The 1153433-nt window shown below is 45.4% G+C and overlaps 3 protein-coding genes across 8 annotated transcripts in view; all 3 read right to left on the bottom strand.

Moving 5' to 3' along the window:
- The window catches only part of SCYL2 (SCY1 like pseudokinase 2), a 408171-nt gene extending 57592 nt beyond the window's left edge, over positions 1-350579 (bottom strand). Inside the window, exons 1-16 of one of the 3 annotated variants that reach the window (XM_085653887.1) lie at positions 350447-350579; positions 294848-295052; positions 283727-283884; positions 282308-282452; positions 257189-257338; positions 254574-254795; positions 228693-228809; positions 222523-222648; positions 213154-213330; positions 165729-165851; positions 162778-162891; positions 119569-119701; positions 98833-98951; positions 68083-68183; positions 35191-35257; positions 23304-23396 (exon numbers count right to left, since the gene is read on the bottom strand). In XM_085653887.1, coding sequence (XP_085510013.1) covers positions 23304-23396; positions 35191-35257; positions 68083-68183; positions 98833-98951; positions 119569-119701; positions 162778-162891; positions 165729-165851; positions 213154-213330; positions 222523-222648; positions 228693-228809; positions 254574-254795; positions 257189-257338; positions 282308-282452; positions 283727-283884; positions 294848-295024 — 2022 coding nt within the window. In that variant the 5' untranslated portion in view covers positions 295025-295052; positions 350447-350579. Of the gene's footprint in view, positions 1-23303; positions 23397-35190; positions 35258-68082; positions 68184-98832; positions 98952-119568; positions 119702-162777; positions 162892-165728; positions 165852-213153; positions 213331-222522; positions 222649-228692; positions 228810-254573; positions 254796-257188; positions 257339-282307; positions 282453-283726; positions 283885-294847; positions 295075-350446 lie in introns of all 3 variants that reach the window. The other 2 variants (XM_085653888.1, XM_085653889.1) reach the window with 2 other exon arrangements.
- A 51485-nt stretch (positions 350580-402064) lies between these two features.
- ANKS1B (ankyrin repeat and sterile alpha motif domain containing 1B) lies at positions 402065-913236 on the bottom strand. Of its 4 annotated transcripts, none has more exons than XM_085653883.1 (9): positions 912978-913236; positions 774630-774788; positions 738675-738843; positions 713034-713180; positions 675089-675160; positions 646767-646853; positions 543391-543528; positions 436352-436519; positions 402065-403076 (listed from the first exon to the last, which is right to left on the bottom strand). In XM_085653883.1, the coding sequence occupies exons 3-9, from the start codon at positions 738759-738761 to the stop codon at positions 402975-402977; spliced, it is 801 nt and encodes a 266-aa protein (XP_085510009.1). In that variant the 5' UTR covers positions 738762-738843; positions 774630-774788; positions 912978-913236; the 3' UTR covers positions 402065-402974. The 4 variants fall into 4 exon arrangements, with proteins under 4 accessions (XP_085510009.1, XP_085510011.1, XP_085510010.1 ...); XM_085653885.1 differs by having other exon boundaries at positions 913080-913219; XM_085653884.1 differs by lacking the exon at positions 912978-913236 and adding an exon at positions 912714-912854.
- A 45959-nt stretch (positions 913237-959195) lies between these two features.
- Positions 959196-1097244, bottom strand: LOC146855932 (lysozyme C, kidney isozyme-like; the record flags this gene model as incomplete). Its single annotated transcript, XM_085651188.1, has 4 exons — positions 959196-960514; positions 1021799-1021874; positions 1063874-1064038; positions 1096950-1097244. Coding segments are annotated over 4 exons (615 nt in total), but the record flags the coding sequence as incomplete, so codon positions are not given.
- Positions 1097245-1153433: the final 56189 nt, after the last annotated feature.

The raw sequence follows: 1153433 nt of genomic DNA, 5'->3' as shown, positions 1-1153433 counted from the left end.
CTGTTATTGTGCAGGATGAGGGGTTGTGCAGTGGGGGATACTGCGGTATCATAACTACTCATGCCCCAACTACCTGGTTTTAGTGTCATGACTAGGGCGTTATGATCGCTATCAACCCGTTCTGACACCCTGAAATCGAGCACCTTATCCCATGATCTAGTTTCAATAAGGATATAATCTAAAATAGAGGATTGGCCAACTCTGTTAAAGGTGTCACGTCCAGGTCACGTGCATGCCCTCAAAGATAGGGAGAGAGTGAGTGCAAAGATCTGAAGAACCAAGGGAGTCCAGGCTTTGACCGTAGGGATCATCGGATCAGGGATATTCTGGTAAGCGTTTTCCGCTGTTGGATCATCTAAGTCCAACACACTAAGTGGTTCGTATTGGCAATTAAAATCGCCATCCACTATCACGGAATATCCAGGGTCCAAGGACAAGATATATCGGTTTAGATATTCTATAACCTTAGATTCCCGGCCACCTTGGGAGGGTCTAGAGTAGACATTCAGGAGAGCCAGATGATGGTTTTCTGGCAGCTCAAGTAGGACACATTGGATGTCATCTGAGCTAGTTTGGGGCTGCCTAGCTGTAACACCTAGGTGCAAAGCCACCCAGGTGCTTAGACCCCCTGATGGTCTCCCCCTGCCACTTGTTACTGCAAGAGTGTTAAAAGACACAAAACCAGCCCTTTGGAAATTTTCAAGAGCCCATGTCTCTTGCATTAGGCAAACATCAAAAGTGTCTATAAAAGTGCCCCAGTCTTCGCATATCAATTTGCTCCTGAGACCTGCCACATTCCATGAGAGCAAACTGATATTCGACTTTAGTTTACTTATCACCGGCATCAAGTCGCCAGCAGGTCTATTAGTAGCTGGAGAAATAACTACACTGACCGGAGTTTCCTGCACACACCCATTTGCCAACCCATCCAATGCTGTCACCCCCCCCCAGCACTGGGAATATATAAGGCTCACTTATTGTTATTCCGGGATGGAACCTCCAAGACATCCAAACTGTGTGATGTTTCTGGTAATCCCGGGTGGGAAAAATTGAATTTCCGATCCCAGGTAGCTGTGTTGGTGACGGGTAACCCTTTCTTTACCCTGAGATCCTTGAGATCTAGAGTGGCAAGGAAATCACCTTGTTGGAGCAGTGGGAAGACCTATTGAAGAGTGCTCATGTGAAAATGATCTGATTGTATGTAGATATTCAGAGGTCTGTGGTCTAGTATTGGTCTGAGAGTACCGTCTTTTTTGGGAAGAGAAAGTAAAGGGAGTAAACCCCTGTGCCTTGATGCTGGAGGGGAACTGGTTCTATTGCATGCTTTTGAAGAAGTGAGAGAACTTTCCTGTATGAGGAGCATTAGATGTTCCGTGGACATTGGACGTTGTTTGGGTGGTATGGTTGGGGGAGTTGCGGTAAGTTTCAGGCAGTAACCATACTGGATGATTTGTCTTACCCACCTGTCTGTAGTGATGGAGTTCCAGACAGGTAGGAACTGTGAGAGTCTTCCTCTGACCAGAGTGGAATGGTCTGGAGGGAGCAGAGGTAAGTCATTGTTTGGTAGTAGGGGAGGTTAGATTGTTGTTACCTCGGCCTCTACCCTTGTTATTATTTCCCCTGTACCCACCTCTAAAATATCCCTTGTTGGGGGATGTTTGCGTGGGGCTTTTGTAGGAGGAGGAAGTAGTGTCTGTGCTAATGCTTTTGGATGCGCCCCTATAAAAGGAGCGACAAAAGGAACCTCGTGTTGTTTGAGATTGTAATGATTTTGCTCGTGTTCTGGTGAGAGGCACAGGTTGCAGACCTTGTGGTGGTCATTGTGTGGAAATTTAGCTCCACACTGGGGACATTTTTTAAATGGAGTCCTTTCCATTAGCCGTAGGGCCAAATGGCGCAGATAGGCCCAGCGGCCCGGGTTGACGACCGGAATCGAGGATTTTGAGGTTAGCGCGTCGAAGGGCACGCGAACGAAACAATACCGTAGAGTGGTGATGGGTTGCGCGTCAAAATGGTTGGAAACACGGTACCAAACCGGAGCGCAGCAAGTCACATCCGAACGTGATGGCGGAAAAAAACAATCTGAGGATGGAACAGATGCCCATGCGCACTATCGTCCAAGGGAGGAGTCACCTATCTTGTGACTACAAAGACTTCTTCCAAGACAACAACAAACTGCAAACATCCGGGCCCAACACCAGATGGCGATCTATGCACAAGTATGTATTCTGCAGCTCAAATGCCTTGAACACTATGTTTTAGGCACTCTTTGTGAGCTGATCTATGAAATATATTACCATGCACCACAAAATAGGGAAACTCATTTTATAGCAAAGGCTTTGTTCACCATGGTTAAACAGTCCTGGAACTAGACTCTGTAATAGCCCATGTAATTTTATTCCACTGGGTAAAAAGGCTCCTCATTTGAGAGACATAGTCAAAAAGCACATAAAAGTGGGGTACTTGAACTATAGTGTTAAGGCCTACCCTGAGCTTTATGAGGCCAACTGGCTCAAATGTTTGACAAAGGAATCACATGATTAGTGAATCCCAGAAGGATTAGGGACACAAACAGAGATATTAAGTGGAGAGGCAATCAGGGAATCCCCATATCTGAAAATTATAGTAGTCCACTAACAAATGGACCTGATCTACTTCTGTACAACAGACATCATGGTACAGCCCTTATTCCTGCCTGTGCAGGAGGTTACCAAGTATTCCAACTGGTTGCACTGAAGAACATACCAAACTTCAAGCATTGCTCCTGCTGAAATATCTATAAAGTAAGGGCATCTATAAATTAACATGATCCTGCCTTTGTGAAGGTGGTTACCTAGCACAGCACCTAGTCTCACTGGTGTGAAGCAGTGTGCCTGTCTTTGCAATGGGTCCAACTTCTGTACAGCGACTGTGCAGAAAGGCACCTAGCACTGCAACCGGTCCTGTTGATGTGCAGAAAAGCACCAGTTACTGCATACATTCCACATGTGTCTAGGCATCCAGCACTGAGACTGGATGAACTCACTGGGTAAATACCTACCCCAGTACAGCCGCCTTCTTTACTCGTGGAGAAGGCGAAACATTTGAAGCACCTCCATCTGTCTTGTCAATGTCAAAACCACTTGAGGAAAATAGCATGGGTAAGCGAGGAAATTCGAAAAATGCCATGATAATACAGCTATCCACAAGGTGAGGACTTTCGTCCTTGAAATATTCCATCTACACCGGATTTACATTTTGGTACCTATCTGGTACATCACTGCATAAAGAACTGTATATGTTTCAGCCTGTAAATGCCCAAGATGGCTGGCAGAGCCTGCAGAACATTATTTAAAGCCAGCGTGAAGGAAAATCCTCATGAATTCGGCAAGACATTTTAAATGAGTAATATTTATTAGAGGGTGTGGTCGCTTACCTAATATCATAGATGGTAAAGACCGAGTCATGGTCTTCTGCTTGTACACCATTTGAAAGACTTACAACCTGTCTTCATCAGACTAGAATTCTGGGTTAAAAAATCTGTAGGAGTAAGCCTAGCTTGATTAGGTTCTAGCTTGCTCCTGTGCAATCTACAATTGAGTTGTAAACATACAAGACTGGGGGAGAAAGATATCAATTGGGCCAGAAGGTATGCCTTGTTCCAGGGCTGAACATGTATTGGTGACATCTACATTAATATCTGCAATCTACATGCAATAAATATCCTATTCGAGTGGGATAATGCAACTAGTGGCAATATTGGCAAACCTTCAACTATTTGCAAGTTGCATATTACCTATAGACAAGATGTGGATGTTACCCAACGTTTTTGTATTTATCTCAACGCATATTACAATATATTATCATGTCTTTCTTTAAGGAGCTTAATAACATGTTAACCACGTAGGAATAGGGTACCTCAGAAGATAGGTGGCAAAATAAGAACCCATATATGAAGGGGGCGGAAGGGGTTCATAACTTTGAGCTTTACTACTTTGTAAAACATTTAAAATGTGCAACAAAATAATAAAAAAAGATAGAAAGTGCGTATCCCAGATAAGTAGGCAGATCGGTGAAGGGAGGAGGGGAAGGACTGCAAACACAAAAAGGTAAGCGGTGACAAATAATTATAAATGTTTGCTCTGCAGCCACCAGTGTTAACTTCAAGTCAATTTCGGTAGTCAGCAAGATAAATTAATTTTAACCAGTATTAAGAACAAGGTGTGCTGCAAGGTTGAAAACCTAACTCACAACACAAACATGAAGGACATACTAACTTAGTCCACCCTCTAAATGACCATGTGTAATACTAAACAAGACCAAGTGGAAACAGATTGTTTACAATGTAAGAACTTCAAAAGATAAATACAGACATAACCAACAGTGTGCTATGTTAGGCAAATAGTCATGTACGGAATCCTTTAATCACAATCCGTGAAAGGAACCGCACTAAAAGAAATGAGTAAATGTTTTGAGGATATTATGGTTAAAAGAAATGGGCTCCTCAAATCTATTTGTGTGGACAGATGTGTGAAGCTCTATTCGGTTTTGCACACAAATCTCATCATAGGGTCTGTTTAACTAAGTCATTCAAAGAAACAAGGAGTAACCAACAGTGTTGTGAGTTATCCAACTCCTGCAACCTATTGTGTGAAAAAGCTGTGTGGACCTGGTGCAGAACTGATAAATTAAAAACCATCATTCACTGCAGGATATACTCAGTTTGTTCAGCTTCTCTGTGATGGCACTATTTAAAAGGTGATATAATGGTCATCTTACAGACTTTATCTGTTTAAATGGATAACCTACTTATATATAGTCAACTACTTTCTCTGTTAACGTAACAAACACAGTCTAGCGCATTCATCAGGTCAGCTTTATTGCGTCACAGATTGGTGAAATCTAGCCCAAGAAAAGGATACAGCATCACTGGTTCTGGGCCACAGTGTACAGGTCCAAATTCTCCTCTGGTGCATCTATACCAATCCAGAAGGTCTCATGAGTGAGTGTAAATCTATCTATCTATATATGTATGTATGTATGTCTTTCTACCATGATAATGTGCATTTGCCATTTTAATTAATATGCATGTGGGCTCTTTATTTTAAGGAGACAAGATGCGCTGATAATAATGTAATCCAGACTGTGGCGATTTAGACGCTAAGCAGCAGAACAAATATCACACCATATATATGGACATTAAAAAACAATACTGGTGCATCTTGGGATCTGTAGGATTGGGACATCAAACCACGTGGGTGTATGGATAAAAGCACCTCCCTGTGAAGCAATTCTACTCACATGTGATCAAGGCTTAACAGCTGAAACGTGTAAGGACATGAGGTTGCAGCTATGGGTCTCAAATGTTTCACCATCCTACAGGTTTCCCTGGCAGACGAGGGACGGAACTATAACATCATGGCACAGGCAATTGGAGGCACAATGGCCGTTTTTATTTCGAGGGGCTGGATAAGACATGCAGTGTGTAAGTGACATCTGACTTTTCATCTAAAAATCATCTATGAGAGACTGAAAACTTTCAAATGTAAAAACGATATATGCTTTCAATTAAGTTGCAAGTATTTAAACACACGCCGACATAGCAGCCAGGACGTCCCGTGAGTGCTCCGAGATAGATAGATAGATAGATAGATAGATAGATAGATAGATAGATAGATAGATAGATAGATAGATAGATAGATAGATAGATAGATAGATAGATAGATAGATAGATAGATAGATAGATAGATAGATAGATAGATAGATAGATAGATAGATAGATAGATAGATAGATAGATAGATAGATAGATAGATAGATAGATAGATAGATATTTTCAGTCACATTCTGGCCAGAATGCCGACCGCCACTAAATAACATTGCAGATTACCTCTCTAGTACTACCAGCTGGGAACCTACCCAGAAGTGGCATGAAGAACATGCATGTTATAACAATGATTTAACACATTTGAAATTTGTTTTACTTTTCTTATTAGAGGTAGGTAATAGTTACATTTAAACTCCAGGCATAACAGGAAGAACAAATGAACAAATGGTTTCGAGATTCTGAATAGCAAACAGCAATTATTTTTTTCTTTCAGGAATGATCCATTCAAATTAGTACAAATAACAAAAAGCATGATGTCGTTGATCATATATAAAAAGGTGAAGAAATGTACCAGGGGGTTGTTACCGTTGTGAAGAATTCAGAACTTCTCGCTGTCTCTCTAATTAATGAGTTTTGGAGGAAACAAATAGATGTAACAGAACGAGTAAACGGCAAGTGAAAATACACTGGAAAAACAAAGGCTAAAGTAGAGTTATGCATGAGGAAGATAGTAAGATTTCAGGCTGGTCTATTCCTACTGGAGTAGGGTCAAGACCGGTTTGCCTATGGCTAGGTCCAAAACTGAGGTGGCATGCTGTACAAAATTACGATAGGTGGGAAGCAGCCAGAGTAATTACAACTGGCTGAGATTAATTCAAGCATTCCATCCATCACTTTTTTGTATACTTCAGTCTGATACCCTAAGTGGCACGGATATGCCCAGATGTGGCTCCTGTGCACACTGCCACTGAAACCAAGCTATACCCGACTTGGATACTTCATCAATGTGAATGAATGTATTTGCCTAGGATTCAGGAGTTTCGGAAGAAAGTAACAGATGAAACAGAATGAATAAAATGTAATTCGCACAAAGCACTTTTTCATGTAAATTGCACGTAACTGGGTTTGAAACTACATTTCCCACAGGAAATGGCAATTCTCATGTAATTCCCAATTGAACATGGCAAAGAGACTCTGTTTTGTTATCCTGAAAACAAGGCCTGGGAAGGCCAAAACACGTCTGGTTCAATTCTGTATCCTGAAGTGTCGCACTCATGCAGAAAAGAAATATTTGAAGGCTAGTGAGTGCGGGATATATATATATATATATATATATATATATATATATATATATATATATATATATATATATATATATATTCACTGAAAAAACCATAGGTTTCACACATGTTATAGTTAGCGGAAATTTTACTGATAAAAAACCAATGAAATTCCCCCGTTATAGTTAGTGCAGGAAACTATAACTCACGTGACCGCAATCCTCTGCTGATGCTAATACTGTATTTAGACACTTATTTGCCCATGTCTTCTTCCATAAATTTTTAGCTATACATATATTACAAATATTTTTTTTTCATAAAGACACATATGTCATCAGCAGAAGATTGCGGTCGCGTGAGTTATAGTTTCCTGCACTAACTATAACGGAGGAATTTCATTGGTTTTTTATCAGTAAAATTTCCGCTAACTATAACATGTGTGAAACCTATGGTTTTTTCAGTGAATTTGCAAGGTTTTTTAAATGCTAATTCCTAACTATAACGTGTGTGAAACCTATGGTTTTTTCAGTGAATTTGTACGGTTTTTTAAATGCTAAGTTACTTTACGCCATTCGTGGCGTGCGCGCCCACTTAACGCAGTTCGTTCCGTGCGCGCACGGTGCGCTTCGTGCACCGCGCGCCCACTTTGCGCAGTTAGTGCCGTGCACGCACGGTGGGCACGCGGTGCGCTACGCGCACCGCGTGCCCACGTTACGCTAGATGGGCCATGTACGCACGATGCGCTTCGCGCACCGTGCGCACATGGAGGACATATTATGCGCTTCCTTGTGATAGGTAATCTGTTGAAATTTTTTGGGGAAATGCTGTGCTCTTATATGCCATGCACAAATGGTGGCCTTCGGCCACCATTTGCACACGGGGTGGAGAGAGTGGAGTTTTTTTTTTTAAATAATTTTTTACCGTACGCGTATGGTAAGCGTACGGTAAGCGTAATCGGCGAAATTTTCGAAAAATAAAAAATTACCGTTTTTTGCCTTGGGGGATCTTTGAAGACTCAACTAACATGGTTATGTGCATGGGCGCTGTCTAAACAGCCCCTTTATATGTTTTTGGCATTTGTTTATCAGCTCCCCCCTCAGAGTGCGAGAGAGAAAATGGCGGCCGCCGCTTCCTGGTTTCGACCGATTCGAATGTTTACTAAGATCTAAGGGCCAATCAGAATCGCGCTCGCGCACGCCACCGTACGCGTACGGTAAGCGCACCGTAAGCGCACCGTAAGCTGGCTCAGATATATATATTGATTTAAAGGCTATTTTCTCAGAATCTACTGAACAGATTTACACCAAACCTACAAAAGGCACTTCCTTGACCTGAGGACTACCTCTCTGCCAAATTTCAAGTAATTCTGTTCAGCCGTTCGGGCTGTAGCTGTGTCTAAAGGTCCTATGGAAAAATGCATGGGAAAAACGCGTTTTGGGACCCCCCTTTTATCTCAGCCCCCGCTTGACGAATCCCCCCGAGACTTTCAGGGTAGGAGCGGAGCGTAGCACCCCACCTATTTTGAAAAATTCGCAAGGATTCGTCGACCGGCGCAATAGTTATTCAAAATAGAATGTTGCGGATTTCCTATGGAAACGTGGTCCTAACTATAACTACCTACTGGCGACCGCCAGTAGGTAATATATATATTCACTTAAAAAACCATAGGTTTCACACAGGTTATAGGTAGGTGGACATTTTACTCGTAAAAAACCAATGAAATTCCCCTGTTATAGTTAGTTCAGATAACTATACCTCGCGCGCCCGCAATCCACTGCTCATGACGTCACATATTACATCACTCATGACATGGTCAGTGGCATCACTCATGACATCACTGATGACATCATCCTTGTGATAGAGTGGCGGTCGCGCGAGTTATAGTTATCTGAACTAACTATAACGGGGGAATTTCATTGGTTTTTTACGAGTGAAATGTCCACCTAACTATAACCTGTGTGAAACCTATGGTTTTTTAAGTGAATTTGCAAGGTTTTTTAAATGCCAATTCCTAACTATAACGTGTGTGAAACCTATGGTTTTTTAAGTGAATTTGTACGGTTTTTTAAATGCTTTTTTTTTCTTTTTTTTAAGGTTTTTCACCGTGCGCGCACCCCGCGTTTTTTTTACAAAAAAATAAAATGTTTTTTCACCCTTCGGGGTCCTTTAGGGACCCCCTGACAAAGGCTAGGGGGTCAGGAACTCTCTACCCTGACCCCTTTTCACGTTCGCCACCTCTCTTTTTCACTCTCACACCCAAAACAAACAAAATGGCGTCCGACACTTCCTGATTTCGACCGATTCGAACGTCGACTGACATGTAACCACCAATCAGAATTACGCTTGCGCACGTCAGGGTGCGCGCACGGTGCGCGCCTATAGATATTGATGTACTTTTAACTGCAATTTTCTCAGGAAATACTGAACAGATTGACTCCATACATGCAAAAGGCACATGCCTGACCTGAGGACTACTTCTCTGCCAAATTTCAAGTAATTCTGTTCAGCCGTTCGGGCTGTACCTTCGACTAAAGGTCCTATGGGAAAATGCATGGGGAAAACGCGTTTTGGGACCCCCCTTTTTTCTCGGCCCCCGCTTGACGAATCACCCCGAGACTTTCAGGGTAGGAGCTGAGCGGAGCGCCCCATTAGTTTTGAAAATTTCGCGAGGATTCGTCAACCGGCGCCAAAGTTATTCCAAATAGAATGTTGCGGATTTCCTATGGATAATAGGTCCTAACTATAACTATCTACTGGCAACCACCAGTAGAATGAATGAAAATATATCTATATATCTATATATATATATATATATATCTATATATATATATATATATATATATATATATATATATATATATATATATATATATATATATATATATATCTATCTATCTATCTATCTATCTATCTCTATATATATATATATATATATATATATATATATATATATATATATATATATATATATATATCCTACTGGTGGCTGCCAGTACGAAGTTATAGTTAGGACCATGTTTCAATAGAAAAAGCTTACTACCTATAACTGTAACATAGTATGATGAATCTTCACAAAATTTTCCATAAAAAGTGTTGGCACCCACTCACAGACCCACTAATACTCTTAAACAACCACTCACAGACCTAATAAGTCACTCATGCAACCACTCACAGACCCATTCAGAGACTCATGCACCCACTCAAACATTTATCCAACAGTCACAGGCCCACTCAGACACTCACATACCCACTCATAGACTCAGAGTCTAACACATCCACTGAGAGACTCATGCACTTGCACACAGACCCAGTCAGAAACTTACACACCCACTCACAGACCCACTGAGATACACGCACCCAATCACACAACTGCTCACAGACCCAGACACTCATGCACCCACTCACAGAGACTTATGCACCCACTCACAGACATACTGACAGTTACACACCCACTGACAGATCCACTCAGACACTCATGCACCCATTCACAGGCCAACACAGACACTAATACATCCACTTAGACACTCATGAAACCACTCACACACCCACTCAGATACTCATGCATGCATTTAAAGACCCATTTAGACACTCATGTACCCACTCACAGACCCACTGACACACCCAGTCACAGATCCACTCAGAGACTCAAACACACTCACAGTCTCATTTAGATAGTTAGACACACTCTCAAAGATGTACTTCGACTGTTACGCAGCCTCTCACAGAACGTGTCAGACAGTTATGAACCTACTGAAAGATCCACTCAAAGACTCATACATGCACTCACAGACTCATGCAGACACTTGTACATCCAGTGACAGACCCACTGACACACCTTTGTAGCCAGTGTGATTTACAGATTCAGTTTTTTAGTTATGAATTGTGAATGTGCTGGTGGCTATTGGCTATAATTAAAAAAAGAAAAGAAAAACACATAGGAAAACAAAAAAGAACTCTAACTTAACTAAAAATACCCCTATTTTGAAACCTTACAGTTAGGAATTAAAATACCATAGAAATTTACTGAAAAAAACCCAAAGGATACAGGGATGTTATAGTTAGGCTCAGATTTTACTCGTACAAAACCATTGAAATTCAGCAATCATAGTTAAAAAACACACCCCTATTTTGAAACCTTACAGTTAGGAATTAAAAAACCTTAGAAATTCACTGAAAAAAACCCAAAGGATACAGGGATGTTATAGTTAGGCTCAGATTTTACTCGTACAAAACCATTGAAATTCAGCAGTCATAGTTAAAAAACACACCCCTATTTTGAAACCTTAAAGTTAGGAATTAAAAAAACATAGAAATTCACTGAAAAAAGCCCAAAGGATGCAGGGATGTTACAGTTAAGCTCAGATTTTACTCGTACAAAACCACTGAAATTCTGAAGTCATAGTTACCTGCGATAACTGTAACTTGTGCCCACGCAATGCACTGCTTATGACCTCACATAATACATCACTCATGACATGGTCAGTGACATCACTGATGCCATCACAATTGACATCACTGATGACATCCACCAAACCACTCATACATACCCCCATACTATCTGTCATACACACTCACATACCTGTTCATACTACCATACAACCACTGACACACCCACTCACAGAACTATACAACCACTCAAACATCCACTCACAAATCCATACAACCACATACACCCGCTCACTAACCCATATAGTCACTGACACACCCATTCACTCACCTCTACAACTAGTAACACACCTAGTCATTCACCAATAGAGCTACTCACGCATCCACTCACTCTCTGATACAGTCACTGACACAGCCACTCACTCACCCATACAGTCACAGCCACTCACCCATGCAGCTACTTGTACACCCACTCAATCAGCCATACAGTCACTGATGCAGCTACTCACTCTTTTTTTTTTTTTTACTTTATTTATTGATTATATAGAGGCAGACACAACATTACAGTAATGACAAGAGTCACACAGCAAAAAACACAGTAGAATTACAGATGCCCGCATCAGGGCTCAGAGTTTGGTGGCCTTTGAACAAAACCCACTGACATTTACATGAAAATGCCCTCAGTTGCGGAATGTCATTTGGGAGGCAGCTTAAAACGGGACTCAGCAGATATGCTCAGCTTGATTTAGAAGTATAGCATGCATATAAACATATCGAAATCAGGAAATGGCAGTTAGTGAAGACATATGAAAAGGACATCATACTATACAGCATGGCATGGTGCCGTAAGGCCATCAAATAGGAATCTGGCACAGTTACATGGACAAGTAACCAATGAGGAGAGAGCAGCCATGAGCCTGCGTACATCAGGTGACAGCGGCCGACCGCACATATCCAGTATAGGCGCGCAATGGGTAGCTGTGCATCTTGGTGTGAAGGGAGATGAGAGGGGAGGATTGTAAAACGCGGGACCTAGTGGTGTGGGAAATAGCCTTGGCCCGAGCGTCCTCCTTACGTGAGCAACAGAGTGACCAACGGGATACTGTAAGTGAGAGAGCCAGCAAATAACCTACAATGCGTGTGTGTCACTAATAGGATGTTGCAGTAAGTATGCCTGAAGTGGGCCCCAGATGTCCCGCGGACGGGAAGAACGAGGAAGCAATTCAGCATATGTGTGGAGTTGATCTTGCCAAAAGATCATATCAGAAAGCCAGTCCTTAAACTTGGGTGCACTGCCTCTTCCCCACCTACAGGCTATTCTCCGCTTAGCGATAGCTAGGCTAAAGGAAACAAATTTACGAGATGAAGCAGGAATGTGCTCAGTATACCCCAGCAGGGCCACCAGGGGGGACCTGGGTACAGATATTAGGGCCATAGCATCCAAAGCTTTGAGGACATGACTCCAATAAGCGTAGACATCCAAACAGTCCCAAGCTAGATGCAGGAAATCCGCATTTTCCATCCCACACCTCTTGCACCGGTCCGTGTCCCGCAACCCAAATTTATCAAGGTTAACAGGGGTGTAGTAGCTGCGATGCAAACATCTGTAATGAATCAGCCGAAGCCGGCTGTTAGAAGAAATATGCTCTGTCTGCTTGCAACTGAACAGCCATTGTTCATCAGTAATATCTTGTTCAAATTCCAGCGACCATTTAGCTCGCGCTGCACTCGGAGGGTACTCCACATCCCTGTAGAGTGCATGATAGAGAGTGGACACCAGATGTGACACAGAGGATGAACGTAGAACATGGTGTAGAGGGGCTAACGTCGCAGGCTCAGAAGGGTAAGACGGGGTGCAGGCCTGCATGCCGTGCCGAAGGCGAGCATACAAGAATGTTTCCATGTGGGACGGCGGCGGATCAGAGCACAGCTGTGGGAGTGTGCGGAAGGTACCATGAAGATACAGATCTCCCCAGCAGTATAGCTTACGTGCACGCGCTACCTTCCTAAAGATGCCCTCCTGTAGCAGGGAGATATCTGGATGATACGTGAGCGGAAGGAGGGGAGAGTATAAACAAGGGGCCTGCATATGATCACGGATGCGGGACCAGGCCAGGATTGTGCAATCCACCGAGGAGGGGCAGCGCGCCCGGGGGGAAACGCCAGCCAGGATTGCGCCATTCAGCGGGACAGGGTCAGCTAGCCAATGCTCTGTCGCAACATGAGGGGTATATCGAGGCTGGTGGAACCAGTAATGAGCAAAGTGGGCCTGGGCACAGAGATAGTACAGTTCGAAGTTGGGTATATCAAAACCTCCTTGGGAATAGGGCCTCATGAGGGTATCCCATTGTATGCGTGGCTGCTTTCCTCCCCAAACCAGGCGTATCAGTTCCGAACGCAACGAGGCAAAAAAATGTCGACCAGGATCATAAGGGATATTAATAAATAAGTATAAAAATTTAGGGAGGATAACCATTTTTATAAGGGACACCCGACCGGCCATAGACAATGGAAAGGCGATCCACCGAGTAACGCAATTCGTGATGTGTTCCAATGCACATCCATAGTTTGCTCTCATTAATTCCTCACGATCTGCCGATATATGGATACCTAAATATTTAACGTTAGTATCACACCATTTGAGCGGATAATCTGTATCAAAGGTGGAAACCGCACTAGTCAACGGAAATATCAACGACTTGGTCCAGTTTATCCGAATACCAGAATAACCACCGAATTTGATAAATTCCAGCAGGAGGGAGTTGAGATTAAGGTGCGGATCTTTAACATACAAAGTGACATCATCCGCATATAGCGAGATGAGAATAGGTCGTAACAAGCACCGAAGGCCCAAATGGCTGTAATGTTGTCGAATTTTCGCTGCTAGGGGTTCCATGATTACAGCAAATAGGAGGGGAGATAGTGGACATCCCTGCCGTGTACCGCGGGATAAAGAAAAGGAGGAAGAGGTATGATCATTAACTAAGACCCTAGCCGTGGGGGCAGTGTACAGTAAGCAGATCCACAAAATGAAACCCACTGGTAGGCCTAGACTCTGCACGATGGTGAAGAGGTAGTCCCATTCCACAGAATCAAAGGCCTTGGAGGCGTCTAGGAACACTGCTGCCAGATGCAGTTTTGTTTCAACCTCCTGCAAAATAGAAAACAGCGTCCTGAGATTATGGGACGTGGCTCTTCCTGGGATAAACCCAGATTGGTCCGGGAGCACCAGCGTATCCAAAAGAAGGCGCAGACGATTGGCTAGAAACTTGGCCAGAATTTTTGTGTCCGTATTGATAAGAGAGAGTGGCCTATAAGATCCGCAGTGATCTGCTGGCTAAGCCAGATTTTAATAACAACGTGATCAACGCTTCTCGCATCGTGGCAGGCAGGGTCTGCGCCTTCTGGGCCTCAAGAAAAACCTCGTTCAGAACGGGGAGTAGCTGTTCTATATAGGCTTTGTAAAAATCAATAGGCAGGCCGTCTGAGCCTGGAGCCTTTCCCGACGCCAGTTGCATTACAGCCTCGCGTATTTCATCGCCCTCAAAGGGTGCTGCTAGGAATGCACGCTGGGAGTCCCCCAGCCAGCTAAGAGCTATATCTTGCAAATAGGGAGCAAAATCTAGGGGTGAAGAGCGGTGCGAGCAGTACAAGTCCTTGTAATATTTAACAAAGACGTTGAGTATGCTGAGGCTGTCTCTATGTCTATTTCCATCGCCGTCCACCAAATCCAACACATATTTAGAGAACCAACGCTTTTTAATGGTATTCGCCAAAGCACGCCCAGGCCTCTCACCCTCCCCATATTTACGGGCGGTAAAATATTTACCTCGAAACTTCACCTCCCGAGACGCAGTGTCAACATAACCGGTAAGTTTTTCACGAAGGGTGGCCCGCTGAGTGGTGGAGTTAACACCCCACATATTAATCTCCAGTTGCTTTATCTCCGATTCCAAGCCACGCAGTCTATTTCTAATGTCTCGAAGTACTCCAGAACTTTTTGAAATACATATGCCCCTGACCGTGACCTTGAAGGCCTCCCAGAATATGCCCATGTCATCCACAGTGCCCTTATTTCTAGCCAAGAAATCAGCGATCTCCTCCCCCAGCTCAGCATGAAACACCGCATCGTGGAGTGCCTCAGGGATGAGTCTCCAACAACGAGGAGCGGCAATAGAGTTCGGGGGCAGCAGTTCAAGGTATACCGGTGCATGGTCTGAGTGCGTACGGGCCAGATGCGCTACACTACGAATCCAAGGTGTCACTCCTCGAGAACAGATCCAGTAGTCCAGCCGGGACCATGTGGAATGGCCCGCTGTATAGAAGGTGCCCTCCTTAGTAGTGGGATGTACAAACCGCCATGTATCCACAAGCCCATGGTCATGGAAGAGTCCTGCCAAAGTCTCTCGCGCATTAGTATAGTGATGGGGGTGGGGATTAGAACGATCCATGGTGGGACAAAGCGCAGTGTTGAAATCCCCACCCCATATGATATGCGTGGAGCCTATTTTCATTATTTGACCCCAGAGAGCAGTGAAATAGCCAGGATCATCCGTGTTAGGACCATACGTACAAACAAGCGCAACAGACTGAGTAGTCAGCGTACCCCAGATGATACAGCTACGTCCAGCCGAGTCACTATAGGTTTCCCCCACAATAAATGGTGTATTTTTCTTTATGAGTGTGCCACGGAAGTACGTGGAATAGGACGACTATACGCTTGCAGAGGCCCATTTAGTACCAAAGAAGGGAGAGCGCTTGGGATCTATGTACGTTTCTTGGAGCATGGCTATCTGGATGTGATGCCTATCGAGGTACGCTAATATCTGCCGGCGTTTGCGGGGGTCACTAAGCCCCCTGACGTTCCATGTAAGCAGTCTGAGACAAGAAGAGTCAGCAGGCATCATCCGTGCGGGCATGTCAGGGAAATGTGATAATGCCGTGAGTGTCGCGGAAATACATGGTCAAGTGGGAAGACCAAATTCTGTGTAGCTGTGTGTGTCCAATAAACGTGGAAACAAGTAAAACAATTTCCAACCCGTACCCTTCTTCTTGCAACAAAGCACTGAAGTAGGAAATCCCTACAGGGGTACAAAGCCACCCTTCCCGCCCCCTCCCACAACGGCACCCCAAACGTGCCGGCATAGTGTAGCCCAACCAAAAAGATAAACAATGGCCGATGATCCCATGCGACAAACTGCGACCAGCATGATGATGGCGTATTGTGACAGAAAGCAACAAAACAAAAAAATTTAAAAAAAAACAACAAAGGGGATTTCCCATGGGAGGGCGCCAGGGGACAGAACTCCCTTCCCGGGCCTAACTCTAACCACAACGCAGTCCCTGGGCGTCACCCCAGGGCCAGGAAGAGTGGCACTTAAAGGGAAGGGTGCTTGGCGAATTGGCTATTCATTCATCTGCACAGCCTACAGTAGACAATGCTAACATACCGACTGGACCTCAGAGAAGGGTGCCCAAGGGTACTTATCCGGACAAATGACTGTGCAAGGGCGGTGAGCCGCCGAATGGTAAAAGAATAAACAGAAAAATGGTACAAAAGCAGAATCGCAGGTAGTAACAATGACCCCCAAAACAATAAGCACGAATGTTAAAACACTGAACAACACATGTTAGGAGACAGCCCAAAGCAGATTGAACCAGGCGGTGGAGAAGAAGATCGGGATGAGCCGCCTTGCTGGGGGGAGCGTCGCGAAATAGTTTTCAGGAAGTCCTCAACCTGCTGTGGATTAGTGCAGAAAACAAGCTTCCCGTTGTGTGTCATCCGGAGCCATGCAGGGTATAGAAGAGCATATTCAATCTGGGCGTTCCGAAGATTTTGCTTAACTGTGATGAACTTCCGGCGCGCCTCCTGCACCGACAGGGTGAAATTCGGATATATCGTGAAAGCATTACCTTCAAACTGCAGCGGTTTCAGTTCACGTGCTTTCTGTAATGCCAGATCACGATCTCGGTAGTTGAGGAGGCGAGCTATGATGGGACGAGGAGCATCCCCTGGGGGGGGACACGGGCCCAGGGAGCGGTGCGCCCGCTCAACCACCAAGTGCTGAGAAAAGGAGTCTCCACCAAAGGGAATACCTAGGATGCGAACATTATTGCGGCGGCTTCTGGCTTCGATGTCCTCGTTCTTAGCCGCAATAACTTTGAGGAGTTTATCCATCTGGGCAACCTGCGATTGCATCCTAGTAGTGACGTCTTCATTCTCCGAGATGCGTCTTTCCACCTCCTTAATCTGCCCATCATGTTTGTCGACCTTGTGCACCAAGAAATGAAGCCTAGTATTCATGGTGTCCATTTTCCCTGATAAGTCCGTCAGGCTGTGTTGAACTGCCAAGAGCAGCGTTTTGACGTCATTCTCTGAGGACGACGGAGTGGGTTGCGTGGGATCCATAATGTCAGGCTCCTCCCCAGCAGAAGTGGACCGCGTCGCCGTTTTTTTTGCCTCGAAGTTCAGACGGGGCTGGCGTCCATCAGGCTTCCCCATCTCAGCCAACCACTGCAGCTACGGCCCCACAGTGTGCAGAGAACCACCGGGATGCGCAGGATAATGAGGCAACAAAGCCTTACAGAGGGGCGACAGCTGGAATCAGACACGAAGCATGAGATCCAATCCAAGCCAACAGGGCAGGAATAAGATGGCCGGAAAGTAGAGCAGCCCACAGTCCCACGTCGACGCAAACCACCCCCCTAGCAGAACCTGCAAGGGGAACCAGGTGCGGTTAGACAGGCCCCGGGCATGATGGATGAGCCCTCCGGGTGTAGCGTAACAATAAATGATGCCAGAAGGAGTAGCGCAGAGGAGGATCAGCTACCAAAGCTCCAATGGGGCACACGGCAGGAAAGTGTCATCAGCGTGACCAGCAGGACCAGCACAACAAAGCCCCACAAAGCCCCCAGCCCAATGTACAGCAACCACCATTCAAGGCAGGGGGGGGGGGGGGAGAGGGGCCACAGGATCCACACCAGCAGACCCAAAGGAACAAGTGTAGCGCCAGACAAGCGGGCCGCAGGAGTCACAATAGGAGTCACAATGGGGGCAGTATTGTAGTGCAGTCAGTGAGTAATGCCCCTAATCTCGGCTCCGCAAAACAACGTCCAGGATACAAAGGGCCGCCCGCTCCGCTCCCTCAGGGCACAGAGCGCAACGGCTGGTACGGCAAGGGGCCAGCAGATGCAGGCAAGATGACCGGAGCGGGCAGGGGAGCAAGGCGCGCCGCCGTCTGCCGGTCCCCCAGCCCCTCCGACAGTAGGGACGGCTGCAGACCTCAGTGACCAAGCGGCAGCCACCACCGCCGCGATGTCAGCGGCAGTTCAAGACGGAGCTGCAGGGTGCAGCGCAGGCCCGCCAGCAGCGAAGAGATCCCCCGGAGCAGGTCCGTAGGCCGGGAGGGCAGAGATCAGGTGGAGGAGAAGCACGCCCGGGATCACCCGCACTCCGGCGCTCGGGGTGAAAACAGGTCCCAGCAGCCAGGGGAGAGCAGCGGCAGTATGCGAGGTGGCAGGCCGATGACCACAGGACCGCGGCCCAGACCCGCCACCGGCAATAAGGTCTACCTCCTCGTGGCAAGCCGTGGTCCTCGCATAGTGGGCACAGCCAGAGACGGGCACCAGGAGGCAGATCAGAGGAGCTCCACCGACAACTCCACCTCGCAGCAGAAGCCAGTCAGCCCCGAGGTCAGCGATTCCAGGCCCAGTAGCAGCAGAGCAGGTCAGCAACAGCTAAAGAGAACTGTGCAAGACACCACAGCAGTGCAGATGAGGAGAAATTACGGATATGGCCGCCAAGCTTCCTGAGCCTCACAGGTGTGCGGCCATCTTGGATGTGCGCCACCTAGCGCCCCCCCCGCAGCTACTCACTCATACATACAGGTAATCACACACCCACTCACTCATCCATACAACCACTCACATACCCACTCACTTACCAATACAGCTGCTCACACAGCCACTCACTTATCCATACAGCTACTCACACACTCATACAATCACTGACAAAGCCACTCACTTATGCATATAGCCACTCATATACCCACTCACTCACCCATATAAGCACTCACACTCCCACTCACTCACCTGTACAACCACCCACTCACTCACACACCAACTCCCTAACTCAATGCATCCACTTACACACCCAGTCACTCACCAATAGAGCTACTTACAGTTCACTCACTCTCCCATACAAATACTGACACAGCCACTCACTTACCTATGCAGCCCGGGACACACCCACTTACACATCCATTCAACCACTTAAACTCACTGGATGACGTCATCAGTGATGTAATTTAAGAAGTCATGAGTGATGTAATTGACCATGTCATGAGTGATGTAATATGTGATGTCATAAGCAGTGCATTGCGGGGGCGCAAGTTATGGCTAGCTCAGGTAGCTATAACTGCTGAATTTCAATGGTTTTGTATGAGTGAAATCTGAGCCCAACTATAACGTCCTTGTAACCTTTGATTTTTTCAGTGAATATATATATGGGTCAAATGTAATTGTCACTATATGTCAACATATGAGATCAAGTGAATGTATCAAACTGCCACATATATCTTTATTTTGTTGACATTATAAAACAAAGTGGCCTGCGGAAAAGGAAGAAGGATACTGGTAAGAGTTTCAGGTCAAAAATTGTAATTTAGACTATATGCTACATGAAGTTATGTGGACCTCCTTACAATAGATTGGCAGAAGATATCTTGAAGCTGATGTAAGATCCTGTGAGTAATGGGCAAAGAAAGACAGACTAGCACTAACTAGGAAATACTTTGGTTTCAGAGTTATTTGAGAAATCACGGGTCAGGGATTCAAAACAGCATTTCATAACGCTAGCAATATCTTTCCAAGCAATAACTTGCCTCAAAAGAATAACACAAATGCCCATTAAACATAAAGTAGATGAGGAAGAGGAGTCCTTCCATTTTCCCCAAAGTCTCATCCTATTCCACACAGATATTACTTTTCATGTATACACAGAACTATGCCTGGTCTCACAAGCTCCCTAAAAATTCCCTAGACTGTTCCATGCCTGTTACTATGCAAAAAACTCCTCTGTCACTCCAGCTGGGTTCACCCTGTATAAATATCACCCAATTTTCTTTTAAATGAAAGTGATCATGGAGGGTAGGGAGATTTGGTGAAGGAGTTCTTACTGTCATAGATGAATGTGTTTTTTCAACTTAGATGTATTATATTAGAATTTCTCAGTACAATATCACTGAGATAGGAAATGGAGGAAAACACTAGAAAAACAGTCACGCTACTGTTCACGTCCCACCAGTATAGTACACAAAGTATCTTCCTAGAATAGACATTTACTTTTCGTCCCCTCTTTAACAGTTCATTCCAGATTCTCACAATGCATCTGATCTGCCCCTTGCCACACCCTACCATTCCACCATAGCTGGGAGGCATTTTAGAACGCTGTAACTCTAGTCCAGCTTGAGCCAGAGTCACAAAGATGAAAAAAATCAAAGGGAGGGCTGTTGTACTTGATTGGATATTTCAAGAAAGAGTAGTGGCTACTAAAGATAGGGGAGACAAAGAGGGTTAGACAAGGAAGGGTACATTTACAAGGACCTCCGGCATACCTCCACAGATTCCCTTGCTTGGGGCGTGGGTTGCTTCTAGGTGGCAGAGATTTAGATGTTGCATTGTGACCTTGGTAGCTTAAATTCCTGAAAATCAGAGGCTTTTGGTTGGGGCCTACCACTTGGCGCACCTACAACATGTTCTCTTTAGCCAGCAATTTAAACGTTCTATTGGGCCTCGGACTCCACATTTGTCATCTGAGTGGTGAAGCTTCTCCTCTAGCGAGAGGTGTACGACCTATGATATACATTGTTTTACACTAAGTCACGATGCATAATCTTGCTCAAAAAGTAGTTTTGGAAGTGCAGCTTAGAACATTATTTTGTTTCCACATTGGCTCTCTTTCCTTCCACTTTTCTTTTGTGGTCAAGGAAGCTTCAGGTAATAACGACATTTGATTTCCATGTCTTATTTCCAGATGGCCACTAATATTGTGCCGCTCAGGTCTTCAGTCTTAAGAATCAGCGTCACAGCAGGACCTGCATATCCTTTGGTAACCTCAGATGGAAATACCCTCATATGCCCTCCATGATTAGCTCATGTCACCAAGAAGCCACTTGGGTTATCACTCCCATCCTCTTTAGGGATGCTAAGAATACGGATATTTTTTGAGTGGAAGGAATTTTCCATGAGTTTCAGTTTCCTCTTCACATTATTCTGGAACATCTTGGCAGTAGCAACCCTTTTCCTTGTCATGACGGCTTGCATCTATTTAATTGCTTCACAGCAAGCCTGTGGTGATTTCTCTCATACAGCCAGTACTGGGATGGGTATGTCCTCTTTTTAGTAAAGAGGCAGGGTCCCCTGCCCTGAGTGCCCAACTGTAAATTGAAACTGGTATACTAACCTTTTATTTTAGCCCTGGTATCATGCCAATCTAGCATGTGTGCAGTGGTCTGTTCCTCTTAATGTGAGGTCCAGAATTTGTTCTGTGACCTAGAGGGGGACACACCATATTTCCTCATATTGGGCATAGGACTGCTCTCTTTACCCTTGGTGAATTGTGTAAAGCGATGGTGACAGCATAACAAGCTTTTATGAATCCGATGTTCCCAAACCTGTTTTTCCTGTGTCAGGGACTCCTCTTATGTAGTTTCGCTTTTATGTGAAAACCAGACCCTTGTGCTGACATTACCTGTGTGCAGAGTGTGTGTATGTGCATTGAGTATGTAGCACATGTATTGTAGTAGGAATCTGCCTGGTATAAGTCTTTGTAATAGACCAGTGGTATCCATTTTGTATGGCTCCCTGGTTTAGTAGTGTGGCACAAAATGGAGGGTGATACAGTATGCCTAGATAGTTCAAGTTTATGAACTGCATTCCAGTGGATGGAGGACAGAGATCTTGACTATGAAGTAAATTTAGTAAGGAAGTATGGAGACAGGGCTGCCTTTACAACTTAAGTGAGGACCTTGTTAGTAAAAGACTGTTAATCAGTTCTTCCTGAGCATTTGGCAGATGGGAGGGGTAAGACTGCAGTTTGTGTTGTTCAAGGTAATGAAGTTTCTAGGTAGGGACTGTACTTTTGTCGCCTCAGATTACTGCTTCAGGAAGGCTGATGACAGCCAAATGAAGAGATTCCTCTTTCGAAAAAAGTACTTGCAGGGAAAAGTCAATAGCAGACAAGCAATATCAGACATATACAAGTGCCTCAATGCCCAAAGGTACGAGGATAGATGTGTCAGGGGCCGGGAAGAGGGAACTGTGGAAATAATATGACGAATAAATGGGATGCGATTGTACAGGAGTCTTACACTCACAGAGGCAAGACTACATTAACTGTTTTTATAGGTGGGATTATACCCCAAGCCTGCTTCATATTACCCTTACAATCTGATAAATGTTGGTTTCAGGAGCTCCATTGTATACTTACTTTGAGAATGCCGTGAGGTCCATGAATTTTGGCACACAGTGCATACCAAAGTGGCTATAGAGGAGAAGAGTCTTAAGCCCAAGACTACATTAAATCAAGTACTAATTACCATAAAAATAAAATGCATGGACATAATTTCTCATTATCTTTGGAGTCCAAGCAGGACATTTTAGCTCTACGGAGGACACTACAAATCCCACTCAAAATACACTGGCTTGAATAAGGGTCGCAACTACTGGTAATGGAGTGACTCAGGCCAGGGTGGGACGAAGTGGACAGTTATGCAGGTGATGAAAACAGATGTGCAGGGCATATAATGTGTGGAAGGGCACACTGACAGTTAATGTTAAAACAAAGACCAAATGATATTAATTGACAGGTACAAATGAGTGGGGAGAAAGGACATACAACTAGATAAATATTGGATTGAAACATGCATGCATATTGTATGTCTGAAAAATTCAAATCCAATAGAATTCATAACATTTGTTAGAATTAAATTAGGCATTCATTTGTGAAACAGCTTGCAACAATGGCAATAATAAAATAAATAAATAAAAATACCTTCCGCTGCTGTTTTGATGTATCTTTACTATCCGATCCACTGCATGGAATGTCAGGTCCGATATTCTTAAATGCTTTGTCAATCTGTTCTAACTGAGATATTTTAGATTATTTTACTCAACAATATAATACAATAGTGTTTTAAAACTACATTCATTATACTATTAGCAAAATAATTTACACAATATTTGTGACCAAAAAAACTAAAGAGTACTAAAATAGCATTAATTTTATAAGTCTAGTCAAGAGCAAAGTCAGATATTGGTTTGTCAATTGTCTGTGTATAATAATTAAGTACAATTATAAAGATCTGAACACTAATACATGGCTAGGCACTATAGGTTTATATGAAAGCACTGTTTTCGCAATTCATATGTCAAAGGGACAGGAAGACCTGACAGGCAATTTTAATACCCATACCATGCCTTTTTAATTCCTGTATCCTCTAGGTTATGGGAGTTTCTTACCCAAAACATTTTTACGAAAATGTGAGTCTTGTCGAGAAAATCACAACCCACTTATATTATGTACATAAAAATGACAGTCAGCAGCCTTTAGGAGTAATGATGAACCCAGTTTATATAACAGGCACATTTATGTAAGAGTTCTTTGGAACTCAAATAATATTAAGTCTTTTGAGTGTGCCAGTGAGAAAAAGCGAACAATCACTGCAACAAGAAACACATAGAAATGGATAAACAGGTACCTTAGAATGGGAAGCGCGGACTGAAAGAAACCACACTTCAGTGGTAGCACTGAGTCTTTGAAGGTTTGGAGATGTGTTCTACTTTCTCGAGCTTCACCAAGATTAGGGGCTGGGACAAGTAGTGTGGGATGCGCAAGGAGAATGCGTTGGAATGCTTGTAGGACCTTGGCCGGCTCAGGTGAGTTTCCTTTATCATAGAGGGTGTCTTCTCGAAACTTCTCATGCATTGCGAAGATTAGAATACCTAGGGTTTCTTGGCATCTCTCCAGAGAGGTGGACACATCTGCTCAGTGCTGTATTTCCCAGCTTGAGGAGTCTCTTGGACCTAGGACTGTTAATCTGGGACCCCTAGTCTTGGAAGGGTCAAGAGGAAGATATTGCAGTCGGTGAAGTATTTTCTCTGATCATTGGTATTGAGAAATATATATGTATAGATGTATAGTTATCTTCATATGTGTTTTTGGTCTGTGTGCACATTCATTTATTTATTATTTGTATGTGTTTCACTATTATTATCTGTTTGTGTTCTTGTGTTTTATTCTCTTGCATTTCACTTGTGAATGTTTCATTATTATCTGACTTGTAAGTGTTTATTATTTGCATGTTTTTTTATCCATAATTACCTGCTTATGTTTTATCCCATGCATTTGATTATTTTGTTTGTGTTTAATTATTTTTTACTGGCACATATATATAAGTATATTTACATTTGCATGTTGTTTTACCAGACTCATTTGACATCTGGAAAAGCCTTTCTGTTAGAGTGTTGCATTAATAAAACCCCACACTTTAATTGTGAAAACTGTCTTTTGTATTTGTATTTTGAGAACTGTCATTTCATGAGTGTGGAGCCCCCTTTCCAGGTGTTTTCATGCTTTACCGAGTGCATCTGCTGGGGAGTGCTGAATTTCTTTTATTTGGGAGTGTAAAGCAAGACAAAATGACAAATTGCTCTAATTTGAAATAGATATATCTGAGACACAAAATGATATCTGCTTGATAAAACGAATCAAAGGAAAAAAGCATAAAACAATGAGGCTGGAAATTTATCATTTTTTGTGTGGCACTATTATAAAAGTCACAAAAAACAATGCAACATTGCCAGTAAGCCAAGGAGATCTGTATAACTTCCAGCCAGTCTGCATACTGTTGGCAATATCAGAGAGGAACTTCATCCTCACAGAGTGTTAGATTATTTCCAAGAAGTTGAATTGGAAAATACAGATCCCACAGAGTTCACTATTTACCTGGTGCAGTTTTACCTTTCTATTTGGAGTTCTGTAGATCACAATGGAGGCTAAGGTGGTAATATCAAATGTTTTCCTCCTTTCTGTAAATGCAAAACTCAGGATTGTGCCGCCCTCCCCCACCCCCCAACACAAATTTGACAGGTTTTACCCGCGGCAATATGTGAGTAGGAAAAGGGTAAGGTCAATGCAAAATTTTCAGCAGGACTCAGAATAAGGTTCATATTGTAACTTCAACTCTAGCATCTCATCTCTCTCCCAAGCAGGCAAGGAAGGTACTACATCCAAAGTATCAGGTGCTTCAACTTCCAATGCAACTTGTTTTTGCCTGCTGACTTGTGTGAAAGCATCCTTCTTCCTCGTCTTTTTAATATCCAGATGCAAAGGAGGAAGGATCTCCAGGCAGCGGTGGTTTGCATATCTGCAAATCTTTCAGGAAGTATTCCACAACATGAAACAAACAATACTGGTACTGGGGGCACTAGAGAGCCCAACTGCAAGATGTCCGCCACTCTTTGAGGCTCTGCTGACCGGAATAATTATTAGTGATTTACTCGCTTTTGCAGGCGGCTAAAGCGGCCGTGAGCGGGTGGAGGTGACCCCCCAAAAATATTGGGTTATCCAACGAGGCCCATCCAGGACCCATGAGACAGGAACACCGGAGTAACGAACTGTGGTTGCCGTTGCGGCCTGCTACCTGGGATGCACAAGATGGTGGGTGGACACTGAGAGAGACCTTACTGGCAGAGGCAAAAACAAGTTGATGGACAGAATGCAGAACAATGTCATACATTCACCCCAGTACAGAGATCTGGGTCTAAATCCATAGTTTTTTAGCTCACCATGCCGTTCGAGTTTGAACCCAGCCACATGCAAATCAGTCTTGACCCTGTGCCTCATGGGTACAGCCCAGCCCGAGCTGCCAAGCCAGGTCCTCCCTGGACTGGAAACAAGCTTCCTAGGAACGGTTTCGGGGATCAACCCTCTTCAGCCAGGATAGCTTGATTCCAGTGGCATGGAGAACACGGGACCCACGTCTGGGCATACCCTTCCCACTCGGGGTGACAATTGCAAAAACAACAGTTGATGGACAGAATGCTGAACAATGTCATACATTCACCCCAGTACAGAGATCTGGGCCTAAATCCATCGTTTTCTTGCTCACCATGCCGTTCCAGTTTGAACCCAGCCATATGCAAATCAGTCTTGACCCTGTGCCTCATGGGTACAGGCCAGCCCGAGCTGCCAAGCCAGGTCCTCCCTGGACTGGAAACAAGCATCCTAGGACCGGTTTCAGGGATCAACCCTCTTCAGCCAGGATAGCTTGAATCCAGTGGCATGGAGAACACGGGACCCACGTCTGGGCATACCCTTCCCACTCGGGGTGACAATTGCAAAAACAGTTGATGGACAGAATGCAAAACAATGTCAAACATTTACCCCAGTACAGAGATCTGGGCCTAAATCCATCGTTTTTTTGCTCACCATGCCGTTCCAGTTACTGGCAGAGGGGCCGCTGCAAGTCGGGCTGTTGGTGACCAGATGGGTTGACCGAGTGGAAGGAGCTTCACCCCGAAGAGGGTGGCCCCCTTGTGAGAGGATCGCGGGAGGGCTGCTGAATTCAGTCCGCGCAAGCTGCACTGGGTGGCTGCCCTGAGGGGTTTTATTGGATGCCAACCTGATGGCTCCAGCAGCCCAGTGGGCATTCGGGGATCTTGATTGGCCCGGAGGCTGAGGTGCTGAATGCGGTGTCCCCAGGCCCTGGAAAGAGACGCTGAACTGCGCGGATATCCCGCGTGGAGACTGGCGCCGTCCGACGCTGCCAGGGAGGCTGGCCGGCTACGCCCCACTGGAATGCTCGAATAGACTATCTACAGCATCCCCAAGTGGTTGAACCATCGGGAGAGGAGGATCCCTCGCAGCGGCAGTGTGCCCTTTAGTGGTGGCTGGGACCACTGGAGAGCCTGCGGTGAGTGGGCCTGTATGGGGACCTCAGGTAGCTGACGCCGCGAACCTTGCTGCCCGCCCGAGAGAGGATTGGGACCGCCTGGTGAGTGAGAAGCGGCAGTGCAGGACCCTGAAGAGAGAGGAGCCATAGAGCCCCTGAGGACTGGACTGGAGCAGGCAGATGGCCCTGGCGGCCTGCGGGAGGTCCAGCGCCACCCGGCTGGACAGGAGGGCGATTTGGGTCATGAACTCTATTGGTGGTGGGGGTGCGCGGCCCAGGAGCATAATTTGAGACTCAATCCTTGCGCCGTGAGCCTGCCTCCGTGGTGAGGAGTGAGACAGGTGACCACTGCCGGGGGCGGGGATGCTCTTCTCCTTTGGATTTCTCGCTGAGCATCAGTTGGGGGACTGTGGCCCCTGGGAGCATAGTGACTGTCCCCGTGCTCCTAGCGCCAGCAGCTGGGTTTCTCAGTGGGCGAGGGGTTTCGTGCCTGCCAGGCGTTTGGGCACAGGAGTAGCTGCTGGACAGAGAGAGGGGCTGTACTACCTTTGTTGTGTAGTTCCTATAAACCTATATAGGATTTGCACGTTTAGACAACATATAATCTAGGATTGGAGTCAGACGGAATCTAGACACCCCTACCGAATATGTTAGCCTGTATAACAGCTAGCTCACAGTGCCACTAGAAGCCCCTCTTTCCAAGGAGAGAATAGTTTTTGGCAACTATCGAACATGACAGCCCTGTCCCATCAGGGATTGTGGAAACAGTGTACTACTTTTCGCTCAGTCACTCGTGCTCACTTTGTCTAAGAGAGATACACAGAATAAACGGTGGGGCATTTTTTCATAAGCATTTATTGAACCAGCGTCATTCTAGTGTAAAATAGGTGTGCAGAAACAACCATTAGACAGTAACAGATATAAGTGATTATAAGTACTAACAGAGTAAAAGGATGGTAGAGTTCTACCATTGTGCTAAAACAATGAATTCAGGCAAGTATATAAAATACATGACAGTAATAAATGCGCACTCCTACGATGCGTCCCTAAACTAGATGTACCTGAATGTACCTAGCATGTATTTGGGTTTAAGAGCCAAGAATCCCTCTAGGATAAAGTCAACCCCATTACCTGAAGTGAGAGACTGTGGGACCCCGTCTTGGCCTCGAGATGGACACCCCGCAAGGGATGTCAGACCACTGCGAGCTGGAGGGTCTGCGTGCAGGAGCCTCAGCGTCTAGGCAAGGAAGTCCTTTTCTCCACTGACTATCTCAGCAAGAGAGGATGTATATATACCCAAAGTGGTACCCCTTGGGATATACCTTGCTGTGTCAAGTCGGGCTAGGATGACGGAAGGAATTACCCTTGTACTTCGTTATTATGCAGGAGATGGTAGGCCTGCTGGGATTCCAAGAATCCTCATGCATAATGAATGAGGCTTAAGCTTTTCGGAGAAAACCCCATGTCATCTTTGGACATTACCGTAACTAATTAATAGGTCAGTTCTAAGAACCGTTATGCAGTGTAATGGTAGGGGAGAATATAGGTGAAAGGTTAGGTGACTACCTGAGCCTATATTGGGGTACCTAAATGGACCATAACACCTACCCCCCTTGCACACTGCACCTGACATACCACGCAGGGAGGCCTGCCTGCGTGGCACCAGTGTTCAGCCGCTGGTAGGAAGAGTTGCTTATGTGAGAGCCCTATGCGCACGCTGCTGCTATGGGGAAAGCGGACGCCCGCCCAAGCTGTCTTTTGACCAACGCTGTCTGGCTAGGGTGGCGCCAGCTCCTGCTGATGGAGACCAGCAGGAACCTGAGCCGGAAGGTGCGCTGGACCCAGAACCTGACGTTAGGGAGATGTTAAGAGATTTAAAACAGTCGCTCACAGCTGTAGACAATAAAATTGATTCCCTAGCTGATAGATTCCGATCACCTAAAGGACAAGGTATCTGACCACGATGAACGGATTAGGCAGCTGGAGCAGAGCACCTCGGCGATGGAGGATGAAGGGAATGCGACGAGGGAGAGGCTGCTCTGCTTGGATAAAGTGCTTCAGGTGATCCGTAAGAAAAATGAGGACTTGGAAGCCAGGTCCAGGCGGAACAACATTAGAATCCTAGAAAGACCAGTATCCACTGCTATGACCCGTGTTGAGGACTACACTGAAGAAATGCTGCATTCCCTGTTTGGGAGCTCATTATCGAATTGCAAGCAGCTAAAAGATGAAGCAAACAGCACTTGGTCCATGCTCCACACGAAAGAAGAGGAAATTAAGCTGGCTCACTCTGGCCAATGAAGAGGTAGCAAATAAGAGTAACAATGAAGCCAATCAATGCTAATGCAAGTGACAGCACATGGGTACTGTCTTAGGCGAGCCCTAACAAGGGTCTAAGTAAAAGGCTACTTACCCAGTATACATCTGTTCTTAGCATGTAGAGCTGTAGATTCACATGCTGTGCATTGCCTGCCATCTAGTGTTAGGTCCAGATGTTTGCACTTTGTTTTTGTTCGAAGAAGTCTATTCCAGTTACGAGGTAGGTGACTCCTCCTTTCGGTGATAGTGCGCACGGGCATCGGCTCCATTGACAGATTGTTTGCTGCAGAGGGTGATAATGGAGATAGAAAGAGTAGTAAGAGATGTCCATGTATAAATGTATCTAAGTAAGATATTACTGCAACAGGTATAGGTACCCGGGGAGGTGGGTGGGCGCATGTGAATCTACAGCTCTACATGCCAAGAACAGATACATACTGGGTAAGTAGCATTTTCCGTTTGAGGCATGTGAGCTGTAGATCACATGCTTTGCATAGACTATACAGAAGTTATCTCCCAAAGCGGTGGCTAACCTGTAGCTGTTGCAGTTGTCTGAAATAGTGTATGTAAACCTGCTTGGCCCACACTAGCTTGCTGTCTTGCTAACACATCTACACAATAGTGTTTTGTGAATGTGTGAGGTGTAGACCATGTTGCAGCTTTGCAGATGTCATCTATCGGTAAATTCCCTAAGAATGCCATAGAAGCCCCTAGTTTGCGTGGGGAGTTGTTAGTGTTCGTTTTGCTTTTGCATAGCATGTCTGAATGCACTTGACTATCCACCGTGCAATACCTTATTTTGATGTAGGATTGCCTTTATGTGGTGGTGCAAAAGTGACAAACAGTTGTTTTGTCTTGCGGAAAGGTTTCGTCCCTTCTACATAGTAAAGTAGTGATCTTTTCACATCTAATGTGTGCACAGCACATTCTGCCACAGAATCTGGTTGAGGGAAGAACACAGGCAACGCAACAGATTGGTTGATGTGAAAGGCAGAAATGACCTTTGGTAGGAATTTAGGGTTGGTCCGAAGAACCACTTTGTTTTGGTGTACTTGTAAAAATGGTTCTTCTATGGTTAGTGCCTGAAGCTCACCTACTCGCCTCAGTGATGTGATAGCTATGAGGAAAACTACCTTCCAAGTGAGAAATTGCAGTTCACATCTATGCAATGGCTCAAAGGGTGGACCCATCAGTCTTATAAGGACCGTGTTAAGATTCCACACTGGAGCAGGTGGAAGTCTTGGAGGAATGATTATTTTAAGTCCCCCCATAAATGCTTTAATGACAGGCACTCTGAAGAGAGACAGATGTTGTCTGTTCTATAGGTAAACAGCTATTGCAGCAAGATGTAAGCGTATGGAAGAGTATGCTAAATTGGAACACCGCCGATGTAATAAATAGCAAATGATGTTTTGAACTGAAGCGTCCAGCGGATCGATTTGATTATTGCAGTATATCACAAATCGCTTCCACTTTGCTGCTTGTAGTAGGATGTCTAGCCTTTTTGATGATGCTCATGCAGTCTGGCGGGAGATTAAGGTAGCCAAACTCTAATATTTCAGGTGCCAGATCGCAAGATTGAGATGACTGGGATCTGGATGACTTATCTCTCCATGGCTCTGAGTGAGAGGAATGGGAGTGAGATAATTATTGGTGAGGAACTACTGAGAGCTCCAACAGGGTTGTGAACCAGGGTTGCCGGACCCATGTGGGAGCAACTAGGATGAGTGTCAGGGATGCCTGTCTGAGCTTCCGAACCACTAATGGAATGAGTGGGAGTGGTGGAAAAGTGTAGGCAAATATCCCTGGCCAATTCATCCATAGGGCATTGCCTTTGGACAATGGGTGTGGATGCCTGGATGCGAATCTTGGGCATTTTGCGTTTAGGTTTGTGGCAAACAGATCTATGTGCAGAAAGCCCCAGATCTGAAAGAATGGGACGAGAACTTGAGGGTGGAATTCCCATTCATGGATCTGTTGTCTTTGACGACTGTGCAGATCTACAATCTGATTGTTTACTCGTGGAAGGTGTTCTGCAAGGAAATACATTGTGATGTATACCCCATCTCAAGAAAGTCTGTGCTAGTTGTGACAGCTGGAGAGAGTGTGTGACCCCCTGTTTTTGTATGTAGTACATTGCTGTCATGTCTGTACGGATGAGGACAGCGTTGCCTACTAGATGTACTTGAAACACTTTGAGCGCTAGAAAAATCGCTAGCAGTTCTAGATGATTTATGTGAAGCTGCTTTTGCTGCAGGCTCCACATGCCCTGAATTGTATGCGTCTGGAGAGGAGCTTTCCAACCAGTGAGCGATGCGTCTGCTGTTAACACTATCTGTGGAACCGGGTCGATGAAGGGCCGCCCATCTGAAAGGTTTTGTGTATTCCTCCATTGCATGAACACTCGAGCTGGCAATGAGTATTGAGGCTGAACCTGACAGAGTAAAGTTTTCATGCTGCGGATTCTGGCTGGATTGGGGTAAGCCAACGCCTTTTGTGTATCTATTGTGGCTCCCAGATACACCTGTGTGTTGGATGGTTGTAGGTGGTATTTGGACAGATTTACTGGGAATCCAAGATCGTGGAGCAACTGCACTGTTTTGTGAGTGTGACTTAAACAGCTTTTTTGCGAGCTGGCTTTTATGAGTCAGTCGTCCAAAAATGGGAAGACGTGAATGTGTTGCCTTCGTAGATGAGCTGTGGTTACTACCAGCCACTTGGTAAAAACTCTGGGTGCGGTAGTTTCTCCGAATGAGAGCACCTTGAACTGATAGTGCTGGCCTGCTACTATGAGAGGTACTTGCGGTGAGCAGGGTGTATTGGGATATGGGAATAGGCGTCCTTTATGTCCAAAGTGGACAGAAAGTCGCCTTGTTGAAGGAGCGGGAGCACTTGCTGCAGTATAACCATGTGAAAGTGGTCAGACTGAATGTATAGATCTCGTTCTGTGAGGTCTAGTATAGGCCTGAGAGATCCGCCCTTCTTGGGAATTAAGAGGTACAGGGAGTATGCCCCTTGATATTTTAATGGGACTGGTTCTATAGCTCCTTTCTCTAACAGAGAGAGAACTTCTTCCTTTAGAAGGATAAGATGTTCCTGTGACATTGTGTGTGATCTTGGAGAAATGTTTGGGGGAGTGTCTGTAAGTTCCAGACAATAACCATATTGAATATTTTGTAAAACTCATTTGTCGGAGGTGATTGTGTTCCAGACAGGGAGGAATTGGGAGAGACGTCCCCTGACAGAAATGATCGAGGGATAGCGGAAAGAAGTCACTGCTTGTTGTTTGCGGGGGCAGTGCATGTGGAGTTGCCTCTGCCTCTTCCCTTCAGTATCTGTGTGTGGGTCAGTGTCATAATCCTCCAATGGGTCAACATCTTGTGGCCTATCCTCATCCCCATCCCCTTCATCCTGTGGGTCAGGTGATAGTGGTGGTGGTGAATTAGTGGGTGTGATAAGTAAATGAGGATTAGTAGGTAAAGGAGGTGAAACATAAGGTGGTGAAGGGTTAGTACCCATATTCCTTTTCTTCAGGGGCAGTTGGTGCTCATCCTGTTAGCTCAGTTTCCCTTTTTCAGGAAGTTTGGCATGAATATGTCCAGTATCTGGGTTAATAACCAGTTCTTTCTGTTTCGGATATGAAGGTAGAACATCGGACCGACGCTCTTTTGGTGGAGTGTTTTTATCTTTACATGTCGTTTTCATGGTCGAAAGTTTCGGCTCCGAACTCTTCGGTACTGAAGATTTAGTCTTCGACAAAGAAGGAACGTGGACCTGGACATGCTTGGATTTTGGCAGCAAGGATTTCGGTTTGGCGCCTGGATGAAGCCGACTCGGTTCCGAGCCGGAAGGCTTCCCTTTGTGTTTCAGCGCCGGTTCCGTGGGCGGGGTGCTCAATTTTTTTTTTCGGTGCCGACCTTGGCCCGCAGGCAGAGGAAGGACGGGAGCCTTTTTTCGTCTTGTGTTGTTGGGGCAAGCGTGATTCTGTATTAACGGTATGCTGCCCTGGTGTAACTTACTCTTCTTCTTCCATGTCGGAGTCGGCCTTGGACACAGAGATGTGTTCTTCTTCCTTGGCTCCTTGAGCTTGTGTTTCTTCTCGGTCGGAATCTTCACCGAAGATGTCCGGTACAGAGCCGCCTTCGTGTTGCATTTCGTGACGTCGACTCAGACGGTCAAAAAGCTTCTTCTTCGATCGAAACGATTGGCACGCATCAGAGTCTTTTTCATCGTGTTCCGGGGACAAACAGAGGTTGCACACTTCGTGCAGGTCGGTGCGCAGAAGCTTAGCGCGACACCCAGGACAGAGCTTGAATGCAGTCCGTTCCATCGACTGCTAGCGAGCCTGGCGCGGGTAGGGCCAACGACCCGCCACGAGTTTTCAGATTGAAGATCTTTGAATCGAAACGATACGTGGAGGATGGGAAACGCAACTGAGAAACAATACCGTAGAGGTTAGTGGATTGCACGTCAAAGGGAACCCAAGAAACGGTACCGGAGCGCAGCAATACACATTCGAACCCAATGGCGGAAAAAAACAATCTAACAATGGAGCCGATGCCCATGCGCCCTATCACTGAAAGGAGGAGTCCCCTACCTTGTGACTGGAAAAGACTTCTTTAATCAAAAACAAAGTGCAAACATCCGGACCCAACACTAGATGGCGGATCTACAGCTCACATGCCTCGAACAGTAACTTTTTGAAAATGTAAACATCAATAACTGGACTTTCCAGTAAATGATAAATGCATTGAAAGAAGGCACCAGAACAACATGTGCAAGCTCCCTGTACACTACTATATGGAAATGGGAACGTCAAAAGACCTACCCGTAATAGGTCACCATTTTTTAATGGCCTCATAATTTGTGTTGAGAAGTTGGGAAGTCATCTTGGCATAGTGAGAAATGCTAAGAGACAGTACCAAATACTCTGGTCATGAATGCTGCACAGACATTCAAGTAAAGTGGCATCAGAAAAACAATACATCAGAATCTTAGAAATGTCTCTTGCTTGTGTAAATATGCCTCTTACTTGTCTTACATATGTACCTGAACTGATACAGACGTGCTACAGATAGTCTATTTGTTCGCCTGTGTACCTGAACCACGGTCCTGACTAGAGAGATACGCAACAAGAATCATCTCTAAACATCAACCCTCCAGACAGTCCGAGAACAAGCGTCCAGAAAAGCAGAGGCCATGGTGTAGGCACTGGGCCCTCTAAGTCATGTCAAATGTATAAATGAACCAACAAAGAGCACTAGTCTGCAGTACAACAGAGATCCTGCACAAAACATCTACCATAGTGGAATATCTGCCTGACCAATGGAGAGCTGTACTATGCACAACTTGGCGCCCTTTATGTAGATGGGTTCTTAAATTTAGCTATCAGACCAAAAGGTGCTGAACTTGAGGGCTACCATTTGCTTCTCTAACCACCTCAATAGTGTAAAGGTATGTGAAAGTAGTTATTCAGTTTCAACCTATCTAAATGCTTCTTCCTCACACATTGTTTAGCATGTTTAATAAAAAAGTGCCCCATTCCACTTAGTTCTATGTTCTATGATTCTGACAACATAGTCTCAATTAACACCTTAGACTCATTTGCCTAAGTATTGTGCAGTCATTATCCATAGACAATGTTAATTTATAGTTTAGGCATCCTACCTGATTGTGTGCGTTAGTAACCTGGGTTTCTCCAGCCATGTTCATTTCATTATTGATATCCAAGGATCTGAAATGTTATGAGGTATTAAATTGGGACTGTAAGAAATCTGCATTTTAGATCATGCAAATGAAAAAGGGCATTCTGTTTTGCAGTGAAACAATTTATTAAATAAAAAACAGAAGAATAAGCATTCAAGTCCAAAAGTGTAAAAATAAATAATGCAAAAACCTTTTATATAGCAAGATTTCAGAGACGCTGCTAACAAACTCTAGAAGAGAAAGTAGCATTTATGATCCTGCTCATTCATCACATTTACTCTTTGTGTTATATTAATTTGGGTGTAGCCATTTGCTCACAAATTGGTTTCGGATAACAAGCACTACGTAACCTAGCTTTTTGAAGTTAAAAGTGTTCAAAAAGCACCAGCTGGTGAAGTATTTTAAAGGTCAAATATATGTTTCATACAAAATGAAATACTTGACCATAGATCAACTGATATTCCATAAAGCGAACCCTTTACAAAACAGGATAAATTCTTTAGGTCTGGATAAAAACAGCTTTAGCTGTCTGAACACTTCACATCATTAAGTCTTCAAAAAGTAGCATAAGAAAAATACAGAGAGTGCAAAAGAGGGCTTTAGGTTAGCCTTTTTCTGCCATTGGCTTTCATGTGTTTTTCAAAGTTTGCCATTTCCTGGATGGTCTATATATCAAGTTGATAGCAATTTGTGGATAGATAGAATTTCCCCATCTGTGTTCCCATTAGGTTTTGTTGATGGGGCATCAATGGGACCTTTTATTAAATTGCACGTGAGATGTGGTGTGCGGCTACAAATAGAAACATGAGTATCATCTGCATATTAGTGTATGGCCACCTTTTCTTCCAACATCAGGAATCTATGCCAGGACCAGCGGCGATGATTATGCTTTAACTTTCTTCACATCTTTTTTCAGCAGCCATTTTCAAAACCATATAACAGGACTTCAGTTCCCATCAAGCCTTGGGAAAAAAGTCAAACAGTGAACTGTCCAATCCGTAACCGGGGACACATTTATAGTCCATTTTCCCATTTGCTGCATCCTCTTTCTTCGCCTCTCCAGCAGCCAAGATAAAAACCTCCAGCCTCTTGGCCACGTTATTCTGTATTTTATAGCATGTTGACGATTATTGCCTTGCCGCATGTGTTCTTATTGAAAATTCACTTGTTTCTTTCAGCGCGGTCTTGAGAACGTATGTCGCTCCTCCGCGACCACTCCTCATTTTGATTTGGGGCTGCGACGTGAGGGGCACGCACGGTGTGGTCCTCCAGCCACAAGAGGGCGCTGCGCACTCAGGAGACCCACGTCTCACGCATTGCTTCTTCCGACCAGCACGCTCACGCCATTACGGATTTTGAAACGGGAGCACAGCTGGCCGGGAGTTTTGAGATTTAAGTGCTGCCCCACACTCCTGGACCCTTGACACCATGTGGGGGTCCATAATTATCTATCTGCAGCACACAGCACGATCAATTAGCCTAAGCACTTGTTTGTTAGTGTGGAACACCAGCCCAGGCGTCCCTTTACCCGGCATAATCACTGGTTGTGTGGTGTCCCAGAGCCTAACACTGTGCCTCAATGGCCTTACAGACCACCATAAACGCTTGGGCGCCCCCAACATTCAGCTTGCACTCTGACAGCCTGGACATTCCAGAGCCCTATAAATACATTGGGAGATTCCCAATAAGATACTTATCTGCCTACTCATTGGGCACCATGAGTGATATTGAGGAGTCATATAAGAAGGAAGATAGTATGACCTTTCTACCCATAGGCGATCACTTTTATGAGGTGATGGATGACTTAATTTTGAATGCGGTGACGCAGGAAGTAGCACCCCTAGATCAGAAACTATTAAGTATGGTGGAACGCTACTTTAAAACTCTCCCTTCGAGGAAAGACACTTTGGGGACCTCGCTCCCGTTACCTCTGGGATCGCCTAGCTGTCGGCCAACGGATATCAAGCGCAAACTGGACTAAGCTCGACCTGGATGCACTTGCACGTTTAAAACCGGCCTTTATGGGCCATTCCCAATCTCTGCCTATAGACCCTATACTGGTGCCCACACCTGGTCCTTTAGACACCCAACCTACCGATGCAGACCCCCTTCTTAGACCACCTACGCCCTAGACAGGATTGACTCCCCCTCTGGTTCCTATGGGGACCCTGTTATGGGCTCTCGGCCATGGTGTCCCTCGTCTACCCCTAAACCGCCCACTAGTGAGGTGCCAGGGAATGCTACCCCCAAGGAGATACCATTAGATATGCTAGACCCTAATGAATTACAGCATCCCCGCTCTGCGGAGTGGTTCCCTGCCAACAAGGTTGCAGCCTATTCAGCTGGAAGATTGCACAAATCTTTAGACAAGTCAGAAGCCCCCTATGAGCGGAATGCCCCCACCCATCTCTGGGCGATAAGGTGGCGCTGACATCCGAAATCGATACCCGTATGGCCACTTTTCTGGCAAAGTATATTAAAGACCAAAAGAAAGGCTTTGATCGGTCCTGGTGGGTGTGCCAGGATAAACTCCTGGGCCTCGCTGGCCCACTGACACGTATCCTGGATATGGCGTCCGGTATCCTAATATCTTCTATGGTGCTATCAGGATTGGCCCAATAGCGTGTGGGGGCTATTTGGAGACCCGTTTATCCAGGAACTAGGTAAATTCATGGCAACCCTCAACCCCCTGGACAAGACTCAGGCCTCTATTAAAAAGATCTTTACGCCCGGGTTTACATCGGGGCTGGTCAAGCCAGGGGGTCCTCAGCCGGCCGGACGCAGGCTCCCGGCACAGGCTACGGCGGTGGTCAATGACATTGCCAGGATTCCTCCCTGTCTGGCAATTTCTACCCCACCAGAGGGTACCCCTGATATGGGGGTTCCAGAGGCAGCCGCAGAGGCGGTGGCAACCACGAATTCTCTCAAGGTGCGTGTGAATGTGTTTACGGGTCAACGCTTGGGGGGCTGACTGAAAAAATCTATGCACAACTGGGCAATTATCAACTCGGACTTATTGGTTCTCCAAACCGTGCAGGGTTTCCATATAGAATTCTACGATTCACCTTTCGAACAGGCCCAGGCCGGCCCTGCTGGCATTCACGACAGCAGATGCCGTGCTGGTGGAAGCAAAGGTGGCAGACCTGCTCACCAAAGACGCGATTGTGGAAACGTCACCTCATCCCTTCGGTTTCCGCAGCAATATCTTTGTTTTAGCACCCTTTCCTCACCTAAAGGAGTTCAACAAATGGTTGGCGTTCCAACACTTCAAAATGGATGACATTCACCTCCTCAGAGACCTCCTCCAACTCAAGGACTGGATACCTCACCATCCCTATTTTCCCGTCACATCGCCGTTTCCTCCAATTCCAATGGCGGAGGCAGATTTTTGAGTTCACGACCATCCCTTTTGGATTGCCGCCCGCCCCTTACTATACACCAATGTGATGCGCACTGTGGTCGAGTACCTCAGAACCTGTGGCATATGGCTTATTGTGTACCTGAACCACATCATCCTCCTAGACCAGTGTCCACAGACTCTCTCTGTACACCTCCAGATGGTGATCTCCCTGGGTTTCATTATCAACCCAACAAAGTCGGTATTGGTTCCCACACAAACTCTGGTGTTTCTTGGATTTGTGGTGGACTCGGTTCAAGCCACTCTCAGCCTTCCCTCTCGGAAAGGTCAACAAGATCAGGCACAAACTACGACAAATGGTATCCAAGCGGTCCACCTCTCTCAAGACAACTCCTGGGTGGTGGGACTACTATCCTCCTCAATCCAGGCCATATTCCCGGGGCCCCTTCACTATCGGACACTCCAATGATTCACAGCCTTCTATATTCAGAGGGGATTTACGTATTCTCAAGTAGTACCTCTGTCAGAGGAGGACAAGAAAGAACTTCAATTGCAGTTAGCCCATATGGAAGCATGGAACGTTAGGGCAATAGTCGGCACCCTTCCAGACATAAAGATAGAGTTCTATGCCAGCGGCACAGGTTGGGGCGCCAGGTGTGGGCTATTCTCCACAGGAGGACAATGGTCTTCTCACGAAAAGTCCCTTCACATTAACTGCCTAGAACTTCTGGCATTAGAACTAAGGGTAAACCCAATAATCACTGGGACCTGGGTAACATACAGTGGAATAGAAGTGGTCCCAGAGTATACATGGAAATTTCAAAAAGATCAACATAACAAATATTGCAACAATTTTAAGGCAAAACCATAGTGTTATTTAATCACACTAGGAACAGGCATATAAATGCATAAAGTAAATCACACTATTTACAGATGTGCAGGGTGCCAGGGGGATGGGAAGGGAGTGAAGAATTGGGTAGGGTAGTTGAGTAAGTGACATAGACAATTTCAAAGCAATGGTACACATCAATTGTTGGGCACCTTAGTGGCGTGCCAAATATTCAAGATTCATTCATGGACAAAATCAAATATTATTGCCAGGAGGCCATATACAAATGAAAGTTCACAGTGCTCAACGCACTATTGAGGGTACTGGCATGATGGGATGTCGACGTTTCGACCCCTCTTCAAAGGTAGGTAAGTTAAATCCTTACAGGTGGGGTCTTCCTCAGGACGGAAGAGGATGGTGAACCGGGGGAGGTAGGCACCAGAGAACGAGAGGGCATCAAGTCAGTGACAGCTTGGCAGCTTGGCATCTGGGCACAAAGGCTCAAAGGTCAGGTGGGAGTGAAAGTCACGTTTTATTTTTGGAAAAAGGAGGAAACGAATACTCCATCAGAAACACACCGCTGATTAATCGGTATGTGGGGTAAGACGAATCACCGAGGAAACAGCCTCTTGAGACGGCGTACCAGACTGAGCTCGCTCGACTCTAACGGCTCAGAGACTTTCACTCCCACCTGACCTTTGAGCCTTTGTGCCCAGATGCCAAGCTGTCACTGACTTGATGCCCTCTCGTTCTCTGGTGCCTACCTCCCCCGGTTCACCATCCTCTTCCGTCCTGAGGAAGACCCCACCTGTAAGGATTTAACTTACCTACCTTTGAAGAGGGGTCGAAACGTCGACATCCCATCATGCCAGTACCCTCAATAGTGCGTTGAGCACTGTGAACTTTCATTTGTATATGGCCTCCTGGCAATAATATTTGATTTTGTCCATGAATGAATCTTGAATATTTGGCACGCCACTAAGGTGCCCAACAATTGATGTGTACCATTGCTTTGAAATTGTCTATGTCACTTACTCAACTACCCTACCCAATTCTTCACTCCCTTCCCATCCCCCTGGCACCCTGCACATCTGTAAATAGTGTGATTTACTTTATGCATTTATATGCCTGTTCCTAGTGTGATTAAATAACACTATGGTTTTGCCTTAAAATTGTTGCAATATTTGTTATGTTGATCTTTTTGAAATTTCCATGTATACTCTGGGACCACTTCTATTCCACTGTAGAACTTCTGGCAGGCTCGTTAGCGGTCAGATGTTTGACCAGTAAGTAAGAAAATGTATTTGCATAGTTAATAAAAACCATTGCAATACAAAAACATCAAGGTTAAAAGCAATTCTGCGTACAACGTAAAAAAAAATATTTCATAGTATGCATCCTTTATCTTTTTAAAATAATTTCTAAAAATGAATAATTTAAACGTCTATAAATAGAAATGCTGTTGTGTTAGGATGCTATCTTATAATAAATTATGAATCTGATATTGGCATTTTCTTTTTTACCACCCTCATAAACTTCACGAGGCTGCAGTTCAGCTGTGGGTCATTAGGTGCAAAGCATGCAAGAACTGCTTGTCTTCGTGAGCGTAACCCACGCTGATTAAAATGGCATTTTAACAGACGCTTTCGTTCTTCCAAGAGTTCATTGCAGGAACATAACAGATGCAGCAGATCCTCTGGCTCTGAGCCACATACACGGCAGGAGGAGCCCGCCTTATCCTTTAGCCAATGCGGAAAATGCTGAATACAGGGTAACAAGCTCAGTCTGTATTTCAGGAACTTCATTTTAGTAGTTTTAGCATAGCCCAAACCGAGGTAGTTCTGTGGTGCTGGTTGAAGTACGTGTTCAGGGTCATCCAGCCATGTGACCTTTTCGAGAAGGATGCCTTGTCCTCGACCCACGAGAGGTGTTTAACTGTCTTCCTGACCAGTTTTTTAAGCGTTGAGTGGTTTGTAGAAGTATCCCAGAGTTGGTTTAGGCCGGTATTCGCCAGACTGTTTTTGAGGTATTTTGGCAGCTGGTGAGGCGAGTGTTGCTCTAACTCCTTCCATAGATATTCGTTTAGGGTTCCTTGGTTGGATTTCCGCACTTTGTCCCAGGTAGTTATGTACGCCCCCTGTCTTGCCAAGAACTGTTTCTGAACACCAAACTTTAGCTTGATTTGTGCTGGTGAAGTTTGTTTGCTCAAACCAAGAATAATCCTGTATGCAGCTATGACTGTGTTGTCAAGAGTTTTTGCAACTCTTCCTCTCTGTACTTCATTACCATAAGCAATTGTTGACAGAAGTTTGGCTCGTATCACTTTAGCCAGAGGCAGGAGCGACGGACCAGTTAGTTTACTGTTTAGTGTTTTTAGAGAGATTGCTAAGGCAAGGCTGTTGCCTCTAATACTGGTTTTCTGTACAGTGAAATGGCCGCCTGTCGATTTTTACTCCCAGATATTTATATACGGACGTATCCTCAATAGGAGTACTGCCCCAAAACCAGGTAGCCGATTTTTTCCTATTTTTCTGATCGTCATTGTCCTCGTTTTCTCAAGATTTATGGTCAGTTCATTTGCTTCAGAATAGCCATGTGTAGCGTTCACAAGATGTTGCAAGCCTACTTGTGTATGGCTGATTAGGACTATATCATCCGCATAGAGGAGACACGGTAGTGATAACCCATCTAACCTGGGAGCGTGAGAGTTACAGCTATTTAATATCGGGACGAGGTCCGCTAAAAACAAGTTGAATAATGTGGGGGCTAAGACACAACCTTGTTTGAACCCTTTATTGGTTTGTATGCGTCTTGATAGAAGTGACCCATCACCCCACTTTATCTGGACCCATGTGTCCGTGTGAAGGTTGATCAACAAATCTAACAGAGACTTTGGTATCCCCTAGCTGCTCAATTTGGACCATAAGATGTTCAGATGTATGTGGTCAAAGGCAGCCTTGTAGTCTATAAAGCAGAGATAAATGGGAATTTCCGTTGATTCGGTCTTGTCTATTAGCATTCCCATGGTTAGAATATTTGTGGTTGTTCCAACTGTTTTAGCGAAGCCAGTCTGATTAGCTGGAATTAAAGAATTCTCTTTGGCCCAGGCCTGTAGCTCCTCCAAGAGTGTTCCTGCAAAATACTTTGCCTTATTGTCCATAAGGGCCACTAACCGATAGTTCTGTGGGAGTGACTTATCCCCGGACTTAAAAATTGGAGAAATAATTGATCTCTTCCAGGAGCCAGGCAGTCCTTTAAAGTATCTTATTTCCATTAGCAGTGGTTCCAGTGCTGCTGCCCATTCGTTCGAATCTTGTTTGTAAAGGATGGGCAGATTTCCATTCGGGCCGGGCGCCCCCTTTCTCCTTCCTTTTCTAATTTGGCACTTAATGGTGTTGCTTGTGTTCGTCAGACCATCATCTGTTAATATTGATTGATCCTCAGGTTTGCTGATGATCATGTGAAATGTCTGAGCTTTATTTGTAATAATGCTTTTTGTCGCATTTGCAGTTCTTGGCTCCAGATTAGTAGAATCCATATCTTGATTGAAGTGATTCCTGAGGTAGCTTGCCAATACTTCTTCTGTAATATTAGAGGAAACTCCATCATGCGAAGGTCTTATAAATTGGTTTATAGTTTTCTAAAATCTTGCACTATTACTCTGTTTGGTGTCCGCATGTAGTTTTGCCCAAAGATTGTCCTCGGCAAATCTGTTAGTTTCCCATTTTTGTTTTTTCAACATTGCCTTTTGCTTCCGTAATAATTCAAGCTTCACTTTAACTGCTGGATTAAGCCGAAGTTGTCTCAACGTTTGGTAAATTGATTTTTTTGTGTGCCAGATCTGGTTATAATCTCATGAGACATGCTTCATGCTACTGTGAGCTGGTTGGACCCGTAGGTTAGTTCTTGTAGCATAAGCTGCCATGGATGATGTAAAGTGCTCCCTTTTCTCGACTTTACTTGAGTCGATTCTTGCATTAAAGTGCTGTTTTGCGTTTTTCAGCATGGTAAGGTCGGTCGCTGTTGCGAACTTAATCTTTTTAAAATTGACGGTAAGAAGTGATTCCTCAGGAGCCAAAGATCGCTCAAATTTGGGCTTGCTTACTTAAAGCACAATTTCTTGGGGACGATGATCACTGTCCGCTTTATCACCCATCTGAAATGAAATCATATGTTGAAATAGAGGCAGGGAGATGAAAGTATAATATAATATTGTATTTACTTTTATTGAATAATGTGTTGTAACTGGGGGGCTTTCTCCAGGAAATCTTCCATTTATTGCTCTGATATTTAAATGTTCGAAATCCTCTAGTATCTGTTTCCCAGTTTTGCATTGTATGAGTGTTCGTGGTTTCCCTTGTAATGGGATATTCCAAATTGAATATTGCAATAGAATTTCTTCATCTGATGAAGTTCCCATTAGACTAAGGTTAAAGTCCCCAGTAAGCATAAGATCTGTTGTTAATTCTTCCCCTATACACACCTCCAGAAAATCGCATAGTTCATTTGCTGCCTTTGTTTTCCGTTTTGGATGGTCGTAAGCATTGATCAGAGTAAGATCGATGCCCCCTTTACCTGGTGTTAGTGGCGAGATGAGAAGGTTTACTGCCATTGTTGCTGAAGAAGTTCCTTAGCTATATGTACACTTTTGACAGAAACATAGGTTACTAGTCCGCCTTGGAGGTGTCCATATTTTGCCCTCCTAAGTGCACAAGTAAAGAAACACAAAAATCCCTGAAGGTGCGGAGGGTCTATTTGCCATGTTTCTTGTAATGGCACGATATCAGATGATCTTATGTAGGTAACAAAATCTAGAACAGTCATTTTTTGTGCTAGACCGTTTACATTCCATGAACATATTCGCAAATGTCCATGATTGCTGGATGTTCGTTGTAAACTGGTATTTTGTCATTCTGTTTATTTATTTTTCTAACTATCCATCTTAGATCTGTTAGCCAGCTTGGCGACATCGTGGCATCCTGGTCACTTCTGATGTTACGAGGTGATCCCTCATTACTCTCTCTGCAGTTCCCCACCGCTCCTCTCAGCACCAATATTCCAGGTCTATTCACAGAGGCCTGAGCCCTCACCATTGTCCCCGGATTTAGCAAATCAGGGTATCCAGGCTTTATATAAGGAGTGATTGTTATCCCCCAGTTTTTAAATGTATGGACCTCTAGCAGTATTTTTTGTACAATTGATGACGTTGTCCATGTTTTCGTTTTTTCACCGTCCATATCATCCTTGTCTTTGGTGAATTCAATTGAAACCAAATCCAAAGTGGTCTCTTCTTTTAGAGAGGGAATATAAGATAACAGCCGTAGAATATTACCTCTGTTCAGGATGTCGTGCCTACCTTTAGAGATATAGTCAGGCCTGAACCATATAGCATTTGTTTCCTTCCTTGATTTCTCTGAGCTGATGGTCCCTTTGTTGTCTGGGTATTGTATTGTAGGCTCGTGTCCTCGAGCTTCTGTTAATGCCTGATGATTGGAAGATTCTGCTTTCTCTTCCTCACTTTGAGGTATTATTTGTTGTCTTAGTTTAGACGGTTGGCCTCCAATTCCCTGCCGGGGGGGGGGGATTTAACATGATTCCCGGTTGTTCTGCAGGTGCCTGGATTCCTTGTCTTTATTGGGCCCCTGTATGTATAATGGGGGTTGCCTGAATATTGGAGGCTGCTTGGCTGTTATTTGTCTCTTTATAAACGCTCCTCTTTATTTCACCTGACTTCCTATTCTGTGAGCATTGGTCGTTGTATTTCTTTAGGTTTGTTACAGAAGTGTTTGCACCATTTGTTGCTCGATTAATGACGAAGTGAGTTGTGGTATTGCTCTTTTGTGGTAAAGTCTGGACAGGTTCAAGAGATCCATTTTCCTCTTTGTTTATTTGAGGGTTCATGCTAGTCCTTTTTTGGTGGGCGACTTCTAGTTCTTCATTCTTAGTGTTCCCAAATGCTTGCATTTTCTCCGTTTCTTGCATCCCTCTGATGAGGGTTTGATTTGTTCCTTTTGCAGCTTCTGTATTCTGTTTGAGGACCCCTACTAAATTGATGTCATTTTTGTGCATAAGTTCGATTTGTGCTGATGATGACCCAAAAAGACACGTGAATCCATCCTGATTTGAATTTGTTTTTTGATTTTGGCCTTTCCGTCTTTTTGCTCGCCTTTGCCTTGCATTCATTTTATTATCTAAAGTATCTCCCGATAGAGCATCGGACATTTGACCTATTGTTTTAGTTTTGCTACCCTTTGTTCCTATAGAACAAGTTACTTACCTTCGGTAATGATGTATCTGGTAGAGACATAGTCTAGCCGCAGATTCCTTAACTTAGAATATCCCCAGGCGTCAGACTGGTCCGGAAAACTTTGTGCAGAAGCACCTCTGCGCGCCGGGGAGCGGTGGCCTACAGCTCCGCCCTGACGTCGTCCATAGACAGTGGAGCCATATATGCCCCGCCCCAGCGCACCGACATCAGTTTTCATCAGAAGACTTTTCCGCGTCAGGACGCGAAGCCACCACCAAAAACTGTGAAAATATGGGAACAGTGTGCAGAAAAAGAAAAAACAAGGTATGGTGAAAAAAACACATCACCATAGAAAGACAATGCCAGGCACCGTATATTATAAATTGAGGGAGGGAAAAGAACAGAGCACCACTCTGGGAGGGACCCCCTCAATCGTGAAGTCCAAAACCTCCCCCGGCGGCAGAAGAAGATGCAGAGCATAGGCAGGATTGAACCCTTGGCCTATGTGAGCCTGTGCCACCAGAGGCACAAGACTCACCATTGAGCCATAGCTCCGTGGTGAACCATCACAGCAGCCGGCAGAAAGGCTGCAACCAAAATATATGACAGTGAAGGACAACCAGTCCAGAACCCAGGAGTAAAGACAAAGTACCATAAAGTGTCACCCAAAAGGAGACGCCAGATCCGAATAATGGACCTGCCTAACGCAGCATTGTCAGAGACTGCAACTGCTAGAGTGCAGGGGAGGCAAGTGACCAAAAGCGGTTGAAGAAGACAGAAGGGAAGAATTAGACTCACATCGGACAACCAAGGGTAGGGGTTGTAAAGGACACATGGCACATGAGCATACCGTCCAATTATAAGAATGGGCAGAGCAGAGCCACGAAACAGAATGTAGCTCCACCTAAAGGGAGGGGAAGGCAAGAAGCCCAACCTGAAAAGGTTGTCGCAGGACGGGGAGGACGGGCGGGCGTTAAGGAATCTGCGGCTAGACTATGTCTCTACCAGATACATCGTTACTGAAGGTAAGTAACTTGTTCATCTGATAGAGATGTCTAGCCGCAGATTCCTTAACTTAGAATAGATACCAAATCCATACCCTTAGAGGAGGCGGGACTGCGACTGAACCTCACTAAGGTCCAGAGAGAACCTAGACGTCAATAACATGACCAAAAGAGTGTTGTCAACCAAAGGGCGAAACACAGTGGGGACAGAGGTGACAGCGCAGCCAACCACCAGACCCCTAAGCCCTGAAGAGAGCAGGAAATCAAGGGGAGGCTAGGGCACCACAGCCCATCCAGAATAATACGAAATCCCCCACAAGTAGAGGGGAAGAGAGAAGGAAAATACCAAGCCAGAATGCTTGTGCCTGATTGAAAAAATGCAGAACTTCGAAAGAAGACCAAGAGGCATGAAGGATCCACAATATTCAAGGTGTCGACAAGAGGCCCGAGCTAGCCCCAGCTAAACAACTCGAACAGCGTAAAACAGTGTTAAACCTGCTCCCCTAAAGATACGAAGGCAGCAGGATACTGACCCCCGCCCAGCACGGGCCAACACGGAAGAAAAACACACCTAGTAAAGAAACTGACGTGAAAAGATAGTTCAGCACCTCGCAGGAAGTAGAACTGAACCTTATGGCACGAAAGAACCGCAGGATGCGGCAGTCGACAAGCCAACCCAAAGGACTGGTTAAGTGGTATGGTGGAGAGAACGCGTAGTGCCTTCACATGTACCACAGAGGAAGAGTACTGCGGAGACCCTTGCCAGTCAGACATGAGGAGAACATTGAAAGGATGCCCCTACACAGCCCGAAAGACGCTCATACGCGGCCAGGAGGAACACCAGGAAGCAAGACAGCAGGAACAGCTGAGATGCACCCAATAGCAAGAAGGCAACGGGCCGCACAATCCATGAGGGAGAACTTGGCCCAGAAACAGCCTCAAGAAGGTGCTGAAACCCGGCCAAATCCAGGCACTAGGGTACGCTCAAGAGTACCCGCAGTTATACAGAAAGTGGAACTAGTCCAGGCAATAAGCAACGTCTGCCGTCAGTCCGGAAGAGAGAGAACAGTCCCCTCGTAGGACAATTTAGAAGAAAAGACGAGCCTAACAAGGGAGTACTTAGGACCGACTCACGGGTCCTAGACGCCAGGAAGAGCGGGGTTCAAGGAGAATCGTCTCCACGAGTCCGCCACATTTAAGAATTCTAGTGGGACGTAGAAATCCCTGCGCAAAAGCAGCGGGGATGTGGAGAAAACTGTTGGGGAATAAGCCAAAAGGCCATAACAACCGACAACAGAGAGGTCCACGGCAACCCCCTACTTGGGAGAACAACCCAGAAGGGGCCGGCACCCACAGGCGGATCATAGGACAAAAGCAAGATGCCAGGCCATGCGAGGTAGATACCACACAGCATAGACCTAGACCCGGAGTCCAAGCACTACAGACAACAGCGAAGCGACCCTGCGGGACGCAGTAAAAGGAGGTATATGAGCCCCAGAGGGATACCCATAATGAAAACTCCACAGGAGCGTATGAAGGCAAAGGCAAAGGCAGACACCTGCCACCAGCCAATACCCCACATAGGGCAAGGGTCAACCCCTGGCAAGAAAGGGGGTCCTCTTGGCAAAACAGACAGTCAGAGGACTTGAAAACAAAAACAACCCAGCCATACGGCTATACAGACAATACAGAGGCACTAACCTGCCTCTGATAAAAACTGGTCCGTAAAGGAAGACTGCAACGAAGAAGAAAAGTCAATCAGTCAGTGGCATGGCAGAATTACGGCAGCCCTGACAGAAGCCTGGAGATCACAGAGTCAGCGTGGGACCCAAAAAGGTCTATTCCATTAAACGGCATGTCTTGGAGGCTCTCTCGAATATTATCAGGGAAGCGACTGTCACGCATCCAGGCATGACGGCGCAAAGCCACCAACCGTGCAAGAGCACAGCCCACAGAGTCTGTGGTATCCAGGGAGGAGTGTATTGTAAAATGAGCCATTTCCTTGCTGTGAAGGACAAGACAGAGTAACTCAGGGCGCAATTTCTCCGGAAGGGAAGGGAGAAGGTTAGCCACTGAGTCCCAGAGTGCAGAGGACGCACGTGCAAACACACATGTAGTGTTTAAAGCGCGGATGGCCGCGCTAGAAGAAGCAAAAAGCTGTCTTCCACATGCATCCAGCCACTTGGATTCCCGGGTGGGAGGAAACAAGGGCAAAGTCCTGCAACCCAAAGGCTGCCTGAATTACCCAGCCCTGAGCGGTAGGGTGGAGGGACAGGCAAAGCGGATCCCCCGGGGCGAGACGGTGCCTACCAGCAATGGCCCAATCAACTGGGGCTCCGGAAGAGGGCCGTGCCCACGCGCCACGCAGGGCTTCCAATAAAGCACCCCCAAGGGGTAGCAAGGGATCCACGGTAATGGGCTCGAGATGGAGCAGATCCATTAAGGGATCGGGGATGAGGGGTACCACAGGAGGCTGAAAGCCGAGGATAGCAGATGCCCGGTTGATAGTCCGCGCATAGGCGGACCCTAGCTCAGTAGTCACCCTAGGAGGGGACAAGAGGCAGTCTGTAGGAGACGGTTGGAGGCGTATTCTCCCAGTTGCCATATAGAGCGGGGCTGGGGAACGACCCGAAGGCCATGCCACACTAGGGACCTGCACCAGCGGCCCCTGACCAGGGAAAGCAGCAGCAGTCTCCATAAAGGCCGTAGCGGATACCGGAGTCGCCCGACCCCGCTGAGGGGAAAGAATCGAGGAATCCGGAGGGAGGTCAACCCCAGGCATGGACGCCAGTGTCGATGAACGGATGGACACCGGCGGTGAGGGATGCGTCGACAGCGACGTCGGCAGGCGCCGTGTCGGAGTCGACGGCCTCCACAAAGGACGCTACCTTGATGTCGACCGACGTCGGACGATGCATCACCCCAGACGTGGTATCAGGCTTAGAGCTTGGTGTGGGTTCGGACGTCGAGCCCGTCATTGGGGCCGACGTGGAGCCCGGCGTCTCCTTCGCCGCCTGCGCAGGAAGTCGCACAGGGCTATGCGTTGACTGGCCGTGTGAGCCTGGCGTCGAACCCGGCGTCGCCGACGCCGCTTCCGCCGTCTGCACAGGAAGCTGCCCAGGGCTATGCGCTGACTGACGGAGTGTGCTAGAGCGACCTGGACGGTCTGGGCCACGGCCCAACGTCATCGCCTCGGCGTCGGAGTCGGTGCACAGAACCCTGGTCGGTGAAGGATCTGCCGATGAGGGCCCGGCCGGAGTACCCTCCGCCTCTGTGGGGCCCGAAGGCGCGCCAGGGAGAGAGGGGTACTCAAAGTAGGCCTGAAGAGCCTGGGAGTAGGCCTCCATTTGGGCACGCGTCGCTCCGACTCCTGGAAAAGGAGGCTATGGAGGAGGTGACCTCCGGGCGCCCGTAGCCGACCCCTTACGAGAGGAATGGGCACCAGTGGGATGCCTACAAGAGGTGGACCTCAGTGGACGCTTGTGGCTCCGCTTACCTTTTTTAGGGCGACGGTCCCGGGAGCGGTCTCGGGAACGAGCTCCCTCTGGAGAGGGAGAGCAGCGGCGGCGAGAAGTAGCTGGGCCGGACAGCCGTGCGGCCAACAACTTCATACGGCGTTCCCGTAGGGACTTCAGCTTCATCTGTTCATAGTCGCCGCATTGTTTGGAATTGTGGTGCACACCAAGGCACCACATGCAAATAAGGTGTGGGTCAGTGCCCGACACCTGACGCGCACAGGCCTTGCACCCAGAGGGCATTGCACACTGTTCCGGTACGACACCAACAGTGCAGAGAAGGCCCAAAACAAGGCCAGGAACTGCTGGTTTCCAGGGTCCACGTCATGATGCGGAAAAGAAGAAAACTGATGTCGGCGCGCCGGGGCGGGGCATATATGGCTCCACTGACATCACGTCCATGGACGACGTCAGGGCGGAGCCGTACGGTGCCTTACCCCGGCGCGCAGAGGTGCTGCTGCGCAAAGTTTTCCGGACCAGTCTGACGCCTGGGGATATTCTAGGTTAAGGAATCTGGGGCTAGACGTCTCTATCAGATACTGGAATTCCCTTTGTTGTAGATTTTGCTTGAGTGTGTTTGTCGGTTCATGAATTTCCTTTTCAGGGTGTCCCTCTGAAGGCTGGTTGTTTGGACACTGCGGAGCCCTTTTTATTTTTGTACACAAATCACTCAGCATTACTGGGAGGCAGGCTAATTTGTTAATAATTGGGCCGCATCCACAATTTAAATTGGGCCTTGCGATTGATCGTACCTGTTTTGTAAAAACGTGCTTAATGTGCCCAACCTTCCGTCTATAGCAACCAGAAAGACAGCCAGAGTATCTACTAGCGTTAGATGAGCGTCCATCTTATCAGATTTGTATTTGAGGGCCTCTACCAGGAGTTGCACTGTTTTAAACAGATTTGGCTAAGCACTTCCATAATTTGTATATTTTAGGGACCCCTTTTGGCTTCCTAAATTTGTTGTAACATTTTGCTCTCCATTAGTCTCCCAAGCAGCCTGGTCTTCTTGATGGTCTTCAATTGTCATTAAAGAAGTTTTTTTGGGGAAAGCCCACTCCTACACTTGTCTTGAGAATAGGCGGCCAGAAGGTCCTCCCACTCTTCCTTCCCCAAATACGAAGAGGCTTCTGGGTCTTCCAAGGAGTGATTTGCTGGCCTGTCTTGTTTTACTTGTTTTGATGCCGATGTTAATAGCATTTTATAGTCTGTAGCTTGGTCATTCGTTGTTGATACCGGAGATGCCAAAGAAAGTTTTTTTTCGCTCCACTCCTTCCTTTCCCTCATATATTTGTGCTTTATGTTCCTTGGCTGCATAATTTCCTCCAGGCTTCTCTGTTCACAGATCGTTGGTACGTCAGTCGTAGCGCAGTTGCCTGTTACATTTTTAATGTAAAGTGACCCTCTGTCAGTTGGCATTTTATGTGTATCTATTTGTCCATCTCCTAGACCTTCTACAGAGATTTTATGCGCTTCATTATTCCTATGTACTTGGATTAGCTCAGTGTCAATGACAGCTTTCTTGCCTGGGGATTTAGTGACCTGAACCACTAGTGTCTTTTGGCATTGTGGGGTTGATGCTGCATGCGAGGGTCTGGGGTTGCCGACTAACGTACTTGGACTTTAATTTTTATTAGCACTTCTCCGCGAGCCAGTGAATTGTAACGGCTGAAGAGGTGACTGAAGGCCCAGCAATTATCTGGCATTTGAAAGGAAAGTGTCCCCCGCATTTTAAAAAAAGCAACATTTTGTATAAATCTTTGGTTGGAAAAGAGTTTGGCAGATTTTTGAAGTTTTTTCTTTTTTTCCGGTTTTGATAAATGCTCACTCGCTTGAAATGTTTATATCTGTAGATATTTCAACTAAGGAGCAGTCACGCTGTACTGCTGGCCTGGTTTTAGTTGGCGGTTCTTCCCTGGAGCCCTCTAGCGTCTTAGCGATCCGCTTACACTTATTTGTATTTCCTTTGACCGTTGGGCCTCCTCGTACACGACCTGATCTCATGCTGTGCCGGGACTATATATATTTTTATTTTGTTAGTAGAACCTTTAGGAGACTTTACAGGTGACCTTTGAAGAACTACAAGTTTTTAGGGTTTTGATTTTTGTTTTTGTTCTCAGCCATTAATGTCTGAATTTATGACAAGTTTGTGATGCTCCCAATGCAGCACCCGTTGATGTTCCCAAGCCAACCCTAGTGTGCAGAGTGTCCTTACTCGGTGTAGTTTGACATCAGAGGAGGATAACACGTGCAAGGAACTGGTACCCCCGCTTTCGTCCAGTGCTGCACAAGTTTCGGTTTATTTTTTCCACTCTTTAATGTGCAGTGAACCACCTCCTGCAGTCTGATCTTTTTCACAGGCTCGGATGCTGATTTTTGCTGGTTTAACGCTATTTCCCCCTCTGTTTCACCTCTTCTCCACCACACAATGGTGAAACGACGAAGTGGTTTGAAGGGTGCCACTGAAAATCCTTCGCCCAACCTGCCTGCCAACCTCCCCTCGCTGTTAGGAGATGCTATAGGGCTGTTGGGGAGAAGGGGGCAAAAAGGAGCGGGAGTATGGGGAATAGGGGGAGAAAGCCTCCGCTCAACCCGGCTCAATCCTGCTCAACTTGAGTCTGCAGCAGTTTCCTCCTTTCGCCGTGGGTGCGCCGGACTCACTGGTGACTGTCCCCCACTCGTGCTTGCACCGGTACCTGGCTTAGTAGGCTGTAACTGCTCACCATCCGCCTCTTGCGTTTCCTGACAGCCCTTCGCTGTGACGGCAGCGGTGGTAGCTTGGCGGCCTCAGTAATGCTGGGCTCACCACACACCGGGCTCACCCCGGGCTCACACCAGGCTCACACTTGCGTTCCGCCTCACAGCGATGCAGTCCTTCCGTTCGCGGCAGCGGCAGCTCTCAGCGTTCCAGGCACAACGAAACACAACGAAAACGTGGACCGGAATCCAGCAAATCAGTCCAAAACCGTTGGACCAAGGATTTAGCACAATACTGTGTTCTGCTGAAAATTGACAATGTAGCGGTGGTGAGCTACATCAACCACTTGGGGGGCACGAGAACCAAAGCCCTCTCGGATATGGCCAGAAACGTCTGGGAATATTGTCTCAAACATCCTATTTCTGTAATGGCAGAACATCTACTAGGGAAATCCTATCAAGAAGCCGACTGGCACTCTCGTCGTCTTCGAAATATGAGCCTTTGGAAAATGAACTCCACAGTCTTCCAGGCTCTTCAAGCCAGATGAGGTCCGTTCTCAGCAGACCTCTTTGCAGCTCGACTGGACCACCAGTTACCCAGATACTGGCATCAGGAGACAGGGTACGCATTTCACCCATTTGCTAATGTTTTCCGCCCAGGTGCGGAATCAAAAGGTGAACCTGGTGGAAGTGACCCCAATTTGGATATCGCAAGTTTGGTATCTGGTTCTTCTGGAATTTTCTTTGGATTATCCAAGCTGTCCAGCCCTACTTCCGGATCTGCTTCGCGATACAGAGGGGAATTGCCATCTTCTGATCCTGGAAGAGTCTTTACATCTTATGGCATGGAAGATAACTGGGAACGTTGTAAAGTCCCAGGACTTTTGCGACAAGCTGCATCCCTCCTCTTGAAAGCGTGGGCTGACAGTACCATTAAATAATACAGATCGGCTTGGTCTCAATGGTTGGTCTGGTGTCATCAAAGATGCTTGGATCCACTGGGGATCGATGTTGTCCATATCTTGAATTTTCTTGCTTCATTAGCCGCTGATGTCTAGCTTGCTGGTCAATCAATACACTTAAATCAGCATTCTCGGCTGGCCATGCTAATGTTGACGATCATCCCATAGGGGAACACCCCCTGGTATGCAAGCTGCTACCGCGCAGTAGTCTGCCCCTTTCTCCAGAACTCAGATATTCAGCCATTTGGGACATCAATAAGGTTCAGAACATATTTCTGTCCTGGCAATCAAACAAGTACCTCTCAAGGAAAAAGTTATCGGCCACCCTGCTAGGCTTGCTGTAATGTAGACTAGTCTTGGATGTGGGAGCTCTGGATTTAATGGGTCGAATATTCACCCCGGAGGGGGCTACTTTCTACATTTCACTAAGGATGAAATACAATTCACGTTTGAGGTCTTATCCCTCCTTTGCAGATTCCACCAAGTTGTGTGAGGTCAGATGTATCAAAGCGTACAAATCTGATGGAAATCTGATGGAAATCCACCCACATGGGGAAAGACATCTTCTAATTGCCCTCAAGAAGCTACATAAGGCAGTCTCATCTCCATCTCCTACTATAGCTAGATGGGTTGAATGGGCCATGCAGAAAGCTGGAATTGATACAAACCTATTTGGTGCTCACTCACTAAGATGAGCCGTGCCGTCAAAAGTATTTTTGCAGGGGACGCAGTTAGAGGATACCCTCAATGCCACATACTGGTCTTCAGATTCTATTTTTAAAAAAGATTCTACTTTAAACTAGTTCCTAATAGCGCCTCATTGGTAATTGAGAAGCTTTAAGCTAGCATAATCCTCGCCTCCACTCCTGATATAGAATGAAAAAATTCCTAGCTATCGTAGTGGAAAGTTTCAATTCTAATAAGGACACGGTGGCGAGGATTTGCCCTCCCAAGAATATGAAGCATATTCCCGCCCAACACGGAAGAACATTTCCCTCGTAAGGGTGGGTATATATAACTTGGTCTTAACTGTTGTACCATGATGACTATCACTTTGTTTACTCTATGACTTATGCACTCTATGTCATCTGACTTTACCGGTTCAATAGTTTTACCAGATATCTGTCTCTTTCTCTAGGAAATGATTAGTCTAAACAAGACTGAGGACGTCAGTGACCTGCTGTCACAGGAAGAAAGAGGAGGCAGCAAAAGGGACAGCAGACTATAAATGGGTCCCTGGTTATGGATTGGGCAGTTTACTGTTTAACTCTCCCCGCCCCTCCAAGGCTTCATGGGAAATTAAGTTCTGTTATAAGGTTTTGAAAATGGCATCTGAAAAATAAAGTGAAGAGAGATAAGGCATAATCCTCGCCTCCATGTCCTTAATAGAACTGAAACTTTGTGTTACGATAACTGGGAAATTTTCCATTCTGAGCAGTTCCCAGTCAATACTGAAAAGCATGGGTGCCATTTCTGGAGTATACCAGAAGTAACTATCTCCAGAACCAAGGTGGTAATCCCTAACTCAACCAACTCTTTACAGCTAGAAACGATTTGATAAAAGCACAAAATGGTGTCCCACATTCAGTTTGCCCTCCGTTGGCAGCCCTCTGAAGAAGGGAAATGGGATCCCATGGACCCCAAGAGACATCCACCTATCTGTGGGTTCAGTCACTTACTGCACTTGCCTGCAGGGGGATCTTGGTCCCCCTTAAAATTGCACACCTGGTGCTGCCTGGAACGTGAAAGATGGACCGGCAGCTACAATTAGGAAGTCCTTCTTTCACAAATGCGCTGCACCCAGGGCATTGGACGTTCATGTCTGCCCAGGGGGCAGTGCATTATCAGTAACAGGGCGCACTGTCTAGTTAAAGGTGCGCCACGGCATAAACAGGCACAGTACGGACTTACTCTAATAAGGCCAGAGGACTACAGTGTGGGCTCTCAAGAAAGTGTGGTTGAAATCATAAAAATATGACATTGAGCACACTCATATTAAAATAAGGGCTGTACACTTAATTGATGATCTGCAAATAGATTGTCTCCCTTTTACACCACAAACTTAAGTGTTCAAGATTTGTATGCCTTTGTTGTAATAGTTATCATGCAAAACAGCTTTAAGTGAATAATAAGATATGGGTGAGTACATCTCTTTTTCATCGCATGAGTAAATCCACAACAACCACTCATTTTAAGACTCTACTTGAGAAAACGAAAACAGTCTGGTTTTTCATTTTCAGGGCACAATAAGGAAATATTGAATTGAATGCTGATGGGGAAAATAGCTGAATCCTGCATCACTGTAATGTGCCGATGGTAATTAAGTGGAACAATTATGTTAGGCAAATTAACTTATTACACTGCAATATGTCCATTTAAAAAAGGATACTATTACTTTCATATTATACAAATGTTTTTAATCATATACAGAGATGATCAACATCTAAGGATCCTGTTCCTGAGTAAGGCATAGTGAAATTACAATCTCACTGGTAGAGGTTGAAATGTAAAGCGCTAACACTTAAACAGTCAAGGAGTATTTTTTAATCAGTGGAATAACAATAACCCATAGGACTTTTTATAAATAAATTAAAACATTATTTAAATGCAACTGTATTCCCGTCCTCTTTTTTGCTGGAAAGATAACCTGCTTTTTTGCAAGAGGATGGACTTATGATCATATTTCTATAATGACTGTTAGGGGTCAATATTTTTGTATTCTCCATAGTATTTGGGATTCTTTTTTAATAACCTAACATTTCGACATGATGTCACATCTAAGTAATGGGAGCGCTCCATGAGCATATGATATTTTGTTAATTACATGAATTAAGATTTGAATGTCTCTTATGTGTATGTGTATTGTTTTTCAATTTTGTCTCCAAATGTGTAATTGGAGTATGCTATATTTGTGGCAAAAATATCAAATTCAAGTGAATTAAAGGAAGTTCATTCATTTGGCACTAGTAATATGTGTTAGTTAAGTATAAATGACTGATGGTGGACTGGAGGTATTATTTGCTTTTCGTATTGTAACGATTAGCCCCACACCTCTAGTGCTACTCTAATGGACGTACCCCTTATTATCTGCAAAGTGTTGCATGAGTACCAAACCAACAAAGTATTCTTGTAAAATTATCATTATTGCAGGGGGCTCCAATGTGTTGATTGGATCACCAAAGCTTCATTTAAATAGGGGCATATCAGCCTACCAGTTGAATAGTTAAACTTTCATTTTATTGTGGGTCCATTAGCTAACATACCGGAACAAACTTGAATCAGGTAATTCACCTGGAGGGATATGTCTGAACTAAGACACTGAGATTCACTAAAGTAGAAATAAGTGACTATTAACTTTGAACCCAGGTTCTATAGCTGGAGCACTAAAGAATAATCTGAATATGCCAAATCAATGTACAAACAGTTCTACATGGAGAAGTATTATTGAAACATTCAAAGGCCAACATGATTCCACAAGGGCTGCAGGTTAAGTATATTCTGGTGCTATTCAGTGAAGAATATAAAAGTGATTTTAGTAGGATTAGTATGAAATGCTCAAGAGACTGACTGTTTATAACAATTAAAATGGCTGAGCTAATGAGCAGAAAGGACCTTGAGGCCATTAAGGCACTGGAGGGGGATATTATGATCAATCGGACTCTTGCAGATGCCTAATACTCAAGCTCAAAAAATAAGAAAGTCAAGAAGGATACAGAGATTTAAAAGCTGGGGAATACTTGCCCTTATCTGGAAGCCAATTCATATACAAAACTGAGAGCAACAGGGCTTTGACTCAATTTCTAAGAAGCAGCAAGAGGATATTTATCAGTTTCCCAGAAGGTTCTTCATCGGACTCTAACTCCTCAAATAGCAATTCTAAACAAGGCAGATGAGGAGCACACTCCACCTCTTTTTAGAACGAGGAGACACGACGGATTGAGGTTGTAGAATTACCACATGATGTTCCCATTAAATTAAAACTGGCCAGAATTTTTACCTAAAATGTCATTAACTTTTGACAGGGACACCAAGAAGATGGATAGGGGTGTCTTTCTTCATTTCCAACCAGTGAAACCTCAAGGACAACTTGACTTTTAGTCAGTTGCTCAGAATAAGGAGACACTGTTGAAGAAAAGATGATTACTTCACTAAACAGTGGTTATCTCAAGATGTTATTGAAGAAAGCTTGATATCTGCCTAAAGAGAGCTTACTGACCATCAATATGAATGAAAAAGACCCAAAGCACAAGTCTGTTTAACTAAGTTCAATAATGTCACAAATGACATCAAAATGATCACATCAAGGAATCGCCAAATTCTAAAAAAACGTGTAAGAGCCTCAGGCTAAGAAAACGAGTTACTTACCTGTAACTTCAGTTATCCGGTATTGGTATCTTTCATAGATTCACATGCTTTAATCTTTCCCAGTCATCGAAGTGGGAGTCCCATGGTACAATAGTAAAGCAGTAAGTAGTTGTATCATAGGCTATAAAGGCAATAGAAGGTCAGTTTAGTAGCCTATCTATGTCTTTTAATAAAAAGAACCAAACTTGAACTATGACCAACCAGGCGATAGCACCCCCTTGTACCTTCTCAACAGAGACTGTTTTCCTCAGACTTTCAAGCACAAGTGAAAATCTCTTATCTCGATATATGAGATGCGTCTCTAAGGGGAGATGGGTGGGTTGCATGTGAATCTATGAAAGATACCAATACCGGATAACTGAAGTTACAGGTAAGTAACTCGTTTTCTTATCCAGTATTGGATATTTCATAGATTCACATGCTTGAATCAGAATAGCAAGCAGTCTGCAAACTTAAGAAATGTTATTTGATCATTTTAGCCAATGGTGGGTAATAATATAAAATAAATATATTAGGCATTGCATTTACAAGAATAAGAGTAATAATAACAATATTATTGATAACAATAACAATACTTCAAAGAAGTCATACCACAAAAATAAATATAATGGGTAATCAGAAAAACATTGAAAATAACAGAGGCTAATCTCATTGAAATAGATGCCATTGTCCTGCCTGTATGACTGCTGAATTAGTGCAGTGTGCTGGATCAAGGCAATAGTGCTGCATGAAAGTGTGTACGTTCTTCCACGCTGCAGCATGGCAGATCTCCAGGGACGCCTGTGAAGAAGGCGGTTGATGTGGAAACCGCTCTTGTTGAGTGCGCCTTCGGATTAGAAGAAAGCGGCTTAATAGAAATTGTTGAGGAGATCCATCTTGCAATGGTTGCTTTAGAAACAGGCCTGCCCTTTTGAGGTTGACCATAAGCAAGGAAGAGCTGTTGTGATTTACGGAAGTGTTTGGTACGATGCAAGTAAAAGTTCAGACATCTTTTCATGTCCAAAGCGTGCAGAGACTGCTCCGCTGGAGTAGTCAGATTGGGAAGAAAAGTGCCGAGAATAATGGGTTCATTAAGATGAAACCGAGTGGGCACTTTTGGTATAAACTTTGGGGTGTCTTCTGTAAAGCGGAGAAAAGGCTCTTGGATTGTGAACGTCTTAAATCACACTCACCCTTCTTGTGGATGTTAGCGCGACAAGAGTGGCCACTTTCCAAGTAAGGAAATTGAGGTCTGATTGATTTTGGTTCAAACTGTGGTTTGATCAGCTGAGAAAGAACAATATAAAGATGCCACTCTGGTGGAGGAGGTCGTACCGGAGGGAACACTCGGAAAAGTGCTTTCATAAATTGTTTTATTATCCTGGTAGAGCATAGTGATGGAGCTTGAGAAGATTGCCTATATCTAGATATTGCTGCAACATGTGCTCTAACAGATGCATGCACCAGGCCTGAATGAGCGAGAAAGAGGAGATACGGTAAGATTTGTGCCGGCGGTGCTTCTAGTGGGTGCAAGTTGTGTTGGTGGCACCATAGACAGAACCTTTTCCACTTAAGCCGGTAGAATCTATTGGTTGATTCCGCTCTTGGACTTGCCAGAATGTCCTTGAATTCCTGTGGAATGTTCACGTTCTGAAATTCATGGAATTCAGGAGCCATGATATAATTGTGAAGAGCACGAATCCGGGTGCAGATCTTGGCCCTGGTTTATTGTCAAGAACATTGGTTTGGTCCGCATTCGAACCAACTTGGACTCCAGCATCAGTTGGAGTTCGGTGAAGCAGTACTGTCTGGGCCACCGGGGAGCGATTAATATCTAACAGCATCTCTCCACCTTAATCTTGCTGAGAACACTCGGGATCATGGGTATGGGGGAGGGGGCATTCGCATAAATCCCAGACCATCTTATCAAAAGGGCATTCCCCCATGATCCCAGAAAGGGGTGCAGACTGGCGTAAAAGGGGCAATTGCTGTTGGTGGTGAAAAGTTGTAGATGTGGTTTTCCCCAAAGGTGAAAAAGTTTGTCCATCTCCTGTTGGTCTAGCTCCCATTCGTGGCAACTTTCTAAGGATCTGCTGAGCGTATCCACTTGAGTATTGCTTGTTCCTGCAACATGCTCCGCCTTGAGGGTGATGTTGTGAGCTTTCAGACACCGCCAAAGGTCCAGCGCTTCTAAGGAAAGAGCCAGGGACCATGTTCCTCCTTGTTTGTTAACATTATGCATGCTGGCTGTGTTGTCTGTATTACCAGTACTGATGATCTGTGTATGCGAGGCAGAAAAGCTTGGAGAGAGAGGAAGATGACCTTGAGCTTTAGGCGGTTTATATTCATGGACGTCTGGGATGCAGACCATTTGCCTTGTATTTGTAGATCCACAATGTCCAACCCAACCTTCAAGGTTGGCATCCGTAGTTATGATGAAGTCTGGTATCAGTGGCAGAAATGTGAAGCCTTTGGAGATGAGTGATATGTGGTCCACCAGTTCAGAGCTTGGACCTTCCCTGGGGTTATTTTTATAAGGTTGTCAAAATACCCCTCTGTAGCCATGGACGCTGTAACTCTTCCTGCAAAGGTCTCGTCTTCAGGCGAGCTAGGGGCACATGATTGATCGCAGATGATATAATCCCTAGCAATGATTTGTACTACAGCACTGAAGCGGACCTTTTTTTGGAACATTTGAGAGCTAATTGCACTTCCTTGTGCTGTCTTTCCAGGAAAGGAAAGAAGGCATTGCACGGTATCCAGAGTAGAGCCTAGAAAGGGGATCTGTTAATGTGGGATAGGAGATGACTTTTGAAGATTTGATGTGAGGCCTAACTTGTGAAAAAGGGTAATGCAGTCTTGAGCGGCCTTGGCAGCTTGCATGAGTGTCTGTACTGATAGGAGCCAGTCGTCCAAATATGGTAACACTTGGTGACCATGCTTCCTGAGGAAAGCTGCAACTGAAGACAGGCATTTCGTGAAAATTTGACGGGCACATTTGAGGCCAAATGGTAAGACCTTGATAGTGGAGGCCAGATACTGTGAAGTCAAGGTACTTCCAATGCCTGGGGTGACTGGGAATGTAAAAATATGCATCCTGCAAATTGAGAGTAGTCATGTAATCGCCATGGTTTAAGAGATGCAGCATGTCCACTAAAGTGACCATACGGAAGGATTGCTGCTTTAGGAGTTTGTTGATTGCTCTTAGATCCAGAATGGGTCTGCACTGTCCTGATTTGGTCTTGACAAGGAAAATACAAGAGCAGAAGCTTGTGTTTCTCCGATTGAAAGGTACTTGCTCGATGGCGCCCTTGGCGAGCATGATGAGAGCCTCTGCTTGTGATATGTGAAAATGGGGGCGGAGGGATGCGAACCACTTGGAAGGTTGTTTGGAGGTGTTTGTATGAACTCAAGGGTATGACCATAGGTTAGCAGATCTAGTACCCACTTGTCCTTTGTAATGTCTCTGCATTGGGCAGATAGTTGGAGATATTCGCACCCACAGGGGCAGGTGAAGGGGTAGTAGCTGGCATCAGATTGAGGTCACTGTTTGAGTGTGATGTCTCTGGACTGTGAAGGCTGTTTGTGCATAGGTACTTGTCTTGTGTAGGCCATTACAAAGCAATAGGGTAACCCATGGTAAACCAAAGGACCTGGGTACAGTTTAATACAGAAAACAAGGTGGTCCTAATGGTCAAATCTTAGTCAGATACCAATGCATATTACACCAGGGGTAAAAAACGTTGTTATAGAGATCATATCGTTATTCATTATATTTCTGGTTTAAAGAAAATAATGAATACATCCATTGAAACATAAATTCTGTAGGTTGCTCAAAGACAGTGCATAGAGAAGTGTTTATCTTAGGGTACTCATGTGCAAGGTGAGATAGAGGCAGCAGCAATGGAAGAAGAAAAATAGTTGTAATTTTTGAAAAAAACACTGGCTAATGTGCCTCCAAGTCAAAGACCAGTGTGGTAGGCCTGTTTGGACAGGGATATTCTTTGAATCTTTTGTTAGGGTCCATTTTTGATGGGGGTGGTGATCAAGGATTCCAAATCCACATTCCCAGAAGGAATGAGCAAAACTAATCCAGGCCAAGATATTGGGAAAGTCGACGTTTCTGCACGACTATAGCTTGGAGGGTTAATTAAAGCCTCAGCATGCCGGTCTTCATCAGGACAATAAGAACTTGGTAAGGCAACCTATTGTTGGGGGCAAAAAATTCTGATCCCCAATGAAATACTCTTCAGGCCCACACCGAGGCCTGAGGTCCACAAAGTAAAGGTTTCACTGCTGTAGCGTCAATCCAAGAATGATGGTCCAAATCATTAAATTCAATACGGAAGGGGTCTAATAATAGCCCTTACAAAAAGCGTATGCTGTGGTCCTCACTGCCGTCGCTTAAATCCAATAAAGATATGTGCCAAATCCTTAAATGCAGAGTTGGAGTAGTCTAATAATAGACATTACCAAGGAGATGTTGCAGTTCTCGGCGGCAGCCGCATCTGCTCACCATCATGCCCTCCAAGAAAGTACTGTCCTCTCTGTGACTAAGATATGGATATGACCATTTGTCTTGAGTAGGTGGCATTAGGTGGAGGGTGGTATTGCTGTTGCTGATAGGGAGGTCTATATTGCGCCTGATAGGGTTGGTATTGTTGATATCATTGATAGGTTCCTCTGTATGAAGAAAGCCCCCTGCCTCGAGCCCCCCCAAAAGGGAAATGTACGAAATTGTAATGTGCCGAGGGATTTGGCAGTGTATCGGTTTTGATGGCAAGCAAAGCGTCATCAATATGCTTTCCAAAAAATGTATCACCATCGTATGGAATATCCAGGATCTTAGACTGGACCTGTGGTCTGAATGATCTTGATTTCAACCAACCCTGTAGCCGCAAAACAGCCATTCCAACTAGCTGACAGAAACCAGTTGAAGCAATAACCCTTGCACAATCTATAGTTTCGGAAGATGCGCCTTCCCCCTCCTACAGTATTCTTCTAGACTCTGACTTCCGGTCTTCAAGCACAAGATCCAATAATGCGCCTATATCGGACCACATTTGCCTATCATAGCAGCCTAAATGGCTAAAGAATTAGCCACACGATAGGAAGGGCAGGCATTGTGGAGACACGTTTCCTGATTTTATCCAATCGTCTTGCACCCCTTGTCAGGAGGGGCCGAGATTGTAGTGGTAAGTTTCTTTGAACAACACAGTACTGCTTGTGAGACCACTGAATCAGCCTTGGGGTGCCATATGAGGCAGGCAGGTGAATCAACAGGAGATTTGTACTTTTTATTGATACGTGGCACTACAGCTGCCACGGATGCTGGAGTCTTCATTAACTTAAGGCCCTCTTCCCAAATGTGATCTATTATAGGGGTGCCTTGTACAGACTTGCGTACCTGTTCCTTAAAGTCATTCAAGAAGCAATTGGATTGCTTCATGTACATCTCCTGCAGATCTTGCACCAAAGACAAAGGTATGTGTACATGAGATGGAGGAGGGGGATGTTCTGCAGTATGGAAGTAAAAATAGTGATGTTTGTCGTGAGAATTGTGATAAAGTCCATAATAAGGGTCCTCATCATTATCCTGATATTTGACCTGTAACTCAGATAAGCTATGCGCGGCCCCAAATGGCCCCTCATCTGCTGAATTATCTAAATCATCAAGCTGACGGCATGGAGGATTAGGAGACACTTTGCTGGGATAAGTGTCATGAGGCTTCAGAATATTCTTTGGAACTTGCACTACCGTCAATGAAGAAGGAATCAACGAAGATTGTTCCATGGACGGTGGTGTTGATTGTTGATGGCTTCGCCGACAAGGTTTCAGATGATAGTTTCATAGATGGTGGGGCTGAGGACGAGCTCATTGTTGACCGTAATGGTAACAGACTGCAGGACAGTCGATGGTTGAGTCACCTTTGCAATCATTGTTGACAAGGAGATCTAAGTCGACGGAATGGGTGCATTAATAGCTGTCTCAATCAGCATCGCCGACGGTGTAGAGGAAGAGACCGTGGTGATCTCTGATGTAGCGCTCGTCCACGATGGAGACGTCGATGAGGGAATTTTCGTCGACGGTACCTTTTGGGTTTTAGGTCTAGACGTCAACGACTCAGAATAGGTATTCAAGCGCTTTGAAGACTTGGACATAGGGTTGGTAGGCTCTGAGGAAGCTTGTTTTAGGAGAATGTTTGAGTTTTCTCCTTTTTCTCAATGATTTTAAAAGACCCATGATGAGACGTCTTTTGTGCTTTCCTGCTGTCTTCAGAGGTCGCCTGGTCATGGGGCCTTTTCCTTTTTTGAGGCTTGGTAGAAGTATCGTTGTCCTCACCTGAAGAGAGTTTTTGACCTCTGGAGCCATAACAAGAGCAATGTTTTTGAAGAAAAACTGTGACATACCCTACAGTCCTTCACAGAATGATGAGGATGAAGGCAATAGAAGAATTATTTATGCGGGTTGTCCACAAATAATCTCTTCTTCCCACAAGATTTGCATGATCTGAAGAGTCCTTTTTCAGAAGAATCAGCTGAGGTAAATAAAAGGGAGAAGAGCTCAGGGAGACTCCCTTCCATGACGTACAGTAGAGGAAAACAGTCTCTGTTGGAAAGGTTCTAGGGGTGCTGTCGCCTGACTGGTCGTAGTTCAAGTTTGGTTCTTTTGAAAAAAAAAGGACATAGATAGACTACTATACTGACATATTATTGCCATGATAGCCTATGATACAACTATATACTGCTTTACTATTGTACCATCGGACTCCCACTAAGACCAAGGAGAATGATTCAAGCATGTGAATCTATGAGAGATGCAATACTGGATAACATCAATATGATTTAAGTGCAATAAGTCTAACATACCCTAACTCATGTTTGATCATCATTTGATAGCTGGTATATACCATAATTATATCTTGGTTCTTTTACAGAAGACTGTTGCACACTTCGACTGAATCTGGCTCACGATATGTTATCTAGTAATACTCAAATTTCATCTAATGCGCAGTTCTTCTAAACATTCCATATGCCTTTAAAATTATAATCAAATGTTTCAGTCGCTCAATTGTTATTCTTTAAGTTTTTTTATTGGAATCAATTGCGTCTTCAGTTTCTTTAGTGATCCTTCTCACTCCTTTATATTAAAACAGGCATTCCTCAAGAAAAGTAATTTAGTTCAAGCTCTATTGTAGATTATATGAGTTTCTATGCATTTCAGGCTTACATTAACACTTTGTCAGAAACAGATGTACAGAATGTAGGAAGCTGGCTCTGTATATACTATTCCAAAATGAGGTATAGTGTGCAGAGTCCAGGGAGTCCCCAGAGATATAGCAGAGGCTAAATTAGGTAAGTACTAACAGCTCTCTTCGTGGTAGTGTGGGCGAGCAGTGGGTGTGTTAAGCATTTATTGTATTCAGTCAATGAAGGCTGATGGCACACACTCAGACAGAATCCAGACCAATTAGATTAGTGTAAAAAAAGATATACTTATGTTTTATTTTAGAACCAAGCAGGACTTGGCACAGGTGAGTAAAATATACTTTCAAATGCAAGACTGTTCAAGGTAATGCAGTTGTCGTTGAACTTACAACTGTTACAGGTTGTATCACTTTTAAATGCAGTTTGTATCATACAGTAAATACTTTTAGATTACTTTTGAATTACTTGGGATAACTTTGTGTACTGGGGGCGGTATGACTACCTACCACACATTAACAATACGAGGTAAGTACGGCTTTTAATACTTTGAAATTGAGTTCACTTTTCTCCATACATTAGCAGTTCCACACTTAGAACACTTTTAGGCCCAAAATCATATAACATTGGTTCCTATGGGGAAAAATGTTTATCAGTTTCGGGGGTAAGTACTCGACTAACAAGGGTGAGCTTTGGGGGTAAGGACCAAGGTTCCCCTAGGTCTAGATCGGCACTCAAGTGGCACTGGGTCGGCCGGGTGCAGAGGGATCTTCAAGATGGAGGGGATGTGTGCTTCACCTCACCGTTCCTCCCCAGCTAATGGGTGGGATTGGCAAAGGTGAGCACACCTCTCTTCCTAGCTTGGATTTCCCACCGATTCTCCTGCTCAAAGTGGAGGATGGAACCGGTAGGACCTAATTGCTGGGGGCAGTAAACACAAGGACAGCGTCCAAAGGCGGCAGGCCTTTGAAGCTTCCCTTTCGTGAACCTAGCCTATCCTGGGGGAGGAGGCATAACACCTCTGCCCAGGATGGGCTTGGTTTCTGGACCCAGAAAGCGGAGGCTCTCTACCCAGAGGTCTAGAAACCTGTCTGGTGGTGGCAAATGGCGGACAGCCATTGAGGAACCACACCAGGGCTGGTTGATTTTCAGAGGGTATCTCTGAGATGCCCTTTGAGTGGTTTTTACATTAAATCCCACACTGGCATCAGTGCGGGTTTAATGTGCTGAGAAGTTTGCTACCAACCTTCCCAGTTTTTAGTAAAGCCATTATGGAGATGTGGAGTTTACAATGACCAACTCCCAGACCATATACTCTTTATGTATTTGCTACACTTATAATGTCAAGAATGGACTCAGACACTGTAGGGGTACAGGGCTCACAGCTCTGTACCCTCACATTAGGGCTAGTGTACCCTGCTAGAGGGGTGACTTACCTAGGTCTTAGGCAGTGGATTGCAGGCATGGCACACAGGGATGTGTGCCATGTTGACTCTTCCCTTTTCTCTGCACCAAAACACGCAGCCTGTAGTGGCAGTGTGTGGGTGTTAAGGTGAAGGGCCCCTAATGGTGGCACAATAGGTGCTGCAGCCCTTACAGGCCTTTCCTGATCACAGTGCCCTTGGTACCCATGGTACCTTTTAAAAGGGGCTTATCTGTGACCAGGGATGAGCCAATTGTGGATACAAAGGTACAGTCTTGGGAAAGAAAGCAGGCCCTGGGAAACAGATTGGCAGGGACCCAGGGCCCATCAAGCCAGGTTGTATCAGATGTCAGGCAAAAAGTGGCGGGTAACGATGCAAAAAGGGGCACTTTCCTACACCGAGGAATTCTTTATTGATACGCATTGTGTGTGTTAGTACATGGAGATAAAGCACAAATTCGAGTTGAATGGTAACATTGGTGACTTACTCCAAGTGACCTGTCAATTTGCATTCTGATCTACAATTTCTGTTTCGCATTCCTCTATCTAAGACCGGGTTTCCGTTGGGGGCTACAGTATGCATATGTTTGCCTTTTAATTTTTTCTGTCTACCACATCTACACACTAGCCCTATAAACAATGCCCAGATCTTACCATCTGACAGCTGCATTGTGAGGGAGCAGTGCACAATCAATGGCCAACATTATAAACCCTGGAGTCTTTGGATGGCAAACTAGCTTTGAAAGCACTAACTCATGAAAATTCCCCATAAAAGAGGTGTGATTTTGGTACTGTATAATTGATTCTACAAGCGAAAGATGCACGCACTCACTAATCCAGGTAACATGAAAGCTTGATCCCTCTGGGTTCTGTATGTTCGCTTATAGTGACTCCTCTGGGAGGCTGATAGGGTTCAGGTCCCTCTTTAAAGCAGCTAGGGGCCATGGAGTCACTTTGCATACCTTTGATTGGGATTTAAATGTCGGTCACACTGAATGAGTAGTGCAATCAGTTATCTAGATTCAGGAGATATCTGCAGAAGTGTGAATTATTTTGCTTGCTTCTTTGGAAAGGTATGCTCGGATTTTTGTTGGCTACATGTCTTTGCCATGGAATTCTTCTTTGTTGTTTCCAGTTATCTTCACATATTGGAGGTGTAATGAGATTCAAGTAGGCAAAGCTCACTCCCATTAATGTCAAAAACAAACACAACAATGAAAAATACTTCTGTCAGAAAAACTGTACCACAAAATGAGCATTTTACTTACTTCTGCTGTTCTTGCATCAGATGAAGCTGTTCAAGTTTGGTTTTATGCTCTGCCTCCAACTTATTAAGCATATCCTTTATGACTGCCATGAAAGACGTGAACTATAAAACAAAATTAATCAATTAAAATATTACATTCCGCACCATATTATTGCAATTGGAATATAGCATCCAGCTGACAGAACATCATTAACTGCTCTTGAGCAAGCTGACATGATCAACATTTGCCATTTCAATTTATATGACATAAATATTGTACAGTATTATTATTTTAACAACAAAAATACATGAGATCTGGAAAGTTGATGGGTAATTAAATCAAGGGCTAATGTGCCAGTTAGAAAGATAAAGTAGTGAATGGTACACACTTCCAAACAAACAATACAGCTGTAAGGTTTAAGTAAAGGGGACTGTGACATCAATAGTGCCTGAGAGATTATGAATGATGCACAAAGTCCTTGAAGTGGGTTCTTGTTCTTGGAAAAGAGACCTGTGGATTTTCTTGATTGTGAGATAATGAGACAGTGCTTACAGATCCATTAAGATAAAAATGAAATGCAGAACGGCCAAAAGAGTATGGTTCTGAACCGGGACAGTGCATGTGTGGTTTGTGGTCAATATATTCATGCTGACTTATGAGTGCAAGTGAGAACGAGATGGCAGATGGAAATATTGCCAAGTGAGGGAGGTAACAGCTTGCAAAGCTTCAAACTGCAACAAATAATCAAAAATAGAAAACTGGAACAAACAGATAGCACATAAAATGTCAACAATTAAATTAATGCATTTTGAATCTACACAAGACCCTCATTTCAAGTGTGAAGTGAGTGGGTGCTGAGTGCTTTGTACACTACTTGGGAGAGGTGAAAGTATGTGGGGTTTTTAGGGACAGGTTGAAGAGGTACTTGTAGCATAGTTGATTACTTTATCAAGGAGGCTGTTGCAGTAATTTAGTTTGCTTTTGATAAGGTCATTAAGAAGGAGGAATCTTTGTAAAGCAGAATCGGAAACGGCGTTTAGGAAGGCATGAAGACTTGGCTATTTGATCTGCCTTATCCCGTCTTGCTCTCTCTGTTCTCCGCTGGGTTTTTTTCCGTTGCCCAGCGCCGGGACACCACCGTTGGTGGTAGCTGCGCGTTCTACAAATGGAATGGAATGGAAACACCACTAAATACATTATGGCAGAAATGACTGCACTGGAAAACTTGAAAATAAAAACTGAAAATAACTAATCAAAAATGTAGAAATTATCCATTTAGACACATGTATTGTGGCCACAGTATATAGTAAGAACATCCCCATAGGCAGCAGAGTTAAGGACAGAAACAATACAGTCAGGAGAGTAGCCTTGCCCTTGAAGGTGAATGAAGGAGGAAGGGAGGTTGAATGAAAGGGGATGCCTTGGTTTCACTAAGATTGAGGAAAGGTAAAAATGGTACGCACAGAGAAGCACCTTGAACTGCACAATGATCACCAAAATATACAGACTGAAAAACTAACATAGTTCAATATTAGTAAAGAATTTCGATAGGACAAGGAAAACAAGCATTGGCCAAGCCAATGCAAGTGCTATGGTGTTTGCTTTGGCAATGCTTGTTCGTAAAGATGAACATTGAAAATACTGGAGGAAAAGAAAAAACATCTTAAGGTATTCTGACACTAAACACTGAATTCAATATTTTCACCACTAATAAATGCCATGGTTAATTTGGTCTCAGCAGCAGCCCAAGGAGAATGTCTAAGATCCTTTAAGAGAAGAGATATCTCCTTTCCAGTTACTCTAAGTAAACCTGCCTCATACACAGGCTGAGCGAATACAGCAGCAGATCCCTTCCCCAGCGCCAGAACTGCTAGGTTGCAAAGCCTGGGCTTTCATGAAAAATGTGGAAGGCAAGAGATGAAAGAAAAAACAACCAGATAAAATCTGCTCTTTGATCTAACCTGAGATAGAAAACAGTGATGTACTTTTAGGGATGACCCAGGAGGGCTGGAGAGGAAAAGGAGAGCCTCTAGTGTCTCTTTTGAACCACATGGCAAACTATATCAAGCCTGAGAGTATACTCACATCTTTGCTGTTGCTACTAGCTATACGAAGAATGGCCAGGGCATGGATGAAGGGCTTCCCCGCCTTCAGGCAAGGATTGGTTTAGAGATGCTGCCCTTTGTAACGACTGACCAGATTTTTATGCCAATAGCAACCTGACCCAAAGAAATCTGGGGGCATCGGTAATGTTATATTGAAAGACAGGTGTCATCTGAATAGTGTATGACTTTGTAAGTCTGATTTTGTATTGTATACCTTATGGGTTAGACTGCATTCCCCTAAACTTGATTATTGAAACAGAATCTATTGCATTATAGGTGACAGGACCATGGAGCATTGTCTGATAATTATACTTAACACAGTGATAAAAAACATGATAATTCCATCTGAAAACAGAATAAAAGGACACTAAGTTCTGCGTATTAAATAACAAATATTTAAAAAGCACTGTAATATAATGGACAGTCAATCAATTAAAATGCATGTTTATTTTCAAAATAAATGTAAAGAGGAGAATATCTCCTTTGAGAAAGAAAAAGGTGATGAAAATAATATGTTATTCCACTCATTGAACTGCTCGTGCTGACTGACTGAAGTGCACTGCACATCTTTTCAATGTGTGAAACCTTTCAATAAATGAAAGACCAACATTTTGACATCATGTACTCTTCAAAGTGATGACAGAACAAACAGAAGATAAGAGAACGTGCACTTGTTGTTCAATGTTGTAACATAATATTTAATTATAAAACTTTGCTCGATTTAGCACTTACACACACTACTGCAATCACCTCTCTTCCTAGCTTGGATTTCCCACTGATTCTCCTGCACACAGACTCCACTAACACCAACAGATACTACCATTTACATATATACATATATACACATACACCTACGCTACCTTTGTAACAAACTATAACTACCATCATAAATAAACTCACTGGTATTATACAAGTAAACCAATTAATGCACTCGCCACCCCACCCAGTACTACATTTACATCCCTGAAAATACAGATACACAAGCATTTAGACACAATAAAATCTACACTCCCACTATTTCATACTCACATCAATATACATATAGACCCATGTAGAGCAATAGAAACTCCTACTTTACACACAGAAACACATTTGCTACTGTATTTCCTGACATACCATGTAATCTACATGAACATATATGCATACCTTCCACGATCTACCAGAAAAATACAAGCACTGATGGTTGTAGATATTACCACAGAACATGTAAATCAGTTAATACAAACGCCCACCCACCACAATATTTGTATATACCATAACCACATCCTCACAAAATATACACACTCCACAAAATATGCACACACTATTACATACTTCCATAAAGACCACTATACCTCTAAATTTATAGTGCCCCAACATTCCTCAATAATAATAAAAAGTAAAACAATGCAGATTTATTATGCTCACCACTATATACTTACATAAACAAACATATGCTCATTTCTTGCACACAATGATATATACTAGCATACCATGCAGTATATAAGAACATGAACATAAACATATACATTCAAGACTTTAGCCAAATACACAGACACTGTCATCTGTAAACATTGCCACAAGCATCCTGCAATTTTGCTCTTTCATTTGTAGGGGTGCATTACAATCATTGGTAGATCGCACTCACATATATTCCTTTGTTGTATTAACATTTGGTCATTAGATTGTGTACTGTAATAACGTGCAGAGTGAATGTGTTAGGAGTCTTTTAATTTAAAATCGAAGAATTAACTTTGCAGTGATTTGTGTTTAGATTAATCTTAACGTGTAAAAATGCATTCAAAACTAATGAGCGGCTTCGATATTATTGTGTTTATGTAACCTGACGAGTTTGATGATTTATGTATGCGTATGTTTTCAAAGCTTCTGTACTGTTCTTATGTTGGCCGAATTCAGTAGGCCTAACATGTATTTTTCCCTATTCGCTCTCATGTTAAAGTTGCTATTAGAATTCATGTGCCGGTGTAAATTGCCTTCTCACGTTTCTGGTACAGGTGGAGAAATTCATCTTTGCTATTTAGAATAATGCTATTGTTTCAGGAGCTAGGCTTAGGGAGGAGAAGATACATTTGAACTGCGGTGCTGATAATGTGGGATGGTGTTCTTTCTCACCGGAGAAAGCCTGGGAATCAAGGTCATCGAGCAACAGCCTGGGAACACCTTTGCTGCATGGAAAGTTACCTACCAGGAGGTGTCCAGCTGGATGGGGTGATCTCGTGATGTGTTGAGGGGTGTGACCTATGACTTTTGTGTTGCGGTTAGGGACAGAGTCCTGGAACTTCTGCCGTGCCTTCAGAGGAGGGAGCATCTTAGAATGAGCTCTGTAGCTTTATGCCACTCGACACATTCAATGTGAGTGTGCTTCTTAAGAAGACTACACGTGCTGACACCTTTTTGGAACTTGCCTGGGAACTGCTAAGTAGGCATGTCACGCTAGTGGTAGTGTAGGGAGAGACTAATGCTTTTTACTTACGAACCACCAATGATGGGGGCTGCTGGAGTCGGTTCAATTATCTTTTGTGTCCTGATTCTGGAATTGGTCATTCTATGCATGTTGCATCGTATACATTTCCCCCGTAGAATTGGTTTTCTATTAGTGCACAGATATTTCTACACTCTTGTCTTGAGGTGTTTGTATGACCAACTTTTCTTTGCTTTGTAACAAACTTATCAAAATTTGGATCTGGATTTCAGAGACACCAAACTTCGGGATCCCATATCTTCCCAATTGGAAATTACACTTATAAGATTGTAATAAGGTAATACCAAAGTCAATCTATGGGAGAGATAGGCCTTACAGTACTGAAAAGAAAATTCAGGGGTTTTCAGTACCAGGACATGAGGACATGTAAAACTTAAATGTACATGTCGAACAAGTTACTTACCTTCAGTAACGATATATCTGTAAGAAACATAGATTAGTTATAGATTCCTTTCCTGAGAATTACCCCCAGGCGTCAGACTAGATCTGGAAAGTTTTTCGTCAGCAGTACCCCTGCGCGTCGGAAGGTGGCGTCGGTCGACTCTGTGCTCATCGTCGCCGGGATGACGTTGCGGTACCTACATAGACGCTGCCCTCCTGCGTTGACATCAGTTCTGTACACGACTTTCCACGCCAGAATTGCAGAGCCATGCAAGACACTGACCACTGGTGCACAAAACTAGGGCCCTGAAAGGAAGTCCTTAACCCTAGAAGTCCGTTCACAGAACGGAGAGGATGGCTGGGGCGGTAAGGAATCTATAACTAACCTTTGTTTCTTACAGATATATCGTTACCGAAGGTAAGTAACTTGTTCATCTGAAAGAAACAGTTAATTATAGATTCCTTACCTTAGAATAGATACCCCAGCAATACCAACCCCGGAGGCGGGGCTGCGAACCAAGTTCACACCAGAAAGTCCTGGAGAACAGAACGGCCAAAGAAGCCGTCTCTCCGGACTTGGCTGTCTAGGCAGTAGTGTTTGGTGAATGTGTGCAGCGATGCCCATGTAGCTGCCTGACAGATGTCATTTAGGAGGATTCCTCATCCCAAAGCAGTAGTAGCTGCTGTCGCCCTAGTGGAATGGGCGCAGAGCCCCACTGGAGGCTCCTTCTTTGCCACAGAGCAGCAGGCTTTGAAGCACAGAACGACCTACCTGGAGATGGTTCGTTTGTGCACGGCCCGACCATTCTTAGTGCCCACGTAACCAACAAAGAGCTGGCCATCCACCCGGAATTGCTTGGTGTGATCCAAGTAGAAGGAAAGCGCACGTTTTGGATCCATACGGTGGAGCCTCTCTTCCTATTTTGAAGGATGCGGAGGCAGAAAGAAGGTGGGCAAAGTGATGGTTTGGCTAATGTGGAAAGAAGTAACGACCTTGGGAAGAAAGGAAGGTCTAGTTCTCAGGATGACCTTGTCCGGATGGACAGCCAGAAAAGAAGGCTTGGAAGAAAGCTTGTAGCTCACTCACCCTGCGTGCAGAGGTGATGGCCACCAGAAAGGTAGTTTACAAAGTGAGAAGTCTGAGAGGCCAGTTATGTAGCGGCTCAATGGGAGCGCACATGAGGTAGGTAAGAACCAAGTTCAAGTCCCACTGAGGCATTACGAAGGTAACAGGAGGAAAAAGATGAGTAATGCCCTTAAGGAATCTATTTACAACAGGGGGCTTGAAAAGAGAAGTCTGATCAGGAAGCCTAAAGAAGGCTGGAATGGCCAAGAGGTAGCCCTTTCGAGTGCCCATAGCAGAGCTCTGCTGGGCCAAAGAAAGGAGGAACAGGAGAATCTCAGAAAGAGGGGCAGAAAGGGGATCCAAAGCCTTTGCTGCACACCATGCCACAAATTTGTTCCATCTGCAGGTGTATACCGTCTTAGTGGAGGGACGCCTGGCTGCCAAGATAACATTGCAGACTTCGGGAGGCCGGTCAAACAACGTCAACTGCCGCCGCTCAATCTCCACGCATGGAGGTGGAGGCTGGACAGGTTCGGTTGGAGGACCGTCCCCTGCTGCTGTGACAGAAGAATCTCCTGAAGAGGATCGGAGGATCGAAGGCCATGTTGAGCAGCTTGGGATACCAGACTCTTTGTGCCCAATCCGGAGCCACAAGAATGACTTGGGCCCGGTCGAGATTGATCTTCTTCAGCACCCTGGGCATAAGTGGTATAGGCGGAAATGCGTATAGAAGCATGCAACTCCACTTGCGACAAAAAGTGTCGCCTAGCGAGTGCCGCCTTGGAAATTCCAACGCACAGAACTGCTGATATTGTGCATTCTCTTCGGTGGCAAATAGATCTAACCAAGGCTCTCCCCACTGCTGAAAGGGACTTTGCACCACCTCCGAGTGAAGACGCCATTTGTGATCCATCATTGCCCTGCAGCTGATTTAGTCCGCCCTGAGGTTCAGAGAATCTGCCAGGTGTTGAACCACCAGGGATATACCCTGATGTTCCAGACATGTCCAGAGGCGGAGGGCCTCCTAACTTAGGGTCCACGACCCCTCCCTGCCTTGTGTGTTGCAGTACCACATGGCGGTGGTGTTGTCCGTGAACACCTGCACTACTCTTCCCCGGACAGAGGGAAGGAATGCCTTGAGTGCAAGACGAATCGCCCGAAGCTCCAGAAGTTTGATGTGGAGCCCGGACTCCGCCAGAGACAAGAGGCCTCTGATCTCCGCTTCTCCCATGTGGCCGCCCCATCCCAGAAGTGATGCATCGGTCACCACTGTGAACTCTGGTCGACAAATGGAAGGGAGAGGGATCTGCTGTAAGCCACCACTGCAATTGGTGTGCAGTGCCGTCCGAGATCTGGACGTAATCGACAGATTCCCCTGATGTTGTACCCACTGGAACTTCAGGTCCCACTGAAGAGCCCGCATATGCCATCTGGCATGGTCCACCAGCAGGACGCAGGAGGCCATCAGACCCAGCAGCCTGAGGGTTTTCCTGACCGAAACCCAAGATAGAGGCTGAAAGATCGGAATCATAGCCCGAATATCCCGGACTCGCTGTTGGGCTGGATAAACCTGAAACTACGTTGTGTCCAGAACCACTCCGATGAAGAGGAGCTTCTGAGAGGGGGTCAGGTGTAACTTCAGCACGTTGATGGAGAACCCCAGCGAATGCAGGAGGTTGGCCATAGTCCGGAGGTGGAAGACGACAGCCTGGGGCGAGCCCGCCTTCAACAGCCAGTCGTCGAGATAGGGCAAGACTGGAACCCCTAATCTGCGCAGATGGGCTGCGACCACCGCCATCACTTTCGTGAACTCCTGAGGGACGCTGGTAAAGCCAATGGAGAGCACGGTAAACTGAAAGTGCTCGTGGCCTGAGCGAGCGACAACATTTTGAACGTCTCCTTTCGGAGGAAGCGGTTGATGTTCCTGAGATCCAAAATAGGACGCAGACCTTTGTCCTCCTTGGGCACCAGAAAGAAGTGGGAATAGCAACCACGATCAACTTCTGGGGCAGGAACAAACTCATTGGCTCCCTTGGCCAAGAGTGCCGAAACGTCCTGTTGGAGAAGGGCCAGATGATCCTCTGACATGCGATGGTACTGAGGTGGCATGGATGGAGGGGTAGTCTCGAAGGGGAGGGAGTAGCCCCTTCGGACTATTTGCAAAACCCACCTGTCCGACGTGATGGTGCGGCAGTAGGGGAGGTGATGGCGAATCCTGCCTCCCACTGGCGTTTGGTGGCCCTGAAAAATCGGACTTGGAGGGTTTTGAGGCTGCTGCATAGGAGGCTGTGGTGGACTGGCCTGCCCGCTGTCCCCCAGAACCCCGGTGCTGGTTCCCACGTCCCCGGCCACGCAGAGGCTGAACAGCTTGCGCCGACCTGTAACCCTGGGCGGGGCGCCACAGGGCACCCCTTCCGTAGCAACGAAAGCAGACTGCGCAGGGCGGGTGGTGGAGAGGCTCAAGGACCTGACCGTAGCCAGAGAGTCCTTAAAGCGCCCCAGCACGTTCTCTGCCTTGTCGCCGAAAAGGCGACAGCCATCAAAGGGCATGTTCATGAGAGTGGATTGGACAGCCCCGAAAAACCCAGTCGACCACAACCAGGCGAAGGAAACTGACGTGGAAATCGTCCTGCCTAGTGCGTCTGCGGTATCCAGCCCACAGCGGATGGTAAACTTCGCTGTGTCTCTCCCGTCAGCAACTGCACGGGAGAGCACGGCTCGGGCCTCCTCCGAGCACTGGGGCAGCACCTGCGCTACCGTATCCCACACAGAGTGGGTGTAACGGCCCAACAGACATGCGGTGTTTACCGACCGCAGTCCCAAGCTGGAGGAAGAAAACATTTTCTTTCAAAGGTGGTCCAGCTTTTTAGATTCCCTATCAAGTAGTGCGTTAGGGAATGCGCCTTTGGAAGTGGAGGCTTGGACCACCAAGCTCTCAGGGGTGGGGTGTTGCGAGAGGAAAGTGGGGTTGCCCGGGGCCCGGCGGTGGCATCGGGCAATCAACCTGTCCACAGGAGCCCCTGTGTTGGGCCTGGACCAGGTGCCCAAAAGGATGTATGTGAGGGCTTCATTAAACGGCAGCAGGAGCTCCGAAGAGCTCGCTGGCGGTTGAACGACCTCTGTCAGGAGGTTAGTCCTGACTGCCACCATAGGTAGCTCGAGGTGGAGAGCCTCGGCCGCCCTAGGCAACACTACTGCGTATGACGCTCCCTCCTCCGTAGCCACGGTAGGAGGAGACAAAATGCCAAGGTCTGGTGAGGTATCCAGACCACTGGCTTTCCCCAGTTTCTCTCTCCAGTCCTGTTCATAAGCCAACTGGTCGGTTAAAGGGTCCTCAGACCCCTCCCAGTCCTCCTCACCCTCCTCTGGCTGCCAATCTGGTCTCAAAGAGCCAGGGTAGAACAGGAGCACAAAAGTACCCGTCGACGTCGGTCGACACCGGTCCGACTCCGTGTCTACCTCGAGGTGGAGGCCAGGGTCGGCGACGGCTGGGGACACAGCTGACGCCGGTTGCGGACGTGGTGCCAGTGTAATCGGCGCAGGGGGAGGCGTAACAAGGTCGACAGGCGCCGACCTGGATCCAGGCCTGGATCCAAGGGGACCCTGCGGCGCTGAGGCCAAAGCCGCCGTCGCCGAAGGCCCAGGGCCCCCAGCTGAGTCCGCGGAGCCCGAAGACATGCCGGCAGAGTCGGGCTGCCCAAAGAGGGCATGCATCGCTTCATAAACTGACGAAGCTGGGCAGGGGTCGCTCCCGGTCCCGGGATAGGATGGGGGGGGGGGACCAAGAGCCGACCCTACGGGCTCCACACGCGGAGCCGCGGGAGGGGCACCACCCGCATCCTTTGTCGCATCAGCCAATGGACGGGGAGAAGTAGAAGAGCGACTATGCTTCTTTGACTTCTCCTTGTGCTTTGACTTACCTGACCTCGAGTGCGAAGGCTTAGACGAAGAATGGTGTTGGCTCCGTGACCGGTCCCTCGACCTCCTCCGTGACCGGGACCTCGAGCGACACAGAGCCGACTGCTGGACATGGAGTAGCTTTCGGGACCACTCCAGCAAAGACTTCGGACCATGGTCCGGCACTCGGAGCACGACTTGGGGTCGTGGTCGCGCTCCAGGCAGTACAGGCACACGCGGTGCGGGTCTGTCACTGACATCAGTCGGTTACAGGAACCGCAGGCCTTGAAGCCTGGCATCCCTCATGCACCAGGAGTTGATGGACTCAAAAAACGAATACGACAAAAGTCGAGAAAAAGTCAGTCAAAAAGTGACTGGAGGTACCGCTCTCTCCGAATCTGCGCTTGCTGGTGCGGCAAAAGGAAGTCAGCGCGCGAGGGTGGCGTCCATGTGCTACGGCGACAGACGACGAATGCGGAAGCGACCGACACCACCTTCCGAAGCGCAGGGGTACTGCTGACAAAAAACTTTCCGGATCCAGTCTGACGCCTGGGAGTTATTTTAAGGTAAAGAATCTATAACTAACTGTTTCTTTCAGATCTACTTTTTAAATACACTGCACCCTGCCCTTGAGCTGTCTAGGGCCTACCTAAGGGGTAACATGTGTATTAGAAAGGACGTTTAGAGTTTTGGGCATGGCAAAAGTGTTAACTTGCCAGGTCGACATGGCAGTCTTAAAACTGCATACACAGGCTTTGCAGTGGGAGACCTAAGACATGTTTAAAGAGCTACAGAAGTGGAAGGTACAATCAGTGCTGCAAACCCACTAGTAGCATTTAATTTACAGGCTCTGGGCACATGTAGTGCACTTGACTATGGACTTGTAGGTAAATCAAATATGCCAATTGTGGATAAGCCAATGTTACCATGTTTAACGCAGAGATCACATGCATGTTAGCACTGGTTAGCAGTGGTAAAGTGCCCAGAATCCTAAAGCCAACAAAAACAAAGTCAGCAAAACAGGAGGTCTGAAGGCAAAATGTCAGGGGAAACTACACCAAGGATGCCAGGTCGATCAGTAACTTACCTTAAACTGTGATTCTCCAGCATTGGTATCTGTCATAAATTCACATGCTTGAATCATTCCCCGTTATCGAAATGGGAGTCCCTCTGTAAATTTATCATAGCAGTACAAGGAACTGACCGCTCAAAAGGCTATAATACAGTGCCCACTTTGTTAGCCCATCCACGTCATTCTAAAGGGGCCAAAATGCAGTCAGTGAGGTGGAAGTGCTCTCTGCCTCACACCTCATAGATGCCTTCACATCACAGATTTGTTAGCGCAAGAGTAGAAATATATAACTATTAACTATTAGCCTCTATTTATGGAGGAGGGGGGAGCATGTGAATTTATTAAAGATACCAATGCTGGAGAACAATTGCTGCACGTACATAACATTTTTTCTCTAGCATTGAATCTTCTATAGATTCACATGCTCGAATCACAATATTAAGTAGTGTTAACAATTTAATTCATATGTGCATTAGAAGAGGATGGCGAGGCAGAATAGACCGGCTCACCTTATTTGAAAAAATGCGAAACACCTGACCTACCGTTGCATCTCTGTTTCCAACTGCTTCCAAGCAACAGTGTCTCGTGAATGTGTCTGGCACTCCACGTTACAGCTCAGTAAATGTCTTCTAGTGGCACCCCTGCACATAGCCCTGATTAAATTGTCATGCTCCTCATGCAATGGACTTTAACTGTGTGTGAAAGAGGCATTTCTGCTTTCAGGAGACAAAAAGCTACTGTTGCAGCTACCCATCTATATATTCATTTTGTTTGTGATTTGGAAGCCTTTACGTGGTCTAGAGAAGGATACTAGAAGCTGACTAGGTTTTGCTGTTTGCTTAGTTCTATCCAGATAGAACATGAGACATCTTCTGACATCAAATAAATGCAGAGCTCTTTCAGTCAGATTTCGAATATTTTGAATGAATGTCTTTAGGTTTACCGGCTCGTTGAGATAAAATTCTGTTGGTACTTGAGGTATTAACTTGGAATTAGTTCTTAGGGTGACTTTGTTTTTTGAGAACTGTAGGAAAGGTTCGGTCATGGTGAAGGCATGGCTCTCACTAACTCTTCTTGCCGATTTTATGGCCAAGAAAATTACTTTTGCCTTCATTTGTGAATTGGATTGAATGGGTCTGATATTAAATAGGAAAGAACTGTATTTAGTTAAAAAGCTGTTGGTGGAGTTCTGTGTGACCATAAAGACTGCTTATTATGTGCTCTTTTAAAACATGATATGGCTGCCTGGTGAACTCTGATTGAGGTATGTTTGAGTCTGGACGTGGCCAGTTCCAGAAGATACAGTAGTATTTCATGGGCCTGCATATGAAAAAGATGTAACCCTTTACTCTGACATCACAAACAAAACCCCTTCTGTTTCACAACATATGTTGCAACATATGTGCAGTATGCAGGAACAGTATGATCTATGCCAAGATATTTTCACAGTCCTATGGGATATCTATTTTTCCGAACTCAAGGTGCTCAGGAGCGAAGCTACTAATTTGAGAGACTGCAAGTTGTGGTGAAGCACCTGGCCCAACATCTGAATAAGAGACCCTGTGTTGACTCCAGCAGTATGGAGCGTCTCTGAGGTAGTTGTAGTATGTCTGAAAAGCAGCATGTCATAACAGAGTAAGGGCTATGAGGATCAGCCTTCAGTTTGGCAATCACTTTTGGCAGGAGGCGAATCAGCGGAAAAGAGTAGGCAGACATCTTGTATCATCGTATCAAATGAGCATTCACCCATGAGTTTGGCTGTGGATGCTGGTTTGTGTAAAAGAGGCATTTATTGATGTCTCTCGTAGATCTTGTTTCCCACGGATATGGAATATTTCTTTCAGGACACTGTCCTTCAAATCGGACTGTGACAATCCTTTGGCATTCTATTGAGGAAGTCTCCTTGATTGTTGCTTGTACATGAGAGTTGTACTGCTATGAGGGTTATTCTTTTGTAAATTTCCCAATGCCATAATTTTTGAACTTCTGATGACAGAATTCGAAAACATGTTCAACCCTGCTTGCTTATATCAAACATTTTGGGGGTATTATCAGTTCGGACCAAGTTGTGGACATGAGAGAAAAAGAACTGAATTCCTCTCCTGACTGCTCTGAGCAAGAGCATGTTGAAGTGTAAACGTTTCTCCTTTGGAGCCTGCAGCCCCTTGGCAGAAAGTTCTTGTAGTTGAGCTCCCCATCCTTCCATTGAGGCATCCGAGTTGACCACAAGTTGTCACTGTGGCAAAAGGAATGTGAATCGTGAATGTGTATTGTCTTGTGACATTCACCAAAGGAGTTCTTGTTTCAATTTTGCAGTTATGGCTTCCTTGTCTTTGAATGAGCCGGCAATTTGAGTTTGCGGTTTGTCTAATTCCTCCTGCATGGTTCACTTTTACGATGTGCAGTATGGTATTAACACCACGTATGAGGACATCATGCCTAGAAGTCTCTTTGGAAGGTGCACTTTTACTTCCTCCTGGTACAGCATCCGTCTTGCCAGCTTAAATAAAGCTATTTGTCTATCCATTGAAGAAAATGCTTTTGATTCTGCAGTGTCTATTATTGCGTCTAAGAAGTGAATCTTATTTTAAAGTGTCGGAGAAGACTTGCTTTTGTTGAGCTGGAGACCTAGAGACTTACATCTGATACAGGCTGCCATCAAGTGGTTTGCAGTGCTGAAGGATGAGCCATGAGCATCCAGTCATCTAGATAAGGGTAGATCTCATGTCCTCTGCATCAAAGGTGGGCTGTGACTGGAGCCATGCATTTGGTAATGATTGTGGGTGCGGATAGAAGGACAAAGGGAAGGGAAGGACTCTACATTGGTAGTGGCAAACGGCTACCTAAAATCTTTGAACTTGCATTGTTTTCTATGAATGAGAATCTGGAAATAGCATCTTTAATATCAAATGATCCCATATATTCATTCCACAGAAGTGAATATGCTACTTACCAGTATGCATCTGTTCTTAGCATGTAGGGCTGCTGACATTCATATCTGAGCATAGATCGCCGCCTAGTGTTGGGTCCGGATGTTTGCACGTTGTTGTCCTGGAAGAGTCTTCGAAGTATCCTTGGATAGGTGACTCCTCCCCTGGACTACAGTGCGCATGGGCATCCTCTCCATCCTCAGATTGTTTTTCGCCATTGTGGCAGTGATGGAGTAGATACAGAAAGTGATGACCATGCTTGCAGTAATTCTGAGAGCTGCAGCTGCGACAGGCGCCGGGGAGGAGGGAGGGCGATATGAATGTCAGCAGCCCTACATGCCAAGAACAGATGCATACTGGTAAGTAGCATATTCAGTTCGAGGCATGTGGGCTGCTGAATTCATATCTGTGCATAGAATACATAGCAGTGCCCTCTATTAGCGGCGGCTACCCGTGCCAGCTGCAGCGGTCTGAAAAAGTGTCTTGAGAACAGCCTGTCCTACAGCTGCCTGCTGTTTTGACTGCACATCTACACAATAGTGTTTTGTAAATGTGTGTGTAGTGGACCATGTGGCTGCTCTGCATATATCATGCAGGGGAATATTTCCTAGGAAGGCCATGGAAGCCCCCAACTTACGTGTTGAGTGGGCTCGTGGTGGAATAGTTAATGTGCGTTTTGCCTTTTGATAACAGATTTGAATACACTTAACTATCCATCTGGCTATCCCTGCTTTGGAGATGGCGTTACCTTTGTGGTGTGGGGCAAAGGCAACGAACAGTTGTTTTGTCTTCCTGAATGGTTTAGTCCTGTCGATGTAGTACATGAGGGCCCTCCGTACATCTAGTGTATGTAGTGCCCTTTCTGCAACAGTTTGTGGGTTTTGGAAGAAAACGGGCAGTTCAATAGTCTGATTCATGTGGAACTGCGATATTACCTTGGGCATGAATTTGGGGTTGGTACGTAGTACGACCCTGTTGGCATGAACCTGAATAAATGGCTCTTGAACGGTTAGTGCCTGGAGTTCACTAACTCTTCTGAGGGAAGTGATCGCTACTAGGAAGGCCACTTTCCAGGTAAGGAATTGAATCTCGCATGAGTGTAGAGGTTCAAAGGGTGGACCCATCAGGCGTGTGAGGACCAAGTTGAGGTTCCACATTGGGGCCGGTGGGTGACTAGGTGGAATGACTCGTTTGAGCCCTTCCAAGAATGCTTTGATGGCAGGCACTCTGAATAGAGAGAGGTGCTGCCTGGTTTGCAGATAGGCTGATATTGCGGTCAAATGGACACGTATAGAGGTGTACGCCAGATTGCATCGGTATAGGTGTAAGAGGTAACAGATGATGTTGTGGATGGATGCGTCCAGCGGGTTGATGTCATTATTACCGCAATAAATGACGAACCTTTTCCATTTGGCTACATAGCAAGCCCTGGTAGTGGGTCTCCTGGCCTCCTTGATGATGTCCATACAGTCAGGTGGCAGGTTGAGATAGCCAAACTCTAGGACTTCAGGAGCCAGATCGCCAGGTTCAGCTGTTGCGGATCTGGGTGCTGAACCTCTCCATGGTTCTGCGTCAAATGCGCGGGTTTGATCCGCAGCCTTTGATGCGGCACCACGGAAAGTTCGAGGAAGGTGGTGTACCACGGCTGGCGTGCCCACGTGGGAGCAACTAGGACGAGTGTCAGGGAGTGTTGTCGTAGTTTGCGAGCTACCAGCGGTATCAACGGCGCTGGGGGAAAAGCGTACGCAAATCTGCCGGACCAGTTCATCCATATCGCATTGCCCTGCGACTGCGGATGTGGGAATCTGGCGGCGAAGCTTTGGCATTTTGCGTTTTCGCTTGTCGCGAATAGGTCTATCTCTGGATGACCCCACTGCTGGAAGTACGGTTGGAGTACTGATGGGTGTAACTCCCACTCGTGCATCTGGTGGCTGTGTCTGCTGAGCAGATCCGCCATCTGGTTGTCCTTGCCAGGGAGGTGTTCCGCCATGAGGAACATGTTCCTTTGAATGGCCCACTTCCACATGCTCTGAGCCAGATGAGACAACTGTGGAGAGTGTGTTCCTCCCTGCTTCTGTATGTAGTACATGGCAGTCATGTTGTCCGTCCGGATCAATACGACTTTGTTGCACAGATGTACTTTGAATGCCTTCATGGCCAGGAAGATTGCCATCAGTTCCAGAAGGTTGATGTGCATCTTCTTTTGTTGTGTAGTCCATAGTCCCTGCACTGTGTAGTGGAGTACATGAGCTCCCCATCCCTGGAGAGACGCGTCCGCTGTCAGTACTATTTGTGGAACAGGCTCTTGGAACGGTCGGCCCTTGCAAAGGTTTTGTGGATTCCACCAATGCAGAGAGTTGTATGCCCGACCGCTCACCAACACTAGGTCTTTCAACTGTCCTTGAGCCTGATTCCACTGACGTGCTAGGCACTCCTGAAGTGGGCGCATATGTAACCTCGCGTGCGGGACTATGAAGATGCAGGAGGCCATCATGCCTATCAACTGCATAAACACTCGCGCTGGAAGCGAGTGATTGGGTTTGAACTTGGAGATCAGCAGTTGTATGCTGTTGATCCTCACTAAATTCGGCTGAGCTGTGGCCGCCAGAGTGTCTATAGTCGCACCTAGGTACTGTTGTACGTGTGCGGGCTGGAGATGGGACTTTGGGTAATTTAGTGAGAATCCCAGACTGTGAAGAAGGTGAATGGTGCGGGACATGTGGCTTGCACATTGCTGGGCTGACTTCGCTTGAACGAGCCAGTCGTCTAGGTAGGGGTAGACGTGTATATGCTGCCTCCGTAAGTGTGCTGCCACCGTAGCTAGGCACTTCGTGAAAACCCTGGGCGCTGTTGTCACGCCGAAGGGAAGGACTTTGAACTGATAGTGCTGCCCCTGAACAGTGAACCTGAGGTATTTTTTGTGTGAGGGGTGGATGGGTATGTGAAAGTACGCATCCTTGAGGTCCAGTGAGGCTAGGAAGTCTCCCTGCTTGAGAAGCGGAAGGACTTGCTGTAGGGTGAGCATGTGAAAGTGCTCTGAAAGAATGTACTGGTTCAGGGGTCTCAGGTCTAATATAGGCCTGAGCGACCCGTCCTTCTTTGGAATTAAAAAGTAGAGGGAGTAAACCCCCGTACCCTGCTCGTGGATGGGTACGACCTCTATAGCGCCTTTTAGAAGCATACTTTGCACCTCTTGCTGTAAGAGCGTTAAGTGCTCTGAGGACATAGGACGGTTTCTTGGTGGTATTGTGGGCGGAGTGGAGGTTAACTCCAGAGAGTAACCGTATTTTACAATAACTTTGACCCACCTGTCCGTGGTGATGGAGTTCCACGTGGACAGGAACCTTTGTAGTCTTCCCCCGACAGGTGTTATGTGGTCGGGAGGAAGGGAGAGGGCGTCACTGCTTGTTCTTGGGGGAGGACCTGGTGTTGCCGTAGCCACGTCCTCTGCCCTTTGTACTGGAGCCACGATATCCACCTCGGGTGTTTTTATCGTAGGTGGTCTGTGTATTGCCTTTGTTATACGTTTGTTGTGACCCCTGTCCTCTACCTGCCCCCTTGTTTCCGGGGCGACGAAAGGAGCCGCTCCGAAAGGACTGAGTTTGGAGGGCGCCCATGGACTTTGCAGTGTCCGTGTCCTTTTTTATCTTTTCGAGGGTGGTGTCAACCTCTGGGCCGAATAAATAGTCGGGGTTGACGGGCTGGTTCAGTATGTTGTTTTGTACCTCAGGCTTGAATCCTGAGATTCGTAGCCAGGCATGTCGTCGCAGCATGACGCTTGTGTTTATGGCCCTGGCAGCCGTGTCTGCAGCATCTAGTGCACATTTGATGGAAGCATTTGTGAGTAGCTGTCCCTCTCTGATAAGAATTTCTGCACCTTCTTTGAACTGGTCAGGGAGATGTTGGAGTAGTTGCTCCAAGGTGTCATAGTGCGCTCTATCGTAGCGAGCGAGGAGCGCTTGAGTGTTGGCTATGCGCCATATGTTGGCAGCCTGGGCGGCAACCCGCTTGCCGGAGGTCTCTAGCACCTTGGACTCTTTGTCCGGGGGAGGAGCGTCACCTGTCGTTTGCGAGTGTGCCCTCTTGCGAGCATTCGCTACGACGATGGAGTCGAGTGGTAATTGTCCTTTGATGTAAGTAGGATCCCCAGGTGCTGATCTGTATTTTTTATCAATCCTGGGGTTTATCACTCGTGCCCTGGTGGGTTCCTTGAAAATGTCCTTAGCTGGTTTGAGGACCCCCTTCAGCATTGGCAGAGTTTTTACATGTCTTTCTGAGGATGCAAAAGTGTCCATTAGAAAGTCATCCTCGATGGTATCTGAGTGAAGCTGTACCCCATGGTTATTTGCAGCACGTTCAATAAGAGCGTTGAACGCCGCAGTATCCTCCGTGGGAGATGTTTTTGCCCCATAGAGTTGTGGGTCCTGTGTATCGAGAGGTGCACTGGGGTCTGCAGGGTCGCCCCAAGTTTGATCAGGGTCCTGCTGGTCATCAGGGTCTGTGTCTACATGGTAGGGTGCTTGGTCATCCATGTAGTCCTCCAATGCATCCGTGTCGGAGCGTGTGGGGGAGAACCGGTGTGGATCCTGGTAGGAGGAATGGAACGGTTCATAAAGGAGAGGTTCTGATTCCACAGGCAGCTTCCTTTTTAGTGGGATCCTGAAAGGGTCCAATGGCGGTTCCGAAGTTATTCTTCGGTCGTGGAGAATCATCCTGCCAGTGTCGGCGTCGATGATACGTGACGGAGACGTCTCGTCCGGTGGAACCGGAGTCTGGGTAACCCGTGTCCTGAGTTGGAACATCTTCGGGATTGTTGACGGAGGCAAGCCGAAGGTAATGTTGGCTGGGCCCGTAGAGGTTGCCGGAGCTCCGATCGGGCCGGAACCCGACGGGTCTTTGAGGGCCGCCGTGGTTTTGTTGCTTTGCGTCGCAGCAGGCCGCACTTGGGGCGTCTTTGAGGCCTTGGGACCGGGCAGGTTTGTAGAGCTGGGCGTGGATTTTTTCGGTGCCGGCGGGTCCTCGAGTCGAGGTGTGGAGATCACCGTCGACGTCCTCGATACGTGAGGCTTCGGCGTCGTCGAGGGAGCGACGCGAGGCGAAGCAGGCGGTATTGCCCTCGGTGTAGTTGGCGTCGGTAGCCGAGTAGGTTTCTCGGTGCCGATGGCCTTTTTCCGTTTGTCGACTCCGATGTCGCCCGATTCCAGTTCGGCACCGAAGTCCCTCTTGGTGCGGTCGGTGCCGACGCGTTGCGCTGGCGTCGAAGGCGTGGAAGGCCTCGATCCGACCAGCGCCACTTTCAGTTTCGGTTTCGTATGAACCGGAGCAGCTTTCGGTTTCGGTTTTGTGGTAGGGAAACCAGCTGGCTTATGCAGCAATGGCTGCCGCTGAACGTCCGAGGCCGGGCCCGAGGGCGGGGCCGAAGAACTACGGGATGGGTCTCGGGTAAGGCCCGAAGGCGATCCCTCGACCGGAGCCAAAGGCTGTGGCGCTGGTGTTTCTTCGGTTTGAACAGGTAGGCCTTGTTCATCATTGGAGCTACTCTCTTCGGCCCCTAAGGCCTCCTCGTCGTCTCCTACCTCGGTGTCGTCTTCACCTCTGTGGAAGAGTGACTCGTCGCCCTCGTCCGATCCGGGGTCGTGTTCGGAAACGGGACTGGAGGGTATGACTTCTAATTCTTCGACGTCGGCCTCGTCGAAGATGTCTGTTGGGGCCGGTGCCGCGTGCCGCGCCTCGAGTCGCGCCGCTCTTCGGTTCCTTAGAGTCTTCTTGGAACGGAACCGGGCACAGGCCATGCATGTCGATTCGTCGTGGTCCGGCGAAAGGCATTTGTTGCACACCGGATGGACGTCGATGTGTGGGTACTTCGCATTGCATACCGGACACCTTTTGAATGGCGTCCTGGATTCCATCGTCGAAGTAGTCGATGGACAGGTAAATGCGAAAGAAGTCGGTGCTGAAAGTTAGTAAACTAACAAAATTCTATCGAAACCCGATCGATAAACAGTACGGACGCGAACTAAAGGCCTTTTGGCCTCGACCAAATATTTTCCTAACTTGAGCTAAGATAGCACATCCGAACCCAATGGCGGAAAAAAACAATCTGAGGATGGAGAGGATGCCCATGCGCACTGTAGTCCAGGGGAGGAGTCACCTATCCAAGGATACTTCGAAGACTCTTCCAGGACAACAACGTGCAAACATCCGGACCCAACACTAGGCGGCGATCTATGCACAGATATGAATTCAGCAGCCCACATGCCTCGAACAAGGGGTAATACTTCCTGGAGTGTCACCATTCTGAATGAATGATATTTCCTAAGAAAGAGATTGACTTGGTGCAGATCTAGAATGGGCCTTCATTCGTTTGCCGTTTCTATAAGAGGAAGTACCTGGAATAAAATCTGGCATTTCTATCATGTTTTGGAAAATAATTCTAAAGCTCCTTGCTGTAGTATGGTTTGCATAAACTCCAGAGTATGACCATAATGAAACATGTCCAGCACCCATTTATCTGTAGTGAATGTCTTCCAGTTGTTGTAGAAGGTAGAGATAATGCTTGTCACAAAGCCCCATATGTTGGTGGTCTATATATTGATATCTGGTGCCTGAAAATTGTCTGTGTCATCCAGTGTCCTTTCCCTTTAGTTGGGCCTTGCTTTTCTGTGGTTGTCACGAGTAGAACTGCTGCGATACCTGTGTATATGGATACTGCTGTTGCTGCTGACTGGGAGAATAATCCTGACGATATGACTGAGGTTGGTAAGCTGGCTGAAATGTTAGATGTCTATACGTTTGATACAGACCTCTGTGCGACTGCTCTTCCCTCTTCCTCAAAAGCATTGAGGCTTTCTTTGCTGTAGGGCACCCAAGGATCTGGCTGTGCCTGTATCTGCTTTCATACTCTGCAGAGCATGATCAATGTTTCCCAAATAGCTATCAAATGGCATGTCCATGATTTTATTCTGGACCTCTGGTCGCAGCATAGCAGCTTTCAGGCATCATTGCCTGCATAATAGAGGGTTTTCAGCAAGCTGTTTAAAGCCAATATTATATCTGACACTTCCATTGCAACGTCTATGAGCGCATACAATGCTTTCTTTCCATTTGTGGAGAATAGCTTTCCTCTCCTGCTTTGTTATCATCAGGGAATAGGTCCAGATATGGGGTTATATCTGACCACGTCTGTCTGTCACATCTGCCTGCTTCTGCCATGGCGATAGCCGCTCTGTTCGGCATAGCCGCCATAGAGGATAATGTTTTGCCTGCCATGGTCATTCCGCGCCCCTCTCGTTTTTTTTGGTGGCGTGCACTGTGCCATGGGGTTCCTGAATTGCCACTGCATCGCTTGCATAATCACTGGTTTCTTAAAGTCGCATAAGAAACTGTCAGTCCCTTTAACAGTAACCGGCAGGTCAAATATAATTCACTGCCCTATCCACCAGAGAATGAAACTTACTGATATTGTCTGGCGGTGAATCCATAGGCAAGGGTGTTGGTGGGTTTGTGACAGGGAAATCGTTAATATAATCATATATAATCAATATAATATAATCATCCCACTCCTCATCTCTTGGTGGATTTGATGGGGGTATTTCGCTTTCTTCCACATAGGCACATCTATGATTTGCTGTGCCTGCTGATGTACACTTCCTACGTAGATGCCGTTGGTGCAGGCGGAGCAGGTGGGGGCAGTTGTGCACCTGACTGAAACCATTTATAATAGCCCAACATCATGGGTCGTAAGTCTTTTATAAAATTTACTGGCGCATTCATAATAGGCTGATGCTCAAAGTTCTCATATACTGATTCATAAGGATCATAACGGCGATCATAGTATTCCCTTTATTACCAGTACTGTGAATGGAAGTTTGGATGCAAGGCTTCAGTCTGTGGTTCAGGGGAACGCACCTGTTGTTCTTCTGTGTACTGACATTTAGTGTTTACAAACCCTTGACTATAAGCCACACCATCCCACTGGATCAGGTTTGTCTTCAGCTTAAGAGTCCAGATTCTTAGCAGGAAGGTGATTAGGGTTTTATTTGGAGATGTGTGCTCCAGTTATAGTGGAGTCATAGTAAATTTTACCATTGACTATGTTGCCGTGGACAGAGGTGTCAATCACTGTTGGCGGTTCAGTCGTCGACATGTCGGTCATCCGAGTTTTCTTAGTGAACGAATATGTTGAGGCTTTCTTCATCAACACTTCTTTTGTCAACTATGGCGTTAGCAAAATCTTTTTTTGACAGCGTTGTATGTGGGCTTGCCTGTCTCTTTCTTGCCTTTAATGGTGTAGACAAAGGCTTCTCGACAACAGTTGTGGTCATCGATGGGTTTACCATCGAACGTGGGTTAACCTTTAATTTTTTAGACAGCGGGATGATTGTGGAGGCATAGTTGGTGAATGTCTTTCTTTGTTCTTTCTCCGGATAAGATGTGCCTACTGACTTTTTTTGGAGCCTTTTTGTGTCTTTTTTGCTCACGTTCACTTCAGGAAGATTCTTCTTCCTAGTTTTGCCCTTTCAGGGTTCAGGTGCAAAACTCTTCCTTTGTTTCTCTTTTTCCTCACCGGATTTGAAGAAACTGATCTCAGATTCATACCATATAGAGGGATATTCAAATGCCTTATTTTCTGAATCCACCTCAGAAGTCTCCCTTCGTGCTCATAGTGCCTTGGCAGAGAATTTTCCACAGATCTTACAGTGTTTGGCTTTGTGATCTGGGTAGAGACAACAAATGCATATCTCATAAAGGTCATCAGAGAAAACCCTCATTTTTCCACAGGAATCACAAGCTTTAAAAAGGTTTCTCTTGGATTTTTCCATTGTGGCAATTCTTCAGAGGCACTAGGGTTCAAGTGTAAAACTAAAGTCCATGAAAAATGTTTTAAAGTTCTTTATCCGTAGTAGAAGCAACAGCAAAGCTCTGGAACCTCTGGGAGGGGTGAGGCAGAGAGCACTTTCAACTCAGTAGGAGTTTGGTTCTTTTATAATCAGGTGGATGTGTTATATAAATACAATGGTTCTGTCTGGAATTTCTGACAGCATTTGAAATATATTGTATATACTATTTATCACCAATATGTTGCTCTTATGTATTACGACAGCCCATAATACTTTATTTCCTTAAATTACCAAATTGCAAACTTTTTATTGGTGTGTGCTTTTTTCCTCATTTATCTGATATCTGTTACATGTAATGAATATTTTTTTAACTTTCTAAAAGAAATCACAAATTGCCGACAGAACCATTGTATTTATATAATACGCCCACCCAGGTTCTGAGGGACACCGGGTCACCCCATTATTTTTGCTCAGTGCTACAAATGTGGGCACTGTCTATGGCCTTTTCAGCTGTCAGTGCCTTGTACTGTTATCCTAAAGATACTAAGGTACTCAATGATGAGGAATGGTTCAAGCATGTAAATCTATAATAGATCCAATGCTGGAGAACTCAATTTATATAGGGCTTCATAACCCTAACAAGGGAAGTAAGCAATTTTCACACCAATTTGCTCTGAACATAAGGTTTGAGGTGCAGAGGAAGGGCACTAACAATGGGTTATCTCTGAGGCATTTAGAGCAAGACTACCGAGGAAAGGGTTTGGATTACTAAATAGCACTAGGTCACCTGGACTATATGTTTCAAGTAATGGGATTCTGATTATGAAGCCACTGAATTATGGCAGATATAGTCTTGGTTCACTTCAAACAAACCAAATGCATTAAATATAATTTCTGTAAACCCTGGACGGGACAACCAAATGCCCAAGAAAAAACTACTCATGATGCACCCTTAAGGGTGAATTTGCAGAATGTGAAAGTAAGGATAATGTTACTTATCCAGTAAGCATCTGTTCTTGGCATGTAGAGCTGTAGATTCACATGCATACGCCTGTCATCTAGTGTTGGGTCTGGATATTTGCAAGTTGTTTTTCTTCAAAGAAGTCTTTCCTAGTCACAAGGTAAGGTGACTCCTCCTTTCGGTGATAGTGCGCATGGACATCGACTCCACTGTTAGACTGTTTTCCCGTAAGAGGGTGAGAACGGAGTAAGTAAGTGTAGTATACAGATGTCCATGCGTATAAATGGATAATGAAGAACTGCAACAACTACAGGTACCCGAGGAGGCAGGTGGCGCATGAGAATCTACAGCTCTACATGCCAAGAACAGATGCTTACTGGGTAAGTAACATTATCCGTACGAGCCATGTGTGCTGTAGATACACATGATTTGCATAGACTAAAAAGCAGCATACTCCCTAAGCGGTGGCTAACCTGTAAATGTTGCAGTTGTTTGGAATAGTGCTTTAAGTACTGCTTGGCCTACATAAGCCTGTTGACGTGCTAACACATCTACACAATAGTGTTTGGTATATGTGTATGGTGTAGACTATGTAGCTGTCTTAGATATGTCAGCTCATGGAAAGTTACCTAAAAAGGCCACAGAAGCGCCTATTTTATGAGTGGAATGCGTTCTAGGAGGGAAGGGTTAAAGTTCTTTAAGCTTTAGTATAGCATGTTTGAATGCATTTAACAATCCATCTGGCAATACCAGATTTAGAAATAGGCTTGCCTTTGTGAGGTGGAGCAATGCAACAAACAGTTGTTTTGATTTGCAAAAGTCTTTTGTACTACCTATGTAGTACAGTAAAGCTCTTCTAACGTCAAGCGTGTGAAGAGCGCATTCTGCTACAGAATCAGGTTGAGGAAATAAAAGTGGTAACTCAACTGATTGGTTTATATATAATGTAGAAACTACTTTGGGAAGGAATTTAGGGTATCCTGTCTTTGTGTAGTTGAAAGAATGGTTCTTCTAAAGTTAATGACTGTAGCTCACCAACTCTCCTCAGTGATGTGATGGCAATGAGGAAAGCAACTTTCCATGAGAGGAACTGCAAAGGGCACTTGTACAATGGTTCAAAAGGTGGACCCATGAGCCTTGTGAGAACAATGTTGAGATTTCACACTGGGGCTTTTTAAGCCTTCCATGAAAGCTTTAATGACTGGAACTCCGAATAGTGACATATGTTGCCTATTTTGTAAGTACGCAGCAAAATTTCCAGAAAGAGCGACGTTGGGACAGTGCCTAACACACAAAGTAATAAGGTAATAAACACCCGAATAGGGGTAAAGACCAGAAAATAGGGACCAACACCCTGACGAATGCCAGAGCGACCTGGTTAGGCGCAAAAAAAAGCTGGCAGAAACATGTTGGTATTTGCAGTGGGGATAGAAGGGCCGTTACCTTCCCTTAATACCCCATATTGTTGATTTTAATCCTGCCAGGGGCTAACAAAGAATAAAAAATTGAGAGTTAACCGCTAGGTAGTTTTAAATATATGTATCTGCACCTCTCTTGGTCCCTTCTTCAAAGGGAAGATTTGTTTTCCTTTTTGATTTGAGTTACACTTTTGTGTTTCGTTGTGTCTTTCTTTATCACACTTTACCCTCACCCCTATTCTTCATATCTTTACAAAAAAATGTTGCGCTCCATTCAGTGTGTTGGTCTGCACCTGGATGTATGATGCGGCCCAATGATGAAGCATGACACTGTTAAGTGTGTGAGGGCAGTACTAAGACATTTTTTGTCTTCCCATATCTAGTGTTTGGTAGGGTTACATGTAAAACACACTACCACTTTGAGGGTAGGTAGAGAATTTTGTGTTTCATCCTGCTCCCCAGTTTGGTGAACAGAATAACCCCTTTTTTAGATAGTCTTTCTCTGTTATGTGAGTTCTGAATATTGGTAAGGGAGTCAGAGAAGACTCAACCCCTTGTCTCTTTTATTTTGTGATATTTAATGTTTATGAATCGCAAAATGTAATGCGATTCCTACATGCATAAGGAATTGCGATTCCTAAATAGCGATTCCTTAAAAATCGCTATTTAGGAATCACAATTCCTTATGTTGGTGCATGTGCCCCTTAGCATTTTCAGCTTTGGCGACCATGTCTATTTGTGGGAATCCCCATTGTTGAAAATACGGATGGAGAAGTTGGGGATGAAGATCCCACTCGTGAACTTGCTGCCTTCTTCTGCTTAGGAGATCAGCAATGTGATTGTTTACTCCTGGGAGATGATCTGCCAGAAGATAAATCTTGTGATGGATTGCCCAATTCCAAATGGCTTGAGCGAGTGTTGACAGTTGGAGAGAGTGTGTGTCCCCCTACTTCTGCAAATAATACATTGCTGTCATGTTGTCTGTTCAGACTAGGACAGTTTTGGCTACAAGGTGAGTTTGAAAAGCTTTCAGAGCTAGAAAAACTGCTAAAAGCTCTAAATAGCTGATGTGTAGGGTCCTATGCTTGTTGCTCCACAGGCCTTGTATTGTGTAATCTTTGAGCTCCCCAACCTGTTAGAGACGAGTCTGCTGTGAGCACGATCTGCGGAATAGGGTCGATGGAAGGCCGGCCAGCTAATAAGTTTGGTGGGTTTCATCACTGCAGAAAGCGATGGGTACAGCCGTCTACCAACACAAGATCGGTTAATAGATCCTGTGATTGATTCCACTGATGTACTCTTGTAGGGGGCGCATGTGAAGCCTTACATGGGGTACAATTGTGATGCAAGACGGCATCATTCCCAACAGTTGCATGAACACCCTGGCTGAAAAAGCTCGATTGGGCTGAAACTGTAGAATTATAGCCTGAATATTGTGTATTCTGGCTATACTAGGAGGGGCTAGGGCTTTGACTGTGTCTAGATTGGCTCCTAGGTAAGACTCCATCTGGGACGGGCGCAGGTGAGAGTTGTGTGCATTGATGGTGAAGCCCAGTTGATGAAGTAGATCTATTGTGATCTGTGTGTGCTGTAGATAGTTCTGGTGAGTGTTGGCTTTGATAAGCCAGTCGTCTAGATAGGGGAAGACGTGAATCCGCTGTCTTTTGAGTTGAGCTGCGACTACTGCTAGACATTTTGTAAAAACTCTGGCCGCTGTAGTCACTCCGAAGGGAAGCACCTTGAATTGGTAATGCCTGCCTGCTATCACAAATCTGAGGTATTTGCGATGAACTGGATGAATTGGAACATGGAAATATGCATCTTTTAAATCTAGAGTAGACATAAAATCTGCTTTTTATAAAAGTGGTAGCACCTGTTGAAGCGTTACCATGTGAAAGTGTTCTGACAGTATATAACAGTTTAACTCTCTGAGGTCCAGAATAGGCCTTAGGGAACCTTTTGTTTTTAGGAATGAGAAAATACAGAGAGTAAACCCCGGAGCCCTAGTACTGTATTGGAACCAGCTCTATTGCCCATTTTAGCAAGAGAGACTGGACCTCTTGTTCTAGCAAGTGTATGTGTTCTGCAGACAACTTGTGAGATCGAGGTGGAATGTTTGGGAGATTACTGGTAAGCTCCAGGCAATAACCATGTAGGATCATTCCAATCACCCGTTTGTCTGTTGTTATAGACTGCCAAATGGGGAGAAATTGTTGAAGTCTCCTCGACAGGTGTGGTGTAATGGGGGGGAAGCGTGGGCAAGTCACTGCTTGTTGGGGGAAGGGGAGTTACGGGGTGTGTTGCTCTTCCCCTACCCTTGAAGTTGTTGCCTCTATAACTTCCTCGAAAAGATCCTTTGGAGGGAGAGGGCTAGTTGTTACCTTTCTAAGTAGAGGTATTTTGATCTGGGGACAGGGTTTTGGACCCTCCTATGTAAAAGGAGCTACAAAAGGAGCCTCTGTTGGATGGAGACTGGAGTGCTCCCATAGATTTGGCACCTCAGTGTCCTTTTTTATTTTCTCCAACACTTGATCTACGTTAGGACTAAAGAGATGTTCTTTATCAAAAGGTGTGTTAAGGATTGACTGTTGGACCTCTGGCTTATATCCTGATATCCTTAACCAAGCGTGTCTCCTGAACAGGATGCTGGTATTAACCTCTATAGCTGCGGTGTCCGCAGCAACTAGGGCACATCGTATAGAGGAATTAGAAATGAGTTCACCTTCATTTACTAAGTCCTGTGCCTTAGCCTTTTGCTCATCTGGGAGATATTGAAGCAATTGCTCCATCTCATCCCAGTGTGCCCTGTCATATCTGGCTAAAGGATCCTGCATATTCAGAATGCACCATTGATTCGCAGCTTGAGCAGCTATGTGCTTGCTAGAAGCGACAATTAACTTGGACTCTTCATCTGGTGGAGGCCCATCTCCTGACGTCTGAGAATTCGCCTGTTTACGAGCATTAGACACTACAAGACAATCTAATGGTAACTGGCCCTTGATAAATATAGGGTCTGTAGGGGAGGCCTTGTATTTTTTGTCTACTGTAGGAGTTAAGATGTGTGCTCTGACTGGGTCTGTGAAAATCTCATCAGCATGTGGCATTATGCCTTTAAGCTTGGGAAGTGTTTGTGATGACCTGTGTGTGGATTTTAAAGTCTCAAACAAAACATCTTCCGCTAGTGATTCTTGATGGGATGCATTGTCATCTAGAGGAGATGGTTTGGCTGGGTAAAGGTCTGGATCATTATCACTTGAAGGATCAATTGTATAATTTGTCCATCGGTCTGTTGGGAGATGTATTCCCCCATCATCAGCATTGTCATCCTCATGGTACGATTGTGGGGAATCCTGAGGTGTAACTTGCAAGGGATTCTCAGGTGGAGAAGGAGGCGCTGGTGACGTTAGATGAAAAGGACTTGTAACTACAGATTTTTTTAAAGGGATCTTGTAGAAAGTGTCCTCATACTGAAGCTTGCGTTTTTGAGGCAGCTTTGTGTGAATATGCCAAGTCTCTGGGTTAATCTATAGCTTCTTTAGCTTAGGATCTGGTGTTAATGGAATAATGTACACTTTTGGATCCGAAGGGGTCTCTTTGTGTTTCGGAGAGACGTTTTTGGTGCTGGTGACGTCCGTCCCGGAGAAAGCTGGCATTTGGGTGCAGAATGTTTCGGCTCCGTAGGTTGCTTGGTCTTCGACACGGAGGATTTCGGCTCCAAGCTGGAATTGTGTTTGGAACTGGAGGGCTTCGGTTCCAAGGAGGACTTTTAAGACTCTTTACCGAGCCGGAAGGCTTGACTGGTTGTTTTGGAGCCGGGCCTTGAGGCGGGGCGTCGGAAACATCGTCTCAGTGCCGACCTTGGCCAGGAGGCAGAGTTGGTGCCGAAGCCTTGTGTTTTTCCAGAGTTTGTGGGGGCAACGGGTCTTCTGTACTCACATCACCTTGTCCCTGCGGCAGTTCTTCGGAGTCGAGGTCTATCTCTAGCTCTGATTCAGAGTCTTGTTCAGAGAATACCTCTTCCTCCTCTGCCGCCGATGCATCGATGTCTTCTTGGCCGGAATCTTGGCCGAAGATATCCGGTGTATCTTCGATGCTTTGACGTTGCATTTCTCGACATCGAGCCCGATGATTGCAAAGAGTTTTCTTTGATCGGAACGATCTGCAAGCGTCGCAGGTTTCTTCTTTGTGCTCCGGAGACAAACACAAGTTCGTGTGAGTCGGTGCGCGGATACTTGGCATGGCACCGAGGACAGAATTTAAACAGAGTCTGATCCATCGACGGAGAGGTGACCTGGCGCAGTTAGGTCCGATGGCTGTCCACGAATCTTTCCGATCGAAAAGTCGATTCTATTGTCGAAATGATACGCGGAGAAGTGGGAACGCGTACGGAAACAATATGGCCGAGGGTAGAGAGGATTGCACTCCGAGGGGAGCCCGAAGAACAGTTTCAAACCGGGGCGCAGCAATAGACGATGCACTATCACTGAAAGGAGGAGTCACATTATCTTGTGACAAGGAAAGACTCGTTTGAAGAAAAACAACTTGCAAACAACTTGTAAACATTCGGACCCAACACTAGATGGCAGGAGTATGCAAAGCATGTGTATCTACAGCACATGTGTATCTACATGCCTCGAACATAATTGCTCAATAATGCTGTGAAAATGCCTGAAAAACTGTCACACAATTTTGTTTTGTGGTGCTTCAAAATCTTCTCATCCATGTCACAATATCTTGGGCATGGAGGAAATAGCGACAAGCAGGAATGAGGACAAAGTTCCATCTATAGCACAGTTAAGAACATGGCACCCTATGGCTAGACTTGCACTTTACAAATATTTTTGCAAAACTATAACACCATTAATCTTCACTGGCAACATCAGCCCTGTTGAGGAACTGTTAAAGGTAATTCCAGCAACAAAAATATACAATTTCCATAAAAATCTATACAATGTGCAGGCTCCTTGCAACCCTCTACTTAGGGCCTTCCACAATCAAAGCAGGCACAGAAGCTATGCAAGTGTAGCTTCTCACTAGTAAAGTTCCTTTCATGAATTCAAGACAAGAGCTTATAATGAAGTTCATTTTGTCAGCAAAAAGCATAAGGCTCGCTGTGCAGACTACAGGAGCATAGACTTACCCTAACTTACCGAGCCGAACTCTTGAAAGACTCTACCCTCTGAGAGCGACTGGTTTCTATACAATTGAAGGTACCATTTGATCACTTCCAACCACATATTCAGCATTTCGCTAATAATTTGGTGGGGTTGGAAACGAACTGCGCAATGTTGTTATTGTTACGTTTGAGTGTTACACAACAAGCAAAAACAGATGTTCATGGTAGTATGTATATTATTCACAATGTATCCTCCGGGACATGTCCCGGGCTAGCCATGTAAAATCAATAAAATATGTTGTTAAAACAAGGCTCGTAATGAGTAGTGAGCTAGTTATAAGGTTCCTTGGCCAAAGATAGCTATATCATGCGTTCCTGTCATTGAAGACGAAAAGATAACATTCTGAACTATAAGATTTCCTTTAAAAACGTTTTTGTAATTCATTCCAAAATGAATTCAGCAATATAACATGGCGATAATGAATAACAAATACATTATTTACCTGACTGAGATTTAGATTATTATCAATGCTGAGTGGAATGAGATGAGGTAACACTTTTCCAGCAAGCTGTTCTTTGGTGATGCCCAACTTCTTGTGAGTAAGAATGCATTTGTAAATACCTGGAAGGGAAAATAACAAGTTAAAAATGTGCTAGGAGATAAAAAAATAAAAAACACAATTCCAGTTCTGTTGTTCTTCCGAACCCACAGATGAAATGCTTTGACATCTAGCATCAATTGTGGGGAAAACTGTACATTCCTTTTGGCTGCACACCGTGTTCAACAAATCCTCTCTCATTACAAAGCCATTTTTTGTGCACTACCGGAGTATACCCTGGCCTATGATACATTAAGTGAGTGGCACATGGTCATGGTGCCTTCTGTTGCAAGAGAGCCCCTTGCAGCACAACCTTTCATGGGCAAGAGGCCTCAAAACTCTTATTCTCAACATGGTCACCCAAATGCTTAACCTTTACAAATAGTCATATATTTTGACCTATTTGGGTCTCTTCATTTATTTAGTGAATGTCACTGAAGTTCAAATGTTCATCATATAAATCATGGATTCAACTTCAGTTATTTTTCAAGGAATCAACCTTTAAGTTTGACTTTTGAAACCTCAATGCATTTTGGACGAGTGGAAGGTTCTTTGACAGGAGGTATAATGTAACATTTAAAATGTGCTGTTAAGAAAAATAAATGTATAATTAAATTAACATATTGTGGGTATATCACCATCAGCTACAATGCATGACTTTTTTGCTGCAATGTAAAGGAAGACCTTAATGACATCATATCCCATTTAAACAACGAAGAAATCAACCTCGGACTTCGCAACATTCTCAAAGAACAGTATTCTGCAAGGATACATGTAGTATCAATGAAAGTACGGAGATTTGTCCTGACCTAGTTATGCAGTACAGAGCAACTTAGTTTAAAACATGGACAGATGGCTGAACAGTCAACAATGTGTCTAAAATCTATTCTGTTTCTTTGTGGAACATAGTGATATATTATGAATGTACAGAAGTATCATAATTCATAACCTTTCTTCAATAGACTAATAGTCATATGTCCATATATGCCTGGCAAGGAAAAGTTACAAGGCAGGCAGCATCAAAAATCGTCAACGTTTCACCCTTGTAAGAGGTGTGTAATTCCATTACATCTACTGGGGGGTCTTCATCAGGACTGGGTATGGAAAAACTTGTGTGCAAAGATATTTCAGGCCTTATATGTGAACAATTAGTACATGGTCAAGGCGTACCATAAATAACCAGTGTGACTCACCTGGAGTAGAAAAAACACTTGCAAGACCTTCAGAAACCACAGCATATCACTCTAATGTATCTAAAACTACATTCCACTGATGGCCTGAAACGGATGGCTGAATTCTCTTGTCTTAAGTAACAATCACCTGCATGGATGGCTCCTAAAGGAATAGTGGAATCAGGTTGCCAAGAGTGTCAAACCAAAAAATGTTATTTTTAGATTAAAAAAAAGTGTGAGCTCCGCTTTACTAAAAAGAAAACACAGTAGCCTAATCATAAGGCAAACTTTGCCAATACGAAAAGTCTCAGGAAAATCCTTGATAATTTGGTCCCCCTACACTGTTAATTTTGATCACATGTATGACCTAGTTGATGTTCTTCAACTTTGCAGTGGCTCTAATTATGGACATTACATTATCATTGTGAAGGATCAGGATTTCTGGCTATTGATCCATGATGATGATATTGTACAGGAAATTGACACACAAACAGAAGAATTTTGTAGTCTCACATCAGATATATCAAAATATTCTGAGTCTGGATACATTTTATTGTACTTGATAAGAGATTGCCCACGGAAAGTGAACTTCAATGCAAACTAAGAAGCAGATTAAACTGCTTATTTGCTATATAAATCCTACTATAGTATAACTACATTATGCCCCGCATTTAATCAAAAGTACACTAAATGATCCCAAATGCAGCGACTTTGTATGAAAAAGTACTTTCCCTTTATATATTGATAGAAAATAAAAGCATCATAATCCTTTGCTGCTTTCAGTTCTGCTGGATAGATGTGTATTATTTTTGTGATAATTTGTACTTCTAGTTGTAGCAGAAACAACGTATTGTTTGTATATTACGCCAAACTTTGCTTTTGTGCAGATAATCTTTTCAGCCCCCCAGACATGCAACTGGAGTCCTGCTCGGAGTGTAGCAGCTAACAGATATGGTTTTGTGTGGAACGAATTCTGAAAATTCTGTTAGCATGCTCCTTGGATATACATAGTTACTTGTGTCTATCACAGTGTCAGGCTCCCTTGGGCTTTCAAGTAACAGCAGGCAGTTAATGTTTACCATGTGGGCCAATGCCTTTAATCCTGTGCTTCTGGAGCTTCACCTCTATTCAGCTGAGCCATGACAGACTATCTGATTCAAGGACATTCAGGAGTGAATTTGGCAGGTTGTTTCCCGATGTTGAACAATTCTCCCAAACTGACCTAGCAGTTGAGTGATAACCTGCAGTTGGAAGGCGGAGACCATTATCAAAAGTTTTCTTAATCTACCAGTGTCTTTGCAAAGCATCCAGTGGTTCTAAGTGACAATGACAAGATATGCTTTGACTGTTTGTGCTTCCATTCTCAACTTTAAGAACAACAGTTGAGCGATGGTTCTCTGGAGAGCATGGTTTAACTACTTTCCACTACTTTTGGCTAAAGTGGAGCCCTTGGTTATCAAGTGGTGGTATTCAGTGTCTTCTTATTGGGCTAGCAACAGGGATCATTCCAATAAGATTTCTTCTGAGATTAGCCAACTACTTTTAGATATGCTCTATCAAAAACAGACCATAAATAAATAACTGAAAAAAACATAAGATGTTATGTGTATAAAACAATGCGAGTGATTGTAAATTTTGTTAGAGTAAACCAATTGTGATGAGTAAAGTGTTTAGACAGTGGGTACGTGGTATAAAACTGGTTGGGGAAGATCAGGAGTATGATGTTCATAAAACGCGGATCAAAATGCAAGTGAAAGAAAAGAAAATGTTATGTTCTTAGTATAGCACACAACTCACCCGTGAGGCTGTCCTGGGATTAGAAATTAGATGATTTATACCAGATATAATTAATCCGAAGCAACCAGACGATCTATGCTGCATCGAATCGTCAGCATTTCTACCAGGCGCCATATTATGTTTTCCTACATAACCAAGTCAGCATAAAGTTGCTTCCTATTACCCGGTCAGTACTTTTCACAGTACCACATATATCCTTCCAAAATACTGTTCTTTTGTACAATTGTTAATTCAATGGTTGCCTTCTACGTGTTTTGATATGAATTTGTTAAGGTCTGCTTTTTACATTGCCACACAAAAGAGTTATACAATGGTGTTGTATGCTTTATATGTATAGGACTACAAAGAATTCATGCATTCAGTACACATTTGTGCTCCTTTACAGTGCATTTTTAATTTGAGGGAATATACCCCCTGACAAAGGACTTTCCATGGATCCAAAATGTACCTGAGTTAAGTCTAACTTAAATTTGGATCCACTGAAAAACGGACTGATGTTGAATCCATGATTGATATCAACGTTTTAATTGCTTTACTTCTATGACATTCGATAAGTAAATGAAGGGACCCAAATATGTCTGAATGTAAGATAATTTGAAAAGATTAAGCTTTTGGGGGACCATACTGAGAAATGCAAAGTTGTGCGGCATCGTGCCCATGACAGGCTATGCACCAAAGGACTCTCTTCTAGTGGAAGACAGCATGTGCCACAGCTGGCATCAGGCCACAAAGGATTCCAGAAATTCAGGAGTTTAAAAAAGTTAATTAAGTGTCTTAGTGGACCTCTAGAAAGAATACGGTCTATGATGATTAGTATCTATTTTATTATACAGTTAATTAAAATCTTAACAAACAGGCATAAAAGCTACAAGTGTTCAGCACACAAGACTTAGAACAGCACAATATTGGGACATACAGAACAAAATTCAGCACACAAACATTAAAACAGTCCCTTTTAAAAACTGACAGACCAAAATAAAATACCAAGTGCAAAGCAGCAAGTATGATCGGTCCCATGTAAATCGGGGGATACTTTATAGCTCAATCAGTTGACCAATAAACAAGCGCAATAACGGAGTAAACCGGGAGAATATCGTTTGCTTTCCAAGACTGGAACCAAACTAGTTTAAAATACACAGTATACTCGATAGGGCTAAGTGCAAAACAAAGTTTGCAAGCTCCAAGACCAACTCATTGTAAAAGCCGACAATATAGTATAAAATACCTAAATGCTGAGGGGTATTTTTGAATGATGACACAATGTGAGGGCAAACGGAATATTATAACAATATAAGGTGACAAGTGTCAAGCAGCATTTTTGAACGGTTTCACATAAGTCGGGGCAGTCTTTTGGGCCCGCTCAAGAGAGCAGTGTGCACAGCGAAATGACAGATTAACCGGAACCAGCCCATTTTAAAACACACCAGCCCTTTTTAAAACACATGGTACAGTAAAAAGTGCCACATTCAAAACAAGATTGTTTGACTATGACAAAGTTCAGGTGTTTTTCAGTACAAAACAGCCCATTATAAAAACAGGCAATGTCTGATTACATGGAGTATTAAAAATGTTGTTTGTGACGTGCTGTAGAATAAAAAGTACAATTTTCAATATCAGGTAAAAAGTGTATTCAAGTTGCGGCACTTAGCCTAGCGCAGTTTAGCAGCTGCCATTCAGAGGAACTTAACAAGTTTGACATTTAGCTTGGTAGGATTCAGACTGGCTATTTTGCCCGCTGGCAGCTGCTATCTCCTAGGCGAATAAAATCACAGCGGAGGAGTATTTTTATTTGCTGCAACAGGGAAGGGCAGATGCATGAAATCTGATTTAAGATTTCCTTTTCCTATCCCATAATCAGCATATACGTCGTAAGGTTCTGAGTGGCACCATGCCAGGAGATAAGCTTGCATATTCCACTCGCTCAGTCTTAGTGCCACTAACCTGGCCTTTATCCACAAAGGGTATGTGCAGGTAATATAGATCAGTTGTTTGCTGGAGGTGTAGGAGTTAATTATTGGCCATGCATGGGAGCACTTGCTCAGTGTAGCAATATCCTCGAGTTTTGACAGTTTTTTAGGTCTCGCCTAGCTATTGCGTTTACGCAATCGCTATGCGAGACTCTAGTAAGAGGGGCATTTCAAAGTGCTGCCAAAAGTGGATTGCATGGCGAGCACGCGCACAATCACGTGCATCGTGCCGCCATGCAATCCGTTTGGGGAAGCGCTTCAGCCCACTGGCCCCCCCGGCATCATACTTCAAAGGGTCCGCTCCCCCGCCTAGAATGCACTCCCCCGCCCCCGCCAAGCGCGCGCACCACGCTCCGCCGCGTCTTGCCGTGACAAATTTGCTTTCACTTTGGCGTTGCGGGCCTTTGCTCGCGTCCTTTGCACTTTAGAAGCCGGACTTGTCTTGTTTTCTTCGTAATACGCATTTGTTCTCTACCTGGCTCCCCTCCTTTTCCTAGGCCTCTGTCTCTCTTACGACCCCATTCCCTTATGTCTGTATTTACTGCTCTCTCTCTCTTCGCTTATGTCTGAATTTACTGCTCTTTGTCTCTCCACCTCTCCCCATTCTATCCTGCTCTCTCTCACGAGCCTTCCATCATTTACTAGCTCTAACCTGTGGTCCCCGTCTACCTCGCGCCCTCTCCCCTCTTTGTGCCCGCTCCCTTTCTTGCATCGCCACCTCTTCCATCATTGTACCTCGCTGTCCCTGTCTAACCTGCAGGTCCTGTCTACCTCGCGCCCTCTCCCCTCTTTGTGCCCGCTCCGTCACCACCTCTTCCATCATTGTACCTCGCTGTCCCTGTCTTTCTCGCGCTCCCTCCCTTCCAGATCTCTGTGTCGCTCCAACACCCCCCCCCCCCACCCTCTTATCTAGTCTCCTTCTAGGCCACTTTTTCCATTTTGCTTGGACATTTGATCCTCGTTTTTTGGCTGCCTCTTTCTCTTCTTAATAATTATACTATAATATAATACTTGGATTTGTATAGCGCCGCTATTAACCCGTGAGGGTCTGTAGGCGCTGTCCGTAGGCAGGGGGAAGTGATTTGCCCAGAATCACAGGATGTTGAGCACACAACGAGACTTAAACCTGGATCTCTCAGCGCCCAAGTCGGCTGCACTGGCCGTTAAACCACACCCTCCCCCTTCTGAACGTAACATTTGGACCACTTCTTTGTCATTGACTCGACTCTGGAACACGTCCAGGGCCGGACTGGTAATTTAAAACACCCTGTCAAAAAGTATAAACTTAGACCCCATGTGCACCAAGTGAGTAACTCCCAGCACATTGCTCAGTAGGATTTTATGTAGGATAATTTTGGAAAAGTGAAACCAAAAGGTGCATGTTAACTGCTCAATTTTTCAATTATATTTGCCACTTTTACTGACTGCTCCGAAAGGGATTCAAATAAAGATTCCAGTACATTAGTGTTTACCACAGTACCGCAAAGCGCTATTTCTACACAGCTTCTAATCATGCATGCCATGTGCCTGGTGAGAAAAAGGACCTATTTGTTGGTACAGTTATGAGAGGTTTTCTTTTAATGCTTCCATTCAAAAGTCTTTGAAGCTCATCTAACAAGCATTGAAAATGCAACATGTCTCGCATTTACGCGAGGAAGCTATTGGCATTGTAAATGACAATGCCTTTTATTTTATGTTTTAAAAACCAAAACATAAATAAAAGGCATTGTCATTTACAATGCCAATAGCTCAAACTCCCGTAAATGCGAGACCTATTGCATTGCAAATGCTTGTTTGCTCTGGCCGCAGTGAGTGTTTTTTAGGTCTCGCCTAGCTATTGCGTTTACGCAATCGCTATGCGAGACTCTAGTAAGAGGGGCATTTCAAAGTGCTCCCAAAAGTGGATTGCATGGCAAGCATGCGCACAATCACGTGCATCGTGCCGCCATGCAATCCGTTTGGGGCCTCAGCATCATACTTCAAAGGGTCCGCTCCCCCGCCTGGAATGCGCTCCCCCGCCACAGCATGCCGAGAGATTGTTTCCTCATGGCGATTGAATGTCCTTTGAAGGTGACTTGAAAGGAAGAAGCCAGCTTTTCAGCGCAATAAAGTTTTATTTCTTTATTAGGTACAATAACCATAAGCAGTGAGGGACTTTAGATCGTCATTGGGAAATCCGAGGACCTTGTGATTGCATGAAAGGCTAACAAAATCATAATCGCTACTTCTGTATAAATCGCTAAAAACATGCCACAGTGCTTGTTTTAAATGGTATTAAAACTGAAAGGAAATAGAACACCGAAAATAAAACCAGCTGCAATCATGCTTGAGAGAAGTGCCAGACAGCTGCTTCTTACGTTAGCCTATCAAACTTAAACTTAACCATCACATCACCGGCTTGTGCCAGTGTGCGAACAAATGTGTATGTGTTTGTAAAAGCCACTGGAGTTATACGGCAACGGAGGACCCAGTTATATGGCAATAGAGGACCAAATTGTACTCAGTCGTTGAATTAATTATGCGGTAACAGAAGCCAAATTAGGTCGCATTTTGTTAAATCAAAACCACATTCTCTGGCATTATCATTCAGGTATTTTGTTCTGTTAACTCATGTAGACTTAAAAGGAGGCATAATGCTATGGAAATAAAGAGGTTCCAAGCCACAAAGCCATTTACAGACATCGGTGGCTTGTTTTCAGATTATTATTTACTGAGCTCCAAATTTACTGTTAGAAACGTCCGGCGTTACCCACCCTTCATCCGAAAAAGGCCACTATATCTACTAGTGTTTTTTGTTGTGTTGTTTTAGGAGGGAAGACAGTTGAATGCGTTGTCTGCAGAAGTGACCTACTACGGCCTATACTGAAAGCGAAGCTGTCAGAGTGCGAGACTGGGTTTCACAGTTTTCTTGACTTTTGTGGGTCTTCCAGAGATTTTCTCTCAAGAGCATTCGATAAAAGCAGGGCAAAGCCAAACAAGCATTTGCAATGCAATAGGTCTCGCATTTACGCTAGTTTGAGCTATTGACATTGTAAATGACAATGCCTTTTTTTTCATTTTTTAAAACATAAATAAAAGGCATTGTCATTTAGAATGCCAATAGCTCAAACTCGCGTAAATGCGAGACCTATTGCATTGCAAATGCTTGCTTAAACTTGGGTGAGGGAGATGCTTGCCCCATGCCGCAGTAAGTGCAAATTCAATTAATTTATCAGCTAGGTATTGCCTATAGGACAAGGGTGAGCCAGCGCCCTCTAGTTCGCACCAGATTAGGCTGTGTATAAAAACATGCTGTGCAGGTATAAGTCTGACAGAAGTTTAATAAGCAGCTGCCTCTGGCCCAATAGTGTTTAGTGATGTTAAACTCAAGTCTTACTTGCTATTGTGATGCTCTCTTTGGCAAGCGAAGGGCAGATTGTAGATTTGAGCAACAAGTGTAACCACCATGGTGGCTTCCCTGCCCGAGGCGATTTCGCTTCCATAGGTCAATGCTAGGATGACCTTTGCTTTCAACACCTGGAGAAGAGGGTTTAGACTCAGTCCTAACAATTTCGAAGTGACAGATTAGAGCAAGCATTAAGCTGCGGCCTTTGTTTCTCATGGAGTACAGATGAGATATGAATGATCCTTGGCTGTCCAGGAGAATGCCCAGGTATTTGTATTCACTGCAGTGATGTAACCAGGCACTATTAAGATGCCACCTGCCGTGATGTTTTGTTTTTGGTCTGAATGCAACTGTCTTGGTTCTTGTTTGGTTTATTTCCAACCCGTTCCTTACTGAGTAGGCAGGTAAGATGGATAGTTGATGCTGAAGGCCAATCTTTGTTTGGCTTAGGAGCACAAGGTTGTCTGCGTTTAGCTGGTGAGTCATGCATTGACCTCCCAATTTGGATGGGTGGCAATTTGCTTCATCAAGCGCTTATTGGACCATTCACAAGTGTCATAGGGGAAAATTGCAAAGCACCTTTTGTACCTATCTACAGCAAACAGTGATCTGATGAGAATGACTTGCACATTTCTCAAATACAACAAAAACACATTAAACAGGGCAAAAAAAGACTCCTAAAACAGTATGTTTCCCTTGCAATACTAGGGTACAGAATAAGACTTAGAAATGTTTAGGTACAAAAGACCAATGGCCGCTTTCACAGACATTTAAATTATATTCAACATAAGATGACCAGTCATTCACACAACTCAAGCTATAGACATTCATTTTTTACCTTTTAAATGTGCTGTGGTTAGAGTTTGCATTTGTGCACTGACGTGATGCCGACATGCAATTCTTTAAAACAAGTTGTTCCTTAATTGCTAAACAGATGTACTATTTTAAACAATGATGTACAGTAATATTGGAGTAATCTTCTGACAGTTCTCATGTGATGAATTTAACCTCCCCAAAGTAAGGAGAAATTTCTGTCACCAACCTTATTATTGAGATATATTTCATACCAAACTGGTTAAGGGACAGAAGATCAAACACAGGCTGCAAGTACATGTCACTAATTTAGCTAAGAAACAGAAATTATTTATATGCTCCTCCTCACATCCGTAAGCAGCAAAGAGGTTGAGCGCTTGTGGAAGCGGACTCTTGATCTAATTTAAATTTAGAGTTAACCACTATTCACCTAAGGGCTGTTTCAAGAAATCAAAGGTTAGTGGTAATATCTATGCACTGACACAGGTAAAATACTAGGCTCTCACCTACATTTCTACTGAAGTCATGCAGCAAAGAAGCCTTCTTAATTGGTGATGTTAGGGTGAATCAGTTGTTTCAAAACCACACTTTTGCAACTTGATGAAGTGATTATGTAGTCAGACAATATATAGAATTGCAGAAGTGCAACTCCCACAGCCCGGCTTTAAAAGGGACGATCCAGCTTGAACTGGCAGTCCACATCACCTCTGAACTAAAGCACAGGCAACACCAAACTCCTTTTTTTCAGCCTGTTTTAAGACACATCCTTGAGGAGCAGAACTAGACAGGGATGCCCCCTGTCTTCACTATTGTTTGCTCTGGCCATGGAACCATTAGCCTGTTTGTTAAGGGAACATGCGATTGCATGGGGGTACAGGACTGCAGACATTTCTCAGATAGTCTCTATGTATGCCAATGAAACACTGATTTATTTGAAGGCAGATCCATTGCTCTTTGCAGCGGTTATGTCAGCTCTGGATGATTTTGGTCCTGTATCCAAACTACGGATCAACTGGGGGAAGTCGTGCCTTTTTTCCCACTGTTGTAGATACCCGCACCTATGCATGATCCGGATGTATGCTCACCCCTACCGTGGGCTTATGATACCTTACTTAGGGGTCCATGTCTACCATCTGGAGAAAGACCTGGTGGATGGTAACCTCGGTAAGGCACTCACGTCCTCCCGTCAATCGTTAACCTTCTGGACGCAATTACTGATGTCACCTATGGGTAGGCTATCCATAGCAAAGATGTTCGTACTCCCACACCCCCTTTACTTTCTTCCAGCACTACCAGTGGTATTGAGGAAGCCTTGAGACAACAAATTGCCCCTCTAGTCTGGGGCCCCAAGAGACATGGGGGTGATATTGAGTCGATGACCCGGCATTTGAGATGAGTTTTATTATGCTGCTGCTCAGCTTCAATGGCTGATACAGTGGCTCCATGCTGTTTCTTGCCTTGAAAGAGAAACGCTGGGTTTTGATCTTGGAGTGCACTCCATACTCGGGTGGTTCCTGGGGTGTACCTCTCATCACGTGTTACTAAATAGCACGTGGTAAAGGTAGCTGCATTGTGCTGGAGGAAGTACATTCATTACGCCCGGAGACGAGTCCCATATGCAATCAGGTTACCCCTATGGGAACCACCACTCTGCAGGTCTCTATGGGCTCTCTACTCAGTGGACGACAGCAGATTATACGAAATGGGGAGATTTGGTAGAATAGGGTAAACACCGCACGCTCGAGTATCTGATGGAGGGTGGCAGCCTAAACCCAGGGCAGTTTTAGTATATTCGGCTCTCTGTGATTTGGTCGGTAAAATGTGGGACACCGAGAGAGATTTAACATGAGTAGCTGGCCCACTGGAACTGATGCTGACCACCACAAGCTTGCAACGAGTGATCTCAGTTTTATATCATACACTGAGTCGAGATCCTTTAGATCCAAGCTCCCATGCCCTCAGAGACTGGTGGGCAGGCAAACTGGCCATAGAGTTAATGGGCTCTGTCAGGCAGAGATGTTTTAGTTGCCTTAAAATGATCTTTCAGAATGTTTGACTCCACTTAACGCAATTCAATTATCTGCACAATGAGATGGGTATGAGATGACAGCACGACGTTCTGCCAGGTTGATATTGAGTTTTAAAAAAAATAGAAACTGCTTACTTTGCACTGTTGGTTTTAAATTGGTTTTACTCTGTACTCACTGTGTCACTCTAAACGAAGCTTACCCGCATTCACGGCTCCTCTATCCTGCCACTCCCGGTCCTCGCCGCATTTTGCTATCTGCTGAAGAGGGACGTGGCTCCTCCCCCCCTCACTTGCGCTTTCGGGGGCATCATTAAAAGTCAGCTGGGTGCCCGGCCTCGGTATGAGATGACTGCAAAAACAACAATTGATGGACAGAATGCAGAACAATGTCATACATTCACCCCAGTACAGAGATCTGGGCCTAAATCCATCGTTTTTTTGCTCAACATGCCGTTCCAGTTTGAACCCAGCCATATGCAAATCAGTCTTGACCCTGTGCCTCATGGGAACAGTCCAGCCCGAACTGCCAAGCCAGTTTCTCCCTGGACTGGAAACAAGCATCCTAGGACCGGTTTCGGGGTTTCACCCCTCTTCAGCCAGGATAGCTTGATTCCAGTGGCATGGAGAGCAAGGGACCCACGTCTGGGCATACCCTTCCCTCTCGGGGTGACAAATGCAAAAACAACAATTGATGGACAGAATGCAGAACAATGTCATACATTCACCCCAGTACAGAGATCTGGGCCTAAATCCATCGTTTTTTTGCTCAACATGCCGTTCCAGTTTGAACCCAGCCATATGCAAATCAGTCTTGACCCTGTGCCTCATGGGAACAGTCCAGCCCAAACTGCCAAGCCAGTTTCTCCCTGGACTGGAAACAAGCATCCTAGGACCGGTTTCGGGGTTTCACCCCTCTTCAGCCAGGATAGCTTGATTCCAGTGGCATGGAGAGCAAGGGACCCACGTCTGGGCATACCCTTCCCACTCGGGGTGACAAATGCAAAAACTTCGCCCTAAGTGGGATGGGTATTCCCAGACGTGGGACCCGTGCTCACTACGCCACTGGAGTCAAGCTATCCTGGCTGATGACGGCTGATAGCCAGAAACCGGTCCTAGGATGCTTGATTCCGGTCCAGGGAAGACATGGCTTGGCAGTTCGGGCTGGACTGTTCCCATGAGGCACAGGGTCAAGACTGATTTGCATATGGCCATGTCTAAACTGGGGTGGCGTAGTGGGCAAAAGAACGATGGATTTAACCCAGATCTCTTGACTGGGGGAGAATGTCTGCATTTTCAGCATTCCGTCCATCATTTGTTTGTTGTAACGCTTTTCGCCCTAAGTGGGATGGGTATTCCCAGACGTGGGACCCGTGCTCACTACGCCACTGGAGTCAAGCTATCCTGGCTGATGACGGCTGATAGCCAGAAACCGGTCCTAGGATGCTTGATTCCGGTCCAGGGAAGACATGGCTTGGCAGTTCGGGCTGGACTGTTCCCATGAGGCACAGGGTCAAGACTGATTTGCATATGGCCATGTCTAAACTGGGGTGGCGTAGTGGGCAAAAGAACGATGGATTTAACCCAGATCTCTTGACTGGGGGAGAATGTCTGCATTTTCAGCATTCCGTCCATCATTTGTTTGTTGTAACGCTTTTCGCCCTAAGTGGGATGGGTATTCCCAGACGTGGGACCCGTGCTCACTACGCCACTGGAGTCAAGCTATCCTGGCTGATGACGGCTGATAGCCAGAAACCGGTCCTAGGATGCTTGATTCTGGTCCAGGGAAGACATGGCTTGGCAGTTCGGGCTGGACTGTTCCCATGAGGCACAGGGTCAAGACTGATTTGCATATGGCCATGTCTAAACTGGGGTGGCGTAGTGGGCAAAAGAACGATGGATTTAACCCAGATCTCTTGACTGGGGGAGAATGTCTGCATTTTCAGCATTCCGTCCATCATTTGTTTGTTGTAACGCTTTGCGCCCTAAGTGGGATGGGTATTCCCAGACGTGGGACCCGTGCTCACTACGCCACTGGAGTCAAGCTATTCTGGCTGATGACGGCTGATAGCCAGAAACCGGTCCTAGGATGCTTGATTCCGGTCCAGGGAAGACATGGCTTGGCAGTTCGGGCTGGACTGTTCCCATGAGGCACAGGGTCAAGACTGATTTGCATATGGCCATGTCTAAACTGGGGTGGCGTAGTGGGCAAAAGAACGATGGATTTAACCCAGATCCCTTGACTGGGGGAGAATGTCTGCATTTTCAGCATTCCGTCCATCATTTGGTTGTTGTAACGCTTTTCGCCCTAAGTGGGATGGGTATTCCCAGACGTGGGACCCGTGCTCACTACGCCACTGGAGTCAAGCTATCCTGGCTGATGACGGCTGATAGCCAGAAACCGGTCCTAGGATGCTTGATTCCGGTCCAGGGAAGACATGGCTTGGCAGTTCGGGCTGGACTGTTCCCATGAGGCACAGGGTCAAGACTGATTTGCATATGGCCATGTCTAAACTGGGGTGGCGTAGTGGGCAAAAGAACGATGGATTTAACCCAGATCTCTTGACTGGGGGAGAATGTCTGCATTTTCAGCATTCCGTCCATCATTTGGTTGTTGTATCGGTATGAGATGACAGCGCGCCGTTCTGCCAGGTTGATATTGAGTTTAAAAAAAATAGAAACTGCTTACTTTGCACTGCTGGTTTTAAATTGGTTTTACTCTGTACTCACTGTGTCACTCTAAACGAGGCTTACCCGCATTCACGGCTCCTCTTTCCTGCCGCTCCCGGTCCTCGCCGCATTGTGCTATCTGCTGCAGAGGGACGTGGCTACTCCCCCCTCCCCTCACTTCCGCTACCAGGGGCATCATTAAAAATCAGCTGGGTGCCCGGACGCGCGCAGCGAGCACCGCCGGCGCCACACCGGTGCGCCAAAAGCAAGTCAGTCTGCGCCTGTCCACACCGGGTCGTCGCCGGACACCGGACATGCTGTCAATTTATCTAAAATAATGCATTCTTATGCTCAGACGGAGCTGCTTGCTATCAGGAGGCGTATGACTGAGTGCAAACAACCCAGGTTGTACGGTTTAGAGGGTCCCTTTGTCTGTAGGTGCTGCGGCTTCATTTCCATGATCCCGGCCAAGATCAGCAACCCCCCTCCTCGTAGTTCTACGAGCGTTTTCCATCTCAACTGGTGCTCTCTAGCCAAACACTGTGCTGAACTCCACGACCTCCTGGAAGCTATGTCCCCTGATGTTTTGTTCCTCACTGAGATGTGGCTCTCGGAGGACATGGTAGCAGAGCAGGTAGTCGCACTCCCGGAAGGCTATGCGATTCACACCCTCAACAGGGCTACTAGAGGTGGGGGCATCGCGGTCATTCTTAAAACTGGTTACCCTTGTACTTTTTTAATGCAACCAGTTGCTGATTGTGAATGTGCCCTTTTTAAAATCACCCTCAATCCCAACTATACTATGACGGGCCTATTGATTTATCGACCCCCAGGTCCTTCCAGTGTGTTTAGAGAAGCTCTCACTGAGACTGTCAGCGCCCTGGCGGTCAATGCTTCTAACTTTACAGTCACAGGGGACCTCAACCTACACTTAGACAATCTCTCTGACCCTGAAGTGACAACCTTTCTGGCTGATCTCGCTGCTTGTCAGCTTGATCAACGAGTATTAGGCACCACGCATTCAGCTGGCCACCTAGTGGACCCTATTTTTACAAATTTACTCTCCCTCACCGTTCTACCCCCTATTCCGAAGGGCTGGTCCGACCACTATTTAGTCCCAATGTCCATCCATGGTATTATGCCGGTGCGCAATTTAGCGAAAACCTTTTCTCTTAAATGCCCCTGGCATAAACTGAATTGGGACCAATTCCAAATCCACCTCGCTGCCACCTCTCCAGCCTTCCCGGCTGACCCCAATGAGGCTTATTCGGTCTTTGCTAACTGGATCAATGAGCCCTTGGATGGCCTTATCCTAGCTAAATTGCCCATGAATCATCAATCTAAATCTAATCCATGGTACAATGCAAAATTAGCTGCCTTACATAAAATCTGTGAAAAGCTGGAGAGGACCGGAGATGGGACTTTGACCTGACTTCCAAGGATCTCAACTGTGCTGCGGTAAGGAGATATCATAGGGCCATCCAAGTTGAGCGCTCAGCATTCTACGCCGAGCAAATCAGCAAGCGCACCAACCCGACCAAGAGCATTTTTTCAATAGTTTCAGATCTTAAAACCCAGAAAGATGCCGTAGGTCCACCGATTACATCTGATCTGCAGTGTCCAGATAGGTCCCCTTGAGACATCTTGCAATCATACCAATGGTATTCTTGAGGTTTTCCCCCCTATCACTCAAGATGCTCTACTGACACTCTGTTCTAAAGTAAAGTCGGGCTCTCCTGTTGCTCCTCTGAAGCCAGACTAATTCTGGAAAATTCTACCCACTATCATACTTCCGCTGGAACAGGTGATCAATGGGTCCCTTGGTGCCGCGATCGTGCCTAAGGCTTGGAAACAGGCCAGGGTAATACCGCTGCTCTAAAAACCGTCTCTAGACCCAAAAAGACCAGAAAACGTTTGGCGTATCTCCTTCCTACCTTGGACTGCAAAGATCCCGGAGACCTACATTAATTCTCTTCTAGCAGAATATCTCACCTCTAATCATAGGCTTGATCCCTTTCAAAATGGTTTTCGCCCTGGCCACAGCGTCGAGTCAGCACTTCTGGCCGCGTCTGAACATCTTTGGAAAGCCTTAGACGCAGGGCAAACGTCGGCACTGATCCTTTTGGATCTTAGTGCTGCGTTTGACACGGTGTCCCACGACATTTTGCTAAGTCGTCTGGCGGAGGCTGGAGTCACTGGCTCGGCACTTAAGTGGCTGGCCTCTTTCCTTGCGGACAGGACATTTCAGGTGATAGCCCCCCCTTTTGCCTCTGGCACTCTCTCCATAGGTCAAGGGGTTCCACAGGGCTCTTCCGTGAGCCCTCTGCTTCTCAATCTTTATGTTCAACCTGTGGCCGGAGTAGCCAAGAGCAGAGGGCTGACCATGGTTTCTTATGCCGACGACACACAGTTGATGGTGGCTCTTTCGAGCGACCCTGAGCGGGATGCCATGAGATTTCAGGGTGACCTCGTGGCGGTCGCTGAATGGATGACCTCCAACTTGATGTCAACAAGTTGGAGGTGTTGCTGGTGGGAAAGAACCATGACCGTTGGAACGAGTCCTGGTGGCCTAAGAGTCTAGGCACCGCCCCTGCCCCTAAACCTGAAGTGAAGAACTTAGGGGTTTGGATGGACGCTTCACTCAACTTTCAGACTCAAACCAAAAAGGTGGCAGGAACCTGCATTGGTCTGTTGCTCGGACTCAAACCCATTTTGGGCTTTTTGGATGCCCCTACTAGGCAGATCATCATCCAGGCCCTGATTATGTCAAAACTTGACTACGCCAGTTCATTGTATCTGGGAACCAACAAGTCAGAGATACAAAGGATACAGAGAGTCCAGAATGCGGCCGCAAGAGCTTTACTCGGCCTGCGCAGAGCCTGCTCAGTGACAAGTGCCATTCATCGTCTTCACTGGTTGCCTGTCGCTAGGCGTATTGAGTTCAAGGCACTTTGTATAGCCTTAAAAATACTGAAAGGTGCATCTTGGATTACTGCCATTCAGTGACCTCTTGTATCTCCACTATTAGAAATTCTATCCTACCTTGTGACCCCACTTGTCTCCTTAATGCAGGGGTAATAACCCAAAAAATGAAACAAGTGATGTGATTTCAGGGTTTGGCACTGGTCCTAGCAAAACGGCGTATAGCCATGTCCTGGAAAGCGACATCTGCCCCCTTAATTTCGGCATGGCAGGTGGATCTGGTGCACTGGGCTTTGGCAGAGCTCTCCACTGGGATTGATGCACGTCTTAGGGATGGGAGATGCAATCTCATGGAGTAATGGGTAGATTACATTGACTAACTGAATGATCTGTTATCCCCTAGTGATTGAAATGTTGTGGTTTGAGTGGGTGTCTTAGAGAGATGACTGAACTTCTAGAAAACTTCACATTGCATGACTGTTGGTGTGGGGCGGTGGGAGAGTGTAGCATGCGGGGATGGCAATATTGTGCTTAGTTACTTTGTATGATTTGATTTCCCTTTTAGTTCCTCATTGTTCTCTTAAACAAATGTGACATTGTCTTTTATATGATACTGTATATACACTCATTAGCATGTTAGGATGCTCCTGAGTCCCGATTAGCACTACTGTGATGCATATTTCATTGGATACCATTTAATAACTGAAGTCAAGTTATTTCGGTGTCTGCAAGTTTTTGTTTTGAATAAACTCAATAAAATAGATTTACATAAAAAAATAAAAGCACTTCACTGGGGAATGGTTTAAGTTTATTTGGAAGAAAGAGCTTTGAGAACAATGCCTATGCATACCAATGCCTCTTAAAGCGACTCACTGTGAACAGCAAACAGCGATAGATGGCCTGCCTTACTTGACCTCAATCAGTGATAACTCTGGGCTACATAACAGTCCATCCTTTTTTTCTCACTGCTCCATTCCAGATATGGACAAACTATGCAAGAAAACCATGGTTATGCTTCAAAAGAAACTGTTCAGCCTAAATGCTAGGACATTTAACAGGGATAATTGTACCTCATCACAGAAGTGCTACTCGAGTTCCTATGACGCAGGAAGGTGGGAAACTATGACTGCAGAGAACAAAAAGTGATGGATAGTATGATTCGTATGAATAGATTTTTGCTTACTTTGCCATTCCAGAGAGTGGCTAAATGTCTGCAAATCAGTTTTGCGCTCACTTCAAAATGTGCAGGCTAGCTCAAACTGCTAGGCCACACACCCACTGAATTGATATAAAAGCAACCAAAGACCTATTTCTGCTATTTTGAGCCTCATTACAGAGGATAAACGTCCTATCGGATTGCGGACTGTAAAACCCACCTCAAGGATTACCTATGAGATTCAAGGCCACTCAAACAGAACTACAAAAGGTGGAGTGTTTGAATTATAATGCCATGGAAACCTTTACCTCAGTTCTTTCTTCTATATGCTACAGACATTTGGACTTATGACATCTCAGTTTATCTTTTACAATTTTCTCTTACATGTTTTTGTCTCAATGGTTCTGTGCACCAGAGATAAATTAAGACTGGCACCTGATATCCCTGCCTTAGGAACCAACTTAAGACTTCAAAATACGCTTCTTAGTCAATAGTTAACAGAACAATCCACTTCCCTCAAAGTTCTCCTCCTTCTCTCAATAGAGGCATCAACCTGCCCTTCTATGTCCTTCTCATTGATAGCATTCACTCCCTTCCCATTTTCTCCTCCTCCTGTTTATGTTTGTTGTAGTTAGTCTGAAAACTCAAAGATACGGTTTTAGTTAATGTATCAGACATACAGCAAAGAAGAAGGGGGAATCTTCAATGGAGGTAGAAATGCTTCAGAAGGTTCACATGCTACAAAAATGGTGTGTCTAAAAATAGTGCATTTGCACCTAAAGTGGTTGAGACTAAACAGGGAACAGCAGATCAGGAGAGCTTACAGCCTACTTTGTCAGCCCATTTTTCAGATATTTGAAACTTTGGCCCTCATTACGATGTCGGTCGGATTGCAACTAACAGGTTGTCGTTGCGGTCTGCCCAGCATCTGGTGCTTTGGTCTGTCAGCCACATTATGATGAGCGGTGGTCGGAGGCAGCGTTCAGTGGGAACGACCGACGATTCCGATAAAGGCCATGTTTCTGACAGCCGTGCTGGCGGTCGCATCTTGATACGACGGGTGGGACCTCCAACTCCTTGTCGGGCAGTCCCATTACCACAACGATGTCGGTTGGACGCTCGTCCGACCAGCATCGTAATAAGGGCCTTTGTGGAGGACAAAATGCTCAACTTTGGCAAATAAGAAGGTGGTATAGTTAAATGAGAAATCCACTGCTTTAGACGGGAAAAGAAAGGAAATTGACAACCAAGAGACATAGGTTGGACAGAAAGTGCACATTTAAGCAAAAAAATGAATGAAACAAAGGAAAATAAAAGCCTGCCAAACTGGATTAAGTGCCCTGAAAAGTGAACCAAATGGAACCAGAGTACAGTTTTCAAGGCTAACAATATGGGCAGAAGGAGGGATTTAGTTCTACTCCATGAATCCCCAAGCCAAATATAGACAACAATCCTCTGATTTGTAAAGGTCAGTACTTCAGAGTTAAGTTACTGGCATAAAAAAGTAAGTGTGGAGCGACCTATTATATCACCTCCATTTCTGGCAACTCTGCTGCCTTCTGGAAGGTGGTTAATGGGCGCTTTTACTACGGATTTTGCACACACTCCTGTGATTAGACAGGTGGAACATTACAAAAATACAATTATTGTTGTTGCGTTATATTTTTCCCTTATTGTTTCGATCATGAATATGATCAAACGATCCTCAATTTAGCCTTGTTGAAGTTTTATCAGTCTTAATAAAAAGTCTCTATTATAGGACACCAGGACTTCATCCGGTGTTGTTCGTTTTTTTTAAGTCTACCAAAAAAGTGAGGGCTAGAATGCTGTATCCAAGTCCGTTATATTTTTACACACCCTGCCACCTCATTTTGGACCCTGCTCCAGTCAGAACAGTTGAGCCCAAATAGCCTCCTTGAACAACAAGCAACTTAAGTCTGGTTTCGCCCTGCTTGGTATTCTTTACTTGGGTGTAGGTTGGTCCAGAAGCAAAATGAGCACGGACCCATGTCTGGGCATACCATAGCACTTAGAGCATTGAACTGAAGTATATAAAAAAGTGATGGGTGGAATACTCAAATTAATCAAAGCCACTGCTAATCACTCGGTTCGAACACAAAGCAAGAGACACATAACCCTCTTTCTTCTGAGCTGGTGAAGAAGACCTTAGAACAATGCCTGCATTTAGTTCAACTTTTCGTGTTCAACAGATCAGCTACTGTACACAGACCCATTTACTATTTATATGAACTGACCAGATTTACCTGCAGTTTGAACGCTACAGTTGCTCTTTTCTTTTTCAAACACCTGCACTGGTTTTTGTGCAGAATGTTGGCATTTTGCTTGATTCCTTTGAAGTGGAGTAACCTGCCTCTTCACAAAGGCACAAAAAGGTGCAAGAGTATTGCTGGTAAATGGGATCATCATCCCTAAATCATCTGCTCATTTAGATACCTGTGTACCTATGTAACTGCCTAGTCTCCAACTTTATCTTTGTTCCCTCAACTCGTTTTCCCAAGTGTTCGCTCCAGGTCTTTTAAAACTCTTTTACTGGTTTTGTCTCACTATTATTGCAAGTTGGTATAAAAAAACTCTTGTCCAGGTGAAGCAGGATCCAACACTAAAGGGGCAACTTAGGATACAACACATTATCAATATACATATATTCTATCAGCTGATGGGCATGTGCAGTCAAACATAATAAAATAAGTCAAATAGGAAAACTCAAATACCTAATATTCCCATTAGGACTGCAGGTTCCCGTGACGGAATTTGTTGCAAGATAGGTACTATTTCATCCAGCACAAACCATTTATCCAGGTATTCTAAAATCTTTCCTAAGCACACTAATGAGTTTACACGAACCTGTAAAAAATGAAACAAAAATCAAGTGAAAATTACATTCTAATTTAGTGCAATAGGCCTCTCAATTTTTAACCTACTTGTAGCCTATCAGTAGGGTCAGAATGGGTACCTTAGTTAAATACAGCAACCAAATTCCAGGCTCCCATGTAGACTCTTCCTTTTTTATGTATCTTGGTGCTGCAAGTATATAACAGGAGAAAGGGTCTAACGTTCCAAGCAATGTAGCTGAGGGTTAGGGCGAACTGAATCATTCCCACCAAGATGATATGAAATTGAGGGTGTTATCCAAACAGTTAATACAATGGATGCCCCCATCCAAACACAGAACAGGTTTATGCACTTTTGTAAACAGTGTGCAAATACGGGCTCATGCAATACTTTTCAAGTGACTACAAAATTATCTTGCATGGGTAAACATTTAAACATTGATATTGAAAACACATACCCACATGTGTAGCTAAAATGTACACCACATTTATATATTTATTAAACAAACTTGCAACCTCTTGGTTTAGTAATTACATTTAATAATTCAAATACTATACATTCACAAATAAATAATGTCTCTAAATGGTACATATACTCTTTATGTGGCTTTAATAATGCCTACGACTATCCAAAGTTCCACTTCTCAATAACTTATTTAAACTTTAGTTTCAGCCTCTAGTTTATATAATCACCTTTTTTGTTTAGTAAGTGGGGTGCACATATAATACTGCTGCTTTCCATTTACTAAGGCAAAACAGTATTTTTGTTCTTGTAATTCCTTCTGCAGAAATGCTAGTCAGTCAAAATACTTTATTTCCAAGAAGTAAAATCTCATAGAAACATACACAAATTTAATAAAAATAGGCAATATTTTGTTAATTTGCCTAAAATAACAATTATGAGTAGATCGTGCAACCCCATATCATTACAATTTATGTAATTACAAACATTTACACATTAGAATTTCTAATAAAACAAACATTTCTGCAGAAATGTTTAAGCCCATTGCATTAAAATAAAATGAAGGATTGGCTTTTACGAAGTTTTCAGGAAAAGTATTTCAACTTTCCTTATGAATGATATATTTTTGAACAGCTTACATGAGGAATTACTCTTCTGGCTTCAGATGTCTGCCTGTTGATTACAACAGCTCCGGCATCAAACAAGCACTTTTGATTTCTGCACTGAATAATCAGGGATCACAGGAGATTGCTTTCTCACAGAGCAAGACTGAAAATTCTTTCGACTGAGGGCACCCATCTTTAAAGCTCTGCCAAGCTCTACCAGTCGTTTGGCACTGACCAGTTCAAAACTGTCCCCATTTAAGCTGTGCCCTGACAACCTGGAGTCTTCACAGCACAAATCACTCAAGCATTTAAGCTTTGTACAATGGCCTTAGCAACCTCAAAGCCCACAAATTAGGACAAAATCTGATCTAGTATGATTAACCGACTGCAGCCTACTTCCTGTGAAATAAATGTAGATCTCCCATTTCAAATACAGATTACTTAGCAATGACTAAAATCTTTACAATAGAACACATATGCACATGTTCAGCATGAGCTGCAGATTCTGAAAATACATTCAGATCACTTGAAAAATATACATTGCATTTTTAAACAGCCACAGTACTACCTCATTAGCACAAACTAAGAATTCTGATATATCTGACAGATGAAAATAATTAATTTACAACTGTAAAGAATGAGCATTTTTATGGATGTGACATAAGTAACGATTTGTGTTAAATACCCAACGTGTTATCTTTTTGGTTCTTACTAAGGTGTATATGCTAACATTAGTGCCACTCTTAACTAATTTTCGTTGCAGGTTACCTTCATTTTTAATTCCTCTCGAACATGACTGAAGTATGCAATTCTGAACAAAAGAATTCACCCATTTAGGTAGAATAAACAAACAAGTTATTTACCTTTTGTAATGATCTTTTTGATAGATGCTGTTACCACAGATATTTAGCCTTCAGAACATCCCTGTGGTAGTAGAAACAGCCCTGGTAGAATGAGCTTTTACTTTATTCTTCAAACGGCGTTCCTGCTTTTCTGTGAAACAATTGGATAGCTGCTGTGATCCATCAGGCTATACTAGGTTTGGAAACTGGGAAACCATTGCAAAGGTTTCCATAAGCGACGATAAGCTGGTTCGATTTCCTAAACTGTTGTGTCCTGTGCAAGACAAACTTGAGACATCCTTTAACGTCCAAGGTATGTAAAGATCTTTCAGCCACACCCTGTGGATTTGTAAAGAATGTCCTTAAGACAATCGGTTCATTTAAATGAAAATCCAAAGGAACCTTTGGTATGAATTTAGGATTGGTTCTTAGAACCACACTGTTTTACTTGAATTGCATGAATGGTTCTTTAATTGTGAATGCTTGAATATCACTAACCTTCCCTGCTGACATGAGTGCTAGTAAGAGTGCCGTTTTCCATGTTAAGAATTTTAGGTCTTTGTGAATGGGCTCAAATGGGGCTCTCATTAGTTGCCCAAGTACTATGGTAAGGGGTGCCAAGATGGAGGAGGTGTCTTTACAGGAGAAAACATTCTGAAACTGCTTGATCACTTTGCTAGACCATTGTGAAGGTGATTTATCCATTCTTCTAAATCTTGAGATTGCTGCCGGGTGTACTTCAATAGAAGTGTAAGTCAAGCCTGATTTTGCTAGCAGGCGCAGATACAGAAGAAGTTGCTCCGGTGGTGCTGAAATGGGATGAACTTTTGCCTCCTGACACCACAAATAGAAATGTTGCCATCTAAGCTTGTACGCTGTATTGATAGCATCAGCTCTGGCCCTCACAAGGATCTCTCTGCAACCTTTAGGAATATTCAAGGTCGCAAACTCATTGCATTCAGGAGTCATGGTGAAAAGTGTAAGGATGTTGGGTTCGGCTGAAGTACATGGTTGTGGCTCATGGTCAGTACCGTTTGTATTGGCTCCAATTGAATGTGGGTCTGTTCTGAGAGTAGTAGGAGGTCTGTGAACCAGGGCTGTTTGGGAGCCAACAGAATTATTCGACAAGGTTCCCTCTTCAATTTTCTGAGGAACTTTGGGATCAACGGAATCGGGGAAAAGGCATATGCAAAGACCCCAGATCATCTGAAATGAAACACACTCCCTCAAAACCCCTGCTGTGGGTGCCACTTGCGTAGAACTGGCATTTTCGATTTGCCCTTGTCACACACAGATCTAAGTTTGATGTGCCCCAAACGATTGAAAATGCTGTCCAGAATCTGTTGGTTCAGTTCCCATTCATGACAGCTGGTATTTGTTCTACTCAATGTGTCTGCTAGGACTTTGGTGGTTCCCGGAACTGTTCCACCTTGAGTGTTATTTGATGTTGCAGAGCCCATTTCCAAATTTCATGTGCTTGTTGCGATAGAGCAGGTGACCATGTACCCCCTTGCTTATTTATATAATGCATGCTGGTGGTGTTGTCCGTACAAATTAGTACTGCTGACCCTGTTATCCTGGGCAGAAATTATTGTAGAGCCAATGCTATGGTTTTGTGCTCCAGCACATCTATATGCATTTTAATTTGGAGTTGGTTCATCTTTCCGCTGATGGTTAAATTCTGTAGGTGAGTGCCCCATTCCTCCAGGAACAAGTCTTTGGTGATTACAAATTCGAGAATACAAGGCAGGAATGTTAATCATTTTGAACAGGTTTCTGTTCTGTATCCACCATTGCAAGGATTTTATCATCGTAGGAGTAATCTGAATTACTTCGTAGAACGGCCATTGAACTTGCAACCATTGTCGGTCTAGTTTCTCTTGCAAAGGTCACACCTGAAGGCGGCAATTTGGAATTACTGGAATACTAGGCAATATAATTCCGAGAAGTGACTTATATAGGTGAACTGAAACAGACTTTCTTTTGAGTAACTTTTGTGCTAACCGTTGAATCCGTATTTGACTTTGTTTTGAGAAGAATGCCCTGTCTTGAGTCGTGTGCAGAACCGCTCCCAAGAACATTAAAGTTGTTGAAGGTTTGAGAGAAGATGTCTGCTTGTTGACCGTAAGACTGAGGTAGTTGAAAAGTGCAAGACAGTCTGCAAAGACGCGGTTGCCGTCATCAATAAATCATCAAAGTATGGGAATACCTATAAACCTTTTTGCCTCAAGTAAGCTACCACTGGAGCCAGGCATTTTGTGAAAATACAGGGTGGCAATTTCAATTCGAACAGGAGAACTTTTAATTTGTACTGAGTGCTGGCTATCTTGAATCTCAGGAACTTGCAATGATTTAGGTGAATTGGGAAATGGAAACAAGCATCCTGGAGATAGAATGCCTTCATGTGATCTCAGTGATTGAGAAGATGTAGGATAGCCTGTAGATCAACCATGCAAAGGGATTGCTTTCTGTAATATTTGCTCCGCTTTCGAAGATCTAAGATGGGGCGCCACTCCCCTGACTTCTTTTTTTTCTAATCACAAAGAAACAAGAATAGAACCAGACTCCCCTCTGGGAAACCTGTACATCTTCTATTGCACCCTTGTTGAGAATGGTTGATACTTCTTGCAGGAGCAACCACAGATGGGGAGGAGGTGCCCCTTTCGGGGGGGGATTTAGTGGTTTCTTGATTAATTCTAATGTTTGCCCATATGTGATTAAATCTAACACCCAACTGTCTGTTATTAGGGACCACTATGGTAGATAATTTGAGATTTGGCCCACAATCTGGCTAAGGGTATTGCAGGGGATAAGCGGCACCACTAATTCTTCACAGCTTTCTGGCAGTGTTCCTTCCTTGTGAAGTTGCTTCCTTCTGGGTGCTTGTTTGGTGTACGCTGCTGGTGGTGGCTGTCTGTACTGTTGTTGGGTATATGAAGATCGGTATTGATGTTAAAACTACTGGTATTGGTGCCTAAATGATGGACATCCTCCTCTGTAGGAGTATAGGCCTCTTGCTCCTAGAAGGGGCTGCTTCCTTATTTGTAATGTACCTAATGATCTGGCTGTATCCAAGTCTGTTTGTAGAGCATTGTCCACATGCTTGCCAAACAGTACCTCATGGTTGTATGGAATGCCAAGGATTTTACTTGTAATTTCTGGCCTCAATGATGTTGCCTTCAGCCATCTCTGTCTCCTAAGAACATATGCACCCGTGAGTTGCCTAAATTCACTGGATGACAAGTCTACTGCACAATAAACCATCTCTGGGGACATTCTCTCTCCATCTTGTAATATCTTCGTAGCTTTTCCTCTTGCTTCTTCTGGCAAAAGATCAATGTATGTGGCAACATCTGACCACATTTGTCTATGATAACAGAATAGGATAGCTAACAAATTGGCCGTTCTAACAGTAGGGGCTGCCATGGGGGAGGAGAGTTTCCAAACATTGACCAAGTGTCGGGCATACCCATTCGGTGGCATGAAAATGGGAGTAGAAGGGTTCTTTGAGCGACGCTGGCCAGCTTGCGTTACAAAGGAATCCGTCTTAGGATGGCTAATTAAACATGGCGGCGAATCATCCGGTGCCTTATACTTCTCATCCAGTCTAGGCAACACTGCTGATACTGGGGCTGGATTGTTCAGTCTTAATGCCTTCCTCCCCGAAAAAAAACCAATGATAGGAATTGCCCTGACCGATTTCTTCATAGGCTCCTTAAAGTCATAAAGGAAACAATCCGAATGCTTCGCTGTTAAGGAAAGTTGGAATTTTCTAGCTGCCCTTTCCATTAGGATGTGAAAACCGCCAATGTCGTCCGATGGAGAATTCACTGATTGTAGTACTGGCAGAGATGGTGCCAGAATTAGGTAGTTATCCCATTCATTGTGAACTGATCTAGTGTCTATGATCTTTCCTTCTACTCTATCATCATCCGAGGAAGGTCCTTCATTTGCCTGTGGTTTGTGGTCAGTTACAGATGCAGTAAGAGTACGTGGTGTGCGTATATTAGGCGGTTGAATTTGTGGCGACTGCATTGGTAACCGGAGAAGGCTCTGGAAACCTCCAATAAATTTTGAAGATTATTTACCAGAGCAATTGGAATTTTTACTAAGTCGTCATGGAACTCTTGGCAACCTTAACACAGATACTGGTTCCTGTAATGCTCGGGGTATTCTGTATATTGGCGCAGGCCAGAAGGAATATATTATTCCTCATGATACTCGACATCATCATCCTGTTGACATTTTACATGTATTTTAGGGGGACTACGTGCTGCCCCAAAAGAACCTATGTCCTCTGACTACTCATCATCAAGGCGATGCGCTGGTGGAAAAGGGGGAACTTTACTTAGGGGTATGTGTGCAGGTTGTATTATCTCTGAAGTAATTTTTTCCTTTGTGGAGAGTGCCGGTGACAAAAACATTAGTGGTGATAGCTTCATCGTTGGAGATGGTTTTTTCGTTGCTGCCGCCAGCGGTGGTACCGTTGTCAACGAGGCTTTCGCAGTTGGTGCCGTCATCAACTAGGTCTTTGTTGATGGTGCCGTTGTCAACAGTGCTGTTGACTGTGTCTTTGATGTCGATATCTTTGTCAACTAAACCTTGGTCGGCGGTGCCATTGTCGGCAATGTTATCGTGGACAGTATCATCGTCGATGCCATCGGCAACGAGGAAATGATCAGCTATGGTGCAACACATGTAGAGGTCGTAGTTGTAGTTACCGTCAACGCCGTCGTGAATGTCAACTATGTAAGAACTCAAGGTGCGATTTTGACACAGTCTTGAGAGATTTTGCTGTCGATGGTAGAGAGGATGACTTCTTTAAACTCAAATCTGCCTTAAAGAAGGAGTAATAGGCTCAGACTGAGCCTTGAGATTTTCTCCTTTTTAGATTTCAGTGTGATCCTCTGATGCTTTAGGCAGTCTTGATGACCGATGATGAGTCTTTATCGCCTTTTTTGGTCACCCTGGAGGCACTCGCTCATGAGACCTATCCTTTTTTCAGGATTTTTCCGTGTTAGTAGAGTGACCACTATTCTCTTCAGAAAGAGGGACTGCCTTAGATTAGATTTTATCCTTTAATGTCTATGAGGAAAAAGTGCGACATATTTTACAGTCCTTTATCTCATGCTCAGGATGTAGGCAATAGCCGCAATCCTTGCGTGGGTCCTCTGAGTGCAGCCTCTTTTTTCCACATGGCCTAAAGAGTTCTTTTCTATGGTTGTTTAGTCAGAATCTGTTGTTGTAGGCCTTAAGCTTTTTCCGGAGGTGAAAATGTCTTCAAAATACAGAGGATTGAACCAAACTGAGCAGAGCTCAGGGAGACTCCCATCGACCTTGACCTTCTGGTAGGTCGCTCCCCCCCGCTGCAGCTCCGCCTGCATCCCCGCTGTCGCCGGAGAATTTGAGGCCCTCCACCACCCGCAGGCTTCCACCTGCGCCTCATCCCTGGTGGCCAGTGGTGGCCTTGGGTTCGTTCCATTTCCCTTGTGCTGTCTCTTTGCCTTTTGCCTCTGTGACCCTGATTTGTGCCTGTAACTGCTCGTGCCCCCTGCCCCCCGCTCGCCACTCTGCTCTGTGCCATTTCCCTTGTGCCGTTCCTTTGCTTTTTGCCTCTGTGACCCTGATTTTGTGCCTGTCCGTGGTCCCTGCCCCTCGCTCGCCGCTCCGCTTCTGTGCCCCCTTTTTTATTTCTGTACCACCTCGCCGTCCACGTGTTTACTTTGTGCCTGTGACCCTGTTTTGTGCCCCGTTCATCTTCTGTACCACCTCGCTGGTCTCCTGTCCCCCGTCCCCGCCGCTGCCTCCCCTGTGGCCCCGCCCCCTCCGCGCCCATTCGCCACTCCCGTCCCTCGCCTCCCGCCTCCCAGCTGCTCCTCCCTCCCCACCTCCCCATATATGGCGGCCGCTGTGCGACCGGCGTACTTAAGGCAAGCCCGTCTGCGCCCGTCCGCGCCTGGACCGCGCCCAGCGCCGGAACCCCTAGCCCCCTCGCCAGCCAGGAGGACCACCTCCTCCGCTACGACGCCAAGACCCTCATCGCTCTCAACCCAGGAAGGACCCACACCTGCTGCAAGGTTGCCCCGAGGCGCACCCACGGCCCCTTCACCTGCCGGAACTGCAACTTCTCCTGCCACGAAAGCGCCAAGACACCCACCACAACGGAAACCAACCAGCTCCGATGCATCCTGATCAACACCCGCTCCGCACACAAACACGCCGTCGAACTCTGGGACCTACTCGACACTACATCTCCGGACGTCGCCTTCCTGACCGAAACCTGGATCAACGAAACCTCCGCGCCAGACATCGCCATAGCCATCCCAGACGGGTACAAGATCACCCGCAGAGACCGCGTAAACAGAGCCGGAGGAGGTATCGCCATCGTCCACAAAAACACCATCAAGATCTCTACAAACACCAACGACACCCTCAGCACCGCCGAACACATGCAGTTCCAGATCCACACGGACCCCAAGACCACCCTAAGAGGCACCCTCCTCTACAGACCACCAGGACCCCGGCCTCAATTCTGCAACTCCATCAACGACCTCATCAGCTCGCATGCACTGACCTCCACCAACTACATCCTCCTCGGAGACCTGAACTATCACCTGGAGAACAACAACGAAAGCAACTCCTCCACCCTGATCGACAATCTCGCCAACCTCGGACTCAAACAGCTGGTCACAACGCCGGCCCACATCGCCGGCCACACACTTAACGCAATCTTCTCCTCAAGCCCCCACGTCACCTTCAGCCACGCCTCCAAACTCACCTGGACTGACCACCACTGCATCCATTTCTCCTTCCGAAAACCACACACACACCACCGCACCCTACAGACCCCCCGCCGCTGCTGGGGCAAAATCACTGAAGAACAACTACAGACATCCTCGCACTCAACCCTCCGACGAACCCCACCAACCCGGATGATGGTGCGCTCTCCCTCGAACACTGGATGAACGACTGCGCCAACACCATCGCGCCGCTGAAAAACCCCACCAACAGAGGCACCAGCAGAAGAGTCAGCTGGTTCACCCCGGAACTCCTCTACTCCAAACGCACCTGCCGGAAACTGGAAAACACACGGAACAGCAACAAGACGCCAGACAGCCACACTGCCTACAAAGACGCCATCAGCAACCACCACCACCACCTCATCAGGACCGCCAAAAGGACGTCCTTCACAGACCGCCTTGATAACAACACACACAACAGCAAGGAGCTCTTCACCATCGTGAAGGAACTCTCCAACCCCAGCTCCAACGCCAATGACATCCCACCATCACAAGCCCTGTGCGACTCACTCGCCACCTTCTTTCACCGGAAAATCACCGACATCCACGACAGCTTCAGACCGCGGACGACCCCTGCCGACCACACCGCACCCCACCACCCACGACACCCTGACAACCTGGGCCAACGTGAGCATCGTGGACACAATCAAGACCATGGGATCAATCCACTCCGGTTCCCCATCCGACCCCCTCCCACACCACATCTTCAACAAAGCCAGCAAGTCCATCACACCCCGCCTGCACAAAATCATCAACCTCTCCTTCGAGACCGCCACCTTCCCTGAGAACTGGAAGCACGCAGAGATCAACGCCCTACTGAAGAAACCCAAAGCAGACCCGAGCGACCTCAAGAACTTCCGGCCCATCTCCTTGCTCCCATTCCCAACTAAGGTCATCGAGAAGAAAGTAAACACCCAGCTCACGCGACACCTTGAAAACAACAACATCCTAGACCCATCACAATCAGGATTCCGCAGCAACCAAAGCACCGAGACCGCCCTCATCGCCGCCACAGACGACATCAGGATCCTGCTAGACAACGGCGAGACGGCGGCCCTCATCCTCCTAGACCTCTCCGCCGCCTTCGACACCTTCTGCCACCGCACACTATGCACGCGCTTCCACGACACAGGGATCCTAAACAAGGCCCTGGACTGGACCACCTCCTTCCTCTCCGGCAGAACTCAGAGAGTCCGCCTCCCCCCCACCCGTTCCGCTCCGAGGCCTTCAAGATCATCTGCGGCGCCCCACAGGGATCCTCCCTCAGCCCGACGCTGTTCAACGTCTACATGGCACCACTAGCACGCATCGCCCAACAAAACGACCTCAACATAATCTCCTACACCGACGACACTCAGCTGATCCTCTCCCTCACCAAGGACCCCCTCACCGCCAAATCCAACCTCCACCAGGGAATGAAGGCCATCGCCGACTGGATGGAGGACAGCTGCCTCAAACTGAACACAGACAAAACGGAAATCCTCATTCTCGGGTCCAACCCCTCCGCTTGGGACGACTCTTGGTGGTCCACATCACTGGGGTCCCCCCCGGCCCCCACCGACCATGCACGCAACCTGGGAGTCATCCTCGACTCGAAACTCTCCATGACCAACCAAGTCAACGCAGTCACCTCCACCTGTTTCAACACCCTCCGCATGCTCCGCAAGATCTTCAGATGGATCCCGACAAACGCGAGGAAAACAGTCACCCAGGCCCTGGTCAGCAGCAGGCTCGACTACGGAAACGCCCTCTACGCCGGAACCTCGTCCAAGCTCATCAGCAGACTACAGAGAATCCAGAATTCCTCTGCACGCCTGATCCTCGACGTCCCGCGCCGCGACCACATCACCCCCAACCTGAAGAACCTGCACTGGCTCCCCGTCGACAAAAGAATCTCCTTCAAGCTCCTGATCCACGCACACAAGGCACTCCACAAAACCGGCCCAGCCTATCTCAACAGCCGACTCTCCTTCTACGTACCCAACAGAAAACTCCGCTCCGCTGACCACGCCCTGGCCACGATCCCACACATCCGGAGAACTACTTCCGGGGGCAGATCCTTCTCCCATCGCGCCGCCAAGACCTGGAACACCCTCCCCCTCCACCTACGTCAAACCGAAGACCTGCTGACCTTCAGGAGACAACTCAAGACCTGGCTCTTCGACCACTAACAGCCCCCCCAGCGCCTTGAAACCCGCCGGGTATGTAGTGCCCTTTATAAGTTACTTGATTGATTGATTGATTGATTGCACTACATGCATTAGAAAATCTGAGGGAGTGAAGTCTCAGTGGAGAGAGTTCTAGATGGTGCGGTTGCATGATTGGCTGAACTTTAGCACCTAATAAATGATATGGAAAAGTTATTCAAGTTAATTTTTTTAGCCCTTACGTGCTATGTATCGCATTGAATACTGCTTTCTATGGTACCGTGGTTCTCCAACTTCAATGACAGAGAATGATTCACGCATGTGAATATATGAAAAATCAAATTTTGGAAAATGCTACTTACCCTGTAAGCATCTGTGTAAGGCATGCAGTGCTGTAGATTCACATGCTGTGCATACTCCTTCCATCTAGTATTGGGCTTTGGCGTGTGCAACTTGCTTTTCTTCAAAGAAGTGTTTCCGAATCACGAGGTATAGTGACTACCCCCATTGCTGGTAATGCACATGGACATCGGCTGCATGTTTAGATAGTTTTTCCACCCGAAGGAGGACGATGTAGATGGAGCGTAGAAGAGATAACCATACAAACAAAACAAAAAAGTACACCATCTCCAACGGTGACCGGGGAGGAGGGTGGGCGCATGTGAATCTAGAGCACTACATGCCACAACCAGATGCTTACAGGGTAAGTAACAATTTTCATATGTGGCAAGTATAGCTGTAGATACATATGCTGTGCATAGACTGTAAAGCAGTCCCCCCCCAAAAAAAACAATGGCTTATCCTGGGGATGTGGCAGACGACTGGAAAAGAGTGTGAAGGACTGCATGACCAACACTGGCATGTTATTGTGCCAAAACATCTACACAGTGATGACTGTGTATGGAGTGGACCAATTAGCTGCTTTGCAGATTGCATCTACAGGGATATTACCCAAAAAAGCCACAGAAGCTGCTTTCTTGCACGAGGAGTGAGGTCTGAGTGGTATGGGTAAGTGTCTTTTTACCTTCACATGACAGGTCGGTATGCACTTTACGACCCAACGCGCTATCCCAGACTCAGAGAGAGCATGCCCCTTATGTGGTTTGGAGAATGAGATCAAGATCAGTTGATTCTTACAGAACAGCTTTGTTCTGTCAGTGTAGTACATGAGCATTTTCTTGACATCCAAAGTATGCTGGGCATATTCTGTTACTGATTCTGGATGTGGGAAGAACACTGGGTGTTCTAGTTTTTAGTTGAGGTGAAAACTAGAAAACACTTTCGGTCGGAATCTTGGGTTGGTTCCACCCTATCGTGATGCACTCAATAGGACTACCCTATTGTGATGCACTCGGAAAAAAGATTCTTCTAAGGAGTGTGCATCTCACTGACAAGCCTGAGGAAAGTGATGGCAATAAGGAACTTCACTTTCCCAAAAAAGAAATGTAAGGGACAAGAGTGAAGCAGTTCAAAGGGAGGGCCAGTTAGCCTAGTGAGCACTATGTTGAAATTCCACACTGGAGCAGGAGGCGTCCATGGTAGGATAACCCTTTTGAGTCCTTCTATGAAAGCATTATTAACAGGTATCCTGAACAGCAAAGTATGTTCCGTATTCTGTAGATAAGTGGCCACAGCTACTAGATGAAATCTGATGGAGGTATAGGCAAGTCCCACCCTCTGCAGATGGAGAAGGTAAAAGACAATGCCCTGCACTGAGGCAGTAAGTAGGCCGATCTGTTTAGGGAGGCAGTAAGTAGTGTACAAACAATTTCAATTTGGCTACGTAGCAGGCTCTGGTTTTGGGCATGCATGCTTCCTTGAGAATGGTCATGCATTGTGCAAGGAGGTTAAGGTAGTCAAATTGTAGGTCTCAGGAGACAAAATCGCAAGATTGAGCTGTTGTGGGTTGGGATGCCTGAGGGTAACCTGGTTTTGGGTGAGAAGATCAGGTATTTTGAGGAGCTTCTTGTGAGGGACTAGGGAAAAGATAGCAGCATGGTGAGCCTAGGTTGGAGCTACCAAGCTTAGAGTGACGGATGTCTGTCTCAGTTTCTGTACCACAAATGGAAGGAGTGGGAGAGGCGGAAAATCGAACGCAAATATCCATGATCAATTCATCCAAAGTGCATTGTTCAAGGACTGGGGATGTGGAAGCCTGGAGGAGCCGCTTGGGCATTTTGGGTTTTCTACAGTGTCAAACAGGTGTGTCTGTGGCAACCCCCAATGATGGAAGTATGTGAGTAGGATTTGGGGGTGGAGTTCCCATTCATGGACTTGTTGATTCATCCTGCTGAGGAAGTCTGCTAAGTTGTTGTCCATCCCGGGAATGCCCTGTATGAGGAGATGGACTCGGTGTTGTATCGCCAACCGCCAAATGCTCTGGGCTACAACAGGCAACTGTAGTGAGTGGGTGCCCCCCTGTTTTCGTAGGTAAAACATGGCAGTCGTGCTGTCCATCAGAACTAAAGCTACTTTTTGCTAGATGAGGGGAAGGAAAGCTCTGAGGGTCAGCTGGACAGCTAACAATTCTAGGTGGGTGATGTGGAAAAATACCACAACAAAGAAATCTAGGGTCAAATCAAAAAAGATCAAGCAATTCAAACATGTAAATTGTCTACACATGAAACGTGAGTCCCATCAGCCACCAAAATAGCAGCCCACATCATTTGGGATTCGATAGCCCTGTCTGAGCCATCAGAACGAACAAGGCTGCAATCAGTGCGAGCACCTCTCTATACATCTTGAGATGAGGTGTCTATCCAGTGATAGTGTGGCTGACAAACATACACAATGGTGACAAAAAGCAGTGCAAAAAAACAATACATTTTTAAAGAGAGTGATGTTAAAAATGCCCAATGGAAAGAAAAACTATTTATTAATGTCTATCCATGTGGCAACAGTTAAAAACAGTGTAGACGCAGTTTTGACAAAAATAACTGCATAAGTCCCAAAAATTAGGTCAACATGTTTCAGCCGATGATGACTATTAATCCGGCTTTCGTCAGGACCAAACAGAACTCTTGCTACTGCTGTATAATGGTGTGAAATCAAATTTAAACTAAATTTAACCCCAGTGCAAACCAAGTGGATTATTGCAAATATCAAACCTCTCCTTACGATTTGTTAGGGGAGCGTCTTAATTTTAATCCCATCTATAGTATGGGAGACCGCCTCACCTCACCTGGCATAATTTTTGGGACTTATGCAGTTATTTTGTCAAAACTGCGTCTACACTGTTTTTAACTGTTGCCATGTGGTGAATGTTGAGGGTCTACATGCCACAGCAGAGAGGTAGGTACAGGGGGAGTTGGAGGAGGAGGAAGAGGAGTTGGGGGATGGAAATGGACATCAGTAAGTGTAGAGGTACCTCTGTCATGGCACATTTGACATTGGCTTCACAGGATTGAAGGCCTCCTCAAAAGTAAACTTTCTCTTGTGAGGAACCAAGTCTTTAGATGCCTAGGGAGGCTTGGCCCGGATCCAACCAGTGCCTGGCTGGATGTGTTGTTGCCTGGCATTAAGCTGATCTTGGAGCCGTTGGAGGACTGGCTGGTCGAAATCCTTGGATGCAGTGTAGGATGCCGCACTGGAGGGAGCCAAGGAGGGGCAAAGGGCCGTAGTGCACCGAGGGCTGCTTCGGATCGGTGCACCTTGGCTCAGAGGGTTTCGACTGGGTTGGTCTCGGCTCTGAGGGCTACAACTCCGAGTGCCACGGCTCTGTAGGGGGTCGAGAGGGCATCTTTGAAACCGGTGCAAAGAGGTGGTCAATGTCGACGCATGAGGCCTTAAAGTGGACTTCAGTGTCAAGTATGTGGGGGCGTCGGGCCAGCTCGCATGTTAGGTGCCAACCATGGTCATGAGGCACTGGTGACTAGAGGCCTCTGATAGGGCATGGGAGCTAGAAGCTGGTGCCTCCCTGGAGTAAGTGGTATTTGTGAGAGTCGTACTCACTACTGGACATTTTGGCGTCAGGTTCAGGTGCTTAGCCGGCGGGGGCTCCTCTGCTTCGGCATCAGCCTCCGAGTCAGCACTTTCTAGCGAGAACGCCTCCTCCATCTCGTCTCCAAAAACACCGAGCAGCTGTAAGTCTTCTTCTCTACCTCCGAAGAGGTTGGGATTATCTCCTCTCCCAAATGCACCATGGAAGTCAAAGTGATGTGCCGCAGCCCTTGATTCCTAAAGCGTGTTCTTGTTTCAAAACGTGAAGCACGCTGCACAAGAGTCCTCTTGATGCTCGGGGACCAAAAGACATTACAAACTTTGTGAAAGTATGTCCTTGGTTACTTGGCGCGGCAAGTGGGGTATAAACTAAACTGAGTCCTTTCCATCACGTGGACATTCTCAAGGGTCGAAGTCAAAGGATTACACAAGCGTGGGAACCAAAGAGTTAGCAGGACTGTAGATTCAACTGCGGAATAACGGATCCGAGGGCCTGGTGAGAACACCACGTGGCATCGAACCAGACCGTACACTTACAGAGTAGCAGAGAAAAAACAATCTAACAATGGAGCCGATGCCCATGTGCATTACCAGCAATAGGGGGATCACTATACCTCATGACTCAAAAAGACAAGTTGCACACGTCCAACCCCAAAAGCAAATGGCAGGAGTATGCACAGCATGTGTAACTACATCTATACATGCCGCAAACATAATGTTTTCCAAACTATAACTAAGATGTAACTTTTGGCTTTTACATAGAATTTAATGCTTTAAAAAATAAAAAAACAAATGTGTTTTAAATCGTACACACCAGTTTTGTTGAGTGAAGTATCTCCTAGAGTACAGTGGAGGAGAGGGTCGTACAGTGTAGTGTTGTAGAGTGGATTGGCATAGAGCATAGCGGAGTTAAGTGTCAGAGCAGACTGTTGTCTCAGAGAAAAGTGGGGTAGACTGCAGTAGTCTCGACTGACGTAGTGTGTGGTCGAGTAAAGTGTCAAAAAGAAGTGGTGTCTCGTAGAGTACAGTGGAGTGCTGTGTCCTAAAGTGGAATAAGGTTTTGTAGAATAGAGTAAAGGGTTTTACTGTGGAGTCTAGTGGACAGAGTGGAGTACAAAGCTGTACAGTGGAGGGTATGTGGATAGAGTGGAGTAGATCTTGTAGAGCAGCATAGAGTATGGCATAGTTTTGTAGATTTGAGCAGCATAGAGTGGAGGGGTGTTGTGCAGTTGAGCGGTGTAGAGTGGAGTGTGGAACAGTGGCGTAGAGTGGGAAAAAGTGTTGCATAGTAGAATAGAGTCGAGTCGAGTCGAGTGGAGCTGCGTACGAGAGAGTGAAGTTAAATGTCACAGAGTGGAGTGTTCTATTGTAAAGTACAGTGGTGTGGAGTGGCCTGGTTTAGCATACAGTGGAGTTCATTCTCAAAGAGTTGAGTGGTGTACAATGGAGTGATCTGGCTTTGGTGTATGTTCAGAGTACGGCGATATTGCAGTAGAACATCATGGGAGCTGCGTTGAGTGCTGTGGGGGTACCTTTTTTGGCACAAAAAAACATTTCTTTTTAATTGAACCACAGGGGTCAGGGGACCCCTACCCTACCCCCTTATGTTTAATTTTCATTTCATTTTTAGGACATGGGGACATAGTTATAGAGTCCTAAAATGGCAGCTGCAACATAACTCTTCATGCCGCGGTCAGCCAATGAGACATTGTGCTATGACCTGCAGCTTGAAATATCTATATATTTTTAAATCTAATTTCGCAAAATCTACTGAACAAATTTATACAATATCACAAAAAACATGCTTTCTGGGTAAAGATCTAGCTTTCTGCCAAAATTAGAGTAATTCCGTTCAGGCGTTTTGGCTGGAGCGCTGCTCAAAATTCGTATAGCAAAAATGCATTTTGGGACACCTCTTGGCAGATGACCCAGAAATGTTCCAGAAAGGAGTGGAGGTGGATGAAGCTTTTTTGAAATGTCTCACTAAGATTCAGCAAACTGCGTTAAAGAAATGTATGGTAGAGACTCCCCATGTAATACACATTGAAAAGGTCAACATGTTGCATTACATGTGTGGTTAATAAATGTGTAGCAATAACTGATATTACTCACTAATGCATAACAAATAGTTTGGGAGGAAACATAGTTAAGCCTTATATAAACTGCATTATAATTGGTGACTTAAACAAGGAGGATTGGTCTGGAAAAGAAAGGTAGAAAGGGATGAACAATAAACTCTCACTGTACCCACCACAAGCCTCAGCTGGGCCTTAACACAAAACACTAAGAAAAGACTTCAAATAGTTTGGCTTCTAAGGGGTCTGTGCTTCATGCACCAAACCAGACAACTGATTTGCCCAGTACCCAACGTAGACTGGCTTACTGGAGGGGCATCTGGCTACAAAGATGATATCAAACACCTCAGTCATCAAGTCAAATTGACTTCGCTGCCACTGCTCAATCTCAACGGAAGGTGAAGGTTGTGAAGGCTCCGATTCATACCCAGCCCTGCAAGCTGAGATCCCCCAGCCACCACTGCATATCCTGTGCCATCACCCTTCAGATCAGGATGATGTTGTAGAGGCATCCGTGGTTCTGGGCACAATGGGATTTGAAATTCTGCAGCATGGCCTGCATGTGACAACTGGCATTCGAAACAAGGAGGATGCTCAAGGCAAGGAGGCCAAGACACCTCAGAGACATCTTCAGCATAACCCAGGATCAATACCAACACATTGGAATCAGATTCTGTTTTTTCCCTGGCTCTCTGCGGTGAAGGAATGACATTGAACTGCACTTTGTCCAGAATTGCCCCAATGAATGGAAGCCTCTGTGAGAGGTTCATGTGGGACATCGACTCAGTGAGGGTGAAACTTAATGATGCCAGGTGGTCTATGGCTGACTGCTACAAGGTAGCACAGTGAGCACCTGAGAGGGTGAGGTAAGGCAGAAGGGGAGCATAATAAACAGAAAGTGTTCCTGGCTCACCTTGAACAGCAGGAAACGCCTTTGGGACCGCAGAACGGGTGTATGGAAATATGCGTCCTTCAAGTTCAAGGATAGCATCCAATTTCCAGGTTTGAGAGCAAACATGATATGAGCCAGAGTGAGCATTTTGTATGAGGCAGACCTCAAGGGGGTTTAGCAGAGACCCACAAGAGACCTGAAGCCTCGGTCCTGCACTGTGACGAGGAAGTAGTTAATGCAAATAGCTTTGTTTCTCCTTCTCAGATTCCAGTACTCACTCTTAGACAACAGAAGGTGAACTTCCTGCATAAGCACGGTGGAAACTTATTCTGAAAGTCACTCAGGAGTGGGAAGGAGGTGAATGGCAGGGTGTAGCCCTTTTGCACAAATCTGGATGACATATATGTCTGATGTGATGTATATCAACCCGGTGAGGAAATATTCTTTCCTGCCTCCTAGTAGCCGCCCCTGAGGGGAGGAAGAAATGGAGGACTACTGTCTGTGCTGGTTAGTGTGGTGTCTGCCGGGGCACAGCCACAACCTGACAAGGACTATGTTGGCTGTTGTGGGTGAAGCTGGCTGGTGTTGTCTGTAAACTAACCTCCAGGAGTAGCTGTGGTAAGGTGTTTCTCTATGCTGTGTAATGGAATGTCATGAGCTCATGGAATTAGAGTGCTGATGGTAGCTGCTGGATTCTAAAGGAGTCAGTTGCTCCTGAGGCCCCTTCTAAGATGGATGTCAGTTCTAATTAAACTACATATTTCCAACAAGCAACACGAGAGTCTTCATTACAAAAGTGGCGACGAGGGTGGGATTTGAATCCGAAGAACCGAAGAGGAACTAGAAGGGGCCAATCGTCGAAGCATTTCGTTTCTGAAAGAATTAAGCTTCGGACGCATTTTTGTGCAAGGTGAGGATTTCCGATCCGATTTGTGCGCTTTCAAAGCATCTCACCGATTTTTTTTTTATATACTCATCGTGGGCGTGATTGAGGCGAGCTGTGTCAGAAAGTGAAAGTGAGCATGACACTGTTGTAGGAAATGTTCTGAGTATATTAGAAGCAAGAGGTGCCACCCTAAGGAAGGACAAATGCATTTTCAAATCCAGGGAAATAGAGTATCTAGGTCATGTCTTTTCAGCTGAGGGTATCAAACCTAAACCGTGCCTTGTTAAAAGTATTGTGGATGCTCCTGCTCCAAAGAACAAAGAACAATTGTTATCTTTCCTGGGTCTTTGTGAATTTTATGCTAAGTTCTTAAAAAATTTTGCAAGTTTGACAGAAGCATTCAGACCGTTGCTTAAGAAAAATGCAAAGTATAATTGGTCTGATGCTTGTGAGCAAACTTTTAACGTGATAAAAGAAAGGATTGTCAGTGTCCCAGCATTGCAACCTTTTTCAGAGAAAAGAGATACTGTTATCACTGTAGATGCTTGTGAATATGGTTTGGGAGCTGTACTCACTCAATTGGATAATGGACGTGAGTTCACCATTGGGTTTGCTTCACGCACTTTAAGGGAGGCTGAACGTAAGTACTCTGTAATAGAAAAAGAGTTGTTGGCTTGTGTGTGGAGTGTGGAGAAGTTCAAGGCGTATGTTTGGGGTAGGCATTTCACACTTAAAACTGACCATTGTCCTTTAGTTAATATTCTTTCGGGTAAAAAGATCAAACGCACTACTGCCAGGATTTCAAGACTTGCTGCTAAGTTGTTGGAATTTTCTTTTACAGTAGAGTACATCCCGGGGGGGGAAAACTCCCGTGCGGATTGTCTTTCTCGTCTCCCCATTAGTGAATGTGACAGTCTTGATTGGGAAGAAGAAATTGAAGAATGTTTCATTGCATACATAGGTGACGCAAGCTTTTCGGAAAGTGATTGGACTTCTGCATTGCTTTCAGATTGCATGTTAAGCGAAGTTGTCACATTTGTGCAGTCTGGTTGGCCAAAAGAATCTTTGTTACCTAAAGAGTTACAACCTTTCTGGAAGGTTGCTGATGAATTATCTTTGGAAGGTAACTTGCTGGTCCGGGGGGACAAGTTAGTAGTGCCTTCTTCTCTCTATCAACAAGTGATAACATTGGCTCATAGTGGGCATTTGGGTTCTACTCTCACTAAGAGGAAGGTCAGGGAGAGGTTTTGGTGGCCTCGTATGGACTCACAGATTGAGGATTTTGTTTTGAGTTGTACTAAGTGCAGGTCTAGTGATAAGGTGTTGGTAACAGAACGTGAAGTTGAATCTGTAAATCTGTGTCCAAAAAGAGTGTGGCAGCGTATTAGTGTTGACTTCCTTGGTCCGTACCAGATTTTGCCTCACAATTTGAGATATTTTGTTGTAATGGTAGACCATCTTTCCAGGTGGGTCGAGGTCGAACCGGTTTCAGAACCATCGACAAGGAAAGTCCTGGACTGTTTTTTGAAAGTGTTTTCTAGAGAAGGTGTTCCAGCTGAATTGTTGACTGATAATGGGGTTCAATTTGTTTCCTCTGAAATGTCTTCTTTTCTAGAGAAGTGTAAGATTAAACATTTGAGAACACCTCTCTATCATCCCCAGAGAAATGGGAAAGTAGAACGTTTCAATAGGGTCTTGGTGGGGTGCATTCAAGCTTCTATTAAGAGTAATGTGGATGTGTCTCAGTCGATCCATGAACTGGTATGGTCCCACCGCACCACTCCGCATTCTGTCACCGGTAGGTCTCCTTTCGAACTCATGAGAGGTAGAGAAGCTGCTACAGAATTGTGTCCGTTTTGGATTCTTAAGAAACTGCCAAAACAAGGTAATCTTGGTACTTGGTGTGAGACTGCTGAATATAATTCAAATTTGTTCAGCTCAAGGAGATTGGAAAATAAAAAGGATGTGGGGTTGAAACCTTGCAAGCTAAAAGTAGGGGATTGGGTACGCGTCAGGAATCCTGTTTTGGTTGGAAAGGGGTTCTCTAAGTTCAGAGACCCTGTTCAAGTGTGTGAGATTAGGAAGAATGCTGTGAAGCTTTCTGATGGTAATTGGTGGGGTGTGTCTCGTGTTGCTTTAATACCAAGCGATGTCTCTCTCCCAAAAGCGGTTGCACATTCACCAAGAGTAGAGTCGGTCCCTCGAAGGAGTGACCGTATTCACAGGAGGCCTCTGAGGTTTAATGATTTTGTTTCTCGTTAAAATGTTAAAGGGGAGGGAATGGTGGTATTTAAGAAGTGTCTGTATTGATTTATATGTATTGTTAATTTAGATTTGAAATTGTTTAGAAATGTATTTGTGGGGTTAGTTGTTTTACCACTTTCAATCTGCTTGTTTTGTTTATGCTAAAAAAGGGGGATGTGTGGTAAGGTGTTTCTCTATGCTGTGTAATGGAATGTCATGAGCTCATGGAATTAGAGTGCTGATGGTAGCTGCTGGATTCTAAAGGAGTCAGTTGCTCCTGAGGCCCCTTCTAAGATGGATGTCAGTTCTAATTAAACTACATATTTCCAACAAGCAACACGAGAGTCTTCATTACAGTAGCCTCATCATCTTATGGCAAGACAGGAGGATAACATTATGCATAAAATTTCATTTTCTCCTTTTGAGCAGCAACTCTTTTAACCTCTTCTGTGCCCATGACGAGATAGTCTCGTCATGGAGCACGGTTGCGCTGTGCCCATGACGAGACTATCTCGTCATGAACCCCGCCCGCTAATGTAACGCCCGGCACAGGAGGGGGAAAGGGCGTGGCACTGAAGGGGTTAAAGCTTTCAAAATAGAACTTAAAACACTTCACAATGTAACAGAATCCTCAGTCCAATAAATACTCCTTGTCCTCTATATTCTTCCTCTTTTGTTTGCTGCTTCTGAGCAGATAAGTATAATTGATTGTGTAATAGTGGACTGATATTACTTCAGAATGATTGATAAATGTATTATTTCAAATATAGTGTAGTATATTGTAGAAAATACCCAATATATACGTAATAATGTTTTTTTTTGTGATTGCAATTTGAAGAGGTTTTTCAGTTAAACTTTAAAAGATATTAGAGATGGTCTAATTATAATGTAAATGGTTAAAATGTAAGCGATATCGTTCGGAATGTTAAACTGAACTTATTTTTCAAAGGAGAAAGATAAGACTTACTGTTAGTATGTGTTTAAAATCCATACCATAAGACTCCATACCAGCACATACTAGAGAGCGAGAGCGGTTTGTGCCACGTCTCACACTCTGATCGATAACTCAATCAGGAAGGCTCAGGCGCGCCTAAGGGCAGTTATTCCATCTCCAACTGGCACCCATTAAGCTGGGCGTGCTTGCATTTGAGGAAAGTTGGCCATTTCACAAGCCCGAGTATATGAAGCGCACATCATGGGTCATAGCATATATATTTAAAGGAAATAGAGCAAGGTTTTAAAACAGTTGGGCTTGTTTCTAATGGAATTAGGGATCTGTAGCAACAAAATGCTTCAGTTTAGCGTTTGTTGCAGGAAAACGTTGGGAGTCGGCGGTTGTAGTGTTTGCAAGTATTTTATCCTAGGAGACCATAAATATAGATAAAGAAAGGAAACAAAAACAATTTGGTAAATATAACAGGAAAAAAGTCAGTATGACAGAGAAACGTGATAAGGAGATTAGACAGAAGGGCATAATTACGAAAATATTCAGTCAGAAATTTCATGATGCCGTTCAATAAACAGAAAATGTATCTATATCTGAGGCGGAAGATCTTAATAGAGGTCCAGGAGGGAAATGTACAAAGAAGAAGAAACATATGGACATAATGTCCAGTAAGAAAGGGTTCCAAAGTGGCTCAGGAAGAGGAGGTGTCCAAGGCGGCAAAAAGAAAGTCAGTCTAACACTGAATTTGATCCAAAGGATGAAATAGAAATGACGGGTGAAACATCCAATTAGGATGAATATATCCTATAGCTGGATTATAAAGATTATTTGGAAGAAGAATTTGATGAAAATAACCGAAATAAGTATAAGGTGATAACAACAGATACAGATCCATTGAGAGAGAAATTATTTAACCCAAAGGATATCAGACACCCAAGGGATAAGCAATGGTGGCCATTAGACCATGTGTCTATTTATATAAAGAATAGAATAAGGAGGCCACTAGAAAAAGATGAAGGAAACATTGCGAGGGCTGAGTGCTCTTGTCCAATGATAGAGGAGGAGGTAGCCCTAACACCTATTCTGGAAAGGGTTTAGAGAGAACATTAAAGCAATGCCAGGACAGAGTCCTAGATATCCTGGGTACATTGGCAAGGATTTTTGATACAGTGGATGATGCATATTGAAAAGGGAGTGATCTAAATATGCATTTACTATAAGGATGGTGCCTGTGTGCCATTTGATTTTTAGGCATTTCCAATGCAGATCTTATGGCTGAGTGAGGCAGAACAGTTTTAATGCGTATTAATCCTAAATTGGGAGATCTGGCTAGAAAAGAGTCTAGAGAAGAGGCAAAGGGATTATTATTCGGGGATGGAATGGTAAAATCCCTAAGTAAATGTGCATACCTTTAAAAGTCTAGACAAAGCGCATTTCTCGATGTACAGAGTATTTACAGGAAACAGTTTTACAGGACGGCTGGGAGGAAAAGGCACCCTTTCAGCCAAAGAAATTATCAGTCCCAAGGATAAGGATATCAGAATAATTCAGGATACCAAAGCTATGGAAACTATAGGGGAAACCACAGGGTTCCCAATTTTTATTACCAACGTGGAAGAGGAGAAAGAGGTCTAACTGGTAGAGTACAAGGTCAAAATACTAGTCAGGGACAAGGTGAGATGAGGACTATTTTTGGTTCTATCTCCCAAGACAGGTGGGAGGAAGGTTAAGATTTTTCAAAGAACAATGAAGAGATTTAACAAAGGATACATGGGTATTGGAGACAAAAGGTTATCAAATAGAGTTCAATTCAGACCCACATCAAGTGAAAGAGCCAAAAGAACTGATTTTTCACCAAGAGTTAGAGAATATTGTACAAGAGGAAATTTAACAAATGTTAGCAAAAGATGCAAGAATAAAAGTAGGAGAAAACCAGCAATGGTTTGTAAGTTCACTTTTTCTGGTGGAGAAAAAAAGACAAAGGCTGGAGGCCTGTGATAAATTTGAGAAACCTAAATCAATTTGTAACTTATCGTCACTTCACATGGAAGAGAATCATTTATTGAGGGACATGCTTCAGGAATTCGATTGGATGCTGAAAATGGATCTCAAAGATGCCAATTTCAATTGCAAAAGAGAGTCAATGCTGATACAATTCAGATGTAAAGGTCAATTATACCAATTCCAGTGTCTCCCATTCTGGCTGTCAGCAGCACCATGGTGTTTCATAAAAGTTATAAGACCAGTAGTGGGTTTCCTAGGAGAAATAGGACTAAGAATGATTGTTAATTTAAACAACATTTTGATAATGAATCAAATGTATGGAGGAATGAAAAGACCAGTTGATGATGGTGAAGAATTTGTTAGAGACATTGTTTTTAAAAACAAATAAATACAGAAATATCGATATTAGTTCCATCACAACAATTGACATTTCTAGGATTTGTGGTAGACACAGTAACAAGTCAGTTACAGTTACAGAGAAGAAAGTAAAAGTGAGGAAGTAAGATTGTTGTCAAAGAAAGTGAAAGTGAAGTTGCGAGGCATGGATGATCGGTCTGTTATCTTCATAGTAACAAGCTATATTTCCGGGACCTCTGCATTAAAGGGGCCTTCAGTGTTTAAAAGCCTTTGGTCTGATGATAGGTTTATGGTATGTAGACATGATACCTCTGAGCCAAGATGCTAAAGATAAGCTATTATGGTGGAAGGAGAATTTGGAAGCCTGGAACGGAAAGGCAATTTTTAAAACAAAAACAGATTTTACTCTAGAAGCAGATGCAAGAGATTCAGGATGGAGAGCCATATGCTCAGGCCATGAGACAGGTAGAGTTTGGAATGTGGTAGAGAAGGACGAACATACATTGTTTAGAGTTAAAAGCAGGTTTGTTTGCCCTACGCAGTTTCAGGAAAGAATTGAAAGGACATTCTTTCTTAATGAAGATGGACAGCATAACTGCAGTGAGATACATAAACACATTGGGAAGAAGCAGGTCAAAGAAGCTATCAGATTTAGCAAAAAAAAGTTGGGAAAATTGCTTAAAACAGAAGATAGGATTGAAAGCAGAATGTTTACCAGGGCTACACAGTGTGATAGAAGATTGGAATTCATGAAATATGACAGATTACAGTGATTGGAGGTTATGGGAGGATTATTTTCAGAAAATTCAAGAAATGTTGGCTCCACTTGGGGTGGATCTTTCTGCTTCCCGATCGACTTTTCGGTTGCCTCATTATATCAGCTGGAGACCAGATCCGGTACCAATAGCAGGAAATAAATGTTTGCAGGAATGGAGGAAGTTGAAAGGGTATGCACTCCCCCTGATCGCTATGTTTCAGAGAGTATTGGTGCAGGTGATGGGACGGAGATGCCAAATAGTACTAGCAACACCTTTTTGGAAAACCCAGGCATGGTTTCCAACTATTATGGAGATGGCGATAGAAATTCCATATTTGAGAAGGTCATGCATAGAGAAGGAAGAACATCCTTTAGTGGAGTCAGGTTTACTCAAACTTCTAGTATGGAGGATATCAGGTGCTCAGGCAGGTTCACATGTCTTTCAGGAACAACTAAAACATTTCTCAATGGGTCATGGGCACAAGGAACAAGAAAAAGATATAAAAGTGCATGGCAAGTATGGTTACGCTGGTGCGTGGAGAGGGATTTGGATTCCGTGAAGGCAGAGGAAGTAGGAGGTGGCTAATATCTTACAGAATTATTTGAGAAAGGATTATCATATAGAACAGTGGATTGGTATAAATCAGCAGGCTGCAGGAGGACATCCATTACAACAAGGATTGTTGGTGGGTAGAAGTACATTGATATGCAGAGTAATGAAACGGATATGGTTAAAGAGACCGCCTAGAACAAGATATCAAACATTATGGAAAGTTGATTTGATATTAAAGTTATTTGAGAGATGGGCAAGCAACAAATAGTTAGAAGGGAGAGAATTAACATCGAAATTGATGACATAATTGTGTCTAATTTCATTCAGAGGGGTTTCGGATAGAAGTGCGTTAGAAGTGTCAAAAAGATTTTTTCAACCAGAAGGAGTAATGTTTTTAATTTGGGAAAAACTAATACTATGGTTCAGGATTTTACCCAAGATTTGACAACTCTCCAAACGTGCACGAGGTTAGATGTATAAAAGAATATTAAAGTAGAATGATGGATAAAAGATTTGCAAGAGTGGATCAACTGTTTCTTATGTAAATCCATTTAACGCTGTCACAAATGCAACAATTGCAAAATGAGTGAAGGCTGAAATGACGGAAGCAGGTCTAGATTTGTCAAAATGTATGGCACACTCTGTCAGGGGTGCCATGGTGAGAAAAGTTGTTATGATGGGAGGACGCTTAAAGACATTCTGAAGGCAGTAGTTTGCCATCATGTGGATATGTTTAAGAGGTTCTATTTCCGAGCTGTAGCGCATGTTTCAAGCTGTGCTTTGAAAAACTTAGAACATTGTTGGCCATTTTTGCAGGGTCCTCCCAGAAATGTTTGCCTTCCTCCTGACCTGCTGTTGGTGGTTTTATGACTCTGGGTACTTTATCACTGCTGATCAGTGCTAAAGTGCATGTGCTCTCTATTGTAAACTTGGTAAGATTGATCTACACCTGTTTGGCATATTTAATTTACCTATCAGTCCCTTTCACAGTGGTATCTCATATACCTAGGGCCAGTAAATGAAATGCTACTGGTGGGCTTGCAGTGCTGCTTGCGCCACCCACCAAAGTAGCCTTTCAAACCTGTCTCAGGCCTCTGCCACTGCAGGGCCTGCGCGCTCAGTTTACTGCTGCTGTGACGTGGCACATAAAGTGGTTGCCACGTCTGTGACTCCCCTTTTACTACATATCAGTCACCCCTAAACGTAGGCCCTAGCTAGCCCTATGGAAAGGGTGTGGTGTAGGTAAAAGGTAGGACATGTGCCTTAACTGTGTGGCATGTCCTTGTAGTGACAAACAGTCTATTTGGTTTCTCACTGCTGTGAGGCTGCCCTTTCATAGGGATGCATTGGGGATTCCCTGATATGTGCTTCAGTGGTAATTTCTGATCTGAGAGAGGTCGCGTGATCAAGTTTGGTATGTTTGGAATAGTAGTGATAAATCCTGCTTATTGGTGAAAGCGTATTAATTATTACTATTTTAGAAATGCCACTTTTAGAAGTAGGCGTTTCTGTGTGCTATCTGTCTTTGGTCCTCTGCTAGGATGTGTATTGACTGTCTGGCTTTGGAGTGACAGGGGCTGGGGATGTGCAGTGGCTCCAGTGAGTCTGGATGAGTCACCGCTAGGCTGAATAGGCCTGGTCTGCATTTGGAGTGGTGGGAGGAGTAGCACCTGCACCTGAATAGGGCTGTGCCACCCTTCCACAATGATGGCTCCGCCCCCCTGTGGTGTATCTGGACCAGGGCTCACACTGACAATGGAGGTTGTTGTGCACTTGCAAAGTGCCCCTAGAACTGGTTTGGACTGGGCTCAGAGCCCTGAGCCAGGGGAGAACAAAGACACTTGCTAATATAAGTACTGGGGCTGTGACCCCATGTGAGCTAGCTTACTTGGGAACTGGATCTGAGGAGCACTCTGCCAGGAGGAACCACTGTGGGACTCAGCTACTACCTGCTGGGAGGTCCTGCGTACTGGCCTGCCTGTGTCCAGCTCTGCCCTTGTGGATTCCTAGAGAAGAGCGCTGCCTGCTCCCTGGTTGTGTCTTGAAGTGGGAGACAGGCTGAGCGCTTCATATTTGTAGGTCTCGCATGACCCAGCGCATGCGCTGGTCTGGCGAGACTTATTGAGAGGGCTCCAAAAAGTGCAACCAGGCCAGCCTAGAGCTGCAGTGCATGTGCGCGGGCCGCTTTGATGTTTGATCGCGATTGTGATCACTTTCGCAGCCGCTTGGCATAGCCAATAGGTCTCGCTTTTGGGACCTTATAAGTATTTAGTTATACAACTGTTGCATGGCTAAACACTTATAAGGTCCCAAAGGCGAGACCTATTGGCTATGCCAATGCTTGTTCTTATTGTCCTGTAATCCAGTGCGTGGAGCGCTCCAGAACCTCTGTGCCCTGTTCTCTGGTCCTCCACAAGAGAAACTGTAGCGCTGAGTGAGCGCTGTGCCTTCTTTTCTCCCCCAACATTGATCTGCCTACCGGCCGTCAGGGCTCTGCTAACTGGCCCCGTTTCCTGAGCGGAGGTTGGAGGTTGTTGCTGGAGCGCCACAGCTTTTGCTGAGGGAAACCTCCTTGTGCCTCTTCCTAGAACAGAGGCCCGAGGTGGTGACAGTTTTCGTATTGGGACTGTCTGCCTCATGGCAGGGCTCCCACCCACAGCACAAGCACCGTGACTGCCGCAAAGCCGGGGCCTCGCAGGTCCAAGTTGCCCCAGCGGATGAGAAAACCCCGCGTGGGTGTTCCCGGGTTGCTGTGCATTGCTAGAATAATAGTGGGCGGGCCTACTAGAGTGGAAGGCCAAGCGGAGGGGAAGCAAAGTCAACAGAGACTTTCCGCGTCTCGCCACACAGAGGAGGCCGGGGAAGAATCCTTGCCCCTCACTGCAGTTGCCAAGCAGAGGCGGAGCGCCGCTACAGATCGAGCCTGAGTGAGGGCGTGGCTAAGAGAAGCAGGGGCCTCCCAGCAGTACCAGGCCGGCAACAACCAGATGTGAGGAGCATTGCGCCCTTCATATCGGAGCCCCAGGGAGGGCTCCCAAAGCGGTGGCGGTCCTCCAGCCATTCCGCCTACATAGCAGCGCGGGGACTTTGACCACCAAGTGAATTGCGGGGCAGCACCGCGAGTTTGTGGGTGGCCCCAACTCTTGATTTGGAGGTGGAGGACTCAGAAAGGTCTAGCCGCTGACGGGGACATCGTGGGTAGAGGCTCCAAGAGGGCCCATTCCGGGTTATTGGAAGAAAGGGCTGAGACGATCTTGGTTTAAGCTGCTGCCCTGGGTGTAAGAACGGGGTGAGACCTCACAGGAGGCCCCCGTTGTGTAGCAGAAGAGAATACCGCATTCCTTGTGGTAGGCGGGCAGGTGGCCCAGATGCCTATGTATGTATGGTGAACATTGCCATATAGTATCTAATAGAGGCCCAGGAGCTACGTGCCCTATGTGATAAGGGTGTATATGGGCATATGGTAATGTGTTGGTAATTCCTCTCCCTTGGGTTCATGCCCTGATGTGATTAGGCTTTGATATTACATTGCCAGTGAGGACTACAAGTGTGTGCACTCTACAGGTACTTGCTAGAGGTACTGTTGATGAGGTCTATGCATAATGTTTTTATGCTGTTTTGATGAACGCCCTATGAGCGTTGTGTCGAGTGCACTACATGTGTTATGATTAAAGAAAGGGTGAACGGCCCAGGGGAACCTGATACTGGATATGAATCCCTAGCATACGTGGAGGAACTTCGCTCAAGGCTCTGGACCTTGACAGCCTTGAAAAGACAATTGTAGGAGGGGTTATGAGCAGGTGTTCCTCCTTTCCAGCGTTATATACGTATCAAAAGGGTAATTCCTTGCTTGAAATCAACACAGTAAGCCAAGTTGGTTTGAGTGAAAACTGATTCTTTTTATTCACCACATCGTTGTGTCCGTTTAACTCATTTGTGATTTTTCATAAATTAAAGTGTGGGGAAAATGAACAGCCGACACGTGTTTCGCCCTATGTGGCAGGTAGGGCCAGGGCTTTCTCACGGCTAGTCGTTATAGTCCAACATCATAGTATCAGCGAGATGTCTGTACATTTTCAGGTTTGTGATAAAACAGTGTATTTAACATCCAATTTCTGCTCCGGCCCCTGCTCCTCCCCCCAGTCTGCGCGGGCTCGGGCGGCTGTGCGGGCTCAATGCGGCTCTGTCCTTGGAGGGTCTCCGGTGGGGGCTTGGTGTCGGTTCCGGGGGCGGGGAGGGTCCTTAGGGGTGGTACTGGTTGGCCGCTCTGGGTCCTCGGTCCAAACTCAGGAAAGTTTTTGCGGCCTCACCGGTGGGAGGAGAGACATGTTTGCATGGCTCCACCTCCATGCAACCGGTGCGGTTGCATGGAGATGGTACATGTGTTATGACCATGGCCCGATTGGCCAAGTGATTTATGTAATCCTGTGTGAAGTCATGACAAGTGCCTAGTGCCACAGTACTATATGTGATTGTGTTCTAATGTGTTTTTACGGATAATACAAAGGCTATTTTTAGATATCCTTGTGTGGAGTTTCTAATGTGGTGTGCCTAGTGTGTCACTGCTGTGTGAGTGTGTTGTAGACATTGCCTCTGGAATAAGCCGGACTGCTCTGCCAAGCTACCAAAGGGGTGAGCAGGGGTTATCTTCAGCGTGTAACTCCTTTACCCCGACCACGGTGGTGGGTCCTGCCTGGCTTAGGTGCACACCCTAGCCAACCAAAAACCCCATTTCTAACAAACATGCATAATGCTAGCCTCCTGTTTTGCCATATAATGACGATTCTTAAAAGTTAACCGAATAAAGAATTTTATTAACGACAAGGAGGCTACCATCATCCCGCTGCTCCCCTAAAATAAGGAGGTTAGGTAGGGAAAAGTTTTTAAAAAGAAATTAAAAAGATTGTAATTTTACAATAAGACGTCGTTTCAACTGGAGTATACTACATTATGAATAAGACAGATCATTTTGGTTGATTTTGTAAATAAGTAAAGGATAATGAATCTGGGAAAGAAGAATAAAGTATATTCAAAGGAGAGTAAAACAAAAGAGGAAGAATATGGAGTAAAAGGAGTATTTATGGGACTGAGGATTCTATGTTACATTGTGATGTGTTTTAAGTTCTGTTTTGGAAGCTTTTAAAGAGTTGCTGCTCAGAAGGGGCGAATTAAAAGGTTTACTCACAATGCTAGCCTCCTTGTCTTTAGTAGCATCACAATTCTTTATTCAGTCAATCTTTACGACTCATAATTTTCTGTACTGGAGTTGAAATTGTTTAGCTAGCGCCAGTAACAGTAAATAGAGAGCTGTTGCAATAAATCCTTGAATACTTCTAGCTCTGAATCAACCTTTTTCCCAAATAGCTTAGAGCCATTAAAGGGCATGTCCATTAAGGAACCTTGCACATCTCCAGAAAACCTAGCTATCGCATCCAGGCATACCTTCTGTTTTATGACATTGGTGGCAATAGCTCTCCTAATGCAATCCATAATGTTCAGTTCAACTCAGAGCCACATCTACCGCGTCCAGGCCCTTATGCACTGTCTGGGCTACAGAGGCCCAGAGGCCCTACGGGACATGTGGCAAGATGTAGCTGACCATTACCCTTAGTGAATGTGCAGCCTCCCCAGAAGGCAAGCTATGTTAATGTTTCTGAGGGCCAAAATGTCCGAAAAAATCATTCTTTTTCTGAAGGCAATAATTCTTTCAGATTCCCTGGAGGATTTTTCATAAAGATATCTGGATTTACCTTGCTGAGTCTTGAACAATCAGGCTCTCTGGTGAATAAGTCCAGGACAGTGGGAGCTGGTCTATGTCTCCTAGCAACAGGTCGACTGACTAGCGAGCATGAGCAGGACTTACACCATGTAGCCAGAAAGGCATCAATAAGGGCTTCATTAATTAGTACCAAGGGCTCAAAGCAAGGTAGCCCAGGTTGAACAATCTCAGTCAATACATTTGCTTTCATATCTATAGTGAACAACTGCAACGCTAAAGCCTCAACTGCACTTCTAACAACTACTGCAAATTAAGTGCTTTCTTCTATTGGTGGCCCGTTTGGCGAGTCTAGATGACTGGATCGTCTGTGTATTGAGTGGGGAGGAATCTGACCTCATCCCTGAGAGGCAAAGGGTGTTTCTTGAGAATAAGAGGCAAAAATATCATCAATCCTCCATTCGAAATGACATCAGGGCAAAGGTACTGGATGGGAAACTAGCTGACCAATCATTATTTGCTCTTTGGTAATTTCCTATCGAAACATAGGCCTGGATTGGGTAGACATCAGTTTGGGGTCAGGCATAGGCTTTGGGACTGGGCCACTTACTGACACTGGTCTGGTTGAGTCGGAGCCAGCACAGAAGGAACCGGTGTGGACCTTGGCACCATATTATTACCAGAACCAGTATAGACCTTGCAGACTGGAGACCCTCGTGAATCCGTAGGCCTCAAAGGAGCACCAGGGGGGAAGCTGGAATCGCACCAAAGAACTGCAGCATTGCCTCTTTGAAGTCTACGATTTGCTGTTGGGTTGACGACGGGCTGGGGAATTCTGGGTGTGCCAGGATCAATTGTGGGATTGGTTTGGACTCACCACCTTCAGTAGGAAATCAACTAGAATCCTTTACACCAGTTTGTCTGGACAAAAGTTGATACTGGGAGGCTGGAACAAAAGGACCTGTAATTTAAATCACCTGTCTTGCAGTTATGGCACCCAGGAAGACTGTTTTAATGGCGAATATGCTCAATGGACAACTGGGCATTGATTCAAAAGTGGTGCACATCAATAATGTGAGAACCAAAGTCCCACTGTGGCATCACTAAGGGCTTAGGTGTAAACAGTGTTGCAAAAAAATACACCATATCCAGCGGTTTAAATAAGGACAGATGGTTTGGAAAAAGTAAAAATGTTGAAAGGGCTGAGAAGTAATCTTTAAGCTCTTGGTGGGCTAAAAACAAAGCTAACAAACACATCCAACAATTTTGCCTGCAAGTGGTCCAACTGACGGGCATCGCACCAAGCAAAAAACATTTCTCAGCATCAAGAATACACAAACTTTGTTTAAGGACAAGGCTGCCAAGATGGCAACTATCTCTAATGAAGGTGCAGGTTGAGCTGGGTCGGTTGCAGGACCCTGCCCAGCTGTTGCAACAGGATTATCCTCTAAGTGGCAGCTTGGTCGGAGGGCAGATGCTCAAGTCGAGAAGGTAATGGTAACATACTCACCTGGCCCAATGCAGAGCCACTAGAATGACTTGGGCCCAGTGGTTCCTGATCTAGTCCAGAACTCAGGGCAGGAGAGGTAGCAGCAGGAAGGCATAGAGAAGTTCTTTGCTCCATTCTAAACAGAAAGCATCTTCAACAGAGAGCCTTCTTGTAAACTCCTGCACACAAAATAGCTACGATTGCACATTCTGTGTGGTGGCACAGAGATCGAGCCAGGGTTACCCCCACTATTGCACTATGAGCTGTCCTTTTTCTAGGTGTAACTGCCATTTCTGATCAGCTAGGCCTTGCCCGCTGGGTTTGTCTGTGCTGATGTTTAAAGATCCCACCAGACTGTGCACCACCAAGGAGATCCTCTGATGATTCAACCAGCTCCAAGGGCGGTGAGCCTCTTGGCACAGGACCCCACCCCGCCCTACTTGTTAAAATACCACATGGTGGGGGTGTCGTCTGTGAGAACCTGTACCAGCTGTCACTTAAAGGAGAGGAGGAAAGCCTTTTTAATGCCAAGTGAACCAACCACAACTCCAACATATTTATGTTGAGACGGGTCTCCACCGGATATCAGTCTTCTCATCGACACCTCTCTCAGACCTCACCAACCCAGTAGCAATACATCCGTCATCGTCAACTCTGGGTGATGCAGCGAGAGGTGTCTCCTGCTGGTCTGATTGAGATCGAGCAGCCACCACTGCAGATCTTTTGCAGTCTCATCCAACACCTGGATGAAATCTGATGGGTTCCCTTGGTGCTAGGCCCTTGAAACTTCAGGTCCCACTGCAGGATGCAGGCTCAAAAGCCTCAGAGCCATCCTCACTGATGCTCAAGATAGAGGCTGAAATATGAAGATCATAGTTCGAATGTCATGGACTTGTTGGTCGGCAGGAAAGGCTCAAAAGTGCACTGCATCCAGGATGGCTCCAATGAAGGGGAGTCTCTGTGAATGAGCCAGGCGTGACTTTGGCAGTTTGACTGAGAACCTCAAAGATGTAAGGAGGTTCACCGTCATCTGGAGGTGGTCCATGATTAACTGTGGTACCCACTTTCAATAGCGAGTCGTTGAGGTAGGAGGAAGACTGGTACCCCCAACCACTAAAGATGGGCTGCGACCACTGCAATCACCTTTATGAACACCTGAGGGGGCACTGGTGAGACCACGCAAACTGAATGTGCTTGTGGTCCACCATGAACTGCAGGCAGCATTTGTGGTCTTGCAGGATGGGGATGTGATAATAAGCATCCTGAAGGTCCAACGCAACCATACAGTCTCCACAATCCAGGGCAGAGAGGACCTGGACCCAGGTGGACATTCTGAATTCGTCCTTGCACAGAAAGACATTGAGCGGACAAAATCTAGTGTAGGACGCAGGTCTCTGTCCTTTTTTGGCACAAGAAAGCAGCAGGAAAAACACACACTCCTTAATTATGAGGCCAGAACCCTCTATATGGCTTCTTTGGCCAAAAGAGCCTGTACTTCCTGGCATAAAACGGACACATGGTCATCGAAGAGTCAGTCTGAAGTAGGTGGCATGTTTTGTGGGACAAAAAGGAATGGCACGGCATAGACCCATTGGAGAAACTAGCAGAACCCATTTGTTGGATGTCATTTTTTGCCATCCCTGCAGGAAGTGTCTGATCCTGCTTCCTAATGAGTAGCTGGTTATATTGGAAAGAGGCGGAACACGTGCCAGTGCAGTGCCCAGGATCCACCACTGCTGAGACCCCCAAAAGGATCCCGCATCGCCACACTGCCAGAGGAGCATTTTGTCGAGGAGAGCATTAAGGAACATCCATTACAGCAGGAGAAGCCGTGCAAGGAACCGGGGCACGCAGGAGGGAAAGCGAGGCTGTTGCACGGGACTCCATTGACCACGAGTCCGTGCGCGGCCACAGGTGCGCTGCTGCCCGCCCACCCACCCACTCTCATTCAAAGGAGCTCGCGGAACCCGCTGGCGCGGGTCCCGCATCGCCACACTGCCAGAGGAGCATTTTGTCGAGGAGAGCATTAAGGAACATCCATTACAGCAGGAGAAGCCGTGCAAGGAACCGGGGCACGCAGGAGGGAAAGCGAGGCTGCTGCACGGGACTCCATTGACCACGAGTCCGTGCGCGGCCACAGGTGCGCTGCTGCTCGCCTACCCGCCTACCCACGCCTACATAAACGTTCTGTCTTTCGCCGAGCGGGACGCGAGCGGGACGCGCCGGACGAAGCCCGGACAAAGGGCGGACAGTCTGTGACAGTCCGGGACAGGAGCGGGTAGGAGCGGGCTACTAACTGTGATTATTCGCTAGTTAATGTATGTACGCAGTTAATTAGTGTGTCATTTTGTGTATATCTATATTGGTCGTGCAATAGCTGATATTTACAATGCCCAAAGCTAAACCAGCGGCTACGTCGTCCACTATGGATAATTATTTAGTAAAAATGGTGGACAAAATTAACCAGGAAAGGAGAAAGTCCTTAGGACGATCGGGGACACATAGTCCAGGCCCTTGTCCTCCTACTGAGCCAGCTTCTCAGCCATCCTCCACCCTAAATGTTAGTGTCCATACGAATTTATCATACAGCCCCATTTTGGGTGATCTCAACGATTCTATAAGTGAGACCATTGACACTATTACGCCCACTGTTGAATTACCATCAGATGTGGATTTGTCTCCAGATCCAATAACCCCAAATGTGCAGGCCCCTAGGACACAAAGATCATTACGTTCTTGTAGAACTAATAATAAAACCAACCAGCCTAAACGAGGGGGGAATCGCCCTGTCAAAAGAATTGACCCATCAACGTCTATCATCCAGCACGATCTAACTAAGTCACAGGATGGGCCCACGATCAGTCTGGATAAGGGGCAACTAGACTTTCTGCTGAATGCTTTAGAGGCCAAGCTTGACCTCCTTGTTAGACCCCTACTGACCAAACTTGCTACAATCACTAATGAAGTAGCTAGACTGGGTGGTTTAGTGGATACCCTCATAAGTTCAGTAAGCACCATTAAGGCAGTATCTGTAGTTGATAAAGAGAAGGCATCTGTTGTGGCGTCCTCCAATCATCACATTTCTGATACAATGATGATCGATAGTAATAACGTTAGCTCTGAGAACGATCGGGTAGCTATCCCTGCTGTACCTGTTATACCTAACTCCCATTCGCAGCTGCCGGCTCAGGCTAAATCCACTCTTAATTTAGTACCGAGGAAAATTATGGACCCCAATTTAAGTCATAATAGTTCTAGCAGACCCCAGCCGGATTTACCACCGTCCTGTGCACCATTTGTAGCAGTATTAACAAATGTCCCCCCTTTTAATACCTCTGGAAGCAACCACGGCTTTGTTGAATCACATTCATCTTTAAAGAACAAAACCGTGGATTGGCTCCATAGGCAGTGCGGTTTCCCTGTTGCACTTTCGGGGGATATTCTAAGCACTAGAAGAACGAACTGGGTGGGGAAATCACCCAAGACTTGTGGAGGGGATTGTGTAGTCATCAACTTTCGAAACCCCCAACTCACATCTACAGTGCTGATCAAAGCTGCCTCTCTTCCGGCACGGGATGAAGGAATATCCTTACGCCCTTTGGGGTTCTTTTACAGGGATTTCAAAATTCAATCTGACGTTGAGTGTTATCAAGGGAGGTCTAGTGGCCTGAATATGTGCGATGGCCCTAGTATCTCTATGTTTAACAGATTCCAGCCCCTGAGTGGCCTTGACTGTAATGACTGACTGGGGCTACCTTCGGTGGTTTCAGGGTCTGCGATTGTTTCCTTGGGAACAGGAAATTGTAGTCCGATCAAGGGGGCTCACGAATTACCTGACACCATCTGTTTAATAGACTCTAATGTTAACCTAAATGATGTCTTAGCGGACAGCAGAATTGTAAGGCCAGCCAACGGCGTTGCGGACAGGATTGACCAAATTACACATACCACATTAGACAATAGAGGCCGGTGCACTATTGCATGCTGGAATGTCGCGGGTCTCTCACAAAAGGATACTTGTCTAGGATGGTTCGATTTTATTAATAATTTTAGCATCATTTGTTTTCAGGAAACCTGGAGTTTGGTACCCATCAATTATTCTGGTTTTGTTTCTTACCACTTGCCGGCTGTGGCTTCCACTTCAGGCAGAGCAAAGGGCGGGCTTTTGACTCTGATTTCTGTAGAGGTGCCACTTATTGTAAAGAAACATGTAACCATTGGGGTCCACTCCCAGGTCTTATGGCTTTCTGAGGAGCTGGGTAGAAATATCCTTTTAATTAATTTTTACAATAACGTGTTTGATAACACCAGACATGAGGTGGCTTCTGCTTTAGAATCCGCTCTGGCGGACATAGTAACGGGTAACAATGTTATGTTTGATTTTATTTGGTTAGGGGATTTTAACACAGTTGTCTGTCCACCTCTGGTTCAAAGGGCATGTGGTTTTGTTAATTGCTGTGGGGAAGGTGTCTGTCATTTTCCCCACAATATATATGGAGAATCACTTAATAAAATCCTGGAGATCTATGATATGGAACCATTGGAGAATTCGACAGGGGACTTTGGTGAAATTATCCCCACTTTTACGGGCCGGAATGCAAACACTGTGATTGATTTTATTTGCATTTCATCCAGCCTTAACCAGTGGTGTACAGCCCCTCTGATAGTGGAAAACCTTATCAGTGATCATAATTGCTTAACTATGGAAGCTGTACTATGGAAGGCGAAAAGGGGTCCTAAACCTAATATCATTACTAATATTGAACCCCATCGTCCCAATGGCATTAGAATTAGGTGGAAAGGGGGCAAAGCAGATATCTTGTCCAACTCCATTATTAATAGCTGTTTAAACGATATTATTGTTATTTTAGAGAACAACGAAGTATCGGATGTAATTATCCCCAAGTTTACTAATATTAACACTGCCATTGATGCCAAATTTACAGTGTATCTAAAGGAAAAATCAGGCAGGTCTAGAGGATGGTTCGATCATGCTAGTACCAATGCACTTAAGGGTCTCAAGGAAGCGCTTGTTGCTAAACCTAGAGACATAAATTTGGTAAGGGAATTTAGAGCCAGCTATCGGTCTGCAATTAATAATAGGAAGGCCGAATTAAGGCTAGAGGCATGGGATAAGTTAGAACAAGCTGCTGAAACCTCAGACTCTTCCCTATTCTGGGCCACTGTTAACAGTCCATTTCTTAAAAACGAGGAAATGCCAGAGTTGACTGCTAACGTCAGCGTGGAAAGCTGGGTCTCCCATTTTTCAATGATTTTTGAGTCTAACATAAACTTGGATGTAGTCCGAGACGACTGGTCTGCCATTCCCTTAGATATTTCCATTACTGAGGTTGAGAACAGTATCTCTGCCAGTAAGGGAAGTAAGGCCCAGGGGCCGGACGAGGTGCCCATTGATGTCTACAAAAAAGAACCAGAGATCTGGGGCCCGTTATTAACGACTGTGTTTAATGCAGCAGTCTGCCTCGGTGTCCCACCCTCATGGGAGGAATCTATTATAGTCCCAATATATAAGAAGGGGGATAGAAGTGATGCCAAGAACTACCGCCCAATCTCCCTTCTTGATTCCTCCGTGAAAATCATGAGTAGGGTGCTCTTGGTTAGACTTGAAGAATGGGCTGATTCTAATAATATCCTGGCCAATTCTCAATATGGTTTTAGGAAGGGACGGGGAACAATAGAACAGTGTCTCAATCTTGAACTTTTAATAGGGAAATATACGAGGGCAAAGAAAGGATCTCTTTATCTCTGCTTTGCTGATCTGAGCAGTGCCTTCGATATGGTGAACCATAAGATCTTATGGGTGAAACTCCTGGAAATGGGTGCACCAGAGGGCATTGTTCATTTCTTGGCCCGGCTTTATGCCAACCTTAGATCGAGCGTACGTTACGGCTCGGCTGGGGAATGTACCCCTAAGTTCCCCATTAGACGTGGTATCAGGCAGGGATGTGTACTCGCTCCCTTGCTTTTTACACTTTTTATTAACGAGGTTGATTCGGTCTTAAAGACCGTAGCGGCCGATACCCCTAAAACCCCTGATTTTCATATTCCTGTACTACTTTATGCTGACGATGCCGTTATTTTATCTAGGACTCCCATCGGTCTGCAACGTCTAATGGACAGATTCTCTCTGTTCATTAAGGATAGGAAGCTGAAGATTAACAAATCAAAAACCTTTGTCATGGAGTGTGGCAACAGTTGTAAAAAGCCACATTCCTTTTTCATTGAAGGACAAAAGGTTTTAACAGTGGACACCTTCAACTACCTAGGTATCACCTTTTCTAAATCCGGTAGTTGGTCCAATAAGATTAATTATGTAAGGGGTAGAATGGCGAAAAGTGCCCATGGGGTATTTCAGTTCGCTTCTAAACTAGGGGATAAACGGCTCATGGACATGTTAAAAATCTATCAAATGAGGTGTCTTTCCATTACTCTCTATGGTGCCGGTATCTGGGGGCATGCACCGAGTAGCAGTCTTCAAGTGGAAGAAAACACCTTTCTTAAAAGACTTTTAAGTCTACCTACTTCGGCTTCCACCGATCTGGTGCATAGGGAGTTTGGGATCCAACATCTCTTAGATCATGTAGCCCTTAGACCGCTTATGCTTTGGCGTGCAATATGGATAAAGGAAGAGACATCTCTAAACAGAGCCATTATTGAAGATTGTCTCTCCACCGATAAGCATCTATTGATCCCATGGGTAAAATTTGTTTCTGAAAGTTTTTCCAAAATCCTTGATCTCAATATATTAGAGGATCATCATGCAGCCTCTTGTTTTACCAAAAATGAGCTGAAATCTACTTTTATGAATCACAGAAATGAGAAGCGTGGGAGGACTAGTGATAACTTAACAACCTGTCGTTTTTATGGAAGTTTTAGTGAAACGATAGAGTTTCAACCATATTTGAGTTTTGTTTCTAGACCCTCCCATCGATTTGTTTTGACAAGGCTCCGCTTTGGTATTGTTCATCATCTGGTCGCATTTCCAAGCATTAAGAAACACCCAACAGGTCCTTGCCCATGTGACAATATTACCGCACAAAGTACTGTACACTTCTTATTGTTCTGCTCATTTTATGGAAACCTCCGGTCAGCTTTTTTAAAACCTGTTTTTAAGAAACACGGAGTCAGGACTGTAAAAGACACTATGAATCTGCTATTTAACATGCCACCTGATGTATGTTTCTTTACTGCCACTTTCCTTTTGCGGGCTATCAAAGCGAGGCCTAATCTGTCTTTTTAAATTGTTTTTAATGTATTTATATATCTGATTGTTAAAATGATGACGTTTTTTATGTATGTTTGTGCTTTTATGGACTTTGTTTTTAAGCTCCGAATAAAGCCGTATGAACTGAACTGAACTGAGTAGCTGTGCAGTAGTATGGTGCATCAAAGGGGCTTTGAGGTTGTGACGGGAGGGTCGGAGGACTTTGATGAATACTAACCCTGGTGGCCAGTTTGTGGAGCCCACGGGTCTGACATCGAAAAGTGTTTGGGAAGCCTGTTTGTGCAGAGAAGCCTGACGTTGCCCATACCTCAAGCCCAACGCATATCCCCGAAAAAGACAAAATTGATGGGAGCAAGGGCTGACTGAAGCTGAAAGACAAAGGACGTGTCATGGCCCATCTCTCCTTAAAACACTCTAGGGCCAAATCCACCATCTCACCACACAAGTGGGAGTCGTGAATGTCTCCTGAGAAGCCAGTGGCTCTCATTCAAGCGTACGTTGTAGCACCGTGTTGGTTCTCATAGCCGTACCTGGGCAGTTTATGGGGTCCAGGACCGCATGGATGACAAATTTGACCATTCTGAATAGTTTGGTCTGAAGAAGCTTGCAATTCTTTATGTGCCATAAGCAAGATCTTACCCACCATGTCCCACAGTGAGTGAGGGTAGTGGCCTAATAAACAGTTCACATTGACCAACCGACTAGGCAAGGCTAACTGAGGAGAGCATATGCTTTCTGAATGTTCACTTGTTTTGACTGTCAGCCAGGGAACGTGGAATGAAAAGCTTTAGGGCTAACTCTAATGGTGGACACCTGGACCACCAGACTTTCAGGTGTTTGGCACTGTGTGAGCAAATCCAGGCCTGCTAGAGTAGGTCTATGGCAGAGGGCGAGCGGTCGGTTGAGTATGCGGGCCATAGCATGGTTTAGCTCAATTTGCCAGCAGTATGTCAGTGAAGGCTTCATTGAAGAGCAACAGGTGTTCGATTGGTGCCCGGCTATAATGTAGAACCTCTGTCAACAGGTTTGTTTTTACCTCCATAGTGGGGAGGTAAAGGTCAAGGACCTCAGCAGCCCTATTACTGCTATACAAAGTGCTTTGATCAGTTGGTGGGGTGGGGGAACCAGCCAGTATCAGATGACCACTCTGTAGCGGTCGCTCCCCATATCAGTTCTTATCAGCATCATCCCTTCCCCTTCCCCACCAGTGTCATCTCCATAAGGTTAGCTCTGTTTACAGTCCAACCAAAAAAGCTGGTGTAATGTCCGTGTGTGACTGAGCGACAGGGAAATCGTGATTTGGACATGGCCGTGGTCGAGACAATGTTGGCTCAGAGTTTGACACCACAATGGGTTGTGGGTCTTCCTCTGGGCCCAGTGGCATTGGTGCAGGTGAAGACGCTCAAGGAACCAGTTCAGATTTCAACACTGGTCCCAACACCAGCACGGAACTTAAAACAGGCTTAAAGTGCAGAGACTGCACCAAAGGTCAACACATGGCTTCACAAAAGGCCTCTCTCTGCCGTGACGTCGCCGATGGCTCCGGAACTCGGGGTGCATCAGGACCAAAGATGGAATAGGCTCCTCAGTGGAATGGGAGCAAGACTTGGAGGCACAGTAGCGCCCTCACGCTTTCTCTGCAGATTTAGAGAGGTAGGAACGGGCAGAGTCCTGCTTGGACTACTTGTGTTTTTTCTTCCACTTACCAGAAGACTGCAACTGCGAGGAAGATCTGTCTCGGGAATGAATTTGGGAGTGGGTTATCAACTTTGACCTGGAGCAGACTAGCACAGAGCTGTCTGATGTTTCACCATCTAGACCTTTGCTGCATGCTCAAGGATGGCTTTAGGGTTCATCTGACACACGTCGCATTCCTGGAGTTGCTTGAAAAACCTAAACACCAAAGGCACAGCTCGTGGGGATCTGTCACAGACATAAGTTTGCAACAGCCCCTACAAGGTTTGAATCTTGCCATTTTAAGGAGTGACAACCCTTTCACACTGAATTCTTTTTCCCCAGAAAATTCTCTTTACGGAGTGAAAAAAGAAAGAGCAGAGCTCTCGATACAGGTCTTCAACTGCAGAAAAAAAGAAACTGACAACAGTAGGCATGGGTGGTACCTATATGCGGCATTGTTCATCACCTCTGGAGCAGAATGGCAATGATCAGGAGTTGCCCAATGTCACCTAACAATAAGCAGCGGCAGTGCTTTCTAGTTCACGTTATCCAATCTGGGACCAGGGGGAAATTAACAATGCGTGAAATTGTAGAATCTGCAGTTAGAAGTAGCCAACAGAAAAGTTCGGCTGTGTTTTTCAGAAGTTTCAAGCATATGTTATCTTGCTACAACTGGTAACTTTTAATTGTACTTCATGCAAGGGTGATTCAAAAATGTTTTATTCTATGTTTATGACAAAAAATATTAAGTTTTACAGTCTTCAAGAGGACAGAATGTAGAATACGTTTAATAAGCCTTCAAATCCATGTATCATAAAACTGCACAAACCGTACCATTGGCCATCTCTCAACTTCATATGTCAGCTGCCCACCAGTAGTGATAGACTACTCTATTGTTAAATTCCCTTCATTTTCCATCTGCAAACAAGTTATGTTGAAAAAGGTGATGCTCGAGGATATGGTAGAGGGCACAACCATCAGCAAAACCTCAACCTGTGCACTTGGCCGTTCAATGCTTGCACACCCCTTACGCCCCTCACCAATTAACTAACATTAATGGGCTACCTCTCCTGGCACTAACATATGTCATTCTCTCCCCTTTAAATTTCACCAACATGTATGTAACCAACCCCAACAACTACAGGCAAGTCTAAAACATTTCCTTTAGTGCCAGTCACTGAATGTCTGGTCCAAAAACAGAAGTATCCATAAACATCAACACACAAGGTTGAATTGAGTTGTTAAAGCCCTGAATCAGGGATTTGCCTCTTGAATGGCAGAGCCAAACCTCATTACTGTGACAAGGTATTGCAAATCTGAAAAATTACTTACCCAAAAGTGTAGTTGAGAATCCTACAGACACTACATATGATCAAGTGAGTAGGGTTCAGGGAGTCTGAACAATAACTGATTGAACGAAAAATAAAATAAGATAAAGGCAGTATACTTACAGCAAGAGAAGAGGTTTGCAGACAAGCATTTTTGATTCTCGGAATTAATGAATTTTTCATTGATGGGTAATCTATGAGATTTGCAAATGTAGGAATAATATTCAGGCAAAGTTCCTACAATTAAAAAAACAGCAGAAGTAATTTTAAAACGGACATTTGAGTAACTGTTGCAGACAAAATGTTCAACAATTGATTTTTCCAATGCACTTTAGGTACTCAGAAATTAATAAAGTACTATATCTTGATTTGGTAATTAAAATGCATGCAAAATGCAGTTTTTGTTTTCTACATCAGTCAGTACTTGCAAAAGGTAGATGTTTATGTCAAACGGTAGCAGGCGTTTATAGAACTTCCATCTGAGGAAGCCGCAGAGCTACAGAAATTCATATACTTTGGAAATGTTTGTAAACTGAAGGCATGGGGTCAAGGCATTCAAATGGACTAGTGCAGACTTTCTGACTTGAAGTAGGGACCTTTTAGGTGATGATGTTTTTTTCTTTCCCAGAGAAGCAGACGTATCCATTTTGGGTGGAATACTGGCTAGAGCAATGAACCAAGTCCATACAAGAATTTGTTATATCATATAGGTGAATTAGTCTTGAGCATCATGGTGTAAATGAATACCTAGGGAATAGCAATAGAGTGTGGGCTGTTTTGGTTTTTTGGAGCAGCCAATTACTACTGTGTGATGGTGGGGTGGTACCCTGCCATTGTCTCAGCTTCCAAATCTCTCAAGGATGGAATGGACACCAATTGCCATGTCCTGTGAGGGCCTTTCAAGAGGTGACAACACAGACACACATGGGGCACACACATGCTGATAACCATAACTGTAGGTGAACGGAGTCTTCACCACCCTGTGAAGCAAGGAGTGTTTGCTAAACTCTTGAAGAAAACAAACTGCCAGCGGAACCAAAGAAGGCAGTTCAATCCCAACAATATGCTGTGGGACCATTTAAGGTACAAGCTATAAATATTTTGAATCATAAAGTAGACAAATAGTAGTCATCTTTCTTAGTGAATGAGGGAAATGTTAGAAAGACAGTTTCACAATAAAGAGGGAAATGTTAGAAAGACAGTTTCACAATAACTGACTGATGTGAAGCACAGAAAATTGACACCAATATGTCACTCTGCTGAAAAATCAACCAAGTTGACTTCAACTAGGAAACACATATTGATAAAGCAACCTAACGAAAAGTCCAGCTGTCAAAACCTTTTAAATTTGATTACATTAGGGAAAACAATACAACAAACTAAACATCTCAGAACTGGAGCAAAAATAAATAAAGACAAATCTCTAAAATACCAATAAAAGAACAATATTGAACACGTGTCTTGTTTGCAGGAATTAGCACATTGTGCATGTCTATGTTCATATTTGTTACTTCCATTACAAGCTGTCCCTCAAGAGTAAGGCACAAGATGCTGCTGCTGCTGCAGTACATTAGGCCAGTGGTTCTTAACCTTTTCACTTCAGAGGACCCCCACTTAATCATTACTGGAAACCGGGAACTCCTACTGAATCATTATCGGAATTTGGTGACCCCCAATCTGGTGACCCCCCCACTGAGTCATCACTGGAAGCCGGGGACCTCGGCCTAAGCATTTCCAATGATTGGAACTGCAAAACAATATACAAAAAAATAGGGATGCAAGCATTCATCAAACAAATACACAAATGATGAAATATTTTATTTATTTCACATACAAATGAGAAAATAATCGAAATCTTAATAGCAAGGTTGGAGCTTTCTCTAAATTCAATCGAGGCCACTCATTGTCTATACTATATCATGTTTAATGTACTTGAAATGCTCTCAAGAATCAATCTGAGGATATTAACTGAGTTTTTAGCCTCCAATTTCTTCACATTTACAGAACGTTAAAAAAATTTAATTTGCACATTTGGCTTCTTTATTTATATACACTTTATAAATCCATTAATATTAGAGAATTTTCTAGGCAATCACAGACCCCCTGAGTATGCTTTATGGACCATCAGGGGTCCCCGGACCACAGGGTAAGAGCCACTGCATTAGGCCATTAATAGACCTAAAAAATGCATCCACCACTGTCCCTAGGACACTAGAGAATAACAAACCGACCTAAACCCACTGCAATGTCTACATTGTTTTGAAAACGGAATGGAAGAATGCCCCAAAAAAACTCAACAGTGTTTTAGTTTTGAGAATGGCAGATAGTAGAGAGGGTGTTGGTTGAACATACATTTAGATATTCACTTTTGCTAGTCAAATAACGTGCTTGTTCTCTAGGAGATCAATACATATTCAAATACTGGATTATGATGTGATTAGTTACTATGACTGCTTGGAGTGCATGTCATGCATGTTCTCATGGAGAAGCAGTTTAAGAAACACTGATATAAGTATTACTAGTTGCTGGTAGTTAAAAAGTTCCTTATACTTTATATTTGGCAACCTGTCTATAAGGTGTTTGTTGAAGAAGCACACATGAGGAGAGGTCACACAAAAAATGCAAAAAGAGGCATCTACATGCAATGATGAGTAGCTGCAATCAAGCTCGTTGATATCAAGATTGATGGTATGAGCAGCCACAGGTGAACTTGGTGACACCAACATTTATGGAATATTTAGTGACTGTATGGTTGGAGGGGACAGAGTTTGCCTCCCACACCCGACCAAATAATGGCAGGTTCAAAGTGTTCTATTGGAAGACTTGGTAAAGGTGATCCACTGTCCGGTTTTCCCAGTGGTTCCAAGGTTTATGAAAGCTCAAGCTGGAAAACAGATGACTTACCGCCAATGACCATGTTAGAAAATATAAAAACGTGTGTAAACAAAAGCTGTAAACCTTAAAAGCTAACTGTCGGCTAATGTTTAGAAACGGATTATGTAAGCTTACATTCTATTGTGGTGACTGTTTTGTAGAAGTAAAACCAAATAAAGGAAAAAATACCCCATTGATACCTGAATCTGAATTGAAGGGGCTTCCAAAGCTCTATATATCATCGGTAGAACATCATTTTTAATTTCATCTGAAGGAGTTTTGGTTAGCAGCAAGTCCATTTTTTGAAGAAATATCAAAAGAATCTAAATAGAAATAAAATGAATATCAGCACACGTTCTATTCTTTCAAGACTGTATATAATATGTTAATGTTTATCTTTCATATAACTTTCACTATTGAAACTTTGCGGAGTATCAATCTGGACTTACCATGTTGCTAGCCTGAAAGCATGAAGGATGGAAAACAAAATAAATTGAAGACAATTTCACATAAATTCTAATAAACTGCAATCATCTTACAGGAAAGACAATGTTTATCAATACATACGATTTATAGTAAAAACCACGCCAATTACATCCCAAAAAGATATAGACCAACTCAACCATCCCCTCCCATTAGCCCCCACACTCAGATTACCATCTCATGAACAAGCCTATGTGAAATAAGACCAATGCAGTTTTTAGTGCCAGTATAAAAAAATCAATCAAGAAAACATCAGTGCAACTTCATTTTCCATAAAACGTAGGCCCCTTCCAAGAGTGGTTTAAATACAAAATGCTGCAGCACAGTAAGTAGAACATTTAAATACAGATATAGATGCATACACTCAAAGATGGATCAAATGAACAAGCATTTGCAATGCAATCGGTCTCGCCTTTGGGACCTTATATGTATTTAGCTATGCAGCAAATTAGCCTGGGTGCTGAAACATCTACTGTTCTTTAACATGGAGGGAAAGTAAGCATCAAACAGTGTGACAAGCCAGGTATGGGAACACATGGAGAGAAATATTGCCTTTCAGCGGGAAATGTCCAAAGCTCTGTTTTTAATATAAAATCAGTCCATTTGGTGGTCATATCACTGAAAATACAAGATTTGAAAAAAATGTCGACGGGTGTTAGTGGAAGGCAATTTCGATGGACTGGAATCTAGAAAATGCTAAAGTGATTCTGGTATTTTACATACCTCTGCTGGTCGTTTTCTATCAAGACAGTTAAATAGAGGCAGTTGAACAAGCAGAAAGCAATTCTGGTATTTTACTGACCTCTACTGGCTGTTTTCTATCAAGACAGTTAAATAGAGGCAGTTGAACAAAAAAAAAAAGTCCATAAACGGAAGCAGACAAGTCCTAGCGCTGATCTCCAGAGCCCACAAAGTACATACACATATAAGTATATACTAACGTATATACAAGAGGTCTCGAATACTCGACCTAAAAGGTGAATCTTTAACAGAAGTTAGTTAGTACAGTAAGTTGGCCAAGTTGCTTTCATCTGTAACTTATGGTTTGGAGGCTTCCCCACTTAAGGTTGCCCGTACCTTTGAGGTGAAATCGTGCTCAGCACGCAGAAAAATGTTTAAGCAGCCTAGGAGCTCAAGTCAGTATCACATTCAACTGGGAGTTTGGTCTCATTAGGCAAACCTTGGAATGCAGTTTGTAAAACTTTGCTATCATATCAAGAGCAGAGATGCAGATAAAAAGAAAGGCTGTTTATGGACAATTCGTTCTAACAAACACATCCAACATGAATTTCCCAGCATAATACTTAAATACAGCCCACAAAGAATGGAAATACGTCAATATTGGAGAAATATGACAACAATTTATATGATCATACTGCATATTAATCTCAGTTGAACGTGAAATCGAGGGATTTAGACGATGAATTTGAAAAGAAAAAACAGGCTCGTTGGGTTGCTCAATCATATGTCATTTAAGAGGAGCAATTATACCTGTAGCTTCTCCCATTTAGAGCTAAGCAAAAGTGCAATTCCTTTAAATCGTACAGTGGCAAGTGCATGTTTTGCTATTACAAAAATGGATCTTTGATTTGCAATTCAGGTGTTGTAAAGGCCATTTGCTGCAAAGCAAACAACTACTTGAAGCCCACCTTTTAAAAGCTAGGGTATGGAACTGCAGAGATGCTTTTTATTTTTGTTAAAGTGGTAATAAAACAATAATTGTATTCAGTGCTGATCAGTTCTTTCACCTCATTTCCAATTCCTTAGCAAAACATGAAATGGTATAGTTGGCTACTCAAATACGCACAAAATGTTTAATGATACATTTATTTAATGCACAAAGTTGGTTTCCTTGATTTGTTCTTTTTTTCTTTAATTTCTACACGTTTTGATTTTGTTGACAGATGCTAGGTGTATTTATATTGTTTTCTGTATTCTGGACATCTTGGGGATGGAAAAAGGTTACTTACCTGTAACTGTAGTTATCCAGTATTGGAATATTTCATAGATTCACATGTTTGAATCATTCCCTGTTGCCGGAGTGGGAGTCCAACAGTATAATTACAAAGCGGTAATGTGTTATACGTCCAGCAAACAGGTTGTAAAGCAACATATTTAGTAACCAATTCACAGTGTTTAAAAAGAACTAACTTCAGCCAATCAAACATCTACACCCTGTTGACCACTCTCCTTATGGGCTACCATAGTTCATATTTTAAGCACAAGTGTTTATAATAACTTACTAGAAAGGAATGAATGGTAAGCCTCTTAGGTGAGAGAATGGGTTGAATGTGAATCGGTGAAAGATGCCAATGCAGGAGAACTACAGTTACAGGTAACTTTTTTCTTTCTCCAGTATTGGATCTTTCATAAATTCACATGCTTGAATCAGAATAGTAAGCAGTTGATAAGACACACATCAATATTTTCTAGATACATTGAAAAGTGGATGGTGGGTAGATATAAAATAATATACATTTTCTATATGGCTCTCCTTACTGGAACACATTGTTTAAGACTGCCTGGCCCACAGACGAGTCATTTTTTATTGTTGCATCCAAACCGTAATGCTGGGTAAATGTGTGCCTATTTTTTAAAGTTGCTGCTCTACAGATGTTTTGTACAGACACACCAACAAAAAGAGCTGTCAACATAGACATACTCCTGGTCGAATGTGCGCTTACTGATCCAGCCAAAGGTCTACCTGCTTTATTATGGCAAAAGTCTATGGCTGATGAAATCCAGTGCGCTTGCTATGTTTTGAGAGGGCCAGGCCCTTATTAGGGTTATCTTATGCCATCAATAATTGGTCCGTTCTCCTGAAGGTGCTGGACTGGAGGACCTGACTTGGCAGTTCGGGCTGGACTGTTCCCATGAGGCACAGGGTCAAGACTGATTTGCATATGGCTGGGTTCAAACTGGAATGGCATGGTGAGCAAAAAAACGATGGATTTAGGCCCAGATCTCTGTACTGGGGTGAATGTGTGACTTTGTTCAGCATTCTGTCCATCAACTGTTGTTTTTGGACTGTCGATATAGCATTTTATGTATAGCTTAACATCTAGAGTATTTAGATTTCTCTCCGCTATTTCCTTGGGGTTTTGGAAGAATGTTTTCAATACTACGGGTTCATTCAGATGGCAATGTGACAGTCCTGTAGGAATAAAATGAGGATTTGTCCTTAGAATTATTCAACCGTCCCTAAACATCACATAAGGATACTTGATGGTGAAAGCTTGTGTCTCACTAACTCTTCTTTCTGAAGTGAGAGCCAGGAGCAAGGCTAACTTCCATGAAACATAATTAAGGTCAGCTTTATGAATAGGTTAGAAGGGCTCCTCATTAGATGTGAAAGGACTCTATTGAGTTACTAAGGAACTGGAGGGTTCTTCAAAGGAGTATAAACCTTGAAAAGTCCTTTTAATAGTTTCGGTATAATTTTATTTGACCACAAAGAAGATTTGTTCAAAGGATCTCCTATAATTAGATATGGCTGCCAAATGGACCTTAATCAAAGAGTGGGACAGGCTAGATTTCGGTAGATATTATAGATATGGTAATATCTACTGAGGTTGCGTTGAGCGTGGATGAACTCGTTTCCACTTGTATTAATAAGTTGCATTAGTTGAATCCGCTGTGGCTTTAGATAGAATTTGTCTACACACCTGCAGAATGTTTGATGTGAGAATTTGCTGAATTCAGGAGCCAGGCCTACAAGTTCAAGGGTTTTGGATCCTGATGAAGCACCTGATTGTTGTAAATTGAGAGAATGGTGGGGATTGGTGACTCTTTCACCTCTGACAGGAGAAGTAACTATCAAAATTCTTCTGCATGGTTCTCTCTTTATCTTGTGCAAGACTTTGAGAATTAAAGGTATTGGAGGGAAAGCATAGGCAAATATTCCTGTCCATGCTATTGAAAAAGAGATCCCCCATGATTGTGGTTGGTGGTGCCAACTTGAGAAGAACTGACACTTCCGGTTCTGGGCTGTAGCGAAGAGTTCGAGATTCAGCTTTCCCCATCTTGTCGAGAACATTTTGGTTGAGCTTCCAGTCATGGCAAGAATTCTCCATTCTGCTCAACATATCCCCCCACTGATTGCGATTGCCAGGGACATGTACTGCTGTCAAGTGAACTTGATGCTTAAATGCCTATTCCCAAATCCTCTGTGCTTTGAGATAAGGGGCAAGATCTTGTTCCCTTTTGCTTGTTTATGCAGTGCATTGATGTAGAGTTGTCCATCCGTATCAGGACTGACAACCTCTACTCAAAAAAAAAAAAAAGCTATTGCTCTTAATTCTAGTAGATTGATGTGAAGGGCTTTTTCTTGAGCAGTCAATTTTCTGCTGATCTCCAGGTCCTGTAAATGAGCTTCTCAACACTCTAGGGAAGTGTTTGCTATCACTAATTGTGGTATTTGGGCTAAGAACGTAAATCCTGTTGATAAGTTTGACTCTTGCATCCACCACGGGAGAAGAGCTTTCATTTCTGAGGTGGCATTTATCATTTCGCCAAAGGAACCTTCAGTTTGAAGCCATTGTTTGTCTAACTCGTCCCTGGGACCCTCATCCGTAGGCAGCAGAGAAGAATCGAGGGGATGCACAATGACCTCATTCCCACCAAAAGTCTGTAAAGCCGTACTATGCCAACTTTATTTTTATGAATTTGCTTGCTAATTGTAACAATTTGCAGCACCTGCCTACTGTTGGATATGCTTTGTCCTTTATGGTGTCTAGATCTGCGCCCAGAAAAGTAATGTTTTGTGATGGATAAAGGGAAGCCTTCTGAGTGTTTAAGGTGAGGTCCAACTGGCTGAATGTTTATAAGAAGGCTTCGTTTGACCTTTTTGCGGCCCAAGAAGACTGAGCCTCTATGAGCGATTCTTCAAGGTAAGGAAACACTTGATGGCCCTTTTGTTTTAAATAGGCTGTGTAAAACTTTTGAAACAAGTGGAGAAGAAAAAGCCTAGACAGATCATTAATAAAGCTTAAAAGCAAATGTCGGATGCGGTTAAATAACTGCTTATTTTACACATGTATTGCAAAGACCAATTAGTTTGCATTGATTTTTTTTTTTTTACTGATTTCTTTTTAGCAAATCGGTTTTATTATTTTAAAAATTGATGGCATGTAATGAGATATTTTGTAGCAATGGTTTTAAGTAACTGTGCTAAATAAAAATAAACTTGAAACTTAAATAGGCTGTTACTGGAGCTAGGCATTTTGTGACGATTCGAGAAGCTGATTTCAGGCCAAAGAGGAGAACTTTGAATTGGTAATGGTTGCCAGCCACTTGGAATCCGAGGAACATCCCATGAATTGGATGTATGGGGATATGAAAACAGGCATCTTGGAGATCTAATTTTGTCATATAATCTCCATGAGTAAGGAGCTATAAGATCTCCTGCAACATGGCCATACGAAAAGACTACTTTTTGGGCTATTTGTTCAATTCACCAATATAGTACTCTATTCTCCAGACTTTTTTCCTATCAGGAAAAAACACAAATGGAAACCTAAACTTCTCCGAGAAAACTGAACTATTTCTATAGCTCCTTTGCTCAGCATTGCGATGATTTCCAATTACAGTCGAAGATAAGTGAGTGGTTGCATTTGAAGAGCAGTATGAGGAGGGTTTTGTATAAACTCTCGTGTGACCGAAGCATACTGGGTCTAAGACCCAACGGTCTGTTGTAATCAGATTTCAATTTGAGTAGTATTTGGTTATCTGTCCTCCTACTGACTTGTTTCAGTGGATTGTGACTGGCACTCGAGCCACGTCATCGTCTTTTATTCGAGTCCTTGGTTTGAGGTCTTTGCTTTCTTTACAGCGGTTCTTTGTGTAAGTCGATGAGGGAGGGGGACGATATTGCTGTTGTTGTTAATATGGATACTGCTGTTGATAAAGTTGCTGGTGAAACTGATATAGCTGATAGCTGTAAGACTGAAATCCTCCTCTATAGGAAAATTGTCCTCTACCTCAGATCCTTCGAAAGGGCTGACACCAGTGACCAAGCAGTGTCAGTATCTGCTTTAATTGTTTGAAGTGCATCATCGACATGTTATCCGAAGAGTACCGCTTCGTCATAAGGCATATTAAGAATGTTGTTTTGGAACTCAGGTCTAAAAGATGTACATTTCAGCCATCCCTGTCTGGAGAACAGCTGCTGCTGCTAGTTGAAATAAGTCTGTAGATGCGATGTCTAAGGCATAGTCAATAATTTTTGAAGATGCTTTTTCTCCTTCCATGAGAAATGTCTTGGCTTCCGCCTCCTTATCTTCTGGCAAGAATTCAATAAACTCGGTGATATCTGACAAAATTTGTTGCTCGTAGCACCAGAGAATGGCCAAAGTGTTAGCTGCTCGTAGCGTCAGAGAATGGCTAAAGCGTGAGCTGCTCTCACTGTGGTTGATGCTATGGCTATAAACCTCTTGCCTTTATTATCGAGACCTTGACCTTCCTGATTAAGAGGAGTAGTGCAAGGTGCAGATGGATTTCTGGAACTGCATTGGGCTGCTTGTGACTACAAAATCAGCTTTAGGATGACCACTAAGGCAAGTTGCAGCGTTGTCTGGTGCTTTATATTTTTTGTCTAGACAAGGGCTGATCGCTGACACAGTCGCTTGGTTTTTCATTACTTTAATTCCCTCATTCCATATGAAGTCTATTGTGGGGATCACTTTCACCGACCTTTGTGATAGCTCCTTGAAGTCATGAAGAAAACAGTCAGTTTGATGACCTAGAATGGGAATATCAAATCTTCTGGAAGTTCACTCCAGAAGAGCACAAAACCCTCCTATGTCGTCTGGTGGAGAGTCGGCTGGGTTAGGAGCAGGTGGTGGAGAAATGGGAGCTAAATAGTCATCCCATCCTGATCCCTTATTGTGGTTATCCTGGACCTCCCATTTCTATGTCATTACCTGAATATACCTCGTGCAACTTGTAAGGTGGGATAGCCTTTTTTTGCAGTGTTTGAGGTTTTGGACTTGTGACAAGTTATAGGTGTTGATGGCTGAACCTCTAGAGAATGTGGCACCCAAGGTTGCTTTGGTGATGAAGGCTTGGAAGGACCAGTCAACCTTTTGTGGTAATCTGAGAGCATATATCATAAGTTTCTTACGAGAGCTCTATGAACCTGCATCATCTCTTCCTGATATATATATTGCTGGTCAAATGGCTCATATCTGTGAAAATACAGAGGCAGATTTTTTTTTCTTAACTCCTGGGTGTCCGGAGGGGGAAAATAATTCACCTTCCATATAATCATCATCCTGATATTTAACACTGAGGTCAGTTGGGCTCTATGAAGGGCCAAATGGACCAGCATCATTTTACTCATCAGCGTTAAACTCCTCCATATCTAACAGGTGACTTGGTGGAAAAAGTGAGACTTTACTAGGAAATGTATGTTCAGGTATTAATGGGATAGAAATACCCTTTTCTGAAATCAAGATCACTTTTTGCATCATCAACGGTATCGTCAGCGATGTCGTCAATTCTTACTTGCTAGTTTGATCACAGTGAGGTGGATGTCATCAAGTCATTGTCGTTAAAATCATCAACGTCATTGTGGACGACGACGTCATCGTAGCTACCGATGGAGGTGTCGACAAGTGTTCTCAGAGATACATGCTTTGGTAAGCAGGTCGGCAAGGATTTTGTTGAGGGTTTCAATGTCTGATGATTTGCTCGTTTTTTTAAAGCAATCAAAACCTTACTTGATGGAGTCGTAGGCTCAGATCTAGATTTTGAGGAATCCTACTCCTTGGAGTGCTCTGAAGATGGGATTCGCTCTTTGGATAGTTTGTGATGACTCTTTTTGGAAGCCTTTCTTTTATGTTTTCAAGAATGACTCTCGTATCTCCCTCTCTTGTGAGATCTTGTGGAGGATTCTGAGGTAGTTTCACTTTCTGCTCCAGATATTGGTGTGTTCCTGAGCTTTTGAAGCCACAGCAGTAGCCTACCTTCTCTGTCTTTTAAAGTCTTTGAGGAGAAAAGGCTCTTTTTTGTAATTTCGGACATAGTGGTCAGTCAGAATCTCGCTTGTCAAGGTTTGAGAGAGAGAATTTTCCCAATATTACATGCTGTAGGATTTAAATCGTTGCAAATTAAACTCTTTTCTGAAGAAAATTGAAGAGAGCTCAAGGAGACTCCCATCATACAACATGCGGTTGAAAATCTGAAATGTGGTAGCCCCTGAGGGGAGTTGGTTACAGGGTGCTGTAGCCTGATTGGCTGAAGTTTAGTTATTTAAAAAAAATGTATACTGGTTAATAAATATGTTGCTTTATAGTCTATTTGGCATATGTATAACACATGTTAAGCTGTAATGGTTTGTAAAGTATCACTTTTAGTCTTGGAACACATTTTAAACTCTTGTCTGCAATTTTTAAGGAAATTTGAAGGCATCACCACTATTGAACTGAACTTTTCAATACTTTTTATAAAGTTTTTAAAGTTGCAAAGGGTTCATTAACAGAGCAACATCAATAAACTAACTTTTTAGCGAGTTATAAACCAATGTCATCACACTCTTGGGATACTTGTTATGTGTTGCTTGCATTAGGTCTTTCCACGCTTGCTTGTAGACTCTAAAAACGTACTTTCGCGGAGGACTCAGTGATAGCTTATGAAGCATCTAAAGTCACTTCCTTTATTTTCAATGTATAAATGCACTTTGAGAAAGGCCAGGTGATGACATCTGAAGCAACCTTGAGACATTCTGTTATTGCCTTTTGCAATTTGCACTTTTCTCTGGCGCTAAAACGATTATCAGTTCTGCAACTGACATTTTATCTTGTATTGCCTGCTTTTACAATGGATATCCTGGTTTAATTTTCTGTTTTGATTATGTACCAATGAGATGTTTGTTTGTTATGGTTTTAATAAACTATAAAATAAAAACTGACTTCACTATAATACATTACTGCTTTTGTAATTATACTGTGGGACTCCCACTTCAATGACAGGGAACAATTGAAGCATGTGAACCTATGAAAGATCCAATACTGGAAAAATGACTTGCTCTCCCACGTCTAACTCTGCTTCTGTGATTGATAAAATATCACTTACCCTCTCATCTTTCTTTTAATACCATATCTTAAGTCTTCTTCTAGTCAGTGTGCTCAGTACAAGATTGCTCCGTTACCAGTTCTGTATTCTTCAGAAATAAAAAGTGATATATTTTGTTTTACCCAATCCATCATACCTTCCACACCAGTGTTGCAACATTCTTTTTACTGATCCATCAAAGGCATGCAACTTCCTGCATTACACTCCCTGCCCTTAGGACTGTGGTACTATTAGGACATTTCCTTCAGCTACATCTTATGGAATCCTGTTCCTGCTTGATTTTTTGCCGTTGGGCTTTTTCCTCAACTTATTGAACCCTTCAGAGACACACCTGTGCTTTCCATGTGACATTCAAAAATATTAAACAGATGGGAGGAGCCTAGCGCGCAACCAAGATGGCCGCGTAGGTGCGAGGCTCCCGAGGACCTCCGCAACCTCCTACGTTTATCCTGACTTCATCCTGCATCGGTTGAGGGAACTGTGTCGGTGAGCCTGAGCCGAGGTGGTACCCGTTTCCCGTTTTCGAATCGGACCTCGAGTGCCGGAGTGAGCACCGATTGAAGTTTGCGGCCTACCTCTCTCCTGACCCCGGATTCGCGTTTGGGGGCGACCCGGTGACAAAGTGAACAACAACGGCGGGCTGGGCCTGGCGAGTCGCGTACCCCGCACTTTCACTTTCACGCCCCCTTGCTGTCTTCGCAAGTGGGATCGCGGCGCTCTTGGTGTTGGGGTGGCCTCGCTGGGAGACCCTGCCTGCCTGCCTGCTGTGGCCCGCTCCGCAGTCCTGGGGTGGCCCCCCGGAGCTCGTGGCCTTGATTGCTCGCTTTCTACTGCGTGGCTGGTGAGGGAGTAAGACCCGCGACGATGGCCACTAAACAAGATGGAGATCGGTTGAAGGCCAAGTCGACCCGGCGTGGCGCCGCACATCAGGCCAACATCATGGACCGCTACACCCTCCCGAAGGGATCTCCCGGTGGACCGCACAAGTCCTCTGAGTGCCCCCCGGATGCCCCGGACTTGCCCACAGATCTGACTCTGCAAGACGTCATGGGCGCCATTGCTGAGATGAAGGCCTCGGTGGGCCAGCGGTTTGACACGTTAGCGTATAAAATCGACGCGGTCCTCGTTGATGTCAACCTGGTGAGAGCTGATCTCTCGAAGACCAACGACCGGGTCGATTCTTTGGCCCACACCGCGTCGGGCCTCACGACTGAGGTGGCGGCCCTTCAGACGGAGGTACACCGGCTTCGTCAGGCGAGTGCGCTCATGGATCGGCGCCTGGAGGATTCCGAAAGCCGGGCCCGGAGGAATAATATCCGCATCCTCGGAGTACCTGAGGGACGGGAGGAGTCGGCGGCGGATCTTTTTGTGGAGGACCTGATCACTACCCATCTCCAGCCTCGGGGACTGAGTAAATTTTTTGCTGTGGAGAGGGCTCATAGAGTTCCCGGGGGACGGCCGAAGGTCGGAGCCCCTCCGCGGCCTCTTATTGCCCGTATCTTTAATTTTCGGGACAGGGATGCAATTCTGCAAGCCTCCAGACTGCAAGGGCCAATTAAGTTGGAGAACATGGAGGTGAACTTTTATCCTGACTTCACCCAAGCGGTCCAGAAGCAGAGACTGAGCTTCTTGGGCGTCAAGCGGCGGCTTCGGGACATGAACTTAAAATACGCCATGCTCTTCCCGGCCAGGCTGCGGGTGGAGGTGGATGGTCGCACTCACTTTTTTGACCGTCCTGAAGCGGCCAGGGACTGGCTGGACACTTTGTCTGGGGGTCGGGATCGGGATGGCGGGGGGGGGGCTGCGGGAGGGGAAGGCCCACTGGACCGGGACTGAGGTGCTGATACTGGGACTAACTCTGGACGCAGATGCTGCCGCTTTCGGCCAAGCTTAGGGTCTCTCGTTTTTTGTATTCGTTCTCCCTCTTTTGTAGGTGGTGCGGGGTCTCGAAGGGGTACTCTTTCCTCCTCTAGGGGGTTTACCTAGTTTCAACTATATAGGGGCGACAGGCACACTGCAAGTTGGGGGGACTGTTTGGGCTCATGCAGGGGTGCAGGGAGGGGGGAGTTTTGTTGGGGCGGTTGGGTTGGGGTGGGGTGTTGTTCATTTGTACCACAAGGCAAAAGTATTGTTGTGCTATTCCCAGAGTGCCCTCGGGGGGACGAGTGATTGCTTTCGTTTATGATGGGGGGTAGGGGACTGAGTCTTTTGTCCTGGAACGTTAATGGACTGGGGGACAGGATAAAACGAGGTGTGGTCCTGCAGTTCCTGAAACGAATTTCACCTGACATAGTTTTTCTGCAGGAGACGCACCTCATTGGCAACTCCTTTCGTGCTATGAACCGGCGGGGCTACCGCCTTCTGGCCCATTCGGGCATTCGGGCTTCACGTCGGGTTCAAGGGGTGTGGGCATCATGGCCAAGACCTCGCTCCCGTTGGAAGTTGATGAGTTACTCCATGATGACAGGGGACGTTACACGGTTCTGGTGGGTAGAATGGAGGGCAGAGTGATTATTTTTGTTTCTGTCTATGTCCCGCCAGGATTGCAGACGACCACCTTTGCGGATCTGGGGCGCCTCCTCCTTGGCCTTCCGGAGGGGATCCTGGTGGTTGGGGGGGATTTTAACGCTGTGGTTTCCGGAATTGAGGACCGTCACCCCCCTAGGGATCTCCCCTGTGCCCAAGCGTGGTTGTCTGGCCTATTGGATGCCTTGGGGCTGGTGGATTGTTGGCGTTTGAAACATCCTACGCAGAAACAGTACACTTTTCATTCCGGGGCCCATGGCAGTCTATCAAGACTAGACTATGTCCTGGTGCCGGCGGCGCATGCGGGGAGGATCGGGGAGGTGCGCCATTTGGCGCGGGGTATTTCAGACCATTCCCCGCTCTTATTGCACTTCGATATTCTCCCGAGGGGAGAGGGTAGGGTGGCCCCGATTAATCCCTGGTACCTGCGTGACCCCACCATTCGCGCAGAGTTGGTTAAGTCCCTTAAGCGATATTTTGATGAGAATTTGGGGTCGGTGTCATCTGCGGTCTCGCTATGGGAGGCATTTAAGACGGTGATTCGGGAGGATGCCCTGTCCCTTTTTTCCCATTCCCGGAGGCGCGAGCGGGAGGAGGTGATCCGTGTTGAAACTGAAATAACTGAGTTGGAGGGTGACCTCGAATGTGGGGTGACGGATGACAAATTACATGTCCTCCGACTCAAGCAGGCGGCCTATAAGGCCCTCGTCACGGAGGCAGCCAGGGGCAACAGGGGAGACTGTATGATGTGGGTGATAAGGCTGGGAAATTGATTGCGTGGCTGGATAAAAAGGAGGGGGCGAGTCGAGTTGTCCCGTTGATTGAGAAACTGGATGGTGTGTGTGTCACGGAACCGGAAGAAATAGTCGATTGCTTTGCAGAATATCTCCGTGGGGTCTATTCCCCGGTGTCCTCCCGCTCGGAAGAGGACTCCCATGCCTTGCTCAGGGATATAGCGCTGCCTTCCCTTTCGGAGGAGGATAGAGTGTCGTTGGACGCCGCCCCAACCTCTGAAGAAATTGCTCTCGCCATACGCTCGGTCGCTTCCGGCAAGGCCATGGGTCCTAATGGTCTTCCCATTGAATTGTACAAGCTGCGACCGGATACGCTGGCGCCGCATCTCCGTGCGATGTTCCTCGCGGCCCGTTCTGCGGGTTCCCTCCCGCTAGACCAGCGTCTGGCTACTATCGTGGTCATTCACAAGGAGGGGAGGCCGCGGGACAGGGTCACGTCCTACCGGCCTATTTCGCTGCTAAATGCGGAGCCCAAAATTCTCGCCAAGGTGTTGGCCAATCGGCTGGTTGGCGTGGTGTGCGATTTGATTCACCAGGATCAGTCCGGCTTTATCCCCCATCGCAACACTGCGCTTAACCTGCGGCGCTTGCATGGGGTGCTCGCGCGTGTCTTGTTTATACGGGAACCGGCCATTTTGGCATCCCTGGACGCCACTATGGCGTTTGACACACTTGAGTGGCCATATATTTGGGCGACACTGGCGAAGTTTGGGTTTGGCCCGGGATTCATTGGTTGGGTGAAATTGTTGTACTCGGGACCGCTAGCGCAGGTGGTTGTGAATGGTAGAGTGTCGGCTCCGTTTGAGCTGGGCAGGGGCACGCGGCAGGGCTGCCCATTATCACCGCTCCTCTTCGCGCTTGCCCTGGAGCCCCTGGCGGAGTGGCTGCGGTGGGAACCTTCTATTCGTGGTCTCCGCTGGACCCCCGAGTATGAGGACCGCGCATCTCTTTACGCTGATGATATTCTTCTGTACCTGGCTTCCCCACGTAAATCACTGATAGTACTGGTTGATGTATTGCACTCATTTGGCCTCAACTCCGGCCTGGTCATCAACTGGGCTAAATCGTGTGTATATGTCCTCTCTGGGGAGGATCCTATCCTTCCGCGGGGTTGTCCTATTCAGATCGCCCCGCGGGGATTTAGGTACCTGGGTATCTTCATTACCCTGGACGCGGAGGCCCGATATAGCCAGAACTTGCTTCCCCCCCTCCAGCGCCTGAAGGAGGACGTCGCGCGTTGGAAGCGCTTGCCGCTCTCGCCGCTCGGCCGGGCGGCATTGTTTAAGATGATGTCGCTGCCACGTTTCCTGTATGCTTTGCAGAATACAATGGACGTTGTCCCGGCGCACTACTTCCGCGAGGTGGAGAGTTTGCAGCGCCGACTGTTTTGGGAGGGTCGGCCGCGTATCGCCCTGGCGAAGCCGACGCTCCCGTGGTACGACGGGGGGGTTGCCCTCCCAGATATCAAGCGATATTACTGGGCCTCCCAGCTGGCTGCGATCAATCACGGCCTTTACGGGCCCGCCCTAAACCCGGCCTTTGAGATGGATAAAATGTTACTGCCGGGCGGTGACTATAATCGGGCGCTTTATTCTAGCTCGCATGACGCGCGGCTGACGGGCCCCACGGGGGCATGGTACGGGTGTGGCACACGGCTAACGTGGCGATGGGGTGGAAGGACCGCTTGACTCGGGCGACGCCACTATACGCATCTGAGCGGCTGGGCTCCCTGTGGACCTCGAAGGGCTTTGAGAAGTGGGACATGATAGGCATCAGCAGGGTGGGCGATCTCTGGACGAGGGGGGGATTTAAAACGTTCGATGTGCTGTGGACAGAATTCCAGCTACAGGACAGGGAGTACTTTCGTTATATGCAGATCCGTCATGCGTTGTGCTCCGTATTTCCGGACGTTGCCTCCATCCCGGAGTGCTCCCCTCTGGAGGATAGAGTGCTAGATGGGCATGTCCCGGACGGCACGATTTCATTGATTTACAAAAAGCTCATCAATGACCGTTCGGGACTGCTGACCGGCCTTTGTGAGGCGTGGGGGGCTGATGGATTGGAGCTGGATGACGAGGACTGGGTGTCTGCGGTGGCCTCCCCGAAAGAGGTGGCCATACCGGCTCGCCTTCGCTTCGTCCAGCTCAAGATACTCCACAGGGTCTATGTTACGGGGCCGAGTCTGATGCGTATGGGCTATGCTGTGGACGGGTTGTGTAAGCGTGGGTGTGGTTCTTTGGGGACCTTTCTCCATATTCTGTGGGAATGCCCAGAGGTGGTGCGATTCTGGCGTGGTGTGCATGAGGTTCTGCAGGTAGTTACGCATGTGCCGCTGTTGCCTGAGGCGAGGAGATGTCTTTTGAATGTATGGGAGCCAACCGATTACTCAGTGCCGCAGACGTGGTGGGCGACTCTAGGATATATGGTGGCCAAACGTGACATTGCGCAACTGTGGGGTTCCCAGAGGTCGCCGACTGTCTCGGCGTTGAAGGACAACATGGATTGGTGTATGTTTCGGGAAAAGGTGGTGTATGTTGCGAGAGGTAAGCCTGGGACGTGGGTGAAAGTATGGGGCCCCTGGAACGCTTACCGTGGGGGAATCTGTACCCCGCCGCTACTGCCGGATCCGTCACCGGCTCCGTCTCCTTAGCCTGTTTGTCTTCCCGGTTCTGGGAAATGAGTTTACTTAGTCCCCGTCCTGACCTATTCCCCCCCTCGATATTCCTATGAATCAGTGGGGTCCCCCCCCTAGGGGAGCACATGCTGTTGTTTCCGACTGTGGGTTGCCTTGTGGACTTGCTTTTTTTGTTTTTATTTATATAAAAATGAAACCGTCATGTGGGGTCCGGAAGGTGTGGCTGCCAACGCTTTTTTCAACTCCTGTGAATTCCCTTGTGCCGCAGCGTGCGTTCTATTGTCTGTATTACATGCTCCTTCTGTTTGCTAGCGGCCGGCCTAAAGGTTGTAGGCCCATCTTTGTATATTTTTTGGATTCTGTAATAAACGGTTTCAAAAAAAAAAAAAAAAAAAATATTAAACAACACAACTGCTATAGGAAAGAGAGGTCCTTACTTATGGCTGCCTCAGCAAGAGAAGGTATTAAATGTGTGTCTGGCTCTTGAAACATGGGTATTATGCATTACATGAAGAGAAACCTCCGTCAACCTTATTACAACGAAAGACGGAAATTTACAATGAAACAAAATGTTGTCTTTCTTGGAATTCACATATAAATTATGGAGTACTCTTAGGAAAGTGTTAGAATTGCAGCTGTGCAGCGTGACTCCCATGCTTAAAAAATCACATATTTGGAAATGTAACAGAATGGAAAAAAGTACAACATAGGCACCTTTACACTTGCTAACTTTTTTTCCTCCACGGAGAAAGGATAATGTTACTTACCCAGTAAGCATCTGTTCTTGGTATGCAGACCCGTAGATTCACATGCTTGCATACTCCTGCCATCTAGTGTGGGTTTCAGATGTTTGCAAGTTGTTTTTGTTTGAAGAAGTCTTTGCCGTCATGAGGTAAGGTGACTCAACCTCTTGCTGATAGTGCACATGGGCATTAACTCCATTGTTAGATTGTTTTACGGCAGAGGGCAAGAATGGAGTTAGGCCGTGTAGAATAGAGATGTCCATGTGCATGAATATAAATTGAGAACTACAACAACTACAGGAGACCGGGGAGGCGGTGGGGCCAAGTGAATCTACAGCTCTATATGGTAAGAGCAGATGCTTACTGGGTAAGTAACATTATCCATTCGAGGCATGTGAGCTGTAGATCACATGCTTTGCATAGACTATATAGCCGTATACTCCCAAAGCGGTAGTTAACCAGTAGTGGTTGTAGTTGTTTGAAACAGTGTTTTAAGTACTGCTTGGCCTACATTTGCCTGTTGTCTCGCTAACACAGCTCCGCAATAGTGTTTGAGAATGTGTGCGGTATAGACCATGTTGATGCCTTACAGATGTCGGCTAGGGGAATATTCCCTAAGAAGGCCATAGTAGCCCCTATCTTGCGAGTGGAATGCGCTCTCGAGTGGGTATTATCAAAGTTCTCTTTGCTTTAGCATAACAAGTTTGGATACATTTTACAATCCATCTTGCAATACCTGACTTAGATATGGAATTGCCTTTAGGTGTGGAGAAAAAGCAACAAATAGCTGCTTTGTTTTTTTCGAAATTGTTTGGTTCTTTCTACGTAATATAGTATAGCTCTCTAACATCAAGTGTGTGTAGAGCTTGTTCTGCTACAGAATCAGGTTGAGAAAAGAACACAGGTAACTCAACTGACTGATTGATATGAAAGGCAGAAACTACTTTCAGGATAAATTTAGGATTGGTTTGAAGAACCACCCTTTCTTTGTGGAGTTTACAGAAAGGCTCTTGTATAATTAATGCCTGAAATTCACCAACTCTCCTTAGTGAGGTTACTGCTAAAAGGAAAGCAACGTAACATGAGAGGAATTGTAATTGACATTTGTGCATTGGTTCAAAAGGTGGACCCATTAGCCTTGTAAGGACTATATTTAAGTTCCACTCTGGTGCAGGGGGAACTCTTGGTGGTTTATCTGGTTTTTTTTGTTTTTTTTTAAAAAAACCTTTATTACAGTTTCAGAGACATACAAATATGGGCCTACAACCAACAGGCCGGCCGCTAATGCACACTATAAGCATAGACACATCTTAACAACCACATCGGTGAAGCAATAAGAGAGCTACTGGAGTGCTAATCAACTCAGCCAGCCGCAGCCGCAGTCCATAGACAAGCAAAGAAAGGTTTCATATTTTTAAGGAAAACGAAAAACATCACACACACAAGGCAGAGGAGGTCAATAGTAGTAACATGTGCTCCCCGTAACGAAGGGGTAAACAAACCCAGGGAGAAAGAGGGGGGGCAGGCGGTTTATCTGTTTTTAATCCTTCCACGAAGGCTTTAATCACAGGTACTCTGAATAGAGATGAGTGTTGTCTTTTTTGCAAGTATGCGGCTACTGCTGCTAGGTGTAAACGAATGGATGAGTAAGCCAATCCAGATTGCTTTAAATGCAACAGATAACAAATGATGTTCTGTACAGAAGCATCAAGTGGACTGATATTGTTGTTGTTACAATAGTTAACAAATTGTTTCTATTTTGCTGCATAACAGGCTCTAGTAGTAGGCTTTCTAGCCTCTTTGAAAATATTCATACATCTGGTGGTAGTTGTAAATAACCAAACTCTATGACTTCAGAAGCCAAATCGCTAGGTTGAGATCTTTGGGATTTGCAGGTCTGATTTTTCCGTGGCTCTGAATGAGGAGACTGGGTGTGAGATGTAGCTTTTGATGTGGAACCACTGACAGTTCTAACAGGGTGGTGTACCAAGGTTGACGAGCCCATGTGGGGGCTACTACGATTAGTGTGAGGGATGTTTGTCTGAGCTTCCGAATCAGTAATGGAATTAGTGGGAGAGGCGGAAAAGCATAGGCAAATATCCCTGACCAATTCATCCATAGAGCATTGCCTTTAGATAGATGGTGTGGGAACCTGAATGCGAAGGTTGGGCATTTTGCGTTGTGTACTGTGGCAAACAGATCTATCTGTGGAAATCCCCACTGTTGAAAGTAGGGAAGAAGAACCTGGGGATGAAGTTCCCACTCGTGAACTTGCTACTGGTGTCTGCTGAGCAGGTCGGCAATTTGATTGTCTACTCCTGGAAGGTGCTCTGCTAGGAGGTAAATTTAGTGATGAATTGCCCAATTACAAATGCTTTGTGCCAGGCGCAACAGCTGGAGAGTGTGTGTCCCCTGTTTCTGTAGATAATACATTGCTGTCATGCTGTCTGAGCGGACTAGGTTAGTTTTCCCTACAAGGATAGTGTGAAAAGCTTTGAGTGCTAGGAACACTAGTAGAAGTTCTAGGTAGTTGATGTGGAGACATTTGTGATTGTCTGACCACAGCCCTTGTACTGTGTAATGTTAGAGATGGTCACCCGAACCGGTTAAAGATGTGTCTGCTGTCAGTACAGTCGGTGGAATCGAGTCTATGAAGAGCCGCCCTTTTGATGGTTCTACCACTGCAGAGTGATGGGTGCGGCTGTCTACCAACACTAGATGAGTTAATTGACCCTGTGACTGATTTCACTGACGTGCTAGACATTCCTGCGGAGGACACATGTGAAGCCTTGCATGAGGTACGATTGCAATGCAGGATGCCATAATTCCCATCAGTTGCATGAAAACTCTGGCTGGTAATGTTCGATTGGGTTGAAATTGTGGTACTGTGGATTGAATATTGTGAATTCTGGCTACATTGGGAGAGGCTCCCAGATAAGACTGCACTTGTGTAGGCCATAGGTGAGATTTATGTGCATTGATTGTGAAACCCAACTGATAAAGTAGGTGCACTGTTGCGTGCGTTTGTAGTATACAGTTCTGGTAAGTGCCCGCTTTGATAAGCTAGTTGTCTAGATAAGAGAAGACATGGATACACTGTCTTCTGAGATGAGCGGCTACTACTGTGAGTCATTTGGTGAACACTCTGGGGGCAGTGGTGACGCCAAATGGAAGTACCTTGATCTGGTGATGTTTGACTGCTATCACAAATCTGAGGTATTTGCAATGAGCCGTATGAATTGGAATGTGAAAATAGGTGTCTTTTAGATCTAGAGTAGGCATACAGTCGTCGTGCTGTAAAAGGGGAAGTACTTGTTGAAGAGTCACCATGTGAAAGTGCTCTGACAGTATGTATTTGTTTAACTCTCTGAGATCTAGAATAGGCCTTAACGAACCGTCCTTTTTGGGAATTAGAAAGTAAAGTGAATAAACCCTTGGTACTGAAGTAGGACTGGTTCTATAGCCCCTTTGAGTAATAGAGGTTGCACTTCTTGTTGAAGCAAGTGCTTGTGGTCTGGTGACAATTTGTGATAGAGGTGGAATGCTTGGAAGGATTGTTGGTAAGCTCCAGGCAATAACCATGTTGGATAATTCCAAGCACCCATTTGTCGGTTGTTATCGATTCCTAAATGGGGAGAAAGTCTTGAAGTCTTCCTCTAACAGGTGTGGAATAGTCGGAGGGAAGTGTGGGGAAGTCACTGTTTATTTGGGGAAGGGAAATTACAGGGTGTGGTGTTTTTACCTCGGACCCTGGGACTATTTCCCCTATAACCTCCTCTGAAGAATCCTCTTGTAAAAGATGATTGGGAATTCCCCTTGTAGGAGGAACTATTTTGGTCTTTTCCTGTGGACTTGGACCCTCCCCTGTAAAAGGAGCACCAAAAGGAACCTCTATATGAGGAAGATTGAAGCGCTCCCATCGATGTTGCTACATCAGTGCCTTTTTTCATTTTTTCGAGCTCCTGATAAACTTCAGGGCCAAAAAGATGTTTCTTGTCAAAAGGTATGTTGAGAATGGATTGTTGGACTTCAGGTTTGAACCCTGAAATCCGTAACCAGGCATGTCTTCGGAGTAGGATGCTAGTATTCACCTCTCTAACAGCAGTGTCGGCTGCATCTAGAGCGCATCTAATCGAAGCATTGGAAATTAGTTTACCTTCTTGAACTAAATCCTGAGCTTTCGCCTTATGCTCATCTGGGAGAAACTGTAGTAATTGGTCCATTTCGTCCCAGTGGGCCCCATCATATCTTGCTATGAGGCTTTGGGTATTAGCAATACGCCAATGATTAGCTGCTTGCGCAGCTATACGTTTGCCAGAAGCATCAATAAGCTTTGACCCTTCATCTGGGGGAGGAGCATCCCCAGAAGCTTGCAAATTAGCTCTCTTTCGCGCATTAGATACTACTAAAGAGTCAAGTGGTAACTGACCTTTAATGAAAATAGGATCTGTTGGGGAAGGTTTGTATTCTCTAGGAGTGAGGATTCTAGCACATACAGGATCTTTAAAATGTCGTCTGTGTGCCTCAATATACCCTTGAGTATAGGCAGTGTCTGACTGGACTTATGTGTTCCTAGAGTCTCAAAGAGAAAATCCTCTTCTAAGTATTTGTTATGGAGATCCACCCCATGGTATTGTGCTGCTCTAGCAATGAGCTCTTGATATAACAAACTGTCATCAGGTGGAGATGGCCTGGCAGGGTAAATATCTGGGTCTGTATCCTGTGGAGGATCAACTTTATAATCCATCCAAGAGTCTACTGGTAACTGTGCGTCATCATCATTAGTATCACCTGCATGCAGGTGAGGTAGAGGAGACTGATGAGGTGTGATGTGTAAACGATCAAGCTGTGATGGAGAGGGAGGAGGAGGAGATGGTAGTGTATGGAAAGGACTAGTACTCACTTTTTTCTTCTTCAATGGATTTTTTTAAATTTTAATTTTTAAGTTTTTTATTGAAAAGAAGTCTCATTTCAACACAGCCTCTCGCCTACAACCCAGGGCGCCAGCGGCATGACATTTCACGACAGTATACACAGCTATTGAGCCAACAACCCAAGGGGGCAGGCAGCGTACAGGAACCGCATATGTCACAAGATCATTCGGTCGTAGTGGTCTTGGTGCGCCATATAACATCAAATGAACAACATACATAACTCACATTAATCAAAATTGAGCATTACCCATAGACGGCTTACAAAGGTCAGTGACAAGCACTGGTATCGAGTAGGCAGGGTACCTTGCTTATCAATTAACGGCAGACCAAACCTCCCTCCCATGCAACCTACCAGACGTTCCAGGGACCAAACCCCCCACTGGCAAGGCGCTCAGGGGAGTGTCATGTAGAGTATACGGTATGCAGGAAGTCAAGTGCCAGATATGCGGTCATCAACGTCAGGAGTGGCAGGGGTTGCTCCATCAGGGCCCACGCCTTTAGTAAGTAGATATGTAGTATATAATCCCCAGAAGTTCTTGGGTCTGCTCCAGGTGGGGGGGGGGAGGTAATTCACTTAAGTTCGCAGTTTGTGTGCTGCAGTAGAGCATGTCGTGCGACCATTGCGTCAATGTGGATACAGGACCTTTCAACCAGCACATTGCAACCCGTCGTTTTGCTAGAAGGAGACCCATGTCTACCAGACTGCGGACTGCCTTAGGTAACTTTTTAGAATACCCCAGGAGTGCCAGTGCTGGATCCAGAGCGAGCTCAGTGTCAACCACCCTCCCCAGTTTCTGAAAGATCGATTCCAAATATTGGTACACCTCCGAGCAATGCCAGCCAGGTGGATAAAATCTGCAGTTTGCGCGTGGCACCTGTTACAAGCCGGGTTCTCCCTCAGTCCGTATCTGAATAGTCTCTCTGGGTTATAATATGCTCTGTTCAAATACTTGAAGTGGACTAGCCTATGTCTGCCGTGTAATGATATACGCCGTGTACCGGTGCAACAATATGACCACATAGAGTCATCTATTTCCAGTTGTAAATCACGCTGCCAGACTAGCCTGGCTTTCGTATAGTGACTCGCTCTGTGAGACATTGCCAATTTATAAACGCTGGAGACTTAGCTTCAATAATGTAGGACAATTCCAACATCTCAGACGGTTCCTGCAGATCCTCCCCCAGTACATCCCGTAGAGCCCTCCGCACCCTATGAAATTGAAATCTTTGTAGCAGGGTGCTGTCTATGGCCGAGCCCTCCACGTCCTCCCAAGTCTTAACCGCACCGTCTTGGAAGAGGTCTCCTGCGGTTAGTACATTCAGTGTCTGCAACGCACGAACGACCCCTTTATCCCGACATGGAGCCAACCAAAGGGTCCACTCCAGAGGCATAACCAGGGAGTACATCAGGGCCCCCGCCTGCAGGTGCAGTAAAGTATGCCAGGCGTGGCGTGTCGAATTAATGGAGTCCAGAAACACCGTCCTACGGTCAGCAGGTTCAAATATCGTGGTTGGAAGGGGGAGCGGGTCAGCAAAGAGTTTCTCCATGCAGAGAAACGGGATGTCTGGCGAACCGTGCATCCAGTGATAAGCTTGATCGCCTTGTGCCGCTCTGTAATACAAATTCAAATCTGGTGCGCCCAGCCCCCCCATATGATATGGGAGAGTTAGTATCTGCCATCGCACTGTGGAAATTTAGCTTGTAACTGAACATTATCTGCGCCATATTGCCTCTCCCCAGCGCCACGCACAGCGAATGCACGGCCGCCATTTTAGGCACCCCACTCTCTCCCCGCTCATTCTCGATCGCCAGCGCTTTCCCCTGGCGCTGCGAGCATCCCCCGCGCACCGGCCACCCCCGCTCTCTCATACACGGGCCATAAACCCTCGCATTCTGCGCGGCCCTGCCATGGAACCACATCCCACACCTGACCGACATCCCATACATGGTCATGCCTCTCTTTGATAACCCCCTTCCTCTGCGCCCCATTGTCCGAACCGATCCCAGGCCATCACCTAGCCCTGCGGATGCAGTTTATTGCCCCTACTGTAAGGGAAACACCCCACATCAAAGGGATTACAGTGGATCAAAGCCCCTACCCCCCTGAGACCCGGCCGGTCGCACACACCCCCGGGAATTGGCGGAATATCCAGCTGCGTGATAGCCATCTCCTACTATGGGTGGGGTGGGGACTCCTACTGTAGATATGTGTGGGAACGAGTTCGAAGTGGGGGTTCCAAGGAATGTCTTTCCGTACATCAAAGTCTCAATAAGAATGTACCATGTGCAATAAAGCAATAAACCTGTGTATAAGAGGCCAGACCTCAGAGATGCAGTTAGAGCACCTCGTGACGATACCTTGCTGTCTGATCTGATGTGTTCTGCTCCGACGGAATAAAACTTTGTTTCCTGCCTTCCAGTCTCCGGCGCCTGCCTCTTTCATTGGTAAATTATCGAGTGGTATGAGAGGCGATTACCGCCGGGCAATACTTGAAGGGTTATCGACTGAAATTGCCGCTACCATTTAACAATTGGCGTCCCAAGCGTGGGGCCCATCAGAGACACGTGGATCCAGTGGGAGAGGTCCTGACGACAGAGTGAACGACTGCAACGATCGGGAGAGCTCCTGCCCAATAGACCCTCGTCTGGCAGCCGATCATCCGAACTTCACTGGTTCCGAGCAGACCTCTCTCGAGTGATCTACGGTCCTGACTGGGAACCATCAGGAGTGCCGTGGCAAATACGGAGAGTAGAGGACGATCGGGCGCTGGAGGCGGAAGACGAGAAACTGTCCACGCGGTCCGGGTAAAGTCGTGATACACGACAAATTGCGAAATAATTGATTGATTGTTTGAAGTTTTGGAATACTAGTATTGCTCATTGATTGTTCTCTTTGAGATATTCGCTGTCTACAAACGGGGAGGAGTAGAAATACTCTCTCTCTCTCCCTTTGCAGATAGTGAAGGGTAGGTAACGCAGACTTTTGTCCCCGTTGAAACCCGTCGTGCCTATCTTTATCTCCCCACTGATTGATTGTCCGAACATTGATTGTTTTGAAGAATAGTGCTCTTTGAGATATTCTCTGTTTGCAAATAACGTAGAATAGAAATATTCTGTCTAGTCTTTGCAAATAGTGAAGGGTAGGTAACGCAGACTTTTGTCCCCGTTGAAACCCGTCGTGCCTATCTTTATCTCCCCATTGATTGATTGATTGATTGTCCGAACACTAGTTGTTCGATATTGGTTCTTTGGAGGTATTCTCTGCTTACAAATAACGAGGAATAGAGATATTCTGTCTAGTCTTTGCAAGCAGTGAAAAGATAGGTAGTGCTGACTTTTGTCCCCGTTGAAACCCGTCATGCCTATCTTCTCCCCACTGATTGGTAGTTGGTTCTGCCCGGACCGCTTATTAGATGTGAACCATCCGGCTCCACTGGAAGGCACCCCTAATAAGGACATGTTCACTAAATATGGACTAGTCGCCGTAGCTTATAGCAAGCTATGGCATAAATATACAAGGAAGGACCCCGAGAGTCAGTGGCCACTGATGGGATCCTTCGACAACCATAAGATAGAAATGCTAGAAATAGCTCTGCGTAGCAATAAAACGACGCCTACTATGCTTGACAGTATCGGCATGTGGCGCAAAGAAGCAACGCAACGGAAAAAGAGGGAAGAGGTAAAGGCAGAAAAGGAATTACGAAAGGCAGCTCACCTTGCCGCTAGAAAGTTAGAGGAAGAGATAAAGGAGAGAAAGGAAACTAAACTAAGACAGGAGCCCGAAACATCAGGCCAGTACGCTGTTAGGACCCCCTCTATGCTCTACCCTGAGTTGTCCTCTAAGCAACGGACGAATGATGAATTACTATTAGGTCCCCCGATCATTTACATGCCCCCTCCATACGCACCCTCCCAATCGGTAGTGCAACACCCACAACCCCCAAACACGAGCGAAAGCAGTACAGGGGCCTCGGTCCTCACGGCCTCCGCGCCGGCCGAGCCTCTTGTACTGAACACAACGTCGGCAACGACGTTGGATGACCCTGAGATAAGAAAGAAAGATTCCACCAGAATGAATCGATTAACAAAGGATGAACGAGCAGGAATTGACAAGATAGTAGGGACACTGGTGGAGCGGAAGGAAAGTGAGGAGTATATAACAGACGTGTATAACTCGTATGCCGACAGCCGCAGACGACACTTTGTCGTACGACTTTGTTATCACGCCCTGAATGCATATGAGGATAGGTACCACGATAAAGGTCCCGAAGGCTTAGCGGCCCTATATAGGAAGGTAGACATTGGGGAAGAAGGAGAGGGCGATGTGACGAACCTCTTCACTCGTACACTCGAGGTCTATCGACACCTTAAAGAACACAGGCAGACAACCAAAACAGAAACCCCCATAGCGGCTAAGCCCCAGGAAGGAAGGACTGATACCATGATGCCCATCAAAGAGGCCGCCCCCTACTGGGTCCCCCCACGAGGTCAGGGAACACATGACGACATCAACCACCAAGATGCGAAGGGGAGGGTTGTATATAATTGGGTCTACCAGCCATGGGACCGACAAGATATTTTGACCTTTAGAAAAACTCTACCCGACTTAAGAAAGAACCCGACTGCCTTCTACACCGAACTAGGTACAGCCTTAGGCTCAACAATAATGACTTTAGCAGATATCGACTTGTTCTTCGGATTATGTCTGCCGGCTTATGTGTGGAAACAAATCCGGAAAGTTGACCACGCTGAGCCGTTCGGATATACCTGGGTACAACTCGATACCATAGATAAACAGCGAGAACCGGGACAGAAACCCCCGAAAGCCATATTAGAGCTCTCAGACAAGATTGTACTTAAGTTGAAGACTCTAATCCCAGAAAGAAAGGTAGATTGGTCAATAGTGACGGCTTGTCGCCAGAAACCCCAGGAGGATGTGTCTGAATACTTCTCTCGGTTCGAGACTGTGTTTTCCGATTATAGTGGCCAGGACATGACCACTGCAACCGGACATCACCTCTTTGTCCAGAATTATGTGAAGGGTCTATCACAAGAAGTTTCTCAGAAGCTGCAGACCAGCGAGAGTAGTTGGGCAGCCTCCAAACCCGCAGCTATCCTCCAGATGGCCCAATACTACGAAAACCAAAAGAATGAGAACGATAGGGCATCAGAAAGGAAGAAAAAGGAACTAAAGGAGAGGGTAATGATAGCACAGTTGCAAGGGGTGACCATAGGAAGAGAACCCCCGAAAGGGAATTACCAACCAACCGCCCCTAGAAAGCTACCCCCTAGAGACCATACCCCTGCACCCTACAACGGACGGAGAGACTTAGATGGGAATCAATGTGCGTTCTGTAGAGGGTTCGGACACTGGAAATCCCAGTGCCCGGTCCTTCTGGAAATGAACAAAAATAGGGACCCCAGAGACACAGCATATGACCCCAGAAATAGAGGACAGGGACGAGGGTACACGAACGACGCCATCAACGACAGGCCAGGCAGACCAAACACCTTTGATCGCCCCCGACAAAATCAGTGTCAACAGTCCGACTATGAAAGCACCCATGACTTCGCATAGGACCGCCAGGGGCAAGGGAGGGATCCAGTCGAACTCCGTGTTGACCAGCAAGGTCCTTACGTCACTGCTAAGGTCTTGGGCACAAAATCTCCATTCCTGGTAGACACTGGGGCGACACGTAGTGCGTTATCCAAACGACTGATTCCTAGGGCACCCTTGCCTGGCTCACATGTAACCTCAATAGGCTTCGATGGAACGCCCTCCACTAACCCCTTATCAGCACCAATCTCCTTTGACTTAGAAGATAACACCACTGACACGACCTTTCTGCTCTCCTCCAACACCCCCGATGCTATTATGGGACTTGATTTGCTAAAACATTTTCGAGCTACCATCAGATGCTCCGCAGACGGAGTTCGAGTCATCCTACACGATAACCCAGATCTGTCCAGACCCTGTCACACACGGCGTATGCTCTCTATAACCGATGCTGACATGTCCCTACTCGACACATTACCTTCACACCTATGGGCTAAAACCGACTCAGATGTAGGGCGCATGGTGATCGACCCGGTACACATAACCGTCCGACCGGACGCAGTGCTCCCAAAGCTTCCACAGTATCGGATATCACCCGAAGGCGAGAAGGCATTGGTGGAAATCATCGAGTCCCTAGTCGAGGCAGGAGTGGTAGAAGAAGTAGTCAGTAATGTTTGCAACAGCCTTATCCTACCCATTGTAAAGAAGCAAGGCGAGGGAGATGAGAAAGCCTACCGTTTCATTGTTGATTTGCGAGAGGTTAACAAAGTAGTCATACCCCAGTACCCCGTGGTCTCAGACATCACCACCATCCTCACCCTGATTCCATCCACTGCCACCACCTTTACTGTTATTGATCTCAAGAACGCATTCTTTTCCATCCCCATCCACCCAGACAGCCGCTATTTGTTCGGCTTCACTTTAAAGGCCCGTTCGTACAGATTCTGCAGGGCACCCCAAGGCTACACTGAGAGTCCCAGTATTTATAGCCAAGCCCTCAAGAGGCAACTAGATGCAGTCCAACTACCCGATGGAGTGGTGTTGATACAGTACGTCGATGACATTCTTTTGGCGGCCGACACCACTCCACTTGCCGTCACAGCCACCATTCTCCTCCTCCGCTTCCTTGCGGAGAACGGTCACAAGGTCTCCAGAAAGAAATTGCAATTCTGCCAGCCCCAAGTAACGTATCTAGGCCACCTACTATCCAAAGACGGGAGAAAACTTACCCCTGACCGAATTCAAACCATCCTAGAAACCCCTGTTCCCAAAACTCAGAAGCAAGTGCGGTCCCTAGTAGGCCTCACCTCCTTTTGTCGACAATGGTTGCCAAACTTCAGTCTTATCGTAAAACCTCTGCTTTCCCTGCTGGCTAAAGATGTCCCCTTCCCCCTCCCCTGGACACCCGAATGTCAATCCTCCTTCAAAGAATTACGAGACGCCCTCTGTTCGGCCCCAGTCCTAGGAACCCCAGACTACACTAAACCTTTCTCCCTCTACACCCACGAAAGGGAGGGATGTGCGTTGTCTGTCCTAACCCAGTCCATAGGCCCTAAACAACGCCCTTGTGCCTACTTCTCTGCCACTCTTGACCCTGTAGCCAGAGCTTTGCCCGCCTGCCTTCGAGCAGTAGCCGCCGCGGCTATCTCTATCCGGCAAAGCGAGGGGATCGTGCTCTCAAACCCCCTCACAGTATTGGTACCCCATGCGGTTGACACCCTCCTGAACCAAACCAAGACTCAACACCTGACTAGCGCACGACTGAGTGGTTATGAACTGACTCTGCTTGCACCCCACATCACATTGAAACGATGCACCACTCTGAATCCAGCTACTCTACTGCCTCTCCCTGACGCTGACCCCAATGCGTCCCCTATACATGATTGCGTGACCCTCACCGACGAACAAACCAAGAGTAGGGTTGACCTCCAGGATACTGCCTTCCCGGACCCTGACGGAGAACTGTGGGTGGATGGCTCATGCATCAAGCTCCCAGATGGCACCACCTCAGCTGCCTATGCAGTCACCACAGCCCGAACAGTTGTTGAGACAGCCCGCATCACACAGCGATCCGCACAGGCGGCGGAACTAATTGCTCTCACACGAGCCTGCATCCTGGCAGCAGGGACAACCGCAAACATTTACACAGACAGTCAGTACGCCTTCGGGGTAGTTCACCACTTTGGGCTCTTATGGAAAGAGAGGGGATTCTTGACTTCTCATGGCACACCCATCCTGCATGGAGATCTAGTCTCTGCCCTGACCGAAGCAGTCCTCCTCCCCACACGGTTAGCTGTGATCAAATGCCAGGCACACAAGAAGGTGACAGACATTATAGGACAGGGAAATGCACTGGCTGACATTACTGCCCGAACCACAGCCGAGAATAGGTCCACGACCCGTATGTACGTGACCAGGTCACAAACTGAGAAATGGAAGGATGCTAGGGAAACAATCAGGGATATCCAACTAGCCAGCACACCACACGAATTAACTGAATGGGCCCGGGTGGGATTGAAGGACGATGACGGTTGCTGGCGAACTAAAGACTTGAACAAATGGTTGCTACCAGATTCATACTTGATCCCCATGCTGACCATGGCACACTCCCCCGCACACATAGGGTCTGCCCCCATGATCGAGCTCATCTCCAAAGTCTGGCACAACGACAAAATCCCAGACTCAGCCAAACGTCTGGTCCAACAATGCCTAGTATGCCTCCAACACAACCCTGGGAAAGGAACTGCTGTACCCCGGGGAGGGTTTGGGGTCCCCAACCACCCCTTTGAAGTCCTACAAATGGACTATGTCCAGTTAGAAAGGTGCCAAGGTTTGAAGTACGTACTTGTCGTTGTGTGTGCCTTCAGCAAGTGGGTGGAAGCCTACCCAACCCATGACAACACCGCTATGACTACCGCAAAAGTACTAATGAAGGAATTCTTCTCCCGATACGGCCTTTGTCGAATTTTGTGGAGCGACAACGGCCCCCACTTCGTAGCCGAAGTTATCCAACTCATCTTAAAAGGGTTGGGTGTAAAACAGAAATTCCATGCGGTCTTCCATCCCCAATCTGCAGGCTTGGTTGAGCGACACAACGCCACATTGAAGCTTAAGATAGCAAAAATAGTCGCCACCACAGGACTGAGATGGCCAGACGCTCTCCCGCTAGCATTGCTATCAATGCGTTCCACCCCCACTAAACACCACTTAACCCCCTACGAGGTCGTTTTCGGGCGGCCCATGAACCTTTGGGCTGCTCCAAAGCCAACATCCATCCACGACGTCCCGGACGTCCTCATGTCTGACTATTTGTATAACCTAACTAAAACGTTGTCTGTCATCCATCAGCAGGTGCTGCACGCCATTCCCGATGTTTCCAGGGGCCCCCGGACACGACATCCAACCCGGTGACTTCGTCTTAGTGCGTAACTTCCAGCGCACCAAGAGTCTGGAGCCCCGGTGGACGGGCCCCCTGCAAGTCCTGATCACCACCCGAACAGCTCTTCGAGTGGAGGGGAAACGCAATTGGCTGCATGCACACCACTGCAAGAAGGTATCACCGACCCTGACAACCACGGACAACATCACCGCCCAAGAAGAACTTCTGGACAAAGACCGACCATCCCTGAGCCGCTGCCCAGATACAGAGACACTCGAGTTAGTAAGATATCCTGATCCCACCGTGCCATCCAAGGAAGGGTATAACTTGCGACGAAAGGAGAGAACTTCGGCTAAGCAGACCACAGGCTAAGTGGAAATCTCAGAACGGTAGCCTAGTCACCTCAAAGGCCACCAGGAGAGAAACTAAACAAAGTCTGTGGTTCTGCCCGCTACCGAGTCTCTTGAAGGTGATGGAAGCGCCCAACATGAAGATGATGGAAGCAACCGGACGTCCGAAGATCCACTACAAAAACCCAAAGACTGACCGAATGCACAGCTTAAAGACTATTGCACTTTTCATTACCCTTCTCTTTTGCCTTCTCCTCGTGGTCACCTTCTGGATCATGGAGGAGAGCACACCCGCTCATAAGACATTGCTGACCACCGTTCAACCTACCACCACGAAAGAACACCATCTGATCTCACTTTCACCCCAACTCCGAGAAAGGCGTAAGGAGTTCTGGAATAACTCTTTTGTGCAGTTGCTCCACCAACACAATCTTGCTGCCAACGCCACTAATTGCTGGATCTGTGGATCGCTACCACATGCCACTGGACACTCTATCCCTTTCATCCCTTCACCTTTTTCTGTCCATGGTTCCTGCCTCGCCTGGCTAATCCTCCTGCAAGAAAGCTACAAGGACAATGCCACTTCCGGGAGAACCATGTCACACTTCTACCATGGGTTCTGGCTGAACAAAACTGGAAGAACTTCTGCCCTCTTCTGCCCTCTGAGATCGAACACTTCCTTTCACATGGACATCCCTGCCAAAGAACGAGTTGAAATGCAAGTGTTCAACAACCCAGCCAGACCCACCTTCTCTTACCTCCGGAAACGGACGGCCGCCACCCTAACAGTGGCCCTGTCCGTCATCAACATCACTGGATTTGTGTGCCTCGAAGGCCTGGGGCGCAGCTGGTAGGCCACAGCTCCTGCCTCATCACCCGAACATTGGACTCAGTTGACCCACCCTCCTTTGTTGCCTCCCCGAATATGTACTTCGTCTGTGGTACTAAGGCCTACACCTGGCTTCCGAAAGGTTGGGGAGGCACCTGCTACATCGCCTTTGTCCTTCCTCCGACATATGTGGCTCCAGCAAACCATCACCGACAGAAACGGGCCAAAGACATTGTGCAAGCCGACTCCGCCGGAGCACAGTTCATGGACGCAGTAAAAGGCCTTGTTCCACTCTGGGGTCCAATGGCAAACAGCCGTGCCATCCGCCACTTAACCCAGGCAGTCGAAACGGCGATGAACATTACGGCTGGCGCCCTCGCCAACAACACCGCCGAGCTCCAGGCCGTCCGCTTAGTGGCCCTTCAGAACCGCCTCGTTCTAGATGTGGTTCTGGCTGATCGTGGAGGAGCATGCCGCATCATTGGGTCCAGCTGTTGTACCTACGTACCGGATAACTCACCCTCAGTCTACAAAGCAATTGAACACCTCCACAGACTGTCCGCAGAGGTCCATCAAGAGCAAGAAGAATGGTCACTGGGGAGTTGGTTTTGGGACACTATTAAAAGTTGGGGATGGAGGCTGTTTTCATTTATCCTAATACCGATTGTGATACTATGTGGATGTTGCTTGGGGATTCAGTGTCTGCCACCTTTATGTTCGCTTTTTATGAACTGCATCTGCCCTAAGACTTTGGACTTTGAAACAGAGCGAATGAAAGCTCTGTATGAGGTGGAAATTCGTAGTATTATGGGGATAGATCCGAACTAGACAAGCTGGCGAGATATGTTAAAAGGGAGGACTGTGGAAATTTAGCTTGTAACTGAACATTATCTGCGCCATCTTGCCTCTCCCCAGCGCCACGCACAGTGAATGCACGGCCGCCATTTTAGGCACCCCACTCTCTCCCCGCTCATTCTCGATCGCCAGCGCTTTCCCCTGGCGCTGCGAGCATCCCCCGCGCGCCGGCCACCCCCGCTCTCTCATACACGGGCCATAAACCCTCGCATTCTGCGCGGCCCTGCCATGGAACCACATCCCACACCTGACCGACATCCCATACATGGTCATGCCTCTCTTTGATAAACCCCCTTCCTCTGCGCCCCATTGTCCGAACCGATCCCAGGCCATCACCTAGCCCTGCGGATGCAGTTTATTGCCCCTACTGTAAGGGAAACACCCCACATCAAAGGGATTACAGTGGATCAAAGCCCCTACCCCCCTGAGACCCGGCCGGTCGCACACACCCCCGGGAATTGGCGGAATATCCAGATGCGTGATAGCCATCTCCTACTATGGGTGGGGTGGGGACTCCTACTGTAGATATGTGTGGGAACGAGTTTGAAGTGGGGGTTCCAAGGAATGTCTTTCCGTACATCAAAGTCTCAATAAGAATGTACCATGTGCAATAAAGCAATAAACCTGTGTATAAGAGGCCAGACCTCAGAGATGCAGTTAGAGCACCTCGTGACGATACCTTGCTGTCTGATCTGATGTGTTCTGCTCCGACGGAATAAAACTTTGTTTCCTGCCTTCCAGTCTCCGGCGCCTGCCTCTTTCATTGGTAAATTATCGAGTGGTATGAGAGGCGATTACCGCCGGGCAATACTTGAAGGGTTATCGACTGAAATTGCCGCTACCATTTAACAGCACCCTCACCTGCTTGCCCAGGCTAGTTTTATTAATAGTGTAGTGATTATGAAAAAATGAGGTGTGAATAGGAACAGAAAACGGGGCAAAATCACCATCTTCATGATGAAGACTCTACCAAGCAGTGACAACGGTAGCTTGATCCAGGCTTCTACGTCATCTTCCAGTCGACTGACCGCAGTGCCGTAGTTTTTCCTAAACACAATCTCCGAGTCTGTATGGAGGCGTATGCCCAGGTAGCGGATAACATCAGTGGTCCAGTGTAATGGGAAGTCCGGTTCAAAACGCGTCGTAACTGGGGTAAGTGGGAAAATTATGGATTTAGGCCAATTGACTTGCAGTCCCGACAGTGCCCCAAAGTGCACAACTTCCCTGAGGACAGTGGATAGATTGTTCTCTGGATCAAGGACATACAACAACGTATCGTCCGCGTAGGTGGACACTACTATCTTATAAGTCGGGAAACGGATACCTTCATTGCTATGATATTCCCTTAATGCGCACGCCAATGGCTCCGCTACCAGAGCATATAAAACGGGGGGATAACGGGCAGCCCTGTCTCGTCCCTCGAGATATAGCAATGGAATCCGTCACCAAGTTACCTATTTTTATTCGTGCCTTGGGTGAGTCATACAGGATTCCAATCAATTGAAGAAAGACAGGGCCTAGCCCCATCCTACTTAAAACATGACACATGAAGGGCCACTCGACGGAGTCAAAGGCCTTCTCCATGTCAAGGAAGACCGCAACAGCCTTAGTGTCCTGCCTATCATGTTGGATGGTTCCAAATACAGTGCGGAGGTTAGGGGTGAGGTTCCTATCGGGTACGAACCCCACCTGCTCAGGAGCGACCAATACCGGCGCCAGAGGGGAAAGACGATTGGCAAGCACCTTTGCAAATAGCTTGGTGTCTACATTGAGCAAAGAGAGTGGGCGGTAAGACCCACACTCATCTAGCAGTTTTTCTGATTCAGTGATGGCGACTATCACCGCCTCCCTCATCGTTGGTGGCATGGTGCCTGATACGCACATGACATCAAAAAGAGTGGAGAGATGTGGGAGTAATAAGTTTATAAAGGCCTTATAGAACCAGACGGTTAGGCCGTCCGCACTAGTTGCCCTCATACCAGACAGGGCCAATAAGATTTCGTCTTTTCCTATGGGTTGCATGAGGAACTCACGGTGAGTGTTCGTAAAGAATGGCAATTTGATATGCTCAATATAGTCAAGGATTTGCTCCTCCGTACCGGGAAGTATATAATTCCCCGTAATAGCGTTTAAACCTATCTGCTATGTTCGCTTCCTCAAATAGTAGCTCTCCCTCCTCCGATTTAAGCTCAGTGATCAGCGTCCTAAAGCGCTTCGCCTTCAGTACCTGCGCCAGGACCGAGCCATAGGTTCGCGCTGTAGCATATTTGTCTAGATGTTTCAGTTCTCTGTCTGCAGCATCCTGATATTTCCCCAACCGGTCTTTTATTTCCTGCGTGATAGCCTCATCCGGGCTCCCTATCTGACGCTGTTCCAAAGCGCCCAGTTCCCTTTCCAGAGCGGAAAACCTACCACGAATTGAGTGGAGAACCCCTGAGTGCTTGGCCATGGTCACGCCTCGTATATAAACTTTGAATGTTTCCCACACTACTTGGAAACTGTCCACTGACCCCACATTGATGGGGAAAAAGGTTTCTATGGCTTCTGCTAATTCTTCTTTAAAAAGAGGGTCTAATAGTGAATAAGGGGGAAAGCGCCAAGTAAATGGTGGAATCGTCTTCCTAGGCGTGGTAAGAACCAGCAGCAGAGGAGAATGGTCCGATAGAGTACGTGGAAGTATCAAACACTCCCGCGTGTGCTCCATGAGCAAAGAAGAGGCCAACCAGTAATCTATGCGAGTGTGCAGGTTGTGATAGGCAGAATAATGCGTGTAACCTCCCTTGTCTGGGTGTCGTGTGCGCCATATATCGCAAAGGTCCAGGCCCACCATAGCGCTCTCAAGTGCTCTAGCCGCTGCTGTGGGTCTCCTCATCGGGCCCCCGGACCTGTCCAAATTTGGGTTTCTGACCAAAAATAAAGTCCCCACCCCAGAGAAACCGTGCTTCTGGGAACCTGGATACAGCACTTGTAAGTGTTGTGAAGAACTCCGGGCAGTCCTAGTTAGGGCTATAGACATTCACTATGATTAAGTCGATGCCCCTCCCCTGGCATCTGGAAATCACGTATCGACCATTCTTGTCTGAGTCTAACTGTACCAATGTACAAGAAGATTTAGGGTTAACCCATGTCAGAACCCCCCGGACGTGTGTGGTTAAGCCCGAGACGTTGACATGATCCACCAGACCTCTACTGCGCAATATTGCGCTTTGCAGTGGGAGGTGTGTCTCCTGCACCAAAACTACATCAATGTTCTGCCTCTGCAAGTAGTTCAATACCTTGTGCAGTTTACGGTGGTCGTTAAGCAACCCGGACATTCCACGTAAGCACGCGAATGGAGTCTAGCGTCTTCAGCACAGGAGCCTCACTAGTTCCCGCCATCTTTAATAATTCTGACTATAATATAACCTGACCTAAGAAGCCTGTAGTTAGTATGCACACCATGTAGAGACCAATATGAGACATTAAACAACAACAACAAAAACACTGTCCCATCTCCCCTTCCTCCCCCAACCCACGACAGACCTCCCCCAACGTGGTCGCGAAGCATCCCCCAAAAACACCCAATATACCACCCACCCCCCCCCAATCAGAAGTTACCATCCTCGTGTGTTGCACTCGTGGGCAGATGTTGCTCTACTTTGCAAAGAGGAACAATATGAACATAAACCAGCCACGCACCCCACACATCGTCCCAAACAGATACACTGCATCGCGGTCCCAATGGCCACAGACCTCTGCAGGCACATAGAACAATACTATAGCGCTTTCATCCCTAGGTCTGGTACCCAGTGATCGAAGACTCCAGGACAGTCCCCACCAAGAGGTCCAGAGTTAGTACTATGCGTTACCCGCCAGTGCATCCCACCAAGCGTCCTCCCCTGACGATCAGGAACTACATATCGGGTGGCCCCCCCGTCCAAATACAGTGGCATGGCCTGAGCCTAACCCGCAGTAAACCCCAATTAGACAGTTGTGGGCCTGCCGCCACGGGCCCCAAATAGTAGAGCCAAGAAGACCCAAGGGGCTATCCCCCTCCCACTTTCAAGCCCCAAGGCCATACTTAACAGCGTGCCGCAGTCCACCACAGCTAATCCTGTTCGTCCAGGGAGCCTCTTGCCACCTCGTTGAGTAGTTGTCAGTCCGGGCTGTGGCGTTGTTCTTTGGACCAATCTTTTAGAGCCTTTTGCAGCGCCTTAAAGATGTGGGAGCGGCCCTGTCTGTTGACCCGTTAGCAGGATACAACATGGAGTAGTCTATGCCCAAATCACGCAGCTGTTTCTTCATAGGGATGAACTGTCGACGCGCCTCCTGTACACAGATTGTGAAGTCCGGAAATAGCAATATCTCGGATCCCTCATGGGTCAGAGACTGCTTGGCTCTCGCTATTCTCAGGGCAGTGTCTCTGTCTCGATAATTGAGCAGTTTTGCAATAATCGGTCGCGGTGGTGCCCCTGGGGGCGGGCGAGGCCCCAGGGAGCGATGCGCTCTCTCCACCACAAACATAGTGGAGAAGACCCCTTCTCCCAGCAGCGTGACCAACAGCCTCTCGATAAATTGTTCCATGTTGCCGGTCTGTGTGGTCTCTGGCAGGCCAGTGATTCTGTGGTTACAGCGACAAGAATGCGCTTCTAAGTCCTCCGTTTTATCTTGTAGGACACGCAAAACTCTACCAAGCTGCTTGTGTTCAGTATCAAGCGTGGTATGCGCTTCCTCCACCTCCGTAAGCCTCCGGTCTGACATATCCAATCGTTCAGCGTGCTTGTCTGAACGCTCAACCATTCTATCCATCCTATAGGAGAGGGCGTCCATTTTCGTACCCAGGGAGATGATGCCGCTCTGCAGGCTCTTCTCCATGGCCAAAAGCATGCTCCGGATGTCAGAGCCAGGGTCGACGGACGCGGGGGCCTGTATCTTTGCAGCGTCGTCCAAAGAGGCATCATGTGAGTTCGACCGTTTCTGCTTGAAAGTGAGTTTGGGCTAAGTCCTATCTACTCTGCCCATTTTCACTACCAGGAGGGAGCACCAGGCTTAATTCCGTCACTCCACAGAACCGCAGCCCAGGGCACCACACCACAGGGATATCCGTGAGGTTATCCAAGCCGCAACAGTCCTGCACCACTTCCGGGCGTCGCAATGGGCAATACCCCAATCCAAGTGGCACCATAGACCTGCTCACGGGCGTCAGGTCATGTCGCCAGAGTCCTCCACTATGGCGCAAGCTAACTAACAATAAACAGCGTCCAAGTTTACTCGTTCAGTGCAGGTGTCAATCTCCAACAGGCCTACACACAGCCGCTCCACATGCGACCCTCAGCTCCGCCACTCAGTCCCATAGAACACCAAAGGAGCGCCTAATCAGGAGAACCCCCACGAAGTTAGGGTACCGTTGCAAAAAGGCATATCAACCAGCCCGTCTTCACGCCCACTCCCAGCTGCTTGCGACTCCCAAGTCCGCACTCACCAAGTATGTGCAGGGTTCACCAGGGGACTCAGCCGTTGCAGGGACCCCCCCCACCGCCACGATCCCGCAGCGATCGCCAAACCAACCTGCGCTCACCTGGCGATCAATGTGTTGCCTCGAGGTCCCCCATTCCAGGCATGGCGAGCACTGTCCTCTCTGACCACGTGGATGGCCGTGGCTGGGCGATACGCGCCCGCTTCGCGGGAGCAAGATGGCGGGTCCCGGGGACGTAAATGTGGCGGTCACTCAGGCATCCAAAGCGACTCTGCGCGGGCCTCAAAACGGGAGGCGATCGAACCGCGTCGCCCACACAGCTGGTTAGAATACTGCGGAGTTGGTCCCACTAGCAGCGGCAGGCGCCTCAATCTGTGCCTTTGCCTGCGCCGGGCCATCGATCCGCCCCAAGTAGCTCCAGGCGGTGGTGCGAGCAGCCGCTCGTCACCTCTAGGTCCAGGCTTCCCACCGGCGTGTCACGGTGAGCAAGGGCGCGCTTGTGCGGCCAGTGCTCCGGTCCTCCCAGACCGCCGCAATGATGCTCGCACCGCAGGCATCACCGCGCCTCTGCCCAACTCGAGCCCAGGGATCCGAGGCCTGCGAGGCGGGCACATTCAGGGCTCCGTATCTTCGTTTTTCTCAGGTGGAGACAGACCGGAGAGCCACCTCCGCTCGCCCAGCATATCCCGGAATCTTAACCCTTCAGCTGCGCCCGTTATTAGGGAAGCAATGCTGTCGGATATTTGCCAGATGGTTGGACAATATGCAGAGCTAAAGGCTCAAGCGACCATCTTGTTCGTGAGCAAGCTCCGCCCCCCCTTCTTCAATGGATTTTTACAAGGGCTGCCGTCATCAGGAAACTTATGTTTAGAATGCGGTTTAGCGTGAATATGCCCTGTGTCAGGATAATTATAGAGTTTCTTCTGTTTCGGATCCGACTTAGGTGGTACAACATCTATGTTTGGATCGGGCAGCTCTTTAGTTTTTGGCACCAAAGCTTTCGGAGCGGAGCTGGAATGTCCTTTTGGCGCAGAAGATTTTGGTGCCAAGGAATGTTTCTTGTTTTTGGTGTCGACGGTTTCAGCTCCAAACCGATTTTGTGCTTAGAGCCCGAAGGTTTCGGCTCGGAAGTGGGCTTTGGCCGACTCGGTCCCGAGCCGGAAGGCTTTTCAGAGTGTTTCGGTGCGGAGCCGGAAGGTGGAGCATCAGAAACCTCTTCTCGGTGCCGGCCTTGGCCTGCAGGTAGAGGTGGTGCCGAAGCCTTAGATTCTTTAGGGACAGTGGGTGGGGAAGGGGGGGGGGGGCTTCTGTACTCATTTCCCCTTGTCCCTGCACCATATTGTCATCATCGAGGATAATCTGCAACTCTGTTTCGGAGTCAGACTCAGCTGAGGCCTGTTCTTCTTTGGCCCCTGAGACCTCCTCTTGCTCGGAGTCTTTGCCGAAGAGATCCGGTGTGTCGTCTAACTGCTGCCGCTGCATCTCTCGACGTCAAGCCCGATGATCACGGAGAGTTTTTTTGATCTGAAGGATCGACACGCGTCGCAGTCTTGTTTTTGTGCTCTGGAGACAAGCACAAGTTACACATCGGATGCAAGTCCATACGCAGATACTTCGCGTGGCACAGGGGGCAGAATTTGAATGGAGTCCGTTCCATCAACTAAGAGCCGGACCGACGCAGATAGGCCGGAAGGCTGCCCGCAAATCTTCAGATGAAAATGGAGATTTCTTGATGATCGAGTCGAACAGCAGAGAAAGAGAAACGCGTTCAAAAACAATGCTGTCGAGGGTAGAGTGGATTGTGCACCGAGGGGAACCCGAGGAACGATTCCGAAGCGGAGCGCAGCAATACACATCCGAACCCGATGGCGGAAAAAAACAATCTAACAATGGAGTCGATGCCCATGCGCACTATTACCGAAAGGAGGAGTCACCTTACCTCTTGACTGCAAAATCTTTTTCTAACAAAAACAACTTGCAAACATCCGGACCCAACACGAGATGGCAGGAGTATGCAAAGCATGTGATCTACAGCTCACACGCCTCAAACACATTTTTCCACAAGAAAACCATTCCCCTACATTATATTCATTTTAGTGGTGTTCCTTTCTTTCATATCTTCAAAACAGATTTACTGCAGCCATTCACAGGACTAAATCTCTACTTATTTTCAGAAGGGGAAACTATCTACAAGTGTTTTGTGAAAAGAAAGTGCTTCGGCCAATGTCCTGTGTTTAATCCAGATGGAGTTATAAGTAATTAAAAAAAAAAACATTTTCTTACAAAAAGACTGAAAGAAATTCTCTTACAAAACAGTAGTAGTGTTCACGATACTTCACTCCCATGCACAAAAGAATCTAATATGATAACTAGTGTTGGAGACTTTGAAGGCTTTATGATCATGGGACTCCCAAGGTGACATATATAAGCTACAATAAAAGCTGTTTAAAGTATGACATCCCTGCTTTCGTATGGAGCAGTCAAAAAAAGTAGGTCAAGGGGGCGTGGCCAACCAGCACCCAAAATGGCAGCAGAAGAGTAGATCTCCGCTCACCAGCTTATTAGATTCCCCCACATCCGTTCAAATATTTGTTCCTGCCCTATAATTTAGTTGGTCCCGTGTACCGGAACGCTTACTGCACCGCTAGACCAGAAACAGACGACTTTTGTCAACCACGAACCAAGTTATCCTGCCTGGCCTGCGCCGCACAGGGAGAAGTGGAGGGCCCCGGCGACGCTGGGCACCACCTCGTATCATCCCTGCTGACTCCGGAGCGTGTCCCGGAGGTGTGTGGTCCCGCTTACCTTCGACGAGCCTACGGCCATTGTTCCTCCAACGCAGCCACGGAAATTCTCCCGGGGAGGCCCCAGTGGAGCTGGCGCTGGGTGCCACATCGCAATTCATTGGACGCTGGGCGAGGGGCCTGCTGGCACCGGAATGCGTCCCGGAGGTGTGGCTCCACTGGCTTCCGTCGCGATCATGACCGCTGCTACTCCTGTAGGGCCACAGTGATTCTCCTGTGCCGGCCACGGTGGTTCTCCTGTGCCGGCCCCGGGGGTGACGCAGAGGTGGGCGGGTAAGCCTGCGCCGCCGGGTGCAATTTGCTCATGCTGTGGACTGCGGGGGGCCTTCTACGCTGCAGCAACTTCACGGCGGAGGGAGAGTGAAGAGCACAAAATCGACACAGTGATGGCCGAGGTCACCCTCATGCATCTTAACGCTACAAAATTCCACGAAAGTACTTGAAAAAACAGTCAATCGGCTTCAGGCGCAAACTCTGGAACTAGAGGCTAGGCTGGAGGACTACGAGGGGCTCGAAGAAATAATGTTCGCATTTTGGGGGTTCCCAAGAGAGGGGAGGGGCAAGCCACGGACCTTTTTGTCGAGAACTAATTCAGACCCATCTCCAGCCTCGGACCCTGTCGCAATACTTCTCAGTTGAAGGAGCTCACAGAGTGCCCAGAGGCACCCCGAAACCAGGTGCCCCTCCACGTCTCATTTTAGCGAGGATTTTTAATTTCCGCGACAGAGACATTATTCTTCAAACAGTGTGTTACGCCACCCAACGCCCCCCACTCAAGTTTGAGAACTCATGGATCACAATCTTTCTGGATTTCACATTAAAAGTACAAAAGAAGAGAGCCCTCCTCGAGAAGAATCCGAAATACACAGCTTTTATTGGTCAAGCTACTGGTGGAGGGGAAGTCCCTGTTTTTTCAGACTCCGGAGGAAACTTGGGACTGGCTGGAGGGATGGAGAACTGTCGGCGCCCAAAGACATAACTCTTATTGCCGTTTGCCAAGACACGACAATCGCCAAGAACGGTCCAATCGTGAAGAAGGCGTTTGACCACCTGTGATAGCTACGCCAGACGGCTGTTCGACAGAACTTTCACAAATTACAGAGCTGAATTGATTGCTGAAAGGGCGACAGGAGTGGATTGGCCCCATTCAAGACTGGGTGACTATAACCTGGAAAAGCCTAGACTCATGGTTTAAATGTGCGTAGACATGCCGGGAGTGACCAGGTCACGCGACCTAGCTTTATGTACTGTTCTGAGAATCGAGACTGTTTATTGATGTCACATATGTTATACTACAAAAATAGATCCCAGTTTTTAGCATGCTTAACAATGGGCTTGTATGTATAGTTGAGAATTTGGGGGAACCGGGCTCTCAAGTTGGGAAGCACCTGCTGTGTAGCATTTCCCTTCATTAAGTATACTAGTTTGGGCACTCTGCAAATTGGGGGGGTGGGAAGTTCTATGTACACGTTGCAGGGAGGCAGGGAGGGGGGGGGATCCGGGGTGTTCTGAGGGATTTAGTTGTAATAGGAGTTTGTTTGTCGGATGTAGCTCTAAATGCGGTTTTCTTGAGACACTTATAATCAACAGGAATGCAGGAAATAGCTTTTTACAGAACAGATTTGATTTCTCTAAGATATGGTTGCTGGGTGGGGGGGGGGGTATTGTTGATTTTCATCCTTGCTTTTCTATGGCCCTCCATGGTAGATGGCCCCCTACACTGTGCTTATGTGAGTGAAAATCATGATACTGCTCTGCTACGGAGCCATTTCAAATTACTCTCTTGGAACGTAAATGGCTTGGGGGATTGTGCTGCACTATCTGAAACAGCAGGCCCCAGATGTGGTACTGTTACAAGAGACCCATATACAGGGATCCTCATACTGTGCACTCAATAGGTGGGGTTATAAGCTGGTAGCCCACTCAGGATATGCTAGAGGGCCTAGTGGGGGAATCACAAGATTCAAGTTCCAACAGAAAAATATTCGATCCAATATATGTTCAATCAAATACAGAGATTTGTTTCATCCAGATTAGATGCTTTCTCACAAACGAATAGTCATAACTCAAAAACAGCCTTCTGTTGGAACTTGAATCTTGTGAAATTCTCTTGAAAAATAAAAAATACGGACTGCAATATTGGACTGATGATGACTTTTTGAACTTGATGCTCCTTCCATCAATCTTTACGGCCTAAGCCTCAGCTCTAACTCTTCACCTTCACCAGCGATGGTCACAGACCATGATTACTTTTTGAACTTGACGCTCCTTCCATCAATCTTTACATTCTCAGAACAGTTTGGTCTTAACGGTAGGCCAAAGGAAGAGGAGCGCCCGAATCAATAAGGACCACGTTGAACTATTTTTGACCATCTCACCAGTGCATACCTAGCATACCCTTACCATTGTTTGAGATTAACTGAGGCTTAGGCCCTCTCTCTATGTTGGGAAGAGCTCGAAAATCCATTCAGCTAGCTCGCTTTTACTCACCTGTAAACTGCAGATCACCAGAAAGGGAAGGGTTCAAGTGAAGTGAGGCGCTACATTAAACCTTTCCCAGTTGTCCACTTTAAATTATAGTGAGTGAGAAGTAAGCAGCAGCAATGTGGGTGGGGAAGAGAAGAAAAGCTGAACGAGAGAGAAAGAGGGGAAGAGAGAGTGCAAAAAGACAGAAGGTGAGAGGTAGCCAGAGATAAGGAAGAGCTAGCGAGCCAAAGAAATGGCATGAAGAGTCTGAGAAGAAACAGAGGTGGCAGACAGAGGGAGCAAGTAAACAAAAGGTGGTCAGCAAGGGGGAAAGGAGAGAAAGTGTCACACGAACACAGAGCGAGTGTGTATGAGAGGGGGAAACAGAAAGACTGGGAGACAGAGAGAAACAATGACACAGGAAGAGACAAAGACGAAGACGAAGACCGAGACAGACAAGTCTTTCAAATGAAGTAAAATTAAGGTCACTGAAATTGATACTATAGAACTGTGAACAAGTTCAAAATAAATTCAGACACCATTATTTGGTTCTTCCATAGTGGCTTTGGTACAAAATAATAAAATACGACAGCCAATTATTTGGAAATCGCAATATGCATTTCATTAGGTAAGACATGACGGCGTTTGTTTACTTTTTGCTGGTAACGCGACACATTTTGCTGACAACGAGCTAAGAAGGCACATGACTGACAGACCACCTAACAGGGGCTCACTTCGGCCTTGACCGACTATTGTTTAAGTGCTGGGTTGCATCCATCAACATAGCTTAAGTCTTGTCTCAACGCTTTAAATGGGAATATAGAAGTACAGGTACTCACTATTTAGAGTACCTGTTTGTTCCTGAGAAATGCCAGTACTCTCCTGTTAGATGAATTGCAGCAGTGCTGAGAAGTGCAGGTACTCTCCCTTTCAAACTAAAGAAGTGAAAGTACAGTACCTGCCCATTTAAAGCACAGGTCATACCAGCTATCCCAGTCCAAGCTTGTTTTTAAGACTACAGTACTAACATTGCAATTACTAAATGTATGTGTTTCTCATTAAAAGCATATGGCTACAGGTCCCAGTATGCTATTACGGTCAGCTCAAAATAAACGAGCTGCCTGTGCAGCTGTATTGCTCAATATTTTAGATGGTACCAGCAGATAATAAACCACACTGACAAGTCCTACTCTGGCTTTCAAACACTCAAAGTGCCATGTGACATTTTGAACTTCACTTGGAGAGCACTTTCCCTCTCAAGGGCAGTTAGTGCCACAGTTTATGTTCATTAAGTCACTTAAATTGCAGTCTTTCTTCTACATTAAACTAAATATTGCTTAACGGGCCCGCTAAGAGCCAAAATGCCATACAACCAGTCAACGAGTTGCTGAGTTCCAGACGCACACATGTTCAACCAACCTCACATCCTCAAACTCTCACAACCTAGAAGACTTTCTATGACTCCTTGCCGACACACACTTCCTGGGTTTTCATATATACCACCTGCAATAGAAAACCTGATATACACAAAAACACTGACACAGGAACCTTATCAGTGCAGTGCAGGCAGGAGGGAGTCAGAAATGGTGAGGTGCTATGATACTGGCACAGGCTGAAAAGATAGAGGGAACTAAATATGGGTGAATGCTCATGGGTACACAGCAGGAATGCAGAGGGTAAACAAAAAATTAACCATTAGCATCTGGTCACCAGGGACTACGCTCACTTACAAGATGGGCAAACTGATACGTGAAATGGTCGTGGCCAACTGTGGTGCCTCAGCAGAGTGGTTAGATAGTCTTGGTCAGGAGACTAGACCAGGGGGTTCTTTCCCTTATGTTACTTGAAAAATGTCTGAAAGTTGTCCCAGTTAACACACATAAGACTATTGTCTATTTGTTAATCAAAGCTAGGCTAGACAATGCAAATACTCTATAGCTGGGTCTGGCTCACTACCTGGTCTGTTGACTCCATGTGGTACAAAATGCCACAGCAAGACTCTTACTTAATATTCCTCATCAATCAATCACTCCCTTCTGGAAGATGCTGCACTGGGTTCCAATACAGAAGTGGATCAATTTCAAATGTCTGATGCGGACACACCGGGCTTACCATAAGAAAGGCCTTAATATTTGATGGATAGATTCAGTCGCTATCACCCACACTGATCGGTCAAATCCTCTAACTTGCGCCTTAAAATTCGTAAGGTTCTTAGGACTAGAAAGGGAGGTCAGCCTGCATTCCTTCCTCGCCGTCAAGCTGTGGAATGAGTTACCATTCTCTCTCCGTGCCATTCCTTCTGAACTTTGTTTTTAAAAAAACAGATGAAACCTTGGCTATACCAAACTATTTACCATCACTGTGTCTGCTTTAGCTTGTGCCCTACTTACACAGAGCACGGAGGCCCTTGCTGGGAAGCTATTGCTCTACATAACTTTTCATTCAGGAGAGTTCCATGCCAGGATTATTGCGTTAAATGAGTGCTGCAATATGATAAGGACTGGGCCATGATGGCATTATTACAGAGTGGAAATCTGGTCTAAGTAGAAGGTCCATGGTATGAAAGGACTGTGAAGAGGGATGCTACTGGTTCGTGTGGTATAACGTAGCAGAAAGGCTTGCTGCAACAGGATTTAGAAGCTGGTTTTGAAACAGTACGACAGGAACCGCGGGGTAGGGGTTATGAGAAACGTGCTAGTGCATGATGGGGGTTAATGGCTGGAGACTAGATGAAGTACTGAAGCAGGTTCATAGCAAGAGTGTAATATGCTAATGTAAAATGCACTCTGTAGAGCAGGATTCTCCAGCTAGTAGCTCGTGAGCTACTGGTATCTCACCACCTTCCTGTAAGTAGCTCTCCTGTTTACAGCCCAGACTATCAAATTAGACATTTTTACTTGGTTAATTAAAGTATACCAAAATTGGAAAGTGTGTATTCAAGACAAAAAAAATTGTATTTTCGGAACTCAATCTGATGTTTGGAGAAAACTGGCTGAATTTCCGAAATATATTTAAAGTTGATATTTGAGTGCTAACTCATGCAGCCCTGAGGAGATTCATTACTAGTATTATGGTGCCAGAGGCATTGCAGCTACAGCTGTTATGTATTACCCACATAGAGGCATTTTACATTGAGAAGCCCTTTTACGTTACCGCTGAATCCTTGCTTGATACATTAAGGTGATCACTACTAGTAATTTTGCATATGGTGGTCACTCATGTGATCTTATGTGATTAGGTCACTATTAGAGCACTAATATTAGTAACTAGGGAGTATTTCCATTGAATATAAGTAGCTCTTATTGCAGAAAAGGTTGGAGACCCTAGCTGTAGAGATTGATGAAGGCGGATTCTAACCTGAAGCAGATTCTCAACAGCTTTCAGCCAGGAGCAGCTTATTTTCAGGGACGGCGGTTTGAACAGAACAGGTGGAGGTGGATTTCATTACTTTGCCTACAACTCCCAGCCCCTCTTGACTGAAACCCTTGTGCAGCAAAGGTGGCATACAAGTTCAACAAGGCTGACTTTCAAACAAAACGTAAGGCGGCGAGTCCATCTTGGGAACGTTGATTGATGGCACAGTGATTCAAAAAGTTAAAATGCATGAGAAAGTAAAAGTAACGCCAGCCTTCCATAAGCCCTGAAAAATGATTTTGCCCAAGGTGCAATTTCTCTGCTTGGCACTGTATTTTTACAATAAGGCAAGGGTAAATAGCTAGGCTGTTGCTGAATAATCGCACCCCAGGAAATTCACTTTGAAGGTAGGCCTTATGGGCCCGAGCTCCAAACAAAATAAAACCAAATAATTATGGAGCTGAAAGCCACTGAGCGTTCTCTGGTTTTGGGGTGGAGGACAAGGTCATGTTTCTGTGGAACAGTGTGGAATAGTGAAGGTGTGAAATAACAATGGAGGCGGGGTCCATAATGGAGCCAAATTAAATGGCCAAGTATTGCTGCTGGGGCTTGAAACAAATTATAGGAAGGCCGCCTGGCAGCGGTAGCAGCAGCGGGGGACCCGCCGGGCATTCCAAACAAAGAAGGAGTAGAACAGCGGCAGAATTTGAGAATCTGCAGAGCACTTGGAAACTAAATATGCAGCCCGCCGCACAAGCAAGGGGGGCGCTGAGCAATCTAAATAATAAGCATTGGTAAAGCTAAAAGGTCTTCCATTTAATGTGCGTGTAGGAAGGGAAGTATGACACCAGAAAGAGAGCAAGAAAACACATGCATTCTCATGTAGTTCTGAAGGAAAAAGGAAAAAGTAGTTCCCTAAATGTAAACAGCAGAAGGATACAAGTTAGCCAATAAAAATGATAGCACACAGGATATGCTCCAATGAAGGTCAAACACAAGAAGAGTAAGCCAAGTTATTGAATAGGAACCAAGCAAATGGGAGTGGCAAAAAAAGCCAGCCAATGGTAAGCAATGGGCAGGCTCTAAGCCAACAGAGTTGGGGGTACGGAAGGTGGTGGAAAGCAGCAGGGGCCAGTGGGCATGTATTTTTTTTTAATGATATCTCACCAGAAAGCTTAAAGGCGAGACCTAAAATGGAATGTGTTTATGTGTGTCAGCTGAGCATGCCCTGGCTATGATAAATGCTCTGAGTAGCTTTTAGCGCCGAGTTATCTGGAGGGACTGCTCATCACATTTACTTTTGTCCTACATACCACCTTTAATTTTCACAGTAGACATATATGTCATTAGTCCAGTTTTAAATTAAATAGAGCAACTACAAAACATACCTGAATGGGTTCTTGCTGTCTAAATACAGGTCCAAGTTCAGGTAGAATAAGCTTTATATATTCTTCTTTTGTGCATTCCTCAGCAATCAGCAGAACATTAGGCAAAACAAAGGGCACCATATCAGGATTGACAAATTCCGAGGTCAATGAAGGCAAAATACGCTGCACTACGACACGCTAGAAAACATAAGTCAGCAAGAATTAGTGATGGGTCAGACAGTCACTATTCCATTTATACGTATGAAAAATGTAACACACTGTCAGTATTGTTATTGAATAAAAGTAGTACCAAAGCATGAATGTATTTAAATTGAAAGGAACGAGATTGCATCTATTCGGTTATACATTCTAAGTAATGCATGTACAGAGATATATGTTAACTATGGAATTTATTAAAAGTGAATTTGTTTTTTTCTGTACACATTCCCGCCAAATAAGCTCTTCCCAAAGAGTCAAGTGCAGAAGTTTATAGCACCACATTGGTTTGTAACTAATTCTTCATGCCTCAGCACCAGCTTGCAGATTGGGCTTAACGCTTGACAGTCCTAGAGGGAGACACATTGGAGTGCTAACTTAAATGCTGTAACGGGAAGGAGCTCAACCAAAGAGCAGCTTTACTGCATGACAGCACCACTATTTTCAAATATAGATCAATAGTAGGTATGACCCACATTTTGTAGATGGATGCAATTGTGGGGTTGCTTGCTAGTAAACACTAGTTGTCTTCATCCGTAATTCCTCGAGCTAGTCGAGGGCGGAGCTTGGCGGCTTACATAAATGGCCGTGCAGTAGCAGAGGTCCTCTGAGCTATTTCACTAATCCTTCAATATCCTTGCATTTCTGTAACCTGTACTACCCCGCGTTCCGAGCGCTGAGTCAGAGGTATTTTCGTGTCGCTACATACCTTGGGCGTGCTGATGTGAGCGGCTGGGGCCCTGCTGTGACTGCCGCACCACGAGGCCTGCATTGCCCGACACAGCGGCCTTTGGCGGGGTGAGAAGCGACCCCCGGGACTGCCTGTGCAGTGAGAACTGCGCGCCGGCCCCCCGCTTGCCGCGACGATCCTTGCTGGGGAAGCCACCTGGGGAAATTTGAGCCTCGCCGGAGACGACGAGACCTGGTAGCTGACCTGAGGCATTCCTTAGCCCGCTGGGTGCTGCGTGGTGAGCCAGCCGTTACCTTGGGTGTTCGGCCTACTGGAGCAGCGAAGCTTGCACCAGGAGGGCGGGACGCGGAGTCCCTACAAGAGTGCTGGAGCTGGCTGAAGTTACCCCCCTGATTCAGCGACCTGCGTGGGAACGGGACTGCGGTGATACTGGGTCTCCTGTGATCGTTGTTGCATGCAGGCCTGCGACCAATACTTCCTGCCGGCTGGGGGGCGGGCTTGCGGTGCAGGGACTGCTGTACCGTCTGAGGGCGGGACCCGCGCCTGGAGGCATGAGTAGGCCTAAACAGGGGGTACAGTTCTCCTCCATTTCTCTATGTGCCTGCTCCTGGTCAGGGACATACAATTTTGTGAGGCTGCCTAGTATATCAGAGACATTGGTCCCTGCGCTCTGACTGCTGCAGGTAGTGACCTGGGGACGACTACACCTGCCTGCCCTCCGATTTATCCTTCACCCGGCTACAAGTGTTGGCGCTGTGCGCAGAGTGCGTGCCCACAGCTCCTCATCTAGGTCAGTGCTATATCAGCCACGATTCTTGCATTGAGTATCCCGTTGTGGCAGTGGCGTGCCACTTGGTAGCGGGCTGTGTGGTCCCACAAGCAATGGGGAAGGTGGACAAAAGCCAGACCAAGCTCCCTTTTGAGCAGCGTAAAATGCGCACCAGGGAGCCGGGAGATTCACTGCCCCACCCAGAGCAGGGTGATGCACCTGACAAAACGCCTGCAGACCTTCGTCAAATTCTGGCCACCACGCAAACTAGCCTCACCTCAATTGATGGGAAAATAGACTCCTTAGTGTATCGTATGGACCGCATGTCAGAACGCCTTGACAAGCACTCTGAGAGGCTAGACATGGCGGAGAGGTGAGTTACAGAGGTGGAAGAGGCCCACACGGAAACCGACGCTGCGCAAAAGAAGATGTCCAAAGCCCTCACACTCCTGGAAGATAAAGCAGAGGATTTGGAAGCCAGGTCCCGGAAAGTAATATTCAAATTACTGGCCTCCTGGAATCAACAGCCACAGGGAATATGTAATTGTTCATCGAGTCCCTATTAGTGACCCTCCTTGGCCGAGAAATCTTCTCTACTATGTTTGTGATTGAGCAGCAACACCAGTCCCTGGGTCCCAGACCCCCTCCAGGCGCACCACCACGTCCGATCATAGCTAAGCTTCTGAACTACAGGGATAGGGATGCTGCCCTGAAAAAAGCTAGAGAACTTGGAAATCTGCAATATGAGGGCTCAACAATCTCGCGGTTCCCGGATTCACTGTCAAGGCCCAGGAGGCACAGAGGCAGTTTGCTCCGCTGAAACAAGCCCTGCGTGCTCAGGACCTTGACTATGCTATGCTCTATCCTGCGCGTCTCAGGGTGACGATGAACGGTGTTTCAAAGATTTTCCTGGAACCCAAGTCACTGCAGAAAGCATTGAAGGAATACTCCAAAACTCAGCAACGTGGTTCGGACTCTTAACAGTTGCAGGGGGCGGCAGGGGGTACGATGGATGAAAATGATTGAAATGTTAACTTAAGCATGGTCTAACAGATCCAAAATGTTGTGGAGGAGGGTGGGGACAACGAGTCATTGGGCCTGTGGGGAAGATTGATTTCCTTTAGCAGCAATTTCTGCTGTATTTTTGCATAGCTGGGCCCTGGCAACCCTATCTGGTATACTTTAATGTACTCCATTATAAGCTACAGGGAGAGGGCGTGGTGGATCTTAGTTAATCGTATGTCTTCTTTCTAGGGCTTTAACGAGATCAGCTTGGTAACTGTGCAGTTGACCATCTGAAATTAGTGAATACATGTTAGATACGTCCCCTTTGTGTGGTAGAGTGGTACAGAATGTCATCTTTGATTATTTACTGGCTCACGCACACATTTGGCTGTTACAGAGTGACAAATTACTGGAGCAGCGACATCCACCTTTGTGTGTGATCCACTTGATGGCGTTGCGCCGTCATCATTTTGGGATTGGGGATGGGGGTATGTCGTTCGCGTCCAGTTGGGAAAGACGCGACGTGGGAGGTTCTTACTGTTGTCCATTTGTTGAGCCACAGAGGGAGTATTGTTTCTATGAAGAGTTCTAGACAAGACAGTCATGCGTCTGGGTTAGTCACCACAGAGATATCCCTGCACGTTACATATCCCGGATGTCCCTGGGATGACTCAATCTGAAGGTAACATGCTTAAAGCCTTGACGTCAAACGTCAGGAGCCTCAATAATTACTGTAAAGTGCGGAATGTTGTAGCATATCTAAAACATCATGCTGTAGACATAGCTTTATTGCAGGAAAGCAATCTCCCAGTTGACAGCAGGTTCCTAATGCAGAGAACTTTACAAGGTCCCTTCCATGCAGGTGGGTTCTCGACACACGCAAGAGGGGTGATCACGTGGGTCAATCCGAAATCAGGCATCAAATTCGCTCCGGTCATAGCGGATGCGGAGGGGCAATACACTATTACTAGATGCACTAGGAAAGGCCTTGATTTACTATTAATTAATATATACGGGCTCAATTATGACCATCCACAGTTCTACCACTCTCTATTCACATGCAACTCGATCGAGATCACACTGCCACTGATGGTGGGAGGCGATTTTAATTGTGTTCTCGACCCAAACACTGGATAGATCGGGGGCCCAACGTGGTGCGCCTCAGCGAATACTATAGCAGATGCTATGGTTCGCCTCGACCTGGTAGATGTCTGGCGCACGCGTTTCCCAGAGCGAGGGGGTTTCACACACTACTCAGCACAGCACAAGCTTCATACGAGAATAGACTACTGGCTACTAGCTAGTGGACTCTTCCCAGAGGTTCGGGACTGTAAGGTTCACCCTCGCACACTATCGGATCATGCCCCCATTTTACTGACAATACGTTGTTTGCAGAAGAGGCCTGCCCCGTTCACATGGCGATTCCCTTCAAATTCATTACTAGACAAAGCATTTAAGGTTGAAATTTCGGAAACGATCGTGGACTTTTTTTTACAACAACGTGGGTTCTGTTCCCAAGATCACCACAGTTCGGGAAACCTTCAAAGTTTACATTCGAGGCATAGTCATTTCGAAGCACTCTGGGGTACTGCGCGCGATTTGGGGTAGGTTGACTATCTTTAAAAAAGGTTGGCAGATCTGGAGCTGGGATTACAGCAAGAAGGGGCAGCTCATGGAGCTGAGGAATTGAAAGAGACTCTGGAAGAGTACCATGCAGAGGCTGCTTGCAAAGTTATGCACATAGGTAAATATGCTGTAGCTAGAAGCTATGGGGAGGGTGAACGCCCGGGAGCGACTCTTGCTGCGTTGTTACGCCATAGGAGAGAAACTTCAATAATTACGGCGGTTAGGTCAGAGGAAGGAGAGTTACTGAACGAACCCGAAGCTACAGCAGACCAGTTCAGGCAGTATTATACCGAACTCTACCGTTCCCACGCGCAGTTAGATGAATACCTGATCCAGGACTATCTGGAGCACATAAAACTTCCCTGGCTCACAAATGAACACCGTGAATACCTGATGAGGTCACTGGAGTCTTGGGAAATACATGATGCCCTGAGGACGATGCGATCAGGCAGCGCTCCGGGTCAGGATGGCCTCACTGTAGCTTTTTACAAAGAGTTCAGGGATCTCTTAGTCTTTCATATGGTGACGCTATTTGAAGAGATTAGTGAAACAGGGAAGTTGCCCCCATCAATGTAGGAGGCCATGATAGTTACAATTTTGAAGCCTGGCAAGCCATCAGATGAGGGTGCCTCATTTCGCCCACTGTCACTATTGAATGTGGATACTAAGATATATGCTAAGATCTTAGCCAACCGCCTTGCCCCCCTAGTTCCACAGCTGGCTAGCACGGAGCATGCCGGATTTGTCCCAGGACGAAACCTAACTTACAATTTACGCACTTTCTTTGGGACTTTACAGCACGTCAACCCAGAGGTCAGAGCTACTGCAGATTTCTTAGACACAGACACAGCGTTTGATTCAGTAGAGTGGGCTTTTATGGGAGCGGTACTACGTAGGATGGGGGTCGGTGAAATCTTTGTCAAATTGGTAGCGGTGTTCTACAACTATCCCTCTGCCAGAATTCGTATCAGTGACATGGTGCCCTTCCCCCGTAAAAATTTCCAGAGGCACCCGGCAAGTATGCCATTTCTCCCCCCTACTATATGCTATAGTCACAGAACCAATAGCATGTGCGCTCAGGGAATACCATGGGTTCTGTGGAATCCGCTTCCCCAATTATAATTTGATTGTGTCATCCTATGCAGATGATACTCTGCTTTATATTAGAGACCCTGAGGACAATCTTTCCCCTGTCCTCAGAGAAGTGGTGCACTTCAGGGAGCTCTCTGGACTAAAAATAAACTGGAATAAGTCCATAATATTTCCCTTGACTACATGCACTACTCCTCCCGAAATGGATTCCCCATTGGCTTGGACTACTGACCCGGTGTGCTATCTGGGGACTCAGATTCACTGATCCCAAAATAATTTTTAGGGAAAACTATGGCAGGGCTGTCACTAAACTCGAGGAGGATGTGGAGCATTGGATACGTCTCCCTCTTTCCTTACTGGGGCGAATATCGTTGATGAAGATGGTAGTTCTTCCACGTTTCCTGTTTCTGTATTTAAATATTCCCATGGTTATCCTGGCCCACTTTTTTAAAAATCTCATTTCAACGCTGACGAGACTGGCTTGGGCAGGAAAACAACCACGTGTTCAGTGGAAGGTACTAACTCTTCCTTATGGTTTGGGAGGTCTGGGAGCCCCAGATATGGATCTTTATTATAGAGTGGCATAGGAATTGCCAAAGCTGGAGACCTCTTATCGGAAGGCAGAGTTCGTACGCGGAGGTGGACACCGGGGACCCTGATGTTACCCTCTTGGTGCCCTGCAAGAGCTTCACGGTGACGAACTGGAAGAGCAGCCAGAGGTGGCGCCTTTCAATTTGCTGTTGAAATCGCAATCTCCCTGTAAACTGGTGTCCAGCATCTATGGAGTGGTACACTCCTCTCACTTTGCTGTTGAAATCGCAATCTCCCTGTAAACTGGTGTCCAGCATCTATGGATTGGTACACTCCTCTCACTTTGCTGTTGAATTCGCAATCTCCCTGTAAACTGGTGTCCAGCATCTATGGATTGGTACAAAGTTATCGCAAGAACTTTTACACCAAGTCCAGATTGGAGTGGCAAACTGACCTATATATGATCCTAGACGAGGACACCTGGGGCTACTGCTGTGCTGCGTCGCGCCAGCTGTCCCTAAATGGTCGCCAAATATTTGCACAGGGTTTATTACACACCTGACTGACTATTTCGCTAATGGCTTCGTGAGTCAGACAAATGTAAACGGTACAGAGCGCGTACAGCAGACTTTTTATAAGTGGCCTGGTTATGTCTGGGGGTTGCACATTTTTGGAGGAGGATATTTCAGGAGCTGAGTGCTTTCACGCAGGTACTGTTGTCCCCTGATCCCCTACTAGCACTATTGGGTTATTATAAGCATGTCAAGAAAGATATTCGACAACTGGTCGAGATGGGTATATTGCTTGCAAAACGGCGAGTTGCGATGCAATGGTCACGCGGCCCCCCTCCCACATTACAAGAGTGGTTGCGAGATATGCTATACTGCAATACACAGTCGGAGTTGAATAGGAAACCACCACCCCCCCCCCCCCCCCCTTCACCCCCACCTCGGAGTCGTCCTTGGAATTTTTGGGGATTGTATCAAACATACTTAGGGGGTAAGGTGATTTCGACTGCTGACCAGCCAACTGACGTGGCAGACGCCACAGCTAGCTAGTTAGTTATAGAGGTTGAGATGACAATTATATTTGGTGGCTGAGTGAATAATTTGAGTTGCGTTCTAATGTAAAGTGTAATCTATGGATATGTCTATTGTTATTCATTATTATCACCATTGTGAGTCTTATATACTTTTGTAGTTTTTCTTTTTCTTTGAGGTTTGGATTTCTGTTATGATGTATATCACGATGTATACTTTCCTGAACACTGGTCTGTAGTAATAAGAGATGTACACTAATGTGATTGAAATCAATAAAAGAGTATTTTTTCTATTTTTTTCTGGCTTCTTCGCCATGAAGTCTTTCTCAAATTTCTTATACTAGGAAACATTAAGAGGCATCTCTGACGGAAAAGACAAACAGTGATGAATTGTAAAACAGAGTTCTGTGTCAATCCATCCTATGCATTTTTTCTGGTGGTCCCTAAGAGGAACAAGCATTGAAAATGCAATAGGTCTTGCCTTTGATTAAGTTAAAGCCATTTGCTTTGCTAATGGTAATGTATAGCAAAGCAAATGGCTTTAACTTAATGAAAGGCGAGACCTATTGCATTTTTAATGCTTGTTTTGTCTTTTGCAGGAGGCATTTCACAGTTCCAGCCTGCCAACGCGCTTCAAGCAGATTTCAGATGCCCTGTGATATCCAAAAAGATCTTACGATGTTTTTCCAGCTTCATTAATAAACATTCTATTCTATCTTCGTTGGCGCACACCAGTGATCAGCCCTCCTCGTGAATATTGCTACTTTCCCCAGTAACTTTTCGCGCTTCCCTCCTTCTCCCCCCCCCCCGAGTCCTTTCAGACACATGCCAGGGACTAGATCCTAGCTGGCAGAGCGCCAGGGAGCTGATTGTTGCATCAATGCCCTCAAATCCCTCTGGCGGGGCGCTTGGTTAAGTTCTTTCATGCGGCGAGGCCGTTGATGTCACATTTGCGGGACTTATGCCAGAAGTGTGCAAACTCTGTCCTGCTGGGGCTCTAAGTGGCCGGAAGATCTGTATTTCAAAGGGACGGTGAAGAGAGGGAGGGGGTGGTCTTTTTGGGGTAAGATAAAGCGTGATAAACAAGTGAGTGGGAACTGTGGGGTGGTCTGTCTTTTACCATTGCAGATTCACACCACCCAGGGCAGATGTTAGGGTGAAAGGTTAATCTTTTCTTTTTACAATATCCCTTTCTATTAAGAATGCTTGAGACGTCATAACTTTTAATGCCCATACGCCTTCGTCTTTTTTTTAATGTATTATTCATATTTGTGTGATTTTATAAAGTGCGATCATGGCTTCACATTAATACAATCAGGCTCATAAGCAGGCCCACAGCTAAGAATACATGTTTTTGGGGGCATGGCAGTAGTAACGACAAAAACACAAAGGGATGCTCGACAGAGAGGCTGAGGAAAAGGAACCCCAAAATAAAAGCAGCGGGATGCTGCAGGACCAGGGAGAGATTAAAGCCATCACGCCCTGTCTCGCATCCAGCCCGGGTCTTCCTTCTTGTCACACGCCGCTCGCCCCTTTCCCTGCCAGCGACCTCTCCCGCCCCCTCCCGAGGTGCTGCTGCCGCCCCTCGTATCCAACTTTCTTCACTGCTGTCAGCTGCCAGATGTGGCACGTCAGAGCGCCGCACTGGATCTATTGCCAAACCAAAAACAACAAGACTGATGTGTCTGCTAGTGGCCGTTTTAAAGAATTGAGGTGAAATGACACCTAATTCACAAATGCTTTTTGAAGAGACGCCGTGTGGTGCGCGTGCTTAACAAGATGGCGTCGGACTGTCCACTTTCCGTACGTACGCATGCATGTTTAGCTTTGGCTGAATGACGAGAGCAGCTATCTTTTTCCTCCGTACGCGTGCATGTTTAGCTTTGGCTGAATCGATTGCAAAAGGCCCTCGCGTGGCAAGAGCAAAGCATGCGCGCTGCTAACGCCAGGCGAGACCTAATAAATGTAGCAAGAGCGTGGTACATGAAACGTAAACAAATACACATTCATATGTACATTCAGCAATGAGGTGGGTATGCAGCGGCATCTCCGGAACCTGCCTAATTAATAACATTTTAAGATTGAAATTGTATGGTCTTTAATACTGATCTGGTTTCCAAACCACCTATTTGGTTAGAAAAATGTATCCAAAATAATATTTTTAAAAAACACACATGCAAGTGATTCAGACATATGATGTATAACATATTGGAGTTAGAACTGTTTTCTCGTGGATTCTGCAGAGTGCATTATTTTTAAGACAGGTCTTGAAGCCTATTTATCTTCTACAGGATGTTTACATGTTTAACCAAGAGTCTCATTACAAACCATTAAAGTCTACATACAATAAGGACCACTGAACTTGTTTGCTTTCTTTTATTTTTGTACTGTCTCTTTGTATTTGTATTAGAAAAGACAAACCTTCGGTAGTTTTGGTAGAACTTTCGGCAATCCTTTGAAAAACTGTGATTTCTGAAGATTATCTCTTTGGAATAATGTATCAAAATATTGCAGAGTGTTTGCACCAACATCATCAAAGAACGGAATCTAGTAAAAATAAAGATTGAAAACATAACTAAAACAAATGATTTTCAAAGTTCAATCTTATTCAAACATACTTGTGGAGGAAAAAAAAGTAAAAGAAGGGCACACAATATGTCGATTAAAGTACTAAAATAACGTTGTTTAACTATTACAAAAAGTAAATGGGTCTCTATGCAGGCCAAAACATGTCCAGTCTATAGCTGTAACTGTAATCAGTGAGAATCTGGCATAGAAAATTAGTTTGATCCTGGAATTTATAAGAGAATGCATACCGAAAAATACATAAATATATCTGAAAGGAAACATGGATTCCTAGATTCCGGTCGGATGTGTTTCCAAGATATCCACAGAAGATGACATTACACATTATAAAACTAACATCCTTATCATGGAGATTATTTGACATTTTAAATGGAGCTTACCCTCCTAGGCCTGAGTCGGACAATCCCTAGAGTAGCCTCTAAGCATTACAAAATACATGGTCTTAATATGAAATAAACATTGAAACATGTATCTGATGGGCTTCAGGGATGAATATGAGAAGCACATGTACTGAAATCATTAAAAAAGTACACCAATCTCCACCAACTCACTGATATTACCTTCTACTCGATCATGAGACTATTCCCAGACATTTTATACAGCATACTTCATAAATGTGTTCACAAATGCATTCTCCCTTCCCGCCTAGAAATAAGTCAAGAGCACCATCTACTTCGCTAATTTCCTAATTGTTCACCACCTGACCCTTCTTGGCTTATCCGGTTTATATTACTGAGTTTAAAAAAGCAGACAGCTTTAAAAATTGTATGTATGTCAGTCTACGTTTCTAGAGAGTTGTTTCTTGCATACAGCCCTTCAAAATGGTCTTATTAAAAGTTGAATCTGGGTGCTTACATTTTGCGTTAAAACAATGAGTTATTTGATACCGTCACCCCTTACCAGTAAGGATTAGACTTGCATCCACAGACCACACTGGCGCTGAATATTGTGCTTGTACTTTTTCAAGGTTGGTGCTTCCACTAGTCACCCCTTTCCAAATGTAGACCAAAACTGGGATTGGGATTTACTGTCTTCCTCTGTTTTTCATTGAAATCGTAGGGAAACCACTGCTTTTTTACTGCAGACATCTTCCCCAAAAAAGTCTTACCTGCATTTTCCAACAAGGCATGGGGGAAAACACCAGGTAACCTGGTGTTGAATCTGGTTGCAGAGGTGTATTTACTTCCTCTGGTTAAACAAAGAAGTTCCTCCATCCCTCATCTTCAAGAAGATCCCCTTCTTCAATTGGCTCATGTTCCGGAACCTGGATTTCTTCTTCTTCTGATTACATAACATGCTGGTCACTAACCTGCAGATACACCTCGCCATGTGCAAGGAGTGAGAAGTGCTGGGCATGGTGTAGGTGGTGACATCGGTGGCGCTTTGACAATAGAATCGGAGGCCATTGCAGGGTGGGTTTTATCAGTGAATGTTGTTGGGGTACAAACGGACCGGCCCCACGGGACTGCAGTAACATTGTCACAGAGGGACTAGCTTCTGGAAAATCCATATCATCTGCTGTACGGTGCCCAGGAAACACATAGGTGGGTCTCAGTGCTGGAATCTGGGTTTATAAGGAAGCTTGCAGTCCCGTCTGCGACATTCCAGATGAGAGCCATGTGAAGCACAGCCCCTATAGGCTTGCGGGCTCTAGAAGGTTCTCCCAGCTTCCTCTCCTTGGTACGATCTTCTATACTCTATACAGAGTGTCCAATTTCTTTGCGCTGTCAGCCATATATAAAGCCTGTTGGTGGGCGCTCATACCCACATAAGCAGGTGGACTTATGTGTGAACACTTTCAGTGGTGATATGTGTATATCTGTGAGTAAGAGACAAGATCGTTAAGCAATAGTAAGATAGCAATATCTGGTGTCATCAATGGTATCATTGCTGGTACTGTAAATAGTGGCAACGATGCACTATAAATGTGGATCATCTGCATGGATCTTTCTTTGTCCACAAGAATTGCATATTTTGAAGTGATCGCTTCTTCTTATCTGTCATGATGACACTTGGAAATGTCTCCACTGGATGAGACAATATGTAAAAGATTCCAGAAACAATTGACGGATAAGTAGTGTTGAAGCTAGAGCTGACTGTAGTCCAGAGAAGACCAAGAAGTGATGAAAATATAGCCAACACGGTAAGCTAGAAAGAAAAAGAGCAGAATTCTTTCTAAAGACTTCCTCACACTCAGCTCTGGGGACTTCATGGGGAAGTAGAGAGCTTTTCCTCACTGGCTGGAGTTTGGGTTGTTTCAAATGTGGCTGTGTTACTAAACAAGCACTGGCCTTATGGCCATTTTAAAATAGCAAAATACAGTGTTAAAAGTATCAGAGATTCTCAGGCTGATGACAGGGAATGATTCAAGCACGTGAATCTATGAATGACTGAAAGCAGCAATGGACCAAAAGGGGTGGTCTACCGAGCATCGTACTAAAACACAAACTCTGAAACCTGGGCCCTAAAGTGACTTTATAAGCAGAAGTGATCTGACACATTTTGCCACTAGAAGATTCACTTCAAGGCGATCAAGGGCAGTTTGCCCATCAACAGGAAGGGAGGGGCTGGGATTGAGACCCGACAACGTCAATGGGCCACAAGTAGGGGGTCACTTAGCATGGCACTAGAAAGCATGCTCTGAAACATAAACAGACAGGGTTGGAGGTTTACAACTATAATTATATATCTTATAATTTATATGAATTTTCATTTCTTAATAAATACCACTCAGAAGACTTCTTACAATTAAGAATGTCTTTGCCGCATGACCATACCTTTTGAGGTCCGAACTGTCTGGTCTACACAGCCTCTTCTCGGTTCGTTTAATTTTAAAAACATTTCTTTTACACATTTATGATTGGTGAAAGGTTCTTTTTCAGACATCACAGATTAATTAATTACAAGACCATTACAATATCTAAACACATAAGTAAGAGTGATCAATTGGACAACTCGTCTTTAGAAAAGTAAATAATAAAAAAGATGGCGCAATTTCTGGAGAACCATAGAGGTCTCCTTTTTTGCATTTATGATATTTAGTTATCCTTTTAGCCCTGATGCAACTACATAACTCTTAAGACCTTCCATGAAAGGTTTAACAACAGTAATTCAAAATACCAAGGCATGTTCCCCATGCTGGAGGTAGGCAGCAACAGCAGCTAGGTGCGAGCGTAAGGCATGTATGCCAAGCCTAACTTCTGAAGGTGAACTAAGTAGCAGACAACACCATCTACCATGGGTTTGAGGGATCCAGGCGTTTTGAAATACAACAGCGGACAAACCATTTCCAGTCTGAGGCATAGCAAGCACGAGTAATAGATTTGAGAGCTCCTTTGACGATACCCATGCATTCTTGTGATATACTGAAATAACCAAACTCTTAAGACCTTACGTGCAAATTTGCTTGTTTCAGCTGTCTGGGTGTCTGAGTTCTGCATGAGAATGTTCAGCTTGTTGGGGAGCTTCAACTGAGAAGTGACATCTCCAGTAGAGTTTAGAACCAGGGCTGTCTGGCCCAGATGGGAGAGAGGAATGTTTGCTGGTGCTTCCTCATCACTTATGGTTGACGTGGGTGAAACATCCCTGATCAGTTCACCCACAGAACATTGCACATGGGCCGTGGGTGCGGTAATTTGGAAGCAAAGTTTTGGCATTTTGCGTTTTTGTGAGTTATGTCTATTTGTGCAACGCTCCAACAATGGAAGTATGAGAGCAAGACTTTTATGTGGAGTTACCACTTGTGGACTTGTTGATGCATCCTGTTGAGAAGGTCTACAAAGTTGTTGTCCACGCCTGGAAGGTAGTCCCAGGGGAGGTTATCTGATGGGGTATCACCCAGTGCTGTATTCACTGCACTAATGCTGAGAGCTGAGGAGAGTGGGTGCCGTCCTGTTTCTACAAGTAGTACGTGGAGGTTATGTTGTCTGGGTTATGTAGCCCTGGATGACCTGAAAAAAGGGTTTGAGAGCTAAATGAATGGCTAGAAGCTCCAAGTAATTGATGTGGAGACCTTGTTGGTGAGGTGGCCACAAGCCCTGAAATGTCATGCTGTAGGCATGTGCTCCCCAACCCGAAAGGGATGTGTCCTTGTAAATGGTCACTTGTGGAATGGGGTCTAAGAAGGCTTGTCTAACAACTGGTTGTTGCTGTTCCACCACTACAAATAGAGGTGGGAACTGGCTCTTATTACCACTAGGTCTTCCCAGTGAGTCTCCGACTGTGACTACTCTGCTCAGAGACACTACTGTAATGAAAGGTGCATGTGGAGTCAGGCATCGGGAACTATGACAATGCAAGAGGCCCTCATGCCCAGGAGGCGCTTCACTGTTCAGTTCAGACTGAGTTGACGATTTAACTGAAAAAGGGTAGTGGCTGCTGGAAAGCCAGCACTCTAATTTTGGGTATGGTTTGCTAGGAACAGCATTTAGAATGAACCCAACAAAGGGTTGAACCTGTAGGGGTTAAAAAAGGAGGCGTTTTTGGTAAATCCCAAGCTGTGGTTGGAGGAAATTAAGCTTGGAGTAGGCCAGGCACTGCTGCCCGCATGGACTCGTGATCAGCCAATAGTCTAGATAGGGGAATACATGGGTGCCTCCCCTTCTCAGGTGGCTGGCTACCTCCAAAGCACATTTTGTGAAGACTCTTGGGCTGTGGTGACCCCCGAAAGGTAACGCTTTCAATTGGTAGTGCTGACTACTTACCAGAACGGAGAGGTAGTGACACTGAGCACGATGGGTGTATATGAGAAAGTAGGCGTACTTGAGGTCTAGCGCCGTCATGAAATCATTTTGTTGAAGCAAAGGGATGAATACTGAACATATTTTACATCCCGCAGAGTTGTCATGTGAAAATGCTCGGAGAGGATGTGTCTGTTGAGGGCCAGAGTTTGAGGACTGGCCTGAGAGAGCACTACTTTTTGGGGATGAGGAAATATAGGAATAAACCCCCTTGCCCAATGTTGATGGTGCACTATATCTATTGCCGAGGGCTTGGAATTCTCGTGGAGGAGGGACAGGTGTTATTGAGTAAATGAACAGTTACTTGTTTTAAAGAATACGTCTTCTCATCTCCCATTCCTTAATGGACAGCTCTAAAAATCTACATTTGCTATTAAATTATGGATGGCCACTCAACTATTCTTTCCCAATGCCAAATTGACCATCAGCCCCCATACAACCAAACTCTGACAATTATGGTAGCTCATTCAGTCAGACCAAGAACCAAGGTCAAAAGCTCAGGAGCCTCCAGCAAATCCAAAGTGACCCTTAGCGCCAAATGTAATCCTATGGTTCACAAATTCAATCCCTAACATGGTATACTCTTATTTATCCTCCTTTGAACCTAACATATCTATTGCCCCAAGTGTGTGCACGTGTGCGCACACACACACATACATACACACACACGCGGGCGCGCGCACACGCGGGCAAACACGGGCTCACACACACGAAAACAGAATTAGTGGTTATTTATATTTTATGGATGGTCACCCATAGTTAACCAATGTTTAATCAGAAAAACAAGTGGGACTAATCAAAATATCAAGCAATTACCAATTAATGGAGACCAATATATAAACATTACATTTTTACAATATAAATTCAACATGAGAAAAGAATGGAAGAACACTGGCTGTTGCTTCAATAATCACAATGTGAGGAGTCAGCATTGTACCTTAGATCCTATTCACTGTTTAAAACAAAATCCAGTACTAAACCCTTAAACACAAACTCCATTGATATGATGAAAAAATACATGACACATTCAAAAGAGGTAGTTCTTTTGCAACCCATGGATCTCAGTTCTCAAACACATTCCTCATTGTTTTTAGTGTAGGCGCCAATAACAGAAAAAAAGAAAAAAGAATCCTTTCTTAATCTTAAATGCACCCACACATTACAGAAAGAAAGTGCCTTAAAGTGATTCAGTTCAGAGAGGGGCACTATTTTGGATTCTATTAATTCTATCTAACCATCAACAATTACACTATTATCTACACTTACTTTTGTCATCTGATCAGCATCTGGTCTGACTGCTGGGGTTACATTTAAAAGAAGTTTTAAGTGTTCTCTAACTTCTTCTGGGATATTCAAGAAAACACTTGAATTTAAACGACTCAGCTGTAGAAAAAAAATGAAATGGCATGAATGTTAGCAAATGCTTCTGTTCAAAACTGCAGATTTGATCATTCATCATAATATAAACAGGCACAAAAGGAAGGAATTTCAAAAGTCAAACTAAAATTGAATATTTAAAAAATATATATTGTTTTTCTTATACAAATGTAATCCTTGTCTTGTGCAGACGTATTGCTTTCTTTTACATTGCATCATTACATATTATTACACGTGTAAGCAAATATTTTATACATTTGAATTTCAACAATATATAATGGTCATGTGCTATTTCGTTTAACTTTTACTAATCTTGATTTGTTTGGCTCTGGTCTTTTTTATTCGGTGTTTTATTGCCTATGTTGTTAGGTTAGAATGTTGTAAGATGTGGCACCAATTTGCCCCATGAACTTATCTATGTGAGCATCTTGGATCCCTTTTCAACCATTTACCTCCCACAGCATTCAGATTCTACAGGGTTTATTCCTTTCCCTGCTCCTTCTGAACCTTGAAAACTGCTAGGTCCTAATTTCATTGACAGTCTATTGGTCTGCACCTCACTCTCATTGTTTCCTCCCAAAGGAAGGGCGATACTAAGCCAATAGTTTAGTGCCTTCTTCCATATATTGCTCGGAGGCAGTCCGATCCCTTCCAATGTAAGACTATGTTTTAAGACTTGGCGAGATCTAGGAATGTGTTGCCTACTTTGTTCCATCATGGGCGAGGGGAGATTTTTGTAGTTACTTTATCCGAGAATCTATGTACCCAGGACAGCTCCAAACCATGTGCATGAAACCTGACTCTGAACAGGAAGATTAGTGTGATAATGCAAAGTATTCTGTTACACCTTTTTGGAGTCATATAGGTTTTATGAAAATAATTATACTGTCTGTACTTGAACCTTGTGTTCCCCGATACCCTATGAACATATTCAAGGGTCCTTTTTTATTCAGTTTCATTTAGTTTCCTCCTTCGGGAGTCCTACCATTTGTTCCTTAAGTCCAATAGGTTACGTTTAATCACTGATGGGAGAGCTCAGTAGATCTTTGTTACCAATTTGCATCTATCCCCTTTTGAAGAGAGCCGGTGCAATGTCTCATGTATTTGGGGTTCCAGGTTTACCTGCCCACAACCTCTATTTTTCTGTTCAGATAACTCAGGCACATTTCATTATATCTTCGTAATCTGGGAGGCTGATACGGATTCAACCATGCCTTTCTATATGTGCCTTAACTATCGCAATATCAATCTTAAGTTCACGCACACAAGTAGAGAAGAACGTGTGTTCTAGATGGGAAAATCAAATCCAGTTGAGGCTATCTTCTGACGGTAACCTATAATTAGCCTACGGACAAGAACCACCTGTTAAAATATGACAGTTTCCATCACAAGCCATGAGAGAATATCTTCCTTATGACCTATTTTTAATTCACTGCAGTAAACTAGAGGACTTTAAGAGACCGGAAACGACTACCCCCAAAAGATTATTGAGAGATCATTTAAAGGAGCAAGGAATCCAAATCGAGAGGGCTTATTGGAATCCACACGATGGACTGAACAGGACCAACAATTGGTCTGTGTTACTACATGTAATCCAGCCTAGAACCAGGGAAGAACATCATACTCAATATAAGCTTCCTGAAATGGGGGAAAACATATTTTTCAACAAACTGGGTATTAGCCTAAAGGGTAGTCTAATACACACCAGAGAACAATTGAGAATACCAACATTAGACAAGACACCAACTTTATGGAATTTAGCATGATTGGTAGGCCACATCCCCTGCGGACAATGTAGCGGGTATCATCTCAGAAGCCCTACAAAAACCATTGATTTGAGCCTAAAGAAAAAATGGAAATTAATCATGCACCAACTAATTCTGTACGAGTGATTTACATGATAGCATGCCCTTGTGGTCTAAGATATATGTGTATGACCATGTGGAAAATCAAAACCGCTATCTATGAGGACTGTAATAACTTGCGATGTGCCCAAGGCCCCAAAAAAATATCTAGCCATTTAATAACAGAGGGCCAAACCATAAAGGATTTTAAGTGGGTAGTTATTGAACAGTTGGAACCACATGTAAAAAATGCAGAAGAATTTTGTTAGAGAAGGAAAGACACTGGATTTATTGATTGAAAACCAATACAGAAGGTTTACATGATTACATTCCTAAGGGGTCTTTACAAACTTAACATCATGAGGTCAAAGGGGTTGGAGAACCTGCAGAGCTAATCGAAATGAGCTCTAATCTTAGCCACCACTACATGTCAACATCCTAATTGGGCACACAATAATCCTTTCCACTCTTGAAGGATTTTAGGAATTTGATAACACTATGAATAAATTAATAAAGGCCTCTAGGGCAAGACTGTATACGAACTGTATAATTATTTTAGGTCAGGGCACTCTCCTTAAACAAGCTGGGTGTTTTTTTTCTTCGGCCATGCATATATGGAACAGACACTATAATGCAGATATTTCATGGATGATTCACTGCACAAGGGTGAGGCAAGTCACACAATGGCGTTCTCCGGTCAGCCGCGAGAGGATCGGAAGGACAAGAAGGCCACAAATAGTCTTTGACGAACACAGTGCAACAAATAGGTGCGATTTGCAAGTGCAGACACGTGGAGTAGTAAGTAATGGGGTCGTGCTCAGTGAGGGGATAATATCATCTGAACATAAGAATTACAAAAACATGGTGACTGCTTCCTGCGTTATCTACATTCTAGTGTGTGACAATAGGGCACACCTGTCTCCACCCACCACATGAACCATAAAGAGATTATACCAGTAAGATGTTTTTCATAATAACTTTGAATGGTTAATGGTTTGTGTTGATTGCACTATACTGTCACAAATGGCTTTTTCGTTTAATATGGCAATGGCTTTTGCCCGACAGTCATTAAAGAATTAATAATTATGGTGGTCTTTGGGCACAGTGTTAACTATGTGACACAATAGTAGATGAATAGATATAATTACTTTAAACTGAATGCATTATACATCTCTCTCAAACCCAAAGATACCCTACCGAGACAACACTAAGGAGGATTTGTAGTTATGCCTGACAGAATATGTGGCATGGCTGTGGGAACCCCAAATAGTGGTAGAAGATCAAGTAAAGAAGAAAAAGATTTGAAATGGTTTTGATAATATAGAGATACCAAGGGATTTACATGAGGTACTTATGAAAGCTGCATAAAATAGCTGGGAACTAAGGCAGCTGAATCATGTCGACCAAAGGACGCTAGAGTCACTAATTCCTCTAACCTAGCATCCTAATTTATTTATTTGTTTACTTTGCCAAGGTGCCCTTGACAAAATTGTTTATTGGGACACCTTAGACAATTTTAATAGCTTCAAGATCCCATAAAAATACATCAAAGAGCTCCCTTGCTTGGCAAGGTAGAAGACTACAAACTGACCAACGTGTCTATCATAATGCTATATAATATGCTATTTTTATACTCTTTGCGCTCACTTCCAGCCAAAACTTTGTGCTCACTTCCAGCCAATATTGGCAGAATATATCTACGCTCTTAGTTTAAACTGCACATCTCTCGTACACACCATTGTAACTTTTTTTTGTGCTAAGATGCATGCATCTGTTTCATATTTAATTCATGTACTCTGAAGTCCTTATGTAACGTAACTGGTTCTATTGTACAGCGATGAGACACCTTCGGGTAAAGTACGCCCTATATAAACAAGCATTTGCAATGCAAACGGTCTCGCATTTTTTAAAATTAGAGCTATTGGTGTTGTAAACGACAATGTTTTTAATTTATTTTGTTTGTTTGCAGTGGAGGATTGATTTAGAAATCAAGTGCACCATACACCAAAAAAAAAGCAAGACTGAAAAAAAGCAGTTGCATAGGTTTCTAACTTATGGTATCATTTGGGTGGGGGGAGGCAATTAAAAGCTGCAATTTGCAACTGGGTTACCTCTGCTTAATAGAAATTGTATAATATATTCTTGAAATGAAAGTAGGCAAGTTTGAACGTGCGGCATGCTAACGTACAGCACCAGAGAGAGGAGCACAGGCATTTATATATATATGAACTTGTGTAACAAACAAGCAACGGTCCTTCCCTAAAAGAATGCCAGCACGGCGGACGCCAACATCACTGATAATTTCAGCCAGGCCAATAATTTTTTTTTAGAAGATGAGACAATTTATGAACTGCGTGTAATAAAAGAATTTCAGGCTTAAAACAGTAACACCTACCTACCTACCAGTAATGGTGTTTTTGTTAGGCATACAAAACTGGCAAAGTTGAAGACTTTAAAGTTCCTGGCTGTAATACTTGCAAGATACTTCAGCCAGCTGCGTGGCGATAAACACGCGATTGCAGCACCGCACTGCATGCTTAGCTTGTGCAGTAAAACTGAAAGATTCTCCGAGCTGAAGTCAGGCGCTGTAGCTTTAAGAGTGCCCCCTTCCATCGGTCTCCACTGTACGCTGTGGCACACGTCCTTGCTGCAGATCACTGCATGCTCTGCAGTGTGCAGCGCTGCGCCCTAACCCAGCACCGCACGGCGAGAGGCGGCTGCAGCAGCCCTTCTAGGAAGGAGCCGCTCGGATCCGTCTCACCTGCCGGCCTCTGCCCTCAGGCCGCCAAATCCCTTCCCATTACGGTCACGTCATCACGGTTTCCTCATTAAAGACTCTGCGAGGCGCTTTCAATGAGACTGCTCTTGTGCACCCACCCTTCGTGTTATTTGAGGCCCCTGCACTCTTCATATGGGTTCAGGGACATCTTAAGGATTGTTGGGGGCCCTGGGCCAAACGTACTTTGGGGGCCCACGTTTGCAGCAGCTTTGGATTCATGATCCATTTAAGCTCTTTCATGCCCTCCTCGTCCAGGTCACAGACAGTGCACATACACACTTGTCCCAAATCCTGAATGTGTTTACAGCCATAGATGTGTGTTTTCAATATTGTAACACTAGAATTACTTCAAATAATCACGGTGACACCCTCCGTTTCCCGTATGTGAGGTCCTGTTTTGATCTAAAATAACTTTTTTATGGATGTTGTATGAAACATAAACGCATATTTGTCTGCAAAATGTCTAATACACTCACTCCTCACACACATTCAAAATAAATTAAAGAAAAATGCTATTTAAAACAATCTGTTTAAGAATTATTCAAGGTCCATTTGTGGGTTGTGAACTGTTACTGTTATAGGTATGCAAATAATGGGAATAATGTGCACAACTTAGTCTACTATTTGTCTATGCTGTGTGACTAATGAAAAATAAAAATATTTTAAAATATATATTATTCAAGGTCACCAGGGCAAGACTCTGCCGAACAGAGCTGGCTCTATCAAGGGGCCTGTAAAAGACTGGGGCCTGAGCCAGAGCCCACTTTGCCCTTGCCTTAAAACGTCTCTGTATGGGTTTGTTTTATGCAGTAGCGTAGCAAGAATGTTATGGATCCTGATGCAAGCAAGAAAACTCTCCCTTTGACAGCTATTGGGGTAATTGAATAGATACAGCAATTATTAAGGTAAAATGGGCCCCTGGTGCCCTGACATGTCGCTCTAGAGTTATGAATGCAAAGCGCAATGTTTATATCTGGGGTGAGGGGGTGCTGTTCCATCTTCTGACCTAATGGATTCGACATACGCGAGCGACCCAGACATGACGGACGCCCTCATCATAATGTGTTGTGGTTGAGTTGACTAGATTCACCGTAGACAGTAATTTGTTTGTGTAAGCTGGGTGGATGGAGCTGAGCGCATGCCGATGCAACACAGCTTTGGCACTAAATTAATTATTTCCAAGTCGTGCAATTAAAATCTTGCAATGCTTATACTTGCCTCAACGAGCAGTTGTTGCCCAAAATGGCAATGCCCCCGCGGGCGGTGGCGTTGGACTCCTTGAAAGGTTCTACTCATAGCCCTGACCATGTGGTAAATGTGACATATTTCCTAGACGCTGCTGAAGGTTGAACCCAATACGGGACAATAAATAATTAGGTGGGCCAAGCTCCCTTTGCTATGATGTGGCATTTATTTTATTTATTTATGGCCAATGCACTCTCAGGCTATTGTCAGCGCCTACGAGTCTACAAGACAGCACACACATTGACAATAAGTGCAAACACTAACATACCTCCATTGCTGGGTTTTTAGGAAATGACAGACGCCTACTTGTTTAGATTTTGCGATGGTTCCTCGGGTGCTTTTAGTGCACCAATCGGTTTCTGTTGATGTATCCATTCATTTCGATTTGCTCTTGAAAGGTTCTATTGACCATTGCTTCTGAAGTGTATAAATGTGCACGACTTCTTTCCTTTTCAGCTCTAGGTGTTCAATATCCCCTCCTATGGACTACTCGAAGTGTAAAACACAGGCTGATCAAGATTACGGTGCTGTTTACGTGAGGGTGACAAGACAAGTAAATGGATACAACTATGAAAAGGGGGAGACATGTATCTAATAAGGGACTCAAAACTAAATGCATGAATGCATTGGAGCAAACCTCGCCCAAAAATACAAGCAACGTGGAGGATAGAGGCATAGTTCCTGCAAAATGCCCAAGCATAAATGGCCAAATCGACCCTACCATAACAGTCACCCAACGGATAAATGAAGGAGAAGTGATCAGTCGAAAACCTGGTAAAACTTGTAAAATACTAACCTGGAATATCGCTGGGCTAGCGACCAAAGTAAAAGACCCTCAGTGGCTAACCTACATTAATGACTATGCCATAGTTTGTTTACAGGAAACATGGACAATAGAGGAGTTGCATATAATTGGCTTTCAAACATTTAACACCGCAGCGTGCATTAGTAAACAGGGCCGTAACAAAGGAGGACTATGAACTTATGTCTCCAACTCGGCAGGGGTCTCTCATGTGAAAGTTAGAGAGGTCAGCATCTATTATCAGATCCTGTCTATGAATTTATGTGGGCAAAGGGATGTAGTTTTAATAAACTTATATAATAACATTCCTAAAGCCCAGCAAACGAATGTCTTATCGAACTTGGGCACATCCTTAAAAAATCTTGAAGGAAAACTAAAGGGAGACATGTTTACTATTTGGATGGGTGATTTCAAGTGCTCGTTGTGCCAATTTAGCGAACAAGGTATTTGTGGGCTGGGTAACGAAAATGAAGATATACTCTCACATTTTTCACATACTTCTTTGGGAGATCTGTTGAACGACATAGCCTTCCAATTTGATCTTGGCAATGCAAATGAATTATGTTTGTCTCCCACTTTGTTTCAACCAACTTACAATGGAAGGGGATGTAATTCTACCATTGATTTTGTCCTAATATCCAACAGGTACTCCCGTAATGTACTCTCTTGCAAGACTCTTGACTTTTTTCTGAGTGATCATTACCCTATTTGCCTAGATCTCGCTCTAAAAGGGCAGGAGAAAAAACTTGATAGCAATTCGCAATATAACAGCGATATTTATCTTGCCAGCATAAACGGGTACATGCTAAATTGGACAAAAGTGGATCCCGGGGCATTCCTCCTAGGCCTGATTAATAATAGCACAGAGGATATAGCGACATGCCTTTCACAGGACAGGGAGGATAAAGATATAATTAACACTTTCCTTAAGATCTCAGTTGAGGCCAGGAAGCTATTAACAAGACAAAAACGACATGGCCAGCAATCCCCCCAGGGCTGGTTTGATAAAGAATGCACGAAGGCCCACACCCACTTAAAAAAGGCCCTGCATAACGTACCGAGATGCAGGGATAAAATAAGGCAGGCAAGATCCTTGTACCAGTTGGCGCAAAAAAAACGCAGGGCAACATTAAAAAAGGAAGCATGGGGCGCCTTACATGAGGCTTGCATAAACAAAGACAACACTGGCTTCTGGAAGGCGGTTAATGCTCCTTTTTTTAATAACAGAGAGACCGATATTATAGACATGGCTATTAGTGGTGATATGTGGGTAGATTTCTTCTCAGGGCTCTATAGGGACGAGACCATAGATGGTAATGTGACAGATATAGTTGCACTGAGAGTAGATGAAAACATTGACCGTGGACCGTTCCCACTAAAGATCAATATTACCCTTGAGGAAGTCATTAAGGCTATAACTGATAGTGCCTCAAGGAAAGCGCCAGGACCGGATGGCATCCCGGTGGATGCCTATAAATCTAATATAGGTCTATGGGCTCCTCTTTTAACTAATGTATTAATTAGTTGTACCTGATATGGGTTAATCCCTACCTGGGCCGATGCCATTGTGATACCTATATTCAAGAAAGGGAATAGAAATGAGCCTAAGTGTTACCGCCCGATATCTTTATTGGATGCTTTTATGAAAATAGCAGGAAGGGTTATTTTAAACAAGCTGGAGATCTGGGTCCAAGAGACAGGTGTTTTATCAGTCTTTCAATATGGTTTTCGACCAGGTCTAGGGACTATTGAACAGGGACTCAATTTGTCCCTGATAATTGACAAATATACAAAAGCGAAGAAGGGCAAACTTTTCCTCACTTTTGTGGACTTAAGTTCTGCTTTTGATTGCGTTAAACATGTCATGCTGTGGGACACTCTTAAAGACCTAGAGTTGGATCCTTCTTTGCTGGTGTTCATAAAGGAATTATATAGGGGGCAGGTGCAAGGGTAAAGTATGGGAAACAGGGAGAATGTTCAACCAGGTTCCCCATAAAAAGAGGGTTTAGGCAGGGGTGCATTCTTGCCCCTTTGCTTTCCTCCCTCTATATAAATAACTTGGGGCAGTACTTGAGCGAGTTCCATCATGACTATCCAACCATCAAGGGTACCCCTGTTCCTATTCTATTATACGCAGACGATGCAGTTATAATGTCGCAAACACAGCTGGGCTTGCAAAGGTCTGTCTCAAATTTTGTCGCCTATATGTCAGAGCGGGATTTAAAGGTAAATATCACTAAGACATTTACTATGAGCTGTGGGACAAAACTGAGAAAGACATGTGATATTTTTATTGATAATAAATAAATTGCAAGCACGGATAAATTCTCATACCTAGGCCTGACCGTGGATTGGAGGGGCTCTTGGGCAGCAGCCACGAACAGCAGAAAGTTGACCCTGACGAGAGCCATAGGAGCCCTTAGTAACTTTGCAAAAAAACTAGGTGGAAGACCAGTCCCAGAGTTTTTGGCCATCTAAATGCATTTCAATAGGCACATATGGGGTAGGCATATGGGGTACTGAATGCTCGGACCAAATACAACGCTGTGAAAATACTTTTTTGCGTTATTTATTGGCGGTCCCTAGCTCGACTGCCACTTATTGCTGTCACAGGGAACTTGGTCTAGCACATATCTCTGACACTATAAAGATTACCCCTCTCCTTTTATGGCACAAGATATGGGTATCGGTTGAGACGTGCTTCAATAGGGATGTAATTATGGACTGTCTTAAGTTGGACGGGGTGGCAAATTTGCCTTGGACTAGCTATATAAAAAAGATATGACACATGACATAGGCCACCCTGAATATTTTTATAATCCCAGTAGTTTGGAATCCGTTTCCAGAAAATCCCTTAAGACACACTGCTTGAACTACCTAGAGAACAAATGCTGGCTCATTGAGAGAGAAAAGAAATCGGTCATCGCAAATCATTTGATGTCCACTTGTATAGGTTTACAGCCCTACTTAATAGTGGTACAAAGCAGTTTTTCTCGTATGCTTTTGGCCCGTTTCCGCAGTGGGTCTTTCTTTAGGATGGTTACATTTCCTGATATTAATGATTGGACTAAACACCATCCTATATGCCCATGCGATGATATTTCTAGATTGACCACAATGCATTGCACCTTGTTCTGTAAATATTATGTTGCACCGAGGAATATTTTTTTATTGCCCATTTTTAGAAGATAGAAGTTAAAACAATGTAGAATAGCTTTTTTAAGATTACAGATGTTAGAAAATGAATTTATTATAGTGGCTACCTCTTCCTTTTTAACCCCTTCAGTGCCCATGACGAGATAGTCTTGTCATGGAGCGCGGTTGCGCTGTGCCCATGACGAGACTATCTCATCATGAACCCCGCCCGCTAATGAAACGCCCGGCACAGGGCGTGGAAAGGGCAGGGCACTGAAGAGGTTAAAAGCTGTCATAAGGTCTCGGAACACCATGTGAAGAAATCGTGAATAACCGGTGTCCCTGCACTTTCTTTTTTTTTTCTTTGTATATTTACATATATATATATATATATATATATATATATTCACTGAAAAAACCATAGGTTTCACACATGTTATAGTTAGCTGGACATTTTACTGATAAAAAACCAATGAAATTCCCCTGTTATAGTTACTGTAGGCAACTATAACTCACGCGACCGCAATCCTCTGCTGATGCTAATACTGTATTTAGACACTTATTTGCCCATGTCTTCTTCCATTAAATTTTAGCTATACATATATTACAAATATTTTTTTTTCATAAAGACACATATGTCATCAGCAGAGGATTACGGTCGCGTGAGTTATAGTTGCCTACAGTAACTATAACAGGGGAATTTCATTGGTTTTTTATCAGTAAAATGTCCAGCTAACTATAACATGTGTGAAACCTATGGTTTTTTCAGTGAATTTGCACGGTTTTTTAAATGCTAAGTTACTTTACGCCATTTGTGGCGTGCGCGCCCACTTAACGCAGTTCGTTCCGTGCGCGCACCGTGCGCGCACAGTGAGCACGCGGTGAGCTTCGCGCACCGCGTGTCCACGTTACGCTAGATGGGCCATGAACGCACGATGCGCATCGCGCACCATGCGCACATGGAGGAAACATATGATGAGCATTGTTGTGACTGGTAAAATATATGTTTTGTTTGCAAGATATAAGCCATGCACAAATGGTGCCCTAAGGGGGCCATTTGCACACGGGGTGGGGAGATTTTGGATATTTTTTATTTTTTTTATTTTTTGCTACCGTACGCGTACGGTAAGCGTAATCGGCGAAATTTACAAAAAAATTAAAATTGCCTTTTTCACTTGGGGGATCGTTGGGGACACCCCCAACATGGCTAGGTGCTTGGGAGCTGTCTAAACAGCCCCTTTACATGTTTTTACACTTTGTTTATCCTCCCCCCCTCAGAGTGCGAGAGAGAAAATGGCGGCCGCCGCTTCCTGGTTTCGACCGATTCGAATGTTTACTAAGATCTAACGGCCAATCAGAATCGCGCTCGCGCACGTCACCGTACGCGTACGGTAAGCGCACCGTAAGCGCACCGTAAGCTGGCTCAGATATATATATTGATTTAAAGGCTATTTTCTCAGAATCTACTGAACAGATTTACACCAAACCTACAAAAGGCACTTCCTTGACCTGGGGACTACCTCTCTGCCAAATTTCATTAAATTCTGTTCAGCCGTTCGGGCTGTAGCCCTGTCTAAAAGTCCTATGGAAAAATGCATGGGAAAAACGCGTTTTGGGACCCCCCTTTTATCTCAGCCCCCGCTTGACGAATCCCCCCCGAGACTTTCAGGGTAGGAGCGGAGCGTAGCGCCCCACCTATTTTGAAAAATTCGCGAGGATTCGTCGACCGGCGCCAAAGTTATTCAAAATAGAATGTTGCAGATTTCCTATGGAAACGTGGTCCTAACTATAACTACCTACTGGCGACCGCCAGTAGGTAATATATATGGATTATATTAAGTATTTCTGTTTTTATACTAACTGTATTTTTTATATTATTTCATTGATTGTATTTGAACTTGGAGAATTGCAGTTTCTTCTTCTTTTAATAGTTTTTTATCATTGTGCTCTTATGATTTTATGACATAGAATCGAATAAAGCTATTTTGATTGATTAATTGATTGATTGACAAGACCAGTCTCCTACATGCAAACCTTGGTAAACAGTTTGGCTGCTAGCAACCTATGGCTCGTTTACTCTATGTATTTATCCCAGCCTGGTACTGAATATTAGCTACCATTGTGATGCTCGCTGTCATTATTCGTTGCTGATCTACACAGGAGCTGCTCTATAACCTTGAAGTGATCGGCACTTAGGGTACAAGTGAGGGTTATTTATTTATCTCATGTCTGTGCTGGGATCGTGTCTTCATCTCGACACTAGTGTGGCGATGATGAGGGCTTTGATCATGTGGAAAGGTAAGCCCCCCCCCCTTGCGTATGGTTGATAAGTGGAATTAGTACCATGAAAGCCTGGTTAACAAAATCAAACCTACAATATCACTTTGTAAAACGGTTCCTGGTTGATATATTGGTTTCTCTCAATAGATGCCCTAAACCCGCGACGGGGACCTCTGCTGATATTTCCAAGAAATCTCACATATGCTTTCCTAGTCCATGCGCATTCCGGAGCTGAGTCTGGGGTGATGACTTGGAACTGTTCGGACCCATGAGCTCTTGACGGAAGCTCTTCTGCATTGCATTAACGTTTTGCGAACGCTGGAAGTGGCAACAAGTTGTAGAGGACTCGTTCACTAATTGCAAACGCAGTTTCACCAGCTACAGCTGCACATTCACATTGTCCTTGCCTGCCTGTCATGCACCAGTTAATGGAAATACCACCCATTTCTGCTCATGAAAAACAAACGTACCCATTCTAGCTAAGAAATTCGATGGTTGGTGTACAGAATGAGGCAAGATTCTTCCCCTGCCTTTGAAAGCTGGTGTGCTACCTCGATCCGTAACGTGTTGAGAAACTCGACTCATACAAGGCTCTTCCCCATCTGCTACTGCAGTGGAGTTACAAGAAAAAGTACTGATTTTTTTTGCCTGCTCCATTCCAATTGGGACATACCCCGGATGACACTGAGGCCCCTCGTTGTCTCCGAGTCATGTTTAATGCCAGCCTGTCTCTTGTGTGGCCCTCACAGTATCGCGTTGGCGCTGGTAACACAGTTCCACCCATCTCCTGCATACCAACAGAAAGTATAATTCCTGCACCCAAGGGCATGGCCAATAGTATGCCGCTGCATTGTGTCCCCCTCTCTGTCCCATGCACCAGTATATGTAGTATGTGCAGATCAGTAGCCTCAACCTCAATTACGATCCCCCGGGAGCAACCGAGTACTTAGTGCACGTCGTGGCGATGGAGATAAGCTGCATGCTTCATGGCACTGTCTGTCACAGTTGGACTGGGGCGGGATAATGGGCTCCCAATGAGCGCACCTTAACCTCGCAGTTCACCAGCCATTAAACGAACGTGGCCTGTACTGCCTGGGGGAAAAGCATGACCATCTGCGGCACTGCGCCACGTTTGCTGATCCAGATGCGCCATGTACAGGATCATGGGCTGTGTGGTCACAGCATCTTACCTGGCTCATGGCTTGAGTTTAGCAAGGCTTCCTTCAGCATCTGGTTGCTGCCACTCTGTACTTCCCTTGTAATGTCTCGAAAGGATAGCCTTTGGAGGCATTGGAGATTATTTTGCTGAATGTATTTCATGTATTTATTTCCAGGGGAACTTAAGGCCTGCCAGAGATCACATGTGTACCGACGACGCCAGGACTCAACCTTGGTTACCCAGTCTGAGAGCAGGATTCATACCTCTTCTGCCCTGGAAGGAGGTGCTCTGTGCCAACTCAGACATCGGCAATTATATAACTCGCTGCCTAAATGATGCTTGAAATGCACTGTTAAATTTATTATGAATCCGTGTGGTGCTTGCACCGTTAGATTCAGGTATCAATAAAATCATTTACATTTCGCATAGTGCAGTGAACAGCTTTTAATGGACATCACATTGGAGCGGTCATAAGACACCACGATTCTACCACTTAATCCTTCTGCTGGTGAGCGAAAGCCCTTAGATTGCACGCTCCCTACTTCATTTTGTGTTTGATCACTTGTTCATGGAAGTTAATGCCGATTCATCAACTAACTCGGAAAGGGTTCAAAGGTAGAGTTCCCTTGCAGTGATTCCAGCTGACAGGATGTGCGTTGAGTGTTCATTTCATTGAGAAACACATGCCTCCTAACACCCATACCGTCGATGCCCTGGAAGTGCCTGGCCTCAGCTCTCTCATATTAATGGTCAGTATGGTTGCTGCCCCTCTCGAGCCTCCTTTCCCTGCTGGCGCCCACCTTATATGAGACAGGCAACGGCTTAACTTTCCTTCGCATACCTGCACCACAGGCGGTCTGTGGCCTGCAGCCCGACGCCGCATCCAGCAAACCATCGGTGTTGGACTGATGGCCCCCAGTACATGCCACAACAGCAACCGGAGGTAAGAGACACCATCGTCCGTTCATTATGTACACAGCCAACCATCCTACTGCCCTCCTTTCAACCTCCAGCCCCCACTGTGCCCCGCACTGGGGAGGAGGAGGGCACCACGGTAGTTGGGACCCTGCATGGAATGCCTGCTGGGCATCTGACCCCGGACCCTGTTGCATTCTTCGGTTAAATATGGTACAATTCTCCTGGTCAATACGACAGCTGTGGAGAACTGCAGTGCAGCGGCGCCCACCGTGCCTAGCTTTAACAGCATACACTATACACAAGGGCTTGCGTTACTGACGTATTCTGCCACCGGAAGTCATGGCCAAAGAACCACAGTGATCGCTTCTCCCAGGGGATAGCACTGTCGGCTGGCAGAACTGCCCCTCCTCAATGCAGGCCCTAGAATTGCCCCTCGGGGATGAAAAACAGCTTATCCAGGCATGCCAGGCCTAGCTCGCAGTCTGCATTATGCACGGAAATGCGGGTGACACCCGGCTAAGCAGGGCACCTTCCTATTACTGCTGCACCACCCCCTGGTGGTCAGCAAGCTAGAATTTACTAAGACGGAGTCATTAGGGGTGATATTGACTCAAGCGCGGTCCCCCCTTCCGCTGACAACCCCACCCCCCTCATGTTACCCTAACAGGCAATATCACCCCAAAGCATTTTTCTGCCTCCCGCAAGTGGTGGAGCTGCTGCACCGAAGCAAGGAAAGGCTTGCATTTTTGAAAAAAAGAGCATTAAAGAAATAGGATATTAAAAAAAAGACACGCGCCTCCCATTTAAAATGAGCAGTGGGGGAACCAGTGGTGAGTGCGCACCACAGAGGAGCGGGGGGAGGGAGAGCGGCAGCGTGGCGAACGCGCGCTGCTGCGCGTGCTAGACACACAGTCGGGAATGGGCGTTGTAAAGGCGGGACATGCTCCCCACCTTTGCCCAATCGCGTGCTTTTTTTTTTCTTTTTAAAAACACGCGAAAGCCAATGCCTGCCGGCGAAAGCCTGATCACACGCACGCGTGTGGTCAGCTTTCAAAACCCCGTACCAAAGGGCTCTCGCTGCGCAAGCAGTGCCGTGCACTGCAACGCAGACGCGAGCCCTAAAAATGCATACATTAAATAAACCTGTACAGAGGGAAAAAAATAAGTCTCTACACAACAACTCTATGATGATGCATGACACTGGCAATCCCAGTGGGTGAGAGTTCTAATACACCTACAGACACAGGGGGTTTGGAAAGATCATACATATGTAGCCAGGAGGTCCTTCCTTTATTTGATATTGTGTGTGCATTTGATATAAGACAAGTGTATATACTCCATATTGCTTAAGGTTAGGCTTCATCCATTCAGATCTAAGTTTGACTATATCTGTTTCAAAGTACCAAATGGATAAGGAACTAATGAGCACTCTATATAATTAATCATTTTTGACCTTATCATAATCAGATCACTTTGCTACGTTGGCCAAGTATATAGTTAGCCCAAGTGAAGTATCCCATGCATTTTTAAACAGTGTTAATTAAGTTACACAAACATACATTCCATAGACTCAAAGGTCAGTAATTTACGCAGAGAAAGTCTGTAAGGAGAATTGAGAGTCCAGCCCACATCTTTAAGGAACAGATTTAATAAAATGGTGGTTATATGTCGATTTAGTTTACTGTAATGATGTACACTGCAAGCTTGCTTCATGCCAGAAAAATGCAGGAGAAAACTCCAGATCTATTGCATTTTATAACCAGAGCAGTCACCCATACGGAATGGTTTCAATACCCCTAACCTATTATAAATCATTGTTTGTGTACACAGTGTTCCCCTCAAACCTTTTAGAAGAAGCCAGAAGAAGCCCTGTCCTCCACAACCAGATGAGTACAGGTGGTTAAAGAGTCAATGTTGTTTCTTTTGCTGATCATCAGTTGAAGAAGTAAAGAAGCCTATATCTGTTCCTTTAGAAGCTGGGGGGGGACTGTTGCTTGCAATGGCGTTAAAATCACCTCCCAAAAATAAACAAAAAAAATCACTTCAATGACATAGTTTTGGGCATCATTGGAGCCGACAGGGGAGGCTAGCCATACCTTTTGTGTCTGCTTCAGAAAGTCTTTTAAAATTGGGGGAGTGGATCTCTGGCTGGCTCATGAAGGAAGTACCCACCGCTAGAACCATCATCTTGTAACTACGGCAGGGTTCACGCAGGTTTGCTTCATCCACACCAATGTGTTCAGTGCAAAGTTATAGAAAACCTTTGTTTTAGACAGGGGGTCTTATAAAAACCATCCTTCTCCTCTGAATTGCCACTAGTACTTGGGTCCTTTGAATGATATGGGTTTGAAATGCATGTGTATATGTGATATTTATATAGCGCTATACAGACCATTTTTCAGTAGTCTTGGAAGAGTGCAAGGACCAAGGGCAAAAGTGCAGCCTCCTCAAAAGTCATGCCTTATGGAAATGCCTGGGCTATTAGAGTTACAGCAGAAAGAAATTGCAAAAAGTATTGTTTTATTTTAGTTTTGATAAACAAAGCTGACACAATTGGAAAAACTGATGGCAGAAGGAACCTAAGAACCATCTGGGGATCTTATGAGAGACAGGTGCAATGCTAGCAATGTGCACTCTATAAGTAATTAATTCTAACCTGATCACAGTTTGAGCACTTTTTTTAAACTTGCCAAAGATACGTGTTAACACCAGTGAGGTACGTCAATAATTTTTAAAGAATGTGTATTAAGATTACACAAATGTACCATACTCCTAAAATCATTCCACAGATTTGCTAGCAAAGAGCAGTCTGTCACTTTACAGTAGGGAAACCTTTACTAGAAATTGCAGCTGCAATTACTAAGAAGTCACATGCTCATGAAGAGGCATTCTGGTGGTCTGCACAGTGCCTATAGCAGCCTTTTATAAAGAATACGCCTCCTGCTGGGTAGTCTCTGATGCCCCTTAAACCTTGTGGTATACAGTTAAGACAAGATTTCCCTAAGAATAACAAAGCCTGTTCATCCATCATGATGGTGGTTGAGACTCCACTCTTCATGAGACTGCCTGCTGCTAATGGAACCAAACATGGTGTTCTTCTACTTCTCTTATGAACTTTTTTGGGAATTTGACAGTTCAACCATTTAATAATAAGAACCCTTGCAGAACAATCTACACCAGGTGCCAGCGCCTCAGGACCATAAAAGTGTATGTGTCTCAGTACCAAACTTGCTAAAGTTCCTGTTGCAGAGCTGGTGGTCTTATGAGACTTCTTGGGCTTGTGGTACCAAAGCTTGGAAATGACATAGGGGGTTGTTGTGGAATCACTGAGCACTTCTGCGAATTCCCTTGTTTTAAGTTGGTGAAGCATCTTGGTACAACTCAGGAGATCAGGCTGCCTGTCATTTCGGTGCTGACCATATATTAGTCTGCACATGTCAAGAAATATTAAAGTAGTTTCACCTCACAGTATGACTCACTGCTCTTAGTGCACATCGGAAAGAATTCTTTGGTATTAGGCAATGTGGGCACTTCAGGGCACCCACAGTAACATGGGAGAGAGCTAGTAACACCAAATCACAAATGGACTGAGTGAGATAGCTGTGTGCTAGGGGGCCGTAAGCTGGTTGCAGGCAATGCCTGCAACCACCCTTCAAATCTTGGCTACCGTTTTTTGAACCAAAAATGTACCACAATTATGGAAGAAGGAAATCGAAGAAGAAACAAAAATGATTACTTATGATTAAATAAAGCACACATTCTTTTCAAGTTGTACTGTCCTGCAAATAGAATCTTACATGAATATGTTTGTGTTATTTAATCATTCAAGTTGATAATTTTATTTTTAATCATTCTTCTGAAATAAACGTTTTCAGAAAGTTGATTATTGCATAATTTATTTAGATGCGTTTTAAAAGAGCATGGTCTTGTAGAGTGCAAACAGCTGAAAGGCTGCTACCCGACTTATGGTTGATTGTTTATACTGAAAGTCTTCAACAAGCTTCTGAATAATCTTATAAAAATTGTGCATAGTGAGCAAGAGTCAGAGAGAACCTTTATCCCAGGCCACAGTGGTAACAGGCACAATCTTGTACCCATCCTAACTGAAGGCTGTTGAGAGATAGCCGGCCTTCACTTGCTGGCTGCTTTGCTGGATGTGCTAATTATGCTCATTCATGCACACAAACAAAAGTCATGCAGCGGATCAAATATCCTAAGGGTTCATAATAGGGTACAATCAATTACTCCTATACACTGGTTCAAGGTCCAATCAAATTCACATATATTTCAATTAAGTCACATCCCTTGCTCATTCCAGGTCATAACCACAATTTATTTCTTTTAATTTTATATCTGGTTAGGACCAAAAATCATTTTATGTGTCAACTTTGATCAACAAAATAAAACAAAACAAATACTTTCAGTATACATTTGCAAAACATGCAAAATTACACAAAACAAAAATAGTCATACCCTAAACCCAAAATTTACACAAAAAGTTTCCGTTCCTTAAATACAATGTGATCCACTTTGAGGTAATCCTTTGCACATTAAAGGTATCTTATCCACCTCTACAAAGCTTTTCCTGTGTGCATGTCTGTTATTAAGTCATATTCAATGGATTCCTCCTTCTCCAATTGTCGGTGTGTTTCAGCCCCATTAGATGGGCCTCATCAGGACTGGGATGAAAGGATCAACTGCTAGTTCAAATGCAAAGCAATTACTTGCGTCGAAAGACGTTGTCACAGTTGTTCGAATACTGCCCTACTTCTGAAAAAATCCTTAAAAGGGATGTACCTCCGGTGATGGGCAAATGTCGGACCATAAAATGCCTGGTAGATTCTTTTGGTATGGCCGCCTCTCTCAAACGTGTGTCTGTATCACAACAATCTTCGCGTGAGCAAGGAACGCTTCAACGCGGACTCCATCGGCGTCTGGATTACAACAGCGAGTAACCGGCTCATATCCGGAAGTGGTGCATTCGTGCCAAGTGGTCTACAAAAACAAACCCTACAACTCTATAAAAACAATAGAACATATTAAGCGAGTGTAGGTGGAGATTTCTGGGGTGATGGCTGTCAAGAGAATGTAGGACTAGGGTTGGCTTGTAGGCATGGGTTCTGTCAGAGGTCGCCAAGACCACTCTATCAAAGAGATGCAACTGTGGACACAACCAATGGGTCTCAGGAGGATACAAGGTTGTCCCCTGAAAGAGGCACTGAAGAATGTTCTTCAGCAGACATCTCTCAGAAATGTCCTCAAAGAAATAAATGAAGAGATTGGCACAATCCATGCAGACCTTAAAGAATATCTAGGTAAAATCCAAATAGATGGTACTGAGTTGAGAACGAGAGGTAAAGACATGCAGAATACACTGGACAAAAGGTCAGAAGAAATTCACCTCCTCAGGAGCAAGGTGTTTGTGAGAAGAGAGGGTGCAAGAGTGTCCATAAACTACGCTTGGTTTGTGTTGGGTGGATATAGCACGATAGCATAATTGAAGTCCTCTACTTCTACATAGAGGACGACTGGGGCTATCCGTATCAGCACTGCCCTGTTTATCAAGAGTAAGTGGTGCACACCACTAAGCCCACCCACCTCTACGTTTCAGGAACTCTTCCTTATTGAGATGAGTCTCTTGTAAAAAAAAAGCAATATGTATGTGATAACGCTTCAGGAATGTATGAATCTGGTTCATTTTAACAAAGATAGCCATGCCCCAAACATTCCAGGTTAGGGGATTGTGTTGAGGTCTAGTAGTACCAGTAGTGTCTCGAATAGGTCATAATGTGAATGGAACCCCCACGATACATCCCATCCCTGAACCAGCATCCCTCCCTTTCAGTGTCTTAACAGTCCAGAAAACAAGGATATGAAAAACAGTAAAATAGAACTCGGAAACCATCCCAACTCCCATCGTCAGGTCGACACAAGAACGGCTGCCCGCCCATATGCACCGTATTGTTCTGTTCATAGTCTCCTCTGGTGTGTTGGGGAGACTTGTGGGAGGTGTGGTGGAGCAGTGTCTGCCCCAGCTAGCATGTGTAGTTTCGTCCCCGCCACAGGATACCTGTGTAGATCCTTATCACACACGGTATGGGCCTGGCAGAAAACAAGGTTGCACCCGGTTCTCCGCAAAGGACTTATGCAGGCATCAGGGGATAAGAGAGCACCCCATCAGCTGTCATGGGGTCAGTTTCAGGCCACCCCAGAGGATCAAGCTACCAAAGCAAGATCAGCGTCAGCCATAGTCCGTGGAGTGAGCTGGTGATGGTCCTCGGGTCCCCGGACTTGGGGATTCTGGGGGAAGACCCAGTGCTTTCCTCCACTTCAGCCACAACCAACGCTCTTTTCCTGGCAGCTCTTTCGTTAGGTCAACCAGTCTTAAATTGCCTCCAAAGCGGATGCCTGGTTCATACCGTGAACCAACCGGCAGTGTCCTCTCCTCTGTAGCCTGGCGTTGCGTCTCGGTTGACTCTCCAGCCAATCCCACACTTTGTTCGAGGAGGTGCAAAATACAATGGAATCTCGTTGCATGATCTTAAGCTTAGCAGAGAAGATAAAAGGCAAAGTGAATGTTCAGCTTTCAAAGACGTTGTTTCACCTTCTAGAAAGATTCCCAGTTTATTTGTACTTCGAGGTAAAGTCCAGAAAGACGGTGACCCTGTTGGTTTCTATTGGCCTGGGGTCCGCTTGTGTGGGGCACCAAGTGGAGAGGGCCTGAACAGAACCCCTGGGCTCGCTCTAAAGAGGAAAAACTTGGACTGCTTGTGCCCCAATTTAGCATTAACTAACCAGTCTTCCAGGAAGAGTTCCATGCTGGGGCCTTCTGAACATTCGGGCAGCCCAATAATACAAATGTTATTTTGACGCAAGCGACCTTCCACATCTTCGACCCTATGTCTCAGCTGCTGGAGGGTTTCAATTGGTGCTTGTGTGTTTGTAACAGAGGTACTAAGATTGGCCGTGGCAGATTTGTTATAATCCATCTTTTCATTCAGCTTTTGGTGGCCAGCACGTAAAAGGGCCATATCTATCGTAAGTGCATCCTATTTAGGCTCAAGCATGGTTTTGATGTGCAGTATTGCCGCGAGAATCTCAGAGAACTATCCGCTGTAATGGTGTGTTGGGAGCATGCAAGCTTCTGAAATATGGTTGTTTGCCCTGCGTCTTGCGGGGGCAAGGGAAGGTAGCCTTGCCACCCTTAGGTTTCCCCATCTTGGCCAGCATTACTATGCTGTTGTAGTGATTTCTGAGAACTGTCCAGCCCTATATCACTTCATGCTGCCCGTGGGCCCCACTGGCAAAGGCACACTGCAGGGCAATGGCAAAGGTCCATCTGAGGGCCGTCTCTTTAGGACGATGGGGGAGGGGTTATTTCAGTCCTGAGGCCCCCGCTGCTGGATGTCACTCACCAGTCCAACTGAGTGCTCCCCGGAGGTCTGCCAGGACTCCTCCCACACTCCTGTGCGTGATGAGCAGAATTAGGCCCGTAGGGTCCCCGCTCGCCGGTCCCATTTGGCCGCGACAGTGTCAAGGCCCAATCAAACTGCTCACTGGGAGGAAGAAGCGAAGATCTGTGCAGGGGTCCTGCACACGTGTTATCCAGGTACCGCTGGCTGTCATCCACTAATCCGATGGGGCGCTCCCCAGTGGTCGCTCGACCCTTCCAGCATCTACAAGAGCGATGTGCAGGGTTGGGCCTGCAGGGTCTCATCCACTAGGTCTTGGCAGGGCGCACTTCCGTTTGCGGCGATGGCTGTGCAACAGTGGGGATCAAATCAATTTGCCAGTAGGGTGGTCCAAGAGTACTTTTTGATATGCTGGAGGTGTAGTATACACTACAGGATGGGGAATTCCGGGGCAGATTATTGGAGCCTACAGCCAAGTGTCCGTCTTGGCAATGCCCCAGGTATAACCTCCTACCCTTAATTGGGTTGAGTAAGCCATTCACCTTCCATGTGACTACACAGATGTGATTTGAGAGCTTCCCGTTGGGTCAACTTGATCTGAGTGAGGTGATATGTCTGCCACACTGTAAATGCTCATTTAAGTCCTAAATGATAAGAGAACGAAAAAGTGTCCTGTGAAAGTACACAAACAGTAAACTAACAACCCAAAACACCCCAAACCCTATAATTCTGAAACATACAGCACCTATCCAATAAGGCAGTCGAGGGAGCAGTCTACATGGCTGGGACTTCCCAAGAAACAATGCCTTGAACAATCCCATCCTTAACATCAACAACCACAACAAAAGAAAAGGTAAAGTGAAGTGAAGTGGGGAGTGAATGGCTTAGATAGTCCTTACAATGAAAATCAAGCACAGTCTCTCAAAATAAACAGCATTTGTCTTACATCTTCCAGTCTGCCTTGGCTATCAGCAGGGGCAAAAGCAGTATATATACAATGAATCATGAGGAGGTCTTGCAGAAACTAATCACAGGCACCAAGCTCTAGGTATGCTTGTCACCAATAGTCCCGACAAACAAGTCAGATATAACCATGGACTATTCTCTGCCACAGTGCACATAGTAGAGGAATTAATGCCATTAGCCACAGGGGCAGCGAGGTCTTGCGTCTCTCAGTTGACGGCTTCCATTCCCAATTTCCGTCTCTGGAGTGTCACAGTCCAAGCTCATAAGTTGTTCTGGGTTGTTGCCTCTTCCCCTCAGTAGTGTGTCATCTTCGCTGACTTCATTTCATCGCTCAAGTCGGATTCTGATTTGCCTCTTCATTGTTATGTTATGTTACTGGGTATATGTTGAGCGTGCGGCTACTCCCAAGAGTGTCCCGGCGCTGTGTGCTGCTGGGGAACCCATCCTGGCTTTCCCTGTGAGATGGTCCCTACTGGGCATCTCCAAGGTGAAGATAAGCATCCCTGGCGCTGATGGGGCCGTAAGTGGAGATTAAGCAAGCTATTGCCCAGAGTTGCTGAGTGGGATCCATGGTTAGAGTAGGCACCGAGGCGAGAATTATCGTGTCCGCTGACCTTGGCCCAAGACCCTGCTGCGTCGGGAATCGAACCCTGGTCCCGGGCCGACTTCTTCTTCCGGGTCTGCGCCTCTAACCAGTGAGCCACACCACTCCACTGTGGTTGTCTTTCTTCAGTACTTTTTCTGCTATGTAACTAAATCCAATGCGCTTTCCATGGTGTCAAAGAAAAGGGCCTTGACCTGCCACATCACTTAACATTTGTCAGTAGAAAGCAGAAGTAATCTGGTTACATACCTCGGAGATTTTGCTAGACCCCTTCAAAAGAGAGCTGTTGGACCAGATTATTATAGCCTGGAAAAATCAATATCTTAGAGGAGCTGTGCATGGGGATTCCCAGTGTCCAGGGACTTGCAATATCGCGTCTCTGTCTTTGTCATTCAAACTACCAAAAATTAATGACTTGGGAGAGCTACTGGCAGGGTACTCTGCCACAGAGCCCTATTGATACATTCTACAAAAAGATTATGGATGGTTCAGATTGCGAAATCCAGACTTGTACCAGTCATACAGAAAAAGCACTAGCTTGGATCCATCATCACCTTCAAGTAAACTAACCAGACTTGAGTTGTTTCAGCGGGCCCTGCCCTCGGCATCCTCCACCTACCTTTATCTTCAAATTGCAGATTGTGTCTTCTACATTGGAGATCCTGCCCTTCACCCCTCTAGCTCTCTACACTGTGCTCCTTAGGTCATGTCGATGGACTATAATGTCCGATCTAACCTCACCGATGCAAGCTTCCAATATCTATTTCCTGCTCTCTATAGCCTGCAGTATAGCAACCGTGTTTGTTGTGGGGCCCACATCCCCTTCCTGTTAGCGGTCATTTTAGCTGAAGCAGATTCCTCCCTTTCAAGCACAGGTCTATCATACTTATCGTTCTTGCGTTGATGGGACCTCGGTGTATGTTTACCTCAAACTATGGCAGAGGGTATTTCTTTAACATGTAGACAAAGGGGAGGAGTGCCCCACAGTCCGATGCTGCCTGATTCTTCGTCAGGGTGTCCCAACTAGTGTACTGTCAATGCCGGAGCTCATTCATAGGAAGTACATTCAGGCTACTTGGGTCGCTCGTCTTGCTCCATGTTTCTGGCCATCCCCCCCGAGACCATCAAGGCAGGTGGATCTCAGCTAAGGCAAGCAGAGCGCAGACTGGGCAATTTTCTAGCGGAACAAGACTCTTGTAATAAAGGATCATGATGGACTGTACAGAGCAGCTCAATAACTCTAAGCAAGTACAACCACCACTGTGGCTTGCTGGTCACGTCCCTCAACATCTTGACATTTTAGAATTAACAGTCCACTGCACTGAGACTCAAAATTAGAAACTCTTGTAGTGGAATTAACTTTATATATACAAAATATGACATTAGCCGCCTTAGATTCTATCCCATTTCTGATCAAATGTCCAGAAGAACTCATTCTGGACTGTTAACCCAAACTATTTATAATCCTTGCTGATGCCTCTTGGGCCGATTTAAATGCTCAAAGACCAAAATATGAATGATATTCTCTTCAACAAGCCTGTATTTGGATGAGGCATATGATGGGTAGGCGCACCAATGATGGCTACCTAGAATTAAATAACTATTCTTCTGTATTGGTAGTGAGGACTGTTGCGGAGGTGGCAGTCAAGAATTAGGCAAGATCTAATATCTAGACTCCTTGGATACGAATACCCTGAGATTAAAACTATGCAACCATGAAAAAGAAAATCAGTATCACTATAAATAAGGCAATATATTTGTCATCAAATATCTCATTGTATTGTCCCCTAAGTAAGCATAGCATTATATAAGAAAAAAATAAACTATCACCAGCTGGTCATCGAAATAACCACTAAGAACTAACCTTTATGAGCCACCGGTATATCCCTAGAATATATCTTAAAGTTACCATCAAGTTTTCATTGAGTCACAGGATTCTGGTCACAAAAATGGACAATAACTGAATAAAATAAGCAATCAATACATAAACAAAAGGGAATCACTACAACTAAATATATTGGTTGTCCACGAAATAAATATTGCTTCACTGCACCAATGTTGGTGTGGTGCAGCTCCTTGCAGTATGGCCCTTGGAAAGAGAAAGATGAAACTCTGCATGCTGAATATGATGACATGAAACTGCAAGACTGTGCACACAATCATATCAGAGGGCCATGCAACATTAACAGTAAAAGCTAAACAGGCTAAAATACGAAGATCAAAAATGGGATGGCTAATTACTGAAAGAAAAGAATATGTAAATGTAAAAGTCAAAGCAAAATCTTGACAGATTCGTTCCAGTAATGGTATACAAGAACCCTAAAAATATACTCTGGTGGGCTAAGAGGCAGTGGGCTAAAAAGGGCTGGAGTAAGACTGAAACATCAATAGGGAACTGTGCACAGATGAAGGATGGAATTTCAAAGGCAAAATGTTCTAATGTTGTACTTTTCAGGACTCTATGCTTTGTTTATTAACTATTCCCTTACTACAGTAATATTTTAAAGAGTTCCAGACATTCTAAGGGCAGGACTATTACATAAATTGAGCACTGAAAGGAACTGTTAATACAACAAAAGCAACACTTTGAATACATTTCAAACTAAAGACTCAAAGCAACTCTTACCTGGTCCAGTTGTCTGCTGAAACTTTTATAAATATCATGTCTATTAACTTCAAAAATTGCCTTCCCTTTATTAAAAACTGCATGTATGAGAACTCCCAAAGAATACATGTCGCTAGCTGTCTCACAATTTACTGCAAGTATGTATTCTGGTGCTAAATACTGTGGGTTCGGCAGACACCATGGTGGTAAGTTTGGATCCCATTCTTTACAAGTAAATTTCAGCTACAAGAAAAAGAAATATAAAGTATGTTAGTGTGAACATTATTAAAGGGAAATAAAGATAAATATATACAACTGAACTGCAAATAAGATTTTGCACCAATGAAAAAGGCATTATAGTGACATGTAACAGAATTCCCACTTTTGAGAGAAACTCTACCTGAACCTACTAAGAATTAAGATAGGTTATCAAAACAAATGTGGAAGAATGAATATGGAAGACAGCTCATGAGCAGGATTCTGCAGTAATCTAATTTACTAAATTAGTTTCTTTGTGGAATAGAACAGGAGACATCAGCATATTTATCTTACATTTAGTACCAGGTACCATGCTGCTGCGCCATTATCAGTGATGAATTACTTTATTTGCATAGAAGAGTTAAACAGAACCCAAGGTTTATGTTTGATGAGGAAAAACGTCAAGAGTCTTGAGGAAAGTAGACAGAACTCGGTACAAAGCAAAAGTAAAGGACCTCCACTAATGTTCACCATGAGAGGTGTGAGGGTCATCCAGGGTTGGATAGCAGTGAGGTAGTCATTAACACGTGATTGGAGGTAGGAAGGAGAGCGTGAAAGGAGATGATAATTTGAATGTCTTGGCATAAAGGAGACAGGAGAACAGAAGGAGAAGGTAAAGTCACCAAGGTAGATGGTGCATAAGGAAGATAAGTTTGTACGAATAGGTGACACTTGGGGAACACCAACTGATAGCAAGGTAAGGTGGTGATCTCTTATAGTCCAATGGCGCGATCTAAAAACATTGAAATGTAAAAAAGTTCTGGAAACAAAGTTATCAGGAAGGCAGCTAAAAAATAAAGGTAATGGGTAAGAATAACTTACAATAAACATTTGTATAAATATATATATAAACAAATGCGTGTGCTTATATATACACACACATGTATTCTCTTCCACTGCGTGCACACGTCGATTTCATCCAGCACAGCCACGTCCATGCCAGTGGCAGGCGTGCATCCCGTCAATTATGCTCCACAACCAAAGTACGATAGAGACTGCCACTCCAAAACAGCAATACAACCATTTATTTGTGTGCCATACAACATGCTTCGGTTTGTAAACAAGCCTTTGTCAACTAAGCGCCCCATTTCACAACAAAACATTAAATACCCTATAATGAACATAAAAAAAGAATTACATGCAGTCTTGTCGCACCAGATGTTTTCGGGTATATGGGAAACTACATGGTAATTAATTATATTTCTCAATTATGTTGAAAGTTATATACCAGTGTATTTTTATCATAAACAATAATGCATTATTTTTCCATAAAGTCAAAACGTCATATGTGGCAACAACTACAATTGCCTTGATTTCTACTCCAAACTGGGAAGTACGCATGGAATCACAAAATCTCCTTATATGAAAACATAATCAAGAAAAATGTATTACCGCCAAATATCCGGGATTGCCATGGGTACCTGCTTATCCCCCAGCTTCATGAATGTATTTATGGGCTGGGTGAAGGAGCATGTAGTCTGGAAAGAACAGGATGTCCATTATTGGGTATTTAATGTATAGTTGGGAGATGGGGCACTTATCTGACACAGGATTGTTGTTGTAGAGTGTGCCATAGTAGGGAACTGCTCTCCACCCAAAATGTGGGAACTACCTAGAGTTTCCTGCTTCCTTCTTTGCATAATTTATGCGGCACGCTAACCCTGAAAGGGTATTGTCTTGACTTCTACTGGGGGCTCCCTTGTGTCTGGACAAAGCTATACGTCCCTGAAGAGCTCTAACTAAAGCTAAAAATACGTGTCCGAGGTTGCTTTTATTCATTGGCTTGGATGGTAGTTTACAAATCCAAAGCTGTAATACTTTGCCTAGAGTGGTAAAAGTCTTTTGTCTTTTTTCAGCTCAGCATGGATGACACTAGCTTATCCTATGCTTAAATACTTTGCTGTAAACATGGCAAAGGGTTTTTTCACTTTCTAGTGCGGTGTGGATGGCACTGTGCTAATGTAATGCTTAATTACCTTGGTAGGAAACAGACAATTGAGGTAAGCAGAGGTATGCAGATTCAGAGTGTCAGTGGTGGTGTAGGGTGTTCCATATTGAGGAACTACCAAGAATTCACTGCCTTTTTTTTTGCCACTCTAAATTCGGAAGAGAGAATTTGGGCTTGTGAGGAAATAACTGACAACCGGCGAATGGACTTCACAACAAATCTATGAAATAAGTCCAATAATAAATAAATGTAATTTGTAAGTATCAAAAGGTAACCATGATCACAGACTGGACTACTGTAATCACAAAAAGTCATCCTCTTTCCCATTTCATTTCTAGCCATATCTTCAACATATTTAACACATTTCAAATATATGTCCCAGGAAAAAACAGGTTAATTTTAGGATGCACAGGAAAACAAAAATACGTACCTCTTGCTCAGAAGGATTTACCGAAGGGATACAGAAATCGAATCCCATTATCTTCCATGCTCCGCTCTTATTCAAGATAATGTTTTCAGGACAAATGTTAGCATGTACCATTTTCACACTGCTGTGCAAAAAAGCCAAACCTTCTGAAACCTGTAAAAGTTAAGAATATTTTCTAATTCAAACAACTTTAAAACGTTTAACAGGAGTAGCAAATACCATCTTGTATTGTAAATTACTGCCATTGAACGACCGAAATCAGCACATTTAAGATATTTGTTGAGTAATATATTCTGGTACATACTGCCCATCTATTAACATTCTACTTGGAGGGGGCAGCCGAATACTGAAAATACCGATCCTTAGATCTGAAAGGAAGAACACAATTCATAATCTTGTATGCTTGTTATTTTCCATGTCCCAATAGTCTGTTATCTCTATTTGCTTTTGCGTCTCGGTAAGAGAATGACATCAGGGTACTTAGTGCTTTGTAAACAATGCTGGTCTTTCAAACAGCTTCTTTGGTTCCCTTGGCAAAAGTAATTGCTTGTTAGGCTTAAACCTGGGCAGACACGGACGCTCTGGAATTCGCCCAGGGAAACATGTTTATGCTAAAGCACTATATGTTACTACATTCATTTCATTATTGATTACGTCCACAGTGATTGATTGCTGGTGTTTATGAACATCAATAAAGATAAAAGAACAATTTAAATTACAGGCAACTCACAGCAATAACATTTTTAAACACTTCTCAACAAAGTTCAGAGCCATTCCTACGTGCCTAGAAGGATGTTACTTACCTGTAATCCTAGTTCTCATCCAGGGATATACTCATCAAAGTCATAATCTATGAATAGTCAGCACCCATGTGCGGGATCCCAGAGCATATAGAAAATACATACATACATATATATATATATGTGAAAACATATACATGCAGCCTAAAACGTTTCCAACATGGCAAAAATGCTGACATTACATAGGTTTCCATTGTAGTACCCCTAACCCATAAGGAAAAAAAAAGGAAGCACTAAACAATTGTCGTACAATAATGATTTATTGCCATAAAACAAATTTGTAATTGCAGACATTTGCCTGTAGGCTGCAGCAGAGTACTAAGAAACAAAGAAAAACTGACACCTTGCCTTTAAGGCATTAGAGTAGGGGTACCGTGCCTTTAAGACCTGCAGGAGACCCCTTGCTCCCATGATGCACCACAGGTGGCAGTTAGGTCAGTTCTTTTTGACGGTGCATATGCACCTGAGTAGATCTGCAATCAATAAACAATAATTTGAAGAGAATGCTCATCCGGGGAGGTGGGTGGGTCGCTTATGACTTTGATGAGTATACCCCTGGATGAGAACTAGGATTACAGGTAAGAAACTAATCCTTCTCATCCAGGGGATACTCATCAATAGTCATAATCTATGAATAGAGTAGCAAGCCCATACCCAAAGTCTCGCGGACGAGCAACAGAGCATATAGAACATGAAGTAACATCACATTCAAACAGCAGTTATACAAACAAATTCCTCAAAGAGGCCTGCCCCACCTGGGCATCAGCCTGTGCATCTGAATCTAGGCAGTAATGGCGTGTAAAGGTATGTATCGAGTGCCATGTAGTCGCCTTGCAAATCTCACATATAGGACTGTTGCGAAGGAGAGCTGTAGTAGAAGCTTTCCCTCTGGTAGAGTGTGCTCATGGTCTGCCCTACAGAACCTTGTTGGCTAGTTGGTATGACAAGGCTATACAGGAGACGATCCATCTAGAAATAGATCTTTTGGAAGCAGCCAGCCCGGTATTTGTTGAACCATAATTGACAAAGAGCCGGTCAGACTTCCTAAGTGGAAGGGTTTTATTAAGGTAAAACTTCAATACCCTCCGGAGGTCTAGAGAATGTAAAGCTCTCTCCGGGGGGAGTGGTTGGCTGAGGAAAGAAAGTGGGCAACGTGATAATCTGATTGATGTGAAAATCCGAGACCACCTTGGGTAGGAAACTCAGATGAGTCCGCAGCACCACTCTATTAGCGAGGAAAACAGTGTAAGGCTCCTTGCAGCACAGGGCCTGAATCTCACTTACCCTGCGGGCTGAAGTGATGGCTACTAAGAAAGCAGCCTTCCAGGTCAAATGCTGCAAAGATGCCTTATGAATAGGCTCGAAAGGAGCACCCATCAATTTGGTGACGACAATGTTAAGCTCCCAGGGAGGCGAAGGGGACCTCACTGGTGGAAACACTTTCTTAAGACCCACTAGGAAATCTTTGACCACAGGCAGTTGAAAGAATGAGGTCTGGGTAGGAGACTTTCTATAAGCTGTGATAGTAGCTAAGTGGACCCTGATTGAGGGGTACTTCAGGCCGGACCTTGCCAAGTGCAGTAAGTATGGAAGACTCACTTGTTCTTGACCATGAGTCGGATCAAGAGCGTTGTCCCTACACCAAAGGTAAAATCTCTTCCACTTGAAAGCATAAGACTTTCTGGTGGAGGGCCTCTTTACTTCTCTAAGAATGTCCATACAGTCAACCGAAAGGTCTAGATGTCCGTACTGGATGACTTCAGGAGCCACGCAGTCAAGCGGAGGGAGGGGAGGTTGGGATGAAACCCCTCGTTCTTTGTCAGTAAGTCCGGGCGGCAGGGCAGCCTCTGGTGTGGAGCCTCTGACAGTTGGAGGAGCGTGGCCACTCCGGCGCTATCAGGATCATTCTGGTGTTGGTCCTGTAGAACTTCTGTATGACAGCCAGCATTAGAGGGAGTGGAGGAAAAGCGTTCAGCAATGTCTGCGACCAGCTGATCAAAAGTGCATTCCCTGTGATCCCTGCTGGACGCGAAGATGGGGTATTTCGTGTTTGCCGCGTCTGCGAACAGATCGATGTCCGGCACTTCCCATTGCCGAAAGACCTCCTGAGCGACGTCTTCGTTGAGCACCCAGTCATACGCTTCTACGAAGTCTCTGCTGAGGCCGTCTGCCTGCACGTTCAGGGTTCCTGGAAGGTGGACTGCGACGATTGAGAGACCTCTCGCCAGCAACCACTGCCAAATGGATTGGGCTTTTAGAGACAGGACTCGTGACCCGGTGCCTCCTTGCTTGTTCATATAACATAGTTGTTGTGTTGTCTGTCTGAATCTGAATGTGGCTGGATTGAAGAGATGGATACAGGGATTTGAGCGCCAGATGGACCGCCCGTAGCTCCAAGAAGTTGATGTGATAACTTCGTTCTGTCTCGGACCAGAGACCTTGTACCTGAAGCTGGCCCATATGAGCACCCCAGCCTTGTATTGAGGCATCTGTGACCAATGTCTGTGTTGGAGGCGTCTGATGAAAAGGGACCCCTTGCAGCAGGTGAGAACGTTTCATCCACCATCTGATGGAGTCCCTGGCAGCTTGGTGGAGAGAGACACGATCTTCCCAGCGACCTGACAATGGAGATGCACGAGGCCATCGATCCCAGTAGTGAAGACACTTGCCTGGCTGTGGGAAGTGCAGTGTCGACAAGAGTGTGGCACTTGAGAAGCATTGATGACAACCTCTCCTTCGAAGGACATACGCTTGCCTCTGCGGAGTCCAGGGAGGCGACCAGATAGTGCATCCGTTGAGTGGGGTTGAGGACCGACTTCTTGTAGTTGACGTACAACCCCAAGGAATGCAGCAGGTTGAGGCAGTATGAGAGATGGCTCTGGAGTAGCACAGGTGTGGAGCTTTTCAAGAGCCAGTCGTCTAGGTATGGATAGACGAAGATCTTCCGCCTGAGGAGGAAGGCAGCCACCACCGCCATGCACCTGGAGAATGTCCGTGGGGCGGATTTGAGGCCGAACGGAAGCACCCGATACTGGTAGTGGTGACGAGAGACCTGAAACCTGAGAAATGTGCGATGTTTCACTCAGACAGGAATGTGGAAGTACGTGTCCTGCAGGTCGATGGCACACATCCAGTCTCCTAGGTGAAGGTGCGGAAAGATTTGATGCAGGGCTAGCATTTGGAATTTTTCCTTTCTGATAAACCTGTTCAGCAGGCGCAGGTCGAGGAAAGGTCTGTACTCTTTGGCTACTCCTCGCTTTTGGACTAGGAAGTAGCGGGAGTATACCCCCTGGTTTCTTTGGAGACGCGGGACCTCCTCTATGGCCCTCTTGGAGAGGAGGATAGGTACTTCGTCCTGTAAAAGCCGACTTTGAAGTTGAGGAAGGCGCTTCAATTGCGGGGGCACTTGCGGAGGGGGAGACTTGAACCTTAGCACGTAACAATGCTGCACAATATTCAGCACCCGTCTCCTGTTATGGTTTCCCACTCTTCCAGGTGAAAAACGATACTCCCTCCTACCGGAGTGTCGAACGGGTGCAGAGGAAGCAATGCATCACTGTTTGGGAAGCTGCTTAGTGGTGGACTGTTGCTGCTTGTTGTTCCCTCTTCCTCTGCCACGACCCCTCTGCTGGAATTGGGGCCTCTGCTGGTTCTGGGAGGACCATTGAGGGGTTTGAACCCTCTGCTGGAAGAAACGTTTGTCGCCCTGACGAAAGCGCTTCTGGTATTCGTTGCGCTTCTCCAGACCTACAGCCTTGACAGTATCCAGCTCTGTCTTCATTTTATTCATCTCCTCATCGCCGTGAGCCCCGAACAAGGAGAAACCGTTAAATGGAAGATTCAGAATCTTTTTCTATGCATCAGGCTTGAGGCCTGTGAGGCGCAGCCAGGCTGAGCGCCATGAACAGACGTCATGGGAGTAACCATGAGCGGCGAGATCTGAAGCGTCCGCTGCCGCACTTATAACTACTAGCCCACCTTCTAGCAGAATTTCGCTGAAGTCCTGCTGGTCTTCTTTGGGGAGCTTTTCGGTGAACCTTGACAGGGAGTCCCAAAGAGACCTGTCATATTGCCCGAGAAGGGCAGAGGCACTTGCAATCTTCATGGAAGAAGCCGACGTATTGCACATTTTCCTGCCATAGGAGTCCATCTGCTTACTGTCCTTCTCTGGGGGGACAGAAGATGACACAGACGCCGAATGAGATCTCATGGCTGCTGCCACAATGACGGAGTCCGCTGGTGGATCAGCTCTGAGAAATAAGGGATCCTCGGCTGGGGACTTATACTTTTTGGCAATCCTGGATGGTACGGAGCCCACCGTAGCAGGGGTGAGGAATGTGGCCATAGCTGGTTCCAAGAGTCCTGGCACCAAAGGAAGCAGCGGTCTAGGAGCTGTGCGATGGTGTAAGGTGTCGAAGATGATAGATGTGGGAACTACAGGGGTATGCAAAGTGATGTTTAGTTTCTTCGCACCCCTACCCAGGACATCTGAGAAGGTCGCGATGTCATCGATAGGAGACACCCGCGATGGAGGAGTCAAGGAGAAGGTCGGAGAATAGTCCCAGACTGAGGACCTCGTGGAGGAAGACCATGTGGGCGATCTCATGCGTCTTCTCTTATGGGGATGGTCGTGATGAGAGCTGCGATGACCCTTGGACCTTGATCGGTCCTAGAAGGTGATCTTGGTCTTCTGGGGGAAGACTGACGACCCCTGGACCGTGATCGGTGCGTGGACGGTGATCTTGGTCTTTTGAGGGGAGGCTTGCTTCTCTGAGTAGAGATCCTAGAAGGCGAGTACGTGCGAGAGTAGTCCGATCCCGGACTTCTGCAGTCACCTGTCCTGACACCTTCCAGCCAGCGAGGCAACAGACCGTACTTCTCTCCAGCTTTGGGAGATTTCTCCGGTGAAATTTGCACAATATGCAGTCCTGGGGATGATGACTGGTCCCCAGATGATGTCTCCTCTGTGGCCACTGCACTTTTTTTCCTCGACGTCGAATGCCTCGACGTATATGAAGTCTGCGTCACCATCGCCGTCGATGGAGGGGATCTGCTATGGGAACGCCGTCACGCTCTCGACGGTGGTCTCGACGTCGATCGCCTACGGCGATGAGGAGATCTCGACGTCGACTTACGCCGTCGGCTTGGTGATCGACGTTGATCTCCCATGGCGTCGAGTTGGCGTCGATCTTTTTGACGTTGAGTGATGGGACTTCGACGAAGCTCTCGACGTTGACAAGCCCACTTGCGGCGAGATGTTCGCCGTCGTAAGTTTCGCCGCCGACCCCCTCGAGGGTGGCGGAGTGTGTCTCGATGTCGCCGGAAGCCTCGACGTCGACAGAGACTTTTCAGGTCTCTCAGGACCCACAGCCTTCGAGTTCGAAGAGCTGTGCCTCAACGCCGACTTACTTGCATGCAGCGGAAAATCTCGATGTCGAGATGGTGATTCGTCCCTCGACGCTGAAGAGTGTCTGGGTCTCTTCGACGGCGACTTCGACGTCGATGGTGAATCTCCTATTACCTTCTTTCTGGACTCAGGAGAGGTGGTATGTCGCCGTTTTCGGTGTTGTTTGCTTGAAGAAGGTGGTTTGAAGACTCCATGGTCACCTCCATGATGGCTTCTGTCCTTCTCCAGCTGGGCATGAAGTTTTATGCATTCTCTGTCACGCAGAGTCCGTCCGGAAAATTTCTGGTAGTGGGGACACTGGTCAGGATTGTGTGAGGATGGAAGACACACAATACACACAGAGTGTGGATCTGCCAGTGCCATCTTATTGCCACCGGAAGGGCATTTCCTGAATAAGGCAGGCATTCTGACTGGAAATAATTTACGGTAAGACCAAAAAAAACAGTAGAATAAGCCTTTAGGAGTCAGAAAATGTTGAGTTTTCTGAGAAAATATCAATTAAATCACTTTCAGTCAAAAAACTGAAGAGCTCAAGCTCCAGGACCCTCATAGAAGGAGCCGGAAAAAAGAACTGACCTAACTGCCACCTGTGGTGCATCAGGGGAGTCATGGGAGCAAGGGGTCTCCTGCAGGTCTTAAAGGCACGGTACCCCTACTCTAATGCCTTAAAGGCAAGGTGTCAGTTTCTCTTTGTTTCTTAGTACTCTGCTGCAGCCTACAGGCAAATGTCTGCAATTACAAGTTTGCTTTATGGCAATTAAGCATTATTGTATGACAATTGTTTAGTGCTTCCTTTTTTCCTTATGGGTTAGGGGTACTACAATGCAAACCTATGTAATGTCAGCATTTTTGCCATGTTGGAAACATTTTAGGCTGCATGTATATGTTTTCACATATGCATATATATATGTATATATATGTATTTTCCATATGCTCGGGATCCCGCACATGGGCGGGGATTATTCATAGATTATGACTATTGACGAGTATCCCCTGGATGAGAACTGTAGAGGCAACTAAAAACGTTGAAGGAATTACTACAAGCAGTTCAGGTAGATAAACTTCCAACCAATTCTTTTTTCATACAGCACATTTAGTGGTATTCGCTCGATGGTCAGGCATAAATTAATAACATGTCACAGCAACACATAAATGCTTAGAAAATGGTCAAAGGTACAATGTATACAGAGTGATAACATACATGGTTATTGAGTTTATCTATACTTCACAATTACATAGGTACAACTCGCAACTGGATCTCAAAGTGGGTCCACTAAAGCTCCCAAATATTTGTATGCCTCCAGGGCAACACCTTGCTTGCTACAAAGTTTTTTTTCAAGCACAGCACACTTCTATATTCTCTGAAGCTACTCTGGAAAGTGAGGATCTGAGACAGACTTTAGTCAGTCATTGTCTAGCAAGGTCGTGATTGGCTATAAGAAACCCCAGTCCAACAAGTGTACAGTCACCCCAGGGGATAATTCCCATCAATGCCAATTTGGGGGACAAGCCAATGGGTAGATGAACGATCACCCCACACCCACAAGTCTCAGGGAAGTCTCCATTACCGGTCTGGAATCTGAAGCATCTAAGAGAGGAGAGGTTACTCACCTTCCAAAGGCAATCAGGCATAAAATATACTTTAAGCATGTGCATAAATTGATTTCTGCAGAACCTTGCAGAAATCGCGAGTTCCCCAGATGCATTCTGTTTGCCTCCCACCATTCACCGTCATCCAAGGGGCCCAAGGAAAGCTTCTCCTCCCGTAACCTAACCACGACATTACATTACGGGGTTCTATTTACCTGCAAGATTTTCTCCCTAGCCAGTGGGCTAATTGGCAGTCTTGCTTCTAATGGGCTATATTCAGGAAGGTCTACCAGTTCTCTTGGATGCCCTTTTATTACATGTCTCAGTTGAAGGCATGTGAAGAAATGGGACTTGGGTACGTCAAATTCATTGGTCAAATCTAGAAAGAACTTCATTTGTTTATGATCCACACATCCGCACCCCAGATATTCCTATGGCATCCCATTGTGAGAATCAGCACAGCTGGTCAACTTTAGTTAACCCAGAGCAGTTTCCCAAGTCATCCAACAATTCCAGCCTGTGGACTCCAGAGCCTTATTTCAGCATTCAATGGCCAAATGGGCAATCAGGGGTAGGGCAGACGGCTTAAGGCACAGTAAAGGATAGGGAGTAGGACTGACTCCATCATCTCAGGCAACTTCACCCTAGTGGCAGGGTCACCTTATTGCCCGAATAACCAACCACTGGTAATTGAGCCACCCAATAATGTATTTGCACATCAGCCATGCCAGTCTCCTGTCGACAAAGGATTAAACACATTTATCGTATGACCTACTGGGAGTCTTATGCCCTCACAAGAAAGTTCTGGAGTGTTCATGTAACTCGGAAACATCTGGATGATTTCAAAGAAATAATTCTGCCAGTCATGAAGCAGCTGCAGGTGAGAGACCATCTTAAATAGGACCACCCCAGCACTACTGAGACAGGGAGTGAGTTCGAGTATGGCTGCAGGTAGATATCAGTACAGGTGCCAGCTGCAGCTCCTTGGTGGTTCTTTGTAACATGTATCCCGAACACTTAAATCTATCAGGGGCTATCGTCAATTGAGTTTGCCAATTCACTGCTAGCTTCCATTGTAATGAGTAAATTACAGGCTTGTTCCAGTTGCCCAACAGGCTCCAGATCACTTAAATCTTCTCAAGAATCTCCATAACCCTCGGATCAATTGCCCTCAAGTGCCTTACATAAAAGCAAATCAAAGCTTTCAGAGGTATGAGGTAATCTCTTCCTCCGCTACAAGCAAGTCCCTGTATCAGTCCATTCATTCCGAATCAAGGAGCCAGTGTTTCGATGGCTAACACAACTACTTATGGGGAGAGAGGGGCAACCTTGGCATGCAAAGTATTCTATGGCAAATATCGGCGACAGGACCCCATTAACATGCACATATTTATGTGAAGAGGAGTTTCACATATGATTGGAACCTAGGACCTGAATATGCTCGCTCAAGTACTTGATAAAGTTAGTCCCAACTCAGGAGTCAAACACCACTTCAAATTAAATTAATATGATTGACAAGGGCCTAGATAAAGTGTGCGCATTTGCCATGGTCAAGTGTATCTGCCATAGAGGATGCAGAGTCGCCCTCAACAGCATGAAGCTAATTTGGTTGTGGTGCATTACAGTAGGGATTACTTTGACTAAGCGATTAGCCAGGGTTGTGGCCTAAATTTTAGTTTCCAGATTCATGAGCAAGACTGGATGATAAGAACCACAGTTATCTGGAGGGCAACCAAGTTTTAGGACCACAGCAGTGGCAGACATGCAAAGATCCCCAGGGAGGCCCATACGTACTGCATTAAGACCAAGGCCACACCCTTGAAAAAACAGTTTAGGAGACCATTGGAACCCAGCACCTTACCACTATGAATGGTGGCTAACTCCTCCAACTGTGATGAAATTATCACCCAACTCACTCCCGAAAATTTTAGACTGCCTCGGCTAGGTTACACCTGATACATTTACACATACTGTTAGAACATGAATATTATCTGAGACTAGGCACTGGACGTTGGCTCCCATAATGACAGTAAGACCTTGGATACTCTACATACATGGAACACATCCTAAGTCAATTGTTGACAAATGGGAGATTCCTCTACAAGTGTACAAAGTTAACAGTTTCCTGGGGACATCTAATTAATTTTTTGGGAGATTACATCTATGAGGCATAGAATGGCTATTTCGGCTACTGCCCAACAAACCATCTGTCCTACACACCTTAGATAAGGGCGCATTTGCAGCATTCCAATCTATTGCTATTCAGTGTTTCACTAGAAATGACATTAAATAGCACTCTTGTTTTTCCCCTTACTTCCATGTAGGCATAATCCCAGTGGTGACATTGTCACCATCATATCAACAGTTGCATAGATCGGGAACATTTTTCCTTCCAGTAGAGCTCTTTAGCAGCACATTTGCACAACACATGGTAAACATTTACCTAAGGTAAATGATATCATGGCCATTCACTGTGCTCACTCTAAATATCCTCTAGGTTCTAACAGGTATGACATAAACCCTATGCAGGCAGTTAAATTAAATCAGTTTAAATCTAGTCCTTCTGGAGACAAGCTACATATTCCACTATTTTGCCTCAATCACTTCACACATCTCTTTACTCAATGATTCTTCCCATCAAGAACTTAATCCCATGAGCAATTGCCCTAATACTTCTGTAATCTGACTATATAACTATGATGCTATCTCCATCTCAGAGAACGATGAAGTGGAGAGGTGCAGGTTTATGAACTTCAAGCGGAAGATTGCTAGTTGGATCAAAGAAAACTGTCTGTAGCTTATTGGAGATAAGACAGAAGTCATTATTTTCTGTAAGGCAATCATCATTTGGGCCCTGTATTTGTGCCTACCCACCTTGCCTTCGCTCCTTCACCCATTAGCACGGCTAGGAACCTGAGGATTATCATTGATAATGCACATTTCATTTAAGGGCAAGTTACCACAGTTCGCGGTTGGGTCCGTGGGATCCTGTGCATGTTTTGCAATCTCTCAATGATTTTCTTTTGACTGCCGCAAAACTGTCATCCAAGCTGTAATAACTGGTCCGTTGGGAGTATGGAAATGCTCTTTACATGGGAATTGCTAAATCCTTCCTGAAAAGATTTCAACCCATTCAAAACGCTGCAGCCTGTCTGGTATTTAACTTGCCTGTGTGCTCTCCCTAAGTCAATCCTCAAGTCTTTACGCTGGCACCCAGTGCATAAGCAATCCATGTTTATACACCTATGCCATTACCACAGAGTTATTCATGCTGCAAGTCCTTCTTACCTTTGTAACAGAAGATCTTTTCACAGACAAATTAGAATCCTTAGATCCTTCACTTTCGCTCTGGCCCACAACCCTCTGTGTCTGTCTTTCGAGGTCAGGTGGGCGTTCCTCGTTATATTCTGTGGCCCACCACTGTAAATCCCATGGCCCGTTCCAAAACTAACTTACTTAAGTTCAAGAAACTGATCAAAACTTGTTTTTTTAATCTCTCCCCTTTCCTTTCCTTTCTGTTCTAGGCTTTGGTCTATCTGTGACTCCTTTTATGAGTAAGGGGTGAGTTTGGCACTATATAAACACTCCTAACATAACTTGACATTCCAATCCAACCTGCCTCCCACGTCATAATCCTCTTTAATGTGTTGCCTGTTGGTGGATCAATGCTCCAATTGTCCCATACGGTTTTAACAACACAACTCAGCTTTTTTTAAAACAAGAACTGCCCCGTGTTATCCCATATTCAACATGCATTTCCCAAGTAAGCCCTCCAAGAAGATGTCACTCAATCTTCTGAACAACAAGTTCTCCCACACCTCAAACACGAATACCAAATATGTGTCCGTCCCTCGTTTCAAACATTGAAGTGGGATTTCTGGGGCGTACATCAATTTAGCATCCTTCATGTACCTAATCTAACACTATATTCTATACTACCAATAATTAAGGGATAAGTCTGGCCTTAGTTTAAGTACCAAGCACTTTCGCAATAGTGCGTTTGGCACCATTGTGGTTCTCAAGTATTTTGCATCAAATTCCTTTTATTGGGGGGCGTGGCTTGCTGCCGACGGGAATGGCCACTCAGTAGCGAGGCTCTGAAGCGCCACTCCCGCAAAATCCTGAATATTCGTGCCCCGAGGCCCCGACCCAAGTTATAAGGTGTCCCTGGTGGTTCTGAGACTCCCGCCGACCTGGCTGCGAAATCTGGGGCCGATCGGAGGTGGGGCCGAGACGCGGTGCCTTTCCCCGTGTGCTGGACGGGGACCGAGCTGGGAGAGACGCTGCCCTGACGCAGCGCCTACGCGAGGCCGCGGCTGCGGCCTGGTGTCTCCGGGAGGTGGAGCTTTGAGGCTCGGCGCCTCCATCACTGCGGTAGCTTGTTCCGCAGGGTTCGGTTGCCGCTCCTGTGCCCCGGGGCTTCCAGCTGCTGCAGGGGGCGGAATAGAGGAGACGCCGTGGCGGAGCCGCAGACCCGGCGTGTCGGCCGCTACGCAGCCTGAGGGGGACGTACCCCGCCTGGGGAGTCGACGGAGTGAGGCTGCTGCGGCGATCGACCGCTCCTAGAGGTAGGATCGGGGAGCTTGGTGCAGTCATTGGCACAGTGGTGGGACCCGGTGCGAGCTGACGGGCACCCCGCCGGATCGCCATCCATACACTTTGGCGGCAGAGGTGCGGGCCCAGCGGAGAGAAGAGAGACCGGACTGCTGCCCTGACGTGGCCTGGCCTATACACTGTGGAGGTCCTCCCCGGCGGTAGGATGTCCTGCTGAGGCCTGAACGACGGTGGTTCCGGCGCGATCGGCGCGCGCGCCCCGAGTGGCGGGGGCGATCCTCTGGCTCCTCTGCCCAGGCAGTCCGATCCGGGTTGGTGGATAATACCCAGGGGAAGAGGGGGCACTCCGGGAGGGGCCCAACCACTACACAGCGCCGCTTAACGTACTCTGAGTGACCGGCTGGGAGGTCCGCGACTCCCCGCTCCTGCGCTGTTGTGGGCCCTGGACGCCGGCGCTACATGGCCCGTGGGACTGGAGGGACGACTCTCAAGACAGTTGGGCACTGAGGCTGCTCGACGGTCGGTGACGCCTGGCTTCCCCGGGGTGGCACTGACGGCTGGAACGCAACACTACAGACGAGGCGACTCGAGTGGGCGGAGGACGGGGGCCTGCCACCATCGTGTTCCATTGCTGGGTGTTTGGGCCGAGAGGGGAGTCCCGGCGGCTGGGGTGTAGCCGGCGAAAGCCGACAGGCCAGGTGGAAGTCTCCACAGCAGACGGCGGGGAATAGCGGCTGCGCCCTATAGCTGGGGTGCGTCCCCTGAATTGTGACCATGCCATCTGGGCGGAGCAGCAAAACTGCGACACAGACAGACAGAAATTCGTATGGTAACACCAGCAGGGGGGTGAGCGGGTCGGGACGCCGGCCTCGGACGGCAAGACAGAACCGACGAATAAAGATCTCCTGGATGCTATCACTGCGGTCAAGGCATCCCTTGAAACTCGGATCGATACCGTGGCCACCGATGTGGGTCTGATTCGTGAGGATGTGAGAAAAATCGCCGACCGGGTGGGGGCAGTGGAAAGTGTCACCAAAGAACTGTCCAGCGACACTGGCCTTCTCAAACGTGAGGTCGCTGACCTGCGTGCCTCCCATGAGGTACTTGCCCAGCAGCTGGACGACTATGAAGGCAGGGTGCGGCGGAATAATGTTCGAATTATTGGTGTCCCGGGCGGAGGGACAGGCAGTGGACCTCTTTGTCGAGGACTTGGTCCTCACACACCTGCAGCCTCGAGGGCTCTCAAAGTGTTTTTCAATTGAAAGAGCCCATCGGGTGCCGGGTGGTCGCCCTCGACCGGGGGCCCCTCCTCGACCACTTCTTGCCCGAGTGTTTAATTTCCGTGACCGAGACATTATTCTTCAAACTGCGAGGGCGGCTCCGCCCGTCATGGTTGAGAACAGCAAAATCACGTTCTTTCCCGATTTTACCCTAAGAGTCCAGAAACAAAGACGTAGCTTCCTGGAGGTAAAAAAGGCTCTTCGCGGACAGGAAGTCAAGTACGCAATGATGTTCCCTGCCAAGCTGCGGGTGGAGGCCGATGGCAAATCGTGGTTCTTTACACGCCCGGAGGATGCTTGGGACTGGCTGGAGGGCTGGCGCACTGTGGACAAACGTAAGAAAAGGGGGCTATCGGCGGCAGATCTGGCCGACGATTGGCGCCAGCAAAGGCGTTCTCCCTCACGCTCAGACTCTGACGCCCCGGGCCCTGCTGGGGAACCCTAACTCTGGTCGTTGGTAAGAGGGTATAGTGTTTTGTATGGCCACGTCGGAACTCCCCGGAATATGTCAGAAGCGGACTCATATTTTCACGATGATAGGGTAACTAGAATGTGGGGGCCAGAGATGTGGGGAGTGTTCGCCCCTTTGGTACGTGGTCACCCTGGGCCCCCGATGCAGACATTGGGGGGACGATAGCCTGGCTTCCACAATCGTAGATTTTCTATATAGACATGGGTGCGACTCCTGCCGCTATGATGGGGCTAGTTTAGAGGGGCTTTGGCGATCCAGGCAGTGCTAGTAATTTTCGTTCCTAGTGGGGATGTGGTCGGGGGGAGGGGACGAATCCTATGCGATGTCAGTTGATATGAGGGGAGTGGGGCGGCACACGTTTCCTCAAATTGTTCAGGGGGGGGCGACAGGCGCTCTGCATGTTGGGGGAGGCGGGCGGTTCTAGTCCCGTTATGCAGGGAGGCAGGGTGGGAGATGCCTTTTTAGGGGTATCGCTTGGTTTGAGTGGGTTTGATTGGGGGGTTGTTCTCTATTGTTTTTTTGCAGCAGCTCTAAATGGCAGTCTTTATCAATGCTTGGCACGGAGTAATCACCTACAGGCTCCTGGTCTCCTCTCCTTCGTCTTCATGAAGGGCGTGGGGGCGGCGGGTGCTGTACTCAGGGTGGGGGCTAATGGACCTCTATGCGATGGGCACTCCGACCATTCACGCAGGTCACTGTTGGGATCCTATGGCCATTACTCAGGGACTTAGCCTAATGACCTGGAACGTAAATGGGCTGGCCGACAAAATCAAACGGGGTATAGTGCAACAATATATTCATCGGCACCGATTAGACGTGGTGTTGCTACAAGAAACACACCTCATAGGTAACTCCTGTCAGGCCCTGGACCGGAAAGGGTATTGTATGGTAGCGCATTCTGGCTTTGCCTCGGGATCCAGAGGGGTGGGGATCCTCCTACGTAAGGGTTGCCCCTATGTGATTCACACTACTCGGACTGAACCGCAGGGTAGGTATGTTGCTTGTTCAGGTAGCTGGGAGGGAAGGGTCCTCAATTTGCTCTCAGTGTACGCGCCACCGGGCCTTCAACGCCAGACCCTAGCAGATGTGGGGACGCTCTTGGTGACCTTGCCGGAGGGGGCCCTGGTGGTGGGCGGCGACTTTAACTTGACGATGGACGGTGCCGTAGATCGCACTCCGCCCCACGGGACGCTCCGCAGGGCTCACCACTGCGCAATTTTACAGACGCGTTCGGCCTGGTGGACATCTGGAGATGGTCACACCCCCCGAGACACACTCTACACTTTTCAATCTGGCGTTCATGGCAGTCACTCGCGGCTTGACTACCTGTTCACACAGGCGCAACATATTCAACACTTCACTGAGTCCACGAGCCTAGCACGGGGGAGATCCGACCACTCCCCGGTAAAGTCTATCTTTGGGGCCAGCAGGCTACGGCAGCCTGGCCCCATCATGATTCAGCCCTGGTTGCTGAAAATCCCGCACATTAGAGATTCCTTGCGGCAAGACACAGATCACTATTTTGATGAAAACACGGGGTCGGTGGCGTCGGCGATCACACTATGGGGCGCTTACGGAGCAGTTATCAAGGGTCGGGCGTTGTCCCCGATTGTAGGGCACAAGACTGAACGTAGGCGGCGAGTTAGCGAATTGGAGGCGGAGATACTGCACCTCGAGCGGAGGGTTTCGCATACCCCTACCAACGAGACCCAACACAGACTTAATGTCAAGAGACAGGATTATAGGCAACTGCTCTTGGAAGATGCCAACCAACGCGCCCTAGCTGCCCGGCACAGAATATACGAGCTGGGTGAACGCACCGGTAAATTGTTGGCATGGCAGGAACGTAAGGAATTGGCTGCGCGGTGGGTGGGCGCTATCAAAAGGTCGGATGGTGTGCTAATCACGGACCCTCAACACATTGCCGAAACGTTTGCAAACTACTATGAGCAAATATATACTCCGCCGCAGAACTCGCAGGCACGATGGGCGGCAGACCTCCTTGCCACTATTGACATGCGCTGTGTTTCCCAGCAGGATAAGGAGGCTCTGGAGGTGGACATTTCAATTGAGGAGATTCAAAAAGCCATTCGAGATGTCCGGTCCGGCAAGGCCATGGGCCCCAACGGAATCCCGATAGAACTCATGAAATCGATGGCTCTGAAGCTTGCGCCCCACTTGCTGAATTTATACAATGAGTGCTACGAGACTGGCGTCTTCCCACCCGACATCCGTACCGCCACCATAGTTGTTATCCGCAAACCTGGTAAACCAGAGGACGAGTGTGCATCGTACCGACCCATTTCCCTGATCACAGTCGAGGCCAAGATTCTGGCCAAACTGCTGGCCAATCGTCTGCTTCCATATGTCACTGCACTGATCCACCCGGACCAGTCGGGATTCATGCCAGGTCGTAATTCTGCTCGTAATCTGCGCCGTGTGCACGGGGCACTGGGCCGTGCTACAACACTTCAAGAAGAAGCACTCTTGCTTGCGCTCGATGCCAAAATGGCGTTTGATACGGTGGCGTGGGAGTATCTCTTCGCTGTCCTGGCCCGCGTGGGGTTGGGTCCCCGGCTGATAGGGTGGATCCGACTGCTCTACAACTCGCCTACGGCCCATGTGTCAGTAAACAATCACCGTTCGAGCTCCTTCTCCCTAGGCCGTGGCACGAGACAGGGCTGTCCACTGTCCCCGCTCCTTTTTGCATTGGCACTTGAGCCACTCGCGGTCTGGATCCGGAGTGACCCTGAAATCAGGTGACTTAAATGGACGGCAGACCATGAAGACCGTATTTCTTTATATGCGGACGATATTTTGTTGTACCTGGCTTCCCCGGCGCGCTCGGTCCGTCGGGTACTTCATATTTTTCATATATTTGGGGCCCACTCGGGGTACCAGATCAACTGGTCCAAATCCCAGATGTACCCCCTCTGGGGCGACCCGCCGCATAGCCCTAGGGGGTATACCATTCCGGTGGCATTACAGGGCTTTCAATACCTCGGCATCTTCATAACATCGGACCCATCCCTATTTCATGAGCGAAATCTAGTGGGCCCATTGCAGCGGTTCAGGAAAGATGTGGGCCACTGGAAGACGCTGCCCCTCACACTCTTGGGCCGGGCAGCCCTTTTTAAGATGCTAGCCCTCCCCCGTTTTCTCTATGCCCTACAAAACACGCCCATCCCGATTCCAGAATCCTATTTTTTGAAGATTGATGCAGCGCTGCGCGGTTTGTTGTGGGATACAGAGCCGCCGCGTATCGCAATGCAAAAACTGACAATGGGCTGGTACGACGGTGGGATCGGACTGCTGGACTTACGCCTTTACTACCAGGCAACACAGTTTATCGCAGTCAACCAGTGGGTGTTTTCGGGTCTCATGATGATCCTAGCTTCCGTACTGACCGCTGGCTTTTGGGGAAGGGAGGTTATAATAGGGCATTGTACTCAAGCCCCAAAAATTTGGGCCTGACTGGCCCCACGGCCCGGACGGTGGAAATATGGCACAGGCTTCAGAGGCGCATGGGTTGGTATGGGCGGCTGACAAAGGCCACCCCACTCTGGGAGCCGGATTGTATGGGGAGACTGAGCACCTGCGCTGGTTTCGATAAATGGGACCTTACTGGTATCTCTACGGTGGGGGATGTATGGATTAAAGGCAAGAAGGCGTCCTTCGCGGAGCTTCAGCTTAAATACCAGCTCGCACCCTCAGAGTATTATCGATATCTTCAGATTAGCCATGCTATCGACGGCGCCCTCCCCGGTGGTGCACCCCTTCCAGACTCCTCTCCTTTGGAGGACAGACTGCTGCTGGACCCAATGGACTGCAGGGCTATCTCCTTGACGTATAAAAAGTTAGTTAATAATCGTACTGAATCAAATGCGGAAATTACGAGCCAGGTGGGAGACGGATTTGGGAGAAATGGCTGACGAGGATTGGGTTGAAGCGCTAGCTTCCCCTCGGGAGGTGGCAATACCGATGCGACTCCGCCTAGTTCAGCTCAAAGTGCTGCACCGGGTGTATTTTGATGCCACACTGTTGTGTAAATTGGGAAGACGTCCTGACGCGCTCTGCCTACGACAATGTCACCAGACTGGTACATTTCTACATATTCTATGGGCTTGCCCACTAATTCAGCAGTACTGGATAGAAGTCACCCGACAGATGGCGAGGTCCGTAGGTAAGCCCATCGCCCCCTCTCCTCAGCTCTGCCTCCTTAATGTGTGGGACGATACGGACCTTACCCAGGCGGAGCAGGAGTGGTCGGCGGTGGTGTGGGCCATTGCTAAAAGGAATATTGCCCAGAAGTGGGGGGTAGCCACCATGCCGCTGCTGCGCGGTTGGGCCACTGATATGGATTTAGCTATGGTGGCGGAGAAAACGGTCTACAAGAGTCGAGGCTGCCCTAGGAAGTGGGACCACAAGTGGGGCCGGTGGAATAAGTATCGAGGGGACATCTGTATTTCTCCAACGGTGGAACTCAGAAGGGAGAGACAGGCTATCCTGGATAAAATGGGGATAAGTGCGGTGACCTGAACTCTTAAGGCCATTACTCGTATACTGAGGGCGGGGGGCCCCCTGATCCTAACATGTATATGTAACCACCTTTGTAATACGTTACTGACTGGCTTGTTTCAATGCTTACTGCCCTGGGGGTATCGCTTGTCGTCTCCAATGCCCGAATGTATACTTTGCCTGTGTAGGTGCCGATTAAGTGTCATGGATGCTGCTATGTTGTGGATTTTGTTCTCAATAAAAATGTTATTTAAAAAAAAAAATCCTTTTATTGGGGTGCCCCTTTTCCTACAAACTGGAGGTCTGCAGCAATACAGTAAAGTTCATAGTTAGGAGTCTCCCACTCCTTTGTGCGAGCAGTCTCCTCCAAACTTTCCAGGTAACATCATTAAAAGCATATCCAAATCTTTAAATAGCAAATGAGGTAATACCATAGGTATGCTCTAAAAGTAGTATTGTAGCCTAGGTAATATCATATTGGACAAAGCTATACACCCCAGCATTGATGGAGGATTGTCATCCAAAATGGCAAGGAGTTCTTGAATACACCGGTATGATCCTGCTATTGACTTAACAGCCAGCATTCAGGAGTGAATAACGACCTATACACTGCTCTTCTCAAGTTGATCTTTTCCCCTACTTATGTAAAACTACAATTACTGCTCATCATACAGTTCCAGCAGTTTGCAACTCAACAGGGACGAAGAAAATAAACCCAGAAGTCTGACACGCTGCTATTATTTTACACGTCATGTTGTTTAAGCACTTTCCTCTATTTGTTAGATTAATGGATTTAGGTTAGCAATGGGCAATAACTAACCTGACAGATCTTAGGATTGATTGCTCAGTGTAAAAGTGTTGGTAATACAATGGAAAGACACTATTAATCTCATTCCGTGAGTGAAATGTTTTACCCGTCTCATTACGTAATCACATTAATTCTGATCTGCCCTATTCATTTTTCAGTAGCATCACCAGCAAGGACCTAGACTTCTCACCCTTGGTCTGCATCTTATTTGAGTAAGTGTTCAACCAGTTGCAACAAAGGTGATTCATCGTTTTAGCACATTTCTTTTTTCTAGTCCATTCTACCCCAAGACTTGTATTTTGTGCACTATCAACTTCCAGTTTTTTCAGGTCTGTCTCTAGAGTGCCAAATTATTTAATTGTGGTATCTCTGATGCCTGTAGACATCTTTAAACATTCCTCCCTCAGGACCAGCTTAAACGTTTCCCACTCTATACTGTTATCGCTTACCGAGCCCTTGTTTTCTCCAAAGTAATCTTCAATCACTTCCTATTACACTCCCCTGAAGGCCATGTAAGGTTGATGTTTGTAAGCCCCATGAAGGGGTTGGAGTAGTTACTCTTGCCTACCCGAGTGTTAACAGCAAAGACTAATGGTTCAGTAAGGTTTTGCATAAATATTCAGAAGTTTGTGCACAAATTAGTGATTAAATCCTCATCAAGAAGCTGTCAATTCGGGTACTAGGGAGTAAAAAAAAAAGTTATTCCCTGATTTTGGGGTACTGCGTCCTCCACACATCTTTTAAGCCCCAATTCTCTAGCTCTTCTCTCATGGCTGCCGAATTATCGGTATGCCAACATAGGTGGATAGGATCTATCTTTAACTACATCAGAAACACAATTAAAGCAAGCCCTAGATCACACAACTTGGTCTCAAGTCTGTGAGTTTAAGGATAACTTTATGCAAGAGCTCCACTGGGAATACATTTGGTGTCTATATGCAATTGAACCATGCCACAGTCTCATCTAACAGGTTTTATCCATACAAGGGTACCCCTCGTGTATTTCGAGTACCCTGTTGCAATTATGTCACATTTTCACCTATTTCTGCATGTGTGTTTCCTCATGAAAGGCAATCTGGGTGCCCCTCCTATTCAGGTATGAAATAACTTTGTGGAGCTTTGCTGGACCTGCCATGCCAAGAACTGAAGTTGTACCAAGTTATGAATGTATACCGTTTTCAGTTAGCCATAGTGAGGTTGAAACAGTGCTCATCATTTTCAGTGTCACTGTATGGTGCTCACCCACTAACCTACAACATTGTAGTGTTGCATCCAGGGCAATGCCCAGCCATAGGTTGACCTGTGAGCTTCTGCCGTCTCTTAATAAGACTGCCTTTTGTGTTCCCTCCCTACCCCTCTGGTACATTTCAACTTGGACTGCTGATCTCACAACTAATCTAGACATAAGAAAGAAAGACTCGGGCATGTTAACTCCCAAAATATATTGATACCTTATAACACAACAAATATTGTTTCTCAGGTTACATAAATGGACCATTTCACTGTTTTTGGCAGGTGCTCCTGCAAATGCATCAGCTGGGTACTTCTCACCGAAATGCTGAGGGCTAGTCTTAAGCAACAGCAATATTAAAGGATAATCTATCAAGATGAGGATTTAACACCAACCTTTGCCCTGTGCCACACTATTTAACAGCGGGTCAGGTGGAATGCCAGGACAAGTTGGGGTAGATCTTTTTTTATCTTTATATTTTAAGCATTGTTCTACCACATAAATTAGATTATTAGCAATATTTCAGCCCTGCGTAGTAATTTGCTTTTACATTAAGTAGTCCAATGTCATGGGTGCGAGAGTAGGCCCATTCTGCGATATCTCTGATGCTTCTAATTCACACAGTGTCTCTCCGCCATGCGACCTGTTCCACGTTCAATGTATCCAGAGAAGGGCATCCCTTTCTTCTGGACCACCCGTCAGTTCTTCACCTACTTTCGTTGTTTGCAATTATTGTTGCCATAACCTGCCGGGATATTTTGTCCCTTTAGCCTGCCCTAACCGATTGATGCCTCAATAAAGAATTGGAAGAGGGCAGTATATATAATTCGTTTCTGCAAGGAACAACATGTAACGAAGCTGCACTTCATGTAGTTTAATTTTAACATACAGAAATATCCACCTTTGTTCTAACACTGCTGCAGTGAAATCTGGGAACAGAGAGACATTGGTATTATCAACTTTGAAAGGGTTCACTGAGTGGGTGCTTTGCAGAATAATTTCATAGTCTCTGTAGTACAGAAGCTTGGCAATTATTAGAAATGGGAGCACTCCCAACAGCAGCGGCGGGATCGGTGTCCTATAAACCCGCTCGACCTCAAAGAATTTTGTGAGCTCTAGAGGAGTAACCACTGTCAACAAACAGTTTTCTAGAAGCAGTAAAGTTTCTTGGCAATCTGCATGTTCCTTGGGGCCAGCAATGCGTACATTGCTCTCCCTTCTACAAGCTTCTGCTTAAAATTCCAGCAACTCAGACATGTCTTTACAGACTTCTGCTAAACTGGGTTTCAGAAACAAAATGTCACCATCAGCCAAACCAACTTGCTCTGACATCTTTCTTTAATCAGTCCTTAGCAGCCCCACAGCTATGGCTATCACAAATATCTTGGATTCCAGCATCACGTGTGATTCCAAAATGGCTTTCAGTATATTGTCCAGGAGGTCTATTGAGTCCAAGAAGGCCGTCCTTTGTTTTTCTGGGTCCTTCATAGCAGCAGTCGTGCCCTTAGGGTCACCGCTGCCACCCTCTGCTGTACATTTTAGGGTTTGACCATTGTGAGGACTACAGGTATTTTAGAGTTATAGGGATACATTACTGTGGGAACAGAGTCTCTGAGGCCAATATTGTGTTGGAGTAGAATTCACTTTATGGGTTTTGGGACTGGTTCCAGTGATAACAAACCATGCATGGCAGCAGGGTAGAACCAGAGAAACTATGTTATCCTATCCAGTCATTGTTCATGCGTTTCAGATCACTCAGAGCAGTCAGGTGGGACAAAAACAGAAAAAAAAAAAAAAAAGGAACAGCGGACCCGCCATCAACGGATATCATGGCTAAGACCAACAACCCCCAGGTTCCTGGTATATAAGTTGTTGGGTCTCGCAAACATGCAAACACTGCGGCTACACTCACAGAAGGCAGAAACAAACGCCAAAGGCATAATGTGCTGCAAGACCAACTTTAATTGCTACCTTGGGTAGGGAGGTTATCCTGAATAGAAGAAATAGGTAACATTGCAAGTGGCAAGTTCTGGGAATGGAAAATCTCACCATAGCAAGGACACAGAAAGGGAGGGATTGAGAATGATAGGATACCATTCCTGAATAATTTTTCATCTGAATTTGGCGAAAATACTTGTCTCAAATACTTGAGGGTCTTACAAATCATATCGCCAGAGGCATCACAATTACTATGAACAAGTTGGAGGTTAGTCTGTGTGCTCGGGTCATGAGTGTAAATCAGTGTGTTTATACAGGATGAACATTACGTTTTTCAATAGGGTAAGCTATTGGTGGGAGGAGGTGCTGGGAGATTACAGAAATGGATGGCAAACTGAATTCTGATTTATTGCACATTAGGATGTCCCTGCCCGCAGATAGTTGTAGGCGAGTTATTTTGTTTTGAATATCACCCCCAAAATGAATACAACTTCATTTAAAAAAATTACTATTTAACATTCCTCATGGAAATAGACTCTAAACTCACAATCTGTGGCTCTCTATAGAAATAATCCAGGGGCTGTGAGTAACCACTTTCTAGCAAGACCATAGCCAGTATCTTGGTCCCTATGCTCTTAACATTGATCCACCCAGATCAAAATCGCTCTTCACCCCATTGTAGAACTTCCTTGAACCTTAGAAGATTTTTTCGTGTGCTAACAGGAGCCATGCTGGAAAATTCAATGGTTTTGTTAGCGCTACTTGATAGAGAAAAAAAGTCGGTTCAGGCTGCCAGTGAAAGTCTAGCGGCCATAAAAATTGTTTTTTTTTTTTAAACGGACTCCCATGTCCTGGGAAAAAAACTACTGGGTTGTTAGGATCATTCGTATTTGTTTTTTCACTGGCAAAGCCCCACTTTGGGAGGTTTTTTTTTAAAAATAAAAATTTGCTGAGCAGCTCCATGAAAGATGTGGGCCGCTCATCAAACCTTAACTGCCTTCAGAGAAACTACTTTGTGGTGGCTCCTCTGAAGGCACAGAAGTTTAAGCAGAGCTAGCAGAGATCTCTAAAGATGGTGGGAGGTAGTCTGGCCAATGTGGTGTAGGTAGTGACCTCCGCCACACTGACAGACAGCCAGCCACCTTCCATGCTCTAAATCAGGCTCTATTACTCCCTCCATCAGAGGTTTGGTTTCTTTGTGACAGGTAATAATGTAACAGCCTGCAGGGGAACATGCCATGCTATTTCTCTGGGATCCCGTAAAGCTCCTTTCTTCGGGTTGCAAGTTAGAGCTAGTGCTTTGAGTGAGGTGCATAGTAGCTGAAAAGAAGAGGAGATGGTGGTCCACCCATGTGAACTTTGGCAGTGTCCACATCCGCTTTTAATATCCCTTCCTGTACCCGACAACATTGATCGAATGTAGAGAATAGACCTCAGCGGAACTCTGAAAGAACAGTCTCATCCAGAGCAGGCCCCAAGAGCTTCATATATGTGTGAGAGATCGATGTCTCGAGTTTGGAGTTTCACTTCTGCTATAATGTGCATCAGATTACCAGCACCTCAGGGAAAGCTCTGGTGAGGTGCTCAAAAGAAATAGGCGATTAGGTTCATAGTAGATGGAAAGGATGGCTATCACTGGTTGAAGACTTTTCCCTTGACCTCTGCAGGTGAACCTGGGCCAGGCACAGTTGTGGCCGACAGGTGAGAGCTGTAAAACCCGTGACAGACGTTTTGGTGAAGGTTCTTTCGAGGTGGGACTGCATTGCTCTGTTGTTATCACCATCCCTCTGAAAAAAGTAGGCAAAAAGCGCCCAAGAAAAAAACATTCCTTCTTCATCTCATGCTCAATTGTTGCCAAATATTCCATGGTTCACAATGCTGAGATTGCTGACACCTTTGAGCTTGAGCCGAAACGTGAACAGATGATTCTCACAGCATTGATGAAAGACTGTCAAAAGTCTTTTAAAAAAATGCAAAATTAAATTACCTTCATGGAGGGCAAATGTACATTAAAGTTGATGTTATATAGTCGGTTTACCACGTTTCTACTGAGTCTAAAAGGCATAAACATTTTTAAGCTAAGCGTCTATTGCATAATTACAAAAGAAAGTGAAACTTTCATAACATTCTGCAATGGCCTTTTGGGCAACAATACTTGATGCAACTATATATATGGTTGGAGGAGATGAAAAAATATGGTGCAACATTTCCTAGAGGCAAAGGTACTTGATGGGACTTCTGATTTGAATGCAAAAATGTGAAACGGTGTTGGACTCCCAAGAAGAGAACCCACTGTCGCAGACGTTCATTGTCCTGAGGACCTCATGTGACTTCAGTTAGGAGGGGGACAGGCTGGGATGCTACCTTTTCTATGTTCAGTGGTTCAAGATGCCAACTTTTAACCCACAGATTAATTTTCCAGGGTTAACTTACAAATGTACATACACTTTTACATGATAAAACAATACATCTACATGTGTGAGCTTGTAGGCAAATATAGGTGTGAAGATATTGAACTCATTACCTGAAACAGTCCATACTTCGTTTCCACATCATAAAGTTTATGCTCCTGAATAGATGAAGGTACTGGAGATGGAAGATTGTCCCAGCACCCAAGAACATTAGCTAAACTAGCAAAAACAGGCTCTGTACAAAACGCAAGACAATCCCTATGAGAAAAATAAAAATTATTGCGGAATACAGAAATAAATGTTTTAAAATCACATAAAACATTTGCTCTCTTTTGCAGTTTTTCAGACCCTAATGGATTCACAAAGTTCTTGCATTGCAATATACTGCATTACTGGTAGTTTCACCAATCTGTCAAAGTTTAATTCTAATTCCATATTCACCAATATTTTTATCCCTTTCAGTGTCTTTGTTTAGATATTGCCATAAGCAATACTATGAAAACGTTTATGTATCACATATTCCTTATCAACCACTTTATTTGAGCCCCGTATTTTCTTAATTCAGATATTACATTGTATATCCACAACAAAACCAATTTTGATTCAACACATTGTTATGGTTATAACTCTTAAATACTTATCTGCTTTCATTTGTCTTAAAACAGCTTGAACACCGGTAAAGTTCTAGTATTTTTTCTGTTCCCTTTTTATCAATTTCTGGGCTTATAAAGCATCTCCTTACATGTAGTGAAATGAAGTCTGTCCCCTGAACTACCACAGGATGATGCTGGCAGCACACATTACTTTTCCTGTGAAATGGGAACTCCCTTGGAATGCTACATGGAATCAATGGTGAAGATCAAGTGCACAATGAATAAGAACTATTTTTTACTTTATATCATTTTGTATAGCACACAATATAAACAGAATTGACGACACAGCAGCAAAGAGCTGTGACAATATGGTGCCAAATTACAGATTTTAAATAATGCTGGAATTATCTAAACTAATGCGACTAGACACTAGGTGCATGCAGACAAGACCCAGATACTGGTATAGGAAGGAATACAGGCTGCAAAAGAGGAGCGACATGGACTTCAATAGCAAGTAAGGAGTCTGGAATATACTGACAGACGGGGGAAGTCACTCATAATTGATGCCAAAGTGGTGTATCCTTTATAGGCCAGCAAGCAATCCAAAACTCTTCCAACCAAACACTCCTCTACGGTGTAGCGTGCTACCCTTCTAACAATATGTTTTGGTGCCTCATTAGAAGTATGAAGTGCAATATAAAGTATAACACTTAGTGGCCCATCCAACTAAGGGCAGCGTTTTCTGCTGAAGTATAGTGTGTTAAGTGCTGGACATGAGTTCTAAAGATTAAGTAACGATATAGTATTTAAAGAGCGTACCTCTGCAAAGATGCTGCCTGTGGGTGTGCATCGAAAAATAGTGAAAATAGGCAAATGTAAAGTAGGAAAAAAGGATGGGGGAAAAAATAGAAGAAATATTTTTGATCTTTTAAATTTTACCTGGATTCTTCTAACGGATGCTGAACAGTAAGTAGTCGTGGGTGTCGAAGTCTTGTTAGCTGTTGAACTCCTCGTTTTAAAGAATCAACAATCTGATCCTTCTCAAATTTATGGTGCTTTTCAATCACTTTTTTGTCAAATACGAAGACTGCAACTTCCTAATAATGGAAATATATAATACCATTGACTTAATCTATCTTTATTTATATAGCTGCTAAAACTACATTCACTAAAAGAGATTCACAAATATGTTATTTTATGTTTAAGTCCGTACATATGAGGGCACACAGGAGTCACTTGAGTGAGAAATCATGACCTTCAAGTTATGTTTTTTCTCCACACTCTTTAAATGAAGGTGTTTTCTGAAAAACATTTAATGTCAAAGGACAATATTGTGGCATCATAATGATGAGAGAAACAAGACATGCTCAGAAAGTAGAACAACCTGATTAGTATGATACGGTGATGTCTCCAATAAAGAGTCTAATTCTTTTCTTTCTCCGACTGGCCTCAATAGTACCATCCTCTTGCTAATTATATTCATCCCACAGATGAAAAACCACAAAACCCTGCTTGCCTCCCACAACCTCTCCATTCATCAGTATGCTGATAACATGCAACTGTACCTCTGATCCACAATGGCCAATTATATCAAGCAGCTAAGCCTTTGCCTTGCATGGACATAAACCTGGAGTAAGCACTCCTCCTAACGTTTCTCAGTTCTGCATTTAAAAAATAGCACACATTACCTCAATGCACGTAGGAATCAAATAGATACATTCACAAAAACTACAAAAAAAAAACCTCTGAGGCCCTGTTATTCAGCTGTAGGGGGTGCCCACATGCTTGTCTTAGTACTTGTAAAACAAATGATGAGGCATAAGTTAAGTCATTAGGCTTCTCAAGAAAACCCAGCTCGCTTTTAAAGACTGCCTGACAAGGTGAGGAAGATACAATTACAATCTAACTCAAACTGTATTAGCATGAAAGAAACTCCAACCCTTATAATTCAATAAATTCATAACACCCATCTGGTATCAACTGAGCTTCCTTTTCAAAATAAAGCTACACCCATAACTATGTTCAACCAACCAAGCACTGGACCCAGCCCACACTAGTGTGGGATGGTGCCACTCATCGTCTGAACAAATATCAACCTAACACCTTTCAAGACTGATTTCCGTGTCGCTGTACAACTGATCTGAGGCCATAAGTGTTGATTTGATTACATGAACAAGTGTAATATCACAAGATGCCTCAATGTATTATGAGGAATATGTTTATAGTTGCAATGACATTCATCCATGTCAAATGGAGGTTTTAAGAAGGATGTTGTTTCTTAATTTTAATGTATCTCAATGTATTGTTTGTATTGCCTTATTGGCAAGATACCAAAATATTAATAAATAACAAGATGACCGATATAAACAGAATACGGATTGAGTGATACTACCACAGCAAGGGCTGTGTTCAATGTCACCAATTACAATCTGGTCTCACTCTACTAGGGTAGATGTAACATTTGGCCTGATTGGAGTCAAATGTACCCTCCGATGCTATAGACCATACTATCCTTATTTGTTATTTAGAGACTCAAAAAGAAATTAAAGGAGCAGTGTTAAATGGATCAGGTATTTTCAGAATAATAGATGTTCAATGCCTATTTTGATCTTTTCTTCTCACCACCTTTATTACACAACTAGAGGTCTCCCTATTGCCAATGTTTTAACACTGCATGCAAACGTCAACATAAGTAATCAATGACTGCCTGATTATCCATCACTGCTTCAAAACAATGACAATTAAAAAAGGGGGTAATTCAACCTGCCATAAATTAATCACTTTTAAACCTTAGACAACATAGGGACTTTAATCTAGCACTGTTGTTTTTTTTTACTCGGTTATAACTGCTTATCGAAATTAATGCAAGACAAATCACACCCTCCAGTTAGATATGTCAATCAATCACTATCACCTCTGTGAATTCATTTGATGAACAAGCGCAACAAGAATCCACATTACTTTCAACAAAAATACAACAAATTAAAAGGCGCAAAGTCAGTTCCAAAGTTTTGAAAATTAATAAAAACAGAGCACTAGAGAACATAGCCAGCCAGGCTTGAAGAAGGTAACTCTCTTCCGAGCCTCTAACAGACCGTTCCACCACAGCACCTGCCTTGCCTTTGCTCGGGCCAGATTAGCAGCAGGACAGAAGTAACAGACATTTTAGGCACAGCACAATCCGGGACACCAGTTTGGACACAAGGTCGTCTGGAACCAAGACAAAGCGTGTCTTGCTCGAGGTGAGCTGTCGCGGTGCTCTGACCGGAGGCCAGATACGGGGAAACATGGCGGAAGCTAGGTGAGCTGTCGCGGTTCTCTGACCTGAGTTCCTGTCTCTGAGTGTGGGCGTCAGCCCACAGTGAGGCAGGTGAGAGAGTGAGCGTTCAGCGGTCCTGCGGGTCCGGTCTTGCTCGTCAGTATTTGGCATCCGAGTACCTCGAGTGCCTCGGCGTTCAGTGTCGGATGTGTGGATACGAGGAGTGCCTTTTCGGCCCGAGGGCCATTGCTGGTGCTGTGGCCCACGCAGTGATTTCGCCGGAGATTCTGCCGCCGGGTGTTCAGCTGTGCTCACTCCTCCCTCCAATTCCAAGCCGTCTGTAACGGGGAGGCAGTCAGGTTTGCTGTTCGATTTCCGAGGTCCGTGGAAAGCTGTTCCCGGATTGCAGCTTTGGAGTTTGGCTGCGCTGGAGCTCTGTCGCGGTAGGAAGATCCGTAGCCTTCTATTGGGCCCTCGACGAGGTTTGGAGGGATCCTGCTCCGACATCTCCTTGGTACCTGGAAGGAGGTGTAGGGGGGAGTGTGGAGGAGGAGAAGGACACAAGGGAGGCTCGGAGGTGTGTAAAGTCCAGCGCAGAGGTCACCGCGGAGGCGGTAGAAACATCACAGGGAGCCCGCGGTAGGTTGGGGAGTCCGGAGGTACAAAGCATAACATCTGTAACACCCACACCTGTGAATCTGGAGGCCCCTGACACCAGCCATATCCCCGGTCTGTCACTTCCTCCGCAAAGCAACACTAAAGCGGGTACCTCAACTACAAATTTAAAGCATAAAGTCAGAAGAAGGGGGAGAGGTACTCTAAGCAGAAAGGCTAAAACTACTGGAGGGACCGCCGATCTGGGTGAAGCGGCTGAGGCAGAACTGAGCCCAGAGGAGACACCGGATGTAAGTCAGATCACACAGGGGGCCCCCTTAAAGAATAAAGCCTCCTCATATCTATCCAGCGAGGTTAAAGCTAAACGCGTTTTTTCTCGTAAAACAGTAAAAGGTCCTAAAACCGCCAAAAATGCCAAGGCAGCTAATAACGCAGGGTCGAGGATAACACTGTCTTTGCGGTCCTATTTTAAGGTTGTCCCGCAAATCCGGCGTCTTTCCGACCAGCAACTACTTGAGGACACTTCTCTTACGATGGCATCGCAGGAGCACCATGAGTTTAATGTACCAGCCACAAACACAGACACAGATCTGATCACTCCTCTCTTAGGGCCTGTCCCTGCTTCAGCAAACACCTTGCAGTTCCTGGCTGAGGAAGCGGATACAAATACAGAGGGAGATATAGCTGATGCCGGGGCGGAGGTTGAGGTCAATATGGATTGCCTTCCAGTCCCTCTAGTCCAGAGTTTTAGTCCTCGGGGACCTCAGACTGTCCTCCTGCCCGACACCCAGGCACAAAATCCAAGAGATGTATTACACTCTACGGAACCACCGATTGTCATCCCGCCTGTCACCCTTCTACAAAATCCAATAGATTTTTTGTATTCCACGGAGACATCAACCCTCTTGCCGCCCTCAACGTACCTGGCTACAGAGTCATCTTCACTGGTCCCTAGTCCAGGGTCGCGGTCATCGGGGTTGCTGTGTAGTGCTGACCGACTGCAGGAGGACGCACGGGGGGCTGTGGCCTCCGATACACACCCGGGCAGCGGGGTTGATCCACCTCTAGCTTCTGATCTCCAGTCGATGTTCTCATCTTTATCAGCAGACCTCAAGAAAGGCTTTGAGGCCTCAGCAATCATCCAATCCGATATTCGGAACTTTTGTGAGTCCTTAGATAGAAAAATAGATAGCCTTGCCACAAGAACGGAAAGACTGGAGGATAAAGTGACAGGTATGTCTCTACACCTGGACGAAGCCAAAATGTATATTGTTAAGCTCAAAAAAGAGGACCTGATGCTGGCTGAGAGGATGGAGTCCTTGGAGAATAATGCGCGTCGCGGTAACCTCCGTATTCTTAATATCCCGGAAGGCAGTGAGGGGTCGGATATCAAGCAATATATCACCCAATTGTTAAAAGAATCCCTGAGATTGGATCAAACGGTCGAGGAACTGTCTCTGGACATTCAACGTGTCCATAGAGACCCCTTCAGGAGGAACCCCCAAAGAACAAAGCCGAGGAAAGTATTAGTGAACTTCCACACTTACAGTCTAAAAGAGTCCATTCTGAGTCTGGCCCTAAAGCAGAAGTCATTGAGTGGGAAGGGTTTCAACTTCCAGATTAGATCAGACCTCTCAAGGGCCACACTGGATAAACAGTGGGAATTTGGGAGGAGGTTAGAGGCCTTTAGGAGTTTAGGGGCGGTAGCCAAGTTAGTCTTCCCAGCCGCTCTGAAGGTTATGTTTAATAATACAATGCAAAACATTCGATCGGTGCAGGCAGCGGATGAACTTCTAATCTCTTTGGGGAGGGGCAGAGATAAAGATAAAAACAAGGGGGCTTTAAGTTACAGCAGTAGAGTATTGCTTTTGTCGAAAGGAGAAGGAGGGGAGGAGGGGAGAGAGGGAGGGGGGAGGGAAGGAAAAAAGAAAGAAAGGGAGAAGAAAAAAAAAAGGGAAGGAAGAAAAAAAAAAAAAAAAAAAAAAAAACTAGGTTTAGATAATGCCATGAGCAAAGCTAAAGGAGCTGGGGAGGGGAATAGGATGCTGCTATCAGAATAACTTCTAGAGTAATTAGTAGAGTAACTTAAGGAGTTTATTTATTGGATTAGGAAACCCGTAGAGAAAGAAAAAGAGAAGGGGAAAAAAAAATAAAAAAAGAAAGGAAAGGGAAAAAAAAAAAAAAAAATCTAAGAACAATGTACATCTAATAAAAACTCTTGTCCCGTTCCTCCTCCTGATTGGTTACTCATCCATCTTTTTTTCTTTTTTTTTTTTTTAATTGCCTCTTCTGCTCTTCTCTTTCTCTCACTTATGCACATATAAAAGGTAATGGTTGGTTAGGACAGGAACTCAGTAGGGGTGCTATCTTCTGGTATTTCCAGATAGATAGAGCAAGGGTTTCCCATGGGGTGGGGGGGGGAGGTTCAGGGGAGCACGAGGGGGGGGGGGGGGGGGGGGGGGGGGGGGAGTGCAAGTAAAAAAATTTAAAAAGTCCTCATTTTTTGCTTGCTGTTACTTTTTTTGGTTATGGAGAGTTATAGGTCCGGTGGTAAACGCTGGTATTGCCAGTAGAGGTCTCTTTGCCTGTGGGGTGAGAACTCTGGTGTTGGGGAGTGGAAACTGCTCCCATGGATAATTTAAAAGTTCTATCATGGAACATTAACGGCCTGCGTTCTAGTCCAAGAAAGTGGAAGATTATGCAATACCTTCGCGACTTTGACGCTCAGGTACTCATACTACAAGAGACCCATCTCACAGAAAATGATTCTTTCTCTAGTTAAAAAAATAGGTGGGTCGATTTTTGCGTATCTACCACACAAAATTCTAATATCAGAGGAGTCGCGATCATCTTTAAAAAATCTCTAAAAGCAAGGCTAGTTGATAAACTCGCAGACTCAGGGGGCAGATGGCTTATTGTCTCTGTAGTTATAGCTGGGGCCCCAGTAACTATAGTAGGCTATTATGGGTCTAACCAGGACGATCCATCAGCTCTAAGCTCTGTGTTCTCTCATCTCCTTCTCTATCCGGACCCGATTATTTTGGCCGGAGATTTTAATGTGGTCTTGGACCCTAACCTTGATAAATCTCTATCTAATAGACCTACACTTCCATCTAAAACTAGGGCCTTCTTACTCGATAAAATGAAGGAGTTTGGATATGTGGACATATGGAGACTTAAATCTGGGCTAAAACAGGGCATCTCATTCCGTAACTATAAGTACCACCATCAGTCAAGGATTGATTTAGCGCTGGTCAGTCAGGAACTAGTTAAATTGGTGCAAAATGTTGATTACCTCCCTTTCCATCTTTCTGACCATGCTGCTCTGTGCCTGGTATTGGTCGGGCTGTCAAAAACCACATTTAGAACATGGTCGTTTGACCGCTCCTTCCTAAATGCTCCAGACGATATTTCCTTCTTAAAAACGGAAGCACAGTGTTTTTTTGATGACAATACCGGGTCCGCTTCCCCAGGTTGCGTATGGGATGCATTCAAGGCTTTTCTGCGTGGTCTAATTACCAACAAGGTCTTGTATAAAAGGAAGATTTATAGAGATACGGTCACCTCGCTGGAGGCCGACATGGCTAGGGTGCAGGAGAACATCTTGTTGCATCCTATTGCTCCACTAGAAACTCAGAAAGACTGGCAAAATAAGCTACTCACATTAAAAGGGGAACTGGGCTCAATCTTGAACCTACGAGTTCTCCAGAGATGGGAGGCCAGTAAGATGGCGCATTTTGAATACGGGGAAGGTGCAGGGAAGCTCCTGGCTTGGAAAACCAAAACGGATTGTGTCAGAACATAGATCATATTATGGTTGAAGGAGTGGTCCACTCAGCAGATAGGGATATTAGAAGTGCCTTTCGCGATTTTTTTAAGGACATCTACCATGAGGATAAGAATATTGAGGCGAGGCAAGTTAATGATTGGCTAAATGGAGTATCCCTCCCTTCTCTTTCGCCCGACCAGAAAGCTACCTTGGACAGACCCATTACGAATGAAGAGGTTACTAGAGCCATCTCAGATAGTAAGAAGGGCAAGGCATCAGGTCCCGATGGTCTCCCTTCGGAGGTCTATCTGGCCCTATTACCAACAATAGTCCCTCCTTTAACCCAGTTGTTCAATCAGATTTTTCAGGAGGGGCTGTACCCTCCTGACTCTTGGAACGATGCTTCCATCACTCTGCTATTGAAGCCTGGTAAACCAGCTGATAGTTGTGGCTCATACAGACCGATCTCCATTTTAAATTCGGACTATAAGCTTTTTACATCTGTCCTTGCCAGAAGATTGGGGGAGGTGGCACCCTGTATTTTACATCAGGACCAACGAGGCTTTGTGAAGGGCCGCCAGCTCTTTGAGCTGACCTATGATCTATTGGGTGCCATCGACATGGCGACTGCGGACTCCTTGCCCCTAGCTGTTATCACGTTGGATGCCACCAAGGCCTTCGACAGAGTGAATTGGACATTCCTTTCGGGGGTCTTGGGGCAGTTCAACATTGGTGAAGGTTTCCGGAGGGCGGTGAGCTTGCTGTATCGGAACCCTACAGCTTCCTTTCTGGTCAACAGTGAGTTATCAGACCCTTTTAACATCACTCGGGGCACTAGGCAGGGTTGCCCCCTCTCCCCTCTCCTATTTGATTTATACATCGAGCCCTTTGCCCAACGGCTGAGGGACGATGTTAACATTAAGCCTTTTATTTATGAGGGATGGGAGAGGAAGGTAGCCCTATATACCGACGACATTCTTATTTTCTCTTCAGATCTGTGTACAGCACTCCCCGTGGTCATCGCACTGGCCCATGACTATGGTGAGATGTCTGGATATCAGATCAATGCATCCAAAACGGAGATGATGCTGTGGAATGAGGCTGTGCCAGTGGCAGGGGCCCAGCTAAGCCATTCTATGCGTTATCTCGGACTTACCATAGTTAGGGACATAGATAAAATCATACCGCTGAACCTTGACATTGTGGCGAAAGACTGCAGAAAACTTATAAGGTCTTGGTCCTCGCTCTCTCTTTTCATTTTGGGTAGAGCTAACCTGGTTAAAATGTCCATTTTACCCAAAATTTATTTTTTGTTCAACACTGTTCCGTTATATTTTGAACCCTCTATCCTAACAAAGTTGCAAGGCCACATTAGTTCTTTTATTTGGAACGATCACATACCACGGATAGCATGGAAAAAGATCAGGCGCCGTAGAGAAAAGGGGGGTCTGGCAGCACCTGATCTACAACTATACGCTTGGGCTTTTCAACTCTCCCATGCCAGGATGCTGCTTAAGATGCCGACAAATGTGGGAATAGGCAGCATGTTTGTCGCATTACTGAGAGGAGAGGGAGTAGGCCAGCAGGGTCTTTTGCTTAAATTTGGGGATCCTAAGTTTTTTAAAAAGGTTAAGTTGAAGATTTTGTTGGGTTTCACAAAAACATGGGTCAAATTAAGAGGTGCCATAAAGGTGGGCTACTTTGCAAGTAGGTCGCCACTGTGGGAATCTCCGGGTTGCCCGGCGTGGCTCCTTGACAGTTTGGCAACACCTTTAAGAGAGGCTGGCCTGGAAGTTTGGGGCAATCTTTTTTTTAGATGGCGTCTTGCTACCTTGGGACCACTTATCAGCTAGAGCTCTGTTAGGGGTAGATTCCAACTGGGAGGTGATAGCAGAATACTGATCCTGATGATGGACAAACCTCCTGTATCTAAGGAGATCTCGCTCTGGTACAATCTGCTACTTGAAGAGGTCGACGGGGAGTTTGTCTTACCCGAGACATTGTGGAGCACCCCTTTTACTGGAATAGATCTTGAGAATATCTGGTACTCCTCCTTTAAGATCTTGTGGGCCACAGTGAAGCCGGCGTGGTTGCGAAGGAACCATTTTTTTACGCTACATAGGGCGTACTACTCTCCACAGCGGTTATCGAAATTTTCTACTGACTCCATTGTGGCATGTCCTAAGTGCGAGTTGCTAGCAGCCTCGGACCTACACATGTTCTACGAATGTCCATTGCTGTTACCTTTTTGGGACTCTATCAGTACTATGCTGACAACATCTTTGGGGTATCAAATCTCAATCAACGCATTGCTCGCAATTTTCGGAACATCACTGGAAGTCCAAGGTCCTGTCAAAAAACTCTTGTTCTACTGTATCCTACTAGCAAGGAGAGAAATTTGTAAGAAATGGAAGGAACCACTGCCTCCCACTTTGTTAGATTGGCGTATATCAGTACTGCAAACGTCTAAGATCGACCTAACAAGATCTGGCAACCCCGAAAAACGTGACTTCTGGCACCTTTTGAACTAGGCCTAGGTGATCCCTTCTTTTTTTTTCACTGTCCTATGATTAACGCTGCTTGGCCTGCTCTCCACTCTAGATTTACCCAAAGTTATGGCCTCCCCGAACCGTCATGGGTATTGAATAGCAGCAACATTGCTCCTTTATGGTTAACACCTCATGGCGCATCCTGTACTGTCACAGATAAATGCATGCTGTACTGTCACAGATAAACTGGTAGTGCCATCGCGGCGATGGCACTACCAGTTTATCTGTGACAGTACAGTTCATTTCTCTCTCCTAGTGCTCCTGGGTGACATTCCAAGAGCAAAATGAGGACACGAAAAAAAAAAAAAACAGAAAAACAAAGAAAAAAAAAAAAGCGTGTCTTGCTCCCGCCACCTTTTCACCATTGAGGCCAGCTAAGATGACAATTAACATTCTTACTGCAGATGTCACAGATCGGGGAACACTCTTTGATAGAGTAGCTGAGACATAGAGCCAACCATACAGACCTTGGGTCAACTTTAGTTCCATGTTTAAACTCCTGATCCCTGGGTGGCAGCAGAGAGAGGAGGGAGGGAGGAGGTGGCCTCTGACAGCAGGATCCCACACTGCAACTTAATTAGTCTGTGCCCTTGGTAACATGAAGGTGAAGAAGATAGAATGGACCTTTTAATGCTCCATGGGCCGAGACGTGTAAACTGTATGAACACTCTGATTTACTACAGAGAAAGAGAGCCCTACTGATAATCAGAGTTACATAACTCGGGGATGCCAACCTCAGTAAGTTACCCACTTGTGTCGAATGTCATGAGGGGGAAAGACACTTCTTCAAGAGGAGCCTCCTAGGTCCCTCCTGATGGGTATCAAAAGGATAAGGGTTAGTTTATTGAGTGTTGCCTCTTCACAAATCTGACCTAGGTACTGTACGTACAGACTGGCTAAGTCAACACCAAATTTGACTGAATCAATCTTTCCTTGGGTAAAATGTTGAGAATTTTTCAGGTGGGACTTCCTTTGTCTCTGCCATTTTCACTGTAGTGTACTGCTTTACTTTTCTATTTCTCCTTCTTTCCCTCTCCTTTTTGGTATGGAGACCAAGAATAACATGAGGATTTCTAAAATCTGATGCATTACAAATTTGGCATGGTATATAAAATACAGCAATTCTGCTACAAACACTTGTCAATGGAAAGTTAACATCGGTTTGTTTCAGCAGACATTTTGTTCTGATCAACTCTGAGTAAAAAAGAGTTCAGACATTTCAAAACCTAATTTTAAAATTAAAGTGGCAATTAATACATTTAAAACAAAGCCAAAACTGGAAAATATACAACATGGAAAATAAATGTTTGTCTTAGATCTTGCAACAACTTCATTTGTCTTTACACAATTTATTCTAATACACACAGTGAATGACAATTGTTGGTCTAACTACAATTATGCAATTCATTTTCTGATCTGTGTTAAGAATCACTAAATGGAGATACAGAGTAAATCTCTAATTAGGTGCATCAATGGAAGTGGGAACCTTAAGATTAGGAGAAACTAAGGTAAATACATTTTATATCTGAAAGAGTTCTATGAGACAGAATGATTAGTTGGTTGGCTGTGAGAATACTAAAAGTGTAATTGATACCGATAGCCATGTGCGACCACCAGGGAGCCAAGGGAGAAAACTAAGGCAATACAGTACTGCTATCAAATGATGAATCAGTAACATAGATCTCAGAATTTGCAGGAGGTAAGCAGGAATTACAGGGGCTCTTGTGATGTATTAAACTGTGGGCCGTGCCACTCTCAAATAAAACTGCTTATACGTTATTTTTGGCAACATAATGTTCATTTGATTAGCTTACACTATAATATGCAGTAATGTTAAATAAATAATGTAATCTATTAACAAAACCCACCTGTTTTGTTGACTTTTTAATCCCGTGATAGATCTTCCAGGCAAGTCCATTACCACCACTAGCAATATGTCGACCTACATCAAACTCCCTTGTAACAGGATTTCCCATCACAGCACTGGTGACGTCGGCAGTCACTTTTGTAACTGTACTTTTCAATTTATTTAACATAGACTCCATGGTTCCAATGTCATGAAATTGAGGTTACCTAAAGAAACAGGGAACAAATACTATGTTTGGAATTATTTCGCAGTTCACTAGATCTGGCTACAGACAGCTTTTACTGTCATCAATTATTCAAGAAAGTACAAAAGAGAGAGAGAGAGAGCCTTGGGTAAGCCCCTTTCAACCATTGCCTTTCACATTTTCAAGGTTTGCCATTGCTTGCATTGACTTCTATTATGGTCATGACATTTCATGGATAGGAACATTGTCCCATTTGGCTTTCCATTAGGGTTTGATGAAGGGAATCGAGTAGTCATTAGTTGAAATATGGTATTTTGGGTTCGGAAGTTCATGGTGTTTCGAAACTTTAGTCTGAAATAAAAGCCAATACTATTGACTAATTATCCCTAAGCAATCATTTGTTTTACTTTGGTGTATTTACATGTTGCTGGATTTGCAGCTTTGCTTTAATCACAAAACAAAGATGAACATAGGTTTTGTGAAAGATGCAGCAAAAATACTGTCCCTGTTCAAAATTATCTAACATGCAATATTTCACTATGTACGCCTTTTAAGTTCACTAAAATACAAACTATAGAATCTCATTCATTAGATTCTTATTTGAGGTACAGCTTAGCTCTGCGAGTTTAGTGTATTTAGCTAAGAGGTCTTTTTAATTATCATTATTATTATGAATAAAAAGGATTTTCTTAACAAACCATTCCCTTTCTTTGTGAATACGAGTTTTTCTGTATTTCATGATGTTAGTTGTAAAAAACAAGCATAAACAATATTCAGCACAAAATTGAACAAAGCATTCATCTTTAAACAAATATGTAATCTGTATTGCTATACTTATTAATGTATGTGTCTGTGTTTTTCCTTAACATTTGCTATGAATGCCACCACCAATACCACCACAAATGGACCCATCACCAAAAATACACAACCACCAATGCCATCACCATCACCAAGCCACCTCCGGCAATACAACTATCAATACCCAGGGCCACTGGAATTATGCAATTGTGCGGCTGTGGTAATTTCTGCATAATTATAGATTTGCCACATTATCCATCATCTGTCGCATAATCTGGAGATTTAAACAAAAATAATTGGTTCTAGATCAAATGGCTCAAAAGTTACTAAAAATGTGACAACACGTGTTGCCACGCAGTGAAAGGCCTTTAAAAAGCTGGACTGGTCTCCTTTCTGTTGCTTATTGCTATATTTGGAAGTTAAACTGATACTAATGAGGTGCAACCAATGCTCAGAGAGTGTTACAAAGTTTAAAAATAACGAAATAATGAAATAATACCATTACAAAATGTGCTGCATTATGCCGCATAATTTGCCTTTTATTGCTGCATAATTTACTCAACCCTGTGACATAATTTGGCCCTCTCCTGCTGCAAAATTTCAGTGGCCTTGCCAATACCACCAAGCCAAATTCAATACCACCACCACCTTCATCTTTGTGCATACTCTAGGTGACCCAATCTGGGGTTCTGTGGTACACAGTACACTATAATACATTCAATGCAATACACAAATAGGAGCAATAGAGCAGCAATTTTGAAACTATATTCAGTAAACAATCTAATAACATGTTTACTGTTACAAGCACTACCACTACTGCCGATTTAGAGCACAGAACTAAAATGAACCCTCCAGAAAGAAAATAAGATCCAGGTCACACATTTTATGGACTGTAATGTTAGGTACAGAAACAACGCAGTGTCTCAGATATGGAAAAAAGGCAGAGTGTGATTGGTAGGCTAGAAATAGAGTTGGGACGAATGAGCAAGCTCCATCGAAGCCCCAATTACGGTTCTTTCCAAACCGTGGAAAGATCTGTCGTCTGTACCCCTAATGCCCTAATTAACTCAGATGCCAAACTATTTATAGGATCCTGGCAAAAAGAATTGATAAGATTCTGCCGTATTTAGTGAAGTCAGGATTAGATCAAGCACAAGACATCAGGAAAATAGTGCACCTGTTTAATGAGATCAAGCTGCAAGGGAGGGTAGCAGTGTTAGTCTGCTAGATAAGGAAACAGCATTTGTTGAGATAAAAAAAGGGGCTATATGCATACAGTTATCAAGATGGTAGGGGAAGGGCTAAATATGAGCAAATGGATAGTCACCAATTAGATTAAAATTAGATTAAAATACTTGTAGAGCGCATGGCTGCCTCGGCAAAGAGGCGTCCCAGCGCTGGAGCAGTACTAAGCAGGGAGCAAACCAAGGGCTAGGGCTGAGAAAAGAGCCAGGTCTTCACAAGTCGTCTGAAGGCCTGGAGATCAAGATTGCTGCGAATGTGTAGGGGAAGGGAGTTCCATAGGGTGGGGGCCAGACGTCTAAAAGAGCAGCCGCCAGATCTGGTCCTACGTATGCGTGGGATTCGTGCAAGAAGCAAATTGGTGGGGAGTATAGGGTGCACAGATCGCCAAGAATGTCTGGGCCGATCCCGGTCAGTATCTTGTGCGTGATACAAAGCGCATTGAAACTAACAGTGTTCGAGGGGCAGCCAATGCAAGCGGTGGAGGAGATTTGAAGCATGGCTGTACTTGGGGAAGGCGAAGATGGCGCGTGCTGCAGCGTTTTGGACCCGCTGTAGTCGGTTCAGCACAGATTTATTAGAGCCCAAAAGGAGCACATTACAGTAGTCCAATCGGGCCTGTATGGAAGCTTGAATAATCAACTGGCGCGTTTGGGCGTAAAATAGACCAAGAATCGGTTTGAGGCCACGTAGTAGTCTAAAACACTTCCCGCCCACTGACTTGGCATGAGTCTCAAAATTAAGATCTTTATCAAGCCTAAAACCCAGATTTTTCACAGCGGGTTTAGGTGCAAGAGGGGCGCCAGGGGGCACCATTCATTATTCCAAAGGTGGGAGTCTTTGCCGATCAGAAGGATCTCAGATTTGGCAGAGTTCAGTTGCAGGAAGTTGACTGTCATCCACTCTGCGATAGCTGAGATATCTTCTTTAAATTTCGCTCCATCTTGGCTAGGATTGTTGGATAGGGGAATCACCAATTGGGTGTCGTCAGCGTATGACACCAGGGAAATTCCTCATGCTTTGGCCATCCGTGCCATCGGGCTCATGTATATATTAAAGAGCATAGGGCTCAGTGCTGAGCCCTGAGGAATCCCGCAGCAGAGTGGGTGGACACGAGAGGCAAAAGGTGGAGCTGTCACTTGAAATGTCCGATCAGTCAAAAAGGAGGAGAACCACGATAAGGCTTTATTACCAATCCCTATCTCCTCCAGACAGTGGAGCAGGATTTCATGGGAGACTGTATCGAATGCCGCGCTCAGATCCAACAGCACCAAGGCTGAGGTTCTGCCGGCATCCAAAGCGAATTTGACTTGTTCTGCAACAGCCAACAATGCCGACTCAGTACTGTATCGTGGTCGGAAACCGTTCTGGGAGCTATCAAGTACATGATTGACTTCCAGAAAGTGAGTTAGCGTTGAGTTCACGTGTGCTTCCAGAATTTTGGAAAGAAATGGAAGCAGTGAAATTGGGCAATAGTTTTCTGGCTTGGAAGGGTCTAGTGTAGGTTTTTAAAGTGGGGGAACCATTTTTGCAAGCTTGCACGATATTGGAACCACCGCTGAGGAGAGGGATAGATTGAGCAGCTCCCGACACTCAGGTAGTAGGACCTGTTGAATTTTCCTGAAAGCGTCCAGATTAAGGGGGTCGTCTGGGGATCCTGATTTAATTTTGACCACTAATCTCTCCAAGTCATTCAGGTGGATAGTGGGAAGTGATGTAAGAGGGACAATCTCAGGGCCAGTATATGTATTCTTCCCGCTGGCACTAGGAATTGTGACAAGGTCGAAATTGTGGTAGACGCCTTCGACCTTCTCCATAAAAATAAAAAAAAGCCAGCTCTTTGCAGTGTTGGCTGGAAGATATAATACTGCCGGATTCCGAAGGGGAGGTGACCAAATCCTTCAGAAGAGAGAATATGGTTTTACTGCGATTGATGCTTGTGGTGATCAGGCTGGAGTAGTGGGCTGCCCTGGTTTTGCGTACTAGTTTATGGTAGGATTTGATGGCTGTTCTATACTGTGTTTTAGCCTGGGAGTTGTATGAACGCCTCCATCTTCTTTCCAGGATCTTACAGTTCTTCCTGGCTAGGGTCAGATCATCGTTGAACCAAGCGTTAGCCTGGGAGCTTTTAGAGTGAGTGCGTTTGAGAGGAATGCAGGTGTCCAGTGCTTGGGTAATCCATCTTTGGTAGAGTGCATCAGCCTCTTCCATGTTATTAGATCTTTCTAGTGGCCTTCTACTCAAGGCTGTGAGGAGGGCCTCTTGGTTAAATTTATGCCAGGGCCGTTTCAGTGAGGGATACTGGTTTGGCTGAGGCTTGGGGCCAGCTATCGTTAGCCGCATTGGGATGAGAAAGTGATCTGTCCAGATCATGGGGAGCGGCGCTAAAATTTCCAGTGACTCAAGGTTAGAAAAAATAGGGTCAAGGAGATGTCCGGCTCTATGCGTAGCGCCGGGAGCCAATTGGGTCAGTTGGCAGGCTGCCAAGTCCCCTAAAAAGCTATGAATCTCTGGGGACTCTTGCATCTCTGGGTGAAGGTTCAAATCACCGATAATGTTAAAATTAGCAGTCTGAAGAGCTAGTACTGTGATAGTATTTACCAAGGCTTCTCTAAAGATTTTGGATGGGCCAGGTGGACGGTAGATGAGGAGACCAGAGAAAGTAAAGTTTGCACTCAGTGTGATTTTAAATAATGCACTCTCACATTCCGGGAGGTCTTGAGGAGATAGACTGCAAGAGTGGACTGATTTATAGTTGATCGTGATTCCACCCCCTCTCCCCCCAATTCTGTTTAGACTGCGTAAAGCATATCCTGTGGGCAAGGCAAGTGACGGTATAGTCACAGAGGCCTCGGAAAGCCAAGTTTCCGTTAGAAAGAGGACCTCAGGTGTTTGATCCTGGATGAGGTCGAACACCTCAGCATGGTGTTTAGGCAGGGATCGGCAGTTGATACTCAGGATAGTATATGTTGGAGTCCTAGGAGCTGAGGGTATGGAGTGCCCTGGGGGATTCAGCCTAAAGGTACATTGTCCACAGAGGGTCAGACAGTCATCTGGAGCCCAGCTGTGGGTCCCACAGGCGCCTTCTTCATGTAGAGCTAATAGCGCTTCATGGGAATAGGTTAATCTTTGAGCTTTAGGGGAGGCAGAATCCCTGGCTCCTGGCGCCGTCCAGGCGCGGACGGGCGCAGACGGGCCTGCCTTAGGCGCGCCAGCGGCGCACCCGCTGCGCGTCCTCGCAGCGGCATTCATTTAATGCCACAGGAGCTCAACAGGTTCCACCCGGGCTGTCGACCAATCAGAGTGAGAGACTGCTGAAGGTAGGAAGTAGCAAACACACGAAAAGCAAAGTGCAAATAACATGCAGGTAGGCTAGTTAGCTTTCTTTTTTTAAAACGGTGCAGTTGGCAGCAATTGTGGGTGCAATTATTAAAACATTAAAAACAGTTTCCAACAATCGTTCCCCCAGCACATTCCCCAAGCAGAATCACCGCTCAGTCTTGCCTGACACCTATAAGTTAGGATACAGGTCAAAGGGGGTGTTTACAGACGCTTTTCAGCAATGGAGGGGAGCAAACTTGGGGTGCACATTATCAGCCCTTCTCTTTGCTTTGGCAACAGAACCACAAGTATTAGGATCCGGAGGAAGGAAATAGTGGAGAAAGCTCTGTGTTCTGTATTTGATACATATTGGAAAGTGTCAGGGTTTAAAACATAGTGAAATTCGAAATGCTAGATGTCGGTCTTTGTGCTGAAGAAAGGAAAGGGATCAGGTTAGGGTGGGGTGAGCTTTCCTAAGGAACAAACAAATATGAGATATTTGGTAATGGTGATGACTAGGTCAATGGAGGAGCTGTACAAGGCAAACAATCCACGTCTTATCCAAGATACAGAAATTTACTTGAGCAGCTGGAAGGCCTATACATCTCGTGGTTAAGGCACATAGCTGGGTTCAAAATATGATACCCTAAAGGCATCTGTATTTTTTTGAAACATTACAGGTGGAAGTTCCTGTACGACAAAAGCACAGAATACAGACAGCACTTACAATGTTTATCTTGAGGCAGGAGAGGGGAAAATGAGCGGGCAGATAATTGGTTTCCTATGACCCCGAAAAAGCAGGGGATTGGTATGCAAAGGTACATTTATGGCAGACACAATGGAGAATATATGCATGTTGGAGAGGGGAGATTTTTGAGAAAGGAGACAGGTATTTATTGTGAAGGCTATATTGAGATAGCCCTTGTGGAGCATTGTTTTGGTGCATAAAAAACTAGACTTTGTTTGGTATTCATGATGGACACCTAGTGTTAGGTGCGTAACCCTCTGCGTAATAAAGAGAGCGGACCATGAGCCCTTCTGCCTTTTAACATGAATCCTTAATTCTCACCGGCAGGGGATGAGAAAACATTGGATTATTTGTACAGAGAAGGATGCAGAATGATAGCCAACTTGTTTGAGAGGAGGAATGTTAGATTATTTGAAGCATGTAAAAGGCATTTTAATTTCGATGGAGACCGGATGGTTGACCTTCGGTATAATGGGGAAGTGAAATGGCCCAAATACCCGGCTCAGTGGCTTACATTGCCAGTAGGGGTTGCAAAGCGAAATTTAGATTGTGGGGGGCAGGTAGTCCCCAGACTGTTCGGAACTGGGAAAATGATCTGGATTAGTGTCAAATAATAGAGCGTGAGGTATACCAAGGTAGGGGATGTCCCCGTAAATTCAATAAGATCTGGGGTAGCTGAACACATTACATGGGAGTCTTGAAAGGGTGATGGGATGTGTGGGAGGGAGGGTCTGGGATTGCTCCCCATTGGACTTATCCGAGGAAATATGTAGTAAGATACTTGTTATCCATGCTTTCTGACCGAAGCCAACCATTATAAGGAAGAGAAATGTTTATGCCTCCTGCAAGTGGCCTACTGTATTTGGTTATCGTTCGCTCTGACCAGCTGTGAACTGAACACCTGCTTAATAAAAAGAGTTATTAAAAAAAGGCATTTTAAAGTGGCATAAGTCACTAGAAAGCAATATCTTTAACGTCAGCATTGGATCTTGCAACTAGAAATTAAATTTAGCATGACAAGAAAATGAGGGGGTAAACTTATTTTCTGTTCAATAATTTTTATTCAGTTTGGAAAAACATGCATAACAGGTAAAAAATGCTGAACAAGAAAGTCTATACACGAGGTCACTGTAAGTAGAACATTCCTTGCATGTAGATCAGCTATAGATCTTGGTGAAAAGTACCTATGTATGGCAATATAAACCACAGATATCCTCCAGATATTATACACTACATGAAATATACATACACACACACACACACACACACATATATATATATATATATGAAATGACAAAATGACAAACAAACGCCCGTTTGTTTGTCATTTTGTAAATAAAAAACTCATGCATATGGAGTTGGGCTCGAGATTGCTTTCTTGACTACGGAAAAGCTTGATGTATGCTAATATATATATATATATATATATAAAACTTATTTTAGAAAACATATTGCCAATTTGTAAGCAATATATATATATATATATATATATATATATATATATATATATATATATATATTACCTACTGGCGGTCGCCAGTAGGTAGTTATGGTTAGGACCCTGTTTCCATAGGAAATCCGCAACATTCTATTTGGAATAACTTTGGCGCCGGTCGACGAATCCTCGTGAAATTTTCAAAATAGGTGGGGCGCTACGCTCCGCTCCTACTCCTAGTCCTAGTCTCGGGGGGATTCGTCAAGCGGGGGCTGAGATAAAAGGGGGGTCCCAAAACGCGTTTTTCCCATGCATTTTTCCATAGGACCTTTAGACACAGCTACAGCCCGAACGGCTGAACAGAATTACTTGAAATTTGGCAGAGAGGTAGTCCTCAGGTCAAGGAAGTGCCTTTTGTAGGTTTGGTGTAAATCTGTTCAGTAGATTCTGAGAAAATAGCATTTAAATCAATATATATATCTGTGACAGCTTACGGTGCGCTTACCGTGCGCTTACGGTAAGCTTACCGTACGCGTACGGTGACGTGCGCGAGCGCGATTCTGATTGGCTGTTAGATCTTAGTAAACATTCGAATCGGTCAAAACCAGGAAGCGGCGGCCGCCATTTTGTGTGTTTCACACAGAAAAAAAAAGGGTGATAACTTGAAAAGGGGGCAAGGAGGAGAGTTACAGACCCCCTAACATTTGAAAGGGGGTCAAAGAAGGACAGAAAAGTACAAAAAAAACATTTATTAATTTAAAAAAAAAAATCGCGGGGTACGCGTACGGTAAGCTTACGGTAAGCTTACCGTACGCGTACGGTAGAAAAAATAAATAAAAAGAGAAATAAAATTCAGATTTAAGTGTTTAGATATTAGGGGGCTCTAAAAAGAGCCGTTGTGTTTATGAAGTGATTTTTTAGTGGTACCTACAAGTAAGTACCGATGCAGAGTCTAAGGTTCAAGAGGAAGACTCTGTTCCCTTCATCATTGAAGTGCACACCATCTCCTCTATAAATGTCTTGCATGTCGTAACGCAAGTTGTTGTGGTAAATGGAACCCATACCATAGTCTCGGAGGAAAGCAGAAACAGATTTGTTGACGTGCTTTCTTGCTTTGTCAATCTGTAGACAGAAATGATTGGACCAGTTCCATTTTTGCCTTTGGCATATGTTAGAAAACACAAAGGCAGTTTTAGGGAAAAGTGAAAACAGTTGTGCAAAGGTCTCCTTCATAAGCATTTCCAGACCTACCCCAGTCAAAGTGCCTAGGTCATTGCCACCACAGTGCACTATTATGAGGTCAGGGTGTTGGATTTGCATGAAGGATTTCACCAATGGCATCAATTGGTGCCACTTTAACCCTCTCTGACCAATCCATTTAATGTCTACATTTGGTAAAGCAAGGTCTCTCACCATATCTGTTTTCTCTGCATACTTTTCACTCCAGAAGACATAGCTGTGCCCTACAATCCACACTGTGAACATCTTCAAAGGAGAACTGGATGCACTCAGGAGGTGTAATTCAGTCGAATGGTAAAAAGAAATGAAAGACAGTTTGGAAATGGAGGCATACATATATATTTTTTTTTTTTTAAACTGATTGGCTGTTTCATACCATTCTAGAATAAAAACTAGGCTGTATGTGTAAATTTATAGAAGCATGTTTTGTATTGGTACAGAAAAATGTGTTACCAAAGAACAGTACTATGGATTTGCTGTTAGGTTTGAAAAGTCAAGCACTCCTGCTCTTTGGAAATGAAACATTGTTTGGTGAACTTCTGACCTGACTCTACACAGCAGTGTTTCAAGAGCTGTTGCTATGGTAGCAGGCAGAAGTCAAGTTGGGGGAAGGGTACTAGGCAGAAGTCAAGTTGGGGGAAGGGTACTTTTGGAAAAGGGTTGGTTTTCAACCAATAGAAATGTGTGATTACATTTGAAAAAAAGGGGGAAGCACTGAGATTTGAAACTTACATGTATATGTGTGGAAAAAGAGAGGGAAACTTTGCCATTATCTGGTTCTGCTGAGAGGAGAGAGGTGTAGAGAACAGAGATCCTGGCTCTGATAATCTGCTGTTTGAGTGCCACATTTCTTTTACAATTAACTAATTTTAAAGGTGAGTTTAGAGTTTGAGAGGGGATGTATATGGTAAATTAAGAAATGAATAATAGAATTGGAATTCCTTTTGTTGAAGTTGTGTTTATTATTTTCTGTTTTGGGAGAAATTTAAATGTGAGGAACATGTAAAATAATATGGACTATGTTTTCGCGAAAATTTAAGGTGTACTGGTAAAAATAAGGAATACTTTAAGGGTTTGAGGTTGCACTCAGTAATGCAAATACATTCAGCATCAGTGAGGCTGGTTGCCCTTGCTGGAGTGTAGTGAGTCACCCAGGTTACACATGTTGCTGGTCTCAGAAAGCTGTTTGGTATTGCTCTGGTGATTTTACATTTGCATTAGATGGAAAGGGGGAGGTTTTTTTTATGCAGAAGCAGATTCTTAGCACACAGCCAGCTGCTTATCCTGTGGAATCATGCATAGTATTTACAACCGAGTGGGGTTTGAGGTTTCAGTCAGTAATGCAAATACATTCAGCATCACTAAGGCTGGTTGCCCTTGCTGGAGTGTAGTCAGTCACCCAGGTTACACATGGTGCTGGTCTGAAAAAGCAGTTTGGACATGTGCTTTTTTAAGAATCTGAAAAGTGGATTCAAAATATGTCAGTCTGTAAAAGTGTTTATCACTTGCCAAAAAAAAGAGTAGTAAGTGTGCTTTCAAATTGGCAAAGAAATTTTGTTTTGTGACTAATGTGAAAACATGACTCTGTGTGTAAATAGGAATTACAGGCAGAGATTTATTGCGTATTGCTCTGGTGATTTTACATTTGTATTAGATGGAAAGGGGGAGCCATTTTTTTGTATGCAGAAGCAGACTCTTAGCACACAGCCAGCTGGTTATCCTGTGGAATCATGCACAGTATTCACAACCGAGTGGGGTTTGAGGTTTCAGTCAGTAATGCAAATACATTCAGCATCACTAAGGCTGGTTGCCCTTGCTGGAGTGTAGTCAGTCACCCAGGTTACACATGGTGCTGGTCTGAAAAAGCAGTTTGGACATGTGCTTTTATCAGAATCTGAAAAGTGGATTCATAATGTGTCAGTCTGAAAAAGTGTTTATCACTTGCCAAAAAAAAGAGTAGCAAGTGTGCTTTCAAATTGGCAAAGAAATTTCGTTTTGTGACTAATGTGAAAACATGGCTCTGTGTGTAAATAGGAATTACAGGCAGAGATTTATTGCGTATTGCTCTGGTGATTTTACATTTGCATTAGATGTAAAGGGGGAGCCATTTTTTTGTATGCAGAAGCAGACTCTTAGCACACAGCCAGCTGCTTATCCTGTGGAATCATGCACAGTATTCACAACCGAGTGGGGTTTGAGGTTTCAGTCAGTAATGCAAATACATTCAGCATCACTAAGGCTGGTTGCCCTTGCTGGAGTGTAGTCAGTCACCCAGGTTACACATGGTGCTGGTCTGAAAAAGCAGTTTGGACATGTGCTTTTATCAGAATCTGAAAAGTGGATTCATAATGTGTCAGTCTGTAAAAGTGTTTATCACTTGCCAAAAAAAAGAGTAGTAAGTGTGCTTACAAATTGGCAAAGAAATTTCGTTTTGTGACTATTGTGAAAACATGACTCTGCGTGCAAATAGGAATTACAGGCAGAGATTTATTGCGTATTGCTCTGGTGATTTTACATTTGTATTAGATGGAAAGGGGGAGCCATTTTTTTGTATGCAGAAGCAGACTCTTAGCACACAGCCAGCTGGTTATCCTGTGGAATCATGCACAGTATTCACAAGCGAGTGAGGTTTGAGGTTTCAGTCAGTAATGCAAATACATTCAGCATCACTAAGGCTGGTTGCCCTTGCTGGAGTGTAGTCAGTCACCCAGGTTACACATGTTGCTGGTCTCAGAAAGGTGTTTGGTATTGCTCTGGTGATTTTACATTTGCAATAGATGGAAAGGGGGTGTTATTTTTTTATGCAGAAGCAGACTCTTAGCACACAACCAGCTGCTTATCCTGTGGAATCAAGCACAGTATTCACAACCGAGTGGGGTTTGAGGTTTTAATCAGTAATGCAAATACATTCAGCATCACTAAGGCTGGTTGCCCTTGCTGGAGTGTAGTCAGTCACCCAGGTTACACATGTTGCTGGTCTGAAAAAGCTGTTTGGACATGTGCTGTTTTCATAATCTGAAAAGTGGATTCAAAATGTGTCAGACTGTAAAAGTACTTATCACTTGCCAAACAAGTAGTAGAAAGCATGCTTTGCAATTGGCAAAGAAATTTCGTTTTCTGCCTAATTTCAAACCATGACTCTGTGTGCACACAGGAATTGTTTTTAGATATTTAATTTGTGATGGTGTTATTGTGATTTTCACTTGTAGGAAAGGGGTACATAGTATTTTAAGATTTGAAAAGATCATAAAAAATGTAGTAATATATTTAAATAAAATAAAGGATTTTTTTTTTTAGTTTTTTTCAGGTATTGCTAAAGAGCAGTGAACAAAATTTAAGATGCCTACAAAATCCAGACTAAAGAAAGACCACAAAAAAAACCTATATTTGAAGACAACTGGAGGACCTAAGTTAGTTGGAGATGCTCATGTTGGGAAAAAGAACAAATCTTCTGGTAAGCAGACAAAAGATTTTTTAAAGAACATCTTCAAAAAAAGGAAAAATGTACAAAATGTCTGTACTGGAAAGAATGTTTTCAATAGAACAAAACAGGAAAAAATTGAGAATTTAGTTAATGCAAATATACCTTCTGCAACAACAAAGATTAACTTAAACAGAAAAACAGCGTTTAAAGAGATACGTAGAAAAATGTTTCAGAGAAGAGTTATGTCCAATTTGATAAAGGATGTGAAGAAATATAAGCAAAAGGCAAAATATTACAAGAGAAAAAAAGAAATTGAAGCCATTGCAGCAAAGGCATTAGAATTAAAAAGGAAACTATTCATTTTAATTTTGAATAGGATGCGTACATTAGATAAAATGGTTAATGTACTGAAATCACAAAGCAAAAGGAAAAGAGTAGTGAACAGAACAAACTTTTGTAAAGTGTTTTTAGGAAAATGGATGCATAGTTCAAGTAGTGAACCTTTTTTTAATGAAGAGAGTTATTTTCAAAGTAATAGTTTGCTGCATGCAGTTGACACCAGAGGTCGTGCTTATGAAGTGAAAAATGGTTGCATAATGGAGAAGGAGATAATGGTTCCAAGAGATGAGGTACAAGTGATGGCGGATGAGGCTATGGGGAGACGTCCTAAAGCCCCAGTGTACACTTGGAATTGTAGTAGTATTTGCACTGTGCGTCAGGAATCTATTGATAAATTTCGTGAGTTTCTAAGAGAATATAGTAAAAAAAAGTGTAAAACAGAAGATTAAGGTGCTTCAAAGTCTAGATCCATGCAGAGTGAGAGAGAATACTGGTTTGCAGGGTCATTCTCTGGCTTGTCTATCTAGAAAAGTGTGTAATAGTGTTTTCCATCATTTTAGGATGCTGGCTGTTCATCATACTGAAATGAGAAAGTTTGTGAGACGGTTGTATTTTGCTAGAAGTCCAGCAATGAAGTTAGATGAATTGAATAGGGCTCTGTTCCGTGGATCGGTATCAGATGTAGAGAAGGTTGTTGATGAAATTCAGTTTTGTTACTTTGGTCCTGAACAAAACAGTGCAGAAAAGGACACAGTAAATGAGGAAGAAGTGGAAGAGAATGTAGAACCCTCTGTAAGTAAGACATTTAATGATCACATAACAAAATTTGAAAAAATCTCTAATGAAAGACCAAATATTACTTGTATTTGTTGCCGCAGAACTCATTATAGAAAACAAACTAGGAATGTTGATCTCTACAGAAAGAGTGAAAATGAAGATAATTATAAGTGGAAAGATTTTGCCACATATATATTTCTAGAAAATTGTTTTGAATTGGGTGAAGATCAGCGTATTTGTAAATACTGTTACAACAAGTTAGAGGAAAATAGAATGCCGACCAGAGCTGTACATAATAATTTAGAATTGGATGCTATTCCTGATGAACTTTCTGAATTAAATACATATGAGTCTATACTTATTCAATGTGTTCATCCGTTCCAGACCATAGTACGTATGGAGCCCAAAACTGGTAAATTACCTCCTTCAGATTTACTGAGAGGTTTAAAAGGTAGAGTGGTGTATTTGCCCTTGGATTTGAAAACAAATATGGAAACGATTGATGCGGATACTTTGGAAACTGAACCATTAGTTATTCTGGTTAATGGTGTACCTACAAAGAATAAGAAGATTTGGCAGGAGCTGGTAGATGTACGGAAAGTACAAAGAGCAAATTTGTATTTGAAAAGGAATAACAAATGGTATGAATCAATTTATATAGAAGAAGAAGAAGAAGATTTACAAGAAGACACAGAAACATCAACTGGACAAATTGAAAAAGTGGACAAGTCAAAGGAAGAAGAAATTTATGAACATTTTAGCATACATCCTCTTCATTCAAAAGAAGTTATGGGAGACAATATTGATCTGTTTCAGATGAAGAAAGCAAAAGGAACTCCCGTGAGTGTATGGGAGGAGAGCTTGGAAGCTTGATGTTTTCCCCAGCTGTTTCCTAAAGGAAAAGGAGGACGATACGATGAACGTCCAGAACAGATTCCAGCTTCTGAGTATCGGACTACAAGACTATATGCTGAAGATCCCAGATTTCGACAAAGTATTCCTTATTTGTTCCATCTTTTATTTGAAAGCGACTTGTCTGCACTGTCTTATGCAGTAAATCACATTTTAAAAAGTGGAGTACATTTACAAAATGTGTCTGCTAAGGATTTTATGGAGAAAGTGCAGCACCGAGATGATCATTTGGAAACACAACTGATCAATCTGATGGCTTGTCAGCGTGGGACAAATGAATATTGGTACCGACGCCATGGTGAATTAAAATGCATGTTACGGAATGTAGGAACACCAACATGGTTCCTTACCCTAAGCTGTGCTGAGTACGCTTGGGATGATTTACTGGATTTTCTACGAGAGGCAAATTCAAACATTAAAAACATCGAATACAAGACAGCAGGAGAACTGTGCTCATTGGATCCGGTTAATGTTTGCAGATATTTCAATCATAGATTTGAGGCTATGATGTCCTTCATCTGCAATAAAAAAAATCCACCTCTTGGAGAAGTAGTGGATTTCTTTTGGAGAAAAGAGTACCAGGCAAGAGGTGCTCCTCATATTCATATGCTGTTGTGGATCAAGGATGCCCCAAAGTTTGGAACAGATGCTGATGAAGCAGTGTTATCTTACATTGAAGAATATGCAACATGTGCTATACCAAAAAGCACAGAAGAGAAAAAGTTAAAGGAGCAAGTTTTACGTTTCCAAAGTCATCGGTGTGGAAAATACTGTCGACGGAAATACAAGAGCAAAGAAAAATACTACACTAAATGTCGATTTGGATTTCCTAGACCTGTTCTTTCAAATGGAAGAGTAAACAGTTTTATGTCATCTGTGAGACATACTATCACAAGAAAATCACCTAAGAATACCTACAACCTAAAAAGAAAAGAAGAATCAAAAAATATAAATGACTACAACCCAGTCATTTTATCCATGTGGAATGCTAACATGGATATACAGTATGTAGCTGACAATTCCATTGCTGTTGCTCGATATGTAACGTCTTACATTACTAAATCTGAAAAAACTGAATTGAAAGAAATGTGGGAAGAGATTTCTCACGAGAAGACTGTCAGTAAGAAGCTGTACAGTTTCAGTTTAAAGATGTTATCGCATCGAGAAATTGGATCCTACGAATGTTCAGATAGGTTATCTTCTGCAAGACTCTACTCGAAATCAAGAAGAATAATTTGGGCAAGTTTAGGCCTTGCAGCAATGAGAAATCGGGTACTGAAATCTGTTGGAGAAATTGAATATTTGGCCGAGAATGACCCAGAAAGTACAGATATTTTGAAATCAAACATGTTGGACACATATTATCCCAAGAGAAGTCATCATCTGGAGAACATGTGTCTCTATGAAGTGCTGCAGAACTACATTTATTCACGGAAAGCCGCAGAAGACATCAACAATGGAAAATATAAAGTCATTGGTGAGGAAGGATGTTTGGTGAAGCAAACAAAAGGAAGTTTGATAAATCACAGGAAGCTGAGTTGCGACACTACTGACAAAAAGGAATTTTACTACTTGGCTCTTTTACAGCTGTTTAAACCATGGCGTACAGAGGATGAACTACTGGGAGAATTTCAAAGCTATGAAGATTCTTTTAATGCTTGCAAAGACAGCATACAATGCAGTACATTCTCAACTTATCTGCAAATGTTAAATGAAGAAATTGAACAGGAAACTACAATTGCAGCTGAAGTAGCTAGAGACAGTTCTCAAGACAGCCAAAGTTCAGGAACACTCAGTCAAGATCCCCTAGGACAACCAATCGTTGAAAATGAAGCATCAATAGCCATGAATGAAGTGGAAACGGCTATGAATCAAGCTCAAGAAGAATTTATAGACTTACAAAATTTGGAAAGACAACTGAATGAAGAGCAGCAACAAATTTATGAAGAGATCAGAAGCAAAATTGATCACGGATTTCTACATGAAAAAAAAGAGTGCTCATGCACATCATTTCATCCAATCAGGATGTATGTAAGCGGACAAGCTGGAACTGGAAAAAGTTTCCTAATAAAAGTCATCAGAAGCTACCTACAGCAAAAAACGGATTCTACTTTGTCTTGTGTGGTTACTGCTCCAACTGGGTTAGCAGCATATAACATAAAAGGAATCACCTTACATCGTTTGCTAATGTTACCAGTGGAGCATGAGAACAAAATACAATACAACAAGCTAACTGAAGAAGCATGCTTGGAAGTTTCAAGAGTATTGAAGAAGATGCAAGTTCTCATTATTGATGAGGTAAGCATGGTATCAAACTTAATGCTTGCCTTTGTGCATTTAAGAATGCAGCAAATTCTAAGGACAGACTATGACGTGTTATTTGGTGGAAAACATGTCATAGTTTTTGGGGATCTTCTACAGCTTACTCCAGTTAAAGGACAACCAGTGTTTAATACTGTGACACATGAAGACACAAAGAAATCATTGGGAAGCATCGGTAATGCAAATATTTGGTCCTTCTTTGAGTACAAGGAACTTACTACTAATATGAGGCAAGCAAACGATGAAGAATATGGAAGTATTCTGAAAGATATCAGAATTGGACTACTCACAGAAGTTGGCAAAAAAGCATTACAGAGTCGGCTGCTACATAATTTATTTCCAAAGGAAGAAATAGTTGCAGAGAAGATATACAAGAACATTGCAGAAAAGAAAAGTGTCATCTGCTTAATGCCAACTCTACGTGAATGCTCAATATTCAATGAGGAGCTTTTAAAATTGGAAAAGGAAGATATCAGGAAATTGGAAGCAGTGGACAGAATTGAGGATGGAAGAATTACTATCACATTAACAGGCACACTGAAAAATAAATTGGATTCACTAGAGAAGAACATTTCCAAAACAGCTGGATTAGAAAAAAATCTATATGTTTGCATGAACTGTAGAGTATTTTTAAGGAGAAATTTGGATGTTGAAAAAGGTTTAGTTAATGGAGCTATGGGAAGAGTTGTGGGTTTTATTAATTATCAGAAAAAAGATGGAATTGAATGTTTAAAAATAAAATTTGATCAGATAGAAGAAGTTAAAGACATTTGTCGTTGTTCAGTTCGTTTCATGCTTGTGAAAGAAAGACTTATATGTACGTAGGAAGCAGTTTCCGTTTTTGCTAGCATATGCTGTAACTATTCACAAGTCTCAAGGATTGACTGTAGATTGTGCTTTTGTGAACATTGGTTCAACTGTGTTCAAAGAAGGTATGGCTTATGTAGCTTTGTCACGAGTGAAAACATTATCTGGTTTATTCATGATAGACTTTGATGACTCAAAAGTTAGTGCTGATACAAATTGTGTAAAGGAGTATAATAGATTAAGAAGAACCTATGCTCCTCATTTAGGTCAGTATCCTGTGTTGGAGAAACGTGTAGTTTCTCGTAAAAGGAGAAATGAGAATATCTGTAATGAAGATGTAGAGAGGAGGAAAAAAAAGAGGAGTGATGTAATTGCAAGCAAAAAGAAAAAGGAAAATGAAGAAGAGGTTGTAGGATGTCATTTTGAAAATAGCTCTGGTGTCAACTGCTACGCTAATGTAGTGCTGAATGTTGCATTTTATCTGGAAAGTGTGCAAGAGCAGATAATAGTAAATCAGATAAAAAGATTCTGTTCTGAGTTGAGTCTCCTTTTTCAAAAGCTGAGTAATGATAAAACTCAAATAGAAAGTGCTACTGAAATTAGAAAACTTTTAGATGTATGTTCAGGACGAACACAGTTTTCTCAAAATGTACAGCAAGACGCACAGGAATTCTTGATGTTTTTTCTTCAGGTACTGGAAGAAGAAGGGGTTCCCATTGAAAATTTGTTTGGTCTCTCTTATAAATGGGAACATAGTTGTGAAAACTGTTATAATACATGTGGCTCTAATGTTGATTCTGAAAGGTTTATTTATTTAACATTGCCAGAAAGTAAAACAGTCACTTTTGCTAAATTAGTTAAAGATGCTAATCATAACATGGAATGCAGTGAGTGTCAATCTGAAATGTTTTCAACGTTACTTTTAAAGGAATACGGACAATATGTAATTTTAATGATGCAACGATGTAAAGCTGATGGTTCAAAATTGGATACTTTAATAAAGAAGTTTACAGGACAGCAATTATCAATTTCAGGAAAAACTTTTGTAACAGTTGCAATAATTTTCCATGAAGGACCTACTGTTACTTCTGGACATTACACAGTTTATCTTAAATGTGAAAAAGGCTGGACACTGTGTAATGATTCCCAATTGATTTTCAAGCAACGTTTGCCTTTTGATTTAGCAAATTCCTATCTAATCTTCCTGAAACCTAAATTTTAGAGAGACTTGGCAAAATGTGTACAAAACAATTTTACCATTTTATTGGATTACCATTGGAATTTAAAAAAAAAATGATTTTTCAAATTATCATTTGGCCTAATTGAAAGGTAACCAATTGTAATGTGGACTTTTTAAATTTTTAATGAAACTTTGGAAAACCAAAAATTTAGACAAAATCGGTAACATCAGCACAATTTAAATTTTGGAATGTTATTGGATTGCCATTGGAAATTTATTCAAAAAAGATTTTTAAAATTACTATTTGGTCATGAGGAAAGGTAAACAATTGTATTGTGGACTTAATTATTAATTAATCTTTCGGAAACCAAAATGTTACAGAGAATCGGTGAGATCTGTACAATTTAAACTTTAGAATTTTATTGGATTACCATTGGAAATGTAATCAAAAAAGAATTTTAAAATTACTATTTGGCCTAAAGGAAATGGAACCAGATGTATTGTGGAGTTATTTGAGATATATTTTTGGGATTATACTTCTGAAACAAAAATGTCAGACGGTATTTTAAAGAAATAAGTATTGATATTAGTTGATATTTTTTTAGAATATTATGCATTTCTATAATGTTATGTTTAAGTTAAAAGAGATTCTGGGCTTTTTTTATACAATCTTTGAGATTGTTATTTTTTTTTTTTGCCCGCTGTTAAATGATGAATGCAATTGCTTTCACAATTTATAGTGAAATGCAATATATTCTGAAAACAGCAAAAAAAAGGCAAAAACTTTTTGGGGAAAAACATGTAAATACGTGTACTGTGTAATATATTGATTTATTAAATATTAATACTTTTTTCTTTTTTTTCAGATTGTGAAAGAAAATTTTCAAAAAAAAACAACCATTTTTTCAAGTAATTTCAATTACATTTTAATTAAAAATTAAATTGTTGGGTGGGACAGGTAACTGAGAAATTAGAAGGTCCCTTTCTTCCACTTTTCCTCAAACAGATTTTTAGTATTTAGTTATTAATTCCTCAAGGATCTTGAGATGTGGTAATTGATTTTTAGTGTTTTTAAAAAAAAGAAAAAAAAAAATACGCTTACCCGTACGCGTACGGTAAAAAAAAAAAAAAAAAAAGTTTTAAAGAAAAAATAAAAAAAAGTTGAGAGGTAAGGTTGGCTCTTAAAAGAGCCGTTGTGTTCATGCAGGGACAGAGGAAAGGAAGTATGGGAACATTAGCTGGTTGGACATTTGTGCTGATCTATTCTGTTGTTAATGAGGGAAACACTGGTCTCCCTATGAACAATTAGATCATGGCAAAATGAACACCGCATAGTAACCCTACCAAACCGAGGGTTCATTTCCAGAGGTTCAGAAAAAGGTGAATGTGCCCCCACAGATGAAGGGCTCTGCTGAGCTTCCGAAGAAGGACTCGGCTGAGCTGCTGTGGATGTGCTTGCTCGACTTACTGAAGGGTTGCCCCTAGTATGTCGTGCATGTGTCCTAGGATGCACATCCTCAAGGTGTCTCAACATAGTGTGATTCCCAAAGGAATACTTCTTGTTGGGATTACCTCGCGAAAGTACACGCTGGCACAGCTTGCAAGTCACCAAGGCAGCATTGACTTTTTTCTCACCCTCTGGAAAACTGAAATACTCCCATATGAAAGAGCCCTTCTGTTTCCTCCTTCTCTGCCTGATGGTGGTGCTGCTAGCCTCACTCTCAGCAGAAGAGTGCTGTTCTGCCATCGTATCACAAAGACAAGTCAGCTCCTTCTCCTAAGGGATCACAAGCAGAAATGAGGGGAATGGGTGTGGTGTAGGAGAGTTCTAGAACTGAAAGTAGTTTCAACCAATCAAAAGTTGTGTTTGCAAAGATATATATTTTTTAATTTCACCAAGGGTGTGGGGGCTCTGGGACCCTCCCATAAAGCCCAGGAGGTCAGGGTACCCACTACCACGCCGCCCTATTCCTTATTTATATTTCCATTTTCTACAGCACAGGGCTCTAGTCATAAAATGGCAGGCACAACATTTTCTTCAGGTTGCAGCCAGCTAATCAGATCACATGTTTTGACTGCGCTGTAATGCAGTGCTCCGCGGTGGTACTGCATCGCTATATACACGCACATTTTGAACCTTCATTTCTCCAAAACTGCATAACGGATTTTCATCAAATCACAAAAAAGCACGCTTTCTGGATCAAGATATAGCTTTTTACCAAATTTGGCATATTTCCTTTCAGCTGTTATGGCAGCATCGCTGCTCAATTTTCCTATGGAAAACTGCATTAGAAAAACACTTTTCCATGAAGATTCATCAAACGGCACCAGTTTGCAGTGCATAGAGAGGGTGCAAGTTATAGTTAGGTCAGTAAAGTATAACTGGTAAATTTCAAAGTTTTGGGGGTTTTAATGTTATTACAAGACAAAACTCAAATGTTACTTTACACTTTGTTTTGTGGTGAATTTCAGTTTTTTTGTTTTCATCATTTTCAACCGGTTCTCTCACTGAGCATCGCTTTTGTCCCAGCGCGTCGTGGAGGCCAGGCCCTATGGCTAACCACCGGGGTCAGCCAACACCTGAAACCAACCCTCCCCCACAAACAGCTATTGAGTGGGCCTAGCCAGTAGCTAGAAAAATAATTATAAAGCCATAATTGTGCACCAAAAGTGAGAAAGACAGTTGAATAAACCATCCTCATGTTTTTAGAACACAGGAGGTTAGCAACCTTCAATAAATATCTTAATTCTATGGAACTCTTGTAATGACATCCTAGTATATCCTTTGACAGTCACTGGTAAAGCAGCAAAACTTCAAGTGGTTTCTAGTCACATCGAAGTTTCCACAAACTTGCAGTAACTCAAGTCATCACTAACGGTCTATTTTGAGTCAAATGTCAAAGCCTGGATGTTTTAATCATGGCATTCCAGTACTTCAAGTGGTTACAAGGTGTCCTTTTTGGAGCTGCAGGAGTTTAGCTTCAACATAAATTTGCATACTCATTTTTGCTATTTCAAATGAAGTGCACTGGTTTATCATAGGAATTCTATTTTTTTTTTATCTTAATTTTTCCGTTTTACCAAATAGACAGCAGTGTGGGTAACATTTTAAACAATACACAGGAAGTCATGATGGAACGCTTCATTGTTCGAATAAACGGGCGGCTTTTCTCCATCTCTCCGTGTTGCCAAGCCACACACCAGACAGACAGCAGATACACCCCAGTGATGCTGCGGTTAGGCCTCCCCTGACAATATCACTCACACCCTCACTTGTAGCATCGCTGTCAGCACACTCTGCATCTTCACGCGGATTTAGAAAGGTGTCACACACACATTCCTCTCAACCAAGATGCCCTCCTCCAGTTTATCATTCCGCCGATTCAGCTTTATATGCACATCCCCAGCCAGTGCCCACTCCTGTATATCTCTATGCCACTGTTCAACTACAGGGATAACCTGACCATCCAGGTGATGGCCACTCTGCGACTGGTAGTACTGGCGCCAGTTGCAGGGATTTGTAGATCATCTCTTACGACCCTTCTGTCTCCTCACATAGCCCAGCAGACAGTACATTGGCATTTGGTCAATTTATAAGTGTATGGCCGGTTGGAGGTCTGTCACTACCTATGCCCAGAAATCTAGCAATGTATGGCATCTCCACACCAGGTGCATGAAGTCTGCTTGCCGGTGTTGCAGCATGAGAAACTGTCTGGGCAGGCAGAGAATATATGGTGTAAACCCTGGAGAGGTTCAGAGAAGAACTTGGGAAAACCATACCAGATTATTTCAATGAGAACTGGTCTACTACTAGAACTAGAAGTAACAAGTGGGATAAATTCAAAGTGGTCGCTAGAGGGGACTGTCTGTCCAGGGTGGGGGGCACCAGGAAACGATTAGAGACGGAACTGAGTGGGGCGGAAGACACGTAGGCTAGGGACGCACGACAGATCAGCCTTCATATGCCCTCTTACAGGCGCAGTGCGTAGTGGGTGGGGCCTGGGACAGATTGGATAGCTTGAACCGCAGGGAATACCGGCAGTTACTGCATAGAAAAGGGGACAGATCGGGTACACAGCGTGCGTGGTTGTTAAAACGTGAACGCCCACCCCCGATGATTCTTACACTGCATCGTCCCGAGGGAGGGACAGCGAATAAATCCAAATGGTCGCACACTGCTGACCTACCTGCATGTTACCCCAAAGAACTGTGGTCCCTGTAGTCAGCGTCGGCGGATACACCTATGCTCGTGTCGTGAGTGCAAGTGTGAATAGCGTTAGCCATCCCTGGACACGTGTTTCGAGGTAGTTGCCTCTCGTCAGCAGGGAGTAGGAAAGAGTGTAGGGTTGCTGTGTAGGCTGCTAAAATCATTATCAGGTAAAGTACCTCTCGTAGCAACGCAGGTGCGTAACCTGAGTCCGTCGACTCCCCGGCTCATGGAGCCACTAAATAATTAAATCCAAATGGTCGCACACTGCTGACCTACCTGCGTGTTACCCCAAAGAACTGTGGTCCCTGTAGTCAGCGTCGGCGGATACACCTATGCTCGTGTCGTGAGTGCAAGTGTGAATAGCGTTAGCCATCCCTGGACACGTGTTTCGAGGTAGTTGCCTCTCGTCAGCAGGGAGTAGGAAAGAGTGTAGGGTTGCTGTGTAGGCTGCTAAAATCATTATCAGGTAAAGTACCTCTCGTAGCAACGCAGGTGCGTAACCTGAGTCCGTCGACTCCCCGGCTCATGGAGCCACTAAATAATTAAATCCAAATGGTCGCACACTGCTGACCTACCTGCGTGTTACCCCAAAGAACTGTGGTCCCTGTAGTCAGCGTCGGCGGATACACCTATGCTCGTGTCGTGAGTGCAAGTGTGAATAGCGTTAGCCATCCCTGGACACGTGTTTCGAGGTAGTTGCCTCTCGTCAGCAGGGAGTAGGAAAGAGTGTAGGGTTGCTGTGTAGGCTGCTAAAATCATTATCAGGTAAAGTACCTCTCGTAGCAACGCAGGTGCGTAACCTGAGTCCGTCGACTCCCCGGCTCATGGAGCCACTAAATAATTAAATCCAAATGGTCGCACACTGCTGACCTACCTGCGTGTTACCCCAAAGAACTGTGGTCCCTGTAGCCAGCGTCGGCGGATACACCTATGCTCGTGTCGTGAGTGCAAGTGTGAATAGCGTTAGCCATCCCTGGACACGTGTTTCGAGGTAGTTGCCTCTCGTCAGCAGGGAGTAGGAAAGAGTGTAGGGTTGCTGTGTAGGCTGCTAAAATCATTATCAGGTAAAGTACCTCTCGTAGCAACGCAGGTGCGGAACCTGAGTCCGTCGACTCCCCGGCTCATGGAGCCACTAAATAATTAAATCCAAATGGTCGCACACTGCTGACCTACCTGCGTGTTACCCCAAAGAACTGTGGTCCCTGTAGCCAGCGTCGGCGGATACACCTATGCTCGTGTCGTGAGTGCAAGTGTGAATAGCGTTAGCCATCCCTGGACACGTGTTTCGAGGTAGTTGCCTCTCGTCAGCAGGGAGTAGGAAAGAGTGTAGGGTTGCTGTGTAGGCTGCTAAAATCATTATCAGGTAAAGTACCTCTCGTAGCAACGCAGGTGCATAACCTGAGTCCGTCGACTCCCCGGCTCATGGAGCCACTAAATAATTAAATCCAAATGGTCGCACACTGCTGACCTACCTGCGTGTTACCCCAAAGAACTGTGGTCCCTGTAGTCAGCGTCGGCGGATACACCTATGCTCGTGTCGTGAGTGCAAGTGTGAATAGCGTTAAGAATCCTATGGGGCTATTTGCTAGTATGACGAGCGGTGTGCGACCCACTTCGCATTTTGTATTTAAAGCTCCCTGAGCTATGGGTTGACGAGCCCGGATCCCGCACCCGCGCGCCGTGAGAGGTACTATACCTGATAATTTTTGGCAGTCTACAGCACCCCGCATACGTACCTGCTCCCTGCTGACGAGAGGCAATTACCTCGAAACACGTGTCCAGGGATGGCATCTTAAACTTTTTACTCGTGGCATAGGTGTACCCGCCGCTGTCACTACATTCTCCAGAATCCTATGGGGCTATTTGCTAGTATGACGAGCGGTGTGCGACCCACTTCGCATTTTGTATTTAAAGCTCCCTGAGCTATGGGTTGACGAGCCCGGATCCCGCACCCACGCGCCGTGAGAGGTACTATACCTGATAATTTTTGGCAGTCTACAGCACCCCGCATACGTACCTGCTCCCTGCTGACGAGAGGCAATTACCTCGAAACACGTGTCCAGGGATGGCATTTTAAACTTTTTACTCGTGGCATAGGTGTACCCGCCGCTGTCACTACATTCTCCAGAATCCTATGGGGCTATTTGCTAGTATGACGAGCGGTGTGCGACCCACTTCGCATTTTGTATTTAAAGCTCCCTGAGCTATGGGTTGACGAGCCCGGATCCCGCACCCGCGCGCCGTGAGAGGTACTATACCTGATAATTTTTGGCAGTCTACAGCACCCCGCATACGTACCTGCTCCCTGCTGACGAGAGGCAATTACCTCGAAACACGTGTCCAGGGATGGCATTTTAAACTTTTTACTCGTGGCATAGGTGTACCCGCCGCTGTCACTACATTCTCCAGAATCCTATGGGGCTATTTGCTAGTATGACGAGCGGTGTGCGACCCACTTCGCATTTTGTATTTAAAGCTCCCTGAGCTATGGGTTGACGAGCCCGGATCCCGCACCCGCGCGCCGTGAGATGTACTATACCTGATAATTTTTGACAGTCTACAGCACCCCGCATACGTACCTGCTCCCTGCTGACGAGAGGCAATTACCTCGAAACACGTGTCCAGGGATGGCATTTTAAACTTTTTACTCGTGGCATAGGTGTACCCGCCGCTGTCACTACATTCTCCAGAATCCTATGGGCTATTTGCTAGTATGACGAGCGGTGTGCGACCCACTTCGCATTTTGTATTTAAAGCTCCCTGAGCTATGGGTTGAAGAGCCCAGATCCCGCACCCGCACCCGCGCGCCGTGAGAGGTACTATACCTGATAATTTTTGGCAGTCTACAGCACCCCGCATACGTACCTGCTCCCTGCTGACGAGAGGCAATTACCTCGAAACACGTGTCCAGGGATGGCATTTTAAACTTTTTACTCGTGGCATAGGTGTACCCGCCGCTGTCACTACATTCTCCAGAATCCTATGGGGCTATTTGCTAGTATGACGAGCGGTGTGCGACCCACTTCGCATGAGGGACAGCGAATACACAGGTCGGTGTCAATGCAGTTTTATTCGCTCACCTGGCTGATAAATACCACGGGATCACAGGAGAAGAGAGGTCAGCTGGGAGTGACTTCCTCTGAGGGGTTCCACTACCGCAGCTTTTTAATGAACAGCACAAGGAACTGGAGGTGGCACTCCAGCTGGAGGACCTCCACGAAGCCCTACGGGGGATGGCCAGTTGCAAGGCACCGGGCCCAGACGGTCTACCCGTTAAACTTTATCAGGCATATGCCGATAAAATGCTTCTGCATCTGTTGGATACGTTGCAGGAGGCTAAGCAGGCTGGAATACTCCATGCGTGGGGCACATATTGTCATGCTACCCAAGCCTGACAGAAAGCCAGAGGACCCAGCTGCATATAGGCTCTTTTCCATGCTGGGAGTGGACACTAAATTACTGGCCAAAGTTCTGGCTCGAAGACTACGGAGAGTAGCAAACTCATTGGTGCATGAGGACCAGGTTCATGCCAGGGAGAGGAACACATATGAATCTACGTAGATTATCACATGTCCTGCACTCGGTAGCAGACACGGACCTCAGGGCAGCAGTAGTCCCCAGGGATATTGAAAACGCCTTTGATACTCTCCAGTGATACTACCTCTGGGAAGTACTGCGTAGAAAGGGGTTTGGAAGTGAGTACATGGCATGTGTCAAACTGCTATACTGCAAACCAATGGCTAGAGTGTGGACTGGAAGGCATGTGTCGGACGTTATAGAGATTGGGAGGGGCACAAGGCAGGGGTGCCCATTATCCCTGCTGCTGTTCGCTCTGGCCATGGAGCCTTTGGCGGTACGATTGCACAGGGATATGGAACCGTGGGGTATATAGGCAAACAGTCGTACACATATGGTTTCCATGTATGCATACGATGCTCTTCTTTATGTGTGTGAGCCGGAAGGGGCGATACCAGCAGCTTGGGAAATACTGAAGTCATTTGGGGCTTCCTCTGGCCTATGTATCAACTGCCAGAAAACAATATTGTTCCCGCTAGCTGCGATGGCCCGTAGTTGCCATGGATTGGAAGTGCGATCGCTTCCATTGCCCCAGAATGCAGATTGCTCACCAGCCGGAGTCCTAGTTTGAATTAAACATGGGGAGGGTCCTCGATGGACTGCGGACATCAATAACATTTTGGAACAGGTTGCCACTGTCGGTTATGGGGACAGTGGCGGTATCGAAAATGGTACTTTTGCCTTGCTGTCTCTACGTACTTCAGAACTCCTTTTGCAAAATCCCCAAGTCTACGTTCGACACATTGAACGGTGGCCTGACTTCCCTGGTTTGGGCTGGAAAGCGGAGCTCAGCCAAACTGGAAACACTTAAACTAGACATGGATGGGGGGGGGGGCTAGGTTTGCCAGACTTAAGGCTATACTATATGGCTCGCCTACTGCAACACGCCGCACAATGGTGCATGGGGGAACGCAAGTTCGAGATGGACCTACTAGGATGATGGAATGAGGGGACATAACTACAGCAGTTCCTAATGAAGGGCTCCAGGGTCCCTAAAGATTTCCCACACATAATTCGGAGGGTTACGGACGTCTGGGAGCAGGCAGTGCCCCTGGTGGTCCGAAAGGCCCCATATGCTAGTGCATTGCCTCTGCGTTGGTTGAAGGGATTCCAGAATATCCAAGAGGTCATGGATATTTCGAAATGGAACGAGGGGGGTTGTGAGACCGCGGGAGATCTATACCAGACCGGTACGTTCATGACCTTTCAGGAAGCTCAGGACTGGTTTCAGGTGCCAACGGGGCAATTTTTACAGTATGCCAAAATAGCACGCACTGTGCGAGTGATGTGGACAACATTTTCCGATGAACCTAAAGAGTCCTGTACATTAGTAACATTGCAAGATCCAGGTTCTAGTCGAGGGCTCATCTTACACATATATAAGACATTAAAGGAGGACCGGGGGTCAAATCTCGACGTGACCAGGGCGAGATGGAACGACGACCTGCCCATCCCACTAGCAGAGGCTACAAGCAATGTGCGGTTCAAACTAATCCAGGTTTATTACCTACACCACACATACCTGACCCCACAGTGGTGAGCGAGGTTCACCCCAGGGTCGTCTTGTGTGTGTCCGCAATGTGGCATGGACCCCGCCACGTTCCTGCACATGACCTGGAATTGTCCGCGTCTACAACGGTTCTGGAACCAGGTGGTGTTGTCCCTTAATACAGCAACGGCAGTGCGAATTGACACCTTCATAAAAAGCTGTATCATGGACGTGCTTCCGTCACCCAAGAAGGGGACTAGGATGCGCTATAAGTTTGCGTTATTAGGACTGGTCCTGGCAAAACGGGATATAGCGATCCATTGGATACATACAGCCCCACCCAAGTGGGAAAAATGGAGGGATGATCTGCAGGAGTGGGGGTAGCTGAGGAATGCTGCATCAGAGCAGTACGTTCTGATGAGAATGCGGAGAGTGATATCTTGGATTGGGGACAAATGTTGACTAAAGTGTCCACAGCAACGAATGAGAGTGAGAATGAGAGCATGCATAGTTCACCGAGCACTGGGCCCACTTCATCACCAGCTAATGCAACTCCACTACACACGCCCTCTTGCACCATGAACCATAGACAACTCACGAGTGCAGCACCAGTTTACCTATATTAGAAGTACAGTTCCGCCTTCCATGTAGCTGCCAAGGCAGTGGGAGCGGGTGTAGGTTGTAGATAAGGGGGAATCTAGATTCCCTATTTTGGTTATCGTTGTTACTATATTGTTTATTCAGGATGCAGACCCTACTTTAACAAAAAATGTCTTGCTGCTCAAAACGACAGTAACTTGGCTCACAGGTAATGAGAGCGAGCGAAAAAGTGGGATGTCATGTTAAAAGCTTTGGATGTGAAACGACTATAGATGTTAAAGATGTACATGCATGTCCTTGTTATTGATAAGCTGGAAGCAGTGATTAATAAAAACAAGTTTTAAAAAAAACCCTGGAGGGGTCATGTACGTCCAATGAAGGAAGCTGTAGTGCACCAGCTTAAATCAGACACTGCAAGACACCGTGTGGGTAAGTTCACAGATACTTGTCCATGTACTGTTGTCTAGCGGGGAGTCTGAATCCCACGCTTGTTTATCATAGGATAAATAACAAGCATTTCTAATGCAATAGGTCTCTCAGTTACATTTGTTTAAGCTATTGGCATTGTAAATGACAATGCCTTTTATTTACCTTTTATTTATGTTTTAAAAACTAAAACAAAAATAAAAGGCATTGTTATTTGCAATGTCAATAGCTCAAACTCGCGTAAATGCGAGAACTATTGCATTGCAAATGCTTGTTTTTGTAGGCATCAGGAGATTAAGTGATTTGCCCAGAATGACAGGCGGTTGAGCCAACGCCAAGATTCCAACCTGGTTCCCCATGTCCAAAGTTGGCAGCTCTGGCCGTTACACCACATCCTCCACCATTCTGATCTTTAAGGAGTATCATGGGTAAAAGACTCTACAAACATAGGGTGGAGAACATGGAGGTCATGTCCTTCATATTTAAGTGGCTAAAAACTTCACACATCAAGAGAGAAAATGGAGTATTTTCAGCTCCGAGAATAATGAAATACTTTGGGGTCTGACATAGGACCTAAGAGCATTGTGCATCTGTAGCAAAAAATATATGTATGTGACCATGAGAAATGGTTAGGGGGTTTGGGGGGGGAGGAGGTGGTGTTATTGGGGGTGGCAACAGAGTTTGTCGCACCGGGCACCACAAGCGCTTAACCGGCCTTGGTGCACAAGCAGGATGTTTCTGCCTCTGGAGAAATTGAGTGTGATGCATCAATTCCTTTCTGGTTCCCATAGTAGAGATGCGTGTGTAGCGGATGTATGTCTGCCCTTGCTAGTGACGAGAGAAAGAGCAGGTGTGTGGCAGTGTTGTAGTTTGTGGTGGTGGACTCCTCACTCACTTTTGAGAAAAGGGACTATTTTTCGCTATAAGGAATATTTTGTATGATACAATCTCGGCTTCCAGGAACGATGTCATAAAAAAGTGAGCCCTACAACTTATATTATATAATACCCTAGAAATGATTGCCTACTTGACCAAATTTAGAAGTCGCAAGGCAGTTTGCCAACCTTCACTTCAGTTCGCTCATTTTTACAGAATGTATGATTGTTTTCTCACTTCCTAAACAACAGATAGTTTTAAAAATATGAATATTTTATTTGCTAAAAAAGTGTCAGCTATCGGTGTTTTATGTGTTGCCGTACTCTGTTGTAAGTCTCTACCGCTCACATGTAGCTTAAGTGGCATCATTTAGCAACAAGCGCGTGTCTACCTTGTATAGTTGCAGTGCGCAGTGAAACTAAAAGCTGAATCAAGCTCGCGGTGGGAGCGTGTGAGCGCGCGGTGGGAGTGAGGCAGAGAGGAGACGCCAAGCGCGCGCACACATCACCTGTTCGTGCGCGCACATGGTTTGTCTCATGTGAGCGCGCGGTGGGAGCGTGAGGCAGAGAGGAGACGCCATGCGCGTGCACATTGCCTGTCCATGCGCGCACATGGTTTGTCTCACTTCGCGCACCAAACCGACAACAATAGTCTCGCCAAGGCGAAGCAACGCATGCGCTGCGTTCGCTAGGCGAGACCTAAAAATGGCAAAGTAGCATATGACAATGAGTCAATATTCCAGATTTTTTTTCTTGATTTTTATCAAAGTACATGATGACACCCTACTGAACAAAGATACTAGAAAGTCATCAGTAAAAAGAGGTAACTTCATTGAAGGATTACTTTTTTTTCTTTAGGTGAATGCACACATAAGCAAAATGCAGTCAGTCAAAGTGAAGGTATCCTGTGACAGAAGTGGGCTTGAATAGTGTACTATACTGTGGTGTTGGGGGAGGGGTAGTACAGATTGAGGGGCATCTGAGCAGACCAAAGAAAGATTAAGCTGTTTCTCATTACATTCTTTATTGTACCTGTGCTGTTGGGCTGCGCCTTAGTGCACTCAAACCAAACGTACACGCCTTTCAATAGAAAAGCCAGCCCTCATGTCGCAGTATCTTGACCATCCTAGAAAGTCCAGATAGTGCAATGCAATTGAGGCATTAGACCAGCCACAATGTAACTTCAAATGTGAAAGAAATGTACTTCTACTCTTTTCTTGGTGGTATCAAAGCATCCATGTGCTGCGTTTCACATTTCACAGAGGATTAGGCCTATTGGTCATACTGATAAACTGTCACCATGTTTTAAATTTGCTCTAATACAACAAATTCATCAGTGCGCCTCTGAAACCAATTGAAAGAGAAATTGACTAGAACAGACTACTTCATTGACGCAAGAACCTTGCATCCTACTTACTACATCAACAATGTCCCCATTGAAAACATTTTCTTCACCTTCAAAATTCCAACCTTGAGCACCAAAACAGCTGGTCCAAGGCTTCATTTTTACCTACGGACAATGCCACCATCCAGCTCATACTGAATAGAATTTTTCTCTGGAGATTTTTAAGAAAATAGACTGAGAGAATTCAACTGCTTGTATTTAAGTGCCTTGTACCTTGCTCAGTCCTCTGACAGAGTACTCTCCTACCTGATACTATTTCACCATTTTAAAACAGCTTAAGCAAGAGCTGATCTAACATGGCGGAACATCCTTACACACAGGTCTCTCACACAATCCATCTACTCTGAATTTCTTAACTCTATCACAGTGATCTTCCACTTCTTATGTAACCCACTTCATCTCAGAAATAACATTTTCAATGGAAAGCTCTGCTTGTTTGGGTGGGACACTGTCCTATAAAACAGCACTTGAAACCATTCAGGTAAAGGAAGGAGGGGAGGACGGATGTCTGAATCAAGTATTCTAACAAGTGGATATTTGATGGTTACCTATGAATGGCGAGTTCTGCTCCTTAGAGGAAGTTTGGATCTGTTCTCAACCCAGTTATCCAGATTATCCACCACATTACACGATCCACGGAAGCACATTTTGCAACTGCTGCTCAGCCAATCTGGCTCTTCAGAACCATCTAGCAGTCTTATTGGACCATCAACAATGCATATAGCCATAAAATGTTCACAGTTTGTCCAAGGATAGTATCTCTTATTCCTCTAAGCATTTCAAAAAACAATTTTGGCAAACAACTAGGTTGTCAATGAAATGATTACTACATCAAGCTGCAGTTCCACTAGTCGTTACTAGATGTCCCTCACGAGTCAAATGCAAAAGCTTCATGAAAGGGTTTCAATGCTTTTGCATTTGACTCGTGAGGGACATCTAGTAACGACTAGTGGAACTGCAGCTTGATGTAATAATAATTTCAATGCTTTTGCATTGGACTCGTGAGGGACATCTAGTAACGACTAGTTGAACTGCAGCTCTTTGTAGAATTATTTTGATATTGGACACTATAATATTCACTACCCACTGCTAATCTCATCCCATAATGCTTTGCAGGGCCTTTGGTTGGGATTGTATTTTTGCCCAGAACTGTTTTTGGGGTGGTCCTAGGAGGAAGGGACCACCACTGAATCGTTCACCAGCATGATATGCTCTTTGTGTTCAAGCATCTGCTTGGTCCTCCCCCTAGGTTAGGGGGGACCCCAAAATCATCACCTCTCTCATTGCCTAATATTTTCATTGTCAAAGTTCACTTTTGTGACATGGTTATATGCTTTTTAGCATATAAAATTGCTTTATCAAAGCATTTGTGGGTGTTGTGATTTTGCTGCTACGCTACGTGTTTAAGCACAGTTTTTGCACTGTGCTACATGCATTTAGCGTAGTGCGAAGTAGCGCAAACTACTCATGCTCCGTGAGTGTAGCATAGAACTATGCCCAGGGTTACTTTTTACCACTTCCTATAAACAGGCATAACAAGTTTTGTACCTGCAATTCTCAAAATGTGCCAAATGAAGAGGTAAATGCGGGGACAAACAGACTCCTCACATTATTACCACAGGTGGCTAACTAGGGCCCATAAAATCAGCAACTGATGATTGCTGCTACTCAGGGTAGCATGTACTAAATCCAGAACTCACCTTTGAATACACCATAGGAATGTAAGACAATCAACATCTAGTTGTAACCATTAGCTCTCACAGCCTTTTTGTGCACTACTTTTCAAATGTAATACAGGTTACACAGCATATCATCAGCTAGGAGATTCGTGGTTCTCAAAATTAGACCTTTTAAATAACCGCTTTGCCCCGTTATCAATGGAGAATAAATCTTAATTGGAACCTGCCAACTTACTCCATCTGACCCATGCCCATGTCACTTCTGCAGCTAAACACAGTAGAAAGAGTCTGAGAACTAGATCGTGGAATCCATTTCAGAATCCTTTAAACATGCAGGAGAATGTGGAAGTACCCTATGTATCTCTGAACTCCTGTTTAACATTAAATAAAGTTATTTCCAAAAACATGTTGTTCTTCAAGACATACTTATGCCTTTTTTCAGATCTGATGATAAAAATGGTGCACATCCTAATATAGATGTAGATTTAGCTTGCTATTCCGTTGGCCAGCAGTATTTTTAGTGATGACGTCAATATGTTGCATGCTTCATATTCTACATTACCATGTGAATTCTAAGTTCCTTTGACTGGTCAGTCAGAGATGTTGCGCGATTGAAAACATATCTTACCAACCCCAGGACCGCAATAAAAGAACTGAACCATAACTTGTCTGGTAGTGTAGAAAGTGAAAAAGACACCAATTTGGCAACATACAATACACAACCCTGCCAATTTCTGGAGTATCATGCATGAAATCTGCAGTATTCGTGAGAGGTGGAATGATGACCACTTGTAGCTGGCCTCAAAATCATGAGTGAGTAAGCAACATGCAAAACTGTAATTGGGACCCTGTGAGAACAAAGAACATCAGTGTTGTAAGAACAGTGCAAAATTTGTATTTAATTTAGTAATCCACCATCAGCCCATGGTAAATTAAGGTTAACTAGAGCTCCTGAAAAACAACTATGAGTGCATTTTTTAATCCTCATATTGTAACATTCTCAAATGCTCTCATATGATGCACATGCACTGAACCCAGGAGAACAGCTGGAACTTCAGCACATGAGTGCGTATGCGCACACCAAGTCAGCGTACGACCACGTAACTTGACCTAGGCCACCACATTTTCAGACACAACTTAAGCAATCACTTTATGTTAAACAGGGCTAGTCGCATTATGGAGCTCGCAAAGCAACTTAGTTGTGGTGTAAACTGCTAAACAGTACCTGGACACGGCAAGGCAGTTTAGTTTTTTTTCTTTCTAATACGCAAACGTAGTTGAAGAAAGAAAGGATTGAGGTGTATATGGTGCAAGCTGAGAGCAATTGTGTAATTACTTATCAACTGCTTTACAGAACAGCACATTACTTTCATAATACCAGCTACCATGTGTGCCTCACAATTGTAAAAACATTCCATTCTACCTGGAATATACCCCTTAGGAAACAAGAAGAACAGAAATCATTGTTCAGAAATGTCATTTCTACATCTGAAGAGGAAGAAATGACTTCTTAAAAGAAAAAAAAATGTTGTACTATCTTTGATCTGGGGGGTCTGAAGATATATAACCGCCTGGAGAAAATGCCTAGACAAGCCAGCCAAGGGGATGTTTTTGCACATGCATTTGAGGTTTTTGATACTTATTTTACCCCAACAGTGTAAGTAGCAATAGACCTATTTAAATTGTACCAGAGGAAACAGGGAAAGAAAGAAAATATTGATGACTATGTGACAACACTAAAATAAAACTGCCTTTGTCTGGCTGTTTTGGTACATTGCATGAGGCGCTGATTAGAGATCCGATTGTAATGAGATGACCCAAGTATTGAGGACCGTTTATGAGTTAATGAAGAATCATTACCAAAGGATCTGGTAGCCACTGTTCAAAAAGCTGAACTTAGAGGAAGGTGCTCCTCAGCCGTTGTGAGTGCGATGAAAAAGTGGGAGAGGTCAAAGGTGGTAAGGATTGGTTGCGTAATGAGGCAGAAACCAAGCGATTTTCTGCCTACAAAAATAGAGTGAAGGAGGAATTTGAATATAAAAGCTAATATGTGCTTAATAGATGCAACATGTGAGGAAGTTGTGGGCATTTTTCGTACTGCAGAAGTGCCCCACAATTAAACAAAGGTGTTCTAGCTGCAGAGCCACTGGACATTTTGCGAGGGTGTGCAAGAAGAGGAAGGAGGGGGGATAAGGTCAAACGCAACGTAAGACTAGTGATTCAGATGAAAGTGAAATGGTTGTGTTCTGAGTTTAGGAGTGTTCTGATATGTTAACATTAGTATGATGAAGAAGCCAGTATGCAAATTATCTTTATAGGCATAAAAATGAATATAGTAGAGGATTGTGGTAGTCATGTTGGTTAATAGGGCAGTGCGGGAGGAATAGTCAGGAACAGATGTGGAACCAGCAGGCATCAGCACGGAAAGTTTTAGTGGAAAGGCAATTGATATGCTTGAGTTTAGAAGGTTATTATTCAAAATCAAGACTAAAAAAGGCAGGTGATAATTATATCTAACAAGGAAAGGTCCTTCTATTCTTGGGTGGATGGACTAAGGGACTCAACATGATTTTAGACCCCGATATTGCTGTGTGTTGGTGGTGAGCGAAAGCAGGGATGTGGAAAAGCTGTTCAGGGCAGAGTTTCCAACTATATTCTTTTTTGTTTTTTGTTTTTTTGTTTTTTTAAAGATTTTATTGTGCATAAAAGGGTTACAAACACGGGCCTACAACCACCAGGGCCGGCCGCTAGTAGTCAAAGTGTTCCAGCATATCAGAAACAATGGCTAGCCCAGAGGGGCTCCGCACTATCACAGTAAATCAGACTGCACAGAAAGGAAATCAGAATACACACTTTTAGTATAAATAACAACAAAAAAAGAAAAATACAACAAACAAGGCGAAACGACTTATGAAGGGCGGCGAACACCAGCCGGGGGAGTCAACACCCAACCACCCGAGGGCGGTCAAGAAAAGAAGACCTGAGAGGGGGGGGGGGGGCAACGAGAGAACCAAATCTGTACTCCGAAGTACGAGATGCACAAGGAACCCTCAAGGATCAGGGGGACGAGGCAACCCCGGACGTATCTACCAAAGGGGGAGCACAGATAGACCCACGATACGCGTTCCACTGCCCCCAAATTTTACCCCAAGCCCCCGGTTTACCACGGGCCACATACACCGTTTTTTCCCTGAACATGCACCAGTCCATGTTTTCCTTCCAAACGGACACGGTGGGAGGCCACTGGGAACCCCAAAGCTGCGCAATATCTCTCTTTGCAATCATGTTCCCCAAGGCCGCCCACCGAGCCTGAGCCGCATTGCAGTCATTGGGCTCCCATACATTCAGCACACAACGACGCACCTCCGGCAGCAGAGCGACCCCGGTGACTCATCTCATAATATCATGCACCCGGCGCCAGTATTCCGCCACCTCGCGGCATTCCCATAGGATATGGAGAAAAGTAGCACTGAGCCCGCAGCCACGCTTACAGAGTCCGTCGTCTGAGAACCCCATCGAGACCAGGCGGGGGCCCGTCACATATACACGATGGAGAATCTTAAGCTGGACCAGGCGGAGACGGGCCGGGATGGCCACCTCCTTAGGGGATGACAGTGCAGTCTGCCAGTCCTCATCGTCCAGCTCCACCCCATCTCCCGTCCATGCCTCCCGAAGACGCACCAAGAGGTCAGCCCGATTGTTTATCAGTTTTTTGTAAATCAGGGAAATGGTACTGTCGGGGACGTGACCGTCGAGTATGCGGTCCTCGAGAGGCGAAGAAGAAGGGACCGTGGTCCCCTCCCCAAAGACCGAAAGCAGGGCGTGCCGAACCTGTGCATAACGGAAGAACTCTCTGTCACTAAGCTCATACTCGCGCTGAAGCGCCGCGAAGGATTTAACCGCACCTTTAACCCACAGGTCCCCCACTCTGCTGATGCCGATTGTATCCCAGCGCTCGAAGCCTTTCGTTGTCCAGAGGTTTCCCAAGCGGTCTGAGTCGAATAGAGGAGTGGCGCACGTTAAACGCTCACTCCAGCCCATCGCCACGTTAGCCGCCTTCCATACACGGACCGCAATCCTGGTAGGGCCCGTAAGGGCCCTACCAGCAGACCGCGAGTAAAGCGCTCTGTTATAGTTACCGCCGGGGAGCAGGAATTTATCCATCTCATATGCCGGGTTCGAACCAGGAGCGTACGTAGCATGGTTAATGGCAGACAGCTGGGAGGCCCAATAGTACCGTCTAATATCAGGAAGCGCGATGCCCCCGTCATACCAGGAAAGAGTCAGCTTGGCCAACGCGATACGCGATCGCCCGTCCCAAACCAGTCTCCTCTGCAAACTCTCCACCTCCCTAAAGTAGGCCGCAGGAATGACATCGAAGAAGTTCTGGAGTGCATAAAGGAATCTGGGAAGGGACATCATTTTAAACAGCGCCGCGCGACCAAGCGGAGACAAGGGCAGCTTACACCACCGAGCCGTATCCGCCCTCAAACGCCGAAGTGGAGACAGGAGATTCTGCTCATAGCGGACCGCCGGATCCAACGAAACGTACACCCCCAGGTATTTAAAGCCGGACTGAGATATTTGGAGCGGAAGCCGAGGCGGCAAGAGAGGAGAACCACCAGAGATAGTATACACACAAGATTTGGACCAGTTGATTATCAGACCCGAGTTTTTCCCGAAGGAAGTAAGGACATCAAAGAGAACATTGAGCGACTTCCGCGGCGAGGTGAGATACAAGAGAATATCATCCGCGTACAACGAAACCCGATCCTCGAAGCCCGGGGCCCACCGGAGCCCTCTAATCGAGGGCTCCCAACGGAGCCAGGCAGCGAGCGGCTCCAGGGCGAGAGCAAAGAGCAGCGGGGACAACGGGCACCCCTGCCTAGTTCCCCTCCCGAGAGCGAAAGGCCGAGAAACCCGCCCATTGACAACCACCTGAGCCATTGGTCCAGCATAAAGGAGCTTCACCCAGCCAAGGAACCCCTCCCCAAACCCAAACTTCGCCAAGACGGCCCAAAGAAATGGCCATTCAATGGTATCAAAGGCCATCGTGGCGTCTAGGGAAACCAATATGGCCGATTCAGCCAAGTACTCAGCCCTAGCAAGGACGCCGTGCAGACGCCGTAAGTTAAGAGCGGTATTACGATGTGGGATGAAGCCACATTGATCCGGATGTATCAAGTCACATATAACGCTCAGCAAGCGATTAGCGAGGACCTTAGCAAGGATTTTGGGTTCGGCATTCAGCAGGGAAATAGGCCTATAGGAGGCACAGCGGTCACGTGGCTTACCCTCCTTGGGAATCACTACTATAGTAGCCAGACGCTGGTCGTCAGGAAGGGAACCCCTCTCGAGCGATTCCTGAAACATATGACGGAGGAAAGGCGCGATTTTATCCGGGCGCAACTTATATAGTTCAATCGGCAGGCCGTTGGGGCCCATAGCCTTGCCCGAGCGGAGGGAGCGAATCGCAGTAGCAATCTCTTCGACAGACAAAGGGGCATCCATCAGCTCGCGGTCATCGACGGATAAGCCGGGCAGGGCAATATCCCGAAGCAGAAGACGAGAGTCGTCCTCATCTCTCTCGAACACCGGGGAGTACACTGCACGGAGGTGGTCAGCAAAACACTCAACAATCTCACCAGGCTCAGTCACACACACTCCATCCGACACCCGAAGCTCCGGGACCACACGATTCACTCTCTCCTTCTTATCCAACCAGGCAATCAGCCTACCCGCCTTGTCTCCGGCGTCATACAACCTGCCCTGCTGCTCCCTATATATAGTCTTGGCAGCATCAGTGACGAGAGACTTATATTCAAACTGCTTCAGGCTGAGGGCATGCAGCCCATCCGGGGTGACACCCGCCTCCAAGGCTGCCTCCAGCCCCGATATTTCAGTCTCCAGCGTCACAACCGCCTCTCTCTTGACCCTCTTGGCCTCCACTATCTGGGACAGGGCATGCCCGCGGAGCACTGCTTTGAAAGCTTCCCACAGGGACACCGAGGACAATACCGACCCCTCATTCTCAGAAAAATATTGATCAATCGACTTAATCAGGCTATCACGGATCTTGGGGTCTCGCAGGTACCAAGGGTTAATAGGAGCGATCCGCCCCGCGGACCGCGACCCGGTGTCAAAAAGCAACCACAGTGGGGAATGATCAGAAATACCCCTGGCCAGGTGTTTGACCTCTCGAATCCGAGTAGCCTGGGCCGCGGGCATAAGGAAATAGTCCAGTCTGGAGAGACTCCCATGGGCCCCAGAGTGAAAGGTGTACTGACACTGTGCCGGATGCATTAACCTCCAACAGTCCACCAGACCGAAGGTCTCCAGGAGCCCGCCCAGCCACGCCTGGGCAGCAGGGAGGGCCCTGGGCGGATGACGGTCCAGGTCACCCGAGACAACCGAATTAAAGTCCCCACCCATAAGCAGAAGACTGTCAGGAAGCCCAAGCAACATACGACCCAAGTCTGAGAAGGTGGAGTTCTGGAGGCCCGGGGGAACATAGACTGAGATCAAGGAAAGGGACTGCCCCTCCCACCTCCCAGTCAGAGCCACATAGCGCCCTCTATCGTCTGGGACCACCCTGGTGATCTCCAACGGAAGTGAAGCTCGCAAGAGAATGCCCACCCCTCTCGAACCAGTGGTGAAACCAGAGTGGGCCACAAGTCGATATCCCCCCCTGTTCATAGCCCGACAAACGTTGCCAACCAGATGCGTCTCCTGTAAGAACACCACATCAGGAGTCAAACAACGCAGATATTGCAGCACAACACCCCGTTTGATACGGTCCCCCAATCCATTGACGTTCCAAGACATCAGTCTCAACCCGTCCCCCCCCATCCCATCCAGTAGATCAAGGGCCCCCTAGCAAAGAGCTCAACACCCAAGGATGAACCATAGCCAATACTTCGCCTTGAAAACAAAAAACACAAATGCAAACAACCCCACCCACCCACCAACCCCCCCCAACTCCAAAACCCCCCACCCTGCACCCCTGCGGTTCAAACCACCCCAACTTGCAGTGTGCCTGTCGCCCTACAAACCCCATTCTACGAAAAGACCCCGGAGGAGGGAGGGGACCCGTCCCCGCCCGCTCCCCACACACAACATAGTGAAACAAAATGCACAAAAGAAGTAGAACCCAGCCGAACAGTACAACCTGGCAGAGTCCGGGACCATAAGTCACTCCAAAGGAGACCCACCACCCTCGGTACCGGCAGAGGGCCCAGTCCGGTCACCCCGGTCTGGCAGCGAATCCAGCCAGTCACTCACAGTCACAGGAGAGTCAAAAAAGGTAGTCCGATCTTCATGTTCCACTCGGAGCCTTGCAGGATAAAGCATAGAGTACTTGAGACCGAGGTCCCGGAGACGCCGCTTCACCCCCTGGAAGCCCATCCGCTGTTTCTGGACAAGTTGGGTGAAGTCCGGGAAAAAGTTAATGGACGAGTTCTCATGTCGGACCGGGCCATGAACCCGTGAGGCCTGCAGAATCGCGTCTCGGTCTCTGTAGTGGAAAAGTCTCGCAACGATAGGCCTCGGGGGGGCACCCGGTCGCGGCCGGCCACCTGGGACTCAATGGGCCCGCTCCACAGCGAAAAACTTACTCAGGCCAGCGGGAGCAAGATGTTCGAGGATGAGCTCCTCGACCAGAAGATCAACCGGGCGGTTATCGGAGGTCTCCGGAACGCCTATGACGCGGATGTTATTGCGGCGGGCCCGTCCCTCGAAGTCTTCCAGCCGCCAGGCCATCAGATCATTGGCCGACTTGAGATCGCCGAGAGTGGCCTTCAGGTCCGACACGTCCGTCCCAAGGGAGGACGTCCGCACATCCAGCGATTGAACCCTCTCGTTGGTCTTAGAGAGATCCGCCCGGATTAGGGTAATGTCAATGGCCACCGTGTCGATTTTACGGGCCAAGGCCTCGTACTGTGTAGCGATGGTCTCTCTGATGCCCGTAATGGCGCCCATGATGTCCTGCAGGGACAGATCCGGAGAAACGGACGGGCCACCACTGGTGTCATCCGGGGGGACATTGGCTGTCCCGGGGGATCCTTTACCCTGAGTGTAGCGGTCCATGTTGTTCGTCTGGACCGGTCCCCCACGTAGGGATGTCTTGGTCTTACGCCTCTCGGGGTCTCCCCTGCCTCCCATGAGAACCTCGATCGCCGAAGGGGACCACCGAGAAAGCGTCGAGGTGGCACAGACCAGGCAGACGTGTGTCGCACCACAGGCCGCAATATGGCGGAGCGAAGGGACCACCGTCAATGAGCACACTGGCAGCAGACGAAGCCACCGGCATCAAGCGAAGGCAAAATGGAAGCCCAGTCGCACCAGGCAAGTCCACAGTCCAGCCCCTCAAAGACCAAAAGTGAAACCGAAAGTGAGGTGACGGCCACTGGCACCGCTCCGCTGCCGTTGTTGTTCAACTACGCCCCGGCTCCACAGATCACCCTCGCATCGGGCACTGCCGTAGGGTGGGCCTCAAAAGTTCAAACCACCATAACTCCGGATTGCCAGGTCCGATTTGATTTCCGAAAGGAGTTTAGTGTTCAGCCAGCATTCGTCTCCCAGATTCCATCAACCGGATCAGGATAGATTCAGGATAAATTCCGAGGAGCAGCGAGGGTCCGGGGAGCCCTGTGCTCACGCGACCATCTTGGATGCGCGCTAGGCTCCTCCCCCCTCCAACTATATTCTTGATCACAATTGGTAAGTCAGAGGATTTTATACATCGTTGTTTTGAAGGATAATATGAAGCCATGCATTCATAACGTGAGGAGTATTCCTGTATCATTGACAGATTTAGAAAATTGACAGGTAAGTAAATTGCAAGCAGTGGAGGTCATACTCTCTGTGGAATCATCTGATTGGGTGCCCACTTTGTGGTGGTAAGACAGTCGAAGGTAAGGTGTGTTTGTGAGTTGACTTGAGAGATTTAAATGAAAATACTTTTGTAGATAACTTTACTTTGAGGAAATCAATGAAATGTTATCAATGACATAGAAAGTTTGTTGGTTTTCAACAACAGGCCTAACAGCGGCATGTCTCCAAGAACTCTTGCATCCCAAATGTAAGATACTGACTTTGTTATGCCAATAGGATTCTTTCAGTTTTAAAGAGTACCGTTTAGGAAGGCATAGACAGTTGCTGTTTTCCAGTGCTTACTATTTACCATATCGAAAGATGCCAATAATGTAATTTTATTTCTAGAGCATATTTTGGTGATGGGTAGGACTAGAACTGAACATAGCATTAAATTCACGGAAATGTTTAGGATCCTAGAGAACAGGGGGTTACCCAACGAAATTAGCAAGTGTACGGTTGCCAGGCAAAGTGTGATTTATTTAGGATATGAAATTAATGACGAAGAAAAGAAAACCAAAGAAAGAACAAATTTAAGCTATCAAGAATGCACCCTTGCCTGGAAATAAGGACAATGTGAGGGCATTTTTAGGACTGGCAGAATTTTACTAAATGTTTGTGAGAACATTTACAGAAAAAACATTTTCTATCAAACAGCTGATTAAAAATAAGATGAAATTTGCATGGTAATCGGAGTGCCCCAAAAAAATTGGAATACACCCCTCTTCAAGGGTTTGACTCGGATGCACAGTAACAACTGACAATAGTAAAAAGGTGTCAGAAATGGGGTCTCTAGTTGGCAGTGGTTTATAGCCTATCCAAGTAGGGACCCTCACTCTAGTCAGGGTAAGGGAGTCACACAGCTAAGATAACCCCTGCTCACCCTCTTGGTAGCCAGGCTTATCTCAGAGGCAATGTGTAAAGCATTTGTACATTACACACACAGTAACACAAGTGAAAACACTACAAAAGGAGTCCACACTAGTTTAGAAAAAGAGTCAATATTTATCTGAATAAAACAAGACCAAAACGACAAAATTCCAACATATAAAATTCAAGATATCTCTTTTAAAAGATTAAGCAAGTTTAGTCCATAGAAATCAATGGATTTGTCCGTTTTAACACAAAGTACCTCGGATGCATCAAAAATCAAAGAAGGGTGCAAGGCGCAGGGGAGGCGAGGCCCCAGAAAACCAAAGCGATGTGTCGATTCCTTACTACACAGGAGAGGTGATGCGTCAGTTCTTACTAGCAGGGGAGGTGATGCGTCGGTTCCTTTCTGACAGGGGGAGGTGATGCGTTGGTTCCTTACTGACAGGGGAGGGGACACGCCAGTTTCCAGACATGCGGCCTCAGCTCCATACGGTGATGCACAGTCGATGAAGAGTCGGCGTTGAGGGACAATGCACCAAAAATCCAGACATGCTGCATCGATGCAGCAGCGGCAATGCAGGCGTCGATTTTGCAGCCACAAGCAGGTAGTGCGTTGCAGTCGGAGCGGGTGCAACGGACGTTGGTGACATGGTGCCGTGCACTCACACTGCAGTGATTTTTCTGAAGTGCTGCGAATGCGAACTGGAGCCTGCGGTGAAAGCCGTGGTCGATGCTTACAACAGGAACCACACTTCGGTGCAGGCAGCAGTGATGCAGTGATCTTTTGCAGCAATGCGTCGAGAAAACAGGTGCTGGAAGTTGATGCATGGATTTTCTCTTTAAGATCACCAGATACACTTCCAAGGGCATAGGAACTGGATTTGGCACCACTTGGCAAGTTAGGACTCTCAGCAGAAGAGCCCAGGCACTGGTAGGTGAAGTCTTTGATGGCCCGGAGACTTCTTAACAGGAGGCAAGCACGCACAAGCCCTTAGAGAACCTTGGAAGCAGGATGTAGAAAGCAAAGTCCAATCCTTTCACTGACAGGACAGAAGCAGAAAGTAGCAGCACAGCACAACAAAGCAACAGACAGAGTGGCAGTCCCTTTTACAGCATCCAACTCCACTTCCTGGCAGAATGTCCTCAGTCCAAGTGTTCCGATTTTGGGGAGTCAGAGGTCCAATACTTATACCCGTTTCTGCCTTTGAAACAGGCAAACATCAAAGGAAAGTATATTTAGTGCACAAGACCCTGCCTTTCCCTGACCTGGCTCCGGACACCCTAAGGGGGGTGGAGGCAGCTTTGTGGGAGGACAGGCGCAGCCCTATTCAGGTCTCAGTGACAACTCTTTCCACTACTCTAGCTCAGGAAGGACAATCAGCCTGGTGCTGGGCCATCAGGATATGCAAGGCACACCGCAGCTCCCTCTGTGCGACTGTCTAGAGTGAATGCACGAGAGAGCCCAACTGTCAGTCAACTCAGATATGGATTCTACAGACAGGTAGAGGCACAAAATGGTTTAGCAAAAACAATGGCTACTACCTTAAAGTGGCATTTTCAAACATGCAATTTAAAAACCAACTTCACCAAAAGATGTATTTTTAAATTGTGAGTTTAGAGACCCAAATCTCTATCTGCTCCTGATGGGAAAGATATTTCAAGGCAATCCCCATGTTACTCTACGAGAGAGATAGTCCTTGCAATAGTGAACAAGCATTTGCAATGAAATAGGTCTCACATTTGTGAGAGTTTAAGCTATTGGCATTATAAACGACAATGCCTTTTTTTTAATCTGTTTTGATAATTAACACATAAATAAAAGGCATTGTCATTTACAATGCCACTAGCCCAAAGTCTTGTAAATGCAAGACCGATTTCATTTCAAAGAAGCGACCGCCATTGCCCCGGGCTGCTTGTAAAGTGAAAGCACGCATGGCGCACTGAATGTTGCAGGAAAGCATGTCCTGCCTGCAGTAGGAAAAACTCATTAAAGAAAATAGTGCTTACAGACTCTATAAGACATACCGTGTATCAACAGAAGTAAAAGGGCCAGTCCTCATGGGAGGTTACAAATAAAGACAAGGTGTCTCTAAGGAGGGACTAACAAGCCTATTAACGAATCAGAAGCCAGCATTTACAAAGGACAATGGCACAAGCCAGTGAAAAATATGGGAGGAGAGTGGGCACAGCTTCAAGTCCATACTCGAAGACAGCATGCCTCGCAGAGCAGCACATGTGCAGCCCAGGCTCAACCTAAAAACGAAAATTAGCAGTATTTCACTATTAGGACATGTAAAACACAGCAATATATGTTAGACAGAGAGAATGAGCAATTTACAACTGATTGGCAGTAGCAAAGTGCCCAGAGTCCTAAAGCCAACAAAAACCGCTCTGACAAAATAGGAGGAAGAGGCAAACTTTTGTGGATAACGCTGCAAAAAGTGCCAAGTCCAACAAATAGGTGCAACAAACAATAGGCAAATGGTAGAGAAGTTGGTGTTGCCTTTGCATCTCCCTCTTTGACTCCAGCAGAGGAAAAATACTTTGTACCAGTTTGTGAAGGGAATAGGAACACTATCACCAATTCATCTTGGGGTCTCCAGTAGTTTTGAGGAGTGGTCATAAACGTGTAAGAGTACTTACCACTAGGAATTTCATTGATGCAACTCCATGTGTTGCCCGATTATCTTTAAGATTATTAGATTATAACTAAAATATAAAAAGTGTGTCAGGAATAAAAAATATGGTGGCTGATTTTTTGACTCACATGCCAGTGCTCACTAAGGAGTTACCAAGGGATGAATGGAATGCGGACAAAGTGGTAAGGAGAATAGTAAAGGAGGAGTGAAAGAATGGTCTGGGATAGGATGTTTGAATGGCACATGTGAAGGAGTTTGCGGAAAAAGATTGACCAGACAAGAAAATTATGGAAAAGGATTTATTGGTGTTTTCTTAGGTGAAGGAAGAGTTGTATGCTGACAAAAGATTGTTGATGAAAGGAGATTGTGTGGTGCCACAAGATAATTTGAATAAAAAGGATTTGGGGAATTTGCCATGAGGGGCATCTTGGGAAGGTTAAGAGATTAATAATGTCAAATACAAGAACTGGTGCCCAGGAGTGGATAAGGTAGAGAAGATGGTAAAATATCCTGTGGCCAGGCGATTGATAAACCTAGGTAGTTCAATTAACATGTATGCAAATGAACATACTTGTTGTGGGGGTTGATTTATTTTGGTGTAAAACTTAAGGCATTTTGACAAATATATACTTCTGCCTTTTATATACATATTAATGTCAGGAGATTTAGTTTTTCCCTATGATTAGTTTTTAGTATTAATTCTTCCTCTAAGTTCACTTACACTATTGTAGTATTACTTTTATGTTTAGAGGAGAAAATAGGTATAGAGCTGGCTCACTATCCAGCCAGCACTATGGTTAGTGATGATGACAATGTGTTGAATACTTCATGTTCTAGACTATCGTGTGTATACTAAGTTCCTTTCGACTAGTGAATGGTCATTTGAAGCTGTTGACTGGTTGGAGACATATCACACCAACGCCATGGCTGCAACAAAAGAATTGGACCATAACTTGGTTGGTAGGGTATGTTTGAAGAACTCTACAACTCCCTTCGCCTTTCTTGTCAGAGTAACCCAATTGTTTCACCTTCAAGAAAAAAAAATAAGGATTCTGCTTTTTGCGCTAACAGAATTACCACCAGCCAAATTATGAAGGACCTAGGTACAATGGAGGCTACCAATGTACACCTGTTGCATGCGTAGTTAATGGTGTGGTATTCCTATTGAAAGCCACCCAGGACACCCTTGGATGAAAGACAACGATACTGCATGTATAGCATGTCCAAAGAACAAGATGATTGCCTGCTGCTAAGGCACATTATGCATCCAAATGTACAAGATGTTCAAAACGCTATATATGTTTCATTAATCCAAAGCTGTTAGTGTTTGTAAGAGCGCTCAAAAAAACACAGTGAGCTGTAATCTCAACTTGCATTAAGTGGTTTTGATATAGAAATGTGCACAATTTAGCAAATTTTAACAATTTGTGTATATCTAAAAAGCTGCCGAATGCTCCTTTATCATAAGCAAACACAAGCAGAATATAATGATTGGTAATTTTATTCTGGATGCAACTTTAAAAAGAAACAAAGGTCAGATCAGTTTACTAAATGACAGTGTGCTTTTAAGGACAATTATGATGTTTTTTCCCCCCAGAGTTTTATATATCACGAACTTGACCCGAAGGTATCAGAGCGTTTTACATGAGCACCAGCTGCATTACATAAGGACACAATTTTTTGCAAACAATCACAGGATGTTGAGAGTCGCTGCAGAGACTCGAACCTGGTTCCCAGATTTGAGTTTGACCGCCCTAACCATTAGGCCACATACTTTTTTTAATGTAATCTTTTTTTTTAATTTTAATCTTTCAGTTTGCTTGATGCATGCCAATATTAAACAAGCATTTGCAATGCAATAGGTCTCGCATTTACGCGAGTTTAAGCTATTGGCATTGTAAATGACAATGCCTTTTATATGTTTTAGAAACGAAAACAAAAATAAAAGGCATTGTTATTTGCAATGTCAATAGCGCATACTTGCGTAATGCGAAACCTATTGCATTGCAAATGCTTGTCCTGTTTGTAGTGACAGAATCTGAGGAGGCGGTCATAGGATGCAGGGCGACAAAATTGGTTGTCGCACCGAGTGCCAACAGCACTAATGCCGGCCCTGACTATGACAGCTGGTGGCGGTTCTCCTAGGCAAAAATGAGTAAGATCAGTAAGATGCTTCAGACTTTATGAGAAAACTATATGGGCCAGATTGAGGGATGAGTAACTGGAATGTATTCCTCACTTGTTCACTCTCTCTCTCGGTGGCCACCAAGGTTTGAGAATTAATGCCAGAGTACAGTACCTGGTTGGTGATGTGTGAGGTTTTGCATGTGGGGGGGTTAAGTACATGGATAAGATTCTTGACCTTCGACAACCAGGTAGAGTCACGAACATACAATACATAATGTATACACTAGGGTATATTAGGAACAAATCACACCATCTCCCCACCATACCAGGATGTGATAACCCTCCTCTCTACAGGTCATCACCACAGACCAATGTACTGCTAAGAGGTGCATGCCCCCAAAATAGGGAAACCAGAACTACATTCATCTTTGTTACTTTTATGTCAAAAATGACCACTTCTGATTTCTTTGTGCACGTCACGTTCAAAAAACGAGTAAAATGCACTAAAAAGCTGCTGTCAAAGTACCGTTGTGTGAACTGAGAAGGCCTGAGGTAGTTATGGCCTGTAACAGCGTAGTGTTGAAGAATGCCAGTGTACATGGAACACTACACTTGCACCACAATCTGCTCTGTGAGAGGTCATCTGTAAGTGCTAGAGATACGAGGCACGGATTGCATTCTACACTCATATACATTCATGTATTAAAAGGCGTATACATTTGTCACTGTGACCTTAGTGCTACTATGAACATTTCAAGCATCGATTTTGTGTGCCCTGCACTTTACAATCTCTCCCCAGCAGCAGGAAGAGCCGTTACAAGTGGTGCAAAGTGTTTCTTATGGCACCCAGTAACGAATTACTGAGGCCCTGTGGCTCAGTGGTCGTGAGGGGTTTTTCTTCTGTGCCCATGACGAGATAGTCTCGTCATGGGCACAGCGCAACCGCGCTCCATGACGAGACTATCTCGTCATGGACCCCGCCCGCTAATACAATGCCCGGCACAGGAGGGGGAAAGGGCAGGGCACTCAAGGGGTTAAAGATGAAAACAATACCAGATGATCCGTATTTATTAGAGCTAATAAATAACTGCATATGTGATTTTTTTTCTACCAAAAAGGGGAACAAATGGGCATATTAACAAGCCAGGCGATAAAATTATCGCCGCTTTAGAAGCGGCGATAATGGGCTTGATAATATGCTCTATGGAATTCCAATTGAAGCCCATGTTAGACGTCCTTCACATTTAACATGGGTTTCAATTGGAATTGTATCGCCTGGCTTGTTAATATGCCCCTAAGTGTGGTTTGGTCCTTTCCGCACCAAAATTCTTATGCGCCTGTCTGCACGGGCATTTGCTCTCTATAATTTTGATAGTTTATAACCCGCCGACATTCACCGAGGTAAAATGGCGGCTGATGGCCATAATTATTACTAAAGTCGTGCTTCCGGTCTCGTGCAAACTCGTTTGCTCAATGACAAAAAAAACAGAACAAAAAAAACATGCCATTCATAATGAGGGACGGGGTGAAAAGTCTGCTCCCCTCAAACCCCTGGATAAATTTCGCCACTTCAAACCTGCTGATATTTAATGGAGAGAGAATGCCCGGTAAATACCGCACTGCGTAGATTTTGGTGCAACAAGCACTAAAATGCTACAACAAAAAAACGCATGTTGTGCTCATTTTGAGAGGGAACATCGGAATACGTGGTTGTTATGTTGAAATAGGCTACACCCCTACGGGAATCTCTTTACAGGCACCTTACTGGATAAAGAGGAAGAATAAAATCATAAGAAAAAAGTGCTTCTGTATTTTATCACTAATGAGATTTTTATAAGCAATTTGCTATTTGATTGTGAACATTTTTAAACATATTTGGGATCTCTCAGAAACAAGCTGACTCGATGGTAAAAAGCGGTTGGCAATTATGATGTCACATATACAGAATTTGGAGCGCAATTAATGTGCAGCTAGTAACCAGCAAGTTGAGTTAATTTATTTCAGGTGTGAATGTCGATAAAAAGCATTGTCGGCTGCAGCTCCGGAACAAAAAGGCATCAGCATTCCTGATTGTGGATATTGATGGCATGCCTTGGTGAACACATGGGCGATTTTGTAAATGTTGTTTCCTTTTACACCATAGCCTCAATAGATCTGTGCTCTGTACAACGCAGCGAACATGCAGCTTGCATCAGTGGAAACTGAGCAGTCAGGCAAAAGGCTGCATCGAACCTGAAACTTGGTCTGACTACCGGTGACCGAAAACGGATGCGTGGCCGAAGGGCTGGGCGAGAAGGGAGGGGGGAATGCCAGCATCAGAGGAGCCTGATTAAAGCTGAAAAGTGACACGACCGCGCAAATAAACAAGCTGCGATGAGGTGTGGAGAGAAGGGAGGGGGAAGGTCAATCCAAGGAGCAGAAAGGAAACGGATTAGAAGGGAGGGGTTAGTGTGAAAAGAGCAGGGAGAGAAGGGAGGGTGTAATAAAAAACAAAGGAGCCAAAGCTATAGAGAAGGGAGGGGGAGTGGGAGCAGCTGTGCACGTGCATGTGATTGTGCACTCAAGGTTTAGGCCAGCCAAAAGACTGTGGGTAGCACTTTGAAAATCCCACATACAAAATGTCTCTTCGAGCCTTTGGCTCAGCGAGACCTAAAAATAATGATAAAGGATAATCATTGTAAAATGAATATGTGCCCCATTCTTAATGAAAGTCTTGAAAGTGTACATTGACGTCTATGACCTTGCATTAGTTCAGATTTTCAACTTTCAGGAAATCATAGGAGATTACAGAAGTAAGCCTGGACACCTTTGACAGGTGCATTTCATTTGTTTATCTGAAAACCCCCAGATCCCCACCGCTCAGACAGATCAGCAGCTCTCCATCCCCCCCCCCCCCCCCCCACCCCCCTCAGTGCCTTGAGACCCTCACGGGTGAGTAGCTGCACTTTACAAACCCTGAATGATTGAAAATCTGCAGACAAAGTGAAAATCACTTGTTAGAACGCGTATTTCTCTTTTCTCCAAGTTGAAAATATTGCCTTCATTGATATAGTCTCTTCTGCTCTTGGAGAACAGTTTTATTCCTGTCCTTGTCAAGTGTCATTAAACAAACAGAGGGGGATGGAGATGAATTTGACGGTCCAGCACAAGTCCTCCCCAAACAGAACAATTGTAAATAAAGTAGTGGACTGTTCCATTGCTGCATCAACTCTGCATCGAGGTAAGTGGATTCCAGGTGGTATAAAGGGCATCCTTTGTAGAATGCACTAGCCCTCACTTACCAAAGTGGCATGCTTCATCATAGAGCCATTTGACTTGCTTGGTTGGTGTTGCAATGCACTGAGAGCCCCTCAAGGGGGCTCTTGGCCAAGGATTTTGTAATCTCAATGTCTGGCTTTGGCAGACAAAGAAATGGTGCTCTTTCTGAGGTGCAAGGGAAAGTGGTAATTATGTTTTTAAAATGGTTATGAGCTGTCCATTGTCAATTGTATTTACCAGACATGGCCCATGTCAGGGTTAAAAAAAAATTATGTGAACCAACTGGGGGAAGCAACTAGGTTCTAGAGAAGGTTGGCATGTTTCTTGTCTGATATACCCACAGAGGGTTATCTGCAATTCTTCAGGACCAAAAAGCTTGCATTCTAATCTACACAGGGTTATACTGTGGTGTGTGTGTTGTAATACATCGCTTGTTTCGAAAAAGGCAAATACATCTTTTTTTATATAACAATAAAAAAGTCAAATTAAAAAAAAGGAGTTTCCCACATTGGAGTCGTTTTGCCTTATAAGACTTGTTAAAACAAAATGCATGACAAAACAACATATACATATTTACAAGGACAGACACAGTGGCGATAAGCATTTCAGTTTCAAAATCTTTATTCGGATACATTTTATCCATAAAAGCACAGATCAGTCATAATAAAAGGGGAAATATAGCAATCCATTAACAAGAACCAGATAAAAAACAAGATCATGCATAACAATTGATTTAGCATGAAACAAAATATGTACAGAAAATCCCATAAATCAATTAATATTATAAGCTCATTATCTATATAAAAACAGATTCCATCAAATTCATGTAGGCCTAACCACAGCATCTACAGGTTGATTCAGAAAAAACAAAACATCATAAGGTGCAAATTGAATTCCGAGCACGCACTGACAATCTTAAAAGAGGTACCTATACGGGCCATTAGCTCATCATTTTCTAACTTACGAATTATTAGGTAGGCTTCCTCGAGATGTATAGGTTGGACATTCTTAAAAAAATTGAAGCAAAAACCGATGGGTGTATAGGCTATAACATTTACAAAAAAATAAGAAATGGGGTGTTGTCTGCCTACTCCTGTCATCACATGGACAAGATAGTTGATCCAAATTCGCAGTATACCCCCCAAAGGAAAGCACAGTAGAAATGTTACTGTGCCAGCCCTTAAACGAAACAACAATCCTCTCTCCCAACATCCAATTGGCTTTAGGAGGTAACTAAGTGGGGTATTTGATTCTTCCACAATTGGCAAATAACTTTCTACAGACTTTTTCTGGCGCTCCCTTTTGAATCTTAGAGTCCTGTAATGATCATATAAAACCCCCCGAATCACTTTTTTATTCATGTCAACAGATTCACCCGGGTTTGTAAAAATCTGTGCATGGTTGATACTACTCAGACCATCCCTTACTGCAGTGAGCCATGGTATATCTTTCCCCTTATCACACTTGAGGCAGTCTATAATGATCTCGCTAGTCAGAGACTCTGCAGGATTCTTCCAAATCGCAAACCAGAAGAGAACGGGTCGTGCCTTTACAAAGTCTTCAACAGAATGTAATTTTAGTTCTGCGTGGCAAATCAACTGTGAGGTAGAATCCGGGGCTCCCAGTACTTTCCTACAAAATCTATTTTCTTCAAGTTGAATACTATTGCACTTTGCGTGTCCCCATATCTCTGCGCCATAAGTCGCAGTTGGAATGCACTGCGTTTTGTAAATTTTCAAAAGTACTAGTATTATCCCTGTCTTTTTAGGCTGCGGTAGACTAATGGTTGAGTTGATAACTTTAGAGAACTTGTTCCTACTATGTGCCACATGGTCAATCCATGAACCATTGGCAGAGAAAACAAGCCCAAAGTAAGGGAAAGTGCTAGTGCAATACAGTTTTAGGTCATCTACAGTAATAGAATTTAAAAGATGCTTTTTTGGCCCACAAGACATAATAAATTATTTTTTTAAATTAGTACACAAATCTAGACTACCCATAAAATCCACAAAACCTCGTACTAAAATTCGTAAAGCATTTGCCGTTTGTCCCATTAAAACAGCATCATCAGCATACAATAAAGTGGGTACTAAATTGCCATTAATTTTGGGGACATCATCAGTAAGTACAATAAGGGATTTATGCAAGTTGTTAATATATACAATAAAAAGCAGGGGGGCCAAAACACACCCATGTCTTACACCTCTGTCAATTCTGATGTCCCCTGAAACTTCCCCACTAGTGTTGGTCCTTACACGAGCACGTAGGTCCCTGTGCAAAAAAACAGACTAAAACCTCATCTAAGCCATACTCCAAAAGGATGGACCATAAACGGGACCTATTAACAAAATCAAAGGCCGAGGTGAGATCCATAAAAGCCAAATATACAGGGGTTTGCTTGGCTACAGTATATTTCCCAATGATTTATTTGAGGTTCAAACATTGTGCAATAGTCCCCACTTTGCTTCGAAATCCCAGCTGGCACGATTGTAAAATGCAATCATCCTTGGCCCAAGTCCTTATTCTGTTGTACAAAATCCTCCCTAAGATTTTCATTGCATCGTCTATTAGGGAGATTGGCCTGTAACAGTTGGGTTGCGATCGATCACCCTTTTTAAAAACTGGCACAATAATGCTTGTCGATCAGGTACTTGGGATTGGGGCATTGATTAGATTATCAAAAACATTTAATAAAATGGGCGCCCAGAACTCAGGTTTAAGTTTAATCAGATCAATAGGCAGCCCATCAGGTCCAGGAGCTTTATTACTCCGACTTTGATTAACAGCATCCTCAACTTCCTGCAGACTTATTTCAATCGCAGGGGGTTCTTCAGGCTCTAAAGATGCTACGCTCTGTGAAGGCAAAGAATAAATCATCGAAAAGTGGGCTTCCCACGCCTCGCCTGTCACATAACAGGTTATGGAAGATAGTGGTTGAGCGAGGGATCTCATACTTTTGACTGCAGCCCAGATTGCGTTCCCGTTATTTAAGAGGGCGGCCTCTGCTAGGTCATCCCAGCGCTCATTCAAGATCTGCTCTTTTCTCTGTAGGACGGCTGCCTTATACTTTTTTCTTAGGGATTTAACCAGTAAAGGGTCTCTTGGGGTTTTTGATAATGCCACATGCAGCTGCCTATTAATTAGTGAGCATTCACCGTTAAACCATCTTGACCTAGGATCCACTCTCGACATTGGTTTCATAGTTTCCCAAAATCTCCAACTACCTCCAGGTTGGGATCCTGTAATGTCAAACATGAATCGATACGACTTGGGTAATCCCTCACCATTTTGGCGAAAAGATCAATATAGTTAACTCCACGCCAAACCAATCTTAAATTATCGGTAGAGGGTGTCAGATGCCTTGCACCACACTCATTGCTATAGTTTGGTTTGGGGGCAATTCGTAGTTCTATCGTAATTGGATTATGGTCGCCATGAATGGCAGAGACAACCATAGCTTTAATTAAACAATCCTCGAGAGTGGGAGAAATGAAAATATAATCAATGGTGGTGGCACTACCCCTTCCTCTAAATGTTGGTTCCGGAGTATCCCCATTGTAATTTACTCCAGCAATTTCCATCACGTTTAACAAGTTATGTTTATACAAGTGGTCACGTAATTCAATACCCCTATTGCATTGGCATACCTTGTTGCTAGTCCCTATGGGTAACATAAGATCATTGGGTATTTTAGCATTAAAATCACCCCCCAGAAGAATACCCATAGTGTTACCGAGCTATAGGGATGCAATAAAATTAAACAAATTGATAAAATTCATATTTGGTACTGAATAAAAATCATTGTTATACAAATTGATCAAACATATGGATTTACCCGTTTTATATATTAACGCTTGGAATTTGATAAGCATTTCAAAGATTTAGATGCAGCTTGGGAACAAGCATTGGCCCTCATTGGCAACTTAGGCTCTAGACATAAGTCTAGAGAGTGTGATTTTCTAAACATTTACATTTTGTGAAATTCAATCGAATTCTTAAACGTCAATTTGCTACAGCAATACACAAGACACAAACTTTGAAAATAAAATAAGTAAAAGAACAATGATACATGCACAACTGTGCATTAATAAGAACTCTAACATAATGAAAGAACTGGCATACTCATAGCCCTACTGTGATCACAAAGCTAGCCCAATCAGCATTCAGAGCACATGGATAAACGGAGCCACTGCATATACGCTACTTGTGTATATTCAAAGCTCTGAGCTACACATAGCCCTGATATGTCCAGAGCCCTCAATAATCAGAAATGTATATGCTCCAAACCTGGGCTAATTTGAGTTCTGACATAATGCGAGAGAATATTATCATAGCTCTAATATAATGACACAAAATGAGACAATTGAGTTTCTTTTCAGGACAAGAAGATGTATGAAGCACTTTCTCACTTGGTCAGTCTGAAGCACCACAAGTGACATGGATCCACGTGGCAGCTACGTGATTAATCCTGCAAATATTTTGCTCTATCTGACCATTGTTGCATGCATGTTATGTAGCTTAAAGTATGTATCAAGACCCAAAGGCAGCTCAAGACAAGTCTATTATTCAGCTCCAGTCTCTCCACCGTTCAGTCACTGGTTGATTTGGGGGCTGCACTTGTTTTAACACTATCAACTACACTAACACCCAAGCCTCCGTTTCACAAGTCTGATTTCACAGCACTCAATGACACGTATTACTTAAGGTGTGACACATTGTCTCAAGACAGGTGCCTTTTCAGGACACAGGCTTTCTGTTTATCCATCATGCCCACCAATAAACACCGTTTGACAGTTACAAGGACAGGTGACATACGGGAAAAAAACGTCATGCTGTGTACTGACCTCTCTAGAGCGAAAACGCGCTTTATTTACACGGTAGAGGCTAGCGCTCATCACAGGAAGCGACGCACGGAAGCGAATTTGTCACGTGACAAAACGTCCAGCTGTGCGCTGCGCATGCGTAGTTCTTCTGCATGGCAGCCCCACCTCCGACTGTGACAGCTGACTCTGTGAGTGGACGGAGAGCTGAGCTGGTGATTCGCCCATGGGGAGCAGAGGGAGAAAGAGATGGATGGGAGGCGGGTCAGAGCCACGGGAACATAAGTACAATTATTGCATACAACAGCTGACCGCCGTGAATAACCCACTTGTCACCGAACGGACGGAAGAAGACGAAAGGGTTCTTGGAGCAACCTCAATGTTCTATAGGAGTAAGATCTGTTGTACGGTGATTGAACTAAAAAGGTAATATTTTAACTGAAAAACAACGGTTCACGCGGAAGACGCTCGCTCCGTTTTGAAACAAGGCTGCGGGCTGCAACACCTACCCTCCTATAAAATCTTTCTTCTTTGACTGTAAAGGGATCATTCTCTTAAACATCTGGCCTAAACGAATCCTTAATTAAAGCTGTGATGGTATATAATAATAATTTACATCCTTTGTATGTATAACTAATTAACAAGGACAATAAAATATGGTAATACCAATAATATGATGAGAGATAAGCCCATTTTAGAATCATCAAATTGGATAGGAGCAGCGTAGCACCCTATAGGGCACTTTAGATCAACTCCTTTCTCACCCTGCCCATCCATCTACTTTCTTTCTACTACCCTTTACCAGTCCCTTATTGTTCCATGGCCCTCCTTCTTCTGACATAACACACCTCTTATTTATTTTTTACAACCTAGATGTAGTTAGTGCAAGCCAGGCAATAAAAACACACTCCAAAAACAATTATCAACATTTTTACATTCATTGTGTCACAATCCAAGTGGAGAGATTCTTCAAGTAGATGTATGTAATCAAAGTCACATATAAGAATGCTATACCCTTGAGTCAGCCAGCTCCAACTGCCAGCTGCAGACACGTGGGGGCAATTCCGTTCTTTAAATATCTTCTGTCTATCTCATAGGTATAACCTATGTACAAAAATACATATATTTTTTTTAAATGCCACTTTATAGAGTCTTGGGTGGGATAGGGGTGCAAGCAGATGGGCTTAAGCCACACTGAAGCCTAAAACTCTTGGTACTTATTTCAGAAATTCGAGCACTTGGAATCAGGTAATGCAAAAAATTAAAATCTCAATCTGGCAGCACTCAAGACATCAAGGGCTATTACCAACGGTGTAGGAAAGTGAGTTACTATGTGGTGTGGTTGTGAAACCTTACCATGTAACATCACAATCTTTTTCAGGCCCAGTTAGGTTTCTTTGATAAAACCCTTAGCTAAGACTTGGGTAGCTTTAGCTCAGAGCAGTCAGGCTTTATCTAAAGAGCAAGTATAAACCATTTAGAAGTACCAAAACATTAAATAAGTAAGAAACAGCACACAATAAAACTCCAACACCAAATTATAAAAATAGAGTGTATTTTTTTATCGAACAATAGACACCGAAACAACAACAATCTACTGAGGGAAACTGGAGATATAAATTTTCAAGTGTAGGTACATTACTACAGTTCTCTTTTAAGAAAGGCAACATATCGTTGTAAGAGGTTTCGCAGTTGGTAGCCAACTGGCTTGTACAGCTACCTACTTTTCTTTACTTGGATGGGCAACAACGGGTCGGGGAGCAGTCACAGGGAACACTCAGGCTCAGAGAGATAGTTACCTGTCTGGTCCACCAGTCTTAGTGTCCTCAGTGCACTTTTTTCCTTTACCGTGGTCCAGGCAAAAAGTTGTCCTGATACTGGGGATGCTGAGGCAATGCAGAAGAGAGGTGCTGAGTGTTTTCGGGGCCACCCATGTGTCCACAAGTGTCCGAAATTGTTTCTGGCCTTGGGACTCGAACTTCCTCGTTACAGCAGGGGAGTGTATTGCAGGTCCAGTCGCCACTTCCCAGTCATCTCCCTGTTACAGCAGGCTCTGCGGTCCCTTTCAGGTAAGTAAATCCTTTTCTTTGGGATACCAGTGTCCATTTTGACCTCAGCTGTGGGTAGCCCAGAGCGGGACACCTCGGGAAGGTCAGGCCTCATTTGCACAACAGGCACTTCAGCATCCATCAGTGGGCAGGCATTCCTGGGTAAACGGGCTCTCAAGGAGAGCAAGGTTTCTTAACTTTCGGTGGCCCTGAAGCTTAACAGGAGGCTAGCCAATTAACCCTTGGTCTCACTTCTTCTATCCTGGCTCAAGGTGACCTCTGTTCCACGAGTCGGCACCGCACGCACAGTACTCTTTGTAGGTCCCTCAGGTTCAGCAGGTGCAGTTGAGTCTTTGGAGCAGCCTCTCTTTGTTGGGTCCAGGAAGGAGGAGGGAAGTATTTAATTTGTCTTCTTTCCATTCCAGTAGTGATTTGAGGACTGTAGGTCTAAGGTGCCACTTTTACAAAATCTTTTCATTTGTTGGAGAGAAGGACTCATTAGCCAATGGGGCTGTAGGTCCCACAAGGCAACCGGTCCTACTTTACATCACTTCCTGGGGGTTTAGAAACCAAACAATCCAAAGATGCCCTTCTAAACCCAAATCCAAGATGCAACAAGCCTTCTTCCCCTGTGCGGAGCTCTGGGCACACCCTTGGATGATGCCCAGTATATAATTAGCTACTCGTCTGAGAAAAAATGGTTCTGCAATGAGGTTTTCCCCTCTTGAGTAGATGGCAGCATGTCTACCTAGCAGGCAGGTGAAGGTGTGATCGCCATTTGCTTCACTGAGGCGGTAGCCTCTTTGAAGCTGCGCCATCTGTCGCCACCAACCAATAGTCATCTTACTGAAGTAGGTTACACATCCTACCTCTAGCTATTCTCTTTGTTTCCTGTTCATGGGACATCATCACACTTCCTAGCAGTGGGACAGCAGGTTACAACTGCTGCATACAGACAGGAAAGGCTACCCGAGGTTTGGACAACAAAGTTGTGACTTTTTAAAGTCACCGTTCTATTAAAAGTTACCTTAAATCCAATCTCCGCAATGAGTTGAGTTTAATGTAATGATTAGGTCAGTACTGTGGAGTAATATCTTTGGTGGTTCCAAATGGAAACTAGCATTTAGCGTTGTCACTAGTGAAACTCCATGTTATCCAATGGGACCACTGGCCTTGCTACAATGAAAATTTCAATTTCGTGTTTTCAGTGTTCAACACAAAAGGATCATGTCGTTCTTTTTAATATTAAGCACCCTGCTTGGTGGGCTACAAAGGCATTCCCTGGGGTAGCCTATTAATATTAAAATGGAAAGATTTGACCCGGCAAACAGGTTTAATTTGCTAGATCAGGTTTAAAGCTGCCCAACTTGGATGTAGTGTCAGGCCTAGAGTCACTTTAACCCTTTTACTGTAGTGGTGGCTAAATTAAGTGCTGCAGTCCAATAGTGCCCTTTAACTTACTAGCAGGTAGTACCTCTGGTATCCTATACTAGAGGTGCATAGGTATGTTAAATGAGCTAATTGGGTATTAAACAGTTGTACACGCACTTTGGAGGTCAGAGCACATGCACTGGGACCTGGAAAGCAAGGTGTAGTACACTGCATAGTCGAAAAAGCATCAGCATCATCTTAAAACTTGGTGAAGTGATAATACAAAAAGAGGTCCTTTCCTACAAATAGCTTTCAGATAGACTTGGAATCAGGCCCTAAGGAAAAGGAATTGGAGGCTAGAAACACTGGAATACGTGATGTTAAGAGCCCAGTTCACAAGAGCTACTTTTTCGCTTTCACACCCTTTCCCCATTTCTCCTCTTTTCACTCTTCTCTGCAGCCTTCTCTTTTTTTTATTTTTGCCTCCCTTTGCCCCCCAGCCACCTTTCTTGTCTTATCTTCCTGTCTTGTCTCGCTCAGCATAGTTACCTGCTCCATGTTTCAGCTGCTCACTCCTGCCCCACCCTGCCCACTGCCCCACAGATCTCCTCCTCCCCCCTCCCCCCCAGACCTACTTAGTGGCTACAGGTTGGACCAGCCGTTAAGAAGGCACTACCTGTCCCGGCCTTACCTTTGCTTGGTCTCTGACCAGGCCTGGTCCTTTTGGACCTCAATCCGCTGCTGTTCAGGACTGAGGTTTCTGCGCCTCACACTCTCACCTCTCATCTGTGCTTTGGCCTGTTTGCCACTCTAAATCCTTCACTCTTGCTATTAGCCTTTTGCTTTCCTCTTTTGCTTTTTCCACCTAATGTCCCTTCTTGCTCCATCACTCTCGCTTTGACATTCTTACATTTACTCTTGCATTCATTTTCAGCCTGTGCCTCTTTTGCTCTATTGCCGTAACTTTGACAATCTTGCACTCCTTTTCACCTAGTGCCTCTTTTGTTTTGAACCCTTGCATTCTCTTTTCCTTTTGCCTCTTTTGCTTCTTCAACCCTGCTTTGCCAACTCTTGTACTTTATTAAACATTTTTCACCTTCTTGCCCTTTGCTTTGTTTTGATTCTCTCACCCTTTCACAATTTCTTCTGCTTTTCACCCTGCTCAGTAGCCTTCTGTTTCGGCCTCCTTTTATATCCCTTTTGCCCCCTACTACCTTTCCTGCCTTTTCTTATGCATCTGATTTACCTGCTGCTCCCTCATTTCACGCCGGTTGCTCCTGTCCCTCCCAGTCGCACCCACTGCCCCCGGATCTCATCCCCCCTCAGTCCGCTGGTATGCCAAAGGCACCTTTCTGTGTGCACGCCCAGCGCTAGGACCCCTGGTCTGCATCCAGCCACTGTAGTCTGAGACGCTACTCGGCCATAGACTTTCAAGCCCTGAACACTGGAACCCCAACCAGGCGCTAACTTGAGCCTCCCCCACCACAACCGAAAGTGTGTTCTCCTGCACTGCCAGACACTTCTCCCGCATGCCTTCCAGCTCGCAAACCCTCACCCCACACACTTGACTAAACCCCGCATAACACCTCCATAACCGGCACATATCCTACCCTGACAGGCCTTCTCAACACCCGCTTGCTCATCAAACATGCCATTGAGGTATGGGACCTCCTGAAACCTGACTTAAAACCACCATCTGTATCCAACTTCACAATAGCTATCTCCTCCGGCTACAAGATTGTAAGACAAGACAGAACCTGCAAACCAAGAGAAGGGCTAGCCATCATCTACAAAGAAATTATTGAATGCTCTATCACATCCGCAAATTCCAGCGACCACCTCGGAGACCTGGCTTTCAAGCTTAGCATCTCTAGCAACATCAACCTTCAAGGGCCTTTCTCTACCAACCTCATGGACTCAGATCCAACTTCGACACACCAGTGCAAAATTCATCATCCCATTGGTACTCGTCTCCACTGACATCAAAATCTCCAGGCAGCCGCTGGCAGAGGGTAGGTGCTGACTGAGCCGGCCCCCGACGCAACCCAAATAGGGCGCAGGCAGCCTCGGCAAAACCTAGGAAGCCCCCGTTCAGATACACGAGGGTTACACTACCTTGGTACGCTCTTTCTGTCTTTGCTGACTACGTCATTGTACCCCGCAGCCCCGTACCTCTCTTAACCTCCTTTTAGACGTGGGTTACCCTTCCAATCTCTGGCACCCTCGTCTTCACCGTGCACTACTTTTCACTCTTATTTGGTCCTGATGAAACGCCACTGACCCGTTCGGGCATTCTAGGCGTGAAACATGTCGACCTTTTATTAAAGTCACACTAGCACCTTGCGCTTATTAGTGACCCTGCGACCTTGTGGTCTTTTTACTTTGCCAAGGGCTCCATAATATTAAAACTCACTTTTTGGACACCCCTAGGCATTTTTATTGCACATACCCTGCACGCACGCAATCACTTACCTCTTGGATCCATCTTCACTGTTTTTTGGCCCACATACCCGCATTCACCTTACGGCTTTTCTCTTTAAAAGACCTCCGATAAAGAGACCCTTCGGGGGACCGTCGGGCATTGCAGCGCCGGCCCGACGAGGAGCAACAACAAGCCCAATGATGAAGCAAGACATCCCTCGGGGTGTGTGAGGTCTAACGAGAGGCTACATAGAGTCCTCCCCTTCGGGATTGGATCCTTGAGACTGGGGAAATTTCTCTCTGCCTCTTTTCATCTCCCTTCTACCCCCCTCTCTCCCCCCCTCTATACTCTCTCTTCTCTTTCTTCTTGTGTTGAGCAGGTGATCGTTATTTTTGTTTCACCGCCAACAGGGAACAATGTCCTTATTGATTTAACAACCCAAACTACCTGCAACCAGGCTTAGAGTGGTGGTGTTAACGTTGATAGACCCAGACTAGAATGGGTTTATGCCTTGCCACTTGGCCAGACTGAACCTGAGATGGCTACATAACAACTTAGCTGCTGCGTCAGCATAGTCAGCAGGGCGGGTGTCCCCACAACAAGGTAGAGGTCGTGGTGTTCCGATTGACTTGAGCGCTGGGATTGATGTGGCAACTTTGAAGAGAATGAATCTTTGTCATTATTGCAATAAATTGGATCATTGGAAGCTGGAATGTTGTCTTAACCCAAGCAACCAAGCTCAGAATTCTGGGTTTGCACAACCTCAGAGTAATAACCATGTACAGTCACAGAATGTACAGAGACCAAGAATGCAGAATTTTAACGTACCTCAAGTTCCATGGATACAAGTCCCGCAAGCCACAATGCCACAGCGAAATACAAATGGTCCGAAATTTTATTAAAACCAAGTCCCTAACATAAATCAGAATTCTTTCCAAAATGAAGGTGTGCTTCAACAATTTCCTAAATTTGAAGCATTTGAGGATTATGGATCTGACCAGTCATTATGACAGTGCCTGAGGGGGTGTTATGTGCCTGGGTTAGGCCCCTGTAGCAACGCTGCACATTTTCTTACACCGTCCTCTTTCTGCACAATAGCATTATTGTTGTGACCGTTTGAACATATTCGCGTGTGTGACAATGTTGGATTAGTTTCTCTGAAACTGCTTTGCTTATACATCTGGCTTTGGGCAACATTATCATGATGCCTCGAACACTGAGTACAAGGCCTTTACGCATGATGGTACAAATGTCATTCTACCGTCATCCACGGGGCTGCAGGGCGATCTGCAGATCCCTAACAATGCTAATCTGCGTATAAATAGCAAGGATGCTTATTATTATAAATAAAGAAGCATTTTCGGGGTTTAGCAGAGGAGACGCTTCCGCTAACATTAAAAGGTCCTGCATGCTGAGGCTTCGCAAAGCAGCTGTCTAACACCTCCGTGAGGAGGGTCCAGTTTGTGACCAAGACGGGGTCCTACATTCTTTCCTGCTAGGTGATGGGGTTGGATCATCCCGGGGGGGAATTCTTGGCTATACACCTATATATACACTCTAGATATACACAGAGTAGGAATTGCATAGTAGGAGTACGCCTGATTACTACCATGTACTATATGCCCGCATATATACACTGTCTTAGCACTTGTGGAACTATATCTGCTATTTACTCTTTTGGTGCTTGTAATCACTTTCATCTGCTTCTGTTTACTGATTATCACAGTACATGAATTCTATACAAGAATAACGTTTGGTTCAATAAATATATTAAAAGTGTCCCATTGCGTATTTTCTATATACTTCTCTGAGAAGACGAGTGAACGAGCGACTGAGCAAATGGGTTCTAGATATGCTTCCACGATCCCTGAGGGGTCAGTGTTGTCATGTTCAGTGGTTGCCAAAATCCAATTGCTCCTTGTTTGGTTTAGGGAGGCTTATGGTGGCACTGTGAGCTATCTGATCTCTAGGCCAACATATGCTATGGGGGTGCATGGAATCAGTCTCAGCACCTCACCCAAAGTTTATGTTGTCCACAATTGCACAAATCCTACAGATTAGTGGAAACTACTCAACAGGGGGAGGAAGATTGTGTAGTCGCAGTCTTTGAGGTAGACCAGAGTGGTCCATTCTTAGGAGGTGAAGTGAATGTCCAACCCGTATCAATTTAGATTGATACTGGTGCTACCCGCTCTACTGTTAGGACAGTGGAAGTTTCAAACCTACCCCTCTCAGGAAAAATAATCCTAGATGTAGGAGTTGCAAACAAGCTATGATAAGCCCATTGACAGAGGAAGTACCTGTTAAAATAGGATCTTTTGAGCAGAATCCCTGACGTATGATGTGTGATTCGAGCCCCATGAATCTATAAAGTCGAATCCTGTTGTGCAAATTGATTTGCACCATTTACTGCACCCCAAACAAGTTCCAGACACATGATGAAGTGTTGCCTTCAAATTGGCAAGGCATGCCTGTCGGCATAGAAATAAAACCCAATGTTGAGCATCCAAGAACCCCACAATATAATTTGACCCCAGAAACAATTGCTGTGATTACTCCATTGATTGACTCAATGATACAGCAAGGCATTTTGAAAGAGATAATGGGGAGTCCATGTAATTCACCCTTTATGGGCTTGCAAAAGCCTAGTGGTAAGTACTGCATTGTCAAAGATCTGCGAAAGATAAACACTATAGATATTCCTTGTTGTCCCATGGTACCTAATTCACGTATACTTTTATTTCAAATTCCGTGTGAGGTTGACTGGTTCACTGTTATTGATTTGTGTCAAGTCTCCTTTTTATACCATTGAACGAGGACAGACAGTTTCTCGTTGCATTTTGGTTCCAGAATCATGTTTTGGCATGGTGCCGAGTCCCTCAAGGGCATACGGAGAGTATGTCAATATTTAATCAGATCCTCCCCAAAAATCTTCAGTCCTTAATAATGCCCTGGAACTCACCTTTAGTGCAGGACATCGATGACTTGTTGGTCATGTAAAACACACCGGAAGCTTGCAAGCAAGACACTGCTGCCCTATTGAGCCACCTGGCAGATGTACCTGAGTAAGTTGCAGCACTATCAAAAAGAAGTCCTATACCTCAAACATCCCATTGAGAAGGGAGCAAGGAAGCTGTCACAAGAAAGAATCTCGTCGATTCTCAAAATAAATCTACCAACTACTCAGAAGAAAGTCAGGATGTTCTTGGGAATGGTAGGCTACTGTCATCAGTGGATTTCCAACTTTTTCCTAGTGGCTAAGCCTTTACAGAGGCTGGCACAATAGGATGTGTCTGTTCCGGGACCTTGGGACAACAGCTGTTTGGTTGCCTTCCTAGAGCTGAGAGAAAGTCTATGTTGTGCCCTGGTACTGGGACCCTGATTATAACAAAGCATTTACGCTCTTCTGCAGTGGCTTATGCAGCTTCATCGAAATGACCAAAGACCAATGGCCTCTTTTTCTGCTACCCTTGATTCTGTAGCTGCAGCGCTGCCTGGATGCCTTGAAGCTGTGACAGGTATCGACATTGAGCGGTGTGAAAGTATTGTGATGGTTCATCCACTTACTGTGTTTGTGCCCCACTCTGTTGAAATATTGTTGACCGATACCCAACATTTAATAAATAGCTGTCTGACCAGATATGAGTAGATCATAATGGCAGTGAATAATGTCAATTTGAGAAGGTGTGCTGTTTTAAATCTTGCCTCATTGTTACCCCTTCCTGAAACTGAGCGAGAGGATGGAGAAGTAGAGCATGCCTGTCTCAATGTTACTGAACTATGCACTAAGCCAAGACCAGATATTCAAGATGAGCCATTGCCCGAGTCCGATTTTGTACTGTTTGTTGATGGATCTTGCTTAAGAGACAACGAAAGAAACTTGAGAGCTGTCCAAGCAGTATGCACAGTTTTTGGTATTATTGAAGCCTCCTTGCTTAGAGGAGTGTTTTTTGCACACAAGTGGCTGCATTGATCACTCTTACTCTGGCGTGCTGTGTTTCTGCACAGGTGAAAGTGACAATTTTCACTGATAGTATGGCTTTGGTGTTGTTCAGGAATTCAGACGGTTATGGTCACTAAGAGGTTTCTTGACCTCTTCAGGTTCCACCATACGCAACGGTGTAGATGTAGGGAGCTTGCTTGAGGCATTACAGTTGCCTTCCCAAATTGCAGTGGTGAAATGTTCTGCTCATCGGTGTGGAGATCAGGGCTCAACAAATCCACTCGACCGCTCGCATTTGCGAGGTAAATTTTACGAGGTCGAGCTATTTTTAGGTCCTACTCGCCCTTTCTGGCGAGTAGGAAAACATACTAACTTTTGTCCTCCGTCTTTAAAAACGGAGCAAATGTGACAAGATAACAAGATTTAAAGGCCTTTTTATTGCTCACAAAGCAAATGAGCAATAAAAATGCCTTTAAATCTTGTTATCTTGTCACTTTTGCTCCGCTTTCAGAGACGGAGGTCAAGTAGGTCACTGTTAGGGCGAGGAGATTTTTCAAGGTACTAGTCCTGCAGGACTAGTACCATTTTTCAGATTTTTCGAGCCCTGGAGATGATTATGTAACAGTCGGCAACAGATATGCTGACAAGATTGCATGATACTGTGCCCATGGAGCTTGTACATTTAACGGTGAATACACTAATGAAGGAGAAGATGAGCCCAATCACAACCTTTTGTTAACAACAGCAGACACATTGGAGGACAGCAAGAGGTTACAGGAAGAAGTATTAGAGGCAGAATAACAAAGTTGGGTCAGAGCAGGTTATGTCAAGAGAGATGATGACATTTTGATTTCAGGAGATGGAAGTCCTGTGTTGTCAGGTAGTATGTTACCACAGCAGTCTTACAGTAGCTGTTGAGGGAGCTTATACCACTGTTTGGGTTCCCGACTTCTCTGGAGTCAGACCAAGGGACTCATTTTAATATCGAGGCCCAGAAGATGTTATGTGCAGCATTGCAAGTGGAGCAGAGACTACATTACAGTTATCTACCTGAGACTTCAGGGATCGTCAAGCAGTTGAATGGAACGGTGAACTGCATACTAGCTAAAGTGCGTGCTCTGACTTCTTTGAAGTGGCCTGATGCTTTGCCTCTTTTTTTGTGTTGGTGAGTCTTCACAGTCTTCCAGATAGGAGGACAGCATTGTCCCCGCATGAAATCATCATGGGCAGAGCAAGGAGACTGCCAGTTGTGCCTGCAAATGCATTTGTGAACATTACAGATGACATGATTCTTGTTTATTACAAAGGACTGGCTGAAGTGGTGCCTTCTGTGTCTCACCAGGCTGGAGCCGCCACAGCCTCACCATATCAGGAGCAGTGCCATGACCTGGGTCCTGGTGAAAAAGCATGTTTGGAATATGTGTTTGGAATCTCGTTGGTGTGGCCCTTTCCAAGTCATTTTGGTGACATCAACTGCTGTAAAGTTCGGAGGTGTCCACAAATGGTTGCATGCCGCCCATACTAGCAGGGTTGAGTGTCCCCTTGATGATGTAACAGCACCTCTCCCAGAAGTGCCAATGGTGACAGAAACAAATTGGGAACAGGTTAGACAAGCTCTGGGGGACCAACGAGAGCTTGAAACAGCACATGTTCGGCCTGAGGAAGTTTTGATCTAGCCACAAGTGAAATAGAGGCTGGAGAGTCTCACCCTGTCATGTTGCCTGAACCAGATTTTGATTCTGACAAAGGGCCTAGAGCTATGGTAATGCGAGTAAGAGCTGAAGAACGTTGGTCACAAAGGCAGGAGAGAGAAAGAGCAAGTTTGCCGGAGGAATATGCCACCAACCATTACAGAGGATATAGAGAATTCTGACCTGTGTGACAGTGAAGGAGAAGGGCTTGCACTCAGGAGATCGAAGACAGCTAGAGTGTCATGTCAAAGGTACTCTTCACCTGAAGGGACATACTTTGCCACTGCTGACAGGGTGAGAGTTTTGGAACTTTTGGTATTCTGAGAATGCCAGTGCAGATCCAACGAGGCTCCTTGAACTGAACATTGTGGCTGTACTGTGTGTTAAATTAACTTTGCCACTAAATAGGTTGACTCTATTTATCATTGATGTGACAACTAACTGGATTTGAACTGTAAGTTTATTAGAGACAATTAAATAGACTTTGGTGAGTATTCTAAGAAGATTACCTAGGCCCGAGTCTGCTGAATGAGCGTAAGGGTGTCATTTAGAAGAACAAGGATTAGGGTTAAGGAAGAGTCATGAAGACTTTCTAAATAATTTAATTTCACATTGCTTAACTTTGTTTTGCCAGTTGCACAGGTGGAAACCAACTGAGAAGACTTTGCTGCTGCTACTTTCCACTCAACGGTCTGATTCTAGAGAAGTTATGGAAACTAATAACAATAGTAGATGTAGGTACATAATTGCAGATGTGCTAATAGCTGTTGTTGTAGTACTGATTCTGTTGTTTGTAGGGTTATACTCACCCAGGTCCTTGAGTTCAACTGAGATTAGAACTAGGCCTACCCCTTGTACACAGAGGTCTACTGATAGCAGTTTGCATTCATTGGATGAGAGGGAATTACATATAGATTCATCGAGAGGACATCTTTCTGCAAATGTTTATTTTAAGATGCTTTATGAGTACATTGACACTAAAGATGCAAGGGATTGCTATGTCTGCGCACCATTACCTGCATCCGCTGCAGAGGGCATAACGTACCATCATATTCCCCTAATTTATGGTGTTACTTGTAGTCTATTAATGAGACTTGTGTATGGTCAGGGTAATTTTCTGTATTATTTTTTGAATTTTGATTTAATTTGTTCCGTAATTCCCAAATTTAAGCATTTAAATCATTACCTGAAGCTAAAAATATAGATAGAAATGAGAAGGTTTTTTAAACTTACCATGACATTAGACACTGTCTATGCTCGTAGAAGCAGTTTGGCTTGCATTCTAACAGATGTTAAGAAGACCTTTCTATAGTTGATGACAAAAGAAGAGAAATGTAATCTAATTGGAAGTAAGTTAAGATTGGATTTCATTAGTCTAGAGAAGACATTGAGTATCAAGTGGCAGGGAATCAAGCACTATTGACTTTGGATTGGAAACCTAAAGAGAAGGTATGCATTTTTAGAATTAAGTCTACAGTTGACACAAAATTTATGGGAAAGAGTGAATGTGACCACATGTTTTAAGCTAGAGGAAACAGGGAATTATGTTATCAGGTCAAGATCCTGCCATTCCTGGAGTTTACTATGTTAGTGGAAGATACACATATTTAAGGTTGCCCAAAGGAGGGTATGGTACATGTTATTTAGGCATAGCCTTTCCAAAAATGTATCGTGTGGGACATTTTGATGATCCTGTGTGTGTCTAGAAGTCTAGGCCCAAAAGAGGAGCTAGTGCTGGAGAAATAGTGGGAAATATGTTTGGTGCAATATTCCATCTGTAGATGTGAGTTTGAATGACATCAACATTAGAAAGTTGTCCACCATAGTGGATAAATTGTCCGCAAGTACAGCAGGAGCCTTATTAGTTGTAGATACTGAAATGATTGCTGTGATATCGATAGTTCTACAAAATCGCCTTGCATTAGACATCCTCCTTGGGAAAGAGGGTGGAGACTATCAGATGCTAAAAGCCCAACAATGTTGTACTTACACCACTTACAAGAGTAAGGACTTGAAGAAGATATATCGGGAACATTACTTACTTGAAGGGAGATTTGAAGGAGTTGGAAGCGACAGGTGCTTGAGAAGCAATTGGAAATGGATTTGCTGTAGTAGGTAGATGGTTTGGAGATCTGAGTAATGGATTAGTGGGATTCATCTTGAAGCCCCTTGTGATAATTGCTCTTTGTACAATATTCATGTTAGTTGTTTTTAAGGGATATTTGAGTATACAAGCTAAAAATGGAGTAACAAGTAAAAAAGCAGATGTAGAGTCAGTGTAGATACTATGATGACGTGAAACATCTGGAAGAATACAGACGCAAATATCTGAGACCTATGACGTTTTGACTGCTCCATCTGATAAGATCTACATCTTAATTGAGATGGCTTGATTGGCCATCAGAGGGGGGACTTGAACAGCACAATTTTAGCTCCACCCTTACACATCACAGAAGCATAATATTTACGTGCACTTAACACAATATACTCTGTGGGGCAGATTTACAAGAAACAAATGCTTCTGAGCTATAGCAAAGATGCGTCAGTTTAATTGCAGCAAGCCACCATGGATGCGTTGCATTTACAATGCGACGCACTATGGCGCAAAGATTGACAGATGCATCACGTATCTGTTGGCGCAAAGTTCACACATTGCTGGAGTTGTGTTGCAAGCATGACGCAACTCCAGCAAAGCTCTGGGAGGCCTATGCTTATTGTGCTGCGTCACTCCTTGTGCCTGCTCCAAGCAGGTGTAAGGTTTTGACGCAGTGGCGTCCTAGAAGTGGCGCAGTGAAATCTTGTTGATTTCACTGCGTCACTTCTAAGAGGCTTTTTTGCGTGGTAACTCCAACCCTGCATACATTATACCTGACTCAGGTATAATGTGGCACAAGGCTTTACAACGTGGCGCATCTCCCAAGATGAGTCACGTGGTAAATGTGCCACAACATGGCACATTGTTAATGCAGCAGCTGTGTCACAAAAGTGACGCAATGTCAGGACCACTTACATAGTGCCAGTACTTCCACAGGAGCAGATGTTTAATTTCCAAATTCTCCCTCGCGAATACAAGCTCAGTTTAGAATTAAGACCTGCTTTCTGCTACCACCAAGGGGGAAAGGGGAATGGGACAAGAAAGAGAGACTGCCTCCAAGTCCAGTAATTCTGTCAGAATATTCTCTCCATGCTTGGAATGGTCTTTTACTCGGCACTATGACAAACACTCACATTCAGGGAAATGACAGTGGCAAAATCTGTAGTTGGGAGACAAGATTTTTAAGGTTAGAACCTCCTGCCTAACTTCCTCATCACTCGCTCCTGTTCATTCACAACTCACTACCTGATCACTGGACAGGCTTGTTTGCACTCTGTAGTAATGAAAATACCATGTAGACAACCTTTGAAGAATTCCCTCTATACTGCTTAAGAACTTGGGTGTAGAAGTAGGGAATTTTCGCTAGAATTATGCTCAGAAACTTCAAATGAAATCTGTGAACAATGTCTCTGAATCTCAAAGTCTTACTATCTTGGTAGAGGCAATGTCGAGTCCTCTTCTGCAATCCTGAGTCAAAAGTAATTCGTTTTCTGACTCCAGAAGATAACCGAAGACACTAATCCCCAGTAAAAGAAAACTCTTGGTGTGCACACCACTCCTTAATAGGAGGAGCCAAAATATAGTTTTTCAATTCCTGAGTAAGCGCATGGAAAAAACAAGAAAATCTCCTCAGAGCAGGCGCAAATTTGAAACACTGCCCTCCTCACAGACATTCAGTTGAAGTGCGAGGCTTCTATCGTTCGTGCCCTTCAAATGCGCTGTGAGGCAAGAAGGATCAAAACAACTGGAACTCTGACCTCAGACTGCATGGCGGCCTCCATGTTGGGTGAGTTTTAGTTTCTCTGATACAATGTAGTGCATGAGTCTTTGCAACAAAAGCCAAGCATGTGGGTGTTGCTTTAGCCAACAAGGATACAGGGCTATGCTGAGTCTTTTCCGACCAAACAAGCTTACAAACGTGTAGGCGATTGATTTTCTGACAGTACCCCCCTCCAAAAAACTCCCTCCCACAAAGGGCTTGCTTGGAAAGGTGCTGTGGAATTGTCTGATGATTCTTGAAGCATGGACATTTTCAAAAGGCTCCCAGGATCTTTCTTCAGGACCGAAACCCTTCCAGTCCACGAGATAAAATAGTTTACCTCTCTTTAGTTTTGAATCTAGAATTCTACTTATTTCATGTTCTGAATGTGAGTCAATTTCAACTGGACCTGGAGGGGTCGTAATCCCAACATTTGGGGAACTCTTTTTTAAGTAGAGATACATGGAAAATTGGGTGAACTTTCACTTGGGAAGGCAAGGCAAGTTTGATTGTCACTGGATTCACAACTTGCTAACCCTAAATGGTCCTAAATACCTGGGTTGGAATTGTTTGTTCCCTTTAAGTTGTAAATGTTGAGTAGACAACCAAACTTTGTCTCCTTTAGAATATTCGGGATTGCTTCTCCTTTTTCTGTCTACATATTTATTATAGGAAACCTTAGCTTTAGTCAAGTGTTCCCTAGATGATTCTTAAGCCTCTTGGATTCTTTTACGTAGATCAACCACAGCTGGGACTGAGCCATCTGATTTTCCTAAGACAACATTTGGATGTCTACCTGTGTTCAGATAGAATGTAGAGAAACCGGTGGAATCGTGAACAGCATTATCTTTTCTCTGATTTTCTTTTTGATTTCAGAAAACTGTTGGAAGCAAGCAAACTTCTCCATAGGAATTATTGGAATTGTATTTGTATCTCCTGATTCTGATTTAGTACCCATTCTTGATAAGGCATCCATCCGCCTTGCCATTAGTGGAGCCTAGTCGGTAAGTAATGGTCAAATTAAAGTCGGCAAAGAACAATGACCACCTTAGTTGTCTTGGAGTTAGGGACTTGGCAGATTTCAAGATTAGAAGATTTTTATGGTCAGTGAATACAGTGACTACTTGATGTGCTCCAAGAAAATAATGCCTCCTTCTTGAAAGGTGTCCTTCACTGCCAACAACTCCATGTCTGTAATTGTGTAATTGATTTCGGGTGGAAGTCAATTTTCTTGATCTAAAAGCGACGATGCAGTTGACCGGTTTCCTTGTGTCATTGAGACAGGTTTCCTCCAGTGGCAAGATCTGAAGCATCAGCTTCTGCATAAAATGGTTCATTTAGATATGGATGAAGAAGAATCAGTGCCGAAGTAAACGACTTCTTCAGGAAGGTAAATGCCTCCTCCGCATCACTGGACCAGTGAAATGGTATTCCTTTCTTCAAAAGTCTGGTAATAGGAACAATCTTCTTAGAAAACTCTTTGATGAAACGGCAATAGAAATTGGCAAATCCAATGAAACTTTGCACATCCTTTACACTCTTTGGTGACAGTCATTCCAGGATGGCTTGGATCTTAACTGGGTCCATAGACATTCCTCTCTCTGACAGGACGAATCCCAAGAACTCCACTTCTTTAACATGAAATGCGCATTTCTCCAACTTTACGTACAAGTTGTTCTCCAAGAGCTTCTTCAGGATCACTCTTACGTGCTTCATGTGGTCTTGTAAGTTTTTGGAAAAGATTCAAATATCGACAATGTGTACAACAGCAATTTGATCTAGGAATTCTCCCAAAACATCGTTCACAAGATGCTGGAATGCTTCTGGGGCATTACATAGTGCATAAGGCATGACTTGGTATCATACAATCCAAATCTGGTACGAAATGCCGTTTTCCGCTTGTCTCCTTTTCCCCACTGATGAAATGGTAGGCACCACGAAGATCTAGTTTAGTGTAAACCTGGGCTACCTTTACCTGATTTAATAAGACTGAAATCAGGGGCAAAGGATATTGATTCTTTATTGTCACCTGATTCAAGGCTTGATAATCAATGCAGGCTCTTAAGTCTTGATTCTTCTGCGGGACAAAGAAAAGGGGAAAGGAGACTGGAGATTGAGAGGGACGGATGAAGCCATTTGCCAAGTAGGTTTTTAAATATTCTTTGAGATATTCATTTTTCTTTCCGTTAGGGCATAGATTCTACTTTCAAGGCAAATTCGCTCCTGGTTCCAACTCAATCTTGCAGTCATAGGGTCTGTGGCTAGATAACTTTTCTGCTTCTGTCTTATCAAAGACTGCTGCTAAGCCTTCATACTCTGCAGGAATGGCTACTTTATCCAAGGCACAGACCATTTTAGAGCTGGTTGCCAAAACATTAGCTGTGGAAAAATTGGAATCTCCTTCCGCAGGACCCTAATAATGTTTTGGGTTATAACCTGAATTTAGTCGGACTGTTCTTTTCTTCCAATTTATTTCCGGGTTGTGCTCTGTTAACCATGGCAATCCCAGAATTAACTGGAACTGTGGAGCGTCTATGGGATCGAACAAAATTTTCTCTCGATGCCCACAAGGATCTTCGAGCACAATGGGTTCCGTTTCATTTGTGATTGGACCTGAGGATAAATTGGTACCATCTACCTCTCTCACTGTCTCCGCGACTTCTTTCCTTACGAAGTTTATACCAGTTCTTTTGGCATATAAGATGTCACAGAAATTTCCAGTGGCACCAGAATCAATCATGACTGAAATTTCCTTCAGAGTCCTTCCTCAAAAGTTGTGATTGAAAGATTTGGTTAGATGGGGGGAAGCCGATTGCAATGTATTTGCCACATGTTGTTGATTCGGGGTTGACTTTTGACGAACCTCCATCAGGGCAACCCTCTTCACTGATAGGGTGTCTCTTTTCCTGAACTATAATTCTTAGGTTTCTTAGGACATTCCCTTACAAAGTGTCCTGACTTTCCACAATACAAACACAGGTTTCCGGCTCTTCTCTTTTCTTTTTCTTCTTTAGTTAAAGGATCTGTAACGCTGCCTATCTGCATTGGTTCGTCCGTGGGGTGCCCCTCCGATGTCTTGGTGGCTTCCGACTTACTCCTATCAAATGGAGGTGGCATAGGGTGAAAATCTCTTTTACATTCTGCTCTCCTCTCAAATAAGTGCTGATCAATGAGGCAGAACCAGATCTATTAATTTTGACACCTCAGTGGGTCAATCTGGAATTTCAGCCAGAGCGTCTTTTAGTTCATCACACAGCCCTTGATAAACAATTGCCGCTCTTTTACTTTCGGGCCACCCTGTTTCCTCAGTTAACTTGTTAAATTGGGCCAGGTACGAAATTAAATCTCTGTTGCCTTGCTTGAGGTCAAGTAACTCATTATCGGTAGCTTGGGAGATACCTCTACGATCAAAAATTTGAAAGAAATTTGGTCTTAAATCTTCCAAAATCATATAACATAGGGTTGTTTTGTGAGACCAATGGCAATATCCAGGATGCCGCATCACCACTTAAATAAGACAATACAAAGGCTGACTTAGCCTGATCATCCACAAAAACAACTGGTCTGCAAAGAAAGTGAAGTGAACATTGAGTGAGGAAAATTTGGGCCTTGTGAGGATCACCATTAAAATGCTCAGGAGGAGGATCCTAGGGGATTTCAACTTCCATCTGGAGGCCGAGAATAACTCCGATACCACTAGACTTCTGGACAGCTTGGAGGCTTACGGGTTTCACCAACTAGTCACAGACCCAACCCACGAGGGGGGGCACACCCTAGACGGTCTTTTTTCTAGCCATCCTGACCTGTTATATCTTAGGGCTGAACCACTCCCTTGGACCGATCACAGGGCAGTGTTCTTTAGGATTGGGTTAAAATCTAGGGCAAGAAGCGATCCCTACAAACCTACCAAGATCCTGTTTAGGAGATGGAATAAAGTTACCCAGCCAGCCCTGATTGAAGCGCTGGGCAACTCCCCTCCTATTTTGGAGGTTAACAATGACATAGCCATCTCCCAGCTCACCAATTGGATTATGGATGCTATCAATCAGGTTGCCCCCCTCCAGTCAGCTACCCGGAACAGGCGTCCTCCAGGCACCCCATGGTACGGCCCGGAGCTTAAGCGACTGAAGGTAGAGTGCAGACGGTGGGAACGGCTCTGGAGAACTGACTACAATGTGGACTATAAGCAAGCATACAATCAGGCTTTGCACAATTACAAACTGGCCATTCGGAAAGCCAAGCAAGACTACTTTTCACTTAAAATCTCGGAGGCTGGGAACTCCGCTAAAGAACTTTTTAAAACTGTGTCTTTCTTAGCAAATTCTCAGCAGGCCAATCAGTTCAGTCCAGATCAGTCTTTCTGTGACCAGCTAGCTGCCTTTTTTCAGAACAAGGTGGCCACTATTTATGGTGACCTACTAAACTTACCGGGACCCTACACCTTGGATTCTCAGCAGGAGCCACCCACATGCAGCCTGACCACCATTGATCCTTTAACCAGCAGGGAGGTCTTGACACTGTTAGGATCGATAAAGTCAGGCGCTGCCTCCGATCCATGTCCCCCTCATATTCTCTATCTGGTGGCGGACAGGATAGCTCCTAGTCTGACGATCCTAATCAATCAGGTACTAGCAGCAGGTCCCTATCCAGTTACCTGGAAATCAGCGTGTGTCACTCCCCTTCTTAAAAAAGCCTCTCTGGACCCCTCTGAACTTAAAAATTATCGCCCCATCTCCGGCCTTCCTCTGATGGCTAAAGTCGCTGAGAAAGCCATTAACCAATGCCTATTGGAGTATCTGGATAAGAACGCCCTACTGGATAGGTCCCAGCACGGCTTCCGGCCCAGGCACTCGACAGAATCTGCCCTTATAACGGCAGCCGAAGGTATTCGGGCGACAGTGGATGAAGGGGGGCGAGCTATTCTCGTCCTCCTGGATTTGTCCGCTGCGTTTGATACCGTGAATCATGAGGTGCTGATCCAGCGCCTGAGGGAAGTTGGGATCGCGGACAGAGCCCTGGCTCTTCTTTCCTCCTTTTTGGATAACAGAAGACAAATTTTAAATTGGGCTGGCCTACACTCGGCAAATTTTGCACTTCCTTGCGGCGTCCCACAAGGTTCGGCTCTCTCCCCAACTCTTTTCAACATTTATGTCAGACCTCTGGCTAGTCTGGTCAGGAAACATGGTTTTATGTTGGTATCCTATGCGGATGATTCCCAACTTGTGATATCAGCGGCCAAGCACCCTGATCAAATAGCGGCCAAATTCCGCGCCTGTCTCTCCGATGTGATGAAATGGATGCACTCGAGCTTTCTAAAAATCAATACCGAAAAGACGGAGGTGATGGAGTTTGGGAAAGGTCCCTCAGTCTGGAACACCCTCTGGTGGCCATCGGCGGCTGGGCAATGTCTCCTCCCGGTCACTAAGGTGAGGAATTTGGGGGTGATCTTTGACGGAAAGCTGAACATGGCAGCTCAGGTGAACAGCCTAACGTCTTCCTGTTTCTTTCTGCTAAAGACTCTGCGCAAGATCCTCCCATATATCCCCTCGTCACTACAAACAACGGTGATGGCCGCACTATTCATGTCCAGACTGGACTATTGCAACGCCTTGTTCCTGTGCATTGATAAGTACCAGGTCAGAAAACTTCAATCCTTGCAGAATGCCGCGGTTCGTGTAATTCTGAACTTACCTAGGGGCTGCCCCACCTCAGCGGGCAGGAACTCTCTCCACTGGCTCCCAGTTCAACAAAGAATTGAGTTCAAAGCACTCTGTCTGGTCCATCGGGCCCGCTTTGGTGGAGTTGCCAATGACGGAACCGACAGGTTCATTCCCTACATCCCGCCCCGTGCTCTGCGGTCGGCCAATCTCGGCCTTATCTGCATTTCCAGATTCAAACTTTGCAGATGGGGCGGTCGCTCCTTCGCCACCTGTGCAGCGAGATTATGGAACCTCCTGCCTTTGGAGCTGCGACTCCAACCCAGCTATGCCCTTTTTAGAAAAATGCTCAAACATCGCCTATTTCAGGTCCAACTCTAATTTGCTTTCCTGCTGATCACACACACCATAGCGCCAAGACACCGTCTGGTATTCGAGCGCTCTACAAGCCTCTTTATACTTATACTTATACTAAAGGAATGACTGGCGAATTAACTACTTGAGTGGTGACTTCTGAGGTTGAATTAGGGAATGTTTTGCCTGCAGTTCCCCTAGAACTGGAAGGTATTCCTAAGGTGAATTTAGTTAATCTTTACATTAGCTGTTGAGATTCCACTTGGGATCTTTATATCTCTTCCCTTAAGTTTTTATTCTCCTCAATAGTCAGTTAGTTGTTGCTGAATATTATCTATGAGCATGGCCAGAGCATTTAGATCTAGACCCTCTGCCATTCTGCTCGGGAGGATTTTTTATTTACAGGCACTTAAATCTGTCATGACCACTTACATAGTGCCAATACTTCCACAAGAGCAGATGCTTAATTTCCAAATTCTCCCTCACGACTACAAGCACAGGATTAGAATTAAACCCTGCTTCCTGCAACCACCAGGGGGAAAGGGGACAAGAAAGAGATACTGCCTCCAAGTCCAGGAATTCTGTCAGAATATACTCTCAATGCTTGGAATGGTCTTTGCCTCTGCGCTATGACAAACACTCGCATTCAGGTAAATTACAGTGGCAAAATCTGTAGTTCGGAGACAAGATTTGTAAGGTTAGAATATCCTGCCTAACTTCCTCATCACTCGCTCATGTTCGTTCACAACTCACTCTTCTCTACCTGAACACTGAACAGGCTTGCCCCTCTCTGTAGTAATGGAAATACCATGTAGACAACCTTTGGAAAATTCCCTCTATATTGCTTAAGAACTTGGGTGTTCGTTAGATTAATGTCTTAGCCAAATAAATGAACTCCATTAAGATGCTCAGAAACTTCAAATGACATCTGTAAACAATGTCTTTAAATCTCAAAGTCTTACTGTCCTTGTACAGGCGATGTTGAGTCTTCTTCTGCGATCCTGAGTCAAAAGTAATTCATTTTCTGACTCCAGAAGATAACCGAAGACACTAATCCCCAGTAAAAGAAAACTCTTGGTGTGCACACCACTCATTAATAGGAGCAGCCAAAATATAGTTTTTCAATTCCTGAGTAAGCGCATGGAAAAAACAAGAAAATCTCTTCAGAGCAGGCACAAATTTGAAACGCTGCCCTCCTCACAGACATTCAGTTGAAGTGCGAGGCTTCTATCGCTCATGCCCTTCAAATGCGCTGTGAGGCAAGAAGGATCAAAACAACTGGAACTCTGACCTCAGACTGCATGGCGGCCTCCATGTTGGGTGAGTGTTAGTTTCTCTGATACAATGTAGTGCATGAGTCTTTGCAACAAAAGCCAAACATGTGGGTGTTGCTTTAGCCAACAAGGATACAGGGCTATGTTGAGTTTTTTCCGACCAAACGAGCTTACAAACGTGTAGGCAATTGATTTTCTGACAGTACCCCCCTCCAAAAAACTCCCTCCCACAAAGGTCTTGCTTGGAAAGGTGCTGTGGAATTGTCTGATGATTCTTGAAGCATGGACATTTTCAAAAGGCTCCCAGGATCTTTCTTCAGGACCGAAACCCTTCCAGTCCACGAGATAAAATAGTTTACCTCTCTTTAGTTTTGAATCTAGAATTCTACTTATTTCATGTACTGAATGTGAGTCAATTTCAACTGGACCTGGAGGGGTCGTAATCCTAACATTTGGGGAACTCTTTTTTAAGTAGAGATACATGGAAAATTGGGTGAACTTTCACTTGGGAAGGCAAGGCAAGTTTGATTGTCACTAGATTCACAACTTGCTAACCCTAAATGGTCCTAAATACCTGGGTTGGAATTGTTTGTTCCCTTTAAGTTGTAAATGTTGAGTAGACAACCAAACTTTGTCTCCTTTAGAATATTCGGGATTGCTTCTCCTTTTTCTGTCTACATATTTATTATAGGAAACCTTAGCTTTAGTCAAGTGTTCCCTAGATGATTCTTAAGCCTCTTGGATTCTTTTACGTAGATCAACCACAGCTGGGACTGAGCCATCTGATTTTCCTAAGACAACATTTGGATGTCTACCTGTGTTCAGATAGAATGGAGAGAAACCGGTGGAATCGTGAACAGCATTATCTTTTCTCTGATTTTCTTTTTGATTTCAGAAAACTGTTGGAAGCAAGCAAACTTCTCCATAGGAATTATTGGAATTGTATTTGTATCTCCTGATTCTGATTTAGTACCCATTCTTGATAAGGCATCCATCCGCCTTGCCATTAGTAGAGCCTAGTCGGTAAGTAATGGTCAAATTAAAGTCGGCAAAGAACAATGACCACCTTAGTTGTCTTGGAGTTAGGGACTTGGCAGATTTCAAGATTAGAAGATTTTTATGGTCAGTGAATACAGTGACTACTTGATGTGCTCCAAGAAAATAATGCCTCCATTCTTGAAAGGTGTCCTTCACTGCCAACAACTCCATGTCTGTAATTGTGTAATTGATTTCGGGTGGAAGTCAATTTTCTTGATCTAAAAGCGACTGGATGCAGTTGACCGGTTTCCTTGTGTCATTGAGACAGGTTTCCTCCAGTGGCAAGATCTGAAGCATCAGCTTCTGCATAAAATGGTTCATTTAGATATGGATGAAGAAGAATCAGTGCCGAAGTAAACGACTTCTTCAGGAAGGTAAATGCCTCCTCCGCATCACTGGACCAGTGAAATGGTATTCCTTTCTTCAAAAGTCTGGTAATAGGAACAATCTTCTTAGAAAACTCTTTGATGAAACGGCAATAGAAATTGGCAAATCCAATGAAACTTTTCACATCCTTTACACTCTTTGGTGACAGTCATTCCAGGATGGCTTGGATCTTAACTGGGTCCATAGACATTCCTCTCTCTGACAGGACTAATCCCAAGAACTCCACTTCTTTAACATGAAATGCGCATTTCTCCAACTTTACGTACAAGATGTTCTCCAAGAGCTTCTTCAGGATCGCTCTTACGTGCTTCATGTGGTCTTGTAAGTTTTTGGAAAAGATTCAAATATCGACGATGTGTACAACAACAATTTGATCTAGGAATTCTCCCAAAACATCGTTCACAAGATGCTGGAATGCTTCTGGGGCATTACATAGTGCATAAGGCATGACTTGGTATCATACAATCCAAATCTGGTACGAAATGCCGTTTTCCGCTTGTCTCCTTTTCCCCACTGATGAAATGGTAGGCACCACGAAGATCTAGTTTAGTGTAAACCTGGGCTTCCTTTACCTGATTTAATAAGACTGAAATCAGGGGCAAAGGATATTGATTCTTTATTGTCACCTGATTCAAGGCTTGATAATCAATGCAGGCTCTTAAGTCTTGATTCTTCTGCGGGACAAAGAAAAGGGGAGAGGAGACTGGAGATTGAGAGGGACGGATGAAGCCATTTGCCAAGTAGGTTTTTAAATATTCTTTGAGATGTTCATTTTTCTTTCCGTTAGGGCATAGATTCTACTTTCAAGGCAAATTCGCTCCTGGTTCCAACTCAATCTTGCAGTCATAGGGTCTGTGGCTAGATAACTTTTCTGCTTCTGTCTTATCAAAGACTGCTGCTAAGCCTTCATACTCTGCAGGAATGGCTACTTTATCCAAGGCACAGACCATTTTAGAGCTGGTTGCCAAAACATTAGCTGTGGAAAAATTGGAATCTCCTTCCGCAGGACCATAATAATGTTTTGGGTTATAACCTGAATTTAGTCGGACTGTTCTTTTCTTCCAATTTATTTCCGGGTTGTGCTCTGTTAACCATGGCAATCCCAGAATTAACTGGAACTGTGGAGCGTCTATGGGATCGAACAAAATTTTCTCTCGATGCCCACAAGGATCTTCGAGCACAATGGGTTCCGTTTCATTTGTGATTGGACCTGAGGATAAATTGGTACCATCTACCTCTCTCACTGTCTCCGCGACTTCTTTCCTTACGAAGTTTATACCAGTTCTTTTGGCATATAAGATGTCACAGAAATTTCCAGTGGCACCAGAATCAATCATGACTGAAATTTCCTTCAGAGTCCTTCCTCAAAAGTTGTGATTGAAAGATTTGGTTAGATGGGGGGAAGCCGATTGCAATGTATTTGCCACATGTTGTTGATTCGGGGTTGACTTTTGACGAACCTCCATCAGGGCAACCCTCTTCACTGATAGGGTGTCTCTTTTCCTGAACTATAATTCTTAGGTTTCTTAGGACATTCCCTTACAAAGTGTCCTGACTTTCCACAATCCAAACACAGGTTTCCGGCTCTTCTCTTTTTCTTCTTTAGTTAAAGGACCTGTAACGCTGCCTATCTGCATTGGTTCCTCCGTGGGGTGCCCCTCCGATATCTTGGAGGCTTCCAACTTACTCCTATCAAATGGAGGTGGCATAGGGCGAAAATCTCTTTTACATTCTGCTCTCCTCTCAAATAAGTGCTGATCAATGAGGCAGAACCAGATCTATTAATTTTGACACCTCAGTGGGTCAATCTGGAATTTCAGCCAGAGCGTCTTTTAGTTCATCACACAGCCCTTGATAAACAATTGCCGCTCTTTTACTTTCGGGCCACCCTGTTTTCTCAGTTAACTTGTTAAATTGGGCCAGGTACGAAATTAGATCTCTGTTGCCTTGCTTGAGGTCAAGTAACTCATTATCGGTAGCTTGGGAGATACCTCTACGATCAAAAATTTGAAAGAAATTTGGTCTTAAATCTTCCAAAATCATATAACATAGGGTTGTTTTGTGAGACCAATGGCAATATCCAGGATGCCGCATCACCACTTAAATAAGACAATACAAAGGCTGACTTAGCCTGATCATCCACAAAAACAACTGGTCTGCAAAGAAAGTGAAGTGAACATTGAGTGAGGAAAATTTGGGCCTTGTGAGGATCACCATTAAAATGCTCAGGAGGAGGATCCTAGGGGATTTCAACTTCCATTTGGAGGCCGAGAATAACTCAGATACCACTAGACTTCTGGACAGCTTGGAGGCTTACAGGTTTCACCAACTAGTCACAGACCCAACCCACGAGGGGGGGCACACCCTAGACGGTCTTTTTTCTAGCCATCCTGACCTGTTATATCTTAGGGCTGAACCACTCCCTTGGACCGATCACAGGGCAGTGTTCTTTAGGATTGGGTTAAAATCTAGGGCAAGAAGCGATCCCTACAAACCTAGCAAGATCCTGTTTAGGAGATGGAATAAAGTTACCCAGCCAGCCCTGATTGAAGCGCTGGGCAACTCCCCTCCTATTTTGGAGGTTAACAATGACATAGCCATCTCCCAGCTCACCAATTGGATTATGGATGTTATCAATCAGGTTGCCCCCCTCCAGTCAGCTACCCGGAACAGGCGTCCTCCGGGCGCCCCATGGTACGGCCCGGAGCTTAAGCGACTGAAGGTAGAGTGCAGACGGTGGGAACGGCTCTGGAGAACTGACTACAATGTGGACCATAAGCAAGCATACAATCAGGCTTTGCACAATTACAAACAGGCCATTATGAAAGCCAAGCAAGACTACTTTTCACTTAAGATCTCAGAGGCTGGGAACTCCGCTAAAGAACTTTTTAAAACTGTGTCTTTCCTGGCAAATTCTCAGCAGGCCAATCAGTTCAGTCCAGATCAGTCTTTCTGTGACCAGCTAGCTGCCTTTTTTCAGAACAAGGTGGCCACTATTTATGGTGACCTACTAAACTTACCGGGACCCTACACCTTGGATTTTCAGCAGGAGCCACCCACATGCAGCCTGACCACCATTGATCCTTTAACCAGCAGGGAGGTCTTGACACTGTTAGGATCGATAAAGTCAGGTGCTGCCTCCGATCCATGTCCCCCTCATATTCTCTATCTGGTGGCGGATAGGATAGCTCCTAGTCTGACGATCCTAATTAATCAGGTACTAGCAGCAGGTCCCTATCCAGTTACCTGGAAATCAGCGTGTGTCACTCCCCTTCTTAAAAAAGCCTCTCTGGACCCCTCTGAACTTAAAAATTATCGCCCCATCTCCGGCCTTCCTCTGATGGCTAAAGTCGCTGAGAAAGCCATTAACCAATGCCTGATGAAGTATCTGGATAAGAAAGCCCTACTGGATAGGTCCCAGCACGGCTTCCGGCCCAGGCACTCCACAGAATCTGCCCTTATAACGGCAGCCGAAGGTATTCGGGCCAAAGTGGATGAAGGGGGGCGAGCTATTCTCGTCCTCCTGGATTTGTCCGCTGCGTTTGATACCGTGAATCATGAGGTGCTGATCCAGCGCCTGAGGGAAGTTGGGATCGCGGACAGAGCCCTGGCTCTTCTTTCCTCCTTTTTGGATAACAGAAGACAAAGTTTAAATTGGGCTGGCCTACACTCGGCAAATTTTGAACTTCCTTGCGGCGTCCCACAAGGTTCGGCTCTCTCCCCAACTCTTCAACATTTATGTCAGACCTCTGGCTAGTCTGGTCAGGAAACATGGTTTTATGTTGGTATCCTATGCGGATGATTCCCAACTTGTGATATCAGCGGCCAAGCACCATGATCAAATAGCGGCCAAATTCCACGCCTGTCTCTCCGATGTGATGAAATGGATGCACTCGAGCTTTCTAAAAATCAATACCGAAAAGACGGAGGTGATGGAGTTTGGGAAAGGTCCCTCAGTCTGGAACACCCTCTGGTGGCCATCGGCGGCTGGGCAATGTCCCCTCCCGGTCACTAAGGTGAGGAATTTGGGGGTGATCTTTGACGGAAAGCTGAACATGGCAGCTCAGGTCAACAGCCTAACGTCTTCCTGTTTCTTTCTGCTAAAGACTCTGCGCAAGATCCTCCCATATATCCCCTCGTCACTACAAAAAACGGTGATGGCCGCACTATTCATGCCCAGACTGGACTATTGCAACGCCTTGTTCCTGGGCATTGATAAGTACCAGGTCAGAGAACTTCAATCCTTGCAGAATGCCGCGGTTCATGTAATTCTGAACTTACCTAGGGGCTGCCCCACCTCAGCGGGCAGGAACTCTCTCCACTGGCTCCCAGTTCAACAAAGAATTGAGTTCAAAGCACTCTGCCTGGTCCATCGGGCCCGCTTTGGTGGAGTTGCCAATGACGGAACCGACAGGTTCATTCCCTACATCCCGCCCCGTGCTCTGCGGTCGGCCAATCTCGGCCTTATCTGCATTTCCAGATTCAAACTTTGCAGATGGGGCGGTCGCTCCTTTGCCACCTGTGCAGCGAGATTATGGAACCTCCTGCCTTTGGAGATGCGACTCCAACCCAGCTATGCCCTTTTTAGAAAAATGCTCAAACATCACCTATTTCAGGTCCAACTCTAATTTGCTTTCCTGCTGATCACACACACCATAGCGCCAAGACACCGTCTGGTATTCGAGCGCTCTACAAGCCTCTTTATACTTATACTTATACTAAAAGAATGACTGGCGAATTAACTACTTGAGTGGTGACTTCTGAGGTTGAATTAGGGAATGTTTTGCCTGCAGTTCCCCTAGAACTGGAAGGTATTCCTAAGGTGAATTTATTTAATCTTTGCATTAGCTGTTGAGATTCCACTTGGGATCTTTTTATCTCTTCCCTTAAGTTTTTATTCTCCTCAATAGTCAAAGTTAGTTGTTGCTGAATATTATCTATGAGCATGGCCAGAGCATTTACATCTAGACCCTCTGCCATTCTGCTCGAGAGGATTTTTTATTTACAGGCACTTAAATCTGTTAGGACCACTTACATAGTGCCAATACTTCCACAAGAGCAGATGCTTAATTTCCAAATTCTCCCTCACGACTACAAGCACAGGATTAGAATTAAACCCTGCTTCCTGCAACCACCAGGGGGAAAGGGGACAAGAAAGAGATACTGCCTCCAGAATATACTCTCAATGCTTGGAATGGTCTTTGCCTCTGTGCTATGACAAACACTCGCATTCAGGTAAATTACAGTGGCAAAATCTGTAGTTCGGAGACAAGATTTTTAAGGTTAGAATATCCTGCCTAACTTCTTCATCACTCGCTCATGTTCGTTCACAACTCACTCTTCTCTACCTGAACACTGAACAGGCTTGCCCCTCTCTGTAGTAATGGAAATACCATGTAGACAACCTTTGGAAAATTCCCTCTATATTGCTTAAGAACTTGGGTGTTCGTTAGACTAATGTCTTAGCCAAATAAATGAACTCCATTAAGATGCTCAGAAACTTCAAATGACATCTGTAAACAATGTCTTTAAATCTCAAAGTCTTACTGTCCTTGTACAGGCGATGCTGAGTCTTCTTCTGCGATCCTGAGTCAAAAGTAATTAGTTTTCTGACTCTAGAAGATAACCGGAGACACTAATCCCCAGTAAAAGAAAATTATTGGTGTGCACACCTCTCATTAATAGGAGCAGCCAAAATATAGTTCCTCAATTCCTGAGCAAGCGCAAGAAAAAAACCAAGAAAATCTCATCAGAGCAGGCGCGAATCGGAAACGCTGCTCTATCGCTCGCGCTCTTCAAACGCGCTGTCTGGCAAGAAGGATCAAAACAACTAAAACGCTCACCTCAGGAGCTTAGGACGTTAGGAGCTATCTCTTGGACTTTGAGAGGTACAGACCTCTCTGCTTCCCTTTTATTCTCACAGGAGTGTGTCTGTTTTCCTGTTTAGAAGACTTCTACTGAAGTTTTCACTCTGCTGACACCTTCCTGTATTTCTGAGAACTTTTATTCCAAACTATCCTTGTTTTAGATTTAGGGCTAAATTAGATTTCTTTAGAATCTACTAAAAGAAGTCCATTTTCAAAATCTTGGCATCTGTATTTTTCAGACTTGTTATTCTATGCTTTATCCTATCGAGTCGGTATCTGCTTCGACCGCTTAATTTGCTGGTTGTGATTCTTAACCTTTATAACATGTTCTTGAGTTTTGCAACTATTGGATTGACTGTTGATGTGTAATAAACCCACTTACCTTTGGTCATTGATTCCTGGTCCTTATTGTGTGGCCAAATGGGCTACATGTGTATTTAACTGTTTATTTGAATGCAGACTTCCTTTTGCCACTCAGTCAACCAAAAAGATCTATCGGGGAGAATAAATAACCACTTGTTATGTGCCAGCACAAAAAAGTGTAGCATACCCCTCCCCTGCCGACTTTTCCTTGTCTTTTACAGTGAACTGTAAGGCTGACATTGTAAGTTGACACAGTCATTTTAATATATTGTAATTTGTTTTTCACCCTCATAAAGCTTGCCACTCTGCACAGTGCAGAATGTGTGAGGGTGAAAAGCCTTTAACACAGGGCTTCACAAACGTTTTAGAAGTATAATAAAAAATTTCAAACGCCAACTTTCAGGACCCACCCAGCTTTAATCGACATGAGGCGAACAATTTTTTTTAATGAAAATAAATCATCGTGTGGGAACGCACATTTACAGACAGCACATTTTCCACTGAAATGGCCCACTAAATATCCACAGACATATAATTTTACTGATAAAACTATACTGCACACAAACAGTGTGTGGAAATCGGGTGTCAGTAAATATTTATCATTTGTGCATCACCAAGTAAAGTGTCTTAATTTATTTTGATGTCATTAAAATCTTTGTTTTCATCACACTTCAGAATTACAAAAAATGAGCTTCCTTTTTGCTTTCCTAACTGCTGAATGTGTACAGTTCATTTGCAGGAATTCATATTTTGTTGTGAGTTAAAAAGAATTACACCCTACAGCCTTTCGTTCCACACTCCTTGTACCCCAGCAAGATTGCCTCATAATTCACTTTATTATTATTTCTCTGACTGCAGAGTGAGTGAAGTTTATAAACACCAATCCCTATGTTAGAAAATAAGCAGCAATTTGTTGGAAGACGTAGCCGAACATTTTACCGCTGTCTTTGAAGCGCAGCAAATGTGACAAGATAAATACTGAATTTAAAGGATTCCTTAATTATTGCTTGGATTTTCACGACCCACCAAAAGTCGGCTGGCGACTGACCCACAGTTTGGGAAACACTGCCTTAATGTATCAAAACTCCATACTCCACTGTTGTTGCAAGTGGTGAAGTGAATGAAACACCTCAGTACAGCATAGAAAGTCAGAGCACTGGGCTTCCTCTCTATGCCATGTGGGGGACATTTTTATCCAAACACTCAGTTTATAAATCAGATTTTTGGGGGGGAACTGTGTCGGCTAGGATTTTACTGAAGAGGTACACAAACCAATGCTGCCTGGTGGCAAAATGCATCATGAATTGAGAATGGATCCAATATAAAGAGCGGAGGTCAACTGAAGACGTTTAAATGGGGTAGCGAGCAAGATGGAGCTAACAGTGTTCTTTAAGAAATCACGGTTATGCTTTTATTATAATCACTAAAGTAATGTGAATTGCTTACTGCTCATGATATTTATCGAGCAATGTAGTGCAGTCATGTAGATATTTTTTCAGTTTACTGCCTTTCCAAATTAAAATTAAAAATTAAAAAAAATATGTGCAGCGTCTAGGTGACCAGACACTTCCCAGGATAGAAATCTAGACTGGCAAATTCTTCAGTCCACAGAGGGATATCAGTGAGGTTTCTGGCTGCTTGAGGTGCAGTGTGTAAGTGGCACAACATCAGTGTATTCATTGAAGCATATGAAGTTGAGGTGACAGTCTGCAAAGGGACTAACTGCCTGATCAATAAGGGGTATACTGCAAGTCCACTGAAGGACTACAATCTTTATCAGGGGGCTGCTATAAAACAGGATTCAGAATATGAATTATTCTGTAGAGGATTGCCTGCTAACTACCAGGAGCTGGTGTTGTGCATCTTGAAGTTGAAGTCTGCCTGCCATGCTCTACCAGAGGGTGTCAGCAGCTGTCGCTTGGCACTGTTCTTTAAATTCCCTCTACTGTTACCACATGGAAAGTTTTAAATGGTCTTGGACTTGAAAATATGTAGATCTACTAAGAAAAATTGTACTTCGGAAAATAACATATCAAGGTGCAGGAATGCTTTAAAAAAATGTTATTGATGTTTGATCTTATAATGGCGAGAGAAACACAAGCAAGAAGTGCCATACACATGCTCCTCAAAGACACTGGATGTTCCAGAACATAAATCTAATAAGTTAACGGCTAGAATAGACAAATGTACTTCTAGTTATCCTCCTTTTATAGTAATAATAAAGGTAAAGCTCATCTTACCTGTAGAAAAGAGATAAATAGTAGGCTGGATGTTACTTTCTTGATACTAACTTTACACTATACTTAAAGCAGCACCAGAGAATATGAAACATTTAATGTGGAATGTAACAACAGGGGAATATATTGGAACCTCTCCATATCCAGGTGCACTAAAAAGACCAAAGAACACCAAATGAAAAGAAAACTTATTGTTACAAGTTGACACAGACGCTTAACAAACTCTTACTTTAGGCTTAGTTAAGATGTATTAAGATTGCTAAAATAAAAGAAGCAGGATCAAGAAAAACGAAAATAAAAATAATAAATACACACACACGCTCGCACTCACAAACACGCACGCACGCACACGCACGAACACACACACCCCCCACACACACCCCGTCAAGGTTATATTAAGTGTGGGAAACTATCCCCACTCTAGACTAGAAGAGGAGAATTTCCAAATAGTGAAAATAAATTGTAGGATTATGAGAACAGTAATTTGCAGCAAGAAAATGAAAACATGAATAAACTAATATGTTCTATAAAAGGATATATACTAGTGAGAATTACCTGTGAGCACTGAACGTTGGAAGAATCAATATAGGAATAACTGGAAAACAACCAACTCAAGAAATGTCAGAAGCAGGACTTTTCTCTATCAGGGAACATTCTCAGTGAAATTAATAAATAAATTAAAAGGTTAAACGAATGGCACATTAGGATAGTTGATTCCCCACAGAAAGTTTCATGGATTATTAAGATGCAATGAGAGCAAATTTGGGATATGCAGGTGAAGAAAAAAGAGCTCAGCTGTTCTGAAAGGAAGGAATAAGAGTACATCAACGACATCTGGACCATATAGATTGCTCATGGGATATGACAGCAATGACCCTTATCACCTACGTTATGCACACTATTTACATTTTACTATAGTACAACTCTATCAAGTTTGGTGATAGCAAGTTTTTCAATAATAACTGTGGAGACAGATGTGTCAAATACAAAGAACTATCAATTTTAAAGAACACATGTCCTAAAGCCATATAGAAGATATAGTAAACTAGGGGTAACAAAGAATGGGAGCAAAGTAATCTAGAAGGGGTTTAAGATTGCTCTATAAAAGGAAGTCAGATGAAAATATCCTATTCTCTCAAAGGAATTATGGCAGATGATGTAGAAGTAAGGGCTAGATATGGGTAGAGTAGTTTTTAGAAAGGTTTAGTGAGTATTTTATTATTTAGATTGGCTACCACGGCTGCAATAGGGAGCAGACAATCTATGGCAGTGTTCTTGATTTCCTTCCTGTTAGCAGTGAATCAGACAGATAATTAACAGAACCACAGGGAATCATGGAAGAAAACAAGGAAAATTATTTAAGATAGGGAAAATCATGGGAATCGTGAAACCGTTGTTTTCCCTTTAACGCTATCTTAATTTCTAAGCACCCTGACCAATGTGGTAAAAAGGAGATTGATGTAAGAGTGTTCCGTACTGGGCTGGATCACAGGGATCTGGGTCAGACAGGAGAGGATTTCCAGGGCATCAAAAGCAGAGACAGGATGAGAAGCCCCTCTCTCATATGCATTATGCCTGGCAGCAGCAGTTAGTGGATTTTCCTTATGTGTCATTACATTTGCACCTTTACTGGTGTCCCTGCACATGTTTTGTTTTCTCTGGTGCCAGTTTACACATTTAGGGTTCATTTCCATGTACACTGCCTTACAGGGCTCATTCTGTTAAATATTCCGGGTTAACCCTTTCTTCTATGTGGTGGCTCCAGTTTTAAGTTTTCAACTAAAGCACACCTTTGCCCTGTTTGGTTCTCTGTTTGAGTCTATGTAGATAGGGGACTAGTTACAATGGCATGTAGTACATAGGTGGGTAGGCGTTGTCATTCTTATTTGCTCGCAGCGGTAGCTGTACGTTTCCTTTAACACTTTACTTACCTCTTCTCCTTTGTTTAGACTTCCTGTGATCACTGCTCCTGAGAACTGCGTATTCCATTCTTCAACTCCTAAACTCCTGCAGGGTTGCCTGGTGAAGCCAGTGTTGTTGCTCTCTTTTCTCATGACCCTTTGTCCCCAAGGGGTACCCCACTGCCTCCATTTAAGAAACAGAGTAAGTTACCATCACAGGAAAAGAATGGGTTAATATCTGCGAACAGAGCTACTTGTGTCCTGTTTAAGATCCCAACACTGGATGGGTTCACTCAACTACCATCAACTTGAGGTGGGACAATAAACTGTTAATCCACAATCATATGCCCATTTACCCCTTTGCCGCACTGGTAAATGTAAATTCTCCTACCAGACGCAACACTTGCTAGAAGCTGCAATGGGTTCTTGAAGAGGAATACCTGAAAGCAGAGGGGACGGAGTCTATGTCACTCAGGGGTGACAAGGAGACTTGGAAGAGGAATGCACTCCGATGTCCAGTGCTTCAGGAAAGATGTTGATGACCTTGACTCTGCAGCTGTGAGGACCAGGCGACGCTGAGGAAAACCAGGACCCGGATACGAGCTGTCCCACGAAGGATGTCGAGTGCTGAGGGGTCGATGTCTGGCGGGCGCACCAACAAGCCTTGGCAAATGCAACCCATGCAGGTAGTTGAGTAGGTGCAAAGTTGGGACCAGCAAGGTCCAGGGGACTCACAACAAGTAGGGGAGTCAGGCCAGGCCCCTAGGAATCAGGGAAGCCCAAACCAAAAGAAACAAGTGTGACCCTAAAGTGGACCCACAGGCTGGAGGCACTGGAGTCACAAGAGGACCTCAAGCAGCTCACCAAAAGATGCACGCCACGATGCGTTGTGGCCGAAGATTCTGGTCACTGGAGGTGCTCGAGTTTGGGGGTACGTGGACCCCAAAGATCTTCTTGCAAAGACGACAACAAGCCTTTGCAACAGTAAAGGGTATGCGGTACTCAGGGATTCAGTTATTGCAACCCACGAGGACTACTGGCCTCAAACTTGGTGAGAGGGTAGAGCAGGCCTCGGGAGCTGTAAACAAGCATTGAAAATGCAATAGATCTCACCCTCGTTTAAGTTAAAGCAATTGTTTGTAATTAGGTGGCTTTTTAGCTTTGCTTTTATTAGTGTTTTTCAAACTTTCATATACATAACATGCATATGTATGCATATATGTATGCATGCATTTATATTTGTATTTATATAGATATGCAGATGTGTATATATATATGTTTATGTATGTATATATACACATACACATATAAATGCATATATACAAATAAATATGTGCGTAGAGAGAGGTAGGGAGTAGTAGAGAGAGAGGTGTAGAGAGTGAGTACTAGAGAGTGAGTGGTAGAGAGTGAGTAGTGGAGAGTGAGTAGTAGTGAGTGAGCAGTAGAGAGTAGAAGTGAGTGAGTAGAAGTGAGTGAGTAGTAGTGAGTAAGTAGTAGTGAGTAGTAGAGAGTGAGTAGTAGAGTAGTAGAGAGTAGTAGAGAGTGAGTAGTAGAGAGTGAGTAGTAGTGAGTGAGTAGTAGAGACTAGTAGAGAGTGAGTAGTAGAGAGTGAGTAGTAGAGAGTGAGTAGTAGAGAGTGAGTAGTAGAGAGTGAGTAGTAGAGAGTGAGGAGTAGAGAGTGAGGAGTAGAGTAGTAGAGAGTGAGTAGTAGAGAGTAGTAGAGAGTGAGTAGTAGAGAGTAGAGTAGTAGAGAGTGAGTAGTAGAGTAGTAGAGAGTAGAAAGTGAGTAGTAGAGAGTAGTAGAGAATGAGGAGTAGAGAGGTAAATAGAGACAGGCTCTGAAGATGAAACCACGCCTCTGTCTCCGAGGGACATCCGTGTCACTGCCCTGTCTGGGTTTGGCAGTCTGGACATGCAAGTGACATGCGCCCTCGATAAACCTCCCAAGCTGCATCTCTTTACAACTGATTCGGCCCCACCCATGACGACTTGTCAAAGCTGCATCAAGGCACATTTATTTCTAGGTTTAGATTGTAGTATCTAAAGCAAGGCTATTGTATAAATCTGTCCTTGCAGAACGTAAAGAAGAACTGAGAAGTAAGGCTTGGGACGATCTCCTAGAAGCAGGAAAGCCCAAAGATAATTTCAGATTCTGGAAGTAATAAACTGCCACTTATTCACTGATAGCCCTTCTATAGGGGCGATGCCTTTAATCCTAGATGAGCTGTGGGTGAACCCTTTTTTCAATAGTTTTCTCTTCTGAATTGCCAGATGGGGCCGAACCTAGAATAGCTGGGGACAAGCCTTAAGAGATCCCAAAAATCTAAGCATTCAGTGAATCAATCACTGTAAAGGAAGTAGTGCTAGCAATACGAAGGAGTCCTTCGGGAAGGCTCCCGACCCTGATTGTGTACCGCTAGATAATCTAAAAGATAATATACCACTATGGGCTGTGCTCATCACAAACATTTTGAGAGCTGCAATAGTTGGCCCAATTGTAGACTCTTGGAAGGTTGCTATCATAGTACCTATTTTGAAGAAAGGAGATAGGAACCTTCCCAGTTGTTATCAGACTATATCTTTACTGGACTCCACTACCAGGATTCTGGGATGGGTCCTCCTGTCCAGGCTGGAAAGCTGAGCTGAAGAACATAATATTTTAACGGACGTACAATAGGGGTTTCGCTCAGGAATCGGCACAGTCAAGCAGTGCTTTAACCTCTATCTTATCTTGGCCCCTTTTTTGTTTTTATTATATATTAACGGCGAGGAGCAATATCTTTCGCATAGGGGCAAAGACCTGCCCCAGATGGAGAATTGCTTGATCACAATCTTGCTTTATGCTGATGATGCTTTCCTTATTGCAAGAACTAGAAATGTTACTAGAATTGTTTTAGACCTTCATGGAACACTTGGACCTTGAGGTGACCTTTTCTAAATCATTTAATATGACTAGTGGCCCACAACATCCAAGAGCAAGTCTTATTATACCCAATTAGGCAAGGTTAAGACTTTATCTGGGAATACATTTTCATGCCTCATTAAACTGGGCTCCACTCTCAACTTGCAGGTCACATCAATTTAGTAGAGCAGTAGAGGGAGTTTTTCGCTTCTCTCACAGTTAGGTTAACAAATCAGTGAGAGAAATGCTTCAGAGCCATAATAGTAAATATTTGTCTTTACAGAGCAGGAATTTGGGGATATTGTAACTCAGACATACTCCAACGGCTTGGGAATGGCTTTCTATGCAGATTATGATCAGTCCCTCAGGGTACTACCTCATTTATATGCCACTCTGAAGCAGGTTTAACCCATATGGAGAATGACATCAGCCTTGTACCCTTGACTCTCTGAATTAATTCCTGGTGCAAACCTGAAATAGGAATGGTGAGGGTATTCTTAACTGACTATCTAGCTTTGACATGGGACTGATTCTCTAGTTGCCATATGTGAGGAAAGCACTAAACGTGTTGGGTACTCCCGAACTTTTCTCTAACCCAACATGTATAACCCCTAGCTGGAAAGTGAAAATAAAACTTCTCTATTATAACTATTGCCTTAGGGTTTGACTGGATAGAGCCCAATCCATGAAGAGAGTGAAGGAAGTGACCCGCTTAGGGCCATCTGGGTCCCACCTCTCAGCCTTCCAAACTGAATTAAGAGTCAGAGAAACAGTGGCGAATATGCACCAATAATCGTTTAGTGATATACGCTCAGAGTGGGGCTCTATCTGCACAGTCTAGTAAGAGTACTAGAGAGAACTGAGGAATGGTAAGCATAAAGATACATCATGTACGTTGCATGATTAGCTAAGAACACGCCCACAGTGGAATTTTCCAAACAGATGTGGCCGGACAGCGTTAAGAGAAAAAAAACTTCTAATCTCGTATCTTGCACAACCAAGACAAATGTTAAGCCTTTTCCACCCTGTCAAACTGCTAGACAGATGGGAGAGGGCCTTGACCGAGACGGAAAGCTATGAACAGTTCTTTGTTACAGAAATAAAACTTAGCCAAGGGAATTTTTCGGAACTGGGAAGGATTAGTTTCAAACATCACACAAAATGGGCTCTGAAAAGGATAATGACGCAGCAAATGCTAACTTATACATGGCATTACGAGAGCATCAGCGAGCATAATCTAACAAGAGAAGAACAATATCTTTCAGTCTCATTTTCGATAGGGATAGAACCTTATTTCATTGAAATTCCTTACAATTGTTTTTAGATATTATCTTACTCTTCTAAATTTAAGTACTTTGTTGTTGCCTTTCCATAACAGAGACTTGGGCTGTGGATCTCCCCAATACTGTAGTGATAATGTTTCAAATCAAAGCACTATGCACTTTAAGTTCTTATTCTGCTCCACACGCTTCTTTCTTAGTCCTTATTTGACACGAAGCCAGAATCAAACAATACCAGATGGGGAGTTTTTTATTTTTAACAGCATTTCTGTTAAGCTGTAATTAACTTGCTAAGAAGTTCTGTCAAGATTAGGGAGCATTATGGAGCATTTTGAGTTCATTGCTAAACGAATGCTATGTGTAATCATTTGTATTTTAACGTGATTAAGTTATGTTTTAAAGGGCTTATTTATGCCCTAGCAAAGACATCCGGTTCCCAATGTATCCTCTTGTATCAAAATCATGTTTTAGGTAAGCCCTGTTGGGTTTAGAGAATTTTTTTTTTTAACTTGTACCGAATTACAGTGTTTTAGATACATTTATGTTGTAGTTCGTTGAACATCATGGAACCATTTGTATTTTATGACTTGTATTGTTGTTTTGAAGTTTTAAACTTTTTATGGGTTATCAGCCATATAAAGATTAAAGAAGTCAGTGGTTATCTTTCTCCATAACGAGGGATTCTGGAGGATGGTAGTGCTGCCCTCACAGGCCACAAGTACTGAGCAGGTATCGATCCTAGGCACTTGTCACCAGTGACTCTGTCAGTGAAGTCACAAAAGTTCTGCAAGTCCCAGTCTAGTTTTAAAAACAACCTCCTCCCTCATGGCAATTTGGGTTGCACCTTCTGCTGTTTCTTCTTTGTACTCCTTCTGTGCAACGTGCAATTACCAAAGTCAGGAAGCTGCAGTTCTGGGTTGATACCCCATATATAGTGGCATTCTTCCAGTCTGGACTACATGGTGTCCAAAGTTCCTTGCCTGACTTCCTTTCTAGAGAAGTCTACTTGACCAACACAGAAGAAAAAAATGAGCAAGGGTCTTGTGAGAGAGGCACTCTCGAAGACCTAGTCTGGACCTCGGAAAGAATCTTCAAGCTCACCTTTTTGAAGAACTTCGGGTCTCCATATTTAAGAAGGAAGTGACACTGGCCTTGACAAACATCAGCTAACAATGCCTCAAAAGTAAACCCATAGGTGACCTATCTGTCTTTTTTGCAAGCATACAGATGTTCTAAAAGAATAGGAAGGATTGACAGTACACAAGCAATTCAGGTAGAGCCAAACCTCCTGCTTCTAGCCTTCTCCTCAGCTTCTTCCCGGCTATCCTGGGTCCCTTTGAGGCCAAAATGAAACTACCTATTTTCCCCTGGAGCTTGGCTATATCCTCCTTCCGGAAAGTTAACGGAATAGAATTAAACACAAAAGTCATTTTTATAAGATTTACCCGACCATATATATTCAAGGGTTAGTTGGCCCATCTTGTCAGCACACTCCCCATCTCCTGGCTAACTTTTCTCCAATTCATTCGGGGGACGTCATCGAGTTTCTGTGTGATCAATATACCAGGTAGCGCATTTGAGTTTTGACCCCCCCGACTACTCATCTCCTGATTCCATTCCATAACTTCAGTCTTATCCGAGTTCACCTTATATTCTGAAATTAAACCAAAGCTCTCTGCCTTCGCCATCTAATTAGGGATTGCATCCTGGGGGTTGGTAGTATAGAGAATCAGGTCATCTGCATATAGAGCCAGTTTTGCTACAAACCCAGAGAACTTAAAAGGGAGAATAAAGGGATCCGCTCTAATCAAATTTGCAAAAGGCTCTATATACAAATTAAAGAGGAGCGGGGACAGGGGACAACCCTGTCTTGTGCCCCTTGTGATGTTAAACTAGTCTGATAATTCTCCATTCACCAACACCCTGGCCCTGTGGAGATAATAAAGATTTTGGACCACCCTCACCATTTTCTATGGTAAACCAAAACTACTTAAGGTCTCCCAAAGATACGCCCAGTGCATTAGGTCGAAGGCCTTAGCTGCATCCACAGCTACTATAGTCAGAGGTAAGTTCTGAGCCTCTGCCATATCTACAACCTCATCATCAAGAACGTGAGCTCATTAAGCTGTCTCCCTGGTATAAAACTTTTTCTGATCTGAGTGAATAACTCCCTTTATGACATTTGCTACTCTTGACGCTACAATCCCTGAGAAGATCTTATAATCTGACTTCAAGTGTGATATCAGTCTGTACGAATCCACTCTCAGCGGATCTTTATTTGGTTTCAGTATTAGAGTTACCGTAGCCTCAGACCAAGAACTGGGAGCGGTTTCCCCGTCTATATAAATTGCATTAAATAGATCTTTTCGGACTGGTGCTACGTTGTCTATGATTTGAGTATAAATCTTAACTGGGAGCCATCTGGGCCAGCTGCCTTACTGCCTGCCATATTCCTGCACTGTACCCTGATCTCCTCTTCCGTAATCTCACCCTCTAGAACCCCCTTTTGCTCATTTGTTAATCGTGGGAGTTCTGCCATCTTTAGCCACGCCTCAATACATTCCATCCTGGGTTGTATATCCTCACTATAGAAGCTGCTCATATATCCTCGGGCTTCTCCACTTATATCTTCATTAGTGTGCAACATCTCCCCTGACTCTCTATTTATTAAATTCCGAATTGAATTTCTAGCCTTATCTGTTTTAGCTTTCCAAGCCAGTAGTGAGCTGCACCTTTCCTCATACGAAAAATTCTGTAGCTTGCTCACTTTCCATTTATCCTGTATCCTCTTATCTGGCAGTGCTTGGAATTCTGCCTTCAACTCCTCCAATTCTCTACTAAGCACTGAAACTCCACCTGAACCCTCCATTGAAGCCTTCTGGAGATCACGTTCTCTGGCCTTAATCACTCTAATTCGCCTTTCCTCTTCCTGCTTTGCCACACGCCTCACATTGTGGAGCTTAAGATTGCCCTTAAATATGCTTTAAAAGCATCCCAAACTATTTGCCCTTTTATAGAGCCCCTATTAACCTGAAAGAAGTCAACAGTCATTTCCACTCGATTGGATAACACCTTCTCATCTAATAAGATAGTCCTATCCAACGTCCACCTGTTCTGTCCCACCTTTCGATGGAGCCTTAGGGACAGGGCTACAGAAGAGTGGTCAGACAGAACTGCAGGGACATGTGTTACCGCCTCCACCTCTGCATACATCCCCTGATCTACCAGAAAATATTCAATGCGGGAGTGATGCCCATACTTTTTACTATAGAAGGTAAAATCCCTAGCTTCCCCCATCTTACTATGCCAAATATCAATCAAGTTAAATTCAATCAGCACATTTTTCAGTCTAGCAGATGTTTTGGGAGGACTAATATATTTAACTCTTGATGTTGTCTAGTTCCTTATTTAGAACTAGATTAAAATCTCCTACTAGTATAATCGGGGCTGTAGTCTCCAATAAACAAGATTCTAACTTCCTAAGGGCTTCAGGATTATCATTATTTGGTCCATAATATATTGCACACACTACTGACCTGCCTTGGATCAATAAAATAGCTACTGACCATCTACCACAGAGATCCAATTCATATTTTAGTAGCCTAATTCCCGAATTATTCCTAATAATTAAAGCCACTACTCTAGTGCATCCTCTCTGGTCTAAGCACACAACCTCCTGGACCCAACGTAACTTATTAAAACATGACCTACACTCATTTCTTTGCAGATGAGTCTCTTGAAGCAGTATAATTTGCGCTTCAGTATTCCTAAAATATTCTGTCACCTGGGCCACCTTCTTCCTTGATCTCAAGTCGTTAACATTCCAGGATAAAAAATGAAATAAATCTGAGCTAGTCATACTTGAAACCCCGGGCTCTATCCCTATTCAGCTCCTTTATTGCCTTGAACATAGACCCTCGATTAGACTTCCTAACCGGATCAACCCCATATATGACAAAACCCAACTTAGAGAAAGCAAAAAGAGGACAATTTTTTTTCTTTTTTCCCCATGCTCCCCACACCAAGTGACCCTCCTACTTCTACCCCCGTAAACACCCCTCTCCTCTCCCTGGGCGATATAATCTGCCCTCCGTGACACCCCTTCCCAAAGATAGATATATAAATGTTCTTAGTATACTTAAAGAAAGAAAGCCTAACAACACATAATGAAATTAATATTTAGCACCTATTTCATCCACTAGGAGACCTTACAAAAAATTTTGAGACAGAAAACTCATCTCTCCATCTGTGCTAGGAAGGTATCACCCTCTTCTGGACTGCTAATATTATACATTTTATTTCGCCACATAATTTTTAACAATGCTGGAAACCTCCTCTGGACCTGGGCACCTTTACTACATAACTCATTCATCCTTGTACCCAATTCCCATTGCCTCTTTGCCGTTCTTTTGCCTAAATCCGATCTCACTTGATAATTAGTCTCCATGCTGCACCTCCTGAGGCTTGAGCCTGGAGATTGCAGGCTGACACTCACGCTCCTATTTTGCATTTTACTTTACTTGCTGCTCTGAGGTACTGTTTGCTGCTATTATTTTTAACAAGAGGCTTTTAATATTGTTTTAACTTGGGCACGATCGCTTTAAAGCTCACGCATTCTTACCTGACTATTGGGGAATTGCACGGCAGGGGCCCGCCATTTTGAGGGTACTGCTGGTCGGCTGTCCAGTTCTTCTGCCCCGACGGTATTTAGGGCATATGACGTAAGCGCGCAGCGCTGCACCTCCTGAGGCTTGAGCCGGGAGATTGCAGGCTGACACTCGCGCTCCTATATTGCATTTTACTTTACTTGCTGCTAATATTTTTAACAAGAGGCTTTTAATATTGTTTTAACTTGGGCACGATCGCTTTAAAGCTCACGCATTCTTACCGGACTATTGGGGGATTGCACGGCAGGGGCGGGGGGCCGCCATTTTGAGGGTACTGCTGGTCGGCGGTCCAGTTCTTCTGCCCTGACGGTATTTAGGGCATATGACGCAATCACGCAGCGGACGCGCCGAGGGTGCGCCTAAGGCAAGCCCGTCTGAGCCCATCCGCGCTTGGATTGAGCCTTGCACCAAAACCCCTGGTCATGTACCCATAGGCAAGCCACCTTCTCTCATTTACTCTAGTGAGCAATTATTGGCACAAAATAGGTGCATAAGGACATCTGGCTGTGTTTGCGTCGCGCCCGGTACTGTGCTGGGACCCATAACAAGGTCCTGCCCGGCGTGTCAAACAACTCTGCCAGGACTAGGATTTACTAATTTTCCGGGGGAGATTTTGGAGAAGGGCTCAAACAAAAAGAAGTCTGATTTGGTGCTTAAATGTCTATTGGTGAATGCACGTTCTTTAGTTAAACATAGTGTTGAATGTGCAACACTAATAGAGGGTGGTAATATTAAGGTTGCCTTCATAACAGAAACATGGACAGAAGAGGCGTCTGGCCCAGACTTAGTGAAAGCAACACCACCAGGATTTATATGCCATACGGCAAATAGACCTTTTAAAAAAAGAGGAGGATTGGCAGTAATTTATGACAGCTCTATTAAAGCCACTTTTGATATAATTGCTAATACCTTGTATGAAGCAATGTCCTTCTCTTTTAGCCTTCATCATTGTCACACATTTAGGGGTATCCTTGTTTATAGACCTCCGGGTCCCAGGAATTAGTTTGTAGCTGAGGTGGGCACGCTCCTGGAGGCAGGCATGAGCTTGGACTCGCACACAATATTGGGAGATTTCAACTTCTATTTGGAGGCTGATAATGATAAAGACACAGATTTTTTTTGAGATTTAATGAGTAGTGTGGAGTTAAAACAATTAGTAAATGGACCCACTCACTCGGCAGGGCACACACTGGATGGGATTTTTTCAAATTCCCCATATCTCTCAGTTACTGATGTACTCCCTCTATCTTGGTTGGATCATGCGGCCATCATGTTTGAGCCGACTTTCCAGGAAGGCCAGGGCAGGGACCCTTCCCTTAGGAAAAGTAAGGAAATTAGAGCCTGGAATAAGGTAGGAGAGAAAGAACTTACTGAGCTGTTACTTTCTACGCAGGGATCTCTGCCCGCGGAGGTGGAAGAAGCCTCCTCCGTGTATACAGAATGGGTAGAAGATGCCTGCTACATTCTAGCCCCTAAGAAAGTAATTATTCCCAAAAGGACACAGCCCACGGCTCCTTGGTATTCCCAGGAACTAAGGGCACAAAAATTTAAATGTAAACAACTGGAACGGTCCTGGAGGAAGGATTATCTTCCAGCTGAAAGAGCAATATATAAACAAGGCCTTCTTTGTTATAAACAGTTGTTGTTTGAAACTAAGTGTGACTTCTTTGCAGAACAGATTAAACTAGCCAGTAACTCGTCAAAGGAATTGTATAAAGTAGTTACTAGGCTGACATATCCACAGCCTGCAACTATCATAACTAGTTTGGAATTTTGCGAGGAAATCGCTACTTTTTTCCAGGCTAAAGTGGAAGCTATTTTTAACACTTTTAAGGACCCTGCGGGTAGTGTTCCAGGATCTAAGGTAGGACCTGTATTAAAATATAGTATGGATAGCTTTCCCCCAATATCCTACTTAGATACGCTCAAGCTTCTTTTATCTGCCAAATCAGGTTCACCTTATGATCCATGTCCAGTAGCAATAGCAAAATTGGCGTCTGAACCCATAGCCTTGACTTTGACACCTCTTTTCAACGCTATGTTTTCCGAAGGGCTTTTTCCTAAATTATGGAAAACGGCTTCGGTCCTACCGCTCTTGAAAAAACCTAGCTTGGATATTAAAGACCCAAGCAGCTTCCGCCCCATTTCACGCCTCCCTCTGCCCTCTAAATTGGTGGAAAAATACATGAACACTAAACTGAGTGCCTACTTATGTGAAGCCAAGGTTTTGGGTCCCACCTAATTTGGGTTTAGAGAAGGGCACAGTACTGAAACTGCCCTTCTTAAATCCACAGAAGAGATTAGGAGAGGGCTGGACCAGGGAGGAAAGGCAGTACTGATCCTGCTTGATCTCTCCGCTGCCTTCGATACGGTCCACCATGGAGTATTGATGGACCGTTTGTTGGCTTGCGGAGTAAGGGATAAAGCATAGACTCTCCTTAAATCCTTCCTTTCTGACAGATGTCAGACAGTCGCACTGGGTGAGTTTGTCTCCAAACCTTTTTCGCTTCCATGTGGGGTCCCTCAGGGGTCTTCCCTGAGCCCCACGCTCTTTAATGTTTACGTACCTCCTTTGGCCCCTCTGATTGAGTCTTTCGGCTTTTGTTTAACATTGTATGCCGACGATACTCAAATTGTAATCTCCCTGCAACCAAGGCAGGAGAAGGCATCGGGGGAGAGGTTACATGATTGTATGGGAGCAGTGGGAGGCTGGATGACACAAAACTGCTTAAAGCTTAATGCTGGTAAAACAGAGGTGATTTTGTTTGGGAATAATATTAATCTCTGGACTCCTAGTTGGTGGCCAGAGGCTATGGGGACCCTTCCAGTACCTCCCAGAAAAGTTAAGAACCTGGGTGTAGTACTGGATGAACATTTTAACATGCGTGATCAAGTAAATGCCGTAGTCTCTGCTACCTCCTATATCCTCAGGACCATAAGGAAAATTCTACCTCTTTTACCGGCAGACTGTAAGTGTACAGTGGTTACGGCCTTGATTATGTCGAGACTTGACTATTGTAACAGTCTTTATTTGAATATGCAGGAGTGCAACCTACAAAAACTTCAGATGCTCCAGAATTCAGCAGCTAGGCTGCTTACTGGAACTTCGAAATTTGCCTCTATTTCTGGCTCTATAAAAAAACTTCCCTGGTTGCCGGTAAAGAAGCAAATTCTTTTCAAATCCCTCTGCTTATTTTCCGAGCATTTCAGGACATGGGCCCACTTCATCTGAAACAACAATTTCAGTGGTATGTGCCAGGAAGATCGTTACGCTCTTTAGGAGCAAAACTAACTGTACTTCCCATTACAAAGAGAGCTAGATGGGGCGGTAGAAGTTTTTTTGCGGGGGCAGCTAAGGCCTGGAATGAGCTTCCTTTTAGCTTGAGAAACTCTTAGGATCTATTATCATTTAGGAAAGCGCTCAAAACAAGGCTGTTCTGATTTTCTGGCCTGAACCGTTTGTTGGGAGGACTGTAGCAAGCGCCAGGACACCTCAGGGTAACCGTGCGCTATATAAGTTTTACTAACATAACATAACATGCTTCAAAGGCATGTCCCAACACCAACTCCTTAACGGCATATGTATGGAAATTGATCAGAATCTTTTTGGGCGTCTTCTAGCGGGGTTTAACTTAAAGGGATCCCTGTAAACTCTCTGAATCTCTTTCTTGACCTCAAGATCCGGCCTATCATGCAATAGTCCTTCTCTGAGTAAGTTACAGTTGAAACTCTTAATATCCCCTTTCTCTGACCCTTCCAGGATACTAAGAACTCGCAGGTTGTTATCTCTAGACTGGGTTTCGAGCCTCTCCAAATCATCCTGCAGGGATTTGTTAAGAGATTTCAAAGACTCTATATCTCGGGAGTTCTCAGACACTACTGCAGACAAAGCCTTCACCTCTCCTTCCAAAATTCCAGTACGTTTCGAAATATCATCCAATTTTTATTCCAGAACCCCACACTTCTCTTGGATCCCTTTCTGGTTGCTCTTAGATATCTAAAATTTTGTGAGAATATCAAGCCTCAAGTTCAGAATCATTTTTCACACCTGATTAGCGGTCCCTCCTTCAGCCTGAGAGATTTTATCTCCTTGGCCTTGACCCCCTGCCATTGCTGATGCGCTCTTATCAAAAGGGGGTCTCGGGCCCAAATCAGGGACTTAAATCCAAGCGTGACTTTGGCTTGACCCATTCACATCTTGTATATCCCCAGCCAACAGGGATAAGCGATTTTCAAGGGGGAGCGGTGCTGTCTGTATAGGTGGGGGCACCTTGCTCTTCACCCCCTGTGATGCTGTAACTTGTTCCATTATCCTAAAGTAGGACCTAAGAGAAGGTAGGGGCTTCGTATGTGCACGCACCTCCTTAGGCCCACAGTGCTTAGGTTGCCCCTAGTCTTCACCACTTTTTTCTTTGGGGAAACCACTGCTATGTCCCGCACTACCTGCTCCCTGCTTCTCCCACCTTTGCCTTTTCCCTCAGGGACTGAGCGTAATTGACTCCTAACTTGCGGCGCTTTTCCTGCTTGTGAATTAACTGGGGGTACTCTCCTCCCCCGTACTCGGTATATTCGGCGCACTCATACCTGCTTCTGCAGACTCAATGGCGCTCTCCACCCCCACCTTCAAACGCTCTTTTATGGAAGAGGTTACCTTTGGGGGAAGGTCCCTTTCAATCGGCCCCAACAGTACCTTGAGTGTCTCCTGTAAATGCGGTCTGTTTACCTCCACATTCCTTACTAACATACAGGGACCACCTGGTTGTTCAGCCTGCTCCTCCATAGATCCAGTGCGTCTTCTCTCCGAAGCCTGCATTCCTGTGCTGCCTCTACCCTGACCGACCCGGAAGAAGGCCAACGCTACAGCCGCCCTGGTCTTCTGCCGGTCGCGGGAGATCCCGGACCAAGGAGGGAAGGCAGACAGAAAGCCGCCGAATGAAACGTGCTGAAGCGGCAAATTGTATTATAAAATAGTAATGTAATCGTCTTTTTTTTCCAGAGGATTACCTGTAACTAGACTGCATGGGATACGACGTGAGGCGGCAGCAGCAGCAGCAGCGGGGGATCTGGTTGAGGGCTCCCTGGCATTTAGAAATCTTCATTGATGTCATATGCGCAGTATGCCCAAATCTACAATTTTCCAAACTTTCATATATATTGCTGTGATCCAACAGTGCTTGGTACACATATTTGACCTTCGATTTCCTCTAAAGGTGCTCCACTTCATATCTAGATTTGCCTAGCTTCACCTTCAACATGTTTGAACCCTTGCATCAAGCTTATTCGGTGTGTTGTTGATTTTATCTAGTTTTGGGCTCCTTCTTAGAGGTATTTCTTCCAGTTATTTGCAGCATGGTTATGATGTCACTTTTTGAAGAGGGATGAGTGCTTGTCAAAGGTTCCTCGGCATGAACAAATATTTTCTTCTGTTCCCTAAGCTGTTTGACGGTCATGACCTGGTCATGTTTTTCTCAGTAAATGTTGCTACTAAGCTCACACTGGCAATTTGTGCATCGTGTATCTTTGCCTTCAATATATTTTTAAGAGACAGGCTCTTTAATAACAGGACTTCCACTCTTTCTAGGCCAAAATGTTTACCTGTGATTTCCACATAGGAATAGCTGACTCCTTCCTCTAAGCGCCTACTACTGTGTAGGATTCCATCGAATGCCCCAAAAAGCTTGCAGCTCACTCGTTATGTTAGTGTGGTTTTCCTAATAGCTTCAACATGCCATTGATATGTTCAACTTCAGTGTGGCACGTAAATCAAAATAAAAGTCTCAGTAAACAGGAGTCATCTCCTCATTGGCAAAGCTGTGCCCCACATTACATTGAAGACATGGGTGTGAGGGACGTGGGTTCTGCATGTCCTACAGCATCATCCCTTTAGTAGGGAGAGGGCCATCGCGTTGCTCCATTATCTTGGCTACAGAACCTATGTCAGGAATCCCTCTAAGATTCTCGGTAGTGGAACCACTTCTCAGTTTTCTGAGTGTGAAACCCCAGTTCTCAGGGTAATTTGTACATATGAGACAGAAAGCCCCCCAATCTTCATCAGCACTCAAGTCACACATCATCATAGTCTGCATACTTGGAACAAGTCTCATGTTGAATTGTAGCTAGTGTGTCAGACTATTTTCCATCATAAGGTTTGATCTGAATACATCTGTTCTGATTTATTTTGCCAATGGTCTATTTCTACATACCCTAGTGGGTTCTGAAAGTTTGTATTTCCTTCACTCTTATGGTAGTAAGGGTTAAAAGATGCAAAACATTGCATTGTCCATTAGGTCGAGCTTTTAGAGGAGAGCTAATGTTGCCCTCATTTAAAACTGTTTCCGATTGAAGAGTGCTTTGTTGGGCAGTTTGGCAGCTCTGTCACCACTCACATCAACAATGTTGCTTCTTTCTGTTGTATGTCCTGCTAGTGAAGTCATTTCTCACTGTCTTTTAAGCAAGCTATTTACATTGGATTTCTTTTGCTTTTTTCACTGTAGTTTCTACTGCATAGTGTGACATGATACAAATTAAAAAAATGCAAAAACAGTTGATGGACAGAATGCAGAACAATGTCATACATTCACCCCAGTACAGAGATCTGGGCCTGAATCCATCGTTTTTTTGCTCACCATGCCATTCCAGTTTGAACCCAGCCATATGAAAATCAGTCTTGACCCTGTGCCTCATGGGAACAGTCCAGCCCGAACTGCCAAGCCAGGTCCTCCCTGGACTGGAACCAAGCATCCTAGGACCGGTTTCGGGGTTTCACCCGTCTTCAGCCAGGATAGCTTTATTTCAGTGGCATGGAGAACACGGGATACAAATTAAGCAGTTGAATGTAGAGTTTTCAGTGTCAGTCTTGCTCTTGGAAACCTGTTAGCACCCACTCCATATTTAAATACAGAAAACAAGTGTCTTCCAACCAGTCCAGAGCAACACAGATCATGGATTGCTAGGCTAAAATCAAGGAATGGTTTATTGTTTGTTAGTCTATACAAAATCTGACATCTGCAGTCTTCTTTCTCACCACCACAGCGGGATACATGTGGGGACTGCAAAACTTCCAAATGTTACCTGACTTCTTAAAAAGCCTCTAGGTGTCTCCCGAATAACAGTCTATGACATTGGAGATGCTTTTTTAAAATTGAATGCTGTTTTCTCTACTTTTTGAGCCCCATCAACATCCAACTTGCAGGGGAAATTTCCAATTGCAAATGTTGATAGGGAAGAGTTCCTAAAGCATTAAACTGTGGGACTTACTGGTAGTTGCAACTGCAAGGTGACTGTGGTGGCTCGTGCAGCATAAGTCCAAGGTTGTACTATGCAAAGTAATGGCATGTGCACAAAAAGACATGACTCAGCCTAACTTCCTACTACGACAGATTATTTTTGATAGAATAAACCATGACAGGAAACATTAGTGAAGTTTCCATCAACAGTGAGTGTAAACTGGAACTTTACATTAGTGTGGTGGTTCCTTTCACCGTATGTGAGGTGCAGGGGGCAATGGTCACCAACTACCTCTCTTTAAAGATCACATCTGCTACTGGCCTCCTGGCAGTTTATGGTTATTTAACTTAATTCTAGCGATATGCTGAACAGCAATGGGTATTAACCAGTTTGTAGCATAGTTACAGCAAAATTTCAGGAACGTTGGGTGAGAGTGGCAAATATAAATTTTGTTCCAAGTAAGACCTGGTAATCAATTGGATATCTATTCTTAAGCCACAATGGTACCTGCATGGACAACCACAGGCAAACTTCCAAAAGCATTGGTTGCAAATATTTACGTTAAGAAATCTTATAGATTAGCGATCTGCGAACCACTGTCAAGAACTGTGCTCAGATAGGGACAAGAAGGGGAATGCTTTTGAAAAACGAAATGACAATAGCCTTGACGCAGAGGAAGTTTTCTACATGTGTGTATGTTTTTGCCCATGTCACTGTCACAAGCAAAAAAAAACAGTGGCAGGTGTCCTGCCCTAAATAAGAAAGAAAAAGCAAGTTACATGGTTCTCTCTTGCCACACCAAACTCTATATAACCCCCATAGACTCTAAATAGCCAACAAAAAGTGTCCATACAGGAGACAACACTACCTTACAGCAAGTACGGACAAATGTACTGCTGTATACGTTAATTGTAGGGGACCTTATTTAGAGTTTGGCAGACAGATTACCCTCTCATAACGGTGATAGAGTAACCTTTCTGACAAACTCTCGGTCTGCCTGTCTTATTTTGAGTTGGTTTGACTGTCAACTCAAAATAGGACACAAGTTGACTAGATTAGTTCCCATTATGAGTCATGGCAATTACTTTATTATTACAAATGAATGATGATTTACAAGGGGATTGTAGTTTACACCGCTTCATGTAGCAAATGATTGAATAATTGTATTATGTTTCATTTATTAAGCAGGCTTATTCTGTACAAATATCAACTCAGTGTGCTCAAATGTACATTTTAAAGTTTGAAGTTCAAAACAACACTCCACAGAAACCTTAACTGATGTAAAAATGGAACGAAAAGCATAAAGCATAAAACAAATAGAAATATGTCAACTGTACACATTTGAAAATATTAACCGGAATAAAAATAGTCCATATTAATAAAACAACATAAGAAGTTAAAAAGGGTAGTCTATTGTATCCAAACCAGGGTCCAGGATGTTAGGTTGTAAATACAAACATTTCTTTTCTTTACTGTATTTTCCATGTAGGCATTCTTAGCAGTACAATTTAACATTGTTAGCAAACAAAAATACCATTGAAAATACCACTTTCTCCACAATTCACTGTTATTGGCTTTTTTATTTTTTAAAGTGTACACAGATTTAGCAAAAGAATGTGGATGTATGTAAATGAGAAAACAGATTTTCAGTTCATGGTATAACTTACAAAATTAAAAATGTTTAGTGGCTCAGATAAAGTTTATACATTTCAAATAAAGGAAGTATTGGTTATATAAAATTAAAAATAAGAACGCTAGTACTATTACTATTTAATAATACAGTAATTTTAGACTGTAGTAGTATAAGAAATCACTATGGACAATTAAAAGGAGGGAACATTTTATTGTGCAATTTTTTTTAACAAAAATGTTTTTGCTGATGTATATTCTTCACTTAAATCTCATTGTTCTGCCAACCCAGTCAGAACTGGAAGCATAAGCTATTAACAACGCAGTTTTGATAGAAGTAACTCTAAAAATGCAGTCTTTTCAGTTGAGGTTGTCATGACGCCTGCAGATGTCCCACTGAGCATACCAAGGCACGCCAAGGAGATGAAGAATTCTGTGTGTTAGAAAATGGTGGTTTCATACTTGGTGCTAATCCCTCGTTTTTCCTGTACAGGTTCTACAATCCAGGGGAGGTTTGCAAGAATCTTTGGATCTGGATTCATCTGCATTTACGAAACCAAATAAGAAAAGAAAAGCGAAATGATCAGATCACAGACAGCACATTTTAGTTTTGCAACCCAAAAGTACCACCTAGAATGGACCATTAATACATACATGACAGTGTATGTATATTATTACATATGCTGGACACAGTATAAGATATAAAAAAATTATTTACATGGATTGTATATAGTTTTTGTGTTCACTCCAATAAAGCATACATAGATCCTCATTATGAGTGGCCATTAGTTCTGAGATGGCCAGTAAAAGAAGATACTACATCAGAATAATGAGTTCCGAGGTACACTGTGGATCTGTTCACTTTCAGCAGGAGATTTTGGTTGCTAATAGCAGCTGAAATCTCTGGGTGAAAGTCTGAGGCAAAATGAGAAATTACCAGAGGAATCCTATCCGTAGTTACTGATTCTCTCAGTAATTTCTCCTTTTTTAGTGGACACCCCGGGCCCAAGTTGTAATGGGATGGATTTTCCCCGGTGTAAACAGTACCCCCGGTATTAGTTACTCCGAGGTGGAAATACCAGCCCATTTCGAAAGCTTCTCATAATGAAGACCTAGGTAGTAGGAACAGATAATGGTGAAAATCAAGCATAATTCTAGCTGCAATAATCAACTCTCCATATTGTCTAGGGACAATGCAACACTTCAATTACGATCTTTAGACGATTAGCTAAATTCAAAGAAAGCGTTTTAACCATTCATCTTATTCTGCCCCTCCCATGCTCACTCCATCCTTTCTACCTTCTCTCTCACATTATGTACAATCCTTTTCCCATTCTTGTTTGTGGGCAAACTGACATCCACCTTGTAATTAACATGTACTTAACATCTTACCCAGGGTTGGACTGAGAGCTAAAAGAAACATAGGATAATGCTTTACTACCAAGCCTATGTTGCAACAACTTAGTAAGCTGATCTTTTCCAACCTTGTCGGTCATGGGGATGGGTTCATTCTCATTTTCTAATTTTTTTTTACTTGGAGCTGAATGAATAATTTGACAGCACATTTTCAAGATATATTGACAACCAACATTTTACAGACTGAATTAATTTTTACCTCTTAAGTCAGTATTAGTTTACCTGACCACTACTGCCAAATAAAACAGCAGTTTTTTAAATACATCTTTGTACTAGTTTTGAAACATACAGCTAGGGTGCAATTAAAGCATGGGTTATAGGTTCCTAAACCCAACTTCTTACTCCTGTTAAGAGGAAGTACAGACAAATACAAAAAAAACATTTGAAAAAACAATTTGACTAATACCTACCTCTAAGCCATGCCTTTAACCCATTAGCTCTAAATTCAGGTGGCTACATGAGCAAATAGGCAAGAGAGAGTGGGGTGGAGAAGAGGGCTGGGTGCTCCCCTTAAGGCACTCAGCTTAGAAGATAACAGATCAATTTAGATGAGCGACCCAATTTCGCCAAATAGCCTAGCCATGATGAGGAGTATATCCTCCTCAAGGTCAGGCTCACAAGTTGACAGCTCACACATTCTTGTCCACTTTATCATGTCTGTACAGTTTACATTTTATCAGCCATGATATTTTCTTCCAGAGTTCAGACAGTTTCTGAATTCTTCCAATTGCGAATCCTGGTTCTGTGAAGTACACACAGCATAGTTAACCTAGGAAGGCCTTGAACCAAAGTGCTATGTTTTGTATGGAAAGGCTGCAATCCCTGACGCTTTTGCAGAGCACCTCAACACAAGTCTGGAAAGATGAGAGGGTCTTCTTGTGGGCCACAACATAAGTCACCAATTCTCTCTGATGTAGGTTTTCCAAATGCACTATGAATTTACCTAAACCTCAAATTTTCATTTCACATCCTCTAGTGGGTAGGCCTGTGACCTTCAAGAATCCCCCAACTAAGAAGGATCTTGTTTGACAACCTTTGAAGAGAAGAACTATAACATTTTTTCCTCATCTCCTGCGTCCAGTGCCTGGACATTAGCCGCTAGTGTCATATAACCAAACATTTCCATCTTGGATTTCAGCCACAGAGTGGTGGAAATACCACAATATCTTTATTTTATCTGTTGCTACATTGCTTCCTCGTGCACCATAAATGTAGATTCTGCTGCTGTGACCCGCTTGTCTGTTTTCTGCAGCCCATTGAGATTTTGCTACTCTCAGTTTCATATGTTCTTTAGAAGTGACCTTCCATTCTATCCTCTGCATTGTTAGGATCTCTCACAAAATTTCTAGCAGTATGGTCTTGGCACTGTTTTCAGCGGTCTCTTGTTCTTACTTTTCTCTCTGATTATGGGAAGGCATCAGAATTAAAGAGCTCTTTATGTTCTTGGAGGCATCAATGAAAAGGCTTTTAGGTCTCAGTGAGAACCAGAACAAGTGTCACAGGGATCTCAGACAGGAGCACACCTATAACCAGGATCCCCCTTCCTTTCACTGTATGTTATGTCTGCTCCTCATCATTTACTAGGGCAGAGCACATTGGAGAGATTTTGCTAGGAGTTCACCTTATAAACCTTCACAGCACAGCTCCCTCATGGTGTCACCGCAATGCATTGCATGGAAGCCCGTCCACATCTGCTCAGGATGACTGGGGTAGACTCCACATGTGACCACTTATTTTCCTACCATGTTTCTCTTTTAGCCCTGCTGCTGCCATCGGATCAACTTAAGAGATCGACACAGAGCATGTACATCAGCTGATCCATCAAGCAATCCACACTGAGAAAAGTGGAATCTTGGAAGCATGGCTCAATGGGGTAAGAGAATCTTGGTCTTGGCAAACAGGGTTAAGGGGTATAAATGTTGTCTTCAATGTTTGTGTGAGGACAGGACAGTTGCTTCTGCCAGCAAAATCTTGCTCCCCTCCAACAGTTGTTCCCTTGAATTTACAGTGGCTTGGTAGTGTAGCAGCCCAACTGCCCCAGATAAAGCCAATGCTTTGCTAGCTGAACTTACACTTTTATTTGTTTGAGTATTCATGCCTATTTTCCTATGTGTTAAAACAGAAGCACCACGTAATTCTGGTTTCCGGCCATTACCCAGAAAAATATAAGAATCCACAACTGCACTTAATTGTTTGCTTAGGTATCTACATTCCCAGAATCCATGATATGTCTACAACAGTACAAGTACAGTTTTGAACCTTTAGACCTGCTGTAATCAGTACACAGATTGCTATCCCGCCTGCTGCTTGCAATTGGTTCACTCCCGATACATCAACTCTGTTTTCTGGAAAGGATCACCGTCCAACAACAGTTCACTTACGCTGTAAGTCTTTATGTGTTTAAGTTAGGAACTATTTCTTCAATTTTGTGCTTTCATGTTTTAATTTTGTGCTTTAATGTTTTTTTAATTCACTTTTATACGTACGGGTGCTGCGCTTACTTTAAGCTCGGCGCCCACGTTCATGTATTTTTTGACCACTTGTAACATTGCCTACTAGCGACGCACTTACTTTAAGCACGGCACCCACTTTAATGTATTTTTTTAATCACTTTTATGCATTGCGTACTAGCACCGCGCTAACTTTAAGCACGGCGCCTGCTTTAATTTTTGTTTTAAATTGCTATGGTGGCCCGTGATGCTTCCCACATGGTGCGCTTGCGTTTTGCCCTGGGAGCTGGATGTTTTCTACCACAATGCCACCCATGCTGGGGAGCCCTGCTTCAGGTAATAGCTCGTCTTTCACCCCACCAAACAAACACCTGTTCTGGGGTTTGAATGGAATTGGGAAAGGCCCACTACAAACATACAGCATCATTAAGGGTCGGAATCCCTGCTGATTTTCAGTACAACGGCAGACTCCATACACAGGTAAAATCATCTATGCTCACTTAGAAGTAACAACCACAGAGAATTTGTAAGTGCACTCACATGTGGGCATCTATTATTTAGTGCGCACTAAGAATTTCTGTTGCTTGAAAATAGCGTTCTTTGTATTATTTTCTTTAGATCATGTGGAATGAGCTATATGTATAGCCAATCATTAGAATCAATATATCAGTGGCATTATATCCCTTTTGCTCACTTCTGGAAGGGGCAATGCTAGATAGCGATATGATAGTTCAGAATTTGCACCCATTAATAGTCGATGCAGTAGAAAAACTAAAATGCAAGCCCAAAAGGTTCATGGGTGAGCAATGAGACACCATGCTTAACTAAAAAAAAATTATTAGTGAATGATGCTAAAGTTTTTCTGAGGAGCCCACCATTGCTGCCTAATGCTGAGCTTAATGTTTACCAATACTAGCCAGTCTTCATTCCACCTCATGCCTCTTTCTTCTACCACCACACATTTGCTTTCATTTTATCTCACTCTTTCAGACTTCTTATTTGGTAAAAGATTTTCTGTCTTTCTCGTCTACTTTTTTCCCTTATCTGTCTTTCTTTCTCTTGCACTGTGGTCAAAGTCTACTGATGAAAAAATCGGTCCTGGTTGCCAAAAATGATTGCCAGTGATCAGCACCTGCATAAATTAAGCATTAATGAGAAGGGAAAATCAGGCAAAAATGTACACCACACCAAGTTGGGAATAATGAGACAGCAGTTTGTTTCCGAATCCTTTTATGCTGATTTTCGCAATAATCATTCAACATTTTACATCGCAAATTGTGGAAATATGGAGTTTAAAACAAACAAGCCAATTAAAACAATTCCTCTGTCTTGCTATTTAACACAGGCAAGCATCCAATCCAACCCAGCTACCTGCAAACAAGGTAACATAACAAAGACCCAGAACTAGTGATCAATTCCAGAAGTTAAAACATTCAGACCACTTGAGAAAGATTCTGGCGTCTAGGGCTGAAGATGATGCCACTTGTTTTATTGTTCTGATTCTCAATTCAATTAGAGTCTGAAAGAGTGAGTAATAGCATTTCTCAGTGAAGGAGCCTTAACATGTGCTTTCAAATTTAGCATCACTAGTGGAAAACCAGCCTGGGCTTCAGAAATGAAACTGCATTTAAAAAGTGACATGCTGGCATTTTGTGCTGCAAAGTGAAAACATGAGGCTTTGAAATTCATATGCTTTAGTCAGAAGCTTTCCATTTAGCATTTCATGTAAAACATTGCACAGGTAATTCATAGCTTGACTTAAATGGGTTTAGTTTAGATTCTGTCTTCACTATGGAAATGAGATGTTAACTTGTAAAAATGTTAAATGTGCATTAGTAGAATATAACCTGTATTAGAATTAGCACAACATTTCATAATGTAGATAACAGAACCAAGTCCTGATTTAGCTCTTGCTCTGTGAGATTCTGTTGGCCTTCAAGATAAGCAAAGGAATTTTTCTCTCGGTGTGAAGAACAGTGGCATAATTTACAGCTGCGACTTCGGAGCTTTATCTCTGTAGTTGTTGGAAATGTTTAAACAAAGCCTCATTTGATTTTTTGCTTTAGTGAGAATAGAACACGTATTTTAAAAATGCATTATCATGTTATGTTTAATGTTTCCTGCTTAATTAAAAGGTACTTTTGCAGCTCATGTTATGTGTTTAGTTAGAAATAAAATGTTTTTCTGTAAAGGAAGGTTAGGAGATGAGTTGTGTTAAATAAGATGCAGAATACGCAGTGGGAAGGATCTTCGCCTGTCTGAGAGATGACGCATGCAGCCTGCCTAAGGGGCGGAGGTGTCCTTTTGGATAATGCTGGATTCCAGTTGGAGGAAGACGAAGTCGCGCTACATGCTATGTAACATTATTCTTTGATAAACGTGTTCCTAGATAGGAGTTTCAGGACACTTGCAGGAACCCTTTCAGAGCCCTTTGAGAGAGTCAGGCAGACAGATTTAGAGACGGGAGGCTGCAGAGGAGTTTCAGACTCTGAAGCAGAAATGAAGGGAGGAGAGCAGATGCGATTTGCGGATGCAGGGAAGGAAAGGGCAGACCTTGATGGTGAGCAGAACAGAGGCAGACGTAGGTAGATTAGATGTAGGTTTAGTTCCATTCTGACTTTTATTAAAATCCCCAAGATTTATGCTTTGACAAATTGGCTTTGGCAAGGCGTATTTGCTTTATGCATTATTTCTCTTCATGGGAGATTCTGCAATTATTAATGATTGATTTAGCTTCATGCTAAGCTCACTCTTGCTTCGATTCTTGAACTCTTCATGAGTTCTGACTGACATCATTTGTGTCTCATTGTCCTAGAGTAGGAATTATTTATTTATTCCTTTATGGAATGCAATTTATGATGCTTTGTGCTAACTTAATTTTTCTATTATCAATTCTGTAACCTGATTCATACCTGATTAATGAATAAAGAGCCAGAAAACTTAACTTTTGATGGGAAAATGCATCCCTTTAAAACTACTCACAACTCTCATTATTGGCTAAAATGTTTATTTGCATTTGATTAATTGCTCATGTAGGAGCTCCCTGTTCATAAAAAGTGGCCAAGATCTTTCGACCTTGAGCGGAAACAAGGGTAGTGGTATTCCAAGGTGATGGTGCCACATTTCCTAAATTTTCCAATGAGAGATTACCGTGGGATTTCCACTCACAGGTAAGGTTATACACTTTGACCAACAGGAGCAGAGTTTAGGTTAACGCCCTGAAAGAGCTACAAAAATTGCCCAAATTAGAATAAGGCCCGAGCGCCAAAAAGTCCTGATTCCTGATTCCAATGCCCATAACTTGAAGACTGGCAAAGCGGTATTAGGAGGCTAGGAGGCGATGAGGCGGGCGCTGAAGAAGGTGTGAGTATTAATAGGGAGCAATGCGCTGCAGTAATTTCTGGATTGCAGTAAATGTTTGTTGCTGTAATTTATGCTTGCGGTAATTGCATTTGTGGAAATTGCATTGGATTAGATCATGGTATGCGGTAATTGCATTTGCGGTAACTGCATTGGAATAGATTGTGGTATTCGGTAATTCTGGTTGCGGTAATTGCATGGAATGTGTTAGATTGGGGTGATGATTTGATTGTGTGATGTCTTGCGGAGTTAGGATGAGAGTGGAGTGAATGAGGTTTCGGGCTGAACGCGCGTGGTCCATGAGATATGATTTTGAGTTGATGTCGGGCTCGACGAGTAGCCTAAAATCCCGGGATAGATTTGAGGTGTAGAAGACACCGAGTTGTTTTAATTGTCTGACTAGTGATTGTGGGGAGTCGTGAAGCGCTATTGACGACCTGTTTGAGATAGGGAACGTCTGTGAGAGAGCTTGTTAGAGTTGTGTGGGAAGATTGGTGCACAAGGACAGACCACAACGATTTGAGTGGCCAGCGCAGGTCGTGGGTCACGGTGTGTGAATGATCTTGAGAGACTGGATCCTATTGATCTTATCTATGTGACTGTCCGGTCGTTTAATGGACAGTTACTTGTGGAAAGGCAGACAATTACTCAAGGCTGTCCGGCCTTTTCGTGGACAGACAGTCAGATATGTAACTGACCGGTAGTATGGTGGACAGTAACTAGATTCTATGAGTGAAGTACGTGAATTTATAAAGAGAGAGTGTGAAGGAGGGTGAACTCTACTGTCAGGAGAAAAAGTGACATCAGAGTGTGCCGCATTGTGATAGTTCCGTTGTGTGATTACCATATTGAGATTGGTTGAAAGTCTTCCAGAATTTAAACTGTTACAGGATTGGAGGGAAAACTTCGAAGTTTACGGAATTGAATCAAAACATTGAATTGGATTATTGCAGAAATGAAATTGTTTAAAGGTTTTTTAAGAAACTTCTGAGAGGTAAATCGACAAATTTGATTTGGGTCGGTGACGAGGCACCACCTGATGGAACACCTGCACATTTTAGGTTAACAAATTTAGGACTATTTTTGTGTTTGTGGATTTGCCAGTGGTGCAAGGTTACTGAGAAGGAGGGTCCTTTGAGGTTTCCAAAATATGGTAGTTTTGAACTGCAAATTATTGACAGATTAAGAGAAATTATATCTGAAATAAAGTCACCATCTAGAGCTGCACAATGTGAAGCCTTAAGCTTCCGAGAAAAGACAGCAAGAGACAAGGAAAGAGAGGATGAAAGGAGAAAGGATCAGATACAGGAGAAGGAAATTATAGATGACAAAAAGACTCAAACCGATAGTGATTTAGGGGATGAAAGATTGGATGCATTGTTAACTGAGTGTTCACCACCTTATGTGGTCCCCACTACAAATTCTGATAATAGTGTACCAGCAAGTACTACAGTGGCTACTGCTTCTGGTTACCCAAGAGAAATACAGATTGAGAGAACTTTACAGACATTTCAGATTGCCCCACCACCAGTTGATTCAATGCCAACAGTGGTACCCCCAGGTGTTACTACTCCAATTGTGACTGATTCGGTACAAATACTACAAACTGTAGCTGCACAAACAATGCATAGACAAACCAATATAGTCCCAACTAAAGAAGCTCAAAGGACTGTAGAAGGAGTAATTACATCAGGGTTTACCTTGATATCTCAGAATTCACAGATTAAAGAACAGAAACTGCTCCAGGTGGTACAAACATTGAAAGATAAAGGGGAAATTGTCTTTACAACACCAATAGCCAAGGGAGAAACAAATTTAATTGAAGATGGGATTTTTCGACCATGGTTTGAGGAAGCAGCCGGGATTAAAAGTACAGGGAGTTTGATGGAACAAATGCCCAGTAACTACATGTGACAGACTGACTGATTTGGCCTGAAAATATGAAATTGATGTTTCAGAAAGTGTTCCATTTCAGAAAAGTTTCAGGGTACAGGTTGATGATGAAGCAATTGATACAATGCGTTCTTCACAATTGTGATTACACATTACAGAATCAGTGAAATACATTTGTAAATGGAAGGATTTTAAGAAATTAGGAGACAAGTGGGTAAGGAAACAGAAACCACCTAGTTGAGGAAAATAATGAACATGATGAGGGAGAAGATTCAGCTTGTCCATTGAAAGAAATAGTGGGAGAAGTGCATGTTCATGTACCATGTGACGAAGGTGAACTTGCAGCATTTGTGAACAAATTTCCAAAATTGATTGCGAGACAAGCCTGTACTGTAGTACGCACAACTTGTTGGATTTGTTCAAATCTCAAATCTGTGTGGATTAATTTCCAAATGTTCTGTGACACTGCAAAGCCAATTGAATTGTGGTCTGAATGTAAAGTTGTTGTGCAAGGGCCAAGTGAGGAGACAATGAGAGAGTCTTGCACTAATGCACCACCTTCTGTCGTTATGGAGAAAAATGAAGCAGGGATTACTTTTCTGAAGGGCTGAGTGCCACCAAAAGATCCTAATTGGGTAAAGATCAAAAGAACCTCACAAGAACTAAAAGAACTGGTTCATGAATTTTGTGAAAGAGTGCTTTAGGACTTTCAACAGCACAGTAGGTTAGAGCGTACTGATGTCAGTGACCTGAGATTCTTTGTGTCTCAAATTGTTATTAGATTAACGATTTTGGGTCAGATCAGTGTTCACATTCTGCAAAGAGTGGTTGGTTGGCAAAGAGAGTTGATAGATGGGACTGTGAAGTACGAAGGTGAGATACAAGGTGTGGTTCCACAAGCAGGAGTACAAGGTGCTTAAGTAGGATTTGGTGTTTTACAGGACAGAGATGGAGGAGTTTTGGTTGGTCCAAATTCGGATATGGGTGTCGCAATGCTGAAGAAAGTGACCTTTTGCCATCTTTGTAACAGATTTGAACATTGGAAGAGGAAGGGTAGACTTAAAACTGCTGCAGTAAATGGAAATGTGCAAATACAGGAAGAAATGCAGATGCTGAATCCGCCAGTTCAGCAAAAGCAAATGTCAATTCAGAAACAGGTACCAAGGATACAAGTTCCCCAAGCCCAGATGGTCCCACAAAAAAAGGGAAACCCTAAAATTAACTTAAATCAGTTGTCCATAGCAAATTTAAATTCTTTTCAGGACAAAAATCAGAACACATTTCAAAAGGCTGTTGTATTTGAAAGTGACAGTTTTAGCCACAACCTTCCTGATATTACCAGATCCACTAAGAGAACAGTGGGAGTTCCAGACCTACCTTACTTAGGGGAAAAGATCCAAGTTGTAGGAGTTCTAAACAGACAGATTGTAAACTCAGTTTTAGAGCAGGTTGTAGCAAAATTAGGTTCACTTGAAGAAAGTTACTCATTTGTTCTTTGTGACTCAAGCAATGTAGGCCTGCTAGGAAAACATTTGTGGTTCGAGTTAAACTGCATAATATACTGTACACCGGATGATATTGAATATCAGATTCCTGATGAGAATTTACAGTTTAAAATGGCCCAACAAGAGACAGCTGTAGGATTGGTTTCAGAAACAACAATTGAAAAATTACTCTCTGATTTGGAAGAAATAGTGAATCCAGCAGTATGGGAGTTCACAGAGAAATATGTTGAATTAATAAAAAGTGCAGAACCAGTCTTAGACAAATTAAAATCAGATGCCATGTAATTAGCAACCCTTTCATACAATTCGACACAAGAGACAGTTGCAGGAATTTCACCCGTAATTGAATATAAACTGAGTGAGGAACTTTTGGAGGAATTGATTGGAAGTTCATGTAACTCTCTGATCGCAGGTCTAAAGAAACTCAATGAGAAGTACAGAATAGTGCAGGAGACTAGCAGCATAATTGTTCTGTGCTGTCCTATGGTACCGAATCCAGCCAAAATACCTTTTCAATTTGCATGTACTGAAGAATGGCTTACTCTTATTGATTTTTGGTAGGTTTATATCATAGTGCCATCACGTGAGGATAGTTAGGAGTACTAACAAAAAGGCGATCAATATCTAGGACATATAATTCAAAAAGGAGCTAGAAAGGTGCCACCAGAGAGAGTGGACGCAATTCACCAGATGAATCCACCTCGAACTCAGAGAAAAGTCAGATTGCTTTTGGGATTTCCTAGTGGCTAAACCTTTACTGAGCCTGACACACAAGGATGTGTCTGATCCGCTTCCATGGAACGATTGCACAAAAGCATACCTCGAGTCGAAAGAGAAAGTGTGTCATGCCCCGGCACTAGGGATGCTAGTTTATTTAAAAGAATACACACCAATTTGCAGTGTGAGGGAGGGCTGCGCTCTCTCAGTGCCTGTTCAAAAACATGAAGACGTTCAAAAGTCTGTGACGTGTTTCCCAACAACCCTTGACCCAAACGCCACAGAAATGCCCAGCTGCCTTAAATTAGTAGCTGTGGTTGATGTCAGCCACAAAAAGAGTGACAATATAATGATGGAATGCCCAGTAACTGAAATGGCCTCTTATTTTGTGGAGTTGCTACTGAAGAATATTGTGATTAAAGCATGTCTAGATTTAAAAAAAAGTCTACTGTCAGTAAAGGAAAATGTTTTTGATGAAGCTGAATCTGAATGTCTAGGTATTATGGATCAATGCACGAAGCCAAGGTTAGGCACTAATGATGAATCCCTGATTGAGCCCGATCATGTCCATTTTGTAGATGGCCAACGTTTAAGAGGTAACAAAGGTACATTAGGAGAAGCATATGCAGTGTGTACCATGAATTATGTTGCCGAAGCTTCATGGCTTCAAGAAGTTACCTCAGCCCAAGATACAAAATTGAATGCCCTTACCATAGCATGTGGTCTAACTGCTCAAATAGGAGTCACTATTGTCATGGGAAAGATAGATTGTAATTCGGTTGCCCAATATTGTGTCCTGCTAGCTTACACATTTAAGAGAAATTTCACATGTGAATCTGAAAAGGACACTGTCTGTCCAATGTTTATGTCAATAGAGTACACTTGTAAAGAGTTTAAAGGGATACAATAAAATGTTTCAGAGTCAGAACAACAAGGGTGGGTCAGAACAGATTTTATGAAAAACGCAAATGACATTCAAATGTCAGCTGATGGGAGACCAGTGTTGCCAGACAGTTTGCCATTTCCAATGACACGATACATGTGTGGACACACAATTAGAGATGGATTCAATGAAGCGTCTCTTTAGAAAGAATAGATACCACCAAAAATTTAGGAAGCTCGCAGAAGAAGAGTGTCATCGAGATGTGACACGTCAACAAATGAATGTAGGGAAAAGAACAAACGCTACATTGAGTCACATAGGGAGATCAGAAGGTCCCTTCAATAGAATTCCAACACAACCAGAAGAAATGACAACCACATGGTAGCATATGTGTTATTGCAAAAATCGATCTCCAGATATAGATTGCCAGTTTCTCTGAAATCAGATCAAAAGACTCACTCTCAATGAGGTCCCGAAAATGATGTGTGCAGAACTACAGACTGAACAAGGATTGCAATGTAGCTATTGACCTGAAGTTTCAAGCATAATCGAGCAAAACAAAGCCACCATAGTGTCTCATTTTGCAAAAGACTGTCTCAACATCACTGAAGTGGCTTGATAATGTACCTGTAAAAGCACTTGTGACAATCGCAGATGAGAAGATAAGCCATCGCTGTGAAGGATTGGCTGATGTGGCACATACAGTTTCTCACCAAATTGCAGCTGCTACACAAGATCTGCATAGTGAAAGGTGCAACAACCTCGATCTGAGAGATGATGTTATGATCGAGAACGACATTCGTAAGACTTGGTTGAAACCAAGATGGAAAGGCCTGTTCCAAGTTATCCTGGTCACAACGATTGCTGTAAAGTGTGGTGGCCTTCCGAACTGGGTGCATGTCTTCCATGCTCTTAGGGCTCCTTGTCCCCTTGATGAAACAGCTCCTCTTCCACAAGAGATGCCAACAGTGGTCGAAAGGCCACGGGAGATGGTCAGTCAAGCTGTAGGGGAACACACTGAGCCTGAAGCAGCACTAAAGCAAACAAAGGTGCGACTAGAAAAGCAAGAAGTGGAAACTGGCTCGGATGAAACTGGTATTGAAGTGGTGAATGAGCCAGGTCCAGCCTCCGATGAAAGAACTAGTGCTGTGGGCCCGCGAGTGAGGGTAGAAGAAAGCTGGCTAAAGGGGTATATGAAAAGCCTGCAGTTGTCCCCTGAAAAAACACATTTGCACTCATAGCTGAAATGTCAGAATCAAAACAAAGTGAAGGCGAAGGTGGAAGGCTTGGATTGAGAAAGTCCAAAAGATCAATTGTGCTCTGTTGGAGTTATTCAGCACCTGATAGGTCATATTGCATGGACAAAGCACTGAACATCATAATGGATGAACTGTGAGATGCAGGATTTGAACTGTATAAGCCACCCTGATTTCAAGCTTGAGACAAAAAGAACTGAGAAAAACTGAACCAATGACTGAGAACTATCAAAAGCAGAAAAGAAAACAATCATTGATCAATGAAAAAAGAAAAAAAGAAAGAACTGTTCTGTTAGACTTTATTATTTTAGCTAATTATTTTAAAGAAGTCTAACCTAGGTCCGTGAAAAAGCTACAAGAAGAGTGAGGGATAACATTTTAGAAGAACACGGAGTAGGTTTATGGATTCTCTATTTAGAAATTCGAACTGCTGAAACTAACCGTCCTAAGAAGCTACTTACAGAACTCTGCACTGAACGTTTGAGCATGGCTATATAAGAGCTGATTGCAGACAAAACTTGTGTTGCCTTAGAAGTACATGTAAAATTGTTATATGCTCAAATTTAGACACACAGCCATGTTGTGCTGCAAAGTGAAAACATGAGGCTTTGAAATTCAAATGCTTTAGTCAGAAGCTTTCCATTTAGCAATTCATGTAAAACATTGCATAAGTAATTTATAGCTTGACTTAAATGTGTTTAGTTTAGATTCTGTCTTCACTATGGAAATATGATTTTAACTTGTAAAAATGTTAAGTGTGCATTAGTAGAATATAACCTGTATTAAAATTAGCACAACATTTTATAATTTAGAAAACAGGACTAGCTCGTGATTTAGCTCTTTTGCTCTGTGAGATTATGCTGGCCTTCAAGAAAAGCAAAGGAATGTTTCTCTCGTTGTGAAGTACAGTGGCATAATTTACAGCTGTGACCTCGGAGCTTTATCTGTGTAGTTGTTGGAAATGTTTAAACAAAGCCTCATTTAATTCTTTGCTTTATTGAGAATAGAAAACATGCATATTTTAAAAGTGCACTATCATGTTATGTTTAATGATTCTTGCTTAATTAAAATGTTCTTTTGCAGCTATTGTTATGTGTTTAGTTAGAAATATAATGTCTTTCTTTAAAGGAAGGTGAGGAGATGAAGTTATATTAAATAAGATGCAGAATATGCAGTGGGAATGATCTTCACCTGTCTGAGAGATGACGTATGCAGCCTGCCTCGGGTACGGAGGTGTCCTTTTGGAGAATACTGGATTTCAGTTGGAGGAAGACGAAGTCACGTTACATGCTTTGTAACATTATTCTTTGATAAACGCGTTCCTACTTAGGAGTTTCAGAACACTTGCAGGAACAATTTCAGAGTCCTTCGAGAGAGTCAGGCAGACAGATTTCGAGACGGGAGGCGTTTCAGATTCCAATGTAGAAATGAAGGGAGGAGAGCAGATGTGATTTGCAGACACAGGGAAGGAGAGGGCAGACTTTAATGGAGAGCAGAACAGAGGTAGATGTAGGCAGATTAGATGTAGGTTTAGTTCCTTTCTGACTTTTATTAAAATCCCCAAATTTATGCTTTGACTAACTGGCTTTGCCAAGGCTCATTTGCCGTATGCATTATTTCTATTCATGGGAGATTCTGAAATTATTAATGATTGATTTAGCATCATGCTAAGCTCACTCTTGCTTCTATTCTTGAACTCCTCATGAGTTCTGACTGCCATCATTTGCGTCACATTGTCCAAGAATAGGAATTCTTTCTGCCTCTATGGAATGCTTTGTAATGCAATTTATGATGCTTTGTGCTAACTTAATTTTTCTATTATCAATTCTGTAACCTGATTGATACCTGACTAATGAATGAAGAGTCAGAAAGTCTTAAATTTTGATTGGAAAATAAATCTCTTTAAAACTACTCACAACTCTCATTTTTGGCTCAAATGTTTATTTGCATTTGATGAATTGCTCATGTTATGTTGGAGCTCTCTGGTCATAAATGGTGGCCAAGATCTTTTGACCTTGAGCGGAAACAAGGGTAATGGTAATTCAAGGGGATGGTGCCACATCTCCTAAATTTTCTGATGCGAGATTACGGTGGGATTTCCACTCCAACATCAACAAAGTCTTCAAATGACGATAGCTGCCGATTAGCTATAATAGGAAGCAAATTTTTTTTTTTTTAATGTTACACCATGTTGAATGTAATTTTCTACAAAGTAATTGCCAGGTCAGAAATTCCCCCCAAAAATTTGCAGGACAGACATTCATCTTTCTCAGTATTATTGGATGCCAAACTTGGAAGTGTAGCTAAAAAATTCAGATTTGCCGCATGAAATGTGAGTTTGTTAGACAGACCTTTTAAAAACCTTGTGCTGTCTTTTAAAAATGTTGCATTTTGAGTGCATGAGGACCTTTATACTTAATCACAAAGATAATTTACACTTTGTCACATGCAAACGCAAACAATGTACGAAACAATTGTTCTGCAATTAAGAATTACAAATACGAGTAGGAAACCCAAATAAAGCAAGCATGTGCAGTGCAAAGAGGTCTCACATTAATGAAAGTTTAAGCTATTGCCATTGCATTATTATTTGCAATTGCAATAGCTCAAACTTTCAATAATGTGAGACCTATTACATTGCAAGCAAATGCTTGTTTTCTATGAGATGGATAGCAAGTAGTGTAGGTCTGACTTGGCAGCAATGGTGCAGGAAGAATTTGAACATTCCAAATGACATAAATTAAACAGTTGAAAGAACGTAATGAGGAGACAGATGTGGAGAAAGGTTGTTCTGATCAGCAACTGCATGGGGAAAAAAACACAAGGGGTGTTCTATATTTCCTATTTCAGAGAGTGCAACTTCCTCTCCGTAGAGGAAGAGCTGGTTTACTGAAAAAGCAGACTGACACATTTAACTAGTGCCCTGTTCTTTACAAAAATCTTTCTAAAGCAAGTCAACTGATGTGGTTGTAAAGGCAGAACTGTGCTGCAGAACATTGTGTTGCGATTGAGTGATTAACAATAAGGGTTTATTAGCTGATGACACGCCGAGCACAGATCAGAAATCCTATTGCCCCTGAAAGGGATATGAAAGGAAAGGAAAATGAGGTTGTTTACTTCTTGAAAAGTACTTGCTTTCAAGCTTTTATTATTCTTAGAATTTAAAATGCTTAGGTGTAAACTCAAACAGCCTAGTTTTGAGAACTGAATGCATCATAAGTTCCTTGAGAAATTTGTACTTTTTTAGCAGTGCTTGAACGGCAAAAATGTTTTTGAGTTATCATGCTTTATTGAAGAAACTTTTATGGCTATAATTCAGGGCTCAGCTGGAGCCTGTACAGAAAATTATTGATATCAATACGAAATTGGAGAGGTTGCTTATTGAAACCAACACTGATTTACAAAAACAGAATATGCTAGTTATGTACTTCTATTTAGTGATATAGGATTGTAGAATGTTTGAGAAGCATACATATACCCACAAACACACACACACACACACACTTGCTTGTTTTTACAGAAAATACTATTTATAATTATTTTTAAATTAAATGTTTATGTTTTGAAACATATGGCTGCTTATTCATGCACTGCTTACTATAACACAGTAAAATTATATATGCCAAATGTATTTAATTGAATGTGTGGGAATGTCTCTGCCCACTGTATATAGTGCCTAGAGGTAACTTCAACCAGTCGATCTCGAGCTACAAGTAGCTCCCAGAAACATCAGAGTAGCTCACAGCCTTGAGTTAATATTTAACTATGATCTGCAATTAATAAGTGTTGAGTTTTCCTTCTAAAGTTAAGGAGAGGCTATGTTTATTTTACATTATTATCAGAATGCAGATAGCAGAGCCTGATAATGAGAAGTGCTCGTCATATTTATGGCCCATGTTAGTCACAATGGTTTAGAACTGAAGCACTAAGCTATTTAACTCTTAAACAAAAGTTGAACAAAATGATATTTCTGAATGCTTTTAAATGAGAGAAAATTGAAATGAAAAGTTAACCTAATGATTAAGTTAACTGTTTGTCACTATGTGTACCTTTTATGATCTGTCTTCAAAAGATCGAATAAAGAAATTGAATTGATTAAGTTAACTTTTCATTTTAATTTTCTCATTTTTCAAAGTGTCCCATTTACAAACAGCAGGTGTCTTGCTCCCAGTGGCTAGTAGACACAGTGCCATATTTGTAACTGAAAAATACCATCATTTTCTTTTAACTGGAAGATACTTAAAGTGAAGAAAAAAGAAATTTCTATGAAACATTGTTTTAATGTTTTTCTCTACTTTAAATTAATCCAATTAAGTCCTAATTTTTAATGAAGCATGTATCTTCAATTATATTCCTCACATTTAACAAATTACTGTATTTTCCTGTTATAAATATGGCACCATGTCTAAAAGCTACGGGGAGTAATATACCTGCTGTTTGTAAAGACACTTTCACAAGGGACAAAATTAAAATGATGAGTTTTATGTAATGCATAGAAACATAAAGATAACTCTTCAGTTGAATTTTCTCCCAATTCAAAGTGCTGCATTTACACCCAGCTGGTGTCTTGCTCCCAGTGGCTGGTAGGCACACTGCTATATTCATAACTGAAAAATACAGCCATTTTTTTAAATGAGAGAAATTTAAAGTGCAGAAAATGTTCCATCAAGCGCAGAAAAAGCTTGATTAATATGAACATTTCTGCAGAACATTTTCTGCACTTTGAATTTCTCCCATTAAGAAAAAAATATATATTGTATGTTTGTAATGTACATGTAACGTTTGCCACGTATGGCAAAAGGTATGTCCTGTGACACAAGTACATACGAAACAGGCTCACTCACACACATGTTAATACATCTCCACAGACCATGCACTCACTGACGCACATGGCAGCCCTATCATAGTACCCCTAGTCACAGTACTTTTGTAAACCATAGTATCGGGCTCCACGGAAATTAAGTTTAAAGTTAATAACGCTGGGCAAGGGGTTGTCTGGTTACAATGTAAGACCTCCGACCCTCGGTCTAGGTCCACTCTCTCCCCGCAGCTCTGCTGTGCCGTCTCTTGCCTCCAGATCCGACCTCCTCCTTGGGAGGTTCGAGGCTGCTGTCCGCTCCTGCGCCTGCTGCCCGCTTCAACTGGGACCGGACTGCCTGCAGCCACCGTGACCTTTCTCAGCTGTTTTTTTTCTTGGTTTTTCCCTGTTGTGCCACGGTTATTGTGCCTATCTGTGTTGTGCTCTAATTCTACCACTGTTTTTATTTTCTCGTGCCTGCCTGTTTCTTTCGCCGCTGCTGCCCGTGTGCCCCCCTGGGAATTCCCCCCCCCCTCCGGAATTCCACCCCAGAATTCCCCCGCTCCTGCCTACCCTCCCTCCCACCTCCCCTACTTAATGGCGGCTGCTGCGCGGTCGCGCAGCGGACGAGCACAGCGGGCGCCCCGTAGGCTTGACAAAGGCAAGCCCGTCTGTGCCCGTCAGCGACCCGACCGCGGCCTGCACCAGGAACCCAGGACCTCCCACTACCCATCGCTACGACACCACCACCCTCCTCGCACTCAACCCTGGAAGGCTTGAGAATGCCAACAGGCCTCGTCGAACACGACCCACGGACAGTTCTCCTGCCTCCACTGCCACCAGACCCCCACCGCCACCCTGGCCTCCAACACCACCGATGCCGGCACCGGCGACACCCTAAAATGCATACTCCTCAACGTACGCTCCGTACGCAAACACGCCATGGAAATTTGGAACCTACTCGACTCTCTCTCGCTCGAAATCGCCTTCTTCACAAAGACCTGGATCAACGCATCCTCCACCCCCGATATCAGCACCGCCATCCCAGACTGATACAAGATGCAGAGGAAAGACCGCCCCAACCACCCAGGAGGGGGCCTCGCTATCGCCCACAAAAGCACCCTCCGCCTCACCACCTCCTGCGAAACCTTCCCCTCCGTCGAACATATGCACTTCCAGATCCAGACCACCCCCAAAGCCACATTCCGAGAAACCCTCATCTACAGACCCCCCGGCCCCCAAACACCCTTTGCCACCACCATCACCATCACCGACTTCATCGCACCCCACGCCATCGCCTCAACAAACTACATACTCATTGGAGACCTGAACTTCCACCTCGACAACCCCAGCGACCACAACTCCACTATCCTTCGTGACAATCTCGCCAGCGTCGGACTTAAACAACTCGTCAACACATTGCTCCACAGAGCAGGACACTCCCTCGACCCCATCTTCACAGCAGGAAACCGCATCCAATTCAGCCACACAACGCAGCCGCCATGGACCGACCACCACTGCATACACTTCGCCATCAACAAACCCAAGGCACCCAAACCAGCCCCACGCCCACCCCGAAGGAACTGGAGCAAGGTTACCGACGAGCAACTTAACTCCACCCTCACCCGAGACAACCACACCTGGGCACCCGATGCAAACAACGCAGCCAGAGAACTCCACACCTGGATCTCCAACTGCGCAGACGAGCTTGCCCCGCAATGCAACCCCGACAGACAATGCCGCAGGAAAGCCGCCTGGTACACCACCGCTCTCCAAGAAACCAGACTCACCTGCAGACGCCTGGAGAAGAACTGGAGAAACACCAAGACAACGGAAAACCACACCACCTACAAAGACGCCATGACGGACTACCTGAACCAGATCAGAGCCACCAAGAGGAACTTCATCCACAACAAAATCCTGGCCAACTCCAAGGAACTTTTCAGTGTCATTCAAGAATTCACCAACCCACGCAGCGAAGCCACAGACATCACCCCATCCCAAGACCTCTGCGACAAACTTGGAACCTATTTCCACCTCAAGATCAAAAACCTCTACGACAATTTCATCGACCATCCACCAGGCACCACAGATGGCCCCCCGCCCCCCAGAAACACCAGCCAACCCACCATCTCCAACTAGACACCAATCACGGCCAAAGACACCGCCTCGACCATGAAAAGCATCCACTCGGGGGCCCCCACTGACCCCTGCCCCACTCACATCTACCACAGAGGCGCGGCTGCCATCGCACCTGAACTACAACGCACCATCAATACCACCTTCAAAACAGGCACCTTCCCAGACGACTGGAAGCGCGCAGAAGTCAGACCTCTGCTCAACACGCCCACAGCTGACCCCACCGACTTCAAGAACTATCGGCCCATCTCGCTCTTCCCCTTCGCAGCCAAAGTTGCAGAGAAAACAGTCAACAGGAAACTGACACGATTCATTGAAGAGAACACCATCCTCGACCCGTCCCAATCTGGATTCTGAAGCAAGCACAGAATAGAGACCGCCCTATTTGCCAACACAGATTACATCCGCACCCTCCTGAACCAAGGCCACTCTGCAGCCCTCATCCTGCTTGACCTATCAGCAGGCTTTGACACCGTCTCCCACGACACACTAGTCGCCAGACTACATGACGCAGGCATACAAGGAACAGCCCTGGACTGGATACGATCATTCCTCACTGGAAGAGGCCAAAGGATCAGACTCCCACCCTTCCTCTCCGACCCCATGAAAATCACCTGCCGAGTCCCACAGGGATTATCCCTGAGCCCCACCCTCTCCAACATCTACATGGCCCCCCTCGCAGCCATCGTCCGACAACACGGCCTCAACATCGTATCCTATGCCGACGACACCCAGCTCATCATCTCCCTCACCAAAGACCCCACCACTGCCAAACTCAGCTTCCAGAAAGGAATGCAAGACGTCGCAGTCTGGATGACCAACAGCTGCCTGAAGCTCAACGCTGAGAAAACAGAAGTCCTCGTCCTCGGTATCACCCCTTCGGCATGGGCATGGTGTCCGACCGCCCTCGGAAGTCCACCTACCCCCTCAGACCACGCCAAGAACCTCGGCATCGTACTCGGCTCATCACTCACCATGAACCGACAGGTCAATGCCGTCACCTCCAGCTGCTTTAACACCCTCCGCATCCTTCGCAAGACCTTCAAGTGGATCCCCCCTGAGTCAAGGAAGACAGTCCCCCACGCTCTTATTACCAGCAGACTGGACTATGGAAACGCACTCTACGCCAGCATCAACAAGTCCCTACTCCGCAAACTCCAGACAATACAGAACACTGCCGCCAGACTCGTCCTCGGCATCCCCCGACACAAACCCATGGAGAAAAGAGTCACTTTCAAAATCTTCACTCATGCCAACAAATGCCTACACAACAACGGACCCAAATACCTCAATGACAGAATCAACTTCCACATACCCAAAAGAAACCTCCGATCTTCCAACCTCGCACTGGCCGAAACCCAGCACATCTACAGAGCCAGAGCAGGCGGAAGATCCTTCTCTCACATTGCAGCCAAGACCTGGAACGAGCTACCGGCAGACATCAGATGCACCCCTTCCCTGAACACCTTCAGGAAGAACCTCAAGACCTGGTTCTTCAGCTAAATAGATCTGCGGACCCTCACAGGTGAGTAGCGCGCTTACAATTCCCTGATTGATTGATTGAATGTGCGAGTTACATGGCCTTCAGTAGCTCACAACATTTTCACTGATCTTAAGTAGCCCTCATTATAGAAAATGTTGGAGACGCATGGCCGAGTGATGGCACTTACAGATCCTTTTATTTCATATATTGTTGGTTTCTGTTCTGCTGTGTTGAGCTTTCTCCCCATTAATGGTTATAAAGGCCTACAAGAACTCGGGTAGATATATACTTGGGAAATCAAGCTACACAGACATCTGCGATCGTTATTTTACCTAGAATGCCATGTTATAACTGAAGAAAAGGAAAGGCTTGCACCAAAAAGGGGATATAATCTAAACATTTTCTACCAGTTCATTTCAATAATTTATTGTCTTGTCATGTATATAAATAGAAAACGTTTATGTGTGTTGTGTGTTCAGAAACCACATATATTGCAATTTTTTCCTGCCACATATGTTACAGCTGTCACAAAGGGTTGCAGCTCACACGTTGCTTACCCATGCCACTCCATCTCTTCATGTATTAACACTGTGGCAGTAGACTTAAAATAACATGTGCACTGTGATTTTGAAAACATGGTGAATATAAGTTTGCAGTGGATGATCTCAACCAGCATCATACCAAACATCCAAGTGAAATATTTTTTTGTAAAGTACTACAAGTGAAAGTTCCTAATGACGGAGCACTCTGCACCCGTCTGTCATGTCTCAAAAGAACTACCTTACATCCTCGGAAGCTCTGAAAATAAAAAACAAGATGCACCCGGTCGATGCTCAGTGCTACGATATAGAAGGTAGGGTATGTCACGACTCGTTTGCCCTCGAGAGCTGACTTGATGTCAAGAAGTAGGCTGATGTCTAGGACAAGGAAGTCAATGTTGAAGATTATCAACATTGAGGAGGCAGTTGACATTGAGGGATTTATTTCCTAGCAGATCCTTTTATCGATCTGCAGAATGGGTCCTGAGAATGATAAAGAGGAGGGTTCTATGTAGACCTAACTCTGAATATCCCAAGACGAACTCTCCTACCAGAGAAGTATCTCTGGAGGTTACTTTGTCCTCTGCATTGGCACAATCACTGGGACACTGAGCTTCACCTCAACCTCCTCTGTCTCTGGTAGTTCCTGTGCCTATTTGTACCTGAAGGTGTTCTATAAATCCTCATCACAGGGCACACCAGTATCATCAACATCACTCATTATCTCATCATTATTGTAGATTCCATAGCTTTAGATCTACTCATCATGGGTGTGGGGCATAGATTAATAAGATGCTTACTTTCATGCGTCCAGAAGCGTTGAAAATGTCTTAGATTTCTGGTAGGAAATTTCAATTACCATTACATTGTTTTAACTTTCTGTCTAACGTCAGAACCACAAACTTTTTCAAAGTGCATTGGAGTTGTTGTAGCCCATCTGAAAAAATTAAAATCTTTGTATATCTATGCCTAGACACCTGGCTCATAGAGGCAGTAACACCTCAAAAATTCCATAATCACTCGGCATGGCACTTTCACTACTTCAGCACTATGACTCAGAATTAATCACCCCAAGTCTCCGGTGTCTCCAGTGCAATCCATGCATTTCCTTGGATTAGTTGTAGATGCTTTATCAACAAAAGTGTATCCTTTGGTGGAGAGATGGTGTACAAAAACAATACAATACATTACACACATACGCAGAAGATCCAGCACTCTGGAGGTCTGAATAATTTGGAAGTGGTGGATTTTGAGGAACCTGCACATCACGCGAGTTCACCTGCAGGGCATTCAAAATGCAGAAGCAAATTCTCTCATCAGAATAACACAAGAGAATCATGGCTGGTTGCTATACAACGAGGTTCTCAACAACATCTGATGCGAATGGGGCTTTACAGACACCAACTATTGAACTAATTGAAACGTAGCTAACAAAGAAATGCCCAAATTACGCATCCAGATTGTACTGACTGGGAACATTTGGGCACTTTCTTAATCAACTGGTCAAAGAAATTTGTCTACACATTTCTTCTAATCCCACTGATTTCAACTTTGCTCATCGAGCTGAGGAAAGACAAAGCAAGAATAATACTCCTCGCTCCAGACTGGCCAAGGCAGTGGTGGTACACCGACTGTCTACACTTATCAGAATGGCCACACAAGAGGCTGCTGTGCAGAATGGATCTCTCATTCAAATTTTGGTGCGAGATCTTGCACCCCAACCTTCCATAACTGAGCTTCACAGCCTGACTCCTGAATTCTCACAGTAAATAACACCCCAAGCCCAGACAAAATTCCCTCAGATTTGTTCAAAGCGCCCCCCAGTTCTTTGGCCCAGAAATTACCAATGTTGTAAGAGCAGTGATTGCAGGCCCATTAGACACGACTTGGCATATTTTAAAAAGGTGACAAAAATCCCCCATAGCTACCGTTCCATTTCGCTATTAGACAGCACTGTCAAAATACTGTCCAGGGTTATACTGTCTGACCTGGAAACATGGGCCACTGAAAATGCGGGGGCTTTCAGATGCACAGTTTGTGTTTCGCCCATGGTGGAGCAAAGCCCTATCTATATCTTATCACACATGAATATCGTACATCTAGCATTTATGGAACTAATATTATATATTAATGGCCTTGAAGATTACCTGTATTCTAGAGGCAAAGATCTGCCCAGGATCGGCTCTCGCTTAGTACCAGTACTATTGTACGCAGATGGCGCGGTACTAATAGCAAGAACAGCTAATGGGCTACAGATACTTTTAGATGCTTTTTATATGTTTATGGTCGATCTGGGGTTAAGGCCAAACTTAGCAAAGTCATTCATAATGAAATATGATCCTAGGCACTCAAAAACTTTGAAATTCACGCTTGCTTGGGCAGAGATTCTTAAAGTTTCAAATGTACCTACCAGGGTATCCCATTTGATTCTGATTTTAATTGGAAGTTTTTATTAAATATCGGAGTCCAGCAATTTCAAAAGTCTATTGAAGCTATTTTTCGATTTGCCAAAAGACTTGGACATAAAGCAGTAAAGAACAAGTTATTTACCTTCGGTAACGCTTGTTCTGATGGATACAGTATCTGCCTGTAGATTCCTCACCTTGTGAATATCCCCTGCGCCAGCAACATTCGGAAACTTTTGTAGCAGTCCACGCCGATGAGGTCGAAGACGACGTCACAGAGGAACGGCACAGCTCGCGACTCCGCTGACGTCACCGGCTCCATAAGAAGACCTCGTCGGCGTGATGACGTCAGTTCCGCCCCTTTTTTCCGTGCCTTCGAGGCACACGGACGGACTGACAGCAATATATACACAGTATACACAGTACACAATATGCAGATCAACACACATAGTGTGGAGAATGAATAGAAAGGCCAAAGTAAAATACAATGCCTTTGACAGTAACATACACATTTTGAAATACCATCATCAGAATAGCAGACTAAAACATTATTAACAGAACCTTAGGTATAGAAGGATGGACAACGGGGAGGCGGGTGGATCAGTGAGGAATCCACAGGCAGATACTGTATCCACCAGAAAAAGCGTTACCGAAGGTAAGTAACTTGTTCTTCTGATGGATACATCTGCCAGTGGATTCCTCACCTTGTGAATAGATTCCACAGCAGTCCCCACTCCCGGAGGAGGGTGTCCACCCTTCTACACCAGAAAGTCCTGAAGGACGGAACGAGCAAAGTGTCCGTCCCTCCTCACCTCGGTGTCTAAGCAATAATGTTTTGCGAAGGTGTGGAGGGAGGCCCAAGTTGCCGCCCTACAAATGTCCTCCACCGGAAAACCCCTAGACAAAGCAGACGTGGAAGATTTTGCTCTAGTGGAATGAGCTCTCAAACCCTCCGGAGGTTCCTTACCAGCCAGGGAGTAGCAAATCTTGATGCACAAGACAATCCACCTGGAAAGGGTGTGCTTGTGCACCGCTCGACCCTTCCTGCAGCCAGCAAAGCCCACGGAGAGCTGGTCATCAACCCTGAAGTCCTTTGTCCTGTCCAGGTAGAAGCTCACCGCCCTCTTAGGGTCCAAGCGGTGAAGCCGCTCCTCCTCCTTGGAAGGGTGAGGGGGAGGATAGAAGGAAGGAAGGGTAATGGACTGCCCCAGATGGAAGGGAGTTACCACCTTAGGCAAAAACGCAGCCCTGGTCCTGAGTACCATTCGTTCAGCATGAACAGTCAAGAATGGGGGTTTTGAACTTAGAGCTTGAAGCTCACTTACCCTCCTTGCCGAGGTGATTGCAACGAGGAATACCGTCCGAAAGGACAACAGCCTCAAGGGACATTTGTGTAAGGGCTCGAAGGGAGAACCCATAAGATAAGTTAATACCAGGTTTAAGTCCCATTGAGGCATAATAAAGGGAGTTGGAGGAAACTTGTTTGTAAGGCCCTTTATAAAACGAAGAACAACAGGTGACTTGAATAATGACGGCTGATCCGGCAAACAAAGGAAAGCCGACAAAGCCGATAAGTATCCTTTCACAGTAGCCACAGCAAAGCCTTGCCGTGCTAGAGAAAGGGCAAACTGTAAAATGTTAGATAGACGAGCCTTCAAAGGATCAATGGACCTCTCTCCACACCAAAGCACAAATTTAGACCACCTATATGAATATATAGACTTGGTGGAGTGTCGCCTGGCCGATAAAATAACATCCACCACATCCGGCGGGAGAGAGAAAGAATTCAGGTTGCCCCGTTCAATCTCCAGGCATGAAGGTGTAAGCTCTGGAGGTGGGGGTGTAGAACCTGCCCCTCCGACTGCGAGAGGAGGTCTGCCCTCAGAGGGAGAGGGAGCGGAGGGCACGAGGAGAGGTGGCGAAGATCTGTGTACTACACTCTTCTTCTCCAATCCGGGGCGATCAATATAACTTGTGCCCGGTCTTGGCGAATCTTCCTCAGAACCTGAGGAATCAAGGGTATGGAAGGAAACGCGTAAAGGAGGTTCGAGCCCCAACTCAACTGAAACGCGTCCCCCAACGCTCCCTGCATCGGATACTGGAGATTCTCGTGAGTGGCGAATAGGTCCACCCGAGGCGTCCCCCACGTCCGAAAGACGTGACGAACCACCTCCGGATGGAGCCTCCACTCGTGGTCGGCGGAGAACTGCCGACTGAGACTGTCCGCACGTACATTCAGAACCCCGGCCAGATGATTTGCCATCAGACAAATCTGATGGTCCTGAGCCCAGGACCATAGACGCAGGGCATCTCTGCAGAGACAAAGAGACCCCACTCCTCCCTGTTTGTTTATATACCACATCGCGGTAGTGTTGTCCGTCAGGACTTAAACAGTCTGATCGCGAAGGGAAGCGAGGAAGGCCTTGAGCGCCAAACGTATCGCCCGTAACTCCAGAAGGTTGATATGAAGCAACCTTTCCTCTGGAGACCAAAGACCCTTGATCTCCAGATCCCCCAGATGGGCACCCCACCCTAAAGTGGATGCATCCGTTATCACCGTGGCCACCGATGGAGGCAGATGGAAGGGCTTTCCTTGGGACAGATTGCCCTCCACGCTCCACCAAGATAGTTCCGCTGCAGCTTCTCTGGAGATCCTCACAAACTCCCTGAGATCTCCTTTGTGCTGATACCACTGCTTGCGGAGGCACCACTGGAGCGCCCTCATGTGCCAGCGTGCATGGTTGACCAACAGGATGCAGGAGGCGAACAGACCGAGCAGGCGAAGGACCTTCAGAACTGGAACGACCGCTCCGTTGTAAAATAAAGGAATAATTTCCTGTATGTCGAGAATCCTTTGAGGAGGAGGGAATGCTCGACAAACAGTAGTGTCCAGTACCGCACCTATGAACAGGTTGCGCTGGGAGGGCACCAGGTGAGATTTGGGCACGTTTATCGAAAAACCCAATTTGTACAACAGCTGAGTTGTATCCTGCAGATGACGCAGCACCTTCTCCGGCGACTCCGCCTTGATCAGCCAGTCGTCCAAATAAGGGAAAACTGAGACCCCCGACCTTCTGAGATGGGCTGCCACCACTGCCATCACCTTCGTGAAGACTCGAGGTGCTGAAGTAAGACCAAACGGGAGGACCGCAAACTGATAATGTTGCGACCCTACCGTAAACCGGAGATACTTCCTGTGTGACTTCAGGATGGGGATGTGAAAATACGCATCCTGCAAGTCGAGCGACACCATCCAGTCCTCCTGATTCAGCGCCTGAAGAACCTGCGCAAGGGTGAGCATCTTGAACTTCTCCTATTTCAGGAAAAAGTTCAAGATTCTGAGGCCCTCGACTGAGACTGCAGGCCCAGAGATTTAGCTGTCGCCTTGCTGTCCTTGAATCGCTCCAGAGCAGCATCTGCCTTCTTCCAAACAGGCCAGATCGTTCAAACGGCAAGTCTAATAGATTCGATTGCACATCCTGCGAGAACTCAGAAGATCTTAACCAGGCACTTCTTCTGGTTGCGACAGAAGACCCCATAATCCTTGCAACAGAATCTGCAGTGTCCAGTCCACTCTGGATCACCTGACGTGCTGCCGCCTGAGCATCAGCCAAGATGTCACTGAAACCAGTCCTCTCCTCCTCAGGCAGTTTTGGCGCCAGTTTTTTAGCCGAATCCATCAGTGCGTGCACATAGCGTCCCAAAAGACAAGTGGCGTTTGTTGATTTCAAGGCCATGCTGCCGATGAAAATACTTCTTTGGCAGACTGATCTTGCCTTTTAGCCTCTCTGTCCCCAGGAACCTGAGGAAAAGGCCCCTTAGACTTTCCCGAACAAGCTGCCTGAATCACCAGACTCTCAGGTGAAGGATGTGAGGTCAAAAATTCAGGATCTCCTGGGGCTGCTCTATATCTTCTTGCAATCGTCTTGGAGACCGCAGGAGCAGAAAAGGGCTTGCGCCACACCTCTAACACAGGTTCCACAATGGCCTCATTAAAGGGAAGCAAAGGCTCTGATCCCGCCGTGGGAGAATGCAGTACCTCAGTTAAAATGTTCGACTTAACCTCCGTAGTTGGTAACTGGAGATCAAGCAGCTCCGCAGCCTTCCTGATAACTGAATGGTAGGGAGCAACGTCCTTAGAGGGTTCATCTGACGGTGGAGTAATCTCCCACTCAGGAGACAAATCCAAACCACTAGCTTCTTTAAGCTCTTCGAATATTTCATCCGACTCCACCAATTCCCCCTCTTCCGCTTCCTCCTGAAGGTACCTCTGCTCCTCAATAATCCTCTGAGACTCCCTTCTGGAACGAATCCGAATCATCGGCGTCGGCGGCGCCGTATTCGAATCCGATGGCGCCGGTGCCGGCGTCGAGCGTGGATCTGCCGGAGCCTTCGGCGTAGAACGAGGTCGAGCCGTAGCCGGCGAGGATGGAAGGGGCGTCGATGTCCTCAGAGCCGGAGGATTCCAAGACGGCGTTGTTGGAAAGAATGGTATGAAAGGGGCCTGTGGATATACTTGCGGCACCCCCAAGTTAAATGCCATTGGACCCATCAGACCCGCAGGTGCACCAGAGGTATACATGGCTCGAGCAAACACCCCATACATCACATTTAAGTAATGCGAGGGGTCCTGACCTGGTCCAGGGAAGGCAGGGTACTGGTCAGGCCTCACCGGACTCGGGCCAACCAGCGCCGACGGTGGAATCAGCGGCGTCGCAGGCTCACCCGGGACTTGAAGATCTTCCGGAGACGGAGCCGGAGACGGAACCGGGGCCGGAGATGGAACCGGCGTCGGAGTCCGAGCTGGAACCGGTGAAGCCGGAGACAAGGAGACCACTGGAGATGAAGGACCAGCAGGCGAATCCGGCACAGGAGAAGGAGAAATAGAGTCCTTACGACGCCGAGCAGGTGACTTCGGCAACGAGCTCTTATCAGAATGGTGTCGAGACGAGTGCCTTCTCTTTTTCTTATGTTTCTTGGCTCGAGAAGTATGTCCCGAAGTCGACTTCGACGCCGACCTCGACTTCGATCTAGACCTCGACCTCGTTCTCGATCTTCTTCTCCCTCTCTTCTCCTTCTTCATTTTTGCAATGAAGAGTTTTGCCTCCCGTTCCTTAAGAGCCTTCGTGCTCATCTTCCGGCAGCTGGTACAGCCATCCACGTCGTGGCCCGACGATAAACACCACACACAGTCCTCATGATGATCTGTGATGGACATGTGCTTGCCACACTCCCGGCAAGGCTTAAATCCAGACTTTTTTGTCGACATCCTCGAAAGAGAACAGGAAAAATAACCAGAATACACAAAGTATCAACGACGCAGCGATTCCCGAAATCCGTTGGCTTCGACGGCGCGGAAAAAAGGGAACTGACGTCATCACGCTGACGAGGTCTTCTTATGGAGCCGGTGACGTCAGCGGAGTCGCGAGCGGTGCCGTTCCTCTGTGATGTCGTCTTTGACCTCATCGGCGTGGACTGCTACAAAAGTTTCCGAATGTTGCTGGCGCAGGGGATATTCACAAGGTGATGAATCCACTGGCAGATGTATCCATCAGAAATAGTACACATTTTAAAAAGAAAATGTTGATCTATTGGCACCTTTGGAGGAGGTGTGCGGGCTACACTAAAAGCACCTCTTTGCAGAAAGTGGGAAATACATTTATAAGAAGGCGCTTGATGGCCCCATAAACAACAAACTTTTGCCACTTTGAATTGGGTCTCGGCTTCATAGTAGTTCATGTTAAACTGAAGCCTCTGTTATTATGGCTTAGAATATGGAGGAAACCTGAGGCCTACTGCAGTAGAGCTGTTCTGGACGATTGTCTTGCTTTATACAAAGTATTAGACATCCCTTGGCTTTTTTGTACGGCAAAGTTTTAATGACCTAGGCCTACCAGAGCTCTCATTTAGCCCTGTAGACTCTGTCCACTTGACTCCTTCTGTATTAAAAAAATTATTGAATAACGCATAGCAAATCTATGCGTTTGGTACTTCTGGATAATAGGGCTGATGGATTTCTCCATTGGAATCTAAATGGGAGCCTCTCAATAGTATCGTATCTCCAGTTAATCATTAAAGTGCGACATGCATTTTTATTAGCCAGATTTTGCCTTAACTTAATTTTCTGTTTGCATTACTTACCCAAGGATCATGGTTTCCATTGCTTACCCTGTGCCCATGTCATTGCAGTACAATATAAAGCACAATGTACTTTATTTTATTCTGCCCGCTGTATATCACTCAAAGGAGATGCTTTTTGCTCCCAGTACTTTGAGAATCTAACATTTTATCTCACAAGATGGCTTTCATTCATCTACAGCCTCTGGGGAGTCCAGAGTTGTGTTATGCTGTGATGAATTTCATAACAAGTGCTTTGCGAACCCAAATTAAGTATAGAGCGATCGAGTTTATGGAACATATTCATTCTCATGTAATAAGGATTATAATTTTTAACTGTGTTGCTTATAATATTTATTTTTGTATATTGTTTGTTTTTGACTTTTTTCATATTGATGTATCTATTTCTTTTATGAACTTTTGTGGCTCTTTGCAGCCGAATAAAGTATTTGAGATGACCTAAATTCTCACCACATAGTCATTTAGTCCTTCCAAAAGATTCAATGAAAATCTTAAAAGAAGCCAGTAGTCCTTCCTCAAGAATGTCCTATTGGTTATAATGGAAGAAGTTCTCCATCTGATGCCAACAGAAGAACTTTGATCTCACCAGATATCAGGAAGAAGCGATACTTCCATATCTTCTTGATTTGGCAAAGTCAGTATTCTTCTATAAAGGTACATTTAGCAGCCATACAGCATATAGGCAAAACCCTTCACAATTTCTTTTTTTTCAAAATCCCTATTTTTAAAGACATTTTAGAAGGTCTAAAGAAGCTTTATCATACCTCAAGCTGAACTTCTTCGACCGGGTAACTTAATGTGGTTTTATCTAAATTAATGTGTCTTTTGTTTGAACCTATTCATAAGCGTTCTCCTCAGCATATGTCCTGGAAGACTGCTTTTCTAGTGGCCATAACTGCCCACAGGGTTACTGAGATCCACACCCTCTGTTATACGGAACCATATAAAGTGTTCAATAAAGACAAAGTACTGATGAGCACTCATCTGAGTGTCCTGCCTAAGGTTGTATCACATTTCTATCTTAATTAGACAATTTCTCTTCTTACTTTTTCCAGAATCCTTTTTTTTCCAGTGTGAAGGGCTTTACATTCACTGGATGTTAAAAGGGGTTTCAAATTCTACTTGGATAAGACTAAAAGACACTAGACAAACTGACCGTCAGTTTGTTAAATTTGTCCCCATAAGAACAGGGTTAGTCACGTCATAACAGTGCATATGTGGGTGGATTTTTTCATGTATCCTTCTTTGGTAGTAATTCTAACAAAATCTTTGTCGAGTAGACTCAAAGCCACCCCATGAGATGTGAAGGAGCTACTGCAGAATTGTTGAGAAACAGCTCCATTGCAGACATCTGTAAGGTGGCCACATGGAAGTCCGTACAACTTTCACAAGACACTGTTTTGATACAGTTTCCAGTGATGACGCAAAAGCAGGCTAAGCCTTTCTGCAAATTATTGTTAGTAAAGTTCTGTACACTTTTTCCTTTAGCTATTTTGTCCTCCTCTGTAAGGGATGAGATGGCTTATCTATTTATTCCCTATGACTAATAATGAATACCCCCTGAAGGAGAAGGACACCTTGTTCTTCTTCAAGGGAATCTTCAATATAGTCATAAGCAACCCTCCATCTTCCCCACTGAAAGGGCAAAGGAAAGTATCCCCATTTTACCATGATCCTTCATCTCTGTAAAAAAAAAAAAAGATATGGCTATACTGCCACTTACAAGGCATGATGGCATACTGTTGTATGTTATTCTTTAGAGGATTAGAGGAGCAGTGCAGATCCCCCAGCCCTTCCAGCCTCTGCGTATTAGGCTACATAGTCAATATTTTCTCTCATCCTTCCTTTAAAAAAAAAAAAAGGTTTGTGAAAGTGCTTTTCTAGTCACTAGGTTAATCTAAGCTTATAGCTGAAAGTTAGCCAATACAGCCTTTTATGGGCTGTTCTAAAACATTTCTTTTTCTTAGGAAAATTGGCTTTTCTCTTAAGAAAAGCAAATACATTGACATGTTTTATGTCGTTTATAAAAGTTGTTTTGAGATCCTGCACACGGGAGGGACAATTCAGTGTTTATGACTATAATTAATATAACCCTTTAGAAGAAGTAGAATGACAGGTAAGTAACTATATATTATGTTGTTGATTTCCCAAGAGCAACATATTCTTCCAACTAAGTGAGAAGAGTTGGCCTAATGGCTAGGGCGGTCGACCTCCAATCTGGGGAACCTGATTTGAGTCTCGGCAAGGACGCGCAACATCCTGTGATTCTGGGCAAATCACTTAATCTCCCCATGCCTAACAATATTGAATGTGCTCTCATGTAACACAACTGGTGCTCATGTAAAGCGCTCTGATACTCGATACCTTCGGGTCAAGTTCGCGCTATATAAAACTCTGTTAAATAAATAAATAACTCTGCTTGGAATTTAGAGATAGGGATGAGCAACTCTCAAAGGTAAAATTGTCGCCAGATTCTGAGTTGATTTAGGCCAGGCATTCTTAGCATAATCAAATGTCGAAACTATCCTGTCTTTTTAATCACCTTGACATTTATAATGTCTGCTACAACGGCAACATGACAACTCTCAGTGTGTACCCTGTCAATTGAACATGAAATATCGAAATTCCGGAATTTTGGGGCAATTGAAAAAGCATGTTTACAAATCAAAACACATAAAAGCAATAGGTTTCCTGCTTATGCACAACGGAGCACACACACAAAACCTTACCCCAACATACTTAGCAAATAAAATAATTACTTTATTTAAAATATGGCGCAAGCTTCAGCCTTCATTTAATTAAAAGGTAGATGTAGAGATCTGCGTTTTAACTTACCAATGATTTTCGAATACTAACACGTGGTTTAGGAATTGGCTTGGATGGTTTACTATCAAAGCTTTCAGGAAGTGTTGAAGAGTTACCCCCTTTCCGTGCCTGAAGTGCGAGCTGGTAGGCAACTTCAAATGCCTGGCCCAATGTTAGAATAATTTCATAGGCTAAATTCTGGAGGAAAAAAGATAAACATATTAAAATTAATTGAGTAAGACAAAAGTACAATAGGTTAACAAGAAAGTGTTTTATTCCGCTAAAGAGCATCAATATAAAATACATTATGTTTGCGTTGTAGGGAAGATTTATATAAACTTAAAATGGATGTTGTTAAGGTGAGAAAAAATGTCACTCAGTATAGGTTGCTGATTTGGTTTAGAAGGAGGTAAACCAGTTAAAGAATAATGGTAACATTAATATAAAAGAGCTTCTTTCTGCGCACCTGGACTCATCAGGGCATCCAGCAGGCAATGGTCCCAGTGAAAAATAAAACCAAGAAGTGGCAAAGCCAATAGGTCTTGCATATAGAAGAGCTATTGGCAACATGTTGTAAACCAGTGTGGCTGCTGTTCAGCATGGCTAAACGTTTGTGGCGTGAAGTGTCCTAGAGTGGAGTTCTAAGAGTAGAGAGTCATAGATTAGATTTGTTGGAATAGAGGGTCGTAGAGTGGAGTAGGGGGAGTAGAGTATCATAGAGTTGATTAAAGGGGCGTAAAGTTCATTGGTTCAGAGGCAGAACGTGTCTTAGAATGCAGTGACAAAGAGTGGAGTGGGGTAGAATAGGGTGGAGTTTATTGAGGTGGTTTGGAGTAGATAGGGGTGGATTGGATTGGGGTAGAGTGGGTTGGATTGAGTGGGGTGGATTGTAGTGGGTGGACTGAAATGGGGTGAGGTGGATTGGATTGAGGTGTACTGGACTGGATGGGGTAGATGGGAGTAAGTTGGACTGAAATGGGGTGAGGTGGATTGGATTGGGGTGGAGTGGGGGGTTGGACCGGACATGAGGTGTGGATTGGAGTAGGGTGGATTGGAGTGGGGTGTATTGGACTGGGGTGGGGTGAATTGGAGTGCAGTGGGCTGGATGGATTGGACTGAGTGGGGTGGACTGAAATGGTGTGGTGTGGATTAGGGTAGACTGGGGTGGAATTGGAGTAGAGTGGGGTAGATTGGACTGCAGTGGATTGGATTATGGTGGGGTGGACTGGAGTGGGGTGGATTGGAGTGTGGTTTATTTGAGTGGGGTATATTGGAGTGGGTTGGGGTGGACTGGAGTGGGGTGAATTGGAGTAGAGTAGAGTGGTATGGAGTAGATTGGATTGCAGTGGGGTGGATTGGTTTAGAGTGAGGTGGAAAAGATTGAGTGGGGTAGATTGGATTGGGGAGAATTGGGTTGAGGTGGATTGTGGTGGGGTGAACTGGATTGGGGTGGATTGGATTGAGGTCGATTGGGATGGGTGGATTGGATTGGAGTGGGGTGGATGGGGTAGGGCCAATTGGTGTAGGGTGGACTGGAGTGCGGTAGATTGGATTTAGCTTGATTGGATTGGGGTGGATTTGATTCAACTGTGGTCCCCCCATTAGGGCGGAGGAGCCTCACCCCCACCTTCGCCCCACTCCCCGCGGCCAGTGCAGCAAAAGTGAAAAATAAAACATTAATAAAATGAATTACCTTTTATTTTTCACTGCTCCCAGCCCAAGCATGGTTTGGGGGCGGCATATTGCTGCCTGGCAGCAGTGGAGTGGTGCTCACTCCAGTTTACACGACGCATGTCACTTTGGTCAGCTGTCTTGCCACAGCCAGCCTGACAGGTGCAGTGAAAACCTCTCCCCCTAGCTGTCTCAGACAGCTGGGTGAAGAGTAGACACAGGCCTCCTGTACCTGCTGGAGCGTTGAGGCAGCCCGCTCCAGCCAATCCTGGCGCTGCTCTCATGCTGCTCATCTGCAGCATGAGAGCAACATCATGATTTGCAGATGGGGTTGCCTGAGGCTCCATGAGGTGCTGTTGCGCTGAAGGCATCCAAGAAGAAAGAAGAAAACACTGAGAGGAGAAGTGAAACACGAAGAAGAGCGTGGGTAAGTACTTTTTTTTTTAAAATCTCTTTTTGGAATCTAGTGGGTTTGGCTCTCGGTCCCCTTAGTGCCCCTTCTGTGTTGAGGGTCACCGCCCATCACTGATTGGATTGGGGTTAGGTGGATTGGATTGGTGTGAGGTGGATTGTGTTGGGGAGAGGTGGATTGTGTTGGGGAGAGGTGGATTGCATTGGGGTGGGGTGCATTGGAGTGGGGTGCATTGGAGTGGGGTGGATTGGAGTGGGGTGGATTGGAGTGGGGTGGATTGGAGTGGGGTGGATTGGAGTGGGGTGGATTGAAGTAGGGTGGATTGAAGTAGGGTGGATTGGAGTGGGGTGGATTGGAGTGGGGTAGATTGGATTTGGCTTGATCTGACTGAGGCTGATTGGATTGGAGTGGGAGGATTGGATTCAGTGGAGGTCCCCCCATTAGGGCAGAGGAGCGTTACCCCCCTGCTGCCAGTGCAGTAAAAATTAAAAATAAAACTTTAATAAAAATTAATTACTGTTTTAAGTTTCTCTACTCCCATCCCGAGAAGTGTTTGGGGGTGGGGTATTGCTGCTGACTGGCAGCCAGTCTGACATGAGCAGTGTAAACGTCTCCATCTAGCTGTCCCAGACAGCTTGGTGGAGAGCAGACACAGGCCTCCTGTGCCTGCTGAAGCGTTGAGGCAGCCCACTCCAGCCAATACTGGCGCTGCTCTCATATTGCTCATCTGCAGCATGAGAGCAGCGTTGGGATTGGCAGATGAGGGTTGCCTATGGCTTCATGAGTTGCTGTCACGCTGACTGCATCCAAGAAGAAAGAAGAAAACACAGAGGAGAATGAAACCAGGCGGAGAGGGTGGGTAAGCACAGTTAGAATTTTTGTTATTGACTTTTTGGCCCCTGATGGGTTTGGCTCTCAGTCCCCTTGACGCCCCTCCAGTGTTGAGGGTCACCACGCGCCACTGATTAGTTTGGGTGAGGTGGATTGTTTTGGGGAGGGGTGGATTTCATTGAGGTGATGTGCATTGGAGTGGGGCACATTGTTTTGTTTTGGAGTGGGGCAGATTGCTTTGGATTTGAGTGGGGCTGATTGGAGTGGGGCAGATTATTTTGGATCGGAGTGGGACAGATTGGAATGGGCAGATTGTTTCAGATTGGAGTGGGGTAGATTGCTTTCGACTGGAGTGGGGAAGATTGTTTTGAACTGGAGTTGAGCAGATTGGAGGGGGCAGATTGTTTTGGAGTGGGGCAGATTGCTTTGGATTGGAGTGGGGCAGATTGGAGTGCAGAAGATTCGAGAGGGACAGTTTGTTTTGGATTGGAGCAGATTGTTTAGGAGTGGGGTGGGTTGGGAGGATTGGATTGGAGTGGTTTGGATTGGGGTGAGTGGTTTGGAGTGGATTGGAGTGGGGAGGATTGGATTGGTCGGGGTGGATTGGATTGAGTGGGGTGGATTGGTGTGGGGTGAGGTGGGGTGAATTGCCATGGATTGGAGTAGGTGGATTAGGGTGTACTGTACAATTATGTGTTAAAGCATCATTAAAAAAATTACACATAAGAAACAATGTCGCTTTGAAATAAAATAATCCTCATCTTTTGAGAACCGCGCCCACAAGCAAAAAAAAAAAAAGAAAACAAAAATGAAAAAAGGGCACAAAAAGTTAAACCGAACAAAATAGTACCTCAATTAAATCAGGAGCAGTGGACAAGCACTGATTAAGTTGAATCAATCAGGGCTTGAACCAAGCTCCACAGAGAGGAACAGAAATGATGGTAGGCCTGCCTTGATGAATTACGAGGCTGTAAAGAAGAGTGCCACCCAAGCAACAAATGGTAAGTAATGAGTGGGCTTCAAGCTTTTTGTTAGGTCTCGTCTAGACAGGGCATGAGTTGTTTCGAAGAGACATGTTGTGTTCTATTATCTAGTGGCTTACTGGACGCCCATCTAGTACCATTGAAAACTTCAGCGTCACTCTCATTTTCTTTGATGCCATTCGTCATGTGGCATGCGGGAGTCATGCCCTCTTCTTGTGTTTGGCCCTCCCATAGTGTACGTCTCCTTTCACTGCTCCTGGTTTGATGAGCTATTTTTGTCTTGTTTACATGCACATAATGGGAGTTTTCAGGCTGTCTCCCTTGTACACATACACACAGACCACTAAAATGCATGCGTGTGTACATAAACTAATGCATTCCTTAACAAGGTTTTAAACAAGGACACTTTCTTTTTTGCAAGATGCGATGGTATTGGATCGCTGTCTTCGTCGTCTGTCTTGCCATAGCGCGAACACTAGCCAATGGTATTGGAGCACTTTAAGTGCTCAACGGTTACGTTATACAATGATGCACTCATTTTTGTCGCTGATCATGCTTCAGTTAAGATTTTTTTTCCCATCGTTGCTTGCCCATCTCCCCATTCCCTTCTGCTTCCCTGCTTGACCCGTCCCCTCACTACCTCCTTCGTTGCTGCTGCTTTTTGTTTTTTGCACGATCCAATAACATTGGAGTGCTTGTTCCGTCCTCCATCTTGCCATAGTGCTAATTCCAGCCAATGGTATAGGAACACTTAAAGTGCTCACCAGTTACTTTACACAATGACACATTCATTGTCATAGGCAGGGGAAAGCGTAGGTGATTTGCCAAGAATCACAAATTGTTCAGCAGACCCCTGACATTTTAAACTGGCTCTCTAGTTTCCCTGTCGGCAGCTCTGCCCGTTATGCCACATCTTCGCTTCACTTCAAAGTTCCTCAACTGTTTCTCTCTATCACTTCCACATTTTTTCAGCAAGATTCCATCAACACTGAACAAGCATTGGCAAAGCCAATAGATCCTGGCAATGCCCGAGCTATTGGCCTTGTCAATGTGAATATCTTTGAGCCATGTTGTTTAGCAGCACATCTGCTGTTCAGCAAGACTGAAAGTCACTGAAAATAGCACTATGATGCGGCTGGCAAAAGCCACGTCATAGCACTTTTTTGTGTTATGAGGAGCAGGACAATAAACTCAACATGGTGGATAAAGAGACTCAGCGGCAGCTCAACGTCCTATGATTCTGGGCTTTCAGTAACTTTTAGCTATGCTGAACAGTAGATGTGCTGCTAGACAACTTGGATACAAGACATTCACATTGACATGTCCAATTGCTTGGAGTATTGCTTCGACCTATTGGCTTTGCGAATGCTTGTTAACAACAGTGTGTTGCAAGTGAGACGCACGTGCTAGTGCATGCTCTTGCAGGCTGAACCCTAACATCTTTAAGTAGCAGCCCAGTGCTGCTGTTGACCAGGGGGCCGCATGTAAAGGTCAGGAGGGCTGCATGCTTCCCCGGGCCGTAATTTTGAGTATCACTTATTTATATAGGCTACGCAGTAAAACATGCAAATGAATGTGCTTCTAATGAACTGTGACAGATACACTTCAATTTCAATCAAGTCAAAATAAAACTAAAAATTGTTTACCATGCGAGGATCCAGTTATTTACCCATCTGTCGCACATGCATCCATCCATTAATCCACGGACTATTCCTTCCATTCATTCTCTAGAACAACTACAATAAACACACACAAACTCCTAACATACGCAATATAAATAAAAAGAACACAAGCAGAAACAAGCATTTGCAATGCAATAGGTCTCGCATTTGCGAGAGTTTGAGCTGTCGGCATCGTAAATGATAATGCCTTTTATTTATGTGTTTACAAAACCTGCAGATCACTCTGATCTTTACAGCACTTGCTCAACCCACTGAGCTGTGAAGTCTTCCACCTAAATCTCCTTGTCCTAACCCTGAAGGTAATACAACCACGGTGAGAGGGACAGCACGGTGAGAGAGACAGCACGACAAGAGGCTGGCGTTAGACCTCACAGCTTAGCCATAGGCCGGAAGTCACAACATATGTAACCGATTGTTATCATGAAAACAAAATATTGTTGTTAAAGAAACAAAAACAACGTGGTTGCTGCTAAAACCAGCCGGCTGTATTGTACTGAAACAGCTTCCTGTGGAAATGTCACTATGGTTAGAAACAGTGCGTAACATTGCACCTGTGTGATCTGTTGCATATTTAGATAAGGGGGCGGGTGAGTGAAGATGGACGGTCACTGGCCTATCGCTCGCCAAATCTCTGCACGTTTTATAAGTTCGTTCACCCACTTTTTCAGTACGCCAAACCATGGTGTTATCACTTACATAGTGCCTTGCTTGAGGTTTCAGAGAGGTGCGTGTGACAGTGGTGTGAAAGCCCCATCCTTGGCTAGACATTTCTTAGAAGTGCCTCTCGGTAAACGGGCCCTCAGCGCATGCGCACTACTACGGGAGGGCGTGGCTAATTGATAAGGATCTGACACCGGTTAGCGACCTTGCCGTAGGCCCAAATAGGATACGCAGAAAGTAATTAATGTATGATTATGATCCAGATGTTAGATTCGGATAGGAAAAACTATGTAGGTTAGCCATCTGATATCTGTACATATGATTTGTAATCAAATGTCATGCTACGTTTCTGCGTAAATTGTGTAAATATTGTTTAATTCAATTTTATTTTGTTTTCATATTTTAATAAATACGGCCGGGGGTTGTACGACCCCACCTCCAAAGAAACTCCCCTCTCATGTCCATCATTAATAGATGTGGTTTATACACAGGGCGGGGAGGGGGAAGTACGGTAGTCCCAGGCCATAGAGAAAGGCGGGGCCGGTATGGCGGGGCGCCGACCCCCTCCCCCCCTTGCCTGCTCTCCCGGGCGTGGCGCGCTCCACCGCGTCATTATGACGCAGTGGACGCGCCGCGGCGGGGATTGGCTAGTAGGGGCTCCACCTTGACCCGGAAGCGATTAAGGCGCTTCCGGGTCAAGGGGGAGCAGGGGGCAGGCCGGTTAGAACCGGCTTGCCCGGTATTACTTGATAAAAGGCCGGGGAGCGCGGGAGTCGGACTCTTTGTCCCGCGCTCCCAGGCCTGCCGCACTCAGCCTCGAGGAGGCTGTCAACCTTTTTTGCCCACCCACCATCCCCTGTAGCAATGGGGTTATTGTGTTATGAAGTTGACAGTATGATTTTGTTCCTTAGGCATTTTCCCGTTTACAGGTCATCAATCATTGTATTTATTGCTATTCCTTGGTCAGGCGGTAAGGTTATGACTGGTGGGCAGTAAATGTAAGGTCCTTAGGAGGCGGCGCCATTCTTGGATGGGGTCGCCCAGGGGGAGGGACAAGGGGTCTCTCCTATAACTCCAGGGGCGGTACATCCGGTTGGCTGGATGGGTGCGGGGATGGGGGGAGTCACGCTTTCTTTAGGCTGGTTGGCCACCCCGCACTGGCATGATGACGTCACTAAATGGCGCAGTGTGCAAGAGCCCCCATTTTTAATGGAGTTCAGGGAACGTATGGGGTAACCGGGGGGGGCCCTCGGTAAACGGGCCCTCTGCGCATGTGCACTCCTACGGGAGGGTGTGGCTAATTGATAAGGATCTGACATCGGTTAGCGACCTTGCCGTAGGCCCAAATAGGATACGCAGAAAGTAGTTAATGTATGATTATGATCCAGATGTTAGATTTGGATAGGAAAAACTATGTATTCGAAATATGTTAAGGTTAGCCATCTGATATCTGTACATATGAATTGTAATCAAATGTCATGCTACGTTTCTGCGTAAATTCTGTAAATATTGTTTAATTCAATTTTAGTTTGTTTTCATATTTTAATAAATACGGCCGTGGGTTGTACGACCCCCGCCTCCAAAGAAACTCCCCTCTCATGTCCATCATTAATAGATGTGGTTTATACACAGGGTGGGGGAGGGGGAAGTTCGGTAGTCCCAGGCCATACCTCCCAGTTTGGTTTTGAGGTAACTTTCACTTGTGCAAAGGCTTCGCAGCTTGAATGGTGGAATGGTGGCGCAGTGACTTCACCGCTCCTAACTGACATCTGCTGTGATCTGCTGTTCACGAGTTCTAAACGTGGATAGGCAAGCAGATTAACATCAGCGCAAAAAAAAAAAAGCATTGGCAAAATCAACATTTAGTTTAATTCACTGGGTCAGGTGGAGACCTCAAATATCCATGTGTCATCCAAGACCTGCACAACCAGCCCAGCCTTGTCATTTTAGTTCTGGGATGAACTGAAGATATGTTGCTTTCTATTCACAAGGAATGTGCGCTTTAGGTCAGCCTCGTTCAGCTAGTGGCTTGTTTTGGTGAAGCTCATAAGATGCTGCTCTTTTAATGTGTGTATATTTCATTTCAGGTCCGCCCAACACAGCCCACAGATGTTTACTATTTGTGATTGACAAAGAAAGGAACTGCTCTTCTACACATTGTAATAATGATAACTTACATTGCTTATAAGTTGCTTTCTACCGCACCAGTCCTGGAATTTCGATTTATCCCCTCTAGGACACGGTATGTTCTCAGCGGCATGCATTCATTTGAGTGAGCCACTGGGCTGGCTTACAATAGATGGGCAGTCAGAGGCCGTTCGATGCCCTACTATTTAACTGCCCCTTCCTCCTGTTGTCAGTGGCTGCCTTGTTCAAGGAGGGAAGCAGGAAGCCTTCACCACGTGAGGTGACATCTGATGGGGTCACTACAATTGGGGCGCAGGGAGCGCTGGAAAAGTTTGTTCAGATGCTGCCGAGCCCACCTCTTCCCGCCATTCTAATCCCGCACTGGCACTCCGGGGCAGACAGGCATCGCCGTTTCCAATTAAAGTGGAATTAGGAGAAGGCCTTAAACTAGCTACCTATCAAATCAGTGCTTTGTTTTTTAAGTGCTCCTGTCCTGATATTAAGTTGCTGTCCATCTTGCAACACGAGACTCCGACCTGTCACCTCCTGTTATGACTGCAGCTGTGGCTAGGGGTGATGGGGGGTTCTTACAAATGGGGTTAACTGGGGAGGGTTGGTGGGGGAGCGAGCAAGACTCTCACAGATGCAGTGAGTGGACCGAAACACTGAGAAAACAAAGAATACGATTTCTCATTTGTTTCTAGTAGGTTAAAAAATCAGTGCTTAACCCCTTCGATGCTCATGACGGAGCGGTTCCGTCATTAGCATCGGTTGGGCTGTGCTTATTACGGAACCGCTCCGTCATGAGCACAGCCCCTGGGGGAAGCGCTGGCGCTCCCCCCCTGGGGCATCGATCGTGCCCCCACAGAGGGGGATGGCAGCTGCCACCCCCGAGCCCCCCCACGCTTCCCCATGACGTCAGCGCGCGACGACGTCATCAGGAAGCATTGGACGCGCTGGAATCCATTTCTTCCAGCACGTCCAACGGAGAAGGTGAGTGTTTCGCTCCGGTGTGGCGGGGGGGGCGAATTGGGATGCCTTGAGGCATCGGGGGAGAGGAAAGAGTATTTCCTCTCCCCTGATGTCTCAATGCTGGGCATTCCTGCTTCACGATCGCGCACAGCGTCGCGATCGTGGAGCAGGGATGCCCCACTAGACACCAGGGATGTCTTTGTGTGCAGAAAGGAAGCGACCCCTTGGGCAAGGGTCGCTTCCAGGGGCCAAATCTTAATGCCAAGACTTTTCTGCCCCCCCTGGGGGCAGATCGGTCGTGTTTCTAGCCGTTTCTGCTCCCAGGGGGGGCAGAAAAGCCCACTAGACACCAGGGATGTCTGTTTCTTTATTAGGAAGCGACCCCTTTTGCAAGGGTCGCTTCCTTGGGGGCCAAAACAATGGTAAGACTTCTCTGCCCCCCCTGGGGGCAGATCGGTCGTGATTATGTCCGTTTCTGCCCCCAGGGGAGGCAGAAAAGCCCACTAGACACCAGGGATGTCTGTTTCTGTTATTAGGAAGCGACCCCTTGGGCAAGGGTCGCTTCCTTGGGGGCAAAATAAATATTTAGACTTTTCTGCCCCCCCTGGGGGCAGATCGGTCGTGTTTGTGTCCGTTTCTGCTCCCAGGGGGGGCAGAAAAGCCCACTAGACACCAGGGATGTCTGTTTCTTTATTAGGAAGCGACCCCTTGGGCAAGGGTCGCTTCCTTGGGGGCCAAAATAATGTGAAGACTTTTCTGCCCCCCCTGGGGGCAGATCGGTCGTCTTTCTGTCCGTTTCTGCTCCCAGGGGGGGCAGAAAAGCCCACTAGACACCAGGGATGTCTGTTTCTGTACTAGGAAGCGACCCCTTGGGCAAGGGTCGCTTCCTTGGGGGCCAAAATAATGTTAAGACTTTTCTGCCCCCCCTGGGGGCAGATCGGTCGTGTTTGTATCCGTTTCTGCTCCCAGGGGGGGCAGAAAAGCCCACTAGACACCAGGGATGTCTGTTTCTGCATTAGGAAGCGACCCCTTGGGCAAGGGTCGCTTCCTTGGGGGCCAAAATAATGTTAAGACTTTTCTGCCTCCCCTGGTGGCAGATCGGTCGTCTTTCTGTCTGTTTCTGCTCCTAGGGGGGGGGGCAGAAAAGCCCACTAGACACCAGGGAATTAGTTTTAATAAAGATGGAAGTGACCCCTTGGGCAACGGTCCCTTACAGGGGGCAATTTTTTATAATATGTATTTTGCCCCCACGCCCCGGGACAGATTAGCCTGTTTTTTTTTCCTGCTGTTTTCTGCCCCACCTGGCACACAACCCGATTTACCATTTGGGTAGTAACATAGCATGTTATAATGTTTATGTTTATTGTTATATTTTTTGTGTATTGCAATTCTAATTGTTTTTTTTTTTACTTTTTTGTTCTAGGTGAAGGCTTTTGCTCTTTTCAGTTTGCGGTTTCGTTACTGTTTGTGTAGTTTGGTAAGAGACTTTTTTTTGTGCAATGTAAATGTGTTTAATTTCTCTGCATGAATTTTTTTTGCAAATGGTATAATAATAGTAGAATCTTTGGTTTTTGAGTATCAAAAACTGTGTGCATTTGTGCTCGATGTGTATTTTGTTGTCTTGTGAATAATTATTTTTTTTTGTTCTTTCTAGTTGATATCGTTTGTTTTTGCTGTGTCACTGCAGAGTAGGTTCTGGTGAGTGCAGCTGTCTCTTGTAATTGAATTGTATAGTTTTTGAGTACATTGATCTTACTTACTTGGTTTGCACATTGTTGGTTGACTTGTTTGTGCAGTCTTCTATCTTAGTAAGTATAATGGCTAGCCGCAGGATTACTGCTCAGCAGGTTGTTGGTTTGCTGTTTGAGTCTTCCTTTGACCATGGTTCAGAGACTGACTCTGCATCTGAGGGAGAGGAGGCAGGGGACGATTCTGGCAGTGAGTTTTCTCTCCGTATGGAGTCATCGGATGATGAAGATACTCTTAGTGCGGATGAAGTGCCTGTGTTAGAGGATGAGACTGATGTGCCGATAGTGCGGCAAGAGGCATCTGGGCTGCAGCCTGGGACTGCAAGGTTTCCCGTTGGTGTAGTGCGGCAAGAGGCTTCTGGGCTGCAGCCTGCGGCTGCAAGGCTTCCCGTTGGTGTAGTGCGGCAAGAGGCATCTGGGCTGCAGGCTGGGGCTGCAAGGCTTCCCTTTGAAAGTGATGACCTCTGGGTTGCCCCTGGCATGGTGCAGCCGGCATTGCCAGAGTTTACTGGTGTTCCAGGGTCTAGAGTGAATACTGAAAACTTTTTGCCGGTAAATTTTTTTCAGTTGTTTATGGACGATGTGTTTTTGCCAGAGATTGTTGAGCAGACTAATTTGTATGCCGAACAGTTTTTGAGGGACAGCAGTGCCAGTCTTAAGCCACACTCTAGAGCTACCCGGTGGACTCCCACAAATGTTGAAGAGATGAAGAAGTTCTTGGGTTTAACTTTTTTGATGGGCTTGCTAAGGAAGCCATCAATGTCTTCATATTGGTCTAGCAGTCCCTTGATGGCAACGTCTATTTTTCCGGCAGTCATGAGTCGTGACAGGTATTTGCTTCTGCTTCGGATGATGCATTTTGTTGATAATGGTTTAGCGTTCCCACGAGATCACCCTGAGTGTGACCGTCTTTTTAAGATTAGGCCTGTCCTTGATCACTTTGTTGATCGATTTTCTGAGATTTATGCCCCTGGGAAAGAAATTGCAGTGGATGAGTCTTTGGTGTTGTTCAAGGGCCGCTTGGTTTTTAGGCAATACATTCCTAGTAAGAGGGCACGCTATGGAATAAAGCTGTATATGCTGTGTGACAGTAGGACTGGATATGTCTCTAATTTCAGGGTGTACACCGGTAAGGAATCTAGGATTAACCTCCCTGGTTGTCCGTCCACTTTTGGAGTGACTGAGAAAATTGTTTGGGAACTTGGTAGAGGATTTTTTAACAAAGGCCACCATTTATATGTAGATAACTTCTAAACTGGTGTGCGGTTGTTCAGGGAATTGGCCAAAGTGGACACTGTTGCTTGTGGCACAATCCGCTCTAACCGTAAAGGTTTCCCGAAATAACTTGTTTGTCAAAAGCTTGTGCGGGGACAGTGCAGTGCGTTGCATTGCCAGGAGCTTCTTGCTGTGAAGTTTTCAGACAGGAGAGATGTCTACATGCTGACTACCATCCATGATGAAAGCACTGCACCTGTGACTGTTTGGGGTCAGGTCGCTGAAGCGCGCAAACCTGTGTGCATTTTAGACTATAATAGGCACATGGGTGGTGTTGACAGAGTAGATCAGAGGTTGGAACCTTACACTGCTCTTCGTAAGGCTTACATTTGGTACAAGAAATTGGCTATCCATCTTTTCCACTTGGCAATGTTTAATGCTTTTTGTTGTGTTCCAGGATTCTTGCCCTGAGTCAAAGATGACTTTTGCTAAGTTTCAGGAGTCTGTAATAGGCAGCCTTGTTGTAGTGGAACAGGCAGGTGTTCCTAGAGTTGGAGTGGTGGAGGATGTTGCTAGATTGAAAGATCGCCACTTTCCAGATCACATTCCTCCCACACCCTCAAAAGATTTTCCCAGTAGGAGATGTAGAGTCTGTTGGCGAAGAGGTACGCGGAAGGAGAGTCGTATGTACTGACCCGACTGTCCTTCTCAACCTGCACTGTGTGTCCCTGCTTGTTTTAGAGCGTACCACACGCGAAATAATTTTTGGGAGCATTCATGAGTGGTAAAGTGAACTGCCTGGTCTGTATTCTTTGGATAATTTGATTCTGTTTCAAGGTTGGTGTTAGTGCAATGTATTTAGTTGCTGATTTTGTGTTTGAAGATTTGTATCTATTTGCGATTTGTTTGTGTTTTTATTTTTTTCTAAAAAAATCCTAAATGTGATGGCGGTGTGTGTAGGCTGGCGCTTGGCTGTTGGTGTGTGTGGACTGGCACTTGGTTGGTGGTGTGCGTGGAATGGTGCTTGGCTGGTGGTGTGCGTGGACTGGCGGTGTACTTGGACTGGCGGTGTGCGTGGACTGGTGCGTGGCTGGTGGTGTGCGTGGACTGGAGCTTGGCTGGCGGTGTGCGTGGAATGGTGCTTGGCTGGCGGTGTGCGTGGACTGGTACTTGGCTGGCGGTGTGCGTGGACTGGTGGTGTGTGCGGACTGGTGCTTGGCTGGTGGTGTCCGTGGACTGGAGCTTGGCTGGCGGTGTGCGTGGATTGGCGATTGGCTGCCGGTGTGCCTGGACTGGCGATTGGCTGGCGGTGTGCCTGGACTGGCCCTTGGCTAGCGATGTGCGTGGACTGGTGTTTGGCTAGCGGTGTGCGTGGACTGGCGCTCTGCTAGCGGTGTGTGTGGACTGGCGCTCGGCTGGCTGTGGGTGAGTAGTGACTTTCTGCTGGTCACTACACACACTGCTAGCTGAGTGCCACTCCACGCAATCCATCAGCCTGTGTAGTTGCTGTGTCTGGATTGTGGGCGTGTGAAAGTGATGGGCCCTTGAATGGCGCTGTGTGCTGGTGTGAGTTTTGTTATGTGATGGGCCCGCGGCTGGCGGTGTGAATGGTTTTGTATGTCTCACACGTATGAAAGGTGTATGAATGGCCTGTAAAGAGGTTGGTGCCTTGTCGTGGCTTTACAGCTCACGAGCTGTGAGTCAATGGTTCAGTTTCTCGCCCTTTCAATTATTACCAGTGCATTTCATTTTTGTGAAATCACTTGCTAATACAATTGTATCTACTGAACCATCACTCACCCTCGTGCCAAATCCAACCAGTATGTGTGTGTGCTTGCGGATTAGATGGCTGTGCAGTAATATTTGTCTTTCTGAAGCAGGGTGTACCTTGTCCCTTTTTGTGAATTTTGTAATGTGTTGCTTTTGTGCCTGGTGGTGCGAATGGTCTTGTTTGTATCACGTATGAAAGGTGTGTGAATGGCCTGTAAAGTGGTTGGTGCCTTGACGTGGCTTTCCAGCTCACGAGCTTCAAGTCATTGGTTTGGTTTTTTGTGAATTTAATTGACAGTGCATTTCATTTTTGTGAAATCTCTTGTTAATAAAATTTAATACACTGAACCATGACTCGCCCTCGTGCCAAATCCAACCAGTATGTGTGTGTGTTTGAGGAATAGATGGTTGTGCAGGAATCTTTGTCTTTAGTTTCTCTGCCAAGGTACACTTTCCATGTAAGAATAACCCACCAACTGTAGATATTGTCGAAAACCCATGGGAGTTCATGGTGATGTCTCTCTTGTGAATTCAAAAAGTTTTTTTAGCCCCAATGTCCTGCAAACCTCAAAATGTCTGCCACATTTTCTTTGCAATATTATTCCAAAATTCTCACGCTGTAGGAACAATAGTTAATCTGGTTTTGCAAGGGGGGTCACTTTGGTTTTTGGCCCGGTGCTCAGCGGCCATCTAAGGAAACCTACCAAACCCACACATTTCTGAAAACTAGACACCCGGCGGCTTCCAGGGAGGTATGGCTTGCGTGGATCCCCCAACGTTTCCTTACCCAGAATCACCTGCAAACCTCAATTTTAGCTGAAAAAAATCACTTTTTTCACACATTTTGGGGTGGGAAAGTTGTGGCATCACCGGGCTCACACAAATTTACCACCACCCAGCGTTCCCCCAGGTCTCCCGGTAAAAATGGTGCCTCACTTGTGTGGGAGGCCCAAGTACCCGCGGCAGGCAAGGGACCAAAACGTAGTGAGGCGACATCAAAATGGCCTATCGCAAAACCACTCGGTTTTGCAAGGGGGGTCACTTGGGTTTTTGGCCCGGTGCTCGGCGGCCATATAGGAAAACCTACCAAACCCACGCATTTCTGAAAACTAGACACCCGGCGGCTTCCAGGGAGGTATGGCTTGCGTGGATCCCCCAACGTTTCCTTACCCAGAATCCCCTGCAAACCTCAATTTTAGCTGAAAAAAATCACTTTTTTCACACATTTTGGGGTGGGAAAGTTGTGGCATCACCGGGCTCACACAAATTTACCACCACCCAGCGTTCCCCCAGGTCTCCGGGTAAAATGGTGCCTCACTTGTGTGGGAGGCCCAAGTACCCGTGGCAGGCAAGGGCCCAAAACGTAGTGAGGCGACATCAAAATGGCCCATTGCAAAACCACCTGGTTTTGCAAGGGGGGTCACTTGGGTTTTTGGCCCGGTGCTTGGCGGCCATCTAGGGAAACCTACCAAACCAACACATTTCTGAAAACTAGACACCCGGCGGCTTCCAGGGAGGTATGGCTTGCGTGGATCCCCCAACGTTTCCTTACCCAGAATCCCCTGCAAACCTCAATTTTTGCTGAAAAAATCACTTTTTTCACACATTTTGGTGTGGGAAAGTTGTGGCATCACCGGGCTCACACAAATTTACCACCAACCAGCGTTCCCCCAGGTCTCCCGGTAAAAATGGTGCCTCACTTGTGTGGGAGGCCCAAGTACCCGCGGCAGGCAAGGGCCCAAAACGTAGTGAGGCGACATCAAAATGGCCTATCGCAAAACCACCTGGTTTTGCAAGGGGGGTCACTTGGGTTTTTGGCCCGGTGCTCGGCGGCCATAAAGGGAAACCTACCAAACCCACGCATTTCTGAAAACTAGACACCCGGCGGCTTCCAGGGAGGTATGGCTTGCGTGGATCCCCCAACGTTTCCTTACCCAGAATCCCCTGCAAACCTCAATTTTAGCTGAAAAAAATCACTTTTTTCACACATTTTGGGGTGGGAAAGTTGTGGCATCACCGGGCTCACACAAATTTACCACCACCCATCGTTCCCCCAGGTCTCCGGGTAAAAATGGTGCCTCACTTGTGTGGGAGGCCCAAGTACCCGTGGCAGGCAAGGGCCCACAACGTAGTGAGGCGACATCAAAATGGCCTATCGCAAAACCACCTGGTTTTGCAAGGGGGGTCACTTGGGTTTTTGACCCGGTGCTTGGCGGCCATCTAGGGAAACCTACCAAACCAACACATTTCTGAAAACTAGACACCCGGCGGCTTCCAGGGAGGTATGGCTTGCGTGGATCCCCCAACGTTTCCTTACCCAGAATCCCCTGCAAACCTCAATTTTTGCTGAAAATAATCACTTTTTCCCCACATTTTGGGGTGGGAAAGTTGTGGCATCACCGGGCTCACACAAATTTACCACCACCCAGCGTTCCCCCAGGTCTCCCGGTAAAAATGGTGCCTCACTTGTGTGGGAGGCCCAAGTACCCGCGGCAGGCAAGGGCCCAAAACGTAGTGAGGCGACATCAAAATGGCCTATCGCAAAACCACCTGGTTTTGCAAGGGGGGTCACTTGGGTTTTTGGCCCGGTGCTTGGCGGCCATCTAGGGAAACCTACCAAACCAACACATTTCTGAAAACTAGACACCCGGCGGCTTCCAGGGAGGTATGGCTTGCGTGGATCCCCCAACGTTTCCTTACCCAGAATCCCCTGCAAACCTCAATTTTTGCTGAAAAAAATCACTTTTTCCCCACATTTTGGGGTGGGAAAGTTGTGGCATCACCGGGCTCACACAAATTTACCACCACCCAGCGTTCCCCCAGATCCCCCGGTAAAAATGGTGCCTCACTTGTGTGGGAGGCCCAAGTACCCGCGGCAGGCAAGGGCCCAAAACGTAGTGAGCCGACATCAAAATGGCCTATCGCAAAACCACCCGGTTTTGCAAGGGGGGTCACTTGGGTTTTTGGCCCGGTGCTCGGCGGCCATATAGGGAAACCTACCAAACCCACGCATTTCTGAAAACTAGACACCCGGCGGCTTCCAGGGAGGTATGGCTTGCGTGGATCCCCCAACGTTTCCTTACCCAGAATCCCCTGCAAACCTCAATTTTAGCTGAAAAAAATCACTTTTTTCACACATTTTGGGGTGGGAAAGTTGTGGCATCACCGGGCTCACACAAATTTACCACCACCCAGCGTTCCCCCAGGTCTCCGGGTAAAAATGGTGCCTCACTTGTGTGGGAGGCCCAAGTACCCGTGGCAGGCAAGGGCCCAAAACGTAGTGAGGCGACATCAAAATGGCCTATCGCAAAACCACCTGGTTTTGCAAGGGGGGTCACTTTGGTTTTTGACCCGGTGCTCGGCGGCCATCTAGGGAAACCTACCAAACCCACACATTTCTGAAAACTAGACACCCGGCGGCTTCCAGGGAGGTATGGCTTGCGTGGATCCCCCAACGTTTCCTTAGCCAGAATCCCCTGCAAACCTCAATTTTTGCTGAAAAAATCACTTTTTTCACACATTTTGGTGTGGGAAAGTTGTGGCATCACGGGGCTCACACAAATTTACCACCACCCAGCGTTCCCCCAGGTCTCCCGGTAAAAATGGTGCCTCACTTGTGTGGGAGGCCCAAGTACCCGCGGCAGGCAAGGGCCCAAAACGTAGTGAGGCGACATCAAAATGGCCTATCGCAAAACCACCTGGTTTTGCAAGGGGGGTCACTTGGGTTTTTGGCCCGGTGCTCGGCGGCCATATAGGGAAACCTACCAAACCCACGCATTTCTGAAAACTAGACACCCGGCGGCTTCCAGGGAGGTATGGCTTGCGTGGATCCCCCAACGTTTCCTTACCCAGAATCCCCTGCAAACCTCAATTTTAGCTGAAAAAAACTCACTTTTTTCACACATTTTGGGGTGGGAAAGTTGTGGCATCACCGGGCTCACACAAATTTACCACCACCCATCGTTCCCCCAGGTCTCCGGGTAAAAATGGTGCCTCACTTGTGTGGGAGGCCCAAGTACCCGTGGCAGGCAAGGGCCCACAACGTAGTGAGGCGACATCAAAATGGCCTATCGCAAAACCACCTGGTTTTGCAAGGGGGGTCACTTGGGTTTTTGACCCGGTGCTTGGCGGCCATCTAGGGAAACCTACCAAACCAACACATTTCTGAAAACTAGACACCCGGCTGCTTCCAGGGAGGTATGGCTTGCGTGGATCCCCCAACGTTTCCTTACCCAGAATCCCCTGCAAACCTCAATTTTTGCTGAAAAAAATCACTTTTTCCCCACATTTTGGGGTGGGAAAGTTGTGGCATCACCGGGCTCACACAAATTTACCACCACCCAGCGTTCCCCCAGGTCTCCCGGTAAAAATGGTGCCTCACTTGTGTGGGAGGCCCAAGTACCCGCGGCAGGCAAGGGCTCAAAACATAGTGAGGCGACATCAAAATGGCCTATCGCAAAACCACCTGGTTTTGCAAGGGGGGGTCACTTGGGTTTTTGGCCCGGTGCTTGGCGGCCATCTAGGGAAACCTAACAAACCAACACATTTCTGAAAACTAGACACCCGGCGGCTTCCAGGGAGGTATGGCTTGCGTGGATCCCCCAACGTTTCCTTACCCAGAATCCCATGCAAACCTCAATTTTTGCTGAAAAAAATCACTTTTTCCCCACATTTTGGGGTGGGAAAGTTGTGGCATCACCGGGCTCACACAAATTTACCACCACCCAGCTTTCCCCCAGATCCCCCGGTAAAAATGGTGCCTCACTTGTGTGGGAGGCCCAAGTACCCGCGGCAGGCAAGGGCCCAAAACGTAGTGAGGCGACATCAAAATGGCCTATCGCAAAACCACCCGGTTTTGCAAGGGGGGTCACTTGGGTTTTTGGCCCGGTGCTCGGCGGCCATATAGGGAAACCTACCAAACCCACGCATTTCTGAAAACTAGACACCCGGCGGCTTCCAGGGAGGTATGGCTTGCGTGGATCCCCCAACGTTTCCTTACCCAGAATCCCCTGCAAACCTCAATTTTAGCTGAAAAAAATCACTTTTTTCACACATTTTGGGGTGGGAAAGTTGTGGCATCACCGGGCTCACACAAATTTACCACCACCCAGCGTTCCCCCAGGTCTCCGGGTAAAAATGGTGCCTCACTTGTGTGGGAGGCCCAAGTACCCGCGGCAGGCAAGGGCCCAAAACATAGTGAGGCGACATCAAAATGGCCTATCGCAAAACCACCTGGTTTTGCAAGGGGGGGTCACTTGGGTTTTTGGCCCGGTGCTTGGCGGCCATCTAGGGAAACCTACCAAACCAACACAGTTCTGAAAACTAGACACCCGGCGGCTTCCAGGGAGGTATGGCTTGCGTGGATCCCCCAACGTTTCCTTACCCAGAATCCCATGCAAACCTCAATTTTTGCTGAAAAAAAATCACTTTTTCCCCACATTTTGGGGTGGGAAAGTTGTGGCATCACCGGGCTCACACAAATTTACCACCACCCAGCGTTCCCCCAGATCCCCCGGTAAAAATGGTGCCTCACTTGTGTGGGAGGCCCAAGTACCCGCGGCAGGCAAGGGCCCAAAACGTAGTGAGGCGACATCAAAATGGCCTATCGCAAAACCACCCGGTTTTGCAAGGGGGGTCACTTGGGTTTTTGGCCCGGTGCTCGGCGGCCATATAGGGAAACCTACCAAACCCACGCATTTCTGAAAACTAGACACCCGGCGGCTTCCAGGGAGGTATGGCTTGCGTGGATCCCCCAACGTTTCCTTACCCAGAATCCCCTGCAAACCTCAATTTTAGCTGAAAAAAATCACTTTTTTCACACATTTTGGGGTGGGAAAGTTGTGGCATCACCGGGCTCACACAAATTTACCACCACCCATCGTTCCCCCAGGTCTCCGGGTAAAAATGGTGCCTCACTTGTGTGGGAGGCCCAAGTACCCGTGGCAGGCAAGGGCCCACAACGTAGTGAGGCGACATCAAAATGGCCTATCGCAAAACCACCTGGTTTTGCAAGGGGGGTCACTTGGGTTTTTGACCCGGTGCTTGGCGGCCATCTAGGGAAACCTACCAAACCAACACATTTCTGAAAACTAGACACCCGGCGGCTTCCAGGGAGGTATGGCTTGCGTGGATCCCCCAACGTTTCCTTACCCAGAATCCCCTGCAAACCTCAATTTTTGCTGAAAAAAATCACTTTTTCCCCACATTTTGGGGTGGGAAAGTTGTGGCATCACCGGGCTCACACAAATTTACCACCACCCAGCGTTCCCCCAGGTCTCCCGGTAAAAATGGTGCCTCACTTGTGTGGGAGGCCCAAGTACCCGCGGCAGGCAAGGGCCCAAAACATAGTGAGGCGACATCAAAATGGCCTATCGCAAAACCACCTGGTTTTGCAAGGGGGGGTCACTTGGGTTTTTGGCCCGGTGCTTGGCGGCCATCTAGGGAAACCTACCAAACCAACACATTTCTGAAAACTAGACACCCGGCGGCTTCCAGGGAGGTATGGCTTGCGTGGATCCCCCAACGTTTCCTTACCCAGAATCCCATGCAAACCTCAATTTTTGCTGGAAAAAAATCACTTTTTCCCCACATTTTGGGGTGGGAAAGTTGTGGCATCACCGGGCTCACACAAATTTACCACCACCCAGCGTTCCCCCAGATCCCCCGGTAAAAATGGTGCCTCACTTGTGTGGGAGGCCCAAGTACCCGCGGCAGGCAAGGGCCCAAAACGTAGTGAGGCGACATCAAAATGGCCTATCGCAAAACCACCCGGTTTTGCAAGGGGGGTCACTTGGGTTTTTGGCCCGGTGCTCGGCGGCCATATAGGGAAACCTACCAAACCCACGCATTTCTGAAAACTAGACACCCGGCGGCTTCCAGGGAGGTATGGCTTGCGTGGATCCCCCAACGTTTCCTTACCCAGAATCCCCTGCAAACCTCAATTTTAGCTGAAAAAAATCACTTTTTTCACACATTTTGGGGTGGGAAAGTTGTGGCATCACCGGGCTCACACAAATTTACCACCACCCAGCTTTCCCCCAGGTCTCCGGGTAAAAATGGTGCCTCACTTGTGTGGGAGGCCCAAGTACCCGTGGCAGGCAAGGGCCCAAAACGTAGTGAGGCGACATCAAAATGGCCTATCGCAAAACCACCTGGTTTTGCAAGGGGGGTCACTTGGGTTTTTGGCCCGGTGGTTGGCGGCCATCTAGGGAAACCTACCAAACCAACACATTTCTGAAAACTAGACACCCGGCGGCTTCCAGGGAGGTATGGCTTGCGTGGATCCCCCAACGTTTCCTTACCCAGAATCCCCTGCAAACCTCAATTTTTGCTGAAAAAAATCACTTTTTCCCCACATTTTGTGTGGGAAAGTTGTGGCATCACCGGGCTCACACAAATTTACCACCACCCAGCGTTCCCCCAGATCCCCCGGTAAAAATGGTGCCTCACTTGTGTGGGAGGCCCAAGTACCCGCGGCAGGCAAGGGCCCAAAACGTAGTGAGGCGACATCAAAATGGCCTATCGCAAAACCACCTGGTTTTGCAAGGGGGGGTCACTTGGGTTTTTGGCCCGGTGCTTGGCGGCCATCTAGGGAAACCTACCAAACCAACGCATTTCTGAAAACTAGACACCCAGCGGCTTCCAGGGAGGTATGGCTTGCGTGGATCCCCCAACGTTTCCTTACCCAGAATGTATGGTTTGGTAGGTTTCCCTATGTGCCCGCAGAGTTAGGGTTCAAAAACTACAGCCAGAACATTCCATCACAGAAATGTGGGGAAAATGTGTTTTTTTTGTCAATTTTTTAGGTTTGCAAGGGATTCTGGGTAACAGACCATGGTGGGAGACAGTCAAGTCACCCCATCCTGGATTCCCCTGGGTGTCTAGTTTTCAAAAATATATAGGTTTGCTAGGTTTTCCTAGGTACCGGCATGGCTAGGGTTCAAAAACTACAGCTAGTCACTTTGCCAAAAAAGCGTCAATTTTCTCTGCAAAATTGAGGTGTGACCACGTTGCGTTTTGCGCCGTTTCCTGTCGCGGGCACTAGGCAGACCCGCACAAGTGAGGTACCATTTTTCTCATAGGACTTTGGGCAACGCGGGGTGGGTGGAAAATTGTGGATCCATGCAGATTCCAGAACTTTCCATCACAGAAATGTGGGGAAAATGTGTTTTTTTGTCAATTTTTTACGTTTGCAAGGGATTCTGGGTAACAGACCATGGAGGGAGGCACTCAAGTCACCCCACCCTGGGTTCCCCTGGGTGTCTAGTTTTAAAAAATATATAGGTTTGCTAGGTCTCCCTAGGTGCCGGCAGGACTAGGGTTCAAAAACTACAGCTAGTCACTTTGCCAAAAAAGGGTCATTTTTCACTGCAAAATTGAGGTGTGACCACTTTGCGTTTTGCGCCGTTTCCTGTCACGGGCACTAGGCCGACCCGCACAAGTGAGGTACCATTTTTCTCGTAGGACATTGGGCAACGCGGGGTGGGTGGAAAATTGTGGATCCACGCAGATTCCAGAACTTTCCATCACAGAAATGTGGGGAAAATGTGTTTTTTTGTCAATTTTTTAGGTTTGCAAGGGATTCTGGGTAACAGACCATGGTGGGAGGCAGTCAAGTCACCCCATTCTGGATTCCCCTGGGTGTCTAGTTTTCAAAAATATATAGGTTTGCTAGGTTTCCCTAGGTGCCGGCAGGGCTATGGTTCAAAAACTACAGCTAGTCACTTTGCCAAAAAAGGGTCATTTTTCACTGCAAAATTGAGGTGTGACCACGTTGCGTTTTGTGCCGTTTCCTGTCACAGGCACTAGGCCGACCCGCACAAGTGAGGTACCATTTTTCTCGTAGGACTTTGGGCAACGCGGGGTGGGTGGAAAATTGTGGATCCACGCAGATTCCAGAACTTTCCATCACAGAAATGTGGGGAAAATGTGTTTTTTTTGTAAATTTTTTACGTTTGCAAGGGATTCTGGGTAACAGACCATGGTGGGAGGCAGTCAAGTCACCCCATCCTGGATTCCCCTGGGTGTCTAGTTTTCAAAAATATATAGGTTTGCTCGGTTTCCCTAGGTGCCGGCAGGGCTAGGGTTCAAAAACTACAGCTAGTCACTTTGCCAAAAAAGGGTCATTTTTCACTGCAAAATTGAGGTGCGACCACGTTGCATTTTGCGCCGTTTCCTGTCGCAGGCACTAGGCCGACCCCCACAAGTGAGGTACCATTTTTCTCGTAGGACTTTGGGGAACGCGGGGTGGGTGGACATTTATGGATCCACGCAGATTCCAGAACTTTCCACCACAGAAATGTGGGGGAAAAGTGTTTTTTTTGTCAATTTTTAGGTTTGCAAGGGATTCTGGGTAACAGATCATGGTGGGAGCCAGTCAAGTCACCCCATCCTGGATTCCCCTGGGTGTCTAGTTTTCAAAAATGTATAGGTTTGCTAGCTTTCCCTAGGTGCCGGCAGAGCTAGGGTTCAAAAACTACAGCTAGACTCTTCACAAAAAATGTGTAAATTTTCAGTGTGTAAATGTGGTGTGTTCACCTTAGGTTTTGAGCCACTTCCTGTCGTGGGCACTATGCCTACCCACACAAGTGAGGTACCATTTTTATCGGGAGACATAGGGTAGTTCAGATTTGTGAAGCAACTGTTAATACCTATTGATTTTTGATGCATTTCTCCCTTCCAAATGAAAGACATTGTGTAAAAAAAAAGTCATTTTGAAAAATGACCAATAATTGTCATGCAAGTATGAGTATTCCCAATTTCGAAAATGTGCAAATATGCACTGTTTCTAAACTCTATAATTTGTTCCCATTTCAGAAATACATAGGTGTCTTTCATACCAATTTTTCCATGTATACATTTTCACACAATAATTGCTATATACCCGGAACAAAAAAAAAACCCATTACAAAATGCTGCTCAGTTTTTTACTCTGGGTTCGTTGGGCTCTTGGTGAACCTACAAGTCCCATATATCCCCACAACCAGGAAGGTCCAGCGGATGTAACAGTACATTGCTTTCAAAGAGATGTCATAATTAGAAGAATTTACAGGTGAAAACGTTGACACAAAAGGCCGCTTTTTTCAACAAATTTTTTATTTTTCCTATATTTAACTGTTAGTTTCTATGAAAAAACCTTGATGGATCTACACAAATGACCCCTTGCTGAATTCAGAATTTTGTCTACTTTGCAAAAATGTATAGCTTTCCAGTATCCATTATTGCTTTTCTACCCATTTCTACCATTATCTGGAAGGAGGTTGAAAGCACAAAAAATAGCAAAAATAGGGTATGTCCCAGTAAAATGTCAAAACTGTGTAAAAAATGTTGGATTTCTGACAAAAATCTGCCATTCCCTAAAAGCTGGAGAAATGGTGATTTCAGCCCCACAAACCCTTTTTTGATATCATTTACAGAGAAAAACCCAGACGCTTTCATTTGCAGCCACTTTTCCCCGTTTTCCACAAAAAAAAAACAAAATTTTGCTGTATTTTGACTAATTTCTGGCAACCCTCTAGGAGAATCCACAAACCCTGGGTACCTTTAGAATCCTCATGATGTTGGAAGAAAAGGACGCAAATTTGGCGTGGATACCTAATGTGGTCAAAAAGTTACAGGGGCCTAAGCGCGCACTACCCCAAATAGCCTAAAAAGGGCTTAGCACAGGAGGGGAAAAGGCCTAGCAGCGAAGGGGTTAACTGCCCTTCTACAGATGCGTACGTGCAACCTTCGAATTACATCTTGGAATTCTCGTAGGGCCTATTGAGCTGTTATCCTGCATACACTATTGCCGTCGAGGTAAATAATAAATAACACGTGCAAAATACAGCAATATTTCTAGACACAGTAAGGTGCAAGTAAACGTTGTGATGAGGTAAAAAAAAAAACACGCTGTTTGTTCTGACAGGGCTGTCTCGCTGTTCATCATTCCGACGACATTGAATTAAATAACATTTGTCCCCACCATATACAGTATTACTACAATAACAAATTCTAATGTTATACCTGATTTTTGGGATGTTTTAATTTGTCGATCTTTTATGGCTAATTTCTGTGCCGAATAAAGACATTTTGAATATGAATTACCACGTTGCCTTTCTAAGAGACACACCGGTGGTGCGCCAGTGAGTTACATAAATATGCTATTGTCTGTCAGAGGTTACTCTGCCTCATATTTCCGATAAAATGAGTGACATCAATTTGAGTAATAATAGCAGTAATGCAGACTGTATGAAGAAGTACTCGAAGAAACAATAGTGGAGTGGATTATGTTATATTAAAGAAACACGTTTATATTCTCTCGGAAGGCTCCCCCTTCCATCTTTCCGTCACATGTGTAAGAGAGAATCAGTGAAATCTGAAAGTTGTGGCGCACTGGAAACAGGAGCTGGGCCGTCTCGGTGTAACTTGCAGGGGCGGTGCGTCCATTAGGGCGCTTGGGCGTTGCCCCACTAATTAATTTGAGGCACGACGCACGAGTCGAGTTGAGTAACAAGCGTGCGTGCCGTCACTCTCAGTCTCTCACTCACATTAACATTTGCAAATTACAATCCCAGGCCGCCGGAGGCAGTCGGCTCAGAAGGGGGCAGGGCAGCAGGAGTTCAGTACAAGTGCATCGACGTTCGACGATAATATGTATCAGGTGGTCAGCAAGAGTGCGCATGTTCTGTTTAGGGCTTAAATATGTTGCGACCAGCCCGAACATGCGCACTAGGCTGCTCATTAGAAGAGCGAGGGTTGTTCCATGCCGCTCTTCTAATGAGCAGCGTAGTGCGCATGTTCGGGCTGGTCGCAAAAAGTTTTAAGCCCTAAACAGAACATGCGCATTAATGCTCAAGCCAATCCTGGCACTGCTACTGGAGCAGCGTCTGGATTGGATGAGACGCAGGCGGTACTTGCTAGCCGCGAGCCAGCCAAGAGTGAGCGTGATGTCAGAGCCTCCTCGTGGCGGCAGACACACCTCGTGTTCACTGCTACCACGGGTGACAGGAACCGGCTGAACCTGCAGCAGCGGCTGGGTGGGCACCAGCGGGGAGTTGGGACCCCCGGTCTGATTGGTAACGTTTATTTGTTTACTTTTATTCCCCCCGCGCTCCCCTCCCTCCCTCCCGTGAGCATGGCGTGAGTTGGGCCAGCAGCCTCCCTGGGAGTGAGGAGCACATAAGGGGTCTCCCTGAATTCACAGAGTGTCTCCAGCTCAAAAGCTTAGATTTCTCCAGTGTATTTCAAAACAAGCTTCGACAATTCTAGTAGATACATCTTTTCGGTGTTCAGTGGTGATGCCAGCGACGCGCAATTAAGAAGCATTGAGGGAGCTATTGGTCTACAAAGTCTGTGAGCTGCGTTCCGAACAAAGCAAGCACAGACAGAAGCAAAGTGAGCCATAAGCTGAACTAAATGTCTGCAAATAAACAGTCAGTGAGACATCAACCGAACCAATTGCCTGAAGCACAGGAGTCCGGTGGGGCTGGGGCCTGGTTGAGAGTATGCAAGCCCAGAACCAAGTTTTTTAAATGTATTTTAGAAGTTTTATGTAGCACAGGCTACGTCATGCCAATGCCACAGCGCTCTACATAAGTATAAAAACATAATATGTACAAGTGTAATCAAATGCAATCACTAATCAAACTCCCTTCGAATTGTTGCTACCAGGCTAGTTAACCGATCGTCTTCCACTTCGTGCACATATTGTTGTTTCTTTAAGGAAATATCGTTTAAAAAAAATCCCTTATCACATTTATGTTGTTTTCTTGGCTAATGAAACAGTTTGGGCAGGGGGGTATCTCTGCGTTCTGGGATTTGTAGTCCTCGTCATCTTGTTACTAACCAGGACTACAGGTCCCAGAATGCAAAGAACAAATCCTGGACTTGATGAGCTACTCGTCCGACCACCTGGGAAACGTGAGAGGTCAGCAGTTACGAGGGCCGCTTTACTGCATTTCACGAATGACAGTGGAAGATGTCTTGTTTCGATAGGTGTGGGGTGTTGAACTAGAGTCTTGGTGCCTCACCAGTGAAAATCGAGTTTTCATTATTGAGTTGTGAAATTTCCAGAGTGTTTGTTTCCGATAATTGACATGACATCTCTTAAACTGATCTTAATCGATGACTGCTCCCTCTCAGTAGGGTGGATGTATTCATATCGGCGACCCTCATTAGAGAATGCATGTTTCCTGGGAGACACATTTTATTAGAATGAATATTTTCAGGAGAGACGGGTTGAATTATAGTGCGAGTCACCTTACTAGTATCACGCACCTCTCTTTATGCGCACGTGATAAGCGCCCCTCGATAGAGCGTGCATTATCCTACCGACAACACGCACTTCTCGTTAGTGTGTTTGTGTTCCTGTCAGTGCGAGGCGCCTCTTGTTAGGGTGCATGTGCGATGACTCATATCTGAGAGAAGACTGTATGCTTTGATACAAATGACTGATGGCAGCTCTCACTGGGGTGTATGTGTTCCTGTAAGTGACGCACCTCTCTTGAGATTGCACGTGCTTCCACCAGCAGCAGACACCTTAAAGTATCTATGCACCTGGCAGCTACAGTACTTGATTACGTTGAAAAACCAATATTACAACTCAGATTTGTTTTCTTCTCTAAAGTATGTCATTTTGCACTAGACTAGACCACGGGGTCCCGGGCTGTGATTCGGAAGATGCATCTGTCCAGTCTACTTAAAAATTATTTGAAAAAGCGAGACTTCATAATGTCTGCTAATGCACAAAGCCTGTTTGCGTCACGCTCCCGACCCTTACTAAAAGTCCGAGTCTGGCTGCAGACTGACGCATGTTTGTGGCCCTGTCCTGTGGCGCGAGGCCTCCCGTGCCCCAGCGGGTCATTGCAGCAGGGAGGGTCGTCGGTGACCTGTGGAATGCACCACGAGCTCCAATTGAGTGTGCGTGGTTCTCTTCAGGTTGAGGAAAACGTATTTTTGAAAAAACTTCTGTGCCTGCCAAGCTCTGTCTCCAATACCTTAGTTCATAATGAATTGGGTATTTACCATCTATCCGATTTGATTCTCCTTAGACCCTTGCTCCTATGGCGCTCCATTTGGATTAAAGAAGAGACCTCTTTATGTAGAGCTATCATTTCTGACTGTCTTACTATGGACCACTTTACAAGGATCCCATGGTTGAAGTACGTTATTGATAACTTTCGGGTGACCTTTAACATCGACATCCTAGAGGATCATCACGGGGCAGATATGTTGTCTAAATCTGATCTTAAGCAGTGTTTTTTACAACAAGCTGCTATTGAGAGACATTAGAACAGCTCCAATCTTTCATCTTATACCTTTTACCATGATTTAAATGAAGTTGTGGGCTTTCAACCATATCTGTCTCAAGTAACTTGGAAGGCACATCGGTTTGTGTTGACCAGATTTAGAATGGGAGTTGTCCACAACCTTGTTGCCTTCCCTTCTTTGAAATTACATCCTGTTGGTCCATGTCCATGTGATAACTCTACTTCCCAAAGCACTGTGCACTTTCTTCTGCTCTGTCAATTGTACAAACATCTCCGGATAGCTTATCTGAAACCCCTGTTTTTAAAATTTGAAGTCAGAACAATATGTGTTTACTTTTTAATCTACACCATCCGGTAGTATGTTTTTATACGGCTACTTTTCTTCTTAAATCTATTAATATTAGGAAAAGTATGCTTTTTTAAATGTTTTATCTTGATGAATTTTTCTGCCTCTGTATTATAACAAATCTTGTTGTATTGTGTGCTTTTATGAACTTGTTTTATGTTCGAATAAAGCCTTATGAAATGAAATGAAATGAGTGTGCGTGAAGGTTAAAATCACTTCCACGTGTCTTTCAAAACTATAGTTGTTGGAAAATTGTGAAACTCCACTCTTATTGGAGAGGATATACACAAGGCTGTGGACTGAAGAAAGACAGGCCTCAGAAGTAAGGTCGGGACTGGCCTCTGTGCGCTTTAAGCATTCAGGTGAGGTGAATCTGAGCAATGGGCGATGGCACCATCTTTTCGCGAAGAGAGATGACATGCGCAAAGGTGCACCAACATTTATGTTTGGGTAGGCCTCTCCTGTTTGATAGGTTGTGAATTCCAGTACGCCTGTGCATTTTGCGTAGCAGAGGCTGCCTGTGTTCTTACTGTGCGCAGCAGACATTGTTTTATGAAGCGGCTGTTTAATTTCTAGAGAGATGCACCGGAGAGTGATTGCTACCGTTTCGTTGTATTCTGGAGGAGACGCTGGCGCAGTGCACTATCGGAAAGAGTTTTATTTCTGCAGATCTGCATTAAACTGTTTATGTAGCAAAGCAATCTCAACAATAACGTGCATCTTTCCGCAGCACTCTTGTATATATCGACTTTGAACTGTGTGTGTGTTTGCTGGGTTACAGTATTAGCATTCCACGCTAACATATCTGGCTTAGAGTCCAAACCATGAAGTGATATCACATCCTCTGTCTACCAATGCATTCTTCCTCCGTGTATCCTCTATCCCTGCCTGCACCCTCCATCTGTGCTTTCTCTAACCCTGCATCCTCCATCTGTGCATCCTCTCTACCAATGTATTCTCCCTCACTGTATCCTCTCCCTGCATCCGCCTTCTGTGCATTCTCTAACCCTGCACCGCCTCTCTGTGTATCCTCTCTCCCTGCAACCTCTTTCTGTGCATTCTCTAACCCTGCACCACCTCTCCGTGTATTCCTCTCTCCTTCCACCCTCCTTCTGTGCATCCTGTGCATGCTCTAACCCTGCACCCCCTCTCCGTGTATCCTCTCTCCCTGCAACCTCCTTCGTGCATTGTCTAAACCTGAACCCATTCTCCGTGTATCCTCTCTCCCTGCACCCTCCTTCGTGCATTCTCTAAACCTGCACTCCCTCTCCGTGTATCCTCTCTCCCTGCAACCTCCTTCTGTGCATTCTCTAACCCTGCACCCCCTCTCCGTGTATCCTCTCTCCCTGCAACCTCCTTTGTGCATTCTCTAATCCTGCACCCCCTCTCCGTGTATCCTCTCTGCCTGCAACCTCCTTCGTGCATTCTCTAAACCTGCACCCCCTCTCCGTGTATCCTCTCTCCCTGCAACCTCCTTCGTGCATTCTCTAAACCTGCGAATCAGATTGTAATATGGAAATCATACCCTCGGGGGAGCTGGGGTAAGCGTTTGGAAGAGATACAAGATTTTGGGTAAAATGGTAATTTTAATAGCTGCGATTCTACCCAGCCATGAGACCGTGTGCGATCTCCAGCGGGTTAATTCATACTTGCGGTATCTGTGTAGGAATTGTTAATTAAGTAATGAAGTTGCTTGTACAGTGGAGGCCAGCCTGATCACTAGATATGGGACCATCGACTTAGTCCATTGAATAGGGTATTGTGCAGCGAGGTGGGTCCCAAGGGCAGGGGGCATAGATAGGTTCAAGGCTTGAGATTTGGTTACACTGACTCGGAATCCTGAGGCCAGACTGAAAGTCTCCAGCTCAGTCATGAATGCCAGGAAGAACAACGTCTGGCTATCCAGGGCTGCCTACACATTGTCAGCGTATAGGCTAATCTTATGTTGTCCCCCCTCTCCCGAAGGTGGTCCCAATGATCTCAGGATTGCCGTGGACTCTTTGAGCCAGAGACTACATATAACGGGCGAATAACAGGGGAGACAAGGGGCACCCCGCCGAGTCCCCCTTCCAATGACAAAGGGAGCAGAGACACAACCATTCACCCAGTCCGATGCCTTTGGAAGGTTTTAACAGTTTAATACCCAAGACCGAAATCTCCAGGTTATGCCGAAGTGGGCCAGGACTTGCTCTAAGAAAGACCAGTGAACCCTATTGAAGGTCTTCTCGGTGTCGATAGCTAGAAGCATTGACTCTCCTGGGGAGCACTCATTTAGTGTTGCCGCTAGTCTGGCTTTGAGGGATAAAACCCACCTGGTTCAGGTCTACAATAGACGGCATGCAGGGGCCTAGCCTGGACGCTAAGATACTGGTTTACACAGTTTAAGAAAGATGTTCAGTAGAGAAATTGGGCGGTATGAGCAGCATTGTTGTTTATCTTATGGATAAGCACCACCAGGGACATCAGCATAGAGGGAGGAATAGCCCCGGGGGCTGAAAAGGAGTTGAACAGCCGTGTTAGGAGCAGAGCAAGAACTTGACAGAACATTTTATAGAATATGAACGGGAATCCGTCAGGGCCCGGGGACTTCAAGGTCTTTTGTCAAGAGATCACCAAGATAACCTCCGCTCGAATCTGGTGATCTAGCGAGGCTATCTGGCCTGAGGAAAGGGAGGATGTGTGGGAATCCACAAGGTAGGTAGTACCGTCCATGGGGTCCAGATGTTGACCAGTGTATATGTCTGCATAGAAGTCTTTAAATATGTACGTGGTGGCGGTGTCATCCGTGATCTGTGCCCCCGCTGCGTCAACGAGTGAGTGGACGCCCATTTTCTGCTGTTGAGTGCGCAACCTGTCGGCCAGGAGCAGGTCATCCCCTACATAAAAGCGTGGTGCAGGCGTAGCACTGCGTATTCAGCCCTGTCGAGGTCAATACTGGCCAGTTGCATGTGAGCGGCAGTCAGCTGACGCCCGATTCTCGGTGCCTTGTGCGCTGGTGCATACCTTCCAGTTCTTTCACCTGCATAGATAGCTGATCCCTTTTTTCCCTGCGGGCTTTATTATCTGCGGCCGAAATGGCGATGAGTTCCCCGCGTATAACCGCTTTGAGAGCTTCCCACAGCGTTGCAATGGAGATACCAGGGGAATTGTTTTTTAGCCAGGTAATCAGTGATAGCTTTATGAACCTGCTGTGCAATAGGGTATCTCTCATCTGCCAAGTCCGGGCCAGGCAGTGCATGGGGGGATGCCTCATCTCCCGTGTAACTGCTGCATGATCAGATAGCGCGGCGGGGAGGATCCCCACAGCGGGGGTAAGTGTGAGGATATCCCTCGTGCCCAAGGAGTGATCTAACCCGGCATAGGTCTTATGTGTGTGAGAGAAGTAAGATTAGTCGTGGGTGTAGGGATTAAGTGTCCTTCAAACATCTAAAAGCCCTAGGTCCTTGAGACACCTGTGTTTCTCTTTTGTTAATGCTCCAGCTTGGCCGTGCTTCTGTGTCGACCTGTCTAGATAGTTATCTAGGACCAGGTTAGGTCACCTCCTACCAGAACCTTCCGGACGGGAGTGTGTAAAACATCTGGCAGAGCTGTATGCAGGAATGCCTCCTGGCCGTTGTTTGGGGTGTAAATGGATGCCACCACAAACGACAAGCCATTAACAGTGAGGCAGTAAGCTAGAAGGTGACCCTCCACCTCTGCCACCCTCAGACCAATTTCTACCCTGAAAGAGTGGGTTACCAGGATAACCACCCGCTGTTTTAGTACGCCAGAGGAGTAAAATTGTTGTGGGAAGGCTCATGAACGGAGCCTGTGATAATCCTGTGGGAGGAGGTGTGTCTCCTGGAGTAGGAAGAGGTCAGCCCTTGAGTTCTCCAGGTACGACAAGACCGTCCTGCGCTTAACTGGGCTGTTAAGGCCCATCACATTGAGGGAGATGGCCATGAGAAGAGTGTCACCAATAGTATGTCAGGGAGAATCAGCCTGCTGTCCCCATCGGCTCCTCGTGCGCAGTGCGGGAGCTAGCGTAGTACCTCAGTGGATGTGCTATCACAATGCACACTTTGACTTGTAATAGCAGTGAGCATGAGCGTGTCCCAAAAACTAACAAGAACCCCCTAGAAATGATAAATAAGTGAGTGAACATGACAACGGGTCGTCAGTTAAGCAAGGAGCAGATTCAGAGTTCCAAATGTCGATAACAGGGGTCAGGAGAGGATGTAGCCTTATGGCTAGAGCAGTCGACCTCGAAGCTGGGGAACCGGGTTCGAGTCTCGACAGGGACGCTCAACATCCTGTGATTCTGGGTAAATCACTTAATCTCCCTGTGCCCAACAAAAATGAATGTGTCCGTCTGTAACGCAACTGGTGCTCACTCATGTAAAGGATACCTTCAGGTCAAGTTTGCGCTATGTAAAACTCTAGCAAAAAAAACATGGCCTCACCCCTCTGCCTCCGGGACTGCAGCCCAACCACCCGCCGTGCAGTCTGTGATAGTGGTTGCCCAGCTGGGTCACGGGGAATCTGCTTTAGCGAGTGCCCCAGGAATAGAGTCCAATGCAGTCTGTTGACCCTTGGCAATTGTGGCCAGATTCGGACAAGCAGATCTCTTCCCCGACTCACGAGAACACCACTGAGGGCGACCGCCAGTTGTGCGGGTCGGGTAAACCTGGGTTTCCCCATACAGTCGGAAAATGAGGTGGGATGCCCCCATGAATAAGGCACTCCAATATTCTGGAGGTGGGAAGTTGTTGGTCTGAAGGAGTGTCTTTTTTGCAATGTAGTCACTGCCAGGTTCTGAAAAAGGGTAGGTTTTTGATCTTGGAAGGTGAGGGGATATTTCTCCTGGGCCTTTTGCAGGATGTCCTACTTCAGCTGGAAGTCGTGTGTGCAGACCAGAATGTCTGTCGGGGAGGGCCATCTCCACCTGTGGGGTGCCAACCCCGTCGGCTCGGTTCATCTTTATTTCCATGGTCGGGGGCGCATCAAGATTCGCTCTGAAGAGATCTGTGACAAAGGCAATGAGGTCCCTGCCTTCTGATTTGGAGGATATGCCCCTGGTCCTGATGTTGTTCCATCGTGATCTGTTCTCAAGGTCCTGTGCGTGTGCCTGCGGATCCAGCTGCTGATCGCGGAGGAGAAGGATTTCCTGCTGCAGTGCCTCCACGTGGCTGTTGTCATATTCCTCCACAGTGGCTACACGGTCTCCCAGGGATTCCATATCCCTCTTGAGCTCCCTGATATCGCTGGAGAGGTCCTTCTTGACCTCCTGTATGTCCTCTCGGAGGGAGGTAAACAAGGACTCAAGGAAGAAGCGGGTCACGGGCTCCACCGAACCCTCCTCGTGTGACACCGAGGGAACATAAGCTGCGTTGACAGCCGCCAATCGCAGGCCTCCCAGCAGGAACTGTCTCCTGCCTGTGGGTCGGGTGCACGCCAGGACCGAACAGGAGGCCCGGGTCCTCCGGTGGGGCTCAGGTAGATGCGGCAGTCAGGGCCGCTGCCAGCACCACTCAGGCCGCAGCCATTCACATCCACAGCCTAGGGCCAGCACTCCTCCTCTTGGGCCGCTCTCGTCTCGCCGGTCACCCGGCATGGCTGGTGGCCCACTCAGCGCCAGGTCAGATCCCGATGAGGCACCAAGTCAGCCTGGCTAACTATGCTTCCCAGATGCTACTGGACAACCGCAGCAGGGCAGATAGGCTAATTTGTGGCTGTGTATAAAGGCGGCGGGGCCAGAGAGACGGAGAGGAACGTCTCACTTGGCTGCTATCTTGGCCACGACCCATGTCCCTCTTTTAAAGGTCCTGTAAATATACTATTGTTGTTTCAACGTTCAAGCTTGACTACCATTTTCAGAACCAACGTGCTGGCCATCTTAAAAAAGTTTAACTTAAGTTAGGATTTTGTCTTAAGACAAACAAGACAAAATCCTAACTTTACTACTCCTGAATGCCTTTTGTGAATACCGAAAGTCGTAAAGTTAGGATTTTGTTCCAGACTACTATTGTGAATCGGGCCCAAAGCATGTATTTTTGATGAAGTGGACTTCATTGACAAAGTCCAACTTCTCTATGACTCCCCCACATTCTCTATGACTCCCTCACAGCGGAGGTAAATGGTGGTGGACTTCTGTCACTCTTGTTCCCAGTCCATCAGGGTACCCAACAGGGATGCCCTTTTTCTTCACTCCTTTTGCTGTTGGCTTTCATACCACTCTTCATTGCCAGCCGTTGTTCCCTGGAAGTGGAGGGCATTCAGATAGGTGTTAGTGAGGTCAAGGCGCACTATATGCCAAGGACATCTTCCTCCTATCGCACCCTTAGACATCGGTCTCTGCTGTCATACTCATCATAAACTGGTTCTCTGACTTGTCTGTGTATGAGATAAACTGGACAAAGCGTTAAGCACTCCCTATGTCACGGGTGAGTACCTGCACCTGTATACAGGTGTATGATATGCAGTGGGTTACCAAGGACTGAAATACCCGGGTGTTCGCCTAAATAGTGGGCTTTCTGGAATGGTTGAGGACAATCTTTCTCCACTCATGGAGAAAAGTTGTGGGGTGTATTTGTCTTTTGTTTTGATTAGATTAGGACGCTCGCACATAGCCTGATACTGGTCTCTTCTTCCCCCATTTTTTAGATAATTTTCCTTGAATAATCCATGCTTGAGTCAGATATTGCAGGGAACGGAGGATAACTTTGTATTTTGTATTCTCCTTGCGATTGGGGGACTCGAACATCAGTACATAACTGACGTGCCCTAGTCCGCCATCTTTACTCCTTGCGCGGTCTAGTTGTTAAGACCTGGCGCCGATAAAACGAGACGCTGCGTGAGTGCGCCTGATCTCATATTTGGAAATAGTCAGTGCTGCACTTGCCTGCCGACAGTGTGTATGGAATTGTTGAGTGCATGTCCTGCTAACCTGCTACTGCTGCGGGTGTGGTGTAGGGGTAGTGGCATTTTTTAAAATTTGAGTTTGGGGGAAACGGATTTGGAGCTTCTGGGGCATTTTAAATACTACAACTGTTCGGGGGAAATTGAATTGAATAGCGGTGCTCTGCAGGGCAAATTGTGGGGAACGGAGGCTAACTTTGTATTTTGTATTCTCCTTGCGGTTGGGGGACTCGAACATCAGCACGTAACTGACGTGCCTGAGTCCGCCATCTTTACTCCTTGCGGTTGGGGGACTCGAACATCAGCACATAACTGATGTGCCTGAGTCCGCCATCTTTACTCCTTGCGCGGTCTAGTTGTTAAGACCTGGCACCGATAAAACGAGATACTGCGCGTGCGCGCCGCTGGCACGCCGAAGGCAAGCTCATCTGCGCCCGTCAGTGTCCCGGAGGAGCCCGGAGCCGGAAATGCTGCCGGAGTCCGGGCCCAACAGGGGATGCCGTTGGTCTATAGCAATGTGGAACTCCTGGACATTAGAGACCAGGTAAAGGGATGCTGTCAGACTGGGGCGATTAGGGGGAGCGAGACGCTGGTGGCCTGCCATAGGTGCAATTGGGCAGTGGACCGTTCTGGTGTAATTTCGAGGGGTGGTAGCTCGATCATGGCAAGACAGGACCCAGTTTTGGATCCTGGTACTTGCGAGAAAGTCCCTCTTAAGTTCCTTCTCCTTAATACACGCTCTATTAAAAAACATGAAGCCCAATATGATGTGGAGTTTAGCCCTGATGTCATGTTCGTAACCGAGAAATGGTTGAATGATGGCTCCAATCCAACAATAGCAGGGGCTATTCCATTAGGCTATCAGTTTCTGAGGAAGGATCGTCCTGTAGGAAAAGGGGGCGGTGTGGGTATTATTTTGAAAGCATCTTTGTCCTGCGCCACCATCCTGGTCCAGGATATCGCCGAAGCGGAAAGCCTCAGTTTTGTGTTAACTATATCGGAGCACCAATCCATTGCGGGCATCCTGGTGTATAGGCCACCAGGTCCGGTGGGCGCGTTCACTGAGTCACTCACCTATGTCACATCCTTCATTTCAATGAAATATAAGCATTGCCTCCTATTAGGAGACTTTAATGTTCATATGGATGTGCCATCCGACCCTGATGCCTGTCGGCTGCTGAAATCTCTACCGATCCTTGGCCTGTCCCCGTATAACCACCATTCTACCCATGTAAAGGGTCATATATTAGACCAAGTATTCTCCAACGTGAGTATGGAAATAGAGGCTCCCTTACCACTGATATGGTCGGATCACTACCGCCTGAGCTTCAAAGTTCCGAAGTTGGCAGCGCAAGTCCAACACAGGGGGATGCTCCACCCTGTTATTTTTAGATCCTTTAATAAGGTTACATATGACCGCTTAGAGAATGCCCTTGGGAAGCACCCGATTCCAGTTAGCGAAGATCCAGAAATCGACGCTCCTGGTCTAGAGCAATGGCTGGAGGACCAGGTGAGGGTATTGGCTCCTCATAAAAGGCAGAATGACACAAGCAATCGTGCCTCCACACCATGGTTCACAACGACACTCCGGGAAAGCAGAAGCGCTTGTAAGCGCCTAGAAAGAGTCTGGCGTACCAAATATAATCACACTGACAAAATGATTTACAAACTAGCCTTGAAAGCTTATTATAACGATGTCCGGGTGGAAAAGAATTTTTTTTTTTACCTTAAAAATAAAAGAGGCGGAGAATAAAAGTAAAGAAATTTTCAAAATTGTTAAAGATTTTACATCACCTGGTGCTGTACACAAGACCTTTACCCCTACCCTTAGTTGGGTCCATCAGATGGCAGGTTTTTTCAACGACAAGATCCATCTGATCCAACAATATTTTGCCCCAACGGGTTCTTCTGAAGTGGATTTGCCGCTCTGTGTTCGGCCACTTAGGTCGTGCGGTGCACTCTCCCCTTTCCCTCCCATCTCCCTAGAAAAATCTCTTGACATTGTGTCATCTCTGAAGTCTGGTTCTCCGTCCGACCCCTGCCGAGCTAGGATTCTGAAGAAGTTTGCGAAACCCCTACACCCGGCAATCAATTCAATCCTTAACTCTTTCCTTGGATGTGGAATAGTACCTAGTTGCTGGAAAAAGGCTAAAATTATTCCGTTTTTGAAAAAGCCTTCAGCCGATCCTATGATCGCATCTAACTACAGGCCTATCTCCCTGCTGCCTTTTTATTCAAAGGCCTTGGAGAAGTACGTTAACTTCGTACTAACAGACTTCATTGAAGGTAACCATGTGCTGCATGAGAGCCAGTCGGGCTTCAGAGCCTCTCTGAGTACAGAAACAGCCTTACTGGAGGTTTCTGAAACTATCAAAGCTCAATTGGATAAAGGGGGAAGCGCGGTCTTGATACTGCTGGATCTGTCTGCGGCCTTTGACACCGTGCCCCATGACCGGCTTCTATGTAGGTTGGCAGAGTGTGGGGTCGAGGGTACGGTGTACAAATGGTTTGCCTCTTTCCTCTCGGAGAGGCAACAGGAAATCTGGTCTCCGCCATTTTTAGCGAATATCATCTCAATGCAAGTAGGGGTCCCGCAGGGCTCCATCCTGAGCCCTACCCTTTTTCATATATATATGGCCCCTCTCGCTCTTTTAGCTGAGCGTCATGGAGCAAAGATTATCTCCTATGCCGACGATACGCAGCTCCTGTTCACTTGTGATAAAGGAGCGTGCTTTCGCGGACAGTAGATAAAAGAATGTCTCACTGAGGTTTTCGCGTGGCTACGATTGAACCAACTGAAATGTAACTCGGAAAAATCGGAAATCATTTTTTTCGGTTGCTCCCCGAACGAGGACTGGACTGAATGGTGCCCAGTGATATGTCTCCTTCTTCGGCCCCAGTTAGCATGGTCAAAAATCTAGGAGTTAAGCTGGACTCGAGCCTTACGATGAAAGCCCAAATTCAGTCGGTCGCCGGCACCTGTTTCGGCTTGATAAGAATGGTGAAGAACTTCCTTCCTCTCCTACCGTTAGAATCCCGCAAGATCGTGGTGCAAGCCCTGATTACATCAAGGCTGGTCTATGTGAACATTCTGTATCTGGGGCTGCCTGAGTACTTGCTCAATCGGCTGCAGGTTGTGCAGAACGCTGCGGCCATAGCTATTCTCAGGGTAAGCACCAGAACCCGTATGTCACCCCTCCTGGAAACCCTTCATTGGCTCCCGGTGAGGGAAAGGGTTCAGTTTAAGGCCTTAGTTCTTGCCTATAGGGCTTTCCACGATACGGGTGCGGTGTACCTGAGGAACAGGATCCAATGTTACCAGCCACGACGGGCCCTTAGATCCTCTAAGCAATCGTTCATGGTGATCCCCAAGTTCATAAAATCCCGGGTTGGAGGAAGGTCATTTCAGGTGCATGCTGTGCGTTTATGGAATGAATTACCCCTTTATTTGAGGCAAGCACAGGACCTGCTGTCTTTTAGGAAACAACTGAAAACGTGGCTGTTCAAACAGTAACTAAGGGCGGGGTTAGTATGGGCTGAGGTTTCTGCTACGAGATTAGCACACATGAAAAATGAAAGATTAGCAAAAATGAAAGCACACATTTGGCCAAAGGTGGGTGCATGTCCCACCTTTTCCAGTAAATGTTTCCTCCCATGGCATCCAGCTTGCGGGAGAGAGCAGGGTGCCATCTGTTTTGGATCATGTTACGGTCGCTTTCGCGTCCGCGCTTGTCACAAATGCTTTTGTTCTCACCTTGCTGCAGTGTGTTTGGTGTCTGTACAGTGTGCGCTACCCTGATCCGAATGCCGTTGAAATGACTTTGGAAGTTCTCACTTGGTAATTATCAGTCAATTTCCCCCCATCAGTGTTTTTCGCAGTCTGGTGCTCAGTCTGTTTTTTGTACACTCTGGAGTAGTGATCAGTCACTCCCGCTGCTTGTGCCACGTGCATGAATGATGTGACACTCTTACTCCTCCTTCATGCAATCTGTAGTGCTCACCAGTCACTTATGCTCAGTTTCCTTTGTTCAGTCTGCAGTAATAAGAGGTCAGTCTCACTCCCTTCCATTCGCGGTCAATCTTACTCCGTCCTTAATCCCTCTGCAGTAATAACCATCCAGTGTTCCATTCTTCATCTGGTCGGCGGCCATGATAGGTCAGTCGCGCTCTCCTCTGTCCATGCTCGGTAGTGATGCTGTAGCTTCTCCTATCCTTGCCTATATTACCACTCAGCTCCTTTCCCTTCCGCATAAAATCCCAAGTCTTTATCCTCGGAAATCACCTTTCCTCCCCCTTCGCTCTCCCTGTCACTCATATTTTCTATTTCTTAATAAGCCCAACGGTTCCCTGCTGAATCTTTCAACCACAGTGAAAGTTGTCGGTGGATACAGGGGACCCAGGCAAATCAGGACAAGACATTGCTCCTGAAAGGCCGACGGGGCTGAGGCAGAGCAAGTCAGTGTTCCGGGTTTTGAGATACTTATTATTTTAAGATCTTGATATTCTATTTTTTACAGTGTTTAATATGGTGCTTTGATTTTGTAACCGCCAGTGCTTTTTTTGAGCCGGTGGATTCCACGACTCACCACAGCATTTAGATAACAACCCTGGCACTTATACAGCAAACTGGATCTACAAATATTGGAGTTCTTTTTATGAGCATAACTTAAGGGCATATTATTTTCTGGTACAAAAGTGGGGACTAAGTGATTTGCCCAGGATCACAGGATGTTGGGCCAATGCCAAAACTCAAACTTTGTTCCCTAGCTCTGAAGTCGGCACCTTTCAGTGCTATGTTATAGCATTTCCCTAATGGCATTTGCCTCTCCTAATCTGTTACTTTTTTATAGTAGTGTTTAATTTGAGCTGGTGCTTTCCAGAACTCACCATAGCACTTAATTATAAACACCGGTACTTATGGCATAAACTAGACCCAGCGTTTTTGGAGTGCTTTTTATTAGCATTCCTTAAGGACATATTACTTTATGGAACAAACACTGTTATTTTTATAAATACCACTTAAGGGCATAAGAATTTTTTGTACAAAATGGAAATGAAGTGATTGGCCCAGGATCACAGGATGTTGATCCGACGCCAAGACTTAAACTTTGTTCCCCAGCTCTAAAGTCGGCATCTTTGCCTGTTACACAATAGCTTTCCCCTATGACATTTGCTTCTCCTAATCTGTTCCTTTTTATTAATAATAGTGCTAATTTGAGCTGGTGTTTTCCTACACTCCACACCACATTTAATTATCAACACCGGTGCTTACAGTGCAAACTGGACCCAAAGGTTTTGGAGTGCTTTTTATGAATTTCAAAATATCTTTATTGAGAAATTTTATGCAAAAAACAGAACAGGAGCTGGTGTCAGGGCCAAAAGCCCCTAAGTACATATGACGGTGCTTCACCGGGTCAGCAGACAAATGCCATCATTAGACGAACCCCTTGCCAGTGAAGTCGCCCCTTAGTCCCCAACTCCCGAAGAAAGAGAGGAAGAAAGAAGAAAGGGAAGAAAGTGAAAGGAGAGACAGAAAGGGGGGAGAGAAAAGAGAAGGGAGAGTTATCCGGCGCCTCTAGCTTCTTAATATTATAACATAATACAGCAACAAATGTCCGACCATGTCAGTGACCGTGGGTGTGATGACCACATGGGAATTTTCTTCCAGAAAGTGAAATCATGGCGGCTTATGAGAAGCAAAATAATCGTCCAGGGTAGACCATATGTTCCTCGTGGAGGATTTCCAGGGTGAATGTTGTAGAACAATATTGTCTGCTCCCCTGAGGTGAATGACCCAGTTCATCCAACACTTGTAAGAGACCTTGCTAGTATCCTTCCAATTGGTGAGTATCATTTTAACTGCAGAAATCAACAGTAGATCAAGGAGAGTACGATCCCCCTCCGACTGCAAATCCACCTGTAAAAAAGCAGTTACCACGGACGATAGGGACCTAGGAAGAATACAGTTAAATAAATTAGACAAAAACAAATAGACCTTGTCCCAGAAGGGTTTCACAACAGGGCAGTGCAGAATAAGGTGAGCCAAATCCCCGTTGTCTTGCTTACAATTCCAACACACATCATCTTCCCGAATCCCCATGGAAAACAGCCTAGCCGGTGTCCAAAAGGCTTTGTGTAATAGCCAAAATTTCGTTTGGGAGAGGACTGGGGAAATCTTACTACGTGTAACTGATCTCCATAACTGGGGCCAAGAATCTTCGGTTAGCTGATTATCAGAAAGTCCCTTCCAGTAATCTACCACCTTAGAGTTAAGCTTGGAGGATTTTGGGCGCAGAAGTTGATAAATTTGGGAGACTTGATGACCAAGCCTATTAAGTTTTGCCACAAACTTGTGTAGCGATGGGGAGCTGGGAGACACTCTGGATTTCGTAATGGCAGCCCTCACTTTCCGGAAATTATAGAATTCGATATCAGCCAAGTGGAAACGAGATTGAAGTTCACTGAACGTCAAAGGGTATGTATCATTAACCAATTGGTGGGGAAAAAAGATACCTCTTTTACACCAAGAGTCAAGGAGTAAAGGCTTACCATTATAAAGGAACTTGGAGTTTAGCCAAAGTGATTCCATATTGGATCCCCTCATACCAACATCCAAGGACCTATCTATTTTTAAGAGAGCCAATTTAGTATTCTTAAAGATGGATCTGGAGTGGATGGCGACAAGGCGGTTGGCCGTGAGAACTGACAGAGGACGTATGTTCTGGAGAAGAGCCCCTTCCACTTCCAGCCACACTGGTATATAGTGATCAGGAGGAGAGACCCAGAGCAGACCCTGCCTCGCTAGAAAGGCATATTGGTATAGACGAAAGTCAGCCAGGTTAACGCCGCCCAATGACTTGTCAAGCCTCAATTTTCGGATGCTGATTCTGGCTTTTTTACCACGCCACAGAAAGGATGTTAAAAGAGTATCTAATTTATGGTGAAAGGAGTCAGTCAGTAGCAATGGCAGCATACTTATGAGATAATTAACTAAAGGAGTAACCATCATCTTGATAGTTTCAATTCTCCCCCACCACGTGATGAATTTAGGGGACCAGGTATCCAAGAGTGTCTTAATTTTCTGTAGGAGTACCTTTTCATTTTGATACAGGGTGTCCATAATATTATTACCAAATTCAATCCCCAAGTATTTAATAAAACTCGACTGCCATGCTAACCCAGAATCCCCCAGTATTTCGCTAGTACAAAAAACGTTTAGTGGTTTAACTTCCGATTTATCTCTGTTAAGTTTGTACCCAGAGTGCAGAGAATACTCTGCAATCGTCTCCATTAGGGCAGTAATGGAGGAGTCTGGACGCTCTGTAACTATCAAAATGTCATCCGCATACGCGGCCAGTTTGACACGGATACCGTTGATATCCACACCCGCAATGTCCCCGTTGAGTTTGATAGCCTGAAGAAGGGGTTCCAGCGCCAGAAGGAAAAGTGATGGAGACAGAGGGCATCCCTGCCTGGTACCCTGATATAGGGGGAAGGGTTCCGAAAGAGCCCCATTGACAGCTATACGTCCAGTCGGTTTTAGGTAAAGTGACATAACCATTTTAATAAACTCCTTACCCAAGCTAAAGGAATGCAGGCAACGTTCCAAGAACGACCAAGAGACTCTGTCGAAGGCCTTCTCGGCATCTAATGTGATGGCAATCGAGGGTACAGCTTTGGTTGCAGCGTTTTCTAATACGTGGCATAACAGTCGTGTGTTATCATTAGATAACCGGTTACGGAGGAACCCCACCTGGGAATTGCTTATTAATTTATGAAGGACCGAATTGAGTCTGACCGCGAGAATTTTGGCATATATTTTGCAGTCAACATTTATAAGCGAGATGGGCCAATAATTTTTTGGGAGAACAGGGTCCTTCCCTTCCTTGGGGATAACTACAATGTTAGCTTCAGTCATGGAGTCGGGTGTGTGTCCAGTATCAGCAATATGATTAAAAACCTGTTTCATAGCAGGGCCTAATTGGGTTAAGAAAGACTTATAGAAGGATGCCGTAAAGCCGTCCGGCCCTGGAGCTTTGTTTTCTTTCAAGGACCTGACCGTCTTATCTATTTCCGAGCTGTTGATTTCCATAGCTAGCATGGCAGAGTCGTCTTCTGAGAGTTGTGGCAAATTAAGATCACGGAGAAAAGCAGAGCACTTCTCAGTGTCAAAAATCTGATTATTTGAGTATAGGTCCTGATAGAATTGTTTGAAAGTATTGAGAATGGCCTTGTGTGTTGTGTGGGTTAGGTTATTAGCGTCCTTGATTGAAGAGATAACGTGTTGGGTTTGTCTATGTTTAAGATATGAAGCCAAAAGTTTCCCCGCCTTGTTGGCCTCGCAAAGATTCAATGCTTTAAATTTATTAATCCACACCCCCGCTCGTTCACTCAATATCTTATTGTATTCATACTTCTTCTGTGTCAGAGTCAATAGTAGAGTAGAATCATTTAAGGAGGCAATATGGGCGGTCTCTAAGTCTCTAATTTCCCGTTCTAATTGAAGAAGTCCCTGGTTCATACGTTTATTTATTTTTGTTTTTATCGCAATGATTAGCCCCCGTATAGTGGCCTTCAATGCGTCCCAGTGTGTGTTTATATTAGTATCAGACACCTTGTTGTGGCCAAGGTATTCTGAAATGGCCTCCGCAATCTTTTTTTTATCTTCAGGGTCCGATAGGACATCATTGTTAAACCGCCACCGTTTGGGAGTTTGTTCCCTGTGGCTTCCGGTTAAGGTAAGAGAGATGCAAGAGTGGTCGGAAATCAATCTTGGAGCAATAACAGAGGACTCAATGAGGCTGGTGTATGCACCAGAGACAAGGATATAATCAATCCTAGTGTATGAATTGTGAGGGGCCGAATAAAAAGTGTAATCCCTTGAGTCTGGGTGTTGGAGTCTCCAGGGATCTTTGAGGTTAAATTTAGAGCAAATAGTGGTGAGCTCAGCGTGTGAGCTTGTGGGATGGTATTGGCAATTGGACTGTCTGTCAATTATCGGGTCCAGGGGGAGATTGAAGTCCCCTGCCATTATTATTAAATCTTCCCGAGGGATACTATCTAGCTTGTCAGAGACGCTAGACCAAAAGGTGGGGTCATCTGTGTTGGGCCCATAAATATTGATCACATGTATTACGTCTTCGCCTCTCCTCAAGTGGGTGAGCAAAAAACGGCCCTCATCGTCGTGTTGGGAAGATTCTAGCGTGATATTAGCAGATCTCGAGATCAAGGTTAAGACCCCTCGCTTCTTCTTAACTGCCGGTGAGCATGCCAATTGCGAAATCCAGTTACCTGTAACAAGATTATTGTCTACTTCGGAAAGTTTAGACTCCTGTAGCAGCACTATGTCGCTTTTGGTTTTGGCTAAGTACTCTAAGACCTTACGTCTTTTCACAGGGTGGTTAAGGCCTTTGACATTTAGAGAGGCTATCTTCAGGTCGCTCAAAAGGACCCCTTGTTTGTCAATGGTCATGAGTAATGTTTCTAGATGGTGAACTCAACAAATATGGGTCGTGACATAAGGACAAATGCGAAAATTCTAAAGACCACAGCGCAGGCCCAATGTGGGCGACAATATAAACATACATCCGCAACTGTATTATACACCTGGAAACCGGACAATCCCATCCCGAACATAGCATACGGTACATAGGCAACTTGACATGTCCAGAGAGTAGGAGGCGCCAGATAGAGAGAAGAGACAAGCAGAAGGAGAAGAGGAAAGAAAAGAGAAGGCGGACAAGTAGAAGGAGAGCAAATGAGGAAGCAACTGTGAGAACCATAAAAATGGTTATATAAACGTGGGCGCTCTCAACCCAATCCCCCCCCACACCCACCCACCCCACCCCTCCCTCAAAACTTAGCATGTGGGAGGTGCGACGACAGAAGCGTCCACCCGCACCCCAGGGGAAACAACATGGTCAGAATATATACACAAACATACCTTCCCAGTACCCAACTCTCAAAGAACCTTTGGTAAAGAATGCAATTCGAATACAAGTAACTGTCGACATATCCGAGTGGCAAATCAAACAAATAAAGATCTGTACAACCCACAGGACACAAATACCAAATGAGCCAATACGACGCATCGGAACCATTGAACAGGACAATAACAAGAAGAGCAGAGGAATCAGTACATGCGCTACACCGGGCCTGGTGAGGATTTTCTCTTGCTGACCAAAAGTTGTGATGAGTCCATGTCCTGAGTAGGGGGCCTTCTAGATAGGACGCAAGGGCTCCGGGGTCGTTGAAAAAGAGGTGTTTCCCCCCCTCGGTGATCTTGAACCTAGCAGGCCCGACGAAGGAGAACAGGATACCTCTGGATTTCATTTTGTCTCTTAGACTTAGGAACCCCCTACGAGTGTCCACAGTAGGTTTCGAAAAGTCTTGGGTAAAGATGATTTTGTTACCCTTCCAGATGAGATGGTGATTTTTCCTGGCGTGGCCAAGTATTCTACGGGGCGGAAATGCAGAGGTTTACAAATGATTGGGCGGACCCCCTGCCGGGATGAGGATTTGAATGAAGGGATTCTGTGTGCTCTGTCCAGTTCAAAAGGCTGATCGAACGTTATGCCAGTGAACTTAGGAATCCAGTCCTCCAGAAAGGCTAAACAGGAGCCCAGAGGATCCTCTGAACCCTCCGGAACACCAAGAATTCGGATGTTGCCCCTACGATTACGGTCTTCCAACTTGGCCGTCTGTCTTAAGAGCATAGAGGACATATTCGACAAGGCTTTTGTCTCCTTACTTGACTTGGAAACGATGTCCTCAACATCACTGATCCTCTGTTCAGCAACGGAAAGTCTGTTATTCACAGCATTCATGTCTGCTCTGATGGCCGTTATCTCCAGTTGTATAGTATCAGTAGTTTGCTTGGTCGACTTGGCCAACTCATGGACATCAGCCAGCTTTTTCAGAATTAGCTCCAAAGTGCTATTGATATCTGGTTTCATTTTGATAGGTGAGTCTGACTGTGAAGGATCACCTTTGTTTCTCTTGTGTACCAGCTTAGATTCGCGATCAGCCATTCTGGAGGACGTCGTAACAATTGGGTAAGTAGCTGGTTTGTACACACGGCTCGCAATATTGACTAGCGACTACCAACAGCGCCGAGCTTGGAAAGAGAGGATAGCTGCATAGACTTTATGAAGATTGCATGGTATGCGAAAAACCAGCAGACCAAATGGCCACAACTTTTGCAGCCTGCCGTCCAATCACAGAGGTGTGAGGGGGTTAGTCGCCAAAAGGCCGTGCAGCAAAGTCACAGTGGCATCAAGAGTTATAATAAGGTGGACAGATGCACGCAGCTACAGGACCAAAGCTGCTCCCAGCCTAGTGGCCCAAACTTACCCTCCGCTGAATCACCCCCGGAGCGCACAGGGCTCAGCGTGGCAGAGTTTGATGCACGATTCCTTCCCTCCGTGAGTCCCCAAACCTAGATTGCATCAGAGCTTCATGGGACCAGGACAGGGATCAGTGGAGATCAAACTCAGATGTTTGCGCCCTGCTATCTGGGAGAGACTAGCCAGACTCAGACCGGACCGTGACTTGAATTGGGTTGGAACCAGGGTCGCGCTGACAGTTTGTGGATAACCATCTCCTTGGTAGACTTTGCATGAGTAGCGCTGGTTAAATTAGTTAAGCTAATTGCGCTTGGGAACTCTCCGCATCGCCGTCACCGCCGCCATCTTGAGGTCAGGCATGTCGATGCAGTGACAGCCAGCTCGCAGAAACAGCAAAGGCGCTGAGTAAACAATGCCAGCAAGGCGCCAACAGTGACAGTTAGCAGTCAGTAGATAATGGATACTTGCAGGGTACTTGCAGGGAGACCACGGCTCTGTCGATCGGGAACATCCCGTTCGGACTATCGGGGAGGCGCCATCTTGTTTTTTTCCGCTTCGCGCCGCGAAGCAAGATCGTCCTGAAAGTCGCCTGTGCAGGGACCACCGCTGGTGTCAGAGGGCTCCTCTTGTGCCCGGCTTCTCACATGGTGGGACACGCAAAGCCTGAGGCGCGAACACTCAGCCACAGGGCACGGGAAGGGCAGCGTTTTCCCCCGGACCGACGGAGTCAGGCGGCCATCTCAACTGCCGTCCAAGCCACGCCCCCTTGGAGTGCTTTTTATAAGCACCATTTAAAGATATATTTAAACGCATTTTAACACGCACAAGTAAAACTCATTTCTGATATATTTTTTATTTATAAACTGCGATGTTGTTATTGTGCGCAGTTTTACATGCTCTTTGGCTTTTATAACATGCACAAGTAAAACACATTTCTGATATAGCTTTCATTTATAAACTGCGATGTTGTTATTGTGCGTGCCGTTTAATATGCTTTTTGCATTTTGTAACCTACAGTGCTTAATTTGAGCTGGTGGTTTCTGGGACTCACTAAGGCACTTAAATATTAATACTGACGCTTATAGAGCAAACCTAACCTACGATACTTTAGTTGTATATAATGTTTTTTAGGTTATATATGAGGTGCCAGAAATGGTTATAACTCTTTTTTTATTATAACTTATAAACACGCTGCACAACATTCACAATACTATACAACACATATTAAAAACGTTAACAAAGCCCAAAGCTCTGTCAAAACACTTATAACGCCCCAAAGGCGAGACCTATTGGCTATGCCAATGCTTGTTTCCATTATTATTTCCTAGATCTCGCAGGGGCAGTAAGGTTGGAAGTCGATACTCGTGCATGTGCTTGGGCTGATATAACTTGCATGTGAAAACTGCATGATGTCACATATGTATTCTTTAACTGCCACATTTCCTATAACTGTTGCCTTTATGGTTTAATTATTTAAAAAAAAGAAATGATACAAAAAAAATAAAAACAAGTGCTCCTGGCTTCCAACATTTGGGTGGAGCCAAAGCCCCTCTCATGGTGATTCTCACCTAATTCTCTGACCAGAACTGCACTGTCAAGCCAGACCATAAACAGGGCTTAGAACTGGGGAGAAAATGCCTTGGCAGCCAAAGTGTTAAGGCGGTACATATTTAAGTTTTAACAAAGACAGCAAACAAATTTAGAAAAAAAGTGGTAAGAGTACCCCTAATCAGTGCATAGTTTGTTGTCCTAAAACAACGTTCAAAATTATATGTATAGGGAAACTATAATAAAGTCAACATAAGATCAACCAGTGTGAACTAACTGTTCACCACGGTCACCTGGTTGGCCAGATAAAAGATAAATACATTTTAATTTTCCAGTTATTTAAAACCATCACAATATAGAAAAAAAACAACAACATTAAAACAGTAAAAACTGCGAGTGGACATAATATGACTTATTCAGTTCCGTCCAGCATACTTCTTATACATTTAGCAGCTCATATCTTTAAAGTTAAAATAAAATATAAAGAAAGGAAAAATCATGTTTTTTCAAGAGGGTTCCAATGGTCAGAGGGGCCTGGGAATCATTCAGGGGCAGAAGCTAAAGGTAGCCCCATCCAGGCATTAGGGGACAGAAGCCCTGATGTAAGACAGTGGCTACAAATGGGAAAGTTGAATACAGTGCCTGTTGGAGAGTCTAACCACCTGTAGAATTAAAAACACTCAAATCCAAGCTGTCTAACAGCTTCCTATTCATGAGCCGTTTTGCACTCCGGCTAAAGATGTTTCCTGTGGCATCATCGGCCCAAAACGCTGGTCAATGTAAGGAGTGCCGGATAAAATGGGATTGATTGAGCTAAGGTGCCTCTTGCCATCTTCCGTGCCCTGTCGGATATGCAGGTCAGCACTCCCTACATGACTGGGCCCAGGCAGTCCTGAGGGGCTGTTTGGCAAAATAAGCAAAACAAATTTATTTGGCATCACAAACCTGGCCGATTCCTAGGTGGTCAACCAGCATAACACAGCCAGGGAGTGTGGTGACAGCAGCAGAGCGCAGGCGTAGAACGAGTCTGTTTACCTTCTCAGTTGCAGGCTTATTCTCATGTGGTCAGCTGGAGTCTGTTTGTACTAAAAGAGCAGTGGACCCTTTAAAAGCAATGGTCAGCCAGGGTCTATTGTTCTAAAAAAGCACGGTGCTCCCTATTAAAGGCATGGTCAGATAAAGTGCCAGTTGCATAACAAAAGATGGTTGAAGCACACTTTTCCTCCAAAACTAGCAAGGGCTAGAGTGCAGCCTGTGTTGTATTTGGATCTGGTGAAGAGCAAATGGGACAGCCTATGCCAGGCCAGGCAGATATGAGAGGTTAATTCATGCATTGTACAAAAGAATTGTCATGATCTTCAGCAAAGCTGACGAGTTTAAATGTCCTCCAGGGTAATTGTGCTGGAATCTAAATAACCAGTAAATAAAGTGCAAGCAGCAACCATCATTTGCAACACACGTTTGTTAGGCTTCGGGGACCCAAGGAATCTTCTTTGGCCAGCAGGGGTCTTATAAGCTGACGAGACTGGTAGAGGAAGTGGGGTTAGCGTACAGATTGGAATTGGTAAAGTGTCAAGTGCAATAACATCTGGCAGGCATCACTGCGGCGGAACCAGTAACTAAAGCGCAGAATATAGTTTGATTAAGGTAAAGTGCACTGCAATAGCATGAGACCAGTCGACTTTGGCTGTGCTCTAATAGTCTGATTTTTTTGAGGTGAGGGGCAGAAGGTCGAAGACTGGTCCGACTGAAGGAGGCTTGCAATGGCCCTGCCACAGCGCCCAGACCTGTGGCAGTCTCCTCGGACTAAGCCACTACAGCATGGAGGGATGATAAAATCATCGATTACGCACTGCTTTATGTGCTAACTGAGCCAAATTCCCCCATTCCCTTCCACCTTTGTCCTATACCCACACCACTCCATCATGGCGCCCGTTTTGGGTTACCAAACTGATTAGACCTGATAAGAGCCACCGAGAATAGGCATAATACTAGGCTTACATACTTGGGTAGGTTTAGACGCTATCGAATACTTCCTTGGCGAGTCTTATTCGACGCTATCTCGCTCGATTGGCTTCTAACTAATGCCATCTTTTTGAGTATATGTAATACATATTAAGCGACTACAACATGGCGCCCAAGATAAGCTTACATTTACATCGGGAACGACATACACGGTGCTAGTTTCAGTTGCCATGGACGTGACATCATTACACGTGACCAGCTCCCAGCCAATTATTTACTGAATAAAATACAGCGCCACCGGCCCATCTTTCATCTTCCGGGTTCGGCGACGCGGGCAGGTTTACTAACCTCCAGGGGAATTATGACATGTAAGTACATCCCTGGTTTCCTCGATAACTTTCCTATGTTCGTGTCTTTTACATTAGACACTTTTGGGCATTTAGACACTTTAAGGAGCAACTGCACTTTCATCAGGGTATTGTCTAACTCCGGCACACACTTGAACCACCGCAATGAGGTGCTATATAGATGATCTCTCTTACAGGAGTCTGTACTGGTTAGAAATGCGATTATCATGGGTCCATGACTTTGACCTTCTCACACCTGGGGTGCAGTTTCTTTAACGCCCTCACACCCCCTCTCCCGCACTGTGACATTCCACTAAGGATTGCTCTGACTCAATCGGGCGCACACATAGACAGACCTTGCTATTACTTCACTCACACTCCTGAATTCTTCTGTAATTCATCAGAAGCTGATTGTGATGATTCAATTGGGGCGTACACCTTTATGTCTTATCCTCGATTAGCTGCACTTGGTTTGCCACCTAAGAGACTATATCATTATAACACACTTGAGGTGTTACACGCTTGAGCAATATTTACAAGAGAGACAAAGGATGGAGATATTGCCCCCCTTTTGACCTTTTAAACTCCAAGCTTGCCTTTGCCTCTACTTCTTCTCTTTACATTATTGTCTCATAGGGAACGAATGTGTTTCTCCCCCTGTTGACGCGCCATGCACCTGATGATGAGGTTTTTATAATAAGAATTGGTGAGTCCACACTTAACCATGATTTGTTCATTACAACTGTTAAAATGGCTGTTTTTCAACCAGAGCCTCGCTATGCTTCCTTTGTTAACCGATTTTATTTCTTTCCTTGATAAATCAATGTTGGTTGATTGGTCAATATCCAGATAGTAATCCAGTATAACCATAGTCTGGAATATATCAAATTTCAATACTGGTGAACTTAACTGGTGTTAATTTTTTACAGATGCCAAGGGTGGTTCTCGATATATATATTTTTTAATTTTTTCTCTTAGGTGACCCCTTTGAGTTATAAACAATACATAAGGTAGGGGTACCAATTAAGGGTTGACTATCAAACTATTTTCACCCTTGTTTCACACCACACTGTAGATAGTTTTTAGCACACATCACTTTAGTATTATAGGTCCTGACGAAGCGCCATGGGATCCTTCTGACCGACTGGGCGCGAAACATGTTGACCAGAAGAGTAGAGCGTAGCTAGCCACTCCTCCTTTTGTGAGCAAATATAGCTTTGACGCCACTCACCCTTTTTAACAAGGTGGTTGACTGAGCCAATAAAGTTACATTTCAGATCAACCAACCTTTTTTATCCATATACATCTACACTCCCGGGCCCTCACACGCATGCACCATACGGCAGGGAACAAAAGATCTCCGATAAAGAGCCCCTGTATGGGTGCCCGTCGGGTATTGAACCGCCGACCCGACGAGGAGCAAAACCCAGATGATGAAGCATGACACCTAGCTTGCTGGGTGTGTGAGGGTTTCAGTTCCACCCTTAAGGGATCCCCTTCCCTTGTGCACTTACATTCACTAGGTGAAAGTCTGCTATCGGAAAACTTCTTTCCCTTCGACTTTTCACTTTGTAGGAACTACACACCTCTTGTTGATATCTCGAGTCTCCTCGGACTGACATAAATGGGGCAACTTCGAAGAGATGGAAGGCCTAGCAATTCCCCATTTAAGCTGTCCTCAGGAGGCAAATTCGGTAGCTTGAGTGCTTTTCTAAGAAGGTTCACACATTTGACTGATAGCTGCACATCCACACCACTTAGACACATGAACAATAGCCGTGTAGCATTGTATTATGCCATGGTTGCAGGACAACGGTTTCAACCAATAGCACCTTAAGCCCTTTAAGGCTGGACAGATGCATGCATAGTGGATCAGGCTTTCGGTCTTATAGCTGCACAACCGGCAGCTGTCTTCCACGGATCCAGTTAAACACCCAAATGTGTGGCCTTTTATGGGAATTGAGCTGCATCTCATCCTCAAAAGTTCTTTTTTAAAGCCCAGTTTCATGCGGCTGGCTATATATAATGCTTTCCCCTGACCTTGGTACAAAGTCTCAAATAAATTGACATGAGCTTTTCAAGAAAGGCCTTGTTCGTCATCAATTCCAGATTGTATTTTAGCCAACAATTTAGTAGTGAGCTTCGGGGCTAATTTTAGGTCTCGCCTGGCGTAGGCTGCGCAGACAGGCGCAGTCTCGCTGGCGAGATTGAATTAGTTAGGGTAGATTTCACTAGCAGGTTTTAAGCCCCGCCCCTCTTTTCCATTGGCTGGCATCACCGTTTATGCTAAACAGTGGCCAGCCATTGGAAAAGAGCTTCCAGTGACGTACAGTTTTCTCTTTTAGAGCCGTCCCAGTTGGACTGGCTCGCTTGGCTTACGTTTGTGGTAAAAGCTTTCTTATCTTTATGGGGCCATGTGTTTCAAACACATGGCCCCATAAAGACAAGAAACCTTTCATGGCAGAACGAAAGCAGGCCGCATGTTTATTTTTGCATCGCGCTTAAAGTGACAGTGCGATACAAAAATAAACAGTGGCTGACTGGCGAGCGCTTTTTTTTGCGTGCCTTTTTTCCTTGTGATCTGCTTGGATGTTTAGCAACTAAATGACAAGAATAGCAGCCATCTTGAAGTGGAAACCAATAAACTTTATAGATCAGAAAACAACGGTTTTCTGTGTAGTGGTCGAAAAATGTAGCATTTCAAATCGGGATTTGCAGTCGATTCAAAATGTACTCGAATACCATGTCGCACACAGTGGGGCTGCTGATTTTTCTCTCAGAGAACTCATAACATGAATGCATTTTCTTACAACCTCTTCTTGTATTTTGTTTGCTTTTGATACATGCACATTTGTCACTTTTGCCTCATGTAATGTAACGTTTGCTTTTGTAACATACCCACTTGTAATTTTCTCCTCATGTAACGCTGCTGTTCCTATTGTGAAGCGCTCTGACACCATCGGGTAAAGTCCGAGCTATATAATAATGCATAAATAAATAAACAACGAACACTTCCATATCAGTGGTTTTCTCGATCGGAGTGTGGCCATATTGAGTGGGGCACCTAAGACAACATATTTTGAACAATGGGTGCAGAAACATGGACGGCAGCAGAGCTCCCTCCACACATTGAGCGGCCCAACGTTGTTTGTAGCGTTTGTCATATAATGGTATTAAACAATGCGGCACACCTATTTTGAATCAAGAATAAGGAAATACGACAACGAAAGAAAAAAATATAACCAATCTGTCTAAGCATAACGTAATTTATGAGACAAGTCTAAATTGTGTGCAGTGCGTTTAGCCAGACGGTCAACAGGCAGTTATTTTTGTGGAGGAGAAACGACAGCCAATCCACATGGTGGCTGCGATCAAAAACAGCAAATCCAACGAGCACAGTTAAAGTGACACCGTAGTCCGGAAGGAACACCCCGGAAGTGGAAGTGTTAACTAGTTTGGCACCTGCTGTCGTCACTTGAGCGCACTTCCTGTTTCCCTGCCGGGATAGGTTGTTGTGGCTGTTAGTGTTCCACAGAGGATGAAAGAGGAGAAGACTGAGCGGCGACGGAAGAAGCAACAGGAGCGGGATTCCTCCTCACCAACCAAGGTTTGGGTGAAGGAGGAGCTGCCTAGCCCATCCAGGTACAGCCGCCCTCGGTCCGGAAGCGGGTCGCCATCTGGTCCCACACATCAAGGTAGCCGTCAGAGGAAAAGGAGCAGGTGAGGAGTTTTCAAGATGACTTTCCTCAATTTCAGCAGTTATGGACGAAACCCTTGGGAAAGGGGTAAGGCTAGTGGATAGGAACAATCGATGCATGCTTACCAGTTTGCGGGAGACACTTTTTGTTAACAATGGCGAGAGTAATTTACTGGTGAGGTAGGAGCGTTTACATTAGTATTTCAGAGAATCAAACGATTGCAGCAATTTAACATACAAAAGTGGAGCTTCCTTGTTTAAAGGACAGGTGTTGGCAGGTATGTGATACATCAGATGAAGCTGGGCGGAGACTACTCGTAGACTTTCGGACACCGCTTCCAACTTTGGAATTGGCGGACAGGTTTGAGCCCCGGCGTTGGCTCAACGTCTCCATGAGCCTTAATAGAACAAGCATTGGCATAGTCAATCGGTCTCGCTTTTGGAACCTTAGAAGTATTTAGTTATGCAGCACAATATCCTTGGTGCAACAACATCAACTGTTGCATGGCTAAACACTTATAAGGTCCCAAAGGTGAGACCTATTGGCTCTGCCAATGCTTGTTGTTTAAAGATGTTCTGTGCGCCAAGGGATTCAACTGCATTCCTCATATAGGGCTCCCACTGGAATTTATTTTGATCTTGGATGCCTTGCCCTATCATTTCTTTAAAGGTCCCAGGAGGGGCATCCTTCAGCTTCCCATAATACCACAAGAACCGGGCTTAAAGCATATTGGATTGTGTATAAAGTTAAAATTCCAGCAGTATCTGCCAGGATGATGCAGCGTCAGGAAGACTGAACAGACGTTTGTAACAACTTGTTTGGTCTTTGCCCAGTCAGGAGGAAATATGATCTTCAAAAACCAATGAGCCACACATGAGCGTTGGCATGAATTTGGCATTGATTACTTTACAGATGACGGTAATATCTGGATGGCTCATCTTAAATGCCAATTTTCTAAAGCTCGTTGTCATTGACAAGGCAGATTTATTTAGGTTGTAAAGGTGTGTGCCATGGAAGCCATGCTGATTAAAATGAATGCCCAGGTATTTAGCCTTGCCACTTGTTCCAGAACCACATAGTTCATGAAGAAATTAAATTTGGCAGTACGTCTGTTTCTTGCGCCACATACCAGGATTTTAGTTTTGGGATGAGTGACTTCGAGTTTGTTTTGAGTACAAGAGAGTCTGAGGACCAACTGAGATTGCGGCATCCCTACTACCATGTGATTGAATAGTAGAGTTTTGCCGGCATACCAGAGGCAGTGAATGTGGGACCTGGCAAATTTAGTAGGAAATGCGGGAGCAGAGGCCAGGGCTATATTTATGTCCGCCAGGTAAAGGTTGAACAACAGTGGGGCAAGGACACTGCCTTGTTTTACACCTGAGGTGGTCCAGCTTTTGTTGGTTGTGACTCTGCTGACCATGATCTTTACCTTTACACAAGTTCTAGTACATAGGTTTCTGATAACTCTTAATAGATTTTCCAGGATGCCCCAGTTAGACAGCTTCTGCCAAAGTCTCTGCCGGCCCACTTTATCGAAAACAGTGATAAAATCGATGGATGCGACATAAATCGGGGGCCTTTTTGATGTTAGTGGCTTTGATCAAAGAAGAGATGATCAGGTTGTCTTCAGTGCCGTGCCCACGTCTGAAACCTGATTAAGTAATGGGTATTAGGGCCTTAGTGCTGGACCATTTCGCAAGCTCATTAGTCATGATTGTTGCAAAATATTTGCCCTCCACAACGAGAAGGGCGATGAGTCAGAAGTTGGCTGGGTTGTTGTTACATGTGGCTTTTTTGTGAATTGGAATTAGTATGGTGCCTCTCCAGCTGTCCGGCACTGAATTCCCCTGTATGATGGAACACTTTGTTTCCTTCCGGGGATGTAGGTAGCAGACATCCTTCTTCCTCTGGGTGAGGCCGGATGTTCTTGCCAGTCTCTTGATGGGAATAATCCTCCTGAACAGAGAGCCCTTTATTGACCTCCAAATTGCGATCATCAGGTGACACCTGAAGGTTGTAATCTGCATTCGGAGGTTCTGGAAAAGGGGAACCACTTTCCGGGTCTAACAATTTAGTCGATTTTGTATTGCAATATTTTCTAATTCCCGCTAGGGGGGTTGTTGGTATATCCATACTTTGATTTCTTAAGAATTATGTCTCAGCACCCTATTTGTGGGTAGGGAGTTCCCCCTGTTTTTTTTTGCCAGAGTTGGCCCTTGCCCCTGATGCTCTTGTTGCTCTGGCTAAATGGGATTTCAGGAGTAACAAGCTCCTTGTGCGTATTTCAGATGCCCAGTTGCAATCATGAAATTCACTGGGGGACACTTATTTATAGACGGACCGTGTGCTGAATATTTTATTAGATTAGTTGAGAGGAGTTTATTAATTATGGCTGCAGATTTATAGTGTGCTGGACCATCTGCTCCGTCAATGAGTATGTTAGTGCTTGGCTTGTTGCCGCAGAGCGAGGTGCCTGACGCCGCCACCCCCTCTCCCGGGGTGGTTAATCGTTGAGTACCAGGAGGGGGCCATGGGTACAGAGGCTTTGGCAAAATCTAAGGCTTAGTCACCTATGCTGCTCCTATGCTTTAAGCCCCGGGATCAAGGGGTGAGGAGCAGACTAGGCAGTAGGACCACCAGGCGTCACCAAGGGAGCAAGCGGTTGTGCAGAAGCACAGCCACTGGAGAAGTCGCTGGTTGGTAGGGAGAAGGAAGAATGGATCAAAAGAATGCCCTGCTCAGCACGAAGGCTGGGGCGGAGCAACCCCTAGAAGCAAGCCGCACCCAGTCGTCGACTTTGCTGGGCAGCTTCTACGAACACGGAATACTCAGTCAATGGTCCCTTTGTCCATATCTAAGGGCAAGTGCACTTCCCTGCACTGTACCGCACTCCCAATAAGGCCTCCAGAACCCCTGGGGCCACTGCTTCGCTGTTCCTATGAGTCAGCGGGGCGGCACAGCAGGGCAGTGAGGACAACCAAGCAGAGCATCTGGTGGGAGGGAGCCGGATGGAAGCCGGGAGAGAGCCGGCCAGCCAAGCTGCTGGGAGCTGGATACTGCTGGATACTGGTGAAAGCTGCAGCGAGGACTGAATTCAGTGGTGAAAATGGGGAGATGCGAGGGTAAGCGGATGAAGAGGCAAAGCGGAATGCCGAGGTTCAGCCCTTACTGCGTATGCCTCCCTTGTCAGTGTAGGGCAGAGGTCTTCAATCTGTGGGACGTGACCCCCAAGGGGGCCGTGGGTCCTGGGAAGGGGTTACGCATTCACCAACCTCACTTGTGCCTGTAATCCAAACGTTTGCTTTCATCTTGGAAAAAGATGGCTAATTACAATTGTTGAAACGCTCCAGTTGAGTCTCCTGTGCTGTGAAAGGTTTTCGTGTCAGGGTTCTTAGTTGCCTGAAATAAATGCAAATGTACCCTGTTAGTTAATCTGCAAGTGTCAGGAACCAAGGACAGAAGCCACTGACCTGACTAATCGCCAGAATGAGGCCAAAGTGAAAGTAGAAATCAATAGTACAAATCCGGGCACTGTGTACAGAACAAATAACAGTAAACAGTTCTTTAGTGAAAACAGCCCAAACACCAGTACTCTTCCGGCACTTATCTGTGAGCAGGCAGTAGAGCTCTATGTTACATCACAGGAGCGGTGTGACAAGGGCAAGGCTCGGAAACGATCCAGTTCCCGCACAGCCCCAATGCAGGATAAACGATACCAGCTTCCAGCGTGAAGCCGTAGGTTCAAAAGGGAAGGAGTCTGCGGAAAGCAGGAGCCACTGTGAGGACAGGGGCTACCAAAGCGTGGGAGCAGGGAAACCAACACTGGCTTCTTTCGTCAAGCAGAGTGTGCCGAAGAAAAGAGGTCCGCAGGAGACGCAGACAGCGAACAAGCATAGTGCCAATATCGGCAACTGTAGTCACATAACACACAAATACATCAATAAACCACACGACACTTTTGTAAGTGGAGAAATATTGCTGCAGGTTTATTAGCATAACCAATATACAAACATGGTGGGTTATCTTACGGGCGATCAGATCCCAGGGCAGGCCAACCCCTATGCCGCCTGCCCGTCTGATAAGCCTAAATTACACCGTGGCAGTCACCAAATGGTGCATATCAAATCTTTGGAGGGGCCACCCCCTCCCATCCGTGGACCACCAGTCCACTTGCTTACTCACCCCCCCCCCCCCCCCCCGAAAGAGGTGAGCGGAGCGTATTATGGCAGCCCCCGGTTGCTCAGACCCACAACTGCCCGTAGGACTAACGGGGCGCCGTAGTTCTTCCAGGGGACAACCTAAGACATCCCTGGGTATCCTGGCTTAGCACCACGCTGTGCTGCTGCATGAAGTACCCCTTGGTATCGGCAGACTCTGGATCGCCCTGTAACTCCTCCTGCAACACAAAATAACATGTTAGAAAACCTAACCCCCCTCACTCCTTGTACCTCCGGCTGCCGGGTAAGCGGAGGGTTGGGCAAGGCGAGACGTCGATGGACAAGAGGGCGAACATCGCGCGGGAACAGCCTAAATACCCTTGTCCCCTCCCCCTTCCCCGGAAGTGGGTCCGCCGGACATCCTCCCTGGCCGTGGCCCAGGGACTAGACTGGTGCCTCCAGTGCCTTCCTGTGGCACTAAGGCGGCCGCCCTTTTAGGGGGGCTGCTGCGCAACCCTCCGGCAGCCTTGCATAGTGCCAATATCGGCAACTGTAGTCACATAACACACAAATACATCAATAAACCACACAACACTTTTGTAAGTGGAGAAATATTGCTGCAGGTTTATTAGCATAACCAATATGCAAACATGGTGGGTTATCTTACGGGCGATCCGATCCCAGGGCAGGCCAACCCCTATGCCGCCTGCCCGTCTGATAAGCCTAAATTACACCGTGGCAGTCGCCAAATGGTGCATACCAAATCTTGGGAGGGGCCACCCCCTCCCATCCGTGGACCACCAGTCCAATTGCTTACTCACGCCCCTCCCCGAAAGAGGTGGGCGGAGCGTATTATGGCAGCCCCCGGTTGCTCAGACCCACAACCGCCCGTAGGACTAACGGGGCGCCGTAGTTCTTCCAGGGGACAACCGAAGACATCCCTGGGTATCCTGGCTTAGCACCACGCTGTGCTGCTGCATGAAGTACCCCTTGGTATCTGCAGACTCTGGATCGCCCTGTCACTACTCCACAGCCTTGGGAGTGACCACCGTCACTACCAGGGCCCCCCACCAAGGAAGACCTATTTACTTACAACCTGCTGCAGCCCAAAGCTTCCCCTAGATCCAGTAGGAAAAGATCCATGCCTAAACTAGAGAGGTGCACCCCATCTCCCTCCAGGCACCCTGTGGACTCGACATGTATAAGACCTTGCCCGATGAAGCCAAAACCTCTTTGTCTTTTAACTTACAACATGCTGATAACCTGGGCTTCCCCAGGTCCAGCCAAACAAGTCTTAGCCCATGCAGGACTGGGGCCAGCATGCCCCCTCAGAACAAGTGCCCCCATTCTTTCAAAACTCCACGTGGATTTTGACTGATATGACCTGAAACCTATAATTAGGCGTTGGTCCAATGTTAACTTTGCATGGCTGAAGAACAATACCTATGACAAGCCACTCCTGCCAGGAAGTGCCAATGTGGGTGGAGGTAAGAGTTGACAAGCCCGCTCTACCTCCTCTTTCCTCAGTTATCTGAGTCTAGCACTAGTCGGAGTATGACCATCGCCTTCCGACAGTCACCACCCTATGTGAAGCCTTGCCCTCCCAAACTTCTGCTAGCATACCAGGGAGCCGACAGGCCAGCGTGACCCAGGGGGGAACCAAAGCATAAATACCTCTGTGTTAGAAAACTGGGAATGCCAATAGTTCTCCTGCTACTTTGTAGCCCAAATATGTTTCCCAGGAGCTTCCCCCAATCATATGGACCAAATCGCCGCCGTTGGAAGGCCACTTCCACACTGCATAGCTGGCAGCCAGTGCTGGAGGGTGACGTTACGGGAGACGTTACCCGTTACCGTTACTCACATCAATGGTACCTGTTTCGTCGAACTCAAGGACGGGCTACTAAGTGAACTTACCAAGCTCTGCCCTTGTAACCAGAGGTCAGACCCAAGCCCCTCTAAGTTCTGCTGCTTCACCTGCCTGTTAACCCGAATCCCAGAGCAGACCACCGGCCTCTAACCCATGCTTGGCCATGCCTGAGCTAAAACACCTCTGAAAAGCATGACAACAGGCTAACCACCAACATTGCATCTTGAATGTTCCTGACACTGCCAAGGAACAGGCGCATAACTGAAGCAACTGGCACCATGCCATAAACGTATCAATTTTGCCTTCTATGAATGCAAGATGAGCTCTTGTGGCTATCCGTATTAGTGCTCCCTCCCAACAAGCAGCCCTAACCAGGCAACCCGCACCCTCTTGGCACTGGCACACTCCCGCCCCAGCTGCCCTAGCGTGCCTGTTCGTGTGTAGCCACAACCTTACGTTTATCACTGACGGTATACCAGGGTATGATGACACTCAGCTGACTCTACTGCTGAGTGCCCGTTGCACCATCGCAAGTATGTCTTATGCCTAATCAGTGTCTGGCTGCAAAGTTTGATGACATTGGCAGCACCAGTCCCGTGCTATCCACGGTACACGTAGCCTGATGGAACAGAATGCAATTCCCTTACTCCTGTTGAGCATGAACCCACAACCAACTGCTCACCATGGTTCAATACCTTCCTGCTAATAATCATTTCCTAGAAGAATGTTGACAAATCTATGTTCTGCAATGGCACTACTTAGCAGTCTGCACCATTCTGCCAGTGCCGAAAAGACCTTTGTCATGCTGCCTGGCCTAATCAATCTGGCCCTGCTCTAGAAGCGCCCGCTTCGGCCTTAGGTCAAACAAGTCACCAGAACATAGCTTAGCAGAGTGTGCTGCAGGGTTCTGCCTCCTCATCCATCACAACCAATATGAATCAACCCTCATCCGGCCCTGCAGCAAGCAGGACTAGGACTCAAAGCGTCACACCAGGACTCACAGTCACAACCCCCGGAACGGACGTGCTCCCCCCAACCTACTGATCCACAGACCGCTTGCATACTGCTCACAGTATGGCTGAGAAGAGAGGCTGTTTATTTAAAACCCTTTTAGATGAACATTAGACAGACCCGGCAGGGAGCATCATACGAAATGAGGTCGGGACCACCGCACCCGCCTGTGAATCAGCCCCGGTGATTTTTGTCATGACCCCTCCTAAGCCCTTGGAGATCACCATCAACAACATGCAGTGGCCAGGTGGCAGGCACCCAGCGGGACCTTCAAACCCCAGATACTCTCCAAGTCCTTGCCGCCTGGCGGCGCGCCCTGCTGCAGGAATCTTGCTGCCCCACAACTCGCCCCTCTTGGCCCGTTGGAAATTAAAACGCTGAAATTGTGTGATCACCTCTCGTGAGGGGGGTCGGTGGAACGTATAACATGCGTCCCGACTGTACAATATACGCGAAGGTGTGCCGGCGTGTAGGAACCAGAACCTAACAGTGACTGTGCATAGGACCTAGTATTCAAACTGCGACCTATAGAATATGCGTGGTGCTATGCAGCACATCTTGGCCCATCTGATCCACTTCACAAACCTTGGAAGCAAGCCTTTGCTGTTTACCCTCCGATCCTAGCCGTGCACACTTAACCCAGGGGGTTCCCTTACTAACGGAGCATTAGTCCTAATGCTAGCCAGCATACCGCTCAGTGTCCCAGGACATGAAATGCTAAATCCACCACATAATCTACGTTCTCCGACCGCAAGTTAAGGATAATGTGTTCACCAAACCAATGTAAACTAAAATTGCAAGCAGCACTTGTATGGAGACATTCAACATCTGTCATGAAGCGCAGCAACGTGGCAATCAAGCTTGGGGAGCTGACACGCCTCTATTTCCCTTGAACTCCAAGAGGCCAAAAGAGGAAAACGTTTACAAGGTTGAACGGTTAACAGCCCCTCCCCCTGCAGTCTTCCATATTTAAAGCAGGAAACTGGAGAAGCCTGGAAATGGGCAAATGGAACCTTGGCGACACGACAGCAACGTGAATATGCCTGATCATTTCCGTAGCGCGGACATGGGGCTCCAAGCTCATTACGAACGGTAAACCCTTTTAACGGTGAGCCCACCTCTTAGCTGACACATTAATGTCAAAATTCCCCCAAGGCGAGTGCTGATCCGAGCAGATTAAACCTCTCACCTCACCTCTGAGGACTACACAGCCAGTCTAATACCGCTGTGCTGCCCAGAGGACACAGTTGACGATCTCAGCACTGGCACCCTGCCCAATATGGAACACACACCCCATCGCCTTAATTTGGGATTGGCAACCAAAAGACAGGCATAACCTCAACACCCTAAATTATAATCGAATTAACCGCAGACTGAGAAGAGAAACGCCTACGGCTTCCCGAGGGACCAGGCACCCTTAGTCATTTCAACCGCAAAGAAAAACATCCCCGGGGTGCATGGTAGGAGCATATCGTTCTTAGGGGAATCGGGAACACCAGAATGATGACCAGTGTTCCCCCAGTGGGTAACTGTGCCAAAAGCACCCAGGCCTCCCCTAGGACAAAGCTGATCCTCAACCGGGAAACGTGCCTTGCTTTGCAGGCCGAGACACCTTGTGTGTGAATGCACGCCGTGCCACACATGAACACGCCCCGTGCGAAAAGTCATGACAGTTCAATGCCGAAAGTAGGTGCTATGTGGCATCAAATAAACCAACTCAAAATTGTGCATGCTTGCCTAACTCACCCCTCTGACAAGAAACTAGGCAACCCATGAATGCGCAGGAGTAGGTGGTATCCACAACACCTAGGTTGGGCGGGCCTGGCATCTGGAACACCACCCGATTTCAGCTAGTCCGCTAGCCCTGACATGCGTGACCCCTGCCACAATAACCCGGGAGACCCGATATGCGCCTACATGTCTGGCTGCTGAACATCGTGTCTGGCCAAAAACGCTCTTACAATGGGATTGATGAACACAAATACAGCTGCAGGCTGCAGCCATCTACACGGCTCCAATTCATGCCAGGGAGGGAAATAAAATCAGCATCCAAAATATAACCAACTCTGCCGATCGCACCTTTTGTCACCAATGTGTCACACCAACACACCCCTGGAAATAGTGGAGACTCGATAATTAAATAGGACGGTATGGGCCAAACGAACACAATGCGGCAGTGACATCCGGTGGCCAATACACCACTAGCCTCAATCCTACCCGTCAGAACTACAGACTTCGTCAAAGGTTGTTCGTTGCCTAAGGAAATTAAGCAGCAACGAAGGCTTGTGGATACTAAAGAAAGCCGACAACTTGGCCGCAACAAACCTGATATTGCCGAGACAGGGCACCAGACAGCCTGAGATCATGTCGTGCTCTCGAAGCCCAGGTACCCAAGGGGCCGCTGGGGGAGCACTCGACGCGAAACCGGACCCCTACTACTATCCAACAACAAGCTTACAGGATTCTGGGCATATAAATGCTATAGGCGGAACCCGGCACCACCAATAGCCCCCCGGCACAAAGAAAAAGCCGAAGATACCGCAAGCGGCTGAGGAGGAAAATCCCCAGCAGACAGAGAAGAAAGGCCATATAAAACTGTGGGTAGCTCTAGTTCCGCCTGTGTACAATCCAGAGCCAGACGAATTCGAAAGGAAATCCTGATCCTTTATTTCTAGATCCAGACTTATTCTCAACTGTTTCGAACTTCCTAACCAAATCTCCCTACCTCTCCAATCCCAAGTAATCATAACAACAAGAGAGTGCGTTCACCCGTAGGTAACTTGGCGCTAAATAATAGATGGTTCTTGTTAGCCAACTCAATGGAACTCATTCTATCGCCTCAGGTGGATGAAAGGCAGAGCAGTATGCTAACTTGGCACTCAATAACAGATCGTTCCTGTTACCCAAACTCAATGGTACTCATTATATCAACCTCAGATGGATGAAAGGCTGAGCAGTTAGGTAACTTGGCACTAAATAACAGATGTTACTTGTTACCCGACTCCATGGTACTCATTTTATCGATCTCCTATGGATGAAAGGCTGAGCAAATAGGTAACTAGGCACTAAATAACAGATGATTCAAGTTACCCAACTCAGAGGTACTCATTTATTTCAACCTCAAATGGATGAAAGGCTGAGCAATTGAACCTGTGACCCTGAGGTCGGACACCCGTCCCTGTAGGGGGGGTATAGTTCACTGAGCCACCGTACCCGGTCCTATTACCACAGTAATAGAACACTTCCTTGAAAAACAGATATTGCATCATACAGTAATATGTTGCATATCCTATATAATAATAGAATTTGAATGATAGAACATTTAATTACCCTCTGTCACACATGAATATTTCAACAAGACAAGACTCTCCTGCATATAATCCCATGTATCTCCTCTGAGGGTTGTAGTCTGACAGATGAGGTGCCCAACTCACATACTTCAACCCCCTCGAGGTGATTAGTGGGCATCAGGATGGCTCTAAAGTCCACACACAAGTATGTCTCACTCATTGTCCTGCCCCACTAACTCTCGCCTCACCCGTCTCGCTCGAGAATAAAACAGTGCCACTCCGTGTGGTGGGGAGGGGGAGCAAGCGACTGGCGATGTTGAGCACCGCTGCTACCCCCAGGCGAGCCTCCCAAAGGTTACTGCCCGCCACCGTATAACATTACACGGACTAGAAGCGCTATCCTAAGCTTTGTATGTAAATGACACAATCCGGAACGGACTCACAGGATGGGACGCGCCCGCGAGGCTCGAACCCTGGTTACCCGCACAATATTCGGCAGAATAGCATCCAACTGTTCCAAAAATCGTGAACCACCACTGGGCACGGGCAGGAGCTTAGCGCACCCGAGCGCAGCAACCCGACGCTCATTTTACCGCAACCAAAATATAATAGCGTAACGAACACACAAGGCCTGCCCGGGGACAAAACGCACATCCCACCACTCCCAACCGTGAAGCATGAAACCTCCAAAGGCAAGGAGTACCGCCCTAGAGGGACTTGCTTTTAAGTGCCCGCCTCCCGTTCTCAGCTCACACCAAGTTTCCGTTACCATCGGCTGCTGTATCCCGCCTGATTCGCGTGAGCTCGCAAAGGGATAGATCACCCTTACATATAGTGGACAAGCTGAGCAGTCGGCGTGAGGCGGGCAGGGTCCGAGTTGCCTGAGGTTTTTGCCTCACGCACCAGTCGAGCCATATTGGACTCCCTTAAGTTTAAAGTGGTAACCAGGGCAGAACCAGGATGACTACAGCCTATTCTACTACCCGGACGCCGCTCTTAGATCCCCCATACAACGCAGTGCCAGACGTGCCCCAAAGCCAGACCAGTAAGCTTCCCAATTCACCCCGCATACCAGAAGTATCCAGATAAAGTCAGGTTACACTCCGGGGCGAAAACTTCCCCAAACCACACCAGAACAACCAGGCTGACAACCCCTGTGCCAGTAATGACACGAGCAAGTGCCCCAGGGCTCGCCGCATGACCCGCAAAAATGTGACCCAACAGTCCCTCGCAATCAAGGTGCCCAGAACTTCTCCACGGAGGTTATAGGAGTCCTACATATGTCATACACCGCTCGGCAATTGGCCCGCACTCACCGCAAACGAAGCTAAACCTGACGATGACAATGCCGGCAGGACTGGACAGGATGTCCCGCGGGGTATAGAGACGGGCCGGGGCGGGGAGATGCAGACCGGCAAACTCACCGCAACAAATGTACTGGAGAAGCCGAGCGAGCGACGAACAAGCAGCGACCAGCGACGACGAGACGATCGACCAGCGCAAGGCGAGACGTCGAGGGACAAGAGGGCGAACATCGCGCGGGGACAGCCTAAATATTCTTGTCCCCTCCCCCGGAAGTGGGTCCGCCAGACATCCTCCCTGGCCGTGGCCCAGGGACTAGACTGGTGCCTCCAGTGCCTTCCTGTGGCACTAAGGTGGCCACCCTTTTAGGGGGGGCTGCTGCGCAACCCCCCCCCCCGGGCAGCCTTGCAGGAAGCAGTGGGAACAAAGTCGGTAATCCAGTTTTGTACTCGTAGGTTCAACAAACACCAAGGCAGGTCTGAATAAAGGAACAGGAACGACAAGCACAGGTATGGACTGGCTATATGCTGCCGTCTCGCATCAGCTGATCTCTGCTGTAACTTCCTGAGTGTACCCCCAAGGACGCTGGGTAACGTAGTTCTTGCAGCATGCGTTTCCCAGTCATGCCGCAATACCCTGATGAAAGAAGTATGTGCTTGCGTTTACCCCTCACTCCGGCTAAGATAGTGAGAGCAAGTTAAAGGGTGCTTGGGACCCGTGAATCGTTACAAGCTAATGTAATGTGGTCCATGTCTACTAAGGGGGCAGGAGAATACCGACTACTGGAGCTGCCCAAGCAAATCTTGACAAGCACTGTTGTAAATGTTCTGAGACTTCCTTTTTTCTGTGAATCCTGCCTCTTGGAGTGCCCTGCCACTTGATGTTCAGTTTCTTATAGAAGAAGGGATAGGTAAAGCAAATCTTTATATAGAAGGAATATGCTACTTACCAGTATGCATCTGTTCTTGGCATGGTGAGCTGCAGATCTATACACTGTGCATAGATCGCCATCTGGTGTTGGGCCCGGATGTTTGCAGTTTGTTTTTCCTCTTGGAGAGTCTTTGGAAGTCACAAGTTCGGTGACTCCTCCTTTGGTTTGTATTGCGCATGGGCTTCGGCTCCATCCTCAGATTGTTTTTCGCCAGCAGGGAAAGATGGAGCGTAGTAGTAACAGTAAAGAAACCCATGTGTGTTGTATCTAAATAAGATAAACTGGAACGGATACAGGTAGCCGGGGAGGCGGGTGGGCGTGTATAGATCTGCAGCTCTACATGCCAAGAACAGATGCATACTGGTAAGTAGCATATTCCGTTAGAGGCATATGAGCTGCAGATTATACACTGTGCATAGATTATATGGCAGTACCCAACCCTAGCGGTGACCACCGGCATCCGTTGCAGTTGTTTGGAACAGTGTTTTTAGTACAGCCTGGCCCACACTAGCTTGTTGCTTGGTTTGCACATCTACACAGTATTGTTTTGTGAAAGTGTGCGGTGTTGACCATGTCGCTGCTTTACAGATGTCATCTAGTGGTATGTTTCCTAGAAAAGCCATAGAAGCCCCTATCTTCCTTGTAGTGTGGGCTTTAGGGGGAACAGATAGCGTTCGTTTTGCTTTGTGGTAGCAAATCTGTCTGCATTTTACAATCCACCTTGCTATCCCTGATTTAGAAATAGGGTTGCCTTTATGTGGTGGAGAGAAGGAGACAAATAGCTGTTTGGTTTTCCTGAAAGGTTGTGTCCTTTGGATGTAGTAAAGTAAAGCCCTTTTAACATCCAGTGTGTGTAAAGCCCTTTCCGCAACGGTTTGAGGTTGTGAGAAAAAGACTGGTAATTCTACCGACTGGTTTAGATGGAATGGAGAAATGACTTTGGGTAGAAATTTTGGGTTGGTGCGGAGTACAACCTTGTTCTGATGCATTTGGAGAAAAGGTTCCTGTATAGTGAGTGCTTGTATTTCACTAACCCTTCTGAGGGAAGTGATGGCCACTAGAAAAGCTGTTTTCCATGTGAGAAATTGGAGCTCACATTTATGTAATGGTTCGAAAGGGGGTCCCATTAACCTTGTGAGAACTATATTGAAGTTCCAGACAGGTGAGGGTGGTACTCTGGGTGGAATTACTCTTTTGAGGCCTTCCATAAAGGCCTTGATGGCAGGCACTCTGAAAAGTGAAAGGTGCGGCCTGTTCTGTAAATAAGCAGCAATTGCAGCGAGGTGTAACCGAATGGAAGTATATGCTAGGTTACACCTTTGTAGATCGAGTAAGTAACATATGATGTGCTGTATGGACACATTTAAAGGATTGATTGTGTTGTTGTGGCAGTAAACAACAAATCTTTTCCACTTTGCAGCATAGCATGCCCTAGTAGTAGGGCGTCTAGCTTCCCTGATAATATTCATGCAATCAGGGGGAAGGTTAAGGTATCCGATTTCTAGGACCTCAGGAGCCAGATCGCAAGGTTGAGCTGAGCTGGGTCCGGGTGCCTGATCTCTCCATGGTTCTGGATTAGGAGGCATGGTGAGAGGTGTAGCTTTTGGTATGGTACTACTGAGAGTTCCAGCAGTGTGGTGTACCACGGTTGTCTGGCCCATGTTGGAGCTACTAGGATCGGTGTTAGGGAATGCTGTTGTAGCTTTCGCACCACTAATGGAATTAGTGGGAGAGGTGGAAAAACGTATGCAAATTTGTTTGACCAGTTCATCCATATCGCATTGCCTTTGGACAATGAGTGTGGATATCTGGCGGCGAAGCTTGGGCATTTTTTGTTTTCGTGGGTGGCGAATAGGTCTATGTGTGGATGCCCCCACTTCTGAAAGAACGGTTGAAGAACCTGTGAGTGAAGTTCCCACTCGTGGATCTGCTGCGTTTGTCTGCTGAGCAGATCTGCCACGGTGTTTTGGACTCCTGGGACGTGTTGGTCCAGATGAAAGATTTTTTGTGGAATTGCCCATCTCCATATGCTTTGTGCTAATTGAGAGAGCTGTGGAGAGTGTGTGCCCCCCTGTTTTTGAATGTAGTACATGGCAGTCATGTTGTCTGTGCGAATGAGGACTGCCTTGCCTGAAATCTGCGTCTGGAAGGATTTTAGGGCGAGGAAGATTGCCAGTAACTCCAGATGGTTGATGTGGAGTAACTTCTGTTGCGGCGTCCATGTGCCCTGTACTGTGAGATTTAACAGATGAGCTCCCCAGCCGGAGAGCGATGCGTCTGTTGTTAGGATTATTTGTGGGACCGGGTCCAGGAACGGTCGACCTCTGGAAAGGTTTGTGGTGTTCCACCACTGCAGAGAGCGATGGGTGCGACCGTCTACCAACACCAGATCTGTCAGTTGCCCCTGGGCCTGGTTCCACTGGCGCGCTAAACACTCTAGGAGTGGACGCATCTGGAGTCTTGCATGGGGCACTATGAAGATGCAAGAGGCCATCATCTCTATCAGTTGCATAAACACTCTTGCTGGGAGAGAGTGTTGACATATGAATTTCTGACGCAGAGCCTGTATATTTGCAATCCTGGCAGGATTGGGATAGGCTTTGGCTTTTGAGGTGTCTATGGTGGCACCGAGGTATTGTTTTGTGTGTGATGGTACCAGGTGGGATTTTTGGTGGTTCACCGTGAAACCTAGCTGGTGAAGTAGTTGGATTGTAGCGGCGGTATGTTGCACACTTTGTTCGTAGGACGTGGCTATTATTAGCCAGTCGTCCAGATACGGGAAGACGTGAATGTGCTGTCTTCTGAAGTGTGCAGCCACTACTGCTAGGCACTTGGTGAATACCCTTGGTGCTGTTGTTACCCCGAACTGGAGCACCTTGAACTGGTAGTGTTGCCCGTCCACCACAAATCTGAGGTACTTTCTGTGAGACTGGTGTACTGGGATGTGAAAGTATGCGTCTTTCAAGTCCAGAGTGGTGAGAAAATCGTTCTGGGAGAGGAGTGGAAGAACCTGTTGAAGGGTTACCATGTGAGAATGGTCTGAATGTATGTAAGTATTTAGAGGTCTGAGATCTAGGATAGGTCGTAGAGTCTCGTCTCTCTTTGGAATCAGAAAGTACAGGGAGTAGACCCCTAAATTTTGTTGATTTATGGGGACCTGCTCTATGGCTTCTTTTTGCAGGAGGGAGATCACCTCCTGTTTTAGTAACGTAGCATGTTCTTGAGACATAGGGCGTTGCCTGGGTGGAATGTTTGGGGAGGTAGATGTTAATTCTAGGCAATACCCTGAACGAATAATTTGGGTCACCCATCTGTCTGAGGTGATTGTCTCCCAGACGTGAAGGAAATGCTGTATTCTGCCCCGACTGGAGTGGAATGGTCTGGAGGGAGCGGGGGAAAGTCATTGGGCAGGAGGTGTGGCAGAGCGGGCGGTATTTGTCTTGCCTCTGCCCTTATTATTATTGCCTCTGTATCCGCCTCTTTGATAACCCTTTGTGAAGGTAGATTGAGGAGGGGATTTGTAGGACGTGGATGCACTATCCGAGGAACAGCCTCTGGCCGTGCCCCGAAAGGAAGAGCGGCGAAAGGAGTGCCTAGGAGTGTGCGACTGTAGGGCACCCATGGATTTCGCCGTGTCCGTATCTTTTTTCATCTTTTCGAGGGCTTCATCAACTTTTGGGCCAAATAGATGATCTTGGTCGAATGGGTGGTTTAATATAGAGGCATGTACCTCAGGTTTAAAACCTGAAACTCTGAGCCAGGCATGGCGACGGAGAAGGACACTGGTGTTTATGGCCCAGGAGGCTGTGTCTGCTGCATCTAGGGCACAGCGTATAGAGGTATTAGTTATTATTTTTCCCTCTTGGATCAATTCATAAGCCCTGTTCTTGTATTTTTCAGGGAGATGGTGCATGATGGCCTCTAACTCATCATAATGCGCACTGTCGTATCTGGCCAATAGCGCTTGCGTGTTGGCGATACGCCATATGTTGGCGGCTAGTGACGCAGTGCGCTTCCCTGACACGTCTAGGAGCTTGGACTCTTTGTCAGGTGGTGGTGCTTCGCCTGACGCTTGAGAATTTGAGCGCTTCCTAGCTGTAGATACCACTAGGGAATCCAATGGTGCAGGGCCTTTAATGTATGAAGGGTCTGTGGGGGCGGCTTTGTATTTTTTCTCTATACGGGGGTTTAGGACCCTGGCCCTGACTGGGTCTTTAAAAACCTCCGGCGCATGTTTAATCACTCCCTTTAACATTGGTAGAATGGTAGTAGACGTATGTGCATTGTCAAAGGTGTCTAGGAGAAAATCCTCCTCCACTGGGTCAGTATGTAACTCTACCCCGTGGTAGTGTGCCGCCCTTTGTAATAGGTGGTGAAAGCCTAAGGAATCTTCAGGTGGGGATGGCCTAGATGGGTAAAGGTCATCCTGTGGGACATCTGGGATGTCCGGATTGTTATAGTCGTCCCATGGGTCTGGAGATCCAGTAGGGGTGGGGTCTTGTGGCACATCTGCTAGATCATAATAAGGGTCTCCTAAATCGTCTGGGACAGGAGACAAGGTTGGGGAACGATGAGGCAGGGGTGGAGAGGGTGGAGGTGGGGAGGGTGGAGGAGGTGGAGGAGGTGGGGAAGGCACTCTGAAAGGGGAGGTAGCAGTGTCTTTCCTCTTTGGAGGTGGAGGTGGAGCTGGTTTGTCCAAGTGTCTCTTTTTTGAAGACAATGTCAAATGTCCAGTTTTTGGATCCTTGGTGAGTGTCTTTTGGAGAGGATCTGGTGTGAAAAGTTCTTGCGACACTGGTTGTTCGGTCGGCGCCGAAGTTTTTGGGGCCGACGGTTTTTTAGGCTTGTCTAAGCCGTGCTTCTTTGGGACCTCCGATTTTTGGGTCGGTGCCGAAGAAGGCTTCGGCACGGGAGTGTCGGTGCCGAGGGCCTTGTGATGTTTGGTTGGCATCGGAAGGGCAGGTTTTGACACCGAAGGCTTTGGTACTGGGTTCGGTGTGGAGATGGAGGCCGATCTTTTCTTCGGTGCCGAAGGGTGTTTTTCGGTACCGCTGGTAGGCTGGCTCGAGCCCGAGCTGCCGGAAGGCTTAATAGGCTTCTTTACCAGGCCCGAAGGTGGGGTGTGAGAAGCAGTATCCTTGGTCTTGCCTAGGCCCAAAGGCGAAGGTGTGACCGAAGCCTTTTTGGGTATCGGCGTGGGTGTGGGAGGGGGTATTGTACTCACGACCCTCTGCGCCGGGGTGATGTCCTCCACATCTGAGTCATCGGCCTCAGAAGCACTGACGAGGTCGTCGTCCTCTTCTTCGATGTTCTGCTGTCCCGGAGTTTCGACGTCGTCCCCGAAGATGTCGACTGGAGTGGAGGTCGAGGAGTGCACCATGTTGCGTCTAGCCCATCGATCTCGAATAGTCTTTTTAGAGCGAAAAGACTTGCAGGCGGGACAGTCTCGGGCCTCGTATTCAGGGGAGAGGCAGAGGTTGCACACCTCATGAAGATCGGTGTGGGGAAACTTGGACACACATCGAGGGCACTTCTTGAAGGGAGTTCTTTCCATCAGCCGAGACCAGAGTCGAATAGGCCCGAAGGCCGCCGTCGACGACCGGAATCGAAGAAGTGCCGAAGAGAAGGTGAGTAAGATGATTTATTAGGAAAGTTCGGAACAGGAGCGCGAAGTATTACATCCGAGCCCGATGGCGGAAAAAAACAATCTGAGGATGGAGCCGAAGCCCATGCGCAATACGAACCAAAGGAGGAGTCACCCTACTCGTGACTTCCAAAGACTTTCCAAGAGGAAAAACAAACTGCAAACATCCGAGCCCAACACCAGATGGCGATCTATGCACAGTGTATAATCTGGAGCTCATATGCCTCGAACATACAATTTTTCTAAAAACGGGAGAAACAAGGAAAGAACTCAGGCAATTTTTAAAGGCATGGCCAGAAAACATAGTAATTAGGCCAGCATGAATTACATTGGAGTACTTAGGCACAGCATAATAATTGATGTGTGTAGTCAAAGTATAAGAGGTCGACAATGTTTCGATCCCTTTAAAACAATTATGGGATCATCTTCAGGACAAGGCAAATAGTGCCTGAGAAGAGATGTTACAGTCAAACAACTGTCGAGTTCAATTTGGTCAGTGTGTTCAAGGCACACATAGGAAGAATTGCAGTGAAAATTGAGGATTCGTAGGCATAGGAATGCTGCCCGAGCAACGGGATCGTGCTAGGATTAGTCCATATTACACAATGGAAGCCGATGCTCCGAGATTACAAAGACACAAAGGGAGCCGATGCTCTGAGATTATAAAGACCAGCAATTCTGCTAGAACCGGGAGGATGCCGAGGCTGCGTGTGTCGAAGGTGCCGTGGTCGATTAAATGTATTTTCATGACATGGTATATGGCATTTGAAATATAGGTAAATTAATGGCAGAGTGTCCTGATATTACTAAAGTAGGTGTTTTCTCTGACCCTGGCTGAAGCATTAGATTTTTAACAGTGACTACTGAATTTCTTTGCCCCTGTACCTAGTGTTCATCTTGTACTTTTCCTTCCTCCCAGCTTCTAAGTGTAGGGTGCACTATCAAAGTAGTCGTTTTAAGTGCAAATTTGGCATGACAGAATTTTTTGCCAGGGTCTAACCTTTCCTATACCAGTCACAAGGCTGGTGCACGCTACTTAAAGATGTCAACTTAAGCTTTACATTTCGTGATGGTGATATTGACTGCAGAGGGGTACTCATAGAAAAGCACTGGATTAAGTTATAGGCACTTTATAATGAATAACTTCAGTTAAGGAATAGCAAAAAGCATGGTTCATGGACTCGATTAGTAATTTAAAATTTAAACCAACAAGATACTGATTTGAAAATACTCGTGTAGCATTTCCAGACAATACTGGGACAGAGGTATTCAATATGTGGAGCGCGACCACCAGGGGGACCGTGGAGTCCTGGGAAGGGGGTCGCGCATTCCCCAACTTCACTTGTGCCTGGAGTCCAAAACATTTGCTTTCATCTTGCAAACAGATGGCTAATTTTGATGGTTAAAATGCTCCAGCTGAGTCTCCTGTGCTGTGAAACGTTTTTGTGCCAGGGTGCCTAGTTGTCTGAAAGAAATGCAAATGTGCCCTGTTAGTTAATCTGCAAGTGTAAAGGGTGCTTGGGACCCTTGAATCGTTACAAGCTTTTTGATGACAAAGATTTGTTTTTATTTTAGTGGTTATGCAAAGCGTTAACAACTGGGCTGTGAGGTGCTTGCTTGCTTGCATAAGGATCGAAGTATTCTCTTTATCCTTGGTTGAAATTTTAACCTCAAGACTATATGTTTATACTGCTGCATTTCTACGTTTGATCAGACATACAAAATAACTGCACTTAAGGTGAGAATATTCCAACACATCATAACAACTTAAGAAATATTAACTACAGATCTTGTCAATTTATGACTATTTTACTATGGATTTCTTTTTATTTTAGAAATGGATTCTGGATTTTATCTTTATCATATATAACAGACGACCGATTCCTTTTGGAATTTGAGATTGATGGATATTACAATAAGCCTATTTTGTATTCTAAGGTGAGATGTTGCCTTAGATGGAATCAATTAGTATACTACTTTGACAATCGTTTGTCACTGCTGTACATACATTATTTGATGTTCTGTATTGTCTATTTCACTTCAGAAATTGATTACGTTCAAAAAGTGTCAGCTATACCTTGTTTCCCTTTTACTCTTATTCGGTATTCTTTATCTATTTAAATTGACTCTCCGTACAGTTACATCACCCGTTCTCTCCTCCCATTCTAAAACATTATTCTTTATTATATACATATGGTCACATAAGCTGTTCTCTTACGCCCTTTGTCTTATTTCCTCTTTCCCTTCATTTTTTCCATTGGCATCAATTCCACTGTAAGACAACTGAGCTAAAGAAAACCTTTCTGGTCAATCTCCATGTTTTCCTTTTTTATTTTTTGTGTATATATAGATATATATATATATATATATATTTGTTAATGTTTGTTTGTAATATATTGTAAAATGTGTCCTTTTTAAATTTGTATATATTATGTGATGTGGGTTGTCTATTGATGTTTATATATGTTGTTATACATAAGTTTGTTCTTATAGTGCAATATAAATGTTAAATGTCTATTTATATTATGTCTTTGTATGATTGTTTCAGCCCTGAGGAAGTTCCTTGGCAGATAGGAATGAAACGCGGTGGATGTGTATCAACCTATATATAAAAAATAAAATTGAATAAAGAAGAGCCTTTGGACAATGTCCAAAGATCCTTTGGACATTACTCGCTTTCCGGAAATATTTATTGAGTGCATCTCCTTCTTTCTTTGGAATCAAGTGCTGTATTTACACAGCCCTCAGTACCCACAAGGAGGTGTTGAAGGGACAGTTATGTAAAAAAGAAATTGCATTACATATGCTCTGGTATAACTAAAGTCTACATTTTGGAAGCACCATTTTATCGTAAAACTATTTACACATTTTGTATCAGTCTATCTTCTACTGTGGGTAATGCTATGCAAGTATAAAATAATGACTCACATATTCAGAGTGCTTTTTGTCACAGGCTGTGACCTTGCAGCACTAAAAATACACAGGTCACTATTCTCCACTGTACCAACCAAGATTTAAATCTGTGGCTCTCTGGTTACACATAGACCTGTGCAGTGCATTAACTAATAGTGGGAAATGCACTGTAGTACATTATGAAACCTCTAAGTAACAACTTTTTTATTACTCTTTTATGCCTCCCATTATTTTATATGTAGGTGCCTGAAAGTGAAAGACCTAAAACATTCTTTGACTCTCCGGCAGTGCAAGCGTCTCAACCATACCTAGGAGACAGCGCAAAGCATGCCTGCATGGCTTTGCATGGCCTCATAGATATTGAGTATGGCAAAGAATCGCAAGTCACTGTGTTGCCTTACTCTGCGTCAAGGAGGTTTCCATGGGCGTTGCATGGGGGTTCCCATGGATCTTGATGCTGCCCCATATATACAAAATCATATAAACCTGGAGCAGTGCCAAAAATGAACACCTCCCTAGCGGAGGCTTAACGAAGAGAAATGTTTTCATTTCACTTCGTTTTTTCCTCTTTCCATATGTGCTGCATTCTGCGGCTCTCATAGAACGAGGAAAACACCTCTCGGGACTGTTTGAGAAGGAAGATGCCCCATCTTGCACAAAAGCAAACCTGCCCATGTTGGTGCCAGGCAGCAATTTGTGCGCCAACGCAAGGGTAAAGGACATGAATGCAGCGTATTTCATAAATATGGTGCATTCCTGCCTTTTGGCATTGGCGTAGGGCAGGGCAGCAAGAAGACATGTGGCGCTGTCCTATGCCAATTACTCATACATGAGATACTTTGTTTTTAGGTACACCTTTGATCACGACCCCACGCTCACTGATCTTTGGTATGCTAGACGCTGTTTAATATGACTTACCCACCATAAAAATGATTTGCTGTGGGAATTGGGGGGCGCTTATGGTTGTCAATGATTTGAGTACCAAGTTCTAGAAATTTTTGTCAGAAGGGGGTCCTTACACCTAAAATAGGTAGTACGGGGTCTGAAATAGTTGTCATAATATGGTTTTATTTTTACTTAGTTTCTTTTCTCCTCTCTTTCTCTCTCTCTGGTTCTCTCTTTCTCTCAACCCAGATGTAGCATATCTCTCCCCAAAAACAAAAAATGAAGACCTACATCCAAATGACATGTTCTAATCAGTAAAAATGTCCATATTCTTCTTGATCTGATGTGACTATCAATGTTTGCTCCTGAAATGTCCTACATTAAAACCTGTATCATTGAGTTCTTCAAAACAATCATCAGTTGGCACCCTTTGTCCCTCTAACATTTCTGTTCTTCCTTACACAACTGTCACATAGCAACTGCACCTTCGCATGCGTACCAAAAACCAACAATATCTAACTGCTTACTCCACTTGACATTCCTTTCTACTTTTCGGTCCATTTATGCACATCTTCAATTTGGCTAAGTGTCACCACTTTCAATCACAACTGAATTTCCCTGTTTTCATGCTACAATCACAAGAGCTTACCGTACCATGTTCTTTTTAAGTAGTTCAGTTCAATAGAAACTTTATTCGGTCTTTTACAACCATAAAAGTATATAAAATAGACAACATACCATTCGTTAAAATGAGTAGATAAAATAATAAAAATAACATCCTACCCTGTAGTTCATAACTGGCACAAATACAATCCAGTAGCTTCAGCAAACTGCACGTGCAAATTGTAAACTATGCAGAAAGTGATATCTATATATTCAATACAAATTATTTGGGCCAATAGTCCTCCAAACATTTTAAAATTATTTTTTAAAACTTTTAAAAGGCACAATTCATTTTTAATCTCATTACTTTTACCCTTTCATGGCTCGTTCGCCACATAGGTCTATAAAAAATAGGCAGCTCAAATCTCATTACATTTGAGGAGCTCTTTAACTTTTGTTTTATATATTTCCCCATGGCACAAGCTATGTCTAAATTAATCATTTCCACTAAAAGGTTAACTGATTTTTAATATCATACTTATTAAAAATTGGACATAAAAACTCTCTTTGGATTTCTAAAACCTTCTGGCAATCCAGTAATATATACATATCACATCACATGTTGTTCCTAAAGTGCAGGTGCCTATTCCCTTACTGTTTATCATAGATCTTTTTACCCTGATATTCGCTTAACATGGGTTTACCCCAATTCTTAACCTTACCACTTCTCGCCTTAACAGGCAACTAGGTAGCCTGTCAATATAAGGAAAATGTAGTTCATTTTGCCACGCTAAGGCCATATGGAGAACTGAGCTTTTCCTCAAGAGGTAATCTTGGTCCTGTTCCCCAGGATCCTGAGTTCCCTCTTATCGATCTTAAGTTGGAGGGACTGTGGGCACAGCATAAGTTTTAACATACTACACGCCTTATTGATAGTGGCTCTGATCCCTTTTGCCCACGTAAACTCACTGTATACAATCTCGTTTCTGCACCATTGTGAGATTTTGTGATCATCTCCCGATCCCAAGCGCTGCCAGAAACGTAATAAAGCCATGCAAGCTGTTTTACCCCATGAGGTGATTCCCAATTCTAGTCTCACTGCCTGTACCATTGACGATTTAGGCAAAGAGAATAGATTTTTCAGGGTGTTTCCCTCCTCCACATCCCACCCATTTTTGCCACTCAAATAAAGTACCTCTGCGCCATACAAAAATTGGGGTGGTACCATAGCTGAGCGAGCATTTAGGACAGGTCTATCAGACATTTCGCCATATGCACTATTACATCTTTTTAATCCCTTTACTGAAGCTGATGCCCTCAGTTTTAGTGCGTAAAGATGGGTATTCCATTGCAGGCTTCTCTCGAACCACATCCCCAGGTACCTATATTCTGTTACCTTTTCTAACTTCTCTGTGCCCAAGAACCAAGTGAACCCTGTTTTCCTTCTACCAAAACATAAGATCTTTGTCTTGTCCATGTTAACAACAAGTTTTTTTTAACATGGCAGTATTCATTAAACTTGTATAATTTTTTTTGTAAGCCAATCTCTGTCTGGTCCATAATTACCAGGTCATCCGCATAAAGTAAACATGAGATATGTTTCCCTTCTTGCTTCGGGCTTGCCTCTCTTCCATTACCTAGGGTTGAGGGCAAGTCTGAAATAAACAAGGAAAAAAGCAGGGGGGCCAATACGCACCCCTGCCTCAGCCCATTACCAATCTGGATTTTTCGAGATAGACTCCCCTCTACATCTAGGATTATCTGGGCCCAATTTTCAGTATGCAGTGCTTGAATCAGGCCCAATATATCCCCTGGGATTTTATACCCTATCAAAGTCTCACACAGCTGCTCCCTGTCTACCAAATCAAATGCTGCGCAGAAGTCCACGAAGCAGCAGAACAGACTTCCCCTCGGCTCGATTGACTTCCGCGCAGTGGACCAGAGCACAAAACGGTGGTCTACCGTTGAGTGTCCCTCTTTAAACCCTCCCTGTTCTGGGGGCACAATCTGATTTTCTTCCACCCAGTCCTTAAGTAATCCCAAAATTACTTTGGCGAAAACCTTTTCACCTATGTCTTGAAGGTTTATTAATCTGTAATTTTTTGGGGCCTTTATGTCTCCTTTTTTATGAATTGGCCTTACGATAGCTCCTCTCCAGTTATTTGGCACAATCCCAGTATTAAGGATTCCCTGGAACATATTCACAAAGAACTCTGACCACCACTCCGGCCTAGTTTTTATAATTACTGCTGGCAAATTATCTGGGCCAGCCGCACGGGTTAGGTTTAGGCTAGATATTATTTTCCAAATGTGGCTAGAGGTAAAGTGTTCCTTTATCCCTTCCCTCACTCCTGGCCATGCAATTGTACTTGTTTTATCTAACACTGGCCACTTCCCATAAATTTCCCCCAGATAATCCACTCATTTATCTTAGGGGACCGAACAGTACAGAAACCCTAATATTTTACCGAAGCTTTCTTGTACCAACTTCCAGAAACCTTTAAAATGTTTGGCTTCAACTGCCGCTAGCAAACTTGCCCAGCAACTGTCTTTGTAGGTTCTTTTTTAATTCCTAATGATTGTTTTATATTTATCCTTAGTTTCTGGAGAGTAGATAACAGCTCATCGTTATACACCTTACTCTAAGTATTCTTTCCGTTTGCCTAATACAAGCTTTTACTTTGAGGCATTCCTCATCGAACCATGGTTTGTTATTAGTATGGGGTCCATTATTAATGGGTGCCCCGGGTTTACCACATTTAATTTTTACCCTTAGGCATTCTACCAATTGACTTATTGTGTTTTCATACCAGGCGTTATCGTCCTCAGATGGAAATTGTTCTAATAAGAGAGTCTGCTGAACAGCGCTTAATTTTGTAATATGCTCTTCTGAAATACGGGTTGTAAGCCGCTTTGGGTAGTCCACTTGTACTTGAAGTACTGTCTCTCTTGGATCCCCCCTTTTTACATATTGTCCTCAGAGGGTAGTGATCACTATCTTCCACTCTTACTACTTCGAAATACTTAATTAGTTCAAAGCTCCAAGCATGTGTAAACACGTAGTCTATCGGGCAAGGTTGCTGACCTATCATAAATGTGCGCATGGCCGGCCGGTCAACTTCCATTCTACCATTTGCACATAGCAAGCCCATGGAACCCAGCAATTGTCCAAGAACCAGATCTTGGGGCGAAATGTCTCCTCTAGGAAACATCAAAGTCTCTATATTATAGGCGCTTACCAAATCCTTACACCTTGGATCTATTCTTTGGGGGTCTAGTCTGTGGTTAAAGTCGCCCAACAACAGGAACACATCCTTCTGGTAGGTATCACATATAGTCTCCATATATTTTTTTACATTTTTCAGGTCCACCTTGTAATCATCTTCCTTTCCCTTCTGGATATACACATTAACAATACATATACCTTCGTAGCATGGGTCAACATTCAGTGGCAGCACTCTACTGCCTAGCGCCCATTTACATTATAATTCGAGGTATTCTATTTTCCTGGCAGTTTTTGTGGATACCAACGTCAATTGTTCTCCTGAGGGTCTACCGAAAGGATTCTTCCTTGCCACTTTCAGGTGATGGGCAAACCCTTCAGTAACTAGGGTTTCGTTGCACAGCCAAGTCTACTGCAAGCACACAATGTCATTGCTCTCAAAAATATTGTTAAAACTTTCTTTGGTCTCTATTCTTTTATACCCATTTATATTCCAAGATATTATGGACAGGCTGTGCGACGACCCTTGCTCCTAGTCAATTTCACTCAGGCACCCATTTTCCTAATACTCTGAGTATGCTAGGGCTCTATATCTGTTCCCGGCTAACAGGTCTACTTCTTCTCTCCCTATTTCCTTAGGAGCTATAGTAATTTCAAGTTTTTCCTTATTACCCCAACATGAATTAATCAACCTTATTTGCCGTACTCCCAGCCCGGCATGATTCCTGAGAAATGACTTCCCCTGCTTATTAATCAGCATTTCCTCCCTTTTTATTAATCTAATACCTTCCTTTAGCAGCTCGTATTCTGCGTTTTCCAATGCTGCTTTTACTAATGCTGAGTAGAGGAGAACCTTAGTTACTGCACCCCCTTTGTTGTTTACCATGAACCCTACTTCTCTGAGGTCCTCGGAACTAACATAACGTAGGCTTGCACATTTTGATAATGAGAAATGGAGTTGGGAGCGGTTTAGGGGGTTTAGTTTCCTAGCTTTTTTCCCACCTTTTCCCTGCCCTGTTGACTCTAGAAAAAGCCACAGGTCCTGATATCATTCCAAGTCTGCTCCCAGTGGACCCCCTCTATAACATTCTCCCTTCTCCTGCTGTATTCCTCTTCAATGCCTCTCTTCCTAGGGCCCCTACTACTGTTGATCTACTTGCCTTATCACCCCATTTTTCTACCCCCAAGGTTTTCCTAGAGTTATCTTTGCTACTCTTGGAGATTCCTTTTAGGGGTGGGCGGACAACTCAGTTCCACCCACGGAATGTGCGGAGATTTGCCCCTTCCGCCTTCTGCGATATAGGAGGAGAAACAAGGCAAATCTCCGTACACTTGGGAGTAGCGGAAGTTGGCCTCCCACCCACCACCGGAATTCGGGCGGCATGTAACGGAACTATGCGGAGATTGGTTCCATCTCCGTGCCTCTCCGCGTAGGTCCCTTACGCAAATTAAGCCCACCCCTAATTCCTTTACCTTTTACCCGCCTTCTCTGATGTTCAAGCTTACTGGCAGTTATTCCTTTTTCAGGGATACCTAGTTTAAAGTTCTGGGGGCACTTTCCCACCTATAATCACATGTTCTTTCACTACTCCCTTCCCACTACCCTGCTGCCTTGGGATTTGGCCTTTGCTTGGGAAGCTCCCCCACTTTCCTGACAGAGGGATGTACTGCTTATAATTCCTCCTTTCCCCACGTCTTTTTATGATCATCGGCCGTCGTGATATATATACGCTTGGCTCCTCCTTCTGTGGTTGGATATCCCTTACCACTTCTTCCTCCCTACCAACCTCCATTTGCTGAGGGTCTCCGACTGGCCTGACTAAAGTGGGCATTAGACCTTTAATTTGTATCAATTCCACAATCATAGTTTTAAACTGTACACTTTGTGTTTTTAAGATTTCATTGTTCAGGACTGAAAGCTCTAATAAGCCTTGCAAGGTTTTTTGAAGGATCAACATAACCTCCAGCATAGAGGCACTAGAGGTTCCAGTGACCTCCAAACTATGCAATGATGGACCCATTAGATCAGTTCCAATAACATAATAACTTTCCAATCTTTCTTTCTCATTGAGATGGTCTTTTGTGTAGTTATTGTCCCCTTTGCTCTTTGTCTAACTAAATAAGACTTCCTCTTCCTCCTCTGCCTCAATTTTGTGGTCAATCGAGGACCAAAATAACCTGGGAGAAGAGGATAATCGTGGATCAAGGGAGATCCCTGAGATGTTAAAATGTATATGATTTGGGGAGTCCAAGCTCGGGGCTGCCGCATCAACGGGAGTTGGATGAATCTCTACAACAAGCCTTCTCAGACGTATCCTTCCCTTTGAAGTGTTTCCCCAAAAAGTCCATGATTGACTTAGAGACTGATGATCCTCCTTTAACACCCCGTCTTTAATGTCTGTGGGGTCAAGTTTAGTGATTGGGTGTTTCTCTGTGCTAGTTTTTTACTTCCAGTAGATACTCCTATACCTCCATTCACCTCTCCCTTTTCTTTCTGCATTTCAACCATATCCTCACCCCAAGTCCTTTATTTTCAGGCTTTTTGGTGTTTTTTAGGGCTTTCCGAGTTTTTGCTTTCCCTAAAGCCATCGCTTTTTCTTCTTTCTTCTTTTCCTCTGCCAGAGGCGCCCACCACCCTGGTGGTTAGCGTCTCCGAGCGGCCAGGAACAGAGTAGGGGTACTGAAGTAGGTTTTGCAGGTTCAAGCAAAGTAGCACACTGCACACAACCGAAAAGCCTTCTTGCTTCATGTTGACCCACCCTACCCCACCAGGGCTACCGAGCCTAACAAAAGGGGTTTACCTAGATACTCTCTTTACCCCCACATTCACAACTTCCTACCAGCTTTTGTTGGGTCCCTGGTCCTGGCTGCGGTCTTCTCCAGGCACTGTCCGCCTCTTCTTCACTGTGCGTGGTCTCCGCGTTGGCTGCAGCCTTTCCTGCAGCTCTTTCTTTTTCTTGCGTGCCCGTGTTCACCTCCTACCCCAGCCCTAGGTGTCCAGGTGCAGGCTGGGGCACACCGCTCGAGGTCGTCGAGGCCAGGGGGCCCGGGTACAGCTCGGACACAGTCTAGCGGCCCTCCGCTGAGCTCACAGTCTTGTGCGGTCTCAAAATGAAAGAATAATGCCAATTTAAAGTTAACTGCAGGGGTCAAACGTGCCGCGTTTCTGAAGTGCAGCATTATCCTCACACTTCCGGTAGCGTAGCCTCCGTCGTCTGGGTCTAAGGTATCTTTTTAAGTACTGATAAGCACTGTTCTAGTAAATCATAACCTCACACAATCACTGAAATAATATTCCTATTATTTGGTGTTCTTTTTGTACCTTTTCCTTTCTCAACTCTTGCAGGGCCCATCACCCTAGTCCTGAGTCTTCTGCCAAACATTTCCTTATCAACACACGGGTTGTTATCTTATTAAGCATGCTGCCTCTCACTGAAGTGGTCTGTTTGCAAGCTAAACAAACATACAATGGTATGGAACATTGATGGAGCAGGGTTTTGTGAAAATAAAACCTGCTCGGATTAAATCCTCAATAACATACATTAACAGTGTGCTGTGAAACTTTTATTTAAAAAAAACTAAAAAAAGGGGAAATGCCTTTTGCGCATGCGTGTACTAATGCATGAAACTAGGCCGCAAATGCCTTCTCTCTTAAGAAAAATAAAGTGACTAATGCTGCTTTTGTGCATGTTATTAACGTTTATAAGGAAAAATAATATGGGTTGCGCATGGTTAGATGCAGCATTGGGAGGGTGAGTAATGAAAAACTTTATAAAATAAGTAATGATGTTTGTTTTATTCTCTGTAGAAGCATGGGTTAAGAGTAAAACTGAATTATACAAAATAAGCTTAAATAGCAGAGAGAACGTGAAGGGAAGGCAAAAGCGAGCAACCTTCAATTTTACGTGTGCCTGCCAAAAGTTAACCGTGAAGACGGAGATAATCAGCAAGTGAGGAACATTTCTATTAGAAGCGCACAAGTGGCACAAGAAGTAACAGAAAATGAAACATTTTTCCAAAAGAAGGAAGCTGAAGCCTGAAATTTGTATACATGTTTTTCTTGGGGTGCAAGCTTAGGTCATAGATTTACTGAAAACAAAGGGACATTTGGAGAGACTGTCATGCTGAAAGTGGTGTGACTATACACCTCCTACCTTGACCAATCAAATGTGAAGAAAAACTGTAGTTGGTTACATGTGAGGGTTGGACATTGAGTTTTAGGGTATAGTTGAAAGTCCCTGGTGGGTGTGGTTAGGTCGGCTGGTGTTTAGTTAGCGGGAGATCGTCGATGTGGTCGGTTTTGCTGTTTCCAAATAGAGGCCTACCTACTGCCTGACTTAATCTTTGTCACTCAACTTTTCTCGAGGGGCCTTCTGCCCTTTGGCTAGAGGGTAGATTCTCCCTGATTCTTACCTGGGTTAGTATAGATAATATCCTGAATTTGCATATACTTTTGCAAATGTATTTTGTCTCTGAGACTTTTCTCTCTCCACCTATCCACTCCTTCAATGCATTGTTTATTTGATATGAGTGTTTCTATTCATTGCTAATTCATGTTCTCTGTTATAATCTATGTTTTGCATTGTATGACGGTACTTGATGAGCATTTATTTCACATTATTTTTCGATAAACATTATAAATTATACACTGAGTCTGTTACTATTTGGTAGTATAGATAAGGTACATATTCTTGCCATCAACTACTCAACCTTCCAAAGGTTCGTCGCCACAAATATATACATTCTTTAAGGAGAAATGCAGGTTATTTTGTGAATATTGGTGAGTTGGGTATAAACTTGCATCACACTGAACCCAGCGTAAAGGGATTAGTTGGGTAAAGGAAATGGGCCTTTGTTATTGGAAGATTATCGATCCCTGAGCGCTCGATCAGTTTTGGTAGCAGAGGATGGTTAATTATTGATTAGTTTAGCATTAAATATTGATTATTGATTTATTGGTATTAGTATGAAAAGTTGGTGTCTTTGTTTTATGTCGTCTGGAAGTACGGGTACAGAGTTACCTGAGATCCCGGGATGATGGTTTTTTAGCCTAAGTGGGAGAGGAATAGCGTGGAAAGGTATCACACTGCAGAAGAACTTTGTCTGTTGTCATAATATCGAACAGTGAAAGGCTGTTGATGTTTTTTTAGGGGCTTATTCGATAGAATGAAGATTGCATGATATTGTGAAAGGTCCGCTTTTTAAACTTTGGCCTTACATCTCCAAAGGAGTACCAAGACCTCTTTCTGGAAAAAAGAGTCCTCTTCCGAAACTTTGGCTAGTATCCCCAGAGGACTACCAAGTCTTCCTTTAACTTGATTGAGAGTAGAGTAGCGCTGCTCGTTATTTTACTAGAAGTGAAAGAATCTCTTTTTGAAAAAGTGAAAGTATCTCTTTTTCTAGGGGAACAGACAAAGTAGTATTATTTTGTGTTGTTTCTAACAAGAATTTTAGTTAAGAAAACCTAGAAATACATTGCCGTATTATTTTGCAAAGGGAAGGTCAGTAGCAGGAGTAATACTGACATCACAAAAGGCCGCGCTGGTATTGGTTAGAATAGTGAATACGTAGTGAGCCGTGATTGGTTGGTTGGTGTGAGTCGTGCTAGTATTGGACGAGCGTTAGCAAATAGATTTGGCAGAATTACGGAAGGATTTTGTTTTTGTTTGCTGAGATATTTAGCGTGAAAAAGAGTTTGAAAAATGTAGACGGTAAAAAGAATAAAATATTTCTTTTAAAAAAAAAAGAACAAACCGATAGTTACTAGAGGGGGACTTCCTGTACCTCCTCCAAGAACACCCACTTCTTTTTTGATGTTGGAACGTAGATACCATAGGTGTACATAGTTAGAGAATTGGATGAGTTATACGGAAGATGATGGAGTTTTAGCTTTTCTAGAGCATGGTACATTTAAAGTAAGGATTTTGGAGAATTTAAGGGGACGAATGAATTCATTAAAACCAAATCCTAGACCTATGCAGTATGAAGCGCTTGAGGAATGGGAACATGAGGCATATAAAAGGGAGAGAGACAGGAATGGAATAAAATACAGGAATATAATATCAAGGTATTCTGAGGCTAAATGGGATGATCAAATGAAAAGATGGAGGAGAGATGTAAATGCAGATGGATTATATCCAGTAATAGTTGCTGGAGATCAGGCTGGAGGCAAATGTAAAGAGAAAGAATAACCTAGAAACTTCAGAACTAGAAATAAACCCGAATGAAATAGATGAGTTGATGGATGAGATACTATTAAAAAGACCTCCGACATATCAGGAAAGTTCAGAGGAAACAATTCCAAATGCATCACTAATTGAATTACAAGTTCCTCAGGTTCCACAAACTCCACAAGCTCCACAGGTTACACAAGTTCCGGTAGCTTCACAAGTTTCATTGGGTACTCGAGTATTACAGGAAAGTAATATTGACATGTTGAATAAGGCAAGAGAGGAGTTAACTCAGAGAATTAGTCAGATGAGTCTGAATGCAGAAGCATTATCTGTACCAGTAACAATTGGTCCTATAGTTCCATTCTATGCCGAGAGTCAAAATATATCGGGAGTACATGCATTGACAATTCCTGTGAATAATGCCAGGAATGTTAGTGGATCGGAACAAGTTGAGATGAGTACTTCATTGATTGATCTTCCAGTAAGTGAAAACGTGACTGAAACACCAAAGAGAAGTGTACAGATGGATCCTAGAAAAATAGTGCAGAATGTCAGAGGAACAACTCCAGTGTCAGGGAGTTCAGTGTGTCCTTCGCCAGAGGAGTTAGATGAGAAATAATAAGTCTCATTCTAGTATAGATGTAGGTAGACTGAGAGTGGATCTGGAAGAGATGATTATTGGTATAATAAGCCCAGAGAGATTGATTAAACACCAAGATGCAGAGTTGTTATTGCTGTGTAAGAATATTACATGGAAAGCAAAGAATTTACATAAGAGGTTGGCAGAAGCTTCACAAGAATATGGAGTAGATATTGAGAAGTCTAAAGTTTAAAAAAAACGTATAGACTGGATTCAACTGATGAAGATGTGGAACGTTTGAATACGTCTGGCAAACGATTGCAAATAAAAGAATTAATGAATACTTTGAAGAAATGGGATGATTTAGAACGGTGGAAAGCCAGATGGGCAAAAAAGAAGGCAGAAATGCTTGCAAGTAAAAATTTGTCTTTATTTCCATTAAGGGAAACAGGACAGGCTTTAACGGTATGTCCGATGAGAGAAGTTCCAGGTGGTGGATAGTTCACGTTCCTTGGTCAAGACAGGATATATTATCCTTTACAAATGATTTTCCCAGGTTGAGGGTTAAAACTGTCAAGTGCTACAAACAAGTAGAGAGGCTTGTAAAAGTTTCTAAAGTGTTACTGAAAGATTTAGATGCTTTGTTTGAGATTGAAGTTCCAGCTGATTTATGGACTGAGTGTAAAATTACAGTTGATTGGCCCAAAGAAGAATATCCTAGAGATGTGAAAACAGGAGCACCTTCAGAAGAAGTGATGAGAAAATATAATCAAGTAATTACTTTCTTGAAAAGTAAGATTTCTCAGAAAGAAACAGATTGGGTTAAAATTGACAGAACAACACAGGAACCCAAAGAATCAGTGCATGCTTATTATGAGATGTTGTTACAGGTGTTTAAACAGTATGGTGGTTTTGAAAGTATAGGTGACAAAGATATGGGACATTTTGTATATAGGTTTGTTTTTGGATTAAAACCCGAAGTTAGTAACATGATTCAGCAACATTTGATTTGTTGGCATAGTAAAACAGTCAATGAGATTCTGAGATATGCTAAATATTGTAGTGATGACATTGAATCAAGGCATAAAAAAGCTGAAAGAGAAGGGGAGGAGCCTAGCGCGCAACCAAGATGGCCGCGTAGGCTTGTGGCTCCCGAGGGCCTCCGCAACCTCCCACGTCTATCCTGTCATAATCCTGATTTTTTCGATGGGCTTTTGTTTATGATCTTGCGCTAAGGTGCCACTCGTTTTCCAAATCGAAATTGGACTCCGGGAACGTGTTTTTTGGCGATCTGAAGTTTGCGGCCTTCTCCAGCCTTGGTGCCGAACTCGGGTTGGTGAGGTGCCCGGATGCTAATTGAACAACAGCGGCATGCCAGGCTGGGCCTGCCCCGGACCCCGTGCTTTCACTTTCGGTTTCGAGTTGAGCTACCGAGACTGATGCGTGGGACATTGGGAGAGCTGCGCAGAGTACGGAATGCAAGGCCTAGTCTTGAACTGTAAACGGGCCTCTTTCAGTTGGCGGCCCGGATCTCCTGGCCTTCCTCCGGGTGCTGGAGGGTGCTGACCTTGCTGATCGCTGACGATGACGACGAGAGTGGACGGCGACAAACTGAAACCCAAATCTACCCAGAGGGGAGCCTATTCCCAGGCCAACAATATGGACCGCTATGCACAGCCAAAGGGATCCCCTAGTGGATCGCCTGAGCCGCCCAAGGAGGCCTCGGGCGCATCATCCGAATTGACCCTGTTGGATGTCATGGGGGCCATTGAGGAGATGAAGGTGACTGTGAACCAGCAATTGGATACTCTGGCTAACAAATTGGACTCGGTGCTGATTGATGTCACCTTGGTCAGAGCGGACCTGTCGAAAACCAATGACCGGGTCGACTCATTGACCCAAGCAGCGTCGAGCCTAACGGTAGATGTGGCCGCCTTGCAGACGACGGTGCGGAGGTTGCAGCTCGCCAGTGACCTGACCGAGCGTCGCCTTGAGGACTCCGAAGGCAGGGCCAGACGGAACAACGTTCGCATTATCGGCGTGCCCGAACGGTCGGAGGAGTCTGCTGTGGATCTTTTTGTGGAGGATCTAGTGGTGACTCATCTAGCACCCAAAGGGCTGAGCAAGTTCTTCGCTGTGGAACGGGCCCACAGGATCCCGGGGGGTGCACCCAAGGTGGGTGCCCCCCCGCGGCCTATCATTGCCCGACTTTTTAATTTTCGGGATAGAGACGCTATCCTGCAGGTGTCGAGGGTGGCTGGGCCATTACGATTTGAGAGCTCTAATGTTAGCTTTTACCCAGACTTTACACAAGCGGTTCAAAAGCAACCGATGGGATTCTCGGCCATCAAACGGCGCTTGAGAGACATGGAGTTCAAGTATGCGATGCTGTTCCCGGCTAGGCTGCGGGTCGAGTTGGATGGTCGCTCCCACTTCTTCGACCGGCCGGAGGCGGTGGGAGAGTGGCTGGATGCCCTGCCCAAGAGTCGGGATTGGGAGGGTCGGATGGCGGAGAGCGGAGAGGGTTTGACGGAGTAGGAATGGAACTGTGATCCTGGTGATGGACTGTATTGGTAACGTTTTGCACCTGTGGCTGCACTGGACTCCAGTTTGTAACGCTTTGCCCCGTGGTATTTGGAGGTTGCGGGGAGGCTTGCTGGGGCCCTTTCCTCCTTCTGGGGTTTTTTTTTTTTTGTCCTTTCTTCATATTGGGGCGACAGGCACACTGCATGTTGGGGGGGCTGTTCGGGCTCACGCAGGGGTGCAGGGAGGGGGGAGTTTTGTTGGGGTTGATGGGGGGGGGTTGGGGTTTGTTTGTTTGTTTCACAAGGCGGGGTAATATTTTTTGCTGTGCTATTATGATTGTGCTCCCCGGGAGGGGGATATTTTGTGCTGGGAGGGATGGGGGGTAGGGGACTGAGACTTCTTTCCTGGAATGTGAATGGGCTGGGGGACAGGATAAAGCGGGGGGTAGTCCTGCAGTTCTTGAAACGTATTTCGCCTGACATTGTGTTCTTGCAGGAAACGCACCTCATAGGGAACTCTTTTCATGCCATGAACAGACGAGGATATCGCCTCCTGGTCCATTCTGGTTTCACCTCTGGCTCGAGGGGAGTGGGCGCTGGTGGGGAGGTGGGAGGGTAGATTGATTTCGCTGGTCGCGGTCTACGTGCCGCCGGGCCTGCAGACGGCCACCTACGCTGATTTGGGGCGCCTGCTGCTTAGGCTCCCGGAGGGGGTGTTGGTACTGGGGGGGGGACTTTAATGCGGTGGTTTCCGGTGTTGAGGATCGATACCCCCCTAGGGACCTCCCTCGGGCCCAGAGCTGGCTGAGGGGCTTTCTGGATACCCTAGGACTGATAGATTGCTGGCGGTTGAAACACCCTGGACACGCGCAATATACCTTCCACTCCGGGGCCCACGGTAGTCTTTCGAGGCTTGACTATATGCTAGTGCCTGCGGCCCAGGCGGGGATGATCGGAGAGGTGCGACACTTGGCGCGCGGTATATCTGATCACTCCCCCCTTTTGCTGCACCTAGATATCGCCCTGGGGGCGGAGGGGAGGGTGGCTCCGATCAACCCCTGGTACCTCCGGAACCCCACGATTCGTGCAGACCTGGTTAAGTCTTTGGAACACTATTTTAATGATAACGTGGGGTCGGTGTCTTCCGCCGTCTCCCTTTGGGAGTCCTTTAAGACGGTGCTCCGGGGCCAGGCCCTATCTCTCATTTCCCACACCAAAAAATGCGAGGCGCAGGAGGTTGTTCGGCTAGAAAATGAGATCACCGAGTTGGAGAGTGATTTGGAGCAAGGTGTTACGGATGACAGATTGCATGTGCTGGAGCTTAAGCAGGCCGACTATAAGGCGCTGGTTACTGAATCTGCTAGGAGTATGAGCAGGGAGCAACAGGGGCGATTGTACGATATGGGTGATAAGGCAGGGAAGTTGATTGCCTGGTTGGATAAGAAGGAGAGAGCGAGTCGAGTGGTGCCGGAGATTGAGAGGGTGGATGGTGTGCGTGTGACGGACCCCGGTGACATTGTTGATTGCTTTGCGGAGTATTTTCACGGGGTCTACTCTCCGGTCTCAGAGCGATCGGAGGAAGACTCTCGACTGCTGCTTCGAGATATTACTCTGCCTTCCCTATCTGATGAGGATAAAGTATTGATGGATGCGGCCCTATCGCCAGATGAGATTGCTTTGGCCATTCGCTCCATTGCCTCGGGTAAGGCCATGGGTCCTAATGGACTTCCCATCGAATTGTATAAGCTGCGCCCAGATGCGATTGCCCCGTATCTCCGGGACATGTTCCTTGAGGCTCAGGCGGCGGGCTCCCTCCCTTCTGACCAACGTCTTGCTACTATTGTTGTTATCCATAAGGAAGGGAAGCCGCGGGATCGGTGTACTTCTTACAGGCCTATCTCTTTGTTAAACGCGGAGCCCAAAATCCTCGCCAAGGTACTGGCCAATCGTCTGATCCAGGTTGTGGGCGACCTGATTCATCAGGATCAATGCGGTTTTATACCCCATCGCAATACCGCTTTGAACCTGCGGCGACTCCATGGCGTCTTTGCTCGCGCCCCATTCATTCGTGAGCCGGCCATCTTGGCGTCCTTGGACGCTACCATGGCGTTCGACACCTTGGAATGGCCATACATCTGGGCGGCGTTGGCGAAGTTTGGGTTTGGCCCGGGGTTTATCGGTTGGGTGAAATTGCTTTATGACAACCCACTGGCACAGGTAGTGGTCAACGGACGGGTGTCGTCTCCCTTTGTTTTGGGTAGGGGCACCCGACAGGGATGTCCACTGTCGCCTCTTCTCTTTGCGCTTTGCTTGGAGCCCCTTGCGGAATGGTTGCGGTGGCACCCCTCGATACGTGGCCTTAGATGGACGCCGGAATACAAGGATCGGGTTTCCCTATATGCGGACGATATCCTCTTGTATCTTGCATCTCCGCGTAAATCGCTCATTGTATTGGTGGATGTGTTGAGCTCCTTTGGTCGCAACTCCGGATTGGTAATTAACTGGGCTAAGTCTTGTGTATACGTTCTCTCCGGGGAGGCCCCCCCCCTTCCGCAGGGGTGCCCTATCCAGATTGCGGAGTCGGGGTTCACGTATTTTGGGTATCTTTATAACCCTGGATCTGGTGGCCCGGTATGAGAGGAATCTTCTCCCCACCCTTCAGCGCCTAAGGGCGGATGTGGCGGGTTGGCGGCGGCTGCCGCTCTCGCCGCTCGGCCGGGCAGCATTGTTCAAAATGATGTCGCTACCACGCTTTTTGTACGCCCTGCAGAACACTATGGACGTAGTGCCGGCCCGTTATTTTCGGGAGGTGGAGTGTCTCCAGCGTCGATTGTTTTGGGATGGGCGGCCGCGGATTGCTCTTGCTAAACTGACCCTACCGTGGTATGACGGGGGGGTCGCCCTCCCTGACATTAAGCGATATTACTGGGCCTCCCAGTTGGCTGCCGTCAATCACGGGATGTATGGCCCTGCTTTGAATCCGGCTTTTGAGATGGACAAATTGCTACTGCCAGGCGGAGACTATAATCGAGCACTATACTCGGGGTCCCTTGATGCGCGGTTGACGGGCCCAACGCGGGTCACGGTGCAGGTGTGGCATGCAGCAAATGCGGCGATGGGGTGGAGGGATCGCTTGACTCGGGCTACGCCATTGTACGCGTCCCAGCGTTTGGGTTGTCTGTATACTACGAAAGGCTTCGAGAAGTGGGATATGATTGGTATCAGCACGGTAGGGGATCTCTGGACGAAAGGGAAATTTAAGACATTCGACATGCTGAAAACGGAATACCAGTTGAATGATAGGGAATACTATCGGTATGTTCAAGTTCATCATGCCTTGTGTTCCGTGTTTTCAGACGTGGCGGCTATTCCGGAGCATTCCCCGTTGGAAGACAGAGTATTGGACGGCTATGTGCCGGATAGCACCATTTCGTTGATTTACAAAAAGCTTATCAATGATCGAATGGGTTTGCTGGCCTCATTGCGGGAGACATGGATTGCAGACGGTATAGAACTGGACGACGAGGATTGGGTGTCAGCGGTGGCCTCCCCGAAAGAGGTGGCTATCCCGGCCCGATTGCGGTTCGTCCAGCTTAAGATACTGCATAGAGTGTACGTCACGGGGCCTGGCCTGATGCGTATGGGGTATTCGGTGGATGGTTTGTGTAAGCGAGGCTGTGGGCTACTGGGGACTTTTCACCATATCTTGTGGGAGTGTCCGGAGGTGACTCGGTTTTGGTGCAGAGTGCATGCGGTGTTAGAAGAAGTCACGCATGTTGCCTTGTTGCCGGAGGCACGTAGATGCTTGCTGAATGTCTGGGAGCCGACTGATTACAATGTGACGCAGACGCAATGGGTGACTCTAGGCTATATGATAGCGAAGCGTGACATCGCACAATTGTGGGGCTCCCAGAGGCCGCCAACGGTCTCCGAGTGGAAGGAACACATGGACTGGTGTATGTTTAGAGAGAAGACGGTGTATGTGGCGAGAGGCTAGCCTGGGAAGTGGATTAAGGTGTGGGGTCCCTGGAACTCCTATCGTGGAGGTATTTGCGCCCCGCCCCAGACGCGTGAGATGGATGCCGCTCTGTCTCCCTAGCCCCCGCATTCCTGTATGCTCCTGCGACATGTGACTTTGTCTCTTCTGCCTTGCCCCCCTCCCCCCCCCCCCTCTGTCTACCCGGGTTGGTTTACTCCCTCGATACGAGGAGCACATGTTTCTGCCATTAACCTCCTCTGCCTTGTGAGTTTGATGTTTTCTGTTTTTCAAAATATGAAACCTTTCCTGTTTGTTTAGGGACTGCGGCTGTGGCTGACTGCGATAATTAGCACTTTAGTAACTCTTTTGCTGCTTCATTGATGTGCATGTTAAGTCGTGCCTAGGTTTACACTGCGTTTAGCGGCCGGCCTGTTGGTTGTAGGCCCATACTTGTATCTTTTCGAAATTGTAATAAAGGTTTTTAAAAAAAAAAAAAAAAAAAAAAAACAATATCTAACAAAATAATAAGAGTAGAGTCGCAATATTAAAAACAAAAAAAAGCTGAAAGAGAAAATTATGTGGGCACAGGTGAAAGTGGCAGAACAGAAAGATGGAAACAATGGTTCTCAAACAGATTTTCAGATGAAATTACCAAATCAAAATGGTCAGGTACTAAATGGAGGTAGAGGTAAAATGAACAGAGAAGAAATGAAAAAGAAATTTCCTTGTCATGCTTGCAGAAAGTTTGGACATTGGAGGAATGAGTGTAAATCTTTAATAAAGAATAATGGAATGAATCAAAATGTTAATGCGCAGATGCAGAATGAGGTGGTTGTAAAACAACAACCGCAACAACAGCAGAAGGTAGGTACACCACAGGTACAACAAGTACAGGTGCCTCAAGCTCCTATGCCAAATAATGTGAATGCTCAAGTACAAAGATACCGTGTGAATGCTGGATTTCAAGCAGGTGAACAAGTTGGTAAGAATAAAAATGTACAAGTGGTTTCGCAATATATGTTGCAATGTTCTGAGAGTGATTCAGACTCATCTCAATGAAGGTGCCTGAGGGGGGAGGAAGAGTCTGTGCTTGGCGCATTTCGAGAGGTAGATCAATCAGGTCCTTTTGTTGATGGAAAAGTGGAAGGTAATGATATTACATTCCTTGTGGACACCGGTGCTTCCCGTTCTACTGTGAGAGCAGCAGAAATTCCAAACCTACCCCTTTCGGGGGAAACTATCCAAGTTGTGGGAGTCTCAAATCAATATATTTAGACTCCAATAACAAGACTAATAGAAGTTCATATTGGAAAATTAAGAGACATGCATCGGTTTGTGGTACGTGATACAAGTCCGGTGAACATTTTAGGCAGGGACTTGCTATGCAAAATTAATTGCACCATCTATTGTACGCCAGATAGTATTGCTTTTCAAACACCAGATGAGGATGTTGCTTTTAAAATGATGTTGGCGAAGCAAGGAACAGAAGTGAATGACTTGTATATTCATTGCTTACAGATGAGGATTCACCTGCAGAGTTGAGAAATACAGTAAGATATGATGTATGGGATTTTACAGGAAAAGACAGTGGTTTAATTAAGGGTGTGGATCCTATTCAGATTACAGTTAAACCAGGTGCAGTATATCCAAACACACCTCAGTACAGGATGAGCCCTGAAATCACAGCAGGAGTGATTCCTGTAATTGATCAAATGATTGAGCAAGGTATTCTAAAAGAAATACTAGGTAGTCCTTGTAATCCACCTATTATGGGGATTAAGAAACCAAGTGGAAAATACAGAATAGTACAAGATTTGGGAAAGATTAATAAAATTGTAGTACCTTGTTGTCCAATAGTGCCAAACCCAGCAGTGATTCTTTTTCAAATTCCTTGTGATGTGGTATGGTACACAGTGATTGATCTGTGTCAAGCATTTTTCTCAATACCTTTACATCCGGATAGCCAATATCTTTTTGCTTTCCGGTTCGGAGACCGTGTTTTGGCATGGTGCCGAGTTCCTCAGGGGAATACAGAGAGTCCTTCGATTTTTAATAAGATTTTGAAGAAATGTTTGGAGTCATTTATCATGCCAGAAAATTCAGTGTTAGTGCAGTACATTGATGACCTGCAAGTAGCATCAAAAACACGAGAGGCCTCTGTGACAGATATAATTGCCTTACTGAACCATTTGGCAAAAGGTGGGCATAAAGTGTCACCAGCAAAATTACAATTTTGTCAAAAAGAGGTTCAATATTTGGGACACAAAATTGAGAAAGGAGTTAGAAAAATAACGCAAGATCGAATTACTGTGATTTTGCAAACTGGTCCTCCTAAAACTCAAAAAGAAGTTTGAATGTTTTTGGGAATGGTTGGATACTGTAGACAGTGGATTTTCACTGAGTGCAAAACCTTTACAGAGGTTGACCCATAAAGATGTGGTTGATCCGATTGAGTTGAAAGAAGAGTATATGAAAGCTTTTATTGAATTACGAGATAGTGTTTGTCGAGCACCTGCATTGGGAATGCCAGATTACACATAAGATTTTGCATTGTTCTGTTGTGAGGGATGGATGTGCACTTTCAGTCCTAACACAAAAACATGGAATGGCACGTTGTCCAGTGGCATATGTTTCTGCTACTTTGGATTCAGTGGCAGCCGCGTTACCAGGCTGTTTAAAAGCATTGCCTGCTACTTGTGTGAGTCTGGAGCAGAGTGAAGCAGTTGTTATGGGACATCCAGTGAAAGTATATGTGCCACACTCTGTTGAGATTCTGACTGTAACAAGATGCACAACATTGAATCCAGCAACTTTGTTGCCAAGTTCAAGTTGTGAAGAAGTGAAGAATGAAGCAGACCATTATTGTTTGGATGTGACAGAACTGTGCACGAAACCAAGACCTGACATAAAAGATACACCACTAGAAGAATCAGATAGTGTGATGTTTGTGGATGGATCTTGTCTGAGAGATGAGAAAGGTGCATTAACTGCTGCCTATGCAGTATGTACAGTGGCTATGGTTCTGCAAGCATCATGCCTGAAGGGGGGAAATTCTGCTCAAATTTCTGAGCTAATTGCTCTGACTACAGCATGTATAATTGGCAAAAATCTCAGAGTAACCATATTCACTGATAGTCAATATGGTTTTGGGGTGGTGCATGATTTTGGTCAGTTGTGGATACAACAAGGATTCTTGACTTCTTCAGGATCCCCAATCCAGAACAGTAGAAATGTGAAGGATTTATTGAATACATGCCCAGGCAAAGCCAGAGAAGATGAGTCGCACATCCTGTTTTTTTGTCCTGCTTATGCTGTAGCCGGAAAAAGATGGATCAAACCGCTCTGTCTAAATTTAGGTGTGAGATCACACAAAGAGGCGGAAAGGATCTTAAGAACCGACACTAGCCAGGTTATTATCTTTGGTATCAGCAAGTTTTTCCTAGCAACAAATTTTGTACGAACCAAATTGGGATTGAAACTTTAAAGAACTCTTGCATTGTGATATAAATGATCAAAACAGTACAGCAGCTCCAAATGAAATGATATTGCTAACTGTACTGCTTAAAAGTCTATATACATTAATTGTCTAAACATTTTATCTTTTGACTGACTGTGGATTTAATCTCGAATACCATATGTATTTTTATTTATTATGCCTTTTTAATTATTTAAGTTAAGATTTTAAATGTAAGGATTATATACCCCCACCGTGTCTCCTTTTAAAAATTGCTTGATTGAACTTCTACTTGGCACTAGTATTAATATCAGTCTATGTTTTTATCCATTTGTAAATGTTTTTATGTATCTTTTATGGTTCTAATGTACCGAAATAAGGATTTTGAAATGAAATGAAAATGAATACATAACAAATGCCCAAAAAGATTGCTGTGGTTAAATGTTCAGCACGCAAGTCAGGAAATGACCATGTGACAAATGGACACAGATATGCAGACCAAGTAGCTCATTTCTGTGCACAAAATTCTATTTCAATCAACAGAGGGCTGGAGAAAAAAGATACAAATTGCCACTTGATGTTTTCTTCTCTGGAAACATGGGAAGAAATTAGACAGTTGCAGGAAGAAGCAAGTGAAGAAGAAACATTTTTGGGGATAAAATCAGGTTGTAAAAAGAGAGCAGAAGATGAAGTATGGGTGTATGTTGATGAAAGACCAGTAATGCCAGATTGTTTACTTTCACAGATGGCAAGGCTGCACCATGGAATTGCGCATATAGGAGATGCTATGATCGCACTCTTCAATGGTCATTGCAGAGAATCTATGCCAGAGGTGTATAGTCTGCCAGCAGCAAAATCCAGGTAGAAAGACAGTTGTAAGTTGGGGTCGAATTGGTAAAGCAGCAGGACCATTTACCAGATTACAGTTAGACTTTATTGAACTTCCCCCTTATAATGGACTGACATATGTGTCGGTGGTTGTTTGCTTGTTTTCTCATTGGGTAGAAGCATATCCAACAAGAAGGAACGATAGCCTGACTGTTGCTAAACTGCTTTTGAGAGAGATAATTCCTAGGTTTGGATTACCAGTCTCTTTTGAAACCGATAGAGGAACTCATTTTAATAACGAAGTAATTCGCATAATTTGCGCAGCATTACAAATTGAGCAAAAATTGCATTGTGCCTATCGACCTGAAGCATCAGGAGTTGTCGAACAAATTAATGACACTATTAAGTCCAGACTGTCAAAAGTGTGTGTGTCTACAACACTGAAATGGCCAGATGCTTTACCCCTGGTATTGATGAGTCTTAGAAGCATTCCTGATAAGAAAACTGGATTAATTCCTCATGAAGTTTTGATGGGAAGAGCAATGAGACAAGCAATTGTACCAGCAAACAAACTGATGAATATTTCTCATGATCTAGTGCTTGATTATTGCAAAGGATTGGCTGATCTGGTGCGTTCTGTGTCTCATTAGGTTGGAGAAATTGCAACAACAACACAGCCGGAAAAAGCGCATGATTTGAGTCCAGGAGAACGGGTTCTGGTGAAGAAACACGTGAAGAAGTCGTGTTTAGAACCCAGATGGCACGGACCATACCAAATTATATTGGTAACAACGACAGCAGTAAAGTGTGGTGGCTTGCCTAATTGGATTCATGCAAGTCATACAAGAAGAGTCACAAGTCCACTTGAAAGACAAGAAGAAGAGCAACAACTGGTAAAGAAAATAAAAGAACCAGAAGCTGAAGATCAAGAAGCTATAGAATCTAGTGTGACAGATTCTGAAAAGGCTGAACATGGTGAAGAACAAAGCACAAGTCGAATAAAGCAGGCACCAGCTACTGGGTCTCAAGAGACTGCTGTTGAGAAAGAAAACGGGAAAGTGATTGATGAAAATGAAGAGCAAGTACAACAAAGAAAAGAACTGAATAAAAGAACTTGCGAACTTGATAACAAGGTGAAGAAGCAGTTCAAGTAAAGAAAGCAAGAAAAGGTGATGTGTGGCCAAAAGGAGTGAAAAGACTGAAATACACTCTTGAAAAGAAAAAGCCAGATCAAATAAATGAAATATCAAGTCAAACTGAACAAAGTGACTCAGAAGAAGATTTAGTACGAAAAACAAAAAGAATAAGAATTCCAAATAAGAAATACACAGCTCCAGAATGGACATATGTGGTGTTGGAAGAAATTGAAAACACAAATCTAAATGAAGAATAAGCTGGTACCGATCAAAGTGATCAAGGCAAGCTAAAACCACCTTAAAAAGAACTGTGAAAATTAAGGTGCAACAATTTCAATGAAGAATATTTTGGAAGTTCGAAAGGATTTGAAGGAAAAGAAGATATATAAAAACAAAAAAGGGGGGGGTAAAGAAGAAAGGCATAAAGTGTAAGGATACACTACTATAAATGGTTTGCAGATAATACGTTTTTTTTTTTAAACTTTAGAATTTTAGGGTTTTTTCTAAGATTTTAATTTTTTTTATATAGTATCTAAAATGCCAAAGGTAACAGAGACTGGACATCAAAATCGTAGTTTTTAACGTAGATGTATTAATGCTTGCTTATGTAGTGTTTTATTACTAATGATGGTGTGGTTAACACTGACTGTTATTGTGCCTGTTCTAATGGCGACTAATCACAAAAATAATACTAATGATGTGGGAAGTGAGAGAATGGATTCTATTACTACAGAAAATTCAAACACTAATATAGAAAAGATAAAAGATGATAGTATTTATCATCATGATAAATCAATTAATGTTTTTTCGTTAAATGTTTTTACTAAATTGTTGTATGAATATGTTAATACAATGAATGCGAGAGATTGTTATGTGTGTATTCAATTACCATTGTCAGTCTCGGACGGGGTGACATTTCATCACCTACCTTTAACTTATTGTGTGTCTTGTAGTGTTCTAACCAGTTTGTTTTATGAGAGGGAAGGATTAGAGTATTATTACTCTAATTTTGATTTAATATTTTGAGAAATTCCTGTTAGGAGTGATTTAAAAATTGTTTATGGACCTGTTTATGCAACATACATGGGAGATTTTTTCATTAGTAACAAACCAATAGATGCAATAGATGCTCCTAGAAATAATCTAAACTGTAAACTACGACATGAAGAAATAGAATTTATGAATATGGTAGAGGATAGAAGGCGAGATTTCAAAAAGAAAGCTGCTGAGCAAAAGTCATGTACCTCCATGGGCTTTCAGAGAGGGTGATTACAAAAAGGGTGAGACTTAGGCTGCCATTACTCTAGATTTTCAACATAGAGGAAAGCTGTGTGTGTTTAGAGAAAAGACTGAACTTAATAGGTATTTCATTGGCTCTAGTGAATGTGAGCATACTTTCTTGATAAAAGGAAACTGGGGATTGAAAGGAGGAACTGATCCTGTTTTCCCAGGAATTTATTATGTGTGTGGTAAGAATGCCTATTCTAGGTTACCTGCAGGTTGGTATGGATGTTATTTAGGCATAGTGTTTCCAAAAGTGTATCATTTCGATAAGAATAATAGAATCAATTAAATAAAACAAGGACTAACACGTAATAAGAGAGGAGCAAGTTATTCAGAGATAATGGGGGATATTTTTGGAGCACTGATACCTTCAGTTGGAGTCTTTTTGAATTCACACAAAATTAGAAAAGTGTCCACAGTGTGGTTGATCGTTTGTCAACAGATAATGCTGGTGGGTTCTTGATGATTGATACTGAAATCGTTGCAATTAGATCAATGGTTTTGCAAAATCGACTTGCCCTTGATAGATTATTGGCCAAAGAGGGTGGAGTCTGTAGCATGTTGAAAATACAACAATGCTGTACTTATATTACTGACAAGAGTAAAAACCTTGAGGGGTATATTAAAAATATTACAGAACTTCATGATGACTTGACTGAATTGAAGGTTGATGGTATATGGGAGAAACTTGGTAAGAGTTTTTCCTCAGTGGGAAATTGTTTTTCTACTTTAGGGAGTAGTCTATTAGGAATAATATTAATACCGATTATTTCAATAGTTGCAGTGATATTGATGATTATCATGATTTATGTTGCAAATGCAAATGTAGAAAGGAGACAGATCTTAAACGTAGAACTAGAAAGAGAAAGAGAGAAGAGTTAGAATTAGAGGACTTGAGGGGAAACTATTATGAGATCATGAAGGACTTAGATGGAAGAATGATAAAATGAGAAAGAAGTACAGCATTTTAAACAAGTGGTAACTTGTATTTGTTTGGTATTTTGATGATGGCTCAAAAACACCATCAAAGGGGGGATTGATGGAGCAGGGTATTGCGAAATTAAAACCTGCTTGGATTAAATCCTCAATAACATACATTAACAGTGTACTGTGAACATTTTATTAAAAAGAAAACTAAAATAAGGGGAAATGGCTTTTGTGCATGTGTGTACTAATGCATGGAACTAGGCTGCAAATGCTTCTCGCTTAAGAAAAATAAAGTGAATAATGCTGCTTTTGGGCATGTTATTAACGTTTATTAGGAAAAATATTATGTGTTGCGCATGGTTAGATGCAGCATTGGGAGCGTGCGTAATGAAAAACTTTATAAAATAAGAAATTATGTTTGTTTCATTCTCTGTTGAAGCCTGGGTTAAGAGAAGAACTGAATTATACAAAATAAGCTGAAATAGCAGAGAGAACGTGGAGGGAAGGCAAAAGCGAGCAACCTTCAATTTTACGTGTGCCTGCCAAAAGTTAACCGTGAAGACGGAGATAATCAGCAAGTGAGGAACATTTCCTCTAGAAGCGCACAAGTGGCGCAAGAAGTAACAGAAAATGAAACATTTGTCCGAAAGAAGGAAGCTGAAGCCTGAAATGTGTATACTTGTATTTCCTGGTGTGGAAGCTAGGGTCATAGATTTAATGAAAACATAGGGACATTTGGCGAGACTGTCATGCTGAAAGTGGTGTGACTATACACGCCCTACCTTGACCAATCAAATGTGAAGAAAAACTGTAGTGGGTTATATGTGAGGGTTGGACATTTGAGTTTTAGGGTATCATTGAAAGTACCTGGTGGGTGTGGTTAGGTCGGCTGGTGTTTAGGTAGCGGGAGATCGTCGCTGTCGTCGTTTTTGCTGTTTCCAAATAGAGGCCTACCTGTTATGTTATGTTAATAAACATTTCTATAGCGGACATACACCGGAAGGTTTCTTGGCGCTTTGCTTTGGACAGTATCAAGGCAACAACGGATTACGCATGGGCCTGCTCAAATAACCATGTTTTGAGCATTTTTCTAAACCCCAGGAGGTTGTTGCATCATCGAATCCCTAATGGTAGGGAGCTCCAGAATTTGGGGCCCAAATATGAAAACCTACGTAAGTAGGTGGAGGTGTGCTGAGCGCAAGTTACGGGACGGAGCATGCCTCGATATCAGGCAGTTGATAAATTTAGGACTCCTACAATGGAGGGCCTTGAAAATTAGGCACCCTGTCTTGAAAGCTGCCCGTTGTACGATTGGGAGCCAGTGGAGTTTTACTAGTAAAGGTCTGGCAGATTGCCATTTTGGTTGTTTGTGAACAAGTCTCGCAGCTTGGTTTTGCACCAGCTGGAGGCGTTTAAGTAGAAACAGAGGCAGGCCAAAATAGATTGAATTCGAGGAGTCAAGATGAGAGAGTACCAGGGCGATCACTACCTGTATGAGGGCGGCGTGGGTTAGCAGGTGGGCGAACTTCCTGATTTTGCGTAGCTGGAAGAAACAAGTGGAGACCACTGCCCCCACTTGGCCTCTAAGCGAAAGATCAGCGTTTATGGTGACTCCTAAGCTTTTTACCAAGGGGGACGGGATGGGGGGAGGTCCCAGGTCAGTCGACCAGTAGTGTGGGCCCCAAAAGGTCTGGACCTTCCCGACCAAGACTAATTAGGTCTTGCCCGGGTTGAGTTTAAGATGGGTAAGATCCATCCAACGCTGAATATGAAGCATGGTGGCTTGGAAATCCTGCATTGAGTCAGGGGAGTTATCAATAGTAAAAACCAGTTGGAGGTCATCCGCGTAGTTAAAAAAGGTTACCTTCCTGTTCCTTAGACAGTGAATCAAGGGCAGGATTAAAGGTTAAACAGGTGGGGAGACAGCGATGAGCCTTGTGGGACCCCACATGTGGTGGCGATCCTTGGAGCCATAAAAGGGGCGAGACGCACTGCTTGGGTGCGGCCCTCAAGGATGGATTTAATCCAATCAAAGGCTGAACCCTGTATGCCGGCCTGTCTGACACGGTCCATCAGGATTTCATGGTCGACCGTGTCAAATGCGGCCGACAGGTCCAGGAGCACCAGGGCCTGAGGTGTGCCCTTGTCTGCCTTAGCTCATAAGGCGTCCAGGACCGCGAGTATAACCGACTCAGTCGAGTGAGCGGGTCGGAAGCCAGCTTGGTGGGAATCAAGGTGTTCAGAGTGTTCAATAAAGTTCGACAGACACCTGGCAACATGTGCCTCCAATATTTTGGCCAGAAATGGGAGCAAGGAAATAGGACGATAGTTAAAGGATTCAGGGGATCAGCTCCTTGTTTTTTTAGGAGAGGGACCACTATTGCATTCTTGAACGTGGTAGGGACCCGACCTTGCGAAAGAGATTCATTTAAGAAGGGTAGCGCGGTGTGTGGTAAAGCAGAAAAGATCTCCTTTAGAATATAGGGGTGGCAGCAGTCTCTAGGGGAGCCTGATTTGACTCGGGCCAGCAAGTCTAAGAAGGTCTGTGAACAAATGGCTGGGAAGTGATCTAAGATGTCTGTATTAGTGCACGAAGTTTCTGAAGGCACCATATGCCTGGCAGTGGAAATGCTGGCTTTAATGCTGCCTGATTCCTGACTTAATCTTTGTAACTCAATTTTTCTCGAGGGGCCTTACTGCCCTTTGGCCAGAGGGTAGATTCTCCCTGATTCTTACCTGGGTTAGTATGGATAATATCCTGTATTTGCATATACTTTTTCAAAAGTTTTTTGTCTCTGAAACTTTTCTGTCTTCGCCTAGCCACTCCTTCAATGCATTGTTTATTTGATATGAGTTTGTTTCTATTCATTGCTAATTCGTGTTCTCTGTGATAATCTATGTTTTGCATGGTATGACGGTACTTGATGAGCATTTATTTCACATTATTTTTCGATAAACATTATAAATTATACAATGAGTCTATTATTATTTAGTAGTATAGATAAGGTACATATTATTGCCATCAACTACTCAACCTCCTAAAAATGTGTCGCCACAAATATATACATTCTGTAAGGAGAAATGTGAAAATTGGTGAGCTGGGTATAAACTTGCATCACGCTGAACCCAGCATAAAGGGATTAGTTGGGTAAAGTAAATGGGCCTTTGTTATTGGAAAATTATCGATCCCTGAGCGCTGGATCACCTGTACAGAACAGAAAGCTTCTGATAGCCCATATGGAACGTAAATGATCCATAATCCAACTCAGCCATGAGGAAAACGGATCCAGGGCTGGCCAGGTGCAACAAAGAAAGGGCATCCAGAGTGCCCAGTTCTTGATACTGTAATACTATGAGCTGTCTAAGTATGAAGAAACAATTTGGCTCATGGTAATTAAATCTATGATAATTAAAATGATGACAAAAAAATCAAGTAAAGTTGGTGTATAGCCCAATGAATCACACAAAAAGGCTTAAACTTCACATCTTGAAGGCCTTGCCTGTCACTGAAGTTAATATTTATAAAGGTGTCCGTTAGTTGATGATTTATGGCAAGGTGATAGAATATTGAAGGAAGTTTGTCATTAATACAAGATAGTGCCTCTGATAACATTGGTTTGGGAGATGCCCTCACCGGAAATACATGTGACTTCGTGCTGTGTGAGTATGCATACAGCATGCTGATGAGGGCTAGCACAGACTGCCCCGCTCCGCCTCCACAACATGGGAGGAAAAGTCCAAATTAGAAGGTTGAGTACCTTTAGGTGTATCATGACCGCCATTTCAACCATTTAATACAGTGGCATCCACTACCTCCAGATTGTGATCCTTACTCATGGGAAACGCCCTATTAATCTATTTCATGTATTAGCCCAAGATCACTGAGCAACCCTTACTCTGATTTTGTTAACTTCACTTGGATAAATGCTGCACATGTTGGTGAGAAGTGTGTTTGCGGTGGTAAACATTTTGCTGTGCACAGTGACCATGTGTTTTTCCACTAAATGCATTACAGGCTGCATGATATAATGCTATGTTTCTTATAACAACTGGGATGCAGTTAATGATACCATAAATAGGGATTATTGTGCCTTATGATTTTTCTCTTCCCGCAGGTAAAAAGGACCAGACCCACTCTAGTCAGGCAAGTTGTAGCCTGTTTGATGACTGACAGACTTGACCATACAGTTACCCCAGATAGAGGAGTGTGAGGGATTTATGGGACTATCCCATCCTGATGAATGCCCCAAAACTATTAATGCTAATTACATTTGCCACAAACATGTGGATGCAAACTGGTGTTCTGCATCATACAGTTTCAAAAAGTACACAGTTTTCAATCACGTGATAGGTAGGGATTTATAAAGTCTTTTCAAATCACCTACTTCCACATTTTCACTTCATAATTCGTGCTCCCCTAGGAACTTTAGTCATAGGGAGTCACACATTTCCACTCTTCTTTATATAGAGCTCAAGGTTGAGCCAACCTTTTGCAGCTTGATGTCGCCACAGAAACGAGGGGCCCGATGATGAAGCATGTCACCTTGGTGAATGAAGGCCTTTGTCCTTCAAATGGAAGAAACTAAATATTCTCATCCGACTATGGTATCAGTCCTCATGAGAATGGCTCCAGTACTTCTTCAGTGATATGTGCCAGGTACTGTGGGGTGACGAATTAATGGTAGGGTGTATCTTGACACGTTGGAGTACATTTTTCCTTCTCCCCTATTCTTCTGTAGGCTACTGTTGTGTATGCACCAACATGTGTCGTGGCCATTGAACAGTGTGTGCTGCATAACAATCAGTGCTACCGGAATCGCTTCCATCAGGGGAACACTAGCTTGAACGTATACCTGTATGCAATCCTTTATTGATCTATTCGTCATTTGAACTTGGTCATTAATCTGGGTTTGGTACAATGCCCCCTATGTTTGATAGCACTGGGCTAAAAAAAAAAATCACATTTCTGTTCACACATATTGCACTCCCTTACCCGACAATAGTTAAAGTAACCTGTGTATTGTAATAACATCCTACAAACAATAAATTACAATACTAATTGGAATATTAGCCACAAAACTCATTTTCCACCTCTTGGAATAATAGGTAATGAGAAATAAAATATATCTCTTATTTACTCTTAACTACTGATTGCGGATTTCTATCATGAGCTCGGGGGAAGTTGACTTAGCATTATAGAAGGGATCCTTACTCTGTTCACAAATTCTTGTCTTCACCTTTCCAGCTAAACCTTATTTTTCTTGCTTGGAATATTATCTAAAGGACCCACATTGGAAAGATCGTTGAATCTGTTCCATTATCAACTGAAAACACCTCCTGAATTTTGGCATAGGGCGGCCAGTGTTTTCCATGATTCTGTTTTTCAGCCATCCATTGGCAGTGAGACTCATTGCAATTCTCAATGTGATATCGACTTATAATTCTGCACTTCAACCTTTACAATCAGTCCAGACACAAATGCCATAAGGTTCTTCTTGTGGTTAATATGCGATCTGTATTTTTTGTTCTTCCCACATATATCCTCTATTTTTCTTCACGTATAGTTATGTGTTTAACAATGTACCCCATTCCTTTCCTCCCGCCTTTCCCCCTTCTCCCTTCATCCTGGTGGTGCATTCCTGCATTCCATGACTGTTGGAATGCTAACATTTCCGTTGGGGCTTGGCAGTTGCTTTATAACTGTCAGGGTTTAACTGAATAAACAGCTTCTTGCTTATCCTCGCTTCTGGAACTCTTTTACTACAATAGTTCTCAACTGCACCCCAACTCAGAAATTATTCTAACTTAGTATTCTATTTTGAAAAACATAAGCCAACATAAAGAGGGACTGAAAAGGAAACTTTAAATACTTTAAAAGTACTGACCACGTCAAAGGCAGTAAAAACATGGCAGTAGTGGTGAGCAGACTTCAAGTCCTTTGTGATGTAAGCAAATGTTGAGAGGTCCTCTGGGTCCTGTGCTGCACAAGAGATGTTTCTAATTTCATGTTCTGCAATAATATTCTGAAAAACATAACAGGCAAAGATGACACCACGCAAAAGGAACATGTTACACCAAGCATATTCAATCTTTATTGTGGGGCTCTGGCAAGGTGCAAATTAATTTTGGCTTATTTTTAATCGTTTTACTTTGAATATCTTTATATGGTGAACCAAAATGTGCGCTGCAGCAGTGCTCTTTGCAGATTACAGCTAATCTGGAATATCCAATTAAACATGACCGCTAAATTACAAAAGGAAAAAATGCTTCTCAACCCTGCAACTATTTAGAAGGAGTAGGAGAACACAATGGCTGATCAAAACTGGTTGTATATAGTCAGGATTGCAATTGAAGTTGCAGCTACAAAAAGGGTACCAAGGTTCATTGGTGGCAGGGGCAACAATCCCTTTTTAGGTCTCGACTGACCCAGCGCATGCTCTGGTCTGGCGACACTTATTGAGAGGGCTCCAAAAAGTGCTACCAGGCCAGCCTAGAGCTACAGTGCATGTGCGCGGGCGCGTGCGCTTTACTGCGATTACTTTCACTTTCGCTTTGATGTTTGATCGCGATCACTTTCGCGGCCGCACGGCCGCTTCGCATAGCCAATAGGTCTCGCTTTTGGGACCTTATAAGTATTTAGTTATGCAACTGTTGCATGGCTAAATACTTATAAGGTCCCAAAGGCGAGACCTATTGGCTATGCCAATGCTTGTTTCCATAGCCACGCACTCACATTCGGGACTGAGACTCATTGTAAGGTAAGCTAATGGGGCCTGTCACTTTTGCGAATGCGTTGGAATGGTTCTTATGCATGGTTTAGTGTTCAATGCTGTAAAGTATTAAGAGGATTAACAGAAAATTATATGTGGCACAAGTACAGCTGAAAAAAACAGTGGTATGTGTCCACCTAATGGCACTTTGTTGAATGCATTTTTATCTATTTCAGTAACAGGAGGCGTAATGCTGGTCTACTTGGGTCTTAGTGTCTCGCTAATTTTATTTATTAGAAGTGGTCCGTGCAGGTAAGCGCGGTGAGGCGGGCGGGCGGATGTCAACTGACGATGGAATAGGATGTATTTATTTATTTAATTTTCCCTATTCCGTCGTCTGTTTACTCTCTCCATCCCCCCAACACCTCCGCCCTACAGCCCTTACCTGCATGGACCGCTGCTGAGTTTTAAATAGAGCTTCTGCACCATAGAGGGCATTAGGGTGCTTCATGTCGAACTCCCTGAATCACAGCAAAATAAGACAACAGAACAACATTAGAGCAATTATAAGGTAGAGCAGAATAATAGGTGCATTATGGAGGACTCAATTTTATACAACTCAAATGGAGTTCTGTTTCTGGCAAGTATCCATTAAAGAGAAAACCCCGGAACACAGTCGCATGTCACCCCTTGAATATACACATACTAGGTGTTGTGTGGTCCAGAGGGGAAAATTAGCTGTTTGACAAGTATGTTGTGTTGAAATTATCGACTGTTAATGAAACAGCAACATAATGAATTAAGAGTCTTTTCCCCCAGAGCCGGGTCTGGTAGCTCAGTGGACTAATGCATCCACGGCAAGAGCCTGTATTCGATCTCATGGTTACAGGTTCAAAACCTGGCAGGTCAACTCAGCCTTTCAGCCATTTGAGGTCCATAAAATTAGTACAGTTGGGTAACAATACAAATCTGTTATTCAGCACCAAGATACTCCGTTAGGGGTGAACATGCGCTTTACAAAAACGCATTTTATGTTATTTGACATATCTGCTCTTTGATCTCAGCTCGAATATAAAAAGTTCAAAACAGAAGCAAGGCCTATTAACAACAGAGCAAAAAACATGGAATCCAATTTTTAGGCTCCAGGTTCTTTGCTACTCGTAACTCTTTTAAATATTGTGTAGTGATCAACATTTTTTTTTAAATGTATATAACTTTTTTAAACAATTTTATTAACGTATGGAGTTTTTAAATAAAGTTTTAGCATGTAAACATAAATCAGAGCACTACAATTGTTTTAAAAATTAACATAGACAGCAATGAATCTGGTGCACCCTGAAAAGATTTGGTTGATCTATATTTTGGTAACATAAGGGCAATCAATGTGTGGACAGCACAATGAAATCCTATTAGCATTGGTTAGTTTTTCAGTCTGGCATGAGAGCACGAACTCTAAACACAGAGGAACCACATTCTGGGAACCCTTCCGGCTGCAGAGCAAAATCCTGTACTGCTATGAGTCCAATAAATCAAGTAAACAATTCTTCTTCTTTGTACTCTTATTTGTTTCATGTACTTTAACCGCTTCTTCCATTTTCTAATCAATTTATTTTACTCATTCGTCTGTTGTACTGCAAAAGATGACACAAACAAGGAAGGAGTGTACGTTTCCACATGTCGCGATTTTATTGGCAACACCCAATGCATTTAGGGAATATCTATTCCCTTCGTCAGGGGTATCTACAACGCAAGAAATCAAACACCACCATCAGTATACGTGATTGTTCTGCTAACTTCTACAAAAGGCTGCATTAACGAATTTTAACTACGAACGGTTGGCTAATTCAAATTAACATACACATCGACATAAATTCTAACACTGCCCATTTCTTCATGTTATCCGTATCTCAACATAACGCGTCCCTACATCCTCGTTGGTATCCATTCTATTCAACCCCCACATAGCTGCGGTTCTACAAACCTTCCTCAATCCCCTCTTTTCATGACCTCTTTCGAAGATGTTAACCCTTAATTCAACATGCCCACTCTAACGACAATGTTTTACTCCACTCACCGTGACATGTGTTTAGTTTAAAATGAGACCACAGTACTATTGTTACTAATTCTTTACAATTTACATAAAGTAGAAGAAAAAGATGACATACCATTATCTCAATAATGCAGTAATGGCTAAGAGAGCATAAACTATAAAGAGAAAATTCATCCCAATCCACTTGAGAACATACACTTGATACAGGATATAATACACTTTACTAGTTGATGCTCTGGGTTTGTGGAGCTACCTTTTGTCTTCCATCCAAACCCAGTCCCACAACACTTGAAGCTACGGTAACAGTAGCCAGCAGTGACACCCCCAGGCTACCCCAGATGGGGATCCAGGCAGCATTGGCTAACTTGGCCGTGCTTCAGGTCAGTGTCATGTGGGATACCCTGTCTCTTCCTTAGCAAACACTGAAGCATGGTTGCTACCCGAAAGTAAGCTCTTGGTTTGCAAGGCCCTCTTTCGTCATAGAGTAACCCAATGCCTTCACATGTCCAGAGGTGCTGCATAGACTGGACGTGACATGGCAGCGTTGAAGGGATTGCATAAAGCTCAGAATATTCTACTCACTGGCGAAAATGTGCACCTTTATTACCACTGTGCCCTCACAGCGTCACACTGATGAACCTGGTTTTGGTTTGTGAAAAAATATAGCAGAATTCGTCGGCCTGGGTCAATGGAGCAGAGAAAAACTGGAGCTTAGCTTCAGGGGAAGTTTTTCAGGTGTGACGTCCCCCTAATAAATGTATTTTCTGATGAATAGTGTGATATAGGTGCTTTCAGTCGGGTATGGTGAAGTGTCTGTCAGATTTCAGCTAGGATTTTAGCTTGCATACTCTGACAAAAACACGCACAAACTTTTTCATCTTTGTTTTCGAAAGTCCCCAAAAATTGCTTATTTCACAAAATATTGTGTTTCTCTCGCTTAGTACTTATACCAGTTCGCATTTCTGCCCCATAAGCCCCTCTCATGGGCCATGCTCGCCGTATAATGTTTTATAACATTACATGCCAGCATAATTGTCGGAAAATCTGAAGCTCACCCCCAAACTTACTGACCAAGCTACACCCTGGAGAAGAAACTCCCCAAATCGCTCAAAATGTCTACTAAGATGGAGAAAGCTGGAGTCAAGAAAATGTACCCTCCTATCCTCTCCAAAATCTCAGCAAAAAGATTTAAACACAACACCCTGGAGACACCCTCTTTGCTGAGCAATATCATAGTGGCTGATATTGGAAGCTTAAAACAGACCATCTTCTTTACACATAACACTACGTCCTGATCCAACAGCTTCCATAACAAACTCAATGTTACATCTTCTGCTACCATTCCTCAAGGCTGCAAGCTTCAAATGTCTCCCTCCTCACTATCTCCATCTACAATAATGGTAAAATACTGATCCAGTCTACAGATTTGCACATTTCATTATTTTACCACATTTACCCAGTCCTCCTCAATAACTTACTGCAAGCTTCCTCCAACATACCATTCCAATCCCCTCAATACGTCATCTTACCTCACACGCCTAACTCAACCACTACTTCAACACCCACCCACACACCAATCCAAAATCAGTGGCCTTAATACTTACCCCTAACAGGGTACTCTTACCCTCCCAAAGTCCACTCCACCCAAAATCACTCCTCATCCCTTAATTCCTACTTTTCCCCCAATCGTTTACTTCCCCTCAACTCATCACAACTACAACCACCCCAACTAGACCCCACTGGCATAACCCCATTCTACCAGATGACACACAGAGCAGCCCATCTTAGCATATTACACTCTCTCACATCAATCCACACCCCTATTTACCTTGCATACACACAAACAGAACACTCCCCCTCCACAATTACACATTTCCAATAATACCTGACTCTCCTCCTCCATTAAATATTCCCACACTCCTCACTAACCTACCATGGATTAGTCCTCTCTCCCCCCTCAACATCATCAACCCCCTCATCCACACGGGCTACCACCCCTCTGATGTTTTACATTACACACCACCTCATATGATGACTCCTGTTCACAACACCCTCACACACATTTTGTTTCACAAGAATGTTCCTCCCATACCAAAGCCACACGTTTACAACCACCCCCTGTATTACTCACTGTCACCTGCTCAGCAGAACAATCAAACTCACCAGAATCTACCTGGTCCTGTCTATGCACGCATGGCCTTCACTCACTCTAGCTACACATCTCTCTCTATTACTCACCTCAAACCTTCCCCTCACATGGCATCTGCAAATAGCAAATCGCAACCAGTCCCACCTCACTTAATTACCACCACTAACACCTTTCACAACCCCAGTGAGATCACATGACACAAATCACCACACAGCACTCTCTTTCATTGCAACTTGCACTCCGTTCAGCCTCGATCACCCACACAACGTATTCTCCTCTCAAACACCAACACCTCACACCAAACTCCCCTCACCCATACCCTGACTCCCAAAACCCACCATCAAGAGCAGAAACTAGATCTTCAAATGTACGCTTCTCGATGTGACTATATTCCAGCAAAATTCCAGACTATCTTCTGTCTTAGATTTCCCTCCAGCTGAAAACAGATTATCATCAGCGCTCAATACCTAGGAGTAGTCGTTTACCTCACCCCACAAGATCCACATCCACTCTCTCCCAAGCAGACATTGTCGGCCTACTTGCAAGCTACAGCAACCAGTTAACCCCAACCCCTTCTACTTCCTTTACTCCTGCTACCACCCCAACCCTAAACAACTCTATCCAGCTCAGATTTCCAACTATATCCTCCACCCAATTAAAAAACCAACCATGTCCAAAGCAGACACCTGCTATCAGAAACAATATTCTTCTAATAAGCAAAACCCCTGATACCTCTAACACCAAATCAATTACCACATCTCTATGCGCCATTTTTCACAATTGCAGATCTGCTATGAAACAGAAACTGGAAATCTCCAGCACCATCTCTCAATACAATCTTGACCTCTTAATCCTCACAGAGACCGGTTTCAACTGCACATTCCACAATACTTTTTATTTTCTACTTCCTCCAAACTACTCCATCATCAGAAAGGACAGAGTAGGTTGAGTCAAGGATAGTATTGCAGCCATTTACAGAGATTCACTGCAATGCAAGGAGAAACCAAATGGCTCTTTCTCCACGTTTCAATGCCTTACTCTGGACCTACGTGCTCAACACAATTCTCCCTTCAGATTAAATGCAATCGACCACCCACCTGGTGGTAACATGGCCTTTGTTGGGGAATGCACAGACCTCATAACTGACCAAACCACCCAGAGTGACAAAGTGGTATTTCTGGAAGACTTCAATCTTCACTGGGGCACCACAGGAGGCTCTGCAATGAACCACTTTCAACATTGATTTGATCCAACATACACTAAAACCAAAACACACTAAAGGCTCCATACTGGACCTAATAATCTCCAAAGAGGACATGCTCTTAGTGAAGTGAATAATCCCATCTCTGTAGACTGATCTGATCACTCACTTACTCCCTTCAACCTGTGACTCTCCCATACCTTGATAATGGGTAAACCGAAAAGAGAAACTACATGGTTTCAAGACGCCAGGAACAGACATTAATACTTTTAGCAATATTGCTCAGAATATACTACCCTACATCGGCCCCACCACAAATGTGAATGACTTGACCTCCCACAGCTTTGAATGCCTCTCAGATTTGCTCAATGTTGAAGCTCCACTCGAAAGCAAAACGAAAGGCCTAAACCGCCAGCACCATGGTTCAGCAATGCCCTTAATGAGGAAATGAAAGGCTTCAGACTCTTAGAGAAGAAATGGAGATGGCTGCCCTCCACCACTAAGCTTGATTGCCTCAGAAATGCTAGGTCCCTGTCCAAAATACAAATCTTTTTGTAGAATTCCAACCACTTCAGAACTCTGATGAACTCAGCCAGGAACCGGCAGAAGCAACTCTTTGTTTTGGTCAAAACTGCAAACAACCCCTCCATGACCAAATCTATCAAATTTGAAGACCCACCATCAAAAGCAGAGGAGTTTATACAGTTCTTTGACTCTAAATTTCAACTGCTTCAACACCATGACATCCATCCTACCACTCCTCTGGCATGCAAATCCAAAGAGACTTGCCAACTATTTAATACCATTACAGAGGAAAACTTACTCAAGATTATCATGAAAACAAAACCCTCCAACCACTTTGTAGACCGAATCTCAGACAACATTACCAAGCACCTTCATACTCATAGGCTTCCTTACCTCACAAAACTGGTGAATCTCTCTCTCTCAGCCAAGAAATAGTTCATGATTACCTCAAAACTGGGCAAGGCACATCCCTCCTCAAAAAACACTCTGCAGATACTAATGACCTCACCAACTATAGCCTGATCTCCAACCTGCCCTTCCTCTCAAAAATCACTGAAAGATGTGTAGCGTAGAAACTCACCCAATAGATAAAAAACAATGACATCCTAGATGAACTCCAACTTGGTTTCAATCAGAGCTTCAGCACAGAACGGTTCTATTACAAGTGGTCAAAGATGTTCTTCAAATCCTAGACTCAGACAACCCCTGCTTCCTGATTCTTCTCAAACTATCCTAAGCCTTTAACCCGATCAACCACCACATGCTTCTAGACACACTCAAAAATGGAATGGCCATTGATGGCATAGTCCTTAATGGGTCGTTTCATTCCTAAAGGGCATGTTGCAGAGGGTAAAAATTGATGACTATCTCTCTTCACCGATTGAGGTTGGACAAGGGATCCATTCTTGTCCGACCCTATTCAAGCTACACTTACAGCCATTTGGAGTCTTACTTAAGAAGTCAGGGCTCTTCAATCATCAACACACAGAAAACACACCGCTGGATGTAAAGGTCTTCTCACAAAACAATATCTCATATCTTGCCATCACCCTAAACTCTTTTCACGACGGGGTGGCATGTCATCACCCAAAGATGAAACCCTTCTGAAACTGAATTTCTCCTCATCCCCCTTTAGAAATCAACACTTCTGCTGCAATTCTGGATGGAAACATACACCATCCTTAACAATAAACCCACTATTGTTGATAGTGCCAAATCTCTAGGAGTTATCCTAGACAGAAGACTCAACCTACATGCTCAAATCAGCACCAGGGCCAAAAACATGTGCTATCAACTATGTCTGCTGTGGGGAATCAGCCGTTACATTCCAGAGCAAGATCTAAAATCTCTTGCTCATACACTGGTGCTCTACAGAATAGAATATTGTAACTCTCTCTTGACTGGTCTCCCCAAAACCCATCTCGCCCCCTGAAATAGATTCTACACTCTGCAGCATGGTTCGTTTACAGGACTCAAATGAATGACCACATTACACCTATGCTGGTCACTCTCCAATGATTGCCAATTGAAGCCAGGACTATTTACAAAACTGCATGAATCACCCATAAAGCTCTGCACACATCCACTCCCTGTTACATGGAGGACAAACCATCTAGCGGTTCCAGATCATCGCAAAACGCCAAAGCAATGCTGCAAGAAATCCCATTCTTTAAAGAGGAATGACTGATGGCACAATCCTTCTCAGGTAGCGCAACATGAATCTGGAACTCATTACCTTCAAATCTACGCACAACCATCTACCTGGTGACTTTTTAAAACAGACATGAAATCCCTTCTCATCCAACGACACTTTAGCTAAGACACTGCAATAAACTCTTGGCACAGGCATCTACATTACTTCATCCTTTTTACTGAAGTATATACGTCTTGTACATTCTGTTTTATGTAATGATCTATCATGTTGTATTCTCGACCTTTGTAATTATTTATACTAGTGTTTGTTCATCTTAAACCTGCTGTAACTTCTATGTAACAAAATATTTCTCTTCTAAAACGTTCTAGCACCTTTGGGTAATGTCCATATGCATAAATAAGTAAATAAATGCATGTGCACCAGAAGTTTCTGTTACCGGAGTATGCTTTAGCATGTGAAGGGAGGAGACTTGGTTTGAGGGGGGGAGTCCTTTTCCTAACAATTTGTGGTTGTTCTGTTGGATTGAAGCTTTTATTTGTGTTGCTTATTGCAAACTGACGGACTTTCCTCTAATTGTCTTGTTTGAAAATATTTCAATAAAGGATAGTTGAATGCAATATATATACACAGAGTGGGCTTTGGCTCCACCCTTTGGGCTATTACAGGCTCAACTCATGCCATTGACTTTGGATGCATCATTCCGCCTATTAGGGAGTTCATACAATGTATGAGGGACTATTTTAGACCGGACTTGGTGCGTTCCAGACTTGTTGGCTTTGCCAATGCTTGTTTCCTTTCTCGTTTCCACTCCTCATAGGCTCCGGAAAAGGGTGCCAAATGCAACCGGCAATAGAAGCAGTGGCACAAACACGTCAATGATTTATATTTAGAGTGGTGATGAAGCACACGTTGACAAAGCCAATAGCTCTTGAGTTGGTGCTTAGCCTTTTGGCTTTGTCAATGCTCGTTGTGTTTTATCATGGTCTTTGCAGGTTATTGTATATATTCAGAAATTATCTCTGGAAACAGTACTAATTTCAACACTTTAACTGCAATCACCATGTCCCTTCTATAAATGGGAACTAGTCTCGATTAAATATACGTGAACTACATACCACATTTTGGTAAATAAATCAGATTTATTGACACTGAGATATTTGAGCTGCTTCAACGTGAACATATGCAAGTGTGTGTGCTCACCAAGCTTTGCAGTGCAGACCTGGAACACATTCAAGTCTGGGACTCGCGGTTTATTATAAAATTAGTAACACACCCTGGCTGAGATGTCTCTGCAGCAGCTTTTCGGAAACAAGAGAGACATTACATCACCCATCAAAACCCACATGCCATATGGCCACACATTTCATGCACAGTGGATATCTCGCGCGCGCTTGACACGGTGCATATTTTATTAGTGGTGGGCCTCAATGTCAGGAAAGACTGCAGACATCAAGCAGAGGGGGTTCTGTAATAGGCGCGTGCAAAGCACATTTCTGGGATCCTCCTCGCAGCCATTTTAGTAGATCTGAATATCGGAAAATTATTTATTCTGAAACAAAAATATTTTCAAAACCTAACGAAACAATTAAGAAAGAAATCACAGTCTTACAGAGCAAACAAAAAACATAATTGCTTACCTACCGAATCTATGAACAAAGGTTATTACATCAGCAGGAACTCGCCCCGCGCAGCAAAGACCCACTGACATTGTCTTTTCTGTAAACTTCGCCCTACACAAAGCTTACAATCTTTTTGAAAAAGTATGAAGCATTGCTTGTTGCACCCCTACAGGACCTTACACCTCCATGCTTTGGACACCTCTATTTTCGGCTAGTTGTTAATATTTTTCTCTTCATATTCCCATGGCTTATTACATTTCCATGTCTTCAATTAAGTTAATCATTAAAAACATGAGCTTCCCCAGAAATGGGCATATTAGCATTATGGTCTCCAGCCCTAGCAGAATAGTAGACTTAGCATAATGGCATACCGGCTACCTTTAATACCATTACGCTGCCCACTGCTAACACAATGCTTGGTGTCTGGGCATGGTAAGAGTAAAATAATGAAATTGATTCATTTGAATCAAACCTTAGAGTGTGGCAGTGCAGCTTGAGGGAACCGGATTGGAGGTTCCTTGTGGTTTCATGGTAATACACAGCCATGTGAGTCAGAATATTTCCTTGTGAGTAATTTGCACAAGTGAGGCTCATATTTGGAGATCAAACTGGTATTCACCTAAAACGAAAACTGGCATTTTAGGGTCAAAAGTAGATCTTTTTTCCTGAAAAATGTTTCGGGGATATGAAGTATTACTACTTAAAATGAAGTGTATTTTTCATATCAAAATGTGTACATTTTCAGAAAATCAATGGGCTGATCTTTTTTCCAAAATATATTCAAAGCTTATAGCTAAATGATCATTTCTACTCAGGTAAGCAGACTTATTGCTAACAGTTGTTCCTTGGTGCCTGAGAACACTTGCTGCTACAGCTGCTATGGTAGTACTTATATAGAGGTATTTCATCTTGATAAAACGTATTTAACCTTACTGCTTGCAACAAACTGGCTACCAGTAATCATGCATGGGATGGCCATTACTGTAACCTCGTAGCACGTATATACATTTTATTTATTTGGGATGATTTTCATTGATCACAAGAAGCTCTTGCGGAAAATGTCTGGATACCCCTTATCTAATATAATATAACAGAATTTTGAAATTTCAATTGAGGGATAATTGGGGACAAGGTACAATCCTCTATAGTCAACCTTTTACACCATCAGTGAGGGAGAACAGTAGTAGTGGGTGATGTAAAGTGAGACATTGAGCACATTGATCTTAGGAGAAATGTTAATGACATCAAATTCATAGATTGAAATAGCACAGCAGTATGGGCACATTAGTTGCTATGACAATTTATGTGATCAACGAATAAGCAGATAAAGCAATGCGGAGATAAATAGCATTTCTCTGTACAAGACGGCGTATGTTGACATTGTATAATCCACTGCCATTGATTGATGACTCCAATGTACGTGGATCCCCTGCCACACACCACTCTTAAAATGTACAACAACAGGGGGCAGACTAGAGTGCACCCCTTAACAATGATAAAGTTTGGTTCTGTGCTAAGAGCCCTCAAAATAATCCAAACACTCCTGATCTGTTTGGAGTTCCCAAGGATCTGCTGAAATGTTTTGCAAATTGTTTAAAAATGGTAGGAATGGGGGGGGGGGAGCAGGATCTAGCACAACATATGGTGAAGTAAAGACAAACAAGGTAGTAGACTACATCTGTCTGATAAAAAGAACAAGAAAGCACATTTATAAAAATGAAAGCTTAAGCCTGTTTCATCATAGATCGAAACTCACGATCTTCCAAACCTTGCAGAAACAACTCTGTTCCTAGGGGCTTTACAACAAGCTACTTTGAGGGAAGCAATGCTCTGCTTTGTCATGGACCTTCTCAGGTGGTAAAAGCACTTATAAATGAATATACCAGGGAGAGTAGAAAAATATCCAGTAAGAAAAGGTAGTGATTCTGTTTGAAGAGGTGTAAACTGCAATGTAATGATTTGCTTCAGAATGATTTGTTACATATTTTGTCTTCTCAGTCTTATTAGACTATAAACAAAGCCATGCAAAAGCAATCTCTGAATACTCTCTGAATAATCTTCTTTCAAACATGACTACTCTGAAAGTCAGAAGCACCTCCAATACATGGCAGGTACAAAAGCAAACATTGGCTATTCAGAGCACTTAAGTGACCTGCCTGACAAAGAAATGTGATGCTAAATTCTAACAGTTAGGTTGGGCTTCGTTCTATCCCACACTCATCTGTCTACTGCATATAAGAAAGGTTTGAATTTGTTTTTATCTGATGACCTTTGCTGCCTATTGCTTTCCAGTCCAACATTTCTTAAGGAATAGGATATAACTTCCTTTATTTACTGAGTATGCATTAAGTTACAAGCAGACATATTCTTGTATTGAGTGTGTAATTGTAGTTGAGTGTAGTAGTTTCTGTAATGCATGTTTTGCTTGAACGATTTATTGAGGTTTATGAACTATGTGATTTGGTTTTGATTTGGGCATGCATTTGTCTAAGCAACACAATTTTGTAATATAAACGTTTAATTGGCATCTTCAAATCGAACAACTGATATATATCTCCAATTAAGTACTGCAGCAATATTCACCTCACTTCTAGTATGCAGTGACATTCATATACATATCTTACCAAGGTTTTATATATGACTTTTCACCCACAGCATTATGGTTCCAAAAAGGAGGCATCACTAAACGAGTCATTCTGGGCCACCTTCGTCCCACAGATATGTTTTCATTTCTGTTGGCAGCCTCTTAGGTCATATATTTGTTTTACTATGATCCTACAGTGATTCGGTCCCAATTTCTATTTGGCCACCCTAGGTGGTTTGGTTGATTTTCCTTTTGGTTAAAACCAGGCCCAAGCCCACAAAGGCTCGTCCATATCTACTTATGCCTAGCCTATCTCATATATTAAGTATAGCAAAACGTGGATTTAGAGCACCGCTATGTCCTGTGACGTAAAACAAGGCTCTAGCTGTTGCACCCCAGTATTTCTGTAGTGCGACAACTTGTACCGAATATAGAAAGCTCCCTTTGACATCTCATGCAGATTCACAATCTTTTGTGCTGAAAATGTGTCCGGTGTGTATGTATCACCAGAGTTTTATTAATTTGTGAAATCATTTTATCAGGACGGGGTGATATTGCGATTTTGGCCTGCATTGAGTTTAATTCAGAGAGATTTTCAAGCTCTGTAATGTATGGCATTAATGCACGTCTGAGCTGCAGGTAGCGAAAGAACTGGGTTTTCACCAAACCAAATAGCTCCTGTACATCAGAGAACAATTTTATTAATTTGTTTGTTGTGATGTTTCTGAAGGTTGTGACCCTCACAGTGTCCAATCCAGTGAAGCCCTTTAGCGCTGAGATGTAGGGCAAATGGGTACTGACCGAAAGTGAAGTTTGCTGCATACGTTTTCTATGCCACCCCATTTCCTAGTAAGTGTCACCACAACTTAGGGGGTTTCAGGTAGGAATGCCATATAAACCCCCCAACTACATAAAAAATACAGCACATCACTGAGTCCATTTGCCCATCTTTCACTGCTCTACAATGGATCAGGTGTTGTATCAAAGATCCATTAATTACCAGCACTAGATGGGATGTTTAAATTACTAATCCATAAAATGGTGACTTGCAGCATTTAAATTTTTTTATTTTATTGATGTTGCAAGAGATTCATAATCCCACAAGTAATTACATTCATGATTTAAGGCTAAACATCTAGTTATGATTTAAACTGAGACGAGCACTGAACATACAGAAAAAGCGAATCTGTTAGTTCATAGTGACTTATAAATTAATTGTCTGACTTTGCACTAAGGCTTCAACTCTGATCCATCTTGCCCCTGGATCTCTAACTACATCTTGTATTTCACTACCGAGCTCTTTTGCAATTAAAAAATTGCCATGCCTCTGACTGTCGCACCCAATGATGCGTAAAAGGCCTGTCCAGCGTAGCCTGAGAAGTCTTGACTGGGATGGGATGGTTTTGAGGTGAGCATTTTAAAAAGATAATGCTTGCACGTGAAGCCCTAAGCCAGACCAAAATTGCTCTGAACTTATTCCTATTATTTAAATCATCTGCATTGCATGAGATCACCTTCAGGAATCAAGGCGCCATACTAATCTTGAGGAGACAGCGCTACTCAATAACCACAAACATTTTAAAACTGCTCTACTTTCCAAACACAAAAATCTTACTACATCTTTTTCCATAAACACCTGTGCTCCCCCTCCCTGGACCCACCACTGCCACTCCCTTTCGAGCTAATACCCCCGCGGCCTAACCTGTCCTGGATCCTCGTGGTGGCATTGCCCAACCCAACCTGAAAACCCTATCTCTGTGCTGCCTTCCCCCTTGTCCCCCACCTAATTGAGTGGAAAGTCACACTGGACTGCTTCTATGGTCGCCAGGGGTATGCTGCACTATCCTGTTCCCTCTAAACCTAAACAAATCAACTTAATATGGCTAATAAAAAAAAAAGGGGAAACCAAAAGGACATATAAAGTGAGAAAGGATGTTGATGAGCTAAAGATATACAAATCTAGTGAGGGGTGAAAGGAAACCAGACTCTTCTAGATGAGCTTCTTCTCAAATATCCTCTCCGCCCCAATCCCTCAACTGAAGCGAAGATGCAAGCTTTCCCCTTGAAAATAACTTTCAGCTTTGACTGCTGAAGAAGCCCCGCTTGGTTGCAAGGTTTCTTGAAGGAATAAATTATTGCACTTGCATAATTGTAAAATCGACGCCCTTTTCCTGTTGATCTGGAAACACATGCTTATTAACATATCTGCAATAGGCTTGGTAGCATCCTGGCCATTTGCACACCCTTCGGGGATCCCAACCAACAGTAGATTAGATCTGCGGGATCTATTTTCTATCTCCTCCAGTTTCAATTGTAACTCTTATATCTGATTAAAATTTTGTTGTTTTTATATCCTGCTTTATATGGTAGTCCTCCAGGTCAGAAATTCTTTGCTCCGCTTGCTCCACTCGAAGATTGAATTGCTGTAGACTTGCATTTATTTTATCTAGCTGTTTGTTTGGCTCCTTATACACCTTGTTTTGCAAGGCTTTAATCTCCCTGACTTCTCCCAGAATTTATTGGAGCATCTCAGGCACTTGGAAAGACTGCAATGAGGGAAACTTATTTGATAAATCGGATAATAGCAGGATTGACTGTGCAATACTTGCTGAAAGCTCCACTAGTATGAAAAAGGCCCCATTCTCTTTAATTGAAACAATTTTCCTCTTGGTGGCTCCATGTTATCAACTAGGGTTAGAAGTTAGGCAATGAAGTAGGCTTGGCTTATCTGAATTTGCAGAGCTAGAGGGCTGGCCTTTGTTCCCTCTCTCATCATACAGTAGATCCCTCCCTTCCACCGACACGGTTTTGGTTGAAGAAGGGGGAGACCATTGGGTATGTTGGGAATGTTATTTTAGGTGATAAGACAGTTAATGGTTCGCTTTTGCTGACCCACAAATCTGGGTCTGGAGAGCAGAATGGTTATTTTGAGATGCTGCCATTGGTAGAGAGCTTCCCCTGCCAAGGTGGTCCATGGGGGCGCCTAAAACATCAACTTCACTTATGGCATCTGTTGCGTGTAGTGCAGGGCATTGGTCTGAAGTTGATTAAAGGACTGCATTCTCATCCCTTCTCTCTACCCTTCTATCCATTTTGTTCCACAAACCTCCTGTTGAGGCCTGAGGGAACAGCCTGTTGCCCGAGATCGAGGGAGGTTTTCGAACATCGTACCGCTGAAGCCGTTTTAGGGGCGCAGAGCTTTCTTTCACTGATTTAATTGGCAATCAGACCGTCCCCAAAGTTTTAGGTAGCGAGTGTCACTTCATTGAGCTGAGAAGTGCCGAAGTTGTTACTTATGGTATGGGGAGGGCACCTTGATAACCCGAGAGGTCACAAGCAGCATCCACTGCTTCGTGGATCGCCTCTGCAACCCCCTGGGAAATTGTTGCCTTTGAGGGGTGCCTACTGCGCCACTTCCAAGTTGCTCAAGTCTGGCTCTGCCATTAATTCCCGGTGGTGCACTAGATCCAACAAAGTGCTGAGTTAGTAGTTTGCAGCTAAAAATGCCCTAAGGACACATTATGCTGCCCTAATAAGCCTACTGGAGCCAACTATAGCTCTATGCAACATAGTTTCAGTTTCAGACAGACCTCTGAATATAGCATGAAATCGAAAATAAACGCCCTGTGCCTGTAATGCTCTTTAGCATCAACTGTATGCTGTTTTTTCTTTTTTTTAAAAATATAATTGTTATTGGTTTTTCAAAACATAAACAGCATATAGCAATCTCAAACCACATATAGCATCTCTTCTTATTCGTATCTCGTTACAAATTTGTGGCTCTCCCATCCCACCCTCACTCCCTCCCCCGACTCGGGTCTCAGAGTACTCCCTTTGATGCTACCCAGCAGCATTGTTATGAAGTCAGTCTGTGTGATCTAGTTCAGGACTGGGCTACCCCCTTTCTCTTTCAGGGGCTGTTAGTACTGTGTGTTATTCTCTCTCTAATCATACCTCAATCTTGCCCACCATCCAGGGTTTTGTAATCTATGGTGGTAGTGCATCCGAGGTGTAAACAATTCCGTGTGCATTGCCTGCACTGCCCTCACGTCCTCTTCTAGTTTGTCGTCTCTGCGTGTAAGTGTAAGCTGTTATCGAACGGTTCACACTCTTCCCATTCTTCACTCCGCGTCTGTGTGCCCTACGCCAGCTGCTATGGCACTTGCCTTGCAGTGTCACATTTTGAGCGCGCTGTCACTCGGGGCATGAATGGCATCCAGCTTACTGCCTTTAAAGGTGTTGAGAACCTAGCCCTCCGACCCGCACAATCTTAGCTCTGCACCGCATCCTGTGTTCACTGGCAATGCCGCAGGTTGCAAATCTAGGCTTCGACGTCTTGCATTGCCTCCTCGGCGACCGAAAACCGTTACTATCCATGGAGCACGACAGGAGCTCTTGTGTCCCGGTTCAGTATTTTACCATGCTTACTGTAGGGGTCTTATTGCTCCAGAGGAAGAATTGACCAATGACATGAAAGTGTTTAAATAACTGTTGGTATTTTATATGGAATATTCTGCAGGCTATAAAGTGTCTTAGGGAAGGTGACCATCTTAAATAACACAACTCTTCCCATGAGGGATATCGGGTAGGGTTACCCAATTGGAAATATCCTTTTTAAACTTGACTGTAAAAGGGTCTATGTTTTCCATCCATGTCAATGTCTAGCGGAAATGTACATATGCAAGTATTTTACGCCACATGATGTTGTTGGTGTCTGAGACCGAGTGGCCCATTAACCTACAATTCCTTCTGCATTCATTAAATATAGGCATGATTTGTCCCAAATGACCCTTAGCCCTGAGTATTCGTCAAAGGCATTCAGTATCTGCATTGTTCATGGGCCAATTCTCTCATATCGCCTAATATATATGAGAAAATCGTTGGCATAGAGAGGCACCATATCTTCCATGCCTGTCACGCATTTAACGCCTATCACATCTGGATCCACCCTAGACTGCGCCTCATGGTTCAACTGCTATAACAAAAGCAGAGGCAAGAGGAATATCCCTGTTGTGTTCCAAGAAGCCAAGGAAGGGGGACAGACAAAATCCTATTCACTTGTATGCATGCCCTGGATTAAAGCAGATGTGTATAAGGCAAGAATGTTACATCCAAGTTAATTAGCTCCAGAAGGAGAAAGAGGGCTCTCCAATTTAATTTATCAAACCCATTTTCAAAATCTGTTTGAAGAATCGCCAACAGTTTTCTTAAATACCTTGCCAGTGTTAAGGCACTGTTTAGCCTGCGTATATTGTGTCTTGTTGACCTGTGTGGCAAGAAGCCATGTTGATCTCTATCTTTTATGTTCTTAATCACGTTCAAAAAGCAAAGAGCTGGATGAATAGTGTTGCTTCTATTTTGAGCAAAGAGACTGGTATATATGAATCAAGCAAATTTGTCAGCCAGCCTGGTTTCAGTATTGCAATAACTGCTTCTCTAATGTCACACAGCAGATCTCCCTGTTCTTTAGTTTTTGTATAGCATTCAAGCAAGTGCAGGCATGCATCTTGAACTGATAAACCATTTGGTTCAAGGGTTTCCCCAGATAGCATTAGAGAAATAGCACCTGTGATCTTGTCTGCAGTAATTTATACTTTTAGCCCTTGTCAATCTGTATGTGGATCAGTAAAGACACAACAAACTCCTTTATTCTCTCTTTATCTATATCAGTTCCCAGATAACATAACATCTCATAAAATTATACAAACTCTTGTGTTATAGTCAGTGGGTCTGTGAGGTTCTCTCTGTCATCTGATTTGATATTAGCAACTAAATTATACTGATTATTTCAATAGGTCAGCCAGTATATCAGTTTACCAGCCTTGTCATCCTGATCATATAGCCAACTCTGTGAGCAAGGCATGCCTTTTGGGCCTCTCGCATCAACACTTACTTTAGATATAGTTTGGTAGTTTCTAGTTTGTACCACAAGAGCTCTGTAGCCTCCTGTCTATAGCCATTCTCTAATTCTAAGATTTGAATTTCTAATCTCTTTAGCCTGTCCTGTTTTTCTCCCTTATGTTTTGCTATGTACCCCACTGCTATACCTCTTATTGGTTTGAAAACTTCCGATAGAGTAACCAGAGCCAACAGTCCCAGTATTACATTGAAAATATTGCTCAGTTTTATCCTTTAGGTCTTGTTTGAATTTTGCATTGTGTGGTCACCAAGCTTGAGTCTCCACATCCCTGAGCTTTTCTTAATGCTCCCCCATCTAGCTTCATGCTTATTAGTGCATAGTCGGAAAGCAGTCTTATATATGTGTGTATTTGAGTAACCCTATGGAGGTCAGCTGGTGGAATCATCAACTAATCAATTAGGGAGAATAAATGATGCACCCCTGAAAAGTATGTGAATCCTTTATGCTGTGTGTGATATAACTGCCATACATCACAAAGGCCAAAAGAAGATCTGAGCTCCGTGCGATGTGAGGGCCCTCCCATCACTTGCCTTCATTTAGCAGGTTTGTCTAGTTTTACATTCTTCACTCCATTATAATCTCCTCCTTCAAGTGTTAGATTCTGTGGAGCTTCCGTTAGTATCATGCATACTATTTGAAGAAATTCATCAGATAGTAGGGTTGGTGTGTAGATAGTCATGCAGGTCAACTGAACACTTATCACAGTACTAGTCACCATCACGTATCTTCCCAATGTATCATGCCATATCTTAGAAATGTCATATAGCAAGGGTGTTCTAAATAGTTTGTTGCTACCCCTCTTGAGCCACTAGCAAAACCTGTGTGTTGTACCCAGTGGCGGCTCCTCGCCCCACTGCTTTTCAGCAGTGTAAGGAAAAATAAAATGATAAAACTAAATGTTATTATAATTTTATTTTTTCCTGTTGTGGGCGCGGCAGCTTTGTGAGGCAGAGTGGGGCTGCTCTGCTGAGAGAGAAGCGGCGGGGAGGACTGTTTTTCACTCCCTAAGTGTGCATGAATGTTTGGTTGGCCGCCTCGGGCCGGCCAAACTTTCATGCGCACTTAGCATGTTCTCCAACTAGGCTGCATTACAGCCTGGGTGGAGAACATGCCCAGGCCCCCAGTCCCCATCCGAGCGCTGAATCAGGACGCTCAGATCAATCACAATGCTGCATTGCAGCATTGTGATTGGCTCAGGGGAGACTGGGTGCTTCCTGTTCCAGCCGGAGGGAGGAGTGGAGAGATGCGCCTAAGAGAACGCAGCGGGAGGTAGATTTAATTACATTTTGTATTTGGTCCCTTTCCCCTGCCTCCCAGCCCGCCACCCCCGATCCAGCTGGCCTCCACTGGTTGTACCTTATCAAAAATGTATCTATTCAAATGTTCGTACCAGTTGCCCATGAAAAGCATTTCTTTGAGTATTAGTATGTGTGGACTAAACTTTTCACTGTTTGTAATACCGTAGCCCTTTTAATTTTATTTAGGAGTCCATTAACATTGGGATGTCTAACCAACCAATATTATTTTAATAATTAAAACAAGCCTTGGCATAACCAATAGGTCTAGTTTTTGGGACCTTATAAGCATTTAGCCATGCAGCACATTACCCTGGGTGCTACACCATCTGCTGTTACTTCACATGCCAAAAAGTTCCTGCTGGACACTAGCATGAGAGTCTAGCAAACAAAAAGAATTGAAAATGTACATATTAAAAATCTCCAACTGAAACAGATGGAAATGATGAGACACCAACAACAATCAGCTTAATTATGCTAGTGAAAACACATCGAATTTCTTTTTTCTTGTTCGTTATGTGTCCAAACAAGAGGCTCAGATAAGATTCTTTCTGTTTCTCTTGTTAAACCGTGGCAGTATTTTGCGAGCTCTTGAGCTGTGCAGGGTGTGAGCATCTTAAAGGGCAGCTCCGGCTCTCCCCTTCCCCCTCCCCCAATGGCCGTGCTATGGCTTAGCAAAAGAAACAGAAAGAATCTTATCTGAGCCTCTTGTCACCATACATTTAAGAATAAACAGGCTCAGGGAGAAATGTTGCAAAAATGTAATTGACTCACTCAGTAACCAAGAAAGGCTCAGCGAGCCTGTCTGCCTTTGACATTTCTGGGAAGTTAGCAGAATGAGCAGCTTTTACTCCCATGGGATCTCCGAGAGCAAAGGAGATGCAGTGGCACCGGCTCTACCCGCCTACCCTGCCCCCTCCTCCATGGCCGGGACTGCAGAGCCTGTGAAGGCACAACGGAGGAAAAGAGCGGCCTCCAGAACTGTCCGGAACAGGAAAGCAATGCCTAGTTGCAATGTAAACTCAACCTCAGCCACAGAAAATAAAATACATTTAACCTGTGAGGTGCGCTGGGGTGAAGTTACCATAATTATGCAGTCCGCGGTCTAAAATGCAAAAGCAGCGTCCAAGACTGCAGAAAGCAATGCTTCGTTAAAATATAAACACAAGGTCTACAGCAAAATATAAACAATGCGTCTACCAAAGAGGAGCGATGCCTCCTTCAACAAGCCCTCACCCAAAGGGGAAAAAAAAAGTGCGCACAAATCCACGTTACTTGAAGAACATTGAAATACATATGTCATGTAGCTGGGACGGTCGCCAGTGAGGATCTAGATCAACAAAAGGCGGGAGTAATTAGACACAAGGACGAAACAGAAGCATGCATCTCTAAAAGGCACAAACAGGAACCAATGAAAAACAAGCATTGGCCCTGCGGCCGTGAAATTGACACGGCCGCAGGGCCCGCGAAAGAGAAAGTGATCGCGGTTGCGATCAAGCGCGACGGAGGAAAGACATATGGTGGCTGCGTGCGTGCACGCTCACGTGCACGCAAGCTTTAGGCCACAGGCAGCACTTTGAAAACTCATACACAAAATGTCTCGGCCAGACCAGCGCATGTGCTGGATCAGACGAGACCTAAAAAGGTAAACAACTGGATGACTGTGCCTCCTTCAGACCCATTTCCCTGATTAATGTAGAGGCCAAGATATTGGCAATGATGTAATGTTGCATGCAAGCATTGAGCACTAGGACCTCCTCGACTGAGGAGGCGGGTTGAGGGTGGGATAAGCGGGAGGCGGAGTCACGCCCAGGGAAAGGGCAGTCGATAGCAGGATTCGGTTAAGGAAGGTCGCTAATAAATAAAGTCAAGAGAATCCTGGCCCTGCGTCTGTGTCCTCTGTGGCTAGGACACTACAAATGGCGACGAGGGTGGCCACGGCCCATGCGGTGTTGGTGCGTGCCCTGAGAGTGCGGCTGCCAGGTGGGGCTGTGCGAGCGCGTGGAGCGTTTTCAAGGATTCATGTGGCACGGCTCGGGAGCCTACCCCGACCGTGTTCATTGTGGCGCGTCGTGATCCGGGTGCCCACCCCGGTCGTGTCTGGCTCGCTACCGGCCTGAGGAGTAGTTGGGAGCCCCCGACGTTGGAGTAGCGTTGAAGTGAGGGACACCTGTGAGCACCCCCCCCCCCCGACGCTGGTCCCACGTTACTGCAGAGGAAAGCGATCTGGGTGCCCACCCCAGTCGCGTGTTGCTGAGCCCCAGTACCTGTGGGTGAGTGCCTTCCTTCGTGTTCGGCTGCTGGGTGAGGTCCGGTTGCTTGAGGAGCTGCCGCCGGCATGTGAAAGGCCAAATCTCGTGGGGCGCGAGAGTTCGTGGCGGCTATCTTTAAGTCAGGCGTATGCAACAATCCCCTGCGAGGAAGTCCCGGAGGCCATTTTGAAGTCAGGCGAAGTTCATCAAAAAGCATCAAACACTGGTAAATGCAACTGAAAAGTGCCTAAAAGACATCAAGCATTGGTAAATGTAACTGAATAACCCGAAAGTCATCAAACACTGATAAATTCAACTGAAAAGTCTGGAAAACTCATCACGCATTGGTAAAGTCAACTGAAAGGCCGCTTCATCACCATGTCTACTTCACCAACTCGTCAAGCAGGTCCGGCGCAAGCCAATGGTGGACATATGGGGGTGCTTGGAGTGTCGTTTCTGTGTCCACCTGAACCGTTGGTCCTCGAAACGGGAGGCGGTATGGGTCTTCGGTGGAAGGAGTGGCTTGAGGATTTTGAAGACTTCATGAAGGGTTCGCACGTGACGGACGCCGGTCAACAGCTTATAGCACTACGTAATTTAATAGGAAAATACGTCAGCCAAATTATAAAGGAACTACCTGCATCCAATGTGGCATCCTACGCTGATGTGTGTGAAGCTTGAACCGGAAATTCTTGCACAAAAAGAACATTGATTATGAGAGATACACGTTTAACCTGGCGGCTCAAGAAAAAGAAGAGCCCATGTGCGCTTTCATCACACGCCTTAGACGTCTGGCACGCTATTGCGAGTTTGACTCTTTCTCAACCGAAGATGCCCTTCGTCTGAGGGTTATTGAAGGCCGTCAGTCTGAATCGCTAAGACGGAAACTGTTAAAGAAAAGCTATTCGCTGGACGAAATTGAGGAGATGACAAGGGTGCATGATCTGGCTGAAGAGCATGCCAAAAAGATGGAAGCAGGGAGAAATGAAAAGCGTGAACAAGCCTTCAGGCTTCAATCTCGCAACACACGCAGATATTCTCCAGCTAAGCAGAGGTCATCCCGGTACAAGATACAGCAGCAACCTGTGAACCGACGACGTCGTAGCTCCAGTCGAAATAACAGACGGCGGGAGCGTCATCTCAAATGTTATCGATGTGGCTATGATTTTCCTCACACGGACGGGTGCCCCGCTATGGGTCAGAAATGCAGGAAGTGTGGAGGGGAGAACCATTTCGAGAACGTATGTGGAACCTACAGAAAAGACAAACAGAGAGATCAGGAAAGGTCATCTCGACCTTCGAGCATGCGTCATCAGGCCAAAGCAGTACGTGATCACAGAGACTCGTCAACAGGATCGTCCCGCTCCATCTGTCAGTCTCACCGAAGTTATCGATCCCGACGCACGTCTTCTCCAGAATCAAGGTCACTGTCTCCCATCTCTCAGGACAGTGATGAATACGTGTGTTTGGTTGCTGACCCCGACCGATTGAAGAAATATCCTCGGCTCAGCATCCAAATTGGCACACACTGGACCAAATTTGTGATGGACAGCGGAGCTTCTCTCAATTATATACCAGTGGCGGAATATCAGAGGATGAAGTCACCCCCGCAACTAAGCCCGGCTCATGTGAGAGTTTACACTTGGATGTCCAAAAAGCCACTCCCTTGCTTGGGAAAGTTCTCAACGCACCTCACGTATCAAGATCGCACAATTCCTGCCTACATCCATGTCATTGAAGGGCCAGAGGCTGACTGCCTTTTGAGTCTTCCGACTGCTGAGCGGCTAAGACTAGTGGACATCTTGTACAAGGTTGATGACAAACTTGATGTGGCTCAAAAATTTCCAAAGCTATTTGCTGGCCTGGGAAAGATGGCTCATTGCAAAATTCGACTACACATTAACGAACAAATAACTCCTGTAGCTCAACACCATCGACGGATCCCCTTTCATCTCCAACAAGCAGTCGAACAGGAGCTACAGGATCTGCTCAAAGCCGACATCATTGAAAGGACAGATGGACCTACACCCTGGGTTTCTCCAGTAGTTGTCGTGCCGAAAAAAGATGAACCTGACAAAGTCCGTCTGTGTGTTGATATGAGGGCGCCCAACACCGCCATTGAAAGAGAAAGACACCCCGGGCCACACATCAGTGACATGATTACTTCACTCAACGGAGCAAAGATATTTTCCAAACTGGATCTCAATAAAGGTTACCACCAACTGGAGTTACACGAGCAGTCGAGCTACATCACAATTTTCTCAACCCACATTGGTCTCTTGCGGTACAAGAGACTCAGTTTTGGAGTGTCTTCTGCTGCTGAAATCTTTCAAGAAGCCATTAGAAAAACGATTCATCACATTCCCAATGCCCTAAACTACAGTGATGACATCCTGGTTTATGGGTCCACAACACAAGAACACGACACCGCCCTAGAACGAGTCTGTCATGCACTAATGGAAGCCAACCTCACGTTAAATAAAGCCAAGTGTGAGTTCCATAAGTCCACGTTGAAGTTCTTTGGCCATATCTTCTCCCAGGCGGGAATGAGACCAGATCCAGACAAAGTGGCTGCGTTGAATGACACCCCCAGACCTCGGGATGCAGGAGATGTTCGCTCCTTCTTAGGGATGGCCAGCTACTGTGCCCGGTATATCCAAGACTATGCAACCATCAGCTATCCTCTGAGACAACTCACAAAACAAGGTCACCCATTCCAGTGGTCGGCGGGCTGTGAACAAGCCTTCAACGAAATTAAAGCGGCTGTGGAGTCAGCCGACAACGTGGCTTATTTTGATCCGAAAAAAAAGACAGAAATCACTGTAGACGCCAGTCCCGTGGGGCTGGGAGCCATTCTAGCTCAATATGACTCTGAAAGTGACCAACAATACATAATTGTCTATGCCAGTAGAAGCCTGACTGAGACGAAGAAAGCATATTCACAGCCCGAAAAAGAAAGTCTGGCTGTTGTTTGGGCCTGTGAGCATTTTCACATCTTCATATACGGGAAACATTTCACACTAATCACCGATCATCAGGCCCTCATTACCATCTTTGGCAAACCTCGAGCTAAGATGCCACCGAGAATAGACCGTTGGGGCCTTCGCCTCCAAGAATACACGTACACAATTGTGCACAAGCCCGGAAAAGCAGAAAACCCTGCTGACTACATGTCAAGGCACCCCAAAGAGACAACCAAGTGCAGATCGTCTTTAGCCGAGGAATACATATGGTTTGTGGTGGATCAGGCCCGACCACCAGCAGTCCCGCTGGAAGCCATCTTAGATGCCACTTGTGAAGATGTCACTCTGCAAGACGTAAAGCGCCGTATACAAAACAATGACTGGAGACACTTAGATGTCAACACTCCAAACAGCGAAGTTGACAGACGTGAACTTGCCGCTTTCAAGCAAGTGAAGGAGGAACTGTCAGTAGCCACAAATGGCCTGCTCTTACGAGACAATCGAATAGTCATCCCGAAACATTTACGGCAAGGCATTATCAATCTGGCACATGAAGGCCACAGAGGCATTGTGGCCACCAAGAGAGCTCTGAGGGAGCGAGTATGGTTTCCAGTGCCAGATCAAATGGTAGAGCTCACATTGAAGGATTGTCCTCAATGTCAACTAGTCAGTCGACCTGATCCTCCCGCACCACTGCAAATGTCCCGATTGCCAGAGGGTGTGTGGCAGCATATTGCGGTAGACTTTTTTGGGCCATTTAAATCTGGACAATATATCCTGGCTATCATGGATGAGTACTCACGTTTTCCGATCGCACAACTCATTGCGTCAACAAGAGCGTCCAGCACAATACCTGTTTTGGATGAAGTGTTCGCTGCCTGGGGCATTCCCAAAATAGTGAAAACGGATAATGGAACTCCGTTCAACAGTCAAGAGTTTGCGGACTTTGCCAAGCATCTCAACTTCAAACATCACAAAATTACACCTCTGTGGCCACAGGCCAACGGAATGATTGAGAGATTCATGTCTACACTAAAGAAAGCCATTCAACAGGCTGAAGTGTCGCGGCAAGACATTCAAATGGTCCTAAATGAGGTCCTGCGAGCTTATAGAAACACGCCCCATTCCACTACCGGCAAGTGCCCCGCGATCCTAATGCTGGGACGGCCGGTGCGCACCAGAATACCCATCGTTGACTGGAATGATGGAGCAGTATCCCACGACTCTGACCCAGATGACATAGCTGGCACTGACCGACTCAAGAAGGAAAGAATGAAGACGTATGCAGATCATCGTAGAAGAGCTGCACCGTCCTTGATTCACGAAGGTGACTGGGTACTAGTGAAACAAGAACAGCAAAAGAAAACCGACTGTCGTTATCATGAGACTCCACTAGTAGTCACCAAACAAAAGGTAACCATTATCACTGCTGAATCAGATGAGAAGAGAATCACCAGGAATGTAGCGCACTTTCAGAAGTGCAGTCCTAAAGTTAAAGAACTACTCAATGGTCCTGTCACTGGAGAAACAAGACTGAGTGTAACTTAAACCAGTGACCAGCCATCGAGAGCGATTCCTGATGGAGGAGAACCTGACTGTCCAGATCTTCATATTCGTCCCCGTCGAACTATCAAGAGACCGAGTCGTCTGATTGAAGAACTGTAACTATGTGATATTGGTTTTTTTTTGGTTATGTGTTGAATAGATTTAACTACCTCATTTGTTAAGAAATGGGGAGATGTAATGTTGCATGCAAGCATTGAGCACTAAGACCTCCTCGGCTGAGGAGGTGGGTTGAGGGTGGGATAAGCGGGAGGCGGAGCTACGCCCAGGGAAAGGGCAGTCGATAGCAGGATTCGGTTAAGGAAGGTCGCTAATAAATAAAGTCAAGAGAATCCTGGCCCTGCGTCTGTGTCCTCTGTGGCTAGGACACTACAAATGGTACTGGCTAATCGCATTTATGGGTTGTTGCCTACACTGATATGTCCAGGCCAATCAGAATTTATGCCGCATAGATCGACTCAATTGAACCTGTAAAACCTTAATGATGTCCTACCATGAATATATAACTAGAAGCCGAGAAGGTATTTGAGTCCCTCGAAAGGCCCTACCTGATGACAGTTTTGTGGAAGATGGTCTTTGGTCCAGCCTTCATGGCATGGATTCAATTGCTGTTTGCTAATCCTGTTGCATTAGTTAGGATGAATGGAAGAATATTGATGGATTTCCCTCGGGTAAAGGGACAAGACGTGTCCCCGCTCTCCCCATTGCTGTTTGCCCAGGCAACTGAGTCACTAGCAAACTGAGAGCCAGGCATACATATCAATTGGCAAGGATCAGCAGCATTTCCGCTCACTGACTGGTAGCACTGGCAGTGCAGACTACAGTAGGCGCGGACTTGATTTAGGTATGTTGGTATTTATGTCACAACTAATGTTCTTGAGAAACCATTTGATCAAAATCTTAGGTGAGTAAAGGATGGACACACTGGTCACTGGAGAAAACTCCCGACATCTACTCTGGGCAGGTGGCTCTCTATAAAATGAATGTTCTACGTACATTTTTATACATGTTACACAATTACATCCACATAGTCCCCAATAATGTCTTTACAATGGTGGAGGATGTGACCAGGACGCTCCTGTGGGATGGGGGTGCCCCAGGATAGCACTAAACACACTCACAAGGAGCCAATATGAAGTGGGAATAGCCTTACCCAACTCCATCATGCTATTCCAACATACCACAAGACTTCAACATACCCCAACATCCTTAGGACACCAACATACTACAAGAAGTAGGGGCTTTCAGGCGATTTCGTCATTGGAATCTAATTGGTTTTTCAAGGCTGGGGGATGTGTGGTGCCCAGAGGCTTTGCTGGCCTTTCCAGAACAACAAGGTCAGTACGAATTGGCAAATACCCAACACATTAAATACATGCAAATGAAACAAGCACTGAGCAAATGTGGTCAGGCGCATCTGGATATTGAAGAATAATCTCACATTGAATATAGGCTTCTGGGGGCACGCCTACAAAAATCATATCAAATCCCAGATCTCCAAAACACTCTTAACCATCAGTAGGCAACCCCGGACACACCTCAGCGACTGGTATGAACATGAATTGGGGACTCTTGAGGATGTCGACTGCGAAGTGACACGTAGATAGATACCTTAGAGAGGCGGCTACGAAAGCGAGGTTTCACCTGGTATAAATCAAGAATCTCCATCAAGCATACTTCACCAGAACAAGACTTTTGAAAGTGGGTAGGATTGGGAGAGACAGATGCCTTCAGGGATGCAACATAGCTAGCATCCTACCCCACGCCCTGTGGCTATGCACATGTATCAACACCTTCGGATAGCCTAAATCAAAAACTCAGAGAAATGAAGGAGGAAAATAGTGACTTTAATCCATGGGTGGTGGCCTTACGAATAAGGGACAAACAAACAATCTCAAATTACATGTTACTAGCCAGTAGCATGCCATTAAAGGTGGCCAAAAGAGATATTGTCACATTGTGAGGATGTGCGATACTTGCAACCATAACAGAATGGTCCTGGAATATGGATAGGCGGAATAGGCAGTATACAAAGCCTGGGAATGTCCCCAAAAGTTCATTAAAGTGTGGGGCCCCTGGAAGGAAACCCAAAGTATAGTTTAAGTAGAAACTAGGATCATACAGATACCTACGTGCACGTGGAGGGAGATAACCTAAATAGATGTTAAGGTACTAGATTGCCCGTTACCCTAGACTGTGCATTAACATTGATATATATGTATATGACATAATGTACATTATACTGCATGCTACGATACCAGTACACTGGGGCCACCACTAAACTGAATGAAAGTGGCTTAGAGTTTAGCTACAGTTGGCTGATAATCTACGGAATGAAAGACTGTAGAGCAATACAACAGCAGTTGTGCTGTGTAAATATGACTAGGCATAATTTTTCTTTCCAGGCATGGATGAAAGTTCAGTTTTTAAACTCCTAAGCTTCTGAAAGTCTCTCTGGAGCAGCCAGTGATCCAGTTCACCGCCAGCTTAAACAAAAGAGGCCAAAAAGTTAAGGACGATCCCCAATCAATGATACTGTATGGTATTTGCATTTATAAGCGCTTACTACCCCTGACGAGGCATATATTGCTTGAGGAGACCGAGTCCGTTTTAAGAAATGAGGCCCACTCCATGGTTTAGGTACATTGGCCTTTAATTAAAAACTGACTGCTCCGTAACGCGACATATTAATAAAAAAGCAATCAAATAAAATAAATAATAAGAGCATGGTGAGCAAGCCTTAGTGCACAATGCGAGATACATACTGCAAATCAGTCACCAAGACAGGCATGTTAAAAGACACTGTACGAAAATTAAAGTAAGTTTTAATTTAGTACTCATTTTGACAATAAAGATAATGTGTGGGCTGTTGCACAGCTCCTGAGCAAATAACGAAGAATGCAAGGCATGCTAAGCACTGACTTTGTATAGTTCTGCAATGGCACTGCAGTGTGGAAGATCGCGGGAGGTGGGATAAATGTTTCCTTTGTTCAACAAATTGCCTCCTTTTTAGTCTCCCCGTGGAACCCTCCATGTGGCCAGGATCTCTGGGCGGATGCTTGACTTTATCCACATGGGTGAAAAACATGGAGGTGTTAATTGATCAGAAACTGTCACCACAGTCACAGGGCCACGTAAATAGGATTTCAGAAGCTTGGATGCTGAAGAGTTTGTTCCCATGAGTGACGTGGATCTGTGCTGCGGAATCTCTCATACTCTCTCAATGGGAAATATGTCTACAAAGGTATACCTTGACTTACCAAAATATGTTCTCCACTAACTGCTAAGATCACCTCTCAGAATTATAATAACCATCAGCTAATCGGTCTTCTTTTCCAGAGGCCGTGTTTTCCTGCAGTGCATTGTTTGCACTAGTTTTAAGTTACCCAACAGGTCAATTTTAAAATACTGTGCCACCAGTGTACATTTTATACTCATTGTTTCCTTCAAGTCTGGTTTTTCACAATGCAACTGTCAAAAAGATCTGTTGTCCCTAATATATATAGAGTTGGCTATCTTGACCAGTTTTTTGGCATAAAGCTTTGTCAATCACAACTTGGCTCAGCCCACAGGAGTGTTGCTCGCTCGTTTGATGCTACTGGCAGCTAGGACGCATTTATCTGTCAGAAATGGAGTACTTGCATTGAAATGCATGAATAACTATGTTACAACTACAGACCTCTGTTGGCTCCTCATAGCTCGGTCCTGTCCCTTCCACTTTCCCCTCTGGTGTTTACTCATGCTTGCTCACCCATAACCCTGCCTCTTTCCTATGTCGGTTGCTTCTTTTTCCTGATGCACCTCCTGCTGTTCCATCTTCCAGCCTTCTCTTTTTTTTCTTTCTTTGTATGTTGCTTCTCATTCCTCTTGCACCTCACACACTGAACGGGGACCACAAAGCTCTTTGCCGGCCACTGACTTACTAGGTGGCAGTGGAACTCAGGCGCTCACCTCCTAAAAGTTTGCCCACCACTCTAGGAGGCGACAGATATGAAAGCGGGTTCTCCTTTCCATGCATAGGCATCTCGGTACAGCAGTGTTAGACCGCGCCTCCATGACAGACGGCGGTACACTCAAGACGTGCAGCATCACAAAAGACAGGCAGGTGGTAGAGGTCTGTGCCTTCTTCATGCGGTGTTTTGCTGAAGAGTGTTCAGGGCATACTCCATATAAAGGACATCCTGATTATTGAGTAACAACATGTTTTCAACAAAAGTGGAGCAGGGAGCTGAAACAGGACACCCTTCTCTAGATTATGGGTGTGAAACCACCAAGTCAACTCCCGAACAAGAGCTGCAGACAGTGGGACCTCTGAATCGTAATTGTCAAGGCACAGATTCCAATGGGCCAACAAATGATTGATGACAGGTTTGAGGTGTAATCGAGCCAAGGGTACAACTGCAGTTGTTGCCGCCATAAGTCCACGAACTTTCAACCACCACCTGGTTGGGGCTGATATTAGGGATATCAATATTCTCAAGTTCTCTTGCAGTGTCTTTATCCAGGGGGATGTTAGAAAAACTGCTCCCTTTAGCATTTGGAAAAACGCTCCAATGAACTGCAGTCGCTGAACTCAGCTAAGGTGAGATTTTGGTAAGTTCAGTCCAAACCCCAATCACTGAAATAGAGCAATGGTAGCTTCTATTGCTGCTTGTGCTTAAGGAAGAGAGGAAACACCCTTTATGCTGCAAAACCCCCACCACTGGTGCTAATACCTGGGTGAAGGTCCGTGGAGACGTTGACAGACCGATTGGCAGCACCTGAAACTGATAATAGGCCTCGTTCACTGCAAGCCACAGGACTTTTCGTCTGTCGGAGTGAATTGGAATAGGTGTCTTCTAAATCTAAAGTTGCCAAAAATTCACCCGTCTGGATGAGAGGAATGATAGAGTGATCATCTGAAATGGGTCTAATTTTACAAACTTGCTCAGTGCTTTCATATCTTGGATAGGTTAAAAAGAACCGCCTGGTTTGCCAACTAAGAAGAGAATAGAATAAAACCCTTCTTTCAACTTGGTTGCCGCTACAGGCACAACGGCTCTCTTGAGTAGTATTTTCTCCATTCCTGTCAACTTCGCATTCCTCTTCTGCATGTGTCTTGATAATGGAGTAACTCGTAACACCCCTTCTGGAGGGAAATTGACAAAAGCAATCCGGCATCCATGGCAAATGATGGAGAGTACTCATTGATCTGTTATGTACAGGAGCCATTGTGGCACATAGAACTGAAGCCTGGCCCTAACCTCAGAATAGTCACTTCTAAATAGTTCCTTGGATCTTCTGACCCTGTGGTCGGGACTTATTGGCAAATGTGGCTCCACGACCACAAGCCTGGCCTCAAAAGGAATGCAAATTGTCCCTTTGAATAAAAAAGATTTCTTCCTCTGAAACAACCAAAAAGGCTTTGAAAATGTCTTCTCTTCAGCACACCTCAGGACTATAGCATTTAACTTGTCCCAAAATAGTGTTGGGCCTTCAAAAGGCAGCTTATGTATAAGAGATTTTTGTGTAGAATCCAGTCACCATGGCTTTGTGCACAGGGACCTGGGCACCACAATTGCCGCCTCCGATGTAGTTAAAAAATCCACAGGGTATCAAAGGTGACTATCGAGGGGAACTGGGCCAAAATCTCCATTTTAGCTAAAATAGGACTTGTATCACCCTGATCCTGGAAACAATCAAATAGTTTCTCAAAGTCTTTCAGTAGGACCGGGGAGGCGTATGCAGAGTATGTGCTGGCACGTATACAAAAAGTGGAAGCTGCATAAGCCCTCTTGAGGCTACCTTTACCTTGTTTCCAAGAGGATCAGACAAGGCTGCTTCCTCTGATGATAAAGAGGAATGCTCTGCTTATCAATATCTCTTCATTCCTAAGCAATTATCTCCTTAATGATGTCATGTAAGGGAAGATCATCAACAACAGAGGTACTGTATTGCAAACAAAACCCCTCCTCGTCTAGGATTTTCGGATCAAAGCCAAGGACTTCACGAATATGTGCCAGCATTTCTGAAAACACCATTCCTTGCACATATTTGCCTTTTGGTGAATTATCCAGAACATCATCAATATCATCCTTCTGCTTTTTAGTGTGTGGCTCATTCATGGCAGCTTCAACTGCCTAATTAGGTCTTGGAAACCCACCTTAGATGTATGCAAAAGCTCATCTTCCCCCAAATCCTGAACATGTTTTCTCTTCTGCACAGCTTCCCCCCAGGAGCAGCAGAAAGATCCTCCACATTTCATAAGGCCACACTAGACAAAAAGCAGGAAGTATGTAGTGCTAAGGCACCTCTTTCTATTTATAGGTGTTTCTAGCCAAATAAATCTCAGCATCTCCGAGATTTGCCTGTACAAAAACAATTTGCTGCTTCCCTACAGTCGTGCATCTTCCAGAAACGCCACTGCGGGGCCCAAACGCTGATTCTCCTCGCAGCACTAGATCGGCCCATCCGCGGACCATAAACATCGCTCCCCGCTTAGTCAAGCACATACACAGGAAGCGTGGTTGCGGGCGGTTGCAACTCACAAAGTGATTTTTTTTTATTTTTTTTTGCTGTAAACAGTAAACAGAATACCCAAATTAAATCAGCAAAACTAGCAAGTGTCTTACTTGTCTCAGACAGGAAACGAAGCAGGCATAGAGGGAGGAGCCTTTATTTAATTGTTTTAACCTAAAAGACTAGCACGTAGATCGGCCTGTCAGGGGGCCGGATTTTCTCATATCGTAATGGCTGAGATGAGCAGGTCCTACGAGGGGGTAATAAAGGCTTCCTTGCCATGTGACTTCCATATCGCATCAAAACAAATACAGAAGTGTAATACAAGCAAGGAAGCATTCGTTACTGCCCGATTCTAATTTCTTTTATTGGTCTGACTTTTAACATGTCACAGATGTATTGGCTTTGCCAATGTTTGGATTACTTTTCCTTTATACACCAACAAGATTGATGAGATTTTCTAGAGCCTTTCTTCCAAAGGTGCCAATAATCCACAAATTTCACCTGGGGGGAAAATAATTCTCTGCTGTGGCCCAGTAGGTGTGGAGTGACCTACTGCATTGCCTATGTACATCCAAAGGCAAAAGACTGTTCAGGACTCACTGTAAATCTTGGTTATTTGCCAGAGAAGTTTCTTCTAAAATATCATTACCATCTCATCCTCCTAACCAGAAGCACTAACCTAGGGTCACTCCATGCAAATGCACATCATCAATGAAATCCAATGAGAATGACATCAGTCAGGCACACGGATAACGGCTAATGGAGGTGATAAACTCGTGGCATGAATAAGGTCTGATGAAGAGGAAAACTTGTTGATCTGACTGGGGCTCACCTACTGTATGATAGGACCAAATGGGACACGCAAGGCCTTTCAGGGAAAAGTTCTAAAACACTGATTTTTATTGACTCTAGCTGGGGTATTGGCTGGATTTTCACCCTGCAATTAGGCTATATTGTGAGAGGAAGAGAAGCTAACAGTTGTTAATATCTGCCAGCACACGAGCAATAGGACTACTGGAATAGGTCACCACAAATTTCAACCCCCTCAAGCACACATTCTTGCCTACTGTCTTTTTACGACTCATATTCCTTCTCCACGCTTTGGAGGCAAATAAACTAGTTTATGACCATATTATTGTACTGTAGCATTTAAACGGTACTTCATAACCCTATTTGGGGAGCCAAAGCACATTTTGGGGAGAAAGACATGCTACAACACAAGGAAGGGCATGCTTAGCAGAGTATTGTATTTGTTGAGATATTTGTAGTAATCAGGAGACCACACTGGAGGGATGATGTCAACGTAGGTTTATTCAGATATCAGGTAAGCAGGTACACAGGTAGAATAAGTCCAAGTATAAGTCATAGGAAACTCCACCGGGAGCAGCCTGCTAGCTGCTCAGCCCCATCCATCCAACTGTCACTCCTCATCCAGTCACCCAAGCATTCCACTCATAGCCCACACACCAAACATTCCATTCAGAACACTCACACAGGCTGAGCAGCCAGGGACAGGGAAACATGGGAGAGGCAATCCATAACACCAGGATACTACAATCCTCTTCCCTAATGGAAAAAAGATAGATGTAACGTAAATAAAGCATAAAAGATTAAAACAGCATATAACTATAAACATTAAAAATTACAGCAAGAATAAATAGTTCACAACCCAGGGATGAGGAAAAAACAACATCGCACAGGGAATAGAACTAATAAAGATGAATCTAGTGTCCAGACCCAGGGATGGCAAGGAACACACATCACTAGAGGGAAAGGAACAAAAGACTAGGGAGAAAGACGGATAAACAATAAAACCCATCCCCCTCCTCTAATGAAAAAAATGAATACACTTAAAGATGTAATATCTCCATGTAAGGAGTAAAGTCAATATGGACAGAGAGGACTAGTACCCAACGTCCTGCCCCCACCCTAAGTAAGGGACAACATGTACATAAATGTGGACTAGAGGGACTATAACCCAATGTCCTGCCCCAACAAATTATGAGGGACAACCTGTGAAGAGAACATGAGAGCTCTCCAATGTGAGAAGTCAGGCAGGATGAAAACCCTGCAACAAAAACCTGTGCAGCGCAAGGGGACCACCTCTGCAACAAACTTGTGTGGTGCAAGGCATCTTAAGCACACAGGGACACACCTGCAACATAAACTCGTGCTGCGTAAGGCGTCTTAAGCACGCAGGGACCCACCCCTGCAACAAATCAATGAGACCACCCTCGCATAAGGGTACAATGTAAATATAGCGTAAAGTACCTCATGTAAGAGAAAACTTACCCCGTGTAAGGGTTCAACCCCTGTGTAGGGGCCACGTGTAACGCTTTATTGGAGAAGGACATGTACCTAAACCCATGACTATCCCTCATGTAAGGGAGAATGTTGTACAGCTACCCACTAACGGTAAGACTAGGGCGTCGCTTGCGTAAGGGAACTAAACATGTGGAAGGTGATACACTGGGAACTAAACCACCTCAAACGTAATAATGGAAATAATGCTAACTCTGTATGAGAGCAAGGCATATAAAGAAAAAACTGTATGAAAATGTAAAACAGAAGACTGCGCCGGTGAGCGACCTCTCACCCGAGTTTCCCAGCAATTCCCAAAAAACTGGCGAAATGCACACTGTGAGCATGTAAAAACCAGGAGCTTGAACATGTAAGTATTGGAGAGACATTGCCACGATAAAACTTTGTGCAAACGCAACCTGGCAAAAGGAATACTAGGGCAGTACGTCAGAAAAACAAGGAGTTTGTAGACACAACCCAACGTTGCAGCAGTGCGATCCCGGGGCTGTATATAACAGGAAGAGTCAGTAGTTGCCCCCAAACTGTGCTCTTGCGCTCCGTCGAGAACATGAAAAAAACCAAAAGAGTACCTGAAATAACTCGGATTCTCTATCACACACCGGAGGCAAGCAAAACGGGACGATGTGAAGAACAACCTCCTACAACGGCGTTCCTGTCAACTAGAATCCTTAAATCAACTTTAATGAAAATAGCATACCAAACTGAGAGATGGTTGGCAGAGACGATGAATGAGCACACACAATGAAGCAGAGAAATTGCCAACCCAAAAATGGCCGCACGCAAACCGGTGACGCCGCGCCGGATGGCTCCCGGCATCACGGTGCGCCACAACGCCACAATGCATCACCAACGCTGAACCAGGCGTATGCGGCAAGCCGAAGGTTCCGAGTTGGACGTTGTGACTCTAAGGGAACAGCACGCGACGATCAACGTGGATAGAGGTGGGCACGTGTGTTGGGTGGCTCGTGCCACTTCTACTTTTAAATTTGACAGCGGCGGTTGAACTGCGAAATGTCAAAGAGACGGCTGGGGCCCAAACTTAAATTAAAATAGAGTTACCCCAAAAGTCCGTAGCTGTTCACAGCACTGCTTCGTGAAGTTCTCATGTTTGAGTATGTCCTCAGCTCATAGTACGCTGACTGGTCCGATTTAGTGCAGGACCAATTGTAGAAAATTACTTCTCGAATCGTAGATGTGTGAGAAACAATATGCAGACACTTAAGAAAAAGCGCCCACATCCTGAACTTGTCACAGTGCCAAGCTCACGTTGTAGTTGTTGTGCAGGACCCTATGTAGCGATCTCTGCATGCGTTGTAGAAGCATGTAGCACGTACAGTCATTCTTCAGGCACCACCAAAGTAGCGCCCACATCTGGCAGATGATAGGTTTAGCACAGGACAGCTGTCCATGTGAATCTTAACGTGTGCTGCATCCAAGGAGTATGTACTCAGGTAGAAAGTCAATTTTAAGGAGTAGACTAACCTTGTAGGCGCAGGACTCTTTGTGCAGTCAGCTCCACTGCAGCCAGAAATCAGGCAGCCACATGTAAAGTTAGTAAGACTTGTTAGAAATAAAATGTCCTTGTGAGTCACATTCTGCGCAGCATCACTGAAGTAGATGAGGAGGCTTACTGTACTCTCAAGGTCACTCTGCGCAGCATCCATGACGTGACTTGTAGTAATGGCTTGTTTAGATGGTGTACAGCACGCTTGTGTGGGGGCTGTCTGATGTGATGGACACCGGAGGGGTTGTAGTGCGTGCTGTTGCTGTACTTGTTCCACATTTCTTCTTTGTAGCTTCATGTCTTTTGAGTGACACTGTTGTGTGTCCTCATGTAAGTCTTGTTTCTTCAGTCTTAATCTTGTACCTGTCACTTGTGTTAGTCGTCTTCTCCATGTAGTGGCTCCTTCCAGCTTGATGTAGAAAGCATCTTGAAGTATTACTTGTCGTCTTGAACCACTGTAGAGTATGGGGACGTCCTCAACACGTCGCCAAAAATAAGTGTAGTAATCAGGAGACCACACTGGAGTGATGATGTCAACATAGGTTTATTCAGGTATCAGGTAAGCAGGTACACAGTTAGAATAAGTCCAAGTATAAGTCATAGGAAACCCCACCGGGAGCAGCCTGCTAGCTGCTCAGCCCCATCCATCCAACTGTCACTCCTCATCCAGTCACCCAAGCATTCCACTCATAGCCCACACACTAAACATTCCATTCAGAAGACTCACACAGGCTGAGCAGCCAGGGACAGGGAAACATGGGAGAGGCAGTCCATAACACCAGGATTCTACAATATTCTATGTGGGAACTGATATGGTGTTGTTCGTGATTGGATGTTCAATAACAGTGATGGTATGCACACCATTCTTTTCACTATTCCTCCATTTTATGTATGTAAGATAATCTTCAAAAAGTTGTGTGCTCACTGGGAATGTGCCTTGCCCTGGTGGCACACTGATATTAAACCATGCTGTGAGGAGCGACATTTTGCTCCACACCCAGTCGCACAGCGAAAGTAGGTTTTCGATAATGCTCCAAAACGCTCGTTCATTTTAATCCATTTAACTCCATGTTACTCCACGCTTTATTCCAAAATGTTCATGCTTTTCCTTTTGGTCCACATGTAAGGTGTCATGCTTTTTTAATGCTTTCCATGCGCAAGATGTGCCCATCCAGACCTCTGTCAAGAACACGATAAAAACGCATGATTCGTCCAAAGCAGTATTTCTTTATTACAACCCAATGCATTTCGGGCTTAAACAAGCCCTTCTTCAGGGGTCACTGAAAATATTAATTAGAAGACCACCATTACTACATTGTTCTTCATTAAACAAATGTAACAATCCATACTAGTTATATTACATTGATTAAACCCCGGTTACCCACTTAAACAAAACCTTTTTCTCTGTCCGTATTCATTTGGGTTAAAGAATATTTCTCTGATTGACCAGAGAAGAGCTGTTATCTTGTCTTGGGGTGCAGTGCATAGCAGTGCGCCGGAGTAGGGGGTGTAAGAGACATGTGCACAAATTATATAATTAGGACTAAAACATATAGAAATGTGCACAGCAGTGACCTAGCCAGGGGGCATAGCGGGTTGCTGTGTGCATGTAAATCAAAAGATCAAGGTAATTAGAGAAGGTCCAGTAATCCATATGGTAACACGTGCAAGCAAGAGATGATGTCAATGAGTAAAATGTTGAGACATGGGCTTTGGTGACATAAGAGGCACCCATGCACCCTTTTTTTAAAGACTGCTATCCGACTACATCTCATGCATGAGAAAAGAAGTGGAAAAAACTTGCTAACCTGAGCAGAACCTTCGCAATCACTAAAAGGCAACCCCGGCTAGGCTGAAGGAGCACAAATATATTTGTGCTACCCAAGTCACTCTCATGCTTGGGAGCACCAAGTCTCCCGAGGGAGGACGAGCATCACTTGGGCAAGCCCTAGTCAGGTCATGGCTGAGACCCTAGCAAGGCTGATGGGACTACGGACCCACCAACCAGTGAAAAGAACCCCGAGATAATGTACAAAGGGGATGCAAGGTCTGCCAAAATGAAGCCCTGATAACCTGCTGACAACCTGTTGGTTCAGTGGAGACTGAAGAGTTTTTTAAAATGATTAAATAAACCGTCTAAAAGCTGCAACATTTTTCAAGTAGCCGCGGGTGGCTTTTAATGAAGACTGAATTTGCAAGAACTCCATCAGCTGAAGGAGTTTCCCACGCACACTCAAATCAACCTATTAGAAAGTCTTTATCCAGCTTCTCCTTCATAGATGCCTTTTAAATGTTGAAGAGGCAATATAATATTGTCAAAAAACAAACGAGGGAGTGAAGAGGTGCAATAAGTCGTGGACTCAGCCTCCTCTACAGGTTATGAGAAAATAAAAGAGTCCACTCTTAATTCTAAAAAACGTGCTATCCTTACAAAAAGTGATTAAACCTTGGAGAAATACTTAGTTTCTCAGATGGGAGAGACAACATGTGTTCTAAAATAACCCTCTCCCACCAAAAGGTCCCTTGGTGCCATGCTTCATCATCGGGTTCTTCCCAACCTGCTGTGGGTGGGGGCGTGCTACGGCATACGGAGACGTGGCAGCACTTTTTAGTGAAGTGATTCTATGTGTTTGATGTGAGAGCAGAAGGGTCAGGAAATGAGAGTTAAAAAATACCTGGCTGCGTGGAAAACTAAACTTTAAAACTCCCTGTAGCTGGTATTATTAAAAGTGGGGAATGGAGAAAAAAGTGCTATAATGGGTAGTTTCCTCAAGGGTCTACATGTTTCGAAGCTTATCCCTAAGCTTCTCTTCAGGACCAAGAATATCGATCCCTTGTACCACTCTAACAGTTACCTAGTGTGGTCAGCCTGATCAATGTCGAAGGCTCGTATTCATCTAGGTCAACATACATTCATCCAATACCTACTCGGTATTCTTAAAAAACGATCTGGAAGGGTAGAGGAACATAGTTTTTAATAGAATTATATACTCTAATATACTAGAAACATTCCTTCACCACACTTGTGAAAGGTCAAATAGTGATATATTTTTCACTCCATGCACGACAGTTCATTCTAATTCTCACGAGTGTCGTGCTGCCCTTTTTGTTGTTCTGCTCAAGACGTACAAGACAATACGAAACATATAACAAGAAAAATACACACTCTAGATGAGTATTCGATTGACGGAGATCGGTGCCGTTTTATAATGCATAAGTGCTGTGTACCAGTAGTTATCTATATAGAAGAGAAAACACGGTGTGACAATTTCTCAACATCTTATGAAAACTTATAGTTAACGTACACTTAGGTTGCCTAATTAGAGCTCCATGAGCTTCAACACGGGAGGGGAGGAGCACTTGTAGTCAAACACTGTGGGTAAAGGAGTGTTTGCCGAACGCCGGTTTTTGTATCCGGTTAGTTTTGCAATCAACATGCGTGTGGATCAGACCACTGGAAAACTAACCTCAGAAATGGCCGCCTCTCTTGGGGATGACTAACTTTCTGGCCTGAGAGGAGTCTAGGCCAAGTAGCTAGAATGCTGAATTCACAAAATGGCCGCATCGATATGGCAACACTTCCTGGTGAGATTGTTTGTTACAAATAGGAGTTCGTGTATGCACTTAGACAGGTCTCGTATAAACAATAAAAGTGGGGAATGAAAGATAAATTATGAGGAGAAATTGTTTTAGACAAGAGTGGCACGTGATCATAACAACATTGAAAACGAGTGCCATGCAAAGCCACTTAACGCTCAGGGAATGATACATATCGTTGTGTTCTGACTAGTGATAACCAACTCCCTAATGCGAGAAGAAAAATGGGCTGTGCAGCTGGAACGTTGATTTCACAAAATGGCTGCCCCGATATGGCAGAGCTACCAGGTTGGTTTTCATTGATAAGTACGAGTTCGAGGATGCACTTAGATACATCTGCTACAACCCTACAAAACTCACTCATTTCCTGACCCTTCTACTCTCGCATCAAACACATAGAATCACTTCACTAAAAAGTGCTCCCATGTCTCTGTAGGTCGTAGCACGCCCCGTCACGCAGCGGGGCGTGAAGAACCCGATGATGAAGCATGCCACCAAGGGACCTTTTGGGGGTGAGGGTTATTTTAGAACACATGTCGTCTCTCCCATGTGAGAAAAAAAAGTTTTTCTCCAAGGTTTAGTCATTTTACGTAAGGATAGCACAGGGCAATATAATAGCCATTTAAATCACCTGTCCAAGAACAAATTATCCCATTGATCTTGGTTCAACAGAGTCTATAAAAAAAAAAAAAATTTCATTATTGGGTAGTTTTGTTAAAAATTCACTAATCCCCGAATGTTGGCCATTGCTGTTCCAATACACTTCTGCATATGACACCTGGAGAGTTTTGTAAACAATTAAACCAACCAACTCTGGAGAGTTCTGTAAAAAATTAGACCAAACAACTCACCCTGTCAACCCATGCCCTCTCTATTGGTTAAGGAGTCCGCTACTACTCTTGCTTCATTAATGATTAATTTTATAAGTATATAATGTAATGTAACTTCAGCAATTGACTCGCCTAAACGCTAATTGACATCCCCTATAACTAAAATCTACCACTAGACCAACTCATTTTACAACTATCACCTAATTTCTAATGTCCCCATGCTCAAGATTTTAAGGAAACATCCTTTTTGCATTTATAAAGAATATGAAAAAATTGTATGTCCGCTAAACCCCGTCACTTTGACTATTTCCAGATGTTTTGTTGTTTGCGAAATGACATTCATATTTATTTACATATATTTTGGATTTTCAAAGAGAACTATCAGCGTAGCTAATATTCTGACATGGTATACCCAGTTTAAAAGTTTCCATAATGACACACATTTCAAATTTGCATAATGCCCAGTGCTCCAAAAATAATCAGTTTATAGACAGCCCATTTTGAACGCATTACCAATTGTCAAAATGCTGCAGCTTACTTATGGGATTTGACGTCCATAATGCCACCGTAGCACACATCTGCCGCTTCCAGATTACCCCAATTTGCCCGTGTTAGCAGTTTCTAAAATGCTCTAATGTAACTCCCATCTCCAGCATAGTTCGGCTGTAAAGCCTTAAAATAACAGCTCTCCTGCAGAAATGTGTTCTGCTGGTTGCAAACCATGCAGAAGGGCAAACCACAACTGCAGTGTTTTCACGCGTCCACTTAAAAAAATTGACGCACGCACACACAAACCCATGCTCCTTGCCCTCAGACACATTCACAAACTAAAATCAGACCACCTCCCTTTTTTTATATATATATATTTTTTTATTGTTTTTTTTCATTTCAAACAGATATAGTAAAACAAGGCGGTGTGATACAAAAAGCCAATAAAACAATATATTAGAAAGGAGTACAGTAGTATGATCGAAAATTCAAATAAAGTTTTGGGTAGTCGTCAGCTGGTCTGTTGGTAGGGGATAGAGAGTAGAAATTATTGAAAAGGCAGGATGTGAGGTACTACATGTATTCAGTCGTATGACCATCAATGGGGGTGGGTTGAGAAGAACTGAGGAGAAAGGGGAATGCTAGCAGGGGTTTGCAGCGGCGAGCACGCGATTGCAGAGAGGTGACACGGGAATTGTTGGTAATACAGATATGCTTATGCCATAATCGGTTTAAGATCAAGGGAGGTCAGATGGTAGGATGTAGGCAGGGTGGGGATGAGTACTAGCCTCCCCGCCATCCGCTCCTACTTCGGGACTAAGGTGAGTGTAGCAGGTGGGTGGTGGTCTACAGCAATGAGTTAGTCATTTAGTGTCTGAAATGTCTGTCGCGTTTAGGGTATTATAGTGTGCATTGCGTCGTTCCAGGGACTTCATCTCGTTCGACATTTCGAGAAACAGGATATATAATACGTGGCCCATTGTGTAGAGATGGGGTGTTTACGGAGATGTCGTACCTCTTCGTAGCATCTTCCTCCCTCTACCCATTTGCGCAGCAGGCACCCCATGCCAGGCCGTCACTGTACCAAGTGTACGCTAGGCTAGAAGGAGTGCCAGGCAGCAAATAAGACATGCACTTTACATTGTTTTTTGGTGCCTGAAGAAAGTTGCCCAGGGCAACGCCTCCCAGGTACGGGAGTTCTGTGACCTCCTGTAAAGTATAGTGCACTGCTTGCCAGTAGTGTTACAGGGCCCGGTACGACCACAGGATTTGCATAAGATTTGCGTCTGGAGCGTGACATCGGGGGCAATTCACCTGTTGCAATCGGATAACAGCGGTTCAGTTCTGCAGGGGAAAGTGTAGTATGAAGAATGTTTGTAATACCGGGTGGGAAGGAGGTTCAGTGTCAGGTGAGCCCCATAGTGCTCGGAGAGTGGTGTGGAGCTGATGGCAGAGAATGGATTGGATTCAGCCCCTCTCCTAGCCTCGCAATGATACGTTTTTCCCAGATCGGGAGGGGAAAAGATTTGGTGTAAAAGAAGGGTTTTCTCCGAGGTGAAAAGTGTTTTCCCTGTGGAGAAAAAAAAATGCTTTTGAATTTTCACGGTGTGGAAATGTACACTATGTAAAACCTTGCACAGGGGAAAACAGAGTCTAAAAAGTCACAAGTCAGGTGCAGTGACATGCCAGGCGAACGTTTCTAGGTATATTCCTGTATTCCCATATTTCAAGCCACCTTCTTCAGGAGAATGATCACCTCATTCAGAGGGAGAGTCATTCTACTAAAGTTTATAGTACATATTGCGCAGATGTTAAATCTAAATAGACATGTTTGGGACCTTTCCTGTAAAATGGATGCTGCCGTGAAGTTTGGTGTAATTTAACAATGAACAGTATTATTTTGTGATCTTCTTAAGATGTGAAAGCTGGATAAGGATCTTGGCCAAGCCCATCATCATGGGGACAACGAAACACATTTTGCAATCTCTCACATGAAGGGTATTTATTTACAATTTTAAAGAAAGATCTGGTTTGATAGAGCACACCACCAGTGTATTTGTGTAGCAGAGCAGATCTCTTTAAAAAAATATATATATTATATATATATATATATATATATATATATATATATATATATATATATATATATATATATATATTACCTACTGGCGGTCGCCAGTAGGTAGTTATAGTTAGGACCACGTTTCCATAGGAAATCCGCAACATTCTATTTTGAATAACTTTGGCGCCGGTCGACGAATCCTCACGAATTTTTCAAAATAGGTGGGGCGCTACGCTCCGCTCCTACCCTGAAAGTCTCGGGGGGATTCGTCAAGCGGGGGCTGAGATAAAAGGGGGGTCCCAAAACGCGTTTTTCCCATGCATTTTTCCATAGGACCTTTAGACAGGGCTACAGCCCGAACGGCTGAACAGAATTACTAGAAATTTGGCAGAGAGGTAGTCCTCAGGTCAAGGAAGTGCCTTTTGTAGGTTTGGTGTAAATCTGTTCAGTAGATTCTGAGAAAATAGCTTTTAAATCAATATATATATCTGAGCCAGCTTACGGTGCGCTTACGGTACGGTGGCGTGCGCAAGCGCGATTCTGATTGGCTCTTAGATCTTAGTAAACATTCGAATCTGCCGAAACCAGGAAGCGGCGGCCGCCATTTTCTCTCTCGCACTGAGAGTTAGGTTTTAAAATAAAGCCCAAAAACATGTAAAGGGGCTGTTTAGACAGCTCCCACACACATAGCCATGTTGAGGGAGTCCCCAAAGATCCCCCAAGGGCAAAAATGTAATTTTTATTTTTTCGCTAATTTCGCCGATTACGCTTACCGTACGCGTACGGTAAAAAATTATAAAAAAAAAAAAACTATCCACACTCTCCCCACCCCGTGTGCAATTGGTGGCCGAAGGCCACCAATTGTGCATGGCTTATAAGAGATTTGTGATAAACTATAATATTTTTTAAAAAAATAATAAAAGTAAAAATTATCCACACTCTCTCCACCCCGTGTGCAAATGGTGCCCGAAGGGCACCATTTGTGCATGGCTTATAAAAATTACGAAAAATTAAAATATTACCTTTCAAAACGAAGTGCATCATATGTCCTCCATGTGCGCACGGTGCGCGAAGCGCATCGTGCGTACATGGCCCATCTAGCGTAACGTGGGCACGCGGTGCCCACCGTGCGTGCACGGCACTAACTGCGTAAAGTGGGCGCACGGTGCGCGAAGCGCACCGTGCGCGCACGGAACGAACTGCGTTAAGTGGGCGCGCACGCCACGAATGGCGTAAAGTAACTTAGCATTTAAAAAAACGTACAAATTCACTGAAAAAACCATAGGTTTCACACACGTTATAGTTAGGAATTAGCATTTAAAAAACCTTGCAAATTCACTGAAAAAACCATAGGTTTCACACATGTTATAGTTAGCGGAAATTTTACTGATAAAAAACCAGTGAAATTCCCCCGTTATAGTTAGTGCAGGCAACTATAACTCACGCGACCGCAATCTTCTGCTGATGACATATGTGTCTTTATGAAAAAAAAATATTTCTTATATATGTATAGCTAAAAATGTATGGAAGAAGACATGGGCAAATAAGTGTCTAAATACAGTATTAGCATCAGCAGAGGATTGCGGTCGCGTGAGTTATAGTTGCCTGCACTAACTATAACGGGGGAATTTCACTGGTTTTTTATCAGTAAAATTTCCGCTAACTATAACATGTGTGAAACCTATGGTTTTTTCAGTGAATATTACCTACTGGCGGTCGCCAGTAGGTAGTTATAGTTAGGACCACGTTTCCATAGGAAATCTGCAACATTCTATTTTGAATAACTTTGGCGCCGGTTGACGAATCCTCGCGAATTTTTCAAAATAGGTGGGGCGCTACGCTCCGCTCCTACCCTGAAAGTCTCGGGGGGATTCGTCAAGCGGGGGCTGAGATAAAAGGGGGGTCCCAAAACGCGTTTTTCCCATGCATTTTTCCATAGGACCTTTAGACACAGCTACAGCCCGAACGGCTGAACAGAATTACTTGAAATTTGGCAGAGAGGTAGTCCTCAGGTCAAGGAAGTGCCTTTTGTAGGTTTGGTGTAAATCTGTTCAGTAGATTCTGAGAAAATAGCCTTTAAATCAATATATATATCTGAGCCAGCGTACGGTGCGCTTACGGTGCGCTTACCGTACGCGTACAGTGGCGTGCGCGAGCGCGATTCTGATTGGCCCTTAGATCTTAGTAAACATTCGAATCGGTCAAACCAGGAAGCGGCGGCCGCCATTTTCTCTCTCGCACTCTGACAGGGGGTTGAAAAACAAAGTGCAAATCATGTAAAGGGGCTGTTTACACAGCTCCCAAGCACCTAGCCATGTCGAGGGAGTCCCCAACGATCCCCCAAGTGAAAAAAGGTAATTTAAATTTTTTCGAAAATTTCGCCGATTACGCTTACCGTACGCGTACGGTAAGAAATAATAAATTTAAAAAAAATGTATCCACATTCTCCACACCCCGTGTGCAAAAGGTGCCCGAAGGGCACCTTTTGCGCATGGCTCATTAGAGATAAACAAAACCTATATTTTACCTGTCACAACGATGCTCATCATATGACCTCCATGTGCGCACGGTGCGCGAAGCGCATCGTGCGTTCATGGCCCATCTAGCGTAAAGTGGGCACCGCGAAGCGCACCGTGCGCGCACGGAACGAACTGCGTTAAGTGGGCGCGCACGCCACAAATGGCGTAAAGTAACTCAGCATTTAAAAAAACGTACAAATTCACTGAAAAAACCATAGGTTTCACACACGTTATAGTTAGGAATTAGCATTTAAAAAACCTTGCAAATTCACTGAAAAAACCATAGGTTTCACACATGTTATAGTTAGCTGGACATTTTACTGATAAAAAACCAATGAAATTCCCCCGTTATAGTTACTGTAGGCAACTATAACTCACGCGACCGTAATCCTCTGCTGATGACATATGTGTCTTTATGAAAAAAAAATATTTGTAATATATGTATAGCTAAAATTTAATGGAAGAAGACATGGGCAAATAAGTGTCTAAATACAGTATTAGCATCAGCAGAGGATTACGGTCGCGTGAGTTATAGTTGCCTACAGTAACTATAACGGGGGAATTTCATTGGTTTTTTATCAGTAAAATGTCCAGCTAACTATAACATGTGTGAAACCTATGGTTTTTTCAGTGAATATATATATATATATAATCTACTGGCGGATGCCAGTAGATAGTTATAGTTAGGACCGTGTTTCCATAGGAAATCCGCAACATTCTATTTGGAATAACTTTGGCGCCGATTGACGAATCCTCGCGAAATTTTCAAAATAGGTGGGGCGCTCCGCTCCGCTCCTGAAAGTCTCGGGGGGATTCGTCAAGCGGGGGCTGAGAAAAAGGGGGGGTCCCAAAACGCGTTTTCCCCATGAATTTTTCCATAGGACCTTTAGTCCAAGCTACAGCCCGAACGGCTGAACAGAATTACTTGAAATTTGGCAGAGAGGTAGTCCTCAGTTCAGGGATGTGCCTTTTGCATGTCTGGTGAAAATCTGTTCAATAGTTCCTGAGAAAATTGCAGTTAAAAGCATATATATATATCTATAAGCGTGCACCGTGAGCGTACGATAAGCATACCGTACGCGCACGGTGACGTGCGGAGCGCAATTCTGATTGGTTGTTAGATGTCAGTAAACATTCGAATCGGTCGAAATCAGGAAGTGTCGGCCGCCATTTTGTCTCTCGCAGTCTGAGGCAATGAAAAACAAAGGGGGAAAACGTGAGAAGGGGGCAGGATGGACACGTCCTGACCCCCTAGCCTTTGTCAGGGGGTCACTGAAGGGTAAAAAAATAAATATTTTTTTTTGCGAAAAATCGTGGGGTGCGCGCACCGTACGGGCACGAACAACGCATCGTGGGCGCTTGGCGTGCGAAGCGCACCAAGCGCCCACTGTGCGCGTACGGTACGCGCACGGTGAAAAAACTTTACAAAAAATTAAAAAAAATAACTTAGCATTTAAAAAACCGTACAAATTCACTGAAAAAACCATAGGTTTCACACACGTTATAGTTAGGAATTAGCATTTAAAAAACCTTGCAAATTCACTTAAAAAACCATAGGTTTCACACATGTTATAGTTAGCTGGACATTTCACTCGTGAAAAACCATTGAAATTCCCCCGTTATAGTTAGTGCAGGCAACTATAACTCACGCGACCGCAATCCTCTGCTGATGAGCTCAGATATTACATCACTGATGACATATGTGTCTTTCTGAAAAAAAAATATTTGTAATATATGTATAGCTAAAAATTAATGGAAGAAGACATGGGTAAATAAGTGTCTAAATACAGTGATGTAATATCTGACATCATCAGCAGAGGATTGCGGTCGCGTGAGTTATAGTTGCCTGCACTAACAATAACGGGGGAATTTCAATGGTTTTTCACGAGTGAAATGTCCAGCTAACTATAACATGTGTGAAACCTATGGTTTTTTAAGTGAATTTGCAAGGTTTTTTAAATGCTAATTCCTATATATATATTCACTGAAAAAACCATAGGTTTCACACATGTTATAGTTAGCTGGACATTTTACTCGTAAAAAACCATTGAAATTGCCCCGTTATAGTTAGTTCAGCTAACTATAACTCGCGCGCCCGCAATGCACTGCTGATGACGTCACATATTACATCACTCATGACATGGTCAGTGACATCACTCATGACATCACTGATGACATCTCAAATGACATCACTGATGACATCATCCAGTGAATGTGGGTTTTTCTGAAAATTAAATATGTTTTATATATGTATATCTCAAGGTCGATGGAAGAATAAATGGGTATATAAGTGTCTAAATGGATGAATTGTTTTTGAAAAATTGATTGTGTAACTGACTGATTAAGTGTATCATAGTGAATACATGGCTTAGTGAGTAATGTTTAAATATGTAAATATCTGTATCAGTCTCTCACTTTGTGTATAAGTGGCTGCATGGGTTGGTGAGTAGCTACATGGGTGTCTATATAGGTTATTAGTTGGTTTTTTGAGTATCAGTCTGAGTGTCTGCATGGTTCGGTGGGGGGTATTACGTAGTGCATAGGTGCATGAATGAGTGACTCACTGTTTGTATGTGTTGAACAGAGCATGTGTGCAGGACTGCATGGGTGGATGAGTGTGTGTATGGGTGTGTTAGTGAGTGAATGACTGTCTCAATAGTGTCTTTATGAGTAACTACATATGTTTAAAACTAGTATATGTGACTATTGGTGTATATATGTGAGTATATGTGAGAGTGAGAGATTGAAAGAGTTCCTGTATGAATAAGTATGTGTTTCTATAAGTGATTGTTTAAAAGACTAAGTATGTGTAAGTTTCCGTAGAAGTAAGTGTGGTGGTGTGTGTATAACTGTATATGCAAGTAAATGTATGTTTGATTCTTTATTAGCATGAGTGAGTATGTGTGAGTAACTCTATGGATGAGTGGCATTGTGTAACAGGATGTATAAGTGTATGAGTACATATGATGAGTGAGTGCATGTATGAGTGACTGTATAGGACTGTTGGTGAATGAGTGGATGTGTATGTGGTTCTTAGAATTACTGAGGAGGTTGTTGTAACTGGTATTGGTATGTCCATTGTTTTGAAAAGTTTAGTCTCTATTTTTGAATGTGTGTATCAAAGGTTATATTAGGGTGAGAGGAGGTCTGCCACTCTATCACAAGGATGATGTCATCAGTGATGTCATCAGTGATGTCATTTGAGATGTCATCAGTGATGTCATGAGTGATGTCACTGACCATGTCATGAGTGATGTAATATGTGACGTCATCAGCAGTGCATTGCGGGCGCGCGAGTTATAGTTAGCTGAACTAACTATAACGGGGCAATTTCAATGGTTTTTTACGAGTAAAATGTCCAGCTAACTATAACATGTGTGAAACCTATGGTTTTTTCAGTGAATTTCTAAGGTTTTTTAAATGCTAATTCCTAACTATAACGTGTGTGAAACCCATGGTTTTTTCAGTGAATTTGCAAGGTTTTTTAAATGCTAATTCCTAACTATAACGTGTGTGAAACCCATGGTTTTTTCAGTGAATTTGCAAGGTTTTTTAAATGCTAATTTTTTTTTTTTCTTCTATTTTTTCTAACATATTTTTATTTTAATTTTCTTACCTTTTATAAAGACTATGATTAAATTTTTAAAATCCTTTAATATGTTTTTTTTAATATATTTTTTAAAATAAACATGTAAAATTTATTTGCAGTACTTTTTTTCTATTTATTTTTTTATTTTTTTAGTACGCGTACCGTAAGCTCACGGTAAGCGTACGGTTTACGCAACGTCCGTAATTTTCCTACGCTGCTTGCGTATAGTTACGCAATTTGCGTAGCCGCGCGTACTCCGCGTGGGACGCGTACGCGTGTACGCTACACGCGCACGTTACGCGGAAGTGCCGGGAGTGAGTGTTATGCGCATGCGTGCAAGCGCGTGTCTTTTTTACGCGCATGCGCACTTTTGCCGTAAGCGTACCGTAAGCGTACCGTAAGCGTACGGTAGGTCATGTGATCATGAAACACAACTTTTGATTGGTTGAAACTACTTTCAGTTCTAGAACTCTCCTACACCACACCCATTCCCCTCATTTCTGCTTGTGATCCCTTGGGAGAAGGAGCTGGTTTGTCTTTGGGATACGATGGCAGAACAGCAGAGCTCTTCTGAGAGTGAGGCTAGCACTAGCAGCACTGTCTTGAGGCAGAGATCGAGGAAACAAAAGCCCTCTTATGTATGGGATTATTTTACTTTTCCAGAAGGCCAGCAAAAGGTAAATGCACCCTTAGTGACTTGTAAGCTGTGTAAGCGTGTACTTTCTAGAGGTAATCCTAACAGGAAGTATTCCTTTGGGAATCACACCATGAAGAGACACCTCCAGGATGTACACAGAAGGACACATGGTCATCTTTTTGGAGGTAACTCTTCAGAAAGACAAGCCAGTACATCCACAGCAGCTCAGCCTGGACCATCATCTGCAGGGCTGACTCCTTCTTCTGCAGGTCAGGTGAGCCCTTCATCTGTGGGGGGAGAATCTCCTTTTGCTGGCCCTCTGGAAATCAACCCTCGATTTCGGAAGGTTGATATTCGATGCACATTTTGTCAAGATCTAATTTGCTATAGGGAGACCAGTGTTTCCCCAGTGAACAACAAAATAGATCAGCACATTTGTCGCTTTGAATAATTTTCCCATGCTTCCTTTCCTCTGTCCCTGCATGAACACAACGGTTCTTTTAAGAGCCAACCTTATCTTTCATCTTTTTTTTACATATGTTTTTAAAAACTTTTTTTTTTTTTTTTACCGTACGCGTACGGTGCGCGTACCTTTTTTTTATTTTTTTTAAAAAACACTAAAAATCAATTATCACATTACAAGGTCCTTGAGAGACTACAATTATTATTATTGACTTACCATACTCACTCAAAAAAATATTTATTCATTTGTTTTTAAAAAAAATAGTTTAAAAAATGGTTCTAGTTTTCGAAAATTTTCTATATCAATCTGAAAAAAAAGAAAAAAGTATTAATATTTTAAAAACAATTTATAATACAGTACACATATTTACATTTTTTTCCAAAAAATATTTTACAGACTGAAACCTGAAAACCCCAGCACACTTACTGCTCTTTTTTTTTCGGGGCAAGTGATACGCAATAAATCTCTGCCTATAATTCCTCTCTGCACACAGAGTCATGTTTTCACATTAGTCCCAAAACGAAATTTCTTTGCCAATTTGAAAGCACACTTACTGCTCTTTTTTTTTCGGGGCAAGTGAAAATCACTTTTACAGACTGACACATTATGAAACCACTTTTTTTTGATTTATTTAAATGCACATGTCCAAACTGCTTTTTCAGACCACCACCATGTGTATTCTCGGTGACTGCCTACACTCCAGCAAGGGCAACCAGCCTTAGTGATGCTGAATGTATTTGCATTACAGACTGAAACCTGAAAACCCCACTCGCTTGTAAATACTGTGCATGATTATACATGGCAAGCACATGGGTGTGTGCTAAGAGTCCGCTTCTTCCCCCAAAAATTTGCTCCCCCTTTCCATCTAATGCAACTGTGAAATCACCAGAGCAATACGCAATAAATCTCTGCCTATAATTCCTCTCTGCACACAGAGTCATGTTTTCACATTAGTCCCAAAACGAAATTTCTTTGCCAATTTGAAAGCACACTTACTGCTCTTTTTTTTTCGGGGCAAGTGAAAATCACTTTTACAGACTGACACATTATGAATCCACTTTTTTGATTTTTTTAAATGCACATGTCCAAACTGCTTTTTCAGACCACCTCCATGTGTAACCTGGGTGGCTGCCTACATTCCAGCAAGGGCAACCAGCCTTAGTGATGCTGAATGTATTTGCATTACAGACTGAAACCTGAAAACCCCACTCGCTTGTAAATACTGTGCATGATTATACATGGCAAGCACATGGGTGTGTGCTAAGAGTCTGCTTCTTCCCCCAAAAATTCGCTCCCCCTTTCCATCTAATGCAACTGTGAAATCACCAGAGCAATACGCAATAAATCTCTGCCTATAATTCCTCTCTGCACACAGAGTCATGTTTTCACATTAGTCCCAAAACGAAATTTATTTGCCAATTTGAAAGCACACTTACTGCTCTTTTTTTTTCGGGGCAAGAGAAAATCACTTTTACAGACTGACACATTATGAAACCACTTTTTTTGATTTATTTAAATGCACATGTCCAAACTGCTTTTTCAGACCACCACCATGTGTATTCTCGGTGACTGCCTACACTCCAGCAAGGGCAACCAGCCTTAGTGATGCTGAATGTATTTGCATTACTGAGTCCAACCTCAAACCCTTAAACTATTCTTTTTTTTTCCAGTACACCTTAATTTATTGTGAAAACATACTCCATATTATTTTACATGTTCCTCACATTTAAATTTCTCCCAAAACAGAAAATGATAAACGCAACTACAACAAAAACAATTTCCATTTCTATTATTCATTTCTTAAGTTACCACATACATCCCCTCTCAAACTGTAAACTCACCTTTAAAATTAGTTAGTTGTGAAAGAAATGTGACACTCAAACAGCAGATTATCAGAGCCAGGATCTCTGTTGTGTTCACCTCTCTCCTCTCAGCAGAACCAGATAATGGCAAACTTTCCCTCTATTTTTCCACACATATACATGTAAGTTTCAAATCTCAGTGCTTCCCCCTTTTTTTCAAATGTAATCACACATTTCTATTGGTTGAAAACCAACCCTTTTCCAAAAGTACCCTTCCCCCAACTTGACTTCTGCCTAGTACCCTTCCCCCAACTTGACTTCTGCCTGCTACCATAGCAACAGCTCATGGAACACTGCTGTGTTGAGTTAGGTCAGAAGTTCGCCAAACAATGTTTCAATTCCACAGAGCAAGAGTGCTTGACTTTTCAAACCTAACAGCAAATCCATAGTACTGTTCTTTGGTAACACATTTTTCTGTACCAATACAAAACATGCTTCTATTAATTTACACATACAGCCTAGTTTTTATTCTAGAATGGTATGAAACAGCCAATCAGTTCTTTTTAAAAAAAAAAAAATATGTATGCCTCCATTTCCAAACTGTCTTTCTTTTCATATTGCCATTCTACTGAAAGACACCTCCTGAGTGCATCCAGTTCTCCTTTGAAGATGTTCACAGTGTGGATTGTAGGGCACAGCTATGTCTTCTGGAGTGAAAAGTTTGCAGAGAAAACAGATATGGTGAGAGACCTTGCTTTGCCAAATGTAGACATTAAATGGATTGGTCAGAGAGGGTTAAAGTGGCACCAATTGATGCCATTGGTGAAATCCTTCATACAAATCCAACACCCTGACCTCATAATAGTGCACTGTGGTGGCAATGACCTAGGCACTTTGACTGGGGTAGGTCTGGAAATGCTTATGAAGGACACCTTTGCACAACTGTTTTCACTTTTCCCTAAAACTGCCTTTGTGTTTTCCAACATATGCCAAAGGCAAAAATGGAACTGGTCCAATCATTTCTGTCCACAGATTGACAAAGCAAGAAAGCACGTCAACAAATCTGTTTCTGCTTTCCTCCGTGACTATGGTATGGGTGCCATTTACCACAACAACTTGCGTTATGACATGCAAGACATTTATAGAGGAGATGGTGTGCACTTCAATGATGAAGGGAACAGAATCTTCCTTTTGAACCTTAGACTCTGCATCGGTACTTACTTGTAGGTACCACTAAAAAAATGACTTCATAAACACAACAGCTCTTTTTAGAGCTCCCTAATATCTAAACTCTTAATTCTGCATTTCATTTTTTTATTTTTATTTTTTTTACCGTACGCTTACCCCGTGATTTTTTTAAAAATCAATAAATGTTTTTTTTGTACTTTTCTGTCCTTCTTTGACCCCCTTACAAATGTTAGGGGGTCTGTAACTCTCCTCATTGCCCCCTTTTCTTGTTTTCACTCTTTTTTTTCAGAGTGAAATACACAAAATGGCGGCCGCCGCTTCCTGGTTTCGGCCGATTCGAATGTTTACTAAGATCTAAGAGCCAATCGGAATCGCGCTCGCGCACGCCACCGTACGCTTACGGTAAGCGTACGGTAAGCGTACCGTAAGCGGGCTCAGATATATATATTGATTTAAAGGCTATTTTCTCAGAATCTACTGAACAGATTTACACCAAACCTACAAAAGGCACTTCCTTGACCTAGGGACTACCTCTCTGCCAAATTTCGAGTAATTCTGTTCAGCCGTTCGGGCTGTAGCTCGTTCTAAAGGTCCTATGGAAAAATGCATGGGAAAAACGCGTTTTGGGACCCCCCTTTTATCTCAGCCCCCGCTTGACGGATCCCCCCGAGACTTTCAGGGTAGGAGCAGAGCGTAGCGCCCCACCTATTTTGAAAAATTCGCGAGGATTCGTCGACCGGCGCAAAAGTTATTCAAAATAGAATGTTGCGGATTTCCTATGGAAAAGGGGTCCTAACTATAACTACCTACTGGCGACCGCCAGTAGGTAATATATATATATATATATTCACTGAAAAAACCATAGGTTTCACACACGTTATAGTTAGGAATTAGCATTTAAAAAACCTTGCAAATTCACTGAAAAAACCATAGGTTTCACACATGTTATAGTTAGCGGAAATTTTACTGATAAAAAACCAATGAAATTCCCCCGTTATAGTTAGTGCAGGCAACTATAACTCAAGCGACCGCAATCCTCTGCTGATGCTAATACTGTATTTAGACACTTATTTGCCCATGTCTTCTTCCATACATTTTTAGCTATACATATATTACAAATATTTTTTTTTCATAAAGACACATATGTCATCAGCAGAAGATTGCGGTCGCGTGAGTTATAGTTGCCTGCACTAACTATAACGGGGGAATTTCATTGGTTTTTTATCAGTAAAATTTCCGCTAACTATAACATGTGTGAAACCTATGGTTTTTTCAGTGAATTTGCAAGGTTTTTTAAATGCTAATTCCTAACTATAACGTGTGTGAAACCTATGGTTTTTTCAGTGAATTTGTACTTTTTTTAAATGCTAAGTTACTTTACGCCATTCGTGGCGTGCGCGCCCACTTAACGCAGTTCGTTCCGTGCGCGCACGGTGCGCTTCGCGCACCGTGCGCACACAGTGAGCACGCGGTGCGCTTCGCGCACCGCGCGCCCACTTTACGCAGTTAGTGCCGTGCACGCACGGTGGGCACGCGGTGCGATGACAAAGCAAGAAAGCACGTCAACAAATCTGTTTCTGCTTTCCTCCGTGACTATGGTATGGGTGCCATTTACCACAACAACTTGCGTTATGACATGCAAGACATTTATAGAGGAGATGGTGTGCACTTCAATGATGAAGGGAACAGAGTCTTCCTCTTGAACCTTAGACTCTGCATCGGTACTTACTTGTAGGTACCACTAAAAAATCATTTCATAAACACAACGGCTCTTTTTAGAGCCCCCTAATATCTAAACACTTAAATCTGATTTTCATTTTTTTTTTTTTTTTTTCTACCGTACGCTTACCGTAAGCTTACCGTACGCGTACCCCGTGATTTTTTTTAAAATCAATAAATGTTTTCTTTGTACTTTACAGTCCTTCTTTGACCCCCTCACAAATGTAAGGGGGTCTGTAACTCTCCTCATTGCCCCCTTTTCTTGTTTTCACTCTTTTTTTTCTGAGTGAAATACACAAAATGGCGGCCGCCGCTTCCTGGTTTCGGCCGATTCGAATGTTTACTAAGATCTAAGAGCCAATCAGAATCGCGCTCGCGCACGCCACCGTACGCTTACGGTAAGCGTACGGTAAGCGTACCGTAAGCGGGCTCAGATATATATATTGATTTAAAGGCTATTTTCTCAGAATCTACTGAACAGATTTACACCAAACCTACAAAAGGCACTTCCTTGACCTAGGGACTACCTCTCTGCCAAATTTCGAGTAATTCTGTTCAGCCGTTCGGGCTGTAGCTCGTTCTAAAGGTCCTATGGAAAAATGCATGGGGAAAACGCGTTTTGGGACCCCCCTTTTATCTCAGCCCCCGCTTGACGGATCCCCCCGAGACTTTCAGGGTAGGAGCGGAGCGTAGCACCCCACCTATTTTGAGAAATTCGCGAGGATTCATCGACCGGCGCCAAAGTTATTCAAAACAGAATGTTGAGGTTTTCCTATGGAAAAGGGGTCCTAACTATAACTACCTACTGGCGACCGCCAGTAGGTAATATATATATATATATATTCACTGAAAAAACCATAGGTTTCACACACGTTATAGTTAGGAATTAGCATTTAAAAAACCTTGCAAATTCACTGAAAAAACCATAGGTTTCACACATGTTATAGTTAGCGGAAATTTTACTGATAAAAAACCAATGAAATTCCCCCGTTATAGTTAGTGCAGGCAACTATAACTCAAGCGACCGCAATCCTCTGCTGATGCTAATACTGTATTTAGACACTTATTTGCCCATGTCTTCTTCCATACATTTTTAGCTATACATATATTACAAATATTTTTTTTTCATAAAGACACATATGTCATCAGCAGAAGATTGCGGTCGCGTGAGTTATAGTTGCCTGCACTAACTATAACGGGGGAATTTCATTGGTTTTTTATCAGTAAAATTTCCGCTAACTATAACATGTGTGAAACCTATGGTTTTTTCAGTGAATTTGCAAGGTTTTTTAAATGCTAATTCCTAACTATAACGTGTGTGAAACCTATGGTTTTTTCAGTGAATTTGTACGGTTTTTTAAATGCTAAGTTACTTTACGCCATTCGTGGCGTGCGCGCCCACTTAACGCAGTTCGTTCCGTGCGCGCACGGTGCGCTTCGCGCACCGTGCGCGCACAGTGAGCACGCGGTGCGCTTCGCGCACCGCGCGCCCACTTTACGCAGTTAGTGCCGTGCACGCACGGTGGGCACGCGGTGCGATGACAAAGCAAGAAAGCACGTCAACAAATCTGTTTCTGCTTTCCTCCGTGACTATGGTATGGGTGCCATTTACCACAACAACTTGCGTTATGACATGCAAGACATTTATAGAGGAGATGGTGTGCACTTCAATGATGAAGGGAACAGAGTCTTCCTCTTGAACCTTAGACTCTGCATCGGTACTTACTTGTAGGTACCACTAAAAAATCATTTCATAAACACAACGGCTCTTTTTAGAGCCCCCTAATATCTAAACACTTAAATCTGATTTTCATTTTTTTTTTTTTTTTCTACCGTACGCTTACCGTAAGCTTACCGTACGCGTACCCCGTGATTTTTTTTAAAATCAATAAATGTTTTCTTTGTACTTTACAGTCCTTCTTTGACCCCCTCACAAATGTAAGGGGGTCTGTAACTCTCCTCATTGCCCCCTTTTCTTGTTTTCACTCTTTTTTTTCTGAGTGAAATACACAAAATGGCGGCCGCCGCTTCCTGGTTTCGGCCGATTCGAATGTTTACTAAGATCTAAGAGCCAATCAGAATCGCGCTCGCGCACGCCACCGTACGCTTACGGTAAGCGTACGGTAAGCGTACCGTAAGCGGGCTCAGATATATATATTGATTTAAAGGCTATTTTCTCAGAATCTACTGAACAGATTTACACCAAACCTACAAAAGGCACTTCCTTGACCTAGGGACTACCTCTCTGCCAAATTTCGAGTAATTCTGTTCAGCCGTTCGGGCTGTAGCTCGTTCTAAAGGTCCTATGGAAAAATGCATGGGGAAAACGCGTTTTGGGACCCCCCTTTTATCTCAGCCCCCGCTTGACGGATCCCCCCGAGACTTTCAGGGTAGGAGCGGAGCGTAGCACCCCACCTATTTTGAGAAATTCGCGAGGATTCATCGACCGGCGCCAAAGTTATTCAAAACAGAATGTTGAGGTTTTCCTATGGAAAAGGGGTCCTAACTATAACTACCTACTGGCGACCGCCAGTAGGTAATATATATATATATATATTCACTGAAAAAACCATAGGTTTCACACACGTTATAGTTAGGAATTAGCATTTAAAAAACCTTGCAAATTCACTGAAAAAACCATAGGTTTCACACATGTTATAGTTAGCGGAAATTTTACTGATAAAAAACCAATGAAATTCCCCCGTTATAGTTAGTGCAGGCAACTATAACTCAAGCGACCGCAATCCTCTGCTGATGCTAATACTGTATTTAGACACTTATTTGCCCATGTCTTCTTCCATACATTTTTAGCTATACATATATTACAAATATTTTTTTTTCATAAAGACACATATGTCATCAGCAGAAGATTGCGGTCGCGTGAGTTATAGTTGCCTGCACTAACTATAACGGGGGAATTTCATTGGTTTTTTATCAGTAAAATTTCCGCTAACTATAACATGTGTGAAACCTATGGTTTTTTCAGTGAATTTGCAAGGTTTTTTAAATGCTAATTCCTAACTATAACGTGTGTGAAACCTATGGTTTTTTCAGTGAATTTGTACGGTTTTTTAAATGCTAAGTTACTTTACGCCATTCGTGGCGTGCGCGCCCACTTAACGCAGTTCGTTCCGTGCGTGCACGGTGCGCTTCGCGCACCGTGCGTGCACAGTGAGCACGCGGTGCGCTTCGCGCACCGCGCGCCCACTTTACGCAGTTAGTGCCGTGCACGCACGGTGGGCACGCGGTGCGATGACAAAGCAAGAAAGCACGTCAACAAATCTGTTTCTGCTTTCCTCCGTGACTATGGTATGGGTGCCATTTACCACAACAACTTGCGTTATGACATGCAAGACATTTATAGAGGAGATGGTGTGCACTTCAATGATGAAGGGAACAGAGTCTTCCTCTTGAACCTTAGACTCTGCATCGGTACTTACTTGTAGGTACCACTAAAAAATCATTTCATAAACACAACGGCTCTTTTTAGAGCCCCCTAATATCTAAACACTTAAATCTGATTTTCATTTTTTTTTTTTTTTTTTTTCTACCGTACGCTTACCGTAAGCTTACCGTACGCGTACCCCGTGATTTTTTTTAAAATCAATAAATGTTTTCTTTGTACTTTACAGTCCTTCTTTGACCCCCTCACAAATGTAAGGGGGTCTGTAACTCTCCTCATTGCCCCCTTTTCTTGTTTTCACTCTTTTTTTTCTGAGTGAAATACACAAAATGGCGGCCGCCGCTTCCTGGTTTCGGCCGATTCGAATGTTTACTAAGATCTAAGAGCCAATCAGAATCGCGCTCGCGCACGCCACCGTACGCTTACGGTAAGCGTACGGTAAGCGTACCGTAAGCGGGCTCAGATATATATATTGATTTAAAGGCTATTTTCTCAGAATCTACTGAACAGATTTACACCAAACCTACAAAAGGCACTTCCTTGACCTAGGGACTACCTCTCTGCCAAATTTCGAGTAATTCTGTTCAGCCGTTCGGGCTGTAGCTCGTTCTAAAGGTCCTATGGAAAAATGCATGGGGAAAACGCGTTTTGGGACCCCCCTTTTATCTCAGCCCCCGCTTGACGGATCCCCCCGAGACTTTCAGGGTAGGAGCGGAGCGTAGCACCCCACCTATTTTGAGAAATTCGCGAGGATTCATCGACCGGCGCCAAAGTTATTCAAAACAGAATGTTGAGGTTTTCCTATGGAAAAGGGGTCCTAACTATAACTACCTACTGGCGACCGCCAGTAGGTAATATATATATATATATATTCACTGAAAAAACCATAGGTTTCACACACGTTATAGTTAGGAATTAGCATTTAAAAAACCTTGCAAATTCACTGAAAAAACCATAGGTTTCACACATGTTATAGTTAGCGGAAATTTTACTGATAAAAAACCAATGAAATTCCCCCGTTATAGTTAGTGCAGGCAACTATAACTCAAGCGACCGCAATCCTCTGCTGATGCTAATACTGTATTTAGACACTTATTTGCCCATGTCTTCTTCCATACATTTTTAGCTATACATATATTACAAATATTTTTTTTTCATAAAGACACATATGTCATCAGCAGAAGATTGCGGTCGCGTGAGTTATAGTTGCCTGCACTAACTATAACGGGGGAATTTCATTGGTTTTTTATCAGTAAAATTTCCGCTAACTATAACATGTGTGAAACCTATGGTTTTTTCAGTGAATTTGCAAGGTTTTTTAAATGCTAATTCCTAACTATAACGTGTGTGAAACCTATGGTTTTTTCAGTGAATTTGTACGGTTTTTTAAATGCTAAGTTACTTTACGCCATTCGTGGCGTGCGCGCCCACTTAACGCAGTTCGTTCCGTGCGCGCACGGTGCGCTTCGCGCACCGTGCGCGCACAGTGAGCACGCGGTGCGCTTCGCGCACCGCGCGCCCACTTTACGCAGTTAGTGCCGTGCACGCACGGTGGGCACGCGGTGCGATGACAAAGCAAGAAAGCACGTCAACAAATCTGTTTCTGCTTTCCTCCGTGACTATGGTATGGGTGCCATTTACCACAACAACTTGCGTTATGACATGCAAGACATTTATAGAGGAGATGGTGTGCACTTCAATGATGAAGGGAACAGAGTCTTCCTCTTGAACCTTAGACTCTGCATCGGTACTTACTTGTAGGTACCACTAAAAAATCATTTCATAAACACAACGGCTCTTTTTAGAGCCCCCTAATATCTAAACACTTAAATCTGATTTTCATTTTTTTTTTTTTTTTTCTACCGTACGCTTACCGTAAGCTTACCGTACGCGTACCCCGTGATTTTTTTTAAAATCAATAAATGTTTTCTTTGTACTTTACAGTCCTTCTTTGACCCCCTCACAAATGTAAGGGGGTCTGTAACTCTCCTCATTGCCCCCTTTTCTTGTTTTCACTCTTTTTTTTCTGAGTGAAATACACAAAATGGCGGCCGCCGCTTCCTGGTTTCGGCCGATTCGAATGTTTACTAAGATCTAAGAGCCAATCAGAATCGCGCTCGCGCACGCCACCGTACGCTTACGGTAAGCGTACGGTAAGCGTACCGTAAGCGGGCTCAGATATATATATTGATTTAAAGGCTATTTTCTCAGAATCTACTGAACAGATTTACACCAAACCTACAAAAGGCACTTCCTTGACCTAGGGACTACCTCTCTGCCAAATTTCGAGTAATTCTGTTCAGCCGTTCGGGCTGTAGCTCGTTCTAAAGGTCCTATGGAAAAATGCATGGGGAAAACGCGTTTTGGGACCCCCCTTTTATCTCAGCCCCCGCTTGACGGATCCCCCCGAGACTTTCAGGGTAGGAGCGGAGCGTAGCACCCCACCTATTTTGAGAAATTCGCGAGGATTCATCGACCGGCGCCAAAGTTATTCAAAACAGAATGTTGAGGTTTTCCTATGGAAAAGGGGTCCTAACTATAACTACCTACTGGCGACCGCCAGTAGGTAATATATATATATATATATTCACTGAAAAAACCATAGGTTTCACACACGTTATAGTTAGGAATTAGCATTTAAAAAACCTTGCAAATTCACTGAAAAAACCATAGGTTTCACACATGTTATAGTTAGCGGAAATTTTACTGATAAAAAACCAATGAAATTCCCCCGTTATAGTTAGTGCAGGCAACTATAACTCAAGCGACCGCAATCCTCTGCTGATGCTAATACTGTATTTAGACACTTATTTGCCCATGTCTTCTTCCATACATTTTTAGCTATACATATATTACAAATATTTTTTTTTCATAAAGACACATATGTCATCAGCAGAAGATTGCGGTCGCGTGAGTTATAGTTGCCTGCACTAACTATAACGGGGGAATTTCATTGGTTTTTTATCAGTAAAATTTCCGCTAACTATAACATGTGTGAAACCTATGGTTTTTTCAGTGAATTTGCAAGGTTTTTTAAATGCTAATTCCTAACTATAACGTGTGTGAAACCTATGGTTTTTTCAGTGAATTTGTACGGTTTTTTAAATGCTAAGTTACTTTACGCCATTCGTGGCGTGCGCGCCCACTTAACGCAGTTCGTTCCGTGCGCGCACGGTGCGCTTCGCGCACCGTGCGTGCACAGTGAGCACGCGGTGCGCTTCGCTCACCGCGCGCCCACTTTACGCAGTTAGTGCCGTGCACGCACGGTGGGCACGCGGTGCGATGACAAAGCAAGAAAGCACGTCAACAAATCTGTTTCTGCTTTCCTCCGTGACTATGGTATGGGTGCCATTTACCACAACAACTTGCGTTATGACATGCAAGACATTTATAGAGGAGATGGTGTGCACTTCAATGATGAAGGGAACAGAGTCTTCCTCTTGAACCTTAGACTCTGCATCGGTACTTACTTGTAGGTACCACTAAAAAATCATTTCATAAACACAACGGCTCTTTTTAGAGCCCCCTAATATCTAAACACTTAAATCTGATTTTCATTTTTTTTTTTTTTTTTTCTACCGTACGCTTACCGTAAGCTTACCGTACGCGTACCCCGTGATTTTTTTTAAAATCAATAAATGTTTTCTTTGTACTTTACAGTCCTTCTTTGACCCCCTCACAAATGTAAGGGGGTCTGTAACTCTCCTCATTGCCCCCTTTTCTTGTTTTCACTCTTTTTTTTCTGAGTGAAATACACAAAATGGCGGCCGCCGCTTCCTGGTTTCGGCCGATTCGAATGTTTACTAAGATCTAAGAGCCAATCAGAATCGCGCTCGCGCACGCCACCGTACGCTTACGGTAAGCGTACGGTAAGCGTACCGTAAGCGGGCTCAGATATATATATTGATTTAAAGGCTATTTTCTCAGAATCTACTGAACAGATTTACACCAAACCTACAAAAGGCACTTCCTTGACCTAGGGACTACCTCTCTGCCAAATTTCGAGTAATTCTGTTCAGCCGTTCGGGCTGTAGCTCGTTCTAAAGGTCCTATGGAAAAATGCATGGGGAAAACGCGTTTTGGGACCCCCCTTTTATCTCAGCCCCCGCTTGACGGATCCCCCCGAGACTTTCAGGGTAGGAGCGGAGCGTAGCACCCCACCTATTTTGAGAAATTCGCGAGGATTCATCGACCGGCGCCAAAGTTATTCAAAACAGAATGTTGAGGTTTTCCTATGGAAAAGGGGTCCTAACTATAACTACCTACTGGCGACCGCCAGTAGGTAATATATATATATATATATTCACTGAAAAAACCATAGGTTTCACACACGTTATAGTTAGGAATTAGCATTTAAAAAACCTTGCAAATTCACTGAAAAAACCATAGGTTTCACACATGTTATAGTTAGCGGAAATTTTACTGATAAAAAACCAATGAAATTCCCCCGTTATAGTTAGTGCAGGCAACTATAACTCAAGCGACCGCAATCCTCTGCTGATGCTAATACTGTATTTAGACACTTATTTGCCCATGTCTTCTTCCATACATTTTTAGCTATACATATATTACAAATATTTTTTTTTCATAAAGACACATATGTCATCAGCAGAAGATTGCGGTCGCGTGAGTTATAGTTGCCTGCACTAACTATAACGGGGGAATTTCATTGGTTTTTTATCAGTAAAATTTCCGCTAACTATAACATGTGTGAAACCTATGGTTTTTTCAGTGAATTTGCAAGGTTTTTTAAATGCTAATTCCTAACTATAACGTGTGTGAAACCTATGGTTTTTTCAGTGAATTTGTACGGTTTTTTAAATGCTAAGTTACTTTACGCCATTCGTGGCGTGCGCGCCCACTTAACGCAGTTCGTTCCGTGCGTGCACGGTGCGCTTCGCGCACCGTGCGTGCACAGTGAGCACGCGGTGCGCTTCGCGCACCGCGCGCCCACTTTACGCAGTTAGTGCCGTGCACGCACGGTGGGCACGCGGTGCGATGACAAAGCAAGAAAGCACGTCAACAAATCTGTTTCTGCTTTCCTCCGTGACTATGGTATGGGTGCCATTTACCACAACAACTTGCGTTATGACATGCAAGACATTTATAGAGGAGATGGTGTGCACTTCAATGATGAAGGGAACAGAGTCTTCCTCTTGAACCTTAGACTCTGCATCGGTACTTACTTGTAGGTACCACTAAAAAATCATTTCATAAACACAACGGCTCTTTTTAGAGCCCCCTAATATCTAAACACTTAAATCTGATTTTCATTTTTTTTTTTTTTTTTCTACCGTACGCTTACCGTAAGCTTACCGTACGCGTACCCCGTGATTTTTTTTAAAATCAATAAATGTTTTCTTTGTACTTTACAGTCCTTCTTTGACCCCCTCACAAATGTAAGGGGGTCTGTAACTCTCCTCATTGCCCCCTTTTCTTGTTTTCACTCTTTTTTTTCTGAGTGAAATACACAAAATGGCGGCCGCCGCTTCCTGGTTTCGGCCGATTCGAATGTTTACTAAGATCTAAGAGCCAATCAGAATCGCGCTCGCGCACGCCACCGTACGCTTACGGTAAGCGTACGGTAAGCGTACCGTAAGCGGGCTCAGATATATATATTGATTTAAAGGCTATTTTCTCAGAATCTACTGAACAGATTTACACCAAACCTACAAAAGGCACTTCCTTGACCTAGGGACTACCTCTCTGCCAAATTTCGAGTAATTCTGTTCAGCCGTTCGGGCTGTAGCTCGTTCTAAAGGTCCTATGGAAAAATGCATGGGGAAAACGCGTTTTGGGACCCCCCTTTTATCTCAGCCCCCGCTTGACGGATCCCCCCGAGACTTTCAGGGTAGGAGCGGAGCGTAGCACCCCACCTATTTTGAGAAATTCGCGAGGATTCATCGACCGGCGCCAAAGTTATTCAAAACAGAATGTTGAGGTTTTCCTATGGAAAAGGGGTCCTAACTATAACTACCTACTGGCGACCGCCAGTAGGTAATATATATATATATATATTCACTGAAAAAACCATAGGTTTCACACACGTTATAGTTAGGAATTAGCATTTAAAAAACCTTGCAAATTCACTGAAAAAACCATAGGTTTCACACATGTTATAGTTAGCGGAAATTTTACTGATAAAAAACCAATGAAATTCCCCCGTTATAGTTAGTGCAGGCAACTATAACTCAAGCGACCGCAATCCTCTGCTGATGCTAATACTGTATTTAGACACTTATTTGCCCATGTCTTCTTCCATACATTTTTAGCTATACATATATTACAAATATTTTTTTTTCATAAAGACACATATGTCATCAGCAGAAGATTGCGGTCGCGTGAGTTATAGTTGCCTGCACTAACTATAACGGGGGAATTTCATTGGTTTTTTATCAGTAAAATTTCCGCTAACTATAACATGTGTGAAACCTATGGTTTTTTCAGTGAATTTGCAAGGTTTTTTAAATGCTAATTCCTAACTATAACGTGTGTGAAACCTATGGTTTTTTCAGTGAATTTGTACGGTTTTTTAAATGCTAAGTTACTTTACGCCATTCGTGGCGTGCGCGCCCACTTAACGCAGTTCGTTCCGTGCGCGCACGGTGCGCTTCGCGCACCGTGCGCGCACAGTGAGCACGCGGTGCGCTTCGCGCACCGCGCGCCCACTTTACGCAGTTAGTGCCGTGCACGCACGGTGGGCACGCGGTGCGATGACAAAGCAAGAAAGCACGTCAACAAATCTGTTTCTGCTTTCCTCCGTGACTATGGTATGGGTGCCATTTACCACAACAACTTGCGTTATGACATGCAAGACATTTATAGAGGAGATGGTGTGCACTTCAATGATGAAGGGAACAGAGTCTTCCTCTTGAACCTTAGACTCTGCATCGGTACTTACTTGTAGGTACCACTAAAAAATCATTTCATAAACACAACGGCTCTTTTTAGAGCCCCCTAATATCTAAACACTTAAATCTGATTTTCTTTTTTTTTTTTTTTTTTCTACCGTACGCTTACCGTAAGCTTACCGTACGCGTACCCCGTGATTTTTTTTAAAATCAATAAATGTTTTCTTTGTACTTTACAGTCCTTCTTTGACCCCCTCACAAATGTAAGGGGGTCTGTAACTCTCCTCATTGCCCCCTTTTCTTGTTTTCACTCTTTTTTTTCTGAGTGAAATACACAAAATGGCGGCCGCCGCTTCCTGGTTTCGGCCGATTCGAATGTTTACTAAGATCTAAGAGCCAATCAGAATCGCGCTCGCGCACGCCACCGTACGCTTACGGTAAGCGTACGGTAAGCGTACCGTAAGCGGGCTCAGATATATATATTGATTTAAAGGCTATTTTCTCAGAATCTACTGAACAGATTTACACCAAACCTACAAAAGGCACTTCCTTGACCTAGGGACTACCTCTCTGCCAAATTTCGAGTAATTCTGTTCAGCCGTTCGGGCTGTAGCTCGTTCTAAAGGTCCTATGGAAAAATGCATGGGGAAAACGCGTTTTGGGACCCCCCTTTTATCTCAGCCCCCGCTTGACGGATCCCCCCGAGACTTTCAGGGTAGGAGCGGAGCGTAGCACCCCACCTATTTTGAGAAATTCGCGAGGATTCATCGACCGGCGCCAAAGTTATTCAAAACAGAATGTTGAGGTTTTCCTATGGAAAAGGGGTCCTAACTATAACTACCTACTGGCGACCGCCAGTAGGTAATATATATATATATATATTCACTGAAAAAACCATAGGTTTCACACACGTTATAGTTAGGAATTAGCATTTAAAAAACCTTGCAAATTCACTGAAAAAACCATAGGTTTCACACATGTTATAGTTAGCGGAAATTTTACTGATAAAAAACCAATGAAATTCCCCCGTTATAGTTAGTGCAGGCAACTATAACTCAAGCGACCGCAATCCTCTGCTGATGCTAATACTGTATTTAGACACTTATTTGCCCATGTCTTCTTCCATACATTTTTAGCTATACATATATTACAAATATTTTTTTTTCATAAAGACACATATGTCATCAGCAGAAGATTGCGGTCGCGTGAGTTATAGTTGCCTGCACTAACTATAACGGGGGAATTTCATTGGTTTTTTATCAGTAAAATTTCCGCTAACTATAACATGTGTGAAACCTATGGTTTTTTCAGTGAATTTGCAAGGTTTTTTAAATGCTAATTCCTAACTATAACGTGTGTGAAACCTATGGTTTTTTCAGTGAATTTGTACGGTTTTTTAAATGCTAAGTTACTTTACGCCATTCGTGGCGTGCGCGCCCACTTAACGCAGTTCGTTCCGTGCGCGCACGGTGCGCTTCGCGCACCGTGCGTGCACAGTGAGCACGCGGTGCGCTTCGCGCACCGCGCGCCCACTTTACGAAGTTAGTGCCGTGCACGCACGGTGGGCACGCGGTGCGATGACAAAGCAAGAAAGCACGTCAACAAATCTGTTTCTGCTTTCCTCCGTGACTATGGTATGGGTGCCATTTACCACAACAACTTGCGTTATGACATGCAAGACATTTATAGAGGAGATGGTGTGCACTTCAATGATGAAGGGAACAGAGTCTTCCTCTTGAACCTTAGACTCTGCATCGGTACTTACTTGTAGGTACCACTAAAAAATCATTTCATAAACACAACGGCTCTTTTTAGAGCCCCCTAATATCTAAACACTTAAATCTGATTTTCATTTTTTTTTTTTTTTTTTCTACCGTACGCTTACCGTAAGCTTACCGTACGCGTACCCCGTGATTTTTTTTAAAATCAATAAATGTTTTCTTTGTACTTTACAGTCCTTCTTTGACCCCCTCACAAATGTAAGGGGGTCTGTAACTCTCCTCATTGCCCCCTTTTCTTGTTTTCACTCTTTTTTTTCTGAGTGAAATACACAAAATGGCGGCCGCCGCTTCCTGGTTTCGGCCGATTCGAATGTTTACTAAGATCTAAGAGCCAATCAGAATCGCGCTCGCGCACGCCACCGTACGCTTACGGTAAGCGTACGGTAAGCGTACCGTAAGCGGGCTCAGATATATATATTGATTTAAAGGCTATTTTCTCAGAATCTACTGAACAGATTTACACCAAACCTACAAAAGGCACTTCCTTGACCTAGGGACTACCTCTCTGCCAAATTTCGAGTAATTCTGTTCAGCCGTTCGGGCTGTAGCTCGTTCTAAAGGTCCTATGGAAAAATGCATGGGGAAAACGCGTTTTGGGACCCCCCTTTTATCTCAGCCCCCGCTTGACGGATCCCCCCGAGACTTTCAGGGTAGGAGCGGAGCGTAGCACCCCACCTATTTTGAGAAATTCGCGAGGATTCATCGACCGGCGCCAAAGTTATTCAAAACAGAATGTTGAGGTTTTCCTATGGAAAAGGGGTCCTAACTATAACTACCTACTGGCGACCGCCAGTAGGTAATATATATATATATATATATATATATATATATATATATATATATATATATATATATATATTTATTCCTCTTTCCTCCAAGGTATTGGATCTAACTTCTGCCCGCCTCCAAGTGCAGACCAAGCAAGGGATGCTGCCAGGAGCAGCTCGCGACTTCGCGAGGAGCCGTTTGCACTGTCACTACGACTTACAGCCCGGCTGAAACCTGCACAGGGGGCTCGAAACATCAAGGGGACCAGAGGAAGCCTGATGACAACACCTTCACATGGGACTATCCTTCTTAAAACAACGCGCCTTTGCACTGTTGCCGTTCCCACGTAACAACCAGCTAGAAACACTGTCTTCTGGGAACTGTTGTTAAGTCTGGGTCGCAGTGCCAGTGCGACCATGTGACCTGGGGGCGGTGTTCTCCCTCCAATAGGGGCAATACAGGACTTTCAAAGGCGGGGGCGGAGAGAAACCGGTGAGCAGCGGCGTCTGAGGAAGGCTACGATTTGCCGAAATGCATTATGCCCATGCGGCTTTGTTTTAATAAAGGTTTCCATGTTCCCCGAAGTGGCCTCTTACCTTCTCTAATCGGAGGGGTGTTTGTGGATATATATATATATATATGCGGGACACAGCTCCGGGTACAGACACAGAATTTATTGAGAATAATCACAGCGCAGTCGTTGTAGTCCGTGAAACGCTTGGGCAGACGCGTTTCTAGCCGGAATGGCCGTCATCAGTGCCAGTCTCACAGGCTGATTGATTTCTCCTGGACTTGACTCAGAGACCACTCCCTATGAAGCAGTCTCTCGACTCCTCCTCCTTAATGCAGGTGTGTATTAACCGCTTGTGACTCTAGGTTAACTGCATGATGTTTATCGCAGTCCGTCGTGATGCCTCATTAAGTAATGGGGAACTCCAAACATCAAATGATGCCCCAAATTGTTGGTTATATATATCATCATCATTTGATCTTTATTTCGACATTTTTTCAGTCATAAAAGATTACAGTTAAAACAGTTAAAAAATGTATAAAACCACAAAAGATAAAATAAACATTTCATAAAATCAGATTAGCAAGCAGGGTATGCAATCATGATATACAATCACCCCTGGGTGCCGCTGTGATGAGAGAACATCTCTTGGACCACATAGCTAGCAGGAACTTTGAGAGTGCGAAAACTATGTGCGGTGAAGTGTCAGTTTTAAGGACTCTCATTGCATCAAAACATTTATCAAAGCCCATGTTCCTGCACAAGGGCACCAACCAGTACTTTCTAGCTTTTCTGTAGGCAGGGCAAAAAAAGAGCATGTGTAGTTCATCCTCCTTAATCGTACCACATCCAGGGCAAGAGTTTCTCGTTGGTGCAGACCACTTACTTGTGAATGCCCTTAGTGGTAGTGTTGCGAATCTTCATTGGATGTATAACTTCCTAGCTCCAACTGGGTAAATGAAATTCAAAAACTCCTCGAAAGCATATGAGTGTTTAAGTGTTAACAAAGTTGTTGTCAGAGGGCCAGCTTTGGAGTCATGCAACCATATATTTTGTTTGCAGTCCATGAAGGACTTCGCAAGCGTTTTGCATGAAACCCCCCTGCATGCCTGTTCTGGCTCATACCAGAGGTCCGATAGTCCCATTTTCCCCAGTTCCTTTTTCACAAATGCAAGCCAGGGGATTTTCGCTGCACTACCATGGTTCAACACATCCTTTAATTCAAGCCTATAATTGGACAGTTCTGGAGTTATCCATAGCCTGCACCAAAACCTAAGAGGTTTCAGAGCTAGCTCATCCTGGATAAAACTCAGTCCTAAGTCCAATCTCAGCGGAAGGAGGGGTGTACTTTGGGGGAGTGCAAGTAGCTGCCTCATAAACTTGTTCTCTACATTAAGAATTTCGGGCCTACAGGTGTACCCCCAGAGTTCCCCACCATAAAGAGCCGATGCCCTCGCCTTCACTTTGTAAATCTCCAGTGCGGGGCTCACTGGCTTGATTGTAGATGTATTAGACATTTTGAGGAAACCGCCCACTAATTGGGAGAGTTTAAGTTGTGATTTCGCATGTTGGGGGGCCCAGGAAAGATTTTCGTTGATTGTTACCCCTAGGTATTGAAAAGTCTGTACCCTCTCCAGTCTAACCGAACCCAGAATCGGTGTTGGGCGGGTCGATGCCGGGGGGCTGAAAATCATAAATTTAGTCTTATCAGCATTGATTTCTAGTCCGCGGCATCGGCAAGAGTCTGTAAAGCCGTCCAACACTCGTTGGATCCCCATAGGGGACTTGGAAAGCAGGAGGGTGTCGTCGGCAAACATTATAGCCGGCACCCTCCTGCCTGCCAATCTGGGTGCATCGTTATTGGGAACCGCGTCCAGATGCGATATAACGCCATTCACATAGAGGCAGAACAGGGTTGGTGCCAAAACGCACCCCTGCCTGACCCCCCTGCAAACTGGAAACCGGGACGACAGCACCCCCTCCCTCCCACATCTGACCTGTGCATAGTTTTGTGCATGTAGCCTAATCAGCACCGTCAGTATTGCGTTGGGAACTTCCATTTCCAAAAGCGCCGCCCACAGTTTGGCCCTGGGTACTAAATCGAACGCGGACCGGAGGTCCACAAAGACCATGTAGAGGCTGCCACCCTCTAGAGTTACCGTCTTCCAGAATAACATTATAAGACGGAAAATCTGGTCCATGGTCGATGTGTTCCTCCTAAATCCGGCCTGATAAGGACTGAGGATATCATACTCCTCGATCCACTCTGTAAGCGGTCCAGGATTAGACGGGAGAAGATTTTTTGGGGAACGTCAATGAGGCTAATAGGCCTGTAGTTGGTTGGAAGCAGAAGAGAGCCCTTCTTGAAGATTGGGACAATCTCTGCTCCCAGCCAAGTACCAGGTACCTCCATACCTCGCTGAATTGCGTTGAAAAGGGCACATAGGTAAGGGGCCCAGATCGCCGGTTGATCCCTAAATAAATCACCGGGGAGTCTATCTAAGCCGGGAGCCTTACCCATGGCCAACTTCCCTATGGCAGTGTAGACCTCCTCCACTGTACACTCATGGTCATCTTGTACCCCCAAGCTAGGTGTGTGTGCCAGTGGACTTTCTAGACATGTGACTGCCGCATATAAGGTCTTGAAATGGAGCTCCCAGACCCAAGCCTCAATATTGGGTTCTATTGCAGATCTAGGCTCTCCTGACCCCATGCTAACTATTGCCCAAAATCTGCGTGCATCTCTCATGTCCAATGAGGAGGAAAGGTTGGACCATTTCTCCATATCCCACTCCTCCCTAGCGAGATTCATTGTTTCTTTGTATTGTGATCTTAGGGTGGGAATTTTTAGTTTGTCTCTCCCATCTTTAAGGGCCACAATAAGCTCTGATTTTACCTTCCTGCATGAGGCATTATACCATGTGGATACAGCCACCCTGCGCCTCCTATTAAACCCAGGGGGGTTAAAAAAATCCGCTAAACAGGCTACTAAGTCCTGATGCACACACTGCATGTTATCATTAAAGTCTAGTGCCAGAGGCTGGGAGATCAGAGAGCCCACCTTCGTAAAATAGGGTAAAATTGCGCTATATAATTTAGGCAGTGCGTCTCGTAATACCACCAGTCTCTCCCACTTGACTCTGCGTCTATTATTCGTTATGGTCAGACCTTCGACCACGTCCGGGCCAGATTCCTTTTCATTTGCTCTAGGCCGTGGGCACTCTATCCTCAGGCTTAGTGTGTTATGGTCGCTGTCCACCCTAGGCATTACCTCGAAGTCAACAACCTTCGACCATAAGAATGTCTCCACCATAATATAGTCTAGTCTTGATTCGTGATCCCTCTTATTGAAGGTACACCTTGACGGGGTATCAGATGGCGTCCGACCATTACAGGCCCTGATATAGTTGTTCAAAGTTAGGGTCGTGATCTGGATGGCCAGTGGGGACCAGGACTTCGGATATGGGGACTGGCATGGCGGGATTCCCCAGTGTTCATCTTAGCCCATCAGAACTCCCTCATTTAAGCCACGGAGTGGCTCATAGTGACAGTTTAGGTCCCCTGCGACCAAATAATGTATATCCCTGCTAAGAGAACCAAGGAAGGATGACAACTCTTCAATTGTTTTGGACTCATTTGACACACTTGTCGGCCGTGAGTAAACATTCACGATGGTAAGTTTGTAGGGGGTTGGCCAGGACAAGAGAATGCACTGAATGTCATCAGAGTAAGTCGGGATGATCTCGCCCGAGCAGCCCAGATGTAGCCCAACACAGATTGTAAGGCCCCCTGATGGGCGTCCCTTTCCTCCCCACCGTGCGGCGATATTAAATGCCGCAAAGCCCACTCTATGTTGGTCCTCCCTGGCCTAAGTTTCTTGGAATACACATATATCGCTATTGTCCACAAAAGTACCCCACTCCGGACAAGCTAATTTATTTGGTAAGCCTGCCACATTCCAAGACAATATAGACATGCATTTTGTGTTCCCCACACTAGGACAAGTACTGTCGGGCAAGATATCGTCTCTCCCTAGGGGATTATCATGACTGGTGGTAGCTAAGGATGATACTGGTAGGTGATCATCAACTACGCTGCCCAATGCAGACATAACACCACTCCTAATACTACCTATTAAGGGGTTCTGAGCTCCTGTCGGCTCGCATACCTGGTCTCTCTCCACGACAACCGGGCCATCCCCGGCAGCCTCATCATGAGTCAGAACCTCATCCTGCATATCCTGCCCATCCAAAGTCAGTCAATCGACCTGGTCCAGGACGCTGAACCTATTGTAACATGGGATCTTATTCTGGGCAGATGGGTGGTGGCCATGCCTGTTCACCCCTCCCCTCCCCACTCGACACTGTGATGCGAGCGACCAGGCTTCGTCTGGGTCTCTCAGTTGATTGCTAGGATAGAAATAGGAAAGAGGCCTAACTTTAATTTTTGTGCCTGTGCTAACTGAGCTCCATTTGCATATGTGGTCTACGATATTTTGGTCCCTAAAATTGACCAAAACACAATCGCCAATTAAAGTTTTGGGTGTGCGCCCTACCCATCCCACCCTTCGGACCATAGATATTTCAGTAGTCATGTGTGGGGGAAGGGGTTATATATATATATACTGTCCTGGATAAAGTGGTTTGGAATTTACCAATACCACTGAAATGCATCGTTGATTTATGTGGTCTTATATGCAATAATTATCATTGAGATTGATAAAATCAACTCTTTTTCATAATGATGTTAGTTGAAAAACAGAACAATAAGTTCTGTCTAGGTTATGTTTTATCTTCCCGTTTATGGTTTTAATCTAAAAAATCTGTGATTTTTTAATCATTTGTAGTTTTATTTTTTCTCATCTAATACATGAAATGTATATTTTTGTAACTTTGTTGCAATGCTTCTTTGCACAATCCTTACGCTGCCCTATATTTCTTTTTAACATTAATGGGGGGGGGGGGGCTGTTTTTCTGTTAATTAAGACCCTGTCCACTTCGTTTAGAGAGGTTGCTCACTTTTTGATTGGGATGTGCGTATGTGAAAAGGCCCAATGCAGTCACTTAGGACAATAGAGCCGATGGCTGAAGGGGGTTGATGCATTGCCCCAAGCTGCCATGGGTGGGAACAGAATGTGAATGACATACAAACAGACTAATGGCAGAAATGGGCTGACATATACCCTCTGTACTAATAAAAGTAAATATGTATTTTTTATGTTTGTTTTTATTACATGAGCCTGGCAGACAAGTACAACTTGTAGGCCCTCCTAAGAGATTATCATGTTGCAAATATCCTACCCCCAGAGCTTGTCAAAGTGGGTAATCAACACCAAATGTGACTACTACAATAATCTGTAAATTCCATATCACATAATACAACTCCAGAGGATTTAACACAGTGTAATAACATCCCCCTTAAAGATCGGTTTGATTCAATTTATGCTTTTCATTGTAAATAATTGAGAACTAGTCTTTGTCATACCTTTTCTTTATAAACAGTTCTGACCTATGACATCTGACAACGTTTCTCTATGAACCCTTAAGGCCTATCATCTTTAAAACTGGCTTGTCACCATAACCGACTTACACCTACTGTATTGATTGTAATATTTACCTCAGAGCAGCAGTCATTCATGAAATTGAAAACATGTGCACAATTGCTGCTGCCAACACAATAAGCAACCCCAACTAAAATTGTGTAGGGGTAGAGTAGGGGGTACATACACCAAGACCCTGCCTACAACAAATTCAATGTAACAAAATACATCTCTATAGGCTTTACCATATTGTAACAACAATCCACCATTAAAGGCCTATTGGCTTTAAGGTATCTATTATACAAGAAATGCATCAGGCCTACTGCCTTTGTCGTAACTATGTAAAAATGAACAGATTAGGCCTACAGCCTTGATCATCGGCATATCACGTAATCAGTGCAGTCCTGCTATTTTGAGCATAGGCTTCCCCACAGGGCAACATTCGCAATACAAGCGCTCTTTTTCAGTGGAAGCACAGAACTTCAGCCCAAATACTGCACTGAGGCTAATCAACATGTGGGGAGGGTGGAAGCCCCTCTTCCAGTAGTGCTTTTCTCTTGATATTCTTAAGGACCCCAGCTCCTAATCAAGCCGCAGAGAAGAAAAAGAAAGAGGAGCCAAAATAACACTGTGTCCTAACCAAGACAGACACTTGACAATCAAGAGAACACCTTCACACAGGGTTTATAGCTTGCAGACCAAGACAGACACTTGACAATCAAGAGAACATCTTCAAACAGGGTTTATGGCTTGCAGAATATCTGCGTTTGGCACGCTCGTTAGACTGCATTTTACCTTTCAAATCCATGATATTTTTCTGCACTGTTTTTACAATGCAGTGGATACAACATGCTTATAATTATAAAAAATACACTAGGCCATTCAAAATATTTTGAACATAGCTACGCCTAATTTCTTTACTGCTTTCACCAGGAATGTGTATATTACTAGAAGAATAATTGCTTCAAGGAAAACATACATATATGTATGTGTACTAATAGATATATATTAAAGAAACGGTGCTCAAAATGACTTGCAAAAACCGCCTCAGTACCAAGGTATGCTTAAGAACCCTTTCAGCCACATAGTTATGGGATGACTTGATTAGTTGAAGCTTGGCCATATAGTTCTGCTTAACGATGGAAATGGCAATAAAACCTACTGACGGCATACGAATCGGGCAAGCGGAGAACTTTTCACGAGATCAGGGATATGTACAGGGTGCCTGCTGGCTTGTTTATCAATTATGGGGTAGTAGTCAGGGCACTGCACAAACAATGGGGGTGCGCCACCACAAAGGAACCTGCCCGCAATCGCACACTTGAAGCATTACCAGGCAAAGGGAGTACAAAGAAAGTCATCATGAGACTATATAGAGCCATATCCAATTACCTGGATATAGTTACTTGATTCTTTACGCACAAAGTGGGTTCGTGACAGATCCCATAGAGAATGAGAGAGGGCGTCGCAGTACCCCAGTGAAGTGTTTAGAAACACGAGATTCAAGAAAGAAGTCTAGTAAGACAAGGCATGGTTCTCCTGTAACCAGACAAAGCATACACAAGAAGTTGGATATGGGCCTGTTTGATCCCTTTTAAGGGCTCATAAGTTTTACATGTGCCTCAGACAGGCCTGTCATGCAAGATTTGACACTGCTGAGCCAACACGAGGGACAGAGACACTCACCCTGAATATTCTGCCGAGTTCAGAAGTGTCATTCCTGCCCATTGACATCCACTGGTCAATCAAAGTGGTCTACTGTATCCTCCTGGAAGGAATTTCACGCCTCATTAAAGGTAGGGTAGCAGCTGCAGGCTAAGGCTGATTAGCCTTTAGTGGTTCAGGCAAGTAAATATACCTTTTCTGAAAGTTGTATTTCCTAACTAGTTAGAAAAAAATCTGACTACACCAACGAACTGCATTTTTTTAAAAATAGGAAACGTTCTTGAACTTTTTCTCCTGCAACAGTTTCATAATTGGTAATGCAGAAATAGTGATTTAAATGTGCTCTACCAGTTTTTCCTATGTGGACAGTTACACTCAATAGAGTGAAAATAGTTTTTGGTGATTTACTCACTGTAGGTACATGGTAACATTAATTTCGGCATATACCGCTTATAGGCACTATGCACTCTACCTGATAAGCAATAAGATGATTATAGGAGTGACTTATTTTGCACTTAGAACAGCGTTTTTAGGCCTGTAAAAAGAGTTTATTTGTACCAGTCTGTGTGCAGACATGAGAGCTTGCATGCTGCAGTTCACCAGGCCTTAGTGGGGGCCTGTGTCATATTTTCAGGGTCACAAAGTGGATGGCACAATATAGTGCTTCAGTCCACACGTGACATTTCATTTTACATGCTGTAAGTGTAGTTTTTACACCACATACAATGGCCTTTTAGTCAAATTAAACATGCCACATGAAGTTCTAACCCAATTTTGACTTTGCTTTAAGCGGCGGAGCACATACCCTGGGCACTGCATAGCTGTGCACCATTCAACAATTGCCAGTAGGCTAGTCCCCAGAGAACTTGGAGAACAGGTGGTCATCCCCAAAAAACGTGCCCCTTTGAACACAGACTTCTGCTTGAGTTGATAAAGCCTTTAATGGTGAATGACAGTGTTCACACCAGTATGTGGCCACATGCAGCATGCAGCATGTGTCTAAGTGGCAAGGTAAGTTTCAAGGAGACTTATCAGCTTTTGTAGTACTTACTATGCATGCTAGGGGGGGCAAGTATCCTAGGAAGATTAAACTGAAGTAGGCCTCCAGCTAATGTATTTGGTGTGAGAAGTTGGCCTGATATATGATGTCACTAATTCTAGTGTACATCTTGTATCAGTCCAAACAACCCTTATGGTGATTGGTTGTAAAGTCAACCTTATAGACCAGCTATCCTAGTGGTAGCATGGACAAGAGCAGTCTTAGGCTAAACTCTGAATGGCATGTGAAGCCAGCTGTTATACCATTTGTAACCCCTTGAATACCAAATGAAAGGACACCACAAAAATAAAGTGTATTTATTCTAGTCAAACCCTCAGCACTCTTTATGAGATTCGAGGTAAGTACAACACAGTCTTATTCAAGCATACATTAAGTCACACAGGTAAGTAATACAGTTAGGCCCTGGGGGCCACGCAAACCATATACTAAGTAAGTGGTATAAGGACCACTGTCACGGAAATAGGATAGGCCTAGGCCTAGGGAATCGCTGGGGCTACACTATACTACCCAAGGTTAGGAAGTGGGAGGCCCACGGGATTCAGGTGCAGAGTGGACACACTCACACGTAATGCGTATAATCGATAGAAATAGTACAGTTTAGAATTAATAAGATTTAGGACGCTTCTGGAGTAGCTAGGAAGTCGAGACTTGAGAACTAGACACTAGGATAGTCAATACCCTGATGAGCACCGGAGTACCCAAGTTATCTAGCCCACGGGCTGCGGGTGCATAGGTGTGAACTTGCGTCGGGTTTCGTCGTCGACTCCTATGGATGCCTGAAGGAAAGATGCTGACAGGCAGTCAGTGAAGAGTGTCCGGTGGATCCCAAGGCCGGGATCAAGAAGGAAGGATACCTGCAAGCAGAAGGGACAGAGTCTGGGTCACTAGCCAGTGACCACGTGGAACCAGGAAGGAACCAGGCGATGTCGGGAGATTGCAGGTGAAGAGGTGAAGCTTGTCGCAGCAGCCACAGGTACCAGGAGGCGTCGAGGACGACCAGGACCAGGAGGCGAGCTGTCCCACGAAGGCTCGTGCTGTCGGCGGCGTCGAAGTCGAACTAGGACTCACCAAGCCTTGGCAAGCGGAACCCACGAAGAATGGAGGACTTGCTTCTGGTGCAGACCAGGAAGGTCTGGGGTGCTTCTCTTTTACAGAGGAGCAGGAGCCAGTCTGGAGGAGCCAAACCAGCAGTGGAAAATTGAAGGTGTGTCGTCGCAAAGGTTACTAGCCAACGGGCAAGCAACCGGACAGACGTGGCAAGCAGGAAAATGCAGAAGGGCCCCACGCAGGACTCGTGGAGTGTGGGGGGCTGATCTTCGGTGCAGATGGTGCTTGGGGTTGGGGCTTCTCAATCCCCGGTGCACAACGTCGAGGCTGCCTCAGAAGCTGCGCTGGAAGATACTCACCACTTTTCCCAGGTAGCCGGTCCCACGTCTCTCGTCGCCTCCACGGATCTCAGCTCGGCTGTGGATGTGGATCAGGGTCGGAGAAGTCTGGAAGTCAAGGCTCTGGTCAGGCTCTGCAGTCGGTCCCTCGTAGAACTTCAGCAAAGCAAAGGGTAAGTCTCTTGATGGTGCCTGTTCGCACAGGGTGGCCACTCCTTGGCCACAAGGGAGATTCTTCAGTCTTCTTCGTTCGTCGAATGTCGAAGGTCCAGAGTTTCTGTTCAAGTTGCAGGTTCAGGATAATCTAATCTCCTGGGGCCAAGCTACCACACTTATACTAATCTGGGGGGCTGGGTTGCCTGCTAGGTCACGCCTTATGGGTGGGACCTGGGAGGGGGGTGGTTACACCCCCTTCCCTTTGTCCAGTTTCGCGCCAGGACTGGGGCTGGAGTGCCCCAGCACCGGTTTCAACTGGACTATGCATGGGACACCTTGTGTACCCCAGGCAGTGTCTAGTTTCTTTCATCCCTCCCTGCCCCAATACACTAAGGCCTGTCTGGGGTGGTGCTCGCACCTCCCAAGGCAGGAAACCTATTGTCCAAGCCTCCCGTGCCGGGATCACTCCCAGCAGCAGGAGGTCAGACTTGTGTCGTGGCAGCAGCATCCATTTTGTGATGCTGAGGCTTTGGTGAGAGTTAAACAGCAAAGTACGATTTAACATGTCTCTCCCTCTAGAAGGGAGGAATAATATCCTCATCACCAGAAATGATACGGGGGTATTATTCCAAAGTGTTAGACACCTTACACGACATGTTTTGATCGAGCCAACCCATAGTTACCATAACCGTTTTAGATTATAAGGCACTTTAAGAGTATATGGTAGGCTATATCATAGAACAGCTATAAGGACATGGTTCCGAAAGCTGCAGACAGGCTAAGCTCATGCTAGAGCACCATCTCACATGTTACCAAGCACTCTGCCTCCAGGATTGTTAAGGCCTGCCATAGGAGTGGCTGATAGGTACACATGTGTCTATTTTAAAGGTAGATATAGGTATACTATATCTAAGCAAGGGGTGATTACACGACCTTGCCCCAGCTGAGTGATCAGCCAGTTGTGTCTAATTAGAAGGCCAGGCCAGGGGTGGCATAATACATGCTGCAGCCCCTGGTAGGCCTAGGGTACACCTATGTCCTGGGTACCTAGGGTACACTGTACATGGTCCAATAAGGTGATCCTTACCAATTGGTTATGTACCTAGGGTACATGGAGTCCATTTTAAAGAGAGAGCAGACAGCCTGAGACCCTGAATGGCAGGATCTCAGGCCAACTAAGTCGAAAAACCAGCTAGACATTAGGCAAAAAGTTGGGGGTAACGATAGTCAGATATCCACCTTCCTACACAACCCCCCCCCCCCCAAACGAAAGGAGATAAGACTGTCCTTGACAAGGTAAGCCTCTATTGCCTAAGTGGCCATATAAGGAAGAACCAGCACTGGCATGGTTACCCCCTGTCTCATGGTCCACTAAGCAATCCCTCACCCTAAAGGTATCATAGGGTCTCCACCATAGGGAATCTCTACCTTTGGTGTGTCTTTGCAAAGTAAAAGGCTGGTGTTGAGATGGAGTACTGAAGTGAGTGTCCTCGAAGTGAGGCCTCAGCTTCCTCCAATCATCCTCCACCATGGATGCCTCTCTTTCTTTAACTGAGTTGCACTGTGCTCTTATGGTCAGCCTCTGGCTACCTAAAGCTGGAGGCTGGGTCCCTTTTGTGGGCTTACTGGAGGGACAGGTCAGGTTTGGGGCCCTAAGGTCCCATGTTTGCCTGGGCCCAACAGAATCCCTCTGGGGGAGGTCCCTAACTACCTGTAAAGGAGATCCCTCAGGAATGTTTTTAACCATCACCTGGCTAGGGCTACTAGCCAGGCAATCCTCATTCTTTTGATGGGGGGGTTCTTGTGGACAGGGGCCCTCTTGGGGTCCACTGGCCTCCCTGACCTCTGCAGCCCTGGGCTGACTGAGGCAGGGTAGAGAGAGGCAGGCTACCTGCACCAGACTGGGTCCCACCTTGGAAGGGGCCACTGACATCAGAGGCTCTGCCAGGCCAGGCCTGGCTACCTCTGGGGCAGTTCCTTCACAAGGGGCGAGGTCAGATCCCTGAGGAGGCTGACCTTTTCCTAATGTCTGGGGAGAGGGAGACTTTTCTTCCTCCCCACTACTCTCTGTTTGTGTGGAGTGATCCATAGTTTCAGGCTTCACTACACCTATGTCAGTCTGAGTATGGACTGAGACCATTACAGTCCTGCCAACCTTTTCAGGGGGGCACTCAGTTTGGGTTTGAGCTGTGACTGTCACAGCTCTGCCAGTCTCTACAGGGAAGTCTGTCTTTGCCTGGGCTGTGGCTACCACTGCCCTTCCAACCTCTTCAGGGAGGACATCTACTTGGACAGGGGTTGTGGCTGGCACAACCCCGCTACCCTTTTTTGAAAGGCCTACCATTTTGGAATGGGTGTCTTGTTCAACTCCAGCCCAAGCTGAGAGTTCTAAGTCATTCCCCAGTAAGCAGTCTACAGGCAAGGTTGGGGACACTGCCACCCTTTTAGGGCCAGTGACACCTCCTCAGCTGAGACATACCTCTGCCATGGGATGACTGTTCTGTTTGCCATCAATGTTAGTTACCTGGTATGAGAAACCAGGCAAAAGCTGCTCAGAGGGAACTAGCCTATGGGCCACCATAGTGATGCTAGCTCCAGTGTCTCTGTAGGCCTCAGCTTTTCTACCATTGATGTAGGGCTCCTGTCTGTACCTACCCAAAGTGTTGGGACAGGCAGTGAAGTTGGCAAACCCCATGCCACCATCACAGACAAGAGTAGCTGCTGTAGGGGAATTGGCTAAGCCAGGATCCCCCTGTGTTCCCCAAGAAAACCCAACCAAATTGTTGGGGGCACTCCCACCACCTGGGGGATTACTGCTGACAGTAATAGGTGGTGTGGCAGGAGTAATTGGAGGAACAGTTTTGTGTTTAGCCTTTGGGCAACTGCTGTCCGTTTTCCAATGCCCAGGAATTTTACATTCATGGCAATAAGGCTTTTTAACTGTGGTAGAGGAGGGAGCTTGGGACCCACCACCCTGTGTGGAGTTTTGGGGTCCTGAGGAAGATTTCTCTTTTGTTTTATCCCCACCCTTCTCTTGAGGCTTGGTGGTACCTTTCTTTTGGTCACCACCCTGATTTTTAGGCCTAATCCTGGTCCTGACCCATTTATCTGCCCTCTTTCCCAATTCTTGGGGAGAGGTCAAATCTGAGTCTACCAGGTGTTGATGGAGAAGCTGGTTCTGACAATTACTAAGGATCTGCTCCCTCATAATCAAGTTGTACAATCCTGTATAGTCCTGCACCTTGCTGCCAGTTAACCAACCCTCCAAAGCCTTAGTGGCACAATCCACAAAATCAGACCAGTCCTGTGTCTGTGTCTTCTGGGTGTCTCTGAACAACAACCTATAGTGCTCAGTGGTTAAGCCAAACCCATCTATCAGAGCACTCTTCAGGACTTTGTAATTGTTAGCATCCTCATCACTGACTGTGAGGAGCTTGTCTCTACCTTTGTCAGAAAAGGAGAGCCACAAGATAGCTGCCCACTGACTCTGGGGTACCTGCTGTACTTTGCAGGCCCTCTCCAAAGCAGTCATCCACTTGTGGATGTCATCCCCATTCTGATATGGGGGGACTATCTTGCTTAGGTTTCTATGGTCATAAGACCTATCCCTATCTCTAGGAATGTTGCTGCCACCAGTGGGTTCTGACCCACACAATTTTTGCTCTCTGGCCAGAGCAAGCTTCTCTTTGGCAAGGGCAAGTTCTTCCCTTTCAATCCTCAGATTGGCTTCCCTCATTCTGGCCTGATGCTCTCTCCTCTGGGGGGAAGTCACCCCCCTGTGGGATGAAGCATTGGAGCTTCTTGAGTGATAGGAGTGGAGAGAGTCCCCTGAGGGAGATCTACCCCTCCTATCTCTCTTTTTAAGATTACTTGGGGGCCTGTAAGGGAAGCTCCCATGCAAGCTCCCATGCAAGCTTAAGTTAGCCTGACTAAGTCTTCTGACTGGGGTCTTGCTACCTCCCTCTTCCTCTGAGGTCTCTTCTAACTCATCTGTATCAGTTAAGTCAGGGGTCTCTTCTGTGGAGGGGAGGCCCTTATCTACAGCTATGGCACCATACTTGGCAGCTCTTTCAGCATCATAGGCCTCCAGAAGCTCCCCTAGCTGTCTAAGGGTAGGGTTGGAACCCTGTTTTAATCTCATGGAGGTACACAGTGCCTCATCTCCTGGAAAGTGAATGCATCATATCTAGAGGGAATCTGTCTAGGATTCTCCTCTCCTGAGGGAGTATCAGTGTGATCTCCATTCAGGGACATGATTCTAGTGAGGGTGTGGTGTGTGCACCTACCTACGCTAGTTGTATCTACTAAACCTCTCTAGTAGTTGTAGTCAGGGTGTGCTAGGCCCTTCAACCTACAACAACTAAGTCCAGTAGGACTTAAGTATTTATAATCTATGTTATATGTACCTAAACAATATCTTTTGTGATCTTTCAATTTAGTATCTCAAGATTACAATGGTATTACAACAGCAAGCTCAGATCCCAACCGCTGCTCACCAATGTGAGAAGTTGGCCTGATATATGATGTCACTAATTCTAGTGTACACCTTGTATCAGTCCAAACAACCCTTATGGTGATTGGTTGTAAAGTCAACCTTATAGACCAGCCATCCTAGTGGTAGCATGGACAAGAGCAGTCTTAGGCTAAACTCTGAATGGCATGTGAAGCCAGCTGTTATACCATTTGTAACCCCTTGAATACCAAATGAAAGGACACCACAACAGATATATATATCTAAAATAAAGTGTATTTATTCTAGTCAAACCCTCAGCACTCTTTATGAGATTCGAGGTAAGTACAACACAGTCTTATTCAAGCATACATTAAGTCACACAGGTAAGTAATACAGTTAGGCCCTGGGGGCCACGCAAACCATATACTAAGTAAGTGGTATAAGGACCACTGTCACGGAAATAGGATAGGCCTAGGCCATCGCTGGGGCTACACTATACTACCCAAGGTTAGGAAGTGGGAGGCCCACGGGATTCAGGTGCAGAGTGGAAACACTCACGCGTAATGCGTATAATCGATAGAAATAGTACAGTTTAGAATTAATAAGATTTAGGACACTTCTGGAGTAGCTAGGAAGTCGGGACTTGAGAACTAGACACTAGGATAGTCAATACCCTGATGAGCACCGGAGTACCCAAGTTACCTAGCCCACGGGCTGCGGGTGCATAGGTATGAACTTGTGTCGGGTTTCGTCGTCGACTCCTATGGATGCCTGAAGGAAAGATGCTGACAGGCACTCAGTGAAGAGTGTCCGGTGGATCCCAAGGCCGGGATCAAGAAGGAAGGATACCTGCAAGCAGAAGGGACAGAGTCTGGGTCACTAGCCAGTGACCACGTGGAACCAGGAAGGAACCAGGCGATGTCGGGAGATTGCAGGTGAAGAGGTGAAGCTTGTCGCAGCAGCCACGGGTACCAGGAGGCGTCGAGGACGACCAGGACCAGGAGGCGAGCTGTTCCACGAAGGCTCGTGCTGTCGGCGGCGTCGAAGTCGAACTAGTACTCACCAAGCCTTGGGAAGCGGAACCCACGAAGAATGGAGGACTTGCTTCTGGTGCAGACCAGGAAGGTCTGGGGTGCTTCTCTTTTACAGAGGAGCAGGAGCCAGTCTGGAGGAGCCAAACCAGCAGTGGAAAATTGAAGGTGTGTCGTCGCAAAGGTTACTAGCCAACGGGCAAGCAACCGGACAGACGCGGCAAGCAGGAAAATGCAGAAGGGCCCCACGCAGGACTCGTGGAGTGTGGGGGGCTGATCTTCGGTGCAGATGGTGCTTGGGGTTGGGGCTTCTCAATCCCCGGTGCACAACCTCGAGGGTGCCTCAGAAGCTGCGCTGGAAGATACTCACCACTTTTCCCAGGTAGCCGGTCCCACGTCTCTCGTCGCCTCCACGGATCTCAGCTCGGCTGTGGATGTGGATCAGGGTCGGAGAAGTCTGGAAGTCAAGGCTCTGGCCAGGCTCTGCAGTCGGTCCCTCGTAGAACTTCAGCAAAGCAAAGGGTAAGTCTCTTGATGGTGCCTGTTCGCACAGGGTGGCCACTCCTTGGCCACAAGGGAGATTCTTCAGTCTTCTTCTTTCGTCGAATGTCGAAGGTCCAGAGTTTCTGTTCAAGTTGCAGGTTCAGGATAATCTAATCTCCTGGGGCCCAGCTACCACACTTATACTAATCTGGGGGAGTGGGTTGCCTGCTAGGTCACGCCTTATGGGTGGGACCTGGGAGGGGGGTGGTTACACCCCCTTCCCTTTGTACAGTTTCACGCCAGGACTGGGGCTGGAGTGCCCCAGCACCGGTTTGAACTGGACTATGCATGGGACACCTTGTGTGCCCCAGGCAGTGTCTAGTTTCTTTCATCCCTCCCTGCCCCAATACACTAAGGCCTGTCTGTGGTGGTGCTCGCACCTCCCAAAGCAGGAAACCCATTGTCCAAGCCTCCCGTGCCGGGATCACTCCCAGCAGCAGGAGGCCAGACTTGTGTCGTGGCAGCAGCATCCATTTTGTGATGCTGAGGATTTGGTGAGAGTTAAACAGCAAAGTAGGATTTAACATGTCTCTCCCTCTAGAAGGGAGGAATAATATCCTCATCACCAGAAATGGTACGGGGGTATTATTCCAAAGTGTTAGACACCTTACACGACATGTTTTGATAAAGCCAAACCATAGTTACCATAACCGTTTAAGATTATAAGGCACTTTAAGAGTATATGGTAGGCTATATCATAGAACAGCTATAAGGACATGGTTCCGAAAGCTGCAGACAGGCTCAGCTCATGCTAGAGCACCATCTCACATGTTACCAAGCACTCTGCCTCCAGGATTGTTAAGGCCTGCCAAAGGAGTGGCTGATAGGTACACATGTGTCTATTTTAAGGGTAGATATAAGTATACTATATCTAAGCAAGGGGTGATTACACGACCTTGCTCCAGCTGAGTGATCAGCCAGTTGTGTCTGATTGGAAGGCCAGGCCAGGGGTGGCATAATACATGCTGCAGCCCCTGGTAGGTCTAGGGTACACCTATGCCCTGGGTACCTAGGGTACACTGTACAGGGTCCAATAAGGTGATCCTTACCAATTGGTTATGTACCTAGGGTACATGGAGTCCATTTTAAAGAGAGAGCAGACAGCCTGAGACCCTGAATGGCAGGATCTCAGGCCAACTAAGTCGAAAAACCAGCTAGACATTAGGCAAAAAGTTGGGGGTAACGATAGTCAGATATCCACCTTCCTACATTTGGCTTTAACCCTTTAACGGAAAATCAAGAACTCATTATATAGTGTTTATAAAAAGTGACCTATTCCACATGGTAGAGGGTGTGGTGTAAAAACTTGATGGAAGAGCTACAGTTGGGTAACTCTGAAGAAGTACGATGTGACAAGAGATCTACCTCTGGGAAGTGAGTTGATGTAGGGTGGGATCTGGCTGAAAAAGGGCACATTCTAAGAAGAGTGAGATGAGGAAAAAAGTGGATTGGAGCATTACAGGGAAAAGAAAAAAAAACAATAAAAAAATCAGTTAACACCATGCCGCAACCTAGGGTGGGACGATCCTAAAGAGACGAGGTCAACAACACTGGACTATGGGGACATCCATGCAAGGGGATCCCCACTGAACTCCTCAAAGAAGTGAGTATGAACGGTATTGTGATTAATATGGGGAGAACTCTCAAAAGCCTGTACAGGAGAGCACGTAAATCGTATTAACATAATAATACAAATAGTACACCAAGTCAATGAGTAGAAAAAGTCGTAAGGGTAGACCATACCACAGCAAAATAACATCCTTGGAAACAGCATGCAATTATGTAAAAAATATTATATCTATATACAATAATATTTGTGGCTAGCCTAGATCATGGTATAACATGCAATATAACTGTTCATAGAATGACAGCAACTGAGAGATATAACAGGGCTAATAATGATTTTCTATATGAGTAATCTTGTAATCATAAAGCAAACAGATGGAAGTATCAATTACACACAAGACAATAAAATCATACCAAACCATTTGTTGAGTGATTATTGACAAAGATCCTAATGACCGGTCATGATGGCACTCACTTCACTTAACAATGCATGAGGAAAGCAGTTTATTATATGGTGTGGCTATGGGACCTCACTGTGTAATAAACTCACAAACACGTCTTGGGTCAAGTCAGGTTCATATGCAAGACCTTAACTCAACTCTGGGTAGCTGTGGTAACAAGCAGTGAGGTGTTGTTAAAAGAACAAATGCAAAGCATTTAGAACTACCATAACAGCTGAACAAGAAAGAAACACAACACAAAGAAAATCTGACACCAATTTCTAAAAATAGCTATTATATGTTATGAATCTTTAGACACCAAAATGAACAAATCCACCAAAGGGTTCCAGAGATATAAATTATTAAGCAAATAATGAATCACTTCTTTTCATTAAAATCGCAAATAAGCATGGTCAGCGACCGCTGTTAGTGGTTACTTAGAAAACGTTTGTACAGTTGTGTTTGGTACTCTGGCCCGCTTTGGGCGTCCAACTCTGGCAGGGAGCAAGTCAGAGGGGTCAATGAGTCTTGGCAGGACAGTTACCTTTCAGTCAAAGCAGTCTCCAAGCCAGTTCTAGGCTCTATGGGCGAACCGCCATAGACATCAATGATGCGGCCTGATGCAAGGGATAAAGGATGCTTAAAGATGCTGAAGAATGCTGATCCAGTGACAGGGTCTTCCTGGGGCTACCCCTTGGCCCATGAACACAGTGGGGTGACTTTGCTCAAATGAGTCAGTGTCCCTCAAAGTCTGGTTGAAGGCCAGCCAAAAAACAGTAGCAACTGCTCTACTGGTTTCCAGTTACAGCGAAATTACAGGTTCCCTTTAACTGAGGCTAATGTCCATCTCGGGCCACCAAACTGTACTATGACAACTCTCATGTGTCTGACAGGCTCCGGGGCAACTTTTGAGCGTCGAGACTTAGACTCCCAGACTGCACTTCAGCAGCCAGTGGCAATAAGGCGATTGTGACTACCAACTGAACAAGGTAGGCTTCTTCAGCTTTTGTGGGCTTGAAGCTGAACAGGAAGTCAGCAAACTGAGTGTTAGAGTCACATCTTCTCTCTCGGGTACGGGTATGTCTTTTCCTCGAGCAGGGCACCACAGCCACAATCCTCTCTCTGCTAGCCAAAGAATCAGCAGGTGCAGTCCAGTCTTTGATGCAGCCTCGCTTTAGCGTGTCCAAGGATAGCAGGGAAGTCCTTCTTCGGTCCTCTAGCTAATAAAGACATGATCCGAGGTCTGGGTACCAGGGGTGCTACTTTTCACCTGCCTGATGACGACTTCCTGCATAGTCTAGCATCTAGCTTTACCAGAATGCAATATTCTGCCCCCTCCCAAGATGGCATAACCCTTCTCTCATTGTTTGGAGTTTGGTGGCACACCTCTGAAGTGTGGCTACCTGAGGGCTATACGCCTCAGGGCAAACTGGTTCGGCAACTGTTTCCCCCTCTCTGTCCCCAACGCCAATCTGTCTACCAGAACAAAAGAGAAGCCCCTTTTGTGTATGTCCACCATTTGAAACTCGCCTTTTGGGATTACACCCTTTTTGGTCTTCCTGCCAGGGAGAGGTAACAACTCTTGCAATGGCAACCCCATGTGTTCCTTCTGGAGAGTCGTTCACACATCCCCCATGAGGGTAGAAGATTGTCTCGTGGCCATCAACTGTAAACGGTCACTGGAAAACTTTGGCAACAGAGAGGCAACTTTTTGAAATTGTCATTTACTTAAAACTTACATTAAATTCGACTTGAGTATCAAGTCCAGTTTAATGTAACTATTCTTTTGATACCTATAGGATCAACTTTAATAGTCCCTTTCAGAAGTCAGCACAGCTGAGCTATCAGTGTGTAACCCTACACTAGCCAATGAGGCTACTAGCTTTTCTACATCAAAAATGACAATTTGGGGTTTTTACTGTTAGGACATGTCCTGTTTTTTAATATAAAGCATACTGCCATAGAGCTAAAAAGGCCTGTTTTAGGGGTGACATATAAGGAAGGTCTGGACGTTGTCATTACTTTAAATGGCAAAGTTGAGTTAGCAATTCAAAAACTGCTCTGCCAGACAGCAATGGCAGGCTGGGAGTCTTGCTTTGCTCTGTCACACGTGCTATGGCACAGAAAGTGCTGCAGTCCACGTAGGACACTTACATTTACAGGCCTTAGGTACCCATGGTACCATATACAAGGAACTTATAAGTAAGCTAACTTATATCAATTGTGGGTGAGCAAATAAGACATATACCTTTTAAGGGTCAGAGCACTGGCAGCGAGGTCTCGATAGCGGGCCTCAGTGCACTCTCAAAGTCGAAAAACCAGCAGCATCAGTCCAAAATTTTGGAGGCGATCATGAAAAAAGAGGAGTTTCCTTAGAAACAGCAATTACTCTTGGCACATTTACTTTTGCACAAAACATTTGAGATATATTTCCCATGCTAATTATTGCAATGCCCCACCCTCCTCTCCATTCACATGCTGACTCACCAAGTAGCACTCTATAACTTTTCCACCATTGCAACTACTGAACTCCTCTCAATATTAAAACTGGCAAATCTATCATGTGCCCAAGTGATCCCTTTAGAACTAAAATTATCAAACCTTTGGCTCTCTTCTCAAAGATTGATCTCTGCCTTGCCTTGCTATTTGATCACTCTTTGGGACATACCCACAAAATGTGTAATATGGAGTAATACTACAACTTAAAAGACGGCCCACTGCTGACCCTGCCTATTGTTCCAGCTATTGCCCAATATTTCAATTTTCTTTCATTTTTCATGTTACAGGCACAACCAGTTTTCAACAGTCTTATTAACCACCTCTCTTCTAATAACCTATTCAATCACGCCTCTGTCCCTTCCACCCATGTAGTCAACTTAATTTTTCGGCTGACCACACCCATCTCTCATCTATCTACACACATCATGATCAACCTGCAGCATTCAAGACTATGGACCACACCACGTTACTGCCAGTCCTCTAAAACATTAGCTGCTCTCTTTCTCTCTGTATACTATTTCCATTTACTACTCTCCCTCTCGATTTCATCTTCTTGGATGACTTCTATCGCCAACTTTATGCATATGACACACCAATCTACACCTTTTCTAGCTGCTGTACCCTCCCACTAGCCTTCTGTTGCACGATGGATGCATTTCTGACCCCTTATTCACATTTGGATGACCCTCTGATTTTCCTACTGAACTCTACAAAAATCAGAGGATTTTACGTTCCTTTGTCACCCACACCCATGTCTCCACTCAGCTTTATATATTTTACTTCAGACACTTTGATCTTATCCTTCTCAAAAAGAAAAGCCATACTTTGTATCCTCTTGCTGCACATTGACTCGTTTACTACTGCTGCCTAAACTCACTAGAAATGTAAGAGTTGAAAAGAAACCTCATCTCTCATTCCACAATCAAATTAGCCAACAGACTATTTGTGGCCTCCCTGAACACTTATACTCCCTCTTGGAAAAAGTTATCGCACATCCTATTCAAGCTTCCCAAAACATCTCTATTACATCCATTCAACATGAGGCAAGTTAGCAGTCAGCCAAAAATAGGCAGCTTCACAAACTACTGAAACTTGTATACAAAATAGATCAAAGAATTTTCCATAGCTCCAAAATCTTCAAACTGTCAATCTGCACCTTCTAGAAACACCTAAAACCGCTTGTACAGCACTAGGTTTCAATCTCTCCTCCTTTACTGGAACTATTCTCTACTGACATCTGAGCCTGATAGTCCCTCAAACTCAACTACATTTAAAACTGCCCTAAGGATTCACCCTATGCATTCAGAAAAGGTAAAAACCTAATATTGCTATTGTATTTATTATGCATCTTTACCATTTTGAATTAAATTCGAATGTACATTCTTTCAATATGTCAAGTATCTGATGCCTGTGTTACACAAAACTGATTTTTCCTACAATGTGTGTGCAAGGCACTCTTGTTAATGTTACTCATACAACTTGACTCTCATGCTAAGGGCAGTATTTTGTTTTTGCGTAACAAAAATTAAAACTGTTACCGGCATTGTTATATTTCATGTATTGTAAACAAAGGGATACTTCTACTTGCAGATTAGGGCTTTGGGGGGGGGACCACCGGGAGGCCTACCTCCCCCCCCGGGGGGATTTTGGGCCGAGGGGCAGCCAGAGCCCAGCGGGCTGGTTGGGCTCCCATGGGCTGTGTTTGGGCTCCTTGGGCTAGGGTGGGCTATCTTTGGGCTGGTGGGGTATTTAGCCGGCCATCTTGGGTCACAGGCCACCATTTTGGTGGCTTGTGACTCGACGGCCGGCTGGGGAGGATCCGGGCAGTTTAGCTTTGTGGTTTGGCCTTGTGTGTCTTTGGCCTTTTCGCGTGGTGATCTTGGCAGGGAGAGTGTTGACCTGCGAGCACTGTAGGCAGCTTGGGATAGTGGCATGAGGCGTGTGAAGAAGGGAGTGCTTACCAGAGCTTTATCTGACGGCGCAGTCGATGCAGATGGCGGGCTGCGAGGATCCGCGTGTGTTGGAGGTGCTTCGCTTCTTGGAAGACGCGGGCCGCACAGACATGCTGCGGCCCGTTAAGGTGAGGCCCCCCAGGCGGGCTGCGAGCGGTGTCGGGGCGGCAGTGATCGCGCGAGAGCCACCGCGAGCCAAGAAGCGCGTGACGGCGGAGGCTGGGAGCCGCGCCTACCAAACGTCCGCGAGGTGGGAGGCGGGGAGTGGTTCCGCAGCCTACGCTAATATTTAAGGAGGGGGCTGGGGGGCAGCGCGGCCCCGGGTGGAGAAGGGGACGCGAGGGAATTAGCAGGCAAGGGTGGGGAATGCCCGGAAGCAGGCACGCGGCATTGACACGGTTGTGGTAGTGCCAGAGCGGGAACAGGGCGGTGGGGAGGACGCCTCCACGCTGGGGAACAGCGGTGGGGCCTCCCCATTGCTCATTGACAGTGCCGATGAAGGGGAGGGGGCGGGGGGACGTGGTTGGACAGAGGGACCGAGGGAGGAGCCCCGGGGTATGGGGGTGCAGGCTGGGCCACGGAGGGGGGGCGGGGAATGGGGGAGGGGGATACGGGGGTCACCCAAGAGATACGGGAGGAGGGAGAGACAGGGTGAGGGGCGGGGGAAGATGGTGGGGTGGCAGGAGGGGGGCTTTCGCTTTGGGGGTCCATGTCGGTTGTCGACGCGGGAGGTTGGCGCGTGAGGGCGCCGGAGGGCCTGAGCACACGGGGGTCGTCAACAGGGGGGTGGGGGGAGCCATTGGGGTCTGAGGAGGCGGGGGGGTGCAGGTGTCGCGGGAGGGGTCCGGCGCCGTTCACCAGGAATTAGAGTCGCTGGTCTGGAGTGATGGGAAAGAGGGTATGGGCGGTTTTGGGGACGGGTGTGGGGAGCCCAGGTGGGTGGTTGCGCTCTCACGAGGGCCCTGACTGTGGCATCATTAGTGAGGCGGGTAAGTCATCGCTAGCCCCCCCATCCCTCCCGACGGGTCGATGCGGCCACCGGGCGGATGGGGCAGAGGTCCGCCAGTATCAAACGGGAACGAGAGGAGTGGCGCGCAGGACAGAGGAGAGGGAGTGTGGACTTGGGAGAGTTGCTCCGCACTTGCAGGGAGCGGGCGGGATTGAGGAGGCTGGAGCCCACGGAGAGCGGCCTATGGCAGGAACGCATTGGGCTGGCAGGGCTGGAGTCCGATGAGGACAGCCCGGCCCAGTTGGATTACGATGAGGAGAGTGTTGAAGAAGGGGAAATAGTGGACCGGGGAGGGGCAGTGCGCGGGGGTCTGAGTAATGCTGTGCCTAGTTTCTTACAGGACGGTGCGCCCAAGGTCCCCACCGCGGATAGAGTGACGGCTCCGCCTGCACGACTGGTTAGGCGGCGGGATCCGGTGCGGACGCCGACCTTGACGCCAGGTAAGGCACGAAGCAGGGTGGAGAGTGGATCGGGGGTTCCACAAGCAAGGGTATCGGTCAGCACGGATGCGTGGAGGGGAGGACAGGGGGTGCGTTTGAGTAAAGGAACATATGTGCGGGACAAGGGGTGGGGCCGGAGGAGACGGGTCCAGGGGAGCACAAGAGCGAGGCAGGAGGGACGGGCGATGACGGGGGTGGGGCGCGCAAGGAGGGGAAGGAGAGTAAAGAGGGTAAGGAGAGCCATATATGTACCATATATGGGCATCACAAAGCCCTTGGGGGCCAACTAATCGCTGGCGACCAAGGAGAAGATATGGAAGGGCGAGTACGTGGATATCCTAAAGCTCCTCCATCACGAGCGGACGGCAAAGGAGGAGGAGCTGGAGTTGGCCAAGAGGCCAAGGGTGCCCTTGAATATTGAGAATTGGTCGGCGGGCTTCCTAATATTCACCAGCGTGTACTGTGAAAAGTACCCTGACAGGTCCGTCACGCTGTTCAAGTACATAGATGTGATTCGGCGGGCACAGGTCACGTACGGGGGATTCGCGTGGTCGCATTATGATGAGGAGTTCCGGGCGCGGCTGGCCTGGGACACAGAGGCAAAATGGGGGAAATCGATTCGGACCTGCATCAGCAGACCATGGGAGGGGCAAAATGCGGCAAAACAATATACACGGCCAGCGGGCTCCCGCTCGCGCCCTGCCCCTTTCCAACCCACCCCACCCCACCCGTGGGGGGGTGGGCCAAGGAGGAAGCACCGTCGGAAGTACAGTGGGAGAGTGCTGGGACTTCAACAAGGGTGCTTGTGCTCGACAATATTGCAAATTCCGGCACAAATGCTCCAAATGCTCGGGCGCCACCCAGTGGTGCAATGCTGGGGGGTGGGAGGCGGCGATCAGCAGTCCGCACCAGTGGGCAGCAGCCGGGAGGTATAGGAGGACAAGGGAATTTGGGAAAAGGCTCATACACCAATTAAGCTGGACCGGCTGGACACCTTTTTGGCGTCTTATCCACGGACCGAAGACGCTGGACTGCTGCAGCAAGGGTTTCGGGAGGGTTTCCGGCTGGGGTACGACGGTCCGCGAGCGGCCAGATGGGCCGAAAATTTTAAATCTGCCAAAACACACGGAGCGGTGGTGCGGGACAAATTGGGCAAGGAGGTCAGGGAAGGGCGGATCGTGGGGCCATTTCGAGAGACCCCTTTGCGGGACCTGATCATCTCCCCAATTGCGGTGGTGCTGAAGAATGAGCCGGGACAGTATCGACTGATTTAGCATCTGTCATGGGGCGTCGGTCAACGATTACATATCGGCCGAGTTGTCGTCAGTATCTTACTCCTCCGTGGATGTGGCACGGTGGCTGGTCGCGAGTGTGGGGCCGGGCGCCCTCATGGCGAAATGCGATATCAAGTCGGCTTTTCGGCTGCTCCCGGTACACCCGGAGGACTATCAACTGCTGGGCATACAGTTTGAGGGGTCCATCTTTGTGGACAAGGCGTTGCCCATGGGGTGTTCCATATCTTGCGCCTTATTCGAGCGCTTCAGTACCTTCTTGCAGTGGGTCTTTTCGTGGCACACGGGTAAAGAGACGGTGACGCACTACCTGGATGATTGTTTCCTGGTGGGACGGCCCGGTTAGGCGGACTGCCAGCAGCAGCTGGACAGTTTCACAGAGCTCATGTGCTACCTGGGTGCGCCCCTGGCCCCAGAGAAAACACAAGGTCCCAGTACGGTGCTGTCTTTTCTGGGCATAGAGCTGGACTCGGTGGTCATGGAGGCCCGCTTGCCGGGAGAGACGAAGGTGCACATGCTGCTGTTGGTTGACACTATGTTGGCGAAACAGAAGGTGACGGTTCGAAAGGTCCAAGTTCTCTTGGGGCATTTGAACTTTGCGTGCCTTGTGGTGCGAGCAGGGCAAACGTTTTGCAGGGGACTGGGCTTGTCCTTGTCCGGTCTGACACTACCACACCATCATCTGCGCTTGTCGGCGGGTACGAAGGAAGATCTACGCATGTTGCGGGCGTTCTTGGAGTGATTTAATGGTATTCCCATGGCTCCCCCAGAAGAATGGGAATGGAACGTGACCATCTCCTCAGACGCGGCAGGGGTGGGTGGTTTTGGACTGTATTGGCAGGGGAGGTGGTGTGCCAAGGAGTGGCCGTCACAGTGGCAGAATGGGGGGTGGAGCATTGCATTTTTGGAACTGTTCCCCCTGGTAGTGGCGGTGACGGTGTGGGCACGAGAGTTGGCGCACAAAAAGGTGATTTTCAAGGTGGATAACATGTCTGTGGTACATGTCGTGAACAGACAGTCGGCCAGGGACCCACAGGTGCTCAAGTTCTTGAGGGTGCTTGTGCTGCAATGTCTGGAACATAATATTTTGTTTCAAGCTCGGCATGTGCCGGGGGAGGACAATGACATTGCGGATGCTTTGTCTCGTTCACAGTGGCAGAGGTTCCATGGCCTAGCCACGGAGGCGGACGACTGCAAGAGGGCGGTGCCAGCGGGAATGTGGTCAGTAGGAAAGAGAGGGTCATACAACTGGTAAGAGGGTCAGTAGCCACTTCCACCTGGAGGGCGTACGAACAGCCTTGGCGGGATTTTCTGGACAGTGGTGCGGCGCGACACGACAGTCAGTGGGCGAGGGGCGAATAGGTGGTGCAGTTTATCCTGGCTATGATGGACAAAGGCATGTCCAAAGTGACGATCGCAGGCAAGCTGTCAGCCATAGCATTTATGGGGAAATTGTGGTGGGGCTCTGCACCGTCGGCGGGCGAATTGGGGGCACGCTTATTGGAAGGATGGGCACGGGAACGAGGCGCCAACACCCTACAGCGCCGGCCCATAACGGCGGCTATTCTCGATGGCTCATGCCGCAGATATGCTGCAACCGGGAGCAACCGGGGGGAAGCCATTCTGTTTTCCACGCTAATGTTGTGGATGTATTTCGGGGCTTTCCGGGTGCCGGAGCTCCTGGGGGCTAGGGGGAAGCAGGGGGTACAGTGAGAGGAGGTGGACTTGCAGACCAGGAAGGAGGTCATGGGACCCGTGCTGAATCGGGCGGTGTGCCCCGCGGTTTGGGGTAGGACTTTGGCGTGCGGGCGGTTGAGGATGTTGGTGACGTTTTCGCTGGGTCAAGGGTAGTTGGGTGACAGCGGCTCAGCTGTTTTGGGTTTTGAGGCACGCCCTTCAAGTTATGGGCGAGAACCCCAGATGGTTTGGGACGCATTCTTTCCGCATAGGTGCGGCGACGGATGCAGCGAAGAAGGGGTGGGGGAGGGATGACCTGATGCGCTTGGGGCGATGGAAATCAGACTGTTACAAGACATACATCAGGATGCGGGGAGTTGGTGAGGGGGAGGCCTGAATTTCTGTCCATTGTCTCACGTATGTGTTTTATCAGGTGCGGTGGTGGGGCCGGACGTGGCAGGATTGTCCATCCTCATCTTAGGACACTCTTTTGTGAAATGAGCAGAGCGTTACGAATGGGACAAGACCAGGAGTTTAAATTTAGACTTGGATCCGAGGTTGTTCAGTTGTCATTGGCAGGGGAAGGGGGGCATGAGGTGGCACGAATTATTGCCGGCCTTGAGTAAGGTAGTTAGGGGGGGAATCTGCCCGGATGTGTTAGTTATCCATTTGGGAGAGAATGATCTGGTACAATGCAAAGGCCTGGCACTGTTGAAACAAATGAAGCGAGATCTGTTGGAAATTCGGCGGCAGTGGTCGGGTTGTCATGTCATATGGTCCGAGTTTATAGGAGATGTTGGAGGGGGGCGGAACGGCCTGCGGCCATAGATAGGGCGCAAAGAAAGATTAATAGGGACATGAGAAATGTTTGCGATAAGGAAGGGTTTGGGAGGATAGAACATCCGGAGCTGCGTTGTGCGGCGGTGTATTTCTTCAGGGAGAATGGGGTTCAGCTGTCCCGCTATGGCATGGAATTGTATATAGTGCAGCTTAAGGAGGCTTTGGACAGGGCGATAGGTGTGTGCAGATACCCGAAGCATCAGGAGCCCTAGTTTGGGGGGGTCGAAAAGTCGTCAGTATGACTTTGAGTGGCGTTTTTCCTAGGTCAGTTGTGGTATTAAACATGTATAGTTACAGTTATGAAACAACATAGGAAGTTTACGTAGATAGGTAGGTGAAGAAAGGTTATACAATTGTCAGTTGTGGTTATAATTGTTGCAGGGAGGAACATGTTTAGGGGAGGGGGTGGGGGTAAAGTAGGAGGATAATAATTAGTGAGGTATTAGTTTTGTACGGCACAGGCCAAGGGAATTTTGGTTGTAAGGTGCACCTGTGTCCAATAAAGCGGCCTTTTTCACACCAACAAGCTAGTCTGTGGTCTGTACTGCCCCCTTTTTGGCCAAATCCTCACCTCTTAAATCTTCTCCAGGTGCCAAACTGGATCTGGAAAATTAGCAATAGTGCTCGCGCTCCAGCAGGTGGCGCTTCAGGTCTGACCAGAAATAACATCCACTGAAGTGATGTCACAGAGCCTTATACTGCACCACGCAGTGCATGGCACAAACATTAGTTTCTTTTTCTATGCCTTTGATCTGGATCTGATGTGCTCTCTCCTGAGATTTTCTTGTTTTGAAAAGTGTTGCAGTGCTGCAAAACCTGTTTCTTGTTTATGAATGCTTCCATAATGGTCCTTAGTCATGGAGCTTTGCTCTGAGCTTGTCAGGACCCAATCTGGGTTGAACATTCATCTTCCATACTCCAGTAGTCAGAAGGAATACTCGTTAAGGATCCAACAGGCAGGCAGGAGAAAGGGTTTCAGTCCATATCCCACTCTCGACTCATTTTCCACAGTAATCCAGAAGACTTGTTATTGCCACTGATTAACCTCTCCCCATGACCCCTTCATATCAATCTGTCTGAGAGGTGTTACTCCAATCCAATTTTGCTCCTGACCTTGGGAAATGTTGTCTGGTGCTAGGGCCATCCCACAAGTCAGACACAGCGCTTCTTAGGATTACTCTCCTGCCCCGACAGGCAGTGGCCCAACACCAGTACTTGACTAGTTGGCTCCATTTCAGCACTGTGCCTAGAGCAGTGAAAGCCATTTTTAGCTATTCCGCAAACCAGGTGATTATTAGCTGCATTCCACCAGGCAAAGCTCTTAGGGGGCTTCTATCATGTCTTTCATAATATCAGGGGTTTGAATTCTGGTTTTGAGGTCGACCATGATTGCTTCACAAGCCTTCCTTCAGAAGATATTTCTGTCTTTTTTATGAGATGTTATGTGTAGGATTTGGAATTTGCCCTTGCCATGACATAGGCTAAGTCAAACATGTTAGCAAAGATCCTCCAATCTGGTGCTCCCACATTGGTAGCCCTTTAATGATATGCTTCTATAAGCCATCAACCCTATCTGGAGCAGACCAACATCTGCACTATCTTTAAGTAGTGTGGTCACACCACGCTATCAGCAGGCTCCGAACACCTTGTTTTTCTATTCTCCTACTCTTTATCTGACAGTTTTAGTTAGGAAACCTCCACCAATCTTGATAAAGGTGGGAATCCCCCTTCCTTTCTGCTCTCCCATTGTAGGTGGAATGGAAGCTTCTAAATGTGATGGAGGAGAAGATATTATAGGGTAGTATGGCCCATTACTCCTGAAATAAATATGCCAATTAGCAAGACATTTCTATGATCCTCAGGAGAAAGCACAGATGGGGTTTCCATTCTTTCCAGATTGCTTGAGAAGTTACTTTTCTAATGTGGCCCTTGACATCTTTGGGGAAGCTAGACAGCTTTTGATGTCTGGCCTTTTCACTTTGGACTCAATAAACGTCTGAAAAACAGACGTTTATTAAGTTTAACATGGAACCCTATTCCTTCGATGTAGAAGTGGTCCCTCTCATTTCTATTTTGACTTTTCACTTTGAAAACAGTAGCCAGGTCCGTGGTTCTTCCCTGTCTCTTCACCAAAATACTTCTGGCCTTTCCAGGAATGTCCAGACCAATTTACTGGATGTACATTTCAAAGGTTCCCATTTCTTCGGAGAAGAGGCTGAGACGGTTGTCAACACAGCCCATCTCATCCTCCATTACGGGCTCCTCTTGGGGATTTGAAAAGGTGGAGACATGGAGTACTGGATGGTTATTCAAGGAGTAGGCCATACAGGTGAAGTGAGCTACCCGTGCTAGTATGAGATCTTCACACTTCTCCTCGTACTGAAGGGTAGTGTCTTATTTTAGAGAATCCTTAGGACAGCTTCAACATTCCCCTAATTTTTTGCGGTTCTGAATTAGCAACTAGGGTGTCATGGTAGATTTGCAACTATGTAGCCCAGGTGGCAAGCTGATCCCTTCTAGCGTTCAGCCCAACACTTAGGCAGACTTTACTCTCTAGGTTTTCTGAGAAACCAAGGATGCCGCAGGCCAGCTGTTAAAGGTCTCACAAGGGGCTTGCTTAACCTATCTTTGGGTTTGTTCCTGTGCCAAAGGTGGTGAGGTTCTTACCCTTGGAGTATATTCTTCATTTAATGGTTATTTGACCATTTGGTGTTGTATTCCTCTGGGTTCTGCCCTGAAGTTTGGGGACTGGATGGTTCCTTTGGACCCATCGGGTGGTGTTCTTTATTCAGTCCTGCTGCGATGTGTCAACAGTCAATACTGCATGCAAGGTCTTATATTCCGAGGTTCAGTGTTCTCACATCTCACTGTATTTTAAATCACATGTACAAGGTGATTATGTGTAAAAAGTGTCCGAGCATCAGCTCATAATGTTTTTAAGGTCTGTTAATGTTATGCAACATGTCTTATTCAAATAGATCACTATCTGATCAACAACCGTGTTCAGGCCCTAACCTCTTAACCTTTGCCCACACCTTTAGAACCTTGAAATAACCCAGAGCGGCATAGTAAGAGGATAGGTCACCTTACAGCCTAAGAAAATGATACATTACCCCCAGCACATCATGCACAAAAGACATGGAAGCCTGACTGCTTTATGTGTGTCACTTCAAATTGCATACGCTACAGAAAAAAGTTGTTATGCTTTGCTCGACATATTGTGCTCTACTGGATTTATTCTGGGCCATTCAGAAGGTAACCACTTAAGTGGAGAAGCAAGGTAATAATACTCAAAACTGGGGACCCTGTGCCCTCCTTCAGAGAGTGGTAGCATTAATTTCTTAAGAGAGGTTTTTTCCCTTGCATTACAAAACTCAAAATTCAAGACGAAGAGCCTGTCCTTGAGTGGTACTATTAACTTCTTTACCTGTTGTGTCACTCTATACTAGCTTTAGCAGTTGTCAGTATTTTGAAAAACAAATGAAGTGCAAGCTTTGAGAGAATGTTTTCAAAGACATACGGCAGGGGTGGTAGCATAATCATCTTGGATAATGCCATCTGTCCCAGAAATGAGAGAGTTCCTTTCATCTTTGTCCTTATCCGAGGGATAGACTCGGACCTCAAGATAATTAAACGCGGTTGGTCCCCACTGAAGAAGCACATCTCTAGGAAAACAGTAGGACCAGTAAATGCCTCGACACAAGTGCAGCAAGCATGATTTATTCCAAGTAAATTTCAGGACAGACAGTTCACTGAATCAATCAAACAATTGGATAGGTGGGGCCAGACCACTTAAAGTATCACACAAATATTACACGATGTTGTCGGCACATAGTGAAATAGTGTGGCACCAGTTGTGTCCCCTCGATATCCACAATGTGTTTTCCATGTCTTCCACTGCTAGCATGAAGGGTAAGGGTGACAATGGACAGCCCCCTTGAACTTACCAACCAGGACAAATGAATCAACCAGTCTACACGTCGGCTGTTTGATTTGTGTACAGTAATTTAATCTGTTATAAAATTAATAGCTAAAAATTAATGGGCGACAGGACTGTATAGAAATAGTTCCAACTCAACACATCAAAAACATTTTCAATGTTCAAGGACACCACTAGATGCGGCCGGATTTCATCAGATAGACCATCTGCAATATGAACAACCATAGCAAGTTAGATGTGCTGTGCTCAGGGCTAAAGATGCACTGATCAGAACGGATAAATGATGGCAATACATTCCTAATTCTAACCACTAGTGTATTAGATAGCACTTTGTAGTCTAGATTCAACATGGATTGGGGATGGTAGGACGACTTAAGTAACAGATCAATCCCAGTCCTCAGAATCACATCAACGCTTTTCGGGGTTGACAAATTTTATAGATCAAGCAAGCACAAGCCAGCAAGTATTCAAACATGGTATAGAATTCAATAGGCAACCCATCAGTATCCGGGGTCTCTTCACTTGGCAATAAACTAATAGAATTTTTTAAAAAATTTTATTAAGGCATCCTACATACATTTTTATGCATATATCATTGTTGTGCAAAGCCTTCGTATATGATTCTAGAATTTGAACAGCAGTAACATAGTCAAACGTTCGGTAGTTCAATTTTGTACAAGCAATCTACTTGTCTCTTATCCGTTGTCGTACCTCTTGGTTTACTCAGCCTAAAGGCTCAGTCAGTTCCACTCCATTTCATTTCCTATGCCAGCTCTGTCTGGTATCTGCATTGTTCCTCAGTCTAATTATAACATGTAACAGCCCAACTTCCTCCCCTCCCCCCCAAAGCATGCCTTGCCTAAATCAAATGCGACTCCATGTAATCCACCTAATTCAGGTAACTCCTCGACCCCTCTAAATAATCTAATAGAATTTATGATGTCCACTTGCATGAATGGGTTATCTATCACATCTCTAAGTTCCGGCTCAAGCACTGGGAAGGGCACAGCCTCCTGATAAGCAGTTAGGTTCAAGGATCGCAGAGTAGAATTCAAGGAATATAAACAGAAATTGTAGTAACTACTCTGATCATACCAACTTTCAACAGCTCCCCAAACTGCCTCAAGACATGCTTCTTTGATTGTGACCTTAAAGGCCTCCCACTACTCCTCAGTCACACCTACTAAACCACTGCCTTCAAGTTAATGGGATCTAGTATCATGAACTTCCCTTCAAGACAGGGCCTTTTAAAGCACTAGTATGAGCTCTGCTTGAAGAGTGGAAGTGTGTGGCCAACCCCACATCAGTTTAAACAGTACTGGGCAGTGTTAGGAAATAGGTATGCTCAGGTACTCCATATTAACTGTGACAACCAGTTGCAAGGAACAAAAGAACACATCAAGTCTGATGTGCAAAAAAGTACAGGAGAAATAAATGTATACTGCCTGTCAAAAGAGAGTGTACCCCTTTTCCTTTTCTTTTATAGGCTAACATAGGGGCTGTGGCGATTGTTCCGCCATCACAATGAGATTTACTCACTGCCATATTAGGATGGCGTTGGGTATTGCAGTGGATGCAAAGTCCGTTCGCCGCTTTTCCGCCGGTGGCAATCGTAACGATCGCCTGGCGGGCGGAGTAGGGCCACTAATATGGTGGTGATGCCTAGCAGGCACCGTCCGCCATATTAGGATGTGGGAAATGAAAGGCCTTTCCATTGCGGTGATGCCACCATGGAAAGGCTGGAGGGGATTGGGTCTAGGGGCCGGTTGCAGGTCACCCTTGTGTTTGGGGGAGGTGGGGTGCACTTGGGGGGTACCTATGGTACCCCTATACATTTCACTGCACCAAGTGGCAGGCACCGTGTGGTGCCTGCCATGTGGTGTAGTGAAATGCTAGACATGCAATTCTAACATCGCGGCGGGTGCTGCTGTCAGCAGCACCCGCCGCAATGTTAAATTGCAGAATGCGACCGCCATGGTGGCGGTCACATCCTAATTCATGGTGCAGGTCCGCCGCATGTCTGGTGGCCGGTCCAAACACCGCAGGGATGGCGGGCGGACTCAGGTCCGCCCGCCATCCTAATGAGCCCCTTAGTTTTTTGATCATTCCCTGGTCAGATATTATTTGGATGGTCAACTCTGGTTGCATCTGTTGCAAGTTCTTTTGCTGGCTTAGGTGCCAGAGTAAGCAGTGATTTCTCAAGCTGGTATGTACCCGTGGTATTCAAGATAGATTCAGGTAGGCTGGTTTTATGCCAGATTTTCAGGAAAATCAGCTGCATTTAGATGTATCTCTGTTATAGGTGGATATCAAAAAATCTAGCAAGGATGTAGCCCTTTTGGAACCATGAAGGATCATCCCTCTCGGAACAGATTCTATTTTAACTGCAATCGCCTGATAAGACAAAGCCAATAAAGCAATTGAAACGGTGCAGAGGAAAAACGCATTTAACTTAGTGAAGTGCAATGCATGTGTCAAATCATGCATCGACCATAAGGCTGGTGACTAACAATTTACTCAAAGCAAATATGAATTTGTTTTTTATCAATTAGAAATAAGATATATCACGCACTCTGGATTAGTTAGATTTACAACGTACCTAGTTTGAGGAGTTCGCCTAATTTACAGTAGAAAATGCTCACCCATAAAATTATAACTGATAATTATCATTAAAAAAAGGAATGAACAGCATGTATACTGTGTAGATTATTACACACAAACAAAATGATGTATTTTAGAACTATACAACATACCTTATTTAAAGCATCAATAAATTTGACTCCTTTGTATGAGACTGATAGAATAATAGTAGGAATGTTTTTCATTTGTTCTGTTGATTTCTGCAATTTAAATGACAACTGTTAAAAATAATTTACAAGTTTTCAGTTTTCGTAATGAATTGCATTTTGATTTGTTGCCATTTATTCAACTACAGATGTGAGATAAGAATATGACAAACGGAGAACTGTTATAAAAAGAAAAACTTAAGAAGTAGACATTTCGATTAACAATTAAGACATGAATGCGTATTTGAAGCCCTTCAATGAAAAAGTTGAAATTAAATAACACATCGTTATCAATCCCCGGCTTGTTTTACTGGTATCCAAGACTGAAATCCGATATCTCATGTTAGAACGAGGGAACAATAACGGAAAGTGCTGATTAATATTTTTCTAAAACAAAATGAACAATTGAAACAAGCTCATGCTAGGAAACAGACTTAACAGTAGCTTCATTTAATGTTTTTTTGTGCATTTTCACTAGCCACTGGTTGCAGCAACAGGCATCTCTGAAAGACACCCACATTCCTTAAGAAAGTTTAACTCTCATATGGAGCACGTGGAGAGTGCAAGAGGAGTTGTGTGATGCAGGGTATTTATCATCAGGCAATGGTAGCTTTGATTGCGGTAAAAATTGATTAATACCTCCATGACTGATGAGGAGCCAGGGGCCTTATGGGGAGGGGCAGAGTGGCGGGGAGGGGCAGGCGTCATTTTGTGTAATGTCACTGGAAGAGTTGAGCAGAGAAAATAACTTCTGGATTTTAGAGGGCCTGGACAAAACTCCAAGATGCCGTATTACACATGTCTAGGGGTGTAACTGGCATTTGCACCCGCTTTTTGCACCTGAGGCACAGTTATTACTACAAGGGCTGCAGAGGCCCTTCTGCAATATTGAAGGCGCAGACACAAACCGTGTGCCAGCACAATTCCAGAGTTCCAGTGGGGCATATCGTTATCTACATGAGAGAGTGGCCACAGGCAAATGCTGGGCCACCTTTTCTTTTGCGCCCTATTACAGATGTGGGTGTCAGGGCAAAAATGTGTTATGTTATACTGACTTGTATAGCGTATTAATCACCCAAGAGGGAATCCAGGCGCTTGGACAGGTGTGTAGGTGTGAGGTGCTTGTACAAACAGCCATGTCTTCAGTTTTTTGCGGGACTCCATAAGTGAGGAGGAGGCTCTGATGTGTTAAGAGGCTGTTCCATGTCTGGGGTGTGATGTAGGAGTATGAGCGACCACCAGTTTTGCTTTTGCGTATGCAGGGAATGTGTGCAAGTGAGAGTGAGGCAAAGCATAGGTGTCTGGTGGGTTGGTGAAAGTGTATGCAGCTGTTCATGTATGCTGGTTCTGTTGTGTAGGGCTTTGTATGTTGCATGAGAAGTTTTAATTGGCTGCGCTTGCGAAGGGTTTAGCCAGTAAAGCTTCTTGATGTGCAGTGTGATGTGAGTTAGGTGTGGCAGGTTGAGTATGAGTCTTGCAGCAATGTTCTGGAGTCTTTGTAGGGTTGGTTGGAGATTCCGGCGTAGAGAGTGTTGCCGTAGTCTAGCCTGCTGGTGGTGAGTGCTTGTATGACAATCCTACTGGTGTTCTGAGGCAACCATTTGAGGATCTTTAGTAGCATGCATAGGATGTAGAAGCAGGAGTTGCACGCTGCAATGACTAGAGCCGTCATGTAGAGCTTGTGCTCGAGGGTGATCCCTAGAGTTCTTGTATGGTCTGTGGGTAAAGTTCGAGGTGGGTTGAGTTGCTTGTTGATGGCCTTCTCAATCACTCGTGCTGGATAGGGGCGCAGGGATGATGGGTCGGAAGTTGCTTTGTTGCTTTGCTCTTGTGCCCCATTACAGACATGGGTGTCAGGGCAAAAATGTGTTGGGAGGCATGCTGATTGTGTGGTACCAGTAAGATGGCGCACAGTTTGCCACAAAAGAGTGTCCCTTGGGAGATGGGACTGGGGTCCCACAGACCCACGTAGGTATCCCCCGCAGACATGACCCTTCAGACACTGCAACCACCAGTTGGGGGGGATTCTTGACCCCTATTCCAAATGAGGCTGGGCCTTCTGAAAGTGAAAGACGGAGTTGCGGCTTCAAACTGCAACTCAGTTTTTCACTGATGCGCTCTCCACAGACTGTTGCATCTGCCTTTGGAAGTGCATTGTTTTTGTACACATTATACACAATAGGCACAATTTGGTTTTTTAAGCAGTGAGGTTACACCGTCACACATATGATGTTTATCCGGTCCGCCTTATATCAAGTGCATTATATCCTTCAGCACTTGTAATATGGTGGACGGGATAGCTGTCACCTTTGTGACGGAGTCACCCGTACACCAAACTCTAAATTAGGACCTCTGTACCTATTTGTTGTGGGCTCAGTCAGGGACAGTGCTCGCGTTATCTAATGCGGCAAAGGAGACAAACCTACTCGTTTAGATTGAAATATGACTACGCCCTTGGAACTCTATGAGTAATGTTCTCATAATTTATAAGCTTTCATGTTACTCTTTGTGCCTTTCTCCTATTCAGGGAAAGGCATAGAGAGTAACCTAAAGCTAATCAATTATGAGAACACTACTCAGAGTGGTGTCCCAATGATGCCTGCTTCCGGTCTACTAAAACTTTAGAAGTGGAGGCGAGGAATACTTGCCTGAGCTCCCATTCAAGAGGCATGTGTAGGTGATGATTATCTGCTCTTGCGCTGAGCATCCTGGCAAAGAGGAATAATAGAAGACAAAATGTCCTAACAAAATCCCACTTCCGGAGTTCTATCATTAAACAGCAGAATGGAGGTAAGTGAGTGCTGCCATGCTTCTTGATATAAGGAAAGGCTATGGTACTGCCTAGGTCTATCATCATCACTGTAGGTGGACCCAGTGGTATGAGGACATTTCAGGATAGGAAAACTGTATTTATGTAGTTGCACGCTGAAAGGGGAAAAAGCTATATTACTTACATTGGATATCTGAACTTAGATGTCCACGTAAAGAGAGTTATGAGATAATTGCTTAATTCCTCTACCTAAATTGCTAAACACTGAAAACCACACAGACACAGAATGTGACTCCATTGATCACTTCAGCTCCAACGCCTAGACCTAAAATTCTATGCTGCAAAGCAACATAATTCCTTCAACCCTCTGTCCACTAAAAAGTTAACCAATTTCACAAAGGGATCATTGGCAAACAGCTGCACAATCCATGTGTTCAAGGACATCTTTATGGACAGCTCAGTTGCCACCCCACCCACAGCCTTTATTCACCACTTGCTGAATAATAACATATTCCCAGAAGAACGCCACATTTTCTGCGTCATGTCCTTTCTAATATAAATAGATACCGTATTCAAAACTCCAGCTACGTGATGCCCTATTAACAATCTCCATCTCCTAAGCAAGTGATCAAAAGAGTTATTTATGTTCAATTATCCTCCTACATTAAAGAGAATGATATTTTCTCGGACACAACAAGAATTAATTCACGTAGAAGTACGAAATCTGTGCTAATTGCAACTTGACATCAAAACTCTCATTGATTCTAATGATGTGGCAACACTCTATTGCTGGATCTTGCAGCTGCTTTTGTCATCATCTAAAATCCCACTCAGTTTGGACGAACAAAGCTAGAATGACCAAGGCACTTTCCTCTAATGTACTGATTTCTTCTCACCAACTGATCTCTCTCATACTGTAACACTCAACCCCTGAAAAATGGAGACCGCAATGTCCAGCATCTCATTCTTCTACTTTACCTCAGCCCACTTATCTCCTTCAAATTCAACTGCTGCAACTATGCAGATGACACTAAATCTATACCAAACTCCAAAACCTATCTTAGTTAGGCTCCACAGCCATCACCAATGAATCGTCCATAAAGATTCTAGCAAAAGGTACAAGCGATCAACAGTCTAGTACTCTCCATACAAGGCTACAAGACCATGTCAAAGGTATATTCCTTGGACTGTTCCACCAAGTTATTTAGAAGCTAACGAGAACCACGAACCTAGCCATGAGACTAATTTCTGACCTTATTGTCGGGTCATGCATTTTTGCAGGACCTCAATATCCACACTGTGTCTGTAACTAGATGGGTGTCCATCAAAGCTATGTGCTGTGCTTGTCATACTTTTCAAGGGTTCGAATCCACTTCCTATAGCAAAGACTCAGCAACTACTTTCAGTCCAGAGATTTTCGTTCTAGGATGGCTCATTTCTGTCTCTTCCTGCAACAAATCAAATACCGGCGGACACTCCTTCTCAGTCCAAGCAGTTAAGGTATGGAACTTTCTGCCCTCAAGAATAAAAGTAATCAGCAGCCAAGTTAATAAACAAGTAAAACCTGAATCTTTGTAAACCGATAACTACGATGTTATAATCAACAGACGACAGAAGAATCGTAGGTATGCACAAGAGCAAATGTATCTATTCTTATACGTTACAGCAACATGTAATGCCTAAGCAAAGCAATGATGAACAGAGGTATGGTTCATTCTCCAACCAACATCCTTCTTCTGCGTGAAGGAGCACTAGTATGAAACTCTTCCGGATCCAGTCTGGTGCCTGTGGAATATTCTATAGGTGAAGAGTCTGTGGTTAGATAGAGTATCCACCAGAAAGAGCATTACCAAAGGTAATTAACCTGTAAATATATACCAGTCTCAGATCCTCTCTAGGAGAAAGGCCTGAGCAATGTTGCCTTAACACTGTGTGCAAGTGGCAGTGCCTTTTTCGAAGCAACTGCTACCAATGTGGCCAAGGTCACTGCTATCCTGTTCAGGTATGACAGGGAACTCTAGAATGAGATGTCACTGTTACTTAACCCTCAACCTACTAGTAAAGCATGAAACAAGTACAAAAGTCATAAGGGTGTTATTTTAGATTCTTTGGTGTTCACCATAGTTCCCAGAGTGCCATCCCATTCTAGACCTCATGGTGCTCAATAAAAACTGCAGTTTCCTGATGGTCATCTTTCTCAACACACATTCCTGGCTTCTATTGATATGGAAGATGTTTATTTCCATCTCCATACATCCACATGATTACAGGTATCTCTTTTTTTGGTACGTGTTCAATGGTGCCAATTAATGTGTTGCACCTTGTTCTTAGTTCGCCTCACAGGTGTTCAAGTGCCTTGCCTCAGTTGCCACCAGCCTTTGATGTCAGGGGGTGCATGTCTTATTCGTGAAAGCCTAAACAGCAACTACTCTGGGAAGTCGGGAACGTGTAGTGTAGTGTGAGTCAAAATGTATCCTAACTCTGATGTCTGTGAGAAATGTTAAACATCACCAAGGTCTGGAACTGTGTTTCATAAGGTCAGAAGGCCCACACCGAGCATATAGGTGACAACCTTCATCAAAGGAACCATCCTAGCATTAGTCAGAGATCTTTAACCAATGCGGGCTATAACCCTTGTAAGGGAGCTCTTTCTGATCCTACTTCCTTTGAAGTGCTAGTGACGGATCCTGTCAAAACCAGAAGGGAAAAACATCCTAAATGAGAGTAATGCTACCTTCTGGTTCTTTCCGAAAGCACCATGATGCCAGCAGGATTCTCAAGGCGTCAGGTCAATGCTACATCTACTGAGCCGATTGGGTCTCACTTTGAGTAAAAGAAGGCCCATCCAGCCAATAGGTGCTATTCTTGAGACCTCCATATGTGCTCAGCACTGTGAAATCATACACTTTTCAAGACCGGGAAGAAAGTCTCAAGCTGTGGCCTGAAGTATTCAGTCAAAATCAAGTATAATCGTTCAAAAGTACAAGGTCCTGTTGACCATGATATCATTTTGCATCCCATTAATACTCCGGGACTAGCTGGGGATGTGCCTGGTGCAAGCAGGGACATAACGTAGGCCCCCACAGCCACTGCCATGCAGGAGGCCCAAACCTTTTAGGGGGCCTAACCCTCCAAGGGGCTCCCAATCCTTCAAGGGGCCCAGGCCAATGGGTATCTGCAAGCTATGGGACAATTGGGGGCCCTAATCACATTCTGTGGAGGGGTGCCATTTTATGTTACACCCCTCGGTACAATAGCAGTAGGACTTTAAGTGCCAACAACTGACAGCCCAATGGGATGATGTCATCAGGGTTAGACTACTGGTAAAAAAAACAAAAAACTTTAGCTTGTTGGATGGACAAATTCATGTCGACTGGACCTGTATATGCAAGATACTCAGTTCTTCCTCTCTACATATGCCTCCCTGAAAGGTTGAGGAGCTCACCTTCAAGAACTCTGCATATGTTGACATTGGACCTCTCAAGAAGTGAAAATACACAAACATGCTAGGGCTCAGAACATTCATGACACTCTGAAAGCTTTCTTCCTACACATTGCACAGCAGGAGCTGTAGTGTAGGGCAGACTTTATGATCACTCTCCACCCACATTTGAAATCAAGGTGGCCAAAAGTGTCAAATTCAGTCCAAGAAAGGGCAGTGTGCAAGGCGATGGGTGTTGTGACACACCATCAGGAGAGCATGTTCCACGATTCCACAGTGTCCACATTTTGAGCAGATGGGACATCAACTGCCATTAGTGGGAGCTATGTTGCAAAGCAACTTCAGCTTGTGTCGCAAAGCCAGGGCTCACCTCTATTGATCTCTTCATAACACCAGAGAACTCAAATGTCAGTTCTTCAGCAGCACGTGGCCGTGCCCTGGGACACAATGCCATGGTCATGATCTTTGCCTATACTTTTCCTCCTGTCTCCCTTATCCAGAGGGTGTTCCTTAAGATGCAACAGGAGCTGTGCACACATTCGTTTAGTTCCACAGTGGGCCAGGCAGTTCTGCTTCACTAACCTTTTTGACCTGTCCATGGCCAGAAAGATCAGTTTTTCAAAAAAACGTATTTTTATTGTTTACATTTCCTGAAAATAGCAATACTCAATGCGACACGTCTTGTAGCCCCATCACAACCCTTTTCTCCTCTTGATGATTACACAGACTACTGCCCAGTCCCCCACATATCCCCTCAGTGTTTCAGAGTTGGTTCACAGTGTATATTCCCAGGCCCTCGGATTCACACCACCCACTGTCTCTTTCCTTTTCTCTGTCTCTGTGTTCTTGCCACGGGCCCATACTGTCTCAAATTTCCTCGGGCAGCCCAGGCTTTTTAGACAGATTGGGGGTATTTCTTCTGCCCTACAGCTGCACGATCTCCCTTCTAGTCACCATGAGGCCGGTGTTGCACAACAACAACGCCTGCTCTCCCCATATCCCTAGAGATACAAGTGCCAGGCTTACAGCTACTTTTTCCCCGGTGACTTTCGAGGAGCAGCATCCCACCTGGTCCCAATAGTGCCCAACCCTCTGACAGTCCCTTAGTGTATGTAGTAGCTTTCCCAACTGTCCGTAGCCCCTCAGGGATCTATCTGTGTCTTTCTTCCCCATGTGGTGCAACCTGGTTCTTGTGTAGTATGCCCATTTGGAGGATTTTCAACTGTACAATTCAAAAACCCGCTCTGATTCCTACTTCCCTTGGATGTCGACATGTCTCACCCCAATCCTCACCATGTAAGGTGCCTAGGTCTCTTTCAGTGATGTGAGCGGGGAGCAGCTGTAGTTCTGCAGGGTTCTGTATGTAGATTTGGGACACCGCATGTCTAGTTAGCGGGCTGCTAGTACTCGATATTCTAGGGGGGTTTCATCCATCACCTCGTGGAGTTCCTCTGAATACCCAGATAGAGCATGTTTCATTTGAGGTATTTGTAACATTGATTTTTGGCCAGTTCATATTGGTTGCGGGGTTCCTCAAACCGTAGGAGCCCCCTGCCACCCCCACACATCCCCCAGCGTGGAGATCCCTATCCTGTCCCATTGGTTGCGTTACTCTAGCTGTTGCAGGTCTGCAACAGCGGCGGCTCCTCCGCAATTGCGGAGGGGCATCGCCCCACTGGCTCAGAGCCAGCAGCTGAAAAATAAAACAATATTTTATAAAAGTTATATTTTCCTGCGGCTGGCTGAGCCTACGTGTAGGGAGGGAGGAGGAACAAGTGGTGCGTGCACTTCTAAGTGTGCATGTCTGTTTGGCCGGCCGTCTTAAGCTGGCCAAACAGACATGCGCAGTTAGGTTTCTCCAACCCAGCTGTATTTTACAGCCAGGTTGAAGAAACAACACAGACTTCCTGTGCCTGAGTGAGTGTTAAACCAGCCCGCTCAGGCCAATCTGATGCTATTGGTAATAGCATGAGAGCAGCGCGGGGATCGCACACAGAGTCTCTAATGCTGTCCCAGTGTCTGCTGGGACCAGGAAGCAGCAGAACACTGAGGAGCGAGGTGACCGGCAGCTTCAGGTAGGTCTTTTTTTTTTATTAATACCACCATCACACTCACCTCAGTACACCCTCCACCCGCCCCACCACTTTTTATTTATGTCGGCCACTGCTGGTCTTCAAGCATTCACGATTCCAAGAGGGGTATCTCCAATGTTAGCTTCTCCGCCCATACCAGCCGCGTGGTAGCCTTCTTCTAAATTCTATTCACCATTTGTGTTGGGGTGGCCTCTGGTGGGGGGTCATCCATCACCCAGGTCTCAAATGGTGTCTGTCAGCCTGAAGGGCTGGTTCTTGTTGGGATTCAAATGCCCAACCATTAACCACCAGCAGTTGAGTAGCCCAGTAGTAGAGTTTTATGTCTGGGAGGGAGATTCTTCCCTCATAGGGGCCCTGGTGTGTGGTATCCCCCTATCCCAAAGAAGTAGACTAGTTGTCTTGTCCAACTCTTAGAAGAACATCTCTGCCACCTCATATGATTTGTTATGGAGCATATACAGGAGTTTAGGTAGAGTGATCATTTTGTATAGGGCAGCTCTGTCCAGCAATGAAAGAGGATGTTTCAGCCAGTGTACCACACTCGCTTTATAGTCCTAAAGGACTTTTCCCAGGTTGTGTTTGTGAAAGCCCGCCCGATCCAGCGATACCCAGGAATCTGAACCCTTCGATGACCAGAGGAGTTGGCACTCCCAGCCTGACATTGGTTGCCATGGAGCAAGTGGGAACACCACCGAATTGGTGCAATTTATGCGCAACCCAGAGAACTCCCCAAATATTTTAAGATTTCTGAGATACAGGGTATGGACTGACAGTGCCCGCTAGGCAGAGCCAGATGTCATCCGCGTAGAGGGAAATCACATCTTCCCTTCCCGGGGTACACCCGAGACCTCTAATTTCGGAGTCTATTCTCACCCAATTTGCTAGGGGCTCCAGCACGAAAACCAGTGGAGAGAAGGAGCACCTCTGCCTAGTTCCCCTGCCAAGGGTAAACTCCCGAGACATTGTCCCATTAGTTCTGACTCGTTCCCATGATTTGTTGTATAGGAGATGAACTCAGGCTAGCACTTCTGGCCCAAACCACATCTTTCTCAACACCATTAGTAGATATCCCTATTCCATTGAGTCGAAAGCCTCGGCTCGAATGCAAGGGCGACTGCAGGCCCCCCTAGGGCCACCTAGCAGCCATCAGAGGTTGTGTCTCGTGGACCTGTTGGATATAAAGCTCAACTGGTCCAGATGTTTAAGTTTATAGATGATCCGGAACAATCAGTTTACCAACATATTGGATGGCCCCAAACTGCCCTCTCTGCTGTCCCGGTGTGAACAGGTAGTATATACAGGACATGTTGGCTGTTTGTGGGGTTTTCCCCCACCACGTGTCAACCTATCCAATCACTCCAATGAGGTGCGTAATCAGGTATCTTACTCCAGTGCCCTCCTGCTCCTGATTACCCTGTCCCAATCACCCTGCATTGCAAGGCTGAAGTCCCCCCAATCAGTAACATGGACTATCCAGTCTCCCCTATGTCCCAGAACTTTCAGCTGGAAACCCGGCGGGAGATACCAGGAAGCCAATGTTAGGAGCTCTCCCACGTTGATTTTGCTAATCATCGAAAAGTAATGTTAGGGACTTAAGTGCCAGGATGCCAACCCCTCATGATCCCGTAGTGAATATGGAGTATGAAAGCAGTGTGTACCATCCTTACCCCAGAAATCTACAGTGGTGACTCACTAGATGTGTGTCTCCTGTAAGTGACCCACTAGATGTGTCTCCTGCAACATGACTATGTCAGGGCTATTCCTATAGAGGTAGTTAGAGACCACCCCCCTTTTCAACTTATTCCCCAGTCTGTTGACATTCCAAGAGATTAAGGTGAGGCCACCCCTGTGTCCTGTTGCTGGGCAGACATGGGTATCCCTTGGTGTGAACATGTCTGTGGGTCTCCACGGTCAGTGTGTATATTTGTGTCCCTTCAACAGGTCTGCATTCCTGTGCCCCAATACAAACGCCCCCCTACATCCTCAAACTGCGGGCTTAAAACTACCCTCTTCGCCAGCGCTCAAGGTGTCTGTTGCCCCCCTCCCCATTCTCATTACTAAACTTTAACATACAGGTCCCAGGTCTCCTTCCTTTGCCTGGTGAAAGGAGTGTCTGTGAGATGGCTGGTGGTGTATGCCTTTGAGCAATCCGTGCCTCCACAGGCACCGCCAGTGTCTTTCCAGCATTTTGCCTGCTGAGCCACAAGTTCAATATCCATTTAAGGAGGCCGTGGGTCCTTTGTTGCTTCTTCAGGTGCTCCTAGTCTTGATGCACCCCCCCCACCTCCGCTCGTCGATGTTTGGCCACTTTGGTGATGTGCATCCTTTCCCCCGCTGTCCATTCTTCACCGGTCACCAGCCTTCTAGCCACTCCCAAGCCTACTACAGTGTAGTGACGAACCAGGAGTGTCTCTCCGCCATTACTTCAGGGGTGCCAGGAAGATCATCATGTACTGCAGGTTCCGGAGCTCCCCCTCACCTTATCAAAGGATCTACACCGGGTCTGTACTTCTTGGGTGTAGTCTGTAAAGATCCTGATTTCACTGTGTAGAGGACTCTGCATGCGAGCCACCTTAATGATTGCAAGGATTCAGCCCGAAGAGGTCTCAGTCTGGTCTTAGGTTTTGGCAGGGTCTGAGGGACCCAGTGCACTTGTTTAACCACAAATAGAGCAGATACGTCCTCTGGTTTCAACCAGTGATGCACCAGCCCTTCCTCAAAGTGCTCGGCCTCTGTGTCCTCTGCTTTTTCAGGAATTCCTACCAAGCCTATATTGTTTCACCTGGAGCAGGCCAATGTATCTTCTGCCGTGCGTGGAGTTGGGTGGTTTTTTCCTTCAGTTGGTGTAACTCAGCTTGTAGGGTACATATGGCCTCCATGTGGTCTGTAAGGGTGGCCTCTGCTGTGTGTACCCTTTCAGAAATATCCTCATATTCATGATAATCAGTGTGACAACCAAGGCCACCGTGTCGATTTTATGTTTTAGAGCTGAACTGGTGTCTTCGATGGCCTGGAGCAGTTCTCTCAGGGAGAGGCCTTTTTCTTCCGCTGCTCGAGTTCTGGTTCTTGCCGTGCAACCACGGACTCTGCTGTTCCCTCCACTTCAAAAGGCAAATTTGTCTAGTTTGTTTACATGTAGGGGCTTGGCGGTTTTGTCCTGCACCATCTTGCTGGCATGTGTGTGGGAGAATCTCTCACGGGCCCCTCTAATGAGCCCCACTAGGTCTGCGGCCATCTGCTATTGGTAGTCGACCATGCACCATCACTGGATCTGGCCCTTGTGTGCCCTGGTACTTCCCTATCACCTTTTGGCAGCTGGTGTCCACAAGCCTTCAACTATATTCCCGCAGCGGGCCCCAGAGGATGGTTCTGGTGAGGGGACTCCTGATGTTCCAGTCTCTGTCCAGCTGTCGTGGAGGCCCTCTGCCTCACCAGTACCCACCCTTGGTAATCGATGCCTCACCGCCCAAGACAGCCCTCTCCTGGGGTTGTGAATGCCTTTGTTGTACTGACTGCACACCCAGGGCCTATTCACGCTATCAGCCGCGGCCGCCATCTTGAAACCCCACTGCAGCCGCCGGGTGCTCAGGATTGGGCTGTGCCTCCGTTCTCCTCTGCTCCCTCCACGGTCACCATCCACACCCGGGCGGTCTCCTAACCTTCCTCCACCGGGTGCTGTCATCCTGGCACAGAGAGAGCGCGGCTATCTGGCGGAACCAATGATTCTCGGCGAGAGCTCCGTGTCAGCCTGTCGTGGTGTCCACGTCCCCCCACCTCCCACAGCCTGGACAAATAGCGTCAACCCCTATTTCATCATGGATTCGTGGCTAAGTGCTTCATGACAATCCAGCATTACTGCACTTGGCAGTATGTCTTCTTCAAATCTAAAATTCGGCACCCTAAAGTTTTCGCTCCAGACTGCTAACAAACATCCTGTGAACGGGGCATCCAGTTTTGCAGGAAACAGTTTGTCATTTTCGCCCGTAAACTAAATATTTTCTCGGAATCTCTATCTTCAAGCTAACAAAGAAGTCCAGTGCCACTGAAGCTACTAGGCCAACGTTTGCAAAGTTTTGAAAATAGCCGTTGTGCCTTCAAAAAAGGCAAATAGTAGTCATGCATTCAAAATAGTCAAAATAATCATACTCCTGATAGCGAGCACTGATAACTAGTTACTGTAGCTAACATTTCGAACAAGTAATGAAAACACCATGAAAAACAAGATGCTTAATTGAAATGTGATTGACAACTAAGAAACTAGCTATCAAGCACAATAAAAGTTGCTCAACTTCTCTCAGTCAATCACAACACAAAGTACATGTTCAACAGAATAAGGACTGCCACAAGAAATAGATAGGTAAGCAAGCACCATAACAAGTAAAATATATATTATCTACAAGTGTCAACAAGAGTGTGTGAAACCCTTAGCGGCTGGTTATCAGAGACCTCTCTCTGGAGGAGCAGACGTTCCGGCAATGCTGGAACCGATCGCAACGTCGAGCCGGGGTGCGGCGTCCGTATGCGCCGGAGATCCCATTGGGAATGGTAACGGCGCTCCCGCATGGCGGAGACTTGTCGGGACTGCAGGTGTGGGAGGAGGCGGGCCTCCAAATGTTGGGTGACCTATACGAAGAGGGAGCGCTGGTCCCTTACCAAACGCTGCAGGAGCGCTTCGACCTCCCGCGGGGAGACTACCTGATGCATGCGGCAGTGACAAGCGCGATGCAGGCGCATTGGGGAGCGGGGCTCATGGAACCCGCCACATCCGCAGCCTGCCAATACACCATGATGTCTGCTGGCACTTATAAGGCGGTGACTTGTCTGTACTCCAGAATGTTGCGTGAGACTCTGCGGCCGCTAACGGCACTAAAGGCGAAATGGGAGCTGGAAGTGCAGACTGAGATCCCTGACGCTACGTGGGCGGGGCTGGTGCGGCGAGCTCGGAAAAGTACCAGGAACGCGCGCTTCCAGCTGATACACTTCTATATTCTCCACAGGGCCTACCTTACACCAAGTAACCTTGGGAAGTATTTTGGGGTGGCAGATGCGGCGTGCCCTAGATGTGGAATGGTGGGAGCGGAGCTGGGGCATATGCTGTGGGACTGCCCTCACCTACAGGACTACTGGAGGGCGGTTGGTGAAACGCTGACCGAGGTGACGGACAGGGACTTACAATACACTAAGGCGGTTTGTGTCCTACACTGGTTTCCCCACACACCCAAGAACAAAAATACAAGTAGATTTATTGACATGGGCCTCCTATTAGCTAAAAGGGAGGTGACGAGACTCTGGAAGTCAAAAGCGGGCCCCACGCACGGGAGGTGGGCCAAGGAGCTGCAGAAATGGGCGGCGAGTGAAAGCACGCTTCGATACCAATTAGCGACCCGCAGGGCTGATGACAGGGCGCTAGAGGCGGCCGTGGCATGGGAGGGACTAGTGCAAGCCCTGCGAAATAGTATGCTGGAGGAGGACGAGACGCCGTCCGAGCCCGAAGGGGCCCCCCGGAGCAATCCATCCACACAAACACAGTGAATAGTTATGTACTTCTGAATGGTACCCAGTTTACAAGTGAGAGCCGGGAAAAGTCGCAGTTGCGGGCGTGGGCACGGGAGGTGGGGAGGGAGGGAGGGGAACGGGGAATGGGATGGGGGAGGGGCAGTGTTGGGGGCGGGGGACGGGGAGGGGGGGAAAAACTCTAAAGCGGAACGTAGTCACCCTACCGTGTTAGCAGCAAAAGTAAAGCTTAAACTACAGCTCAGTATGATGATCCCTGAACATCGCTGCCCGGCCTCCGGGATGTGGGCTCATGAGCTGTGTACGGCTGTCTGAATGGCCACAGGATATATGGCATTGTTATCAGCGATGCAGGCAAAGTAATAATGTATGCTGCTGCTATTATTGTTCTGCAATAAAAACGGTTTTACAAAAAAGAGAGTGTGTGAAACCCTTTTTAATCAAAACTTAAAAAAACAATTCGCAAAGATTGAAAGAAAGAACAGTGCAGTAGCGGCCAGTTAAAACAGAAGAAGGCAACAAAGGCATATTAATGCATTTTTGTAATAAAAAGTATGCATAGGTTTAAATTTCTCGACACAAGCACTTGTTATCGAAATGCAGGCGAAAGACATTTTAGTAACATCTCAGTCATAAATTGTTAAGAATTATTCCTGAAAGGCTGTAAGTAGAGAACATGATGTGTTTGAACGATAGTCCACTCTCAGTCTGTATAGTAACTAAAAATGTCTGTCGGGGTTTAGATATAAGAAAATGTTTTTACAAAAGCTACTATCACTGTAAGCTACTATATTCTGATGTTTATACAAGCAGAAGACCCAGGAAGCCATGAGCGCAGAAGTGCCAGCCCAGTGAACCCTTTTGTTACTATGTTACTTACTATTCCAGGCACCTCAGAGAAGCTCATCAGCATCAAAAGGGGATTTTATGAAGTATCCAAACTGCCTCACAGAATGGAAGCAATTTACTGCACAGACATGACTCTAAAATCTGTATTTCGCAGGCATTTCTCCTCCAGCCAAAAAGGACACTAACACCTCTACATGTGGTAGGTATGCAATGATGGATTTTCCTTTAAAGCTCATTCAAAGCACTCCCCCGGGTATTGGCATGACTCCTATGTACTGCAATGTAGTTGAGTTTCACACAGCGCAAAAGAACACGTTCAAAGACACCATCCTAACCTGTACAATTACAAAGGCCAAGAAAGACACAGCCATTAAATTATATAATATTTTAATTCACATGGAATGTGACAATACTATCAAATGTAACTTAGCCTTGTTTTAATCATCAGAAGGTAGTATCTTTCATTATAGGATCTTCATTGATATTCATAGACTCTGAAAAGCTAGGCATGTGCCAGGGATTTAGGAACACTTCAAAAGAGAAAGCCATTGTAGACATAGAAAGATAGTGCCATGAGTCAAGCAACAGTATTTGAACTCCACCACAAGAGTGTCATGTGAAGGCAGAAAATGTTAACATGGAGGGGTCTCCCCCCTGGTCAGGTTGCAGTCGACCAGCCACTACTGCAAATCTTGTGCAGTCTCCTCCGAAACCTAGATTGACATACGAGAGGTTCCTTTGGTGCAGTGTCCACTGAGACTTGAGATCCCACCGCAGAGCCCGCATATGCCGCCTGGCGAAGTGGACAAGCAGGCTTCATAAGGCCAACAGGCCAAGAAGCCTCAGAGCTGCTCTCACTGAGATCCAGGACCGAGGCGGAAACATGGGAATCATAGCCGAATGTTGTGAGCTCATTGCAACATAGAAAAGGACCTGAACTGCGTGGGGCCACAGCAGCTCCTATAAAAGGATGTCTCTGTGAAGGAACCAGGTGCGACTTCTCCTTGTTGATCAAGAACTTCGCCTCAACAAATGTCAGGAGGTTCCCCGTCATCAATGGCCAATTGGTGAGGTAGTAGAAAATTGGTATCCCCCAACCTCTGAAGACTGCAAGGGCCAATGCCTACACTTTTGTGAACGCCCAAGGGGAACTGGTGAGGATGAAGGGGAGGACAGCAAACTCATAATCTACCTGGCCGACCTTAAACCAAAATTTGCATCTGTGAGCCTGAAGGTCGGGTTCGTGAAAGTAGGTGTGCTGCAGGTTCAAAGTCACCATTCAGTTGCTGGGATCCACAGTAGACAAAGCTGAGCCAGTGTGAGTATTCTGAATCTGTCTTCCGCAGGAAAGGCATTTTGAAGGTGAAGATATAAAACAGGATAAAGGCTTCCATCCTTCTTCAGCCAGAGTAAATACAGAAATTAACAACCTGTCCCCATTTCTGAGTCGGAATCTTCAAGGTGCTCCTTTGGACTATAGAGTTCACACTTCTTCCACTAAGATGTATAGGTACTCCTCTGAAAGCCATTTGATGTGGGAGGAAACTGTGGTGGACCAGAAAGGAACAGAAGGGCATAGCGCTGCTGGACAATCTGCAGGACCCACCAGTCAGATGTGATGGATTGCCGCACTGGGAGAAAATGTTAGATCATGCCTCCCACAGGGAGGATGTGAACTGCTAAGGGCAAACTAAAGTGTACTGGAGGCTGCTGTCACATGGGAGAGTGACTGGGAAGATCGGTGTCCCTGGTGACCTGCTCATTGCCTACTTGATCCCCGTCCCAGACCTCAAAAGGATTGGAGTGGTGAGGAAAGTGGTTTATTACATGGTGTAGTTGTGCTACCACACCATGTCAAAAACTCACAAACCTGTATTGGGTCACATCAGGTTCATTTGAAAAACCTTAGCGCAACCATGGGCAGCTCTGGCTCCGAGCAGTCAGGCTTTATCAAAGGAACAAGTGCAAAGGGATCGCTGACAGGATTTTGGAACCAAACATGTTGTGTGGACAGAATATTGTGTCAAAAATAGAGGACCAAATATCGAGAAGTGCAAATAGGTAAGTATAGATTCACTATTCTTAATTCCACATCTACGTACCTTGAAGATATATATTTAGTCAAGGTACAAATATGTGGAGTTATATATAGTAACATTTTACTTACCTACAGAAGCTTATCTTCACAATACTTTTGTCATTGATATTCTTGATACAATATTTTGTCCCACATTATACATTAGGAAGTACCAAAACAGCTGAATATGAAAACGTAACACAAAACAAATCTGACACCAGATTATAAACAAAATTTTGTATTTTTTCTTTAAATAAACTCCTCAATGACAAAACTCCACTGGGGGTTCCAGAGATATGATTTTCATAGAACCAATAAGTCACAGGTTTTCATTGAGCCTAATAAATCATTGTAATGGACTGCAAAAGGCGTAAACTTTTATAAAGCATCAAACAAACACTGCGGTACTCTTGAGGCAATCAACTCTGACAGGGAGCTAGTCACAGGGACCAATAATGTCAAGTTGACCAATAACTTTGCAGTCAAAGCAGTCTCCAATCCAGTTTAAAATTCTATGGGTGCACTACCACAGACTTAAATTAGGTGGTCCTGATGCAAGGGATACAGGATGCTGAAGATGCCCAAGGATACTGATCAGGTGACGAGATCTTCCTGGACTACCCCACAGTCAACGAATACAGTGAGGGCAACGTTGGCCGTAGGGGGTGATGCTCCTCAAATTCTGGGTGAAGTTCCAGCCAAAAACCAGTTTCCACTTGTCTATAGGTCTCCGCTTACAGTGAAACTAATTGTTCCCTCTAACTGGTGGTAACCTCATTTCAGGGTGTCCAAACTGCACTCTGATGACTCTCTTGGGCCTAGCAGACTCAGGTGCAACTTTTAAGGGTCAGGACTAGGTCTTTCAGGTTGCAATGCAGCAGACAGTGATGATCGGGTGTTCTTCGCTTTCACCTCACCTGAAAGGACCTGTAACAGGAAGCCAGCCAACTGACTTGGAGTTAAATCTTCTGTGTGGGGTTCGGGGGTACCCTTTCCTAGAGCAGGTTACCAAAGGCACCGTCCTCTCTTTGCTAAGCCGAGGCGCACCAGATGCAGTCCAGTCTTTTGTATAGCCTCTCTTTGCCGGATCGAGGGAACAGCAGGGCAATCCTCCTTCAGTCCTCTCTCCGGCACAGATGTGATCTGCAGTCTAGCTGCCAGGGGTGCCACTTTTATGTCTAGGTTGTGCCCTTGGAGATGCATAAACTTCTAGACAATGGGCTACCAGGTCCCTTACTGCCAAGTGATGACTTCCTGTGAAGTGTGGCATCTGGTTTGCCCAGAATGCACCATTCTCTCCTCTCCCAATATGGCAGAACTCTTCTTTTGACGTGTGGAGCTCCCTAGCTCATTCCAGAGGTATGGTTAGCTGGGGCTACATGCCCATGGGAAAACCAGTTTGGCAGCGGCTTAACCCTCTCTGTCCCACTGTCAGTCTGTCTTCAAAAACAAATGAGCAGCCCCTCTTCTGTGTGTCAACCATTTTCCCTTCAAAGGCGGCTTCTCCATAAAGTTTGCCTTTTGGGCTCACTCCCTGTTGGCCTTCCTGCCAGGCAGAAGTCACACCTATTCCAGCAGCAGGTGCTTTGTGTTCCTTCCTTACATTAAATTTGACATGACCATTAAGTTGGGTTTAATGCAATGATTCTTTTGATACCTTGAAGTAACATATTTAGTAGTCCCGATCAGAAGTTTGTATTTTTTTTTTTGTGTGCATATTTATATAGCGCGAACTCAACCCGAAGGTATTGGAGCGCTTTACATGAGCACCGTATTTACATTACACATTCAGGCACGGGGAGATTAAGTGATTTGCCCAGAATCACAGGATGTGGACACGACCCCGAGGCTCAAACCCTGGTCTCCAGCACCAAAGTCGGCAGTCTAGCCGACGGACCACATCCTCTCCTCTACTCCTGAGCTGTTGCAGTGTAACTCTGTAATTGCCACTCCGGCTACTAGCTTTTCCACAGTAAAAACAACAATGCAGGGCATTTACTGTCTGGAAATGTAAAGTTCGAAAACACCTGTCCAACTATTTAATATAATGCACCCTGCCTTTAGGGCTCTGTAGGCCTGCCTTATTGGTGACTTATAAATATTAAAAAGAAAAGTATGGGATTTGCCATTGCTTTAAATGGCAACGTTGAATTAGTAGTTGTAAAACTGCTCTGCTATCCATCAAAGGCAGCCTGGGAGCTGCACTTTGCTTTGTCACACTCATGGTGGCACAATAAGTGCTGCAGCACACGAGAGACACTTTAGCTACATACCAGACATATATATGGGTCAGAGCAATGGCACTAAAGCCTATTTAGCAGGGCTTAGTGCACCTTCAGAGTCGCAAAGCAGTCAGCATCAGTACAGAAATGTGGGGGTGATCATACAAAAAGAGGAATTTTCTTATAGGGTGATTGCAGGCTGGGAGGGGGCCTGACATTACCTATACACCAACCCAGTGGAGTAGCCTTGAAAATGGTCAAAACTGATAAGAGATAACTGTCTGGCAGCAGTAGAAAGGTCCAAAGAATGCACAGTGGCCCTACTTCCATTAAAGAGTTCTAAGGCAGGATCAGCTTTTTCATCAAATAGGCAGGATTCATCAAAAGACATTTACAATGAATGCCAGCACCACATCTCCATAAAAACATTGGGATCACATCCACGCATGACGACAAAGCAAAGCACCATAATTGTGAAAAGTGCTCACCTAAACAAAAACAAAACAAAATTATTTGGTAGTATCCAGACTATCGCAATCACATATTTGTTTGCATCCTTGCTATTTTTGGTTTGAACCAAGTAGGCTTTAAAGTCTTCCGGGACTGTCAACAAGATCTCACTGGCCATGATGCAGATTGCGTGCGTATAACGTCCTACTTGACAAACTGTGTGGACCAACTTCAAGGCTAAGCTGGCCAAAAAGAATATTTGTTCCCGGAACGTGACAATCCTTTTCGACTACCTGTTCGCGGTGAGGCTGGGTTGTGGGGAATGAATTAGGATTCACTTTGCCAGTGGAAGCTTGGGCAGGAGAAGATGCTGCATAAGAAAATCTGGTCACTATGTACCAGCCTGTTCAATGGTGGGCAAGAACAAGGATTAGACCAGTTGCCCATAAGAGTGTGAATGAGGGTTTCATTGGTTGAGTGTAAGAGTTCAGATGAAGCAACCCCAGATTGTTGAACTTCCATAAGGATGTCTATCTTTTTTTTTGTGTTGTCATTTTTTATTGGGTACCAAAACACACACAGTAGTGCACCAAACGCACAGTTTGATGCAAAATGGAAATTACAACATTGTCGATACATCAATGGGGAGGGGTCTGGGGGGAACCTAGGGAGGAGATGGGAGGGGTAGGGGAGAGGGAGGATGAGAGAGGGAAAGAGAGGAGTATAACAATGAAGCGAAATATATTATCAACATAAACAGTGTGGAAAATTGAACGGCTTGATGTACAGCACGGGACCCAGTACAATGGGCGTCAGATAGGGTGCAGCGATCATTTACCCTGCCCACAGCGAAGGCGGTGGGTGTGAGTCGTGGACGCTCTGGGTGGTGAGGGTGGGGGGTCATGAGTCTGAGAGAACCTCCGCTTGGAGGAGGAAGCGAGAGGAAGAGAAAGAGGGGTGAAGGGGATGTGGGGGGTCCCCCTGTCGGGTCTGGGTGGGAGGAGCATCATGAGTCTCAAACATCAGCGATATGCTTAGAGGGGAGAGGCAGGGTGCACTGTGGTTGGAGGGGTAATTCTGTGGGTCGGTATGGGGGAATATCAGGTGCCGCATGGGCAGTGTCCCTGGGGAGGAGATCGGTGCGCAGAACTGTGAATGTGTGGTGGAGGCTGCCCATGCCGGGTAGGGAGAGCGTGCATCTGCCTATGTGTGCGATAAGGATGTCTATCTTAACTTCACAGACAGTAGTTATAAGTCCATAAACTCAACAGTATGTCTAATTACTACAGCAACAGAAGCACTCGCTTTCCTTGACAGCCTAAGAGGAGGATTCCACCCTGTCTCAGGCGAAGTACCAAGGCCACTGGCCTCCTGTAAATCCAAGTATGAAATGTCATCATAATGTGGGGGATAAATCATATCCATCATCACCACTGTCATCTCCAGGTGGTGGTAAACACTGGTCAGAATTGGACCCAAAAAGATGGAGCCGCAGAGGACGGCTCTGCACTAGTGGAAGGTATTGTGTGAATCAGGCCGTATGGGACCCTGGTGTGCTGGAGTGGAGTAGGAGTGTGACATCGGTCAGGGTTTGGATGAATTTGGCTCAGGGTCAGACACCAGAGTGAGCTCTGCAACCCCTCTGGTGCCAAAGGTACTGGCAGGAATGGAAGTCAGCATCAGACTCATTGCAGGACCTGAGGTTGATTCCAGGGTTTTAGACAGTGCAAAGGATAGATCCGCCAGCAGTAACTTGACTTCAGGATCCTCAGGGCCCAAAGGCACGCCAAAAGGAGCCAGAAGAGGGCCAAAAATATGCACTATGGCCTCCTTAAAAGCCTCGACCAGAAGCGGCTTTGCCAGTGGCATATGGAAATCAGGTCGTATATGGATTAATTGGGAGATCAACTCCTCAATCATATCGGGAGCTAGATTGAGGGGCACTTGAGACTTCTCTTTTAATCCAGCTTGGCATCTGGAGAATATTCTAAAAGTGAAGGCTCTGGAGTCAGAGGTATCCGTCAGAATGAGCCAATTACTGAACTTATCTTTGAAGTCTTAATGACAGACTTCTTCTCAACAGCCAGGAGATAGAAGTTCTGAGGTGCGCAGTCAACGATGCAGTACAAGCTAGGGTTGGCTTCTGGTTTAGAGTCTCAAGGAACTGAGTCACGCTGATTCATCAGGGAAAATAAAGGTGTCCTATTTCAGGATCTGGACGTCAAGAGGTGGCTCCTCCCAATAATTGTTACATACTCATTATCTTTACCATTGTCATCAGAGTCTGTGCCATCATTGTAAACAGTCTTGGGCAGTGGACTTTCATTCTGGTAGACAGAAGCAGTCATAAGTGGAAAAGAAGGCAGAGCTGGTGGCTGCTTTGGAAGGGCCAAAGGCACCTGTGGCTACAGCATTGGCTGGACTGGAGACTATGCCAAAGACAGTCTGGGCTGCGGAAGAACAAGAGTCTGAGGTTTCAGAGCTGAATGATGTACGGAGTTTGGACATCTTTTGGTGGAACATTGTAGTAAATGTTTAGGTGAGTCCATAAAGTCCCAGAGAGGCGCGCACCATCAGAGGCAGTGGAAATAGATGTTGATCTGAAATGGGTGAGAACTAGCATCAAGTATTGTGGGTTCTGGTAGTAGTTTTCGTCCTCTTTGAAGTCATCTGGGACCATCCGCCCCTGGTTCACCTTGACAATCTTTGTCACAATAGATCACCCCTTATCTACTGTATTCTTCCCCTTTTTGAATAGACGAGAATTCCTCCCAGAGTTGATCAGGAGGTTCCAGTATAATTCGATATGACAGACTGTGGACTAGATTGCTAGTTAGTACTACTGAGATGGGAACTGGCAGTGGTGCAAATGATGTTGTTGTCAATGGTTCAGTTGATGACTGGGAACTGGTGATGCTATTGTGGACACTACTATTGCTGAATGTGTGGTTGTCAACTTGTGTGGTCACTAACGATTCTGGCTTGATGGAGGATCCTGACAAGGCTGACGGGGCTGTCGACAATGAGGTTCTCGATAAAGAGGATGGTCTCACAGCCCAAAGCACCACTCATGGCAAGTGCTTAGGCTAACAAGACTGCCACAAACGCTGTAGAGCTTGAGGCGTAGAAGGCAGATGAAGAGTCAGGAGACTTTGATTTCTTGTGAGGGTTTTCCACCTTAACTGGGAGTATGATCTTTTATAGAAGAAGCAACGGGTTTCGGAGTGGGAGGCAAAATTGTCTGTTCACAGAAGGCTTTGATTGGGTCCTTGTAGCTGGCCAGTTCTGGTTCCTTGACCGTGGACGAAGCGCTCAGAGGGCCTTTTTCATCCGGAGAGGCAGCCCTCAGGGCAACACGCAGATGGCCTTCTCGGAAATTGCACTGAAAATCTTACAGATAAGGAATTTCTTGACAAACTGTCTAGACTGAAGAAGCAAGTAGGTGGTTTTTTTGCGTGGGTCATCAGGACGAGCATTCTTAGCTGCACAGGAGTCACCAAAATAAGGAGACAAAATCGCACTCAGTCAACAAACCAAAAAAGAGCAAAAATCTGATTACATTCTGCAGCTGAAGGTGGTGACTAAAGCTCTAGAGAGAAGGGACCGTAAAAATGCTGAGTATCAAAAATGCTGGTGAAAAAGCAGAGATCGGAAGATTACATTCCACTCACTTGACATGCAATTATGCCTCTCAGGGAGTAAAAATGTGCTTCTTCCCACCAAACTGGCAGGAGTTCAGGTCACTCAAAGAGGAGGATAAGCTATAAATGGTATACGGCTGTTAGTCGAGTGTATATGTACACTGTTGTTGAAAAATGGATTACTGAAGATTCCCAAGGGCAGACGGAGAGCAGTTCAAGCACATGAACCTGTGAAAAATCCAATTCTACAGAACTACTAACATTATTATTATTTTTTTTTAAGTATATAGGCTTTCTACACAAGTACAGCATCAAACTCACTAATCATAACTACGTCACACAATGAAAGTTAATCGCCTGAGCTATTTATTTATAGAAGGTGATCAAACACAGGAAAGGGGCCGATCTGTGATGGAATTTTATAATACACATGCAAATGATTTTGACACACAGCACATCTGTACCAGTGGCGTAACGACAGTTTAAGGCCCCCCCCTGCAATGTACACAGAGGGTCCTCCGATCCGGATTTCATTTATTTTGTCAGTAATTATTTAAAAAGTCTAGGCTGGAAACATCCTTCCAGTACCTACGATGGACACCCCTGAGTTAAGCGTCTAAAGGAAAAAACGTTTACTGAGTTCAAATGCGAGTCATTCCAAACACTGAAACATCAATATTTTTTGTGTCGCATCTGGTCTGTTAAAATGAATCCTTATCACTGGTTTTCTAAATTATTAAAGACCAGCAGTCCCTCTGGCGACGCTCAGTGTGCCGCACCTTAGACCTGTGTTTCACTTACTCAAGGCAGGATGCGTGTCGCAGTTCAGAAGTACATTGTCTCTGATGCTTTTGTGAATGTTGCTGTAGGACTCTTGGGACCGGAAGGAGCTCGCTTTATCCTAGAACCCAAACCCCATGGGGCACCCAAAGTGCGTTTTCATCATGTTCAGCTTCTTCAAATGCCACGGCTGCGAACGTTTGCCCATTAGCACTGTGATGTGAACATACGCATTTAAAAGACTACCTCCTCCACCCTCATCTCCACTTTACTGGACGCAAGATTAAAGGGAGTTAGTCATAAAGTGAAACGTTTGTTTTTTATTTTTCACATTTTACTAGTCAAAAGTGTGGCTGCCTCACACGTGCACAGCGTCAACTAGCACCATGGTTCTACGATCTACACAGAGGATTCCTGCATCTTTGGCCTGCTCTAATTGTACTGAGCATCGCATGAAGGACATGATGCTGGCATGCAATCGGATGAGGCTGTGTTTATGATCTCCACCATAACTATCTGCTACAGTTTGTTAATTGTTATTGTTCTCATGAAATCAAATGTTAACTCAGCAGCTGACAAGAGACTTTATGTCATGTGTGACATCCCCAGCCAGCTGGTGGCTTAAAAATCCCGGCTGTAAAATATTTTGTAGCAATGCAGCCTTGCATTCTAAAGCTGAGCAAGCCACCAATTTATAGGCAGAGCTCTCTCTTTGCACAAAATGCGAAACCACAGACTAAGGAAAAGTCCATTATGTAAATCCACAACGGGTGCTATGCAAAAATATCATAAGATAAAATTAAAAAAAATCTTTCCATTTAATATTTTAAATCGGATATCTGCACGTAGTGACAATTATTCAAATTCATAGTTTGGAAAATGTCAGCATAATAGAGTATAGCGAAGTAAAGTTGTTTGCCTTTTCTTACACACTTTGCCTAGGTTTCGGATCACATGCGATTCTTTAATGGCTCTTTAGATGTAAAAAAACACAATCGTATGGTGCATTGACAAACTCGGCAAGCTGACACTTCAAGCTCATCAGTTTTAACAGAAATGGTGCAAGTCCTGTGATATTACACAAAGGCGCTAACTCACAAACTGTATTTTGAAGTTTAGTAGTACTAAAATAGCTCCACTCCTAAATTACAAAATGCTTTTCACAAACCTATATGAGGGAGAATCTAGGTTTCCTATCTTTTCTGTACAGACATCTCGGTCCCAGTATGGGGTTTCTGTACATGTACATTTTAGTGGTCAATTTGAGGACGGCGGAGTGGCTGGAAAATGGGGAATCCTTACTACTAAATGGGAAGGGTATAGGGAGGAGTACAGAGAGGTTAAAGGCGGGTCACGGAAGTGTTTTGGGAGCGATATACAACCAGTGTTGTTACAAAAAAGTAAACCCACTGCTCTTAAACTGCACTTCTAAAGTTACCAGGGTTAAAAACAAAACAGTCATAAATGTACTCCAGTACCACACATAGCCAACCACATGTACTGCAAAATCGTCCCATATAAAATAACGATGATAGGGATTTAAAATAGAACCCCATAGGAAATCATTTTAAAATACATTAATCTATTTAGACTTTTTACAAACATACATATACATTTTATGTTAATAAATGGCATATAATCAAAAAGTAAATACTTTTTATTCTTTTTAATATGTAAATAAATGTAAGTATATTTTTGAAAATGTGGAATTTTTATAATAACTTTAAAATAATAATTTTCATTTAATGCATTTACATTAATTAAATATTTATTTCAAAAGTTAATAATGCTTTTAGCATTATTTTTTTCTACATTAAAAATAAATATATAAAATAATTCAAGTTAATATTTTACATTAATTTTGTTTGTTAATCTTATTTAAAGTGTAATAAACTTTTTTTTCACTTTTCCTGATACTTTACTATAATGAGCTCTCCCGTCCCTACTGCGAAGATCTCTGCCTACGCATGAAAAGGTGTTAGTAGTAACTTTACACATGTAAATTAGGCTCCATCAAAGGGTTTCAGGTGGTGGGAACATGCAAGTCTCCACTTTGTAGTAAATTAACACTTGTAAATGGTGAACAGCCAAAGTAGTACATTTACTATGAAGTGTAAGAGTAAGCATGAAGATTTACTCACACTAAATTTTCCTTGGTGGATATCCTCCTAAAAGTTTTATTTGCCAAACACCGAGTTGTACTAACACACGGCAAAAGCTGCAAAAAGTATATTACTCAAAATCACTTATGTCCCTAATATTCCAAGGGAACTGTTTAGCATTATAAATTAACTTCATCTTCCCCAGGGCATTAGAGCCCCTATTATTCAGACCCAAACTCTGCAATAACTTCTCTTTTATACGGAATTAAATTTCAGCTAAAACTATTCCTACATCGCTGGCTCTACTGATAATTACAACCAGTGCTCTTTCAACCTCCTCACTCACCCAGTTCAACCCTGTAACAGTTGACACTCTCTTGAATACACTAGCCTCAATTAGGCCTGTTGGCTTCCTTGATAACTTCACACCAGCATTATGTATAAAAGCCTTATCTCCATTACACTAAAAATATTTACTACCATTTTCAACTCCTCACTCATAAGCGGCATGAAACAAACTTTAAGGAAAGAGGGCAAAGTCAAAACCCTCCAGGTAAAGCCTTTCTTAAACCCCAAAGGTAAGAGTAACTTCAGACCAATCCCTCCGTTGCCTTTTATTATTAGAAATGTGGAAATATTGATCAACTTCAGTAGTATGTGGAGGATCACTATATTCCTGACTTTCTACAAGTGGATTTCTGCCTTTGTAGGAACACTAAACTCATTGATGTTTCAGTTCATGACAACCTCCCCAGAATGGCTGATGGCAGTGGTGTAAAGGCCCTGATCCTTCTCAGTCTGTGGCCTTTGACACCATCAACCATCCCATTCTGATTTCAACATGTAAAAATAAAGTCAATTCGGGTTCAATTCTCACTTCCGATCTAGAGAACTATCACCAGGTATTGGCTCACCCACCTTTTTGGTCTGAGCCCAAATATCTCAGTTATGGTGTCCTGCTGGGCTTCATTGTATCACCCCTCCTGTGCATTTATATGCCTCTCCTGGCAAAACTACTCCTTCAGGTAGGAGGCCATTTTTATAAGTATGTAGATCAAACTGATTTGTAGCCTTGCAAACAGTCCGGCGTCCGCCTATGCAAAAACTACAAACTGTCTAACTTTGATTTGATGGAGGATGGCCAATAATTGTTTGAGCTGCACTCCTCTACAACTGTGCTTCTTCTGAATTGCCCTGATATCAAAAGTATGCTACTGTTTAATTGATACCTTCTTATGGGCCCCCTACCAACAGCTGTAACGTCTGTATGCAATCTGGACCCACACAATGATTTAAATCGCTCTCTAATGACCCAGACAACCAAAGTAGTTAAGACTTGCTTCTGGTATCTTAAAATTCTCAGATCACTACTTTCTGTCATTGTTAATCAGTTCTGTGCAGCGTTTTTAAATGCCCTAGTCCAATCGAGATTAGATTACATCAACGCAATCTACCTTGCTACTCTGCAGTCTCTTTTACACCCGCTTCAACTGGTCCAAAATGCCTTTTAACAAGTTCCTAAAACCTGAATGGTTACTTACAAAGGTAGAGCTTTTTACGTAGCAGCAGAAAAAACCTGGAACGCATTTTTATGCCATCTTTGCTCACAAATGGATCTGCTGCATTTCAGTAAACAATTAAAATCCTACATATTCAGTATTTGATAACATTTTAGATCCCCCATTCACCTACGGTTTAGCTCGCGCCAAGATCTTTCAGCTTATGTGCGCTCTAGAAATATCCCTCCAAAGACCATAGAAACTTTCCGCATTTATGTTGCTTTTTAAGATTTAAGTGTCGAAGAGTGTTACTTACACAACTGTAGACCTATTAGGTCACCCAGCCACCATCGAAAAGGTGTTGAATTGTAAACAAAATTTTATTAGCATTTATAATAAAACAAGCACAAAAATATTAAACAACTTACCCCCATTACCACCGCCCTCCCTTAAGTCCAATCCCCATTACAGTATGTATACAATACATATTTATTTAGCAAAATACATTTCTACCCATTAAGGTGTTGAATGCATATGTTGCATCCAGTTCCATCTTAGCTTTGGTGGTGATGGACAAAAGCGACAGCAGAGGTGCTATCGATTTTGGTCTTCTTTACTGCTGATGTGGGATACGGGAGTCATTTGTTACAGCATCCTAAACCCATTAAAAGTGAACGATCTTTGCATCAGTTACACAGCAGCAAGTGAAAACTGAAAATAGTTATTATGTCATTATTACATAGCACGTTTGTAGTAATTAAACATCATATGTATACATATATATATACATATATATAACATTCGAGTCTGTGTACGAATCTATGGGTATAATTGTAACATAAAAACTTACCCTCATCTTTGAGCAAGCCTCTTGCGTGGATTCCGTCCCTCTTATTTCTTTCATCAGTAGCGATCCCAAGTACTAAGACAAACATAAGATAACATTTGTGAAATGTACAAAGGTCTCTTTCAAGCAGAAAGGCATAAATGCTACAGCAGACGCAGTCTTGTGTTTACAAGTGGTGCAGATCCTATTGGTCAAGGAGGTAACATTGCCCACCTTGAACTTAGAGGACACCACTTACGCCACCCTAGACGGGCAAATGAATTTCAACAAGGCAAGCATGAGTTTCGCATCAGTAATTCTTCCAAAGTGCAGTGCACTAACTGCAGGCATCACAATGAGCATTTGTGCAAGTGTGTAAAAAGTGGAACGGGCCCATTTCAGTGCAAGTATATTGTACAATACAAGGGGTCAAACATGATACCCTTGTCCACTGTAGTCACACTGTGCAGCCAGAAATCCTCAAAGCTCCAGCAAAAATGTTGTCCATATCAGACTATAATATAATTTTGGGCATTACTGGCTTTTGCGATTTTAACAAGGGTTTGTAAGTGTAATGATGAACACTACAGCCGGATCCCGAAAAATAAAAAAGGCCTTTTTATAAGCCAACGAGAACTAGTAGACAAAAAACAGCAGTGCATACATTTGGGAAGTGTATCCCTGTGCATCATCCTGGATTAATGAAAATCTCTCTCCAGACTAAAATTCATCCCATAAGTAGAAACCAAAACTCACACTATATTCTGAATTCTCTGGGGAACGTTCACGAAGTAGGGTGAGGGTTAGGTGTTAAATGGAAAATAAACAAACAGTGATTTTTTTAGGTGTTCTCCGGTTTAAAACCACAAAGCCCTACCTGAGCAATAACTGATATATTAGTAAAGAGGGCAGAGGAACATAATTTGTTACAATATTCGAGTTATCTATACGATCCGATGATACGATGAGATTGAAACAGTGTCTGACGACAGGATATGAGAAGTTCTGGATATTGTTGTGAAAGGGCATCTGCTAAGAGGTTCTTGGAACCAGGAATGTAGGTTATACTGTATTGTAATGGCATATACATAGCGCTTACTACCCCTGATGAGTCGTCAACGTGTTTTTTCAGCAAGTAGCACGCTATTACAGAACCCATAAAAGATTAGTGGTGAATTAGTTTAGTGAAAATATGAAAGTCATTTTGTGAAGTGGATATGTTAGCTAGTTATCTGGATTGAGAAGGAAAGTGGAGGGATAGAAGAGGGAAAAAGGATTGCATTTATATAGCGCCTGCTACTCTTGGGGTTTTGGAGCGCTTTTTCGGCAAGTAGCATTCTACTTCAGAACCCATAAAGGATTAGTGGTGAATTAGTATAGTGAAAATATGAAAGTAATTTCAGTCGTGGATATGTTAGTCAGTTATTTGGATTGGGAAGGATAATGGAGGGTTAGAGAGAAGGAAAAAAGGTTTGCATTTATATAGTGCTTGCTAGGCTTGGGATGATTAAAAGGGAGGTGGAAGGGGAAGAGTCAGAGGGAGGGTTTAGAAAGGCTTGTTTTGGGGGATTGGAATAGTAAAAAGAGGTATGAGATGATGCAAGGAGAGGTGGAGCATGGAGGAGTCTTGAAAGGGTTATTTTGGGGATCATAGTAGTGGTATGGGGTTTGGGATGAATGAGACAGTGGAGGTAATGGATATATTTCTAGAGGTATTGGGTGAGAAATAGGGTAGTGCATTGGAAAGAGTAGTAGAAAGAGGTCTGAGATGAGTCAGAGAGTTGAGCTAGAGGATATATTGAGAGTGGTATAGGGTGAAAAATAGGGTAGTGCATTGGAAATGCTGAATTCGAAGAAAAGCGATAAACAAGTAAAAGTGATAAATATATAAATCCAAAAGTAATAAGGATATAGATCCATAAGTACATGGAATGTATATAGATGCATAAATCATATTGACAGAATAGTATGTCCACCTTGCCTGATTATTGTTTCAGCATGACATATTTCAGTGAAATTGTATGTTTCTGTGGCCCATAAGTATCTCAAATGGTTATCGTGTTCCAATCAAGAAATGTCTCCACTCGGGACAGTCCACCTTTATAGCAAGTACGGAATACTTAAGTTCTCAATCAGTCGACTTGTGAGGGAGATAAAATATCAGATGTTTGAGTTAATCATCTTGATGTAGAAGGAGAACCGCGCTCTTGGTTCTCTCAAAGGCATTCTTGAATATAGATTTATTTGTGGGATTAGGATTCAGGTAAAAAAAGACATACATTTTTTAAAAGACTCTACTAATGTCACTGCTGACATCAACAAATTTCTCAGTAAAGTGCCCAGAAAAGTACAGAGCTGAGCAAGTACTGGGTTCCCTTCACATCTGCAGGAGATGTCCATTCGACGATCTCCGATATTTTCTTAGCATTAACAAAAATCTGAATCAAGATATCCAATATCATCCTTACCATATTCAAATTTTCAGGTTTACCGAACAACTGATGTTACCGGCATTCTGGACAGAACGTGAAAGACGGGTTAGCCATCTTCTTTAGGAGTTCTTAAAATAAATGAGAATGTTATTTAGATGGAATCCAACACATTAATTCAGTGTGTCAGGGAATGTATGGTCAGCAAATATATGACAGCGGCCGCCCTGCACAACCCAAAGGGCATAGCTCCATATTCATAATGTTCAAAGGGTTTGCTAAACTGTCTTTCTCCATTTGAAGCCATCTAATATTCTTAAAAGGTGTCATGTCCTACATGGGTCTAATTTTGTGAGGATACTTTTTTCACTGATTCTAGGGTGTCTTTGGTAAGTGGCTACAGATATCTGTCTTTTATGGTGATCTTGTGTAAATCACAATATCCAATATATTTTCACTCTGCCGAGGGAAGAAAAAGGGGAAATCGAGCCTTTCTGCAGTTTTCCTGTAAATATGGATATAATGCCTCTCTGTACTACTCACGCCGGGAATGAATTCACTCAAGAGGTGCTGTAGTTCTAGGCTCAGTCGGAATGGTGTAATCAAATCCCCTATATTTATTTTTTATTTATTTATTTTAGCGATTTGTAAAGCGCCTGGTGACCCAAGGGCATCCCCGCGCTATAATCTTGAAGGCGAACCTGAGGGCAAAAAGGGGGGGTTTTTATTTAGGAAACAATATCGTTTTCAATTTCTTCCTGAACAGCAGGTGATTGGATTCCAGTCGGAGGGTACGGGGGAGAGCGTTCCATCTCGTGGATGCATTAATCGAGAAGCGGCGGCCACCCGAACGTGTCTTCTTATGTCTAGGGACATTGGCCAGATTCTCATTCTCCGAGCGGAGGGACCTGGAGACTTTGTAAGGAGTAACCAGGTCTCTTAAGATGTTTGGGCCGGAACCGTTAAGCAGCTTATGTGCAGTGCAGAGGGTCTTGAAATCGACCCTTTGGCGGATTGGAAGCCAGTGAAGATCCTGGATTGCTGGCCTGGCTGATGCTCTGGAGGGGAGATTCCAGAGTAGCCGGGCGGCTGCGTGCTGCGTTCGCTGGAGTTTGGACAGGGTAGATTCTGGTGCTCCGAGGTATATCATGTTACAATAGTCCAGCCTTGCGAGCACCAGGCCCTGTACTAGGAGCTTCCTGGATAGGGGCGGGAGAAGTGGGAGGATCTTCCTGATGGAGCGCATTAGGCCAAAGCAGGTCCCTGCTGTCTTGGTAGCTTGAGTCTTCGTTGACAGCTCGGGCTCTAGCCATACTCCTAGGGTTTTAATTTCCTGTTTCGGGGTGGGGATTTCCCCGAAAACGGCTGGCCAGACCGAAGGAGGGATGGTGGACCACTGCTTGCCCAGAAACATGACCTCGGTCTTTGACCCGTTTAATTTGAGTGCTGACTCACACATCCAAGTGTGGATATTTTTAAGGCAGTTTTGGAGATTGTCCGGGTGTTTGTCCAATTGGGAAAGTGAGGCGACTAGTTGGGTGTCGTCGGCGTAGCTTACTATTTTAATCCCGAAGGGGGTGACCACATCTTCAAGGGGGGCCATGTAGGCATTAAATAAAGTTGGGCTTAATGAGGACCCCTGGGGGACCCGCTCGTGAGGGGGAGGGTGGCAGAGTGGAATTTGCCATCCCACACCTGGAACGAGCGCCCTGAGAGGAAAGACTCTATCCACTTGAGCGCTGAACTTGCAATCCCTGCAGCAGCTAGCCGATGAAGAAGGACACGATGGTTGACTGTGTCGAAGGCTGCGCTTAAGTCCAGGAGGATCACTGCCACTGATCCTCCTGAATCCAGGATGCATCTCGCCTCCTCGATGACGGCGAGGAGGGCGGAGTCCGTGCCATGACCTGGACGGAAACCCGTCTGGGACTGCCGTAAGATGTTGTTGGCTTCTAAGTATCGTGACAATTGGCCATTGACCAATTTCTCGGCCATCTTGCTGATACCAGGGAGGAGAGAAATAGGTCTGTAGTTCGCCATGTCGGCTGGGTCAAGCTGGGGTTTCTTTAGGAGTGCCTTAACAATTGCACTTTTCCAGCTGGGGGGAACCGAGCCTTGGGAGAGTGATGTGTTTATGAGCTCCGTAATTGTGGGCACTACGACAGCGGCTACAGTTTTGAGGAATCTGATCGGGGCAGGGTCTAACGGGGATCCGCTTTTCATTTTGGTTAAAGTGGATTCTACCTCGTCTCTTGTTACTGCTTTAAAGGAGGTGAGCTGGGGAAGCACGCTATTTCCTGCGTAGTTAGTGGAACCCTCAGCGTTCCTGTTGTTGGGTAGGCTAAGAGGGGGCAGAGATGTTAAAATGCGATCGATTTTAGCATTGAAGTAGTTGGCCAGCTCATTACTTCTGTCCACAGGAGGTGTGTTAGATGAGGGTGGGACAGGTTTTTTCAGTAACTCTTTAACGATGAGGTATGATTCCCTTGCCGAGTTAGTAGCGTTTTTAATCCTGGTATCATAATGAGAGGCTTTAGCGAGTTTTAGGGAACCTTTGTATGTTCTCACCGTTTGCTGATACGCAACTTTGCTTGCGTGCTGCCAGTCTTTCCTCCATATCCGTTCTGCTTTTTTACAGTGTTTACGGAGGATCCGGAGTTCCGGAGTGTACCATGGAGCGGATCCTGGTTTATCGTTCTTATTCTCGCGAGTTTTTATTGGGAGGATGGAGTCAAGGGAAGTGGTAATCCATGCTCTGAATTTACTGTCCGCGGTAGTCGGGTCTTCCGAGGGGGTCGGGATCGATGAATTCAGTGTTTTGGTCCAATCATCTGGGGATAGTCTGGCCCATGCTCTATCTTTAATATAGGTGGTGGGTTTGTGGAGTTTCTTGGATACTCCTGGGAGGCGGAAAGGAACCATGAAGTGGTCCGTCCATGGGAGAGGAAGGGACTTAGTGACTTGAAGAGTGGTGTCATTCGTGAACACTGGATCAAGCAGATGGCCTTTAGAGTGCGTGGCACCAGAGTTAGCTAGGTGAAGGCCAAATGTAGCCAGTTCTCCAATCAAGTCAACCGCTCCTGTATCTAGGAGGTCATCGAAATGGATGTTAAGATCCCCTATTATGGAGAAGTTGGGGGTGGAGTGGGCTTGAGATGCGATAGTCTCAAGGAGAGCTCTAGTGAAAGAGCTCGTATTGCCGGGGGGACGGTAGATTAGGAGTCCCACTAGTGTGTGGGTCGGACCTAAGTGGATGGTAAATTGGAGGCTTTCAGAGTCCGTGATCTGGGCGTCATTGATTCTACAGGTGAGGTGGTCACGGTAAATAATCGCCAAGCCTCCTCCTCTACCCAAAGGGCGGGGCTGGGATTGTACCAGGAAACCTGGGGGAGTAGCCAGGATGACGTCTGAGTCCGAGTGGTTTGTAATCCATGTTTCTGAGAGGAACAGGATGTCAAGCTCATGATCTTCTATAAGATGGTTGATTAGCAGCGCGTGTCTGGGAAGAGAACGACAGTTCAGGGTGGCTAATTTGAGAGCTGTGGGCAAAGTATGTCGGCAGGGGAGCTTGAGCTGGACAGGGCGGCAGCGAGTGCATGTAGTGTATGGTCCTTCAGGATCATATATATAATTACATGCAGTATCAATAGGGGGTCTAAGACTAAGGAGGTCCCGGCGTGAATAGTTTACCACGAGGGCAGTCTGGTCCGGCAGGGGTTCTGGCCCTAGGCCCGGCTGTGCGCGGACGGGCGCAGACGGGCTTGCCTTAGGCGCGCCTTCAGCGCGCAAACGGCGCTCCCGCTGCGCTCGTCCGCTGCGCTTCCGTTGACAGCACATGATGTAGGGGGCAGGGGGGCGTGGCCTTCAGGGGGCGTGGCCTAAGTTCTCGCCGGCTTGGCGTTTGTGGCAGGGAAATGTTAAACAGCGAGTGAGCGCTAGGTCCGCTGCTCGCTGAATTCCCAAGTGCAGGTGAGTGCCCTGGCGCTTGTTAGCGCGTGGTGAAATAAAAGTACAAGTTATTCAGTGACACAAGCAATCAACAAGTTTTAAAACCTCCCGGCTTCCGCCTCAGGAGTGCGCGATCGTGAGATTCAAAGTCGCTTGTAAGCAGCGCTTTAATACCGCGTCAGGGGGGCGTGGCCTTCAGGGGGCGTGGCCTAAGTTCTCGCCGGCTTGGCGTTTGTGGCAGGGAAATGTTAAACAGCGAGTGAGCGCTAGGTCCGCTGCTCGCTGAATTCCCAAGTGCAGGTGAGTGCCCTGGCGCTTGTTAGCGCGTGGTGAAATAAAAGTACAAGTTATTCAGTGACACAAGCAATCAACAAGTTTTAAAACCTCCCAGCTTCCGCCTCAGGAGTGCGCGATCGTGAGATATGGAGGAAGGGAAAACATGTGGGCTTAAGGAATATATTTGAAAAGGCTTGTTAATGTTGTGGTAAAACAGCGAGGTGTGCAATTGACATACATGAATAAAAGCCCTATGTCAGACTCTTTCATTGGTGAAAAAAACCCTCCCTCTGCAAAAAAACAGTGATCATGACAGAACTGTGAAGAAATGGGTATGATGTGTGTTATCCTTATGTTATACAGGTCGTGTCACTTGAACCAAGGTATTCGAAATATTGTGGCATCATGGATCGACACAATGACATTAAAAAGAGAATATTTTCTGATAGGTTCTAAAGGAAACAGAGAGGAGTCATCTCCTCAAATGGTCCAGAGGCTACAGGTGACTGTCCCGTCTCTGAATATGTTCAGATGTCTTCTTGCAAATGCGACCTCAGTCGTTCACTTTTCTTCAGAGCACATTTCACATGATCCACAGTCCAATAACACAGGAGTTTATAATACAACTCCATTTCTGAATATGATACAAACATGTAGAAGGAATAAGCGGGAGTCACAAGAAGGAGTTATTTGTGGAACTAAACAAACGGAAGACACTTCTAGTCATTCTTCCCTTGCAAAGGACGGGCTTTTGCATTTCCTGAGGTTCTCTGAGGCCCTACCAGGCCTACACGAACTACATGACCTGATTCATTACAATAAAGACATAACCTTGATATCTTTCTTTTACAGCTTCAGTTATCACCCCCTTGGCTGAAACAGTCTGCATAAGGATTATAGTTTCACCTCGCAGGGATAAATCCGTGATGTCGACAAAGCATTCCACAGTCTGGCTGTAAGTAATACCACTATCTACTAATTAAATAAGTGTGCAATAGTTCTTCTTGAGCAAGAAGTTTATTGTTAGAAACAGCATCCCACCATCGAGATATAATCTAAACATGCCACCTAAATAGGAGACTCAATTCTTCATTTTCAGATGTAATTTGCTGAATATGAAGTTCTATCACCAGAACTAAGCCAATTTGTTCAGCAAAAACTGTAGGGAAATGGGTACATACTAACTCATCTTTAGTCTCGTCCTTTAGGCCTCTTCAAAATGTGATCATCTAACTCTCCACACAAGTTACCTCAGCCGCTAGTTAAGAGAATTGAGGCACATATGAGAGGCCCTCCCGAATTACCTTGTTCAATATCATGCAGTGCATTTTAGGCAGAGAATTCAGAATCAGGTAATTAAAACATTCATATAGAAGTTGTCAGGAATTCTTAATAATAATTACCAGGAGATGCCACATGAGGCATTGCCCAGGTTAATAAAGTATCACAAAGAATTTATTAGATAATCCATCTTTGAACAATCTTGTGCAAATAAGGCAGAGGAAAACACAAAAATGTAATGCCAGGGAGTCCAACACCTCCTTGGGTTTAGCAAGCTGCCCAGAGACGTGAGGAACACCCACAATAGCTACAGGCGCATGGTTCTGAAATCAAATGCCTTCCATAAAGCAGGATTGTCAAGATGCAACAGCTGCAGCATCTGACACTGTGCAATTCGAGCTAATCTCAGTCGGGAATAGAATAATGATCCCTCTTAGCGCTACAAGTTGAGGGTACCCCAGCCTTTAAAGAGCAGGCAGCAACATTTGCACTTTCTCCTCTTGTCCTGAATGTGTTGCAGCACATTGTTCCTAAATGTCAGGCTCCTTACATATGGTGGTAAAGGAATTTACATAATCTATTAACTAAGGTGCCATCTTGGTTTGGGAACCAGTCAACACCACCTTGTACTACATTTCTTGTTTGTGTCATAAATGGGTGAGTGAAGGACATAATTACTGGATTCTAGTAATATTTGTATGGGTTTCCTTGACCAAAAGCATAAATTGTCTCTGTGGCTTGATGCTGAGCAGCATGTATATTAAGCTGGTCAATCGACATAAGGGAAACGTATATGACGGATGGATGAAATCACCTAGTAGGAGAGAGATAAGGGGGCGAGATAGGGGCCAGACACCATACCTGGGTGACAGACAGCAAGGAAACAAACGCGGTCCCTGGGAACAGCTGGTAAGAAGCACAGGTCCTTGAAAAAACTATGCCCCATGGCCCCATGACCAGCCATCGCATGTGCTCTCTGGCACAACAGTAACCTTACTTAAATTTTAATGAATATTATTGACCATCCCAGAATATTATTGAAGGTTCAATTATTAATTTAATTTATGAGTTGGACATTCCAAGTACAGCTCCAGCCAACATTACTAGATAAAATCATTATTTCTTGGCTAATTTTAAAATCAGGAGAATACTTGGGTAAGGTAAACGTTATTCATCTTCTGTATGCTGCCTATATTTAACAGCAAAACTACTAGAATGTGTGGTCATTTACAGCATCCTTCGGTTCAAATAATGTTGTATGCGATGTGCTGCAGCTGACCGGAAAGAAACTGTTTGCAAGTGTGCATTGCAATCCTTCATTACTGCACCTAGAAACCCAAAGAAGGACCCTATAGGAGTAATACGAGTACCTCAAGAACAGTTCACGAAGAGATAACATACTAGTTCACAACATGTTAGAACACATTGAAGATGATAATATTTACAAATGTCTAAGGTAGTCACTCAGTGCAATGCAAAAGGAGGATACTTTGTTCCTAGCTGGGATGGAGAGAGCTCATATAGTGGCAAGGGGGGTCTAAAAAGTCTGACTGCCCTAGGGTATGACATTATTTATGCCGAAGGAAAAGAATAATGGCAGAGGGTACAATCCACTTGTATAATAACCAAGTCACACTTTTTAAAGACCTGGTGACTGCCACACTTTTAATAGATAGACAGTGATATTCCTTGTAGCAGGGGCAATTTGTGAATGTTTTGGTTGACACCTCGGTTCTATCCTTTTTGAGGTAGAACTATGATTGAGGTGAGCGGGCTACTATTCTAATAAGAAACACAGCAATTGTGAGAGAGCACAATTAAACAAAGGTGTGAAATGAGTGGGTTTGTAGGATTTTTATGCCAAATGAAATAGTTTTGTTTAATCTTCGGTTTGCTAGTAACACTGAATTACTGTTTTGTGAAATGATGCATGTCTAAAAAGCATAGTAAATAGTGACAGGAATAAAACCCATAGACCAGGTTAAGATCTGGGTAAGTAAGCAGGAACTATCAACAATGTCTCAACCGGTTTCAATGAAAAAGACGAATAAACATGTATGTACGCGACCTTACAAAAAAGAAAGAGGGAGACTCGTGGTAAGTTTTTCGGAAGTGCTCATGGCATCATGTATTTGAAATAACAATTTATATAAGACAGTTATATCAGCACTGTGTGGATATATTGCAAAGGCAACCCAAAAAGACTTGGTGCATGTTGTGCTCGTGACATATAAAAAGTGACGGCGCAAGTGACAAGTGAGAGGACAGCGAAAGGCGCAAGGTAACAAGGTGAATAAAAATATGTACAAAGATAGACATTTGGAAATGCCTGACAAACTTAAAGAAGAAACTAAAGATCTTGGAACAACGCCAAGAGTCGGAACTGAATGACACAACCACGCAGGAACTCACAGACCTGCTGGAGGAATATCATATGACGGCAGACGACGAAATAAAACACCTCGGTAAATTCGCCACGGCGCAGACATATGGAGAGAGCGAACGTCCGGGTACAGTACTAGCCCAACTGCTTAAGAAGCGCCGGGAAAAAACGTTGGTGGCAGAAATTAGACGAGCTGAAGGCGAGCTCCTGACTGAAGAGGCAGACATGGCGGATAGATTCCGCCAATATTATTGAGCTCTACACTTCCCGCAGCAGCGGTTCAGAGGAGGAAATCATAGATTACCTAACACACATAAAACTGCCATGGCTCACTAACACACATCGGGAGTTCCTGATGAGACCTATTGAAAGAGAGGAAATTCTCTTAGCCCTATCCAACATGAGAGCAGGGGGCGCTCCCGGCTCAGACGACCTTACAGTTCCCTTCTATAAGGCCTTTCTAGACCTACTAATCCCGCAGCTGACTGCACTTTTTGACGATATGTGCGTTTCTGGAACTATGCCACCATCAATGAGAGAAGCTGTGATTGTAGTTATCCTACAACCGGGCAAACCCCCGGAAGAATGTGCCTCTTATTGCCCTCTCTCACTACTCAATGCTCATTTGCAAAAATCCTTGCGAACCGGTTAGTCCCCCTAGTCCCGACCCTAGTTGCACCGGAACAGGTGGGGTTTGTGCCTGGCAGTAAGAACAAGTGTTACTTACCTGTAAACAGGTGGTTCTCCAGTATTGGTGTCTTTCATAGATTCACATGCTTGAATATTCCCCGTCGTCGGAGTGGGAGTCCCACGGTAAATAATATAGCAATATATACAGCCATAATATATATATATATATATACATATACATAAGTAATCATATAAAAACAGAGATATAAGTAAGTGATAACATCAAGAATGTCCCTATATGAAATCTCCATAGAGATACATGGAAAGAGAAAAAAGACATTCGCAGTCTATCTCTGTCATTATGTTAGTCCAAACTACGGCCAATCAGGCGCCAGCTCCTCTCTAGAACCTTCTCCTCAGAGCTCCTCACCTCAGATTTTCGTAGCACCAAAGTGACTTTTAGAGTGTATGAGGAGAAGAGAGCCTCTGAAGGGAGGAGGGAGGGTCGCATGTGAATCTATGAAAGACACCAATACTGGAGAACCACCTGTTTACAGGTAAGTAACACTTGTTCTTCTCCAGTATTGGGGTGTCTTTCATAGATTCACATGCTTGAATATAGAATAGCTAGCAGTAACAATCATCATTGTTTCCATGATCACACAGCTTCGAAATTGTAATGACAATCAATCTTCTTATGCATATGACAGTACTGAATAACTGTAACAGTATAAATGCATCATTATGTCAATTATAAATGGAAACAATATGGAGGAGGGAAGAGGCTCATCTTATTTAAAAAGATTGCGAAGCACTGCCTGCCCAACTGCAGCATACTCATCGTTTAAAGTTGTCAAGCAATAGTGTCTTGTAAACGTGTGTCTGCTCGACCACGTAGCTGCTCTGCAGATCTGATGCAAAGGCACTCCAGCAAATAAAGCAGTTGAGGAAGACATTGCTCTGGTGGAGTGAGCCCTCACTGGTGACTGCAATGGCTTGTTTGCCTTTTGATGGCAGCTGAAACTCAACGTGCAATAGTTGGTTTCGTCACTGGACGACCCTTGTGAAAGCGTCCAAAAGCTATGAATAGTTGATCAGTCTTTCGTAAAGCAGCCGTTCTGCTGATGTATGATGTTAAACATCGTTTCACATCCAGGGAATGTAATCTCTGCTCCGCAGGAGTTTGCGGATTAGCAAAGAAAGTTCTTAAAATCACTGGTTCATTAATATGAAAGTCTGAAGGCACCTTCGGCAAGAAAGTTGGATTTGTACGCAATACTACAGAATCTGGTTTGAACTGTAGGAAAAAGGTGGATTTATTGTAAATGCATGAATGTCACGGACGCGACGTGAAGACGTTAGCGCCCGAAGAAGAGCCACCTTCCATGTTAGATACTTCAACTCGACCTTGTGAATCGGTTTGTACGGTGGTCTCATTAGTTGAGCCAATACGATGTTCAGATGCCACAATGGAGGAGGGCGTCTAACAGGAGGAAATTTGCAAAATAACCCCTAGAAGAATTGATGGATAAACCTTGAAGAACAAAGGGAAGTTGAACCATCCTGACGGAAACGGGAAATTTCTGCCAGAAAAAACCCCTAAAGGTTGCATGAGAGAATCCGGAGTTAGCTAAATGCAAGAAAAAAAAAAAAAACGGTAACAATTGTTCTGGTGTGGAGTGAAACGGGTGCACCCCATTAGATGCACACCAGTGGAGAACCTTTTCCACTTTAATTTGTACGTTTTCACCGTAGAAGGAGCCCTCGCCTGAGCCAAAATGTCTCTACAGTCCTGTGGAATGTCTAAATGGGCAAATTCACAGTGCTCAGGTTCCAAGCTGATAAGCTCAGTGAGGAGGGATTCGGATGACAATTTTTTTTTTCTTCTTTTTTTTCTCTTGTCCATCGTGAGAGATCTGCACCAGGGTGAGAAGGATTGGTTCGCATTGAGACAGTAGGAGTAGTTCTGAGAACCATGCCTGCCGAGGCCAACGGGGGGCTATAGAAGAGATGGCAAGGTTGCCTCCGCATCTTCCACAGAAACTCGAGGTATGAGTGGGATTGGGGGAAGGACAAACGTAGTCAAACAGATTGTACCAGTTCATCAAAAAAGGCATTGCCCAGAGATCCTTTGTGGGGATGCCAGCTTGCGTAATCTCGGCATTTCCGGTTCTCTAGTGTGGCAAAGAGATCCAGCTGTGGGCGACCCCATCGTTGAAATATCCTCTCTAGAGTTGGTTGATGCAACTCCCATTCGTGGGTCGATGAGGACTACCTGCTCAGGGAATCCGCCAGGATATTGGATACCCCCGGTCGATGAACTGTTGCAATCGTGATGCGATGGTTGACAGACCAATCCCAAATCGACTGAGATAGTCGAGACAGTTTCGGAGATTTTGTTCCGCCCTGCTTGTTTATATAGTGCATGCAGGTTGTATTGTCTGTCTGTATCAGGACTGATTCTCCTTGGATTAAAGGATGAAAAGCTTTGAGAGCCAGAAATATATAGCCATGAGTTCCAACCTGTTGACGTGCCAGGTTTTTTAACATATTGACCATTTTCCTTTTATTGATAAATCCTCCAAATGAGCACCCCATCCTTCCAGAGAGGCGTCTGTTATTGTCATGTCTGGTACCATTGTCAGAAAAGAAATGCCTTCCGTTAGATTTAACGGTTGTGTCCACCACTTTAGCACCAACCTCATCCGATCTGTGACGTTTACAACATCGTTTAAAGAACCTGTAACCTGGCGTTATTGGACATCCAGTTCTCCTTGGATGGGGCGTGTCTGTAATCTGTAATGAGGGATCAATGCAATGCATGATGACGCCATTTTCAGAAATGACTTCAATATTCTTACAGAAACTGATCTTTTTGATCTGATAAGGGTTACCAGTCGGAGAAATTTTTGAAGACGGTCTTGGGAGAGAAGTGCCCTTGCTGACACTGTGTCTAAAGTTGCTCCCAGAAAATCCGTGCGATGAGAAGGCTGTAGATGGGACTTTGTGGTATTTATGGAGAGCCCTAAGGCGCGAAAACACCTCCTGGCAAAGATGTGTGTGTTGTAGAAGTTGAACTTTCGATTGTGATTTTAGGAGATAGTCGTCCAGATATAGAAAGATCTGAACACCCTGGAAACGTAGGACGCTACCACAGGGGCTAGCACCCTTGTAAACACTCGAGGGGCCGAGCGTAGTCCGAATGGTAATACTTTGAACTGGAAAATCCTCTCGACCCACTCGAAAACGAAGAAATTTCCGATGTTGTCGTAGTATGGAGATATGCAAATATGCATCTTGGAGGTCGATTGTTTCCATGAAATCTCCTTGTGAAAATAATCGCAAGATCCCTACAAGCGTTCGCCTATGAAAAAAATTGTTTCTTTAGATACCTGCTGAGAGCCCTCAGATCTAGAATGGGCTTCCATTCCCCCTTCCTTTTGGTGATAAGGAAGAATCGGGAATAAATCCTTTCCCTCTTTTGAGATCTTGGTACTACTCCTATGGCCCCCTTGTGTTATAGAAGTTGAACTTGTTGTAACAGTTCTTTGATATGAGCCGGTGGTAGTCCGGTAGGTGATGTGGGTGGAGGGAATTCGATGAACTCCAAAGTGTGACCTCTTTCTATAATTTCCAAAACCCAACGGTTCCTTGTATGGAGGACCATTGAAAATAGTACCGATAGATTCGACCTCCAATTTTCTGGGACTGATACAAGTCATGTCTCTTAGGAGTGGAACCCTTGTAAGAGGATTTTCCTCTGTAAGGCTTGGAAGACTGCTGTCGAGAAGTTTGCTGTTGGTTAGAGGAATATCGGTTTGAACCCTGGTTATAAGGTCGATATTGATTGTTTCCTCTTCGAAAATTAGAGGAGGTGCCGCGTCCGCGTGCACCCCGAAAGGGCTGTTTCCGAAATTGCAATGTGCCCAGAGAGCGAGCAGTGTCTTTATCTTTCTTTATCGATTGGAGAGCTTCATCCACATGATCTTCGAGTAAAGCCTCTTCGTCATATGCCATGGTCTTTGACGGTTCCGGCAGTTGCTCAACTAGTGTTGACATATCCACCCATACTTGACAGTCCTAACGACCCAGGATGGCTAAAGCATTAGCCGCTCTCACCCTGGTGGAAGCCATCGAAGAGAATTTTCACCCTATGGCATCCAAACGACATCCACCACGATCAGGTGGTGCAGTGATCGTAGATGCAGGGTTTCTAGCCCGGCGTTGCGCTGCCTGTGTGACTACAGAATCTGGCTTCACTTGACCAGTGAGGCACGCTGGTGCTCCTAATGATGATTTGTACTTTTTCTCCAATCTTGGCACCCGTGCCGGAAGACTATTTTAGGCCTTCTTAATCTTTTTGTCTTCCTCCCAAATAAATTCGATTATAGGGATTGTATGTGTTTGTTTAACAGGCTGATCTTTGAAATCGTACAGGAAATAATCCTTCGTTAATTTGAACCTTTGTGCTGTCCTATCCCTTAACTGGTGGAACTTGCATATCAACAGGTGGTGAGTCACCAGGTAGCACCGGAGAGGGAGATGGTGTTTGGGCAAGATAGTTATCCCACTCCGCATACCATCATCATCGTCATCATCATCAGCATCGCCACCATCATCAAGAATCTCACCATCCTCCCTGTCCTGAGGAATGTCTTCTTCTTCTTCAGTATCATGAAGAGGTACTGTCCGAGTTGAAGAATGTCTCAGCGGTACTGTAGGTATTACCACAGAAAGTATTGGAGCCGGTACCGGTTCCGATATAGTTGTTGGCACCACTGGAATAAGCGGAACCACAGACACTTGTGGTGATAAAGGGAAAAAAAACGCTGATTATAGTCGTCCAACATGAGTTGCAGATTAGTTATCAGTGACAATGGTAGCGTCGCAGTTTGTCTTCCATAGGAATTTCTTCCTGATAAAATTGTTCCTCATCATCACTATTATCTTCCTGGCATCTTATTACTAAATCTAAGGGACTGTGTGCCGTCCCAACCGATTCAGCTAAACCTTCTTCTGAATCTTGATCTGAGTCAGTGGTAAAACAATGGTGAAGGAAGGCGGGAATCCTCCACCGATATAACCTCACCTGACATATCTTGTCAAGTACTCGGTGGTAATGGTAATAAAGGAACAGCAGCAAAGGACGAAGTAGTCGCTGTACATGTGGAAGAGATTTGGATTTTTAATGACCTCTGTGCAGTAGAAAATCTGAGGTGAGGAGCTCTGAGGAGAAGGTTCTAGAGAGGAGCTGGCGCCTGATTGGCCGTAGTTTGGACTAACATAATGACAGAGATAGACTGCGAATGTCTTTTTTCTCTTTCCATGTATCTCTATGGAGATTTCATATAGGGACATTCTTGATGTTATCACTTACTTATATCTCTGTTTTTATATGATTACTTATGTATATGTATATATATATATATATATATATATATATTATGGCTGTATATATTGCTATATTATTTACCGTGGGACTCCCACTCCGACGACGGGGAATATTCAAGCATGTGAATTTATGAAAGACACCCCAATACTGGAGAACTTGACTTACAACTTGCGTACAGTTTTTGGCACCCTCCAACACACCCGACTGGAGACACCGGCAGTAGCAGTCTTCCTCGACATGGAGAAGGCTTTTGTCTCCGTCGAATAGCCCTTCATGAAGCAAGTTCTAACCAGGATGGGCTTAGGACAGGTCTTCCTCCAACTACCAGGTGTCCTCTATAACGCTCCCACTGCCAGAATAAAAATAAGTAACCTAGTGACGGAAACTATCCGCATTTCAAGGGGCACGTGCCAGGGCTGCCCCCTGTCTCCCATTTTGTATGCGCTGGTGGCAGAACCTCTTGCATGAGTGCTTAGAGAATACCACTGGCACAAGGGTATTAGGTTCCAGAGCTATCAGCTCATAGTCTCCACCTATGCAGATGACACTCTCCTATATGCGAGGAACCCGGAATCCAACCTTTCCCCGATCCTGCGCGAAGTGGTCCATTTCGGTGCACTGTCTGGCCTACGAGTCAACTGGCTGAAGTCTATTCTATTTCCACTCAGGCCGACCAAACCCTGAATCGAACCAGACTATCCTTTGCAGTGGTCTACAGACGCGGTAAGGTACTTGGGTATCAGAGTGCACACAGACTCTGACGTAGTGTTCAGGGAAAATTACGGAGTTGCTATCAGCAATTTAGAAGGTGGAGTCAATCCAGGGACAGGATACGCGCAAGGATCTCGGCCGGGCCGCCACGTTCGTATACGGTGCAAGCCGGAGTCTAGAAAGGAGTTTTTTCACCTATGACTCCATTAACTGCATCACGGAATTCCATTGCGGACTGCCTTTACACACACAGTGGATCAGGGCTCCGACCCTGTTGTACATCTAATCAAGTGTCTAATTGGTTGATCTCTGGGAACCTCTAGGAAATTCGATTCCTTGCCACACGCAGACGCTTCTCCTCGCTGCGCCTCTCCCGTGGTTCCGTGCACCCATGCTGGAACTTTCCTGTCATCGGGCAAGCCTGACTGCCCCTTGACACATGCTCCCTCCAGCTTACAGCACCCCTAACTGGCAACCTGGTCCTGAAGATGATCCTGAATAAATAGGATCGAAACGCCGTCAACCAATTTATCAGCGCAATTTGCGGCGCACACTCAACTATGGTTCATATAAATGTCTAAACTATGACCAATCAATGTAAATAACAACTCTTGCTGAACCATATATCTTTGTACATATTTTTATTTATCTTGTCACCTTGCGCATTTCGCTGTCCTCTTACTTGTCACTTGCTCCGTCACTTTTTATATGTCACGAGCACAACGAGCACCAAGTCCTTTTGGGTGCGCTTTGCATTTCATTGAAACCGGTTGAGACATTGTTGATAGTTCCTGTCCTAAAACGTCTGTCACCAACATGAAAAGTATGGAAAGCTCTGATGCAGACTAACTGTTCCCTAAACTCAACAGTGGTGATAACTTCCTCATTGCTTGTTATCACCAACTTGAGAATTTCATTAGGCCCAACTTCATCCATTTCACATACTGTATCAAATATTAATACCTCAAACTTAAAAAGGCAGAGAGCCTTCCTTATGATTTGCCTCATTCTGTTTCCCACTGAATTTGGATACAATTCCTAATCACTAAACTTCAATGTCCTGGTACAGCAGTCCTTCCTAGACAAATATTCTAAGTAGCTTTTCTCTACATTAGACTATTCATAAAGGTAAATTTACATCAGTAGATTCACTCACTAGTAAATTTAGAACTACACCTAGGAGAAACTTCACTACGTTTTGCTATTCTCCATTTACAAGTGTAAATGAACTCCTAGGTGCAGAAATACATGTCCCTGCCCACTCGTGAAACCTCGTACACCAGGGTTTATAAGTGTAGAGATACTAATCATAACTTTTCACATGTAGCCGGAGGTCTCTGACACTTTAGGGGGATACGGGGCGGGGGGAATCTCTCCCTATAGTAGAGTATTGGGAAATTAATAAAGTTTTTAACTATTAAAGAAAATACTACAAATATTTTATTGCTAAATAAAAATGTATATGAAATTACAATAATTATTGTTAATGTTCAACAAAAAACCTAAAATGTTACAGTACATAAACTCAAATTAAATGTGTAATAATTAAATAAAATATATTCATTTAATTTTAAAATATTATTTGAAATATTATAAAATAATCCCACCCTCACTAACATTTTTGTATTTAATTATTCAGCTAATTTTTAGTAGGAAGTATTTGTTTAATTAATTATAATTTATTGTTAAAATTGTAAATATTTTTCTTAATTATTTTTATCCAAAAACGAAATATGATTTTTTTACTTAAAAATTATTTTTAATTCAATATAACTGTTGACACTAATACATAAGTAATTTTACACTTGAAATGATTGTATTTAACATTACTTCCTAGAAGGTGTTATTTTAAGTCCACAGCTCCACTGTTTCTATGGGAGTGTGTTGCAGTGGCTGTGAGTGGCCATGTGTGGTGCTGGACTTACTCCAAGGCAGGGCTGGAGTACATTTACTACTCTTTTGGTTATAGTAAATTTCAAATTGGAGTTTATGACCAGAAATGGGCTTACTTTTTTGGGGGTGTATTTATAATTGCATGTCCCTCCCTAAAACACTCTTTACCCTTCCTCATGCCCCTCCCTAAATCCACCCCATTTAGTATTTATTGCCAATTTTCCGGTTACTCCCCCACATTTACTGCTAAAATGTATATGTAATTTGCAGAGAACTCTACGTACGTAGCTGAGGTCTCTGCATGAGAATTATAATAGAGAAGGAGATAGAGATCTCCTGCCGTAGGTTGCTGAAGAGCATTTTAGGGTATGTGAGTAGTACTTCTGGAGTACTACACCACATACTACAAAGCAACAGAATTAGGTGCTCTGGGACTCACAGTTTTCCTAGTCTCCGGTTGTCTGTTTGCTGTTTAAATATGCATTCATAAATTGAAATATGTCCAGCTCTTTAGCTGCCTCCATCAAATTGCCATATCTCTTTACTCTAAAACCCTCAAACTGATATCGGAGGAACACAGCTTTTGTTTGAAAGCCATACTCCACACTTTGAAGGCCATGAGACAGAGAAGTCAAACCTACCAACCGAAACTGTTCAGAAAACGATGTAGGCACCTGTAAGCAGGTCTACCCCAGAGCAGATGAATAAACTTTCGTCTTGAATGGCCAAATTTCACCTTGTAATTTCGGTGTAGCTTTAGGACGAGATATTGGAGTTTCACCTGGTATATTGCCGTAGACACCATTAACAGTTTATTATCTACTGCACGAGAATCCAAACACTAAAAGCCCTATTTTTGTGGATTTAGAGATTTAGTATAACCCTCTAACCTTTTCAAACAGCCAAGGAACAAATAGCTTGTGGTTTTAGGGTGCTGTGCGCCTGTTGAACAGCTCCACAGCTCTGCCATCTGTCAGAGAGAATGAATGGATCCTTCATTTCCCAACCCATCCATAGCTTGTTAGGTTGAGAGGCAGAAAGATGACTATCGTCTATGAAATTTATTATAAGATTGAAAATTGTATGAAGGATGCTATTTGCAGATTATCCTTTTTGAGGTCTGGCATAAGCTAAGACTTTTTGATTGAACTAAAATTATATGTATATATACACTTACTTAAAGAGGCTTTCAGCCACCTCTCTTCATCCATTGGTATGTTGTGTCATTCATATTTTGCTTCTATCCACTACAGCATACAGCATGGGGAAATGAGTCAGCCTACTTCAGCCACTGGTTAACTTCACTTTGAGTGACTGCATTGTTCTCTTTCACAATGAGCACAAGCACACACAATGTAGTTCCCTTCAGCGCCAGTGCTTTTATTTTCAGCTCATAATTACTTTCGTGTTTAGAGACTGGGGTGAAAGCAGGACGTTTCGACCAGATGTGAGCACAGGCCACATTCCACTTTTCATCAGTTCCTGTCTCCTGTAAATGTTGTAGTAAATTCCTTATGAAGACTCCTTTGTTTATCTGACTGCTGGTATTCCATAACATAACCGATTGCTTCCATTTGAATCTGTTCTGTATTAAGTTATTCTTTTTTCACTATGCATTTAGCGCACAAACCGAAAGCGTCAGTATTTAACATGAAAATTCCTAAGTAGACAATTCTTCAGAACACGTTTATTCGGGACTCAATTTTACCAACAGTTCTTTAATAAACTTTGTCCAGGAAGAAAAATCTGCATTTATCGTGTTTAATGTGCAGCATGTGTAAGAATTTAACATTTCTTTCTTTCGTCCTTCTTTGGTTCTTTCTTTGATTCCTCCTTCCTTTCATTCATTCTTTCTTTTTTTTTTTTAACTGTTTTTATTTTATAAAAACAACAACAGGGTACTGGTACATGTATAAAACGCTTTCACAAAAAGAAATCCCCTCTCCAATACATACATCATCATAGTGACATTTACCCCTTAATAACGCAGGGATGCATACATAGCAATACGGGTCATACAATTTGCAGGGAGCAATGAGAGACATCGCTATCTAGAAAATATTAACATGTTGCAGCAGGTGGTTTCGGCCACATAGAGCAAGAACATCACAACTATGGGGGGGAAGCCAGCACTTCCGCCGTCAGCTGGGCCATCAGGGTTCGCCTTTCTCTCTGCAATGCCACTGCCGGGGAGATGCAAATTTCACCTCTGTATCTGTTCCAGTTACCCCATTTCTGATCCCATTTCTTGGGGCAACCCTGTCCCTTAAATACTGACTTTTCAGCGACCATGGCGATGTCCATATCCTTTGCCCAGTCAACCAGGAGCGGGACCGCCTCCACCCCCCATTTCTGTGCAATATTTTGTTTCGCTATAATAAAGCCCATAGAGGCCCATGATTGTTCAGCTTGGGTGAGGTCCGTTGCCTCCCAAATATTGAGTAAGCACAACTGGGGAGATAGCCCGAGGGATTTGCCCCCCGCCCTCTCAAGTTGGCGAGCAATTTTCCCCCAGTAATCCTGGATGCGTGGGCAATCCAATAAAATATGAATGAAAGTGCCCTCTTGGTTACAATGGCGGAGACAAAGGGGGGTAGGGCACCTGCCTAATTTGAACAACAATTTGGCATCAAAATAGGCCTGGTGGAGGATCTTAAACTGGAGGAGCCGCATGCGGATGACGACTTCCCGAGGTGAGGCCAAGGAGTCCCGCCACATGTCGTCCTCCAACACTCCCAAATCCCTCACCCACCCACCCCCCCTCAGTTTCAACACCGGGTCAGCGTGGTTGTTGACCAGCTTTCTATATGTGAGTGAGACGGCTTTTCGATCCATGGGGTCCAACAATAGCCGGTCTTCTAGGGGAAACGGGTAGGGGGCCCTCCCTTGGCAGGGCCGAGGACACAGCATGGGTAATCTGCAAATATCTAAAGGCCTCGGACGGAGCCAATTGGTATTTAGCCTGGAGCTCTGAAAATGAGGCCAGCTTCCCTTTAACCCAAAGGTCCTTAACCATGGAAATACCGATTAGATCCCATTTGTCAAACCCCGGACAGGAGCTCAAATGACCCAGAACATCAGGTTCACATAAAGGGGTTGCTTTCATCAGTCGTTTGTGCCATCCCAACCGTTTAGTGACACTGTGCCAAATCTCAACCGTACACGCCGTTAAGTTGAGTTTGCGGGGATCGGTATAAAGCACCCTATTGTACCCGCCGCGCCGCATGAGCCAGTGGTCTGTGCGGAAATTCAGCTCGTCGTGGGGTTCGAACGCCCATCTATTGACAGCGATCAACTGGGATGCTTGGTAATATAGTCTGAGATCCAGTAGTCCGATGCCGCCGTCATACCAACCCATGGCGAGTTTATTCATTGCTATACGCGGCGTACGACCCTCCCACAGCAAGTCCCGCAATACGCTGTCGAATTGAGAAAAGTAAGAATCTGGGATCGGAATGGGGGTATTTTGCAGGGCATAAAGAAATTGCAGGAGTGCTAGCATTTTAAACAGGGACGCGTGCCCGAGGAGAGTCAGGGGAAGAGAGCGCCAATGTGCAGCATCGGATTTAAAGGCGGATGACGGCCAAGTAGGTTTTCGCTGAAAAAGAGTTCGTCGTCCGGAGTGATGAAGATGACCAAGTCCAGAAAGCCCCGGGGAGCTACCAGTGTCGCATAACCCTGCGGACTCGCCGGGGGGGGGACCCCATAGCACATACATCTGGGACTTGGACCAGTTAATCTGATATCCAGAGTGGGCACCAAAAATATGGAAAATATGAAGGACCCGCAGCAGCGATCGTGCAGGGGAAGCAAAGTATAGGAGGATGTCATCTGCATAAAGCGAGATACGATCCTCATGACTCGCCGTCCACTTAAGCCCCCGTATCTTGGGATCACCACGGATCCACACCGCCAATGGTTCTAAAACAAGAGCGAAGAGTAACGGCGACAGGGGGCAGCCCTGCCTCTTACCCCGGTGAAGCTCAAAGGTGGCGGAACGATGATTATTAACCACAACATGAGCAGTCGGGCAAGTATACAATAGCCGGATCCAGTGTATCAACTTAGGCCCGAACCCCAGACGATTAAGAACGGCAAAAATAAAGTCCCACTCAATGGTGTCAAATGCCATGGAGGCATCCAAGGATAACAGCATCGCGTCCACCTCTAGGGTATGGATCCTGCCAAGGACCCCATGGACCCGACGCAAGTTACGAGCCGTATTTCTCCCCGGCATAAACCCTGATTGATTCGGGTGGACCAGATCAGTAATATGGTGGAGTCGTCGATTCGCGAGGAGTTTGGCCAGAATCATAGTCTCGACCGCCAGAAGGGATATGGGGCGATACGATTTGCACACTTCGACAGGTTTGCGAATAACCAAAATGGCTGCGGTTCGGATCTCTGCGGGGAGGACCCCTGATTCGAAACATTCAGTGTAGAGATTTAACAGGTGGGAGCCAACAGAGTTGACATGGGTTTGAATAATTCGATAGGAAGCCCGTTGGGGCCCATAGGCTTCCCGGAACGAACATCTCGTATAGCCTTTTGGACCTCCATCACTGTAATGTTTGCCTCCAGAAGCTCCCTGTCCTGTGCGGAAATAGTGGGGACGCCAATTGTAACCAGGAGGTCAGTTGACAGGGAGGCCTGGGACATAGGAGAGCTAGTGTAGACCTCCGCATAATAACTAGCAAATGTGTCAGCGATTTGTTGACGGTCAGTACAGAGAGTGCCTTCAGAATTCTCTATAGCACGGACCCACCTGGCAGACTGCTCCCGTCGTTCAAGCCACGCCAGAAGTTTACCAGTTTGTTCGCCCTGCTCGTATATCCGGTGTCGGAAGGCCAGAGAGGGGTCGCGGCTTCATCAAAGAGAAGCTGCCGATAGCCCTGTCTCTTAATCGCCAGGCTATGGCATGTGGCCTGGTCGGGATCCCGAGCTACTGACTCCTCCAGAGCCGAGACATCCGCCTCCAGCTCCAGCACTCTCTTGGAATGCTCCGCCCTATGTCCCACCATTAGTGATCAAGCCCTGCGCTTTATGACTGCCCCAAAGGCCCCCCATAATGTCACTGCAGAGTCAACAGAGCCAGTGTTTTCAGCGAAATAATATTCAGTGTTTTTGTGGAGAGCATCTTTAAAGATCTGACTTTTTAGAGCCCACGGGTGTACGGAAGTGGTGTTGGGATGACCCCCCGCACCGAGAATTGAAGGTCGCCAGGAGGGGAGAGTGATTGGAAATCCCCCGGGCCAGGCAACTGGTCTTCGTAAAAAGGTGAACGTACTGAGCCTGAGTAAATATATAATCAATTCTCGATTGGCTGCCATGCACCCCCGATTGAAACGTAAAGCATGTAAATGACGGATGGAACCACCACCAGACAACCACAACCCCAAGGGCATTCGCAAACTCAAACAAGTAAGAACCTCTCGGTGGGTCTCCCCGGGGAGCGAGACGATCCAGAGAGCCCTCCATCGTAAGATTGAAGTCCCTTCCCAACACCAACACCTCGAGTGGCAGGTCCAAAAGCAGGGTTCCCAGGTCACGCAGCGTCGTGCGCTGTAATCCAGGGGGGGCATATACAGAAACAACATTAACAACACGCCCCTCCCAGGAGCCGAGACTGCGGCGTATCTACCAAGGGGATCAGTCCAGGTGTTATGAAGGATATAAGGACATCCCCTCCGAAGCAACACCCCCACTCCCCTGGATCCCGAGGAGAAGCCGGAATGGACCACCATTTTGTACCCTTTCCTGTCCAGGGCACCACAGGAGCCAACCAGGTGAGTCTCCTGCATGAGCACTAAGTCAAGCTCGTTACGCTTGATGTATTGCAACACCACGCCTCTCTATTTTGTCCCCCAGACCGTTAACATTCCAAGTGGACACGTTGAGTGTCAGACCTCATGCCATCACGTTGGTTCAATGGGATTCCGGATAATCAAGCATATTTGACACGGCTTAGGCCAGTGTCACATATGTCAATAGCAACAGAGACAAATGTAAGAATGGAGAGATGGACAGTGAAGAAAACTGATACCAAACATAACAAAACCAAAAACAACAATCCCCCCATCCCCCCAAACCGCCCCCCCCCCCCACCCTGCCTCCCTGCAAGACGGGCATGAAACCACCCGCCACACAAAACATGCAGAGCGCCTGTCGCCCACCCACAACAACTTCGGGGACGTGTACAGCCCCACTCCCTAAAACAGGAAACAATGAAACAAGCGTCCGCACCGGCCCCAACACCCCAAGCAAAAAATACCATGCAGCCTCATTAAACTAATCAAAGGACAGGAGGCCGGAAAACCTGTGCATCAAAGTCCATGCAAACGTAAAGTAAGACACGCAGGATCCAAAAGTACACTTCTTCAATTTCCAAAACACATAAGGCGCTACAGTGTATACATCAAAGTCAATGCGAGCGCAGAATCAATCACTCAGGCTCCAAAAGTACCTTCGGCAACCCCTGGAGATAGAACGAAAACCTAACCCACAAAGTCAATGACATCCATATCCTAACTCAGCAAGCCCAAAAAACAACAGATAATAATCAAGTAAGTTCAGTCTAGCATAGTCACCCCGTGGGGCCAGGAGAGCTTGCCTCAGAGAGAGGAGGAGATCGAGGTTGTTGTCGCCACTCGTGAAGTTCCCCAGCAATCGACGTCGACTTGTGGGGTTTCCGGCCCAACGTGCGCCAGCCTTCGAGTCAGTCCCAGGCATCTTCAGGACGGGTGAAAAACCACAGCTTAAGATCGGATTCGATTCTAAGCTTTGCGGGGAATGTCATGACGTATTTGATTTCCTGGTCCCTGAGAGCTCGTTTCACTTCCAAGAAGCTCCGACGTTGTTTTTGCACCCTCAGGGTGAAGTCCAGGAAAAATTAAATCTTGCTGTTTTTAACTGTCAGTGGGGGTGCCACCCTCGCTGTTTGAAGGATCAAGTCTCGGTCACGATAGTTGAACACTCGGGCAAGGAGTGGACGGGGGGGCACCCGGTTTGGGCTTACCTCCAGGTACCCAATGCGCTTGCTCGATCGAGAAACATTTGGAGAGACCCCTCGGCTGTAGACGCTGCAGGATGAGTTCCTCTACATAAAGATCAGCAGTTGGCCCCTCCACTCGCTCCGGAACACCCAAAATTCTGATGTTATTACGGCGCGTCCTACCTTCATAGTCGTCGAGCTCCATCGCAACGGCCTCATGAGATGAACGCAGCTCAGCGACTTGCTTCTTGAAGAGGGCAGTGTCTGTGACCAGCTCCATCGTGGTGGTCTCAATGGTTGCGACACGATCGGCCATTTTACGCATGTCTTCTCGTATGAGAGCCCCCTCCGTCACAACCGTGTCAATTTTGTGCTCCAGAGAGGTCCGCACGGTAGTTATTGCCGCCAATAGGTCCTTGTTGGTGGGTTCTGGAGCACTGTCCGGGGCCACCGTGCTGCCCTGCTTGTCGTCTTGGCTCCTCTGCCACGCAAATTTGTCCAACTTGGTCTGTGCCGTATTGCGCCCACTCCGGCCCATCGCCACAGCGCCTCCTCGGGTGGCGGATCGTGAGAGGGCAGGATGCAGGAGTCACTCACCGCCACCTGCCATGGTAACCCCCACGCGGCCTGTCGGTCCTGGCTCCCATCCCCGGTCGTATAGTACAACAGGGTGCCCAACCGACCCCCACAGTGGTACAGGTCCAATGAAACCAACAAGGCTGAGAAGTGGAGGCTCTGGTGACGTGTGGCTCCCACTGGGCTAAGGACAAGTTAATCCGCCACAGGCCTCAGCATAGATAAAACAGTACCTTCCTTCCTGCAACAGGGCGCTCAGCAATGGACCGGATGCAGGCCCCTCAGGCAAGATCAGAGACGCACTGCCCAGTCAGTCAAGCAGCGCGACTCACCAGACTCCGGTGCAAGAATTGGGCCTCCGCCCACAGGCCCACAATGCACTCTGCAGGACGCGTGGCGTGCCGGCCCGGGGAAGCTCGGGGCTCACGGCGGTGACTGTGTGGGCGTCTCCAGTGCAGAAGAGCGTCGTTTGAGCCAGCGCCGTCGGTGAAATTACTGTCCACAGTGGAAGTGACTGATGGTGGCCGTTGAGATCCGCAGGCGCCGCAGGCGCACCGGAGACAGGGAAGCGCCGAATGGCGGTGCGCAGCAAAGGTGAGGCAGACACGATTGCATGTGAAGATTGTTGACCCGGCAACAATGTCCCCGCAGACAGGCAGTCATGCACAGCAGAGCTCCAGGTGCAGGGGCGATTTAGGCGGCAAGCGCGTCCCCGCTTAGGCCAGGCCGCAACCACGGCATCGCGTTGCCCTTCACAGCCAACCGGACGCACTTCCTGTCTGGCCAGTTATACTCGGGGAGTCCGGCGTCCGGAGCGTCTCACATCGATGGCGCCCGATAGGACTCAAATTAGCACCGCACCTCCAGTAGTGGCCTCGGAGACAGTGTATGCTCTCGGGGCGGCAATTAGGCCGGGGCAGACAGTAGTATGCGGATTTATTGGGTGTGGCCCGCCGGAGCTCGGCTACCGAGCGGCCATTCCCGTCGACAGCTGGCTCTTTTGTCTTCTTTTGTTTCTTTCCGTTTCATTTTCCATCTATCTTTCCTTTCTTTTAGTCCTTCTTTCTTTCCTTCTTTGCTGTATATTTCCTTACATTTCATTCTTTCAGTCTTACTTTTCATGCTTTCCATCTTTCCTATCTTTTTCTTTCCATCTATTCTACCTTTTTCTTTCCATCCTTTCTTGTTTTCCTTCCCTTTTTCATCCGACCTTCCTACTTTCTTTCCTCTTTTCTTTCCTTCCTTCCTTCCTTCCATCTTTCAATCCTTTCTTGCCTTTCCTTCATCATTCTTTCTTGCTTTTCCTGTTTGCTTAACTTTTTTCTTTTTTTGCTGCTTTCTTTCCTTCTTTCTCTCAATCTTTCTTTCCATCCTTCTTTCTGCCCATGTTTCCTTCCTGACTCCTTGCTTTCATTCCTGCTGTCTTTCATTTATGTGATTTTTTTCTTTCTGTCTTTCTTGCTTTCCTGCTTTCATTTTTTCTTTCTTTCATCCTTTCCTTCATTTTCATTTCTTTCCATCTATCCTTCTTTCATTCTGCCCCACTTTCTTTCCCTTCTTTTTTCTTTCTTTAATTTTTACCTTCCTTCCCTCATTCTTGCTTTCCTTCATTCTTCTCTTTCTTGCTATCATTCTCATTTTATTTCCTCCTTCCCTGCTTTCCTTCTTGCTTTGTTTCCTTTTCTGCTATCCTCTTCTTTCCTTCTTCATTTTTTGCTTTTCTTCTTTCTTTCCAATCTTCCGTTCCTTAACTTGTTATTTCCCTTTATTTTTTCCATCCTGTTTTCTTTCCTTGTTTTTGTTTGCTTCTTTCTTTCTTTCCTTTCTCTTCCCTTCCTCCTTTCTTGTTTTCGTTCCTTCGTTCTTGTTTTCTTCCATGCTTTTTACATGCTTCATTTCTTTTTCCTTTCTTCCTTCTTTCTTTCTTTCTTTCCATCCTTTCCTTCTTCTTTTCCATCTTTTCTTGATTCCTTTTTCTTTCATTCCCTTCTTTTATTCCCCTTTCACCCTTTCTTTCCTGCCTTCTTGCTTTCCTTCTTTCTCAAAGGCAACACGCTGGCAGACAATAGCAGAACAATTGGCTTTTTTTAGCTCTGTGTTAGCCAGGACCGTATGATTTTACTAAAACTATGTGTATGATATTGTTACATATAGGGGTTTTCAGCCCCACTTCATCCATTTGTCTGTGGTTGTATTATTCACATTTTCTCCAACCCACTCAAGCATGCATCAAGGGGCAACTAGTCAGCCCACTTCAGCCATTGACTGACTTCACTGTCAGCTATGCCATGCAGCCCTTTTGTAATGAGGACATCCACACACAAAGTAGTGTCCTTCAGTGCCAGGGAATACTATAGTAATGTGTGTTTTTTTCAGACCACAAAACATTTTTGCCTTAAGTCAATGTTTTTTTTAGATTGACAAACACCTGTCAGCTCCCCGAACAATAAAGTTTCCCAAAAACCATGACACAACAAAATAAAATTGCCAAAAGGCTGTTGGACAAAGATTGTTTCTTATGAGAGTGTACCAAACAATGGTTCCTTGAAGTTTTGGAAATGGCTACATTTATTTCGGCCCTAACTTCATTTCATTTACACCCGAGATAAAATGAAAATCTCATTCTTATACCTGGGAACAGTAACCAAGAGTGGCACCTTTGAGGTCGCTATTTCACAGAACCTGTCAAAAAGAACGTTTTTTGTGCATAATAATGCCCACCTGAAAGGTTAAAGAATACAATTTGGTAAGTTCTAAGACTACACTCAAATTGCATCTTAGCTGATCCCTTCAAACAGTATTCTAGGAAAAGAAAAGCTGATATATAGGGGCTATCTAAAAAGATTACAGAGGCAAAACAATGACATTCTGCGCGCATGAAGCCCTTTTTGCTTGTAATGGAAAAACAGATCCAAGTTTGAACTGAATTTTTATTTCAGTACTTTTAGCATTTCACTTTAAAGTTCAAGACAACTCTTTAGCAAAACATTAGAAAATCTACAATATCAATGCTGACTGTGCTTTTTCTAAACTATTATTTGCTTTCAGATGCGAAAGTTTCAAACAACTGCTTTCTGGGGCCTTTTCTCGGGGAAACGGCAGCTATGCTCCCTGTCTTCCCACCCCCACTGTCAAAACTACACATTTTTTTGTTTATAGTCCTGTTAAAGTACATTTATGGATTCACGCAAATGAGCGCACAAATAAGTTGATAAGTTACATTATTTGTCTGTATAAACGTTCTTACAACGGATGAAGAGAGGTTTATAATATGACAAGAGGAAAAAGACTTGGCTGTAGGCTATCACTTGATGACCATATAGTAAAAAAATCACTGAGGCCACAAGAGGCGAGATGGAGCTTCATCATTTAGATCATTAACCATCTTCTCGGTCTTCACGATTCACACCAAGATCCTATCCAGTGTGACTATTCTCTGGGCCTGATGTAATACCAGCTTATATAACTATTGCACACAAAAGGGCCGCGTCCATAAACTACATATGCAGATCCACAATGAGCAATATGCTATTTACAAACGTTCCAGATGTAGGGGAGGGGCATCAGGACCCACATGAGGTTTCACCACTCAAGAGGCAGCCTCTTATCAAAGTCATACATATTACATTTTAGCATATTGCACTGTTTATTTTTGTACATTATTAGAGACTTTGGTAAAATTGAGGCACCTGCTATCACTTTGCTTCATTCTAAAGTAAACAACCCTTTGCAAAGTCAATAGGCCTGGCTTTTTGTAAGGGGAAATGTTTGGTAATAGGTGGAGCACTCTGCACCTTGTCCACGGATGTCCTAGCATAAAAATGTAAAAATGAAGCAACCCTATGGGCTATAATAGGAAAACTGTGAGTAGGCCACTTTCCTAAACCGACTGCCTTAGAGTAAATCTGTACGATGAAAAGCACAGCATTAAGAAAAGTAATTTGATGTTTGCCATCCAAGCAGTGTACTTAAAGGGCTTATACAAAAAGATATTGCATAGTGGATACTCTTGATAAAGGCAATATTTTCGATGCATATTTATGAAAGCCTATATGGGCGCATAACTTTTCTTTGATGACTTAATACAGTTAGTGGGATTTTCAGCTTTTTTTTGTTCGCAAAGGAAAAAACAAATGAACGTCCAAGGGCGAATAGTGAATAGCACTGTATCTTCATAACTAGGTATGTCATCTAAACATAAAGCACTTCACAAATAAAAACGCCAAAAATCTGCAATTAAAATGCAGTTTTAAGAACAAAGCAAATACAACAAAGAGCAGAGATTGGTTCTAGTCTAACAAAATAACTATTACCTCATCTGAAAAACCTTAAGTGAAAATAGACAAGGGAAACAACCACGAGATGCTTTGGGCTTAATGCACCACCCATCAAACCAACGACAGCACCTCAAAAACACCAGAAACTTGGTCTGAACTGGATCAACCTAGCGCCGACTGTCTGAAAATCGTGTTGTGCTACAAGGAAGACCGGATGACATGAGGTCTTCCATACGACAAATGCGGTCGATAAATAGAACTAAAACAAGCATTTGCAATGCAATAGGTCTCGCATTATAAAAGTGTGAGCAGCTGGCATTGCTAATAATAATGCAACACTAGCTATTGGCTTTGTAAATGATAAATAAATGCCATTATGTGTTTGTTTTATAAAATAGATTAAAAAAGGCATTGTCATGAACAATGCCAATAGCTTAAACTTTTGCAAATGCGAGACCTATTGCATTGCAAATGCTTGTTCTGTGTGCAGCCCTAATTTCCTTTCCTCTGCGTGGGTAAAGACAAGCCAGCCATCTGTTCTGGGAACGTGGTCCTACGTAAACATGTCACCTTGCAGTCAACGTGGCGCTGGCTGGTTCCTGAAGAGCTCTTCTTAGGAAAGCACTCGCTGCTTCTTCAAATGACCAACTTCTTTTCTGCTAATTTTTATAGGTTTAGGGACGTTTCGTAAGAAATACTGTTCTTGTATATTTTTCTCTTTCGAGTTATTGAACCTATTATTATTCAGAGATCTAGGCAAACGTGTACAGACTAATGGAGAATTATGTACTTGGAAGCATCAGTGCTTTAAATGGAAAAAAAAATAAATGCAGGCACTAACTAAATGTAACAGAAGGGGCGAAGCTAAGGGCGTGGCTTGGAGACAAACAGTTAATTTGATATGTTCTTGGTGTGAAACGGTGCACAATTACGCAGCAACAGTTCTGCTATTTGTAGAGCATTCTTTTTGTCTATGTATTTGTTGTTAAATGCATATAATTGCACAAACATTGCAATGCACACACATTTTTATATTCACTGAATACCAGCGTATGCCCAGGACATTTGACAAACCATGGAAATATTTCTTGATTAAAATATTTTCCCTGATCTTTAAGGTGGAAATGTCCCTGGTTAGCTCAAAAAGGCACACACACCCACACTCTCAGATATTCACCAAGTGGTATGCAAGCAAAATAAGCATACACAGATAAAAGCACAGATACTCACCCAATTATATGCGTTTCCACACAAGCCGGTACAGAAAAACGAAAGGAACAGAGGGCAGAAAGGCACGAAAAACGAGTGGCACAGACGGCACAAAAAAATGAGTGGAACAGAGGGCAGAAAGGCACAAAAAAAAAAGAGGGACACGAGTGGAACAGAGGACAGAAAGGCACAAAAAAAGAGTGGAAAACGAGTGGCACAGAGGGCAGAAAGGCACAAAAAAAGAGTGGCGCAGAAGGGCACAAGAGAGGAGCAGAGGGCAGAAAGGCACACAAAAAACGAGTGGAACAGAGGGCAGAAGGGCACAAAAACGAGTGGAACAGAGGGCAGAAGGGCACAAAAACGAGTGGAACAGAGGGCAGAAGGGCACAAAAACGAGAGGAGCAGAGGGCAGAAAGGAACAAAAAAAGAGGGAAAACGAGTGTAACAGAGGACAGAAAGGCACAAAAAGAGGGAAAACGAGTGGAACAGAGGGCAGAAAGGCACAAAAAACGAGGAAAAACGAGTGGCACAGAACAAGAGCGCACTGAAGCTGACGAGGGGGGAGTGGGAGGGGGGAGTGGGGGCGGGCGCAGTGGTGCGGGCCGCAGTTGTAAAAGGCAGGGAGAGGGTGAGATTGAGGAAGGGAAAGATAGGGATCAAAGGAAAAAACAAGGGGGTGGCAAATGGTGTGCACTTTGATGTCCTCAGTGGCCCCGCGGCTCACTGAGGACATCAAAGCAAGTGATCAGGCAGTGCTTTTCAGGCTGCCAAATGGTGCGCGCGCCCAGGGCACATGCACTGTATTTGGAGGCCTGAAAAGCACTGTTTGCACTTCCAAAACTCGCTTACTATAAGTCTCGCCAGAGCAGCGCTAAAGCGCTGTCTCAGACGAGACCTAAAAACTGAGAACTGAGTGCACTGTCATTTCAGTGCCACCTGTATGTAGGATAGGCAGGAACTGCGTGTTGACTGTAAACCAGTTTTTTTTGTTTAACGCTACAGCATGCACAACCAAACACAAACATCTTACTTTTCTTTTTTTTTTTTTTTTGAAAACCTTTATTGACATTTCAATCAATTACACATATGGGCCTACAACCCCCGGGGCCGGCCGCTAAACAATCAGAAGAACAGAAGGCAGGTCTATCACAGTCAGTACCTCGGGGAGCAGAATCTCGACGCTAGCATTCTCTCAGTCTCTGAACAGCCCAAGTAGGAGACCAGGATAATAAAGGTTTACATTTTATAATAGAAAAGGATGGAAGGATCAGGTGCCAAACAGTTTCCCAGCAGCGAAAAATGGCGGGCAGAACGATGAACGTAAACAATACACAGCAGTCTATCTAAGCAATGGCGCTGAAACAGGAAGTTCAGGATGTAGAGGAATGACACGGCCATTTGCGCCTGCAACCCCCTGCCCCAAGACCCAGGAAACTCCACGGAAATTATGGCACTCCGGAAACAGCAGTGATTAACAACAAAGGAGTACTACCATGCTGATCCCAGAAAAAGACAAAGAAAAATAAGAGAAGAAAAGGAGGCCATCGAAAAAGGAGATGAAAGACTAGAGAATCCCCCCCCCCCAAACCCCCCACCCTGCACCTCTGCAGATGAGTACGGCCCCCCCCCCCAGCAGTGTGCCTGTCGCCCCGGAACCAGACCCGAAATATAGAAGAAACAGAGAAAAGAAGTGGGAAAAGAGCCCCCACCAGACGGGGGGGTAGAGAGAGTATTAATAAACTGGAGGAGGGCCTGCAAAACACGCCCCCGGCTTCTCCCTCCCGCACCACACGGTTTCCCATAAAGCACACAATAAAGAACACAAAATCGACCCTGTCAAAGAGGAGTAAGGAGCATTACGCACTTGGTACACTAACAGTTATGCCGTGAGAGCACACAACTCCCGAGCCCGCCCGCCTAATAGGTGACCACCTCGGAAGGGTCAGCATCATCCTTGGCCACTCTTTGCAAACCCACCCATGCATACCCCTCGTCCCAGTGCCATGTCCAATGTTACCAGGAAGAGAAGTGTCCAATAAAACTCAGGAAGCGACACACACAGGTAGGGTAGAGGGCTCTGAAGATCGACACAGTCAGCTCTAGGGAGGATCGTCTTTCCCGATGCCGAGCCAGAATTTACACTGCACACCAGGCCCAGGAAGGCGGAATCAGCCAGGGCGGGCGACCGTTGCTTGGACGTTGCCTGGGTCGTCGGAGACCGCGCACGGGACAAGGCCACCACCCCCCACTCAGGTCCGAAACCTCCGGGACAGACCAAATCCACAGCCAGCTGATCGCGCGTTAATATACTGTCCGGAGAGTCCAGGCGTGCACTATTCACAGGGGCGGCCACGACACTGTCCCCCCGTGCGCGGCGTGAGAAGTCCCAGTGTACCTGGGGATAGGCAGGCGGCAACTGTTCCAACGCTGATGTCACTCCATCGAGCTTGCTCCCCAACACCCAGGCTCCGTGAATCAGGGTGGAGTGAAGGGCACCGAGAGCCTCGAGAAGGTCACCGTACCCCAGTACAGCTCCCGGCGCTCGCTCCGCTACGCTCCTCAGAGTCGCACCCTCCCAATCCTGCTGCAACCCGGTGTACAGGATGGTGGACTCAGGCATACCAAAATGGCCGCTGGGTAGGTCCATCCCAGATCGGGGCCGGGGCTCAGACACAAGCGCCTCGGGTTCCATGGCACTGGTAACTGGGTTCCGAGGGCAGGCAAACAATGTGTCCGGTGTGTGGTCACGGGCCACGGTCGTCCCCACCACGGACCAGCGCCCGCGAAAATCCGGGAGCAGCCCGCAAGAATCGGGACAAGTTACGGGCGGCGTCCGGGCAGCTCACCGGCGAAGGCTGAAGCAATCACCGGAGAGTCTTGGAGTTGCCACCACGGGCACGCACTCGTTCAGCTACGCTTAGTGGTAGGAGCGACCACGGCGAAGCGCAGTCCGACATTCGCACCACTCCGGCAGTCCGACCACACCCAGTCACCAAAGGCCGTTGTTGTTGCACTGCCGCCCGGCCACGGCGTTCACTCGAGGTCCCGGCTCCGGGGCTGCACAGGCCGCAAACTTCAGACGGACATTTCTCCGGCGGTACCGCTGCCAGAAACTTCGGGGTCACACGGCCGGTTGCCGCTCGCATTCACCAACACGGGTAGATGGCGCAGGCTAAGGATCTCGTGCAGGATATCTGTGCGGGGTGCGGAGGTTCACGGAGCCGGGAGCCTACGCTGCCGTCCCGGTCGCCATCTTGGCTCCTTGAACATCTTACTTTTCAAGGGATTGCCTTGTTGACTCCAACATGAGTGGCAAGGTGCAGCACCTGCGCAGGTCATTAAAACGCTTCCTCTGCCTGTCCGGTAACAGCGCTGAGTGCATCCTAGTAACTCATGTAATCTTCAATCAGCTAGGCAAAATTACCAGCCAATGAACAGTTTGTGGTTTATTTCTCCGACTCAAACTGTGTCATCGTAGTGATTATTATGAAACCTTGTTTTGGCAGATGAGGAAGAGGGGGAGGGGAGGGTTCGAGAGGCTGCAAGCACAATCAACTCTGTGAAACCACACTACTGGAGGGACTCGCCCCCACAGCTACACTGTGTCTTGCATAGAGTGACTAACCGTCCGTAAATTTCACGGACCGTCCGTTATTTTATTATGATGTCAGCAAGGCGTTCGTAATTTGGGGTCCCCAAATTACGCACGCCTTACAGACAGCATACTAAAATCAAATTGGGAAATTTCAGGAAGGTATGCTGTTATCCTGCGAGAGGCCCCATGAGTTTAAAAGTTTTCACTCAGGGCCTCTCGCACTTATCTTTTAAACTGAAGAGGCTGCCTGCAGCGACCCCTCCCGGACCTCGCGCAGACTGTGGAGTGGCCCATTATCACTCTGAGACTGCAGCTGATTAGCACTTATACAGAATGACAATGTGCCCTATTGTAGTGACTGCATGTGGTGTGCCTTCTCCTGCATCAGACTAGGGCAAGGCCTTCTGCTTTTGACTTGGCGCCATGCGGGAGAAAATAAAAATAAAATAACTAACAGCGTTTTCACTGTACATTTAAAAGTCAGATTTCAGCATACAAATAAAAAAATACTATTTAATGTTTATTGTTACATCAGCACAAATCTTGATTGCAGAAAGGGCCTGATGTCTCTTTGCAAAGCTGCGTGCATACTGAAAACCTGTGAAGTCTCAACCTTATATAAACTTATTTTGACTTGTACTTATTTTGGTTGTCTACTTACTTACAGGCACATGCATCAAAGGAAAAACCGGTCGCAAACGGGCAGATTCTCAGAATCTGCCCCTTTGCGACCGGTATTTTTGCATTTGGGATGCATCATCCATAATGCAAAAATCGCAATTTAAGGAATCTCTAAATTGCGATTACTTAAATTGCGATTGCATTTAAGGAATCCCAAATTGAGATTCCTTAAATGCAATGCATTAAAGTAAAAACATTAGCGATTTCGCTAATAGGGCGAGCAAATTACCATGAAGTTAAACTTCATGGTAATTTGCAAAAACTTTAAAAAATGCACTTTTGTGCATTTTTCAAAGTTTCATGTTTCATGTTGCGCACACACATGCCCTTAAGGCATGTGTGTGTGCAACATATGTGCATAGATTAATTTCAGGGGTGCAAAAGGGTGTCATTTTGACACCCTTGCACTCTTGAAATTGCATGAGCTATTTGCGAGTACCTACTGGTACTCGCAAATTGCTCATGCAATCTCCAATTCATTCCTATTGGCCTGGAGGCCCATAGGAATGAATGGGGCGGCATTGCTTAATTGTGACTCGCAATTTGTGACTCGCAATTAAGGAATGTGTAGGATTCGCTATTTTTATAGCGATTCCTACATGCATAGGCTTTTGCAATTCCTTAATTGCGATTCCTTAATAATCGCAATTAAGGATTCGCAAAAGCCTACGTTGATGCATGTGCCAGTTAGATATTATTGTGCGACCTCCTCTGATATGTCTGTAAAACGTATGTTTTGTCCCAAATTTTTGTCCTGAATTTTGACCTTCTGGCCTGTATTTGTGACCTGAATTTTGACACTTTGTCCAGAATATTTACACTGATCACCCTGAATTTGCACCCATGCCAGTTGGTCACCCTAGTCTTGCAGTTAAACAGGATTCCAGGCTATTCTTACCAGCTAACACAAGCCGAGGGCCGGCTTTAGCTCTGGTGGATCCCGGTGAAACAATCGTTTTTGGGGCACCCCCCACCCCCAGCGCCAACCTCCTCCTCAGATTCCTTCATTACCAGCCAGCCAAAGTGCCCCTCATTTCTCCATATCTCCTCTCTCACATACTTTTAATTTGTTTTAAAGCACAGGTAAAGGCTGGATTTACTAATCCAGTCAGCAGTCCACATGGAATACATATCTGTTCTTTGCAGCAGGCATATTAACCCTCCGAGACAAAACTCTAATCTCTCTCTCTCTAACAGGAACGTTATTTACAAGAGTTATCTTGACATTTGTATTGCTGCCTGAAAGCTGGATGCACAAGGTTATGCTGAACACAGCGCACCCCCTGAGGTCAGTGCCCCCTCCCCTCCCCTTTTACCAGGTCAGGTTCTGGTGCGGCTGCACCAGTTGCACTGACCTAAAGCCGGCCCTGCACAGGCCAAGCTCCATCATGCAAAGGAATATTGAGTCTGTATGTGAAAACGAGGCCCACAGACGGACGCTGCTGCTCAGTCAGCAAACACTGCTTCACAAGATTAAACTGGCAAAAATCTATTCCTCCGAAGAAGCAGTTATCTAGTTTTCAAATATTCTGACATGCTTTTTTAATAAAAGAAATACAGATTAATTGATATGGCCTAACCGCTCCTTACACCGAAAGTTAATGCATGATATTAAAATCAAATAAAAATGCTGACATACAAGCAAGATGTGGTAATGGCGAAAAAAGTATTAAAGCGGATCGGCGCTGCAGACTTACATATGCTCGATAGTCGCACGATTGGAAAATGAGCTTCTCTGGGTGATGCTGCCAATACTGCACCGGGGACGACCCCGCGGCTTCATTTGGAGATCGCAAGTTTACGGACGGCTCTGACCAGTCTCCTGTCTGAAAATCATATTTACTCTAAAAGAAAGAATTGAAAGAATTAGCTAAAAAATATGTTTTCGCTTTTAATGTAATACATTGCACGCAGCCAAGAAAAACAAACACAGCATACAGTTTAGAAGGAGGTTTTACTGGCACAGCAGGAATAGCGACATTCCAGTGAGGGTGGAATGGGTAGGAGTGTACGACACTCCTCCCAGAAAGGTTATTTTAACCAACGGGCTGGATAAGCATAGTGGTTTCTCGCCATTTTTCAATGGATTCTATATTTTTTTAATGAGTGCCCGCAATCCGCACTGCAGGCAATGCCATGGCTGCTTCAAGATGTTGGCTTTACTTAATAGGTGGATGCCCGATTGCCAGTTGAGGTGCCCCTGCAATAAATTCCGATTAAAACAAAGTGATGGGTGAAATGCTTGAATTAATCTCATACACTGGTTGCCCTTTTTACCTCGCTTCTCATGTGGACTGACTATATATCGCCTTCTGGACAATTGAGAGTGCTCATCAACCAGTCTCATCTGCGTCTCCTGGCTCGGTGGAGTGATGGAGTGGCCGAAGGGCCTTCACATAGTGGAAACAATTCGCAATTCCCTACTTTACTGCTGGATAATCCATGCAACATCAAGAAGCAGCTAGCCTATGGCCTACATGTCACCCCACCCATGTATTTCAACTATCAAAACAACACTAATTTACAAGCGTTGAAGTTGCTGTGGCCTTATAGTCAATGGGCTTGTTATTGGTTGCATTAAAACTCCAGCATCATTTCAGGACACGGTCCTTCCCGGACACTAGCACTCTGGGTTTTAGTACTGACATGTTCTCAGTTTGTCACAGTTCTTATCCTATGCAAACGCTCTATTTACAAGTGAAAGTACACAGATCAGTAAGTGCAACAATAAAGAGGAGTATAGTTCTGTTGTCTTTTCTTTTTCTTTTAATCCAACAACGCCCAGCCAACACGTGTTTCGTCGATGGGGGGATACCCCTCGACTTCTTCAGGGCTGTGTGGCTCTTTAGGTCCTAAATTCTATATCCTCCCTGCCGGTTTTTCTTCCGACCCGGCTGGTCAATCTATCAAAATCAAACTGTGCCCCATAATTCCGCCAAGAATAGTTAAGTCCAACCTTGTAGTAAGGACATGTGAAGTGTCCTGAGTGAGGTGGCTTGTCGACAAAACACGTGTTGGCTGGGCGTTGTTGGATTAAAATAAAAATAAAAAACAACAGAACTATACTCCTCTTTTTTGTTGCAGTTACTGATCTGTGGACTTTTACTTGTAAATAGAGTGTGTGAATAGGATAAGAATTGTGACAAGACTGGCCTCAGGGTCCAACGATTTGAGGGTCTAGGGTGTTTTTCCCTCAACTATTGCACCACGAAACTAAACAAGAGCTAACACTGACGCTATCTCGATAGGCGCCAATTATCCTAGTTAATGACACTTGTGAGATCCACCTTATGCAGGAAGATAGGCAGAAGTAAAGTTGAAGTAGTCTTTATTATGTAGCCAACAACAGAGACCTCATCCAGCACCGGAGACTAACAACTGTCAACTGACTAGTTCCACAGCCTTCCTTAATAAAGACTGTTTCAACGTTACTGCTGCCTCTGCCTATGTTCCTGCATGAGGTGGATTTAACATTTGGCGACGAGGATGGGATATGGGTTGTGTTCTGCACTTTAATATCTTATCGCTAAAAGCACACTCTGTACAATTTCTGACCACCCTCTCTACATGAACATGTATGCTAGGCCACCAATAAGCTTCCCTAATTCTCTCCTTGGTCTTAACAATTGCCATATAACTGGCATGGGTGCTCTTCAGCAACCGTTCCCAAAGATCACGAGGAGGAACCAACTTACTGCCCCTCAAGAGAATACTGTCAACGACAATTCCTCTTTAATCTGCCAGAAGCACTTCAGTTCCTCACTGCAATCTTTTTTCTCACACCACTCGCTCAATACCATTGTCACCACCTTTTGCAACAACTCGTCCTTAGCCAAAAACTCCCTCCATTAATTTCAGAAACAATACCATCACTAATGACACACGTCAACTTCCTCCTCAACTTCTTCACCACCGAACCATTCACCTTCACTAGGAATCACATTCACTTCATCTTGGACATCATCTAACTTAGATAGACAGTCAGCCAACGTGTTACTGGCCCCAGGAAGGTAAGAAACTATAAAATCAAACTCTTGCAGAGCTACTACCCATTTTCGAATACGGTGAGAAACAAAAGGAATGCCTTTCCTTGAAAATACCTCCTTCAGCAGTTTATGGTCAGTTAAAACTGTGAACTTACAGCCCCACAGAAACGTACGTAATTTGCGGATGGCCCAAAATATAGCGAGAGCCTCCCTCTCGATGACCGAATAATTGCACTCCGCAGCTCTCAAAGGTCTAGACAAAAACAAGATAGCCTTCTCCTCACCACCAGATTTCTGAAGGAGCATCACACCAAGACCCTTAGAACTTGCATCAGTCATTAAATAAGATTCCTTCTTTGCTACCTAGATCAGGAGCTTTACTCAAACAAACTTTCAAATTTTCAAATTCATCACTACAAAACTTGCACAATGCAAACTTACAACCCTTTTTTAGGAGATTTCTTAAATGTCCCGTAACTCCAGCAAAGTTGGGAATAAACTTATGATAGAACTCAGCCATCCCTAAGAACTTCACAAGTTCAACCTTATCTCGAGGAACTCTAAGATTGCAAATTGTATTGACCAAGGCCGGTTTTGGGTTGATGCCATAAACCGACAACAAATGCCCTAAATACTCGATCTCTGCCACATCAAAGCAGCACTTATAAGCCCTTAAAGTCAGACCTGCATCACATAATCTTCGCAAGAACACTCTCACCCTGCTATCATGCTCTTTGGTGTCAACACCAAACACCAGGACGTCGTCTTGGTAAATCTTTACACCATCCACGCCCCTCAAGATGCACTCGATGACCCTCTGAATTTAATTCAGAGGCGGCGGAAAGAAGACCGAAAGGCATTCTCAAAAATGTAAAAGTGCCAAACGGTGTCCCAAAGGCCGTAAGCTCTTGAGAGATGGGATGTAGCTTTACCTGATGGTAGGCAGAAGTTAAATCGAGGAATGAGAAATGTTTAGCTCCACTTAGCGAGCACAACATTTTATTGATCTTGGGCAGAGGGTAATGGTCCACGACCACCGCCTTTTTGAGCTCTCTCAAATCTACACAAAGCCCGGCCTCGCCATCGGCCTTGCGGGCCATAACGATCGGAGAAAGCCATTCTGTGGCTTCAACTTCTTGTATAATACCACTGGCAACTAACTTGTCCAGCTCGAACTTCATGCTCTCTTTTGCCATGTGTGGTACGCCCGAACTTTAGTTACAGAACCACGCTTAATTTTGATGTAATGCACATAGTACTTGAGACACCCAAGTTTACCGTCGAACACCTCGGGAAATTCCTTGACCCATTCTTTCCACCCATCACCAGATGACAAACAGATGGGATCTCCTTCAAGCACATAGGGGGACTCATTGGGATCTAAGAACACATGCAAATCACGTTGATGGAACCAGCTTATAAGGGAAACATCTTTCGTGGACACATACACTTTTCTCGGGATGATCCTACCCTTAAAGTCAATCATTCCCCCAAAATAGCCTAATAGATCGATAATTTCTCCACCATACCCCCTTGGCCTTATGTAAGGTCTGGACAACTTGACTTTCTCCACAAGATATTGTTCGAAGAAGGACTTAGGAATTAATCTCACCTTAGCCCCAGAGTCAGCATCTTTATGGGTGCATCGTGAATTAACACCACCTCCATGGGACTGTCACTACCAGATCCCTTGATTTAACAGATGTTTATTTCCTCTAGTTCGAAATCGTCTTCATAAAGATCTACTTCCCTGATCTTCTTTTTATCTTTACTCGATTTACAACACTTCGCAAAGTGACCTTTGCACCAACACACACTACACGTAACTTTCCAACCTGGACAACCCTTAAAATTTGCCATATGTCCAGAACTACCACATCTGAAGCACTTACCCGAGAAAGACTTAGAGAAAGAGGGTTTGTTCTCCACCTTAAAAGGAATTTTGGCTCTAGCCACTTTTTCTTTATCAACCACTAATACACCATTTCCCCCACTTTTGCTCAAAGGTTCATTCTTACGAATTGTTTCAACACAGGCTTTAGAGTGTTCATGAGACTTGGCTATAGTGAGAACCTCATGTAGCGATGGATTATCCTTCTGCCACAAGTTATCCCTGGCTTTATCGATACTACAGCCCAGCATAAATTGATCTCTGAGTCGTTCATCCAAAGATGCTGCAAAATTACACGTAGAAGCAAGTTTGCGCAACTCGGTAATGTATTGTTCCACAGACTCTTCCTGTCTCTGCATCCTTCTCCCAAAATGGTACCTCTCAAGAACAGTGCTAATTTTTGCCAGGTAATGTAAATCCAGTTTTTTTACAGAGATGTCAAATTCGTTTAGACCCGTAGCATTACCATCTTTTACGAAACAAGACACTACAACACTACAACACCCCTCTAGCGCAAGTACTTAAAGTTCTCAGGTTAGCTGCTGTTTTCTGATCCAAATACTTACCACCTTGTTCCAACCTTAGTGCCCGTAACGGATTGATGCTATTGCCAGTCTGTGGTGCTGTTCAGGAACCCATCCAAGAGTGTTGTCACTCATCGGGCTTGTGGTCTACCTAGCCAGATGCTAAGCCTTGCCATCCCAGATCAAGTGCTGATACTTGTTGGCAAAGGGGAAATTTTGTATCAACAGCATGACACTGCGGGTACGTCATCCTCAGGGCAATGATATAAGCACTTGGCAATTAGTTGAGGGTTGCCAGATTGAGTAAGGTTGTACTGAGCTGAAATGCAAGCTATGCAAGCTCCTTTGGTGCTCCCCAATGATTCACAGAAAACAATTAAACACCATGCTACACAACAGATGCTCCTTAGCAACAGCCATCTCTGCTCTTCAACGTACTCTTTATTCCATAATTTTTTATCATTTATTAACCAGTAAAATAAAGTTTAACATCCTAAAGCGGCAGCCATATTGGAAAAGATGGTTTCAACAAATTAACTCTTCTATTTTAAGGTACGTTCAAACCCTTAAACTGAACTGTCGAGTACTGTTTCATAGTTCATTAATCTTCAAACTTCATAAATTCCAACTGATTACCTATCACCTGAATCTTTTTTTCCAGGTGTATCAAACTAAATTCCCCAGTAGACATTATCATCCTATATGAAAGAGTACACATTAACATAAAACATATCTTTTAAAATCAATTTAAATCTGGTGTACAGTAGCAAGAATGTATGCAGTTAGTTATCACAACTCCTCTCTCCGATAGTGCTCCATCTTTCACCCAGGCCGCCCCCTAGTAGTCATCAGTCTAATTGAACTCACCCATTCTAGGGCAATAATTAGGTCATATTTTGTAGCAGACTGAATTACCGGACAATTCACTTCTGTGTTTGGAGTCTCAAGTTATATAGGGATAGAGCCTAGAACATACATACATACATACATACATATCCACACACACACACAGGTGTGTGCCGGCACGCACACACACACACATTTATATATGTTCACTGAAAAAAGGTTAAAATGATTCTCTAGTTAGGTGAAAATATCAGTTAAAATCACTAGTTAAAGATAAACGATATAACTATAACGTATGGCCCACTAAGCACAGCGTTGTTATCAATGATGCCATGTCAGATGCTATCAGTGTTGTTTTCAATGATGTCATAGGACAAGCCATAAGTGATTCACGGTGTAAGATCCTAAGGAATGCATGGTGAGGGCTTGAGCTGTAGTTACTCCATGCTGGAAGAAGCCCTGCGCCACTTCAGGATGTAACCTCCAATCACGATCTGTCAGGAGCTGCCGAATATTCACCCTGGTGTTCAAAGATCCCACAAGTGGTTCATGACCAGGGAAATGCTCTGATGCTCCTGCTAGTTCTAGAGATGAAGAGCCTCCTCAGAAAGTACTGGGGACATCACCCCAGTCTACTTGTTGCAGTACCACATGGCAGTGTGTTTGTCCGTGAGAACTTGAACAAACCTTCATTTGATGAACAGTAGGGAAGCTTTTGGTGCCAAGCAAATGGCCCACAACTCGAACAGGTTGACATGGAGAGTGGTCTCTGCCACAAACAGATCTCCACCTCTCCCAAATGAAGTTTCGGCCCAAGCAGTGACGCATCTGTCACCATTGTGCGCTCTTGGTGGGGCAGGAAGAGGGGTCTGCTGCCAGACCAATTGTGATTGAACTATCACTGCAGGTCTTTTGCAGTTTCCTGCAAAACATGGATGGATTGCGACAGGTTACCCTGATGCTCGGCACACTAAGACTTCAGGTTCTATAAAAGGCAACTGGATAGACAACAAGCTGTATGCCATATGCCGAGAGGCCCAGAAGCCTCGGAGCCACTCTCACCGAGATCCAGTGCAGAGGCTGAAACACCTGGATCAGCGCCCGAATGACCTGGACTCTTTGAGATGGCCGTAAGTCCAGAAATTTCAATTTATCTAGGGTGTTTCAATGAAATGGAGCCTCTGCGAAGGAGTCATGTGTTCTTTCAGCACATTTCTAGAGAACTTCAACAGAGGTTTGCCATCATCTAAATTTAGAACTCCAAGGTCCCCTGCACATATAATTAAGTTAAAGTAAAAGGGCGTGGTTTACCCCACGCGAGGTTTTGCTGGAGAGGAGAGAAAAAATTCCTATCGAAAGGATTGTATGTGTATCAATTTTTTGCCCGAATTCAAACCAACTGAAGAAAATTATCCATCAGAATTGCCATCTGATTAAACATTTGGATACATTTTTGGCGTTACAACCCCTCTTTGCTTTAAAAAAAGATAGAAGTATCGCCAATCAAATTGTAAGAGCAGCTATTCCCCAACCTAAGCCAAATACGCTAAGAGATTACGTCGGGTTGCCCCCAATAACGGGACATCAGAAATGTGGCACTTGCGTATGTTGCGAATCCACCCAGGAAGGAGATCTTTTTTCGTATAATTCTGTTTACTGGAAACATGATTCTTTTACTAATTGCAAGTCAAAAAATGTGATTTATGGCATAATATGCCCTTGTGGGAAACTCTACATTGAAAAAACCTCCCAAGAGGTGAGATTTTGAATCTCACAACATAAATCACCTATTCGAAAAAATGTGTTAACAGCTCCTTTGGTTAACCATTGGAAGTCAAATAATCATGTTGAAAAGGACTTGAAATGGACTGTGATCTCCAAGGTCGAACTAGATGTAAGAGGTGGTGATCTGGACTCAAAACTGACCCGTATGGAAGCAATGCTGATTGTAACATTTAATTCAGCCATTAATGGACTTAATGAATTGTCTGAAATTTACAAATTGAATTAAAACTTTAATACATGTCTGAAATAGTAATTGTATTTCTACTATTTTTTTAATTAAAAAGAGCACCACCAAACACTCATGCATTCCAGCTGGATTTAAGGATGAAATTCTTGTGATCAGTCTTCACTGCCATGATGAATTTCAATAATTATAATACAATACACAGGCGTTGTACTTGTAGACTACATTTCCTAACAGCCCTTACGTAGTGACGTTTTTTCTAAGTATACAATGGCAGTCGAGTTCTAACTTTCCACCCCACTTCCTGCTTTGGCCGGAAATCAAGGTCCGCTAAACGCATTCGGCTTGTACCGGGTTCCCGACGTGTAAAACCCCCGCCCTCGTAAACAAGGTAACTTTTAGACGAATACGCGTTGCATTCAGCCGCGACATAGAATAATAATCAAGCGGCGTCTAAACATCCATCCGTTCTTTCCCTTTGTAACATAGAAAGTATTCATCACGAAGGGCAGCGACGATGATTTGATGCTTCGCAGCTTCCGAATAAGTAAGTGCAGGACCAATTAGTTGAAAAACGTCTATTCTTGCTTAGTATGCCTGGGGTCTTAAGAATCTTCTCCATTTTTGTTTAGGGCTACGCTCTGGAAGGTGCACTTTGGCTGCAGTTACACGTATTCGATCACGCCCTGTGTCATTTAAGCAAGCCATGTGAGTGCTTTACATTTTTTCAGTATATGGTGGCATTAGTGCTTTCTACAAGTGGTGCTAAAAGCAGACACAGTTTTTCTGTTTTTTCAGATGATATGCTTCATTTTCATGAGATGAATAGATCGGATGATCTATTGTTCGTAAAATAAAGGTAAGCTCAAGCTGCTTAGGGTGGCAAGGCTTAAAGTGTGATTTTGTCTCACACTAGCTTATAGATCTATATTGAATTGTATTTCATTTATGTCGTTGCAGCTTGTTGGTCCTGAAGAGAACACCGATTAATTGGATACTGGTGTTCGAAACGCGTCGACCTTTTTGTTATAACCTATAGAGTGTTTATACATGTGCAAAAGCTTTTTGGATTTGTGTAGTTATTGTGAAATGCTTACACCATAGGTTTTGTTGTGGCTTAAATAATTTTTCTTTTGAATTATTTAAATGAAGTTGATAGCTATGAAAGGTTGGATGATTGTGTGTGCTGGAGCGAATTAGTAAATTGTTTGGAATGTGGTGACTTGTGGAAAGGTTTAAATGTGTATGCTTGAGGTGATGTTTCTCCCAAAAAAATGTGGAAGAAGAATGAGTGGGGTGAAATAGATTTGGTATGTATAAATTTGGAATTTCTGAATAGAGAAAATTGGTTATGTTGATGTAAAAAACTTTTTGGTAAAGATATAAATTTTGCAAAAAAGATTTAGTGGTCATTTTTGTTTGATTCAAGGTGCCACTTGGAAAAATAAAATTGGAAACAATCATCAGTATTGGCATCTTCTTGGTTTCTGTGTAAGTTGGGCTCGGCCTTGCTGATTATGAGTCCATACCCTGGTTGTCTTATCTACATCCTTCTTCAGCATGAGGAAATAACAGGAGTAATAGCCATTCCCTTTTTTTGGGAGCCAGAACCTCCTCTATGGCTCCTTTGGCCAAAAGAGGGTGCAATTTGTGCAGCAAGATGGACAGGTGTTCCGTTGAAAGATATTCTGATGTGGGTGGAAGATGGAGCGTGTCAAAAAGGAATGGTAGGGCATAGTCTCATTGGTCAATCTGAAGAATCCACCAGTCAGATGTTATATTTCGCCACCCACGCAGGAACTATCTGATCTTGCCTCCCACATTGTGTTCGTATTCCACCAAAGTCAAAATAAAGTGATATGGAGGCTGTTGTCGAAGACTGGGAAGTTTGTTGCTCCTGGTGTCCTAGGAATTTTCTGTTTAATCACCGTCCCCGATCCTGAAAGATCTGGGATGCCTGTTCAAGGTCAGTGGACATTTGCGCATATCGCAAACTTCTGGAGTGGTTTCCAAAGAGGCAAAACTGTGCGGGTTACTGTCTGGCTGGGGTAGAAAGGCCTAGTGAATGAGCCGCAGCCTTTGTTATTTTTTAATCATTCCAGTGCTAAATCAGCCTTCTTACCAAACAGGTGAGATCCACTGAACGGCATATCCCTCAGAGAAGCTTGCATGTCTCAGAAAAGAAAGTGGATTTCATTCCAACTGTCCAATCAGATGAACAAGTTACTTACCTTCGGTAACACTGTTTCTGGTGGATACTCAATCTATCCACAGATTCCCTTGCGAATATTTCTTAGGTGTCAGACTGTCTGGAAACTGTAAAGCAACACTACCGCATATTGGTAGGTGGCGTTTTGCGGCTCTGTGCTGATACTGTTGCACTTGGAAGTGACAAGCTGAACTACATATAAGCACCATCCATGCACACTGAAGTCAGTTGCTTTCTTAAGCTTATCCATGTCTTCAGACGAAGAACCCTTCTGCAAACTGGGATGTCCAGTGTGCAGGCCTCTAGATCGGGAACCTTTTAGATGGAAAATAGTCCAGATCACAGAAAGGAGAGGTAGGAGGGTTGAAGAGGAGTCTGCAGTTAAATAGAGTATCCCCCAGAAAGAACATTACCAAGGGTAACTTGTTATTCTGATGGATAATTCTAACCGCAGATTCCTCAGTTTGTGAATAAATACCATAGCAGGACCTCCCCGGGTGGTGAGCCTGAGAGCTGGCTCATACCAAAACGTCAAGGCAGTGTTGCTTCGTTAACATGTGCACCAATACCCAGGTAGCTGCCTGACAAATATCTAGGACAGGCACTTTGTGCAGTGGTAGCAGCTGGGACTCTGATGCAAGCGGCCTATAAGCCTGCTGGAGGCTGCTGGTCGGCCGGATCTTGATGCTGAGCACAATCCCAAGAGAGATGGTCCGCTTCTCCACTGTCCGCCATTCTTTACCCCAGCAAATCCCACAAAGAGCTGATCGCCCACCCTATGTTCCTAGGTGCGATCAATGTAAAAACGAATCACTCTTTTTGGTCCAAGTGATGGAGTCGGAGCAAAGAATGCTGGGAATGTGACAGTCAGCCTGACGTGAATTGGTGTCACCACTTTCGGCAGCATAGACATTCTGGGTCTCAGCACCAGCTTATCCAGAAAGAAAATAGTTTTGGGTGGTTCGATAGAAAGACCCTGAAGCTTGCTCATCTGCCAAGCTGATGTTATGGCAATCAGGAATACCGTTTTAAGGGTCAGGAGACATAATGGACAACTATGCATCGGCTCAAAGGAAGTACCCATTAAAAAGCAAAACACAAATTTAAATTGCATGGTGACATAACAAAGGTCCGTATTGGGAATAAATGTTGCCAATCTTCCAGAAATTAACAGGTGATGGAAACAATTAAGGCTGAATCTGAGAGGGCCAATAACTAGCCTTAACAGTGCCCAAAGCAAGTCTTGGCTGGGCCACAGACCGACAGAACTTCAGACAACTTGGCCTGCTGTGGGTCATCTAGCAAGTGCTGCACCAAATCACAACTCTCTCCCAACAACTGGCATGCACTGACTTTGAAGAGGGACACCTCACCACCAAGATGACATCAATGACCTCAGGAGGAAGGTCAAATCAAGTCAACTGCGCCAGTTCAATCTCCAAGCATGATTGACTGGCTGCAGGCCAAGCTGTCTGAAGTCGGCACCGGAGCTGAAGCCAAAGATGGTTTTAGGGGTACAGGCAGCACAGAGGGTGAACCCAAGAGCAGAAGGCCAACTGGAGGCCCATGTGGATCCTTGGGGCCTAAACGTGTATCAAAGGGAACCAATAAATAAAATTAAAAAAAGCAGCATGGCCTCCCTAAAGGCTGTCTCATCATTGACAGACATGGATATTCAGGATGCCACGGGTATAGACCCAGAATCAGCTCCGATGGAGTTCAGGAGTGAAACCAGGTGGCATGTTGAGGCCCTCTCGCCCCTTAGAAGTTTCAAAGTGGTGGTAAGAGGCCAATTCCCACTTTGCTTTCTTATGCTTGTTTTTGGACTTTCCCGAAGAACTTGATGAAGATCTGCACAGGAACGAATTCAGGAGTGGGACCAGAACATTCCTTTCAACTTCGACATGGAATCTTCCAGTGTTTTGGCGCCATAAGCTTCGCCTTGCGATCCCGTATGGCTTACAGGTTCATCTGGGCGCAGGTGCCACAGGCCCTGGAGTCGTGTTCCGACTCCATACACCACAGATATACCTCATGAGATCTGTTACAATGTGTGACAGTTCCTGCACGGTTTGAACCCCGTCGTCGTAGGAGGTGAAATCTTCCCTTGTGCACTGGGAAAATTTAGCATTTTCTGTCAAGGAAAAGTCTTGAAAGACTTCGAGTAGCTCAAGATCCGCAAATGAAGGCGTGGCAAGAAGGAAACTAATGCCAGCTTGCCTGGATAGCACTTATATGCATCTTGTAACGCCCTGAACGTCTCAGGATCGTTTAACAGACACGATAATGAGGACGCAACCACTTGTGAAGGGTTAGTTATTTTAATGAAGGCAAAAACAATACAACGAATAAACAAAAGTTATAGTCACTGGAATCCTCCAGGCTAAGTACGTTACCAGCCCACAGCACGGATGGTCCTAACCGTCCTCTGCATATACGCCGATCCCGGCGTATGCCAACAGAGGGCAGAAATGAAATGGCCGACAATGCCAATCGGTAGGCTGTGAGGGGCACGACGAGTGTTGGGGAGAATCGAGGAGTCAGGGAAACACCCAGCCGGGGTCTCTACCTGAAGGGAGCAGCCGCTCAACCTCTTCCTCCGACTGCACCGGGACGCGGAGTCACCTCCTGGTGATGCGTCACCGATACCCCAATCAAGCAAGAAGACTGAACCGAGAGCAGCCGCTCGATCGATCCTGTGGACTTCCGAGTCTGTAACGCGGCAAACACCTCCTGGTGTGCGTTACAGCTGGCAGTCCCTGTATCTCTGGTCGGGCTGGGAGTTACGACTCCAACCAGCAAAAGCGCCACTGCGCTTTGACTCAGCCGAGTCAAAAAGCGAAGCTCAATGGTTGACCGGTAGAGCTTCCGGGTCCTTCACAGGTGACGATGGGGCAAGACACGGCCCAGGGAGTAACGACTCGACCTACCTCCGTTCTTGTCTTACTGGAGCACCACTCCGGAACACTGCTCTTCACGAAGCAGGTACGTCGGTGTAAACACAATATCCGACAGCCTTGTACCTCCCGGTTCCTCCCTTTATAGGGCGTGTTTTCCTTGAGTTATGTAACAGCTCTCCTGTTTACATAAGGGCGTGTTTTCCCTTGAGTTATGTAACAGCTCTCCTGTTTACATAAGGGCGTGTTTTCCCTTGAGTTATGTAACAGCTCTCCTGTTTACATAAGGGCGTGTTTTCCTTGAGTTATGTAACAGCTCTCCTGTTTACATAACCTCTCAACCGCTAAGCATCCTGGGAGATGTAGTCCGTTTACGCTGGTTACCGTTTTCCTCCCCTCGCATGACAGGAATTCTTGACACATCTCTTCTCCTCACTTCTGGAGCAGAACAATGTTGGCACAGGACTACACAAATGTGTACAGGAGTACTGCTGACTGAGTCCGTTGCCTGTAATATTCATAAGGTGAGGAATCTGTGGTTAGAAGTATCGATCAGAATGGATAATGTATTTTGCACCATTCTGACCAGAACAGCCTGAAATTCCTCAGATACTGCCGACAAGTTCTCACCAACTATGGCCGATACAGCCTGGGTATATTTGCATGGCAAGCAGCTGGCATTAACTGACCAGAGGGCTAGACTGGCAGAGGAAAATATCTGCTTCAATTTGTTGCCACTCCCTGTCTGGAGGAGTCACAGGGAATTAATTGGGGTTCAGCCTACTGGTGCTAGCCTGAACCACCAAACCATCTGGCTTAGCGTGCTGTTTAAGAAGTCAAGGTCACTTGGGACCAGCCTGTGGCATTTGGCAACCTGCCTATTTACTGGTGGATAGGAACAAGGTTCAGAGCAGGTGCCCTTAAGAGTGTTAGTCAGGGATTCATTGAACGGAAGTGAGGGTTCAGATGAAGTTTGTCCAGATTTCAAACGTCTGTCAGTATGTAACTTTTAATTTCAATGGTTGTCAGTTGTAAATCTTGTATCTCGGCTGCCATACTCATTACCACAGTAAAAAGGCATGCTCTTCTGTTGATGGCCTGGGGGCCTCCAGCAAGTCCATGTGTACATTGGCATCATCATGGTGTGGGGAAATGAATCTCCCTATCTACATTTTCACCTCCAAAGGCTGGTTAGCTCAGACTGGGGGGGGAGGACATTTGAACATAACCCAGTGTCTGGAAAAGTATACAACTCACTGGCTCCCAACAAATCCATGTGCAATTTATCATCTTCATGGTTAGGGGAACATAATCCCCCATCTACATTTTCACCTCCAAAGGCTGGTTAGCTCTGATCAGAGTCTAAATCGAAAAGTTGTTGGACTACTGGGGTGTGGCTCTGAGGGAAAGTAATGGTTCTCTGAGTCTGACTGCACTAGAGCTGGGTGCATCAGTACAGCTTCAGGGCACGACTTCAGTCAGGGCCAAGATGCATTTAGCTCAGAGGACTATGTGAACTGGGTTTCCTCTGGCAACATTGGGGTCGGTGTTGTCAAGGGTGGAGCCAACAGGGGTAACCCAGGAAGCGTCTATGGACCCTTGGGACCCGAAGATGCACCAGAGGGAGTGGGATGAGTGCCATAAATTCACAGCTTTCTAAAGGCTTTAATCTATTATGACATCACATTGAACCCAGACATGTGGGGTGCATCGGAATGAATTGCAGAATCAGATCCTCTGCAGGTAGCAAGTCTGTGAAGCACACTAATGTCATTGCAACTTTTCAGGCTGAGAGTGGCAGAAGTGGGACAAATCCAACATGGCCTTCATGTGCTTCAGCTTCAACTTAAACTTACTGGAAGATTTAGACTACGACAAGGACCTATCGAGGGAATAGCATCGAGAGTGGAAAGTGGTAAGCTCCCTTACTACGGGATGTCCTTTGATACAATCCTCACAAAGACCATACCTGAGAATGACACTCTAAAGATAGTAATTGTTTTTTTATTTTTTTCCAACATCTACATAGTGTCCACAGAGTCAATAAGCCCTGAAGAAGACATTGCATGCCCACACATGAAGGTCGAAACGCGTCAGCGTACATATACACGTGGCCAAGAGGAACCAACATCAGTTGTGCATTACGAGAGATTGAATCTAGGAACTGCTCGTTTGGACCGGTAACGCTGCTCGGGTTGGATTAACAGTATACTTCCACCAAGGAAACCGGCACTAGAATTCAGTGTCCGCGGCGACCGGTACCGACATGGTCCGGATCATTAGAGACAAGGGTTACATTTAACTTTAGTTACACCAGAGGTACCCTCACACTTTTTTTAGGGTGCTGTAAGGGTGGTCACTTCTCACTTTATGTGTTTTGTGTCCACCACCAAAAAAATGTGTGTAGGTAGTATTATTATCTAGGTCCTGAAGAATTGCCATCTACTTGATAAAATAGGCATGAAACATGTTGACCACATAAACTAGCGTATAAAAACACAACATTGTGTGTCCATACGCGATTTTTTCATATTTTAATTAGGGGAAGAACCATGTACATTAAAATAGTTTTGATTGGATTTCTTGCCCTATTTTAAGTCACTTCACATACTCACTCATTCACCTACACTAAGACCCTCACTTGCACCTCGCCTAACGGCTTCGGGAAAAAGATCTCCGATAAGTAGGCCCCATCATGGGCGCCTGATCGGGCATTGCAGCGCCGGGGCGAGTAGGAGCACGCCCGATGATGAAGCAAGACACCTTCTTGTCAGGTGTGTGAGGGCCTTTTTCCAACAAGGAGTTCACTCTCCTGTCATTCACTGGTGTTCATTGTTACAGTTAGGATTTGTCTTGGTTTTGCTTCTTTTAGTCAGGAACTGCATACTCTGTGTTTATACTTAATTGCTTGGGTACGTATGCTGGACCTTAATATAAAAAACCCGTGATTCCTATTTCCCCTCCCCTTTGTTTTCAAATTGAATCTAGGATCCCATCCAGGCATTAAATCATGCTCTGACTCCATTTCCAACAGGGCCTAGTAGTAGCATTTAGCACTATATATAAGAGGACTGAAGTGGTAAAAGTCCCAAAAGACAATAAATCACAGGACACTAGTCAAGCAACTGCACTCGGTCTGTTGCTTGTCTGTAAACCACGTTTTTAAACTATAATCAAGATTTTGTGATTGGTTTGTTATACGCAATTTTTTTCCTGATCAAGTCACCAAATGTATTTTTGAAAATGTTGTCATGTAAGTTGTGTTTTGTTTTCGTCCAAGTTTTGTCCCATGTCATATGTATGCAAATGAATAGCACGCTTTTCCTAAAACAATGGTGTAAAAAAATGCTAGGATTTAAGAAAAAAGATATGTATTTCACTGCACAATAAAATGCTTAAAGAAAGCTAGTAATACAGGTGTGATACATAAGAGTGTATACCCTGGGAGATAGATTACAAACAACAAGTCAAACTCAGGACAAGTGTAGGAACAACATGTAAGTCCCCTACATAAATCGTAATTTGATCAATTGTCTGGGAGGCATTCTTTCCATGTAGATTTTTCAAGTATTGATTCCAGCCTCCACAGTCCACAATTAAATCACTCCCAGTTTAGGATAACCATAAATTCACAACATGGCCTCTCCAAAGGCCTTAATCTGTTATGACATCACAATGGACCCAGAAATGTGGGGTGCATCGGAATGAATTGCAGAATTGGATCCTCTGCGGGTAGAACGACTGTGAAGCACAGTAATGTCATTGCAACTTTTCAGGCTAAGAGTGGCAGGAGTGGCACAAATCCAACTTGGCCTACTTGTGCTTCAGCTTCAACTTAAACTTAAAAGAAGATTTGGACTTTGACGAGGACCTGTCGAGGGAATAGCCTCGAGAGTGAAAAGTGGTAAGCTCCCTGACTTAAAGCGAGACTTTCTAGATTTCTATTGGCGTTCTGTGACATACTGCTTTGCTTTGTGTTCCTGGTTCACCTTTGGATTCTTAAGGGTACATACTCCTTGCAGGACCTGGAGTCATGCGGCAAACCCAAACACCAGAGGCCCACCTTGTGTGGATCTGTCACAGACATTTGTTTGCTACAGTCTCTACAAGGCTTAAACCATGTAGTTTTAGGAGAGAGCAAAGCGCAAAAAGAAAATACTTGACGTGCAGGGGTGGCGCTTAAATGTGGTTGCATCATCACTTCTGGGGCTGAAGGAAGTCAATGCAGAGCCGCACAGCACGACCTTAAAGGCGTGCAGGAGCAATGCTGTATAACTCATCCAGATCTAATCAGTTTCTGGGGATAATCTAATGACGAGGAATCTGCTGTTAGAAGTAACTATCAGAAGAATTAGTGCAGAAAGGTTTGAGGCTCATGATGCTTGCTTGTTGTACTCTTGACTTTCAGAGTTTATCTAGCCACATCCAGGACATTCCCCACTCTAGGGAATGCTTTGGTGCAGTCCCAAATTATTATGAGGAATCCAGAGACCCTGGCCTCGAAGGATGATTTGTGATTTTGTGATCTAAATAACCAGAGGTAATTATTGAGGTCAACTTTCCAAGAGCGGAGAGAGAAAAAACTAACTAACCCTCTTAAAAATGACTCCGTCTTTCATGGGCGAATGAAGATCATGAGATGCTCCAAAGGCTTAATGGCACCCTTACGTAACTGACAGCAAAAGTACTGATGTTGCTGAAATTTCAAGCAATTCAGAGGCCACCAATCTCCAACCTCCAACCTCCAAAAGCAAGAACATAAACTCCATATGAGCTCTTTAGATACTTACCTATTACCAATAGCATGGGTTGTGAAGTTTGGGTGGTACCTACAGTGTGTACTTAGGGAAATATGCCAGGCTACCATACACCAGTAAGGCATCTGACACAAAATTTGGAAGCTGTAATACCTGAGAAAATAGGCAAGGGGGGAACATTTTGGCAGACTAATGGGCCTGTCAGAAGCTGGATTTACTGTTTGTGGGACTAAACTGAAGAATGCTGATACACTTCTCCCTGAATGTTAGATTAACAGCCCTGAGGATGAAAACTCTCTTTTTTGAAATATTAAGACAATCAGCACCTCAGAATACTTAGAAAACATTGGTACGAATGCCAGTGGTTTCTAACATGTCCGTCAACATGATGCACTTCTGCTATGCAGCGATGGGGAGACAAACTGAAGAATGCTGCTATGCTCATCCCAAACGGTTAGATAAACTGCACTGGGATGACAAGTCGCTTGTTTTAGAACTATTAACAAGGTGATACCTCAAAATACTTTTAAAACCTTAATTTGTGATCTGACCCTTTAGCTGGTCCTGTGCTCCTCTCCTGCTGTGCTGAGATAAGGAGGCGGTGCGCAGGACTATATTCTGGGATAACACAGGCCGAGTCAGCAAGGATAACCCTAGCATTCAGCTGTACTGCCATAGAGCAGTATGTGTGGTATTGTTGTCGACTGATTAAAAGAGCCGATGAATGTTATCATACGGAGCAATAAGACAAACTCCAACACCCTAGATGCTGACTATATCCCAGAGGAGAGGCAACGCATTGTCCGAAGGACCATTAAGTCGAATTTGGCTTGAAAAAGTGACCCTACCACATATCTCATTAAAGGGATAATAAAGGAGGGAATAGTTAGTGATAAAATAGTTGAAAAATATATGCTCTAATCCACCCTGTCAGATGTTATTAGTGAGGAAAGCAACAAATGTCCATTGCGGTTAGGGACAGTAAGACACCACAATCCAATCTGTGACTTTTAAGAAAGTTCATCCTAGAGAAAAGAAATTAACGCTGAAAAAGAAGAATAGCCCTCAATCGTCTAATATAAGACCAGCTAAACAAAGTTCAAAGAATAAATTACTTAGATAGCCACTTCGACGATTAACTTTTGACCAAGAATGGGAAAGGATTGCAGTTAAAACGAAAACAACAAATTCATGTGAATATCTGCCACACTGTGAGGCACACCTGTTATTAATCAATCAATCAAGCAATCAATCAATAGCATTTGTAAAGTGCTGGGCTGCTTTGGAAGAAGCGTCCATGCGCTCAAATCAGTGACTGACAACAAAAGTAGACTATCATGTTTAATTTGGTGAAAAAGACATGTTTTTAGGTCTTTTCAGAAACAATGTTTGGACTCGGCAATTAATACAAAATACTCATTTGATGAGCATGCAATGTAAGGCCCTATTTAAGAAAGAAAGATGAGTTCAGCAGGTGGTACACTCTGACAACCAATGTTACTCAAAAGAAGTTGCTACTCTAATATGGAATAATATATAGACCTACTCAAAACTGATATAGATAACATGGGTAGATGGATCATTGCTAAGGCTAAAATTCATCACATGATCCTGATCTGTGCAGGATATTATGACCCGAACATAGATGACCCAGATTCCTTGAAATGCTGCTTTTCCAATTTGGTGGAATACACATTTATTATTATTGGTAACAATTTTGATACATTACATTATAGTGAAATGGAAATTTCCACAAATGTTCCATCATGAATCCCCCAAAGTTTGAAAGTGCTTAAAGAACATAATTTATGAGTCGGTGATATTTGGTGAATGCAGGTAGGGAAGCAAAAAAGTTATAACTTCCACAGTAAAAAAAAAAGTATCTCTTCTTTAGGACTGATTATCTGATTTTAGAATTGACACAAACACAGCATGCAGGAAATTAAGCATGTACTAGCATATGTTCTAGATTGATCTGCAATCTGGATGGAACTCTTACTTCCAGCCCAGTATCCGTCATAAATGGACTATGGATTGAAAGCCTATGTCAGATGCATTACTTTATACAGGAATTAAAAGACAACTCTAATGTGTTTTTCCAGGCATATTTTAAACGGTAATGCGCTAAGTAATATTTGTGACGCATGCTTGTTCTTAAATGAAGTAATCATGAAATAGTGAATAATTAATGTGAAAGAAACTGAGAGGAGGAATATCGGTTGGTAAAGAAGATTAGGAATTTAGAGACCAAAGTACAGCAACAATAACTCGTTCAGGAATGACTGGTGTTAACAAAAGAACTAGAAATTGCCCAGAAAACATTTTGAATAAAACTAGATCATAAACACCGAATGCTTTTATACTTTGCAGAGGATCTATTGGACTACGCAAAAACTGTCTCAATTGGAGACGCATCAATTGGTCCTCTGTAAGAAATGTGACACTCCTGCAGTGGATGGTCCATATAGCTAAGATAGATTGTGCTACTTTTTGGAATTGACACAATTGAATTGAAAGATGTGTATGCTGTTATACGAAAGATGACACTGCTATAATATTTAATGCTGCTAGCAAGATACAAGATATGTAAGAGATGGGGGGTGCTAGGTGGCACACGAGCGGAATGGCCGCTATTGTGTGAGGCTCCCGCAGTTCGACACTAAAATCCGTTATTTATCCTAGTTCTATGAAAGGGATTTGCCTGTGCACTACGAGATTGTGTAACTTGGTAAGCGCGGAACACTCGGTGCAAGTCTCGCGGCTAACCGAGGAGATTTGAGGCATCCAACGCTGTTGCGAGGCTGTGGCCGGACCGTGCTGAAGGTGCCCCGGAAACTGCTGATGGGCTGCGGCGACTACGCGATCACCACGGCACCCACGAGGTATGCAGGCCTCTGCAGTGTGGTGACAACGGGCGAGGGGCACTGAGGGGCCCCAATGGTGAGAGACGTTCTGAAATAGCTGCTGGCTGAAGGTGGAGGCATTGGCGGGCCGGGTGATTATCGACTAACACTGCGGCTGGACGGGACTGGAGCGTACTGGCACCCGGAGCTGCTGCAACTCTGAAAGGCAGGCGAGTGGTGGGGTGGCGCTGCCTGGCAGGCTCCTGTCAAGCGATGAATGGGTGTCTGCTCTCATGCCGCGGCTCTTGAACTGTGCCTGGAGGTGATTATTGTTGCCCTGTGGCTTTGGCTGAAACGTGCAAGGGGCTATTCTGATGCTGTTGTTGGGCTTGTGCGATGATGCGGCCCTCGACTCATTCATGAGGCGCGCAGGGCCGGGCGGTGTAATGGCAGCGGGCGAGGACTGCTGACTGCCTGACCTGGTGAGGAACGGATCGGCGGGCATTGGCGCCTGGGGATGCGGTGACTCAACAAGCAGGCAAGTGACGGTGGGATACAACTTGGCAAACTCTTCCTTAACGTTATCTGAAGGTCTACACGACTTCCATTGCTCATCAACCCCAGTGCAGCGCGACTGGCATAGTACTGTCCTAAGAGGCTCTTGTCTGCCCAAAATTCTTGATTGCCCCGCTTCATCACAGCTATAAGGGGAATTGCCACAGCGCTGACTCCCTTGCAGGGCGGACAGCGGAAAGGGGGCCACAGAGGGATGCATGATCACTGAGGTGAGGTTCAGAACAGTGCTTTGTCTACGCCGCCTGCCCCAGCATCACAAAGGCGGCTACTAAGAACGATATTGCAAGCAGGGTGCTGCATCTTGTCGCGGATTCTACGTTACCCGCACTTTGCATGGTGGCGAGGGCCCAGGGAGCAGTTCTGCCTCTCACACTTGGGGGAGATCGGGCCCAGAATTTCCAATCGGTTTGGCAAGCACTTAGCGCCATCACACCAGGTTGTAACATATTTACTACTGTGGACGCAAGCGCTACGATGAGGAAGGTGAATGCACGGAAGTCGCGGCTCACTTTCGAGGCTAAAAAATCCTTGTGGCAACAACAGGTGGAGACTGATGCTGAAGATGAAGGTCACAATTGGGATCACAAGTAACACCAAGAGATGATGTGACGTCGATCCTCTCGGAGGTGCGGCAGGGCTTCGCGACAATTGAGGACAAGATGGACACAATGACATCACGAATGGATGCCATAGCGCGGAAACTTGAGGGTCATGAGACGCGCATAACAGAGACCGAACACCGAATCTGGAGGTTGAGGATGCCACAAGTCAGGTGCAGGGTGCAACGGCACAACTAGAAAAGCTCTTAAAGGTCATAGCGGCCAAAAATGAGGACATAGAGGCGAGAAGTAGGAGGAACAATATTCACGTATTAGGTATTCCGGAGAGTACTAATACCGGCAAAATGGAGGAGTACATTGAAAAGCTGTTGGTAGCGGTGGTGGGTACTGAATTAATGTCTCCTCATTTCATTGTGGAAAGGGCTCATCGCTCACTTGGGCCGCAACCTCCCCCTGGCAGCGCCCCCAGGCCTATTATTGCACGCCTATTGAATTACAGAGATAGGGATGTGGCACTGCGTGTGGCCAGGGAGAAAAAATAGCTCCATTATGATGGGGTGTCCTTCACAATGTTCCTGGATTTCACGCTACAGGTCCAGGAAGAACGCCGCAAATTCCTTGCAGTCAAACAAAAGATGAGAAAGGCCCAAATTGACTATGCTCTACTTTACCCTGCCCGCCTTCGGATCACGCATCAGGGGACTCAAACGAGGGAAGCGCTGGTCACATCTCTTTTGAAGCCAGGAAAACCCTCTAGATCGTGCTACCGGCCGCTGTCCTTGATGAATTGCGACACCAAGATCCTGGCTAAAGTGCTAGCCAATCGTCTGACTCTCCTGATGGACAAACTCATACTCCCTGATCAATCAGGTTTTGTGCCGGGTAGAGCTACTACTCATAACCTACGCACTCTATTCTCGTTGATTCAGACAGTGGCACCCGAGTTCCCACTAGCTGCAGTATTCCTGGATGCCACCAAAGCGTTCGATTCTGTGGAGTGGGACTACCTGTTTGGAGTGCTGCAACGCATGGGCTTCCCGCTCCCTTATATATCTTGGATCAGATTACTGTATCATCAACCCACTGCCAAGATATTGATCAATGGTCATTCCTCCCCGTCGTTTACCATCTCTAGGGGTACCCGGCAGGGATTCTCACTGTCCGTACTCCTATCCGCCATAGTGATTGTGCCACTGGCCTCCAGGCTTCATCAATTCCACCAAGACAAGGCTTTCCGCTGTTGTCTGCGTCAGCTCCTGATTTCGCTGTATGCGGATGACGTGACGTTATACATTAGGGACCCCCAGCAGAACATGAATCCCTTATTACGGGAATTCATAGTGTTTGGCAGGTTATCAGGCATCACAATTAATTGGGGCAAATTCCAAGTCTTCCCTCTCACTCCGGCGGTCCCTCAGTTTCAGTTCGACTTTCTATTGGAGTGGTGTGACACGGATATTCGATATCCTGGTACACAGGTGGCTAGAGACGGAGAGAACACGATACGACTCAATTATGGCACAGCCATTACGTGTCTGTCTAATAATGTCACCCATTGGATATCCCTACCTCTTTCGCTAGCGGGTTGAGCATCCCTTATAAAAATGATCGTATTGCAGCAATTCCTCTACTTGTTCCTGAATATACCTTATCACCCTGGGGCTTATTTTTTTGCAACTTTACGTACGGAAATGCTCAGGTTGTTCTGGGGAGGCAAGCAGTTGCGACTTAAATGGTCTACACTTACGAAACCGTACAATCAAGGGGGATTCGACGTTCCAGATTTCGAGGTGTATTTCCTGAGCGCCCAGGCGCATTATGCATATAATTGGATATATCCCCCTAGATATATGCCGCAAGTGGCAGTGGAAGACTGGCTCGCAGACCCTATACCGTTGAATGGCATGATATATGGCCCTACTCGTACCAGGTCGACACCACCCACCACGATTACTGGCACAGTCGATGCGTGGCATCGGATAACGGAGCTTGTCGCATTGCCTTTTCTGTACTCCTCTAGGCTCCCACTGTCTTATCACCCCAGTATATCTCTAATGCAAGAAAAAGGATTTCTCAATCTCTGTAAGCGTACTAATATTAGCACATGGGGAGACCTCGTTCATGAAGAAATATTCCATCCCGTAGAACATTTTTTCCAGGGGCTACAGCCCACGCCTCTAGAAGTGTTCTTATACGTGCGCCTGCGACAGGGGATGAGGTCGGTGATCCCGGACTTTCCAAGGGAGCCATCAAGTCTCACCCCATTACACCAATTGCTGGGATCCAAGGATGGGAAACACCTGGTGTCGGGTCTATACCGGTGCATAGGCACACAACAAGTGGAAGTTATTAGCTCGGCCCGTACACAGTGGGGGGAAGAATTGAGACAAGATATAACAGATGAACAATGGCGGTACTGCTGCATCCAAACTGGACAAATCTCTGCCAGTTGCCGGCTGCGAGTTATCCATTATAAATTTTTGCAACGACTTTACTACACGCCTGTCAAAAAATACAGGTTTAAGCTAGCGGATAACGATAGGTGCGAGAGGTGCGGGAGGCCTGGGGCGTGTTTCTTACATCTGGCGTGGGAATGTCCTGGGGTGCAGGAGTTTTGGGAGCAAGTCTTTGAAGCACTCGAGACAATGATAGGCAGCACACTGATGAGGTACCCCCTGGTAGCGCTCCTGGGGTATGTAGCACAGGCTCCCAAAACATACCGGAAATTCCTTGCCATTTCATTGCTACTGGCCAAACGAACGGTAGCTTGTAGATGGGGAAGGGGCCGGGCCCCGAAATTTAAGGTGTGGTTAACGGATTTGATGTACTGTCAGGAGCAAATGACTGTATATGCTGAGACACTCCCAAGGGCATCCAAGCCAAAGGATATATGGGGCACATTACAAAGGTATCTCCTTTCACAGCACTCTGGGGAGGCAGATTCCGGTTCCCATGAACCTGAGTGATTGCATTGTGATGATTCTATCTTAGGTTCATTGATGTCCTCACGCCGGAATACGGTAAATGTTACTTGTGCCTGGAAGGGGATGGACTGTACCCTTTGGGGGGGTTTGCCTGTGGTACTGTCGTATAATGGTAGTTATGTGCCTCAAGAACCCCAAATATGTTATGGATGCACCGTTTCTATTTATCAGTCTAGGAATGAATGTATGCTATACAAAATGCACTTATTCAATGTCTTGCCTTTGTGACGATGTATACGAAAGACCATTGTATGACAAGTGGAGCTTACTACATGTTTGATACGCTGTACTGTTCTTATATATGACAAAATCATAAATAAATGTTTTTTAAAAAAAAGATATATAAGAGATGGGTACTCTCTAATCCCCAAAGGATTACGAAATTGTTGAAAGAGGCTAACTCTACTTACTTGCTGGATACAAAAAACAGGTCTTCATATAAGAAGACAAGTTTTTGGCAACTTGTCGACATTTGGCTTGGGAGAAGTGAGGTGACAATCTAGCAAAATCCCATGATTACACCTATGCAGATGCTGGGTTACATGGGTGTTACAGCAGATAAAAGATATCAGCACAATATGTTCAGTCGTATGTTACAAGTTTGGCTGATACAGGCAAATATCAGCACTTTGCACTTGAAAGTGATGAGAACTAGTTTTTTCTTTTAAAGGCAGCATTAGGAATTTAAAATACCTTCAGGCTGGGCCCAGTGATAGAAGATGATAGCACCTCTGCAGCACACCTTGTAGCATTACCAACAGAGCAGTAAAAGAAGTCTCTACTCAACTCATTGCTTCCCTGCAACAAAATCCCGCAACTTGAAAGTGGGACAACATGCACAGTTGTCCAGTCAGTGAAAGGAAGTCTGATCTTTAAAGTTCGACATATAAACAAACCATAATGGCTACACTAGTTGATAGAGAATGGAGCAAAAGCACAAGAGGCGCTTACAACAGCATGTACGCTGCAACAATCTTTGTACATTTTAGCAGCCTGCATACATTTAGAATGGGAGAAGGAGGAAGCTGGCAGGCAGATGAGCTATTCTTTCTGCGTCAAGAGATAAAATTCCAATAGTAATTCTGAAAGAAAAAACCCAACTGCACCCTGAGCCCAGAAACATAGCAGAGAGAAGGGACTGAAGGGGGAGATAAACAGGTTACTAATGGGGTACATCAATGACTTGAAGACACGCAGACATATGTTATAACCAAATAAAGTCCAATAAAATAAAACTACAAACAATTTACATGTAGATAACAAATCCATATTTAATGTGATAGAGCATCAGCTTACTTGTGCCATTTGTCTTTCCAGTTTAGATCGCGGTATATCATCAAAGTAATTTTCATTTCTTCTTCTCCTTGCATCGCCTTGCATCATAGTATAGTAAAAGTTCAGCGAGCCACCAGTGTTAGACTTCGTGATGCCGACAGGTATGGAAGATTAGGATTTCACTTGTTTCCTAATTAAAAAATAAACAAAAACAGAGAATTGCATTGGTATACAGCATAGAGCATCATTTAAACAAACCAAGGGCAAAGCCTTATGTTTAAAAAAATTAACCCTCATTTATATCTCTTTTTCCAAACTATAGTTACCTCTGGTTTAGAGTTTGGTGTACCAATGTTGGATATTATTTGATGGTTTTGTGCTGGAGACCAACTGCAATTCTTTCAGCATCCATTGAGATTATATCAGAGTGTCTGTTTTACCAACATAGGTAACTTTATTTGTAACCTGCTTTTCCAACACACATGTATGAAACGTGTTACTTACTTGTAATTTCAGTACTCCATCATTGCCATCTTTCATAAATTCACATTCTTCAATTGTTTCCTATTGTCAAGCTGGGAATCCTTGGTGCATTAAAATAGTAATAAACAGTATTAAAATGGCCACAGACCCAACACCAGTGTACGTTTAGTAGCACATTTGCTTCCGTCCTGCTCGATGCCATCATTGCTCAGATTTCACAGCACAAGTCTAAAGGCTATAATCATATGGGGGGGGGGGGGGGGGGGGGGTGGGGGTTGCATGTGAATATATATTTGACTGATACAGGAACTGGATTTGAGTAACTAATTTATTCTCCATCCCTGGATCTTTTGGCAATGCACATGCTTTAATCAGAATAGCAAGCAGTCAAATAAATAAAGGTGAACTTGTTTACCACGTATTTCCTTAAAAAGATTCTCCAGAACTGCTTAACATACCGAGCCTGCTGCATCATTCCATTCTAGACAGTAGAGTTTAGTGGACTTGTGCCTGTTCTTCCGCATAGTTGCACAGCAAATGCCCTGTTCTGCTACTGTCATATTTCTGGTGGAAACAGCAGTCAATTTAAACCATAGAGGGTGCTTTGCTTTGTTGTAATAGAAGAATACGCGGGCTGATAACCCGACGAGTGCTGACTTGGGATCATAAAGGACAGTTCAAGCGTGGGCATTCGAATGCAACAAAGACTTGCTCTGAAGCCCCAATCCTTAGTCTTGTTTATCTACAATTTTAAATATGTGTGAACATTCAGTCAATAATTTTGTTTCCACTGATGTAGAAGGCTTTGGGTAGAAAGAACAAAGGGCTCATTCAGGTGGAAGTCCGAAGGAACCTTCAGCATGAATTTGGGGTCACTTTGCATTTTGACTTTGTTATTTTGTTATTGACAGAAAGTGCAGCTCCAGCTCCTTGACTGTGAACGACTGTAGCTCCTCCGCTCTCCTGGCTGATGTCGGGGGCAAGAGGTGTGCTGTTTTCTAGTAGACATCATTTAGCTATGATTTATATAGAGTCTCATAAGGGAGTGAATCTGTTGGCTCAGTACATGGTCAGCAACAACGAATTGGGGAGCCAGAGGGGGGGTTAAATCAAAATATAAGTAAGGCTTCGAACAGTCTTTCCATGAAATGCTTAACAATCCTTTCTAAAAATATGGGTAAAGAATCCAAGGTCCTTCTGAATCGGATTACTGCAGTCAAATTGACCCTGTTGTAGCTGTTTTTCAGGCTTTTCTCGGTCAAATGTAGGAGATAACAGAATTTGATGTGGATGCTTTGAATTAAGATGTAGGCCTTCACCAAAGCACACTACGCTAGGTATGGTGCAGGTGCCAGTTATAGTATGGCCCTGCAATCCTGCAGAAGGTCTAACCTACCAAACTCTAGGTGGTCAAGAACGGGAGACTCAGTCACCTAATGTTCTGATGAAGTACCTGACCTTTATGGCTGTTACGGAGAGTGGGATGTACCTTCAGCACAACTGGAGAACATCCGAGCAGTTTAGGAAGTTTGGTGCAACAGAACTGACAAAGCCATAGTGGAGTTATCCGAATGGGAGAACATGGTTCTCCCTGGCTTTCATGCCTCATACAGTCTTCCCCTTCACTGCCATATTTCTGCATGCCCCTGAGTGCAGGGCAAACAGGTAGAGATGTTCAGGAGGGGGTAATTGTTGCATTGATGTGACGGCACAGGTTGAATTTGAGGAAACAGCAATAGTGGCTGTTGAGGTGCTTGAGGTGGGGGTAGTTTATAATCTTGTAGTTGATAACCTGTTTTTCAACAGCCTCCATTATTTGCTGTAATATGTCTAGGAAATTCAGAGGCACTTGCATAATAGGTGGATTGCGTTATCAGCAGATGTATCCATAGATGTGATCGTAGTTCCTGTGTGGGACCATACAAAAGCAGCGGTGGCCCCTCATGGTTGCTGTGAGGTTCATATATCCCTTCAGTCTTCATCTAAGTGATGGAGAGCATACTTTTCTCCTGCAGGTTGTTCGCCCTTATAGTGCAACTGGGTATGCAGGATACCCAGTTGCAAAGGACTGCATACAGTCTCCATGGCTGTCCTATTCACTGTTGTCAGCCTCCAATTCGTAGTCCAGAATTTGCACCAGTACGTGCGTAGACACTTCTGGCGGTGATGTTTGTACCACGAGTTTGAAAGCCACATTTGCTGTAATGGCGGGGTATTAATATTATGCAGCATGTTCATCAATGGTTTAAAAACATTATTTCAATGATGTATGCAGGAGTCGTCAACAGCTTAGCTGACGGTGTCATCGACAAGGTCTTAGTCACCGGCTGGGTCTTTGGCACTGATGACAGTGTTGCTGCTGAAGAGGCGTTTGCAGACGGGATCCTCCTCAGCATCAACTGAGTAACTGTCAACGGGAGCTTCTTTGGCATTGACTGGATGGTCGTCGATAGGGCCGTCGACTATGGAGTGCAGTGTTTACACATGGGATTGTTGAAGGTGATTTGGCTGTCCATGATACAGTATTCAAGAGACTTCTTTTCATCAATAATCTAGCCCGCAATGCTCACAAGGTCTCTAAGGAGCCAGATTTGTGTGCCATTTTTGGCACTAAATGGTCTAATGTTTTTTTCCACGAATTGCTGTAGGAAATTGGAATTCTTTCCTTTCTGGAGGCATGACTGGCACTTCATTACACAACTCCATTTCAGGAAGCTGTAAATGTTTCCTTTTCTGTTCCACCTTTGAGGAGGTACTTATAGAAGCGCATATTCATTCCCCGATGAAGGGGCATTCTGTTTGGGTACGATGTTTTCTTTTTCTCAGGAAAGAAACAGGGCTAGGCTTCTTTCCCCGTCTTTTAGGCTTTTGAGGGAAATCTTTACAAATCTTGCAATAAGATATGTTGTGCTTAGGGTACAAGCAACATATGCACTGCACATGAGGAACGTGAGCATAAATTGCTGTCTACAAGAAGAAAGGATTTTGAAGTGGCAAAATCCCTGGGCCAGGAATAACAAAATAAATCCAGAGAAAAATCACAGTTAAGTTTACCTGAAGCAAGGGCTGCTCCTGTCCAGGGAAATGGATGAAAAGGTCAAATTCGATAAAATTGTAGAGTTCCAAAAGTAGAAGAGAAGGGTTGTTTGCGGAAGCTCTTTTACACACGACGTGCAATAAAAATCGTTACTGTGGTGGCCTCTAGGGAGAGTAGCGAGCTCAGTACATTCACCTCATTTGGTGAAGCTCGCGTAATTTCAAATGGGTTGAATGCACTACTAAACAAACACTGTTTTTTGAGTCTATGTCCATTTTGACTAAGTTTATTGCTATATGAAAGTACCACCAATCAAATACATTTTTCACCATGCTTTTAGAAAAAGGATACGTTCAAAACTAGTACTTAAATAAAAAACTAATGTGAGAGCAAATGCACTCTAGTCCAACAAATTTCGGTAAACAATTGTTTTGGAATTGGTGCCTAGTATTTTAGAATTGTCATCATTATTATAATTTTTTTAATTTGTTAAAAATCTAGGCCCTTTTTACATCAAACACAAACTTACGTTAGCTAAACATGCCTTAATACCATTGACTCTACATAATGTCTTAATATTTATCTTGAATGACCAGCACCATGGTATATTTCTTGCTGCAGGAAACTGACCCATGTCACTCAGCATCCTTGGCCCCAGGACCATATATTAAAAATAAATTGTGACATACAAAGAACAAATGCAGCTTTAGTGTTGGCCGTGCAGTGATCAGTTCTTGACCTCTGCCATCTTGCTTGTCCCTTCCTTTCTGGACGGACTGGACACTTTTGCAGCCTATCACTTATGAAGGGTTCCATGACGTGTCAGTGACCCTGTCCCAACACAGTCCCTCAATGTGGGAGGTGGGAAGATGAACGATTCTCTTACAGCCTCTAGGAGTGAGGAGTTGTATGAAGCTTGGATAACAACAATCTGTTGCAGATTAGAGTCAATTTAATAATGGGATTCGTCATTACCAGGACCACATTTTTAGCAGAAGCCCCTGTAGAAGCCTACCTATATATAGCCTGTTAAAATAACATCTATATGGTACCACCATTCATTAGAGAGCTTAAAACTGTTGGGTATTGGTGAGTCTCTTCTCAGTATTCATAGCCTAACTAAAGACTGGGAACCTACCCTTCATTGAACAAGCATGGCACTCTTAAAATCACTCCAAGACCTATCTAAATGAGATGACATTTCCAAAGCTGAGGGCTATGATAACTCGATGCTGCATTAATGAGGTCTTCCTGCCTGCTCGCACCTGGCAATGAGATAATTCTGAATCCAAGGACAAGACGTGCAGGCTGTACAAGGTCAATGGAATCAAGAACATTACACACTTTCTCTGCACTTACCCTTTGTACACTGACCGTAAGAGAAGGAGGTATTTAAAGCTAGCAGCGCTAAACTGTGCACAAGATTGGAGGCGGATGCCTTCACGTGGAGAGCAGGCTGTATGGAATACACCTTCCTATTAGCAGAACCTCTGAGTGGAGCCGTACGCCCTGGGAACAGTGCTGCTTGCCACAGCAAAGGACTGAATTTCAATGCGAATGTTAAACTGTAGTACCGGCACTTCAGGTTGCTGACAGCTAGATGAGTAATTGGGACCTTTTGGGCGCAGAACTATAATTAAGTGGCACCTTAATACCTATATAAAACGTTCATGTTTTAATTGATGCTCTTTTGTTTGCCTGGGAGTACATATCATTCTTGATCTTTCTGTTTTGAAAAAAATAATAGCGGGAACCAAAGTAAAAGCTATGTATGTTGTTTGCAAGCTCTCTAGGGTGAGAATTTGAAAAATATCGAGCAGGGCTTGACTAAAAACTAAAACATATAACATATTGTGCGCCTGCATGTCATTTTTCAGGTAGAAGTCTAGGGGCGGTTCTCCTTTGTCACTCATGACAGACATTTTTTTTTGTTTCACTCAAGATTACACTAACTTATTTTAGCACCAACTAAGGCGTAAGCATATGCAAGAGTGCTGAAACCTGGTGCAAACACACTACATGCAGCAAACTCCTTATTATCCTGCATTATAAACCAAGGAACATACATGGTCGAAGACTTTCTGACACGAGCAAACAGCAGTAACATTCCAGAATTATTTAAAACATGTCTGCAATTACAGAAAGAGGACATCTGAAGAACAACGTTTTATTAAATGTATACAATTAAACTTTTAACAATAGGCAACTTTTAAATGACTAATCGCACATACAGAGAATTGTCCCGCATTGTTTGCAGCGCTCCCAGAATAGCACCGTTGCTTAAGAGACAGAAACAGGAAGAGGAGTGCATACACATTCTATTGCCTAACATTGCTAGCAGGTGATAGTAACAGGGACTAAGGGCATGATTTAGAGTTGGCCATGCAGCCCACTACCCGCCAGGTAAGGTGCAGTACTAACCTCCATTCCTGTCCGCCTTATTTAGAGAGCTACCAGACTGGAGGAAGCTCAGTGGCTTCCACAGCGGCTCCTCTGAAGGCACCTAGGGGCATAGTTACAAGGGCATTGCACCACCAGAGCATCACTCTTTCCGACTCTCCGGTGGCGCAATGGCCAGCTCTGTATTTACAAAGCGGCACTAAGCCACTTTGCGTGGCTTAACGCCGCCCTGTAAATATCGTAACCTTTGATTCAGGCATTTGCATCAAAGGGGCATGTAACAGGTGTTGCTGTCTGCGTTTCCACACAACATCCATTGCATTTTGTCACTGCCCATATTAATAAGGATCTGTAAATCTGAGGCAGCGTAAAAAACTAACGCCATTCAATAGGAGGGTTTAGAGTGGTGCAATGAGGAGAAATACTTTTATTTCTCGTATTTTGCTCTTTCTATGTGTGCTGCATTCTGCAGCAGACATGGAAGGACCACATGGCCATTAATGGTTGTTTATGTGTGGAAAGGTGCCCCTCCCTGCACATAAATAATCATCCCTACAACACAGGCACCCTTGCGCCATGAACCGCGGCTGTCTACGTTGGCGCATGGCAGACTTTTTAGTGCCTGGGCAAGGAAAAACATAAGGATGCGCTGTATCCTTGTAAATATGGTTCATCCCTGCGTTTTTTAAATGACACAGCGCGGTGCTGCTAAACTGCTTGCAGCACCACACTACGTTATTTCTTTGTAAATATGCCCCAGAATGTTTGTGAACGGTCTCCATGTTTCATGCATCCGCTCAGAAAACCTTTTTTTTGTTTTAACAAAGCTTAAATACAGAAGATCCAACAGCACACTTTCACATCCACCCTTCCTGTAGAATCCTGCAGTGGTCAGCCTTTAAATCTTTATCTCACCCAAATCTGGTTGACATACTCAAGTCCCTCAAAGCCACTTCTTATGAAGATGATGTCTTGCCATTGTCCTCCATCAAAGCTTTCTCTGGCGATGCTCTCTTACCCCTACTTGCCACTGTCAATGCCTCCCTCACTCAAGGCATCATCCCAGAGGCTCTCAAGATTGGCCAGATTCTCCCATCCCTAAAGAAACCAACACTAGATCCTGATGACCTCGCCAACTTTTAAATGACTAATCACCCACGACTCACCTATCATTCAGCATTAAGATCACCGAAAAAGCAATCTATCTTCAATTTCAAGATCACATCAATGCTAACCATCTCCTGTAAGACTTCCAGTCTGGCTTCAGATCATACTGCTGCAAAGAGACTGCCACATTGCACATCGTAGACGATGCCCTCTTGACCACAGATAAAGATGATGCCTGCCTCCTGATTTTACTTGGCCTCTCAACTGCCTTCCACACAGTCGACCATCCCACCCTCATTTGCACCCTTGAGTCACGAGATTAATATCACATGTGGCGTCCCTCAGGGTGGCATACTCTCTCTTGTCATCTTCAACATTTACATGTGGCCACTTGCTGCTCTACTCACAGATAACTGCTCCAAGATCCACCAATATGCCAATGACACACAACTCTACTGAAAGGCTTCTCTGCTTCAGACGTCCAACGCCTCAAACACTGCTTGCACATAATCCACTACTGTAGGTCCAGCGTCTACCTGAAGCGCAACCCAAACAAGACAGAAATCCTATTATTTGCCAAAAACAATAAGCAAGATACAGTACACACAGGGCTAAATGGCATAAACCGTGACGGTTTAGAACTCCAACTTTCACTGAATGCCAAATCATTTGGATTCACCCTGAATACTAACCTCTCCCTCAAGGAAGACATTGCCAAAGAAAACAAAGATGCCTGAAGAGCGCTCTTTTCTAAAGAAAGTCAAACTGATTATTCCAGAAAGCAACTTCAGAACTGCTGTTTCAAGCATTTCTTACTCTCGCATCTGGATGGTGGTAATGCCCTACGCCATGGCCTCGCACAGCCTGTAGAAATATGATCCCATCGCCACCACTCTGATGGAGCTCCACTGGCTTCCATCACCTGCCCGCATAATCTTTAAAACTAGCTGCATCACTCACAATGGCATCACAACCAGCACTCCCACTTACTTTACAGACAAGCTAACCAACTCTGGTGGTTCTCAGCACACCTGCACCTCGGACTCTATGAAACTGCAGACTAAGAAGGTTAAAAAAAGAAAAAAAAAAGTAAAACCAATGCAGTAGGCCTTTTTCCATCTTACACTCAGGATCTGGAACAACATCCCTTATGTATCAGGCCTGCTCAAACTCTGCTCCAATTTAGAAGAGTTGGAACTCACCTCTTTGCAGAACATTAAATCACAATGTAATAACCATCCACAACTCAGCTTTCACTCCTATTACTCATGACTTTAAGATTCCTTTTGATCATGTACAGCACTCTGCTGCCTTTTGGCTAGGTTTGTGCTATAGAAATGCCATATACATACTTAAAAATGCCAAAAGCAGGTGTTTTTTGGAAAACAAAATGCTAACGACCCTGAGTGTTTTCTCCCATGGTATGGGAATAATTGTATTTTTTTCTGATGGGGTCTGCAAGGCTTTTCCTGGCAGTCCCTAGCAAGCAGTAAAAAAATGCATGAGTGTATCAGCTCTAAATAGCAAGTCCATCAAGCTGTTGGTGTAAGGTTTCCGGCAGCAGAGCTAGCGGGGGCACTGTCATCAGAAACATGACAATCCATCCGATTCGAACTAGAGGGGGCGTACCATTGGATTTGGAGTACTCTACCATGTTAGTGATGGAGTACGCTGTTCTCCAAACTCCCCCAAAAAAACAAAGTTATTTGCCACAAATGGGTGCTGTAAGTGAGAAAATAAAAATGGCAGATTTGTATTTTTCAGGCATTAAAAAAATATATTTGACTAATTGTAATGTGTGTTTACTCAGCACTGCCTTCTTTAGTACAATCACAAACATCTTTTTTTTTTTAACAACAGATGCAACAAACATTTTGACTGAGCAAGATGTACAGTGCAGCAGCACAGAATGTCCACAAAGCATAGGTCACGTCAAAACTAAAATAGAGAAGGTAGACAAGGAACAGGGAGGAGCTGGAGACCAATGTGTTGGTGACAGGATGAAGACAATGTCTAGGCATGAAGGACCGATAGGGCCGGACCACACAAGCAGAGACAGTGTTAGGGGGAAACAATGGAGCCGGTGTGAGGTATGCCCTATGAAGTATATCAAACTGTATGCTCTAAAACTGGTGTTATAGGAGACTTTGTGAGGGAACTCGAGGGCTCTATCCCCTGCAGAATTGTGAAGCACCTGGCCTGTATCAGTATCCCATTTGTCTCACAGGGAGGTAAGTGGGGCTCCTAGGTGATCCCTTATGGCTCTGTAAAACCACGTGATAAGGCGGTGTTCCGTCCCCATAGTTAATAAAGTCTGAACGACCATATGTGTGGGAGGTTTAGTGTCCATTATGATCCATTGGATATGAAGATCATGTTATCTGGTGATACTGTAAAAACTGAACCTGGAAAGAGCAAAGTTGTCGATTAGATAGTAGATGGGAAGAAGCTGGCCATCAAGAAAGAAGTTGCCCTCCATTGTGAGAGCTTTGTGCCAGGGCATAAGATCTCTGGCTGAACGAGAGTCAGAAAAAAGCCGGAGACCACGCAAAGGGGAAAGCCAGGGCATTTGGGACTAAGCGGTGTGTGCGGGACAGCATCCGTCGAACACATTTCGGTGCTATGCTCACCAGGCATGGTAAATGCCAGCCAAGGGGGGGCTGCCTTATGCAGGAAAAAACTGTGGAGTTGAGGTAGGGTAAGGGAGTCTGCAACTGCCTGGAATTCTGACAGGTTATGCTGTGCTAGCCACAGAGAGACCAAATGAAGCTGGGCTGCTAGATAGTAAGTCTCAAACTTGGAATTACTGGTCCCTCTTGCCTATATTTCTTCACGTCTGTCTAACCTCTGAAATCCCCAAACCTTATTTAATTCACAACAAATCCATTTTGTTGCTTTATATATGAAATAGCATTCATACGCACTCACAAACACAAAGGCCTTTCTGACTCTAGCAATAATGAAGAAGAGAGAGATAACTGGGCATCTAAAACAAAAAAGAATAATGAATAAGTTAATTACAGTTTGGGACATTTTTTTTTGATCGATAGGAAAGCCCAGCGGATTCCTTACTCTGAGCCTTATACTCTGATGCCAGACTGGAACAAGAAATATTTTCCACAAAGTCAAGTCACTGGCACCAGGCACCACTGTGAGGCATCAGAAGTGAAATTTCCCAACTTCACTGGATATGAATGGTCTATGCTCACAGCCAGCAGCGCTGAAGTTAGCTTCATCCATTTTCCATGTCACAAAGGAGGCAAAGGACATTAGGTACGGAGCAAAAAAGGAATAAGAAAATAACCAGTATAATATTTTTCAGAAGGAACGCAGGAGGCTGTTAAGGAATCTACAGAAGCTCTCACCGAGGAGAAGCATCGTATAGAAGACATGATGAGGAATACTTGTATGATCACGAAAACAATTGATTGCAACAATTTTCTCCCAAATTGTGACTGGATTGACTGCTATCCTCCAAATCAAGGCAACAATGTTTGGAAAAAAGAATGAACCAATTACTAGGCTGCTGCTCTGCAAGTAGACAGAAGTGGGGCTCCTGTTAAATCACCAGAAGACAGAGACATCTCTGGTAGACAGGGTTTAGAATCTTTCTGGAGATAAATAAGAATTCTGGCTAATAACAATAGTGCCTTTATGTTGAAGAAATAATATGAAAATTACATTGAGTACTAATTTGTTATTCCAATCTGCAGCATTGGCATCTTTCATAGATTCGCATGCTAGGATCATTCTCAGTCATTAGGCTGGGAATCCCCAGTAACTATAAATGACAGTAAAGAGTGTTAAAATGGCCATTGGCAGCCCAGCAATAGTGTTTGTTTTAATAACAGGACATTCACCTAATTTGAAACTCATTTCTCATCAATGAATTAAAATACCTTAAACAGAATAGCAAGCAGTATTCTGACTATAAAGAAAGCGGACATCAGGTTGTCCTGTCCTGAAAACGTTTACATAGAACTGCTTTACCGATCCACTGTAGCACTGGCCAATCCCATCTCATCCTCAGAGGCCCTCCAGATCCACTACTCGTCCCAGACGACTGCTCACCCATAGGGAGTCTCCAGCGTCACCTGCAGGTCCCACTCAGTCCATTGCAGCACCACCCTTCAGGCCAAGAGGACGGATCTGGTAATCTCTAGAAGTGAGTGTGAGATCGGGGTGCAGTACAGCATACCCATGAGGTTATCAAGGCCGATCAGTGATAGCTCCATTCCGCCCATCCCCCAATTTAGCCAGTCATTCACCACTAGGATGTGTCCCGCCCAGTAATACAGGCAGGTGTCGGCCATGGCTAGACATCCGTTATAGGTGAAATGGGCACACCTGTCATAGGAGATCTGTTGGTGTTTATCAGCCCAGAGTAATTTCCATGCCTGGGAAGACAAAGTGGCAAAACACAGACTGGAGAGGAGAGATGGGAATATTTTGGAGAACGTACAGGGGCCGTAGGAGGACCATTATTTTACATGAGGCCACCCTGCCCAGTATATTAAGGGGCAGTTTAGCCACCTATCGAGATCAGCTTGAATTGTGCGGTGAGAGGGCCGAGATTGAGGCTCCAGGCCATGTCTGGCTCCCAGGTCAAATGGATGCGCAGGTACGGGAAGCTGAGGCAGCAGATCTGCAGGACAGGGTGCCCGGTCTCATCCTCCCAGTCCCCTCTGAGTGGGACAAGAGTGATTTATACCAGTTGACCCTCAGGCCTGACGCGTCAGCAAACACATTGAGGATTGAAACGGGGCCCTGTCTCGGTCAGAAGGGTCATGAAGTGGAAGATGTTGTCAGCATAGAGAGCTATCTGGACCTTCAGTGCCATCCCCCAGTCGAACCCCCACACCTGGGCATCACAGCGTATCCATGATGCCAGCAGTTCTACAGTCAGGGCAAAAAGGAGAGGGAAGAGGGGCACCCCTGTCTGGTGCCCGACGAATGGGAAATCTCGGGGATACCACACCGTTCACCTGTACCAGTGCCTGTGGCTCTGCATAAAGGGCTTGAGCATAGACATAGAACCTTGGCCCCAGGTCCAGTTTGAGAAACGCCTCCTGTAGGAAGTTCCAGTCCAGGGAATTGAAGGCCTTCTCAAAGTCGAGAAGCAGAAATGCAGTAATGTATTGTAACTTTAAAATGAGCCACGGCCAAGTGGACTCTGTGGATATAGCGTCTGTTACTACAGCGGAGTATAAAGCCACACTGGACTGGGTGGACCAGGTGGTCAAGGATGAGACGCAGGTGCCGAGCCAGTAATTTAGCGTAGAGTTTGACCTCAATGTTACCGAGGGAGATGGGCGCAATATGAGGCACACTGGTCAGGCGGCATGTAATAATAGAATATGGCTTAGGATGGCCACTTTACCGTGTAGGTGCAGACTTGGGTGCTCTGTATTTATTCTCAAGGTGCGGCACCACTGCTTGTACCCTTGCTATACCCTAGCTGGTGTTTGGTGAGCTTTATCCCTTTCTTCCAGATGCGAAATAGGATAAGAATGGACTTATGGTCTGATTTTAAGTTTGAATGACTGTACACTGTCTGTCATAGTGGTTAAAGGCATTACCTACACCAGTCTACTCTCCATTAAATTTAGAGATGACCTTTGCCCAAGCTGTCATCTCTGAACTTTAAAGGGAACTGCCATTATGACATTCCCTTCACAGTACACAAAATTTGGTAGTCACCCATCATTGGCTTGGAAAGCTGTCCACAAAATGTAATTATTTTGGTTTTTCAAAAACAAACTCCAGAAAAGGGAGTTTGTTTTTGAAAAACAAAAATCAAATGACCTCCCACACCTTGGAAGTTTTCTCCCACAGTGTGGTGGTTATTATTGATTTTTTCTCTCACTGCTAGGTTTTTTGCTGGATGTGACACAGAAATAAATATTACACTGCTCACCCTAAACAGGGTGAATGTGGTAATGCTCTTCTTTCTACAGCGCTGTTGAACAAAGCTTTCCATCAACAGCGTCAACGGGGTTTCAGTCATTGGAAACCTTATACTCCACACAACTCTAACTGAAGGGGGGGTAGACAGGGTCCCTACATTCTAACTCATCTTGGCAATCACCATCTTTCTCTCGCTCTTTTTCCATGAACTTATGTCCCTCCTCCTCTGGGTCTGATTTCTGATCTCTGTCACGAGAATGATACCCTCCCTTGGCATTGGAGGTAAGAAACACGATGACAGGGGCAGTGTTGATGGACATGGCGGAGGTGGTGGGGTAGGAACATGTGTGATTGAGGCTGCGGCAGAGGCAGCATTAATGGGAATAGCAGAGATGGTGGTGGTACTTACTGTGGAACATGTACAGGACAACAATGAAGTGGTTGAGGAATCAGTCTTTGGAAAATGTATATAATCTGTTACAAAATAGACAGAGGCAACTGGCACCTGAATTACAGGCGATCACTGTTCTGGTGCCTGCACTTGTATGGAGGTTCCCAGACTCTTGGACGTTCTTCAGAAAGGAGATTTGGGGTCTAATAAAACATCATAATCCTACTGAAAGACTGCACCTACCTCCTCTTCATAAGCCTCCTCCTTGTATGCTAGAATGTAGTGCCCATCTAACTGTCCGGGACGGTATTCCATAACTGAGGCTTGTTCTTGGCGCAGACATTGGTGCTAGAGTCCTAGATACGCACAAGTGATTGGGCTGAAACCTTCAAAAGAGAATGCTTATTGGCTGGCTCCATTTCCTAAGCTCACAAAAAAGGTAATTCTGTTGTTGACCATGGGTTCATCAAAGGGGACAGTACAATTGACATTGATGGTATGGTCCTCATCGACGGGGATGCTGCTGAAGTTGCTGTTGGCATGGTCGGTTCACTGTCGAGTGTGTCAAGTTTGCAGTGAGAAAGGTTTGGACGTTGGCAGGTCGCTGCCTGAAGACTTCACCACTGAAGACAGTGGGTGCTTTTTTGTCACTCACAGAAGGGTCTTCGTCAATGATGATTTAGGTGGAACTTTCGAATGATTGCTGGTCGAGCAGGACGCCATTTTCAGCGCAGGTTGTTACCTTTTTTTACACACTTTCTCCGATGAGGGCTTGATCTTGTACTTGGCAGACATGGATGTAGGCGTTTCTAGGGTAAATTCCAGCTGACAAGTTTCTAAATGCTTTTTTTTGCGTACCTGGAGGTGCACTTGTCATCTAAACATCCCCACATGAGAGGCATCCCCTTTGAAAGGGAGAATTTTCTTCTTCTCCCACACATATTAAGCCAACCTTCTTTCCATGTCCTTAAGTGATTTGTAGGGGAAGGTTTTACAGATGTCACAGCAAGATGCCTTATGAGAAGGATAAAGACAAATAATGCATTGATAGTGCAGAGGAGCTGTAAAAGATTTGTGTCCACAGCCTGATCAGGACTTGAAGAAATATCTTTTTTCTTTAAACAAAAAACCCGAAATACAAGTCACAGTTCATGGAAGCTGAATTTAGATCTGGCTGAAGTCTAAGACAATGTAACGTCAATATACAGCAAAGTTAGGGTCAAAGACTGAGAAGGTTGAGATCTTCTCTAGGACTCTCTCACACATGATGTGTGGTAGAAAATCTGACCTATGGTGGCCTATAGGGTGGCTGAAGTGAGGTGGAAGTGCTACTTAATAAATAATGCTGTTGAGCCTATGGCCATGCTAATACTGTTTACTGCTATTTAAAATTACAGGGGTTCCCAGCTGGACGATGGGAATAATTCAAGCATATGAATCTTTGAAAGATCCAATGCTGCAGAAGGCCTGCTTTCTAACCCATACAGCCCAATAAATGGGCTATCATCCGCCCTGAAAGACTTATGTGAAAATGTATTAGATTATCACACTCCTGGGATCAGGTCAGTGAAGTCACTCCTCTTTGGAAGGATACGAGGGAGGAAAGAATGATGGCAGGAGATAACCTCACACACCTAAAACTCCATAGCCACTTTTAGAAAAAAAAGATGTCTTAACACATTACTATTTGAACTTAAAAAATGTTTGTGAATGGAACCAAGGCAGATGAAGCTTGAAGATAACTTACATGTCTAGCTAGCATTATGATCATTAAAAAGCGCTAAATTCAAGCTATATGAAGGAACCACAAAATGACTCAGAAGAAACTTATTCTGAAGCTCTTTCAAACAATAATTAATACCTTATATAGAAAGCCTTGACCAGGCAAAAAATGAAAGCTGTTTTTAGGAGTCCTAGGGCAGTTGTGAGTCACTGGCCTAAAATTGTAACAATTACAGTCTTTTACCAGTAATGTCCTCAGGCTTTATCTTGCTTCTGAGCCCTAGCATCAAGTATACCTCTTGAGGACTTAACCATCGGGGTAGCAAAGTCAATCAGTCCAAGGCTTACTCAGGGACTCTGTAAAGCAGATAACCACAGTCAATACATTTAACCAATGCTTTGTCTTGAAATAGAAATGTACGTTAATTGTACACACGCAACAGTATATAAAGTTCATATGATCCTCGGAATTTGACTCACTCATTTCTGGGCACTAACCATTACGGCGGGAAAATGTTCCCTGTAGGTAGTAGACAGTTTGCACAAGATAAGTAGTCCTTAGGGAACTGGATCAGCGAATAATTCTCTCTATGCTTTCACAGGATACTCTGCCCCTCTTTTCGGTAGATGACTTGTCTCAAACGCAGAGTATCCCGGTAGTCCACTAGTTATCTTTTCCTTGGTCACAATCAGTGCATAATACCTGTTTCGAAGTTCTTGCTGCCTCAGCCACTACGCCAGATAAGGCAAGACTACACTGCTTCTTACAGTCTATATATGACAGCAGGGAGATGTCGTATTGACTTCGCCACACTCCAGCTGATGTCACAGTTGTCCTTCTCCAGACACATGTGTACAGGCACATACCTCTCCGGGCTCCAGACACCACTGATGGGGTAGCTTGGTGCTGATGAGGGGTTATTATGTTCCGCTCTCAGTGACCGGAGAAGGTGGGATCTCCTTCAGGAATGCTTCCTTTTGCCCTATCTCAAACCCACCAGACAAAAAAAGGAGGGAGCCCAATTCTCGTCACAGTGGTGAGCCAGATGGAGATCGAGTGGTCCACAAATTGCATACGCAATCCTCATACACCACTGATTTTTATGTTAGATGCCGACAGGAAGCACAATCATTTTTTGGTATCCAGTTTTCAAGGTGTTTTATAATTATCTTCAAACTCTATCTATTGCAATCCTGAAACGTATTGAGAACAAGTAATCTTGGTGTGTTGGGAATGTCCTGCTGAGCCCCCACACTGTGGTTCTAATACCTTAGAGTGGCCTATCATCACAGGTGCTCAAACTTCTGGAGTACTGAAACACTCTTCTCCTGGCATGCTGTAGAAGGACACAGGCTCAAGACCTCCCAACAGAGCCTAGCAATGCCGGTCCTTCCCTGGATCCCAATGACCTGCGCTTCTCACCAAGCTCTTCCAAGCCCCTCTTTTAGGCAGCCTTATTTTTGTGGAGGGGCATCTCTAGAAATCAGTGAGCTCCCTCCCTTGATATGGTTGCAGGCCGCTGTTCCTGCCAAGATCCAAACTTTGAAAGGTTTCTAGCATTGAACTTAGCAAGGGGAGTTGCAGTTACCAACCCCATCCCAGGCACTCAAAGGTCTTTCCTGGTTTCCATGGGTGTGGGACCCCTGTACTTGGGATCTGAATCCTGGCATAGTGACTTGGGATTTGAGGTCCATCTTTATACCCAGTTAAAACAGACAGAGTTTGTGGATTTCAGTGGTCTAGCTCAAGGACCAGTTATGAGCAGATCCTATTTTTTGCATATTTCTTCCAGATTGGTCCAGTCTTTGTTTTAGGTTCTCCTTTTGAGACAAAGACTCAAAGCAGGGAGGGGCTTTCCTAAGCAACTACCGCTTAACCCATGAAGGGGTAACACCTCTTGAGCAAGAAAGGCACAGGAAAGGGGCAAGGACTCTTCAAGGATCACAAAGGGGCCCTCTGTCTACTATCGGCCAAATGTAGACTCTAGTCCACTCAAATGATCATGAATACTTTGTACAAACAATGCAATCTACATTGCTATCTGTAGGGTTCTCTGACCTCCAACGTATGTACCAACCGTGTCCAAATAATTGAAAATGTATTAAAGTTTGCAACAGTTAAAACTTAGCACATGCATACCACGCTTGCTCTGCCAGAAATATACACAACAATCACAAAACATTCATGTCTAATGTGAATGTAGTGAAGGATCTGTTTGAAGGGCTTCTGCTGATCAATTTACACAGGAGACACTCTCCAAGTACAGGCAACAGAGAAAAAGACCTGCCCTGCTACTAAGATCAATATGACATGGTAGAACAAAATTAGAGATTCAGTTAGCACCTCAGGATAGGGTTCCAAAAAAAAGGAATCTGCAGGAGTTAATCTCCACTAGATTATTTACTTAGGAAGGGGGACACTTTCTTCACGAATAATATAAGAGCTCAAAATTGCATGGTGGGTAGATCTTTTTAACACAAATTAAGAGGTGGTGCTAGAAAAAATAGTCAATTTGCACAAAGCACTTTCCTTCAAAAAAAGTGTCATGTTTGGATTTCTGAGACAAGACAAGCTTGAGTAGTCACTATATAATGGTATACAATAAAACCTCCTCAATTGATCTCTTGTATTATCTAATGCCAAACTAGCTATAGTATCACATCAGAGGCACTGCATTGGTCACTTTCCTAAATATTGGCATTCCCTGTGCCAAGATGAACAATGTTTCATGTTTCAATGCTTCACATGCACTGGAAGAGGAAAAGCATAGGGAAGAGGTAAATTGGGGAAGGGTTTTAAGCTGATGTTGAGGATTCCTTCATACTACTGGTTGCAGTTTTCAGAATGCTAACATGTAATAGAGCGGTACAAAAGGGGGTGGTGATGGACGGAGCATCAGAACCAATCAAACACTCACACCCAGTCAACAGATCTGGGTTTGATCCATCACCGTTCTTTAGCCCACTCTGCCACCCCAGTTCAGACAAGGCACAGGGTCAGACTGATTTGCATATGGCCATGTCTGAACTGGGGTGGCAGAGTGGGCTAAAGAAGGGTGATGGATCAAACCCAGATCTGTTGACTGGGTGTGAGTGTTTGATTGGTTCTGATGCTCCGTCCATCACCACCCCCTTTTGTACCGCTTTGTTTGCCATAAGTTGGCAGGGTATGCTCAGACGTGAGTCCCTTGCTCACTTTGCCACTGGATTCAAGCAAGCCTGGCTGAAGACGGCTGAAATGCCAGAAACCGGTCCTAGGAAGCTTGTTTCCGGTCCAGGGAAGGCATGGCTTGGCAGTTCGGGCTGGACTGTTCCCATGAGGCACAGGGTCAGACTGATTTGCATATGGCCATGTCTGAACTGGGGTGGCAGAGTGGGCTAAAGAACGGTGATGGATCAAACCCAGATCTGTTGACTGGGTGTGAGTGCTTGATTGGTTCTGATGCTCCGTCCATCACCACCCCCTTTTGTACCCCAACATGTAATAGAGGACATTACCTTAAGGGGAGTTCTGCAGTGTAGCTGGAGCCTGCAAGCTGTCCTGGACGATTGGTGTGACTTATGGTGGAATAAACATTGTATAACTATCAAGACTGTGGATGAATTCTCGCTTCACAACAGCTAAGCAATGGGGAAGGGAAAAACCCAAAAGACATTCAGGGACAAACTGACGTCCCAACTACCCTTCCTCGTAATCTAGAACACCAAGGTAAATATCAGGGCTGTCCCTACAAAACCAGAAGATGTGGTAACACTGCTGTCTTCTGAGAACTTTAAAGTCCATGGCAGGCCCTTATGTATTATACTTAATGTTAATATCCGCAAACCTTAACTCTAAATAACTACATTTCCAGAAAACCCAAGAAAAAAGAACAGTTGAAACTATGAAACACTAGATGGCATCATGCCAACGTGAGTCACATCCAGGCACATAGCAGATACCAAACTTAGCCCCGACACAAATTGTCAAATTTGCACACACAACAGGAGGTGGAGATCAGGGCCATGACAGCCCGCTGACCTCTGAAAGTAGCCTCCCTAGTCTGCAGCCCATGGGGAAAATGCTAGAGTGGCAGAATGACCAGTCCAGCACTGGTAAGATTACAGAGGTCGTACAATCTGAATAGCACCCTTTCTTTGCTGCAAATAGTTAAATAGTAGTGAAACATTTTAGCTTGAACACTAGGTATGTGAGTTTTTATGCTTTTTAGGTCGAAACCTAACAGACAGTTCAGTTGTCTGGTTTGAAAATACATTTTGGGGACATTCTGGAAGCTCCTTGGAATGAATTCCGCCTGTTGTTCACCACTGGCTTTGTAACTCACATTTACTTGCATTCTATTTGCTAGCTATATTGGTTTTAGGCTGTCCAGCATGTCTTTGTCCCTTCCGTGGAGTATAGACTGTTCACCATTGCCCCCTGAATTCTTCCACGAGTGCTCACTTTATGTATACAGGCCATTAAATTACGTTCTTATCTTGGCATTTGCTGTGCTTTCAAAGATAGAGGTCAAATGTCAGGGTCTGTCTTCCGAGGTAGCTTGATGTTTACTTCTCTTTCGCTGACTGAGATGATTTATGTGACAATCCAGTTGGATACTGGGGGTTGCAAAGGAAAGTTTTTTTTTCTAGCACCCAACAAAATTTAAATGGCTGTAAATGAGCTGTGCACATATTTCAGAATATATCCGAATTTGGAAAGCACAAATGAAGCACATTATTTTTGCAATTCTGAAGCGTGGTGGAAACAAATATTTTAGTAGGATCAAAAAAGCAATACACTAGGTGATGCCATTCCAAACATTATCATTTGTGCTCTGTTTAGCTTCATCGGTAAAAGTTCATGTGCAAATGTAATGGTCATTTCAATTGAAAATGTATTGTTTGCAATGGCAGTGCACTACCCCACCAAGCATACTCCGGTGTATGCCACTCCACCATATGCCACTCTACAACACTTCACTCTGCCACACTCCACGCTACTCCACTCTACAACACTTCACTGTATGCCACTCTACGTTACACCACTCCACTCTATGTTACACCACTTTACACCACTTCACTCTAGGCCACTCTACTCTACATCACCCCCGCCACTCCACTAAACAACATTCTTCGGCACTCTACAAGACTTTACTCCACGACACTCCACGGCCCCCCACTCTATGTCACTCCACTCTATGACACTCTACTCCACTTCATTCTATGCCACTCTACTCCACTCTATGCAGTTCTCTCTATGCCACTCCACTCAATATCCTCTACATCACCCCATTCTACTCTAAGACACTCCTTATCACTCTACACCACTCTGTGGCACTCCACTCTACAAAACTCTATGCCATTCCACTCTACACCCATCCTCTCTACTACACTCTACTCCACCCTACGCAATTTTTTCTACGCCACACCACCCCACTTTATTCCACAACACTCTAGTCCACTCTATGCCACTCCACAATACTCTATGCCACTCCACTCTACGACTCTCTCCTCTACGCCTTAACTTTTAACCATGCTGATGTACAACATGGCTAAAACACATTGACAAAGTCATTAGCTCTTGCATAGGCGAGACCTATTGGCTTTGGCAATGCTTTTTGGAAGGGGTATGGAAGGCTGGCGATGGCTTTGAGTAACCCAATCAGTGTTTGTTGTTTGCGGAGAATTGATTTATTAATTTTACTCTGGAGAAACTGTGAAGCGAGTGGGCCTTTGTTCTTACAAGAGCCTTCTTGAGCCTTTGCACTAAGCACACATTTGCTAGTGCCTCAAACTTCTTCTTGCCAGCTTTTTCCAGGATATTTGCTATAATACCCTCCCCTCGTTATGCTGCATTTATTCCAGGGCTTGCCTCCGGTTTTCACTTGCCTATAAAACAAGGCCATCTAATCAAATATTCCAGGCTTGAAGGTCTCACCGAGTCTTACTTCATCCTACTCGTACACTGGTAACACACTTAAGGCAATTTGCATTGTTCTGTGCTTTGAGTCCACATCTGACCTACAAGTAGGGAATACAGAGAAATAGCTTTAAAAGTTCTAGGCAGTCTGTTACAGTGGGTCAAACATTTTCCATGAAAATACATTTTCAAAATCTAATTTGATGGTGGAAGTAGATTTTGATAAATTTAGTGTAAACATTTTCTTTACGCTGCCTGAAAGCAAACTGGATTAAAACCAGTATCCCTGGAGACTTAGCAATACCAGAACTCAGACTCAGAATATGCTGAAAAAGCAGCAGAGAGACCAAAAATATCTTGAGAGCAACGGCCAACATTGACGAACATACAAGGCAGTGACTGGAAGGAATCCGAAACAGGTACCCAATGTTGCAGCACAAGCGTGGTAAAAAAAATTATTATGTGATTACTCTCCTTTGCTACTCTAACCGTACTGGCCCTTTACGACTGGACAATCCGCAGCATTTCTATTTACCACAGAGGTAATTATCCTCTGACAAATCTTTCCCCGCAAATAGGAGGGGTGGAAATTAGGGTAACCAATCATCACATTAGCTGTCCAATGAGGACCATTAATTTGCAGCCAACTCACAGATTTGAGATCAGATTTAGAAACACTACTCTTAAAACCATGCTGTAGAAATAAAGGATAGCAACAGGAAGACCCAACCTCCTAAAGAAGTTAAGTCAAGTTAGGATTATGCAGACCAAAAGCTCTGCAACAGCAACGCAAAACAGAAGTAGCAATTGATGTTCTGTCAGAGTTCACTGATTCTCCCTACAACACATTTAAATCATTAGCAAACAGCACAGTTTAAATTGAAGAACCAATAGGACTCAATAATAAACTCAGACAGATATTTGATTAATTTAGTTATCGTATTAAGGATTCAAAGTTCGTTGCCATGAACAATTTCTTGAGAAGTTCAGTTAAGAATTTCACAGCTTTTATAACAGCGCCAAACATTTAAGCAGGCTTTTCAGATGATTATCAGAATCAATTACAGAGTTACATAGTCCCACCACCATTAAGGCAGAAGGATAGTTCGTAGTCTAACAGCTCAGTTACTACGAAGACGGGGAAAGGGTTCAAATTTAAAGTCTGGTAATGGCGAGTCCAATAGTCTAAACAAAGAAATAAATGGAATGAAAAATGGAAATGGTTCGTCAAAGAAGGTTTAAGTCCATCAGCTACCAACTGCTACCAACTGTAGCATCAGCAAGGCAGTCCAAAAGTAAGTGAAAAGTTCATCAAAAGTCGGTCAGCATAGCATCCTCTTGCACGGGAAAAGTAAAAGTATGGTGTTGCCCCTCCTTTGGGGTTTCTTTTTTTGTAAAGTTCTAACAACGTCTCAGAGGTGCAGCCTCACATCACCATTGGAAGGCTATAATATGTTCAGCTTTAAATAATGTCACCTAGAACACTTGCAACAGTGAGATGGTTTCCCATGCTTGTCATGAGAAAAGCAAGTTTGAGAGTCCACATAGGCCTAGTATTGGTATAAAGAAATACAAAGTAATTATTTATAGCAATAGCTGAAATTCTGTTCCCACAGGAATATTTCACTGTGAACATTGAAGAAACATTCAGGAATGTTGGGGTGTAGACATGTACAGGACACATAAAGCAAGATTTCACTAGTGGGAAATGAACCATTGTATTAAGTCAGGGGAAAGGTCAGTACTGGAAAAAACATATCAAAAAGGACTTTTAGTTAGGATCACACGTTTTAAATAAAATAAGCTCTAAACCAACATCAAATATAATGTAACTAAATCGATTCAAAATAGAGAATATATAGACCTGTCACAAATCATTATTACATGAAAATAGCTAGCGTTAGAAATACCCTATTACCACAATTGTTCTCAACATTCATATAAGTGTATCATTTTCTAAATTCACATCACAAAATTTGTTTTGTATTTTTCATAAACTATAGGTCTAGTATTATTATGCAAAATTTCAAGATCATATAATGTTTCTACGTGTTTTTGCACCGACACTTCTTAATGGTGCATTCTCAACAGAAAGCAAGAGAAAACCTAGGCCATTTTAATTGCATCAGTAAAAATTAATATTAATAAACAACATTTTCACAAGAACTCTTGTTAGTGCAACCTGTTTATATGTATTAGTACATAGTAAAGCATGCTTTTACGGTGCTTCTACTACACTTGTCTCATTTTCATGTGCCACCTGTCTAAAGTGTTGAAAAGTGTACTTTCAGGTCTTCATGTCTTCAATTAGTAAATGTGTTGTGATTTCTTAAAATCGTGCTACATCTGGCAATGAGAGGGCCACTGATTATTTGTTATTAACAAAGCTTATTGGGGTCTGGCTGAAGATTGTGACAAAGGAAGAATATAGGGCGCTCGGGTCCCCTGTTTCTCGGACACAGTAATGTTGCAGATGTTCCTGTTCATATGTGGGATTTTGTTCTAGTTCAGTGGATTTATTTGGGTAGTTAAGTCTAAAGAGCAGAGTGTATATAGGGCTCAGGCGACAGATACTTTATGTTTTAGAAGTGCAGGATGGGCAACAAGTTAGAAGTAGCACAGTTACACCAGCCCGTCAGTAAGAAACACAATACCACGCCCCAAGAACTCAACAGGAGACCAGAACTGAAATGAAATTTACCCAACCTAGTCCCAACAGAGTCATTAACAGGATGAATGGCTTACTATGCGGAATCAAAGGAGAAGCGTGACTCAAGACGATAGTGTTGAAGTGGTGCTCCTGCAGAAGATCAACTTAATGGGCACCAAATGTCTCTTTCTGGCACACCAGGGGAGTTCTAGGGGTGGTGCATACAGGAATTGCCAGTTGCATGCGGGATTTGCCAAGGGAGTCACATGGAGTTGCTATTCTCTTATGAAATAGTTTCCCTTGGTGTATACAAGAGACGTGGACGTCCCCTCAGGGGCACTATGTAGCAATTACTGGATCACTGAAGGGGAGACCAGTCTTATTCATGAGTATATCTGCCCCGCCAACGTTGACCCCTTCCTACCACAATTATATCGACTCACAGATATTGCAGCTCCTTGCAAGTAGCCTGATCATAGGGGGAGAACTAAACTGGATGCTGGACTGCCAGAGAGACAGGGAGGGCACATGTGTGAAACCCAGAAAGGGTTTACTTGCCTGGCCAATTTCCTGTTAGCCGTGGGATTGTTTGACGACTGGCGCCACCTTCATCCCAACTTGAGTGAATTTACTTATATTTGTGAGCACAAGTCATTTTCAAGACTAGATAACTTTCTTATGCCCGATGCTGAACTCGCTGCAGTAAAATGAGTACAGATCCTCATAGGTGGCCTCTCTGACCGATCACTGGTAGAGTTGGCACTCAACTGGAGAAAGGGAGTGAGGAGGCAAACAAGCCAAAAGCTACTTTGTTTTAAATGGCAATTTAGTGGATTCTAAGGTGATGTTGCAGGATTACTTTAAGGCTTTTATCTGAGGACGGACATTAAGCCATACATATGGACAGGTGATAGAGAGAAGAAATGTCCCTCCTTGAGGCTCTCCTGCTAAAGCTAGAAGGAAAATATGTTACAAGACCCGACTCTGAGATAGCCTTAAATATAACCTACCAGAATTGCAAATTATCCCAAGAGGCGCTCAGCTCATAAAACAGCATTCACTGATGGGGAAACAAGGCAAGTAAACTACTGCACAGACTATGACAGCAGAGAAGCCAGCAGGCATATTAGTCAAATTCAACATCCAGCGGGACACATGGGAACAGGGAACTGACTCACAGCACAGGCCTATGCAGTGTGCCAATAGCTAATGTGGACCCTCCAAGACCACATATCACTACAGTAGTTCTTACAAGATCTCTCCATACACAATCTTTCAAATGAAGAGCAAGCATTTCTAGACGAAGAGACCAGAGACGACAAGATGTCAGCGCTCCAACAACTTTAGAGTGGTCTTTTTTTTTTTTTACACAGATTGTGCAAGTGTCTATTCTCCCTCTAAAGGCAATGTCAGGTGAGGCATTGGAACAAAAGGAATTTCCTCAAGAATTATGATTGGCAGAGAGGGTTACCTAAACCTAATAAACCCCTGCAACTATGTTCATCATGTCCTAGCTCCTAATTTCCCTTGAAAACATAGAGGACAAAATGACAGTCAAAGTTCTAGCTACATGTTTGATTAGGGTGATTGAATCAAACTCTGCAATTATTAAACGTCTTCATGATGCACTGGAATTGACCCAACATCTGGCTGGCCCACTGGCACAGTTGATGGTGGATTTCAATAAGACTTTCAACTCAGTGAGGTGGGCTATTTATTTACACATCTAGGAAAGATCAACTTTGGCCCTAAATTGCTCAGCTATACCAGTCTGCTATACATAACATGACCGCTAGATTGATTATAGGTGAGGGACCATGTCACAGGCATTCTCAATTTCTATATTCACCCTGTAGGGCTGTCCACTGTCGCCCTTCCTCTTTGTCATCGCAAATGAACCTGTAGCAGAATGGATTATGATGGACACCTTGGTGAAGCTGTTTGAATGAACAACCACAGTGTCCTTGTAAGCGGATGACCGACTTTCTTTACTTCAGGTATCAGAGTGGTCCGGGCCCGCTGCATTTGGTACACATTCCAGATTAAACAGTCATTTAAATAAGCCTGTGGCATACCCACTGAGAGCCTCGGACCCATAGTTGCAGTAGGCCTTAAGTTTGGATACAGCTAGCAAGGAATTCCTATACATTGGTATCTACACTGCATGAGATAAGGCCCATGCTTGAAGCAAAACCAGATACCTAAAATAGGCTGCGAGCTGACCTGATGTACTGACCCCACTTGCCCCAGTCTGTAATGGTCCACCATGTTCTGTTTATCAACTAAAAACGACCTATTTTAGATCTCATAATAACGTTTCTCGTCTCAATTATTCAGAGCTTTCAATGGACAGGAAAGAATCCACAAATTACAACGGCAAAAGATTATAAATCTCAGTACGATGGTTGGATTGGAGCCTATAATATATGTGGGTATAATATTGCATTATTGTGAATCTCACCTAATCACCATTAACGAGTGGTTAAATGACACTCCCTGATCCTGCATTTGCAACTCAGAAGTAGCCTATAAAGGCAAATGAAACAATTGCACTGTTGCACTTCTTGTACTGTGGGAGGCTTGACCTGAAATTGTCCCCACCGAGGGTCACAGTTGTGGGACGGTGGCAGTAAACATTGTGGGACACAGGGTGTCATGGCAAACTAACAAAAGAAACTCCACTGTGGTTGTGCCAACTACATACCCGACACGGATTTAGAGTGTGCCTTTGGAATACCTGAGTTAGGTGACATGATGACAGGTAGGAATATATGTTCCTTCAAGAACCTCCAGAGGAAATATGACATGTACAAAAGCCAGTTCTTTACATACTTGCAGCTTGGATATTTCATACACCAGCCATTTAAGACCTCACAGGTCTCTGTGATTTTACTCCATTGAAGGTGAAACTGTTGATTGGTGACAGGGCAAGGTATAAGATGTCACTACCCAGACACTTAAAACCCTCCAGGTGTTTGAAAGGGATGTGGGCATACTCGGGGGTGAGCAGTGTCAAGAAGCCAAAATGGTACCACGTAAGGTTGCTATTGCCACCCAACTCCACAATATCTAACTAAAATATCTGCATAGAAGAATAAGTTACTTACCTTCTGTAATGCTCTCTCTGGAAAAGACTCAACCTAGCTGCAGATTCCTCACCTTTTGAATACTCCGCAGACATCAGACTGGATCCAGAGGCTTTCAGCAGTACCTCTGTGAGCTGGAAGGTAGTGCTTTGCGGCTCCACACAGACGCCATTGGTTTCCAGAAATGACACGCAGGCCTATATAGGAGCCACTCCAGCCTGCTGACATCAGAAACCTTTGAGACTGTCTGCGCCCCCAGATGCAGAGTCTCAAAAGCAAATTGGTAAATAATGTGCAGATTCATAGATTTGGGATCTTATTAATGGATAGAGTCCACTCACAGAGAGGGGAGGAAGGGACAGTTAATGAGGAATATGTGACTAGATAGAGTTTCTATCGGCAAGAGCGTTACCAAAGGTAAGTACGATTTTCTGCCAGACTTCAAGCTGCAGATTCCTTACCTTTTGTACAGATACCAAAGCAGTACCTATTTGGTGGTGGGTCTGTAAGTGGTCTCATCCGAGAAAGTCTTGCAGGACCAAGAAGGCAGACAATAGTGCTTCGTGAACATATGAAAGGACGCGCACATAGCTGCCTGGCATATGTCTAGGGTGTGGACTCAGCATCCAGTTTTTCTGGAGGCTGGGTTTGAGCCAACGCATAGCAAATGCTTATGCACAGCATCCTGCATTCCCTTTTTTGCTTCAGATAACCCAGCAAAGAGCTGATCGTCCACAAGGTCTCCTTTGGTGCGATCAATGTAGCAGTTCAGTGCTCGCTTTGGGTCCAAGAGATGGATTCTTTCCTCCTCCTTTCAGGGGTGAGGTGGAGCATAGAATGCCAGTAGGGTGATGATTTGACCGATGTGGAATGGCATCACAACTTTCATTGGGAAGGATGCCAAAGTCCAGAGAACCAGTTTGTCTGAGGAGAAAGTAATGTTTGGTGGACTAACACAAAGAGCTTGATGCTTACTCACTCGCCACGTCAAGGTGATGAGATACACAGACTTAATGGCACAAAGCCATAAGAGACAGCTGTGAAGAGGATCAAACGGAGTGCAAATCAGATAAGCTAGGGCTAGAATAACGTCCCATTTGGGCAGGACAAAGGGATAAGGGAGAAATATATGTTGAAGTCCTTTTAGACATCACGTCACACCTGGTGACTTAAACAATGAGAGCTGATCTGGCTACTGTAAGAAGACTGAAAGATAGCCCTTAACTGTGCCCAAAGCAAAGCCCTGCCAGGAGATAGAACAAACAACAGATAACTTGTCCTGGGGAGTGGTCTGGAGTTAACTGCATCAAGCCACAAATTTGTCCCAACAACAGGCGTATACACTTTTCGTTGAGGGAAGCCTGGCTGCTCAGATGTCATCAACCACCTCTGGAGGAAGGCTGAAGGTGTTCAGCTGTCACTGTTTAAATCCTAAAGCATGAAGTTGGAGAGTGTGAAGAACCGGGTGCAGAACCCTGCCCTGTTGCTACTACAGTAGGTCATCCAGAAGGGGGACCCTGATTGGAGGACAAATGCTCAAGCCCGGGAGTTCTCGATACCATACCCTCCATGCACAATCCAGAGCCACCACGATGACTTGAGCTTGGTCTGTCCTGATCCTCTTGAGAACTTGGGGCAGGAGTGGGATAGGTGGAAAAGCCTATAGGAGTCCAAAGTTCCACTTGAGGCAGAACGCATCTCTCAGCGAGAGACACCTTGGTAACTCCATAATGCGTAGAAGTGATGACCATGCACATTCTTGGTGGTGGCAAACAAATCTAGCACCACCTCTGGGTGCAACTGCCATCTGTGATCCACCAGGAATTCACGGCTGAGCTCACCTGCCCTGGCATTCAATGATCTTGCCAGGTTGTTCATAACCAAGAAAATTCCTTGGTGGCCTAGCCATTTCCAGAGGCGCAAGCCCTCCTGGCACAAGGTCCGTAACCCCACCTGCCCGGTTTGTAGCAGTATCGCATGGCAGGTGGTGTTGTTACTTAGCAGCTGTACTAGCCTCCCTTTGATGAATGACAGAAAGGCTTTCAATGCCAAGGAGATGTCCCTCAGATCCAGAAGGTTGGTGTGGAGCCGGGAGTCTGCCAGAGAGCAGAGGTCTCTGATCTCCACCTCTCCCAGAGAGCCACTCCAACTCAGAAGCAATGCATCAGGCACAACTGTCTGCTCTGGGTGAGGAAGAGAGGGCCCAATTATGGTCCAGCTATCACTACTGCAGGTCTTTTGCAGTCTCCACTGAAATCTAACTGTGATCGGAAAGGTCCCCTTGATATGTGGTCAACTGGGACATCAGATCCCACTGCAGAGCCCGCATATGCCACCTTATGATCACAACCAGCAGGATACAGGAAGCCATCAGTACCAGCAGCCGCAGAGTTGACCTCACTGAAAACCAGGACAAAGGCTGAAAGTTTGGGGTCATAGCCTGAAGGTCCTGGACTCTTTCCCAGGAGGAAGACATTAAACGGAAAAGTGTTTAGAATGGTTCCGATAAAGGAGATCATATGAAAAAAAAATCAGGTGTGTTTTCGGCATGTTGATAGTGAACCCCAAAGGCCGGTGGTGGTTATCAACTGTCTGGGGCAAAGTCTGCCTTCCACAGACAGCCGTCGAGGTAGGGAAAGACTGGCACCCTAGACCTCTGAAGATAATCTGCCACCACTTTCGTGCCACCACTGCCAGCCATCACTGTCGTGAACACCCGAGGGGCACTGGTGAGCTGGAAAAGGAGCACAATTAATTGAAAATGTTCTTGTCCTACCACGAACAGAAGGTAGCACCAATGGGCCGGCACAACAGGAATATAAAAATAGGCATCCTGCATGATCAACACCACCATCCAGTCTCTAGGGTAAGAGAAGATAAGAACTGGACTAAGAATGAGCATCTTGAATTTCTCCTTTCAGAGGAAGGTGTTGAGAGGTCGAGAGTCTAAAATGGGCCAAAGGCCTCTGCCCTTCTTGGGCACCAAAAACGAGCAGGAATAACAAACCTGCCACACTTTTTCCTCCAGCACCCTCTTGACAGCCCCGAAAGGGCTTGCGCTTCCTGACGCAAAATGGGCATATATTCCACCAGTCGTGGGGTGAGGGGGGCGGCAGAAGAAGGAGTGGGAAAGGAAGGAATGATAGAGAGTAAGCTGTGTAAACTATCTGCAGGCCCTACCTGTCAGAAGTCATCGCCTGCCAACCTGGAAAGAATCACTTGATCCAGCCTCCCACCAGATAGTTGTGCTTCATCAAGGTCACACTAAAGAGGATTGGCAGGTGGGGTTGCAGGAAGGAAGTGACGGTCTGGGCGGCACGCTGACCTTGTCCACAGGGGCACCTCAGCTGTGACTGAAAAACTGCTGGGTCCGAAGGGGCAGGACAGGGAAGCAGTAAGGGGTGCCTCGTTTAAAACCATGAAAGGAGCATTGGGACAGGAGTGGTTGACAAGGAGGAGAGGAGAGGTCCAGAGAAAGGAATCAGCCTTGTTCCCAAACAGGCACATCCCATCAAAGGGCATGTCCATCAGGGAGGACTGGATGTCGCCGAAGAACCCAGTTGATTGCAGCCATGAATGCCTGTGAATGGCAACCAGGTGCTAATGGCTCGCCCGATGGAATCGGTGGTGTCCGAGCCACAATTAATTGTGAACTGGGCCACATCACAAACATCATGAACTGCTTGAGCCAGGACGGGGTAAAGATTATCAGGCACACCAGGGAGGACTTATATCACTGAATCCCAAAGGGTGTGGGAATAGCGCCAAAACAAGCATCTGGCATTGACAGATGGGAGGGCCATGATGGTGGAGGGGGGACCTCATTATTTCCACCATACCCCACCAATGGGAAATGTGAATGAGATGAGTTTTCATGGCACAATCATCTCTGTACATATTTACTGGTCTTTCCTCATTAAGGCCTTTTTCATTGTGACACGGCCACAACTGGGTGCTGCTATCTACCTATGTACCTGTCACTCGGGTCGATTGGAGGACAGATGCCCTCAATAATATATTTAATTTGCTAACTTAAGAACAGCATATGGTATTATGAGTAGTGACTATGTTATTTCAGTCACATCGTATACACTTTATACTTTTCTTCAGCTACTGAGTGGTTCCTTGCCCGTACATGTGCTTTACACGGGCATCTCTTCCCTCCCAAGATGACAACCAGGCGAGATACTCCTTCTCGCTATCTAGACGCCACTACTACATTTTCACTGACAATGGAGCTGGAATTTCCGGCATGCCATTACCCACTGTAATCCCTTGATTGATATCTGTGTTATGCCGGCCTCGAGGATAGCTCACTGAACATAGAATATTCCATACACATCCATACATCTGCGACCCGCTACTTCTACAAGATGGCCACCGCAATAGATATGAGCCTTCCGAGCAGCACGTTTAACATCTCACAACATCTGTCGGCTGCACACACGCTGCCCATTTGGTCATCCTGATTACCTCAGCTGCTCTTCCCAGTTATGACCTTCACACCTGGACTTGTTCAACTGCACCAGTGACCATTTTACGACACCACTGACCTCCTTAAAAGCATGCCCAGCTCTCTATTTTTGTCATACAGGTCAGCAGAGAAGAGTAGGTCCTAAAACCGTGTGGGCAGTGTGTGGACTTCACAATTTTTGATCTGTGCCATGGCCATACTTTGAGCGCCCTACCAGACCCGTGCACATTATTTACCAATAGATGCTTTGTGTATCAGTTTTCTCCTCACAGCTAGGTGCGGTCCTCTGCTCTATCTAAGGGGTGTCACTAACTCTACTATAGAGTAAGTCCTTAATATTACCCAGTTTGATGCCTGTTAATGTTCAGAGTTAATTCACATAGGCAATATGAGTGGAATGATCACCCCACACTACTGCTGATGGCCTTCCATGTGTGTCTTGTCACTGATGAACAGTTTATACTATTATATTATGTGCGCTTCTTATGTTTTATTGTGTGCACTCCAAATGAACGCTACCAGCCACTTCGGCTATAGCTGTACCATTGGGCAGCTATCTGTTGATTCTGTAAACTGTGCTGTATTCCCTACATCATGTACTGAGTGCCTGCCAGATTCCTTCCTGGTGCCACTCTCTTATGGATCTTTCCCTACTTTTCCCTTTACAGGTTGGATCTCCCTTTCCTGCACCACAGCAGGTGCACTAGAATTATTTTGGATTGGACACCCTTGTCTACTACCCTGTTTCCAATCTGCAGTAGGGTAGGTATAATTACCTGGTCCTGAAGAAATGCCACTGACACCCCAGGCACCAAGGCATGAAATAGGTTGCCCTCTCCCATATTTGTTGAAGTTATCTTAGGACATTATTACTATAGACAGCTCCCCTGTTTTTACTGTGTCAAGGAGACCTCTGCTTTATTAAATCCGGTTTTGGTTATCCTTAGACTCTTTGAACCACCTCCATACCACCCTACACATATACACCCCCTCACCTGCGCTCACCATAAGACTAAGATCAAAAGATCTCTGCTAAAGAGCCACCATTGAGGGGCCCGTTGGTCGGTGCAACGCTGGCCCGACGAGGCGCGCCCTATGAGGAATCATGAGAACATTCAGAACTCATCACTTGGATCCACCTGGATCCCTCTGGTCATTTTATCAGATCCACCCACAAGCGTTCCCCATACCCGCTCACCCCCACGAGGAACTGCATCCTTTTTTACACTAAGAATCATACTCTTCTGTTGTCTTAGCCTCCTCCAATAGCAACAAGAAGGGGAGGTGACATCCCTAAGAGCAGAGAAAAAGGTGCAAAAACAATCTACTGCTAACAAAAAACATCAAAAAATTATTGAGGGATGAGGCGTCCATATTCTATCTAATTCAAAATAAATACCAATTTCAAAGGTAGAAAACTATTTCCAGACAAAACGTCCAAAACCCCATGGCAAAGAGGTGCAGCAGTGTGTGAGGGCAAAGGGCTAATACGGTGAGAGAAGACGAGATTTCAACCAACCAAGAGCTAAACCTAAATATGCTTTTATTTCCCAACCAAATATGCAAAAGTTCTTAAAAAAGGATAGATGGGCAGGAAATTGAGATGCACAGAAACGCTAACACAATGTTGCCACTAACCCACCCAATTTTCAGTTCAAACTCATACAAACATTTTCTTAATTGCCATTTTCTGAGCAAACAGTAATCACCATTGCAATCCTGCTAGCTAAAATACTGTGGTTCCCATTGCATCAGTTTAGGTACAACGTTCTGGGAGGAGAGCTTTACAAAAGTGAGAGAAAGCATGCCATCAATAAAAGGAAAAAGATGTTTAACCTCAGGGCAGCAGCAATCGTGAGATCTGCTCGAGATCGCACGGCGCGCTTACCTTCACACCAGGGATTCTGATGCTTGTAAATGAATACATCAAAAACATCACAATATAAACATAAAAAAATGAATGCAACAGTTACTGTTTGGCTAGACGGTAGCCCCCTCTACAGTGCGTGAAAAATGTTAAAAAGAAGTTAGCAGGAAAAATCACATGAAAATGAAAGACATTTCTTACTAGTATTCAGACTTCCCATCACGACAGCTAAAAAGATATTATAATCCGTGCTCCCCGCGCTGCATGAATTATTAGGGAACACTCCAGTGGCTGCTCATAAATATTGCCCGACAAGTGTATTCGTAAACACCACAAGATAGCACGCAGCTTTATTTTTGAGTGAATGCTGTCCCCGGCCTTGTGCCTGGATGGATGTTGAACAGCAGCTGCCGGAGAAGGATCTGGTCCATGGCTGGACTTTGAAATGAGTGTCGTTTACACATATAAAGGGACTAAGTCTTTGAGACTGTGTTCTGCTTCTTGGAATGCCTCAGTTCACAAATATGTGACAGGGATACGTGCTTCGTTCAGCTCGATATAGAGAGTTGTTAGAATTTAGCATGATGTCAGAGCACACAAACCAAATATGGGGATGAAGTTAGTAGATTGCTGAAAAAACAGCCGGGAAAGAATGAGGAGGAATGCTCACTGCATTTTTTCCAACTAATTTAGATAAGCATCCTTCCTCAACTATCTGCCTCACATGTTAGGAAAAGCAACAGTCATACTAATACAAGTCCCAAGATCTGAATTGTTCTGCAGAATTTAAATAGTTGTACAGATTGGTAATCTGTGCTTAGTTTTTCACTAGTCAGACCTATCAAAACTCCCGATAAGAAGTATATTTTTCAAAAATAAAAATTGGGCACAATTTTGTCAGAAAATAGATCTTCCCTTTTGCATGCGCCAAAGCACCCTACACTTACTTTTACAACCAAATACTTTATTATAGAAGTTTACATCCCCTATCGAGGACCCCATTCATACAAACTCCCCCTCCCTGGGGTATATTTTTCTGTTTTTCGGATACACCCATAACAGCAACAGGCCAAGTGACTCTGCATTGTAGCTTAAGTTGTGGCAGTGCTTAAAATTCATTTGATTCCCAGCTACTTTGGAATGATCAACATAATTAGACATTCCAGTCTAGATATACCTCAGTTTCAAAAACCAAACTAGCAAGGGAACATTTTTTAGGCAGGGATACAGATGTGTTGTGTGCTCCTTTGACAGAATAGCTGGATCACAAAGAATCGCGATAATGCAGCCACTGACAGAATAACGAGATCTGAATTCGGGAACTGTCCTGCTCGTGTTTGTCACGTGGTGGTATGTAAACAGCTTTGACTTGAACTGCCTTTATGAGTCTCTTCACAGGAAGGTAATAAATAAAATTAAATATAGAGATAATGCAGGAAAGTTAAAAAGTGTAGATCTCTTTTTCTGAAGTAGTATAGAAAAGCTGCTGTTCTCGTTGATGTCAGAGTAGCAACTGAACTTGCAAAACATGAACATGACACAAGAAAACAAACAGGATTCAATTTTGTAGCCCATCCCCGCTTAGTGATACAAGAATACCTTTGGAAGCATTCCTACTCACACACACACCTACCACAACCACTTCCACAAACCCACATACCTAACCTCTAACACACTAAAGCGAGAAATGTGAAACATACACATGCACAATAGAAAAAACCTAAACACAAAGGACACAAATAAAACTAGCAAGTACTGCCAAGTTACATAACCTAAACTCAAGACTTGTCAATAATCCAACTGTAGAGCATTGCTCTTCACTGCCACTACTTTACATGGCGCCCACTGTTTTTTTTTTTTATCACCGCCAACCTATTTCCTCTACCCAAATTCTTCACGCACTATGTCATCAGTCACAATTCTTCTTATATGTTTTGTGACTGACAGATCCACCACCCTTAGTTATACCGCAGAATTACTCAGTACTCACTCTCTTTTGCCATTGGGATGCAGCTCCCCATACCACACAACTAAGCAATGCCCCAACCCGGGTCTAATATGGAAAGGACTTGATGTGCCCTCGATAAACATATCGAAGATTCTAGCAAACCACTTTTCAGTGGACAGTGGACTGTATAAGTGTGTTATCAAAATACAAGGGAATCTACTGGCTACATAAAAAAAAGAACCGCCCGCAGGCTGGTTTAATTACACCTTGTCAATTAAATATTCCCCTTACCGCATAACGTTCCAGTGACGTTCCTACACGGGACCCGCATCATCGCACAGATTTACCCCCACCGCCAGGTGCTGCATTACACTGGAGTCTCCATACCAATAGTAGGGTTGGTACTGGGTGGGAAGAGGCTGGGTTTATGTAGTAATGCAAGGGGAGCAATGTTCCTCCTACCTTTGCCTTGCTCTCTTTGTAAGTACAGTACTGGATGACGGTGCCAACTGAGTGAGCTAACATATGTCACTAAGATTGTTGCATATTTCTGTATGACCCTGCTAACATTTAAATGAAAACATTTTGAAATAAAAATAAGAAGTGAAGCCAAAACAGACACATGTAATCTTGTTAAAGGTGCAACTTGAATCAAGTGGAATTTTCGTCATGCCATCAAATCGACCCTGGTGGAGACATGTAGTCAACTGTAATATCCACCATGTTGGCTCGTGCTCCAGCAATAACATACTGGACATTTGTGGATGGGGCCTGAGGCAATGGCTGATCTAGGGCTCTGGTAACATCCATGGCTGAGCTCATCATCCCCTTCTGTCTCTCAGTCACAATTCCATAAAATTGCACACCAAGAAACACCTTAGGGGAATGAAACAGTATCAAGGCTAGAATCCTTTAGACTTTTCCTACACATTTATGCCAGAGACTATGTTTCAGGATGCAGAACATGAAAAGTCGGACTCAGAAGCAAATTGTGGTACTTACCTTGCGCCCTCCGCTCGTCAGAAGATGCCTTTACAGCATCAAGGCAGTATTCATGGCAGAAAGCTGATTTTTCAGTTTCTTTCCATTCAAGCCCATTTTTATCTCTGCTAGCAGTGATGCTTCCAAGAAGGGTCCTTCCCGAGCACTCTGAGAGATTATCTGAAATAGGAAAGAATGGGATTTTAAAAGTAATTTCAGACATCTTTCGCAGCTTGAAAGACTAAACTCACATAAGAAAACAGGTGGATCCAACTACCCGGCTATCATAATCAGAAATGTGAACTACATGTCAGCATTTACAAAACTGGGAAAATATGCTTCAATCTACAAACATTAACCTTCACATATTTACCCCTTAAAGGTCCATCATACCTATAAATACCATGTTACATGCAACATGTAAGCCCCATTCTCTGCATGGTACAGCTGTCTCTTATCTCACTGAACAACAGGTGCGAAAAATCGCATATTTCTGGTTTCACACATGTCCATCTATAACAAAACAAATCCCTATATTAAGCTTTTAGAGCACAATGTGGTTTGCTGATATCTTGTGTGTCTTTTTTCACAGTAGGTACAAATTAAAAAAGGAGGAGATAGAAGTTGATATGTAGGACTCATTCTTCTTACATTTTTAGTTACATTTTAAATCAAAAGGTGGGGGGGGGGGTGAATGCTACCAGTCTTGGAGGATCTGGGTGTTTGTCAATGTTATACCCGAAACCCTCAACCAATCTCTGCTATTGGTACCGTATATAATCACCACTGTGGTAACTCGTTGGGTGGCGTCATCATTGGGTTTTGCACCTAGATACTCGCTTCCCTATGTCAGCACCGGCTCCACTTGAGTGGCAGAGATTGGTTGAGGGGTTCGGGTATAACATTGACAAACACCCAGATCCTCCAAGACTGGTAGCACTCATCCCCCTCCTCCTCCCTCCCCCCTTTGAGTAGAAAGTTTTTTGTTTATAGTAGCACACACTTTGAGCTGAAAATGTGTCATGACAGATTCTTCTGTGAGGAAAACGTCTTAAGCATTAGACAAGTTATGCTGACTTGTGTGATGTGAAATTTTACAAATTTCGCATATAATGCAATTTGAGAATTACACAAATTTCACTGGCATAATTAAAATCTCCATTCCATTCCATTCCCAAGCTTTATTTCGGTCATTATAGACCATAAAAGCAAAAAGTAAAATACATACATCACTGAATTTAGAAGGTAAAAGCATCAGTAAACATTACAAAATATGACCAAATACAATAAATGATCAAACTTCAAAGCAGATAAGAAAAGATATGAAAATTTGAAAAAAGGTTAAAACAGTAGGAAATAGAGAAGGGACATTTAACATGTGCGGGGGGAATTTAAAAACTTGCGGCGCCTATGCCACATGGGGTTGAGGAAACGGGACACAGCAAAAACAATCGGGGGATGGGTGTCCGTTCTGAAAACTCTAAAGGCCTCCAGGCACTGTCTGTACCCCACGTTCCTGCATAATGGTAAGAGCCAATACCTCCTGCCTGCATTATAGCCAGGACAAAAGAAGAAAACATGAATGGCTGACTCTTCTTGACTGTTACAAGCAGGACATCCAACAGGAGAAGCTTTTGACCATTTGCTAGTAAATGCATGAACCGGCATGAAACCCAATCTAAACTGGGCATAAAGTTTCCTTGCCATGAACGGATGAACAATATCAAGGTAGGCCTCAAATAAATACTGGTCTTTAAAATTGAGGAAGTAAGAGGTTAGTCGGCCTGGTTTTGTGCTCTCTTGGATTTCAGCCAATCTAAACAGTCTGTAAGCTTTAACTAGTTCAAGACGCGATATTGTGGGGGACACTTCCTCTGGGTGGGTCCATAGGTTCAGCCGCCCTAGTCTGAAGCACAGGTCTTTTATGTGTACAAACCAGGATAGTTTTCCCACCCCTGCGAGCCCCAAAATTGCCTTGAGTTCAGACTGGTAGGCTATTAATTTGGGGGTCGCCCATAGTCTACGCCAAAAAGTCAAGGGACGCAGTCCGATCTCCTCCTCTATGGGTCTAATCCCGAGGTCCATACGTAGGGGGATAAGGGGAGTGCTTGGCGGTAGACCCAAGAGCTGCCTCAAACTTGTTCTCAGTTTTAACCAGTCCACCTGCAGGACGATGGCCCCAAAGTTCTGCCCCGTACATTATAGCACTCCTGATTTGGACTTTGTAAATCTCGGTCAGCGGACCCGGTTGTCTAGATGTTGAGTTCCTATATAATTTTACTGTTCCCCCAGCCATCTGTGCTAGCCTTAAGCCTGCCTTTTCTTGCTGTGGACCCCATCCAAAAGTTTTCGTCAGCGTAACACCCAGGTAATCAAAGACAGCTACCCTCTCTAGCTGGACACCATTTAGGGTGGGATTTGGGCAAGATGTTTTACTGGGGTTAAAAACCATGTACTTGGTTTTTGATGTGTTGATCTCTAGCCCCCTGTCTTTGCAAAATAGGGAGGAGCTGTCAAGGGTCCTGTGCATGCCCATGGGTGACTTGGATAGTAACAAAGTGTCGTCCGCAAACATCATTGCTGGTACATTGTCACAGGCCAGCTTTGGGGCATCAATATTAGCAACCCCTTTTAATTAATCCACCAAAGCGTTGATAAAAAGACAGAACAGTGTGGGGGCCAATACACACGTAGCGTAGGGTTGATTCCCCATATTTCCCATATCTCACCTGGGCAAAATTTCTAGTGTGCAGGCGCTTGATCAAAGACAGCAAATAGGGCGGAATGCCCATTTGCTCTAGGACCGCAAAAAGGTTTCATGAGGTACCAGATCAAAGGCTGATTTAAGGTCAACGAAGATCAAATAGAGGCTCCCACCCTCTATTGTCACCGTCTTCCAATATAATAGTTGGAGCCTAAAGATTTGGTCAATAGTGGAAATTTTTTTACGGAAACCAGCCTGGTAAGCACGAATCTCGCGCTCGTCCACCCAGGACTGAAGGCGCTCCAGGACAATCCTGGCAAACAGCTTCTGAGTTACATCAATCAGGCTGATTGGCCTGTAGTTAATGGGCAGGAGGGGTGAGCCCTTCTTGTATACTGGAAAACTTTCTGCTCCTACCCAGGTGTCCGGGATTTTCATGCCGTTTAATATGGCGTTAAATATTACACATAAATAGGGGCCCCAGATGTTGGGTTGTTCCCGAAATAAGTCCCCCGGGATCTTGTCTAATCCAGGGGTCTTTCCAACGGGTAGCTTCCCAATTGTGCTCAGCACTTCGGTCAGAGTGAGCCCTACATCATCTTCAAGGGGATTCCCTACAACAGTTGGCAGAGTTCCCTCATTGAGCTTTGTGGTGTCCTGAGTGGAATACAGCGATTGGAAATGAAGTTTCCAATCATCTGCAGCGATGTTCGTCTCAATAGGTGATTTCTCTAGAGAACTAACTATACGAACCAAGGTCCAAAACGCCCTCATATCCCTATTAGTGAGAGCCTGCTTGATTGCGTCCCATCTTTCAAACTCCCAGTTCTTTTTGGCTAGCTTTAAATTATCACTATATAGAGACCGCTTTGTTTTTATCAGGGATCTATCTTTGGATTTTATGGCATCAATGAGGACACCCTTTGCCATTCGGCAAGCATTATTAAACCAAGTGGATTTAGGGGTCCTCTTGCCTTTGGAGTGCGTCAGGGGATTAAAGATGTTGGTCAGGCTAGTGGTCAAATCCTCATAGGTAGCCATGAGTTGAGCGATAGTATCGGGAGAATTAAGGGTCTGGACAGCCTTCTCCATTGCCAATAAGGGTAAAATAATTAAGGAATACAGGGCAGCAGCCTTGCCTGGTAACTGCTTCAGGGTTTCCCATCTAATTCTCCTTCTGTTATTGTCTAATATTAAATTGGTACCAGGGGAGGAGCTAGTGATAGGGGGACTATAGAGTTCCGGAAGCTTAAGGTCGAGTGCCAAAGCATTATGGTCACTGTCGTGTCTTGGCCAGACAACAAAGTTGACTACCCAGTGCCTTATGCTTGCTTCCACTAGAATATAGTACAACAGAGATGATTGCCCCGGTCTATTAAAAGTAGGCTTCCCTGGTTGGTCTGACTTAGTACGACCGTTGCATGCCCTCAGTGCATGAGTTAGTATTACTGCACTGATCTGTAGTACCAAGGGAGTCCAGGCTCTTACTGGAGGAATTTGCGGTTCAGGGATTAACCAAAGGGAATCCACGGCAAAGAGCGAAGAGTCAGTAGGAAAGGCTAAAGGCTCAATTTGACAATTAAAATCTCCTCCTATCACCATCCTAGTATTCGAGAGAATTAGCTCAATGAATGTGGTAAGCAGGTCTATGGTCGGGGATTCTTGTGCAAAGGTTAGCGGGCGTGAATAAATGTTAATAAAGGCAATTTTAGTCCTAGCAGTGAAAGTAAGGAGGGTACACTGGATATCATCCGATGAGGTGTTCAACTGTTCAACCGTACAGTCCAAATGTGTAGCAACCCACATGCCTAACCCTCCCGATGGTCTGCCTCTGCTCCCCATAGTTGCTAGCACATTAAAAGTTGCAAAGCCCCTCGTAACAGTGTCCTCTCTAGCCCAGGTCTCCTGGAACATACACACATCATAATCTTGTACAAAATGTTTCCAATCAGGATTTGGGAGTTTGTTTTTAATACCAGCAATTTTCCACGTCAAGACCCTCAATTTGAGGCCTAAGTTTGAGGTAACATCCAGTAAGGACCAGAGGGGTTCGGGGTTTGTGTAGTCTCTGGCTTGATCCCAGGGTCTGATGCTCCCACTTCCGCTAGGGACCTATTCTTGGCCATGCGTTTGATTATAGATTCAGGGGTAAGAGGGGCTAGATTGGTCAATACATCTAAGGTAGCATCATCATAGCCTTGGGGTCCCTGGTGAGATTTGTGGTGCATCTTCAGTCACACCAGCAATACTTAGGGGCTGTAACCCAATAATTTTCGATTTAGGCTCTCTATTGGCCCCCCTGACCCCTGACTAAGAGTGGGATCGGATGGAATCGTGAGTCAATCAACCTCTTCAAGGACCCCAAACTTGTTTGCTACTGCAACATTATACTGTGTTCTAGAGGTTTGGCCAAGTGTTGGATGGGGTTGAAACCAATGTGTTGGAGCTCTAGTGCAAGGGGTCCAAGGAGGTGGGTAGTTACAGGAATAGAAAAAGTCCAGGGTGTGTGGTTAAATCCCTGTTGGTGGTGCATAGGAGCAGGAGAACTGATCAGCCAAGATTTGGACTGTCCGGGGATTACTAAAGTTAATAACTATACAGTCTCCTTTGATTGATTTGGGGGTTTTGCCAACCCAGCCCACTCTTCGAACTAGTAATATCTCGCCTGCCCTGTCATAGGGAAACTTTCCATGCCTCGTGAGCCAAAAAAGGCACTTGTTCCTCAGTTCCAACTGTGTTTCTCTCTGGCCTGATTTGATTTCAGGTACACCAGTTAAGACTATAACATAAGGGAGTGAATCTGGGGGTAGATCAATTGTTGGCGTGGCCGATAAAACTGGGCCTGGGTTCACATTATCTACTGAAATAGGCACTTCCCTGTCTATCATCTGGTCGGAAGTCTGCTTCTACGTGGGCCTTCATTATTGGGAGCAGCATGGGAACTCACATTCTGCGTGATGCGTGATGGAACCCCTGGTACCAGGAGTATCGCTCCTAGCTTGGACCTGGTGTATGCCGGGTTCCTCGCAAGGAGAGTGAGAGTTTTCCTTTTGTGCGGCACTGCAAGCCCCCGTCTTGGCAGCTCTCATAGGAGCTGGACATGATGGAGTGCTGGAAGGGCCACATCTAGCTAGTGGGGGTTGCCCTACTCCATCCGTCTGTGAGCTACAATCTTTCTTCTCCACTACAGCCGGCAAAATGTTAACCAGAGAATTGTCCTGTGTGCACGGGGCAGGCATCTGGCCACTAACTCTCTTCCCAAGGTGTGCACTAGTTCTTCTTTGACAATGGCTCTCATCTGTGCCTCTAGTTCCACTATCAGGTTCCTCACCCATGAAGGGCAGTCAGGATCTTTATAAGAGTTAAAGGGGGGTACTACCACTTCCCCCTGGCTGCCTGGTTCACCCTGGCTGGGGCTAATTTCTGGACTAGTCCTTTTCTTTGCTCTTGTCCCGTTACCCGTTTTACGCCTAACGGCTTTAGTTAAAGCAGTATTCGTTCTGCCTTTACGGGTTTTTGGTTTTACTGGGGTAGGTTGTAAGGGTGATGGCAAAGTCTCACTTGGTCCAGGCAAGGATTCTAGTGGGCCAAGGATGGAATTGGTGGCTCAGAAGATTGGAGAAAAATATCTGAGGTTAGGGATAACCGCCTCTCTGTAAGCTCGATTCCAATTGAGACTACCCCTATGGCTCTCTGAAGCATCCTATCAATGGAAATATGGGGGAGTGGGGCCGGTAATAGCACCGGAGGATGTTTTTTAAGTACACAGCCACGCTTCCCCATGTCCAGAGCAAGAGAGGGAAGAAAAAAAAAAAAGAAGCCAGTATCAAAATATCCCCGAAGTAGATCCAAAGAGATCAGGCAGCCCCAAGACACACAATCGTACAGCAATACAACAGGAAACTAGATAAATACAGTCCTAAGAATCGAGTTAACCGATAACCAGTCAACTGGGTGTCAGAGTTTATCAAAAGCCAAAGATTGTTCCAGGTGTATCGCCAGTTTGCATTGGCTCTGTATCCACCAACTGCTCCCAGTAAGGGTAGATAATATCCACAAAGTCCCACCGGTTATGTTGGCCTCGGAGCGCAAACTCAAGGGGAGTAGCCCTGCCCTGCCTCTTCCTGGCAATGATGGGCCCGTCCGGGCACGGCCCGTGCGTGTCCCGGGCCCCGGGGGGGATGAGGCAGGGCTTTATGCGTGTGTTGTCAGTTCGCGCCTCCCCCTTATTTGCGGCTGCAGGTGGCGGCGCTGTGCACCCTGGTCTTTGTGGTCCCGAGGCAGGGATGCGTTGGTAGCTCCTGGGGCTGAGAGCACAGGTAGTGGGTTGGCGTAGTCTTTGGGACACCGGTCTCACCACAGAGATAGAAAAGAACCAAAGTTTGTGCCCCCAAACAAAGAAAACAGCGTTTCAGCATCCCGCGCCGCAGTGGGAGAGGCAGCGCTTTATGTGCGTGTTGTCAGCTCGCACCTCCACCTCGTTTGCGGCTGCAGGTGTCGGCGCTGTGCACCTTGGTCTTTGTGGTTCCGAGGCAGGGATGCGGTGGTAGCTCCTGGGGCTGAGAGCACAGGTAGCGGGTTGGCGCAGTCTTTGGGACACCGGTCCCACCACAGAGATGGAAAAGAACCAAAGTTTGTGCCCCCAAACAAAGAAAACAGCGTTTCAGTTTTCACTTACGACTACTCTGAACCAAATCTTCTCTATTTGATTACTTAGCCCTGTCACTCTACATATCATCCGTACCACCGCTCAGTTTTTCCTCCCTCAATGTGTCTCTTAAGCTGCTTCTCCCCCACCTCTTTTATATGCAGTCCAAGTCACCATATTTAACCTCTTCTCCCCTCAGATAACATCATTTTGAGAAACTTTATAATCAGGTGTGATAAATCCTCTTGGCCAATCACTTGTGAACTGTTGTCCTTCCTCCCAGCCAAAGACCATCAATAACACTGTATGTAGTAAGCCTCCCTAGGCAAAGTCTCTACCACAACATTAACCTCATCAAATCCAAACAAGATTGTGCCAAAACTTTGGATTGATCTGATAATTTCCACCCTAATTACTTCTAATAGGGCACAATACCGAGTGTGTATGAGGCCATGGCTCCTGGAATTTGGATAAGGACAGACAATCTGAGCTTCTTGATATATTTCCTATTTGTCCAACCACCTGCCTCATAAGACGCAAACCTCCTGGTTGAAAAAATACAATTCCTCTGGCACAACCATCATTGATTATCTCACCCTCTCTCCAAGATAATCCTAAACAACATCACATCCTATGTGATTCTCATCCAGTCTCGGTCTCAAAAGACTCTGTAGGTACAGCTGGAAGACTATGGAGAGCCACTATATTCCTTTGTCACTTTCTCAGCTCAAACTAAGAAGAAAAATATACCAGTCCTACATTCTCTTAGAGAAAGCAGCATGTCTAGATTCTGAAATAATCCTTAGAATTTACAATATGCACCAAAAGTGCAAGCTTTGGAGGCAACCAAAATCACTATAAATGAGTGTATTTACATTTTTCTTACTATTTTTTTTTTTTTTATTACTAAAAAAGGATTAGGTAACTCTTCCAGTTTTAGGAAGACACGGATGATTTTCCAGCAAGGCCCTGCCTGATCTCATTGACTCCAGTTTACCTTTTTAGTGCATCTCACTTCTTTGTAGCTCTAATTCCTAGATGGGCCCAATCTCCTGTTATTTTCCCTCTCCCTTTACAAACTATTTCCCGGGTAAAATGTGTGTTACTCTGTCTTAAAATGACATGTATGTCTCCTATAATGATAGCGCTCCTTCGTTATCCACATTTCCCTCAATTCCTCCCTGCTTTTCCCACCCATATTTAGCCCAAATATGTATTTATTGTGCCATAGCCTAATTATGCTTGTTGGTTGAATCGTTTTCATCAACTGGTAAGACAAACTACTATTATGGTCGCTATTTGCCCTGACTGCCCTGCAACTCTGCGGCCCTCTCAGTTAAATGTCACTCCCGTCAGCTGCATCCACTCAGACTGTACAGCCCTCTGAAACCCGTTTTGTGGATGCCACACTATACAATGCAATATATAGGTAAATAAATGAGATGATAAAATATTAGGTTCTGTACAGCTGTACATACCGGAGTGTGCGCTCAATGGTTAAATCCATGTGTTAATGGATCAACAACTCAGGGCTACCTCATGGCACACATCACTAGAAAAGCAACAAAGGTTGCTGTTTGGGGCGGCCATTCAATAAATTATGTGACAACAGGTCTAAAAATCCAATCGAACATTATCAATCAAGGTGATTTAGGACTGGGAGAAAGAAATGCATTTTTTACTTTCACCGATATAGCTTGATAACTTTAAAATAACTGCACCTCATTTCTCATCATACCGGCTAACTTCTTCATCGACACAGAATGATCAATGGCGCCGCAATAATGTCACAGAAAGGTCAAGTTGCAATAGCACATAGTACTACTGCTCAAGGTGCTCAGAACGCGACCGATTGACTTGCATTTGTTTTCTTCACATTTGAATAATTGTATTTTAGGCATACTGCAGAACAAAAGAAATGAGTACAGAAGGACTGACGAAGAGGAAGGCAAAGAGGTCTGGTCCAGCTCTCTCGCTCTGCAGACCACCCGTACTGCGCATGCTCAGCATGACAGGCAGGATGGAAAGTTTAGAGGCAGAGGAGCTCCTTGGGGAGTATGGAGTCCGGAACCAGCTTGCTCAGCCCATGGGTCATCGGTGCTACACTGACCAAGAAAGTCGGGTGAGAAGCAAGCGGGAGGGGCAGAGGAAGTCCTCTAATACACATGCACAGCTGGTTAGGCGTGTATTCACCGTGAACGCTGCTCCCACCTATTTCGAGCCGAAGGGGAAAGAGATGGCTACAGCCACGATACAGGGGAAGGACCCATCCCTTCACGTTCAGCGCTTCAGAAAATCACAACTAGAAAGACTAAGAATTAAAAGACACAGTAGTCAATTTTTTAGGTCGAGCATTCAAGACCTCTTGTATATACTTTAGTATATTACCTACTGGCGGTCGCCAGTAGGTAGTTATAGTTAGGACCACGTTTCCATAGGAAATCCGCAACATTCTATTTTGAATAACTTTGGCGCCGGTCGACGAATCCTCGCGAATTTTTCAAAATAGGTGGGGCGCTACGCTCCGCTCCTACCCTGAAAGTCTCGGGGGGATTCGTTAAGCGGGGGCTGAGATAAAAGGGGGGTCCCAAAACGCGTTTTTCCCATGCATTTTTCCATAGGACCTTTAGACAGGGCTACAGCCCGAACGGCTGAACAGAATTACTAGAAATTTGGCAGAGAGGTAGTCCTCAGGTCAAGGAAGTGCCTTTTGTAGGTTTGGTGTAAATCTGTTCAGTAGATTCTGAGAAAATAGCCTTTAAATCAATATATATATCTGAGCCAGCTTACGGTGCGCTTACGGTACGCTTACCGTACGCGTACGGTGGCGTGCGTGAGCGCGATTCTGATTGGCTCTTAGATCTAAGTAAACATTCGAATCGGCCGAAACCAGGAAGCGGCGGCCGCCATTTTCTCTCTCGCACTGAGAGTGATTTTTAAAATATAAAGCCCAAAAACATGTAAAGGGGCTGTTTAGACAGCTCCCACACACATAGCCATGTTGAGGGAGTCCCCAAAGATCCCCCAAGACCAAAAACGGAATTTTTATTTTTTCGGTAATTTCGGCGATTACGCTTACCGTACGCGTACGGTAAAAAATGTAAAAAAAAAATAAATTATCCACACTCTCTCCACCCCGTGTGCAATTGGTGCCCGAAGGGCACCAATTGTGCATGGATTATTACACCTGAGATAAACTAAAATATTTTTTAAAAAAATAATAAAAAAAAAAATTATCCACACTCTCTCCACCCCGTGTGCAAATGGTGCCCGAAGGGCACCATTTGTGCATGGCTTATAAAATATACGAAAAATTAAAATATTACCTTTCAAAACGAAGTGCATCATATGTCCTCCATGTGCGCACGGTGCGCGAAGCGCATCGTGCGTACATGGCCCATCTAGCGTAACGTGGGCACGCGGTGCGCGTAGCGCACCGCGTGCCCACCGTGCGTGCACGGCACTAACTGCGTAAAGTGGGCGCGCGGTGCGCGAAGCGCACCGCGTGCTCACTGTGCGCGCACGGTGCGCGAAGCGCACCGTGCGCGCACGGAACGAACTGCGTTAAGTGGGCGCGCACGCCACGAATGGCGTAAAGTAACTTAGCATTTAAAAAACCGTACAAATTCACTGAAAAAACCATAGGTTTCACACACGTTATAGTTAGGAATTAGCATTTAAAAAACCTTGCAAATTCACTGAAAAAACCATAGGTTTCACACATGTTATAGTTAGCGGAAATTTTACTGAAAAAAAACCAATGAAATTCCCCCGTTATAGTTAGTGCAGGCAACTATAACTCACGCGACCGCAATCTTCTGCTGATGACATATGTGTCTTTATGAAAAAAAAATATTTGTAATATATGTATAGCTAAAAATGTATGGAAGAAGACATGGGCAAATAAGTGTCTAAATACAGTATTAGCATCAGCAGAGGATTGCGGTCGCGTGAGTTATAGTTGCCTGCACTAACTATAACGGGGGAATTTCATTGGTTTTTTATCAGTAAAATTTCCGCTAACTATAACATGTGTGAAACCTATGGTTTTTTCAGTGAATACTTATATGTGTATGTACTTTGTGGGGTCTGGAAATCAGCCCTAGGACTTGTCTGCTTCTACTTAGGGACTTTTGTTCTGTTCAACTGCCTCTATTTAACTGTCTTGAAAGAAAATGACCAGTAGAGGTCCGTAAAATACCAGAATTTCTTTCTGCTGAGGGACTTTCCGTTTTTAAATTTTTCTGGCAACTGCCTCTATTTAACTTTCTTGATAGAAAATGACCAGTAGAGGTCAGTAAAATACCAGCATTGCTTTCTGCTGAAGGACTTTATTTTTTTATTTTTCTGGCAACTGCCTCTATTTAACTTTCTTGATAGAAAATGACCAGCAGAGGTCAGTAAAATATCAGAATCACTTTAGCATTCTCTAGATTCCAGTTCATAAATATTGTCTTTCACGAGCACCTGTAGACAATAATATTTTTTTCAAATCTAGTATTTTCAGCGATATGACCACGGAAGGCACTGATTTTATATTAAAAACAGAGCTTTGGACTATACCATTTCCCGCTGAAAGGCAATACTTCTCTCCATGTGTTCCCATACTTGGCGTGTCACGCAGTTTTTTGCTTACTTTCCCTCCATGTTAAAGAACAGTAGATGTTTCAGCACCCAGGCTAATGTGCTGCATAGCTAAATATATATGGTCCCAAAGGCGAGACCAATTGCATTGCAAATGCTTGTTTAATTCAGCAGCTGTCACCAGATATTTTTTTCTTACATGTGAAGGAGTGAGACTGGCCAGGACTCTCTATACTGCAAGACAAATGTCTTAGGCTTTTCAACTTTAAGAGTAGATGCATCAAAAGACCACTGCTTTATTATTGCGACCTTCTGTGATGCTGCAGTGCCTACCACGGGAAGGAGATATTGGAGTTACAATATGAGGGTGACATATAGAATGGCAGCAAACCAGTAGAATATTATATAGAATATATTAATCTATATATAAATATATATAGATATATATATAAATATATATTGCCTATTAGTTGGTCACAACCTGAGGTAAAAGCTACAGCTGCTACTTTGTGAATAGGGACACGGTTCCTGGGGGGCAGGGGGAGTAAAGTAGGAATAAGATATAAGGGGGCAGGATAGAGGTACCCTGATCTCATTGGACTGATGGAAGGGTCTGTGAAGGACCCCTCATGGGTAAGAAATTGTCCTAAAATGTTTTATTTTTGACAAGTGAGGATCCACAGTGGTGCTAAGCACAGCCCTGCCCTGTGTGAATCGGTGGTGGATCTGTGAATACAGAACCCCCCCAAAATACACATACACTCACTCACAGACCCCCTCACACACTCTCACACAGCTACTCACACACCCACTCATTAACCCACACAGCCACTTACACACCCACTCACACACCCATACAGCAAAACCACTAACACACACATACTCACACACAACTCAGAGACTCACTAAACCACTCACACACCCTGTAACACACCCAAAGAGTCACTGATACATCCACTCAGAGTCCCAGGGAACTACTCACATACCCCCACCGGCACTCACACACCCATTCACACATTCATACACCCACTTACATCCATACAACAAAACCACTGGCACACCCACTCACACACACACCTATACAGCCATGCACTCAGTACTCAGAGACCCACATAGCCACTTACACAGCCACTCATACACCCACCCATCACACTCACACATTCACACAACCGCTTACATACCTATACAGCCACTCACACATACTCAGAGACCCAGAAAATCACTCACCCCCACTCATACAGATATTCATATAACCATTCACACATCCATACAGCCACACACACACACACCCATACAGTCATTGATAAATCCACACAGAGACTCAGAGAACCTTCACAGACCCATACAGGCACTCACACATCAAATCAGAGACCTAGAAAACCACTCACACACCCATTCATACACTCATACAGTCACCCATACATCCACATAACCACTCAAACACCCACTCACACACACATATAAACCATCACACACCCACACAGTTACTTATACAGCTACTCACACACCCAAACACAGGCAGTGATACAGTTATATAAATTGTAATAGAATGTATTTGTTTGTATTAAATGTGTTGTTGTCTTGTATTGAATGTGTGCTTTTGATTGGGAATAGATCGCTGATCCATCACAGATCTGCCCGCAACATAGCCAGCAGATCCCTTATTTGGCTGAGGATCGATGGTGGATCCACGGATCAGAGTGAGACATTTGAAAGAAGGATTTGAAAACAAAAAGAGCCAGTGTTTGAGAAAAGGGTTGGCGGTGGAAAGAGTCTTTTTGTTTATGGTGTGCAGGTGATAATTACACATAGACCAGGATGCAGTATTTTACGTTGCTGAGAAACACCCTGTTGCCATTGTCTGTGAAATGGAGTCAGTCTTTTCGATATATTTTGTCCATGTCAAAGCGTAAGTTGCTATGGTATATAGAAACCATGTTGTGGTGTCGGAGAAATGTAGAAACAGCTTTGACATGTTTCCTGGTATTCTCTATCTGCAGACAAAATGTACCACTACCACTTCAGTATTTGGAAAATGTTGGAGAACATCAAGGCAGTATGTGGGAAAAGTGACATTAAAGGTATCATTCATTAGGATTTGCTGTCCTACCCCAGTAATTGTGCCTAGGTATTTGCCATCACAGTGTACAATCATGAGGTCTGGATGTTGGCAATCCACAATACTTTCACCCAAAGGCAGCAATTGATGCCACTTTAACTCTCTCTGGCCAACCAACGTAATGTTTCTATTAGGTAAACCTAGGTCCCTGGCAATGCCATGCTTTCTAGCACTCTTTCTGGCCCAAAACACAAAACTGTGGCCCACAATCCAGACTCTGACCTTTAAGGGGATAAGCAGGAGTAGTGCACAGGAAAAGGCTGCAGCAGAATGAGACAGTTTTGAAGATGAAAGGCAGTTACAATGGAGGACAGCAACAAAAATATAAAATAACATACTTGATTGGATGGTGGAGATGTGCAGGTAACTAAAATTAGGTAGTGACTTTGAGAAAAAATAGTAACTAACTCTGTGATTGGATTTGGAAATAAAAACCAAAAAATATGCTTGGAATTACAAACAGTCAACCACACCTGCTATAGTTAATGTGAAGTTAGCATGCTATTGAAAGTTTTGTGAACATTTGACCTACTGGTAAGCAGATACTATTGGAAACATGGTTACTATGGAAATGGAGCTAAAAGAGTGTAGGGGGAGCCAACAAAGTAGACTGCAGTGTGAAACTGAAAATCAGACAGGTGTACAAAAATTGCTCAGTAGGGAATGTATGTGTTGTAATTGACAATATTTAACTAAATAAAATATAAATGAAAAGCATTAACAACAGATTGTTGAATGCCTTTAAGGGCTATCGTGTGGATCCATTGATTTGCCACGGATTCACGTGGGGGGTTGCGCTGAGCCCCGCGGGAGATCTGCAGATCAGCAAAAAACCTACCAAATTGGGCTTCTTTACAGGAAGCATGGAAAAGGTTAAAACATAGTGACCATTTAGAAGTGATATATCAAAAATGAAAGACGAAAGGAAGTCTTTGATTTGCTAAGTACAGGACTATGAGTGAGAGAACAGTAGGAAGAGTGGAGGAGGATTGCCATATTTCTGACTTGAGACTGGATGTGGAAAACAGATGTTAACGGATCTTAAAATAAAAGTTGGACAACAGCAAAGAGATATTACAGGTATGATAATTAGGTTATATTATAAAAAAGTATATTAAAAAAAACACAAGTGTATACAAGCTGAAAGAAGATGTGCAGCTTCTAGACAATACAGTAAAATGCAAAGTAGAAGGGAGGTTGGATGAGAACATGAACTAAAAATATAATGAGCAGCAAAAGAGGAAGAAGAATTGCTATACTGCAAATATAGTTATTTTATTAAGCCAATATGAATGAATGTGTTTGAAAGTAGATGTGGGTGGTTGCTTACGGTATGTAATTTAATAGTATGTAATTTGCACCCACTCACACAGTAAGGCAGGTATTGATACACTGAGTTACACTAACACAAAAGTACTTATGTACCCACCACTCATATAGCCAGACAGTCACTGACACACTCAGTCACACACCCATAAAACCATTCACACATACTTACTCACATATACATCCACTTACACAGTCATTCACACACCCATACAGGCAATCACATCCATAACACTCCTATACAGCCATTAATGTACCCAGCACTCAGACATGCAGTTAAACACCCATACACCAAGTTATATACTGTCACCCACCCATACAGCCATTTGCACACCTATTTACAAAACCATACAGCCACTCACACACCCAGTCAGGCAGTGACAGAGGCATGTACACGTCCACTCACACGCCCACACAGTACTTATGTATCCACCACTAACAGAGCCACTTCCACACATAGTTACACCCCTAATCTCCCACTAACACAGTCAGTTACCACACAGCCACTTAGATACCCATTTAGACACCCATACAGTCCCTAACACATCCAGTAACACATCCCCACAGCTAGTTACACTTCAGTGACACACCAACAGAAGTACTGATATACACACTCACATATCCACTTAACCACTCTCACACCCTTTATCTACCCATACAGTCACTCATATACCCATTTATACACCCATACTGAGACACTTACACAGTCTCTTACACACTGACATAACCACTTATGAGGCTACTCACTTGCTTATAGTATGTAATCGAATAGTATGCAATGTAAAGTTAAATGTATTATATTTTTTTCCCAGAAATCTACTTGTGTTTAAAGTGGAATGGAAGATGGAACAGGAAGGTGAAACATTTTTAAAAATTATGCTGGTTGAGAGCACCCATAAATCGAGGAACAGATGACATTTTTAGTGCAACTGGCATATGGCATTTGCCACATTGAGTCGCCATGTCTTGCAGTTTTAGTGAACCAGCGGGATGGTAACCATCTGGTCAGATCTAAGGGTCCCACAGATGGTCCAGCTGCTGCTGATGATGCACCACCTTCCCTCTCTTCCTTCCCGTACCTCTTAACTGTTTTTTGTGGCATATATTGCACTGGACAATATTTGTAACAACGGTTTTTTCTCCTGAAGGGAAAGAGGTGAAAGAGGTGTTAAGTCTTCTTCGTCTTCGTCCTGCTCTTCCCCTTCTCTTCTATCTTTGCCAGAAGGCATCCTCACTTTAAAACTCTGTACTTTGGAAGGAAAGAGAAAAAACAGGACGGAGCTGTGGTTTTCAGACTGTCTCCAGAGAGATGTGAAACCCAAAGAACTAATTTACAGTGTGGTTTGCAATGTGGATGGTTGGAGGCTTATTGTATCCAATGAGAAGATGAGTTTTGGGTGTGTTACTAAAATCGTGGCAGATTTGTGGTGGAATAGTGGTGGATCCATAAAACGAATACAAAGAAAGAGAAAGACTTGTCCTACTGCGTTTATAGAAAGACTACATTAGTTACCTTACATTCATTTGTTAATTGTTACTTTTAAAATGTAGAATAACGATAAATGTGTGAATAAAATGTCTTTATAAACTTGTAAAAATATATAATACTAAATTGAATTTAAAGGTGAAACTATAGGACAATTAATATTAAAAAAAAACTGAGAAATGTACACACAAAAAACAAAAGGTTACAGGGACGTTGTAGTTTGGAAATTGCATTAAAAAACCCTAGAAATTCACTGGAAAAACCAAAAAGTTAAAGGGACATTATAGTTAAGAAATAGAAGTTAAAAAAAACATGGAAATTCAGTGAAATAAACAAAGGTTACAGTGACATTATAGTTAGGCTCAGATTTTCACACACACACAAAACTACAGAAATTCAACAGTTCTAGTTACCTGAACTAGCTCTAACTTACGTCCCTCAATGCACTGCTTATGTCCTCACACCACTCATGACATGGTCAGTAACATTTTTGTCAGACAACTGTTTCTGGACGAAAACCTAGAGAAAATCCTGAACTCCTATAAAATAGATGCGGAAAAGTGGAAAAAGCTGCCACTATTTCTGATCGGCAAGGTGGCCCAATACAAAATGATATACCTCCCCCAAATTCTTCCACGTGCTACAGAACACCCCTTTTGAGGTACCTGAGGGTTTTTCTCAGGCAGTGGAAGACATAACATGAAGTCTGTAGGGGGCTGGTGAGACACAGAGGATTGCCTGGATGTCTCTCACCAGAAAACCCTTTGATGAGGGAATAGCCCTAACCGATCTTCACTTGTACAGCTTCAGACGTCCATGACTGGGCCTTCTCCTCACAGCAGGAACCCTCCGTGGTAGCCAATAGGTGAGTGCTGGATTCGTAAGGGTACATCTGATGACTGTATGAGGGAGGGGGTTAGCTCCGTTGCAGCCATCAAAGCCATGGGTTGGAAAGGTAAACTGACCCCGCCAAGGGCCTCAGATAAGGTGAGTGACTACGGGCAATAGAGGGTCATAGTAAATGGGGCCTACTGGGACTATCCAAGGTGTGAGAAATCTCAAGGGGCCACAAGATTATACCATTTTCAGAACTACAGGAACAGTACGAAATGTCTTGAGATCAGTTCTTACGCTATCAATGGCTTAGGGAAAACGACCTATACAACGCGGTCGTTACACCACGGTATGTTTACATCGCGGGCGTTACAACGCAAGTCATTAAAACGACTTGCGCTGGATGGCGCTCTAAGCTAAGGAATAGTATGATTTACTATTCCAACACCTTCTCTACTGTTACGTAAGCTGGAGTTGGAATAGTAAATCATACTATTCCTAAATCCAGCGCCCTCCAGCGCAAGTCGTTGCGATGTAAAATACCACGTTGTGAATGTATGCGTTGTAAAGTCAATTTGGTGGTGATGGACCGAGTTTCTGAATGATGCAGAATACTCTTACCAAGTCAAGAGATCATGGTTTTAATCCATCACCGTTGTTTAGCTCACTGCACCATCCCAGCTCAGAACCTGGCTACATGCAAATTAGTCTGTACCTGTCCCAGTGCATGATGGGAACAGGGCAAACCAAACTACCAAGCCAATTCTTATACTGGGAAGGAAACAAGCTTCCGGGGACCGGTTTCTGGCATCACAGCCTTCGTCGGCCCGGCTTGCCTGAATCCTGATGGTGCAATGAGCAAGGGACTCACGTCTGAGCATACCCTCCCACACTGAGTGTGGATAAAATCGATTTGGGAAAAAGGGGGTGGTGATGGACAGAGTAAAGTCATACATTCATGGCTAAGACACCTCCTGAGGCCGCATGCTGAGGGACTCCGGGAAGCCCCGGACGAATCGCCCTAAGAATAAAGGGTCGTGGGCGCTCCCCTAATGTGCAATGCAGTGTCTCAACTCTACTCTACACTCCTACATAACACCCTACCCCCATTAGGGCACCTCCTGGAAAAATTGGGGGCGGACCTGGGCAGATTAGAAGACGATGAATGGGGAGTGGCCTGCAAATACCCCCGGAGAGGCAGCCATATGAGCTGGATTTCAACTCATCCAGCTGAAACTCCTTCACAGGGCTTATTATACGGGAACGAGATTGCTCTGTATGGGGAGGGCCGAGACAGATTTGTGTTTGAGAAGATGCAGGCAGAAGGGCCCAAAGCTGCATACAATTTGGAGTACCCCATAGATTCAGACGTATTGGGGGGAAATAGGGAGAAGACTCTCAGCGGTTTTAGATTGTGCACTGGAGCTGACTCCGCAATTGATCGCCTCGAGTATCTGGGGTGAGCAGATCCTGGACTTCTACATCCTCCTTTTCTGTAACACTGCATTTATGGTGATTAGACTGAGGGGGGGAGGTGAGACCCCAGCGCAGATGACCTGGGAATCCAATGTGGACTGGTTGATGCCATTCAAAAAATTGGCGCATCAGGTACAAGGCTGTCCCACGAAGTTCAAAAAAGTGTGGGGGCCCTGGCAGCATGCAGAAGAAGTTCCTTGAGGGTGGACCCGGGAAGGAGCCCTAATGGGGCACAGGGAACTGACCAGACTAATTCGCAACAGTATTTGCTGATGGGTGGGTGGGAGTGTTTTTCTATAATGCATCTTCATCCAGAGGGCACAGGGCGGTGTCTCAGCCAACAAATTCTGATGCACTTGGGTGTCATGCCTCATGTTTAATCTGTTTGTGGGTGGATGGCTGCTTTCCACCTGTTAGTGTTAAAACTAATAAAGAGATTAAAATAATTGTAAATCCATAGCAAACCAAATCAAATTAAAGCACAATATTGATTAGTGAATGGCACTGTGACTTAATCTTATGACAAGCTTAGGTATTCAAAAAGCAAGCAGTAAAGCCACAAGCCATCTATTAAAATGCCATTGAGGCAGCAAATTGAATAAAACAAAGAAAACAGACTAGGTAAAGCTACACATCATGTTGCATCTGCAGATTAACAAAAGGACTACTTGATGTAACCATTCTTAAAAATACCACGGCTTTCACAGACAGCCCATCCAAGATATAGAAAACCTTGAAAAACACTTGCAAGCTAATGGATGAAGGGGGCTGACCATAATTCCTCTCTCTACGTACGCTTCTTTTTAATGAATTACTAAGAACTTGTATAACAGTTTGCTAAAGCTGTCTGCCATGAGACCTAAAAATCAGCAATAACGTACAGTAAGAAAACTATATTGACTCAGGTAAAAAATATAAGTGTAAAAGTTTTCTCTCAAACCTCCCCTCAAGTCTATACCTTCATTATAGCCTCCATGGGAATACCAGCCAATTCCTGAGCTGTAGCTTACATGTTATATATACTTGTGCCAGGCTAACCATGCAATGATGGAAGTCAGTATGCCAAAATTGGTGCCAAACCTCCGTTCCATTGTTAGAGGGCACAATTACTCACCCCCCTGAAAATAGGCTTACTGGCCACTTTGGCACAATATAACATGTACGTAACGGCTTAACTTCAATTCAATGTCAACTTATTTTTGAAGGGATTTGTGGACAGTTTTAAAGCCTGCACCTATACCTTGATGTTACTTGGAATAGAAGCATACCGATGACCTTCTTTAGAGAAGAGACAAGCTGTTGTAAGCTAAAGCACTACTTTAAGAGGTTTCTGAGAATGGCTTCTCAGGTTCAAACGTCTTTGTTCCACTTCAATATGAAACATTCCCCCCAGAAGTGGTTTAAGGATCTAAGCCGTTCACTCTGTTTTCGAAAAAGCCAAAGCATGGACCTCTAAAAGTATGCCAGTCTTAGATACAGATGCTGAAATTAAATTGGACAAGTAAAATGAACTGATAGCTTGCTGACTTTCGTGGTGGTAAAGTGGAAGCAGTTTTAGTGCATTAGAATACATATGTGAATTTCCAATATAAAAAAGTGTTCTTTACATAGTTATAGCTTATTTTATTTGAACAACTCTTGTTTCAGTACAACAACTGGAAAATTGTTTGAACATTCGGGGATGAGACAATGTGGTTTTGAGCCACATTATTGCAGAAACTCAACCATTTCTTTTTTTTTTTAAACTCTGTTCAGTGATATTTAAGCAAAACCGAGGTAAATAGCATATTGGTGCGCTGACATTTTCAATAAAATAAACAAACATCTCACTTTCTGGTGAGTCCCACATGATATCCCTCCCATTCATCATACTAGCCAACATTTGTGAATGACTCAGTTGGGCCTGACTATGGTCTTAGCAGCCCAGGAGAAACCAAATCCGCACAGATATTGCCCCTGTACATGTTCCATGGTCCCCATTTTTTCATTCATATTTTGGGGGAAAGCCAGTCCCTCATAAACCACCCTCTCAGCCAACATACACCAATCCATGTAATGCTTCCAGTTCCCAAAAGGGACGGCTGCTCTACCCGCCATGATCTCACAATGTACCCTTAGCCACAATTAGCCCCAGTGTACACCATATTTGTATCATGCGATTCAAATCTGTTGCACTCCAGTTGAAGAGGAGACACCATTTTGCAGAGGCAGTCATTGGTCCAGCGCATATCTCACCCATACACACCACCACCCAGTCCAAAAATCATCTTGCATTACAGAGCAATCCCACATGATTTGTAGATCGTGCCTGGCTGACCACATCCATGCCGACAACTATCCATTGTAGCTCTACCTATTTTAAACAGTGTAGTTTGGGTGTAGTATGACCAATGTAGTATTTTTATTTGCACCAGCCGGAAACCCGCCTCTATGGCCACCTCCCTTGGAGACACCAAGGCCTCCGCTCAATGGTCATCACAATCTACTCAAGGTTTTGGGTCCATTGTTCCCTCAAATGTTGTAGCGCATCGGATGTGTTGTTGAGTAACTTTTTATATGACAGGGAGGTCACCTTCCGAGGCATATATTCATCGAAGAGGCGAGGACTCGGGGAGTACCGTACCTCTCAGCAGCACCACCCTGAGTGCATGTTGTATCTGGATGTAGTGATAAACATCAGTGGGGGCTAGCTCATATTCATGTTTGAAGTCTGTCCAAGGGACAACGTCTCTTTGGGCCCAAAGATCTCCCACTCTTAAGAGGCCAATTAAGTCCTGTTTTTCTAACCCTGGCAGCGTGCCCAATGCCGCAGTATCCCATAGGAGTGTGACTTGTGTAATTTTACCCTACCACCCCAGGGCTTTCAGTGCCATATGCTAGACAGAGATCACAGTGGCAGTGGGGAAAAGGAGAGAAGCTTTTCTAGGGGACCCATAGAGGGTCCAAAGGTAGCCTGCTGGTTGCATAATGAATGTGTCAATGCGGAACGCAGGTTCGTTTGAGGGGAGATTGACCCAATTATTGATGGTGGTAAGTTGTGCCGCCCAGTAGTATTTCTGTATGTTAGGCAGGGCTATCCTTCCATCATACCACCCTGAGTTTGTGAAGTGCGATCCCAGCAAGGTCCCCATCCCAAAGAAGAGTTCTGCGTTCCCTATCAATGGCGTTAAAATAGGAGGCATGCACTGGGTGGTGTGTATTCTGTATAACATATAAAAACAGAGGGAGGAGACATCATTTTAAAAAGTGCCGGCGTACCAAAGATGGACAAGGGCAGAGACCTCTAGTGCTCAACATCGAGACTTAGCCTGTCCAACAAAGATAAGAGGATTTGGTGTAGAACAGCTCGTGGTTTGGAGTAATATACATTCCTAGATAGCGTAACCCTTATGTAACTATTTTCGCGTCACAGTCCTGGCGCACTCATGGTTCATGGCCTTGCAGGAGGTAGATCAGGGATTTGCTCCAGTTTATGGTGTATCCCTAGTAATAGACAAAGTTGGTAAATATCTGCATGAGCCTACCGAGTGTGTTAATTCGATCTGTAACGTATAACAGGATGTCATCTGCGTACAGTGATATTCAGTCTTTCCAGTTATCATGCAAATACACTGAAATTCAAACTTGACCACTCTGCCACTTGCCCAGAGGTCTATGGGCTACCGGGAAAGGGGTGGGGAGGATTGCTAATGTCACAGGAGCAGCAATATGAAATAACTCCTTTTAACTATCACAAGACCATTCTGATAGCTTCAAGGCCTTATTCGAAAATCTATGTGAGTTTAAAATCAGGAAGAAGTGGTTTTGCTTTATTTTAAAATTATGGTTTCTGTGGAAATTGGATTCCATGTCAGAACCAAAGGCGGGGATTATACTATTGCCACTTCATATTTAAGACAACATTTCCAAACAGCAGCCATTTTTTTAAAGTTAACAAGTAAAGAAAAACTTCTGTTCCCAGAAACCCTACGGAACTATATCAAGTCCATCTTCTAAGCTATGCCACTGGTGCCAATATAGTCCATGTTTTGTTTCCAGGACTCCCTATTTATTTGCTGCTGCAGCCCAGTTAAGTTTGCTTTTTTTGCTCTCCACGATATTTCATTTAAAATTGTGGCATGTAATTACAGTTTTCTCCTACTGTGTGCTACTAACCTCTTTTTCCTAACACCTTACTAACGCAACTCGCCCTCAGACATGGAGACTGCGGAGCAGTTTGCCACCCATTAGGGGGCGTGGCTGAGCGACAAATATTGATAGCTCCGCGGCACATGGTGCTTTAGAGCTGTCAAACGTGCGCCGCAGGCGCCCTGTCACGCCGCAGCCTGTCAGCCTGCCTGAGACACCCCTCGTGGTCTGTATTTCCCCTTTAGTACTATTGACGGCCCTCTGGGGTCTGTATTTTTCCCTCTGAAAAATGCCCTGTGGGGTCTGTATTTTGACGGCCGTGAAGACCGTTTGGGACACTTTCTAGGCAGTGCTTCTCCCCAGTGACCAGCGTGGTGTAAGTGTCCCTTGGGTTTGCGCCCGTATATTGTGTGCCTCTGGCCACCCATATACTCTAGCCCCGCCAGAAGCATATTTAGACTTAGGCTCAGACTACAATTCTTGGCCTTACCCGGGCCACTACAGTGTACTGGTACCCCAGTATAGGTGCTATATATACACAACCCTACGCTCCATGGAGTGTGATGACACCTATCAGAGGAGGATGCTGATTTTCACGAGGCTGTGGACCTCTTCATTTATAAGGCTGACAATGCAGCCATGGAGCCCCTTGAGCAGTGCCTCTCAGAAAAAAACCTTGCGCGAATTCGCGAAAAATCCTCCAACCTCCTCCACAGGCACCTGCTAACCCACTCACGCCCACCATCCTTCCCCAGCACCCCGAGATTCACCTTCTGAGGCCCCCCCAAAGAAACAATGCCAAGATGGGTAGACCACAACGTGTTTGCAATCCTGGCCCAAGTGCCCCCCCTTACGGGGTCAGGGAAGGTGCCATATAACTGTCCTTAACCTGACCAGCCCTCTCCACATCAGTCCGACCCAGAAAAGTCCCATGGGGAATCTGAAGAAGAGGATGGCCCCTCATAGACCCGGCTCCCAAGCACGAAGGGGATTCGGACATGCCAGATACACGGACTGGGTTCAGCTGGATAAGGTCGCGAGATACGTGGCAACACGTCTCCGCAAGCCCTTAAAAAGGATGCACGCAAACCACCTTCAGGCTGAGTGCCACCGTCCCTCGCTGGAGGGGAAAGTTACCCTCACCCCAGACATCGACCTCAAAATGGCCAACTTCTTGGTGAAATTTATAAGAACCCAAAGAAGGTTACTGACCACTTTTGCAATCATGCACTGGACCCAATATGCCCCATGACTAAGATCCTGGACATGGCTGAAGAGTCGAAGGCATCAGGTTCCCTCATTCCATCCGACATCATTTCAGGATGGCCTCAGCGCGCATTGTGTTTATGGGTAACTCAAACTGCACACTCTCCACTGAGCATCACCGCTCTTTGCTGATTAAGATTGAACCAAACCTGGGGGATCTAGTCTCCTCGGAGGCAGGCCCAGTAACCCAAGGGGGATTGTTCGGGGACACATTCATGAAGGAATCAGGCAAGTTTGTGGTGACATTCACGTCTCTTGATAAGGCCCAACCTACATCAGACGCTTTTTTACCCGGAGGATTTTCTTCCAGCTTGGGCTTCCTTTATATCAGATGCATGGTTGTTACAGACAGTACAAGGATTCCAGATAGAGTTCTACGGGGTTCCATATCAAGACTCCAGACCTCGTCCCATCTACATCTCGCCGCAAGTGCCAAACTCAGACAAGGAGGAAGAGGAACTAGTACAAAAAAGAGCCATTCGCCATTCCCCCACACATCCCAACGGTTTCATCAGCAACATCTTTTTAGTGGACAAAGCCAATGGCGACCTGAGACTGCTAATAAATCTCAGAGAGTTCAATGAGTGGCTGGTATACCACCACTTCAAGATGGAAGGCATGCATCTCCTAAGATTGGAATGAATGGTGCTGCTGGATCTGAAGGACACCTATCTAACCATTCCTGCCTTCCTTCCTCATCACCAGTTTCTTCAATTCATCTGGCGCGCCCAGACTTTCGAGTTCACTGCCTTTTCCTTCAGGCTACTCATACCAGCGATAGAGTTCCTTCGGGCCAAGGGGATAAGACTCATCGTTTATTTGGACGACATTCTCCTACTGACACAATGCCCCCAAAAGCTTGTTTGTTAAATCCGAGCTGCAGTAAACTTTTGCAGGAGTTGGGTTCCGCAATCAACTAAAAGAAGTCACTCCTGATGCTGACTCAACAAGCAATTTTCCTGGGCTTCATAATAGACTCTACCACAGACTCTCCCAGCCTTCCGTCACCGAAGATGACAAAGATTCGGCCCGTATTATGACAGACCATGGCCAAGCCTCAGACCTCTCTCAGGCAGATCGCGTGCCTGGGGGGTCTTTTGTCCTCATCAAATCAATAGATTGTCCCTGGTCCTCTGCACTACAGGGTTCTCCCGAGCCTCAATGCCCATCACCTATGCAAGGGTCCTACGTACTCCCAATCTGTCCTACTGTCGGACGAAGCAAAAGAAGAGATCGATTAGGGGCTTGACCACATGGAGGCCTGGAACAGGTGGGTGATATTCAGATCCACACCCTACTTTGTATTAAGAGTACAATGCCAGCCGATCCGGATGGGAAGCTCGGTGTGGGGAATTCTCCACAGGGGCAAGTTGGTCACCACACGAACACAGCTTTCATGTCAACTGTTTAGAGCTCCTAGCAGGCTAGTTTGCAATGCATTGCTGGACAAAGGACAGGATCCAATCCTGTGTTCTACTAAAGATGGACAATATCTCCATGGTGTGCTATACCAACCACCTGGGAGGTACCAGGTTAAAAGCCCTGGCGGACTAGTGGCAAAGAACCTTTGGAATCTTTGCCTGGCGAATCACATCCCAGTGAAGGTAGAATACCTTCTGGGTGACTTGAACCAAGTGGTGGATTGGCACTCCCGTAGCTTTCACAATGCAAGTCTGTGGAAGTTGTTCCCATAGGTCTTTCGACAACTCTCAGACAGATGGGTCCCATTCTTGATTGATCTGATTGCGTCCCGACTCTACCACCAGCTGCCCCGGTTTTCAGCTGGAGGCTGGACCCTCAAGTGGTGGCAATGGACGCCTTTCTCCAGGTTTCGTACCTGGAGAAAGGATATGCGTTTCCCCCCCCCTTTTCAATGGTCACCAAAATGTGGGCACAGACACGTTGCCAGCAGTCTTGGTGACACCTGGAGGAGATCATTAAGTATGGTTTCCTGTTCTTCTGGAACTTTTCTGGGATTGTCCAATCCAACTCCCCTTCTATCCTCAGATTCTGCTGAGACCAGATCTCACACCACACAGATTGGTTAGGGAGGGTTCCCAACAGCTGATGACCTGGCGGGTTATGAACAACATTGGACGCTGACAGGGCTATCATGACATGCAGAGTTCCTCCTTTCTAAGGCATGGGTGGATAGCACCACCAAACACTACTGGTCAGCCTGGACGCGATGGCTGAGTTGGACTTTGTGACGGGGCTGGGATCCCGTGGATGCAGGAGTTGTCCATATCTTGAATTTTTTGTCTAACTTAACAGAGGAGGGGCTGGTATGTCGGTCTATTAATGCTTTCAGGTCCGCCATTTCGGCAGGGCATTTTCCGGTTGATGGCAGCCTGGTAGGGGAACATCCTTTTGTCTGACACTTACTTAGGGGATAAGGCTCTCCCTTCCCCTGGAGCCCAATTATTCAGAGTTCCTGGATGTCAATCAGGTCCTTAACCTTTTCCTATCTTGGCAACTGAATAGGTTTCTATCACTGAGAGAATTGTCGGCTAAGCTAACAATGCTTCTTTGCCTGGTCTCATGCAGGCGAGTGTCAGACGTAAGAGCTGTGGACCTTTCAGGCAGGGTTTTTTTCCCCAGATGGGGTGTCATTTACGGTCAGCAGACAGACCAAGTCTAATACCCATGTAATATCATACCCAGACTTTACAGACATGCCCAAGCAGTTTGTGGTTCAGTGCCTCAAAGCATATGAGGATATGTCAGGGACGGTTCGACCTCCATGTGAAAGGCAACTCCTCACTGTCATAAGGAAACTGTACAACACAATGTGTTCACCCACTATAGCCCGCCGCTGTGTGCGGTGCGTTCTGCAGGAGGATGGTATTGATACCAAGAAGTTTGGCTCACACTCGCGTTCTCTTCACAAATTGGAGCTAAAGAGGGTAAATGCCAAGCCGCCCTCCTCTCAATATTCATCAAAACCAATAAAGGCTTGGCACCAAGAGGAATCACACTTGAACTTGGGACCTACACTGCTGGTGGGAATACCTATCTCCCCCCAGTCTCTGGCATCACGTCCAACTTAGTGCAGTCCTAAACCTCTTGGATTTCAATTAAAAAATCCTGCAACAAAGCCCTCCGTTGCCTGACAGTAACTTTCCACAAAAAGTAAATCACCAAAACTCAGAAAAATAATCAGAGAAATAAATGTGAAGAGTGAGAAGGCACCTCACGTATGCAACACCAGGGAGGCTACCAGCTGGTTCTCGCCAGTATGCCCACGTTTTATCATCATTGGTTGCCAACTCACAAAAGTCAGGAAACTAGTGTCCTGTGAGAAAAAGGCAGACAGACAAAGAAAGGAAATTTTTAAAGAATTTTTTCTGTCCCCATGAAAAGAAAAAGAGAGAACCCTGTTTATTGCAAAGAACAGATGTTCCGAGCAATAGTAAAATTGAGTTAGAGACTCACTTTAGGTCACCCTCTTTATTCAAACCAGTGAGTTCACTCAAAATAAAAGCACTGTATGTTGCTAACCTTTATAAAGAAGGCCAACAGGTTTAATTGCCATTTATTCTTATTGTGGCAAATTCATCAGGGCATAGGGTTTCAATCGCTCGCCTCACTGGACATCTACTTTTGGGTTGCGGAAGGGCTATTAAATGCAAAAACAACAATTGATGGACAGAATGCAGAACAATGTCATACATTCACCCCAGTACAGAGATCTGGGCCTAAATCCATCGTTTTTTTGCTCACCATGCCATTCCAGTTTGAACCCAGCCATATGCAAATCAGTCTTGACCCTGTGCCCCATGGGAACAGTCCAGCCCGAACTGCCAAGCCAGGTCCTCCCTGGACTGGAAACAAGCATCCTAGGACCGGTTTCGGGCTTTCAGCCCTCGTCAGCCAGGATAGCTTGATTCCAGTGGCATGGAGAGCAAGGGACTCACGTCTGAGCATACCCTTCCCACTCGGGGTGACAAATGCAAAAACAACAATTGATGGACAGAATGCAGAACAATGTCATACATTCACCCCAGTACAGAGATCTGGGCCTAAATCCATCGTTTTTTTGCTCACCATGCCATTCCAGTTTGAACCCAGCCATATGCAAATCAGTCTTGACCCTGTGCCCCATGGGAACAGTCCAGCCCGAACTGCCAAGCCAGGTCCTCCCTGGACTGGAAACAAGCATCCTAGGACCGGTTTCGGGCTTTCAGCCCTCGTCAGCCAGGATAGCTTGATTCCAGTGACATGGAGAGCAAGGGACTCACGTCTGAGCATACCCTTCCCACTCGGGGTGACAAATGCAAAAACAACAATTGATGGACAGAATGCAGAACAATGTCATACATTCACCCCAGTACAGAGATCTGGGCCTAAATCCATCGTTTTTTTGCTCACCATGCCATTCCAGTTTGAACCCAGCCATATGCAAATCAGTCTTGACCCTGTGCCCCATGGGAACAGTCCAGCCCGAACTGCCATGCCAGGTCCTCCCTGGACTGGAAACAAGCATCCTAGGACCGGTTTCGGGCTTTCAGCCCTCATCAGCCAGGATAGCTTGATTCCAGTGGCATGGAGAGCAAGGGACTCACGTCTGAGCATACCCTTCCCACTCGGGGTGACAAATGCAAAAACAACAATTGATGGACAGAATGCAGAACAATGTCATACATTCACCCCAGTACAGAGATCTGGGCCTAAATCCATCGTTTTTTTGCTCACCATGCCATTCCAGTTTGAACCCAGCCATATGCAAATCAGTCTTGACCCTGTGCCCCATGGGAACAGTCCACCCCGAACTGCCAAGCCAGGTCCTCCCTGGACTGGAAACAAGCATCCTAGGACCGGTTTCGGGCTTTCAGCCCTCGTCAGCCAGGATAGCTTGATTCCAGTGGCATGGAGAGCAAGGGACTCACGTCTGAGCATACCCTTCCCACTCGGGGTGACAAATGCAAAAACAACAATTGATGGACAGAATGCAGAACAATGTCATACATTCACCCCAGTACAGAGATCTGGGCCTAAATCCATCGTTTTTTTGCTCACCATGCCATTCCAGTTTGAACCCAGCCATATGCAAATCAGTCTTGACCCTGTGCCCCATGGGAACAGTCCAGCCCGAACTGCCAAGCCAGGTCCTCCCTGGACTGGAAACAAGCATCCTAGGACCGGTTTCGGGCTTTCAGCCCTCGTCAGCCAGGATAGCTTGATTCCAGTGGCATGGAGAGCAAGGGACTCACGTCTGAGCATACCCTTCCCACTCGGGGTGACAAATGCAAAAACAACAATTGATGGACAGAATGCAGAACAATGTCATACATTCACCCCAGTACAGAGATCTGGGCCTAAATCCATCGTTTTTTTGCTCACCATGCCATTCCAGTTTGAACACAGCCATATGCAAATCAGTCTTGACCCTGTGCCCCATGGGAACAGTCCAGCCCGAACTGCCAAGCCAGGTCCTCCCTGGACTGGAAACAAGCATCCTAGGACCGGTTTCGGGCTTTCAGCCCTCGTCAGCCAGGATAGCTTGATTCCAGTGGCATGGAGAGCAAGGGACTCACGTCTGAGCATACCCTTCCACTCGGGGTGACATGTCTGAACTGGGGTGACGTAGTGGGCAAAAGAATGATGGATTTAACCCAGATCTCTTGACTGGGGGAGAATGTCTGCATTGTCAGCATTCCGTCCATCATTTGTTTGTTGTAACGCTTTTCGCCCTAAGTGGGATGGGTATTCCCAGACGTGGGACCCGTGCTCACTACGCCACTGGAGTCAAGCTATCCTGGCTGATGACGGCTGATAGCCAGAAACCGGTCCTAGGATGCTTGATTCCGGTCCAGGGAAGACATGGCTTGGCAGTTCGGGCTGGACTGTTCCCATGAGGCACAGGGTCAAGACTGATTTGCATATGGCCATGTCTGAACTGGGGTGGCGTAGTGGGCAAAAGAACGATGGATTTAACCCAGATCTCTTGACTGGGGGAGAATGTCTGCATTGTCAGCATTACGTCCATCATTTGTTTGTTGTAACGCTTTTCGCCCTAAGTGGGATGGGTATTCCCAGACGTGGGACCCGTGCTCACTACGCCACTGGAGTCAAGCTATCCTGGCTGATGACGGCTGATAGCCAGAAACCGGTCCTAGGATGCTTGATTCCGGTCCAGGGAAGACATGGCTTGGCAGTTCGGGCTGGACTGTTCCCATGAGGCACAGGGTCAAGACTGATTTGCATATGGCCATGTCTGAACTGGGGTGGCGTAGTGGGCAAAAGAACGATGGATTTAACCCAGATCTCTTGACTGGGGGAGAATGTCTGCATTGTCAGCATTCCGTCCATCATTTGTTTGTTGTAACGCTTTTCGCCCTAAGTGGGATGGGTATTCCCAGACGTGGGACCCGTGCTCACTACGCCACTGGAGTCAAGCTATCCTGGCTGATGACGGCTGATAGCCAGAAACCGGTCCTAGGATGCTTGATTCCGGTCCAGGGAAGACATGGCTTGGCAGTTCGGGCTGGACTGTTCCCATGAGGCACAGGGTCAAGACTGATTTGCATATGGCCATGTCTGAACTGGGGTGGCGTAGTGGGCAAAAGAACGATGGATTTAACCCAGATCTCTTGACTGGGGGGAGAATGTCTGCATTGTCAGCATTCCGTCCATCATTTGTTTGTTGTAACGCTTTTCGCCCTAAGTGGGATTGGTATTCCCAGACGTGGGACCCGTGCTCACTACACCACTGGAGTCAAGCTATCCTGGCTGATGACGGCTGATAGCCAGAAACCGGTCCTAGGATGCTTGATTCCGGTCCAGGAAAGACATGGCTTGGCAGTTCGGGCTGGACTGTTCCCCTGAGGCACAGGGTCAAGACTGATTTGCATATGGCCATGTCTGAACTGGGGTGGCGTAGTGGGCAAAAGAACGATGGATTTAACCCAGATCTCTTGACTGGGGGAGAATGTCTGCATTGTCAGCATTCCGTCCATCATTTGTTTGTTGTAACGCTTTTCGCCCTAAGTGGGATGGGTATTCCCAGACGTGGGACCCGTGCTCACTACGCCACTGGAGTCAAGCTATCCTGGCTGATGACGGCTGATAGCCAGAAACCGGTCCTAGGATGCTTGATTCCGGTCCAGGGAAGACATGGCTTGGCAGTTCGGGCTGGACTGTTCCCATGAGGCACAGGGTCAAGACTGATTTGCATATGGCCATGTCTGAACTGGGGTGGCGTAGTGGGCAAAAGAACGATGGATTTAACCCAGATCTCTTGACTGGGGGAGAATGTCTGCATTGTCAGCATTACGTCCATTTGTTTGTTGTAACGCTTTTCGCCCTAAGTGGGATGGGTATTCCCAGACGTGGGACCCGTGCTCACTACGCCACTGGAGTCAAGCTATCCTGGCTGATGACGGCTGAAAGCCAGAAACCGGTCCTAGGATGCTTGATTCCGGTCCAGGGAAGACATGGCTTGGCAGTTCGGGCTGGACTGTTCCCATGAGGCACAGGGTCAAGACTGATTTGCATATGGCCATGTCTGAACTGGGGTGGCGTAGTGGGCAAAAGAACGATGGATTTAACCCAGATCTCTTGACTGGGGGAGAAGGTCTGCATTGTCAGCATTCCGTCCATCATTTGTTTGTTGAAGGGCTATTAAAAGCAGGAAAAAAGAAAAAGAATAGCAATTTTCTATTCTATTCTCAGTAAAAAATGGACCAACCACTTGTATTAATAATCAAATCTATTCCACACCAATTACCCATTTCAATTGAGTGTATTTACCATGTAAAGGCCGAGGGCATTCATACCAGCCTACACCATACCAAACGGGGTTGTATTGAACCCTCTTTCCCCAAGTTTAGGAACGGCACTGTCACTAAATCGTGTTCCACCCATGGAAAAAAGTTTAAAACTCCTCATCAAGTTCCATAACATGCTCTATTTTGTATTTTTTATTTTGAGATATCCCTATTCTGTCCACAAAAATGTATTCACTAAATATTTTGAATCTCCATTCAGCACATTTCGAAAAACACCCGCTGTACTCAAGCGCCGGCAATGTTTTAATCATGTATCCGTTTCAGTTACCAGCCATCAAAGAGATAACGGCCAGCACCCGACTGATACTGTTCCAGTGACGTTTTCTTTAATCGCCCTGCCACAATCATATCTAATTAAGACAGCGCATATGTTCACCACAGTCAAACGCGGCAATGCCAAGAGCAACACACTGCCCCCATAACGCTGGCAGCATTTGTACTGTCGCTAACAATTCTCACCGCAACCAGGGTCGAAACGGTCCGTATCTCGTCACCGCCTCACTTCGCGTCCGAATTGCAGCCTCTAGTACTTTCTTCCTAGTACACGCCCCCCTGCTTCCGCCTCACGTGTTCCGGGGCCGGTGCTAGAACTAATCAGATCTTCCCCGCCAGCGGCAGCCATATTAGACTGTCTACCATCACACACAAAAAGCACTCAATGAGATGCTAAACTGCTTGATAATTCAAATCAGCATAACAAAGTGGAAAAACTGTACAAAATTAACAAAAGTATTTATCAAATATGTTTAGGCGGATACTTTTGATCTACATCCGCTTACATTATTTAAAAAAAACTCTCTCAGAAACAGGTCAAGGGTTCCTACAAATGCTTGTCATCCACCTACTATTTACTCCCAGCAATACTGCACTCATTTTGGGTGGGTACTCAGCAATTTTCCTCTCGCACTGATGCGCTTCTCATAATCATTTCTTCAGATCTTGACTACACCCTATGGGATCATAAATAAGATGTTACTATCTATTAACTTTATTCCACTCAATGTGGTCATTTAAACCTATTTGATCCACTTTCTCAGTAAAAATCCAACGAGCTCCTCTGTTTGCCAGCACTTTCTCTATGCTATCATTGCTAGCCACCACCCTCTCCAAGACAACCCATTTCAGGGCCTGCAGATCATGTTTGAATTCACAAAAATGTTGTACCAAACGTGTGGTGAGTTTACCGGCTTTGATGGTACTTAAATGTTCTTGAATCCGTACCTTTATTTTTCTAGTTGTAAGGCCGATGTACTGTAACCCACACTGACAGGTAAGTCTGTAAATAACATTTGTTGTATTACAATTTGAAAATGTATTCAAATACCATTCTCTACCACTGTTGAGGCTTACACACTTAGTCTTCTCCGTCAAATTACAGACAGAGCAACTGCCACAAGGATAATGTCCAGCCGGCATTGATGAAATTCTTTGTTTTACTTGTGGTCGTGTATGAACTAACTTATCCTTTAAGTTAGTTGCCCGCCTAAATGCAAATCTCGGTTGTGGCATTTTAAAATCTGCAGTGGACAGCAGTGACCAATGTTTCCTCATTATTTGTCTTATTTTGGAGGCCAAGGGATCATAGGTCATCACCACCGTCAGGCAGTCACTTGCTTCTCTTTTGTTCCTTTCTAAGAGCGCCTCCCGAGGTGTATTGCGTGCTCTTTTACATGCTCTGTTAATGATCTTTTTGGGGTACGCTCTTTGTGTCAATTTACTTGAAAGCTCATCTGCTTGCTGAGCAAAAGTCTCCACAGTAGAACAATTACGTCGGTACCTAAAAAATTGGCCTACCGGTAAATTGTCCCGTAAAGCTCTCAGATGATATGAGTGATAGTGTAAGAGTGAGTTCCTATCTGACCCCTTTTGATGAACCATTGTGTTCAATGTACTACCCTGTACATTGATATCAAGGTCTAGATATACCGCGCACTCATTACTAAATGTCCAAGTGAATTTTAAACACGGATCAAGGCTATTCAGCCAATTCAGAAATTTTACAAGGGTGTTCTCATTCCCTTTCCAAATACACAAAACATCGTCAATATACCTCTTCCAGAGGCAAATATGTCTCTGAAAAGGGTTCAATCCATGATACAAGAAATATTCCTCAAACTGGCCTACATAAATGCAGGCCAGACTCGGCGCAAAAGTTGCGCCCATAGATGTTCCGGACACCTGTAAATACAGGTCATCCTTATAGCCAAAATAGTTACGTGTGAGGGCAAGCTCAATACATTGGAGCACAAAGGATTGGGGTGTGTCATAAAACCATTCCTGTTCCCCCAGGGCCCTCGCTGCTGCCACCAGCGTAACCTCCTGGGGGATACTGGTGTAAAGTGACTCGATGTCGATTGTGAGCAGGAACTGCTGCGAAGAATCAAATTCCAACTCATTCAAGATATTCAAGATGTCTGTCGTGTTCTGGGCATATGATTGTAGTCTCAGGACTGACTCTCTTAGAAATAAAACCGCAAATTGGGAAAGTGGCTCGAGAATAGAGGAAATTCCCGAGACTATCGGGCGCCCGGGAGGCGGCTGTTGTACTTTATGTACCTTCGGGAGTATATAGAAGGCTGGTGTTCTAGGCTTGTTGTTAACTAAAAACTCTGCCTCTTTACTCGTAATCCAGTTCTTACTCCTTGCTTCCGCCACCATCTTGGTAATCAGATCCTGTAATTCATATACAGGATCTCTAGGGAGGGGGTGGTAATTTTTCCACTCACCTAGCAGTCTCAAAACTTCATGATCGTAATCTGAAGTATTCATCACCACTATGGCCCCGCCCTTATCGGCGCTCTTTATAGTTTTTCAGCATTATTCTGAAGAGTCTTCATAGCCTCCCAATCCTCATAGCTCATGTTATTAAAAGACCGCCCCTGCTGACCCAGTTGTTCCAATTTAGAGATCTCATCCAACATCTTTTGTTCAAACACTATGACTTCCGGACCAATAGCCGAACTAGGTGGACAGAACTGAGATGGACGTCGTAAAGTTGTTGAAAAGATAGACTGTGGTTCTAATTCTTTATTAGCCAGATGTTAGTGCATAGTCAGATAAATTCATCACTATGCTATTTAGGTCGGGGTCCTGCCCCGGCTGCGAGTTATCCGTGGGGAAAACATGGGCCATTGCTGTCCTTGATTGTGAATTTGTCGTGCCCGGCCTCTGCCCCTTTGTCCGCCCCCTCTGTTGCCCCTGTTGGTGTGCCCTAAAAAACAGCGAAACAAAGCTCCCAGATCTTCGTTGGATTTATACTGTGGATCAAACCTCACTCCCCCTTGATTAGATGGTTGTGTACTCCCTTCCTCTTCACTAGAGGTATTCTCAAAAGTCCAATTCTGGGGAGTCCTTCTCTGCTGTTGTCTACCGCCCCTCCCCCGATGACTGGGCTGTGGTGCCACTTCACTTCCCTGTTGGTAATATTTATCATCTACATAGGGGAAGGCCCATTCATGAGTATATCTCTCAAGATTCCTCTTCAGGCCCTTAATTTATTGATTCACCATATAATGCTTATAGTCCGCTAAATCCTCTTGGATTCGCTGTAATTGCTCTTTTGTATCTGTGATGGTTGTATCTTTCTTCTAGATTTCTTCTATTTTTTTTTTAAAAACGTTTTTATTGGCATTTATAGGTAATAATATACACATGCACAGGTGGTATCGCCATTAACACAGAGACTTACATAGCAAGAGCGCCCAATCGCAGCCCTTCAGATATCACAGTCTCGTGGGCGCTCAGGCCATCCGACCCTATCCTAAGTATGGCTGCAGGTGCGTGGCCGGGATCAGCCGCAGGGTATGCCCTACCGAAGCGCGCCCTGATCGACGCGCCGCAGGGGCGCCGTGCAATGTGATTGAACCCTTTTGGGTGGTGTCTCGGGGGCTAGAGAAGTGCAGCCAATGAGTAACTATGAACGAACTGGGGGCAGGGAACCAGGGGATGGGGGTGCACTATGTCGTCTATCAGGAATGCTTGTGGCTATGCGCTCGAGAGCTGGATCACCGTGAGAGAAAAAGAAAAAGGGGGGGGGTTCGGGGTGGTCACGGATGCAGAGAGGGGGAGGGGGCCGGATGGGCTGGGACATCGGTCGTAGCCTATGAAGGATCTGGCGGTGGGGCCTGTGATGCCTGCCTCTGCGAGGCACCGGGTGCTTGGATTGCCCGCGCCGCTCCCAGGGTGGGCTCCGGGGTCGCTGGCGCCCCCAGGGGATCAATCGGTTGTGTACGCGCCGCAGCCGCTGTTTCCTGCGTGAAGGCGTGCAATAACATGGCCCAGGGCATGGAGATCGGGTGTTTGCGCATCCCTCGGGCCTCCTCCGTTCTAAGTGTAGTCTCCTCCGCCTTGCCCCATTTCTTGACCGCTCCCACCCATGCCGCTACTGGGGGCCCCCCCGGCGTCTTCCAATGCATAGCGATGCATCGTTTAGCGAGGAGCAGCATTAAGAAAGCGAACCTCCTTTCCACTTTCTGCGACTTGTGTCGTGCATGAATACCCAGCGCACACGCCTCCCATGTGTCCAGGTCCCGGAACCCTGTAACCGCTTGTAGGGCAGTGTGAATGGTGTGCCAGTAACTGTAGAGCGTCGGACAGTCCCAAAACATGTGCTTAAACGAGGCAGCGGGCTCTAGGCATCTAGGGCAACCAAACACTCCGTCGGGGAAATATTTCTGCAGCTTTTCGGGGGTCAGATACGCCCTGTGCAGGATATGCAGCTGTATGTTCTTGAACCGATAATTGCGGGACACTTTTTTGGTGTATTCCAGGGCCCTGGCACACTCCCTGTCATGTAGAGGCCGTTGGAAGTCATCCTCCCAGTGTTCCCGTAGGGTCGCTAACGTAGGACTCCGCAGGGATCTCACCGCTTTGTAGATCTACGTGACGAGATGACGACCCGGTCCCATCTGCAGTATCGCATGAATGACCGGGTGTGTGGGGGGCTCCGTCTCGATCCCTCCCCACTGCCTGCGACAGTCCGTGAGGAGCTGCCTGTGCCGGAGGAATTGTCCCCCGGGTAGCTCGAAGTCCCCGACCAGTGCCTCGAAGGACTGCAAACTTTCACCGGAGAACAGCATCCCCAACTCCGTTACCGCGTGATCCGTCCACACCCGCATCATTTGCTCTGTGTAGTATGCCCGGCCCCTAGGGAGTCCCACCAACCCAGTGGAGAGTACAGGGGAGTACCCCGGCTAAGTCGATGAACGCGTGCCAGGCAGGCGCGCGCCGTCATGACCTGAAGGGGCCGGGATAACGGCGGTGCTGCACCCGGCAGCAGCATGCGGTGGACAGCTGGGATCGGGATCCGCCCCGCCTCCGTGATCAACTCCTCTTGCGCCCAGCCTGCCGTCCAACGCGACACCCACTGCAATTGGGCGGCAAGGAAATACGCCTCGAATGAGGGAGCCGCCAACCCGCCCTGATCAAGGGGCAGTTGCAGTTTCGCCAGGGCTATCCGCCGGCGGCCGTTGCTCCAAATAAGGGTCCCAAGCAGGGTGTCCAACTCCCGGAACAGGGATCGTGGAGGAACCACCGGAAGATTGGAGAAGAGGTACAGCAGGCGCGGGACCAGGATCATCTTTGCAACGGCTATCCTTCCCGGAACAGCCAAGTGGAGGCCCTTCCAGAAATGGACCTGGGATCGGATGTTACCCATCAGCGCGCGGTAATTCCCCTCGTGGATATCTTGCGGCGTATGGTATAGCTTAATGCCGAGATAGCGGACCGCCTGGGGACTCCACGATACTTCAACGTCACCTATTCGTATCGGACCCTGGGGCACAACTTGTGTCAAGGGGTAGACAGTGGACTTGGCCCAGTTCACCCTCAGGCCCGTCACCTCTGCAAAATCGTGCAGGATGCGCGATATAGGGGTCAAATCGATGGTGATGTCCCGGACATATACGAGTACGTCGGCGGCGTACATTGATACTGCATGGGTATAATCGCCGATCGGAATGCCCCACTCCCCACTCGCCCCGCGCAACATGGTCGCCAGCGGCTCCATCGCCAACGCGAATAGCAAGGGGGAGAGGGTACATCCCTGCCTGGTCCCGCGCCGGATCGGAAAGGAGTCCGAAATGAGAGGGCCTATGCGCACTCTTGAGCTGGGCGAGGAGTAGCTGAGCCGAGTGTAGGCTAACAGTTTGGGTCCGACGCCCATGCGTAACAGGACCTGAAACAGGTAGGCCCAGGAGAGTGTGTCGAACGCTTTTTCGAGGTCTAGCACCAGACACGCCGCCCGAGGGAACCGCTCCCGCACCTGGTCCTGTACGTGGAACAGCCGCCGAATGTTAGAAGAGGTGTGCCTACCGGGTACGAATCCGCTCTGATCGGGGTGGACATGCCGTGGGAGGACCGTGGCGTACCTGTCCGCCAGGGCCTTCCCATAGATTTTGTAATCTGCCGACAACAGAGTTATGGGTCGGTAGGAGCCCAGCTGATGCGGGTCTCTATCTGGTTTAAGGAGGGACACTATAACGGACTCGCGCATGGAGCGAGGCAGGACTCCCGCGTCCATAGCTGCTTGGAACTGCAACTCCAGTTGAGGGACCAGCTGGGGCGCGAATGTCTGGTAAGAGTCAAGAGGGAAGCCATCGAGGCCAGGGGCCTTGTGGGTGGCCAACGCCTTCATGGCGCGCCGAAGTTCGGCCGCCTTGAGAGGGCGATCGAGGTCCTGGCGCGTATCACGGTCTATGCGGGGAAGCTGAATACGGTCCAGGAAGTCCACTGGGGCGGCAGCCGACACCGAGGAGCGGGGGCTCGTATATAAGCGCATGTAATGCTCTTGGAAGGCCTGGAGAATCTGCCCCTGCGAATACACCAGGGTGCCCCGGACGTCTCGGATGGCCGTGATGGTCGGGAGGCTCGAGTCCTGCCTTATGAGCCACGCCAGCAGGGTACCCGCGCGATCGCCTTCTGTGTGGGCCCTAGCAGCGAACGCCGCGAAATTAAACCGACGCATGCTTGCCAACGCTACGGCGTATGCAGTCTCGGCACTAGCTAGCGCAGCCGGCGCGGCTTTAGCGGGATCCGTCTCCTTAGTGAGCTCGGCCAGTGCCTCTTCCGCCCGCTGAATGTCCCCCTCGAGAACCCGCTGGACTCCCGTAATATGACGAATGCAATTGCCACGCATCATAACTTTAAAGGCATCCCACTCCGACGCTCGGGTACTAGCTGTGCCGGCGTTCTGCCTGAAATAATGACTGATGTGGTCCGCCAAGGTTTGGCGGAAGACCGGGTCTTCAAGGCTGTCCCGAGGGAGGCGCCACGCGGGGACGGGGGGATGTGGCGGGCGCCACTGCAGCGTGATCGTGTGGGCGTCATGGTCTGATATAGTTCTACCCAGGTAGTCAGCATCCAGAACGGTAGGAAGAACGGTGGGGGAACAAAGGAAACAGTCCAGGCGCACTCTAAGGTTGAGCGGTCTGGAGTGGAATGAGTATAGTTTAGTGGTGGGGTTCCGAGCCCGCCAAGCATCCGCCAGAGACCAATGTTGCAGCCAGGTTGTGAACCGTTTTGCTTGTGTTACGATGGGGGAAGTGGGGAGGGGCGGATGGGATCTATCCAAGATTATATCTTGTACGCAATTGTAATCGCCCCCCAGGATCCACGGCACCTGCGCATATGCGCTTAAGGGATTGGATAGCGTGGCCCAGAATTTGGATTGATCGACGTTCGGCCCATAGATGCTACCTAGTAATATCGTCTGGCCGTCTAACCGACCAAGTAATAGGACATAGCGACCCTCCGGATCTATTACGTGCGATAGTTCCTGAAAAGGGACCCCCAGGCGCACCCATATGAGGGCACCGCGGGCGAATGCAGAGTAAATTGTGGCATAAAGGGCCCCCCGCCAGCGTCTGCGCAGTTTCGTCACCTCCCCCACCGCGAGGTGTGTCTCTTGCAGAATCGCAATGTGTGCCTGGTGACGCTTGATGTATGCGTATACGGAGTATCGCTTGCGTGCCGTATGCATGCCTCGCACGTTCAGTGTAAGAAGTGTGATTTTACCGGCTTGTGCCATCAGGGCATGTGTCTAGCGCTCATCGCAGGGCGGGACAGTCGGGACCCGCAGATGCCCCCCGGCGTCTATCCCCGTGCCCCACCCCCATGGGTCTTGCACATCAACGCGGCAGCTCAGCAGCGCATGGGTAGGGACATAGTGCAAAAGGTGTGCGTGGGGAGGGAAGGGGGAACTATGGCGAGGCGAACGTAACTTGCCCCAACACGGAGGACATATCGCCCAACACGATACATCCAAACTGACTCCCGGGTTGCATGGGAGCATGAACCTATGAGGAAGGGGAGATCGGCTGGCGTCTGCAGTAGGCTCCACGAGTGGGCTGTGCGCTGTATTATGGCTAGCCTCTTGGGGAATGTAGACGCTTCTGTAGAGGGAAGTGCCCTAGGCAACGGGGAGAACCCTAGGAGCGCTAGGTCAGCATAGGCATGAGGCAGGAGACGGCATCTCAGGCTGCGAATGTGTGTCCCTCCATACAGAGCCACTCATATCAGATCGTCAGCTGTTCGCGGGGTGACTGAAGGCAGGGCCCCCGAGTCAACCCCGGACTGCGTCGCCTCACTGTCCTCTTCCTCCTCCGATGTGAAGACATGGGGGACCCTTTCCAGGTCCATTGCCGGGGAGGCCGGGCAAAGGCCCGCCGCCGCTTTGAGGGCCTGGCGCCTTTCCTGGACGATCTGCTCTAAGTCCGGTGACCCCAAGGTGTGCGACGGCCCCCCGGGGGTACCTGGGCGGTTTCGTCTCCGCGAGTGCTGCCTCCTGCGTCCCCCCACAGTCGCTCGCTGATCGTTGGGGCGCCCGTTCCGCCGGGCCCCCGTACAGTTCTGGTCCGCCCAGTCGTGTGCCTCCTCCGGCGCTGTGAAGAAATGGGTGACACCGCCATGGATGATCTTCAGGCGGGCCGGGAATAGTAGAGAGTACTGTATGTTTTCCGCTTTAAGGCGCCGTTTCACCTCCAGGAAGGACGCCCGTTGGCGTTGGACTGCACGTGAGTAGTCGGGAAAGATCATGACAGTGTTGTTCTCGATGCGTAATGGGCCCGCCTGTCGGGCCGCTCGCAGCACCGCATCCCGGTCCCTGAAGTGGAGGAATTTGGCCAGCAGCGGGCGAGGTGGGGCTCCTGGCTGCGGCCGACGAGCTGGCACGCGGTGCGCCCGCTCAACAGAGAAGTAGGCCGTACGGTCTTCGCCAGGGGTGAACGACTTAGTCCAGGCTTCAACATACTCCACCGCATCTGCCCGTTCAATTCCCTCTGGCAGCCTAAGGACGCGAATGTTGCAGCGTCGAGACCGCCCCTCCAGGTCGTCAACGCGTTCTTCCATGGTGGACATGCGACTCATCAAAGCGCGCATCGAATCCCGGTGTGTGTCCACCAGAGGTTGGAGGTCGGCGACTGCTTTGGCGTTGTCCGTAACTCTATCTGCCAGTTTGCGGTGGTCATCGCGGAGGAGATTGACGTCCGTAGTGAGGGTGCCCAGCTGCTGTTCCAAAGAGAGTCGCGACTGTTCGATCCCCGCCAGGACCTGATCCAGCTTGGTCGACAAGGATGGGTCCTCGGCCGATCCTGCGGCCACCGGGGCCCCTCCACGCGTGCCGGCCGGGCCCCCTGACGCTGCTCCGGAGGCCGGTAACACCACCCTGGACTTGCCCATGATGGCTGCTGGCAGGGTTATCGCAGGCACGGAGCGGGCGCGGTATCCGGGCCAGTTGTGGTCGTGGTCAGCCCCGGACCCTCCAGTGCTCCGCTGCCACCCGCCCCCGGCCGACGCCGCCGCTGGTCCATACCGCTGGTGGGGTTGATAGGACCGCGGAGGGCGAGGCAGCCACTCGAGCAGCAGGGGTCTCCCACGGCGCCGTCACCAGTCTCCCCGCTCCTGCGGCCAGCGCCCACCGCTGCGCTCCCCCTGGCCAGGCCAGGCTCCGCCGCTAGACCAGTGATGCTCAGCCCAGGAGACCAAGTCGAAGTCGGCGCCTCGCAAATCCCTCGCCGTCCTCCCTGCGCTCTGGACAGACCCCAGGGGATCGCTGCTGGCAGAACGGAATCCGGGCAGCACCTCCGGGTCCCAGAGGCCGCCGCGCAGCACTCCACAATCGCGCCGCTCCACCTCTCGATTCACGCTGCCGGACTGCCACTCACCGCCATCTTTGGATCAGGCAGACGCTCTCGCAGGCAGCATCGGAGGCCCCCCGTAGGAGTCACCCCCCCGGGGGCGCCGTCTCCAGCTCCGTGCACCTCCGCGTGGGCCCACCTGCACCTCAGCCCCCAGGTTCGTTCCGCAGGGCTGCTCCTCGGTCTCCCTCGGGTCTGCTCTCAGCCGCGATGAGCGTTAATGGCAGCAGTCCTCATCGGCCGTTGCCATCAACCACATCACTCCTCGCCGTGTCGCTCCTCCACGCAGTGCCCAGCTCCGTCACCTCTGTCCTCCACACGGGGGGGGGTTACGGGGGTCTCACCGTTACCTCCCGAGGCACCGGAACCCGTGGTCCGTCCCAGCGGCGTACGCACTCCGGGCAATCCTCTCCCGGGGCAGCCAGCCGGCCCCCCGCGGGAAGCAGGGCCTCGGCCTTCGGCGCCTCGGTCCCGGGTCTGCAGGTCGTCAGCGGCTTCGGCAGAGCCGGATGGGCGCCATTTTGTTTTCGGCTCCTCCACGTCCGAGCGGCTCCCGCAGCAAGGTATTGGCACCCGAGAGCCGCTCCGTTACCGGAGCACCAGCGCCGGACTCCCCGCGCCTCAGGGCAGCTTCAGGATTGCTTAGGTCGCCCCCAGGCTCACCGGGAACAGGCGAGGGGAAAGCCCGGTCCCGGAGCCTCAGCTAGACGCGTCCGTCTCGGCGGCCATCTTAGCCACGCCCCCCTTCAAGATTTCTTCTAACTCTAAGATCTCCACCAACAGTTCATCACTCAATCTCTTTGCAGTATTTATAATTGAAATCAGCCTGTCGGGGAGGAGCCTAGCGCGCATCCAAGATGGTCGCGTGAGCACAGGGCTCCCCGGACCCTCGCTGCTCCTCGGAATTTATCCTGACTCTATCCTGACTTGGTTGATGGAATCTGGGAGACGAATGCTGGCTGAACACTAAACTCCTTTCGGAAATCAAATCGGACCTGGCAATCCGGAGTTATGGTGGTTTGAACTTTTGAGGCCCACCCGACGGCTGTGCCCGATGCGAGGGTGATCTGTGGAGCCGGGGCGTAGTTGAACAACAACGGCAGCGGGGCTGTGCCAGTGGCCGTCACATCACTTTCGGTTTCACTTTTGGTCTTTGAGGGGCTGGACTGTGGACTTGCTTGGTGCGACTGGGCTTTCATTTTGCCTTCGCTTGATGCCGGTGGCTTCGTCTGCTGCCAGTGTGCTCATTGACGGTGGTCCCTTCGCTCCGCCATATTGCGGCCTGTGGTGCGACACGCGTCTGCCTGGCCTGTGCCACCTCGACGCTTCCTCGGTGGTCCCCTTCGGCGATCGAGGTTCTCATGGGAGGCAAGGGAGACCCCGAGAGGCGTAAGACCAAAACATCCCTACGTGGGGGACCGGTCCAGACGAACAACATGGACCGCTACACTCAGGGTAAAGGATCCCCCGGGACGGCCAATGTCCCCCCGGAGGACACCAGTGGTGGCCCGTCCGTTTCTCCGGATCTGTCCCTGCAGGACATCATGGGCGCCATTAAGGGCATCAGAGAGACCATCGCTACGCAGTACGAGGCCTTGGCCCGTAAAATCGACACGGTGGCCATTGACATTACGCTAATCCGGGCGGATCTCTCTAAGACCAACGAGAGGGTTCAATCGCTGGATGTGCGGACGTCCTCCCTTGGTACGGACGTGTCGGACCTGCAGGCCACTCTCGGCGATCTCAAATCGGCCAATGATCTGATGGCCCGGCGGCTGGAAGAGTTCGAGGGACGGGCCCGCCGCAATAACATCCGCGTCATAGGCGTTCCGGAGACCTCCGATAACCGCCCGGTTGACCTCCTGGTCGAGGAGCTCATCCTCGAACATCTTGCTCCCGCTGGCCTGAGTAAGTTTTTCGCTGTGGAGCGGGCCCATCGAGTCCCAGGTGGCCGGCCGCGACCGGGTGCCCCCCCGAGGCCTATCGTTGCGAGACTTTTCCATTACAGAGACCGAGACGCGATTCTGCAGGCCTCACGGGTCCATGGCCCGGTCCGACATGAGAACTCGTCCATTAACTTTTTCCCGGACTTCACCCAACTTGTCCAGAAACAGCGGATGGGCTTCCAGGGGGTGAAGCGGCGTCTCCGGGACCTCGGTCTCAAGTACTCTATGCTTTATCCTGCAAGGCTCCGAGTGGAACATGAAGATCGGACTACCTTTTTTGACTCTCCTGCGACTGTGAGTGACTGGCTGGATTCGCTGCCGGACCGGGGTGACCGGACTGGGCCCTCTGCCGGTACCGAGGGTGGCGGGTCTCCTTTGGAGTGACTTATGGTCCCGGACTCTGCCATGTTGTACTGTTCGGCTGGGTTCTACTTCTTTTGTGCATTTTGTTTCACTATGTTGTGTGTGGGGAGCGGGCGGGGACGGGTCCCTTCCCTCCTCCGGGGTCTTTTCATAGAATGGGGTTTGTAGGGCGACAGGCACACTGCAAGTTGGGGTGGTTTTTTGGACCGCAGGGGTGCAGGGTGGGGGGTGTTGGAGTTGGGGGGGGGGGGGTTGGTGGGTGGGTGGGGTTGTTTGGATTTGTGTTTTTTGTTTTCAAGGCGAAGTATTGGCTATGGTTCATCATTGGGTGTTGAGCGCTTTGCTAGGGGGCCCTTGATCTACTGGAGGGGATGGGGGGGGACGGGTTGAGATTGATGTCTTGGAACGTCAATGGATTGGGGGACCGTATCAAACGGGGTGTTGTGCTGCAATATCTGCGTCGTCTGACTCCTGATGTGGTGTTCCTACAGGAGACGCATCTGGTTGGCAATGTTTGTCGGGCTATGAACAGGGGGGGATATCGACTTGTGGCCCACTCTGGTTTCACCACTGGTTCGAGAGGGGTGGGCATTCTCTTGCGAGCTTCACTTCCGTTGGAGATCACCAGGGTGGTCCCAGACGATAGAGGGCGCTATGTGGCTCTGACTGGGAGGTGGGAGGGGCAGTCCCTTTCCTTGATCTCGGTCTATGTTCCCCCGGGCCTCCAGAACTCCACCTTCTCAGACTTGGGTCGTATGTTGCTTGGGCTTCCTGACAGTCTTTTGCTTATGGGTGGGGACTTTAATTCGGTTGTCTCGGGTGACCTGGACCGTCATCCGCCCAGGGCCCTCCCTGCTGCCCAGGCGTGGCTGGGCGGGATCCTCGAGACCTTCGGTCTGGTGGACTGTTGGAGGTTAATGCATCCGACACAGTGTCAGTACACCTTTCACTCTGGGGCCCATGGGAGTCTCTCCAGACTGGATTATTTCCTTATGCCCGCGGCCCAGGCTACTCGGATTCGAGAGGTCAAACACCTGGACAGGGGTATTTCTGATCATTCCCCACTGTGGTTGTTTTTTGACACCGGGTCGCGGTCCGCTGGGCGGATCGCTCCTATTAATCCTTGGTACCTGCGAGACCCCAAGATCCGTGATAGCCTGATTAAGTCGATTGATCAATATTTTTCTGAGAATGAGGGGTCGGTGTTGTCCTCGGTGTCCCTGTGGGAAGCTTTCAAAGCAGTGCTCCGCGGGCATGCCCTGTCCCAGATAGTGGAGGCCAAGAGGGTTAAGAGAGAGGCGGTTGTGACGCTGGAGACTGAAATATCGGGGCTGGAGGCGGGTGTCACCCCGGATGGGCTGCATGCCCTCAGCCTGAAGCAGTTTGAATATAAGTCTCTCGTCACTGATGCTGCCAAGACTATGTATAGGGAGCAGCAGGGTAGGTTGTATGACGCCGGAGACAAGGCGGGTAAGCTGATTGCCTGGTTGGACAAGAAGGAGAGAGTGAATCGTGTGGTCCCGGAGCTTCGGGTGTCGGATGGAGTGTGTGTGACTGAGCCTGGTGAGTGTTTTGCTGACCACCTCCGTGCAGTGTACTCCCCGGTGTCTGATAGAGATGAGGACGACTCTCGTCTTCTGCTTCGGGATATTGCCCTGCCCGGCTTATCCGTCGAGGACCGCGAGCTGATGGATGCCCCTTTGTCTGTCGAAGAGATAGTTACTGCGATTCGCTCCCTCCGCTCGGGCAAGGCTATGGGCCCCAACGGTCTGCCGATTGAACTATAGAAGTTGCGCCCGGATAAAATCGCGCCTTTCCTCCGTCATATGTTTCAGGAATCGCTCGAGAGGGGTTCCCTTCCTGACGACCAGCGTCTGGCTACTATAGTGGTGATTCCCAAGGAGGGTAAGCCACGTGACCGCTGTGCCTCCTATAGGCCTATTTCCCTGCTAAATGCCGAACCCAAAATCCTTGCTAAGGTCCTCGCCAATCGCCTGCTGAGCGTTATATGTGACTTGATACATCCGGATCAATGTGGCTTCATCCCACATCGTAATACCGCTCTCAACTTACGACGTCTGCACGGCGTCCTCGCTAGGGCTGAGTACTTCGCTGAACCGGCCATATTGGTTTCCCTAGACGCCACGATGGCCTTTGATACCATTGAATGGCCATTTCTTTGGGCCGTCTTGGCAAAGTTTGGTTTTGGGGAGGGGTTCCTTAGCTGGGTGAAGCTCCTTTATGCTGGACCAATGGCTCAGGTGGTTTTCAATGGGCGGGTTTCTCGGCCTTTCGCTCTCGGGAGGGGAACTAGGCAGGGGTGCCCGTTGTCCCCGCTGCTCTTTGCTCTCGCCCTGGAACCGCTCGCTGCCTGGCTCCGTTGGGAGCCCTCGATTAGAGGGCTCCGGTGGGCCCCGGGCTTCGAGGATCGGGTTTCATTGTACGCGGATGATATTCTCTTGTATCTCACCTCACCGCGGAAGTCGCTCAATGTTCTCTTTGATGTCCTTACTTCCTTCGGGAAAAACTCGGGTCTGATAATCAACTGGTCCAAATCTTGTGTGTATCCTATCTTTGGTGGTCTTCCTCTCTTGCCGCCTCGGCTTCCGCTCCAAATATCTCAGTCCGGCTTTAAATACCTGGGGGTGTACGTTTCGTTGGATCCGGCGGTCCGCTATGAGCAGAATCTCCTGTCTCCACTCCGGCGTTTGAGGGCAGATACGGCTCGGTGGTGCAAGCTGCCCTTGTCTCCGCTTGGTCGCGCGGCGCTGTTTAAAATGATGTCCCTTCCCAGATTCCTTTATGCACTCCAGAACTCCTTCGATGTCATTCCTGCGGCCTACTTTAGGGAGGTGGAGAGTTTGCAGAGGAGACTGGTTTGGGACGGGCGATCGCGTATCGCTTTGGCCAAGCTGACTCTTTCCTGGTATGACGGGGGCATCGCGCTTCCTGATATTCGACGGTACTATTGGGCCTCCCAGCTGTCTGCCATTAATCATGCTACGTACGCTCCTGGTTCGAACCCGGCATATGAGATGGATAAATTCCTGCTCCCCGGCGGTAACTATAACAGAGCGCTTTACTCGCGGTCTGCTGGTAGGGCCCTTACGGGCCCTACCAGGATTGCGGTCCGTGTATGGAAGGCGGCTAACGTAGCGATGGGCTGGAGTGAGCGTTTAACGTGCGCCACTCCTCTATTCGACTCAGACCGCTTGGGAAGCCTCTGGACAACGAAAGGCTTCGAGCGCTGGGATACGATCGGCATCAGCAGAGTGGGGGACCTGTGGGTTAAAGGTGCGGTTAAATCCTTCGCGGCGCTTCAGCGCGAGTATGAGCTTAGTGACAGAGAGTTCTTCCGTTATGCACAGGTTCGGCACGCCCTGCTTTCGGTCTTTGGGGAGGGGACCACGGTCCCTTCTTCTTCGCCTCTCGAGGATCGCATACTCGATGGTCACGTCCCCGACAGTACTATCTCCCTGATTTACAAAAAACTGATAAACAATCAGGCTGACCTCTTGGTGCGTCTTCGGGAGGCATGGACGGGAGATGGGGTGGAGCTGGACGATGAGGACTGGCAGACTGCACTCTCAATTCCTAAGGAGGTGGCCATCCCGGCCCGTCTCCGCCTGGTCCAGCTTAAGATTCTCCATCGTGTATATGTGACGGGCCCCCGCCTGGTCTCGATGGGGTTTTCAGACGACGGACTCTGTAAGCGTGGCTGCGGGCTCAGTGCTACCTTTCTCCATATCCTATGGGAATGCCGCGAGGTGGCGGAATACTGGCGCCGGGTGCATGATATTATGAGACGAGTCACCGGGGCCGCTCTGCTGCCGGAGGTGCGTCGTTGTGTGCTGAATGTATGGGAGCCCAATGACTGCAATGCGGCTCAGGCTCGGTGGGCGGCCTTGGGGAACATGATTGCAAAGAGAGATATTGCACAGCTTTGGGGTTCCCAGCGGCCTCCCACCGTGTCCGTTTGGAAGGAGAACATGGACTGGTGCATGTTCAGGGAGAAAACGGTGTATGTGGCTCGTGGTAAACCGGGGGCTTGGGGTAGAATTTGGGGGCAGTGGAACGCGTATCGTGGGTCTATCTGTGCACCCCCTTTGGTGGATACGTCCGGGGTTGCCTCGTCCCCCTGATCCTTGAGGGTTCCTTGTGTATCTCGTACTTTGGAGTACAGATTTGGTTCTCTCGTGGCCCCCCCCCTCCCTCTGAGGTCTTCTTTTATTGACCGCCCTCGGGTGGTTGGGTGTTGACTCCCCCGGCTGGTGTTCGCCGCCCTTCATAAGTCGTTTCGCCTTGTTTGTTGTATTTTTGTATTTTTCTTTTTTTATTTATTATTTATATTAAAAGTGTGTATTCTGATCTCCCTTATGTGCAGTCTGATCTACTGTGATAGTGCGGAGCCCCTGTGGGCCAGTCATTGTTTTCTGATATGCTGGAACACTTCGACTACTAGCGGCCGGCCCTGGTGGTTGTAGGCCCGTGTTTGTAACCCTTTTTATGCACAATAAAATCTTTAAAAAAAAAAAAAAAAAATCAGCCTGTCTCTTGTGCATTTATTGGCAATAAAACTCCAATCTAATCTGAACTTCTTGTCCTCCAAAAAAATGCGTGGTTCAATTCTTACTAATAGACTCACAGGAGCAGCTCCAGCACGGAGATACACTGTCATCAGAGCCCCATGAAGGGCCACTCTCACCTGACGCTTCTTGGTATTGCTCAATTTCTCCCACTCTTCCCTTGCTGAGTTTACATTAGTCAGAGGGGAGTCTGGAAAAAGGTATGGACCTGCTAAAATAGCAGCAATCTGAAAACGCCAGGCAATTCCTGTCCATCACTATCACAAATAATCGTAATTACCAACAATTGCACAGGTGCACACCCAGCTAAACAGTGCCTTTTGATGACTAAATACTGCGTTCTTCACACTCGCGTTCTGCCTGGGAGCTTGCTTAGAGGACATAATGTGTGCAGCAGATTGGTCCTCTGACTCCACCTTTGGGAGGTTCTATTTTAAACCGGTGCTGGGTGTGGCACAATTAGTGGTAAGTAAGCTTTAAACTAGCAAAATCCTCAACTACGATCCAGACATAGAATGAAAATTTGTCTAGCTATAGTGAAGGTAGGTTTCAATTATATTAGGGACACGGTGGCGAGGATTATCCCACCCAGTGGACAAGTGAGGATTTATCCTCTTTTTTTTTTTTTTTATTGAGCAGAGCAGGGATAAAAGCAAATACAATCAAAAGAAGTAACTCTTCATGTACGTCAAATTCATATTCCACATAAAACATAATTGAAAACTTTTTCCATAATATGTAGGTATGTATACAACTGATATAAACGACAATGTTGAGAGAAAAAAGAAAGGAGAAAAAAAAACAAAACAAAAAAACACAAATCAACTTCAGGCCATATCAGAATAATCAAAAAACTGCCAGGTGTTCTTAAATTTGCTCATTGCTCCCACCCTCAGCGCATATGCTTCTTCAAACGCCCTCGTACGCTTCATTTTATTAAACCAGAGTATCTCAGGTGATCTCTAATTTTGCAAAATTAACGATCGTGCCATCAGTGAACAAATCATTACAATGCCTCTTCATATTTAGTCAAACCTGAGATAGTTCTGGAAATTCCAAATAAGGCTATTTTTTCTTGAGGATCTATCGATTTATGGATGGCCTGACTTATGAATTGAAAAATATTTCGCCAGTATTCATTAAGCTCCGGACAGGTATAGAAAATATGAAGCCAATTCCCTTCCTCTTCAGCCTGACAACGAAAACATCTATTTTCTACCTCCGGAAATCGTTTACTCAGGGCCAACGGGGTAAAATATGCTAGCCATCTATTTAGAAAAGCCATCCGTTTGAAATTAGCCGCTCTCAAGACCTTATGGCCTAACTGAGCTTGAAGTTGCCATTCTTGACTTGACAAAACGCACCCCGTTTCCCGCTGAACCTTGTCCAAAAAATTATTCAAGATAGGGAGCTCACTATCCTTCCGTAAAAAAGAATACCATTTTCCTATGCCTTTCACTTTGGTTTCGTATAAAAGGGAAGCCAGATGTATCGTTGCCGAAGGAGGGGGGAAATTGGCCGTTTGGAGAAAATGAGAAATCTGTGAATAATCAAGAAAATTAAGCACAGTTTGATCTGGATATTTGTTTTGAATCTCCTGCCACGAAATGATCTTATTATTCTTAAAAAAATTTCGCAATTCCTCTAGACCCATTTACTTCCATTTCAGAATACGTCCTGGATGTAGAGATAGTCCCAAAGCCTTACATTCTTGAAGCTTTAAGTAAGGCCATCCTGGGAAACTATTTTGTTTAAATAGTGATAGCAATCTAATTGAAAAATCACGTAGTGTTTTATACCTAGTTTTTTTGGCAATTTGATGATTTTCAAAAAAATAGGAAGTTGTACACCTGCCTCCTGAAGCATTTTGTTTAAAAAAAATGATCTTCTGAATTATTAATATCTAATAAACAAGCTATTTTAGCATGACCGCCTCATAATAAGTTCGCATTTTTGGAAGAGCGAGCCCCCCATTTTCTACCTCAAGATGTAAAACCTCAAGTTTAACCCTGGATGCCTTCTTGGCCCAAATAAAATTCCTAAATAAAGAATCAATTTCTTTAAAATAACTCGCATTAATTTTTAAAGGTACATTACTGAAAAGGAACAACAAAAGCGGGAGAATCGCCATTTTAATCTGGGACACCCGTCCAATTATAGATAAAGGAAGTACAGACCATTTATCTAGAAGGGTTTTTATTTTAGTCAATGTGGCCCTATAGTTCAGAGAGAATAATTGATCTATTGATTTAGAAATAAAAATACCTAAATAACGTACCGGGGCTGACTTGGCTGCTTGCAATTGTAGAGTGGGTGGTAAAAAAGAGTTGTCGTTTAGGTTTAGTAGAATGATGTCCGTTTTATTTTGATTAATTTTATATCCCCCTATAGACTCAAAATTAGAGAATTCCGCCAGCAGATGGTCTAAATTGGATTTATCCGGATGTAAATAAAGAATAACATCGTCGGCAAAAAGTTTCAGTTTCTCCATCCCACCTATTGGAGGTCTGATTTCGAGATTTTCTCTAATTCTTATTGTAAGAGGCTCTATAAAAAACGTAAACAAAGGAGAAAGGGGACAGCCCTGTCTAGTCCCACGTTTAATAGATACTGATCCAATCTGCTCGGCATTCAAAACTACTCTAGCTTCAGCTCCCGAATATATGTTTCTTAGCATATGTGTTATTGAAGATGGGAATCCAAACTTGTTTAGCCCGATAAATAATGCCTCCCAATTAACTAGATCGAAAGCCTTTTCGGCATCTACCATCATAAACATTGATGGAATTTTATTACAAGTACAATAATCAAGAGCTTGGATCAAATAGTTAGTATTAGATGACATAAAGCGACCGGCTATGAAACCTAATTGATTACTATGAATTATTTCCTGGGCGGCGGGTGTAAAACGCTGAGCCCAAATTTTCATGAAAAGTTTATAGTCGACATTAAGCAGACTAATCGGGCGGTAAGAATTTACATCCTTTGGATTTTTACCTTTTTTAACAAAGCTAACAATCAACGACTCTTTAAAACTAATGGGAATGTCTGAGCCATTTTTAATAACATTGAAAAGCTTTGTCAAAAATGGGGTCAGCTCCTGAGAAAAATTTTTGTATAGTTCTGCGGGAAAGCCATCCACTCCAGAGGCCTTAGCCCCTGAGATAGACTTTATCATTTGTATAACCTCTAATTCAGTAATTGGTTGACTAATTAACTCACATCGATATTCTGACAGATGAGGAAAAGAAACCGCCTCAAAATATTCAACTATTCTTTCCTGAGATATGTGATATTGAGTGGTATATAAATTTGAATAGTGGTCCATAAAAACCTAGGCTATTTGTTCTTTTTCGTACGTAGAGTTCTCAGTTCGGGGGTCAATAATCTCATTTACCGATGCAGCTTCCTGCTTAAATTTAGTAGTCCCGGCCAGTAATTTGCCTACCATCTGGCTTTCTTCATACACCCTCTGCTGGAAATTTTTAGTATGAGTAATCTCTTCTAATATAAAAATTCTCGCAGTGAGTGTTTAGCCTTATCCAGAAGAGATCGGGGGTTAGGATTTACGGCCCCTTGTAGATTATTTAGAAGATGTAAAGCAATTTCTACATCGCGCTGAAGTTTAACAATTTTATCTCGCCGTGATTTATTCTGAGCTGATGAATAAGCTATTAATTGACCGCGTAATGTCACCCCAAACCGCGAATATCCCTGCTGAGTCCAGGTTGTGAGAAAAGAACTCAGCTATCCACTGTTTAGTATTTGCCACCCAGATGGGGTCTTGCGTTAAACACCGATCCATCTGCCACCTGGAGCGAGCCTTTAATTGTTCAAAAACCTCAACTTCTATTTTAATAAAGGAGTGGTCAGAAAAAGAATTAGCCCCTATCTCCGAACTCAAACACTTTAGTGACTGAGATAAAAGGAAAAAATCAATACGAGAGGCCGTAGAAAATTGACGCGAAAAACAGGTATATTGATGGACGGACCGATGTAGGTGCCGCCAGGGATCATATAAATGATGCTCCGATCTGAGGGCTTCAAGCACTTTCTTAGTACGTGGATTTATCCTCACCGTTGACAATAAGTAAGGCTTTCATGTGCACTGTTATGTAATATAAAACTAATGGCACTATGATATTTCACTGAAACGCATGTTTTGCAGGTTCATATGTTACTTATGGTGATTTCTGTTCTGGTTATGTCAGAAGTTCTGATAACGACAGAGTTATTTAGAATGGTTATTTATGTGTTTCCTCTCTCCTAGGAAATGATGGATCGAAACAAGATGCGTAAGAGTTCCAGTTAAGTGTGACTCGCATGAAGAAAGAGGGAGCTCTGGACAAGGAAGATGAACTATATTGGCACCAGTGTCATAGATTAGAAGATGAACTTGACATGGTTCCCTAGGGTTTCTTTGAACAGTAGTGTTTCTTTAATTGTTAACCTTTTAAAAATGGCTGCTGTTTGGAAATTTAGTAATAAAAGCGAAGTGGGAATAGCATAATCCTTGCCTCCGTGTCCTTGATAGAATTAAAACTTACCTTCAGTACAGGTTGGCAAATTTTCATTCGGTCCCAGGTTTTAGAAATGGGGTTTCTGGTTGGCTAGGGTATGCACCTACCTCAGCCAGGACATAGCACTCTAGTTAGGGTAAGGGAGTTATACACCCAAGATAAACCCTGCTCACCCCATTGGTAGCTTGACACAAGCAGTCAGGCTTATCCCAGAGGCGATGTGTAAAGCATTTGCCCTGTACACACAAACACACATGTGACACAATAAATACAAAACAAAAGAGACTTTGCACAGTAGTATATAAAAATACTGTTCTGTATTGCATATAAACAGAGACCACATAAACCAATAATCACTTTGCCAACTAGGCAATTGTCAAAACATCACAGTTAGTGCAATAAGATAAAGACCTATATGTTGCACACATCATGAAAACACCATCATCTGCGCAAAAAAATGCAAAGCCTGAAATAATACTCGTTATCCTGAACAAGCAAGGCACAGATGACTTCTATCATGACATCAGGGCTGGGAATGCAGCCGTTCATAGCGTAAAAGTACATGAATTATCACATGAGTGCGAGAATACAAGGCAGTTTATGAAAAAGCACATAAATCAGCCTATTGCCATCACAGACCTAACAGCCTTAAAAGTACCCGTGCCTCTATAAGGGTCTTTACAGTAAATACTCCATACAAATAAGGCAGACATACATTATAGGCCGCAGGAACAACTGCGTGCCTACTTTAGGCAATTTGGTAATGCTCAGCAGATTCCTGAATATGGCAATCTTCCTAACCTGGGGCCTCCGTCGAGGATTCAACTCGTAAACCCCAGCGGTTATAGTGCCCCCACACGGTACATTTTCCAAAACGGTGTGGGGTGGAAGCAATCACATGCCACCTACTTCTACGGGGAGACCTCGCTGGGTCCTGCGCGTGTATCAACAACAAGGCTGCTGCCACAGCTTCCGATGAGCCAGACGAAAAGTCGAGCCGCCAGTAAGGTAGTGCAAGGTGGCAGGCCTGGGGAACAGGGCCCGCGTCTCAGGATGTTACCCCTTCCGGCTAGCTACATATGGCATTGCTCTGGGAGGAGCTGGGGCAGAGCCGGGCTATCCAGCCATCGCGTTCCTGGCCCACACTGCCTGAGCGCGTATGGGCGACCGAAACCAACAGGGCAATCTTCAGCATTGCGCCGCCACTGTAAACAAATGTAGTCTGGTCACCAGTGCCTGCCAGTCAGTCCACCTCAGCACACGGGGGGCAGCAGTCCAGGATCGCTTATTCAGCGCTACAGTGCCAGTCCCCTTTAATCAGGAGGCCTGGTTTGGCAAACAGGAGTAACACTGGGCATTTATAAAGTGCTCCACATACGCTGATATTTTACAGGAGGCAAAGCGCTTGATATGCGCTGGTTGTCTAAGTCTGGTAGAAAGTGCCCACACTTCAGGTTTTGGGGCAAAAGTGAAGTGCTCCATCTGCGCTGTGTCTTCCTAATCACCTAGGAAATGAGGCGCAATCTTACAGAAAAGCCAGGAGCAGCCCACAGCGTTCACTGCGCGCTGAGCTCCTGAGACGGCACTTGGGGGCACACAAGCAGGGAAACAGTAGTAGTCCCTCCTGCAGCCCGCAGACAGAAGGCCACACAACAAAGCAGGCAGTCAAAATGGCAGTTCCTCTTGGCAGCACATTAGTCCCCAGGCAAGGTGCAGCATGTAAAGCCAGCAGTGTCTGGTCCCACATATCCACGCAGTGTCTAAAATCATGTGGTCAGAGCCCCCGTACTTATACTCAAAATGTCTTTGACATGGAGCTAACATCAAAAGAACTTTAGGAGTGTGCAGCATCCCCACTCAATAACAGCTTTAGCTCCAGACATCAGTAGGGGGTAAGGGAACCCTTTGTGTGCAGGCAGGGCCTAGCCTATACAAATGTAAGTGCACCCCACTTCCCTCTCTCCCAGCCCAGGAAGACCATTTAGTATGCAGATCAATGCAGATGCAACCCTGTTACACCCAACACTTCTTGTGTGATGGTTGTCTGGAAAGTATGCACAAAGCCCAGTTGTCACTCTATCCTAGATGTGGATTGGAGTCAGGCTGCAAAGCACAAAGAGTCATAAGCACATAGGAATGCTCACTTTCTGGCATTTCTCCAATAGTAATGAAAAATCCACTTAAACCACTCAGCAGGATTTATCACTACTATTCCAAACATACCAAACATGAAAACGCTACTCCTTCCAGATCAGAAATTGCCACTGAAAAACATATCAGGGAATTCCCAATCCAAACCTATGAGAGGAGCAGCACTCACGGTGGAAAACCAAATAGGCTGTTTGTTACTACCAGGACATGTCACACAATGAAGGCACATGTCCTACCTTTTACCTACACAGCGTCCTGCCGATAGGGATACCTAGGGCCTACCTCAGGGGTAACTTATATGTAGTAAAATATGAGTTTCAGGCTTGGCAAGTACTTTAAATGCCAAGTCAATGTGGAAGTAAACTGCACACACAGGCCCTGCAGTGGTACAGGCTTGACATAGGTTTGAAAGGCTACATATGTGGGTGTTGCAAGCAGCGCTGCAGGCCCACTAGTAGCATTTAATATACAGGACCTGGATATATGGGATACCACTGTACAAGGGACTTACATGTAAATTAAATATGTCAAACAGGTACAAGCCAATCATACTATGTTTAAAAGAGAGAGCACATGCACTTTAGCACTGAATACCAGTGGTAAAGTGTCCAGATACCTAAAGCCAACAAAAAGAAGTCAGACAAAATACACGAGCAAGGCAAAAGATTTGGGGATAACCCTGCAAAAAGAGCCAGGTCCAACACACATGCATTTTTTCCAGGCAATACCTGGACGAAAGTGAGTCAAATCTGTTCAGCAATGGCAATGCAGTGCTGTAAAACCGGATGCAAGTACAGTTTCCAATTGGTATTGTCCATAGGAAACTTGCATTTGGGGGCAAAAACCGACCTGAGACCATGCGATAACAGTGATTCCTAGGCAGATTGTACACATAATTATCCGTTACAATTTAGAATGAGACCTTTAGTGATCCACGATTTTACCAAGAAATCATAACTCGCTCCACACAATCAAGCATTCAGGTGCTGTCTCAGTCCTAAGGCTCAGCTCAGTCCATTTGAGCTTTTAAACATTTATAGTCAGTGGTTTAAAAGGAAAAAGATAAGTGCAGGTACTCACAAAATTGAGCTATGACCGAGGGGGTGTGGTGAGGAGGCGGGTTTAGGGTTAGAGCAAGGGGTGGGGCTACTGGGAAACATTTACTGTGAATCAAGATTTTCATGGCGTGAGTAATAACAGAATCTTTTCTGCAGTCTGTGGTTGCTGCAGTTAATGTTACATCTCTGAAGTCATAGGGACTGTGAAAAATCCAAGCATCACACAAAAAAATAAGTGTATTCAGCATGAAAGTGGTAATGGTGTGTTATATAACTGTTCTTGCATGGTGTAGTAGCGCACTGTCATTTAGACAATGCACATTTTCCATTGACATGACCACTAAATTTGCAAAGACATGCAGATTTGCTACTAAAGCTAACAAGCGGACCAAGGATAATGTTAGAATCGAGTTCCAGCCAGTGGGGTAGCCAGTGTGTCATGGTCTTGAGTGCAAGGAAGGAAACTGACCCCAGCTCCTGTTTGATCTGTGAAATACAGCAATAATCTGGGTTCAATAGGCCCCCAGGCGTTTGTTCCTCTGCACCTATGGAAGCTGGGCTGCTCGTTTCAGAAAATATTTATTTTTGTACATCATCACCCACTAAGTATCATGCTTTTTTTTTAGTCTAATGAATTATTCCATGACACTTCAGAATTACGAAAGAACTACTTTATTTCCCCTTTCTTACTTCTAATTATGAAACATTTGTACAATTAATTGGCAGTTTTTTATGTTTTGTTGTGTTAGTAAGAAATTACATCCTACCGACTTTAAAAAATCCTGCAGTCAGAGAAAAATAGTAAACATCAAAATCCATGCTAAAAGAATAAGGAGCAATTTGTCAGAGTGTCAGAACCTCTGTGACAAGAGAAAAAACAAGCATTTGCAATGCAATAGGTCTCGCATTACTGAAAGTTTGAGCTATTGGTGTTGCAGATAATAATGCAACGCCAATAGCTCAAACTTTCAGTAATGCGAGACCTAAAATAAAAACAATGTGTCCTTGTGTAACGTAACTGGTGCTCATGTAAGCACTCCAATACCTTCAAGTCGAGTTTGCGCTGTATAATAAAAAAAGAAAGAAAGAAAAAGCACTTCAGAGTTCAATAGTGCATGCCCTTCCTACTAATATAAAACATTCTTATAAATAATTTATAAAACAGCTCTACCCTGTTGAATGATTCTATTAAAATCAAATCCCTGTGCGCAGCTGGCTAACCTCAGGGCCCTATTTTTCTAGGAACTGCAAACCATTTGCTCAAGCCCCATGACAAATGCGGAGCTTCATTTTGCTCTAAAGCGAGTAAACAGAGCTTGCTAAATCTGTTGTAAAATGCGTAGCCTCATATGATGAATCGAATGGAAGTGGCAGGCCGTATAATGACATCTATGGTCTTCAATTTAGCCCAGCTCGAGTTTTATAAGAAAGGTGATGTCTCACGGCCTTCGTCTACAGTCCATGGTGTACTCAGACACAGGCGCTCAATGCCCATTGGGCTCAAAGGGCTTCAGCCCCCCCACCCCCCCGTCGTGTGTGTCAGTCCGGCTGAGACAGCTTCCAGGGCACACACACAGTCGCATCCGAGTACTTCACAGGTATTTAAAAGACCATTTGCTTTTCACCCCTTCTTAGAGCCCCTGCATCTCCACTCTGCATATATCAGCCCCCCCCCTGAAACCTTTAGTAGCCCCCCCCCCCCCGAAATTTGGCTCTAGTTGCGCCTCTGCTCTGACATACACAACAGCTTACAGAGTGCATCCCTGTGAAAGCCTGAGAGTGGAATGGAGAAACAGCCGCTGCTGAAGGTGCCGGAGAGGTCGAGCAGGGTAGTCTTTGAAGCTAAAAAAACACTACAACTTATTAAAGCATCATTCTTCACAGCTGATGTACTTGTGGAGCATTCCATGTTAGTTATATACATTTGTGTATGTAAATTCACTAGATTTATTTTCCCACAGCTCTCAATTGTTCCTGGTCCATGCTCAAGTACCTGATACTGGCAGGTTTTTGCCTTTGAATTTTGGTAATTAGAGCTTGACCACAGGCACCTGAATGCAAAGAAAAAAATCCCGGCTCCTGGCGCAGACTGACAGTGCGAAGAAGTACGGGGCTCGGGGCGCATGCGCTCTTCTTGACACTATCATCCTGGAGACGGGAGGAAGGTCTATCATGCCCAGGTTTCCAGTCACCTCCTCCCACCTGTCATGGAAGAGGATTGAGACACTGTGGCTAAAGCAGGCGCCATCTTGGAAGGGTGTAGATTCTAATTAGTCTTCCTAGATGTGAGGATAAGAGCAATTATTTTCTCTTGCTTTCTCCTGTATTTGAGCGCTATTTTAGTGTGACATATAAATAAACAGTAACAAAATATCCAACACTACACAAAATCAAAAAAAATGCCGCCCCCATGTTTAATTTGATGTTATATGGCCTAAGAACACTCTCCTAAAATAAAAACGCGTGTATAGAACAAAAGAAAGGCGTGGCTGCCATGCTTAAAGATAAAGCTTGCGTGCCACGTTGTGATGAAATGTTGGCACAGTAAACCAGGTTGACATCCAAAAGCGAAAAAAGGCTAAAGGAAGCCCAAAACCAACAAAACATCTTACCAAAAGAAGCACAACTGCCAAAACATCCAAAATTGCAAAAAAAAAAAGGCTACAAAAAATAAAAGCAACGGGGCAGGAGGCGACAGTAACAACTGTGGCATTAAGAGGTGGTGTGAGGAAGAATTCTGTATTTAAACGGGCACTGAAGTTGAACACAGACAAACAGTAACAGAGTAGGAAACCAAGAAAAAAAGAATCCCATAAAGAACAGATAAAGAACCATAGCGGAATGGAAAAGTACTACGTCCCTGCTCCTGGGAGGAACAGAAGAGGGAAAGGAGGAACAAAGAGGCGGACTGACCACTAGCAAGCAAGGATTTTTAGAGGACACTGACATAGACAAATGAAAAGTAACGGTATTAAGGGGGATGGATTTGAAGCCAACAGACTGATTACAGCATGTCTCGAAGAGACAGCACATGCGCAGTCTAGCGCGGTCTAGCTCGACCTAAAAACAAAAGTTGAAAGCATCTTTTTGCTCTTTCACCTTCTTAACTCTGGCACGGTTATTTAGAGGATCTCCCTGCATTTCTAACGCCTGAGTTGCTTCTTGGGGATTAACAGCTCAACAGAAATCTGAAAAAAAGCAAAAAACAAAATACACCTGAGAATAACACAAGAGATTGTGCTCACAGAGCACCACCATTGGCCTCGATGAAAGTGATGAGTCAAACTTACATTTCTTATCCCTTGAAGATCTCTGCAGCAGGCGCTGAATGGGTGGAGGTTTCAGCAGCTGCAGGCCTCATTGATGCTACATAGATGAGGTGCCCAGCTACAGGAATCTGATCCTTGCGTTCTGAGTCCCGCAGGGCAGTGGATGGAGGAATCCGGGGCCTGGGTCCCCGGCTGGCACTGGAGGGAACCTTGCTCAGTAGCTGCTGGTCCCGGCATAGACCCTCGTGGACGTTCTTTGCTGCTGTATGGCAAAGAAGGAAGGGGAAGCCATAGAAAACTACATTTTCAAAGGGCTTCCCTTCCTTTTCACCACACAGCGATCTAGGGTGGTGATGTCACAAGTTTTCTGACAACAGCGTTTTCGTCACTGCCAGGCAGTCAGTACAGGCACTCTACTTGGGCACAGAGCAGCGCCGGTACTGAAGGGGGAAGAAAAAGAAGTGGGGGTAATCTGTACCGGTAATTTACTGCCCATTTAAAGCGCTGTTTATAGCAATCTTTCGACAGCTGAAAATCTTCAGGCTTATCACACGATCCTTTCCCTACTGCTATATAGAAATGGCTACTAGTCTTTCATGTTTGCGCTGAACTGATGGGAACATTAATTAACGTGTCGATGGATCAAGGTTTGGTTCATCCAGAGGTACAAAATGCAGTGGTCACCTCCCTCCTAGAAAAAACTCCACATCAGACCCTTCTAATGCATGCAATTTATAGATTGATTTGTAAGTTGTCCATTCCTGACTAACCACTGGAGGGAGCTGTGATTATTCAAATTCAAGATCACCTTGGAAATAAGGCCCCATTTGGAATCTATCAGTCTTGGGAGGAGTAATAGAGTTAGTTTAGACAAGGATCCTTGGAGACATCTCATTACAAGCACAGTGAAATGGTATTTGGGGGCACGTTTACTGGCCGGTGGCAGACAGGTGGAGCAGGACGTATTTCTTGAAAAAAGTGAGGGTGTGCCCTTCCCATAGCACACCAGAAAACAAAGATGGTGTAGGACTAAGAGGCAGGCCATGAGAAGAGGACACCATTCCTGATGCTGCCAGAGCAGGTACCGAATGGTGATTCATCTAAGGTGGAGCGAGAAGTAAGCTCAATTGAGGGTCCACTGCCAGAGCTGGCCCTGAAAGCCCAGGTTGTTGGAGCTCAACCCCATGGCTTCCTCCCCCACTTCAGTGCACTAGATGTGTGGGTGTAGTGATGGCTTTGCAATGATACATTAAGAGAATGTACAGTTACATATCGCAAGTAATCAGAGTGTTCATTTCCGCAGGTCTGGTAGGGTTGTAGGCATAGTGACTGTGTTTTTGCCTTCATAACAGCATCATCCTTGCTAAATTAAAAGCAGGGGAGTAGCTTGGTAAGTAAGATTGGGGGGGTGTAAGCTTCCGATTTCCCAACAATAATGCTGGTTAAAATACATTATACGAGAAGCAGAGCAGGAGGGGAGCCTTAAGGAGCAGTAGGAAGGGAGTGAAGTGTGTATTGTGATGATTACTTATAACTCACTATGTTGTGAAATAACCATTTTTAAGATCTTTAAAAGAGAGGTAGAGTGCGTGTGCTCGTGTTTTTGTGTACATGTGTATGTAGAAATCTCAAGTGAAATCCACCGAACACCAACATACTGGACTTAAAGCACCTGTACCCAACATTTTACCTCAGAATAGAGGTATTAGGTGGTGTAACACTCCAAACACGCCGCCCCGAAGCTACAACCCTGAATTAAAGATATTGGGATTTTAAATTTAGCACTTAACTACATCCGTTCATTTCTTATGGACACTCCTCAAGGCAGCACTTTCCGTTCTTTTCAATCGACAGCCACTCCAGGGTAGAGCTGTGAGCCGTGCGGTAATCCAGCATGCTTCTGCTTCAATCCACCCTTTGCGCTCTAGTTCCTAAACTATTCAGTTGACATTCAGTTAATTTTTTAAGTTAACTGTTTGTCTAATCCACCCTCTTTCCTCCCTTTGTTCACAGTGTTCTAGAGCAAAAGAAATGCACAGGGAAGACTTAACATTTAGTCCATTGAAGACAGAACTTCAAGTAGTTGGAAAACCAGAGCTTAAAATATATCATATCTTGCCACTGTCCTAAGAACCACACTGCATCCTGTTCAATTTCACACTTTCCTTGGCTGAATGGCCGTGACAACAGTATAAGCCATGTTTTCCATCTCGTCCTTCGACAGATATCTTACCCTACCTGTGTTGCACTCAGAAGGCAATGACAACTATGAATTTGGTAGCCTATGGTGATGAAATATATCTGAGAACATCTTTAGGACTGAGGAGATGATTATGGAACTAAGAGGAGACTTCAAGGGACACTAGTAATGCAGAAGAAACACCTTCCTTCAATAAAGACGTACAGCCAAATGAAGGTACTCTGCATAGTCCATTGTGCTTTGAGTGATAACTCATTCAATCAAAAATAGAGAATTATTGGCTTACACACCCTGTTTATTACATCAAGTCTTGATCATCTGGTATTGCAGCTGCATGTTCACTCAGCAGCTGCAGATTCTTTTTTTCCTCTAAAACTATCAATTCAGGAAACGCAGCACTATTTTAACACTTACTGTATAATAAAAATATATAACACTAAAAAAAACAAAGGTTACAGGGACGTTATAGTTAGGCTCAGAGTTCATTCGTACAAAAACATAGAAATTCAGCAGTTATAGTTACCTGAGCAAACTATAACATACGCCCCTGCGATGCACTGCTTAAGACCTCACATATATCACTCATGACATGGTCAGTGACATCACTGATGACATCTCAAATGACATCACTGTTGACATCATCCAGTGATTGTGAGTGTTTTCTAAATGTTTCTGAGTGTTAATCATATATACTAAGGTATCACAAAAGTTAAATTAGTTTACTTTGTGTACTACTAATGAGTGATTCAATTTTAAAACAGATTATGTGAGTGTCTATGTAACTCACTATTTCCATGTGTGAGTGGGTGTGTGTGGCTATATGGATGAATAAGTGTGTGAGTGAGTAGCTGTATGGGTGAGTAAGTGGCTGTGTGAGTGTCTGTATGGATGGATTAGTGAGTGGGTGGGTGGGTAAGTGGGTAATTAAGTGGTGTATGGATGAGTGAGTGGGTATGTGAGAGACTGTATAGATGAGTATGTGGTTGTGTGTCTTTTTGTATAGGTGGCCGAGTAGCCGTGTCAGTGACTGTAAGAGTGAGAGTGAGTGGCTATTTGAGTGGTTGTATGGGTGAGTGAGTGGGTGTGAAAGTGGTTGTAAATGATGAATGAGAGGGTGCATGAGTGGTTGTATGGGTGAGTAAGCGGGTGTGTGAGTAGCTATAAATGGTGAATGCGAGAGTGTGTGAGAGGCTGTATGGGTGAGTGTGCAGGCGCATGAGTGGCTGTAAGGGTGAGTGTGAGGATACATGAGTGGCTATATTGGTATGTAAGTGAGTGTATGGGTGAGTGAGTGAGTGAGTGGGTGTGAGAGGGGCTGTATTGGAGACTATGCAGTTGTCTCAGTGACTGCTTTGGTGACTGAGTACATCTGTATCTGTATGAATAAGTGAGGAGGTGTGTGAGTATCAGCATGGGTGAGTGGCTGGCTGTGTGAGTGCCTGTGTGAGTGAGTGAGTGTGTATGTGTGTGTGTGTGTGTGTGTGTGTGTGTGGCTCTATATATGAGTGAGTGGATGCATGAGTATTTGTATTGGTTTGTGAATGGATATGTGTGTTGGTGTGTGAATGGGTGTATGAGATATGGCGTGGGGGTGTGAGTGGTTCTGTGGATAATGTTATGAGTGATGTAATTTGAGATGTCATCAGTGATGCCAGTGACCATATCATGAGTGATGTAATATGTGAGGTCACAAGCAGTGCATTGTGAGTGCGGCAATTATAGTTAGCTCAGGTAACTATAACAGCTGAATTTCTATGGTTGTGTATTTATGAATTCTGAGCCTAATTATAACGTCTATATAACCTTTGGGTTTTTTCAGTGAATTTCTAAGGTTTTTCAGTTCTATTTCCTAACTACAACGTCCCTGTAACCTTTAGTTTTTTCATTGCATTTCTACTTGTTTTAATGTTATTTCATACCTGTAACCTTTGAGAGAGAGTGTGTGAGTGAGTGCATGAGTGTCTCCCTGAGTGTGTGAGTGGCAATGTGTGTGTATGAGTGGGACTGTGAGTGGGTGCATGAGTGGCTGAGTGGGTGTCTGAGTTGGTGTGTGAGCGTCTGAGTTGTTCTCTGAGTGGGTGCATGAGTGCTGGAGTGGGTTCTGCTTGTTTTTTGCCTTTTTTCTGCTCACTTTTGACTTTATTTTGCCACTTTCAGCTCGTTGCTGACCTTTATTTTTGGGATGATCTCGCAGAGTTTTACTTCACAGAATTCTGTGGAGTTACCAAAAAACGCCACATTCCACAGAGTTCCGTGAGCAGGCTGAGTATTGCTCCGCCACCCCTAATTAAGTCCCCTTGGATGCCGAGAGCAGTTAGGGGCCTAGAATCCCTCCTGCTACCACCAGTAAGCCCCCCACAGCTGGGTTGCTGAGACATCATCGGAGGCCCGCCTCCTTTCTCAACCACTCTGCAACGTGCCTCCTGGGGCACTACCGGTTGTGGGATGAAGTCCCTTTTGTTGCTGTGGGCGATTGAGGTCCTCTTTCTGTTTTTTACTGATCTCTATTTTTCCTGTTTCTGCTAATTTCGGGTCTCTATTTTGCCTCTTTCTGCTAATTTCCGATCTCTATTTTTCCTCTTTCTGCTTGTTTCTGACCTTTATTTTGCCTCTTTCTGCTTGTTCCTGATCTTTATTTTGCTCTTTCTGACCTTTATTTTTCCTTGAGCTGCTCGTTTCTGTTGTTTATTTTGCCTCTGTCTCCTGTGGGAGCTCACATTGCAGCCCCTGTCTGTGGGTGCAAAATTTTGTCTGTTTCCCTGGCCGCTTGACAAGGGGCAGGGAAACACCCAAAAACTCCACTCTCAGCAAACAGGAGTTGTTTCACAGCTCTTGCTTGATGAGAGCGGAGTTCTTGTTTGCTGTGACTTGGTGGGAGCTGTCGAAGCGTCCATCAAGTCAGAGCAAACACCTGTGTCCCGGGGGTGGCCACCCTGGGACATAAAGGGAGCCGGCCCTGAGGGGTGGCAGGCCCTAGGGTCATTTATGGCTCTAGGAGCGGGGGTCGCATGAGCCTCTTCCTTTGATCTGCATGTGCTAGTCCCGGGGAAGTGGTGGTCCCTGGGCCCGAGGGGGCAGTCCGCACGCCCCCGTTCCTTTTATATTTAGCCTCACAGAGGTGGCGATCCACGGGGCATCTACAAAGCCCAGGACGGAGGTCTGTGCGGCCTCCCTCCTTTTATAAGAATAAAGCCATGGGGAGCTGGTGGTCCCTGGGGCTCAAAAGCCCTTAGGAGGTGGGCCTGTGCGACACCGGGGCTCATTTCAAACACAAGCACGGGAGACCATGCTTGTTTTTTTTTTCAATTTTGCAGTGAATCCGCAGATCCACTTGCGAATATGCGGTAAAATTGAAAAAAAAAATCTTAATACCCAGCAGAGTCCCTGTGGGACCCCACCACCACATCTAGAGGATCAGGGTATTCCTACCTTGCCCCCTTTTCTTTATTTTAAATGTTTTTTGTGTGACTCAGCTCAAGTCGAGTCCCAAGATGGCTGCCAACACTTCCTGGTTGAAGTGTTGACAGTCAATCAGATTATAGCACTGGGACGGTCGGATCCGCGTCCCTAGATACCTATATTTTTTGGTCTTTAATATCTCTAAATGTACTAAACGGGTCCACACCAAATCACAAGAAGCTTGCTTTCTGGACAAAGAGCTAGCTGTCTGCCAAATTTGGTGTCATTTCGTCCAGTGGTTCGGCCTGTAGTTGTGTTCAAAAAATAAAAAATCCCCATAGACATTGCATGGGGAAAATACGTTTTGGGACCTACCCTTTTTCTCAGCTCCCAGAACCTTTCAATACAGCAGCTGAACAGACTAAAGTATATATTTTGAAATTTTTGTGAAGATTCGTCAAGAGGCGCCAAAGTTATTGGCAAAACAAAAAACGCTCTTCCCATGGAAACTTTAGCCCTAACTATAAGATTTTATTCACACTATCAGTGGTTATCTGGAAAATATTGTATCGATACAACGCTCCTGTATCGATGATAAACATGCCTAGTTAATATTTATTCCAATGTGCACAAACTTATATCATTCATACTTCACATAGCTCACTTGATAGACACCCCACAAAATCAAAAAGACAGTGCCTTGCACCCACATAGAACCAGTAAGACACTAATCAGGAGGCACTCATTATGTCTAATGGTGTGGGAGAAGGTGGGGTACTGTCTGTATGCGAGGCATTTTACGCCTGTGTGAGCAAATTAATATTTGATGTTCTGAAGCCCATCCTTGCTAGCCCCAAGTCGATTGAAAAGCAACTCTCACTGATGGCGACAATATCAAGTAAAGGTCCAGATCTAGTATAACGAGGGAGACCTCTATTGTTTCAGACAACCAGGTATTGGTTCAGCAGCATGTGGGCAAAGCTCCCTCACTCCCCATAATTATTAAGGCCCCCCTACACAACGCCATTACATGCCCTAGGACTGGCATGTGGGCACCAGTTGATACTCAGAATGAATGTAGAGTGGGGGCAACAGACCGCACAGACATTATACGGTGTGATCAGTCCTCCGGCATAAAATATCTCATCTAATCGCAACCAGTCCATTTACGCTCCCTCCGGAGTAAAGGTGTGCATGACTGTTTGAATTTACCCCTTGACAGTACCCCATATATCTTGATATTAATGGGTGTGCCATCACTGCCTGAAGCCTCACATGAAGACTGTCAAAATCTTATCAATAAAGTAGTACATTGGTGTACTAGGAACGCAGGTTGTCACCCAGTAATTATAGAAAACATTATTATGGCATGTAGAGTTTGATTGATTGGCCACACAACAAAATCTCTGGAGGGAGACTGTAGTCTTAAATTTCAAACATCTTAGGTGTGTACGCTCCGAGTTCACTCGTTTGAGGAATGGGAGATCTGATTATGGCAGCATAATGGCTAAGATTATTTTACCCTCCCTCATCAGGCTTTATTTCTAACACCTGGCCATGTCTCATCCAGCACATGCAGAATAATTCTTCCCCTTTAGAGCCCATTAGCCACATAAATTGATTCAAAGTTTTATCCGGTTTTACAGATATCAATTGACGCTTTGTCCCACCTTTTACAGAAGGAAAACAGGGAGTAGTGGCAAGGATAGATTTGTTAACTAATGTCCCACAGGTTTTGAACCCGGAGTTGTGGGACGGGGAAGGGGTATTCTTGCCCTCATTCACAAACCCGGCATTTTTGACGGTGAGGGAGCAAGCAAATCCGGAAAGTATGAACATCTAATTTAGAATACCTTTGTGGAATATAGCTGACATCCATACAAAGTTGAGCAACAAGGACTGGCTGAGTTACATGTTGTCCCTTCTATATCAGGAAGGGCTAAGGACAGCATAGCAGTGCTCATAACAGTTAAAAAAAAAAACACATATGTGGTATTCGTGGTATCAACTGCTTACAATTTCTAGCTTGGGTACTGTTGATTTATTATTTATAAACTTCTACTATAACATCTATGACCAGGGTAATTTTTAAGTGGATAATGATCTACGAAAAGAAATTTGTAAGTTTCAGCAATGAGATAGCCGCTGTGTATTCTATGGGTGGATGATTATATTTGTAATTTATGTAAATATAGTGGCCAACGTGTCTGTGGACTGGAAGACAATGATGGCCAGTTAATAGCTTGTTTTATTCATTCTCGCCTGGGGGAAGCTCTAAATGCTATAATGAGTGTTAATGACTTAATTCCTTTGAACGATTGCGTTAGCGATTCTATCCCATTGTTTCCAATCTATGTAGGGGGTGCAGCAATAAGAGGGGTAAAGGCGAGATCTGACAATGACGCTCACCTGGCAGTTAACACAGTATTTTCAATCACTAATTTGAGAGTGGTGCACACAAGGGAGGAATGTTTACCCTACATTCACAATCAGACACCCTAAGCCAGGGGTCCTTTACCTTTACTTTTGTTTGTCTTTATGTATATGCCATATTGACTATAAGTATCATACTTAATCACTGGCTGCATGTTACAGTAATCTGTTACAAGTAATCTTTACCTCGGTTCCTGTCCGTATTGACAAAACTAACTCGATACATGTTACTATTTGAGTAGACACAAAGGAGTGACGTTCTAATTTTAAATTGTGCTTGCACGCATGCTTACTTATGACATCGCACATCTTCTATTGTGTACTGAGAACAAATGTAACACGAGCAGACTTACGACTGTTGGTGGTGGCAATGAATGTTGCCTAACATGTATGGCATAACGTTATGTTAGGAATGTCAACCCTGTAATTTCTTATTACCCATTGTAGCCCTGATGATGTTGATACATTCGACGAAACACGTGTTGGCTACGGCTACGGGGAAGAATTTGATGTTTTGAACATTGAAAAGGATCCGCAATAAATAATATGTGGAGTCCAAATATCAAAATTTCGTGTGGAGTTCAAAATACTCAAGAGTGCATTATTGACATACATAATATTGTGAAAATTTTAACTTACAACCTATATATAGTGTGTGCCAAAGGGTTTTGTATGACTATGTAGGGGTGGTTGTGCCAGTTCTATTGATTTTATGTTAATAACAAGTAACTTTACTACACTAGTGAAAGATTTAAAATCACACCAAATTGCGCAAGTGACCGTCTCACAGTGCATCTTAATGTAAAGCTAGGGACAAGCCAATCTTTAGAACCATTCATCCAGCACAATCAAAATAAGGGAATCAGGCTGAAATGGGACCGGGTAGATTCCCAAAAATTCAAGCCGAAAATTGCCTCTGGAAAATTGGAGCTCATAGATAGTTGCTTGAAGCAGGATGGTACCCCCTCAGAAGTAGTATGGGACTATAAAGCGCTCTGTTCAGCTATCTCATCGGCTCTGGTAAAGAGAAGTATGCGCTGGTTCAATAATTAATGCATGAAAGCTCATAAAGATCTAAAAGGGGCCTTACACACCATTCCTCTGGATAAAGAGCTAATAAAAATCCTTAGGAAGACCTATAAATCCGTGATTGAACCGAGGAAATGGGAACTGAGGTATGAGGGTGGAAGGATTTAGTTTTAGCAGGGTCTCTTAAAGACACACAAGCAGGTTATAAATTGTCTAATGTTTCCTCCCACATGGATGAGCATGACAGAACAATGCCTCAATCTGTCTCTTATTGTCAGTAAGTACACAAAGTCCATGAAGAGCTCTAAACATCTGGCCTTCATGGACTTATCGAGAGCTTTTGATACCGTCAATCAGGACAGATTGTGGGCTATGATGGGAGACATGGGCAAGGAGGAAGCATTGGTACTTTTATTACGCAGGCTTCATACCAATACAACGGTTAGGGTGAGATATAGCAGTAAGGGAGAGAAAACACAGCCAATTGCTTCAACTGAGGGGGTCCGCCAAGGCTGTATTCTAGCCCCTTTTTTATTTCTCATATATACAAATGGGCTAGAGGCATTTGTATTGCAGAAGAAGCTAGATTTCCCAAGGATAGGTAGTAGTTTTGTCCCATTACTCAGATATGCAGACGAGATCGTCCTCTTGGCAAGGACAGCTATAAGCCTTCAGAAATCCCACGATGCTTTTACAGATTTTATGACATCTCTTGATTTAAAAGTTAATTTTAAGAAATTATATATATATTGGTATGTGGCCCTAAATCTACAAAATCTAAAATTTTTATGATGCAGGGAAAAGAGATGAAAAAAGTCAAACGTTTTTCGTATTTGTGTAATCTATTTAATACACAGTTGTCATGGACCCTCTGTTAACTTTAAGAGCGCAACAGGCAACTAGGGCCACTGATTCTCTTTTTCAGTTTGCAGCAAAATTGGGACAGAAACCAGTAAAAGAATTGTTAATTCTTTATAAAGCAACATGCCTTTCCATTGCTACTTATGGGGCAGGAGTGTTTGAATACACTTGGAGTAACAAGCTTCAAGTCGTAAACGATAAGTTTATTAGAAGACTTTTGATGATACTCAAAAGTGCCTCTATAACATTCTGTCATTCCGAATTAGGTATGGAACATATTGAAGACCGCACTGGCCTCGCCCCTTTGTTATTATGGGTAAAGATTTGGCTCTCAGAGGATTTTGCTTTTTCGAGAGCCATTACCGGGGATTGCCTTGCTGTCACTGATGCTGAAAAAATACCCTGGTTTTACCTTCTGAAATGTATGCTTTTTGAGATTGGTTTATGTGATTTTTTAAAATAAAACTAAATATGACCCATACAGCAAAATACATTATTAAATGGGCTTTTTTTGCTAGGGCTAGTATTTGTTATCGGCAGCCCCAGACACACCATGGAATGCAGAGTTCAGTTGAGGATAGTCCTCTGACTACCGACTTACAATTTTATTTAGATTTTATCATGAATCCGCAATACAGATTTTATCTTACAAGGTTTAAGTTAGGTACAGTGCACTTTTTGGTAGCTTTTCCATGTCAAGGAGGTTGGTCAGATGAGCTTATGCCATGTCCTTGTGATGATTCGTTCAAACAAAGCACCCAGCACTCTGTATTATTTTGTGCACTTTACAAAACAACAAGAGCAAGATTTTTGCTCCCACTATTCAGAAAGAAATGTCTCTGTAACTGTAGAGAAGGGTTTAGATACCTGTATTCATTAGTCACTATTGACATCTGTACTGCAGTTGTGAACTTTGTAAGGGGTGTCCTTGCAATCAGAATTCAATATGGGTAAAGACTGTTTTAGAGTGACATGCATTGACATTTTTATATTAAGTATCACAAATATTTTTTAAGGGACAAATTGTCATCATAAGCTGGTAATGCCTTTGTTTCATGTCATGTTGATGTCTTACTTTTATGTTTTTCATAGAGTTGTCAGAACTCCTCTAAACACCTAATATGGCTAGGGCAGCAGGTCCAGTGGCACCTGGCCAAAAGTTGTCATAACTCCTCTAAACATCTAATATGGCTATATTTTACTACTAAACAAGGCAGTCACAAGTGCATTTATCTAGCAAGCAATAGGGTCATGATATGAAGGGTGCAGCAGGTGCAGTATCACCAAGACCAAAAGCTCTAGGCACCCCACTAAGCACCTAATATTGCTATATTTCTACTACCATAAAGGCAGTAACAATTGCAGTTCTCTTACTGTTAAAACGGGCTTGATTTGAATGGTGCAGCAGGTGCAGTGGCACCGGGGCCGAAAGCTCAAGAGCCGTACTAAATGCAGAGTATTGCTAAATTCTACTACATAAACAGGCAGTCACAAGTGCAGTTATCCAGCAGGCACTAGGGTCATGATCTCAATGGTGCAGCAGGTGCCGTGACATCGGTGCCCAAAGATCTAGAAACCCCTCTAAACAACAAATATTGCAATATTTTACTACTAAAAAGGCAGTCACAAATGCAGTTATCTTGCAAGCACTAGGGGCATGATTTGAATGGTGCAGCAGGTGAATTGGCACCAGTTGTCAGAACTCCTCTAGACACATACTATTGCTATTAGATCTATTATTTCCCTCTTTCATTTCATTTTTCAAGATGTTGCTCTTACCCGCACTATACCACTAGTAACAGCACACTATGTTGCCTTTTTTGTACATAAACATAACATGACATAAACAAGTCATGACGCTTTAACAGACTTTCTGTACCTTATATTGTACAACTACTCAGCAAGCCACAACTTACAACAAAAAGCAGCTTATTATTAATCACATAGGTGAAACCTATTACATTTACCATTGCTTGTTTAAAAGTTGCCCCCATTCTGGTGGCCAGGTCAGTTCAATCACCTTTATTTCAGTTCAATGGACCATAACAGTGCACAGTGCGAAAGCATTATAAATACATAAAAGCTCGAATAGATACAAATCATAGCTAATAACAGTGTAAATATAAAGCTAAATTCAAGTCATAACACTTGACAGAACCACAAGAAATAGTGCAAAGGTTTGCTGATTATATTCAAAACATATATAAATCTCACACGTCCTCCACAGAATAAGAGGCAACTGCCCTTCTGTCGGACATGTCCCTCCCCATTCTCTCCGGAGAGGAATCCTCTAACTTGGACGAAGAACTGTCACATGCCGAGGTGGAGCAGGCAATACAAGGGCTGCAGTCAGGGAAGGCAATGGGTCCCAACGGATTACCCATTGAACTATACAAGCTTGCACCAACGGGAAAAGGGGATACTCCCAGCAGACCAGAAACTAGCCACAATAGTGGTTATACATAAGAATAGTATGCCCAAAGACAAATGCGCTTCCTATAGGCCGATATCGTTGATTAATGCAGAGGCTAAGATCTTGGCCAAATTATTGGCCACTCGTCTCCTGGGGGTAATCACGAAGCTTGTGCATCCAGACCAGGCTGGCTTCATGCCATCAAGAAATACCTCACTTAACCCCAGGCGCCTGCATGACGTCATGGGCAGAATAGAGACATTGAGAGAGGATGCGGTAGTAATGTCACTGGACACCACCATGGCGTTCGATACAATCGAATGGCCCTACATGTTTGCGGTCTTGAAGAAAATGGGCTTCGGCCCCAACTTTGTCAGCTGGGTGGGACTCCTGTATAAGGAGCCATTGGCGCAGGTGGTGGTCAACAATAGTAAGTCACAGGTGTTTGCGCTAGAAAAAGGAACCAGACAGGAATGTCCCCTCTCCCGCTGCTCTTTTCACTGCTGCTGGAACCCCTTGCGCTATGAATAAGGAGGGACCCAATCATGAGGAGACTGCGGTGGGCAGAAGACTGGGAGGACCGAATCTCCCTGTATGCAGATGATATACTACTATATCTGGCATCACCGAAAGCCTCCATAAATAGGGTACTTCGTATTTTTACAAATTTTGGTAAATACTCTGGATACAAAATATCGGATCCAAGTCAGTCATCTGTGCATTAAGGGGAGACTTTCCTAGGTTGCCCAGAGGATACGTCATAACAGAGGCGAAAGAAGGGTTTAAATACCTTGGCAGCTACGTTACCAAAAATCCAGCTCTATATTATGAACGCAACCTCCTCCCCCCTCTGCAAAGACTCAAGAGTGATGTTCAGCATTGGAGATCCCTCCCACTGTCCATATTGGGGGGCGCCACACTATTTAAGATGATGGCATTGCCACAATTCTTGTACATACTGCAGAACTCTCCGGATCCAGTACACGTAGACTACTTTAAAAGTAGAGAGAGTGCGCAGAGAGAATTGATGTGGGTAGGGAAACCAGCACGAATAGCGACCCAAAAGCTAACAAGGGGATGGTATGGCGGCAGCATAAGGCTCCCTGACATCAAAAGATATTACTGGGCGGCAAAGCTAGCGCCAATTAACCAATAAATATATATTATAAATGATGACCCCGGCTATAGAATGGATAGGTGGCTTCTCCCAGAGGTGAGTTACTCTAGAGCGCTCTACACAAACCCAACAAAACAAAGTTAACAGGCCCTACTAAACATACAGTGCAAACATAGCACACAGTGAACAGAAGTATAGGATGGGAAGGGAATATAACACAAGCGACCCTCCTGTGGGACACGGATAAGTTGGGCAATTTGAGGCACTCAAAGGGCTTTGGGGCTTGGGATTTGATCGGGATTTCCCATGTGGGCGACCTGTGGAAAAGGGTGGGGTGACTCCCTTTACTCAGTTGCAAAAAGAAACTTAAATGGCAGAGACAGAGAAATTTAGACATCTGCAGATCCAGCACGCGCTACAAGTGGCCATTACACGAGGCCAGTCGCTCCCCTAGTCCTCCCGCCTCAGAGATAGGATCCTAGAAGAATTTATGCCCAGGAAAGCGATTTCACTGGTATATAGGAAACTGATCAATAAAATGCCCGACCCCTCTTTTGGAACTTCGTAGACACTAGGAGAAAGATACGGCGGCGCCAGAAGATGATGAGTGGCAGGAGGCTCTGTCGTCCCCCAAACAAGTAGCAATTTTGTCATGGTTACGATTAGTACAGCTTAAGGTACTACGTAGAATATACTTAGCAAGTACTGCTCTAATGAAGATGGGGTATAAGGAGGATCTCAGATGTAGTAGAGGATGCGGCAAGGAAGGAAACTTTATCCACACCATGTGGGAATGTATATACTTCCAGCGTTATTGGACGAAAGTATCCCAATGCATGGCAAATGTGCTGAGCAAACGAATAGAGCCCAAGATAAAATTGTGTCTTTTGAATATATGGGATCCCACTGACTTGGTAGAAAAGGAGAAAACTTTGGTGGCCCTAGGGATGATGGTGGCCAAGAGAAATACAGCCAAATTGTGGGGGGCGCTTGAATCACCTACACTGAATACATGGAAAAAAGACATGGACTGGTGCATGGTAATGGAAAAGACAGTGTACGAGTCGCAAGGCTGTCCCAAGACATGGTCAAATATCTGGGGCAAATGGAACACATATAGAGGGAATATTTGTGAACCCCCCCAGGCAACACGACACCCTGAACTAGACGTAGAGTTATAAAAGGTATTATGTAATTAGGTAGGCCTATAGATAGTGATGCAATGTGAGAATCAATTCACCGAATGGTCATAGTGTTGATTGGAATTGTATTTGGAACGCATTCAAGATGTCATCAATAAAAAGATTTTTTTTTTTAAACAGTATTTGGAGGATGGGAACTGATAAGGGCCCCCTTTTAAGATACACTAAATACAAGACATTTCGCAACAGGTGAAACCTAAACAGGGGGCTCTTCCTGTTTGGGGTTTATTAGTATGTGGCGCATAACATTGAAACCAGACTCCAACAAGAAGGAATTGCAGCTAAAATATACATAATGATTCAACAACCCTGCAAAAGCATTCTTGACAGGAGTGGCTGGCACGTTGCTTGCTTGAACTGATGAAAATCACGTGCAGCATGTGTGCCAGTGCTTCGTATTGAACATGTTAAGTAGCGAGTCGGTGTCTGTCTGCTGTACTACCTCCTCCTCACCTCTCCGCCTTTGTCTAAAACTCCCCCATCCTATCTCTGCTTTTGTCATTTTGCACTTGGATAGCACAGGGTTTTACACCCTTTCGAAGGACAACAAACAAAATACTATTTTCCAGAAGTCTGCCTTTCATAGTATTGCAAGGGCGCAGCTCGAATTCTGCTGCACAGTATGCACAGCGCCATTCTCTCCATGCAGACAGCCTACGTTAGCACACGTGTATGCCACTTCACTGTGTTTGTACCTCCAGAGCAGTGCTACCCCCACGCTATCTCACTCGCGCGCGTTTTTCTCTAGTCTCCATTTCTCGGTCACACACAATCAAACCCTGGCATTCTCGGTCTTTCGTTTCCTCCCCCTCCCGCCCTCTCTTCTTTAAACCTCTCTCCCACACACCTCTTCTGTTGCTCTCTCTCTTTATATATATTACCACTGTTTCCCACATTCTCTATTCCCTAAAGTCTGTCCCCGCTCTCGTATGCTCCCCCCATCTTCTCCTCTTTATCCATTTCACAGTCACCCTGTGCCACCCACTCCCAAATCCCACTCTCGCTCTCTTCTGTGAGAAAACTGTCACCAGTGGGCGTGGAGGAATTAAAGGGAAGCCTAAAACAAAATTTCTTAAGCGGTACTAAAGGAACACTCGTTTTAGCTATGCTGATGTACGTTTTATATAATACTAAAACGGTAGTAGCTATAAAATAGTGCCTTGGCAATTGAATCACAATAAGCCACTTTGCTGAAAACAATACTTCTGTATTTTTAATCTTCAAGAGTGTGGAATCCCATGCTCGAGGGGCTTTATAGATGCCTCGATAGTACGTGGTGTATTCTCAGAAAGTGACCTTTCTGTCCTAGTGTGTTTTCAAAATGCCAATATGCCTTGTGCAATGAATGCTGGCTCATTTTCTCGTGACAGCTGCCCATCAAGCCAGGTAAGCACTACTGGCCACCAAGCTTGAGGCAGGCCTGCAAATCACGGTACCTGGAAATTTCCATCACCAGAACCTGCAGCCATGTAAAAAGTTCCCATGAGCAACCACTGAATAGCTTGAAAGGCCATCCCAGTACTGCGCTCCTCTGTGCTTTAAGGACACGGTACAATGACATATGGCTTCTGGGCTTTCAGAGGCTACTCTGTTACTCTCTTCAAAGGAAATAACTGGTGGCCCAGATGGCTTTAATGTACCCTCTCCTCTAAGGAACTTCTTCATGAGACTTCTGGCATTTGGGCGCCAGTGTTAAGGTATTCAAACAAAAAGCAGAAAGCCTCTTTGGTCTGGGGACTAGTCAGGGAGAGATCCTCCAGCCGGGAGCACAGTATTTTGCCAACTGGGCTCTGGGCACGGCAGGTTAGCTCAAAGATGGAACGAAGTGAACGGCAGAGGGCTTGACAGTGTAAAGGGAAACCTTGTTATCAAGTTATCATTCATATAAACGACAAGGTTCAAGGCTCCTACCTTATCTGTAGTTGGTTTCTCCGATATCGGTGTTCATTCAATGTCTCACTAGAGTAAGCACCCGAAATCCCAAGGATTGGTCAGTGGCCACTTAAATCCAAATTGTAGCTTCTGCAAAACCAAAATGGCTAGTGAGGCGTTTTGTAATGGATCTCTTTTTGCCTCGGCGCAATTTCATGATGGCCTAAAATAAACCATCTGGTACAGGCGTCATTCACCTAGGGCGCTGGTCCCTGTATTCTTCATGAAAAGATCATTTGCTTAGTCATACACAAGCGTTTGAGTCCTTTCCCCTTATTACCAAGATAAACTATCTTGCATATAAAAGTGAAACTCTGTGCATTGCCCCGATTGGTCCACGTGGCAGGATTTATTTAAAGACATGCAAAATACAACTAGGCCCAGGTGAAATGTCTGATGCGGTCGTAATTTCGCATAATTTAAATTGCGCCAAATTCCAGAAATGCGACTATTACACCGCAGTGCATTCATTCTATTATAAGGCTGTAATTTCCTTGAGTCCATGGAGAGCCAGAGTTGAGCGCACAAGGATGGTCCTCTCTCGAGTCTCCCTTTATCTTTTACTTTCTTTTTTTTTTTTTGTAAATTCTTTTTATTAAACCAATTCGACTGAGATACATCAATGACATCTTAGCAGGCGACTTCATTTTTGTTTTTCGGCAACAATTTCTCATTACAGTATATTGTACAAGCAATGTTTCCTTGCGGCTAGGGGGTTCCACAAGCCTCATCTTCCGCTTGCTGGCTAGGTGGGGAACACACATCCCCTCTATAATGGTTCCAGGCTCCCCACACCCTGCTCCACTTCCCGGGACATCCCCTGGCAATAAACACCGACTTTTCCCTAAACATGCACCAATCTAAATCCTCCTTCCACCTTTCCAAAAGGGGCGGCTGGACTGCACCCCACAGTTGCGCGATGTTTCTCTTACCAATCTATCTTTTACTTTCTTATCTGCTATTAGACTCTCAACTTAATTCCGACGGGCCCTCCTTAGATTATGACATCTGCAAGGATCGGTTTACTTTCTGGGCCACAGCAAGGCATTTCCGGGGAGTCCAAATATGAATAGACTTCCAGGAAGCCATGTAAAAAAGTCCAGTGCCTGCTCGAGGTGAGTGAGGCCTGTGCTCAGCCTGTGCTCAGCAGTTGCTGTTTCCACCATGAACGAAAGGGGAGTCCGGGCCACAGAGACCACTTCACTGCAAGCATCCCCTCCTACTTCGATTCTAGGGTTCCAAAACAGGTTCAGCCTCTGCAAGGGTGTGGACATTACTTGAAGTCATCCTACAGATGCGAAACTCAGTTCAACGCCTTTCACCCACTGAGTTCATTCAGGCGAAAAGCTTTAAGTCCATGACTATGGCGCCCTTTTCTGCGCATCCTTGCCTCTCACCCTGACGGGAGGCCAAGCCTCGCTTTTAGCTGCAGGGTAGCAGTGCGGCGGGTGTGGTGTGTGCACCCGCTCTTGCAGAAGCAGCTTCTTTTCTGTTGGGGTGATGGCTGCAGCAATGGAGCAGGGCGGCTGATCACTCGGGGCGGCAGGCCTGCACAGCGGCACTCACCCTTCACCACAGCGGCAGCCTCCCCGGACGGCTGCAGACAGGTAGCCTAGGCAGGGGTAGTTCATTTCGACCTCTGCGCATGTCCTCCACGGTGGAGAGTGTTCTGCAGCTGTGGCCTCTGGCCGGAACAGGCCTTCCATCTCAGCAGCATCACTGCTTCTCTTCCCAGAGTCAGCAGGGGCAAGCGTCATCTCTCTGGCTCTCGGCAGACTGCCGGATGACACAGTGATGCGTGTTCTTCCAAAGAGACTGGGGAAACCCTCACAATACAGGTTGCTCCTGGCTGCGCTCTCTTCTTTACTCCACTTTCTCGAGACTTTTCCCGTGCAGGGAACAGACAGGGGTTCTGTTCCTATACAGCCCCTTCCCTTGCAGGGCCATTCACTCCCCTCCCCTCGCTCAGCAGGCAGGCAGACTACTAGGCCATTGATACTCAAAGTGCAGCCCTCCTGACCCTTACGGCCCTCTGGTGAACAGCAGCACTGGACTGCTATTTACTCCACTCAGCACTAAACATTAAAAAGATATTAAATAAGCAGGCAAGATTTTATTTAAAGACGAATTGATGTTAAAAAAAAGAACTAACTAGGGTGTCCTGCACTGCTTACTTTAAAAAACACATTCAGCAAAAGAGTAAAAATATGATAAAGTCTCCTCAGAATTCAAAAAGTGTATTTTATTAACACGCAGAACCGTTTCACCTTAGTACATTAGAATACATCAGTGCATTGAGAAGTATTTATTAAAAGTGATAATTTTCAAACATGAATTTAAAAACATTAATTTTTCCCCGACCCTGACAACAATGCCAATAGTGAAATAAGTGGCAAGTTAGTGATTATGTTCACTCTGTTGGTGGCCTGTGTTCTTATTATACAAGAACAACAATAAACCTTTTTAAATCAAACACAGGAACAGATCTGTAGAACACCCATCTCGCAGTCATGTATTTCAAGGTCTTCTTATACATAATAATGAAGAAAGAGGAGGAGAAATAAAATAAAAAATTGCCTAGCACACAATCTGGTAAAGTGAGGAAGCCGGGACTAATCCCAGATTTTATGGTTCCTCATTGTGCAATTCAGCCACTAGATGTATATGCTTCACTTCCTCTACACCCACTTTATGGGAAAACACCCCCTGCCTGACCGCCACTGCTGGCATCAATGCGGCCCTCGGTCACATCAAAGACCAAACCTTTTGTCCCCTGGGAACATTTTTGCAAGTACCCATGCTCTAGGCAGACCTTCATCTCCTCCAGTAGAAAGTACAGACTTTAGATGATGTCCCCTCATCTGGAGACAGGAGCAATATATTAGGTAGAAATCAGCCCTGGTCACAGAACGGCTCTACGACCACTCAGCAGATCACTCCTTCCTTGATGATGCAGAACATGGAAGGGGAACATAGCGGGATGGTTCGGATCCCACTTTTATACACATTTTCTCAACAGGGCATGTGGATCCAAGGTCTAAGGGGGCAGAACCGGTATTAGTTAGTTCAGTTGCAAATTTCCCTCTCTGGCTGTTCCTAAGACACAATGCAATGGGGCTGTCTCCAAGCAGGATTTTCCCAAACAAGGACACACCATAGTGTGAGGTCTCTGCACCTAGCTGTCATCACCCTCATGCAGCAACAGTCAGAGCCAGACAAAATGAAAGAGGCTGCCTAGAAACTTCCTTGGCATGAACAACAGAAAATGCAGTCACACCCCTCTCCCCTACCATCTACCAAATGCAGTACCCAAGAAGAACTAATCAGCAACGTTTTGCTAACAAGGTCATTTTTAAGTTTTTAAAGAAGGCCCTGTCTCATTCTCCCTCACTTTAGTAACCAGAGTCTCCTCCTTTCAGCAATGGGAATGCAGATAACACACTTCCGCAGTTTACGGAACCGGTCCTTATCCTCCATCCTATGCCATGTTTAACCAAATGCCTCCAAAATGGATACCACTGGCCTCATCACTCAGACACACCCACAAAAGACATGCATTTTACATGTACCAGGGGTTCCAGTGCAGGGTACTGGGGATTCACATAACCTTGGACCTTTATATAAGAGGGGTCCAGTAGGCTGAGCGCTCCCTGATTTTTATTGTTTGAAGCTGTCTATTTAGTTTTTCATTTTTGCGATACAAGGATAATGCAAACAATAGATAGTATAGCAATACATTTAAAGGCGTAGTGCCATACAAACAATAAAGGATATTGTGACATACAAATTGCATCAATAGCATAGTTGGGCGGCAGTAGAACACAGGCTCAAAGAAGCCAGTAAAAGGAAGGTGGAGGCTAAAGACCTACCCTAGATTATAAAACTAGTCTAAAAGGTACTTCACTGCTTATATGGTAAGAGACCGATATGTTATCCCCTGTAAATAAGCAGAAGAGGCGGGACGACAGGAAGACCATTGACAATGTTGGTAACATGTTCATTTCATTTAAGAAGTAGTATAACAATAACAAATCTAAATTATTAACATAAGGAATCATATGACTTGGAGCCTCCCCACAAAATTCCCACACCCACCACAGCTAACAAAAGTGCTCTTGTCACTGTCACTAATTACCCATGAATAAGGCATACTGGGAACATGTGAGTGCGGGGCATTCTTTGTTAACGAGAGGGAGGATATGCGGACATCAACAGTAGGCGCAGTGCCCAGAGCTCCATATAGGGGGTCAGTGTCATTGTCTACATCATGTGGGCAGTTAGATTGAAGTTCAAATAAGATATTGTCCCAGTAAGTGGCAATGGGATACTTCTTAAGTCTGAGCATATCTTCTCTATGTAGGACTACATTTTCAGCCTGTGCCCAATTGAGCATCGAGCGTGCCCAGGCAGCAAATTTTGGGGGCTCGGAGGATTTCACCAGCGAGTAATAAGGCCACTATGAATCCTAGGTATAGGAAGTGACTTTGTGTTTCTTGTGCCTGCGATACCACCCCAGGAGACATACTTCCCATTTGTGCAGGTCCGTGCACCCAGTGCATGTGGATAAAGTGGATGTGATACTGGACCAGTAATTATGTACACATGGGCAGGCCCATACCATGTTAAAGCAAGTCTGTGTCTATCTGAGTACAGCGCGGGCAAGTGATGTCTGCTCTGTGATAATAATTTTAATTGGTGGGAGTGAGAAAAGCCCTATGAACAGTATAAAGTTGAATAAGCTTAACTAGGGCATTGCATGGCACATCTTGGGCCCTCTAGCAGGACAGTCCATTCCTTATCTGTTCAAGGACATGTTTAGTTGGTCTCCCAGAGTTGTCTTATAGTTATAAGCTGTGGAGAAGTGTGGATGCGGAGTAAATCAGCGATCCATAGTATGAGGTGTCTGGCCCTCCCCATCACATGGAGATACTGGACTGTAAGATAAATGGGTAGTTCATTGGTCATGTTCCCCCACTGGTTCTCTAGTGAAGCTATCAGTGAGTTATGGAGTAGGATTTGATCCGGAGCAGGCCATCCTCCTCCAGCAACATCTCGTAAGGAGCCAAGGTACCGTCTCGGTTTAGGTCACCCAACATGTGTAGGCCAGCAGCATGCCATGATGCCAACTCAGTTACAAATGTGAATCCGCCATTCCTTGGCATACCAAGCAGCGCTAACCCTGATGCATAGGAGATTGTGAGCTTAGTAAGGCTGACGCACCTGCGACAGCAGCGATAGGCCATTCCAGCAGCAGGGAGTCCGGTGGTCGCATTCGTGTGCAGGGGTGAAATAGATGCAGAATAGTGGGTAAGCTCCAATTAGGTGAGGATGTGACTGTGTTCGACAGATGTAAGCCCGCCAGCCATTTAGTGATCCATTAAACTTGAGAGGCGAGGTAGTACTATTCAAAATACGGTGCAGCAAGACCTCCCTTATCTGTGGGTGAGCAGAGCTTTGCTAACGCTACCCTACATATTGACTTATGCCAGATGAATTCTTGTATCTGCCAATCAAACGCACAAAATAACGTGGCTGGAATATAAAGAGGGAGGCTGGTAAAAAAGTAAAAGAGGCGAGGTAAAATCACAATTTTTCATAACTCCACTCGCCCCGGGACAGCCAGTGCCAATGTGAGCCAAAAGGACATTTGGGCTTGCATAGATGTGACTGCACAAGTAACATTGCCATCAAATAGATTAGACGAAGAATAAATCTGCATCCCAAGGTATTGAAATGTGTGCGGCTGCCAGTCTTGTTGTGCCCCAACAAGGAACACGTGTGGATTGGGAACATCTGAAAGAAAGGGAAATACGACTTTGTCCAATGTACCCTCAACCCACAGAGGGATGCAAAATGTTCAAGAGTTAAAGTAATCAGTGCAGGGATGATGTGCTTATCTCTGAGGTAGAGCAGCATATCATTAGCATATAAGAATATTATGTGAGTCTCATCACTTAAGGGTATGCCCCAGGGTGCACCTGGACTATGCACCTGGCACAACGCCAGGTTTGCAGGGCGTAAGTCATAACTCGAAAGAATCGGCATAGCTGCAGGGAAGTATTACGGCTGTGGGTAATCCCATTTTGATAGGAGTGGACCAAGGCCAGGATCAAGGGTGCCAGGAGGTCTGGAAATATTTTGGCTAGGACCTTGTAATCGGTGTTAAGTAGGGCTAATGGTCTGTATGAGCATAAGAGCAAGGGGATCAGGTAGGGAGATGACATTTGCCTCTCTCTGGGATGCAGAGAGACTACAGACAGAGATGGCCTCTTCGTACGTTGTGAGTAGGTGGGGGGCTAGATGAGGTGCGTATGTTTTGTAGAGCCCTGCTGGCAAACCATCAGGTCCTAGAGACTTGCCGGTGGGCAGTGCCCTGATTGCGGCTTTAATTCCAAGTAGTGTAATGGGACTATCAAGCTTTGCTTGCTGGTTTGGGGTAATGCACGACAACTTCAGTGTAGAGAAAAAGGAATTGAAGTTGTCTGGGCTTGAGTCGGTGACTGGCTGATACAACTTTGTGTAGTGACGCGTCAGTTCATCATCTATGGTGTGTTGCATTTGGCGGACTGAGCCAGCAACAGAACAAAGCGCCATTATGGGCTGTTCAGGCCGGTCCTGATGGAGGAGCCACGTCAAGCCGACCATATCTGTTGGCCGTGGCGTGTGTGCGGCCCGACTGAGCAGCATAGTTAAGACAACGTAGTCTTTCTAATAACATAACATGTTCGTGTCAATTGTCCGACAGTTCACTGCTAAGCTTGGGATTATTTGCCACCTGGGTTTCCAGGTCCATCAGCATGTGCTCTATTCTTGAAATGTCCCTGGTAAGTAGTTGTCTCATGGTCTATTGTGTTCCCAGACAGTGTCCCCCTGTCGTCACCTTAAAGGAATCCCATTCTATTAATTTCGTTTTGGCTGTGTTGGCATTGTTGTCAAAGTATTCTGTGATCGCAGAATCAAGTGAGGCTCAAAATGAGGGGTTCTTCCAACAGTACAGGTTGTAAGTGCCAGGCGGGTGTGGGAGGCCGATCAGCCACCCAACTAAGTTGCAAAATTTGGGGATTGTAATCAGAGTGTGTGCAGCCCAGATAATCTATGCGTATTATAGAGGAGAGTAAAGATGTTGTGCCCACCAGTCTATCAATGCAGACATGTAGTTAGTTGATGTGGAGTGGAAAAAAAAAAAGAACACACCCTCGCGTTCAAGTGACGGAATCGCCATATGTTGACCAGCTGCCAATGTTGGAGCTAGTCTTGTAACACCTGTGTGTTGGAGGTTGCAGGAGTGTGGGGCAGTGGGGGGAAGAGAGATCGAGGATTGTACTTAAAACACTGTTAAAATCCCCCCCCATATACATTCTCCACGCAAATAAAGATGCAAATCTTTGGCGTTTGATTCTTTTCTTGATCCTTCTTTAATATCAGTAACTGTAAATGCCAAAGCCAACACGTGTTTCGTCGCCTTTGTGTATTTTACATGCGACTTTTGCAAGGTTTCATCGGCTTCTATCAGTACTTATTATCGTGCGGTGTTAAATCCGACCCACACGGTCCTCCGGCGTGGGTAATTTCTCTCTGGTTGCATTTTCAAACACGTATATTTTCTTCTGAATTCTGTCAGTAACACTCCTCACGCCGGAGTACTCACCCATCGACCTACCAAGGAGACAGGAAGTTGTCTCCAATGCACAGTGTCATCCCTCAGTCTATGTAATTGTGCCTGCACATTGAGCCGCATACACTCCTCCTCTGTTTTTGTTATCAATACGCCCAAATATTTAAATGCTTCTTTGTGGACCAACTCTGAGCAGACCGACGTCAGGGGTGGGAACGCTCCTGCCAAAGAGAACACCAGGGATTTATCCCAGTTGATGCGATATCCCGATTCGTGCCGAATGACTGTATTATATGGATGAGCCAGTGGAACATTTGTCTTGGTTTGTGGGCATAGAGCAGGATATCATCCGTATACAAAAATATGCGTTCTTCCCAGCCGCCCCCTAAATCGATACCTCTTACTGTTGGGTCCCCCGTATCCAAACAGCCAGCGGTTCTAGTGCCAATGCGAATAACTTTGGCGACAGTGGACAACCCTGTCGGGTGCCCCGATGGAGCATAAAGGGTCTGAGAATATTCCCGTTGACGCTTACACGTGCCATTGGGCCAGTATGTAGTAGGTGTATCCATTGCTATATATTTGGACCTAGCCCGACTTTATCTAGGACAGCGAGCAGGTACGCCCATTCCATACTGTCGAACGCCATCTTCGTGTCGAGCGACAGAAGAGCGGCAGGCAGATAAGTTTGTTTTTGGGTCATCTGTATTCCGCCATAGAGGCGCAAGTTGAGCCTAGTGCTCCTATGTTATTAACAGAAAACAGTGGTTCCTGTGGGATAATAAGGCCATATATTGATAATAAGATGCGTGATCGTAATGGAAGGGTTAGGATGATGTCAGAGAAAGAAGGAACCACATACACCTCTGGCACCTCTGGTTCGGTTTGGTAGAATCTTATTTTATATTCTTTTACAGAGAAAATTATTTTCAATGAAAAAAAGGAAGTGTGGTGTCCCCAGTGAAAAAACAAGAACCTAAGAAACTAGTGACATAGTTGTGGCAGTTCTTTACAAGGTTTCCAAAATGTTTATAAAAGTCGACCATTGGTAAATCTATACATGGTATCCAGCAACTATATACAAAGATACGTATCTTATTGTCAATATATGGTCTTATTATCCCACAGGAACCACTTTTTTCTGTTAATAATTTACCTACCCTGGTTCCTTAGTGAGTAGGGTCCCCATGTCCCGTTTTCTCGACTTTTAGTCCTCCTATGCGGAATGAAGCCTGATTGATCTGGATGTAGTAAGGATTGAATGGCTGAACTCAAACGGTTGGCTATAACTTTGGCCAATACTTTGGCTTCGAAGTTTAGGAGGCAGTTATGTCTATTGGCGCTACAGAGATCGTGGGGTTTTCCTTTTTTAAGGGTGACCACTACTGTCCCCATCCTTAAGTCCTCCGGGAGTTTGCCTTCGTCTTTTGCTCCTAGAAACATGTTGAGCATATGCGGGGCGAGTTTACTAGCCACACATTTAAACATTTCTGTGTGGAAGCCCATTGGGACCTGGCGCTTTTCTGGACTGTAGATCTCGTATGGCATTTTCTACTTCCTCTACACTCATGTCTGAGTCTAGCGCTGCCCTATCCCCGTCCCCAAGTGTCTGCACATTCATATCTTTTAATAGGTCGTAGGACTCTCCCTTCTCCCGCTTAGTCTGTGATTGATATATGTTTTCATAGTAGTCAGCAAAAACCTCCGCTAATTCTGCACCGGTACCTCCCCGTACACCATCGCCGGTTCTAATTTCCGAGACCCAGTTGCGACTCCTATCCCTTTTTTCAAACCACACGATCAGCTTATTGGCCTTGTCCCCCAGATCGTAGACCTTCCTCTGTGTGACCAACGCATGCGTGTGAGCAGTGTTTTCTTCCAAGTCCCTGAGTTCTTTCTGCTTAAGTTTAAGTGTATGTGTGTATTCGGTGGCTGTCAAGGGGTCGGGGTCCAGTGTCAGTTTGAGAGTCAAAATCTCTCGCTCAAGGGCATCACATTGTGTGCTCTTTTCTTTACGCCTAACACCACTGGTCGCTTGTACGAAGTCTCTGGCCACCACCTTGTATGCTTCCCAGAGTATACAGTCTGACCGTACCGACCCAACATTTTTGACAAAATATTGTTCCGTGCGTTCCTCAAACTGGTCCCTAAATTCCTGGTCCCTAAAAAGGATGGGGTCTAGTCTCGGCGGGAAAGACAATTCCTGCCATGGTCCATACATCTGTACCTCTACTGGCGAATGGTCAGAGATACCTCTTGCCTTGTGGCACCCCTCCCCCCGGAAGAGTCCCACCGAGGTTGAGTGTGTGAAGATATAGTCTAGTCGCAAACTACTCCTGTGGGCTGCAGATATACCTGTGTATTGTCTCAGTCCTGGATTATGGCTCCTCCAGAGGTCCGTCAGTCCTAATTCTTGCACAAATGTATGCAGAGACCGTGTTTCCCTAGCCCTGGGTGGATTTGTTTCCTTGTCCATGTCCGAAGACATTGTATCATTCATCCCCCCCCGAGAATCAGAGTTCCCTGTGGCAGTTCAAGTAGTAGCTTGCTGAGATTGGTAAGTGTGGTTCCAAGCAGTTGTGGGGGTATGTAAACCGATCAAGTATTTATCACCTGTCCCTCCCACTTCCCGGATAGAGCTACATAGCGTCCCATGTGGTCACACCAAGTCCGATTTAAAACGAGTGGTACCAAGTTTTTAATGAGTATGAAGGTGCCCCTAGAGCCAGTTGTAAAGCTGGCGTGCGCCCTGAGTGTGTAGCCATAGCGATTCAATGCCAAGTAGTTAGTGCCTTTGAGATGCGCCTCTTGCAGGAGTACTATGTCTGGGGAGTGCCAACGCAAGTATTGCAGTACCATAGTGTGTTTTATCTTGTCTCCCAGACCGTTCACATTCCAAGAGATAATGGTCAGTTTTCTCGGTTGTCGTGTCGTCATGTAGAAAACGCTATGCGGTCCCCCCCCCCCCTTCTTTCCACACCCACCCTCGATCCTGTCTCCTTTCCTCTCGAATAGCCATATAAAGCACAAGATCTCGGGTCGCAGCCCATCTGTGATGGAATAATGTTTCTGAAGCATGCATAACCCAACAAACCATAAGAAAGCCCATAACAACCTTGCCTTGTAGGTCTGAAACTACCCACATCCACAATAGCAGAGCACCTGTCGCCCTATTGTACAAATACCTAATGTAGGGCTGCTTGGCACCACCACCCAATAACACTTTCCCCCCGGGCCAACAACTCGGGCAACCAAATGTAGAGGCTCTTGAAATGAATAAGGTCCTGGTCCACCCGGCCATGTCCTGGTCCCATGCGGCGGATATATATGGGTACTGCTATCTGACAACAAAGGGAAAATCTATACCTGGAGTCCGGCAGCAGACGTATAACAAATCAACAAGTTGAGTCCAGTCTTTCACTTTCCAGGGCTTTTTGAGTCACTCATAGGGCTTTCAGATGGGGAACTCCTGGATCTGGGCACTGACCTCGCCCTCTCTTTGCGACGGCTCGGGGACTCGAGAGAGCGGTATCTACTCTCCCACCAGTCTACCTCCACTTGCCGACGGTGTGTCCGGGGAGGGCCCCCATCCAGCCATTGTTGGACCTCCTCGACTGATGTGAAGAACCAGGATTTGTCACCCTCCATAACCTTGAGTTTAGCAGGGAAGAAAATCATGTATTTAAGTCCCTTATCTCTGAGGGCGCGTTTCACTCCCTCGAATGAACGTCTCTCTTGCTGCACTTTCAGGGTGAAGTCCTGGAAAAAACAGACTGTTACGTTCTCGTAGGGGAGGTCGGCTTTGACTCTGGCCAACTGTAAAAATTGCGTGCCCTCTCCACAGAAAACAGCAGGGACAGTCTCTTAGGCATGAGGTGGTTAAGACGAGATCTTCGATAAAGAGGTCCATACTGGGACCTTCCGCCCCTTCAGGCACACCTACCACCCGGATGTTATTTCAGCGGGCCCTCCCTTCCTGATCATCCAGCTTTGGGGCCCTTAAACTTGTGCTGGTGCGCCAGCTTTTGAACGCGTTCTTCCAGATTTCGCGTCACCGACTGGAGCTCTCCTATGTGTTCTTTGCTCGCTGTGACCCTTTCCGAAGTTTACCGCATGTCTGCCCTCATGAGATTCATTTCAATTGTGACATGGTTCGTCCTCACAGTTTGTTTCGCCGCTATAATGGATCATTACCCTGCACCCCCTCCTCAGAGTGGAGCTGTCACGGGACAGCATACTTGTCCATTTTGTTAGACTGTACTGCGGCCGGGGACCCCTTCGGTTTCGTCATAGCGAGGTACACCCTTAGGTGGGACAGAAGGTCAGTTCACTGCCCCACCAGGTCTCTCCGGGTTACCACCCTGTCCTGCCACTGGCCTCCAGACGTCTGCGGCTCCCAGTTCAGGGATTATGTCACTCTCCCCTTCTGCGCCTCCAAGCAATCACTTTGTAGCACTCACAATCCATGGGGAGGCCCAATGCCCAATGTTCCAACCGCCTCAAGATATCGCACTGGCAGTCCACTGTAGCAGGATCAATCTCCACTGAGTTTTATAGCACCCCCGTAGGATGTACTGACCCCACCCAGTCGTATGAATGAATGAGAAGGGGGCACGGGGATGTACCTGCATCTCTCACCCGTCAGTCTTTGAAAGGTCTCTCCGTCCACCACGCTTTGCCCGGCCTCACTGCTGCAGGCTATCTCGCCGTATCATATGGCGCACGGTCTGACCTGTCCCCGGGAGCTTGAAGCTGCCGATCATAGGCTCAGGCTGTCTCAGAACGGGCATATTTGCTGCCAGGTGCCCATGAGGGTGCGCGCGCTACGATCACCGACCTCTCTTCCTCAATGTGCCCAGGAGGGGGCCTGCATTGCTCCTCGCTTCCTCAATCCCCAGTATGTCACCACGCACCGGTCACCTCTCCCGAGCTGCAGGAGCATGGGCCGATCAGGATCACTCGTCGTCTAAGCGCGAGGGGGGGAGGCCCCGCAGGTGTCCCAATGCACTGGTCGCGGTGTCGGGAGCACACGGACTGCACACTCCCCAGGCTGCAGTGCGCTGTTGATACCGTGTCAGCCACAGGCCATACGCAGCGGATCTCGCGTAGCGCGGATCCCAGGCTGTGCGCTCCCAATGTGGGCTGACATGATACGCGACTCCGCCCCTCTCTCACCTGTGACTCAGCACTGCTGTCGGGCAAGGCCCTTCCTCGCTGCTTCGTCGGCCCGCACCACCGGGGGCAATAACCGTCTCCCTCGTCTCAGGGCACCACCGGGGGCTTAGTGCTGATATTTTCCCCCTTCCGGCTGCAGGATAGCTGGCGGGTATCACGGGCTTTGTCGTGGGCCCTGGCGGAGCTCGAGAGTTACGCCGCCATCACAGCTTATGCCAAGCCACGCCCCTCTTAATAAGTCATTATTGTCCCCAGCAGCAAGTGTGAGGCTCTCCTCGCCTGCCCATGCCCAACTGTCACTTCAGGTTGCGTGGAATCCTGGCGCACGCCACCATTCCACCAAGCACCACAGCAACAACAAAGGCAAGGGAGCGCGTAAATGAAATTACAACACATCTCCTATCATTATATAGAAATACATCAAAGCATATGCATTATATAACCACGGCCATGGAAACCCGGACTACACATTGTTACAACTGCATACAACTATTTTCTTAGGAGGATAATCACCTCTTTGAAACTAGGACCAAAAGACATAAATGGTGACCTATAACACCACAAACTTCATCTCATAACATAATCATGAAACCTCACGGGCACACAATGTTGTCTGCAACCCTGTTTGACCTCACTCTCCTCTCCATGCAATCTGTCACCTTCTATACTCCTTCTATACTCCTTTCACTCACCTCACTTGCACCTCCTACCCTTCTCATCTCATCATCCATCATCATGTACCCACTACCACTTTGCTCTACTCTTTTCCTGTCTTCCCACTTCTTGCTACACTGATCGCCCCATTTGCAGTACAAAGTGACCCTCCTTTTATTCCATCTCTGCCCATTCTTCAACACAACATGCTAATCCCTTACATCTTGCACTTCCATGGGAATGGAAATCTTGTTTGCTCCATGCCCCTTCCTGCCTAACTTGATCTTCACAAAAACTCCTGCATTGATTATCCCACTATTCATGTCACTCCTTTCACTCTGCATTATACCACTTTCCCCCAAACACTGAGGCAATAATTACGTCCTTGCTTCTGTTCCTCTCATTTTCTTGAAAGGGGTTTCCCCTGTAGCACCATTCTCAGTGGTATTGTATGCCCACACCACATTCTCCATCACTCTCTTCACATCCTTTCCACCACTAACTGCCATCTGTACAGTTCCCTTGACCATACGATTCACCCGTTCAACCATTCCATTTCCTTGTGGGTTGTACAGTGACGTACGAACATGTTTTATTCCATATTCCCTCAAAAACTCTGCATGACATTAGATGTCAGTTGTGTCCCATTGTTGGTAAGCAACACAACCGGACACGTCTCTCTCATTAAGATTTGTTCTAACTATGACAGTCTCCGTAGTTATATTTCTCATAAATTCCACCATCCCCTACCTTGAAAACACATCAACTATTACCATGGCAAATCTACACAATTCGCTCAAAAACTCGATGGCACCTATAAAATCCAGACACACCTTAGACCACTCACCTCTTGCTTCACTGATGGATCTCATACCTTCCGCTCCCACCTTCAACCGCTTCTCACTCTTTCCACATAAAACGCATTCTTCCACCCATACCTTTACATCATCATCCATTCCGGGCCACCAAAATCTTTCAGTCAACTGTTTTTTAGTCAAAGATTGACCCAAATGGCCTTCATGTGCTAGCATGATCAACTTCTTTCTCACTTTCTCTGGAGAAACATACCTTTCCCCTTGTAATACCAAAAATTCATTAGCCCAACTACTCAATTCTTCTTGTATTTTCAGAAACTTCTCAAAGAAGGTCTAACATCCCCTTTACGTTTCCTACCCTCACAAATTCTTCTCACCAAATCCTTGAAAGTCTCATCCATTTTTGCAGCTGCCTCCCACTCTTCTTGAGCAACGGACCCAATGTCACCTTTCACTGCATCCTCAATACTCGCCACCACACATACCAATTCTTCCTCCATTTCGTCGTCATCCAACCCTCTCAACAGTAATCTTCATAAGCAGACAGCCTGCACATTCTTATGCACGAACCCGGAAATCCGTTAGAGCAGGGAGGCCGCGGAAGTTTGACTCGACTGGCTATATGTGGAACCTCCGAATATAAGAGCACAAAAACGCCAATTGAAAAAGCGTTGATACACAAGTTCATTGGTAATTCGTATATAAGGATTAACCTCAATTCCACGAAAGAAAGGAAAACTTTTATCAAATTTAAATAACTACTTTTAGAAGACACGGTGGGTCTAACGAATATAAGAACATATCATTGGGGTGAAAGGCCAAGACATAAATGGTCCCTGGAAAATTATAAACGGCCTATAAACTTAGGCTCCAGGAAATTTCATAGACAAAAAAATTGTAACTTTATAAAACGTTGTTAGTCCTGAGGAAGGTGTTAAACATCAAAAAATCAACAAAACGCTGCGTCGACTGTTTGCAACTACTGTATTGATTAGATTGTGTCTTAATAACTGTATTGCTTTTACTGTTTTTAACAACTGCATTGATTATATTAGTTTTAGCAAAAACATTTTAAAAATTGCTTTATGAAATAACATCTAGATTGTAACCTGCAATAGGAGGAAAGATATGATATGGTATTTAAATAAACCGGAAGTGACTTAGAGGGTACATTACTCAACATATATTTATCATTAATAAATTGTACTGTGATATCTTTTATATTATTAGTCCATTGTTTACTTTGCTCTTACTTACTAGGATTGTGACACCTTTTCAATGACTCATGAGATATTTGGTCTATGGTGAGATAATTTTGCCTTTCTTTAAAAAAACGACAGGGAAATTGTTCTCTCAGTAGTGTTACTCTTACCCTGTCCCTTTGCTCTGCAATAGGGTACTCCCTATCCTTTGTAAGTAAACATTCTTCCACCCGGCCACATATTCTAGATCATAACTGTAATCTTGTAACCTGGATTCAAAGCGTGCTAATCTGATCAACACCTTGCTTGCACCTCCCGATCTCAACAAGCTCACTAGCGGCTTATGATCAGTTTGTACCGTAAACTGCATACCCCAAAGATATATGTGGAAGTACTCAACTCCCCACGCCGCTGTCAAGGCCTCTCTCTCTATTACGGCATACTTCCATTCCGTTTGAGATAAGGTCCTTGAAGCAAAAGCCACGGTTTATCCACACCATTTTTTTCTGTGTTAACACAGCCCCAATGCCATAAGCACTAGCATCAACAGTTAATGTGCTTTTGTTCGTTGGCTCGAATGGGGTTAGAATTCCTGCTTTGGCTATTTCATTTTTAATCATTACAAAAGCTTTCTCAATTCTCTCTTACAACACAAACTCCTTGCCTTTTCTAAATAACGTACTCAATGCTTCTGTTTTCCCTGCAAAATTCTCCAGAAATTTTGCATAATATTCAATTAACCCCATGAAGGACCGCAATTGGTCTTTCCTCTCAGGGATCGGAGCAAGCGTATTGACTTCACCAACTCTTTCTTAGGTTTGACCCCCTTGCTCCGAAATAGTATAACCCAAGTACTCAATTTCTTTCACTAGAAATTGACACTTATCCTTACGTAATGTTAATCCTGCTTCACTCAATACTTTGAACGTTTTGACCAAAGATCTGTTGTGATCCTCCTTCGATTCTCTAGTTATTGAAATATCATCCTGAAAGAAACACTTATTAGGAACATCACCAAACAATGAATGCATCATATGTTGGAAAATGCTTGAAGCTGGTGCCAGCCAAAACGGAAGTCTCTTAAATTGGAATACTCCTTCCATTGTAATAAATGCTGTGAACGCTTTGGATTTGGGTTGCAGTCTGATTTGATGATAAATCGACTTCAAATCTAGTCTTGTGATGAATTTTGCATTATTCAGCAACAACACAATTTCCGAAATATTTGGTAGCGGAATGCTATCCATCACAATGCATGTGTTCAAAGATCTCAAATCTACACAAAATCTCAGTTTGCCATCCCCTTTGTTCGAACTAACCACTGGAGACAGCCATTCTGACGCCTTCACCGATTCAATGACACCCTCTCTTTGCATGTCTTCCAACATCTTTTTGACTTCCCCCACGTACAGCTATGGTAAATCCTCTGACTGCATGTTTAACCAGTTCTGCCCCTTCTTTCAATTTTATTTGGTGTACATAACCCTTCAGCATGCCTAACTCATCCTGAACACCTTGGAACATTTCTTCAAAATGACTTCTTAACTTTCATGAGTTTGAATGGCCAAGACCTGTTCATTTGACCTGGGATCTAACACAATATGTAAATCATACTGCTGCACCCAGTCTAAGATAGCTGGCCCGCCTTGTGACACATACACTCTACCAGACGCCTTCCTGCCCTTCAATTCAGATTTTGACTCCATTTATCCCTAAATGTGTATGCTCTCTCCACTATAGCCTTTTATCACTCTGTTGTAATTCCACCCTGGCGGTTTCTCCTCAAAATGCTCCCTAGGTACAATTGTGTACATAGATCCCGGATCAACCATCAAATCTATGTGAACACCATGCACCATAAATTCTGCTCTTGGTCTATGCATTCTCATCCCTTCATTACCCTCAATACATAATACAATATCCTGTGTACTATCATCCTCTGCGACACAGGCCACCCTGTTCCTGGAAACATCCTTGCATACTATCACCAAATGACCCTTTCTTCTACACCTCTGGCACTCCTTGTCCCGGACAAAGCAACCTTTTAAATCCGCAGCATGTCCCATGCTTCCACAGCTGTAACATCCTACAAATCCTGACTTCATGCAAGTATTTACTCTCTCCTTGGACTTATCAACAAATTGCTCCTGTAGCCTTTTTTTTGACAACAGATTTTATTAAGTTTCCCAGAGTACCACAAGGGCAAAGCCCAGCGAGCATAATACAATCGGAGTGCAAAATGAGGAGTCCTCGGGTACCGCATAACGCCCACCCCAAAGGTCTGCAAAACATCAGACCACAGAAAGCGCCCACCTCCCCACCCCCCTTGAGCGCACCAATCAGACTTTGATAACGTTGTAAACACAAACCCCTGTAGCCTTTTTTAACTTCGTAGATTGGTGTGCAATTGCTAGCCGGCGCCCTTTTAATCATTTTATTATTGAGTTCCAGTGTGTGTTTTCTTTGTGTTACTCACTGTTTTTGCCGCTCCTGCACTTGCACGCTCCTCCTCTTCCTGGCGATTTTCCTGTCCTGTTCCATTCCGCTGCGGCTGTGTGCTGTTTGTGCGGAGGGCGATTGCGACGCCATTCAGGCTCCCTAAACCACTTCCGGCCTTGCTCTCGGCATTTCCTGTGGTGTGCAGTCTAGTGTTTACCACCACACACTACTTTATCTATGCCCTAAGCAGATGTGCAGCGGGCGGTACGCAGATGCACCAAAGGCAAGCCCGTCTGCGCCAGTCCATGCCTGGACCGCACCCAGGGCCACAAACCCTGGCTCGGCTGAGATTGATCTCGTAAGGTACTCAGGAAAGGAACTGCTAGACCTCGCTCCCAAGATTTCTAGCTCCGTTTGCTGCCACTTCAGTTTGGGCAATGATCTCTTACAAGAGAATCAGACCTGTGCATGTAGATTCTTTCTTCCGGCAGAACAGATGGTTAGGGCATGTCGGACCGCATACACGAGATCAAATGTGGATTGCCTAGAGACCTCAGATTTGGCAGGCCTGTGCTGCGGTCTTATCAAAGTTAGATCCCTAGCCAAACATAAATATGAAACAGCGGACCTCATCTCTCATTATAATCTGGATGTGCTATTTCTCACTGAAACCTGGGCTGACGCAGCATCGGACCCGGATTTCGTGACAGTAGTACCCCCTGGATTTTTATCATTCAGGGTGGACAGACCCATTAGGAGGGGAGGAGAGCTAGCTATAATCTATCGGGAGAAATTTGGAGCTACCTTTTCCTTAGCTCCCAAACCCCACTGTGAAGCACTTCATTTTGCCCTAAAAATAAATCCAAAAAAGACCTTCAGAGGCATCCTCCTATATCGCGCCCCAGGTTCAAGAAGCAGTTTTGGTAGCAACTTGGATTCTCTTCTTGAATCCATATTTATCACAAATGAGTTTACAATTTTGGGCGATTTTAAAGTCTACTTAGAAGATAATTTTGATAAAGACATAGTTACTCTTTTAGATACCTTAGGGACTCTAGGATTATCACAGGTGGTGCCCAAATCCACACATGAGGCAGGACACACGTTAGATGGTATATTTACATCAGAAACGACACTGGCAGTAAAGGATATTTATCCTCTAACTTGGACAGATCATTCTATAATTCTGTTTAATCATACTATCCCAAAAGCACCAGTAGTAGTAACTGATAGAGCACATGAAACCGTCTACAAAGCCTGGAACAAAATTGACGAGGATACTCTTCAGACTCAGCTGGGTAGATCTTTGCCTATGTTAAATGCACATCCAGATTTAGCAGCCAGCGAATATACAAATTGGCTCAACAAAGCTTTTAATGTTAATGTTCCCACTTGTAAAAACTCAAGTACCGTAAACGACCCTCTGCTCCTTGCTTCACTGAGGCACTGTGACTAGAAAAACAAAAGTGCCGCAGACTAGAAAGAGGCTGGAGAGTGCAATATGATGAATTGGAAAAAAGTAACTATAAATCTGCATTGGTTAAATAAAAATCCATGCTAATCAGCGAAAAAGGGGCTTTTTCACCAAGCAGATAGAAAGAGCCAAGAACTCAACATAAGAACTGTTTGGGGTAGTTGATAAGCTCACCTCCCTGCCCTGTAAAACAGCCATAGAAAGCAATCAATGCTTCTGCGACGATATTGCTAACACGTTTAGGAATAAAGTCAATAACATCTATGATTTATTTGAGGCTACCTCCTCGAATGAGTTAACTGAGGAAACCCCTAACATTGACTCTGGTAAAAATGTGATCTTGGGTTTCTCCCAGGTATCTAGCGAGCTAGTGGAAAAACGTATTAAAGGAATTACATCTGGGTCCCCTTTGGACCGCTGTCCTCCCACAGTACTGAGATGTATAGCCAATAAAGTCAGTCCTACTCTAACGGAAATCTTTAACGCCATGTTTACTTGGGAATCTTCCCTGTCTTATGGAAGGATGCATCTATCCTTCCGTTAATAAAAAAACATTATCGGAGATCTTTTGATCCATATACGCGGTTGAGGTGAATGCATGAGAGGGGACTGTGTAGAAGTGTGTCTGGTGAAGAGTGAAATGTGTCTAAAATAGATGCCGACTTAGATACATTCACAATGAACACAAAGGTGCCAATACTGATACACCATTTGATATTTCAATAAGTGCCTGGAACAAATCTAAAGCACCAATTAACAGTTTTTTGCTAAAATCGCGTTTTATTTCAGACTAATTCCACATTTTTAGGTTCCAAATTAATTAATTCTTTAGGAAACCAAATCACTTACAACAAACCTGAATCTCTAAAAAACACAGAATTACCCATGTATTCGTCAAATTACTACCACATACCACCAATCTTACATACTACTTACATGTCACAATCATTCCATGTACATTACCCATACTAAACTACAGTCATACAATGACTGATAGTAAAACCTTTTCAAACAGCAGCACTTCTTTTGGAATTTTATTTGAGGGAGGGCAAAATGAAGACTTTTTGCGGAGACCAGTGACTTCCAAATTATTGCTAATCATCTCTTCAGTAAAGAAGGTTTTTAAACGGATCTTTCGACAGAACTCGATTGCTTCAGTTTTAAGTTTAATGAAATCCGTGTGTCTTGAGGGGACGAAAGAAAGTCCTTTTTCTAAAACACTACTTTCACTCTGAGTGAGAGGACGATCTGATAAATTGTATATTGGTGATGTCTTCAGTTCTTGTAGTATTGCCGGCGTGTTGTCATTTCCCATGGCTGGTTGTTATATCGACTTCTCCCTCTTTGTCTCTGCTGGCCCCTTCCTAAAAAAGAAGTTGACTGTTGTTGTCTCTGCTGACCTCTACCTGAGTAAGGAACTAATTGTTGTTGATAATTAGTACCCCTTCTGTTGGTGTTAGAAGGACCTTCATTTATTTCTGATTCACCTTCAGACGAGGACGATGTGTCTGAAAAAGTAATGAACCTATTCTTAGATCTTCCTTGAAATTCTGAAAGAAATCTACTTGAATCTGTTCTTGTGTAAAAAATCCGTTTGTATGTATGGATAAACGTTTTCAAGTACAAAATTTCTTTTGTCTTTTTCGAACTTGTTCCCCTTCTGGTTTACTGTAAAGTCCTTAAACTCAAGTATGTCTTTATCAACTTTTTCCAGAAGTGCTTTTGAATCCGTTATTAGTTGATTGTTTTTTATTTCTGTTTCCAACGCAATTATTTCTTGTTGTTGTTGTTGGGATATTCGTAATGCCGTTTCCACTGTAAGGACCATTAGGTCCCTACTACATTTCGTCTCAATACAACTATACCCTTTCTTGTATAAGGGATCATCGGTGAAAATTACGGGAATATTCCGTATTTGGAGCCCTCCGGGGATCGTCCCTGCTTTCAGATGTTCTAAAAGAAAATGGCCATGGAGGTCAGTGCGAATTTGCTTTTTCTTTAGACGAACAAGCTTGTCTGATTCGTTCTGGGTTTTAGCCGAAGCGCTTAAAGAGGCTGACGCAAAAACAGAACAAACTTTTTTGAGGTCTTCCCTAAGCGTTTTGAGGTGAGTTTGCAGAAACTAGAGGTACTTTGAACTTAGATTGCTGTGTTTTCATAAAAATTAGTAGTCATTAAGGTTTTTTTGTTTTTTTACAGTTTTTCTGGTCCTGAAGAGAGCCCTACATCAAGTGGGCTCGAAACGCGTCGACCTATTGTTTTGCATGGTTCACCAGACAATATCATTGTTTATGCAATAATAGTTTAGTGCTTTCTGGACTAACATAGATTCATTGGACAATGACATTTTACACATAATGTTTGCACTAATATGAATCATTTCTTGGATTAGATGATGTTTGGTGCTAGCCCCTGATTTTTGAATTTATAAATATTGTGGTCAGGTTTTTAAAAATTGGCTTGTGTATGACTGTAGTTTAGTATGGGTAATGTACATGGAATGATTGTGACATGCAAGTAGTATGTAAGATTGGTGGTATGTGGTAGTAATTTGACGAATACATGGGTAATTCTGTGTTTTTTAGAGATTTAGGTTTGTTGTAAGTGATTTGGTTTCCTAAAGAATTAATTAATTTGGAACCTAAAAATGTAGAATTAGTCTGAATAAAACACACATTTAGCAAAAAACTGTTGATTGGTGCTTTAGATTTGTTCCAGGCACTTATTGAAATATCAAATGGTGTATCAGGATTGGCACTTTTGTGGTCATTGTGTTTAACTAGGCTCAGCCTTACTGATTAGAGCCTGGACCCTCTAATTGTTTTTTTGACTTAGATACATTGGCATGACTACAAGACCGGTCAAAACACGGATAATTAAACACCGTAGTAATATTCGGTGCCAGAGAAATACACCCAAAATGAGCGCACATTTCATCGGACAACACCATACTCCAGATGACATGAGTTGGACCATATTGGAAACCAACCACTTTTGGCACAAAAGAAAACTGTTTGTAATGGTGTAGCATTGGATTTTTCGTCTTTCTACACAGACCAATGGCTTGAACGACGAAATTCTGTGGCATGAACTCAACCAGTAAAGGAACACACCTAATCATAACCATTTCAACATATGTCTTCCATTCACCATCAAGAAGTTCCCAATTGTGACATGCCCATTAACTCTACACATGTCTGGTGTGTGGACTGCAATGGAACTGCTCACCCAGCATTATAGTGAGTGCTGAATTACGCACCTCATACACCATATGACATTTAAGCGATTTATACCCTGACCCTCTCGCCCTATTGGTCTGAATCCTTGATCTCTAATTCAGAGGCTGAGAGCTCATGCGATATACTTATCTCTGGTGCTTAACATTCTGAGCAATGACGACTTTATCAACGTTTTATACACCTCTCATCCTTCTGTATAAACGCTCTTTTTTACTGTCTGTACCTTGCCTATTCCGACTTTATTTTACAAGTGATTTTTCACAGTTACGCAGGCTACGAGCACAGAAGAGACTTATCAGCTTATTAGATCGGTCCCCATATGCCTAATTACACCCACTCAACATGGCCTCCAAGATAGTTCATAGTCCTTAGAGTAACAGCGGCTCTGGGCCACCCTTACCGTTTTGACCCTCACGAGCAACTGTCTACACGGCATCACGTGACCTGTGACACCGGCACTACATTATGCACCGCCCCACGCTGCCCTGGCATCTACAGGCGGTCCAGAGGAGGGTAGGTCAAATGGCAGTGTCTCGCGTCAACCTAAGTAAGTGCGCACCAGCTTGCCTAATTTGTATTCCTGAGCTGCAAATTTGATCAACATGGGGTTTACAAATCCTCAAATGCACGACTGTGTTTGGTTATTTACAAATCCTCAAATACACGCCGTGCTTGCTTCTGCTTTTCTCTCTCTCCGTTAAGGTGTCCCATAGTTTCGCCAGGACCCTCCGCCTTGACTAAGGGGTTATTTCCTGCTCACCTCTGGGTAAGTTAATACAGCAGATGTGCGTGTTTATGCAAGTTGTACCGTTCTAATATGTCTTATGGCTGTCCTGTGCCTACCAACATACCAGCTTGAGACCTTCAGGCACTAGCACATCTTGCCTCTATGTGTCGCATATTCATTTTCACAAGTGCTTTTTACGATTTTTTTAAACTATTTTAAAACTTTCATTGCAACTGTAGATTGTGGCGACATGCACCACTATTGATGATCGCCCTTACTAATAAGCAAATTAATTTGTACTACTGCATTTTGGATGAAGGTTTCCATCCTTAGTATATCGCATGTTTATTCCCACCTTGTGTTTTCTTTCACTTCTCCCTTAGGTGGAATCATTTTGATGCAACCATTCAGGTGCAGTATTGTACTTATTGAGTGGCCAGACTTTACTAGAAAGGGGGTCCTCTGCCCTAAAGGGGTTAAGACTTTACGGTCATTTTTGGTCTGGATGAAATGCCGACAGACCCTTATGGCAATTCAGGCATGAAACATGTCGTCCTCTTTTTATTTATAGCTGTCAAGGTACATTGTTACTGAAGGATAGTACCACTGTTTTTACTTAGTCCTGGTACCCTTACCCCATAAAAAAAAACCTTCTTGGTGTACCTTGGTCTATTTTAGACACATTTCACTCTTCACCAGACACACTTTTGCACAGTCCCCTCTCATGCATTCGCCTAAACGGCGTATACGGATCAAAAGATCTCAGATAAAGAGCCCCAAGGCCCATCAGGCATTGAGCACCCAATGATGAAGCATGACTCCCCAACAGGTGTGTGAGGGCATTAAGATCTGACCTTTTGGTCCCCCTGTGACCAAATTGGCCAGCTTTCTGATTTCACCACCTTGCTTTCCCTATGCTTATGAGGAACTATTCCTACCTTGATGGTTTGCATTTCCTTCATGCAAATGTCAGATTCCTCCACTATATTTGCAATTTTTATTGCTTCCTGTAACGTTGGATTTCTTGCAGCCCACCACCTCTGTTGCATTCTCTTGTTTTTACATTGTACAATCAGTTGATCTCTTATCAGTCTTTGTTCAAAAATCACACTTTACAGCCAATTTTCTCGATCTGGTCACCAACTGGTCTCCCGATTCCTGCGTTTGTTGCGGTTCCAAGTAAAATTTATGACACTGCATTACTATATTCACTTGCTTAACATAATATTTTTCTAATCTTCATTTTGCTTCCATATATGTGTTTTTCATTGGCTCTCCATCAGCATCCATAACCTCTGGCAAAAACTTTAAAACCATGCTGACCCTCCATACCTAACACATTAAGTAACCAAGCTTTTTTTCTGGATACTGAAAACCTTAAACCATCAATAGCCTCCAAATCATTTTTAAAAATTGCAATCCATTCTTCCCACTCAATTATAGGTGGTCCTACTTGTGATAAAATCATTGGAGAAGGAGCCACTTGGTTGTTTGCCATGGCCATTCTGATGCGTGAAAACCACTTCAAATGCAATACACTACAAAATCATGCAGGGCTGGATTCTCTCCTTTGTGTCCCGAGTCTTTTTTCCTTTAATTTTTCCTTCTTTGTCCTTCTTTAGTGTTCATCGCTGCAGAATGTTTCACCGGGAGCAAGCCGATCAGTCCTTCGTAAGTGTTTGCTCTTCAGACTCCTCTATCGTAAAATACTGTCAGCAACTGAGGAGGTGAGTCACCCCTTACAAGGCTATTCCTCTCAGCAGGTGAGTGCAGACCCTTGACACCACATGCACGAGACTGCTGACCACAGCTGCTCTGCCACGTATGTGAGTGTGTTATACGCTGTGCTCTGCCGCTTTGTATACAGGTGTATAATACACAGTGTTCTATTTCGTGGGCACTCCTTTAACGCCTCCAATGAGGCTGAACACCACACACTCGCATCCGAATTGTGCGGCCCACCTGTTGCATGCCGCTGCTGACACGCTCTCTTGGGCGCCCACTCTTCCGACAGTGCTGGGTGAATGCTTGCTACCCGTGTCTTGGGTTTCGGGTGGTGGCCTTCTCCTTGGGCAAATTCCTCCTCATGACCAGTAAACAGTTTCGGATGCTGGGCTCGGTTTCTTCCCGCACCATCTCAATCTGGACCACACATGTGAATCCTGTGCTGGATTCGACATCACTACGGCTAGGGAAAAGCACGACAGGCAATCGTCGCCGAACTGTAGTGACGACTTTAGACTCCAAATAACTCTTAGTAAGTCTTTATTGTCCCCAGCCGCAAGCGTGAGGCTCTCCTCTCCTGCCCATGCCCAACTGTCACTTTGGGTTCCGTTGAATCCTGGTGCACGCCACCATTCAACTGAGCACCACAGCAACAAAAAAAGGTAAGGGAGCGCGTAAATTAAATTACAACTGTGAACATAGCAAGGGCATGTGGTGGAGGTCCGGACTGTATGGAATAGTGGGTCATAACTGAAAAAATACAAACCATCAACATGAGACCGTGAATACCAGTGGAGCAGAGGGACAACATGTTTCTGCCCGAACAGCCGAATAACTAAAATCGGTAAGAGTCAACCAGCTGGGGAACAGGTGGAGAAAAAACTAGGCAGCCAATGAGAGAGTGTCCAGCACAACTGAGTATGGACTTGCGAAAACCCATGTGAATACCAGATTGAAATGTAGCGGTTGGCTGAGACAAAAAGGTGATTATGGAAACATTCCTGAATCGGGCCAGGCAGCGGCCACGTTATAGTCAACCCACACCCCTGCAATAGAAAGACAAGTAAATTACGAACAAGAAGGGGGTGGCCCATAACCATAATGGAATATATCAGGTATTAGTAATCACCAATCTAGCTATCAGATAATGTCTTCAGCAGTTTGTGGCGTTAATTCAGGCAGGGCCGCCGGGTCCGCCCCAGAGGACCATGTGGTCGAGGAGCCGTCATCGCTGATAGATTTATCGGAGTCATCATTCAGTTCCAAGACTGGTATGGTTTCACATATCGCAGCGGCAATCTGCGAAGCCTGGCGCATTGGGTGCATTGTTCAATTGAGAGGAGTGCTGGGATCGGTGTCAATGGCCACACTGCCCCAAAGTCGCCTTGTCGCGGGCTGTGGTGACAGTCTGTACAGACCGGTCTAAAGTCGATAGACCTACTGTCCCTAGGCAATCCCAGGCATCTTTGGTGGAGCTGACAAAGTGTGATTTGCCCCCTGAGTCCACTCTCAGGCGTGCTGGAAACAGGAGTGCATAAGAATGTCTAGTTCATCAATCAATCAATCAATCAATCAGGGTGTTTTAAGCGCGCTACTGACCCGTGAGGGTCTCAAGGTGCTGTGGGGCGGGGGGCACAGTTCTGTTCAGCCGAAGAGCCAGGTCTTGAGGGTCTTCCTGAAGGTGTTCAGGGATAGGGCGAGTCGGATGTCTGCCGGTAGTTTGTTCCAGGTCTTGGCTGCAATGTAAGTAAATGATCTTGCCTGCTCTGGCTCTGTGGATGCGCAGGGTTTCGGCTACTGCGAGGTTGGAGGATCGGAGATTTCGTTTGTGTACGTAGAAGTTGATTCTGTTGTTACTCTGTCTTTCTTGATTCGGGGGGGATCCATTTGAAGGTTTTGTGGAGGGTGTTGAAGCAGTTGGAGGAGACGGCGTTGATCTGTCAGTTCAAGATGAGCGATGAGTCGAGTACGATGCTGAGGTTTTTGGCGTGGTCTGTGGGTGTGGGTGGGCTTCCGACAGCGGTGGGCCACCAGGTGTTGTCCTATGCTGATGGGGAGGTTCCAAGGAAGAGGATTTCTGTCTTCTCGGAATTGAGTTTGAGGCAGCTGTTGGTCATCCAGATTGCGACGTCTTGCATGCCTTTCTGGAAGTTGAGTTTTGCAGTGGTGAGGTCTCTGTTGAGGGAGAGGATGAGCTGGGTGTCGTCGGCGTAGGATACGATGTTGAGGCCATGTTGTCGGACGATGGCTGCGAGGGGGGCCATGTAGATGTTGAAGAGGGTCTGGCTCAGTGATGAACCCAGTGGGACACCGCAGGTGATGTTCGTGGGGGCAGAGTGGTCGAGTGGTAGTCTGATCCTTTGGGTTCTTCCGGTGACAAACGATCGGATCCAGTCCAGGGCTGTACCTTGTATGCCTGCGTCGTGTAGTCTGGCGACTAGTGTGCGGTGAGAGATGGTGTCGAAGGCCGCTGACAGGTCGAGTAGGATGAGGGCTGCGGAGTGGCCTTGATCCAGGAGGCACTGGATGTTGTCTGTGGTGGCGAGTAGGGCAGTCTCGGTGCTATGGTTGCTTTGGAATCCAGATTGGGATGGGTCGAGGACGGCGTGCTCTTCGATGAAACGTGTCAGCTCCCTGTTGACTGTTTTCTCCGCCACTTTGGCCGCAAAGGGAGGAGCGAGATGGGCCAGTAGTTTTTTAAGTCGGTTGGGTCAGCCGTGGGCTTCTTGAGCAGGGGCCTGACTTCAGCTTGCTTCCAGTCGTCTGTGAAGGTGCCTGTTTTGAGGGTGTTGTTGATGGTGCGTTGTAGTTCGGGTGCGATGGCGTCCACGACTCTGTGGTAAATGTGCGGGGGGCAGTGGTCGGTTGGGGGCCCCCGAGTGGATGTCCTTCATGGTCGCGGCGGTGATCGGTGTCCATTTGGAGATGGTGGGGTGGCTGGTACCTCTGGGAGGCGGGGGGCTGGGTGTGGCGTCTTGTGGGTGGTCAGTGAAGTTATCATTGAGTGCTTTGATCTTGAGGTGGAAGTAGGTTCCAAGCTTGTTGCAGAGGTCTTGGGACGGGGTGATGTCTGTGGCTTTGCTGCGTGGGTTTGTGAATTCCTGAAAGACACTGAAGAGTTCCTTGGCGTTGGAGGAGTTGGCGGTGATTTTGTTTTGGATGAAGTTCCTCTTGGTGGTTCTGATTTGGCTGTGGTAGTTCATCATGGCGTCCTTGTAGGTGGAGTAGTGTTCTGTTGTCTTGGTGTTCCTCCAGTTCTTCTCCAGGCGTCTGCAGGTGCATCTGGCTTTTTGGAGATCGGTGGTGAACCAGGTGGATTTTCTGGGGCGCTGTTTGCCTGGGTTGCAAAGCGGGGCGAGTTCGTCTGCGCAGTTGGAGATCCATGTGTGGAGTCCTCTGGCGGTGGTGTTTGCATTGGATGTCCAGGTGTGGTTGTCTCGGGTGAGGGTGGAGTACAGCTGCTTGTCGGTCACCTTGCTCCAGTTCCTTAGTGGTGGGCGGGGGGCTGGTTTTGGCGCCTTGGGTTTGTCGACGGTGAAGTGCACGCAGTGGTGGTCGGTCCATGGCGGCTGCGTTGTGTGACTGAAGTGCATGCTGTTTCCTGCAGAGAAGATGGGGTCAAGGGTGTGTCCTGCTCTGTGGATAAGGGTGGTGACGAGTTGGTTGAGTCCGATGTTGGCGAGGTTGTCGTGGAGGGTGGTGGAGTTGGGGTAGCTGGGGTTGTCAAGGGGGAAGTTGAGGTCTCCGATGAGTATGTAGTTCATTGATGAGATGGCGTGGGATGCGATGAAGTCAGTGATGGCGGTGGCAAGGTTGTCCAGGGGCAAGAGGGGGCTCTGCAGACTAAGGACCCATGGAGTGTGGTGTTGGGGCTGGTCAGGATCTGGAAGTGCAGGTGTTCAGCGGAGGGGAAGTTTTCGCTGAAGGTGGTGAGGCGGAGGGCGCTCTTGTGGGTGATGGCGAGGCCTCCTCCAGGGTGGTTGGGGCAGTCCTTTCTTTGGATCTTGTATCCGTCCGGGATGGCGGTGTGGATGTCGGGAGCGGAGGTGGCGTTGGTCCAGGTCTCTGTGAAAAAGGCGATATCGGGTGAGAGGAAGTCGAGGAGGTTCAAGATTTCCAGGGCATGTTTGTGTACGGAGTGTACGTTGAGGTGGATGCATTTGAGGGCGTGGTCGGTGCTGGGGTTGGCTGTGTTGGAGCCCAGGGTGGTGGTGAAGGTCCAGCGGCAGTGGAGGCAGCAGAAATGGCCGTGGGTGGTGTTAGTTGAGGCTTGTGTGCAGTCTCTGATAGTTCCGGGGTTGAGTGCTTGGACTGTGGCGGAGTTGTAGTGGTGGACAGTCGTAGATCCAGGGTTCCTGACGCTGATCGCGGACAGGCGCAGACGAGCTTGCCTTTGGCATGCCAGCTGCACGACCGCACAGCGGCCGCCATTTAAGTAGGGGAGGGAACGAGCAGCTGGGAGGCAGGAGCGGGGGCGGTAACGGCAGGAAAACACAACGCAACAGAAACGTATGGGCACAGTAACAGAACAGAATAATGAATAACGGATGGGCACAGTAACAGAAAAGAATCAAAATGAATGAACAGATATCACAGAGTGGGGAATCACAATGGCACAAAAATACATGATACTACAAGCGGGCAACAACATTGTCACAGAGTGTCAGAATGTAGTTCATCTAAGAGGCGCTTCGCTGCTAAGACGGAGTTTCTTTGTTCAGCAGAGTTACAGTGTAATCACGGAGGAAAATTATCCTCGCGTTGTCAACTGTAACCTCTTGTACCTTCTGTGTCTCACTTAAGATGGAGTCCCTATTGCAATAGTGCAGTAGACGGAACAGTAACGGCCTGGGGATGAAGCCCGGTGACAGTCGACATGCAGGAACATGGTGAGCATGTTCCACCCAGGAGAACTGCGGAAATGTCTTCTGAGGCAACAGCTTTCTCAACCATTGTTCCATGTAAGTAACAACATTCGATCATTCTGCTCCCTCCAGTAGACCGACCCACCACTAGCACCTAGTTTCATCACGAAAGGCTCTCCACGTTTTAAGCTCAATGCTCCAGGAATTCCACTTGTTCTGCCAGCGTGCACAATGAGGATTCCAGTTCCCGAGCCCTTGGCTGGAGCTACGTTACAGTTTGTTCAGCGATGTGGACTTTGTGCGCCATCTTGCAGTGGGCCACATGCAGCAGCGAGAGGTCCGCTGTCAAAGCGTCTATTTTGCTTTCCAGTGATGCACGGGTGGTCCTAAGAGCAGTACCAATCCACTCAACAGCTTCAAGGAGACCAACTTGTCACTTATTGACAAGGGTGGAGCAGAACTGTCCGAGGAACAAGCACCACTAGGAAGCCAATCAGAACTTGCGGAGGGCCTCGAAGCTGTACCCTGTGTGGTAGTGCATGGGTGGCCCATGACATGCCATTTCAAAGGCCCATATTGAAGAAGCACTGCACTGCTCTATGGGGCTTGCTTTCCAGTGCCCAAGAAGGTGAGGGATGTGACAGCCCCTGGGTCTGGGAGTATGTCAGTGTGTATAGTTTGCGTAGTTAAGCTCAGGGCCAAACAAGTCTAAAATTGGGCAAAGATCCGTACAGTAGCTGCCATAGGGTTAATTCTGGGTCGAGGTTACTGACATAGTGCAGCAGATAGAGAGCCAGTGCTCAGGAATGGGGCCCGCTTACCAGTGACAGCCAGGTCATATAAGCGAGGTCGCACGAGCAGCTCCGCAGATTCAGGAATAGGAAAGCAGTTTTAGGATCATCAGAAGAAGGGCAGGTTAGGAGGCGGCAGCAGACATAAGGTAGGTCGCATATGAACAAGTTCATATCTGCACACCATAGGAAACCACAGATGACACCAGGGAGAATGTGCAATATTGCTTCATAGTTTTCCTGATATGGTGGCCAAAGCGTGTCAGTTTATAAAATCTGTGTACAATGTCATAAAGGGGCTGGAGGCACAGTCAACTGTGATACCGAGCGTTCCAGGGGCCAGTCCTCCCATCTATCAGGTCCTTGCATGCCAATATGCTAGCCTCACTGCTCCCCCTTCCAGGCGGTGATAATCAGTGTGCCGGCTCTAGTACATTGCGGGTATCGTGGTGGGTTTCCACCGTTCCCCTTTGCCACCCGCAGTCATCCATAAGAAGCGGGTTTGCTGGCGGTGTGCTGCAACTGCAGTTCAGCGCACCAAACACCAACCCCTCCCTCTATTGGCCACTCAGGCTTACTGAGGTTAGTACTTCAGTGTAGTGCAATCAGGGATACGGTGTGGCAGGTCATCTGTGTGAAATGCAGCGCCTGGCCGTTTCTCCGATCGCACTGTCGAGGGTGGGGAAAAAGCCCAGTGGGTCATCGTCCGCTCCCAGCAGTGCTGGTCACGCTCTTCAGGCCTTACTGTTGCGTTCAGACTTCATGCCATGCCTGGACGCCACAATCCACCATTCCTCAGGGCCGCCCAGAGCGATGTCAGCAGAGAGCTGCACACTGACACGCAGCCTTACCGGTGCGTTCAGACTTCATGCCATGCCTGGACACCACAATCCACCATTCCTCAGGGCCGCCCAGAGCGATGTCAGCAGACAGCCGCACACCAACCCGCAGCAGCCCTTTGTCCACACCTCATCAACCGCCTGGTTCACCACCGCTCTCCAAGAAGCCAGACGCACCTGCAGATGCCTGGAGAAACACCAAGACAACCGAAAACCACACCACCTACAAGGACGCCATGATGGACTACCACAACCAGATCAGAGCCACCAAGAGAAACTTCATCCACAACAAAATCATGGCCAACTCCACCAACTCCAAGGAACTTTTCAGTGTCATTCAAGAATTCACCAACCGAAGCAGCGAAGCCACAGACATCACCCCATCGCAAGAGCTCTGCGACAAGCTTGGAACCTATTTCCACCTCAAGATCAAAAACCTCTATGACAACTTCATCGACCATCCACCAAACGCCACAGACAGCCCCCGCTCCCCAGAAACACCAGCCACCCCACCATCTCCAACTGGACACCGATCACGGTCGAAGACACCGCCTCGACCATGAAAGGCATCCACTCTGGGGCACCCACCGACCCCTGCCCCCCTTACATCTACCACAGAGCCACGGCCGCCATCACACCCGAACTACAACGCACCATCAAGACCACCTTCAAAACAGGCCCCTTCCCAGATGACTGGAAGCATGTAGAAGTCAGACCCCTGCTCAAAAAGCCCACAGCTGACCCCACCGACCTCAAGAACTATCGGCCCATCTCGCTCCTCCACTTCGCAGACAAAGTTGCAGAATAAACAGTCAACAGGAAACTGACACGATTCATTGAAGAGAACGCCGTCCTCGACCTGTCCGGATTCTGAAGCAACCACAGCACAGAGAACGCCCTACTCGCCGCCACAAACGACATCCGCACCCTCCAGGACCAAGGCCACTCCGCAGCCCTCGTCCTACTTGACCTATCAGTGGCCTTCGACACAGTCTACCACCGTACACTAGTCACCAGACTACACAACGCAGGCAGGAACAGCCCTGGACTGGATCCGATCATTCCTCACTGGAAGAAGCCAAAGGATCAGACTCCCATCCTTCCTCTCCGACACCACGAAAATCCCCTGCGGAGACCCACAGGGTTCATCACTGAGCCCCACCCTCTTCAACATCTACATGGCTCCCCTCGCAGCCATCATCCAACAACACGGCCTTAACATCGTATTCTACGCCGACGACACCCAGCTCATCCTTTCCCTCACCAAAGACCCCACCACTGCCAAACTCAACTTCCAGAAAGGAATGCAAGACGTCGCAGTCTGGATGACCAACAGCTGCCTCGTCCTCAGTACCACCCCTTCTGCATGGGACAGCACATGGTGGTGGACTGCCCTCGGAAGCCCACCTACCCCCTCAGACCACGCCAAGAACCTCGGCATCGTGCGTGACTCTTCACTCACCATGAACCGACAGGTCAATGCCGTCACCTCCAGCTGCTTCAACACCCTCTGCATCCTCCGCAAGACCTTCAAGTGGATCCCCCCTGAGTCTAGGACGACAGTCACCCAGGCACTCATCACCAGCAGACTGGACTATGGAAACGCACTCTACGCAGGCATCAACAAGTCCCTACTCCGCAAACTCCAGACAATACGGAACACCGCCGCCAGACTCGTCCTCGGCATCCCCCGACACAAACACATCAGCCAACATCTACGAAGTCTCCACTTGCTCCCCGTGGAGAAAAGAGTCACATTCAAAATCCTCACTCACGCTTACAAATGCCTACACAACAACGGACCCAAATACCTAAACGACAGAATCAACTTCCACGTACCCAAAAGAAACTTCCAATCTTCCAACCTCGCATTGGCTGAAACCCCGCACATCCACAGAGCCAGAGCAGGAGGAAGATCCTTCACTCACATTGCAGCCAAGACCTGGAATGATCTACCGACAGACATCAGATGCGCCCCCTTCCTGAACACCTTCAGGAAGACCCTCAAGACCTGGCTCTTCGGCTAAACAGATCTGCGAACCCCCTCCCCCCCCCCCCTCAGCGCCTTGAGACCCTCACGGGTGAGTAGCGCACTTCCAATTCCCATGATTGATTGATTGATTGATCAGCCACAAGCCCAGTCCCCAGGTCTCAGCAACCTGCTACAGTGATGCCTTGCCCCTGCTCCCCTCAATGGCGGGGATACCTCTTATCGGTAGCAGGAGAGAAAGGGAGAGCAGGAGGCAACTCGACAAGTGGTGATGGTGGGTTCCCATCAGGATAACAGTTGGATAAGGGGGATGAGCAGCGGAGTTTGCTCAAAGCACGTCCGCCATGTTGGCCACTCAAGCCACGCCAGAATGTGCTCTCACTGATGCAGAGAAAAAGGTCTGGTAACATTACAGATCCACAAAACATGGTACACTGTCACCATCGCTTTATGTCATTTACCCAGGGAAAGGACACTAATCCACTGCCTAATATGAGAGCACGTTTTAGTACGTCTCTCTCGGGCCTCAGGACAGGTCCTGGACCTAGAACCTTGCTTTGTCAAGGACAGGCCTAAGCCTTTGCGCTGATGCTAGATCAGCATAAAACAAGAGCCAAATAAAGTCGGGATACCAGTTTGAAATGCACTCAGTGCAGGAGTACACCCCCATTTACCCTGCAGGAGATATTCCCTTCCTAAGAGTCACCCTTCTTTGCCACAGTGAATATTTTCATGGACGAGTATTAACAGGGAGGGGAAAAGTAGTTATTTTCCAGTCTCGCTACCGCATCACAAAACTCAAACAGTGGTCGTATTATATAAATTGCGGACACAATGGATGCCGATGCTGTTTAGGGATCTCACAATGGTCTACCCATTTATGTGAGTTCCATGTGTGTCCAGTGCACATTTAAATCGTTACAGAATGTGTCAAAAGCTTGGGTCTCCTACATTTAATCCCTAAAGAGAACCTTATTATAATTCATAAAGGCCCCTCGTTTTCCTTTCTCTGAACATTTAACCATACCCCTAGCTGTCACGCCATTCAGTATTCCTTTTTTTGAACCACTTCATCTAGAATATCCTTGACAGTAGCCTATCTGCCTTGTTGGCCTTTTCATAGAATCATAGCTTAATGTTCAGGAGTGCCCATTTGAGGTTTTCTGATAGCAAGTTAATCAGGCCCCTCACAAGCACTGTTTCTGTTAACAACTTTTAATGTATCTTTTTCCTCTATATTTCTGCTCCAGGTATTTTAAGTAAGGTTCTAATTTGTCTCTATCATTACTGCCTTAAATTCATCCCACAATGCATCCAAGGAACCCTCATAAGTATTGTTCAGATGAAAGTATTCCTCAATGTAATCTATGCGTATCGATTTGTGTAAACTATCCTTTATAATTTTGCAGTCAAATTTCCAAGATCTATTCTGATGTGGGAGGGCGTTTCATTTTGAGGGCTGAGGGGGATTTGGGGGTTTATGGAGCATTGTAGAAGTGATGATGAAGTCAATCTCAATCTTGTCCGTCGCTCCAACTGCTGCTTATCTCTGTTCTTAAGAATGTCCTATGGGCTAAGGGAGAAAAATATATGTTTTCTTTCTTAGTGGGGTGAGCATTCCTCCAAGTATTGTGGAGTCCCAGATAAAATGGTAGACATAGCACGTGTCATCCCACTGAAACAGTAGCTCTCAGTGGGGTTGTGTTTGTATGTGTGTATCGGGATGGGGGGTATAGACTATTTAGAGAGGTGCTTGGTAATATATTAAAACTGCATAGCCAAATGTATACGGATTTCTTGTCCACAGTGATATTCATGACCTCTATATATTTTCTTGATTGAAGTGGCTATAGGTAGTTATGAGTGTAGTTCCTTTACTTACAGTTTGAGTATCACATACCTGCCCATCTGTTTATCTGTTATCTTCTCTTCAATCTCAAATGTTAGAAATCCTCTGACAGCACCTACCACCCCACTCACCTTATGCGTGGATGATGCACACATCTGCTTAGGGTATGATTTATGCATTATGGGCACACAATCTGTGGTGATCAGATGGGTTTCTGCTAAAAAGGGTCATGTGTAGCCTTATCAGATCGTTTAATCCCCTAACATTCCAATTGAGACCCATTAATTTGTAGGGTCATAACTGCTTGTCCTCCAATCTCCCCCATTCCATCTCTGGGATATCTGGCTGCATGACCGCCCACAATCTAATCATATCGGGACAGGCGGGCTGCAGTCCGTGTGGGCCATGACACAGAGGGCTTCTCTGTTTTTTTGGGCCACCTGATGGTGGACCCCAGGCGACTTGAAGGTAGAGATCCAGAGCCAAAATGGACTGTGGCAAACCCCCAAAGACCATAACCCAAACCAGCATGCACGAGTGAAGAGACAAGTCAGGCAAACTCCTGCACTGGCTCGCTACCAAGGAGTTAGCCTCCAGAGTAGTACCCGTTACCACTAACCCAGAAGGAATATGAGCCATGGCTGGCCCTGACATAGCGTCCGCCTTTATGAAATACTACAGGTCCCGCTACGCTACAGGGACATGCCCCGACTGCGAGGAACGCAGCCTGTTAATTTTAGGCATCCCACTCCTGGCACTGACTCCCACGGAAAAAGAGAACCTAGACCAACCCTTGACCAAGGAAGAGATCGATGATGCCCTATCGGAGCTCAATCCAGGCATAATTACCAGCCCGGTCTGGTTCCCCACAGAGTACAACTGCAGGCTACGAAAAACTATTCTACCGCCTCTCTTGAAAATGTACCTTGAGGCCATTGACCAAGGCCACTTCCCATCGGAGATCGACTAGGCCATCATAGTGGTCTTGTTGAAACCTGGCAAGCCGCCCGACCAGTGTGCCTCTTATCCCATCTCCCTCATAAACACAGAGGTTAAACTGTTTGCCAAAACACTGGTGAGACGACTAAACTGCATGCTCAACCGCCTAGTCCACCCAGACCAATGTGGTTTTATTCCCTGCCACAGCACCAGAAACTGTATTCACAGAGTTCATCTTGCTATTAGCCCAATTTAAGAACTTACACTGTGCTACAGCCTTAATGCTCATTATGAGAAGTAGTTTGATTCACTGCATTGGGCCTTCCTCCACAAGTGGCTGGTCAAGTTGGGTTTGGGCCTATGTCCGCATAATATGTGCTAGGCCACAGGCGCAGGTGCAGTGAACACGACGGTCTCCCCTAGATTTCCGATTCGCCTGAGCATCAGACAGGGATGTCCACTATCTCGCCTACTTTTTGCCCTGGCAATAGAACCGTTGCCGACTTGGATACGATTTGTCACCCATATCCAGGTATTTGATTGGGTAATGTCTTTAAAGGATAGAATAGCCCTTTATGCTGGCTAGGTCCTTCTGTTTGTGGCCCACCCAGAGGAGACCGGACCCTGCCTCATCTCTATCCTTGATACTTTTGGATCTGCCTCTGGACTGATGGTGAACTGGCCAAAGTCACACTTGGTCCACCTCAGAGAGGATTGAGGGGACAAGACCTGGCACCCCGCCCTGCCCTGTTAATCAGGTGCCTGAGATTCCAGTATCTAGGGATTCATATGAATTGGGAGTCAGACCTAGCCTTGAGTCTTAACCCTTCGCGTTCTTACTTGTACAATCCAGGAGGAAAAGGACAGATGGTCCAAACTGCCACTTAACTTACTGAGTAAGGTGGCCCTCCATAAAATTGTCCTTCCACGCCTCCTGCATGTCTTCCAAAACTTCCCTTTCACAACCCCAAATCAATGGTTTGTTGTCATCACTTCTAAAGCGCTGAACTTCTTATGAGACAACAAATCTCCCAGGATTTCCTTTAACAAATGTGTTAGCTCTGCATTCCAAAAGGGACAGGTGATGACTGACGTCTGCCTTTACTACTGGGCTGCACACATCCTGGTGGTGAACAACTGGATGTATGGGAGTTGGGCAGAATCTGCCTTCAGGATGGAGGTCTCACTGATTAGCTTAGACAATATTATCTGCATTTTATATGGGACACCAGTCCCTCAGTCACTTGTCACTTCTGGATATCGTCTAGGTGGTCTTGCAGGCATGGAGAGCAGTGCTACAATGGACAGGCTGGGACCATCAGGTGACACTGGAAACCAACCCCCCCCCCCCGCTTTGGGTAGGTAGGTGACTTAAGAGATTCAAGGGTTGTGACAATATAGGCTTGTCAAGATTAGGCAATGTTTGGGAAGGTAATCAGATTAAACCCTTTCTCATCCTCCAGAATTACTTTTTGCTCCACAAATCAGAATTGTTTTGCTACACCGCTGGACTAGAACCCATTGGAGGTTCGGCTACTCATGGGCCCACTAGACATAGGGAGCATTTCCCAGATCTAAAAAACCCGGGTAAATCACTCCCTATGCACACCGTTTCGCTTGAAGGAGCAATGGGAAGGGTGACTGGGCCCACCGGAGGAAGCAGAATGGAGGGAAGCATACATAGCACCATGTCACAGGTGGCTCCTCCGTTATGGTGCAGCAGTGTCGCCCCACTAGGTGACAGCAGATTTAAACATATGAAAAATAAAATGATAATAAACCAATTTTATTATCATTTTATTTTTTTTCTTACCTCCTGCAGGTTGCCATCGAGCCGTGTCATAGGGCGGGGCCATGCAATCTTTGTGCAACAGTGGGGAGGAGGTGTGATGGGCACTATTAAGTGCGCATGACATTTTGGCCGATGGGTTGCCCCTTCGCTCCTGTGATGGCCATTATGTTCATGGCGATGTATGAGGAAAAATGGATCAATAATAACAATCCCTACAGAGAGTACATCTATATATGGAAACGATACATCGATGATGTATTCATGATTTGGAGAGGAACAGATGATAAAATCACAGATTTCCTAAAATGGTTAAATGGCAGATGCCCTGATATTTAATTTGAATAGTGTCAATAAACAGATCAATTTCTAGGACATTACAGTAAAACATGAAGACAATACAATATATACAACACTGTATACCAAGAAGACGGAGAAACACATTCCTTCATTATTCGAGTTTCCACCAAAGATATCTACATGACAATTTACCATAGAGCCAATTCCTGAGGATTAGAAGGAATTGCTCCAGACGAGAGGATTACTGCATTAATGCACGTCCTCTTATGAGTAAACTACAACATAATTATCCCAAAAAAAAAAACTCAAAGGAGCACTAGAACAAGCATGGTAATGGTAAACGTCCCAAGAAACACTGCTAGAACCAAAGGACCCCAACAACAACAACTCCTTGGTATGTGTGACTACATTCTGTGATGCCACCAATGAGGTAAAAAAAGATCATATGAAAAATTGGACAATCGTCAACAGTCTTGAAAAATGTAAAGCATTCCTATTTGCTTTAAAAAGGAATAAAAATCCGGCCACTTTGAGAAAAAGGGGTAAGGGATGGCATTGAGCTCGGTGATGAGGAATGGCAAGAAGCGTTGTCCTCCCCAAGGGTGGTGGCAATCTCGAATAGACTCTGATTAGTGCAACTCAAGATTCTCCACAGAGTGTATGTTACAGGACCCTGTTTGGTACGCATGGGTAGAGCTGAGGGAGGAGACTGTAGACGACAATGCAGTCAAGAGGGCACATTCATGCACATATTATAGAAATGCGATCACATACAAACACACTGGCGTAAACTACACAACATTCTCAGCAAAGTACTCACATCTGTCCTCCGTCCAGAAGCACGGAGATGCCTCCTGAACATGTGGGAACATACAGACCTCACTAACTATGCCAAACAATGGGTCCCACTGGGTTTAATGTTAGCAAAAAGAAATATTGTGCAAATGTGGGGAGCCCGGCAACCACCTAAAGTAGAGGCATGGAAAGCAGATCTAGATTGGTGCATGCATAGAGAAAAGACAGTATATGTAGCACGGGGCTGCCCTAGAAAGTGGTCACAGATATGGAGCCCCAGGAACGCCTACCTAGGGAATATTTGCAACCCGCCACATAGTATTGATTTGGACGAGCCCCCTAACCCATAAAATGCCCTTACAGTGTACTGTTACTCAATATTGTCTGACAATGTATCTGCTACTCAGAAAGTGTACTTTGTTTCCTCTGTGCTGCATATTCTATGTCGATGAACGTTTAATAAAAATAAATATATAATTTTAAAAAAAACATTAAAACAAGGAATAAAAATCTATGGGATAACATGGTGAGAGTGAATACAGCCCGAAAGATGGAAACAGTGTCCTTGCGAACAATGTTTGATTTACCTCCTATAAAAGGACACCACAAATATGGCAACTGTACATCCTGTGAAAGTACAATGGAAGGGGAAGAATTTCTCTATCAAGGTACAACAATCAAGCATTCTGAATTTACAAACTGTTATACAACAGATGTGGTATACTGTGTGGTATGCCCATGCGACTTGGCATATGTGAGGAAAAACATCACAGGCGATTACAAAAAGAATCACACAACGCAGATCACGCCTAAAATGCAAAGTACAAAATTCCCAATGGTTCAACACTTCATACAAATGAACCATGGATTTTCCGAGATCGCATTTGAAATGCCAGAATATTGATGTGAGGACAAAATGATTCTCCGCCTCCGTACTACATCCAATCGGTTAAATGAAATTAAAGAGATAGCCCACTGTCTCCTGTAAATCCATGTTGCGAGCAAATAGTATCCCTATAATAAACAAGGAGAAAAGTTAGAATATTGTGTCCCTGAATGATCTTGATAAATACTATGTGACTATTATGTAGGGTAACAAGTTTATTTGCTACATGTTATTATGCAAAGGACAATGACGAAACGCAGACACTGCCCCATGATACGTGCGTACAGGCATGAGGACCTACGATCTGAGGTCAGTGTGAGGTACAATCTTTGATGGTTTCAGCCGGGACGATAAGATCGTGTTGAGCCACTATGCTATATGAATGTTATCCGGTTACTAATAAGCCAGTTTAACTCAATTTAGACTAAGTATGACATGTATGCAATAATCTTACCATCCGAGTTGAATGTACAATCTATATCACAGTGGCCATTTTTTAAACAACCTGCTGGAAACCAAGGACTCATATATTGGACACTTTAGAGTCCCTTTAAAAACTAAAGGTCATCTACCTCTCAGAGCCCCTGAGGGTTCATACTAGCTTAGTTCATTACCATGGCAACGCAAACCAGGATGCCGTCCGGCAAAGCCCCCCATCCAATCAGGACATGAGACATCAGGGAGGTCAGATACATATAATTGTTCCGCATCCCCCACTTCAGTTTCTGTCACTGAGAAACATGAGCAACATGACGGAAGCAACTGAGAGGAACGCATGAATAAGGTAAGCGGTGGCCTGTCACTGCGCCTTTTAGACTTAATCCCCAGGGCACTCACCCTCGGATGTGCACCATTAAACACGGGTCTCCTCATTACCCCATGAGCCATGAGGGAGATGAACAACAAGTCGTTCACTTTTTCAATTGTGCTCTTCCCCAGATCCCTGGGGAGAACTTTTTGCGAGAACACCCTGTACATCACAATACTCTCTCGCTCTATGGTAAGGCATGGCGGTGTGAGATAAAATCAGCTACCACTAACATCAATGGTTTTAGTTACATGCACCCCATGACACCAGCCCTTATTTCGCTATGTCACAGGCTGCTGGATGTAAACACAATGGGGATTAGCTGTACTTATCTAACTGATGTCACTAGCTTTGGACATGCCACGCCACGCCACGGGTGTTAGGCCGCTCCAATAATTTACATTTTTGCACTAACTAGGCGAACAGCACCTCCATGGCAGCTCTCCAGGTTTTAGCCCCGGACAGACTATATTTCCTGTATGCTTGTGTTTTAAACTTTCAAATGACACCTTTGTGGCACCAAATACCATACTGATAATGAGAAGTATTCTTTACTTCTTTCTCCCACATCTAGGGTCCGATTTTATTAGTCTATAATACGGGCCAACGAAGTTCTAGAACTCTTGTACCTCATGAAGATGCAGGATGCTCTTGCGTGAACTGTATGTCCCAGTATATGAAATCCCTCCAGTGATCAGTTTAACGTTTTTTATTTTCAATTTTATTTTTCTCAGAGAACACAAGTGATACCAATATAATTCTGTCTTTTTGATGTTCTCAACATAGTGTTCCTAAAAAAAGTCCACAAGCCCTGAAGACCTATTAGCCACAAAATATTTAAGTTCCTACACAAAGGTCGAAATGCTTCGGCGTATCGATGGGTGTGGCCAGGAGTCATCGTCAACTTTAAAGAGCACAAATCAATCTATGCTGTATTGGTGATGTGAATACCGACCTCACCCAGAAATAGTTACAGTGCTCCGACCACCATATGAAAGGGCCAAGTAGTACCTTGTGAACTAACCAAAAACAACTCACCAGGAACAAGGAACGACAATGGCGTAGAAGTTATGACACTGAAAGCAAGGACATTTATAAGAAAGCCCTTGCTACTTATAAAGTAATGATTATAACTGCCAAAAAGGATTATTACACTCGCCATATAGAAGCTGCTAAAAATTCTAGCAAACAGCTTTATAATGTTGCAAAAACCCTTGCGGGAAATGCTCCAGATCTCAATCCACCCCCTTCACAAACATTATGTGATGCCTTGTCAGACTTTTTCTTCACTAAAGTCAATGACATCTATCAAGCATTTAATCTGGATCAGGCTCATAGTAGTGCTTCCACCTCTTTGATCACCTCTTTGATTAATCCAACTAGTACTACCATGACCTCTTTTAATGCCCTCACCACTGATCAAGTTATGAGCATTTTTAACACGATTAAAGCAGGATCAGCCTTGGATCCTTGCCCCTCTGCTGTATTAGCCACAGTACCAGATACAGTCGTCCCTATCATAACCTCCCTCTGTAACATTATTCTAGCATCCGGTACCTACCCTGACTCCCTGAAAAACACACTCATTAAACCTCTGCTAAAAAAACCTGGGCTAGATAAAAGTGAACTTAAGAACTACCGTCCCATTGCTAGTCTCCCTTTTCTAGCAAAGGTCATAGAAAAGGCTATGAACCAGCAGTTATCAGCCTATATCGAGAACAACCACCTGCTGGATGATACCCAGTTCGGCTTCCGCAAATACCACGGCACGGAAACCGCCCTCATCAAAGCAGCTGACGACATAAGAATCATTCGTGACCAAGGAGGTACTGCTGTATTAGTCCTCCTTGACTTGTCGGCTGCTTTCGACACGGTTGACCACAAGATCTTGGTCGACCGGGTCGAGAGGATGGGCATTCAGTCCACCGCCAGAGACCTTCTGGCCTCGTTCCTGACCAACAGAACTCAGGCGGTTACAATGGGTTCCTTCCAGTCGGCCGACCTGTTGTTACCGTGTGGGGTCCCACAAGGCTCATCCCTCAGCCCGACACTATTTAATATATATGTGTCGGACCTTGCTAGTGTCATCAAAGCATACGGGATGGGCCTGACCTCATACGCAGACGACACTCAGTTGGTTCTGGCCATAAAGGGAGACGGACAGGAAATGGCGGAGAGATTTCAAGATGGGATGATGGCCATAGGCGAGTGGATGGCAAGAAATTGCCTGAAACTCAATTCCGAGAAAACGGAGGTGGTTATCTTCGGCAATCTCTCCCCAGCCTGGTCGGCAACTTGGTGGCCAGCGGCCATGGGCACTCCTCCCTGCCCTACGGCCAAGGTTAGAAACTTGGGTGTCACTTTTGACAACCAGCTCAACTTTATGGCCCATGCGAATAAGGTGGCTGCCAATGCTCACTTTAAGTTGAGAATGGTAGGAAAAATCACTCCTTACTTGCCAGAATCAGCAGCAAAAACACTGGTTTCCTCACTAGTGTTGTCATCTTTGGATTACTGTAACGGTCTGCTGCTCAATGCCCAGAACAGAGTCATAAAAAAACTACAGACAGTGCAGAATGCCGCCGCCCGAGTGCTCTCAAAAAAACCCAGATTTGCTCCCATCTCGGACACGCTTAAACAATACCACTGGTTGTCCATTTACAACCGGGTCAAATTTAAAGCGCTGTGTATTGTCTTTAAATCGCTCCAGGAACTAGGACCCAGATTCCTTAGAGAGCAACTGATCCTCTACAACCCCCCGAGAATGCTCAGATCCACCTCTCTTAAGCAACTGGTGATACAACGCAGTCGAACAACCTCCTGGGGCGATCGCCGCTTTTCAACTGCGGCCCCTAAACTCTGGAACACTCTGCCTATCCACATAAGAACTAGTTCCACTCTCCTTCAGTTCAGAAAAAACCTGAAGACTTGGCTGTTCAATCAGTGATTTCCATCTCCGCATTTCTGTTCCAGGGCGAAACCTCTATGCAATTTCAGCGCCGAGACGCCTAAGGGTAATTGTACGCGCTCTATAAATGGCATTAAATAAATAAATAAATAAATAAATAAACTATTGTGTAGAGGGTCAAAATAAGCAAACCCCCACGCACTAATAGTACAGGACACCACACTTAACATTTCAGGTTTTCTTGTGGTGATTGAACAAACTATATGTCTAAATATTATTCAATGTAACTCAGCAGTTTATTTATGTTTGTTTTGGATTTGTTCAACTATATTGTATGCACATGTGTTTGTGATGTGTATATTCTTGTTTCATTTAACTGTATGCCATTGACTTTATGATTATCAATGAAGAAGAATAGCACTAGATGACATACACAATCCCTTGTTTTCCCTTCCATCTTTTGGGTTAATAGTAAGATCTGTGAATGCGACACGTGGTATATTCAGTGTACCGTTTGTATGATTTATAAAATTCACCAGTAGTCATTGATTGACGTTCAGAGAAATAATGGTGAGATGTTTTTTCTCAGTCAATTCTTCTATGATTGATGATATGGGGGATATTCCCAGACATACAGGAAGGCTACTCCCAGCATGAGAGCAGCGTCAGGATTGGCATCTGGGAACCTGCGCAGTGTGCACCAGCCCTGCAGTCGAGGATCGGGAGATAAACAATGCAGCGACTGCAGCGGCAGGCATGTAAAGTTTTATATTTTTATTTATTTTTCTGTCTGTGCTTATTTTTGTATTCCTCTCCTCACCACTTTGGATCCCGAGGAGCTGCCACTGCACCATGTACTGTGGCCATTTCGGCCCAGTTAGCTCATGTAATTGAATTATATATATTGCATATACTATACACCCAAACGCCTGTGAAAAGTTCGAAAACTCCCAGATCCTACCTGCCCTAGAAGCTGGGAAGATTTGGGTGACTTCTATCACATGGTATGGGTTTATCCCATCATTCATAGATACAGACTTTCCATATTTGAGACACTGTTGGAGATTTTAGACCAGAGAATTGATGCCTCCCCAAAGTTGCATTACTTGCAATCGTGGATAAGCTGAGGTGCCCAAGAGGTGAACAGACTTTAGTGGGCTTGAGAACACTACTGGTGAAGAGGGGCGTGGTCAGATACTAGAAGGCCAGCCGCCTTCCCCGCCCGCTGAGAAACTAGAGGGCAGGCAGGCAAAATTAGAAGAGCAATCTATTTAGCATGCTATTGCCCCAACAAATACTTGAAGATAGGGGGGAAATGGTGGGTATACTATGGGTTGGGCACCAAGACTGTCGGAAGAGGGGTGGATGGGAGATGTTGACTATGGTATTCACTCATTGGGTTTCTGAATGACCCCTGTGAAGGTCTGCAAAATGTGTGGTTATTTGAGCCTGTACCAAAAACTAATAAAGTGTTACTATCAAAAGAAAAGGCACTTAACAGTCCCCATCCCCTTTTTCACAGATAATACCAAGAAAAAAAGAGAGAAAAATAAACGGCAGAGGAAAAAATAAAGTAAATCAAAAACTACACAGAACAAAATCTTGCAATTTCTTCGGTTTACACATGAACTTTTCTTACACATATCACTAGGGTACATAACCTTATTGAAATCATGTTTAAACTTCCCAATAGATTCTTCTTTTTTTGCTTCCGTTTGCCAATTTAATCCCACAATGGGATCCAAAGCCACTGGAGAAGTACTCCAGCAACTACCATCCGACAACCTCACAGAATTTCTCTGCACTTCAGAAACCTACTCAGTTTCTCCGAATTTAAATAAACCTTACCCTATTAAAATTGGATTCTTGACTCGTGCCTAATTACCAACTTTGAGTCTGCACGCTTCTGCATTTTTTACAGCATTGATTCTCTTTACACTAGACTCATTGGAGTTAACGTCAGCCGTTTTACATAACTCGCACGTTTCCTTCTGTATAAAATAGTTTAACCATCCAAAAGGGACACAACTCTGAATTAATGAAAGAAAGAAAAACTTTTACAAAGGGTGTTTTCTTGGTGACCACGTGGTACAATATAACCAAACTACCTGCCTTTGGTCGAGTCCGGCTCATTTACTCCACCCTGGGTAACTGTGCCTTTCACCAGTCAGGCTTTCTCAAAGGAACAACTGCACCGCATTTAGAAGCACCAAAATAGTTGAACAATAAAGAAAGACGACACAAAGAAAATCTGACACCAATTTTAAAAAATAGTCCTTATTTTTATGAATATTTAGACACCAAAAGGAACAAAATCCCCTGGATTCTGCAGATATTAATTATTAAGCAAATAATGAATCACTGCTTTTTATTAAAATAGGAAGCAGGCACTGGCATCTACTGTGGTTAGCGGTAACTTGGAAAACTTTTGAAAAGTTGTGTTCTGTTAATCTAGCCCGCTTTGGTCACACAACTCCAGAAGGAAGCAAGTCACAGGGACCAATGAGGCTTGGCAGGACAGTTACTTTTCAGTCAAAGCAGTCTCTAGTCCAGTTCCAGGTTCTATGGGCGAACCGTGATCAATGAAGTGGGTCCTGAAGCAAGGGATACAGAATGCTGTGAATGCAGATCCGGTGGCAGGGGTATTCCTGGAGTCACCCCTAGGTCCACAACTACGGTGGGGTGACTTTTTCCACAGGGGTCAATGCCCCTCGAAGTCCAGTTGAAGTCCAGCCAAAAACCAGTTGCCACTGGTCTACTGGTCTCTGGTTACAGCAAACCTATTGTTTCCTTTCAACTGAGAGTAGTGTCTGTTTTGGGTGACCAAACTGCACTCCAAACATTCTCTCAGGTCCAGCACACTGGGTGCAACTTTTGAGCACTGAGACTTATTCTCCCCGGCTGCACTTCAGCGTTTAGTGGTGGTCAAGGGATGGGGACTGCCAAGGCAGGTTTCTTCTGTCTGGGGCTCGGGACAATTTTTTCTTGACAAGACACCATAGGCACAGTTCTCTCTTTGTTGGCCCAAGTATCAGCAGGTACAGTCCAATCTTTGGTCCAGACTATCTTTGCCAGGTCCATGGAACAAGAGGGCAGTCCTGTTGCATTCCTCTCTCATGTGCAGATGTAATCTGGAGGTCTGGGTGCCACTTTTATGCCCAAAGCATGCTCTAGGGGGATGCAATTATTACTCAAATGGGCTACCAGATCCCCTTCCATCTGATGACGACTTCCTGCAAAGTGTGGCATCTAGCTATTCGAGTATGCAATATTCCATCCGCTCTCAAGATCGCAGATCCCTTTTTTCAGTGTGAGAAGATTGGTAGCCCACTCTAGAGGTATGGCTACCTGAGGGCTACAAGCCCATGGGATAAAATGGATTGGCAACTGTTTCCTCTTCTTTGCCCCCGGCCCCAACCTGCCTACCAGAACAAAGGAGCAGCTCCTTTATCTGTGCCACCATTTGACCTTCAAAGGAAGCTTTCCTACTGAAGCTCGCCTTCTGGGCTCACACCCTGTTTGGCCTTCCTGCCAGGGAGAGGTCACACCTCTTCCAACATCAGGCCCTTTGTGTTCCTTCCAGAGAGTCGTTCAAACCTCCACCAAGGAGAGCAGAAGGCTATCTTGTGGTCAGCAACGGTAAAGTCACTGGAAAGCTTGGACAACGGAGTGTCAACTTTCTAAAGTTGCCATTTACTTTAAAATTACATTAAATTCAACTTGGGAATCAAGTTGTGTTTAATGTAACAACTCTTTTGATACTGTGAAGAACCAAATTTAGTAGTCCAATTCAGAATTTAGCAAAGTTGATTTGCCAGTGTAATCCTGTGCTCACCAATGGGGCTACTAGCTTTTTTACAGCAAAAACAACCATTTGGTGGTTTTACTGTTAGGACATATTAAACACAAGTCCTACTTTTTAATATACAACACCCGGCTTTTGGCCTAGATAGGCCGAGCTTAGGGGTTACTCATACATATTAAAAAGAAAGGTCTGGACTTATCCACCTAAAGTAATGATAAAGTCCAGTTAGCAGTTTGAAAACTGTCCTGCCAGCCAGTAATAGAAGACTGGGGGGTGAGGGGGCATGCTTTGATTTGTCTCTCTCGTGGTGGCACAATAAGTGCTGAAGTCCACGTTGGGGCACTTTAACTTACAGGCCCTAGGTACCCCTGGTACTATATACAAGGGACGTATAAGTTAACGAATGCCAATTGTGGGTGATACAGACAGATACCTTTTAAGGGTTAGAGAATTGGCATTGAGGTCTGCTTAGCAGATGTCAGTGCACTCTCAAAGTTGGAAAACCAGCAGCAACCCTTTAGGGGTGATCATGCAGAAAGAGGCATTCTACCAAAACTGTAATGAAGCATTTCATGTTTCCATTGTCTTGCAGGTGATAAAGCTGTATTCGAATGAGTTTAATACCACATTTGTTCAGAAAAGAAACCATTTCTGATGACGTAAACTGCACATCATTGTCTGCCATAATCTTGACAGGCAAATCCTCACAAATAAATATCTTTTGAAAGCATTCAATCGCATTTTTGGTTGTTAAAACTAATTGATTCAACCTCAACTCCTCTAGAGAGATGTTCAAACAATATAACAAAATATATAATTTGTGGTGGCAAAATATTATAGAGTCCCAATAAATCAACTCCTAATCATTGCCAAGCTTGGTCTGGGCAGTGTGTGATTGATTCGATCATTCCCTCTGTTACCAAAACGCTATCACTCTAACTGCACTTCACACACCTCTTAAAGTCATCAATGTCTCCATCCTTTCTTGGCCACCAGAAATCATTCTGTATCCCTTTCAATATGGTTGATCCCAAATGTCCTGAATCAGCTAATTAAATTATTTTGTGGTGAAAACACCAAGAGGGGTACCAATATGTCACCTCACATCAATTACCTTCAATGGGCAGTTTACCGACATATACCAAAACATTTGGAAATCAGATGATAGGTGTCTCTCCTTTGACCAATCAAGCTTGACCTAAGTCATGACTTCACTTAAAATGTAATCTTTGATGACTTAAGTTATCCATTTGTTCTCAAACCCACACACACTCATATCCCCATTTCATGTCACAAAGCATTCTTCAATTTCTGTTTTCAAGTCAAGCTCATCGGTGTCCTCTATGGGCACCCTTGATAGGCCCTACAATTCTTCCCACCAGGTAAGTATTCAACAGTGAATGAGAACTCCAAACATTTATCAAAGAGTCTGGCAAAACGAGCTGTAGATCGTTTAACTTCTTATTAGATTAAATATCTACTAAGCGACAATGTTTTTTATTTCAAACAAATGGTCTGCCCCACAAGTATGGTTTGATGTTCTTCATGCTCCAAGCACATGAAGCTGTTTTTCAACTACGGAATACTCTAGTTCAACTTGGCATAAAGTCCTGTTGTCAAAACCGATTGTACTCTCATATTTACCATTTGACTGCTACAGAACAACGCCCAAACCATACTCATATGCAACCACAGTAACAATTGTCTTTTTTTCCCTTCTACAAATGGCTGTAAAGCGGGTGCCTTTACTATTCCCTCTGATCTTCTGAAACATGCATTCACATTCATGGGTCAACAAAAACGCAGCCCCTTTCTTCAGAAGTGACCCTAAACATTCACTTAGTTTTTGCAAAATATTACATGAACTCCGTGTAAAACTCACACAGACGTAAAATAGATAATAACTGCTTTCAGTTATTTTCTTTACCCTGAGGAAGAGCCGAAACCGTTAGAGGCTCTTGGCTATCAGAGGGTTGAAACATGTTGGTAACTAGAATATTTGAGTATGGTCAGGTGATCCATTGTTTGTCGCCTTACAACCAACAGTTCATGTATTTTAACCATACCAGGGGTACTCGTAATGAAAGTAATTCTTGGACTATACCACAAGGTATATTTTATCCTTTCTTTCTTTTTAAAAAAAATAGGACTTAAGACACTGTCCTGAAAATTGATTTCTAAGAACTCCCAAGGCTAATAATAGAATCCCTTGGCTGAGGACGCTGGGGTGGAATTGCTCCTACCCCTGTACGAGAGGTCATCAAATGATGAAACATGCCTTGATAAGTTAAGTGTAAGATGACCTCCCAAAAATCTTTTGATAACCCTACTTGCACATGAGTCTGAACTGCAATTGTACAGTTGTAAGTGATCAAATATATTCTGCCCTTCCACAGCTAAATAATAGTGCATTAGACTTTGTTTTCTTTCTGGCCTAAACCTCTGAGCATCAATAGTGCCTAAATACTCTTTGAAGGATATTAACCATAACTACCATTCAAGTCGTGGTCCTTCTGGTTGTAGAAGGAATGGAGCTGTTGGAGTCACATTTTGCACATTAAAGAAATTGAACAGATACACCATAATGTTCAAAACCATGCAGATCGCTGTGATGACACTCTGCACATATGGCAAATGTGGAATTGACTCTACATTAATATCAAACTGGTGCCAAGTAAGAATTGGAGTAGAAAATAGCCATATGTTTAAAAGCCTGTAAAATGCTAAAAAGCTGCAAAATGTTGAAGTAAAATAAACAGAAAGCGAGAAAATCGCTGAAAATGAGTTGCACCATTGTCACTAACCTTGTGCCATGAATCGATATAGTACTGAAATTCTCTTAAAACAGAAAGCGTACAAATCACTGAAAACGACTTGCTCAAGACTACTAGTCTGCTCTCTATGCTAGTTTGAATTGATGTGGTCCTTTCCCTGTGTTTATTCCCACAGAGACAATGTGCACACTACCACTCTGCTCTTTTAAGACACTTGGTGTAATCCTTTGTCTGTGTTTGTCACTACAGAGACGTCATGAAAACCTGCCAGAAACAACACCTCCAGGGCGCCAGTAAGAAAAGGGCAGTGAATGTTCAATTTTTGTCGATCCTGGAAACGGACCTGAAGAGGCTGAAATGAAAACTGGAATTACAGTAATTAACGCTGCGCTACACACAGCCTGTGACTGCATGTTCGAGGGATGCAATGAAACTCGAGGCCGCGGATGAGCAGTCACTGGTCGGGAAGGCCTGAAGGAGCTGTGCACCGGGTGTTTACTCACGCGCTTGGATCAGCTGTTCGAGCCCTGCGCGCGCAGCTTAGATCCCCCTTCGCTTCACGTTAATGAAGCTGTGCACAAGCAATCGAGGCTTGACGTTTAAAACAGGCTACATGTTGAGAGGTGCGCACGCCTACAAATCTTCGAGGTTGAAGGCGGTAAACTGTTCAAAGCATCTTGAATCGGCACGGTCAATAACCGAAGGCGTGCCACGCACCAACGGCCTCGGCTGGGCGCTGCACAAAGCGCACAGAAGCACGGGTTGCGCAGAAAACCTTTACTCACAAAACCCTGGGCCTGTAGCAGGACAGTGGAAGTGTTGTCTTGATCCAAAACGCCAAAATTGTAGTAAAAGAATCGACACCACATGGGATTAGATTATCCCTAATGACAGCAGTAAAATGCAGCCATGCAGCAGGGGCTGAGAGATAACTGCCACCACACCCAGAAACAGATTAAATCATAGCATTCTACTGATGTCATGACATTCCAAACCGAGACCATCACAACCACTTGACGAGCAAACCTATACAATGTGAAAGTATTAACCGTCTTAACATGACCTCTGTTTTTAGAAGAACAGATTCTCTGTAGAATACAGTGTGTTTTTGGAATGATGTTGCTCTTGCCTAGTGGGCCTCTTTCCTGGACGTGTATCAGTCACCGGAAGGCAGTATTACTAGAACCCAACTGAGTAACCTTGTAGTGAACTTCCCTGCACTATGTGATACCATCACCTTTTCTGACTTGTACCACAATGTGCTAGTGACTTTAAAGACAACATAAACAGTAAAAACAAAACAAATCACACCAATTCATCTATTCATTTTGAGCTTCCATTACATCTTGTGCCAAATAAGAGACACGGTGTGGTAAACACAGTTTCATGAAAAACAAAATACATTTTAACAACGTATAAATATAAGAACTTTAAATGTATTTTCCAAGCAAGATGAGGAACTAAGATAAAACACACCAATCTACTTTGACTGATTTAGCCTCATATATGGTGAAAAAATGCACACACTAGACTTGTCAAACCCATAACACTGCAAGACAATTCTTCTGAATTTCCATAAAGCGCATACTGAAAAATAAGTTGCATATTTGTGCTCTCGATAAGGGCTACCCCCTGATTTGCACAGGATCACGAAATCTGGTTAATTGGGACGAGAGGGTTTCAGAAGCAAGTCTAACAATTACTGAAGTTTTCAAATAACTCATCCTCCACTACAGGGCAGCATGTGCTGCCTAGTACATGGTGCAGAAAGAGTATGACAAAGGGTGGAGGTCACTTGACTGTGCATAGTGATACATTACTGAAATGACGTAAATATCTCTGCTGCTTGAAAAATACTATGACATGCCTGGAGCAAGGTCCACTTTATGAAGGAATTCTTTTTTTTTCCCTTTACTGTGTGCAGATAATTTGCGGATGTGGTGATAGGAGCCATCAGAATGTACAATTGATGAAGTATTTTTTGACTTACACAGTGCTAACCCCTAAACAATATGAACTGCCACTGGTGAAGAGACAGTCTAACCCACTAGGGAAGCCTACCAAGAACCTCAGAGCGGCCAGAGTGAGTCATGACCGATACTGCCAAGCTCCACTAATGCCAGATAGAGCCTAGCTGTATTGGTCTTGCATAGACACCAGTTTGGTAGCAGGTTATTGGGAGTTTTCAGTCATGTCAGGGTGACAGAGGATACCCCAGTCCTACCTGCCTTCCATAGACACCATTTTATTAGAGAATTTGGAGATTTCATTGAGGTGTGTGCCAGCCATAGTTTGATGTGTGACTAGTTCAGCCCTTGCCTCTTAGAGGCACCTAACTGTTGTAACATTTCCCAATAGATGGGTGCATCTGTGCACTCATCTGCTAAACTGAGTCCTCATGAGGTCCTCACAGTTCCTCAAACAAAGGTGACCAGGTTAGGTGCATGGACTACTGAAGCCTGACCACTGAGGGAGGTCTCACTTCTTAATATGTATGCATGAATTACTTATAGATGTGTGCAGGAATTGCGATTCTCCTATTTACATGACCAGAGAATCTGGATTTCATTAAAGACACGGAGGCTAACATTATGCTTACACTTTTAATTGCGTCACCAGGACAGCCGCATACATCACAAAGGAAGTATTCCAAATAGAACATTAACAATAGTAAAAGGCATGAGCCCACAGTATTCTGCCTCTTTTAAATCGCGAGAAACAACAGGAAAAGTTCGATAAAATCCTTTGAACTTAGTAAGTGAAGAAAAAAAAAACGTCTTGGTGAAATGTAGGAAGTCGTAGAAGGAAGGACACCGAAGATGGAGAAGGAGAAGAAACTCAAATCCAAAAATTCTTTAGAGAGCATCTGCAAAAGAGAGAGAATTAGTGCAAGTATAATAAGAGTAAAAGACTCATGAAAAACAACAATGTATAAAAGGCATGAAAAGTATGTCAGGTCAACAATAACAAGTCAAGTCAACAATAAAATATCTATAGAATATAATAATAAACATTAGAATAATTTCTATAGAAGCATAACAACCTCCAAAGGGAAAGAGGAGGGGGGGGATAATGTTAGCCTCCGTGTCTTTAATGAAATCCAGATTCTCTGGTCATGTAAATAGGAGAATCGCAATTTCATTACAAGACCGGAGGCTACCATTATGCTTGTTGGTAGCTTTGTAATACTACGTCAGACACATGCGGGATAGGCTTACAGTAATGATGAGCAAAGGTCCGAGCATTAGACCAATCAGCAGCCTTGAGGATATCATCCAACTTACCTCCGGACCAGAAGGACTTACTGGCCATAGCTCCTCTGATAGAGTGTGGTTTAAAAATATTAAGGTCGATACCTGCTAGGTTCATCACAATTTTAACCCATCTAGAGATAGAACTGGAAGAAACAGGCTTATGTGGTTTAACAAAGGAAATGAGCAATTGGTTTGCACTAGGAGGTCGAAGAGAATTCATTCTAGAGTCGTATTCCTTCATACAGTCAACTACACAGAGTTTGGGGTAATCATCAAAACGAGGGTAAAAAATAGAATTGGACATGGTCTTTGTTCTTCTGAAGAGCTCAAAGTTTACTCCGAACATGCTATAAGATCTATTAGATATCTCCAGAGCTTTGACATCAGAGACTCTACGACAGGAAATTAAGCAAAGTAAAGTAGCTAGTTTAATAGAAAGTTTTTTATTGTCTAAGAGTGAATTAATGGGCCAAACTGAAAAAAGGTCAAGGATTAGGTTCACATCCCAAAGGGATTGATATCTGGGTCTAGGAGGTCTTCTGAGTCTGATACTTTTAAGGACCCTGCAAATAATTGCATTTTTACCAATAGTTTTACCGTTGACGAGGGAGTGGCCGGCGGAGATGGCAGATCTATAACAATTGATAGATCTATAACTAAGGCCTCTTTCAAATTGTTCCACTAGAAAGTTGATTATGTCAACGATAGGTGCTTGAACGGAATCCAGATTCCTTTCCAAGCACCAACGAACCCAAGATTTCCAAATGTTGTTGTATCGGTAGTGTGTGCCAGGGGCCCAGGATTCGCCAAGGAGAGTTGAAGCTGTTGACGAAAGTCCTGAGAGATCATTGGGTCTCCTGACACTCTCCAGGCAAGAAGGTTCAGTTTCCCTGACTGAACCATGGGGTGAAGATGACCGTCTATGTCTGTAAGAAGGTCCGCAAGGAAGGGAATTAGGAATGGGGAGTCGTAGCTCATCTCTAGGGCAGTTGGGAACCAGGCTTGAGAGGGCCAGAAGGGAGTGATTAACACGATTGAGCATTGGTGAAGTCTGACTTTCTGAAGCACTCTCTGAATCATGGAAAAGGGGGGAAAGGCGTAGCTGTTTCTGCCTTGCCAAGGTTGGAGGAAGGCATTCACTGCCAGAGCACCCGGATCTGGCATCCAACTGTAATAATTCTTGATTTGGAAGGTTAGTCTGCTGGCAAAGAGGTCTAAAACCAGAGGTCCCCAATAGAAGTTGAGGGAATTGAAGACGGAGACGTTGAGTTTCCAATCGCTGAAGTCCAGAAGGAACCTTGAATTCCAGTCTGCCGATACATTGGATGTGCCTGGGAGATATTCGGCTCTTAAGGCGATTTTGTGTTCCAAGCAGAACATCCAAAGTTTCTTGGCAAGATTGGAGAGGTCGGCAGATTTGGTTCCACCTAGCCGATTTATGTAGGCTACGGCGGAGATATTGTCCATTTTCAGGATGATAGACCTGCCCTGAATGAATTGTTTGAAACTCATCAAGGCGTAAAGACCAGCTGTCAATTCCAGAAAATTTATATGATGTAAGGATTCTTCCGGAGACCAAATTCCACCAGTGTTCTGGCCTTGAAAGCATGCTCCCCAGCCATGAAGGCTGGCATCTGATTCTAAAACGAATTCTGGAGTTGAGCCAAAAATTGCTTTCCCATTCCATGCCTCTAGGTTGTCTAACCACCAGGTCAGTTCTACCTTGGCCTCCTGGTCTAGCGAGATAAGGTCTCCGTACCAGAGGCCCGATTGAAGGGCCCTCGCTTTCACCCTCTGAAGTGCACGGTAATTTAGAGGGCCTGGGAAGATGGCTTGAATCGAAGAGGAAAGGAGACCTAGTAATCTGGCTAATTCCCTTAGGGGAAAAGTCTGAAGTTTTAGGATATGTCTTATTTCTTTTTTTATTTTGGATATCTTTTTTGGAGGAAGGAGTAGTAGACAACTTGTGGTATCTACCGAAAAACCAAGGAATTCTAGTTTTTTTGAAGGTGAAAGGATGGATTTTTCTCTGTTTATAATAAACCCCAGGTTTTCCAAAAGGTCCATCACAGTATTTAGATCTTGGAGAATTTGACAATGGTCCTGAGAGAGGATGAGGATATCGTCTAGATAAACTATCATGCGGATACCTTTTTTCCTTAAACAGGAAGCGATTGATCTCATTACCTTGGTGAAACACCATGGGGCTGAAGAAAGTCCGAAGGGGAGAGCCTTGAATTGGAAAAGACGGTTTTTCCAAAGAAATTGAAGGAAGGGTTGGTGGGTTTTGGCCATAGGAATCGTGAAGTAGGCGTCCTTTAGGTCTAACTTTACAAGCCAGTCGTCTTTTAGAAGTAAATCCCTCAGAAGGTGAATACCTTCCATCTTGAAGTGTCTGTAGACAAGGAATTTGTTGAGGGCTCTTAAATTTATGACGGGTCTCCACCCCTTGTCTTTTTTCTTGACAAGGAACAGGGTGCTTATGAATCTTAGCATCTCTAAAGGAACTTCTACTATAGCACCCTTCTGAAGCATAGAGGAGATCTCCTCCTCTATAATCTTTTCCTGATCTAGGGAAAGAGGCATTTCTTTTGGGAAAAAAGATTGGTAAGGAGTTTGGATAAAGTCTATCATGAATCCCTTGACGGTATTTAAAACCCATGGGTCTTGTGTTATCAACTTCCAGTTGTTGAAAAAGAGTTTGAGTCTTCCACCCACTTTGGGAACAGGGGAATGAGGGGAAAGGGTAGAAATTATACTCACTTTGGTTGCTGTTGTCGGTAGATGGTCCGCGGGATCTGAAGCTTCTTGAGCGAAACCCTCTTCCTCTTTGCGGAAAGAATTGGGGAGTGTTTGGGTTGAAGAAGCCTCTTCCGGCATAACCTCTTCCTCTAGGGTAGGGCCTTCTGTTGAATCGGCCGGAAGACTGGCCCCGTCTACCGGCCCTTGCGAAAAGGTTATTCGAGTTAAACACTCTCTTCATATTCTGATGTGCTTTATCAAGGGCTGTGAACGTAGAAACGTATTTCCCTAGGGTCTTAATCAGGTCTTCTCCGAAAAGCAAGCCTTTAGGGTTGGCAGAAGGTTCTTTGTCTGCTAGATCACTGAGTTTCGGGCTAATCTTGGTTAGGACCACTCTTCTCCTCTCGGAATTCAGGCTGGCATTAGCGTTGCCTAACAGAACAAGAGCTCTCTGACTAAGTCCTCTAATGAGTTCTGTGTCGAGGGGAGTGCCATTAATATGGCTTTCTTCCGAAATATCGATGATTCTTGCCAATGGGCCCAGAATGTCAAGGACCCTATCCTGGCAGCCTTTTAAGGACCTCTCCATACCCTTTCTAGGATCTCTTCCGAGCTTGAAGAGATACTTGATAAGTTCTGGGTCGAGATTAGGAGTCTGGCAAGTCTTATCTGCAATGGAAGGACGAGAGCATTCAGCTCTTAGTAGGTTCCGAGCATCTCTATCAAGGGGGTTTCTCAGCCATTTGTTTATAAATTTGCTCACATGGTCGTGAGGGATCCAATCTGAGCTCCTGGGATGTTTAATGTTGAGAGGAGAAAACATCTCTTGGCCCAAAGGGTCTAAGATAGTATCTTTTGAGTGAGAGAGGTCTTCATCTAGAGAGTTAAATTCAAGATCGTCTTGATCTAGGTCTAGGACATATTCGTCCGGAGACTCAGAGGCGTCATCAATGTAGAGATCATCATCAGTAGCGAGGTCATTGTTTAGAGCACTTAGATATTTTGTGCCGCAAGGGACACCATGATATTTTGTGCCGCTGAGGACACCTTTATGTGTTGTGCCGCTAGGGACACCTTTATATGTTGTGCCGCTGGGGACACCCAGGGAGAAAGAGGTACTAGCCCCTTCAGTGCTCTTGGGGAAAACTTCTATGTTCTTACTTTTTTTGGTTCTTTTTCCCCTTGTGTGAGTGAGATCATCATTAGAGAGAGTATGTTGGTCAAGGGAGATAATCTCTTCATCAGATAGGAAAGATCTTTTAGAAGTCATTACTTTGGACAAGGTCTCCAACATACATGATCTCATTTCCTCGTGAATGATCTCTTTAAAAGCCTCATTATTTAAATTGGGGGTTGGCGCACTAGCCTCTGCTTCGTCTGAGTCGAAATCAGACATGATAGATGAAGGTAGGGATAAAATTATCTTAATAATTAAATATTAATAAATAAAATACTCTCTCTCCCTTTTTTTTTTATAAATATAATGATGGGGATGTAAATAATAATATTGTATTTTTTTTTTTTTTTTTTTTTTTAAATAAGGTTGAGAAATAAATTAATTGGGGAGATGCTCAAAGTTTGTGAATTTTAAATCTGCAGTGCAGTCTGCTTATTAAACTAGGGCGTAGGCTGGAGAGAAAAAACCGTGTCTGGTAAACAACTGTCTTCCTCCGGTGATCGAAATGCGCTCGAGCGCGATCACCGGAGGTTGTTTATGGCCTGGTTGTCATGACGAGCATGACGCGTGTAGTACAGGCTGATAGGAGAGAGGAATGTTCCTTGGCAACACGACGACGTTAGCGACGCGTTGCCAAGGTTCATTCCTCTAATGGAGGAGGGGAAACGTACCGCTGAATGCCTCCAAAAGGGCAGAACATGTAAAATAACGGAGTGTACCGTGGGGAGGACTGCGGGATGAAATATCGGCTATGAGCGTCGGAAAAACAGCACCAGTGCAAGGTAGAGTCCAACCTCCATAAATTGGAGGCGGGAGGGATAGAAACGGCGCTGAGGGAGGGAGAAAAGGTCCCGAAACAGCGTGAGGAAGGTGCGGAAGCGCAGGGGGGAGTCCCCAAACAGCGAGTGAAAGGTGCAGAAGCACGATAACAGCAGAATGCGAGCGCGCAGGGTATACGGAAAAACACCCAGTAAACTACATTAACGGGTACATGTAAAATACATCAAAATGGATTAAAACATTCTAAATAACATCGCATAAAATGAACAAGACAATAGAGAAGCAAGTTAGATAAGGATCACAAAAGAGAACTTATCTGTCCTGGAGCCGCATTTAAAAGAGGCAGAATACTGTGGGCTCATGCCTTTTACTATTGTTAATGTTCTATTTGGAATACTTCCTTTGTGATGTATGCGGCTGTCCTGGTGACGCAATTAAAAGTGTAAGCATAATGGTAGCCTCCGGTCTTGTAATGAAATCTAAGTCAATACATGTTGTCTCTTCTGGTTTGTATTATAAAGCTCATGACTTTTTCCTAATTGTGGTGTAACACTGTTGCCCATCATTAATTCAGTAGGTGCAGTGTCAGTAAGGTCCAGGGGAGTGATGGGCTCACTGCACCCTGTTTACAGCTGGTCTTAACTACCCCAAATAGAGATGATAAGGAGGGCCCATTTCCCTTGTTTACATCAGGGCCAATGGAACCTTTGCTATGCAACTGACTGAAAATCCTCTCGCTGGTGAGACAGATGAAACACAATATGAGCAAAAGGGAGACCGCAATAAATAAAACTTTCTGGAAAAGGGTATGCTTAACAGGGAGGTTACAAGCTATTGGGGGGATGGGGGTTTTTGATGACTACAAATGTATTGGATTAGATGATTCCTCCTTGTAAAGTGAGGAGTGCGGTTTTGAGGGAATAATCCAGCTTGGCCTAGTTCTGAAATAGTGCTTAACCGCATTTCAGCCTTGACGGGTCACAGATTACAGTACATTGGTATCTATGGGCTTTAAGTAGGCTGGATCCTGCAGGGGCTCAGCACCAGCAGTTCTAAAACGCAGATGCCGAGATGGGTACTTATCGAGCTCTCCATTTTTGCCCTCACCCTCAGGGCGAGAAACAAATCTTAACTCTGCAGCAGTACCACCCTTCACTGCCTTTGATGTAACTTCAAAGAGACTTGCTATAGTACTTTCACAGTCTTATCATTTCAGAATGGAAGCTTTTTCAATACTATATACAACAAAGCCATAATTGTTGCTAATTTATCTTGTGCAACTAACAACCACTGGCAAAGCCAATTGTCCTGGCTTGTTGAATGTGTAATGTTGCTTATTGTATTATATACCTGAATGCAATGATAGAAACAGCAAAATAGCAGACAGGCAGCACACAATGCTAAGCACAGATTTTTAGCTTAAGTTTTTCAAGCCACTCCCTTTATTACTAGTTTTTTCATCCCACTTAAAGCCCTGGGTATGATGTTCTCTAAAGTGTTAATTTTCAGTGCTTGCTGTTTTACTCTAGTCCGGTCTCTCTCTTGGGTGACCATTCTCAAGGGGGGGGGGGGGGGGGGGGGGAGACACTGCTATTATGCGCATCCTGCTCCCGAGAAGCTATTGCTACACTTCCAAGTATACACCGTCCTCGAGATAACTCGGGGACACAATGAGGTCGCTGTCCCTTTCCTAGTAAAAAAAAATTTTTAAACTTGCACTCTGCCATCTACAAATAAGTAAAAATGTGTCTGAAATGAGCAAAGCAGTGGCTGAAACTAGTAATGGGGTTGCAGTTATTTGTGTCAATAATGTCCTTCCCGGTCGGCGGTGACCATGGCTGTGTTGTTTACATGTATTTTACATGGCGTGTGGACAGTCACTAACAACGGCTGATGAGAACTATGTTAGTTTCAACACCCGACGCCGGTATTAAATATTTATTAAATATGCTTGTATTGATACATGTAACTGAGGAGTAAATACAAAAAATCTGCACATACACTCTGGGTTCTTCAGGAACCTCGGGAGGTGCGCTGAGGGCAAATTAGGTGAATATCATCTTACTGTTGTTTACTATATCAAACTGAACATGCGGTGTCATGGAGAGCAGCTTGTAAGGTGGCCGGTCCCCTCCCGTTTTCTCTCAAAAGCTATGTGGACGTACATTTCAAAATTGTACGGTGTTATTACGCTGAAAGGCTCATTCTCATTTCATAAATATTTGCAAAATACTTTCTCCTCTAAGCAAGAACGGGTAATAATGGCATTTTAATAAAGGCCAGTCCTGAAAAAATCAGCCCGGTGATAGGTTTTTGAAATCTTAATTAGCATCGCTGCCTTTATTTAGATTCTACAAAAGACTGCTGCCTCAGCTTGTTTAGTGAAACATAGCTCATTAGGAAAGATGGGCCTGGAATGGATCACCGATATGGCCGTGAATACAATTGCTGAAACCATTTCAGAGCCGTTTTTTTCAATAAAAATGGATGCACGCAGTGCCAGTAAACACTACCTGCCTAGAAATAACACGAAGAGAGCAAGAAGGCTGCAAAGCTTCCCTCCGCGGCCTTCCGCAGCCTGACAGCACAGTGCGATGTTGGATTTGAAACACCCGACTGCTTCCCACACACCTCCCCTCCCTACCCGCATTTCACAGAGCACTCGTAGAAAAATGCCTTCACAAAACATCGCCTTCATGTTTGCAGCAACAGAAACATGCAGTATATTTTCTATATATTGACAAACACGTAAAACTGATGCACACACACACAGTACCGTGCGCCCCCCAGCCCACGGCTACTGTGAGGCAGTCAGGATCCGGCAGCGCCTTGCAGCGCGTCCAGGGGCACCGTGCGCCTCGCGCACCGCTGCAGTCTCACCGAGAAAGGCCATCCCGGGCCGCCTCTCGCGAGCACTACGCACCCTACCCTCTGCGCCGTTCCCCCAAACGAAGTCACGCGCTCACTCACACCTGAAAGGGAAAAAAACGCGAACGGACAGTAGCGGCGGCCGCACCTTCCCGGCCTAGAGGCTACTTACGGGGCGTCGCGTTCACCTGCGGATCCTGCCAGCCGCTCCTGCCTCCAAAGCCAACTGAAGGGCATAAATCAAGATGTCGTGGACGGGCGAGCGCGGACTCACTAGATGTCTCGGTGTCCTGCAGTCGGTCGCGGCCCCGTTACTATGGAAATCTTCTGGGGAGAGGAGGCAGTGTCTCCGCGCCCCTGCAATGTGCGTTCGGCGGCTGACTGGAGATGCTTGCCTACTGGCTGCACGCAAAGCTCCCCGCGCTGCTGCTGTCGTGTGGATTTTTTTTTTTATCGTTTTTACCTTTCAACCCGATTTATGAATATCACGTGGCTGTTTGGCACAGACGTTTCCAAATCGGCATTAGCGGGACTGACAGCATGGTGTGCTTTACATTTCACGTAACTGAGGCCCCAGCTATCTAAATTATTTTCGTCTTCAACCAGTTTTATTTCAAGTGGGCTGGACCCACCGCGTCAATTTTTCGTTACCATAATATTTGTGCGCCCGCTTTACTTGATAAAGACCATTTCGCTTATGGTGCAAGTGGCCCGCTTTGACACCATGCTTGCTGCATGAGGTGTGTCAGAATTTTTTTTATATACAGAGGTCAATTACGTTCATTGTCCAAAATAAACTATACAAAACACTCCCATTATGTTACGGCATTTTATAGCACCGTAATTTATACGGTAACTCGAGAATACCTTAAAATGTCCGATGGCTGTTCCCTAATGTTATATATAAAAGAATAGTTTCCCAAAATATGGAATGGATAAACTACCGGCATTGATTGTAAGGCTAATGTAACAAAAAAAGATTTGATCCCTCCCTATTTTCGTACTTGTCTATCGTTTCCAGTACGCCTGGAATTATGCATTCACGGCCTAATGCTTAGACTCAAGGTCCTGCTGCATAAAACAGCATGTTCAGCACAATCTGCTGATTTAAGCAAAAATATCTAGCTCACGTCCTTCAAAAGTTGCGCAAAAATGCCGTATTAGAAATGCAAATGCAGATGCTCCCCAGAAGTTACCCGTCTGATATTCTCCAATTATGACCGGGAAGACAGACAGCTAAGATCAAGAGTTCCTCTCCAGACATCCGATTGAGAGATGTGCGAGAGTTTCTGGAAGACATGTCATAGCTTGACTAACTCTGAAGTGACTGTAAGAGAGAGGTGTGTTGATGTTATTTTTGAAAACGAACCACCATTAACAAGCAAAGGCTGAGAAAATGCTTGGTTCGTTGTGATGGAAAGGTCTTTATTCAGACACTCCAACATTAGGCAGCGTCATCAGGGACGGAAATTGTATGTTTTTTGCAGAGGCAATCTCCTGCAGATTTTCTCTGTAATTTATTGGATTCTCAACCTTCCCCTCATCAGAGCTGTTTCACGCCTTAACATATTTTTTACATACCCCTTATGACATTCAAATCCCAGCAGTTCAAAAGTTATTCTAATATTATAAAATAAATCAAATTTCCACCCAGGGAAGGCTCCACAGCATTCAATTTACATTATGCATAAATTGACCCCTCCCCACAATACAACACAAGCACATAGTAACAATGAAAAACATTCCTACCAGTCTTGGGAAAATTGACACAACTTGTTGCTAAGCAGCTTGCTTAGTATTTAGAAAACTGGGATATTCTAGATCCCTGGCAACTTTAATTTCAACGAGCTCACTACAGCCTCTGTGCTTTGAGCTTCTGAGGTGTTGAATACTGTGGAAAGGTCCAAGAAGCTCAAAGCATGGTTGGACCGGTGCGCCCAATTGGAAAAGCCCATTGACGCTTGTGAGAAGTTGGCCTGGTATATGCTGTTCACTAGTTCTAGTGACCACCTTGTACCATGCCAAGCAACCCTTATGGTGTGGTTGTAAGTCAACCTTTTCGGACTAGCTGCCCTAGTGGTAGCGTAGGCTAAGCAGTCTTTGAGGCTAAACTCGTGAAGCGTGTTAAGCCAGCTGTTTTACCAAATGCAACCCCCTTTTGTACCAATGAAAGGACACCACACAGATATATATTCAAAATATATATGTATTTATTTATCAAAGTAACCCCTAGTCTCTTTATGAGCACAGGAGCACAAATCGTCAAACAAGATTATCACAGAATACACAGAAGTTGCACGTTATATGGATAGGCCCTGGTGGCCACTCAAACCATATACTAAAATAGTGGTATAAGTACCACGAACAGAAAAGGGAAAAGGCCTAGGGCCTCTAGAATCGCTGGGCCTACAAGGAGCTAACGTCAGTTAGTGACCAGGAGGTCCACGGGTGGCGTGTGCAGAGCAAATAGTCACACGCGTGCTCCCATAGGTTTCAATGGGTGCGTAAAAAGTACAAAGTTACTGCAAAAGGAATCTTCCGGATGACCTAGGAACTTAAGATTTGGAACACAGGCACTAGAGATGTATTACTACACATGGGCACCGGAGTACCAGCTTTACCTCACCCACAGGAAGCGGGTGCATAGGCCTCAAAGTGCGTCGGGTTTCTTCTATCTGTTCCGTTGAGCCTGGGACAAAGATGCTGCAGGCGGTCGGTCGGGAAGAGATGCAGTGGATCCAAGAGTGGATCGGAGATGTTGAAGACCTGTAAGCAGAGGGGACAGTGTTCACAGTCACTAGCCAGTGACCAGCGTGGCACCAGGTGGGTACCAGGCGATGTCGGGTGCAAACAGGTGATGAGGGGTAGCTTGTCTCCGCAGCCACGTGGTCCCTGAAGGTCGACGACGTCCAGGAGTCGGCTCACGAGCTGTCCCACGCAGGCTCTCGCTGTCGGCGGTGTCGGCGACTTGATCGAAGCAAACAAGCCTTGGCAAAAGCAAGTGCAGGAGGATTCGGAAATCAGCTGTTGGTTCTGACCAGCAAGGTCAGAGGGATTGCTCCTTTGGAGGGGAGCAAGGGCCAGTCTGGAGCAACCAGACCAGCGGTGTTTGTCGTAGATTTCGTCGCCAAGATGGCCACTAGCCAGCGGGCCAGCAACCGGTTAGGCGCGTCGAGTGGCAAAATGCAGAAGGGCCCCACGCAGATCGTGGAGGTGCTGGAGGGCTCACCTTTGGTGCAGATGCTGCTCGAGGGTTGGGCTTCTCAGGACCCAAAGCACAACTTGGAGGGAGCCTCGGTTGTTGCACTGGTCAGCTTGTCGTAGTCGTTCCAAGATGGCTGGCTCCACGTGTCTCGGTGCCTCCACGGGTCTCCTCTTTTCAGGGACTGTGGATCGGGCGGTGAGAGGTCTGGAGGTCCAGGTCTTGTCAGTCTCTGGGCTCGGGCTCCGGCGGGAGGCGGCGGCAAAGCAGACGGTGATTCGCTGGATGGTGCTTGCGTTAGCAAGGTGGTCACTCCCTGACCACAGGGGAGATTTTCTTCAGTCTTCTGTGCAGCAGAATGTCGAAGTTCCCGTCTTCTTCTTAGTTTCAAGTTGATTCCAGGATGTCTGAAGTCTTAGGACACAGCTCCTACCTTTAAGCGGATTCTAGGGGCCGGACTACCTGCTAGGTCCCTCCCTATGGGTGGGACCAGGAAGGGGGGTGGTTACACCCCCAATCCTTTGTCCAGCTCGCCCCAGGCCCGGGACTGGTGTGCCCCAGGACCGGTTTGAACTGGCATATGCACCGAGGCTCCTTGTGAGCCACAGGCATGTCTGGTTTCTTTCAAGCCCTACCTGACCAATACACAAAATCCTGTCTGGGGTGGTGCACGCACCTCCCCTGGCAGGAAACCCTTTGTCCACACCTCCCAAGCTGGAAGGACTCCCAGCAGCAGGAGGGCAGACTTGTGTCTGTGGTGGCAGCATCCATTTTGTGGAGCTGAGGCTATGTCTGATTTTACCCGGGTTTCAGGCACTGTACATGTCGTGTCCCTCTAGAAGGGTGGAATGCTAACCCCGTCGCCAGAATTGGCGAGGGGTTAGTATTCCAATTCGTATGACACCTTACTCGACATGTTTTGATAAAGCCAAACCAAAGATAGCATTTAACCGCGAGGTTCATAATGCACTTAAGAGTATATGGTATGACGATATCTGGAAACAGTAGAAGGAAGTTGTTCCGACCACTGCAGACAGGCTCAGCTCATGCCAGAGCACCATCTCACATGGAACCAAGCACTCTGCCTTCAGGATTGTTAAGGCCTGCCATAGGAGTGACTTATAGGTTACCAGGTGTCCCATTTAAGGTTAGGTATAGGTATACTACACCTAAGTAAGAGGTGATTACACCAACTTACCCCAGCTGAGTGATCAGCCAGTTGTGTCAGATTGTTAGGCCAAGCCTGGGGTGGCATAATACATGCTGCAGCCCCTGGCAGGCCTTGGGTACACCAATGCCCTGGGTACCTAGTGTACACTGGTACAGGGGCTGACAGGGTGATCCACTTCCAATTGGTTATGCACCTAGGGTGCATAGTTTTAATTTAGTAGAGAGAACAGCAGGCTGGGGGTCTGATTGGCAGGCCCACAGCCTCAATATGTCAAAAACCAGTGAAGCAAAAAGCAAAAATTTGGGGTGACCATAGGATAGCAGACCCTACTCTCCTACACAACCCCCCCCCAAACGCTGGGACATTAAACTAGCCTTGACCAGTCTCGTCTTCATGTCCTAAGTGGAAGTACCTGGAGAGACCATCTGCATTCCCATGGTCAGTACCTGGCCGGTGCTCCACTGTAAAGTCCATCCCCTGTAGGGAAATGGACCACCTAAGCAGTTTGGGGTTTTCACCCTTCATCTGATTTAGCCACAAGAGGGGCTTATGGTCGGTCTGAATCTTGAAGTGAGTGCCAAACAAGTATGGCCTCAGCTTCTTCAGGGCCCACACCACAGCAAAGGCCTCCCTCTCAATAGCTGACCAATTCTTCTCTCTGGGGGTCAACCTTCTGCTAATAAAAGCAATGGGTTGGTCTTGACCATCTACATTAAGTTGTGACAGCACAGCTCCCACACCCAACTCAGAAGCATCTGTTTGGACAATAAACTCTTTGGAGTAGTCAGGACTTTTCAGGATAGGTGCAGAGCACATGGCCTCCTTCAGGTCATCAAATGCCTTTTGACAGCTTACTGTCCACTGAACCTTTTTGGGCATCTTCTTGGATGTCAGATCATTAAGAGGAGTCACAATGGACCCATAGTTCTTAACAAACTTCCTGTAATACCCAGTCAAGCCCAAGAAAGCTCGAACTTGAGTCTGGGTGGTTGGAGGGGACCAATCCTTGATGGACTGTATCTTACTCTCCAGTGGTTGAACTTGGCCCCCACCTACAAGGTGGCCCAAATACACAACCTTACTCTGCCCTATCTGGCACTTAGTAGCCTTGATAGTGAGGCCTGCCCTTTGCAGAGCCTCAAGAGCCTTCTTCAGGTGGATCAGGTGATCCTCCCAGGTGGAACTAAAGACAGCAATGTCATCAAGATATGCTGCGCAAAAGTCATCCAACCCAGTAAGGACTTGGTTCACCAGCCTTTGGAAGGTGGCAGGTGCATTCTTCAGACCAAAGGGCATCACCACAAACTGATAATGCCCACCTGGGGTTGAGAATGCTGTTTTGGCCTTAGACTCCTCAGCTAACCTGATTTGCCAATAGCCAGCTGTCAAGTCAAATGTGCTCAAAAACTTTGCAGAAGCTAGTTTGTCTATGAGCTCATCTGCCCTTGGAATAGGGTGTGCATCTGTCCTGGTGACAGCATTGAGTCCTCTGTAATCCACACAGAACCTCATCTCTCTCTTGCCATCTTTGGTGTGAGGTTTGGGGACCAGAACCACTGGGCTAGCCCAGGGGCTCTCTGAGGGTTCAATGACACCTAATTCCAGCATTTTATGTACCTCAGCCTTTATACAGTCCCTGACGTGGTCAGGTTGTCTGTAAAGTTTGTTCTTTACAGGCAGACTGTCACCAGTGTCCACAACATGGGTACACCAGTCAGTTTGACTAGGTATCAAGGAAAACATATGTGAAAATGATTGTAGAACCTGTCTACATTCAGTCTGCTGATGGGCAGTGAGGTTGCCTCCAAGGGTCACTCCTTCAACTGAGCCATCTTCAGGGTTCTGAGACAACAGGTCTGGGAGAGGGTCACTCTCTTCCTCCTGTCCCTCATCTGTAGCCATGAGCAAGCCCATGTCTGCCCTGTCAACATATGCTTTAAGCCTGTTAACATGGAGTACCCTGTGGGGACTCCTGGGAGTTCCTAGGTCGACCAAGTAGGTGACCTCTCCCTTCTTTTCCAGGATTGTATGGGGTCCAGACCATTTGTCTTGGAGTGCTGCTGGGGCCACCGGCTCCAACACCCATACCTTCTGTCCTGGCTGATACTCAACCAAGACAGCCTTTTGGTCATGCCAAGCTTTCTGTAAGGCCTGGCTTGCCTCAAGGTTTTTAGATGCCTTCTCCATATACTCAGCCATCCTGGAGCGGAGACCAAGTACATAGTCCACTATGTCTAGCTTAGGCTTTTTGAGAGGTAACTCCCATCCTTCCTTCACCAAACACAGTGGGCCTCTCACAGGGTGCCCAAACAACAATTCAAAGGGGCTGTAGCCAACTCCTTTTTGTGGGACCTCTCTGTAAGCAAACAGAAGGCAGGGTAGAAGGATATCCCATCTTCGCCTGAGCTTTTCAGGTAATCCTTTGATCATACCCTTTAGGGTCTTGTTGAATCTCTCAACAAGCCCATTGCATTGTGGGTGATAAGGGGTGGTGAACTTGTAGTTGACACCACATTCCTTCCACATAGCTGTCAAGTATCCTGACATAAAGTTGGTACCTCTGTCAGATACTACCTCCTTAGGAAACCCCACTCTGGAGAATACTCCCAGCAGGGCCCTGGCCACAACAGGAGCTGTAGTGGTCCTAAGGGGAATTGCCTCTGGATACCTGGTGGCATGATCCACTACCACCAGTATAAATCTGTGTCCAGATGCAGTGGGAGGATCCATGGGACCCACTATGTCTATTCCCACTCTTTCAAAGGGAACCCCCACCACAGGCAGTGGTATCAGGGGGGCCTTTGTTGTGCCACCTGATTTGCCACTGGCTTGGCAGGTAACACAGGAGCGACAAAACTCCTTTGTATCTTCATTCATATGAGGCCAGTGAAAGTGAGGGACAAGTCTGTCCCAGGTCTTGTTCTGGCCTAGGTGTCCTGCTAAAGGAATATCATGGGCCAAGGTAAGAAGGAAGCCCCTAAATTGCAGAGGTATAACCAACCTCCTGGTTGCACCAGGCTTGGGGTCTCTAGCCTCTGAATAAAGGAGCCCTTCATCCCAATACACTTTATGGGTACCTTGAGCATTCCCAGCAGCCTCAGCAGCAGCCAGCTGTCTGAGGGGTTCAAGAGAGGGACAGGATAACTGAGCCTGCCTCAAGTCAGCCCTTGAAGGTCCCCCTGTCCCCAGAAACTCAACCTGATCAGGTTCAAGCTCTTCAGGGACAGTTCCTTCAGGGTCCTCTAGATCAGCTTCCTGGGAAGGCTGATCATCACTCTGAGGCAGGGGGGAAGGCACAGCCTTGACCCTCCTGTTCTTCTTCTTGGTAGGTGCTTGGTCCATTGTTCCAGGATCCAAGACCTGTGGTTCAGTGAGGCACTTTTTGGCCTGTGACCTGGTCACAGCAAGGACATGTGATGATATACCTAACATCTCTGCATGAGTCCTGTACTCCACTTCTGACCATAGAGAACTCTCTAGGTCATTGCCCAACAAACATTCTACTGGGAGGTCTGCACTAACCACAACCCTTTTGAGGCCAGTTACCCCTCCCCATGAGAAGTTAACAACTGCCACACTATGTGAAGTAGTGGCATTGCTGGCATTGGTCACCAGGTAGTTCTCACCTGGTATGTACTGTCCAGGATCCACAAAGCCTGGTGTCACCATAGTGACACTGGCACATGTGTCCCTGTAGGCTTGAGCCACTTTGTCATTAATTAAAGGAGTCTGTCTGTACTTGCCCAGGTTACTGGGGCTCACAGTCAGGGACAAATCAATGTCCCCATCACAGATCAAGACTGCCTGTGTAAGGGTTCTGTCTAAGTCAGAATCTCCTTCAGTTCCCATAGTGATTCCCACTACACCCTTTGTCTGGGGACCAACACTGCTAACAGTAGTACTGGGAGCAGGTGCCTTAGGGGCAACAGTGTTGGGGGCTCCACCCTTTTTGCAATCACTAGTCCAGTGAGTTGTATTTTTACAATGATTGCACCAGGGTTTCTTCTGACCTTCTTTCTTCTTTTTGGACTGTTGGGACCCACCCTCCTTAGTAGTAGTTTGGGGCCCTGTTGAAGACTTCTGGTCTTTAGGTTTCTGATCTCCACCCTTTTGGTCTGTTTTCTTCTGATCACCCCCTTGGCCCTGGTTCTGGTTCTTTTGCTTAACCCTGGTTCTGACCCATTTGTCTGCCTTCTTTCCCAATTCTTGGGGAGAGGTCAGATCAGAGTCAACCAAGTGTTGATGCAGTTGCTGGTTTTGACAGTTATTTAAAATCTGCTCTCTCATCATCAAATTATACAATCCTGTAAAATCAGATACCTTACTTCCCAGCAACCAACCCTCCAAAGCCTTAGTGGCACATTCAATGTATTCAGACCAGTCCTGAGTCTGTGTCTTTTGGGTGTCTCTGAACATTAACCTGTACTGTTCAGTGGTTAAGCCTAACCCATCTACCAGAACACTCTTCAGGACTCTGTAGTTTCTGACATCCTCTTCTCTAACAGTGAGGAGTCTGTCTCTGCCTCTTCCTTCAAAGGAGAGCCAGAGGATTGCTGCCCACTGGTCTTCAGGAACCTGCTGTACTTTGCAGGCTCTCTCAAGAGCAGTTATCCATTTGTGGATGTCATCCCCACTTTTGTAGGGGGGCACAACCTTAGACAGGTTTCTATTGTCGAAAACCCTATCTTTGTCCTTAGGGACAATGCTGCCACCAGTGGGTATAGACCCACTCTCTTTATGCTGTCTAGCCTTGCTAAGTTTCTCTTCCATCAGGGCTACTTCTAGCTCCTGCTTCCTGATCCTCAGCTGAGCCTCTTGCATCTTGGCCTCATGTTCCCTCCTCTGAGGGGTGGTCATCCTTCTCCTGGAGTGACCTTGAGAGCCTCTAGAGCCATGGGAAGCATTGGAGTCACCTGAGCGATTCCTTTGCCTTCCAAGCCCTGTGTTAAGTCCACTGGGGAGATCCAGTGGGTTGAACCCACTGTCAGTCCCCAATAGCCTTGGTTTAGCTGGGCCAAGTATAATACTTGGCACTGGGCTAGTTCTCCCTTCATCCTCACTACTGTCAGTATCCTTTTCACTCTCATCCTCTGTGGTAGGCATCCCATCTAAGGGGTGACTATTGGGAAGGGGTACTTCAGTGGCATCTTTAGAAGGGGGGCCTCCTGTTCCTGTCCCTAAGGGGGCTAACTGGGAAGCTTTCTTGAGTGCTCTCTGATTCTCATCATTCTGTAAGAGCTCTCTGAGCTCAGCAGAGTTTGGGTTCTTGGGCTGTTTAAGGCCTCTAAGAGTTGCCAAATGCCTGAGCTCATTCTGATTAAGGGTAGCAAAGCTGGATGGTGCCCTCTGGGGGTCACTCTCAACAGAGATGGGTACAGTGGACCCCTCTGCCCCGGCCATTGCTCTTAAGTGTGGGTGGATGTGTTGCAATCTACCTACACTTGGGTTTACCTACTAAACCTATCTAGTAGTTGTAGTCAGGGTGTGCTACTCCCTTTGCTCTACAACAACTAAGTTCAGTAGAACTTATGTATATCTAATCTTGTTTTATATGTACCTACAGGTACCTATGTGATCTTTCAATTGGTAACCAAGAGATTACAATGGTAAAACACAGCAAGCTCAAATCCAACCGCTGCTCACCAATGTGAGAAGTTGGCCTGGTATATGCTGTTCACTAGTTCTAGTGACCACCTTGTACCATGCCAAGCAACCCTTATGGTGTGGTTGTAAGTCAACCTTTTCGGACTAGCTGCCCTAGTGGTAGCGTAGGCTAAGCAGTCTTTGAGGCTAAACTCGTGAAGCGTGTTAAGCCAGCTGTTTTACCAAATGCAACCCCCTTTTGTACCAATGAAAGGACACCACACAGATATATATTCAAAATATATATGTATTTATTTATCAAAGTAACCCCTAGTCTCTTTATGAGCACAGGAGCACAAATCGTCAAACAAGATTATCACAGAATACACAGAAGTTGCACGTTATATGGATAGGCCCTGGTGGCCACTCAAACCATATACTAAAATAGTGGTATAAGTACCACGAACAGAAAAGGGAAAAGGCCTAGGGCCTCTAGAATCGCTGGGCCTACAAGGAGCTAACGTCAGTTAGTGACCAGGAGGTCCACGGGTGGCGTGTGCAGAGCAAATAGTCACACGCGTGCTCCCATAGGTTTCAATGGGTGCGTAAAAAGTACAAAGTTACTGCAAAAGGAATCTTCCGGATGACCTAGGAACTTAAGATTTGGAACACAGGCACTAGAGATGTATTACTACACATGGGCACCGGAGTACCAGCTTTACCTCACCCACAGGAAGCGGGTGCATAGGCCTCAAAGTGCGTCGGGTTTCTTCTATCTGTTCCGTTGAGCCTGGGACAAAGATGCTGCAGGCGGTCGGTCGGGAAGAGATGCAGTGGATCCAAGAGTGGATCGGAGATGTTGAAGACCTGTAAGCAGAGGGGACAGTGTTCACAGTCACTAGCCAGTGACCAGCGTGGCACCAGGTGGGTACCAGGCGATGTCGGGTGCAAACAGGTGATGAGGGGTAGCTTGTCTCCGCAGCCACGTGGTCCCTGAAGGTCGACGACGTCCAGGAGTCGGCTCACGAGCTGTCCCACGCAGGCTCTCGCTGTCGGCGGTGTCGGCGACTTGATCGAAGCAAACAAGCCTTGGCAAAAGCAAGTGCAGGAGGATTCGGAAATCAGCTGTTGGTTCTGACCAGCAAGGTCAGAGGGATTGCTCCTTTGGAGGGGAGCAAGGGCCAGTCTGGAGCAACCAGACCAGCGGTGTTTGTCGTAGATTTCGTCGCCAAGATGGCCACTAGCCAGCGGGCCAGCAACCGGTTAGGCGCGTCGAGTGGCAAAATGCAGAAGGGCCCCACGCAGATCGTGGAGGTGCTGGAGGGCTCACCTTTGGTGCAGATGCTGCTCGAGGGTTGGGCTTCTCAGGACCCAAAGCACAACTTGGAGGGAGCCTCGGTTGTTGCACTGGTCAGCTTGTCGTAGTCGTTCCAAGATGGCTGGCTCCACGTGTCTCGGTGCCTCCACGGGTCTCCTCTTTTCAGGGACTGTGGATCGGGCGGTGAGAGGTCTGGAGGTCCAGGTCTTGTCAGTCTCTGGGCTCGGGCTCCGGCGGGAGGCGGCGGCAAAGCAGACGGTGATTCGCTGGATGGTGCTTGCGTTAGCAAGGTGGTCACTCCCTGACCACAGGGGAGATTTTCTTCAGTCTTCTGTGCAGCAGAATGTCGAAGTTCCCGTCTTCTTCTTAGTTTCAAGTTGATTCCAGGATGTCTGAAGTCTTAGGACACAGCTCCTACCTTTAAGCGGATTCTAGGGGCCGGACTACCTGCTAGGTCCCTCCCTATGGGTGGGACCAGGAAGGGGGGTGGTTACACCCCCAATCCTTTGTCCAGCTCGCCCCAGGCCCGGGACTGGTGTGCCCCAGGACCGGTTTGAACTGGCATATGCACCGAGGCTCCTTGTGAGCCACAGGCATGTCTGGTTTCTTTCAAGCCCTACCTGACCAATACACAAAATCCTGTCTGGGGTGGTGCACGCACCTCCCCTGGCAGGAAACCCTTTGTCCACACCTCCCAAGCTGGAAGGACTCCCAGCAGCAGGAGGGCAGACTTGTGTCTGTGGTGGCAGCATCCATTTTGTGGAGCTGAGGCTATGTCTGATTTTACCCGGGTTTCAGGCACTGTACATGTCGTGTCCCTCTAGAAGGGTGGAATGCTAACCCCGTCGCCAGAATTGGCGAGGGGTTAGTATTCCAATTCGTATGACACCTTACTCGACATGTTTTGATAAAGCCAAACCAAAGATAGCATTTAACCGCGAGGTTCATAATGCACTTAAGAGTATATGGTATGACGATATCTGGAAACAGTAGAAGGAAGTTGTTCCGACCACTGCAGACAGGCTCAGCTCATGCCAGAGCACCATCTCACATGGAACCAAGCACTCTGCCTTCAGGATTGTTAAGGCCTGCCATAGGAGTGACTTATAGGTTACCAGGTGTCCCATTTAAGGTTAGGTATAGGTATACTACACCTAAGTAAGAGGTGATTACACCAACTTACCCCAGCTGAGTGATCAGCCAGTTGTGTCAGATTGTTAGGCCAAGCCTGGGGTGGCATAATACATGCTGCAGCCCCTGGCAGGCCTTGGGTACACCAATGCCCTGGGTACCTAGTGTACACTGGTACAGGGGCTGACAGGGTGATCCACTTCCAATTGGTTATGCACCTAGGGTGCATAGTTTTAATTTAGTAGAGAGAACAGCAGGCTGGGGGTCTGATTGGCAGGCCCACAGCCTCAATATGTCAAAAACCAGTGAAGCAAAAAGCAAAAATTTGGGGTGACCATAGGATAGCAGACCCTACTCTCCTACAACGCTGCACGAGGCTGCCTGCATAAACACAACAAGATGGTGTTGTGTAGATGTCTTTAACATGGTGGATTCTAAAACGTAATAATAATTTTTTATTAAAAAAACAGCCGCATCAAGTGGATGAATTGATCAGCAGCCTTGTGCAGTGTAAATTGACTTTTCCAATTGGGTGCACCAGTCCAACCATTCCCTCCATTCCACCAGTGAAGAGGAGTTTGGGGTATTCCATCTTTGGGCAATGTCTGGCTTAGCAACTTATGAGGCAATACCTATGAGCGTACGGTCTGCTCAGGCACCACTGAGCTAATTAACCATACCCAATAGGGCCACCCTGGGGGTCAGCTCAAGGTCTTGCCGCAGGACCACTGAGAGTTCACATTGTATCCACTGCCACTGAAGTGAGAGGGCTGGGCAAGCCCAGACCTTGTGGTAAACTTAGATGTCCCCTGAGCTTTGAGCTGGGTGGACCAACAGTATGACAGCAGTGGTCAGCTGGATGGCCCAAAACTGCCTCAAGCTAAATTCTAATAAAACGGAGGTGATACTTTTTGGCAATGAACCTAAATTCTGGACTCCAGCATGGTGGCTGGACTCACTTGGTCCTCTTCCAACTCCTAATAGAAAGGTAAAAAACCTAGGAGATTTAATAGATAACAAACTTTCCTTTAAGGATCAAGTTAATGCAGTGGTCTCGGCCACTTCATACACACTGAAATCATGCAAAACATATTTGCCTTTCCTTCCCAAAGACAGCCAAAAAACTGTTATTACTGCCTTAGCCATGTCAAGACTTGATTATTGCAACAGCTTATATCTAAATATTCAGGATGGTCTTATGAAAAAGCTCCAACTCCTACAGAATGCAACTGCTAGACTGCTTTCTAGCATTTCAAAATATGCTTCAATCTCGGAGGAGATTAAAAGGCTCCACTGGCTACCTGTCAGGAAACGAGTTCTCTTTAAGGCTCTGTGTGTGGTCCATAAGTCACTTCATGGAAATGGGCCTTATTACCTGATTCAGCGCTTCCGCTGGTATGTACCTATAAGATCTTTGCGTTCTTCGGAAGTAAAATTAGTTTCTGTACCCTTCGTAAAAAAAAGCTAATTGGGGTGGCAGAAGTTTTTTGGTTGGTGCAGCCAAAGCATGAAATGACCTTCCTCTGTCTCTCAGATCCATGACAAAGCTACTGGACTTTAGGAAGGCCTTGAAAACATGGTTGTTCAATGCCTAATTATTAGCTGGATCCTTTCCGTGCTCGGGCCTGCAGTATGACATCAATCATAGTGCCAGGACACCTTCGGGTAACAGTGCGCTCTATAAATGCCATTTTAACATTAACATTAACATCAGGTATTGCAGTGTAGCGAAAACAGGCCAGTTGAGGGATTTTGCAGGTGCGGTGTAGGCGTATTGGGGTAAGGTATGTCATATGAAGGTAGTTTAGTTGGATCAAACGGAGGTGCATGGGAATGGCTAGCACACGTGGGCCAACTTGGCCTCTCTGTGGTCCGCCTTGTCAAGCTCGCCAATCCAACACTCCCAGCGGTGTCCAAGTGTGTCAAGTCCGTGTGGGACGTTAACAATGAGTGATCAATTGATTTGAGAAATGGCGCCTTTGCCAATTTTCCGCTATTAGTAATTTGGTCTTGAGGGGGCTAAATTCCAGGATGTCAGTATCCGGGGGAACGTTGGCAGTGAGGGTGTGGCGTAGTTGTAAGTAATTGTGGAATTGTGTCAGAGGTGGTACCAGTCTTGTAGGTCTCGAAAGGTCAAATATGATTTCCCACCCAAACATTTCCAAGAACTGTGATGCTCTGGTGTCCCACTTGTGAAATATCTCTAACCCAGCCATGTGGTGGAGCCAACTTTCCCTCCAGAGGGGGTTCATCCCCATTTGTCTTCAGCTCCAACCCAGTAACCGGAGTTAGGCTCTCCAGAAAATGAAAACTACGTGAGTGACGTCGAGGAGGGTACAGGTATCTGAGCGCCATTTAATGTTATGTTTTGTAATGTACCCCAATATAGGCCTGGGTAGTCACCTAACCTTTCACCTACATTTTCCCTGTCATTGTACTCCATAACGTTTTTTTGGTATTGACCTTTTACCTAGTTAGATGCTGCATAAAATATCGTATGGTTTTCCTAGAAAACTAGCCTCATTAATTACACATGAGGATTCTCAGAATCACAGGATTACCATCTTTTGCATAATAAACATGTGTCAGGGTCATCCCTTCTGTCATCTTCGGCCGACGTGACACATCAAGGTAGAACCCCTGAGGGTATCTTTTGGGTATATATACACCATATCTTTGCTGGGGCAGGCAGAGGCGAAAGATTTCCATGCTGACACACTGACGCGAGACGCTGAGGTTCCTGCACATAGACACTCCAGCACGCAGTGGTCTGACATCCCTCGCGGGGTGACCATCTCAAGAACAAGATGGGGTCCTTCTTTGTCCCACACCTAGTAATGGGGTTGGCCTCATCCTAGGGGGATTCTTGGCTATACACCTACATATGTGCTAGGTACACCTAGGTACATCTAATTAGGGTTGCATCGTAGGAGTACGCATTATTATTGTCATGCATTTATATGCTTGCATATATTCATTGTTTTAGCACTATGGTAGAAATCTACCATCCATTTACTCTGTTGGTGCTTATAATCGTTTATATCTGTTTCTGTCTTACGGTTGTTTCAGCACACCGATTTTACACTAGAATGACTGGTTCAATAAATGCTTATTGAAAACATCCCCACCGTTTATTCTGTGTATCTCTCTGAGACAAAGTGAGCACGAGTGACTGAGCAAAAGGTACTGTACTGTTTCCACGATCCCTGATGGGACAGGGTTGTCATGTTTGATAGTTGCCAGAAACTATTCTCTCCTTGGTAAGAGGAGTTCATAGTGGCACTGTGAGCTAGCTGGTATACAGGCGAACATAACCGGTGGGGATGTCTGGAATCAGTCTGGACACCAATCCCACAGTTTATGTTGTCTAAACGCGCAGATCCTATATAGATTTATAGGAACTACATGACATGATGCCGCCAACGTTGGTTTGGTTAAATATGAGTAGTTCAGTTGTGCTTTCTCAGAGACCCCTACTCACATCTACATCTTCCCAGAGACGTCTGGAGTGGGAAGGGAAAAATCTGCTGCAACTGAGGAGGTATATCGTATGTATTGGCTGTGGGTTTTTTCAAATTTGAAGGATAAATAGTTCCCTATTGTGCATAAAACCTTATCTCAGTTTCCTTGAGACTCTTTCAACAAGGACTGAAGAAGAAAATGCTGCACCAGCATTATGTGTGAATGCAGCAGAGGAAGGAAGGAGAACATTTCAGAAAATGTCAGAAATGCACTCACTTTAAAATTAGCAAAATTTGGAGTCACAGCAAGAGGTGGAACTGTAACCTTCGTGATTACTAAATAAATAAAGCTTTACATAAATCTGACACAGTTCGTTATGAGAACACTCACACTTCAACCTACAAGGGTTACACCAGCAGGACAAATACAAGGAAACGCAACTAAAATAACTGCAGACACTGAACATAGTTATGGGTGAAATGCCATCTAAACGCGAGCAAATGCCATTCTGGTTAGCTCAGAAAATTACACAGTTAGAGGCAGTGTTCCCACACACAGGCCCTCGAGAAAAACACAGGACGCTAACAATATGCTTGCCAATGGGAATAGCTCCCCCAATAGAGGATTTTACCTCTTAGGGTACAGTTTTTGCTGCCATCTATACCAGAACGCATGGTATCCCTTCAATAGCAGTAATACCATATGTATTGAGACAGATACAGAAGGTAAACAGCCATTCGTACACGACTTTTTGTTCGCATACCATTACAACGCAAGTGTAACAATTAATGTGCTGTAAGAACGCGTACCCTTTACTACACATGTTATTACTTCGCATGCGCTGTTACAACGCATGCGTTGTATTGCTTGTATGGCTGTGACTGAGGACCCGGCTCAAAGATGGCAGAGAGGAGGCAGCGATGACGTAAGTAGGGGAGAGGGGCGGTGCCCGCATGCGTGCAATTCTGTGACTGAGGACCCGGCGCCAAGATGGCAGAGAGGAGGCTGTGATGACGGAAGTAGTGGAGAGACGCTGGTGCCCCGGTGGATCCGCAGGCTCCTGTGCGCTGGCTGGGGGCATTTTTTGGGGAAATCTGCCGCGAGTGAGGACCCGGCGCCAAGATGGCAGAGAGGAGGCAGCAAAGACGGAAGTAAGGGAGAGGCGCTGGTGCCTAGGGCGGATCTGCAAGCTCCTGTGCGAAGAATGGGGGCATTTTTGATTGACAACGCTTGCAGCCGAGGACAAAGGACGTGCACAGAGGAGAGAGAGGTAAGAGGAGCTGTGTATTTTTAAAGGGTTTGTGTTTGAGGAGAAGTGTTTTTGGGTTTAGGGTAGTGTTGTGGGTCGTGCAGGGTAGTGTTTGTGTGTAGGGACAGGAGTGGGGGATGGGGGAGGGTCGTGCAGGGGTTAGTGGTTTAGGGATTAGTAGTGTTGTGGTTTTTGTGTAGTGTAGGGTAGTGTCGGGGGGGTCGTGCAGAGTAGTGTTTCAGTGTAGGGACCGGACTAGGGGTAGTGGCAGGGTCGTGCTGGGGGTAGTGTTTTAGGGTTTAGGATAGTGTTGTAGTGTTTGTGTAGAGTAGGGTAGTGTTTTAGGGTTCAGGGTAGTGTCGGGGGGTCGTGTAGGGTAGTGTTTTTGAGTGTAGGGGACGGACCGGGGGTAGGGGTAGTGTCATGCAGGGGTTAGTGTTTTAGGGATTAGTAGTGTTGTGGTTTTTGTGTAGTGTAGGGTAGTGTCAGGGGGTCGTGCAGGGTAGTGTTTCAGTGTAGGGTCCGGACTGGGGGTAGGGGCAGGGTCGTTCTGGGGGTAGTGTTTTAGGGTTTAGGGTAGTATTGTGGTGTTAGTGTAGGGTAGTGTTTTAGGGTTTAGGGTAGTGTCGGGGGGGGGTCGGGCAGGGTAGTGTTTCAGTGTAGGGAGCAGACTGGGGGTAGGGTCGTGCTGGGGGTAGTGTTTTAGGGTTTAGGGTAGTGTTGTAGTGTTTGTGTAGTGTAGGGTAGTGTATTAGGGTTTAAGGTAGTGTCGGGGGACGTGTAGGGTAGTGTTTCAGTGTAGGGGACGGACTGGGGGTAGTGGTAGTGTCGTGCTGAGGGTAGTGTTTTAGGGTTTAGGGTAGTGTAGTGTTGTGTAGTGTAGGGTAGTGTTTTAGGGTAGTGTTGTGGAGTGTGTGTTATGTAGGGTAGTGTATATGGATGTAGAAATTAGCGTAGTGTAGGGGGTTATTTAAAAAAAAATGCATTGTAAATCTATGCGGGGAAATGGGATTCATTGTAAAGACATTTCTTATGCTTTTAAAAGCAAATGCGAAGTAATGGTATTTGTTGTAGAAAAATGCGTTGTAACGGTACTTGCGAACTAAAAACAACGTTGTAAAAGTATGCGTTGTTTTAGTTTGCGAAGTATCGTCATATATTCATACAGAATGAGTATTTAGCAAAACCTGCTCTGAACTTAGGCAAACATAAAAGGGGAGGTGGTAGCAGTGGCAATACGCCAACACCTGAGGGAATTTACCCCTATACAACAGGAGCGTGAATTACCTAAAAATTATCGAAGATACATGTGCCGAATTAGGAAGAGATAATTTGGGAACTAGAGCAACAAAACCTCAACTCATGGGTGGACCTGATAAGGATAACTCCAAGCAAGCACCTGATTCTTCTCAGAAGAAATGGGACAATAAGAAACAAAAGAATAGAGAGCATAGATCACAATCAAGGGGTGGGTCTCCTCAAAAGGAGCCCTCTGAAAGGAGGTACAACCGTAGGAATCGTGATAACATTAAAAAACCTGACAGCTATCAGGATACTGATACACATTCCTCTTGTTCCTTTCAGGGTTCATCAAAAAACTCTGAGAGGGAAGGACAGTCAGAATACAGACAGAAGAGCATACAAAGTCCAGAGACACCCAACACGCTTCAGACTATAATATCAAACAAGCATTTGCAATGCAATAGGTCTCGCATTTCTAAAAGTTTGAGCTATTGGCGTTGCAAATAATAATGCAATGCCGGTAGCTCAAACCTTCAGTAATGCAAGATCTATTGCATTGCAAATGCTTGTTTTCTAAATGTTTGAGTTTTCTCCTGACCTAGAGATGTGCACCATCCAGAGGTGCAACTAAAGCCAAATTTCAGGGGGGGTGGGTTGGGGGGGAATAAGAAAAAACTTCGGGTGAGTGGGGGCTGACTCTTCCAGCAATATGCAGAGTGGAGATGCAGGGGGGAAGGGGTGAAAAAACAACAAAGCCTCATTAACAAGCAAATGGTCTTTTAAAGACCTGTGAAGTACTCGGGTACGGAAGCTGTCTGAGCCCGGGCTGCCATACACGACGGGGGGGGCTGAATCCCTTTGAGCCCAGTGGGCGTTGTGCGCCTGGCACCCTCCCTTTATGTTATGTTGTCAGGGGCTACTGGAGCAAGAAATCACAAATTAGACGAGTAAGAACTGGTCAAGATGTAGATTTGGATTGCAGTCAAGAAAGGGTCCAAAATAAGTCACCTTGGCGAGGTGTGCAAGGTGATACTCAACACCAACTGACCCTTTGGTACCGTCTGCTCTCAATCTTTTAGCATAATTAGTAAGGAGTTGATCAAAAAGGTTTTCAAAAGGTCCCCTGTGTCTATGTACATGGTTTTTGTCTACTGGTTTTACCTTCTTGTCTTTTAACCCATTGTCTTTATCATGTAAAAGATCTAATTAACTGTATCGTGATTACTAAAATGTATTACATTGTTCAATACCACTCAAATGACTTTCCAGGGAGTATGGCCGAAAACCTGCGACTGACCCAGCTCCCCAGACCGATTTTTGGAAAGTGTTATGGATTCCAAATAAAGCTTAAAGGCACGTTCGAGCAGGAGAAAAAAATTCTAATTTACTTTAACGCATTTTTTCTGTGAATTGGGAACAAAACGTTTAAGGTCACTTGCTGAAATACACTATAGACAGACAGCATGGTGGAGATGAAGGCTAGAACAGTGCCGCGAAGCATTGCTAATTGGAATAAGCTGCTAAACAAATGTCTTAAATACTTGTGTGATGTGTACATATCCGCTTTGTGCGTACCGCAGGTGGATTGTCACGTTTCAAATGTTCTTTTTCTGGCTAATCAATACAGGTGGCAGCTCCTCTGTAGTGAGGGCCGCTGAGGCGCGCCCAGAAACGGGGACGCTTAGTACAAGATAAAAACAGAAACCTTCTCTCAGTGGGTGGGGGCTCAGGCTGCCCTGGGCTGCAACCTGACCCCTCGTAGGCCAGAATATCGATGAGCTACGGTTAAATGCCCTAAACGTATGCAAAATATACTATTTTTCCTCAAAAAGATGTTTCAATGTTGCTGGTCATTTGGGGAATTTTTTAAAGCGCTGCATCACATTTCGGTAATTTCTGGGCGCAAGTTTGATTATCAGTCCAAGCAAATGTACAAAGTGGCGTCACTTTATGCGGGAAGTGCTATTACATACTCTATGCCAAGGTGGTGGCATCTTGTAACCAAAGGACTACGTGAACCAAGGCAGAGGCGAGGCCCTGGCACGGGAAGCAAACTGGTGGCCGACTTTCTGCTTCAACCGGCAGTTGTATGAAACATTTTATTCCGTGGCGACACAGAGCTGCAGCCAGCTAACGAAAATGTCATGTCCTGGGTTACGTGCAACAAGAATATTATAACAGCACCTCAAATATTTTCAAAGATAGTACTAGAAGTAATACCGATGCTAGAAAACATAAAATGCCAGTGAATCCAATGCAGATAAAAACAATACTACTGTTAGTAATATTTACAGTGACACTAACAAGTAGGAGCAGCAATACACGATTATAATTGATAACTGTAAAATAATAACAACAACTATTATTACTAATGTCGATGTAAAAGAAAAGCCTCCTTCTTTTCGACGAGACCTTTGCAGGGATTTCATTTAATTATTCTTTCATCTGCTCCGGTCTCGGTCTTCTTGTGAACAATACACACATTGACTCGCTTAATATACCAATAAGAAAATATAACGGGATAATAATAAATGTGATAGGGATAGCTATTCATTACAACCTGTCCTGTACTCACATATAAGGTCTGCTAAAACGAAGCCCCCTTTATTTTCGAGACATCCTTAGCGGACTTTAAGTAATTATTACTCGCGCTCCCCTGGTGCCAGGATTCCTACAAGCCACGGGTGCTGCGATTTTTCGTCTGCGCTGCATTTTCTTGGATTCCGCGCATTTTTTTTTTGCTCCCTAGTGTGTTCTCTGAAGCCCTCTGCTGTGAGCACTATTAAAATTCACGGACAAGGCATCAACCCCGTCTAATATGAGTTTTGAAACCACTGTTGTTTAGGCGACAACAAAAGCCAAACACATGATAGCAATAACAAAAATAACAACAACAATAATTTAATAATTACATGGTGTTGCTATAAACTGTGAAGAGGAGCAGCTTTCAAGTGAAACTGAAAGAAAAACAAGGAGTCCCTAAACATGACATACCAACAGCTGCAGCGCAATGAAACTGTAGTTGGTCGGTGCTGCTTCCGATAAAAACGGAAGTGATGTATTGGACTAGCAATCAATAGGGAGGCCGGAAATCATAAATAAGCCAATTGAAAGCAGCAGGCAAGCAGCAGGCGGGATTACCCTCCCTATACGGATTACTAGATGTATCGGAGAGGCAGCGCATGCGCGCTGCCTAGGCGAGACCTAAAAAGAAGATGAGCCAAAATCAAAACCACAATTAAAAAAGAGTGGGGCAGATCTTAAAGTAAGAAATGCCAAGGATACTGAGGACTCAACTTGTGAATGGGAAATGGGCTCTGACAATGCTAGACAGCGCAGCAGAAGTAACAATAGTTCACCAGAACCTGATGGAATTTCTGGTGACAGCGGCGTTGAATGAACATATCACGGTGGAGACACCTGAAACTAGTGTAAGTGTCCCACAGCCGTTATATGAAATAACACTCCAAATGGAGGGGGACAAACCCAGAAAAATTAAAGGTCTCTTTTGGGAGAACTTGACTTATGGCTATGACATTCTTTTGGCTGAAAAAGATTGGCTGCCTGAGCTTGTTATGGAGTGCCCAAAGGGAGAAACAGTAATTTTACCGGCTTTTTCCAACCTCGTTCTAGTATCACTAAAACATTCATACGTGCAGGAGTGGGCGGTAGGGCTTGCTCCAGTATTATATCGCAACCATGTAGGATGGGATACTGAGTCACCGGACCATGTAATCCCAGTAACAACTACTCCAACTCCACAGAGACAGTACCCAACAAAACAAGAAGTGAAAAAACAGGTCAGGGAGATCTTAGATCAACTTGAATACCAAGGTGTAATAGAGAATTGCACCTCTTCAATGAATAAACCTTTGTTTCCCGTAATGAAGCCTGACAATTCATAATGTCTAGTTTTAGACTACATACATCTGAACACATGCACAAAGACATTTGCTGTACAGAATGCACACAGTGCCGCATTAATGAATAATATTGTGTGGAAAAAATACAAAACAACACTAGATATCTCAAATGGATTTTTCTGCCAAAATATAGCACCTAGATACTTGACAGCATTCTCAGCCCTAGACTCCTAGCGTCAATTCTGTCAACTACCCCAAGGGTATAAGAATAGCCCCGGGTTGTTCTCAGCTAGGGTAACAGAGTTACTTCAAAATTGTGATGAGGAGGCATTGTCCTATGTAGGCATTGTTTTTCATCTGATGGATGATGATTAATTGGATCATTTGACCACGGTGAGCAACATAATTTGGGTATTCGCCTCTGAGGGCTAAAAATTCAACTTTAAAAACGTAAATAGCCCACCTCAATGTTCTATTTTTGGGATACGAGTTAACAAATGAAGAGAAAAGTGTAGCAGCTAACGTTTTAGACAAGTGTGCACTGCTCCAACAACTCTAACTCATAGACAGGTTTTACTTTTTCTGCATAATCCAAAATGTATGTTTTGCCAGAATTTAGGAATCCCATTATGGATTGTAAATTTTTCAATCAGACCTGATTTTTCAATTAGACATTGAACACAGGAACAGACGGATATCCTTCGTTCCTTACAAGCTAACATGATACCTTCCAAACACCTACACACACGTGTAAACACCACAAATCTGGTGATCCGTGTAATTGCGGGTCAGTCAGGGGACACTTACATGACCTTCCATGAAGGCGAAACGGTACCCATAGCATACAAATCATACTTGTACACAAACGCTGAAATGCGCTTTGCTTCTGCAGAGAAAATTCTGACAGCAGTCCAGACTGCTGTAGTGAGAGAAAGTGCTACGCAAACAAATGATGGACGGAATGCTGAATAAATCATATTCACCGCCAGTCAAGAGATCTGGGTTAAATCCATCATTCTTTTGCTCACCATGCCATATGCAAATCAGTCTTGACCCTGTGCCTCATGGGAACAGTCCAGCCCGAACTGCCAAACCAAGTCTTCCCTGGACCGGAAACAAGCATCCTAGAATCATTTTTGGGGTATTACCCTTCATCAGACAGGCTAGCTTGAATCCAGTGGCACAGTGAGCAAGGGGCCCACGTCTGGGCATACCCATCCCACTTAGGGCAAAAAGCGCTACGCAAACAAATGATGGACGGAATGCTGAAGAGAGAAAGAGCACTGGCACAGGGGAAATGAATAATCATTGTGATTCCAATACCGGCCTTAGAGACGGTTACAAAAGCTAGCATTCCAAACGCAAAAGCGCTACATCCACGATAGATACAATGGGCTAATTCTCTCACTACAACAGATGTAGTCTACAAATTTGGCTCTACACTAAAAACACAAGCATTTCTGCAGTATGAACAAGAATATCCTCTCCCGAATGAAATAATGCCTCTGGATCAGTATGAATATATTATTTACCCTGACGGTTCTGCTCAGCCTGCCATAGGTAGTGAACAGCAATACAGCACAGCTTATGCGATTGTAAAAGGATGTATGCAGGAAGGCAAGTTCCATCCTAGCAGTACGAAGACACAGTCTCTGGGAGATTGTACGGAACAACTGGCAGAATTAAAAGCTCTATTACTGGCACTTATAAATACGGATCGGGAATTCCCTAGTGTGCAATTAATTTTACTCTGTCCAGTCTTATAATGAAAGTCTTTACTACTGGGTTCAGAATGGGTTTAAAGACTCAAACGGTTGCACAATAAAGCACAAATGGCTTTGGGAACAAGTGGTAGAACTGAAAAAAGACTTGCCAAGAGCTCATGTGATGCACACGCTGAGTCATCAACGGGATGGCGTTCACGTTTAAGGGAATTCATTGGCTGATGAAGCCATCAAGGCGACATGCAGGGATTACTCCGACAGTTTCTCTACTGTTCTAGGTTCAGGGAACTGAGGCACTATTTAGAGCATGCCTCATACCACAACAGATGATTTTCCTGAACGACACTGTGCAACAGGCTTCCTGTCTTGGGTTAGCCAAGATTAAGGTCTTGAACACACCTCGTATTCCCTCACTTTCACCCTTGTAGGGATGGAAAAACTATACAGAAAATGGTGAAGGTACACTTAATTACATTGTGCTTGACGTTTCATACAATTCAACAGACCCCAATTGGTAGAACTGAAAAAAGACTTGCCAAGAGCTCATGTGATGCACACGCTGAGTCATCAACGGGATGGCGTTCACGTTTAAGGGAATTCATTGGCTGATGAAGCCATCAAGGCGACAGAGTGAACTGTAGCCGTAGCTGCAATCACTTGTTCTAGCGCAAGAATAGACGGACAGATAATGGTAGCTGCTATTGCTTCACGCAAAAACAGCTCAGCCTTGTTAAAAGACTTTCCACTCAAGTACTCCTAGAAGTTAGATACAAAAAATATTCCGTATGCTCAAATTCTAGGAGTGGGGGATAGAGTAATACCAAACATGGATAGCAGATTAGCTTTAATTCTAGCTGCACACGAGGGTCTGGGTTCTGTACATGCAGGGATTACTCCGACAGTTTCTCTACTGAAACAACGCTATTGGTGGCCAGGATTAACAAAACAGACAAAAGCATTTGTCCTTAAGTGTGACACTGGTCAGCGGATGAAGGGTTCCACTGTAGCACGTCCAGCGCAAACACCACTACTAATATCAGACAGACCACTCGCTTGTGTCTACTTGGACCACTGCGGTCCCTTATAATCTCATGGGGCTTACAAGTACATATTGGTGGCAGTGGATTCATGCTCTAGATTCCTGTGGTTTTAGCTTCAGCGCTAGGCTGATGCTCGAGCTGTTATAAAGGATTTGCGAGTCTTCATAGGGACATAAGCACTTGGCACATTATATTCTGACCGTGGCCCCGCGTTTAGGTCTCGGGCTTACTAGGAAGCCATTGGAAGTTTGGGTGTTGCATTGCGGTACTCCTCTCCGTATCATCCAGAGGGAAATTCTGTTGTGGAAAGGAAAACCAAGACTTAAAGCAATCCTTAACAGCAAGGGTATTAGGCTCGGGTGGTGGTTGAGTCAATCACCTATATGGAGTCCAGAGGGCACTTAATAACATGCCAAGAAGTTCGCTAGGAGGCATCACCCCTTACAAAGTCCTATTTGGAACAAGAATGTGGGTACCTGACCTTGATTGTAGCAGCACAGTGGCGGATGAAAAACCATTTGACATCAATAAACGTTTGGCTGTTTTACAGGAACTCAATGAATTCCAGGCACTACAAAGCAACGTCCAGGTAAAATGCACTGCCAATGGGGAAGTAAAAACAGTATAGGCAAGACCTGCCTGGGTCCCAAAAGTCGGGGATCTGGTCAGAGAAAAGATTGTGGACAAGAAAGAATTTAGGCCATCCTTCAGAACGCCTGTGCCTGTCCTGAATGTTGAAGGAACAAGACCAATATTTCTTCCGCCTCTTGCCGTCAAAAAGAAAATAGATTGATCTGATCAAACCACACTATGTGGCCGATACTGAATAGCAGGCCACGTGGGCTCCTGGGTAGCTGCTGCCCTCCTCTCGCTACTCGCTACCATACATTTGAAGAGTCTTCTATATGTAGTAATGGAGTCCCCAACAATGAAATGGAACTCGTTCCAATTGAAATTGAACATCATCAAAACACAAATGAAACACAGTTATCAATTCAGCCTACCACCAACATCTACATCAATATGCCTCTACAGGAGACATCTGCAAGTTCAACAAAACCTGCTGAGTTACCAAAGATAGATCGAACTTCATCTGGCTACTTTATCGCTTTGGACACTTTCTCTGGATCCAAGTGAACCTGAGTCACTGCCAGTTCCAGTTTCCCGCAAAATAACAACTTAATGATTTTTTAATTTTTCTTAAAAAGACATACCTAGTCTCACCAAGGCTACAGCTCTGGATAATAACTAGAATACTGTTAGTTCTATTATGGATAGGTTTAGTGCCTGTGTTTTTCTTGCTCATGAATGGACAATATCTCCCAGGATGCTCTGCAGTATCACATGTGAACTTGGTACTGAAACCTCATAGTTCATCTCAGAGAGACCTTTCCTATGTGAACATTACAGCAGTTCCAGTTCCTGACCGAATAGTTTAGGACAGAGTTTCATATGATGTATTTGGTCCCACTGAACTTTTAAAAAACTAGATGTATTCAAAATTTCTTTAAATGATATCATCACCTCCAGTACATACTCTGACGATAGGGATTTTGAAAATGTTAATAGTATGTTGTCTGATGTAGAACTATCTGCAGCATTTACGAAAAATGAAATGTTTGATAACTCATCTGATTTTGATACCATGTACTGTTATCAACATTATGGTCATCACTTTCTGCATAAAACAAGTGCACCATGCAATGTTTTCACATACCACCAATGGGAACATTGTCCAACATCACCGAAAGGTAGTTCACAAACATTTGCACAAAAGTTTGCTTATTTTTCTGGGTTTAATACATCAGATCCACACTCATATTACTATAAGCTTGCACCTACATCTGCGAAGAAAAGTATGCTCACTAACACGAAACAGATATACTCTGCATCCTTTATTGCCCAACTGTCTGAACAGGGTTTCAATTTATGGAAAGACACTATATACATAAAATCAGTCTGGGGTACTAAGGAATGGCAGGTTCAGGGAACTGAGGCACTATTTAGAGCATGCCTCATACCACAACAGATGATTTTCCTGAACGACACTGTGCAACAGGCTTCCTGTCTTGGGTTAGCCAAGATTAAGGTCTTGAACACACCTCGTATTCCCTCACTTTCACCCTTGTAGGGATGGAAAAACTATACAGAAAATGGTGAAGGTACACTTAATTACATTGTGCTTGACGTTTCATACAATTCAACAGACCCCAATTGGAAGGAATGGTTAGTTTGGCCTATCAACACAAATAGGTGTCAGTCAAGATTCAAGGGTACCACCGAAGGATTTAGTAGCCGTAGGCCTGACTTACGCTATGTACAACGAGAACATCCAGTGTTGGGAAGTTATGCCTAGATTGGCTAAGAAATATACAATGCTGCGCATTGAAAAATTAGACCAATTACGTTTTACCGTGGCAGAGGCAGCGTCCACAGAATGGTTAATTCATGGCCATATAACATTGCCAGTAACAACTTTCCAGTTTCAATATGTCTAGAACACCACCAGGTAGGCAGGTATGAAGTAGGGAATTCATCCATGAATCTTGGGAACTACCGTATAGATTTAGAAGCAGGAACGGGGACACTGAAGTGTTTCTCAGCGGTACAGACTGCAAGAATTCTTTGAGTGTATCTATCATTTGCCAGGATATTATGCTTCCCAGGGCCTGTAATGATTCAGTAGCTAACTTATCCTGCCATTTGAAGGGTTCTCGAGCTGCCGTGATTAAAATGGGAGTTACTTAATGCTGAATGATCAAGGTTGTTGTGGGATGCTTCCAGGCATCGCATATTTTGTCACTGTCAGTTCCAGGGTTACTTGTTGTATGCAAGTATTGTTTCCACCGAACCACACAGTCAGTGAGGCGGCATTATGGCCTTCGTTGAATGTTTCCTTTATACGACTTGATACTCTGAGACGAATGAAAGCCATGCTTTTACAGAAAGATGCGCCCTTAACCTCAGCCCGAGAGACTTTTTGATCTTCAGGTTGCATGGTCCTCGGTTGAGATACAGACCCTGGTACAGACTAACTACCATTTCTATTTCTGAGAAATGGTGCAGCGTATCTTTAACATGTATGATACGATGGGTATAGTTCACCTATTTAAGGCCATAAGTTCTGGACTATTAAGCACTTTTCAGATAGTCTTCGGAGTGATTCCGTCTTTTATACACTCTGTATTTGGAAACATTTTTGGAGGGCTTCCGCTAATCCTGCTACTGGTAGTGGGGATCCTAATTTTAATTTTTTTGCTATGCATGTGATGGAGCAAGGACTCGTAGAAAAGAGACTTGCTCGGAAGCAATCCTCTCATTTAACTCATAACCTTGTATTAACTATGTATTGTGGAAATTATTACGCATCATATTTGACATAAAAGACAGAGAAGCTTGCATACGTGTCTTATTAACAAGTAACTTGAGTGAAATTCTAAAAGGCCACTAACGGGGGAAACTGTATTGCGCATACGTCAACTGCATCTACACAGTATGACGAGCTGTCGCTTGGAGGGAATTTCTTGTGCCTGCACAGACGCTTTTAAAATGGCTGCTTGAAAGCTCACATGCTAAGCATCTGCTCTGCTGAAACTAAACCAAGCTGTTTTACTAATGCGGGGAAAGCACTTATAAGTAAATGTGGTTAGAGTAGAGATAGGTGGTATACAGTGAAACCATTTTATTTTTAAATTAATATTTGTTTCTTTTAACTTTCCTATTAGTATACATTTGGGCCTCTTGTAAGGATCCGGAGTCTGTAACCCACCCGATCCTTGCACATGCGTGGTGTAAGCGAGCCGGAAGAAGTGATGTGACTTTTGAACACAGTCCAAGGACGAAAATGATACATACCCTGGGAACCAGTAATAAAGTCCTCTGAAACGAATGGGAACATATGAAGTTTATACTTTTGTGTCTAATAAGATGTGAATACGGGTGGGAATGAAAAGTTATGAATAAAAATTAAGGGGTGGGATCTTTGAACAATGGACTGAAAGACTGAATTGGAAAATAAGGCTAGTGTGATGATCACCCCCCTTGCCTGTCCAATCAGAGTTATTATTTCTACGACATTGCAACATTAATGGGTGGTACATGAATATTATTGGGTATAATTGAGGTAGTCTTAGTTAGTCAGACGGAGATTTGCTGAATGCTGCAGAGCTCGGGATGCTTTTGGAGTAACAAGTGAATGCTAAAGAAGAATCGATTGCAGAACCATCTACCTAAACTTAAATAATTTAGAAGAAGATCACAGAAGAATCTCGAGGAGGGAGAGAGTGTCAGAGAGGGGTGCTACGCAAGCGTTGGTACTGAAGAGGTCATCCATCCTGTCCTGATTCCTGTCCTGAAGCCTTTATCGCCTGATCTTTCCCGGGGGACCCTTCCCAGCTCCTTGGCCAGTGGGTTGGTTTTCACACCATTCTATGTAACTATACTTTCATGAACGTGCAGATGTGCTTTTCTCTCATTGTTGGTACAATATTTGATTGATTGATTAATTGAATCTTCACTTTTGAGAGTGACTGAGACTGTGGTGGACTTTGAATGGTTCACATGAAATTAATTTAGATAAAGCTTTTAAAATTTTCCCGAGTCTGTGGTCATTTCATTCTAAATAGAGATAATTAATGTAATTTCACCATCAACTAGTTCAACTAATGGTCCATTGACCAGAGGAAAGAACTTTTTGATCAGTGAAAGATCAGTTAGGAATGACAGATAACTAATCTTGGGTAAGAAACAACTCAAACCTTGACTCTAGCGGTTTTACTGGCCTGTACGACTGCATGTGTGTTTATGGGGCCAGGTGAGTATATGGTATTGGAGTATCTGTTGGTGGTTCACCGCTGGATCAGTTTTCTGGTAGCAGAGTTATGGTTATTATTGACTAGTTTGGTGATAAGTATTGATTATGGATTTATTGATTTATGTCTAACAAAAAGAGTTAGCGACTTGTTCTGTGTTGTCTGGAAAATTCCCGGGGAATGAATAGGGGGTGGTGATAGAAGCAACACTGCAGTGAGGTTACTCGTCTGTTGGAATAGCGCTGAGAAGCTACGCAGGGCTGGCAGTGTTAAATTAGGGACTAGTTTCGTATAAAAGTGGAGTGTGAATGAAAGAAAAAGGGTTCGCTGGTGAAACTTTTGTCTTATATCACCTAGAAAGGGTAACACTGAAGGAGTAGCAGGTTCACTTGAGCTTGAATGAGAGGTAAACAGTGGATTTTACTTGTAGTGTTTAAAGAGTAAGAAGAAGGTTTTACTCGCAGTGGACAGAAATAATCTATCCTTTGGTTTTAGTGGAACAGACAGAGTAGCAAATGTTTTTATGTTGTTCTTAACGAAAATTTAATGCAAAACAATAAGAAAATAAGTTCTTGTATTTCCTTGTGAAGAGAGGGTCAGTTGCCGGAGTTGCACTGACGTCACAGTGAGCTGCGCTGAGATAGGTTGAAACAGCGGGCGTGTGACTGACGCGGGTCTGTAAAGGAGGGGTCAGTAGTAAGGAGCAGAACTGACGGCATTGAGTAGGCCGCGTTGGTATTGTTCAGCTCAGGAGCGTGAGCCGCAATCGGATTGGGTGATTGAATGAAAGTTGTTTTTAGATTGGTTGGCGAAAATTTGTATGCTTGATTCTCATTTGCCATTTGGTGCGAGTCACCCTGAGAGAAAAGCTTGAGGGTTTACAGATTATTGTTTATGTACTCACAATATAGAATGTATGGTGAAAAGAGAAAAATGTCACTGCTAAAGAGAATAAAAAATTTCTTTAAGAAAGATAAGCCTGTATTGATCAGAGAGGGAATTCCTATACGTCCACCAAAAACGCCTGCTTCATTTATGATGATGGAGAGAGGATATCATACGTGTGTATGGATGGTTAATTGGATAGAGTATACGAAAGGTGATGGTGTTTTAGCTTTTCCAGAACATGGTACCTTTAATGGAAGGATTTTGCAGAATTTGAGAATGCGGATGAATGATTTAGACCGAAGAGCCAGGACAACGCAGTATATGGCATTAGAAGAATGGGAGACTGAATCATAAGAACGAGAGAAAAATAGGAGTGGCAGATACATGGGTCATTTCCCTACGTATATGCGTGAGTCATGTGAGTGTCAGATGAAGGAATGGAGAAAAGCAATGGTGTCAGAAGGATTATATCCAGTATTGATGGCTGAAGAACAGTCAAGTAGCAAGTGTAAGGAAGAAACTAGACACATGAAAATGACAGGTTATGGTGAATCAGATGATTAATTTATGGAAGACATTTTAACTAAAGACCCTCCACCGTATTAGGAAGGACCTAGTAGAATCACTCCAAGTGCACCAGTCCTGGGACCACCCTTAATTCCACAGATTTTACATGATCCAACAGCTAATAGAGTACTTCATGACAAAGAAAAAGAAGCATTGAAGAAAAATAGAGATGAATTATTACAGAAAATAAGTCAACTAAATATAAACTCTGAAGCATTGACAATACCCGTAACTATAGGTCCCGTTGTTCCATTGTATGGAGACAAGGTAAATTGTCCGAAACCACAAGCTGTAACAACTCCTTTGAATAATCCTAGAAAAGAAGCTGTAATAACTGATGATCAAGCCAGTGAGTGCAATTCAGTGATTTCATTAATGGATTTGCCAATAAGGGAACAGGTAAATGAAACCCCGAAAAGAGTTACACCCAGTAGTTCAAAAGAAGGAAAGTCAGTGACATCCTCAGGAGCCAGAAGTGCAACGGCGGTAACTCCAGAAGATCTGGAGAGATGGGCACAGGGAATAGAAAAGCAAAGCTCACCCCCAAAGTTTTTAGATATTTACAAACAAAGTGGAATTGGAAGAGATGATAGCTGGAAATGTGGGAATAGACAGGTTAAACACTTACAATGAAGAAGAGTTGTTGTTTATATGTAAGAGTAATAACCAGGAATGCGAGCTTGTTTCATGAAAAATTGACAGAACTTGCCTCGGAGATGGGGATAGACATAGGTAGATCAAAAGTACTACAGAAACCATATCGAGTGGAATTTACTGACAAAGATTTAGAAAATATGAATGTGTCCAGAAAGAAATTACAAGTAAAAGAATTGATGAACATTTTGCAAAAATGGGGAGACATTGAAAAATGGAGAATAAGGTGGACAAAGAAGAAGGAGGAAGCACAGGCAAAAAAGGCGTCTAATGGATATATGTTGAAAGAGTCAGGAGAGATTGTGTCCCATGAGAGAGGTGCCTGGTGGTGGATATGTTCATGTTCCATGGATTCAACAAGATATTTTGTCATTTACAAACGATTTCCCTAAGTTGAGAGAGAAACCAGTTGAATGGTACAAACAGGTTGAAAGGTTTGTGGAGGTTTGAAAGGTTTTGTTGAAAGACTTGGATGATCTGTTTGAAATAGTGGTACCTGCTGATTTATGGACAGAATGTAAGATCACAGTTGATTGGCCAAGTGACGAGTATCCAAGAGACCTGAAAACAGGAGCACCCTTAGATGATGTGATGAAGAAATATCACCAAGTAATTACTTTCTTGAAAGGCAAATTTCCTCCTAAAGAAACAGATTGGGTAAAAATAGAACAACCCAAGAACCGAATGAATCTGTTCATGCGTATTATGAACGGCTGTTGCAGGTGTTTAAACAGTACAGTGGCTTTGAGAACATTGGAGATAAGGATAGGGGTCATTTTGTATATCGGTTTGTGTACGGTCTGAAACCAGAAATTAGTCAGATGATTCAACAGCACATGTTGTGCTAGCAAGGGAAGGCCATCGATGATATTTTAAAATACGCAAAGTATTGCGGGGACGATATTGAGGCAAGGCATAAAAAGTTAAAAGAGAAAATGATGTGGGCACAAGTAAAACTGGCAGAACAACAGGAACTTAAATTAAACAGTCAGACTGATGATCAGATGAAAGAACAGGGTCAGAGTGATAATGCAGTGAGTGGTGTAAATGAAGAGGACGAATGAGTAGAGAGGATGCAAAGAAGAAGTTTCCTTGTCATGGGTGCGGAAAGCTTGGACATTGGAAAAACTAGTGTAAGAATATTCAGAATAATAATGGCCCAAACCAAAATTTAAATCCGCAACCGCAGAATGAGGTGCTTATGAATCAACCGCAGCAGGTTGTTAATCAGCTGTGTCAGGTGCCACCTGCCCCTATGCCAAACTTTGTGAACCATCCAAAACACAGTGCAGACGCCGGATTTCCAGGAGGAAGTGGTAAGAAAAATTCTGTGATTTCACAATATTATTTGCAATATAATAGTGACAGTAAGAATGAACAATGACGGTGCCTGAGAGGAGAGGAAGAGGAGTGCGTACTTGGCGCATCCTTGCCGGTTGATGGTCAGGTCCATTTATTGATTGGAAAGTGGAAGGCAATGATATCACTTTTCTGTTGGATACTGGTGTTACCCGTTCTACTGTGAGAACAGCAAACATCCCAAAACTATCCCTCTCGGGAGAAGCTATCCAAGTGGTCGGAGTCTTGAATCAGCAGATTAGAACCCCAATTACAGAGCCTATGGAGGTGCACATTGGAAATTTTAAAGACATGCACAGATTCTTGGTGTGCGACTCTAGTCCAGTGAATTTACAAGAAAGAGATTTGCTGTGCAAAATGAATTGCACAATTTATTGCACACCAGATGGTATGCTCTTCAAACCCCTGATGAAGATATTGTCTACAAAATAATGTTAGCAAAACAAGGCACCGAGATAGATGAAATGTATTCATTAATGTCAAAAGATGACTTACCAGAAGAATTGAAAACAACTGTGAATCCAGAAGTATGGGATATCTCAGGAAAGGAAATAGGATGAATGGCAAATGCAGACCTAGTGAAAGTGACTGTAAAAGAAGGTGCAGTTTACCCCAACACTCGATAATACAAAATGAGTCCCGAAGTGAAAGCAGGAGTGGCATCAGAAATTGACCGAATGATTAAACCGGGCATTTTGAAAGAAATAAGGAGTAGTCCTTGTAATTCACCTATAATAGGACTTAAAAAGCCTAGCGGAAAATATAGGATAGTGCAGGACTTAAGAAAAATAAACACAATTCTAGTGCCTTGTTGTCCCGTAGTACCTAACCCAGCAGTGATTCTGTACCAGATACCCTGGAATGCAGGATGGTTTACAATAATTGATTTGTGTCAAGCAATCTTCTCCATTCCTTTACACCCAGACAGCCAGTACCTTTTTTCTTTTAAATTTGAAGATCGTATTTTGGCATGGAACAGAGTTCCTCAAGGGTATACAGCAAGTCCTTAAACTTTCAATCAGAGTTTGAAAAAGTGTCTAGAAAAGTTTGGGGCATATTAACAACAGCCAGCGCTGGCCGTGCTTAGCGATATTTATATTATCGCAGGCTATCTCTCGTATTAATCGCCTTGGTTGCACGTTATTAACAACGCGTTACTCCAGGGCGATAAAAATTCCAGAGATAGCGAGGTTATCGCCCTTTTGCAGGGAACATCGCTGGTTTTCCAGCGATGTTCCTTGGACAAGGGCGATAACCTTGCTGATACGACCCACAGGGTCGTATCAGCATAATCCACCCCCTATGTTAGGGATGGCTAAGTCAGGATTTTAGCAGATGTCAGGTTTAGGTAAAAACTGCCGTTTCGCCAAAATCTAATGTGTGCTAAAATCATGTGGGCTGCCTTGTTAATATCGCGAAGTAAACAGCAGCGATATTTGCAAGGTAGTCCATCTTGGGTACGCCCAGTAACGCCCACTTAGCATCTCATTGGAGATGCAAAGTGAGGCGTTGTGAAAAAGGGTGCTAACATGCGATTATGCATGTTAGCACCCTCTTGTAAATAGGGTGCTGGTTTTATCTCTGCTTTTTTGGCTTTGGAAGCCAAAAAAGCGGCGGTGAAGCCCTTGTAAATATACCCCTTAGTTATGCCCAGAAATTCGGTCTTAGTGCAGTATATCGATGACCTACTTGTGGCATCAAAATCTCGAGATGACTGTGTTACTGATTCAACTGCATTACTGAATCATTTCGCTGATGGAAGACACAAGGTATCTCAATAAAAAATTGCAATTTTGTCAAACAGGAGTCAAATACTTGGGTCACCAGATAGAAAGGAGAGTGAAGAAAGTGACCCCTGAGAGAATCAAAATAATTAAGCAAATGCAGTTACCTCAGACACAAAGAGAGACCAGAATGTTTCTTGGAGAAGTAGGGTACTGTAGACAGTAGATTGTATGTTTTTCCTTACTAGCAAAACCATTAATTCAGATGACACGGAAAAGCGTGAAAGATCCAATAGTTTGGGATGATGAAGGTGTGGAAGCTTTTGTAAAATTGAGAAATTGTCTATGCGAGGCCCAGCTCTAGGTATGCCTGATTATACGAAATAATTTGCATTGTTCTGTTGTGATAGAGAGGGTTGTGCACTTTCAGTCTTAATCCATGGACATGGATTATGCCGACGTCCAGTAGCATATTGTTCTGCTACCTTGGATCCTTTGGCTTCAACATTACCTGGCTGCTTAAAAGCAGTGGCTGCTACTTGTATGAGTCTGGAGCAAATTGAGTCAATAGTGATGGGACATCCGGTGAAAGTTTATGTTCCACATTCAGTCGAGATTCTTTTAACAAGCATCTTACCCCTAGTCGGATGACTAAGCATGAAAGAATAATTTTGGGAGCAGAGAATGTGACAGTGATTAGGTGCACTATGGTGAACCCTGCTACTCCAGATGCATGTTGTGAAGAAGTGAAAGATGAAGTAGATCATGATTTCTTGGATGTGACAGAATTGTGTACTAAGCTCCGCCCTGATATACAGGAAGAGCCTCTGAAAGAGCCCGACCATGAACTTTTTGTCGATGGCTCTTGTTTAAGGCTTGAAAGAGGAGGACTGAGTGCAGTTTATGCCGTTTGCAAGATATCTGGGGTCATTGAAGCATCCTGTTTACCGGGAGTCAAGTCTGCACAAGTAGCCAAATTGATAGCTTTAATAAAAGCATGTAAAATTGGGAAGAATTGGAAAGTGACCATATTTACTGATAGCCAATATGGTTATGGAGTTGTGCATGACTTTGGACAGCTTTGGATGCAGAGGGGATTCCTGACTTCTTCAGGATCTACTATAAGAAAAGGGAAATTTGTGAAAGAACTGTTGGAAGCAATACAATTGCAAAAGGAACTAGCAGTGGTCAATTGTGCTGCTCACCAGTCAGGAAATGACTATGTGACGGCTGGTAATTGATACGCTGACCAGATTGCTCAATACTGTGCAAGAAATAATATGGCAATAAACAAAAAGTTTGAAACATGTGGAATCAGCTGCCAGTTTATGCTATTCTCAGCTTTTGAAACATGGGATGAGGTGAGACAATTGCAGGAACAGGAACAGATAGAGGAAGAAGGACATGTTCAGGCAGATGAAGCCACAATACCCAGACCTGAACAAGGACAGACAGAAAGGGACTCTGAAAAAGAGGAAAATCAGATTGTGCCACAGCATAACGAAAATAAACGAGTTCTCGAAAGAGACGAAGAAGGTGAAAGTGCAGAAAAGGTGATAACTGGCCAGGTGGAGTCAAAAGGTTAAAATATCATTTGACAAGTGAGAATCCTGAACAAGTGAATGAAGTTACTAGTCAGTGTGGGCAATCGACTGTGAAAACTAGTCGAAGAAGCCAAAGACTAAAAATATTGAACAATAAGTTCAAGGGTCCTGAATGGACCTTTGTGATTCTTGAAGAATTTGAGAATCTAGACTTAAATGAAGAAACTGATGAAGAAGTAAATGTAGAACGGATTGATGAAGGAGAAGTGAGGCCTCCTTGAATTAACAAAGAGATACTATTCATAAGTAAAATAAAGAAAAGAAGAGGAATTTTCTTAGACTAAAATGGCTGAAGACAGGGTTGCTGGAAGACCAAAACGAAGTTGTGCAAAGAAATGCTGTAGGGCTTGTATATGTAGTATTATATTAGTGCAAAAACAATAGTTGATGGACAGAATGCAGAACAATGTCATACATTCACCTCAGTACAGAGATCTGGGCCTAAATCCATCGTTTTTTTGCTCACCCTGCCATTCCAGTTTGAACCCAGCCATATGCAAATCAGTCTTGACCCTGTGCCTCATGGGAACAGTCCAGCCCGAACAGCCAAGCCAGGTCCTCCCTGGACTGGAAACAAGCATCCTAGGACCGGTTTCGGGGTTTAGTGGTCATAGTATGGCTATTTCTAACAGTAGCAATTCCTTATCTTATGACAACAGACAAGATGAATGACACAAATACTAACGAAAAGATAGCTAACCTGAAAGGAGATAGAGTAGAACTAGAAGCATCAGATGAGATAGATTTACATCACACAGTGACAGATAACACTTCATTAAATGTATTCACAAAGTCAATACGTAGATACAATGGAGATTAGTGATTGTTATGTTTGTATGAAATTACCAGCTTCAGTAGCAGAAGGAGTCACATATCATCATTTACCATTAACATATGGTATCTCATGTAGCATACTGACAAGTCTATTCTATAGAACAGGGAAACTTCAATGTTATTATTCAAACTTAGATGTAGTATTTTCAGAAATTCCTATTCGAAAGAATATTTATCCAGTGCTTAGTAGTCCAGATGCACAGTTTATGGGTACATTTTTCTTAACTGTGAAGTCAATAGATATAGCAAAGGCACACAAAAATAATCTAACATGCTCATTACGTGAAGAAGAAAAAGTGTTTTTGAATTTAGTTGGAGAAAGGAGACAGGATTGCCAAAGAAAGGCTACTGAACAGAAAGCCCATATTCCACCATGGGCTAAAAAGGAGGGAACTTATACAGCTGGCAAGACTCATGCTGCGATGTCCTTAGACTTTGTAAAGACAGGGAAAACCTGCCTCCATAGAATAAAGACAGACTATAACAATGTATTTAGTGGTTCCAGTGAGTGTGAACATAACTTTCTAATTCTGGGTGGTTGGGGACTAAAAGAGGGAACAGATCCAGTATTTCCTGGAGTCTACTTTGTGTGTGGGAATAATGCCTATTATAAGCTGCCTGCACGGTGGTATGGAAGTTGCTACTTCGGAATAGTATTTCCAAAGATTTATCATGTAAAAAGAATCACTGGAAACAATGAAAATGCACATGAACTAACACGAAGAAAGAGAGCTAGTTTTTCAGAAATAGTAGGTGACATATTTCGTGCATTGATACCTTCAGTGGGAGTCATTCTAAATTCACGTAGAATCTGTCAATTGTCAACAGTAGTTGATCGTCTCTCGACTGATACTGCTAGAGGTTTCTTGTGATTAGTTCAGAAATGGTTGCAATTAGGTCTAGGTTTTTGCAGAATCGACTTGCGCTTGATATATTATTAGCAAAAGAAGGCGGAGTCTGTAAAATGTTGACAGTGCAACATTGTTGCACTTACATATCGGGTAAAAGCACAGAAATTAAACGATATATTAGGAATATTACGAAACTTGAAGAAGAATTGAAACCACTGGAGGTTGACAGTGTATGGGAAAGACTAACAAAAGGTGTTTCTTCAATAGGGACTTGGTTTACTAATCTTGGGAAAAGTATTATAGGTCAAATATTATTTCCATTAGTTGGTATAACAATTATAGTCTTAATAATGATATGGTGCAAATGTTCCAAAAAGGGAAGGAAATATGAAGTAAATGGAAAGGGAAAGAAAAGGAAATATGAAGAGATACAGCTAGAAAGGAGAATTATATCAAAAGATGAAAGATTTGAAAATTAAAGATGAGGACAAGAACGAAAAGAATGGAAAGGGAATTGAGATGTGCTAAAGTTGGCATGTGGTTGGGATGGGTGATTTTGTGATGGTTTAAAAATGCCATCAGAGAGGGGATTGATGGAGCAAGGACTCATAGAAAAGAGATGTGCTCGGAAGCAATCCTCTCATTTAACTCATAACCTTGTATTAACTATGTATTGTGGAAATTATTACGCATCATATTTGACATAAAAGACAGAGAAGCTTGCATACGTGTCTTATTAACAAGTAACTTGAGTGAAATTCTAAAAGGCCACTAACGGGGGAAACTGTATTGCGCATACGTCAACTGCATCTACGCAGTATGACGAACTGTCGCTTGGAGGGAATTTCTTTAGCATTTTAAAATGGATGCTTGAAAGCTCACATGCTAAGCATCTGCTCTGCTGAAACTAAACCAAGCTGTTTTACTAATGCTAATGCGGGGAAAGCATTTATAAGTAAATGGGGTTAGAGTCGAGATAGGTGGTATACAGTGAAACCATTTTATTTTTAAATTAATATTTGTTTCTTTTAACTTTGTGTGATCTTTTAACTTTTCTATTAGTATACATTTGGGCCTCTTGTAACAATCCGGAGTCTGTAACCCACCTGATCTCTGCACATGCGTGGTTTGAGTGAGCCGGAAGAAGTGATGTGACTCTTGAACACAGTACAAGGACGAAAATGATACATACCCTGGGAACCAGTACTAAAGTCCTTTAAAAACGAATGGGAACATATGAAGTATATACTTTTGTGTCTAATAAGATGTGAATGCGGGTGGGAATAAAAAGTTATGAATAAAAATTAAGGGATAGGATCTTTGAACAATGGACTGAAAGACTGAATTGGAAAATAAGCCTAGTGTGATGATCACCCCCCCTTGCCTGTTCAATCAGAGTTATTATTTCTACGACATTTCAACATTAGTGGGTGGTACATGAATATTGTAGGGTATAATTGAGGTAGTCTTAGTTAGTCAAATGGAGATTTGCTGAATGCTGCAGAGCTCGGGATGCTGTCGGAGTAACGAGCGAATGCTAATGAAGAATCGATTGCTGAACCATCTACCTAAACTTAAATAATTTAGAAGAAGATTGCGGAAGAATCTCGAGGAGGGAGAGAGTGTCAGAGAGGGGTGCTACGCAAGCGTTTGTACTAGAGAGGTCATCTATCCTGTCCTGATTCCTGTCCTGAAGCCTTTGTCGCCTGATCTTTCCCGGGGGACCCTTCCCAGCTCCTTGGCCAGGGGGTTGGTTTTCACACCATTCTAGGTAACTATACTTTCAAGAACGTGCAGATGTGCTTTTCTCTCTTTCCTCTCCTTTCTGAGAAATGTCATTGTTGGTACAATATTTGATTGATTGATTAATTGAATCTTCCCTTTTGAGAGTGACGGAGACTGTGCTGTACTCTGAATGGTTCACATGAAATTAATTTAGATAAAGCTTTTAAAATGTTCCCGAGTCTGTAGTCATTTCATTATAAAGAGAAATAATTCATGTCATTTCACCATCAACTAGTTCAACAAATGGTCCATTGACCATAGGAAAGAACTTTTTGATCAGTGAAAGATTAGTTAGGAATGACAGATAACTAATCTTGGGTAAGAAACAACTCAAACCTTGACTCCAGCGGTAATACTGGCCTGTACGTGTACATGTGTGTTTATGGGCCCAGTTAAGTATATGGTATAGGAGTATCTGTTGCTGGTTCACCGCTGGATCTCATGGATGTCCCAGTCACCAAGGAGATGAAAAAAAACGCTCTTGGATCATGATTGCATGGTACTCCATCTGGGCACACCTGGACTTCGGGAGCTAGGTGAGTCTTGGTTCCTATCATTCCAACCAGTTTGGATTGACTGTGTTTTGCCTGTCCTCCGCTGATTGTTCTGCGGTATAGAATGTGTGTTGGACCTCTAACACTTCCACTGGTTGTGCTACTGGACGTGGATGTATTACTGGACCCGTTAACGGCCCACGTACTGCAGTGTCCCCAGCGTATTCCCATGTTGATGTTGGCATTCTTAGAGCCACCACGGGATGCTTCAGCTCATGTTGGTTTGGATATCCGGCTCTACTACAGGCACACAGGCTTTGGATGTTTCAAACGTTTCCACAGCATTGGCTGTGGGAACTGAAGATCATCTTTGACCTGATCTGTGAGGTGTTACAGGAACAGTCATCTGTGAAGGCAAGCAGCAGTGATGTTGCATCTCCCACACAGGACACAAACATTTGGCTCTCTCTGTGCTGGGAAGAATTTGGCCTTTTTTCAAATCAACCGAAATTGGAATTTTAAACACATTTTTTTCCCTTCCTGACTATTACTGAGTGCCATGGCTTTCAGACGCTCTCAGTTGCTCCAACCCTATATATGAACATATTTTAAAGGACGTATAGGACTTTTTAAACACATATAAAGGATCTATAGAGTTTTTAGGCACTTTTTATATACTTTTAGAATTTTTTTATTCTGAACAGTTTTTTAACCATGTTTTTCGATTGATTAGAAGAGCATTCACTTTTAGTATATCGTCCTGTCAGATGAGGAGTGTGTTTTATGTTTTGTAATGTACCCCAATATAGGCCTGGATAGTCACTTAACCTTTCACCTACATTTTCCCTGCCATTGTACTACATAACGGTTTTTGGTATTGACCTTTTACCTAGTTAGGTGCTGCATAAAATATTGTGTTGTTTTCCCAGAAAACTAGCCTCATTATGCATTCTCAGAATCACAGCAGGATTACTATCGTCTGCATAATAACTATGTATAAGGGTCATCCCTTCCGTCATCCTCTGCCGACATGGCACAGCAAGGTAGAATCCCTGAGGGTACCTTTTGGGTATATATACACCATATCTTTGCTGGAGCAGGCAGAGGAGAAAGACTCTGGCACACTGACGCAAGACACTGAGGTTCCTGCACGCAGACACTCCAGCACGCAGTGGTCTGACATCCCTCACAGGGTGACCATCTCGAGAACAAGACGGGGTCCTTCATTCTCTCACACCACGTAATGGGGTTGGCCTCATCCTAGGGGCATTCTTAGCTATACACCTACATACATGCTAGGTACACTTAGGTACATCTAATTAGGGTTTCATCATAGGAGTACGCATTATTACGGTCATGTATTTATATGCTTGCATATATTCATTGTTTAAGCACTTTGGTAGAAATCTACCATCCATTTACTCTGTTGGTGCTTCTAATCGTTTATATCTACTTCTGTCTTATGGTTGTTTTAGTACACCTATTTTACACTAGTTTCACGCTGGTTCAATACATTTTTATTAAAACCGTCCCCACCGTTTATTCTGTGTGTCTCTCTGAAACAAACTGAGCACGAGTGACTGAGCAAAAAGTACTGTACTGTTTCCATGATCCCTGATGGGACAGGGTTGTCATGTTCGATAGTTGCCAGAAACTATTCTCTCCTTGGTAAGAGGCGTTCATAGTGGCACTGTGAGCTAGCTGGTATACAGGCTAATATACCCAGTGGGGGTGTCTGGAACCAGTCTGGACACCAATCCCACAGTTTATGTTGTCTAAACGTGCAGATCCTATATAGATTTACAGGAACTACACGACAATAAGATATCCATGATGTGATCAAGCTCAAGTGGGAGAATTCCCCCCGATAGGTCTGATCATCCCATCCGCCATTGAGCCAGTCATTAATGACAATCAGTTGAGGCCCAGTAGTAGCAGTGAAGGTCCACCATCCCCCAGCCCACCATCGTATGGAGATTGCCTATCACTGGGGAATGCATTTTGTGATCCGCCGCCGGACCAGAGAAAGGCTCAGAGGATGGAGTTAAGTGACTGAAACCAGTGTAGGGGATCAGGAGTGGAAAATGCTGGAATAAGTACATAAAGCGAGGAAGGAGCATCATCTTAAAGAAGCAATATGGCCCATCATGTGTAGGAGAAGCTGTGCCCATTTCTGGATGTCGCAAATCATCTTGGATACCAAGGGGGTCAAATTAAGGTGTCTCGTGAGTTCTGGGAGGAGGGAGATGTGAATCCCTATGTATCTGAAGGAGAGGTGTCTCACCAGGATGTCAGACTGCCAGGCATAGGAATCTGTATCACCACAAACTGGGACCAATATAGACTTGGAATTCTTCGCACCGAGACCGAAGGACTCTCCAAATAGTGCAAAAAGTTCAAGACAATGGGGCCCAAGGTCTGTGGGTCAGCTAAAAACAGTAGGACATCACCCGCATATAGAGCAATCCTCTCTGGCCCTCCATCCCAAGACCACCCGCTAAGTTGAGCATCGCAATGAATGATCCGGGCCAAAGGCTCAATTGCGAGGGCGAATAATAAGGGAGACAGGGGACAGCCCTGGTGCGTGCCCCTACAGAAAGGGAAACGGTTAGAGAGTGAGCCATTGACCCGGACCTGTGAGAAGGGTTGGCGGTAAAGGGCACCAATAAGGCACCTTATGTACCTTCCCAGTCCGGCACGTTCAGGACAGACCTGAGGAAGGACCAATCCACTGTGTTGAATGCCTTTTTAAAGTCTATGAGGAGCAGCGCTGCTGTGGGTGAGCTGAGTTAATCATAGAGAGCACCCCTTGGACCCTTTTGATGCAGTGCCTTGTACTATGTCCAGGCCAGGCATGAAGTCACATTGACCGTGATGAATTAGGTAGGGGAGAGTGGATTGCAACCAGCTGGCCAGGATTATAGCTAATAGTTTGATTTCCACATTGATTAGTGAGATGGTCTATATTAAGAGCATTTTTCAGGAGGATGGGCCAACTTATGAATGACCACTAAGATGGCCAGATCATGCCAGGTGGAAATGCTCCCCGCTCAGCCACTCGGTGTAAAGCTTGAGCAAGAATGAGGTCAGTTCAGTGCGGAAATTCTGGTAGTACTTGATGGCGAAGCCGCCAGGGCCAGACATTTTGCCCAAAGGCAGGTCGTACAAGGCAGAATTAATTTCATCCCCAGTGGTAAGTTGATCCAACTCATGGGCCAAGTAAGAGGTGATTGTAGGTAGTGGGATATTGCTCAAGAGCAGATGTTCTATCTCTCAGGGGGGTGGGGTCTTCCCACATAAAGGTCTTGGTAGGAGGCAGTGAAGGATCGCAGGATGTCGGGGGGGGGGTGTAACAGGCAGTGCCTGTCTATGTCCGCCAGTTGGGGCACTATTCTAGAGATCACATCATGAGAGGGAAGCCAATAAAAGAGTTTCCCTGATTTGTCCCCGTGCCCATATATATTTCTTGTTTTTGCCCCCCAGCACTGATGGGCATCCTTAAGGGCGAAATGACGCAGTTGGCCTCTGGCCATCGAAAGCCGCAGTGCATGGCCAGGGGTGAGGTGTTCGAAGGCCTGACATTCCAGGGCATGGATCTGGGTTTCAAGGATCACAGTTTATTTCAACTTCTCCTTCTCACTCATACGGAAAAACCCTTTTCCAGATCCCTAATCACTGCCCTACCGGCCCCCCAGAGGATACCCGCCAAATCCACCAACCTTTGATTACTCTCAAAATAATAAGGTGAGTCTAGAAGTGGGGGTAAGTAAGATACCAAGCATTGAGATGCCACATGGGTCTCTGGGGCTGGTCGGAAGAGCCAATTTTCATAGTAAGGGAGCTGGGTCAGAGATCCCCCTTGGGAGGAAGGCCACGCAGATCACCTAGCACACAACAGTGGCCTGTAGTTAGAAAAGACTGATGAGGGACTCCATTTTGTGTGCCATCGAGGTGTAGAGGTATAGACCCGCTCATGGGGTGCCAAACTCTCCACATGTTGAAGAGCCCTAGTGCGTCCATCCAAGCCGTAAGTTGGTGTACGCAGGAGATGCGCTCCTGGGAGGGAGGTCCAGTTGTGTCTAGGTCCGGTTTGGGCACTGCGTTAGTCTTCTCAAAGGATGGATATGCCCATTGGAAAATCGGCGAGTATGGAAGTCACTGTGGACAGTGCAGCTGCGGGTGTTTGGTTAGGTAGACAAACTGAGGAAGTTATGGTGGCAGCCTTCGAGGAGGCCCTCTACCGGCACGTATCTCCCTAAGGGGTCTATATGTGTGTTAGTAACTGCCAGGGGGAATCCCTTACATAACAAGATGGCCACCCCTCAGAAGCCTTGAGCAAACCCCGCGTGGAACACCCTGTCATACCTATAACACCTAATGAAGGGACATTGGGTTCCCAGTAAGTGGGTCTCCTGCAACCTGAGAAAGGAGGACGAAGCACTGGACAGCAGTGCATTTGATGCGGTCCAGGAGGCCATTCACATTCCTAGACATTAGTCTATGTGTGAGAATGTCGGTTGCTGGTTAGATTGCGGTGGAGCAGCAAGCCGCGACTTGGCCAAGGGCACAGGTGGGGCATCAGTGGAAGGGGGGTCAATGAGTCACTCGTGGGTGCAGCACAGGTGTGAAATAGCACTTCGGTGGATGTAACCTGAACAAAACATAAACCACTACAACAAACCATTCCCTTTATTCCCTCCAACTACCCCCTCCCCATACTTCCAACCCTGAAGCATCTGTTGTCCAAACTGGACCTCAAAGGAGGCAGAAGAAAAAGAAATAGAAAAGAGATAGAGGAGCATGGTAAGAATTGCAGGAAACTGAATGGACCTCCTCCAGTTAGGACACAATACCGGAGATAATCAAAGTAAGGGTGACTTACAGTTACCAGGGATTATGGTGAACCTCTGTGGGGTACAACCATCATCATCCGCCCCAAACATATGTTTTACAAAGACATCTGTGTGCATTTGTTGAGATCATGTTTGAATACTCTGCAGCTCGTCTTTGTGAAAAAGACAGTTGGCTCTGATGGGAGTGGTGGTCCAGGACAGCTCATATAAGGTCCTTCAGAATTATTTTCATAATTTTTGATTTCCATTGTATTTCAGTGTAACCAATTTACCATTCAGACCTATTAGTGCCATTTTACTTTTCGACAGTCTTTTGAACCTTTCATTTGTTTTTTGCCATTTTTTTCTTAAAGTATTATATTTTATTTAAATGTTTGAACATTGTAAATCCTTTATTTCTTGCTGAATGTTTGTTTGGCTAGCTTGATAAATACCTAGATGAAGTTTCCATAAGGATTTCCTGTTGCTCAGGCCGGTCTTCTAAAAGGGAAGCGAGGTTGTACTCCATTAGACCTATTTGCTATCAGTGGTTCTCCAACTTTGGCAGTGTAGGAACTTTACAGCTTCTCACACCAAGACTGGGAGATGTCTCCTGAGTAGCCGTATAAGTGCAATTCCTACAGCCCCTTTCTTAGTCACTGCCCACCCGAAGGTTGCCCAATAAATGCAGCCCAGACCACTTCCCTTCTAGTTTGAATTTAATTGGCTCTGTCAGTATTAGGCCAGGGGAAAAGGTGATGGCACATACTTTTAGTTGTATAATTGTCTCCTCCTAATTGTAAAGAGTGCTTGAGTCACATATAGGAAACTGAGTAACATGACAGTGAATTAATCCATGGCCGTTATCATAATATGCAATAAGCACTCCCCAAACTCTAGTTCGTGTCACCCGCTGTTTGCACCACCTTTTATGTACCATAGGGTATATCATGGTTTCAAAACAATCTTAAGTCATCTGTAAAAAACAGTCATTCATCAGCATTTATTGCTTGTGACAGAATCCTTTATTTAAACAATGATTCTACTCCTGTTGGTGCTGTGGTTGGAGAGTACGGTGAGGCAACAACCCACATCCTTGTTATTCACATTTCCATTCCAAGCCTGCAATGCAGTGTGGCGGCAGGAATGACTGAATGAAAATATGGTGTGCCAAAACTGTAGACAGATACAGTACTGCAGGAATCCCTCATGCACTAGATGTTCCAGCTAGCACAGTGCCATGCCATAGTGTCTCAAACAATATCAGCTGTCTTCACATAGTCTTCTGGAGAACTGATATCACCCATGGGCACAAAGTGAGATGGAAACTCTGGAGAGAGCTGGTTTCATGCTGGTGTTTGGAAGCTCAAGGCAATAAACGTCCATCAAGGTTTCTACAACCTCCCTATGGTGTCAGCGGCAGCCTCAGAAGCGCTTGTTATTTGTGTATGTGGTAAGGTAGGTTTGGGTAGTGCCAGGCTGTAAGCCTCGCCCCTCCATGGTTGGCAAGGCAATGATGCGTTGAAAGCCTCACCACCCACTCCAGACACTGCCCTTTCAAGGCCTTTCTCAGACATAAAAGTATTTTCAAAGTTGTCAGGTCTTTGTGCACATCAGTGCAGCATAACGTGTGAAAACAATATTGTGGCATAGGTGTGAGTAAAGTACTATAATCTGATACGAGTATAACATATTTATCTAGACACCAGAAAATGCATATAATTCAATCTAGTTTCTATTTAGAATGGGCTTAGTTTGAATTCACTGAACAAGGCCGGTATTTCTGATTTGTCCTGCAGGATTGACAAGATGGATGCTGCCTTGATTTCATGAGGCGAAAAAATAAAGGAAAACATTGAAATCATTTTTCTATGTTACCATCCTCACATTAGATAAACAGACATTTACCAATGTAAGATTGTACTTAAAACGTCCAGTTATTTGTGGTGCAATAGAACAAAAATATATTGCAATATAAATGAAAGGGAATCACAGAACCAAGTCCAAACACTACAGGGCACATATGCAAAGCCATCATTTAGAAAACTGTAAATGCTACCACAGCTCTTGCTAATGATCTGCTCATGATATCAAAGCTGCATTATTGTCATCTCTTAAGTGGGGGGAAATAAGCATGCAGAAAAAGGGTATCACTGGATCTTCCTATAACATGTTATAAAGAATGATGCAATGGCATAATGATTATCATTTGGATGTTTCTTGTAACAAACATTTGTGATTATTATCCAGCAATTTTTAGTTGGCAGTCTTTGATCCAATCAGAGAGATCTTTTCCTTTGCAATGAGTGTTCCATGCAACCCTGTGGGGTAAAAAATGTGCCTGGTTAGATGTGATCACACTAAAAAAACAGAGAAGAAATAGTAGCAAAAACATTTTTTTATTATTGTACGGAAATTATAGGCTCTATGAATATTTCATGCGCCAATGAGAGGAAGAATTAAACACTTATTTTAAAACTGGGGCACATTGTAATGATGTACAGGACAATTCACAGACAAAAGAAAAAGAAAACAATTTTCGCTCTCCAGCCAAATATTTGTTCTCAACTCTTATGTGCCTAGGATGAGATGGCTACCCCTACATTTGTTGACGATCGAAATGGTGATACTCATCGCTATTAGACCCCTAGCTAATTTGAAAGGGAACATGCAAGCTGGTTCATTGTGGGTGCCAACAGCCTGGTAATGAGTCCTGGATGGCTGAATGCAGGTTTGGAAAAAGAAATTCCTAAAAAAATTTTAACTATCATATAGTGGATGCGATGCAGGAAAGTGGGAATTTATTTCTGTAGGAATTACTAATTTAATACATTTTTTTAAATAAAGCACATTGTCAAAAACATCTGCTTATATAGCCTGTGCTGATGCAGAGTTCTTGGATGAACCCAGTGAATCGTGATTTACCACACAGCTTTACTAACTGTGGGCCATATCAGATAATATTCTTACCGCTGGCTATCCCTGCTTTTTATCGCCCTGGTAGCGCGTTATCATCAACGCGCTGCTCCAGGGCGATAAAAATTCCAGAGATAGCGATGTTATCGCCGTTTTGCAGGGAACATCGCTGGTTTTCCAGCGATGTTCCCTGCAAAAGGGCGATAACCTTGCTGATACGACCCTGTGGTCGTATCAGCATAATCCACCCCCATTGTTAGGGGTGGCTTAGTCAGGATTTTAGCAGACGTTAGTTTTTGGAGCAAACAGCAGTTTTCTCCAAAAACTAACGTCTGCTAAAATGCAAGGGCATCCTTGCTGACAGCGCAAAGACACGTTATTGCTCTCCTGACATGTAGTGTATGTCAGGAATGCCCACTATGCATCTCATTAGAGATACAAAGGTAGTGTAAAAGGGTGCTAACATGCGAATACGCATGTTAGCACCCTCTTGCTGATAAGGCGTTGGTTTTATCTCCGCTTTTCTGGCTTTTAAAGCATAGATAAAGCCCTTGATGATATGCCCCTGTATTCTTCTCGTTCAACAAAGAAGTTTATGCATATAAGAGAAATATTGTGTCATACCCTTGTTTGCCTGTGCTGTTTGTTCCCCATTGGTGCCACTGTTTTCTAGTTGTACAGGTTCCATATGTTCTGGTTGGCAGGTGCCATGCGCTCTTCTGTGCACTTTTCACTATTTCCTCGTTGGGCAGATGCCATGTACTCTGCTGTGCACTTTTGTTTGGGCATGCTATGTACTTTAGTTTGAGTGTGATGTTACAAGGCCTGTTTAAGTGCAAATGCTCAGAATTTCTGTTTGAGCAAACACATTGTGCTTATTAGTTAAAAGCCTCTGTTTCCTAATGACCTCAAAGTTGCCTCATTGCTTGTTGTTTATTTGTTCAGCTGCCGTGCCATATAATTGAGGTCTCAATTTTCTGCCACCGATTAATTAAAAGCCTCTGTTTCCTGCTGACCTTAAGGTTACCTGATATGTTTGCTTGTTGTTTATTTGTTCAACTGCCCTGACATCTAATGAAAGGCTTCCATTTCCTTCCCCAGTCTCCTGCCAAAGAGGGCTTTCTAATTGGCAGGAAACACTCAGTAATCATTGAGAAGGCTCCAGGGCCTAATTTGTTTGTTTACTCAACCTTCTATTTCCTGCCCCAGTCTCCTGCCAGAGACATCCATCTAATTGACAGGAAATAATACGTAATCTTCAAGAAGGCCCCAGATTAACACTTGCTTGACAGGCTACAAATACTAATTTTAAACTCAGTCCCCTGATTGGCTTAGTCAGTGTACCTTCAGTGAGAGCTGTGTCTCTCATCAGTGCCGTTTGTGAGTTCTGAGCCCTGCCACCTGCAACAGTAACCTGGATATTTTAGCCTGGAAGCTGGGAGCCATCAACCATTCTTGGAACTCCGTCTCTTCCGGACAGCTTCCAACAATCCTGAACCCTAGAACATGGTTGATCAGCAGGTACCGCCGTGCCCCCATCGCCTTGACTATGACTATGTTTTGCAACTTTACGGTCCTGGTATTTCAGCACATTACATGGTCCTCGAGTTAGTGCACTAACCGGGCACTTCTAGTTTTGGTATCCCCTTTTTCTTAAATTACTCCCTACCAATTTGAGTTTGAATAGGAAAGCCATGGCTAAAGGAAAAGGACCAGTTGTATGAAGAAACAAAACATTAAGGACAGATAAAGATTTTGGTATAATCTGAGCAGAGGCTAAAGGATACGCACTCAGAATTCAGCACAGGGGTCAGTGCTCAAGGGCCCTTCACATAGACTCGAATGTCTTCTAGTTTTTGTTGTGTGGTATGTTTCATTAAGGATTCACACTTCCAGCTGTCTGTAAAGCATCCATGTATGGTTGTCTGAAATGATTGCGTTCTTGCTGCAGATACCTCTCCTGACTGAAGGAGTGTGCGTTGCTACTAGAACTTGAGTAGTCCTGTTTAGAATAATTAACACCCACCCGATCCTTTTCACAAAAGATCTGGGTACACCAAAACCATTGCTCTCTCTCTCTCTCTCCAGCCTAATTTCCCCCTAGGGTTATTCCCCGGTATCAGTCATTTCTTCTGATGAACAAGTTACTTACCTTCGGTAACGATGTATCTGTAAGAGACATATGTTAGTTATAGATTCCTTACCTTAGTATAGATTCCTTAGAATTACCCCCATGCATCAGACTGGATCTGGACAACTTTTTCTCAACAGTACCCCTGCATGTCGGTAGGTGGCGTCGGTAGACTCTGCATCCGTCGTCGGCCTAGTGTTCGCCGGAATGACGTTGCAGTGTCTATACAGACACCGCACCCCTGCGCTGACGTCAGTTCTGACACAACTTTCCACGCCAGAAGCGCAGAGCCATGCAAGACACTGACCACTGGTGCGCTAAACTAAGGCACTGCAAGGGAGTCCCTGTCCCTAGAAGTCTGTTTGCAAGCCGTGGAGGATGGGTGGGGCAGTAAGGAATCTATAACTAACATATGTCTCTTACAGATACATCGTTACCTAAGGTAAGTAATTTGTACATCTGAAAGAGACTGTTAGTTAAAGATTCCTTACTTTAGAATAGATACCCCAGCAATACCAGCCCCGGAGGAGGATCTGCGAACGAAGTTCACACCAGAAAGTCCTGGAAGACAGAACAGGTAAAATAGCCATCCCTTCGGACTTGGCTGTTCAGGCAGTAATGTCTGGTGAATGTGTGCAAGGATGCCCACGTAGCTGCCTGACAGATGTCAAGAAGTGGAACTCCGCGAGCAAGAGCAGTGGTGGCTGCCATAGCCCTGGTAGAATGAGCACGGAGCCCCACTGGAGGTTCCTTCTTCTCCAAAGCATAGCAGATTTTTATACAAAGGACAACCCATTAAGAGATGGTCCACTTTTGAATGGCCCGACCTTTCTTGGCACCCACATAGCCAACGAAGAGTTGATCGTCCACCCGGAAAACTTTCATGCGATCAAGATATAACGATAGCGCAGGCTTGGGGTCCAGATGGTTGAGTCTCTCATCTTCCTTGGAAGGGTGCAGAGGAGGGAAAAAGGTGGGCAAAGTAATGGTTTGTCCAATGTGAAAGGATGTGACCACTTTGGGAAGCAACACTTTGTCCGGATGCACAGATAAAAAAGGGGACTTAGAAGATTCTGGGAGCAGAGGTGATGGCAACAAGGAAAGCTGTCTTCAGAGTGAGGAGCCTGAGAGGACAGTTGTGAAGAGGCTCGAAGGGAGCACACAAAAGGTAGCTTAAGACCAGGTTCAAGTCCCACTGTGGCATTACGAAAGGAGAAGGAGGAAAGAGATGAGTAATGCTCTTGAGAAATCTCTGTACAATAGGGGACTTGAACAAAGATGGCTGATCTGGAAGCTCAAGGAAAGCAGAGATGGCTGAAAGATAGGCCTTAAGAGTGCCCTGGGCAGAGTTCTGCTGGGCCAAAGAAAGTATGTACAATAAGATCTCTAAACAAGGGGCAGAAAGGGGATTCACAGCCTTTGCTGTGCACCATGCCACAAACTTATTCCATCAACAGGCGTATACCGTCTTAGTGGAGGGACGCCAGGCTGCCAAGATAGCTTCACAGACTTTGGGAGGAAGGTCAAAAGCTGTCACTTATCACCACTCAATCTCCAAGCAAGGAGGTTGAGGCTGGACAGGTTCGGGTGAAGAACCCTCCCCTGCTGCTGTGACAGAAGATCCTCCCAAAGAGGCAGTCTGAGTGGAGGATCGATGGCCATGCTCAGGAGCTATGGGTTCCAGACTCTTCGTGCCCAGTCGGGAGCCACAAGAATGACTTGGGCCTGGTCGCGCTTGATCTTCTTCAACTCTCTGGGCAGAAGTGGTCCAGGCGGAAAGGTATACAGGAGGCGGCAGTTTCACTCACGATGAAAAGCGTCGCCGAGCGAGTGCCGCCTTGGAAATTCCAACGTGCAGAATTGCTGACATTGCTCAATCTCTTCGGTGTTGAACAGTTCTAACCAAGGCTCTTCCCACCGCTAAAAGAGACCTTGCAGCACCTCCAAGTGAAGATGCCATTTGTGATCCACCAGGCACTGGCGGCTGAGTTCGTCCGCCCTGGCGTTCAGAGAACCTGCCAGGTGTTGAACCACCAGGGTCATGCCCTGATGCTCCAGCCATGTCTAGGGATGAAGAGCCTCTTGACATAGGGTCCACAACCCCACCCCGCCCTGTTTGTTGCAGTACCACATGGCGGTGGGGTTGTCTGTGAACAGCTGCACCACTTTCCCTTTGAGAGAGGGAAGGAATGCCTTCAGTGCCAGACGAATCGCCCGGAGCTCCAGCAGGTTGATATGGAGCCCGGACGCCGCTGATCTCTGCCTCTCCCAGATGGCCGCCTCATCCCAGGAGTGACGCAGCTGTTACAACTGTGATGTCTGGTTTAGGAAGGGAGAGGGATCTGCCTCTGACCCAAGCTTGGTTTGTTAACCACCACTGCAGCTGTTGTGCAGTTCCTTCCCAGATCTGGATATAGTCGGAAAGATTGCCCTGATGCTGCGCCCACTGGAAATTCAGGTCCCACTGCAGAGCCCGCATATGCCATCTGGCATGATCCACCAGCAGGATGCAGGAGGCCATGAGGCCCAGCAGCCTCAGAGTCATCCTCACCGAAATCTGGGATAGAGGCTGAAACATCGGTATCATAGCCCGAATATCCAGGACTCGCTGCTTGGGAGGATAGGCCCAAAAGTGCACTGTGTCCAGAACAGCTCCGGATAAAGGAAGCGTCTGAGAGGGAGTCAGGTGTGACTTTGTCATGTTGATAGTGAAACCCAGCGAGTGCAGGAGGCCCGCCGTAGTCTGGAGGTGGGAAACGACAGCCTGGGGCAAGCCCGCCTTCAACAGCCAGTCGTCGAGATAGGGGAAGACTAGAACCCCTGGTCTGCACAGATGAGCTGCAACCACCGCCATCACTTTAGTGAACACCCTAGCGGTGCTGGTAAGACCAAAGGGGAGCACAGTGAACTGAAAATGCTCGTGGCCTACCGTGAACCGTAGGTAGCGTCTGTGGGCTGGCAGGACAGGATGTGAAAATAGGCATCCTGCAAGTCCAGCGCCACCATCCAGTCTCCAGTATCGAGGGCAGACAGGACCTGAGCCACGGTTAGCATTTTGAACATCTCCTTCTGGAGGAAGTGGTTGAGGGCCCTGAGATCTAGAATTGGACTCAGGCCTCTGTCATTTTTGGGCACCAGAAAGTAGCGGGAATAACAACCACAACCTACTTTTGGCGTAGGAACCCTCTCAATGGCTCCCTTGGCCAAGAGAGCCGAAACGTCCCTGTTGAGAAGTGCCAAATGATCCTCCGACATGGGATCGAAAGACGGTGGCATGGATGGAGGGGTCGTCTCGAAGGGGAAGGAGTAGCCCATTCAGACTATCTGCAAAACTCACCTGTCCGACGTGATGGTTTGCCAGTGGTGGAGGTGATGGCAAACCCTGCTGCCCACTGACTTCTGATGGCCCTCCAAGGTCAGATTAGGAAGGTTTGGAGGTGGCTATAGGGGTGGGAAGGGTGGATTGGCCTGCCTACTGGCCACCAGACCAACGTTGCTGGGTCCCACGTCCAGTGCCACGCTAAGTCTGGATAACTTGCGTGAACCCGTGGCTGGTCTTGGCTGGACATGTTGGGGTGTCCCTTCTGTAGCCACAAAAGGGGCGGAAAGCAGAATGAGGTGGACGGGTCGTCACTGTGAGGCCCAAGGACTTGGCTGTAGCTCGAGAATCCTTAAAGTGCTCCAGCGCTGAGTCTGCCTTGTCACCAAAAAGGCGACAGCCATCAAAGGGAATGTCCAGTAGGGTTGCCTCGACATCCCCCGAAAAGCCAGACATCCTCAACCAGGTGTAGCGCTGAAGGGCTACCGACGTGGCACTCGTTCTGCCCAGTGAGTCGGTGATATCCAGTCCACAGCGAATCGTGAATTCGGCTGCGTCTCTCCCATCCACAACTGCTTGGGAGAGAACAGCCCGGGCCTCCTCCGGGCACTGAGGCAGCACCTGCGCAACCGTATCCCAGATGGTATGGGTGTATTGGACCAAGAGGCATGCGGTATTGTCGACCGCAGTGAAAAGCTGGAGGAAGAGAACATGCGCTTCCCAAGATGATCCAGCCTCTTGGATTCCCTATCTGGGGGAGGAGAAGGGAATGCACCTTTAGATGAAGAGGCTTTGACCACCAAGCTCTCTAGAGAAGGGTGTTGGGTGAGGAAAACTGGGTCATCTGGAGCCGGGCAGTGGCGGCAGGAAATCGTCCGTTCCACAGGAGCCCATGTGCTGGGCTTGGACCATGTGCCCAGAAGGACGTCAGTGAGGGCTTCATTGAACGGCAAAAGGGGCTCAGATGAAGTCGCCGCCGGTTGAAGCACCTACATCAGGAAATTAGTCCTGACTGCCACTGAAGAGAGCTGCAGGCCCAGGGGCCTCAGCTGCCCTTCTCACCACCACAGCATAGGATGCTCCCTCCTCCATAGCCACGGTAGGGGGAGAAAGCATGCCAAGGTCAAGAGAAGTGTCAAGACCACTGGCGTCACCCAGGTCCTCTAGCCAGTCTGGCTCTTCTAGCTGGTCTGCCAAACGGTCAGAAGACCCCTCCCAATCCTCATCACTACCTTCTGGGTGATATGGAACACCAGGGATGAACAAATGTACCCTTCAGCGTTGGATTCGACGTCGGCTGATGTCGATCTGGCTCCATCTCGGAAGTGAGGATGAGGACGGCATCGGCCGGGGGCGTCGTTGCTGGGATCTGCACCGGAGAAGGTCAAGTAAGGTCGACCAGTGTCGATCCGGATCCAGGCCTGGATCCACAGAGGTCCTTCGGCGCCAGGGCCGGAGCTGCCGACATCAAAAGGCCCAGGACCCCTGTGCTGCTCCGCGAGGCACAAAAGCACATCAGAGGAGTTGGGCTGCCCAAAGATGGAGTGGCGGGCTTCGTAAAATGCACGAAGCTGGGCAGGGGACGCTCCGGCTCCTGGAAAGGGAGAGAGGAACGAAGTTGTCCCAGAAGGAGGCACCGAAGTCGGAGACTTCGAGCGACGAGGCTCCAGGTCCCGCATCGCGTCAGCCGACCGACTGGGAGAAGGCGAAGAGCGACGGTGCTTCTTTGCCTTCTTCTTGTGCTTGGACTTACCCGACGACCTGGAGTGCGACGACGTGCGGGGGCTCCGCGACCGGTATCGAGACCTTCCTCTCAAATGGGACCAGGAATGACACGGATCTGAGTGCAGGGCCTCCAAGAGCTTTTAGGACCGCTCCCGCAAAGATTTGGGATTTATGGCCCGACAGTCGGAGCACGACTTCGGGTCGTGGTTGTGCTCCAGGCACCGGAGGCACACAAGGTGCGGATCCGTCACAGACATCAGTTTGTGACAGGCCTCGCAAGGCTTGAAGTTGGTTCATCGATGGGACATCCCTCATGCACCAGGAGTCAAAGACTCAGAAAAAGAAGCTGACAAAAGTCAAAGAAAGATTAATCAAAAAGTGACTAAAGGTGTATCTCTCTCCGGATCTGCACCAGACTGGCATGGAAAAATAAAGAACTGACGTCAGCGCGCAGGGGCGACATCTATATAGACACCACAACGTCATCCTGGTGAACACGATGCCGATGATAGAAGCGGAGTCGACCGATGCCACTTACCAACGTGCAGGGGTACTACTGAGAAACAATACTCCAGATCCAGTCTGACACCTGGGGGTAATTCTGAGGTATCTATTCTAAGGTAAGGAATCTATAACTAACAGTCTCTTTCAGATACTAAAGATTAACCTCAAGGGAAAGTAGTGGAAGATATTTGCTTCCGCAGAAGTCCTTGAAATTTGTGTGTGTGGCCCTTGATGTAACACATTCTGTCAAGCACAAACACTGATAGAACAGAAGCCATACTTGTGTGGAGGAGAAGTAGTGCATGTATGAAAATTATACTTGAGTAGAAATATTGTCCATTGTCAGTACTGTACATTTTTAAAACTATAAAGAAAGAAGCCTCAGCGCTAATATGAACAAGGCCAAGCTGTCTCAACGTGAAAACAACCTAACTCCTAATTACTCAAGCAGATTTCTGAGAGGACTCTCAAGCTCACCATTGTTTGCTTGGCACAATTAAAAAGCCATTCTTCAGGGAAATGTGCATGTGGTATGTAAACAGCATCATCAAAACAATATTGCAGTTAAAATTTAAATATGTTAAAATTGCCAAATCAATTTAGTGATGGATTGTTAGAAATGGGGTATCTGGTTGGCTAAGGTATGCACCTAAGACAGGCAGAAACCACCACTCTAGCTAGGGTAAGAGAGTTACGCACACCAGATAACCCCTGCTCACCCCCTTGTAGGCTTGGCTGAGAAGTCAGGCTTATCCCAGAGGCAATGTGTAAAGCGTTTGCGCAACACACAAAAACACCAGTGACAAAATAGGCACACCACAAAAAGAGATTCCACACAAGGTTATATAAAAATATCCTTTGTATTGTACATAAAACACTTAAGACCACAATTACAAAAATCACTTCACCAACCAGGTGATTGTCATGACATCATATAGATCATAAATCACTTTTCTATAAGGTAATGGTCATAACAGTATATGTAGTGCACATAAGTCAATTCTTGTGAGTTGCATCCGTCATGAAAACATTAGGACAACATTATCACTGTGCTTATCATCCTAAATACCCCCTTTATATCAGGGCACAAATGTGAAGCAATTTTTATAATGCACCCAAAACATAAGAATCACCATATCAATACCATCCTAAACACATAGGGTAAATCTCTTACAACTGCAGGGAACCCATAGAGATAGCGCATCAGCGCGTCTATTATAGGCTATGCATTACTTTAGGGATTCCAATTATGATATGAGTCTCTGCTCTCCTTCTAGTGGAATTATGGTAGTTTATAGAAGCACTCCTGTGTATTTTAATCAGAGCCCATCTGGACCAGAAAGGCAGCAACAATCGCGGCCACTCAGCGCCACCCCAGGTATGCCATAGGAGAAGGTGGGGTGGCACCCATACAATGGAATACCACGAGGAGCCTCCTCTGGGCATCATGTGTTAGAATAACTCAGAACAGCTTCCTGTGACCGCATGGTGCTGCTGCGGACCCCTACAGTCTCCCTCACCACAGTGTAGCATGTCCGGAGCCCTCCAAGGCCTCCCGGACGAACTGCTCTTTCTTCAGGCCTGTCCCTTCCACATGCAGGTGACCAATTTCCAAGATCTCCCTCGCCATGGACTTACTCTCCTTCCGAGTCCACACACCTCGAGCACCTCAGCTTCAGCGTAATCAAATAGCTCCCTCCACACTTGCTGGTACGTCGATGTTGCCGGCAGCCACCGCCTTACTTCTCTCTCTTTTTCCGGGTGGTTGCTAGGCAACGGCCGAAACTCCGGGCGGCCGTGTTGGTTACCCGACAACACTGGGGACTGTTTTCAGCGCTGGCTCCACTGATGATCGGCCTTGCCCAAACTAGAAATCTTCTCTGCTCTTAGCCAGTTACTAGGCAGTGCCTGGCAGTCGCGGAGTAGCGGCCGCTCTGCCTTTTCCCTTTTTTAGAAAAGAAAGCGCTCATGAGGGCACTGCATCCTTTCCTTGACAGCAGCAAAGAGGATTGTGCAAAACTGGGAGCGCTCACCATGTGCTTCACTGGCCGTGAATCAGGGCCACCACAAAGCGCTCACAATGCACTGGGCAGCATACGAAGCGCTCCTCACGCCTTTTCACTTTTAGACAATAATAATGAAGAGGGAAGTATCTCAAAGCACTCCATATGTTCTTTGATTGAAAAGATGAAGAACAGTCTAGTCTTCCACTGCCCCAGCCAGGAGCAGCAACTGCAGGCCGTTGCACACCACACAAATCAGAGGCAGCCCTCCTCACACAGCTTCCAGCCCTCTTTCCCGGCAGGCCACTTTTTGACCCCACAAGGATCTTTCCTGAAGTTGTTTGTATCCTTGAGACTTCCAACAGGAGGCCAGCACACACAAGCCTTTGGAGATTCTTCACAAGCAGTATACCACAGCTGGGCAAAAAGACTCCTCCACCACTGACAGAAGAAGCAACTGCAGGCCAACCCAACCCTCAAACAGAAAAGGCAGCGCTCCTCACACAGTCCTTCCGCTCTTCTTCTTGGCAGTGTGCTCTTGTTTCTTGAAGTAATCTAAAGTCCTGGGGTTTTAGGTGCGATACTTATACCCCATTTTGTCATTGTTCTCTTTGCTGTAAGGGTCACTGAACCCAGTCCAAACCAGTCCTGTCCTCCCTGATGCAACATGACCACAGGGGGCAGATACAGCATTGTGAAAAAGGAGACACAGCCTATTTAGGTGCAAGCGAAACGCCTCCCTCCACTCTAAATTCAGACCAGGTCTATTCAGCCCAGTGACGAGTCACCCAGGCAAGCAGGACACACCTCAACCCCCCTAGTGATTATCAACAGTGAATGCACATCCCAGCTTCTGTCACTTAACCATCAGACGCCGAATACACAAACAGCCAGAGGCACACTGAATGGTAAGGCAAGAAAATGCCCACTTTCTAAAAGTGGCATTTTAAAACACAGAATTAAAAAAAAAACTTTTACCAAAAGGTGTGTTTATAAATTCTGAGTTCAGAAAGCCTAAACTCCATTTTTCCATTGTGTCCCTATGGAAAGCTACACATGTAAAAATATTACAGTGCAACCCCAGTGATAAGCTCAATGGGACAGATAGCCTTTCAATAGTGAAAAACAAAATATACACAGGCACATGCATCAATGTAAAAACCGGTCGCAAACGGGCAGATTCTCAGAATCCCAAATGCAAAAATCGCAATTTAAGGAATCTCTAAATTGCGATTCCTTAAATTGCGATTGCATTTAAGGAATCCCAAATTGAGATTCCTTAAATGCAATGCATGAAAGTGAAAAAATTAGCGATTTCGCTAATAGGGGGAGCAAATTACCATGAAGTTGAACTTCATGGTAATTTGCAAAAACTTTGAAAAATGCACTTTTGTGCATTTTCAAAGTTTCATGTTGCGCACACACATGCCCTTAGAGCATGTGTGTGTGCAACATATGTGCACAGATCAATTTCAGGGGTGCAATAGGGTGTCATTTTGACACCCTTGCACCCTTGAAATTGCATGAGCAATTTGCGAGTACCTTCTGGTACTCGCAAATTGCTCATGCAATCTCCTGGAGGCCCATAGGAATGAGTGGGACGGCATTCCTTAATTGCGACTCGCAATTTGTGAGTCGCAATTAAGGAATTTGTAGGAATCGCTATTTTTATAGCGATTCCTACATGCATAGGCTTTTGCAATTCCTTAATTGCGATTCCTTAAAAATCGCAATTAAGGAATCGCAAAAGTCTTTATTGATGCATGTGCCAGACAGTATTTTGCTATAAGTACATGTCACATACATCAATACATGTCATACTTTTCACATACACTGCACTCTTTCCAAGGGGATACCTTGGGCCTACCTTAGGGGTGCCTTACATGTAAGGAAAGGGAAGGTTTGGGCCTGGCAAGTGGGTGCACTTGCCAGGACAACATGGCAGTTCACAACTGCATACGCAGACACTACGGTGGCAGGTCTGAGTTATGTTTACAGGGCTACTCATGTGGGTGGCACAACCAGTGCTGCAAGCTCACTAGTAGCAATTGATTTACAGGGCCTGCCACACATCGTGCACTTTACTTACCAGTAATTCAAATATGCCAATCATGGATAACCAATCATTGTCACAATTTATACATAGAGCATATGCACTTTAACACTGATTAGCAGTGGTGAAGTGCCCAGAATCCTACAGCCAACGAAAACAGTCAGAAAAATAGGAGGGGGAAGGAAAAAGGTTTGGGGTGACCCTGCAGAAAGGGCTAATTCCAACACGGATGAATAAAATCCAATTATTAAACTGACACAAAAATATTTCTAGCAAACAAAAGGAAACTAAAATATCAATGTTATCCACTGGCCCCCACTCCATACTGTGCAAGTGAAACACAGTCACTGACTATTCCCCAAAAATGTATAAGCTATGAAAAAGTGGCTCTGAAACAGTAGCAGTGAATACTGTCCTTTGTTAATAGTACTATAGCTAAAGCTTTCCTCTAAAACACCACACAAATTGGGCAAAGCACATTTGTAGGAAGCTGACTCTGTATATACTATACCAAAGTGAGGTATAGAGTGCACTGAGTCCAGTGGAACCCCAAAGGTAAAACGTAGATAGCACCGTACTCTCTATTTGTGGTAGTGTGGTCCAGCAGTAAGGCTTTATCAGAGGGTAGTGTTAAGCATTTGTTGTACACACTCAATCTCCAAATGATATCACACACTCAAAGTCTGAACTTCAGACCAATTTGTTTTTGTATAAAAAATGTCTTTTAGTTATTTTATTTTCTAGAACTAAGCAAGCCTAACACAGGTAAGTGATAAATACTTTGCAGTAAATATACAGTTTGGAAATGCCATTGTAAATGTACTTTGGAATGGTTACAGTTTGAATTACTGGTAATGCAATCCTGTAGAATACCGTACATATACTTTGTATTGGCTTTTTAGTAAAATTACAGGTAGGTTACTTTTGAGATTATTTTTCTTACACAGTGCAGTATACCTGGATACTGCACTGGGACATTTCCTGCAAACATGTAAGTAAAAGCGTTTTGGTTATTTCGTACAATTTTAAAAGCATTTCTTAGGTTTTCAAACTCTTCTATTCTTGTAGTTTCTTCTTGTCTGGTCTGCTTTCTTGGTTCAGGGCTGCCTCCTAAATATTGTATTTATTGGACGTTTTAAGGGTCTTGAGGTCAGTAGCCAATGGGCTACTGGCCTTAGGGTGGCTACTCTCTTGGTGTGCTCACGACCATGTGGGGGTTGAGCACAATCCCTAATCCTGATTGGGGAGTGCTTGCCATCTGAAAGATGGCAGGCACTGAAGAGCGGGCTTCACCTCGCCTCCCCCACCTGAGGGGTGGAGTTGGCAGAGGTGGGCACACCTTCTGGGCTGCTCTGAGTTTTCCCGCCTGTCTCCCCACCGAAAAGGAGAGGAGACAGGAAGGGGCCTGCTACTGATAGCAGGAGAGGCTGGGGGTCGCATTACAAAGGCTGCAAGGCCTTTGAAGCTCCCCCTGCCACAGGTGGCTCTTCCTGGCCTGGAGGGGGGGGGGGGGGTGTGAGCACCTCCGCCCAGGCAAGGCTTTGTTTCTGGGCTCGGGGAGCGAAGGCTTCCACCCCAGGGATCCAGAAACATGTCTCGTGGTGGCAGGCTGGTGTGTACCAGTCAGGGAACCACAAGAGACCGGTTGTTTTTTAAGGGGCATCTCTAAGGTGCACCTCTGTGTGCATTTTTCATTAAATCCTACACTGGCATCAGTGTGGGTTTAATGTGCTGAGAAGTTTGATACCAAACTTCTCAGTCTTCAGTAAAGCCATCATGGTGCTATGGAGTTCATAATGACAACTCCCAGCACCATATACTCTTAATGGCAGTACTGCACTTGCAGTGTCTGAGAAATGGCTCAAACACTGTAGGGGCACAGGGCTCATGCACCTGTACCCTCACCACTGGTATAGTGCACCCAGCTAGAGGGGTGGCTGACCTATGCCAGGGCAGTGGGTTGTAGGCATGGCACACAGGGATGTGTGCCATGTCTACTCTTCACTTTGTTCTGCACCAAAACATGCAGCCTGCAAAGGCAATGTGTATCTGTGAAGGTACAGGGCTCCTAAGGGTTGCACAATAAGCGCTGCAGCCCTTAGAGACCTTCCCTGGTCACAGTGCCCTGGGTACCTGTGGTACCATTTACCAGAGGCTGACCTGTGGCCAGGGTGCCAATTGGGTGTACAAGGTACAGTTTTTGGGATAGAACACAGGCCCTGGGAACCTGATTAGCAGGGACCCAGGGCACATCAAGTCAAAGTGCATCAGTGGTCTGGCAAAACGTGTGGAGGTTACTGCAACAGAAACCTAGCTTCCTACAACATTGACTTCAGGACTTGCCTTCTTCACATGTTCAGTTATATATAGATCATTAACACAAGTATCAACTAGAGGTGGTTAGCAATACGGTTGTAAATATTTTGAGGGAGATTCATAAAGTTTTGTCCAGGTTGAAGTTAGACTAACACCTGGAAAAAGTGTTAATGTGCCTGTGTGTACCTCATGCACGGGTCACAGAACTATAATCAGATATTCGTGTGTAATGTATGTGCTGCATGCATTTATAACACACACATATAGTTGTACTTACTATAGAAAAGTGCATTCATTGAGTACTGTCAGAGTATTGGTATGGAAAATTAAGCAATATTTGCATTCCTGGAGCAGACAAAAGACACACAATTGATGGACGGAATGCAGAACAAATCAAAAACATTCACCCCAGTCAATAGATCTGGGTTAAATCCATCATTCTTTTGCTCACCATGCCACTCCAGTTTAGAACTGGACATATGCAAATCAGTCTTGACCCTGTGCCTCATTTTTTTTGTAAAGAAACTCTATTGGGTTTTGCAAACATATTCATTTATCACAAATCAATATCAGCAACATTAACTCAGGAGGTACAGTCCGCTATGCCCTGCGTGCCTCATTTAACTGGAAGGCGCCCTGCAATCAGGGCCGGTCCTCCCTCTAGCTCTTGCAATTACCCCATGCCATACAGGTCTAACCTCCCGTACTTTGGACTACTTAGTTTGCAAACTTAATACCGCATGTTACCCCACTCTACCTACCCCCTCCCCCCCCCTCCCTCCAGGCGGGCCACTTTCCATTGTGCGACTGCTCCGTGCAGTCAGGTATGCCCCTCCCTGCATGTCATAGGTCTTGGGCCCCGTGCATCTAGCATAGTTCCTCAGCTGGCTCAGCTAAGTATTATGCTTTAGAATTCATGCTTTATCCTGAATTCTTGGGGTCCTCCTCCACCCAGTCGTCAGCTCCCATATCCTCTAGGCTCTTTAGTGATACCACCAGTGCCTCCCACGCTCTCGCTGCCTCCTCCGCTTTCTCATTCCTAGCTCTTTTCGCTGCCTGCATTCTGGCTCTCTCCTCGCAATCTGCCCATTTAACAAGTTCCGTCTGCCATCTAGTTATACTTGGGCTCTTTTTTGCCTTCCAGTGCATAACAATGTCTCTCTTAGCTAGTGAGAACCCCAGGTCCAAAAACTTGCTTGTTACTTTGTTCTTTGCAGTATGGGGGAACCTGTGCAGTAGGTAGGTTTCCGGGGTTACCTCTACTTCCCTAACAGTCACATCAGTCAGTACCTCAGTGATTCCTTCCCAGAAATTTCCCATCTGTGGGCAGCTCCAGAACATATGGCAAAAGTCCACTCCTTCCCTAGTACAACGTGGACAGACCGCCGATTGAGTCTCAAAGTATTTGTTAATCTTTTCTGGGATGGGATAAGCTCTTTGTAGGAAATAGAAGTTTACTAGCTGGAATCTGGCATTCCTGGTGCTTTCCAAGCCCTTTCCACTAGTTCCCCCCCAAGTTTTGTCTGGGATGTCTTCCCCTAAGTCTGCCTCCCATTCTTGGCTCAGTGCTGTCAACGGGAGCATCGCTTCTTGGGCCTGTATAAACATGTGACCGCCTTAAACATCCCCTCGCCATTACCATGTATTGGCACCCCATTCTCAATGGCGGTTCAGACAGCCCCTCCCCCCACTGCTTTCGTACGGCTGCAGTGATCGCTGAGCTAGGAGGAAGCCACCCTCCAGTAAGCCATATCTTGCCTGAAGTTCCTGGAATGGAATGCCTTCCTCAAATAAGTCCCCTAGTGTTTGAAGCCCCAGGTCTCCCCAAGTTTCCAGGCCCGCCTGGCTCCTCCATGAGGTTATGCTTCGCAAAGCAACAACGGGATTTCCGGGGCGTATGGACACTTAATCCGCGCCCGCCTCAAACTCCTATTCCAGCACATGCTTGCCGTTTGTATTTCCACAGGCAAAGTGTTAAGTCGCATGGGGAGCTGTAGCACAATTTGGTACAGGTATCTCAGTGGTCGGAAATCGTTGCGCAGCTCTTCCATCCCCCTGAGTCTGCCTGCTATCCATCTGGTGAACCATTGCAACTGTGCCGCTAGGTAATAGGTTTCAAAATCGGGGACAGTCAGTCCCCCCTGTGATCTTGGCCTCATAAGTACTCCCTGAGCTACTCTGCGCCTTCCAGTCCCCTATAAAAAGTCTGAGACCAGTGATTTGAGCTGGGTGAAACATTTCGCCGGGATCCAGACCGGCAACACCACAAAGTAATACAGTAGTCTCTGTAGTGTAATCATTTTAAGAAGAGCTACTTGGCCAATCACCGAGAGTGGGAGAGTTCCCCAAAAGTCAAAGCTGCTTTTCACCCCTCTTATGGCTCTCCCGATGTTACCCTCCAATAGGTCTTCCGGGTGTGATAAATTTGTGTACCGAGGTAGGTCAAGCAACGGTCCTCCCATCGCACTCCATCTGTTTCTTGCAGGCCCACTCTATTCCCTTTTGTAGGGAAAAGGCAGGACTTGGGCCAGTATACTTTGAGCCCTGCCATCTCACCAAGCTCTCGCAGCAACTCCTTTGTTCCTGACAGTGCTACTCTCGAGTCAGCCAGGAACATTAATAATTCATCTGCATAGAGTGCGATGTAATGGAATCGCCCATCTACGTTTAGGCCTTGATAATGCTGTCCCGTTCTGTCTCGAGCCGCAAGTGGCTCCATGGCCAAGGCAAACAAAAGAGGGGAAAGTGAGCACCCCTGCACTCATCCCTCTGCCAACTCTGCAAGTATCCGAAATTAGCCCCCCAGTTTTAACTCTGGCAGTGGAGTCAGTGTACAAAAGAGTCATTATTAGACCCGGGATCCCTGGTTGGCTGAGGTAGGTACCTTAGGCCAAAAAGGGACCCTCGTTTCCACGTCAGGGAAAGGAAGGACACCTTCTCAGATAGCCCCCGCTCACCCCCTTGGTAGCTTGGCATGAGCAGCCAGGCTTATCTTCAAGGCAAATGTGTAAAGTATTTGCAATCACGCTCACAGCAACCCAATGATGACACCACAAATGGACTCCACACGAGTTTCATAAAAACGAGTATAAATTTATGTAAAAAGATATACGATAAGACCACACAATATAGATCCAACATATGCGTATTTGTAATATTCCTCCTGGCCGGTTGTCAGGCACGCCAGCCCATGTAAGTTCTGGCGATATTAATGAGAACTTCTAAACGTTCCACTGCAGTCCTAATGCAATATTATGCAGTTAGTAATGCTAGAATTCGGCACTTTGCAATCTAAAAATAATGCAGTTCGTAAATGCCAGAATTCGGCACTTTGCAATGTAAAAATAATGCAATGCGTAACGCAACAATCAGGTACTTCGTTATGCAGAAATAATGCAATGCGTAATACACTAATCAGGTAGTTTGTTATGCAGGAATAATGCAATGCGTAATACACTAATCAGGTAGTTCGTTATGCAGAAACAATGCAATGTGTAATACGACAATCAGGTAGTTCATTATGCAGAAATAATGCAATACGTAATACACTCCAGCACCGATCACGGTGCCTTCGGCGGTCTCTCCGCCACTTATGCTGACTTGTAGTCAGCCTCTGACAACAGTTGCCCCCACACGGGTATGGTGTAAACAAAAAGTGCAGCTCCGCACTCCCGCCCCGGTACTGTTACTCCTTTGGCAAGTACAGGCTGCGATACGAGCCGAAGCAGAGGCGCGCGCTGCTGGAATGGGAGAGGCCGAGAGCGTTACCTGGGCGGTGCGACCTCGATCTCCTCTCCTCTTCCAGCGACTTGGGCCTCCGATGCAATATTTGTGAATTCCGGGCAGTGGGACCCGGGCCTCCCTCGACGAGGTTGGTTCGAGGTCCTGCTCTGGCAATGGTGGGCTTGGGCCGGCGGCTCAGCTCCTCCGGGGCTGCCGGTCTGGGGCGCTGATGCTATGAAGATCTCAGGCTGCCACAGGGCACACGCACACAGCGTCGCTGAGACTCACTTGAGCTTCGGGTGCACGATCACCGGGCACTCCTCACGAAGGTCTCAGGCTGCACGAAGCACACAGTGTCGCTGAGACTCACTTGAACTCCGGGTGCACGATAACAAGGCAATCCTCACAAAGATCTCAGGCTGCACAAAGCACAGGCACACAGCGTCGTTGAGACTCACTTAGACTCCGGGTGCACGATAACAAGGCAACCCTCACAAAGGACTAAGGCTGCAAAAAACACACTCACACAGCGCCGCTGAGACTCGCTTGGACTCCAGGTGCCCACGATCACAGGGCACTTCTTACGAGGGTCTCAGGCTGCAAAAAGCACGCGCACACAGCATCGCTGAGACTCACCTGGAAACTTTTGTGTTCCTGAGTTTCCGCAACAGGGAGCCATCTCACCTCGGGCCCTTGGGGATAAGTTACTTCCGGACATAGCACACAGCAAAGTCCTTTCAAGCAGGGGGACACAGCACACAACAAAGTCCCTTTAGCCTCTCCTTGGTTAAAACAGCAAACTGCAGGCCAGCCCCAGAACACACAGCAAGGGTCAGTCCTTTCCTCCAGTCCCTTCAGTTGTTTCTTCCTTGGCAAAGGTTCCTCTTGACTATGAGTTGTTCAAACTTGGTCAATCCATTGATCAAGTTCAGGGGCTTCAGCTCTCATAGTTATACCCCTCAATGTCTTTGAAGTCGTTGTGTTAAGGGGGACACTGACCCCTGTTCAAACCAGTTCTGGGTGCCTCCCTGCCAGTGACACCTTCTTCCTTTGATTAGTGGGGGTCTGGATTCTCAGTCACTCGGCAGGAGATGGGACCATTGTTTTATGGCAGCAATCCAGGTCTCTTCACCTCTAGGGGCTTCTCCTCCCCCTACACTCCAGATGCAGGTCAGCCTGTTGCTGCCTCATCTCCTCCCCTGGGTCAAGACATTCCCCAGATCCTTTGAAATCCAGACAATCAATCCACAACCAGGCAGAGACACACAGAAATGTTAGAACACAAACACCCAGCCACTAAAAGAGTGGCTTCTAAACACACAATGCAAAAACGACCTTCATAAAAAGATGTGTTATTGAATTGTGAGTTCAGGCATACTAAACTTCACCTCTCCATCTTAAGCCTTTGGGAAGATAGGCTGGAAAATATATTACACAGCCTCCCCATTCTGTTCTATAGGCAAGATGGCCTTTCAACAGTGAAAAACAAAATGGAGATTATTTCATTGTCAGGACATGGTACACATCTTAGTATATGTCCTACCTTTCACATGCACTGCACCCTGCCCAGGGGGTACCTTGGGCCTACCATAGGGGTGTCTGATGTGCATAAAAAGGGAAGGGTAAGGTCTGGCAGGTGGTTGCACTTGTCATAACAACATGGCAGTTTAACAAACTGCGTGCAGGCACTGCAATGGCAGGCCTGAGTTCCCTCTTTAAGGCTATTTGTGTGGTGGCACAATTAGTGCTGCATGCCCACTAGTAGCATTTGCATTACCAGCCCTGGTACACATAGTGCACTTTACTAGGAACTTTACTAGTAAGGCAAACATACCAATCATCGACAACAAATTACCATTACATTTTACACAGGGAGCACTTGCGCTTTGACACTGAGCAGCAGTGGCAAAGTGCCCAAAGCATCTAAGTTGGCAACACAATGTCAGAAAAAATGTCTAGGGGGAAAGCAAAAAGTTTAGGGAATTTTAGCCAAAAAGGGCCAAGTCCAACAGTCGTCCATTTCACAAATTCCTTTCTTATTCCAAATTTCTGCATCACTCGGAACAGATAGGGCCATTCAAGGCTATTGAATGCCTTTTTAATGTACACCGAAAAGATAACAGCTTCCTCTTTCTAGTAAGTGTCGGCTTCCAGGACCCGTAGGAGCCGCCGAACCTTTAGAGCCGCCTGATCGCTGTGGATTAAGATTGTCATATAGGGGAGGAGCCGGGTGGCCAATATACGACTTAGGGGGATATTCTCAAGAACGGGAGATAATTATCGCCAACCTAGGTTAACGCAATTTTACATAACGCCATCTATCGCGGGAAATTAACGCTGTGTTAACGGCATATTCTCAACATGCCGGCAACAGGCGATAGTTTCCAGATAACGCGTCAAATGTCCACGTTAAAATTACCAGGACACCAATAAAAAAGGCAACTCGAACTTGAAAAAAGTGGCGATGGACCCAACAGCAATAAAAATATCAGCGATAAGCAGTGCCAGGCTTGATATTCCCACGTCAGGTGGAAAAAATCACCATAAAAAATGCTGCAAAAACCCCCCCAAAAAACAAAAAAACCCAAACAACTGAGAAGCACCATGGAGGAAGCTGGAGCAACTACAGAGGCCAACCAGAACCCCACATACCCCCGGAGGACCAGCCAGGGACCTCTGGGAAGGAGAAGAAGAAGAGGAACCCACGATTCAGTCCGCAGGAAATCAAGATCCTGATTATGGAGGTGATAGATCACCACCAACAACTGTTCATCACCTCCACTGTGTCATTGGCAACTAAAAATGCAATATGGCAGTCCATCTTGTCCAATGTGAATGCAGTCGGAGTGACGTGCCAAGAAGCGCTGGAATGATGTAAAGCGCAAAACCAAGCTGAAACTCGCTAACAACCGGAAAGCAGCAATGCAAACTGGAGGTGGGAGTCCAGCCCCACAGCAGGAGCTGGATGAGATGGAGGAAATGGTGTCCACAGTCATCAGTGGGGAGACGGTGGCAAGAGTTGGGAGACCGGACACTGCTCAACATGACCTGACCCAACAGCAACAGGGTGAGTAACGACCAGGGACTGGGGAGTCGGGGAGAGATGGGCACAATGGCACACATGCACAATTAAGTATATCACAGTGTACACACCCACAATGACTCTGGATCATGTCCCTGATCTCCTTGGCATACTGCAGCACACATAGAAACAGCAAGTAGGCCCCCGTCGACAATGTGGCCAGAGGGGGCCCTCCCCACAAATCACTAATCTCACAACAAACCCATGCACATGTGCTGCCCCAGCAAAGCTGCGGGTTCATGAGCCACACTGACAATGCAAGTGACACTGCATGACGATTAGCATGGCTGCAGTCCAATTATCATGACATGGTGCACGCCACAACACTGTGGTGACTGAGTGTGGACCACATCCATAAAGGAGGAGGTCACACTCTGACACATCCACGTGCACAAACAACTCCCTGACGTCATCCCCATTACATCCATGTTGCTCATGTTGTGGGACTTGAGTCACAGGGTGCATCTCTGCATCAGGATGTTTCATATTTGACCCCAAATGACACCAGAAATTTCATATCTGACCCCAAATGACACCCGAAATTTCATATTTGCCCCAAATGACACCCTAAATGTCATATTTGACCCCAAATGACACCTGAAATTTCATATTTGACCCCAAATGACACCCTGTTGTCTTTTTTTGAACACCAATGAAAGCCTTCATGTCATGTTTTTGTACACATGTGATACGCTGATGAGTGGGATCACGTACTACATTTGACGCCCTAAAATGGCATTTCGAATATGTGACACCCTAAACAGCCTCTCTGTACAGAGGTGACATACCCACCATCTATTTGCTATTCGTGAAATTGTTACCACTTAATGTTGCACTTACACTTGTCAGAGTGATGTGTTAATGCAGAGGACTGACATGCACACAGGGAATGTGTGTTGCAATGAATTTATTTGCACATGCTGTTCATGTGGTCATTTTGCACTGTTCCATGATTGCTAAGGACAGTCTCAATGTGACGTGCTCATGAGAAGAAATTGTTAATGATTGTGTTCCTTCGGCTATTCCTGCTGCAGCTGCAGTGGGGTGTGATCCACCTGCCTCATCTTCCTCATCATCGTCTGGTGCATCTGGATCCATGGGGCATTGGTGCGTACACATATGTTGTGCAATACACAACATGCAATGATCATCTTGCACACTATTTCTGGGCTGTACAGGAGTCTTCCACCTGTGATGTCCAGGCACCTGAAACGTGACTTTAACACGCCAAATGTGTGCTCAACAATGCCCCTGGTGCGTTTGTGGGCCACATTGTACTGCCTCAGGACCGGGGTGTTCGGGGCTCGGAGGGGTGTCATCATCCATGGGCAGAGTGCATATCCTTGATCATCCATGAGAGGTAAGTGAGATTAGTGTAAATTGGTGGCTATGCATGCTGTGTTGGCAGATTTAGAAGTTTTGAGGTTTGTGATTTGTGCGACTTTGAGATTCATGTTTGCCATGTATTGCTTCTGGCAAATGTGCGGGATCAATGTGTATTACGTAGCCTCACAGCTGCTCCTCCCTCCCCCCTGGCCTATTTACTGGTGTGCACTGCATGGTTGCATCACTTGCACTCCTACGGCACACCATTGTCACGACTGTCTGCGCATGTCCACAAGCCTGACAACAATACTGTAATGTTGGCCGTTGAAGGTGGGCAACCACACGTGTGTAGGCCAATGGTAAGGATAGGGCGGACACAGATGTAGAGTTCAGGCCGATTGAAGCTAGGCCTTTGGCTTATGCTGCGGCAATGAAGATACACACACAACAGTTGGCATGTATGAGCCAAGACCCCGAGCGGTCTTGTGCTCTTTTATTTATCCATTCGGGCGAGCCCGCCCTCCGGGTGCATGCTACATTGCAACATTGTCGATTATGGGCCTGGTGGCGCCGACACTACAACAGAGACACACGCCATAGTTACTTTTGTGGCCAGCCCAGACCTGAACCATGCCCTGAGCCCAGAACTGAACCACGCCCAGAGCCCCGGGCCATTTCTTCACACTCCTCAGACGCCTACATGTGGGCTGCCGTGGTGGCGCTGGTCTGTCGTGCGCTTCGGAGTACGTCTCCAGACGTTCCACCCAGGATTTCCAGTGGCCTGCCTGGGACAGAGGTGGCCCGGTGACTGTGAAGGGCTCCAGTGGCATTACAGAGGACATGCTGTTGGCTGCTGGAGGCAGACTTGTGGGGTAGCCCCACGGGACGATGACTTGAGGTGCACAGAGGTAGTGGCACCTGAGGCACTGCATCCACTGCCCACCTGAGCAGGTGTGCAGCCTGCGTTGATGCAGTAGGCATGGAGTTCCGGACTGGATTTGATTTGTGTGAGACCTGCTGGACCAAAGTGTAGGCCAAAGGGAGCAGTCAGCACACTCAGAAACTCCACGGTGCGGCGCCGCTGGGTGCGCTGGGGCCCTGTTGCTTGGAAGCCAGCGATCCACTGAGGAGGCTGCCAAGCTCGTGGGCCTCGGGCTTGAAGATTGCACCAGTAAGGTGGGCCCTCTTGGAGACACGCCGGTGGCGACAGGAGAGCAGTAAGGCCTGGGTGCGCACTTGCGGGCAATCACCACTGGGCGCCGAACGGGTCTGGGTACCAGCAGGCTGGGGTGCAGCAGGCGCACAGGATTGCACAGGCACCACCGGTCACGGCGGCAGCATCGTGGCAGGGTGAGGTGCGCCGCCCTGGCAGACACACCCCTGCAGGCGATGATGAGATGTGCGCCAGTGGCGTGTGACGTAGCCACCTCGTCGCCGGTGTAGATTTGTCCATTGAAGGTGGTCGGCAACGTGTGTGTAGGCCTATGGTCAGGATATGGCGGACACAGAGACATACGCAGTAGTTACTTTGGTGGCCATCCCGGAAGTGAACCATGCCCAGAGCCCCAGGCTATTTATTCACACTCCTACGCTGGACTGGCGTACGCCGGCCCAGCCCACTACGCTTACGCTTACAGGGGGGCGACATAGCTACATGTCCAAGGTCTTCACCACTGCCTGAGGTAACATGGTTGCGTCCACTTTCCACAACACTACAAACACCAGCAGTATATGTCCACATTCTTATTCATGGGTCACTTGCCTCCTTTGCACATTCTTGGTTCCCACCTCTCCCCACATTTTGCAATTGTGTGGCAGAGGGGCTATGCCTTTGTGGATGGTTTGTCTACATATCTGGCCCCTGTTACCACAGTTACTTGTGTTGTTGTGTCTGGTAGGTGGGCATGTTGTTTGGCATGTTGTATGTGATTTTGTTACATGTGCATTCCCACAGTTGTGAGTTGTATGATTGTGGAGTTGAGGTGTGTGGTGTGTTCCATTGGTACTTACCAACGAGCAGTCCATTTCCATAGGTGCCATCCTGAAAGCGCTGGTTGATGATGGACTGTCGGAAGATGTAGGAATCATGCACACTGCCTGGGAATTTGGCGACGTCATTGGTGAACAGTCCCCGGTGGTCCACTATTGGATGCACATTGATGGAATGCGTCTGTTTCTGTTGCGGTAATTGTGTGCAGTGTCGGCAGCGGGCATAAGTAGGACATGTGTGCAGTCAATTGCCCCCAACACATGTGGGAATCCAGCTATGGCGTAGAAGCCTTGCTTGATCTCCAGCTGTTCCTGCGCAGTGTGGGGGATGTGAAGGTGCTGGGGCATCAAGCTGATGATGGCATCCAAGACAGGTGTGAGGAACTTTGACAGGGCTGGCTGTGAGACTCGTTGGACTCTGGCAGTTGTTGGTTAGAAGGTACCAGAGGCCAACAAGTGCAGCACAGCCAGCAGCTTTGTCTGCGGAGGGATGTTGGTTGTCCGCTGTGTTGGTACCATCAGCCTGTGGGCAAAGTGGGCCAGGATGCAGAGGATGGTTGTCCTTTAGAGCCTGTAGTGGGCAATGACATCCTCTGGCGTTAAGTCTCTGAGGCTGGTGCGTTTTCGGAAGGTCCGCTGCCGCTGTCTTGTTCTGTGCTGCCTCTGTGGTAGTCCGGGGGGGTGGTCCTGGGGGTGGTCCTGGGGGTGGTGGCGGTGGGTGTTGTGGCCCTCTTGGGTCTCCAAGCTGCATGATTAGTAGCTCCATGGCATCGGTTGGTCTTCAGATGTGGCTCTGGGTTGGGCTCCCTTTCTACTGCAGGTTTTCGTCCTACTTAAGACCATAAAAAAGCAGGTCTTAAGTCCCTGCTGCTAACGTGCCTTATCGCCTGTTTTTGGACCGCCTCGTCGATCTGGCTGGTCGTTGAGAATATCCCGAAGTGGTTTTATCGTGAGTTTTTGGACGGGAACGCCTACTCTGCATATGATTAGCGTTAGTTGTCGCTGTCAGCCTGGGCGATGTTTTTAGCGGCAGCTATCACAGGTGAACTGACAATGTCGGCTGTTAGCGCAGGTTTGTGAATAGGGCGATAAATCTATCCCCACTCTCGTGGCGGAAAAGTGCAGCTAAATCAGCAATGAGTCCTTGAGAATATGAATATGGAGAGGGGCCGGTACACCGAGATGTCCCAGACCGATTTCCCAGGCTTAAGGAGTGGGATTATTATTGCTTCCCACGGAGTGGCCGGGAGATGCCCCACTCGTTTCGCTTCATTATAGAGCTCCACAAGCCTTGGTGCTAAAAGCTTGCTGAATGCTACGTAGAATTCTGAGGGCAGCCCATCTGTTCCTGGTGTTTTATTTCTGGCCATGCTTTTAATAGCCCCTCTCACCTCTCCCAGCTCCACTTTACGTCCCAGGGGACCCGCTATGTCCTCCTCCAATGCTGGCAATTCTGCATCTCCCAGGAACGCACCTAGAGCTTCGCCCTCCGACTCTATCCTACTCCTATATAGCTCCGTGTAAAAATCATGGAACAAGTTGTTAATTCCTTGTTGCCCATAACATACTTACCCTTTCTGTTCCCTTAGTTCGAGAATCACTGATCCTCTTCTAGCTGGTTTAGCCAGCCAGGCCATCAGGGCACCAGACTTGTCTTTTTCAATATGCGCTCTAATGATGTATTGTTTGTAATCGAAGCACCGTAGACGTTCAACTTCTGCTGCAACTGCTTCCCTGGCCGTTAAGAGCTCCTCCTGCCTGTCCGCCCTCTCAGGTTTTTCTCGCTCTAAGTCTCGTAGTTTTTGATCTGCCCTTTGTATATCCTGCAATAGCACCTTACGCACCCCCATCTTCTCCAAGATGCACCGCCCTCGGATGACCGCCTTAAATGCATTCCACTTTCCTAGCGAGTTTGTTGCTGTATTAGCATTAATCTGAAAGTACTGTTCAATAGCATTGCCCGCCATCTCACGGAAGACCTCATCGTCCAGCACGTCAGGTTTTGAGCCTTTCCCGTGACCACCTAATTCCGAGTAATATTGGATTGTGTTCAGAGATTGTTCTACTGAGGTATTCAATAGAGCAAACCACTTTGTGCACATCCGGGGAACACAGAATAGTGTCCAGCCGGACATGTAAGTTGTGTAAAGCGGAGAAAAAGGAGTAATTCCTAGTGCCCGGGTGCTGAGCCCTCTATGTGCCCACCACCTTTGCTGTCAATGTTGCTTCACTACTGCTATCTTGTGTATTGGTGCATCAGGAAGTGGCGGGTGTGAGCGATCGAGATGTACATCAGTGATAGAGTTAAAATCCCCCCTAGAATCACTGAACCCGTCAGTATTGATGCCAATTTCCCAGATAGCTGCGACAGGTAGGCAGTTTGTTTCAAATTGGGTGCGTACAGACTCCAGATCACTATGTCTCTACCATTTAACCTCCCAGTCACCACCACATACCTCTCTTCCGGGTCTGTAACCTGCCCCTTACATTGAAACGGCACGCCCGCTCTCATCCAGAGCAATACTCCCTGGGCAAATGCTGAATAATTAGTGTAAAATACTTGCCCTCTCCAGTGACGCTGCAGTGCCACCCCTTCCTTCTCCATTAAGTGAGTCTCCTGGAGAAGTGCAATTTGAATCCCCTCCGGATCAAGTATGCATTAATTCTGTGACGTCTCAGCATGGAATACATTCCCCGAATATTCCAGGAGATACATTTTAACTCTAGAGGGGGTGCCATTGCATGATATGATTCTCTTCCCCTGCTAGGTTCCCCATTGTGGCACGCCTGGTTCCCATTAACAGCCCTTTAACCATGTAAACTCCCCAAATCCCCCTCCCCAGGATAGGCACTCTAAAACTAGTTCCCATCCAAACTTAATCTAAAATTGTAGAATCCTCTCTTATGTTCTGGGTGCGCGGCTTAACCTTCGAAGTCCGGAGCCCCATCCACCCGCCCCCCTGATAGACAGTCTGGATATGGAGCCCCAAAGTTGTTATCCGCAGTTACCCAACATCACAGTGCCCTTGACAGCTTCCATAGCTACTCAATCCCCCAGGTTGCTGATTCGTGAGGTGGATGCCCTCTTCAGGTTCTCATTCCACCGCATCTTTTCAGACAATGTGATCCGCTGTTTGTGGCATAACTACTGGCAGTTCCTTGTCCAAGTCATCGTTGCCACTATGTATTGATGATCCTTCAGCTCGGCCTGTCTCTGTTCCGCTTTTGCTTGATTCAGGAGTGCAAACATTGTGAATGTGTTCCACCACAGCTTGCAGCGCTCTGCGTCGTTCTAAGCTGAGCACTCTTGGGGAAGGGGTTCTGGACCCGATTTTATTATTGCTGGTGTCCTGTTGGAAATTCTCCGAAGATGAGTCCTGGCGTTCGCGGGACCGCCTGGTGTCTAACCAGTCCCAGGCCTCTAGCGGCGTGGTGAAAAACTTTGCCCCTTTTGGATCAGCCACTCGGAGCCGCGCCGGGAAGAGCATGGCATAAGGGAGTTGCAAATGGCGAAGTCTCTTTTTAACAGCCAGGAACGACCCTCTGTTGCATTGGACTTCATAGTAAATTCCGGGAATATCATTACTTTGTTATTGTCAATCTGTAGGTTTTGATTCCTGAGAGCTTGTTGTAGAATGTGGTCTCTATCCCTGAAGTGCAACAGTCGTGCTACTATCGGCCAGGGAGGCGCCCCCAGTCTGGGCGGTCGTGCTGGCACTCTGTGAGCTCTCTCCAGTGCGTAGAAGGAGGATAGTCCCTCCGGGGCCACTTCCGCCCGGATCCAGTCCTCCATAAAAGCCACCTTGTTCCCTCCTTCCGCCCTCTCCGGCACTCCAACGACACGTATATTATTTCTGCGTGACCTTCCTTCGCTGTTCTCGGGCCTGAATTCCAACACTTTAACCTTGGCCTCCAGCTTTGTGAGTGATTTTTGCAATGCTGATACTGGGGTGATTTTCTCGGAGGCTCCCACTTGTTCCTTTAGTTTACGGTGGTCGTCTTTCAACAGGCCCAAGTCTGTGCCAATAGCATTTATTTTCCCCTCCAACACTTCCCTGGAGGTCATAATAGCTTGCATTATGTCCACTTCTGTAGGTTTCAAGGGAATCGAACCCCCTGCCATCTCATTCAGGTCCTCTTCCTCATCTTTCTGATTCCCTGTGTTCCCTGCACCCTGGGCAACACTTCCCTTCTTCCTCAATATTTTCCCCATATTTAGCCGTGCAATCACTTCTCGTGTGCCCCAATAGTCCCGGTCAGGCAAGGGGGGGGCTGTGCTCCAGTGCGGGCACCAACCACGTGCTGCGTACAGTGGTAGTTGTGAGGGATAACACTGCTCCCCATGATAGGGTGATCACCACCCACGTCAACTTGCCATGGCGAGACTTCACTAATCTCCCAGTGAGTGTAGTTCTTCACCCCCTCGCTGCTGGAGCTTGCAGGATGATTTCCACCGAGTGAGCAGCAGTTATTGTTACTGTTGTGCATGTGGCCTTCTCTGTTCTGCGGAGCAAAGGGTCCACCCATATCAGGGCCCCAGGAATTATGTCTTCGTGGCCCAACGTAACCCCTTGCCCGGGTATCACGGGTCTGCCATGCCAACCCTGCTCGCTATCAATGCTCCACGGCAGCAGTCACTCACCCAGCGTCAGGTAGTTTTCGGCCCTATTTTGCCTCTCCAATCTGGTAACTTTAGGCTCTACGCCAGGTTCTTCCTCTGGCACTGTTGTGCATCAAGGAGAGCCCCCAACTCCCTCTTTCCTCATTGTGCGTCGGTCTCAGAGCCGAGTGCCAGCTGCCAAGCACCAATCTCATCGGGGGTGATCCCCCGCTGGGTCGCCCTTTCCTCCAGCATGTCTCCCGTCATTTGGTGAAAGCGCAGGTTGCGGGATCCTTCACCGCCCTTCAGGGATAGCTCGTCCACATTCCTCCAGATGTCTGTAGGTCTTCTCATCGCAGTCTGCTGTGGCCATCTCTGCAGGCGCTCCCTGGAACCCTCACCGCTGGGCCCGTCGGGAGCCTCTCCACACCTCAGGTACACTTCAGGGGCCTCTTGTTGATTGTCTTCGGTGCAGCGGCTCAGTTCCATCCGGCGCAGCAGTTCATGGGCGCCATCTTGGTTGCGCTGTACTAGGTTCGCCCGCCAGACCTTTTTCGGTGTTGCCCTCTTTTCAAGGTCAGTTCAAGTCCGCCAGGTGCTGCCACAGAGAGCCGGGGCCACCTGGCTCCCAGTTCGGGGCAAATATCCGTGCCTGGGGCTCAGGATGGGTATAATTGGGGGATAAGGCCGACGGAGCTCCGCAGCTCGCGTCTGTTCACCTCGACTTCATGCCACGCCCTTGACCCTGTGCCTCATGGGAACAGCCCAGCCTGAACTGCCAAACCAGGTCCTCCCTGGACTGGGAACAAGCATCCTAGGACCGGTTTTGGGGTTTTACCCCTCATCAGCCAGGATGGCTAAGAATTGGCAAAGGCAATGAAGCGCACATTACTTTACCACAAAGTAATAATTTTCGGTGCATTGAGCACCTAACTTGAACACACGTTGACTAGATATGAATCATGCTAAAATTGTGGGAAAGGGCACCATTGGGTCCAGCTTTACAAGGTATCTGTTGGAGATGGGCCATGTATGTTACAAATAGTTTACAATTTGAAAAAACTACTATTGTAAACAAAATAATTTATCTAGTTGTCCTAACTATTGCATATGGTTTTGAAAAATTGCCCATGTAACTTTACCCATTTTTACTCAGGGACATAATTGAAGGTTATTGCCAACAAGTATTCAAGGTTCATTGTTCAAGGTACTTGCCAAGGTTCACTACCTAGACCCATCACCAAACGTCAGTACCAAGCATTTAAAAAAGCATTGGCAAAGTCAAAACTCTGGCCTTTGCAAGATGTGTGCTGGTTATTTTTTTCGTTTTTATTACAAACATAAGCCACAAAAAGAAAACAATATAACTTAGTTTGGCTGTCACATGCTTGCATTTAAAAAAAGGAAAATTAAAACAATTCACTAATATGTCTATTTTACTAGTGATATTTTTTTAAATAAGTCTTGCAGTTGTGCCATGAATTGTATTATTATTGTTATTAGTGAAGGAGACCAGAATAAATCAACACATAATCAAGTACTCAAATGGAAGACAGCTAAAATGTTACATAAACACATTATAAAAAAAGACACATATAATAAATCACCATCTAACTGAGCATCCAAAGTGCAGGCTTAATAAGTAACTGGTAATTAAATTTAATACACAAAATACAATATAAAGCACTCTTTAAACCTGCTTCATCATGAAGAGAAAGAAACTATTTTAGGCTGAAGTGAACAAGGTTCATAGGCTTTTTATAGTCACTCAAAGTGAAGGGAGCCAATAGGCCGCAGCCCCATCCCTTTCCCCAATACGATCTCCAGTTTTAATCATATACTTATTGGCATAATTTGGCTGATATTATCCATCTTTCTGTAATGGATAGACAGTCAATTTTATTTGGATGCAAGACATTATCAATGAAAATTGCTTTAGCTCAGCATTTTGCGGCGTTTACCTATTTAAAGAACAAGTTACTTACCTTCGGTAACGATGTATCTGTAAGAGACATAGGTTCGTTATAGATTAGAATTTCCCCCAGGTGTCAGACTGGACTCAGAGAATTTTTTCTTAGCAGTACCCCTGAGCGTTGGTAGGTGGCGTCAGTCAACTACGCATCCGTCATCGGCGTCACGGCTGCCGGGATGATGTCGCTGTGCCTACTTAGACGTGGCACCTGCGCGCTGACGTCAGTTCTGACACGACTTTCCATGCCAGAAGTGCAAAGCCATTCAAGACACCGACAACTGGTGTGGTACAACTAGGATCCTGCAAGGGAGTCCCTGTCCCTAGAAGTCAGTTCGCAGAGCGGGGAGGATGGGTGGGGCGGGAAGGAATCTATAACTAACCTATGTCTCTTACAGATACATTGTTACTGAAGGTAAGTAACTTGCTCATCTGAAAGAGACAGTTAGTTATAGATTCCTTACCTTAGAATAGATATCCCAGCAATACCAACCCCGGAGGAGGGTCTGCAAACCAAGTTCACACCAGAAAGTCCTGGAGGACTGAACTGGCAAAAAAAAAACATCCCTCCGGACTTGGCTGTCCAGGCAGTAATGACTGGTGAACATTTGCAAGGATGCCCACGTGGCTGCCTGACAGATGTCAATAAGTGGAACTCCACTTGCAAGAGCCGTGGTGGCTGCCGTAGCCCTAGTGGAATGAGCCTGCAGCCCCACTGGAAGTTCCTTTTTCGCCAAACTGTAACAGACTTTGGTACAAAGGACAACCCATCTAGAGATGGTACGCTTTTGAACAGCCCAACCTTTCTTAGCATCCACGTAGCCAATGAAGAGTTGATCATCCACCCGGAAATCTTGTGTATGATCGAAGTAGATGGACAGCACACATTTGGGGTCCAGATGGTTGAGTCTATCCTCCTCATTGGAAGGGGGCAGAGGTGGGAAAAAGGTGGGTAAAGTAATGGTTTGTCCAATGTGAAAAGGTGTAGCCACTTTTGGAAGGAAGGAGGGCCTCGTTCTAAGCACCACTTTGTCCGGATGCACAGAGAAGAAAGGGGGCTTAGAAGAAAGAGCTTGAAGCTTCCTCACCCTGCGAGCAGAGGTGGTGGCAACAAGGAAAGCAGTTTTCTAAGTGAGGAGCCTGAGAGGGCAGCTGTGAAGGGGCTCAAAGGGAGCACACACGAGATAAGTAAGAACCAGATTCAAATCCCACTAGGGCATTATTAAAGGAGATGGAGGAAAGAGATGAGTAATGCCCTTCAAAAATCTATTTACAATAGGGGACTTGAACAAGGAAGGCTGATCGGGCAGCTGAAGGAAGACAGAGATAGCCGCTAAATAGCCTTTAAGAGTGCTCAGAGCAGAGCCCTGCTGGGCCAAAGAAAGTATATATAAGAGGCCCTCTGAAAGAGGGGCAGAAAAGGGATCCACAGCCTTTGCTGTACACCATGCCACAAACTTGTTCTGTTTTTTTTTTTTTTCATTTTTATTTAGCCAAAAGAGAAAAACAATGAAACAAATTACAAAACATAGCATAGAATCAGAAAATCAAGACTGGATAAGCAGATATGAAATATAAAAACCAAATCATCGATAACTCTTTAGTCCCATTGAAGGCAGTGCCAAATTCGTTCTGTTCTGATCTGAGAGGGAAGGCCCCTGGCCTTAGCTAGGGCAATCTCCAATTCATATACCCCTCTTGCTAACTGCCTGAACTCCGCAAGCGTTGGGGGTTTAGGCTCAATCCAGACCCTGGCAATACATAAACGACAACAAGCCATAATAATAGAGAATAAAGCTGTTGATATTAAACCTAAGTCCTCTGTAAGCCCCAAAAGTATCTCTTTCTCAGAAATAACAATATTAGTTCCTGAAAGATTGCATAGCTCCTTAGCAATCCGTGACCAAAAGACAGAGAGTGCTGGACAGGTAATGAACATATGTCTAATATCAGCAGCGTAAAGTGAACATTTAGGGCAAAGGGTTTTAGGTGTCATATTAAGCGTAGCCCATTTAGAAATAATTTCAGGCGTGTAGTACAAAAGGAATAACATACGGTGTTGCTGAAGTTTTAAATTAATAGACGTAACAGAAGCATTAATGGTCAATAATGACCTATGCAAATCTGTTGTAGTAATACTAATTCCAAAGTAACAATTTAATTTCTCTACAGCCTGAACAGCATCATCTACTGCACCTATGATGAAGTCTTTATAAATTTTTCCTATACAACCCCTGCCCCGAGATTGTAAAAATGAGCTTACAGATTCCCCCAGCGTATCTACGCTCACTAAACCTTCCCCATTAATAAAAAAGTCACAAACTTGTTCTATCTACAGGTGTACCATTTTAGATGAGGGACGCCTGGCTGCCAAGATGACATTACAGACTTTGGGTGGAAGGTCAAAAGCTATCAACTGCTGCCTCTCAATCTCTACGCAAGGAGGTGGAGGCTGGACAGGTTTGGGTGAAGAAGGGACAGTCTGAGTGGAGGATGGATGGCCATGCCCAGGAGTTCTGGGTACCAAACCCTTTGTGCCCAGTCCGGAGCCACAAGAATAACTTGGGCCCGGTCGCGCTTGATCTTCTTCCGGTCCTAGGATGCTTGTTTCCAGTCCAGGGAGGACCTTCGCTTGGCAGTTCGGGCTGGACTGTTCCCATGAGGCACAGGGTCAAGACTGATTTGCATATAGCCAGGTCTAAACTGGGGTGGCATGGTGAGCAAAAGAATGATGGGTTTAACCCAGATCTCTTGATTGGGGGTGAATGTTTGATTTGTTCTGCATTCCGTCCATCAATTGTGTGTCTTTTGATCTTCTTCAGCACTCTGGGCAGAAGTGTGACAGGCGGAAAGGTATACAGAAGGCTGCAGTTCCACTCGAGACGGAAAGTGTTGCAGAGCGAGTGATGCTTTGGAAGCTCCAACGCACAGAATTGCAGACATTGCACGTTTTCTTTGGTGGTAAGCAAATCTAACTAAGGCTCTCCCAACCGCTGAAAGACCTTGCACCACCTCCGAGTGATGACGCCATTCGTGACCCACCAGGCACCGTCGGCTGAGCTCGTCCACCCTGGCGTTCAGAGAACCTGCCAGGTGTTGAACCACTAGGGTCATGCCCTGATGTTCCAGCCATGTCCAGAGGTGAAGGGCCTCCTGACATAGGGTCCACGACCCCACCCCACCCTGTTTGTTGCAGTACCACATGGCGGTGGTGTTGTCCGTGAACACCTGCACTACCTTCCCTTTGAGAGAGGGATGAAATGCTTTCGGCACCAGGACGGATCGCCCAGAGCTGCAGCAGTTTGATATGGAGCCCTGTCTCTGCCGGAGACAAGACGCCTCTGATCTCAGCCTCTCCCAGATGGCCACCCCATCCCAGGAGTGACGCATCTGTCACTACTGTGAGGTATGGTTGGGGAAGGGAGATGGAGATGGAGATGGATCTGCCTCTGACCCAAGCTTGGTCCGTTAACCACCACTGCAGTTGTTGCACAGTTCCCTGCAAGAACTGGACATATTCGGAAAGATTCCCCTGATACTGTGCCCACTGGAACTACAGGTCCCACTGCACAGCCTGCATATGCCATCTGGCATGATCTACCAGCAAGATGCAGGAGGCCATGAGGCCCAGCAACCTCAGGGTCATTCTCACCAAAATCCGGCATAGAGGCTGAAACATCGTTATAATAGCCTGAATATCCAGGACTCGCTGCTTGGGAGGTTAGGCCCGAAACTGCACTGTGTCCAGAACCGCTCCGATGAAAGGGAGTATCTGAGAGGGAGTCAGGTGTGACTTCGGCACATTGATAGTGAACCCCAGCGAATGCAGGAGGTCCGCCGTAGTCTGGAGATGGGAGACGACAGCCTGGGGCAACCCCGCCTTCAACAGCCAGTCGTCGAGATAGGGGAAGACTGGAACCCCTGATCTGCGCAGATGAGCTACGACCACCGCCATCACTTTCGTGAACATCCGAGGGGCACTGGGAAGGCCAAAGGGGACCACGGTGAACTGAAAATGCTCATGGCCTAACGTGAACCGTAGGTAGCGTCTGTGGGCTGGCAGGACGGGGATGTGGAAATAGGCCTCCTGCAAGTCCAGCCCCACCATCCAGTCTCCAGGGTCGAGAGCAGACAGAACCTGAGCCAAGGTTAATATTTTGAACTTCTCCTCCCAGAGGAAGCAGTTATGGGCCCTGAGGTCTAGAATAGGATGCAGGCCTTTGTCCTTCTTGGGCACCAGAAAGTAGCGGAAATAACAACCACGACCTACTTCTGGCGTAGGAACCCTCTTGATAGCTCCCTTGGCCGAGAGTGCTGAAACTTCCTGGTGTAAAAGCACCAAATGATCCTCCTGACATGCGATCGAAGACGGTGGCACAGAGGGAGAGTAGTCTCGAAGGGGAGGGAATAGCCCCTTCGGACTATCTGCAAAACCCACCTCTCCGACGTGATGGTTTACCAGTGGGGTAGGTGATGGGGAATCCTGCTCCCACTGGCCGTTGGTGGCACTGAAAGGTCAGACTAGGAAAGATTGAAGGCTGCTGCAGGGAGAGAAAGGGCGGACTGGCCCGCCCCCTGGCTCCCAGATCCGCAAGGTTGCTGGGTCGAGCATCTGAAGCCACGCAGAGGCTATCCAGCTTGTGTAAACCAGTGGCTGGACTGGGTCGAACTTTGCTGGGCGCCCCTTCCATAGCCACAAAAGGGACGAAAAGCAGACTGAGGTGGACGGGATGACACAGTGAGGCCTAAGGATCTGGCTATAGTGCCGAATCTGCTTTGTTGCCGACGGCCATCGAAGGACATATCCAGCAAAGTTGACTGAACATCCCCCGAAAAGCCTGACATCCTCAACCAGGTGTAGCGCCTAAGGACTACCGACGTGGCAATCGTTCTGCCCAGTAAGTCTGTGTTATCCAGTCCACAGCGAATCAGCTTAGGAGAGAATGGACAGGGCCTCCTCCGGGCACTGAGTCAGCACTTACGCAACCGTATCCCAGATAGTATGGGAGTATCTGCCCAAGAGGCACGTGGTATTCACGGACCGCAACGCCAAGCTGTAGGAAGAGAAAATACGCTTCCCAAGATGATCCAGCTTCTTGGATTCCATGTCTGGGGGAGAAGAAGGGAATGCACCCTTGGAAGAAGAGGCCTGGACCCCCAAGCTCTCGGGGGAAGGGGGTTGTGTGAGGAAAACTGATCGTCCGGAGTCTGGCGGTGGCAGTGGGCAATTGTCCGTTCCACAGGAGCCCCTGTGTTGAGCGTGGACCAGGTGCCCAGAAGGACGTCAGTGAGGGCATCATTGAAGGGCAGAGGAAGTTGCCGCAGGTTGAAGCACCTCCGTCAGGAAATTAGTCGTGACTGCCACTAAAGGTAGCTTCAGGCCCAAGGCCTTGGCTGCCCTTCACACCACCACAGCGTAAGAGGCTCCCTCCTTCGTAGCCACGGTAGGGAGACAAAGCATGCCAAGGTCTGTGAAAGTGTCCAGACCACTGGCGTCACCCAGGTCCTCTCTCCAGTCCGGCTCTTCAAGCTGGTCTGCCAAAGGGTCCAGCAACCCCTCCCAATCCTCATCAACACCTTCTGGCCGATAGGGAACACCAGGGATGAACAGGAGAACAAATGTATCCTCGGGCGTTGGATTAAAAGTCAACCGACACCAGTCTGGCTCCAGGTCCATCTCGGGGCTGAGGATGGGGACTGCGTCGGCCGAGAGCACAGTCGGCGCAGGGGTCATCGTAGCCGGGACCGGCGCCGGGGAAGGTCGAGTAAGGTCAACCAGCATTGATCGGGATCCAGGCCTGGATCCAAGGGGGCCCGCTGGGGCCGGAGCCGCCAGCATCGAAGGCCCAGGACCCCGACTGGTTCCGTGGGGCCCGAAGGCGCGCCAGCTGAGTCAGGCTGCCCAAAGATACTTTGGAGGGTTTCGTAAAAAGGAACTAAGTTGGGCAGGGGATGCCCTGGCTTCCAGAGATGGGGGAGGCGTGGAGTCGTCCCTGAAGTAGGCACTGAAGACAGAGCCTTAGAGCGACGACGCTCCAGGTCCCACGTCACATCAGCCGACCAATGGGGAGAAGGCGAAGAGCGCCGATGCTTCTCTGCCTTCTTCTTGTGCTTGGACTTACCCGAGGACTTCAAAGACTTGGAGTGGGACTAGGTGTGAGGGCTCTGCTAGTGGTCTCGAGACCTTCCCTTCGAGCGAGACCGGGTGCGACGCGGTGCTGAATGCCGGGCCTCCAAGAGGTTTCAGGACTGCTCCTGCAAAGACTTGGGATTCATGGTCCGGCAGTCGGAGCATGACTTCGGGTTGTGGCCGTGCTCCAGACACCAAAGGCACATGAGGTGCAGATCTGTCACAGACATCAGTTTGTGATAGGCCTCTCAAGGCTTGAAGTCGGTCCAACGGTGGGACATCCCTCGCGGAAGATAAGTCGAAGACTCAAAAAGAAGTCGACAAAATGTCAAAAAAAGCTTAGTCAAAAAAAGACTAGAAGGGTAGCTCTCTCCGGATCAATGCTAGCCTGGCGCGGAAAAAGAAAGAACTGAGGTCAGTGGGCAGGGGCGGCATCTAAGTAGGCACCGCGACGTCATCCCGGCGAAACCGACAACGCACGCGGAGTCGACCCACATCACCTACCAATGCACAGGGGTATTGCTAAGAAAAATTCTCCGGATCCAGTCTGACGCCTGGGGAAAATTCTAAGGTAAGGAATCTATAACTGTCTCTTTCAGATCTCACAATTAACTATAACTGTCTCTTTCAGATCTCACAATTAACATTGAGCGCAGGCAAGCACCAGTATTTACTGCCAACATTCTAGGAATTCTGGATTCCATAGAGGGTGAGAACAATATGTTTTTATCAAGGATCATTACCAGGGGTCATTAACAATCAACGGATTCTCATTACTAAACCCGCTGGGAGATGCAGATTAATTGCTCATTAATATTAGGATGAACTATCAAGCCAAGTACTTATTACTTACATGTTTCCAAGTAACTGACCTATTTATCCAACCTTTTCAGTATATTCTAGCTTCCCGGTTACTCGGTGCTAGACAACTTGCAATCGTGGCTGGTTATAATGTATAGTAAAATACCTCTGTATAGACATACACCGAAAGCACTTACACATATAATTGAGGCACATAGCGTCATCCTAGCTACAAACTCCCTCATATTATGAAGGTCATTATTTAGATCTTATTCTGTGGAGATTGTAAGGTCACTGAGGTGGAAATTTATCCTGTGGGGTTGTCTGAACAATTTATTTGGAACTTCCTTAACAGGCTCCTATACATGGCTAATAATAAGCGGAATGAGGTGGGAAAGAGAGCATAGAGTATCAACAAAAAATTACTAATATTAGATATGTGAACAGTGCACGGGTCAGTTAGGAGAGATTCTGTACACAGTCTCTGGAATCTCTCCTGCAATTCGTAATTGAGTTGCCCTGCTGAAGTTAAAAAAGCCAGAATATAAAACAAATGCTTTCTTTTTTCCCATTCTTGGCGCTAGTAAGCACCACCATTGGAATCTAGTATTTAAGTGGAGGAAGTGGTAGCTGGAAGAGGACTACAATAAGCTTAATACATTCTACAGATGTATAGGCAAGCTATTGTTATATATTTTTTCATTTATAAGGGTATTTAAATCAAAAGATATAATAGGTAAAGAACTGGCCCAAACAACTTTTTCACACAGTACAAGCCTTTAATAATCTATACTGTCTGTTGCCTCAACCTACTCTTTCATTATCAACATTTAAGGTACCCACAGTTCTAGAGCAACGACTCAAGATGTGATGCCAACTCTCCTGCTCTGGTAAAGGGAAGGGAGCCAGAAGGGACCATTGAAACATTTCATTAAAATGGACATGCCAATAAAAAAGTACTACATGTTACAAATATGATGCTTTAACAACCATTCCTATTTCAAACACCATAGCCCGGCGTCACAAGGTATGGTTCCTCAAAGATGAAGAAATGGCATTCTCTGCTTTTATTAAAAAACTAGTTTCACTTAAGAGGTTTTAGCTCCTAATAAATCCACAATGTTTCCCATTACCAAAAGACCCTTTCATAGCTATTTTGGGAATGACAAATCCAGTTGGCCGCACACTGCTCGTCACACCAGCATGTTGCCCCAAGGAACTCTGGTAGATGTAGTGGCGACGGCGAGTACGCCTATGTCACAGTGTTGAAAAAAAGTATGTGTCGCATTAGCCATCCCTGGACACGTGTTTCGAGGTAGTTGCCTCTCGTCAGCAGGGAGTAGGTAAGTGTAAAGGGGTGCCGCGTGGACTGCCAATAACGTAAAAACAGGTAGAGTACCTCTCATGGCGCGCAGGTGCTGGTCCAGAGCTCGTCAGCCCAAATGGCTCAAGGGAGCCTTTATATAACAAATCCAGTTGGCCGCACACTGCTCGTCACACCAGCATGTTGCCCCAAGGAACTCTGGTAGATGTAGTGGCGACGGCGAGTACGCCTATGCCACAGTGTTGAAAAAAAGTATGTGTCGCATTAGCCATCCCTGGACACGTGTTTCGAGGTAGTTGCCTCTCGTCAGCAGGGAGTAGGTAAGTGTAAAGGGGGTAACACGCTGGTAGGACGAGCAGAGTGCGGCCAATTGGACTTTTTCTATTTTGGGAATGAACCCGTTGCAGTGGGAGGAAACGTGGAAGTACCAATGGTTTCTATTGTTTCAACTGCTGGCTGCTGCCTGAATGAGGAAAGCTGGGAACTGAAAGAGAGTATCAGGCCCGACCTTCCTTATGTGGGTGTGGAAACGGTAGGAGACTGTGACCTTGGAAAGGTTGACAGACCACCATAAGAAAGACAAAGACAATTTTCTAGCAATATGAATTCTAGTATTTGAATACCTGGCATGAGAAACCAGAGAGTTGTCCAGCTCCACCGAGACTTAGGGCGCTTAGATTCTTTGACTGAATTTACAACTGCACCTGAGACTTTTGCTTCACCTGGGAGCTCCATAGATGCTTGGTTGATCATTGTTTTATTCAGAATGATCTGCAATGAGGATGGGATGGGGGAAGGAGGGAAGGGTTTTGTTAGTTAAGGGGTTGGAGAAGGTTGATGTTTTATGGGAGATGTACATATTTATATTTGCGATGTCATTTAACTACTTTCTGTTAGCTGCAATCCTTTGATTCAATGAAAATAAGTTACAAAAAATGTTTCACTTGACGCAGAAAACCTTCAGAATTATCGACGAATAGCAGGTTGCCCAGCTTTCCAAATGTGTGCAGCGTATTGCAGCATTCTAGCTGCAGCAACAGCACAGGCAGCGTTCTATACTGAAGTAATCTCTAACGCTCACAACTGTCAAAAAACGTTTTTAAAGTAGTAAAGGATTTTTCTGCAGCTCGCTCATTTACACCGCCTCCCTCCCTTTCCCATTAACAGTGTGACGAACTTGCCTTGTTTTTTCTAAACAAAGTCAAGACAATTCACCAGCAATAAGATGATGCCTCTGTGCTTGCAACTCCTTCTCCAAATGTTCAGCCACCCAGTCCATCAGTTCCTCATCCCTGGGACGGTCAGCATACAGTGAAGTCGGACACATCCTTAAGAATTAATGTGTGGCCTCCTCTGGACCTGGAACGGTTGCAAACCTTATTGGCTGCCATTAAGTCCGGCTCCCCGCTTGACCCCTTCCCCCATCTGAATTTAGCCTATTTGAGGAGGCAGCTCTCAGGGTAGTGTTGGACCTCCTGAATTCCTCCCTGGTCACAGGGGAGGTACCTCAGAACTGGAAGCATGCCTTGATACTCCCTTTGCTCAAGAAGAAGGACCTTGACCCTCAGTGCTGGTCCAACTTTAGGGCAATTTTACTTCTCTCTGTTTTTTCCAAAATTTGGGAAAAACATGCTAATACTCACCTCTCCTCTTTCGTGACCATTTCCAACGTGCTGCACCCTTCCCAGTCTGGGTTTAGGGCAGGCTTTAGCACTGAATCTGCCCTACACTGAGTCACTGAGTTTCTGAGGCAAGAACTTGACTCTGGTGGGACTGCCGTACTTATACTCTTAGATTTAAGTGCGGCCTTCAATACGGTCTTAGACTCTATTCTCCTGGATAGACTGGAGGCTTTAGGCATTGATGATACTGCTTTGAAATGGTTGTCCTCCTTTCTGAAGGATCGGACTTTTCAGGTCTTTTCAGCGAATAACACTTCTACTACTCTAACACTGGCCTCGGGGTTCCGCAGGGATACATTATAAGCCCACTGTTGTTTAACATCTACCTACGCCCCTTGATGGATGTGATTGAAAAGTCCAGTCTCACCGTATTCTCGTATGTGGATGATTCTCAGATTATTTATTCACTATCCGATGCTCGAAACAAATATCCTTCCCCTTTCAGGCAAGGTTTGGCTAATGTCGTACTCTGGATGAACAGAAATGCCCTTAAACTCAACGGCGTTGAAACCGAGGTCCTGATCCTGGGAAATAACCCTGATCTTTGAGGAGTCAGCCATTGGCCTGCCATATTGGGGCCTCTGCCCGGTCCGGCGGATAAAGTCAAGAATCTTGGTTTCATTATTGATAAAAATCTCTCCCTGAGACCCCAGATCTCTAAGCTCACTGCCTCCTATTTTTCCATTCTGAAATGGCTCAAGAAAATACTCTGGCTGATCCCCCTAGGATTACAGAGAACAGTGAGATGCAAGCTCTGATCACATCCAGATTGGATTATGGGAATGTTCTGTATCTGGATGCTGACAAAGCCTTGATGCGTCGCGTACAGATTATCCAAAATGTGGCTGCCCGCCTTCTCTTTCGGCTGACGAGATTTTCATCCATCTTTCCCTTGTTGCAGGGACTGCACTGGCTGAGAGTTGACAAACGGATCAAGTTCAAGGCCTTGTGTTATATGTTTCGCACAAGGCATGGTCTTGCTCCTTCTTTCATCCAAGCCCTGGTGTCTCCTTATGTTCCCACCCGTGCGCTGAGGTCTGTTAACCTTGCACGGTTTTCGGTGCCCAGATTTCTCAAAGCTCGTCTTAAAGGGTGCTCCTTTTCCGTGTTGGGTTTGAAACTCTGGAACTCTCTGCTGCTCGCTCTCAGATCCTGTAACTCACTGTTTCAGTTCTGTAAAAACGTAAAAACTTTACTTTTTAGCAGTCCTGATTAAATCCTGTCTTCTTAGATATTCCTTTTGCCACACCTTGCTACTGTCCGACGATATCGCCCGGAGACCCTGTGGGGTAGCTATGCACTCTATATGCTGCTTAAATAAATAAATAAACATTTGGAACAGTACCAAGAGCCAGACAAGTACTGGTCAGGTTTTCAGCCTCAACATGGGATTAGATGAAGGAGAGCTTCATTCTCCTTGATCAGCCAGCTGCATTTCATGTGTTGCATTTCGTGCTCATGCCTATCTTCAAACAATTTTAGGGGCCTTGACCAGGACTACGTGATGGCCCCAGACTGCGCATTTGCAACTGGTGCAGGGTGTGGGCACTCATTTAGTTCTGAACATCAGGAGCTTTGACAGGGCTTGAGACACGTCACTTGCTGTCAGTTCCTAAAAGGAGTACCTTTAAAATCATGTGCATGGTGTGGAAATGTGTGTAAGCGATAGCCCCTATATTTATATAGAAGAAAACACTGCCACCTGCTTGCCATGTGTTTTGAGATCAGATAGTCTGCTTCAGGCCAAGGCTGTACCTGGATTCATGGGAGGTGTTCAGGGCACTAAGCTCGTGTATTTCTTGGTGAATGAGAAATGTGCAGGCATCTCCTACTGCTACTTTCCTGTCATGCCCCCAAATGTGAAATCCACATGTGTGCAAAATGTATGTGGCCGTGCAGTTTAGGCAAGTACAAGTTCCCTTTGTGGATTTGTGCGTTCCAAAAAGCACTGCTTTTACTGATCTGAGCAGGTCAGGCAAGAAGGTTTGTGGACGAGGCCCTTCGTGTTTATGGTCCCCTATGCTCTTTAACGGTAAAATCTTAATTACATTTTTTATTTATTCAATTATTTTGTAAAGTGCTTCCTTGAGACAGGGCGCCATTTGTAAAGAAAAGGGTATTCTTGAGCTAACTTCTCATACTATGGACCCATTTTTCTGTCAGATTCGTCATAAGAAGAGAGATTGTCCGGGACATGTTATCTTTGACCTTTTATTGAATCCTTTTTGTGCATGAATAGGACAGGCCCCTACCAGCATTATTTAGTGTTTGGTGGTCAGCCCGCTGTCCTACCAGGGTGGCGGAGGCTGTGACGTCTGCCAGCCTGGCAGATGAACGCCCAGCATATTTACAAATCTCCCCCTGGCACACAGAGGTCAGTGTGTCTTTAGGAGAGCTGCTGCATGGGAGCTCCTGTGAAGGCACTGTAACTCTGCTTAGCAGCCACCATGATTCAATGCATTTTTTAAACAAACTTCCAAAGTAAGAACTTATTTTGGAAAACAAAAAGCAATGACTGTGACACCCTGAAAGTTTTCTCCCAGAGTGAGTGGGTAATTTTAATGTTTCCTATTCGGGGTCAGCAGACTTTCCTGATGGTCCCGAATACAAAAATATGATGTTGGAACATCCACTCTAATGCCGTCTGATGTCTTTTCACTGATGGCCCCGTATTAACGGGGCGTCAGCCCATGTTTTCCACCGTGGGAGCCAGAGGAGGCTCCATCAGTGGAAAGACGCGGCGGGTTGATCAACAGTTTGGCGCCCAGGGTACTCCACCACGCTTGGGCCTGTCTGACAAACTCTAAATAAGAATGTATGTTTTCTGTTTTGGTTTCTCTCTCGACAATCTAGATCAGTGAGGCAGGAGGTACAAGGAAGACGTGCCCACACAGTGCCGTTTTGTAATAACTGGAAAGAAAACTTAATCCACGTACTGTGCATCTGCAGAACTTTACTCCCATTACGAACTTTTTTGCTGCGCCCAATTTGGCGGATCCTGAACATCCGGACATGCCAAGAAGCTCTAGAGGAGTGTATGAGGGGCGACACAGCTCAGATGGCCGCCCGTTTTGTAAAATTCATGTTTGAGATGAATTCCCTGTTACCAGAAGACGACCACCAAGAGTCTTTGCCCTACCAGCTATGATTCCCACTTGCTTTTATGAATACCTCTTCCTGAATAGAATATGGTCAGTGTTTTTAACTTGTTTTTTGTAAGAATTGTAATGATTTTAATCAATTGTGCAAATAAAATACTTACTGTTACAGCCCTCTAATGTGTTATTTTTGCTGCTACCAGTAGATGGCAATATTGTTCCTTCCTTATTTTATGAAACATTTTGGTAAATTTAGGTCTCAAGGTAGTGCGACTTCACTTTCAAGATAAGATGATTCGTGGGCAAAGGCCCCACAATCCTTATTTGTATGTTGTTTTCTTATGCAAATGTTTTATATAAAACATGCGCTTTTTGGTAATTTTGGAGTGGAACATGTCATCCACAACATAGTCTGCCAGACTTTAATGCTTAATTTTAAGGTTTGCAGTGCCCAGGCAATTAACCGGTTACCTAGGGTTATTTCCTTTGCTTTAAGCAAAATTCAGAGTTTAAGTTTCTGAAACATCAAAGTGACTTGCTCATTGGCAAAACTTTGTTTTAGCATAGTAGATAAATACACACTTTTGTACCTGCGTTTTCACAGGCCACTGGAAACACCGTCCTGCAGTTTACTAGAAATTTTAGTCGGCACTATTATTGCCCTTATTCATTCATTCATTCACCCTTTAATAGTGAAAGGCCTCAGCTGTCCCCAAAAGATTTGAACATGTGAACTTCTGGTTGCCCTCAGTTTGCGATAATAAGAACACCGATCAACAGGATTTCTTAATAGCTATATCTGTTGGCAAGAGTGTTGGGTTTAAAGATGGATTGGGGAGTGAAGACACCTGATGCAGATATCACTGTGTGTACAGCATCTCTCATGGTATGACACTGGTAAGACACTCTAGTGGGCACTTCGCTTGTCATAGAGCTCTGTATTTAATCTGCAGGTTTCAATAATCATCAACATCTTAGAGGGTTAATGTGCCTGCTACAGAGCAGTGTGTAAACCGGCAGCTCACAATCTTTTTTTTGTGTGAAAATGTTTATTGATATTTGCGGCAGGTCACAATCTTAATGAGATAGCAGAGGGAGGGTGCTGTGCCTTTTGCAGATATACTTGTAAAATAACTGCATGCAACCAGCTGTTACATCTGTGGCAAGAGGCGTGTCAAGATCTTACCAAAAGATGCATGTATTCAAAAAAGGAAGGAGCGTTCCTGGCACTGAAAGGTCTGCGTGTTCCTGCAACAGCAAACCCAGTGAACGCCCAGACCGCCCTGGCATCTCTGCATTCACAGTCACCTGGAGGGTTGTTCCTCGAGACACCTGGCACACCAGCCATGAAGGACAGCAGCAGGGTCCTGGAATCCAGCATGAAAGAAAGAGTATGTCAAGCTTGGGTTCTTCTCTGATATCTAAATGAACGCCATGACATTCGGAGAAGGAGTGTGAGCAAACCTAATAACCAGCTGCTTCCAAGATGGCCGATTGGCTATAAAACAGGCTGGCTGGTGGCCTGTGCAATTTGGCCCTGCCCCAATTCCAAAACAGGATGTAAAGAATTTGGGTATCAAGCATGACCAACCCCTCTCTATGAAAGGCCATGTTCGCACTACCAGCGGCATTGCTTTGCCACTATGCATCTTCTAAAAAAAAGTTTTTCCCTGGCTCCCTTCAACTTCTAGAAAGACCTTGGTCCAGGCACTAATCACTACTTGCATGGACTACAGACATGCATTGCTAGTGCAGGTGGTGCCGAACACAGCAGCACGACTGATCTGCAACCTCCCCTCGTGGTCTGCACCCTCACCTGTTTTGAAAGCCTTACAATGGTTGCCCATCAGAACACGTGTTATCTTCAAGCTGGGCTGCTTCACCTATAAAGCACTAAGGTACTCACTACCCACCTAGTTATAATCCAGACTCCTCTACTACCAACCCACTAGAGTGCTCAGGCCCCCAACCAAGCACTTCTAAGGATCGCTCACATTTGTACAGCCAGATTGATCCTTTTCTTATTTAGCCCCATTTCACTGGAACAAACTCCCTCTGTATATTGGCACCTGTCCTGACTTTCCCAAGTTTAAACAATGTAAACATTTGGCTGTTCAAATTCCATTGTGCACCTGTTGTGTAGCAAGCGCCAAGATACTCCTCCGGGAGTGAGCTGTTGTACTGTATAAGAGCCAATAACATGTGACGTTGGTTCCTCTTTAATCATTAATAAGGGCGTTGGTCACAAGAGAAAGATGGGTTGCAATGCCTTTGTTTCCTTATTCTTTCCTTTGCATTCTTCACCCATTTTCTACTATTTTAATTCCAGGTTTTACATTTCAGCAATTTGATCTTCTTCTGGATTTCTTTGCCTGAATTCTTGCTTGACTATTTTCTCCTTTCTGAGGAGAGGAGGAGTTCAGTGCCTTGCTGATTTCTTCGATTCTACTTTTTCATTCAGCCATAAGATCGCCACGGAGGTTATTTCCCTTTTTATGGGTTTTGCTTCCTCACTTGGAGGCACTTAAGAAAATACTTGACACCTTTCACGTATACTGTTCTGTACAGGGTGGCGCTAGGGCTATTGAGAGGAGTCCACAATCAAGGGAGGAACTCAACTGACCTTAGTGGACATTGAGCCCTTAACACCAGCAAGACATAGGTTTGAGGCCCTGCAAAGCTAACTTAACCATTCCCTCATCTGAGGTTGATAAAATAAATGTCAACACCAATTATAGTATGCCAAAAAGTATTTAGGGGCATATTTACAAGCCCCTTGCACCGCCGGTGCATCACTTTTTTCACGCACCGGAGGTGCAGTGTGGTGCTCCATATTTACAAGGCCACTTAAAGCCACCCTGCGTGGCTCTTCGTGGCCTTTTAAATACGGTCCCTTTTCACACAGCACTTTGCATGAAAGGGGCGTGCCATGGGAGTTGCTATGGCTGTTCCCACACAAAACCCATGCATTCTGCCGCATTCCCAGATTTACAACGTTTCGTAAACCTGGGAATGCGTCAGAATCCCACACCTCCCAGGGGAGGCGTAAGGAGGCGCAACAAGGAGAAATACTTTTATTCTCCTAGTTTTTCCTCTTTCTATGTGTGCTGCATTCTGCAGCACACATAGAAAGAGGAAAACACCTCTTGTGATTATTTTTGTGCAGGAAGGTGTCCCTCTCTGCACAAAAACAATTATCCCCGCAACGCAGCCACCCTTGCACCTGCGTTGGTGCATGACAGCCAACTGTGCGCCAGCGCAGGGGAGAGCACAGGATCTGTCACATTATTGTAAATATGATGCATCCCTGTGCTTTGAAAGTAAAGCAGCCAAATGGCTTGCCGCACTGTGCTGCGTTACTTTTTTGTAAATAAGGCCCCAGCTTATCTCTGTGAGCCTTTTAAGCACTCTCGTCTGTTGGCCTCTATACGCAGCGCCTTGACGCCTCCGGGGAAAGTTTGCACTTTATAAGGCTAATATTCATTCATTCATTGTGTACATATTAATGGCTATTGTAAGAAAGGACGTTATTTCGGTAGTGCTTTCACTACTTTTTCCAATTCGGTATTGCTGGCTTTCGGACTCTGTGTGCTACTACACTGCAAATCAGTGTCAGAGCGCACATGTGCGTTCCCCCTCAAACAGGCACTATGGATTGGTTTTGCCTAATTGGCTAACATTTTTTAAAATATTTTTTTATTATTTCTCAACAACAATTGAAGCCAGGTAAATAACATGCATCGTGATTCCACAGAGGTGCAGTACATTGGCATGACTATAACCACAGTTATAGCACATATAATGATGCAAGTATATTGCACATAATATCTTTGTTACAAAGGTTCTTGTTGGGCGGAAGGGGGGATGGGATTGTCAGCAGGCAATGCAGGAAGCCCAGGATATAGCAAACATAATCACCCCGTGGGTGTGGAGGCAGGCTTCGGTGAAACTGAGGAGCAAGGACTGATGGAAATTCCCAGCAAGCCTAACCCACTGAGCTGCCATAATGTGGGACACCCGTGGGTCAAGTATGTCGCTTTATGACAGTGATGGTCTTGTAGGCGTACTTCAAGGTGGGCGTGTATCATTCTTGGCTTTAATTTTTATAATATATGTGTCCCACCTGTGCCAGCCTCTTGGCCCACAAGGAGTGCAGCACACTTGATTCTGCGCGTGCCCATTTCAGTAGAGTAGCTAACCATTTAGTAGTATCAGGGGCCGTAGGAGCTTTCCTTTGCATTGCGATCTGTCGTTTAGAGAGAATGAACGGCAGGTCTATCAATCTATGCAGGTGTTTGTCCTCTTTGACTTTGGGGCGAAGGCAAAGGCGGCAGGATTCAGGGGTGGGTGCCAATGTATGACCTGTTAAGTCCACTGTAGTCATTTTGATTTCCATCCCTGCCAGGTGTTCAGGAGGACATTTCCAAACCATGTGCTATAACCCGGCCTCTGTAAGCTTACATCTTGGGCATTTGGGTGCGGATGCAGGGTAATTATTGAGGAATAAAGAATGAATGGGGCCGTCCATACTCAAACGGATGCCAGCACACCCTCGCCCGTCAGCATCAGGCTCGAACCCTGTGAGGTCTCTCAGCCAAGTGTAAACACTCAGACCACCAAGCCTAGAGTGGACAGTTGTCCATTTACTCCCTGAAGCAACATCCAGCCAGCACAGCGGACAATGCAGTTGTGCCACTGCATAATATAATTCAAAATAAGGTGTGCCCATATCCCCCTCGAGAAGCAGACACTCTGCTATAGCTAGAGTCACCCATCGGCGACGCACCCCCAAATCAAAGCTAACAGGAATCCGTTGAGTACCTTTGGGGAGCACTATAGATCACACAGCAAATACATATAGCAGTCTGGGAAACACTAGCATCTTAACTATTGCCACCCACCCTAGCGGAGACAGTGGCAGCGAGCACCAGAATGGGAGAGATCCACGGGCCGATCGTACAGCTTGGTCCACATTGCCCTCCCTGAGGACCTCGTCAGTGTGGTATTTTTGTACACCTAGATATTTAAGCGCGCAGTAGCACCATGTGAGTCGGTGTTCAGGACAGAAGGCTCTGTGAGGTTCTGGGTCAGAGCGAGAGGGAAGAGGCAATACTTGGTCCAGTTCACTTTGAGGCCGGAGACAGCCCTAAAGTCATCTAGTAAACCCAACAGGCCTGGCAGAGAGGCCCTAACATTTCGTACATAAACTAACATGTCATCCGGGTAGAGGGATATGATATGATGAGTGTCACGTTTTCGGATTCCCCAGTCCCGCTCCCACAGCCTCAGGTGGCAGGCCAGTGGTTTCGTGTGGATCACCAAGAGTAATGGCAACAGCGGGCATCCCTTTCTAGTGCATCTCAGGGTGGGGAAGCTGTCCGATATCAACTGACCCATGCACACTCTGGCCCTTGGGTTTGAGTGCAACCTGCGAATCCAGCCCTCAAACCCCGCCCGAGCCCCGTGTGCTGCAGCGTTGTCAGGAGGAATTCCCAGCACAGGGTATCGAAGGCTTTCTTGACGTCATGACACCGCAGCCCTGTCATATGCCTCCAGGGGCGTGTTGTGCATAATCCGTAAGAGCACACGTATGCAGGCTGCCCGGGGTCCACGAAGGAGACCCACTAAAAGGGCGGCCTATTTAGTGCCACAAGAGGCACAGGAGGCAGCCTCCCAGTGTTTGGGACCCTCAGGGGTCCAGGTGTGTCGCGTCACTTCCGGGGAGAGGGGGGGTGGGGGATGAGGTACATATACCTCTCCCCGCCCTCTGGGCGCCCTCTTTGCCCACTACCCCGACGCCTGATGAAGACTAGGTACACCTGTCCAGAGTGGGTATGTTCTTACTTGTCCTGGGGGAGGCCTTAGAGACAGCAGGGTGTAAGTAATGAAGGCTATCTTGGTGGGGGGCTCTGGGGGGACGGTGGCCACACCCAGAGCTGTGGCGGAGTTACAGGGCGATCCAGAGGCTGTAAGGTACATAAGGATACCCACTGCAGGAGCACAACAAGGGTGCAAAGGCTAAATATCCACAGGGAGGTCCTCGCGTTGGACCCTGGAGGAGCGACGGCGCCCCGTTAGTCCTACGGGCGGTTGTGGACCTGAGCAACCAGGGGTTGCCTGGTAGGCTCCGCCCCCTTATGGGGCGTGAGCAAAGGGGTGGGCAGTTGGCCCACCAGTGGGAGGGGTCTCCCCGCCCCAAAAATATGGCAAACACCGTGGGGCAGGACCACGGTGTCATTTGGCTCATCAGGTGGCAGGCGGCGAGGGGCTGCCTGCATTGGGATCGCCCGTAAGATAACCCACCAATGTTGGCATATTTGTAATGCTAATAAACCTGCAGCAAATTTCTCCACAAAGAAGGTGTCTTGTCTGGTTATTGCTCTAGGAGAATGCTGTATGGGGGAGGGTGAGTGTTTGCCGATATTGGCACTATGTTGAGGAATGTACAACGTCCTGGTATAAATCAAAATTGATCATTGTGGACTAAAGTTCCGATAGACGGGACAGTCTGTTTGCGAGCACCTTTGCTATGATCTTGCAGTCTAGGTTCAGGAGGGACAGTGGACGGTATGATAACACGTCCGAAGGAATTGCGTCCCTGTTTATGGAGGACTAATATAAGTGATTCCCATGACAAATCCCGGAGTTGCCCACATGATCTGTCTTCATTGTACACGTCCAGTAGGGGCTGGGTGAGCGGGCAGGGAATGTGGAATTATACTCAATGGCCATCCCGTCTGTGCCCGGAGTCTTATTTTAAGCTATTTGACCTACAGCCGTCCTCACCTCCTTTAACCGAATGGGTTGCCCCAGCTGTGCTTGTTGAAGTGGGGAAAATCGGGGTACTGGAAGTCCAGCCATGAAACCATGTAATAAATCGGGGGTGAGGGCATCCACAGCACTGTACAGAGTGCGGAAGTAGTCACGGAACATGTCGTTGATAGCCTGCGAAGTGGCCAACGCGCCAGCATTCTGTCTGATAGCTGCAACTGGGGTGTGCTGCTGGTTTTTTTTGACCAGCCACGCTAGTAATCTGCCCGATCGGTCACCGCCTGTAGCATAGTCAGTCAGGGCTTGTAAACATGTCTACACAATCTATATGGAGTGCGTAAGTGACGGAGATGCTCAATTCCCATCTCCCTGGCAGCTACTGCATGGATGTAGTTCTCTTTCTGTTGTCAATACTTCCTCCTGTAGTGCTCGTCGGACCTCCCAGGTTGCAGCCAAGCCAATGTCCCCGTACCATTTCCTTATGTGCATCCCATTCCGTTGCTCTGAGTAGGGTGGAACCCTTGTTCTGGGTGAAATATTGAGTAATGCATGCGGAGAGGCCTTCTCTGAAAGGGGGGGTCTGATAGTGCCTCAGTTTGCAGGTGGCAAGTAGGGATTTGAGTGTGTGGTATTTCCCACTGCAAAACCACGTGCATTAGGCAGTGGTTCCATAGCTTGTGGGCCACGTACTCCGACCGGGTGATCAGTGGACTCATTTGGACAGTGCAAAGAATCAAGTCAAGCCTGGTGTGGAGATCGTGAACCAGGGAACAGACCGAATATTCACAATCCAAGGGCTAACTCAACCGCCACACATCATGTAGGTATCTCTACACCAGAAAACTATAGAAGTGCTGCATTCTCTGAGCACCCACCATGCCCTCCAGGGGGTTAGAAGAGCGGTCCGCTCAATCAATCAATCAATCAGGTTTTGTAAAGGGTGGATACTCACACATGAGGGTCTCAAGGCACAGACCATATCTGGCACACAATTGAAATGCCCACCCCAAAGACCCATTGCCGCGGGGTCACAGAAGAGCGCAGGTGTGAGCATATCAAAAAAAGTCTGTTTGATTGGAGTTGAGTGCATACATCTCCACCAGTGTCAGCTGCGCCCCATCTAGGTGGCCCTCCAACACCACGTGTATGCCCCACGCATCAGACTTATGACGTTCCACAACATATGGAACCCCAGGTGCGATCCATATGAGCACCCTATTTGCGAACGCCAAGGTGGATGTACCGTAGACCTGCCCCCTCCACTTAGTCCAAACCTTCTGGACCTCTGAGGCTGTAAGGTGTGTTTCCTGTAGCAGAGGTATATGGGTGTGCCAGTGCTTAAGGCATGTGTGGATTTGGTAGCATTTTGCTGGGGTCACCTTGCCCTGCACGTTCCACGTCACCACATTATACATTGGGGGTAAGATTGTCAGTAGCGTCCCCACAGTGTAACCCTGTGGTGTATACACCTGATGTCGGGTAGTGTGTGTAAGAAAGTCTGTATTTCATGATTGCAATAGCTCACCAGCAGATAATGCAGTACTTTCCCCTCCTGAATACCCCCTTTGGATGTTATATGTGCACAGTGGCTTGTTATAGACAAAGTTAAAACAACAAACAAAACACCACAACCATATACCTCTCAGGTCAGTTGACATCCAAGTCCCCAGCCAATCGCCACTCAACAGAAACCATAATGCAAACATGGTGTAAAACATGTCCACTTTGGAGTCCCTTTGTGGAGCGTAGGAGTGTTAATGACTGCCAACCCCGTGGATTGGGCCTGGTATGGAGGAAGCAGCATCCAGCCCTCCCTGGTTTTACAGCTTACATTCAGTAAGAGCAGGTACAGCAGCCACCAAGAGACGTCAGTTTGTTTAGGCTGGAGCCAATGATACCTGTGTTATAAGTTGTCTGCAGACAATGGGGTTACTTGTTGGCCCCAGAATATGCCAGCCGTCGAGGAGACAGAGCCACTGAGTCTGATCCGAACTCTAATGGGTGATCATTGTATAGGGGAGCAAAGGAGTTCGTGCTGTGCTGTGAGGCCTCTGACACCGCTTATGCCTGTTCTGCCACCACCTGATCCCGGGATGGATTCATCCCGGTGGGTTTATGTTTGTGGCGCCGAGACCTAGGCATCAACCAATCCCCAGCATTCAGCTCTCCGGGTGAGTCCTGTACCAGTCCTTTAGCATGCAGCAAAGTCCACAAATCCAAGGAGGAGGGGAAGATGTGGGTCGACTTCCCATCAATCACTCTTCGTTTTGCCAGGAAGATGAACACGTAAGGTGCAATTCACAAGGCGTTGTTTGACTTTGGATTGGGAGCCATAAAACCGCTGCACTTCCATCATAAAATCAGGGAATGCCGTGATTAAAGCATTGCTATAGTGCCCGGGGCCCTTAGCACAGAGCTGCTGTAGCAACAAGTCGCAGTCCCAGTAGTTAGGAAGTAAAGCTGTGATGGGACGTGGTGGGGAACACGGGGGTGGTCTACCCAGTATGCGATGTGCCCTCTCTATGAAAATAATTTCGGCACCTTGTCTGCCAGAACCGTTGGCATCAGTCAGGTTTCAAGGAAAAGCTGTGCACTAGGCCCTCAAAATGTTCAGGGAATCCCAGGAATAGGATGTTATTCCGTCTAGAGTGCCCCTCTGTGTGTTCTGCTCTGCGGTGTAAACTGGCCACCTCCTCCCCCAAGGTTTTCAACCGCAACTGCAGTTTTTGTACCGTAGGTCTCAACATAGTCATGGAGTACTCCATTTAAGCCACCCAGCCAGCCAACTTGCGGTGGTCGGACCTCAATAGATTCACACCCAGTGAGACGGTGGTGGTCCAGGCCTCCAGAGATGTTTTAGTTTCTAAAATAGCTGGCAGCACCTTATCAAATTGGGCGGAGAGGGTGCCAAGAGTTGCTTCAAGGTGATGTAGAGTGTCCAGGGTCCGGTCCACAGTAGCAGAGAGCGTTGTCAGCTCATCAGTGCTGTGTGGCAATGGCTTGGTGACCTTAGGCTTAACTATCATAATGGCCATATCGGGGGGGCCCAGATGCGACAGGAAGAGGGTAGTAGAAACAGGCAGCCACTGGGCACCCATGGGACAGACGGTTGCAGGCGTGTCAGGTGAGAGCAGGCGAGAATGGACCCTGTGAACGAACCAGAGCATGTGCATTAGATATTAACACGTGTAGTTGAAACCAAAAAGTTCCCCTTCCACGCAAGGAGTCCTGAGTCCCCAGGTTTGGATGACAGTGTACAGAACTCGGGGCACAATACCAAGCAATGAGAACCACAAATTGTGTGTCGGTGGGGGGTCGAGGCATCAATCACAGCGTGTGTTTGGCATATAGTTCAGGGCTCTATAATGCAGCCAACTCACCATATGGAGCACTCCGCCACCGTCAGGAGTCAGGAAATCAGAGATCCGTAGTCCGGTGGAGCCTCCCTAGGAAACAGGGGGTCGGTGCTAATCAATGGCAGCGAACTGTGGTCAATATGCAGGCTGTAGCCTAATCATGGCAAGCCGGGGAGACAGCCGCATCAATGAGCGTCTTTCGCAGTGCCCCTGTGTGAGCGTCCTGTATTATAGGCTCCTGGGGGCCCTTGGGCATGAAAAGTAAGACTCACTGTGTCCACCAAAATAATGGGCTGTCAAAGAGTCTCCACAGTAATAAGTGCAGGGCCACCCTGTCAAACACACCAGTCCCAGGGAAGCCCAGGCAGCAATGCAGTAGACTTGCCCTCTGCTGTTCAGGTCAACATGGGAATCTCCCAGTGTTGGAGCCCAGGAAGCCAGGTGCACCGCAGGGTAAAAACAGGACTTGCTTGTGGATAGACCATGGCACACTGAGGCAAAGGGCAGAGAGGCGGCAAGCACCGGCAGCCCACCACACCTCCAGGTCACCAGTAGCAGAATGCAGTGAGGTATGCGACTCCGCTCACCTCTCACAGAGGCGCTGGTCAGCAGCTCGTCACTTGTGCGGGCCGCATGGACACCTCAGGGTCAATCCTGCCAAGCAGGGGTGCTCCGTGCGCCCAACCTCAGATGTCAATGTCCCAGGGCCGCCGGGATGACACGTTTGAGCCCTCACCCCTTGCAGCAGCAGGGCCAAGACAAGCCGTGATGGTTGCAGGATGCCGGGTAGTCGAGATGCCCTCTCTCAGCGCCTACTTGGGGTGGGCCACCATACACCAGGTAGGCATCCACTGGGGGTGGGGGTTGACTCACTGCCAGGAGTTGACTCACTGCCAGGAGCCATTGCCGCTAAGTTCAGGAGTGTGCCCCCCAGAACATCGTCGCCGATAGTCTCAGGTGCCTGCCAGGTCCAGCCGCTGCAAAGGGACGGCTTTGCAGGTCCCGGGCCACAGAAAGCTGCCACACTCCCATTCATATAGGAAGCAGGCAATCCTTCAGGGGAGGCACAGAGACAGAGACAAAGGAGGGGTGCATCTCCCAAATCCTAGCAGTAACGGGGCACTCGGTGCAGTCCTAGCGTGGTACCAGTGCTGCCTCTCAGAAAGGCCTTGTGGTAGGCCCGCTGCTTGTCTCCACAGCGGGCCCCACAACCAGTCAGGACATGAAGGCGCTCGTAGGACATGATGGCGCTCGTTCTCCAGATACCCCAGATTCCCCAGATGGCGATGATAAGCCCAGAAAACTTGAATCAAAACGGAGGCTAGATGAGGAGGATAACAGGACGATTTTGTGCTGGCCCACCACGGAGCTCTCTAGGAAGTGTCCAATGTGGCCGCCATCTTGGTCATGCCCCACAACTGGCTTACATAGCATGGAATTTAAGGGTCATATGTGGGCTGTACACTACCCACATTAGTGTTGTCACTTGTTAAGGAAAATTGCCTTTGCCCGATAGAAAACCCCTACATTCATATATTAGCTACGTCACTTCAAAAGTATGCCCTTTCAGTCCTTTGGCTGGGTGCTTATTATATAAAGTAGGGCATGCTCGATGTTAAGCATACATATGTTCTCGTAGGTAACAGTTAAAATAATGTTTATCATGATTTAGGTAAAGCTATACTTTCAATGAAAATGGCTAGTTATGAATAAAAGCCACTTTTTTGTAACTGCATGGGGAGAAATACTACAGATCCCATGTATCATTAAGAGCCTTTATTTAAAACAAAATTTCAACTAAAATAGATTTTTGATAACTTTGGTGGAAAAGTAACTTTATGAAAGTGGATTTTGCGCTGCCTGAGAGTAAACTTGATTACTTTGCCTCACAGCCCTGCTCCAGAGACACACCCCTGGCTGACAATTAACAACAGTCATACTGGAAGACAAAATATTGGCCTCTAGAAGCAGACAGACTAGAGCGGTGTTAACAGTGGCCACCTTGCAGGGATTAACCATCCGGGGAGGAACAAAAACAGAGATCAAAACAATAAACCACTTTCACAGTTGTTCAATTGAAGTGGAGCTCTCAAATGTGGATGGCAGATATTGAAACCATTCATGCTCAGAGCCTCCCTAGGCTTTTTAACTGTGCTCTTAGCAGGAAAGAAAAACAGTTCTAGCACTGACAGAGGGACGAAGACCTCATCTCAACAGTGGGTGGATACAAGCAGGCTAAGGCTCCTGCATCTGGAGGAAGCTAGGACCATTTTGGATTAGATACTCTAGGAAGTTTTGCAGTAAACTGAGAAAGAAATTGTGGCACACAGAGGTAGGAATTCTGTGAAAACGATGTTGCCTAGACTGGGTAGAGGGAGTTCTCCAATCACTGGCTAGGAAACTAGATAACAAGCATTTGCAATGCACTAGGTCTCGCAGTTGCGAGAGTTTCAGCTATTGGCATTGTAAATGACAATGCTTTTAATTTATGCATTTGAAAACCTGCAAGCTGTGCGTAAACAAGCACTTTGTACTTATAGTCCTTGCTTACGAGAAGCAAGGCTGGCAGTCTCTTTTACAGCTAGCCTTGCTTCTCGTAAGCAAGGACTATACGTACAAAGTGTGTGTTTATGCACCTCTTGCAGGTTTTTAAAACAAATGAATAAATACGGATCACCAGAGCATACATTTATTGGTCAAACGCTGCCTATGAAACACCCAGGCAGGAAAATGTATTGACTGAGGTACAGAATACTCCCTCTTGCCACAGAAGGGCAGTGAGCTGAGGGAAGAAAAGAGCGTGAAAGTTAAAAAAGGAAGAACGGAATATTGAGTAGAAATTTAAGAAATTACAGAGAAAGGGTATTGAAGAGGAGGGAGAACAGAAGTGGGATTGTGAAAGGTGGACCAAAGAGAAAAGAAGCAGAGGGAGGCTAAAAAGAATGACAATGCGAAGTGGAAGAGGAGTGAGGAGCGAAAGGAGGTAGAGTTGGAAAGATGTGGGGAGCAGAAGATATTAGGGCAGAGAGGGACGGAGGGAAAGAGTATCATAGAGGACAGATGCAAAGGTCAGAATTAAAATGGACAGTGAGAAGCAATAGGAAAAGACTGTGAGCGAAAGAAGAGAGGATGTTAAACTAAGCAAGAGGAAGGATATGGAGCGAGAAAGAAAGGGAGAACAGCCGGTGAGTGAGATAGCCACAGGCGATATTTAGTACAAAAACGCACTGATTGAGCTACACTGCCACTCTCGCCCCTCACCTCTGCACCCACTCCTGCCAGCAGAGGAAATATGTGTTCCCTATTTCCGCAGGCCATACCAGCTCTTGGGCGCGAGCCTGTTTGCCAGATGAGAGTGTTTATCCTCTCTCTAGATACTTATAAGGTCCCAAAGGCTAGACCGATTGCATTATTGACTTCTGTAAAACATAGAGAGGCTTCGAAGGGGCTCATTCTAGGACAAGTGAGGCGGAGGAGGGACTGATTCACTGACATAGTTTGCAAACTCTAACCCCTGCATCATATGAAGGAATCTGAAGCCGATGAGATCCTCGCCTCTCCAGCAGCATCTGCTCTTAAGAGTTTAATAACTTGTTCTAGCTCACGCCTGACAAGGCGGAAGGACGATTTAAAAAAGTGTCTGCACTTCAAACGGAGCCTTTGTAGAAAAGAGATGTTGTTTCATAATGTATGCGTTTACTAATGTATGTGTTTACCAACGTGACAACAGAAACAACACAACAATGAGAGGGGGGTGGGGAAGAGAGGGGGAAGGTGAGATGGAGTATGTGCCAGAGGGGCGGAGATATGGAGGGGGTAGAGAGAGGCAGAGGGGTAAAGGGCGAGAAAGAGAGCCTGAGGGAGATACAGAGATGAGGAGAGAGCGAGAAAAGAGACAGATGTGAGAGATTGAGAGAGAAAGGGGCAGACAATGTATGTGGGGAGAACAAAGATACATATAGAAGGCCCAACATTACCTTGCTCTCTCTAAAAGAAGTGCTTCGAAGCACTCCCGCTGCTCTGTAATCGCACGCCCATGTGCGTTGTGCTGAAACGCCGCAAGCAAAAGACATGCCGTACGCTTGCACATTTCCTGACACAAAAAAAAGTGAAAGCGCGCCATGTGCGAGTTGTGCTGAAACGCCGCAAGCAAAAGACACACCGTACGTGTGCACATCTACTGTCCGGGCAGGCACGGCAAACAGGAGACAGGGAGGGAACATACACGCCTCCCTTCTAATCAAAAGAGCGCATTTTTAACGCGCACCAATGAGAAGCATGGGTGGAGCTTCCACCCCGCTTCCAAAGCAAAACCGACGACAATAGTCTCGCAAGCGTGCAGTGCATGCGCTGCGTCACTAGGCGAGACCTAAAAATGACATCTCATCACTACCTCCTCAAAACATTTCGGGACCTGGGTAGAAATATTTCGAAGAAATAACACTGCTTGACTGCTAAAAGAATGAAGACCCCAGGATTCCAGATTCCTGCTGGCAACCAAGGACTAGAACTGCCCTCAAAGAATAAAGTGGTTGGCCTCTTATTGCTGCTACAGGGACATGAGAAGCAAAAGAGTTCCTGACTCCAAAAAGGCCCAGCTGACCACTGTGAAATGGACCTTGCAGGAACCCTAGATGGAATAACATAACATAACAGGTGTATTTTGTAAAGTGCCCGACTACCCGTAGGTGTCCTGGCGCAAAATAACAGATGTTTATTGTTACCCAACTCAATGGTACTCATTTTATCGCCCTCAGATGGCTGAGTGGACACGCCGTTATTTGAACCTGTGACCATGAGGTCGAACACAGGCCCCTGCAGAGGCTGCTTTAGTCCACTGATCCACCAGACCCGGACCTGGCGACCAGAATTTTGCTGAGGAGCTGGGGCTAAAATAGTTACCAGGAGGTACTTTTCAATTAATGTGACAAAATTGGAACATAGTCATTTTTTCCACCTCTGCAGGACCGATACAAGGTGCTGAGGCTTCTTGAGAGAGGGTGTCCCCAAGGAGGATAAGATATATAGGGGGCATATTATCAAGAAACGGCGTTAAAATTATCGCTGCTTTAGCGGCAGAAAACGGATGCTAAAGCGGCGATAATGGGCTTGATAATATGCCCTTGAGAATTCCCATAGAAGCCCATGTTCTGGTGTCAACATGGGCTTCTATTGGAATTCTCTGCGACATATTATCAAGCTCATTATCGCCGCTTTAGCGGCCGTTTTCTGCCCATAAAGCGGCGATAATTTTAACACCGTGCTTGATAATATGCCCCCAAGTTCTACCACTCTGCGCTTTTTGCCATGAAGAAAAGAATTCAGTGGGACCTCACAGTGAAGGTGATTGAAGGTAATTGACCTCAAAGAGGCCTGAGCAGTAACATCTTATAGCCTTATCCCGCTAGAGGATTTTGAAATTAAAAAAAATGTCATAAGGCAAAACCTTGGACTGGAGCAAAGTGGCAAATCTTCTCCAGTAGTGACTTTGGCAGCTATTAAATCCTAATTTATCCTGCTCGGAGTGTGTGGTGCCAAAACTGAGGGGCACTGCGTCAATTTATCTGACCTGGGCCCTCACCAGTTTCAGAATCTTCCTTTGCTCAGTGAAAGGACTTTGACCTCCAAAAACACTTTGACCTCTGTTACTTGCATCACTTACCCACCCCGACCCCCTGTGGTTGGCCTGAAAATGCAACTTTGTCAACCATGAACTGGGACTCTCAATTGGCACTTTGAGCTTTTTAGGAGCTTTATTGACATAAAACGCTAACACTTTATATTTCTAGCTCCCCTTATCCGATTTTTATAAATTTTGCTTCTTTAGCATTTCTCTTGATTTTTCTGAATTGGTCAAGGAGTTTCATTGTGTTTCGTTCTGGACTTTTAGTTTGTACTGATTGAATGTAACACATACTTCTCTTAGGAACTGTCTGCTGCTTGTGGCACTGCTGGGGGGGGGGGGGGGAGGGGGGTTGAGTTAAGATTTTCTTAGAACTGTGATGTGACCTAACCAGATTATGTTTATTAAGCCGGCATGGAAACCCCTCCTCCCAAATAACTAACCCATTTTCTGACAAATATTATTAAGCTTAAATCTGGGCAAAAAGAAGCTGAAAGCCAGGAAACTGTATACAGCAATACAAATATGATCAATCCAGTCACATATAGAGATTTATGACTCACTAAGCAATTCTGATTTTTTCACTGCTTCCCCTGACTCATGGAAGGGTTCTGGTTTTACCAGTATGCACCGCATAAACATGCAATAGTGCCTGGTGGTTTTGAACTGACAACTGCAATGTGTAATTCCAAGGTCCAAAAATGGACCCCTCTGTCAAGCCTATTTGTGGCACCTCCAGCTAGTCTGTGCTTTTTGCTAAAAAGCCAGGGCTGGCAGAAGATGTTATACTTGACATGGGTCCACCTTGCAGCTATGAATTAATGCAGGTTTACATACTATGCCTCCGATGTGTGTGTCAACCAGTATAGCCTGCTGGAGTGGCAAGCCCTCCAGGGTTCACCCACACACTGCCTGGAGATTTCTATGTGAACGGTAGAGGAGGAAGATGAGAATAGGCTAACAAAAGGAAGCTACTGGGTCTAGATGTTACTTATGCGTTTTTGAACTAGCACAAACTTCAAATTGTTTAAAAAACATACCTTCTGAAAGAGATGGGCTCCAATTCAAATCGATGAATTTGTGTTATTTTCAAATTATGCATGCTATTAATGTCTTTACAAAATAAGGAGCTGAAGAATGCATTGATTTTCACCGTATACATACCATGCACTCATGCCTTGAGATGACACAACGGTCTTGGCACATTGCACAATTTGAGTGATGTCATCTTGGAGAAATGCTACAAGTAAATCAAAATGAAAATTCACGTCAATACCTTCATTCAGTGTAGTTGATCTGTGTTTCACTGACCAATAATAATTGTGGAGTATCAGTAATAACACATTTGTACCTTGAAGTGATGCTTTACAGACACTATTTATGCTCAGATTTACCACAAGACTTCATATTATAGGGGCACCGGGTCCCCCCGCCCCACCCCATAGCCTTTCTATGTCCGAAACATTGTATTTTGGGACCTGTAGTCTTAAGTTGGTTCAATTGAATCCATTCCCCTATGACACCCTTAAGTAACAATTTGTAAAAGGGAAGTCCAGGACATAAAATGAGTGACCTCATGACAAGGAATTATTGAGTAACTCGACTCACGATACGCACATTGGGAAAGATTTATACGTCTTGGAAGCACAGTTACTTCCTTGGCCAGTCTTGAGTCTCATAGTTGGAAATCTTTTTTTTCAGTTACATAGTAACAGTGGCGGCTCCTCTGCTAAGGGAGGAGCGTCGCTGCCCCCCAGAAAATAAATGATAATAATGCCAGGTTATTATCATTTTATTTTTCCCTAGCCGATCTCGAGATATGGGTAGGGGCTGGGCTGCCCAAAGAGCAGGGGAAGAGTGGAAGGCACTCCCCAAGTGCGAATGAAGGTTTGGCCGGCTGTCTCGGGCCGGCCAAAGAGTCATGCGCACTGTGCATGTTCCCCACCACGCTGTAATGCACAGCCTGGTGAGGAACATGCCCAGGCTCCCATTCCCCGTCTTAGCGCCGAGCCATGGCACTCAGACCAATCACGACGCTGCAAAGCGCTGTTGTGATTGGCTAGAGGAGTCTGGAAGCCTAGCTGCTTCCTGTTCCTGCATTGTGGAAGGAGAACGGAGCAGATGCAGTCGCCGGTAAGGTATGTTTATTTTATTTTTACTTTTTTACCCCCTCCCCTCCCTGCCCTGCTTCACCACTGATGCCTGGTAGCTGCCGCTACTGCATAATAACCTGTCACCCTAAACCTTCACATCCCACTCCTAGGAACCATTAGAGAATGAGGTGTCTTGGTGTGCTAGTCTCCCTTTCACAAGAAGTGTACATTCCCAAGAGTGCTAACAAGTTCTCTCTAAAATAAACCCCCCTTCTCTATCACCTGCTACATGTGAAACTGCAGCAATGACTTTAGTGGGGTGGGTGGATTAGGAAGCCAGACAGCCACCTGCACCTTACTCAGATGTGACTCGTGGTCATCATTGTAGGAGAGTAGGGTCTGCTATCCTATGGTCACCCCAAATTTTTGCTTTTTGCTTCACTGGTTTTCGACGTATTGAGGCTGTGGGCCTGCTAATCAGACCCCCAGCCTGCTGTTCTCTCTGCTAAATTGACACTATGCACTTTAGGTGCATGACCCATTGGAACTGGATCACCCTGTGAGCCCCTGTACTAGTGTACCCTAGGTACTCAGGGCATTGGTGTATCTGAGGCCTACCAGGGGCTGAAGCATGTATTGTGCCACCCCCGGCCTGGCCTAGCAATTTGACACAACTGGCTGATCACTCAGCTGGGGTAAGTTGGTGTATCCACCTCTTACTTAGGCGTAGTATGCCTATACCTAACCTTAAATGGGACACATGTTAACCTATAAGTCACTCCTATGGCAGGCCTTAACAATCCTGAAGGCAGAGTGCTTGGTTTTATGTGAGATGGTGCTCTGGAATGAGCTGAGCCTGTCTGCAGTAGTCGGAACAACTTCCTTCTACCGTTTCCAGATATCGCCATACCATATACTCTTAAGTGCATTATGAACCTCGCGGTTAAATGCTATCTTTGGTTTGGCTTTATCTAAACATGTCGAGTAAGGTGTCATACGAATTGGAATACTAACCCCTCGCCAATTCTGGCGACGGGGTTAGCATTTCACCTTCCTAGAGGGACACGACATGTACAGAACCTGAAACCCGGGTAACATCAGACATAGCCTCAGCTCCACAAAATGGACGCTGCCACCACAGACACAAGTCTGCCCTCCCGCTGCTGGGAGTCCTTCCAGCTTGGGAGACGTGGACAAAGGGTTTCCTGCCAGGGGAGGTGCGAGCACCACCCCAGACAGGATTTTGTGTATTGGTCAGGTAGGGCTTGAAAGGAAACAGACATGCCTGAGGCTCACAAGGAGCCTCGGTGCATATGCCAGTTCAATCCGGTCCTGGGGCACACCAGCCCCAGACCTGGCGCGAGCTGGACAAAGGATTGGGGGTGTAACCACCCCACTTCCTGGCCCCACCCTTAGGGAGGGACCTAGCAGGTAGTCCGGCCCACAGAATCCGCTTAAAGGTAGGAGCTGTGTCCAAAGACTTTAGACATCCTGAAATCAACTTGAAACTAAGAAGAAGATGGGAACTTCGACGTTCTGCTGCACAGAAGACTGAAGAAAATCTCCCCTATGGTCAGGGAGTGACAATCTTGCTAACGCAAGCACCACCCAGCGAATCGACGTCTGCTTTGCCGCCGCCTCCCGCCGGAGCCCGAGCCCAGAGACCGACAAGAACTGCACCTCCAGACCTCTCACCGCCCGATCCACAGTCCCTGCAAAGAAGGAACCCGTGGAGGCACCGAGACACGTGGAGCCAGCCACCTTGGAAGACACTCGACTAGCTGAAAGCGCGACAACAGAGGCTCCCTCCGAGTTGTGCTTTGGGTCCTGAGAAGCCCAACATCCGAGCAGCATCTGCATCAAAGGTGAGCCCTCCAGCATCTCCACGATCTGCGTGGGGCCCCTCTGCACTTCGCGACTCGAGCCGCCTAACCGGTCACTGGTCCGTTAGCCAGTGGCCATCTTGGCGACCATCTTGAAAAACTACGATGCTGGTCTGGTTGCTCCAGACTGGCCCCTGCTGCCCTCCAAAGGAGCAGCCCCTCTGACCTTGCTGGTCCGAGCTAAAAGCTTTCTTCACTTCCTGCGACTCCTGCTTTTGCCAAGGCTTGTTTGCTTCTTCTGAGTCGCCGACAGCGAGAGCCTGCGTGGGACAGCTCGTGAACCGACTCCTGGACGTCGTCGACCTTCAGGGACCACGTGGCTGCGGAGACAAGTTTCACCTCTCCACCTGTTTGCACCCGACATCGCCTGGTACCTACCTGGTGCCACGCCGGTCACTGGCTAGTGACTGTGAACATTGTCCCCTCTGCTTTCAGGTCTTCTACACTTCCGATCCATCCTTGGATCCACCGCATCTCTTCTGGACCGACCGCCTGCAGCATCTTTGTCGTCAGGCTCCATTGAACAGATAGACGAAACCCGACGCACTTCGAGCCCTATGCACCCGCTTCCTGTGGGTGAGGTAAAGATGGCACTCCGGTGCACAAGTGTAGAGTAACATCTCTAATGTCTAGGTTTGAAGTCTTGAATTCGTAGTCCACCCAGAAGACCCTTCTAGCAGTAACTTTTGAACAATTACGCACCCATTGAAAACCTATGGGCGCCCGCGTGTAACTTTCCTCACTGCACACGCGACCCGTGGACCTCCTGGTCACTAACTGAAGTTAGCTCCTTGTAGGCCCAGCGATTCCAGAGGCCCTAGGCCATCTCCCTTTTCTGTTCGTGGTACTTATACCACTATTTTAGTATATGGTTTGAGCGGCCACCAGGGCCTATCCATATAAAGTGCAACTTTCGTATATTGTGATACTTTCTTGTTTAACGATTTGTGCTCCTGTGCTCATAAAGAGTCTAGGGGATACTTTGAGTAATAAATACATATATATTTTAAATATATATCTGTGTGGTGTCCTTTCATTGGTATAAAGGGGGGTTGCATATGGTGAAACAGCTTGCTTAACATGCCTAAACGAGTTTAGCCTAAAAGACTGCTTAGCCTACGCTACCACTAGGGCAGCTGGTCCGAAAAGGTTGACTTACAACCACACCATAAGGGTCGCTTGGCATGGTACAAGGTGGTCACTTTAATTAGTGAACATCATATACCAGGCCAACTTCTCACATTGGTGAGCAGCGGTTGGGATTTGAGCTTGCTGTTGTTTTGCCTCTGTAATCTCTTTGTTACCAATTGAAAGATCATACAGGTACCTTTAGGTACATATAAAACAAGTTAGTTATATACTTAAGTTCTACTGAACTTAGTTGTTGTAGAGAAAAGGGAGTAGCACACCCTGACTACAACTACTAGATAGGTTTAGTAGGAAAACCCAAGTGAAGGTAGTTGCAACACTTCCACCCACACTTAAGAGCAATGGCTGGGGCAGAGGGGTCCAAGGTACCCATCTCTGTCGAGAGTGACCCCCAGAGGGCACAATCCATCTTTGCTACCCTAAACCAGAACGAGCTCAGGCAGTTGGCTAATTCCAGGGGCCTTAAACAGCCCAAGAACCCTACCTCTGCTGAACTCAGAGAACTCTTGCAAACTGATGAAGATCAGAGAGCTCTCAAGAAAACCTCCCAGTTAGGCCCCTCAGGGACTGGAACAGGAGGCCCTCCTTCTGAAGATGCTACTGAAGCACCCCTTCCTAACAGTCACCCCTTAGGTGAGAATCAGACTACAGATGATGAGGATCAGCATAGGGACGAGAATTACAAGGGGGATGAGTCTGATAATAGTAGTGATTCTGATGGGAGAACTAGCCCAGTGCCAAGTGTTATACTTGGCCCAGCTAACTTAAGACTATTTGGGAATGACAATGGGTTCCCCCCATTGAGTTTCCCCAGTGGACTTAACCAGGGGTTTGGGAGACAGAGGAATCACTCAGGTGACTCTAATGCCTCTCACGCCTCTAGAGGCTCTCAGGGTCAATCCAGGAAAAGGATGACCAGCCCTCAGAGGAGGGAACATGAGGCCAGAATGCAGGAAGCTCAGCTGAGGATCAGGAAACAAGAGCTAGAAGTAGCCCTGATGGAAGAGAAACTGAACAAGGCTAGGCAACCTAGAGAGAGTGGGTCTATACCCACTGGTGGCAGCATTGTCCCGAGGGACAAAGATAGGGTCTTTGATAATAGGAACCTGTCCAAGGTTGTGCCACCCTACAAAAGTGGGGATGATATCCACAAATGGATGACTGCTCTTGAGAGAGCCTGCAAAGTACAGCAGGTTCCTGAGGACCAGTGGGCAGCAATCTTATGGCTCTCCTTTGAAGGTAGAGGCCGAGATAGACTCCTCACTGTTAGAGAAGAGGATGTCAGAAACTACGGAGTCCTGAAGAGTGTCCTGGTTGATGGGTTAGGCTTAACCACTGAACAGTACAGGTTAATGTTCAGGGATACCCAGAAGGCGCAGACTCAGGACTGGTCTGAATATGTTGAATGTGCCACTAAGGCTTTGGAGGGTTGGTTGCTGGGAAGTAAGGTTTCAGATTATACAGGATTGTACAATTTGATGATGAGAGAACAGATTTTAAATAACTGTCAAAACCAGCAACTGCATCAACACTTGGTTGACTCGGATCTGACCTCTCCCCAAGAATTGGGAAAGAAGGCAGACAAATGGGTCAGAACCAGGGTTAAGCAAAAGAACCAGAACCAGGGCCAAGGGGGTGATCAGAAGAAAGCAGACCAAAAGGGTAATGACCAGAAATCCAAAGACCAGAAGTCTTCAACAGGGCCCCAAACTAGTACTAATGAGGGTGGGTCCCAACAGTCTAAAGGAAAGAAGAAAGAAGGTCCAAAGAAACCCTGGTGCAAGTCTTGCAAGAATACAATTCACTGGACTAGTGATTGTAAGAAGGGTGGAGCCCCCAACACTGTTGCCCCTAAGGCACCTGCTCCCAGTAGTACTGTTAGCAGTGTTGGTCCCCAGACAAAGGGTGTAGTGGGAATCACTATGGGAACTGAAGGAGATTCTGACCTAGACAGAACCCTTACACAGGCAGTCTTGATCTGTGATGGGGACATGGATTTGTCCCTGACTCTGAGCCCCAGTAATCTGGGCAAGTACAGACAGACTCCCTTGATCAATACAAAAGTGGCTCAAGCCTACAGGGACACATGTGCCAGTGTCACTATGGTGACACCAGGCTTTGTGGATCCTGGACAGTACATACCAGGTGAAAATTACCTGGTGACCAATGCCAGCAATACCACTACTTCCCATAGTGTGGCTATTGTTAACTTCTCGTGGGGAGGGGTAACTGGCCTCAAAAGGGTTGTGGTTAGTGCAGACCTCCCAGTAGAATGTTTGTTGGGCAATGACCTAGAGAGTTCTCTATGGTCAGAAGTGGAGTACAGGACACATGCAGAGATGTTAGGTATATCACCACATGTCCTTGCTGTGACCAGGTCACAGGCCAAAAAGTGCCCTACTGAACCTCAGGTCTTGGATCCTGGAACAATGGACCAAGCACCTTCAAAGAAGAAGAACAGGAGGGTTAAGGCTGTGCCTTCCCCCCTGCCTCTAAGTGATGATCAGTCTTCCCAGGAAGATGATCTCGAGAACCTTGAAGGAACTGTCCCTGAAGAGCTTGGACCTGACCAGGTTGAGTTTCTGGGGACAGGGGGACCTTCTAGGGCTGACTTGGGGCAGGCTCAGTTATTCTGTCCATCTCTTGAACCCCTCAGACAGCTGGCTGCTGCTGAGGCTGCTGGGAATGCTCAAGGTACCCATAAAGTATATTGGGATGATGGGCTCCTTTATTCAGAGGCTAGAGACCCAAAACCTGGTGCAACCAGGAGGTTGGTTATACCTCTGCAATTTGGGGGCTTCCTTCTTACCTTGGCCCATGATATTCCTCTAGCAGGACACTTAGGCCAGAACAAGACTTGGGACAGGCTTGTCCCTCACTTTCACTGGCCTCACATGAATGAAGATACCAAGGAGTTTTGTCGCTCCTGTGTAACCTGCCAAGCCAGTGGCAAATCAGGTGGCACAACAAAGGCCCCCCTAATACCACTACCTGTGGTTGTCAGGATTGTAGCGTAGCGGCGCCTACGTAACCGGAACTACACTACCCAGAAGCCTATGGGCTAAGGAAGTACTTCAGACGCCGGCGCGTGGGCGTCGGCGTGCGTAATTTTGTTTTCCGTGGCATCGATTCTCGTCCAGCTGGGTGAGAGGAGTTCCCCGCCTTTCCTGGAAGCAGTTGCCTCGTCCAGGGACAGTCTCCACGCTGAGAGGGAGCGGATCTCCGACGCTGGAACACACCTTCTGTAGGTAGGGGGGGGCTTTGAACTTGGGCTCTTAGAGCGGAGGGCAGCGGCGTAATTGTTGGAGCTGCGCCTTGCCGTTTCCGGAGCTGGGGCCAATCTTAGCACTGCTCGTGACGGAACGAGCTGAAGAGGTCCGGGGGCGTAACGCGGAACGGGTGGAACCCTATCTGCGGAGCCGTGTCAGGGTGCCCCAAGATCTGTGTTAGCCTGGGAGCAGTGGTGATTGCTAACCACGCTTGGGCTCACACGACACTGGGAAAAGTTGGTTCATTTTGATCTAAGGGATTATGAGACTCCTTTGATTCATGTAGGGAGGAGGTGACATTCAACTGCTCCTACACCAGCGCTTAAACTCATAATTCTGGGTTGAGCACGTTTTGAGTTTCATTTATTAGTTGCACAGGGATTTCTGAGAAGGAGACACTTGCTGATACCTTGCTGGTTCTTTACTTCATTTGTGACTATTGATACGGGGGGGGTAGGTATGGCAGTCGCAGGATATGATTGATAGTGTTACGGAGCGCTTGGTGGAATCTGTATTTACCTAGTTGTGTATTATAGATGGTGAACCAGAAGTACACAAGGCTTGGCAGTACTTGAGGAATTCCCATCCTTCAGTACAGGTACGCTCTTCCCTTAGTGAGAATTACTGAGGGTGGTCCATGGTAACGGTTCCTTGTTTATGCAGTGTCTTTGTCGTTTCAGATCCTTGCAAATCCCTTGCTGCTCCTCCCTTATCCCCGTCCCTCGCCTGATCCCTCGAACACCCTGTGCCCTCAGGTATATCTGGGGTGTTGGTGATATCAGGAGGTGGACCATTGCTCGGCGCTTCCGGACCCTGCGAGGCTCGATCTTGACAGAATTACGCACCTACGAAGTAGTGCCTCGCCCGGTCCGGTTGCGTTGAGCCATGGCCTCCATGGAAGATGTCCACCAAGCCTTGGTGGCAGTTCAACAGGAACTGGCAGCCTCTAAGGCTGAAACCGCGGCTCTGAGAGACAAAGTAGAAAGAATGTCCCGAAACCCCTTTGACGTTGCTCCGATGGCCTCTCAAATTCAGGTTACGGTGCCCCCGCCCATTCCTTTGGCGAGCCCCGAAAGATACGCAGGGGACCCCTTGAAAGTGCAGGTGTTTCTAACGCAAATCATGTTGTACTTCTCGTGCAAACCCGCGTCTTTCCCCAATCATCATTCGAGGGTGGCATTTGCTATTTCGTATTTAGTGGGGGACGCAGCTAACTGGGCAGTCCCTCTAGTGAGGAACAACGATGCAGTCTTATCAGACTGGCCGGCCTTTAGGGCCGAATTTGAGAGGGTGTTCGATCGCAGGGCCACGACATTTAGCGCCGACAAAGAATTGTTGGAGTTAAAGCAGGGCAAATCGGACTTGGTAACCTATCTGACAACTTTTAACAGGTTGGTGGCCGAAACATCCTGGCCTGAAGAAAAAAGAATGTCCTTATACTATCAGGGACTGAGGGAGGAATTGAAGGACGTAGTGGCCCAAATAGACCCTCAACCCACTACGTGTACCGACATGATTAACCTAACTCTACTACTGGACGGCCGAATGTCAGAGAGAGGGGGAGAGAAGAGAAGAGGGGGAAGTTCTATCCGGTGGGAGAAAACCCCTCGGAAGGGGGGAACTTCTGAAACAGGAATAGAACCCATGGAAATCGGGGCCTTGAGAGCGCCCTTAACAAAAGAGGAGAGAGAAACCCGTAGAACACAAGGTCTATGTATGTATTGCGGGAAGAAGGGCCATTACGTCCGAGAATGCCCCGCTAAACCAAAGACCTCCAATACTTGGGGGAAGAATAAGCAAGTGGCTGTGTCCCTGACGAGCCCATTAGGGGAAGGGGAAAAGGGGGTAGAGACAGAAAAAATGTGGAAAATTCCCTCCCTGTCCACTACAGAGACACGGGACACGGAGTCGCACATAGTGCTCCCTATGAGCCTGGAATGCAACAGTCACGTTCACCCGGTACTGGCGATGCTTGATTCCGGAGCAACAGGGAATTTTATAGACAATGGGTTAGTGACGCGACTCACTTTAAAGAGAGTGAGGAGGGAAACCCCAGAAGAAGTTGTAGCGGTAGACGGAAAACCCCTAAAGTCAGGGCTCATCACAGAACAGACAGAAACAGTACGCTTGTCTGTGACGGTGAACCAAGGCAGACATGTGGAGGAGCTGAGGCTAAACATCATAGATGCCCCCCAATATGAAGTCATTTTGGGAATGCCTTGGCTGAGACATCATAACCCTACCATCAATTGGAGAACCAAGACATTGGAATTCCCTTCAAGGGAGTGTGAGAAGCATTGGGACCCGGACGAGCCCTCGCAGGCGGCGGCTCTGTCGCGTCCTTATGTAGTGGCAACGGCAGCAGAAAAGTTAGTGGAACTACCGCTAGAATTCCAGGAGTACGAGGACGTGTTCAGTGAGGTGGAGGCAGAACAGTTGCCCCCTCACAGGGAATACGATTGTCGCATAGACTTGGTGGAAGGGGCCACTATTCCGGCATGCAGAGTCTATGCTTTGTCCGTTTCAGAAACAGCGCACTTACGGGCATATCTGGATCACTACCTGGAAATAGGGTTTATCCGTCCATCCAGATCACCGGCGGCCTCTCCCCTATTTTTTATATCAAAAGCTAACGGGGATTTAAGAGCCTGTGTAGACTATCGCATGTTGAATAAAAACACGGTGAGAAACAGATACCCTCTACCCCTAATCTCAGTGTTGCTTGACCAAGTAAGAGACGCCCATATATACACCAGATTGGACCTCAGAGGAGCGTACCACTTGGTGCGAGTTCGCTCAGGGGATGAGTGGAAAACGGCCTTCAAGACTCGTTACGGGTTATACGAATATACTGTGATGCCGTTCGGGCTGTGTAACGCCCCGGCGGCATTTCAGTATTTCCTGAACGATGTCTTGAAGGACTTTGTGGACATATATGTGGTCGTCTACATAGATGATATCTTGATTTACTCCAACACCACTACCTCTCACAAATTCCATGTGTCTAATGTGTTACAAAGGCTACGTGAGCACCACCTGTTTTGCAAACTGAGTAAATGTGAGTTTGGGGTGAGAGAGGTGGAGTTTCTGGGAGTGATGCTGAGCCCCGCGGGGTTACAGATGTCTGACCGAAAGGTGAAAGCAGTACAGGACTGGCCGGTCCCAAAGAACGTGAGGGAGGTCCAGTGCTTCTTAGGCTTTGCGAATTACTATCGCAGGTTTATCCTGCATTTTTCGCAAGTAGCGGTTCCCCTGTCCAGGTTGCTCAGGAAAGGGGCTGCATTCGAATGGTCGAGGGAGGCTGATAGTGCCTTTTTGTACTTAAAGAGGGCGTTCACCACTGCTCCAGTACTCGCTCATCCTAAGACAGAACAACCGTTTGTTGTGGAAGCCGATGCCTCGGATGAAGCAATCGGGGCTATCCTATCACAGAGGGATTCATGCACGGGTCAGCTCCATCCTGTCGCCTATATGTCCAACAAGTTGTCTCCAGCGGAGAAAAACTACACGGTGGCAGAAAAAGAACTCCTGGCGATTAAAAAGGCGTTTCAGGAATGGAGACACTATCTCTGGGGAGCAAGTTATCCGGTCACGGTCTATTCGGATCATAGAAACCTTCAGTACATGAAGACGGCCAGGCACCTATCCCAACGCCAAATGAGGTGGATGCTCTTCTTTGCTGAATATAACTTCGTCATCACGTTCCGCCCAGGGGCCGACAATCGCAAAGCAGACTCCTTGTCCAGGTTGGAAGCAAGAGGGGAGGTTGACGAACAGCAGGCCATGGGAGCTATTATCGAACCCTCTAAGGTGTTATGCGCCATCAAAGCGGATGACTTTCTAGATCAAGTACGGCACTCCAAACCGGGAGGTACATGGGAGGATTGGGCTAAGCTAGAAGACAGAAGAGCAGTGCAGCAAGGACTTCCCTTTGTTGACCACAAACTTTATCTGCCTACAAAGATCTTACAGAGAAAAGCGTTCACCTGGTGTCATGTGTCTCCACTGGCGGGCCATCCCGGAATCCTCAAGACCACTCGTCTGGTAAGACGGCATTTCTGGTGGAGTACTTTGGCTGCTGATGTCCGGTTATGGGTGCTCAAGTGTGAAGACTGCGCCAGAGCCAAACACGTCACGTCACGTGCAAAAGGAAAACTCATACCCATGCCCACACCACAAAGACCCTGGGAGAGCATCAGTCTGGATTTCGTCACAGGGCTCCCGCTGGAACAAGGGCACTCGGCTATAATGGTAGTGGTTGACAGCCTAACGAAAATGGGGCATTTCATCCCTTGTTCGAATCTCCCTACTGCAGGACAAACAGCTCACTTGCTGTTGAGTAACGTCATTCGTTTACATGGAGTTCCAGAAGTCATCATATCCGACAGGGGACCCCAGTTTGTAGCAAGATTCTGGAAAACCTGGTGTCAAGCTTTGCACATCGAGTCTTCACTGTCTACCAGCTTCCATCCCCAAACCGATGGACAGACCGAAAGACTGAACCAATCCCTGAAAAAGTACCTCCGATGTTATGCGAAGGAAGCTCAGGACTCATGGGTATCCCTGTTATGGATGGCGGAACTAGCGTATAACAACGCCTGGCATAGTTCCATAGGAGTTTCTCCATTTAGGGCAAATTACGGCTCTGATGCCCGCATACTGCCTGTGAGCATACCGAAGGAAGTTGCTTCGCACCCCGCAGTTCTAGAACACGTCAGGTTGCTACATGGTGTGCACAGGAAGGTACAGAAGCATCTACGAAAGGCCAAACAAACGTATAAAAAGTGGGAAGACCGGCATCGAATGGACGGACCTACATATCGAGTGGGAGACAGGGTGTGGCTATCCACCAAGAACATTCGATTCAAGTTCCGAAGTGTGTTTCACCCCCGGTACATTGGTCCATATACCGTGGTGAAACAGATCAATCCAGTGGCATACAAACTGAAGTTGCCCAGCTCTCTCCGGATACATCCGGTGTTTCATTGCAGTCTTTTGAAACCAGCTCTAGTGGCGCGACGTCGCGCGCCTCCACCAGTATGGAGAGACGGAACCCTGGAATACGAGGTGAAGAGCATAAGGGACTCCAAATGGAGGAGAGGAGCTCTCTGGTATCTGGTCTCCTGGAAGGGGTACACTGCTGAAGACGACTCCTGGGAACCAGAGCACAACATTCATGCCCCTGCAGCTGTTCGAGCTTTCCACCAAAGGCACCCCTCGAAGCCTGGCCCTAGGAGGCGCTAGGGGGGGGGGACATACTGTCAGGATTGTAGCGTAGCGGCGCCTACGTAACCGGAACTACACTACCCAGAAGCCTATGGGCTAAGGAAGTACTTCAGACGCCGGCGCGTGGGCGTCGGCGTGCGTAATTTTGTTTTCCGTGGCATCGATTCTCGTCCAGCTGGGTGAGAGGAGTTCCCCGCCTTTCCTGGAAGCAGTTGCCTCGTCCAGGGACAGTCTCCACGCTGAGAGGGAGCGGATCTCCGACGCTGGAACACACCTTCTGTAGGTAGGGGGGGGCTTTGAACTTGGGCTCTTAGAGCGGAGGGCAGCGGCGTAATTGTTGGAGCTGCGCCTTGCCGTTTCCGGAGCTGGGGCCAATCTTAGCACTGCTCGTGACGGAACGAGCTGAAGAGGTCCGGGGGCGTAACGCGGAACGGGTGGAACCCTATCTGTGGAGCCGTGTCAGGGTGCCCCAAGATCTGTGTTAGCCTGGGAGCAGTGGTGATTGCTAACCACGCTTGGGCTCACACGACACTGGGAAAAGTTGGTTCATTTTGATCTAAGGGATTATGAGACTCCTTTGATTCATGTAGGGAGGAGGTGACATTCAACCGCTCCTACACCAGCGCTTAAACTCATAATTCTGGGTTGAGCACGTTTTGAGTTTCATTTATTAGTTGCACAGGGATTTCTGAGAAGGAGACACTTGCTGATACCTTGCTGGTTCTTTACTTCATTTGTGACTATTGATACGGGGGGGGGTAGGTATGGCAGTCGCAGGATATGATTGATAGTGTTACGGAGCGCTTGGTGGAATCTGTATTTACCTAGTTGTGTATTATAGATGGTGAACCAGAAGTACACAAGGCTTGGCAGTACTTGAGGAATTCCCATCCTTCAGTACAGGTACGCTCTTCCCTTAGTGAGAATTACTGAGGGTGGTCCATGGTAACGGTTCCTTGTTTATGCAGTGTCTTTGTCGTTTCAGATCCTTGCAAATCCCTTGCTGCTCCTCCCTTATCCCCGTCCCTCGCCTGATCCCTCGAACACCCTGTGCCCTCAGGTATATCTGGGGTGTTGGTGATATCAGGAGGTGGACCATTGCTCGGCGCTTCCGGACCCTGCGAGGCTCGATCTTGACAGTGGTGGGGGTCCCCTTTGAAAGAGTGGGGATTGATATTGTGGGTCCCATGGATCCCCCCACTGCATCTGGGCACAGATTTATACTGGTGGTAGTGGATCATGCCACCAGGTATCCAGAGGCAATTCCCCTTAGGACCACAACAGCTCCTGTTGTGGCCAGGGCCTTACTGGGAGTTTTCTCCAGAGTGGGGTTTCCTAAGGAGGTAGTTTCTGACAGAGGTGCCAACTTCATGTCAGGATACTTGACAGCTATGTGGAAGGAATGTGGTGTCAACTAAAAGTTCACCACTCCTTATCACCCACAATGCAATGGGCTTGTTGAGAGATTCAACAAGACCCTAAAGGGTATGATCAAAGGATTACCTGAAAAGCTCAGGCGAAGATGGAACATCCATATACCCTGCCTTCTGTTTGCTTACAGAGAGGTCCCACAAAAAGGAGTTGGCTACAGCCCCTTTGAATTGGTATTTGGGCACCCTGTAAGAGGACCCCTATGTCTGGTGAGGGAAGGATGGGAGTTACCTCTCAAAAAGCCTAAGCAAGACATAGTGGACTATGTACTTGGTCTCCGCTCCCTGATGGCAGAGTACATGGAGAAGGCATCTAAAAACCTTGAGGCAAGCCAGGCCTTACAGAAAGCTTGGCATGACCAAAAGGCTGTCTTGGTTGAGTTTCAGCCAGGACAGAAGGTATGGGTGTTGGAGCCGGTGGCCCCAGCAGCACTCCAAGACAAATGGTCTGGACCCCATACAATCCTGGAAAAGAAGGGAGAGGTTACCTACTTGGTGGACCTAGGCACTCCCAGGAGTCCCCACAGGATACTCCATGTTAACAGGTTAAAAGCATATGTTGACAGGGCAGACATGGGCTTGCTCATGGCTACAGACGAGGGACAGGAGGAAGAGAGTGACCCTCTCCCAGACCTGTTGTCTCAGAACCCTGAAGATGGTTCAGTTGAAGGAGTGACCCTTGGAGGCAACCTCACTGAGCAACAGCAAATTGAATGTAGACAAGTTCTACAATCATTTCAGCATATGTTCTCACTGATACCTAGTCAAACTGACTGGTGTACCCATGTGGTGGACACCGGTGACAGTCTTCCTGTAAAGAACAAACTTTACAGGCAACCCGACCATGTCAGGGACTGTATAAAGACTGAGGTACAAAAGATGCTGGAATTGGGTGTCATTGAGCCCTCAGAGAGCCCCTGGGCTAGCCCTGTGGTTCTGGTCCCCAAACCTCACACCAAAGATGGCAAGAGAGAGATGAGGTTCTGTGTGGATTACAGAGGACTCAATGCTGTCACTAGGACAGACGCACATCCTATTCCAAGGGCAGATGAGCTCATAGATAAACTGGCTTCTGCTAAGTTTTTGAGCACATTTGATTTGACAGCTGGCTATTGGCAAATCAGGCTAGCTGAGGAGTCTAAGGCCAAAACAGCATTTTCAACCCCAGGAGGGCACTACCAATTTGTGGTGATGCCCTTTGGTCTGAAAAATGCACCTGCCACCTTCCAAATGTTGGTTAATCAAGTCCTTACTGGGTTGGATGACTTTTGTGCAGCATACCTTGATGACATTGCTGTCTTTAGCTCCGCCTGGGAGGATCACCTGATCCACCTGAAGAAGGTACTTGAGGCCCTGCAAAAGGCAGGCCTCACTATCAAGGCTACTAAGTGCCAGATAGGGCAGAGTAAGGTTGTGTACTTGGGCCACCTTGTAGGTGGAGGCCAAGTTCAACCACTGGAGAGTAAGATACAATCCATCAAGGACTGGTCTCCTCTCACCACCCAGACTCAAGTCCGAGCTTTCCTGGGCTTGACTGGGTACTACAGGAAGTTTGTTAAGAACTATGGGTCCATTGTGACTCCTCTTAATGATCTGACATCCAAAAAGATGCCCAAAAAGGTTCAGTGGACAGTAAGCTGTCAAAAGGCATTTGATGACCTGAAGGAGGCCATGTGCTCTGCACCTATCCTGAAAAGTCCTGACTACTCCAAATAATTTATTGTCCAAACAGATGCTTCTGAGTTGGGTGTGGGAGCTGTGCTGTCCCAACTTAATGTAGATGGTCAAGACCAACCCATTGCTTTCATTAGCAGAAGGTTGACCCCAGAGAGAAGAATTGGTCAGCTATTGAGAGGGAGGCCTTTGCTGTGGTGTGGGCCCTGAAGAAGCTGAGGCCATACTTATTTGGCACTCACTTCAAGATTCAGACCGACTATAAGCCCCTCTTGTGGCTAAATCAGATGAAGGGTGAAAACCCCAAACTGCTTAGGTGGTCCATTTCCCTACAGGGGATGGACTTTACAGTGGAGCACCGGCCAGGTACAGACCATGGGAATGCAGATGGTCTCTCCAGGTACTTCCACTTAGGACATGAAGACGCGACTGGTCGAGGCTAGTTTAATGTCCCTGCGTTTGGGGGGGGGTTGTGTAGGAGAGTAGGGTCTGCTATCCTATGGTCACCCCAAATTTTTGCTTTTTGCTTCACTGGTTTTCGACGTATTGAGGCTGTGGGCCTGCTAATCAGACCCCCAGCCTGCTGTTCTCTCTGCTAAATTGACACTATGCACTTTAGGTGCGTGACCCATTGGAACTGGATCACCCTGTGAGCCCCTGTACTAGTGTACCCTAGGTACTCAGGGCATTGGAGTATCTGAGGCCTACCAGGGGCTGAAGCATGTATTGTGCCACCCCTGGCCTGGCCTAGCAATTTGACATAACTGGCTGATCACTCAGCTGGGGTAAGTTGGTGTATCCACCTCTTACTTAGGTGTAGTATGCCTATACCTAACCTTAAATGGGACACATGTTTACCTATAAGTCACTCCTATGGCAGGCCTTAACAATCCTGAAGGCAGAGTGCTTGGTTTTATGTGAGATGGTGCTCTAGCATGAACTGAGCCTGTCTGCAGTAGTCGGAACAACTTCCTTCTACCGTTTCCAGATATCGCCATACCATATACTCTTAAGTGCATTATGAACCTCGCGGTTAAATGCTATCTTTGGTTTGGCTTTATCTAAACATGTCGAGTAAGGTGTCATACGAATTGGAATACTAACCCCTCGCCAATTCTGGCGACGGGGTTAGCATTCCACCCTCCTAGAGGGACACGACATGTACAGAACCTGAAACCCGGGTAACATCAGACATAGCCTCAGCTCCACAAAATGGACGCTGCCACCACAGACACAAGTCTGCCCTCCCGCTGCTGGGAGTCCTTCCAGCTTGGGAGACGTGGAGAAAGGGTTTCCTGCCAGGGAAGGTGCGAGCACCACCCCAGACAGGATTTTGTGTATTGGTCAGGGAGGGCTTGAAAGGAAACAGACATGCCTGCGGCTCACAAGGAGCCTCGGTGCATATGCCAGTTCAATCCGGTCCTGGGGCACACCAGCCCCAGACCTGGGGCGAGCTGGACAAAGGATTGGGGGTGTAACCACCCCCCTTCCTGGCCGCACCCTTAGGGAGGGACCTAGCAGGTAGTCCGGCCCCCAGAATCCGCTTAAAGGTAGGAGCTGTGTCCAAAGACTTTAGACATCCTGAAATCAACTTGAAACTAAGAAGAAGACGGGAACTTCGACGTTCTGCTGCACAGAAGACTGAAGAAAATCTCCCCTATGGTCAGGGAGTGACCATCTTGCTAACGCAAGCACCACCCAGCGAATCGACGTCTGCTTTGCCGCCGCCTCCCGCCGGAGCCGGAGCCCAGAGACCGACAAGAACTGGACCTCCAGACCTCTCACCGCCCGATCCACAGTCCCTGCAAAGAGGCACCGAGACACGTGGAGCCAGCCACCTTGGAAGACACTCGACTAGCTGAAAGCGCGACAACAGAGGCTCCCTCCGAGTTGTGCTTTGGGTCCTGAGAAGCCCAACATCCGAGCAGCATCTGCATCAAAGGTGAGCCCTCCAGCATCTCCACGATCTGCGTGGGGCCCCTCTGCACTTCGCGACTCGAGCCGCCTAACCGGTCACTGGTCCGTTAGCCAGTGGCCATCTTGGCGACCATCTTGAAAAACTACGATGCTGGTCTGGTTGCTCCAGACTGGCCCCTGCTGCCCTCCAAAGGAGCAGCCCCTCTGACCTTGCTGGTCCGAGCTAAAAGCTTTCTTCACTTCCTGCGACCCCTGCTTTTGCCAAGGCTTGTTTGCTTCTTCTGAGTCGCCGACACCGCCGACAGCGAGAGCCTGCGTGGGACAGCTCGTGAACTGACTCCTGGACGTTGTCGACCTTCAGGGACCACGTGGCTGCGGAGACAAGTTTCACCTCTCCACCTGTTTGCACCCGACATCGCCTGGTACCTACCTGGTGCCACGCCGGTCACTGGCTAGTGACTGTGAACATTGTCCCCTCTGCTTTCAGGTCTTCTACACTTCCGATCCATCCTTGGATCCACCGCATCTCTTCTGGACCGACCGCCTGCAGCATCTTTGTCGTCAGGCTCCATTGAACAGATAGACGAAACCCGACGCACTTCGAGCCCTATGCACCCGCTTCCTGTGGGTGAGGTAAAGCTGGCACTCCGGTGCACAAGTGTAGAGTAGCATCTCTAATGTCTAGGTTTGAAGTCTTGAATTCGTAGTCCACCCAGAAGACCCTTCTAGCAGTAACTTTTGAACAATTACGCACCCATTGAAAACCTATGGGCGCCCGCGTGTAACTTTCCTCACTGCACACGCGACCCGTGGACCTCCTGGTCACTAACTGAAGTTAGCTCCTTGTAGGCCCAGCGATTCCAGAGGCCCTAGGCCTTCTCCCTTTTCTGTTCGTGGTACTTATACCACTATTTTAGTATATGGTTTGAGCGGCCACCAGGGCCTATCCATATAAAGTGCAACTTTCGTATATTGTGATACTTTCTTGTTTAACGATTTGTGCTCCTGTGCTCATAAAGAGTCTAGGGGATACTTTGAGTAATAAATACATATATATTTTGAATATATATCTGTGTGGTGTCCTTTCATTGGTATAAAGGGGGGTTGCATATGGTGAAACAGCTTGCTTAACATGCCTAAACGAGTTTAGCCTAAAAGACTGCTTAGCCTACGCTACCACTAGGGCAGCTGGTCCGAAAAGGTTGACTTACAACCACACCATAAGGGTTGCTTGGCATGGTACAAGGTGGTCACTTTAATTAGTGAACATCATATACCAGGCCAACTTCTCACAATCATCTTCCCCACCAGTATCTAAGGATGAGTCTCAAGTTAGAGTACTTTGGAGCACACCGGTAGGCACTGGATCCTTCAAAGCCATTTGCACCCCAGTGTATAATGTACAATCTCTCTAATGCAGCTTTCTAATGATTAATTCTCCTATAGTTTTTTTTATATCCTTTTGATGATATATTGTCTTTTAGCACTCATGTTTACTAGGTGCAAGTGTACATTTAAAATGCAACATTTAATCATGTTTAAATCGGCTGTAATTTTGCTCTGGGAAGAATAAGCCCCCCTACATAGTACTTTAATCAGTAATGTCAATTGTGCACAAGCTAACATTTAAGATTTCACTTTTTATTATAATATTAACACAGTCATACCACAAACAAACCCGACTGGTAGGGACCTACAAAGCAGAAAAGAATCACTTTCTTATTAAAAAACCTAGAATGTTTAAACTGTTAACCAGTATAAACCTCTAGTGAGTGACCAGTGTAGTAAAGATAGTCCGCACATAGGTCCGGAAAACACATTTATTCCTGATAAAGAAGAACAGCTTAATTTCCAGATGGATTTATCAGCCCATCCTCTGCAACTGAACGTAGCTCATTCTAAAGATAGCGCTTCCACACAAATATTCTGATCTTTAAAGTGAACCTACATCCACCCCTTTAACAAAATGCAGCAATAAATAAATACATAAATACAAAGATGAATAAATGTATACTCCTTAAAAATGAACTATCACTCTTAACCTTTCTGAGGCATAACCTACCAGAGCTGACCTCTGTGTAGGAGTATCCCTTCCTCTTGGGGTCCACCAGGGGAAGGGGCACAACTTGACCTGGTATGCTTTTCTATACATTGAACAGAACAATCTTTTTCTCCAGTGTAGCCAAGTTCAGATCCAGGAACAAGAAAAAAACAGTGGCCGCCAAATGTATTACTTATCCACTTGATAGCCTCTTTCAGGATCAACTCCCAAAGCTCAGCATATCACCATCGCTGGGCCACTGACATCCTCCCCAGTTCCAAGGGCTTGGCAGTGTGTATGCTCCCCTGATCCATGGGAGAACCCCCTTTGCTTTAGGCTTTGCACAATGGCAGGAATATGGAGCCCACCTTAGTCTGCAAATAAATGGACAGGATTATGACAGGGATCTCCAATATCCGTAGCACTGATCTTCACTTCAGATTATAAAATAGCTCTATATTGTGGTTCATTTACAGCATGTTCTCTCCCAAACTTCTCTTATCTGCTTCTGCTTCTTTCAAAGAGGAATTCAATTAACAGATACTGATTTTCTGTGGCAACAAATCTCGGGGCATATCAACAACAACCGACGATCATTATCTCTAAGCGCACTTAGCGCTAGGATAATTATCGCCGGCTAGCGTGAATTTTTATCGCTGAGATAGCGTGCTATTAGCAACGCTTATCTCAATAGCGATAAAAATCCTCACGCTAACAGGCTAACGTGAGATTATCGCTGGAAACCCAGCGATAATCTCACGTTACCTTGTTGATAGGGACAGGCAAACTTAGCCATGATATCCTTCTTCCATAGGATATCATGGCTAAGTCTGAAAAATACCAGACGTAAAAAAGCAGCGTTAACCGCGGTTAGAGCTGCTTTTTTTGTCTCTAACAGGGTTAGTGACATTCTTGATAATAGGAGAAATATCGCTTAGCGACATTTCTCCTATTATTTTACTCTGGAACGCCCCCTTTGCATCTCATTAGAGATGCAAGGGGAAGCGTAGAGTAAAAGGGTGCTAACATGCAAATTTGTATGTTAGCACCCTGTTGTTGATAGGGCGCTAGTTTTATCTCTCCTTTTTTGGCTTTTAAAGCCAAAAAAGCAGAGATAAAGCCCTTGTTGATGTGCCCCAATGATCGCCGGTTGTTGTTGATATGCCCCATTGTTGTTTCAGTGCATATACTCCTGTTTTGATGTCCTCCGTTCTAACTCTGAAAACTAAATGAAGAGTATGTATACATTGTAGTAGTGCATTTTTGATATGTGTGAAATTTTCCTCCTTCCCCGTAGGTTGCGAGGCTTTTTCACATTGACTAGTCTGATGTGTTGCCTCTGGGTTAGGTTTCTTTTTTGTCCAACATGTTGATGAGCGATACAGCCTCTAAGATGTCTGCCGTTTAAAGAAATGAGCCTGGGAAGAAATGATCAGAAATCCAGTGTTAGACATGGCACTCTCTTTTCTAGGGGCTGGGTATTGAAATCTCTCAACTCGAAAATAGCATGTTGTCATCCTCTCCAGCAGATCTCCCATCCCTGTCATATGGCCTCGCATGCCATCAAATGTGTCTGCATGGCCCGGGTCCAGCCGCAGAGCTTTCTCATCTGTAACAGTTCTCACTACAGCAGCACCTCTGAATTGCTGGCGCTGTAGGATTCCCACAAGCACAAGTGGGAGGAGCCACTACCAACTTGCTGCTCCAATGTCACTGTTTGGCCTAGGTAGAAGGTGGATCTGGGTACCTATCTGAGACCCTGGGGGACAAAGCCTCTATTCGCCAAATTCACATTTGTCTGCATTACACTCCAAAGCATTGCTGCCGTCAATATCCAGGTTTCACAGGCTGCCGGGCTGATGCAGGAGTGGAAGAACAGAAGTGATATCATGAACTTTTCAAGAGCGCAGCCTCGGCAAAGTTACATTTAAACAGGGGTGCTATGTTACAAGTGAGAGCAGACAGACTTTTAAACTATGTAATTTGCTTAAACCTATTTTTGTTGGCTCTAATTATGAGATACCTAGAGAAATAATTATTGCAGCATATAAGTAATTACGAGAATTACAAATTATTAGTCACCCCAAATTTGTATTACCTATGCTGCAAATGTGATTAATATCAGTAACCACATTTTCTGTCTTTTGTTTTAAACATTTATTGAAATGAATACAGCAAACCATAGGAACAAACATCACTCAACCAAGAAAGAAAAAAACAAATGTTCTCTATAACACCCCTCAATGTATTTGTCTTTGTACGTTTGTATGGCTTGATGTGAAGTTTGCCCAATACCCCATGTATCCTTCTGCTGCCATGATCATTATTGTTCCAATCTAATCTCCACGTGGCCTCTTGAAAACAGTTGAAAAACCTTTATTCATGACAGGCCTAGTACTGTCATGTCCATTTTAGAAAGATGATTCAATACACATTTCCGTCCCTACCTTCCTTTACTAATAGATTGATATTTTAAACTCTTTTCACATCCACAGCCCAGAATATTTTTATATAATACACATATAAGTGTTTTTGAGCCACTGAATTCTGTAGCAACATTTTAAATTCAGTTAGAATCTTAGCAGCCACTGATTTATAAGCACAATACTTTACCCAATGTCTAATTTACTGTTTCTTGGCCTTTCAACTTTCTGCAGTGTGTAGTCCTGCATTGTTCAAATAATTTAATGATAAAAGATTTTGAAAATTGATCTGCCTTTTCTCTGTCTCCAATTGAAAACTGTATCTCCTTTCTATCTTGGGAGAAATGGGCGACAGAAAGGTTGTCAACCTACTTTACCCTAGCTGATCCCAGTTTTCAAGTACATTTTCATTATCATGCAAATATATAGATGTTTAGGCTGCACTTATTTGGGGGAGATAGTGCTGATTACAAAGCACCCAACCCACTATCATCTTGATGAGATGTACATCTGTTTTATCTCCTTTTTTCTATGTCAAGATTTTAAGCACCCTCATGTGTGCAGCATAATAGTACTTTAATGTCTGGGCACACCAGCCTGCCCCTATACTTGGAAGCAATCAATAGCTTAGTAAAGGCAGCTATAAGCATAGCGTCTTTTAGCTCTTTTGCTAGCACTGGTAAAATCCCTTATCTGATTTTGCAATTCCAACACCTCTCTCTTGGACACTGGTCCTGGTAGGACCTCAGAGTGGGAAACAATTAGTGAAAAATAAAAATGTTCCCACTGTATTTATTCTCCTCAAATGTTTCTATCTTGTAAACATTTATTTCGAACCCTTTTGCACCTGTCAAGTTCAGCTAATACAGCAGAAGGGGAGACTCCAGTTCTGCCAAAGTCAGTAGTAGATCTGCAAATAAGCTTATTTTATGGGACTTCCAGACAAATTATATTTCTTTTATATTTTTCAAATGCTCCATATTTATAGGGAAAACAGAATATGTCGGAGGGAGCACCCCTATCTGGTGCAGATAGTTAGCAATGATCCAGCTTCTAATTCGTGATCCAGTGCCATCTTCACCAGTGTTGCATTCCGGAAATCCTAGCTCACCATAAGAAATTTTTCCCTCGTGTCACCACTACATTTGGGATTACTTTAAAACTATTTTTTTCCATTATATGGTATTTCATCCTAATGGTATGAGGATTTATTGAGTGAATGGCTTTCTTTACTTCCTCCTCAGGTATAGGTTAATCTAATTTCATCCTATTTTATTGTCAGGGTTGAACCATCAATATTATATGAACAGAGATGGTCCTCATGGATCCCAAAAGGATGTCATACAAGGTTCCATGATGCTGTGACAGTAAAGGACGACAGGATTTCACCAATACCATAAGTCCTTTCAATTCCCTTCCACCGCGTAATAAAACTTACATCGCATATGACCAAAAACTGCCCCAAAAAGGAGATGCAGAAAGACGGGACAAAAGGAATGGCAATTAGAAACAAAGGACTAAACACGCAACAAAGAAAGGAACCAGGGAACAATGCCTGAGTCAGTTGGGACTAACAGAGAACAGACAAGAGGAAAACACAAAAAGTAAACAAAGGTTTAATGACCTAGTGGAAATGTCCCCATGAGGTAAGGACAGTAAGGCCTCTTCAATTGAGAACATCAATAGCTCATCTCCTAGTCCTGCAATAAAGACCGTCCAACAACACGGAAGCCTCAGAACTTGGGTAAACAAAAAGGTGGAAGCAGCCTCCGTGGAAAGTGCACATGTGAACTGGCCAAGGTTAGCTACCTTTGGAAAGGAACAGGTCCCTCATGGAAATGACCTTGCCGTAACTGGGAAAGAGAACAACCAGACTAGCAGGCTATCACTAATAATTACAATACAGGACGCCGAAAAGAGTAGCAAGCTCTACGGTGTCAACCGAAGAATACAAACATCTACATCGGTGGGAACAGATCAAGAAGCCAGTAACATAAGCTCCACAGGGCGGCAAAGACAACAATCACAACGAATATTATTAACACCAGAGTACGAGTCCCTGGGACGGTACGATACCCTAAACAGGGGCAACATACTGAAATGACAGCCTGTGTCCCAGTTTTAAAACATTTAAACTCAGACCATCTACTCTCTGTGGAATTTTGCCAGGCAGGAAACAGTAACTCTAATGAGCAAACACTCACAACCTGGCAAACGGAGGAAGTTGGCCAATTAATTATGACCTTTAAACAACAATCTGACACATGGGTCATAAAGCTCTCTAAACTGGCCAAACCACGCTACCCTGGCTCACTAAGGGATAAATCAGCAGAGAAGGGAAACGCAGGGCACTGCACGGCTAAAAAAGAACAGGTTCATTCAGTCCTATGGAACGCAAGGGGGCACAGTCCACCAACAACAAGTTGTAAAGTGAACGAGTCCGACGAAAAAGCAATACTGGAATCCACGACGGACCACTGGAATTGGATTGCTGGTACGCTGAATAAAGGGAAATCTAATTGACCTCTACATAAATACACAACAAACAATAGCCAAGACTTTCTTCACCTTATCTCATGGAACATAGCGGGAGCCAAGAAATGGCTAGAAGAAGGACGGCCCCTTCAGAACTGGGCGGCATGTGACATAATTGCCCTACAGGAGACTTGGGCATTCGAGGAGCTGCCGCTCATCGGATTAACACACTTCAGCACTCCAGCCGTGAAAAATAGGAGGCATGGTCGTCCAAAAGGTGGGTTAGCAGTCTATGTTTCAACTGAAATCAACCTTAAATCAGAGCAAATAGCTCTTTATGAATCAAACGTGCAACTAATAAAACTGTCTCTACCACACAAAGAGGCATCTAAACTATTAGTCAACACCTACGTACATCCATCGGCAAAAGAAAAGAAAGCTCACATTCACTTGGTAACAACTATAATTAATGACATACGAAACAGCAATCCCTTTTGGGAAATCATTATAACAGGTGATTTTAATTCAAACCTAATCCACACACAGGAAGAGGACGAGATACTAGCAGCGGATAACAAATTCTGGGACGTGCAACCTCAATACCAGCTTAAATCGGATCGTCTCGACCTAGTAGGACAACAACTGGTGACAACCTTGGAATATCTGGGGTTGAGAGTAATAAATGGTAGGACACCAGAAGACTACCCTCCAAAGAATACTCACCTGGGAGGGAATTCGCAATCAAGGCTCGATTATACAGCAATATCACTACCATTATTGCCCTTCCTCTCCCGGTTCTCAATTGAATTCACTACCAAAAGTGACCACTCATACCAACACGTTCACTTCAATCTAAAGCTCCCAAAGCATCAAAATAGTGCGATAATTGCAGAAAGCACGCTCTCAATTGACTTGAAATGACTGAAATGGTCAACAGAGAACATAGATGAACTACAGGTTAAAGTTCAGAGGATTAAAATAGAAAGAGAAACAAGTGAATGCAATAAGATACAAGAGTGGGCAAGTTTCACTGACAAATTGACAACAATTATGTCTGTTAAATCCAAACAAGCCTTGGAGCCGAAAAACACCATTTTAACATCAACCAAACTAGTTAAACTTATGCGAGAAATAAGGAAAAACGTAAGGAGTCAAAAAGGAACTGACAGGTCCCGCCTGGACTGGGAATTAATACGGAACCTAAAGAAAGAATATAAAAAGAAATTGTGGGAACATAAAAGACGACGGGAGGACAACTTCTGGGCCAAACTATTATACACCACGAAGAAAAACAACTCAAACGCATTTTGGGGAATAATAAATGGTCTAAAGCGGCCCGCTAACCCAACCGCCTCAAGTGTACAAGAAAATGATTGGGCCTCATTATTAATAAAGAGATTTACAGACACCGAACCGTCAAATTACTCGCTATGGAGAGAGAAGGAGCAAGAAATCACTAAGGAACAAGAGGAATAAAAGAACCATGACAGGATTGTCATACAAAACATAAATAGTACACCAACTTGTAACTGATCTGAATCGCAAAACACAGATGGGACAAGGAACCAAGCCTGCAGTCTAGGGTTCACACTTAGAAACAAGGGCTTCAATGACGAAGATGTCAAAAAAGTAATTTTGAAGGGTCTGGGAAATGGGGCCCCTGGTCCGAATGGTATCCCCCCCCAATAATCTTCAAATTAGCCCCCGACTTCTGAAGCGGATGACTGAAAAACCTATTCGAAGAAGTGGAGAAAGAAAAGCAAATTCCCCCAAGCTGGCAAGGATCAGTAATCACACCGATCTTCAAAGGAGGCAATAGAACGTCTGCGCCCAACTATAGATTAATAGCACTTCTGGATGTGGACGCAAAGTATTACACTCATTACTACTGGAAGATCTGACTATTTGGTCTGACACTTTAAAACTGATGCCACCCAATCAAACAGGGTTCAGAAAAGGGTGTGAGACAATTAGAAATATCCTGTCGCTTTCACTGATTGCCGATAAATATATCTTGAGTAAAAAATAGCTCCACCTCTGTTTTGTCAACTTAAAGGCGGCATTTGACAGCGTGGACCGTCATATCTTATGGGGGAAACTGCGTAAGTGGAACATCCCGGAAAAAACACTCCGAGCAATACTGCCTCTATATTCTAATACGTGGATGAGAGTAAAGCTAGGAGGTGGTTCAAGGCTATCAAGAAAGGTTATAGCCACCAAAGGGCTGAAACAAGGATGTTTTCTGGCCCCGCATCTCTTTAACCTTTTTACGGCAGACCTGGCACCAAAACTCAATACGATCACATCTCATTCACCCAAATTAGGTGCCCTATCATTATCACATTTATCATACGCAGATGACGTAGTACTGATGAGCCTAACTAAGATCGGTCTACAAAGATTATTGTTTGGAATTCAGGAATATATAGCTGACAACAGGCTCGAGATAAACACTGCAAAAAGCAAAACATTGTTGATCAGTAGATATCGGACGGCCAAAAAGCAATCTCAACTAGAGGGCAAAAAATTAGAAGCAGTACCGAATTATAAGTACCTGGGTTTCTACATTGACAACAGGCATAATCACCGGGAGCAAAAAGCATACATGACCCAGAGGTCAAACGCCTTATCATTCGCCTTTAGGTCCCTAGCAAAAAAACTGAAGGGGGCCTCATTTAACCCTTTATTACCAGTAATAAAATCCAAAATGCTAGACACTATCATATTGCAGTACGGCACTACACGGGAAAGATGCCGACCTTCTAAACAAATCTTACGTTTCGATTTATAAAAGAGTTTTTCAAATTCATCAGGCCGCATCTCCAGCGCAGGTGAGGCTAGAATTTGGAGTAACCAACGAAACGCTGGGGAGAATGTATGCAGCCATTAAACAATGGTATAGCCTGAAGCAAAACGCAGTCGAATCGGAACTGACTGAGGTGCTGTGGGAGGAATTAGAGAAAGACGAAAAATCTCCATACAATCAATATTTTAAAAAAGCATTAAAGGAAACATGTACACGTGAGTTTTGGGAAACCAACTTGTCTTATTCATCTTTCAAGCAAGCTATAAATAAATCAGCAAAATCTCACTCTTTGCTACTCGATAAAAACATCCTCAGTAAGAGAAAACACCCTTGGATGGTAATTGCCAATTATAAGACACTTACCCTAGTGCCATACCTAAACATCACATTCTCGGCCTAACGAAAGTTACAACTAATGGCCCTGTGCCTAGGCAAACTCCCGTCCATCGCAGATCAGCCGACATGGGTCCACAAAGGGCCGAAAGAATGCAGATTATGCAGGAGTAGCAAAGAAGACTTCATTCATTTAGTTTGCATTTGTCCTAAACTATCACAAGCATGAGCCACTTTTTTAAAACATGCAATGAACACCAGAGGTATAAGGACATGCAGATCCGCAATTATTGCAAGCTTGGATCCAACAGACATCTAACTGAACTGTCAACTAATAAAGTTCCTCTCTGCACACGAGAATGTACTAAAAAATGAATCTTGAGTATTGCACCTTAGAATCAAATAAGACTGATTGGTCCTGAGCCAGAATTTTGTATACTAAAATAATGGAGATCAGGGCAAGGTCATCCAAAGAAACATTCTCTCTTGCACAGTCGATTAAGTGTTAATTAATGCTTGGGTCTAATTAGCCGTCAATCATGAACTTTTGAAAACCGTAGTATATTATTAAGAGATTCATTAATTCATTTATGACATCTTATCTAGAGCTGAGAGCTGATAGTTGTAAAAAAAAAAAAAAAAAAATTATGACCTTTTTTAGGATTTATATAAAATATTTTTTTACTGCAGTTCTTTTTTAATGTATTAAAAAGTGTATTGTTGTGGTTTAAATTAACTTAAACAATAAAAATTCTTCTTCTTCTTCTTCCCTTCCACCGCTATATTGTTTTTCATATCCATTTGTAGCTACGCCCATCCATTATGAAAAAAAATATTATAACATTGGATGGTTGAATATTAGTTTTTTTTAAATGTCAAGTAAACCTTTGAACATTTGATACTCTTTAGACAGAAGATAGATAAGAATAACCTAACATTAGTAAGGTATTTATCATTTTTGCCAATGTTTTTTTGTTCAGCCCCAGATGTACTTCAGGCTCCGGAGAAGGAGGAAATCACCATCCTGTGGAGTAGTAAGGAGTCACAGCTAAGACAAGTGTTCCCAATGACAACTACTGCATTTGTTAAGGTATTTCACCCTTTCATCCAAGCTCAATTAGAAATTATTTTCTAACCCTTCGTCCTATGGCCGGCACTAAAGCGCGAGCAGCCTGGGACAGAGACCTAGACATACCCATAACTGACGACATTTGCCACTACTGCTGTGCACAAACACGGTACATTTCGAACAACCACAGACACAAATTACTACATTTGAAATATCTACATAGAATATACATCACCCCGAAGCGGCTGGCTAAGATAGATCCAAGCACGCCACATGTATGCGCTAGGTGCACTATGGCTGACGTTGACTTTTCACATATCGCATGGGACTGTACACAAATACAACCATACTGGGCGGGTATCTTCCAACATGTGGCACTTATGGTGGGACAAGTGATACAGCCCACTCCCCTACTGGCATTGCTGGGCTATGTCCATCCATTACCAAAGACTATCCCGAGGTTTACTGCAATAGCTATGCTTCTTGCAAAGCGTCAAGTCTCTATACACTGGGGTAAGTCACATACACCGGCGGTGAATGTCTGGCTCCGAGACATGATCCACTGCGACACCATGTGTGAACTTTATGCTACACTATTACCACCCACTTCCCGCCCTCGGGACATTTGGCAACCACTGAAGAGCTACTTACTTGATCACCCCCTTGATGAAACCTGAAAAGAGCGTATGGGTGTGGAGATGGGAATATCAGGGCTAGAACATTGGAAACTGCAGTACATTAACAAGCGAAACCTAAACATAACTAATGTGGAACAAATTTTGCCCTTTAGTACCCATTGCAAATAGAATTGTACCCAAACATACTGTACTGTGAAATATTTTCTACTTACGAGAGACCTTAACCCTTCCTTTCAGTATTGCTTTTGTACCTTGTTTTGTTGTTGTGCTTGGATGTTCTTGTTTTTTCCTTTTATTGACATGATGGTATATTCATGATGTTACAATTTGGACATTATTGGTACTTCTTGTACTGCTGTTATCTCCAATAAGATCAATAAAGAAAAAAAAAAGAAAGAAAATTCCTTTTCCAAATTATACACATTCCTGTGGTCTTCTCTCATCCTCTCTTGAATTGGTGCCCAGTGTCCAATCAATTATCACTTCACCCATTCTTCCTAACCCAGCCAGCCCAAAAATGTCATTTGCATCTCATCATGTGCCATATTTTCCCACAGTGAATACTTTTCATGGCTTCCATTACTGTTCCATCTTCTACCTTTATTAACCATGTGGCAAACATGTCATTGCAGATATTAGAATCTTAGTTCAAAGATCACTACTGACTATTTAAACCAGATCCAGAAGATGAATTCATGCACCATTATTTCTAGTTGTTTGCTTGGAAATTTATTTATTTAGGAGTTTTATATAGCGCTAGCCAAACCCGGAGGTATTGGAGCGCTTTACAGCCTTAACATTCGTATGATACATTAATACAGTAATACGTACAGTGCCTCAGACCCATTGCATAGTCTCGTCATAAAGATCACAGTGACATTCGTGAGATAAATAATCATAATAGTCTGTACATTGTCTCAAGTCGGTTCACGTGTTGTTGCCGCAAAATTACAGTGACTTATGACGGGTTTGGATCCGGTAGGGGTGGTTGAAGGAGGTAGTCCTGAGGAGAGTGAAGTAGAGATCATAATGTCAAAGTCTCTGTGTGCTGTTGCGGGAGGGCTCCTGCGATTAGGCTGTACCTATCCATTCGGGAGAGATCGCTTGAGGAGGAGGTCTTTGAGTTGCCTTTTGAAATTTGACTAGGAGGGGTTATGGTCTGGTATGGAGTTCCAGATTTTGGGCGCATTTCCTTCAAAGGAACGGGATGCGGTTTTTTTGTTTGTGGGTTTCCAGAGGGATAAGGAGTAAGGTGTTGGTACTCCTTAGGCTTCTTGTCTGACCAGCCTTCTGGAGTTTGGAGGCCAGAAATGCAGTTTTCCTGTCTGCAGCGCTTTGTGGGTGAGACAGGCAGTTCTGAAGTTGGCACGCATTTTGATTGGGAGCCATTTGAGTTCTCTGCGTGCCGGTGAGATGTGTTCATATTTTTTAACTCCGGTGACCATTCTGGCTGCTGCGTTCAAAGTTGTTCTGAGCGGAGCTAGCTGCGATTTTGCTGATCCTATGAGGTTTGCATTCCCATAGTCCAGTTTGGACAGCACCAGGGATTGAGTGGCTTGTTTGAGGTTGTGCGGGGGGATGAAGGGTATTATTTTGTTGAGTCGTTTAAGGTTGATGAAGGCGCTCCTTGCGTTATTCTTGATATGTTTGCTCATGTCTAATTTAGAGTCCAGAGTGATTCCCAGCGATTTTGCATCATCAGCTAGGGTGGGGTTGTAGTTGAGAGCATCTATAGCTTTGAGCCATTCTATGATTTGGTGGTTCTTCTCCTTATTGGACATGAGGAGGACTTCAGTCTTGTCTTGGTTTAGTTTTCAGTGGTTGCGTGATAACCAGTGTTGGACTTCTTTTAGAGTTTTGTTCAGTCTCTGAATGTCTTCCATGGATGAGGTTTTCAGATAGATAGGCGTATCATCTGCATATAGGTGGAAGGGAATGTTGTATTTTTTAGTATGGTGGGGAGGGGTTTCATATAGATGTTGAAGAGTTACGGCGAAAGTACAGATCCTTGGGGGACACCCCTGCTAATGGGGAGTAGGTCCGACATGAAGTTTTTTTTTGAAAATTTTATTGAACAATAAATCAATTACAAGCATGGGCCTACAACCACCAGGGCCGGCCGCTAGATTCAGAAAGGATCATACAGATGTTAAGGCAGTAGTCGACTCCCGGGGCCCAGCCCCGTACATGGCTCCGGATAGTCCTAGGGAAGCAGGATACATAGGTTTAACATAAATAACGAATAAAAACAAAAGGCGAGGCGTAAGGGCAAAAAATGTGGGTCAGGCTACATCCGGGGGACTCTACTTCAGACCTTCAAATAGCTATCAAGAGGAAGGAGTACTGATAGGTCGGGGGGGGGGTCACGGGAGAGGAACGTCTATATTCGGATTATTCCAAAAGTCGCAAGGAACCATCAAGGGTCAGGGGGACAAAGCAATATCGGTGTCCACTAGGGGGGGAATACAGATACCCCCACGATACGCGTTCCATTGCCCCCAGATTCCACCCCATGCCCCCGGTTTACCACGAGCCACATACACAGTCTTCTCCCTGAACATGCACCAGTCCATGTTCTCCTTCCATACGGACACGGTGGGAGGCCGCTGGGAACCCCAAAGCTGCGCTATATCTCTCTTGGCAATCATGTTCCCCAGGGCCGCCCACCGAGTCTGAGCCGCGTTATAATCATTGGGCTCCCACACATTCAGGACACAGCGACGCACCTCCGGCAGCAGCACAACCCCGGTGACTTGTCCCATGACCACATGAACCCGGCGCCAGTATTCCGCCACCTCGCGACACTCCCAAAGGATATGGAGAAAGGTGGCTCTGAGTCCACATCCCCGCTTACAGAGCCCGTCTTCAGAAAATCCCATCGAGACCAAACGGGGACCCGTCACATACACCCGGTGGAGAATCTTAAGTTGGACCAGGCGGAGACGGGCTGGAATGGCCACTTCCTTGGGGGACGACAGTGCGGACTGCCAGTCCTCGTCGTCCAGTTCCACCCCATCCCCCGTCCACGCCTCCCAGAGGCGCACCAAGAGGTCAGCCCGATTATTGATAAGTTTTTTATAAATTAATGAGATAGTACTGTCGGGGACATGACCATCGAGTATGCGGTCCTCGAGGGGCGAAGAAGCCGGGATCTTGGTCCCCTTCCCAAAAACAGAGAGCAGGGCATGCCGAATCTGGGCGTAGCGGAAGAACTCCCTTTCCGTAAGTTCGTATTCGCTCTGGAGCGCCGCGAATGTTTTAATCGCACCCTTAATCCATAAGTCTCCCACTCTACTAATACCAATCGTGTCCCAACGTTCAAACCCCTTCGTTGTCCAGAGGCTTCCCAGGCGGTCGGAGGCAAACAGAGGAGTAGCACATGTTAATCGCTCACTCCAGCCCAAGGCTACATTGGCCGCCTTCCAGATCCGTACCGCAATCTTAGTAGGGCCCGTAAGGGTCCGTCCAGCCGAGCTGGAGTAAAGTGCCCTGTTATAGTTTCCGCCGGGAAGCAGGAATTTATCCATCTCATACGCCGGATTCAAGCCAGGCGCATACGTGGCATGGTTAATGGCCGATAGCTGTGAGGCCCAATAATACCTGCGAATGTCGGGAAGCGCGATGCCCCCGTCGTACCAGGAGAGAGTAAGCTTTGCCAGAGCGATACGCGCCCGTCCGTCCCACACCAGTCTCCTCTGCAGGCTCTCCACCTCCCGAAAGTAGGACACAGGAATAACATCGAAGGAGTTCTGAAGTGCATAGAGAAATCTGGGAAGGGACATCATTTTAAACAGTGCTGCCCGACCCAGCGGGGACAAGGGCAGCTTACACCACCGAGCCGTGTCCTCCCTCAAACGCCGAAGTGGAAGCAGGAGATTCTGCTCATAGCGAGCCACCGGGTCCATCGAGACGTATATTCCCAAGTATTTAAAGCCGGACAGAGATAATTGGATCGGAAGCCGAGGCGGCAAGAGAGGAGGGTCACCGGAGATAGGATAGACACAGGATTTAGACCAGTTGATCGTTAGACCCGAATTTCTCCCAAAGGAAGTCAGAACATCAAAGAGAACATTAAGCGACTGCCGCGGCGAGGTGAGATACAGGAGAATATCGTCCGCATACAACGAGACCCGATCCTCGAAGCCCGGGGCCCACCGGATCCCTCTGATCGAGGGCTCCCAGCGGAGCCAAGCAGCGAGCGGCTCCAAGGCAAGAGCAAAGAGCAGAGGGGACAACGGGCACCCCTGCCTCGTACCCCTACCGAGAGCGAAGGGCCGAGAGACCCGCCCATTAACTACCACCTGAGCCATGGGTCCCGTGTAAAGAAGCTTCACCCAGCCAAGAAATCCCTCCCCAAAGCCGAATTTGGTCAAGACAGCCCAGAGGAATGGCCACTCGATGGTGTCAAAGGCCATCGTGGCGTCTAAAGAAACCAGCACGGCTGGTTCGGAGAGGTACTCCGCCCTGGCGAGGGCGCCGTGAAGACGCCGCAAGTTAAGAGCGGTGTTACGGTGAGGGATGAAGCCGCATTGATCAGGATGAATCAAATCGCAGATGACGCTCAACAAACGATTGGCAAGGACTTTAGCCAGGATTTTAGGCTCTGCATTTAGCAGTGAAATAGGCCTGTAGGAGGCACAGCGATCTCGTGGCTTACCGTCCTTGGGGATCACGACTATCGTGGCCAGACGCTGGTCGTCAGGAAGGGAGCCTGCCTCAAGGGACTCCTGAAACATACGACGGAGGAAGGGCGCGAGTTTATCCGGGCGCAACTTATATAATTCAATAGGCAGCCCGTTGGGACCCATCGCCTTGCCCGAACGAAGGGACCGAATCGCAGTTGCAATTTCATCTACAGACAAGGGGGCGTCCAGCTGCTCACGGTCTTCGACGGACAGGCCGGGCAAAGCAATATCCCTCAGCAGAAGGCAAGAGTCTTCTTCATCCCTATCAGTCACCGGGGAGTACACGGCCCGGAGGTGGTCAGCGAAACATTCCACAATCTCACCCGGCTCAGTCACACACACTCCATCCGAGACACACAGCTCCGGGACCACACGATTCACTCTCTCCTTCTTATCCAGCCACGCAATCAACTTCCCCGCCTTGTCCCCGGCATCATACAATCGACCCTGCTGCTCCCTATACATCGTTTTGGCAGCGTCAGTGACAAGAGACCTGTATTCAAACTGTTTCAGGCTGAGGGCATGGAGCCCGTCCGGAGTGACACCCGTCTCCAAGGCCGACTCCAGCCCCGAGATGTCAGTCTCCAGCTTCACCACTGCCTCACTCTTGAGCTTCTTAGCCACCACTATCTGGGAGAGGGCGTGTCCGCGGATTACGGTTTTAAAGGCTTCCCACAGGGACATTGCGGACGACACCGACCCCTCGTTTTCAAGGAAGTATTGGTCCATAGCCTTAACCAGGCTGTCGCGAGTCATAGGGTCTCGCAGGTACCACGGGTTAATGGGAGCAATCCGCCCTGCAGACCGCGACTCGGTGTCAAAGAGCAGCCACAGCGGGGAATGATCGGAAATACCCCGCGCCAGGTGCCTAACCTCTCGAATCCGACCAGTCTGTGCCGCGGGCATAAGGAAATAGTCTAACCTAGAAAGACTCCCATGCGCCCCAGAGTGAAAGGTGTACTGACATTGGGTCGGATGCATTAATCTCCAACTATCCACCAGGCCGAAGGTCTCCAGCAGGCCACCAAGCCATGCCTGGGCAGCGGGGAGGGCCCTGGGTGGGTGACGATCCAGGTCACCCGAAACCACCGAATTAAAGTCCCCGCCCATAAGCAAAAGACCCTCCGGAAGTTCAAGCAGCTTTCGACCCAAGTCCGCGAAGGTGGAGTTCTGGAGGCCCGGGGGGACGTAAACTGAGACCAGGGAAAGGGGCTGCCCCTCCCACCTCCCAGTCAGACACACATAGCGCCCTCTGTCATCCGAGACTACCCTAGTGATATCCAACGGAAGTGAGGATCGCAGGAGAATACCCGCCCCCCTGGAACCAGTTGTGAAACCAGAATGGGCCACGAGGCGGTATCCCCCCCTGTTCATTGCATGACAAACATTGCCAACCAGATGCGTCTCCTGGATAAACACCACATCAGGAGTCAGACGACGCAAATACTGCAGTACTACACCCCGTTTGATACGATCCCCCAACCCATTGACGTTCCATGACATCAGTCTCAACCCGTCCCCCCCCATCCCCTCCAATAGATCAAAGGCCCCCCAGTCAGTAGCACAGTTCCCGAATCTGGACAAAAATCAATACCTCGCCCTGCGAACAAAAAACACACAGCAACACAACCCCTCCCTCCCCCCAACCCCCCCCCAAATCCAACTCCCCCCACCCTGCACCCCTGCGGGCCAGAAAACCCCCCCAACTTGCAGTGTGCCTGTCGCCCTACTAACCCCATTCTACGAAAAGACCCCGGAGGAGGAAAGGGACCCGTCCCCGCCCGCCCCCCACACAGGTCCTAGTGAGACAAAATGAACAAAAGAAGTAAAACCCAGCTGAACAATGCAAAATGGCAAAATCAAGGACCAAAAGTCACTCCAAAGGGGACCCGTCACCTTCGGCGCCTGCCGAGGGCCCGGGACGGTCACCTCTGTCCGGCAGCGAGTCCAGCCAGTCACTCACGGCCACAGGAGAGTCAAAAAAGGCAGTCCGATCCTCATGTTCCACTCGGAGTTTTGCAGGGTAGAGCATAGAGTACTTTAGGCCCAGTTCACGGAGACGACGCTTCACCCCCTGGAATCCCATCCGCTGTTTCTGGACAAGTTGGGTAAAGTCCGGATAAAAGTTAATGGATGAGTTCTCATGACGAACCGGGCCGTGGACCCGTGAGGCCTGCAGAATCGCATCTCGGTCTCTATAGTGGAACAGTTTGGCCACGATAGGCCTCGGGGGGGCCCCCGGCCGTGGCCGACCGCCCGGAACTCGATGGGCCCGCTCCACGGCAAAGAACTTACTTAGGCCTGCAGGGGCCAACTGTTGGAGGATGAGTTCCTCGACCAGGAGGTCAACCGGGCGGTTGTCGGAGGACTCCGGTACGCCTATGACACGGATGTTGTTGCGTCGGGCCCGTCCCTCGAAGTCCTCCAGCCGCCGGGCCATCTGATCGTTGACCGCCTTAATGTCACCAAGCGCGGCCTGCAGGTCCGACACATCCGTACCAAGGGTGGAGGTCCGCACATCGAGAGCCTGAACCCTCTCGTTAGTTTTGGAGAGATCTGCCCGAATTAAGGTGACATCGATTGCCACCGTGTCGATTTTACGGGCCAGGGCCTCGTATTGCGTGGCGATGGTTTCCCTGATGCCATCAATGGCGCCCATGATGTCCTGCAGGGAAAGCTCCGGAGAGACGGTCGTGCCACCACCGACGGCATCCGGGGGGGGGGCCGGTCGCTCCAGGGGACCCTCTGCCCTGAGTGTAGCGGTCCATGTTGTTGGCCTGGACCGGTCCCCCGCGGAGGGAGGCCTTAGTCTTACGCCCCTCGGGGCCCCCCTTGCCCCCCATGTGGTCACGGACACCGAAGGGGACCGCCGATCAAGAGTCGTAGGGGCACCGGCACCGCAGACCAGCGCCTCACCAGAGACCACAATATAGCGGTGCGGGGGGACCCAAGGCGATGGGCACACTAGTGGCAGGTGGAGACAAGGCCTCGCGCAGAGGCCAAGGAAACACCCCGCCACATCAAGTGCATTCGCAGGCCAGCCCCCTGAAGTCCGAAAGTGAAACCGAAAGTGGTAGAGCGGTCACTGGCACCGCACTGCAGCCGCTGTTGTTCAATTACGACACGGCTCCACGGTTCACCTTCGCCCCGGGCACCTCCGTCGGGTGGGTCCCAAAAGTTCGAACAACGACAACTCAGGATTCCCAGGTCCGATTCGAGTTCTGAAAAGAGATACGTGCTCAGCCGGTCTTCATCTGCCAGATTCCATAAACCACATCAGGATATTCTCAGGATAAATTCCGAGGAGCCGCAAGGGTCCGGGGAGCCCTGTGCTCACGCGACCATCTTGGATGCGCGCTAGGCTCCTCCTCCCGACATGAAGTTTTTGATTTTTATTCTTTGGGTGCGGTTCTGTAGGAAAGAGGTGAACCAGTGTAAGACCACCTCATCCGCTCCAACCCTTTCTTTCAGTGCCTTGATGAGTAATTTGTGGTCAACCGTGTCGAAGGCTGCCGATAGGTCCAGGAGTATAAGTAGGTAGCATTGGCCCGTATCAAGAGATTTGTGCATATCATCAATTACATTTAGGATCGCTGTCTCTGTGCTGCAGCCTTTTCTGAAACCCGATTGGTAGGAGTCTAGAAGGTTGGTGTTGTCCAGGTGTTGAGTAAGTTGAAGAAGAACACATCTTTCCAGGATTTTCGCTAGGATAGGGAGGTTGGAGACGGGTCTGTAGTTGTTCAGATCGTTAGTGTCAGACCCAGCTTTTTCAGTAGAGGTGTGACTGGGCCGGTTTTGAGACAATCAGGCACGACTCCAGTAGTCAGGGAGCTATTTATGATCCTGGTCCAGTGTGGGGCTAGAGAGAGATTGAGTTTTTTGGCCAGTTGTGCAGGAATGGGTTCCAGAACGTGTGTTGAGGGCTTGGCGCTGGAGATCATTTTGATGACCTCTGCTTCGGAGATGGGGTTGAAAGAATTCCACAGGTTAGGGGGGAGCTTAGGTGTGATATCTTCTATCCCCGGGGGTGGTTTACTGCCGGGGGGACTGTGGTGTGCGCTCAAGGAGAGTTCTATCTTGGTGACTTTGTCATTGAAGAAATCAGCAAAGTTATCACAGAGGTCTGTTGAGGCCGTAGTAGGGGTTGAGGGGGGCTTGGAAGTTTGTTGCCTGATGAGATTAAGAGTTCTTTGGGCCTGTACTGTTTTGTACTCTTCGTTCTTGGCTCCAGTTTTCCATCCTGTTCCGCCACAGCAGGATGTTTTTTGCTTCTGAAAGAGACTCAGTTTCCGCAGATTATTTGGAAAACTAAACGTTGTCCTCTTTTGGATAATATTGAGCCCAGGTATTTTTGACCTGGATCAGTGTCAATCTCCAAGGAGCAGCAGGCCATAACTCAAACTCAAGAACAGTGGCAGCAGTTAAATCAAGCAGGAGTGGTGGCGGAGGCCCACACACACACGCACACATACACTCACACATCTACTTTAAAACCAACTTCTGCTATACGTTGTCCGGCCTCCATTCTCTACAAATTGGCGACGAGGATGGGATAGAGAAAAACGTAAGGGCGTGCAGACATTGCGCAAGTGCTGACAAGTCATTTACCATGTTGAGACCGCCCTTGGGAGAATACGCACACCCTGAAAACCCATGGGAGGAACTCTCAGTCGACATCTTGGGACCTATTTTGGACTCTTGGAGTGTGCCGAAGTACATTGTGGTCTTAATTGATAGATACTCCAAGTGGCCGGAGTTGAGAGTTTGTGAAAAGGCGGACTCTTCCTCAATCATATCCTTTCTTACCAGTACATTCTTGAGGGAAGGCATTCCGAGAATCATTAATTGTGATAATGGTCTTCAATTCACCTCTGAGAAATGGGCAAACTTCCTCAAAAGGAACGGAATCAAAGTCAGGCATATGTCTGTGTACCACCCGGCGGCAAACGGTTCAGCTGAATGATTCAATCGAGTCATCATGAGCTCGGTCCAGGCTGCCATACACGTTAGGAAGAATTGGGAGACTGAATTAGACAAAATGGTATGGGCATATCGTATACCACCCACTCTCCCGGGATACAGTCCGTTCAAAATTCTGCATGGCAGAGAACCCTACACTGGGGACAACGCTGTATGGATGAACCTTAAACTACAGAGCAAGTGGTCACCTTCTGTTGTTAGGTATAACCTCGCCAAAGTTCAGAAAATATACAAAGAGTATTTTGACAAGAAGCACGGAGTGAAGGACCGTTACTTGAAAGTTGGCGATTGGGTCAGAGTTAAATTGGGCACGATGTGCAGGAAAGGTGACAGCAAGTTCAGCGGCCCACTACAAATTAAGGAGCTTTATAATCGTTTTGCTTTGCTAAGCGACAACAAAGTTTGGTCTATTGTCTTGTGGTGGAGGAAGGACGATGGGCTTACAGACACCGCGGATAGATGGTTATGGTTTGAATTGGAAAATGAAGTGCCGAGCACTAGTAGAGACGCCGAACAAGAAGTCCAAAGCGGCCCTCGAGACTCTTGTGAAGAAGCTGGCAACGAAATGGAACGAGGAATGGAAGAAGTGCAAAGTGAAACTCAAGAGTTAAGTGAAACAGATGACCTTAACACCACTCAAGACACTTTACCCTGTGAGGTCATGGGAGCACAGCATGGAGATACCTCTTCTGAAGAGGGGGTGTCACACTGCCCCTGTCAACCAAAAATCCACTCGTACCGGCAGACCGGTCACTTTGCCAAAGAAATATGATGATTTTGTGATGCAACCATCGTGAGCTATAGTTATCATCCCAGGCTCTACACACACACACACACACATTAAGACTCTCTTCAGTATTAGTCACATTTTAGCCTTCCACTGACACCACAGAAACCTCTTTTCCTTCAACCCCATTAAATAGTGGAATGGTTTTTCCTTGTTCCCATACTGAAAACGATGTGCTCACTCCTGCACTTAACAGGAATACTTTTTTAAAGTGTTTCCATGGTTGGAAACTACTGACAAGAAATACCTGAAAAAACAACAACTCGTAAGTTGTGGTCGTTCAACCACTATTGCAGTAACTATGTCCCACGAAGGCCCACAAATTCACACCAATCCTAAAGCTGTGATTGCAGTAATTCTGCCAAAAGTCCTGTATTTACAGATACCCATTGTAGGGATACAATTCCAGTTCATAGAATCAGGATTATGAATTTAGCCTTGTAAAAATAATGTTATTGTACACCTAACCTTGGTTTTGCAAATTGTTTTATGTAAGGGACTCATAATTTGTAATATACTTGCCAAAACGGACATTGAGAAAGTTTCATATGTTTTTCTTATTTAAATAGTGTGTTCACTAGCCTCTTTTAAGCTACGGCAAAGTACTGAGGATTGTTTTTCACAGTTTTTATTTGCCACACCATTGACATTATTTGAGAAGTACACCACACAAAAAGGTATCCTATCAGCCTATCCTTTATTTATGCATTCGGATCAAGTTGTGCAACACAACTCAAGAGAAAAATCGTTTTTAGTTGCTTTTCAGACCCTCACCCACTTTATTAACAGCATGCGTCATCAAAGGGAGTTATCCTGGTCCCTATTAACCTGGATGGGCTCAACCATAGTCCAGAGAGCACTTTCGGTATTTATCCTCCGGGGTCCTTAACATAAAAATAGTCAGGGACACCCCGGTTTCCCATTAATTTTAGGTGCCCTTGGTATGGTTAAAAACGTGTATGGGTGTCTGTCAGATATAGTGTCCCTACCCCCACTATGAAGCCGTTTCAGCCTTATCTACATGGCCTCTATGGATCCAAGGCCTGTCTCTAGGCCACGGTTAAGGGGGAGTTTCTAATAATTTGTCCTCTCCCTATTAGTCCGGACACAAAACAGGAAACATGAAACATGCATGTAGGCTTACTCCTCACTTCGAATGCGCTTGTCATAGAGCCCAAATCCAGTATTCCTTAATACTTCGCAAAGGGGGGAGGGGGGTTGTGCCCCTGTAATCAATTTCCTAAAGGGTGGCATGTCCCAATTTACTTCTACATTTTACCCCACTCTCTTCTTGCCTGCACTCATTATTTAGGAAAGTCAGAAAAGGAGAACAAAAAAAGTGAGATGTATACGCCAAGTATATATACAGGGTTTACTTTGAACCAGTGGTTGCCGGTAGGGGCCACCAGCACCCATTTCTAGAGACCGGCATTTATTTTTCCTCATCAGACGTTTCCTGAAACCAAGAGAGGGAAAACACACAAAGGGGAAAGAATGAGGAAGAGAAAGAAGGAACACTACCAAAAAGGGAGAAAGCAAGAACCTACAGGAGTGAGGCAGCATTGGTATTTAGCACGCTACATTTAATATCACTGGCCGCTGGGTTCTGAGCAGAGCTTTGGTAGTGGCGCCCGCCAGTAACAAAGGGTCGTGGGGCAGGTGGGAGGAGCATGAGTGGGGGAGAGCGAGCGCAGGGGGAAGGGGGGATTAATAATAATTTTTAAAAACTTACCTGATGCCGCTGGTCGCCTCCCTCATCGCATTGCTCCGGATGGCCATTTCCTGGGTCCCAGCAGCCCCTGGGATAGACTCCCAACCAATCCATGTGCTTCAGTGCAGAGATTGATCTGAGCGGGCGGAAAAGACGCTCTGCTCAGACCAGGGAGTCTGTGGGGGTTTCTCCAGCCTGGCGGCTGAATGCAGCCGGACTGGAGAAACCTAAGTGCGCATGAGTGTTTTGGTCGGCCTGAGACGCTTTGCCAAACATACATGACCACTTAGGGAGTGCGCAAGCACTCCTCCTCCATTTGCCCATGCCCAGCTCCTCTATGCACAAGCTGGCAAACTAAAAATAAAACGATGCTAGAGCACAGTTTTAATTTTCCTTTTCTGGCTCTGCGCCAGTCAGGGGAGCGACGCTTCCACCACCATTACGGAGGAGCCGCCACTAGCTTTGGGCACCCTCAATCATTATTTTGTGTTTATACATTAGATTTGTGATTGTTAACCAGTGTTTTTTTAATTCCTGAATTTCTTAATGACGGTATATTGGCTACATAAATCAACAAATTACAAGTTATGGCAGAATTCTTGAACTTAAATGGATTAAAACAATGTTTGGTGGGGGAAAATTCGACTTACCACTACATGGAACCTGGCAGATATTGTGACTTTTTGGCGTGCGGCCATCTTCACACCACCAATGGCTATTAATTTGGAGAACTCCGTAGTCCGTGCTCTTGTCACCTGGATTAAAGTTTATTGCGCTTGTGTTGAATCTGCTTTCATAGTATGCAGTGCACACCCCTGCGAAAAAGTACAGCATTAAAATATAAATGGACATTAATGTTGCGCAGAATTCTGCAGCATCTCCAGGTTTGCAGACTAAGTAATAACTGCTAAATATGTGATTAATTATACTGCCATTTTAAGGTGTCTACATAAAAAGTTGCATATCGTCCATTCATTTCAATGTGCAAAATAGTTCACTGCATGCTGTTCACAGTATGCTCCTGTAAGACAGAGCTGTGCACCCTGTGAGGCCTCTGCCATTTTTGATCAGCAGGTTGCACTAAAAGAAGCTAAGACGATTTCCCTTCTGCTCCCTCACCCCTCCAGGCTCTTGTTTGACTTGGGTCTGTGTCATGAGGAGTGGGGAGGGACAGGAGGTTTAGAAACAGTTTAGAAACAGTATTTCTCCAATACTTGAGTTTTCCCTTCTCATCTCTTCCAGTTACCCTTCGGCGCCAGTAGAAATTAATACCCATTCCAAGACCGCTCCCCGGGCAAAACAATATCCTTCCTACATGAGCAGCACAATATGACCATGGATTCCAGGAGCAATAGATGAATTACATTAAAAACTGCTTGCATACAATGGTTTACGTCTAACACTGCTGCCGATTTCTATATTCAGAACTGCTCAAGAAAACTTTCCATAACATAGGGTGTGGTCTCTTTCAGAGTGCCTCGACTCCTTAGCTTCAGCGAGGGCCTGGCACAGACTGCACAACCCAACTAGTTTGCTGATTTGGAATGGGTTTGGTGGATGTGAGAACTACGTCGGTCGGTCGGTCGGTGAGATACCGGGTGTGATGATGGGGCTATGCAACAATGAAAGATGAACCTGGGGGTTGCATTTACAGTGGTTGCTATTAGCAACTTGCTAATATACATTGCTAATATACATTGCTGCAGCTTGAATCAACAGACAAAATTCAGGTCCTGGTTGTAAAGGATATTCTTGGGTATTAGGACACACCTGTATGATTTGTGGTTTAGAAAACCTACTTTAAGAAGCTCATCCTTTCACAGATTAATTTTATTTTTCATTCATTGCTCATTTACTAATTGCAAATTGCACAACAATATAGGAAGGGGAACATTGAATATTTTTTACACTTTTTAAATGTTATTGTAAAAAAGAGTCAGGAGTGCTCGCTGATAAACAACATTTCATTATGGGAGAATATGTACTAGGGACAAAAATATCTGAACATCCTGCCATACATCACAATCTACATCACAGAAAACTTCGAAAAGGTGAAACATTCTCTTAGTAGGGGGGTTATAATTATCCGGTTTCTTTTACCTGAGATATGATTAGCCAACAAATATTCTTTACACTTGTTGATACTTATAAATAAGTAGGTTTGGTGTTAAAAGTTAGGGCTGGGGAGAAGGCATACGTTTTAAATTACTGAAGCAGCAATGCCGGTTCATTGCTAAAATGATGCAGTATTCCACCAGCGAGACCACCGAATCCCATTTTGCTGCTAATCAAGATAAACTTTATTTCGGCAAGAAATGCCATAAAAGAATAAATACAGGACAGCATTTAAAAAACTTTTCAACAGTTAATACAATATTAATAAAGATCATATAAAAACAACATAATTTAATGTCGAGCAGTCAAAAAACCCTGGTGAGGTCGTGGAATTTTGAAATATAGATAAATGTACTGAATAAGCAAAGCAAAAGCTTGTAACATTACCATCGAAGATGAAGAAGGAGATTGTCAGTTGCTGTAGAGTCGCAAATAAATAAATGAACGTTCATGCAACAATGTAAAATCCAATATAAATGCACTGATTTCACTCGTGTCCACCAGTAGCCTAAATCATTATACAAATCATCCCCCTACTGCTACTCTGAGAGGATGATAGCAAGGAAGCAGCAAGAAGGTGTCTGAAACAAGCAAAAATGCAAGGGCTAGTGAAATAAACTTGAATTATGAAAGCCATTATACACAGTCTAAGTCAGATCAGGGTTTTCTAAGATCCAGTTCAATTCAGGCCCCTTTGTCCTTGGGTTGACAGTAGCTAAGAAACTCATCCTTATTCTCCTCATACAATGCAAAAATTGGGAAACAGCAAATACAGAAGTTTGATTATATTTTCTAAAATCCCTAGTCCCCATGTTACGTCAGAGCAGCAATAATGACTTTTTCCTGCTTGTATGATAAAGCAGAAAAGAGAACATGCTCAAAGGTTGCAACTGCCTCAAGGCAAGCAGGGCACATCATGCCTAGATCGAAACAAGAGCGCTGCCATTTAGCAGTAGCAATACGGGATGGCAGAGGGCCATATCGAACTTTAATCTACATTGCTTTTGCAAGGGGGGGGCGCTCCATCTCATCCATGTACCAGGGAGTATTCATATTTAAAGACAAGAAAGGCTGCTGTGAGGGAGCCCACCCTCTCCTTATTGTAGAACTCGTGGTCTATGTGCCGCCAATATAATCCCTTTAGCTCAGATTTTGAGATCCTGCATGCAGCATTGGGGTCTGACCACAGATTACCACACCCAATCACATTTAGATGGCTTTTAATAAATTTGACCCGTGGGATCTTAGCCACCCCAGGTAGCTTTAGGACCCTTTCCAGGCCCAGCTGAAATGGCTTAACAACTAACATGAGATGCTCAGTCTATTCAAACTAAACAGATAACTAATGAGAATCGTGAGATTGAATAGTGAAGCTAAAAGTAGAAACCTAAGAGATCAGATAGTTTGCTCATAAATCGGTAAGATTATAGAGTCCATCAGCCCACCCTTGTTGGCGGAGCTTCGTCATCTGGGCCTCTAGGAGAACTGGATCAACGGCCACAGTCTTGAGCCAGCAGGCCCTGCTGGAAACCTGACCTTGATGCTCCGGAAGAAACTCTTACCCAGATGTATGTTCCAACTATGTGAACTCCAAAAATGTGCAGTGCTCTAGTGCATGTGCTAATTAAAAATGACTACTGGGGCAAAAAAATCTTTATTTATTGTGAGATTGTCCAAGTGTCATGTCTAAAATAACCTAATAGTCTTGAAATATATAGACTAATTCCTGGCTAAATACAATTGTGGTCGACATGTTTCAGCCGGATTGGTCACTCGACCCGGCTTTCTTCAGGACCTCAACAAAAATTAAATATAGCTACTGCAAAGTAAACGCAAATCGTGCAAGTGTATATATAAGACAGTGCTTATAAAAAATAATATATGTGCTGGTCCGACCAGTCTGTGGCTATGGCCACCCTACCAGATAAACGGACCCAGTATTTGGAGGGTAAGAATCACCTCTTCTTTCCGAGAAAAGAGAAGAGTCAGACTATCACAAACAAAATAGCTGCAAAAATCACAATCTCAAAGAATACCTGTTAATTAATGCCAATTGTGCACTAATTGTTTGGATGAAAACCCCACAGGGTGGTCACATTCATCAAATCAAAAAATAGATTGTAACTATATTGGACTTACCCAGCTTTGTGTGGGAGAACAGCCTCACCTCACCCGGCTGACTGCTCGGAGAAAGAGGCACCGCTCTGTTAGTTGGTGGAGTAAAAACAGAAAAGTTTGCATACTGCTACCAATCTGACTGCATACTTCACCCATATATCAAACATTGTAATGACCCTAAAAAAAGCCTGAAACCAGAAAAACACACAACCCCTGATTGGTGCACTTTTGCAGGAAGGAGAGACCTAAATGAAACCTCAATTTTAAAACGGCTGAGAAAGTCTGATGCTAGAAAGTTCTACAAACTGAAGAACTACAGGGCCCAAAGAGCCCTCTGTATGCAAACCCTCACTACTTGTTACTAAAGATAGAAAGAAACAAAGTTCAGAACAAGATAGCGTTGTATAAGGGAATTGCTAAACACATCAAAATACGCCATCTAACTATAAATTAACGTTAGAACAAAAGAAGGACTTAAGAATGCGATTAATATTAGAAGCTCTCCTTTCCTACCTGTCCGTCGGTACTTCAAGCCAGGCTGCGAACAGTCTAGAAGGTGACGACAGGCGGAAGGAGAGCTCTTTTTAAACCCGCCGTAATTGGCGTGAAAAGACCTAATCTGTAACAGCTGCCACTGTGAAACCTGTCAGTGGGCATGCGCCTGAAATTATTCAGTGCGCAAACAGAGACACTGATTCTCACACATGCGCACAACGGTAGTAGGTCTATCTGTCATTCATACCTGTATGACTCGTCATGCTCGAGAGAAAGACACTGATCGCTGCAACCGCGAAGTAACCAAAATTGAAGAGAATGTACTGTATCCCGATCCGCGCATAAGCGTAGAGACCGAGAGCCAATACAGCTCAAAGGGAAGCAGCGTCGGCCAATGATATTGATGCGAACTATCACAGTATAGAAGTGCCATAATAATGACACAGTTCAGTATTGGGACCATGAAGGTAATCTGAAGATCTACGGGTCCCCAACTAAAATATAAACGATCTACTTGATCAGAGCTTTATCCGAGGGGTACACAGACACCATCTAGGCGGTACTCGTCCCAAAGCCGAAATATGCAAATACCGTGAAACCATACATCCTAAAGTGGATGGTCGTACGTGTTTACTCAATCTGCGGATGCTTAGAGGTGTAGTGAATCGTGTTCAATGGAAGTGAACACAAGAGTCTAGCACCCACAGTTGAAAAGTAGACTTATCTCAACCTTACTCCTGACGGGTGCTGCATAAAAAGTAGGGCAATTGATAAGACGTTTGTGTGTCATGTCAGTTAGAAATGTCCTTCAAATTAGAATGTCTTAATCAATGACAAAGAGACTATCAAGGTTTCAAATCGAGGACCATGGAATGTTATCATTCAAACCTTGTGTGTCAGTTTTCATTCTGAAAATCCATTTCTGCTCTTTAAGAAACAGAAATCTGGACGTGTCTGCTACATGTTGAGGGATCACAGGACGTTCTAGCACCAACCATCGCAGATCATCGGCCTTGTGATTTTTAGCAAGAAAATGATCAGTAAGGGAAGTGGACTGCTTCTTGCAACGGATGGTGCTTTTGTGCTTACTAATACGTAACTTAACTTTACGTGTAGTGTGACCAATATATTTGAGAGCACAAGGGCACGTGATCATATAAATCACGCCGTCAGAGTTGCAGTTGGTGTGGCGCTGCAAAATCCACGGGCGACTAGTACCTATGTCTACTGATGTGGTTTTGGTCGTCTGGGGGCAAACACTACATGTGCCACATGGATAATGGCCTCGTACCGGACTCAATACCCACAAAGTGTTAACTTCACATGTGGGCTGTGACAGGGGTCGTGTATGGACCAAACTGTTCCGCAGACTCGGACGTTTCTTGAACGCAAACAGTGGGGGCGGGATGTTATCCGATGCCACATTCAAGATCCGCCAATGTTTCCTCACTGTTTTCTGCAATTGGTTAGATAATGTGCAGAAGGTCGTCACAAAAGTCAGCCTATCATTGGTGGTCTTGTGAGTATTGTGATCTAGCAGGGCATCGTGATCATTATTCGATGCTCTCTTCCAGGCTTGACGTACCAGACGCTTCGGGGTAATCACGCGCCCGTAGTTGGGAGTGCAAGTTCACTGGCATGTTTGTCAAAAAGGTCTCGAGTAGAGCAGTTCCTTCGGACACAAAGGAACTGGACTACCGGGAGGTTCTCTCTGAGGGCCCTTGGGTGATGGCTATCAGAAGATAGCAAAGAATTCCTGGACATTGGTTTTTTGAATAGTTCACAATGCAGAGTCCCTCCATTTGGAAAAATAGAGATGTCTAAAAAAGATAGTCGTTGTTGACTGTACTCAATGGTGAACCTTAGGAAAGCATTTTGTTGATTTAGCCAGGAATGAAAAGCCAAGAGCTCAAGGTTGGTGCCACGCCAATGAAATGGCACCAGATCAACAGATACCCAGACCCTTCGCCAATAAAGAAGTGGTATGAGGCCTACCCTGTGTGCAAGGGATCTGAGACCCAGGTCCAGACAGAGAGGAATCGGTGGTGTGATCACAGGGAGGGAGGGAAGGAAACTATTCTCAACTGACACCATGGATTTAATGTTTTCATGTCCCAAAGATCCCACCATACAGTGATGCTCCCAGCACTCGTGAGTTATACATTTGAAGGGTTGAGGATAGGGGCCGAAATGAGGAACGGTGCAATGCCCCGACAATGGCCCCTGTATACTGGTCAAACCTCAGTCTGGACCTCTGTATCCGAGGCATCCAACAAAATTGCTTAGTGAGCATGGGTTCCAGATATTCAAAAGTATGTACTCTCTTCAGGGGTTTCCCACTGTGTACCAGCTGTGAACGAGTCGAGTGGACAGGGATTAAGGACGCAATATTGATCTCTAGGCCTCTCTGCTCGCAGAAGACACTGAACGATAAAGCAAATTCTGGATTCCCACAGGGGATTTGGAAATCAGTAGGGTGTCATCTGTGAACAGCAACACCGAGATCTCTCCATTGCTAGGGCCAATACACAGCCTTCTCGAACACCCCGAATGACTGGAATAGGAGCTGTCAAGTCACCTGAGCAACCCCAACAAACCTGGGCATAATTATCTAGATGGAACCTTATGATTACCTCAGTTAGGTATTTAGGCACTCCCAGCTCGGTCAAAACGGCTCCCTTGGAACAAGGTCGAATGCTGATCTGAGGTCAACAAAGACCATATAGAGGCTTCTGCCTCCCAACGTCACGTATTTCCAATAAATTAGTTGTAAGTAAAATACTTGATTGATGGTACTAATCCCTGTCTTAAATCCAGCTTGTAATGGGGACAGGAGAACTACTTTTTAACCAACACAATAGTCTACCCTGAACTATCAGACTAAAGAGCTTCTGGGAGCTATCAAGGAGACTAATCAGATGGTAGTTAGAGGGAAGGAACCTGAGACCCTTCTTATGGATGGTAATGATCTCAGCTCCTACCCATGTGCTAATCTATATGTCAATGAAATGGCAGGGTGAAATCTGGGTTGGCACTGTGTATTTGTATCATACAATAATGTCCTAATAGGGGTATGCAGACATAATATCGATGTCTAAATATAGATATACCATTATATCAGTGTTTAAATATCGATATGACAGAATATCGACCATCAAGAATATCGTCTACCAGAATATCGACATGCAGGTAAGAAATATTGTTTTAATTAATATCGATGTTAGTAATATCGTTAGTAAAAATATCGTTGTTAATAATATCGATTATTTTTGTATGTTAGTATATGTGTTAAAAGTATAGTTTATTTTTGTAATGTATGTTTGAATTTTTTACAAGTAATTAATTTTATGTTAGTAAAATTTTGCATATTTTAGTTCTGTAGAGGGTTGTGGGTTTATAGGGGAATAGAGTGGAAAGTAATTTAATTATATTATATCTATTAAGAATTTTTTAGAAGTTATTAATATTTTTAAAAATATAAATATTGCGTTTAGTTCCGTAGCGGGTTGTGGGTTTATAGGGGAATAGGGTGGGAATTAATGTAATTATAATTAATTAATAATGTTATTAATTAATATTTATGTAATTACTATGTTATATTATTGTGTACAAATTGTATTAATTAGTTATTAATTGGATATTAATTCATAATAAATAATTGGTAAATATGTTAATATGTGTAATTTTTTTATGATTTGGTTGTGGGTTTATAGGGGAATAGCGTGTGAAGTAATTTATTTGTAATTAATTAATTAATATTTTTAATAATTAATATGTATGTAATTAATACTTTATATTGTTTATTGTGTTAAACATATTATTATTTAGTTATTAATTGGATATTAATTATTAATAAATAATTGGTAAATATGTTAATTGTGTAATTTTTTAGGAGTTGGTTGTGGGTTGATAGGGGAGTCGGTTGGGAAGTAATTTAATTTTAATAAAATGTGTATTCTTTTTTTATATACAATATTATTTAGATTTATTTTATAGTGTTAATTGTGTGAACTAATTTATTTTTAATTGTTTTTAATTTGCTTGTTAATTGTTATTAGTTAAATAATTGTTAAATAATTATGTTAATTGTATAATAATTTACAATATTCGTGGTGACGTTTATAGGGGAATATAGTGGGAGGTAAATTATTTTTGAAAAATGTATTATTTGTTAATTAATGTTAATTATTTTGCAGGAGTGGGAATCCAACACTTTCCCTACTGATACACTTGGTGGAGTGGGAACAGTAAATTATTCCCACCCGCTATCCAGCACTTTCCCTACTGTTGCACTTGCTGGAGTGGGAATAGTAATTTTTACCCACCCGCTATCCAACACTTTCCCTACTGTTGCACTCACTGGAGTGGGAATAGTAATTTTTACATACCCGCTATCCAACACTTTTCCTACTGTTGCACTCCCTGGAGTGGGAATAGTAATTTTTACCCACCCGCTATCCAACACTTTCCTTACTGTTTCACTCACTGGACTGGGAATAGTAATTTTTACATACCTGCTATGTAACACTTTCCCTACTGTTACACTAGGTGGAGTGGGAATAGTAAATTATTCCCACCCGCTATCCAACACTTTCCCTACTGTTACACTCGTTGGAGTGGGAATAGTAATTTTTATGATTGTATGACGTTACAAAGCATACATTTATAACGCATGCCTTTACAACGCAGTTGTTACATCGCAACATCTTCTACAACGCACACATTTACATAGCATGCCACTACAACGAATATTTTAAAACTACACTTACAACGCATTCCATTACATCACATCATACCTTTACAACGCATACCATTACAATGCATACCATTACATTGCATTTAAGGTAAGTGTTGTATAGTGTAGGGGTAAAAATTACTATTCTAACTCCAGGGGGTGCAACAGTAGGGTAAGTGTTGTATAGTGTAGGGGTAAAAATTACTATTCTAACTCAAGGGGGTGCAACAGTAGGGTAAGTGTTGGATAGTGTAGGGGTACTATGCGTTGTAATGGTATGCGCTGTAATGACATGTGATGTAATGCCTGCATTGTAGTGACATGCGTTGTAGTGTCATGATTTGTAGTGACATGCAATGTAATGGCTACGTTGTAGTGACATACGTTGTAAAGGATGTTGCGATGTAATGACTTCGTTGTAAATGTAGTGCGATGTAATGACTGTGTTGTAAAGGTTGTTTCCCAATTTTTACCCACCCACTATCCAACACTTTCACTACTGTTGCACTTTCTGTAGTGGGAACAGTAATTTTATCCCCTACACTATCCAACATTTCCCTACTTTTATAGTTAAGGTAGTGTAAAAAAATTTTTTTCAAATAAATAATAATTTTAATATTTTAATTTATTATATATATTTTATTTTTATATTTATATTACAGGTTTATGTATATATATATATATATATATATATATAGATGTATTTATAACTTGTCCTATGTTTCTAATATTTTATAATTAAACACAATAAGTATTTATTAATATTAAGAATATATATAAAAAAAAGTAAATATGTATGTTTAATTTTTTTTTACATTACATTTATCATTTATTAACATTTTTAAATAATTCTAACCATGTTTTTATTAATTATATTTATTATTTAATTATTTTTATATTATATTTAAGACATTTAAAAAAAACTATTTTAAACAACGATATTTTGTTTTCGATATTTTTGTACTTACCATTGTAGAGATAGGCTGTCGATATTCTGTCCATCGATATTGTAGACTCGATGTTCCTGTACCTTGATATTCTGTCCGTCGATATTCTGTCAGTGATCCCCCAATAGGACTTCATAGCCCATTATAAAAACCCATCAGTGCTGGCAGTGTCAGGGTCTCTTTGTGTGCCATGATCATCACTAAAATGTATTTTAGGACAGAGCACATAGAACTGATAGAGCGCCATGAGGTTTTGAAATTTGTAGGGGTGCATCATAATCACATATAATCCGCATCCACATATATAATTTATGTTGTATTAACAGACGATCATTAGAGAAGTAAATGTAATAATAAATAATGTGAATGAAATGTTAAAAACTTAATTCGTGTTAGTCGAAAGAGTAAAATGACTTTCAAATGTAACTGCCTATTGCAAAGTGCCTAACGAATTCATTCATGAGCAATGTAATGCATTTGATTTAAACGTGCACCATATTAAAGTCTGCATGTGTAGGAATGGTTAGTTATGCTGAATGTAATGAAATATAGTGCTTGCAGATGCAACGTTTATTAACGTGTGTAGTTTTTAATGTATAGAGGCCTAACTGAATGTCTGTGTTTTACTATGAGAGGTCTACTTGCATTTCTTATGTTAGCTGAATTGTGTGGGCCGAAATGTACTATCCTTGTGAAGGCTCTCATTTGGAGGTAGTCAGCGATTTTCATGTACAGGGAAGGACTTTCTGTTCCTCAGGCTTCTGTTGCAGGTGTGAGGACATTGTCCTCGTTAGCTAAGACTAACCTTTAGTTTTAGGAGTTAGGCATGCAAGAGCGTTTGCTACAAGAGTCTCCAGGAATGCTGATAATTGGAAGATGCTACTTTCTGCGCTGAGGGAGCCTGGGACTCAAGGACGTTTCAACTGTTATTGGACAAAGTACAGGTTTCAATGGAAAATTACCTCCACGAGGTGTCCAGCCAGAAGAGGTGTAACGGACGCGTGTCTTCCATGTTGTGCATTTTGTATAAGGGACAGTGCCCTGAGGGATGAGCAGCAGAGAGAACAGATGAGCATATGAGAAGGGCAGATGTGGGTAGAAGGAAGAGATCGATATTGAGGAAGGAAACTAGAACAGGTTTGGTAGCTTTGGCTACTGACCCCTTCAATGTGAGTGTACTTCTTAGGAAGTCTTCATGAGCTGACACCTTTTTCTGATCTTGTCCTGGGAGATGCTAAGTAGGGATGTCACCTTAGTGTTAGAGTAGGGACAGACTAATCAATTTCTTTGTAGGTATCAATGAAGACTGATTTTGATGTTGGAGCAGTTATCTTTTGCTTGATATTTTTAGAGTTTATTATCCTTTTTATGCTTCATCGAATTAGGTTGTTGTGTAGATTAAACTTTGTATTAGTGGCAATGTATTTTCTTAACCTCGTCATGAGGTGTTTGTATGTTCAGTTATTTTTGGCTTTGGAATAAATCCCCTAAACTTAACTCGGAGTTAGTGATTCTTTAGAGTTGGAGTTGTTTGGTTACTGATCTTGTTTGGATGGATTGTTTTTCTCCCCTTTACACTTCACAGCAGATAAAAAGGTCCAGTCGGCCGAGGATTCTTAAGAGTGGTAAGAGATGGTAAGATAAGATAAGAACCCGGAGTTATCAGAACTACGTGCAAATAAATCCAATTACATATGTGCATATACATAAAATAAATATGCAACAATTATTTTTAAAACCGCTATAAACACAGTTACAACAAGGAAAGACACAAGAAATAAAGTGTGCTTTCTAGACTAAGATCAAGACACCAAACATGACCAAAGACTAACCGCAATAAAATCTGAAGGACTGACTACGCAATTACTCTAGTGGTCTAAGCAGGGTAGACACAAATGCATATGATCTTGATTTGCAGGCATCTCCAAGAACCAAGAAAAGGTAACCAAGAAAATTATTATGCCAAAGATATATGCTTTCTGTGTATGTGCCAAAGCGTAATAGGAATTTTAATATAGCAAAACTTAGAGGATTGAAATAAGGGCCTGATTTAGATCTTGCCAGATGGGTTACTCCGTCACAAGGGTGACGGATATCCCATCCGCTGAAATATAAATACCATAGGATATAATTGGATTTAAATTTCGGCTAAGGGGATATCCTTCACCGTTTTGAAAGAGTAATACGTCCATGGATATGCAAATCAGGCCCTTAATTGTTTGTAGGCGATAATTGCTCGGTATTAGATTTTTTTGAACATCTTAAGAAAGTACAACAGTCAACAACCATTTTCTGTGCTGAAGAGTAGGCAGTGAGAAATAAAAACCCTTTTGTTTCCTCTTCTGCAAGCACTTCCATTGCTCCCCACTCCTGCAATTCATGTTTTATTTATTGACCTTTTTTTTCTTTTTTTTTCTTTCAGAAGGACCCAGCAGCTGCAATTTGCTATTGGGCTTTTTTTTTCCATAAATGCACTATTGCAAGCCTTTTTTTAAATGTATTGTTCTAAGATTCATTTCTGCCATCTTGTAACATTAAATGATTTTTTTTTTTAAATGCCTGCCATGTCATGATTTTTTAAAACGTTTTTTTAATTATTTGCATGTAATCAGAACATCACACAACTAAAAAGAGTACAAAAAGAAAGCAGAAATGTCACGAACCGTGCTATATATCAGGGTAGTGTGCCAAATGGTATAACAGTTGACAAATCAATCATGTGTATGGTGGGGGGCAGCAATTGAGCCAATGTACCAAGGGTCTGCTCACGGGAAGGCACGGGAAGGCAGAGCACTAGCATGGCCCCACATTCGCCCGCAAACACCGCAGGTATTCGTCTATGCATGCAGCCTTACCCGGAGCTCACTATCTACCAGGCTATCACACTCCAAACTGTTGAAAGGCTGGCCGGTTCCCCACAGGTCAGAGAAAGGGGAAGTGATCCCAGATAGTAGTTTCTGCTCTACAATTCGCCAGTCAGGGCCCAGTTTGGGGCAAACCACCAGTAAAGCATCCCATTCAGGCAACATCTGGATCCTGTGTATCCCTCTACCCTTTCGTATTGCCTCCCTCTCGCAGTCTGCCCATTTCATCAACGCCAATCCCCACCTATACGCGTCAGGACCTCAGGCCAATTTCCAACTTATGGTCAGTTGTCTGCGAGTAAGTATGAGTGCCAAATCTACAAATCTGTCTGTCATTGTATGGGCTGCGTTACGGTCATGAAGGCCCAGTAACCACAACAGAGGAGTGAACTCGAAGGTCCGCTCAGTGGCACGGCAAGTGACCCGGAAGACGTTGGACCAATATGACGTCAATGAGGGATAAGACCAAACCATGTGAAAAAAGCCCACATCTTCCGCTAGACAATGAGGACATGTTGAAGTCCCGCTGAGGAACATAGAATATAGGGGCCAAGGAGTGAGGTATGCCCTATGGAGGTAAGAGAACTGTTTGAGCTTGAAGTGGACATTCCTGGACACTTTGGGTGTGAGTTCCAACACTCTCCTCCACACTTTGCCAGTCAATTACATCCCCAAGTCCTCCTCCCAGTGCTGCTTCAAGCGCGTCAGATTCAGTTGTGCTCCCTTCATCAGTACTCTGTACAGCAAGGTGACCGCCTTCGTCTGGCGTGTTATTTGAAAGATATAATGCAGGCACTCGTGCTCTGGTGTTTCCTCAATGCTGTGACCCTACCAATCACTAGCACTGTGCAGCAGAGATCAGTGGAGTAACAAATGTCTCAATGGCAGATCATATGGTTCCTGCAATACCATGAAGGGACAGAACTCACCACCCAGGCATTAATCAACCAAGATTGTGATCGCCAGTTCCGTCCAGCAATGAAGTTCCAACCAACCCTCCATCCGCCTCAAGCATTGGGTAACCAACAATGGCAGCTCGGAGGTATATGGCAATTTAGTGCATGTTTGTTGCAGCGCCCTAGCCCAAACATAGCGTGGCGTTCTAATTAGTATATTCATACTGCAGACCAGAGATATTGGCCTAGGTTTCAGCAAGATGCTGGTTAAGAGATCCTTGGAAGGTAGGCCACGCTCACGACATCCCACTCCATCCCACAGGGAGATCTCCAGCGGGTAGCCTACTGTAGTTGTGCTGCTAAGTAGAAAAGTTTCAAACCCAGGGCAGCTAGTCCACCCTCCTCCACCGGCAAGCACAGTGTCTTCAGAGCTGCAAATTTCCCCAAAACAGTGTCAGCATGATACAGTCCAATTCTCGTAAGAACTTCAGTGGAAGCTCCACTGGGAGGGCCGCAAAGAGATAGAGAAGTTGGGGCAACAAAACCATCTTAGAGATCACTACTATGCTGATCACCGATAGTGGAAGGGTGGACCAAAAAGCCACCAAGCATCTCAGGGCGGCTATAGCACAGCGTAGATTGCCCTCATAAAGTAGATCCAAGGTATGATGTATGGCTACCCCCAAATAGCAAATGGTCATCTGTTCCCACCGCAAGGTCGGGACAGTCGGTATAGGCCTATCCCTATGAGACTCGTCTTGGAGAGGGTAAACACAGGATTTACTCCAATTTACCTCTGGTACTGAGAAACAATCAAAATCCATCAATGCAGTCACTGCTCCTCCAAGATCCGAGTCCTCACCTCTCATGCACAGAAGCATGTCATCTGCATACAATGAAAGATAGAGGCAATCAATAGAAAGGAATAAGCCGCGATAGTGGACCCCTGCTGTTTTGTCCGAGCGAACGGTTCCAGAGCCAGGGCAAATAATAGTGGCAAAAACTGCATCCCTTCTTGGTGCCTAGCTCCACTGCACACATCTCCAAGACCAACAAGCCGGTTCAAACCAAGCCAGCGGGGCGTGTATAAGAGTCTCGTCCACTTAACGAAAAGCAATCGACAACCCATGCTGAGTATGGTGGCATATAAAAACTCCCATCAGAGCGAGTCAAATGCCTTCCTGATGTCTTTGGACATGAGTAGGGGATCAAGAGAGAGCGCTCACACTGATCCAGGGCAAGCAGCAACTGACGGATGTTAGGCACAGCGCTACGGGTAAGCATAAAGCCAGTTTGGTCAGGATGGACCAGAGAACAAATATGTTGTAGTAAAAGGTTTGTGAATATCTTACTCAGCATCTTATAGTTGGTGTTAAGCATCGAGAGGGGGCAATATCAATCCAAGGGGAGTGGGTCTTTGTTTTTCTTAGGCAAGGATATTATTGTGGCCTCACGCATTAAAGGGAGGGAGCATCCTCCATGCCCGGGTTTCATTAAACAAGGTTACCAATCTAGGAAAGAGATCCGAGGCATACATCGCATACAAATCTACTGGGTGGCCATCTAGCCCAGGAACCCTACCCCTCACCATCTCTTTAATCGCGCACAAACCTCCTGCTCTGTGATGTTCACGCCCAATTGTGCTGCAACCCCAGGGTCTCAGGACAGCAGCAATGAGTCCGCAATGTAGCACAGCATATCAACTTCACTGACCCCAGTTCTAGCGTAGAACAAGTCACTGAAGTAATGGTGGAACACGGTATTAATCCCCTCCTGAGTGAAGACATCACATCCTGAGGCATCCCTCACTTGGAGTATGGCATTCCCTCTCACCTCGCTCTGCAAAAGCCAAGAGAGCATTTTGCCTGACTTGTCTCTCTCAGCATGGGCCCTAGTCATGTAGGCTTTATAATCAAAGTGCCACAGTCAGTCTACAAGGGCAAGTGCTTTTTCCAGTTCCGCCAGGACACATTCCCTACCCTCCGGAGTCCCTTCAAGTTCCCGGGGAATACCATTAAGAACTGCCTCCTGTCGCTGTATGAGTGCAGCTGACCTCGTACCCCTATCTTGTTAAAGATACAGATCCCGCGAACCACCACCTTCATTGCATCCCATTCCATGATGCCGACCTCGCATTATCCAGCCAATAGCTAGAAACCCGCTCGCCCAGGGTGGCCTGATCTTCGAGCATTGTACGGTCCAAGCACCAGTTGGGGACCCTTAGCCTATGTGGTGATCATGTGAAAGAACAGAGCAAGGGTGAGTGGCCTGAATACGTCCTCACTAAGTTTCTGTGGTAGCTATCTTACTATACAATGACCCACAACAATAGACTCTGTTGAACCGCGCTGCCAAAGAATATAAACCAGAGCGGCAAGAGTATTCCCGGGCTTCTGGATTCCGCTCTCTCCAGCAATCAATGAGGTCCCACTGGGCAGCCCAGGAGTGGGCAACCTCCGCTAATGTATGCACCGGCACTGTGCACGGAGGGGGAAATGGGGTAAAATCTACCTAAGCCCAGATCAGCAACACAAGTAAAATCACCCCCCACTATTCTCAGATATGGGGTCATTAGCGGTAAAAGAGGGCCAAGCTAGTCAGAAAGGCAGATTGGTCCACATTTGGGGAGTAAATATTCAACAAGGCAACATCTCTACCTTCCAACCGGCCTAGCACTAACACATACCAAACTGTTATTGCCCGGTGTAACTGGAAGGGCACCTGCTTGCATACACATCAGCATACTGAGGCTTTTTTTTAATGATGCTGTTCAGTATCAGCAATAAAGAAAATCATCTAGCAATATTGAACAGCATTGGCAAATGCACTGGCAAAGCGGAAAGACACAGCCTTTTGGCTTTGCCAATCCTTGTTTGGAAATCTTCCCTCAGCATCTTTTACAAAGTGCAGTTTCACATACAATCTTCTTGTAAGACCATTACCTCGGAGACGATTATCCTTTATGAGGTTAGGGATAATACAGTAGGAGTCAGATTCTAATTTTAGTCACAGATTCTCACAGGCAAAGGTAAACGCAAACCCAGTGAGATCCTTAGCTCTTATTTCTTCTGTGTATGAACGAAAGCAAGTCAAAACCAAAGGGGATGATGGACGAAGTGTTGAACATTGCAAGCACTCACCCCGAGTCAACTGATCTGGGTTTAATCTATCATCATTCTTTAGCTCACTCCGCCACCCCAGCTCAGACATGGCCATATGCAAATCAGTCTGACCCTGTGCCTCATGGGAACAGTCCATCCCGAACTGCCAAGCCATGTCTTCCCTGGACCGGAAACAAGCATCCTGGGACCGGTTTCTGGCTAATCAGCTGTCATCAGCCACGTTAGCTTGAATCCTGTGGCAAAGTGAGCAAGGGACTCACGTCTGGGCATACCCTGCCAACTTAGGGCGAACAAAGCAAAACCACAGGGGATGATGGACGGAGTGTTGAACATGGCAAGCACTCACCCTCAGTCAACTGATCTGGGTTTAATCCATCATCATTCCTTAGCTCACTTCGCCACCCCAGCTCAGACATGGCCATACGCAAATCAGTCTGACCCTGTGCCTCATGGGAACAGTCTAGCCCGAACTGCCAAGCCATGTCTTCCCTGGACTGGAAACAAGCATCCTGGAGCCGGTTTCTGGCTAATCAGCTGTCATCAGCCAGGCTAGCTTGAATCCAGTGGCAAAGTGAGCAAGGGACCCACGTCTGGGCATACCCTGCCAACTTAGGGCGAACAAAGCAAAACCAAAGGGGATGATGGCCGGAGTGTTGAACATTGCAAACACTCACCCGACCGGAAACAAGCATCCTGGGACCGGTTTCTGGCTAATCAGCCGTCATCAGCCAGGCTAGCTTGAATCCAGTGGCAAAGTGAGCAAGGGACCCACGTCTGGGCATACCCTGCCAACTTAGGGCGAACAAAGCAAAACCAAAGGGGATGATGGACGGAGTGTTGAACATAGCAAGCACTCACCCCCAGTCAACTGATCTGGGTTTAATCCATCATCATTCTTTAGCTCACTCCGCCACCCCAGCTCAGACATGACCATATGCAAATCAGTCTGACCCTGTGCCTCATGGGAACAGTCCAGCCCGAACTGCCAAGCCACGTCTTCCCTGGACCGGAAACAAGCATCCTGGGACCGGTTTCTGGCTAATCAGCCGTCATCAGCCAGGCTAGCTTGAATCCTGTGGCAAAGTGAGCAAGGGACCCACGTCTGGGCATACCCTGCCAACTTAAGGCGAACAAAGCAAAACCAAAGGGGATGTTGGACGGAGTGTTGAACATTGCAAGCACTCACCCCCAGTCAACTGATGTGGGTTTATTCCATCATCATTCTTTAGCTCACACCGCCACCCTAGCTCAGACATGGCCATATGCAAATCAGTCTGACCCTGTGCCTCATGGGAACAGTCCATCCCGAACTGCCAAGCCATGTCTTCCCTGGACCGGAAACAAGCATCCTGGGACCGGTTTCTGGCTAATCAGCTGTCATCAGCCACGTTAGCTTGAATCCTGTGGCAAAGTGAGCAAGGGACCCACGTCTGGGCATACCCTGCCAACTTAGGGCGAACAAAGCAAAACCAAAGGGGATGATGGACGGAGTGTTGAACATTGCAAACACTCACCCGACCGGAAACAAGCATCCTGGGACCGGTTTCTGGCTAATCAGCCGTCATCAGCCAGGCTAGCTTGAATCCAGTGGCAAAGTGAGCAAGGGACCCACGTCTGGGCATACCCTGCCAACTTAGGGCGAACAAAGCAAAACCAAAGGGGATGATGGACGGAGTGTTGAACATAGCAAGCACTCACCCCCAGTCAACTGATCTGGGTTTAATCCATCATCATTCTTTAGCTCACTCCGCCACCCCAGCTCAGACATGGCCATATGCAAATCAGTCTGACCCTGTGCCTCATGGGAACAGTCCATCCCGAACTGCCAAGCCATGTCTTACCTGGACCGGAAACAAGCATCCTGGGACCGGTTTCTGGCTAATCAGCTGTCATCAGCCATGTTAGCTTGAATCCTGTGGCAAAGTGAGCAAGGGACCCACGTCTGGGCATACCCTGCCAACTTAGGGCGAACAAAGCAAAACCAAAGGGGATGATGGACGGAGTGTTGAACATGGCAAGCACTCACCCTCAGTCAACTGATCTGGGTTTAATCCATCATCATTCCTTAGCTCACTTCGCCACCCCAGCTCAGACATGGCCATATGCAAATCAGTCTGACCCTGTGCCTCATGGGAACAGTCCAGCCCGAACTGCCAAGCCATGTCTTCCCTGGACTGGAAACAAGCATCCTGGGACCGGTTTCTGGCTAATCAGCTGTCATCAGCCAGGCTAGCTTGAATCCAGTGGCAAAGTGAGCAAGGGACCCACGTCTGGGCATACCCTGCCAACTTAGGGCGAACAAAGCAAAACCAAAGGGGATGATGGCCGGAGTGTTGAACATTGCGAACACTCACCCGACCGGAAACAAGCATCCTGGGACCGGTTTCTGGCTAATCAGCCGTCATCAGCCAGGCTAGCTTGAATCCAGTGGCAAAGTGAGCAAGGGACCCACGTCTGGGCATACCCTTCCATCTTAGGGCGAACAAAGCAAAACCAAATGGGATGATGGACGGAGTGTTGAACATAGCAAGCACTCACCCCCAGTCAACTGATCCGGGTCTAATCCATCATCATTCTTTAGCTCACTCCGCCACCCCAGCTCAGACATGGCCATATGCAAATCAGTCTGACCCTGTGCCTCATGGGAACAGTCCAGCCCGAACTGCCAAGCCACGTCTTCCCTGGACCGGAAACAAGCATCCTGGGACCGGTTTCTGGCTAATCAGCCGTCATCAGCCAGGCTAGCTTGAATCCTGTGGCAAAGTGAGCAAGGGACCCACGTCTGGGCATACCCTGCCAACTTAGGGTGAACAAAGCAAAACCAATGGGGGGTGATGGACGGAGTGTTGAACATTGTGCAAGCACTCACCCGACCGGAAACAAGCATCCTGGGACAAGTTTCTGGCTAATCAGCCGCCATCAGCCAGGCTAGCTTGAATCCAGTGGCAAAGTGAGCAAGGGACCCACATCTGAGCATACCCTGCCAACTTAGGGCGTACAAAGCAAAACCAAAGGGGATGATGGACGGAGTGTTGAACATGCAAGTTTCTCTAAAAGATGTTAGCTCTTTGGAATCTTCTTACATGCTTCCTCCTGCGTTTGAGACCAAGTGAAACATATTCTGGAAAATGGAGCATTTGCCTCACTCTCCCCTCCATTCGCATAACAAAGGCACAATCCTTTCTAAGTAAAGGGAGAAGTGTCATCTAGGTGATCGGAGAAGAATTATTATGTTTCATAGACGAGTTTTCAGAGAAACAATAAGGACTAATGTGGCCTTATAAACCTAAAAGGTCTATATTCATTAAACTCGCAAGTAATCATTTTGTGAAGATTACATCTTCCCCCGCATAGTCCAGATGCACATAGCATAGTTTGTCACGTTCTTTGTCATCCATATAGAATATATAGATCAGACTCAAAATATGCACCGCTGGTCTATGACATAACACCTTTTAGGTCAGGAATGATCTGACTGCCTGCCCTGGAACACATTGAATCCTTAACTAAAAAGGATCCCACACATCAATGTTTTAAACTATCCCTGAAGACTCATCTATTTTGCCACACAGCCTTCCAGAACACAGCTTAACTCAGCAGTCTCCTAAGAGTGATATGGGCCCAGACAAGATGGTGATCAGAGATGCTCCCATTTTTACTAGAGGACAGTCAGAACTCTCAGATGCAGCAAAGTAGTCAGAAGGTGACAATCCCTCGTGGTACATGGGAAACTCAATAAATTAATTTCTAAAATCATTTTATCATAATTATAGATTACTAAATATGCTTTATGTACAAGATAATTCTACTTATGATATTGCAAGTAGTTTTGCCAGTCACGTTCCGAATTCAACATTTCAACAGTTTCCAAGACATGAAGGCGATTATTTAGAGATTGGCGATTGCAGGACATCTTCCAAAAATTGGCACCTGTCCCACCTGTCCTAGAGAACACTGATGTGCATAAACTCCATTTAAAATGGACACATGCGTGTGCACTCTAAATAATGTGGATGAGACTTTCACCAATTTTTGGTGGATGCCTTGAATCTGTCCTGCATCTGCCAAAGTCTAATTAACCCCCAAAGTCTGTAGCTGTCAGGATTTTTTCTTAGTAAACCAGGCTCGTACCCTTCCCCGTTCACTAGTGAGAAATGCTGACTAACACGAACAATTCTTGCATAAATTCTTCCCAGGAGCTTTGGTTCTTCCCGACCAGCCACGGTCTTGTACCGTAAAAAGCGCCTGAGTAGCGCTTCATCTCTTAGATGCACACTCCTTTACAGAACATCACAACTGCCTCAATTCCCCTTCGGGGATAGCAAGGTGAGCTTGGGTTGGTCATGTTGAGGTCTGCATTGCTTCTTTCAATCAGAAGCATCATATGGTGCTGCTCAACAAGCAAATAGTTGCTGATGCAACTCCTTAGCATGAAAAATGTTGATTAGAATTTGAGGAGTCCGCCTCTGCTATGAGGAGGATAAAGACTTTGACCAAAAGCCCCACCAGGTCCAGGAATCAAGCCTGACAGTTGACTCAGTATATACTTTCCAAATATGTTATGTTATACGCATTTATATCGCACACGGATACTCAGGAGTGTCCTGGCGCGGTACCTTACTAGTGAGTTGGAGGTCAGACTGAAGAGATTATACAAAAAGCAGTGTTTTCAGCTGTTTCCTGAACAGCTTAGCATCTTGAATACAGCAGAGTTCAAGAGGAAGTGCATTCCAGGCCACAGCGGCCTTATAGGCCAAAGAGCTGCCGCCCATTCTCGCACAGCGGAAGCGTGGAATCACTGCCAGGGACTGTGCTATAGAACGCAGGTGTCTGGCGGGCACGTAGAACTTAAATCGCTTCCTAAGATAACCGGGGCCAGAATGGTACAAAGCTGCGTGCGCCAGGGTAAGGGCTTTGAATCTCACCCTTTCAACCACCGGCAGCCAATGGAGATCATGCAAATGTTGTTTTATGCTTGAACTTTGAGGGCTCTTCAGTAAAGCCCTAGCTGCGGCATTCTGAATAGGCTGGAGTTTTTTCAGCTGGTAACCAGGTACGCCAATGAAAAGTGTGTTTGCGTAATCAATACGTGACAATATTAAGATTTGGGTAACCATTTCTTTGACAGGCTGTGGTAGAAGCAGAAAAAATGTCCTAAGTGATCTTAGGGTACCAAAACATTGACCTGCTAACTTTTTAATCTGAGTGGTAAACCTAAGATCTTCATTGAACCCAATCCCCAGATTTTTTACAGGCTGGCCATCTGAATTGGGTAAAGAATATTCGGCCGGCAAGAGGTATTCTTTAAACTGAGAAGGAAAGGTGCCGTACAAGATGATTTCGGACTTATCCTCGTTGCACTTAAGCTCCGCAGCATGTAGCCATTTAAAAACAGCAGACAGGCAGGCTCTAGCTTGAGCCGGAGAAGAGTCATCTTTACTCCAGATGAAGAGGAGCTGGGTATCATCTGCATAGTAGACTCGAAGCAGAGCCCTGAGGGACTCCAGTGCAGAGGAAAACGGGGGCATCCATACCTGCTGAGACCATTGGTCCAGGAATGATCTAACCCAGCTCAAGGCAGAACCTGTCACCCCAATGTCAGACAGGCGGGCCAGAAGCAGCGAGTGAGGGACGGTATCAAAGGCCGCAGAGAGGTCTAATAAAATCAGAGCCGCTCTGCCAGCAGCGTCCAAACACTTTCTGATGGCCTCAGTAATTTCAACCAAGGCCGACTCAGTGCTATAACTGGCTTAATCCCTGATTATGCAGGGTGAAGCAGGCCACCGTCCTCCCCATAGGAGGTAAGTTGTTTATTTAACGCCTCCTCGCAGACTTTCGCCACGGCTGGAAGTAGCGAGATCGGCCTGAAGCTTGCTCGGATCAGAGGATCAAGAGATGGCTTTTTTAGCAAAGGCAAATGGGAGATCGGACTGGTATCCAACTTCAGCACCACCACCTTCAAATGCATTTTCACCGATGGTGCTCGGAACTGCACAGAACATTCCTATATTTCACAAGAATGTCCTGTCCGTCTGACCACTTCTCTGTTTGCGGTGAGCACAGGTGGCCTCATGTGAGTTGCTTTGAGTAGTGGTTCCTGTTTTGCCTCGGCGTGATTCCGTTTGTCCTCTTTCCTTTAGTTTCTGTAATGCAATACGGCTGCTGACTAGTTTTTTTCTAATAAACAGAAAGCAGAACAAGCTAGTTTCCAGTTTCTACCCCATTTACAAAATAAGTGTCCAGTTGTCTAAGTTGTCACTTTCTTCTTAGTGCTGCGGTTTTGGTTTTCAAAAGAAAGGCGAGTGATTACATTGAATAGTGGTCACTCCTGGCATGGACAGATAAGGCTTGGCATTGTATTTCTTTATGATAATAAGACATCATTTTGCGTGGCTGCATTTTTTTGAAAGTCACTAGGAGGAGGGAACAAATAAATCATATACAAAGAAATGCTTTTATTAATCTTTCTTTTTATTCAAAGTTTACATGGTTAAGTTTCACGCCATAGCTAAGTAGTACATACCAGTACAGCAATAGATGTTCAGCCTTAAATCCGGGCATGAAAGCACCAGGGACGGGGGGAGGGGGAATAGGTGATCCAAACGGAGGACCCCCATGCACCAAGAATCTGTGTACATGACATATCATTCGCCAGCCATACCAGTCTTCATATCTCCCTTACTGTGACCTGCAATGTGGGATCTGTGGACACTGTACAGGCCTTTCCCCCCCCTTCAGTGCCAAGGCAAAAAAAACATGAATGCTCAAAATGTTTGAAAAAATTAATTCTGTATATTTATTATGAAGATGCGGTCAGGTGACACATGGTTTATAGATGTCTGCACTGTCTTAAGAGCATTAAAGTATGCCAAATATGATGGATGGAACGCTTGAATGAATCTCAGCCACTGGTAATTACTTGTGCCGCATCCCAGGTATGCCCTGATGTGGGTCCCGTGCGCACTGTGTCACTAAACCAAGCTATACCTGGAGGATGAGCCTTCCTAACCAGGGAGAAACCGGTCCGGGGTTGCTTGTGTTCCGGTTCAAAGAGGACCTGGTTTGGCATTTCAGGCTAGACTGTTCCCGTTGAAGCAGTGTCAAGACTGATATTTATATGGCTAGGTCCAAACTGAGTTAGTATGGTATTTCAAAATAAAGATGGACTGGGATGCACCCCAAGTAATTACCAGTGGCTGACAGTAATTCAAGCATTCCATCCATCACTTTTTTGTATACTTTCATCTGTTTTAAGAACATGGCAAAGGTTTCTGGGAAATAGGCGGAGACTTATTTTTCTTCCACTATGAAGTTTTTTTACATTATTTACTGCACTAGATTAACACAACGTTTTATTTCATCTACTTATTGAATCTTTGAATTTTGTGATATTGTAATAGAGATCATTTTTCACTAGTCACTGGGATTGGGTCTCTTGGGAAATTACACAAATACATGCGTTACACAAGTGTGGGGTATCAAGCGGGACCGCTTAGGGATTGTAGCACACAGAGTATAGGATGTATTGGATGGCTGTCCCCACGTGACAAGTTATGTGTTTTTGTGGTTCAGCTGCAGCACCTAAAGAGTGACACGATGTGTATTGCGTAATTCTGGAGCTCTATTTCATAAGCTCACCAACTTGAGTAAACAAATTATGGGCTGGAGGAAAATAAAGCAGACAAAAGGAATCCAATGAGTGAGTGGTATTGTGGGCATGGACCTGCGTTTAGATTTTCCTGAGTGCAAAAGAGGCAAGTTCTGATCTACACAGTTCAGTGGAGAAAAACACAAGTTAAGGGTGTGTAAATAGAGAGGGTTGGGTACATGCTGTGAATGACAAATACATATGGGTGCAGTACCAGCACTCACATTTCTGAAATTAATATTTGAAACTACTTCCTTACCCTGCTACTTAGTAACAACAGCTATCTACAACATTGGGATAATGGGGAAGAGCCAGGATGTAAGAGTAAAATTAACTACACAGGTCCTGCACATATATTTTAAGGTCTTCTTCCGTGTCACTCTTGGACCTCTGCGGTGCCCTCCTTAGAGAACCCCTCACAATAAACTCAGAGCCCGTCAGTTGCCCAGTCTGCTCCCCCTCTCGTAGAATTCCATCCCAGTGTCCTAAAAAGAAATATTCCCCCTCCCCAGCAGCTTTTAGCTGTAACTGGGCAGCATTAATCCACTTTGGGAGATAGGGGAGCAGTTCAAACCACTGACCATCTTATAAAGTGTGGAAAAGGTCGCTTTACTGAAACAGGTGCACATTGACAGTGTATTCCTGGTAAACTGCCTTACAAAATTACCACCTCGCTACATAACCAATTAACTAACAGATGTCCTACCCCCACCCCTACTGTCCCAGCCACAGTAACTCACCGTAGATATCTCATTGCTAATATTGAAGCACATTTCAACGTTTCTTAACCCTAGCTATGTCCTCCAGCCTATGTGTAAGCATTAAATTCTAAGGAACTAAACTTCTTTGACCTTGAACTTCCTGCCTACCCTCCCTTTCTCTGTGTTTCACTATCGGCAACGCTAGTCCAACCTTTGCCATCTCCTGGAAAACCTTCCAGGCCTCCACTACGCACCTGTCTCAAGCGACAACATTACAACCATAACAGCCCCATGGGTCATGTGCACCTGTCCCAATAACGGGACCCAGAAGGAACAAGCATAGAAAATGCAATAGGTCTCGCCCTCGTTTAAGTTAAAGCAATTCTGTTTGTAATTCTGTCTTTTGGAAAAGCTACATTGGCTGTCAATCCGCCAATGGATTAAGTTTAAAATTTGTTGCCTGATCCACAAAAGCATAAATGGCCAAGGTCCCCTGTACCTGGAAAACAAATTTATTCCTTATACTCCTACCAGGACCTTGAGATCCAGCAATGGTTATCTGCTAGTAGTGCCCCGTGCCAAAAAAGCTAGACATGGTGGCAAAGCATTGTCAGTCGTGGGACCTACATTGTGGAACAGTCTACCACCAACTTTAAGACTATGTCCCGAACACCTGCAATTCAGGAAACAACTTAAAACTTTGTTGTTTAAAAATGACATTTAGGCCGGCCCTCCCTGTCTGCTAATGATCAGCTAAAACCCGACCCTAAGCGCAGAGATACTCCATTGGAGTCGATTCCAGCGCTATATAAACCCGCAAATAAATTAGGTGGCGTTTTACCTTTGCTTTTATTAGTGTTTTTCAAACGTTCATGTACATAACATGCATATATATGCATATATGTATATATACATGTATGCATGCATTTATATTTGTATTTATATAGATATGCAGATGTATATATATGTATGTATGTATATATATACACATACATATATATAAATGCATAGGCATACATATGTATATATATATATGTTCATATTTGTGCGTGGAGAGAGGTAGAGGTAGAGGTAGAGGTAGCGGTAGAGAGGTAGAGGTAGAGAGGTAGCGGTAGAGAGTAGTAGAGAGAGAGGTAGAGCGAGAGGTAGAGAGAGAGGTACAGAGGTAGAGAGAGGTAGAGAGGTGGAAAGGTAGAGAGAGGTAGAAGAGTAGAGAGCAGAGAGTGAGTAGTAGAGGGTAGTAGAGATTAGTAGAAAGTAGTAGACAGAGTAGTAGAGAGTGAGTAGTAGAGAGTAGTAGAAAGTGAGTATTAGAAAGTGAGTAGTAGAGTAGAGAGTAGTAGAGAGTAGTAGAGAGAGAGTAGAGAGTAGTAGAGAGTGAATAGTAGAGAGTGAGTAGAGAGTAGTAGAGAGTGAGTAGTAGAGAGTGAGTAGTAGAGAGTGAGTGGTAGAGAGTAGAGAGTAGTAGAGAGTGAGTAGTAGAGAGTGTTTAGTAGAGAGTAGTAGAGAGTGAGTAGTAGAGAGTGAGTAGTAGAGAGTGAGTAGTAGAGAGTAGTAGAGAGTGAGTAGTAGAGTAGTAGAGATTAGTAGAGAGTAGTAGACAGAGTAGTAGAGAGTGAGTAGTAGAGAGTAGTACAGAGTAGTAGAAAGTGAGTAGTAGGTAGTAGAGAGTGAGTAGAAAGTGAGTAGTAGAGAGTAGTAGAGTAGAGAGTAGTGGAGAGTAGTAGAGAGTAGTAGAGATAGAGTAGAGAGTAGTAGAGAGTGAGTAGACAGTAGTAGAGAGTGAGTAGTAGAGAATGAGTAGTAGAGAGAGTGGTGGAGAGTAAAGAGTAGTAGAGAGTGAGTAGTAGAGAGTGTTTAGTAGAGAGTAGTAGAGAGTGAGTAGTAGAGAGTGCGTAGAAGAGAGTGAGTAGTAGAGAGTAGTAGAGAGTGAGTAGTAGAGAGAATAGTAGAGTGAGTAGTAGAAAGTGAGTAGTTGAGAGAGAGTAGTAGAGAGAGAGTAGTAGAGAGTGAGTAGTAGAGAGTGAGTGGTAGAGAGTAGTAGAGAGTAGTAGAGTGAGTAGTAGAGAGTGTTTAGTAGAGAGTAGTAGAGAGTGAGTAGAAGAGAGTGAGTAGTAGAGAGTAGTAGAGTGAGTAGTAGAGAGTAGTAGAGAGAATAGTAGAGTGAGTAGTAGAAAGTGAGTAGTTGAGAGTGAGTAGTAGAGAGAGTAGTAGAGAGTGAGTAGTAGAGAGTAGTAGCGAGTGAGTAGTAGAGAGTAGTAGAGAGTGAGTAGAAGAGAGTGAGTAGTAGAGAGTAGTAGAGAGTGAGTAGTAGAGTAGTAGAGATTAGTAGAGAGTAGTAGACAGAGTAGTAGAGAGTAGTAGAGAGAGAGGTACAGAGGTTGAGAGAGGTAGAGAGGTAGAAAGGTAGCGAGAGGTAGAGAGGGGTAGAGAGGTAGAGAGTAGAGAGGTAGAGAGGTAAAAGAGTAGAGAGCAGAGAGTGAGTAGTAGAGAGTAGAGAGTGAGTAGTAGAGAGTAGTAGAGATTAGTAGAGTAGTAGACAGAGTAGTAGAGAGTGCGTAGTAGAGAGTAGTAGAAAGTGAGTAGTAGAGATTGAGTAGAAAGTGAGTAGTAGAGAGTGAGTAGTAGAGTAGAGAGTAGTGGAGAGTAGTAGAGAGAGAGTAGAGAGTGAGTAGTAGAGAGTGAGTAGAGAGTAGTAGAGAGTGAGTAGTAGTGAGTAGTAGAGAGTGAGTGGTAGAGAGTAGAGAGTAGTAGAGAGTGAGTAGTAGAGAGTAGTAGACAGAGAAGTAGAGAGTGAGTAGTAGAGAGTAGTAGAAAGTGAGTAGTAGAGAGAGAGGTAGAGAGAGAGGTACAGAGGTAGAGAGAGGTAGAGAGAGGTAGAGAGGTAGAAGAGTAGAGAGCGAGTAGTAGAGAGTAGAGGGTGAGTAGTAGAGTGAGTAGTAGAGTAGTAGAGATTAGTAGAGAGTAGTAGACAGAGTAGTAGAGAGTAAGTAGTAGAGAGTAGTAGAAAGTGAGTAGTAGAGAGAGAGGTAGAGAGAGAGGTACAGAGGTTGAGAGAGGTAGAGAGGTAGAAAGGTAGAGAGAGGTAGAGAGGGGTAGAGAGGTAGAGAGTAGAGAGGTAGAGAGGTAAAAGAGTAGAGAGCAGAGAGTGAGTAGTAGAGAGTAGAGAGTGAGTAGTAGAGAGTGAGTAGTAGAGAGTAGTAGAGATTAGTAGAGTAGTAGACAGAGTAGTAGAGTAGTAGAAAGTGAGTAGTAGAGATTGAGTAGAAAGTGAGTAGTAGAGAGTGAGTAGTAGAGTAGAGAGTAGTGGAGAGTAGTAGAGAGACAGTAGAAAGTGAGTAGTAGAGAGTGAGTAGTAGTGAGTAGTAGAGATTAGCAGAGAGAGTAGTAGAGAGTGAGTAGTAGAGAGTAGTAGAAAGTGAGTAGTAGAGAGAGAGGTAGAGAGAGAGGTAGAGAGAGTGCGTGGTAGAGAGTAGAGAGTAGTAGAGAGTGAGTAGTAGAGAGTAGTAGAGAGAGTAGTAGAGAGTGAGTAGTAGAGAGTAGTAGAAAGTGAGTAGTAGAGAGAGAGGTAGAGAGAGAGGTACAGAGGTAGAAAGGTAGAGAGAGGTAGAGAGAGGTAGAGAGGTAGAAGAGTAGAGAGCAGAGAGTGAGTAGTAGAGGGTGAGTAGTAGAGTGAGTAGTAGAGAGTAGTAGAGAGTGAGTAGTAGAGAGTAGTAGAAAGTGAGTAGTAGAGAGTGAGTAGAAAGTGAGTAGTAGAGAGTGAGTAGTAGAGTAGAGAGTAGTAGAGAGTAGTAGAGAGAGAGAGTAGTAGAGAGTGAGTAGTAGAGAGTGACTCGGGAGTAGTAGAGAGTGAGTAGTAGAAAGTGAGTAGTAGAGAGTGAGTGGTAGAGAGTAGAGAGTAGTAGAGAGTGAGTAGTAGAGAGTGTTTAGTAGAGAGTAGTAGAGAGTGAGTAGAAGAGAGTGAGTAGTAGAGAGTGAGTAGTAGAGTGAGTAGTAGAGAGTGTTTAGTAGAGAGTAGTAGAGAGTGAGTAGAAGAGAGTGAGTAGTAGAGAGTATTAGAGAGTGAGTAGTAGAGAGTAGTAGAGAGAATAGTAGAGTGAGTAGTAGAAAGTGAGTAGTTGAGAGTGAGTAGTAGAGAGAGAGAAGTAGAGAGAATAGTAGAGTGAGTAGTAGAAAGTGAGTAGTTGAGAGTGAGTAGTAGAGAGAGAGTAGTAGAGAGTGAGTAGTGGAGAGTGAGGGGTAGAGAGTAGAGAGTAGTAGAGTGAGTAGTAGAGAGTGTTTAGTAGAGAGTAGTAGAGAGTGAGTAGAAGAGAGTGAGTAGTAGAGAGTAGTAGAAAGTGAGTAGTAAAGAGTAGTAGAGAGAATAGTAGAGTGAGTAGTAGAAAGTGAGTAGTTGAGAGTGAGTAGTAGAGAGAGAGTAGTAGAGAGTAGTAGAGTAAGTAGAGAGTGAGTAGTAGAGAGTAGTAGAGAGTGAGTAGTAGAGAGTGAGTAGTAGAGTAGTAGAGAGTGAGTAGTAGAGAGTGAGTTGTAGAGAGTAGTAGAGAGTGAGTAGTAGAGAGTGAGTAGTAGAGAGTGAGTTGTAGAGAGTAGTAGAGTGAGTAGTAGAGAGTGTTTAGTAGAGAGTAGTAGAGAGTGAGTAGAAGAGAGTGAGTAGTAGAGAGTATTAGAGAGTGAGTAGTAGAGAGTAGTAGAGAGAATAGTAGAGTGAGTAGTAGAAAGTGAGTAGTTGAGAGTGAGTAGTAGAGAGAGAGTAGTAGAGAGAATAGTAGAGTGAGTAGTAGAAAGTGAGTAGTTGAGAGTGAGTAGTAGAGAGAGAGTAGTAGAGAGTGAGTAGTGGAGAGTGAGGGGTAGAGAGTAGAGAGTAGTAGAGTGAGTAGTAGAGAGTGTTTAGTAGAGAGTAGTAGAGAGTGAGTAGAAGACAGTGAGTAGTAGAGAGTAGTAGAAAGTGAGTAGTAAAGAGTAGTAGAGAGAATAGTAGAGTGAGTAGTAGAAAGTGAGTAGTTGAGAGTGAGTAGTAGAGAGAGAGTAGTAGAGAGTAGTAGAGAGTAGTAGAGTAAGTAGAGAGTGAGTAGTAGAGAGTAGTAGAGAGTGAGTAGTAGAGAGTGAGTAGTAGAGTAGTAGAGAGTGAGTAGTAGAGAGTGAGTTGTAGAGAGTAGTAGAGAGTGAGTAGTAGAGAGTGAGTAGTAGAGAGTGAGTTGTAGAGAGTAGTAGAGAGTGAGTAGTAGAGAGTAGTAGATAGTACAGTCCTGTGTCTGATGAGGGGTGTCCTGTGTCTGATTAGCACAGTCATGTGTCTGGTGAGAGGTGTCCTGTGTCTGATGAGCACAGTCCTGTGTCTGGTGAGGGATGTCCTATGTCTGATGAGCACAGTCCTGTGTCTGGTGAGGGGTGTTCTTTGTCTTGTGAGTGTGCTCCTCTGTCTGGTGAGTGGTGTCCTGTGTCTAGTAAGCGCAGTTCTGCGTCTGGTGAGTGATGACTTTAGTCTGCTGAGGGGTGTTCTGTGTCTAAACAGTGGTGTCCTGTGCCTGGTGAGAAGAGTCTCAAGTCTGGTGAGGGATGTTCTTTGTCTAGTGAGTGGGCTCCTTTGTCTGGTGAGCAGTGACCTGTGTCAGGTAAGGCAAGTCCCGTACCTGGTGAGCAGTGGTCTGTATCTGGTAAGCTTTAAATCCCGCCAAAAAGAGGAAAGGGAGACGGAGCGAGCTCTAAAAGTGTGCACCCCCCGCAAGGAAATAAAAAACAACAAACAAACCCTCCTTCCTGGGAGGGAGGTAGGGCTGAAAGACTGCAAACAGGGGCCAGCTGCTGCTTCTTGGGGGTGCAGCCACACCAGGGCTGCAAATAACCTGAAACTGCACAACTTGAAACTGCACAGCATAGCGCCTGCAAGTTGCAAAGCGCGCAATCCCCCATTTAAGAACATTAACTACAGCAACACTTCAGGTCCAGTTCAGGCATTAAGTTACCCCCATAAAACGAGGCGTCACAGCATGTGGGTTCCTACGAATGTATCGAACTTCCATTGACAGGGTGTCGACTTGAAGGGGTCCAGCTGGTCGACTTTAAGGAAATCATGCATGCATTTTAACTGCTGAAAAAACCCCATATTGTTGCAGAAATATCAGCGTAAAGAGCAGCGTAAGGTTTCTCCAATCTCCCCTACCTCTTGACCGGAAAGGCTAGTTTGTTGAAAAAAACATAAAAGGACACTGAACCTTATTGTTAGTAAACTGCTTTAAAAAAAAGAGAAGAAAATGAAGAAATCTTGAGACACATTTTGCTTAAAACTGCAAAAGCGCAGAGAACAGAGAAATGAAAAGCACTAAGAACAGAGAAATAAAAAGCGCCGAGAACAGAGAAATGAAAAGCGCGTCAGCCATTGTTGAAGGCAAACGCGGTAATACAAAAAAAAGTGCCTAGCGGCTAATTAGGAGACACTGTCTCCTGCCGCAAGTAAAAGATCAAATCGCGGTGGGCGGGGCCAAAAGGGGAGAGAGGGTGGCAACCAGAGGCGCAACTAGAGCCAAATTTCGGGGGGGGGGGCTGAGCAAAAATTTCGGGGGGGGGGCTGAACTTTAAGCAATAGGCAGAGTGGAGCTGCAGGGGCTCTTAGAAGGGGTGAAACAACAGCAAGGCCTCATTAACATGCAAATGGTCTTTTAAAGACCTGTGAAGTGCTCGGGTGCGGCTGCTTTTTTGCCCGGGAAGGTGTCTCATCCCGGGCTGCCACACACGACGGGGGGGGCTGAAGCCCTGTGAGTCCAATGGGTGTTGCGTGCCTGGTGGCAACCCTCAGTGTAATGATTGCCACCGGTGCAATGATTACACTGTGTTTTGCAATCATCCATGACGCAAAACGACGCGCACCAATCACAATTGTAGGTGGAGACACAACACGACTTCTGGAATCTTATCGATTCCAAAAAGCCTCTGCATGGCAGACAGCACATGCGCTGCTTTCGCCAGGCCGAGACCTAAAAACGTGCATGCCCTAAAGAGCCCTAAAAACACTAAATAAAGGGACAGGTGGGCGGTGGAAAAAAGGAGGGCAGGGTTCCCTGCCACCATGCCCCCTAAAACCTAAAATGGTGGCAGGCAGCTTAACAGGAGCCCCATTTATAGACCTATTGAGCTACGTTGAAGGCAGTCATTTTTACCCTCTCCCAAAAACCCCGGGGCGCTGACCTCCCTGCGGTCGGCTTCTCCAAGTTCTCCCCAAATCCCCATTTACGTGTAAGTTTTTTGCACGGTAAAGTTGACACGAGGATATCTCAAAATGGATTAGCATTGAGCCAAACACCCTGTTAATAAAAGGAAGGTGAAGCAATAGGTTTATATTCAGAAATACAACCATCGAGGTGCAACTTTAAATACGATATTGCACTTTTTTTTTTTACTCTTTGAGCATTTCAATACTTTATTAAATCGAAGCCGTCGAGTATTCCCTTCCCCGAGCTCAGCTCCCGGGCTTCCTCCTTTTGATTGAGGCAGGCTGAAGCTCTGCTTTGGTGAAAAAGCTGTCCCCCTGCAGCAGCACTATACACTCCCACACGCACTCCTGACCTGACCTGACCAGCCCATCTCTACGGTGGCGACGCGGAAGCGGAAGAGCTCCTGGAGACCAGCAGTGCTCTCGGGAGAAGTGTCCGGGTGAAGGCACACACACTCACAAAGCAGCCTGTTTGATGGAATCATGTTAAATAAAACAATATTATCAGTAGAATTAAAGCCCTTCCAGTATTAAGCGCAGTTAGCCATAACGCGGTAGCTGCTCTCACAGCCTGTATAAAGAAAGAAGCGCATGATGTAAATTAAAGGTGCACCCCTGCAACCCCGCCGGACCCGGAACAAAATCTATGTTGGTGTTTGATTAAAGAGAAGTTGTTCTGCTGTATTTTCAGTTATCCAAGACTTTTAGAAAACTTCTTTTTACATCAAATAATTGCAGCATCGTAAACGTGTCACATTACAAATCACCATAATGAAATTCATGTAAAGCAACGCTTTCTTTTTTTTTGGCTGAGTGGTTCTGAAGGACTTCCCCTCAGCACCGCAGATCTGGGCCCGATCCTTGCGATGGATACTTACAGTTTGCAAGACCGTATCCGCTGTATCCATCGAGCCCCATCGCCTTCATGGTGCTTGCCAGCTCACAGCGCTTGAATATTTTTCCATGCGCTGCTGGCAGGGTGAGGCAGAGGCCCAGGGTCAGCAGCACTTGGGGCAGCAGCATCCTTGGTCCAGCGTGCGAAGTATGACCTTTTGGAGTCTGTTTCGGACTACTGAGATTTCTCCTTTTCACTTCCTTTTGAGTTTGCCAAGACCGAACTCCACCTCCTCCACAGTCATCGACCACTTCCTTGTCTGGTACTTTCCCACCAAGTATTATCGTTCAGTGGCGGCTGGTGACATTTGAAAGAGGTGGGGCGGAAAAGTTGGGGGATGAGTATTATTGCACGAGGACCAAAGTGTGATTCGGATGGGTTTCATGGACCTTCATGTCATATTGATGATCTCATACCAAGCGTGGTCATTGCAAAATTAAAATATAAATGTGAATTTGTTTCGATCAATAGTGGTAACGCTAGGAACAGTAGGAAGTATTTTAATCTATTCAACTAGAACCTCAGCCAGGGAGAGGGTCTGCCATACGCTGTGTTGTATTCAAATAATTATTCCAAGGGCCACACTTACCATTGGCCCGCAATATTAAGTAGAATAAGGAGCAGTTGGCAACGTGGAAGGTTCAAACGTTTATTAGTCATCATAGATCTCTATATAGAGGAGCCTCGTCGATCCTCACCCATCAGGTGCGCCGAGGAAGACTGCTGGCTCCTTGACAGTAACACACTTTTATACATTATCAGCACAGCATACAAAACCTTATGTGGAAAAGTACCAGTTAGTCCTGGCGCCCCTAATGAGCTCATGCCTATTTCTAGTTTCGGTTACACATACAAAGGGATACTATCTTTACAGAGAAGGTCGAAAGGGTGACTCCCTTCTCGTCCCAGGTCTAGAGGAATTCGCTTGATACTCCCTTTTAGCAGATGTGACCTTGCTTCTCAGCAACTCGGCCTGTCTCCTAATAAATGCATGTAGAAGGGGAAAGCAGATGGTGTGCGAAAGAGGCCACGTGACTCCCAAGCGAAAGGGCCGCAATCCAAGATGGAGGCGGTTCAGTTCTCGGCCCTTTTTATCATGCTAACATAACGGGGATTTCGATCCTTTGAATATACCATAGCTAATCGTACCTTCATTAGATATGCTGCGCTAATCATACCATAATGACTTGAATACTTCAGAACGGCCCTTTTAGCGCAGCATAGCTCATAACAAGGTCAGTCTTCAAAAATACCCTCATCGATCTGCATTAAGTCATGCATCTCTTTCTGAGCCCGCTGGGTGTCTATCCTGGTTTGGTTAAGCTTGGGTCTAGGGATGGATCGGCGAACCTGAGTGGCACAATATGCACAGCAGGCAGGCCCGCACTGTAGGCAAAGGCAGCAGGTGAAAATGAATCCTACTACTCCCAAAAGAATCATGTATAACTTCCATCCCCAGGCCGTCACTAAATCCCAAAACCACACGGACAGAGACCAAGTACCAGTCTCAGTGTGAATTTCACTGGCTAGCCGATGCAGTTTCTGGATGGCTAAATGGACAGAAGGGGCGGAGTCAGGTATATATACACAACAGGAACTGCCGATGACCCTACAAGCTCCTCCACGATCAGCTAGGATAACATCTAAAACAAGACGATTTTGAAGGGTCACAAGCCGGTTCGCCTGGAGCTCCACTGTGATATTAGTTAATATTCCTGCAGTGGTATTAACCACCCCTTCCACTACTCTAGATAGCCTCCTAACTTCTTTACTATTGAGGATGGGTCCCCATATGGGTAACACTCCTTTTATGATATCGACAAAATGTTGGGCTGGAGTGTCCGTCTGGTCAGTGGCATCATTACTAGCGGCCTCAGCTTTCAGACTCCGCCGATTTAAGGAATGAGACTTATGATAATCAGAAGGAGCTATGTAAACCGGTGGGTAAAGGAAAGATAAGTAACACCTACCCGCCCATCCTCTAGGTAGCCAAGTGTATGCGTTTTCACCGCACACAAAATAAACATTGGGCGGGGTGAGTGTTGGGGGGCTACTGAACGTCTGTAATCTATAGGTGTAATTGCATCTACTGTAACCTACGAATAAATGTCCAGTACCCTGCACGCAGAAAGAGGAGGATGTATTTAACACCGGGACCGGAATGATTTTCTCATCTGAGACATTTCGCTCCTGGAAGTATTTAAAATACTCAGTAAAGTTAAAAGTCATGAAATCCAGCACTTCATCCCTCAGCCAGGTGTCATTTTCGTGATCAGTGTATACATTCATGCAGGCGGTAGGATCAAGGGTACCATCCGTTCCCTCGGCATTAGGAGTAAAACCTTGGTGTGTCTCTATATATGCTAAAATCAAAGCATAATCCTTCTCTGAGAATCGACGTTCATCTATAGTGTAGTGTTCGTACAGCATGGACAACATTTTAAACCAGGCTTCGCAACTACCTAGATAAGATAAAGGCATTGATATAAACAAATCCTGCTTATGCATCACTGACGGGAGAAGACCACAGACCCAACAATCAGTAACATTTGTGGAGCTATGAGTCTGGTGCAGCATCTCAATGAAGGTATTATGTACATATGTCTGTCGGTGTCTTTCCTTATGAGGGGCAAAGGTCTGGAAATGATGTTCTTTAGGAGCAGGGGTAGACACTATCAAGGTGTGTACAGGATGACGGAACTCTAGATATATGAACAAACCTAAACATAGTACAAATGATATAATCAATATAAAAATGAAAACAATTTTTACACGCAAGCTCCATGAGGAGAACATTGGCAAATGCGGGGGAAGGGTGCGGGGTACTATGGGACGCCCTTCTTCAGGGACAAAACGAGCAAAAGGGTACATTTCTCACTAGAAGTCCAATATAATTTCGGGAAAAAGGGGGGGGTTCTACAAGCAGTCCGACCTGCCGGAGGGTGCTTCTTTCCTGTGTCCGTATAGAGCCTCACAGGCAGACTCCTATTGTTCAGAAAAACAAAGGTAAAAGGGTAAAAACTTCTCGCATTGGGGTCACACTTGACGCAACCCGTGGTGAAAAGAAACTCCACCTGGACCCCACCAACTGATCAATGTCTCTATCTTCGTTCTGAACAGAGCTCTACTCAAAGTTCCATGCTCTCAACGAGTTCAGTCCAGTGTTCTAACAATCCTCAGGTCTTTGCGGGGCCTCCAACTTCACTTATCAAGGCTAGACCTGGGATTGTCTATTTCCGGGGCCGCAGGTGATATCGATCCCGACCAGGGGTTTCAGGATTAACAAACAAGGTGGGCACAGTGGGGTCAGATGAGGAGCCGGGCTCCCGACCCGAGGCTTCACTTTGGGCAATTGGGTGGCCACAAAAAGGGGTTTCCACGCTCACAGCACTCTCCCCTCGCCCGTCAACTTCTCTGCGGGTGTCCAGGGAAAGTGACTCCTCAGTGCTGGGTTCACCTTGAGTTAGCAGGCCTTCCTCCTGGTCAAGTTGCTCCCTTGGCAATGGGAGGGGAACTCGCTTAAGATGGGAGATATGGATCCAGTGCTGCTTCCCTTCGACTTTCACCGCCGTTCGCGTGGCCAGGAGCACCTGGTACGGCCGGGACCAGCGCGGATCCAAACTCGACTTCCGTTGGTAGTTTCGGACCAAGACCCACTGTCCCGGTTCTACGCTGTGTCCAGGACCCTCCGGCAGGGGCTGCAGTACGGCAGATATCTGTTGATGAATGGAACGAAGATCTTTAGTCAAGGCATACAAATAGTCAGTCAACATAGGATAGTCAATGTCCCTGAAAGATTTGGGCCGGGGTACTCCCCATACGTTGGCAGGTCTGCCAAAAATAACTTCATAAGGGGAGATGCCGCTCCGTGAATGGGGAGTAGTTCTTACAGACAACAGGGCCAGGGGCAGGAGATCGGGCCATTTTAATCCTGTCGTGTCCTGAAGTTTAGCCAGTCTTAACTTCAAAATCCCATTATATTTCTCCACCAGGCCTGCTGACTGAGGATGTCGGGCTGCGTGAAACTTCTGCCGGATGGACAGACCCTTGCATACGTACTTGACTAGGTTAGCATTAAAATGTGTCCCGTTGTCACTCCAAATCACCCGTGGCAACCCATATCGAGGAAAGAACTCTTTTACCAGAGCTTTCGCAGTGGCCAGAGCAGTATTTTCCTTTGTGGGATACGCCTCCACCCATTTACTAAAAGTACAAATCACCACTAGCACGTATTTCAGATTGTTAACTCGCTCTAGCTGTATGTAATCCATTTGGAGTACTTCAAAAGGCAGAGTGGGTGGCGCAAAACTACCCGCCAGGACAGGAATACTGACCCCAGGATTATGCTGGAGACAAATTATACAATGTTGGACCAAGTTCCTAGCTGTCTTATAGATGTTAACATTGTACCAGACAGGATCCAATATGGCACAGATGCCCTGAACTCCCACATGCGAAGGTCCGTGTGCCATGGTTACTACCGCATTTACAAATGCGTTCGGCAGCAACCATCTACACCTCTCTGACAAGTCAGTCCAACACCCATTTTCATCAAGCCTCCCCACCTGTTCTTGCCAGTATGTCAGCTCTTCTGGGGTCACCTCCTTTTGCAGCTCTTTCACACTATCTATGGTGTTGGTAAAAACACCTGCTTCTATCATTTTTGTTACTACAAACATAGAAGTGGTGTCAGACTGGGCCGTTTCCTTGGCGATTCGATCCGCAAAGAAATTTCCCCTCCCCACATCATCAATTATGACTTTGTGTGCACTGCATTTGACTATAGCCAGGGTCTTGGGCAATGTTAATGCGGCTAGTAATTGCTCAACTAATGGTCCATTCTTTATTTTCTCACCATGGGATGTCAGGAATCCCCTTTCCGCCCATAACCTCCCGAAGCTATGCGCCACACCGAACGCATACTGGCTGTCGGTGTAGACGTTTAGCCTTATGCCTTTCCCCAACTCGCAGGCCCTGAATAATGCAACCAATTCGGCCGCCTGGGCCGACCGGTATGGTATCTTTGCTGCCTCAACTACCGTTTGCAGGGTAGTGATCGCATAAGCCGCAGCTGTCGTACCATCCGGTAATCGGAAGCATGACCCATCAACATACAATTCCCCTTGGGCATCAGATAGTGGGGTGTCAGTTAGATCTATCCGGCCCTTGGTTTCTTCCTCAGTTCGAAAGATACAATCATGTATGTCTTGTCCACCGCCTCCAGAAGGGAGGGGTAACAACGTGGCGGGGTTCAAATTAACACATCTTTTGATCGGTATATGAGGTTCAAACAGGGTCAATTCGTACCCTGTAAGACGCGCACTAGTTAAGTGCTGCGTCTGTGTCCTGTTTAATAATACGTCCACAGCATGAGGCACCATCACTGTCAGATCCGTATTCAGGACTAGCCCTTCCGATTGTCTGATTGCTATGGCCACTGCCGCTGCAGCCCTCAGACAACTGGGAAGTGCTCTGGCGACATTGTCCAAAACCGCCGAGAAATATGCACAAGGCCTTTGCTTACCACCAAAGTCCTGTGTCAACACTGAAAGAGAACAACCGTCCACCTCATGCACGTAGAGCACAAAAGGTTTCCGGTAGTCAGGGGTGCCAAGCACAGGAGCAGAGCAGAGAGCAGTTTTCAGAGCGGAAAAGGCAGTCTGACATTCATCAGTCCAAGGTAAAGGTTCATGCACATCCTTCGTAGTTAGATACAAGAAAGGTTTAGTCAAGAGAGAATAGTTAGCAATCCATTGGCGACAGTAGGAGGTTATACCAAGCAAAGCGCGAACATCACGTTGCGTGCGAGGAACAGGCATGTTAGTTATGGTTGCAATGCGCTCAGAAGTTAACCGTCTTCCCTCCTTCGACAGGAGATGACCGAGATAGGTCACCTCCGGTCGACAATATTGAAATTTAGAAAGCGACACCTTGTTACCGTGTGTGGCCAAATGTCGTAGCAGGGTAACCGTGGCATCGCGGCAACCATGTTCTGTATCAGAGGCCATAAGGAGGTCGTCAACATATTGCAATAGGACATTACCTGGTGGCAATTGCAAAGAATCCAATACTCTCTTTAGGGCTTGGCTGTAGATACTAGGACTTTCGGTATACCCCTGGGGGGCGCGACAGAATCTAAAGCTGCGGCCCCCCAATGAGAAACCGAACAAATGTCTGCTATCTGGATGTATGGAAATACTAAAGAAAGCATTCTTCAAATCAACCACCGAGAAAAATGTTGCAGTGGGAGGAATCATGGTCAAAATGGAGTTAATGTCTGGTACCACAGGATACTGGGGTACCACAATCTTATTAACCTCTCGCAGGTCAATCACAAATCGATAGGTATCAGCATAATCAGGGGACTGGGAGACAGGGGCTCGTTTAAGAATCGGAAGAATGGGGCTGTTACAAACGTTGGAAGTTGTCTCCTCCACCACCCCCGTTTTAATCAGATCAGAAATAATAGCCAGTAAAGCACGTTCCCCCTCGGGGGCTATTTTGTACTGTGGGATCCTTGGCAATATGGCATTCTGTTTCAAAGTGATGGATACTGGGGGGATTTGTAGGAACCCTACGTCAGTGTCCCCCAGCGCCCAAAGATCCCTCGGGAGTCTTGCAAGCTCAGGGGGTAAAGAGTCCGTTTTTGAGAAACATTGAATGGAGGGGATAGAGGTATTCCTAATGGTCAGGTAAACTCCCTCGGGGGAGCAAAAGATATGGGCATGCAATCTTTTCAATATATCCATACCCAGGAGATTCTCCCCACACTGGGAGGTGAGGAGGAAAGGCGATTCAATCGTTACCGGTCCCACAGTAAGAGAAAGTGGCTTAGAAATGGGGCTCACCACCGGAGTTCCAGAGAACCCCACGGACACATTAGTCTGGCCAGACAGAGCGGCCCCCGGGACCAGGGCACGTGAAACAGAACTGTTCATAGCCCCTGTGTCAACCAAAAACTTACCTGATGCATCCAGTAATTGTGCATGGACATAAGGTCCAGCTTGATCTATCGGGATTGACACATGCCCCTTACTCTGCCCTTGGCTATCCTATGCTTGAGTATATCCGGTGTCTTCGCTCGTTACACGTCCGTCATGGTAGTACTGTTTACCTTGGCTTTGGTCAAAATAATTCTGACTGTTCTCACCTCGTGCTGCCTGTTCTTGTCTTGTGTATCCACCTCGGTGCCCACTCATTCTTCCCCGTCCACGACCCCTTGAAGCAGTATTCTGCTCATACAACAACGGGCACTGCGCTCTCCAATGCCCCTCCTCCTTACAAAAAGCACATTGATTTATGCCTAGATCCGTTCGCCCGGCGTCTGCGCGGGTCCCGCCCCTCTCGGAACGAAATTCTGCAACCCTCTTCCTCGTCCCCTACCCCTCTCCACTTGCTGCAGTAACACTCGTGTTTTCAATTCTTTCGACTTTCTTTCTGTCTTATCCTTGCTCTCATTTTCCCGATGCTCATAATACTGGGCCATGCTGAGTATCGTGGAAGGCGTGGTGGTCGTCCAGGTACTCTCAGCGGCCTGTAACCGGGCCAATACCTCAGGTAGCAAATTGGTCACAAATGTATTAACAAATAAGCGCACACCCCCCTCCGTGGCCAAGTCCTGTCCGCTAAAATCAATGAATACTCCCTCAAACCTTGTGAAGAAATCGGATACACTCTCATCCTTCTTTTGCTTACAAGCCGTCAGCTTATCCCAATCTACTTTCCTGGGTGGGATCAATGAATGCATAGGTTATTATTCTTTCAGGCAAGGCCAGTATCTCAGGTCGGGGCTTGTTCCCCGGTTTACGATCTCCATCCCAATTTCTCAGTTGGTCCCATGTCCCACCAAATTCCGTAACATGGTCCTGGTCATGTGCCTGGCGCCAGATGTCCACTGGTACTAATAAGGCAAAGAATAATTCAATATCCGCCAACGTCATTACTGCCGACGAGGCGGCCTCGGTCAGTTCTTTGTAATATGCAGTGGGGTTTTTTCTAGGATCTGGCAACTGGCTTTTTAAGGACAATACCTCACTCCGCTTCCAGGGGGTATAGACCCATTGTTTCTGGAACCGGGCGGCCATTCCCGGGCGGGTAACAACACCCTGGGCATCTACCACCTCGGTAACCTCCGGATGGAAGATAGGGTGTACTTCCCGCATAGGGAACTGGGAGGATCCGGCGGGAAGGGCGGACTGCAAACGAGTTCTATAAGAAACCAAAGTCTGCACCTTCCCATACACTTCTTCAGGCTTCAACTGGGATTTGTGAACCTGATCAAGGATATCATACAATATGGCCGGAGCTCTCCCTCCCTGGTATACCTGTTCCCATACAGAAATAAGACGGTTGGCCATATGATCCAGGGCATGCTGTTGCATCACCGGTTCGTAGTCTCTCATGGTACTCCAAATATCAGCAAGAGTATAAATAGGATGTCGCATCCACTGGGACGCTTGTGTGGCAATATTCTCCCTTTCTTCCGTTCCTAAAGCAGAACGAGTAAACAACTTCCTACCCTCCACTAGACTGGCCGGATGTATTGGAGTAGTCGCAGCTGTTACCGGCGTTGTACTAGCGGAGGAAGAGGGCAGAACAGAAGGGGAAGGCACTGACCCCGGCAACAGCTGAGGGGTCCCGGCTGCAGCTGCCGTCAATAAATTTGGCAGCATGGCTATAACTTCAGACACAGATGTCGGCAACCGGGAGAGGTTCGGCAGGGGTAGTAGTGGCCGGGGGAGCCGAAGCCGAGGCCCCCAGGGGCATATTCGGGGCCGGGGCCGAGGCCCCTGACACCTCCGGATATATCCTCTGCGGTACATAAGGGAGCGGTGGCCTGGTGTCCAACAAATCCTCTATTTCATCTTCCGCATTCGGACGGGTCACATAGCTCTTATCAACCTTCAATCTAAACTCGCGATTCATGCAATCTAATCCCTTTTCTACCCTTTCTCGGTCATAGGCCATAGCTTTCTGAGTAACGTTCTGTCCTGCCTTAGCTCTAGCTACTTTCTCTTCCCTCATTCGCCGTTGTTTGGCCTCTTTCTGCCATGCAATTAGGGCATCGAACATGGCCTGTCTACTTCGCCTAGAAAATAATTGTTCCTGTAGGAACGCAATTTTCTTCTCATCAAACGAACCCGTCTTGGGCCATCGTAACTCCTCATTTCCCTTGGTATACTTGTGCCACAGAGTGCAGAACAATAAAGGAGAGATCCCATGTTTGACATACATAAAATGGCTCGGGCTGCCCTCCGGCGGGGCGGGTTGGCTCTCAGCTAATCTGGAGTCACTTGTGCGGCAGCAGCAGCCAAAATAATTCAGTTTACTGAAACAGGACATTTTGGTTAGTTTTCAAACATGTACACATAGAACAACAATCAGCACAACTCGCTCACAACATACAATCAGTATCAGAGAACCAAGCCCGTCGACTCTGGTTCACAGTCCAGACACCAAACTGCACGCGGGATTCCGGCCACCCTCCTGGCTCACCACTAAGACCAGCCCCCCAACGAGGACGTGCCCCGTCGGGAGTATGCCCTGTGGCTACCCAGTCTAGGTCGCCGGTCCTTCCACGTGCAATCCGTCTATATTCCTCCGGCGCGCTATTTCTAATCAAATCAATACAATTCTGTACGTACTTCAAGTCAAACTACTGTAATGCGAACCCGATCAAGCCAGACACCACCCTCCGGTGCGTGCCTTCAAATCAATGCACCGCTGTCCAGCGCGAGCTTCAAACAAAAGCAATCAGTGTTCAAATCAAAAATGCATCGTTCTCAACGAATGCTCTTAAGTCAATCAAATAGCACACCGTCTCTACCGCGTGCTTCAACAAAAATAATGCACCGTTTACAACGCGTGCGTCAAACCGAATCAATCTATACTCACCGGGTGCACCCAGATACGAATGTTCATTCTCCGCTGCCAACTCCTCCTGTTCAAATCAGCCTGTGTTCCGGGTTAGGCCCGTAGGACCCCGGTGAAGGGTGACTAGCAGCAGGGGACGAACCGAAAAGCCGCGCAGGGTGGGAGAAATCCTCAGGCTCCTCTCCCGCCAACCGATCAGGACGCCCCCAATCCCACCACCCGAATACGGGGGGGGGAAGACCCTGTCACGGGGTCCCTTCGTGGTCGCCAACTGTTGTATTCAAATAATTATTCCAAGGGCCACACTTACCATTGGCCCGCAATATTAAGTAGAATAAGGAGCAGTTGGCAACGTGGAAGGTTCAAACGTTTATTAGTCATTATAGATCTCTATATAGAGGAGCCTCGTCGATCCTCACCCATCAGGTGCGCCGAGGAAGACTGCTGGCTCCTTGACAGTAACACACTTTTATACATTATCAGCACAGCATACAAAACCTTATGTGGAAAAGTACCAGTTAGTCCTGGCGCCCCTAATGAGCTCATGCCTATTTCTAGTTTCGGTTACACATACGAAGGGATACTATCTTTACAGAGAAGGTCGAAAGGGTGACTCCCTTCTCGTCCCAGGTCTAGAGGAATTCGCTTGATACTCCCTTTTAGCAGATGTGACCTTGCTTCTCAGCAACTCGGCCTGTCTCCTAATAAATGCATGTAGAAGGGGAAAGCAGATGGTGTGCGAAAGAGGCCACGTGACTCCCAAGCGAAAGGGCCGCAATCCAAGATGGAGGCGGTTCAGTTCTCGGCCCTTTTTATCATGCTAACATAACGGGGATTTCGATCCTTTGAATATACCATAGCTAATCGTACCTTCATTAGATATGCTGCGCTAATCATATCATAATGACTTGAATACTTCAGCTGTACCGAAAGAGTAATAATATTTAAACAGCAAAGTCATACATTTTTTTCTTCCTTATTGAGGACTGCAGCTGCACACTTCTTCCTACAAACTATTTTTGTATAACCCCAGGAATGTTCAAATAACGTTGATAAGATGAAAATAATACCCCAGCTCATAAACAGCAGTGCCGACCTACAAGGATTAACATCCCAAACTCTTCTTCAGAGACCGAATCATGCCATCTATAGTAAAGGCCTGGAGTTTAGCGTCTGAAATCACTATCTTTCAAACTTGGCAGCGCTGCACATGAACACTAGATTATTTAGGTGCCTAAGGTCATCCATATACCAACAAAAACACGGACGCAGCGTATACATCATTCATTGTAAAACATTAATACATTAGAAAAATCATGATAAAGGTCATAAGCAAATACATTTGAAATCCTTTTCCCTTATTGCGCAAATTCAACATGCTCCTGAATTATATTCTAGATCAGCAAATGCCAGTAAAATACATATCGTCATTGCTTAGCCTGGCATGCTTTTGCTACATGAACAATGCAATTAATGGAATGTTTCCACATAACACGTGAGCTTCTGCCAGAGCAGGAAAGTAGCTGTTGGAAGCGGTCAGGCGAGGGGTGTGGGGGTGGGGGAGAAAAGAGTGCAGTTCTTTGAACTCTCCTACCTGTCTCCTGGCCTTTGGTTCCTGTGCCTGCATTTGGGAAATCTTCACGACCCCCGCTTCGCGGGCGCCGTTCACCGGACTGGGGTCGCTTTGAGGACACGCTGCGGGACTGCGAGGCCCAGCAGGCTACTTGCTGTCCACACCTGCTGCCTCTTCCCCAGCGGACACGCCCCCTCCTGGGAGGACCATTTAATTCAAACAATTCCCCGCAACGCGGGACGCGCGTGGGTGGTCGCCGGGCTAAGCCCGGGCAAAGGGCGGGCCGTCTGAGGCCGTCCGAGGGCTGCCGAGGCTGGGCTGGGCCTACCCTCTTGGTTTGTTAATTTTGGTATTGTATTTTGTTATTTTTACTTTGACTGATATCTTCTCCCCCGGTACATAGTCAAAAAAATTAATACTGTTTACTTGTTATTATGTCCTTACGCTCAGGGTAAGAGAGACTGGTACAAGTCCAGACTTCGTCAGGGGTGGTAACAGGTCCCCTTGATGCTTTCCTAATTAAAGCAACGGGTATCTTAGAAAAAGAAATCGCCTTCGTAGAGAAACGTCTATCCCTAGACCTCATAACGGGCAAGCGCTCTTCCCTGGGTCGAATTGCTACAGCGATCTCCCCTAACAAAGTGAGCGCTATAGTCCCCAATACAAGCCAACATCAGGATCCTGATTTAGTGCCGGTAGGTTTATGTCATAATAAGGATGAACCCATTGTAATTATAACAGGTGATGGTTTGTCTTCTAGCGATTCTATTTTTAGTGGGGAGGATGTTGGCCTACATACTGGTAGTTCAGCTCAACCTCAAATATCCAAGGGGGTTTCCCAAACTATTAAACGTCGTAAAAGGAAAAGAGTGAATAGAGTTCAAAAGGGAGGTATATCTAAGATCCCCAAATCTAATACTACAGTATTGAATCCACTCGCTGATCCCAGCTCTCATTCTCCCATACCTGTATTAACTGACACTAGTCCACATTGCCCGTTGGCTACAGGTAATGAGAAAGACTTATTAAATAGAATGGCAGTATTAGTTAAATCACTCATGTTACCCCTACTCGAACGCACTAGATCACTCAACATTAGAGTAGGACACAAGGAAACATACATAAAGAATGGAAAGTGCCAGATCGAGAATGGGGGGTGGGTGAAGGGCTGGGTGGGGGATATGGTGGCTAGCAGATAAGCTTATCATTCTAACGTTGATATGTAAAAGAATAGAACTCGACAGATGCAGGACAAATATTTTGGCGAACATCAGGTTATAAAAAAGAATATGGAATGTATTTCAAATCCAAACATTATGTCATGTGTCAATATGCCATGGCTTTAATGTGTATCTAGCCACAAAGGTTGTTAAATGGAAAATCAATAAAGTCTGTTTAAAAAAACCCAAAAAGATTCTTTGAAGGATTATCCCCTTTGTGACTAACACCATTTTTTGGGTTTTTTGCTTTGGCCTGGAACTATTCCTTTACTTTCTAGTGATCCAATTCCTCTCCCACAGATTCACTTTGTTTGAACTCTCCGTGGGCCAAACTCTTTCTTCCATGCCTTGCAGCCTTAGACACAGTGAGTTCTTTTGACCTACTCATTGCAATAACAACTAATTATCATCTTTTATAATTTCTTTTCTCATTGTCATTAATTTGTAGTTTTAGAACCAGTGTTGACTAACACCTTCTGCAAAAAGAACTATTGATGGACAGAATGCAGAACAATGTCATACATTCACCCCAGTACAGAGATCTGGGCCTAAATCCATCGTTTTTTTGCTCACCATGCCATTCCAGTTTGGACCCAGCCATATGCAAATCAGTCTTGACCCTGTGCCCTATGGGAACAGTCCAGCCCGAACTGCCAGGCCAGGTCCTCCCTGGACTGGAAACAAGCATCCTAGGACCGGTTTCGGGGCTTCACCCCTCTTCAGCCAGGATAGCTTGATTCCAGTGGCATGGAGAGCACAGGACTCACGTCTGAAGTGAAATGTCTATTGACAAATGACAATACATGGGCTTTATTAAACCCTTATTGTAAAATACTCCCCGGAGTAATGTGCCCCTGACACCGGGACTGCTTTAAAGCACCTCGCGCCTCCCGCTTCGCGGGAGACGCTTCGCAGCACCTGTGAGGACCAAGGATTGCAGAGGCAGAGAACCACACGCCCCAGGAGCCCTCAGGGCAGCGCAACGAGCAGAGGTCCCGCCCCCTGACACCGGGACTGCTTTAAAGCACCTCGCGCCTCCCGCATCGCGGGACGCGCGCGGGAGTGCGCCGGGCTAAGCCCGGGCAAGCGTCTGTGGCCGTCCGGGGCAGGAGGAGGCAGGGCTGGGCCACGTCTCTGAGGCTAACATCTCCTTGGTAAGATCTCTTTGTCTGTTGTAATTCCGCTATCGTATACAACCATGTCATGTGTCACGGATAAAGAGGGGCAACGCTGCCTAACACCAGCCACAGTAGGCGGAAGAACTACAGGTACACTTGATGACTTCTTTTTGAGAGCAGCTGACGTTGTAAGTAGGGAGATCGCCCGGACTGAAAAACGTTTGTCCCTGGAACTTTTGAGTAATAGACGCTCCTCCCTAGGAGATTTAAATTGCGTGGTGTCACCAGTAAGGACAGATCTGACTTCCGCATGCCCACGTTTGTCAACGTACTCTGTCCATGCTGTTGTTGAGGATTCCGTGTTCCAGAGCAATAATTCCTTCAGCAGCCTTGATTCATCCGAGGGTTTTTATCCAATCGAGCCTAGAAAAAGTTTACAGCCAGATGATCATGTAGCCCCCGATGCAAAAGCAGTAGCACCTCTCTCTAGTGTGGATAAGGAAGGGAAAAAGAAAAGGAAAAGGGGTGGTAACAGCCAAACAGGCAGGAAATCCAAAATTATAAAACTGACTGGTACACATAGTGTTACTTGCCCTAAGAATGCTACTAAAAAATCCAAGAAGAACACACAAATTTTGACAGATTCTCTCTTATTGTCCCCTGTCTTACAAAATAGAGATTCTTCTGATGGAAGGGTCGAGGACACAACTGTATCTCTTCCTAACATAATTCACCTTTTACGTTCCTTTACCCTTCCATTAATTGAGAGATTGAAAGAGATTAACAATAAGTTAGACGCTTTGGGGGAGCTTGTCAACACCAACACGAGTAGACTTGTGACCTTAATTCCGCCCATGCCGTGCACCTGCACTGGAATAATACCCAGTAACAACCCTGCCCCTCTAGGTCTAAACACTCAGAAAGATACAACAATTCCTGGCGATAATCGCGTCACTATTTTACCCGTGTTGCCCCCGATATCTACTAGTGTTAATACTGTTGAACCCACCCCACCTACTAACACCTACTCACAAACTAGTGATAAATGTGTGAGGGAGAAAGAGCAGGATGATCAGGATGAACGGGCTCCATTACCGGTTATTAACCTCCCACCAGCGTGCTCACCTCTAGTAGTAGTGCTCGCTAATATCCCTACTTTGAATAAAGGCGCTAGCGAGGACTTTGGCCAATTAAAAAACAAGGTGCTCCACTGGTTGACAAAGAATACCATGGCGGGACAGAACACTTGGAACGAGCTAATAATGGTACGCAGAGTGGCCTGGATTGGTAGATCTAAGAAAACTATTGATGGAGATTGCATCATACTTAATTTTAACAATCCTTTTTTGGTTAGACGAATTATCTATGAATCGTTCTTCAATGTGAAACCACATTCGAGGGGCATCCAGATCCTACCACTCGATTTTTTCTACAGAGAGCTGAATAGACCAAACTCCAGTATGATCTCTGAGCTTGGGGGGAGGAAGAGTTATCGCACCCCACTCAATTTAGGTTGGGAATACCCCAGGAAAACGTTCCCTATTAGGACTTGGTGTGGGAGGGACGACGGTCACCGTAGTTTTTCTGGGGTCAACCGCTTCTCAGTTTTGAGCGGACTCGAAGGAGTGGATTGACGCCCATCTGCGGAGGCCGCTGTTACTCCCGCCACGACTGAATTGTGTGTACCTACTGCGATCCCTTGTTTTAACGACGTGCAGTCGGTAACCCCATTATTGCACCTACCTGAGCCAGTAAAAGACAAAGGAACCAGGATTGTTTTCTGGAACGTAGCTGGTCTTCGTTCCAAGATTGATAATCCCATATGGATCGACTATATTAAGGATATAGATATTTTATGTTTGCAAGAGACCTGGTCCTTGGAAGCCATCCATATTACTGGTTACATAACCTTTCACCAACCTGCTAGTCCGTCTACCTCTGGGAGAAATAAAGGGGGTCTGACTATCTATTTATCTAACCTGATGGAGACCCTGTCTGTAAAAATGGTGGGCCAATGCGATCATTATCAGATTGTTTCAATCCGGGTGTCCCCAAACGTGGAAATGCTTATTGTTAATCTGTACAATAGCATTGAGAAAGGTCTAGTAAATGGTATGATAAATATTCTCACTAAGGACTTGGGAGCTCTGCTAGCCTTATCTCATCGGGATTCAATCATTATTTGGGGAGGTGACTTTAATCACCACCTCTGTAAACATTTTCTGAGCGGTTGTGGTGATCAGGAAAAATATAAATCTGAATATCAACCACATTTCGATCACAACAGCGGGGGTGACTCATTTAATGAAATGATGGCAACCTTTGATCTTGGTTTTATTAACTTGCTTTGTAGACCTCCGGTGGAGTTTAGCCCGACGTATGTGGGGAGAGGGTATAGCACGTTGATTGACTTTGCCACAATTACCAACTCCCACTCCAGCTGGCTAACTGATTTTGCAACACATATTATTGGGGTGAGTGATCATCTTCCCTTGAGCTTTAGCATTCAGCTCCCTTGCAAAACAGTTCGTCCTCTGGTGGAGAAACTGGCCTGGACTATCGACAGCACCTTAAATAGAACAAACGGGTTTGCCCTTAAATGGTCACAGTGCAATCAAGTGGAGACGTATAGGAATATTATTAAACAAGCTTTAATTTCCATTAACGTGTGCCTTCAGGATGAAGTATCCCATACAGATATCCTGGAATCTTTTGCTTCCATCACAAAGATTATTAAAGATGTTCTACACCGCCCCCCAAAAACGGGGAAAGTAGCTAGAAAAGGGTGGTTTGATTCGGCGTGTACCAAGGCCCACACTGCCTTAAAGATAGCCTTGGGGAAAAATCCTAGGAATCAAACTGAAATTACTCATTCTAGACGCGTGTACAACCAGGTTAGGAAGGTGCGGAAACGCGCGCTTAAGAACGAAGCGTGGGAATGCCTATATAACGCTTCCCTGGAAAAGGACTGCTCTGCCTTCTGGCTGGCGGTCAGGGCTCCTTTCCTTATTACAGGGGAAACGGATAGAATGGATGTGGCCATTACTGAAGATTCTTGGGTCGACTTCTTCGCTGAGGTTTATAATCCGGGAGGGAAAGACAAACTGGTAGCTAAGAAGCCAATTACTCAGGGCCAACTGGCGGACGATTTCGTCCCGTTTAATTTAGATGCTACTGTTGACGAATTGTCCGCCGCAATCACCCAGAGCAAAGGCAATAAAGCGCCAGGCGCTGATGGCGTCCCAATTGATTTATTCAAACTTCAGCCGGGACTCTGGTCGCCTCTACTTACGCGTGGCTTAGAGGCCAGTTGCGCGCGGGGTTTCATCGATACTTGGGCAGACTCGATAATTATACCTATATTCAAAAAAGGGGACCGGGACAAACCTTCTTGTTATCGTCCCATATCCCTTCTGGACTCTTTTTTGAAAGTTACTGGGCGAGTTATCCTGAACCGTTTGCAACTTTGGGCCGACGAGTTTAACATCTTATCGCCGGTTCAATACGGCTTTCGCAAGGGCTGCGGTACTGTAGAACAGGTTCTCAACTTCACGTCACTAGTTGGCAAATATACTCAGGCCAAAGAGGGCAAACTTTTTGTTGTGTTCGTCGACCTAAGTGCGGCTTTCGATTGTGTTATTCATAATCGATTATGGCAGATCTTGAGCGACATGAAGGTTGATGAAGTACTTATCTCCTTTCTAAGGCAGTTGTATGCTGGCGCTAGGGCAAAGGTCAGATATGGTTTAAATGGTGAATGCACTAAGCCCTTCCATGTAAAGAGGGGCTTGAGGCAAGGGTGCGTACTCGCCCCACTGCTGTTTAACTTGTATACCAACGACCTAGAAAAAGTTTTGATTGCTGCAGTACGCGATTCCCCCCAGGCCAATCAGCATCAAATTGCGTCCCTTTTATATGCTGACGATGCAGTGATCATGTCCCGGACGCAAAGAGGTCTCCAAACTGCTCTGGACACTTACATAAAGTTTATGGATAACAGGGGGTTAAAATTGAATGTTTCCAAATCGTTTGTAATGTCCTGTGGCAGTGGCAAAAAAAGAGCATGCCGCTTGTTTGTGGGGAAAGAGGAACTTGCCCCAGCTAAAATATTTTCGTACTTGGGAATAGTCCTCGAGGAAAAGGGGTCCTGGGGGCCAGCTATTAGAAATAGGACATTGTCATTTAAGAAAGCTACCGCTGCACTTATGATCTTCTAGAAAAAGCTGGGGAGGAGACCACCGGCAATACTGTTAAAAATCTACCAAGCCAAGTGCATCAGTATAGCCATTTATGGGGCAGGTATTTGGGGGATCAATAATAATTTCTCCTCAATACAAAGGGTAGAGAACGCTTTCTTAAGATTTATCTTGGCAACCCCTGCTAGTTCCCCTGTTTTCAACTGTCACGCAGAGCTAGGTATGCGCTATGTGAGTGATCTGATTAGTATACAACCAGTTCTGCTTTGGTACAGGGTATGGACCTCTCCAGCATTAACGTTAAATAGAGATATCCTTAAAGATTGTATGGGATTGGATAAGGCACTTAGGATACCCTGGTTGAAGTATATTTGTCATTTTACAAGGGACCTTGGCAGACCCGAGTTTTACTTTCAACCAGAGACCATGTGCAGTCTATCAAGAAAGGATCTGAAGGAGCTATGTTGGTCCCACGTTGAATCACTTAGATTAGGAGTTGAACTCAATAAGAACCTTGTATTTCAACATCAATTTACATTGGTTTCTAGTGATATTCAGCCTTATTTAACATGGTGTCAGGTGGGCTTTGACCGTTTTTTGCTCACCAGGCTAAGGTTCGATGTCTTTTTCCGCTTAGTTTCCTTCCCCGTAGTTAATGACTGGGCAAGAAAATTATGTAATTGCCCTTGTGATAATTTGTCTACCCAGTCAACCCTACATGTAATTTGTTTTTGTAAATTTTATTCGATGGAAAGATCTAGATGGATTAAGCCATTTTTAAAAAAACATGGTTCTTGGAGACACTGTCGGCCCGCCTTATTGTTTTTAGTATCTTTACAAAACGAATACTGTGTGTCAATAATGCTGGGCTTTTTAAAAAGTATTTTAAGGAAAAGGAAATGTTTAATGAGTTTTTAAAGTAACTTATTTATGCTCTGTGTAACGATATTTTATTGTGGATTACTTTTGTCTATATGAACATGTTACTTTTATGAATTCATGTATCTTGAACTCGAATAAAGTATTACTATTATTATTATTCATTTTGTAGTTGTTTTTTTACTTATTCAATTTCTTTTTTACATTGTTTTCTCATACGATTAAAATTCATCTCTTTTTTGTGAGTGAACGAACTATACAAAAAATTGGTTATGTCTTTTTTTCGTGCAAAATAAGAAAGGATTTGATTTTTATCAAAACATTATACAAATCTCAACAATGATTCAAAAGATATCCCCACACCAATCACACCTCTAAATATTCTCCATGCATATCACTTTCATACAACACCTTTCATACTACACCCCAAAGAGAAGGAACAGCGTGTACACTGCTCGACCGACAAGGGCGAGCCGCTAGATCCTCTGATGTTGTACTAGACGTTGGGGTGTTTCATACAAGCTGGTCGACGTACGTTTCGGTAGCCTAATTTCTTTAAGATGCCACCTTCCTCAGGACCTGTTGCTACGTGTGTTTATCACGGGCAAGGGTGGGGGCCTGATTGTCTGTTTTATGACAATAGTCGGGTTGCAATGCCCACTTGTTCTTGTTCTTAATCGGGTGATTTCTCTCTTTTTTTTAATTGACAACTTTGCTCTGACTAATGCTTAATCGCACTGTGTCTGCAGAATAGAGCCGCGTAGGATCACCACGTAATAGATTCCGAGTCTTTTGTAGGAGGGACAGGATTGCAGTCGACGTTCATATAATCATTGCTTGCTTGTTTTATGCATATCCTAGTCTCTCTTCCTTGTAGTCTGTTCTTGTTCCTTTGTTACTCTCACGCCACACCTGCTGGTCCGGAGCGGGACCACGTTAAGAACTTTGGCTGAGGAACACGTGCCACGTATCAACAGGGTGCTAAGAGATATACCACAGACTTCGACGCAGTCACCCACAGCAGGTGTGGCGTGAGAGTAACAAAGGAACAAGAACAGACTACAAGGAAGAGAGACTAGGATATGCATAAAACAAGCAAGCAATGATTATATGAACGTCAACTGCAATCCTGTCCCTCCTACAAAAGACTCGGAATCTATTACGTGGTGATCCTACGCGGCTCTATTCTGCAGACACAGTGCGATTAAGCATTAGTCAGAGCAAAGTTGTCAATTAAAAAAAAGAGAGAAATCACCCGATTAAGAACAAGAACAAGTGGGCATTGCTACCCGACTATTGTGATAAAACAGACAATCAGGCCCCCACCCTTGCCCGTGATAAACACACGTAGCAACAGGTCCTGAGGAAGGTGGCATCTTAAAGAAATTAGGCTACCGAAACGTACGTCGACCAGCTTGTATGAAACACCCCAACGTCTAGTACAACATCAGAGGATCTAGCGGCTCGCCCTTGTCGGACGAGCAGTGTACACGCTGTTCCTTCTCTTTGGGGTGTAGTATGAAAGGTGTTGTATGAAAGTGATATGCGTGGAGTATATTTAGAGGTGTAATTGGTGTGGGGATATCTTTTGAATCATTGTTGAGATTTGTATAATGTTTTGATAAAAATCAAATCCTTTCTTATTTTGCACGAAAAAAAGACATAACCAATTTTTTGTATAGTTCGTTCACTCACAAAAAAGAGATGAATTTTAATCGTATGAGAAAACAATGTAAAAAAGAAATTAAATAAGTAAAAAAACAACTACAAAATGAATAAAATATGAATAAAATAGATAAAAAAACACATACATAGTTGTGGTATTTTTCTCCATGTGTACCCACAATAAATAAGAAAAAGCAATATAGGTCTAGAGGGATACTGTTTATTACTGTTAGACTGAACAAGTCTACATTTGTATGGACCAAGTCTGAATGTCCCTCACTTCGATTACACAGTATGCACACTTTGTACTTATGATATTGTTCCTGCCTAACATCTCATGTGGGAGCTGGAGTGTCTGCGTGCAGGAACCTCAGCGTCTTGCGTCAGTGTGTCAGCATGGAAGTCTTTTTCCCCCTCTGCCTGCTTGGCAAAGATGTGGTATATATACCCAAAAGGTAGCCTTAGGGGATTCTACCTTGCTGTGTCATGTCGGCCAAGGAGGATGGAAGGGATGACCCTTATACATAGTTATTATGCAGAAGATGGTAATCCCGCTGTGATTCTGTGTATCTTCATGCATAATTAATGAGGCTAGTTTTGGGGGGAAAACCACACAACATTTTATGCAGCGTTTAACTAGGTAAAAGGTCAATACCAAAAATCATTATATAATGTAATGGTACGGTAAATGTAAGTGAAAAGTTAGGAGAATACTCGGGCCTATATTGGGGTATCCTATGAAACATAACAGAAGGATAGCAAAAAGAAAAAGAGAGCAACAAATAAATAAAAATATAAGATGGAAGAAGAGAAAGAAAGAAGGAAAGCAGAAAAATAAAATGGAAATATATAAGTAGAAGTTAGTGCCGGATGGAAGGACGAAAGAAGAAAAAGAAAGAATTAACGAATGGAAGGAATACAAAAATAAAAGAAAGGGCGAAGGAAGGACAGAAGGGTGATAAAAAGAAAGGACAAAACAAGAAGAGAAGAATGGGAAGATGGAAAGCAGGAAAGAAAATTGAACAAGAATATAGAGACGGGCAGAAAGCTAGAAAGGTGTACACATGAAATGAAAAAGAGAATGGACAGAAGGAAAAGAAGACAAAAAGCAGGAATGAGGAAACTGGAATTGGAGGAAAGAAATGGAAGGGAGGAAAGAAATAGAGAAAAAAAGGAAAGAATGAAAGAAAGAAGCTAATACTGATAAATGTGTAGTTTTGCCAAATTCTTTTAAAACAATGCTGCAAAATGCATTATTTTAAAGCATTGTACTGTTGGGAACAAATTCCACGGATTCAAGTCAAGTCAAATAACTTTATTTGGATTTCAATTGAATCCATAAAAGTATATATAACAAAAAATACAGAAAATCATACATTAAACGATCATCCACCTTACACATTAAAACATTATTTAAATGTTATCAATACAATACTTACAAATGGCCAGAGCTTCTTCCGGGGTTTTTACAGCCCTAAAATATGTATTCTGTGCCTAAGGTGCGAACTTAATGTACAAAGATCAGCAATAAAATCATAAACTATCTTTGAAAGTGATATATATAGAGATAAGGTCTTTTCACAGTAAAGTGGGATTGACATCCATTATAGCGCTATACTAATTACTCATTTTTATAATGGGTCTCATCATATTGATAAGGCAACTTTCTTCTCTTTAATGCTTGGGCGATAAAGGCAGGTACGGAACAGAAAAATAGTGGCACAATTAAATTTGCGTAAATAGTTAAAAGCATTCTGATAAAATAAAAAACTTTCTTTTTAAAAGAGTAGACATATAAAAAAACATTCTGATATCACCATAGAACTAACAAAACAAGATAAAATGTATGGACGATTGAATAGCCGGTAGATTCTTTGTCCATGCCCCTTTTTTTGGGAATACAACTAAATGATACAAAATACCCAGCCTTAATCTGGTCAATTAAAATCACTCTTGGACATTTGATACCCTTATTAAATAATCTTGTAATCCTTGGTGTAATAGGCCTGCTATATCTTGCCACAGACGTTTTTTTCCTCTCTTCTTTCTCTGTCGTATCTGTGTTTTTTAAGAATCTACATTTTCAGTTCCTTTTTCCCAAACCGGAGGATATTAGCAGGGCTTCTGATTGTTAGATTTTCCTCTACTCTCCTTATTCATTTATCAATAACATCAGCCAAGAAATCCTATCATAGTGCTCAAGAGCAAGGCAGTCTTTAATAACATCCCCAGTAAATTTGGTTTCTTTCTTACTCCATATATTGTGCCAGCCAGTGATCACACTGATAGATACCAGATCTTCTAGATAAGGAACATTCATCTCACTATGTATTATAAACGCAGTTACGGAGTGTGGTACAGCTAATAATCAATAGAGGAAGGTATTTTCATATGTCTGTAACAAAGACATGTCAGCCAAGCCCCAAAAAGGTGCTCCATAGGAGACTGTTGTTATACATTTAAGCTGTATCATTTCACAGATAGGTTTATTTCCTATTTTCCCTCAAATCGATGCTTCCACCGATCTGATAAACGTACGTTTTGCTGTATCTAAATGGGGGCACCAGGTACTATTTTGAGAGAAGAGGATACCCAGGTAACTAAATCTTTTGACTTCTTCTAATCTGAAGTCTCTCAAGTATTGGGATTTTTTTTACCTTCCCTTGTCCACAGTGTAGGAAGGTGGAATCTGACTACATGGTTGCCCCACTTTTTTCCTGGTGTTTGGATGGTTTTTGACTTAGTTTGGCTGGGAACCAGCTATTCAGGTCCCCAGCCTATCGGTTTTCTCTTATAAATTGATTCCATGTACTTTAGGTACACTCCAGATTGGTTTCTGGGATACCCTTGTGAGTCCCTAGTATATGGTATACCATGCACCCAGGGCATAGGTACCCCAGAGGCCTACCAGGGTCTGAAGCATGTATTATGCCGCCCCTGGAAAGCCCTCCAAAATGACACCACAGGTCTGCTACTGCAGCCTGGGTAAGGTGGTGCATGCACCCCTTACTGAGGTATAGGTTGACTATACCTCACCTTTCACTGCACATAGAAACCTATCAGTCACCCCTATGGCAGGCCTTATCAATCATCCTGAAGGCAGGGTGCTTGGTTATATGTGAGAGAGTACCCAGGCATCAGCTGAGCCCCTTTGCAGCCTTCGGAGTTTCTTCTCCGGGGTTGTCAGTGGTGCAGCCTGACCATATACTCTTCAGTGCATTATAACCAAACGGTAAATGCTAACTTTGGACTGACTGCACGGAAACATGTTGTGTTTGGTGTCAAACACCTTGGAATCATACCCCAACACCAGTAACTGGTGTGGGAGTATGATCCCACCCTTCTAGAGGGAGAGACATGACAGCACCGGTATATCTGGAACCAACGTAACAGAGCCCTGGAATCACAAAATGGATGCTGCAGCCACAGACACGGGTCTGGCCTCCTGCTGCTGACCGAAACTCTGGCAGGGGAGGCCTGGAGAATAGGTTTCCTGTCACAGGGAGGTGTAACCACATCCCAGACAGGCTGATGTGTATTGGGGCTGGGTGCGAGCACTCTCAGAGTGCTTTGAAGTCCTGCACTGGGGGCACATTTGGTGTCCCTGTGCACAGTCCAGCTCAAACCGGTTCAGGGGCTTCCAGTCTCTGCTCTGGCGCAAAACTGGACAAAGGAAATGGGTGTAGCCACCCCTCTTTCCAAGCCCTCCCATAGGTGGGTCCCTAGAGCTAGTCCAACCCCTTCCTTAGGTATAAGTAAGGAACCCCTGGCAACAGGACTTTAGATATCACTGGCTGAAACTCTGAAGCTGAATCCTGGAACTTCAACGCTGTACTCAACACTAGAGGACTGAAGAAATCTCCCTTGGGGTCAAGGAGTGACTACCCTGCTTGGCAGGCACCAACGAAGTATTTTGCCGGTCTGCATCTACGAAGCTCCCGCCGGACTCCGAAGTAATTGCAGCCCAGGAAGAGAATTTCCAGATTTTTCACAGGCCAACCTGAGTCCCCAGCAAAGCTGAGATCCGCAGCCCTCGTGAGTAATGTGGAACCATAACTCCTGGTCACTGTGCACATTTGCAAGTGCATTGACTTCTTGACGTCTCTTGAAGTCGTGCTTGGGGTTACTTTTAGCCCCCACCTCGAGCAGAGAATCCACCAAAGATTGTTGGCCTAGTCACCCCGAGTGACCCCTGAGCCGCCATTTTGTGTTTCCTCTCGAGGTCCCTTCGCGATCCATGATCCGTCGACTGGTGAGTCCCTGAGAAGGCAACTTTGATTTTCCTTGGGCTTCCCTGGTTGCTCCAGACGTGCTCTGACTCCCCACCACGTGGTGAGTCCCTCAGACCTTGCTGGTCTGCACCGAAGCATCTTTCTCCTTTCTGAGTGGGTTGCTGTTGCCAAGGCTTGTTGTGTCCAATCTGTGCACCAATGCTGCAGCACTCGACATCCTTTGTGGGACAGTCCTCGTGGCTGAAGAGTCAAGCTTCACCTTCTTCACCTGAAATCACCCGACTTTGGTGGGCATTCGCCTATCGTGCTCCTGGTCACTGGCTAGTGACCCATACTCTGTCCCCTCTGCTTTCAGGTTCTTCTCGACTTCGATCCAGGCTTGGATCTCTCCGGACACTTCGCATCTTCCCGGCAGCAGCACTTCTTCGCCAGCTCCCATTGAAATCGACGATGCGACCCGACACCATTTGACAACTATGCACCCGGCTTCTCTGGGTGAGGCAACTTCAGTACTCCGGTGCTCCCGTGGGTGTTGACCCTAGAACTTCCTAAGTCCAAGAGGGTTTGGTCCTAAGTAAATTCTAAGTGTTCCTTATCTATAAAAATCTAACCGCGACTTCACTCATAGAAGCTAACGGGAGCTCGCGGCTGTTTTCTCATACTGCACACCTGTGTCACTACCTTGGGTGGTTCCTTGGGGTCCCAGCGATTCTACAGGCTCTAGGCCTTGTGTCTAGTTAAGTCGTGGTTCTTATACCACTATTTTAGTATATGGTTTGGCTCGCCCCTAGGGCCTGACGTGTATTTGTGCTATTTTACTGTACTATTTGAAGTGTAACTTATGTGTTTAGACCTCTAGCCTCATAAAGAGACTAGTACGGTGTGTTTAGAAATAAATACATATATTTTATATATAGACCTGGTGTGGTTGTCTTTCATTTAGCCATTCAAGAGATTATAGACTGGTAAAACAAGCTGCTTTACATTCCTTCAAGACTTACCCTGAAGGCTGCTCTCCATAGCTACCACTAGGATAGCTTTCAATAAAGGTTGTCTTTAACCTATCATCAATAAGGGGTTGTTTGGACAGGTACAAGGTGCCCACTATAATTAGTGGACAGCATATACCAGGCCAACTTCTCACACACAGGTCATCACAAAAGTTTTCTTCAAGTTAACTTAAAGATCTTTTTGCTCCATATATGCAACAAATTAGTTGATCAGTTGTAGACCATTTGTGGTTCTTGATATTAGGACCGCATTGTGTGCATACAGGAGCAGTGAATGGGGTCGGGCGAGAGTCAACTTTTGTTACATCAGCTTCCACCTGTTCTATTTACCCCATGAACATAGAGGGAGAAACTGTGGGGGGGGGGCAAAGACACAGCCCTGCCTGGTGCCTCTTGAAACCTTAAAACTGGCAGTGCATTCCCCTCCAACCCTGTATCTTACCCTTGCTGTCAGGGTGGAATACATCTGTGCCAGATGTGATATGATTTATTCCGGGTCACCTATATCCATCATCGTTTCCCATAGTTTGGCATGGTTAACGCAGTAGAAAGCGCTGCTCAAATCTACGAAGCAGAGGTGGATATTGTAATAGTGAGGATCCTGACCCCCCCACCTTTACTAGTGTATATTTACTTATGATAAGGTTAAGGTTAATATGCTGCTCCACCTTCCTTATATCCCTCCTGAGCCCATATTGGTAGTATGTTAATTCAAGATTTTCATTTATTTAATGATTCTATTCTTTCCAACACGACTCTCCCCATAAATTTTGTAGATGAGTCCAAAAGGGATATAGGTTGGTAGTATTTTGCATCACCCCATCCCCTTTTAAAAAAAATTGGGACAATAACACTGTACGTCCAGGTCAGAGGGAGAGACCCTCGGGCAGCAGCATTACATTCCTGCGTTAATATCGGGGCCCACAGTGTACTACATGACTTAAAAGCATCCCCGGGAACCCCATCAGGGCCCGGTGTTTTTCCTTTTTCTATTGCTGTTGTAACATCCTCAATTCTAACCATCTACAGATGGGCATTAGTAATACAGTGTGCCTTCAGAAGTACTTGGGCATAAATACTAGAGATTTACGTTTGATTACATTTACTGATATTTCGATACTCATTCCTGGGCTTAAATATGATTCCAAAGTGGTCTAACCAGTCTGTCAGGGTAACTATAGACTCCACTCTCCAAAATAGCGTGGAGTCTTTTAAGGCAGCTGCCCGTTCCAGTTCGGCAATTCCTTTTCTTGTAAATGACTTTTCATTTGATCCAAGATTAATTTGTATTCATGCCTAAGATGTTTAACTTCTTCTTTATCCCTTGGGTCTGTGTGTAAGGCTCTTCTTAACTTTTGGTTGGCCAGGGTATATTGATGGTCAAACCAATCTTTTTTTCAGTTTTTTTAGGTATTAACCATTTTTAAATTAATTAGTAGCTATAGACATCATAAATATTGCTAAATGCAGTCACAATCATTCCAGAGTGGCTTCAGTATCGGTGCAAACAAGTAAAATTTCTTCATTTTCTTTTACCATTTTTTCCAGCAGAGATGCATCAATTCCTGTCCATTTAAGACTAATTCCATTATTTCTGGCTGCAGCAATATTTGTTGCATGCGGTAAGGTTTCTCTTTCCCGAATATTTATTTTTAAACCTAATGTGAGTATGGAATGGTCACTAAAACGAGCAGATTCCACGGAAAATAAATTTAAAAACTTCATGTTATTCGTTGACACTATTGTGGTCTATACAGAAAGCGTTCTCATTCCCTGGATAGTTAAATTTGGGGGTATTTTTTTACCTCCTTCCTGTTCCAATAATTCTAAATTGTTTTTGCACAATAATTCATTTAACACTTCCCCATAGCTATCATGAGGGAAGTGATCCTAATTGAGTCCCAGATCACCAATATAACCTCAGATATTCAAACCTGAATATCAACATTTATCAATATTAAAATCCCCTGTCCATACACAGGTACAATTAGGTTTGTATCCCTTGACAAACTTATCAAGCTCAAACTCAAGGTCCTCCACTATTCTATGCCTTGTACTATTAAAACAGTATTATAAAAATGTATCAATAAAAGTGTTTGCTTCACATCTGTTTGCAAAAGGGCTAATTGAAAAAATTGGGGTTTTGTATAGATTTTCTTTACTGTTACAGGTGCAGTTTTTGATATTAAAATTGCCAAACCGCCTTTGGCCCGCCCATGTAATGAGCTTATAGTGGGGGTATTAATTGTGACATATCCATCAATTGAAGTGCATCACTTGGAATGTGCGGGGGCTGAACTCCATGAGAAAACGCTATAAGGTACATGCATACTTGGTTCGCAGGGGGATCCAGGTGGCCTTCTTGCAGGAAACACATGTGGATCGGGCTGAGGGGCTGGCGCTGCAGAAGCGATGGAGGGGACAGCTGTTTTACACTACCTTTTCTGCTTTTGCTAGGGGGGCTTTGATCTGGGTCCGATCCGGGGTTCCTTTTCAACCCACGACCACGCTGGTGGACCCGGAGGGGAGGTTTGTGGCGGTGTCTGGTCGACTGGACGGCAGGGATGTGACCTTCTGCAGTATTTACGCCCCGAACTCTGACTACACTGCTTTCTTTGCGCGACTATCTGGGAAGCTGGCGTCCTTTCTGGTGGGCACGGTGTTTCTAGGTGGGGACTTTAACTCGATCACTGATGTGGACTTAGATCGCTCTCATCCCCCGCTAGCTCAATCGGCGGTACACAGGGTGGCCAAGGCGAGGCGCGATTGGCAGACAGCCTGGGGACTTGTGGATGCGTGGCGGGTGCACCACCCGTCGGATAGGGATTATTCCTTCTATTCTGTGCCGCACGACCTCCATGTTCGGCTGGATGGCTTCTTGTGCACCCCGGGAGCCCTGGAGCTGACGTGTCATAGCGAATATTTGGCAAGGACACTCTCGGACCATAACCCCTGCTTGATATCGGTCCTCTGGTCCCGGCAGCGGCAGGCGATCCCGACTTGGCGTTTGAGTCCGGCGCTGCTGGAGGATCCTGTGTTTCATGCGGAGCTTGGGGAGGGTGTGGAGCGCTACTTTGCGGGTAATGCGGGGACGGCGACAAGCAGGGCCCTCGAATGGGATGCGCTCAAGGCGGTGGTACGGGGGATTTGTATCTCGGCCGTCGCTGGGACACGCCAGGTGCTGTCGCGGGACGTTGACCGAGCGGAGACGCGACTACGCCGGGCGGAACTTGCCGGTCACGCTGCCGGGGACGATCAGGGAGAGGTCTTGGCGGCGCGGGAGGAGGTGGCCGCACAGGTGGAGCGGCTTCGCTGCTATGACTATAAAGAGTATTTGGTCCGTGCGCACGCTGAGCGAGATAAGGTTGGGTCCTTATTAGCCTGGTTGGCAAATCCGGCTCTTAGGGGCACCCCTATATTGTCGTTAGCTACCCCCGCGGGGGACTTGGTTTATTCCCAACGGGAGATCAATGGCCAATTCTGGGACTATTACTCGCAGTTATATCGGAGCAGAATGCGGGACCTGCCTGATGGGCTGGACGCCTATTTAGAAGATGCTGGGTTGCCACAATTGGACCCAGAACAGGGATCGGCGCTGGGGGCGGAGATCTCCCTTGGAGAGATCAGAGTGGCGGTTAAGCACATGGCCCGGAAGAAGACCCCGGGGGCGGACGGTCTCCCAGTGGAGTTCTATGCTGCTTACTTGGACGTCTTGGCTCCGCGGCTGCAGGCGATGTACAGGGAGGCGTGGGACGTGGGCGAGCTGCCGGGTACCTTGAGGGAGGCGATCATAGTACCATTACTGAAGAAAGGTGGGGCCCCAACCTCCAGATCGGCGTACCGTCCGCTTTCAATGCTCTCGGTGGATTATAAGATCCTTAGTAAGATCTTGGCCACACGACTCATGGTCCACATGGGCGCGCTGGTGCACCCGGACCAATCTGGTTTTATCCCCACGAGGAACACCACGGCGGGTATTCGCAGGCTAGTGTGGATCATGGGTGACCAGGGGGAGGGCTCTTCGGACGCCGTGGTACTGTCGGTGGATATCGAAAAGGCATTCGATAGCGTGGAGTGGCCGTATCTGTTTCGGGTGCTGAGGGGGTTCGGCCTGGGGGACCACTTCGTGCGCTGGACCAGATTGTTATACCGATCTGCCGTGGCTAGAGTCCGCACGGGGCGTACCATCTCGGCTGCCTGTCGGGTGGAGAGAGGCACTCGGCAGGGCTGTTCGTTATCCCCTCTTTTGTTTGCCCTGGCGATAGAGCCCTTGGCAGCGCATGCCCGTCAGGGGCGGTCTTACGAGGGGGTTCAGTTGCGTGGAGAGCCACACTACATCTCCTTATACGCGGATGACCTCTTGCTGTATTTGGCGGATGCGCGGGGTTCTCTGCGTGGCGCCAGACTCCTGCTTCGGGAGTTCGGCTCCTTTTCAGGGCTGCGTGTTAATTGGGCCAAGACTTGCCTGTTTCCTCTGTCTCCTGGGACCCGGGCCCCTGCGGCCCTTGCGGACCTCCGCTGGGAACCTGCTTGCCTGCCTTACCTGGGTGTCCGCATCTTTCACGCTCCTGCTGATCTCTTCGATGGCAATGTGGGTGGAGCGCTAAGGGGACTCAAGGGGAGTATGGCGTTTTGGAGCACCCTCCCGTTGTCGGTGGCCGGCCGAATAGCGCTGCTGAAAATGGTGGCGCTACCGCGATTGCTCTATTTCTTCCGCACCTTGCCGATCTGGATCCCGGCCTCCTTTTTTAAGACGCTTCAGGCGCTGATAACGGGGTTTCTTTGGGGCGCGGGCAGACGTCGGGTGGCGTTGAACACCTTGATGAGACCGAGGGTGGAGGGGGGGCTGGCGGTCCCGGACTTCGAATGGTACTACCTGGCGGCGCAATTGCAGTGCCTCACACAGGCTGTGGCACGCGAGTTCAGAGGCCCGGAGGGCCCGCAGGGTAGGATTATCCCTCGGCATGTACTGTCATTCATACTATTGCAGCAAAGGCTCCGGTTGGATCAACTCACGCTAGAGGAGCGCACGCTTCGGCTCTGCTGGCTCCGTAGCCAGAGACGAGCGGGCTTTGCGACCCCATATGCCCCGGAGATTCCGTTGGGCATGTGCACGGCTCTCCCTCATGGCGGAGACTGGTCGGCGTTGGCAGGTTGGGAGGACCGAGGGGTTCACATGCTTGGCGATCTCTATCGTGACGGAGCTTTGTTGCCGTTCCACGAGTTGCAGAGGGACTTTGATTTGCCCAGGGGGGATTATCTCCTCCACTCGGCTCTGGTGGCTGGGATTCGGAAACACTGGCGGACGGGGCTGTCGGAACCCCCGACGTCCCTGGGATGCCAGTACGTCGTGATGGCGGCGGGTACCGTGAAGGCCATCACCTGCCTCTATGGGCGGCTGTCCACGGAGAGGCTCGCGCCCCTGACGACCCTGCGGGAGCGGTGGGAGGGAGACCTTGCCAGGCCTATCTCGGAGACGACGTGGTCGCAGTTGCTGCAACGACCTTGGAAGGGCACGCGCAACGCTAGATTTCAATTGGTTCAATTCTATACTCTTCACAGGGCCTACTTAACCCCGGTGAAGATTCTGCAATATTTTGGGGGCTCCTCGTCGGGCTGCCCCCGGTGCCACGCGGAGGGGGCTGATTTCGGCCATATGTTCTGGTCCTGCCCGGGGTTGGGCTCTTACTGGACGGATGTGGTGGCGTGCCTGAATCGCGTGACTGACCGAGTGTTGACAGTGGACATGGGAACTTGCCTTCTGCTTTGGTTCCCACATACCCCCCGTACAAAAATCACAAGCAAATTTATCGATCTGGGGCTGATAATGGCGAAGAGGGAGCTTACCATGCACTGGAAGGCAAGAACGGGGCCGAGTGTTCGGAGGTGGAGGGTGAGCTTCCTGGCCTGGGCGGGGACTGAAGGGACGCTTCGCCTACAGCTGGCTAGACGTACTTCCAATGACAAAGCGCAAGAGGCTGCCGGGGCGTGGGGGGCGCTGGTGGAGGAGCTTCGCCGCCTGGGGGACCGAGAGGAGGGGGGTGAGGGCCAGGCGGGCGCGGCCCGGCCTGGGAGGAGTGTGGAGGGACCTGCTGGGACTCCCGGGGAGACTGCCCAGGAGGGGACTGCCTGAATATTCCACGGGGGCTATCGCTATTTGTGCAAATTTATCATGTTGTGCACGGTGGTCCGGCTTCGGGGTGGTATGCATGTGAGGGGTAGAGTACAGCCTTTGGTACTTTTGGAAACGTGGGTGGGGTTCGCCCTCTGATTCCGCGTTTAGCTCCCTAGTTGCGTGGGGCACCTTACACCCCACTGGATGGAGAACCCGTGGCGGGCACACTGGCAAGGGGGGGTGGGGGTAGAGAGGGAGTGGGGTGGGGGGTTTAGACTGGTTTTGTTGCGAGCTTATTGTCTTTGATATTGTTCCCACTGGCCTGGTTATCCTTCACAGGAATACTGAATGCAATGTGGACTTCATGTTGTTCTACGTTGGGAAAAACTAATAAAAATTGTTTAAAAAAAAAAAAAAAAAAAAAATTGTGACATATCCATCAATGTTAAAATTCTGTGTGTGACACGTTTCCAGCAGATACAGCAACTGCAGGAATACATATGGTTTTGCCATTCCTTCTTGTCAATTTTGTTTTTAATCCCTGCAACATTCCACAATCACATTTTTGAAGTCTTATCAAGGCATACTTCACTTGAATTCTGCCACTGCTCGAATACCGCTATTATCCTAATCCATCACCCATCTAGATTCCTCAAGGACCCTAGAGTCCACTCACTGTCAATCTTGTTCGCCAAGACTTCAAATTCAAAATTCTTTATTTCGGTTCCAATTAAAACCATAAAAGTTACATCGTAAGTAATCACATACAGATGTGTAAAACATTCACATTCAAATTAATTGAGTAGGATTGATGCACCTACGCCTTCAAATGGTGACATTTAATCAAGAGGAGGAAACAAAAAATAAAATAGATAATGTAAGTGACCAAACCTCTATATGAAAATAAAAATAAAAAATATACCTTAAAAGTTAGGCATTACTTATTTTTATAAAATCATTTAAGTGAAGTGCTTAAGTCAATTATCCCTTACACGGCAATATCTTAGATAACCATCATATGTACATTTCAGTGCAATTCATTACCATAGGTCTTTTAAAAGATACGAGTACTTTTTAGTGCAAATAGTGGAGTCTCAAGGATTACCTTGTAACATCATATAATTAATTATAAAGTGCATGTGCATAGTTTACTTGAACCATATTCTTGAGTACAAGTATTCCTAATCATTAAAACTTCAACCCAGCTTTAGCTCTTATGAAGCTCACATTAAATAGATATCGGCTGACACTCAAGACAATTTTTTGAGATGTGTCTGTTTTCAATATTCTTTCTGCCTCCAGGCAGGACCTGGTGCTCATATTTCTACAAATGGGTTTAATCCAGTTTTTGCCTGGGTTTATCATATGCTGGACAAAAGAATAATACATGTAAGTAATTTTCCTTAGTCTCAGTTTGACATAATACACAGCACTCATTATTATTTTCCTCTTGATTGCTAGCCCATTTTGATGTGTTCACTTTTATTTGCAACACACCATATCTAAATTTCATGTATAAAGATTTGGCTAGCTATGGGCGCACTTCATCCAAAAAAGGCTCAAAGCTTGCCGTTTGTTTGGACAAAAGGAATTTAGTTGTCAATGTACCAATGTCCAAATTGTGTAGCACCCTATTTTGAATATGAGCCCAAACGGTGGATTTTAAAAGTTTCCTTGAGGATAATGTCAACTGGGTCGGTTTTTCCCAAAAATGTGTTAGACCTAATTTTCCGAACCAGGAAGAAACATGCTTAAGCCACGGGATGTCCCTGCTCTGGTCCATTCTTAAGATCTCCTCTAAGCCCTCTTTATAGTTGGCGAGTTCTATTGTAGACCAGAGTCGCACCCAGAATAATAATGGTCTTAGTATAGCACGATGGTCTGTACGTTTGACATTTAGGTCCATGACAATAGGGAATAGGGGTGTTATTACTGGTAGGCATAGTAATTTCTTAGAAAATTTATTTTCTCCTAATTCAAAACTTTTTTTACAAAAAGTCTCCCATATTTCAGCCTCATACAGGGAGGCAGATTGTGCTCTATGCTTGAATACATCCAAGGCGGGGTACACTGCTTTGGAAATGCTACTCCTGTGTCTCTTTATTATCGGTAGTGAGTTTTGGAGCAAAGTAATCTTGCTTTTCTCCAATTGTGGTTTCCAAGATAGTTTTGTATCCAGGGTTATGCCTAGGTAATTACAATTTTGCACAAACTCTAACTTTTGGTTTTTAATCATTAAATTCATTTTTAAAGAGCTATGTGGATTTATTGCCATGTATTTGGTTTTGCTGGAATTTATTTCAAGGCCCTTCATATTACAATATGTGCAAAAGGAGTCCATTAAGCATTGTAGTCCTTTGGGGGTTTGTGATATTAATATGGTGTCGTCGGCAAATAAAAGGGCTGGTACCAGACCCCTCCCTAGATTGGGCGAATCATGTACACACCCAAGCAAGTACTCCGGAATATCATTGACATACAATGAGAATAGGGTGGGCGCCAGTACGCACCCCTGTCCTACGCCCCTTTTTACTGGAATTGCCTTGGTGAGTTCACCCCTCGGGCCCCATCTTACTTTTGCAAAATTATCCTTGTGTAATCTTATTATTTGCATGAGTCGTTCATCTGGCACCCCTTGGCATTTTAATGATTTCCAAAGTTGATTTCGAGGTATAAGATCAAATGGGGCCTTTAAGTCTACAAAAGCAATGTATAAATGGCCCTTTTTTAAAGTTATATATTTCCAGCACAAGCATATAAATCTGAAAACCTGATTGATTGTACTGGTTTTAACCCTAAATCCTGCCTGGAATTTTGAGAGCACACTGTTCTCTTCAAGCCAATCATTCAGTTTGATTAAATTGTGCCTAGCAAAAATGTTCTGTAAAATATTAATTAAACTAATTGGTCGATAAATTGAGGGGTCATAGCGATTTCTTTTCTTGAAAATCGTAGTGATTTCTGCCCCTTTCCAAGATTCAGGGATAGGTGCACCAGAAACAATTGCATTACATAAACAATTTATATATGGGCCCCATACACTGCTATCGTGCCTCAACAAATCACCCAGTATCTTATCAGGGCCGGGAGCTTTCCCCGGCTTTATTGCATCGATTGCCATCAGTGTTTCTTCCAGACTCAAGTGTAAATAGTTTGTAACAGGGTAAGTTAAAAAATCTTCGATCGTATATGTTATTTCTGCCGCATAGAGGTATGAAAAGTGGTTGACCCAAGTATTAGCATCAAGGATAAGGTCCTTAGTTTCTTTTCCTGCCTTATTACCTTTTGTTATTAAACGCCAAAAGCCTGCTTGATCTTTGGACTTGACTGCACAAATGAATTCCGACCAAATATTATCATCCCAGGTTTTCTTTGTATGGGCAAGAAGTCTCTTATGTTTGACTCTTTTCTCCCTTATAACCACTATTTTGTTATTTTTTTATTGCCAATATGAGATCAGTTTTTGCTTCACGGCACTCCTTATTATACCAGGGATTTGCTCCCACACTTGTGCCATTCCTTCTCCCACTGCGCTCTTTAGGGATTCTGCTCACAATGGGTGCTTGTGCATCTAACAGAGCGTAATGTGCATCTAGTATTGGGAACTCAGCTGTTGGTAAATCTATATATAAGGAAATGACATCTGCAAAAGTATTGTAAATTTGTATCAGACACTGGTCATTCCCAACTATGTGTGGCCATTTTAGGGCTCGACTGTTATTACTTACAAGGATTTCATCCGAGATGGTATGATTTTCACCACTGCTCAAGGCGGATGGTGAAAAAGAGTGGGCTACTAGTGACAAATGTAGGGGGCGGTGATCACTGTCAGTTCTGGCATCTACTATTAGGTCATGTACGTTAAGCCAGAACTCAATTGATACCAATGTATAATCTATACTGCTCTGACAATTACCCCTACAAAATGTTGGAGCATTTGGACTATCTGATGGTAGGCGGCCATTTCAGGCTCTAAGTCCATGCCCTGATGTAAGTTTCATGATTTGGGCAACCGCTACAGTACAGGGCACTCTCGGACTGCTTTCTAGAGCAGGAATATTGTTGGCTATATCCTCTTCTTCAAAGAGGTTTTCAAAGCCCACCACTGGCTCAAATTCGCAGTTTAGATTGCCACCTACAATTACCATTGCCCTCGGCTCAATAGAGTTTAAAAAAAGGTCAAGCTGCTCAATTACCAAAGATTCCTTCATAGTTGGGCTCGATCTATTATAGATGTTGATTAAATATATTTCCTTTTTGTCCCATGTGCTAATTTTCACGCCGAACATGTCCTGAGACGAGAGGAGCAACTGGGTTATATAATTTCCAGAGTAATATTTAACCATATAACAAGACCCCCAGAAGGCCTGCCTCTTACCGATGGTATGGCATTAACACTAAGGGCCCCATTAGGATGGCGGGCGGATCGCCCCCGCCGGCCCGGCGGGGGCGATCTGCCCGCCATCCATGCAGCAAGGACCCCCCGCCATATTACGATGGCTGGGGAGGTTTGCAGCAGACGGAAAGACCGTCCGCCGCTTTTCCGCCCCGGTCGACAAGTCGACCCGGCAGAAAAGGGTTCAATATGGTGGCGGTGTCTGTTAGACACCGCCAGCCATATTACAATGGGGCGGAAACATGTCTTTTCGTGGTGGCATTGCCGCCATGGAAAGGCAGGCGGAGTTTACTGGCGGGGGCCCGTTGCGGGGGTGCACATGGGGGTACCCCCCTGCATTTCAATGTACAACGTGGCAGGCACCGCGCGGTGCCTGTCACGTTGTACATTGAAAGGCACACCCTGCCTTTGTGGCATTGCGGTGGGCGGTGCTTTCAGCAGTGTGGCGGCCGCATCCTAATAGAGCGTGTGGGACCGCCGCTGGCATTGCAGGTGGTCCCGATTCCCGGGGGTATGGCGGGCAGACAAAGTCTGCCGCCATACTAATGACCCCCTTAATGTCTTAAATCCAACATTATGAGGGATTTCTAGTACCCAGGTCTCCTGCAGGAGACATATATCACTTTGCTCTGTGTACTCCAACCATTCATCATCCCTGAGGTTCCTATCGAGCCCCGCAATATTCCACGAAGTAAGTCGTATTTCCGACTGCTTCTTTACCCCTGTGTCCGGATTAAAACAGTTGTCCCTTTTAAACTGGGTAGTGTTTAACATGTGGGGTTCGATCGTCAGAACATGGTAGGGCTCTACAAAATTGTATGTGAATATGTTTGGCTCAACTGCCACTGGTTGTTCATTAGGCTCAAATATCACACAGGCGTTCGAAGCGTCCTGGAGTTTACCTAAACCCTGTTTATTTAGAAAACATACCTGATCCATACTACAATTAGTCTGGTTAGTAGCAGAAAAATGTGTTCTATGTTCTATGGGAGGTGATTGTCAATCCAAGGCATCTAAGTCAGATAAAGTCTGGAACCTATTTGATAGAATGATCGGTGCATCATCATAGGATAGGTTCCTTAATGGTGGTCTATAGAAGTAGCCTAAAGGAAGAGCGCGGATGCGAGTGTTTTGGGAAAATACCTCCTCTTGCATATTTAATAGGCTTCAAACAATCTGGGGTCGACGAAAGTTAATCACTACACAATCACCATCTATATTCTTAGGGGATTGACTAACCCACCCTACTCTGCAAACCATAAGGATGTCTTTCATTTGCCGTGTTTGGAAATTTTTGTGTTTGGCCAACAAATCAAGGGTCTTATTTCTTAAGTTGGACCAGGATTCACTCTGCTCGCTTTTTAGGGCGGGGACCCCAGCTAAAATTAATACATAGGGACATGAAGCAGGTCCAAAACATCAGTATTAGGTTTTGGACTTGACCTGTGATCTGTTTGTTACAACCAAACCCGTATTGTTTACCATTAGATTAAAGGGTGCCTGATCAGAACATATATTATGCGCACAGGGTCTCTCTTTGATCTAGAAGGGCTGGTGCCATTTCCGCGCATACAACAGGATAATGATTTGCATGCTGATGATGTGTATTTATACCGCCAAATAACACACTGGGTCACGGTGCCCAGGGGCGTAACACAGGCCCACGCAGCCCCCGCGGTGTGGGGAGGCCCCAAGCTCCCAGGGGCACCCTCAGCACAGCACTCTGGCTGCAGGGCTCCTGATTGAGCCCGTAGGGGGCCCCCCAGGTGCTGTGCAGGGAGGCCCCCTCAAGGTTCGTTACGCCAGTGACGGTGCCTACTAACTATGCACGAATGTCAAGGTTGTTTACGTCATATGAGAAGTGGTTAGTGCGTGAGGAGGACAAACGTCCCCTCATATCTGAGCTGTACAACATGCTTTTGACGAGTCCGAGTGGTCAGTGCACAAAAGCGCAGGTTTTGTCGGAAATGGAGCTGGGAGACTGCTCTCCTCCAAGGAATGGAAACGTATCCTGTATTGCGCGCACCACACTGTGCACAGTGTAGAGGGGCTGAAAGCTCCTGTAAGGTTCGCTCTCATTGGTGTTGCACACCTGCGCGACTATATGGCTGGAATAAAAGCAAGCCAGATCGCTGCTGGCGGGGATGCTGAATGACTGGTACCCTTGTGCACTTACTCCAGCATTGCCCGAAAAAGAAAAGATATTGGGGTGAGTTCTTAGATAACATAGATACAGCATTCGACATTGCAATGCCCGGCGCACCGGAGTACACTGTCCTTGGCCTCTCACATCCTAAGGCTTTCCCACTAACATCCCTCAGGGGTAGGCAAATAGCCAGAGCATTGCTGGTGGATAGGCAGGTTGTCCTGGCACAGTGGGGTACAGTGGCAGTTCCAGAGCTCCTGTCCTGGTTACAACGTTTAAGGAACCTATTAGCTATGGAGCGTCTGTCTCTGGGTGCGGAGGGAAGGGTGAGAGATTTCGCAACTCTGTGGGGCCCCTTTGTGATTTCATTGTCCCAAGATATGAGGGAAGTCACATGCCCCAAGTACTTGCCGGTCTTACGCCTTCTACCGATGGAGCAATCATCCGCATTCGCTCCCCCACTGGAGTGAGGAGGGGGCTTTCTTCCACGCATATTGTGGATGCTTACTATCAGCTAGGGAGGCTGTAACCGGTGCGGAAGGTGGGGTGGTGGGGGGGTATTGGGGGAGGGGTTTGTTTTCTCCTTTGTTCTTGATTGTTTCACTTGTCTGTTTTACATGTTTATCCTTTTGAAAATGGAAGACGCTCTTAGTGGCTTGTTCGCTCTTCAGGTATGCGGCCGGCATACGGGTTGTGGCTTAAACGCTGTGTAAATGCTTACAATGCTCACCCGTCCGGCCTCTGGATGTAGGCAGCAAGCTGTGTTTGACAAATATTTCTTCCTTTCAATAAAAAGATTTATCCATAAAATGTAGTCTGTCTTCATTGTACAAACCTATTTTCACATTGTATTATTGTGCCGTGATCAGATTTTTGGTCTGACTGTCCATCATTGTATGAAAAATGGCTGGGCGTGATTTTTTATCTCAAACGCGATGATTTTCCTCCCGCGCTTATGAAAGAACATCGCTGGACACACTCTACAATACTGTATCAGCATCAGGACATTAGTGGCCTCTTAGCGTGAAGAAACTCATTGCATTCAATGAAACCGGCCGCATACACATTACAGTAAGCCTAAGGACACTTAGGGGCAAATTTACAAGCCCCTTACGCCAGATTAGCGCCGCCGTTGTGTCACTTTTGTGACGCTGCGGCGGCGCAAAGCCAGCGCCATGCTGCAGGCTATTTACAATGTGACGCATCTAGGGAGTTGCGTCACGTTGTAAAGCCCTGCGCCACATGTGGGCGTTCATGCACAGGGGGGGCGTTCCGGCGCAGGAACGCCTCCGAAAAGTGGCTGAGTGAAATCTACAAGATTTCACTCAGTCACTTTTACGGCCATGCTGCGTCAAAACCCTGCGCCTGCTTGAAGAAGGCATAAGGATTGACGCAGCATGTTAGGGATAGGGGCACCCGAGCCTTGCTGGAGCTGCGTTGCGCTTGCGACGCTACTCCAGCAATGCGCCGCCTTTGCGCGGGGGGATGCAACACGCATCTGCCCATCCGTGCACCACGGTGTGCCGCATTGTAAATGCAGCGCTTCAGTGGTGGCGCACGGGTGGGCAGATGCGTCGCAACTCTTCTGGCGCATCCCTGCTGATTAGCAGAGATGCGCCAGAAGTAGTAAATCTGGCCTTTTGCATGCAGATTATGATCACATTTACTAAAACTGGCCGCATACACATTACAGTAAGCCTAAGGACACTTAGCGTGCAGATTATGATCGCATTTACTAAAACGGGCCGCATATACATTACAGTATCAGCCTGAGTACATTAGCGGCCTCTTAGCGTGCAGATTTTTGTCGCTTTCCAGAAAACCTGCCGCTAACACACAGGAAGTGATGTATGCATGCTTCCTGTCTCCCAGGGTGTGACATTCACTTTCACTTTCTCTTTTGAGCATCTTGATGTTGATTTTGCTGAGTGAAGGAGGTGTCTGGTGGATTGTGGTTCTGGAGAGTGAATTTAGGAGTGTTGCTGTGTCCTGTCTAAAGTGTCTTTTGATTTATTTTTTTTACTTTTATTAGTTTTTACTGTCTACTGTCCTCAGTCTTGTGTTTGTGGTGGGTTATTTTAGTTTTGTGTCATTAGAGGGTTTTCTTTTATTAGGCTTGGGTGAGAACTGGGGTGGGTGGAGATGCCGGCTGTGGGAAGGTCAGGGCAGATGTTGGAGGGGGCATCGGGGGGCTTCCTCTGGCTGGTGCGTTGTTACCTGCCTCTGATGTTGGAAAGGGGAGGACGTATCCTCCAGGGCTACAATGTTGTAGTGCGGAAGGTGCAGTGGGAGCGTGTGCGTGCGCAGATGCTCCGCTGCTTCAAAGTCGACTGGACCGTGCGCCAGTGGAAGCACCGCTGGCAGGACATGCTGGCGCGGGAGGCCGACCTGCTGGATTACACAGGAGTCATGCCTGGCATCCGTGGTGGTAAGTACCAATCCCCTTTTTGTCCATGACTAATGTTACGTACATATATAAGTGACGTGTGTGATAAGAAGGTATGACGTCTTTATGCTGTCTCAAGACCGTGACACTGTAACAATGAGTTTAATACAATGCTACTTGCAAAAAATACTTGCGCATGATGGCCTTGACTTTGGATTTGTATGACTTACTCTTCCCACTACAGTGTGTGCAACAGTAGGGAAGGTGTTGGAATAGTCCATCCTAATATCCATTATTGATGAGGACCATGCAGTGCAAGTTGTAGTGACGATTGGCGTTTTAATGACCGCGTAGATTAAGTTTGCCACTGTAAATACCATATTTAAATGGAGATCCCCGGTGTTAACCATCCCAAAATACACATACTTATTGTGAGCGTCCACTCAGCATGAAGGGTTGCAGGGTGCGTGGCGGTGTTTGCATGTTGGAGTATATCAAGGGGCGTGTCTGTTGAAGAGCATTGTTCATAGTTGATGCTTGAAATGGGGAGCAACGTTGCCTGTCAGAGGTGGTGCGGAAGGTTGTCACAGGCTATGTCTGCAAGGTAGGAAAAGGAGCAGACTCACGATCTGGTCTCTCTGGTGTGGGAGAACACGGCATAGGCTATCTGGTCTGATCTTTGGGTCCTTTGATGTGCGTGGAAAGTGAGTTGGACGTTAAGGTATGTTGGCCCAGTGTTGCGGATGGCTGTGTGAGCCTGGGTGAACATCTTGAAGGTGACTCTAGCTTTGATGTGGAGACAGTGGAGTGTGCGCAGGTGGTGGGAGGTGTGACAGTGTCCTGGCGATGTGAGGATCAGTCCTGCGGTTGCATTTGAGATGTCCTGCAGCTTGCGGCTTTGGTTTATGTAAATTCCGGCATGGCCTGTGGTGCCGTAGTAGGGTGAGCTGTCACACACGGAATGAGTGACTGTCTATGTGTGTTTGAGTGGGAGTCATTTGATGGTCTGACATAGGAGGCAGAGTGTGTGGAAGCATGATGATGAGACCGGATAGATCTTGCGATTATTTTGACATCGGAGTCCATGATGGATTCCAGGTTGAGTGCCTTGTCCGTGGTGGGGTGTGGGCTCCCTATGCCGTGGGAGGACCCTGTGTAATTCCATGCGTGGAGGTTTTGGAGCATGATGGGTACTTATGTTTTGTTGTTGTTTACTTGTATGCAGCTGTTTGACATCCATTTAGCAAGGGCTTCCATGGCTTCTCAATACTTGTGATTGGCGGAGTTGTATTAGTTGGTTGTGTCGAAAAGGACTTGTCAGTCGTATGCATATGATACAATGTTGAGTCCATAGCTAATCACGTTGTGACGTGCAGAGCCATGTAGATGTTGAAGGGTGTAGGGCTGAGTGAGGATCCCAGGTGGACTCCACAGGTGGTTGTTGTAGGCTCAAAGACAAAAGGGGGGGTCTGACCCACAGCGTATGTCCGTTGAGGAAGGAGCAGATCCAGTTGAGGGCCTTGTCTTGGATCCCTGCGTTGTGGAGTCTGCATATTGGTGTGCTTTGAGAGACAGTGGTGAATGCCGCAGCGATAGGTCAAGGATGATGAGTGCAACAGTTTTTTCTCTGTCCGTGTGGAGAAGGTGCCTTGATATTGCGTAACACAACTCATATGTGCAGGTCTGCCAGCAGTGATGTTTTGGCTGGGCAGCCTCTGCTTCCACAGGTCGTGTGTGAATGCCATTCAAAGTAGACCCAGTCATGTGGCCAACATGAAGTCAACACCACAGGGATGTAGCATTGTCTGTCACTGTAATAATTTACATTGTGAATATGCCACGTTTGTTAAAGTTTGCTAAAAACACATATTTACATTTGTCCTCTCACAGATGGACTTCAACCTATCACCCAGGGGGACATTGACCGATTCCAGGACCCACACGCCACTGGTGAGTAGTGACTACAAATATTGGCAGGTTACGGGGTAATGAGTGTCTGAGCAAATGCAACACGTTGTTGATTAGCAGTATGGGTGTGTATCGCATATCAATTGCCTATGATGTGCTGAGGTATTCTGCATTTCAGATTTGTGTAAAAAATGGTCGTTTGAAGGGGTACAATGCATCTTATTCAGAGTTGTGACTTTGTCCATCAACAGTCAGTGATACACACGTCAATTTATGTGCCAATTTTCGAGCAACTAATGCTGCCAACTCGGCATTTACACTGAAGTAGTGTTGGCAATAGGCCACGTGCATTTTATCCCATGTTCATTTGCACAGCCTAGTCAAGAAGGCACACTTACATGCTGTGTACATCGTCCAAGGGGCGTGCAGTAGGTGTTGCATTGTGCACAAAGAGGCAGTGCATTTATGTCCGTCCAAGGTCAGACATGTTGGCACAGTGAGTTCTAAGGTATGCTGCATCGCAGATACCAGAAGTGGCAGTGTGTAGCTCAGAGCCAAAATTGTCAATGGCATGTTACACAAACACATTCAATAGATGTGTACGTTAATTGAAATTGAATCTTTGTGCGCTGCAATGGTGTTGTCAGGCTGTGTCCGTGGGGACATTCCATGCTGGACTCAGGATCATGTGTACCAACTCAGCTGACTCAATTGGTGACATTACTCAACACACATTTCATATGCATGCATTAGCTATGCATCATTTGATGTCACATAGATTTGACAATCCTGCCTGCGCCAACAATATCTGTGAGTACGCATTAGCCATAACAATTACACAACCCTCATGACCCCAGGGTGCCACTACAATGTGTAATCCATTGAAACAGTTTGTGTAGTTGATGCATGCGTGTTCATCTCTACTATGGAGTGATATTAGTGGTTATAAGACATGCATGAGTGGCAGTTGTGGTTCAATGATGTCTCCCCCTCGCAGTGGATAACTATCCCCAATTGCATAGTAATGGTGGAGTGAGTAAGTGCCTAAGTCAGCATTCATACACCAAACATGTTTCCATGTGTGCGGCATGATGCAGCATGATTGAAAGTGTGAAGAGGGCAGTCCCAGTCATGTTATTGTGCATGTAGTGTGAGATTACAATAGGTTGATATTCACACCTGCACACATACACCCTTGCACGCTTGTGCAAGAGTGCCTGTCTTGGCACTGACTTGATGTACTGCACACAGTTCCTGGGGGACACACATGGCTGCACATGTTCATTGTACCTTTGATGCAGCGGTTTGTCACAGGATAGGAGAGGGTGGTGCTGTGCACGTAGGGGTTATGCCTCCCGACTCAAGTTAATTGTACATGTCACCCACAGCCCGCTTGTCCAATGGTGCCGTGTTTGTAGCGTGTCATTAGCTTTTAGTAGTGTCAGTGCATGTCCCATGCCATGCACTGTCATGTCAGTCTCCACAGCATGTAGTGATTGAATCATGCTTAGACATTGGGTTTAACAGGTCAGTCTTTGACTTAACAGAGTGAAGCGGGTGTGTTGCCTCCAATGTTGTTTTGAACTTGTAATACAGATATCATGTTGGACGTTTACATAGTGTGGGGGACATAAAAATGACATTGAGTTTATTTTTTCAGACAACATGACACCTGAGGAGCAACACACATTCCAGGTTGCCAAGGACCGGTACCTCCACGTAAAGAAGGTCCACAAGGGATATCGTCTCATGGCAAGGAGGTATCGGGACGAGAAGAAGGCTGGGACCTGGAAGTCGCTGCTGGAATGTGATCTGACCAGCAGCAAGACCATCACCTCGACCTCAGGTGCCAGTGTGGGCTCCCACACGGTCAATCCCCCTGCTGCCACACCCGCACAGGTGCCAGTCCAACCTGCACCAGCACCTGCACCTGCACAAACTGATCCTGTCCGTGCCCAACTCACGCAGATGGTGACACAGAACAATGCCATTCTTAAGGACATACGGAGGGAACTGTTATATCTCAACCGGCACCTCCATGAGATCCGCACTCACCTGGGACTGCAGTAAAGACTCCCCATGTTCTCACCCATCCCCCTCTTCTCCCTTCCCACAATGTCCCTATTTTTGTGTTATGTTGTGTTAGTTCATTGTTGTGTGTATTAGTTAGAATAGTTTTAGTATAGGCTTAGTTAGTTGTAGATTTAGACTTTTTTACTTCTTGAATGTGATAGGATTTGGGGATAGGTTTCATTTAGCTTTGGGTGGGGGGGGGTGATGTCTTTATTCATTTTATGTGTTTGCAAATAGTTAGGGTAGATAGTTTTTGTTAGGATTAATATTTGTAGTTAGTTTAGGTTTAGAATTAGGGTAATAGATTAGTGTTAGTGTAGGGTTTTTTGAATTTTCATCTTGTGAAATAAATCTTGTTATTCTTGATTTCTGCTTGCACTAATATCATGGCTGATACAGGGTAGTGGGGCTTGCTCCATTGTATGCAACTCATACCATCACTGGAGTAATCATTGTATGTGTAACTATGGTCCTGACCTGTTAGTCAGCAGGATGGATTGAGTCCAGATACCTTAGATGTGAGCACAATGACCTTGCATGTCTGATAGATTTGCAAATATGGTTTACGGCCTACTCTGGTGACAGTTTATTGTGACCTCCAACATCTTAAGTGTGATGCACAGAGTTGTACTGCACATTGGTGCACATTTACAACTCAACGTAGGGACATTACATTGTGAGTATATCAAAGTTACACATGTAGCGTGAAAAACATGCATATCAGATGGTCCAGGGTCGGAGTCCATCTCCATTGCACAGACCTTTGCACACTTGATGCTTGATGCCAGTGCATCAGATAGCTTTGCCTTACATGTTCCTGGGCATGGCCAATCAATCTCCATTCCATGCATGCTGTCGGTCATTTGTGTGTCCATTGTTAACGTCACATGGCACAACAGTGTTAGTGAGTCACATGAGTTATACGAGACTGAGTCATGACTTTGGAATAGAGGTCATTCACAGGTGTCTTTTAGGATTTGCACTGTTCGGTATACTGACTTGACTTCGAATTTCTTGCTTTTGTGACACCCTTAATCAGTTGAGTTATGCTTCTGTACCTGATGATGTTTGGTTGCAGGCACACAGTTCTGCTGCACACAAGTGGTGCCATGCTGCATTGCTCCCCGTACCAACAGTGTCATAGCCACTCATCCCAGCTGTAACTTTAGCATTGGCTCATAGTGATGACAGCCTTGTAATCTTGCCACTGATTCAGACTATATGCTAAGTGCAGTTTAACTGACATCCGTGGGCACATTGGCCAATATGTGGGCGCTTCATGCGAGGGCTCTAAAGTTTGTTTGGCATTGTTTGTGCACAGGTAGCGGCTGACAGACGCTTTGCACTTTGGCTTCAGTAACTATTGTAGACTCAACTTCAGTGTGGCTTACTTTGTAGTTCCATGTATGTATGTTAGACCTGTGCCCTTGGGTCTCATCAGCAATGTGAATCTGTTGTGAACACCTAGAGATGTGACATGCAATGTGCTACATCACAACAATCTTTGACCAACACGTCGTGTGTAAGGCGATATGCCAGGAGATTATGCTTTGCTATCCTTCTTGGTGACACTACTTGTGTCCTGCAACAGACTTGTACATGTTGTCACACATGCATATGTCCTACATGGACGTGGGTCAGAGTTGGTATATTGCTAGATTGTGCTATCTGATCAATGTGGGCAGTGCAATTTGGCCCGTGTAATCTCGTATGACCCCCTGTGTCCCTTCTTCACTGTCTGCCTTCGGTTTTTTCATCTGTACCTTCATCGCAAGTGTAATTTAGTTTGGCCCACTGTGCCCCCTTCTGCCTGGTTTAGTTGTATTGCTAATTTTTCTTTTTTACCCTGTATTCGGACATGTGTTTTTCCACCTGTCTCCGCCGCTGTATCCCCTGCTGCCCCGCACAGCAACACGCCCATTCGTACCGCCCACACGCCAGGCTGATCCTCCTACCTCCCCTTCCTCTGGCGTATGTCCACGCCAGGACCGCGCAAAGTGCAGGAACATTCTGGGCCCGCAAACGCAACTACACACGTTGCCGCTATGATGCCAGCACCCTCAACATAGGACGATCACACACCTGCTTCCTGCCCGGACCAAAACGCACACAAGGACTCTTCTCCTGCCGGAACAGCATCGTCACCAGCATCCGATCAGCTAATCCACCCACTGGGTAGGAACCCAACTACCTTAGATGCATTGTCCTCAACACCCGCCACGGACACCAACCCGCAAGTGAACTCTGGGACCTACTCGACTCAACCTCCCCAGATATGGCCTTCATGACAGTGACATGGATGTACCCCTCCTCGGAACACTACCTCGCCATAGCCATCCTGTGCAGCTACAAGATCAACCACAGGGACTTCACCAACGTAGTAGGAGTAGGAATTGCCATCGTCAACAGGAACACTCTCAGAGTCTCGACCAACACCGATGACATCCTCAGCAACGCCGAACACCTGCACTTCCAGATCTACACCGATCCCAACACCACCCTCAGAGTAACCCTCGTCTACAGAGCCTCCAGACCCCAAACACAGTTCTGCGACTCGATCGCCGACTTTGTCAGTACACACGCCCTCACATCCACAGACTACATCCTTCATGTTGACCTGAACTTCCACCTCGTGTACATTAACGGCAAAAAGCTCTACCACCTTGATCGACAACCTGGCCAACCTCGGACTCAGACAACTCATCACAACACCCACCCACTACACCAGCCACATGCTTGACCACATATTCTCCGCAAGCTCCCACGTCTACTTCAACCACACAACCAACCTCCACTGGAACAACCATCGATGCATCAACTACGCCTTCCATAAAGACACCACGCACCACCACACCCAACAGATCCACCGGCGCTGCTGGAACAAAGTCACAGAAGCCCAGCTAACCACCAGCCTCGCCCGGAGCAAACCCACTGACACTGACTCCACCGCCCAGAACCTCAGACAAAGGATCGGCGACTGCGCCAACACCCTCGCCCAGATTAAGACACACTCCAACAGACACACCAGCAAGTAAGCTAACTGGTTCAATGCAGACCACCAGGCCTCAATGCAGACCTGCCATGAGCTAGTGAAGAAATGGTACCGTGAACAGGACACTGGACAGCTACGCAACCCACAAAAACGCCACCCGCAGACACCATCACCTAATCAGATCTGCAATAGGGCCTCCTTCAAAGACCGCATAGCCCACAACGCACAACACAGCAAAGTGCTCTTCAACATAGTGAAAGAACTCTCCAACACCAGCTCCAACACCAACAACATCCCACCTTTGCAAGACCTGTGCAACTCCCTTGACACTTTCGTACATCGTAAGAGTGCAGACATTCACGACAGCTACAACGTCACGACTGCCACGAATAGCACTGAGACCTCTATCCCCACGGACACCATCCGCACCAACCCCCTGCCCTCCTGGACCATCATAAATGACACAAACACAATCAAAATCATGTATAACATCCACTCCGGACCAACGTCAGACACATGCCCACACCACATCTGCTACAAAGCCAGCACCACCATTGCACCCCATATCCAGAAAAGCATCAACATGTCCTTCGAAAATTCAACATTCACGTGGAGCTGGGAGCACGCCGAGATCAACCCCTTACTCCACAAACACAAGACTGACCCCAAGGACCTCATGAACTTACGTCCCATCTCCCTGCTATCATTCCTGTGAAAAGTCATTGCGAAGACCGTCAACAGACAACTGACTCACTACCTCTATGGAAACAGCATCCTGGATCCGTCTTCTGCGGCAACTCCTGCAACAAAACTGCCCTCATCTCCGCCACCAATGACATAATGCCCCGGATGGACAACAGCGAAACAGCAGCACTCATCGTCCAGCACCTGTAATTCACCTTCAACACTGTCTTGCAATGTACACTACGCACACGCATACACGACACCGAGATCAGAGACAAGGCTTGTGACTGGACCACCTTCCTTCCTCTCCGGCAAAACCCAGGCCGTCCACTTCTACCCTTCCTGCTCCGAATCCACATTATTCATCAGCGGCTTACCCCAGGGCTCATCCCTCACCCAACATTGTTCAACATGTACATGTCACCGCTCGCACACATTAACCGACTGCACAACCTCGACATCATCTCCTACGACAACGACAGCCAGCTGATCTTCTCCCTCACCAAGGCCACCCTCACTTACACAACCAAACATCATGTAGGAATGTAAGCCGTTGCCGAGTGGATGAAGAAATGCCAACTGTAGATAAACTCGGACAAGACAGAAATGCTCATCCTCGGATCCACCTACTCCACCTGGGACAACTCCTGGTGTGCGGCCACACTGGGAACAGATCCAACACCAACCAACCACGCACACAACATGGGGTTCATCATCAACTCTACTCTCTCCATGACAAAGCAGGTAAACGCTGTCTCGTCCTCCTGCTTCAACACCCTCCAAATGCTTGGCAAGTTCTACAGGTGGCTTTCCACTGAAACATGGAGAACAGTCACACAGGCACTCGTCAGCAGCAAGTTGGAATATGGAAACACCCTCTATGCAGGAGCCTCGGCCAAACTCTAGAAACGACTTAAACGCATTCAAAACGCCTCTGCACGCCTGGTCCTCGACATCCCTCACCGAAAGCACATCACACCCCACCTGGGAGACCTGCACTGGCTCTCCGCCAACAAGTGGATCACCTTCACGCTCCTGAACCACGCACACAAGCCACTCCACAACACTGGACCTGCATACCTCAACAGACGACTCAGCTTCTGCACCCCAAACCGGCAGGTCCGCTCCGCTGACATCGCACTCGCCACAGTCCCCTGCATCTGAAGAGCAACCTCCGGCGGAAGATCGTTATGCCACCTCGCCGCTAAGAACTGGAACACTCCCCCCACCCTCCTACTGCAGACCCAGTGACATGCTAACCTTAATAAGACTCCTCAAAACCGGGATTTTCAAGCAGTGGCAGACTCCCCCCCCCCCCGCTCCTTGAGACACTCACGGGTTAGTAGTGCACTTTAAAGATGTTCTGATTGATAAATTGATTGATTGCTTTTGCACATACACGGTCATCTCACTGCCTATCCGTGTCAGGTGACACATGTACATTGATTGTATTTCCCTTGCTGGACCTTCTTGTGTATTCAAAGCCCCTTACTTATTGCCTTAGTTAAATACTTGATTGGTCATGGAAACACAAATCTGTGTGATTTTAGGGAATTTATTTACAATACAAGGGTTAGACTGGACCAGAAGTAGCCCATATGACACAGGATTGGATGGATGCCTGTTAGAGTGGCAGGCAGAGTCCTTTGGGACTGACAGAGCCAGGGGAAGAGGTGGAGTTTGCAGTGCCATTGTCAAGGAAAAGAAGATTTGCTGCAGGTCCATGTGTGGGTCCAAGCTGAGTGTTGGTGGACGTCGGAAGACAGTGGAAGAGGAAGGTCAGTGGAATGATGTTATGAAGAATCCAATGGTGAGACAGGTCTTTGTACGTCACTGGTAGGTGTACTTGCGCCTTACCAGTGGGCAGTTTCATCCTCAGATTCGTCCTCTGATGTGTCATGTGTCTCACATGTGGGTGGTGGTATGGTGGGAGCAGCACTGTGAGGCACAGACACATCAGGGTGCGGAGCTGAGGATGTGGATGCTCCAGCAGCAGCATATGTTGGCGCAAGACCGTGGGGAGGCGCAGATGTGACGTGATGTAGCAGGGCCTGGCATATCCCTGCAAGATTGCGCTGGTGTTCAGCCGTGGCAGCCATCTGTTGGAGTTCCCTCCGCTCCCTGGTCTCCTTATCCGTGAAAGTCCGGATAATTTCACACAGACACTACTGGAGCCACCCTGCTGGAACAGTGTGTCAGCTCTCTGGATCATGACCCCAGCAATGTCATCCAGGGTGCGTTGGATAGCATTGAGGGGTATGTGGATGTCTGACATCCTCTGCATGTGGTCTTTGATGCGAATCAGACACCCACGTAGGTCATCAAATTTGGCTGCCAGGCTCTCCAACCCCACCCGCACATAGTCACGGGTCTCACGCTGGACCTCAAGCACCATGCGGTGAAAGGCCACATATGGGTTACCAGGGTCCTGTGAGGCAGCTGTGGTGGGAGGTGTTTGCTGCTGGGTGGTTTGTGCAGGGGGTGGGCTTGGCGCAATGCTGCTGGGTGGCCCTGCTCCTGGAGTTGGTGTGGCAAAGGAATCCAGGATACGTTGGAATTCATCCACATTGATGGTGGGGGTTTCAGACAAGTCATTGTGGCAGAGTGGGTCGTCCTGCTGTCCAGGAGGTGTTGTCTCTCCCTCTGCAATGTTCATGGGAGATACAGTTTAACAGTGGGTTACATGTATGGGCATGCATTATTTGACTTAACAAGCAGACTGAGGGAGACTGTACATTATAGATATTTTGTACAATATGCATGTTATTTTCTGGATGGTGATAATTTCAGAGACATCACGGATGTGAGGGTGCACTTGTACATTGTAATATCACAAGTTACCTATGTGAGAAATGTGTCTTGACAGTGTCTTCACACAAATGCTACCTGTTGGGTCCTGGTTTGTGTTATGTGACTAATGCAGTCCGGAACACCTAGTAGGCAATGTTGATGTACTCAGATTGGTATGTGTGTACACTGCATTGTGTGATGGTGACACCTGCTGCTTTTGTTTAGCTGCATCTTGTCCCTTTCATGAAATGGGCCTTTGACTTCTGTGTATGTACAATGCAGACATTTGGAAAGCTGTGTGGATTGTGTGTCCTTGTCAGAGTTGTGGCACTTGTGCATAGTAGGTCATCAAGTGTCTTGTTCACATCAGGGGTTGTGTGTACATAAGGTTGTGTCAGGGTGTGACATGCTCCCTTGAGGATGTGTTCCACACTCCGCAACATCAGTGAATCCTGCACCATGTCCTGCACCATGTAAATCTCTTTGTCCTGCAGGCATGCTATTCATCATGCCCTATCACTTGCCTTGTCAGTGTGGCTCAAGGAGTTGCAGCTTTGCAGGGGCTTGCACATGTGCATGTGTTTTGTGTGCAATTAGTTATGTGTGAGGAGGGCCCACTTTTGGCACATTGGCAATGAGGGCCTACTTGGGGGCATATTATCAGGGATGGCCTTAAAATTATCGCCGCTTTAGTGGCAGGAAACTTCCGCTACAAGCGGCGATAATGTGCTTGATAATATGCTGCATAGAATTCCAATAGAAGCACATGTTCTGTTGTGAACATGGGCTTCTATTGGAATTCTCTGCAGCATGTTATCATATACATTATCACCGCTTTAGCGGCAGTTTCCTGCCGCTGAAGCGGCAATAATTTTAAGACCGTCCTTGATTATATGCACCGTGTTTTTTCTACGGAGCTGCACTGTGTAGGACACATGTGCCTCTAAGTCGCTTTGGCTCCTTGTGATTTGTGTTGTGTGCATTGCGTCTGTCATGTTTAATCTTGCATGGTTTGCTTCCTGCACTTCTTTTGGATTACCCTTTCAGAGTATGGTGCAGCATGTATAGCAATTGTTGTTGCTGTCTGAGCAGACAGTGTCCACACCCATTATCCTCAAATTTGGGCCCACATGTGGAGTGTGTGTGGCAGTGGTGGGCCGTTTTGTACATCATACCAGGCGGTGACCTTCTGTACTCTGCATAACCAATTTGATTTAAGTGGGGGGGACTTCCTACTCAATGCAGCGATCACAGCGGATATTCGTGCGCATTGTAAAGGGGATCAAGCAGAACCTGAGGTTTCTTTAGGGTGCCAATACCTATTGACAGCAGCTGTAAAGTTTAAGGCAGTCACATGCCTGTACATGTGCATGACTCTTGAGAAGCTGCCCCCTTTGGACATACTTAATTGAAATGGGAGGTAGATGTAGGGAGAGAGATACCGGAAAGGGTTTGTGCTGAGATTGTAGAGTAAGCGTGGAGGTGCACCAGGCACGCCCGCTTTCAATGGCTTTTTTTTAATGTTATACATCGCCTTACCTCACACTGGCAAAGAGTCAATGCATGTTTCAACACTGACTCATACGAATGCCCAAGGGTTCGGGGAGAGGGGGCAAACTTCCCTCACATGATTTGGGGGTGACCACTTTGGGCTACTTATTGGACCGTAGTGATGGCACTATTGAAGGTGTTGACGGACAGGGAGGTAGATCTGGCGTTGGGGGCTTGTATCCTGCATTGCTTCCCACACACAGCTCAAAGTAGGATTGCAGCAAGTTTAGAGATAGGCGATTATTAGTGGCCATGAGGGGATATTACGATGCACTGGAAGGCGAGTGGGGCCACGAGTTTAGATCAATGGAAGTGAGAGTTCACCAAATGGGCAGAGTGTGATGGGATAGTTAGGCTACTACTGGTCAAGGGTACGGTGAGCAAGGGATCACTTGAGGCGTCTAGGGCATGGGAACATTTATTTGGACTATTGGTAGACCAAGACAGTGAGTGCGATGTCAACACTAAGCCAGGTGAGCTGGTACCAGGGTAGAGCCTTTATAGCAAGTAGATGTAACCATTCGACACCATTGTAGACATGCATGATGGGTGAATCTAAAGCGGCAGCCTGTATATTGGGTTTTTAGTGTTTACCTTCTGGATACCACAGATTACGCACTGCTAATGGATATCAAAGAGCACAGAGTAACATGGGTTATGACATGCCTTGAGGGAGTGTGAAATTGACTTTAGGATGGATTTATTTGTAATAATGATGTTTGTTTATATGGCCTGTGTTGAATATTGGTTGTTATTCCCCTTATTACATGGTTCTTCATCTTTAAGATAGTAGAGGAGAAATGGCATAGTAACAAGCCCAGGATCCTATGCTCGGACACTTGTACATCATAGTGAGGGGAGAGGGACTAGGTTGGTGCTATTGGTAGATTTCAAGATCTAGCTTTCTCAGACCTAATGAGTTTTTGAATTAGCAATAGGAAATAGTACATGCCAGGCGTTGATGTGGGGAGGGGGAGGGTGGTGGGTAGTATGGACAGGGATATGTGTGAATGCAGGTAAGTAGACTTTGGATGACTGAATGGATTTCATGGTGCGCCCTGCATCGCATTTTGCAATGGAGGGCACACAACTAAATCCGTATTTTTGTTGTGACATTGCATGTGTTGTCAGTATGCAGAGTCACTCGTTACTTTCTCATCTTGCTGTACGCAGTACTGCATAGCATGTACAGTCAAGGGGACATTTTTGTAGAACATGCATGAGGTTGTCACAATGTTCCCCTTGCCTCATCACCACACATATCCAAATCATCTTCACAAGGCCGCATCACCCATGTTCCAAAATGAGTATGCAGTGTGAATGTGCCTGATCACGTGCACGAGTAAGCATGCCAGCAACAAGCTCAGCACACCTGCAACATTGCACATGTGTCTGGCTCGTGTGCAAGGTTGTGTGTGGCCCTCCAAGTCACCCTTGATGGCCACGCACATCCTTGCACATGAGTCAGACACATGTGCTATTTTGCAGGTGTGCTGGTCTTGTTGTTGGCATGCTTACTCATGCACATGATCAGTCACATTCACACTGCATACTCATTTTGGCACATGGGAGTTGCGGCCTTGTGAAGATGATTTGGATATGGCTTGTGATGGCGCAAGGGATGCATTTTGGCAGCATGCTGCGTCTCTATGTGATGTGGCATTTTGCTATGTGATGTAGCACTTATTTTGTGGTTTGATGTTGTACCTGGACTGTGTTTTTCTGACTTTTCAGTGCACATTTCAATGTCAGTGTGTCCGGCAAAGTGTGTCTAACAATGTTTATGTTGGATCAGGTGATGTGTGTCCATGCCACCATGCACACGGCTATCTGGGACCTGAACCACAGTAATTGTGGGTATGCAATGCTATTTATTGTACATGTGTGCCATTGTGCCCATCCACCCCCGTCCACCCACTCCATAGTTTGTACTCACCCTGTGGTTGTGTCTGGTCACATTCAGCAGTGTCCCGACCCGGCACTCCAACCACCGTTTCCTCTGTGATGACTTGCGCCACCATTTCCTCCTGCTCATCCAGCTCCAGCAGGAGCCCAGGACTACCACCTCCAGTCGCCATAGCTACCTTCCGGTTGGCTGCTATCTTCTCTTTGGTGTTCTTCTTGCTGTCATTCCAGCACTTCTTTACCTCCTCCACTGTCCTCCTCTTGCTCTCTCCCACAGCATTGACCTTGGCTGTGATGTCCTCCTAGATTTCTTTTTTCCTGGACAATGGCACTGTCCGCTTGATGAACAACTCCTGCTGATGTTCAGCCGCCAGGCCATACAGGACCTGATTTTCTTGGTGGCTGAACCTGGGGTTCCTCCTCCTCTTGGCCTTCCCCTGGCTCTCTCTCAGCTCTTCCTGGCTGGCTGGGGGGTTTGCTGTTGGCTCCGCACTTGTCCCAGCTCCCTCCATGTCTCTGCTCTCTTCTGTGTTCTCCATTTTGTTTTTCTTTTTTTTTTTTGCCCTGCTTGGGGGCCTTGTATAATGCATTTTCCCACTTGCAATATGCAAAATGCAGGCCTGTTAGCAATTGTCAGGCTGATGTTGGCGATAATTGGCCCATCGCGACTTTTCTCGCGTCAGCGTGTGTTTTTTTATCGCCGGGGCTAAGATTTTATCGCCATCCATTGGCGCTGGAACTGCTAGTTATCGCCGGATAGCGGCGCATTGCTAATATGTCGCTACCGCGGCGATAAAAACAGGACTTCGCCGGCGATAAAAATACTCGCGCTAACAGCGCTTTGTGATAATGATCGCAATTTGTCGATGATATGCCCCCTAGGAAGTTATGGTGGCGGCCTTCAAGGAGGCCCTCTACCGGCACATATCTCCCTAAGTGGTCTATGTGTGTGTTAGTAACTGCCAGGGAGAATCTCTTATGTAACAGGATGGCCACCCCTCAGAAGCCTCGAGCAAACCCTGCGTGGAACACCCTGTCATACCTATAACACCTAATGAAGGTATGTGGGTCTCCTGCAACATGAGAAAGGAGGGCGAAGCGCTGGACAGCAGTGCATTTGATGCGGTCTAGGAGGCCATTCACATTCCAAGACATTAGTCTATATGTGGGCATGTTGGTTGCTGGTTAGATTGCGGTGGAGCAGCAAGCCGCGACCTGGCCAAGGGCACAGGTGGGGCATCAGTGGAAGGGGGGAGTCAATGAGCCACTCGTGGGTGCAGCACAGGTGTGAAATAAAACTTTGGTGGATGTAACCTGAACAAAACAAACCAATACAACAAACCATTCCCTTTATTCCCTCCAACTACCCCTTCCCCATACTTCCAGCCCTGAAGCATCTGTTGTCCAAACTGGACCTCAAAGGAGTCAGAAGAAAAATAAATAGAAAAGAGATAGAGGAGCAAGGTAAGAATTTCAGGAAACTGAATGGACCTCCTCCAGTTAGGACATAATACCAGAGATAATCAAATAAGTGTGACTTACAGTTATTAAGGTTTACGGTCAACCTCTGTGGGGTGCAACCATCATCTCCTGTCCAGAAATATGTTTTGCAAAGACATCTGTGTGCATTTGTTGAGATCATGTTTGAATACTCTGCAGCTCCTCTTTGTGAAAAAGACAGTTGGCTCTGATGGGAGTGGTGGTCCAGGACTGCTCCTTTGAGGTTCTTCAGAATTATTTTCAGAATTTTTTATT

The sequence above is a fragment of the Triturus cristatus genome, chromosome 4_1, assembly GCF_964204655.1.
Source record: "Triturus cristatus chromosome 4_1, aTriCri1.1, whole genome shotgun sequence".
In the NCBI taxonomy this organism is placed as follows: domain Eukaryota; kingdom Metazoa; phylum Chordata; class Amphibia; order Caudata; family Salamandridae; genus Triturus; species Triturus cristatus.
Note: the sequence above shows the minus strand (reverse complement) of the source record. Positions and strands in the feature narration are given on the sequence as shown.

What these genes read in the sequence shown, in the direction of transcription:
- ANKS1B (XM_085653883.1), bottom strand. Translation starts at nt 738,761, where the DNA reads ATGATGCAAGGCGATGCAAGGAGAAGAAGAAATGAAAATTACTTTGAT. An exon ending in AGGCTTGCTCAAAGATGAGG is followed by an intron (nt 646,854 to 675,088) that starts GTAAGTTTTTAT and finishes TTTAAATTGCAG; the next exon opens with AAATCAACAGAACAAATGAA. An exon ending in TTATTGATGCTTTAAATAAG is followed by an intron (nt 543,529 to 646,766) that starts GTATGTTGTATA and finishes TATGTTTTTCAG; the next exon opens with AATATTATTGCAGAACATGA.